The 1099670-nt window shown below is 31.0% G+C and overlaps 17 protein-coding genes and 3 long non-coding RNA genes across 47 annotated transcripts; 10 read left to right on the top strand and 10 right to left on the bottom strand.

Annotated features, from left to right (window-relative positions):
* Positions 1 to 14608: 14608 nt before the first annotated feature.
* On the bottom strand, positions 14609 to 15221 carry LOC129952335 (uncharacterized). The gene is made up of 2 exons (XR_008782296.1): positions 15125 to 15221; positions 14609 to 14998 (listed from the first exon to the last, which is right to left on the bottom strand). It is a non-coding gene; the product is annotated as an uncharacterized LOC129952335 (long non-coding RNA).
* Positions 15222 to 17314: 2093 nt separating this feature from the next.
* LOC129952700 (uncharacterized) lies at positions 17315 to 70101 on the bottom strand. Of its 9 annotated transcripts, XM_056065467.1 has the most exons (28): positions 69385 to 70080; positions 57147 to 57303; positions 56870 to 57036; positions 56234 to 56269; positions 45875 to 46057; positions 45671 to 45814; positions 45471 to 45604; positions 45219 to 45399; positions 44805 to 45119; positions 43834 to 44148; positions 43130 to 43774; positions 42492 to 42674; positions 42284 to 42421; positions 42036 to 42218; positions 31032 to 31163; positions 30662 to 30823; positions 30329 to 30490; positions 30054 to 30242; positions 29841 to 29978; positions 29344 to 29508; positions 28765 to 28947; positions 21810 to 21941; positions 20756 to 20912; positions 20182 to 20348; positions 19940 to 20096; positions 18304 to 18470; positions 18041 to 18223; positions 17315 to 17971 (listed from the first exon to the last, which is right to left on the bottom strand). In XM_056065467.1, the coding sequence occupies exons 1-28, from the start codon at positions 69611 to 69613 to the stop codon at positions 17784 to 17786; spliced, it is 5292 nt and encodes a 1763-aa protein (XP_055921442.1). In that variant the 5' UTR covers positions 69614 to 70080; the 3' UTR covers positions 17315 to 17783. The 9 variants fall into 9 exon arrangements, with proteins under 9 accessions (XP_055921442.1, XP_055921443.1, XP_055921444.1 ...); XM_056065468.1 differs by lacking the exon at positions 56234 to 56269 and having other exon boundaries at positions 69385 to 70081; XM_056065469.1 differs by lacking the exon at positions 29344 to 29508.
* Positions 70102 to 78035: 7934 nt separating this feature from the next.
* Positions 78036 to 86303, top strand: LOC129952325 (kynurenine 3-monooxygenase). The gene is made up of 9 exons (XM_056064860.1): positions 78036 to 78372; positions 83020 to 83089; positions 83150 to 83340; positions 83397 to 83533; positions 84947 to 85118; positions 85189 to 85440; positions 85505 to 85732; positions 85804 to 85965; positions 86125 to 86303. The coding sequence occupies exons 1-9, from the start codon at positions 78253 to 78255 to the stop codon at positions 86239 to 86241; spliced, it is 1449 nt and encodes a 482-aa protein (XP_055920835.1). The 5' UTR covers positions 78036 to 78252; the 3' UTR covers positions 86242 to 86303.
* Positions 86304 to 96753: 10450 nt separating this feature from the next.
* Positions 96754 to 229282, top strand: LOC129952662 (terminal nucleotidyltransferase 5C). 3 transcript variants are annotated; one of them, XM_056065410.1, is made up of 3 exons: positions 165694 to 167538; positions 167617 to 167954; positions 226966 to 229282. In XM_056065410.1, the coding sequence occupies exons 2-3, from the start codon at positions 167916 to 167918 to the stop codon at positions 228583 to 228585; spliced, it is 1659 nt and encodes a 552-aa protein (XP_055921385.1). In that variant the 5' UTR covers positions 165694 to 167538; positions 167617 to 167915; the 3' UTR covers positions 228586 to 229282. The 3 variants fall into 3 exon arrangements, with proteins under 3 accessions (XP_055921384.1, XP_055921385.1, XP_055921386.1); XM_056065409.1 differs by lacking the exons at positions 165694 to 167538; positions 167617 to 167954 and adding an exon at positions 96754 to 99179; XM_056065411.1 differs by lacking the exons at positions 165694 to 167538; positions 167617 to 167954 and adding an exon at positions 224644 to 224750.
* On the bottom strand, positions 124205 to 126175 carry LOC129952664 (KRAB-A domain-containing protein 2-like). Of its 2 annotated transcripts, XM_056065413.1 has the most exons (4): positions 125567 to 126175; positions 125291 to 125497; positions 124517 to 124997; positions 124205 to 124451 (listed from the first exon to the last, which is right to left on the bottom strand). In XM_056065413.1, coding segments are annotated over exons 1-4 (1200 nt in total). In that variant the 5' UTR covers positions 126077 to 126175; the 3' UTR covers positions 124205 to 124449. The 2 variants fall into 2 exon arrangements, with proteins under 2 accessions (XP_055921388.1, XP_055921387.1); XM_056065412.1 differs by having other exon boundaries at positions 124205 to 124997.
* Positions 153127 to 153462, top strand: LOC129952665 (uncharacterized). Its single transcript, XR_008782356.1, has 2 exons — positions 153127 to 153186; positions 153277 to 153462. It is a non-coding gene; the product is annotated as an uncharacterized LOC129952665 (long non-coding RNA).
* Positions 229283 to 264082: 34800 nt separating the features above from the next.
* Positions 264083 to 366225, top strand: LOC129949832 (protein GDAP2 homolog). Of its 3 annotated transcripts, XM_056061494.1 has the most exons (14): positions 264083 to 264728; positions 306447 to 306507; positions 306579 to 306730; positions 306821 to 306963; positions 307068 to 307200; positions 311870 to 311979; positions 312050 to 312292; positions 319393 to 319529; positions 321397 to 321500; positions 358707 to 358860; positions 358929 to 359068; positions 359127 to 359181; positions 363300 to 363443; positions 363510 to 366225. In XM_056061494.1, the coding sequence occupies exons 2-14, from the start codon at positions 306451 to 306453 to the stop codon at positions 363552 to 363554; spliced, it is 1617 nt and encodes a 538-aa protein (XP_055917469.1). In that variant the 5' UTR covers positions 264083 to 264728; positions 306447 to 306450; the 3' UTR covers positions 363555 to 366225. The 3 variants fall into 3 exon arrangements, with proteins under 3 accessions (XP_055917469.1, XP_055917472.1, XP_055917471.1); XM_056061497.1 differs by lacking the exons at positions 264083 to 264728; positions 306447 to 306507; positions 306579 to 306730; ... (2 more) ...; positions 311870 to 311979; positions 312050 to 312292 and adding an exon at positions 312466 to 312598; XM_056061496.1 differs by lacking the exons at positions 264083 to 264728; positions 306447 to 306507; positions 306579 to 306730; ... (2 more) ...; positions 311870 to 311979; positions 312050 to 312292 and adding an exon at positions 319256 to 319298.
* An 886-nt stretch (positions 366226 to 367111) lies between these two features.
* LOC129949835 (diacylglycerol O-acyltransferase 2-like) lies at positions 367112 to 373128 on the top strand. 3 transcript variants are annotated; one of them, XM_056061505.1, is made up of 7 exons: positions 367112 to 367223; positions 367281 to 367430; positions 371842 to 371939; positions 372009 to 372140; positions 372203 to 372544; positions 372603 to 372802; positions 372866 to 373128. In XM_056061505.1, the coding sequence occupies exons 2-7, from the start codon at positions 367299 to 367301 to the stop codon at positions 373021 to 373023; spliced, it is 1062 nt and encodes a 353-aa protein (XP_055917480.1). In that variant the 5' UTR covers positions 367112 to 367223; positions 367281 to 367298; the 3' UTR covers positions 373024 to 373128. The 3 variants fall into 3 exon arrangements, with proteins under 3 accessions (XP_055917480.1, XP_055917479.1, XP_055917478.1); XM_056061504.1 differs by having other exon boundaries at positions 367152 to 367430; XM_056061503.1 differs by lacking the exons at positions 367112 to 367223; positions 367281 to 367430 and adding an exon at positions 367437 to 367743.
* Positions 373129 to 375369: 2241 nt separating this feature from the next.
* Positions 375370 to 376126, bottom strand: LOC129949838 (uncharacterized). The gene is made up of 3 exons (XR_008782061.1): positions 375888 to 376126; positions 375652 to 375789; positions 375370 to 375578 (listed from the first exon to the last, which is right to left on the bottom strand). It is a non-coding gene; the product is annotated as an uncharacterized LOC129949838 (long non-coding RNA).
* Positions 376127 to 376308: 182 nt separating this feature from the next.
* Positions 376309 to 385120, top strand: LOC129949837 (2-acylglycerol O-acyltransferase 2). Of its 3 annotated transcripts, none has more exons than XM_056061506.1 (6): positions 376309 to 376910; positions 383816 to 383913; positions 383977 to 384108; positions 384161 to 384505; positions 384575 to 384774; positions 384857 to 385120. In XM_056061506.1, exons 1-6 carry the CDS (start codon positions 376776 to 376778, stop codon positions 385012 to 385014), a joined length of 1068 nt encoding a protein of 355 aa, XP_055917481.1. In that variant the 5' UTR covers positions 376309 to 376775; the 3' UTR covers positions 385015 to 385120. The 3 variants fall into 3 exon arrangements, with proteins under 3 accessions (XP_055917481.1, XP_055917483.1, XP_055917482.1); XM_056061508.1 differs by lacking the exon at positions 376309 to 376910 and adding an exon at positions 379153 to 379260; XM_056061507.1 differs by lacking the exon at positions 376309 to 376910 and adding an exon at positions 381914 to 382189.
* Positions 385121 to 386745: 1625 nt separating this feature from the next.
* LOC129949834 (2-acylglycerol O-acyltransferase 2-A-like) lies at positions 386746 to 400339 on the top strand. Of its 4 annotated transcripts, none has more exons than XM_056061502.1 (6): positions 386746 to 386975; positions 398824 to 398921; positions 398983 to 399114; positions 399172 to 399516; positions 399581 to 399780; positions 400105 to 400339. In XM_056061502.1, exons 1-6 carry the CDS (start codon positions 386847 to 386849, stop codon positions 400260 to 400262), a joined length of 1062 nt encoding a protein of 353 aa, XP_055917477.1. In that variant the 5' UTR covers positions 386746 to 386846; the 3' UTR covers positions 400263 to 400339. The 4 variants fall into 4 exon arrangements, with proteins under 4 accessions (XP_055917477.1, XP_055917474.1, XP_055917475.1 ...); XM_056061499.1 differs by lacking the exon at positions 386746 to 386975 and adding an exon at positions 387814 to 388176; XM_056061500.1 differs by lacking the exon at positions 386746 to 386975 and adding an exon at positions 387816 to 388138.
* Positions 400340 to 400753: 414 nt separating this feature from the next.
* On the bottom strand, positions 400754 to 408740 carry LOC129949833 (cyclic GMP-AMP synthase-like receptor). Its single transcript, XM_056061498.1, has 5 exons — positions 408602 to 408740; positions 404190 to 404346; positions 401441 to 402153; positions 401107 to 401299; positions 400754 to 401031 (listed from the first exon to the last, which is right to left on the bottom strand). Exons 2-5 carry the CDS (start codon positions 404344 to 404346, stop codon positions 400856 to 400858), a joined length of 1239 nt encoding a protein of 412 aa, XP_055917473.1. The 5' UTR covers positions 408602 to 408740; the 3' UTR covers positions 400754 to 400855.
* A 2981-nt stretch (positions 408741 to 411721) lies between these two features.
* Positions 411722 to 414377, top strand: LOC129951514 (uncharacterized). Of its 2 annotated transcripts, XR_008782192.1 has the most exons (3): positions 411722 to 412002; positions 412064 to 412215; positions 414242 to 414377. XR_008782192.1 is itself a non-coding variant. In XM_056063709.1 (2 exons), exons 1-2 carry the CDS (start codon positions 411969 to 411971, stop codon positions 412561 to 412563), a joined length of 534 nt encoding a protein of 177 aa, XP_055919684.1. In that variant the 5' UTR covers positions 411722 to 411968; the 3' UTR covers positions 412564 to 412631. The 2 variants fall into 2 exon arrangements, 1 of the variants encoding a protein (XP_055919684.1); XM_056063709.1 differs by lacking the exon at positions 414242 to 414377 and having other exon boundaries at positions 412064 to 412631.
* Positions 412765 to 414247, bottom strand: LOC129951513 (putative nuclease HARBI1). Its single transcript, XM_056063708.1, has 4 exons — positions 413829 to 414247; positions 413606 to 413775; positions 413323 to 413538; positions 412765 to 413256 (listed from the first exon to the last, which is right to left on the bottom strand). Exons 1-4 carry the CDS (start codon positions 414143 to 414145, stop codon positions 412850 to 412852), a joined length of 1110 nt encoding a protein of 369 aa, XP_055919683.1. The 5' UTR covers positions 414146 to 414247; the 3' UTR covers positions 412765 to 412849.
* Positions 414378 to 426993: 12616 nt separating the features above from the next.
* LOC129952439 (uncharacterized) lies at positions 426994 to 796091 on the top strand. Its single transcript, XM_056065014.1, is given in 20 exon segments — positions 426994 to 427995; positions 474159 to 475072; positions 499438 to 500823; positions 504061 to 504252; positions 540561 to 540669; positions 541381 to 541486; positions 553891 to 554007; positions 554273 to 554518; positions 563809 to 563991; positions 564125 to 564250; positions 564404 to 564550; positions 716221 to 716369; positions 733681 to 733808; positions 737406 to 737561; positions 749722 to 750042; positions 773717 to 773911; positions 775069 to 775199; positions 779725 to 779820; positions 784564 to 784758; positions 784817 to 796091. Coding segments are annotated over 18 exon segments (5592 nt in total). The 5' UTR covers positions 426994 to 427995; positions 474159 to 475072; positions 499438 to 499907; the 3' UTR covers positions 786896 to 796091.
* A 6625-nt stretch (positions 796092 to 802716) lies between these two features.
* Positions 802717 to 840732, bottom strand: LOC129951412 (uncharacterized). 2 transcript variants are annotated; one of them, XM_056063540.1, is made up of 5 exons: positions 840119 to 840732; positions 813355 to 813638; positions 805420 to 805640; positions 803937 to 804364; positions 802717 to 803812 (listed from the first exon to the last, which is right to left on the bottom strand). In XM_056063540.1, exons 1-5 carry the CDS (start codon positions 840210 to 840212, stop codon positions 803436 to 803438), a joined length of 1404 nt encoding a protein of 467 aa, XP_055919515.1. In that variant the 5' UTR covers positions 840213 to 840732; the 3' UTR covers positions 802717 to 803435. The 2 variants fall into 2 exon arrangements, with proteins under 2 accessions (XP_055919515.1, XP_055919516.1); XM_056063541.1 differs by having other exon boundaries at positions 802717 to 803773; positions 840119 to 840726.
* Positions 840733 to 847097: 6365 nt separating this feature from the next.
* Positions 847098 to 854837, bottom strand: LOC129951794 (putative gustatory receptor 28b). Its single transcript, XM_056064113.1, has 5 exons — positions 854511 to 854837; positions 853593 to 854440; positions 847792 to 847860; positions 847426 to 847515; positions 847098 to 847355 (listed from the first exon to the last, which is right to left on the bottom strand). The coding sequence occupies exons 1-5, from the start codon at positions 854818 to 854820 to the stop codon at positions 847257 to 847259; spliced, it is 1416 nt and encodes a 471-aa protein (XP_055920088.1). The 5' UTR covers positions 854821 to 854837; the 3' UTR covers positions 847098 to 847256.
* Positions 854838 to 857986: 3149 nt separating this feature from the next.
* Positions 857987 to 883000, bottom strand: LOC129951793 (transcription factor mef2A). The gene is made up of 4 exons (XM_056064112.1): positions 882478 to 883000; positions 862404 to 862719; positions 859360 to 862345; positions 857987 to 858669 (listed from the first exon to the last, which is right to left on the bottom strand). The coding sequence occupies exons 1-4, from the start codon at positions 882496 to 882498 to the stop codon at positions 858474 to 858476; spliced, it is 3519 nt and encodes a 1172-aa protein (XP_055920087.1). The 5' UTR covers positions 882499 to 883000; the 3' UTR covers positions 857987 to 858473.
* Positions 883001 to 915617: 32617 nt separating this feature from the next.
* On the top strand, positions 915618 to 928334 carry LOC129949163 (transitional endoplasmic reticulum ATPase TER94). Of its 4 annotated transcripts, none has more exons than XM_056060443.1 (7): positions 915618 to 915796; positions 916530 to 916632; positions 925388 to 925641; positions 925701 to 925893; positions 925957 to 927546; positions 927611 to 927765; positions 927819 to 928334. In XM_056060443.1, exons 1-7 carry the CDS (start codon positions 915780 to 915782, stop codon positions 927913 to 927915), a joined length of 2409 nt encoding a protein of 802 aa, XP_055916418.1. In that variant the 5' UTR covers positions 915618 to 915779; the 3' UTR covers positions 927916 to 928334. The 4 variants fall into 4 exon arrangements, with proteins under 4 accessions (XP_055916418.1, XP_055916416.1, XP_055916415.1 ...); XM_056060441.1 differs by having other exon boundaries at positions 927608 to 927765; XM_056060440.1 differs by lacking the exon at positions 915618 to 915796 and adding an exon at positions 916274 to 916429.
* Positions 928335 to 937053: 8719 nt separating this feature from the next.
* On the bottom strand, positions 937054 to 1098288 carry LOC129952899 (cAMP-dependent protein kinase type II regulatory subunit). 3 transcript variants are annotated; one of them, XM_056065840.1, is made up of 9 exons: positions 1097153 to 1098285; positions 1005243 to 1005478; positions 966083 to 966267; positions 960004 to 960104; positions 955386 to 955481; positions 949511 to 949658; positions 949199 to 949274; positions 947175 to 947357; positions 937054 to 942259 (listed from the first exon to the last, which is right to left on the bottom strand). In XM_056065840.1, exons 2-9 carry the CDS (start codon positions 1005463 to 1005465, stop codon positions 942129 to 942131), a joined length of 1143 nt encoding a protein of 380 aa, XP_055921815.1. In that variant the 5' UTR covers positions 1005466 to 1005478; positions 1097153 to 1098285; the 3' UTR covers positions 937054 to 942128. The 3 variants fall into 3 exon arrangements, with proteins under 3 accessions (XP_055921815.1, XP_055921817.1, XP_055921816.1); XM_056065842.1 differs by lacking the exon at positions 937054 to 942259 and adding an exon at positions 944396 to 944529 and having other exon boundaries at positions 1097153 to 1098288; XM_056065841.1 differs by lacking the exon at positions 937054 to 942259 and adding an exon at positions 946473 to 946739 and having other exon boundaries at positions 1097153 to 1098288.
* Between the last annotated feature and the right edge of the window lie 1382 nt (positions 1098289 to 1099670).

Raw genomic sequence — 1099670 nt, 5'->3', positions numbered from 1 at the left:
TATCGAAGTGAGGTACATTGTGTACCGGATTTATTGGTGGTATAAAGATTAAGCTTGCAGAGGCACCAGTCTTAGACCATGAATCATATTTCTCCCATTAAAGTCCAAGCAGTTCGTAACTACATGCTGAGACTTTGTGACGGAAGAAGGAAGCCCTGACATTTGCCATGATTTTAAAATCCTTATACATTTTTTAATTTTCAAAGAAAAAGAGAAGTACAAATATTTCTCCCAAGAATGTATGTATTGCTGGAGATTCTGCATATCTTCTTAATGACTTTCTCATCACACGATTCAGAATTAGGTAATTAGCAACAACTGGATAGCACAAAATAGGACAACATTTATTGACGCCATGCCATAGCAAGTAAAGAATTGAGTGTTTTTTTTCGGTCTTTTTAAATAAAAAAATTGGTAGCTTTACCCCCCTCAACATCACATCAAAAATCAGTACAATCGTGTGATGAGGTCTATTTCTATCCCAGAATTATTATATATTATTCAGTTTTAATTTTTCTAACTTATTTATAAAAAAAATTTCAAACATTTATCAGAAAAGTAAAGATAAAGTTTCAATAGAAAATTATTCTTTCAGGTATTTCAACCACCTTGGAATCGACACCTTCTTCACACCCCTAGAATTGGCCTTGACGTTGCTCGATACAAAATTGCACCGTCTTGGGAAAATTTCTCTAAAACAAAAGATACATGCCAAAAACTTCTGTAGTAAAGGAATTTCTTGATGATAGGAAACAGTATCGGCCAGTCCACTCATCTATCTTTTGATTTTCTAAAAGAATGGCGTTGCCGACTTATGTTCAAAAACCAAACAAACAAGTTGTTTTGCTATCGACGACGCAACATCAATGTTAGAAAACCTCTTCGGTACTAAAAATAAGCCCCTGATGACACTGGACTAAAACAATTTCGATCATTAGGTTTTTATTTATTTCTGCACACGTCAAACGCACCGCTGCTTGTATTTTATAAATTACTAGACGTGTCAGCAGAAGCGACTTTCATAATTTTTCGAAATTTTAACTTAAGAAAGGAAAAACCAAAATGTATTTAGAAACGATAAGCGTATCGTATATGGCGGAGGAGTTGATTGAGTGGGAAATTAATGACCGTTCACAGCCTTCAACGCAAAACAAAATAGGGAAAACTACTTTCGATGCCCTTTGCCATATGGGGAGAGGTCTTGCGAACAGTCCCGAAAACAATGGAATTTTCCAATCAGGCCTCTAAGCACTTTGAATAATGGCAAAGGTGCCTGGTTTCTCACAAAACTACTATACATATACCAAGATTTCAAAGTCAAAGTAGTTGTAAGACTTTGTCCTGATAACTGTATGAGCGATATGAGATTAAAGTTAATCAACTTTAAACGCTAAAAAAAGAGGGTGTGTTGCGACCCACACTGATAACTTCCCATCCCGTCTGTCGATTTGTCTTGCTTAAAAGTTTGTGTATATACTCGTATCAATTTTTACCAAATTTGCGTACTATTTTTTGTAGATTTTATTTTGTATGAAAAAACGGACTGTTGGATTTTTATATAAAAATTACTGAATATCGAAAACAATATTTTCTGTGAAATGAAATAAGTTTGAAGCCAATATTTTTAATTTTCGAAAAGCTTTTTGAGTCGAAAGTAAATTTTTACCAAGATTTAGTATCGTTTTTTTTTGAGTTTTATTTTTTGTAAAAAAAAACTTTCAATTCGATTTTTTTCAAAATTTTATGGAATATTGCAAACAATATTTCTTATAAGATAAAATTAGTTTAAAGCAAATAGCTAAAATTTTTGAAAAGATATTTGAGTCGAAAATCAATTTTTACCAACTTTTATACATTTTTTTTTAGGCTTTTATTTTTTGGAAGAAACCTGTCAAGTCTATTTTTCGCAAACTTTGTCCTAATGTTGAAAACAATATTCTTCGTTGCACAAAATTGTTTTGGAGATGAAATCATATTTTAGTCATAAAATTTTGAAGGTGACAGATTTTTTTCCAGTGTTTTTGATTTATAAAAAAAACGTTAAATGGAATTTTTCCAAAAAATATACTTATTTGGTATCATATTACAGTTTATTATATACAATTTAATTCAAGTCTCTAGCGTTTTTGGTTCGTAAGATATTTAGGGTCAACCAAAATGTTCATCTTTTTTTCAAACTGCTATGGTAAAAGAACCACCCACTCAATTGTCTTGAGAGCCCTTTCTGCATTTTTCTGCCTTATTATCTGTATAACAAAATTTATTTGAAGTCGATATCTCTTCTGGTTCTTGAGCTATGGAAGACGAAAAAACGTCGCGAAAGTACGGACGTACGAACGTACGTACACACGCACGCACAGACATCTTTCTAAAAATCTTTTATTTCGACTCTAGGGACCTTGAAACGTCGAGAAATGTCAAAATTTTCAATTTGACAAATCGGACCCATTACAATAACTTCCTATGGGAAGTTAAAAATAGTCATGGAAAAACAGGACCACAAAAACCATGAGTCACAAAGCAAAACAGTATTTTGAAAATGTTATGCAAGCCTAGAAAAGAAGTGGATAAGCTGGTTTATGCTGCTCAAATGAGTCTACGAGCTATTGAAAAAAAAGCTGACATAGTAAAAGCTCCGGAATTCCTGAATATCAGACGAGTTGTGATTGTAAAATTGGATTTCCCTACTAAATGCCTATCCAATGATTTTAAAACATCAATTTACTGTAGGGTGTGTAAAAAATGTAATTTCTTTTTATAAGGAAATTCAAAAAGATTAGATCTGCTTTTTCGCACAACTGGCAAACATTTTGAATGATGTGCTGGAACAACACTGACTTGAGTATAGTATACAAATGTGGTTTCGATGGCAGCTCTGGGCATAGACAGTACCGCCAACAATTTTTGGAGAGAAAAGATGCTAGTGTAGTACCCGAAGAGTGATGGTTACTGCATAGGACTGTCTTGCTAGATATCTTGGGTTCAATCCCTGCAATTTATTTAATTGTTGTTATGAAAAGAAAACTAATACTCGCACTAAGCTCCCAAACATTCACAGTATCCTCTTATCTAATTTAGAAAACGCTAATATGTAGATTTAGTTATTGTCCTTTTTTATGTGACACAAATAAACAGGTACTTTTTATGACCTTCTGCGGAAAAACCGCCATAAAACTTGCATGTACCAATTTAACCCAAACATTTTCTTGCAATACAAACTTAACACATACCTCATTCATTCCACATTTGTTTTTTTTTTTTCCAAAAAAACAATGGGTTTGAAAAATAAAGTCAAATAAAAAGCGAAAAAAGCTTGTCCCCGTCCATGTGACACGAAGTGTATTTGAGCCGAGACACAGTTTTGGCAATTTTAAGTTTTGTTGTGTTACACTTTGATCTATGTAATTCTTTTTTATTTTTAAATTTTAATATTGTTAAAAATTGTATTTTTTGTAGCATTTATCTTGTTTGATTCTGAAAATATTGAAGAAATAAGACAACAGTTTTTGCAGTTTCTTCTATTAAGAGAGGTAGAAGTCAAGGGTGTTTCAATAGGGCGGGTAGATGTTGAAATGGAATAAAACAAGATGTGTGTGGGGTATTATCAAAATTATTTTTTACTTGAAAGACGCATGAATGCCATTAGGTGTGGAATATGATATCATTCAAATACCCGCCTAGGCTTTTTGCGGTGTCACGGATCCGAGTTGTCCAATTTTCAATGACTCTTCCGCGTAGATCCGGCTGAATTTGAGCGATAGCCTGTGTACTGTTCACCTTTAGGGCATCGATTGATTGTGATTTATTTCGCATAACCTTGGTTGCCAATTCACATCACAACTGCGAGAAATAACCTTACCGTTAAATAGTTAATACAAAATGTCAATCATGGTATTTGCTGTGTTGCACGTAGCACCGACGTCTTGCTAGAACCACATGTCGTCTAGGTCCATATGGTTCAATTTTTGCCATAAGAAATTAGTTATCATCGTTATGTAGTGCTCGCTGTCGTAGTTTTCAAAAAAGTAAGGACCAATTACGCCACCGGCCCAAACGGTAACTTTTTGAGGGTGCATTATTATCTGGTGAATCTGGCGTAGGTTGGTGTCGTCCAATATACAGCAATTTTGCTTATTAACACAACCTTTCATCCAAAAATGCGCCTCATCACTAAAGCTGATTTTCAGCCAAAATTGGGGTCCTCTTCCAAACGATTCGAAGCCCAGTCAGCGAACAACATGCGTTGTCTATGGTCATGAACTTTGAGCTCCTGGATCAGTTGGATCTTGTACGGGTATAGGCCCAAGTCCCGGCGCAAAATTCGTCAAGTCTGTAAAGGGCTAAGTTCTTGTGCACGGCGGCGATGCTCTCGGCCGATCTTGCGTTCGCTACTTACGGGTATAAGCTGCACCGGTCGTCTCAAATTTGGCCACTAAACGTTGAAGAGTCGACTGTGAAGGGCCTTTTATCATTTGAGCGTGCTGTTCAATCGTGTAACTTGACATGATGATTTGAAATAAATAACTGAATAATAAACATAAGATTTGACAGATGCAACCAAAACAAAAGGGCCGCCACGGGCCGCCAAAATCTACGCGCGGCAGTTGATAAACCCTCCATAAGACGTCATATTTATTTATATTAACGAAAGATGATTGCACATAAGTATACATTTTTGTTTGTTGAACGATCTTCAATGGTCTCAAACATGATGTCCTTTGAGCCAAAATGTCTGGTTGATGCTCTTTCGTAGTTATTTGGCTGGATACTATACATCCTGTGTCTGCTTATGGACATGAAATATGTACTTATGTCACACAATAATTACGTAGTACATAAATATCTGTACGCATTGTTGTGGCCACCGATAGGCCAAAGTTGTCCTAGGTTAGTCATTATTCCTGCAAGAAAAATAAAAAAATATTAGGAAAAATAATAAAGAATACCTACAATGCTGACCAGGGACATAGACTGGGTAAGACCCAGATCGATAGTTCTGGTCAGAATAGGCAGGAGGAATTACTTACCTAGTGACTCTGGTTTGCATCAATTCCAATTAGTTATTTTATTTCTTTTGTTTTTCCTAGGACTTGTTTTTTTTTATGTTTATTTATTTACCGGCGCGGTGGTTGGCGTAGGAGTGAGCGACGGTCCTAGAGAAAGAAAATTTCATTCCCAAGGTGATGTGGAGGTTGTGCTGAACATAAGATTGATCCGTCGATAGACCCGGATCACCAAGTAACTTTACTAGCCGAAACCAATCTCACCCCTATATTTATATAAGTGTTAACTACATATACATATACATATATATCTCTTTGTGCGTTCTCGTTACCCTTTACGCCAATCCGGCGGGATAGGAAAAAAGGATTCGGTTCCTGGCGAATCGACTCTAGGATTTGCTTATATATATATAGATATATACGTATACCTAGCTGTCCAACAAATAACAAAGGAAAAATTAGTAACGTGACATTGAAACAACAAATATTCAAATTTATAACGACTTTATTTTGTAACTCCTTGTATCGGTATATGTGTCTAGAGTGCGTCGTTATTTTTTGTTAGTGTCGAGTAAGCATTACGGGTAAAGTTCGTCGGGGCGGCGTAGGTTCCCCATACCCCTCCCTGTCAAAGTAGAGGCAACATTTTGCATCCCTTTAGCTACCTATAGAGAGCTCTTGGTAGGTAGGATAAAAGAGGAATTTATACAGCCGCTTCATAAAAGGAAGACGGCGTAGATTTCCGGGGAGAACAAGGGAACTTAAGTCTCCTCCATACGGAGAAAGTCCCTGTTTTTTTTTTGTTTGTTTTTGGATTAGGTACACTAGGTACATATATACTTCTGAGGAGAAATTTTGTATTTTCCTTTGATTTTTTTTATATTTAAGTTATTTCAAATTTTCAATTTTTTTTTAAATTTACCAATTTTCTAATTTTCAAATTTCGAAATTATTCTTTATATTTTTTTTTATATTCCATTTATGTTAGTTACGAGTCTATTTAAATAAAATGTAAGTCACGTTACAGTGTAGTCGATTTGTTGTGTTTTTTTTTTTGATTTTATCAACTTTTGGTGTTCAGAACTTAAATATTATGGAGTGCTGATTACAATTTTCAGAGGAGGTGTGGTAGGGCTGGATAATGCTCTTCAGTGAACCGGGTTCTACAACGTAAACTTCAGCTTCAAAGACCAGTAAGGGGAGTTCGAAAGTAAAGGCCAGTCGAACTCCAGGTGGGGTGGGTACGGCCATGCTGCAACAACAGCCGCAGCGTTCCCGAGGTGTGTCAGGTCCGGCGTGAATGTCGTGTTATCCGGTGATAGTGTGTCAGGTCGAGCGTGAACGTAGTGCTGTTTGGTGATGGTGTGTCTGGTGATGGTGTGTCTGGTGTTGGTGTGTCTGGTGATGGTGTGTCGGTCGTAGTGTGTCGATAGTTCTGTGTCTGGTGGCGGTGTGTAGGTTGTCTTGTGTTTGGTGTTCTTTACTTGTAGTGCTAGCTTGGAAGTCGTGTTTTGGTTGTAGTGTGTAAGTCGGTATATGTTTTTGTTTTTTTAGAGTTATGTGTTAATGTTATGTTTTTGGGATCGTTTAAGTTTTTGTGTAATGGCATGAAATTTTAGTTTTGGAAAGAGGTGAGGTCCATCTACGAAGGTAAGATCCCCCCCTCATCCGGCGAGCTAAGCCGAGCATCGCGAGCATGCCATCGCCTTCGTAGTGGACATTCTATCCCAACTCCCGTACCCCTACCCTTATAGGCTGGTCATTGAATCCTCCGCACTCCTATCCTATCCTAAATCCCTTCCCTTATTAATCTACCTATTGCCTCTCATTTCAAATGGCGCCCAACGTATTTGCAACGTTTGTAACGTGTTTCCAACGTATTTGCAACGTGTTTGCAACCAAAGTGGTTTTGTGTATGAATGTGATAGTATGTTTTTTTTTAATCTTTTCAGTGGTTTGGGGCCCAGATCTTGGTCGGAGCATAAGACATAAACGAGATAGCTCGTAAGAAAACTCGGTTATTTGCGACGCAAAGACTAAGAGATGGGAACGGAAACCATAAATAAAGATGATGCAAAATTCTGTGAACCGTATCCGCCTGTTTTCGAAACCGTTTTCAATTGCAGCGTATGTCGTATGCAAGATAGCTTTAAGAATGCTTGCATACTTGCGACGAAGCGTTGAAGATCGGTTCGAGAGGACAGTCGGAACGAGTAAGGAATAAATATTTTTGCTAAACGTTTAAGGGAGTCCAGTATGTCTTCTTTCGGAGGGTTTTTACGTACCGAATGAATCGCGACTGGATTTCCAGAATCAATTTGAAGACGGTGATTTTGGTAAGGTTCTAGTCGAATCGTAAGTCTTGGATGGGATAGCTTTATAGAATGCCCACCCAATTGCGACGAGGAGGTAAGAACCCCAAAAAGCAAAATTAAAAACAGGCTTTTTATAATTAAATAATGTTGTGTGTGTGTTCATGGTAGTGATTGAGCGGTGTGAATGAGTGTAAGTTGTATGTTGGACATATCTCGGGAACATAAAGTGAGATTAGCAAGTGAAGCGAAGTTCGTTAGTGTCCCATGTACGAAGAAAAAGAGAAGTAACTGAAGAATCCGCCTGAAACACCTCCGAAGTGATTTATGAATAATTTTTTTGAAAAATTTTGGTATTATCAATTTGTCGAAGTCTTTAGTTCAGTCTTAATAATGTTCAACGTTCGCGGTGTCAGATAGTGATAAATGTTTTTTTTAGCTTTTCTATTACAAGTGGTTTAAGTATTAAGGTTTTACAAATTTTCCTTCAGTTTAAAATCGATACATACATACATACATATATTATGTTTTTTTTATTTCAATTTTATTTACGTTTAACATTAAGTTATTTTTTCTTTGATCAGTTTAGGTGTATAGTAATAGTAATATAGTAATTACGATAGGTTTAAGTTATTAATGTTTACAAATTTTTCTATCAGTTTAAAATCTGTATCGGCATAAACTTATATATTTTTTGTTTCTTTTCGTTTTTTTATAATTTCAATTTTTAATTCGGTTTTTAGGAATTAAGTTTTTTTTTAATTAATCAGTTTCGTTTTAACTAGAAATTAAGAATTTAAGGTTTAGGTAGAATAGTTAAATACATACAAAAAAAATAAAATACAGTCAAAAAAAAAATATATAAAACAAATTAAAAGAAAAATCCAAAACAAAAAAATACATAGGTATAGTTTTTTTTCTTAGATATAGGTATCGGTAGATTAAAAAGATAAATATAAATAATAGTAAGTTAAGTACCACATTTAGTTTATAGATATTTGTAGTGTTACTTAGATTAGTTAGGCTTAGTGTATTAGAATAGGGTTGTAGATTTTAAAGGATTTACGTAAATAATTTTCTTTACATTTTTTTTGAATAATTTAGCTTAGAATTAGATTTTATAGAATAGTTACATATAGCAAATTCATTTTTTTTGTACACAATTATAGTTTTAGGTTTTATATTTTTTTTTGTTTATAGATTATAGGAATAATTGTATCTTAGGTTAGGGCTTTGTGGTATAGCGTCTAGGGTATAGTTGTATAGTTTTTGTTGTGCGAGACCTATGAAAAGACAAGAGGAAGAAGAATTAGAAAGGAAAATAATCAAAGTACAAAACTTATTGCCAGATCAAAGACTTACCCGCTCCTTACGTGAAAAGATTTTACAAGTTCCGTCCGAGATGTCTCGAGTTCAGCACTCTCCTAAGGACAAGTCTGGTCCAAGGTTGGGAAACTCTCCGAATGAAGAAGTACGTTCAGCTAAACCTAGTGGGGTAGGACCTATTGACAATAGCGCTCGAAATAAAGACCATCATCCCCAGGAAATACAAGGTCGGTCAAAGGGTTTATTACTAACCGAAGGTGCAAACCCAATTGAGGGAGGTTTAGTAGGTTTAAATTCGGGGGATGGGAGAAGTGTGATCGATACATTATCGGCACCTTCGTATAGTAATTTAACTCCACCTGGAGGATTATCACCGGAGCCGTCAAATTGGGTCAACGGTATGGCAAGGTCATCAGATAGCGGGGGTCAATCGAACAATCATGCCGCGGGGGCTCAAGTAGCCATTAACTCTGGAATCACTGAAGAAGTTAGGTCGGCGATTAATCAGGCCGTAGGTGACGCGTGTGCGTCTTACAACAATACGCTTAGTAGGCAACTAACCGAATCGCTAAGAAATGAAATAAGAAAACAGTTTTTAGATCTTTTGAAAGCAACAAACCCAACTCAACCTGGTCCACCAACTGGGGGAGGAAGAGTTCAGAATTTGATAGGGGATTCTGGTGGGCAAACGCATCAGTCGAACGATCAGCTTAATAATTTCAGTGCCGATCAGTATCCGAGGCCGTCGTATACTACAAGGGATCGGAGTGTGAACCAAGGTCCTGTTAGTGCGTCTGAGGCAAACGGCATGTCCCATCCAAACCCATACCAGGAACCAAATGGGTTCACTCCGAGATACCCTCAGCCTCTCTACTTCAACCCACCTCCGGTATATCCACCACCGGTGATGAAAACGCCCATCCGGTTGGACAAGTGGAAGCTACAGTTTGACGGGAAGTCCGCTGACCCTAGAGTAGAAGAGTTTGTATTCAGAGTCGAGATGCTACAAGATAAGTATAGGTGTGCATGGGCTGAGATTCTAAGAGACTTTCATCTATTACTCTCGGGGGCCGCGAGTGAATGGTACTGGTGGTATCTTCGCTCAAATGGACAGCCAGATTGGCCGATGCTACGTGATGCCTTAATACGTCAGTTCGAGAGTTCCAAATCGGATATCGAGATAACTGGTGAAATAAGGGATCGTAAGCAAGGCAACTGGGAGTCAAGCGACGACTATTTTGCGGCGATAACTCGTTTACGGTCTCAATTAAAAGTCCAGATCCCCGAAAATCAGCTGGTAAGAATGATTAAGAGAAACCTGAACGAACGATTGGAGCCGTTAGTGTATCCTCAAACCATTTTCTCAATGGACCAACTGAGGATGGCTTGTAAGGAGGCGGAGTACGCTTTTCCGAAAAAGGACCGAGAAGGTCAAAAACCGAATAGAGCTCCACATCGGTTCGTAGCAAATGAGTTAGATGTTGTTGCGGATCCAGAAGTGGTTTCATCAGTAGGTGAGCACGTAGATGCTTTTCAGCGTTCGGGAGCTCGACCGAAAACTTCAGTAGGCCAAGGTGAAGGCAGGGCCGGAGAGTGTTGGAACTGTCGGATCCAAGGTCACTCTTTCGTGGACTGTCCTTCCAACAAAAGAAAAATATTTTGTTACAGGTGTGGGCTTGATGGTGTTATCACTCCCAAATGTCCTCGGTGTAATCCGGAAAACCGCCATCGGAACGCGACAACTCCGGGGGAGTCGCGTTCGACTCAGACACCCCAGACAAACCTTTAGAGAATGACTATTCAAAATCCAATATTGATGAGACAAGAATTACAATTTTAGGTAGAGAAAAAAAGAAAGATGTTGAATTAGAGAAGAAACCAGGAAACAAAAGAGAAATAAAACCATTACACGTTAGGTTAAAAGAATATTATGAGGCGAGAGATAAAATTTTTCAAGGAAGAGTTAGCGAAATATCCAGCAGAATTAAGAAAGCGAGATCGAGATATGAAATAAAAAAACAAACTCGGCATAAAATCGCGTCGACTGTCATTGATACCCAAACTGACCCTAGGCCTTACGCGAAGGTAAAAATATGTGACCGAGAGATAACCGGACTCTTGGATAGCGGGGCCAGTATAAGTATCTTAGGAAAAAATTGTCTTAAGTTTATAGAAGATTTAAAAATACGACAACAACCGTACAGTTCGGGCGTTAAAACAGCTGACGGTCAAAGTCAGAAAATAATAGGGAAAATAAATGTGTTAATCCAGTATAGGAATGTAGAACATAATGTCACCTTATACCTAGTTCCCAATCTAGACCAAGAATTGTATTTAGGAGTGGACTTTTGGAAGGCGTTCCAGATCGCTCCGAACATTTTAAGTTCTGTTTCGGTTCTAGAACAGGACGCTGATTTGATGAATGCTCATGAACTTTCATTGGAACAGCGATCGGTATTGGAAACGGTAAAGCAAAAATTTTTAGATTACGATCGGCACGGTCTCGGGAAGACGACGCTCATGGAGCACGTTATTGATACCGGGGATGCGGTACCGATTAAGCAGAGGCACTATCCTGTTTCTCCAGTGGTCCAAGCCGTGTTGTACCAGGAGATCGATAGGATGCTTAAGATTGGAGTTATTGAGGAGAGTGAGAGTCCATGGTGTTCACCAGTTGTTCTTATAAAGAAACCAGGTCCAAATGGTACCGTAAAATACCGGTTTTGCCTGGATTCCCGTAAGGTCAACTCGGTGAGCAAAAAGGACGCCAATCCTCTTCCCAGTATCGAAGGTCTGATCAGTCGTCTTCCAGATACTTACTACATCAGTAGTGTAGATCTGAAAGAAGCATTCTGGCAGATACCACTGGAGAAAGATAGCAGAGAGAAAACAGCGTTTGCGGTACCGGGGAGACCCCTGTACCAGTTTACGGTGATGCCTTTCGGGTTGTGTAATGCTGCCCAAAGGTTGTGCAGACTAATGGATAAAGTCATCCCGAGCCGACTTAGAGATCGCGTATTTGTTTACTTAGATGATCTGTTAATTATCGCGCCAGACTTTGAAACACATGTTGCACTGTTAGGAGAAGTAGCCGATTGTCTCAGAAAGGCTAATCTCACTATCAATGTCAAGAAGTCCAAGTTTTGTTTTAAAGAACTGAAGTACTTGGGTTTCATTGTTGGTGGTGGAAAATTAAAAACAGATCCGGCAAAAATAGAGGCTGTAGTTGACTTTCCTATACCGAAAAATGCTAGGCAGGTGAGAAGGTTACTTGGGTTGGCCGGATGGTATAGGCGTTTTATAAGAGACTTTTCAAACTTAACAGCTCCCTTGACGGATACTCTCAAGAAAAAGAACGCGAAGTTTGTCATGACAGATGAAGCTAAAGTCGCGTTCGAAAATTTGAAAAGAGCTCTTACGACAGCTCCGGTGCTGACACACCCAGATTTCTCGAAACGATTTTATGTTCAATGTGATGCTTCCGATTCCGGAATCGGGGCCGTTCTTTTTCAGAAGGGAGAGGCTGATGAAGAAAGTCCTATTTCTTATTTTTCCCAAAAACTTAACTCATGCCAGCGAAACTATAGTGTGACCGAGAAGGAATGTATGGCCGCGGTGATGGCAGTGAAAAAGTTCAGACCTTATGTTGAAGGTATGGATTTCACCATCATAACTGATCACTCTAGCTTAAAATGGTTAATGACCATGAAAGATCTCAGTGGTAGATTGGCTAGATGGTCTCTTGAGTTGCAATCATATACCTTCGACATAGAGCACCGAAAAGGATCGCTGAATGTCGTGCCAGACACTCTTTCTCGAGCACACTTGGATAGCTTGGACATGGGCGAAATAGTTCCCTGGATAGATTTAGAATCCGACGAATTTAAATCAGAGGAGTACAAAAACCTCATAGATACCGTACGAGAGCATGAAAAGGAATTACCCGACGTTAAGATAGTAGATTCATTTGTATACAAACGAACCTTCCCTATTAATAGCGAAAATCTATTAGTAGAGAACTCTTGGCGGTTATGGGTACCGTCAACCTTAACCGAAAATTTGATTGCTAATGCCCATAACCCGAAACCGAAAGCCGCCCATGGTGGAATGGCGAAAACATTGTACCGTGTACGACAGTATTTTTACTGGCCTAACATGACAGTACAAATTCGACAGTTTGTAAGTAATTGTGAAACGTGTAAAAAGTCTAAGTCTTCAAGTCAAGTCCAACGTCCACCTATTGAGAATGGTTATGTCACCGACCGTCCGTTTCAGAAGTTATATGTTGATTTTATTGGTCCATACCCTAGGTCAAAAGCAGGAAATGTGTATATTTTTGTTGTACTAGATCATATGTCTAAATTTGTATTCCTAAAGCCGCTTCGTTCAGCAACGTCAAGTAACATAATAACTTACTTGCGAAACGACATATTTAATGCATATGGCGTTCCACAAATTTTACATTCCGATAATGGAAAACAGTTTGTGTCAAAGGAATTTCAAAGTTTTTTGGAAAAATATGGAATACGTCATTTCAAAACAGCAAACTACTCGCCACAATCTAACGCTTCCGAGAGAGTCAACCGTACGTTATTAGCCGCCATACGTTCCTATCTGAAAGAAGATCAGCGCGATTGGGATAGCCACTTGAGCGACATCGCATGTGCCTTAAGGAGTTCAGTGCATTCAGCCATCGGTGTCTCACCATACTTTGCTCTTTTTGGAACAAATATGATGACACACGCGAGCGGATATGTACTGGCACAAAAGTTAAACGTCCTTGAGGATGGCGAGTTGGCGACCTTACCGCGGCAAGAGCGATTGCACTTAATACGTGCTAAGCTGAAAGAAAATATAACAATAGCTAACGAGAAGGGGAGGAAAACGTACAACACCAGGTCTCGAAATGTCCGATACTTGCCTGGTCAAGAGGTTTACAAACGAAACTTCATACTAAGTGACTCCTCGAAACTTTTATCGTCTAAACTTTGTCCTAAATATGTTAAATGTCGAATTGTCAAACCCGTAGGGAAAAGCATGTACGAGCTGGAGAACCTAGTTGGGAAAAAGATTGGAATCTTTCATGCGAAAGATCTCAAACAATAGATAACTGTTGAGTTTGTTTTTGCAGGACACATAAACATAGAATGTAAGAGGCAAATTGTAGACAATTGAAACGAAACAATCAAATGAGTCTCATGACAAATATTTATAAACCTGTGATATGATAGACAAAACGAACAACTGTGATATAGAGTAGTGGACAAGAAATGACAAACCATCGGTGATCGAAAGTAGGTACAAAGCATGATAACTGAAAAAAAAAGGATTGTATTTAATGCCGTCGTAATTCGTTAAGCTCCTTAACAACCTGGACAAACATCTGTGATATTTTTCATTTCGAGTAAACGAAAACAAAAAAAACATCTCGACTGACTCAACAACTGTGATAACCTAGATATAAGTAATTCCAATCTGTGATATTTTAATTATAGCTTAAGTTAGTACATAAACAATTTAAGCAATAACCAAACTTAGCAATATTAACTTGTACAATCCAGAGATTGACGTAAGTCATTGGAATCTTTATTCTAGAATACGAGTGTTGTTGAATTAGTAGGAAACACAACCAGGACGTCGACAAGAAACAATCGCTTTAATGTGGGGTAAATGACTACCTATAACAACACAGAAACTATATACATACATATGGATATACATTTTTTTTGAAATTGTGCCCAAGTACATCTACTCTTACAATAAAACAACAACTGATTTTATAGATATTTTATAGATTTTATAGATATAGTATGTACATATTATATCTACTACTTCTTTTTAAAGAAATCAAACTTCTCGTATCCGAATACGAATATAAGGTAGGTACCCAAAAAAAAAAAACAAACTAACGAGTAAATTATAAATTCATGCATATACATATCAATAACAAAATGAAGATGGACTTACTCTGTACCAAGAAATTTAATTTATGTTTAAATCTTTTCTGAAATTTAGTTGTAGCCTTGTTTTGCCCGGCTGAATGTTCGAGGGTTCTTCCCCACCTGATACCAGCTTGAAAGAATCATATTTCTTCCGCCCGGCTCAAACAGTGTGGGTTCTTCCCCACTCAAAACCAACAAGGAGGAAATGCATTTGCTCCGCCCGGCTTAAGCAGAGTAGGCACTTCACCACATGCAATGGCACTCGCATTAGATTGGCATAGGTCCTTCACAATTAAATCGATACGACCAGCCGTCGGCCTTCACCGTCATCCTTGTGAAAATATCGGCACTTCTGATGCCGGAGTTTTGTTGTGGCCACCGATAGGCCAAAGTTGTCCTAGGTTAGTCATTATTCCTGCAAGAAAAATAAAAAAATATTAGGAAAAATAATAAAGAATACCTACAATGCTGACCAGGGACATAGACTGGGTAAGACCCAGATCGATAGTTCTGGTCAGAATAGGCAGGAGGAATTACTTACCTAGTGACTCTGGTTTGCATCAATTCCAATTAGTTATTTTATTTCTTTTGTTTTTCCTAGGACTTGTTTTTTTTTATGTTTATTTATTTACCGGCGCGGTGGTTAGCGTAGGAGTGAGCGACGGTCCTAGAGAAAGAAAATTTCATTCCCAAGGTGATGTGGAGGTTGTGCTGAACATAAGATTGATCCGTCGATAGACCCGGATCACCAAGTAACTTTACTAGCCGAAACCAATCTCACCCCTATATTTATATAAGTGTTAACTACATATACATATACATATATATCTCTTTGTGCGTTCTCGTTACCCTTTACGCCAATCCGGCGGGATAGGAAAAAAGGATTCGGTTCCTGGCGAATCGACTCTAGGATTTGCTTATATATATATAGATATATACGTATACCTAGCTGTCCAACAAATAACAAAGGAAAAATTAGTAACGTGACATTGAAACAACAAATATTCAAATTTATAACGACTTTATTTTGTAACTCCTTGTATCGGTATATGTGTCTAGAGTGCGTCGTTATTTTTTGTTAGTGTCGAGTAAGCATTACGGGTAAAGTTCGTCGGGGCGGCGTAGGTTCCCCATACCCCTCCCTGTCAAAGTAGAGGCAACATTTTGCATCCCTTTAGCTACCTATAGAGAGCTCTTGGTAGGTAGGATAAAAGAGGAATTTATACAGCCGCTTCATAAAAGGAAGACGGCGTAGATTTCCGGGGAGAACAAGGGAACTTAAGTCTCCTCCATACGGAGAAAGTCCCTGTTTTTTTTTTGTTTGTTTTTGGATTAGGTACACTAGGTACATATATACTTCTGAGGAGAAATTTTGTATTTTCCTTTGATTTTTTTTATATTTAAGTTATTTCAAATTTTCAATTTTTTTTTAAATTTACCAATTTTCTAATTTTCAAATTTCGAAATTATTCTTTATATTTTTTTTTATATTCCATTTATGTTAGTTACGAGTCTATTTAAATAAAATGTAAGTCACGTTACAGTGTAGTCGATTTGTTGTGTTTTTTTTTTTGATTTTATCAACTTTTGGTGTTCAGAACTTAAATATTATGGAGTGCTGATTACAATTTTCAGAGGAGGTGTGGTAGGGCTGGATAATGCTCTTCAGTGAACCGGGTTCTACAACGTAAACTTCAGCTTCAAAGACCAGTAAGGGGAGTTCGAAAGTAAAGGCCAGTCGAACTCCAGGTGGGGTGGGTACGGCCATGCTGCAACAACAGCCGCAGCGTTCCCGAGGTGTGTCAGGTCCGGCGTGAATGTCGTGTTATCCGGTGATAGTGTGTCAGGTCGAGCGTGAACGTAGTGCTGTTTGGTGATGGTGTGTCTGGTGATGGTGTGTCTGGTGTTGGTGTGTCTGGTGATGGTGTGTCGGTCGTAGTGTGTCGATAGTTCTGTGTCTGGTGGCGGTGTGTAGGTTGTCTTGTGTTTGGTGTTCTTTACTTGTAGTGCTAGCTTGGAAGTCGTGTTTTGGTTGTAGTGTGTAAGTCGGTATATGTTTTTGTTTTTTTAGAGTTATGTGTTAATGTTATGTTTTTGGGATCGTTTAAGTTTTTGTGTAATGGCATGAAATTTTAGTTTTGGAAAGAGGTGAGGTCCATCTACGAAGGTAAGATCCCCCCCTCATCCGGCGAGCTAAGCCGAGCATCGCGAGCATGCCATCGCCTTCGTAGTGGACATTCTATCCCAACTCCCGTACCCCTTATCCCATCCTAGTTCTGGCCTACCCTTATAGGCTGGTCATTGAATCCTCCGCACTCCTATCCTATCCTAAATCCCTTCCCTTATTAATCTACCTATTGCCTCTCATTTCAGCATTAATCTTTAGTCAAAACATAGTACTTACATTATGCGGAAATGTATTACTTTTCCTAAAAAATTGGGTAACAAAATGTTCGTATTTTTTTCTATTAATTGATGACGAAATCCAATTATAAATGTAAAAAATCAATATGCTGTCATTATTAAACTTCAAACTTTGTCATATTTAAAAGATTTTATTTTTTGCAAGTTTACTTCAAATCGATATCTATGATAGATATGGTGGACGAAAGAAGGTATCCGCTAAAATACGAACCTCACTAAACTCACGAAAACCGGAGAGCCACGAGTTAAATATTGAACTGTCCCTTACTTAGAAATTTACTAAAATTAAAGGAACATTCATTGCTGGTACTGTTTTAAATTATTGTTTTTTATTAATTATTAAGTATATATATTTAAGTGTACGTTATAAAACGTACTGAGATTTTATATTACAAAAAGTTGTTTAAAGATTTAAGATTTAATTTCTTAAAATGCATTTGTTCATAGTTTTTTTTTGTTTTATCATTTTGTCAGTTGAAATGGAGAGTATTTATTTTTATTTCATTTCGAAAAAAAACTATTAACAAAATGTTGAAAGTGATTAAAATTAAATATTTAAAACCATTTTCATAATTTTCTTTTTTTGATTTAAGTTTATGATTTTGTTTTCTTTTTAATTTGAGATGTCTAATTTAGACTATAGTTTAGCGTTGGTAATTTTCGATGTTACTGAATTATTATTTATTTAGTTTTTTGTCTGGCTGTTGGCTTTTTTTATTTTAATTGATAGCGTGCATGTTGTTTCATTAAAAATAAATTATAAATAATTAAGTCTATCACGTCTGTTTAGGATGTTGAACGGGCGGAGGAGGTGTTGGTTTAAAACATTGCATAAGGAACGCTGTATACATAACGAAACCAACGCCTAACGCTATCAGGGCATACATGAAAATATTAAGTTCAGGCTGTCGGAAACGATTTTTTCTTAGCCATTCTAAGACTTCATCTTCCGATAGGAGGTCACCTATAGAAGGAAATGGAAAAAGTACAAATTTCAATTATTTTAAATATCATATTGCAAACTATAATATACCTCGGTAAATACTGGGGAATCTTCGTCTGAAATAGACCATAGCTGGAAGTTTTGTTACTCCCCATTTCTTTGCATATCTGGAATCAGCCATTTTGACAAACGTAATGTCAAGATTGTCAGTTTCACTGTCGATGTTTTCTAGTTTTTCCAAGGCTGCTGCACTGTCTTGTTGATTATGTTCGTCTTTATTTATGCATACAAAGAATTTAAACAAATTTAATTGAAAATGAAAAACAAATTAAAAATCTGTGGGCTTATCTTACAGAAAAAGACAGTTATGAATTCATTTTCCTCCAATAGTTTATCCAACATTTTACGATTGACTTCTTCGATTTCATTTTTTATTTCGAAAACATCTTGTGATGTTAGCCAGGTTATAATTTTATCATGTTGATGCAAATCGCCGTCGTACAGAACAGGAACTTGTTTTCTAAATTAAATAATAAAATTCATGAGTACGATAAAAATATTACAATTATTTTAAATTTATCAATTCATTTTATTTTATTTATTGGCATTAAATCAAACTCTATATCCTCCTAAAATACTTTAAACATTTCGATACCGCAAATTAAAATTTTCGGTAGCTGAATTATAAGTCGGGTGAAAATCCAAATTTGCTTAATGACTTCATTTACAAAAAAAAAATTGTTTGATGCCGTTTGCATACAGCACCGTTATAGGGCCGCATTTTGTTCTCGACGATAACGATTGTCACGTAACGAAGCCGATTTCCATTCATAAATGTTTTAATTGTACTTAAAGCCGATAATAAAGCTTTTGAAGTATCTCAAATAGTTTGCGTGTTATTTAAAAAAAAAATGTCAAGTACAAAGCTTCAAACGGACACTTTTCCTTGCAAGTATTTAATATATATTTTTGTTATATAATTTTTAATTTGGCATTATGGCATTCTACATAGTTTTTGATTCTCCATGGGACAATGCTGTCAAGATCAGAATTAAATGAACTTATCATACGCTGCCGTTGAAGTTCCACATCCGAAACGAATATGAAGCTGAGGGTAGTGTCGTTAACAAAACAGTTTAATATATTAGATGTGCAGACGAGAGATCATTTATGAATATAAGGAAGGGAGTCGGAGACAAAATGGAGCCCTGGGGGAAGCCAGCATTTTATGAGTTTCAGACCTGAATCCATCCAATACAACTTGCATTGAACGGTTAGAAAGGTAGTCCAAAGAAGAAACGATTCATCAACACCAAAAGCCCGCATTTTCAATAAGATAGAGTGCCAAATTCTATCAAATGCTTTTGAAATATATTTATAAAATCAAGTTAAATGGAAGGACTGACTGATGAATTTTTTGGTGCACAAATGAACTGAATTTCCTGTTGTTTGAAGACTGTTATCTAGAGAGACTGAAGCATAAGGGGTAATAGATATTTGACCAGATTTTGTTCAATATTACTCATATCCTAATAGATGGAATCACTGACAATTTTGTTTCAGCGTGGAAACTGACATAAAACATCAAAACCATAATATGTAGTAATTAAACGTAACAATTTAGTTTTACAGAAGAAAAAATATAAGTTAATCAATCAATCTCATACAATTGAAAACGGTTGAATAAACAAAATTATTGTGGCGGTGATCTTATGTAAACTAAAAAATTCCAAATGCACATCCTTTAACCTGCTAAATAAAAATTGTTTTAGTAGTATTGAACGACGGGTAAAAGAACTGTTAAGTATTAATCAATTCATTTTGAATCATGGAATACAATCGACGTTTTGACGGATCGAAGTCAACTAATGAAAAAACCCATTGAAGATTAGATCTTTTTGGTTCTTAGTTCTTTGGTACTTAAGCAAATATTTACACCTTTTATTATGTTTTATGTTAATCCGTTTGGGATGTCAATTGATATTTTACCTGAAATAGACTAAAGATGGAATATTAACAATTTCATATTTCTTGGCAGCATCAACGCTGGCGATTTTAACGAAATCAATTCCAAACATATCTGCTTCTCCATCAATTTCTTCCAATTCTTCGAGAATCTCTTCACATTCAGCACAATCTTCATCATCTAAAAATATACAAAATTTTGTTTTTCTTTTAATTGGAGACAAGATTACCAAAGTATACATTTATTTCAATAGAATTATGCTTACAGAAGAATACAACCAAAAGTGTAGATTCAGCCATCAAACGGTCTAGCATTCGTTCATTGACTTCTTCGATTTCATCAGCTAACTCTCGATTATCATCATCGATTAGCCATTCCAAGACAGATTGTTCATTTTGAAGATCACCCTCAAAGAGAAGAGGATTTCCATTCCTAGAAAGATATTGAAAAACTTATCAAATGTTTGCACAAAAATGATTGTTGTCTTTTACTTATTTATCTGAAATACTAAGCTAGCAACTCGTCAAATTTTAGTTCTACAACAACAGTACTCCGAAAAATTGCAATAAGATCGTAAAACTTGTCCACTTTTCATATTTATGTTTTCGAAAAAATATTGTTAATCGTTAAACACGGGTTCCAAAAATTAGAAATAAAATTAACTAGTTATGGTAGGCCTTATTTTGTCATATCTGCATTAAACTTTGTTTTTTAAACTGTTTGTTCATCTATTTTTCGTCAATCTTATTGTCATATCCATATACCAATTAAATGCGTTCTAGCTCAAGAACTTAAATAAATTCAGTAATCTTAAATCACAAAAAGAATCATAAACTTACCTAAAGTAAACAAGAGCTGGGAAAGTTTTTATGGAATAACGTTTAGCCAATTGAGGATCCTGAATTTTTACCATATGTATGCCAAAAACATCACATTCATCATCAATCATCTCCAATCCCTCCAAAATCTGATCACAAATATTACAGTTGATCTTATCTAAAACATGTTTTTAAGATATCAGTAATTTGTTCTTCTAAACTTAAGAAAGAAGGCTCTTTAAAGGCAAACGGAATAGCAAATTGATTTTTAAAAACAATAATTTATTATTTAGGTTAGGAACTTTTGAACAGATTTATGTTAGAAATGCTGTGTGGGTTAAGGAATTTTTAGTATTTGTAAGTTAAGCCGAAGAAGACCGCCCAAACACAGGTATTCTCTTTTTACCCAAACCAATGATCAGCTTCCAAGAACACATCACAGTTCACAGAGTATTATATTATAATATGTTGATGTTTTAATTTTAGATATGTTTCAAAAAGTCTTTATGGAAGACGCAAGTGTGTTTTATGTACAAGTTAGGTACTAAGTGGTTTTAGTAGAGTCTTAAAACTATAGATTTGCATAGAGAGAAAAGAAGATCGCCACGATCCAAAATGATTTTTTTTTTAATTTAAGCGCTCAGTGTAAGGCTTTAATTATTTATTTGGCTTATAGAAGAAGAGTGAAATTACTCAGCAGTCAGTACCATGTAGAATACCTTGTTTACGGACACGGTTTCTTTTTTGCGTGATGTAATTCTGTACAAAGGCTTTTTTAGCGGGATTTGTTGTGGTGATATTGGTCGAATACATAATAGGGGCGCAAAAACTTCGGCAATAAGCAGGTGGCTTTCCATTTCGATCTGAGGGTACTGGTTGTTTAGGATTGGTAATTTTGTTTTGTTTTGTTTAATTGTTTTTTGTTTGTTTGTTTTTTGTTTAAATATCGGGGATATTGTTATTTAATATCAACAAAAAAAACATGAAAAACAAGAAAAAGGACTTATGTGAAAGGAGGAGCCAAGAAATTAAGTATTATTAAAAATGCTTAATAACTTAGGTATGGAATACTTACAGAAATAAACGGCTAGATATTGGGTTTCTTCGACCATAGTTTCTAACATCTGGCGAGTAATAAGTTCTATTCGATCTTCGGTTTTTTGTGTAATCAACCATTGAAGTACTTCTTCCTCCTCATTTAGTTCTCCTTTTATAGTAATAAATAAATAATAATAAATAAAATTAGACAAAGTATTTATAGTGTATGTTAAAATAAAGTTATTTTAATGTATTTTTTTCCGAATTGGTAATTCGATTTGCCTTATCTATCTCTTACTTCAATAGATACAGCTGGCTGTTTTTCTTCGTTGTAAAAGTACAAAAATACAAATTAAAAGAGAATGGATAAGTTCATTAATTAAAAAATGCAGCAGTAATGCAAGATTTGCGTTCATAAGTGTTAATAGACTGCATTACTGCAGTCGCTAATGATTTGTTATTAATAAGTGAAATATAATGTTTATACTACATAGAAATGAATTAATGTATTTTTTCCATTAAAAACATTTAAAATAAGTCCTTTTAAAATATTTTTATTTGACATTTTGAAAAAAATTTGTTAAAACACTACAAAAACCAAAACTAGCGTATCTCAAAGAAATAACTTTATTATTTCTGTCATACTTTATTATTGGCGCCGACTTTAATGACATTTATTAACTGGTTTTTGATATTATATATCTGCATTTCTATTCATAAATACATTGCAGAAATTTTCTGGGCATGACTTGTGCAGCTAGTTGCATTTCTAAATACACGCAATGTCCAACATTTCACTATCTTCAATTTTTGAAATTTTCTTTGTTTTAATAATTGAAAAAAAATTAACAAAACAAATTACGCATAACATTTAAGTTAGTGAGATATTGTATCTTTTTCGTTTAGTTTCGTCAGTTTTACGTGAGTGAGTTAAGCTATAGTTAAGACTCTTGTTTCAGAATGTTATATCGAAAAAAACCGAGCAGAGCTGCTGCCGTGCAACTTAAATAAGCCTTTTGGACAATACTCAAAGTAGAGTATTAAAATTGATTGGTTAATTTACGTCGCTTCAACATCATCTGAAAAATTTTGTATCTCGAACTTAATTACCCTTATTTCAAACCCTTTCTTCCTTTCCAGTGTTCACATTGTGTATCTGCATAATATCTAAGTGTAGTAATGGGCAAGTTCAGACGATAAGGGACTTGAGTAAGGCAAGTTTCTAGAATCTGATAGGACAGCTGCCAAAAAATTACCTTCCAACTAAGGTAAATTTAATGGAAATCTGACTGGAAAGTAAGTCAAGAAAAATCTCCCTAACTATCTAGTCAAGTCTACTTCTGTCAGAACCACAATTGATAATATTTTTAATTGAACTGAAAGCTGAACTTTATTACTCTATGATTTATTTATTTTCTGCACAACTTCATTTGATGCTTTCTGTAAAAGGACTCGTTGTCAATTTGGAAATAAAAACAAGTTATATTTCTTTACAATACATAATACAACTCGTGATGGACTTGAAGCTTGCCTGCAATGGCGGATCCAGGGAGGGGAGGGGGGGTTGGTCATAGGGGTCATGACCCCCCCTGGGAGATAATTTGTTTGCTTTTTCGTAGGAATTCCCTTCAATTCAAAACTAATCGTACTGCGTTAATGGATATGACCCCCATTATATTTTAAATTATTTATTTTTTGTATATGAAAACAAAATTTGCATTTTACTACCTTAAACTTTGTTGCTAAAAGTACTACTTTTGACTGAAGATTGGACCAAAAACAAAATATGAATCGGATATTCAGCCCTATTCCAAAAACTCAGCACAAATTCATCAACTTTTGACCAATGGACGATCCAGGGGGGGGTCATATGAGCCAAAAAGCTTATACAGTTAAGTTGTATACGTAAAGATTTCATTTAAATATTTATTAGTAATTTAAAGACAAGTACCAAAAAGTGGTTTGCTGTCAAAAACAACTCAAATTTTTGCTCAATTAAGACAACCCAAGAAAAAACTTTAGTAATGCTTTAAATTATTTTCATACAAATTATTTCTAAGAAAAAGAGAAAATATTCAGGTTCTTAACAAGAAACTTTGAATAAGAGATCATCAATTTTATATTAAGTTGCCTTTGAATTCCTTAAACTAGACTTCATTTTACTTCATTAATATTACATTTTTTTGACACACATAAATAGTGATTATTGAAGTGATTTTTACTGCGACATATAGGAACTATATAGCAAGTTTTGCATTAGTAAACAATTTCAGCTCTTGTCAATGATCAAAATGATGATAATTTTGTATGATCAAAAATGTATTTTTTTAAATTTTTTAATAAAATACTAATTTTGTTTACAAAACTCGATATCTCAGAAAGGAGACAACATTTTTTGACGAAATTTAAATGTAAAATGTTCATATTTATAAGCTCTTTATTTAGTGCTTGTACGAAAAATATTTTTAAGACAAAATTTAAAATGATTTTCGAAAAAAAAAAATAGGTTAATCTAGATTTGTGACAAATAAAATGGCATTTAAATTTTGGAGAAAAACTTATTTTGCAGGTACATTTTTAAATCTTAAAATATAGGAAACATTTTTAAACGGACTTTTTGGAAGAAATTATCAAGTTCTAGCGACCCAGTTGTGCATTTCATTTCTTTCAAAATTAGTTTTCTGTTGAATACTTTTAAAGTGAATTTGCTTTGGATGCTCTAGAACTGAGATTCAAACACGAATTTCAATAATACGAATGTCCCAAAAAAAAACAAGTTACACTTGTGTTAATAATAAACGTTTCATATCTATTGATATAAAAGCTTTGAAACGTGTAATTTGTGAGAACTACAAAACTTTTCTTACCAACTTATTTGTTTTAATTTATTTTTTTTTAGAGAAATTATGTATTTAATTGCCATTATTTCTTTAAATTCAAGAACCAAACCTTTTTGTCTCTACAATTTTCAAGTTTTGTTGACACCTTTATAAGATCAAAATACGAGTAGGCATATTGATAACGATAGTAATAAGAAACTCCCGGAAATCGAGTTCGAAAAAAATACGTCAAAAAAGCCAGACATTTTTACATGTCAGATCCTCTCTCATTTTGTGGATTTTTTAATTTGTGGAGCGTTCTTCGCATCAATAGAAAAAAAAACAAGAAAAGTGTGTTTTGTTTTTGGAAAAAGCAACGTTTCAAAATAATTTCCTACATTTCTGCGCGAAATGCACCAAAAACCCTCTAAGCTTATATATTAGCTCTTAAATATGGCATATTTAGAAAACTGTTTAAATCTTGGAATGCTTTCATATGAGTCATCCAAATTAAATAGTTAGACCATACCTTGCTGGACAACAGTGTTCTAAATTATTTGATAACTAAAGTTGTCATTTTAGCAATTATTACATTTTGTTAGGATCCTTTACAAAACATTAAAGAACAATTTTAAGCGGTGAGTAAAAACTCAACTTAGTGTGTGACCCCCCCCTGATGAAAAGTCTGGATCCGCCCTTGCTCGCCTGAGGAGTCTTTTGTAGGCAATAATTCTTTCGATAATTTGAGCTGAAAGTATATGTTAGTGACGTAAATTTCCCAATTTGAAATTCATGCACTTAAAAAACTATCTAGTTGACTTGTTCAAAAATTATGTTCAACGAATGCAGTTGCCTGCAGATTAAGTACCTTATGTTGCCTGAACCTGCCCAATATTCAATTCCCATTACATAAAAGTTAAAAGAATGAGGGGCTGTTCACGGACGCCGCCATTCAAACCCTCTCTTCCTAGTGTTCAAATTGTGTCTATGCATAATAAGTGTAGTAATGGGCAGGTTCAGACGACACAAGGGACTTGAAAGTAAGGCAAGTTTCTAGTATCAGATTGGCCAGCTGACAAAAAATTGCTTTCCAATCAAAGGAATTTAATTAGAAATTTAACTGGAAAGTTAAATAAAATAAACTAGGTACTTATAACTCTCAACTCAACTTAACGATTCTTGTGTTCGAGTCATGTCGGGAATAAAGAGTGGACCTACAGTTTAAAGTCGAATCCGAACGGCTAATTTGAGAAAGCACTTTTCATGACAAGAATAAACCTTGAAGAATTTGTAAATTCCTCTTTCACGGCAGTACCATCCGTGAAGAACTTTAAGGTGACATAGTCAGGAATTGAGGACAAGACGTCTGGCATGACAGTCCTACGCACTAACCATCGGTACTACAGGTGAAGAAAAATCTCCTTAACTGTCAAGTCAAATCTACTTATGCCAAAATGACAGTTGACAATTTTGTTCATCCAACTAAAAACCGAACTTTATTAATTTGTTATTCGTTTATTTTCTGCACAATTTCATTTAATGTTTGATGTGAAAGGGTTTCTTGTAAAATTAGAAAAAAACATGTAATCATTTTTTTTTAAATACAAAACATAAATCATGATGTAGGCAATAATCTTTTTATTAGTCTATGAGTCTATTTGACTCATTGACTTTATAAAGTCAAATAAAAATCAATTTTAAATGCAAGTCAATTTTGAAAAAATATTTGAATATAGTCTTTTGACTTAAATCAATTGTTTTTAAGTATGGATTTTGATGTGGGTGAAGATTATATTAATTTGTACATTTTGTAGATAAATTCATTAAAAAGCTTCACCATTTGACATTGGGTAACCTATTTAACATACATACATACAATAGAAAGGGGATTGCTCATTTAATAAGGGACGTCCGGCCCGGAGTGTACACCAATGAATTTGGTATCAAATTAAAGGTTGTTTTAAGCCGGATATATCTGCAAAAATATTTTGTCGATAACTCATGGGAGATCCGAGATATTTGAGATTGAAGTTCGAAATGTCCAACCATTAAAAATCAGCACTTTTTCGACATAAATGCTAATATCTTTGGATACAGAAAAGTTAGAAAAATCAAAAAGGTTTTAAAATAAAGGTGTCAAAAATATCTTTTAAATGAAACTAAAATTACATTTCTATGATTTATATATTTTGAGTTATTTTTAATCAAACCTTTGAATAACAGCATTTTTTAGGCTAACTTTTGTACAATAATATCTTTTAAAATTAAATTATGATTTTAATTTTTTTTGGCATCAATAAGTGGCTTAGTTCAGAACCTTTATTTTCATATATAATTTTTTAGGGTTTCTTCAACAATTTATTCATTTTGACAATAATAATTCAAAAATATGCTCCTAAAATACAAACAAAATCTTATACCTTACACTAAAATAAAAATAATTCTTATAGTAATAGTGGAAAAATTAAAACAAAAAATAAATAATTCTTATCAAAGTGGTGGAAATATTAGAATAAAAAAATAAGTTGTTTTCACAATATCGACAAAACAAAATTAAATTAATTCAAAGAAAAATAATACATAATTATAAACTAAATAATAATTCAAAGAAAAATAAATAAGCAATGGGTTTGGAAAAACATAATTCTAATCTGAATCATAGGTCACTAAAAGGTTGAGAAGGGGGTCTTAAATTACTCTCATATCTTGCCCAACTTAAAAACCATATTATGGTCATAACATGAGCGCAGCATCCAACCGTTCTTCGACCTACTAGGCAATTGCAATAATATTGTAGAATTGACCTTTGGCAATTAACGCATACCTGTCTTCGATTTCCCACACCTGAGCTAGGTTCGTTTCTTTGCACTTGGGAACTATTTACGTTACTTGGATTTTCATTAAAAGTTGAATCGTAATCCATTTTTGTCAAAAAACATAGTTAAAGAAGAAATCACATCAAAAAACCAAATATCAACTGCATCAAACCAAAAAATATAACGGAAAAAAACTTATTGACAGATATTTAATAGCGTGAGTGGTTAACTCTTTCCTGTATGTTAAACTTATACCGCTCACATTCTACTCTTCTAACATTGTAGTGTTAGGTATAAGATTTTTTTCGTATTTTAGGATCATATTTTTGAACTATTATTGTCAAAATGAATAAATTGTTGAAAAAACCATAAAAAAAATATACATATATGAAAATAAAGGTTGTGAACTAAGCCTCTTGTTGATGCCACAAAAAATTTATATCATCATTGAATTTTAAAAGATATTATTGTACAAAAGTTAGCCTAAAAAATGCTGTTATTCAAAGGTTTGATTAAAAATAACTCAAAATATATAAATCATAGAAATGTAATTTTAGTTTCATTTAAAAGATATTTTTGACACCTTTATTTTAAAACCTTTTTGATTTTTCTAACTTTTCTGTATCCAAAGATATTAGCATTTATGTCGAAAAAGTGCTGATTTTTAATGGTTGGACATTTCGAACTTCAATCTCAAATATCTCGGATCTCTCATGAGTTATCGACAAAATATTTTTGCAGATATATCCGGCTTAGAACAACCTTTAATTTGATACCAAATTCATTCGTGTACACTCCGGGCCGAAAATGAGCATACCCCTTTGAAACAAACAATAATCAGCCTCGTTACGAATAGAATCACAATCTGAATCTATTAGCAATTTACTAAGGGACTACAAAGCTTTCTTTTCGTTTAGCTCACTAGTAAATTGCTTATTGCCTTTATTAAAAAACGAGCATCTAAACATGTCTAAAAAGTTACAGTTTATGAAAAATAAACAAACAAACTATTTATTGGAATTCGCAAATGTTGACTGGAAAATTTCATCCACTGCTATTATAAAAATAATTTTAGAGATGTCATATGGATTTAGCCTATTGCTAAAAGTTAAAGTAGCCATTCCGTGATTACTTTACCAATTGTTAAGAGATATTAGAATTAGGTATGTACAATTGTACATCATCTTTTAAGCTTAGTAAATTGCTAAAATTTAAAATTTTCTAAATCGTTTAAAATTTTCCGCCATTGGCTTTCTACTACCTATGTTTGTGATTTCAACCATTGTCGATTCTTTCTTTATTGGTTATGAGTATTTACCTAGAAGAAATTAAAACAAAATCTAATTTTTAAATGTACCTTCAAAAACATTTGGAATTCCGCCTTCAAAGTAGACCAAAGCCGGATAATCATGTACTCCATAGCCATCCGCAACAGAGAAGTCTTTTGTCTTGACAAAAGTTATTCCATGCTTATCGCAGTCATCGTCGATGTTTTCTAATTCCTCCAAAACCTTCGTACACTGTTCACATCCATCGGTATCTGTGTATTTGAAGATTCAATTGAATTTTTAAAGTACTAATTTAAGATTCTTGGATATAACTTTGAGGAAACATGAAGGTAGAAGATATTGTGCAAGAAAAGGTGCAATCATATTTTAAAGCGCACATATTAAATAAAAAAACATGTATTAGCAAGGAATTAAGATTAACTAACTAAAAAAGTCTTAAGCAAAAACCATTATTTCACACATTGCATAAGATTAAACAAAATAAGTAAAACTCTATGATGGTAAAGGGTTTACAACAGGAGGTGTGATTTAACTATATTTATGGGAATTGGTCGCATATCCAGGCGCATATGGGGGGAATAAAGTTGTACACGGCATTTTTTTTTTCATTTTTTTGTTTAAATGTTTTGTTCTACTTTACACAATACCCTCTTCGTGATGTGTTGGCTTTTCAGAAGCTTCCATAGTTTCCTCGCCCCCAAAAGCGGCTGCAACACTAGCGCCACCACCTTCCTGCTGTTGTTCGCGCTCTTTTTTCATGCGCGCCTTTCGCATCGCCTTCGAGCTGCAAATGTCGCATTGCGTTTTGTTCCCTAATTTGCACAGTATTTTCAATAATAGAGAAATGTGTTTTTAAACTTAAAAAATGGTTAGTTTTGATTTTTTTTTTTAGAATCAGTTAAATTGATCTTTTTTTTTTTTAAGATACATATTATACAATGAAAAATAAAGAACGTTAGTCACATTTTTTTCAAAATCTTGTTTGTAGTAAGTGCGGCTATATATGGAGCCAAACTTAACAAACAAAAATGGATGCTTCATCCATTTTGAGTATTATTGACACAGCAGCTGTTGTTGTTGTACATTTATAGTGTTTATGAAGAAGAGTGCCCCACGGCAGACCTTACATTGAGTTTTAACTTACAAAAATACACAGCTATAGAACCGGATTCCTCGATAAGATGAATTAATCGCTCTCCTTCCAGATCTTCAATAACATCGCCGCTTGGATCCTTCTGGGTTAATAGCCAGTTCAGAATTTGTTCCTCCTCATATAGATCGCCTGAGGGAATTACAAAATGTTCAATATAATTTTGAGTTTTCTAAATGAGTCTTATGAAGATTGACAGATATGTACCAGCATAGATAACAGGTTCCTTGGAAGTTGGCTTAAAGAACACAATTGCAGGTAACGCAAATACACCATATTCCTTAGCCATTTGCCTGTCGTCGATTTTAACGAAGTCAATGCCTGCCTTATCGGCTTCATCGTCTATGTGTTCTACTTCGGCCAGAACTCTAGGGCATTGCTTGCATTCATCGCTGTCTAAAAGTACGTGTGGATATATTAGGATAAAATAAAGTATTATTTATATTTGAATTGACTAAATTTTATTTTGTATGAGAACTTACAGAAAATAACAGCTAAATAATCTGAAGCTTTTCGAATTTTCTCAAACATCTTTCGGTTAACCTGCTCGATGTGATCAGTCATTTCCATGTTTGCTGGACTTGTAAGCCAATCAAGAACTTCCTCTTCGTCGTCAATATCACCATCATAATTTATATACTTTCCTAAATTAAAACATAGAACTATATTAGAAAAGATGTCCCAAAAACGATGATGCAAGTTTTGAATTTGCCCCTGATAAAATAAAACTAAAAACAAAATGTTACAGCAAATTCAAAACTTGGGTGAGTTTTGAAACTGTACATATGTTCGTAGGCTGTGCTTCAAATTCAAACCTTTTCTAAAGTATGTTATTCCTGGAGGATTTCTGTATCCATATTTCTTTGCCATCAAACGGTCCTTCATTTTCACAATACTTATTCCATATTCAACGGCTTCGTCATCAATTAATTCAATATGACGTAATATTCTTGGAGTATCTGCGTCTTCTTCTTTATCTAAAAAGACAAAATTAAAGCCCAACATTTTCATTTTCAATATAATATTTGTTTGAACAACAAATTAATAATAAAATAATAACTAAGCAGTTACAGTTTTCGCAAATGCTATCCCTGACCGCTGTTCTTTTTTTAAAGGATTTGTTGTACCTATTGCGATGAAAACATTGGAGTTGATCCTGTTGGGAACGAAATGTTCAATACTTACAAAATACAACGGCTAGAAAATCTTTTGTGGCAATGTATTCAGTGAGAGTATTTCTTTCGATTTCCTCAATTGTTTCGTCGGCTTTTTGTTCAAGAATCCATTTGAATACTTCTTGGTTATCGGAGAGAGTTCCTGTTAAAAATATATCATGTATAAACATTATGTTAGATATTGTTTTGATTAAAATATAAGTCAAAATTAACATAACTTTCATACCTGTGCTTTGCAATAGTTCAGTCAATCAATTCAATTTTTACTAGAAATAATCTTAAAAAGTATTTTCCTGATAGAAGAAAATGTTGCTCTACCGATTTAAAACAATTGTAAAAATTAAATTATTAAAATTTTTACTTTTACAAATTTATTATAATGACCTTTAATTTTTTAAGTTTTCCGAAGTAGACATGAGAGCTCGTGGCACTCTTATAAGTTTATTACAAAATGTGGGTTATAAGCTTCCTGTTTTTTATAAATCAAAAATACGGAACAAAAAAAAAAAACGGTCACCTCGAATATTTACGAACAAAAAATGATTTTGTCTCCAAAATAAGTGTATGCAACGAAGAATGAAGTTCTGGTTGATAGTTTTTTTTTACAAAAAAATAAAAACCTAAAAAAAAAACATTACTAAAACTTGGTAAAAATTGATTTTTAACATAAATATCTTTTCATTCCACTCTTGAGATATTGGCTTTAATCTAAGCCCATCTTATAGAAAATATGGTTTTCGAAAATCTGTAAAATTTTCTTAGGAATACAACAGTCAGTATCATAAAAATTAAAATCTCCAAAAAATAGAACACAAAATAAGTAAAAATTAATATTAAAAAATGCTACTGAAACTGGTAAAAATTGGTTTCATCTTGTGCAAAATATTGTTGGTAATTTTAAGTTAATCTTTTAGAAAAATTAAACTAACAGATTTTTTTTAAACCAAAAATCTACAAAAACAAAAAAACACTGATAAGAAATGATTTTTGACTCAAATATTACAAAGAACAAAGAAAGATATTGACTTTCAATTATATCCCTCACTCAAAATAATGTTATGAATGTTTTGTAAAAGTTTTAAGCAAGAAAAATCGACGGACGGGAAATGTTCAGTGTGGGTCGAATCCCAACTCTTTTTTTGAGAAAATTGGAATTTACGACTAACAAATTTATATGGGGTCTAAAAAAATGGAAAAATCGCTCAATACGAATCTGCTCAAAACCTTAGTTTCCAAGTTTGATGTCAATCGACAAAATGCTTTGGGCTGTACGACCCAGGACAGACAGACGAACGGAATAGGGAGTTCCATATGTTAGGACTTTAGTTTTATACTTCAGGACTTTGATCATTTTACGCTAGAATTTCATACCAAACGACATACATAAGTCACAAACCTTTGCAACTAAGTTCATTGGGATTTAACATCTTTTGACGTTAGTTCGTACTATTGAACAACATTTTTAAAAATAAGTTGCGCAATACATTTCAAGGGTGAAGGGGATCTACAGTTTTTATGCCGAATCCGAACAGTGAATTTGAAAAAGTTATTTTCATGGCAAGAGATACTCTTGGAAGATTTATCAATTCCTGGCTAGAGGCAATACCTGTGAAAAAAAAACTTTAGGTAGAACAAGCAGGGATTGCAAAGAACTGTAACGCCACACACTGGTAATACTTTAGAAACTGTTAAGGATGTATAAATAAAGCTTTTCACAAAAGTTCATCTTGATTGATTTTTTTTTCAAATCGAGGAAAATGTTTGTATACAACTTTTCTGGCTCTTCTCGAAAAAAATATAATTTTTTTGGACTCAAAATAAATTCTCCAATTTTGTATTTTGAAAATTGTACAAATTTTTAAAATAGTATAGTTTAGACAAATATAATTCAGTCTAAAAATATGTTTGTCTTCGTATATGACAGTTGTTGGATGAAATTTTACACTTTAACGCTTTTATATTGTAATAATTGTTAATTGTTTTTTTTTTTCACAATCATTGTGTGTTTGTTTTAACGGCTTCTTGGGCGTTAGGTCTTTTTGCTCGAAACCATATAGCCCAAACTTAAAACGGCATAGCGCCCAAAATAATTTTACTAACATTCTGTCGTTGTACAATTTGGGCAATAGTATAGGAACTTTGGTTGTTTAACATTATTTGGGTCTTATGGAATTCCAAAAAATGTATAAATGGCAATTTTCAAAGTGTAAAATTTCTAAATTTGGGCGTTACAACATTGAAAGCTGGTTTGGGTGATATTGGAGTTTATGACATTTTCTTAGTGATATTTTTTAAGACTTTTTGTGTTTTTAAGCTCTATGTCATTTCATGGAAATTTAAAATAAAAAAATCTTTTAGATAAAATAACAATTACTAATTTGGACGTTTTTTTTATTTAAAATTTATCTGGGTTTTCGGATATTCACTAATTTTTTTTGGCTATTTTTGTTTGTAATTTTAAGGCTTTATGACCAATATTGGGCGTTATGACATTTAAGGATCTGGGCGTTATGGTTTTGGGCGGTAAGACCTTACTCCACCGGCTTCTATGTACTTACAAAAGCAATCTTCAAAATAGATTTAAATAATTAATAATAAACAAAATAATTTATTCAATTTATATAATAAATTGTACTAATTCCTTATTGGATTAAAAGTATAAGATCGTGAAACTCACAAAAATGTATCCTGATATTGAAAGCTAGCATTTTTATTCAGATAGGTCAATAAAAAAAACACACCCTTCGTTGGGTTCAAAAGAGTTTTGAAAATCTTTTTCTCTATCAGATTGTCAATTTCTAATTTTGTGACTTGGCCTAAATAATATAAACTCGGAAAAACCTGCTCCAACTATGGGTGCTTTGTTTTCTAAATGATTGAACAGCTTAATTAAGTAGAGTTTAAAAAAATTATAATGAAACAACCAAATCCATAAAATTGTGATTTCTTTATTAAAAAAAAAAAAAACAGAAGACAAACAATAGAATATTCTGTTCCAAAAAAACATTTGCAATTCCAATATACAAAAATATGTAGGTCTTATAAAAATTCAGCCAAAAGATTCCATATTTCGTTCGTAATTTTTGTTGTTAATCTTTAGAGAAAAAAGTTTGAGTTTTAACAATTTTATTTTATTTTTTTAATAAACTATGTAAACAAAATTTTAATAAACGAAGTTTAAATTCTTACAAGCTTAATATATTTTTAATTTTCTTAATATAGTTTTGGTTTCTGAACACTTCGTTTTTTGTATTTTTGTTTGTTTTAAAATAATTTTATACTTTCTAAATTTGCAAGTCTTCTCGTTATTATATTCTCACTAAACAAATCAAAAATTTTAATAAAGTTGTAAGCTTAAAATTTAATGTTTCTATTAATAAAATAATATAAACATTTTATAACAGTAACAACAATATAAGATAACAGCAGTAAATATTATATAACAAAAAAACAAATAAATTGTATTTCTACTTTAACAAAAAAAATTAAATTATTAATAATTGTGCAAAAAAAATGTTTGTATTTGTATTATTCAGCTTTGGCGAGATTTTTCGAGATTGGAAGTTAGAAAAACAAAATCAACTTGCTTCTTAGTGTTATTGATTTTAAAGCATCAACAAAATGTACAAATTTGTAAACGATAGTATCAAAAGTTATTTTAGTTTTATTTTTTTTTAAGATTTTAATTTAACAATAAAATATACAAAAATATATTTATTTATTTTTTTTTTGAAAAAGCGTGCAGCTTTGTGCAAATAGAATGAAATAAATAATATTCAGCCTTTTCTTGCAGTTTTTGTGTAGTTCGAATCTGATTGAATTTGTTTTCTTGGCTTGTTTTTGACAAACGGATGATAGAGTTTAGCCTAGAATGATTTGGTACACACAGCCAATAAAGAATAATCATGATTTGCTTTTTATTTAGAAAATCCAATCAACCGTTCCCGGAAAAAAATAGTTTTTGAAATTTAATCAAAAGGTTAACACGATTATCATGTGTACCCTACTAATTTATGGTTATGAATAAAAGACTGCACGCTTGTTCTTTACAAAATAGGATCCAGTAAATGACGAAATGCACTTTGTTAACAGAAATGATCAAGTTTTTTGAGATTTGAATTTAAAGGTTTAGAGAGCTTATTTGAAATACATGTTTTTTTTGAGGAGAAACAGTTAGTAAGACAGTTCTGTTAATTGTGATTTTCTGGATTTGTGTTGTAAACCTTTCGGGCGATTTTCATGACTTATGGCAATGTGTTTGTGTGTTTTGGACCATGCATCCAGGATATGACGTGATGACGTTCTTGGATTGTTTTGACAGTTTGAGTTTCGGTGACGTTTACAGTGACAGTGACATTGACAGTTATGGTGATCATTGAGATTTGTGACAGTCTGGTGTTGGGAACGTCACTTATGATGGAGCAATTGTCAAATCGATTCGAACAAGCTCCTGCTGTAAAATTCGTTTCTCTCTTTCTCTCTTGGGGGAGGAAACGTTTTGTGTCCTGTTTTTCAAGGATTTTGCTATTGAATTTTCAAAATTGATTCGGTATCAGGTGGATCAGGTGGCTTAAGGCTTAGATTTTTTTTTATTTTGTTTATTTTTGTGGTTTGTGTGTTTTTTGTGTGTGTATTGAATAGCAATTTATTATTGTTTGGGTTTTTTTTTCATAAACAAAATCAAATTCAATTACTATATTGCTTCTTTATTCCCACAGAGAGTAATCCTGAAACATAAGGTCATATAAATTTTTAATTCGAATTTGCAAATAATTTATTCCTGAAAGACAGAAAGAGAGAAAAGAATGTGAGGAAAACAAAGACGTATACAGTTAATTAATTTCATCGATTTACTGTCTACCAGAAAATGTATTTGCCAATGCCTAACATACCGGATTTGACGTTGATCTTTTCGCCGTCTTTGCCAATTGAATGATGGTCATTGGATAGGGATTTTTTGCCGCTTTTGCCAATTGGTTTCTCATCAGAGGGACTCGTTTTAGTGTTAGATTTTGTGTCTTTTTTCAATGTGGGCAATGGGGTTGGGGTTTTTTTGGATGAAGCACCGGGTTTTGGGGAAGCATACGAGACCTTAACCATTGGTATATCAAAATCAGCTGCGGATGCGGACTTCTTTGTTGATGATGATAGCTTTGGACTGGCTGTTGTCTTCGATGGTGCAGATGTTGGGCTGAATTTGAAGTTTCCACCCTTGTCTAGGGTTTCATGGCCGATACGCTGGGCAGTCATTTGGGGAACTTTGGTTGACTTCTCAAGCTTTGTTGGACAGCACTGGAATGGTTTGTATTCATTGGGAACGTATATATTGCCCTGCCTTGCTGATTGGCCGCCATGACCCAATCCAACATAGAAACATTCGTCATCTGTATGTAACAAACAAAAACATTTTGTCAGATCGGTATTTTTTTTTTGAAAAAATAGTTTTTTTTTTGGTTTTTGTAAAACACAGAGAATAAAAAAAAAACAATTCAATTTTCATCCGTTATTATAATTATTAAATATTTATTTTTTAAGTGGTTGTAAAGAAAACATAGAAATGAAGTCAAATGTATACCACAAATGGTTAGTATAGATTTTTTCTTTATCATTACAACATTAAGAATAAAACTTAAGCGTGCTCTTGTAGTTGCAAATGGTTCTACATTACACAATTAACAAAATATATAAAAATTGATTTTTATTTCTATATAACTGACAAAATGTTTTTGATGCTGATACATTTGCGTATATTATATTATCACATTATAACAAACTCATAATAATGTTAAAAAAAAAGTAAAATATTTTTCTTTGATTTTGACAATTCTTTAATAAAAAGTAAATCTTATTTTTTGGTATAATACTTTGTTTAAAAAAATAAACTAAAACAAAAAACACTTTTTGATAATAATATTTATAATTGTCTTATTTCATAATAATGGAATTGCATTTGTATTTTTTTGGAAAGAATTTTTTCGTCAACTTGAAAAAAATTTTAATTTGAATAAATTAAAACAAAAAAAAATATATATAAAACATTGTGTCAGCTATGATATTTCTGGTTGATTAAACTTTTGGTTAATAGTTGCATCAATTTGATTGAACGAGCAAATTTTGGACGGTTTTTTTTTCAATATGGAATTTTCAAACAAAACACACGTTTTTAGTCGAAAAATAATTTTATATCATGAGGCCGTGTTTGAATTGTTGTGTTGTTGTTTTTTTGTGCGTGAAAGTATGATTTTAAAATTGTTTTATTTTTTTTGTAGGATGGGTGTTGAATTTTGTTTTGGGAAGCGATATATCAATGAATTTTATTTCACTTCAATTAAAAGTTTTTTTTTTTATTTAAAATTATTTTTTTTGCTATATTGATTTCTTAGCATTTTCAAAGACACTCTATTGAACTCGAAAAAGGAAGTTTTGTTCTAAAATGTGTGGGATACAAAATTATAACTTTTTTTACCAACAATTATTGCGACTTGGAATGTTGTTTGTCCTTTACTTATGCTCACGTAATAATGCCTTAAATAAAATACAAAGACAAAGTTTTTTTCGGAAATTCACATTTACAAAAAATTATGTCTTAAATTTCAATAAAATTTTTCAAAAATTGATTTAATTTTCCTAAAATTTACTAAAAAACAAACAAGATTGAATCTATGTATATTAAATATAAAAGAGCTTTAAAAATGTCGGTTAACCTAATGTATTTAAAATTTAATTGTTTTCCTGCTTCAAAATATTAATAAAGTAGAATATAAGGATTTTTTTGTTTTTGAATATATTTTATAAATTATACAAAATTGCTGATTTTTAAATACAATCAAAAGCACATACATTTTACAACTTAAATTGACAGTCAATAAAAGTGTCGTACTTCTACTTTGTTGTTAAATACAATTCTACATGTAACACGGTTGCTAAGGTGTTTTATTGTGAACCTTCTTTAAATCTTACTTCAAGCTTTCTTGTTTATATTTTGATATGCGTTCCACACGAGAAATGAAATGAACGGGAATTCATTTTAGTAAAAGAAAAATAATCAATATACCTTAGAATTACCGACGACCGAACAGTGACGTTTTTTTTATACTTAGTTTTCCCGCGGACATTATAACATTCCAGCAGCTTTAACCTTAAGTATACACGATTGGAAGATCTTTCCATATTGGTAAAATTTCGCATAGCATTTACTGTCACTGCCTTGAAAAATCAACCATGTAAAAATCCAATTTTATCTGTTAAAAGTGACATTTGAAATTAAAATTGGGAGTCCATTTTCTATCAAAAAATCTTAAGTACTGGTCTAAACACAATTTTCCAAAAATTGGACGGTTGTCCACTGTTTGAATAATGGACGATTTTCTTTCCAAACAAGATCATTAAATTTTTAATTGGCAGAAAGTTTTTGAGCAGAAAACAAAAACTACGAAAACCAAAAAAAAAAAATAAAAAGCCACCGTTTGGCGAATTAACAAAAAAGAAGTTATATAAAAAAAAACGATGTTAAAAAGGATTGGAAACTTAAACAAATTTTACATAGCCGTTAAAAAAAATAGCTTAGGTAGTGCAAAAGTTTATATTTTATATTTTTATAAAAATTTTTTTGCACGACTTGTTGTTTTCACGTCTAAAATAAATTTGAATATGAGTCTACCAATTTTATTGTTTTCTTAAGTCTTCTAACTGTCAAAACAGACAATTATTAATTGTAAGACATACATTTTGTAAGAAATTGTCAACCGATTTTCTACTAAAAAATTGTCTAATATTTCGATAAAATCAATCAAATTTATAAACTGACAATTTCCACTTGATAGAAAATTGGAAATTGTCACATAATTGGATGCTATTAAAGAAATTTGTCTCCCTACAATTTTTGAAGATCTTCCAATAGTGTAACTTAGTTCTAGCTTTGTGTTCTCAAAATGAAGTTTGATCTTTTTTAATGGTATAACAGATTTTTTAAATACATAATTTTTTCTTATTTCATTAGAATTAATATATTATACTAGGTTGAAAACCGACCTGAACAAGTCGTTTTGATATTTGTATTGAATTTATATTCAATAAACTTTTAAGGTTAAAACTTACCTGAGATTTTTTAAACGAATACAAAATGTGGAGAAAGTGAATAAAAAAATGTGACTGCTGCTTCTTAAAAAAACTTCTTACGTTTGCAGTCAACTTCATTCTTTGAACGTACATTTTGAACAAGACAACTAGTTAGTTTGTTGAGTGGTGTCATGAATTCCAAATTCAGAACTTTACCTTTCAAATCTTCACTTTGAGTTCATAGTACAAAGACTACCAAAAACATTATTGTCTACAAAACACTCCTCAGACAATCTACAAGTCCATCAGGATTTGTATTTTGTATTATCAGAAATTAATTTTTTTTTCCAAAATGACAACGAGCAGTTTTACAGAAAGCATTAAATGAAGTTGTGCAGAAAATAAATAAATCATAGAGTAATAAAGTACAGCTTCTTTCCAATAAAAAAATATTATCAAATGTGATTTTGACAGAAGTAGACTTGACTTTCCAGTCAACTTTCCATTAAAGTTGCTTTAATTGGTAGGTAGTTTTTTAACAGCTGGCCAATCAGATAATAGAAACTTGAATAATTTTTAAGTCCCTTATGTCGACTGAACCTGCCCAATGCTAAAGTATTATTGAAATCATCTGTTTACACTATGAGAAAACTTTTTGGTTTTATTTTTTCTTCTATACTAAATTTCTTTGGCCAGAATAAATTTGAAATGCATAAATTGTAGTCTATTCAAATGTTTGTTTGAACTTTGAAGTAGCCTATGTACAATACATATTTGTTCAATTGCAGAAAGTACCAAAAATTACTAAATTGTTAAAACTGTTTCTTTAACTCTTTTTGAAAATAAACCTAAGCTTGTTTTGTTATACTGGAATAATGTTCAAAACATTTTTTCGAAAATTTATACTAATTCGAAAAAAAAATAGACATTTATAAAGTTATGGGATCCAAATGAAGTTCTAGTGTTTTGTTAATGAGTTTTGTGTTTGAATAAATTATTAGGGAAAACGTTACGTTAAACAGTCAGTAACATTGAATTATTCTAGAAACTACAAAATCAATTTTTTTAAAACTAAGAGTAAACTCTTTACCTTTCGAGGAAGGCTTAGATTTTGTTTTTTTGGGATCTGTTAAAATAAATAAATGTTTCAATATTTTAATTAAATACTTATTTATTCACTATAATAAGGTTACTAATATAAAACAAATCTGCTTTGGACCATAATGATGTTTATATTTTCTTTTGAATTTATTACATTAAGGAGGAATATCCAATAGTGATGAGTTTTTTTTTTGAATAGGCAATGGAATTTATTATAGGCCAATGGAATAGGCCGCCATAACACACTGAAGTAATTATATCTTTGGATTTCAAAATAAATTCAAAGTTGGTCTTGTCAAAAATTGACTTAGTGTGTGATAGCCAAATATCAAACAAAAACAAAATAGTCATTAAAATAGGAAAACTACAAAGTTTAAATTATAAAGACTTCAAAAATTCAAGTATTAAATTTTCAGAGATAACAATTTATAATTAAATCTGAAATAAGAATGAAGAAATTGAATTGTTCAACGAAAGTATCTGTCTAATACAGAATGAGTTTAAGGCTCGTTCAGCTTGTTTTAAAGATTGTATGGTAGAGTTACATGGAGCGGTAGAGTAGAACTTCAATATGAACTCTGGAACCTCCGTTTTCAATTTAACAAGAAAAGCAATTTATGAATTGTGTTTATTTTACTCTTATCGCCAAATTATGTTATAATTGAGACTAATCTTTTATATGTAATAAATTCTAATCACTTTTAGATTATCAATTTTGTATTTTTATTAACTTAAATACTATGCCATCTATCGGATAATTTTTGTAATATTCAAGTTAATTTTGAACATTTTTAATAAGTGCTTTTATTTAAAACAAGTACAAAGCTCTTGATTGTGTTTTTCCTACTTTACTGAATTAATGTTTAAGAATGATACATATAGCCATTTAAAAGGTACATATAATTTTGATTTGCGATTTGTAAGTATGATAAATTTAACTAACTGCAGTTACGTAGTGGGGGATTTGATGTTATAACTTGGAGTTATAATTTGTTTTAATAAATTGGATAATTCCATTACCTAGAAATTTTTTGAAAAATTTTGGTGCGTTGAAATTATTGGTTCCACTTGGCTTTGTGTTCATAGGTAATTTTTTGACAGTTTTAAGGTGATCATCGTTATCGTCATTGTCATCATCGTCGTCATCGTCGTCATCGTCGTCATCGTCGTCATCGTCGTCATCGTCGTCATCATCGTCATCATCGTCGTCATCGTCTTCGTCATCGTCATCATCGTCATCGTCGTCATCGTCGTCATCGTCGTCATCGTCGTCATCGTCGTCATCGTCGTCATCGTCGTCATCATCGTCATCGTCGTCATCGTCGTCATTGTCGTCATTGTCGTCATTGTCGTCATTGTCGTCATTGTCGTCACTGTCGTCATCGTCATCATCGTCATCATCGTCATCGTCGTTAGCACCATTCCTTTTAATGTGTTCATCATCATCCTCCTGAGATTTGATATATTTCTTTCTGATACCTCCAACTTTTCTTATATTCCCACCATTTCCTATCACATTTAAACAAATTATTTTCAGTTAAAAATAAAACAGAATTGTCTACAAAATTTCTATTAGAAATTCGGAAACAAAAAATCTTCAACCAATTTCTCATTTACTCCTAAATTAGTTCGACTCTAAAATTTAAAAAATTGTTATTCCTAAAAAAGTACAAAGTACTGCGTTGTTAATTAATTAAAAATGTTTAAACTAATAAAAAACGGAATGCTCACTTTTTTGATTGACCAACCACTGCAAAACACGGTTTTCGTTTTTGAGATTACCTAAAATTTGGAATTAAATAGAAAATGTTAAAACAGTTTCTTATATCTTATTGTATAATTTTTGAAAACTTACCATCATACATGATCGGAACTCCAGTTTCATAGTACACTAAAGCTGGGAAAGCAAATATTCCAATCTCATGGGCTAATTTGACATCATTGGATTTGACAAACTGAATACCATGTTTATCTGTATCATCATCAATATTCTCTAGTTCTTCGAGAATTTCAGAACATGTACTACATTTATCGTCATCTTGAAAACAAAATATTTTTTAAATGTTACTTCTTGTAATAGTATGAAGACAATTAGAAACTTACAGAAAAATACTGCTAAATGTTCAACATCATTGATCAAAACTTGAAGGGTTTTGCGATCAACAGATTCAATAACATCAGCATTCGATTCATACAGTTCAATAACCCATTCTAGAATTTCCTCTTCCTTCATCAAGTCACCTTTTGAAAAGTTTTTAAATACAATTTTGTTGATTTAATTTTCTCTAAGATACAAAATTATTTTTCAAACCTTGATAGAATGTCCTAAATTTATTTCTATAGAATGCTAGAGCGGGCAGTGTTTGTACATCATATTCCTTGTCAACACCATCATCAGAAGTTTTGACAAAATCAATATCCTTTTCTTCACATTCATCGTCAATATTTTCAAGTTCATTTAAGATCTTTTGGGCTTTCTTATCACCTTCCCGATCTAAAAAATAATTAATTTAAATTTAAAAATTAATATTTTTTGTATTGTGACGTTCCCAATTTTTTTTGAAAAAACTAACAAACGCTCGTGCAAAAGAATTGCTTCATTTAACTCAAAAAACGAATAAATTCAATCGCAAGCTCTTCAGATTCTCATAAGTATATCATTATCGCACTCTTTGTTTCTTTTTGGAAAAAAATATATAAACTGGGCTTGTTAAATTAACAAGGTGAAGTTTTCAATATTAAGCTACATTGTTAAACCAAATAGCCAGAATTTTGAGAATATCTTGTTTTCAACAAATTAAAGTGTGCAACTAGAAAAATTAGACGTATGTATTTCAAAATAAACCCACTGTTTAATTTAACAACATTTGTTATAAATATTTATGTATGTTTTTTTCACTTTTTCAAATCCGCACAATAAAATATAACATAACATATAATTGTACTTACAGAAAAACACAACAACATGTTCGTTCTCCGACAAAATCTTCTCTAACATTTTCATATTAACTTCTTCGATTTTACCAGGAATTTCCAAAGTTTCTTCATCGGTTACCCAAGACAAAACTTCATCTTCGTCGTCAAGATCTCCAGGGAATACCATTGGATCACGGTTTCTGAAGAACACCAATTGTGGATAGGTCTTGATTCCATATTTCTTAGCCAAAGTTATATCTTCAGTTGTTACGAAAATAATACCAGCCTCATCTAGCTCATCGTCGATACTCTCAAGTGCATTGAGAGTCTTTTCACATTTATCACCAGGCTCACAATTGCCCGTAAAGAATACAACAACATATTCATGATCGTTAATCAAATTGACCAAAATCTCATCGGTGACCTCTTCAATTGTGGCAGTTCTCTTTTGTAAAATAAGCCATTCCAAAACTTCTTCTTCATTCATAAGATCACCTTCATAGAGGGCTGGAATTTTTTCTTCGAAGTAAATCAAAGCTGGCAAATGATCTAAGCCGTATTCCTTAGCTTCGGCAGCGTTATCAATGCGAACAATAACAATGCCTTCCTTTTCTAGTTCATCATCGATATTTTCAAGTTCATTCAATACCCGAATGTCTTGTTTGTCGTCCTTGTCGTCTATAAATGAAGATAAATAAATACAAATCTTTTTAAGATATAATAAATATATTATTTACAAAAAATAACTGCTAAATGCTCGGTGGTTTCAATAAGTTTATCCTTCATTTCGTCAGTAACTTCTGGAATTTCAGAATAACGTTTCTGATGAATCAACCAGCCAAGAAGTTCGTCTTCTTTCATTAAATCGCCTTCATAAATATGGGGAATACCGCGTTCGTAGAAAACAATTGATGGAATTTCATCAATACCCCATTCTTTGGCTTCACTATCGTCGTCGATTTTAACAAAAGCAATGTCATTTTGATCACATTCATCATCGATGTTTTCCAACTCGGCAAGGATCTTTTGTGATTTCTTTTGATCTTTGTCGTCTGAAATAAAATAAAATAAATATTAATAACAATGTTATCCAGAAATTGTAACTCCTTTTAACTAAAATAAGTAAAACCCCCTGGGAATGTTTAGAAACGCTTTTAAACATACAAATATTTTCAAGTCGATTCTACAAGAAATCTAGACATCTTTCAAACAACAATTTTGTTTTTTCGACTTAAAATTAAAATTTGAAAAGGATGCAAATAGGACGGATCTGATAGCTTTTAACACTGTTTTTTGTTTTTTAGAAATGGGTGTAGAGCTTTCTGTTTACTCTAATCACAGTTATAAGAGTCTTAAAAATAAGTGACTAAGATATCGGAAGTGAACTCTAATTGTATTCAACCTGGACACAAAAGTTTTGTAATTAAGGAGTTTTTCTTTTGTGAAATGTTTCAAACAATATTAAATGTGAATCCATACACTATCAACATCGTTTAGGATAAAAAAAACTTCGTGAGAAAATACAGACAAAGAGTTTCTTCACCATCGTTTGGGATCCAAAACTTCGTGTAGAAAAAAAAAGTTTCTTCAAATAATTCAATAAACTAGCTACTATTTCCAACCCATCACATACAATAGATCTAATTAGGTTTTTAACTAACAAAAAGCTTGCAAAGCTCAAACAAATTAACAGATTTTATACACTTACAAAACAACACCGCTACATATGACATTTTTTCCACAATCAAATCTAACATCTCATCGGTAACATCTTCAATTTGATCCGAGCTAGTTTGATCCTCAAGCCATTTGAGTAATTTCTCTTCATCCTCTAAATTGCCTTCATATATGGTCGGAATGCCTTTTTCAAAGTAGATAAGTTTAGGAACTTTATTAATGCCATACTCGAGAGCTTCATCAGGATTGTCGATCTTAACGAAGGTAATACCCAGCGAATCGCATTCATCATCGATATTTTCTAATTCTTCGAGAACTTTTTGTGATTTTTTGTCATTGTTGTCATCTATTTACGTATATGTAAGAAATGTTTTTGAGAATATCAAAAATTGCATGTGTCAAAATTGTGTGTAGACAATTTGTATTTTATTTTAGGTATATTTACAGAATAGAACTGCCATTACTTTGCCCTCCTTGACCAGTTTATCGAGCATTTCGTCAGTAACATCTTCGATTTCGTCACTTTCCAATTGTCCCAGCAACCAGTGTAAGATCTGATCCTCATCCATCAGATCACCATCGTAAACATTTGGAATTTGTTTTTCAAAATACACAATTGCAGGGATCTACAAAAGCAAAAACAACATTCTCTTATGAGTTGACTCCTTTTTTTTAGGTATGCTTCTAAGGCACATACCGAATCAATTCCAAATTCAGCTGCGACCTTAGCGTCATCAATTTTAACAAACTGAATGCCATGTTTGTCACAGTCGTCGTCAATTTTTTCTAGCTCTTCCAATACGGTCATGGAGTCATCGTCGCCGTGATCATCTGCGAAGTGTGAGGTTATATTCAATTCAAAAATATTACTGAAAGAAGGGGTTGGGAAATACGTACAAAATAGTACAACCAAGTTGTCAATGTTGCTAATCAAGGTTCCCAATGTTTTGGCAGTGACATCTTCGATAACATCATCTTCATCACCAGTGGACTTATTCTGAACCAACCATTCGAGAACGTCTTCTTCGCGGGACAATTCACCTGGATTAATGATGAATTGGTAGGATCATCAATTTTTAGGTTTGCTTTGTATTCATTTACCTTCGTAGATAATGGGTGTTTGATGGCGATAATAAACGAGAGCAGGTAGGCCTCCTAGATTATATTCATCGGCAAGTGCTTCGTCATGAATCTTCACAAATCCAATTCCCAATTGATCGGCTTCATCGTCAATGTTCTCCAATTCCTGAAGCGCTTTGGCGCATTTTCGGCAATCCGGCTTATCTAGTTATACAGAGAAGAATTCGTCAGGTTTTTGTTGAATTTTTGATTTTTTGTAAGCTTCTTGGTGAGGTAAAGTTTGAAGGATGTTGGTTGGGTTTTGGCATTCAATATAGTGTTCGTGCGTATTATATCGTTTCGAGGAAAGTGTAAATAGGGGTGTAGGTGTGTTGAGTGTAAATGTCATGCGTTTTTGGGGAATTAGGTTTAGATTGTGGGTAGTGTGGTGCAATTGTTTCACATTATTGGAGGTGCGTATTATTTGGATGCTTTGAAATGTTTATACATTTTATTTATTTTAAATAAACTTACAAAAGAAGATCGGGATTTGAAAGATTATAAAAAAATGGTCCCAAACAAAAATAAATACGTTTTAGCATGCATGTCGCATTCATAATATACAATTTTTTAAATTTTTGAGATTGGATTTTGTTTTTTCAATTTAATATGATTTATTATTAATTTGAAGCCTCCCAATAAGAGATAGACACTTTTAATTTAAAATATTTGAACTACTTATAAGTTTCTTATTAAAATTTTCAACGTTTTAACTTTACTGGGTAATTTTGTATGTGTTTCCTGCTAAATTTAAACCTACTTATTTTCAAATTGACTTTTTACCCACTAATATTGTTTTCATTTTATTAATAAAATAATTAATTTTGTACTTATTAAAATTAAGCAAGAAAATTATCAACAATACATCGATGTTATTGTTTGATGAAAAGAAAACTGCACAGATAAGTAACAAAAAGTGTTTAAGCATATTTCATTTCGAGAAGAGGGATGTTTTCAAAAACGAAGACAATATTGAAAAAAAAAAACTGAAAGTTGTCAGAAATAATATATGTACATATGCAAATGTACAACTTCTATCATTGAATATTACACCGCTAACTGATGAGAGTTTTTATAAAGCTATTAATGAAGATGTACAAAATATAAAAATGTTAAGAGATTTTTGTTTTTATGTATACAATTAAATGAAACAATTTCATCTGTCGAAGAGATTTATGATTTCTTTAATTATTATGCACAGATTCGTATACACAAAAAATTAAGGATCTTGGCTGAGTTCGAAATAGCAGGCTTTGTTGCCGTGCCAGTACACAATTAGAAATGCATTTGCACAGTCATCGTACTTTTTGTGAAATGAGTTACAACATGCGAATGATTTGTAGTACATGGTATCAAGAAAAATGTGGTTATTATTATTGTTCATCTTATTTTTTAACAAAAAAATGTAATTTATTAAAGTTTCCATTCGCTTGCGTAAACGTCTCGTCTGGTAGCTCTACTGACGAACCACATATTTTTTTAAAACGATTATCAAATTTCTTTTGTGACAGCTTTTTAGGTATCATATTGACTATCACCTTACAAAGATCAAATTCGATTATTTTGGCTGTCATTTATCAACAATAACCTTAGGCGATTTCACCCCCGGTATACTACATTTCAAGTAAATCCCCTTGTAGTGATAACTGTTCGCCCGTATTTATAAAGAAAATATACATAACACTCGTTATTTCAGCTCCCGTGTTTAGGAAAACTACAACTACGTTTCCGAATGTTCTTGGATGTGCAGGCAGATCACAAATTTAGATTAAAACCCTTCTTATACCCACAAAGTTTTGGTAGTATTGTTGAAATTTTCTATAGCCATTTCGTCAAAGACTGGGATTTCCAATCTTATAAAACCCGCATAAAAACAGTCACACGTTGTGGGTGAATTTGTTTCTGAACAATTGTTGTTGATTGTATTATTACTCGATGATTTATTAAACCCCTAAAAACTACAATTTTAAAGACTTTCTTAAAAAAATTAGCCTCCACTTAAAAACATCGCTCAACAATATGTATGGATTGTGCTTTTATGTAGTGCTGCATTTTCCTGACTCTTTCAGCTGTCACTTTATTAACTTTTCATGTAACCGGGATACCTGTTTTCGCCGACCCATATCTAAAATACCACTTTAGACTTGAAACAAATGTTGTTTTACAGAAATTGAGTTTTTTTTTTTTTAAATAGCCATTTTTAAAAAAACTAAATTTTGGTTGAAACCAAATATCTCACGAACCAATAGCACTGGTGACTTAATTTAAGTTTTATATTATACATTGTAACGTGATAAAAAATCAAAACTGAACAAAAAATTATGTATGAATCGAAGAATAACGTTTTTGACGTCAAATAATTGTTTTAGAGAAATACAAGCTACAGTTTGTTTACCAAAAACCTTACAAAACTACTAGAAGTTGTTAAAAATTGATTTAAAAAAATTTGGGCAACAATTACAGAAACTTCAAACTTTATTTTATAAAAAAAAAACGTTTTTTTTTAATATCTGGTTAAGTTTTTAAAAAAAATATTCAATTGATTGTGTTTTTAATTACAAAATATATGTAAATCTACGAAAAATACTACACAAAAGTGGTAAAAACTGAAAATCGACTCCAATATCTCGATAAAAATAATAAAGGTGTTGAATTCGATATTATATCATTTTATACCAAATATTGTTGCTAACATAACTTAATTTTCTTAAAAAAATCTAATCGGCGTTATTTAATTGCGTAAGCACTTTCGTCATGGCCGTGTAAATTTCGAACGCTTATAGGAACATGGAAAGCCAACATGACAAATTATGCCGTCAAGATACCTCAAAAATAAAATCTGCTATGAATTTTTTCGGGTCAGCGATGTGAATGATATTGTATTTCGCACTTACAGACAAATTGTGTAATTAAAAAATTTTTATGAATTTAACTTTATTTTTGAAACTGAATAGTAAATAACCCTACTAAATTAGGAAATTTTAGGAGAACCTTAGAAGTTTTTGGTTATCATACGACTTTCACGCATAATTGCATAAAAATTGAGGTTTTCCCTTATAGTGCAGCTGACACAAGTCTGTGAAATCTGAAAATTGAAACTTAGACTATCCTAACTTGCACAACAACAACGTATGTTTACAAAACTTAAACAACCATCACGTTGTTTAATTTTTGAATGTACAGTTTGGGTAAGCTATTCGGCTATTTAAAAAAAATGCACGACTGGGTCGCCCTAACTTGCTTATGTGTCCAAAGAATCTGTTTAAAAACATTTTCTGCATTATAAAATTTAAAAATGTACCTGTAAACAAATTCTTTTTTTATATTTTAGATGCCATTTGATTTCTCAAAAAACAACTTAATTTTTTTGAATTTTGTATTTAAAAATCGTTAGACCTTTTTTTTAATACATCTTTTATATATACAAGTTTTCAATTTTAGTTTAAAAATATTTTTGGTATTTAGTTATTAAGAACTTATTAAAATGCATTTTACATTTCAATTTCTTAAAAACAGAAACAAAAAAGGATGGCCTGTTTTCAAGATACCGAATCAAGTTATTAGTTCTTGAGAAAACTTAAAAACAAAATATCGGTTTTTTGGAAAATACCCTTCTTGAGCAATGCAAAATCAGTTTTTACACCGAAAGAAGCCAAATTAAGAAAGACAATTTTAGAGAAAATTTAAAGAAAATCTTAAGGTTTGTTATTGAGAAAATTGGAATTTTAGACTTTTGGCCAACAGATTTGTATGTTGACTATTGTTATTTTGAGTCTTAAAAAAATGCCTAACGCGAATCGGCTCAAAAGTTAATTTCCAAATTTGAGGTCAATCGACAAAATGCTTTGGTCTGTAGGAGGCAGGACAGACAGACAGACGGACGGAATCGGATTACCGTTTTTTTTTTTACTTTTCTTCCATTGAAATGTCATGTTTGAATAAAATCTCGAGTTTGAAATTGTTTACGAATGCAAAACTTGCTACATATATAGTTCCTATATGTCGTAAGTAAAAATAAAATTCATCGGAGAAAATTTATTTATAGGGAAATTCTTCTATTTTTCGTCAATATTATTATTCTTGATTTATAACTTTTTACTATCTATCTAGAAAATAGCTTTTGGAATGTGTTTTTTTTAGATACAATTTTTGTTTTCCGCTTGGTGGTCTATTAAATACGTATCCACGAAGCGACGTTCATATATTTTAAGAGCTAATCTTACAGTTTTTTTTATTTATTTATTTGGAAAACTTTAATGGGCAGATCAATCAAAAGAAAACAATGACCTTCATACATTATACTTTAGGGTAATTATTTATATCTTCAATATGTATATATATTTAATTAACTTTAAATATTTTATTTTTAAAACACGTGAATGAAAACTAATATTGAGGTCATGGTCAAATAATTTTTTATTTTTTATTTAAAGAATACTTAAAAATGTATTTAGTTTAAATTTTTAGTTTCCATATTCATCTTCAGTTTAGTCAGAATTTTGTATTATTCTCGAGATGATTCCTACCTATTCTATTTTATTTTTTTGTGGAAAGTAAAATTAAAAAAAATTAGTTCTTTCTTATGCCACATGGCGGCTATAATGTGTCAACTTTTGCCAAATACTATTTTGCTTCAATTCAATATTGGAATTGAGCCAATTTGGTTCTTAATTCTTTCGTTCGAACAGACGAGTATCTGTATATTATATTATATGAGTATTTACGTACGTAGTTAAAAATGTAGAGGGCATTGAGTGTTTGTGTATCTATCAAAAAAAAAAAACGGTACCCAACCCATTCGTGTATACATATAGATATGTATACTTAAGAAAATATATATTCTATGTTTGCAAATAAACTTAGAAAATGCAAAATAAAAATGATTTTCAATTGCCTATGTTCAATGCTGCAATTAATTTTTCTGGGTTTATTCACTCTTCCTCGGCGGACATCACATTTAGATGGCGCCCAAAAAAAGACAATTATATTTTTCGGCAGGAATTTTTATTGTTTTTAAACGAAAAAAAAAACTGTTTGGTTTTAAATTTTATATTCTTTTTGTTAAAGAAAATTTAAATTAATTGATGGGATTTTATAAAAACTAATTTAAAGAAAAAGAAAAACTACCTAATATAAAACCTCAACAAAAAAGCAGCAGAGTTGAGGTTTAAGTAAAATTGTAAACAAAATAAAATATAAAATTTTTATTTTTAACAAGTATTTTTGTTGCTTTTGTACACAATAAGTATGCTTTTCTCTTGATTTTTGCTAAAAATGTTTTGTTCAAATTGAAGTGAAATACAACAACAACAACAAAAAAACTTAAAATAAGAAAAATGTTTGAAACACAATATAACATATTTGTCTGTCGGCGCGACTGACAACGACTTGTCTCTAAATATCTATTTTTAAATAGCAATTGTAGGTGGAAGGTTTTTATTTAAATAAAAGCGCATAGAAAAGTATACAACAAAATAGTGCAAATAAAATACATGAAAAGGGAAAGCGGGAATGAAAATTGAAGCTTCACATGGCGACGAGTATATAAAGTATAAAGGATTGTAAGTACCTTCTATACCATATGCACAATATTAAATGGGTAAGTTGAATATCTGGATCTGGGCCCAGACAATTTAGATGTTTATTAATGTATATTGCATGTAAAAATGTGTTCATTTTAATGAAACAAAAATTCTTTTGTTTTAAAAATTGATGTAGAAAATAATTACACGTGTATAATTTTTGAAAAAAAAAACAAAAAATATTTTGCATGTTACTCATCGCAAGTATTTTCATTATTTATTTTCAAACTGAGTATTCATGTAGATAGAAGTTCTTTTCTTATTGGATTTATTTCTTCGTTCCACATAATTTTAATTTATTTCCTGTTCAATATTTTTTCAACAACGTCGATTTATAGATAATAAATCAAACTCCAAGGTGAAGTCGAATGAGGAACGCATTTGGTTGGAATTTATAATATGTTCCATTTTGAAAATACTTTGATCACTCCACTTTTAGACATTAAGTATTTATTAATTGTTTATGGCGTATGGTTCAATATTGATTGGAATAATTTTCTGTTATGTATTTTGTATTATTTAAAGAATTACAAAATTAAAATGTTCATTTGTTGTTGAAGTTATTATTTGGATAGTTTCAAATCGAGAAGATGTACGGTACCTACATAAGCATATTTGTTCACTGGAAAATTTCTCATTTCTATGAAACATCATGACAGGTTCTGTCCCCCAGGAAAAAATAGCCTTATTTATATATCGCATCAGGTTTATAAAATGTGCCCTTTATTTTCTAAGTCTTAAAACAACAAAAAATCCGTTTTTAAGACTAAATTAAAACTCAAAATACATGTTATGTATAACATATTATGTATAACAATAAATTGTATGATGATTTTTCAAAGTACAATTCCTTCTTTCTAGATGCAATTTAAATCAATTTAGTTATGAGTCTTTATGAAGTTTTGAGAAAATCTTAAATTTGGTACTTTCATAGTTTTGAAAAATACTTTTTGTTTTGCACTTAATTTTTAGTTCTGGGTCAGAACCGGCTAAGGTGATAGTTGACTGTCATATTTTTGACTATCGCATAGTTTTCTATCTGTGTAAGATGATTCAAATCAATTCAATTCGATTGAACAATTTCAGATTAGAATTGTCACAATTGCTATGGTGACATTTTAAATTAATTCCCATAAAATATCTAAGCAAAAGTATCAAATTGGCTGTGTTTGAATAACATTCTAAGTTTTCCTCTTTTTTCGAATTTCGTACCTCTAAGCTTTGTCGGTCACAAGAATGTGTAACAAAAAATAAGCTAACTTAGAAAATGTTCCAGTCGTTTGTGTGAGCGTCTGATAGCTCTATTCGGATACATATTTATTTGAAAATGACTATCATATTTTCGTTATGACAGCTTTTTAGGTATCAATTTGACTATCACCTTACGTAGATCAAATTCGATTATTTTGGTTGTCATCTATCAACAATCACCTTAGCCGTTTAACCCCATGTTTAAAAAATATGCCTTTTAAAAATTCTAAAAACAACAATAAAATAATATTTCAACTAAATATTAAAGAAAAAGATTATAGATTTGTAAAACGGATTTCATTGAAAAAATCTACCTTACAAATTTAGATAGATATATATAGATAGGGGGTCTTAATGGTTTCAGTATTTCGTAGGAATTACTTTGAACTCAAAACTTATCGTATTGCGTTAATGGATATGACCCCTCTTACATATCATCTTAAGATTTGTTAGTAATTTAGGGATATTCACCAAAAAGCGATTTGATGGAAAAAACAACTTAAATATTTGCTTTCACATAATTTATAGAATTGGAACAATCTTTAGTAACATTGAGATCCTTGAATCGCCAAAAATGGTCAATTTGATACTAAGTTGCCTTTAAATAACTGAATCTCGTCAATTGCTCCCTATTTTATTTTAACGCACATAAATAGTTTAAGGCTTTCTATAAAATACAAACACTTTTAAGATATTAAAAATATAAGGAAATCTACTTTTTGACGTGAATTTGCTCTCAATGGTCTAGAACTGATATTTTAAACATGAATTTCAACAATATAAATGTCCCAAACTCCACAAAAGTGATACTTTTGTTAAACTAATCGCTAATTGAAAAACAATGAAAGTTTCATATCTATTAATTTAATATAAAAGCTTTAAATCTCTCAAGAACTGAAAAAAAAATTTTGCAACGTGTAGCTTGCGAGTGTCACACTAAAGTTTCTTCCGAACTTATTTGCCTACTTTAATTTGTTTTTATTTAATTTTAAGAAAAATTATGTTATTAAATGCACCTTTTTCCTTAAATTCAAGAAACAAACATGTTTCTCTACAATTTGTAAGTTCTGTTGACTGTTTTAAGATTAGAATATTTTCAAAACTTTCACCCAAAACCTTATTTTTTTGGAATTTGTATTTTAGCATCAGTTCTAATATACGAATAAGCACACTAATAACGATAGTAATAATAGACTTCAGAAAATTGAGCCCTTTATAAAAATGCTGATAATAATAGAATATATTATTTTTGGAAAGAAAGAAACGTTTCAAAAAAATGTCTCACATTTCTGTGCGAAATGCACCAAAAACCCTAACCTAAATTGTACTTTAGCTCTTAAATGTAGGGAGTCGTCCAAACTAAATAGTTACACCATATCTTGCTGGATTTTTTCAGCCTCCTTTAAAATAAATAAATTGGGTGGCGCAACAGTCCATGAAGAACCAGGGCCTAGTGACTTACAACTCTCAACCATTCCTGCGTGTGCGAGTAATGTTGTCAGGAATGGAGGGGACCTACAGTTTACATGCCGATTCCGAACGGCTAATTTGAGAAAGCACTTTTTCATGACAAGAGTTACTCTCGGAGAATTTGTCAATTCCTCGCAAGAGGCAGTACCCGTGAAAAGACTTTTAGATGGCATAGGCAGGGATCGAACCCAAGACCTCTGGTATGACAGTCCAACGCACTAACCATCATGCCACGGTCAGCCTCCTTTAGAGAACATTAAAGAACATTTTTAAGCGGTGCTCAAAAACTCTTCTTTATGTCAAGTGTGTGATTCCCCTCCCCCTGATTGAAAGTCTGGATCTGCCCTTGAAGCTAACGTGATACATTAATTGTTCGCGCCAGCAATTGAAACTTCTGAAAGTCAATTCATTTTTTTCTAAACAAACAAACGAAACGATTCAACATCCTGCCTCAATTTTCACATTGCTCGTCATAGGAATTTTTTACTCAGAAGCTTGAAAGAAGTTTTAACAGTATTATTGTATTTGATTTTTGAATTAGCAATACCGTTTTTAATACAGCCAATTTGACAGTTTTGGGTTGCATCATGAATTAAAGCCCAATGTAGATACTAAAGTACAAAATAATTTTGATTTTTTATTTCACTTTTGAACGTGCAATAAAACCTTTAGACAATAGTATTTTATATTGTAAAAAAAATATATTTTTATTTTATTATACATAAATCGTTTTGGAATTTATTGCAGGGTTCGTAAAATATAGTCACATTTTTCCTATTTTCTCACGATCCGAAAAAAAATTCTAATACCCTTCCTTTCGGACTCTTAAAATATCATTTATCTATCAGAACAAAAACAATTATTTGCTTTATGTTTTTCTTCAATTCGTGAGAGAAAAACCTCCCGAGTTTTGTTCACTAAAAGATCTGAAAAGATTGGAAGCAAATCATGCTTTGGATGCTTTTGTTTCAGTTGTTTACTAAATGAGTCAAAAAAAGTATTCAAATTAAAAAAATAAGTCTTTCAAAAACTAGTTAAAAATACGTCAAGTTGTTGAAGGTGTAAAAAAATATAAAAGGAAAAATGACATTGCATAAAAATGCTTAGTGTAAGTTCTGAAAATAATTTGTATTAGGAATTTTCAGGAAGTAAAAGTGTTACCATTTTTAATTAAACAATTTGAAGGCACATAAAACACTGAATTGTTTCAATAATCACTGGAAAACTTTTAGGAGGAAGGAAGGCCTATTGGAAAACTAGCATCTACAGTTCGTGCGGTTCCATCAGTGGAACGGGCTTTAAGTTTTCTTGCAGTCATTATTATTAAAAATAGGAGCAAAAGAAACAAAACATAATGTGTTGCTTGTTAGTCTGAACATTGATTTAATTTTGATTAAGAATCACTACAAAAACTGAAATATATTATTTCTTTTTATTAACGATCGGTTCTGAATGAATCTTCTGCGATTAATTCGTGAACGAATTATATTCTTCAGTTCCCAAAAAATTGTTTGTATTTATTTTTAAAAGAATTATTAATATTTTTCCAATTTTTTTTTTTCATTCTCTTTAACTCACTATTATAATACAAATTCACTTATTTATTAGCATTTTATTATCTGCTAAGCTATGACCATAAATAGAATAAATGCATTTGGAGCAATCGTTTTATTATTTAGTTTGAAAAATATTCCTTGTACGAGTATGAAATAATTTAATTGGAATAGATGCTATGATAAATAAATCTTATAATTCGTTATTAAATTGAGAGTTATTTTTGGAATGGGGAAATTAAACAGTGGAGGTTGCCTAAAGGGATTTTGTTTTGTCAAGATCACGGTTAATTTTTATTTGATTAAATTAAAGTTAGAATTAAAGGAAACAAAACAACAGAAATATTAGACAAATACACAAAAATAGATGTAGAAAAATTCAAATCAAATTAAAAAAAAAAAACACATGGAGTGGAGGAAGATTGGGTCCTTCAAACATTTTTAGTGTTTAAGGGTATTTTAAACATTTAAAAGCCAAGACTTACCCATTACCCTTGGAGGACATGTCGCATGATCAGGACCTGCAGTCAATTTAACAAATTAAAATAATGTAGAAGCCTCCTTTTTAAGACATATTTTGCGTTTTCCTCCACAATGATGTTAGTCACAAATCTAGTTTTATTTTTGTTTTTAATTTGTTATCTACTGAACTAAAATTGAAAAAGAGCTTTCAGCCTGCTCATTTTTTGACTGCTCGAAGAAAACCGAGTATCCAGTCTAAGCAGCGTAGATATTTGTACGTTTTTCTTGTTGATTGTTTAATTTTTTCTTTTTTGCAATTATTAAAAATTTCAAAGAACAAAATAAAATAACTAAATCTACTTTTATTAGTTTACCTTGGATTACCTACAACACTTCAAGAAACAAATTAAAACTAACTTCACATAAATAATTATATTAATATGTTACTAACAATGAGTTTTTGGCTAAATGTGAAAATTTAGTTCTATTTATATGAATAATCCGAAATGGAGTTTAGTTGTCGAATTACTATTATTCTACAACTGCAACTGCATTAATTATTATTTATCTTTTATTTGTATTTACAAATATTTTGAAAAATAAAACAAAAACAAAAAATAATCCCTTAGCAACACACAGAAAGCAACGTTTAAACTTACAGAAAAGTACGGCTACGAAATCAGTATCCTCGATGATTTTAAGCAAAATCTTTGCGTTAACTTCTTCAATGCGATCGGGCAGGTCCATGGCTTCGAGTGATGTAAGGAAATCGAGGACGCCTTCTTCGTCCATAAGATCACCATCGTAGATAATTGGTTCCTTTTCACTGGCGGTGATTAACGTTTTGTTAATTTTAAGTTTTCATCATATTATTGTTTAATTAATTTGGCAATTATGCAGTGCGGTGTATATTGGATTTTGGATAGTGAAACTTACCGGAAGTACGTGAGCGCTGGGAAGGTTTTAATTCCATATTGTTTTGCTAGTCGTTTATCGTTAATTTTTACAAAGTCCACACCAAACGAATCAGTGTCATCGTCAATTTTTTCGAGTTCAGACAATACTTTATCACAGGTTACACAACTTCTGGCATCTAAATAAAATGATAAAAGATTTTTTTTTTAATTTTTTACTTTTTCAAATTAAAATTGTAGTTAAATCGAATAAATGGACGTTCTTGATATCCAAAATAATTGAATATTACATTCTCTTTAGGATACAATATAGAATCATTTACGTTTGTAAATTTGGGATTTTTTTTTCTTTAACGAGAGACAGTTTAACAGTTTTGATACTTTGTATGTTTTTATATTTAAAAAGTTTATTAAATCTTTAATTAGCGTTTGAAAGGATTAAAATTAAGTATTTAGCGTTATATGAATTAAGGTGTTTTTTTGAGACTACTGTAACTACGTAAATTTCGCTCATTTCTTGTTCACGTTTATACTTCAGCGGCCTTTAGCAGTGCAGGGTCCTTCTCAAAATTTAATACTCTGCAATTGACACTTGCTATTTATCCCTTACTCTTACCAACGAGGTAGTACGGTTCCTTACCTTAATTTTTCCAAAAAAATATAATTTTTCTGCTAACACCTATATTGTAATATATGGATAAGTAGTGATGGGATCAATAAGAAGTATAGAGTGGGGCTAGTATGACTTCTATAAATAATTTCAAGCTTAATGGAAAACATATCAAGGCCAGAAATTTAATATATTAGATTAGCAGGAAATTCCTTCAAAACCAAGTTTGTTGCAAGATATTTTTAAGACAATTCTAAGTTAGAAGTTTTTCGAAAATTTGATGATGACGCCAATTGAACCCCCTTATGCTGTTTTTGTGGAAGAACTATTTTTGAAGAATTTCAATGAATAATAAATAACGACAAACTTCCACGACTACTGACGAAGACTTACAAACATCCGTGCTTGAATAAAGAAAAGAATTTAAAACATATGCGAAAAAAACACAACACGAATAAAAACGGAGAATATAGGACGCAGATTTAATATAAAAAGAGAAGTTAGACAAGGAGATCTGCTTTCATTAATTTATCTAGTTCAGTCCTGAAAGAAATGTTCGAGAAAACTAACTATGAAATAAGGATATGAGGAAAGGTTTTTAACAATTTAAGATTTGCAGACGATATAGTTTTTATTTCTAGAAAAGCTACACACATTCAAGATATATTGACGGAACTTACTTAATGAATTAAATCAGTACGTAGAAGATTACATATATTTGGAAGAGCTTAAATCATTTAAGGACCAAGAAAATTAAGAAATTAACAGACGCATCACCAATAGCTGTGAACGATTCTGTAGTCTTAAGCATATTTTACAATTCTATCAGACATAATGAAATTTATATTCGACTCTGCGATTCTACTGTTTCTTACTTACCGACTTTAAACAATGAGCTTGACTGCAAAAACACTTGACCAGCTATTCTTGGCTGTCATGCTCAAAATAGAAAGAAAAACTCTGAACATACGACCAAGTCAAAAGGTGCGAAATATATTTGCAATTGAACCTTAGTTATTTACATCAAAAATAAACAAAGAAGTATAAAATGAAGTTGGGTAAGTCATGTCACTAGACTTCAAGACCAAATATGGACAAAAATGGTGACCAGAGAACAAAAGACCAGCAGAATGACATAATAAAAGATAGTGTGACTATCTATCATACATAAGCAAAAATTGGTACAACGAAGCCAAACATAGAGACACATGGACAGCCTTAATAGAGAGTTATGCCAATAATGATAAAGTTGTATTCAACTTTTACCAATCTTTAAAGTGTTGATATAGGCTGGGGACTTGTCTTGTGGTATAACAAATACAAGAAATATTTTCATTTAAAAAAGGCATAAACATACATACATATAAAGCCAGTCTCACAAATAAGGTCCTCTTCCTATTTAAACTTCAAAGAGAATTTTATAATCATATTTTAAAGTATTTGTTAATGATATGTTGAAAAAAAAAATTTTTGAAAATATGTTCAGTTTACTCAAATCCAAAAAAATAAATTTTTTTTATTTAAAAGAAATTTCAAATCAATTAATTAACAAATAGAATGTAAAATATAGATCTAAGAATATGTAAACTGAAAGTGGAGTACATCATGACAAACCAAGAATATTGGAAAATAAAATTGTAAGAGAAAATGAATTCAAAATTATATCTAAGGAGAATGCGTGTTCATCTTTCTTTCTGATTCTTTGTTAAACGCGTACAATTTTTTACTTTTTCTTCTTGAAATTGTTAATGCTGTAATTTTGTAATGCTGACACAGAATTGGTTTAATGTATATATATTTTATATTATTATATTGCAAACATAGTGAGTAACTTTACAATTAAAAAATGTTAGCGTTATATTCAAAAATTGTTTTCAAAAAGAGTGCTGTTGAGCTAAAATACATCAATACCTGCTTTACATAAGTTTGCACAAAAAAATCGTTAGAGTGGCCCAAAATTTCACACACTTGCTTAAAGAGATTTGTATCTAAAGATCTTAGATTATTCGGTTACACGTTCGAATTGACTTAACGTTTTATATCTCTGGCTGATTCATAAACCCTTTTGATATTTTTTTGTGGGGTATTGTTAAGGTCTGATATTATATTAACAATCTGGAATGAAGTACTTAAGGATAGTGTCACGCAAGCAATCCGTAAGCTAATCTCAATGACTTGATAAATGAGATACACTCGTATAAACGGTAGATGTGAGGAATTTTTTAAATATATATATTTTTTAAAAACCACTTAATTATTTAATAGGAAATATCGTAAATCTTTGTACATGTACATATTTTTAAAATAGAAAGAATAGATCTGTATTTATAATTAAATTATGTGGGTACATTTAAGTATCATAACAATAAATCTTTGTAGTACCCTTGGAGTGTTGGCTAGTTTTTAAGACCTTTTGTTAGATGCATTGGGTTTAATCCCTATTTTACACGGGTTTTGTCTCTGGCGATAACCCGTGTCGTGATGGTTAGTGAGTTGGACTGTCATGCAAGGGGTCTTGGGTTCAATCTCTGCCTATGCCAGCTAATTTTTTTCACGGGTACGGCCTCTTGCGAGGAATTAACAAGTCCTCCAAGAGTAATTCTTGTCATTAAAAGTGCTTCCTCAAATTAGCCCTTCGGATTCGGCATATAAACTGTAGATCCCTTCCTTCTCTGAAAACATTACTCGATCACAGGAATAGTTCAGAGTTGTAAGTCACTAGGCCCTGGTTCTCTAAGGATTGTCCAAAAGAAAGTCTTCAGTCAACGGAACTTAAGCTTATTGAGCATTTGTGTGAAGAAAATATATCAAGTGATAGCTAGAGAACTGCAACCCAAGCAACAAAAACCAATTACCCAATTAATATTGAATACATACATTCTTTCACAAAAAAACCTTGTCGCATCGATGCCGCAGCTACTAACGGCTGTGATAACGATTAAAAGTGGCCGTATAAATTAATAATTTATAATTTTACCATAAAATACAAATTCTTCTGGCTTTCATATCCAAGTGTACGCTTAATTTTGTGCCAGGTATTCCAAGAATTTTACAGTTTCGTAAATGTTATTCTGATTTGTTAATTGTTTTAAAAATTGTTTCTCGCGTTTATGCCAATATTTAATATTTTATAAAAGAAAATTAAATACAAAATAATACTAGAAATATAGAATTTTAAACATTAAAAACAGCAAAACAGTTTGTTCTTATTATTGTTGTACGTCTTAAAGTATTGACAATAAATATGTTTTTAAATAATGTTTGTTTATTTTGGAAGTTTTTGCTTGCAACATTAAAACAATTTATAAATATTTTATAATACAATACAAAGTTCAAATTTTAAGCTACCTGAATATATACTAATAAACATATCAAAAATTATCAAAGGAAAGGAAGCATTAAAACCAATAAAATTTGTTCGCACATTTTAAACAAATTTTGTATTGATTTTGTACCTAAATAAATTTAAAGAAGTTCTTTTTTTTATAGACAAATGATATCTTCTTTTTGTTTTGTTTTCAATAATTAAATACACAACGAACGAGTATCCGCATCGGGTGATGGCTTATACGTAATATTTGTTTGAATTTTCAACATTTAAACTTTCTTAAAACATATAATTCGCAACATCGATAAAATCTTTAAATATTGGATTGTGTTCTTTGAAGTATAATTTTAGTTTATGGATCTGCAAATTGGAAATGTGTTTTTAAAAGGTTTCTAAGTAAAGTTTATGAAGTTCTTGAGACATTTGTTAAAATTAAACCCCATTTTTACATGAGTTGATTTAATGATCAAATCAAATGGTGTTTATTAAGAAAATTGATATAGTATATGATATTAGTGAAATAATATTTGCATGACGTTATTATGCATTCACTCACATTTTTAAGTAGTAAACAGGCGCATTATTCAAAACTTAAGGGACCTTCGAGGAAATAGCTATAATAGTTGGAATTTACAGATTTGAAAATCTGTTCACTGAAAAACTGTACTTCAATGTTTTCTTCCAGACAATAAAATTGTACTTTTCAAATGGATTTTGAGGGGCTTATTTCAAAACCTATAACAAAATTAATGTATTACTACAGTTTTTGGAGATATATATTACTTTTAAAAATTCGAAAAACACGTACTTATAAGTCTTTGTATATAAATACACATAGTCCAAAAAGTTTTCGTACAGCAGCTTTTTTTTTTGTTGATTCGAGATAAAATATTTACTGTAACAATACATTAAAAACAGGTTTTTAAAAATCACAATCCCATTTTTTGTAATTTGGTTAAGGTGAAAACTTTCATTTTTTTAATGTTCCCACTTTCGTTCTTACATTTATACCTAGTATTTTTTCAAAAAATTACTAAATTTAGGCTGCTGTACAGCACCTTTTTGGACTAAGTATATATATATCTCAATTTATGAAATAGCATTTTTTTTAAATCGTAATGGTTTTCCAAATCTATAATCCTCTTCTTTAATACTCATTTGAAACTTTTTATTATTTCATAAAATATTCCTGTCTTAAAAAAAAATATGAAAAATACGCTGAATCATTGTGCGAAAACAGTTTCAACACAAAAAGGTTACACGGTTTAAAAATATTTGTTTTTGTAACGAATCCGCTTCCCAAACAATAAATAATGTTGAAAACGTGTACTTTTAAAACGCCAGTAATTAGTTAGAGTTAAAATCAGTAATAAAAATTAAGTTGAAAACGTATTTTTCAAAGCTATAAAAGTATTAAATTCAAGGTTTTCTTAAAACTTCATGCAGAGTCAAATAGAGACTCACAACTAATGAGAATTAGCAAAAACTAATTTATATTCTAAAATTATTTGCACTGTATCTAGAATAGAACGATTTGTAGTTTTCAAAATCATCATGCAATTTTTTGTTAAGAGAAATGCATGAGTTCTTTTTAGTATTTTTAAAGGGTCATAGTTTTAAAAATCTGAATTAATAGACAAATTTAAAGGCGGTATTCAAATTAAGGACATCTCACTAATTGAAGAAAGTATTGTTTAGTTTGTGGGACCAAAAGAAACCAGTGTTGCTGGTGTACTGTTTAATTCTTAATACACTTTAAATTTTCCACATAACAAAACCTTCTTTACAGTTTGCTATGGAGTATTGACATTTGTTGTTTTCGTTTGAAACCTTTAGGTTTTTGAACTACCTGAAAGTCTATTATAGGAACAGAAAACCGTTGAACCTATAAGATCCAAATAAATTAACGCCAACATTAAGCTACTTGCTAAAAACTTTCTCAGACAATTAATTAAGTATAAATGATTTATAATATCAACTGTATTAAAGAACTGATATTCCATCCCCCAGACCAGAAAGCGTGTCACCAGAGCGTAGAGTATTATAAAATAAATTATGATTTTGTGGTGGTCATCGTTGTCGCCATCGGCCAAGTTCAACAACGGCCAGTCCTCCCAAAGAAATTAAAAAGCCAAGTAAACTAGCAAAGCAAAATAAAAAAAAAATTAAATAAGACTTATTAATAATGCTGCAGTTTTGGCTCATTGAAAAACAAAAAAAAACTGCATTTTACGGGTGCACCAATTTAGAATTTGAACTTCCCACAACATCCTGCTGTCAGCGATCAGAACTGATAGAACATGGCGAGCAGGTAGAAATAGCAAATTTATCAGCGTTTAGCCTCAAGACGAAAAAATAAATAAATCGAAAGGAAGATTCGAAGAAGATGCAAAAGAATCTACTGAAAACGCTGTACTGTCTATAGTGTACAGTGTATCATACACGTTACACGTAGCAAGTGTTACAGCTGTTTTTCTGTTCTTAGCGTTTTTTCGGTTGATTAGGTTTTCGAGTGTTGTACGAAAATATTTGTTTGCTTTTTAGTAGACAAACTATTTTGTGTCACAGTTTGCCAAGAGTTATGTTATGTAGGTATAGTTTTTCTTTTTAGTTGTGACAAAAATAGAATTTTTGTTTTTTTTTGTTTTAAAGTTTAGTTCAATTGCGGACATTCAAATTAAATACAAAGTATTAATTTATGGCAACAAACAGACAGTTCTCTTTAAGTGCAAAACAACATTGTGTGTAATAAACCATACATCAAAATATAATTGTTCTATAGGGACAAATATAATTTGATAGTTCGTCAAACTGCATCTTGAACACAATTTATGTGTTTCACAATTTATGCAGCTATGATAAAGAAATCAATCTAAGCAATTGGACTATTTTTAAAACAACATATTGTCAGAAACCTCAGCTTCGATAGAATGACCTATAATGCAATTTGCTTCGGAAGACATCGAGAGTTGAGCAAAAACTGTTTTTAATTGTTTTAAAGTTTATGAATTTATCATGATTAGTATCATAGCAACATTTTCAATGTTCAAATGAAACCGTTTTCTTTACAAATTTTATTTAAACGGTGATTTTTTAAGAGCTTGAGAATTTAAAAAAAAAAAAAAAACGCATAAAATTTGCAAAATCTCATCGATTCTTTATTTGAAACGTTAGATTGGTCCATGACATTTACTTTTTGAAGATAATTTCATTTAAATGTTGACCGCGGCTGCGTCTTAGGTGGTCCATTCGGAAAGTCCAATTTTGGGTAACTTTTTCGAGCATTTCGGCCGGAATAGCCCGAATTTCTTCGGAAATGTTGTCTTCCAAAGCTGGATTAGTTGCTGGCTTATTTGGGTAGACGTGAAACACATTTCGAACCGAATACTGATTTTGGTAATAAAATTCAATGATTTGCAAGCGTTGCTCGTTAGTAAGTCTATTCATGATAAAATGTCAAAGCATACTGAGCATCTTTCTCTTTGACACCATGTCTGAAATCCCGCGTGATCTGTCAAATACTAATGCATGAAAATCCTAACCTCAAAAAAATCACCCTTTAACTTGATTTTTGGTAAAAGTATTTAAAAATGTTTATTATGCATGCTGTCATGCCAGGTGCCTTCTATTCAATCTCTACCTTGACACCTTAAGTTTTTTTTTCATGCGTACTGACTCTTGCAAGGAATCGACAAACCTTCCATAAGTAATTCTTATCATAAAAAGTGCTTTTTCAAACTAGCTGTTCGAATTCGGAAGCATCTATACCCGACATTGCTCTCACACAGGAGCGGAATAGAGATGTAAGTTGGTCCTGGTTCAATACGGGCTTAATTTACTTATTATTTTTATATTAAATTGCAATTGCGCGCATAAATCCACAGCAGATTTGGAATGTTGATAAGCCTCACACATCTGGGTCAAATAAATTATTAAAACTACTAGATACTTTATAAATACAATTGTGTGTTTTAAATATTGCATTTTTAAATAACTATAAAACCTATTTCCAGGTATAATACTTAACCCTTTAAATAATCTTTTATTATGAAGTAGAATATTGTACCACAGAGACCAAAAGACAGATTTAGAAAAAAATTGCTCAATAGTGATTAATAAAAACGCTATTAGTTATTTTTATTGAGCTTTTTTATGACATACAATTTTAAGCAAACCAAACAATGTTTTATCTTAAGGTTTAATTGTATACTCAATTCGAATCTTGCCGTAAGATTTTTCTATTACGTAATTTTTTGTTTTTAAAGACAATCAAAAATGGAGTTTTTAAGTCACATGTTAAAGGCACATTTTGTAGCTTAAGAATTAATGGTATGATGATTTAGCAAAGTACTATGCTTTGTCTTCTAGGTACAGTTTAAATCATTTTGGCATCTAACTTGGATTTAGAAAATTTTCATAAGTTTTGAGCCTTTATTTGACTCTATATGATGTTTTCAGCAAACCTTGAATCATTGGTTTATAAAATACATTTAGGAGTGTTGATTGAAAATCAGAACTTCGATTTTAACTTTCTGCTTTGCTTTCAAATTTGTATATATTTTTAAATACCGACGGATTCGTTACAAGAACAACGGTTGCTTTTAAACCGTGTTAACTTTCAACGTTTCTTTTAATAAATAATAAAGATTTTTCGAAAATTGTAAGTAATACTATAAGTTATGTCGAAGATATTGTCCTTATTCAGACGAGGAGCTCGAAATTAATAAAAACAAAGTTTTATTGTAATAAGAATAAATTGACGGAGAAAACAGAAAATAAAAACTAAAATGGCAACATTTCTAATGTAAAGAGTGCAAACTGTGGTATCAAAAACGAGACTGCTATGTATATTGCTGCATTTTTTAATGAAGTAAGTTCTGTTTGTGTTTATCGATGAAGTTAAGATCTGTTTCGTTTTGAACTTCAGGGCGTTCTTCCACAGATATTATAGATTACACATAATAGATTTGGAAAACCATTACGAAATAATTTTTTAGTTGAAATTGAATAAAGGCCACCAAAACCAATTGGAAAAGTACAATATTGTTAACCAGTGTTAAATATCGTTTTTTTTACTACTATAGAAATAAATGTAAAAACCAAATCATTAACATTGAAAAAAAGTTAGTTTCCCCCTTCACCTTTTTACCAAATTAAAAAAAAATGTGGTTGTATTTTTCAAAAACCCGTTTTTAATATATTGTTATAGTAAATATTTTATCTTGAATCAATAAAAAGAAAGCTGCTGTACTTTGTCTGCGTAATGTTACTTTTTTTAAGTTCCCATTGCAGAAAATTGTAACTGTTGCAATTGGTTGAACTGAATATTGAGAAGTTTATTGACGTTACAAGGTCTCTAGAAATCTAAATCCTTTATTTTAAGTGAAGTGAGATGTCTGTATAAGCGTGTGTATGAACTCTTAATACACTTTTTTCTTTGATCATATCTCAAAAACCAGACAAAAATATCAACCTACAGAAACTTTCAAGAATAGTTTTTTGATTCAAAAATCTTTAAGAAAAAACAATAAAAGTAATTTTTAAACAATCAATACATAATACTGGTGGTAGATGTTTTGACCCTTCTTCGAAAATATATAGCTGTATATGTATATAGTTTAGTACACTATATACCTTTATATACCCTTCACGTTTGGAAGGGATCCTATATGGTGCCGGAATCGCGGACTGTAAGTATTCAAAATGTGCTCAATTTTTAAAAATATCTGTCCCTCAAAAATTAAACTTATTTTCCTCAAAAATTTTGTCTGCATAGATTATTCAACCGAATCACTTGAAAATTGGATATTTTTTTCACAACTTTTAAAGCTAGAATCATAATCCGATTTGAATTATTTCTCTTACAATAAAAAAAAAAAAACTAATAAAAAAAGACCCGATCTTACAAACTTCCTTTTCAAAATACGCCATTTTGTCAATTTGTATGTTTTTTTAACCACAGCTGGACTCTTTTTGATTGAGAATCTTTTTAAATGTTGTGTTTCAGATGAGTAGAAGCCTTGAAATCATCTACGACGAGCCATAACCTGGGTCATCTTCAGCAGAATTTGTATAATAATAAATATTGTTTTTAAAATGAAAAAGAAAAATATTGTATGCTCAATAAACGTAGCAATAAGCCCCTAAACAGTTGAAACATCCTTCTTTTAATTTTTAATGGAAAAAATAGGTGACATTTTTGTACTTTAGACGACCTGGTCCCCTTATTGGTAAATCTTTTCATCAGTATGTACTAATTCAAGTTTATGCTCTAGGAATCTTCAAATCTTATTTATATTAAAATTTCCATAAAGTAAAGAAATGATAGAACACACATAAATTAAAAAATCTATAAACTCCAAAAACAACTGACATGAATGCTAAAAGCTGTAAGAATTAGTGAATTTTGAAAACCCGATTCTGGTCACAAGTAGATTTATGCATCCACATTTTCAATTAACATTTTTAGTCTCCTAGGCTTGAAAATTATTTCAAAACAAGAGGGCTGACAAATAAGTCAAAAGTAACCTTGTTGTAAATGTGGCTGGCTGAAAAATCCAACACACTTAGACCAGAATCTGGTGCGTTGTGATACCTCAAGTCAAGAGTAAATTTAAAAGTAGGTGCCTATAAAATATATTTTCAAGTTCAAATTCAAACAAATGTATGTATAACGTACGTCATGTGTCTTAAATTCACCTGATGATTCTAATTTTAACAAAATCTGACATTTTCAACACTGAAAACTGCTTGATATAAAAATGCATATTTATTCTTGTGCGATGTTTTAGAGAGACTTGGAGAAAACCAAGAATCATATTGTGTATAAAATTTTTGACGTTTGTTTACCTACAATAATTCAGTTTTCGAATTTAAAAAATAGAATTAACACAATGATAAACAACAAGAAAAAAAAACACGTAAAATAAAATCATTAGCGGGATTTAATTTCTTTGTCTTTTCTTTTATAATTTTTAAATTGTATTCACCTTCCAAAAATAATTTTTATATTTCTTATTTTTCTTCTGTCACCATTGAAATTTATTTTTGGAAAATTTTCTTGCGTGAATAGGTATATTTTTGTTGTAATCGCAAACGTAGAAAAGTATCTAATATCGAACAGCATTTGTATTTTTTTGATTTTATTATTATTATTGAAGTCATGGAAAAACATAAAGACAAATTATGTATATGTACGAGTATATACATATGTACATACATACATATATACATCACATGAGTTGAGTATAATAAATAGACGAACAAAATTATTTAAAATTCTTGTCAAGAATATTTTCTACATTAAATATTTTGAAAATATTCTGAAAGCGGAATGATGGTTTTGATAGTTTTTAAAATATTCTCAACAGCAGCATTGGTGAAAAGTAAGTTAGAGCGCACTGAAATCAACATTATTCTGTTTTCTACCGCTGCTGTCTCGACAGCTTCTTCTGGCTAGAGAGCAAGGAAAATCTATTTCTAGAATAGAGTTTTTTCGTTTTTACATTGAAATTGTATAAAATGCAGAGCTCTTGAGACTTCTGAGAGAAAAAGAGATTAAAAATGAGGGAGCAATCTCAAGAATGGCGGGCGTTGCGTTGAATTGAGAGGAAAAAGTGAAAAAAGTAAGATATTTTCTACCATAAGCCATCACGTAAAACCAGAAAAAAGTAATAAAATTGTCAGAAAAATGTCGAATCAGGTCGGACGGTATGTAGGTAGGTAGGTATGTATCAACTCTGATGCCTGATGTCTGATGATTTTCCCAGAGTATGTATATTTTTTCAAAAATGAAAAAGTGGGGAAAATTATATTTGCCAAAAATTGACAGCACCACCGAAAGATTTAACGTTATATAATCCGACGAAAGGAAATGGATTACGTCGATTAGCAGCAGCAGCAGCCATATTGGTGTATAGCGGAAATGCAAATGTATATTAATAATATTTGCATATCAGTCCATTGTAAATAAAGATTGTTGAACACAAGTGGTGTTTTCTTAAAAGTCCTGGGTCACTCTCAATCTGAATCGCGACGGATGACGGGCGTGGGCCGTTAATTAAATTCCGAGTGCACCATGACTAAAAATCTCATAAAAGCGTAGGCAAAACACAAGAATAACCCCACAGATACAAAAGAATTTTCACGCTATTTTATTTTTAAGCCCACCGACATACACACTCACACATTTTTTTTTCAGATAAAAAAATACACTCTCACTTTTCGCTTGGTAAAATATTATTCATATTCATTTTTATTTATTTCACTTTCATTCGAATCCTTTTTTTCGCTCTCGAGTCTGGCGGAATATTAAAAACTTACACCAGAATACGGCCACGTAATCCTTTTCGGCTAGGAGCTTATCCAATTGCTTCGCATTGACCTCCTCGATTACGGCTTCTGGTTCTAGAGGAAGTGCTGGTGGTGGTGGTGGGGCAGAGCCACCACCCTGTGATCCTTTTTTGTTTGCACAGTTTACATATCCGGGAAAACTAAGTGCCAAAAATGAGCACACTAATATAGTTATCACTTTTATTCGCGAAAATGTCATATCGTTTTGATGAAAAATTTGTATTTAACTTTAAGTTTAAACAAAATAAATTAAATAAAAAAAGAAATATTTTCTAACTTAACTTTATATAGAAAGGCGTATCAACTGAGCGAACGTGAAAAACGATCAAAAAGAAAACTAATTTTTGTATATATGTGTGTATATTTTCTTTTTACAGAGAACACAATTAAAACAAAATTAAATAAAAAAGCTAAACTTAAATTTAAGTTAAAAAAAAGTCAAAAAATGAACGTCTTTCGCGGACTATGGTTGGCAAAAGTTCCGCTAATTTCAGAGGTCCGCTCGCAACTGACCGTTTTCTAATTTTTCTTGGGGAACGGAATTTTTTTTTATTTAAGTGTTTTTGTTTTAAGTTTTAAAATAAACTCTGTTCCTTTCGACTTTCGTGGATGTCTAAACAGCGGCGAAAAAGTTTATGCTTTGCTTGTTTTTCATTCTCGATGAGCTACTCGTATATGCCTGAGATTGAAGCGAAGGAAAATCATCATTTGGTCGGTCGCGGTCGGTCGTCTGCTCGTCATTATCGGTCTGTTGAGTTTGAGCATATCGTTGAGTTTTTCCTCGAAATGAAAATTCTTTCACTATGGCCATCTTGTTCTAACTTACAATAAAGGAGGTACAATTGTGGTTTTGAAGGAAATGAAGCTACAGGAGGCATACGAGTATAAGCAACACCAACTTGTTGATGCTACATTTCATACATACGTTAGGTTAATTCTTTTTTGTTTTTTAATTGTTGTAAACATTTAAAAATAGATCAAACGTAGATTTTGCCACCTATGTACATAACCTATGCAAGTAATTTAGCTAGAGAAACACACAGCTATCATATTAATGGGTCTTTTTGTTTAATGTTTATTGTTTTAAGTCTTTTTTGGCATTTGTTTTTATTGGAATTTGGAATGATATGAGTTTTGTGTGGATGTTAAACAATCCACAGTCACTCAAAAATGTTTATATTATTAACTTCCCATAGGAAGTTATTGTAATGGGTCCGATTTGTCAAATTGAAAATTTTGACATTTCTCGACGTTTCAAGGTCCCTAGAGTCGAAATAAAAGATTTTTAGAAAGATGTCTGTGCGTGCGTGTGTACGTACGTTCGTACGTCCGTACGTCTGTACGTCCGTACGTCCGTACGTTCGCGAAGTTTTTTTCGTCGTCCATAGCTCAAGAACCAGAAGAGATATCGACTTCAAATAAATGTTGTTATACAGATAATAAGGCAGAAAGATGCAGAAAGGGCTCTCAAGAAAATTGCGTGGGTGGTTTTTTTACCATAGCAGTTTAAAAAAAAGGTGAAAATTTTGGTTAACCCTAAATATCTATCGAACCAAAAACGTTAGAGACTTGAATTAAATTTTATATAATAAACTGTAACGTGATCTCAAAGAAGTATATTTTTTGAAAAAAATCTATCTAACGGTTTTTTTCTAAATCAAAAAAAAACTGAAAAAAAAAATTTGTCACCTCCTAAATTTAACGACTAACATATGATTTCATCTCCAAAACAATTTTGAGCAACGGAGAATAATGTTTTTGAAATCTGATAAACTTTTGAGAAAAATCGAATTGACAGTTTTTTTTATAAAAAATAAAAATCTAAAAAAAACATTACTCAAAGTTCGTAAAAATTAAATATCGATTCAAATATCTTTTCAAAAACTTAAAATTTAGGCTTCAAGCTTATTTTATCTTATAAGAAATATTGTTTTCAACATTCAGTAAAATTTTGAGGAAAATCGAATTGACAGTTTTTTTTACAAAAAATAAAAACCTAAACAAAAAATGAATAAAAGTTGGTAAAAATTGATTGTCGACCCAAATATCTTTTGAAAACTTTGAGATATTGGCTTTAATTTACTTTTATCTGTTAAAAAATATTGTTGTCAACGTCCAGTAAAATTTTGAACAAAATCGAATTGACAGTTTTTCTTATAAAAAATTAAAAACCGAACAAAAATTAACAAAAGTTGGTAAAAATTAAATATGGATTCAAATATCTTTTCAAAAACTTGAAAGTTAGACTTCATACTTATTTTATCTTATAAGAAATATGGTTTTAAGCATTCTGAAAGATGTTTAGAAAAATCGAATTGACAGTTTTTTTACAAAAAATAAAAACCTTAAAAAAAAATTTATAAAAGTTGGTAAAAATTGATTTTCGACTCAAATATCTTTTAAAAAGTTGTAGATATTGGCTTTCAACTACTTTTATCTTTCAAAAAATATTGTTGTTAACATTTAGTAAAATTTTGAAAAAAATCGAATTAATAGTTTTTGTACAAAAAATTAAATACTTAAAAAAAAATTTAACAAAAGTTGGTAAAAATTGATTTTCGACTCAAATATCTTTTCAAAACTATAAAATATTGGCTTCAAACTAATTTTATCTTATAGAAAATATTGTTTTCAACATTCGATAGAATTTTGAAGAAAATCGAATTGACGGTTTTTTTTACAAAAAATAAAACTCTAAAAAAAACAATACTAAAACTTGGTAAAAATTTACTTTCGACTCAAATAGCTTTTCAAAAATTAAAAATATTGGCTTCAAACTTATTTTATTTTACAGAAAATATTGTTTTCGATATTCAGTGATTTTTATATAAAAATCCAACAGTCCGTTTTTCATAAAAAATAAAATCTATAAAAAATAGTACGCAAATTTGGTAAAATTGACACTAGTACATATAGACAAACTTTTAAGCAAGACAAATCGACAGACGGGATGGGAAGTTATCAGTGTGGGTCGCATCCCAGCCTCTTTTTTGATTTCATATTGGAAGCGTTGATGGCTTCTGCAATTTACTGGGAAAAAGATTGCTTCTGAATCTGAACAACTGTATGTTAAACTATTGTTCCTTTAGGCTAAGAAGCCGGTTCCGGTTTGATTTATGTCATTATTTGATATTTGAACAACATTTTTAAAAAATTGAGGATATGTTCTTAACCTAAAATGTGTTTGACAGCAATGAATCAAAAGAATGTATAGAGTCAACTTTTTGGTGATTTGAACTCCGTAGTGCAGTAACTTGACACCTGTCAAATTCAGTAAATTATAGCCTTAGTCTAATCAAGAAAACTTAAGTAACTATAGTTGTTTTAGAATTCTTCGGGAGCAGTTTTTCGTATTGTAACGATTTAAATTAACAATCGAGGGTGCATTTAAAGTATACATTTTTTCTTGATTTGGGGTTTTGTAGGTTAGCTATGGTTCTTATAGATTTTTGTAAACATATCGAAAATTTGGGTTCTTAAGATTTTCAATGGATCAATTGGGTTTTTGGTTACAAGGTTTTCAAAGTTGTGAATGTGTTGGTTTTTCAATTTTTTTTTTTAGATTTTGAACTTTATGAATTTGTGTTTTCTTGATTTTGAACTCCATTCAAAGAGGAAACCGTGTTGATTAGAAACACGAAATTTAAATCAAAGATTGATATATTTGTTCCACTTTTTATGAAAACATGTAAGAAGTTATCAATTATAAGTTTAAATTTTATCGTTACCCTATTTTTTTTTAATAATTCTGAAGATAAAGTGGTTTAGGTCTCTAATTTTTAACTTCAAACAGGAAGTTATTATAATCGGTCTAATTTGTCAAATTGAAAATTTTCTAGACGTTCCAAGGTCCCTAGAGTCTAAATAAAGACTTTTGGAAAGGTGTCTGTGTGTTGGTGTGTACGCAGGTTTGAGAAGCTTTTTTCACCGTTCCTATCTTAAGAACCAGTAGAGATATCGATTTCAAATATATGTTGTTAAAAAGATAATAATAAGGAGAAATACACAAAGGTTTTTTAAGAATTGCGTGGGTGGTGTCTTTACTATAACCATTTAAAAAATGAGGGAACATTTTGTTTGACCCATAATAACGCACGAACCAATAACGCTAGCGACTTAAATTAAATTTTATATTATGAAATGTGACAGGTACAAAATTTGTATAATTCTGACAAAAAAAAATTTAATTAATTTTTTTTTTATAAATCAAAAAACTAAAAAAAAATGATTTTATCTCCAAAATAATTGTATGCAACGAAGAATAACGTTTTTGAGAAAAATTGAATGGGCAGTTTGTTTTTACTAAAAATTGAAACAAAAATACATTACTACAACTTTATAAAAACTGATTTTCGATTCAAATATCTTTAATATCTTTTTAAAAATTTAGAATATTCGCTTCAAACTAATTTCATCTTATAAAAAATATTATTTTTAACATTAAGTAAAATTTAGAGAAAAATCGAATTGACAGTATTTTACAAAAACTAAAGTATTTTAAAAAATAAAAAATATATTGACTTTAAACTAATTTATTGTTTTAGAATATATAGTTTTCGACATTTAGTAATATTTTGATAAAAATGCAACAGTTGGTTTTGTTCATTAAAATTAAAACCTACAAAAAATAGTACGCAAAATTAATATTCGATTTTTGATATCTTGTGACGTATTGTATTAAAAAGGATTTCATCCTGATAAGATATTTTTCTTAGAAAAAAAATGCCTTTTATAAAAAATTAGAACTTTCAAGAAATCCAACTAAGATTGTTAAAATTGGTTTTCGACTTAAAATGTCGTTAGCAAAAATAAATTATGAAATCAAACTATTCCATCATATGAAAATAATTGCTGGTGATTTTTAATCTTTAAGACCAATTCTACTGACAACTTTCTTAACAAAAACACGTAAACCTACAAAAATAGCAAAAAACTCCGACAAACGGGATGGGAAGTTATCAGTGTGGGTCGCGTCCCAGCTTCTTTTTATTTAGCTTTACTTTGAAAACTAAAAAGATGAATGATTTGTTTTAATTATAATTTAGTCATAGTGCTCTGTAAGATTCTTATTTAAGTGTAGAAGAAGAAAATCATGACCTGTGTCTAATTCGAAAAACTTACCAAACTTAAACTTGTGTCCACAGCAAAGAAATATTTCATGAAACATTGTTTAAAAACATTTCCGTTCAAACAGAAATGTTTCTAATTCGTTTTTTTTTTTTAATTTTGGTTTGGACGCTTAGAGAATCATTTTTCAAAATGTCCTTTGTTTCTATTTATCTATCTAATAGAAATGAAAATGGATTGTAATTGTCAAACTTTACGGAATATTACATATGTAGTTTCTACCTGTGTTGATATTTGGGAAACAAATTAATTTTCCGTTTGAAATTGGAAACGGAAAACATTTCAGAAATGTTCTTCAGATTATGAATTTTTTTTGTTTTCGAAATTGTGAGTGATGAGAAATTTACATGTTTGTTAGGTTATGATTTTGTGTTATCTGGATTTTGAACTTTGAAAACTAATTTGAAGACCCTTGGCGTAGAAACGCTAAGTCTAAATCAAATAAGGGGTTATTTTTTCACTTTTATGTAAGAAGTAAGGAATTATGAGTTTAAATAGTACGTTTTACTCTTTTGTTGCAAATAATTCTGTTAATAAAGTGGTTTACGTCGCTAATTTTTGTTTTCAATTTATTATATTGAAATAGTGATGTACTTCGGAAAACAGTCTTCAACTAAAACCCTTACAACCACTGCAGCACTGCCGAAGTAGCACCGTCGTCGTCGGTGCTCTAGGAAAACGCAATGTAAAAAATAGTTTTCAAAAACATCAATATTCATAATCATGCTTTAATTTTACCACATACTAGTGCATCAGCTCAAAGAGTTTTTTCGCGTTTAAATGACATAAAATCGACTATCTTTTAGAGTAATAAGATGGATTCTGTCGTTAACTGAACTAATAAAGGATGAAACTTTCCATCACTGCATAAGTGCATACCATCATCTAATAACTTGAATTCTTGATGTTTTATTTATTTATTTGTAATGTCTTGTTTAATAAAATTCTTTTACTTAATTTATTTATTTTATGTTTATTTGTTCCTATTTTTTCTTAAGTTTTGATGATACACATAAAATTAAAAATTACGTATGTAATCTTCGGTTTTTTACCTTTTTAGAATTGCGGAAACACTGTACAAAAGTCTTACACTTAGATAATTATTTATAATTTATTTATTAATGTTCAATCCCCACCTTCTTTTCTAATATCTAACTTAATTAATAAAAGCAAACTTTCGTTTAAACCTGAACAATAAAAATTGTTCATTTAAGTAAGCTCTAAATATTTCTTACTATTACTTATTATATTAAGAGTGTTAGTTATTATTTTAAGAACTGATGATACGATTTTGTCATTTCTTTATCTTGTAAAGCTTCAAGAAATTAAAACTTTCTTAGAAATACGATTTTCCATAAATTCTGATAGAAAATGTCTTAAGCTTAACATTCACTAAGTCAGACAAGTATTAAAATAGGGAATACTTAAGTTTGAAATACCAAACCCCACCAACATTGCTATGGTTCGATTTCGAATAATTTGTTCATTGTTTAAATACGAACACAATATAAAATTCAAATTATCTCACAAAAGCATCATGGTATTGATATTGGATGGTACCAACTGATTCTCGAGAGAGTCGAGTACCTAGAAAGAGATATTCTGTATTAGAAATTGAGCCTATTCATTCTATTTTCCGAACGCTAAATCGAAACAAGCATATGTACGAGTATTTGCACGGGCTTAGCCATTTCATATTTTATTTAAATACTTAAGCACATTTTTTTCAATTGCAGAAAATTGTGAAATTTAGAGAAATAGTGAGCTTATTTGAAATACTTTCTGTTATTAAATGTTTTATGAAACATTTAATTTTTCATTCAACTTGAATTTGTAAAATAAACTGTGGGTTGAACTTATTTGTGTATGTAAGGAAATATTGAAGTTATTAAATACTTATAAAATTCTTATTCACTATTTACTATTCGAATACATTTGTTAAGTAAAGTATGTTAAGTTACATTTTATTTTTATTTTATTTCATATATTAACTTTTAGTCAAAGTTTTCAACATTTTTTTTCAGTACTTTTTTTGTAAATGTTGATCCTTTTTTTTTGTAGAATTCATTTAAAACAATCCATTCGATTGAATAATCTTATCATAATACATAAATACAAGATCAAGTTGAATACTATTTCCAAGGTTTGTTGCAGAGATCAAAGATAATTCTTATCAAGTTTTACACACTTTGATTATTTTACATATATGATTTTATAATCTTACAATTTCGAGGCATACATATGTATGACATCATAAATGTACAATGAACATACTTACATTTATTCAAATATTAAATATTAGAATTTTTGTTTTGTTAAATTAACAACCCTTTCCCTTAAAGGTCTTAAGCCTTTGTGGGTTTCTGTAAATTCCATATAATTTGAAACATACACTTATTTCAGTTTTCACAAAATTGCCATCTTAATCTTTGCGAACTAAGATTACAGTTGAAGCTCTCTACTTCGAATTTAAATAATGTGTAATATATGGCGAAAGGAATAAACATTACAGGCACAGCCTTCACTAACTTCGTTTTTAGTGGAAAACTAATTATGTTCTGGTGAAGTTGTTCTCATATTTAAGGTCGGAAATAATTTGATCGTATTACGATATGTACGTAGTTAATTTATAAAGATATTTTTTTTAAGAAGAGATGTTTATGGCCGAATTTAATGATCTTGATTATTTCCTTGGCTTTTCTTTGTTCGGTTTTATGAGCTATGCTGGATGTGATACATTTTTAAAACGACAAAAAAAGAGATGGGATCGGGACTTAAATTTAAGCAGAGACGCAATGGATTATTTTTATTTGTTCTTAATAATAAAACAATAAAAAACATGATTCAAAACAGTTTTGTTTTTTAAACACCGCAAATGAAACCGGCAACGTGGTGACATTAGATTTGCTGAGAAATTTTATAGAGCCAAAACTAGGAAAGCATTATTTCTCGCCTTTATCCATTTATTTCTTATTTTACTTTAATTTCCAATTATTAAAACAAAATGACTGACAATGAACTGCCAAATGCTCGACCTGGCGTAAGTCTGACGTTTACGATATACATATATAACATTTAAGATTGCCTCATAAGTGTCCATTGTTTTCATTCGAAATGTCAAAGCCCGACAGAGCAACTTGACCAGAACAGAAAAAAGTTAAGTTATTTCTTACTTAAAGATGAAGTTATTTTCCATGTGAAGTTAGTGCCTCACTATTGCTATTCAAAATATTTTAAATAACTCTAAAAGCTTAAGTGTTTTAAGCAATGACAGTAAATAATTAATATAATTAATAAATAATTAATATAATTAATAAATAATTAATATAATTAATAAATAATTAATATAATTAATAAATAATTAATCTTAAGTTTAAGTTCGATTTAAAGAGATCTCACTGTGTTTAATGTTCTCATTACTTTGTAAGCCGTTATCTTTGAATTATTTTTTTGTTCTTGTCATGAAAAATGAAAAACGAAATCATTCACAGTCTAGCACTTCGTTTCGTTGGTTATAGTATCATTTTCTTTTCTTGCGGTTTGAAGTGATGACAGTTTGTTTTAGGGCTTCTTTAGTTCAGTTTTCTGTTTTCACTTGATTTTCAACTGTTAGTTAGTGAAGTTGTAATTTATTGTTTTGTGTTTTTAATGAAACTTCTTTAAATCCTTATACAATACAAATTCAGTTAATTAAATTATAAAAAGAGTGTAATGAGTGAAATTGTTAATAGTTCATTTCAAACACCACAAGAAATGGAGAAAATTAAACAAATTAATTTAAATGGAAGTAATGTTCAGCCCATGAAGGTTGCAGTAATAGGAGCTGGATTGGTAAGTTTAAATAAGTAATACATTTAGTTTTTTTTTTCAATTCTATTGTAAGTCATGATTTGGATATTTACATATGTATCATTATATATTTAAAAACTCATTAAGCACAAATAATATGCATGATTAGTTTAAAAGCATTAAAGTAACTTGAACTTCTAATGGAAAGCAACAAAAGTGAAAAAGAAAAAATCTATTCGTTTTGAAATGGGCCCAATAGTTCAATAAATTGTTGTTAATTTTTTTTAGAATTGTGGTAGTTTTTGTCAGTAAGAAGCATATTCATCCACAGATAAGATTTTAATAGAGACTGGATTGTAAATTGAATGTAAAATTTAAGATTTTTTGGGCAGATAAAGTATTTTCTGTATTCGATTTTTACTGATTAAATAACGCCTATTTAATGAATTTTTAAAGCAATATAAACATTTTGTTTGTATATCTTAGAAATTATGATAAAATGTATAAATATATTTTTATCACGAATATATTTCCCTCCGAATTAAGTAAATTAGCTCGAAAAATAAACAATACAGCAGCTTTTTTGCCCTTGTATGCCTAATAAACTATAAATTGATATTTAAGGCAATTTCGTTTTTTTATAAAAACATAATACAAACTTAACATTTTTCGCATATTGTCCCATCTGAAAGGGAAGGTATTGCTGTGATCTCTGAACAAGTTGCCAAAATCTAAGTTTATTGCTGAAAACCAGCTTAGAAGGTTTTTTTTTTGTAACTCCATTCTATTCCTTTATTTGATGGTGATTATGTCTTCTCTCTTATGGTATTTTTATTTTGGAACATACAACAAATTTTACTAAATTCGATCTGGTGTAAGGGGTTTAAGGTTTTTGTTATTATTAAAATTCACATTTGTATAACAAGAAATCTATACAATATCATGATTTTGTTAACTTGATACCGTCCAACAAGTTTTGCCCAAAATACATGCCTAAGTTCTTTAACGATATCTTAGTACAAGACATGAAACTTACCATTACAATAAATTTTTCAATTTTATTTCTTAAAATTGTTTTAAAAAAGTTGTTAGTAAGATCATTTTCCGCGTAACTAATGTAACTTATGTATAGTTACATTAGTAACAAATGTGTCTGAATAAAGTAAACAATAACATTTATAAGTAAACACTAATTGTTATTTCATAAAAACAACAAATAACAAAAGAATGATTATAAAAAAATTCTGAGAAGTTGAGCGAAGAGATTAAGTGCAAACTAAAATTTTTTTTGGATGCTTGATTGTCTGCTGATGCGGCGGCTTAGTACGAAATGGCTTCAGCTGGAAGAACATATAAATTTTACACTTTAGGTTTCTCAAAAGTTTATGGATACCTGAAGAATGTCATGTTTATACTTAATGATTTATCTACGGTATTTCAAATACATTTATTGTTATAAATCATTGCGCTTGGAATTCACTAGAGGCATCTTAAATGTATTCCTGAAGATCAATAGATAAATTAGTGAAACAATTAATTAAAAACAATTTTTTTAATAATTAGTTTTATAATAAATTTAATAATATATAATAATAATAAGAGCTGTGTTATGCGATTGCTTATTTATTAAATTGTACACAAAATCACTAATCTTGAGGTTTAACATCATCTATGTATTTTTGTATGAATCCGAGGTCCTCATACGAATTGGTTACACGCCTTCCAGATTGAGGCATTTTTTTATTGGGAAATTTTACCTTTTTAACTTCCCATAGGAAGTTATTGTAATGTTTTCGATTTGTCGAATTGAAAATGTTGACATTTCTCGACGTTTCAAGGTCCATAGAGTCGAAATAAATGATTTTTAGAAAGATGTATGTGTGTTCGTGTGTACGTACGTTTGTACTTCCGTTAGTCCGTACGCCCGTACGTTCGCAACGTTTTTTCGTTGTAGCTCAAGAACCAGAAGTGATATCGACTTCAAATGAATTTCGTTATACAGATAATAGTGCAGAAAGATGCAGAAAGGGCTCTCAAGAAAATTGCATGGGTGGTTTTCTTTACCATCTCACGTACCAATAACGCTAGAGACTTGAATTAAAAGTTTTATTATATATTGTAACGTGATACCAAACCAGTATATTTTTGGGAAAAAAAATCCAAGTAACTGTTTTTTTTTATAAATAAAAAATAAAACGAAAACAACCTCGAAAATTTTACGAATAAACAATAATTTTATTTATCCCCAAAACAATTTTGTGCAACGAAGAATAATATTTTTAACATCTAGTAAATTTTTGAGAAAAATCGGATTGACAGTTTTTTTTTATTAAAAATAAAAACCTAAAAAAACATTACTCAAAGTTGGTTAAACGTGAATTTCGACTCAAATATCTTTTCAAAAATTTGAGATATAGGCTTCCAACTAATTCAGTAATTTTTTATACAAATCTAACTCATATAAAATTTAAATCTGCAAAAAATAGTGAGCAAAATGGGTTAATTTTTTATTTTTAATTGTATATGTTTATTCAAGAAATAACTTTTTTTTAGAAATGCTACTAAAATTGGTAAAAATTGCTCAACAACTAAAAATCTCGTTAACAAAAGCAGATTTTGAAATCAAACTTTTCCATCATGTGTAAAATGTTGGTTATTTCAGTTTTTTTTAGAATAGTTTAACTGATAACTTTTTTAACAAAACACGGAAACCTACAAACCTTTGCAGCAAGATAAGTAGATGGGATGTGTGGGTCGCATCCCAGAATCTTTTTTCTCTTGAGATGATTGTTGACTGTTATTTTATTAATTTTTTATTGTTTCAGAACATCTTTTTTGTATGAATCCGAGATCCTCATACGGATTAGTAACAGGCCTTCTGGATTGAACCTTTTTTTTAACTTTTAAATCTGAACATTTTTAACTTTCAATCATAACTTATAAAACTTTTTACTTCATTGTGAAGATTTTTGGAGAGAAATATCAAGATAATATATTAGTTACGTAACTAAATCAATTATTTACATAAGAAATGCATAACTAATTAAATTCGTTTAAAACTAGCGTAACAATGTCTAGTAGAATTTTAACCCAAATATGGCAATTTAAACAAGCCGTCAAAAAACATGTTAAATAAAATGCATCCTTCATTACGTATATCATGTTCTATAAATATAATTATATGTAAAAATAATGTATTTATTCATATCAGTTCCGTTAATTAGCTGTGAAAGTATCGATTATCTAGTGCAATATTTTCTACTAATTTTTTTTTGGTGCTTTGTCAAATTGAAATGTCAAATTTTGAATATGATGATTTGGCAAGTAACTAAATATTTGGGTCACATAACTCCGAGAACTGCGTAGTTAAAGAATTTCTAGGTAATAAGGTTAAATTTAGGCTTTGAAGGAATGAGTCGTTTTTAATATTTTTCTTCGTTTTTTATCAGAAATAATTATTATTTATTTAGTTAAAAATACTTAACTAAGTCTAAAAATTCCTTAAATATATTTGTTAGTTTTTGTATTCACTTGCTCACTTTTTGATAAGACGCAAACAAATCCTAAGGCTCCGACCAGACGCCCGCCACTAAAAGTCAATTGTTAGTTTTGTAAATATGCACATGCTTATGTACACTCCGGTGCAACTGATAATTGATAATTTTACTATTTTAATTATACACCTCACTTCAATTGAATAACTGACAAACATTTTTGAAAATACTTGTACTATTTTTTTTCTAAATATTTTAGTGTTTTCAGTGATATTCAATTTCTGATCTAAAATTTTAAGACCAATAGGTAAATCTACATGCATTAGCAGTTTTTTAAAGTAAACAATTGTAAAAACAGCAGCTTGAAGACGAGCAATTTAAAGGTGTACAGCAGATTCTTCTAGTTCTGGGCAAAAATAAAAAAAAAAAAATGAAACGCAAGTCACTCAGAAGTTTAAAAGTTATTAAAATTTAAGCCATCTTGAAACAAATCAAACTTACAAAACCGCTACTTGAAGAACAACAGAAAGCTATGCTAGTAGAGTTTTTCAAAACTTAAACTTACCTAAAGTAAGAATAATAGCACCTTGACATAATGGCCTTGAATTATCAATTTAATATTTTCACGATTTGAGAATATAAGAAGGATGTGTTGTGCTATGAAGAAGTTATTACGAAACCAGAGTTATTGAGCGTGGTCGTCAGTTTGAAAACAAAGGCCCCTTAATTTTTACAAATTGGGTTGAAGTAGAGCGAAATTTCGTGAAAATATACCGACAAACTGTTGGATTCAAATCAGTATGAATTAACAAAATAATCAAAAGTAAAAGTTGGAAGTACCGACTACCAAACTTAGCAAAAATAATTTTTTGAATGGGCGAAAGAAAAACTGGTGGTTGTTTTTGAATAATCATTAAGGAAGTAGTTACCACCCACAGATGGTACAAAAACCCGCAAATATTTGGAAAATATATACAATTAAAATTTTGTGTGCGTATTCAATTGAAGTGGGGTGTACTCGTATATATTAAAATAGTTAAATTATCAAAAGATCATGAAAACATTCCTGGTACAAATAAGTGAGGCGTGCGTGTGGAATTGTTGTCAAATTTATTTGATCCCCATTAAATTTAAAACTATAATTTATAAATAATATATACATGTATATTAACACTAATTTTGATTTAAATTTTAGGTTGGCTCTCTTGCGGCGTTAAATTTGGCAAAAAAGGGACATGAAGTTCATCTATACGAATACCGAGAAGGTATAAGTATATACTTTTTCTTTAATTAATAATCAACTAAAATTATATTCATAAATTTAGATATGCGAGGATCAGATATTCCACAAGGACGAAGTATTAACCTCGCACTATCTCAGCGAGGTCGAAAGGCATTAGCTGCTGTTGGTTTGGAAGATGAGGTTCTTAAAACTGCCATTCCAATGAAAGGACGTATGTTGCACGATATGAAAGGAAAAACTACAGTTGTTATTTATGATTCATGTAATCATCAGGTATGTATTTTAAATTCATAATTAATCAAATACATAACATTAAAATTCTTTTTAAGTGCCTCTACTCCGTCGGAAGAAAATATTTGAATGAAATACTTTTGAACGAAGGACAAAAATATGAAAATATTCATTTGCATTTTCAACATAAACTGCTTGCAGCTAATTTATCGGAAGGCACAATGCAGTTCAAGAGGTATGTTTTAAAATTTTCTATTTGTGACATTATTTAGCTACTAACGGATTATAAGGAATTAGTTCCATGAACTTATTTTTGTTATTTTAATAAAATGCAAGCGTTATCCTCGCAGTCACATATATTTTTCGTAATCGCTTTTTCAAAATTTCCTGTTTAAGCCAAAGATGTACCAATACAATGAAATACACATGTACCTACTTTAGAATTAAGTTAACAAAAGCTAAAGGGTATACCATATTGATTATGAATTTAATATTTTGGATATAGTACTAAAATAGAAAAAAAGATCACTCGACGACGATGGAAATGTTTTCTCAAATTTTTAGGCTTCAATTCGAAAAATATTAATCAGGATAACGTGTGAGTATTTAATGTATCCGTATGTTTACAATTTCTGCTTACTGCGAGATTATAAAGCTTAACGTTTTCTGTTTTAAATGATTTATATTGCCTTATTATATAGAAAACAAATTGAAGCATGCTTCACACATTATCAAAATGCATGAATAGCTTAAGTTATATTCCACATTTAGGGATAGTCATATAGAAAACAAAAACTTATTTGTCAGATAATTTTTTCAATCCTTAGTGTTTTGTGTTTGTTTGAAATATTTTATTTCAAGTTAGCCGCGAAAGAATTTGACACCTGTCAAACTCAAACGTCACTTGAAGTGTCATAATATTACAGGAATCGCTAAAATGTTAATCCCAATTTAGTAATTTATCTCCTTTTTGACTGAAAATTGAAGATCATGTGAGGAGTTTCCTGACAGCCAAATTTCACTTTTTGGATACTACAATTGTCAACATGCGACTTAAAACCGTTATATTATTTCTTGTTCTTACGCAATAGACTTTATGTATACGAAAAAAACCGAAACTCTAGACGCAATTAAAATCAACATTAGTGGCATGCTGCCTCAGGCTTGAATGATACTGCTTCCAAAGTTTATTACTCTTGTGCCTTTTCTTGTTTTTGTTGCTTAACTTCCGAAATGAAGTTATTGAGTTTGGAAAATCGCCTAAGTGTTTGTTTGTTTAAAATGTTGGTACTGTTTATTTTTTTGGTCTACTTTTCAAAAATCGATTTAAAATAAATTTTTTTCAGAAAATTTAAAGAAAACAATTATTTTGTTTTTGGTTTAAACGTCGTATAAAGATGGCATAGTGGCCATACCATTGCATGACTAAAGGGCTTATTATTTGGTCTGTATCATTGATTATTTTCCTTCAGAGAAAGCGCAATAAATGATGGGAATGGGTATCGGTTATTGTAATTTTATGTCTATAAAGCTTTTATTTATAACATTTTCCTTAAAAATCAATAAATTAATTGGGAAGCATATTTGTAACATAATATTACGTTTTGATTTTGTAAGATTGCTCTTAATTTACTCTCTTCTTCCACAGAAGCCAAACACCTACCGAAATCGTAAATACCGAAGCTGATCTGATAATCGGGTGTGATGGGGCCTTTAGCGCTGTTCGAAACCAAATGATCAAAGTTCCTGGCTTCAACTATACCCAGGAGTATATTGAACATGGCTACTTAGAGCTCTGTATCCCAGCTAAGGATGGAGAAGTAAGATTAGTTTTGAATTTTCAAAGTTTTTATAACAGTACTGTTAAGTAAATAATTTCATGTATATTAGTTTCAAATGCCCGAGAATTATTTGCACATCTGGCCAAGGGGTTCTTACATGATGATTGCACTTCCAAATCAGGACAAATCTTTCACAGTGACACTGTCCATGCCATTTACGGTTTTCAACACAATTACGGACGCAGATTCCTTAATTGATTTCTTTGAAACAAACTACTGCGATGCTCTTCCGTTGATTGGAAAAGAAAGGCTAATCAAAGATTTCTTCAAGTCTAAACCCCAACATTTAGTATCGATAAAGGTTTTTATTTATTATTATGTTTTTGTTTTCACGGTCTTAAAAAATAATTTTTAAATATATTTAGTGCTATCCATATCATAATTCTAAATCACTACTGATTGGAGATGCTGCTCATGCAATGGTACCCTACTATGGACAGGGAATGAATGCTGGATTTGAAGATTGTAGTGTGCTATTTTCAATTCTTGAACAATCTAATATTACTGTTGAAGAAGCCTTGAAACAATTCACCGAAACAAGATGGCGAGATGCTCATGCAATTTGTGATTTAGCAATGTATAATTATGTAGTTGTAAGTTGTTAAGAAACAAAGAGTGCTTAACAAAAAAAGGAATTGTCATTTTAAAATTGATTTTTTTTCAGATGCGAGATTTGACAAAAAGATTCTCTTTCCGTTGTCGTAAGGTATTCGATGACCTGCTCTATACCCTCTTTCCCAGCTTTTGGGTGCCGCTTTATAATAGTGTCTCCTTTACTAATATGCCTTATAGCAAGTGCATCGAAAATAGAAAGTGGCAAGACAAGGTAAATAATTATAGGTTCAACAATAATAAGAAAAAAGTTGATTATTATTAAAGATCAAGAAATTGCAATTGCTAAACTTGATAAATTTATCAGACCCTTACAAATTTTATATATAATTATCATAATCTTCATTTTATTTTATTTTATTTTATTTTTCAGGCTCTGTACAAGACATTTGTTACTGCAGGAAGTATAACTGCACTTATTGGGTTATCCTATGCAGCAGTAGTTTTTGTTCCAACTTTAGTTTCTAAGGGTACAATACGATTTTCTTAATTTTTTTGTACAAATATATCGTTTCTATGTTTTTAATAAAATTGAATGTTTTAGTTTAAAAATTTAGTTTAATTTATTAACATATGTCTTTCTATTTAAAAGTTGTATCTGACTATTCAACAGTTTTTGGTATCAATTCAACATTTTAAACTACATATATTTTAAGAAGAAAAACCAAGAAGTGTGGAAGATAAATAATAACAGTGTAGTAAAACTTGTTTTTTGAAATTTTTTTAACGAGAAAAAAATACCTTTAAAACGCAATTATTATTTGTATTGGTATCTAAGCTGATAACTTTCCAACCGTGCTCTTCGGTACATTTTTCTAAAACTTTAACGAAATATTTATGATAATATTTTATCATGTGAGATAAGACATTTGAAGTCAATATCTTTCTTTGTTTTCATAATACTTGAACCCAAAACCATTTCTATCGGTTTTGATTATTTCAATATCAATAAATTTATCAATTCCAAATTTGTTTCTTGAATTTTAGTCAACATTTTTTGAAATACCCTTTTATTTTTCTAAGAACATTACCCTTGCTAACAACAAAATTTTTCATAGAATGAAAACATTTTGATATAAATACCTTCTCGAATCGGTTTACAAATTGTGCGTTGTTATTTTTGTAGATTTTTATTTTTTATAAAATTTGATTGTTGTTTAAAAATTTAAACAAATGATGAGATCAATAATCCTCATAATATAAAATTAGTTTGAAGGTAATATCATTAATTTTTGAAAAGATATTCTACAATCAGTGGTTTTTTTTAGGTTTGTATATATTGTTACTTTTTATATATACTTTTTCTTAGCTAAATATTCCAGGTGACAAATACATATAAGTTTTCAGTTTTTTTTTTTAGTTATAAGAAAAACTGTTAATTGAATTTTATAAAATAAAGTTTAATTAAAGTCGCTACTGGTTCGTGAGATATTTGTAGCCAACTAAATTCTTTATTTTAATTGCGGCACCCCTGTCAAACTTATCCGTTTGTGCAGAATGACGATGGAGAATGCACCCTCCTCTATCAAGGTCGGAAAAGAACTCACCAATGCATTCGATGTCAAAAAAGGTTTTAGACAAGACGATGCACTGTCATTCGACTTTTCCAACATTGTTCTGGAAAGAATTGTGCAAAAATGAACCGTCAACACCAGAGTTACATAATTCCAAACGTCCATCCAATTACTCGGATACGCCGATGATATTAACAAAATTGGAAGATCAAAGCGTGACAACAACAACAGCACTGAAGTCAAACGAAAAAAATAACTCTTGCAAATCACTGCTTCTTGTGACTTGGAAGGCAATTGGGTAGTAAAGTCCCCTCTCGAGCATCTAAATTCACAATCTATAAGACACTCATCATCCCAGTTCTCATTTATAGCGCTGAAGCCTGGACCCTGTCAAAGAAACATGGGAACATCTTAGGATGATTCGAGAAAAAAAATTCTTGTGGTGATTTTTGGTACCGTCTGAATAGGTGGAGAGTGGAGGAAAAGAAACAAATATGAACTGACCTGATAAAAAGAATAACAGTCCAACGACTTAGATGGCTAGGTCATGTAGAGCGAAGGACATAAACGCTCCAGCCCGGAATGTTTTCGAATCCAAATCCAATCCGAACGGACGTGCGCACACACAGACAACGTCAAAAAGTGTAAAAATTTTCAATTTGACACAAATCCGATTACAATAAATTCCCATGAGAAATTAACAAAGATCTGTTTACATCGAGCCAAACCCTGTTCATCTTTGTATTTGGAAATACTTCCTTTTTTAGCCAAATGTCTGTTTTTCTTACTTGCGGAAATTTTACCATTGAAATAGATATTGGTAGTATTAGTATAAATAACATTTTATTCAAAAAAGTATAATTCTGTTTCTTTCATTTAGCTTTACTTTTGAAACTGAAAATTGAATAATTCTGTATAATAAAGGTTGTTTGTTTTCAAGAAGAAATAAAACGCATGAACATAAATTACACCATAAATAAATTCTAAGAACTATATAAATTTTGAAAGTAATGTAAAATTGCTTAGTTTGCATGTTTTTGTATTTCGAAAACAAATTTTAATTCAAGCGACTTCATCTAAAATGAGCAACTGATTTGTGAATTGTATGCTTTCAAAACTGAACACAACAGTTAGGTACATTAGTTTTCTTATTATTTATGTAATTATAAAATTATGTTTACTATTGAATAAATAAAACTTGTAAAATAGCTATGAGAATTGTTAAGAACATTTTAACGCTTATAAAATATTGCATGAAAGCTATAAAACCGTCCCTTATTTCTATGAGATACTGCTTTCTGAGTCTTAATCAATTTATTTTCAACTTGAGTGAATTATAATGATTTTTTTTACATATTTTAATAATGATTAACGACAATATTATGCATGCAGTCATATTTGCATCGTTGAGCTTTGATGTAGATATGAAAAAATAGTACAACGAACTTTGGTTTTTAACCTTTTCATTTTAAAACAACATGTTTACGTTCATAGCATAAATATAGTATATGTATTCGTAAAACTGCATTGATACTATAATTTTAAATGGGAAACGCCGATTTGTATCTCTTACTTTACCCCCAGAAAGCAAGTGGGTAATTATTTAATTTATTTATTTGCATTATTTTACAATTTTGTGTCTCGAAAATAAAATTTAAATTTGGTTCCTTCCCAAAAAAAAGAAGAAACAAGTCTGACGATTTGCCTCGCTTCTATTTATAAATGACGATGTCTGTCGCTCATCTGTGATTTAAATGTCATTTTCAGTGAATACACTACTTTTTTTCATTGAAAATATGTATGTACATACATACATGTATATATGTTATGTTTAAAGTAGCTAAATATATAATGTAAGGAAAACATTATGTTCAATGAAAACTAATTTTCTACAGCTTTTCACTATATTACCACCTCCATCGTCGTCGTCGTTGTCGTTGTCGTTGCCGACCTCAACATTTGTAGACTGAAGACAACGCATATAAAGCGATCTAGTAAGAATACTAGAAATGTTTGGCTTTATAAACAAAATAAATATTTAAATGCTTATCAAAAATAAACAAAAATAAATAAATACCAATAAATAATATTTAAATCTCTTTTAACAAGGTGAAATTGTACGCAAATTTTAAGAACAATGCACAATGATCAAAATTATTTGCTTTGACGATACAAAAGAGGTCAAGGTTATTATCCATGATTAAACAACCAACAAAAAAAAATAATGTTTAAATTAAAAAAATTATTTTTAATTATAAAAATACATTCATACATTAAAAAATGTTGGAAATAAACGTCCTCCTAAGCAATATGTAATTATTCCGGCCACACAAAATCAAAAATTCACCATAAAAGCTGTACCCAGTCTTGTTTTGGGATGCAATCACCCAAGATTGACAAACCTAGGTTTTCGTCAACACGTCGAAAGCAGCAGTAAGAATTATTCTCAGCTGTTCTGGAACAACGAATATACGGTCACGCACTAACATATACGAAGACGAGTTTTTACTTGCCGTTTCAAAATGTTCTTTAAAGAAGGCTAACAACATTTAAATAACATAATGTGCATATTTACCTTAAAGGTACACAAAGTGACAACTTTAGTTATTAAATTATTTTAGAACGCTTATGTCTAGCAAGGTTTAGTCTAACTATTTAATTAAGTAGACTTTCTTCATATGAAAGAATTTCAAGATTCTAACAGTTTTCTAAGTATGATATATTTAAAAGCAAAACACAATAGTTTAGAGGGTTTTTATTGCTTTCATGGAGAGATGTACGAAATTGTTTTGAAACTTTGCTTTGTTCGAAAAACAAAGAATCTGACATCAAGAATTTTCTGTTTTTTTTTTTTGACATAGTTTTTTCGGGCTCAATTTTCGGGAGTCTATTATTACTATCGCTACCAGTCTGCGTACTCGTAGATTGGAGCTGATGCTTCATCTTAAAAGAATCAATAAAACTTTAAAATTGTAGAGAGAAAAATTTATAGTTCTTGAATTTTAAACAATAAGTGCATTTAAGAACATAATTTCTCTGAATTTAAAATAAAAACAAACTAAGGTAAACAAATAAGCTGGAAAGACACTTTTGTGTGGCAGTCACCAATTACACGTTTCAGAATCTCTTTTCACTTCAGTTCTCAAGAGATTCAAAGCTTTTATATTAATAGATATGAAACGTGCATTGTGTTTTTCAATTAGCCATTAGTCTAAAAGTGTCACTTATGCTGTTTTTAGGACATTTATATTCTTGAAATTCGTGTTTAAACCTCAGTTCTAGAATATCTAAAGCAAATTCCTTTCAAAATGTAGATTTCTTTAATCTGTTACGACCTGTTTTTTTCCAAACGGAAAATCAATTTTGAAATAAATAAATTGCCCGGCTGCAATACCTGCAAAAAAAATGTTCTCAAAAATTTAAATACCATTAAAAACAAAATGATGCCATTTTCGATCATCAAAAATCATCATCAGTTTGAAAATTTGACCATCGACAAGAGCTTGCATTGAAAGACAAGACAATTTAAAGCATTACTCAAGTTACAAAAATTTTAAATGTTTTTGACAACAACTTTTTGGTGAATGCCGTTAAATTAAGGCTCATATGACCCCCCCCGCCCTCGCTGGATCGTCCATTGGTCAAAATTTGATGTATTTTTGCTAAGTTTTTGGGATAGCGCTGTCAGTTAAAATTGGTACTTTTGCAACAAAGCTTAGAAAGTAAACAATAAATGATGCTTATATAAATAAATAATTCTAAATATAATAGGCGTCATATCCATTGACTCAATACAATTAGTTTTCAATTGAAAGGAAGTCCTATAAAAATACAAACAAATTATCGCCCAAGGGGGGTCCTGACCCCCTCTTTGGATCCGCCATTGATTGGAAAACCCTTTGTTTTAAATAATTTTTGTTTGTATTAAAGAATTCGAGAATCGGAGGCCACAAAAAACACTTTATTTTTTCCTGAAGCCTAAATTGGACCTTTTCTTCAGGACATATAACAAGAATGTTTGTTTTGAAACTTTGTAGGGTTATCCAGTCCATTTAAAGGTACAAAGAACATTGAGTGGGTGTTTTATTTTAACTACAGCAATTTAAGAAAAGTGAACATTTTAGTTGGCCCCAAAAATATTTGCCACCACAATTATTTTGCAAACAAAAAATTATGTTGTAACTAAAATAATTGTTTGCATTAAAAAATAATGTTTTTGACTTATTTTAACATTTTTAGAAATGAATTGACAATTTTTCACAATAAAATAAAACCAAAAAAAATATAACTGAAAATTGGTAAAAATTGATTTTGGAATCAAATATCTTGAAAACAATGAAATATATTGTGAACATATTCATCGTCATTTATTAAACCCGAGTTTATTTGAACTGGAGCCTAAATTAAACATCCAGGTTAAACACAGCTTTTAATCATAAAGAATTTGAAACCTCTGTTTAGTTAGAAACAGGTTTAAGGTTTATTGTACTAAAATCTAGTACAATTTCACTTAAACCTATACAAAATGGCTTGTAGAGGAGAACAATATAAAAAAAATGAGTTAGATAGAGATCCAAAATCTTTGAAATCCTTTAAATGATTCTGTTTACTGTTAGTTAAGAAATTTTGTGTAAGTCGCGCTAGTGCTGCTGCTCGAAGCACTCGGATATTGGCAAACTTTCATTGAATTTCGATCTTCAATATTTAGAATGTCAATCATAAACTTGACAGTTTTATTTTTCGAATCGATACCTTTCATATACAAATCGTCGTCATCTATTTCAAATGGGTAGAATCGCGTTAAGTAGAGCCTTTGTTTGGTAACATTCCAACATCCAGCAACATATTAAAATATTGATATATGCTTAAATCTTTTGACATTTTAATTTTTTTTGGACATTAAAACTATAAAATATAATGCCTCGCAACGTAATTTGTTCAACCAGTTTAACGTTAACGTTTTATAGATTCAAAAACAGCTAAAACATTGGTTCCGTCGTGTTTATTTTTAGACTCCAGACTATCGTTTAAAAATGGGTTTAAATTGTCTATGAATATCATTAACTAAAGTTTAGTTTAGCAAAGACAATATCAAAACTTATCAAAGAACTATGAACATGGCCCATTGCCTTCAAACAAATTAAATCTTATATTAAATATTGTTTTTAATATTAAGTCAAATTTTAAGAAAAATCTAATTGTCAGTTTTATTATTATAAAAATAACAATCTAAAAAAAAAAAACACTTCACAAAATTGTTCAAAACTAATATTGAATTCGAAAAGCTCGAGATTTGAAAATTTATTCTTTTAATGCAAAATATTGTTGCTAACATAAAATAATTTTCTTAGAAAAATACTATTCGTATTTTGTTCTGAAAAATTAAAATTCTACTAAAATTTTTAAGAAACGGATTTCGACTAAAAATCTCGGAACTCATTTATCATATGGACAATATTGACGTGAATACTTACTTATACAATTTACTTACACTCGAAATGAAATTGAAATCAATATAAAATAAAAACTGGAGTTCTTTAACACTATCAGTGATACTGATTCCATTTTTTTTCGAACTTAAAACGGAGTTATTTACAAGTGATTTGATTTCGACCATATGCGTGTGATTTGAGTTTGACATAACAAATTTTTTTAACTAATAGTAGATTCACTTAAAGTAAATAAACCTTAACTTCTTGGTTGATTCTTCTCGTCTTCTCAATTATACCACTTCAAATAAAACAAAGTTATAAAAAATCTTTCAAGACACATTCACTAGAATCTACATAGACTTCGACCAGAGTCTTTCCCAAACGATATTTAAAAATTGCTTATTACAAGGAACAAAAATCTGCGGCTAGTTCCCACGTGCACCAACAAAATGAACGTAAAAACACTAATATGTTATATGAATGTACGAACATATGTATGTATAGAGCATAAATATGTAGATACATATGTATGTACAAAAGAATAATGTTTAAGGACTTAAAGATTTATGAAAGAACAAATGATAGCAATCATTATTGATTAACCTTGACAAAAACTAACTCTAACTTGAAATTCTCAAAATTAGTGAAGAAGAATTTTACCGGAATTTCTTTCTGTTCGTGAGCAATTCCAGTTTTTGATTCAATAAAAATACAATACAATTTTGAATTTTTTTTAAAAAACAGTCAAATTTTGCGCCACTGAGTTTTTGAAGTGTAATTAAGTTAAATCGGAGATTCTGAGAAAAATGAAAATCTGATAAAACTGTTTTTATTGATTTTAAGCAATCATCAAGAAGAGGAAGTAAAAAGATCGAGAAGAGAAATAATAGACAAACAAAACAATCTTTTGGTTTGGGGATTCCCAAATAAGAAAGGCTCAAATTTGATTATTGCTTACAAGTCATATAAGAAACATTTTTGTTATCATTATAAATTCTCACTTTTCTCTGATAGTATTTTGTTTACTAAATATGATCACACTCTCCCTCACACTGCTGATCAATAAAAGCTTTGTTATTTCGTGAAAATAAAAGCTTACATACACGACAACAATTTATGAAGAAAATAAAATTAAAAATAAAAAAAACTGAAAACTGAAAACAAAAATGAAAACGAAAATTGGAAGCCAACAAACAATAAGCTTTTATCAGAAAAAGCTTATTATATTTTTCTTCATTTACGTGCGTTCGTTCACTGAGCCAAATGTCGTGTTTTTTGTTTTTGTCAATATTATTTTCAATGAGGGTTATGAAGGGGATTCATGAAATTTAAAATCACTTAAACGATTTGGCCTAAAATCATCTTTTACAAAAAGAGTTTATATTACACTTAGCTTGTTCCAGTTATTTTCTTTAGCGATATTAAGATCCCGAACAACAAGTTATCAAATTTTCTACTTCGTGAAAGTTGATTTTCAATTTGAATCCATCATCGGAACATTACGAATTCTAGTTAAACTTATAGTAAAAAAACGAATTAGTTTAACTTTTGGCGTTGTTTTGACGCACATATTTAGGTGAGTGATCTATGCATTGCCATTGGTATTCATAATTGCCTTTCAAATAAAATAATAATTGAACTATACCTATATTACACTGATCGACGAAATAACGTTTTTTTTTGTTGTCACACCAACAAAACAATATACTTTTTTATATGATTAAGATTTCCTTAATTCCAACCTTGCCTTTCAATCTAGTCAGTCTATCAGGTCAGGTTTTAAAATAAACCCCTTTACAAATGCTAAAAACAACCAAAAACAGGGTTTTTAAGGCTAACTTAAAATGATCTCCTAGATCATTTTTGTATGTTACGTAATTTCTTCACATTCTCATTAATTATGAGTGTTTATTTGACTCGACATGAAGTTTTGAAAAAACCTTGGATTTCATTCTTTCATAATTTTGAAAAATGGCCTTAATTTTAAGTGTTGATTCCGAATCCAAACTTTAATTTTAACTCTTTGCTCAAGTTTTAAAAATACATGTTTTCAACATTATTTTTATATTTTGTAATGTATTTCAAAAACTTTAAATAACATAATTATTTAGAAGACGGATTCATTACAAGAACAAAATTTACTTTCAAATCGGTTTACCCATTTTGTGTTGAAACAAGTTTTAGCACAAAAAGTTAAGCCTTTCTTTTAGATTTTTGTAAGAAAGGTCAAATCTAACAAATTATGAAGATTTTCGAATATTATATCAAATAGTATAAATATTTCAACTGAATATAAAAGAAAGGATTATAGATTTAAAAAACTTTCACGGACTATACTGGAAAAACTATAGAATTTAAAAAAAAATATCTTAAATACCTCACGTGATTAATTAATTTTTAAGTCGGATTTAAATTAAGGCGTTTTGGAAAAGTGCAATTTTATTGGTAGAAAGAAAACCCTGCCGACCAGTGTTATAGCTCACTGAAGTACCTGTTGGTGCATTCCATATAGACCCTTTAAGCTTTAACTTCTTGCCACTTTTTTATCAACAAAACCGAGAGAAACCGATCCTTTTTTCATATCAGAATACAGTTTATATAATAGACAAAAACATTTAATGAACAAATCTTTTCTTTTATTTTTTAAACAACTTTTCTAGTCCTTTCTTTTTGTTCACCTAGAAGACTCACAGTGTTCCCCTCTCTATTGGAATATAATGATCCCTGATAAGTAATTTGATCGTGGATGCAGATCACGCTGCAAAAAAGAATCTGGGTATATTGTAAAAATATTGCCTCAACAATTTAAACAACCTATTGTTAAGAATTTTACAATTTACTAGTTAAAATTTCCTTACGTAGTCCATAGTCTTAGGCCTTTGCTAGCTAGTAAATTGCTAATTGACTTTTTTTTTAAAACGAGCTTCCAAAACTCTCTAAAAAGTGTCAGTTCGTGAAAATAAACAAAGCAACTACGCTTAAACGAACCTATTGATTGAACTTCCCAACTGTTGACCAGACCATTCCATCCACTGCTATTATGAGAATAATTTTACAGATTTCATATGGATTCAGCAATTTGCTTAAAGTTAAAGTAGCGATTCCGTTATTTTAGCTTTAACAAATTGATTATTTATTAAAGAGATAGTAAAATGTTAAAATTAGCTTAATCAACATAGTAAATTGCTAAAAATCGATTAAAGAATTTAGTAAATCATTTAAAGTTTTGCTCCAATATATTTTAAAGTTTTAAAAAAATGATGTTAGATGATTATAATTTTATAACTTATTTACAATTGGAATAAAAAAATCGTAAAGATCTTAATTTCTTTTGTGCTAATAATTAATTTTGAGAAAGCGCTTTTCATGACAAGAATTACTCTTGAACAGTTCGTCAATTAATGGCAAGAGGCAGTATCCGTAAAAGAAAACTTTAACAGGAAGCGATTAAACTTAAGATTTCTCGCATGACACTTGTATGCACTAACCATCACGCCACGAGTTATTGTTTCTTACTAATTTTGTTAACAATTTTAAAGCACTTTTTTTTTTTAATTGTTGCCAACTTCAATATTTGGTAAAAAATTATTGTTTTTTGAAACCAATAGGATTTATTGCACTCATGCCATTTGTCTATAGGGTTAATTTGAGTTTTAACAAACAATCTGAAGCGACCTCCCAGATTCCTTATTTGTATGCTTTAAATTTATTAAATTATATTATTTTCGTCTGACTACTGTTTAATTGATTTCATTTTGTTGTTGTTGTTGCTAGTTTCTACAAATATATACATTTATATACATATTCTTTTCCAATCGCCACCGCAATCCCACGTTGCTTTTTAGCTTTCATAAGCTCTTGTTCTTCAAATTCTCTAAAGGTATTAACTTTTGTGAGTTTATTTTTATTCTGTTATTCTTCAAACAGCTCAACAAAATAATAAAAGAAAAAAACAACCAAAAAGCAAAACAACAAAAGAAACGCAAGCAAAAGAAAAAGTAACAAATTTAAATGAAAAAAAAAAAAACAAACACTTCTCTATAAGCTTTTCAAAGACGTCGTCAGTTGGTCATCACATGCTCGGCTATTTAGACACACAATACGTTTAAATAATTTTTATTGCGAAAAGATATAAGAAAATTATTATTAATCCGATACAATTTTTTTCGAAATCGATAACCCACCTATTGCTTTTACAGAAATATCTATAACGGATCAAAAAGCGCATATATATGCACCATACAATAGCATAAAGTCTTTACCCGGTTTACGAAAATATAAAGGCTTTTCGAGGTGTCTTTAATATCGCTTTATTAAAATCTCTCCCGGTACTTTTTTCCCTTAACCAAAACGAACAGCGGTACCGTGTGACCGTCAGTTATAGCTGTGAAGAGTTGTGTGAGTGTTTCGTTTTTGTGTGGCTTGAATTTCCACAAAACGGTTCTCAATTTAACTTAACTTAACTAAGAACGAAATAGAAGTATAAATTCCCTACGAACTATACACTCTCCTCTCAAATTTCTCGTCACCTCTGGCTTTTATCGTAATTGCAAGAGCATAACCAAAACCAACCACCGCGCTACCACCACTGCCAACACCACCATCCGCGTCCCCTAAGCGACAACAATATTGGCATATTTCCTTTTCCGCTATAATAACGTTAGTTTTGTGCTGTTTAAAAGCCTTTTCCGCGTGATTATAAGCAGTCCCGAATTAGGTCTTGTCGTCGTTGTCTCTCAAAGTGCTCCGGTAGTTCTTTTCTTCTGCGTGTGTTTTTTCTGTGAGTTTTATTTTCTCTTTCAAAAGTGTGTAAGGTTCGTTCAAAAACTCTTTCCTGTTTTCGACTTGGTTATTGTTTTTCAATTTATTTTACAATACCCTTATAAAATTGTAAGCAGAAAATAAATTTTCGATTGTTAAGTTAATCGCGCACATGGCATAAAATCTCTGCAAAAATAAAAATAAATAAAATCCCCAACCTTACTTAACTCACCTTGACTGCCTTGAACACAGTTTGTGCATTTAGGAAGATTCTAAATAAAATAATTTTAACAAATAATACAAAAACAAAAAACTTAATTACACTACACTTTTACCTATTTTTGTCGCGTGGTTGTTTTTCGTTTTGTCGCCCTGTAAAGCTGTCGTCTTCGTAGTCGTTGTCTTCGTTTACCCAGCAGCGCCACCCTATACCCCAATCTCACAACATCGCCATCGCAATCGCATACCCGGCAAAGTGGCCACAACATCAGTCTTTATTTCTGCGTAAATTGATATAAACAATTGGACTCTATCTATAATTATCTTAAAAGGTGGAAAAGTTAAATTTAAATAAACTCAATAAATAAAAATTGTTGTTGGTTGAAGACGGAAAACAACAAAACCAAAAACAACAACAAAACTATACAGAAAATAAATTTGAATACCCCTTAAATATTACATCATTATCGCAGACTATAAAATTCTCACTCTGCAAAACAATTAGCAAAGTGCTTCTATTTTACTGATTGAGTGAGAAAAATAGAAAAAAGCAATACAATTTTATAAAAGCTTTCTGGCTACGATCACACTAAAATAATTGTTGTTTATACGCAAACATGATGAATAACAAACCAAAAGGAAAGCAACTGCAACAGCAACCACAACAGGAGACTCAGTCGAAACCACAAACCAAAAAGGCTTCCAAAACTCAAAGGACACAACCACCAGCCCAACCTTCGGCATCGGATTCCCCCGACATCAAAAAGTCTACATCTTCCATCCCGTACAATAATAACAACAAACCCAAGAACACTGTTACCGTCCCAGAGGCAAATCGAAACACTTCCGGTCAAAAAAATGACAACAGTGTTTCTAATCTTAGCGCTTCTTTAAAACGTCTCAACTACAACAATAAAAAAGCTTCCAAAGCTTCCGGATCACACCAGAATTCCTCAAACAAGCGAAATCATCATCCTTCCTCGGGAACATCTCGCATGAAGTCTCGTGACGAAGATCATAAGAACGACCCGATGGGCCATAAGAAAAATCAGTTCGGAAAAATGAGACTTACTGAGTTTCTAAATATTGATCAGGGCAATACAACGAAAAGTGGAACTTCTAAGAAAACATCAACAACAACTTCGAGTTCTTCCTCCCCATCATCATCATCAGCATCATCGTCCTCGAGCTCCCTTTGTGCAAAATGTTCAACTCCAGCGGGTTATACAAATTACAGTTTGATCGATCCTATGATCTTTACAGGAAAACAATTCCAGAAAAAGAATTCAAGATATGGTAAGGGATCCTCCAGCAACAACAACAACAATAATCAACGCAACGAACCCCGAAACGTGATGATGAATAGTACCTTTGTTCCAATTGCACAACCAAAGGTACCTATTTTGTCTTCGTCCAATATTGCAGCCGTGATTGCAGATACGGATCGGTTTACTATTTTTGAGAAAACTGGCAAATTAAGGACTTCGTATCCCATAATGCAGGTGAGTTTGACATTTAATTCGTACAATGCTGTGCGAAAAAAAGTTAATTTGTTTTAAGTATTATTTTTGCATAAGTAAGTAAGCCAACGCTCAAAATGTTTTGAAACCAAGCCTTTCAAAGTCTTAGATGTTTTATTTATTAAAAATGGATTAAGTTAGAAAAAGAAAATCGATACAAACATTTTATTCTCAGAGTTTTGACAGCTAAAGCGATAAATTTGTGTGAGATTTTTTAAAAAGATTTCATAACCTCTGTAATTGTAGAAACATAAACTGATTTTTTTAAGAAATCAATGGAAGTTACTATGATGTTAAGAGCACTTTTTCATTAAAAACGAAGGTGTTTTTTAAATGAGATAGGTTATTCTTACAAAACAGAAGTTGTTTCTCTGCCTTATTGGGAAAACCTGCACTGACGCACTTGGTTATTTCAATCAAATCAAAATGGTGCACTGCTTTACTAATTAAAGACTTATAAAACTTTTAACTTCAATTTCTATCAAATCTCAAAAATATAGATATACAGAGAAGTACTCGTATACAAACCAAACCACTAATAGTAATGCAAGTCCAAATTATAATCTTCTTAAACGAACCTTATCAATGTTTTTTTTCTTTGATTTGTTGGTATCTATAAATTTATACCAAAAAGTTGATAAGGTTTTCAAAAAAAAAGCTTAACTATTCACTTATTTTTTATAACTTATTAATAAGAGAGTGGATTTAAAATCTATGAAGATTTTAAGAAATCACAGAACCTTATAAATGTCTTGGTTAATTTCAGAGTAAAAGTTCAAAGAGGCGGGTATGAGGCAACTAATTGACGGCTTATAACACGATTCAGGAATTTGATGCGTAAACAATATATTGTGGCATATCCTGAATGAACCAGACGTCATCCAAATTCATGTCATTTTAAATTTTGCCGTTAACCGAAACGTTATTTATTAGCAACAATGGTCACAATTGCCACTTTGGCGAGGTTACATCAATTTTTAAAGTTAGTGTAGCCTTACTTACTTTAAGTAATAACCTACAGAAAGTAATAACTTTCACCAGCTTATACTCGATTTCTAGCTTTCCAAATACCAAGTGGACGTGCGTCGGCCTCAACTTAATCACTTCACCGGAGATGTGGCCTGTCTCTGCTGCTTTTTCCTTCAGGCTTGGCGTTGAATACCTTACGGGCTCAAGCTTCGATGTTCATTCGCTCGACATGCCCTAGCCATCTTAAGGGTTGAACACGCAGATTTTTGACCAGTGGCAAGTCGCTGTACAGCTCGTATAACTCATGATTATCTTATATATATCTTATATTATATCTTCTCCGCCAGATGTTACTTTGCCTGTCGACACAAACCGGACCATAGATCGTACTCAGAACCTTCCTCTCGAAGATACCAAGAGATCCTTCATCTAGAAGAGGGTCTATGCTACTGTACCATACAGCAAGACTGGGATGATTAAGTTTTTTTTACAGTGTGTCTTTGGTACTTCGAGATAGGGCCTTATATTTCTCAACTGCTTGTTTAGGCCAAAGATACAGCGGTTAGCAAGGGTAATTCTAAGTTTAATCTCCGCGCTTATGTCGTTTGCAGAATTAATGGCAGTGCCCAGATAAACAAATTCGTTTACCACCTCGAAATTGTACCTGTCAATTGTCACATTTTTACCAAGTCTACGGTGTGAATGGACTCTATTTGACGGCAGTAAATACTTCGTTTTGTCCTCGTTAATGTCAAGACCTCTTTCATCATCGCCTCAGACTCGATATTAGAGAAGGTACATGTCACTGCTCGTTTGGTTCTTCCCATAATGTCGATGTCATCTGCATATCTAAGATATTGTGTGGATTTTTGAAAAATTATGCCACTTGTATTGGCGTTGGTGATGCGCACCTTTCTATCAAGAACAATATTGAAGCAGCTACATTACAGCTCATCGCGTTGTCGAAGTCCTCTAGTTGTTTCGAAGATTTCGGTCGAGTCTCTTCCAATTTTGATGCAGCAACGAGCATTTTCAATACTCGCATTTCCAGAAACTCAATTTTGGACGTATTGTCAAGTAGCCAACTCTGTTTTTCCCACCCATTTTGATATTCAAAACTTTAAGACCAATGTGCACCTATATCTCCTCCTAAATCCTTTCTTATTTTCCTAAAGCTCACACTGTGTTTAAATAAATAAATATAAGGTAAATTTCAAAAATTCAAGCTGTTCTAAGTGTTGAAGCTTGATCTTTGAGTAGAATTCTTCTCAAGTGCTTAGCTGCTAAGATTGATGGAGAGTTGATATCCGTGAAATGAGTCTCACGAGATACATCAGGGACACTTTCAAGATTATAATTGCCATTACTTTCACGGCATGGTGGTTGATGCTTTATTTTGGCCAAACTTCCTAAGAACACGTACAGTATTTCTATGGAAAGATTTAAAAATCCCAAATTTTGTTCCACAGCAGTGTGAAAAACGACTTGAACATTTTTGTTTAAAAAATGTATTTGTAGGAAATGTTAATATTTAGATTTTGTTTCAATAAACTAGCAAGTCATGACGGGTGTATTGAATTGTGACACTCGAAAAGGAAAGGGGAGGGTAACTAACGAACTAGTCACAAATAGCGTATCGCTTTAATTAATAACAAGTTTAATTTTAATAATACTGTTTTTGATTTTTGTTTTTTAGTTGTTTTTTCTAAAGTTCACGGCTAAGTAAATAACATTGAAAGTTTGAAGACTTAAATAAAGCTTTTTTTTTTAATACCTACAAGTCTAATCAGTTTTTGTATAGTTTTCGGGGTTTGATAATTTAAAGGGTAGGTACATACATACATATATCGAATAAATGTGGATACTTTTTGTTGAGTTGACAACAAACAAAAATTTCTTCTTTTAATATTGTAAACAATTCAATGAGATATGAGAAATTGTGTAAATATTGATTTACTTTTATTTTAAGGCTAATTAAAGCTTTTACATTGTAATAAAATAAAATTTGTATGTTAAAAAATTTTGTTTCAACAGGCTTCAGAGACTTAATAATGAATGATATTTATTGTTTTTTGAAAGAGCAAAAACAAGTAGTAGAACAAATATTACTTTGCAATTATCAACAACCTTTTCTGTTTGTTATTTGTAATTGCAACAATTATTTGCAATTATTGTTGACATAATACAACGCACAACTACACAGTATAAGGCTTTTTGTATGACAACATTTTTGGGGTATAAGTTGAAAGAGTCTAGTCAATAAATATTAGGAATTTGCTAATTGTGATAAGAATGAGGTGTGAACAACATTTAACAAGAATTTAAAAATGTCTAACTACTTTTACCTTTTTGGGTATACTCGTATACTTAATTTTTGAAATTCAAAATGTTAACTAGAATACAGAGTTGAACTTAAAAACTTAATGTTAAGGTAAACACATTTAATATAGTATAACTGCATTATGTAAGATTTATCTGGGAAATAACGTTTATAATGAGCGGATATAAATTATACAAATTGTTTGGTCGCAAAAATGATTGCACATTTTATTAAACGCAAAAGTGAATGATAATGGTGATATAAACGTCATGATAGTTGCGATAGGTCTTTATAGCGATATCGCATGATTCGTTCCATTTTTGATTGTTAATTATAACAAGTTAACGTGGATGAATTTACCTTAAGTAAATTCATAGAACTATATTTTGTCACATCTGGTTTTACAATATTTTACTTATTTGGAACAATCTTCTTATAAAAAATAATATATGATAAAACATGAAACACTTGTTACACCAGAAAGTTGACGTGCGTAGTTAATGAAATTAAAAAATTACGTGGCGCAACAGTGCGTTGAGAATTAGGACTTACAACTCTCAACCATTGTTATTGAAAATTGGTAAGAACTGTTTTCCACATTAAATTTCGGGAACAAAAACAGACATTGAAATCACAGTCTTTTTCATTACATTCAAACTATTGTTGTAAACTATTATTACATTTTATCAGAAAATATCAATAGACAGCTTTTCTTACAAAAAATGTAAACCAACAAAAAATAACAAAACACTGATAAGTAATAGTTTTTGACTCAGAAAGATATTGACTTCAAACTTGTTTTATCTTTCACAAAATGTTGTTATTATTATTTTTTTAAACTTTTGGAAATATCGACAAACGGGCTTTGTTACAATTTTAATGTTGGAAAAAAGACTACATATGGAATGAAATATCTTTTTTTGTTGTCAAGATTTTCGAGTTGTAAATTAATTTTTGCTAATTTTTAGCAGTATATTTTTTAAACTATTCTTAAAATTGCAATATTATTCTTGAGGTTTTGAGAATGAAATAAACGCAAAGTATGGTAAAGTAAGTACGTCACACCTATACTTGATTTAATGGGCCTTGAAATGTGGAGAAATGTCAACATTTCTATTTCCATAAATCGATAGCAATAATATCCAATGGAAAGTCAAAACAAAGTAAATATATTTTATATATTTTGTTTTGTTAAGCAATATTAATACGTCTTTACTTGTTTATTTATTTTGTCTGCTGTTATAATAACATTATATGACTTCAAAATCCAGGCTGTTTTATTAATAAGAATTTTTAATGAATTTATAAAAAAGTATTATATTAATCTAGAAGCAAATATATTTCATCAAATTTTTAAAACAACACCAAAATTTTGAGTCCTTTAAATAAAATGTTGTTCATTATACATTTGAACATGAAAAACCATTACAAGCTCTTGCGACAAGTCTTAAGTTTATATAGAAAACTATTATTATTAAGGTAAAAAAAAACGACTTCAAAGCTAAGCCTAAGACTATATAAATCTCAAAACATTATCAAATGGTTTCCGGGGCTATTGCTCGTTCATAAACACTTTATACAAAAAACATGTTAGGTGTAGTTTATGTACCTACCCACACACGTGTTTTTCTTCTTCAAAGAACTCACAAAACATCATTATGATCTTTTTAGTACCTCGCATAATTTTGTCTGTTTTCTCACATTTAAAGTTAATTTGTCAACCAGATAATATTAATTTTATGTTAAAATTCAAAAACGAAGACTCAATTTAAATAAAACACAATATTATCACCTATAACAAGTTCTAGTAACAGTATAGTTATAATATCCTAAAAGTGAAACCAGTCCATTAATGTGTTTGAAATTGAATCTTATTTGTTTTATTGCGAAATATTTATAGGAACAGACATAAACAGAATTGGAATTCCATTAAAATTGGATGAGTATAATGCAAAATAATACAGCACATTGTTGCAAAACTCATATGACAGGAATAACAAGAAATATTAATTTAGAAACCCGTTGGATGATTTTTCAAACAATGTTCCTGAAAAACAATACGACAAATTTTGCAAACTTTATACAAATATGTATATGGCTTAAAGCCCATTGACTATTATTGAAGTACATATATTTAAATAAACGTGAAATACAAAATACTTTGATCAATAGCTTTGAAATTTATAATTTTTATAGAACAAATGTTTTAATTCAGAATCAAGTTTTTTTTATTTTTTGAAACCCGTACAATTCTTTGCATGTGACGATCGTTAGATTGTTAGAAAATAACAAAATGTTTTATCCCTGTTTAATACTTGTTAAATAGCTTGATGCTTTGAGACAAATTAATGAACCGTATTGAGAAATTACAGCGAGTCCCTTAACTATGATATCTGTATGCCCAATTTTGAATTTATCTTATTTTGTTTAAAAAAATTAAAGAAGTTTATAAGTGAAAGTAAATATGTCTAACCTGACTAAGGAACTAAAAACGACCCCACTTTAGAAGTTTATGTGACAAAAATGTTCTTCAACAAGTTTTTCTATTCTCATTGTTATTATTGGTGACCACTTCTGGCTATTTCCTTAGAGCATAAACCGTTAAAATAACGGTTAGATAAGAAACATTTCGACGATCTAAATGCTCTACGTTCAATGCTGTCCAGGAGGCTTAAGTAAGATGCAGGAGCACCAACCCAGATATGGGAGTTATACTCAAGCTTTGGACGTACATATAAAAGTCTTGTAGATAACAGCCAGATCAGAGGGGAGAAACACTTCTTGCATTGCCTTAGAAAACTTTGCAAAAATGTTGGCAACATCGCTCATGTGAACGTTCCATAAAAGGTGGTTGGTGATACACATACCGAGAATATCGAGATGTTCAGTCTCCTCGGTGCAAGTGCCATAAATGGATAATGGGAAAGGGTGTATATCTAACTTTAACTATACAAGACAGCATTGGGTTTGCGAAGCATTAAATTCCAAGCGGTTTTTTAATCCCCATTGTACAATGCTGTTTTGGTCGGCATTTAATGAGCTTATCATAAAGTGTAGTTGCAGTTCCACATCCGAAGAAGAGGGATGTGTATCTGGAAACGAAAATAAAAAGCTTAGAGTACTTTCGTCACCGAAACAATGTATTGGACTAGAAGTTGCAGACAGGAGATCATTAATACAAATGAGAAAGAGTATTGAAGATAGAAAGAGCCCTGGGGCACACCAGCATTTTGTGGTTTTCAGACTTGAATCCATCCAATACAACTTTTATTGAAAAATTCGAAAGGTAATTACTAATCCAATGAAGGAGGGATTCATGAAAACCAAAAGCACGTGATTTTGATAAGAGAGCCTGATGCCAAACCCCATCAAATTCTTTTTAAATATCAAGTGCAATAATCTTATTTTCTTCAAAGCGATGTAAAAATGTGCTCCACTGTTCGGTGAGATGAACCCCGAGATCACAAGTAGACCTATTGCTACGAAAGTTGTATTGCTTTTGATCTTCGAGATATTTCTTGAGCTGATAATTAATCTGCGTTTCTATTAACAAATTAAAGTTAACAAGTGTTTATAGACGGTCCTTCTTGACCGTCGAAAAAATGTCTTCAATTTGAGTAAAATAAAGTCTGTTAACATATCTTGTAACACCCACTGTTGACCGATACGTTGCTGTTCTCAGCCTTTTTTACGAAACTGTAACTCTCAATGATTGCGTTGGCTCTTTGACAACAACGTGAGAATTTGATAAACTGAAGATGCGAACATTTTGTTTGTTACTGTAGCTGCAAATACGCTTTGTCAGAAGAAATAATTTTTATAGCATACAATCCTTCACCAATTAAAGCTATCTAAGGTGCAAACTACGAAGCAATAACAAAGACGTGGGTTCTATTTAACTCTGCTAGACTATGTTGTGTAGGGTTGTGTGAAGTCAATTGTCTACAAGGATAAGCCCGAGACAATTGACGCCTTGCTAAAGAATATTCTGCTCCAAATGCTAACATACGGAACTAATTGATGAAAAAAGGTGTACAAAATTTGGCCACTCAGCTGAAATCTATTCGCACCAGCCGGGGCGCAATTGTTGTATGGAGAAGTGGAAGACTTAAATCATCCAATCGGTTTAAATGAAATTTTCAGGTAATATAAGGGAGAATCCTTTTCCTTTTCTTCTGTTACTAAATGAGCTCCTAAATTTTTCAATATCTCCAAATATTGTCTTTTTTTAGAGTTTTGCCTTAAGGAACTTAAGAAGGGATAATTTTATTATTTTTAGTAAACCGAGAACATTATCTTGATTGACTAAATCGGTAACCACGATAATCCTTGTTACGATCTGGGGCCAGAAGAACCATCCAATCCATATTTGGGGCTATTTCAAGCTGTTTTACTGTTTCACAGTTTTTAAAGAAAATTGAAAAATGCTTTTTTATGATGACGTCGATTTCGTTTAAATGTTTCCGATTGCTCACTGTCCGAGTTGATGGTATACCACATCAGGTTTTTAAATAAACCTCTTTAAAAATGCTTATAAGAACCAAAAACCGTGTTTTAAGCCTAAGTTAAAACAACAAATTGTATGATGATTACAAAAAGTACAAGTCTTTCTCTTTTAGGTACAATTTTAAACATTTTATTATCTTACTTAATTTCTGGAAATTCTCATTAGTTATGAGTTTTTTTTTGAATTTGAATCTATATGAAGTTTCGATTAAAACTTGAATCTGATACTTTAACTTGCTGCTTTCGAATCTAAACTCCTATTTTAACTATTTGTTCAAGTTTTAAAAATACCCGTTTTTAACTTTATTTTTATATTCCTTAATATATTTCAAAAACAATAGACTAGTTACAAGAACAAATTTTACTTTGAAAACATTTTTGATTTCTATTGAAAACCATTTAGCTATATTTTTGTAAGATATGTACAATTTACCAACTTTTAAAGTTTCTTCAAATGTTATATGGAATAATCTAAATACTCCTATTTCAACTGAATTTTTAAGAAAAAAATTATTGATTAAAAAAACAATTACGGATTTTATTGAAAAAAAAACTATTTCATAAAATATAACCATATATTCGTGTTTTTCGAATTTTAAAAAGAAAACCTTGTTAACTAGTGTTTTATGTGTTTTTTGTTTTTGAAAATCAAACGTCTAAAAAACAATATTTAGAATCTTTGAAAACCATTTCCCTTTTCTCATATTCCGGTGTCAATATTTTCATTAGAAAATAAAAATAATGTCTGCTTAAGTAACCATATTGTTAATTGTTGATACATTGACGTAATATGATTGACGATCTTGTAGGCATAATTAGATACAGAATCAAAGGCTAAATGCATAGTATGTATTAAAAATCAAATGCGAATCATGTATGCAAGCAGTCTGTTTAAAAATATTCTGCAAAAAAGGTTTGTTCTCAAAAATTTAAGTGCCATCGAAAATCTTTAAGTTTTTTTTGAATATTTAAAATATTAGATTTAAGATTTATATTAATTGTATAATACAGTTATTTAGAGCTTATTAATAATCAATTTCGTAAAAAAAACCTATTTTCAAAATATTGAATTTCGAAAAAAAAAATTAATAAAAAAAAACAATGACATTTCCGATCATCAAATATAATCGAGAGAGTATTGAAAAATCAAGAAAACTTTACAACAAAATAACGGTTCCATGGGGGGTACCCCGCTGCAACACATTTTTTTTCATAGAAAGAAGTCAAATTAACAAAATAAATGTAAGAGAAAGTTTAAAAAAATCTATTAATTTGTTTTTAAGTAAATATGAATTTTAGATCTTTTGCCAAAAAATTTGTATGTGGATTACTGTTATTTTTAGTCTTAAAAAAAGGCTTATGCGAATCGGCTCAAAACCTTAATTTCCAAGATTCAACTCAATTGGGCGAGACAGACGGACCGAATCGGGGACCCATTTTTTTACTTTTCTTTTATTGTAATGTCATATTTGATTAAAATCTTGAGTTCGAATTTGTTTACAAGAAAAAATAAAAACATACAAATTTAAAAAAAAACAGTCTCTCTTATCTTCATATCAAATTTTAAAAATGTGACAAGATACTGTATCTACATAAGTTATGATATAACTATTTAATAAAACGTGTAACATTATGTTTACATTTAACTTAGTACGTGATCATTATGATTACGTTCATATATATACATCATGTTTAGAGAACCAGCTGTTTATTAACAACAACAACACCTCCCAACCAAAACCAAACTGAGTGAGCCAAAACTTTATATCTTCCAATGTCAATACACCTAAATGTAGATGTGGCAAAAATTGACCTCTAAAGCTAAAACTATTTTAACAATAACACGACATTATGTAGATATTCTTTTTCTGTCGATATAAATAATTTAGCGGCATAAAAACTTATCGTGTTTTATTTTTGTTTGATTTTATTTCATTGTGATATTCGCTAAATAAAAGCTTTTTCCTCCTAACAACAACAAACTAAGTACATATTCAAAACCATTTGCGATTCACATATGAGTTGAGTTGGCGAGATCTCGTGTTGAAAATATTGAATTAACAAATAAAAAAAACTCACCCACTGGAAATGAAAACGGAAAGAGAAGAGGCGTAGTAAATTTCGAGAATTCATGAATCAGTCAAGCGAAAAGCTTTTTTGTTTTCGAACGAACTCGAACTTTAATGTTAATAAAACAAATTTGTGTAATTGTTAAATTGCTTTCGTTTCATTCGACATCGACACTCGACACTTTGAATGAAAGTAAGAGCAAGAGCAAGAGGAAACTTTGCCATGTTTGGTTTCGTTTTCAATTGGGCGATTTGTTGTTGTTGTTGCTGCTGTTTAATTTATGTGCGTTACTCATCAAAACGAATATCAGTAGCATGTCCAAAACTGTAATAATTTGTTTTATTATGATTAGTTGCACGAAACAATTTTAGATTTTTTTTAATTATATTTACAATTGCGCTTTAATTTCTGTTTAATTCTATTCGTTTTGTTTAACTTTGGTTCGGATATGATCATTCCAACTTACAGATCTAAATATTTTTTTTATTTTTTGTTCTGGGTACTTCACTTTTCTTAAACTTATTATTCTATATTACCCGTGTTTTTTGGCATTCTATAAATAGTATAGTAGATAATTCCCAAGGAAACGCATCGCCAGTAGCCAGATTTTTGCATTTGAAAATTGGTACAACTGAAAGAACACCTATCAGAATAATAATTAAAAAAAAAAAAACACAAATAGAAGAAAGTTTTATTAAAATCAAAAGTTATAACTAACTTCAGCAAAAAAACTAACTAAAACTAATAAAATGCACAATTTTGAAGAAGAAATTGTAAGAAAACATCTGGAAATTTAGATTCTATAAGAAAAAGTTCATTTAACAATTGCAGCTTTGACATAAAATAAAAACTTCAAGAAGGGTGTTTGTTCGTAGACACGTACATTAACACGTGGTTTTGAAGCGAGCTCGAAGCTTGCCTTAATTGTTTATATACCTCATTTCGAGTTGAAATGAGTATGATTCGACTTGATTCCGGTCAGGGATCGGAGGATTAATGGTATAAATGCAATATCAATTGTTCGTGTAAAATCCTACTATACTATTGATAGATTTTCCAACAAAACACGGGTATTGTGTCAAAAAGTGTACCTGTAAGTAATTTAGAAGTTAGCACTTTCCGTATCACCTTTCTTTTTAAACACATCCAAGCAAATAAATAAACTTAGTAATCTTTTATTGTTAGAGATGCAAATCAAATTCAATGCGAAGAGGAAGTGTACAGCCCTAAATACTGTTCAAAGTGGCATATAAATTAAAACACTAACTTTGACAAAGAGGCTTAACCGTATTTTGCATAGAATTTTTTATGAAAAACTATGAGCTATCGAAAAACAGAAACATTTTTGTTTCATTGTCGATCGAAGAGATACAAAAAGTTAGCTAGATATTTAGTTCAAAACCTACGATTTTTCAATTTAAGTTTTGTTAAGGTTTTTTGTAATGTAAAACATTGAGAAACATATCAAGGCTTGTACAATGATTGTATGTTGATGCAATTAAACATTTGTCAGAATAATTTACACTAAAATTGTTAGAAATTCAGAGCAGAACTAATTTCAACTTAATAAAATGGTATTTTTTTAAGGTTATGTTAAGAAAATATTAATAATAATGTATAGTTCATTTTTTTTCTTCATATTTTCGATATTGTAAATTGAAATTGGAGGAAATTAGAACTTAAGGAAGGGGATTCGTTTGGAGATTATGGTCCAACCCTGTGTTTGTAGATCTTTACGTGCAACAGATGGAACGCTATATTTGTAGTAGGACATTATAGTAGAATAAATTATAAATGATATAGCGAAACATTTTAGAAAAATAAAATAATGTATTCAGTAGGTTGTCCAATAAATGGAACCAAATGCTTTGAAATATATATTATATACCATATAATACATAATTAATAACATAATTTTCAAAATTTTATAAATTCATGAAAAGAATTTTCTAAGTTAAATACTTAATTAAAAGATCCTGATTTATTTGTAAGAATCCCAATAAAGAAACATCATCTGGGGCCTGACATGATCTATTGGCAGTAAGAACATTGCCTGCTGGCTTTAAGGTCCTTGTATTTTTGGCCTAAGAACAATCCTACTTGGGCAGGTAAAATTTCCTTTCGCAGTGATTTAAAGGTAAAAGGCAAATGCAATTTTTCTTTTTTCTTTTTTATTCAATCCATTAATAAATATATTGGTTCTTTCCAAGCATGATGAAAGCAAGTGCAAGTGTTGTACACGGTAATCATCAGCTCATACTCAAGTCAGGTTGTTATAAAAAGATTACAATATGCTTATCTGCTTAAAACGGAATTATGATGTAAGATTTTTATTTTTTTTTGAAGATTTGCAAAATACTTTATGGGTTTTATTTTGAAAGGTAGTCATACTACAGTTGATATGGAGTCGCCACAAAATCAAAAACAAACACAATTTTTAAAATTATACTTTTCAAAAGTATTCGTGGAGCTCGTAGAAATGAAAAATTGTTCCAAAAATTCACAAAATCTTCTCTCCTGAGAAAATTGCAAATATTCACATACGCTTTCGCGTCACTAGGGCGACTAGGTATTGGTTTAGAAATTAACACTTTTTTTTTATTCTCAGATGATTTATTACTTCAAGGTTAGCCAGAATAGGTTCGTAACAAAAACATTCTTAGTTCTAATTTATTGAGGGAAGATAACATTATTTATTTTGTAATAAAATTATATTTTAATTTTATTTTCATCCAAGCCCAAAATTGATAACAATGGTAAATAAAATGTTGTTAAGTAAAAGCAAATGGATGAAACTTAGCAATTAAAATTTTTATAAAATTCTTGATTATTATGAAAACTCATTGTATTAAAATGTTTATAAAAATCTCCGGTTTCATAACTTTTTTATATTTCAATTTTTGTACATAGTTATTCAACAAGTAGAAATATTTGTTATTTTTTTTAAGTGCTCTTCAAAGGGTTTGCTTGTTGCCATTTTTATGGTAAAGAGAGGGTTAGAAACTAGGTGCAGCGGTTCGGTGTAATAGGGCTAAATATCGACTCGAGGAGAGAACTAAGTAAAGCAAGTAAGTGAAGAAGTCCAAAAGAGTGGAATAAGACAAAAAACAGTTCAATTGGTCAACTTTTCTAAGTAATAAACTTAAATTCACATTTATTAGGATAACGATCTCAAAATAATTAAATTTGTGGGACAACCGTCCGTGAAGAACTAGAGACTAGTGACTTACAACTCTCAACCATTCCTGTGTGCGAGTAATATTGTCAGTGATGAAGGGGACCTATAGTTTAAAGTCAAATTCGAACGGCTAATTTAAAAAGGAACTTTTTAGTACAAGAATTTCTTTTGGAGGACTTTTCAATTAATCACAAAAAGCAATAACCTTAAAAAAAGACTTTTGTACAAGCAGAGATTGAACCCAAGACCTCTTTCATAAAAGTCCAATGCACATAACGCCACGCGTACTAAAGGGTGATTTTTGAGCTATTATCTTTTTGGCAAGACTGGTTTAAACAGCTGACAAACGTTTCATGTTTTGTTTCACTGTCAAGCATCTTCAGTTTGGTTCATAATTTAACCATGAATCGTTTTACAAACGAACAACGCTTGCAAATTATTGTTTGTTAAGAAAGTTCATTTTGCGCTTCTTCCATTTTACGGTCAGTTTAATCGACCCACTAAATCGGCTATTCGTTCAATTGTGACTAAATTTCACACCAAATTTACATTGTTGGACATTGGACCACCAACACGCTTACGTAGAGTGCGAACTGAAGACTGCGCATCTGTATCGGCTAGTGTTAATGATGACCATCAATTATCGATTTGCGCGTTCGTAGCAATTGTGCCTCTGTTACTCAACAACGTGGAAAATGTTGGTGCAAGAATTAAAGCAAAACGATCTACTGCAACGTAAATGGGCTCCTGGAAAGTTGGCCGAAGATCCACTTGTTTAACGAAAAATAGTGTTTAGCGACGAAGCTCAATTTTGTCGCAATGGGTACGTAAAAAAGCAAAATAGTTGATTTTGGAGTGAATATCAGCCATAAGTATTGCAAGAGCTACCAAGAAAAAGTCACAGTTTAGTGCGGTTTATGGGCTGGTGGCACCATTGGACCGAGCTTCTTCAAGGATGATGCGAATCGTAAAGTAACTCTGAATGGTGACCGCTACCGTGGGATGATATCCAACTCTTTTTGCCCAAAATGCAAGAGCTTGGCTTGCATGACATGCGGTTTCAATAAAATGGTGCCACATGCCTACATGCCACACAGCACAGACGAGTTCGCTGAACATTAATATTTATTTATTATTTCACGTTCGGGAGGGGTCAATTGGCCGCTTACATCATGCGACTTAACGCATTAAGACTATTGTTGGGGCTATGTTAAAGATTGATTATGTCTATACAAACAAGCCCGCTTCAATTAATGCATTGGAAGACAACATTGAAGCATTTATTCGTGAGATACCGGCTAAAATGTTGGAAAGAGTATGCCAAAATTGGACTAAGCGGATGGATCATTTGAGGTGCAGTCAAGGTCAACATTTGCATAAAATAATCTTCAAACATTAAATTATTTGAATTTCATGTGTTTTTTTTTTGAAAAACTTTCTTGCAGCTATTAAAAAATCATATACATATATTTTAGCATTCCAAAATTCTTTGAATAAAAAAAAGAATGGAAAGCATTTTCTTTTAACTGCGTAGAAATGTACAGTTTCTTCTAATAGATTCTCCAACTCGGAATCTTGCATTAAGGCGGAAAATCTGCCGGAATTATAAAACTTTGGTTGATAAACTCAGTGAAAAACGATTTATAAAATAATTACTAACCAAACAAAAAAAAACTTATACTTAAAACACATTTTGGCTGCCATTCTTATCTTTAAAACAAATTTTAACCTAAGTGTTTACGTGTTTATAGATACTTTTTTATCCGTCACATGAATCAAGATCTGTTTTTTGCGTTGTTAGGTTTTGTTTTTTTATTTTTTGTGTTTGTTTCTTTTAATTTGGCAATTTGCCACTTAGCACACATGTGCGTCTTCGTTAAGATTTCATAACTTAAATGTGGTATTATACTAAACAAAAACAAAGCTAACCAAAATTGCCATCCCATCAGTAAGAATTAAAAAATAAAAACAAAAATAAAACTCAAACATTTTTATCGACATTCAACTGTTAGTCTATTGGTAAGTATATCAAATCGGCGATAGTGAAGACAAAAGAAAATGTTATTGATTAGATTTTGTGTCTTTTAACGGGAAGCACCTTCATAATAAGTATATCAATTCTTGAAGCAACAAAATGCAATTCAAAGAAAAAGATAAACAATCATTTTAAAATAACTTCAACTCAGACGGATATAATTATCTTTGATTGTGAATTAAAAATTTCCATTTTGTATCTTAAAGTTTCAAGGACACTTGAAAACTTATATTTTGATTAATTTTGCTGAATTAACCAGGTACGAGTATTAATATTTTCGTCAGAAATTGTCGCTTCAATATCAACTTCATTTATTTTATTTATATTATGTTCAATATCTTAACTACCAATTTTGTTTAAATTTGTTTGAGTATTTGAATTTAATTTATTTTAATTTGGTAAAATAAGTATTTTTCGGAACATTTTCAAAATTTGATACAAAATATTGCTTACCTATACTTTTGATAGTCATTTTTATTTATTAATACGGAAGCATATTAATTATTAAAATATAAAATATTATGTGGTTTTAACATTTCTTCACGTATTTGCTTGCATATTTTTGTATATAAGTAAAAACCAAAAAACAGTGTCTCGTATTATTGAATTTGAAAATTCCTCCTTATTTTTGGGTAATAAAAACATATTTTTTTAAAATAATAAAAACAAGTTTAAACAACCAAATTGTGTACTTTAATTATAATCTGCAAAAAAAGGAAATTGATACTTAGTTTCAATCGACATTTTTGCTGCACTTAAAATAGTTTTTAGATAAAAACTTTAAGTGCATATAATTAATTTTATATTAAAAACATTTTTTAATTGACACTAGAAAGTACCTACAAATGTGTACCTACATATGACTTACTTGGAAAGCTTTGATACAATTTTTTATAACAATGAAGCGTAAGACATTTGATAAACTATTACATTGTAAAAAGTTAATAATTTTTGATTTGATTTAATTGATTGAATTAGATTTTTAGATTTTTATCGAAAGCAAACTAAGAAAAGTAAGAATGAATTCTTAAAATTTTTTAGTTGACATACAATTTTGGAAACAAAATCAATTGTCTTTCTTAGGGCTTACATTTTAAGTATCGAATGTAAAGGATGTTTTTTTTAATAATAATTTAAATAATTTAGCTTTATTATAAAGATAAGGGTTTGCATTATAATTTAAAATTCCTTTCTGGTAAGTAGCTGTCACGGCTAATGGCTATACTAAACTCCAGCCGCAGAGCCTTATTCGATCCCTGTCAGCAATAACTGGACGAATATTTTCTAGTAGGCTAACCATTTCACTTAACCTAACAAAAAATAGTCCTAACTGTATTAAATGGCACGATATTGAAGGCCACGCCACAGTAGTGAGATAATGCGCTCACCAAAAGCTTCCTTCAATAAATTGACAGTTTAGCTGAGCCACACAAAACGAACCATTATTTTGATATAAAATTTGTACGCTTTACACAAATTTTTCAAGAGTTAATCTATTCATTGTGAAATGGCAAATAAAACTGCCCACTTTCAAAATTGAATATCACACTTCTAAAAAACTGCCCGTTTTGATGGAGGCATGACTTAAATAGAGGATGCAAGAATCGTGCAAAATTTAGAAATTAAAACAAAAATTAGTATCAATATTTCATTTAATTTTTCAGCTCTAATTTGATGATGTTAATTCTTGCCCCTGATTTAAGATTTGATCAGAAAGTTGTGTTTTGAAGTTTTGTAATAATTTTGTTTAATTGTGTTGATTTATTGAATTTGTTTACAGGAGTAATTCTTGTCATTAAATTCTCTGATTAGCAGCTCGGTTCCGGCATAAGAATTCTAGGTCCCTGACTCGGTCAGAGGTTGAGAGTTGTAACTCACTAGGCAATAGTATTGCATTTTAAAATAATATACAATATTATTTTACAGTTAGAAATATTAAAATAGAACATTTTATTTTTAATTTAATAAAATAATATTTATTGAAAAATAAATTATGATCAGAAACTCCATACACCCGATAAAATAAATGAACACTTGAATTTTCTTGCAAACGATCAAAAATTGGTTTCAAAAATTGTATAACTATTACTTCTTGAACCAAAATCTCTTTATCATTGAAATACACAAAAATACCAAAATCTAAATGATTTACTTTAATTCATCAATAATTCCAACTCAGCACATTATATTTTTAAAAATAAACTCATAAGCTTAAAGATAAAAAGACGTTCAAACATTTAAGACAATTTTGTGTTTAATTCCTAAAAGTATGCAACTAGTAAATACAAAATAATACAAAAGCTTTTTTGTTTTTCAGATAAATTTACACAAAGTTATCTCATGCGATTTAGCAAGCTGGCATTAAATTAACGAAAGTTTTCTAACAACTAATTATTTTGTTTATCTACGCAAATACATACATACATATGTTTTTATTTTAGTCTTTCGGAAGTTTATTGTTGTTTTTAAATAGCGAAGGAAAGTAACTTTTTTAACGTGATGTTAGCAATCAAATGAATGAAATCTTAGCTTAGCTTTAATTTAACAGAATAAACAATTACAAATCAATGGAATTCTTCAAACATTTTGAGAAAATGGAACCAATATGCGTGAAAGAGTTAAAATTTGACAATAATATTTTGTTTTTAAATTTCCAAAAGTACATACTTTCAATAATAATATTATGTATATAACGATTATTTGTTCACTCTAGCTTTTGCTAATAGTTTTCGCTCATTTGCGGGGTTGAATTCGCAAAGTTTTGTTAATGAATTCGATTAATAAGATGGGTTCCATGGCCTAGAAAGAATTAACATTTCAATCAATAGGAAGCCCTAAACTGTTTTTCAGTTCCTAGTGATATTGCGCAATTATTAATTTTACATAGGAAGTTATTGCAAAAATTTTGAAATTTCTCGTCATTTCGAGGTTTTCAGAACCTAAATAAAATGTTTTTTGAGATATTTCTGGTCTGTGTTTACACAAATTCAAATCATTATTTTTATTTTGCAAATAACAATTAGAGGTATGTATTTTAAAAAAAAGTGAAAAATCTAGTTGATCGCAAATATCTTTCAGACCAATAACGCCAATGACTCCAATTGAAATTTATATTATACATCGTAACATGATTAAAAATTGCTAAAATCTAGAAAAACTTAACTAACGTTGTCTTAACAAATTTAAAAAAATTAACAAGTATATTTTTCACCTTAAATATTTTTTGAACATAAAATTAATATTAAATGCAAACTAATGTGCCTCAAATAATAACTTTTTTGAATGTTGGTAAGTATTTAAGAATCATCGAAGTAACAGTTTTTCTTTTGACAAAAAATGAAAAATCTAACAAAGTAATTACTATTTCGACTAGAATATCTTGCCAACAATTTGCCAACATTTAGTACAATTTTTACAAAAATCGAACTGGCAGTTTTTTTTATACTGTTGGCCCAATCGGATTCCTCGAGATTAATTAAAGGGATTGACATACAATTTTTTTTAATTTTCTGCAAAATATTTATGTTAACATAAGATAATTTTTGTTTTAAAAATTGGTTTTCGAATAAAAGTTTTAGGATCAAAAACAGACATTTGAATCAAAATAATTTTGTATATGTAAGATATTTTTGTTAACAATTTCTTATTAAAAAAAATACATTTTATAAAACACAAAAACTAACAAAACCAACAAAAAACTGTTGAGAAATGGTTTCCGACTCAAGTATTATGAGAACAAAGAAAGATATTGACTTAAAATTTTGTATTTTACACAAGATGTTGTTATAAATACTTTTTAAACTTAAAAAAAAATTCGAAAGACAGATGAAAAGTTATCGGTGTGGGTCAGATCCTAGCCTCCCTTTTTTTTCTAATTAATAGCAAAAACGTTTCTGTTTGTATACACATTGTACATTACAAACATTTTTTGAAATGTACTTAACTGTAGGACTGTAGGATGTAAAACGAATAATATCCTTATTTTTATAAGGAACTGTGAGTTTAGTAAACCTCGTTTTTAAAGTTATAACATTTTTTATCTATCCTGTTAAAGTCAATTTTCTAAGTTTCATAATAGATCCAAGGTCTATAAGATGGAATTCGTGAAAACATTGAGGACATACAGCCTCAAATCAAATAAATATCACATAAAAATTGATTAATCTAATTTAGCTGGCATTATTTAAAAAAACTATAATTTTAAATAAGTTTTTAAAAATCTTAAAAATTCTATCAAACAAATTTCAACATTTTGGATTTTCTAGGTACTGTAAAAGCAGAAAAATAAACACATACAAATAATTCATGAACAAAATCCACAAACAAATCGATTAAATAATTACATATTTTAAATTCAAAAGAATTATTTTTTTTAAATTATTCATCATTATAACTTATGGACGTTGCGTTTTTTCCACTTTAGCCGGAAATTGCTTAATAGCCTAAAAATTGGAAAAATAGCAACATTTAAATCACTATTGTTGTCTTGAACTATGAAAATCTACCCTTCACTTTTGTTTTGCTATACAAAATTTAAATAGTTTATATTCCAACTTAAATTAAAACCATTGTTTCTAGCTTAAGCTATGTAAAGTATACTCCTTAATGTTACCTTATTCTACATCTAAATCAATTTTAATTTTGAAAATTCGTATGCATATTGGTTTATTTTGAAAGATTTATTTTATATTATAGGTAAACCTGTTACTTTACCATCGTCCACAGTCAATTAACGCATTAAAGACAAAATACAAAAATAAAAACTTAAATATTTATCAACATAATTTTTAAATGACCTTGGTTTAGTTAATAGATATACCTACGTTTTCTAGAATACCATGCAATAGGCCTTTCTCTTTTAGGCCAACAACGTCGGGTTCGGATGTAGTTATATTTACAAGAACACACTTACTTACAGAATACTATTCTACATACCCGCTTAATTGCTCCCCTTGCAAACGATACAAATATACATATGTAGATATGTTTATGTATATGTTAGATACATTTTAATACAAACTCTTGGTTATGACTTTCAGCAAACGGCATCAAGGTTTCGATATCATTTGATATTGTCTAGAATGGTGCAAAGTTACAGTACTGAAATTAGGTGATGAAGCGCCTTTTGTTGTTAACGGTGAAGAAAATCGGTTTAAAAGTTCTGGTTCTGATATATTTCTTCACATTTGAACTTTGAAGAACAAATTACTGTATTAAGGATGGAAAGATGAAGACCTTCATTGCTGCTGACTCCAAACAATTTTAATGAGCCCTGTCCTTTTTCGCCTTGTTCAGGTTTTGAAGCTCATAAACAAATTTAGCTTTCCTATACAGGTGGTTAAAGTACATACATTTTGAAAACGCTTCCGACTGTAAGTCCTGCATAACCCCACGAATTCCATTTATAAGGTCTTTAATTGATTGTTTAGCCATAACGTAAAATTAATCTTTCACATGGCTAAAAGCAAAAAGTCCGAAGGAGATTATTTACTAGATTTCAGTTGCCAATCGTAATGATTGATGTCTTATAGATATAACACGGCCATAAAACTTTTCTTTTAAATTTGCAATTGTTTGTTTGGGTGGCCCGAAACGGAATTTTTAGCAACACCGTGCTACCTTATGATTTTGGAAACTATAAAATTGACATGGCTTTAGTATAAAAAGCGAAAAATCAAGAAAGGTGAAACATTTTTATGCAGTTATTGGTATTCATTGACATTTATCCCCTAAGATATGGTTTATTTCCAAGGAGCCCCAATATTATGATAGTGGCCTAAATGCACTTATTCCGTCCTCTTAGGTGTCCAAGCAGCACCAGCGACCAACTGCCGTGGAATGACTATGTGACTGCTTTACTTTGCCAACGACCTTCAAACGCCCATTATTACAAGTTTTTTTTTTTAAGTCATTCTTGAAGACTTGAATGAAAATTGTTACGACACGGTATTCAAAAAAAATCATAGAACAAGAAACTGTAAACAAAACTTATAGTTTTTTCTGAATATGCAATATGTAAAGTTTGTTAGTAATTTACTTAATCTGTTTCTTATGCAGTTTTAAATTGTTAAGATAAATATTGTAATTATTGTTTACTAATAGCTTATAATTTTATTGATACCTACATATATGCTACACACCACCATATGAAGAAAATTTAACTTAAAAAGTATCAATATCGTAGTGAAATAAGATTGTAGTAATTATTGATATTTTTAATATATTTAAATAAATAAATTTTATATAAGAAATTTGGTACACAGTCAGTGTACACAGCTGCTGTTGCTGTTGGCTTTTATTATTCTACTTCTTAACTTATTGTTTTTGAAAGAACTTGTTTTGAATGACTTTGTCAAGATTAAATGGAACGATAATAATGCACCTTGTTTTTGTTGAAGTTATTTTCTGAATCAATGTAGCTAACTAAAAGAACTTTTGTGATAAGATTAATTATCAGTTTTTTGTTTCTTATTTTATAATATTAAGGCTCTTATTTATTTCCATTTCTATAAATATTACAAGGTCAAATAAAATCAAGGTGATATGCATGGTTGCCACAAATGTTTTGATTAAATTAGTGAACAGAGCTTTAAATTACCGAATTAAATATTAGTATAACTTATAAAGGGTGATTTTTTTGAGGTTAGGATTTTCATGCATTAGTATTTGACAGATTACGCGGGATTTCAGACATGGTGTCAAAGAGAAAGATGCTCAGTTTGCTTTGACATTTCATCATGAATAGGCTTACTAACGAGCAACGCTTGCAAATCATTGAATTTTATTACCAAAATCAGTGTTCGGTTCGAAATGTGTTTCGCGCTTTACGTCCGATTTATGGTCTACATAATCGACCAAGTGAGCAAACAATTAATGCGATTGTGACCAAGTTTCGCACTCAGTTTACTTTATTGGACATTAAACCAACCACACGAATGCGTACAGTGCGTACAGAAGAGAATATTGCGTCTGTTTCTCAGAGTGTTGCTGAAGACCGTGAAATGTCGATTCGTCGCCCATCGCAGCAATTGGGTTTGTGTTATTCGACCAAATGGAAGATTTTACGCAAAGATCTTGGTGTTAAACCGTATAAAATACAGCTCGTGCAAGAACTGAAGCCGAACGATCAGCCACAACGTCGAATTTTCAGTGAATGGGCCCTAGAAAAGTTGGCAGAAAATCCGCTTTTTTATCGACAAATTTTGTTCAGTGATGAGGCTCATTTCTGGTTGAATGGCTACGTAAATAAGCAAAATTGCCGCATTTGGAGTGAAGAGCAACCAGAAGCCGTTCAAGAACTGCCCATGCATCCCGAAAAATGCACTGTTTGGTGTGGTTTGTACGCTGGTGGAATCATTGGACCGTATTTTTTCAAAGATGCTGTTGGACGCAACGTTACGGTGAATGGCGATCGCTATCGTTCAATGCTAACAAACTTTTTGTTGCCAAAAATGGAAGAACTGAACTTGGTTGACATGTGGTTTCAACAAGATGGCGCTACATGCCACACAGCTCGCGATTCTATGGCCATTTTGAGGGAAAACTTCGGATAACAATTCATCTCAAGGAATGGACCGGTAAGTTGGCCACCAAGATCATGCGATTTGACGCATTTAGACTGTTTTTTGTGGGGCTACGTCAAGTCTAAAGTCTACACAAAGAAGCCAGCAACTATTCCAGCTTTGGAAGACAACATTTTCGAAGAAATTCGGGCTATTCCGGCCGAAATGCTCGAAAAAGTTACCCAAAATTGGACTTTCCGAATGGACCACCTAAGACGCAGCCGCGGTCAACATTTAAATGAAATTATCTTCAAAAAGTAAATGTCATGGACCAATCTAACGTTTCAAATAAAGAATCGATGAAATTTTGCAAATTTTATGCGTTTTTTTTTTTAAAGTTCTCAAGCTCTTAAAAAATCACCGTTTAAAAATGCGCAGGACTTAAGTAGACAAATAAAAACAAGTACAAGCAATCATTTTCAGTATTGTCACTACAAAATATTGATATTGAAGCTCAGTTTAAACGAAGTCGAAACCGAGGCTGATATTACAGTGTTACAAATGAAAAGATAGTAGAAAGATAGATAGAATCAAATTTAATGCAGATGGATAATATTCATATTTTCTACTTTGATTATCTTTCTTTTTAAATGATTACCTAAAATAGCTTAGGAAAGGAGTTTTCAATAAAAACTTTCATTTTGATTTAAAAAATACGTATTTCTTAGAAAAATCAATGAGTGTTTATTCATCATATCCTTTCCATTTTCATCATCAAATTGTATATTTCCTTGAATACTATTTTTAAGGCCTGACTTTTGAAAATTGTCAAAACCCTTACCTCTCAAGAAAGAACACGTTAAACAATTTCAATTCTCTGCTTTCTTTTAATTCCGGCTATTAATATACTTAATCGCAGCAATAAATTTGTTTTTAAATAAGTAAGGTTATAGCAGTTCGAGTTTCCGAGTTCCAAATGCAGTTTTCTAAGGTAAAAATGGATTTAAATACTGAAGATCTGGATAATAATGATTTTAATTACTTAGCTGAACTTTAATATCATTATAACAAACGCCTTTATGCAAAATACGGTATTCCTAATGTTTTTCGTCATCCACTTGCACAAATTCGTCTAACCGTTTTATTATTGCCAAATAGAATGTGCCTTACGAGGACGCAAATCGCTTAAGTCTTTCGAAATGTAAATCTAAACAATTTCAGTGCGTGTTCCCTTGCATTTTTTTTTATCTTTGGCGTAAGGTAAAGGTCTTAAGTCGAAGAATTGCAATTTAGGTTTTTGATTTAGTGTAATACTCTTTTTGTGTCTCTTTCGTTAAATACTAACAAGTTTAGAACAATTGTTTAATATCGCATACAGTCAATAAACAATAAGACAGAAAACACTTTATATTTGTGGTGATAATAATTTTTTAACTTCGTTGAGCCTGTGTGACCTCCTTTTTTTAGCTTAGGTGAATTTTAACTCTTAAAATTTTGTATATCATTTGCCAAGATTACGTTTTAGCTAAAGCAATTTTCACTGATAGTTTAAATAATATCGACTTGAAATTGCCTTTTTCTTCCTAAAACTAAAAATCTTATTTATGTCAGAGCTTTTTACAACTTAAAGTTTCCAAAATCCCATAAACCCAGAGGAGTACTGTTTTATAAATACAGAAAACACATCGTTAGCGCCTGACGGTATTGCCTCAAAAATTATGAGCTCAAGTTGGTTTTCATTCTATGTCGATGTTATATTGAGAAAGTGACAAAATAAAAGCCGTCCCAAATAATTTACCACAAACTTTCTTCCTACTAACTTTTCGATGGGTGATTATATTATTTTTCTCTTGGATAGAATACAATAAAATGTTTTAAAAATGACAGTCGATAGAACTATAATCGAACCATTTACATTGCTAGAACACCGCCGCAATGTTTCATGCCTTTCGTTGTTTTATCGATATTTTTACAAAACAATGTGTTATCGAATTAGCCCGTTGCATTCCACTCTTTAAACGATTCAGCCGTAATACTTGAACTTCCAGGAATGCTCATCAGTTTACCCTTGAGTTCAATTCCGGGCGTACTGTCATGTATAGAGAATCTTTCTTAAATCGGACATCGAGAATGTGGAATGCTTTGCCAACTCTGTTTTTCCCTAACATTTTGATGTTCAGAACTTTAAGACCAATGTGCACCGGTATCTCCTCTTAAATCTTTCCCTATTTTCCTAATGCTCGCACTGTGTTTAAATATAAAAATACATATAAAGGGTACTTATTACCCCTTAAGTGCCTATAAATTATAAAAAAAGATGAATAAAAACCTTTTAAACATTTTTCTCTTATAATAATCTCCAAAAAAAATTTAAAAGAAAATTTGAAGTCGAGACAAAATAAAAACCATATCATTTTTTTTTTTAAATTAGAAGTTTGTGAATTTATAGTTTTCAAAATTTGTTTCTTTGCTAAGCAAAAAGTCCGATCTTTTTATACAATAAGTATTTTCTAAATTTACTTTTAAATTGCTACTGTGAATACGTTAATCTTATTTAATTTAAAGGTACTTTTATTTGTTCAGAATAAAATGTTTCATTTACTCCAATAATATCATTCACCTTTCGTTTATGGCCTCTTCTCAGAACATGTACAGCAGTCTTGTTCGCACAATCCTGGCAAAAAGAATTTTCTGAATTATCATTTGTCAAAGCACAATTAAAATGTAATGGTCCGTTACATTTCCAACAAACCACTTCCGATGTCAAATGTTTATCACAATTAAGACACTTAATAGATTCTTTAATTTTATCACAGTTTTTCTGATAATTCATCATCATCATGGCATCATTATGGCTCTTGCTTATTTCCTTTCGAATTTCACTAACTTCGTTTAGTTTTTGTTTGAATTCTTCTATTTTTAGCCTTAGTTCGCCTTCGGTTTGTAATTGAAAATTATTAACGTGATTATTCAATAGGGAACTCGATTGCCGATTTCCAAAAAGAGCTTCAAACGGTGTACGTTTTATTGATGGATTAAAACAGCGATTTTTTAAGCTTTGAATGATTCCCAAACAGGAAGTCCAGTTGTTTGAGTCATTATGTGATATCCAGCTGACAATGGTGTGAAAAATATCTTCAGAAATTCGTTGAATAGGTTCTTGTTTGAATTCACCTCTGATAAGTTTAACCATCCAGTTTTCTGAGAGCTTTTTGAGAATCTAAAGTAAAATTTAAACGAAGTGTTTTTTTTCTTCAAAAGGTATCATTGTAAAAGTATTGTTAAAATGTGTTATGGGCCAACAAAAATTACCACAAAATTTTACTCTCCGAAATAAAGCCAGAAAATCTCTTCTGGAAAAATTACTTTTTTCAAGATTTTGTAATAAATACTTTATGTTTTGCTAAGCAACTTTCTATAAGTCGTTTAATGAAACTCCACGCTATTTTCAAAAACTATATAATTAGTTTTCATTTTAAGATACTTCTATTGTTCATGTTAAACTTAACTTACCATCTCACAAAATCCGTCCTCATTTGAACACATAAACACATTTGGAACTCCTATCAAGCAGAAAATATCGAACAAAACTTCAGCAACTTCCTCTGAACCATTCGATTTTAACGGTCTCAGTATCAGAAATTTTGTCAAATGGTCTTGATAGTTTAATACAAATCTAAATCCCTGATGTGTTTCCACCTCCATGTCAATTATACCAATCTACAAGTTTTTTTTATTTTTATACTTTAGGAAAGCCTATTTTCGGCAAAAAATAATTTTCGAACCAACCTGGCAACGTGAGTTCAAGTCCTCAGGCAGAGCATCGACCTTAGTACTCGATGTTGTTTCCTTATATTTCTTTTTCAAAGCACAAGTTTGACACAGCTTCAAATAGATGGCTATTACCTCGCGTGTGATATTGCAATACATCTTCTTCAACTCCAATTCCATTCCTTTCTCTTTTTTATGACCAATTTTTAAATGAGCACTATGAATAGCCTCAAACATATCACTTGCCTTACAATAGTGTATAGCTCTTGTGATTTCTTGTCCATTTTCATTTCGCTGGATCAACTTATCACAACTATCAATTGTGATTATGTCAAATCTTTTCAATCGACGATAGTGCAGCCCTGACAATTCTAAGCCATAACGTCTGCGTTCAATGGCTTCTCTGGTCTCTAGTACTAATTCATTGTAACGGTCATCTGTCATCAACAAAGTTCGTTCCTTCTTAACTGCTAACAGCTGATTTAATTGGTTCTCGAATTCAGCCTTGATAGTTAGATAAGCGCACATTTTGTGTTTTTGGTTTTGCTTAGCTTTCTTCGACTTGACTTTACTTTTTACTAGATACTTGTTGCTCGCAAAGCTGAAGATTTACGACTGCGAAATTAATTTTCTACCCGCTAGGCGGTGAGTGCTAAATGTTATTTGTTTGGTGTTAAATTGTATGGAGTCAGTGAGCAGTAGATATTTAAGATTGAGATTCACGTGCAATAGCGGATTATTCTAATTGTGACAGAAAGAATCTTCTAAGGGCGGAAATTTGAAGAGGGCTACAAAGTTTCCATTGTGAATTTGTTTTGGATTACGAAGTATCTGCTAAACTTCTCGGATTTCGAAATTGGATTTTTTTGGTGTATGCAATTAAAGGACTTTGAACTTAAAAGATAATTAAAACGTATTCCTCCTGGTAAAAAATTTGATACCTTATTAATACTCGTTTTAATTTACTTAATATTTATGCAAGCAAATGCATTTTTCAAACTTCATAATTTAAAAAAGGGAATAAGACAAAATCAGCTTTAAAAATCCTAAAACGTGAAACCCCATGGTTTTGAAAAAGGTTGACAGCAAATAATTCTTCTGATGTATTCTACGCATTAACTAATCCAACCCTGGGTTTACTTGGCATAATAAATAAATTTGTTTCAATCTCAAAATGTTTAATTCGATTATATTGTTAATTTATGAGCAGACAGTGTTGGTATATGTCTACATATGTTAACATAGATTTCCCAGTTGTGGCGAGACGTAGTCGGTGACGACAACAACAAAACAAAAAAAATTAAACTTGACATGTATTTATTTTCTCCCTGAGAGGGTATCACGTGATGGGTAGTGTTTATCAGCTGTTTTACCCAGTACCTACATAAAAGGGAATTTAATATAAATGTAGGTACCTTATACATATTATTATGATAAGAATTATTATTTACGGTGACCAACCGTATTGTGTTGAAATTCTGCAAAGGTTTTAGACATTTTAATTTTATATTTTTTTACACTTTTGAATCTAGTTGGGCAATTTTTTAAACATTTAAAGCTACTTTAAATTATTTAAAAATGGAAGCCGATTCTTAAAATGAGTTTTACAATATAGGTTGACTCTTTGATAATTTTAAACGATGTAAAGTATACTTTAAAGCCTTTTTACAGAAGTATACTGTGATTTTGTAAAATAGGTTCATTAGTTTCAAACATTTTCAAACATAGAACTCCTTTAACTAGAGTCGGCTTTATTGCTTAAAAAAAGACTGTTTAAAATTTTGCGCTATTATTTTTAAATAATAAAATTATTTAAATATTAAAACTCAGGTTTTTCAAAATTTTGATATGGAGTTAATACTGAAAACAAAAGAGTGGATCAAATACAAGGAGTTCATAATTAATTATGTTTGTATTATGGTTCAAACGTTCCTACTTCAAAAGGCAACAAATTAATATTGCAAAAACGAATAATAACTTGAGATGGGAGTTGTTGACGTAAAATCCAAGAAGAAAATATGGCTCCTCGAAAACAAAATTGATGATTTCTGCCTAAAATCGGTGTCCGATTCGGCCAGAGTCCAGATAAATTATACCTTGTAAGCCATAAGTTTAAAAGATCATTGTGTAGAATTCTACTCAGGATAGTTCGTGAAATGTTAAGCTTTGAGACCGTTGTTGAATTGATATTCGTGAGTTAAATGTCATACTTACGTTGACAGCAGTCATATTCTATAAAGTAAATTAAATTGGGTGGCGCAACAGTCAGTTGAGAACTAGGGCCAAGTGACTTAAAATTCTCAACCATTCCTGTGTGCGAGTAATGTTGTCAGGAATGGAGGGGACTACAGTTTATATGCCGAATCCGAACGGCTAATTTGGGAAAGCACTTTTTCATGACAAAAGTTACTCTTGGAGAATCTGTCAATTCCTCGCAAGAGGCGGTACCCGTGAAAAGACTTTAGATGGCATAGGCAGGGATCAAACCCAAGACCTATGGCCAAGACCAAGACAGTCCAACGCACTAACCATCATGTCACGGGTACTACACAGTGAAGTAACTCATATCTTTAAACAGACGTATATGATATTGAAATAAACCCATGTGTCAAAAATAAACCTCTACAACCTGTGTGAAGCATGCTAAAAACTGAAACCTTTGCTTATGGTTATGGGTTAGTATCATCAGAATATTAAAAATTCCAAACACATTTAAAGAAACGTGTCTTGGCATTTTTTCAAACCGAATTTTAGTTAATAAACTTACTTAGTTTACGACATCTTTCGCTATAACATCCAGTGTTATAATAAAAACAAATATTTTAAAAATAAAAAGCTACTTTTGCGTCACAAAAACATCTGAGGTGCAGATTTCTATAGAAAATTCCTGCCGTCATGTAAATTAATGTAATGACTAAAATAATAAAGTCAATTAATCCCAAATTCTTGTCTAAAAAGAAAAAGTTAAAGAATAAATTTAATATTATTTCTATGATTGGAAATAAAGATGCATGAGAGAATCTGCCTTTTTCAGTTAAGGTAAGAAATTACGAGTACAAATGTTTGTTCCTTAATTGAGGGTTTTGGTTGTTCAAATAAATTAAATGCAAAAAATAATGATTAAAATCCATTAAAGAGTTACTGTTTTCAACTAAATGACAGACAAATATTTAAGAACAGTTGTGCCTTTTTTAAAGGCTATAGAAAAATATATTGAATTTTTGAAATTATTAATCGCTTTTAAAGATGACAGAAGGATAAATTAAATTTATCAATAAGAATTTTAAAACAAAAACAAATTCTAATCATAGATATATTTGGAATTTTTATTAACATTGCATCTAGTGTAACTGTTATTGAAAATATTAAAAAGATATCTTTTTCGTTGGCTGATTTAAAGATGAAAACTACTTCAAAACTTAACGAATCTTTGTCAGTTTTCGTCCTTTATATTTTTTAAGCAAAAAGTTTGAAAGAAAAATATAGAGAGAAAAATGTATTAAAAAGGAATATATCAATGTCCTCTTTAAAAAAGGACTTACAAGATAACAGATGGTCAACTTACTTATTTGTGAAAAAGAGTTAAAGGAACAAAACAATTATGGCATTTTTTGTATTATGAACCCATTAAGTACCTTTTATAATATACGCGGCCACAAGGAAAAACAATATAAGTAACTTTTTGTAGACTTTCAAGAGGGTAGCTTGAACTTTTATGTAGTTTTTTCCTTATTAAGCGATCTCGCAAGGAAAGAATGAGAAAAACCTACACCAATCAAGTTATTTTCGGATAGCACAGAGCTTTTTGATTTAAAAAACGACACAAGTCGACTTATATATCTTTTCAAAAGAAATATCTTTGTTTGATTTTTCTATTCTCCAAATTATATTCTTTTTTTAAATATTTAGTTTTCATATAACTTTAATATTTTTAAGTTTTTAAAGTTTTTATTTGAAATTAAAAAATATATCTCTTCTTACACATTCGTGGTATCAAAAGAAAAGTCTAATTTTTTTAAAATTAATAAAATGACCATAAAAGTTAACATTTTAAAATGCTTTGAAGCTTCAATAACAAATAGTTTAGACTCTTGTATATGATATTTTTTAATTAATTTTCACATCGATAAGCTGAGGTCAAACATCGATCCTTGCCCCTATACCTTCAGTAAAATAGAATTATTTTGCTTAGATTAACTGATTTAAATTTTGTGTAGCTGTCAAACTGACTATTGCTGTATTTGCATTTAACCACCGTCAGTTGCAGTTGTCAATCAAAAGTAAAGTAATTTTATTACTGAATAATTTAAATGTGGTTTAATTTATTTTTTAAATTTAATTCTTTTTACGTAGATAGCAGAATGCTCGTGCATTTCATAATTTAAGTGAATAAAATCGGAACAAAATACACGATATTGCAAATCGTGCTTTATTTAAAATACTTAGAAAAATATTTTTTTTTGTAATCGTCTTCTCTACTTGAGGGGTTAATGAACGATAAGCTTGGCGTCACCATCACCACCGGTTGCAAGCTTATAAGTATTTCTACTTATGTTCATGTAATTAATATATATATGTAAGAAAAACATTATATTGATAGTAAAACAACATTTGCATTGAAATATATAATGAGATGTTGATTTAGGTATGTAGTTCTTAAACTCAAAAAGTCATGTGAATACTCGTAAAAACAGAGGTATTGAGCTTTTATGTATGCATGAGTGAAAAAGTTTGATAAGCCACTAACATGGTTTTCGAAAAAAGACAAATACAATTTTAATTTTAAAGCAGTATGGTATTAGTTTGAGTACAATATATTTTAGCAAAAGTAACTCAATCTTTTTTAAATAATCAACAACATGCAAAACACACTGTTTTATAAAGATGACTTCAGTAATGTCTGTAGTAATTTTCCATCGAAGATTTAAGAATGTAATTTAACAAACTTTTTTTGTCACAAGTCATTTTTCCCGCCTTACAACTTTAAATACTTACTATTTAAAGAGGCAGAAGGAAAGAGCGTAATGTCAAAATGAGTTTGCTCAAGAAATAAAGAGGAGCAAGTTAATTGCGAAATATTTAAAAAGTATCATTTCTGATATTAAGGAATGCCATTTAATACTTATTTTGGCAACTTCAATTTTACAGTTTCGACTTTACTTTAATTGTTGTACAAGATCATAAAACTTAACTTCTTCTGAGTCTTGAGCAAAGTTAATGAAAATAATCACACTGGAAGGTACTTACAGTATAATTTTAATGGTCGTGACCAGTTCTCTTCTCTAAAAATAACCACACTTTTGAATGTGTATTGGAAACAAAATCCTTACGACAAACTTCTTCACAGAGTCCTAACGGTAGGAACAGTATTAGTTCTAGAATTACTACTCAAATCGGTATCAACTCATTTTGTCACAGAAGTACTAGGACTTAGTCATATCAATTTAGAACCGACTATTTGTTATGACACGTTTTTAACCAACACGCTGGGACAAAATCGATAGAATAGGGTTTTAATACTTGAAACAAAGCAATAGAGTTCATTCGATTTGGCAATTTTTCGACTGGTTTTATTTAGAAATAAGTAATTTTATTACATTGTTGTGTATGATTTATTTTTAGTTCTTGTGTCTCTAGGTATTTTCTGCTGTCCATTTATGTTTCAAATAGTAGAGAGTAAAATTCAGCACGAAAAAGACAATAATCATATCTCTTCAGCGTTCCCCATTAACTGTAATATTATTGCCGGTTTCAAGTAAGAACAAATGATTTAATCTGACAATAGAGCACACCAAACATTGACTTTTTGAAATTAACAATTCGTAAGGGATTATGTGCCCGCCTGTGCTTCCTAAAGTTTTTTTTTCACGGATACTGCTTCTTGCGAGAAATTGACAGATTCTCCAAGAGTGATTCTTGACGTTTGAATTCGGCATATAAACTGTAGGTCCCCTCCATCTTTTATTGATTACGATCATTACAAATACGACAATTTTGCTTATTAACGTATCTATACAACCAAAACCGACCTTCATCACTAAACGAAATTTTCATGTGAAAATATGGATCAGTGGGCATCTCGTTATGGGCACATTCACCGGCCATGGCATTCGTTCGTTGTTCGAATTACTGACTCTACTGAGCCATTATGACTAAGGAATAAAAAAAACACGTTATTTAATGTATGATAGAAAATGTGTGTTTCAAAAAGTCCCACACAAAAGCCTGAGACAGCATGTATCAATCTTTTTAGTGTATGCCATTATTTCTAACTATCTGATTCCCGCGATTTCATCCTTGAAGAATTAGTATTTCAAGTACCTTATATTACGATTTAGATAAAAGGATTCAATTTGAGATGCCCCTGTTCTATGTTAATTCTGTAACTAGAACTACTATTTCTGTACAGACGAAATCGCGGTTAATAGCTTAAAAATGTTTAAATTTGAAAATAAATTTAAAACAAGGCTTTATTTCTTTAAAGTTTAAAAATATGCCATATATCTTGATCGAATCTACCATTTTTTTAATATCCAATACGCTTACTTAAACAAGTACTAAAAATATAAAAACAAATACTGTCGGCTTTTAAAATTTGAAAGAAAAATTTGTTTTGGTTAAGGCTCAAAAGTCAGAACTCAGTAATTAAATAGTAATTTCAAATTTGATAGAAATATCAAGTTTGATTTTTTTTTCTCAACACAACTCATAACTTGCAATAGAAATCTGAACATATTTGCCGATAAAAATCTATACATATATTTTAAAGATGTGATATTTGTGTTCTCATCAAATTCTTTATCTTGTATCTTCATCGTAACATTCATATCTTCATTGATGCAATAATTCCTTTCACGATGTTCACTTAAAGATCAATACTGCATCGAATCCAATATCAAAAGAACAATTTTTGCAAAATTCAAGTGAGGTATGACGGTGGTGACGGGCGGTAAGCAGTGCAAGGCACTTTACATTTTTTTTTCTTTTTCAAAGAACAAGATATTGGTCTTCAAACTATTTTATTTTGCCTCACCTCGAAAAGCACAGAACTGACATAGACAGAGCACACCTATAGACTTCGACTTTGATAAATCAAAAACCATAAAAATGCAAAAAGTATTCGATTTTTATAAAATAAATTAAAAATACAGAAATAAGAGTCTCACCTTTTAATAAATTATTTTTTATTCATAAAGTTTATTAAAGGTATATTATAATTTTTGTTTTTTTACCATGAAAAATAAAATGATTGAATGCAATAAGCTTTTCATTGTGAGGGAGGTGGTAAATGTGTGATTGGAAGGCAGGTAGGTACACAATAAGAAAAGAGAAGGGAAAACCAGAAAATTCGATGGTTGATGGTGAAGTGATGAAGACGCGAGACGCGAGCTAAAACGGCAACGCCAAACCGCGCTCGCCCGCCGTCGAAGGCTCTTGAAGTGAAAATGAAACAAGTCAAAATGGATGCAAAATGATTGCGAGCATCTTTTGATGAATTTGATTTGTAAAGTGGTTAAGATTGTGCACATACTCGTACTCGTATAGTTGATTTGTTTGTTGTTGACCTATAGAAAATTCCGTTACAAAAATTTCAGGTTATACCAAGATATGTAGGTTTAATCTTATGATTTATGCTTAACAAGCTGGTAAGTACATGCAAATACCTTTGTTGATTTTAATTACCAACATCGCTTGAAGATGTTTACATTTGAATGTATCGCAAACTGAAAAACCGGTGCAAGGATTTGAGCAACATTTGGAAACATCTTACAAAAATTGAAATATTATTTTTAAAAATAATAATTTTGCCCTATATCTACCTATTTAAATACAATATCAGTTGTATTAACCTAACCCTTATCCCCTTTTTCCAATCAAAATTTAAAAACTCATTATCAAGACTTCTTTCTTAATGACCAACCAGATTTTCAACCTCCTCTTCATTTTATTATTGACTAAATTGTATCAACTTTCAAATTTATAAATTTTTATTCACTTAGTAACATTTTGCAGCGGAAATAAAAATTCATTGATCTCAAACCATCTTATTATTATATTCAGATGAGATGATTAAAAAAACATTTTTCAGATTGAGGAAAAAAAATAAATCTAAAGTCACGAGCATCTAACGATAAGAAAGACCAATGTACTCTTACGTATCTGTATAAATTTACATGTACCTACATTTTATTTAAAACTGTTTTAGGACAATATAATCCAGATAATTTCAATAAACTACATTACATTTAATATTTCAAGTTTGTTCATCAACTTTATTATAATTGCATATAACATTATGCATTGCTTACCAAATTCAAAACAAGTAACAAAATAAACAAGTTTCTGTCAAATCAAACATCAGTAAATTCTACATTTTAATAATCTTATATTTTGTTTTCATATTTAAACTTATAATGCAGGTACAGGTATATTTACTACCTGTGCACTTTGCTTAAATGTAATGTAGTACAATGTTTTGAAAAATTTAAGAGGCGGTTTAAGATTGTGCATTGTTCTTAATTTTAAATGATTAACAAATTACTCTAGATTCTTATTATGCAGGAGCTTATTTAGTGGTCAAATTTTGATAAATATATTTAAAATACTTTCCTCAGATAAATTTCAGGCCTTATTTACTCCAAGAATTTAAATGTTGGAAAACAAGTGTGTATACAAACTTGGCTTTCATAGGTTTGGCTACACAAAATTGGTGTAAGGTAAACCAAAAGGCTAAAGCTCTTAGGTTGGGAAATGGAAATGAAATCAAATATTAAAACTAAAGTTGAAAGCTAAAAAGTCATGCTTTAACATTTTGAAAAGCAAGAAACTGGCTGGGATGTGATTCACACTGATAACTTCCCAGTCATATACGGTTTTCGGAATGTATGAAAGCTTAACAAAACGTGTGTATGATAAAAAAAAAACTTAGAAGTCAAAATCTTTCTTGAGACGAAAACATTTTCCTAAAGGTTTTCGTTTTTTTCTAGGTTTTCGTGTTTTGTATAAAAAAAACTTTCAAAACATTAACTAAACGTTTATAACATTATTTTATATGATAAAATAAGTTTGATTTCAATGTCTGTTTTTGTTCAAGAGGTTTTAGTCAAAAACCAATTGTAGTCACAATAAAGTTTGTATTTCTTCTAAAAAAAAGAAAAGCAAATTATCTTATTTACATGAATTAGTTTTGAAGTCAATACTTTAATTTATACTTAAAATATTCGAATTAAATATTAGTTTTTAATAATTGTATGTAATATTTTGTATAGATTTGAATTTTTTTTTAAAACTGACCTTTGCATTTTTATAAATAATGTATTTACTGTTAAAAACAACAATTTTATCAAAAAAGATAAAAATGGTATTCGAGTTGAAAATTAATTGTTACTAAATTTTAGTAGTACTACCCGTGGTGAGATATTATGTGCGTAGGACTGTCATGACAGAAGTTTTGGGTTCAATCCAGGTACCATCTTACGTAGATTCGTACGTCCGTTCATCCGTACGTTCGGTAAGCTTTTTTCATAGTCCCCACCTCAAGACCGGTAGAGATATCGAATTTAAATACATTTTGTTATACAGAAAATAACACCGAGAATTGCAGAAAGGACTCTTTTAAACAAATTTAAAGGCTGGTGTTTTACCATAGCTATGGGATATTTGAGATATTTTGCTTAAAATATCTAACGAACCAATAATTTTAATTAAATTTTATATTGTGTAATATATCGAAATAACTGGAAGAAATAATTGTCAACACCAATATTTTACAAACTTCAAAATAATCGTATGCAACGAAGTACATATATTATTTTTGACATCTGGTACTATTTTGAAAAAAAAAAACGAATTGACAGACATTTTTTTTTTGAAAAAAAAAAAAATGAATTGACAGATAGTTTTTTTTGCAAAAAAAAAACCTAAAATAAAATTAAAAATAAGCTGTGATTCGACCCACACTAATAACTTCCCATCCCGTCTGTCGATTTATATTGCTTAAAAGTTTGTAGGTTTCCGTGTTGGGTTAAAAAAGATGTCAGTTAAATTATTCTTAAAAATTTTAAAATTACCAACAATATTTTTCATATAAAGAAATAGAATAGTTTGAAAATCTAGTTTTGTTGAATAGATTTTAAGTCGAAAAAAATGTTTACCAATTTTAGTAGCATTTCTTAAATATTTACAAATTGTTGATTTGTTTTTTCTTCTATGAAAAAACGGACTGTTGGATTTTTATAAAAAAAAAAACTACTGAATATCGAAAACAATATTTTCTGTGAAATAAAAAAGTTTGAAAAAAATATTTTTCATTTTTGAAAAGATATTTGAGTCGAAAGTAAAGTAAAGTAAGAAGACTGTCAACTAGATTTTTCTCAAAATATATTTTTTATAAGTTAAAATTAGTTGAAAGCCATAATCTCAAGTTTTTGAAAAGATATTAGAGTTGAAATTCAATTTTTACCAACTTTGAGTAATTTATTTGTTATGAATTGATTTTCGACTCCAAAATAATTTCATCTTATAAAAACTCACTTTTTTTTGACAGAAAATAAAAACATTACTAAGTCTATTTAAAAATTGATTTTCGACTCCAAAATCTTTTTAAAACTTTAAAATAATGGCATAGTCATCTAATAAAAATTATTATTTTCAACATTCAAAAATGTTGGGAAAGATAGATTTGACATTTTTTATTATAAAACAAATTTGCTAAAACTTGATAAAAACTCATTTTTCACTTAAATATTTTGTTTAAAGTTTTACAATATTGTCTTCAAATTAATTTCATCGAATAGAAAATATTGTCTTCGAAATTTAGTATTTTTGTTTGTTAAAAAATCAACAGTCAGTTAAAAAACAAAATTTTCAAAATTGGTGTTCAATTCGCGATTCCCCTTAAAATATTTTAATAATTTGATACATTTTTGATAAAATGCTACTAAAATTGGTAAAAATTAGTTTTCGATTAAAAATCTTATGAACAAAAATATATTTTAAAATTAAACTATTTCATAACATCCAAAAATTGTTGGTAATTTTTCTTGTTAATTCTATAGAAAAATTCAACTCACAACTTTTTTAACAAAACCAAAAACCTACAAGAACAACTGAAAACTGATAGGATAGTTTTTGACGCAAGTATTAGGAGAACAACGAAAGATTTACGCTTCAAATTATTAATCTTACACTGAATATTGTTATGAATATTGTGTTAAAATCTTAGACAAAATAAATTTATAGACGGGGTGGGAAATTATAAGTGTGGGTTGTATCCAAGCCTCTTTTTTATTTTTATTATTATTTTTTGGTCACAGTTTTTTTGATTTGTAAAAAACTCGTTCCTTTATTATTTTTTTTCAAATTAATTCCAACTTTGCATCACGTCACAATATAACAAAATTTAATTGAAACTACCTACGTTATTGATTGGAGAGATGTTTGGGGTGACACAAATTTTGCCCGAGCGCTCATTTGGACATAATTATTTAAGTACTTAAAAATGGAATTCGTGATATGGAAAGTTTCACAAAGAGAATATGGTGATATGTTTGTCCATTTTTAATATTATCAGCAAACCCTCATTGGTAAACCCAGTGTTTTTCAAATTAACTGATTGACGTTCTTCAGGCAAAGGTAAAATGTTCTATTTTTACCAATAAAAATTGGTACAAAGCCTTTTTGTAGATACAATAGATATCTATTAGTTAATGTGAAAATAGATTGTACATTAACAAAAAGTACTTTTATGGTTTTATTTCTCTATGCACTGTTATAAAATTGAGGTTAAATAGAAATATCATAGAACTAAGCAAACGAACATAAAGTTTGTTATTTCCAAAATGTCGTTTATAATTATAATTGTATGCATTTATGTTAAATATTAATTTAATATAACATTCTATTGTACCTGAAACAAACATTAATGTCAGTAAGTTAAGAAAAGTAAATCAAACTCGAAAAACTTGCTTTTATTAATTTAAAATACCTGAATTTTATTGCTATTTGCTTTTTGAAAGACATAAAACTAAATTTACATGCTGGAATGTTCTTTGGACAAAAAAATGCAATTTAAAAAACAATAAACTTATGTCTTTTAGCATCATGTTAACAGCAAAAATAAAACACACACGAACTGGTCGTATTAACTTGCTTTAAATTAAAACAAATCACGTTCGAGTATTGAACGAAAACTAGTAAAACTCAATTTCGTTTTATCTCCATGAAAAAGTTTAAATTTCAATACATATGTACGTTCTTCTTTGAGTGGGTTCATATCATTGTTTTTTTTTAACAATCGATCAGGGTCACTCGGGTGGATACGTACTATTTTCTTAGGTTAGAGAAAACAAGTACTATGATCCAACTTTAACATCCATCTATTCTTTAATTTTTCTGTATTAATTTTAAATATTACTGTAAAGTAAGTTTGTTAATTTTAAAAACATAAATTACGTTTCAATTCTTAAATCCTTACATTTCAAAAGAAATAATAAGGTAGACTTATTTGCGGATTATATTTACCAATGTTTTTTTATGAAACCAATATAATACCATGTGGACCAAGTTTAAGCCCATATCTGGCCTTGACCTTTTTAAATGGTTTGAGTGCAACAAACAAACACAACCACCACCGCCACAGCCGACTGACTGGTTTGCGAAAAATATTTAAGTTAAAAGATATTTTTTTTATTACTGCCCATGTTCTGTCCATTGATCCTGTATTCTGGATCTTAACTTCTTAAGTAATTAAGTTAGCCCTCATAGGGTGCGCGGAATTATATTGGACATATAATAAAAATGTGTGTTAACATCGTGGGGGTGTAACAGCACTTTTGGCGTAGTAACACCGCGCAAAATTACATTTATGTGCTTAAACACATTCTTGTTTTATTTTTCTTAATGACTTTGCTTAAAGTAACTTGGCTTTAAGAATAAAATGTTAATAAAAATCACAACTCTGGAACTGTGAGCTGACTTTAATTTATAACCAACGAACGTTATAAAAATATTACTTTGCGTGCAGATGCAGATACATATGTATGTAAACTGTACAGTACATAGCTTTGGCTTGTTATGGCATGACAAGACCATTTTATATAGATTGTTTCTTATCAGAAGGCGTTCCAGATTGGATGCTGATTTTGATGCAGCTGGGAGCAAAAGAAATATACATGACTTAAATTGGTTTCGCTAACTATCTATATGAAAAGCGCGTGCAGCATGACTATGGTAAAAATATACAAAATATTATTTTGGCCTTGGCATTATTTTTTGCATTCTCTAAGGTGCGAAAAATATATAATTTTCTTTCCAGTCCTTGATCATTGTCTTGAAAGGCCTTCAGTTAAACAAAACTGAAGAATTGACAAAGAAAAAAATATAGAATGTCCAGTTTTGATATATTCGAATGTACTCTTATATAAAATATATATTTCAACACGCTTCGGCTTGAATCTTATTGAAACAAAATGATATTGATTTTAAAATATGTAATTATTTTTCTGTTGTTTTAGCGAAATTTGTTTTTCTTCTTATTATCAAGGCAATGCAAATTGGTTTTAAATCTGTAATTCAATGTTAATAATAGGTTAAAGGCCTGAGGAAAATTATAGGTTATGATGATGGTACATAAAATTATAAATAAACATTTTGATAAGCAAACATTTTTTTAAGTGAGAAAAATAATTTATATTTCGATATTTGAATGCATGCTTTGTCATCATAACTAATTTAACATATTGTAAAACTTTTTACCCTGTAGTTTAAAATGTTTGGATTTGAGGTAAAGGTTTTGGGGTGTGTCAATCTAAATTTTGAATTGAATGATGAAAAATGATTGAAAAATGGTTTTCTTGGTCATAAATAAATGTTTAAAGATGTGGAAACAAATTTTAGCTGAGCACTTTTTAAATTTTAAACTAAAATTCATAGAAAGATTATTTTCTAGTACCAAATAGTTTTGTATGTTTTTGAATTGCTTTTTTTCTGTTTAATAATACAATACAAAATTTCAAAATTTCAATACAAAATTTCAATTGAAAGCGATTCGATATTTGTTTGTTCTTTAGAAGAACCTCACATCTATGGTGTTGAAAAACTAAGTTTAAATGTGTAACCATCTCTTGCTGTCTTTTTTCATGAATTGTGCTAAGCCGCAGAACTATACTGATTCTGTTTGCCACAAAAACTAATTAACCCATGTTTACTCTTCCCCAATAATAATATTATTTCCGACTTCAGTATATCTAGAAAACAAGTCTTTAAGCAGACCCAAGCAAGGTATAAACAGAATTCTTTACAATACCAACTGCCGTAATTGTGGGAACAACAGTAAAACAGTCTTGTCATAAATATACTTATCAATCAAAAAATTGGTATTGTATGTGACTCCAACACGGGTTTTGGAAGGCCGGATCGACTGTCTCAAATTTGATTGAATATTTGAACTTCTGTATAAACTCTTTAAAAGATAATAAACAAATCAATAAAGTATACACTGATTTTACAAAGGCTTTTAGTAAGGTCAACTTAAAAATCTTTAGAAAGCAATGGAATTAGTGGGCCATTATTGAAGTGAGTTGGTTCATATTTATTTGGTCGTAACCAATTTGGAATTGTTGATGAAATTCATTTCAAAAGTATCCAAGTTAACTCTGTGGTTCCTGAAGGAAGCCATCTGGATCCTACTATCTTTCTTATTCATATAAATTATGAGTCTAAAATTCTGGAAATGTCCCTTATTAGCAGATTATATCAAGTTTTTTGTTGTTATTTCAAACGTCAATGGTTGCCCGCTCTTCAAAAATTACCTAGATGAATTGATTTCTTTTTTTAACGATCCTAATGCTCTTAAATCCCTCTATTGTTGTATTACTAGGCCTTTATTGGAATATTCTTGTGTAGTATTAAACGTAACAACTCAATGTAAACAGGATTGATAGTGATCAAAGGAATTTTTTTGCACTTTGCTTTAAGAAAATTCTTCGATTGTGTTAACACTATGTTGAATGTTAATCATTCGTATCAGTCAAAATGATTGTTACTAGGGATGCAAACTCTGAATTTGCACAGAGAAATGTATAGTGTAATGTTTTTTCGCTATATTCTTCGTAGTTTTGTAGAGTGCAGGAAATAACTTGCTCTTATTCCTTTTAAATACACCTTCAAGACCATTTCTATTTAAGGTTGCAAGAACGGCTTAGTGATTACGGGAGCCTTTAATTCGTTATTGAAATTTTTTTAACCTTATTATAACCTAAATACAAGTTTAAATAGAAAAATAGAACCAGTTTTAAGATATTATTGTAAGCTTATTTAACCCACAAACTTATTTTTTATACTAATGTTAAATTTCTTTTTTTTTATTTTCAGGTATGTTTCAATAACAATTAGTGCTCTATTGAATACTTGAGATATTTCATTCAGGAGACGTGGTATTCATTCATTCAGTTTTCTTATAAATATTATAATTTATATGAGAAATGTCTTCTTGTTTCAAGAGAATGCAATTTGATAGATCAGAAGAATACATATATAAGGTAACATTATTATTCAAAGAGTAGATGTAATAACCCACTTACTCCCTCAGAATTGGTATTTATCAGTGATTATTAATAATAAAAATGAGAAATAGTGTCAGAGACAGAAAAGAGCCCTGGGATACACCAGCATTTATTTTGTAATTTTCAGACTTGACCATATCCTATACAACTTCTATATTGCACGATCCTAGAGGTGATTTAAAAAAGAGATTCATCAAACCATTTCCATAAAAGAGCCTTATGTCAAACTTTATTATTAGCTTTAATTTAAAAACAGAAATATTTGACTAAAATCTACTATACAGCGAAAAGTATTAATGATAAAAAAGGTTTTTTCCAAAAACAAAAAACTGTTCAAAAAAGAAAACCTTGGTCACCAAATTTATTCATTACGAAATTCTCATATCAAACTTTTTACCACAAGAATATGTGTGTACATGTGTACTTAAACCTTTCGGTATAGTGATTGATTTGGCAAGGTAACATTGCTGTCCATACATTTTAAGCTTGGATTTTAAATGCCTATTACTGCTTTTAGCCCAACAACAAGCTATAAGAGCTACTACAAAATCACACAGGTTCTTAATGGCAAGCTAGGTGTAATGAAACAAGTGTGCTTGTGCTTACCGTCACATATTCGCATTGACTTGTTCTACTATATACTCTACTCATATATTCATATGTATGAATGTGCCCGCATATCGCTGTTCTATTAAATGGGGCTTAAAGACTGCCTTCGGCAAGGCCGTCCGACCCGTACAACACTTTCAATAATTTTCAAATTCAACATCCCTTTCAGCAAAATGCAGCTGCTGTTGCTGTACTGCTGCTGCTAACGCTTGTTCTTGATGGTCAGTTCCATATCTCCCGCCACGCCATAGGTGAGTCTTTCATACAAGGCGTGGTAATCGTGTGTACTGTACACAGTTCACTCTAAGCACGTACCCTGTAATCGTATTACGAATATATATAAATAAAACCTTACATTGAGAGTATCGAGATGTTATAGTATGGACTTAAACCTAAAACAGAAATAAAACAACATTTTCGCGCGCCGCGCGTGGTCTCAGTCACTAAGTCCGCGGTATGCGGTGGTGTGTTGTTGCTACTGCTGCTGCTGCACTGTTGCTATATTGCTGTTATATTGAAGTGAGTGTTGCGGATGTGGACGGACGCGTGCAGCACTTACTTGCCTAGTAACCCAGAGGCGGTTATTGTATTAATTACCTTGTTAAGAAATTACTAAGCGATCAGTTTACGCTGTACTCCGACTCACGGAATCTATTGCGCATGCGCATTGTTTCGTGCACTTTCGACACCGATGAACAACTTAAACTACAACTACTACAACGACGATGAAACAATTTAATTTAGTTTTAATTCAAAACCTCTTAAAGCCAAATTGACACTAGTTTTAAAACTTATCTGAAAATTTGAAGCCATTAGGATAGATTTGTTTAAGAATTAGCAAATTTATTGAAATGTGCAGTAGCCATTAGGGTATTAAATTTATTTTACATTTTAAGTGATTTTTTTTATTTCATTGAGTCTGGTTTTGTTTATGATCAGGGCGTTGTCAATTTATTTCTCTATATATTTATGTTTATACCATAGATAAATGTATTTTTAAAATATTCGATCTTTAAATGATCTAAAAGTTGTTCTCCACATAAAAAGTCCTAAACTTTATGGTGCGTGGTAGGTACCGATACCAATTCTGATTGCAAGAAAAAGACCAAGAAAATGAAGTCAAATTAAGCTAAAAGAACGGACAGAATATATGAGAGGCACTTTGGGTGCGGCACTGCAACAGCTAACAGCAACAAGACATTGAGCGCATATTTTTTTTTTTGAAAGCAGACCAATAGCCACTTGCCATGGCTTAATGGTTAGAATTGAATTTAATCGGATTAACTTATATGGACTATTGCCTTTCAAGACCGGCTTTCTGTCTACTATTCCATTCGATATTATTAGCAAAGCAACCTTTCATTTATCATGCCTGTTGCAAGAAGTACTTAAGTTAGGTCTTTTTTCAAACGTCAGCAAAGTATATTTATTTGCAATTTTTATATATTAATATTATAATATTTTTAAACCTTTAATACTTTTAGATGTCTTATTTAATTTAGATACTGAAAAAATTCGTTTATAGTTGAGTATGTTTATGAAAAAAGGGTCGGTATCTATTTTGACGAACGTAATATAAGAACTCTCATAGATTTTCGTATTTGAATGAGTAAGTTGCAAACATATGCATGTTTTAAGGATACTTCTTATCTTTAAATTGTTTTATAAACAAAATTGTATCTTATCTTAAAAGTGACGGAAGCCGAACATTGATTATCCAATTCTTCATATAAAATTTAAAAAATCAACTAATGTTCGAATAAGATTGTATTAAATTTCAAAAACAATTTGAGATTCAACTGTCAACCATGGAAGGTTTGTTGCTTATTGATGTTGCTTATTTATCATATCCATTATGAGTTATCTTTAATGAGTCCTTAAATTCGTTAACCTGTGTGCAATAAAAGGTCCTAAAAATAAAGTAATCAACTACAGACCTATAGCTTAATTATCTGTAATACGAAAACTCTTCGCGTCCATTGTATGTAATGTGCTTTTATTGTACTTTGATTATATGTGATAATCATCATGGTTTCCTGAAAAATAGATCTACACGCACTTCACGTCCTTTTGTTTAGATGTTTTTGGAGAACGTGGACAAGTCGATTGTGTATTTAATGATTTTAGCTTCTACAAGTTGTGGAACAATACATTTATTTTAAAACTAAATAATCAAGGTTTAAAACTTTTTACAGTGGATCTAATCGTATTTAAAAAATAGAATTTTTAGTAATGTATTTCTTAATTATTATTCGGATCAATTTGTTGTGAATTCTGGCGTCCCTCAAGGAAGCCATTTAGGTCCAATTTTATTTATAAATGACTTGTTTTCGTTCATACAAATTAATCCATCTTTATTTATGCCGATGGCATTAAGCTTTTCAAAAGTATAAAATCAAACTAATTTCTTTTTAAGGTGTTATTCTTAATCCCGAGTTAAATTTTAATGAACATTTAAACAATAAAGTTAGGAAAGCAAATAGGATTCTAGGATTCATAAAGAGAATCGGTCATGATTTCCGTGACCCTTAAATTCTTAAGCTTATCTTTGTTTCATTTGTAAGACCTTTACTTAAATATACATAGTTGTGTAGTGTGGTCACTTTCTCTCAGAGGCTCCCTTAAATAAACGTTTTAAAACTTATCAGTCATATAAAGTATTTGCAATCTTGTTTTTTACAGTTGGCATTATTAATTAATCATCTCCATCAGTTTTAAGTCAGTTAAATTTTAGTTTTATTCGTACAAGTATAAGACTACATCAACAATTGCCATATGTTTAGTAGATAAAACAATGGTGTAAACCAGTTGATTTCAAAATATAATGCATTTTACTTTTGTGTAAAGTCTACAAATGATAATATCTAAAATGCATCAAATTTAAAACTACACATGTCCCCTCGATTTTTCTGTAAATTTAACCAAATAGTACTTACAATATTAGAGTCAATATCTTTCATTTGTTTTACAAAATATACTTGAGATGAAAAATATTTCTTATTTCTTATTTTTAAATGTTCATGTTTTGTTTTTGTTGTTGTTTTTTGTCTAAAATAATAACAAAAAATAAGCAACAATATTTCGAATTTGATAAAATAAGTTTAGTTTCAATGTCTATTTTTGTTCCCGAGATTTGCATTCTTAAACCAATGCCTTCCAATTTGAGTATAAAGTTTTTATTTTCTATGAAAAAATACCGATTTGAATTTTTTAATATCATCAATAATTTTGCATGTAGTGACATAATTTTTAAGTCAACATTCACATTTAATCTTGAGATATTCGAATCGAATGCAACGTTTTCTTTTTTCGCCAAAATATCTGAGTCTAAAATCAAACTTTACCAACTTTTACTAGTATTTTTTAGGGTTTGTATAAAATCTCCCTATTCGGGTCTTTTTTTAAATTTTAATCGATGTCAACAACGTTTTTCTTTGGTGAAAGATGTTAAAAACATTATTCTCTAGAGGTAATATCGTATTTTTTTCGCTAAATATTCGATGTGGCAAATTTATGTGTCCAGTTTATTTTGATTCATAACAAAACCGTTAATTGATTTTTTTAACTTTGGTATCATGTCAAAATATTCAATATAACAGTTAATTAAAGATGTCTTCATTCTTTTTAGCACATACAAAGGTATTCTTGAAGAAATAGAATTTAAAAACTACAGAAATAGATTTTAAATAATTCATTCCTTGAATGCAAATAATTTTGTTTTTAATATAACAATGAGAATTAATGTTTAAAAGTAGAACTTTAATTATTATGTTGTTTTATACTGAACAAATAATAAAAATAATGTGAAACAGTACTCTTCTTGTAGCGAGAAAGTTTCTTAACACTGAAAGTATTTTAAATTTTTAAGTAGCACCTCATTTTTGGTAACTGCTTCCAATATTCGTTCCATCGAATTCACCAATATGGCACTCACATGTGTCCACGGTTATGAATTTTTCACCACAACTCTTTCTTTATTTTTGGCTTTGATATTTTCGATCCTTCGTTTTAGGATACCCCAAAAGTGCTTTATTGGGTTAAGGTCGGTGGGTTTTGATAGCCATTCGATAACATTGAATTTTGTTTTGTTGGAACTATTTTTTAGGCAATTTGGAGGTGTGCTTCGGGTCATTGTCCTGTATGAACTCCCATTTAATTGGGAAATCTTCTTCAGTAAATGGAAGCATGAGTGAATATAAGATGTGGACATAATTCATAGCGCACATTTTATCTGTCATCCAAAATATTGGACGAACGCCAAAGGCTGAAAAGCATCCCCAAATCATTATATTCCCATTACCGGGTTTCGCTGTCGTCTTTGTAATTTTTAGTTGAATTATTTGTTCTTTAGCCTTCTTACATACATTTTTCCATCGAAAGCAAGTGAATTGTTCTTCGTTTCATCCGACTACAAAACGTTATTCGAATAAGAACGATGATATTATTCTAGTCGGTTTCTTATTATTCTAGATGTCACTGGTCGATTAAATTTATTTTTAAGTTCTCTTGAAGAAACGAGTGGTTACTTGTTGTATATTTTTACCAATAGTATATCAAAACGCTTGAATGTAGAGCTGTAAATACATTTTTCCTTACAAAGTTTATCTATTTTGCAATTCCATCAATCGTTTATCCAGCTTGTCTTAGTTTTTTCATCATTTTTTTAAAGACAACTTTTGAAAATTTTGGTAAGTATTCAAAATAAAATATCTGAAAAGCTAATAAAGAAAATCAAAAAGCCTATTTGCGAAAATTAAAAACTGTTCCTTAGGTTAGAATAACAATTAAAGTTGCTTTGTTTCTATTATTTTCCCCGGTTAAATCATCACTGAACTCTTATTTTATCGTTAAGTGAAAATAAAAAGTTACTTTCGCACAATAATTTTTCCATTTAAGTGCATTATTAGATACCGTTAAAATATAGAAAGTATAACAACAAAAGACTTAATTGGCAAACAAATATTGAGTATTGAAAATTATGATGACACTTGTTTCTATTATTTTTTCAAACGCTGTATTTGTTGTGAACCATATCTTCACTTTTTTTTAAGTTGCTGTAGTTAAAAAACCACCCACTAAATTTTTTTTGAGAAATGGCCGACCAAATAAGGTTCCCAAACAAACGTAAACATATGCGTACAAGAATATCTGCGTTTAGGGACCTTGGAACGTTGAGAAATGTCAATATTTTCAATTTGACCAATCGGACCGATTAAAATAACTTCTTATGGTTAAAAAAATTAATATCATAATCTTAGCAATCCTCATTTTCGAATTAGTTATTATAAATCAACCGCCATCACAAGGCCAAAAACAGCATCAAGAAGTGGCACGTTAAGAATAAAGAGTTTTTTCAAATAGTCACTTTTGGATTTTTCAAGCTTCAAATGCAATAATTCTACAAATTAAAGAAGCATTTGAGTTGGAAGTGAGATTCATCACTGAAAATCAATTTCAAGAACTGAATAAGCGAAGATATTACGTTTGTTTTCAGGTTTGTGTTCAATAAACTTATAAATAGCCTTAAAATATAAGTCCTTATGCAAAAAATGTTATCAAGTCATTTGAAATGCCCAATTCTAAAGATTAACAAATGTACGCTACAGCATAAATATTCTCAGTTATTTTTAAGCAGTGCAAACGGTTCCTAACATCCCAGCACATATTTTTCCACTAGTTTTGTTATTGTAGGCTTAGAAGATTATTCTTGGATTCCAGATCGTTTCTGTTTTAATATTGGCGTATTTTTAACATGAAGAAAGACGGCGGCTTTATAAGTGACAACTTCTCAAATATTGAATTGTTCAAAGTAAAACCTCTTATATTCGTTGCTAAAATGTCATTTTAAACTTAAAAGTAGACATAACTCACTTTTTACAAATTGGGATTTTTAGAAAGAAAAATCTTTCAACCTTTTTTGTACTCCAACAAAACACAAGGAAGTTGCAGTCAACAAATAATTTTGAAACAGGTGTTTTTTATTTTAGTTTTATGTTAGAAGTCATTGACATACGTTTTTTTCCAACATATTATTTCTTTTATAGTTAGCCTCATAACCATAATTATTAAAACTGAAGGACCACAACTTTGTTCTGTTTTCAAATAAATTTTAATTAAAATTCATTTAGTTAAACTTAATAACATTTTATTTTAATTTTAAGTGTAATCAAAAAAATAAAAGTGGATGATTTGTTAATTTTATACGAAGACAACCAAAATCCGGTTCTTAGATCTAACAACCTCTTGAAACTACATTGTATGAAAAGACATTCCCGTTTACTTACCTCAAATACAAATAATTTACTCTATGCATTATAAATAATATTATAAGACGACGATGATCATGGTGGAATTTAAAAAGTATTTTTTTCTTTTTTTTAAATTCAAGTGACTTTATCCACCTATCTAATCGCGTCTCCCCGCTTCGGTCGTCGAGTCCATCCATCCGTTCAATTAAACTTAAGAAATAAAACAACTTCAATACCATTACAGTCTTGGTGACAAGTTTTAACGAATATTTAATCATATTCATATACCGTTATAAAGTTACTCAATCTTAAACTGCATCAGAAAAGTATCATTTTTCTATAATTGCCTAATTTACATTTAGATAAAACCTTTTTTAGTGTCTTGTTTTCTTTGTTGATATTAACTTTAAGCGACTGCTGAAGGTAAATGTTGAAATTCATTGTAGAACTAACAAACTTAACTTGTGCTGTTGCAAAAATATGAACACTGAACGCATGGCATTAACCAACCTGCGAGCATAAAAGCTGCGACAGCGAGCGTGGTAGTGATACCAAGATCAGGTTGCAGGTTTCAAAATTCTTGTACTTTACGCAAATGTAAGAGGTGTAACGCATTCAAGATTTTACAGATCAACGCTTATTGAAATATCTTAGAGTTACCACCGCAAAGCAACGCGAGGGTTGTGCACCACCATCACCATCACCTCACATCATCACCATCGTTATGTTTATTACATCTGTGGTCAGTTTTGTCGCTGCGACAGACGACGACGACGATTGAGCATGAGCGCCACTCTACCACCCCATCAGAATTTGAAGGTGCGCTCAGCGATCAGCGTTCGTCAGTCGTCAAATTAAATCTAAAAGTCCGACTTGTCATGTGACCTGTAGCTGTCATACTGAGGCGTCGACGTTGTCGGTTATAAACAAATGACAATCAAGTCAAGAAACGATGTTGTTACTGGCTTTGGCTTTAGTTTCTTTTCGGATCTCGGATCTTGGGTCTTGGATCTCGGCTTGGATCGCATGCAGACCGATTAAAGCAGGTTGACTATCACTCTTGTCTTATTGCTGCTGCTGCTGCAATCCCAAACACAAATAAAAATAAATAAAAAAGCAACAAAATCGAACTCGAATTCGTGTTGCTGGCCTCAGTGGTATGCCATTGGTATGGTTCTGGTGCAGTGGGAGCTGCTGGGCTGCAACTCTAGCAACTTTAGCTTCAGTTTCGGATTCTATGGCAATCGCGCATTAAATTTTGAAAGCACGGCATCGGCATGCCTCTCTATGTCTCTATATGCATGCGCCTAACTGGTAAGATTGGTTTTTTGTTTCAAGGACTTTCGGTGGACATTCACTTTTTGGTCTGCTATTAAAAATATAACCTGAGCTATGAAATCAAAAACAAACAAACAAAAATTGCAACAAAATGAAAAGAGAGAATAAAAAGCAGAATAGATTGCATAAAGTTGCTTTAAAACTATCGCTTTGCTTTTGTGCATCAGAAGCACCACCAGCTTCAGCTTCATATAGCTGCACCAGCATCATTTTATAACGAGCGATTGTAGTTTTCAAACACAGCTGATTCTTTGGATGAAGCCTTTTGGATTAAAAACCTATACCTACCATAAATACTTCGATGCACTTTTGTATTGAAATGTTTGCATTTGAAGCTCTGATGGTGTCTCCGTTGTTGTCATCTGGAGTGAATGTATCTTGAAGATATATCTGCCTATGTGCATGGAGCTTGGTGCACCACTTGTTACAAGACAGTTTTATATTTTTTTAGTAGCTAGCTACGTAACGTAAAACCTTTGAGAAGAATCAGAGTGGTTTGTTATCACTTAAATGGGTGGGGTGGTTGTTTTCTACAAGGCTCTTCTTTGTCAGTATCAAACTTGTCTTTTATAATAACACACAAATAGCTTTTTTTTAAACAGATTGTTTATTACCATTATGGTAGCATGAATTGCTGTTAATTGATCAAATGAAATAATTTGATCGCTGTTGGCCTTAAGGCTTTGGTTTGAACGGGATTGACATGCCAATTCAAATTATTGTGATATAGAAGGTATAATTAATCGGTTTAGTGGATTGGAAATTTACAATTTTTGTAAAATTGTTTGTATAATGCATTTTAATTATATTCATTATTTGAATTTCAAAAATGATACATGCAGTCAAAAGTGACTGGTAATAATGTTTCCAAAGGAAATATCGTTCTTTGCAAACTAATCCTGCAGGCCTGTTAAATACCGAATGTCACTTTTAATAAGTAAACGTAAAGGTTTAAATTGAAATGAAAAAAATAGAACAAAAATTAATACTGATGCTGCTTTATCATATCCGATCAAAAGATTATTATTATTTCATTAATTTTATGTGTATGCAATGTTTTTAATTTATGTTAAAATCATATCGCGTTCGACTTTAAAAAAATTAACTTCACTCAGCTTTTAAATTTATTACTCGAAATCAACTAGAAAACATAATTTACAAATTTGTGTTTAGAAGAAATGATGTTACGTTTTAATAAAATCTTGGTTTGATTGTTTCTTAGACACTATCCCATTTTAAAAATAAAGAAATAAGGCCTTGTTAAAGTTCAAATTATCGAAGAGTGATGAGACACTTAGAGTTTACCAAGAACTGCATTATGACTTTATGACTTATTTAAACTTTTTGTACTCTCAATTCATTGGTAATACTAAGTGTGATCTAAAAATTAACCTCCGTATGTTTAAGAGAAACGTAACAGTTAACTTAAATTTGACGGATACTCAGCTAGTACGATCTTTCAAAATTCTTTAAGTCATCTTCCAAAGTCAATTTCGAAATTTTTTGCAGATTAATTTAAGACTGCCTCTGAAGGTTTTTCTTCTAAAAGCACCTCTTCTATTATTTATCCTAACACACAAGAATATAGTCATAGTATACCACTATAACATCATTTATGCTGAAGAAATATATGTCTTATATTTCCCGTCTATTGTTTATTTCTTTTACACGAGTCTCTGAAGTATTGTAAGTTCCCTCAATGTCAATTTGAATTCAATTCCAATGTACACCTCAAGGGAGTCATCTTTGTCCATTGCTGTTTATTTTATTTGCTTATGTTTTACCTTATGTTAAATAATTTTATATGCAAATGATGTTAAAAATTTTTTTCGAAAACTCCATCAAGGATTCTAGAGGAGATCTAAATCAATCCGGGAAATATTGCAAATACAAATAGTTTGATTTTAAATATTGACAAATGTAAGACAATGGGTTTAACACGCACACGTAATAAAATTAATATTGACTGTGTGTTGACTTCGTCTTGTAGGAATAGGGAATCTACTTTTTCTGATATCGGTGTTAAACCAGACTCAAAATTAATGTCTACTGATCACTACAATTATATTATAATACAATCTAACAAAACTCTTGGTTTTGTCAAAACGTTTTTCCGTGATCAAGATTTAATTACAATTCTGTATGTGTCTTTTGTCAGCTCAATTTATCAATACCCCTGTGCTGTATGGGAATACTATGTCCTATCATATTGATGGAATAAAAACTATTTAACGTAGATTTTTAAGATTTTGTCTTCCCCTAGCCTGTTAGATTTTTATTACCTCCATAATCTCGAAGCCTTCCCTTGATAAATCTCAAATCTCCTTCCGGTCACAGTATTTGCAATTCCGTATTGAATAAATTGATGTCCATCTATTCTTGTCCGTTGTATTTTAATCTGAGTCAGGCTAGCGTAAGGAGCAATTTACCCCTTAGAACTACTTTTAGAAGACCGAGTTATAATGCTAACAGTCTTCTTAATCTTTTAATTAGTAAATCTAACAAATTCTCTATACTCATATTGACGACACTACAAGCGAAAATTTCAAATCATGCAAGCTTTGAATTTGTTTGCTATAAGAAGTTGAAATATAATATAAAATTATAATATCAATTCGTGTTTTTAAAAAAAGTTTCTTGACAATGTCATTCCTGGAGTAGGTGACCTCTGTTAACTATTGGGATTTTGTGATTTAACACCTTTTTATATGACCCCGTGAAATACTTTGCAATCAATTAAAAGAACTTAAAGCTTCGAATTCGTATGAAATAGTTGAGTACACACAACCGCAAATGCTCGAATTGGTTAGGAAAAATGTCAGGCAAACGCTGTGGCGCTGCAACGGAAACTGTGAAAAGTAATTAAGAACAATTTTTTAAATACTGTAATCTTGTTCTATTTATATTTAGTTAAATAGCATTTAATATTCAGACAAATATCCAATTGGATGTGGTTTTCACTTGGCGCTTCATGAAACCTTATTGTTAGAAATACCGATTCCGTAAATGGTTTCAGACACTGGTATAGGGCTATTATAATCGAGCTTTTGCAACAGAACTGAAAAGCATTGCTTTATCAGGATTAAATTTTCCACTGATATAATATCAGCTAATCAATTTGGATATAAGCTCGAAGCCAATATTGAAAAAATTATAATGCAGAATATTGTTAATTTAAAATTTATTTAGAAAACCAAATGGCACGATAGGTCCCCTTCATGACTGATGTAATCCAAATCAATTGGATTGCAAACAATTCGAAAATCAAAATACTAACAAATAGCTCTCCAAAATCAAATCAGAAATGTTCAGTGGCTGGCTTAAGATTTTTATTAGCTACCTATTTGCGAACTTATTAGAAAACATGAGTTAATAAATTCGTTTCAGTTACTTCAGAGTTCTTGAGTTCAAAGCTCAGAATTTGTCCTTCTTTTATATTGTTGTATTTAATCAAAACTCAAATGCTCCATTCACAATAACAAAAAACTTCTCCTTTTAATTGAACGGGTCTGACGTAGACATCAAAACAAGCAGTGGTGAAACCTTTAATATATTAAGTTAATACATAATTAAGTTGATGCGGATCGCAATCAAGCGTTCATTTAGTCAAAAAATGGCTTCATTGTCATTTCTTGCAAAGCAAATATACCCACAATCCACACCCTAAAATACTTTTAAGCACATGATGCATATTTTGAGTAAATTTCATTCAAAGTACTAAAACTAAAATTTTGCCAAACTGGAAATAAAATGCTACCATATGGCACCTTTCTAGCCTTATTGTTTTTCTTTTAAAAAGTTGATTTGCTTTTCTATCAAATGCTGATAAATTACTGTCGCTGTCAAAAAAACAAATAAACGAAAAGCCTTAAAGCCAGAAGTAAGTATAACCAAATACCTACGCAATTTTGGCTTTGGCTAAAAAAGGAACACACCTCATATTTTCGTTAATGATATTTTTTTGCCACAGGAATAAAACGTGGGCGACAAATAAAGAATTTGTGGGCGATATAGAACATCATAAGGACTACCCCAATGGCTCTGATGAAAAGTCAAATATCAAACAAAATCACAGCTTCAACAAAGATAAAAATGGAGCGGGAGCCGGTAGGTACGAGTATTATATTGATTCCATCTGGCGCCATCAAATCATTCTTGAAAGCAAAAAATCCGTTGCTGACAGAAACCTACATGCATCCCTTAAGTCCTAAAAGTGTAATTACTGAATAATAATTATAATCAAAATTCATGATGTGAGCATTGGAAGGATATTGAAAAAGCAACGAAAAGATAGAATTACACTAAGCTAAAGCAAATTTTCACTCAAATTTTACCTTTCTCACTCATACACATACATTGAAAATTTAGTAGGGTTTATTGTAGTATTTGTAAGGATGAATACTTTTGCATAGTCTCCAAGAAGTCCACCACCTCTGCTGCCATGTGACTTGTCCTACGAAGGTTCTTTAATCATAGTTACCATATGGAAGCTCGTATTTATTGTTTCAATAAGATTTCCTAGCTAAAATTAGTTCTCCGTCCTCCAAAATCCTGAGTTTATGAACAAGCATTCAAAAAATATTCATTTCGATGAAATACTAGTACCAGTTGATGCGAAAAGCTTCGTTTTTCGAAAGAAATCCAAATGTTCTAGAACATTTTAGCTTCCCTGTGGTTTGCTGCGTTCAACCCCTCCAACAACTACCAAGGTTAACGAAAATCGGTTGGGGAAATGCCAAAGAGTATTCAGCTTCTTCCTTAATCAACGAGTAAACTACGCAATAAAATGTGAGTGGGTGTAGGCATTATTTGACTGTGTTAGTGTTCCTATACATATCTCATCATTTCTTCCTTAAAATACATGAATGAATGAAAACCCTTTTTAATGAATGAATGACGTAGGACAACTTGTTCACTGGATTTGATTTTCATGATTCTGACGTCAATGGGAGGATTCAGAGAGCTTTTGTCTGCCAGTGGCAATGCAAATAACAGTTTTCAACCAATATGTTGGTATAACGGTAAGGAAGAACGTCACAGTTACAGTGCGCAGAAATAAAATATTGTAATGATTGATAAATATAACAGTAGTCGATGCGTAGGTGTTATGAATATACATAAGTATGTGAAAGTTTTTATAGTGAAGGAATGTTTTCCATTTTCGGATAAGCCCATTTGGCCACTTGATTTAAATGCGTGTTACATATGTATTGTATATCTAAGGACAGCAGAGCGTCAGCTTTGGAGCGATTTTGTTTTATTTTTATGAGATGGGAAATAAAAGATAAAGGTAAGCGGCTATAATTTTTGTATCATGGTGAAATCGAAATGACGAATTTGTATTTGTCGTATATTTTTGAAACAAGTGCTTTGGAGCAATAAACAAAATATGTCCCAGGGTTGTCATTATTCTTCAATGTAATGGTGACTTGTTGCGCATATTATAAATAATGCAGTAGCTATAGGACAAAAAATGTGTTTCCGAGAATTCCCTTAAACCTACCCCAAAACCACTTGCCTTTCATGTAAGTTTTAAAGTTACTAAAATGGGATACAAGTAAAACGTGTACAGTTAATTCATGGGAATTGACATTAAGATATTGATGGAATGAAATAGTTTTAACGTTGAAAATGTGGAAGAATCCATTTACTTTCGAAAAATTCTTAAAAAGACAAAAATATGCATGGGAGATTGAAATTTGTATGCGGATTAAACAATAATCAAAGGTTTATATTTTAAAAATTGATAGGGTAAGTACGGGAAGAGTGGAGTTCCCTTAATATTTTTTTTAAATGTAATCACACATCATTAATATATTGTTTCTTTATAAAGGATAATTTATTTTGAAGTGTCATAATTTTAGTTAAATGTTTGTCATTTGCAATAATGGAATTACTACAAAAGTTTTGACTCGAACGTAACCATTTCTTGCGCAATTATCCATCATTACGGTTGTTATAATCTACGCAAGCAATTACTGAAATTGTGAAGAAATTTGAAAAGAATTAAAGCATTACTGCTGTCAAGAGGCCGGTGATGTGCATCGTCAAAAATGTTTCTGCTGCAAGAGCAAGTGTTTCGGTGAATTTTCCTAGTCTTAAACCAAACTGATAGTGACCTATCAGGTTATTGACGATGGGATTTATACGTTTACATTTTACGGCATAGATGAATTTGTGAGCGATATTGAGTAGACCGATACCTCTATGATTGGTGCAGTTTAAACAAAACTAAATTAAATTAGGTGGATCAACTGTCCTTTAAGAAATAGGGCCTAGTGACTTACAACTTTTGACAATTCCTGTGTGCTATTAATGTTGTCAGAGATGGAGAGGACCTATGGTCTTAAGGGAAATAAGAATGGTGCAGTTTAGAGGATCTCCTTTTTTAACTAATGCTGAGGTTCCATTCATCGGGCATGCTTTCTTCCTACCATATCATGGTGCATGCTCCTAACCAAATTATCTCCAGCTGCTTTGAACAGGTCGGCATTTTAGCAGTCTGCTCCGGCGGCTTTATTAGACTTCAGCTTAGATATGGCAATCTTTAGACGTGTTGGCTTTAGTCAATCTTCCTGCCTGACGGTGGAATTCGGATTGTCGTCGTCCATTTCCTCAGCATTGACTTTGGTTCCACTATAATGTTCCACTTTCGTATTTGCAGCTTTCAGTTAGATTTATGTACTTGTCTATTTCATTTCACCTGCTCATAACACTTTTGAACTTCTTTTCTGCTTTTGAACCTCTCAACATCCTCGACTGCACGCTTCTTATGCTTTCTCTTTTTCCTTCTGAAAAATCGGTATTCCTCTCTCCTGTCCTGCTCATAGAGCTCGTGAGCAGCTCTCGCCTTTCTTTGCAGTGCTGATTTGCGTGCCTGTTGTTTGGCTGTATTTGCTTGCCGACATTCCTTATCAAGAATTTCTTGACAATGACTCCTCTGACTGTATCTTGGCAATGTTGGCACTGTTTCTCGATATATTGTGTTTCTGGCAGAGACCTTTAAAAGAGGTTACTTGTAACTCGGTCGGAGAAGGATTTGCGATTATAGCCGTTCAACGTTGTATCTTCTCCCAGCATCTCCCTGTTTCGCCTTGGGTCTGGTAACCCGAAGTTCTAACTTGGCTACAACCAGGTAGTGGTCCGAGTGGGTGTTAACTCCGCGGAAAGTTCGGACATCTATGATGTGTGTATTGTCAAAGGCAACATTATCAATCAGGTTGCGGTTAGATTGATCTGGAGAACTCCAAGTTCCCTTTGGAAGTTGATTTGTGGAAAACGCATACTGGCTACCATAACGATTTACCCCGCAGCGAAATCGATGAAATTAAATCCGTTATTGAGAGTGTTGTGGTGCAGGATGTTTTCCCTGATTATTCCACTAAATTTGTCTTCTCTTCCAAGCTTAGCATTAATATCGACCGGGACAATTTTTATATAATAGCTAGGACACTACTCAAATGTTTTGTCCAAGAGCTCGAAGAACATATCCTTAGCCATTCTCTAAATCGGCCTCCACTAATTCAACTCTCACTTTCTTGAAATCAAAGACCCTGTGTGTCGATTCACTATTAATTCGGAATTTGTTTTCTAATTTTTTGGAAAATAGGTACGTTTGTCCTTTAAAAAGATTTAATATCTGGGCTTAATCGATGTTGACCACAGTCATGTGGTAAGTCAATTGTATATATTATGTTGGAGATTTTTTAATAATAATGTAATGACCAAGAAAATGTAAGGGTCATTGCTTTTGAATTCCTGAATATTTCAATAACAGGTTAAACAGGAATTTGTAGCATTGTTGGAGTTGCATTATGCTTGAATTGGGAATTGAATTTTTTTGAATAATGATTTAAGTAAAAATCGATAAATATTTCTGAAATAATCTTATTTTTAGGTTGAAACGTCTTTACATACTTAGTAACTGGCTATTTTAAATGTAAGTGTATTATAGAGAGGACACAGTTTAGTACTAGACAAAATAATTCAGTTTTTTTATTGAACTAAAATTGTATGAATCTTTCTGTTGTTAAGAACCTCTTTAAGAGATATTTTTTTAAGTAAGGGTAAATGTTCTTCGCATAGATTCAAACCACTATTTTAACTGCTTAAGTCTCTTAGATCTAACATTCATTCTGTATTAAAATTATGGTAATTAAATATGTCATCCTACGTCTACAATTATCATAAAACCACATCCTCACTGAAAATTATTATCCTTGATGAGATTCCGGCTCATTAAAAGTCCATATATAAAATGTAAAAACATGGAATACAGAATCTAGTCCTTCACGTATTTTCGTCCCTTTGGATTTATTATACTCATATAGCACACTATACACCCAGAAGTCTGAACTTCTAGTATAAATTGTACAATATTCTAATGAGGAATCAAAACCCCTTATGTTTTACTTTTTTTTTTCTTTGAAGAATATTGTAGTTGGTTATACATTCCCATGGGATGAATAATTTATGTTTCGCCTACCTTGCCTGAGAGAAAATAATAAGTCTTTCTTGAAAATAAGGAATTATTCAGATTTTTATTTCTATCTCCATATGATTGTGGAGCTTCGAACTTTCTTTAGTTAATAATTTCATGTGTTTATATTTTCCTTAAACTGTCTTTTACTCAATTTAAAAAATCACCTTGAAGTGATGGAAATTGAAATATTATTGCCATATATAATAAATGTATATATTATTTAGGGTAACTCTATTTTTATCTTGTATGAAACAATTTCTCAATGATGTTTCGAAGTGCCTATCAATCGTATTTATGTATTTATTGTATTATAACTAAAGTTCACTTAAGACTCGGCGAACATTTCCTTGCACTAAGCTCGATCAAAGCGGGTCATTGCCTTACAGTGCGGATCATCTGAATAACACCTAGAATTGACTATAGACATTGCACCAAAATTACTGTTTATATGTTGGGCGTATCTAAAATTTGTGGGTCCATACATAAAGTTTGTATCTTATTTCAAATAAGGTCTTATTTCGTAACAATATTTTTAGATGATGATGAGATGTTATTACCATTATTATTCAGAAACACGTTGTGAGCATTAGCAAAGAGAAAGATTTCTTGAAAGGAGGTGTCAGTTTTGGTTTTAAATTCCCGAATCTTTCAATGAATGGGAAAGACAAAATGTGGTTAGGGATTAAACATTCGCGTAGTACGGCTAAATAATTAATCTATGTACTTGATAGTATGATGCTAGTATTACAGTTGAACTTTTTAAAGGGAGGAATGCAGCTGGTTATTTCTCTAGAGCTTACGACGACGTTAATAAACCATTGATGATGTTATCAAGCATCAATTCAAATTTTTAATTCTGTCAAAGAGGCATAAGAAATATGAAGGAGAACCAGCTCTGAGATAGGAGTAATATTTAAGTCATGGATATAAAAGAAAGATCAGAGGGAGTGAACAACTTTTTTCCATAGCCATCTTATTACAAAAGTACGTATTTGGAATTTGATAACATGTTCTTCTTTCTGATGAAAAAGTGTGATGGAACTGTTTTAAAAGGAATCTGCTCGTATGTATGGTATTTCCATCTCACTCGAGAATTAATTTTACTTCTTTTTTCAAAATGTTAACTCACTTATGTAAGTTTTTTGTTCATTAAAGTTCAATAATTTTGAAACCTAATAACTCCCTCTCCGACATTTTTGTGAACAAAAACCATCAATTAATATTCTGTCAATTACATGTCACAGAGATTAAGCAGCACAGTTTAGAAAATTATTGTTAAGTCAAGTGAAATATGCCGGATTCCTCACCATCTTCTTCAAAACTCCATGTTTCGAAATTGTTTCTTTCTACAGAATTCACAAACAAGGACTTTTACTAATACAAATAAAGACAAAACAAAAAATACAACATTTGATTAATACATGTGTACATGTTCGAGTACACTAAAGTATAAGCTTTAAGCTTAAAAAATACTCGTGTCTACAATACTCAGCGGGAGTAACCTTCGGTTGGAAAAAAGATGTCCTAACCAAGCAGAAGTAGCACCACCCACCCTAACCATCACCATCGCCATCGCAATTGATGCAGATACTTTTCCATGATTATTATTATTTTCACAGCATCACTACACTACGCTATATACATTATACAGCTTGACGTCTGAAAGCATGATTTTGGTGGGCGGATGTTGGCTATTTTTAGATCTGCGCTTCTATGATTATTCCTTGTTTGCGTGCTTGTTTTAGAACGCCGCTTCGTAGATGACGAAAGACATAGTTTGGGAGTCTGAGGTATTGAGGCGTCTTCCATGTTTACTGTTCACTGTTCAGTGTTCGGTTCAGCCACAAAACAAGTGGGTGGAATGTTTGAGGTGTCGAAAAAGGTACTACACTGTACACACGTTTGCTTCGCTATAGTTGCCGGAACCCCTAAGATTATACTTCGATGATGATGGTGCCGAGTGAGAGGCGAGACCTCAACCATAGGGAAATAAATGAAACTTTGTACGAGTACTATAAAGAAGACGATCCGCCGGATTCGTTTGTTCATCGATTTCGATTTCCTCGCATTGAATTGTTGGTAGATTGCGAATTGTGTGTCTACTGGTATATAACGATAGACTCACAAGTCGTAAGTCGCAAGTCTCGAAGCTACGATACAAGTGCCTAATTATTTGTATTTGCAGCAGTCAGAGAAGAAGTTGCATGTGGCATGGATAGGATAGGATAGGATAGGATAGAATATACTGTATATAGATGTTGGAGGGTAAGTGGGCATGGGCATGTGCCCGACTGTGTAATGATGTCGTGCAGTGAAGTTGGCGTCGATGGGTTTCATGTGCAAAATGTCGAAAGATTAGAAGTGAGTGTTCGATGGATATTAAAGAGCCATTTAAACTTTGAAAGTTCATCCAACCTTATAGATGGATTATATTTTTAAATCTCCATGGGTATCTGGATTATACATGGAATATGTTTCATGTTTTCTACTGGATGTAAAGTTGGTTCAAATATAAAATAATGGCGTTGCTGGTGAAAATTGCGAGGAAGCATAAGGAAATGCAAATGCATACAAAATGGAAAACTGTTTTGTGCATAACCACTTGTAAGCTTTGGACATTAATATGAATAATAATAGGATACTTTTTAATAATATACACATAATTTCTTCCGTTAATGTTAATTTTAATGTATGTTTTTATAATTAGTTATAAATCCTATTAACATGAAATATTTCTTGTATTGGGCTTTGATGAACACTTAAATTTTATATGCACAAGAACTTTTTTGTATGTGTGTTAATTTGACCGAATATTAAGATATTTCCAACCATATGGAGAAATAGCAGTAAGAATTCTTATGAGTTCTTAAAGAAGATTAATGATCTAACTTTTTATAGAAGCTCATTTGTTAAATAAACATAAAACATCAAAATCATTTATTTTAATCAAAGTGAATAAATGAAATCTATGACTGTTTATGTAATTATGTTTGCTAAGTCCGATGTGTATTTAAATTCATGACTTTTTCAAAACAAATTAAAGGAATGAGTTTCAAACAATTTTATTTTTATTACTCGAACTACATTTTTAATCACTCTTTTAGGGTTGTTCAATACTCTAAGGTATCACAATGGATGAAAGCAGCCCATTTACCATTTACCATAATAAAAATAGAATAAATTACTGGACTGCGTATAGGATTGATTCGCTTTTAGGGCTATTTAAAAAAAAGGGGGATAACTCATAACTGATATTATATCCCGACTGTTGATTTTCTTGTTTAAAAGGATTGTTGGTTTATGTGTTATGTTAAAAAAGAATTGATTAATTTTAAATTACCATAAATATTTTGCATTTGATGAAATAGTTTGATTTAAAAATCTATTTTAACTAACAAGATTTTAAGTCGAAAACCAATTTTTAGCAATTTAAGTAGCATTTCTTAAAAGTTTTTATTTCTTATATTAAAAAATACAAATTGGATAAATTAAATTAATTTGAAATCAATGTATTCTTTTATTCAAGAGATATTGAGATCTGAAAATCAATTTTAACAAAATTTGCGTACTATTTTTTGTAGATTTTAATTTTGTATTAAATGAAATGACTGTTGGATTTTTATAAAAAAAATACTGAATGTCAAAAACAATATTATCCGTGAGATAAAAATAATTTCAAGCCAATATTTCAAATTTTTGAAAAGATGTTTGAGCCGAAAATCAATTTTTACCAACTTGTATTATTTTTTTTAGGTTTTTATTTTTTGTAAAAAAAAATGTCGATTCGTTTTTTCTCAAAACTTAACTAAATAAAAACAACAAGTTTTAAGCCATAATCTTAAAATACTGACAAAGATATTTGAGTCGAAAATCAATTTTTACTAACTTTGAGTACTTTGAGTTTTTATTAGGTTTTTATTTTTTATAAAAGAGCTTTCTAATTTTTTTTTTCTCAAATTTTATCAGATGTTAAGAACGTTTTTTTTTTTATTGCCCAAAATTATTTTGGAGGTGAAATATTTGTTTCTTCGCAAAATATTCAAAATGACAAATTTATTTTTTTCAGAGTTTTAGATTTTTAAAAAACAGTTAATTGGTATTTTTTGAAAAAAATGTTTTTGTTCAGTTTCTCGTTACAATATACATATAATGTAAAATTTAATTAAAGTCACTAGCTTCATTGGTTCATGAGATATATAGGGTTAGCTAAAAGTTTCACCTTTTTTAACTTCCCCTATGAATTTATTGTAATTTGTCAGATCTGTTGAATTGAAAACTTTGACATTTGTCATTTTTTGAGAGTGCTTTCTGCATCTTTCTGCATTATAATCTGTATAGCAAAATGTATTTGAAGTTGATATTTCTACTGATTCCTGCGCTACGGACTACGAAAGAAACGTCGCTAGCGTACGGACGTACGAAAGTACGTACACACACACGCAAATACATCTATCTGAAAATCATTTATTTCCACTCTAGGGACCCTGAAACGTCGAGAAATGTCAAAATGTTTAATTCAACAAATCGGACCGATTCCAATAACTTCCTATATATGCAGTTTAAAACCTATTCTTTCATTAGTTTTCTTATCAATGGATATTGTTTTTAAAGAACAAGTTATTCCACATATGCCGCAGTGAATTGTCACAGTAAGTTTATTAACAATAACATTTAAAAAATTAACGGGTGTGTTAAGACTTATCAAAAATTATATTTTCATTATATCATAATGCAAATATTTAATAATAATAACTGTATACAAATTAGGGTTCTTCGGAAGATTTGAAAACCAATCAAGATCTAGCTTAGTACCATTCAGAACTCTTCAAATATATAATTTAAATTAATGAATTATGCTCTTTTTGAACTTATTGGCTATTACTCTTCTTTGATGGAAGATAAGCGTTATACTGTATGAAACTTGATAATAACTGCGAATTGTTCCTGGATCCAAAAGTAAGCTCCGTATGTAAACTTATATATATACATACATACACATTTGATAAACTTACAAAAAAACACTCTACTTTAAATAACCATGTACAATATGTTTTTAAAATGTTGTCAAACAAAAAAAAAAAACATAAAAATCAAGTTTCAAATGAACACACATTTAGTGAAAAAGAAATTAATAAATCCATTTTTTATTTTTGTAAGAAAAATTCGAAATAATAAATCAAATGAAAAAATATCATTAAAAAGAGCAGCTGATATTTGGCGTCGATTACCACCCAAAGATAAACTTGTATATCGTTTATGGGCTCATAAACACAAGCAACAGCTTGCTGAACGCATTCAAATAAAACGAAAACCAATGAAAAAATACAGAATTAGTTATGTTAAATAGCAACAACAAAAAAAGCACTAATAAAATAAAATTCTCAAATAAATAAGGTAAGTACTTTTAACTTAACACAAAATAAGACCAAAACAATTCGTTGTTGAGACAATTATAGTATTACCCCAGAATACCTTATAATCTAACTTTCCAAATTTTACTGTCAAATTGTGACGAAAATATTTCAAAATAGCTGAATTTTCTTTAACTTGACAACAGAATCTTCTGCCAAAACTAAAGCTTTTTTTAACCTGACAGATTATTTAATTATTATAAATTTGCTGTCTGGCCTGGAAGACATATTCCTTGCTTGTTATGTTCGTATAGTGTAATATTCGTATGTAGTCGAACTTTACCTTCACAAACAAAATTAGAAGAACATTTGTGTTAAAAAGACAAATAAAATAAAAAAAGAACGCAAACGCCTCAGTGGCCGTTTGTTAATTTTCGTTCAACCCCAGACTTAATTTGAAATAGCGAACAAAATTCAATAAATAGTGAATTTAAGAACTAAAACTAAATACTTAAATTATTTTGTATAGTTTTATGTTGCAAAAAACGGTGCATTTAATAAGTAACCCATAATAACTGAGATTAACGAGACCTCCCCAAAAACTCATTTATTTACTATTCTCCATTTGTGTCAAAGCATTCCAATTTCTCATAGTTTGACTAAGGAACAAATATCTATACTCGACGGTATGACCAAATTTGGCATCAAGCTGATACTATTAAGCATTCTAAGATTAAAAAAAAATAATTCGAAAAACTAGTTCAAATGTGGCCGTTTTTATTTCAGAAAACCGTGTTATCAATTTTCATATTTTCATATATAGTATTACATCTTATGAACCAAAATCAATCAGTAACTTATTTTCAAAAAAAACTGCTTTTAGTTTTTACCAGGAATGTATACAAATAATGTTAAATTATATAAGGAACTATCTTATATAAACTTTTATAGGAAAAAATAATAAATCCAATTGGCTCATCGAGATGAACACACATTTTAAAAGAGTATATTCTTGAAAAATGTTATTGGATTGGCATTGAAACCATCTTGCTTTGATGAAATGTTATCTACAGTCTTATTGTCAGACTAAAAGGAATAAGATTAAGTAAAGAAATAAAACTTATTTTACGAGTACTCCAAAAGCTTAGAAAACGTAAAAAAGCATAAGGAACTAAGTAGTTGCAAAGATAGCAGTGATTTTTTATATTAGTTTGGACTAACGAAAGACAAACGAATTCTTTAAGACTGACTTTTTGAAACAAAGAAGACAAGAGTTTGAACTTGTTACCAATGGCCATATGTGTTAAATTAGCCATGTATGTACTTCAACAATTTAGCAAACAAAACTTAAAGTTTATACTAACTTCTTTTTAACTTTACAATTTAGAGAGTCCTATCAATCTTATCTTATAAGTACGTTACACCTGATGAAACATTATTGTTTATAATTATAAAATTTGAAGACGTTTTTTTTATTTAAATTTTTCCAAGCAATTTCAATGAAAAATATTTATTTTGAATCAAAAAAAAAAACAAATCAAAATAATTATCAAAAGAAAAAAAAAACATTAATTCTTAAGCAAATATAGTTTAACCAGCTCAATTGTTTGAAAGTAAAACTCAATGAACCAAACAACTTTGCCATTCTCTCCTTATGCCTATGCCATAATACCTATAACCAGGTCGAACCATACCACTTTAGGTGACCGGGTGTGTGTGTCTGCAGTAACACAAAAATAAAACAAAATATATATGTACATACTACCAACTAAATACCATTCAAAGCTTCTGTTTCTGCTACTCAAAATATATGGCTAGATACTCATTATACTCGATATGTACTTACTCAGGTATTTGCACGAAGTACTCAATTCAAAACAAAAAAGTTTCTCTAAAAGCTGCACGACTTCTATAACCTAACAGTGGGACGAAATCGACAACAACAACGGCAACGACGCATACAAGAATCTTCTTAGTACCATAAAAATACTTAGAGCTTTTGAAAGTTGAACTAGCAGTATCTACACTGTACCCATATAGCCTGGGGTAAGATACTCTGACGTAATAGATTAAGCTCTCATCATGCAACGGAGTGAAGGGAACATAATGTTCCCTTTGCATGTGCACCGTCTCTCCAACAGAACCTTTCGAAGTTATTATTTAACCAAAATCACGACATCCACCAAAAGAATTGCATTTGTTTCTCAAGTATTCTACAGTGACACTTAAGGCACCCCACCAAAACCAACAACAACAAAAAGTAAAATAAAAACCGCTCTAATAAACACCGAGAGAGAGTGTTTCCACTGTTGAGAAGAGTATGGGGAGAAGGTGGGGGTAGTAGTCAAATTGATGGTGGCATTCTACCAAGCATGCAGGTTTTCCCCTTCAAGCTGCTTCGACTTGAAAATCAAAGAAGAAAAGCTCTTATCTCTGCGACTTTTATAGCATTGTATTGTAGTGGTCACTAAATGCCAACGCCACTGTCGTCGTCGTTGTCGTCAAACCCAATAGAACAGAAGTCGTTCAGTAGACCAAAGTTGGGGAAATATATCCACTAGTAGCGCGTCAACCTACAACAAGATACTTTTGTATCTTTTAGTATCAAAAACGTCGGTCGTCGCTTTACGGCCGGTTCGACCCGGTGCGGTGCCACCACCAACCATCATCACATCACCTCCCCCTTTGTGAGTAACCGTAACAAGTTTCTTACACGTCTATTTATTCTATCAATGTGTGAGTGCGCAATATAGCCAAAGCCGTAGCCGAAGCCGATAGTCGTGATAGCAGCCAGCCCCCCCTCCCTAAAGCTGAACCTGAAGCTGATCCAAAAAAGTTGTATATACATCAGAGAAACATTGGGGAACACAAAATATTCGTTTTCACTCTTCACTCAATTAGTGGAATAAGAATAATGAAACTGGCAAGCAACCAGTCGTTCAGTGAGTGTGACCGCGTACGAAAGTGAAGTTGATGAGAAGCAATCTGCAGATAATAAAACTCACAAGTTGATCGTTCGTGTTATACTTAAAAAATATTATTCCTTTTTTTGAATCCATAAAATTGTGAAAATAGGAAAACACTTGATTTGATATAAATTTTGTTTTTTGAATTTTCTGTTCAAGTATTTCACTTATTTGGGGACATTCGAAAAGAGTTTTTAATTGCTGTAAGAAAATTTCACACAATTTTATTTGTTTGAACCAAATTTCAAAGAAAAACCAAGGCGTCGTATACTTAGAATAGACTTTTCTCGAAACATTTTTATTGTGTGTGCTCACTCAAAAACCAATTGTAGAGTGAAATTGGCTTAACCATTCAGCACTATACTCTTCGTTTGTTTTTCTCTGTTTTAATTTGTATCTCAAGTGACGTGACACGGGGTCAAACTTGAAGCTATTTTTACAAAAAAAAAATAAAGAAAAGAAATTCAGTTGAACACTATATACACGTTTTTGTTGTTTTCTTCTCTTCGTCAACATTTTTATCTCTCGATCTTGCACCATACCTGTCTTTTACAACTACCTACGTATATACTTTGTGTTGAGATATTTTAAGAAAGCCGACTAAAGTGAAAATCATTTTGACTATTTTCTATCGCATAATTACGTTATACTCGTACACTATATACGACTGCTATACTTACCTATGACAAATGTGCGCACCATTACCTGACAGCTGGCTGTAATTAGAAAATTGAAATTGTATGTGGTGTTTTTGAACTGAGAAACTTATAGAAGAAGAAAAAATATCTGCACTGCACCTATCCCTCATCAGCGACCACCCTTAAAGACATACAAAACAAAAACAACAAATCTAAGGGAACTCATACAAGTGACACTATAAGCAAAATCAATTCTTGTCCAATTCTAGTGCCAAGCTCTTTGAAGAAAACCCAGAACAGAAGGAAGGACATTTTTAGCAAGTACATTCATAAGCTACGTATAAATGCGCATCTGTGAAGAAAAATAAAATACCTATCTACCTATAACTAATTTAATGCGTGACTTCGACATCGACTTCGCGTAAAACGAAACATATTGTGATTAAAATACAAAAAAAAAATATTAAGTGCATTTTTAAAAATTAGAAAAATAGAAGAAAAATAAGAATTCCACTGATGTATAACAAAAATCGAAGTGTATCAAATCAACGACTTGAAGTGTAATTTGCCCACTTGACTAGGTATATTTTTCAATTAATTATATATTGTGTGTTGAAACGAAACGCATCGTATTATTGGTCATCAGAAGAAGAAAAAAAAAACAACGTTAGCAACGATTTGAAAAACCCTCAATAGAAAAACGCTATATCTAATAAAAGGGTAATAATTATAAAATATACATCAAACAAACAAATCATCATCCAGCGCAATACCTGATGTACTAAGTTCATCTTCGTGAGTTTGTGTTTTGTTTTTTTTTTTTGATTTTATATCTACTAAAAAACACACAGTTTTTGTTTTTTTTTTTTAAAGATACATCATAATTGAGAGAGATTCAATTATTGTTGTTATTGTTGGACACATCATCATCACGACAAGGCGCAGTAAATAATTTTTTTTTATTTAAACAAAAACAGAATAAAAAAGAAGAAAATAATTCACAACGAGAAAAATAATAGCAACAACAACAAAAACAAAAAAGAAAGATTAAAATTGAAAGCAACAATCAAAGAAGAAAACAATTTTTGTTGCTTTTTTTTAAGTTTTCGTCGTACTACTTTTGTACGTTTTGTCTCCCATTTGTGAAACGTGATAAATAAAACAGCGTTCTTATGAAATCGGAAAATTGGATCACATCCTACAATGAAAAGGTAAGTCAAATATTTTTAATATAAATGCATACATATATACCTATGCAAACATATGTATGTGTATTGTTATTGTTGGTTAAAAATTTAAATATATTACTTTTGGCAATTTGGAATAATTTTTGAAAAGAAAATGAGTGAATAAATTATGACAAATTTGTTATACGGGGTGTGTTCGTCTGGGAGATGAAGGCTGGTATGCTTTTTTGTGAAACATATGGTTCGAATGAAATTTTTTTTTTGGAATTAATTTCCTTGTGAAATTCATAATGATTAGGTTAAAGTTTTTAGTTTTAAATTAAACTATTGAATTTTGTTTGTATTTTTAATTGGGCTTCTATACATTTTGAAACAGGCATTTTGTTTTAGCAATTGAGTTGAACATAACGTAGATACATACATACATTACATCTTTATGTATGTACCTATCTACTTGTTGAACTAGCTTAGAATAAAAGCAAACTTAGTTTAAGTATAGATACCTATTGATATAAAAAAATGTATCTACTCAATATGTACATTACATACGTATGTATATAGGTTAATATCAGAATTTCGTTGTGATTAAAATTGTGTAGTTTGGTTTTTCATGAGAAAGCAACAGTAGTTAGACACAATTGAATTTTTTTTAATAAAGTTAAGATGTGAATTCAGTAAAAATGTATACATTTTTAAGACAATATATACAATTTTTATATTTTTGAAGACTAATAGAACAAATAAAGTATTTAACTCACACTAGCTTTCATTTTGCTTTAAATTTGTCAACATTTTGTGTGTACAAAATTTTTTAAAAATTAAGAAATTCTGAAACATAGAAACATATTTGAAGTAATTTCTGATAATCAGTGAATATTGAGAAAAAAAAGTAAAATAAAATCAAAAAATCATGTTAGGCTTTCAAAACCTTGTTAAATTAATAAACAAAAAGTTGTGACAATTTGTCCGTCTAAAGATATTTCTTTTCAACTCATAAATATTAAGATATACACATGCGTTTCAAAAACTTATTATGAAATGTGGTGTGCAGTTACAAAAAATATTGTTAACTTTGTTACTTTCTCTTTGAAAATAAATTAAAATATATATCCATCTATCTATCTAAAAGTTTAAAAAAAACATTTACAATAACATTTTGCGTATGATAAAAAAAAGTTTTGAAGTCAATATCTTGTTTTGTTCTTAGTCGAAAACCATTTTTTATCAGTTTATTTTTGAAGGTTTTCGTATTTTGTAAGAAAAATTGTGCATTATATTTTTCTAAATAAAAATGAACTAAACTAAAAACATTTTCTACCAATTATACTAGTTTTTATTTCTCAAAAACATTTTCTTATGTTAAATAACAAACATTTTGCATAGAATTCACTTATTTTAAAGTCAAAACCTTCATCTATTCTTGAAATATTCGAATCTTACATCCATAAGCTCTTACGAATTGTTCGGAGTATTTTTTGTAGATTCTTATTTTTACTTAAAAAAAGCTGATTGTTGGATTTTTTTTTTAAATTTAAATAAAAATATTCAGAACAATAAAATTAGTTACCAACTATAAGTAGTATTTTTAAAGGTTTTTTTTACCAAAGACGAAACTGTTCCTTCGATTTTTTTCAAAAACAAATTAACCAGGTGTTAAAAACATTATTATTTTATATATACAATTACTTTAGGTGCAATATCATTTTCTATTTGTGATGTGCCTTTTCCGAATTTTTCCTTAAAATGTTTTAAATTTTTTTAATTAATTATTTGTTCATTAATACAAACGATACCCGTCTCATTTTCGAGAACGTAACCTTAATACATGAAGTTTTTTTTTTGAATTATAGTTTCTTTCTTTTATTTATAACTGAATTTGTGTGATTCATTGAAAAATCGCAGAAGGCTAAACCATAAACCCCATAAACCATAAAACCCTTGTTTATGACAACTTAAATTCATAAATTCTAAATATTTTGTTAAAAAATAAAGTTCGATTTTAAGTTACTATTATAGAACTTAAATACATAGATTATATTTTTCAACATCTGTTATCAATCAGGTAGGAAAAACAACCATATTGTATTTTTTAATTTTGTTATTAAAAATTTATTCATGATTTATATTTATTTTTTAAATGTTAAAAAAATATAATTTACTTTAATTTACTTATAATCATTATTATATTTTATGTTAAGAATTTCCAAATAATTCAGCGAAAAGATTTTAATAATTGAATTTTTGAAATCTAAATATTTTATGTTATTTATAAATTTGAATTCAAATTAAAAAAAATAAACATTCAGGACTTTCGGAAATTCACATTTCACGTCAAAAAATATGATGAAGTACTTTATAAAAATCAGTTTATAATACATTTAAACGTAGACAAAAATTGATTTATTCTTCTTTTTCTGTCTAAAAACACGTTCGAACACGGATTACTTTAATTTTTGTATGCAATTGCATAAAAATAAATCAGTAGTTTATGTTTTAAGTTATAGTTTAATATACTTACATAAACTTACTTACCCCGATTCTATACTCGCTCGTTCAGATATTGTTGATATTCCAGAAAATGCAGAAAAATCGACAATGTACTTAAATTACACCCACTACTCCTGCAACGACCCTTACAATTCGAATTACATGCATAAGAAAACTACAAAAGTGTAAATATGCAAGTATGTATATAAAAATAAGCTCCTGTAAGGATGCCATTAACCTGGGTCATTATTTTTGTTAGTTGAATCGATTTGTGATATAATTTGTGTTATTATTTAAAAACAAAAACTAAAATAAAGTTAAATAAGCACATGTTCAAGGACTATTTCTTTAAACATCAAGTACCTGTAAAACTAGTCGCATTCTACCTCTCCAACAATTTTGCAGAGTAATCTTGAGTTTAATTTCAGACTAAAGTTCAATTTCAGATATTCCTTTATCAGCCACACATCAAGAATGTGTTAAGCTCTTTTTTCCCTCTAATTTTGATATTCAAAACTTTGAGACCAATTTTAACTGTTATATCCTCTTAAATTCATCCATACTTTAATTGGTTTCAATGAAATAAACTAAACTTGTTCTATTAACAATATTTTTGTCTTATTCTTAAAAAAATAATCCAAAACAAAACTTGTTGTCAATTGTTATACTTCAGCATGCAGTTTATTCTAATGCTATACACTAAACCTGTAGTACCCGCGGTGGTTAGTGCGTTGGACTGTCATACAAGGGGTCTTGGGTTTAATCCCTGCCTGTGCCACCTTAATTTAAAAAAAAAATAATTTTCGCGGGTACTCTCTTTTGAGAGGAATTGACAAATAATTCAAAAGTAATTCTTGTCATGAAAAAATGCTTTCTCAAATTATCCGTTCGGATTCTTCCTAAAAATGTAAGTCCCTTCCATTCCTGACAACAGTACTCGCACACAGGAATGGTTGAGAGTTGTAAGTCACCTGGTTCCTGGTTCAATTTATTTATTTTTTTATATACCAAACCAAAACTTGATCATATAAGTGTCACATACTAAACAGAAACACACTAAGAGAACGGTTATGATGAGTATGAGAAATAAAAAGCCATCAATTAAATGAGATTTTAATTACATATTCCTATTTCCCACTTCTAACTACGTATACTCTTTATTCTCATACAAAATTTTCCAACACAGACTCTTATAGCAATTGAGAACAATATGCGGTTGCTGCTCCTATATAAAGTAGAACCAGGGACTATATTTTACTACTTTGTGAATAGATTAGTTCACTCTTGAGCCCAACTTTGGTTGCACTATGAAGTACAGAGATTCTTTCTTTAGCCGTACTGCTTGAATGTAAAGTTCTTTACAAAACCCTGTTTCTAACTATCTTGCTTTGATCAAGAATATAGACAACTCATTTTGAAATTCGCTTCTTTATCAAAGGTACATAACAATACTTTTAATATTTTGAGAATAATCCTTCATGTCCGTAAATTATGCTATAAAGTAAATTTACATATATTGTGGAATAAAAGTAAGAATAATTATAATTTATTATTTGAAATTTACCTAATATGCATATGTAGATTTTTGAAACAAATCTTTCGAAAAACATGTGCTTAAAAAACGACTGGTTTCCAGCGTTAAATTATTTTTGTCAAATAATTCGTCATAGAATATCATTTGTTTGTTCTTGCTATGAATACCTAATAAAACAAAAATAGAAATAACACGTGTCATCATTACGACATTAGTGACATAACAAAAGAAAAGAATACATTCGAAATAAACAAATAACATTGCCAAAAACCATAATCGTCGAAAAAAGATTAAAATTGTATTCGTGTGACTCATATTCAATATTCAAATCTACATAAAATATTTTTTGTTTGTACTTTCCGGGATACATGAAATAAAATAGCAAACTATTGTATAATCGGAATAGTATTCCATATAAAGAAAAATTGTACTATATGCTTAAATATTCAAAAAAACATCATTGTTTAAACATAAGCTATAATTACTTTCACAATAATATTATTTATGTACACACGACTATATGACAAATTAACGTCGAAACAATCAAATTAAGTTGGAACTTTTTATTTATCGAAAAATCACCATCACGAACTATCTTCTATATATACATATGTATATTTTTAGTGAATTTTTATATAAAATGGAATAAATCTTATATTTTATATTGCACTTCAGTGAGTTTGATTGAATGCAATAATTTGTTCACTAATATTATAGCTGTCATTTTTTGAAAACAGTTTTTGTTTTAAAAAGAGAGTTTTTAAGTTTGCGTGTTTGCTTGATTTCGAAATGAATTGAATGGAAGTTATTTTTACACTAATTTTGATTGAACATTCAATAAATTAAAAAAAAATATAAACACGCAATTTACTACAATTGAAACGTGTGTAGACATTAGTGGATTTTTATTTAAAAGTAATTTATATTATTTTTAAACAAACAATCATATATCTTACTTCAATTTATATACTTAGCTTCAACTTCTATTAATAAATCAAAGTTTATTCAATGTTTCTCAATTAATTTTAGTTTAGGATTTCAAAATCTGTATTTTTAATCAATCAACTCTGCTCAGAAAAAATCCTAAGTGCGAGAAAGTTGTGGTGTAGTTTTGATTTCTTCAATGTTGTGTAAGTTTTGTTTAGGCGTTCTCAAATCGAAATATAAGTTTTCCACTGATAAAAATAATTGTTAATATAATATTCAATAAAAACACAATTCGCATAGTCTGCAGAATATTTTATTTATTTTGACATCTTATTTGTCAAAATTGGTTCAGCATGGCATTTGGAAAAGGTAGGTTACTAACGAAATAATATACACTCCAAAACGCTAGGATGAGGCTACATATTTTATATTATGTTATGTAATGTATACATTGTTACATTTCTTAAGAGTTAAATTTTTAATACAATTTAGTATGTTCATGCAACTGTAGTATTTTTTTTTAAATCTGCATTTTTATGTCGCTGATTGCTGAATTTGTATATATTCGGTTTTTGCTTTTGGTTGATTTTTGTTGCAATTTGTTCAATACCTACGTTTATTTCAGTAATTATTTTTGAGATTTTGATAATAAGAGTCAAGGTCTTGTATGGCCAATTTTAACTCTTTTTTTTCTTTCAAAAATCTAACCATTGCTAACCTATAACATTTGGTAACGATTTTTAAATGTTTCCTCGTGTGATTTGCAAAAACCAAACATTGTAAACCTGGCAAATCCTTTCCTTATTAATAATGTTGTTCTGCAACACAAATCAAACATTCCTTTGCTAAAGGTTTGAGAAAAAAATAGGTGGCCCGTTGGGAACTAGAGCCTATAAAGACTTAATACTCTCAACCATTTCTCTGTGCGAGTTATGTTGTCAGGGATCGAGGGGACCTACAGTTTTAAGCCGAATCCGAACGACTGTTTTGAGAAAGCACTTCTCATGACAATAATTACTCTTGGAGAATCTGTCAATTCCTAGCAAGTGGCCCAGCTAAGCATTAAGTAAGGATACGCACTTTCCACCGCGTCCTATACGCACTAGCCAACACCATTTAGAGTTAAACTATTTGCTCCAAATTAAAATAAACACCCGTTTTCAATAATATTTTCAAATTTTAAAAATAAAAAAAACATTAATGCTTTAATGTTTTCTTAAGACTAGTTGATAATTGGCAGCAAAAGATTGAAAACTTTTAACCATTTTTTGAGGATTTTATGATATACTAAAAATATTTTGACTGAGTACTGAAGATAGGCAATCTGAAAATTCCGAATTTTATTGAAACAAAAAGTGGTATCACAAAACCACGACGTGATTTTTATGTAAGATTCTTAATAAAGCCATCAAAAACCTTAAGAAAAGTTGCTATTATCAGCCAATTATATATCAACAGGAAGATTTAAATTTTTTGAGTTGATTTTTTTAAGAATCCTTTACTTACCTTAAAATTCCAGTGTGTTTTGCAAAATAAATATTAAATATAATTGCAGTTACTGCGTCACAGCACAAAATAATGAATATTAAAACATTTGTATTTGAAAAGATGTAAAAATATATATACAAACTTTAGGCACACCTGAATTCATTGTTAATTATTTATTATGTAAGATTTTACATCTGTTCTATATTTAATGTGGTTGTACTTTTATAAAAATACAATAAACTTAACGTACCATATGGAATTTCATGGTCAGTCTTCTTGATTCCATATTTGCTTTTTTATAAAATATTTACCTATGTACATAAATTAGTCGCTTTCCCAATGCTTTTTTTCTTTTGCAATTAATTAATATGGATTAGTATCGTTCACAAGTTGAACTAATTGAATTTGATATTGAAAAGTTCAGTGTTACATCAAGAAGCGTAGAGAGCAAATATTTCAAACTTTTTGACATTCTAAGTTCTGAACAAACAAGTGAATACAAGAAGTGTATAATAAGGTCAGGCCCGAACCTCCCTGTTTTAAAACTATCTTCAAAAATCAAAATGCATTTTTTGTATATTATAATGGGTGGTATTCTGAAGCATGCATAACATTGTTAATAATGTGTTTAAGAACCTATTAGCCTTGTTAACAGCACTGAAAGCACAAACTCATCGTCATCGTGATAAAACCAAAATCAATATATTGATTTTGTTTTTAGTATCGTTCAACTTTTATAAGTACCTATCTGCTTTACCTATACTTATGTATATACTAGTAGGAACAACCTACAAGTACAAGGCATATACTGTATCCATTGCAATATGTTAAGACATAGAAGTGTTTCCGTAACCTCTATTGGCGTAAAGTTTGTAATTGAAAAGTGTTTTCTGTTTTCCCTGAAAAAATAATGGTCGATATTTTATTTTTAAATGTTTGTATAATAAGATGGATTGTTTAGTTGTTGCTTTTACAACCTTAGACATTTTGATCCTTTTCATGTAAACATAGGTATACCAATCTTCTGCGTGATAAAGAAAATCATGAAAACAAGTTAAAACAGAATAAATGACTGACGTGTCAGGCCTTAAGTTACACTCTACCCAATGAGGGTTTATTTTGTTTGTTTCGGTAAAGTAATCAGGAGATTTGATATGACCGAGTCATCTTCTTTTTGAATGCCAAAAAAAAAAAAAAAAAACAACACCACTGATGATCAAGACAACCTTTAACCTTACACTGTACCAATTCAATTTGAAATAAAATAATATGTTCAAATATCAAAGAGCTCTCTGGTAGATAAACATAATCCTCAGTGTGTTTTTTTTTGAAATGAGAATCCAAATTGAATTGGTATGTTAACTGCGTCGTCGTCGAGTCGTAGTCGGTCGTTTGTCATGATGTAGGTTTCGATTGAGTTATCATCCTGAAATTTTATTCCAATTTGATGTATTGCCTATGCCGAAATCCTTTGGACTTAAAAGAATTTTTCCTCTTGATTGATAGAAATTGAGTAGGTATATATTTGAGTAAATTCTTTATAAATAAATATATACTATACATACATATGTATATATGTGTTTATAAGGGAGATTGACATATTATTTCTTTGGTTAAACAATTTTTTTTGTTGTATTTACATTTAATTCAAAATTAAATTGAAAACGACCCTCTATATTTTGAAAAAGAACCTACAAATTTCCAAGAGTTAACCCGAAAAGCAATCACACAATAATCAAAAAGGGAATAGTGTTCCCAGTAACCATATCTACTAAATACATACATACGAATACACAAGTTGTTATATGCTTACATATACATATATGAACATGGGAATTTTCCTGAGAAGAAAAAAGCTATAGGAAAGTTTTTTTCAAAAAAAAAACACATACAATTTAGAAAAATGCTTGACTTGACTGCGCCTCAAATGGTCCATCCGCTTAGTCCAATTTTGGCATACTATTTAAAATACTTCGGCCGGTATCTCACGAATGAATGCTTCAATGCTGCGTCCAATTGAATAGGGCTTGCCTGTATAGACATGAGCTTTAACATAGCCCCACAAAAACTAGTCTTAAGGCGTTAATTCGCATGATCTAGGCGGCCAATTAACCGGTCCCCAACGTGAAATAAAATGTTCACCGAACTCGCCTCTTAATACGTGCATTTTTGCGCATGCTGTGTGGCATTTGGCACTGTCTTGTTAAAACCACATATCATGCAAGTCAAGCTCTTACATTTCGGGCAAAAAAAAAGTTGGAGCGCTCACCATTTATATACACAGTTAAGTTACGATTCACATCATCTTTGAAGATGTACGGTCCAATGATGCCACCAGCCCATAAACCGTACCAAACTGTGACATTTCTGGATGCATTGATAGCTCTTGCAATGCTTCTGACTGATATTCACCCCATTGTTTATCTAAGTCTAAAAAAAACGGTGTTTTTTTAGACTTAGATAAACAAAAGTTCTTAACAATAAATTGAGAGAATATTTGAAAAACTTCAAATCATTCTCTATTAGATGCTATTTAAGTGTCTCGAACTAAATTAACGTAAGCTCCCACTAGTTATAAGATGACTTTTAGGTCTTTTTTGACTATGAAGTTTAAGTCTTATGTTTGGCAAATCTGTTCAAGCTTGAGTGCCAAGAACCCCTATTTAAAATTAAATCATTTGCTCCAAATTAAAAAAACACCCGTTTTCAAAACCATTTTTATGCGCATAAATGTACCTACTCAAGGTCTTGAGAACCCGGCTAAAGAGTTAGAAAAAATTAAACTTTGCTTATAGACTACTTAGGGAAAAGGAAATTTCCTCCTATCGAAGGAAGATTTGCGAGAAATTTTAAACTTATCGCATTTCATGCCACTATTGATGTCAAAAAAAATTTAAGAATATGTTTTCGAATATCCTAGAAGATTAATTGTTTATCAGAATTATATAGCTTTACTTGTCTGATAAATGTTTAAAAACTATTCATAAATAAGTGAAAACGATTAAAACTGACTGAAATAACGCAAAGATATCGAAAACATTCTAAGGTAGAAATTTTGATCTTAGCTGAAATCAATGTGTACAATTATTTCTCGGTTTTAATTAGACCAATTTGTTAAGCTAATTTTTTTCTGAAACCATTTATGGTTTGAAATAAAAAAAATAAACACAACACTAATGTTTTATTATTTGTGATCCATACAATATATGGTAATTTTTTCCAAGTTTAAAATTCACTCTTAATTTGATTATTGGTAGGGCTTTTAGTTTACATACAAATTTTAATAAAATATATTTGTCTTGAATAAAATTCCAAAATTTGTTCACTTGTATTCTTTTTCAATATAAAACATATAACCTTAAAGAAATAAAGTGCACCAAGATTTTATTTTAGAAATGTTATTTTATATCTTAGAAAAACTGAAAAATACTTCTAACACAAATCTGCTTAAATTAATAACTTTTAACTCAATGGACCCAATGGCTTAAGTTCTTAAGACCGACAGACGGATACCCGCTTTGTTTTGACTAAGTAGCTTTTTTGCAAATTATTTTAATTGGGTTTTTGTAAACAATGTTTTATATAAATTGGAATTAGTCTAATGATAATTTCCTTCTTTGCTGACAATGTTCATACCAATGCGTAGTAGTACTTTTTAAGGCTGTTATCTTTTTTTTAGTTCTTTTATTTTTTTTTTTAAACAACTGTTATTATTTCAAGGCTAATTACGGGTTGGTTAACAAAATAATTAATTCACAAATTGGCAACTACACTTTATTTTTTTGTCATTTTCTCTAAAAATTTGAATGAATATTTTCAATGACGATTTTTTTATTTTTTTTAAGGAGTTTTCAATAAAAAAATAATAAAAATTGCAATGTCACCTAATTTATCATTTTCTCATCACAAAGCTTTATTGACCGTGTGCAAAAATAAATTATTCTCTTTTTTTTATGGAAATTTATCTTTCAAAAAATAAAAATAAAAATAAAGAATTTATTTAAAAAATCATTGTCACTGCACAATATTTATTTCTGTTATTGTTCACGCATTGTGTTCAATGAAAGTATCATTATATTTATAACCAAATTAAACTGCTTAAATCCAAACACATACAAATGTTTGCATTTCTTTTCATTTGTAAAAAGCTAACAAAATACATGTGTTATACATTGTAGAAAGATAAATATATTATTATTAATGTGATCTCCATAATTTTTGAAGTTTTTTTTTTTTAATTTGTTTACTCGGCCAAGAACACTCATTATAAAAACTCGTATCTCTCATCACTACCTCATTCTATTAAAAAATGAAAAAATATAATATAAAAATGTAAATATTTGACTTTATGCATTTGTGAGAGATCACGATGATCCACTCTGAGTTTGACCATATTTTGTGATAAATGAGTGACACACAAGACGACTGAGGTCAGTGGGCTATCTATTTATTCAAACTGAACAATAGAAATGCCACTTCTATTGTTATTGTTCTCTCTTGTTATTCAGACAACAACAAAATTAAATATACTACAGACAGTATGATCATTAAAAGAAGAAAAATAGAAACAACAACAACAACAAGAAAATTAATATGACGGGTAGTTTTATTCCATAATAATCAACTTAGATACATCAAGCATCCCCCCTCTGCGATGCGATGCATTTAAATGAATCTTTACTAATCTTAAGCGCATAAATACTTTGACATAGATATATACTGCTTAGTATATGGCTATTTCGTAGATACTGCGCCATTTGAAAGAAGATAGGATAAACGAAGGCTTTTATAAGTGAACGCAAACATATGATTCACAACGATTTTACTCTTGATTCTTCAAACTGCAACAGGTTGTTGAAGAAGAAGATGAAAAAAAGTATAATATATTCATTTGTCATATCTATTCAATAGGTATGAGAGTAAATTATTAAGTTAAGGCCCGTTGACTCATACCCTCATATAAGTCATCACAAATAAATCTATGTCAATCATTTGGAATACAAGCTGTTCGTCTATTTAAATTTGGGTTAAAATTCTTATTGTGATAAAAAATAAGGACCCAATGCTGTGGAGTTGGACACAGGTAGAAGAAACACATTTATTGTTAATACTTATGATATATTTTTGCACAATCATTGAAAATATATCCAATCTTTTACTTTAAATAATATCTTGAATCAACGATGCGTGCATCCAATCCAAATCTAAATAGAATAAATAGTACTATATACCTAAAGCTGGCAGCAAATTTTGGAAGTGAAGTGATAACCAAAATTCTTTTTTGAGAATGTGTAAATATACGCACGATTATATCAAATTCAACCATCTGGCAGCCTTTATTTTCAGTCTTAGTCGGGGGTAAGCGTTCAAAAATGGGCATTTTTCCGATTTTGAGTGATGCATCAAACCCCCTGATTACAAATGTGCGTGTCTAAGACGCTTAACTTTCAGCCTTTTGTTTGCCAAACGCATTTTCGGCTTTTTCAAATGAATTTTTTAACTTATACCTTCTTTCCCATAAGGTATAACCCAAGAATGATAAAACAAATTATCAGAAAATTTCCCCTGATTACAAAAATATGTATATGTCGAAGATGTTTTGTATGCAGCCTTCTGCTTGTTATGTGGACTTTAATGATTATTCAAATGCATTAGTTTAATTTAAAACCCTCATTATTCTCATTTGGTTATTATTCAACTCGCAAAAATTTGCTGCCGGCTCCTAGACTACTAGCAAATAATTAAATAAATTAGGTGGCGCAACTGTCCCTTGAGAAATAAGGCCTAGTGACTTACAACTCTCAACCATTCCTGTGTGCGAGTACTCTTATTAGGAATGGAGGGACTTACAGTGTTAAGCCAAAACCGAACGGCTAATTTGAGAAAGCACCCTTCATGACAGGAATTACATTTGGAGGATTTGTCAATTCCTCGCAAGAGGCAGTACCCGTGAAGAATTTTTAGATGACACAGGCAGGGATTGAACCTAGGACCTCTTGCATGACAGTCCAACACACTAATCACCATGCCACGGGTACCGGTCTAGACTTCTAATATCTACTTATAAAAAAGTGTCGGTATTTTTTAAAGTAATTTGCCGCCAAAATCAAGATACCAGTTAACTTGAAAAGTTTTTAAGAGGTGAAATACTTAGTACTGGGTTGAATACTGTGTTTAAAATTCTGTGTGTCAAAATTGTACATTACAAAATTCTGTATGTTAAAAATTCTAGTTGGCCAAAACTCTTCATTTGAAAATGTGGTAATTAGTCTTTTTACAAAATGATTTTTATTTTTAGCCCATTTTAAAGTACAGAATATTTAAACAAACTATTTTTAGGATTGAGGTATCATTACAATTTTCAGTAAGGCTGTTTTTCAAAAACTTTTACCACAATAACACGTTTTCATTTTCAACATTTTTCGTGAATATATCAACCCTTTGACTTTTTACTTTTTTAAATAATGTTTATTATCAAACAGAACTATCAAAAACACGTTTTGTGTTATAAAATATTTTGTGATAAGAAATGTCTAATACTGTATATTTGGCATATTTGTATACATCGTTCTAAGTTTACAGTGTTTCGAAATACAAAATTTAGTACATACACAATTTTGACCATACAGAATCATGCAGAATTTTGATAATAGAGAGTTCTCAAGAATAGTATTTTGACCCGCTTCCCTTTATATTAACACATATTTATGTTCTTAGAAATTATCAATCAAAAGATTTACATTGATGATCTTTTGTTAATGGTAAGAAGCAGTATGCCATCAATAATTAATAATTATTAAATTTCATATTCAAGGTTTTGAATGAATTGTTAGGCATTGGCATTGACCTAACGTTTCCCGTACTCTTTAAGAAAAAGATCTTAAAATGTAAGACCGGTGATGAATTGAAATAACTTCTAAGAAAAATTAAAAAATATTCGATGTGAATGTTAATAATTTCAATGCGTTGTTGTAGAGCATGTGGTTCATTATTTAGTAGTAGCGTGTAGTTTTTACTTCTCAAACTATGATAGCTTCAAAAGTAACAGCTGCCTTAAACCTATTATTAGAAAACCCATTGAAAAAAGAGCTGTTTTTGGATGTTTTATTTTTATATTTCGATCAAAAATTCCTTATTACAGCTTATTGCTTTTCATATATACGGCAATAGTGCATAACAATTGAAACACAAAAGAAATCAAAATATCAAAACGAAAAATTTACTTCCTTCCTCAAAATATTTACCTACCGCAAAAATGTATTATGTTTTATATTTCATAATCCATTAAAATTAATAAATTTTATCAGACTTAATTTTGACAACAGTATAATGAGAGTCAATCACGCAAGTATTTTATTATTTAAACAAAAAAAATAAAAACTTTAAAGAATTTCAACTCTGTACAACACAATATCTGGTTTCTGGTATCTGTATCTGTATATCTATCCGTTATTAGTATTGACATTGAAAACACTTTCATTGAAAATATTTTTTTTTTAATTTAAGTATAACTTTTCTGATAGATAAAATAAAGCTTATTGTCTTCATAAGAAGTACGGTCAAGGTCTGTATAAGATAAAAATGACTTTAGCTTCGGGGTTCAGGTCATGATGACTAACGCGTATTATAAACTAAAACAAAACATGATGAACTACATATATATGCTATAACGATGATATTAATCAATTCTTGATTCAAATATACATATTATTGTTTTATAAAACAAGGTTACGTAGTGGAAGTAACTTTTATTAGGTAGCCAAATTTTGAATTAGGTATTTACCGTACCGTAACAGAAAGTCTTTATTAAATATAAATCTATTCAGCAATACTTTATTTTACTTAAAATTAAGACATATTTTACTCAATTAGTAAGCAAAATTAAGCAAGTACATATATAACATACTTTTCCTTGCGTTATTTTTAAGCTTATTTTTAGAAATGAAAATTACTGATTCTTTTTGTCTTTAGGAACATTAAAAGTTTTGATAAAAATCGGTAGAGTACAAAATTATATCCATACATATTTATTTCTTTAGTTTGATTTAATTTGAATAATTTAATTATTTTAGTTTCATTGAAACTGATTGAAACATTTGAAATGTATAATTTACATAAATAGAATAATTAATGATGTGTTTTTTTATTCAAAAGGATTTTATTCCTTATTCCTTAAAAATCAAAATGAACAAATGAAGATGTGTAGTTGCAACGTTTAAATAGCAGAATAATTATAGAATATTGAAAATGTAAACGAAATACAATTGCCTGGAGAGAAAATAATTGTTTAGTAAATTTCGCAATTGAATTAATTGCAACGCTGGGCGTATACGTACTTTATCTTTTCTTTAATTGACGTTACATAACATGTTAGTATATTTTCACATATTTTGTGAATATTTCGTTATAATACTATCACCTTGTTGATCCGGAGGGTAAGCTACTTGAAAATATAGTAAAAGTGAAACGTAATACCTTATTTAATTAAAAGTATTCAGTAAAAAAAGTTGTATTAAATAATAACAATTTTAATAGTTTGCAATAAATGCTGATTGAATATATTATTAAAGGACATTAATATGGTTATAATTTTTAAAGTGTTGTACAAAAATAAACTCCTTCATGCTTATTGCATCGATTTTCTAGTGAACAGAAAATATCCAAAAATACAATACGTATTAAATGCAACTTTTCGAACTCCATTTTCGATTGATATTTGGCTTGGAAGATGATTGTGTGCATAAAGTCCCAGCTCTTCCATAAATTACAAATTTATAGATGTAATTTCGTTCTTTTAATTCACAAAAATATATATTTTATTTGCAGGGATTGTGATCAAAATTCTAAGAAAATACAAAATTTTGGGATTTTAAAAGACATTTAAACGAATTCAAAAAATTCCGTTGGAAAGATCATATAAAATTCGTTTTTAATAATAAATGAAAAATATTTGTGTATTTATTAAACTTTTTTTAATATACTGATGTTGGTTATCCTTTGAAAGAATTTGAAAAAATGTATCTTTAACCCGTGAAAACGTTTAGTTTACTTAAAAAAGGCAATATATAGATTCTTCATTTTTAAATCTATTCATGTTACTAATATATGTTGTGAAGCTGTTTTTAAAAAAGAAAGAAAATATTGCAAAAGTTAATAGAAGAATAATTAAAAAAGAAATAGAAAATATTGCAAATGTTAATAGAAGAATAATTAAAAAGAAATTCTTGATTCACTTTAACTCATTCTGTAGATAAAACTATGGCAAAAATAATTTGTATTTCAAAAAAAAAATATTATTATTTTTGTCTTTTCAAAAATAAGTCCTGGCCTCAAAAACTCTATATATAATTATTTACATAATATGTACATCAAGCCTGTTCTATGTATGGTTAGTTTCTTGAAATTTGCAAACGATGTTCGCTGAGAATCTTTTAACGATGTGAAGAATATTGTAATATCATACTCATAAACCTCTTTTGATGTTCTCTTCTCAAGCCAACGTTAACAATCTGATTAGTTTTAGTTCAAAAGGCAAAGACCACACAAGAAAATTTCAACACTCTAGACTTGAAAAATATTATGTTGACGCTGATCTATGCGCTGCGGTGGTGGTGACAGCACTTTGCAAGAAATCAAAATTAACATCAATAATAAAGAGCAAATCAGCCCTGCACATTGCACACATAGAGGAGAGTCACTTGTATTGCACTTAGAAAGATTAATCCCCTCGATTTGTTTGCTTTTAACTAGGTCGGCCTTATACTATCTATTATACTCTGCAGCTCAGGTGCTTTAGATACCGATGCCAAATAGTGCCATTATAAAGAGCATCGAGTATATGAATTTCATCGAAGAACAATTTATTTATATTTCCATATGAAAATGTATCCACCTTTTTGTGCTTTGTGGCAAAGGTGTCTGTTACCACCCCAAAGATTACGCCAGTATAAATCAAATTTCAAAATAAATATTCTGTTTTGCCATCCATATTATGGGTACGTAGAGATTTAGACGCTTGGTCGTTGTTTATGGATACTCGAACTCGTTAAACAATTCATTGCATCCGCAAGCAATTTTGTGGTTTTATAGAAGAAAAACCGACCGATGACAACGGGGCGATGCAACTATTATGAAGCCGTTCTGCACCTCGCCGCGTTCGGGACATTGTGACGGACGACTAGACAACTCGAAAACTCGACGACACGACGACGGTAAGGGGTAAGATTTTCATCGTTAATTTGCTGTTCGTGCTCTGTTTTAGCGCGAATCGATGCATAACAGGTAGATGAACGTTGCAAATGCAATAAAAAGCTAAATCATATACTTCAAATGAAAACTCCGTCCAACAGCAAACAAAAATAAAAACAATAACTACATCAACAAAAATATAGGGAAAGAAATATAACTTTTCCGAAAGGTTAATAACTTTGTAACCAAGTGAAACAGAGTCTAAGTAGGTAAATAAATTGTTTTTATTTATACATATATATAAATATGTAGTTTGCATTGTACAATGTATGTACATGCCCGCAGGTAAAAATAAAATTATTTTCTGAGATATTTATCATTTTGCAATTTTTATTTCTCTTCTATAGTTTTCATTTTCCTTTGGTTTTGTTTTATTCAACTAGGTTAAGCGGGCTGGCTCAAGACAAAAGGTTGATGACTTATACAAACCTAAGTAATTTAAAAAATTGTGCATAGATGCAATTTATAAATTGTTATACTTTTTATTAGGTTTATTATTGTTTTTATTTTATTTTTAAATTTGTATGAATAGTTTTATGTGCATTGTTCACGCAATTATGGCATACATTTTAATCGATAAAAGTGTGCTTCGGTATTTATAGCAATTGTTGCATGAACATTGAGTTTGCAAAATGAGTTTGATAAATAAATAGGTTATTGTATCATTAATGCTAGTGGTACAAAGCAAATGTATTGCGATTTTTTGTTTTAATGTTTTTTTGTTTTCTTTGATAATTTCTATCACTTGGGATACAATTTAACTTAAAGCCATTTTTTAGTTTTGTATAAAAACTAAGACTATCTAGAAAGTACTGTGAATTCGGAACACAAATATTATTACTTGTTTATAAAGATAAAGATTTTAACTAGTAAGTGAAACGTCTCTAAAGAATACCAATTTCAGCTTTAACTTGTAAATTGGGGCAGATGATCCATGTGAATTTTGTATTCGATTTGTTTTACATTATTTCACAAAAAGCATTTAATAATAAAAGAAAGATACGATTGGTTTGTATTTTTAATATTATAGTATAGGAAATATTTTTGTAGAAATTCATTCCTTACTAGAATTTTAAGAAATATTTGGAAAGCTTACGAATCTGCCTTACTTAAAAACAAAATACAATAGCGTTGCTTTCTTGCAAGTAAAAACATCGCAATAATTAAGACGGACAACATCAACAACTAATAAATGAACAAAAAGATAGAGTTTCGGATTGTGAAATGTAGGAGGCGATTTGGTGGTGCCAAAAGAAATTAATGCTAGTAGTGTGTTTGTTGATAATAATTCTGCTTTGTTCTTCGTCTGCAATAAACTCAATATATGATATTTGGATATTAATTTATAACAAGTCAAAACAAATGTAGACCAAAGTTTCACTATCAGTTTTTTAAACAGAATTTTACGTTTTAATTCAAAAGACCAAGAGCTTCAAAAGAAAAACCCAACTTCAATTTGTTCATCTTTCTAAAGTCCTTATACTGTTAATAGGCTTGCATCAAATTTCAAAATAGATTAGAAAAGGATTTAAATTGTTAGTTTTTAGTAAATAAACTCTGAATAATGTTGAAAATGTCATACAATATGATCTTTACAAACACGTGTATAGAATTGAACTAATGTTCGAAAACGAGAAAAAGCGCTTCACCATTCGACCTGGGTTTGTATGAATATTTAAATTCCATATTAAAACGAAACTTCCCAAGATAACTCTGAAAATAAATTCAAGAATTGACATTTGACGTACAACATAATAGTTGGGTTAGGTTAGGTTAAAGGGGCTATACGTATTGGAATAATATAAACTTAGGTCAATTTAATGTACCATTGTGATACCACATGAATTTTGATTCTTTCTTCTAAGTTACGAAACGTGAAAGATTGATTATGTTAATATGATTGAGATCGTTTACGTTTTTGAGCTAGAGCAAAGCATGTACAGAGGTTGAGAAAACATATTTTCTACTCTTCTTCATTCATAGATCTTTTTATTTGAGAACACTCCTAGCCGCGTTCCATCCTTACCTATTATCGAGCTAATATGCGATCTGCTTAGAGATTGCAAGCACCTTAAATTCTTTAAATCTTGGTGATGCTATTACAACTGATGTTTGAATAGCAGCATTAGCCAAGTGTGCTGGATTGTACTGTACAATTTCTTACGAGCTCATCTGCCTTACAATTTCCTGTAACGTCGCTATGGCCCGGCCCCCAGCAAAGGTGAATATTAAATTGTTGTGCCATTTCCATTACAGATGATTGACAGTTATGAACTTTAAAGTATAGCAAGTGCTTTCTTGACAATGCCAATGATACTAAATTCAAAAATTCAACTACAAGTGAGTTATTTTTAAAAACATAGCGGTCTTTTGGTACTTGTATTACTGAACTAACTACATTATGTACATACATTATACCAAAACAACTCGGCTTATGATTTATGGGCGCATTCTAAAAGCTAAGTAGTCCTGAACACTGGAGCTAAAATAACCGTGCTTTGCTAACAAATGCATTGTGCTACCAGTGAAATCCAATTAAAGAGTTTACTTTTACTTTGTAATCATTTCGCCATAACCTCGACAATATTCTTCCGCAACCACTGTATTTGCCTAAATTGGTTTTTTGATTTATAGCTTTTCGCTAATATTAAGGAAGTTTTGAAGGGAACCGCAAGAAGTAATTTATAGCTACTAAGAAAAAAATTAAAAAATATCGCTGAAACAACTGTTTTCTATCCAAAGCGAACTACTTTGAGGGAATTGAAGTGAATTTTGAAGAATTAATATTCACTGTATTTTTTATCAATTTAACCACAAAATAAAAAAACTTGCTCCGTTAAAAACATACAAAAAAATCAACTTAATTATTTCTTATAACATAATTCTGGGACAAATGGCATCCATCCTTACAACACAACAAAAAAATACTTTTTCGCAGTTTTTCAATAATAATTGCTACACAATTTATTCAAACACGTGCACGTTGAACATACCAATATACACGTACAAATATCTGTATGAATGTATATAAAATAAATGACAAATTCTATAAAAATGACAAAACAAAATGTCAAACAATCCAACTTACATTTGTGCACTGTACACCTTCCGACAAATAAATCCATTTTACACCTCCAAAGTTTATGCAAATATAAAAAAAAATAAAACACACACCTTCTATTTTAATAGCCTATGACTGTTGAAATGATTCAAAATTGATAAATATAGAACTTTTACAAGAAACGTTTGTGAACACAGCACACCCACTTTTCTGCATATATTTTATTCACATTTCCCTATTCTAATTTTTGTTTTTAAACTTTTAACATCAAAAAGTATTTTCCGAACAAAATTCTCCTGTCATGAAAACAAGGTGTGAGAAGAAAATTCTTATTAAAAGAAGAAATTAACAAATTGTGTATAGGATTAAATTAGAAGGAAACCAATCAAATAAACAAAGCAAATAAAACACAACTTTTATCCAAAGCATTTAAATGAAATTTTATATATATTTTATTTCACTTCATTTTTCCATAATTAACTTAAAGCCGAGTGGGAGCAGTGTACCAGTGTCTCTTGGAGACCTAGAGACCTACCAACAAATAAATATTAAAATCTCACCAATGCTCCAGAAAATTGTGTGGTATACTTTTTAATTAACCGAGAGTTAAGTTGGGTCTATGTTGTGCTTCCCGCGAGAGAAACAAAAATAATAATAATTATTATTATTATTTATAACTTTTTCTTTATATGTACATTATTATATAGAAATGTATGTACATTCTTCATACATTTCTTTCATTTTCTTTTAATCTTTTTCTTTATTTATTATATTTTTCTTGAAAGAAGACCTTTAAGGAAGCAACACATGACGATACCACCATCAAGCTCCCATTAAATTCTTTTCAAACGAGTTCCTCAAGTTTTGTTTGGGTATAAAAATACACGAACTCGAAGTATGTTTCTATGAAGAAAGTTTAAACTTTTAAATAGAATCGCAAAAAGCGAATTAATTTTGCAATACAAAAATAAAACCATGCAATTTGCACATGTTGTTTTATTTTGTCTGCCATTTAAGAATAATGAGAAATTATTTTGTGCTATTGTTTTCTTCTTTTGTCTTTTTCTCATTTTTACTTTTTGTAAACATTTAGATCTTGTGTAGTTTTTTTTAATGAAATAAAAATAATATTTATTTTTCTTTTTTATTTTCAGGTAAGAGCCAGAACTTTGAACTAATTTTTAACAACATAAGTAAGTCATAAGATTTATATTTCAAAACTTGAATGCTTAAAAAAGCACAAAATAAATTAATACAACAATTGTATTTTTAAGCTCACTTTTTCTTTTAAAAAAAAAAGGATCAAGAAATCGTTTCAATAAATGTTTTGAGTTGTTACATTAAATTTCAATCAAAGGATGAATTAATTGTTTTAACCTACCTGTTGCGAGGAATTGACAAATCCAACGTCTGAAAATTGTCGGTCCCCTCCATTCGTGACAAACATTACTCGCACCCAGGAATTTTTGAGAGGTGTTATGGTTGCCGCGGTTTCGTTGGGAGGTGTACATTCGAAGGGTTCAGTTTTCCATGACTTTGTAGCATAAATCAGGCTTAATTTGCCCCTCAATTAAAGGTCTAAAGGGTTCACATCACATAATCTTGCTGGCCAATTCACGGTGCCTCGGGGTGAGATACCCAAACCATGCCATGAAACCGCTAGCGCAGAATATCGATTCTGTTTTGAGCTGTGTGGCGCGTAGTGCCATACTGTGGAAACTGTATGTCTTCCGTGTCCATATCATACAATTTAGTCCACAATTATTTGGTGATCATTATTTTGGAAGAAGTACCGTCCAATGACACGTCCAGCTCAAAACCCACACCAAAGATTAAATTTATTTAGTTTAGCACCTCGTGAATCTCGAATGGATTGGTGTCGTCTCAAATCCGGCAATTTTGCCTAATTACGTAACGTACCCATTCATCCAAAAGTGGGCCTCATCGCAAAATATTATTTTTCGACCAAAATTACGATCAGCTTCCAACTGCTCGAAAATCTCATTATCGAACAAGAGAAGCTGCATATGGTCGTTTTGTTTTAAGGTCTTCACCATGTTGTGGCATACTGTAGGCCAACTTCTTGTGAGCTTCCTCGTCGCCTCGGATTCTCCGAACTTACACAAAAGTGGCCATATTTTCGGCAAAACCTTGTCCAAAGTGTTATTATTTATTAATAATTCGAATGAAAATAAACTTACGGGTATTATTTTTTGACGTGTGGTTTTCAATCTGGCAATACTTTTTTCGGAGTTGGTTTTTTTGACAGCTTGTTGTGTCACTTGTCACTTGATTAATGATTTCATACAAAATTGACCTAATTCTGAGCAAATTTTTGCAAATTGTGCAAATTTACTATCAAAATAATAATTATTTTCCATAGAATTAACGAAACAATTAATTGATTGAAGATCTCACATTCTTAAGCCTTTGGCGTGAACTATTTTTCGTGAAATTGTTTGAACTCACTTTTCTATGCAGATTTACCCAAGAAGATTAACGCTTTGAAAGAAAAAATTTGACACTCTATTGGTGAAATTAGTCCCCTTGACTGAAATTTATTTGCCCAAAATCGTTTTTAAAACTTAAAGGCAAACCCTAATCCTTATAAGAGAACTAAACTTGTCAAAAACAATAAATTATATCAGTTTTATTTTTTCTTAAAAACACACTCACAAGAAAAACGTTTTCTTTTAGGTTTTAAATTTTTTTTTAAAAAGCGACAAACTAATAAAACTTTAAAGTTTTAAGAAAACTAACAATATTACTTTTTTGCTATTTCACAGTTTTACAATACAAATTCATTAGTTTTTATAAAAAAGATCTGTATTTTCCATTTCATTTTTGATTTGATCAAAAATCAAAAAAAAAAAACACACTGCATTCAATAATCCACTAACCCAATGACCTTAAATACATGCTCTGTTCGTTTTGTATCAAAACCTACATGCATTTATAGATTTCCAAACTTGGCGTTTGTTTTTCTAATTCCAGCAAAGAAGAAGTATATAATCACATTCCAACTACATACAACCAGCAGCTTTATACTGCAGGCATTAGAAATTAATGAGAAAACCATAACCTATTCCATAAAAATGTATACACTACAGTGTGTTCATTCTCCGTACCGGCAACGTGACGGTGAGGACGGGTGCAGTGGCGGGCGGTCGGTAATGGGGGCGGGTGGCAGTGCATTTAGCATTACATTCACAAATACCTGCCCACATTTTTAAAATGTTAGATAATATCATAGTATTTATGAATGTAATCTCGTATACAGTTGCAGTCAAAAAAAAAAAATTAGGTCCGCAGAATATTATTAACTTTATAAAGTGCAAGCATTCATTTGATTTGTTGAATACAGTTGACTCCTGCTAGATTTATTAGTTTTGTAGCCTTTAAATAATTGTAGTTAAATCAATTTCTTAAGATATTTTAAGGCTTTCTCAAAATTAATTGAGTCAAACAAAACAGAATTTGTGGCTCAAATATATATTTGGTTTTAAGTCATTTATCTTTTTTAAGAAATGTACAGTGTTCTTGCATAGAGTTAACAACCCGTTGATATTTAACAACGGGAATCGGTTTAAACTAGCTCTTAACAAAAAACCAGTTCCATATTGTAACTTGGCTTGCACCGAGACACTTTCGTGTTTGCGTCAGCCTAAAAATTTTTAATTTGGTTTAAGTTAGCCAACTGTGCCGACCATTCAATATCTATCTTCAACTTTCCAGAAACAGTTTTATACTGCAATAGGTCATTATGATTTTCGAATTTGAAGCCCGTCTGCCGTTTTCCCACGAAACACTTCACAAAACTTTTATCCCATAAACACTTTAATCGTTCAAAATATTTCAAGTTACAATTGAGTGCAATTTTTTGACGACAACTGTACAGTATGTATAAATATCTATACTTACTCCTATCATCATACAACTGATTGTAATGATATTTGTTATAGTGAATAGTGGCTTATTGTTGTTAGAAAAAAAGTAAAAGTCGTTCAGGTTTGATTGAGTTTACATATTTTTTGTTCCATTGCAGGTCTCCATAGAGTTATTGAGTTGGTTTTTGTTTTTGTATTTTGTTTTTTGTTCTTATTCTCTTTTGATTTGAGTTGAAAATGAGCATTGTGACTTTGAAATATTTTTGTTTGGCTTATGAAAGAATTTAGTCATGGAAATTATATAATATTATTTATAAATAACGAAAACAGTCTTACAATTAATAACGTCGATTAAAAAGATAAAAGTTAAGACGGAATTAATAAGTGCATTTTTTTAAATTATGAAAATATATTTTATCTAGCTAAATTACATAACTTTAGATTTAATTGACCTTCTATATATTGAAGGATGGGGTTTTCAAATAAAAGGATCAATTTTGAATAAACTGCTCTTTGGGTAGCTTCCACTTTGGCACTTGTCAAATATCTTTTTTGACATTTGACAAGTAAAAACTTCAACTTGACAAAATTTCAAAAATTGAAATTATTCCAATTTCTACACAACCAACGAAACAATCGCAATTTAATAAGGAAAGTTTTCTGACCGTGTTATTTCGTGAAGAGGTGATCATAATTTGCCGCTGTGATCTTTCTAGCTCCTTCAAAATGTGTTCCTTTGATCGACTTGAAAGCTAATAGTTTAATTACAATCACTTCGCTCGTGCTGACTTTGACATGTTACCTCAAGTATTGTGCTCATTTTAGATCGTAAATATCCTAAGCTAGTGCCGGAGTAGATCTATTTTCTATTTTGTCGCGCTTTGGCATCTGACAACTTCATTGCAGTGAAGTTACAGTGTCTTCTTTTCTGTTGTTAAACTTTTTAAAAATGATTAAATAAATGAATATATAAATTAATAAAGCATAAGTAAACTTAAGTAAACTATCTTCTTAATGCCCGAAGTTTGAAGCTACATTACGTTTTTAAAATTATTAGGTCACGCTTTACAAAAATATTGTAAAGTCGGTAAAAATTCTGTCAAAAGTTCGATCAGCCTAGCCAGATTGCTTTTCAATTGATTCATGACACTAAAAATGGAATTCTTGAAGCTATTGAAGTCATAAAGTTTAAATTAGTTTTGAAAAAATATATAAAAAAGGATAATGACATTGCAATTCTAGCCGTTCTGCTCAACTGCTTAATGTTTTTTTTTTCTATTGGTAATGGCATACATTCATTTTTGCAATTTAATAAACATCATTTAATTTCTTTTTTTAGATCTATGTTTTTTTTTAATATTAAAATATATTATTCTCTTAAGGAAAAATCTGTTACACCGAAAACTAGCTCATTCAGTTGAAAATATTTTGAGAAAATGTTTATAAAGAAAATAAATAAGTAAAGTTATTTAAGAAAGAATATGGCTTCATTATATTTTTAATTTTTTAAGAGCGAATAAAATTTGTTTAAAAAAAAAAAATATTTCCAAGTTAAAATTGCAAAGTTAAAAGTAATTAAATATTCCAGGGAGATAACTTTATCCTCCTCCAGGCAACTATGACATATTACTTATCTAACCTACATACCAATATTATACAGGGATATTAAATTACCATAACCCATTAAATTAGCACCTGACTTTATAAAATACAGGTAAACTCTCTAAAAAGTTTTATATGCATATCCTAGATTTTAGTTCATAGACCTCTTCGTAGTGTGTAGTTTTTATTTTAAAGGATTTTATTTATATGACCTACATAAAAGCTGGCTAGACTCCAAGGAAACAACATCGTGTTTTTGAAAATCAATACATTTTATAGTGAAAGTTTTTGTCCGTATACTTCATATTTTATTTATATGAATATGTACTCGTACATAGACACATACTCAAATATGTAATTCGAAACGAAACTTTCAAATAGGAAAATATTCTAACTTGAATTATTTTCGATAAGGATAACATTTGTGTATCATTTTTTATTTTACAAAACGTACAATATTAAATTTAATGTATGACATTTATAGAGTTAATGTCGTCGTACCGTAAAAGAATAATAAATAAAATAAACATTTTTATTATCTTTGTTATTTTAACATAAAATATTTACTATTAATTTCAGCTTGACAAATTTGTAGGAATGTTTTGTGGATGAATCATTCATATTATTGTAATAAACTAGAAGCTAATTGAGGTCTTTTGATGGAACCATACTGGTTTTAGAGATTTTGAAAATTATTTCCTCTTACACCAGAGGTATTGGGTTTGATGCCTGCCTGTGCCACATAAATAAAAAACAAACAAATGCAGCGTATCACCTCTTACGAATAGTTGAAAAATCTTCCAAGAGTAATTCCTGTCATGAAAAGTGCTATTTCAAATTAGCCGTTCGGATTGGGCTTAAAACTGTAGGTCACCTCCATCTCTGACAAAATTGAATCGTTGTGAGTTGTAAGTAACTAGGCCCTAGTTACTAATTTATTTATCTTATTGAATACCAAAAATTTAACCTCTCTCGAATTTTACAGATTGTATATCATCTATGTCTTAAATTTATAAAACTTAAAATTTTATTTTAAGGCAAGTTTTACTTGCAAAATATCCAAAACTCTACATCCTACAATCCTACAAAAATGAATTTCTTCAATTGTCATCATCGGATTATCAATAAAATTGGCTTCGTTAGAGCTAAAACCAAAACTCATATTTAATAAAACATTTATTTGAATATTGTAATAATGTAACATTGAAAAGCCTTCTTAGCTTTGGTTTTCTTTGTATGCGACTATCTTAAGACAAGACCTTGCCACAACGAGTTTATAGTGTATGCATATCTATGTTTTGAATCTTCCGAACTTGCACATAATGTGCCTTTCCTTTAATTCTCTTCTCTTCACATCACTTCACTTTATCTTATGTATATATTTTAATTGAGATATTGGCATTATGTATTTAAATTTCAAATTGTTGGTTTGGTATCGTTTAAACGTCGTCGTTGATTTGTTTGCAATTTTCTATGTAAAATACTCTGTGCGAACAAAAATAATAAGTTTTGTTAACAAAAAAAATAAAAACAAAAACATATTCAAAGATGGGTTTCCATTTTCAGACAAAATGTAATTGTAAGTTTGTACATCATAGTTAAATAAACAAAAGAAAAAACAAAAATCCGTCTTTCACTTTTTGTGAGTTTTCTCAAGATTTGCAATTCACGTCGGTCGTTGTCGTCTCCGTAGTCAATGTTGTCGTCGTTACTGCATCTTCATCTCTACGAATCGTATCCGCAATAGACTCGCAAAAGACTTTTAGAGGCTGACTCTGCTTCATTATTTGTGCATAAGTGCACGTACTACTCCAGTACTGGTTTAGTGGCTGTTGAAGAAAATATACACCGAAATTAAACCCGTTGTTAACTTGCAAAATTTTAGCATACCCAAAAAATAATTAACTTTCAACTATACATAATTAATTAGGAAATCAAAGTGTTTAAAACATATTTTAGAGATGATTTAAAAATTAAAAAAAAAAAACATCATTATTCCCCATTGCTCCTTAATTAAGAAGCTTTTTCTTGCAATTCATGTAAATGCATAAGTTGGCTACAAACTTAATTTATTAATATTCTAATATTATTATAAATAGTTCTTTATTTTTAGTATTGTCTGAATAGATATTTAAGTACAATGTATTTGATAGTTTTGGAACAGGCTTGATATCGTTTATATCCCTTTAAGTTTTGAACATGCATGAAGAAACAAAGTTCTATTTTTTTTAATATTTTCAGATGCAAACACATTTTGGCAAATAAAATGAGGAGAAAATTCACAAATTTGCCAATTTATTATGTTGATGGATTTTATTCTTTTTTAATTAAAATATTGGACAAAATTAAAATACATGCTATTTTGTTTTATAAACAAAATATAACAATTAATAAATTAATAGTTTAATTAAAACATGCACATTTAAATATGTTCCACAACAAAAAGAATTTTATATAATTACTATGAGCAAAATCAATAACATTACAGAACGATAAATACACTTTTGCGTACAAATGTACCTAAATATGCACATATTTACAAAGTCACATTCATGCCACCCCCTAAATATTTATAATGTGGGATAGATTACATTTGTTTTTCTATTTTTTTCCTTCTTTTAGCTTTAGCACCTACACCTTCGTTATGTGTTAAATAAACAAATAGCATAACCTTGAGAATAATTAGTAGGTAATCGAAACTAATGGAATTTAAAAATAAATCAATAAAATAATGTTAGTATTTTATAAAAAAAAAACTTAAAAGAAAGACAAGAAAATAATTGTAGTAGTATAGTAGTACTACAAATAAAAAAATACACATTGAATTAAAAACTTTTCAACCACCCACTTCGATTCTTATTATAATTTGTATTGTCATGTAAATGACTAAGTTTTTATTTCCCAAACTTCATTGCGAAAGAAAAACTTAATAATCATAAATTGAATTTCCGAATATGATTTTAAAATTTTATTTAGATCTATGAATAATCTCACAAGCCAAGAGAATATTAAATTATTCGATCATCACTTTAATTTAAGTATAAAATTAATTTAGGAACATTTTTGTTTCGCTTTTACTTATTTTGTAAGTATGTTTTTTTAGAAATTCAGTGCAGTTACAATTCTTTCAATATTTATTTAAATAATAACTATTTTCAACAAAAAAACGAATATTCTTAAAGTAATTTTATAATTGTTTTATTATTTTCGCGTTCAAAAAGAAAAATAGAACAAATAAAATCTATTATAAATAAAAACAAGTATACGCCTAAGTGCACCATTAAAGTATTGATTTTTATAAAATTTGCTGGAGTGATTCCAGTTAATGTTGTGAATTTAAGGCAATTTTCTTATTAAATATTTAATTTTTATAGAAAACTTAAAGTTCAAATTAAATTTATGTACATATGTATGTATTTATGTAAATATAGAAAGTATTCTTAAAAATTGCGTACCATTTATTCGAAAGAATAGCGAACATTATTTTTTGTTGTTGAATGAATTTAAAAAACTAATTCAATAATAAGTTGTTTCAGTATTTCATTTATATTAAAATTAAAAAAGACTCATCCATTTCTAATTTTTTCACGTTCTGGAATTATATATCTATTTTACTTTTTTCCAGCACAAATAAGTTCTGTAATATTTAAATAAATAAAGTCCAAAAAGAAACACGAATTAAATCCCGCCAGTGAAACTTTTAGTTCTGTATACTAACAATACGCCATAGTATTACTAAGGATATTCTTTGCACTTTGCAAATATGAATTACTGTGCATAAACAGTGAGCTATATCTGTAACCCACCGTTTTAGACACAGTATAGGATTTGAGGTATGTGCGAGATTTCAAAATTAGTTTTCAAAGTTGAAAAATTAAATTCAAAAGAAACTTTTGCCTAGGTTCAACATTTCCCTACTCCCAATCCTATATTATGTAGTTTGTCCAACAAAGGTGGTTACAGGAGGCAGAAAGTATAAATAAATATGCCGGTGTAACGAATAATTTTTAATTATCTTTTACCCAGAGATTTGGATATTGGACCAAAAAATGTCTTATTTTTACCAAACACTTTTTATATAGCAGTTTTGCAAGAAATTGATATCCCTTAAAGTAAAAGTGCATAGTTTTTCATAATTTTTCGGACATTGTTTAAAAAGTGAAAAGTTAAAGTATTTCACCAATTTAGAATACAACTATGAATAATTTCGTTTTTTTAAGAGATGTAAAGTGAATTTTCGATTGTGTTTATTAAAATCGAATATGCATGGAAAACAAACAAATATTGACAGTTTTATGAATCCAATTTACTTCAATTTGTTACACAAAAGCTGAAACAAAGGATTTAAACCCATATTCCTATATCTATTAATTTGTAGTTTATTTCCAATTTTAAACTTTACAAATTCGATGGTACTTTTTGTTACTTGAAAACTCTTTTTTTTTTTGTCGAAAAATGGTTTCTGATATCGAATTTTATTCTTATTTTCAATACTCTTTGGTCTTTTCATTTATTTTGCAAAGAGGAAAACGTTTTACCTGAATAGTTTCGTCTTTGCGAAATTGCGTTTGGTAAAATGTAATTTGCAAATATTCTAAATTTGTTTTGCAAAGTTTATTTTTTGATGAAATAATAAGAATAAATAATTTGCAAAAACTAAAAAATACTTTTCACTTTTCAGAATATGATTTGCACTTTGAAATTTAAGATTTGGTGAAACGTAATTTGCAAAGTGATAAACTTTTCAATTCAATAATTTTTTTTCAAAGTTGCAATGTGAAAAGTATTTGGTGCCATAGGTCTCTATTTTACTTTCTTTTCATTTCTGTCTATTGAATTTTGAATCATTTCTACCTATTTTAAATAACAAAATTGTTACTATTTTTCAATAGTTATTTACATCTATTAATGTTAACATAATACTCAAATAAACTATTGATTACCATAAGATTTATTTAAAATAAAATGTAACACACAAGTTATGAACATTTAAAAAGAATAAACGGAGCATATATTTGAATTCATTTCTATTGATATGAAAATTGAAGTCAATATACTTTTATAAGTTATTTTATTAATTTTTCTAATATTTCGTTAAAGTTCGTGGGAAGCATATTTCACTCTATGAGCGTTTTCGCGAAACAAGAAACGATTCCTGAAATCACGTAAAGAAGCGTATAGATCTATGAGAGTTAATAAAAAAGGATAGTCAATTGGGTTCCTTTGGTTCTCCAGTAACTGAATACCAATAAGTTGACATCTTAAAATATAAGAGGGCATTGCAGTGTTACACCTTTTTTTAACCACATATCGTGTGAATCCTTTTTTGAATTGCTTCTATTCTACGGTTATAGATGTTATAAAAAGGGATCTAAATGATGCAACAGTATTCTAAAACTGACCTTAAATAACTATAAAAATAAAACTCTTCAACGTATGCGAATCTTGTTAGTCAACAGACTTTTGATAAATAAAACCAAGTATGGAATACGCTTTGTTAACTAAAAAATGCGATGTTTTTGTAAAAGTTAAACTTATGGTCAAAAATAACTCCAAGAAATTTTTGTATGCAGAAACCTTTTTAAGTGCATAATTTTTAATGTAAAAGAAAATAATTGACATTTAGGAACGTTCAGATTTAATTTATTCATCTTAAACCAGTTAGAAACTCTGTTAATTTCATTTTGCAAAAGATCATAATGACTTGTACTTTGTAGGCGTTTCAAAAATTTCACATCATTTGCGAATAGGAAAGACATTGAGTTTTGAAGTACATTATGTGAGTCGTTATTGAAAACGATTAATAAAAACGGACCTAAATCGCTTCCCTGGGGAACTCCTAAAGAAACAATTGTAGAGTTTGATAGATTTGAATTAAAATGTACATTCTGACAAAATGTACAGATTTTTAAGCATATTCGAATGAAACCCGATTTTTAAAGTTTTGTATTTGAATTTGAACTAGAAAATAAAATGTTTTATACAAATTCTGGCGAAATTTCTCGAAGCCTGGAATACAATGACAATAAACAATTTCTTGTAGTTGAGTTTAAGTTTTAGTGGAGAAATTTTATTGTTAATCTAGCAAAATTTTAAAAGGAAGTGTTTCGAAAAAAAATTAGATAAGACCACACAAAATATAATGATAGATTTTCAGTGATGTGATTCAAGAAAATGATTTTTGTATTCAGGTTTATTTGTCTTACCATTTTGCCCACCGATGGCTTATTTGAAAAAAAAATTGTATTTAAGCGTCCGAATTAAACAAATAACTAAAAAATAAATACAACGAAGGTACAAATTAAAGATAATTTTCAGCCTTGTAAGAAATGCAAAACAAAAATTTTAAATTATGAGAAAAAAATTACATGTGCGCCTATTTAAAGAAAAGTGAGTAGTATAGGTACAATCATATTACATAGCCTTACTCTTTAAAACTACACATCATGTTTGATTACAACACCAATTATAAATTTTTGCATTCATAAGCTGTTAGTACTCCATACTCTCCTGATGTTATGTCTAATATTTAATTTCCCTTAACCCCAACAGCAACAACTTTTTTCCTATTTTTGATATATCCAACTATCTTATGCATAACCAATTCTCCTGATCACGATAGTAATCAAATTGCTTCACAAAATGTTTAAAAAAAAAAAATACCGCAGACTGCCCACCAGACAATCGCATTAATATCCAAATGTATACAAAAAGCTTAAAATAAAATTATTATAACAACACAGTAATAACAACAACAACAACAAGAAACGATAATATACTATAAAAACCTTAATTTATTCTTTGTTGTTGGCCGTTGATATGTGGTGAGAAAGACTAGACTTAACGGCCACATAGACGTGATGAACAATCAAGTTGTTAGCGAGATCTCTGATCGTACAAAAGTGAAAGTTAAAAAACATAAAAAAACACCTCACGGCACTGTATAGTATTTTACTATGATTTTAAAATATAAACTACTTCCAATTGCTTTTGTGCTATGACAAGTACAACAGTTACATTGCTAACGGTACATCTCCAAAATCGTACAGACGGACGGACCGACCGACGACGTACAAGTAATACGATGGTGCTGATAATTTAGATGCGACCCGGGCCTTCATTCAATTATTTCCGATTTCCCTCTTGAAATGCGAGTAGTCCGCATGTCGTCAGATTAGGAAAACGGCCTTAAATCGCTATTCCAGGCTATCGAAGCGTTAACGTTGCGTTGTCATGTTAACACTTAAGAGGCTACATCCATGACAGTTGTTTGACCGGCAAAATTATGCCAGACACTCAGACAGTGTCTGTTCTCTAAAACAAAAAAAATGCAAATCAAATGCGGCGCATTACATTACATCGTCATCGAAGTCGATGTCATTGCGCCTCGCGTTCGTCTTCGCGTCGGTATATTTGAAACGCCACCAGGTGCTGCCAAACATGGTAGAAATAGATATACAATTCGGCAGTGCGGTAATGTTTTTCAGTCTTTTTGTTTTTTTTTTGGCAATTTCCCTTTCGGACTTTCGGTAAGTTAAGGTTAGCTGTTATATTACAGATGGGCCAGGCCAACACCGATGATGGCTACTTAGTATTACATTTGAATACCTTAGGTACCTATAGCATGCGGTTATTTGAGTGTTGAGTTGAGAGTTTTTCAATATTAAGTACACGGATGCGGACGCAATTTTAACCTCCTCCACATGGCGCTGCACTACGCTGGCGATGGCCATGTTGGTGGTTGGGTTAATTATGGCGGAATGCTATTTCTGGCGTTTGGCGGGTGACATCCGGTTGGAAATAGTTTTGTATCCGCCACGCGCGTATATAAATTGATTTGAATAAATTTCTCTTTTTTTTGTTTAATTTTCTTAAACTGATATTGGTTACTGTTATATAGTCAATTCACAAATTGCTAGTTTTAATATACATCCATATATATATGTATATTTTATATTAATTCCTAGAATCTTAATTTTAAAGAAACAGGATCTTTCAGAAGTATATCTTTATATTATATCGAGTTTGCTATTAATTTTTGTGGCTTTGCTGCAAGTACACTCGATTGTACAAACATATCTACGTTGAACCTGTTTTTTTTGTATGCGATCCGTGTACAGTACAAGAAGAATATAATTTATTTAATTTAAAAGAGATTTCAATCGTCGTGTCTTATATATGTACATACATCTACAAATATACCACACCTCCATGTCTTGAGAAAGGAAAGAACTGGTTCTTGTATCCGGCAACATTATTATCCGTACAGGGTGGAGTTTTAATTTTATATTTTTCCATGTTTTTCTTATTACACAAAAAGCAACAACTGTAAGACAATTAATTAGAAAAATAAGAAGTAACTTATTATAAATACAAGTCGGGTATTATAACTAAAGAAAATAATTTCAATTGAAGGATATATTAAACTTTTGATGTACGTTACGCGAATACGTAGAGTAAGTGTTTACTCACTTGCGACTTATTTTATATACTCGCATGCATGTATGTTCAAACGGAATTGAATGTGATTTATGTTTATGTTTATGAATTGTATAAAGTTAAGTTTCATATTTCAATTGAAATTAATCTAATGACAGAGTCATATTCATATAGCAATTGAATTAATTAAGAAAGAATGTAAAGAGGCTTCGAAGAGAACTGCCTTGCCTTACTAAGCACGTATATAGAGAAGAGTAGGAAATTCCGATTTATTTGATATGAAGAAGTATTCATAACTACTCGTAAGACATGAAATCAAGATGAAGTTCATAAAGGAAAGTTTATAGCTAAATTTTGTTCCTCTTAAAGAAGTCGTCGACCTTGTTTTTTTGTTAACGTAGGATTATGTTCTAAGACCAAATCCAAACTGTATGTTGCTTATAAGAAATCAAAACTTTTAAAAGTGCTGCTAAAATTGATAAACATTTTGGTTTTCCACTCAAAACTTTGTTCCTCTTGAAGAAGTGGTCGAATTCGATTCAAAATATAAGTTGGAGTTCTGAAATTCACTTTTATCGATATCGATTTAATGTTTTTCAAACTCAAAACGAAGTAAATTTCCGTGTTCTGCATTGCGGTATTTGTGATTTTCAAGTGATTTGAATTCAACAAGAGAAAATTGTTTAAAAACATTAGTATTTTAAATCAAATGAAATAAACCTTTACTCTTTCGTTTCTGAGAAGTTGCAGCTTCAACCTTGTAGTTGTGAGATCGGGCAAAGCATTTAAAATGATTTTCTAGAAAGCCAAATGTCAATACCATTTCGGGAAAAACAATGTTCCTTAACTGACGCATTCAAAAACCAAGTTTCGACATCAGAGTTTTTCCCAAGCTTTATTATTGGAAACTTCTTATCGCAAGGAACTGCAATCCTATAGCTAGCTGGTCTGTGCATCAAGACAATACCATCAATATTTTATATTTACTTTATTAAAAAGCACAGAATAAATAAAAACATAAGAATTACAAATTATGACAATCAAATGAATTATTTATTGACTGATAATATATATGTATGTATATTCCAGCTGTTTTAATTTTTTTGAAATGATTTAAAAGTTATGAAGTCGATCGAATGGTAGAACAATGAAATATCACTCGATTTTTAGTTTAAATGTCGATTTCACTTCACTAGATTTTGGGAAACTAACTGTATATTATAAAATATTTTAATTTCTTATTATTAAATAATTTTATTTAAAAGTAATAATTTTCTTACGGTCCTTAGAAACGATAATGAAAAGTTGAAAATATTTACGATAATTTTAACCCAATTCACCATATTAGCAAAATATCTAAGAGAAGTGTTCGGTAAAAAAATCAATACAAATAAATCAATTTTATTGTTTTTCATCAAAGCTAAGTTAAATATATAAAAAAGTACTTAAAAAGTGTTATCGTTGGAGTTTTATGATTACAAGCATACACCTTTTTTAAATACAACTTGCAGAAAGTAAGCAAGTCCTGAATGTTCTTGCAATTAGCATCAATCTTCTGTTATTTGATGTCTACATATATGTAATCAATTGCAATGCGTTGTCGCAAATGGTGGTGCCATGAAGCAAAGCCAAGTGAAAATAAGGCAAAATTTCCAGAATTAACCTTATTTCACTTTTGTTATGTGTAATAAAGCCAATTTTTAACAGTGCGTTAAAATTTAGTGAAATAAAGCAAAATTGGTTTGTTTTACTTTCAACGTTGTAGTTTATCATTGAGACAAAATAAAGCTTTGCATATACTCAACCTCGCACCTGCCCCAAATCATATAGTGTGCCCAAACAGGGGCGATACATTTCTCACTGTAAAAGTAAGTTGGTCTTATTTCTCAAAAAAGTTTCTCTTTATTTGTTTGTCAGAGTGCAATATGACCAACTTTTGAAAATTGGCGTCATTTGACTTTTGTAAAGTGTAATAAGGTTATGTTTTGAACGTTGGTTTTATTTTAATTGGCCTTATTTCACGGCAACGCAAATGGCAAACATTCAACTATGACAGATGTGAAATTGAAAACTATCAAAGTCAATGACCCCTTAAAACGGAATCTTTTTAACTAAAAATACTTAAACCATTTTGACTAAGTTCGTATATTTATAAAAAATTAACAAACTTTTTTTTAAATCAACAAAAATTTACAAAAATATTTCCAATAGTCAAATATTTTACGATTCAAAAATGATGTTGCCTATGAAATAATCTTATACGACAAAGAATTAAGTTTTTGACATCTGGAAGCGGTTTTTTACACAAATTAAAAACGTAAAAAAACTACTATTTTTGTAAAAATTGAAACTAATTTTAACTTAAAGAAAGTATTATTTTAAAATTAATTAAAATTAAAAAGAAAAGCAATGGTCAGTTTTTTTTATTAAAGATCTTCAATTAAAGAAAAAAAACTACGAAAAGTTGTTAAAAACTGATGTTCCGATTCGAATATTCCGAGAATTGATGAAGGAATTGACTTCAAAATTTTGTTATTCTATGGAAATTTTTTTTGTTAACATAGGATTATGTTATGTGAACAAATCCCTACTTTCAAAAATGCTGCTAAAATTGAAAAACATTTTGATTTTCGACTCAAAATGTCGGGAACAAAAACAGATATTGAAATTGAACTTATTCGCCCATGTTCCGAATTTCAATCGAAAGTGAATTGAAATAACTTTTCAATTCCACGTGAAATGAAATAGCATGTTCTTCAATTCGTTCGATTTCGAAAACTTCGAAATTGCCTCGAGCTGTCAGAACTGAAGAATCATCCATTTTATTTTGTTTCTGAAGTAAAATTTTTGCTGTTTTGAAGATGGATGCTATAGTAGAATTCAAGATAAAAAATAAGAACACAAATTTTGCGAGACGAAACAAATATATTGGATTTACCTGACACAATGTAAGTGTGTGAAAATTATGTAGAATTGTTCTGATTTTAGATAAAGCAAAGACACTCTTTTATATGTTAAATTCCTAGCAGAAAGAAGCTATCAAACATCAATTCACAGAAATAAAACACATGATTTGAATGCGTTAAAAAATGGAGCAAACCGAAATACAGAACATCTATTTGCATGTTTGAAAATCCAACTCACAATAACGAATTGTGGAACTCCCAAATTTACTTTCCAAAGTATATTCACAATAAGTGGAATGCAGAACATGGGCAATTATATCATATGTACATATATTAGTATATTATTGTTGCCAACTTTAAGTTAATGTCTTAGTAAAATTCAATTGCTACCTTTTTTTACATAACATAAAACTCTATACAAGAAGAACAGAAAAACTGATAAGAAATGATTCTCGACTTAAGAATTATGAGAACAAAGAAAGATTTGTTATCTTACACAAATTATTTTTATTAATATTTTGTTAAAGCTTTAAATAATCGACAGACGAAGTTATTAGTGTCGCATCCCAGCCTCATTTCATTTGTTTGATTTAAGTCAAAAGTAAAAATCAATATTCATTCATGAAACAACCTTATAATAAAATCAAAATAATATATAATAAATGCAATACATTCCTGATTGCTGTCTCCTTAAATTTATTAAGTAATAAAATAAAACTTTGCCATTATTTTGGTGAGCGTTGTAAAAACTTTCACACCGCCAAAAGAAACTAAATATTTTATAACCAATAAAAAATACCTATATACCAATAAATACATTTTCTCGCTTGACCAATAACCATCATTACCACCAGTAACTAAAATAATACTTACAAAAATTAATAGGTAAATAAACAGATTAAAATTATCTTAAAATAAAATTTATTTTATTTTACTTTTAAATATTTTACTCTTTTGTTGTTTGCTTCTGTGTCACTTGACAGATAATAAAAGTGAATTTTATTTTTCTTAAAATGAATTAAATTCAAATCTGTAAATAAAGTATAAAAAAGCACCTCTAACACTACTCTGATAATCCCTTAGCTACAGAACGACACACATAAATCTATCTTGTCTTAAATAAATAAAAAACAATAATAAATACTTACCAATAAAACAAAAAAGAAAAGCAATAAAGTTCAAAAAACAAATAATCCATTTTTTATCGCGCATGATTGAATTTAAAAATATCCATCGTTTCAAGGTGCAAAATAAATTTTAATTCCGAGATAAACTGATGTTGATAAATTCTTTTAAGTCTGCACAAACTGTACATAAAAACAAACACTTTGTTTATTTACATATGTATATTTTTGCTGCAACGATCGTCATTATTTGTTTCCTAAAGTTGTTAATACTTAAGGGTAGAGGGGATGTCTGGCATAATATTGGCGAAATGAAAGATTTATTTAAACCCAAAAAGTACTTTGTTCTAAATTTGGCAAAATTATAATTGTTTCACATCTTTTTTTTTTAAATGTCCTCTTCACCCCCTCACCATCTTCATTTAAAAGAAACAAGAGTGGTCTAATTGTTGCTATATTGTTTTCCTCAAAATGTTAATGTTGATATTATAAATTTAGCTGAAACATACCAATGACCTCAAATGCCATAAATAAAGCTCTTCAATATCAATATTTCGAAATACCATTTTCAATGCAATTGTCATAAAGCAAATTTTTAATATAAATTTATATACAAAACATATACGTATATTTATATACTAATATTTCGATTAAAGAATATTCAAGTAATCCAAGCTATTTTATGTTTCCTTCGTTTTGTTTTTGGTTGATTGTCATCATCAAGGCATGCGCAATGGTTGATGTCTTGGCTTTGGTACAGTAAACACGGCCAATATAATATCTCGTGTTACTATGTGCATAAATAAAATTGCAAAATATAAATACGTTGGTTCAGTTCATAGCTGCGCGAAGCGAATGATTCGAGTCTACAAGAACAACGCGCCGCGCACCGCCAAAAGTAGAACGTAACCTCAAATCGATTTTATTTTGAAAATTTTAATTTCAGTCTACATCTATGCGAGTACATCACTGAATATATGTATATGTAACATAGTGATGGCGATAATAAATTTAAAAAAAAATAAAAAATTTAAACAAGTTCCAATGAAAAGCGAATAAATAAATAATAAACACATGCGATACATTTTTAATTAAAAATTAATTTTACACATTTCACACCTGCAGCCTGATTGTGTGCCTCCGATATTTTCTGCCTCTGTGTACTGTGTGCAGTGATTTTGATTTTGACTTATGTTGAAAGTCGTATTTTAAAACGTATGTTGATTGTTTTGGATTTTCCCAAAGAATTTGTGATTTTCTTCTTTTTATTTGAATTTTGCCCAGCTACATACATTATGTATATACTTGACTCGTTTATATGATATTGGAATTAAAAGCAACTTGATAAACCCATAAATAATGTCTTGATATGCTTTTGAGAACGTTGTGATAAAACAAAATTACAATTCTTTGCATGCATGGTAAAATTAAATTAAAGCTTGTGACTTGCAAAATAGTGTCATGAAGATTAAAAGAACTGTATTTGTTGGATTTGAATTAATTGTTTGATTAGACACTTACAAAATGTTTACCAAAAGTAGGACTTATAAACTGTTACGATATTGAATAATACAAAATAAAAGTAGCAGAATTAAACAAACATTTCGTACATAAAAGAGAAATTGTTTTATGCCAATATTTTAAATGCAATGTTTTGCCTTCGTCTAGATGTTTGTTTGTATCTTAACACATACAATAGGATTCCCATTTCTCTCAAAAATAACGGTACTTTTTACAAAACAATTGTTCAAAAATTGAACTGTCTGAAGAAGGTCTGTTATTTTTAATAAAACAATTTTAAACTCTAACGACGTAATCGATTTCGATACAAGTTCATTACAAAAAGTCTTTTTTTAATCGTTGTTCGTCAAACACGGGACCTTCAATAATCTCTAGAACTTTGTAATTTTAACCGGTGCGATTTTTAAATTTTTCGACATTTTTCGATGTTTCAATGTCCCGAAAATCTAAATGAAAGATTTTTAGAGAGATGCCTGTGTGTACGTTCGTACGCCTTAACGTTCGGAATACCATTTTGCATCGTTCATATCTCAAGAACTATTAGCGATATCGACTTCAAAAAAATTTTGTTTTACTTATTATAAAGCAGAAACTGCAGAGAGGATTTTAAACAAAATTAAATAGTAGTGATTTAAAAAAAAAAACGTACATTTTGGTTGACCCCAAATATATAATAAAACCAATACTTCTAGCGATTTCAATTAAATTTAATATTATTTAATGCTATGAGATCCAAATAAGTATAGTTTTGAAAAAAAAATCAATCATCGGTTTTCCTATAAATGACTGAACAAAATATCAGTCACCTCGAATTTTTTACGAAGAACAAAGTATATCACCTCTAAAATGATTGAATGCAACGTTTTTGACATGTGGTAAATTTTTGAGAATAGTTGTAATAACGGTTTTTTTTAAACTTAAAAAAAAAGGTCTGGGATGCGACCCACACTGATAACTTCCCATCCCGTCTAAGAAGTTATTGACTTCAAAATTATTTCATTCTATTTAAAATGTTGTTATTGACGTAAGATAATCTCCTTATACAAAAATCTTGTCTGTACATTTTTTTAACAAATACAATTTGTCAAAAAATGTTGCTAAAATGGGTTTTCAGTAAAAATGTCCTGAACAAAAAGAAATATTGAAATAAAGCCTATTTTATTCTATGCAAAATATTGCTGTTTGAAATATTCAATTGACAATTTTTTTTTACAACAATCTAAAAAACAATCAAGAAAGTGATAAGTTTTAGACTTAAGTAATATGAAAACAAAGAAAGAGGCTTGGAAGTTATCAGTTTGGGTCGCACCCAGACTCTTTTTGTTTTTTCTGTTTTCAAATAAAACACTTTTAAGATCTATTGATTTCAAATTTGCTCTGTACAAATAATTTTGGTTCAATACTTCTTCGAAGATTATCTTAAACCTCACCAAAACAATTTTCAAAGGAGAAAAGTAATTTTATGTTAAAACAAAAATAGAAGCCCTTAAAATGTCTGTTAAAACAAATAGCTCGCAGTAAAACCATAATTTATGTTGACTGCTGAAAATAACCCTTTACAATCCACAGGTGGATCTTGAATATTGTGTATACAAAACCAAAATAAAGAAAAATAAATATTATTCCAGAGAATAATGTGCCTTATACTATCTAAAATATATGGTGAACTTTTACAAAATTTCATGTATTGTTGTAAGGTCTATAATTTATTAATTTTTTGTGTGTAATTTCGTGGTAAATTATTATTTCTAGAGATATCAATAAATCAATTTTACGAACCATCAAACCGTCAATATAGTGATGTGACGTCAAATGGAGATACTCCTACACATTACCAAGAATCTTATATGTTACCTTTAACAAAAACAGTTGCATTACATTTTGGACATTAAATATTTTTGTGTTTTCAACATCATCACACTCTTTTACCTCCCGTTATTTCGACACAAGTTTTATGATGCATAAAAGAAAAGATTATCATAAAAAGTTTACAAAAATATCAGCATTTCTAAGCACATTTCAAGTACCTATAATATATTGTATTTCTTTTTTTGTTCAATTTTTAATATGAATAGTGTGGAGTTTAATATGAATAAAAATTATTTACAATTTCAGCAATCCATTAAGCACGTCATTTATTCATCTAATTTTTTGATGATAAAACATTCTTATCTTAGATTTATTCTAATACAAATTAAATGGAATAAACAAATCGATTTGTTGGTTATGAGTTTTGCTTAATTATATATCTAAGGATTTTTACCGAAATTCAAATTTCTGTAGTTTTAGGTGAATTTCAATATAAACAGATATTTAACTTTTATCTTAGCTATAAGGGCGAGAAGCTTTTAAGTATTGGACTGTATGTTTATTGTTTAGATTAATAAATATTAATAATAATAACATAAACAATTCTTTGGTATAAAACCTAAAGTTAAATGTAACTCATTGAATTGAAACTTCTCTCTGCTATTTGGTTAGTTTTTAGAGTAGTCATTTGATATAAAATATGGAGATAATTCAGAATTACAAATATATTTGCTTATTGGCCAAATAAGCACACATTTATAGAAACGTAAAGTGAAACATGTCTAGTCTGTTTCTCGAGAGTAATATTTAGATGAATTCTCCATAAGTAATTTTTGTCATGAAAAGGACATTCTGAATATTTATTGGAATATAATGAAGCATCCCAAATTCCAAAACTGTACCTCTCAGACTAAGCGTGATGAATAATGATGAATCATTTATATCACATGTTTAAATTTGTGTCTGTAGTTTTTTCGTGAATACAAAAATAAAACACACGTGCTATAAAACCAATTGATTTAAATTTAATTTATGTCACATTCCCTCAAAACATTATGAGCACAGAAAATCTTTTTTTATGTGGTTTTAATGATTTTTTAAAATTTTGTTTTTTAATATTTAATAGTATTATAATAGTCTCAATATTTGCATACTCTTTTTGTTATTGTGGTCTTGGAATGTGGTATATTTTTATTTTTAGCCAATCAACAGATAGAAATATTTATACACATTTAGTGTTTTGACCAACGATAGCCTTGTGAGGTGCAATACTTTAATTGCTGTTTTTTTTTTTAATTTCGATTCAGCACGTTTTAAGTTGATTGCTTGATTTTAATAATAAAGTGCGAGTATTGAAAAATGTTTGGGATATTATGTATGTATATCATTCTTTAAGATTCAAGATCATTAAGAATTCAGTTATTCTACCATAACTTCCAGTCTAAAGTTTAAATACAGTGCAAGCGTTAAGAACTCTTTTTAAAAACGCTGAACCTAAAATTATTTAATTGATTCTTTGCTTCCTTTAAACCTTAATCAAATAATAAATGTTGTAAATTCTATAAATAGATCATTGTATTAAGTTTTCGTTTCAGAAGATTTTTGAGTCACTTCGAATTTTCTTTTCTTTCATATATAATTATGATAAGTATTGTAAATTCAAGAACTCGAAATCTGTATTTCATAAATTCAACGGAAATAACTTAGATTTATTGAAGTTGTATACAATAGTTTTCTCAATCTAAAAACAATGAGCTAGATGGAAATTTTTGTAAATTGAAAAGATTTGCAAATCCAGCCGTAAATAGTTTTGTTCCTAATGTTAAAAAAGTCGTCTTCTAGCACAAGGTGTTACAACCACCGCCTAAAACAAATTTTTAAACTTTCCATGATTCCAATTAGATTGTCTTGGCAAAAATATATTTATCAAGCACAAATTTGGTTGAATTTTGGAACTTCCGTATAAACGTCTAAAAAGATAATAAACAAATTCATACACTAATTTAAAAGTCTTTTTGTAAAGTCAACTTAAAAAATCTTCGAAAGAAAACTTGAGTCCTATGGAATTAGTGGGCCATTATTGAAGTGGTTTGGTTCATATTTTTATTTTGTCGTATCTTATTAATTTGTAATTGTTGATGACATTTGTTCTAAAAATATCCAAGTTACTTCTGGTGTTCCTGAAGGAAGCCAACTGGGTCCTCTTATCTTTCTTATTTATATAAATGATGTGTCTTAAGTTTTGAAATTCTTCAAATGTCTCTAATTCGCCGATGGCATAAAGTTTTTCGTTGTTATTTCTTGTGTCAGTGATTGCCTGCACTTCCAAACTAGCCTAGAAAATTTTTGTAGGTGGTGTAATCTAAAAGATCTTAAATAGAGATAAATGTGTGTCAATGTCCTTTAATAGATCTTTATATCATATAGTTCCATTGTATTCTTTGGAAAAAGTTGAACTTAGAAACTGACATTTAAATTACATATTAATTCTGTTATTTCCAAGACTAATTTAATGTTGGGTTTTATAAAAAAAATCCGTATTATAAAGATCCTTAAACTCTTAAATCCCTTTAATGTAGTATTTTTAGGCCTTTGTTGGAATATGCTTGTGTTGTATGGACTTCTACACCTCAAAGTTATATAAACAGTATTAAAAGTATTCAAAAGAACTTTTTGCTCTTTGGTTTAAGAAAACTCTTCGGTAGTTATCAGTCAACAATAATATCAGTCTAAATGCAAACTCCGAATTTGCTCAGAGAAATGTATACTATAATGTTAATTTGTTACATTCTTTGTAGTTTTGTAGACTACAGAAACTTTCTTGCTCTCATTCCTTTATATGCACCTTCAAGAGCTTAAAGACCAAGGTCATTAATATTTAATTCAAATAGAACGTCTTATGGATTACGAGGGCTTTTTAATATTTGTTGTAGATTTTTGAATGAGGCTTATTATAACCTAGATATAAGTTTAAATAGAATCATTTTTGAGAAATTTTCTCGGCTTATTTAACCCACAAAGAACTTAGAATGTACATTTTCGTATCTTTTCATTATATATTATAGAATAAATGAAGAAAATGGAAAATTAAAAAAAAAAGTTTTGGGAGGAAATACAGGAATAGGTAAAATATTTTACATTCTTGATGTGCTGCTTAAAAAAGAGAACGTATACTTAACAGTCCGAAATTGTTGTATATAGAAAACAAATACAGAGGATTAGGATACGCTTACAATCCCAAAATACATGAAAAAATGTGTTTTGGAATGGTATGTACATTTCCATTAACTTGATTTGCTTAAAAATAAATACAATTGTAGAAAAAAATAATAAAGGAACTTCTTCTAAAACAACAAACCGCTTTCAGCACAATATTGACGTTTTGAGTATCTGCTTAGAAGTAGTCTAGTAAGATTAAATATCATTAACAAATTTTTCATTTTCGTACACTGGATAAGTTTACCATTTAGAGAAGCTGAATATGTCGCTGTGGATAAATCTTAATTTTGTTTGTTTTTATTTTCATTAATAATGTTTTAAAATTAAAAGTAAAAATCTGTTTTCAAATTTAACTGTATGAACTTACTTAAACGTCAATGACCAAGATTAAAATTTGTTCAGAAAAACGTTTAGATTGTATGATCCCATAGTAAAAATCAATCAATTACATCCACAAAAACACGTGGCTCAATTAGCATTAAAAACAAGAAAATATTTAAGACTATTAGTTAGCATATGTGTAGAATTTACAAACATAATACATCATCTTCAGTCACGCACCCCAGACAATGGTTAGTCGAATAAGTTATGGTCATGGCATGGAAACACTTCTATGGCTTCATAGTTCTTTTTAGAAAATAAAAACAAAAGAAACATTAGTATTTTTATTTTATGTTCGTTAAAATTCTACAAATTAAATTATATCGTTTTCAATAATTAACTACTTAGGCCATCATACATTGGAACATTTAATTTCTGTCACTTTAACAGACACCACTTCGCCGCACACCCGCTCACCGACTGCTCCGTAATACCAAAAAGTCACATGTGACATCAAAATGTCATAAATGCTCTACTCGTACGTCAGATCCATCAATTGCATCATGTTTCATGTGAATGTCCATTGCAAAAATTAAAAAAGGTCACCAATATACTTTCTTATCACATCAAATTTCGTAATTAGATGAAACTTTCCGTTAGCAACGGAAGTAGAAAGAACACAACTAAAAAACAAAACAGCATATTGCAGAAACCCCCATTTTATTCTGATATCGTTGATATCTATTTTATATATATTTAATAATTTTGTTTGCAATATTTGTGTGTCAACCTCAACGTGTTGGCGGTTTATTTATTTAGTTTTGGTTTTTGTTTCTGATTTCTTTTGTTTGTTCCTAATTATTGCGGTTGTTTGTTCGGTTTGATTTGTGTGCATTAAATAAGGAGAAGACAATAATAACAATTATTATTTGAGAACTTACGAGAGATAATAAATGTAGGTATTCATTTCTGTGAAGAAGACAACAGGAAGTAGTTCACCGGAAACAGATGTGTACTTAGTTGTTAATGACTCTGAATATTTGATTAGATATCTGCATTGTTTTTTTTTTTAAAGAAGACATCAAATGAAGTGCAATTTAAGTAAAAGTGAAGGAATCGCTTAATTAAACTAACCAATCAGTCAATATGGATATCTATATTAACCATTACGTCATGATGTGAATCATGCTTGGACCAAAGCCACATATCGAAATTCTTATTATTTTTTCCATGATTTTTCATCAATTCTTCATGAAAGGAAACTGCTCTAAGAAAATAAAGGTTGTTTTAACTGTTAAGACGAGTATCGTTTCATTTTTAAGAATTTGATTTCCTGCAAGGTAACAAATAAACCGTTTTATTGGAAAACGTTTTAAACCCTTACAACTTTCATTAACAGAAATATTTTGTTCACACTGTTTGTTAATTTATTTAATATGCCTAATGTTCATTTTATCATATTATTTTTTAAACAAATTACTATACTTAACATTTTATATTATCAATATAATAAAATATATTTATTTAATATTTTTCTTTCAGGTATGTTCCAAAAATCAAACCAAATTGTTTTGTAAGTTATTTTAACAAATAGCATAACAAAATTAAATAAAAAAAGTAAACAGACTTTGTATGTATACATATTATCAATACATATTTTAAATATTTAATACATTTGTGTTTGTGTATTTGATTTATAATTTTAGCTTAGTATATAATTCAACATCTCGCTTTAGATATTTTGTTAAAATATTTTTTAAAACTTGTTCGTCAGAATTAAATATTTATTATACTAATATTTTTTTTTTTTTTTTTGAGTTTTTATTCAAGTTTAAAATTAAACCAGATTTGGATGAAAAATGTATTCCTTTCAGGGCAAGTTCTTAACTCCAGTACTTTTAAGGTGATACATTAACAAGATCAAAAATAAACTTCACACAAATTTAAATGAAATTTAGGAATATGCATGTAATTTTTTTTAGTAATTGGTCTTAAAGCCAAGTAGTTACAAGTTAAAAAAGTGATCAAAATTTTGTATTTTTTTGTTGCTTGTTGATGTTATGTAGGACATTCTAAACAAACATTCAACTTACTAGAATTTTTCACCTACGCAAGCTTCAGTTTTCTTTTAAATACAAACTAAAATTTTAATTAGACTAAATACAACGACCCATTATGAAGAAAGCGATTCCGGACCCGCAATTTTGTCGGTGCAGGGAAATACATAGTCGATCTTTACTTAATTTACTGAGGAACTTAATTCCCACTTAGTGGAATCTAAAGTCTATTTAATAAAGTGCCTTTAGTTTCTGTGCTAGGTAGGAACGAACTCTAGTTTCCTATTTGTACTATCACTCTCAAAACAATCTGAAGAACGAATTGATTTCTAACAACATTAAAACGAGCTTCAATCTAGAGTTAGTTATCAGTGTTGTGATATTTGTTCTATGTTGTTGAGCGCGGTCGAAGCGTCATTTAATTCAATTTATTCAATAAAAGAATCGTGAGGTTTTATTTTGATTATTTTCGGAATCTTGAAATGTCTTTCTCATAATTATTTTTCATAATGGCTCCCGAAAATTGTGCCAGAATTTCTTTAGGATAAAAAGCCAGTAAGTTCTTCATGCAAAAAACTTCGAACTAAGAACCTCGGTGGACTTATTTCCGTTGAATTATTTCCCTGCACTAATTATTTGCTTATTTCTAAGTATTTGTAATTTGTACTAAGGACGAAATGATTATTTTTCCAAACGTTAGGCTCAAAGTTCTGTATTGATTATCATTAAAGGAACCCATTTTAATACTTCAGAAGCTACGTTAGTAACTTTTTATAAGTTAGAACATTTACATTTAAAAGGAAAGTTGTTGATGTTCTTTTATTTTGTGTTTATTAACTTAATTTGTATGGTTATTAATAAATTTTGTTATACAAATAATAAGGCAGAAAGATGCAGAAAGGACTCTCAAGAAAATTTATTTATATTATATATTGTAACGTGATACCAAAAAAATATATTTTTTGAAAAAAATCCAATTAACGGTTTTTTGTATACATCAAAGAAACTGAAACAAAAATTTGTCACCTCGAAAATTTTACGAATACAAAATGATTTTATCTGCAAAATAATTTTGTGCAACGAAAAATAACTTTTTTTAAATCAGGTAAGATTTTGAGAAAAATCAAATTGACAGTTTTTATAAGAAATAAAAACCTATAAAAACATTACACAAAGTTGGTAAAAATTGATTTCGACTCAAATATTTTTTCAAAAATTTGAGATTATTGCTTCCAACTAATTTTAACTTATAAGAAATATTGTTTTCAACGTTCTAAAAAATTTTGAGAAAAATCAAATTGACAGTTTTCTTACACAAAATAAAAACCTAAACATGAAAATTAATAAAAGTTGGTGTTAATTGATTTTCGACTCAAATATCTTTTCAAAACTTTGAGATATTGCCTTTAAACTACTTTTATCTTTTAACAAATATTGTTGTCAACAAAAACCGAATTGACAGATCTTTTACAAAAAATAAAAACCTAACAAAAAACAATGCTAAAACTTGGTAAAAATTTACTTACGACTCAAATAGCTTTTCAAAAATTAAAAATATTGTCTTCAAACTTTTTATTTCACAAGATTATAATTGTTTTCGATATTCAGTATTTTTTTTATAAAAATCCAAAAGTCCATTTTTCCATAAAAAAATAAATTCTACAAGAAATAGTACGTAAATTTGGTAAAAATTGATATTCGATTCTTGATATCTCTCAAATTAATTTCATTCATCCAATTTGTAAAAATTTAAGAAATGCTACCAAAATTGGTAAAAATTTGTTTTCGACTAAAAATCTATTTAACAAAACTAAATTAATTCCTTATGTGAAAAATATTGTTGGTAATTTTAAAATTTTTAAAAATAATTCAACTAACAACTTTCTTAACCCAACCCTACGAACTTTTAAAGCAAGGCAAATCGTCAGACAGGATGGGAAGTTTTCGGTGTGGGTCACATTCCAGCCTCTTTTTACATTTAGTTTCGTGTTCATGAAACCTGCGCCTGTCTAAATTCAACCGGAATTAAAAATTCAAGCTGCACATCGAGTATTTATTATAATGATGTGCTTCTTTTAAAGAAAAAGAAAAATCATGTTTCAAGTGTAATGAACTCCTTAAAACATGTTAATAAAAATGCAAAAATACTGCTGTGATTTAGTGTTCAATAAAGGTCAAGACATTTTAATCATTTAACAATTTAAATTGGGTTTTATGACCATTTGAGGTGCTAACAATTACAATTGACTGCCATATAAAGTTTTATAAATATCATCACTCTCCTTTTCAATCGTTGTTGTATTTGTTGTTTTTGTTTCTGTTTCGTTTCTAGACGCAGGTGATTCATATTTTTGTTTTTATTCTTGTTCTTGTTTTTTTTTTTTGAATATTTCCATTTTCATTTTTCTTGTGTGTCCTTCAGACAAATGAACCCAATTTTATTATTTGATTCGTGTTTTGAATACTGAAATAAGGGTTGAAAATTTATCATTTTTTGTTGTCAAATATAATTGCGTCAATGAGTGTGATGGGCAGAGGACAACAGACGCCATATGACATAGTAAATTGAGTTCTTGATTAGATTGTTCAAGAATTATTTTCGGTTTAGTCGTGTTTTGAATATGAATTCTAATACTGCTTGTATTTATTTCATATGTGATAGACATCTTAGAACATAATTAAGTATTTTGAATAGGATCGTTTCGAATGAATGTCCTTTTTATAAAAAGCGTAAATTGGGTTTCTAAGTGTCCGAATTCAACTGATTTATCCCTAATTTACTGTTGTCTGATAGAAAGGAGACAAACTTGATAAAAATTAATACAAGCTTCTGATAATAACAATATATAACAATATAAAGTGTGTACCTTAAGCAAACAAATCAATGTTGTGGACATATTGATCTAGTGATTTTCATTTCTCTCAACAAAAATCCTCTTCTAATTGATTTGTCAAATTTATGTTTTGATACAAAAACAACTTATAAAATCATATTTTCATTCATAAATATTGAAGGTCAAAAACCTTGTTTAATATCTTTATTTATTTTTTATTTTTTTTTATACATTAGTATATTATTTAACTTTAGCAATTCAAATAACACACAATGCAAATGAATCAGTATTATGAATGTTAAGTATATCTACATAATTCTATTTTGCATTTTTAACATTTGTTTGTTGTTTATAATAAATCAATGTTGTTGACATATTAAACACAATTTTTATGGAATTAGTTTAGAGTATTTTTTGCCTTATGCTAAATAAAACAAACAAATACCCGTATAATGTTTTTATACTCATTAAAAAAAATGGTTAAGGTTTGTTTTGTTTTTAACTTTTGAAAATCATGCATGCATTTAAAGTTTATACTGGAATTCTTCTTCTTTTTTTAAAGTTTTTATGTCATTGTTCAAACTGGCCAGTGGTAGGAATGTCATCACTGTTGCTAAAAATACATTTAACATTCTTTTATGTGACCTCCTCCTTTGTATAAGTCCCATCACGAGGTTTGATACTTCTTTATCAAAATAGTTTTGAGGAAAGTTAAAAGTCTTCTGAATAAGTTTATTGTTAGGCAACGGCAGCGCGGGCGTAGTCACTGATAAAGCTTCGGTTCCCTGACGAAACGGCTGTTTTTTAGCAGTCGGCTTGACCCCAGAGTGAAGGTAATTTGCTACATGGCCCTCATACGGCCAATGATCGTTTATGGTTGTCCTGTGTGGTTCAACGTTGCCCCTTCCCAGATGGAGAAGTTTCGGATGTTCGAGCGGCAGTGTTTACGACGCTGTATCGGCTTATATCGAACAGCCGAATCTTCGTATGTGCATTACTATTCAGACGAGGTCCTATACAACGGGGCTCGAATCAACAGAATTGACAATTTCGTGATAAAACTCGTTCGAGGTCACATTGCAAGAGCTATGTCTTCGACCAACAATTTAATTTTCGGGGCGTTCTATCCGAACGACGAGTATTTTGAGAGTGCACGCTTGAGCGGCTTCATTCACCCAGAAGCATTCCTCTTTTTAGATAGATGCGGTCTGATACAGGATAGATTGGCTTTTCCGTTAATCTACCACGTCAGACGACGAACCGTGGATAGGCGACTCCTGTACAATCAAGACGTTATGGCACAAGGCGGAGCAGAGCTCCTTCGGTTCAGTAGGGCTGTGTCCGAACGGGACCGAACTGATAGGGTGAAGCAGGAGAACCAGTTTTGGTGGCTTCAATGGGCACTTGATAGTGGGTAGTCGGGATGGGGTTTTAAGCCTTGGCCGGCTTACATACTTGTTTAATAGTATTAGGGTTAGTTTTAAGTAGAATAGGCATGGTGGCACGAAAAAAAATACAAAAAAAAATAAAAAAAAAACATTAAAAAAACATTAAAAAAAATAAAAAATAAAAAAAAGACAACAAAATTTGAAAAACAAAAATGTTAGATAGTTAGATTTGCTGCTGTGGTTGTTCTAGTTTTAAGTAGTTTATAGGTAGAATAGGTAGTTTAAGTTAGTTTTAAGTTTTATTTTAAGTAGTTTGTAAGTAAAAATAAAAAAGGATATTGATATTAGTTTTTTTTTCAAATTTTCTAATAATAACAAAAATAAATAAAATTTAAATGAAGTAAAATAGATCTTAGGGCCGAAAGGCATTAGTTTTAAGTGTTATAGTTTAACTAAGATTGTCCGTATGGGACCATTAAGTTAGGTGTAAGTTATGGATAATTAGGCTAGTTTCATGAATTTTTGTCTAGCTTTAAGATAGGTTTAAGAAAGAATTAATAAAAATGAATTTAAAAAAAAAGCTTCGGTTCCTATCGGTCACCGAAATCAAGCATCAGTGAGCGTGGTTTGTAAACAGATGGGGGACCGTCTCAAAACCTACCGCGTGCTGTTGTCATGTGTTCTTTCTCTGTATTCTTCTTTTTCTTCTGTCCTTCTGTCTTGTATTAATGTCTTGTGTTGTTATCACCTTACAAAGTCTTGTCGCTCAAGGTGCCGTGTTATCTACCCTGTACATTTATGTGCTGAGTAGTGTGTAATGTAATGTAAGTTTATTGTTTTTCTAAAAAATTGGTATGTAATAAAAATTGCGGTTCTTACTAAAGTTTCAATTACATCTATAGACAGATCGGTTATAGTGGTTAAGGAAATTTACTGCCTTTCAACAGAAAATTTTCTGATTGAAATCCGTCCTTAATTTTTTTCTGACACAAATTAGTACCATAATGAAATTAGTCATAGGATAGGAATGCTCATCAATATACCCTCGAGCCCAACTTCGGTCGTACTGTCAAGTACAAAGATTCGTTCTTTAGCCGTACTACGCGAATGTGGAATGCCTTGCCACACTCTGTCTTTCCAAGCCATTGCAATATTCAGGAATTCAAAACCAATGTTCACCGTAATCTCCTTTCAACTCCTGTCTCCCTTTCCTAGTACTCAAACTGTGTCTACATAATATGGTTAGTATTATCCCCTTGAGTGTGCGCTTATTATAAAAAAAAAAAATCAGAACACAGTTTTCATTTTTTATCAAAAGAAAATACTGAATCATGTTTGTTAAAATCAATACATAGTTATTAAAAGAAGCTGTGATGCTACCCACTCGGTGATTTTAACACCTCTTTTTGTTCCCAAAATTTTCAGCCGAATACTGATGAACAAATTCTGTAATTAATTACAGAATGTTAAAAAAAACTTAATAATTTACTGAAGGCAACGGCGCAAAATTTTAAGAAAAATATTCTAAATATTTATTAATTTTTCTAACTAGTAAACTTCTAATCCTTTTTTTTTTTTTTTTTGAAAAATTGACATCCGAGCATGAATAAGTAGTGACGGTTCTTGAAAAAAAACATGAAAACAAGCTTAAACTGATCTGTTAATATTCCCAATTGTAGACTATGCATTACTATTTGTATAAGAATTAATATTGACCTTTCAAATTGTGGAAAATTTAAAGCACCCATTCCGTGATTTAAATTTTTGAAAGTTTATTAAGAGATATTTGAACGATAAAATATTCTAAGATCAAGTAAGTCAGCTTTAAAAATTTCTAAATTTGCTAAAAATAGCTTTAAAATTGTAACATAATCCTTAACAAGATATTCAAGTTTGATTTTTAATAACTTATAGTAGTATTTTTTTAGGATTTTATTTTTAGTAAAAACAAAGCTGTCACTTTGATGGTTCTAAGAATGTTACCAAACATCAAACACGTTATTTTTTTGTTGCACACAATTATTTTGGAGGTAGTATCAATTTGTGTTCGCAAAATATTCGAGATGACAAATATTTTGTTTAGTTTATTTCGTATCTATAAAAAAGTCTGCACTTGATTTTATTTGGAATTCGTACCAATTAGGTATCCCATCACAATGTTTCAAAGCAAATTTAATTAAAGTCGCTCTCGTTTTTGGTTCGAGCGTCAAACAAATGTTTGCCTTTTCTATTTGCTATAGAAAAATAACACACCCTCTCAATTGTTGCTGAAAGTCTTTTCTGTACATTTTGATGTTATGATCTGTAAGACAAAACAAAAGTATCAAATCTTAAACTTTTTTTTAAAAACTGACATTTATTCTTTACATTTTTATGGATTATTTTGGCCTTAAACCAAACATTTGCAAGTTTTAAGAAAATTGATCCAACAGCTTATAGGCTGAAGGGCGAAATAAAGGTAGAACGAATCTGAAGTTCAATATTTTATAAAGCTTAGTAGAACATGATTCCATAAAAGGGACAAAGCAGTAGACATACACAAAACGGGGATCTACTGACATTTATTCTATTTTTACCTTGATGGATCTACGACATCTCTTTTAATAAGTACTATGCATTTTTATTCTTTGTAAATCATGTATTCATAGACAACTAAAATTCTTATGCTAATCAAAGCAAGAGAATCTCCTTCGTCAATCTTATGATATGTATGACCTTTTGAAAAATAAAAAAAAATAATTTAATAATTGTATCTCAATACCTTTGAAGTGTCTTAACAATAATCCGCACTAAGGTCACTTCTTATGCATCAAATCAATTATCCCGATCGCACATCATCACTCAATTTTATATCGTATATCTTATGCCATCTTAACACTTCTCTTCTGGCTGGATAAATAACTTTTCTTTAATTTAAAAATACTGTATGTATAGTTTAATAGTACATAACCTATAAACCCTAAACAAAAGCTTCAGTTGATGCTCTCGGAACATTTCTTTATCTCAGTTTTTCTTGTTTTGTATCTTATGAATGGAATTATTTGCTCTCCATGGGTGCATTCAATTGAAGGCAATTATTGGGTCAAGGCCGTTAAAGTCGTAAAGTCGTAGTCGTGGCCGTATAGTTGTATAGTTGATGTTGTCGTAAACTATCTATACTAACATCTCACTCAGTCATTCACCAGGGATAAGAATATTTTATTGTAGTTGTTTTTTTTCTAGTATTTCATGTCACATATTGTTTCCATTGTTACCACAAAAGTGGTTGTAATTTTATACCGTACTAGATAGGTACGCGCCGCACCGCTCCACCGATATCGCCCCCGACCGTCCATATACATGAGTATCTCAGAGACTCAGAGATGCATGTTAAAGGTATACATTTTGTTAGGGTAGGGAGTAGGTACCTAGGATAAAGGCATCGGAGTGGGTTGGAAATACAATAAACACCAAAGGTTGCTCCTCTAAAGTATAAGTTAGATGCACCTTATAGGTGAATAGTAGGTATTTCACTTTCGTTAGAATATTATGTTACAACAACGACAAGACGCCAAGACGACAACAGCAAATAGAATATTTTTATAGTAAAACAAACAATAATATTCTGTCGTACATAGTTCATGTTGTGGATGCTATTTTTATTATGCATTTCTTGTTGAATAGTCTTGGCGTATTTGTATCTAAAAACAAAACTGCAAACGCAAAAAATAGATACAATCATTTCAATTTTTTTGTATAAATTAAAACTAGTTTTCGAGGTATTTTGAGAACAAGAGAAATACATGATTCTATCCATGAATCGTTCCATGGTATCGTTTTGCTACGCTCAACTCGTACATACATATATATGCAGAGCACTTGTTGTGGTAGCTTTTAAAGTTGATGCCTTCAGGTCCGCACTAAGTTATAATGTGTTTTTACCAAAGGACAAATGTCCAGAATTAAAATTCGAATGACAAAATTTTGATTATTTACTTAAATATGCATTGTTTTTCTTTTTCTTCGTTTTCGGCTACTAGTAGAAGCACTTTAACTCCTCCTGTAGCATAAGGCGTCAAAAATAATATACATAACTTCCAAAACCCCATCTTTCAAAGTTTATCATTTAAAGAAAAGTGTGATCATCTTTATCAAAATTCGTATTTGGAGTTAAAAAAATCCTAGAATGATTCTTGAATCAAATAATTATAAAGCTGGAAAAGTTTGATCATTTTTATCAAAATCCAAGAATAATTCTTGAAAACTTCTCCATACTGGGCGTGTGACAATTTGAAGAAGGGCTTTTTTTGATTTGATTGTAATTAATGATTTGTATGGCTGAAATGTGATGTTGAGAACGCTATGTTTGGTTAAAAAAAAACAGTGGTGCCACGTGCCACGTCACCAAGAAAACGGTTGCAATATCAACAAGATATTTTCCTGACAGTTTTATTTCTCGAAGAAGTCATTGTAATTGATTTTGATGAATTTTTTCGTTTGGGCAACATGAGAGGAAGTTTTCTTTAAAAATAAATAATATCAGAACGAAAAGGGCATTCAGGACAACCCTGAATTTAAGTTTCTTATGTTTCGATATTTATTATATACTTCTCATAGGGAGTTATTGTAATTGGTCCGATTTGTCGAATTGAGAATTTTGACAATTCTCGTCCCTAGAATCAATATGAAAGATTTTTTTAGATGTCTATTTTCTTAGGTTCGTACGTTCGTACGTTCTTTCGTAAAAATTAGTAAAAATAACTATTTTCGACTCGAATATCCCGAGAACAAATGAGAGTATTAACTTTAAAATTATTTGATTCTGCACAAAATATTGTTGTTTATTTTTAATTCATAAGAAAAAATTTGACCAGCAAAAACATCCCAGAACTAGTAAAAATTGATTTTCAATTTAAGTATCTTGATAACTAAAATAATTATTGATTTCAATTTTTCTTCATTTTATAAAAATTCGTATTACTTAAATTTTTTTAAATCTATTACCAAATAAGTGAAACATACAAATCTGAAACAAAAACACATTAAAAAGTACTTAACAAAAATGTTGAGTTAAGCATATCTTTAGAATAAAAGAAGATACTGATCCCCAAAATGTTGGTAATGTTTTGTAATATTTAAAGATAGTGTTTTCCAATAAAAAGGTACTGATTTAACTCCTTGACAATATAGCTTAAACTTAAGTTTTTGGATTTCGTATCTGCTATTTCTTGTTACAAGAAATACAATTTGAACATTTTTAACGGCCTTTAATGGAAAGTTATCAGTGTGGGTCGCATCCAGCCTCTTTTTTTTAATCTCTCAGAACGTTATTTTAATTTATACTCATTCTTATATTTTTAGGTACTAAAATTAGATTTAGTCTTATAATTTAGTTTTTAAAGTAATCAAGAAAAAAAAAAAAACGATTGAAAAAAAGTCAAATTTTTAAAAATTTATGAAAATTTTCTATCGAAAATCTTTATTTAAAAAAAAAAACAGAAAAAAAAACGAAAATCCAACCCTGTTGAACAGAGCTCAAACGCCTTTCAGACTTGTTAAAGGCAGGTGATCTTAAAGAAATGTTTATAGAGTGTAGTATCATTCTGATATACACAAATATGTATAGATACAAAGAGAAGAGTTCGGAGTGTGTACAAACATTATAGCTTATATTAGTTAATGCTATATAGTATATAGCAGTTGATCCACTATATACATATGTATATAGTTAGCGGTTGAACTATCGTAGTTATGGCCGACAATTTAAAAAGGGAAAGGCAGCTCCAGCAAGTCCAATCCAACAGAAACAGCCAACTTCAAACTCAAGGTTTTTAATTGTGTTACTATAATATTATTGCACATTCCTCCATGAATGTGGCAGCTAGTTGGTTTATTTTATTTTTAATTTTTGTTCATTTTAGTTGGTTTTTGTGGTGAATTGTGTGTATGTGATTTTTATTTTTTTTTTAATTTAGTATATTTGTTGGCGGTAAGTGGGACTGACTTGTTAGACTTTCGATTAAAAGTTCTTCTCTCGCGGTATCGGTTTAATTTTTGTTTTTCTGCATATTTTGGTGTACTTTTTTTTTGTATGTGCAGTACACATAAAATATTTTTTATGTATTCACATTATTCTTATGGAAACTCGTTATTAATTGCGTAATAAAAACAGAAAGTAGATTTTAGATTTGATTAAAACGTGTATGTATCTAGTTAAAAAAAAAAACTTTAAAAAGAAACAAAAATAAACCAAATATTTAACGCATTTTTTTTTTTTGAAAATGAAAAATAAAAATTAAAGTAATTAAAACTTGCGATTAAAATTTATAGTTTGGTTGTTTGTTGTTCAAAACTTAATTACCTGGTTTTATTTTACTATATACTGTTATATGATAAAATTGAATATAGTGTGAACAAATTTTTAAGCACGTTCGATTGTGGTTTAATGTAAGTTATAAAGTTGATAAACAAATCTTAGGAAATAAATTCGACGCAATAATAAGACTGTTTAAAAAAATATTTGTTTGCTATTTTCGATCTCGATTTTGTTTCGCTCAATATACAATTTAATTTTAAAACATTTCTCAAAAGCGACTCTAACAGGTTTGATTAAATTAACTTTTGTTGTTCAAAATGTTTGCCATCTCAAATTCTTTGCCGAAAAATATGAAAAGCATTCAAATACCTTGTCATATACATGTATCGTATATTGACTTAATGCATTGATATTCTAAAAATTGGAAACACTAATTTTTAACTTTCCATGTGAAGTAATTGTAAACGGTTTGGTTTATCGATGTTGACGTTTTAAGGTTCCTAGAATCTAAGATATTTTGTACAAACCAAAAAAACAGAAAAAAAAACAAATTTTTCAACTCAAATATTTTTCAAATATATAAGGATAGTTAGCTCCAGAATAATTTTCTGAAACGAACGACTTAATTTTTGACAACTGGTAAAAGCTTTAAAAAACTCAAAATAACAATTTCGACTTAAAAAGTTGATTGATATTGAATTCAAACAAATTGTTTTGATAAAAATATATTGTTTTTAACAATTGTAAAGATTTTAAGACAAATTCAATAGTCAGTTAAATAAAATAAAAACATAAACTTTAAAACTTTCAATATTTTAATTTCATAATTTTAGTTAACAATTTACGATTAAAACGTAGCCATACTTTTGTGTATCACAATTGTGCGATTTAACACAGCTAGATTTTTTTCTGCTTGGCCAGGCCCACTACCGTGCTTTTGTGAAAAATTTCAAAATTTTAGATCACTAAAAACCAATTTTGTACCAAAAATACCAAAAAAATGAATGCCGCTAATTTTCTCGAATTTTATAATGAAGTAAAGCTTCTTATAAAGGATTTTTGATGATGGTATGAAATTCTGGATACTATATTATGGCCTCATTTTATTTTCACTAAATATGTCTTGGCGAGAAGTACAAAATCAGGAGTATAGTTTTTTGGATTCCCTAATAAAAGTTAATGTCTTTTTATCTTACCGAATGGCAAAAACCACTTTTCCACTGATACTAACCCACATAATTTATTTTATCTATGCAATTATTTCGATAACCTTTTTTTATTGTATATTGTGCCTTAGTCTCTCAAATTTCCTCATATCTTTATACGTTTACAGTCATAGTGTTATCAATATAATCGATTTCTAATATTAGTCTTTCTTCATATCAGTTCGAATTTTGTACTTGTGAAAAAAACGGAATTGAGTTTCCCCAACACACAAAAATTTGTACTTTTTTTTGTTCCTTCTTCTTGAGAACTTGAAAAACATCTTTGATGTAAGGCGAAAACAATTATTGTTAGCTTAGGTACCTATTACTTACTATTTGTATTTGCTTATGTTCTCGTCAGGTAGAGTGTTGAGAAGCTTTGCAAATTGCTTTAGCAATTAAACGAAAACTCGATAATATTCAATCTATTTTTCTCTGAATATAATTGTTGTTCGCCCGACTAATTAAAACAGAAAATAACCCTCTTATCTGAAACATTTGTTTGTATGAGAAAGACTTATGCCGACAGCAATAATGTTCGCTTTATTAGGAATCAGTCTAGAAGGATTTTAAGTGAAAACATCTACTTATCAGTTTAGGTATTTAAGGTTTAATGCTAAATACACATTCCATCTTTTTTGGCGAAACAATATTTTAATATTTGATTTTCTTTTCTTTTACAGTGCGGGACATTAGGAGCACCCGATTCGTATCACCACCAGAGATCAACCAGAATGGACGCTTTCCAAATTGATGATGGTTTCCATTCAGATGGTGGAACAGAAACACCACCACCAAGTCCCAGTTCGGGAAGCTCAATTGCATCGACATCAGATCATGGTTCACTTGAGAGTGTCGATACTGGAGGAGCTCAACGTTTGGCTGTATTGTCATTTGAACAAGTTCGCAAACTACATGACGTCATGGACGAAACAGTTGCCATACACGGCCGTGGAAATTTTCCCACACTTGAGGTTAAACTAAAAGACTTAGTCAACTCCGTACGCCGGAAGCTCGAAACAGATGTAGCAGCTGGTGGAGCCGGAGTCATAGTCAAGGACATACGCTTGAATGGTGGAGCAGCTAGTCATGTCTTAGCATCCGAAGATCAGCCATACAACGATTTGGATCTTATTTATGCCATTGAATTCAGTTCAAACCGTCATTTTGATCGAGTAAAGACAGCAGTTCTCAACACACTGCTTGATCTCTTGCCAGAAGGTGTGTCCAAACGTCGCATCATGCCATGCGCCTTGAAGGAGGCTTATGTTGGTAAAATGGTCAAAGTTAATAATAATAACGATGGTGATCGATGGAGTTTGATCTCCTTGGGCAATTCCCCTGGACATAAAAATGTCGAACTCAAATTTGTCGACACAATGCGCCGTCAATTTGAATTCAGTGTTGATTCCTTCCAAATTGTTTTGGACTCGCTTCTATTATTCTATGACTGTGCTGCTTTGCCAATATCCGAGAACTTCTATCCGACGGTTGTTGGAGAGTCGGTATACGGTGACTTCCAAGAGGCTTTGTATCACTTGCAAAAGAAACTGATCTCAACACGACAGCCTGAGGAAATCCGCGGTGGCGGACTCCTTAAGTACTGCAACTTGTTGGTCCGAAATTATAAACCGGTCGATGCACAACGAATCAAGACACTCGAGCGATATATGTGTTCGAGATTTTTCATTGATTTCCCCGATATAGGCACACAGACCGTTAAATTAGAGGCATATCTGAGAAATCATTTCTGGGGCATCGTCGAAGAGCCCCTACAATATCAGTACCTGATGCATTTACGTGAAGTAGTTGAGACATCAACCGTGTGCCTAATGGGCCACGAGAGACGGCAGACTTTACTGCTAATACAGTCGTTAGCAATGCAAGTGCTCTGCCGGGAATCACAAAAACATCATAATGCACAAGTATATGAGCAATACCAGCAACACCACCATCAACAACAACAAGCGCAACACCAGCAGCATCAGCAGCAACAACAATTAACACAGGCAATTGTTGTTGACTTACAAGCCCAACAAAATGCATCAACAAGCCAACACGTCTTGGTCCAACAGTCTCCACAGTCAAATCAAGCATCCACTTCTTGCTGTATTAGCCAGACCCAAGACGGTCAACAGCAACAGGTGCTGACCGTTACACAACAACAGACTTCAGCGACTATACCTCAGACGATACAAATCCAAGCCGGTCCACCTGGCCTCATCTACGCCAATGGAGTTTACTACGCACCTGTGATCCCAGCAACAATCTGCACATGCAACTCAACCTGGTTAAGCACGTGATTATCACTGCTTCCATCAGCTGCATCATCATTACAGTCATCAACGTCATCATCAATATCAACTTCATCAACAACGCCATCTACATCATCCGCATCATCTACATTAGCACCATCAACAGCGCCATCTTCATTAATTTCATGTCAATCATCTTTTCCGTCAATTTCAGAAAATATTTCAGCGAAAGCTTGCTCTTACGCAACACTTCCCTGTCTGAGCTGTGACTGCAACTGCAACGAGGAGTTACTTCTTCCTTACTACATTTGGCCAAATACAACCACAATACCGATCGACATCCCTGCAGACTACCAACATAAAGGTACTACTTATTACTCCTCTTCATCTCCTACAACGACGACAGTAGTTCAAAGCCTCTGTGCAACTTCTGAGACTCAATCTTCTACCCAAGCTTCATGTAGGTGATCATCGACACCTATACCTACACCTACTCCTACGCCACCCACAAAAATAGCGGAATAAACAAAAATATGCACCCTCATATTATATATATATAAATATTTAACGCATCAATCATGATGTTTATCAAACAAACAACAAAACAAACAAAACAAAAAAACATAAAAACTTTAAAACCTAAAAAAAAAACTATTTTATTGTGAGATCCTATTAAATTTATACATAAATATAAAAAGATAAGTCTTTAACTAACTGAAAAATAAAACAACAACAAAAATAAAAATATTTTTAAAATTAAATGTATTAAATTACTCACATAAAAATGTATGTATTTCAATAATAATAAAATAAAATAATTGGATATTAAATTGAAGTTTAACAGAGATAAATGAAAAACAAAAATCTTCCTATTTGTATTTAAACAAAATTTAAACAAAATATATATTTAAAATTATTATCTTATACAGACTGTCATTTGTCTTGCGATTCTTTTAATTATTTTCTTAAATTTAATCTCTATGCAGATTTTAATGTAATAAACTTAGTTAAATCTTAAGGTGAATGACTTAATCAAACTAAAAAACATAAAAAAAAAGATTTAAAAAAACCACATTGTTTGTTCTGCTTTTTTCGATCTTTTCTCATATTTTTTTTATTAATATATATAAGTTCAAAGATAATCACAGAATTCCTGAATAAATGATAAATATTAAAACAGGAATTACTTTAAATTTAATTAATTAAAAATAAATTTCTTAAGTTCTTAAAAACAAAACATAAAATTATTATTGTGGTGATAAATTAAATACTATATATTCATGAATATCATAAAAATTCATTTTGTAATACCAACTTATTAATACGAATTAATAATGACTTGATACAATATTTTTTGTTATAAGTTTTTTTTTATTAATAATAAAATGAAGATGGAGGAAATAAATAAATAATTTTTAAGTATTCTGCAAAAGTAAAAAGGTGAAATACAATGTTTTCAGTTCCGAATTCAAGTATCATTTTTGATTTCAATGAAAAATAAATACATATATATTTTTTTAAATGTTTCTATTATTAAAGATATCTCTTAACAGTTTACTGTATTTTTAGTTTTATAAAATTATAAAAATAAACATGTACTTTTTTTCTCTTTTTTTATGGTTTAAAAATAAAGAATATGGATTAAGAATATAATATTAATCCGTAAATGCAGAAAGAACGTTTATATTCTATTTTAGAAAATGTTTATCGTCTTTAGTTGATTTTTTCTTTTTTTAATTTACTATAAACCTTTCTTATTTGTTTCTTAGTTTTTTGTTATTATTCAATGTTAAGGATAATAATTCAAAAACAATTCTAAAATAAAGCATACATATAAAGCTTATACAGATATGTATATTCCTATAACGGAAATACAACAACAAAAATATTATGTGTATGTGTAAATAATAAAATATATAAACTCATAATTTCTTGTATTCTTCTTCTTATTTTTTTTTGATATTGTTATATATAAATAGTTAATTAATTAATTAAAAAACTAGTTATTATTATTATAATTTAAACTTATAAATAAACACAAAAAAAAACATTTCTTGAGAATTATAATAAATTATAATTTTTTGTGAATTGAAGTCATACCACAAAAAAAAATAAAAAAAATTAAATCGTGTTTTACTAAAATAATGAATATAAATTACATTTTACAGGAAGGTAAGATCATAATATGCAGACTACTAAGTCAGGTTATGTTAAGGTGGGTGCTGATAAAAAATCGAACGCACTCAGGCCAATAGTTGGTCCATTCTGATATGACAATATAGTCGAAATATCTTAGATCAATAGTACCTCCTTCGTACAATATAAGGTAAAACACTGTCTCTTCTTCTCCTTCATAAATGCAACTTCTGGAAAAATTGTTTTCTTCTCCATCTAGCTCGATCCCAAGCTAAATGTCTCCAGTTTTGAGCTTCAAGTTGGGCGAGGTCACTTTACAAGTGCACGCGCCACCTGATTCGCAGTCTTCTTCTACTGCGCTGTCCAGTGGGTGTGGATTCGAAGACTTTCCGGGCTGGACTATTGGTTTCCATTCTGGCTAAGTCTACGTCACTGTTCAGCTCGTCGTCCCATGTTCTCCTCCACTCCCCTTCGATGCATATGGGACCGTAGATCACACGAAACATTTTTCTCTCGAAACGACCCAAGGTGCTTTCATCCTCTTTTGTGATAGTCCATGCTTCTGCATAGTATAGCATGACGACGGGGATGATAAGGGACACTTTGGTCCTTCGAGAGAGGACTTTTCCATTCAATTGCCTTCTTAGCCTAAAGAACAGCGGTTAGCAAGACTTATTCTGCGTTTGATCTCAGCGCTGGTGCTGTTTTCTGCGTTTACAGCGGAGCCTAGGTAGACGAAGCCCTTGACTTGACCTCAAAGTTATGTCTGTATATGGTGACGTTTTGACCGAGACGTCGGTGTTGTAGGTCCTTTGTTGACGACAGCATGTGCTTTGTTTTGCCCTCGTCAACCGTTAAACACAATTTTGCCACCTCTGCCTAAATACTCACAAAAGCCCCATTGACATCACGATGAGTTTTTCCGATTATATCAATGTCATCGGCATATGCTAGTAATTGGACAGACTTTTGGAAGATAGTGCCTCTAGTGTTGACGTGTGAGCTCTGCACTATTCTTTCAAGTACGATGTTAAAAAAATCACATGACAGCGCATCACCTTGTCTAAAACCATTTTTGACATCGAAAGGTTCTGTGAAGTTGTTTGCAACCTTTATGGAGCAGCGTGAATTCTCCATGGTCATCCTGCATAAACGGATGAGTTTGGCAGGGATGCCATAACAAGCCATGGCTCTATACGGCCTTGAAATCGATTAAAAGATGGTGGGTGTCGATTTGGTGTTCTTGGGTTTTTTTCCAGGATCTGCCGTAAAGTGAATATTTGATCGACTGTGGACTTCCCTGGTCTAAAACCACACTGATAAGGACCTATCAGGTTGTTGACGATGGGCTTTAGACTTTCAGATATTACGGCAGGGAAGATTTTATAGGCGATGTTAAATAGACTGATTCCTCTATAGTTGGTGCAGTTTAGAGGGTCTCCTTTTTTCAGGATCGGGCAAACAATACTGAGGTTATATTCATCGAGCATGCTTTCTTCCATCCAAATCTTACGGATAAGTTGGTTCATGCTCCAAACCAACTTATCTCCAGCTGCTTTAAAGAGTTCGGCATTCAAGCTATCCGCTCCGGCGGCTTTATTAGACTTCAGCTGAGATATGGCAATCTTTACTTCGTCGGACGGGATTGTTGGCTTTCGTCGACGATATTGAATGGATCATCCTGCCTAACAGCGGAATTCGGTTCGTCGTCCTTCCATATCTTCAGCGTTGACTGCGCTTCCACTTCCTTGCAGTTCTAGGTTTATGTCCTTGTGAATTTCGTTTAACCTGTTCATAAAACTTTCGAACTTAATTTCTGCTTTTAAACCTTTTAACATCTTCGATCGCACGCTTCACATGCTCTCTCTTTTTCCTTCTGAGAAGTTGGTGTCCTTTTATGCAGCGCCGCTTTGCGTGTTTGTTGTTTGGTTGCATTTGCCTGCCGACATTCCTCATCAAACCAGGGGTTCCTTGTTGGTGGTTGCTTGAAACCCAGCACGTTAAAGGAGGCTTCTCTGATTGCATGTTGGCAATGTTGTTTATATTTTGTGTGTTTGTATGTATCTTCAGGAATTTTTAATCCTAAGCCCTAAGAGAATGAGATGAATACCCTAAAAAAGAAAATAAACTACCTATGGGTTGCTTTGTAGCACGTTATCGGATAAAAAAGCATGGAAGTCTTTCGATCAAAAATCGAAGAATTTTTTAAGTTCTTTTTGATAGCTTATGGCTGCACATTTAAAAGTAATGGAGACTTCAATTCGTCCTTCTTCTGCAAATATCAGCTCACTAGAGAAAACAAATGTATCCACACTTTTTAAATATTTTTGGGTTTTATTAATTATTTTAAATAATTTATATCCCTGGAAAACTAGACAAAGGGAAAGTATTTTTTGTAAGTAAGTGTTTGGACACAAAAATAGTGTATCAAACTAAATAAAAATATATGCAAAAATATTTTGCAAACAAAAACATAAATAATCGCCTATCGAATTTCGATCACTTTTCAATTTCACGTGAAATGGAATTGCATGATCATCAATTCGATCGATTTCGAAAATTTCGAAATTGCTTCAAACTGTGAGAACTAAAGGGATGATCCTTTATTTATTTTATTTTGTTTCTGAAGTAAAATTTTTGATATTTTGAAGATGGATGGCAATTTCAAGTGAAAAAAGGGAGAAACATTCAAGAGAAAAAAATAAGAAGACGAATTTTGCGGGACAGATCAAATAAATTCCATTTACCTGACACAATGTAAGTGTGTGAAAATTATGTAGAAATGTTCTGATAAATAAAGTAATTTTAGATTAAGCAAAGACGCTTTTTTATATGATCTATCGATTCCTTCAATTCAAAAACTTGCTACAACCCTCCGATTCCTAGCAGAAGGAAGTCAACAAAGATCAATTCAAAGAAATAAAAAATGTGATTTGAATGCGTTAAAAAAAATGGAACAAACCGAAATAAAGAACATCCATTAGTATGTTCGAAAATCCAATTCACGATAACGAATAATGGAACACCCAAATTCATTTCGAAAAGTGTATTCACAATAATTGAAATGCATAACATGGGCAAATGTTCCTATTTCTATAAAAAAAAAAGTAGCTCCAATAATGCCAAATACCCCGCAATGACCTTAGATGCAAAGCTTAAATGGAAAGAAAAGAAGAGAGCTCAATTTGAAGTTTGAACACAGGAGAATGGAGTACTGGTTAATAGGAAAGAGCTCTGGTCAATTTATCCAGGCCATATACTAATGATATATGGTGTCTTTCAATAAGGGCGGGTAGATGTGGTGTGTACATGTCGTAGCGTTTCCTGTGTGGCACGTAACGGCGCCATATGGTTCAATTTCGGTCATAAGATATTAGTTATCATCATTATGTAGCGCTCGCTGTTGACGGTGACCACCTCACTAACGTCGCTTCAAAAAAAGTACGGACCAATTACATCGCGCGCCGCCAGCCCAAAATCCACACCAAACGTTAACTTTTTGAGGATGCATTATCACCTGGTGAACCTTCCGTGGGTTTGTGTCGTCCCATATACGGCAATTTTGCTTGTGAACACAACCATTCATTCAGTCACTAAAGATGATTTTTCGAAACGATTCGAAGTCCAGTTAGCGAACAAACGGCGTTGTCTATGGTCATGGGTTAATTGGATCTTGTACGAGTGAAGGCTCTATAGTGTCGACGAAAAATTCGACAAGTTGAAGTCTGCGAAAGACCGAGTTCTTGTACACGGCGATGAATTGACTTCCTCGGGTTCCGCTGTACACGTTCACAGACCGCGGCGATGTTCTCTGCCGATCTTGCGTTCCTTGAACGTACGGGTGTTGGTTAATTGTTTACTGAACCGATTGTCTCAAATTTGGCCACCAAAAGTTGAAGAGTCGACTGTAAAGGGGCACCACGTCTACCGTAAAATGGGCGCAATTCGCGCACCGTTTGCGTTATCAAACACTCATTTTTATAATAAAGTTTTATATTTGACCGTTCTGTTCAATCGTCCAGCTTCCATTATGATTTGGCATAAACAACTGAATAATAACAATAGATTTATTGTTTCGACCGAAAAAGTAACCCTTTGAAGCTTATATTAAATTTTAATATTAATTTAGTTATAATATAATATACTATACGATTTGAAGTTCGCAATTTTAACTCTGATTGGATAGACATTTTGATAAAATTTATAGTTATTAAAGTTATGAAAAAGATGACGGGATTTTGACATTTATTAACATAAAACTATAAACAACAAATTACAACATACAAGTAGCTTGGGACTCATCTTTTCCAAAAATAAAAAATTTCAAAATTTCGTGTGATTTTTGAGAAATTAAATTCGTGGCATCATCACCAGAGGATTTAATTATCAAGAGGAGCTAAACCTACTGCAATCATCAAAAATTAAAGTTAAATTCTGGGAATGGCAGGAACAAAATTAATTATTTATTTGCTTAACATGCCTAGGCCTTTTTTTACAAGATGAGGTGAAAAGATAATTACTAACTGGGTATATATCTATTTACACGTTCATCTATAATATGTATCTAAGGTTGACCGATACGCAATGTCCACAAATATGATTTAAATTGTTTTTTTTTTTATATAAAATTTAGTATGATAAAACAATATCCTTAATTTAATTTACATGTACACATAATATTTGCAGAAGCTAACATTGACTAACTTAAAACGACTTCACTGTTTTTACCTGCAATAGCTTATGCAACCAGCAATTTAATATCATACCAGAGGGTGATCATCATTCAAAATGTTATTACTTTGCTTGTTTTTGTAATTATTTTTATATTGAAATCAGCTAAAACTTATGCGGTATAGCGAGTGTATAGCGAGCCTTTCCTTATTTTAAAGTGCACTATAGGCAGGTTTAATAGGTCTATATATCTACTCTGAAGCTGAACTCACTATTTATCTAATTGTAATTGTGTTCTTTTATGTCATCATTATAAACTGCACCCATGTAATTGTTTTGATTATTCAGTAATGATACGGTTTCCACGGAACAGCACGACATCGACATCGCCACAAAGAAGAATTCCCTTCCTTCTTATTGTGTGAAATTGTTTAGTATCAGAGATAGAGTGCCACCGAAGTCTAAGTCTTTCACTTTTCTTAGCATATAGAAATTGATTACGGATATACTGATTCGTCTTTAGCTTTAGCTTTTTCGCTTGCAGACACCAACAGCAGCAGGTTACCAAATGTCCAATCATTGGTCTATCGTCTATGGGTCTCTGATGCGGTCCCTGGGTCTATGTGATGTGGATTTCTGTGGTGGTCCGTATGGACAATCAAGAGAGTTTATTTTTTTCATCGCGATCTTGGTAGCTTCCCCCTTTCGAATAGTAGGTTTGCAAGTGAATTGAGCAGCCGTTATGACACAATCATCTGCCTGGTTTATAAGTTTATGTTTATACTGTTGTTGTATACTAAGCCTGGCTGATGGCTGATGATGATATTCGATTGCTTGGTCTTCGCTGGAGGATGATTATTGCCCTCTACCGATTAGTTTGAACACACCAAACAAATCAACCTCAGCAGCGAGTAAATTGGATGTTTGCAATGGGATGACGATGGCTATGGTTTCTCTAACTGGTTCTGCTAGAAGCTTATGATGGTCTATCCAAAAGATGATGATGATGGTCAGTGGGATGCACGTTCATCAAATTACTGGATATGAATGCTGCGCTCACCATCAGGACCAACAGGTGCAGTGCTGTGTTAAAGCTTTTTTTAGAAGTCGGGTTTTCCTTCCTGAAGCTATAACTCCAGAACGGTTTTGCATTCGTTGGAAATCCCCGGGCTTCGTGAGATTTATAGCAGACAAAATGCAGAAAAAAATTGAACAGAAAAGCGGTGAACTCCGTTTCGCTTCCCAAGAAAGCTTTTGTAAAAGTTCTGATTTGTGGAATTAAATTTGTTTTTAATTTTTTGAGGTTTGAAGGGCCCTATTCTAAACCAAAGCTTACTTACTTGGTTGTACATTTCACTGAGGCTAATGCTGCACAACAAGCTGAGAGACCCCCATCGACAACATTGACTAGCTTCTTTGCAATGTGTGCAGCTGATCCAATCGCAGCGACACTGATGTACGTTGAATTGTCCAAGTATTAACTTGGAATCAATCAACAAAGAATAATTCCAACGTCGCAAACAAGGAACCACAGTTCCATATTCTGCACAGGTGTTTTGCACTGATATGCTAGGTCGCATGTACACTGTTCATCCTAGAAATGATAAATTTTTTTATTTGCGACTGCTGTAGGCATATGTACTAGTATAAAAATCATTTGCGCATTTAAAATATGTGAATGGCCACCGATGCCAAACATATCGAAAAGCAAGTCAAGCACTTAACTTCGTATTGAAGCATCTTCGACGAAATAACAATATCTTTGGCGGCTTGATAATATTGTTGGCAGGCGATTTCAGGCAGACGTTGAATACTTGCCTGAAGGCATCACTTATGTGGAATAACGTACAAACGTTCAAAATGAATAAAGTGCTGCACAATTTTCCAAATAATTTTTAGCTGTAGGATATGGAAAAGTGCCAGTTGATGCGACAACTCGACTGATTTGGTGATTCCATAACAAATACCGATGATGTAGTTAATTATCCAACGGAGTTTTTGAACTCTCTGGAGTTACCAGGATTTCCACTAAATAACTTGAAACTCAAAGTTGGTTCAGTTATTATGATATTGTGTAAATTGAATCCAACGCGACGGTACTCGACTTGCGGTGAAAAGACTTATGCCGAATTTGATTGAGGCAACCATTATTAACGGAAAGTACGCAGATGAAAATGTACATATGTATTTCTTGAATACCAATGATTCCGACTGATGTTCCGTTTGACATCAAAAGATTTCAATTTCCGGTCCGTCTAGCGTTCGCAATGACAATTAACAAGAGTCGCAAGGCCAATCGCTTAGTGTTTGCGGGATAAATTTAAAAAGTCATTGTTTTCCACATGGGCAGCTATACGTTGCGTGTTAACGAGTTGGAGAATCATCCGCTTTGTTTGTGTTAACGTCAGACCAAAAAACAAAAAATGTGGTTTACCCAAAGAGCACTTCAATGAAATGAATCACTTCAAATATAACGCTTAGATTCAGTATTTATTTTAGATTCACTTTAATTTTTATTTAGAGAAGTTTAACTAAATTACACTTCTTTTTGTAATCGAAATGAATTCATTACTGATGTGAAATAAAATAAAATGTTATCTTTTCCAAAACAAAAAAAAAATGTTTGTCTTTATCTTTTAATCGCCAAACGAAATGTTACAAAAAACGAAACTATCTAGTGGCGAAAAGGAGTTCTTCGGGTTTGCTAGTATTTTATAAACATACAAGCTATTAGAAATAAAATAAAATTTTAGAGTTTTAAATATGTTAAAATTTATTTTTTAAACATTATTTTCTATGTCTCCTTCGACCTCAATTGGGATCTAAAGGATAAATTGCATATGCCATATAAAAAAAAACTGTTGACAACATTTCTGCACAATACTGTACACTTTTCTACATCCAAGGCATGGGGAATCATTGCGATGATGTATAAAAGTATAAACATTTAACTTTTAGTCGATGTTACTGGTAGATTAAAAGTGATAAAAATATTTTGTTTCCCTTTTTCATTTTATTGAAATATGAATTTATTTGGCAAGCCTCTTTATTTGATAACATTTCTTGTAGATTGTTTTTTCTTTATAACATTGTATCTTTAACTTTATTGAATTCATATATAAATTAATATATGGTTGTATTAGATTTTATTAAAAGAATCTTCACTTGATTTGATGTAACATCTTTTTTAATTCAGCCAGGTAGATTTTGGCGACCAGTGGCAGCTGTTTTTCCTTTGAAATTTTTTATCAAAAATTAAGTAAATAATGTCATCTCATAATGCGAAATTACATATCAAATGTTCAAACAGCAAGTGGAAAAGATAAAACAATATAATTAAAGTGTCGGCCGAATGTTGGCCAAATTTTTGGACAAATGACTGTTTGGAAATAACATTGACATACACATCACGACACCAACATATGTACACAACATGTTACAGGTTACGTCACGATGAACGGAAGGCAGATGTAAATTGGACTGTTTTTAAGTAGTTTCCATTATACGACAGTTTTCTGGTTTCAATCCATTAATACGATTATATACACCTCAATGTTCTTCTCCACGGATTTGACATATTATTCAAGAGTCATCCTTGGTATAAAAAAATACTTCTCAAGAAAGACGTTTGGATTCGACATACAAATTGTAGGTCCCTCTATTCCTAAGAATACTCCAGCCCAGGAATGGTTGAGGGATGTAGTGTAAGCCATTAGTCAATGATTTACTACAAGCTATAAAACGGCAATAGTTTTATATATTTTTAGACCTTATCTTGTCTGGTATATCATGAAATCTCAAGACAATATAAAGAAATCATAATCGATCGATGGTCTGAAGCTCTACATAATGCATGCCATCGATTAAACTCAACAATTGTATTTAATTCGATGTTGTATTACAAAATTACTTCAGTATAAGTTGTTTTCCAATAAGAAGTTTTATATTGATAATTGAAAAACGGGTGTTTTTTAATAGAAATAAATATTGATTTCATTGGGATAAGCGCACACTTAAGAGGATATTATTACCCTTTTTATGCAGACACAGTGTGAGCACTAGGAGAGAAAGATGTCAGCCAATGGCCACCAAGTCTACAATTACATGAAATTTTCCATACCTAGTTTTGGCTGTATGTCATCGATATTTTCTTGCAAATAGACTCAAAGAAAAAATTCTAAAGGTGTTGAATTACAAGACCTAGGTGGTTTATTTTGATTACCTCTATACGCAAATAACAAGGACAGGAAACTATTCCTGCGAAATAAAAAAATTATAAATCATAGCTTGGTAGCTCAATTACTCTATAGTTGTTGTACGTGCTCCATTTTAGAATAAGTAAGTTCCTATTACACTGCCATAGCCTGATCAAAAACTCCACCAAAGAGAGACACGTTGTCACTGATGAAATACAACAATTCTTTTTATTAATGTAATATCGAAGGTGAAAATATTTCTAATCATTGAAGATGATTTTTAGATGACAATCTTATGGCGGAATCACAAACACACTTTGGCTTAGGCTTCACCTGACGTTTACGAGTTCAGTCATAGGAATTCAATGCATGCTATCACAATGGAGCTGTGACCTCACGTTTCGTTTCATAATCGTTAGAAAAAGAACGTATTGTAAAGTAACGAAACTCCAAACAGAAGCTCTGGTTCAATTATCTGAACATTTGCTTTGTCTGACAACTCAACAGCTGTAAAAAAATGTCAACAAACAAAATATTTGCTCTTTGGAGGGATGAAATAATAGAAACGCACCGAAGCTAAAGCGTGTTTGTGATTCAGCCATTTAATGTTTTTAAGAGACACATCCAATTTCGAGTCTTTAAATTACTAACTGTTTAAAATAGTTTGATTTTATCCAGCACTTCACGACGACCTTCATATGAAGATCTTTAACTGTCTCCTATGCTTCCTGGATAGTGACATTGACTCCATTTTAGATATGATTAGAAGTTCGATTTTTTTTTAAATGAGAACTTCCATACCAAATAGAGTTGAAAACATTAGTTTTGTTAGGAGATTATTACAGTCAAAAAGGTAAGTTTTCTAACTGAGGAATCTTAGAAAAAGTTTAAGCCAGCTAGGAAGATCTGCAACGCCCATATTCGATGGACTAAATTTATGAATGACGAAACAATTAATTAGGCAACAAAAAACTAAAATCATTGCCCAAAGGCAGTGAACATGTTTGGTCATTTGTAAAAAACATGAGGAATTCTTCAACTTCCTTGGTTTCGCCGCTCGTTGACAATGGCACTCTTTTTGTTAGCTCTGTCGTAGGCAGTTCTCCACCAATTCAACCCTGCCAGGGATGGTTATGACTTCGCCTGTACTTGAGAGAGTATATTATTTTATAACACTAATCTTCTTTCACACACTTACAACAGCCACAGCCCTAAAAGATCTAAAGAGGTGTTCTTTTACACCATCTACGAGTAAATGGAAAGGGATATTTTTGCCATTCGATGCCCAAAAAAACATTCAACTTTCGAATTATCAACCAACAGTACTTATACGTTCTTTCTTTCCATGTTTATGGAAACGCTGATTAAGTATCAGCTCAAAAGATATCTCGAAGATGGAAGGAGAAAGTAAGATTATTGCGTTGATATTTCAAAAGCATTTAATAGAGTTCGGCATCAGGCTTTCTTATCGAAAATGAGTACATTTAAATTTGTACGAATCCCTCCTTCGTTTAACTAGAAATTCCTTTTCGAGCATTTCAGTACAAATATTGTATTGGATGGTATCAAGTCCGAGAAACACAAAATAAAAATAAAAAAAACTCGAAATGTATACCCAATTACATCATTGAGAAGGATCACATACGCGATGTTGCCAAAAATGTAAACCAGATGTTTGAGTTTTCTTAGACGAAACAAGAAGTATTTCTCCCCCCTATGGCTGTTATATTAAAGATTAATATTCGCCCAAAGCTTAAGTTTAACTGCCATCTCTGAGCTGGTACTCCTACAACTTACTTAAGCCTTTTGGACAATATTTTAAATAGAACATTTCAATTTATGGCTTATATGATACTATTGTTAAATTATTAAAGTCGCTTGAGCAACATCGTTTAGTTTCTTATATCAGTTTGTCTTACCGTTATTTAAACGGATTATGCTCTAGAGAAATAGCCAGTTGCATTCCTCGCCTCAAGCTATAACATCGAATCTAACTTCTTTAGTACTGTCAAGTAAAAATATTTGTTCTTTAACCGTACTACGCGAATGTTGAATGCTTTACCACACTCTGTCTCTCCGAGTTATAACAATATTCAGAATTTCAAAACCAATGCAGTGACAGCTCCTTTAAAACTCTCTCTCCCTTTCTTAATACTCACACTGTGTCCTGGCATATTTAGAGCAAAACAAAAACCCTTGATTCTTGGCATAATAAGGGTAACTTAAATACCCTCGAGTGAGTGCTTATTATAAAATCTTAAAAACTGAAAGAAGGGCTTTTAAATAACTATTGCCCAGTTAAAAAAGTTTAAGGAAAGAAGTATTATTTAGGTAAGACACGAAATTAATCAGATACTACACCATATGAGATACCTAGTGACGATTTTTATTCAATTAAGAATGCAGTTTTACATCACAAAGACTTTATATGGCCAAATAGTTAGAAAGTTGTTAGGATCATTAAAGTTGAAAAATAACTAGGTATACCAGTGTTATGTGTATATGTACGCTTATCTTAATTTAATCTTTCTATACGCGAGGAGTTAAATACAGCAATTATATTCTTTTGCTTTTTGCCATAGCATTTGTCATATAACCATCAGGCAACCGGCATAGTGTCCCAACTCAGCGCAGTTTAAAAACAAGAAAATCTTTAATCTTTTAGCAGTCACATACGTAATTGTGTTTCCTCTCAAAAATTTGTACCGGATTTTTTTTTTCAAAAATTCGAAACGAAAATTATTTGACAAATGTTGTTACATCATTTTACAATAAGGCTTCTGCCAAATTATCTACCGTTAAACAACCATTTGTAAAAGTTAAAACCCACCACAACTATTCAATGCTTGGACCGGACGAAGATGCACTTGGACAGCACAATGCTGCTTCAAAGCACTGAGACTAAATGTGAATAGGTTTACCTTACCTATGTAGGTACATACTTTAAGCAAAATCATAGACATACATAAACAACAAGGACGTCTTTCGCGTGCTGTTTGGATTATAAAGAAAAAGAAACCCATCTTAAAGACACCAAAACTCAACATCATAATTAACTCATCACTTTCGTTTAATTTAATAGAGGAACCCTTGTGCTTGTATTCCACAGAGGATAGCAATAGTAATGACATGGACAACCGTTTAGCGTTACAGTCATTGGAATTAGATAGCCATATTACCTATCAGGCGGTTTATCTCTGTTTACGAGCAATGCAAGTTCGCCGGCCATAAATTAGGCATTTCTGCGAACTGCGAATATAATCGAAGCTCAGGCTTTGACTCGCGCATCAGGGTAATGTAATACAGGTTATTTATTGTTGTAAGTTTGTAATCATACAAAATTGGGAAAGGTGTTTTCCTCGGGACATTCGAGGTATTGCGATTGCGACATCAGTATGGAATGGCGTTTTCGATTGTCGATGAGTCGTATCTGCTCTCATCTTCGCCGTCGTGGTCGCGTTGCATTGCCATTCCTACTTTATTATTTATATAAAGAGGTGCGGAAATGAAAACAATGTTGTCGTTTAAAAGACTCTCTTTACCTACCTGCTATCCGATAACTCGTCCAAATTTGAATACAAAAAAAGCTACCTGTGGCTGGAATCTCAGTAAGCCAGGTCAGCATTGGTGTCCTGACATATGTTTGCAAAGAAGTAGTTTTCTTCATGCAGGCGCAAGGTATACAAGAACTTGTAACATTTTGATTTATTGTTAAATGTTTTTATCGAATAAATACTTCGTGTCGTTAATACTTTCCAAGTCAGGCCAAAGTATGCAAGTGGAAGCCACTTGTATGTCTGCATACCTGTTTAAATGTCTTATCTTAGATAATATCGTCTAAGGACTTTATACAAAGTATAGCTTGAACTTTTCAATTTTCCACAGAAAAAGGTGCAAACTGTAGTTTTAAACTAAATACATACAATGTATATAAAATGTCTTTGGGTTAAAACTTTTCCACATATTTTGAAGCCGGAAAAAAGCTTAAGCTTACCACATAACTTAACAATCCGACAAAATAAATTATCGCAGCGTTAAAAAAAAAGAAGATGGAAATCAGTGAAAAAAAAATCAAGATTATCATTTTTGACGCTTGTTGGTTGAGACCCAGGTCCGCCACGGACTCTAGCGCCACCTTAAGTAAGTACATAGTATCATTTTTAACTCTCGAACTAAAATGTTAAAGATGTTACACGAAATACAACTTTCATTAATCGATGACAACATAGAGTATGTTTTTGAAATTCATTACATGATTTATAATGTTTTGTCAAACTTTGTTTATCAACCATTTCCGTTCGGATTGGAAGTTAAATATCGTTGGATGTATCCACTTTGGAACCATAAAACGAAGTGCACATAACTGACAAAAATGTCGAAGTAAAAGTCTTTATAAGGTTTAAGAGTTCATTAATTCGTAAAAATTCAAACAACCGATTTTGTTGAGCCTCTGTTGTTGTTTTTGTGTTTAATAAAGGTGATTTTTTAGACGTATGGTTTTCAAGAAGGAATAAAACAATTACAGTCAAATGTTATGAACTAGAATATAAAGTTGCCACCGTGGCTTCTTCGAACAAACCTCAACCTAGATGCCAAATTTTCGACTACTTTTTGCAGCAATTAAAGTTGTAAGTCAGCAATATTGCGTTGGATACTCTCGTATTCTAGTCCAAACCGTCATCGTTACAGGTTTATCTGCGAAGGCAAGAAACTTAACATAAAAAAGTCCATTGGCTCACGAGTTTCCTTCGATATTTTGAATATTTTGTTGGATGTTTGGTAATAAATTTGCACGATTTGCAAACGTTGTTAGGGATGAAGTCTATATGAAACTAAATTAAGCATAAATCAAGTGGCATCTGTCAACAAGACCAATTCCAAAAACAGTATTTCCAGATTAAAACCTCACTTCTTAAAAAAACAATTTCTATATTGTGTAGATACAATTATATCGGGCTAACGATGAAAAAATATATCTGCATATTTAAATATTTTAAAATGGAGTTGAAGATCGTTTGTGCATTTTGTTCTTCAAAAATTGCAGACCTCGAAAGCAATGATATTTTAAACAGCAAAATGTTCAGCAAACGCTTTTCCTCGGAGGATGTCCGTTCCTTTTTTGATCAGCTCTAATTACTACATTAGAGCTTAACAGCGCAGGCCCGCCCGTTAAATATGAATGCGAGTATAAAAAAGTAAGTTTGTTTTGTAGTTTTAATTCATTTTTTGTTTAAAATTATGTTTTGAAAACAGGTTTGGATTGACCAAAAAAAGCAGCAACTAATAAAATCCGCCAAAGAGGAAAAGGAGGTGGACCAAATAAAACTCAAAAATGTTCACCCTCGGAAGAGACTATATTCCAACTGGTTGGGATGAGTGAAGCAGTGGAAGAAGTCCCCAAATCACGCTTATTTGGGTTGCCTGCATCTGAAGAAATGGTTTTGAATAAAGAATATTGTCCAACTGCGGCTAGTTCATCTTCAGATCCATTCAATTATGACCTTGAAGTCACTCCTCAAAACGAAAATGACCAACCAACTCATCCGACTCCTCAAATGAGTAAAAAAATGAAAGGCTGTCCAAATGAGCACGAGCGAACTAAAAACTGAACCGAAAAAGGAAAGTCTTAAAGAAAAAAAGCGTCACAATTTGGAGCTGTGAACATTAGTTTTAAAAACCTGAGCATTTTTCTTTATTTTTATTTTCTTTTTCAACATGAGGTGTATTTTTAATTTTTTTTACTTTAATTTATGTATTTAAGGTTTTATTTATTTTTGTTTTCTTAGTTATCAAATGAAGTGAATTTTTGATTTTAACCTATTTCTAATTAAAAAAAATTTTGTCTGTTTTTATTTGATGAACAATTATTGCAAAACTAAAGACTACTGGTTATACTAGTTCGAATGCGCTGTCCTGCAGTTAGATAAGTAGAACCTACTTCGGTACTTTTGTGTATTTTATTGATTCTGTAGTATTGCTGAAATCCGAAAAATTTGTTTTAATAAACAAAAATGTAGATAAGAATTTTATGCTTACAAGGAATCGCGCAACTCCAAGGGATTGGAATGATCCCTTAAAGATCTTCGAACAACTCGTTCTTCGCGTTTTCCTTCTTCATCCAATAAAATTTGAATTGCAATGCTAAACATAATTATTTTACTTTCTTTTTTATCAAAATACAACTTAAATTTATTTTGTTTCGCACTTGTCTTCAAAAAAAAAATGAATATGCAATAAGATCTGTTCATTTTAAAAATATCAGACCACATACATATGTTTAAAAACGGAGAGGCAAATTTTGTATACGTGGTCGTTAAGTTACTTTTTGTTTGCATATAAGTCGATGAGAATTGAATTTAAAGAGTGTTTTTGCACTCAGTGGGCACAGTTTTAGAAAGTAATTGGAGCGCCATATTAATTTCTTGATTTTTTTTCATTAATAAGAAGAAATGATATAGATTTCAGTCCCTGCTTCCATCATAGAGAAGGAAAATCTATTTAGGCCTCAGTTTTTTGAACATGTCTATTTTTCGAACAGTCATTTCCGATTCGATGTGAAACTTTATTCGAGTGAAACTCGCAATAGCTTTTGAAAGTCCGTGAGAACAAAAATTTTCACTGTGAATAGTTTTCCGTGTGAAACTCACAATAAGGCTGATTATGTTATTTTATATTTTTTCTTAATTAAATTTTATAAAATAAAGATATGAAATATATTTTAAGGTTTGTTTTTTTTTGTATTGTTAAACATTATGCTTTAAGTTAAAAACCCGACATATAGTGTGAAATTTATAACATTTAATAATGGAGCATTCGTTTGTTTTTCTCAAACAGTAAAGCCAATGATTCAATTTTATATAAAAGATTAAAAAATCTTGAATACCAATCAGTTAAACGCTAAAACAACTAAACAAGATGTTTTTTCGGTGCATAGCACTCAAACGAAATGAAATTAGGAAAATGCAATAATATTGAAAATACTATTTTTATTTTGTACAAACCAATTTGAACAAGTGTAGAGGCACCTCAAATAAGCAGTTTAGAAAACTGTCCTAGAAAATATAAACTGTTATTTTTCGTGGTGAATTATGAAACGTGAATTATTTTAATGAATTTTGAATTCAATTCTAATACGAATTTTTGATTTTTTATAAAAGCTATTAAAATTGTTTTTTTTTTTAATTTAAATAATATTGCTAAGTGCTCACATATTAAATTGACGTATCGTAGCTTATTCGATTTATATGGAAGATATGGACAAATTACGAAGGGAGCCCGTATGCATCCTTGGTTGTACAGTTTTCAATCATATTTTCTGTGCTCCTGATGGTAACAGGCAAATTAAATTAAATAATTATTATGTTTATTTAATTTAATTAAATCAAAACACTATGCTGATATGGTTAAAATAATTAAAAATATCGATTGAATCTTTGTTCCAAATGAACGACACGAAAATTAACCTTGTTTTTGGATCTACTTATCCCACCTACACAGTCCTGCCGTTCCGAAATTTATTAATCCTTTCAGATAATTCCAATAGTTGTAAGTCATAATTACCTTCCTCTAAGTGTTTCTAACAACCACTTTCGATTTAAATTCTTTTTTTTTCAAGAAAAATTCTTGCATTTGAAATGCATGAAATCCCACTTAAAAAGCATTTTATTGGCTTAGCATTTATTCAACTGGTTCGCTATAATCGTTCTGATTTTTTTTAAACATTGGTGTTCCTTTGATATGTTACATAGTTGTTTTGATAGCAAATACATGTATGCATCCATCAATCAAGAATGTTATGCATGGGTAAGGTATTTTTCGCTTATAACTCTTTTTTTTTTTAATTTAATATTTATTAACCAGATTGTAAAAAATGTGCGGAAGAATGAGGAAACTTCTATAAAAGAAATGCTGGAACTCATCCTGAAAAGGATTGACCAACAAGATTTAAACATAAAACAGCTAAGCGAAGAAGTCGCTCTTAAAAAACAATGATGGACAGAACACTCAAAATCGCAACATGGAATGCAAACGGTCTCTTACAGCATGTATCAGAACTAAACATCTTTTTAGACATAGAGCATATAGACATTTGTTTGGTGTCCGAAACCCACCTCGCTATTGAACAAAATCTTGATAATAAATTACCAAACTATACATGTTATCACGCTCCGCACCCAGCTGACAAAACTAGGGGAGGATCAGCAATACTTATAAAAAAGTGCTTAACACACTTTGAAGAACCAAAGTTTACTAAAGAAAACATGCAAGTAACAACAATTAGTATTGGTATAAAAAAGAAAGAATTCAAAATAGCAGCTATATACTGCCCTCCGAGGCGCTCTCCAACTGAAGAAGACTATGCAGAACTCCTACATTTGTTAGGACATAACTTCCTTGTTGGTGGCGACTTCAATGCTAAACACACCCAATGGGGATCTAGGCTCATAACAACAAAAGGTAAACGGCTATACCAAGCAGGCCGAAAATACAACTGCGAATTTTATTCTTCTGGTTCGCCAACATATTGGCCATCTGATACTAACAAAATACCAGACCTTATAGACTTTTTCGTAGTTAAAGGTATTAAACGAAATCATATAAGTGTCGAAGGTAATTATGATTTATCATCAGATCATACTCCAGTAATTTTATCACTGAGCGAAACAGAAATAATAGAAAAAAGTAATCCCAAGCTCGTGAATAACAGAACAAACTGGAACGAATTCAGAGACAAACTTGAAAATTTTATAAACCTAAGATCCCCTATGCAAACAATTGATCAAATTGATCATGAAGTAGAACAATTTATTGCTGATGTGCAGCAGGCTGCAGAAGAAAGTACTCAAACTATTTCGAATGCGAGAGAAAAAGAAATAAAATATCCTATCGAAATAAAGGAGTTGATATTGGAAAAAAGAAGAGCTAGAAGAAAATGGCAATCCACGAGATTCCCAGATGATAAGGTAGTTTTTAACCGTCTTAACAACGAATTAAAAAAAAGAATCTATGAGTTTAAAAATGATTCACTAAGTAGATTCCTGAAAAGTCTGACGACGGATGCTTCTACAGAATACTCCTTATGGAAAGCAACTAAGCGCCTAAAAAGACCTCAGACACAAAACCCGCCGATAAAATCTCAAGATGGTAAATGGATCGGAAACCCGAAACAAAAGGCTGATCTCTTTGCTGAACATCTCGCGAATTGTTTTCAAGCCATTCCCAGCAAGCACAGCTACAGATCCCTTACAGTTTGTTGACAGAAACGACGAATGTGAAATACCTTTTGTCACGCTCAAAGAAGTAAGAAGCATGTGTCAACATAAGCTGTCAAACAAAAAATCACCAGGGTACGATCTTATAACTGCTCAGGTTCTGAAAGAAATGCCTCTTATAGCCTTCAAGAAACTCCAATTTATAATAAACGCATGCCTTAAACTAAGATATGTGCCACATCATTGGAAAATTGCGGAAGTCATTGTTATACCTAAACAAGGTAAGCCACCAACAGAAGTTACATCTTACAGACCAATATCGCTTATACCAATCATGGCAAAAGTTTTTGAAAAACTGCTACTTAAAAGGCTTAACAAAATAATTGAAGAAAGAAGACTAATTCCGAGCCATCAGTTTGGATTTAGAAATAAACATTCCACGATAGACCAAGTGCATCGAATTACGGATGTTGTGGAAAAGGCACTTGAAGAAAAACAAGTATGCTCGTCTGTATTCTTAGATGTTGCTCAAGTTTTTGACAAGGTTTGGCACTTGGGACTTGAGTACAAACTGCATAGGGACTTCCCCAGGCAGTACTACGAAATACTGAAATCCTACATTACGAACCGACTCTTTAGAGTACGGTACGACCAAAATTACTCGGAACTTAAGAAAATTGAAGCCGGTGTACCACAAGGAAGTGTCCTAGGACCAACCCTGTATCTGTTATATACAAGGGATATTCCAGTGGACATCAACGCTATCATGGCCACCTTTGCTGATGATACTGCAATATTGGTGCCAGATAAATCCGTTACGAAGGCTACACAAAAATTGCAAAATGCAGTCGATAAAGTTAGTGATTGGACGCACAAATGGCGTATCAAATTAAACGAAACAAAATCGACGCATATAAACTTTACAAACAAAAACATAAACAATGTTCCAATTTTTATAAACAGTACACAAGTACCTTACTCCAATACCGCCAAATACCTTGGAATGAATTTGGATGCAAAGCTTAAATGGAAAGAACACATCAAAAAGAAAAGAGAAGAACTAAACTTGAAGTACAGAAAAATGTACTGGTTAATAGGAAAGAACTCTGACCTATCTATCCAGAACAAACTAATGTTATATAAGCAAGTATTGAAACCCGTTTGGACATATGGCATCCAACTATGGGGCTGTACAAAGAAAACAAATGCTGAACCCATCCAAAAATTCCAAAGCAAGGTCCTTCGTGGAATAATAAATGCCCCTTGGTATATAAGAAATAGCGATCTACATCGTGACCTTCAAATTGAAATGGTTACAGAAGTGGTTAAGAAATACGCTGTATCACACAATAAGCGGCTGCAAAGTCATACTAACTCTGAAATGGAGACCGTATTAAATGTACGAGACAATGTTCGGAGATTAAGAAGAACCAAGCCTCATGAGCTGATGGGCTAAAAGCTACGGGAAAGTGTTATAACCTTAAACTTCCCCCAATGCGATTTTAAAAATTAAGAAATAAAAATCATTTGTCGATCTTTCATAGATTGGTCCTGATTCACCGGTGGTTTTAGTGCGGTAAGAGTCCCACACTACTCGGTACCGATTCTTACCGAGTGTCTTTTGAAGATTTCCATCGGATATAAAAAAAAAAAAAAAAAAAAAAAAATATTTATTAATCAAAATGAAATTAAAAAATAGTTGCAAGCATAAATTATGAAGAAAAAAACTATTTATACAATATACAGATATATTGTATTGCAAAAAACATATTTGGGCTGCTCATTAACAAAAATTTAGTAGAATTCAATAAATTGCGCTCGCACCCTTAACTTGATGATTCTTTGAACGCAACTTTGGTACAATAATCCGGGGTGAATCCTGAAATTTTAAGAAGGTAAATAGATTATTTTGTATGGCAATCTTCAAACTAATCACACAATCAGAAGAAGAACCAAGCCTCATGAGCTGATGGTCTTAAAACTATGGAAAATTATTATAACTATAAACTTCTCTATTATTTGTCAATCTTTCATGTATTGGTTTCTGATTTTCCGGTGGTTTTAGTGCAGTTAGAGTCCCACACAACTATGTAGTCTAAGTCCTTTGAAGATTTTGACATGGAGAATAAGTTAGAAGAACTATGTATTTGTTTATACTTAGAACAATAATCTATATGAACATCTAGCAGGAATAATTGGTACAGAACTGTTTTTCACTAAAGTCAAAATTAGTAATTTTAATATACATAGATCTTTTCCATTGGTAAAACGTGCGTGTATGTTTGTTTTTAGCCAGTTCCAAATTTAATTTAATTTACATACATATGTAGATTTTTCCACGATTAAATATTAATTGATTATAAAAAATACAAAACCCCCAAAATAAAAGTTCTGAGAAGTTGTTCAAAGTTGCGCAGTGCTTGCTACGACTAAGGACTAGATAGATAGATAGATAGATAGATAGATAGATACGTTCTTTATTTTTTCAATTTTTTTATAAGTACAATATTTCATGATAAAAGATATACAAAGCATGGCTATATAAGCCGTCTGCCGGGAAAAAAAAACTAATTAAATAAACAACCAAAAAAAAAGTACAATTTGAGTAAAAAGAGAGAATATTTCACAAAATAAGTTTCATAGTTAAAAAAAAGAAAATGTAAATATAAATATAAATATTAAAGAAAACAATTTTTTTTTTAAATTATTATTTTTATAATGTGACTTTTAGTTTAGTCAAAACAAAGAAAAAAAGAAAACATTGAACCATATGGAATAATGTTCACCATTAAAGTATATTTTGATATATATATATTGCAAGCAATAACAGGTATTTATAAGTTTAATAAAAAATGTGACTTTTAGTTTAGTCAAAACAAAAAAATTAAGGAAAAAAGAAAAATATTGGTAATGGGCTTTTAGTTTAGCTAAAACAGATAATGGTTTGTAAGTGAGAAAAAAAGCAAAAAGACTAAGGACTAGTTTAGAGTAGGTTTTAAGTTCTTAACCAAACTTTTAGAAATTCATTTACCCTGATCAAGTGAAATCGACTGATTTAGTTTTATCATGATTAATGCGGTTCAACGTATGGATCTAATTATGTAAAATAGTTTATTTTTTAAGCGCATTGGAGGACATAGGAGCGGGAATAATCATTAATTAAAGACGACCCAAAATACACCTTACTTATGAACTATAAAAGTCTTAAATAATCCAGTCTTCCAGCACTTATGTGTGGAAACATTAACCTTAACGAAACAAGTTATAGAATTAAACAAATTAAATTGTAAATAAACTTACTCTTTCAATGATAGGTAGTTAATTGTTTAACTAATTTTTGCTAAAGAATTACCTGTATATATTATGTGTACTGTTATAATTTGTATATATGTACGTAATATGAAAGGTATTAACTGAAGTAAAGTCTTTCGAACTAGATAAAGAAAAAAAAACTTAATTCCGACCTAGCCACGCCATAAAGACCATTCTCTTTGCTGACTTTATGTGGCTTGAATCTGGTTGGAAGAAATATGACTAAACAGAAAAGGTTTAGCAAAAATTGATTTGATATACAAAAATGCACTAAAAATATCAGTATGTAGATATTAACCCATATACCTGCCTGCTCTTGTCAATATAGCTAGTTGATCTCCTTAAGCTGTTTTGGTTTTAAGAATACTTAAAAACAAAAATATATCAAAGGTAATTGCATTAAAATATAAGCGTTATAAATGAAAATTTCAGTTAAACAAATTAGCTATAGAGACTGAATGAAAGCCTTAATCAAAGTAATGTGATCGCTTAGGTTGGTCGTCGCGTTCGCGTCATAGACAACGCAACGCTCAGTTTGGTCTTTGATGCGATGCGGTGGTTTAGCTTGGTGAAGGAAACTAGTTACCTTGTCAAGGTGTTCAGCATTCGAAAATATGTATAGCAAAAAGAACCAGTTGCCATTGCCATACATTTTTTGGTTAAAAAGTATTATTGAGACTAACGGAAGCCTACAAATAATGTTTACCATGTCAAACGGAGGGTATTATATACATTGTTCCAAACAAATATAATTTTTAAGTATACGTTGGAATAGCTATTTTACTATCAAGGTAATTTGTTTAATAACAGCTTTATTATAATCTAAAAGCAGAAAGAACGTTTGAATATTTTCAAGTGCATTTTATTAGCTCTGGGTTGTGTAAGCATTTAAAAAAGGTATTTCAATGTTTTAATTAATTATACATCTGCATACATAATTTCACAGATTTTGCTTACTCTCAACTGGAATAACTTAAGATAAATTATTCTACCGTTTTCTCATACATATCCATACCATGCTGAAATGGAATATTATAACTTTTTTGTATTTGATATCGATTTAAAAAAAAGGTGAGATTCCCTTATGTTCAATTCATTCCGTTTTTTCTTATAAAGGATCAAGGTTTAAAGTTCTCTCTCTAAATATTAATAGAATCATTTTTTTCAACATTGTTCTTAAAAAAGGCGAAAAATGTGTATGAAATAAAGAACGGTGCCAGCTTGTTTATTAAATTATTGTCAAAATATTTAAAGAATTGTTAAAAAATGTAAGTGATAAAAAGTTGGAAGATCAAATAGAAACAATTTCCAACTATTGAATGGTAGAAATGATGTGAAAGCTGAAAGGTTATATGGTTTTAAAAGTTGAAAGATTGAATGAATAATTAAATGTTAAGCAATAAGCAAAAATTTAGGATCCTGTCTAAGTGGGCTGCGGACAACAAAATAATTCCGGATAAACAGTTCGGGTTCAAGGCGGGTCATGACACAATTCATGTATCGTCTAAACTCATTTCTGATATCCAAAGGAATAAATAAAAACAACAATGCGCAGGTGCTGTTCTGGATACAAAAATAAATTTAATTGAAGTAAAATAGATCTTAGGGCCAAAAGGCATTAAAATTAAGTATTATTGTTTAACTTAGAGTGTCCGTATGGGATCAGGAAATTAGTTGTAAGTTGTGGTTAATTAGGCTAGTTTTATGAATTTTTGTCTAGCTTTTAGATAGGTTTAAGATTGAATTAATAAAAATGAATTTAAAAACAAAAGTGCGTTGGATTCCCATGCAAGGGGTCTTGGGTTCAATCCCTGCCTATGCCACCTACTGCCTCTTGCGAGGAATTGACAAATCCTCCAAGAGAAATTCTTGTCATGAAAAAGTGCTTTCTCAAATTAGCCGTTCGAGTTCGGCATATAAACAGTAGGTCTCCTCCATCCCAGACAACAGTACTCGCACACAGGAATGGATGAGAGTTGTAAGTCACTAGGCCCTAGTTCTTCATAGACTGTTGCGCCACCAAATTTATTTATTTTCGTTGGTAAGTAGATTTTTTGTTGCTGCTGACACTTTTGTCATTATCATTTTTAAAATACTGTTCTTTATATGTATTGTAAAAAAAAACAACAATAAAATATCCAAAACAATTTATATCAGTAATTTGGGCTATGGGCAAAATACGGTATGGGTTATAATATTGCATAGTAGAGTTCTGAATTAAAAGATTTTGTATAAGAAATGTATGTTATTATTTCAAAATTCAGCGTTCGTCGAAATCCGAATTCACTCGGAAATTCTGTAAGAAAGTTCTCACATTTTTTTCTTTTTTTAGCCAATTTACAACATTTTGAAGAACAGAATCTTAAATAGATTGTTTTCAGATAAAAAGGTATCATAACCTTTGTTTATAAATTTTCAAATTTAAAGTGACTGTTTTTCATGAACATACATATCTATATTCTGACTGTGTTTCCTTTAGAAAGTATTTTCGTAAATTTGTATGAAATTATATATGTACATGCATTGCATGTTTTGTAGTATTTAGCATCTTCTATACGTATTTCTATTTGCTCTATTTTTCAAAAAAAAAAAAATACATTAAATCACGATCTCTACAGATGTTTAAAAAAAAAACCATAAGCAAAATAAACCCCTTTAAGTAATGAGAGTTTGGAAATACAGTGTTATGAAAGTACATGTAGAATTTTAATATACAATATTCTAAGCTTAAAATACTTTGAAGAAAATAATGTAAGACAAACAGCATTATGACCGAACATTATCATACGAGTAGAAAACCATAGTGAAATTTTATCATACAGAATTCTGAAAAACAGTATTTCAACTCACTACTCAATTGACAAAGTAAATCAATTTAATAGAAATCAATAATTAAGAGCGAAATTCAATTTAACGGAGTTCAGTAATTACCATTTATAGTCTTTTCTTTCTTATATGATGTAATTTTTTTTCCAAAAAGAATATTTACCTAACACAGCTTGCAAAACTAAAACACTTTTGAGTCATCGTGAAGCACTTTCTTGGCCCACAAAATTAAAACTTGTGAGCAAATTTGATCTATTGGGACACGTTAGTGATGTGAAGATTTGAAGCCGTGTACGCAGCTCAAGAACGAACTCAGCTGTAGCCGGATTGTTGATGAAAATCCAAATTTGTTGATTTTTCGAAGATCTCTTAAAAAGCATTACTGCTTTTCTTTAAGAATCACCTTTTAAATTAGCACAAGAACACAAGACGAGCCATCGTCATATCGTCGCTGATTAAGTCCTTAAAATGCAAATGATACGGATTTTCATCGGAAAATGATCAACATTGGTGACACCTATTTTCACTTCAAAGTCTACTTAAATATGTTAGCATAAACATAAAAACCTGCCATTCGAAAATTTAAAATAGGTAATGTAAGTTCATAAACCTTTTCAAAATTCACAAAAAAATGTTTTTGAACTTTTTTCAGAGGTTTAAGTTTTAAGTTTTTAAGTTTTTCTTGATTCTTGCCAAAATACATAAATCAGTCGCTTAATTAAAATGTTTATAATCAAAATAATATTGCTAAATATTGCACTCATTGTTCTAGATTTTCATATTAAAAAAAAGGCTCAATTAGAAATAGAAGGTTAATCAAATAATTTTCAAACTTGTTTTTATGTAAATTAGAAATTTTGTGTGATGGTAAATAAATATATTTACAAAATGGAGGTACATATATAATCAGATTCATCATTAAATGTCCTCTTAAATTATTCTAATATCGATAAGTAAACTTTGATTTTAAATAATGAGATGCAAATCATAAGATTGTTTTTAAAATTATTTTTAATTTTGAGCCTAAATAGTCGTGATTATAAAAAACAAAGATGAGTCATCCAATAAATACACAAACATAAAGCTATCACTTACCTACATTAAGACTGATCAAAATCATTCAGATTTTTTTTTATTTTTATTTAATTATTATTCAACGAATAATTAAAAAAAAAAGTTTATGGCCGATTATTTAATAGAACAAAGGAAAATAATGCATCTTATTAAAATTAAAGTTTGTTTTCGATTTCTTGTCAACAGGTTTTTGATCTTTTGGTTCGTATTAATATTTAATCACAAATTAATTTTAATTCAAACGAGACCAGCTTAGCTTTAAGAAACTTATAATGGGCCTGGCATAAGTAGGTATATTATGGAGTTATCAGAGAAGTAGGAACAAGAAAAGATAATATTTGTGGGATTATAAAGACTAGGCGCCTGTCAAGGCAGCTGAATAGAATAAATAGTTACATTTCGATACCTCCTTTTTTATTTAAATTTCTTAAAAAAGGTACAGCTGTCGAATTTCAATTAATTGTATTCGTTTCCATTCCGTTCACAAGTTGTAATTTTTTGTATTCAATATTTCATAGCTCAACTCAAGCCTCAATAATAATATTTGTTTGTAGGTTAATGTTTACAATTACATTCAAGTCTCTACGAATTATTTGAATTGATAAAAACAAAAATTGAAGATCAAACCTAACGCGGTCCAGTGGAATGGTCAAAATGAGCAGCTACCCTCCGCTTTCTGATATTATAAACTTTATTATATTTTAAACAGCAAAAGTTAGAAATGTTTGTGAATTTTTTTTTAATATTTAAAAACCAAAAAAGAATAACAGCGATTTGACCGTCACGTACCAATTTTAACCAGTGGCGTTGTTTGAACAACAAAACACAACGTATAATTCTATAGAAGACAGAGAACGCACGATCAAAATTGTTTCCCGGACCTCGTTCTCTTGGACCAGGTCTTAAGTGCTCCCCGACTTAAAACTTACATTCCCATTCATACAAAAAGAGGATGGAATTCGACTTACACTGATAACTTACCATCCGAGCCCGTCTGTCGATTTGTCTAAAAGTTCATCAAAATATTAATATCAACATTTTGTGTTGGATGAAAAAATTAAAGTCATTATCTTTTTTTTTTGTTTTCATAAAACCATTTATTATCAGTTTTTTGTTGTTTTGTAAAACAAGTTTGATTTCAATACATGTTTTTGTTAACGAGATTTTTGATCGAATACCAATTTTAACGAATTTTAGAAGCACTTTTTGAAAGTTAATTTCTTAGTATTATTTCTTAAATAAAAAAAAACATTGAATTGTTTTAAGATCATTAAGAACAGAATGAAATCATTTTGAAGTCAATTCCTTTATTTATTCACAAAATATCGAAAATCCCAAACCAATGTTAACCTGTTTTAGGTAGGATTTTTTTTAGATTTGAATTTTTATGAAATAAAATTTAATTTAAATTTTAATAAATGTTAAAAAACAATATTTTTAATTTTTGCTAAGATATTCTTGTCGAAAAACCATTTTTAAATTAGAAGAAGGTTAGAATTAGATGACAAAAACTGTATTCTTCGTTTATAAAATGGTCGATATGGCGAATATTTTTGTCAGTTATTTTGTCTGAATCTTTATAAATATAATAACATTTATTTGAAATTGATATCTCTACTGGCTCTTGAGATAAAGACCACGCACGGACGTACATAGACGACTCTCTTAAAGTCTTTGATTTATGGGGTTTCCAATGGGACATTCAAAATTAATGCAAGTATTGATTTTCTTGTGGTGCATGGAACACGATTTGAACTGGTTTTTTTGTTGACATTGTATTAGCGTAACTTCGTGTACTTGTTAACGAGTGCAATAAAACTATCCAGACTCCCAGCTAAACATTTTTTAAAAATTGTATTAGTATTGGTGCAAAGAGGGGTAAATTTGACGAAAAATCCAGACTTGCATATTTGATCCTAAAACAAAAATAAATCAATTTATTTTATTATATGGAATGCATAAAAAGGGAAAATGTATGTTTTGACAGAACTTAATCAAAAATAAATTGATGTATTTAACCCATGGAAAACCCGATTAGTTTATTGGTACCTCGAACCGTCGAAAAATGTCAACAATCTCAAATCGACATATCAGACCGATCACAATAGCTTACTATGGGGTGTTAAAAAACATTATTACAATGATTTACTAAACTACGAAATCAAAATTACGTCATCAATTTAAATGTTGAAAAATATATTCAACTCAATATTTTATTTTTCTAGAAAAAAAAAATATTTGAATTTTTCTTATTCCATCAATTTTCTGTTTAAATTAAAAACTATGTATGTTCAAAAATTAAAAAAAAAATCTGATAATTTGTGAACACATCCTATTCGAAACAATTTTAAAAGCTTCAAAAGCTTTTTATATTACAATTAAAAAAACACCAAAGACTATCATTCACCAACGGTTCTGCTGTCAACCAAAAACACTCTATATAGAGTGCTTTTGCTGTCAACGATGGAAGTTCGACTTCTACGGTAGTTGGAACTGGAAGAGGATGTTGAAGCAGATTTAAATCCCGGAACTGGATGTCTACACTTTGAGAGGGATTTGATTTTTAATCCCTGAAAACGATATAGAAAACAGTAATTTTTCTCACTCATGAAGCATTGCTTGTATTATCCCAAACTAACAAACCTTACGTATATGTCTTCTAAATGAAAAGGTAACTAAATTTTCAGTTGGTTTGGCGGAAAATATAAAATTTGTACGGCTAATAGCATTTTCTATTGTTTGACAGGTATTCATAAATGGCCGACATAGCAACTAATTTCGTTTGACTTACGGTGAGATTTTTAGTTTTTGTCTAAGATCAGCAATTTTAGTAAATGTGTATTAATATAGGATGTATCTTCTAGTTGATCTAATAAAATAAATGAATAAAACAAAATACAAAAAACTCAGGAATAAAAGTTGGATTTTCGATCTATGTATTTATTTGATGGCTCTTAGGTCAAAAATGCCAACTATCATCTAGAAGCTATTACTATGGAGCAGACGTATGCCAAATATCATAAGAATAAGTTAAGAATTCCTTGAGTTATCAGTCATGCCAATTTAAAAGATTAGTTTTGAGAAAATCACGTCTAAAATTATAAAAGTTATAATTTATATTGAGTAGCTATACAGTTAAGGCAGAGTTTTAATTGATTGATAATTCGAATTCTATTTTAAATATTTTTGAAATGTACTAGTAAAAAAAAAGAAAATCAATTTAGTTTTACATGTTTTGCCCCATCCCCCTTTATCGTTGCGTTTAAAACTTTTATAAAAAGTTTTTCATCTGACACCAAGGCATAGTACTAATAATGAATCGGTGGATTTCCATTCCATTGAATAGAACCCTAATAACCACTAATCTATTGCCTAACTATTAACCCGTTGAGGGTTGTTTAGGGAATTCTGGGGGTTTCCAATGGTAAATTCTGATTTGCGTACAAAATTGATTTTATCATATCGCATGGAACACCTGTTCTTCCACCAAATCGATTTTTTCTTTGAAATGTACACGTTTATTAATTTGTTCCCAGTTTCTCTAAAGTCTGCATTTTTCTTTGAAATAATAAAAAATAATTTATTTTACGAAATTAATTATTCTAAAGGCGGGTTTATTGTTAATCACTTATCTCAACCTATGGATATTGGAAAAATCTTTTACACAGTCTGGAACCTAATTTTTGTTTCCCTTGTGAAATAGAATTCTTATCAAATTGAATAAAATCTTCACCACTTTATATGATTTCAGAAGAAGAAATTGATAAATCAACCTATTCGTATGAAATTGCTTCTATAAACTGACCGAAATAAATTACAAATAAAAAGAACAACTTGTATCTTTTCAGCTGGCAACTGAAAATTGTATTAGTATAAGTGCTAATCCATATCTGCAGATTTGATCTTAGGGGGTAAGAAAACCCTAGCTAGAGTTTTAAAAAAATTGATTTTTTTAAATTGATCAATAGAACCTTAAAAATATTGTGCCAAGGGACTATGACCGGCAAAAAGCTTTTAGTTTTATATACATCAAAACCCTATTTAAAAACAAAATATTTAGAATTATTAGGCAAGTTGGTAATAGCTTTAATTGAAAATTCTGTCATTGAACACGAATTTGGTGATTGTAATCAAACATTTATGGGCCAGTTATAGCTAGTATTAAAACCGTGGCAGACAAATTGTTGAATCGACATTTGACAGTGTTTACCTTTCCTTAGAAATAAAATTATATATTTATCGATCTGTAATCACACAAAGAATTTTTTGAGAAAAAAAGTGTAATTACGCATTTAAATTTCTCTAAAAACGTATTTCTCTATTTTTCGGACGAAAATTAATTTTCCTGAACAGCTGATACTTTTATATTGAAAAGTTAAATGAATCATTCCAATGATTTGTGTTCCAATTTCATACATCTCCAATAACAGATTTCTGTCAGTAAAAATTTGTCGATGGATTTCAATCAGGAATTTTTGTTCAATGAAAAGGATCCCAAAACTAGACATTGCTCTGTAGAGCTCTACCCTATAGATGCTGTCATATGTGGTTTAAAATCGATAAAAACTAGAGGGTGATGTTCAAATGGTAGACATGTGCATTCAAGAGGACACAAGCGTCCACAGGTTTTTCTCAAAACCCATCTCTGTCTATCAACTCCTACTCTCACCTCCCGGCGGTGAACATCGGGTGCCTAGTACCTCAACTGGAGATTGGGTTCCAACCCCAGTGGAAAGTTGTTGGGGGCAGCAAACGAGAGAGGGGGGAGAATTGTTTAAACTAAGGCACCTCTCTTTATTCAGGCAGCAGCGGACGAATTCTCGAGATGGAATCAACGGTGGCGTCTACAGTTCCAGTAAGGTTGAACTACTTAGTGAACACCTTATAGGGCTTCTTCGACATATTCGGATCCCAGGCCTGTAAGGAGCGGTTTATCCGGCTCCCCTTCCTTGGAGTTGTACTAATGATCTGGCCTTCCAGGTTGGGGGTTGTGCCGTCGGGGTGACTTCCTGGCCACGTAAAAAATACCTTTAGTTTCGAAGCACCAACAAGCCTCGGATACGGACGGATTCACTGTTGACAACCCACGCAAGCGAAATAAGGACAACGAACTTCGGATATGTACGTGGAATGTTAGGTCCCTTAGCAGACCACGTGCAGCCGAACAATTAGCGGAAGCACTAAACTGCTGCGAGGCAGATATTACAGCCATTCAAGAAGTGCGATGGGATGGACCGGGCAGACGCAAACCAAAAGACTGCGATATCTACTACGGCGACTGCTACCGAGAATAAAGACAGCGTCTATTTGAGTGTGGATTTGTTGTTGGAACTAGGCTCAGGCAAAAAGTCTTGAGTTTCAATAGTGTGAGCGAGCGCATCACGACAATCCGCATCAAGGCTAAATTCATAAAAAAAAACAGAGGAGAAAGATGAAGACACCAAAGACATATTCTTCGAGCTCTTGGACAAGACATATAAGCAGTGCCCTGGCTATGACATTAAAATTGTATTAGGAGATTTTAATGCCAAGCTAGGAAGAGAAGACATCTTTGGTGGCACAATCGGGGGATACAGCCTGCACGGCACCACATACGACAGCGGATTCAGGCTGATCAATTTCGCTGCGGGTTGAGACGTTCTGGTAGCTAGTACGCAATTCACTTATCTCAAATCTCCTGATCAATCAACCATATTGACCACATTTGCGATCGAAGCACGACACTTCTCCAGTATCCAGGATATCCGAACATTCCGAGAGGCCAACATTGACTCGGACCACTACCTCGTTGTAGCTAAGGTATGGCTACCGGTATCCCGATCCAAGCTAAAACAAGGAAGTGCTGTGAGAAGATTCGACGTTAGACGGCTACAATCGCAAGAGACTGCCATGTCCTTCCGATCGAGTCTCTAATAACCTCTTAAGGAGTCCTATGCTGCCTGCATTAAGCATTGAAAACCAGTGGCAACATTGCCTTGCAGCCATCAGAGATGCCGCCTCTGAAGTGCTAAGTTTCACACGGCCACCACAGCGAAACCCCTGGTTTGACGACGAATGCCAGCAAGCGCACGCAGCGAAACAAGAGGCATACAAAACGGCGCTGCACAAAAGGACTAGAGCTGCTCGCGAGCTCTACGAGCAGAAGAGGAGAGAGGAACAATATGAGAAGCACGCGATCGAGGAGATAGAGGGATGTCACAACAGGAATGAGGTTCGTAAATTTTACCAAAAGGTAAAAAAAACCTCCCAAGGTTACCAACCACGAACCGGAGCCTGTAAAGACGATCAGGGGAACATCGTAGAAGAACCGCAGTCGATGCTGAGAATATGGAAAGATCACTTCTCCAAATTATATAACGGCGATGACTAACCGAATTCCGCTGTAAGGGAGATAGAGATTCGTTTGTGCAGAATGACGATGGAGAATGCGCGCTGCTCTATCAAGGTCGGAAAAGATCTTACCGATGCATTTGATGTCAAAAAAGGTTTTAGACAAGGGGATGCACTGTCATGCGACTTCTTCAACATCGTTCTGGAAAGAATTGTGCAAAACTCAACCGTCAACACTAGAGGCATAATCTTCCAAAGGTCCATCCAATTACTCGGATACTGACATAATTGGAAGATCAAAGCGTGATGTCAGTGGAGCGTTTCTGAGCATTGCGACGGAACCGAAGAAGATGGGTTTAGTGGTCAATAAGGGCAAGACCAAGTATATGCTGTCATCAAAAAAGGACACTGAACGACGACGTCTTGCACAAAACCTCACCATGGACAGCTATAACTTTGAGGTAGTTAAGGACTTTGTCTACCTAGGCACCGCTATTAATACAGACAATGACACCAGAGCTGAAATCAAACGAAGAATAACTCTTGCAAATCGCTGCTTCTTTGGACTTAGAAGGCAATTGAGAAGTAAAGTCCTCTCTTGAGCACGTAAAATCACCATCTATAAGACACTCATCATCCTGGTTCTCATTTATGGCGCTGAGGCCTGGACCCTGTCAAAGAAAGAAGATAGCGTCTTAGGATGCTTCGAGAGAAAAATTTTTCGGGTGATTTTTGGTCCCGTACGCATAGATGGAGGATGGAGGAGAAGATATAACGACGAACTGTACAACGACACTGACCTAGTTAGCAGAATTAAAGTCCAACGGCTTAGATGGCTAGGTCATGTAGAACGGATGGAGATCAACGCTCCAGCCCGGAAGGTCTTCGAATCCAACCACCAAGTAAGTAAAGACTAGTGGGTATCGATTTAAAGTTTCTAGGTTTTTTCCAAGATCTGCCATAAGGTGCTGCTGTCATATGAGGCCTTAAAATCGACGAAGAGATGGTGGGTGTCGAGTTGATGTTCTTTGAACTAATTTAACTTTCTTATATGAACTCATTATAATTTAAAAATTACGTGAACGGAACTACGAAAAAAAATTATTCCATGCAGTCCATGATATTAATAATGAAACCCTATTTTTGTATTCCCAAAACCATATTTAGGCCTCTAGTTCATTTTTTTACATACAAAACGCCATGCTATCAATTCAAAAAAAAATATTTTAGGCTCAAAAATTAAATACTAAAAAAGTAGGGCTATGTCCGAAAAGGAAAGTATTGTTTTATGACTTAAAGGTGTTTCCTCGTTTTAATATTTAAAACATGTTCTATTCAGACCCCTGCCTAACTGTAAAAAAATATCATAAAGAAATTCGTGCTGCGGTAATGGAAAGTCAGCCCCTTAAAAAAAATCATTTTATTTTGCCCTATAAATCCAAAAACAAGAAAAATTTATGTTTTGACGGATCCTGGATCAAAAATAAATTCATTTTTACCCATGGAAAATCAAATAAGAAATTCCGTTGTGATATCACATACAGCAGCAACTTTAAGTTTGAAAAGAACTTTAAAGTTTAACATCAGCCTAACATCCACTTCCAAAGCTTTTATCCGAAAGCACTTCCAACACCACCTGAAAGCTGCCGTATCCCAATCTTTAAGCCGCTAGCCAACAGATACATTTCCATTCTCAGTTTGTGTTTTGTTCGGATTCACCACAAAACGAAAAAAAAAGAATTAAAAAAGTCAGATGTCCACAAAGCAAAAGCAACCACCAAGGTAGGAAAAAAGAAAAAGTTTTTCTCAAACTCTGTTCGTTTCGTTGCTCAGTCCACAGTGACAGTGTTTGGTTTACTATTCGTGTATATGATTAATTATTGTTGTTAATTTCCTTATCTTTTCTCTTTAAATCATCAAAAAATAAAATAAACTAACCACAAAATACTGCGGCTTTTCAATCTACGAGTACCATAATTCGCATTTTCCAATAAGAAAGTTGAAAGTTTTTTGTCGGGTCTTCGAACGGGATTTTATCAAAAGAAGAAAAATTCGGGGTGCTACGCGCGGTTCTTCATCCTAATATCGCACAAATATCAAAACCAATATTAAATCAATCTTCTTCAGATTCCACAATTCCACCAGTTCAATGCAATTTATACAAACAAAAATCTATGTTCAAGAAAATAAATCTTATTCGAGTTCTGTGATTTAGAAGATTTTCCTGCAATTGGAAATTATCGTATTTTTCAATTACTTTCCTCATCAAATTCACTTGTTTCTTTTTTTTTGTTTTGTTGTTTCTGTGTCGTGTGAAACTCAAGACACAAGAAAAGAAAGAACATCTCTTCACAAATTGATAAAATTTGCTGCTCAATCCAGGTCCCAGGTCCAAAAAACACTTTGCGGAAACATCAAATTTTCCTTCTATAATGTGAGTATTTTTTTTTTTTTTATTTTTCACCTTTGCTTGTATCGATGGAACTGGCCAAGAGTGGTTTGGGGAATCCCAGTTGCCAGTTCAGAATATTGCCAACTGGTTGGAGCTTGGTGGTTACTTGGTTTGTTGGAGTGCAAGGCATGAGTACCTATGAGAATCGTTAAATGGATTCGGTTCTAGGTCGGTATCAGGCAATTTTCAGTGTCATCGTGTGCCTGTAGGTATAGCACAATGTCTCCAACTCCGATTCCCAGTTCCGACTCTGACTACAATAATTACCTATTTTTTTCGACTTGAAATAAAATAAATAAACGTCACGACATCAGTCAAAGTCTCTAAAAACAAATTCGTTGTTCAAGGTAAGCCAAGCACAGCACAGTACATAGCACCGAAAAGCACTTCGCCTGTTCGCCACCCGCATTTACCTCTCCGTCCCCCCGAACAACAACAAATTCGTCTTTAGTTCACAATAACGATGTGTGGTTCAGTTTGGTTCTGTTCGCTGTCACAGGTGGTGGAATTAGAGATGGAGATGGAGAGAGAGATAGCAAAGCAAAGCGAAGCAAAGATCGTCATAGTAGTTACCATAAATATGATACCTACCTATCTACCTGAACCTGGTACAACTGGTGCTGGTACCTGACTTACCTGCTTGCTATGTATACTACACATATTTTGAAATCAACTTGAAACTAAAACTCAAAGAATCACTGTTAATTGTATTATGTTCTTCTGTCAGGTGCTCTCTATCTCTTATGTTTGTAGGTACGTAGTAAGCTTTTGAAGGGATGGAGAATCGGAATAGTATACTAGTTGAAGTACTTACCTAACTACCAACATTATGACCTTAATCTGAGGCTTATAACGTAGGTTATTAGAATAAAAAGGTCACAGCCATAGATTGTTAGGTAGAGGTACCTATTTTACATTTGCAGTCTTGAGATTGCATAAATCAGGCATGGAGATGCAATTTGAAGCCCTTATTTGCCATTGAAGTGGGTATACGCTTCTTAAAGGGTATGAGTATACCTACATAAATACATATATTATTCTTTGATTTTCTGATGCTGAAATTTGTACGTACCTTCCCTTGAAAATAAACAGGCATGTTCTATGATAATTTTGTTAAGCTTCCAAATCTCATGTATTCTGTTGTATCAGACTTGCGATTTCATTTTTTGTTTTGTATTTTCGGTTAGTTGTTTCCAGCTTGAGGTGTAAAGAAATGCCGGTTCTTGTTTTCTTTTTTTGACCGGTTTTTATATTTGTGTAGCGTGACTAAATGTTGTTTTGGAACCCGTTACTTTGTTCTCAAGAAGTTAACTAAGTGAAATGAATTGTATTTTTTTTTTATTTTTGAATTTGCATTGAATTGTGTTGTGTTTTATTCAAAAACATTCCTATATGGGTTTATTTTTGTAATAGGTAATCAGTGATCAATGAACTTTAAGGCTTTTGTCATACCTGTTCACACCTAATAAAACAAGAAATGTTGGTATGTTTTCGTCACATTGTTGTCTTTTCAATTTACTTATCAATTATATTTAAAACAATAAATGGAGAATACAATTTTCTATTAGTAAAATTGTGCCCTTTAATTAGGGCCTTACAATAATAACACACTAATATTTCATTTTAAACTAAACATATTATCTATCAATACATTTTTAAAATTGGCTTCCAACAATTTTGAAATTCCTGGCAATATTACTTCTTGAATATTATTTTATCTTCTTTTGATACTAATTTTAGTGTTTGAGAATAAAAAAAAAGTGCTTTCTAAAAATAGCCGTTTTGATTCGGCTTAAAAATGTTGGTCCCCTTCACCCCTGACACCATTACTCGTAAACAGAAATGGCTTAGAGTTGTAAGTCACTAGGCCCTAGTTCTCAACGGACAGTTGCTCCATCCAATTTATTTATTTATTTTCAGATGTCAAATCAAGGCTTATCACTAGTCTTCAAAATAAAGAATGATTTGACTTCTGTTATTGTTTGTGCTGCCTGAGAAGTATTTTTTAGCCTTGTTACATTGGTTTTTCATTTCAAAATATTAGGAATGATGATACAACGTTTTGAATTTGCGTAGTACAGTATGACCGAAGCTGAGATTTATGTTACATGATGAAGAAGTCCAACGACTAAGATGGCTGGCCATGGCCACTTAGAGCGCATGGATTCCAATGCTCCGGCCCGGAAAGTTTTCGAAACCACACCCACAGGACAGCGCAGTAAAGAAAGTCCGCGGATCAGGTGGCGCGCACAAGTGGAAAGTGACCTCACCCAACTTGGAGCCCGAAACTGGAGACATCTAGCTAGGGACCGAGCTAGATGGTGAAGTTTGTTGGATGAGGACCTAGTTCACACAGAACTGTTGCGACACCTTATTAAGTAACTGCAACACTCTCCAAGAGACTTAAGTAAGTTGCACTAGCACCGAGGCAGTTCCCCACTTAACAATTATGCTTAGGCTTAAGGTTTAATAAAAAAAGGATGTTCCGTATTGTATGTCAAAACTTATCCTAATCTTAAGTTAAGATTTTCACAAAAAAAAATATTTATAAGTTCTCTTTCCCTTTCTCATCTTGATCTTTAATTTGCTTGAAGACGAACGGTCCCTCCAAATATAATTATTAAGTTGTGCAAAATTATCTCAATATGTAAATTCAACATTCCCCTACTATTTCAGCTTAATTAACTTTAATATGCAGCCTTTTTTATTTTTGAAATAAACTGCAGATATTTGAAAGCTTTATGGTGTCCTTCAAAGATTGTTGGATATCCGAAAAGTGATGTTGTGAAAAATGAAGTCTTTAGGGAACACCGATACGAGACAGAAATTTAGTGCGTGATGGTTAGTACATAGGTCTGTCACGCTAGAGGTTTTGGGTGAAATCCTTGCATGTGTCAATTTGAGATTTTTCAGGGGTACTGTTATGAAAAGTGCTTTCCCAAATCAGCCGTTTGGATTCGGCTTGAAACTCCACTCAATGTCCGACAACATTACTCGCACACAGGAAAGGATGAGACTGTTGAAAGTCGCTAGGCGCTAGTTCACAACGCACTGTTGCGCCACCTATTATTTTTATTTTTTATGATAATAAAAAAGAACAATAAAGATTTTCTGAAAACAATTTCTTTCAACTGACTGTGAAAGAGAAAATTAAATGTTTTTGCTTTTAATTTTGCTGATATAGCAAATACAATGGAATAAGTACTTGTAGTTGGTTCTTAAAACAAAAAAGTTTCGCTTCCTACTCGGATATCGATAATTTCTTTCATTGAAGTTCTTCACTGATGAGGCGGTGGCGGCGGAGTCTCAAAAAGCTTAATTCTCAACATGTGAGTTTGTGACATACAAACTTCTCAAACAACCAAATCTGAAAACTTTAGATTCTTTCAAATACTTGCGGCTTTTTCATAAAAATAAGTTTTCTACTTCGAATTCAATGGCCTTTTGTATTGAAAGTTACTTACATATTTTTAATGACCTTAATACAGGATGTTTACAATACAATATATACGAGTAGATTAAAAAGGTCAGAATCAAACTTTACTTGTTAGATCTCATGTTTTGCAGTTTCCGCGTAATACTTAACTTCAAGAACATGATAGAGAAGCAATAAGAAACTCTATATTTGAAAATGTCAAAAATTAATTTGGAAAGTTTAATGAAGGTTCTACATGAATATATGAGTCAGTTGCATTTATGTACTTTCTCCAATTTTTGTTTTTAACAAACTTCGATGAACATTTCTATGTAAGGGGATTTTGTTTCAGTTGTTTAATTTATGTTGTTATGAACCGACCACCTCATAAATTTTAGTTTTTTTGTAAACAAAAATCTTTAAATGAGTGGTTGATTGTAATTTCTAAACATACTAAAAAAAATGAAGACTTACGGTGCCAAATTGACTCGTTTTTTTGGTCTACTATATTTAATTGAATTGAATTTCATAATGTGTTATGATTAAATTCTCGCATTTGTTTTTTATGATAAGGCCTATTCTTCAATACTGTAAAAAGACCACTTTTCTGAGCAATTAACAAAGAAAGTGAGATCTTTTTCTTTTGATTTCATGATATAGAAGCTTTGTGAATAAGTTTAAATTATCTGAACGTGTTTTGGAATTTAAGATCTTCCCAGAAGAAGCTTGCACAATTAATTTCAGAATTCAAATCACTTATATTTGTGTTTCTTTTACAAAAGTGAAAAAATAACAATTAGGTATCTAGAAAAGATCAATTTGAATGATCCAAACATTTTAGATTTTATTTTGTTTTGCATGGTTTTTGAAATTCGGGATTCGTAAAACCCTAATTCAATTATTGATTGACCCTATGTATATACTGAGAACGAGTAAAACAGCCATCGTAAATATATTTTTTCTAGATGCATAATTAAGGGCATTTTGTTTTGTCGAATTTGTGCCATTGTTTCTTGGCCGTGACATAGGTTTCTGTACTTATATCGTTCCCTAATATACTTCTGTAGAATCGGTGCGTGTCCGATATGGCTGGTTTTCCATTAACTGGACTAGCTCGCCCACTGCTAGCAGTAGTTTCCTGTACATTTGTATATGTACATAGGTCCATAGGTAAAATATTGAGCTTTGCTTCAGTTTTTCGACCAGGTGCACATCCTAGATAAGGCTTGGTTTAATTGTTTGCTAATTTTGTGTTGCTAATAAAGCTACATAATCTTCGTTAGCTAACTCCCTATACTTTATTCAAGTTTTTAAGAATTTCATTCATTACCAGGATCCAGAGGAGTGCTGAAATTACACCTTCTTTAGGCGTTCCTCTGGATGATGATATTTTAATCTCCTTAGCACCTAAAATGGTCCATTTTATAATGGACCGTTCTATTTCGAAACATGTGTTTTTTGACTGCACTGTTTTTTGTACGTTATATACAGCCCTATAGTGTCTAAGAACGTCCATATCATTAAGTGTTTTTTCTGTTGTTCTCACCACTAAGGTCGTTTTTACACTTTTGGCTTTTTAGTAGGAATGTTGAGGTCTTTCAGTATAAATGATGTGAGACTTATGGAAGTGTAGTGTATAGCAGCATTGATGAGGCTGGGCTTACTAGCTTTAGATATAGAAACTACTCTGAAGTCGCTCCACAAGCACCATAGGGAAGATGCCGTCAGTGCCTGGCGGTTTGAAGGGAGAAATGGTACCTTATTGTACTTTCAAGGGTGATATATAAGTCCAAAATCGTTTTGATTTTTATTTGAAGAGTTTATTGGCATTAGGGTTTCATTAACAAAGAAGTTCGATTAGGATGGATCGAAACGCGGTACTGCGAAGAGCCTCAAAACCAGAAGAATTCTTCAGATCCTAATCAAAGATAATGTTTGGAGTCAATAATGCTTATTATGTTCATATTGAAGTTATCTTTTTTTTGGAATACCAAACAAAAATGCCTTAATGGGCATACTTATATAATAGCATCTACTAAGCAAACAAATATCGACTCTTTTCTTATAGAATTGTGTAAACAAACATAAAATATTTGTTAAAGATTTTGTTCACATACAAACGATTATTAGCTCATTCTTGTGTCAATTTCGATTCAAAGAGGCAAATATTTTGTTGGAAAAAAGACTTTGACATCTCTCTTTGCACTTAATAGTGTTCATATTAGCTCATGGACATTAATACAAATATATTTGGGGGTATATAAATACATGTATATTTAAATATCTATAACTAATATCAAAATACAGTAAAAGCTCTTGTGGGTTGTATTTAAATTTAAAATATTAATTTAGAATAAAATTAGTTAAAGTAAAACAATGGCAATAAAATATAAACATTTTTATCGATACTCTATTGAATTGTTTGTGCTTCTATTTTGTTTTATAAAACATGACACACAATAACGACTTAATTGTACGTTGTGATTTATGACTTAAGTAAAAGATGCATCGTTGTCTGAAAGATTAAACTTTTGAGATTTATATTTTTTTCTTGACATAAAACTCTTCTTAGGTATGGCAATGTGTTCAAATTTAAAATTTATTATTAAGAACTTTAAAGTACGAAAGAAAATTAAAAACAAAATAGGATTTAGTCTTTGGAATAAATATAAGTGACTGTTAAACACCCTGTCTATACCTAAGCCAAAAACAACTTGTCTAACCTTCAAAAACCATGAATATTCGTTTATGAGAGCACCAACTGTCTCACCACGAAATCCAATAACTACTATAAGTCTTCTGTTTATGACGTCAACGTTCGCCACCATATCGCCGCGGTCTCGCTGCCGCCATCGAATGTTAAAATGACACAACCGGCTTTGAAAAAAAAGTCAGGTTACTCGCAATGGGCGTTAATTTAAGCTGAGTTCTCTTTGTTTCGTTGCTTATATTTATTTTTTATTGTTTATTCAACATAACACAATAAACAAAAACAAAAAAAAAACAATATTTTACTAACCGCTTAGCAATGTAGGAAGTAAAAAGATATACTTTCTATATATAGGTAGTGAATCAGCTTTGAGGTTTCTCAATTTATTTAAAAATTGAATGCAAAACAAAGTTGGTAAGATTATAAAAACAACACAAATAAAAAAACACAAAAACTTATATTGTTGTTAATTATAGGGTATTTTTGTATTCAATAGTAGTTCAGTTGTTTTAAAGAACAGCTAAAATAATAGTTTGATACATTATTTGATGAAGGAAAATAAGTTTATTTATGTACATATAGGTACTGGTATGTTTTCATTTTATGGCTCTTCTTGCAGTATAAGAGGGAATAAAAATGTAGTGGAATCAAAAGCATGTTTCAATATTTTTATTACTACCGCAATTATTGTTGTTATCGTATGGCCTGGTTTTATAGTGAACCATCTACAGGTGTCTAACTTAATTTTAAGTCCTTACTGATCTATAGTAGTGTAGGTTATGTTATGGCACAAAACCAATAATAAATGATTTAAATTTAAACACCAATAAATATGAAACTTTCGATATTGATGAGATGACCTAATTAGCGTGTGTGGTATCCATTCTTATTTTATTTTGCTTCAGACGAATATTCCTCTGGTTACACACATCGAAAATGTTTTCGTAACTGGCAATCAAATTATACTTTGATGGCTTAAGATCGAATCTGTATTTGAAATCATCGAGTCAGTTTTTGTGATATCATAAAAAAATAATGGCCTAAATAAAAATTTCTTTCGTAGAATGCAATAACATGAATACAATTGTTCAAGTGGATTGCTTGGCTGACTTCTAGTTTGAAAGGTTAAGTTAGGAAAATGGGCTGTCGATTGATTTAGTTCACACTAAGATCAATGTAGATAGTGAGTGTATAACCAATGGTTCTAGCTGTTTTCTTTTTCAGTCACTTAATGGCTTTGATAAATTCTACGAGACTGTTTCCTGCAAAGTCTTTGAGTTTTTTAAGACTCGACGAAGTATTTTTCTAAGCATTTCTATCTTTTGTGGCACATTGCAGGGCAGTGACATTAAAAGTGAGTAGTGTCCTCGTGTTCTTCCTTATTGTTGAACACTTTGTACATATATGTTGTCGGTTGTGGCCGGTAATCATGCTCGCAAACAATCGTAGAGATTTTTGTTTCGAGGTGCATAATCGAACGGAATATTATTTTGTCAATTTGTTGCCTTAATTTCTTTACTGTGGCGCAGGTTTTAAGGATATTTTATCGTTCAATGGTTTTCTAGAGTATTTTGATACTAATGACCTGTTCTTATACATATGATGGGGTGTTAATGGAAAAGTTAATATTGTATTTGTCCCTTTCCTCGCAAGTTTATTAGCTCTCTCATTCTTAGGCACATCACTGTGGCCTGGTACCCAGCAGAGTCTAATATTATGCTGCTAGCCAAAACCCGCTACTTCTTCGCATATGTAATTTGCATGCTTCGATTTAATTATTGTACCAGATTTTTTTGGATTTTATTGCTGCTTGTGGTGGTGTTATATCCTCTCTCCTTTGGAACCTAGTGTCACCACAATCCTAACTGATCTGGATGCGGAGGGTTTCAGAATGATTGCCTATTCTGATGACGTTACTATAGCGGTTTCAGGAAAGCATCTTAAAATCTTAAAAGGACTTACAAAATGCCTTAGACAGACTAATACTTTGGGCTGATCGGTGTGTACTGGGTATTAGCTCACACAAAACCGAATTGGTCCTGCTTTCGAAGAAATACAAAATTTCATTTGTTAACCCTTCCTTTACTAAATTGGAGACGCAATGTAGAGGAAAGAGTTAAAAAGCTACTGTAGCTGTCTTTTCTTACAAAAAAGCTATTAGTAATAAATGGGTCTTACAACTCCGAATTACGCAATGGTGAGCTGTGGGGCAGTATGCTAAATTGCTTTAAAAAAAGCTGAAAACTGCGACAAAATAAATAAAGTCCAACGTTCAGCTTGCCTATGTATAAGCGAATCCGCACGACCCCGCATCGGCGGCACTAGGTAACCTAACCTGCCTAACACCTCTTTCTATACTTAGCAAACAAAAAGCTGCAAGCTCTGCTATTCGCCTCAATGCTTTATCGCAGTGGGTTGACAATATTGTCCACTCCGTAATTCTTAATTATTTAAAATCAATACCGACAACTGCATTTCGACAGAAACTTCCAGATTTCTATACCTTCCATCTGGGAGGATAGGGCATTTCTGGCAGACTAGTCAGTTTACTTTTACACAGATGGATCAAAAACAAATGAAGAGGTTGGTGCTACTCTGAACCACTGAAATTAAATCTCTCATTCAACCTTCCCCATCATTGTAGCGTGTGCCAGGCAGAACATTTGGCGACAAAAAAGTCTTGTCCTGGCTTAAAGAAAACGTAATATAAACATCTGATATTCTTATTTTCTCAGATGGTCAAAACGCAATTAAATCTCTTGACTCTGTCTCTTCAAACTCTATAACAGTCCATAACTATCGATCATCTCTTTTGGAAATGGCACAACAGATTAATATTCACCTTTTCTGGGTACCGAGCCCTAAAGTCATTCCAGGAAATTGAACTTGCCAGGAATGGTACAGAACAATGCACTCTACCACGTTTGGCTTATGGTGACATACCGATCGTTAAATGTAAACTATTGCTAATGCAAGACGCTAGGAAGAAGTCAAACAAAAGGTGGAATTACATCACCACTTGTCAGGTCACAAAAAACATCTGGTAAATGGTATCATAACCGAGCACTGTCTAATAGAACAGCATGATAAGAGCCTAGGCGTATTCTCAAATGAGTTGTAAAAGATCAATACAATACGACGAAGAGGAGGAAACAGTTCTTCACATCCTCTGCACATGCCCTGCTCTAGCTCAAAACGGCGAGGATTACATAGGAGAATTCTTCTATAACGATCTAAACGATCTCAATCATATTAAAATAATCAGTCTTTCACGCTTCGTAAAGGACTCAAAGTGGTTTCTTTGAACTTGGAAGAAAGGATCAAGATTCATGTGGTATCACAATTGGCCATTAAACTGGCCTAAGTGTGTCCTACTTAATCACGGACAGCCACTTGAACCTAACCCAAGCTAACTTATTGCCGCATGGCTATCAATGAAAATGGTGAAATCAGCCCGATATAGAGTTATCAAACCTGTTTTGCAGCGTTTGTTTCTGCCAATACCTCGGCTTGGTAGACACTTTTTTGATCGAGAAGTCTGAAGAAGTTGCCGAGATCAATAGTTTCCGAAAAGAAACTCAACACTGCCCCTGGACTCATTGAAGTTTGAAACATATAGTGTCAAGTAATCTGTCATCACATTGTTCCCTACGTATTCCTGTTAAATCCGTGCGCGTTCTATTTGTTTTTTTTTTTTTCCAGCACCTGGTTTGGCTGAGCTGTAGGGCGCTTTTTGAAGTAGTTTCTTGCACATATACAATGAGTATTCTAGCAGTTGGGATGGTCTGTTTACACGGTTAACCAAAAAGTTGTTCCCAACATAGGCTAGGTAAGATGATAGTGGCTGTCTAAGATGAAAACGGACACACTTTGGCCAGTTTAATGGCACATTGTAATACCACACGAATCTTGAGGCTACCTCCTAAGCTCAATGGAACTATGTTGTTCCCAACATAGTTTTCAAAGAAAAAAAGATTTAAAAATTACGCTGAACAATGCCCAGTAAATTTTCACTTTTTACGAATTTTATTTCTCGATCCCGCATGCGTACAATTTGTTTATTATAAGAAGAAATGCGCCTTTTCAAAAAAGATTATTTTTCGTCCAAAAATCTTATCTAATGCGGGCAGTTGTATGGCTTAAACTGAGAAGCCTTAAGAGCGGTAAAATGTTGAGATCGATGGAATTGAGCCTTGCACTTTTGGCTACGGTCGCGTTCTCGTCTTTCTCTAGATCGTGACTATTAGCAGTTACTTTATCGTGTGATGAGAAAGCCATTAAGAAGATATGCAGAATCTCCAGCTTAAGAAGCATTCAATTAAGACGAGAAAATATAGAATTGCTTTTCTTCGAAACATGTCTCGAACACCATGTTATCTAATGATGCTTAATTATTTTGTAGTCCAATCCTTTTTTGACAAATTATTAAAATAAAAATCTTAAAAAATGTAAAAGGAAAGGTATCTAACTTAGATAACAAAAAATACAAAAATTTTCGCGTATTAATTAATAACAAGTATTTTTACGAATTGTTTTTTTTTCTTCAATTAAGAATGGAGTCAGACTTTTCTATGAAAAGCTTTTGAAAAAGAAGGCTTGTAAATTAAAATGACACGTTTTTGTAGTTTAAGCTATCGTACCAACTTATTGTTGCCAAATTCAGTTCTTATCAGAATTATTTCCTTCACTTTTATTTTGTTAATTTTCCGGGATTTTGTTTTAAACCAAAAACATTAACAGGAAAAAAATAAATTGTTACATAACTTACTTCTATTTCATTATAAATGCTATTATAGTAATTAAATGAAATGATTTATAATACATTTTTTTTTATAAATACTCTCTATAATTATTAAAAATAATTAAGTTTAATACTTATGAAACTATGAATAGATCAACTTAATATATATAAAATGCACCTACATTTCAACCTTTATGAAACCGGTATTTGTTGGCGAACATGTAAAATTTCTCAATTTCTACAACAAAATGAACTCTGTAAACCTACTACGTACATTTTCCTATAGCTCTTAAGTAAGATAGATATGTATGTATATAGTTGTTGTTTTATAAAATATTCAATGTGTGTATCTAATGTATCTTTTTGTTGCAAGTAATTGATGTCGCTGGCACTCTAAATTCTAGAAACTTTCCAACTTTGTATGCCTTTGAATTCATTTATGATGCTTTGCTTATAGTTTCCAGTTAAAATATGTACTAGTTACATATACTATGTAGGTAGTTGATGATGAATACTTTGCCTTGCCTATATGGTTTTGCATAGCAAATTGAACAAAAAGAACAGTGTAGTACTCGTAGTTACACTCTTAGACTATACACCATCATCACATCACTCTTTGGAACAGGTGCGAATCAAAGTTAAGGTTTTGGGGTAGGTTACATTTTTTTCATGATTTGAAGACAAGTCAGCTTTTAACTCGATTATAACCAGACTATGATACTAGAACGTCAGTATTCACACTTTTATATACTTCACGTAAGCTGATAATCGTTATTATACGTTAATATCAAAACGAAAGAATTATAATTATCCTATCTATGTCGTTAAAGTAATACTTCAATTATAATTTAAAAATTTTCAAAATACGTCACACGACCTTAAATTGCATTTGCAAATTAAGCGCCAAGATCAATTCAATCAAAATTGAATAACGTGAATCACATTTATTATATATCATATTTTTGTTTTCAATTTTCATTTTATGGAATGACTCATTGGTATTTAATATTAAGCCTGGAATATTGAGGTTAACACCTAGTAAAATTTTGAGAAAAATCGAATTGACAGTTTTTTGTATTAAAAATAAAAACCTTAAAAAAACATTACTCAAAGTTGATAAAAATTGAATTTGATTTTCGACTTAAATAACTTTTCCAAATTTATAGACATTGGCTTTGAACTAATTTTATTTTTAAACAAATATTGTTGTCAAAATTGTGTACAATTTTGGGAAAAATTTAATTGACAGTTTTTTACAAAAATCAAAAACATACAAAATAACTAACAAAAGTAAGTAAAAATTGATCTTTGACTTAACTATTTTTTAAAAACTTAGTGATTTTGGCTTGAATCTAATTTTATCTTATGAGAAACATTGTGTTGAACATTTGTCAAAATTTTTTATGAAATGACTCATTTTTAATGAACAGCTGATTGTTTATTTCAAATTTAAGAACTTTCTTTCTCACCTGTCAGTTTCTTTTCAATGATCAACTTTAAGCTCAAATGCCTGATTACAATCAGGAAATGCTTGATTCCAATACTTATTCAATGACAGACGTTTTCAATGGAAGCTATAACCAACCTATCAAACAAATTTCCAATGATTGGTTTCAATAATGAAAACCAATGAAAGCCATGACTGGTCCCTAAGTCATTATTTGTGCTAGCACTATTGGTTTGGTTGAATTATTTAAATTCCAACTTTTAGGCTAGCTATAAACAGTCTGTTTTCAACTAAGTGTCGTTTTGATTCTAATTTCAGTTTTATATTAACCTGTGTTAAGTTTATAAATGAACGTTTTATATTCTGATTATTTTAAAAACGGAAGTTTTTTTAGACGTTTTGTTTGTAATCTGGCAGTACTTTTTTTTCAGTTTGGTTTGCCATTTTATTATTAAATGCAAATTTATTACCAAAATAATGGTTTGGTTTGCTCAATTCAAAGAATCAATCAAATCATTACAGCAAAGTTTTGGTGAGGGAATTTTCTCGTTAATGTGCGGGGAAGCTATTGCTGACATATGGCCCCAATTACTTCAAACAGTAGTTGAAGATTGGGCCCCTCTGCTGGAATTTACTAGATCCATCCGAATTGAATGCCTCAATGGCAAGAAAGAACATAGTTTACAATACAAAATACACCCAAATACTTAACGTAACAAACGAGCTAGACGTTTTGACTACATTGGTCGTTCGTTTTTCCGAACAGCAATTACGACGACTTTATTGACTTGCTTCGAAACCAATCTTACAGCGAGTCTGGTTTTTAAGGAGTTTAAGGTTTCAAGTAGTTTAAGAGCTTGATTAACAATAAGATGTCAACAAAGCCATTGTTATTCCAACTTACTTGAATTTGATTAAAATCTGTAAATAATTTTTTTTTAAAACTTAAAACTCTATATTGTTTTAAAGTAGTTATTTTTGTATTTAAATTTTCATTGAATTTTTCTTACTTTCAACAATAATTTAATGAAATCTTTTAATGTCCTTTTCTGTTGCCAATAAGTTTTCAAGGTTTCACTAAAATTAAAAAAAAAACTCAAAATAAAGTTTAGGATCATTGAATTTCGATTTTAAAATTAAAATAAGAAAACACTCCAGAAAACATTTTGTATGAAAATTTTACTTTATTATAAAGTTTTTGAAAATAAGCTTGAAAAACAATAAAAACAATGGCCGAATTTCGGCAAAACATAGGTAATGTTTAAAGTACTTTAGAAAGTGGCAAATGAACAAATAATTGAAAAGAATAAATTACTAAAGATCATTTTTTAAACGGAGAAGCATATGTACAAGTCCCATTACTGGAACTTAAAACATTGAAATACCAAGGAATTGTACTGGTACTTTTACTTTTACCATTAAGTTTTAATATTTGTTTACAAAAATATTTTTTTTACTTGGAATAATCAACTATTAATGTTTAACTACTGTGAACAAAATATTAATTCCCGGGTGATTAAGAGTGAATACTTTTTCAAATACATAGTCTAGAACAATTTTCCCAATTCAATAATGTATATTCCCAAGATGTGTATTTTTGAATTTATTGTATTGATATATTTTTAACTTCACATAGAAAGTTATTGTAATCGGTCGAATTGAAAATGTTAACATTTCTCGACGTTTTTAAGGTCCTTACTCTATTTTAATTAAGACAGATGTCTGTGTTTTCGTGTGTATGTACGTTCTTTCGGGATAATGTTTTTGCCGGCCATATTTTAGGAACCAAAAGAAATATTTTATTCATATAAATTTTATCCAGGTTTTTGACACCTGGTTAATTTATTTAGAATAATCAAACCTAAAATTGTTCTATTTTCTAAAAGCCTTAACAAGATACTTCAAAAAATTGATTTTCGAGTCGAATATCAACAGTTAAAGACATTAGTTTCATCTTAATCTTATTTTATAAAAGATTTGAGCGTACAAATTTAAACAACATATTGTTAGGCTTAAGGGCTTAACATTTTACGAAGTAGCAATTTTCTAAATTTTTGTTAAGCGACTCCGAAGTTGTAAACTTTTCCTTTCGTTTTGGTAATAAGTGTATTGCTAATTGCTCCTTATTAAAAAACAGTCATCCGAACATTTCTAAACAGGGACACAAACTTAGACGGACCTATAAGGTGGAATTCCCAAAATGGATTAAGCGAATCGCTAAAAGTTTAAGCGATTTAAATTGTTAAAAGATAATAGGATGTTTAAATTGTTTAAAAATAAATAAATCATTTTTTAATTAATCAATCATATTTGTTTTTTAAGTAATACGAACTGAAAAAAAAATCTACAAAACAATTGAAAAATAGGTTTCACTTAAAATATCTCAGAAACATAAACAGTTGCTAAATCAAACTAATTTTATCACTTGTTAAATATTTTTGTTAGCTTTTTTTTAAATTCCATTTCGAACTTGTTTTTTTACAAAAACAACTATAAATATTTAAAAATTGCTTTTCCACTTAAGTATTTTGGGAACCAAGAAAAAGATATTAACTTTAAACTTTAACTTAGCTTTAACAAAATCTTGTTATTAATATTTTGTAAAGTTTTCAGATATATTGACAGACGGGTAAAAATGTGAAGTTATCAGTCATGGTTTGCAATCCAGCCTATTTCTCTTTTTAATATGAACTCGCCCTTAAGAATTTTACTCCTTGCCTTATTTCTGCAGCCGCTCCTGCAACTTAATATTTGTGTACCAAACACGCGTATACCTACGTAGTCGTGACTCGTGATTATCCTTTACATACGTAGCTAAGCTAGTATAGTCATAGTTCAACGAATTCATTTATTTTTTCCCATATGGAACCTTTAAGGTTTATGATGTTTTGAACATTATTTATTTCCCCCCTCGAATTAAATAATTTGTATCCACATAAAATACATATGTATAGTAACGTATATATGCCTACAAAACATTGTGAATGATTCGCAACTAATTTCTGATCAATAAACAATTTGTTTTCTTCATTATTCTTCCCATTTACTTTATTCTATAAGCTCTATATAAATAAATGTGTGTGAGTGTGTATTTTTGTTTATATGTATGTATATAGATAAGGTTAAGTTAGTCTCGATAAATTAATTATTCATAGGCCGGCCGGTAGGAGGTATAGAAGCAATATATTGCGTATAAAGGTGCATTGTCAAACTTTTAATTACAATCGATTACCTAAGCCATCGTACTGTGGAGTTCATTATTATATGAATGTCTTTTTTGTTTTCTTCTTTTATTTTTACTAACGAGAAAATGGAAATTTCTATTGGGCGGATGCGTCCGGTTTTTTTTTATTTCAACTATTTATTCAACTATTATTGTTGATGCACTGATGGCGTGTTAGTGTGTGTAACATGAAGTCAATGATTGCCTCATAGATTTTGTTATTTTTATTTTTTATTTTTTTTTGACAACAATTAAGTACAAAAAGCGTTGGTTTCTATTTTTAGAAAACGATGAGACATAACTATTCTGCTATTCGATTCAATTGAATTTTTCAATGCATGAAAGGTTTCGTAAAATTTGAATGAGATAGTTCTTTTCAATTTTCTAAATAAAATATTTTTCTTAATATTCAATTCATAATTTTAAAAATACTATAAATTTAGAAAAATAATTTTAAAGAAAAACGGTACATTCTAAGCCATTTCATCGATTTCGTGTATTTCGAAAAAAATTCAACATTGCTAAGTTTCAATTCGCTGTTTATTAAAGTGCTGTGGGATACACAATATTTCTTGTTTTTCCATCTGGTGCGTAAACGAATAAATCAGAATGCTTTCCTACACTTGAGGAAGCCACATACAGCTGTCTGTGTAAGAAGCATGGATTCTCCAAATTTAATGCACAGCCTTGTAACGATTGTCACTGTGCTTTGTTAATAGTCTTTGCGAAAGCAAGTCGGGAACTGTAACCGTTTTAAATCGAATGGTATATCTGTCGGGATTATTGAGATACTTTTGAATTTTCCAGTCAAAATTGTTGCCTCGATAAGTCGTGGTTGATTTATGTTTCGAAAAAGAATGATGGGTTTGTCAATTTTCATTGTAATAACGTGCGGTGGCCAGTGCAATATTATTTTGTGGTCATATGGTTTCCAAAATTGGTAAAAGAAGAAAGGTCTTGCCTTGACCAATGGGGACATCTACATACGAAAAATAGTCAACCATTTTGTTTAAAGTTTGTTTGCAGGTCGGTTTAAAGCAGCCATTCCCAAATACATAAATGCCTTGTTAGCGATTGTCAAAGGCATGTCTTCAATCAAAATCAATGCCTCATTAACACAAATATTATTCATCTTACAATTTTGCTTAAAAAAAAAAAAAAAACAATTTTACGGCCCTGTTTTTCAAAAGGCATCACATCAGGTTTTTACAATATGCCCCTAATGCTGAAAAACAATAAAATGGAGTTTTTAAAGCTTAACTTAAAAAAACAACATATCCTTTTACAATAAATTGTAGGTATCATGATTTTGAAAAGTTGTAGATACAGTTTAAATCATTTTAGTATTGATTTTCTTTATATATTGGAATTATTTGTTTTAGAGTTAATTTATAGTGCTGATTCCAAATCCAAACTTCCATCATATGTGTACCTAGTGCTCAAACTCAGAAATACCCGTTACTACCATTCTTTTTACATTTTTTTTAAACATATTCCGAAAACTTAATGTTATAATTTTAATACTTAGAATTCGTAATAAGAACTGGGATTGCTTTTAAACTGGCTTGCGTTACCCTGATAAGTACCGTTTAAGCATACCTTCTCAAATTGTATATAAAAGAACTAATTCATGAAACGGGACGTGATAAATCGATTTTTTAGTCGAATTGGAACTAAAGCCTTTAAAAATCTTGAATTTGATTATTACCTTGTTGGCCAGCGTTTTTACCCCAAGAAATACTTTGAAGACTAGGAGTGAGACTTTCGAAGTAACAGGTCCAATGATGATCTTAAGGTGCGTGTCCATTTGACAGTACTTCTGCTAGTTAACTCTCGAGAGCAACTCTCGGGAGACTGTCCATTTAAGAGCCAACTTTAAGAAATTTTGCTATCACGAGCTATTCGCTAAAATTTTGAGAATTTCTTTGCAAAGGGTACTCTCATAATCGCGTCCACTTGATAGATTTCTTCTGCTAGCGTATTATCACTTGGCAATGTATTCTTACAATTAAAAAAATGTTAGGTCAAACCGTGGGTACAAAGTCGTAACCAATTCGGTAAGGGGTATGCTCTTTTAAGACTTTTAAGAGAGCTTCAAATTGAAGGTCCTCAACAGTTTTGAATTTTTGCCGTTAGTTAGTGAAATTAGAATTTTGATACAAAACGTTGGCCAATAATTTTTAAAAAAGATACCCAATTAAGGGAAACCCTACCATTACGCGAGCGTATACTGGTATCACTTAGATTTTTAACATCCGGTAAGCATATATCGCAAATCATTTTCGAAGGAAAACTAAAAGTTATTTGTATGATCTGTACCGGTGATTCATACGGCAGCCTTCAGTAACTTTTTCGGATTCCAGTATCTACAATTTCTCCACAATAATTAAACTGATTCATATTTTTCAATAAGTTGATTGGTTTCCTCCAATGTCACTGCGTAAAATACGAACTGTGTTGGTATTCCGCGAGCTTATCTCGGATAGTTGTAAACACATGTGTCCACTTGCGAGTGACTTTCAAAAAGATCGAATGTCGAGAGTAATTAGTCAACTCTTCGCGAGCTACTCTCCAGACTATGTCCATGTCCACTTGCGAGATCGCAGCACGTTAACTCTCAAATGGACACCAACCTTTAGACCTCTTTTTAACGAGATGGTTTCGTCCGTACGGTTTAAATCTGTACGATTTTTTTCAGTACGGACTTTGTTTTCATACATAACGTATTTTTCCCGTGAATAGTCTACGTTTAATTATATTTTAGATATTTGGTACAAGTGACCACAAAAACTGACGGCGCACGAATAAAAATCATCTTTTGTGAATACATTCGCGTAGTCACGTGCGCCACTGATAAGACGGCGACGGCACGGTCGCCGTATATGTCAGTCGTTGAGACGACTGTTTTAAGTCGTCCGTACGGAAAAAACCCGTCTCCGTCCAGTGTGAAAGCTTTAGTCAATTTTACTGTATATTAGTTAACTATTAATGGCTCACGGATAAAAACCGTGCGGATTTTAACCGTACGGACGAAACCGTCTCGTTTGAAAGAGGCCATATAGTTTATCGCTATGAAAAGAGGCAAAAATCTTTGTTGAGATGCTTTCAATACTAGAACCCACCGTAATCAACTTCTAAGAAGTGGGTTGTGGATTTAAAATGGGTCCTGTGACCACCTCTGACAAGCTACACTCAGGACAACCCGTTAAGATCACAACTCCAGAATGAGTTGGAAGACCGCAGGTTGAAAGTGCATGAAAAAGCTGAGACCTGTAAAAAGTCACTTGAACGTATGCGAAATATTTTACAGAACCACTTAGGCATTGAGAAGCTTTGTGCAAGATGGGTGGTTTGTTGTGTTTGCTATAATAGTCGACCAAATAAAATTGTCATGAATAAAATCAGCGAAATGAAGTTCGAATTGATTCCGCAGTCTTCCTATTATCAAGAAAAAGTGATCGAATCACTAAGTTTTTTTTATTTTGATAAGCTTGACGAATCTACTTTTTTCAGGCTGGAAACTTTCTACACAACCCTCGCATTGTGTTTGATATTTAAAAAAATGATAGTGTTTACAACAGACATATATGACTTCGGTTCAGATACAAGTAGTATTGGATAGGTTTAAGTCTGAAAATCAAAAAATAAATGTTCTCCATTGAACACACTTACCTATATCATATATATATTAGCATGTCCTTCGGAAGTGGAACTGCAACTTTAAAATACGATAAGCATATTCAAAATTCCGACCCTAAAAGATTTACACAATGGAGAATAGGAAACCGAGTGGAATTTAATGCTTCGAAAGCCCAATGTTGTTTTGTATCGTTAAAATAAAATATACCGGTTTTGACACGATTTAAAAGTTATACTCGCAACATTCTCCGTATGTGTATCAACACCTCTTGTTCAACCATCATATACGCGATTTCTCAAGATTTGCTGGTTTGCTTAGACGATACAAGGCTTGACTTTAAGATACAGAGGTTCGTTTTTTAGTCGTACTGCGCAAATGTTTAATATTGTACCACTCTTTGTCTTTCTCTTTCATTGCAATATTAAGGAACCTAGACCAATATACACAGAGGCCTCTTTGTAAACCCTGTCTTATTTCCTTATGGTCGCAATATGTGTCTGGCGTAATAAGATCACTAAAAACTTCTTGGGTGCAACATAATTTTTCTATTATTTGAATTATTCTGTGCAACATATTTTCGATAAAATATTAAAAATACTTCACACAAACTTTGTTTGTTATGATTACTAAAACTAGCTAAAGGTAAACTATTGCCTCAATTTTATTTAAGCAGATTTATGTATTTATTTACTTATCTTGTTTTATATGCTACAATTTGATTTTGATTTTCTTTTTATTATCAATACCTACATATATTATAATGACTTTAATGCGCACCCTGATGTCCCAAGTCGCAGGCAAAGCAATCAATTAAATTTCAATGACCGTCCTTGAGTGAGTATAAGTCTATTATGCAAGTAGTCAGTCAAATTAGGGTAATGATGTTATTGATTAAATAAAAAGCACAACATCAATTGATATTATCAGATTATGAGTAGAATTTATATACACATATTACAGTAGAGCTTCTCTATTTAGAAAAACCTGTATAGTTCTGTATTTTCCGATATAATTTGTATATAATATCTGAAATTTATAAAGTTAAAACACAAAATAGACAAAAAAAAATCTATTTTTGCAAATATGTATGTGTTTAGATTTACTGTCCCAAAAAATTGTGAAGAAATCACAAAACCGTTCTCAAACTTCGAAAACGTTGATACTGTTTACCTGTTAATTTTATCCTAGAATTTTGCCTATTAAAAAGAAAAACTTACCCATTCCAAACATCAATAAATTCTATAGCTTACTTTCGATATAATATCCATTTTCCCAATTTTCGAAGGTGGGTAAAATTTTATTCACGATTTCCTCAAATTTTCTCAAACTTTACGTTAGTATGCACACACACAGCTACTTAAATTACCTAAAGTATCCTATCAGATAACTGTCCGTAAAAGCGAGTATGTACTGTTTTTTTTCTTTATACAATTTACAACTTATTTATAATTACCCTACTTTCGAAGTCAATGCAGGCGTCGCGTATAGGGCCATTGCACTAAGAGTGATTTAGTTGAGCATTAGAAGGATTTTTCTTTGTTCATTTGTTCAAAACTCACAAGTCACAAGTAAGTGCACATACATAATAGTGACTAAGTACTTCTGTACAAAAGAGTAGTGTTTACACTTTTAACTATACTTCAGCTGCTCTTAATAGGCGCCACTAAAAGAAAATTACGCTGCTGCAACATTTTCCCAACCTTACCCAGTTCGGGTGTAGGAGGGAAAGTGCATGTATTATATATGAAATGTATGTTTATATGTAAATTTTATTTGTTGAACATTTAAATTCATGTGAGAAATAAATAACTGAATAACTTTAAGTATTATAGTGATTTGGTTGATAGTTTTATTGATGTTTGTTTTTTGTTTGTGTTCATTCCTAAAAAATATTCAATAACTATATTAATTATATTTTAATAGATATCAATTGTAAGTTGACTAATTCACATAAACTTATTAAGTGAAAATATTTAGATGTTAATCATACGTATCAATTAGTTTTATTTTGTACGCTTAATGTAAAGGGTGGCCCAAATATAAGTTTCTTTTTAATAATTCAATAAAATTAAAAAAAAATACGCTTTTTAGTACAAGAGCAACCATTTCCAACTAGTTTCTTATTCTGCTGCTTAAATTTTCCAAGACCTTCTTAATGGTGTCAGGTTGAAGCTCACGTCTTGCTTAGATGATATTCGCTTTAAATTTAAATACTTAAATAGTTGTCTTTATAATAAGAATATACTCAAAGGGTTTTAAATTTTGAATATTGCAATGACAGGAAAAAATACAGCATGGCAAGGCATTCCACATTCGCGTAGTACAGCTAGGAAACAAAACTCTGCACTTCACAGAACGGCCTATGTTGAGCCCAGTTATAAGAGGAAGGTGTAAGATATTGGTTTTTTGGCAAGCCATTCCACATTCGCGTAGTGCGGCTAGAAAACAAAATTCTGCACTTACAGCACGGCTGACGTTTAGCTCAGGTATATAAACTAAAGAGCAATAAAGCGGGTATATTGTAGTTGTACTGTTTAAGGGGAGGAATGCAACTAGATATTTTATCAAAGCATAGTCCTTTAAATTAATGGTAAAAAAAGGGCAGGAGAAGAAACTTTACGACGATGCTTTGAGTGAAGTAATTGAGTAAATGATGCTATTGTCACCAATCATTTTAAAAGCTCTTCGTTGAATGCTCACCAAAGGGCTTAAATAAATTTCTGAAACATCAGCCCAGAGACGGAAGTTAGACTCAAGTTTTGGACGCATACAGGATCTGTAAATCATCAAAAATAGAGACAAATTTATTGCATCTTCTCAGAAAACCTGAAAATCTTGCGAAACTTTTGGCGACGTATTTGATCGTTCCGCAATTAGTGATGCACATTCCGAAAATATCGAAATGTTTAGTTACATTGTGCCACCCAAGAATCTATTTCGCTTTAACGACATCATTGAAAATCAACATGGTTTCGTCCAGAATAAATCAACAATTACAAACCTACTTCACTTCACTTCTTTCTGCCTTGACTCTTTCGAAGATCGTAAACAAGTAGATTGCGTATTCACAGATTTCAGCAAAGCCTTTGACAAATTGTGTCACAAGACTTTAGTCCATAAACTTAAGGCCTTAGGGTTTAACGACAAATTCTTGACGTGGATCGCGTCTTATCTCAAGAACAGAAGTTATAGCGTTATATTCAGAAATGAATTCTTCGACAAATTTTACGTCAACTCTGGTGTTCCACAGGGTAGCCATTTAGGTCCTTTATTATTTATCTTATATATAAATGACATAACATCCGTTATAAAAAACTCCTCCGTTTTAATATACGCTGATGACATTAAAATTTTAAAATCTATTAGTTCAATTAATGACTGCTCACAGCTTCAAGAAGATCTTCATAGTTTTAGGGAATGGTGCAATACAAACCGACTTTTATTGAATATTGACAAATGTAAAACTATGTGTTTTACACGCAAAAAAACAATTATAGATTATAACTATTTATTAGATTCTTCCTCCCTTTGTAAGCTTTCCGTTTTCTCTGATTTAGGTGTTATTCTTGACAGTAAATTAACGTTCTGTGACCATTATAACTTTATAGTTAAAAAAGCTAACAAAATTCTAGGTTTTATTAAACGTTTTTCTCGTGACTTTCGTGACCCATACGTCTTAAAACTTCTTTATGTATCATTTGTAAGGCCAATACTTGAATACGGCTGTGTTATATGGGCACCATACTATTCAGTCCATATTGACAGACTTGAAAGTATCCAAAAAAGATTTATGCGTTTTTGTCTTCGTTTTCTTCCGTTTTCCCAAATATTTACACCACCTCCTTATTCTCAGAGACTTTTGCTAATAAAGCTCCCTACACTTTCACAACATAGACAATATCTCCAATTTTGTTTTATTTTAAAATTAATTAATGGTTCTATTATATCCGCAACAGCTCTGAATCGTCTAAATTTTAGCTATAGCCCAACTAGCATAAGAAGACAGATACCTTTATGTCCGATCTTTAGCAGAACTAACTATGGTATGAATAGCCCTTTAAATCAATTGATTTCAGTCTTCAATAAATTTTATAATTTAATTTCATCTGTTAATGACAATGTTAAAAGTAAACAATTTAAAGAAAGATTTTTTAATTTGATATAGTATTTATTTATTTCTATATTGATTAAAATTTTAAATTAAAAATTATGTAAATAGCTATAAGTTTATATTAACGTTAGATAATTAACGGATTAAATAAATAAAATAAAAATCATTGGGTTTTCGAAATATTAAATTCCACTCGGTTTCTTAGTGCACAATGGAACGATGTTGTGTAGGTAAACTTTTATTGGATGTAAGTCTGAAAATGGACTTCGAAAGCTACGAGGAAAAGAATAAATTGATCAGTAATAAAAATAAGAAAGAAGATCAGAGAAAAAACAGAGTCCTGAGGCACATCAGCATCTATTTTAAATTTGAACCTATACAGTACGACTTGTATTGTTAAGCAGAACATCGAACCTTCACATTTCCCACAAAAAAAGTAAAAAAAGATTCAAATCGCAACTCAGAAGCTGGCAAATGACATCGCCAACACTGCTAATAACACGATTTGTAAATTTGGTGTGCTAAAGATTGATTGTTTCTTGGCGCGTCATCTGTCATGAATCAGAGTCATATTAAACCATTTCTTTAATTTAAGTTTAAAAAGAAGGTTGTAGCAGCTCTCTGATGCCTACCGTTTAACAAAACGGTTTTTCTGAAACTCGAAGAAAAATGGTTAAACGATGTCACAACTCCACCATCCGTAATAAACTGTCACTCTGTTGATGCTTTGTCTTTTCGACAATAACGTGCTGGTTTTTCGAGCCTCCATGTGCCGACATTTTATTTTTTAAGAAACAGCCAGCCGCGTTAAAAATCATCCACGTCAAAAAAGATATTTGATTTTTTTCGAAAATCAGTGTAAAATTCAACTTGTTCTAAGGCTCATAGCCTTTGCTTTGTGACTTAAAGCGCCGTTTTGATACCATTAGCGCAATAGGCCTGCGTATTTAGAAAATATATTTTATAACGGATCTATACAATGACTTTCAGCGATGTAGAGCCATTGCGTCGCGTTCAGCTGAAAGGAAATTAAGACTTAAATTTTCATTTCGAAAAGTTCATGGAGATCGTTTAAGAATGTCCTTCGGAAGGTTGACATTTTAGAATTGGTCAATGGTCAATACTGGACATTTAGACACAGAGAAATCGAATCACAGTTTCAATTTCATGTTGGTCTCCGCAACTACAGCAATGAGTTTTGTGGGGGACGCCCAATTTTGCATGCATACTATTCCTGAACTTAGACTACCTACTACCCTATTTTGATAGAGCTCAAGACAGCTTGTTAATCATAACCACCTGGCACCCACAAGGAAGGTTTAATAAGAGTATTGTTGCCAACTAAAGCGCATACTGCGTGCTCTAAGGCGCAAAGTCATGTGCCTTCAATTACTTAAACTTGACCCATGTGAGCGAATAACCCGAGATCTTTGTGCAGAATTTTTTTTTCAGATTTCTGATAAAATGTTAAGCTACTTAGATCGATGGCGAGTTAGGAGCCCTGAGTATTGTCCACTAGAGCACCAGTCTCACGAAGTTTTTTCACATACTGTTTGGGTTACGCAATAATCACATTTTGATATAAGTTTTCAATGTTTTCAAGGTTGTTCAAGTGCAAAGCAAATAATTTCGTTGGTCGTTGGTAAATTTTGGATTTCGAGATGGCAAAACAACCAATTAATTAAAACTAAACCACCCTGTTTAAATATGTTTATTAAAAATGTTATGGGGTTAACATGTCAAGCAAAACAATTACGGGAAAGATTTTCTCCATGGTGTTTTCGAATATTTGTGAATTTTCTCATACATTTTTCTAAACAAAAATCAAATATGTAATAATAAGAAATGTCACACGTTAAATGATTTATTTGCCGAACAAAAAATAAACTTACGAGTGTGATGACAAAATTTATTCTTTCGATTTTGCCTCCTGTCACCGACCGTCTCATTCTGTGAAATCACTTTTCAGAAACAATATCAATTTTCGAACTTCCGAAAACTGTGAAAGTTACGTTACTATTTATGTCATCCAGGAGTTGATTTATTAGTAATTTATTTAAGTAGTGTAAATTAAGTTCATTTTAAGGACAAGGTTACATAATATTCACAAAAAAGAAAAATAAAAAAAGAGCTCATGGACTTGAATTCATTTATGTTATAGCTTTGCATTTCCATATTTTCAAGGTTTAATGATGTCTATTCATTCACCGAAAGATTTTCCTTACAATCTGTTTTCTATTTTTTTTTTCAACCCACAAAATATAAAATAAGGCTTTTCTCTAGAAATTGCCATGAAAGGAAATGCGGCTTCGTTTGATACACACAAAAACTTTTTTTTACTCTTTTTTTGTTTGTACAGAACCTTTGGTATAGTGAATAGTCGACATTTCATAGCATACAATAGTATTTGCTGCATTTTTTAAGCAATTACTTCGGGTAAAAGAAATAGTACGGCAGGTTACCTCAGGAAATGTGTTGCTACTCGTATATATAAAAGTTCTCGTTAAATGTTTCGGTAAGTTAATAAATACTTCCGAAATGCAAAAACATTTTTGTTAACAATGTAGAGTTTTCGTGCTTGAAATAATTATTTGGGTAGGTACTAAGTAAACGTGATCAAACTAAAAACAGAAAAGTAATGACTTCTTGTATTTGTTTTTATATAATTTTGTTTTTAATATTATTTTGGATGGACGGACAATATGCGTCAACAGGTTGTCTCCATCACGGGAGTTGAACATTAAAAGCACAAATTTTGCTTTGCTAATTTGAATAAACAAATACAATTATTTAAGCAAGAATAATCTGGCAGATTTTTAGCACTATGTGAACAGTTTAAAGCAAAAGGATACGTCAAATTTTTAATACACTTTTTGCTCTTTTGGAATTAAGATCCGAAATAAGTTTGTTTATTTTTTGATTCTATGAAGGTTAACATTACTATAAAGTTTTTCACATAGTGGATATTGTACTGTTAAACCTTTTTTATTATGACCTACAGGGTTCTCTAATAAAAGGTTTCATTTTAATTAGTAATTCAATGGATATATATTTCATAATGTAAACAGTATCGGCCGATGTCTGACTCAGCAAGAATTGTAGTTTTATGAATTGTGGAACATTGGCATGAACCTTATTTTACGTGACGTTTAAGGAGATGTCTAAAGGTGTTAAATCAGAAGATCTCGGTTATTAATTGTGTCTCACTTCTGCGACAGTGAACAATGTCAGCAAATGTTTTTTGCAAAGTTGCGACTCTTTCTTTGCTTTTATAGCAACGTCTTGATAAAAATAAACGTCGTCCAATGTCCAATACAATAAATCCACATTCATGCAGATTTTTGGTAGTCCTTACTTGTCGAATGTCGAAACATGACAGCTACTAAAGTGACATTTGCCCAAATAACGCCAATAAGAAAAACAAATATACACATACATACAATAATTACAAAATTTAAAAATAAAAAATAAATTGATTTTTATTTCCTCTTCCTAGAATTTAGTATTATTCAAAATCTATTCTTTACTCTCTCAATGTTCCTACCAATCTAATTAGAAATAAGTTATTATTTATTTCTATATTTAATCCAAACGCATTTAAAAAAAAACCTATGGTATTTATTGTCTATACAAAATAAAAGTCACGGTTTAAGCATACATAAATAGAGCTTCAGCTTAAAACAAAATGAAGAAAAACTTTATTGATTTTAATCGGCTTTATATGCAGCTTCTTCTTTTGTTTTAATTTTAAATATACATAAAATAAATCTTTTTTACAGTCACCTCTTTTACTTAATCTATTATAAAGCATAGGAATGTTGCATAGAATTTTTCTTTTATTATTATTTTAATCACGTAATCAAACATATCAGGTGGTAATAGGCAAAACGTGCGTAACCAATTGTTTGTCTATTTATACATTTTTGTATCATTATTATTTTCATTCCAAACTTTATTTTTATTCGAATGTGAATTTAACTAACACACAGAAAAAAGTATTGTTTATTTTAGAATAGTTAGTAGCACAACTGATATTGTATAATGTTTAAAAATAAAAACATTTCAAACCCTGAAGAGAAATACTTACATTCAACATTATTTCACAGTCTTTTATACTGCAAATGTTTTTTTAAAATTCATTTTCTACATTGGATTGGTTTAAGAAAAATTCCTATCGCTTTCAGTCAAACTTGGTATGATACATACAAATGTTTTTATTTGAAATTTAAGTTTTTATTTACTAGCTGAACAGTACTTACGTTGCTTCTCAATATATAATTTTCATGTTGACCAATAATTCGAAAAGAACAAAGATGTAAATGAGAGTTTTGGGATTTGAATTAAACTTAATCTTGACCTTTGGACCTTCAGAACCATAAGGGTAATATAGTTTCTATTTCTGTTGGAATTCCCAAAGAAAGTTGGCAAAAAAAACAATTTTCAAAAGCTAAAAACAATGTAAATTTATAGTTTTAATAATTTGGTACTTAATTATTCAATTCTTTAAACATATTTTATAATACCCCTGAAGATGGAAAAGAATCATTTACTCAAAAAACCGCTAACACATTTTATAATGCAGGATAAATATACCTTACAAGTTTTAAAATCTAAGTTTAATAACAAAAATTCTTAAAGAAATCGAGATGCAGACAGAATGGACGCGACAAATGGGTAAAATAAAGAAAAATCTTGGATGGAAAAAAATGTATCAGTCCCTTTTTTGCTTAATCTTAAAAAAATCTGAAAAAAAACTATTTGCAAACATTGCTGTTTAAATACACTTCGCTTCAACTGAATACGCACAAACATTTTTGAAAATACTTTTTACATTTTTTCCAAATGTTGAGGGTTTTCGCGGAATCGTTTGGTGTTAATTACTCTTTTAAGATGTTAAGAAAAGATTTTCCAAAGGAATATCTAAAAACAATCAGCAGTTTTTCTTTGGCCGATTTGGAAAGCTTTCTACTAAAAAAAACTAAATATGTTATTTGAGTCCACTGAATAGGTACACATACTAAAATTGTTCTTGGATTGGATTAAAACAAGTTTCTGTTAAGTTTGGTACCATGACTTTTTATCTTATCGTAAATTGGTTGGGGCTTTTTTTTACCATAGCAATTTAAAAAAAAGGTGAAAATGGTGGTTAACCCTAAATAACTCACAAACCAACATTGTTAGAGACTTGAATTACATTTTGTATTATATATTGTACCGTGTATATTTTTGTTCAAAAATCGAATCAACGGTAATTTTTATAAATTAAAAAAAAAACTAAAAAAAAAAAATATTTGTCACCTCGAAGTTTATACGAACAAAAATTTAAATTTAAAGTTTTAAGGTCCCGGTTCAAAATCGGATAGTAAACATTTAAACAAATTAAATTTCTTTAGAAGTTCTATATCGTATTACACACGACCGCTCATAATTATACTGCTAACCTATAAACTAGTTGAAGATAATACAAAAAAGGCCGAACTTTCAGAGATTCGTTTTTTAGCCGTACATCGTGAATGTGATGTGCTTTAAACCACAATGTCTTTCCTTGTCAAAACTGTTCAAGTAGCCAGTTTCGCTTAAACCCCTAGATTATGCATTTTCTTTGTGAATGCTAAATTAAGTTCTATCTAAATAAAATATGTTATAGAAACTGACCACACTGGTATATCATTTATGTTCGTTATTGTTGCCATTTTTTACATACTGTATTTTGAAAGTATGCCAAGAGACTTTCATGACAGTTTTTAGCTACAGTTATTTTTTATTTTTTTATGAACTATCGACATCGGCATGGGAAAAGGGTTGCACCAATCAATATCACCTGAATGTGTGATGAATTGATATGAAGGTTTCGTCACTTACCCCACTAAACATAGCTATTCCATTCCATGCCATTTAAACCCCCGTCCCATCATAATATCCAGTCAGGCGACGACGAATGGTGGTAAATTTGATTAAGCACCCTTTGTTGGGTCTGATGCTTCCAGGTTGGTTGGATATAATATGGGGTTGGGGTATATGTACTATATACTGTACTGTAGAGTATAAGTTGGTTTTAATTGTTATAGCTTGTTTGCAGATATGTTGCTTCATCAGGTGCGGTGTTGGCCCGATAACTGAAGTCTTGCATAATTGAAAAAGAGGCTTTTATTGTTGCGGTTAGTGAGATTTTAATAAACATTAAAAGGTCTTCCCACTATATAACATTTAACCAACTAGAGATGTGTTTTTTTCTTTATTTTTTATTTGTATCTCCATTTCATACTTATGTATATACAGGCCCTAGGGAGAAGGGGTTGGTGATGTGATGTTGATGTTGATGAAAAAGATCTGAGTGGTTCTTCGAGTGTAATATTTAAATGGATTCTTTGAAATTGTGTATTGGGATTTTCTGAACTTTATACAATAATAAATCACTTTTATTCACATCGGTAGTTATAAATATAGCAATAGGGAAGTTCAACACTGACTCACTGACTGACAGGGGATAGGTGTCTGCATTTTGCAATTACTTTATACATATATAAGTACATATTGTGGAAGAGGAAATGTTCAACATGATGCTGTTGGTGGTATCGGTGTGGGAATACAATGTTTAACACCTTTTTCAGTTTGCGTTTCCAGATTTAAAACACTTTAGGCAAAAGTTGAAATAGAAAGTTTTTGTAAGGTCCTTGAAATACAAGGTTATCCATTTTGCGGTTTCAAAAGTAAACGTAAATAAAACACATAGACAATATTTCTGTTATGATATTTCTTTTTCATTATAAAGTTTGAACGTTGACATTATGTGTGAAACATTACATCATTTAATGACCACCATGTGAATTGTTGCAAGCATCGATTTTTTAAGGTTTTTTCGACCACTTTTTGGCACATATTGGGAGGTAGCTTGGCGAATGTCGGGTTTTAATTGCCCAAGAGTTATAGGCAAAAATACAATCTTTCGCATAGCCCCACAAAAAAAAAAGTCCAGCGGTGTCAAATCGCATGATCTTGGTTGATATCGCCACGACGAGAAATTACGTGGCCAGAAAATGTCTCTTGTAATAAAGAAATATTCGCTCGAATTGTGTGGCATATGACACCGTCTTGATTTTCTAAAAATCGCCGTCCACCGAAAAGTTGGTCAAGAACCCATCAAACGTATCTACGACGTTGTGAAAGGTTAGCTGGTTTCAGTTGTTGTGTGAGCTGGTATTAATATAGATGTAAGGTGTCGATTTAAATCAAAATACGCATAATGTGCCCTTAGACAGACTTAATTTCTGAGAACGACGAGGAATCGACACATTCAGGTCTTCAGTAATACGTCCACTTACAGCAGCGATATTTTTAGTGTTATGATATCTGTAACCAATCCATTCTTTTCAAATTTCTTCACAATTGCTTGCGTAGTTGGACGATTATGTAAACCAAAATCTCCTATTAAAGAAGCTGTGACAGAATCACCATTTTTGTAATAGGTTTTAACAATTTCTATGCGTTGTTCGATAGCTAAGCGATCCATTTTCGTAAATGTCAACTGGAAGAAAAATTGGTTTAACAAATTCCAGAACTATACTTTTTAAACCGCAAAATGGATAACCCGTAAAATTGTGGAAGTAAGGAATTTTTGAGTAAGCATATTCAACCTCTTCATTCAAGACTTAAACGTTCAAGTAGTAAGTCTCATAACACCAACGGAGATTTGTCTTGTACTTGTTAAAATTAAATTCCAAACATGTCAATTTACGGAGTAATCATTAAATAATAAGTTTATTTTTACCCATATAAGCAAATTTTAACTTACCTAATTTGAAAGTTAACAACTTTACTCTTGTTCAAACTTAAAGTTTTTAAGTATACAAAAATGTATATCTACATATGTACGTATAAAAATACAATGCTTTCTGACATCATCAAAAGGTATTTAATCGTTAATCTAAACTAAAAACAAAGTAGGTATGTGTCTAATGGTGCGTCATTTTGTTGCTGCTATATTGAAAAAAATAAAATAAAATGAAATAAAAAGCAAATATTTGGCTTTCTTCCCATATTAAATGCGATACCGATACGTAGATAGATATTTGCAAATACCTAAATTACGTAACTTTTGTATTTTATCTAAGTTTTTGTTGTAAATAAATCTACGAGTAATGTTTATAGTAAATGCGTCATTAATCTCGTAAAGAAAAATGCTGCCGGAAGGAACATAAACTTAGCTTAACTATTATTCGCATAGTTATGTATGTACATATATCTAGCTGTAAAAATACACATGTATACCTACCCTACATAAAAATAACCAATAATTATACCTCTATGAATTTTGAAAATGATACTTTCGACAGGCCGCTACTCTTAAGTAGTAAATAGAGAAAATCTGAATCACTGCGAAATGTCGAACGACATAAACGAAGTTCATAACAAAAATTCAATTTAAATGTCATCAGATAAATACATATTTTGAAAGCCTATATAAAACACACACAAAAAAGTTTGTTTTGGAAACAATAAATCTTATTACTGGGTTAAGTGCTACGTCATTTTTGTCTTGTATATTTTGTGGAATTCTAGAAGGTTTTAACGAAATTTGACAAGATTAATTGACTTAATACAATATTTTAACAGAATATAACATAGTATTTAAAATTAGCTTTAGTTATGAAAGTAAAAATGCATAGCTAAAGTTATCGATTATGAAAAATCGATAGCAAAGGCTCTTCTAATAAGGAAATGCAGGTGTTAAATTTTAAACATTTTTTAGAGACACTGTTCAAAAGCAAAGCTTGTTGTTATACAGTCTGTACGACTAAGCAACTTGCTTACAACTATAGGGTTTTCCAATAGGGACTTGAATTTAACTTTGAATTCAGTTTTCGAACACACCTTTTCGCTAATCATCGAACTTTTAATGTAAATTTATGCAGTAAATTCAACATTTTCATCATGGTAAAGTTCACGAATGAGGAACGTCTGTCAATTTTTAAAAAAACGTCTGCCTTAATTCGGAGTTGATGACCGCAACTTGTAAGAACGTTAACTCCAATTTTCGGTCGTAGTTCTGGCCTTATATATGTAGTAGACTGGTAATAACAAGTTAATTTCAAAATCTGAGTCTGCATCGCTCATACCACTTTATTCATCTTAGTTTCCAGCTACAGACGATTTATTGAAGAATCAGTTTGATGAGCGCGTTATCTCAAGAAATGGGCCAATCTATTGGCCGTCTCGTTCATGCGATTTAACGCCTCTAGACTTTTCTTTGGGGCTGCCTTTATTTATTGGCTTTGGCCTAGGAACTAGGACCTCACCCAACAAACTTCTCTAAATTGCTCGGTCCCTAGCTAGATGCATTTGTTTTCATGCGATCTACATGACCCAGCCGTCTTATTCATTGGACTTTTACCCTTCTGGCTAAGTCTACGTTGTTATACAGCTCGTATATCTCGTTGTTCCATATTCTCCTCAACTCACATTCTATGCATACGTGACCGTTGATCACTTGAAGAATTTTTCTGCATATTTCTGCAAATTATAGCAGAACGGGGATGGTAAGGGGCTTATACACTGTCACTTTGGTCGTTCGCGAGAGGGTTTTTGCTATTCAATTGCTTTCTAGCCTGCATAGGAGCTCTAGTTCTCCTATGCAGCGCCGGCCGACTTGCGTGCCTGTTGTTTGGCTATATTTGCCTGCCGACACTCCCCAAAAAACCAGGGGTTTCTTGTTTGTGGCTGCTTGAGATGTAGCGTGTCGGAGGCGGCTTCTCTGATTGCATCTTGGCAATGTTGCTACTAGTTTTTTTTACATTATACTTGTGGCTCGGTCGGAGAAGGATTTGGCGATCTCTTGCGATTAGAGCCGTTCGACGTTGTATCATTTCCAGCATCTCTCTGTTTTGTATTGGGTCACAAAACCCGAAGTGCTACCTTGGCAACAACTAGGTAGTTGTTCGAGTCGCATACTAGCTACCATGACGTTTCGCCCGCAACTTAGTCGATAAGCCTGAAATTGGAAGTGTTGTCGTGCTGGCTGTTTTTCCCGATTATTCCACCAAAAATGTCTTCTCTTCCAAGCTTGGCATTCAAATCGCCAACATCTGATTTTTCCAAGAGCTCGAAAAACATATTCTTGGTGTTGTCATCCTTCTCTTATGTGAGGATGTGGGGCATGTGCGCGTATTATGCAACTATAGCTCTAAACTTGTTGCCTATGTCTGGCTCTAATGACAGAGCCGCATCCAAATAAGCGTTGTTGGTTTTCTACGTAGCAATGAGCATAGTAAATATAGCAGTTTTTCATCCTCTTTTTGCCCGGCGCATCCTATCGTATTTCTTGGATGGCGGTAATATCTGCTTAGTAGCAGTCAAGGCCTCCGCTAATTCTTCGGCTACAATATTTGTGTATAATTTATTTTTCTAAAAAAAACTCATTCCTTATGAGTCTTCACTTTCCATAAATAAACCCTTAAAGAATGCTGAAGTGTTAATGCTAAAACGGTTCTTAACAGAAAAAGAATTTCTAGTCTAAAAAATATAAAAATAATGTCAAAAACGGATATTTCTGAGTTTAAGCGCACAATTAAAATAGGAGTGTGAATTCGGAATCAGCACTAAAACTTAACTCTAAATCGAATTATTCAAAAACTTGTTTCCAGTCTTTTGAAAACATCGGAGAGTTAAATGAAGCACAATTAGTCATATCATAATTAATGAAAAATAACGAAAACTAAGGCCCTATTTTTCAGTGCAAGATCATCCTAGTTTTAGAGTTACACTCGAGGTTACTCCTGAAACATGAGTTTCAGTCTATTATAATCTCGTGCAGTTAACTCTGAGTGAACCCTTCAAATTTGGTGAGTTAACTCAGGTTTAAATAAAAATGTTTTTGACAGATACTGAAATTGTAATTGAAAAGTTTTTTTTTATTTATTTGTGCTGAACAATGAATATTTTTTTGTTATATTTAGACTCTGTACTGAATGATTGAGTTTAACTCTTTTGAGACGAAAAAGACCTACCAGAACGTTTTAATTTATTTGGAGAATCCTTAATTTATTTTGAATAATAAAAAAAAATGAGATTAAAAACAACGGTTGTCAACAAAAATATAAAAATCTATTGATTTCGATAGTTTTTTGACAACTGAATTGATAACTTTTGAGTGATAACAAACTATAATATCACTCATAAAGTTAACAATAAACCCCCGTAAGTTAACTCTATATCAGGATTAACTAGCACTTGGTTTTACAAGGTGCTAAATCAGCATTGAAAAACTAAGTCTAAGTAAGATCCTAAACTCATTTAAACTGTATCTAGAAGACAATGATTTGAACCTTGCAAAACCAACATAGAATTTATTGGAAAAGGATGTGTTATGTTTTAACTTAAACCTATGTAATTTGAAAGATGAATTTAAAAGCTAATACTCTAAAAAAAAGTATGCTTTTGTTTGTAAAACAGACAAACAAAAGTTTTTTGTATTATTAAAATATTGTTTCCGTTTTTTTTTGTTTGTGGAATTTTGCCTCTTGTTTAACATAACAATAATGTTAACTCCTTTTTTTGGTAAAAGAATAGAATTAAAATATATCTTTTACAGCATATATACATACGTTATATGTGCATAAATGTAGTTGCCTATGTATATGATAAGGCATTAAAAACTGCAAAATTAAATCACAAAATACGTTCTATCTTAAAAGCATATAATTTTCATGTGAAAATTATAGTTCCCTAGTGAATTTTTCGTTTTAAAGCTAACTTAATTAATCAATTTCTTTATACTCAATTATTAGTTTGTCATTTGAATTGGTAGTTTGAGTGCATTATAACTACACCCATGAATGAACTATATACCTTTTAATTTATTTTACATGCAATTTTTATATTAATACAAAAAAAATGGAACTAAAGATTTTAATCAAAATGAACATGAAAATGGGAAAACTTTACTCATAGCTTCTCGTATTTGTAATGCATGTTGATACTTTCACTTTTTCGAACGTCTCGTCTCGTCATCATTAAATCCGATTAAAAATTTAATTTTAATATTCTAAAATCGTGGGTGTTCACGTTGACTCTTATGATATTTTCAATAATAATTATACTCATGTAAGCTAATTCGTTTGTCAATTTCACGCACGGGAAATTTTCATTTCCCAGGAAAGTAGAAAAGCATGACATTTTTTGGCTTACTAGGAAAATTTTGCTAGTGATTAGTACTATAAACATATTGTTTTGGAATGTGAAAAAAATATCAGAAAATTTTCTTAACAAAATATGGCACATTAAAAGCTTGCGTTCAGTGCATGACATTGCTTGCTGTGAAAGTGAACAAGAATTCAAAAACAAAGTCTATGTTTTTTTTGGACGTGCGATTTTCAATTCTACAATATTTTTATCGGAGTTGGACTTTTTAAAAACTGTCACATGATTTATACTCAGATTGGTCTTCCAATTCATAATAATTAGACTTACTCTTGAATAACGTTTTCCAAATATTGTAAATTTATTACCAAAAAAGGCACTACCTGTGATTCAGACAACTGAACAATAATTTTTTGAAAGAATATTTTAATGAGTGTATTACCTCGCGTGTCTTGAGCTTGTGGCGTGGCCTCCAAGATCGTTCGATTTAACACCCCTGAATTTCTTTTTCGTGGAGGTATGTGAAGTCACTTGCTTCGCTGATAAGCTCAAGAAGAACATTCGGTGTATTATTTCTGATATTTGGTCCCAATTTTCGAATTCGATGAACGAAAGATAGATTGTAGCATAGCGCACCATTCTAGACCATCCAGAACTTGTACATATCCATATCTTCAAACCACTACACAATGCACACGAAACTGTTAAATTTTGGGAATGCATTTAATTATTGACAGTGTCGATATTGGCGTACGGTAGATGCGGCAATTTTGTTTCTTAAAGTCTTCACTGAGTTATAAATGTTTCTCTTAAGAAAAGATGATTTTTAACCAAAAATCGTTGTACAAGGTCCGTAGGTCAAAACTTCGAAGCAATAGCCAGGCGCATGGTCCCATGCTTTCAATTGATGAGTCAAATGGACCTTGTAAATAAAAAATCCTAGATCTTAGTGCAGAATTGTCATCAGTGGCGGGTTCATGTTTTTCGTTACGGTGTTCAAACATCAACATGATACAAAGATTTTGATTGGAAAATAGCTGTCAGTTTAAAAAAAACACTAGATGGCGCATCTTTTATTTTTGTCCTAAGTACAAATACCAATTTTAACATTTACCTTCATAAGCTAATTGATAACCCGAAAATGCATCAAAAATGCATCGATTGGAAGACATTAAGATCCATTGATTGGAAGACATTAAGATCTCTAACAAGGAAACATTTTCAGCATTTTAAGCGAATCAATCCCCATAAAGGTTCTACCCCATAATTAATCTATTTTTGGTATCACACTTGATGATCTGTTTAAAAAGAAAACGTTGACCTTACTCCACAACGTCATCCAAACGCGCCTACCAAGAGGTACCTATATAACAGGATCTGTTTCTCCCAATCAATGAGAACTCTTGATCTCATACCAATATGACATAGTTGTTTGATTTCTGAACGATTTTTGATTGTAACACATTCACTTAAATATTATAAATAGAATTATCAATGAAGCTTGCACTATCAGATGAGATATTGTATCTTACTGTGTAAGTTATGAAGAAATTGATTTGAAACCCACTTTTCAATTTTCGATTGAAAGAATTAATCTGTCATTGAATCTTCATTAACTTATTTTTTGTTTCATTTACCTACATTATGATGTTCATTTTTTTCTGAGGAGAAAAAATGGAATTTAGATAGCTCTGATGGACTTACGAAAGGAACTGCAGTATTTACATAGGCGAAATTTTTGTGGCTGTTCGGTGATGATGTGAGGCGCTTGATCTTCAAAGGAGTGCCACAAAATGCAATTCACTTGATCGAATATTCTAGTTCTACTACCCTGAGCAAATTTTGATTTTTCAGCAGGACAATGCTAGAATCCATACCAGTAGACAAAAAAGTATTGGTTAGAAATAAATTCTATTAATTTAATGAATTGGCCAGCATGCTGTCCCGATGTTAACCCTATTAATAAATTCGGGGAGTCCTTGTTAGGAGAATATAGTATGCAGAAGGAAAAACATATGAGACGATATCAGAGCTCAAACAGGCTCTCCATTAGGAACGGCATTGAGCCAGAACTGTTGGCTTACTTTGTAAAATCTATTCTTGCCAAAGGTTTCCAAATCAGTTATTAATTTCGTTTTTAATTTATTTTCATTGCCGCTTTAATACGTGGTTTATACTTTTGAAACACTTTGTTATTTTTGTATTATTAAGAAATTAACACTTGATATGTTTTTGAAATTAATTTGTTGTTGCAATAAGTTGCTATGACCATTACTATTTTTTCCTTTTTTTTTTTTTTAATTGTGTGTAAACAACATCAAAATTTAAGATTTTTGAACTGCGATATAAATATGAAACGTACTGTAGTTTGATTCGTAAGAAGTTCACAAAGAAATGGTTATTTCTAAATCCAAACGGAAGCTCGAAGTACGAGTACCTTCAATAATGGTTACATTTTTAATTTGCTGTTTACTATTATTGTATGTAACAACTTCTGCATGAAACAAATTATCATGTCAAAGCAATAATTTTAACTTGAACTTGAATTAAAACCAAATGCCACGTGAACTTTACCCATATAAATGATTGATACTTTTTTCAACTTAAAAAAACAAGAAAAAAAGCAAATGCAAATATAAATGATTGATACAAAATGCAAGAACTTCTTTTTATTATTATTTCATAAAGTACAAACAAAAATGTTTCACTAGGTATCTACCTCCACCAGTTTTGCCATATCAACGCCCCCTTTTCACAATAGGAACCTGCCAGGGATTATAAGAACTAAAAAAAAAACTGCTGCATTTTCTATGAACCTAGATATACCTAAATAAGACTACACAAAAGACCTCTATAGGTATATATGATACATGCAGAGGCAGTTCAATTAAAGCCAAGCGCAACTCTTTGAATATGCATGAGGTTTATAGACAAAACCAAGAATTTTCATGTGAAACTCTAAGAAGGTCAAACTATGTGTTATGTCTTATGTACGTGTTTAGTAGGAGCTGTCAAGGACATCTCACTTAAAAATCAATATACAATACACAATGCAGTCGAACCATCACTACACCTTCTTTCCAGTTCCTTAAAAAAGGGTTACTTATAAGCATTCTGTCTCCAATTCTTAATTTATCTTTATAGACAAGTCTGGTAGTTGTCGATTTGTAACTATTTACCTTCAATCCTGATGTGTACAATATACTTTTTACTGTACATGTACATTATACAGTACATGTGCAATTGGGCTCGATAGAGCACGTACACAAAATTTGTCCATCGAATCGTTCTTTTTTACAGGAGGCTGAGGTTTCAATTAGGCCGCAATATTACATAAAATTGCACCATCATCAGAGTTATATCAAGTGAGTGAGTGGGAGAGAGGCTCAGGAGGATAGATGTTTTATGAGAAAATTTCCAATTTGGTGAGATGGGTTATTCTGGATATAAATGTACATAATATAGATATATGTAGGTACATAAACGGATTGGACATTGGCCAACTTAAGATTGTCGTAGATATATTATTGCCTTGGCATTTACCTATAAACCTAAAATTTACCAAAGTTTTGAAAAAAAAAACAATATTTTATAAATACCTACATATGGTGACCTACAGCTGCGGTCAAAGAAATAACCTCGTAGAACATCATCAACTTTATATAGTGAGAGAATTGATTTGACACTTCGAATACAGTTGGCTCCTGTTAAATCAATTTCAAGCCTTTTAAACATTTCAAGTTCAATCCTTCAAATTTCCAGGGTATTTTTCAAATCTTGCCATTCAAATTAATGTTAGTCTCTTTGATTTTCCATAACAGCTGTTTCAACCTTTACATAGAGCTTACAAGCCTTTGAAAATAAGGAACAACGATTTCCAGAAGTTCTAAACGATATACCGGAACTTTTTTTCTTAATTTAGTTCGCACTGACACAAGTCCAAGATTTTTAATCGACGGCTGTGCAAGCTGTTCAATAATATAACCTTTGTTACCCTGAAAAATGTCTTGGTCAGTTTTATGTTAGAAGACCTACTTCAACGACATCTTCTTAAGAAACATCTCATCCTCCAGTATCCTAACATAAAGATGTTATTCAATGTTTTCTAAGAAACTGCCCATGTATAATCGTTTTGTATGTTATTTTTGCTGTTGAGTTCGCTATCTGGCGGTCTTCTAACGTTTGGAAAACTCTTACACACAATAAAGCTTTGCTTTCAAATGTTCAATAAAACATCTGTCCCACAAACTTTTGAATCGTTAAAAATATTACGAGTTTTACTTGTGAGCTATTTTTTTGACGCCAACTGTACATGTATCCATTATATACTCTTCATGAAAATACAAAATTATGAAAAATATTTCGATTTAGTACATTGCATTTCACACAGGACACGTGTGGTTTAATAATAAAGAAAGTATCAGCAAATAGCCATTTTGTATCGAAACCAGTAATGAGGTCAGGTAAAATTTTATGACCACCGTTATGAAGATATTTAAATAGCTGGATTACACGTAAGTGTATATTGGTTTGATAAGCCTCATATGAAATATAACTTTATTAAAAAGGATAGATTAAATATTTTCAGTATCTTATTTCAAAAAGTTCTTCATAGTTGTAAGCCTTTACCCGGAAAACATATGTAAACCTTTCAAAGAAAAGTGAGCATTTATGCTAAAGTGGTTCTTGACAGAAAAACGGAAAACAGTATAAAAGCAATGTTTGTACTTATTACCAATTCGTAGTCTTAAGGACATCAAGATTTTGAAGGACATCCAAAAATAATGTTAAAAACGGGTATTTCTGAGTTTTTGTGTATACAACTAAAATTGGTATACGGAATTTGTACTAAAATTTCACTCTTAAAGGAAATGTTCAAAAAAGAAAGGAATTACTTTCAAGGTTTTTCCAAATTTTAGAAAGAGCCAAAAGAAGAAAAAAAAAGTCATCTTATAACTAATTAGAAATTATACAAACTTGGTCAGAGACTACAATGATTCAACAAAGGATTGTATGTTTCATAATCATGATGAATTTTGTTGCCTTAAAAAACGATTTTTGGTTGTTTTTAGCGATATTCGAAACCATGGAATTTGGATCCTTTAAAAAAGTACTGGTTTTTTTTTCTGCGGCATTAATTTTGTCTAATTTTCAGATTCAATTAAAACTTAGATACAAGTTAGTGTTGTCAGTCAGAACTCGTAGTATACAACATTTTGCGTTTATTTTTGTTCTTCTCAAAAACTTAAAAATAATTTCATATAAATAACTGATAAATATCACATTTCTTGCTCATGTTATAAATCACCTCAAATCAAACTTTCACTTTATTTTGTGTGGAATTGATGAAATTTGCAATCTTATAGTTCTATTCATAAAAAGTGGTCTTAAAAATCATAAATCATCCTTTCGATTATCAAACAGAAAATGTGTGCTCTTTGTTATTTCTGCCAACTTACAACACGCACACATTAATGACTGAACAATTTATTTATGTTTTATGTTATAATATTGCTATTAAATATTTATCTTTATTTTCAAAACAACAATAATAAAAAAATAAACTTCCAACAACTAATTTTCTATTCAAAAAGAAAGTGTTAGTGTTAATTGGTTCCCTTATATCACGCATATGTCATAGTTAATAACTCGCTTTGACTCTATACGACAATAAATCAATTAGAACCACATCACGGAATAGATTAAATTGATTCTGTCATTATAAACTTTTATATCATTAATAAATTATTCCTATTCAAGAATTATAATTATAGATATTTGTCACAGACAATGTAGTCTATTGGGTGGATTTTGTATGTCAAGGTAAAAAGCGGAGGTAGACTGTAATTCAAAAACAAGGTAAATGGGCTTAAAATGTAAAAATATGTATATATTTTTCTCACTTTAAGGAAATTGATTATTAAAGGAAAATTGAGTCAAGAAAAAAAAACTATTTAGTTGGGAGCAATTTTATACCCAATTAAATTGAAATGTTAAAACTTTAAAGTATTTCATGTTTGCAAAAACTTCCAAACAAATGCGGGAAACATTTATCTTATTTATTTACACAATCTGTAAAGTTGTTATAATTTATAGGTTCCGAAACATGATTATTTCATATTCCAAAACTATACCAAGAAAATAGGCCATATCCAATGATACCCAAAAAAAATCGATTACGTATTGTTTACAAATTCAATGTTTTCTTATTTTTTTAAATTATTAAACTGTTCTAAGATTTTTTATTTGATTTTTATTGTTTTTTTCTTTTATTTCAGAGAGATGCGACTTGATTCTAACTCAAATGAAGATTTCAAATCCCTAGGTGCTAAAATTAACGTAAATATGTGTGAATATGTATCTTATATAACCAATTTTAACAATTTGTTTTCTTACTTTTTTTTCTCTAGAAAATAAAAATAGAAACTTTATCAAAGTGGGGCGGATTGGAAAAGAATCTTACAACACTGCCCGCAACCAATTACTCAAGTGTTGTTCTCCCACGTCATAGCACTAGTCCTTTTCCTGTATCCGACAATATTAATAGTCGTTTAATAATTTGGTACAACCTCATCACTTATGAAATATATTCATTTCTTTTCATCTCGTCTCTTCTCGTATTAAAACTTTTTCCTCAATTTACTTATTTTAGGGATGGTGATATAACACTTCTAGAAGTCGATGCTATCACAAATACTACAGATGAAACTCTGACCGAAAGCAATATCATATCAGATAGAGTACTAGCTGCGGCAGGCAACCAGCTCAAGGACGAACTCCAAAATCATATTAAAGGTTTTTTGTTTAGTTTAATTTTGAAATTGAAATACCATAATGGCTAGACAATCACTTATAAGGCTAAATTAAATTTATTTTGCGCTTTCATGCTTGTTTCACAGAGTGCCGCACTGGGGAAGTTCAGGTAACAAAGGGTTACAACTTGCCAGCGCTTTATATCATTCATACTGTTGGGCCCATTTATAAAAACAAATTTAAAACTGCTGCAGAAAACACATTGCATTATTGTTATAGGTGAGATTTGAACTTTTTATAAGTTAAAAAAGAGTATTGTGTGTTTCTAACTATAGAGAAAAACAACTAAAAACCAATTTTGTTAACTTTTTGTTTTTTGTTGTTCGTTTAAAAAACTTAATTTATTTTAAATTAAAAGATTCAAATTATTTCCCTGTTAAAAAATAAAACTTTTCATCAATTTGAAGTGCATTTTTTTAACTACAGGTAGCTACTCTATAGTTTATAACTAACTATTCATAAGAGTCAGCCTCGGAAAATCCATTTGGCTTGGTCTAAATATGTTTTTTTATTCTTGTGTATTTCATGACTTTGAATGTCGGTCTATTAAGCTGAAGCGGTGGCGTCCTATTTGCTCTAGATTTTTGTTTTGTTTTTATTTCAGTACATGACATTTATATCAATAGGGCGTAAATGTTAGAAGTATAGAAGAGATTTCTTTTGTTAGATGCCCTCGTTGAAAAGCCCGCAAATGTGTTCATCACAAACTCATGAACTTTGATGCACAATGAAAATGTTACGGTCGAGTTGAAATGATGTTCGTATGCCCGCAGCAATTACCACCTCTTTTATTTTTTTGTTTTGTATAAATCCTGTTTTACAAGTATGGGCTTTAGGCACATTCTTTTCAGGGCATATTTTTTTGTCAACCGATGCATAGCTTTGACATGACATTCAAAATATTAGAATTTTCATTTCGGAAATAAGAAATTGTTGATGAATTTTTTTATTGTGATTTGTGTCAATTCATCAATTTGTGCTCTGAAATTGCTTTAAAAAATATTCAATGTTTCATAGTTTATTTTTGTATTCAATTTTTGATTAAATTCTTGAAAACAGATTTAAAAATACCATTCTTCAAGTTTCCTTAATATATTATGATAAAAAATGTTTTTAAAAAATGCGTCAATCTTAATTAATTTTAAATTTGTGATTTTTTAATGACATGTGTTAAACAAAAATATATAAACAAAACTTTTAAAGTATTTCTCAATTAAGGAGTCTTGGCCATTTTCTCAAATATTTTTTCAACGTTCTGAAGGTGTACTTTTACCTCCTTATATATATACTTTCTCATAGAAAACCAAATTGAATCTTTTGATTTTAATTATTTTTAATCCGTTATAGTTAAATGTGCTGAGTTAATTTACAAAATGTTTGCCTACTTAAGCTGAAAAAACCTTTCGACATTTTATCATAAGGATTCGTGAGACCCTCCTATATGCAAACTTTTCTTGCTATAATCTAACTGCTTCTGAAAATTCTGAAGTATAAACGAAAAGACTTAAAGTTAATGCACTGTGTAACTTCTAGAGTTAGCTAACTCAGGTCTAAGTGTGTATTGTATTGTGGTCTTTTTTTTAGTAATATTGTTTTATTTTCTCTAGGTCTAATCCTTTGTTCTAATATTTTACAATGGCGGGTTCCTTCAAATTCAACCATTTCTAAAATCAGTGCTCTATCAGATACCCACATAAACCTGATATTTTTAACTTTCCATAGGAAGTTATTGTAATGGGTCCGATTTGTCAAATCGAAAATTTTGATATTTCTCGAAATTTCAAGGTCCCTAAAGTCGAAATAAAAGATTTTTAGAAAGATGTATGAGCGTGCGTGTGTAACGTTCGTACGTCCGTACGTTCGCGACGTTTTTTTCGTTGTACATAGCTCAAGAACCAGAAGAGATAGAATAAGGCAGAAAGATGCGTGGGTGGTTTTTTTTACCATAGCAGTTTGAAAAAAGGTGAACATTTTGGTTAACCCTATATATCTTACGAACCAAAAACGATAGAGACTTGAATTAAATTGTATATAATATATTGTAACGTAATATCAAAGAAAAATATCCATTTAACGTTTTTTTTATAAATAAAAAAAACTGAAGAAAAAAAAATTGCCACTTCCAAAATTTTACGACCAAAATATGATTTGATCTCCAAAACAATTTTGTGCAACGAAGAATAATGTTTTTGACATCTAATAAAATTTTGAGAAAAATCGAATTGACACTTTTTTTTCATAAAAAATAAAAATCTAAAAAAACATTATTCAAAGTTTTTAAAAATTGAATATCGATTCAAATACCTTTTCATAAACTTGAAAAACTTTCTTATAAGAAATATTGTATTCAACATTCTGAAAAATGTTGAGAAAAATCAAATTGACAGTTTTTTTAAAAAAAATAATAAAATTTGGTAAAAATTGAATTTCGAACCAAATATCTTTTCAAAACTTTGATATATTGGCTTTAAACAACTTTTATCTTTTAAAAAATATTGTTGTCGACATTCAGTACAAAAAAATAAAAACCGACAAAAAATTAACAAAAGTTGGTAAAAAATGATTTTCGACTCAAATATATTTTCAAAAATTTGAGATAAAAGCTTTTAACTTATTTTTACTTATAAGAAATATTTTTTTAACATTAGGACAAATTTTGAGAAAAATCGAATTGACAGTTTTTTTATAAAAAATAAAAACCTAAAAAAAATGTATACAAGTTGGTAAAAATTCATTTTCGACTCAAATATCTTTTCAAAAATTTTAAATATTGGCTTCAAACTAATTTTATTTCACAGAAAATATTGTTTTCGATATTCAGTAATTTTTATATAAAAATCCAACAGTCCGTTTTTTCATAAAAAATAAAATCTACGCAAATTTGGTAAAAATTGATACGAGTACATATAGACAAACTTTTAAGCAAGACAAATCGACAGACGGGATGAGAAGTTATCAGTGTGGGTTGCATCCCAGCCTCTTTTAGATTTCTTTTTGAAAGCCCAGTTCTAACAGAATCGTATCCGGACATCCTATCTACCTGAGATTAAACGCAACCAATATCAGATATTGCTATATACATGTATATTTTACTGTTAGCTTTTTTTAATTTGTATATTATTCTTTTTTCAAATGTAAGCCTTTGAAATGATATTTAAGATTATTAGAATTCTGAATGTTCAGAATTTGTATATCTGTAAAAGAATTGAAAATCTGCTTTACTTTACTTTCAATGCTTTCAATAAGTTAGTCAAGTGACCTGACGCAGTTATGTAAACATTATTTTGGCCACTGTTGAAAAGTGTTTCGTATCGCGAAAAATCCCATATTTTAGTTGTTTCTGTGTTTTCCAAGATATCGTCATTCAATGTGCTTTCTTGATCTTGCCCTAATTCTCCGATTCCATCGCCATTCTCAGAAACGCGCTACTAGCATCACGATTTGATCTCAATACAATCGTCGTATGTGAGTAATTGACGATTGAGTTTTGCACAATTCTATTCAAAAAGATGTTTAAGAAGTAGGATGACATTTTTGACAATCAAAAACATCAATGACATCTTTTAAGACTTTTATATAGCACCCTATATTCGTTCTGCACAAACGGACAAGTTTGACAGGGATGCCAAAACTAGAAATGGCTCTGTAGAGTGCATCTCTATAGATACTGGCATACTGTTATCGATTGATGGTGGACTTTCCTGGGGGGTCATTCCGTAAAACGATTATCATTAAACGATAGCGTTTTGACGATAATATTAAACATAAATAACTTAGATGTTGAAATTATCGTCAGCGTCAAAAAATAGTCGGTAAGTTTGGTAAAAAGCAATTTGTTGCAAATTTTCACAACTTCCCATAGACAAAAACCAAGTTTAATAACATATTCAAGTTATTGAACAATCCTTATCTTTCGTTGAGTTCATTTTTACTTTTCAGTTATCTCACATTGAAAACGATAGACGAGTCGATAGTGAAAAAGTTACGTGAAGCAAATTATTGACGATATCATTAATGATAATCGTTTTGAATATTAGGACATGACTTTAGCTTCAGAAACTTTATTGGACTTCACATGATATATTGCTATCTTCAATTATTCTTCGAGATAGGGTTAGAGAATTTTTGTTCTGCATCGGTTAAGTTGAATGGTGTTATCTCTCTTGCAAGGGAATTCGGTTCGTCATTTTTCGTGATTTGTCTGTCCCTAATGGTTCCCAGCTGGTACCTACTAATTGTAGCTTATAAATATATTTTTAAACCTGTGATTCACCCTTTAACAAAAAAAGTTATAATCTAATGAAAACTTTCAACAAATAAAATATATACCAGACCTAGAGAGTTGACAAAAAAGCTTTGCTTCAGTACAAATCCAACAAATAGATGTTCAAAAATGTTTCCTTTTCATAAATATTTGGCATATTTTTTGTATTTAAATTTTTATTCTTGAACTGACTATAGAAACACATTCTGAGCTAAATTCTAAAATTCTGATATTTTTAATTTTTGACAATATTGTTGAGCTTTTTTCTGAACCAAAGTAGATAACCATTAGGTACTAAAAGTTAATGTGTCTAGAATTAAAGCAAAACATTTCCAATTTGACTTCCGTTTTTGAATTAAATATTTACTGCTGTAGTTTTTATTGTTCGAATCGCTTTTATGATCATAATTATAGTTTGCTTTTAATAACGATCGGCCATTTAAATGAACCATTTTAATACATTGGTTAGATATATATCCCTTAACTGTTGCTCGACATAAATATAAAAATAAAAGGCAACAAAAGTTGTCATAATATAATCCTAGAATTTAAAATATAAATCAATTTACATATTTGTAAGCTATTTGTTTCAAATTTTTAATCTAATTTATTTTTGTATTTCAGAAACGTTCTATACAAAGCAAAAGAACTGAATCTTAAAACAATCGCTTTATGTAATATAAGTACAATTCAAAGGAACTTTCCAGCGGATTTAGAAGCTCACATAGCATTACGTTAGTAGTATTTTCCTGAATAATTTCAAAACATGTTTAAAACATTAATTAAAAATATTTTCTATTTCAGGTACTATTCGTAGATTTTTAGAAAGATTTCAATCGGAAATTGTGATATTGTGTGTTGATGCACACGAACGTGGTATCTATGAAGTATTAGCTCCATTATACTTTCCAAGGGATCAACTAGAAGAAAGCACAGCACTTTGGCAATTACCCAAAGATATTGGTGGTGAATTTGGTGAACCTCATCATCCAGATCGGCAAATTCGTATTATTCGTAATCCACAACATACTGTTAAAATGAGACATAGTAAGTTTTTGTTTTTTTTATTTTTAAGCAGGTACATTTTTTTTGTACTGTCCCGCTTTTGGCTTATCAGAATTTATTTCGATAAGATAAGATAAATTGACGTTTTACGATTGGTATTATGGTGAAGGAATACAAAAAATTGATTCAGACGCTATCGTTCTATCTACATGAAAGCTAAGTTTTATTTAAAATAAACAATTAAGATTGTTGTCGTGTTTCTGTGAAAAAATATCTTTCTTGAATCTTTAAACAAAAAGAAGTTTGTTAAAATAGTGACAATTTGCAGTACTAATTTAAAACATACAAGTAAGCAAAATGTTCTGACTGTATTTTCTACCCAAATTCAAATGATCTCATACTAAAAATTACTAGTTCTTTGCGTTTTGTTATCTCTCAACAAGAAAATAATGTTAATTTTTATAGTGAAACCGTAGTAAATCTATTTTTAAGGAAATATCCGGTCAGTCGAGTGTTTGAAAATGTAACTAGAACCTGAAATAATATTAATAATTTTTCAAATAACTTAAAAGCTTTTTTTTTAATTTTAAGCAGGTTCTGAAATAAGATAATTGTATTATCTTATTTTTTTCTGTAAAACCTTCAAAAAATATAATGTTCTTAATATATTGCCCTAATTTGCACTTTAAATTTTAAACTTGCTTAAACATATTTATCCTATATTTGTATGTGACATACCTTAATGACTGTGGTTCAAGGTTCAATCCCCGCCTATGCTTGCACGGGTACTGCCTCTTGCAAAAAATTGACAAATCTTCCAAGATTAACTCTAGTCATGATGCTTCTCAAATTTGCTTTAGCCCTCCTCCATCACTAACATTACTCGCACATAGCTATAGTTGGGAGTTATAAGTCACAAGGTCCTGGTTCTCTACGAACTGTTGCGCCATTTAATTCATTGTTTACCTACATAACAGTGTTAAGTGCAAAAAGTAAAAGCCTTTAAGAATAACAGAAACAAACAACATCGCAATAAATATTCCAACGTTTCTTTGAAAGTGGTTCAGAAAGATAATATAATTTTGCATTGATAATAAGCAATTCAAACAAAAAAAATTTTTAAATGATGTGCTATCTTTATAATCTTAACCGGCACGCCTCTTTTCAATTGTATATACTAAAGCCCTAAGCTTTCTACGAAGCATCTGATGACCAGTTTGCCGAATGGCAGGGCTCACAAATGCATTTTTATGCTTTTAGTAGACTAAGCACAGGGTTTTAAGAGCAGCAAATTAGGTTTTAGACCACCCTTACTAGCATAGAAACATTCAAAGTGCCGAACTATTTGTTTGAAAGATTTGACCAAGATAATGGGCAAGTTCAGGCAACGTACATTTTGACCAAGGCAACTAGTTAGTTTTTCAAGTGTCATGAATTTCAAATTCAGAACTTTACTTTACAGACCTCTAGTTTTAGTTCTTAGTACAAAAACTACCAAAATCATTATTGTCTACAAAACACTCCTCAGACAAGCTACAAGTCGTAATTTGGCTATAGTAGACAGACAATAACAAGTTTAGTGCGAACATTTGAGACATATCAAATAATCCAAATCAGTCAATTCCACGGAGGCCGTTTTCAAAAATTAGACATAGCTCAGACCATTTTATGGTGTATTTGACATAAGGAGCTTGGTTAACACCCATACAAGATCAAGAAGACTGAACAATTGAAGCCGTTTGCAGTGACACGTTCTGTGAGTTGTCAAGTCCGTATGGGAAAACCCTTTATCCGTTTTAGGTTCTAGGCTTTATTTTCTTCAGTTCAATACAAAATTATAACGAATTCCAATAAAAGTTTTGTATCTACTTAGTTACAAGCAATATTCAGTTCAAATGGAGAATCATTGTTACATTTTTTACATAAAAATTATAAATGTTATACTTTACGAAAATCCGTCACTTTTGTTTTTATAGACAAAAACTTTTTACTGTTATTTTTAACTAAAAATATATTTATTACTACTTCTTTTCAAGTGATCCATAACTTAGAGATAATGTCAGACAATTATACTTCCATGTGAAGTTAATATATCACAAATTGTTTTGTGGAATCAAAACGCAACTCTTTTTCACTGCCTATTATAATTATTTAATTTAAATTTTCATAAATAGATCTATATTTTTAGCCTGGGTAAAGGCAATTAATTAAATGAAGGAAGGTGAACAATTTTGCTCTTGAGGATTTAGTGTTATAACTCCTAAATAATTTTAATGTTATATTTGTGTCATAGAAGATATCGACAAACAACATTAAAAAGTTCCCAATTCTTGTATGATTTTCTGAAAATTCTAATTCGCACAAGGTAAAATCACAAATCGGCACAGGAAAACATACTGAAGATAAGATGAGATAAAATAAGATAAGATAAGATAAGATAAGATAAGATAAGATAAGATAAGATAAGATAAGATAAGATAAGATAAGATAAGATAAGATAAGATAAGATAAGATAAGATAAGATAAGATAAGATAAGATAAGATAAGATAAGATAAGATAAGATAAGATAAGATAAGATAAGATAAGATAAGATAAGATAAGATAAGATAAGATAAGATAAGATAAGATAAGATAAGATAAGATAAGATAAGATAAGATAAGATAAGATAAGATAAGATAAGATAAGATAAGATAAGATAAGATAAGATAAGATAAGATAAGATAAGATAAGATAAGATAAGATAAGATAAGATAAGATAAGATAAGATAAGATAAGATAAGGCTCAAAAAAGGACATAAATCAAACGCATTTTCTAGTATTAGCGAAGCAGTTTCAAATTTGAATAAAATCCTTAATAATTGTTTGGTAAAAAATCTATATTTAAAGTAATCAAGAAATAAAAACTAAAGCCACCCTTTACTGCATGAAGTATATTTCCGTAATTTACACTCCCTTCTGCAAACTTCATTTGAACTCAAATCTCTTGGTTTTCCATCTTTTTTCTTAGCTTCGATCCAATCTTACCTCGAAAATAGATCCTACCAAGAAAAAATTAAAAATTGTTTTTCAGAACTTTTGTTGCTCAATCTGAAGCCATGATGATCATTTCTCTTCTTCCTTGTTATAAACGACGCACGTATTGTCTTGTTTATGAAATTCTCATTTTTTGAAGATTTTCAAAATAATAAAGATCGTATAGTTTTACTGCATGATATTGTTAGTTTTACCCTTCAAAATGCGAGACGATAACTCTCGCTTAAAAATTAAATTCAATTTCAATTTCAAATTTCTTTATTCTTATTAACAAAAAAACTACATGGTAATCCTTAATAGCTTATATATAAATAAGAACAGTTAGTGCCATAATTTATTTAAGAAAAAAATAGTGTAAATGGCACATCTAATTAATACATTGTTTGTGTGGGGTGTACAATTAAAGGTTATTACAATTAAACAATATTATTAAACATTATTATTCATCAACAGAATTCAATACAAAAATAAACAGAATTAAAGAAACAATTCAGAGACAAGGTTAGTTAAATTGCAAATTGAATTAGCATTTCGATAGCATGATGATCCAAATCAAGAAGCCATATTTTTATTTTTTTCAAAAAGACGTTCATATTTCTTATATTGCGAATGTTAACCGTTAGTGTATTAAACAGTTTACATGAAATAATTGGGTAAGAGTTTCTGTAACTAGTGGTGCGAAAAAAGGGAATATTGACCAAGTAAGCAGAGTTGCTGCGAAGATTTCTAAGGTCCGAAATCGGACTTTGCAGATAACCTGACCTTTTAAAAAACACTTTGAGGACTTTAAAATAAAATAAATGACGAACAGGTAGGACTTGCTGGTATCTAAATAAATGCATTGAGTTAGCTAGTCGATGCGTTTTGCAAACATTTCGAATCGCAGATTTCTGTAAGACAGTTAGCTGATTAAGATGATTCACATATGCTCCACCCCAGCAACAAATGCCATATTATAATTTTGAATGGAAAATTCCATAGTAGACCATCTTCAACATTTCCAAGGAGCAGTGTTTCCTCAAATGATAAAAATTCCGATTAGCTGAAAACAGATAGTTCTTTAAAAGCGATATGTGTTTGGTCCAATTTAAATTTTGGTCAAAAGTAATACCTAGGTATTTGAAGTCTTCTACAATTTCAATTGTAAAACAGTTTTTATTGCAAAGTTGATAATTAGTACATTCATGTGAATGAAAAACTATAGGAATATCAGGCGATATTTTACGAGTAAGACTAAAATACATAAGTTTAGTTTTATTGCTGACTATAAGCTCATGTTTCGCAAACCAGCATCTAAGCAGATGAATATCATGATTTATTACACATATTTGATTAATTTGATGAACAGTAAGCAATTCCTACGTCATCTGCAAAGGCTTTGATTCTACCAATTATTGGAAGCGAAAAAAGAGAATTTATGTATATTAGAAATAAAACTGGACCGAGTACTGAACCTTGAGGGACTCCTAAGTGACTAGTTTTAGGGTCACTGAAGCAGTTTTGAATTTTCACTAACTGCATTCTATTTTTAAGATAGGACTCAAACCATTTTAAGGTAAACCCACGAAAGCCAGCCATATCAAGCTTGTCTAGCAAGATTTTATGGTTAACCATATCAAATGCCTTAGTTATGTCCACGAAAAGTACAGTACAGTGATATTTACGATCTAAACCACTTTGCAGAATACAAAAAAAATCTAGAAGAGCATCTTCCGTAGATCGTCCAGTTCTAAAACCGAATTGCATCGGACTAAAAAAATTGATTCTATTAAGATAAGCGAATCCTAATTGTCTTTACTTTTAAAGATTTCTGTTTCAACGTAGAATTTACACATCACATTAATTTTATTGCCAATAAAGCAAGTTCTTTGGTTCAGCAAAAGAATTTAATGATCCTTATGTCACTCTTCGTATGGAGTTGGACTCCCTTTTACGAAATTCACACAAATCGTATTGAATCTATTCAACATAATTTTATTGGTTTTGTCTTTGAAGTTATACTTTGAGAGGATCTTCATGAACATCGTTATTAGCTTCTTCCAATGCGATCTTTATTAATTTTAATTTTTTGTCTGAATTAGTTTATGTTTCACATTAGTTTCACATACTTCCTAAAGTGTTATAAGGCTATATGAGTTTTGAATTATATTTTGGATTATTTTCCAAAATTAAATTTTTTTATTTTAAATCATTTCAAACTTCTGTGGGTTAGATATTTGTCTGTGAATGGATTTGTTTGACGTGAAAAAGACACTTCAACTAAATATGTCATATTGTGAAATTCCTCTTAAGCCTCATGACTCAAGACTACATTCTTTTGATGGTGACTGTATTATCAATTTTCGAATACTACAACCTGTCTTCACTTAAAATTAATCAATTGAATGTATTTAATTGTTTTTTTTTATTTTTTAATGATAATCAAGTTCAATACCTGAAATTAATTATTCTCTTCCGATATATAGTAATAAAATGTTTGTTTTTCGATTGAAATAAGATTTCTTGACAATGAACTCATGATACAAATTAAAAAAACAAAATGATTATATTTGATTATGAATAAATAATTATATCACAATGAAGACTTATAACAATAGTTCCAAAAAAAAGCATTTTAATAAAATTTACCAGGTGTTCAGGATGCCATGCACTAACTCATTAATTTATGCACATTTTGAACAACAAATGTATTTTTGTTAATGAAAGCTTAAATCTGATTTATTTTGTTATAAAGTTTATACATAACATGAAGAGATTGACACATTAATGTCTAAAACAGTCCTGTTTTTCTTCATAAATTTAAATTTATTTTTAACGAATTCTTTTGCATAATTATATTATTATTTTGGATGACGTTTTAAAAGTTTATAAATAAATCATGTGTCAAGTATTGGTTCAAAATTATTTTAATATTGTTTATAAAATTTTTCAATACTGCAACAAATCTGAATTTCTCACTTTTGTTGAAAAGAAAATAATGACACCAGGACCCTAATTCAATTTGTTTCGGGAAAGTGACGCAACCATATGTACATATGTACATATATGTTTACTTATACAAACTTTAAAGCCTTGAAGGGCTCACAAAATTATTTGTTCCTTTTTAACAAGATTCAAATAAAGAATCAACAAACAAGTAAAAAAATAAACAATCACAAAAAGCTGTTTGTCATACATTACTTTTCCAATGCCTAGATAACTTCTTATCTGGTGCTTTGCGCCACTCACCAACCTTAAAGATGAAACAAAATCCAGATTTAAATTTCATCTCGTAAGTATTTATATCATGGCAATTTCAATGGTCTCAGTAAACTGACACCAATGAACACATTGAAATAATGCATCACAAAAGTTGGGAAAATATGTTTAAAATTAAAGTGGTTTTGCGAATTTATTTTTAAAATAAAGTAGTTTACTATTTAACACAAACAGGCACAAATCCGAACTCGCTCTTGTATTAAAAAAGAAATACATTTGAGAGCGATCATTAAAAGTTTTGTTTTCCTCATGGGATTTAAAAATTTTTTTTTTTTCAATTTTAAGATCATGTTCTCCCAATGTGCTTATAGTAGCCCATCAGTGTTGTATTGTTAGTTGAATAATGAATAAGATAAAATTCTAATTATGTAGTTGTACGTACGTACGAGATTTTAACTGGCAAAAGTCTTACACGCGTAATAATTATACTTTCTCACTTTTGTGTTCTGGTGCTCTGATTCTGGTTTTTTCAAAAGAGTGCATTACTGCAGCCATCAGGGACATCTCAGACTTACTACACTTCTTGATCATCTGCTGGTGTTGAGAGTTTTTGTGTTTTACTGCGTTTGGGGTTGTTGTGAATTTTCCCAGATTTAATTTCGTAAAAAAAAGTTGTGCAAATTTAAACTCCACTGACAGCTGACGTGACAGGGTATCAAGTTCTTCTTGATAACCTTCTTGGATGATTGCCGAAGCGTCAACGAAAAAAAAAAAACAGCACACAACAATGATTAACGATTCATTTGAGTTTTCTTGTAATTATCATAAAATATTGATTGCACTTTGTTTGATTGTTTTTACTTTTTTTAATTTGATTTTGGCATTCAAATTTTTGTTTTTGTATTCTAGCTGACGACGAATCTGATTCGAATCCACACGAAATGGACGGAAATAATTCAGATGTAGAATGCGGACTATCTGACTTGAATGGAATGAGTTTGAACTCATATCATAGCAATGGACCAAATACATTTGCTCAGTTACAGGTAAGACATTTTTATCTTTTCAAAACAAATTTTTAAATACGAGTATGTATTTGATTGTGTATTATGAATCTACCTACCGTTAAGTATTTGATTGTTCTCACTCTCTTTGATTCATACAAACGATATAATGTACGCCTTTGATATGATAAATTATGTAAATATTGTTTTAATTTTTTTACTAATACAAATGCGACGAATATTTTTTAGTAAGAGTGCTTACAAAAACAATAACTAGGAATTATTTGTTGTTATTAAATAAAGGGTCCTTCCCTTTATATATATTTGTATATTTGTTAAATAATTAAAGTTCTTGTCAATTATTGATAAAACACCAAAAATCCAAATCTACAAATATATTTTAGTTTTTGAGGAAATTGGAAACAATTACATCTACTTAATATTTTTACCCCAATTAGTCTTTTCGTAAATTCGGTAGATCCAATTTTTCGTCTAGGTGTTAAACCGCAAAAAAAAGTTAATTTTTCTGAGGTATTTTAACCCTGATTTCAAGCTGATTAATTTTTAACTTCCCACAGGAAGTTATTGTAACCGGTCTAATTTGTTGAATTGAAAATTTCGACATTTCTCGACTTTTGAAGGTCCCTAGAGTCTAAATAAAAGATTTTTAGAGAGATGTCTGTGCGTGCATGTGTACGTACGTTTTGTTATAGAGATAATAATAATAATACAGAAAGATGCAGAAAGGACTCTTAAAAAAATTGCGTGAGTGGTTTTTTTACCATAGCAATTTAAAAAAATGGTGAACATTTTGTTTTACGCTTAACATCTGACGAACAAACATCGCTAGAGACATAATATAAATTTTATATTATATATTGTATCGTAAAACCAAACAAATATGTTTTTGGAAAAAAATCAAATTAACGGTTTTTTATAAATCAAAAAAACTGGAACAAACATCTGTCACCTCGACAATTTTACGAACAAAAACTGATTTTATCACCAAATAATTTTGTGCAACTAAAAATAACTACTCAAATACCTTTTTTTTGAATGTATGGTATTCATGTCTTCAAACTTATTTCATCTTATTGAAAATATTGTTTTCGACCTTCAGTAAAATTATTATAAAAATGCGACAGTCAGTGTTTTTCATAAAAATTTAAATCTACAAAATTCAACTGACAACTTTTTTTAACAAAACACAGAACATTTTAAGCAGGACAAATTGACAGAAGGGATGGAAAGTTATCAGTGTGGGTTGAATCCCAGCCTCTTTTTTGAATTCAAGCTAAATCCCGTTAATTAATTATGTCATCATCATAAGCAAGTTGCAACAAAATCAGACCTTTTGAATGTTAAAAACTATTTAAATTTAACTGCAAAAATGTTTCAAGCGAAGTGTTTTATACAGAAATATTTTTAAAAAAAATCGCTGAGGAAAAAAAGGTTTTCAATAATTACATAATTCATATTATAAGGAGGTTAATATAAAAACTATTGTACTTATTTGTTCATACGATGTCCTCTATTAAACTGATTGATAATGTATTCACAATTCTACACTATTATATAAACATTTTTATGATTTTTTTTATTTTTAAAAAATTTTCCACCTGACCACTGTCGAGCTCTGCATGCTACTCAGCCAACTCGTCTACATTTCCTGTTCGGTTGTAGACCTTACCTTCCTTTAAAGACAATTCTATGTTTTTTTTGTTTAATTAGGATAGATTTACTTGTAGGCCTAATCAAGTTCTTTAATTATGCTTTATTTATCAAAATCCAAATCGAAAGTTGTTTATCCACAACTTAGTTTTTTTTATGGATTAAGGAAGCTTTTATTAACTGTCTTATTTATGTGATCAAATTTATACAATTATTTATTTTATATATTTTCTTTCAGCAAGGTGATTTAGATCGGCAACGTCTGCTTGGGGACCGACAGAGAAATGGTGTTTATGAAAGTGTAATAGAAGACGGACTTGAAGGTCTAGAACATCAAGAAAGGTAAGTTAAATTTTATATTCAAAATTAGCCAAGAGTGACCATATAGAAAAAAATTGTAATGTAATACACAAATAAAATGCAATCTTTGTTACCTAACTATACTATATACAAAATTATATATCTTTGCTCGAAGTAATTCTGAACTTATTTTGAAGTAAGAAAATGCAATAACCAAAAGAATACGTTTCAATTATAAACTAATATTTGCTTTTACATAATAGTTTACCTTATTTGGTTTTTAACAGAACTTGAGTAATAATGGTCAAAAATAGAATTCAATAATGATTGTATACAAAACGAAATTAAATTACTTCAAATCAATAAGTACAGTGGCTCGCACTGCTAATTGGACACATAAAATATTATTTTTCGCAATGCAATTTTTCCAAGAAAATGTATGGAGAGTACAAAACTTTATAACCATTTTATACTTAATTTAAACACGTTTTTAATTTAAATTAGCCAAAATTACAATTTAAGCTAATTAATATTAGAAAAAAAAACAACTTTATAATTTAAGACACATAATTGAACACCTAATGCATATTTAGTACTAAGTTCTATATCATTTCGATTAAATGCCTTCCTTAAGTCGTCGAGAAATTGAAGAGGCAAGTTTTAGCATACTTCAAGACTTATTTTTTGCCATACTTCTTGGAATCCTTTAAAGCCCTCATAATGTTCCTGAAGTTCTTTCGAGGAACTCGCCGTCCCAGATAATCTCATATATATACGCGATTGCATTTAGGTCAGTTTACTTTTTGTATGTTTTAAGAACCTTAGGGCAGCTATACAATATCCACGACACTGTTGTACGAGCTATGTGCCTTGGGTAGTTGTCCTGATAGAAGATGAAATTGTCTGGTATTCCGATCTCACTCACACTGGACCCGAAATGTTGTTTCAAAATATTGATGTTAGCCATTTAATACATTTTATTTTCCATAAAATATTAGTTCCAAACAACGGAACTTGCTTTTTGTCATATATACATTCTTGGATCCAGACCTTTTAGCTTAAATTTCCTACCTTCTGTAAACAAAGCCTAATTTATAATATTGTTATGTATCTTGTGGTCAACTAACAATGCAAAAATATGTTGTTGCACCTTATCCCAAGAGGACGTATCCAATGTTAAAGTTCACTAGAAAACTTAAGTCTTTCATTTCTATTTTGCACAGTTGTATAGCTTTTTATGGACGGCGGCGGAACGACCATTTCGGTCATTACTTCGATGGTAATGATTCTTTCGTTGCTGTCTTCCTTACTCGTTGTGTCAAAATCTTTAGAGGTTCCGAAGATAAGAAGGAATTTTAGTTGATTAGCCGAAAAAGTAGCTCTACATCGTAATGCAAGGTTAAAAAAAAAATCGTTAATCCACGGCAAAAAATAAAAATTATTCAATTTAAACAATTTCTTAAACGTCCATAGTTCTTGTAGCTACTGTATGGGTTCCTCTCTGTTTGTGTACTAGTTTCGTCAATTCTAACTTTTTGTCATGGGACCTGGTTTGAATACAAATTATTTTAATATTATAGTTATCACTTTTTAATATCGTCACAAACTAAAAGCAAATTATTGCAAAACCCGCGTATTTAAAAAAGTTTCACATTATTTATAATAAAATTTTGACAATATACACCATATATTTTTTTCTTTGCACAACTAATTTTGAATTTTTAATCAATTGTCTGGACTCAACTTTTTCAAGTAAGCACTTACAATCCTGCATCTGACAATTTGTGTTACAAACCAAACAAATATGCAAGCCTGACAGTAAACTGTGTATGAATATAATTGCAAAATAACTTACAATTAAAATCTAACTCTGTTGAGAGCCTAAGAGACGTGCTCAAGCCCTGCTCAGAGTTAGAAAAAAAAAACGCCATTTATTATCTGATGGGAAAATTTGAAGGGCCTTTAATTATACAAACTTTTTCCGTAAAACATCTCTTAACGTTCGCTTACATTCCTTCATTCATTTAATTCTTAACTGGTTTGAAATTGGCTTCAGAATCGAAATTTTAAAGGAAACTTAACTTTAAACATTAAATTTTTCCAAAAACCAGTAAAGCTATACACAATATTTGTTAATATAGAGGGACCTATAAGACTTGCCGTTATTAGTAGTTCTTCGTACGTTAATAATATATGCATTTAAGCTTGTACATTTTTATTTGTTTGAAGTTACTTGTCACTTTTGTAACCAGGAATTGGAAATGAGAACTTTAACAAATAAACTTAATATATTGTTTGTCAACATTATACTAAATAATATTAAGTGACATTCGTTTATGCGCTGCAGTGTATTTATTTTATTTATTATATTTCTTCACACAAATGTCAACGGTCTTATCATTATTTAATTATATTTATTATTTGAGCAATAAATTAATTTTAAGCTGCAAACCATACTAGTTTGCCGTTGCCTATTTTTCTTTTCTAAATGCTAATATACAAAACAATTCATAAATATTTCGTAAAACGTGTCACTGATACAAATTGCGACAAATTCATGACGTTTGCCGTAAGTCATAAATAATAAATGTACTATACATAGATTAATTATGAATTTAAATTATAACGTCATCGCTGTTGCCGTGTTTCCTCTTGTTTTCATCAAGCAAGCATGACGTTTTTGTGCTTATCACAGTGGCGTATACCTACACTTATTGACACACTTAGTGAGGAGTTTGTATTTTGATCTCAATAACAGAAAGCTACTTTAAAATAGACATGTGTATGAGAAACATTCATTGGTACTTATGGCTTACAATCCCTATTGTACTTTAATATCTTAAAATTTCGTATGTACTTGAATTATTTCCCAATTACTTTTTTACTTGAAACAAATTACAGGAGTTGGAAGTTCTTGATGCATTCAAATGGATGCTGTTCCAATTAATGACACTAATTTTTCAAAAAAAAAGAAAAGGATTTGATATACCATAGAAAAAGTCCAAGGCTTCGAATTCTCATTTTGACAACAAATTTAACTTTGGAACCAATAAAACTCCAACACGAATTTAAAAACAGACCTTTAAATGTTTTGTAGGTACATAATGGTACCGTCTTGTGTCTATCAGTTGTTTTGGTTTATTGTGTAAAGCAGTTCAAAAACTTTAATGCCTGGTTAAATTGCATTTCATGAGCTGTGTGGCTTGTGGGACCATCAGTTTAAAACCACATGTCGTCCAAGTGTATATCTTCCAATTCGGACATTAAATAATCGGTAATTATATCGCCATAATACTGGTCATTCACAGTACCGCGCCAATCTTTATCCTCTACAAAAATTTAGGCCAAATAACATGCACAAAAAGTATATTTTCACCCGACCAATATCACATATTCTGCTTATTGAACAAACTTAATGATCTTTGTCATTAAAAATGATTATGCGATGAAATTCATCCTAGCGCATATTCTCCATAGTCCATCGTCTTTAATTTGAGTTTGTTTGAGTTCAAACCAAAATCTTAACACAAAATACACAATGTGGTCTAAACGATTCACAATTATTGAGAACGCCGCCGTGGAATTAACTAATTGGATCATTTGTTACGGACGCCTGAACAGCTTGTGATATTTTCGACACTTTGACCAACCCGAATATGTAGACTCAAATTTGTGCACAAAACTTTTTATTGTCGGTCTACTAGGGCGAAAATGACCACCGAAAATTGAAGATAAAGCTCTTGAAATTATGTTCATCGACTTCGAGTTTCGGTAGGAATTGTTTATAATTTGCAGCGGTTGCTCGTTTGTGTTCTTTACCACGATGAAAATGTTGACTTATTGGTTAAAGGCTGCGTTAACAAATTATATTTAAAATTGTCAAGCACCTACTAGAAAACCTGATAAAAAGATATTGAAGAAAAAAATTTAATCATCAAACAAATACTCGAACTAGGTACAACTTAATATTTTGTTTGCAACTCCGAACTTAAACCGAAGATAGGAACTTTACACAAGAGAGTTTTTGCAATACTATTTTCAATGAAAATAGATGGTTTTTAAAAATTGACGCATAGAAAATATAATACAAACCTAACAGTACAACAAAAAAGTCACTATACTCTTTCTTATCGTTTAGGGGTAATGAACCCCCTACCTTCATATAAAACTAAGGGCATTTACATGAAAGAAATCGCAAAGCAGTCATTACACCTGTATGACCGTTTTTATTTATTAAACCCGTTATCTATAAAAGCTTAGGATTCCTTCAACGATTTCTCAGATAAATGAGGCAACATTCATTCACCCGAATTTGCAGAATGTCTTCTTTAAATTCTTCTCTTCTATTTTTAAATGCTCGCACTGTAAGTACGTTTAAACACAATAATTTATTCATAAAATAAATTACTTAATTCTATACAACATTTAAATAATCAGGTTATTTTGCTTACCTCGAGTACCGACCCAGTATTTTACCTTTAAATACATCACCTTAAAATATATGCAGTACATCGCATCGTACAATATCTAAGATCGTTGAACTTTGAAGAAAGAAAACAAATTCGCGCAAGGTAATAGGCTTAAATAATTTAGTTTGCATTGTTTTGGGCCCAAATTTACCACATACTCATATAATAAATTCTTGTTTTCTATTAAAAGCACGTTTTTCAGCTCACCAATTGTCATCGTCAGTTGATTGAGCAATAATTATAATAATTTATTGAAGCGTGTTTTGTTTGGCATTGAGAAGTAGAAGGTATGTTTTGTACGTTTCGCGTCACTTGATCGTGCTAGAGATTAAATTGTAGGCTATGGGATATAGATCACAAGTGATATAATTTGGAACATTTTTTGAAAGTTTCGTATATACATTTTTGAACAACATTTAATTTTGTCCATATGTTGTGATTGGAAACAATGGCCGTCCCCGTAGTGTTGCTGGAAACCGCTGTCAGTGCAAATAGTTGTTTTAAAAAAGAAACCACTATATGCTACCCCCATACTTATAAATCCCTTAAATCAAAGAAAGAACAGTTTAAAACAATCCATTTTACATATAAGAAAGAACAGTTTAAAACAATCCATTTTACATATGTATATAAGAACATACTAAACTCACGTAAAAAAACACACACACTTTTTTAGTGGCTAATTTATTTTGACACCGGGCCTAAAGAACGGAGTTGCAAACAAGACTCACGTATTTGTTATTATTGCTAAAAAAAATAATAACACTATTTTGTGTAAGATACAAAAAGTTTAAAATCAATAGCTCTCCTTGTGTTGACTTGAGTCGAAATGTTATTTAGTTTTAGTTTTTTTTTGTAGAGTTTCGTTTTAGTACAAAAAAAGTTGTCAATTGAATTTTTAATTTTTCTAAAATAAAACAACTTAAAGCTACAAACAATAAAAAATACTTAATGTTTGATTTCAATACCTGGTTTCGTTCAATTTGTCCAATTGAAAATTTTGACATTTCTCGACGTTTTAAAGTCCATAGAATCTAAATAAATATCCGTGTTTTTTTTGGCATTCTATAAATAGTATAGTAGAAAACTCTCAAGAAAACCATCGGTAGTTGCTAGATTTTTTTATATAAAAATTGGTATAACTGAAAGAAGACTTGTCAAAATTATAATAATAAAAAAACACAAATAGAAAATAAAATAAAATGCACGACTGGGTCGCACGAACTTGCTCCTTTATGCAAAGAGTCTGTTTAAAAAAGTACTTATATAAGATTTAAAAATATACCTGTAAAATAAGTTTGTCTTCAAAGATATAAATGCCATTTAATCAAAAAAAACCGCACGATCTTTGTATATGAAAACCATAGTACTCTCATGAGCAGAAACTTTTAGGGCGACCAGTACCAGATTCCGAGTCGTTGGCGTGGCGTTAGTATCGAAAGTGGAGAAAGCGGGAGCAATGGAAAAATATTATTTCCATTCCCATAAGCAGCCAGCAGAATAAGGGAGATAATTAATTTTAGACCCAAAAAGTCTACACAATTTCCTTCATTCTATTTGAATCTATCCTTGCATATGCTTTCACATAAAGAGCTTCCATATTAAGGTTGATGAGTTTGTTTTTGTTTTTTTTTATATCAATGCACTTTATATAAAAAACGGAAAAGTAAAACAAAATGGCTTAATATTGTATCTAATAAGGGTACGAAAGACACTTTTGCATGTTTACTTCAGCTGTTTAGGATCTTTTACCAATATTTGTTTTTATTTAATTTTAATTCATGTCTGCTTTTACTTGGGTACGATCTTTGTATCTGAAAAATGGTTTCTATTATGTATAAAGCTACGATTCAACTTGTTCCCTAAAAGCTTTTTTCCTTTAGATAGCTTTATTGTAATTTCATATTAGAAGAACCAGGATGGAAAATAATAAGATAAGAAAGAGGCATGACCATGAATGTTTAAATTGTAAAGCGATCGTCTATTGGTTGTGTAGTTAGGTAGCAGGTAGATGTCTAATACGAATTAGGAATAGTTCATTGGCGAGCTTAGCTTTAGGCAGATAGATAGATAAGGACATGTTTATGATGATAATGAAGGAATGTTATTGGTAGCTAAAAGGTACATACATTCCTTCTTTACTATAAGTTTTCAGCGCTAACATAAAGTTTTTACGTTCAGTTTATTTATTTTGTTAAAGTTTAAAAAAATAACAAGCATACGAACAGGTACAAGAAATTGCTATTGATATTTTGTTTACAGTCAGGCTTTTGCGCGTTTGTTTTGTCGTTTTAGTTATGAAGTGACACGTAAGCAGTAGTTGTAGAAGTCGTGCGTAATACCTTTAAAAATAGGTATAATGTGTATACGTTGAAAAAGTGATTCTAATAGTAAATGCATATACTCTTTCTGGCCCGTTTCTTTAACTTGTACTAAGTTTATATAGGCGAAGGAAAGTAAATCATGTGTGAAACAACCTTATTCGTAAAGAATAATATTTTAAAATCACATATACAAAGTTTCCAAGATATTTCTTCTTGATAGACACTTTAAAATAAATTGTTGATTAAGTAAACGGTGATTTTTTAAGAGCTTGAGAACTTTAAAAAAAAAACGCATAAAATTTGCAAAATCTCATCGATTCTTTATTTGAAACGTTAGATTGGTCCATGACATTTACTTTTTGAAGATAATTTCATTTAAATGTTGACCGCGGCTGCGTCTTAGGTGGTCCATTCGGAAAGTCCAATTTTGGGTAACTTTTTTGAGCATTTCGGCCGGAATAGCCCGAATTTCTTCTTCTTGGTGGCCAACTTACATGTCCATTCCTTGAGATGAATTGTTCTCCGAAGTTTTCCCTCAAAATGGCCATAGAATCGCGAGCTGTGTGGCATGTAGCGCCATCTTGTTGAAACCACATGTCAACCAAGTTCAGTTCTTCCATTTTTGGCAACAAAAAGTTTGTTAGTATTGAACGATAGCGATCGCCATTCACCGTAACGTTGCGTCCAACAGCATCTTTGAAAAAATACGGTCCAATGATTCCACCAGCGTACAAACCAAACCAAACAGTGCATTTTTCGGGATGCATGGGCAGTTCTTGAACGGCTTCTGGTTGCTCTTCACTCCAAATGCGGCAATTTTGCTTATTTACGTAGCCATTCAACCAGAAATGAGCCTCATCGCTGAACAAATTTTGTCGATAAAAAAGCGGATTTTCTACCAACTTTTCTAGGGCCCATTCACTGAAAATTCGACGTTGTGGCAGATCGTTCGGCTTCAGTTCTTGCACGAGCTGTATTTTATACGGTTTTACACCAAGGTCTTTGCGTAAAATCTTCCATGTGGTCGAATAACACAAACCCAATTGCTGCGAACGGCGACGAATCGACATTTCACGGTCTTCAGCAACACTCTCAGAAACAGACGCAATATTCTCTTCTGTACGCACTGTACGCATTCGTGTGGTTGGTTTAATGTCCAATAAAGTAAACTGAGTGCGAAACTTGGTCACAATCGCATTAATTGTTTGCTCACTTGGTCGATTATGTAGACCATAAAACGGACGTAAAGCGCGAAACACATTTCGAACCGAACACTGATTTTGGTAATAAAATTCAATGATTTGCAAGCGTTGCTCGTTAGTAAGTCTATTCATGATGAAATGTCAAAGCATACTGAGCATCTTTCTCTTTGACACCATGTCTGAAATCCCGCGTGATCTGTCAAATACTAATGCAAGAAAATCCTAACCTCAAAAAAATCACCCTTTATATCATATCCGATACAGTTGCGCTATACATGGGCGGCCATATCGTTGGTATTTATTATAATTTTAGTTATAAAAATACATAAATATGTACCAAATGCACTAATTTAGATAAAAGCTAGGAATGTAATTACAATTTTATAAAAATAATGCGCTCTTTCGGGCTCATGCACATTTAAAATATTAAAAAAAAAACTGTTTTAAGATTCAAAATTTCGGCCGAAAAAAAAGTTTGTCTTCAAAAATTTAAATGCCATTTTATAAATAAAAAAACATTTGATTTTTCAAATTTATTTTTTGAAAATCGTTAGAGCGGTTTTTTTTTAAATTAATTTTGTATGTATAAAATTTTTCAATTTTTTTCTAAAAATATTTTTGGTATGCAGTTATTTAGATATTAAAAATATACGCTACACATTTGAATTTCGTTAAAAAATGTTGACCCGTTTTTGAGATATCGAATTTTGAAAAAATAAAATTCAATATTTTTTTAAAAATCCAAACAATAAGAAATTGCACTTTTGAAAATCAAATATTGTTAAAGCTATATAGGAGCTTATTCAGAAAAAAAATTATTGAAATCGGTTTATAAGTTGCTGAGAAAATTAAAAAACAAAATAACGGTTCTATGAGCGGTACCTTTCCTGAGCAATACAAAAATTTGTTTTTCTTATTGAAAGAAGCCAAGTTAAAAAATAAAATTTAAGAGAAAATTTAAAGAAAATCTATCGGTTTGTTTTTGAGAAATTTCGAATTTTCGTTTTTTGACCAAAAAAATTGTATGGTGGCCACTGTTAGTTTTGATCTTAAAAAAAAAATGAAAAAAACGCCTAACGCGAATCTGCTCAAAACCTTAACTTCCAAGTTTGAACTCAATCGACCCAATGGTTTAGGCTGTAGGAGCGTGGACAGACAGACAAAATCGACCGGACGGAATCGCGGGACCCACTTTTTTCGACTTCTCTACCATCGTAATATCATGTTTGATTAAAATCTCGAGTTCGAAATTTTGCACGAATGCAAAACTTGCCATATACATAGTTCCTATATGTCGCAAGTAAAAATAACTTAAACTAATAAAATAGACAATTTTCAAAAAGAAAAGAAAAAAATTAACAATTTCAGCTTTGACGTAAAATTAAAACTTCAAGAAGGGGTTTTTTTCGTAGACTACTACGTTAACATGTGGTGTTGAATCGAGCTTGAAGCTCGCTTTAATTCCATATATACCTTAAGTTAAAATGGGCTTGATTCGACTCGATTCCGGTCGGGCATTGAAGTCTAGTCAAAATTTGTGAAGGAAAACCTGTGTGGAGAAGTTGCTTTTACAGATAATGCATTATGGTCTGTTTATTTGCATGTTTGTGTACAAAAATATAGTTTTGTTTTAAATAAATTTAAAAATAACCTATTCTTAAATATATGGTGCTGAACTATTCATTGTTGACACGAATCAAACTATCTCACTTGCACTTCATAACAAACATCGAAACACCATTTGCATTTAAGAAAGTCCGTTCAAACCTTATCATTTTTAAATCTTCTTGTGCGGTGAAAACACCAAAAAGATTTATTCAATTTAAGCTGAGATAAACCTTTGGTGGAAGCATAGCAAATCTTAATTATCTTTTCTATTGTTTTTTCCTTCATAATTGTCATTAACAAAACTAAATAATATCAACAGTAACAGATTGAGTTTTTTCCCCAATGGAAATCACATGATTCTAAATGCACAACTACTCAACGAACACAGCCATTGAGATACAAATGCAATATCAATCGTAACAACATTTGAGAACGAAATCACGTAAGACCTATTCGAGACTCGTATAAATGGCAAAAACCCATCTGTAGTAGGATTCTACTTTAACTTTTATCGGTAGTATTCTTACTGCGGATATTGTTTTTGTTATTCGTTTAAAATCCTACTATACTATTGATAGATTTTCCAAAAAATAACACGGGTAATGATTTTTAGAGAGATGTCCTTGCATGCGTGTGTACGTAAGTTCGGTAAGGTTTTTTCGTCGTCCATAGCTCAAGAGCAATTAGCTTTAGATGTCGACGTCGAACAAAATTGTTATACAGATAATAATGTAGAAAGATGCAGAAAAGACTCTCAAACAAATTGAGTGGGTGTTTTTTTTACCAAAGCAATTTAAAAAAAGTGAAAATTTCGGTTAACTCAAAATATCTTTTAAACCAATAATGCTAGCAACTTCAAATAAATTGTTCATTGTATATTGTGACGTGATACCAATCTAGTATATTTTTGAAAAACATTTATTTAACGATTTATGAACAATAAACTGATTTTATCTTCAACAAAGAATAACGTTTGATATCTGGTAAATTAAAAAAAAAATCTAATTGACAGTTTTTTCTCCAAAAAAAAAACTCAAAGTTGTTAAAATTATTTGTCAACTTAACCATCTTTTCAAAAATTTAAAATATTGTTTTCGGATTTTTCATTAAAAAAATCTACAAAAAAAATACACAAAATTGGTAAAAAATGGTGTACGATTCTTGATATATCAGGAATAAATGAAGATATTGATTTCAAAATGATTCATTCTGTGCTAAATTTTGTTGTTAATGTAAGGTATTGGTCTTAGAAAAATCCAATCCTTATTTGTTATATGCAAAATAAAAGCTTTCAAAAACTGCTACTAAATACAATCCGTTGAGAACTAAAGCCTAGTGACTTACAACTCTCAACCATTCCTGCGTGCGAGTAATGTTGTCAGGAATGGAGATGACCTACAGTTTTAAGCCGAATCCAAACGACTAATTTAAGAGAGCACATTTCATGATTTGTCAACTCATCGCACAGGTGAAAAAAAAAACTTTAGATAGCATGGGTAGGGATCGAACCCAAGACCTCTGACATGACAGTTCTACTCACTATCACGCCACGGGTACTACTGCTACTAAAATTGGTAAAAATTGATTTTGAATAAAGATCTCGTCAACAAAAACAGATTTTGAAATCAAACTTTCTTATCATATGCAAAATATTATTGGTAGTTTTAAGCTTATTTTGAAAAAAAAATTAACTTACAACTTTTTTTTACAAAACACGAAAACCTACAAAATCAACAAACAATTGAAGAGAAATGTTTTGCAACTCAAATATAAGAACAACAAAGATATTGACTTTAATTTCTTACCCAAACACAAAATATTGTTATGAACATTGAAGTTAAAGTTTTAAACAAGATAAATCGACAGACGGGACGGGAAGTAATTACTGTGGGCCGCATTCCATCCTCTTTATAAAAAAAATGTATAGAAGGAAATAATTTAAGTCAATGACTTTATTCATTCTCGAGATATTCGGGTCGAAAATCAGTTTTACCAATTTTGTGTCGTGTTTTTGTAGATTGTTATTTTTTATTAAAAAATCTATAAATTTGATTTTTGTAAATGATAAAAATAGTATTTTGTACAAAAAAAAATAATTTTAAGGGAATATCTTTAATTTTTGAAAATATTTTAGAGTCCAGAATCAAGTTTAGTTTTTTTTTTTTAGTTTTTGTAAAAAACTGTTACTTCGATTTTTCCCAAAACGTTTTTCTTCGTCGCATAAAATTATTCTGGACGTAATATAACTTTTTGTCTTAAAATATTCAAGGTAAATATATGTTTGTGTTATAAAAAAAAGTTTACCTACTTATTTTTTTTAAAATGTATCACGTTACAACGTAAAATATAAAATTTAATTGAAGTAGCTAGCGTTATTGGTTACTTTAATGCGTAATGTATAAACAATTCAAAATAGTTAAATGCACAATTTGATCGTCTATTTGTTGTATTTTCTATTTTTAAAATATGAAGCATTTCAAGTAACATTCTTTTGTTGTAATATGCCTCTGTATGTAAAATTTTATTTATAAACAGAATTTATTACCAAATAAACCAGTCATCCTTATGTCCTGGCAATATAGGATGTACTAAAATATTTGACTCTCCGTAAAAAAGAAAATTAATAGAAATTGTGCGTGTAATAGTATTTTAGAAACAAAAAACTGTTTCAAAATGAAAAAAAGTAAATCCTTGAAATGCTTTTTAATTTATTTCAATATTACCAATTTTGACTATTGTAAAAATATGCTCCTTCATTTTGTTGGCTAATTTATAATAATAATGATTTGAAAATGAATTTTTAACACTGCTGTATCCATATTTCAACCTCATTCAATTCAATGTCAATGCCATAAAAGTAAATTTTCAATGGCGCTCTGTTAGATATGTACACTATACATATATGTATGTAGGTACTTCAGTTTAATGGCGCCAATTAAATCAATTTCTTTTATTTGCCTGATGTGTGCCTTGATGTATCTTTTCAATCCACTGCCTCTTAAATCGAAGCAAAAACATTTGGTATTAAAATTTTCCTTGAAATTAAATTAAATGGAAAAAACAAGATTTTTAAAATATTATTCTTGGATTAATCGTATTTCTTTACATCATGAAGGCAACGGCAATGATGCGCGTTCGCGTTGGATAAATCTTCACGCTGGTATGAGGTATCTCATAAATAGTGTTCGGATGTCTTTATTTCAACGTTCCAGCTATATACTGGATGTGTTCTTAACATATTATTTATTAAAAACAACGCAACAAAAAAAACTAGACTTTCGAATAAATATTTTGCTGTTTTTCACCTAAAGCAGCATTTTACCTTGTATGTATTTGCGGAGGATAAACACCAGAAGTGTGAAATGAATGAATTATAACCCATTTTCAAGTTTAATTGGAATGAAAAAATTATAATGTAGATAAAGGCTGTCCTCGTCACCTGCTTAATTTGTGTTGACACTCCTTGATAATGTTTACATGAAATACAGGAACATTTTACAAAATATAAATAATATTTTTTTCTAGGCTTAATATTTTGAATTGTTCTTTACTAGCAACCATAAGTATTGGGGCTTCAAATTTAAAAAAAATGTTCATTATATTCATCGGGTTTTCCAATAGTGACTTGACTTGAAATAAGCCAGTCGATTGGCCGCCCTGTTCGTGCCATTTAATGCCTCTAAACTACTTTCTCCAAGGCTACGTTAAATTGTAAGAGTCAATATTGAACGCGAAATAGTGACCTTTTCGGTCGAAATGAGTGAACAATTGTAAAAGTTTCGCCGGCCGGTGGAAAACGGCCATATGAACGAAGTCGAGTTGCATTCATAAATGTTCTGATTGAACTTCAAGCCGATAATAAATACGAAATGAAATATAGCAAATGGTTTGTGTTTAATAATTAAAAATGTTGCCATGTTCTCATTTGACAACCTTTTAGATTAGTAATAAGCTTTCTTACGCAAAGATTGGATAGTGTACAAAATTAAAATACGTATATTAAATATCGCTCTATTAATCTTCACATAATGCGTGTTTGTGTTCATATGTATTCCTTTAACATTATTTTAAACAAATAATTTTTTTTTTAAATTACGTTTTACACAAACACCACAAAATATTTTTTTAGAGTTAAAATAATTCGAATTTCACCTATAAATTTTTTTATCACATCAGGCTTTTAAAATTTGCTCTTTTAAAAATGCTAAAGGCAACTAAATACAGTTTTTAAGGCTAAAGGAAAACTCAACATATCAATAAACAATAAATTAGATACATTTTAAATAGCTTTAGTATCTTCTGGAAATTCTCAGTTGTTATTAGCCTTCATTCGAATCTTTATGAAGGTTTGAGAAATTTAAGCTATCTTGTTTTTGAAAAATGCGTTTATGAGTAAATTTGTATTAAGGTCACCAAAAACCATAAGAAGGGTGCAATTAAATTGCCATGAATAAAAACCTTGTCGACCAGTTTAAGGAACAATATTTTGAGATACATTGTTATGTGAACCACTCATTTTTCATACAACATTCTGATACACAATATTTTGAAAAACTGAATATAAGACAATCAGAGCTTAGACAAGACAATTCTGAAGTACAATTTTTCGCTCAACTATCATATTTATTTCATATTGCTTAATTGTTTTCTTATGAACAATTGAGTTCTTGTGAATAATGTAATGCTTTCTGGACTCTGTGTCAAGCCATTTATTACAAAACTATAAAAACGCAACACTTTTCGGTAAAAAGCAATAAATGGTCTACCATGCTTCCGGTTTCTTTTGTTGGCACCGTTACCAAAAAAGAAAATAAGCTTTTATGCATACTTAAAAATGTGTATAAATTATGTACGGATACTGATTAGATTTAAGATAGGTATACGATAAATCGCAGTTTTTCTGTAAGAAAATTGTATAGTAAGTTAGATATAATAGTTTTGTATACTCGTACCTTACCCAAACTTTAACACTCAATTACTGACCAATACTTTATTTCCAATTTGAGTGACATTTTAATAAGATGATTAAATATTTATGTTGAATGTACATTATGTATGTACGTATGTTGTTGTGAAGGGTGCGCTGCTTGGTTAGCTTTTAATCGATTTGTTTTGAGGAGGACAAGGTATACATTACATAGTCCAATAAATGACGTTAAATTTATTTTGTATATGTCCTTGAAACTATCCATTGGCTTTGACATTTCATATAATTACAATAATTATGTATAGTATGAATGAGAAAGGAATATCAAAGGAGTTGAATATTTAAGTCATGTAATAAAAAATCGGTTCCATTCTAATGGAAATACAAAATTGCAGAAGCCGATAAGAAACAAAAATTAAACACGTCTTTAATTAACGTTGCCCTTTGTATTTTTCTTTTGTGAAAAAAATCAAACTCCTGGATAATCACTTGATTAATGTTTGATGTGTTTATACATATGCCTTTTCAAGAATCTATGTTTTAAAGTTATCTATTCGTCGTACTTTCCTAAATTTATTTCGAATAAATTCAAATCCTTACATTAAACCAAAAAAGAGCATACGTATTAATTCCATAATATATAAGAGGCCGAAACATCGTCATTTTTACAGGGCCAAATCACATTCTTATACAACAACAACGAGTGTGTTTTAAGTCAAATTAATGAATGTTTATTTCAGTGTTAAAAGAAAAGTATGCAATCAGCAATAGAAAACGACATCAGCCAAATGCAATGGCAGAACTTTATCCTTTATTTTATGAAGCATATTTGTGAAGCATTTTAATGGTCCAATCAGCAAAGAAAAGGTGTTTTCATAAACCTCGACAATTATTAATGAACACAACGATTCTGCTGAACATGTGCAGGCCTGCAGCTTAAGTACAATTTCAAATGATTACAGAATGTTCAAAAACATCAGAAAAAAAGTAGAAATAACCGGCGATAGATTTTTTTGATAACCAAAACATCAACAAAAAAAAATATCAACTTTCTTGATTTTAAAGAACACCGTCCTCGATAAAGAATTTTGTCCATACCTTAAATATGGATTTGCAATCTGCAGGACTCTGATGTCATTTATGACGTTTGTGAACATATCCTCTGCAACTTATCTGCGTTTGTTCGATCGCAAATCTGACTTTATAAACATATCTAAATCAGGTCTAAGTTAGGCAGACATTTATGAAAACACCCATAAAATGTTGCTGATATGAACAAGCTTAAGTTCTTCTGTTAACTGATCTACTGATCTGTATATGCAAAAAAATTGTGCTGTCTTTAAAAAATTGTGCTGTCTATAATTCCAATGATCAACGAGGAATCGACTAACCTGAGTTTTTATCAACACTACGGTCTAAAGCAGCAATGTTCGGAGTTATTCTTAAGAGAACCACACGGATTCCATTTTTGACATCCTTTTCCATGTTCTGCAGCATTTTCACTATTGCCAACCGAGAATTTGCTTCACAAACAATCCAAAAGTGCTTTTGTTTTTCGAGGTGTGGTTAAATCGTTTTTGAAACCATTTATCATATCACAATGAAAACCCTTATTGCAAAGCCCTTTGGTTTATGAATTATGAAGAAGTCTATAAACGTATTAATACGACCATTGAAAATTGAGTTTTTTTAAATTTTTTATTGCAAATTTTCCTTTTTTTTTTGTCCTCAACAATTCCTTGCAGTTTCATAAAATAAATTTACAAATTCGCATATTGGTTTTTTGTAGAAAATGAAATGAAGCCTGGATTAACTCACCTCCTTCAATTAATTTTTAAACTCTGTTGTTCCTTGATAGAATTTCACATTTTTCCATATTTACTCGTGAATGAAATAGTTACACATGAAAACGGTTTTGAACTTTCAGGAAAACTAACAAAGTTTAAACTAAGTTTTAACAATTTATCATGCTTTATTTCCAATAGGTAAGTTTATCACGTTTTGTTCATTGTAAAATATACCTAACTTCTTTTCCATATAACAAAAGTTCAGTTGCACTCAAGATTAAAAAAATGGCAGCTAGCCATGTTATTCATTTAAAATTTAAGACACACATTCTATTTCCGATTTATTGATGGCATTTTTGTTGTTTCACTTCCTATCAACGTAAAAAGAATTTTTGAATGATGTATGAAATATTAAACTCAAATTTATTTGTGTTCCTGTTTTACGACAAATCAATTTAAAAATATAACTTAAATATTTGTTTTGATCAATAAGTAAGTATAAAAAAAGGATTGAAATCATTCTTATGAGTAAGTATGTTGGCGAAATTTCTTTAAAAAGAACTTAATCATATGAAATGTTTCCATTAAGGGCTTTAAATAAACGCCAATATTTCAAAAACTTCATTATCCGCTTGAAGTGCAATCAAAATGTTTGTGAATGGAACTGGACTTCGTTCATATGGCCACTCCAAGTTCTTTTGCAAAGTTTAATTCTTTAAATCTAATTTTCAATGACTCTCACTAATTTCTCTGCTATCTCGCTTCGATATTGGTTATGAACTTCAACAATATTCGACGGCTTATTGGCCTAAGCAAATGACTTACCTTAGTCCTAAAGAAAATAGTCTAGAGGCGTTAAATCAAACCAGGCAATCGAGAGGTCCGTTTTGTGAGATATCACGCCGCTTGTCAAATTTTGTCTTTAATAAATCGTTTGTAAGTTGTTCTGTGTAGCTTGTGACACTAACCTGTTAAAACCACATGTCCAAGACCATTTCATTCAATTCGAAAAAAAGTCAGTAATAATGACGGCTGTAAATTCACAATAACGTGACGATCGTTATCGTCGACTAAAAAGTGTGCAATCCACACTAAACAGTTATTTTTTGAGAATGAATTGAAACCGCACCAATAACGCATTTTTTGCTTACTAGCCAAGAATTAGCTTCGACACTTAAAACGCTCTTATAGTTGCGTTCACAAATTACATTGAAAATTGTCAAGTATCCATTAGAAAACTTGATTTTTAAAATTTCAACATCTATGTATGTATATATTTTATTTGTTCAGGAAGATTGTGTTTATTTGAAAAATGTATTCTAGAAATAAAGTGAAAATTACCTTTTATGATCTATGTAACTTCTTGTTCTGGTATTACCCATTTACCACTGTGAGATAATTTTTTTTTAAATCTGACTGTAACAGTAAAACACTGTTTTAATGTTTTTGTTTTTTTTATTTCATTTCAGGTGAGATCCAAATAAAGCCTTTTATTTTATTAAAAAAGTAATTATGTAAGTTTTATCTTAAAATAATAATAAAATTGCATACCATTAGATTTAAATACAAAGTACTATAATATTGAGATCATCTAAAACTAGTTATTCAAAAAGGATTTTATGGGGGATATAATAAAGGCATTTGTTCTAACAATAAGAATGGGTTTTATGATCTTTCTTAGTATTGATCATTTAAAATTAATTTTCCTAAACGCGAATGAATATGAATACATACCTGGTGTAAAAATCCTTCGCACTAACTATGATTCCACAGATAACTTTTCTCAGAAAATGAACTAAAGAAACACTTATTACATAAAGCCGTATCCACCTGTTTCAAATTAATTGTATTTTAATCGACATTTATATCTTTATAAATAAAATAGTTATTGTTTAATTTTACTTATTTTGTAATGTGTCGCATATTTTACTACCCAGCTACTCCAAGATAGACTATAGCAAAAATCTGAAATTCGTAATGTTTTTTTTTTAGAAATTTGCTCAGCCGTACATTTTATTACAAAAAGGATTAAGACCATTTTAGGGTGTGCTTAACTTTGTTTTTATTTGTATTCCTTCCCATTTAAAAAATAAAAACTAGCCTTCTATCACCAGAGTCCTTATTCATCTTATACAGAATTATTCCCTAAAAGGAATGAATCATCTGAAATTTGCAAGCTTTATGAGATCATATATTGACATCAGATTGCTGATGTAATCGCATACAAAATAAAAGGAGAGTCAAGTATCTTGAAAGATGATGACGCATCATAATATCTATCTACCTATTTGTGAAATATTATTATTGTTATGATTATTTGACAATTTGGAATAGACTATTCCGTGAAAAATAAAAAATTGTATAATTACAAAAAAACACACATCTCAAAAATACATTCGTTCAATAAACAATTATATCTTGGGTGTTAAATCAATAAAATCGAATGTACTGAAATTCATTATATTTAAAGTCACGTACCCTTACTCAAAGAAATAAATTCTTTATCCCCTACAATGTTCCAATTACTTATTTAAATTTATGTAATGAGGTGAAACCCCTTTCATCAGCAGTTTTTTTTTCATTTTCTGCTGCAATTAGAATCCTTTTAAAAACATTCCATTTAAGGATTAACAACTGTCACAATTTTTCCTGTAAAAAGTTTAGGCAGTACCTGTTGTTAATTAATTGAGGCTCTTATTATAGAAAACCAGACACACGAATTGAAACTTTATTTTTTTGTTTCTGTTTGTTCCAATTATACTAACAGAAACGGTTTTGTTTCTGGCAATCAAATTGCATCTGTCCGAAAGGTTTTGAAGCAGATCCGACTTTAATTTTTTCAGGTTTTTAAGATATTACTTTTTAAAAATCGAATTATAACACATTATTATAAAGATTTTAGAAGCTATCTAAATTCATAGAGTAGCTTCTTTCAACAAAATCCATGACGGCTTTCCAAATCTATAATTTTTTTTTCTTCAATATTCCAGTTGAAATATTTATTGTGCTTCATAAATTTTCGAAAAATCTCCATGAGATATTAGATTTCAGCTGTCTTTAATCTGAAAGAAACGCTAAACGCGTATTCAACAGAAAAAGTCAAAATGTTTTGTCAGCAAGTATTGTTCTTGAAACAAATCAGTTGTCTTATTCAATTATTTCAAATTTTTGAATATATTAAAAAAAAAAAACTATACAAATAATGCTGAAAAGGAGTATTTTTGAATTTAGAAGAGATATTTTAACTATAAAAGCATTCAATTCAAGGTTTTCTCAAAATTAGAAACAAATTAATGAAAATTTTCAGAAACTAGAAGACAAAGATTTGGGCTTTGCAGAATCAAACAAATATTTCTTTTATTGCTAAGAAATATTTGGTGCTTAAACTTAGCATTACAAACCCGTTTTTGGATGTCTTCAACAAATTTAATGTCATATATTTTAAAAACCAATTCAAAGGTGAGATTCAAATGCATGACATCTTAATTCTTTAAAAAAGTGTTGTTGCTGCAACGAAAAAATAACGTAATTTTGCCGAATAGTTTAATTAACCATCAAACACATAATATTTTCAATATTGCAAAAATCTGAAAAATTGTATAATTCACTGGAATAAAAAAAATTGCTTTTAGACCGATTGCAAAATAGATAATACGGCTTGAGTTTAGTAATTAGAGATTTTGCTTTATATTTCTAGTTTTCAACAATTTAAGGAAGTTTTAGTTCATATTTTACAGACTAGAAAGTCAAAATGCTATTTTATTTTGATTATTACCATCAAAATATAGGTAAATGTCAATACTGATACAAATACAAAATATACAAAAATACAAACGTACTTGCTTGACTATAAATTTGAATAATAGTACTTCTATTCTTTTCTTAATCATGTCAACTCGATTGAACACACACATCACAACACAACCGACTAATATTAATGATGTCTTGCAACAATTGCATAATATGATTGAAGATGAACATTCTATTTTATGTTCATTGAAAATTATTTACCTTTTACGTTCAAGACTACGTCGAAAGTAATTTGAAGCTTCGATATGTAAAAAAAAACTTACCCTATCATCGACACATGCTGTCAAACCAAGCATAAAAAGATAAAAAGGAACACTTTTATGTCTCTTATAACCCTTAACTTTGACGTCAAATAAAACTACGTAAAAGCTCTACATATTAATTAGGTATATGTAACGTAACAGGGTGTTCCTAATTTTATTTATTCAATCATCAGCAGTAGTTCGTTTAATACCTATATACCATTTGAAAGTTGAAAGCGTTGAACTTTCGTCCCAAAAATGTAAGACAGAATTGTTAAAAATTAAGCGAATTTCAGACCAGAACAAATTTCACCTTAAAAAATGAACAGTTTTAAAGAGGATATGTTAAGAAAATACAAGAATATGTATTTTATTTGCATGTTTTCCATTTTGTAAATTGTCTCATGAGTTCATGGTTTTTGTACTCTACGAACACATTCATTCAGCCTTAACACGAGTTATCAAACGATACTGCCGTCTAAAAATGAAAAACAGGTAAAATGATTTTGATACACGAATACAAAAACTCTATCTACACAGCAGTATTTAACATTGCCTTTATTCTGCAGTGATTCTACTGCCAAAGCCGATTAGTTAATTAAAAAAACTCCTGCAGAGAATCTTGTAATTTGACTGTTTTAAATTATTTGTGCATAAAAGTCTTGCACTAAAAGTATTTAGAGAATTTATTTACTAATAATATGTTGTACTGATATTTCAATTCCAAAAATTGAGTTTTTGCAACTTCAACAATCTTCAACAGCCATATACAAACTAATACGCATACCTATCCTTAATTGTTGTTCGTACTTTTTTTTATAATGATACCATTCTTTACAATGTTCACAGTTTATGTTTTTCAATAATTAGCTAACCCTAGGTCAATATAGAGAGGTTCAACTAATTATCAAAACTTTCCATGGTTAAAATTGTGTATACTAGGTGATTGTTGACATTGCGAGGGTAATTCTTTTCCAATTTTACATCAAATTTTTAAAAATGTGGCTCGCACTGCCAATAATCACCCAATACATAACCGAAGTCAATGGAAAATTTGGATTACTGAGCAGAATATATATGAATGCTTATTACGAACAAGTTTCAAAAAACCCGTCGAGTTTGTAATTCGACTCTAACATGGTTTGGTTTCTAGGTTTGATCGTGCAATCTTCCTTGTAACTGATTTTGGTTGAATTGTTACTGTTCGAAACATAACATTCCCTCTTGCATTGCAAAGCTTTTATAAGAGAACATATCGGTAAAGTTTAATTGTAACTCTTTAGACATTTTTTGGTGATATTGGTTATAAATGAGTGAGAAAAAAGTTATTCGAAACCATTTTTGACTTGGAAGATTTCGAAGTTTCCGAGGTTTTTTTTTTAAAGAGTAGGTATGGTCTTTATCTATTGGAGATAGCGTTTATTAAAAGAAAGAAAAAAAGAAGTGGTGGGAGAATAAGCCGAGGTAATAAGTAAAATTTGGATATTACCAAACTTTCTGTTTGCCTCATTTTATTTAACTCAAGAATTGAAGCTAAAAAGTATCAAAATGTGATAATATTTTTGCTTTTGTTACAAGAATATTTGTTGAAAGAAAAAAAAATAACTTTTTTATTATTTGACTATAGTTTTCATAGTATTTAAAGCATGTACCTACTTGCTTTTTCAAAGTTCAAATTAAATGAATTTAAAATGGGTAAAAATATTCTTTAGCTCTTGATAAAGTATTTTGATAATCCTCGTGCCAGGCTAATTTCATTCCAAATTCGTATAATTTAGAATAAAAAGGCACTTTATTTTAGTGCTAATTTTAAATATTGCAATTTGTTTAATTGTAGTTTTTTTTTTTTAAACTTATAAAATATTAGACTAATAATTGCTTTTGATATATTTCAATATATTGATAATATTCATAGTGGAAGTTAAAATGCACGTCTTTTGTTGCCAAGAGCAATACTGAAGAAATGTTTAATGTTTTTTGCTTGTTCTTTGTATTCGTTAAAAATATAAGTTTACACATAAATGCAAAAAGTAAATTAGCTGGCTAAATTGTATTTTCTGCGTTAACTATAATGGCATGTTATGCTAGAATCTATTTAACTTATAATTTTACCTGTGAACTATTTTAAATATATTTAATATATGGAGAAAATATGCGTTCATCAATTAAGTTGGTATCAAAACAAAACTGTTTGTTTTTTAATTTATAGTAAGGTTTTTAAAATATCGAGGCAACTCTAAATTTTGTGTTACACAATATTATATTATTATTTTGATAATTTATGGGTTTAGTTTTTAATTACTTTTAAACTTTAAGAAATCATAAAGTGTCATTTCGGAGATAACCCAATTAATTTGAAGTAGGGGAATATTATTATTAATTTTAGTTTTATTAAATATTGCTCTGCTTAGAAAAAAGTATAATAATGTTCATAAGCTTGGCATAAGAAGTCTTTTTAAATCTCAAAATATTTCACTTGGCTTTCTTACATTTTTGTTTGCAAGTTGTTATTTCCACGCCATCTGAATAAAAAGTGTTGATAAATGCTTCCCCCTTAGCACCTATTTTAGGATCAGAAGTAAATCTACCGCTTTGCCGAATTTTATCATTAAATATACAACAATTAGAAGAACTTATTTTCAACAAGAGCTTGTAAAAAGTTTTATTCCTCCATTGATTTTTTGTCATTTGTAGTTTTCATTAATATAAATAACTGTGGGTGCTTAAAGTAACACTGATCTTGTAAATAATCGGAGCAAGGACAACGAGTCCCGCAATAAACGAAATTAAGTATTAAACATTACTTCTTTGAAATGTAACTTTTTGCGAATGCAATCTTTTATGGGTTGAATACATTCATTCATTCATAAATTCATTGAATTAACTTAAAGATTGAAACTTCAAATCTAGCTTCCTAACCTGGCTAAAAAGATTGCAATAATTATTTCGAACAATCATGTGACTGTATTAATTGGAATTATTTAAGACCATTCACTCATTTGCATTCACTTGCAGTCTTTGCATTCATTTGAAATCTTTCATTCTCTTGCACACTTCGCACTGTTCAAAATTGAAAGTCCCAATCGCTAGGTAATCAATGAATGCAGTCTTTAAGTTGGATTTGATAAATAATTAACATAATGATTGCATTCATAAAAGAATGCATTCTTTTACAAGCATGGCAGAAAAATTGAGGACCATTTAAAATTGTTTGTTCTTTCATCACTGTTAATGTTCATTTGTGTTGGATTAATGGTAATATCTTCCCGAAATCCATGACAAATGACAAATACTTTTTTGGCGTTGGATGAATAATATTGCTTGAAATGAACACAAGTAGTTTAAAAAAATACAAATGTTCCCATAATCCAAGAAAGAAAACCTATTTAAAAATACATTTACAATACAATACAATTTACTAAGGGACACCAAACTTTTCTTCTGGTATTGCTTACTAGTATAATTATTCTAATTGCCTTTTATTAAAAACCAAGCATTCAAACAAGTCTAAAAAGTGACAGATTTTGAAAATAAACAAAACAAATACGCTTAATTTTTGTAACACTTCAGAATTTTCAAAAAGTAGTAAGATTATAGCAAGCGCCAAACTACGATCATAGGCTCATTAAACGGACCTATTTATTTTAATTCCCAAGTGGCACATTTCATCCACTGCTCTTATAAGAATAATTGGAGAGATGTCATATGGATTTAGTAAATTGCTAAAAGTAAAAATTAACCATTCCGTGATTTTAACTTTAGCAAAATGTTAAGAGATAGTACAAAATGTTAAAAACGTTTTAAATAAGGTAAATCATCTTTTAAGCTGAGTAAATTGCTAACTATCTCTTAAACAATTAGTCTCACACGATTTAGTGTTCGTCAAGTTGTCTTAGATTACTTTTCAATTTTATTTGTACTTTAAAAGATATTTCTAAAATACCAATATTTTCTTCATTTATACTTGAATAACTCATAAATCCCACACGATCTGTAAATAGATTTTGGATTTAGCATTCATTTTGTCAAAATAAATTAATTGTTTTTAAGAAGCTTGATTTATTCCAGCAACTTGGCGTTTTCATTGAAGTTTTTATCTGTTTTATTTAAATTTTATTATAGTTTACGAAAATACAGGTAAATTTTTAAAAGTTTGATAAATATTTAAAACTAGTTTATGAAACCGAACATTTCTGAACCCAAAAAGGGTTCTATTTTTTAAGCAAAGAGATTTTCTCACAATTTGGCAACACTGACATCAAATCCAAAGCATCATCGTATGTTCATTTTTCGAGCTTGCGTACACAAACTTTTGCCTCTCTTCGACTATAGTTACTTTGATTCTTATGTTGGTGATGATGAAAGAGAAAGTGAAAATAATTTAAAAATGCGTATTTCAATTTATTAATTTAATACTATTAAAAATATATAAAATTCCTTAACCTCAAAATAATTACTCAATAAACAAACAAAATGGTAATTGTTTATTTATAAAAATGTAATAATAAACAATCCCCTTCGCAGTTGCTCGATAACGCGCACTTCCCTTTAAAAACATTTAACTGATGCCTTGCCTGTCCCCGTCAAGACCACAAGAAATAAGAACAAAAAAGAGAAGAAGCTTCATCGCATGCCTCTGCTTCTGCTAATTAAACAAAAATAAGAAAAAAATATGGGTGCTACCACAGCCAGACGGCAATTCGATTTAGTTTAAATGTTCACTTCAACGCGACGACGACGTGTGTTCCAAGAAAAACTTGTATTTATATGAACCCGAAAGTTAAGAGCGGTCTATAGTAAAGGAAAAGTTTTGGCAACAATAAAAATAAATATTATAAAAATATAAACTTTAGTTTCCTCTTCGCAGTATTCGAATATAATTTAAAATTAGAATCAAATATCCGACGAAAACGAAGACATACAAATTTGAAACAAAAAAAAAGTATTAAAAAATTGAAAAGTTGAATATTCGAAAATATTTTCGTATTCGAAAATCATCCCTTGATATACGTAAATAGTGTTTGAAAAAAAAGTTTGCCATATTACAACGAATAACCGTGTCACGTTCATAGTTACAATCTCGTAATCGATTAACGAAAATAAAAAATAATTTTATGAAATCCTTTTTTGGGTTGAATTTTATTTTTTGAAAATTAAAAGAAATTTCTCTCGATTGGCGCTCGGAAAAGTAGCAAGTTCATAGTTCACACGGTAGATTAAAAAATATAAAAAAAAACACACACACACACACACAACGAGGATGGCCATGGTGGAAGGGATGACGTCTATCGATTTAGGGCCTATCCCACCGACAACACCAGAAACCTCCAGTGTCAGCAGCACGGAGGCTGGTCTACAGGAAGAGCACATTGAAACACCTGAGGAGAGGTTTGTTTTCATTGCTTTTGTTTTTTGAACATAATATTATCTGTAATTGTCATAAAAATACACTTATTTGTATTTGTTATGCATTGTGTTATTGATGTAAGGACACCAGCGAAGTTGGGTCGAGTCCTTTAGGGGGTGAAAAAGCTAAAAAAGTTAACAATGACGTTTTATGAGCTTGCACATACTCGAACTCTCATCGATTAATTTTTGATACAATTGAAGGTACCTACTACTCTCAATTTTATATATGAAATGAACATGTGAATTGTTTTTGTTGTCGCTGAATGTCCTGAATGACAATGACAACTTGTACTATAAAAAGAAAAGTAGAATTGGGGAGAAAAATAAAAAGAAAAATGTGTGCTCAAGAATGCGTCATGCTATTGTGTGGAGTTTTATCAATTTAAGGATACGCCGCCGCCGTCTTACCGTTGTGTATCCTTGTTTGTCAGTGTCAAAACGGGTGTGTAGCTCGATAGTGATGTCATATATTAAGTTGAAAGGACATTTTAGTTGGGAGAGTACGATGAAATTAGCTCGGTGTGTGTCATCGTTTTTTTTATATAATTTTTATTTTTAATCAATTCGCATTTTATTTACAATACAAATGTTTAATGTGAATTTCTTTTGAATGCATCCTTAACACGATAAGATTGTTGATGTTTTTTTATTTGACTTCAAAGAGTTGTAGAAAACTTCTACATAACTTTGCTTAACGTCTGCAGCTCCATCGACTTTGTGGGAGAGAAACGAAAATTAGCTTTTAAATTAAATCATTCATTGAAAATATGTTTGATGAATACTAAATTCATCTCACAAATTAAAACATTTCTTATTTCATTCATTCATTGTTCATATTAAATTGTACGCATTTATTTACATATATTCATTAATGCAATGTGAACATTTGTTTATCTCTCATTATTGTAGTTTTCGTGATAAATTTTTACATTTTGCGATATTGTGTTGTTGGCTTCTGTCAGGGAATTGAAGTTTTGATGAACTTATTTTAAAAATAATCTTTAAATTACATTGTTTCCTTACATTCAAAATGAATATTTTTTGATTATCTACGTAATGCATACTGTGACCTGTTTTCGTAAAATCTATTGTGAGTCATCATCATCTCAAATATAGGACCAGAATAATCAGAAGCTGTCAAAGTGAATTTATGTCAAAGGAAATCTCGTTTTGTTATCATTTTTCTCAAAGACAATCTTCTATTGATTCATTTCAATTTTTTTTTTATCAAGTGAAATTATTGTTTTGGTGAAATACTTGCGTTTGGGTAATTTTTGTGATAAAAATTCAATGGACAGTTTTTTTTAAAGTTTATCCAACTTTTATTGATTAATTATTTTAAGTAAAAACACTTGTGTGATATTGTTGCTATTTTCAAAAGAATTGAAAATAGAACACCTACAAAAGTAAAATAAACCTCTACACTTATTTTTGAATCTAATTAAGGACAAATATTTAAGAAATAAGAATAATTTGGTGTCAATTTTGTTTCATATTTCATTAAAAATGAAAAGTTAATTTGAACTGTTTCCATTTTTTGGCATAGAATATTTTTTTTAAAGCAGGAACAAATATTTTATTTGGACTCTCGTGGAGGTACATCAGTTTAATGTTGTGAAAAACAAATTAAGGTCACTCTGTAAGTTTTTGAGACTGTGTTTCTATTTGTATCGATATAAATAGAAAGGCAACCTTAAGAATAAAACATAATTTAAGAGAATTTGTATGCTAAACTGACGTGACTTAATTTATTGTGAAGATTAAATTTATTTTTAAAACAGTTTTAATTGTTTCGATAAAAATAACAATCATTATTACACTAGTCAGCAAGTTAATGTAGGTAGCATTCAAATTATACTTCAAAATCAATCTTTCACGTCAGGTTTTTGAGATAATATAAGCTCTTATAATTAGAAAAAACAAACGCATATTAGGCTTTTTGAAGCTACATATTTAAATTCATAGAGTAGTTATTTTTCAATTAAACACGTAATGATTTTCCAAATCAAAAATCCCTTATATCGATATTCCGTTTAAAATTTGTCAGTGTCTTACACATTTTGCAAAAAATTCTCCTTTGTTGTAAATTATCACCTGCTAAACTTAAAATTTACTTAAAAGATTGCTGAAGCATTTATGCTAAAACGGTTCTCAACAGAAAAACGTAAAACAGTATAAAAGTAATTTTTGTTCTTGTTACGAATTCATAGTCTTTTAGTTATAATATCAAGTTTTTGATATACATATAAAAATATTGTTAAAACGAGTATTTCTAAATTTGAGGACATATAGCTCCAATTGGAATTCGGAATCAGTACATTTAACTCTAAAACGAATTATTCAAAAACATAAACGAATGGCATTCAAGTTTTTTCAAAACTTTAGATAGAGCCAAATGAAGATCCATAAGTCAACGAATAACAAATAAGAAATTATAAAAACTAAGGGAGGTTTTTAAATGATTTAAACTGTATCTACAAAAAATAAATAAATTGGGTGTCGCAACAGTCCCTTGAGAACTAGGGCACAGGTCTTACAACTCTCAACCATTCCTGTGTGCGAGTAATGTTGTCAGGAATGGAGGGGACCTACAGTTTATATGCCGAATCCGAACGGCTAATTTAAGAAAGCACTTTTTTATGACAAGAGTCACTCATGGAGAATTTTTCAATTTCTCGCAGAGGCAGTACTTTAGATGGCATAAGCAGGGATCGAACCCAAGACCTCTGGCATGACAGTCCAACGCACTTTTTTTCTTTTTTTTTTTAATTTATTCTTAAACCTATCTTAAAGCTAGACAAAAATTCATAAAACTTGCTAATTATCCATAACTTACAACTATCTTAATGGTCCCATACGGACACTCTAAGTTAAAATATAACACTTAAAACTAATGCCTTTCGGCCATAAGATCGTCCAACGCACTAACCTTCATGCCACGGGTATTTCTGTATCTACAACATAAATATATTTTGCATAATCATCATAAAATTTATTGGTAAAGGGATATGGTGTGTTTTAACTTAGCCTTGCCTAAAAAAACCGTTCTAAGTTGTCTTTATTATTTTCAGTATGGCATATTTTAAAAACCTGATTTTGTAGAAAAATTTCATAGCTCGATTTGAATTGAGGACATCTAAATCCTTTAATAAAGTATTTTTTTATCTTGTGCACCAATTTAAATTTCGTAAAGTTTTTCATGATATTGCTTAGTCAAAACTTTTCCTAAAATTACCAAAGCTTTTCTATCATAACTTTGCTGTCGATCGTCTCACGCAACTGGCCGGTTTATATATATAAATATCTCAATGACATAAACCAAGTTTCTTGTTTTTAATGTAAAATGCTGAGAATATAATTTTGTATGATTTGAATCGATTTCTCAATTGTTTTCTATGGCACAATTCAAATAAGAACATTTCTAGGTGCATTTTATTGTTTTCCATAATACATTCTCCAATTCCACCAAAATATTTGATGTGTTTTCATCAATTTTAAAACATTTTTTAACAAAAAATATGATTTCAGATTCCTTTGGCGGAGAGAATTGTTTTCCACTAAATATTTTTCTGGTGTTTGGGAAAAAGAAACAAATTTTAGGTTTCATATCTTTGTTTATAGTGTATGACCCATCAATTCATTTTTGAGTCTTCCAAAATTCAATTTGTTTTCATGGTGAAAAATGATTCGACGTGGTTTACTGCGTTTCCGCATTAGAGCAATATTTTTGTACGTGTAGCATTCCAATTAGGCCATTCTACTTTAATCAAGTCCTACGGTGTCTGCATTTCTGAACATGGTGAAGAAAAAAGACAAAAATGTATTTTGAAGTTTACTGTTTCGATTTAGGTGTATAGCAATATTTTCAATATAAATCACCTATAACGTTTTTTAAGGCACCTCCATTGATTTTCTTGAGCATTTCAATACACCGGTCGACACTTAAGTCCTTTTTTACGAGTGTTTAAAATATGTGGATTTCAATCTAAACATACTACTAATGTTTAAAGTATAGCTTCAATATTCCGGTATGTATCATAACAACCTTCCATTGCATCAATTATTGCTTCTGGCTAAACTATTTTGGACGATCCTCACCCTACAAAGTAGTAATTTTCAAAAATAACCAACTTTTTAGCGTTAAGGTAAAAAAATCCCTCATTTTACAAAACGTTTATTTCATCGTATTTTCTACTTTTGAACAATTTTAATCAACTTTTATTTTTGTTATCAGTTTTTGGAGTAACAGTCGCTGAAGTTCTGTATTCTGTATAATTTTCTAAAATAATTCAAAACTCACGTTTCTCAACAAAATTAAAAAATATCAGCAATCAGTCTCTTTTCGGTAACAAATGTTTTATAACGAAATTTCGTTTTTGAAGAAAACATATTCATTTTGTTTTATTGTTTATAGTTATACAAATGTTTGCTTCAGTTTAGTATATATTTTTGTTTATTAAACTTCTACGACCAAATGCAAATTTTAAGAAATAATTAATTTTTTGAATGAATTTAACTAATATAACAATTTTTAGGACAGCAAACTAATGGCAAAATTGTGTTTTAATTACCCAAAAACATGTGATTTGCAATATAATTATGCTATGATACAATGTGCTTATGTTAAATTGGTGTGAAAAGAATGCTTTAATTGAAAATAATCTTAAACTCAAATCTTGACTTATTTTCTTTACTCTCGACGCTAAGAATTCGAAGTAATTTAATTAATTTTTGAAAGTTGTTAAACTTAGCGAAATCGATTTGATTTATGGGTTAAAAAAATTGTTGTTTTTTTTTGTATAGTATTTATTATTATTATTATTAAACTGAGAATATTTTATTATTATTAACATGACTGTTCTAATTATCGAGAACCTGTTAATGGTTTGTAAGCTGTTTTTTTTATTGTGATTTGTGGTCGCGCGCCATTGACTTTTGCCAAGTAATAGACTGATGGTAAGATCATTTTTGTGTCTAGAATCATGCGAACTTATAATCGCAGCAATATAATGTTTTCTCCTCCAAATTAGGCACAAATAATATTGAATTGAGTACAAACACTCCATGTCACTAGATTATGGTCAACATTTTTTTTTTTTACAAAAATTCAAAAAAAAAATATTTTATTTACAATATAAATTTCGGCTAGGAACCAAAACTGGGATATTAGACTCCTCTTTTAAAATATACTTCAAGATTTAAGACTACGTTAATTTCGGTCCCATTTTATTATAACATTATTGTCAATAGAAAATTGCTCTTAGGTAAAAATCACAATTTCATCATCAGTGATGACGCTTAATTATTTTTTCCCTACACATTTATTTCCTCATCTCCATTTGCAAAAGTAAGTATATTGCTGTGGCTGTCATATCAAGATCATCAGAGATTAATTTAAATATTCAACAATAATATAAAACGTCACGTGCTAAAAATATGATATGTATGGTGGTTAATCATTTTTCTGACAGTTACTCCAAAAAAGATTACCATTTTTTGTTTTGCTTCGTGTTCATAGACTTATTTAGGGCTAAGCACATTCCTGACGTAAAAGATAAAAAAAGTGTTGCAATATATTTACGATCTGTATACACATAATATTGTACCATATTTATTTTATTTTGTTTTAAAGAAGCAACTTAACTTACTGGTTGACTAATCTTATAAATCATTCGAAGGCACTTGAGCTGTTTGTAAACATTTTTAAGGCATATTTGTTTACACTTTAATGATTTTTCATTGTTCCTCATATAATTTTGAATATATTTAAATTTTTTTTTTTAAACTAGGTTTTCAGACACATGAAGGTTTCTACTTTGATTTTGATGAAAATAAAAATGCGTTGCGTATTTCTTTCTATAATATTTTAATATAGAATTCGATTGTCAGATAGTAATGAGTCAGAACAGAATGGATTCAAACAAATTAAGTCTGAATAAAATAAAGAATGAAATGATGAAATGTATGACACATGTATGACACATGTATTAACTTTATGCATAGTTTAGTTTGTTCTTCAATTAAAGCAATAATTAAAATAAATTTTACTGAGCTTATTTTTATAATTCGTGAATTGAATTTAATCAAGTTAACTCAAAATGGTCTTAAATGGGTCGAATACAAGTTTCTTTTTAAAATGCAATAATATTAACAGAATTTAATTTTTCTATCAATAAATCCCTTCCCAATACAAAATTAAATATGAAATTTTCAACTACGTTTGTACCAGTTGAAAAGTTTCTGACGACAGTGATCTGTTGTTGCACACTTTTTTGAAGACTTAAATGCCCTGCATTTGAAATTAATTTGAATGATCATTACGTATCCAAACTCTGATTTCAGCTATTCTGCGGTCAAATTCAAAAATACCCGTTTTCAACATTACTTTTGTATTTTTTACAATTCATTCTAAAAACTTGGTAATAAGATCAAAAATCGTTTTTATACATTTCGTTTTTTCTGTAAAGAACTGTTTTAGCGTAAATGCTTCAGCGTTCTTCTAAGGTTTATGTACATATATCAGGTGAAGCCTTAAAACTAATGAGGATGTTTTAAAAAAGAAGTAAGGCCATAAACATTTTTAAACGGAATATTGCAGATTTCAAAAATCATAAAAGTTTGTTTGTTCTCAGAAAACTGACTTGATAGATTGATTTTGAAGTCGGATTCGAGCTAAAGCCATCAAAAACCTTACAGTAAAAAGTATAATTTGACATGTGCTACAATAAAATTCCTAATAAGGTTTTTTCCATGTGAGGTGTTGGTGCATTCACATTACCCGTGTTTTGTTGGAAAATCTATCCATAGTATAGTAGCATTTTACACAAATAACAAAAACAATATCCGTAGTATGAATAACACCGATAAAAGTTTGTGTAGAATCTTACTAAGGTTTTCGACATTTATACGAGTCTCGAATGGATCTTATGTGGTTTCGTTCTTAAATGTTAGTACGATTGATATTGCATCTGTATCTCGATGGCTATGTGGAAAAATCAATCGATTGTTAGTGGAAATGGACTAACTGGGCTTATTTAGCAAGAGAAATCAATAGAAACATATTTATGTTTTGATATGTTTCCACCAAAGATTTATCTCAGTTTAGATTAAATAATTTTTGTTGGTGTTTCCACCGCACAAGAAGATTTAAAAACGTTTAAGTTTGACAGCACTTTTTAATTTGCAAATAGTATTTCGATATTTCTTATAAAGTGCAAGTGAGACAGTTTAATTCGTGTTAAACAATGAAGAACTGAATTGTTCAGCACCATGTAAGAATATACATACCACCTAATCCATGTGCAGTTTGTTTCAATTGGATTAAAACAAAACTATATTTTTTGTACACAAACTTGCAAATAAACAGACCATAATGCACTATCTCTAAAACCAACTCCTCTATACAGGTTTTTCTTCACAAATTTTGACTTGACTGCGATCCTCGAAGGGATTCGAGTCGAATCAAGCTCATTTCAACTCGATTCAGATATATAAAGAATTGAGGCGAGCTTCAAGCTCGCTTTTGATTTTCACAAAACTTTCTTCTGTTTGGGTTTTTTTTTTTATTATTATTTTGACAGATCTTCTTTAAGTTGTGCCAATTTAAATACAAAAATCTGGCTACTGCGGATCGTTTTGTTGGCAATTTCTCACTGTACTATATATCGTCGTCGTTCTATGAAAACTCCCTAAGTCCATTTTCCGCAAAAATGAAATAAATACGCTAAGTTCATGCAAATGGCAAAATTTATATTTTTTCTAAACTCCCTAAGCTGCACCTTTTTTAAATTATAAAGAATTAAAACTCCCAAAATCTATTAATTTGCATGTTGATTTCAAACTTTTAATGCAAATATCTCATAACAAAAACAAATGGACTTAAGGAATTTAATAATAGAACGACGACGATATGGAATTCCAAAAAAACGTACTTAATAATTACGAAGAAAAGTGAAATTCAATTGGCAGTCTCGGCTGCCATTCCAATTTTCCAAAACCTTGGTCTATAGCTTATGGATCTATAGGAGACCAATATAGGTTATATTGGTCTCCAGTGCTTGAATCATGCTCAAAGACCTTTATAAACCAGATTTAGTCCACATCCATGTATTCAATTTTTGTTTGCAATTACTTTCTAATTTTTGACCGAAACCTCATTTTCGAAGAATAACGGTCCAATAAAAATAATTGGCCAGTTAATATTTCTTTGATCTCTGAGATTTCTGTATTCGCAGAAATATGAACAAGATTTCTCATCAAATTTTTTCACGTCTGATATCAGAAATCCAAGAACAAAATTTGTATGATTCGATTTCTTGAATATTCTCAAAAAAAGGAAGAAAAGAAATGCAAAGCTAATTTAATGGCTTGTTTAGAATTAACAGTGAATTGTGTTTATATTTCATTCTCTCATCCTGTCAATGTAATCGAGAAAATTCCCAGAAATCTTACAAATATAAACTGCCCAAATGAAACCACCCCGCACTTTTCAACATCATCAAACTGTCACTCCACTGTGGATACTTTTTTACTAGAAATAAGTTTTCAATATTTTCTATCATTGTTCAAGCTTAAAAGGACTTATTTCGTTCCAAGTAGTTATGGCACTGACTTGCTGTCAAGTTTTCGATTTAAAAATAAACTAAGAGATGGTCTACCCTGAAGAAAATTGTATTAATCTATTAAAATATTTCTTGAATTTAGTTTTAAAAACCCCACAAATAAAACATAAACTATTTAAAAATGCTTTTCTTTCAACAGCATGAATAGAAAGTGAAATGTACTTTATACATATATACATATGTGTATTATTACTTGATTTATCAGTCAGCTTTAGTTTTCGCAACAATTTGAAAATGATCAATACCTTTAAAGAACAACAGTTGGCTGGCGGATTAAAATGTATTCCAAGAGTTGCTTACTAAACATAATTTGTAAACTGAAAACAGCTCCCCATTCTTCCTATTCCAAACGCGCCATCATCACCATCAACCCCCTCAACTAATCAACGAGGCCACGTATTTAAGTAAATAGATTGGACTTACACGATTGTCACTGTTGGCCCTGAAGAGTACAAAAGAGTAGCTTTTTTTTGTTGTGGCATGCAAAGTTAATCTTCTTTCATGTGGTCGATGAGTGCATCAGGGGTATTTTGTATTCTGTTGTCGAAAGTAGAATATACCCTGCAAGTTGAATATTTTTGTTTTGTTTTTCTATAAATCTTTTATCATCAATGTTATTTTTAAAAATGTTTACGAGCACTTCGCATAAACATTTCGAAAACAAAATGCGTAGAAGGTTGCTGCTGGTACAAAATGTTCCTGATTTAATTTGATTTTAAATTTTATGAATTTTCATTAAGTAAATATTTATATATTTTTTAAATTCCGTAGCAACGATTTTCAAGATGTTTTAAACAAATATTATTTGTTGTTAGCAATTAAAAATATCAAGAAATATAAACGACCAATCATAAAAACATTTCAACCACCCACAATTCCAGAGTTTTGGAATGGTTTTCGTAAATAATTTGCTTGGTTAACATTTCCTGTATAGAAACTTAGCCTTGATTTATTTAATTATTTCGCTTTAAGCTTAAACTATGTTCCCACTAACTTGAGGGTTGACTTATTATAAAGTGTTGTAACTTATGAAAAAATAAAACTGACTCCTGAAGCTATTGAAAATTTTATACTGGAGTAGCAATTTTTTAATTTATTTCGAAAAAGTAATAGTAATGCCATTAATGCAAAGGAAAACGGTATCAGCCAAATGACATATGACCAATTCGTACATTCACGGTTGTAATTGATAACTACACGAATTCCATCATTTATTATTGATACTTAACGTCGTCCACTCTCTAAAACAGTGACACGCTCTAAAACAATGGCACGGTAGAAATGGAAAGGCTTCTCAACAAACATTTTTGGATTTGAGGATTTTAATTAAAAAATTTACAATTCGCCATATTAACATAGCCTCCGGGGATCATTTTGACGAATTTTAAGGAGATGTGGTTGCTGGTGATCTATCGGCTTGAGTTCTTGGATTGACTAACATTTATAAACTCGTAAGATTATGTTTTTATACAACATACAGCGTAAACTTTTCGTCATCACATCGGACTACAGAAGCAATGTTCTCAATTGTTCTTGAGTGACGCACATGGTTTCCATTCTTAACATTAATAACTTGTCCGAACAACATAAGTTGTCTATTAGTTTCATTTTTGCCAGGCACCCCGACGACCTAAAAGTTATTTAGTTTTGGGAACAACTACAGCAAAATGTTCACAGCTTTTTGTTTTGAATTTTTACATTTTCAGTGCGTTGTTGGAGAGAGTTTCGTGCGGTTTTTAGTAATGGAGTGTTTTTAAACGTCAAATGTCAAAAGATGACAGCTGTCCAAATAGTGATCTATTCAAAATGAAACCTCTTATTGGAAACCACTTTATGCAATTTCTTCATTCATTTGGATTTTGAAAAACTTGGACATTTTTCGAACAATAAAAAAGGCACTAATAGTTATAATTATACGTGTGCCTTCAAATATTTCTTATTAATCATGAAATAGCTACAAATCTCGGAATATCTGAAGACTTCACTTTTAATTAAAAAACAAATAATCTTTTATCCTTTAATCCATCATTGATCTGCAAAATATGTATATGTATGTAAAATGTTAATATTGCTTAAGATATTTTTTTTGTTGTTATATATTTATATTTTCGAACTTCTTAAAAGTAGGACACCAGCAACTTATAAAAAGACCTTCCGACTAGAAAGAGTCCTTCAGATGCCTTTCGTACGTGACATAAGCATTATTTAAGTTTAAATTAAGAAACACGCATACCTTTAGCACAAAAACACCACAAATCGCACGAATCTATGACAACAAAACAATACAAAAAAGATATCTTTTATAAATAGAAGAGCACTTTTAGCCCTAGATGTAAAATGTAATTATTTATTAGTTATTAATAAGTCTACTATACGAAATCGTTGTTGTTTTTTTTTTTGTAATGGGTTTATAATAATTTATTAAATTTGTATTACTATTTTCGGTCGATACTGAGGTCGTTGGTAAATATTAAGTTCCATAAAAAGCTCAAACAATAATTTTGATATGAATTGTTCATTCGTTAATTTATTATCAACTTGATAAATAATATTGCTTAAATTTAGAAGCTAAAATGGCTTAAAATTTTGTTCGAATGTATTCACTTTGGGTCCTTTACTTTATGAAAGTAAACAAAATAACTGAAATTATTTTTTAAAGGAAACTTCGAAGTTCTAAATGTAATTTTATTAAATAAGCATAAACTTGGGTCCTACATTAATACTTTTTCCATTACTATCAGCTGAAGGTCAAAACATTGGAAAAAACTGAACTAGAATGCATTTAATTACTTTCTTATATAAAAACTTTTTTACTAGTTTTAAAATTAATTTTTTTCATGCATTCACAGATACGAAAGATTGCTCCGTCGTGCGCAAGTAGAAGACTTAAATGAAGTTTCTGGAATTGGATGCCTTTACCAAAGTGGTGTGGATCGTCTGGGCCGGCCTGTGATTGTTTTTTGCGGGAAATGGTTCCCTGCTCAAGATATTGACTTAGAAAAGGTTAGTTATGCAAAATATTAAAAAAGCTTTCTTTTGTTCAATAATATATTTTTAATTTAACTTTCTAGGCACTCTTGTACCTGATAAAACTACTGGATCCAATTGTTAAAAGCGATTATGTAATAGCGTACTTCCACACACTAACTTCAACAAACAATTATCCCTCATTGCATTGGCTACGTGAGGTTTACAGTGTACTGCCATACAAGTAAGATGATTTTGTTTTTTTTTTTACAATTTAATATTTATTACGTTTTTATTTTTAGATACAAGAAAAATTTGAAAGCATTCTATATTGTTCATCCCACTTTTTGGACTAAGGTTAGTTAAACATTTATTTGAGTTATAGATCTTTTTTTTTGTTGCATTAAATTAAAAAAATGTTTATTAATTTCTTTAGTTTAGGTTTCATGAAAGTAAATAAGTCCATATTAACTTGAAACGTTATAAGAATTTCCATAATATGTATGAAGAGAAAATTAATTCTTATGTTTTTAAGAGGTAGATATGAATTTACTTTTATAAAATCTTCAAAGATTTTGTCAATACACAGGATTATGTTCGCATTTGAAAATTTGGGAAACTATCATACATTTTGAAATACATATTTACCTTTTTAATTTTTATTACTTTGCTTCTGAGGGCACGAAACATATTTACTTATTTTCCTAAAAGCCCGAAATATAAATTAATTAAATGCCCATCAATGTGTTTTTCATTTTTGCAGTCTTTGCAAAAGTTGTTCAAAACATATTGCTCCTAGTCTGAGTATCATCGGAGATGTTTCCTGGTCTTATTATTAATGTTTTTTAAAAATGTAATTCACATTTAAAAAGAGTAAAGATTTTGAAGTAATTTCAAGCGAACCTTGTAGCTTGTTAATGATTTATAAATTCATACGAAATTAGAAATTAAGAGAAAGAAATTTATAAGCATTTTAGTTACGAACATCGGTATAAATTAAGTAATTTATTTTTTGACGAAACCTTCATCAAGTTGGCATTATTGTATGCTCAAAAATCTTCAGCAAGTTGGCAATTTTGAAATTATATTGTCACAATATTTAATGTATAATTGTAGAAATAAGGTAGTTATAAATGTTCGAACATTTTGAACTTCCGATAGTATTGTAATCTGTCCGATTTGTCCATACGCAGCTTTTTTTCTCGACTATATCTCAAGAACCAGTAAAGATATCGACTTTTAAATAAATGTTTGTAAGGAGGTAATAACACAGAAAGATACGGAAAGAACCCCTAAAACATTGAGCAGGTGGTTTTATGTTGGTTAACCCTAAATATCTGAAGAACCAATAACGTTAGCGACTTGACTTAAATTTTATATTATATGATTTAAAAATGTTAAGTATTGACTTCAAATCTAATTTCATCTTATAGAAAATATAAGATGCAACAGTCTGGTTTTTTGTACAACTTAAAATCTACAAAAAAAGTACGCAAAATATGTATTGTAAAAATTGATTTTTGATTTTCAATTCCTCCTAAATATATGAAGGTATTGACTTCAAAATGATTTTATGTTGTGCTAAATTAAAAAAAAAAAAAATCTAATCTATATTTCTTTATATCAGAAATAAAACTTTTAAGACTAAAAATCTCATTAAAAAATAGATTTTGAAATCAAACCATTTCATCATATTTGCAATATATTTCAATTCAACTGACAACTTTTTTAAACAACCAAAAATTGATAAGAAATGGTTTCCGACTTAAGTATTAGGAAAACAAGTAAAGATACGTATTAACTTCAAAATACTTATCTCACACAAAATATTGTTATGAATATTTTGTTAAAGTAAAACCAAGACAAATCAACAATCGGCATCTTCTCTAAGCGTTGTTGCCAGCGTTGTTCAAAGAAAGAATAAAACTAATAATCTGTCAAATCAGACATGAGCTAAGTTTTACCATTCAGAAAATAAGCAGTTAAAAAAAAACTAAAAAAAACTAAAAAGACCATTCAGGAAATAAGCAGTTAAAAAAAAATCTAAAAAAAATCCTATATATAAAATTACTACATTTAAATTTTTTGTTATAAATTCCGTCATTAATATTCTTAATTTATCGCAGCCTCAATTTTATGCACGTAGTAAAGTTCTTCCAGTTTCCAACATATAAAACCATTTCAATATGATGTAAGCTACTTTTATTAAAACCAAATTGTGTAGAACACTTAATTCACTCTTATATAAAACAATACACAAATATGGAAAAACTCTGGGAAAGAATTTAATGGAATAAACTAAAATCTTGTATCTATAATGCAATATATGTATTTATATTTCCTCTGTTCAGTTTACAAATTAAAATAGTTCAAATGCATTAGGTTGGTATTGAGTTTGGCCTACATGAAAGGTTGCACAGATGAACTGGCTTTTTCTAACAATCGCGTATGTTCTCATGTCAACTTCCTGTATAATCTTGTATAAATTGGACTTCACAGTATCGATTTTATCATAGGTATATCTATTTGGTTTATGATAAATTAATAGATCTAAATATAGATTGGTGACCCTTTAAGTAAACTGATGTTGATTGTTTCCTCTAATTTATTGATATGTATTTACAAAAAAAAACACAAGTCTTATGTTAAGAAATTTGACGTAAGCATTAACAGTAAACACTTTCCCCATTTACGTCATTTCTTAGTAATATGTTTTTCCATTTAAGGACTCATTCATAAAAAAAGAGAAAATAGTCTTTAAGTTGAATGAATTATTATGAATCTATTTGTTCTATTTATAACTGTTTCTGTTTTATCTAAAAATAGAATTAAATTAAAATTTCCAAACAAGCCAATGACGCTCCGGTCCTAATAAAATCATTCAAATAAGAAATTAAGATTGTAAATACAAATTTAAATGTAGGTATGTGCACAGGTTTGCAAGTATTTGAAAAGTAAATGCGTCAAATTGTCTATTTTTCTGTTGAATATTAGAATATGCAAAAAAGTAGAAAATTATTCCTTGTTATTCATTTTGGGGCACTAGGGTGTTAAAATGTTCTCATAAATTAAATAGTTTATTGCGAAGTACGTAGAAATCTATTGAATGATTTTGTTTACAAATTTTGTCTGTCAACATCCGTTTTGAATAATCATATCATCACCATAATTAAACCTTAGGATATACGAGACAAACAAATACAAATACTTCGTTTTCTGAATGGATTACTATCTTTTGTATAAGAAAAACTTTTCCAATGGCTTTTGATGGCCTTAATTTAAATCTTACTATTAATGTTCCACGTCTGATTTTTGAGATGTTATTTTTTAAAATTCGAAAAATACTTATGTAAGACTTCAAATTTTTGAAGTAGTTTTTTTCAATATTAAGTTTAAATATTTATATTATTCAAAAAATCTTTATAAATTGATAGATTTGAACTATAATAAAAAAAAGAGTCTGGGATGCGACCCACATTGATAATTTCCCATCCCGTCTGTCGATTTGTCTTGCTTAAAAAATTGTCTATATGTACTCGTATCAATTTTTACCAAATTTGCGTACTTTTTATATAAAAATTACTTAATATCGAAAACAATATTTTCTGTGAAATAAAATAAGTTTGAAGCCAATGTTTTGAAAAGATATTTGAGTCGAAAATCAATTTTTACCAACTTATTAATTTTTTTTAGGTTTTTATTTAAAAAGAAAAAACTGTCAATTCGATTTTCTCAACATTTTTCAGAATGTTGAAAACAATATTTCTTATAAGATAAAATAAGATTGAAGACCAAATTTTAAGTTTTTGAAAAGATATTTGAATCGATATTCACTTTTTACCAATTTTGAGTAATGTTTTGTTTTGGATTTTTATTTTTTATAAAAAAAACTGTCAATTCAATTTTTCTCAAAATTTTACAAGATGTCAAAAACATTATTTTTCGTTGCACAAAATTGTTTTGGAGATGAAATCATATTTTAGTCTTAACATTTTGGAGGTGACAAATTTTTTTTCAGTTTTTATGATTTATAAAATAAACCGTTAAATGGAATTTTTCCAAAAAATATATTTGTTTGGTATCACGTTACAGTTATTATATAAAAGAAAATTCAAAGCCAAGATTGGAATTTAAGACAAAAAAGTTTTTGTTTGCGCTGCCAAAAGGAAACGTTATTTTGCCGACCAGTGTTATCTGAGCCGTTTCGTTTTTAAAAAAGAACTTCAAATAGGACGGTGCTATGTTAACAAATATACCTCCAACATTGTTTGGCTAAGTAAAAAAAAAAAAAGATTAGGAGTGTTAGCTAAGTTTATAAGCAGAAAAATGTTTGGTCTAAAATAAGCTCATATGCGGAACAGTTTCCCGCTTAAGTTCACAATTTTAACTTGTGTTGAAAATAAATTTGTAATGTCTTGTTATCGGTGCTTATTTAACATTCCCGTAATTAAAAAAAATATTATTCTTTATTTCAGATGATGACGTGGTGGTTCACAACATTTATGGCTCCTGCAATCAAAGCTAAGGTTCACTCTTTACCTGGTGTTGAGCACTTGTACTCTGCTATCTCCAAGGATCAATTAGAAATTCCCGCATATATTACTGAATATGATATGGCTGTAAGTTAATACTAAAATCATGTATCACTATTTATTTATCAAAAATTTGTTTTCTTCCTTATCTAGACAAATGGGCTTCACTACTTTACCCCTGTTCAAACGCCCACATAGGCCAGACTACTTGCTTGAAACGATCAAAATATGAAAGTTATTATTTAAATTTTAAGTCAATAATATATTTCGTACTTATTATTATGTATTATGTTTCAATATATGTATGTTTTATTTTCTTTGTAACTTTAACTTTAGTTTATTCATTATAGCTTAACAGACAAACAAAACAAAAATACCTAATCTACTAATTTGGATATAAAAATAAATTAATTTAAAACTTAAAAAGATTTTTAAAAAATATGCTTCTAGGAACAGTGAATACCAATAGATTATGTAGGTGATAAATCATTCTTATGATGGTAGAGAGTACATACTAATTTAAACACAAAAAAAAAAACAAAAATGAAATCGTTATATAAAAAAATTATTAAAATAATGAAAAAAAAAATTGTTATTGCTAAATACGGATCCATACAATCGAATTGAGATTAAAATAAAAACACGTTATATCGTATTAAAAATAGTTAACAAAAACCAAAAGAAAATAATCAATGGCAACATTGTTCGATATTATAAAAGTCCCCACTAGAAAAACACACTGCTCATCATCTATTCGGAACGAGAACTTTGGCTCTTCCTTTCAATTGCTTACATGTAAATATATAACAAACAAAATGTCATTGCAATCACAACAATCTCTGAATGATCAATTACCGCAGTAACACTCAGGGCGATTGGTTTTTAATGGTAATGAATAAAAATGCTAAACAAAAATTGAATACAATACAAAAATATGTTGACCTATATTTACAAGCGACGTATATTAATAAAATAAATTTAACAAAAACAAAAATAAATGTAATGCAATTGAAAACAAAAATATAAATAAATTAACTGAAAATAGAACATAAAATAAATATAAAATTATATTTTATACAAAACCTTGCTACGGTAGAACATAGACAAAAAATATCCTAAACATTTATTCACACATATCGTCAGCTTATTCGCTCAAGTTGTTACAACATTTTTGTTATAAATAAAACTGCAAAAACTCCCCCTCCATTTAAGAACAACTACTTAGATCTATAGTGTCAAAAAAAAAAGAAACAAAACATTTGTATTCATTTAAATGTTTCGTTCAGTCCAATTGCTCAACTGAAATGGCTATTGGAAAGTATTAGCCAAAACTAGAAAAACTTTATTGAAAGCCGTACTTAATTTGGTGTGAATATCCGCTTTTTTAACAAATGCTCAGCTAATCCTTACACTTGAAATCATATTGAGACGCTTTTGAGCAGCCTGACACCAAAAAAAAGTGAATTCCTTTTGTGAGGGAGGCAATTCTTCTTGAATGGCGTTAAGAACTAGAGGAGTAAACAAATCTTCCAAATTTGTGTAATTCTAAATAAATTGAAAGTTCACACCAAAGTACAGTATTCTCCCTAAAAAAATATAAATATACATTCTATTCTAGCCCAAATTTTTCGAGCAAATTATTTTTGTAAGGAACTTTCCAATTTGATTTTTAAACCGATAATTTTAGCACGTATGTAAAATTTCAAAAAATCTTGTTATTACTCAAAACCAAGTAAAACTAATTTAGCGTGCCAAGTCAATAACATACAAATTATAAAAATAAAATGAAATTTATTTCAAATTTCTTTTAAATTCCTAAATATTTCTATAGAATTTTGGTTAAACATTAAAATTTAGAGAAGAAAAGAAACTTTTTGAACTTAGCATTCGATTTAGCCAATGTATCTATTAAAACAACAAAACAAAAACAAAAAAAACAATGCAAATAAACAAATATGATTATTACGAAATTGGCCTTAAATAGAAATATTATGAAAGCATGAAATAAAAAAATAAATACAAAAATCCCAACGTTAATAGACAAAAATAAAATAAAAATAATAGTAAAACGCAAAAATAAACATAGAATAACCTTAATTTATCGATAATGAATTTATTGTTGCATACTATTTAATGGTAGTAATGAATCGTTCCACCAAGTATTAAATAAAAACAATAAAAATAAAAAAAAAAACGTGAATAAAAAATAAAGTTACTATATTTGCATTGAACATAAAAAATTGTACTATTATAGTTCTCTCATTCAAAAAACAAAAAAACTTATATTGTATAATATTTTCTCTCATTTAATAAAAAATAAACAACAAAGAAAAACATTTATAAATGGAAACTTTTTAATCGTCTTTTAACAAAAAAAAAATAAAAAGTAGGTGTTGATAATGTTTTTGTTATATTTACATACTTAAGTTTTGTTATTTCATAAAAGGTAAAAACTAATACCTTAAAAGATTTCTTTTGTTAAAGAACTAAAGTTTCGTAAGTAAGAAATATATTTTAAATTTTATTTTCTCTAGAAAACTTTTAGCAGTGTTTTTTAATTAAATTATTCCATTTCGCACATTTTCATTCTTATTATTCGTACCTAGATAAAATGTGTTTTAACAAAATTAATTAAAAGTAAATTAAACAAAAATTGAAAAAAAAAGAAACGAAAATTATTATGATGATAAAATGCTGAAAGAACTAGCAAAAGTCTATAAGAAATTGTTATGTTTTTCTCCTTTTACTCTAGCGTAGGTTGTCGATATTATATTAATAATAATGAAATATAAAAGAAAAATCATTGTTTTTGTATATATATACAATTTAATAATAAAATAAACAATTTATAATTCGGTTGCGGAAGTTATTCATTTTGTTTTCATTCTTTATTTTTAAAGTTGTTAGTTTTAGTTAAGCGGTTATCTCTAGAAAAAGTTTATAAATTCGACGACGCACTATATCGCAGCACCTCTCTCACCTTTCAACTTAATCTTAAAATTTTGATTTGATTATAATGCAGACAAATAATGTCTTTTCAACATATCATCGTTTCGGATTGTCCAAAAACTATTAATTTGCAAATTAGAACATTAATCACTGTCAAACATAATGTTATCAACTATTTGGCCTTTATATACGCGACTTAATTCAAAACGATCTAAATAAAATGTTGTGAAATGTCTAACATGAACATTATTTTTGAAATCTTATTGCTTTTTAGTAGGGTAAAGTCAGTTTGTTTAAAAAAACATTAATGCAAAAAATGGGAGCTTTTAAACGAGCATATAAAACACCTCTAGGGCTCTAGGTATAGGAAATTTGTATTTTAGAGTCCTTGCTGATGTTAAATTTCAGTGTGGCAGGTTCAGCTTCGGACTTAGTATCGATGATGCCACAATTTTGAAAAAGCATCAATAATTTGTTCATGTAAATTTGTGTGACATCAGTTAAAACTTAAACGAAATCAAAACATCACAGTGTTCATTATTAATTTAATAGTCTTTAATAAGACTTTGATATTACTGATCTTATAAAAGTATTCTAACAAAAAATGATGTACATATAAATGTTTTTCCAATCCAACATTAATGAGCTCTGAACAGATACTTACAAATGTTGTATGTTTTTTTTTCTTAATCGAAAATGTCTGTTCTTGTTGCCGTATCATTATTGATAGCGATACGAAGCAAAGGGTCAAAAAAGCCAAACCACTTCAAATATCTGTAGATGTTGCTGAAAGAATAAAAAAATGTTACACAGTTCTGATCAATAATTTTAAAATAATATTCCATCGCTGCGCTAGCTGTCGGACGTACATAATACAAGTGTTCGTTATTTTAAATAACATTGGAAATAAAATCGAACGTAATAAAATCTAGTTAATCAAGAATATCCAATTAAGTTGCAATTAATATTTTATAGCAAATAATTACCAAAGACATGTTTAAAATTCAATGGGCTCCACTTAACACACCACTAAGAAGACGAATGCAAACATTAGTTGTTGGAATCTACATGTTAAGTTTGTTTATTTTTGGATTGTACTCGTACCTGATTTGTGGACTCGTAATTGTGAGTTTAAATAATTTTCAAAAGTTTAACAATTAATTTTCAAAATTGTGTACTGTAAAAAAACAGAAGAAACGAAGCATTACGAATTCAAAATCGTCAGTTATTTGTCTTAAACTAGTGGATTTTCTTTTAAATTATTTGGAAGTTAATAAAATCGTAATATTTGATGTTTACCAACAACATGTTTAAAATTCAATGGGCTCCAATTAATATACCACCAAGAAGACGACTGCAAACATTTTTTATCGGAATTTACGTGTTAAGTTTGTTTATGTTCGGATTATATTCGTACCTGATTTGTGGACTCGTAATTGTGAGTTTAATTAAGTTTCGAGAGTTTTACAATTATTTTCGAAAATTGTGTACCGTTAAAAAATAAATTAATAGAAACTCAAACATTAGGAATTCATTTCAAATAATTTTTAAACTATCAAACTATCTGGTAACAATTTATTAAGTGATGAATTCTAAATAGTAATGTTTTAAATTATCAGACAACAAAATTGAAACTTTGTGCTAGGTGTAAGACCATCTTTAATTGAAAACCAATTGTAATTGAAAATAGTCATGTCTCTTTTTGACTTATGGCTTGTAATCCCAATGAATGGGAACCAACCTTGACATTCAATGTTGACCAAGAGAGTTGGTGCCTCTTTTTGGAGCAGACAATTGTTCTCAACGCATACTTTGTCGGAAGTTCATGTTGCATCCGAGGTATTTGTTTTGGTGTTGAACTAACTAAAAAAAAATACAAATTTCACAAAAAGGAGGTGCTTTCTCAGCTAATCGGGATAACACCTGTAAGCAAAAATCTTCAGAATTGTATAAAATCGTAGAATGTTCCGCTTTGTACAGATTCTAAAGATTGTAACAGCAAGAGCTATCCGTTGATGAAGATAAAAATCCATAGTTATTGCCAAAAAGTACTTACAGATTGACACTTTATATTGAAATTTGATCTTTTTTTGGTAACTTCGGAATCAATTTCTTAATGATTATGAAAGTTTTAACTAGAAACGGTTATTAGTCTTAAGTGTTTGAAATACATCAACTTAAAATTTGTCTGAGTAAACAAATTGATTATTTTTAAAGATCTAAATAAAAAAAAAAAAACATTTTTCAATTTTTTTAAACCCAGAAAATTACTTTCATTTTGTTAGAAAGCTTATTTCGTTTAAACTATTTAATACATTTCTAGTTAAGAAAAGAACACATAATAGTAAAGCAAAAAATCGAAAATGACATTATGACAAAGTCAATTCCCTCAAAAAAGACTTTAATCTTTTAGATTTTTTTGAAGGTTTGAATTTATTGGCACAAAATTTCTAAGCATTTCAGGGTTTAACAACTTACTAGTTAGCAATTTACTAAGGGTGTCCAAAATTTTAAACATTTCTTTTCGTTTGCCTAACTAGTAAGTTGCTAATGGTCGTATTCACAAAGCTAGTGGCTACATAGTCAAGGGATTCTGATTGGCTAAATGTAACTACAAACGTAGTTGAAATTTCCCCTTGGACGTAGTGTACAAATTTCGGCTATAAAGTTAGTGCGCACTGGTTTTGACGTTTCACAATCAGCTGCTCGGTAACACCTCAAGAATTCAATATGAAATAAATCTTTCGGAATTTTAATACAAATATAAATCAATCATTTTATATATTCTATTTGGTTTTATTGAATTTAAAAAAAAAAAAACTATTTAAGTTCTGAAAACACAAATGTTTCTTATTTTATATATTTGTATTTGTCATTAATATGACAGTTCCACATTGACTAGCTTTTTGAATGCGCCCAATGAGCTCTTATTACAAAGCTAACAACTAAACAATAAACATATCTAAAAATTGACAGTTCATAAAAATATACAATGCAAATACGCTTAAACGGACTGATTAATTGAAATGCCCAACTGTTAACTAGGCCATCCATTCACTGTCCTTATAAGAATAATTATCATGGATTTAGCAAACTGCTAAAAGTTAAAGCAGCCATTTTGTGATTTGAACTTAAGTAAATCGTTAAGAGAAAGTAAAAAGCTAAAATTAAACTAGGTAAATCATCTTTTAAGCTTAATAAATTGCTAAAAATGGCTTTAACATTTTACTAAATCGTTTTAAAATGTGCGCCATTAATTTGTAATTCAATTCTTTCACAATATACTAAATTATAATAATACAATGTACTAAAACTAAACAAACAAATTTAATAAAATTATAAGTACACTCTAGCACTTAAAAAATGAAAGTAATATGCGAAAGTAAATATATGTATATAATGGAATGATGAAAATAATTGCTAAAATAACAATCTTTCGTATATTAAACATTTTTTTCAATTAATAATGATTTCAAATATAAAATGGCTTGCGTTTTAAGTGAATATTTTTTTGAAAATTGTTAGTAAATATTTTTTTTTTATTTTCATCGATAATTTTTCAATATACATACATTCCGCTTCAACTGAATAAGCACAAACATTTTCAAAAATAGTTTTTATATTTTTTCTAAATATCTATCGATGCTAACAACTCCCGGTGTTAAGAAAAAAAAATATCCAAATAAAACTACGAGTCTTGTTTTAGCCCACATTTTAAGTCACCTGAATAGGTACGACAACTTAATCGTTGTTTATAAGCGTTTTTAAGTACTGGATAATTTAAATCAACAATTGTATTGTTTTGAGTGAAATGAAATTTATTATCTAAAATTGTAAGACCAATCGGTAGATCTCTATGCCTTAGCAGGGTTTCAAAAGCTAACATCGTTTAATTAGACACCAAGACTTCGACGGACGGACGTGCAACAGCTGATAAAATTGGCCGGAGTCCTAATGGCTTTTTTTCTTACTTAAAGAATAAAGATTAGCACAAATTAAACATTAAGGAAGCTAAAAAGAACTGCAAAAACGAGCAATTAAAGGTGTGCATGTGAGTCTTGTGATTCTCGGGCAAAATTGCGGCAAACCCAAGTCTCTCAACTGTTCTAAGAGTTATTAAAATTCGAGCCATGTTAAGCTAATTAAGCTTAGAGTTTTTCGAGACTCAAGTAAACTTAGAAAATAATGGTATCACGTGGATTTTCAAACGACAAAACTATTTAATTTCGGTTTCCCTGATGGGTCAATCATTTTCACGATTTAAGGATATAAAAAAGGTGTTAAAAGCTTCATCACAACTTTGAAAGAGGTGTTGTTATATTGAAAGCTGTAAGTTATTATGGAACAATTAAGTTTAAGGTGTTTACATCAAAAATTACTGCAACTGGGTGTAAGGGAATTCTGGAAAGACATTTTCTAAATAATTTAATAATTTTTTGACCCATAAACTTGACCTACCAACATGATAAGGTTTCTTTTTACTCGGTGCGCATAACTTAGACAGAAGAGCAAATATTAGCTCTTCCTTCAATAACTGCCGTACTCATCTGATCTTAACATTATGAAATAAACTTTGGAAGGTGTACAAACAATTGATGGGGGTGGTCGTCAGTTTAAATACAAAAAATCTTTAATTTCTGCAATTTAGCTAGCGAAACATCGTTGAACAATATCAAAAGGCTGAATCTTGAAAAGAAAACTGATTGATCTATCAAGATTAAAGCTGCGATCCTACAGATTGACTGAAAAACATGCATAATTATGACAAATTGGTAAAACAATTCGATTTTTCTTACGAAAACCCATGAAGGAATATGTTTTTGATTTTAATATGAAATGGAATTTACAAATTGATTTTATTTTTGTCATTGTGCTCTTTTTTAATTTGCATAATTATTTTGTTTGTGAATTATTAGCAAATGAAAAAAAATTATTTTTATTTTATTAAATAGTTAAGCCAAGGAAAAAAAACATAACTTAGACATTGGATAGGTTCAGCCGATTAAAGGGACTTAAAAGATTCGCCAGCTGCCAAAAAATAGCCTTCCAATTAAGTCAAATTTATTGGAAAGTAAACTGCAAAGTTAGTTAAGAGGATTCTCCCTAACTATCAATTTAACTCTGCTTATGTTAAAATGACAGTTCATCATAATTTTTATTCAACTGAACGCTAAACTTTATTACTCTGTGATTTATTTATTTGCTACACAATTCTTTTTGATGTTTTAAACACAAATTACAGGTCTAAATAGAATTGTAGCTTGCCTGATGAGTGTTTTGTAGACAGTTGTGTTTTTGGTAGTTTTTGTACGATCAACTGAATGTAGAAATTATTGAAGTAAAGTTCCGACTTTTAAGTTTATGACATTAGTCAAAATGTTCAAAGAACGCAGGTGATGCTATAAAGTCTTATTTTGTCTGAACCTGCTTATTTTTCATTAATTTTAAATTTAAATAATTCAATAATTATAAAAAAAAAACAAAAACAATATGGTTAATAATAAGACTCTTTTTTAATTATCATCTTTCTTTTCAGTATTTTGGAAACATTTATTTGAAAGCGTTGTTTATAACATATGTCTTTTGGATTTTGTATGATAAAAATCGGATCCATAACTGTAATCGAGGTCCGGGGTAAGTAATCCGTACTATATACATACATAGAAAAACTATATTTACAATCCTGTTTTTAATATTGGGTAGTGTAAGATGGATGAGAGACAGTTTCTTTGGGAGGCAAATTCGAGAATATTTTCCAGTTGAATTGGTGAAAACGGCTGAGCTACATCCAAATAAGAATTATCTTTTGGCATGCTTTCCACATGGAGTTATAAGGTATGTTCTATTATAAATTTGAAGCAACCACTTCACCAATATGAACTTAAATTTTTTTTTAGTTTTGGCTTCTTTACAAACATGTGTTCCGATATAACTAAATGGAATGCATTATTTCCAAAAGTTCGAGTTCATCTGGCAACACTTGGAATGCATTTTAATTCACCATTTTGGCGCGAAGTTATACGATCATGGGGAATGATTTCTGTCGGTAGAGATTCTCTTTTAAGACATCTCAAAATTTCAAACGATCCGGATGCGCCTGTAAACAGCGATGGTTATTGTGCTAGTGCTGTCGCTGTTATAGTTGGTGGCTCTGAAGAAGCTTTGGATGCAAGACCTGGCAATTATGTTTTAACACTCAAGAACCGAAAGGGATTCATTAAGGTTGCAATGCAGTCAGGGTAAGCCTGTAGAACATTTAAATTAATTCTTAAAATATTTTTTATTTTTTAACAATAGTGCTGCTATTGTCCCAGTGTTTTCATTTGGTGAAAATGACTTATTCGATCAAATCAAAAACCCTCCACAATCGAAAGTAAGAAAAATACAAAATTTCATAAAAGAAAAAACAGGCATACCACCTTTAATGGTTCTAGGCAGGGGATTTTTCCAGTATAGTTTTGGTCTCATCCCACAACGTAAACGCATTGTTCAAGTTGGTAAGTTATAAATTGGGAGAAATGTATTTTTAAAGTTCGGGAAATAAACACATTTATTTTTAGTTGGTTCCCCAATTGATGTACCCCAATGCAGTGATCCGGAACAAGAAGTTGTTGAGAAATATCACAGAATATTCATGGAAAGTTTGAATAGTCTTTTCGAGACACACAAAAGAAAGTACATAGAAAATGCAGATGAAATCAAATTAAGTTTTAAATGAGGTTTTGGAGTTAAAGATAACGCAGTATTGATGTTGTAATAGTCTCAGTTGTAAAAAGTATAATCACATATATTTTCATTAAAATCGAGATTTTTAAAAAAGTGAGCATTTGTTTCTAATAAAAAAAATTTCGCTTTCGCAAGGCTATCCGTTCTTTCAACACGTTCTACGTTGGGTCCTTCACAGCAATTCCTGCACTAAGTAACTATTTAACAGTTTTTCCTTCATCCTATCCTTTTTCGTCAAAAGCATGAAAAATCATACGTCAAGCAATCTGTTTTTAATTCTACCACTTGACCGTTATTTTACTTCTATTTTTTAACTCAACGTTCGCCATCTTCGAAGCACGAAGCATATAAATATTGTATAGTATTTCTAATTTATTTGAATGCTAGTTTATATTTAGTTTGGCCCGTAGTTTGTGCACTCACTACATCTTGTTGGGCCCATTAATTGGAAGCTGTTACGTTATTGACGTCTGGAATTATCACCCGATAACATTTTTAAAAAGTCTAAAGGCATGAAATTACAAGACCTCGCTTCGCTGGCCAATAGTAATAAGCTATATTATAAATAACACGTGAACATTTTTTTTTTATTAACGTCTTTGTCGTTTTGTTAAAAATATACATCGTCCACATAAATATTTACCAATTCCAGCGCTACAAAATTTGTAATAATAGTTCGTTATATCAATCCATTCACGGTAATTGAAAGTTGAAAATGTTTTTTTGATGAAAATCCGGATTATTTCGATGCATTCCAAAGATCCCAATACCGAAGAAACGAATATAACATTGATGGTGATCTACTGGCCTTAGTGTAAATTGAACTTTGGAATTCTAAAGCTTTATGCAAAATTCGTTTTACTGTCGTGTGTGGAATTCCTACGTTTTCGTCAACACTAAACATTAACTTAACAATATGTATAATGATTTTGCCAAGTACAATTCTTTGTCTTCTAGTTACAATTTTTTTATAACTTACTTAGTTTCGGGAAACTCTCATAAGCTATTTATTAGCCTTCATTTGCATCTATATATATGAAATTTTGAACATACTTTGAATTTATTGCATTCACATTTTTGAAAAATAAATTTTAGTTAATTTTTATTTGATTGCAAAATCCGAACTTCGGTTTCAACTACCTGCTTAAATGTTGATGCTTGATATGATAGAACTGTTTAGACGACTGATTCATTACAAGAACAAAAAGAGCTTCCAATCCGTTTTGCCCTTTTCTGTTGAATATATATATACTTCTGCGTTTTTTAAAATATTTATTTGAACACGTAAAATATAATAACTCATGAAGAATTTTATTAAATATTATAAATATTTCAAGTGAATATTGAAGAAAGGGATTATAGAAGAAAAGCTACGTCACGAATTTAGACATCAATAAATAGCCCTATATATATATGTATGTACATACGTGTTTTTATCGAATTTAAAAAAATAATATCTCACAAAACTCACGAGTCAGAGTAATTTTGGAGCGAAGGCCCTTAAAAACCATTGGAAAAATACAATTTAGATGACAGGGACAAATTCTTGTCGCCCAGTGTAATTGGTAATTCTTGCACGATCAACTGGCGGTAGAGGTTAATGAAGTAATGTTAAAAGATTGAAGTTATTGACATCTCTGTATAATATAGTATTGTCTTATCAAACTGTTTTGTTTTTACCTTCGCCGTAACCTCAAATTAGCGTTGGAAGTTCTATGTAAAGAGTTAAGAATAAAAATAATTGCAATACCTATTGTCACCGCAGCCACTAGGGTTTTATGTACAAAGTTGACATTGGAAAAAAATAAAGTCCAAATAAAGTCCTAATTTGCCTGAAAATGCCCTATGACTACTGAGTTAGTCAACGTATCAACGTTAATCAAAACGGCTCGTATTTCAAAAAAGGAATCCAAAGTATCCAAGAGTTTCTGGTATATGGTAGTATATAACAGAACAGCTTATTCAAAAATTGTTGAATTTGAAGGAACTTGAAAATCTATTTAAAATTTGTATGTTTCTTTGGTAAAAATGTGGTGAATTATTAAAATTATCCATTAAAATTTTTATTTTATACCTGGAAATCTAAATGTTTGTCTGCTCTTTGTGAATAGCTGCTATTTCTTTTTTAAATTTTTTGCGAGCTATCTTAATTTAGGTATTTAACTCGTTCATTGAGGTATCTACAAATTCACATATCCATAGCCTATCCAACTCGGGATTGAACGCTGTAGTGAAGAGAATGGCTGCGTTCAATAGGGTATCTTGAATAGGTGGATTTGTAGATACCTTGTTGAACGAGTTGGATAGCTTAATTGAGATAGCTGTCAAAAACCAAAAATAACTTTCACCTGTTCACCAAAAGCAGAGAAACATTTAATCTTATTTATATTTTTTTATTTTATTTCTTATTCATTTTTTCTTTAAGAATTGTTCTTCGCCGGGTTTTTTGGTCTCGGAGCTGGATCATAATTACCTTCTAAAATTCGGAGGGAAATAGCTTCTTCATCGTCTGTTATGTACAGAACATTTCCCGACAGATACATAAGGCTGGAATCAATTTTTAAGTTTCTTGAAATTCAACCATATGTTTAATCAGCTGTTCTTTCAAATACCTACATACCCCAGAAATTCTTGGATGCCTTTGGATTCCTTTTTTGACATCTAACAAAAAGGTATCCGGAAACCATATCTGTCTGAGATTGAACACATCCAATGTTTTAGTAACGGTATATTATTGGTAAATTATGAAAGATGAAACCTTTATTTAAACAAATCAAAACCTGGTTAACACATTACCAACGATTCTTAAGGTTGTTGTAAAAAAGCATAATTTTATTTGTTCATTTCTCTATTTACCTTGAAAATGCCAGTAAGTTCTATACAGACGTGTCAAGTTAAATAAACCATAATCTATTCTTCAGAATTCTGATTAAATCGTCTAGTCTGGTTTCTAGTGTAATAAGATAAATCGGTTATTACCCATTCTCATTGTTTCTTTTGTACACTCAGAATTTTTAAGATCGTATCGAGTTCATGAAATGATAACGCTTTACATATCTATTTTTGTATCGCTATAAAAATAATAATACACTGTGCGCTGCAATTGTACAATTTATTTTCTAGGTAATATCATGCGATTTACTTTAAATAGCTTTAAGTTCACATGATTCATTCTACATGCAAGTAAATTTATTCGTCACATTGATGATGCCATTCGACCCCAGTTCTTCTTAAAAATACAACAATATTCCAGTAGTTGGGTGAACGTAAAACGTAATAGTTTTATTTACAATAACCTCGAATATACACAATTTCATCTACAGCTGAGCACAATAATCATCGCAATCGTCAGGAAATTATGAACTTTAATCAAATTCAAGTCGTCACACTGTGTTTGAATTTTCGATTCTATTAAGTAAAAGTACAAGTACTAGTAAACAAGTAAACTTCAGACCTCATACACTGGTTAAATCAAATGGACTTTTCACTGCCAACAACAATTATTAAACTTGACACAGATTCTACTGTTAATTGAAGATTTTCAAGTCCCGGAAATTCTCGTAAGGGTTGTGGTGCAGACGCACGTTGACAAAAAAATTTGTTTGTCTTAGAAATGCCTATGAGATGTCTTGAGATAACAAAACAAAGCTCTGCTAAGCTAATTATATAATTCATAATAAAGTGAATGTGCATTTATTAAAAATTAATAATAATTACTAACATTTAAAAAATAAACAAACAAAAATGGTTTATATTAAACCGGCTACAGAGACTACTTATCGACCTAAGAGAAAAATTCAAACGATTATCGTTGGAATTTACATTTATGGCGGACCGATAATTGGAATATTGCTATCGCTGCTGTGCACTAGAATTTTGGTGAGTTTTGTTGTTTTATTTTTTGTATTTATTTTGTTGAAAGCTCAATTTTTGTGATGTACACAAGTAGTTTGTAGTTGTAATGATATCAAAAAGAAATGTGTGCAGTTAAGTAGTTAGTAATAGTTTTAATGAAAAGATAATAGTGAGGCTAAATTTAATGATCGGTTAGCAATTTAAATGTAGGTGCCCATTGTATTAATACTTCTTGGTTGTAAATATATAAATATTATAAATTAAATTGGGTGGCGCAACAGCCCGTTGAGAACTAGAGCCTAGTGACTTACAACCCTCAACCATTCCTGTGTGCGAGTACTGTTGTCAGGGATTGAGGGGACCTACAGTTTTAAGCCGAATCCGAACGGCTAATTTGAGAAAGCACTTTTTCATGACAAGAATGGTACACTTCGAGAATCTGTCAATTCCTCGTAAGAAGCAGTAGCCGTGAAAAAAAAAACTTTATATAGCATAGGCAGGGATGAAACCCAAGACCTCTGACATGACAGCCCAACGCACTAACCATCATGCCACGAGTACTAAAGTGCATACAAATGGATACAATGTATGAATCTGGTAAAGTTTAAGTAGTAACTGTTAGGTTCTGTCAAACAATAACTTAAAATTGTCAATAATATTTTTGGCAGTTCTACTTTATTTTTTTTTTGTAATATCTCCTAAAAAATCATGTTGTTAATTATGTTTTTGGATCAGAATTCTAAAAGTTAAATAATCATTGAATTAGATAAGGTTGAACTGTAAAAGTCTGATTTTTGATTAGCTTCGAGATGTTTATAGCGTACACTTGGTTTAAATTAAAAAAGAAAAAGACAAAATTGCTTAGGTTTTATTGTAAGCAATTAGAAAAGAAGAGGAATGAAAATTATTCCCATCAGTAGCGTAGCAAAGGAGGGGAAGGAGTTGTAGGTATCGGGTGGCACTTTGGAGCGGCTGAAAAGAGCCGCCTACAGTGTGTCGGACTAATTTTGCTACAATAAGAAATTCAAATAACTTTTTTTTTTAAATCAGTGTATTTTATTTTTTGTATTTAATATATTAATTATTTTAAAAATTATAGTCGGCAAATTACCTCCAGATATCAGATGATTTTAAAGGCAACTTGAAAATAATTTAAATTAATCATAAAGTTTTTTATCAAACACAAATTTTTTTAATATGAATTTTGTAACAATGGAAAAACATAGAACTTCTCTTCTTTCCCTCCTTTGTACAATTTTTCGGTACACCTACTGCACTGTTTTTTGAAACTCCACATGATAGGTATAATGAAATGAATATATAGACTGCTCTGTACTGTATTATACAAATTCTGTTAAAAGCTGATCTTGAGGGTCAATGTCATTCATATTTTTATCAGTTTGATGATGCGAACAAGGAACAATTACTGATAAACAAATGGTGGTTAAATGAAAAAAAAACTGAAAATTCAACACAATTTTAATTTTGTAATTACTGATTATTGTCATAACGAAGCTTTAATTAACTGCACGAGATGACAACAATTTACTAATAAGAAAAGTCAAGTACAGGTAAGCTCTCAAATTGTGATTATTTTTCAATCGCACAAATGTGGAGCTTTTTGCTCAAGTTTGCTGTATGCGAGCTGCTTATAATATTCAAATTAATGAAAAGTTGATATTGAAAGTTAACTTTGATGACATTATGATTGGAACTTATTTATTCAATAAAATATTCCAAGTTTTATTAAGTCTCTAAACCAAATAAGGATTTGTCGGAGCTTTTAGAAAACAGGTGAAGTCCTTTAATGGCTTTTTTGATGTTAGTTATTGGATCACAACTGTCAAATTTTCTTTGAACTAATACAATTTTTTTACTCATAGAAGTTCCGCTTAGGAAACACAGAACAAAAACGAATAGAGAGATTTAAATAGTAGGCACAACCAATATGTGTACATAGATTCAAAATCCTTTCTTACTTACAGGATCGCAGATTAGCTCTTTTATTTTGTATTCATACATAAATGAGCTTTATTTTATTGCAGTTGTGAGAGATTTAATTTGTCTAACAGAAAATTAAAGCTTTTTAAACACTTTGATCAGATAAGTACAAATGTGATCCGATTCTTATTACAGCTCAGGAAGTTGAGTTTAAGCTTTGTATATGAAAACTTCATATACAAAGATAAGAGTACTATAGTTTTCATATACAAAGATTTTAGGGATTGTATTTCCAGTGTTACTAAGAAGTGTTAGCAGCGCCTCAGTTGAAAGTCGAATGATGTTTGACTTTGGTGTTATTTCTCACGATTTATTGCAATATCTAAAAGATTATTCTGTGTCGCCATTATTTGAGCATTGGTCTTTTCACCAAGTTGTATTGAGGAAAATTCAATATAATCGAATTCATATTTAAATTGACTAATATACATTTATTCCATAATAAATAAATAAATAAAATAAAAATATAGGAAGTTATTATAATCGGTGACATTTTTCGAAGTTTCAAGGTGTGCGTTCGTTTGGGATACCATTTTGTATCATCCATATGGCAAGAATTAGTAGAGATATGGAATTCAAATTAATATTGTCATGCAGATAATAATAGAGAAAAAAGTAGAAATTACTTTTAAAACAAATTGAGTGGGTGATTTATTTACTAAAAAGTGAAAACTTTGGTTGATTACAAATGTCTACCCAACATTGTTGGAGCTCTTCCATAACTGGGTTGGAAATAGTTGCTCCATCTTGCTGTAACGAAATAATGTTCGATGGGATACATCATCGACACAGTTCTGGGTTAAAAACTCATTAAACATCTTTAAATAACGGTTCCCATTGATAGTAACTGTTACACCGTTGTCTTCAAAGAATTATGGCCCGAAAATACACTTTGATGAAACTGCTCATCACACAGTTACTCGTTCTTTGAGCAGTTCCGTCTCATGGAGCATTTCTGGATTTTTTTTAAACACGACAACCTACAAAAACAACAAAAAACTGATAAGAAATTGTTTTCGACCCAAGTATTTTATAAACAAAGAAAGGTATTGACTTAAAATTGTGTACCTTACACAAAATATTGTTATGAATAAAAATCGGAAGACGGGCACGAATAGAAAGTCAACAGTATGGGTTACTTCCTAGCCTCTTTTTAATATTGCTGCCTAGTTCATTATTTTTACAATTCCTGAATAACTTACACTATCTTCTATCAAGTCTCAAAAGCGCATCAGAATAAAATTTTGTCTTACAGTAATGGTTTTCAATTATTATCTAGTTAATCTAAGAATAAGAATTAGAAAATTTTGTTTTTACTAAAGAAAGAATAGTGGACTGCATCATTTCTTTGTTATTTAACGATGTCAGTGGTTCAAAGTTAAAATAGTCCTGATGAAAATAATTATATTTTTGATTTTCGAGATTCAAATAGGTACTCGGCGACTAGAAAATTACCATTCTTTTAATTAAAACACAGATAATATAAGGCTTGCTTTATTAAAAAACGCACTTAGTTTCATTTAATCTACCATCGTCCACTTAGGAATTGTAAATTGAATTCTAAAAATTATTTTAATAATTTATCATCTTTATAAAGCTTCCATTAAAAGGTAGTTACAATTTTCTTAATGCCCATTCAGCAGTAAACATTAAACATAGTGACAACACATTTTCTAAACACTTCACAAAAGGAGTGGGAATCAAGTCCTTGTTCAGTGAACAATTACTGTACAACTTGAGTTGAAATTTTTTTTGTAATATGAATAGAAAATCCATGCTCGTGCTCAAATTGTACGAAATTTTCTTCAAAAAGGATTGAAGGTAGTTTTTTGTTTTTGTAACGAGCTTACAGTTTAAAAAAAATCTATCATATCAAGTTCTTGAATAATATTCAAAAAATAGTAATTATTTTGATAACGGGTATTTTCTTAGTCTTGAGTAAATAGATAAAATCAAAGTTCAAAATCAGAACCATAAATTAACTCCAAAACTTTTTTTTTCAAAACTATTAAATTACTGAATTCAAAGTTAATCTAAAACTTCATACAGAGTCAAATAAAGACGCATCACTCATAAAAAGACATACATTTGTAATTTTCAAATCATCATATAATTTATTTAAATGTTTAAAAACCTGTTGTGATGGAAATATTTAAAGGAGTTCCGAATTCAGAACATCTTAATCCATTAATTTCATTCTTTTGTTTGTCCTACAGAAAAAAAAAAAATAATTTCGTCAAACAATATAAACGCTTCTATCGGATCTCCTCATCCCTGTCTTATGTACGATAATCATTATGTCTTTCTATTTTGGCTTTAAGTTTTAACTTAGGTTTGAATAAGCTTACTTCTGCAAATTAATAATAATAGACTTATAGTTCTCTTTTATCGGAAAGTTAGATCTGATTAAAGTTTCAAGTTCATTTTTATTTTGTTATACCCTAAGAGAAGATAGTTCACATTTTCTCAAGAAATATGACTTTGCAGATACATTGCCCGTTGGACCTTTGAATAGTATTGATATAGTACCATTAAGTGGTTAAGTACGGAGGTTGGCAATAGGTTGTTTTCTCCATAATATGTAGGTATAGAATTATGTTATCATAACCTCGCAAAGAAGAATTTACCATAAAACCCAAAAATTGTATATTTATTTGCTTTAAATTTTATTATATCTTTTGTTTGAATAACTTTTATCAATGGTAAATATACTGAATTCAATGCAGATAATAAAAACAAATTGTTATCAATTTCTCATGTATTGATAAATATTTAATTTTAAATTATTATATTAAAATGCTCAAAGTCATTGAGCTTTACATACTTGCTTTGTATATAGGGCAAACAATTTCGACATGCATTTCTTGTGATTTGTGTCGGTATCATTTTTAGGGAATTTATTATTTGTGTTAATTTTATGATTGATATGAGAACTTTCTTATCAGTTCATACTAAATCAGTTTCATAAAAAAATATGTTTATCAAAATACCCAAATTCGCGATAGCAGAATAGTCTTTTGGGTCTTATGAAATTTTAAAGAAATAAACGACAACTTAATCGGAAATAGTTCGTCGTGTATATCGAACAGAATTATAATACAAATCATAAATTGTTGTAAATCTATATTTGTTTAAATTTTAATTAATTTTCGAAAAGAAACCAGAACACGATGGTTAAGATTGATTGGGCACCGGTCAAGATTCCAGCTCAAAGGCGGATTCAAACATTTACTGTCGGTGTTTATTTATTCCTGATGTTTGGTTTGGGAATGTTTTCAAACCTTGTTTGTGCTTTGCTATTTGTGAGTTAACAGCTGTTTTTAAACAACATAAAATAAAACTTTCTATACATTTCTGTTGACCTTGTAGAAAAAGAATATGTAAGAACGAGTTAATTTGAATACGAATGGAACTAATTTTGGCAAACAATTATTTTTGTTTTTAATTTTAAATGTCTCTTGAAATTTGATAAGGAAACTGTTTCTCGTGTTTCTCTTTTCGATTTTTATTTACACTATTAAGAAATAATATGTAATCATATTATTGTAGTATTTTTTATATAGAAGCTTATTTCCACCACCGACAAAATTGAAAATATAATACTAATCATTCAAATTTATATTCAACCACCATATCTGAAATGATCATGGAAAGTGGCTTATAGTATCTATATCCTATCCTTATCCTTCACTAACAATAAAGCATTATCTTTTATCACGCTTTAGATTATAAAGAACTTAACATTTAATGAATCGTTGATAATGTTTTTAAACATTATTTAGCTAAATATATGACTGTTTATGAAACTGATAAAATTTAATCTACAACAATTTTCAAAATAGACCAGTTTTAGAAAAACTTATCAGACTTTTTTCACTAAAAGACTCTTTTTGTTAGATCTACTGAGAAATCTTACGTATTTGTAAAACCACAATATAAATGCTGGTATGCTTCAGGATTCCATTATGTTTCCGATCCTCTTTCTTTTATGAATGATCACCTGTTAGCAACTTTTACTTAAATTAATTGTTTCGCTGATGATGATAGCAACTTTAGCTTTTTATATACGTTTTCTGACACACGTCTTTTTAAATGTGGAACTCCATCGATGAAAGGTGATATTCTCGTTTAGTTCTGAAGAATGTTGACGAAAGGAGATTGTGCAAAATCAAAGAAAGGCGACTGTTCATAAAAGTTTTAGGAAATCCGTTCCGTATGAACCATAATAATTTTGGTAGGAAATAAATGATGAAAAACTCATCTGTCAGATTTTACTAATTAAATTGTTATACCTTTAGTATTTTTCAAGATTTATGATTCCAAACTTCTTAGTTAATAATAACATATATTTTTGTTGTAAGAAATGCGAAGATATTCGTCTTACTGGCTCAGGATTTTCAACTTTCACGGACAGCGTTGATATTCTAGGCCTATCTGAAATGGTAGCCACATTTCTTATAGGTGACATTGAAGGACCAAAGAATTTGTCTTAAAATGGATCCATTACAAATTATATTTAAATAAATTGGGTGGCGCAACAGTCCGTTGTGAACCAGGGCCTAGTGACTTACAACTCTCAACCATTCCTGTGTGCGAGTACTGTTGTCAGGAATGGAAGGGACCTACAATTTTAGGCCGAATCGGAACGGCTAATTTGAGAAAACACTTTTTTATGACAAGAATTACTCTTGAAGGATTTGTCAATTCCTCGCAAGAGGCAGTACCCGCGAAAATTATTTTTTTTAAAATTAAGGTGGCACAGGCAGGGATTAAACCCAAGACACCTTGCATGACAATCTAACGCACTAACCATCATGCCACGGGTACTGGCCACAAATTATATTTACTCACCTAAATATCCATCTAAATTCTGCAATACTTTTCTTATTTATTTAAATACGGAATTCAAAATGTGTCCACCTTTTTAGCTTTTTGGAAATATTTATTTAAAAGCCCTTGTACTCGCTTATGGAATTTGGATATATCATGATCGTCACAGAGCACAGGAAGCAGTAAGGGGTGCTGGGTAAGAACGATTAATTGAATATCGTTTCACACATACAAAATGTTTATATTTATTTTTTAACAGAATAAAATGCATGAGAGAGAATTTCTTTTGGAAGCACTTTCGAAACTATTTTCCTATAGAATTAGTCAAAACAGCAGAACTACCACCAAACAGAAATTATCTTTTAGCATGCTATCCACACGGTGCATTGGGGTAAATGTGTTCCCGATTTTGGAAAATCATATCAAATCCCTTTTTTTATTAGAATTGGAGTTTTTACAAATATGGGAGTTGATATTTCTAAATGGAAGGAATTGTTTCCGAAAGTTCGTCCAAATGTAGGAACTCTTGCGTTGCACTTTAACACTCCATTTTTCCGCCATCTCGTTGAATCATGGGGTCTAGTCTCAGTGACGAGAACTTCACTTCTCAACAATCTTACAACCTCGCACGATCCAAAGGATCCTCTTAACATGGCCGATGATTGTACTGCAACAGCTGTGGCTGTAGTTGTTGGTGGCGCTCGTGAAGCACTGGATTCGAAGCCTGGAAAATATATTTTGACCATCAAAAGCCGGAAGGGATTCATTAAATTAGCCATGAAATCTGGGTAAGATAACTTACACATACGAGTAGTTTTTAAGAATTTAATTTTATTGACTTTTTTTTAAATTGTTAGTGCTGCTATTGTCCCAGTATTTTCATTTGGTGAAGTTGATGTATTCGATCAAGTAGATAATCCACCGAATTCTTTCATAAGAAAAACACAAGATTTTATCAAGAAAATCACAGGCATTGCTCCGTTATTGATTTTAGGAAGAGGATTCTTTCAATATAATGTGGGAATGTTGCCACAACGAAAGCGTATTGTTCAAGTCGGTAAGTTAATATCGTATAATTAAATTAGAAGGAATCGTATTGCTTTTGTTTTCTTACGATTATATATTTTTTTCTTCTAAAGTTGGTGCCCCCATTGACGTTCCTAAATGTGACGAACCAAATGAAGAAGAAGTGGATAGGTTGCATCAACAGTTTATGGACGATTTGAAAAATATTTTCGATACCTACAAGACTAAATATATTGAAAATCCCGAAGAAGCTATTTTGATTATGAACTAGTTAAGAAGACTTTACAAATTTTCGATGAATCATCGATAGTTTTTAAACAGACAAGCTATGCAATGTAAATTAATTTTTTTTCCTAAAATAGATTTTAAAAAACGAGCTTAAGTTGTTTTCTTATCGTCCTTATAGCTTTTTTATAGCTATTAAAAAAAATCATGTAATTAATACTCTGTATTATCTATTAATTAGACAAATAATTGGTAATATGGCTTTCAGTTCATAATTTCCCCGAATTTTTTTCTGAAAGACAATTTAATAATTTCTAATTGTTGTTGATGATAAAATCAAACGTGGTGAGTAATAGCCTTCTAGTTTCGAATGTTTGTCGTAGTTGAAAAGAGGCCAAGCCCTTCTGTTTTAACTTTTGCTTAGATACATAGTTTAACGTTATTTCATGCTATAAGCTTTATTTTTTATTTTTTATGAAAATTTAGATTTTTATCAAAACGGGTATTTAAAATATGTATCAATATGAATAAAAAAACGACAAAGTTCAATTTACCGACCCAATGCCAAAGATTTCACCGGGAATTTTGGGCACTAAATGTCAATTAATTTTCTGGCACAGAAAAATGTTGATTTCATAAAACTGAAAATTCAGTTGTTTTCTGTCAAAATATTTGATATTTTAAATCAATTCAGATTTATTTTTGACATCACCGTTTTGTTAAAAAAATGTTACCGAATATTAAAGAAATTTTGTAATATTATAATATTTCTCTTTGTTCCTAAGACATTTGATTCGAAAATCGAGTTTAATGTATTTAATTGAAGGTTTTCATTTTCTATAAGAAAATTAGCAGTTGTGATTTTTATAGCATATCTACAATTTCTTGATTTTAAATAAATTATGTGCTAAATAAAATTAAATTTAAGTCAAAAGCATTATTGGTTTGTCTTCCAAATTGTTCACTTTTTATAAACTAGTGTACATACATATATCACTGCCCATTCATGAAAGAACATCTAATACAGATTCTAGGGACCTTGAAATTTACTTGATAACAATTTCAACTCGACTAATCTGATCGATTACAATAACTTTCAATGAGAAGCTTACACGTATTTGTCAAAAAAGAGTTTTCAAAAAAAATCCAACCGTTTGTTAAGTTTTTATTACTGCGACTAAACGTTTCGGTCTCGTGTAACTAAGCTGCGTCTCAGACTTTTTTTTCTTCTCACAGTTTCAATTTACAAAATTCTTGGACTTAACAAGTTTTTCAAAGTACAAAACTTTAAGAATTCTGGGCAGTTGAATTCTTACAATTCGCGCAAAGTTAAAGGTAAATTAGTCTAAATGAAACGGTTAGAATATGATTCAAGGCATATAACACATACGAGGCTCTATTATTTTCTCTTTAACTGTCGTTTTCTAAAAAGATCTAAAATTCATTTTTGTATTTATGAACTTTTTATTAAGCTCCTGTTATCACGAGTAAAATAATTATTCTAAAAAAACGAAGCAGAGCATTATTGTTATCAGTGCATATACAGCACGTACGCCATTTATAACTGCTAATTTATTGAGGGCCAATGAGTTCAGAGAAATTAAAAAAAAATGTATGTATATCAAAATTTTCAGTTTACGGTTAGCCCCGTTTAACTACATACATAAATCTGATAGATTTTAAATTTTTATCAGCAAAGATATGAAAGTTTTCGGAGTATTTGCGATATAAGCTAGTTTTTGTTTGTTGAAGATTATTACCGGTGTTAGTATTATTTACGATTTCATCAAGTAATAAGTCAACCTATTTGTATTTTAAGATATTTCGATTTTTTTTTAAATTCATTTATTGACAAAAAAAGACTTTTTTGAAAGAATAATGAAAATCGAATGGGCACCAACTAATATTCCACCTAAAAGGAGATTTCAAACATTTACGGCAGGATTTTTTATATTCTCAATTTTTGGCGTTATACTGTCCTGTCATTTATACTTTATTCTTTTATTGGTAAGAGTTTAGTGCTAAGAGCAATTTAATAACGAGAACTACAAACATACATCTACATATAGACATTTGAGAAATAAATTTAATTTTCTAAAAATATTGAATAAATATACATATGTAAGTTCCAATGGCGCCGTGTCTTTTTGGTTAAATGTTTTGTTTAAAGTGGATCCTGTATTTGAATTTGATCAATTCCTTGCTAAGAGTTAAAATTTGAAATTCTTTTCCAAATTAAGCCATATATTACATACATATGCATATAATATAAAAAATTCCTTTGAAGAAGAGTGTCTATTTTTTTTAGAATGTCATGTTATTTGGTTTTTGTTTTGAAACACTTAAAATGAACAGCATGTTTTTATCTATTGCGAAGTGGTCAAATTTTTTCCAAGACTAAATGGGAAAATAGATTCCCTCCCACACACTTTTTTCACGTTCATATCTGTCTGTCTAGTCAACTCACAGTAGGAACATCAACAAATTTAATGTGCGAATATAATCAAATCAAAATATTAAATTAAAAACCTTATCAAAATAACACCAATTTTTTAAAAAATTGAGTGATGTAAAGTTCGCAGACGACCAACGATGGAAAAAAATGCTCAGACTGAAACTGATAAAGTCAAGTCCAGACGCTACGCAATCCATGCCGGCCGGTCGGAAAGCATTTTCCTGATGCGTGAATTTTTTGTAATCACTCTGGCTGATTATTCCAATGTACAAAACAACTTATTTATTTTTATATTTATCAGTAGTTGCTGTATTGTAATTGCTAAGAGTTGTCTCACATTTTGTATTAAAAAAAAAACAACAAATGAAACCAATATTAAATAATCGAATGGAATGTTTTGTCTGTTGGTATTTAACATTCGTATTGTGAGGAAGTTCAGAAAAGTCGCGGTGCGTCGCCGTTTGCCGTCGTTCGCCTTCGTTTATATTTTAATCTTTAATATTCTCATATTTATTTAGTTTAAAATATTTCAGTAAATTATTATCGTTCATACTTCTATTTCTAAAAAAAATATATTATAATTATGGTGAAAATCGAATGGGCGCCAATCAACATACCCTTTCGAAGGCGCATGCAGACTTTTACGGCCGGCTTTTATTCTTTTCTCGCGTTTGGTGTTGCCTTGTCTTCGCACATTTACTACATTTTATTGCTGGTGAGAGAACTACTATTCTCTTTTCTACCTATACGCAGGTGATTTCAAATTATCAAATCGGTCCTAAAGCATTCTCTATAAATAAATTGTTCGTATAAACGCTTCTTGTTCCGATTCGAAAAATGTTTACACTTTTAATTCAATTGAACATTTTGAACCTAATTTAGTATATGCTTCTGATTTGCAAAACATATAAAATAAAACTCTGTGGTCGAAATTCGAACATCAAAAATACTACCAGCCATAATTATTGTAGAGTATTTTAAATTCTATTTCGGTTTTAATAAAAATATGAAATATTAACGCATTTTAGGAAAAGTTTTTAAATACCTACGCATATTTGTGGAACAAGAAATATGAATCATTGTTTTGTAAGTAGCGTTATTAACTCGTGAGATACTATAAAATTGTTTTTTAACTTCCCATAGGAAGTTATTGTAATGGGTCCGATTTGTCAAATTGAAAATTTTGACATTTCTCGACGTTTCAAGGTCCCTATAGTCGAAATAAAAGATTTTTAGAAAGATGTCTGTGCGTGCGTGTGTACGTACGTTCGTACGTTCGCGACGTTTTTTTCGTCCTCCATAGCTCAAGAACCAGAAGAAATATTGATTTCAAATAAATTTTTTATACAGATAATAAGGCAGAAAGGGCTCTGAAGAAAATTGCGTGGGTGGTTATTTTACCATAGCAGTTTGAAAAAAGGTGAAAATTTTGGTTAACCCTAAATATCTTACGAACCAAAAACGCTAGAGACTTGAATTAAATTTTATATAATATATGTAATGTGATTCCAAACAGGTATATTTTTTGAAAAAAATCAATATAACTTTTTTTTTATAAATCAATAAAACTGAAAAAAAAAATTGTCACCTTCAAAATTTTACGAATGAAATATGATTTCATCCCGAAAAATAATGTTTTTGATATCTGATAAAATTTTGAGGAAAATCGAATTGACAGTTTTATTACAAAAAATAAAAACCTAAAAAAATATTAATAAAAGTTGGTAAAAATTGATTTTCGACTCAAATATCTTTTCAAAACTTTGAGATATTGGCTTTAATTTACTTTTATCTTTCAAAAAATCTTGTTGTCAACATTCAGTTAAAGTTTGAAAAAAATCGAATTGACAGTTTTTTTTACAAAAAATTAAAAACCGAAAAAAAAATTAACAAAAGTTGGTAAAAAATGAATTTCGACTAAAATATCTTTTAAAAACTTTGAGATAATAGCTTCTTACTAATTTTTTCTTATAAAAAATATTGCTTTCAACATTAGAACAAATCGCATTGACAGTTTTTTTACAATAAATAAAAACCTAAAAAAAATGTATAAAAGTTGGTAAAAATTGATTTTCGACTCAAATATCTCTTCAAAAATTTTAAATATTAGCTTCAAGCTAATTTTATCATATAAAAAATATTGTTTTCAACATTTGGTAAAATTTTAAAAAAAAATCGAATTGACGGTTTTTTTACAAAAAATAAAACTCTAAAAAAAAAACAATACTAAAACTTAGTAAAAATTTACTTTCGCCTCAAATAGCTTTTCAAAAATTAAAAATATTCGCTTCAAATTTATTTTATTTCACAAAAAATATTGTTTTCAACATTCAGTAATTTTTATATAAAAATCCAACAGTCCGTTTTTTCATAAGAAATAAAATCTACAAAAAATAGTTTGCAAATTTGGTAAAATTGATACGAGTACATATAGACAATTTTTTAAGCAAGACAAATCGACAGACGGGATGGGAAGTCATCAGTGTGGGTCGCATTCCATCCTCTTTTTTTTTATATACAAAAAAAACTATATCCAGTCAATTTTTATGAAAGTCCTTTCTGCATCTTTCGATGTTTTTATCTCTAAAACAGAATTTATTTAAAGGTGAAATCTTTACTGGTTCATGAGATATGGTCGCGAAACAAAGTATCCCGAACGTATGTACGTACAGGCGGACACACCGGCATCTCTCTCTTAAAATCTTTGATTTATATTACACTTAATCTCGTACCATCCCAAATCCTATAAACAGAGGGGTTGCAAGGTGGTTAGCATGTCAGCATGTCCCACTTACATACCTCACTCTTTATTCAATTTTTAAAAGTTGGCCTTATTAACCGACATAGGAAGTAATTGTGTAATATGTTAAATTTGTGGAATTGAAAATGTTGGTATTTCTTGATGTTTCAAGGTTCCTAGAATCTAAATAAATGATTTTAAGAGAAATGTCTGTGTGTGCGTGTGTACGTTTGGGAAGTTGTTTTCGTAGACCATATATCAAGAACCAGTAGACATATCGACTCCAAATAAATTTTTCTATACAGATAATAATGCAGAAAGTTGCATTTTAAAAAATTGAGTGATTGATTTTTTGCATAGCATTTAAAATATCTCACGAACCAATAACGCTACAGACTTGAATTAAATTTTAAATATTGTTACGGGAAAACAAACAAATATATTTTTGGAAAAAATTCCAATAAATTGTATTTATTAAATAATTTTGGGCAATGAAGAATAATGTTCTTAACATCTGGTAAAGTTTTGAGAAAAATCGAATCTACAGTTTTTTTAATAAAAAAATAAAAACCTAAAAAAAAAACATTACTATAAGTTGGTAAACATTGATTTTCGACTCAAATATCTTTTCAAAAATTTAAAATATCAGCTTTAAAGTAATTCTATCTCATATTATATATTGTTTTTAACATTCAGTAAAATTTTGAGAAAAATCAAATTGACATTTACTTTAGACTCAAATATCTTTTAAAAAATTAAAAATACCGGCTTCAAACTTATTTCATATCACAGAAAATATTGTTTTCGTCATTCAGTACATTTTTATAAAAATCCAAAAAAGACAAATCTACAGTCGTGATGGGAAGTTATCAGTGTGGGTCGCCTCCCAGTATCTTTTACGTTATTTTTCTTATATTGCTTTTGTAAACTGCAACAAGGCTCCTTCAAAGGATTAAAATAATGTTCAGAATATTACAAACAGAAACAAGTCCAATAGAAAAGAACACGACCTACGAAATTATGACAATTTAATCCAAAAATGCCTTAATAACATAACTCTTATATGTAAATATTTTTGTTGTTCTTGCAATCATTTTAGGTATGCGTTATTCTATCACAGAGTGTAAATGCTTATATGACCTAAAACAAACACTTTTTTAAAGATAAATTGGCTTTATATGCTAATTTTAAATATTTACTAAGAAAGATCCTAACTCTAAACATTAAACAATTTCATTAACTTTTACAAGTCATCAAGATGAAGATACATAATTATTATTTTAAACATTTTTTTTTGATAAATAAAAAATACATGATCTTGAAACGGCCTCCTATATTTCTCTTTACTTTAATCGATAAGTCTTAAAACTAGATCGTTTTTCATGCAGGTACATGTTCAAATTTTGTGACTTAAGAAGACTTTTAAAACATTATCTAGGTAGTTGTAGGGACAGAGATAAAGTCCAAGTAGGTACATGATGATTATCAATTTCTAGCAAAAGCAAAAAACCCTTGGACATTGGCCGGCGCGATAGTCGATTACGTTGTAATAATTGGCAGCTAAGATTTAATTCAACCTTAAAAGCGTTTATTTGTTAATTTCTATTAGCTATCATGCTTCAAGTAAGACAGCAATTTATTTTATCAATTATTCTACTTTTAACTACAATGATTGAATGTACATAATTATATTGAGATATGCTATCATAAATAATTCAAAATTATGGTTTTAAATCGTGGAAAACCAGGTTGAAAAGAATTGCCTTTGATTATTCCTAATTTCAAGGTAACGAATAACAAAATTCACTTTTCGTTTGCAAATTCATTAATTTTTCGTTTATTTAAAAAATATAAACAAATAGATATTGTTAAAAAAAATGTATTAATTGTAACTTGAATAAACTTTTTAGTATTACGGTAAAGAACATACAAAAAGAGAAACACTAGCTCTTTGATTTGATGTGTTGTCTAATTTACAACCCCAATATCGTAAATTTAAAAATTCGAAACTGCATTTTCAACAAAAATTATATTTACCATTGTGCATTCATTTTTTCATAATTTGAACCACACAACAGTTTTTTTATATATAAAGGTGTTTTTTAGACGAGTATCTGATCTGGCAATACTTTTTTGGAGTTGGTCTTTTTGACAGCTCTCACTTGATTTAATCTCAGTTTCGTTTTCAATTGCTGAACGTCCGCAAATTGTTTGAGTTTATTAACAACACAAAGGTTCGGTTAGCGCAACGCACCGAAAAGATCAATATATTGAAGGAAATTTTTGGTGAGCGTATGTGGGCTTGTGCGGTGCCCTCCAAGATCCTCTGAACCATATTTCGTGGGGTTATTAAACTCGCTTGTCTACGAAATTAGGTCCAAACGATTGACACCTTGGATGAGAATGTTTGGAGCGTTATTGCTCACATAGGGGAATGTTATAGCTATTATTGAAATCAATCGGGAATTTTTTTTAAAGGATATTTGACAGTGTTTTCTTTTGATAAAAAAATCCAAGGAATGGTTTCATTGATGAAAACCAATGATAGCTACAATTGGTCCCATACGCGGTGGACTCTTTTCCGATTTCCTTGACCATAATACTAATATAATTACCCTTCATATAAATGTATCTAATCACTTAGCGATTGCTTGCTTAAAAGTTGTTCTTGTTTAAAATATAATATTATAAATTTATCGATAGAAACATATTTTTAGATTTTTATTGAATCCATAACATGCCCCTAATTGACTTTTATCTCAAACATTATAAAAAAAATCAATTCCTTACTTTTTTCAGTAAATTGTTAATAACTGATAATATACCAGTATTGTTTTGAAAGTGAAAGAGTTTAAAGCATTTGCAAATTTTAAACTGAAATACAATCTAAGTAGTTAAAAATGGTTAAAATCGAATGGGCCCCAGTGCATATTCCACCTGAAAGACGTATACAAACTTTTGCAGTTGGCTTTTATATATTTCTTATGTTAAGTATTGGACTATGTGCACAATTGGCATATGTTCTTTTACTGGTAAGCACAAATTTAGCTTGTTACTGTTTAAAGCTACAGATTCTGAAAAAATTTATGTAGATAATAATGAATGGAAGTGCTGTGTAATTTAATGCTGCATTTTCCAGCAGTTATCAGTTTTAGATAACAACCATACAAAAATATTGCTTTAGATTAAAACGATCATATTTAAACTCAATGAAAAGATGTACATAATATTTTCAAAAAAACACGTGTATGTACAATACATACATGTGGAATTGACCAGGGGTGGAATTGGCTAGGTTGATAAGTGTTTCTCATCATTTTGATAGTCTGATTGGCTATCAGTTAGTGCAAGATGATTCACCTCAGTTCAATGGCTGCGATCAATCAAGTTGGAAAGGCTACCTTGAGTATGTGGATTTTGAGTCACCTTTATGAAAATGTTGGATATTTAAATCACAAAAAATAAAAACAACTTTAAGCTGTTAACAATAAGCAAACAAACATTTTGAGGTTGAAAATTCATCAGATTTAAAAAAAAAACCTACAAATTTAAAATAGATTCTCCTTTAAAGAATACGCTGTTCTATTGGATACCAACATATACCACATATTTTTGGATACCTTTGGATCCTCATTTGACATCTCAATTGTTTTGGAGCAGCTGTACCTTTAAACGTCAAAACACTAACAAATAGATATTCGGATACGTTATAAGTCTTAGATTTTATGCAGCTTATATATACGAGTAGATTGGTTACATTCAATCACAGACAGATAGGGTATCCGGATACCTTTTTAGCAGTGTTTTACGTGTAAGACAATAGCTGATCAAAAACAGCTGAGATGTCAAAAAAGGAATCCAAAGGTATCTAAGAAATTCTGGGGTATGTAGGTATCTGACAGAACAGCTGATTCAACACATGGTTGAATTTCAAGAAACTTGAAAATTGATTTTAGCTTTTTGTATTTGTTGGTAAACAAAAAGATACAAAATGTTAGTTGAAGTTGTATTTGAAGACATTCTGTCCATAATAGACGATCAAAAAGCTATTTGCCTCCGAATTTTAGAAGGCAATTATGAACTATTTTTTTTTTTAAACTACAAAATTTACTTATTTTGTTCTCGTTTTGTAGATGACTAATCCGACAAATCAGTTGAATTATCCATTAAATGTTTTATCTTACAACAATTTTGACTTCGAAGTTTCTTTGCTTTTTTTCAAGACATCTATCTAACTCGTTCAACAAGGTATCTAAAAATCCACATATCCAAGATACCCTATCCAACACGAGATTGACAGCCATTACGACGACTATAATCCTCGCGAAATGTGAAGTAAGTTACTGCATTTAAATCAACACCTTGCCCTTGGTAGTAAATTAGATGGGGATTTCCAGGATTGAATTCAGATTTCCTTAAAAAATTGATTTTTTTTTGTGGCGTATGGAACACGATTGTAATTTTTGTTTGTCATTGTATTAGTGTAACTTTGTGTATATGTTAATAGAGCTACCAAATTTACAGCTAAACATTTTGATCTCAAATAAAAAATTAATTTAATCTACTTTTTACAAAGGAACGCAAAAACAGGCAAAACTTGTGATACATTTTTTAGATCAGATAGATTGCTTTATTAAATTTTAAAGTAGTAATAATTACAAAGTTTACAATATTGCTCAACTTAAAGTTTTTAAGGCATGGCTTAGGTCGTCACCTTATATGAAAATTTATTAATAATTTTAATTTAACTAATATACAAATATAATTATCAAAATAGTAATGATGGTAGTAATAATAAAGATCATATGCTAGGTTTAATGTAAAAAAAAACAATAGAAACTATAATTCATCACCTGTTATTTTGGTTCTAGCTAGCGGCATTCTCGCAAAAGTGGTCAGAATCTTTCATCTATCCTTTCCGTTTAAACATGCATTACAATAATTTTTGTTAATCGTAGTGAAGCTTCAAAGAAATAAATACGTAGTGGAGACATTCCCGTCTCCAATAAAACATATCATTTGGGGAACTAAATGAAAGTTTAAATACTCGTTTCAGAAAAATCTAGGTTGTTTTTCAACTTCTTCATTTTGCTACTAACCCCAAATTTGAACGGAAAAAAACAAAACTGATTTAGAAGTTGCATCAAACAGTTTATACTTCGCATTAAAACTGAGTTCATTTGTATTTAAACAGGTCTTCCGTGTGCTATTTAGTGCCGTTTTTGCTAATTGAAGCTTGTTGGAAAGATGGCTATTCACATTTAAGTTTAAGGTGATTTTCATTCCTAGATAATCATACTCCTTAACGATTTCAATATATTTTCCTCCGAATTTTCACTTTTCTGGCATAATTACATCAGTCTTTCAGCATATCATTATTTCAGACTTATCAAATTCATTGTGAGATTCCAAATCTCACAATATTTTTCAAGGTCCAAAATCATGCAACTTAGTCCTTGGAGGCTGTCCGATAACATGACTATATTATCAGCATACATGTGTACTTTAATCCTCCTTTCGGCCCATAAAGTTCCACCACAAAGCACTTCATATATTATGTAGATCATCAAGAAACATAATGAACAAGAGAGTACTAAGCAACAACCCCTGTTTTACTCCAATTGTTGTTTTAAATAATTCTGACAGATGCTTGCCATTTCATGCCGTTGAGATTTGTGTCCAAGTATAAGTATAAGAGCTTTAGAACGTTAAGCATTTTCGTTGAAATTCCCATCAATGATAGTGTGTTGAATAGTGACCTTCTATCGATAGAATCAAAATCAGCTTTGTAGTACACATAAAAAGTAGGTATATAGTTTCCTATGTTTATCCTGAAACGACTGAGCAATATATGTACATAAGGGTAAAAATTTGGTCAATTATTGAATAATTTTGTCTAAAACCAGCCTGAAAATCACTTAGAAGGTTCTCATTACCGACCAATGCTGTGAGTTTTGCTTAATAAATAAAATGCACGAATGCATTCATCCCAAGACACAGCTCAACCTAGGACAACTCATCCCGGAAATGAAAAGTACTTGTAAGCATTTTTAACGAAATCAATTGTCCTTTGGATAGCTTTATTTTAATTTCATAGTAGAAGAACCAGGATGGAAAATAAATTATCTGAAGATGAGAAAGAGGCAGAACATATATGTTTAAATTTTAAAGCGATCTCCTGTTGGTTGTGTAGTTAGGTAGGTGTCTAAAACGTATAGAGAATAGTTCATTGGCGTGGTCAGCTTTATGAAGATAGAAAGATAAAGACATGTTTATGATGGTAATGAAGGAATATTATTGGTAGTTAGAAGGTACTTACTACAATCCAATCACATTCCCTCTTTTCTACAAGTTTTCAGCGCAAACATGGAGTTATTGCGTTCAGTTTAATTTTGTTAAAGTACAAGAAATTGCTATTCATGTGTTGTTTATAGCCAGGTTCTTGTGCGTTTTGGATTTTAGTTATGAAGTGACACGTAAGCAGTAGTTGTACAGGTTGTACGTTTCTTTAACTAGTACTAAGTATTTATTCTTTTATATTTAAAATCGTATTTACAAAAGTACCAAGATATTAATTCTTGATAGACACTTTAAAATAGATTGTTGATTAAACATATAATATTCGTTAATCCGATGCAGTGGCGCTACACGGCCATAGTTGATATTTACAATAGTTATAGTTATAAAAATACATAAATATGTATCAAATGTATTTATTTGAATAAAAGATAGGAATGTAATGAAAATTTAGTCAAAATAATTTATTTTAAATATGTTTAAATAATTTAAAAAAAATATTTTAAGATTCAAAATTTTTCCTGAAAAATAACTTTGACTTGAAAAATTTAAATGCCATTTTATCAAACATTTTTTTTAAATTATTTTTGTACATATATATAAAATTTTTCAATTTTGTTCTAAAAATATTTTTGGTATGCTGTTGTTTAGAAATTGTAAATATACGCTTGACATTTGAATTTCGTAAAAAATGTTGACCCGTTTTTGAGATATAGAATTTAAAAAAAATAAAATTCAATATTTTTTTAAAAATCCAAACAATACAAAATTGCATTTTTGATAATCAAACATTGTTAAGGCAATATAAAAGCTTATTCAGAACAAAATTTTTGAAATCAGTTCATAAGTTGTTGAGAAAATTAAAAAACTAAATAACGGTTCTATGAGCGGTACCATTCCTGAGCAATACAAAAATTTATTTTTCTTATTAAAAGAAGCCAAGTTAAAAAATAAAATTTTAAAGAACATTTTAAAAAAATCTATCGGTTTGTTTTTGAGAAAATTCTAAATATCGTTTTTATACGAAAAAAATGTATGGGGCCACTGTTAGTTTTGATCTTAAAAAAAATGAAAAAAAAACGCCTAATGCGAAGCTGCTCAAAACCTTAACTTCCAAGTTTAAACTCAATCGACCCAATGGTTAAGGCTGTAGGAGCGTGGACAGACAGACAAAACCGACCGGACGGAATCGCGGGACCCACTTTTTTGGACTTCTCTACCATCGTAATATCATGTTTGATTAAAATCTCGAGTTCGAAATTTTGCACGAATTCAAAACTTGCCATATAGTTCCTATATGTCGCAAGTAAAAATTTAGGAAGGAAATAACTCTATAATTCTTGTGCTTCGACAGATCTGGATTAGGAAACAATTGATTTATTTTATTCATAAAAAACCACATAAGTTTTAATAATGAAAACAGGTTGTTCGATTGCAACGTGATCCTTATAATCTCAAGCAATAAATACATTTTATAACAATCCAAATGATAGCTGAGTTTTACAGTATTACAGGTGTCAAACAATCGCTTCCAATTTGAAGCAGCTTCAAAAAACGAGTTTCAAGTAATCCCCGCAAATTATTTTGAAGGCAATTCTATAAAGTATAATATATTATGTATATTTTATTTTTAGGTTATTTATTGTTGCAATTAAAAAACTGATTTTGAACTATTGAAAATATTTCTCTATGAAAATGTTCCAAATTTAAAGAGAAACAAATTAGAAACACTGTTAAAGTATTTGCTTGAGAATTTGCTAAAAGATATACAATATAAAAAAATGTCTAGATGATTGTGAAAGCTCTAAAATTCTTGAGCGTATGAAAAAATGTTGTGGGCATAAATTGTCGTAAAATTTAGGCCTTCCAATGTTTGACAATAAACTGTTTTCGCGACCTTTGATCTTCCTTAATTTACAAAGATCTTATGAGACTTGGTACAATGTTTAAACCACCAAAGCGAAGGTACAAACAAAGTGAAGCTTCACTGAACTAATACACATTAATTTGAAATATGAAACACAATTTTTTAATTGAGAATAGAATATTACATCAATATTTTGATTTCTGTAATTTTCTACTTATTCATAAAGTTTCTTTTGCTACTCAAGAACTAATATTGTCGGTATCTCTTCAAGTTTGCGTAAAAAGGTATTTATTACAAAATACAAAATTTTTGTAGTTAATTTCCAAATATTGTGGTCTAGTTTTAGAGACTTTCAGTGGATTACTCCTATTTTAGTTGTCATTCCCATTTAAATAGAAAACACAAACAATAATTTGTGTCAACTTTGTATTGACTAAATAACATTTTATGTGTTTTAAGAACTTTAATGTTTTTTTTTTGTTATATTTGATTCTAGATATTTGGCAATTATTACCTGAAAGCATTTTTGATTGCATATGGAATCTGGATATATTTAGACAAGGAAAAGTCTGAGAATGAAGTCAGAGGCTCGGGGTACGTATCATCTTTTAAATACTACTACTAAACACACATCAATCAATCATAATTTCTCTAGAATAAGGTGGATGCGAGACAATTTCTTTTGGAAACACTTCCGGGATTATTTCCCAGTAGAACTGGTTAAAACGGAAGAACTACCACCAAACAAAAATTACTTATTAGCATGCTATCCACATGGAGTAGCAGGGTAAACAATTTATTTCATTCATAAGAATAATTTTATTAAATTCATATTTCCATATAGAATTGGTGTCTTTACAAACCTGGGTGTAGATATATCAAGATGGAATGAACTGTTTCCGAAAATTCGCCCCAAACCAGCAACTTTGGCATTTCAATTTAGCACACCCTTTTGGCGTCATATCGTCAAGTCATGGGGTCTTATATCGGTAACAAGGAAATCTCTCTACAACAATCTCACCACCTCACATGATCCAAAAGATCCCATAAATGCCGCAGATGGATATACTTCATCAGCTGTTGCAGTTGTTGTCGGCGGTGCTAAAGAAGCCCTCGATTCAAAGCCCGGAAAGTACATTTTAACGATTAAAGATCGCAAGGGCTTTATAAAATTAGCCATGAGATCTGGGTAAGTTGAGAAAAGTTTCGTATTTTTATGCGAATAAACTAATTTATTGCAATTTTTCCATCAGAGCTGCCATTGTACCAGTGTTTTCATTTGGTGAAGTTGATGTCTTCGATCAACTTGACAATCCACCAAATTCATTTGTGAGAAAAATGCAATTGTTAGTGAAAAAAATCACCGGTATTTCACCGTTGATTATTTTGGGAAGGGGATTTTTCCAGTACAATATTGGTATGCTTCCTCAGCGCAGGCGAATAGTACAAGTTGGTTAGTATTTTTGCTCATAATTGTCTTGTGTGTTTGAGTTTAAGTCCATAGTACGCAGATCGGGCCAAATTATTCTTTGACCAGTATCCAATAACAGAGTGTGCGCATTTTACGTGCAGAATTGTGTTTTTTGATTTCAAAATATTTGTGTTTTTGGAAAACATTTTGACGGGTTGCACAGCTTACACAAAATAACAGTTAGTTGCGAAGTTTTGTGATTTTTCTCTGCGGATTTCGGAAATTTTTAAGATTATACTGTAGCGATAAATTAAATAAAATGAGGCATTTGGAATTAAAACACTAACTGTATGTTTTTTTTTTAAGTTGGCGCTCCAATTGATGTTCCAAAATCTGATGATCCCAGTGAAGAAGTTGTTGATAAATTTCATCAGAAATTCATGGACGATTTGAATGCACTGTTCGAAACCCACAAATCCAAATACATTGCAGATCCAGAAAAAGCTGTTTTAGTGATGAAGTAGTCGAATGTTTTTATAAATCGCACCAATTTTTGTAAATAAAGATATTTAAAACTTTAATATTAAAAATATAATATTAATATTTTTAGTTCTCATTTAAACATACATAAATACGAACATACACATATTAAAAAAAAAATTATATTCAGAAAGCAAAAAAACAATTAAAAATAATTGTTTTTCATTTTTTTTAGGTAAAAATGTTTTTTAATACAAATGTTTAATAAGGCTGGTACAGAAAAACAAACAATGGTATTAATTGTGTACATACTTCGAAATACAGTCATTACAGACATAAAATATGTTTAAAAAAGACATGATAAGGTATGGGGTTTATCATTAGGAGTTTTCAATTATATATTAAATAAAAAGTCAATGAAAAACGATATCAACCAAATGGCCGCCACAATTACGGTTGGTATCTCGAAATCGAGAAGTAAAGGTCATTAAACTGTTAATGTTCATCATTTTGAAGTGAATTTTAACAACTTGAGTGAGATGTTGTACCGTTTATCAATTTATTTCAAGTTCTCAAAAGTTACAAAACTCTTATTGAAGAACCCTTCACATGCGTATAAACAGGCATGTCCTTATCATCAGTTGTTCTGCCTATTTAAAAACGAACTTAAAATAAATGCTCCAGCGGCAATACCAAGACACCATGGAAGATAAGAGTCTACGGCTTGGGCTGCTTCTGTTGCAACATCCCAAAAACTTCTTTGAATTTCTACTTCAAGCTTTCGTGATATTTGTTCTTGCTCTTTCCGGGTTACTGCAAAATTAAAAATAAAATATACATACATGTATTTTATTGGAAATATACAAATTCGAGTATATGGGAACTTACAGAAAAGATTTTTAATATTTTGCAAATCTTCTGGAGACGAACGTTTGGACATAATTTTCCTCGCATTTCTGACATGATGGTACATACAATTGATTTGATGATGAGACGCTTTAAGTTCTAAGAGGTTTACATTCTCGTCCCAAAAAAATGGTATCTTTCGATTTTCTAATGCTCTTTCAAGAACTTCAAACATCTGTTTTGAAAAAAAGATTTTTATTTATAAACTTAGTTTAAGATCTTTGCCAAAAGAAGCAAATATTAAGAACTCGACTTATTTTATTTAGTATCATTAAAAACATATATCTAGATAAATGTACGCGTTGAATGTACATACCTCTTCCATGATTGAGTGATTAGAATTATTCCAGTATGTTTGTTCAACTGTGTTGTTATGCCACAGAAACAAAGTTTTAATGAAATAACTTTTAAGGTTAACCAAAGCCGGATTCATGTCTCGAAATTTCTTCATCATACGCAGCGCATTCTTAAACTGATTTCTCCCAATTAAAAGTCGCCTTTCAGATTGTGTATATGAACATCGGAATGATGGATTGCAAGGTCCTCCAATAGGCTTCGGAATAGCTTCCCATTTATCATCATAATCAATAAGATAACTTCTTGGAGATATTGATTGGAGTTTATCAAACCTAAATCCAGGAACAAAATCAATGGATATTTCACATTTGCTGCTGTAAACTTTAATAGTGTGTGCTGGTCCTTGTTTATTGTAAACCAACTTAATTTGCTTCATTTCATGAATCATTTTATATTTAATTTTATTCAAGTATTTCGTTAAAATTCCCTCAAACCAACTCTGGAATTTATCTTGTAATAAATAACCATTGCAGTTCGTAATTAATTTTAAGAATTTTAACATTGTGCTTCCTTTTTCAACTAGATCAATTACATTTGTCAAGTCTATATAAACATTCCCTAGCTGTACAGTATCTTCAATTAGATCAATAGATTCGTGAAATGGAAAACGGAGCCTCACTACGAGATCAAACTCATCTGGTTGAGTGATTTTCAAGTTATCTGCATAACTTCCTGTAAAAAAAAAGCAAAAACAAAAATAAAAGCTGTTTCAGTAGACTTTTTAAAGATTAATAAACATTAAGATAATAATAATAGTGTTTGTTGTAATTTACTGATTTTTTACTTCATATGAGGTAGAGCAGGAAGATGCATAGTACAAAAATTTGTAATAATTTGTTTATTTCTGGTTGAAACGAAATTAATGTCTAGGCAGTTTTCTCATAACTTTTATTTATCAATTAAACAGTAATTTTATTATTCTGTAAATCAGAATCGATATCGATGTCATTTTGTTCTCAGAATATGAAAAACCAAAACAAAAAATCAGTTTACAAAATCTTAGATTTAAAACAAAGCTGCTTAAATCAATTGAAAACAAGGAGAGTTTCAAAATGTCAGGTTTTAAGAATTGTAATGGTATAACTTAAACCAATAATACCTGTTTCGCATAAATTGTTTTTTTTTTTTTTTTTTTTTTTTTAATAAAATTATAGATAGATATTTAAGATATAAAATTACATTTTCGATAAGCAGTCATTGCACAGTGTACATATATGAAAATTTGAATTTATTTTTTACTAAAACATACAATTTTGAATTTAACTGATATTTTTGGTCGAAAAATAGACCTCAAGGAAAAGAATGGAGAAAAAACCTTCACATGTAGAGTAAGTTAATATATATGCATGTTTGTTTAAATCAATAATAAAATAAATAAGAATAAACAAACATATACAAAAAATAAAATATTTTGTTTATTTTAATGATTAAATGTGATGAAGTAATTAATTAAATAAATAGATACATTAATTAATAAATACGAAATAGTTGGAAAGCATCAACAACAATTAGCGGAAGATTTAAACTGATGCGAGGTAAATATTAAGACGCGTTGCGTCGACCAAGTTGAAATAATATGAATTAAATTAAAATTTTGGAAAAACTCGAAAGTTCAAAGTCGAACCCTCTTTAAGACCTGTTTTGCATTATAACTAGTTTTAAAGAAAGTCGCTTTGTTGAAAGAATTACCGGCTGCCATTATTGTTCATTAATCGGTTGTAATTTTCATTGGAAATGTATGTCATCAACAAACTTTCCTGATTGCAATTATTCATTAACAGCCGAATTAATAAAAAACGGTTTCCTAGTCCACCTTTATTAAATGAGTTTCTAAACGAATAAAACCAAAATATTCGTAGAATAGTAAAGTGACGTTAAACAGAAGTCCCTTAACAAAATCTTCTATAATAAATAAGATTCCCGTTTGGTAACTTGAAATTTCGACCAAGTTCCGCAGACTTGGTTTTTTTGTATGGGTTTGGACAGAAAATTGTATTGATGTAAACACATTTAGGAATTTAATAAAGCAGTCAATTGGGCCAATGAAGCTAGGAAAAACACGTACATTTTTTCAAATTGTTGGATGGTTGATAACTGTTCCGAAATTGATTGGAGCATATTTTTAAACTGCCTTGCTTTGGATACACAAGCAGAAATTATACTTAATGCAGACTGACTAAAGCCGTGCATATCATCTTAATCGTATTGAACTTTTTTTATTTTATTAATTTCAGATTATGATAATACAAAGTCGTTAAATCGTAACCCATTACGACCCCAGTATCTGATCGAAGCCATAACTTGCAAACTGACAAAAATATGTCCAACTTTTTTGTCCCCATTTAGGTAATCTTCAACAACAAACTTAAAAATGTATTTTATGAAAAGTTTTGGGTTGAAATCGGCTAAGGTGATTGCAGATGATCGAATTTGATCCACGTAAGGTGATGTCAAATTGATACCTAAAAAGCTATCACAAAAATATTTTTATTCCGAAACCCAGACGCTTACACAAACCCTGATTATATTTTTTAGTAAAACAAATACAACTTCTTTAATTTATTTTGGCACAAAAAATATTTTCCTCATTGCTTTTAAAGCTTTTTGTTTTTTTTTTCTTTAAATTTTGTTTTCATTTTTGTATTCGAAAAATGTTTAACTTACTTTTTATGTGAGCGAGAATGATGTATTTTTAAACTTACACTTACCGCATAAACTTAAATCTGCAAAAATTAATTTGAAAATTTCGTTCTCTTTAAGACCTTTTATTATATTGATTCTGACGAAATCATATATTCTAGTGTAATCTTCTCTGTTTTTGTCAATATTGATGGCCTTACTTATTGAATGGTAAAACTCGTCCATCTGCAATAAAATCATGAATATAAGGTAAAATTTGTTTAGGTTATTTATAGAAACTAAAAATATATAAATATGCAAAAACAATGAAACTATTATAATTGTTATTATGTTTCAATTTACTTCGAAATATATATTATGAACACAGTTATTTTGAAATTAGCTAAAAAAGATTTGTATGAATATACACTTCGTGTCACATGGATAGGGATAAGCTTTATTCGTTTTTTATTTGCCAATAAGGGTCTTACCAAGGAGGAATTAGGCCAAATTCGAGCTAACCGGACCTCGTCAGACCATCCGTTTTATAGCCAGCAAAATTAGAAGAAGTTCAAATGTTGTATACAACTACCTTAAAGACCCAAAAAGAAATGGAAAAAACTACAAATGAAGAGTCATCATTTCAGGAAAGGCAGACGATAGTGACAGCTGCTTCAAGGCTTTTTATTAGTGAAATCAAGGCAGAAGCAGGAATAAATGCTAGTCTATCGACTGTTGCTTGGAGGCAGACCATATTCGACACCAACAAATGAAGAAGAAACCTACCGTCGTCTTTTCCAATGATAAACAAAATATTTGGACGGACCTGATGGGTATAGCTGCTATTTTCATGATTTAAGAAAGAAAGAAATCTATCTTGAAAAACGGCACAGTAAATGAGGCGTTATAACGGTATGGGGAATAATTACCTATTACAGGACAGTGGAGTTGGATTTTCGAAGCTTCAAAATGGTGGCAATCATTTAAAAATCGATTCTGAAACGAGTATTTCCGCAATTTTCTGAATTATTTGGTGGACAACGATGGACTTTACAGGAAGATAATGCACCAATTCATACCGCACGGACAATAAAAACGTGGATTCAGGGGCAAAATGTGCACCTATTACCATGGCCACCATATTCTTATGACCTGAACATCATGGTAAACTTGTGAGGATGGCTTTCAAGAAAAGTCTACAAAGAAAGACGGCAATACCAAAAAACCGAAGAGATTATTGAAGCCATAAAACGGCTCTGGGCCCAAATTTTGCTCAAATATCTGACAGCACGCTATGAATCCGTACACCACATGTTACTTGAAGTAATTCAGAAATCAGAAGGTACCAGCCATTGCTTAAAAAAAATGTACATAATTCATTCAATGAAACCAGTATTTATCTAAAAAATAAATTTTGTTGTTACTTTCTTTACTTTAAAGGGTCCTTCATGTAAATTAGATTTTGTCCCTATTCATGTGACACAAAAAAACAGGTACTTTTTATGACCTTCTTTTGAAAAACCGTCATAAAACTTGTATTTATCAACTTAATCTAAAAATGTCTGCTACATAGTTCATTCTACATATGGTTTTTAAGACATAGTTGTGACACGATTACACGAAGTGTATGTGGCTTATTTTTGTTTTTGATGAAAAATTGTAACAAATAACTATTTAGTATTGAAATATAATTTTTTGCTATTGAAAATCTCAAGTGCTTAATACATAATTTGCTATTTAAATGACAGCCCTGCTCTGATGCAAGAGAGTAATAATATGAAACCAGGTCTTGCTCTCTTAAAACTGTCAACTGTCATAATAAAGTACTAGTACCAGTGATGTTAAAATATGTATTTTTATGTGTTGATTGAATACTGAAAACTGCAAAATGTGTACCGACTTTTTTATAGTAAGAATTAAAAAGAATTGCCATTACATTAGATACATGAGCCATGATGCATATAAGTAATATCACATTATCATTTACAGGGATATATTAGGCGCTTGCCCTATTCTTAGCATGCTATTAGTTATATGAAAGTGGATTTACTTGTATTTGCATTTGCATAAATCATAATTCAGAAAACAAAAGGGAGATAGATACTTTTTCACAGTATAATGTTGCCGCTATGAATAATATAAAAATAATAAAAAAATACAAAAAAACCTAAGCAAACATTTATAATATCGTCAGAAAATATTTTGAGGACAGCAAAAATTATTGTCTTAAAGGAAAAAAGTGGCCATTTATTTGGTACACAGTATTTTCCATTAACTTAAAACAATAGATAGAAGGTACTTATAGATTTATAAAATAAAAACCGATTTAAAATCGGGGAACTAGGTATATCACAGATGTAAGAAAATTTTACGATTGGTTGCATGATTCTCACAAGCAAATTTAAGTTAAATTCTTAGAAAAAAATGTAACAAAACGTACAAAATGTAACATAACAATAAAGAAGATATGTAAAGCTTTTGTTACACTCGTTATACTATGGCAATACTGATGCAGACGAAGATACTATAATAAAGATGAGCATGTTAGTTTTTACTATCAAAAACATAGCTATAAATTCAAAACCTATGTGTGTGCATTATAATACCGATGAAGATATGAATTTAAATTCAAATTTTTGCAATCCAAGATGGTTACCAATGATTTATATTCTCATATAAAGTGTTTAATATAATCTTGACTATAATCTGGTCCAAATAAATTATCTTGGGATCGATATGACGAAAATAACAATCCAAATTTTAAATTTTGATGAAAGTTGTTGTTTTTAATTCTATAAAATTTAATTTAATAAAATTATAAGTAATTATATAAAAAAACTGAACACTGAAAGCGTATAAATTTTAATGGAATACTGGTACCGGCCGGTTGTAGGATTACCTTTTCTTTTGTCAAACTAATTCATATCGGATTAGGGATAAAAACAGCACTTCACTTCTCTGCCTATGCCACCTACAGTTTTTATTCACGGGTACTGCCTCTTGCGAGGAATTGACAAATTCTCCAAGAGTAATTCTTGTCAAAGTGCTTCCTCAATCTAGCCGGTCGGATTCAGCTAAAAACTGTAGGTGTCCTCTATCCCTGACAACAGTATTCGCCCACAGGAATGGTTGAGAGTAGTAAGTCACTAGGCCCTGGTTCTAATTTAATTATTTAACAAAATCTATTTATTTAACACAAATCAATATTTTTTTATTAAAGATTTAGATTTCTTACATTGAAATTTCAGCTTACAACTTGTAATACATGTGGTTTTTAAAATATGTCCCTTTAACCTTTAAACTCAAAATATCTCTTAATTATAGATTAACTATGATTTTGCAAAGTAATTATAATTTTATTAAATTTAAATCTTACTTGGTTTCGGGAAATTCTCATTAGTTATGAGTATTTTTTGACTTTACATGAAGTTTTGAGCAAATTTAATATTTTCATAGTTTTGAAAAATGCATTTTTGGGTTAATTTTTAGAGCTTGTTTAGTTGCTCTAGTTTTAAAAATACCCGGCTTACTGGTTTACATTTGTTACAAGAAAAAAACTTACTTTAAACCTGTTTTGCCTTTTTCTGTTGAAAGCAGTTTTAGTAGAAATTAAGCGTTTTTTTCAGATTTGTGTAAGAGCTTAAATTTTAAAACTTAAGAAGATTTTCTAAATATTATATAAAACGAAAGAAAATTTTCAAATTAATACTTACAAGGGAAATGGATTTGAAAAACTAGCAAATTTAGGTGGACTCATAGTTTTTTTCGAATTTTAAAAAGTAATACCACAAAATCCGGGATTTCAATTAAGGCCATAGGAAAACTTGAATTTTATGCCAATTCAAAACATCAATCATGCCATGTAATAATATTTTTGTCGTACAAACTAAAAAGTGAAATAAATAAATAAAAAGGCGATTTAGATGACTTACTTAGTTATGCTAACGATTTTAAGCTATTGACAACACATATGCTAGATCTCTTAAACAATTTCAATTCTTTCAAAAATCATTAAACGTTAATATAAAATCGTTCATAAACATGTTTATAAATATCATAACTTCTAATACGAATTACGTCTTTAATACCTGCTATTTATATAATAACGAAAATAATACTAATTTACATCACTGATCATTAGTACTTTATATTGTTTTCAGTTTTAAGAGAATTCTCTTAAATTCAGCTTTCGTTCATTTGTTTGACGTTTATTCTGACAAGCGAAAGCGACTTCAAAAGAATTTATTATTTTCTAAATTATTTTAGACAAACATTCACAAGCAACAAATGATTTTTAGACAATTGTAATTCAAACCTTTGATGATAAATACAAGTATAGAAGGTATTAGACAAACTTGAATATTAACTAAACAAATAAGTTTCTCTTTGAACTCAAAGTAGCAATGTTTCAAAGGGAACTCGATGCCAGCAAATACAAAATGAAAACGAATTACGCAGAGTAGGTTAAAATTATTATTCATTTTTAACTTATTATTCATACCTTTCATGAATGATTAAAGGCTACTCCACTGATAAAAATAAATAATTTGTAAAATAAATTGTATGAATCCAAAATTAGTTCGAAATTATTAAGTAAACTACATGCACTAATGCCTGTAACCCCTCCTGTTTGAATGTTTAAAGTCAACTAAACAAAAATAGGTACATACAAAAGTAATTATAAAAATTTATTTTATACAGTGAAATGTGAACCAGGGATGAAAAAAAAATGTTTTTGAGCATTGTATCGACATCAAAAAGAAAACTATGTATATCAAAATGTACTTTTCGATTTTTTGGGGTTAACTAAGAAACTAAATTTTTGAAATAAAATAAAATAAAAATAACATTTGTAGAAAAGTTTTTAGATAAATACACAGTGGCTTAACTTTCCATTACTGCAGTACAAATTTCGACACGCGGTTTTTTTGTATTTGATAGATATTCGCAAATAAATAATAATTATAGCAATTTTATAGCGAGAAAAAAATTATATCTATTTTAAAATAATTTTTAAAGTTTAATTTCTCATATAAAAAACACGCAAAAATGGTTAATGTTGAAATTTATTTCCGATGTTTTGTTCAGTGTTGCCATACTTGATTTGTGCTTTGCATATACCGAAATTCGGATCCATCAACAATCCTATACTGAGCCAATTAGGGGTTGCAAGAGGCACCATGACCCCTTATATACCACAATGATAGTACGTCGCCGCGCGCCGCCGCCGCGCCACCGCGCCGCCACGGCCGCGGCCGTACTATCAATTCAAAAAAACTTGTTTTAAGCTCCAAAAACAATATACAAAAAAGTAGGGTAAAGTCCGAAAAAGAAAATATTTGTTTGTATGGCCTCACGGACCACGGTGTTTCCTTGCTTTAATATTTAAAACATGTTCTATTGAGATAAGACCCACCTAACTTTAAAAAAAAAAGAAAACAGAAGTTAATTCTGGCTGCGGTAATGGAAAGTCGTCCCAAAAATAATATTATAAAGTAATAATACAAAAATAAATCTGTAAATTACAGGTGTTTATAAAAAAAAGTGATGAAATACATACTTATTACTTATACGCTTATTTTGAGATTCGTTTTCAATCGATAGTTGGTCAAATTCGAGAAGATCCTATTTTAAGATTCAAAAGTTTGCCGTAATCAATAAATTCATTTAATTTTGAGAACTAAGTAGATTTTCACTTTTGAATGATACGAGTTAATTGTTATTGTTGTGTCTTAAGCCTAGTACATACTTCCTCGTGAAGTGAACGTTCGCCAGTGGAGAAAGTGAACTTTTGACATTGCTCACTGGTACAGACTTGTGAGTACACGTTGTCAAAGCTTCACCAACAGTTCACGTACATTTTGCACGTGAATTGCCCGTGAACGAAAACTCTCCACTTTGTTCTCCACTCAGCTTCACGAGCAAGTTCACGGGTGAACTAAAAACTGAAATTTGTATGGGTTCACGAGATGGTTCACAAGTATGTACTAGGCTTTATACATATTTCCTGGTGCATAGCTTAAGAAACATACAAGTTTTAAAAATGTGTGTAGGATAATTAAACAAAAAAAAGTTATATTGTCGATTTATTTTTTAATTTTATAAAATGCACAAACACATTCCAAATGCCCAAATGGAGAATAGGAAGTTGTTGGAGGATAATCTGGAATTTGCTGAAGGTTTTACTGCAAACCGAATACATGCTGATCGGTTTTGGATATCAATAGCTATAGGCCTCCATCTAAAGACGGTAGTACATGGAAAAAGGCTTGTAAATAAAATAAGTGAATTTAAAGATAAGAAATGTGTGTGTTGTTCAAGGTCTGGTCTGGATTCAAAAACAAAACAAAAAAGAAGTTGGAAGAAAATGATACAAAAAGGAAGCAGTCTGTGTTTAATAATAACAATTTGATAGAACTCACAGAATTAATATGGACAAAGTTCCCCCCTGTATCTTGGTGAAATGTTTATCTATTTAAATGCCCGTTTGTTAAGGTGAAAGCTTCTTAAAAGTCTACAAAATAAAATCAATTTGTGTATTTACAATAGAAATTTTATTTTACATTAATATTATACATACTTACTCTAAATCGTCAAACTATAACGGATATGATTCATCCATTATCCTCCTCCTATAGACTCATTCTTCGCCATGTACATTGTACATACAAATGTATATGTAATGTTAAAAATTATTTAGTATTTCCAAAATATTCAAAATTGCACAGATTTAAAATTTAGAACCATTGTTGTTATTTTAAATTCAATGTCTTGAATTGATCACTTTTTTAACGTCACTTTATTTTTTTAATTAAGAAACTGTAAATGTTTGAAAAACTTTGACTTGAGAAAGAGATTCTTCAAAAAAACAGTACGTGGTTACCTACATATAAAAATGTCAAATCATTTCAAACAGCTGATCTCCAAAATAAGGTCAATTTTTTTTCATTTCCTGCAATGAATTTCATTCATTCAAATTTCAACATAAATTCATAAAATCTAAAACCACCATCTATAAGACACTCATCATCCCGGTTCTCATTTATGGCGCTGAGGCCTGGACCCTGTCAAAGAAAGATGAGAGCGTCTTAGGATGCTTCGAGAGAAAAATTCTTCGGATGATTTTTGGTCCCGTACGCATAGATGGAGAATGGAGGAGAAGATATAACGACAAACTGTACGGGCTGCACGACACTGACCTAGTTAGCAGAATTAAAGTTCAACGGCTTAGATGGCTAGGTCAAGTAGAGCAGATGGACATCAACGCTCCAGCCCGGAAGGTCTTCGAATCTAATCCCGAGGGACGGCGCAGTAGAGGAAGACCGCGACTCAGGTGGCGCACCCAGGTGGGAGAGGACCTCAAACAACTTGGCGTGCGAAACTGGAGCCAGCTAGCTAGGGCCCGAGCTGGCTGGAGACGCATGTTGGTTGAGGCCCTGGTCCGCCCCGGACTGTAGCGCCACCTTAAGTAAGTAAGTAAGTCTGAACCTACAAATGTTAGATCATATATTATAGTCTTTGTTGTACATCTGTAATTACGAGTTAAAAAAAAAAACATTAAAAAAATGTTACAATAGAACCATATGAATAATCCTTAATTTCGATTGGCTATCCGATAGGCTAGGGGCGTTTTTCTTTTTTAGTTCAGAGCAGAGCTCGAACTGTCAAAAAAATAATTGTGTTTCTTTTTGAGCTCTGAGCGTTCAGAGCTTCAAATGCGTGTTTCTTTTTTAGTTCTGAACATGTTCAGAGCGCGCTCTGTGAGCTCAGAATAAAATAACAGAGTAAACGGAGTAAAATGCTGAGCACAAACAATTTGACATCTGAAAGCCGGGAAATAAAAAAAAATCATCATCAAAACAATAAAAATGGCGGAAGAGGCTGGTTGCTCTGGTGTAGAAGGTAAGATAATTTTGGAAAAACTAATTGCAAATAGCATTTTTATGAATCAAATTTATTTCAGGCGTCAAATGGACCAACGATATGACAGTTTTTCTGATTAATTTGATTAAGGAGAATTTTGAACGCCTTCAAACTAACATAAAAAAAACTGTATACCAAAAAATTGCCGAACGAATTAAGGAAGAATTCAATATAAAAATAACATTTGAGCAGGTCGACTCCAAATGGAAAGGCCTAAAGCGGCAGTATAAAAAAATAAAAGAAGAAAACGACACAACAGGAAACATGAGGAAGTATTGGGTGCATTTTGATTTAATGCACGACATACTTTTTCGAGTACCCGAAATCCATCCGCCGGCTGTAATTTGTTCGGAAGATTCTGACGTTCAAGTGGCAGAACACTTTGTAATAGAAGACCCAGAAACTTCCAGGACTAATTATAGCAACAGGAAGAGGAAGAATAATAAAGTCGAGGATATGATAGAAAAACGGCATCGAGAGAGGATGGAAGTCTCGAATAGGTTTTTAGACTTATTTGAAAAAATGATTGATAAAATGTAGCAGTTGTCCTTTTCTTATCCTTTTCTTAACATGTCATGAAGTATTTTATTTATTTTTTAATTTTTTTTAATGTAGCAGTTCCTTTTTCGTTATTTATGAAGTGTTTTTTTTTTCTTTTTCTAATGAAGCTCCAATGTGATAAACTTTTTAAATGAAGTTTACTTAAGTACAAAAATAAATAAAGTGATATTTTTCTTTGTATACAAATATAATTCTTGTTTTATTTTATCATATTATATAGATATCATATATTATGAAAAAAATACTTTTTTGTTATCATATAGCTTTAAAATAATGTATTCATCAAACTTTCTCTTTTTGTTTGAGCTGTTTGCATGTCGATAGAGTCCGCTTCACGGTCATTGTCAATATTTTCGTCGTCTTCAAGAATGATGAAGTTTTCTGCCGTATCGTTGTATGCTATACATATATTATGTAAAATACATGAGGCCATAATATATTTCACAATTGATATAGGCTTCAGTGAATTTATACTGAACAGTCTCCTCCACCTGCCTTTCAGCAATCCGAATGCGCGTTCAATTGAAACACGACATTTGGAATGAACCCTATTAAATATTTTGTGTTCATCCCTCAAACGCCCATTATCCTTGTATGGAGTTACCAGCCACTGCTTCAGAGGATACGCTGAATCTCCCAATAGATGCTGCTCTTCATGTATGTAGAATTGACCTTCAATAAATTTCATTTAATTAACTTAATATGTTGAAATAAATAAACTTAATTTAGTAAGACAACCTGAGTTGATTTTATCTATTATTTTTGATCTCCTCAATAAGAGCGCGTCATGAATTGAACCTGCTTCGCCAGTATAGCAGTACGTAAACTCCAGTCTGTGGTTGCAAACTCCTTGCAGTAGAACCGAATGGAATCCTTTCCGATTTATATAGGAGTTGGGGGATATAGTCGGTGCTCTAATTGCTATATGGCAACCATCTATGGATCCAATTACTCCTGGAAATATTTAATTTCAAAAATAAATAATTATATTAAATAATATTAAACAAATTGTGATTCTTACCTGGTAAACGGGTTTTCCGCAAATAATGCGCAGACGTTCTGGCAGCCTCATCTGAATTAGGCCATTTTATAAACCTCTTCGTCCTATTTAATTGAATGAGATTATCACAAATGCTGGTGATAATTCGGAATACGTTTGCAATGCAAACGCCGAATCTATCTGCAATCGATCTATAATCATACCTTTAGTTAAAAGTATATTGTAATAATACATTAATACAAACCTCATGCATTCGGGATTGCCTAAGTACCATAAAGTTATCATAATTTTTTTTTCAATATCGGTAGATTCCCTACCAGGTCCATAATTATGTTGTTCCATAGCAAGAAGTTCTTGGCACAACATATCAAATACATTCGGATTCACTCGAAAATGTTGTTTGAAAGTCTTGTCAGAGAATCTCGGCACCACTTCTTCGGCATACTTCTCATTTTTTATAATTCGCCTTGAATTAATTTCCACAGTATTGTATTCATCTTCTTCATCTTCATCATCAAAAAACAAACTAAATGCTTCCCTTAAAATAATAGCTTTATCCATTTTTGTTGAACAATAAACGAGTTTTATTTTTCTGGATTAACAAATATTTACGTTTGATAGTCTGACATTGACATTTGACATTTCAAATCATGACAGTTTAGTGCTCAAGTTGTTTCATAATTAAATCAGAGAGCTCTGAACATACTCTGCTCAGAACTCTACTCTACTCTACTCTGTTCGCTCAGAGTATGCTCAGAGCTCAGCTCTGAACTAAAAAAGAAAAACGCCCCTAGGCTTAGATACTTTAGTATCTGCTGTGGATAGGTAACATTGCACATTTGTCAACACATAGGTGAAAAAACCGGACAGAATAAAAAGATCGAAAACAAAACATTCAACTAAATGTCGCAACATTTAAACCAACCCAGTATGGTAAGGGTTTAACAATTTTCTAGTCATGTATTTAGAAATTTACTAAGAGACACCAAAATGTTAAACCTTTCTTTTTGTTTTGCTTACTAGTAAATATCTAATTAACTTTAATTAAAAAACAGCATCCAAACATATCTAAAAAGTGACAGTTCGTAACAATTAACAAAGCAACTACTATTAAATAGTATAAGAATAATTTTACAGATGTCATACGAATTAAGCAAATTGCTAAAAGTTAAAGTAGCCTATTGTGACTTTTTTATTTAGCAAATTGTAAAGAGATAGTGAGATGTTGAAATCGTTTAAGACTAAGTAAATTATCTTTCAGCTTAAATTGGTTTTTACATTTTACTGAATTTGAAAATTTAAATTTTGCGCCATTGTTGTTTTCATAAGTTTAATTGTCCCAATTTAGTGATGCGAAAACAAAAGTCGAATAATTAAAGAATTTTGTTTTTTATATCAATCCACTTTAATGTGAAAAACGGAAAATTAAGTAATGGGTATTGTGTCTAATAAAAGAATAAAAGAAGTGTTAAGGATCTTCTATTGACTTTTGTTTTTATTTAAAATAGTTTTTATACACAGAGGTATCGAATTATCAGATTCGTAAGTTTCCAGGCTGAACATAAATGTCTCCACTAGACGTTCCAGAAATAATATGTAGATGTCACCCTGTTGGAATTCCACCGAGAGAGTACTATCTTTGTATATGAAAACTATAGTACTTGTGGCGACCATTGACGACCTTTTGCAAATTTCCAGTGTTTGACAGATGGCGCAGCGATCGTAGAAAAGAAAGAACCGAAGTAACGTTCTAGAAGCAGCTGCACCTTGAGATACTTTTTTACTCTTGTTTCTGATCTCGTCTAGACTGCCTCGTGCAACGCTGTTTTAACCAAAACTAATTTCATTGTATTAGAATTTTAAGAGAAATGAATTATAAGTTTTAAAGTAAACCTTGTGTCTGGAATTTATTTAGCACACACGCTAAATACTTTCATGAGCAACATATTTTAGGGCGACCGGATGCCGACGCCGAGTCGCTGGCGGTAGTATCTATAGTGGAGACATTTTGGGGGAGCGAGAGAAAAATATTGTTTCCATTTCCATAATCAGCCAGCAGAATAAGGGAGATAATTAACTTTCCACCCAAAATGTCTACACAATTTCCTTCATTCTAAAGCCTAGTACATACTTTCTCGTGAAGTGAACGTTCGCCAGTGGAGAAAGTGAACTTTTGACACTGCTCACTGGTACACACTTGTGAGTTCACGTTGTGAACATTTGACTTCAGCTTCACCAACAGTTCCCGTACATTTTGCACGTGAATTGCCCGTGAACGAAAACTCTCCACTTTGTTCTCCACTCAGCTTCACGACAAGTTCACGGGTGAACCAAAAACTGAAATTTGTATGGGTTCACGAGATGGTTCACAAGTATGTACTAGGCTTAATTGAGTCTTTCGTTTTATATGTTTTCATATACCAAGTTTCCATATGAAGGAAGAGGAATTTGTTTTTGTTTTTTCTTTAACGGCAAAGTAAACAAAAATGTCTCAATATTGTATCCAATAAGGGGATGAATGAAATTTTTGTATGCTTACATCAGTTGTTAGGATCTTTAACTGATTTTTATTTTTATTTACATTCATAAGGCTGCTTCTCGTTGTGCACGATCGTTATACATATATAAATATGCACAAAGGTTTGCATTATGTATCCAAAGCTACGATGCGATTTTTGGCTTGCAGATCTTTGTAAAGAAGAATATGAGGGTAGTTATACGTTTGGATATAGTTATGTATATTTGGGCTGGTAGGTATTTTGCTTTTATTTGGCGTTAAGTTTTTCAACATTATTTGAAGAATAGATTTAGTTGACCTTAAAAGTTTTTTTTGTAGATAAATATCAATTGGTAGGTGATTTTTTTCAGGATGTGGGTTTGATCTAAAATTCAAATTTAAGATACCTATAAAGGGTATTGGTAGGTAAGAAGGTATTTCGTAAAATTTCAAAGGGAATTCCTGCTAGTATCCGGACAGTGATAATATCCGTACACTTGGCAATTTGTTTGAGATTAGTAGAAAGGTATGCACAGTTTTTATAAATACCTTATGTAGTTTAAAATAAAAACAAAAATTAGTTCTTTATGTTCTCATCAATGGTAAAATTGGGAAAACAATCGATTCGACAGTTTTGTTTATACAAAATTAAAACCTATACAAAAACATTATTAAAAGTTGGTAAGAATTGAATTTCGACTCAAATATGTACATACATATTATGGTTTAAACTAATTGCATCTTATAAAAAATATTGTTTTCGATATTCAGTTAATTTTTCACAAGAAACCAACAGTCCGTTTTTTCATAAAAAAATAAAATCTACAAAAAATAGTACACACATTTGGTAAAAATTGATGTTTGGTTTTCGATATATCGTGAACAATAGAAGATATTGAATTCAAATTAATTTCATTCATCCAATTTGTATTGGTTTATATAAGAAATAAAAACTTTTAAGAAATGCTAATAAAATTGGTAACAATTCTTGTTAATATATATTTTGAAATTAAACTATTTCATCATATGCAAAATGTGGTTTGTAATTTTAAAATTTTTATGAATAGTTCAACTAATAACTTTTTTAACAAAGCACGAAAACCTACAAACCTTTTTATGAGAACATTTTTGAAAACAAATTTTTCAACAGCTATATTATTCAGTCCTAAAATATAGTAAATATTTTTAAATAGACTAGGTATATGATTTTTTTCAATTTGCATCATTGCTTCTAAAATTGGCTCTACCTACTACACGCAGAGAAATAAAACCCTGTTTCTCCCATTCTGTTTACAACCTTTGACACTTAAAGCTTAAAACTGCCTTTTCAACATAACTTATCTCGGGTTATCTATAGCAACATTAAATGTTTGTTTTTTTTCGTAAATTTCTCTTGGAGTTTAATTTTATTATTAGTACCTATATTTTAAAACAGTAGTAATTCTTTATGCTTATTTCAAATTTATAGAAAAATTACCCAAATTTAAAAAATTTGCTCTGACAGAAAAAAATTGCATTTGCTTAAATTAGGATATCTTTAACATTAAGACAAAGTTATCAAATAGGTAAGTACAATTACAAAGTCTAATATTTCTCTAAACAAAGGTTATGTAAATTTGAAAATGGGCCACGGTAGGTTAAATAAAATACAAGAAAGCATTTCCTTACATCCTTGATAACTTACTATTGTAGATAGATTATAATAAATACCTACATACAGCATAATATTATAAGAACTTAAGTAAAACTGTCTTCAAATTTGTTCTTGCATTACTTTTTTGACCGGAAGTTGTAACTATCTTTAGGTACTTTATAAACTCAATTATTTTTATTAATTTTTAAAAGTTTCATATCCCATTTAAGAAATTCACTACCATTAAAAAACGTCCAAGCTAAAATTTGCTTAAATTATGCGATAATTACTATCTTTATATGTCTACAAAAATTGAACATGCATCAAAATATTTTATTTCAGTACCTATAAGTTGTGAATAATTGTGTAACCAGCTTTTCAATTGCGTTTCAACAAATGTATTTATTAAAAAAAAACATCGTTCTAAGACTTTGAAGATTTAAACTTTTTTATGCGCGATTTGAAAACAAACTGTAAGAAAGGTTTATGCGATCAAATTAAAAAAAAAAGATTTATTGTCTTTTATTTCAAAACAATACTTACAATACCTACATATTTACTTGCCTATAATAGTTAAAGTTATAATTCCCTTATACAAACCTCAAATAATCAAAAATATAAAATCTCAACCAAGAATATAAAATTCCTTTAATACACGAAATCGCAATTCACCTGCTTTTGTCTTATCATCTTTGTATAGAAAGTCTACCTTTTGCGCATGTAAAAATACAACCAAACCAAAATACAAACACAAAGAAACAAATGTGTATTCCCCTCGCACTCAGACTTTTGTTAATGCACTATAGTCTTTCTCTATTGCAAATTATAACATTTATTAGTCTCCCGACTGCAATCGATTTCTCCATTAATGTCTTCGCTAGACGTTCCATAAAAAATATGTAGATGCCGCCCTATTCGACTTGCACCATGAGAGTACTATGGTTTTCATATACAAAGACAAAGCTTCGGATTGATCAGCGAACACGGCCAATGTGTGTGTTGAATTAGAAATGGGAGTAATAAAACACAACAGATGGCGTTGTAATTTTAAACATGTGGCGACACTCTAACGACAGTTACGCTCCTGTTGGCGAAATCCAACTTTCAACATTCCATCTTAAAAGTGTACCAAAAACTAAAGTAGAAAATTCCAGAATAAAACAAATCTTTAACTCAAAGTGTACGAAAAACCAAACGGCCAAATTGGGCATATACAAACTGAAGTTTGAATTTCTCTAACCACTCGTACTTTTATTCTCGTTGAATTCGGTCTGCTTTTCTATCACAAAGTCTCTTATTTCAATTAATATTCATTTAACTTTATGTACTTGTTAATTTATTACTGCTATCATTATTATTAAAATTGTTAAAACTAATCTCAGTGTTTCTTTTCTTTGGTTCATTTGTTTCTGTGGTGAATTTGGCACTCGTTTAGTTGGTGTCAATAAAAGACACCACAAACAGTGAATTTAAATATCAGTGTTTCAATAAATAGTTTTTCGCATCGAAGTAAAATTGTGATTTTAAGTTTGTTTAACGAAAAACTTACTTACTTACTTAAGGTGGCGCTACAGTCCCGTGTGAACTAGGGCCTCACCCAACAAACTTCTCCATCTAGCTCGGTTCTTAGCTGTATGTCTCCAGTTTTGCGATCCAAGTTGGGTGACGTCACTTTCCACTTGTTCGCGCCACCTGATCCGCGGTCTTCCTCTGCGCTGTCCTGTGGATATGGATTCGAAGACTTTCCGGGCCAGACCATTGGTTTCCATGGGCTCTACGTGACCCAGCCATTTTAGTCGTTGGACTTTTACCCATCTTGCTAAGTCTACGTCGCTGTACATCCCGTACAGCTCGTTGTTCCATCTTCTCCTTCACTCCCCTTCGATGCATACGGGACCGTAGATGACACGAAGAACTTTTCTCTCGAACCGACCCAAGGTGCTTTCATCCGCTTTAGGTATAGTCCATACATCTGCAACGTATAGCAGGACGGGGATGATAAGGGTCATATATAGCGACACTTTTGTCCCTTGATAGAGGACTTTACCACTCCATTGCTTTCTTAGCCCAAAGAAACAGCGGTTAGCAAGAGTTATTCTGAGTTTGATCTCAGCGCTGGTGTTGTTTTCTGCGTTTACAGCGGAGCCTAGGTAGACGAAGTCCTTGATTACTTCATAGTTACGTCTGTCGATGGTGACGTTATGACCAAGACGTCGGTGTTGTATGTCCTTTCTTGCCGACAGCGTTTACTTTGTTTTGCCCTCATTAACCGTTCAACCCATTATTGCCGCTTCTGCCTCAATAGGTATACTCACAAAAAAAGGAAAAAAAATAATTAAAAATCTTAAGAAAATAAAAATAACAAATTAATTATGTGGCGCAACAGTTCATAAAATACTCGGGCCAAGTGACTTACAACTCTCAACCACTACTGTGTGCGAGTAATTGCAGGAATATAGGGGACTCACAGTTTATATATGCCCAATCCGAACGGCTAGATTGTGAAAGCACTTTTTATGACAAGAATTATTCTTGGAGAATTTGTCAATTCCTCGCAAGAGTCAGTACCCGTTAAAAAAATTGTAGGTGGCATGGGCAGGAATCGAACCCAAGCCCTTTGGCATGACAGTCCAACGCACTAACCATCATTTGTTTTTTTTTTTTTTAAATTCATTTTTATTAATTCATTCTTAAACCTATCTTAAAGCTAGACAAAAATTCATAAAACTAGCCTAATTATCCATAACTTACAACTAACTTAATGGTCCCATACGGACACTCTAAGTTAAACTATAACACTTAAAACTAATGCCTTTCGGCCCTAAGATCTATTTTACTTCATTTTAATTTTATTTATTTTGTATTTATTAGAAAATTATGAGAAAAAACTAATATCAAGGTCCTTTTTTATTTTTACTTAAAAAACTACTTAAAATTAGGTCCTTAAATAAAACTTAAAGCTAACTTAAACTACCTATTCTACCTATAAACTACTTAAAACTAGAACAACCACAGCAGCAAATCTAACGTGTTTTGTTTTTATATTTTACTGTCTTTTTTGTATGTTTTTTTTTCTTTGATTTTTTTTCCGTTGATTTTTTTTGTTTTTAATTTTTTTTTTTTTGTTTTTTTTTTCTTTTTATTTTTTAATTTTAAAAAATTTTTTTTTTTTATGCCACCATGCCTATTCTACTTAAAACTAAACCCTAAACTATAAAACAAGTATGTAAGCCGGCCAAGGCTTAAACCCCATCCCGACCTACCCATTATCAAGTGCCGATTGAAGCCACCAAAACTGGTTCTCCTGCTTCACCCTATCAGTTCGGTCCCGTTCGGACACAGCCCTACTGAACCGAAGGAGCTCCGCTCCGCCTTGTGCCATGACGTCCCGACTGTACGGGAGTCGCCTATCCACGGTTCTTCGTCTGACGTGGTAGATTAACGGAACTGCCAGTCTATCCTGTATCAGACCGCATTTGTCTAAAAAGAGGAATGCCTCTGGTGGAATGAAGCCGCTCAAGCGTGCACTCTCAAAATACTCGTCGTTCGGATAAAACGCCCCGAACATTAAATTGTTGGTCGAACACATAGCTCTTGCAATGTGACCTCGAACGAGTTTTTTCACGAAATTGTCAATTCTGTTGATTCGAGCCCCGTTGTATAGGACCTCGTTGGAATAGTAATGCACATAAGAAGATTCGGCTGTTCGATATAAGCCGGTACAGCGTCGTAAACACTGCCGCTCGAACACCCGGAACTTCTCCATCTGGGAAGGGGCAACGTTGAACCACACAGGACAACCATAAACGATCATTGGCCGTATGAGGGCCATGTAGCAAATTACCTTCACTCTGGGGTCAAGCCGACTGCTAAAAAACAGCCGTTTCGTCAGAGCGAAGGCTCCTCTGGCCCTGGTGAGAGCAGCATTTATATGTCTGTCGAAATATAAATACTGATCTAACCAGATACCGAGGTACTTCACTACACTTTTTCTCGCTAATGGCTGCCCATGAAGATCAACGATGACCATCTTGCGCCAATTCTTACACGTATCCCTCGTGGCCCCAGCCAACGGAGTCCGGAACAGAATTGTCTCTGACTTCTGGACATTTATTTTCAGTTTCCAGTCGTCGCAATATCGCTGAATCTTGTCGAAATCACGCTGCAAGAGAAGTCTAATAACCTCAACCTTTCGGGCCGTTCTGTACGCAATTAGATCGTCGGCGTACGCAATTGCCTTTGTAAGACTACCTATCAGATCGCTGGTGTAAATGCTGAAGAGAATCGGCGAATTCACCGCTCCCTGTTGAAGACCATTTTTAATTGAGAATGTTGTGGTAGAAGTTACATTGCCACTTTTGACAACAAACTTTCTACCGTTAAGCATATCATAAAGTATGTACAACAATGGCTTGCTTATGCCAAGCCTGCTCAGTTTTAGGTAAAGACCCTCTAACCATACGGTGTCAAAGGCCTTTTCCAAATCAACCAGAACAGCACCTGTGCATTGTTGTTTTGATTTATTCCATTGGATATCAGAAACGAGTTTAGACGCAGCATGAATTGTGTCATGACCCGCCTTGAACCCGAACTGTTTATCCGGAATTATTTTGTTGTCCGCAGCCCACTTAGTCAGAGCCCTATTAATGATCTTTTCGAAAACTTTGCTGATACTCGGAAGAAGACTTATCGACCGAAGATTTGACGGGTTGGAGTTGTCCTTTCCCTTTTTCGGGAGAGGATGAACCACAGCAGTCTTCCAATGCATTGGATAATATGCATTATTCAGTGCATTGTTGAAGAGTGTGGTGTAAATGTCAATTGCTTCCATCGGTAAATGTCTTAGTACAACGTTGGATATACCATCGACACCTGCTGACTTTTTGTTTTTTATTGAATTAAGGATGAGCTGAAGCTCAACCTTCGTCACTAACAAGGGACTTGGTCACGTTTGACACTAACCATCATGCCACAGGTACCAAGGAAATACAAATATATGGTAGAACATTCACAGGTCAAAAATAAGACGTCGAGTAAGCCTAGTTGTGAATTAGTTGCAGCAAATGTGAAAAAATTATTTCAAAACTTTTTTCGCCAGGAATATTTGATGTCTTAAAAGTTATTTTTGAAAAAATTTACTAATATAAGATACCCGACCCAAAGTGTACTGAAACTGGTATGCATCGAATTACAACTATACTTAAAATAATTAAATTATTTTTTTTTTTAAACTTGTACACATTCAATTCTATAAAAACCTTATACACGTTTACTTTACTTTAGGTTTCCTAAAGCATTTTTAAATTTTATAGTTTCTTAAGTAGTTAATTTAAATTTATTTTCACATATAGCGATATCCATAATTTGGATGTTTTTTGTTAAAATGAAAATAGTCATGCGTCAACGAAGGGTAGATTGTTTCATATTCCTTATATTGAAACTCCAACTTAAAGGTAAACCAAACTAATTGATTTAAAGGTTTTTTTAGTGTTGTAAGGCCTCTTTAGTCTTACGTTTAAGTAATTTATGCTTCCAAAAGTTCACTGAAGACATTTGAAATTCAAAAAATTTGAATATATTATAGAAACATAATGCCAACAGTAAAATATCTCATTCAGTAGATATTATTAACTTTGAATACATTTTATGCAGTTCACTTTATTATGTCTATATTTTTGCACTTTTCAATAAAAGTGGATGCTAAACTTAAGGTTTGAATAAGTTAAGGAGAACACATAAATATGTAATTTTTCTTGTTTATTATTTAATTAACAATTTTTTGTCTTTTTTGATGTTTCAATTATTTAATTTAATTAACTGTTGGTTTTTTTTTTAATCAAAACTTGATAGGAAGCTTATGAATACGTACAGTACCTAAATGTATTAGATAAACTTTTTTTTGAATATACCTGCCATGTCTGCATAAACATCAGGTGGATGAACTTATCTCTTTACGTCTGATGGTCTGAAAAGTTTCCTAGTTATTGAGTTTTTGAAATAAGTTTTTAAGGTAAGCCGGAACCTTTTGTGTGTACATAATTTTCTGTTTGTCTCCTATAAAATATCGATGCTTACCAAAATAAGGACAAACTTTTGATTGTAAAATTTCGGTTTAATGGGACAAGTTGATGTCTGTATGTAATATAATATACCATTTATGTCGGTCATATCAAATGGCATCATTCTTAACCTTAGATGGGAGAAGTTTTTCATTTTTATGTTTTAAGAAAAAATTCCCATACGTCAAAGTCAAGGCAAATACTTATCGTAATTGCTTATTATAAGTTTTTCTGATGAATATTTTTTGTATAACAAAACAGTTATAATGAAAGTAGATTTTAATATAATATTAAATGTACCTACATATGTATGTAAATATTTAGAAAAGTATAATTTTATTTATTAACTTCCAATAGGAAGTTGTTGTAAGGGTCCAATTTGTCCAATTAAACATTTTGACATTTTTCGACGTTTCAAGCTCCCTAGAGTCGAAAAAAAAAAGATTTTTAGAAACTTGTCTGTGCGTGCGTGCACTGTACATACGTTTGCACGTACGTACGTTCGCGACGTTTTTTTTTCGTCGTCCATGGCTCAAGAACCAGAAGAGATATCGGCTTCAAATAAATTTTGTTATACAGATTATAAGGCAGAAAGATGCAGAAAGGGCTCTCAAGAAAATTGCGTTTTTGTTTTTTTTTACCATAGCAGTTTAAAAAAAAATGTGAACGTTTTGGTTTACCCTAAATATCTTAGGAAATTTTACATAATATATTGTAACGTGATACCAAACAAATATATTTTTTTCGAAAAAAATCCATTTAACGGTTTCTTTTATAAATCAATACAACTGAAAACAAATTTTTCACCTCGAAAATTTTACGAATATAAATTATTTCATTTCCAAATTAATTTTGAGCTACGAACAATAAAGTTTTTCATATCTGGTAAAATTTTGAGCAAAATCGAATTGACATTTTTTTTACAAAAAATAAAAACATAAACAAAAAAAATAATAAAAATTGGTCAACATTAATTTTCGACTGAAATATCTTTTCAAACCTTTGAGACATTGGATTTAAACTACTTTTAACTTTTAAAAATATATAGTTGTCAACATTCAGTAAAATTTTGAGTTCTTTTTACAAAAAATAAAAACCTTACAAAAAACCACACTAAAACTTAGTAAAATTTTAATTTCGACGCAAATAGCTTTTCAAAAATTATAAATATTGTCTTCAATTTTTTTATTTAACAGAAGATATTGTTTTCGATATTCAGTAGTTTTTTTTATAAAAATCCATAAGTTCGTTTTTTCAAAAAAAAAAAAAAAATCTACGAAAAATAGTACGCAAATTAATCTAATTCATCCTATTTATGAAATTTGAAGATACGGTACTAAAATTTTTAAAAATTTGTTTTTAATTTGTAAGAATAATTCAATTTACAACTTTTTTAACCCAACACGAAAACCTACAAACTTTTAAGCAATAGAAATCGACAGATGGTATTAGAAGTTATCTTAAACTTATGAAGATCTGTTGTTGACAAGCAAACAATTCGATATTATTTTACCGATTCATGTACAGAATTCTTCAGACATAACATTTCTATGTCTCAATACTTTTCAAAGAGTCATATTTGATGGTTTTGGTAACATTTATGTTCGCGATTTTAATCACAGTTGATATTTCGAAGGTAGAGAAGTTGTGAAAATTGGGTAGTCTGATTTCGTCCGTTTGTCTGTCTCGTTTTGTATTTAAGTTTTCTCAAGAATTTATCAACTGATTTCAATAATTGTTTTTCTGCACAAGCTCATATACTGTCTTAATAATATTTGATGATCATAAATGTCAAATTTTACTTTTTCGATTTTGAAAAATATATTAAACATATTTTTTTTCGAAATGCGATATCTTAAGAAAGGTTCGTTATTTGTTTTCAAAATTTATAGATGTATATTAATAAGCTTTACATAACTGCATACTACAAATATTTCTAAGCAGAAAAATTGTAGATATACTATATACGAAATTAATTAAAAAAATAACGCTATAAAAATAAAAAAATTAAAAAATTAAGGTTTATTTTTTGAGAAATAAAATGGTATTTAAATTGTTGAAAACAAACACAAGTACATTTTTAAACCTTAAGATATAGGATATTTTTTTAAAAAGACTGTTTGAACACATGAGCAAGTTCGTTCGATCCATTCGTTTTTTTAATGCCACTTAAAATTCAATTCGAGAGTACCCAACAATTGAAATGCAAACTTTTATATGAAATTTCCATGGACAATTCGCACAATTGCAGCTGAATGTCCTTAATATTTTCACCAAAAGCTCTCTTTCACGTGGTGATAAATCTCAAAATCTTGTTGGCAAAATGTAATCGACTGTTCGTTAAATAGCTCGCAATGAAATTTTTTCTTGAAAAATTGAGATTGTTCCGTTGCTTGTGTAGCACGTAGTACTCCGTCTTTTTTAAAATATGAGTATATTTTAATGATCAATGATTTGTTCCAGTTCTGACTATTGAAATCATTAATCATAGCTCAAAAATCAACGAGAAATCGACAAAGCTGATTTTTCATAAAGCCCTACTGCATCATCAGTTGTTCTTGAGCGAAGTACACGGTTTCTTTTCTTTATACCAATAACTCGTTTCAACAACTCAAATTTGTCCACCACTTAAATTATTTTGCGAACTGTAAAGTTTTTACCATTCTTTTAGTAATATTAAAGAATTTCAATGCCTCAATATTCATACCATAGCATTTTAACAAAATAAAAATGATGATGATGATTATGATAATAAATTTGAAAAAAAACATTATTTAACCTTCAAATGAGCTTTTGTTTACGATGGCAACCCTGTCTTTTTCTCAGCTGACGGACTCTTCTTCTCAAAAGCTCATACCAGGGCCTGCGTACTTCCATGTAAACAATTCCCAAAATCATAAACAAATGTGGTAAATAAGATAAAATTCAACAAAGAATTTTCATTTTTCATATCTCCATCATCAATAAATCCATGCAAGGCTATGCTTACATAGGTGAGTTTTCGAGAGGAAACGTTCGCTTGTACTTGTTCGCCAAGTTTCTCACCTCGTCTACCGGAAGGTTGTGTTGTGGTTGATATGTTCATTTTCAAAGCATCTATGAATGTACAATATTATATTAGTGTTGTGAAGCTGATTTTAAAGCTCTCATCCAGCCAGTTTCTCAATGTCGAATCCGAATGTCGAATGTCCCTGCCTCACTCAGTCTGTTTGGCTCTGGCGCCGGGACAAGTTGTTTTTCGTTCTCCTGCGGAACAATCATTTCGTTCAGTTCTTCTTGTTTTGTTGTGAGTTATTTTCACGAAAACGGTCACGGAAACGGATCTTCCATTCATCCGAGTCTCAATAGCATATATGAACGTGATAGTTGTCTTGTCATTGTCAATTCAACTCAATGCTCAGAAAGAGTGTGACACTTTGTCGAAACCAATTCAATTGTCCTCCTTTGCCTTAGTTGTTTTTTCGAATACTCGTGTATGGAGGTTTTCCGAATTGATTGTGCGATTGAAATGATAATATTATAGAATCCTCTGTTTCTGTCACCTGAAGTGAACCTGAAGTGAGTGCCTCTTGGTAATTGTTTTGTCCAAATCAATGTCAAAAACGGTTTCCGTCTCAGACCCAGTTAAATCGCTAGACTGATAACAGCCAATTCAGAAAATATATATATAATTGAGAGAAATACAAAATTCAAAAAATAAAAGAGCTAAAAGCTATTTTGAAAATACCTAATAAATAATTCCGATTTTTTATTCGATAGTGCTTGATGGGAAAAAGAATGAGTGTGATGTTCATGTTGAAAACGGTCTCTCGTTATTATTGAGATATTCTCGGAAAGCGTCTCATGATTGTGGTGTCTGAAGAAAAATTAAAGCAAATTTATAAAATTTTAATGTGATTTTTGAAAAGTTGAAAAAAGAAAAAGAAAATTAAATAAAAATATAATATAAAATATACTTAAATATATGTGTGAGCATATTCAAATTTGAATGTAGGAAGTGTGTGTGGTGGGGGAAATTTATAATTTATGTGTCAAGCGAAGATTTTGAATCTTGTTCAAGGCATAAAAATAGAAATCTGAGGCTGGGAAAGAACAAAATACAAACAAAAAATATATTGTCACCGCACCGCTCCGTGTCGAAACTTATAGCACCAATCAACTCTTCCCGTTTCCAAGGATTATTTCAGCTGCTGGTGGAGAGACGCGGTAATTTCGTGCAACGGTATGTGGACTTTAAATTTTGGATTTGGATTGTTCTATTGAATTGGGTTGGGATCAATCAACCTGTTGACATTGTTTGGGTGCATGGTGGAAATTATGGCTCTCAACAGCTCAAAAGATTGGAATTGTATTTTGTTCGTCTTGAGATCATAATTATGAATGATTTAATAGTTTTATTTATCTTGGTGTTTTTTTTTTATAAAAAAAAACATATTTCAATGAGGTCTTTAAGAAAACGGGGGAAGATTTTAAATATTTTTTTAAAATTCATAATTATTTAATTCTGTGTCTGCGAATTTACAAATGGAAACTTATGGAAAATGGATTTTTAGTGTTAATTGATTTATTTGGACAGAAACTCATCACACTCTTTGAAAATCTTTTAAGCAATTTAAGGTTGAATGCTTTAAGAAGATTGATAAAATTGTTTTCGCATAAATATTGTACCTGATAATTTTGTATTTAATTTTTTGTGATGGTTTCTTTGAAGATTTTTATTAAGTAATAAATCTTATTATTTTTTATTTTTAAAGAATTCGATGTGAATATAGGTTAAGCTCTTTTAATGAGATGCACGTTGTACTTAAGAATATTTTAACAATTAGTCCTTCTTAAATAATTATATTTCTTTTAAATATATTTTAATGAGGAAGTAAACTAATCTCACCATTAACATTTTTTTAAGAAATAAAATAAAAAGTTTTGTGATTTATGAGTTTGCAGATGATTTATTATTATAAGAATAAGTCCCCTGTCAGTCGGGTTTCCTATGGCCATTTCTTATTGTTGGCAGCAGCTTTTCTTACTTCTAGCTTATTGTTAAGCAGTTGGTTGTGGTTCAATGAATTTTGGAAAAGAATTCATACCATAGACATACATATTTAATCGTTGTTATTCTTGAACAACAATTTTCTATTTTTTATTTAATATGTATAAGAAATAAGTAGTACCCGTGGCATGATGGTTAGTGCGTTAGGCTGTCATGCTATAGAGATCTTGGGATCGCTCCCTGCATTCCTAACAACAGTATACTCGCACACAGGAATGGTTGAGAGTTGTCTTAGTTCTAAACGGACTGTTGCGCCACCCAATTTATTTTTTTAGGAACTTCTGGTTCCTTTAAAGACTGCAAGTGCAAGAATTCTACCTTCGGATGCTCTAGCACTTCCTTCGATAACGCGATACATTCGTGTCTTTATATAACGGCTAACAAATATCATATCATATTTAACTAATATCTGTTTGAAACTTCGTGGACAAAAATACTTACAATAAATTCTAAATAACAGAATTGCAATATTACTAAACTCGAGATGTTCCAATTTTTCCAAAGAATTTCTTTAATTTTTTGTAGTCGCTTACATTTTCCCCGTGGCATGATGGTTAGTTCGTTGGAATGTTAAGCTAGAGGTATTGCCATCTTAAGTTTTTATGGGTACTGCATCTTGCGAGGAATTGACAAATCCTCCAAGAATAATTCTTGTCAATAAAAGTACTTTCTCAAAATAAGCCGTTCGGATTTGGCTTAACACTGTAGGTCCCCTCCAACAATGGCAACATTATTCGCACAGGAGTGGTTGAGAGTTGTAAGTCATTAATTTACTTTATTTATAATTATATGTATTAGAGCGAATGTATTTCAAAGTCAAGGTCTATTTTGCTCAAAAATTAATTGTACTGCTCCTTGATTGTGTTTAACGCTAACAACGATATAATTTTCGAGAATAATTAAATAAATATTAAATAATGTTCGCAACTTTAATATTGCTTATAAAAAGCGGCCGTAGAATCCTTTAACATTAACTATGTTTTGAAGGAAATTGGTATGAACGGGGTTTTTGTAAACATTTTCGTCAGCTTTTTTGGTCATTTGTCATTTTGGATAATTTCTAACACTTCTGTTGAAATAAAATATATGCGCTTTGAAAATGTTGTGGTAGATAAATACAATTTCGTAATTAATCAAGTATCGTAGAAGATTATAGAATCACTGTGAGTTATAAAAACCTTTATCTAATTATGTCTAGTGCATTTGTGGGTACTTTAACCTCCAAATTCAATTGTTGGAATAATATTGTAATTATTTCATTTACTGATGCAATACGATGGACATGCATGAATAGAAACGGCTTTGTATCTATCTACTTAACCAGAGATAATCACCTATTTCGAAAACAAACTTCTATTATACATATTAAGTAGTAAACACGTATTTGTCTGGCCAAATCGAGCAACAATTCCTCCAGAATCCTCTGGTGTATTGAATAGTTTAATGAAGTTCCATACTATAAATATAGGTATAATGCTATGCAGCTTGCATATCGTGTTCATATTTTATGCACTGCACTGCACAGTGTGTAGTGTATTACGTGCTTTCCAGATAAAAGTTTTAAAATATAAACCTACGTTGGTATATCAGATATACCTATATTTCTACCAGGACTGACGATATTGATGGTGGTGTTTCCATAGTGATATTATATAGGTATACAAAGAACGCATTCACCTTTGCCCTTTTGAATATTGCGGAACATGCACTTTTGACCTAATTTCATTTGTAATACAACACTCCAGGCGAAGAGCTGATTGCTGAACTGAATCAACTTTGATTGCTTCATATATGTACAGATGGATGTATGAAGGCAAATTGAAATCCCTCAAGCTCGAGTAGATCCTACGAGTAAAGTAAAGAAAAGAATTCTATGCCTATGTTTAACCTACCTACAAATTTGACTTCAAACTTGAACAAGCAAATCAGCCCAAAATCTTTTCTTCCTTCAATTGGTGGTGGATTTATAATAACTTCATTTCAAAACTTACATTTGTATGAACTTCAGTAGTTTTTTTTAGTACGCTTGGTTAACAGAACATTGATATGATAAAATTTTATAACATTCCTTAACAAAATATTTTAAAATTATGCAAGTGTAAAATCATAAGATAAGATTATGAAGGAATTCGTAGCTCTTAGCAGCCTTCATTTTCATTTTCATAACAGAAACAGATGTACTTTTTCTCACATCATCATGAAAAATTCTTAAAATTGTTCATGTGTGACAAAATTTAAATATGGGACATATTATAACAAATAAGTGTCTTAACCCTACTTATAAATACTTTACAAACAGTAAGTGGTTTAGGGATAATAGAATAATAAAAAACATCCTCAAGATAATGTTTTCCAAATGAGGTATTTTTTTGGTAACTTGAGGGGACGAAATATCCCTATTCTTTTGCCGTCTTGAATTTTACGTAATTGGTTAAATGATGCAAACAAAAATATTAAATTTGATCTAGAGCTATAAGGAAAATGTAATGAAAATTTACTGGTAGAAAAAAGGACACAATTGATTTTAGTTTGAATAATTTTCCGTAAGACAATAAAACTGTTTCTGTAGTTCAACTTTTTGAGCTTAAAACAAAGTTTAATTTCAGAGAAGAGCTTAAAAGCTTAGCTAAATCTCAATTTTAAAGTAAAGGCTTTTCACAATAAACAGAAAACCCGGTTTAAGCGAAATCTTCGGTTTTTAGCCGAAAACCTACATCAAAAACTCCACTACGTTATTCGTAAGCTACAAGTGTTCATAAACAGTTTTATATAAAACAAGCCGGAAACTAGTAGCAATTCAAAGATGAACTAAACAAACAAACCTTTCGAAACATTCAGCCCCAATTTAAATGTAAACCAAATATAGCAGTTTGGCTGCTGTCAATACAAAACAAAGTTTTTCGGTTTAAAGAATTTGTAGAAGACACAAAAGTGTGTTATGTTTGTTAAGTGTTTTTTTGTTTACCTTCATAATGTGTTTTTAATATTAAAATCAATTTCAATTGATCAGATAATATTTGAGGGGTTACATTTGTACTTACAAATTGATGACAGTCGATGTTGAAATTTCCAAACAAGGGATTTATACTAAAAAAAAAGCTTAAGTTCTATTAAATGTTATTTGAATTGGTTGTTCTGCAAAGTATAGAGGAAGAAATTTATTCCGAACCCGCAAACGTATAATATTAACAGGCATCTCAACTTCTGGTATTGTGGCAACATTTCAAGCAGTTTTTTCTTTCAAAACGAACTAATAATGGTACAACTCAAAAATCCAAACTGAAACCAAAACACTCTAATAATAATATAAGTCCTCGGTAGCTATCTTGTTTTGCTTACTAAAGCTTAGCTAAAGCGAACAGCTGCTTCAAAAAGTCATTCGAGTATGCGAGACATTTCCCTTCAAAATTACGACATTTCCTCTAAGCAATTATTTAGAACCACTTTTCCATACAAAATTTGAATAAAAATGGTTCCACTTCAAATTAGCGCCCTTCCAGGCGCCGCCGCGCAGTGGCAAAAAAAGTTATAAAATATTTAACGACATCTGTTTGTATTTAGTTGAAATAAGATTTTCCTGACATAGAAAGTATTGATATCTAGTATTTTGTTGAAGACAAACGATGCCATGTTTTTTTTGTATGTTATTGAAAAATTTTGACAGTTCTTGCAGAATAAAACAGAAGCAGGCTGAGCGCTGAGAGCAGTGCTGTCGTTTTAAAAATTTCAAGAGTAGTATTTTTCTATCATTTTGGGGAGTATTTTCTTAAATTGAGGAGCAAAACAAAAAAACAACAAACATATGCTTGGCATAACGTCCAAATTCGAAGTTAATTGGCCTACTGCGAAGGTTAATGTTCCGAAAACAGACAAATAGAAGGATGTAATGTCGGCCAACATTTTAAAACAATATAGTTAAAATAAATAATAATAAATAAGAAATTGACAATTAAAATTGAAATACATCAACATACAGTTATTGATGAATAAATTAAATTGATAATTCTAAATTCGATGTTTCATATTTTCAGTTACAAACATTAAGGGGCCAATATTTGATGGTATTTTCCTTTGATTGGAAATGAAAATTATATACTCATCCATCGGAAATCACACAAAGAATTTTTTTTTTGAGAAGAACGACAGCAGTCTCTGAGAGTATTAAATGTAACTGTTACACAATTTTTCCGCAAAGCACTCTTTGCGCTAGTGTTTTGTCCGTTAAAAGTGGAACCATCGTGAAGTTGGCTACTAGCAGTCCATGTATAGTATGTGGATCTGACAAAACGAGAATCGAATCGAAAATTGCTTTGTAAACGTGGATCAAGTTATTGGTGTGTGAGGTTTTGATTGAGAACATGCGTTATGTTTTTTCTTTTACTACGCGATTTGTTATTTTGTATCTATGACGATAGAAGTTACTCACAACCAAGTACGCTCATAATTAAAACCCAAGTGTCCTTTCGATTCCGTTTCAATTCGATTCCTCGATCCACTCACGACGTATACCTGGATCAATTCAATTTCGATTCAATTCCTCAATCTTCTCCTCTTGTATCCAGGTTATAATGTATCAATACTTTCACTACTCCCATCATCAATGTTCATAAAAAAGTGCGTGCAGAACAATTCTGAAATCCCCCAAAGAAGTTTTACTGGTTGAACACAATTTTAAAGTTGAAAAGTACGAAAACAACACACAGTTCAACAATGCAAGTTGAAACCGAAGATGAAGCGTAAGTTGGTTGAACTTTTGAGAGATCAAGTTGAACACTATTGACTTGATGTGGTGCGAATTTTTGACATTTTAATTAGTTCAATCAACACAATCATCTTCATTTAAGTTTTGAGTTAAGTTAAGTTGTTTTTCTGGTTTTTGGTAAATATAATCGTCTTATGATTACTGCCTAAAAAGTTGATTATTTGGAATAACCTCGAATATTAATTTTCTTACATTTCTTCAACAACAGACAAACTTTTCTACTTGTCATTTTATTTCTTTTCATTTCTTACTGTTCCATTTTGAAGCCTTACTATCCCCTTTTGGTTCCACCAAAAACACTGAATTTTTAAATCATGGATTAAAATTCAAAGCACATTAAAAATTCAAACATTTAAATACAATTCCAAAAAAGAAGCCTGATTAACATTGGCCTTAAAAGTGGAAAAATATGTGCAAAAGTGAACAATTTCACATATCGAATTTTCTTGTGATGGTTCTCCAGAATGAAATAGGTTTTTGTTTTTGAACAAAAATTGTATACTCTCTTTCCAACCAATTGAACTTTGCGAGAAACAAAAATAAGAGCCTTACAAAAAACTCCAAACCGGAACGTCAACGTTCAGGTGTGAAACTACGCCGGATAGGCTAAAGTTAACATCAAAGGATTCTTAAACTCAAAATGTTTGATAAACAGCTGCTTAATTATATGTACAGTGCTGCCAAAAATCTGGTCAAATTTCAAATGTCACTCCCTATAGATATGCAAAAAAAGAAATACACCAAAAATTTTATAGAATTAACACTCGGAAAAGTTTCGGATTTAAGTGCATGTTAGGAAATACATTTTGAATCCGCCTAATCTGCCTGTCATCTTACCTTTCATGCATTTGCAAAGTATTTACGTAAAAGATTTATAGTGCTCATGCAATTTTTACGTTAACTTACCATTTTAAACAATTGAATAATTTACAATTCTACATGAATAACCTGATAATAACTCATAGCATTCATACACAACTATTTAAAATTTAGTTTCTATCATGAACATCTGCTCCCTTCCCTCCTCATCCCTCTTGCTAAAAATCTCACTAGTGAGCCGAATGAAAAATCATCATTTAGCCATACACTATAGCAAAGATTTACTAAAATCCTAATGTGTTGTCAGACGTATTACGAAATGGCCCAAAAAAAACGAAAGTATAATCAAGCCCCTTAACTTACACAGGTGTACCAACACAGAAAAATAAAACATTCAAACAACCGTTATTCCTTTTCTTCAAAAACGTCGACGTTATTGAAAGTGGGAGTGAGTCGGTAAAAATTAAATTGAGTCTATTGTTTAGTGTTTGAAACTTTTAAGTGTTTTTGGTTTCAGTAATTAATAATTGTGTGCAATTGTAAAATTATGTTTTAATAATAATTAAATTATTATCATCTGCTTTTAAGGTAATTGCTTTATCAATAAAATTGTATATATAAACCATACAAACAAAAAATGCAAATAGGTAATATGTTGATTTCTGGGAAGGAAACCCTACTTTTTCATTATTTCCACATAACATGGAGATTCCCAACCTAGCATAGGTGGATTATTTTCGGTATATTTTACTTTTGGGTTTGTGTGTGTGGTTGACCAGATAAGATATAAGATAAGTATTAAGATTATCAATTGTCCCTTCTCGTTGTAAAAGACTTTTTTTCGGTTAATGATTTATAAAAACAGAAACACATATTATTTAAGAATTTTCAACGTTTTAATATCTATATGTGCTTGTAAACCTATGTACGTTCGAGATACCTTTTTTAATCAGCTATACACATATGTACATATGTATATTGAACCATCTGAGATATCGACTTGAAATAAATTTTGTTTTACGGATTGTGAATAATTTAAAAAAAAAATCAATTTTTGTTGACCTCAAATATTAAATGTTTCCGCTCAACTTTCCATTACCACAGCACGAGTTTCGACTAGCGATTATTTTTATTTGAAAGATATGTGAAAATAAATAATAACTATAGCAATTTTAGTGCGAGGAAACTTTTATTTCTGTTTTAAATTAATTTTTAAAGTTCACTTTTTTAAATACAAAACACACAAAATTGACATTTCTTCCATGTTTTTTGTTCAGTTTTGAAATACTTGCTTTTTTTTGTTGCGGATTTCTTTGATTTTAGAGCTCAAATGCAAAAAGGTCTTTGCATATACATATGTACCCACCCCAAAACCTATAGTGATCCCAAGAAGAGGCGTTGCAGGCATTTACAGGGGGGCAGCATCCCGCTCCTTACATGCCTACCTGTTATCACGCCGTGTTATCAATTCAAAAAAACGTGTTTTAGGCTTAAAAAATGAATAAAAAAAAGGAGAATTGAGTTCGAAAAAAAAATATTTTTTTCTATGACTTAAAGGTGCTTCCTCGCCTTAATATATAAAACATGTCCTATTGAGACCCCTACCTATCTTTACTAAAAAAATCAGAAGGAAATTCGTGCTGTTGTAATAGAATGTCACTCCAACATACATACATATATGTAGCTTCTCAAAAAACATAACAAACACATTTTTTTTTGTATGGTAAATAACAAAATTTGTAGTACCCGTAGCGTGATGGTTACTGCGTTGAACTGTCATGCAAAGGTCTTGGGTTTAAACCCTGCCAGTGCCACCTAACTTTTTTCACGGGTACTGCCTCTTGTGAGAAATTGACAAATCCTCCAAGAGTAATTCTTGCCGTTCGGATGCGGCATATAAACTGTAATTCCCTTTCCATCTCTGACAACATTACTCGCACACAGGAATGGTTTAGAGTTGTGAGTCACTAGGCCCTGGTTCTTCATGAAATGTTTCGCCACCTAAAAAAAAAAAAAAAATTTACAATTATTTAAAAAAAAAAAATAAGATAAAATGTATGTTTTTAATAAGTTATGGCATATCCTTTGCTCCTTATGACTTCATTAAGCTTTTTTGGCATTGATGCAACCTAATTCGGTCGCATGCCATTCAGATGGATTAGTTTTTATTAGAGCTCTCTTTTGCCAGTAATTTGTAATTTTCTTATTCTTTTGTCCAAGTGATCGCACAGATTCATTTATGTCTGGTGATTGTGGTGGTGTTTGCAATACTGTTGGGCAGTTGTATAAACACCAGAAACCCTCTTTCAAGGCATTGTGTTTCATTTTCTTAATAAAATAAAAAGTTGTTTTCTACACCCAGTGGAATGGCCCTTTCCTCAAGATTTTTTTTCAGGATATCTATGTATGTAGACATCCTGATCCATTATAGCTGCCGAAAAACACGGAACCTCCACCGTGTTTCACTGTTCGTACCAAATTCTTTGGATCAAGCTCTGGATTTAGTTTTCTCCAAACTCTCTGATGGCCATTCGATCCAAACAAGTTCAATTTACTTTCAACCGTAAAAGTTGTCTGTTTCCAAAACGGTTTCGCTTTTATACTTTTTCGTAAAATGGCTTTTTCCTAGAAACCCTTCCATTTTTATTATTACTCTGCGAACGATTTCAGGAATCACTTGCTTGTTGTTTTTGAGGTCACAATTAACAACCAACTTTGGTGCACTTAACTTAGAATCATTCTTTATTTCGCGGATTATATATTTTTCATCAGCATTGCTTAAAATTTTTCGATTCTGTTTCCTGGGCCTGCTTTTCTTCTTTATATCGTTTTATTATGTACTGAATAGTTGAACGAAGTTATTAACGATTGCACCTATTTCCGCGTATGATGTTTTTTTTTTATGGTGGTATATTATCAAATTCCGTAGCTCAACACTTGTTACTTTAGATATTTTTTCACTTTTTTCAAAATTTATAAACAGAACCGTGGACATAACTCACTAAACGTACAACAATTCAAGTGTTATATACAATAATTAAATGTAACTTAGTAAAACTTGTTATAAGGGCAACAATAAAAACCTGAAAATGTATCCTCAGAGGGTGTGGTATACGCCCACTCCTTTTTTCACATATTTGTTATAATTTAATGTAAAAATGATAAGGAAAACCTAAAAAGTGGGCAGATAAATAGCCCCAAAGAGGGTATGATCTTAGATTTTAATTTAAGACTTGGTATATCTTAGATCTTATTTCATTCTTTTTATCCACGTTTTGTGCATAAACAATTTGGTTATTTTTGTTTGTTCTATAAAATACTAAAGGGTGATTTTTTTGAGGTTAGGATTTTCATGCATTAGTATTTGACAGATCACGCGGGATTTCAGACATGGTGTCAAAGAGAAAGATGCTCAGTATGCTTTGACAATTTGACATTTCATTATGAATAGACTTACTAACGAGCAACGCTTGCAAATCATTGAATTTTATTACCAAAATCAGTGTTCGGTTCGAAATGTGTTTCGCGCTTTACTTCCGACTTATGGTCTACATAATCGACCAAGTGAGCAAACAATTAATGCGATTGTGACCAAGTTTCCCACTCAGTTTACTTTATTGGACATTAAACCAACCACACGAATGCGTACAGTGCGTACAGAAGAGAATATTGCGTCTGTTTCTGAGAGTGTTGCTGAAGACCGTGAAATGTCGATTCGTCGCCGTTCGCAGCAATTGGGTTTGTGTTATTCGACCACATGGAAGATTTTACGCAAAGATCTTGGTGTAAAACCGTATAAAATACAGCTCGTGCAAGAACTGAAGCCGAACGATCTGCCACAACGTCGAATTTTCAGTGAATGGGCCCTTGAAAAGTTGGTAGAAAAAACGCTTTTTTATCGACAAATTTTGTTCAGCGATGAGGCTCATTTCTGGTTGAATGGCTACGTAAATAAGCAAAATTGCCGCATTTGGAGTGAAGAGCAACCAGAAGCCGTTTAAGAACTGCCCATGCATCCCGAAAAATGCACTATTTGGTGTGGTTTGTACGCTGGTGGAATCATTGGACCGTATTTTTTCAAAGATGCTGTTGGACGCAACGTTACGGTGAATGGCGATCGCTATCGTTCAATGCTAACAAACTTTTTGTTGCCAAAAATGGAAGAACTGAACTTGGTTGACATGTGGTTTCAACAAGATGGCGCTACATGCCACACAGCTCGCTATTCTATGGCCATTTTGAGGGAAAACTTCGGAGAACAATTCATCTCAAGGAATGGACCGGTAAGTTGGCCACCAAGATCATGCGATTTGACGCCTTTAGACTATTTTTTGTGGGGCTACGTCAAGTCTAAAGTCTACACAAATAAGCCAGCAACTATTCCAGCTTTGGAAGACAACATTTCCGAAGAAATTCGGGCTATTCCGGCCGAAATGCTCGAAAAAGTTTCCCAAAATTGGACTTTCCGAATGGACCACCTAAGATGCAGCCGCGGTCAACATTTAAATGAAATTATCTTCAAAAAGTAAATGTCATGGACCAATCTAACGTTTCAAATAAAGAATCGATGAGATTTTGCAAATTTTATGCGTTTTTTTTTTTTCTAAAGTTCTCAAGCTCTTAAAAAATCACCGTTTATTAAAAATACTACCGATGATACACCCTTACATCATAGCTTTCATCATCCCATAGTAATGTCGCACTACGTTCACACGATAAAATAGCTATTTCGTATGCAATGTTTGAGTCAATTATTGGTACCAACGTCATTTACGACAAAAACAACTTATTTGTTAATGTAACAATATATTACAATCCTGTAGATCCAACATAACTGATGATATCCTATAAAATACCAAACATAAACAAACATCAGTAACAGTTATTATTGTGAGCAATAAGGGAATTCTTTACATTACACACCTTTATGGTTTACAAACGATATGTTTGATGTGATTATACCTACCCTAGGATTATCGTATATCATAATGCTACTAAGTATAGTAATAGCATTAGATTTTATGTGCGAAAAGGTTTTTTCTTTGGAATCGAACGGGCTCAACCATAATGTTTCATTTATAATAAAAAGAAAAGTCTTAGTGAACCTGAAGTCAGGTGTATAAAATAATATCAAGAACTATCTCTACAAAAGCCATTAAAGGTTCAAGATAATAGGAAGAAAACCCTAAATGTCAATTATATTAATAGCTCCTCTAGTTATTTATAATGTAGTATCTCAGTACCTATAATATTATTTACATGAATTTATGGAGAATATTGTGTGTGGTTATTTGAGCAATATAACTTGTTGATAAGTAAAATAAACGCATAAACATTTTCCTAATCACCAATTACAAAAACTGGTTGCGCACATCGCTATGACAAAAGAAATCCGACTACTTTCAATCCAAAACAATACGTCTTGTATCTACCCACAACTTGTAATACTATTCCAGCTTCTTCTTCATTTAATTAAGATAATATAATTAAAAGTATGAGGAGTATATGAGTCTTAAATGTCAGAGTTTTTGTTAAGTTTTAGCATTCCGCAAGGAAAATTAATGGCGCAAATGTAAATGTTAAATATGTGGTAAGGGTTGGAAATCAAGGAGAACATTTTCTGAAATGTTCTATGGTATAAAATAATATAGCATTGCCGGATACGATTTTTGAAATGTAATTTGAAGATTTTCTTTGTTTGGAACGAACAAACGAACAACTATTACTATTTGGAAAAAATCAATCCTAATCCTATTTGCTGTAGTTTTTATATAAATGTATGTACAGCTACGGTTTCAACTCTGGGAATTTGTAAATTTCGAGAGTGTAATTTTGGCTAACATTAAAGTCGAATCGAAGCAAATTTGACTCAGAATCCCAACAATAAAGGAAATTAGCAAAATCTTTCAGTGATAATTAAGCGATTCAGGAATTATTAGTTGTGGCCAATCGAAATAAGGAGGCAAAGCTAATTTATGTCACCATGTGAGAAAACATACAGTAAACCTTTAGAACCGTCTTTGGACAACTTCAAGTGTATGAATACAATAAAAGTGTTAAGGGCCTAAGTTAAACAACAACAATAAAGTCCTGATCTGCCAAAAATGATCTGTTTACAAAATCTAGAGTTCAATAAGCTGTCTTTTTTAGTGAGTAATTTGAATGGTTGGTAAAAGTTAATTAAGGTTCCTAAACGACCTAGGTCTGAGAAGTTATAAAGTTTTTACAAGTTCATGGAGTTTAAGATCATATTCATAGTCAAGTATGTACATTATGTCTGTATGTAGAGCTCATTTTAAGTTGAAAATCAATTTTCATCAATTTTAGTAGCATTTTTGAAATTTTTTATTTCTTACATAATAAAATACAGAATTGATTTTTCTAAGATCATCAATATCATAAGTTAACAACACTTAGCACACAATTATATCAATAAGTCAATAACTTTATTTATCTACGAGATATCGAAATTCGAATATAAATGTTTCCCAATTTTGTGTAGTATGTTTTGTTTGTAGATTTTAATTTTAGTTTTATACAAAACTGATTTTGGATTTTTATAAAACTTGCAATTTGTATAGGATGAAATGAGTTTTAAGCAAAAATGTTCAGTATTTGCCAAGATATTCAAGTCGAAATTAAATTCGTAATAATTTTTAGTATTGTAAATTAACTTTAATTTATTGATTCCATAATTTTCGACGATCCTTAAATGAAAGTTTAAATTATTAAAAAAATCTTTATTTGAAAATTTCTAAGGACTCGATTGCGTCGCATGCCATCCTCTTTTTATTCTCTTCATACCTATGTATGCCTACATAACATACAATCGATTAAAAATTAATAAACAAATGAGTTTATAATAATTAAACAAAAAAATGCTTTTAATTAAATTTTTCCATTTTCGTAACCATTTATGTTTTTTAATAATTGTAATTGAAATGTCAACGAAAATAAACCCAAATAAAGAGAATGAAAATTATACATATAAACTTTTATGACTTGAATGTTAAACATTTTCCAAATTGAAATTAATACGACTCCATGTTAATTTGTACCTTATTAAATTTTTATATTATCGTTTATTTGTAACAAAATAAAAACAACAAATATGCAGCCATATTTGGGTATGTAAGTAATGTCTTTTTATTTAAAGAGCAACATAAAATTTAATTTCTTACAGCTTCTGAGAATTATTTTTTGAATGCAAAATTCATTTGAGTTTAATTTGAATTAATTGTTACAATTTTATTTGTATTAGTTACTCGCAGCCTAATGAAGCTACAAATAATTAAATTAAAACGAAAACATTTTTCATGTGATATATATTAATGTTTTAAATTATATATATTTTGTTCGAACTGCAAATAATATCTTAATAACGGCACAGAAACATAATTTTGAATCGGGTACGTACATTATATATTATTAATTAGGTGACATTATATTAAAAAGAGTTTTAAGTGGAAATAGAAAACAGTTTTAAAAGGATTTTTTGTAACTTTGTTATAAATTATTATCAATTTTAATCTTTATTACAAACAATTTTAAAAATATTTTTATAATTGCTTAAAACAGCCAATCCGCCATTAGTAAAATTATAATTCAATCGTGTTATTTTTTTATGCTAATAATATTACTAAGGGGCTTCATTTAGTACAATTTCCATTTCTCCGAAAATTAAAAATAATCAAAATACACATACAAAGAAAAACAAGGGTTTGAATTTGAACTTGAGTTTCCTTACGTTTATTGTCAATTTACTTTTGTTTGTATAAATAGATTCTTAAATTTTCGTTAGGGATTTTTTATCCTCATTAAAACGAATAAGCAGAAAACTTTTTTATAATGAATAAAGTTCAGAGTTGAAATGACGTGACCTATAAATGTTTATTATACATATTTTTATTCTGTGTTAAACAATTAACCGTTGCCGGTTTATTGTGGAGAAAAAAAAACGAATTGATTTTATCATCAAAATATATACATACATACATACGAGTATATACATATTTTAAACGGTTTAATTGTTTTCCACGCTTAATTATTTAAAGTAATTTGTAAATATGTCGTATGAGAACATCTTCAAGGATTTTATTTAAACCCTTTTCTTTTTGAACATATTCTTATTGATGAAAAATATTATTAACATTAAACAGTGGTTTTTTTCCATAGCATAGCAGTTTAAAAAACTATGTGAAAATGTTGGTTAACTATAAATATCTCATGAACCAATGACGCTAGAGACTTGAATTAAATTTATATAATATATTGTAACGCGATACCAAACAAGTATATTTTTGGAAAAAAAATCCAATTAACGGTTTTTTTGTATAAATCCAAAAAAACTGAACAAAAAAATGTGTCTTCTTGAAAATTTTACGAACAATAATTATTTCATCATCAAAAAAATTTTGCGCAACGAAAATAACGTTTTTAACATCTGGTAAAAGTTTAAGAAAAATCGAATTAATAGTTTTTTTTATAAAAAATAAAAAGCTAAAAAAAATATTATTATTAAAAAATGATTTTCGACTCAAATATCTTTCCAAAATTTTGAGATGTTAGATTTAATTACTTTTATCTTTTAAAACTATTGTTTTCAACATTCTGTAAAATTTTGAGAAAAATCAAATTGAAATCAAATACAAAAAAAAATATTGGTAAACATTGACTCAAGTCAAGTCGACTCAAGTCAAGTATCTTTTTAAAAATTAAAAATAGTGACTTCAAATAAATTTAGTCTCACAGAAAATATTGTTTGTAATTTTCTTCATCCAATTTGCATTTGTTTACAATAGAAATAAAAACTTTTAAGAAATGTTACTAAAATTGGTAAAAACAAAAAATATCCTTAACTAAAATAGATTTCGAAATAAACTATTTCATTATATGCAAAATATTGTTGGTAATTTTTAAGTATAATTCAAATGACACGAAAACCTACAAACTTTTAAAAAAGCCAAATCGACAGACGGGATGGGAAGTTATAAGTGTGGGTCGCATCAAAGCCTCTTTTTATTTAAGATATTGGCAACTATAAAAACAAGGATATGATCAAAGGGCAAGGTATCGTCAAGTGTTAGCACTGTAAACAAATAGGTACGGAAACAATCCCTTCTGATTTTTGACCCGCCTTAAATATAGAACCAAATAAACACGGAACTTAAAATTTGTAACTCTTAACTAAGCATAGTGATTGCAAATTCAGTAGAGCGAAGGGTATGCATAGGAAAACACAAACAAAAAAGAAAAACAAACAAGTCACACTAAATATGCACAATATAGAGGGCTTGGTATTCACCCACTTTCTTAAGCGCGGTATAAGTTAAAATTATAACTTCTAAGTGATATAGGATAAGGGAGTTGAGCAGAGCTTACTTTTCTTGTTTCGGGAATCCTTTATATGAAATACTTCTGATCCTTGGAGAATGATGCAGTTTAAAAGAATTGACGTGATTGAAAGGCAAAAAAACAGATATTGGGCTGTGACCCACACTGATAACTTCCCATTGCGTCTATCGATTGGTCTTCCTTAAAAATGTTGTAGGTTTTTGCGTTTTGTTAAAAAAAAGTTGTCACTTGAATTATTCAAACAAGTTTAAAAATTACCAACATTATCTTTCATATATATGATAAAATAGTATGATTTCAAAATCTATTTTTTTTAATGAGATTTTTAGTCGAAAACCAATTTTATTAGCATTTCTTTAAGGTTTGAAAATTGTTTGAAGTCAAAATCTTCTATTATTTACGAGATATAGAGATCTTAATTTATTATATTAGTTTAAAGCCAATATTTTTAATGATTGAAATGATAATTATTGATAATGTTTACCAACTATGAGAATTTTTTTTGGTTATATTTTTTGTAAAAAAATGGCTATTCAATTTTTATCAATTTTTTTTTTAATTTTTCGTACACACGTACGGACGTACGAACGTACGTACACACTCACCCACAGACTACTCTCTGAAAATCTTTTATTTTGACTCTAGGAACCTTGTAACGTCAAGAAATGTCAACATTTTCAATTCGACAAATCGGACCGATTACAATTACTTCCTATGGGAAGTTAATAAAAAATGAGATTATACTCTCTGGAGGCGTGGTATCCACCCATTATTCAAGTATTTGTCACCATTTACATGGAATACTTCAGATGCTTATAGGATAGAGAAGAAAGGAAAGGCTGTGTATTAAAAGACAAAACTGTTAAATTGGAGGTTATACTTTTATAGAGCGCAGACTTTTATTACAGAACGGACAGAATGATGAAATTCGGTATAGCGGTTTAAGTTTTCATTAAATGAGGAAACACTTTAGTTAACGATAGAAAACATAATGGATATGTAGGTGTAGGTATTTTTGATAGTAATAAAATAAGGTGAAGTAAACGCATCGAATTTAAGCCAGCAATAATTCAAATGCAATTATCTGTCATTATTTAAAAATTGGTATATAACCTTACGAAATGTATATCTGCCCAAAACTTTAAATAGTTAACGTTAAAACAATTAAGCTCACTCTGGTTAAATAGTTGTTTATTTAAATAATCTTGTTTAATGTTTTTAAAACAAGAAAAAAACTTTTGTGAAACAAGCATTCATTTTGAAAAATTAAAAAAAACTTACTTAGTTTGCCCATTTTTGTAAGCGTTCGAATTTTTCAAACTAGAGGGATTTCTTCATTATATTTACGTTTTCTTTCATTTTAAATTTATCAACATTTCTTTGATTACATACATATGTGTTTATATGTGTTTTATTCAAGTTGGACTGTTTGTTAAAAAATGATGAGGACAGCAATAGTATGTGAAGAGGCTCGAGGTTTAAACACTTGGCTTTCTAAATAGGTCAAATCCTCGAAAATATCAAAATCTTGATCTTCAGAAACTACTTTGCCTTAATTAGGTTTTATAAAATGACAAACGTCAAATGAATAAAGTATACTTTAAAAACGATAAAGAAGAATTTTTCTGCTTTTAAAGTTTGACGAATGAGAAGTACACTCTACATTGTTTAATATTATCAAAGAGTCAACCAATATTCTAAAACTTATATTTAAAGTCGACTTCGAGCTTAGAAATTTGCACCATTGCATTGATAATAAAAGTATTTTCTCAGTATTCAGTATTCTTCGCTTCAGGCTTTGTAAATTCAGGCGAAATATGTGTATTCGAACGTTAAATTTCACAAATAATAATGAATGTAATTTCTTGTTAATAATAGTCATACTTATATTTGAGGTAGCCCTCTCTCCCGGTGCATCACATACCACGGTCTTATATTATCGATTTTAGTAGCGATTTATTCTGATAGAACAATTAATCAATTAGCAATCTTCTCGCACTGTTTTCTTTTCTATGAAAACAAAATTTTCAACATACTGTAAGAAAAATAAATTATTATTCTCAAAAATAACGAACTTTTTAGTGGGTAATACTTACTGACCTTACACGTTTTAAATTAACAAACGCAGTTAAGTTTCGACCACTGATTATTTATGAATATACGAACACAGGTGTACTACACCTCACCAAATATCCATATGATATTACATGTGGTTCTTGAGATACAAAATTCCAAAGATCTCAAACTTATTCGAGTAGAATACTAAAATCTTTCTTGTTAACAAAACCACTCATTAGAAAAGTTATACAAAATTTAAATTCTCACCTCATCGTTATTCATATTTTCTTTCCTGTTCATAAAGGCGAATTGCAAACTGCTGATTCTTAAATATGCTTTATAAAAAATACCACTCAAAATACAAAAACAATCATTCTTTATATCACACAAAACCTACTTAAAAAGCGGTGCTAAGTTATATCATAATAGCACATAGGTTAGAAAAACAGACACTCACCGACGCGGTTTGTTCGTTAAAAAACAAATATTTATTATTAGATCTATTTAATAATTTATGGATGAGTTCTGGATGTTGAGGTTTAATTTAATTGAAAGCAGAAATAAAAAAAAGTAATATTGCTGCTATTAACTGATTGGATGGACTATTTCGCATCAGAAAGGCAATTAAGAAATTTTAATTATTTAGGTAAATAATTTAAATCTGGAGATGTTTTTATATGCATTATATTGTAAACATAAGGAGAGAAATGTTTAAAAAATAAGAAAATAAATATCCTTAACACAAATGTGAGTTCCTCTTAAATTATGTAATTATGTCGATTTATCGTTTAAATATTTTTGACTGTTGATACAAACTGTGTTTATATATATATATATACAGTACATATTTAGTATTTACGTTATTTGACACGTTATAATTTTATATTTTTTTGTTTCAAAATTTTCTTTGGTTGATATTAATTTGTCCACTTGTTAGTGTCAATTCACAGTTCTTTAATATGTAATCAGGTGTGTCCAAATAATCGCAACGAAACAAAAAACTGGAATTTCTCGTTCTGCACCAATATAACACGGAAATTATAAAATTTGATAGCAATTGTTATTAAGAAATCTATGGTTTGCTTTGATTTTTTAAATTTAAAAATCACCAATAATTGGTAAAAGCAATACAATTTCTAGGCTCTTATGATTTCCGCTATTTTGTGTTTGGCACTCGAGGTAGGAAACTTAAGATATTAATAACGCTAGAATCATTAAAAACTACCGTATTCTACCCTTTCATTCCATTCTTGCTACAATTAATTAAAATCTAAAAATAGAAGCTGGAATGCGACCCACACTGATAACTTCTCGTCCCGTCTGTCGAATTGTCTTGCTCAAAAGCTTGTAAGTTTTCGTGTTGGGTTAAAAAAGTTGTATATTGAATTATTCTTAAAAATTTTAAAATTACCAATAATTTTATTCATATAATTTCATTCGAAAATGTTTGTGTTGATTCAATTTAAATTGAATTTTATAACGATCGTCAAATTACACACAAAAGAAAATCTAAGGAAAATTATTACTGATTTCGAAAAAAGTGAAAAAATAACCATCAGAGAAAAGATAATATATGCACAATATTCTTTCCTGGCAGAATTCCGCTGGATTTGTAATTTTTGATCTTTTTGAACCTTAACCTATGACATATACCTATACATATTTGAAAACTTAAAGTTTGATAGTTATTTTCTTTTGTTTGGGTATCGAATGTTGCAAAATGAACAGAGAAACACCAAACAACCAACAAATAAATGGAGACTTAAAGGATTAAAGAATAATAATTCTAGGTAAGTATACATACTTAAATTCATCAATATCCATCCCTTAATTCTTCGATTCGTGTGTTGATTGAGCAATATCTGGGAAAATATTATTAACCCAGCTAAAAACATACATAAGTAAGAAAACAAGAAAAGTTTCTCTTCGTTTTAACCATTGTACATTTTATTTGCACTTTCAAGAAGAAGTTTTTAACTTTAAAATCGGTTCAAAACAAATTCACTCGGTTATCACCTTCGGTTTCAATTTTATTCCACTCGGTTTAGGATAGCTTGAAGTTTTGAAGTCAACATTCGAGCAAATGTGAAATGCTTTCCTGCGAAATTTCAATAGTATAATTTAGTATGAAAATATTCGCATTGTATCCCAGAGATAATTTTGAATAACTTTTCACTAAAACTCCCCTACTTTTTTTTGAAAACTTTGTATATTTATAAGCAAATAAGGAAGCTTGTTGCTTGTTGTAGTCCTAGAGCCGACAGCAAATTTTGGCAATGGAGTGATACTTAAAATTCCGTTATGTGCACGTGTATTTATACGCACTATTATATTAAATTCAACCGTCTGGTAGATTTGTTTTTTATTCGTGGTGGGGGGTAAGCTTTTGAAAATGGTAATTTTTTCGATTTTGAGTTCGAAAAGACAACCACATGAATGATATATTAAAAAATCAAAAAAATCCCTGGTTACAAAAATGGGTGTCCAAGACATTTTACTTTCAGCCTTCTGCTTGCCGCATTTTAACCTTTTTCAAATGCGTTTTTCAACTTGAAATCCCAATTATTTTTTTGCTATAAGGTATAACCAAAAGATTCATATACCAACATATCAGAAAACTTCCCCTGATTGCAAAAATGTGATTTTTTGGTTGTAGGCTAGATGCATTTTAAAATGTTTTCAAATGAATTTCTTCACTCAAAACTGTAATAATTATATGCCTATATCAGAATACTTCTACTGATTAAAATATGCATCTTAGACGATCTTCAGGAATGTATTTTTAATTTTAACGAAAGAAATAAATACAAGAATTTTCAAATATTTTATTTAAAAATTTATTTTATAATAAAAATCGTGTCATGCCTTCACATTAAGTGTTTTCATTTTTGTTTACACAGAAATTTTGAATGGTTTCTGCGGCTGTAAAACCATTTTAGTTTTTTACAATGTTACTATCTAAATGTCCAAAATATTGGGGAAGGAGAGGTAATATATATTTACAAATTTCTTTCATATCAATTTTGGATTCCTATCAAATTCCTTACTGTTTTTATTTCTTGAATTTTTCCGCATGCAACTATCTTTGTGACTATACCTTCTGAACCAGATTTTTGTTTTCAAATTCCTAGGGATTGACTTTAGACTCAATTAAAAATGTGTCAGGGGTTTTTTCTCTCCCAACATCTTCAAATTGAGCAAAAACTTTTGAGTGGGCTGGGAGGCACATTAACAGTGCAGATGTTAAATAGTCTATCACTTTGTTGACGAGTTGTAAAAAAAAAAGGTATTCCTGGCTTTTTTTTCTGTAGCTTATATCTTTAAGTCCTACGAAATGTGTGTTTATTCTTTCCACTTTTAGATTTTGCGGCAACCAGAACCGAGATTTTTTTCTGATTTTTAATGTATGTAATTATCGTTATTTTGGTTACATATCATAGGAAAAAGTTAAAGGGGTTTTTAATTAAAAAAATGCATTTGAAAAATGATTAAAATGTGTCTGGCAAGCAGAAGGCTGCAACCAAAACGTCTAACGCACACTTTTTTGTAATCAGGTGATTTTCTTATTATCAAGGAATTTTGGTTATCACTCCACTATTAATAAAAACTCTAGATTTTGCATATTTACTTTCGATCTGTAAGTTTTTTTTTCTTAAAGTTCGGACGTAGTAATGTTGCAATCATTTAGACGCATTAAGTTAAAAAAAATGATTAAAAACTCTTCCTTTCACTTTAAGTGTTTTCGATCTTTATTTTTTTTTGAAAAAAGCCAGTTTTGTTGTCGATTCGAAGTAGATAACATAGTAAGAGTTTCAGAATTATACTCTTTTTTTTATTGTGATCATTCTTACTTCTTCCTATTTTTAATTGGACGCTTTATTATCGTTTTTTTTTTTCTAAAAGTTAATTTACAAGCAAATGTAAACTGATTTTTTTTCATAAAATTCGTAAAGAGTATGATTTTTTGAATAAATATCTGGAAGGTCAACTGCTACTAATCTAATGCTATATTCTTAATTTACTACCGATGCCTCTGAGTCAAAATTCCAAGTTTACACAATAGTTATGTATTTTACCAAAGCTTTCGATTGCATTTGTCACCAAATTTAAATAAATAAACTTAAATCTATTAGAATTCATGGTATGCTCCTTAAATGGTTGTGTTGCTATCTACCAGATACGACACAATTCACACAATGCGTTAAGCTAGGAAGCAATGTTCAAGGAATATAAGATTTTTTTCTGATGTGCCACAAGGAAGTCATGTTGGACCACTTTTGTTTAATATGTGTATTAATGAAATTTCTTTTCTGTTAAAAAATGCGATTTGTCTAATTTATGCTGACAATATGCAATGGTTCATGAGAATAAAAAGTTCATCTGATTGTTACAATCTTTAAAATAATTTAAATGTTGTAGCAAACTTATGTCAAACTAATTAACTTCCACTGAATGCAAAAAATGAAAGCAAACTCTATGCTTGGTTTTTCTTAAAAAAAAAAAACTGCAATGAATTTACAAATCCTAATGCTGTGAAATCTGTTTATATGTTCTTAGTCCGTCCTTTTCTAAAGTACTGTTCAATTGTTTGGAGTACATCTAGTTCCGTTGGTATTAGTCAAATTAAAAGAGTTCAGAAGGCTTTCACCAGGTTCGTTGTAAGACAATTACGATTATAATGATACTCTATCGTATTATTCAAGATGCATATTAATCGCTCTTGATTTCTTACAAAAAAGGCGATCTGTTTAGTGTTTTCTTTTCTTTCAGATTCAAAAGCCCTGTAATATTCTATATATTTTAAATACATGTTACAGAAAAAAGAATGCGCCAGCTTTCCAAGATATAGGTCTAATAATAATAAGTGTAAATATTCATTTAATATTTATTCGAATAAAAATGATTTATCAATTAATAGAATGGCTTACAAATCTTAAATCCTTTATTTGTTAAGTTTAGTGTTAAGTGCTAATAAATTAATTTTGTAAATATTGTTAGTAGTCTGTAAAACTTAATAGTCTGTAGACGAATAAATAAATAAATAAAAATGTCTACTCGTTAAATTGACATGGTAGTTTCTTACTTACGAACACAGATTTATTTTATAAATTATGAGTATATTATATTTACAAAAATCAAAGTTTTAAAAGTATCTCCGACGTTTAGCTACAATTAAAAATGGAAAAGAAAAAACTATAGTTCTATAGATAACTTTAAACAAACATTCAAAATTGATTTCAAAGGAAGCCCAAACAAAAAATCATTCGTAAACTTTTGTTAAAGAAGTTATTTCTATTCGCTGATTTAATTTTGATTGAAATAACATTTTTTTAAGAGCTCGAAAATTACCTTCTGGTGCAAGAAAGAATTATAGAGAATTAGCTTTTGATATTCTATTCCTTTATACAAAAAAAAAACAAAACTTAAATCATCTATCAAACTCTATTAGGTTGATTAATAGTTGGTGTCTTTTATTCACATGAAAGAAGTCAAAATCATCACCACATTATGAAGATTAAGTCCAACATAATCTAGAAAAAAAACAAACGTTTGAAATTCTCTTACACGCTTCAAAAAATCGTCAGTTTCGTTTTTATTTTTAACCTTTAATTTTGTCCACTCTGAGTGAGTGGTTCGTTCCCTTGGTGTAAATATAACTTAATGTCAAGTCCGCGAAGAATAAATAATAAAAATAACCTAAAGATAAAATTATTGTGCTTTCTTTTTTGTTTTACATTTGTTCATGTTAATAGATTTAAAATATTATTTTGATTGAACTGATGGACTTTTTAATGTTTTATGTTGATGGCGATCTAAAAGTTCTTTTTTCTTTAATTTATGTCTATTAAAAAAAATATATTGGTTGTCTTGGTTAGACAAAATGTTTTCAACAAATCGTGGGATTATTAATGCCACATTTATATATTGTTCTTGTTGATTTTTCTTAGCTGTTTTTTGTTATTTGAATATCTAATAATTATTTATAATGAAAACTAAAAGCAGATAATTGACGTCATAGTTTAAATGAGAATGTTATTGATAGTAGTGTATTATTTAGAATTTAATTTTTCTTAAAAAAAATTCATAACAAATTGATTAACCACATTTACCTAATGTTTTGAGGAAAAAAGACTCTTTAAAGTATTTTATTGTATAAACCCAAAATCTTAATGATTGATTTTACCGGGAAATAATTTTTACGATTTTTTCAAGTAAGTTTTTTTTTGTATTTGTGAGAAATTTTTTGATCACGGTCATTAAAATGTGATTTATAATTTATGTAGTTCTTTTGGAAAATTTCGATTAAAAAAGTTCTTACGACTTTTTCCATTTCTTATTTATTTAATTTCATCTACAAGCATTTTTACAGCTCACAAATATGTGGCACTCCAATCAAAAGTTAAAATTTTAATAAATATAATATTTATGATTTGAGCTTTCTGCGAGTAAGACAAACAAAATCATACTTAAGGACATTTCATTGAAAAAAAACAATAGTCCTGGATAAACGCTCATTACAGCCATATCTAGTTTTATGTGCTATTTGAAATATAAAAAATCTAACTGGAACATAAATAGGTACTAGTAGAAGAAGTGATGGACACTTTATGTTATAACAGAGTAAATCACAAATTAGCATTACACTATGAACTTATTTATCAGGTAATAAACTGTCCTCCGGGCGCAGCGATATTTAGCAGAATTTTTTGCTGCCGAAACACTAGATCAGAACTCAGAAACCAAAGCAGCGCGCTTTTCTGTTGAAATAACTAATTGCACCGTTTACCTTTGATTAGTCAAGTAAAAAAAACTACCGTTAGACAGTCTAAGCAGTTCATTGCACTTGTGCAAATAATTTTGCCAGTTTAATATAAATGTGCAAGTAATTTTGCCACTTTGGTTTTTATGTTTTTAAAATGAACCGTTAGAACTTCAGTTTTGTTGTTTTGTGTACCGTTGTGAGAATATGTATTCATTATTAATAAAAATAAATATTGACAATATCTTTATTAACTTTAAATTAATAAAGCTTCCATGAAGAGATGCTGTGTAAACTTTACGCTGTGCAAATAATTTTGCCAACGACTGTATTTAGTGTACCTGAACTTTTTCAAGCCGGTCAGCGGGGTTCCAAATAACATCTGCGTTTTTAAGAACCGATCTAACAAAAGATGTAAATAATGATAAAAGAACGTATGGATCTCTAAAATCTTATCATTTCGCTTATAAAAACCTATCAACAATTTAGCTTTAGGGATAAAGTGAACGAAATGGAATTTAAAAGAAAGGGCAGAGTCAAATATTACACGTTAGTCCTTGAGACTCGATTAATAGGTTAAGATTTAATTTTATAGTCAAATAATATAATATTGATCTTTCTGATAATGTTCTAAACTTTTTACTTTAAAAACAGTTTGAAATCATCTGCATACATCAGGCAATGTCAGTAATTAATCACTAAAAGAATCATCAATAAAAATAATGAAAATGAGTGGGCCAAGATGGTTTCCTTGGGGAACACCTGACGTGCATAATATGTCGTTAGAGCATACGTTATTTATCCGAACTTGGTGAGTTCTAATAGTAAGATATAAAAATAACTTAGGAAGCATTTCTGAATGAAATCCAAATATTTCAAGCTTTTTTAGTAGGTTCACTGAATCATATGCCTTACTGAAAATCGTAAAAACGTGATACAAGATGTAAAATAAGTTACTTTTTTCACCCTACCCCTATCAGAAATAATGCCTTGGAGACAAATACCCACACTTAAGAAAATCTAGTTACTTCTTCAGCTTGACTTGGGAATTGCAGAGAGTTTACAAAAACCTCTATAAATTTTAATATTAATTTTATCACCTGACTTATGAATGGGAACAAGGTACGAAGTTTTGCACTCATATAGAAAGTGATCTTCTAAAAGAGATTTATTGAAGAAAGTGAGTAATAGAATTTGAGGTTCCAACAGACTTGCTTTTTAAGTTAATAAACGACTAAAATGATTTGCAAATGGGTTTGATATTACTTAACGATATTTAAAATGTAAGTTCTGTATAGAAATTTACTGAGATTAACAAAATTCTTACGAAGTTTACTAAAATTTAAGTACTCAGCTTTATTTTCGTATTTCTTGTATTTATTATAAATATAGCGGTTTAAATTTTTTTAGATTACGTTGCTGTCTATTACTTCACGGAGTTTCAAACCACTTTTTTCTATGCATAATTGGAACAACCTTATCAAAACCTATTGATAAAATTTCAATGAACCGATTACACATATTTTGAAAATCTAAAAACATTAATTCATTACACGACTTAATATTAGACAGGAAATTATTTAGTTCTTCAAAATTCGTTGTGCCCGGAGGACAGTTTATTACAACGATGATCGTCAAATAGTCAAAGAAAATTTAAACATATATAAGTAAGTATTACGTAATATGTTTTTCCATTGTCACGGTACATTTTCAAATTTAAAAAACCACTACTTTTTTTAGTTTCCAAGTTATTGTAATCGGTCCGATTAGTCGAATTGAAAATGTTGGCATTCGTACGTCGTCGTTGGTTAATCCCAAATACTTCACTCGCCATTTTTGACGTTTTTCACCTCTGGACAAAATTTAAATACAACCAAGATTGTAGTTTTTTTTTTACGAAAAAAAAAACTACTAAAAGTTCGTTAAATTTGATTTTTGACTTGAAAATCGTATCAAAAATTAATGATATTTCCTTTAAACTAATTTTATCTTGTTTTACCTTGCTAAAATTGATAAAAATTGGGTTTTGACTCAAAATATCGGAAAAAAAACAGATGCTAAATTTTAGTTAAAGTTTTAGAAAAGTAGTATTTACAACTTTTCTTACCAAACACAAAAACCTACAAAAACAACAAAAAACTGATATCATTTTTCATTAATTTTGTATTGTTTTTGTTTTCGATTAAAATATGAGATCAAAGAGATAATTTATTTCTAATTTTTGTATCCGACCCAAAATATTGTTATAAATATTTTATTAAGTTTAAAGAAAAATCGATAGAAGGATTGAAAGTTTTCAGTGTCGGGCGCCACCCAGCCCGTTTTTGTGTTCAGTACAATCAATTGATAACAGTACTTCTGAGGTTTTCAATAACTATCTTCTTACAGTTGACTATGTTAAGACTTTTTAGAAAGATGTCTGTGCTTGCGTGTGTACGTACGTTTGTACGTTTGTACGTCCGTACGTCCGTACGTTCGCGACGTTTTTTTCGTCGTCCATAGCTCAAGAACCAGAAGAGATATCGACTTCAAATAAATTTTTTTATACAGATAATAAGAAAGAAAGATGCAGAAAGGGCTCTCAAGAAATTTGCGTGGGTGGTTTTTTTACCATAGCAGTTTGAAAAAAAGATGAAAATTTTGGTTAACCTTAAATATCTTACGAACCAAAAATGCTAGAGACTTGAATTAAATTTTATATAATATATTGTAACATGATACCAAACAGGTATATTTTTTGAAAAAAATCAATATAACGGTTTTTTTTTTAAATCAATAAAACTGAAAAAAAAAAAATGTGTCACCTCCAAAATTTTACGACTGAAATATGATTTCATCTCTAAAACAATTTTGTGCAACGAAGAATAATGTTTTTGACATCTGATAAAATTTTGAGAAAAATCGAATTGACAGTTTTTTTTACAAAAAATAAAAACCTAAAAAAAATTTATAAAAGTTGGTAAAAATTGATTTTCGACTCAAATATCTTTTAAAAATTTTTAAATATTGGCTTCAAAGTAATTTTATCTCATAAGAAATATTGTTTTCAACATTTGGTAAAATTTTTAAAAAAATCGAATTGACAGTTTTTTTACAAAAAATAAAACTCTAAAAAAAACAATACTAAAACTTGGTAAAAATTTACTTTCGACTCAAATAGCTTTTCAAAACTTAAAAATATTGGCTTGAAACTTATTTTATATATGTACATATAGACAAACTTTTAAGCAAGACAAATCGACAGACGGGATGGGAAGTTATCAGTGTGGGTCGCATCCCAGCCTCTTTTTTATTATATATTTTGAATTTTTGGAATGGTAATTATCAAACTTACGTTTATTTTTGAGCCATTTTTTAACTGTGAAATGATTTAGTTGTATCTTTCTTTTTTGTTAGTTGTCTGCTTTCTTGCAAACAAAGATCATACATTAGTTCTGCTTTCTTGCAAACAAAGATCATACATTAGTTTTGGGACACCCTTTATTTGTCATCTTTGTTTATATTCATTTCTCTCATTACGCATTCCGTTTTAAAACAAAACATAATCACGTTATGAAGGCATAACTGCTTTGGCATATTAACCATGCCTTTATTCGATTTATTTCCCAAACGAAAACAAAAAAACCTCTTCGAACGAAATACCTTCCTATGTAATCAAGTTTCGGTATATAAATTGAACCTCAAGGTAGATAATTTAAAATATTTAAATTCTTATTTCACTTTATTTGTGTTACACAAAAGCCGCCGGCCTCTGGCGCCGGTGTTGTGCGAAGTTATTTAGATTTACCGCATGGAATATACATAAGACAGGGAGAGTCTTCTTCAAAAAAACGGATTTCTATCCCTTTAAATAAGAAAATGCTTCTTCCTTCCAGGTAAATTGAAGGAAAACTGGAAAGGTTATTGTTTTAAATTCCCTGTTGAAAAGGGATTGAAAAGGTTGGTAGGTATGTAGGTACTTTACCTGCTACATTCACATTGCAATACCTTTTTGGTTTATATTTCCAATAAACGAAAACTATCCCAAGTCAAGGCCTATAAAATAAAGAAGATCTATTTCAATTGCCTCTGCACTTTTTTTTAGAAATTTTCTTCTTTTTCATAAAAAAGCACTTTAATAATTGAAATTTCCATTCAACCCTTTTATCAAAAAAAAAAACGTTTAAAAGTGTTTCTACTTCACCCCTCTCTGAGACCCCCCTCCGACCGGCTACGTAGCTTTTATTACGACCCTTGGAAAAGTATATTCGTGTAAAATGTTAAAGAAGTTACACTTCATTTTACCCAGGAGGTTATTATTTTTTTCTTTTTAATTTCGTTCCTCTCTTTTCAATGTGCGCTGATGAGCTGTCGGTGGTGTGTGCTGTAAGTTAAAGTTCTCGTCCTTATAAATTTAAAAGACAAAAAGTTGCTCTTGGAAGGAAGGGAATCGAATATAATGGAAACAATGCTTTACGAGTTTGAACCCTTTATCGTGGGTAAACACATAAATTGGATTATTGTTGACATCGGAAATTCAAATTTTATAATGACATAGAACGCAGGAACGAGAGCAAAAACAACATTTACACTCTTCCAACTAAGCAACTATTACAGGGCACTGTGGAACTTTGAAGCTCTTCATTTTGAAAATTAGTTATGATTTATGTATCTGATGGTACTGTAGGTCAATATACAAAATTTTGTTATTCATGATGGGTACTCTCTTTTATGCAGTGTTAGTAATGTTTATTTATATTCAAATTTAAAATAGAATTAAGGAAATTTCTTCTTTTCCTTTTGGTCAAAGTTTTTGGTCATTGGGGTCGTGAAATATATTCTAATCCCAGTTGTTGTAAAGAGATGCACTTTATAAGCGTAAAATGCATAACAACTCGAAAGAAATAAAGTTTTATAGAGCTACTCAATGTAAATTAAATATGGGTTTTACATAAATATAGAATCAGAAGTTTCAAAATTGGAATACGTTCGAGAAATTCTAAGGTTTTTTAGAGGATAATGCTTGATTTTTATCTAAGGAAACATAATTTGTATGAACTAATAATATTAATTAAAACAAAGTAATTTTTTTAAATTAAACATTTTGAATATTTCAATTTTTTAATTTATTATTTTGCGCCTTTATTTTATATAATTATAATATCTTCACATTTAAAATAATAAGCATTGCTTCAATCATGTCAATTAAACTCCGACCGAGTTCTCTTCTACGAGTGGCCACGCCTCCATGATCATATATTTTATGCGATATTGTTTAAACAATAAAATAAAGTTTTACTTTTGTTTTAAATGATGGATTCTATCATTGAGGTCATGGTTGTCGCAAACTGGCGTAGAAAAGAAGAAAATAATATAATTCGAATCGTAAATCCATCCCAATTTTAATCGCTCTGCACAAATTCATCAGATTTTGACCAATGGAAGATCCAGGAGGGGGTCATATAAGCCAGAAAGCTTAGACAGCTAATTAAAAAAAATAGGGTGGGATGCGACCCAAACTGATAACTTCCCATCCCGTCTGTCGATTTTCTTGCTTGAAAGTTTGTAGGTTTTCGTGTTGGGTTAAAAAAGTTGTCAGTTGAATTATTTTTAAAAATTTCAAAATTACCAACAATATTTTTCATATAACGAAATAATTTAGTTTCAAAATCTAGTTTTTGTTAAATAGATATTTAATAGAAAACAAATGTTCACAAATTTTAGTAGTGTTTCTTAAACCTTTTATATCTTATATAAACAAATACAAATTGGATGGATGAAATTAATTTGAGCGATATCGAGAACCGAACATCAATTTTTACCAAATTTGCGTACTATTTTTTTTATGAAACTGTTGGATTTTTATAAAAAAAATACTGAATATCGAAAACAATATTTTGTGTGAAATAAAAAATTTTGAAGACAATATTTTTTGTTTTTGAAAAGCTATTTGAATCGAAAGTAAATTTTTACCAAGTTTTAGTTTTTCTGTTAGATTTGTATTTTTTGTAAAAAAAACTATGAATTCGATTTTTCTCAATATTTTTTAAAAGATAAAAGTAGTTTAAATCCAATACCTCAATATCTCAAAGTTTTGAAAAGATATTTGATTCGAAAATCAATTATTACCAACTTTTGTTAAATTTTTATTTTTTGTAAAAAAACCGCCAATAAGATTTTTCTCAAAATTTTAATGAATGTTGATAATAATATTTTTTAAAAGAAAAAAGTAGTTTAAAGCCAATATCTCAAACTTTTGAAACGATATTTGCGTCGAAATTAAATTTTTACCAACTTTGAGTAATGTTTTTTTTAGGTTTTTATTTTTTATAAAAAAAAACTGATGTTAAAAACGTTATTAGTCGTTGCACAAAATTATTTTGGAGTTAAAATCATTTTATTCGTAAAATTATGGACGTGAAATTTTTTTTTAATTTATAAAAAAAAACAGTTTATTGCATTTTTTTCAAAAAATATACTTGTTACAATATATTATATAAAATTTAATTCTATAAAGTCTCTAGCGTTTTTCGTTCGTAAGATATTTAGGTTTAACCAAAATGTTCAACTTTTTTTTTTTTAAAGTGTTATGGTAAAAAAGACACACACGCAATTTTCTTGAGAACCCTTTCTGCATCTTTCTACCTCATTATCTGTATAACAAAATTTATTTAAAGTCGATATCTTTTCTGGTTCTTGAGCTATGAACGAATAAAAGAACGTCGCAAACGTACGTACACACTCACGCACAGCATCTTTCTAAAAATGTTTTGTCTCGGCTCTAGGAACCTTGAAACGTCGAGAAATGTCAAAATTTTCAATTTGACAAATCGGACGCATTACAATAACTTCCTATGTTAAGTTTATATGTAACGATTTCATATATAATTGTCAATGTCAATAATTTAACGATATCCACCAAAAAGCGATTTTCTGTCCAAAACAACTTAAATCTTTGTTTTGATGCAACTTAGAATTTGAAAAAACTTTAGTAATGCTTTGAATTATTTTCACAAAAATCTTTTCTGAGGGAAAGAGCAAATATTCAGATTCTAGAGAAGAACCTTGAATACGGGATCGCAATTTTGATATTAAGTTGTCTTAAAATTCCTGAAACTTGTCTTCAATTCCATCTTATTTTGTTGACGCACATAAATAGTGTATGTACGGTTTTCTTAAAGTATCTACTTTTTTAAGTGAATTTGCTCTGTGGATTTTCTAGAATTGAGATTTAAACACGTTTTTCAAGAATATAAATGTCCCAAAAATAAGAGAAATTATGTACTTAAATGCATCTTTTTCCTAAAATTCCAGAACCAAACATTTTTCACTCTTAAACTTTTAAGTTTTGTTGACTCCTTAAAGAGTTCACGCAAAAGAGCAGTTTTTTAGAATATGTCTTCTAGCATCAGTTTCAATCTACGAGTAAGCAGACTGATAACGATAGTAACATTAGACTCCCAAAAATTGAGTCCGAAAAATATACGTCTAAAACAAGCCAGAAGACTGTTCATATCAGAATCTTTTTTATTTTTCTACAAACAAAAATATATCAGAATCTTTTTTATTTTCCTAAGAACAAAAAAATCATATTTTCCTGAAAACAGTTTGTCATTTCTCGAATATATTAAAATTCTAACAAGAACAGAATATTTATATTTTTAGGAAAAAAGCTACGTTTCATTACGATTTCTAACATTTCTTCCTGAAATGCACCAAAAACCCTCAAATCCATTTTATTGAAATATTGCATAGTTAGAAAAATTTTGAAATCTTGGAATGCTTTCCTATGTAGGGAGTAGTTTAAATGGAGGATTAAGACCATATCTTGTTGGACACCAGTGATTAAAAAAATCTAATAACTAAACTTGTCACGTTAGTCCTTACATGTGTACAATACACAAAAATATAAAATACACATTATGTTATTTAACGTAGTCGGGATGAGAGTTTAAGCCTTTGCCAGGCTAACATACCTGTTTTTATAGACTTTAAGTAAATTAGGCATGATGGCATAAAAATACGAATATTCAAAAACAATTATTCAAAACCAAATATTCAAATACGAAACCTCTTACATGAAAACCTTACCAAACTAACTAAAACGTCGGTAACGTAAACGGAAAGTTGAATAATTACATTCCTGACAAAATAAATATAAATAATTTAACAGTCAAATTGTTTCAAAATTACTTACCATGTGCGAATATACAAATTAACAACTCTGTCATAAAGTATATCCTTCAATTATGAGATTCTGAATATAATTGTAATTAATTAACAACTCAGAACTACTTTATACCACATATACATATAGTCGCACCTTAAAGCATAATATATACCCAAATGCAACCCCCATTATTATATGCTAACTGTTTAGCTCGCTTTTAAAACCTATTAGATTTGTTTCGATGCGCACTAATCTAAAGCTAATTTACGAGTATAAAACATATAGAAGTAGGTATCAAAGTATCATGTAAGTAGCTATAAAACAGCATATGGCCCTAATCACATTCTTATCTATTCTTGCAACAAAGTTATAAAGGAACAAAAAAAAAGTAATCAATAGCAATATAGCTTTGTAATGACAAAACAGAGGGAAGTTCTCAGTTAATGGTAGGTTTAGGTGCATAGATAAATATATCAATCGATTCCATATTATCCTACACAAAAAAGATAAACGAAACTAATTACAGATTACAAAGTGGTGGTATGGTATGGCATCAAGGGGGAAACCGATAAAAAAGTACATGTTGGATACAAATTTGATTATAAATGAAAAATGATGTTTCTCAAAGTAGAGTCATCAAAAATTACTTTTTCGCTTAAAAAAATAAAATTCTTTGAGGGGGTGATTGAACTAAACACGCAGCTTGATGGATAAAGTGTTGTTGGCAATTATCAAATTCTTCACAAGTGACAGGTCCATGTAATATGACCTATTAACGATTCAATCTATGTACAATCTGTTTGTTCATGTCTTAAGATCTTCGACTTCAACATTTCAGATTCAGATAGAATTGATAAGGCTCCCTCAGCCCTCAGATGAGGATGGATGAAATCATTAGTCCATCTGTTTAAAGGAAAAGCATTGTACGCTCGAAACTTTTGACAAGACAATACAGCTTCCTTCTTTTATGTTACTCAGTTATTTCGCCAAAAATTAGATTCATAATTCCCCCCTTTAAAACTCACCACTTAATTTTTAATATAAAAAAGTCCTTCCATGGTGCTATTACTCTGAATTATTACTAAATAAACATCTTAAACTTGGAGATACAAATAATTTTGGTTTGAACTTCAAAATACGGTCCCTAGCTAGCTGTCTCGAGTTTCGCATACCAAGTTGGTTGAAATCTTCACCCATCTGCGTGCTCCACCTGAGTAGCGGTCTTCCCCTACTGCGCCGTCCCTAGGGATTGCATTCGAAAACCTTTCGGGTGGGGCTTTGATGTCAGTTCGCTCTACATGACCTAGCCATCTAAGCCGTTGGACTTTAATTCTGTTAACTAGGTCAGTGTCGTTGTACAGCCCGTATAGAGTTGGTCGTTATATCTTCTCCTCCATTCTCCATTTATGGATACCGAACCAAAAATCACCCTAAGAATTTTTCTCTCGGAGCATCCTTAGACGCTCTCATCTTTCTTTGGCAGGTTCCAGGCCTCAGTGCCATAAATGAGAACCGGTATGATGAGTGTCTTATAGATGGTGATTTTAGATGATCGAGAGAGGACTTTACTTCTCAATTGCCTTCTAAGCAAAGAAGCAGCGATTTGAAAGAGTTATCCTATGTTTGATTTCAGCGCTGGTAGACAAAGTCCTTAACTACCTTGAAATTAAAGCTGTCCATGGTGACGTTTTGTCCAAGATGTCGTTGTTCGATGTCCTTTTTTGATGACAGCATATACTTGGTCTTGTTCTCATTGACCACTAAACCCATCTTTTTCGCTTCCGTCGCAATGCTCAAAAACTCTGCACTGACATCACGCTTTGATCTTCCAATTATGTCAATATCATCTACGTATCCGAGTAAATGGATGGACCTTTGGAAGATTGTGCCTCTAGTGTTGACGGTTGAGTTTTGCACAATTCTTTCCAGAATGATATTGAAGGAGTCGTATGACAGTGCATCGCCTTGTCTAAAACCTTTTTTGACATCAGATGCATCGGTGTGATCTTTTCTGAACTTGATAAAGCAGCGTGCATTAGAAATCGCCATTCTGCATAAACGGATAAGCTCTGTAGAGCTCTTTTTTATGGATGCGGTCATACGCGGCTTTAAAATCGATAAAGAGATGGTTGGTATCGATTTGAAGTTCCTGGGGTTTTTCCAATATCTGACGTAGTGTGAATATTTGATCGATAGTGGACTTTCCTGGTCTGAAGCCGCAATGATAAGGAACTATTAGGTTGTTGACGAACGGTAGGTGAAATTGTTGATGTGCGTCGCCTAGGTAGAGTGGTTCTGTCTCTCTTAATTCTGTCAGAAAGTTGAGAAAATTGTACCCTTCATAGTTCCAAGAGTAATTTTTTCCGCAAGTGAGCTATGAAGTGCCGATTCTTGCGGGGCCAACTCATCTGCCCTTTAATTTCCATTAATGGCAGTATGATCTGAAACCAAAATAAGAGTGTCACGGAGGTTGATTTTAAGGCTAGATAGTTCATCCCGACATTGTTGGACCAGTATAGATAATGTTGTGGGCGAATTGATAGCCATAATAGCCGCCTGGCTGTCAGTGTAGATAGCTGTGATTCTATTTTGGTTTAAGTTTGATTTGAGTATTCTGCATGCTTCTCTGATTGCTAGTTATTCCACTTGAATTACACCGTCACCATCAGGTAGCCGAAAGGACTTAAAGACATTTAAAGACCCACAGAAGATTATCGACCAAACTTCTCAAACCATCTTTGGTCCGTCAGTAAAGATAGTGGTATCAAAGTCTTTCGTAACCATTCCATCCTCCCAATCCATTCTGGCAGGAAACACACATGGCTTAAAAATCCATTGAAGTTCAAGACAGGGGTTCAAAAGTCTATATCCGTCGCAAAAATATCCTCTGAATTCAGTTCGTTAGTATTGCCATCCTATAGGGTCTGGAAAACAAACAGTTTGATTTGTTAAGCCTTAGCGCGCTTAATTATACTTAAATTTTTGTATGTATGTCTGCTGGTAAAAGGCGCAGAATAGCCTTGTGTGTCGACACTAGCTATACCTTGTAACTTTCATAGTTTATCGATATCTATATCCTTCAATGAAATTTGAAAATTTCTAACTTCCCCTGTGGACAACAAACCAAGTTTTGACATTTATAAAGTTTTCCACTCTTAAGCCTTCCCAGAACAAAAAGATAAAACTAAAAATCTTGAATGGCTATAGTCTTTCGGAAAATTTCGTATACTATGAGGTTAATATCTCGCTTCTAAAGAACGAGACAAGACCGAGACTTTTCCAACAACTTGTGTCCAGCTTTAAATATACATCGTACAAAGTATTTATTGAGAAAATATTTTTTTTTTCGAAGCAATTTTGTTTCAAAATGTCTTATTTATGCTAATCTTTGGAAACATTTTGCTTTCTTATTAAGCAATTAGGCTCAATTAAAAAAGGACACCATCCTTATTATCACAGCCACAAATCTCTTAATGTGCCTTGAAAAATATTGTTTTTTCTTTCCCTTCGACACTTTGATGTTGGTTGTGGTTATGGGCAGCCTTAAATTTGGGTGTTCTTTTCTTTTTATTGAATACGAAGGAGGCGGAGGCATCTTTCTATGTTTTTAGATAAAAATACATTTTATTAAATTACACTCAGAATTAGTTTGGTATTGCTTTGACGATAAATTTAGAATAAGGAAAGTTAGGAAGTGAAAATAAAGTGGCTAATAGAGTTTCTTAAATTAGATTTAGATGCGGAGGAGGTTGGTCGAAAACTGTTTGTGGTATGAAATGTCAAAAACAAGATTTTTCGTTGCGTAGTTATCATCAAATAAATTGATTTTGAAAATATTGTGGTTAGATGTCAATTTAACAGAGCATTTGTAGTGGATATAAATGTACGTTATGGTTAAACCGAAGAGTTAATAACAAGTTTGACTTCGATTGGATTGTGGTTTCTGCGGTTCAGCAATAGGAGATTTGATTTAAATATATTATGTATGTATGTACCAATGTACATAGATGCTATAAGGTACGTACAAATAAATGCTGTAATCTAACTTCCTTAAGTATTCTTCTTGGGATTTGAAGAAGAAAAAATGTAGCATATAGAATTTTCCAATTTTCAAATTTATAATTTAGAAATAATGACATTTTTTACTAAGAATAGAAACAAAAACACACCATGAACATATAATTTTAATAAGAAACGATTTTGTACCTTGTAAGAAACTTAAATATATTTACCAAAACGAGGATTGATATTATTGCGTTGCAGAAAACATATTTTTATTTTCATAGAAGTAATCGGTCTGATTAGTCGAATTAAAAATGTTGACATTTCTCGATGTTTCAAGATTCCTAGAATCTGAATAAAATATTTTTAGAGGGGTGTCTATGTGTGCGTAAGTTTTGGAAGCTATTTTCGCTGTCCATATCCCAAGAACCAGTAAAGATATCGACTTCATATAAGTTTTATTATACGGATAATAACACAGAATGAACTATTCGAAAAATTGAGTGAATGGTACCTTAGCAATGTAAAAAAAGTAAGCATTTTGATTAAACTAAAAAATCTCGTGAATCAATAACCCTAGTGACTTCAATTGAATTTTATATTATATATTGTGACGTGATAGCACTAAAATTAAATGTTGAATGTACGTAATTTATCAAAAAAACTGAAAAAATTTCTAACTTAGAATATTTTACGAAAAAGTTGATTTTATCTCCAAAATAAAACTTTGAAGTAGTCGAATTGAATGTTTTTTACAAAAAATAAAAACATAAAAAAAACATTACTAAAAGTACCTCCAGTCTTATTTTATTTAAAAAAAAATATTGTTTTCGACTTTTGGTAAATTTTTTATAAAAATCCAACAGCCAGTTTTTTCATAAAAATAAAATCTACGAAAATTAGTACTTAAAATTAGTAAAAATTGATGTTCGATTGTCTATATCTCGTGAATAAATACCCGTGTTTTGTTGGCATTCTTTAATAGTATAGTAACAAATTCCCAAGAAAACGCATCGGCATTAGCCAGAGTTTTGTATTTAAAAATTGGTACAACTTAAAGAACCCTGTCAGAATAATAATAAAAAAACACACAAAGAGAATAAATTTTTGTGAAAATCAAAATTTAAAATTAACTTCAGCAAAAAAAGTGATAAAATGGAGAATTTTCAAGAAGAAATGGTAAGAAAACATCTGGAAATTGAGATTCTATAAAAAAAGTTCATTTAACAATTGCAGCTTTGACATAAAATAAAAACTTCAAGAAGAGGGTATGTTCGTAGATTACTACATTATGATGTGGTATTGAAGCTCGTCTCAATTCTATATATAGCTGAATCGAGATAAAATGAGCTTGATTTGACTCGAATCCGGCCGGGGATCGGATTCGATTCAAAATTTGTGAAGAAAAAAACTGTGTGGAGGAATTGGTTTTAGAGCTAATTCATTATTGTCTATTTATTTGCAAAATATAGTTTTGTTTTAATAAAATAAAAAAAATTGCACATGGACTGCATAGCGTATTTGTATAAGTTGCTGAACTATTCAGTTCTTCATTGTTTAACACAATTCAAACTATCTCACTTGCACTTCATAAGAAACGTCGAAACAATATTTGCATTTTACAAAGTGCTGTCAAACTTAATCATTTTTAAATCTTCTTGTGCGGTGGAAACACCAAAAAGATTAATTTAATCTAAACTGATATAAACCTTAGATGGAAACATAGCAAAATCTTTTCTATTCTTGCGAAATAAGCCCAGTTAGTCCATTTTCATTAACACAACTTAATAATATCAACAGTAACAGATTGATTTTTTTCGCCAATGATTCCAAATGCAGAACTAATCAACGAACACTGCCGTCGAGATACGAATGTAATATCAATCGTACCAACATTTGAGAACGAAATCACATAAGATCCATTCGAGACTCGTATAAATGTCAAAAACCCATCAGTAGTAGGATTCTGCTTTAATTTTTATCGGTAGTATTCATACTGCATATATTGTTTTTGTTATTCGTGTAAAATCCTACTATACTATTGATAGGTTTTCCAACAAAACACGGGTAATGAAGGTATTTTTCTTTCAAATCTGGGGCCCTACTATGTAATTCGATTTTACAATGAAATTGTTCGAATTCAAAAAATTGGCATTATGTCTCTATTTGACTACTTTCCAATAAACCAGGAACTACGTAACTCGAAAGTAGAATTCAAAAACACCCAATTGTAAATTCGTGATTTTTGACAAAAATAGCTTTTGGACTTTCATTTCCCTTCCTTCCATTCATTTCAAAATGCGGCATCAGCGGGCACATGACTCTTTCGATTGAAGTCAAAACTTCGGCAAGTATTTTTGATATGGTTTGCTGTGCAAGTCCAGCATTCTTATCATCACCGATTTATTCACTTCCTATTGCCAAAAACTTCAATGCTGCTGATAACTGAATGATAAATCGGAACAGCATTTTGTCTTCTGCGAGTAGTCATGTCGGATGATATGGTGTTAAGTAAGAACATAAATCCGTCTTTAGAAAGAAGATAGTTCTTAACAAAACTGAAACAAAAGAATTTATCTTTTATTAAGAATGTGTTCAAATATCTACTGTATATTTCTGTATAAACTTTTTCTCCCTCGGCTCAATTATGTTGGAATCTCTCTTATTCTTCTACGTTCAATTTGCTCGTACCGTTCTGCATTTCCTTGCAAATTAAACCAAATTCCAACGGCGGCGTCTGTTTTTGTAATAATTATTCGTTTCCAAAACATGGATATTTTTTTTTGTTTTTAAAACTGTCAAACAACGCGATACTTGTTCGAAAGTATAACATTTTTAAAAAAAAAAGATGGTATAACCGGCATCCGATTCTTCTTTCATACGTAGTACGATTTGAAATTAGAATCGGAAATGAGTTTTGAATAGAATCAAAAGTAGAATCATATTATATTGTAGGGCCCCTGTATTTTTTTACACAAGAAATAAAAAAATTCAAGAAATGTTACTAAAATTGGTAAACAAATTTTTCGACTAAAATCTTGTTAACGAAAATAGATTTTCAAATCAAACTATTTCATCATATCCAAAATATTGTTGATAATTTTTAGTTAATTTTTTTTTTAATTCAGCTGAAAACTTTTTGAACAAAATACAAAACCTACAAAAATAACAAATACCAAGAACCAAAAACCAAAAAGCTCAAACAAAAAGTTTTAAGCAAGACAAATCGTCAGACGGGACGGGATTTTAGTTCAAAATGTTTCGTTGTTCTCATAAAACTTGAGTCGAAAACCAAGAGTAAGAAACAAATTTTTGATGAAGATTTTTTCTAAAACGTTAACTAAAATTGAACAGCAATATAATGTATAGATGACAAAACAGATTTCATTTCAATATCTGTTTTGATTATTGACATTTTTTCTCGAAAACCATTTTTTTATCAATTTCAGCAGTTTTTTTTGAAAGTTTTTATTCATTTTTTTTACAAAAAATACAAATTGGATTTTGTTAAAACAGGAGGATGTTTAAAAAAAAACAAGCAACATAAAACTTTAACTTTTAATAACATTTTTAAAATAAAAGTATAGACAAAGTTACAAAAACTTTATTTTTGGTTTTAAAAAACGTCAAAAATATGCTAACTATCTTATTTACGAACAACAGATATTTAAACGTTTTTCAAAAGTCTACGCATATGGGAGCAGGAGCAGTATGATTTGGGTAACTTTAATTAAAAATAATAATGTTGGTGTATATGTATATTAATTAAATTAAAAAGGTTGCATGTCATCGCTACGTATAAACAAAATACATTTCTTGAATAAGAACTATTAAAATCTATACGATTTAAAGTTTAAGTAAATAAATGTTAAATGTACATCAAATAACGAACTAAAACAACACTTCCTTTCAAACATCTTTTCTGCGATCTACAATACTCTTTTCCGTGACCGTCTATAAGGTTGCACTTGTGCACTTTAACACATGCCACGTCTCCTTATGCTCTTCGGAACTTATACGACCATGACGAGACATGAAGTACACAAGCTCGATTGAAATTGCTTAAGAAAATCAAGTGTAAGATAATGCTTCTTGAAAGGTGGCTTACAGTCTGTATAGTTGCTTACATTTATTAAACTTCGTAAGTACTAAGTGCAAGGTTGGAGGAAACGTTAAATGACTGTAGCATACGTACATAGATGGAATGCGATAGTGGTACTCCCTCCAAGATATTAATCAAAAAGGCTATAAGCATGTCAGGATGGATTTCAAAGGTGTTTAATGTTGCGTGTTTTTTTTTCTCTTTTAATTTCAAGCTGACAGTGTTAACTGTTGGATATTTCCTGGAAAATGGAGGAAGTAAAAAAACTTAAGACACTGTTAAAACTTGTTGATGTTGAAATGGATAACTATATGTTTTGACAGAAGTGATGTGCCTTAAGTTTAGGTTAAGTAAAATTTCTAAGAAACATAGACGTAGAAAATCTATTCATGTCACAATCAGAAGTAGGTATATCCCATAGAAATACAAAAGATGTTAAAAGTTTTATTCTGGGAAAAGTTTTCATAAGTTTGGCATTGGATGTTTTGCTGTTTTCTTCTCATAATTTTCAACTGTTTATGGCATGTTTATAAAATTTGTGTTGCATATTTGTACGTTTTCTTTTTTTAATAAAAATAACTCAAACTCGTTCAAAATGGATAATGTTATTTAAAATAGCAAAAGAATGTTCCAAGTCATGTTTATATAGACATGCACATTTAAAATAAATTCTATAAAAATTCTATACCTTAAATATAAAACTGAAATGTTAACATTAGCCCAAATTTATCCCCTCGTTCCCTTTTATAAAACATTGACTGACAAATAGAAGCTTTTGTGATGATTACTTATTTATGCATTGAAACTGTACTAATGGAAATATGTACTCGTACGTGCACTGCACTGCACACATTATCACATCACATCACATCAGGATCCCAATAAAGTATACCCAGTGTTTTCGTGACTCATAAATTATTAAATGAACATTCATATGTCTGATCCCAAGGGAGCTTATACCGCACCATAAACTATAATCCCTGAGATATCTATCAGACGTAAGAGAAAGGGAGTTATGGTTCGTGACCTGGAAAAGCCCATATACTTATACATATATAACTTGTGCTATAGTCACGCAATAAAATAAAGGTATTTAAATTTTAAAACTATTTATTTAGAAGTTGGTCTCTAGTCTATAACATGCTATTTTTCCTCTGCTCTTCTCAAAAGTGAGCGTTGCAGTTACTGTCTCTACGTCACTTTACGACAATATTAGATCCCTACTGCTCTTATATAGGACCTCATACCTATATGTAGCTTTCAATATTGTTTGTATCATTCTTTGTGATAAAGGAAATGTGCTTCAAGCCTCAGATGATGGTTATTCTTTTCCGACACCCATAACAGCCAACATATAGTATAACCTTTTTATTTAAAACTTTGTGCTGTGCTTTTATCTTTAACGATTCAGGATTCAGGAATGATACCCGGCATTTGAAAAAGAGGACTTCTAGACAAAATTCAATAGCTATGGAATCTTCTTATACTAATATCTAGATACGTACATATTAATATATATTAAATAGAATGTTCGAATGACTTTAATGTGTATATAAGTATATGGGAATGGGTTGAAATTAACAATGAAAGAAATTTTTATCGCTGGTGTAATGGGATCTTAAAGCTTGAAGATTGTTCGTTTTCGATTGTTTTATTGAATTCATTTAACGTGCTTTAATATTATTATTCGCCTTCAAGTTAGAGACATATATTCAAGTAATAGAGACAGTTGAAAGCTTTAACGTCGAGTCTATTTGGATGGAGGAATAATGAAGATAACTTTCTTAAGTCTGAGTACAAAACATACGATAAAATCAAAGACAATTCCATGATTAACAACATTAAATCCAATGCTATTAAAACTCTGAGAACTGAAATAGATTTTCCTTAAGTTAAAATAAAATGTTATTGTCTTAGTTTGAAATGTAGGTCAGGAATAATAAGGAGTATTTTATGTATGTGTGCTGCGTGTATATATAATATTGGTTTGTTTCTATATGCTTATCGGGGGGTGAGATTTTGAACGTACGTGTTTAAATAAGAAAAATTTCAATCAGTTAAGCACACTTCAAAAGTTCAAATTCATCGCATTAAAGATATATAACTGTCAAAAATTATAAACAGATGGATTGTTACCGTCAACAAATGTTTCAAAAGCTCTTCTTTGAATGCTCTCGTTGAGGTTAAAGTAACTTACTAGAGCATCGAGCCAGAGATGGGAGGTATTGCTCAAGCTTTGGACGTACATATTATAAAGAAGAAGAGACAAAATGCGTAAAATCTTAGAAAAACTAAATATTTTTCACTAATATTTGTGGCAATAGGCGTGTTTTTTTGGCATCGCTATCTGCAGTCAAATTCGATTTCCCAAAAAAAAAGCTTAGAAGTTCAGCAAGGCCCTCGTCTCCTACTTTGTCCAGGTTTTTTGTTGATGCTACATATTTTAAGAAAGAATTTTATTATATAGGTACCTGGTTTATAATTTTAAATAAAGGCTAATTAACCTTTTTTCTTAGTTTTCTATGTGTACATCCATCTTAGATTTGGTCAGTCGTCGTTCATGAAATTGAAGTTCTTATAGGTGGCCCATTTATATACAAGGTCGAACGATCGAAACTGAAATTCGTATGTGAAAAGTGGAAAACTTTTGGAAGTTTAATTTTGACAACTGCCAAATTTGTATAAATCACCTTTACTTGGCTACTTTTGGCAAAAAGTAGTAAATTTACAAAATTATAAAAAATGTGTTCTTTCTAACGAAATTTGTTTTTAGAAAAAACTACAAAAATTGTCTTTTTAAAAAAATTGCAGTTGCAGAAAGGCATCATTGTTTTTAATTTTGTGGTCAGAAAAACTTAAAAAATATTTAACTTATGTCGTTTTTTAATTGCTTTTGAAATGTTTGTGTAAAAATCTCAGATTTTTCCTGGCAAAAAGTAGATGAAATCTAGTTTTGTAATTGTTTACGATATTTATTCATATAAACTTAACTTTTTTTTAAATAAAACAAAAACAAATGTTCAGACAAATGTCAAACAGAGAATTGTGTTTGAAAGTTCGTGTGCTTGTACCTATGTATGTGTGAATTTTGATAAAAATAGAGATTTACATTTTTGAATCTTAAGTCTCAAATAGATCATGAAATCTGAGATTTTTCTCGCTTTTCCTGACTTCACCACCTCTTTTAGCGTCAGATTCAAAAATTTGACTCAACTCTCAAAATATGACTACAACGAGCACTTTTTGCAAAATGTAAAAAAGTGTAAGTTTTTCCACCCCAAAATTAAAAGTTAAGATGAAGAAAGCAATTTTATAATAATTCAAATGGCACTTCAAATAAAAAAGTTACTTTTGTAAATTTCCCACTTTTTAAAAAAAGTGGCCATTGTACTTATACCTTAAATCGAAAAACGACGTTACAGAAGAAAAATATTAAACACCATAGAGTAACTATGAGTGACTCGTTCCTTGATTTGTGAGTTCCAATGTTAACTATAAATAAACTTAAATTAAAGAATGCACTTAAAGTGCGTTGCACTCTGCGAACACACCCTTCGAGACTCTTTAAGTTATCCAATTATCCGCAGCTGCGTGTTGTATTTGTAATGCATGGAAGCTCCCACTGCTAATACGGATAGCTGTTTCAAAAAAACACGCTTAATTTGTTGATAGTTCAACAAAAGGATACTTCCTAAGCTGATAGTTATTAAGTATTAAGCATAAAAAAGTAAAAAAAAAGAAAAGCTTACGCAGGGGTTTTGCTGGCGTTGAAAAACACTTCTTTATTATGTGCCTTTGAATGATACTGTGTAATTACTTAAAAAAAAATGAGGCAGTGATGCGACCCACACTGATAACTTCCCCTCTCGTCTATCAATTTGTCTTGCTTTCGTGTTTTGTTAAAAAAGTTGTCAATTAAATTATTCGTAAAAATTTTCAAATTACCATCAATATTTTTCATATAATGAAATAGTTTAGTTTCAAAATCCAGTTTTGTTAAATAGAATTTTAGCGGAACACAAATTTTTACCAATTTTAGAAGCATTTCTTAAAATTTTGTATTTCTTATAATTATAAACAAATACAAATTGGATGAATGAAATTAATTTGAGAAACATCGAGAATCGGAAATCAATTTTTACTAAAATTTGCGTACTTTTTTTGTAGATTATATTTTTTTTATGGAAAAACGGGCTGTTGAATTTGTATAAAAGAAAAACTACTGAGTATCGAAAACAATATTTTCTGTGAAATAAAATAAGCTTTATCCAATATTTTAAATTTTTGTCGATATTTTTACTGGTTCTTGACCTATGGACGACGAAAAAACCTTCGCGAACGTATGTACACACGCACGCACACACATCTCTCTTAAAATCTTATTTTTCGGCTCTAGGGACCTTGAAACTTCGAGAAATGTCAACATTTTTAATTCGACAAATCGGAACGGTTAAAATAAGTTCCTATGGGAAATTAAAGATTAATAGTGAAATTTACTTCATAAGCTTAAACAAAATCTTTATTTAAATTTTAAACTATAACATACCTATCGAGTTAAATTTCGTTTGAAGCAACATGAAATAATATACCATTTAATTTTACAGCAGTTTAAAAAAAAAACATTAATTTCACTTGAGCACGTCTAACTATTTTAATGTTTTACTTATTGCCCCCATTCAATTCTATAAACCGTATAAGTAATTTTTGAGAATGAGAAAAGGACAAGGTGTTCTTTTTAATACATGTTAAATTAGCCATTTAAAAAATAAGCACTGTTTATTGAACCCCTTTTATGGCGTCATAAGATATGTTAAACATAATTTTATCCTTAGGGAATAAAGCGGTTATTACCTCATAAAACTCACAAAACACCACCAGTTGAATTAATGGTCATAAAGAAAAATATTGATGTTCCATTTAGTTATGGGTTATTTTATGGTTTTTTCAAGTTTATTGGTTACTACTGGGAAAAACCTTGTCATGTTAAACCCTTATCCACTTATGAATGTATCTACTTCCCCTGACAACATATTAAAAAAAAATGTATATCAAGAAATGAACTTCTACCTATAGGGACTTTGTGCAGACAAATTAATGTAATTTTGCATCATAAAAAATCAACCTTGTCTATTTCGCTTATTGCCAATTTGATATATATTCCTTTCAAAATTGAAAAAAATTCTATCAATAATATTTAACCATAAAGAATTAAGTTATAACAGAATTATATTAAAAGGGAAAAAATGTTTGTAGTCCAATTTATTTTCGTTAGCATAAGAACATTTATGAAATAAGTTTTCACTTGACGAATGTTTTCGTCTTCTTGCAGGTTGCTTCATCATCGGATGCCCGAAAGACACTTTGATGAATTCACATAGCATACATCAGCACGAATCGAAGAACAAGACGACGAAGACGACAGACATAATAGCATGGTCAACATTCGTGGTGGTGTTTGCCTTTTACACAAAAGTTCCACCCCGTCAACATAATAGATAGATAGAAGCTTTAATTACGTATACGCCCGAGTGTTTTTTTGGGCCCCCTGACAAAACAAAATAAACGAAACAACATGCTCAGCTATGCAGCTTGCATACAGTTTGCAGCTTGAATTCAAAGAACGGACGACGGTCAGCCGGATGACACTTTCTATACTGGTCGGTCGCAAGTGATTCGAATTGAATTTGAATTTGAATTTGTTGACGCAAAGTGTAGTTATTTTTTACCGTCATTCTTTTGTGTTGATCTGAAATTAAAAAAAAAATAGTGAGAAAATAATTAATCATATTTGTAAATTAATGTCACCGTAAATAACCAATAACAACAAAAAATCTATAAAAAGTGTGAAACTTCGGGCTGAAAATAAAAAAGTTCATTATTAAAAACGATAATAATTCTAAATCAAAGTGCCACCGATAGTTCTTTTTTTTCTAAACCCTCCCAAAAAAAATCCGACCAAACTTAGTGAAATAAGTTTTTTTGCAACCCCCAAAAAATTTTATAAATAAACCCTCATTTTTAAAAAGTGCAAACAAAAAACCATTTCAAGCGGATACATCCAACATTGGAAGGACTATAAAGTATTTTTCTCCTGGACTACTGCAGCTCGCTCCTATTTGTTATTTAAAAGGTCACAAAACACTCAACGCTCAGTGTGGCTTGCTTTTGGGATGATTTCAATTTTAGCATTTGCATAAATCATATTATAAATACCTTCATACGTATCTATGCGTTCTGAACAAAGTGAGTAAAATATTAAAATATCCCATAAGCTTTAACTTCTATGTACGAGTATCAAGCTAAAGTCAAGCCCCTTGCATTTATGGAAAAAAGATACATTTTCATATCAAATCAAATTTGAAAAGTTATTTAGTTTTACTTCTAGTTCTGCATCTGCTTTTATGATGTGTGTGCCTTGAAAATCAAAATTGGTTATAAATTTATATGCGGTTTTTGTGTCATATGTCTTTAGAGAGTTAAAAAACTTCAAAGCTTAATTTGAGTGCCTTTTCTGTTTTTCTGAAGGGAAATCAAAAATATAAATTGTGAATTTTTCTCTTGTAGTTCTTTTACTTAAAAAGCCTTCCGGTATGTCGGAAGAAGCATGCAAGCAAAGCAAAGCAACAAACTATATTTGCACAAGCTTGAAGGTTGTTTCTTCTAGTCTGAGGATGTATGTAGGTACATATATACATTTATATATGGGTGTATATATGTGGTTGTGAACGTTTCTAAAGAAAAGTGTTGTGTAGGAAAAGCACTTGAGTAGCATTGAAAATAAACATAACACAAATAATTCAATTTGCCTCAACTCGACTTGACTTATTTTTTTTGTTGCACTGTTTATTTTCTTGCAACAACAAAAACTCTTCTATTGGGCTTGATTGCAATTTAAGAAAAATATTGGCATTTAAATCTTATGTGATTTCTCATGACATTTCTTTCCTTTTTATATTAAAACCAAACAGGGTTTAAGCGTGTAAGAAAAGTGAATTAGGTTTATGGATGTAGCTTTTTTCAAAGTAGAAAAATGTTAAGGTTTTAAATTTATAGCAAATTCTAGTAACCTGGTCGTAAAGGGTCTTTAAAATTTTGTTATTGAAAAACATTTCAAAACATGTGGAAAGTTTACGAACGTATTAAAACGTTCAAAAATAAGTGTTGAGTTTTTGATTTTTTCAAACTGCATTTTTTTATATAATAATCGGTCCGATTTGTCGAATTAAACGTATTTTACATATTTCGTCATTTCAAGGTCTCTAAAAAATTAACTGAAGATTTTTATGGAGATATCTATGTTTGCGTGTGTATTTATGTTTGAAAATTAGTACGTCTGAACGGATAAGGATTTTTTATAGTTCATATCTCGAGAACCAGTAGAAACTTTAAATAAATATATATTATATATATTAACATCAAGAGGTGAGAGAATAAAGCAGGTTGAACCCAACTATTTCACGAGCTTATAACGCTAGCGACTGCAGTTTTATTTAATTGTATTCTAGCGACCGATCCGGCATCGCACGGGTAGACATAAATAGGTACAGATATTTAACTTATAAGCATGCTAATTTAAACTACCATGAATCACTAAATTAGAAAAAAAAGTATATGCTTATCTTAAAGCCTCCCTATACACTACGTTGGTTGTGGTATTCGTAGGTGGCAACAAAACGTATTGATTTTCAGGAGACCCTTCTAGAGAAAGTGCCACATACAATTGCCCGTGGGAAAAGCACTATTTTCCTTAAGTCGATACCAACTATTTAAAAAGTTTGTCCCTGATATTTATTTATTGTTGGAGCAAAGGATATTTTTAAAGGGAACCTTTTAAAAGATGTCGGCAAAGCAGTTGGTATCATCGGGATCCAGGGAACATGTGCGAGCTGACCGGCGGCGGGACCCATAATGATAATGGGAGACATATGGTCTCGCGAAGTTTTTTGTAGATATTGTTATATTCTATAATATTTTCGAACATTTTTTTGTCCTATCATTAATACTCTTCGCAGCGTATGCGATGAAAGACATTTAATGGCTAATTTTTGTACACCTTCGGTTGGTTTCTTAAGATTTCTATAGTAATCTAGTACTAAATATAGCCTATGTTACTCAGTGATAATGTAGCTTTCTAATGGAAAAAGAATTAATAAAATCGGTCCAGTAATTTTTGAGTACTTTTTGAGTTCGTTATTCGTTACATACGAAAATACAAATGTTTCCCCTCTATAGTATTAGCGTAGATAATTTGAGGCGATACCAAACTAGAAAATATTTGTCACCTCGAATATTTTACGAACAACAAATCATTTCACCTCCAAAATTATTGTATGCAACGAAGAAAAACGTTTTCGACATCTAGTAAGCAATTGAGAAAGTTGGAAGTAATTTTTTTCTTAGAAAAAATAAAAATCCAAACAAATATGGTTCGAATATACACAGTTCCATAAAATAAAGAAATTAAAAACTAACAAAATATTGCCAAAAAGAGTTGGTACAACGCTGTCAAAACCACTCATCAGAGTGAAAAACTGCGTTTGTCCAGCCCATCCCCTTAAAAGGCAAATCTTCCCCCTGCTCTTATTACCGATTGATTGCTCTCACGTCCAATTTTTCTAAATTCAAAAACGCTGATTAATTACCATCTTAAGAAATATATCGAAGATCGTAAGCTTGTTATTGACTGACAGTAAGGCTTTCTCAGTAATAGATCCACTGGTGATATCATGATTCATCTCACCGAATAGTAGAGCTAATCTTTACATCGTTTAGTAAGTAAGTAAGTAAGATTATTGTACCTGATATTCTAAAAACATTTGATAGGGTTAAACATCAGGCTCTTTTATCAAAAATGTATGCTTTCGTTTTTCAGAAACCCTCCTTCATTGGATTCGTAATTACCTTTCGGATCGTTAAATACAAGTAGTATGTTGCCTGTCTGCAACCTCTAATCCAATACATTGTTTAGCTTTTCAATTTCGTTTTCAGACTTACACCTCTTTTCTTCAAATGTGGAACTGCAACAAAAAAATTTAAATACCCATTAAATTTCGCCCTAAACAGCATTGTACAATGGGGAATGAAAAACCGCGTGGAATTTAATACTTCGGAGTACTTGCATCGCATACGCGATGTCGCCAAACATGCCGCAAGATGTTTGGGTTTTCTAAGGCGATGCAAAAAGTCTTTTTCCCCCTCTGATCTGGCTGTTATCTACATGAATTATATACGTCAAAAAATAGAGTAAAACTCCCATATCTGGGCTGCAATTTACTTATGCCGCTTGGATAGTATTGGGGGTAGAGCATTTAAAGTAATGACTGGTAATCTCAGTATTTGTTCATTTACTTTGCTTGGACATCATCGTAGGGTTTCTTGCTTTTTTACAGTTCAACCGTGTTACTCGCATATGCTCATCAGCAAACCGTCGAACCCTACTTTGGTCGTACTGTCAAATTCAGAGATTCGCTCTTTAGCACTCTGTCTTTACTAGTCATTAGAATATTTAATAACCCAAAACCAATGTGCATCGATATCTTGTGTTCCTCAAACAAAAATCTTTAAAAAGGACATTTTTCGCCCATGTTCAGAATTTCGATCGAAAGTGATTTGAAATCAAATTAACGTTAAAATGTTCTTCAATTCGATCGATTTCGAAAACTTCGAAATTTCTTCGAACTGTCAGAACTAAAGGATCATCCATTTTTATTTCGTTTCTGAAGTATAATTGTTGCTGTTTTGAAGATGTATGCGCAATTTTAAGTGAAAAATAAAGCAGAATTCAAGAGAAAAAATAAGAAGATGAATTTTGCGAGACAAATCAAATACATATATTGGATTACCTGGTACAATGTAAGTGAGTGAAAATTATGTAGAATTGTTGTGATAAATAAAGTTAATTCTTGATTTCCTCTTTTAAGCTTTCATTGTAATTTTTGATTAAGCAAAGAACTTTTTTATATATGTACATATATCTAAGGGAAATAGAACCTTTTATAACCTTCATCGATTCCTTCAATTCGAAAACTTGCTGATACCCTGCGATTCCTAGCAGAAGGAAGCTGTCAAAGATCAATTCACAGAAATAATAAATGTGATTTAAATGCGTTCAAAATATGGAACAAACCGAAATACAGAACATGTTGAAAGTTCGAAAATCGAATTAACGATAACAAATTGTGGAACACTCAAATTCCGTTTACGCAAAGTGTATTCACAATAAGTGAAATGTAGAACATGGGCAACAGTACGGCTTACTTGAATAGCGTTAAATAGTTTTTGTTAACTTTATTGGAGCTACTGTAAAAAACGTGATTTTATTGAGGTTAACTTGAATAGCACTTGAGTTTTCGTGTCGATTACAAGCCAGGTAGTTATCAAAAAACATTTTCGCTCCATTCTAACACAATTCAATCAGGTCGTGGTAAATCTTTGACAGAGAACGCGATCTAAAATTAAAGCTCACTGCGAGTGTGGCCTGTCTATTCACCAAATAGCTAAATAAACGCAAAGAAGTCGCAAAGTTATAGCCTCATTTTTACGGAAAGAGTCCAACTATGGTAAAAATATGAAAGGTCGAACGGGTAGTGTTGTTAGAATTGCTAACAAAAGATCAATCTTCCGACTCGCGTCAAATTCGCATAATTCTGCCTCCAAAATGAAAGAAAATAGGGGTGTCAAAGCAAGTGTATCTTCAATAAAGCAGGTTATTTCTAATGCTACACACTTGAAATGATTAAAGCTTAAGAAAAAACGGACGCCTAATCTGTCCCGTAAAGAGTAACACCTCTAAAGAATGATACCGTGTTGGTTTCTCTGACGAAAAAAATGTAATATAGAGGAGCTTGATGGATTTAACTATTAATTTCATGTCGCTTTAAAATGTATACAAAAATAACCACTGTAAATATACATTCCACTCTTTCTCTTTTGTTTACAGAATTCAATAAAATTAAGAAGAAAAAAGAGTACCTACATTTTAAAAATATTAAACTTTAAGCTCGAATTAAAGCCGGGTGCTATTTAAGTGAGCGGCACTGTATGTTACATAGATGTGAAAAGTTGTTGGTACTTATAAAAATATTTTATTTGTATCAATTGGAGTTGTTATTGATAATTAAGTACAGCCTTGTGCACATTTCATAGAACCAAAAAAACTAATTCTTTAAACTTAAAAGCAAAAACTAAATTCATTTGAAGTGCATTTATGAACATACATAGTTGCAACAGTGACTGAGTGTATGTTTATATAAATTTTCAATACTATATGTGTACACAAAACCTATCACATTACACCCTCTCTGAAGTTTATAAATTGATCATGATAAATTTTGACCAGATATTCAATGGCTCACAATTTAAATTCGACGTATTCTTCTGCATTTGTTATGACAATCAATACTGACCAATAAATATGCTATATTCATGTACAAGTTATACTAACTTAAGATGGCGCTACAGTTCTGATGTGTGACCTAGGGCTTCACCCAAGAAACTTCTCCATCTATCCCTTTCCCTACAAGTGATATCTTTATTTAAATGTATTTCAATTCATCTATACCCACAGTATGATGCAGACTTTTCTTTATGATATTATCGCTTCATTCAATTTCATAACCCATTTTCAAGATACTTTGTATTGTTGCCAAGAAATGACACTGCAATTGCCATATTCAACTAAAAATATTATCAACACAAAAATTTACAATCAATTCCAAGAATATTACCACACAAAAGGATATTCTATAAAATCCTATATTCTCTTATATTGTAATGTTGCCATTATTACCTCTTTTTTGAATATAATACAATTGATAGATTCTATAAAGTATATAAACCATTATGCGAGTCTCTAGGAAATAGATTCCTTTTTTTGAAATAAAAATGCTGATCATAAATTTGCGATAGCAACAATATTATAATACCTACAATTTATTCAAATATAAAAACTGTGACAAATTTATCTTTTCACAATGCCACGATATTTTATAGGAAGGTCGTGTTCAATAATTTTGCGTCATCAGTTTCTTTTTATAAAATTTACGTTATTTGTCCCCGAAAGAGAGTTGGACAAGAGGAATATTATTTATAGCTTTTAAAAATTTGTATTTGACATATTTACAGTGAGTGCGCAAAGTATGTGTACACTTTTATATATAAACAAAATAATAGAATGTTGTTCGAAGATTTATAATGTACAATTTTAAGTAGTTTTGAATTTATGAGTACAGTATAGTTGAGGAGCCAATTTTAACCACTTGCTGTTTGTTTTTTGTTTCTACATGAAAAAGTTTGATATCGTTAATAACTACTTAAGGTGTCGCTACAGTCCTCTGTAAACTGGGACCTCCCAAAGCAAAATTCTTCATTAGTCTTGGTCCCTAGCTATAGGGATTTCACCAATTGTGAATTTAAAGTTGGTTGAAGTCACTCAAACTTGTGTCGGTTTTGAAGGCTTTCCGGGTTGAAGCGTTCTGGTTTCCATCTTTGTGTTACAGGCTTATTATGCATTTTTTAACGTTTATTCTTTCAATTAGATTCGAAAATTTTACAAGTTTGGTATTAACCTGTAGAGAACAGAATAAATAAAAAATAGTGATCATTCTTTAACTTAAATTCAGCGTTGAATGATACATAATGTACATACATAAATATTACAATAAATAACTTTATATACAAAAGATTTAAAATTTGTAGTTGATCAGGTTGCCAGATTTTTTAAACGTTATTAATGTAGTTTTTTCACTTATAATCAATTTATGAATAAAATACCAAGTCCTCAATAACTCAAGATAATTTTCAATTCTCGTGATCAGTCAAGTTGTGATTTAGATTGATAGGTAAAGGAGACATCATCTGCAAAAGCTGTTGAAAGACAAATCACAGGAGTGTAAAGAGTGAGTTTATATACTTACTTACTTACTTCAGGTGGCTCTACAGTACGATGTGGACCTGGGCCTCAACCAACATTCGTCTCCTGTTGTTGCGCATACCAAGTTGGTTGAGATCTTCATCCACATGCGTGCCTCACCTGTGTCGCTGTCTTCTTCTACTGCGCCGTCTCTAGGGATTGGATTCGAAAACCTTTCGGGCTGGAGCGTTAAAGTCCATTCGCTCTACATGACATGTCATCTAAGCCGTTGGACTTAAATTCTGTTAACTAGGTCATTGTCGCTGTACAGCCCGTAGAGTTCGTCGTTATATCTTCTCCTCTATTCTCCATCTATGCATACAGGACCAAAAGTCACCCGAAGAATTTTTCTCTCGAAGCATCCTAAGGCGCTCTCATTTTTCTTTGACAGGGTCCAGGCCTCAGCGCCATAAATGAGAACCGGGATGATGAGTGTTTATAAGTAATGATGGTGATTTTAGATGCTCAAGAGAAACGCAATTGTCTTCTTAGTCGAAAGAAGCAGCGATTTAAAAGAGTTATTCTTCATTTGATTTCAGCGCTAATGTCGTGGTCTGTGTTTAAAGCGGTGCCTAGGTAGACAAAGTCCTTAACTACTTCAAAGGTATAGCTGTCCATGGTGATGTTTTGTCAAATCCGTCGTTGTTCAATGTCCTTTTTTGATGACAGGATTTACTTGGTCTTGCCCTCATTGACCACTTAACACTTCTTCTTCGCTTCCGTTGCAATGCTTAACAACGCTCCACTGACATCACGATTTGATCTTCCAATTATGTCAATATCATCTACGTATCCGAGTAAATGGATGGAAGATTGTGCCTCTAGTGTTGACGGTTGAGTTTTGCACAATTCTTTCCAGAATGATATTGAAGGAGTCGCATGACAGTGCATCGCCTTGTCTAAAACCTTTTTTGACATCAGATGCATCGGTGAGATCTTTTCTGACCTTGATAGAGCAGCGTGCATTCCAAATCGCTATTCTGCAGAAACGGATAAGACATTGCTCTGTAGAGCTCTTCCCTATGGATGCTGTCATACGCGGCTTTAAAATCGATAAAGAGGTGGTTGGTATCGATTTGAAGTTTCTGGGGTTTTTGTGAATATTGTGAGGGATACCCAGATTTACTGCATGCTCTCCTAATAGACCTATGTCATGCCTGGAACCGTTTTTGTTATATATAGAATATATCTTCCTGGATATGGTAGCAGTCTCCTAGACTGTTCCAACTGAGGTTGCATTCTATCAGAAAAGTTGAGAAAATTGTACCCTTCATAGCTCCAAGAGGAATTTGTTCTTTTTCCGCAAGTGAGCTATGAAGGGCCGATTCTTGCTGGGCCAACTCATCTTCCCTTTAATTTCCATTAATGGCAGTATGATCTGAAACCCAAATAAGAGTGTCACGGAGGTTGATTTTGAGGCTAGATAGTTCATCCCGACATTGTTGGACCATATAGATAATGTTGTAACCGAGTTGATAGCCATAAAGCCGCCTGGCTGTCAGTGTAGATAGCTGTGATTCTATTTTGGTTTAAGTTTGATTTGAGTATTTTGCATGCTTCTCTGATTGCTAGTAATTCCACTTGAAATACACCGTCACCATCAGGTAGCCGAAAGGACTTAAAGAAATTTAAAGACCCACAGAAGATTATCGACCCAACTTCTTAAACCATCTTTGGTCCGTCAGTAAATATAGTGGTATCGAAGTCTTTCGTAACCAATCCATCCTCCCAATCCATTCTGGCAGGAAACACATATGGCTTAAAAATCCATTGAAGTTCAAGACAGGGGTTCAAAAGTCTATGTCCGTCGCAAAAATATCCTCTGAATTCAGTCTGTTAGTATTGCCATCCTATAGGGTCTGGAAAACAAACAGTTTGATTTGTTAAGCCTTAGCGCGCTTAATTATACTTAAATTTTTGTATGTATGTCTGCTGGTAAGAGGCGCAGAATAGCCTTGTGTGTCGACACTAGCTATACCTTGTAACTTGCATAGTTTATCGATATCTATATCCTTCAATGAAATTTGAAAATTTCTAACTTCCCATGTGGACAACAAACCAAGTTTTGACATTTATAAAGTATTCCACTCTTAAGCCTTCCCAGAACAAAAAGATAAATTTTGTCAATACCATCTGCGTATCCGAGCAATTGGATGGACCTTTGGAAGATTGTGTCTCTAGTGTTGACAGATGAGTTTTGCACAATTCTTTCCAGAACGATGTTGAAGAAGTCAGATGACAGTGCATCGCCTTGTCTAAAATTTTTTTTTGACATCAAATGCATCGGTGAGATCTTTTCCGACCTTGATAGAGCAGCGTTCATTCTCCATCGCCATTCTGCACAAACAGATAAGTTTGACAAGGATGCCAAAACTAGAAATTGCTGTAGAGCTCTTCCCTATGGATTCTGTCATACGCAGTTTTAAAATCGATAAAGAGATGGTGGATATCGATTTGAACTTCCTACGTTTTTTCCAAGATCTGCCGTAGTGTCAATAGGGGAATTTTCTGGTCTAAAGCCACAATGATAAGGACATATCAGTTTGTTGACGAACGGCTTCAGACGTTCACATAATACGGCAGAGATCTTATATGCAATGTAAGGAGACTGATGCCTCTGTAGTTGGCGCAATTTAGAGAGTCTCCATACAATTGACTTAAAATTAAATTGAACATGTGAAATGCCTTTGTCATATTCGAAAGTACTACTACCGTTTGCAGTTCATTAATATTTACCAGCCTCGGAAATGGTCTTTATTTAAATGCCATCATATCGGTTTTTCAAATTGATACAAAGGTTCTTACATATATATTTTTCTTGAATGGATACTACAATGGTGTTTAATTTTTAATAAAAAACGTTCTTCATTTCTCGTTTAAAAAGATACATCGATTAAAATTTATATTGAATTGAATTTGAAACTTATTTATCCTAATTATTATCTTATACATTATTATTTATTTAGCCTTTTTGCATCTATAAGTTTGTATAATCCAATTTACTTTAATTATAATAATTTTATTTCTAATAACAGTTTTTAATTAAATCTATAGTAAAAGTTTATTATGATAAATTTTGCCTGTAAACTTTAATTAAAAACTTAAATTTCGTTCGTCCACTTTTACTTTTTTCATACACTTCAAAAATAATCCAACTTTCTTGAATAGAAGTATAAATTTACTTCAAGTGGTTACCTAAATAATCAAAACCCTATTCAAACAACCGCAAGTTTAATCGAATCTGTCCACAGTTGGATGTCATTCAAAACTTTTGTCACATTGTAATGTTACATGCGTTTCATACTTGAGTAACCAAGGCCACTCAGTTGTTAAATGAGAAAAGGGTGTTACACACTTTTTAAATTATATAAAAATATATAACAATTGGGTTTAAGCCACAAATTTAAAAAGAAACTAAAAAAAAATTCTCACATGCTTTCTAAAAGAATTTTGTTCAATTTGTTTCTGGAAATCATTCTAAATTTCCATGGAATTTATTGCAATTTGGTTTATTGAATTGAAAATTTTCATTTAATACCTAAAGTTCTTAAAGAGACATTTTTAAATACATTTAGATTGGTTTGTATGTTTTTTTTCCCAAAAACTTATTTTCACTGGTTTTGAAAAAGAAACAAATTTGTTCTGATCTTAAATATATCACCCAAACAAAGAATGATACCGTCTTCAATGAAAATGTGTAATACACAAAAAGGCTTCATAAACAATTCGTATATCTTACGAACAAATTAATAATATATATTATTTATGGTTCGAATATCTTAAGCCCAAAAATGACATTAGTTCAGAATCATTTCATGTTTAAAAAATGACAAGAAAAAATCACTAAGGTTTTAAAAAATAAATTTAATTGGATGTCTTCTATAAACAGAATTAAAAGATATATAAGCATTATTTGAAAACTGATACCTGTTTCCTGTTCGGAATCTCAGCACAAAAAATCAGTATTATACCGCTGCCAAAGAAATGAGTCTCTACGCTTCAAAAACTCAATGATGCATCCTTTCGTAAAGCGTTACCCACATCCGATGTCATTATCCATGAGTTGCACTTACATCCAGGAAACTAATCAACTTTCAGTACTCGGTATGTGTATCACATATCACCTCTTATAGAATGATCACATAATCGATATTGCCAACAATGCTTAGTTGCTTAGGATTTAATTCGTCCAAAACTTGAATATAACTGGTGTATCTAGGCAGGTACCCTTAAAACAAGTTTAAGTCTTCTACATAGGATCCAAAAAAGAGCTTTTATTAACAGTTAAAAGAAATGAACCAATTACATCACTTGAAAACCGCTGCAATCATTACTTTTGTTGTTCTACTGTTATTTTTACAAACTGTTCTGTCGAATTATCCAGTTGCATTCACCCCCTCAAACGATTCAGCTGTAATACTCGCACTTCCAGGAATATTTAACAATTTAATCTTGAGCTAAATTTCGAATGTACTGTCAAGTGTGGAGATTCTTTTTTTTAACCGCACATCGAGAATGTGGAATACTTTACCAATATCTGTTTTCCCTATGATTTGATATTCAAAACTTTTAGATTAATGTGCACCGGTATTTCCTTAATGTTGCCTTAAAAGAATTTTGTCGGGGACAGATGTTATGCTTAAGCCGATCCAAGTAGTTGAAGTCAATATAATCCAATGAAATCCTACTCAATTTAACACTAAAATTGATTTAATTTTTTCTTATCATGATATCTTTTCAAAAAGATATCAACTCTATTAACAAACGGTTTATAGCTTTATTAAATACCAAAAAATCAATGAACGTATTTCTAATTATTGACAAATGTCTATAGAAAACTGTTTTACCGACTAACATAACTACATTTGGTTTGGGTTAAAACTCTCAATTTCATAAAAAAAATTCTATTCCAAATTCACGTGCTTTGAAGTGTATTATTGTTCTTATGATCTTAAGAGAATCTCAATAAAACAAGAATTAAAAAAAGAGGCTGGGATGCGACCCACACTGATAACTTCCCATCCCGTCTGTCGATTTGTCTTGCTTCTAAGTTTGTCTATATGTACTCGTACCAATTTTTACCAAATTTGTGTACTATTTTTTGTTGATTTTTTTTAATGAAAAAACGGACTGTTGGATTTTTATATACAAATTACTGAATATCGAAAACAATATTTTCTGTGAAATAAAATAAGTTTGAAGTCAATATTTTTAATTTTTGAAAAGCTATTTAAATTGAAAGTAAATTTTTACCAAGTATTAGAATTGTTTTTTTTAGAGTTTTATTTTTTGTAAAAAAAACTGTCCATTCGATTTTTTTCAAAATTTTATCGAATATTGAAAACAATATTTCTTATAATATAAAATTAGTTTGAAGAAAATATTTCAAGTTTTTGAAAAGATATTTGAGTCAAAAATCAATTTTCACCAACTTTTGGTAAATTTTTATTAGGTTTTTATTTTTTTGCACAAAAACTGTCAATTCGATTTTTTTCAAAATTTTATTGAATGTTGACAACAATATTTGTTAAAAGATAAAAGTTTGATTTTTCTCAAAATTTTTCAAAATGTTGAAAACAATATTCCTCATAAGATAAAATAAGTTTGAATCCTAAATTTTAAGTTTTTGAAAAGATATTTGAATCGATATTCAATTTTTACCAACTTTGAGTAATGTTTTTTTTAGATTTTTATTTTTTGTAAAAAATCTGTCAATTAGATTTTTCTCAAAATTTTATCAGATATCAAAAACATTATTATTAGTTGCACAAAATTGTTTTGGAGATGAAATCATATTTCAGTCGTAAAATTTTGGAGGTGACAAATTTATTTTTTCAGTTTTATTGATTAAAAAAAAACCGATATATTAATTTTTTTTCAAAAAATAAACTTGTTTGGTATCACGTTACAATATATTATATAAAATTTAATTCAATTCTCTAGCGTTTTTGGTTCGTAAGATATTTAGGGTTAACCAAAATTTTCACCTTTTTTTCAAACAGCTATGGTCAAAAAAACCACCCACGCAATTTTCTTGAGAGCCCTTTCTGCATCTTTCTGCCTTACTATCTGTATAACAAAATTTATTTGAAGTCGATATCTCTTCTGGTTCTTGAGCTATGGACGACGAAAAAAACGTCGCGAACGTACGGACGTACGGACGTACGAACGTACGTACACACGCACGCACAGACATCTTTCTAAAAATCTTTTATTTCGACTCTAGGGACCTTGAAACGTCGAGAAATGTCAAAATTTTCAATTTGACAAATCGGACCCATTACAATAACTTCCTATGGGAAGATAATAAAGTTACATTTATTTATATGTATTTTGGGAAAGCAAAAAGTCGCATACAAAAATTAGAAGAAAGAGTCAAAAAAGCTTAAGCACAATATCAAATAAAATTTAATTAAAGAAGCATTTCAATGATATCAAAAAATTCACTTTCAAAGCTCACTGTAAATGTGTATGGATTGGTGTACATATTTAATAAAAATATCAAACACTTAATTAAATATACCCCCCGGATTTGTAATGCCATCAATAGGTGTTTGTCATTGAATGAAAATATCACTTTTGCAAACACAAAATTGGCGGAAAAAGTGAAGAAAGTCAGCTTAGTCGGTTGCCATTTTCATTGCGTTTACCCGCTGCCGCTTGTTCTTAATAAAACTGTGCCACATTATTTGTTTTTGAATCAATATTTAAATTAAATTAATTGCTATGATAAAAGCTAAAAGTCTGAAGGGTAAGGCCGTGTTGATGACTCGACTGATACTTGAATCATTTCTTACTCGTGCATATCTACACATTTATATAGCCTACCTTTTTCTACTTGTTTTTGTTCTACATACTCACATAAGCTAAAACAACCTAAGGATGATGCTTTCAATTCTGAAGAGCATTGTCAAGGTATCTTCTATAAGAATGACACAGAAATAAAATTTAATTCTATCTAAAAATAAACAAAAACAGAAAAAGAAAGTATCGCATCGTTGAATTTGAATTCTAAATTTTGTGTTGCTGTTTTTTTGAGTCTGCTACTGCCCATGCATATGCATTTATGTGAAAATATAGCAAGTGAAATTAATTCTTCCTCGTTTGTAAACTGTGACTTTAGTTGCCAAATAAATTTAGGATTTTCAATGATTTAAGAGAAAAAAAAACAAACAAAATATAATGACCAATGACCTTAAAAATGCTTTTGTTTTCAACATAATTTGAATAAATATGCATGAATGTCTAATTTTTAATAATTAAAACGCAATAATTTCCTTGATAGGACAGCTTTTTTGTCAATTTGTTAAAAATTTTGAGGAAAATCATTCTTTTTGGCATTGAAAGTTATGTTTTAATAAACTGAATATAAGAATAGTAATAAAAAATAAATATTTTTCAAGGGCCAAAATACAATTTAGACTTATTAATTTGATAGGTAATTTTATTTCCTTAAAGAGGGTTGTTTTTTTCTAATGTTTTAAGTTTAAAATTAAATTAAAATGTAGAGCATTCTAACATCGTAAGATATATGACGTGATACCAATTTTGAAAAAAATCAATTAATGGTTTTTTTTTTAAATGAAAAAAGCTGAACAAAAACCTTAAATATATAACGAACCAAAAATTGTATTACGTTCTGAATGCAACGAAAAACTAATGTTTTTGACTTCTGGTACAATTTTAAGAGAAATCAAAGTGACAGTGTTTTTATAAAAAGTTAAATTCTGCAAAAAATAGACTACTAAAATTTTGAAAAATTAATTTGACCAAAACAAATATTATTTAAAAAATGTATTAACTTTTTTTATAAAAATCCAATTGTCAGTTAAAAAAAATAGGAATCTACAAAAATTACTACGAAAAATTGGTAAGAACTGATGTTTCAAACAATATTAACTTTTTCATTCTACACAAAGTTTTTTAGTTAACAGAAGATAGTGTTCTTAAAAAAACCCAATCGGTATTTTTTTAAAGAAATAAAAACTTATAAATAGCTGCTAAAATAGATAAAAATTGGTTTTCAACCCAAATTGACGAAAACAAAAACATTTATTGAAATCAAACTTATTTTATCATGTTTGTAGTATTATTGCTAATATTAAGTTTATTTTTTCTTTCGAAAAATTGAATTGATAACTTTTCTTTACAAAACATAAAAACCTTCAAGAACAACGAAAAACTGACAAGAAACTGTTTTTGACAGAAGTATTATAAGAATAAAGAAAGTATTGATTTCTAATAATGGGATTTTCAACAAGAGCGCTACAAAAGTTTTTTTTTAAATAAAAAAAAAACGGTTTTTAATATCAATGAAATTCTACGTACCATATTCTTTATGGAACTCGATTTTTTTTTAATAATTTCCACTCGTTGGCTCGTGCGTCTTTCGAAAAAAAGAGCGGCAAGAAATTTGCGTCGTTTGCTGTCCCTGTCGCTGTCCCTGTTCAAAAACACTGTATTTGTATCTCATACAAAATATTGTTATTAATATTTTGTTGAACTTTAAAAAAAATCGACAAAAGGGCACGAATGAGTAGTTATCAGTGTGGGTAGCTTGATTTTGTATATATTAATTTTGCATTTAACAAGTTCTTTGGTTTTCAAGGCGTCATTTTATACTTTTATACCAACAATGAGTAAAGCAATTAATAATCTCAAATTAAAATGCATTCAAATTTGTATAAATTAGAAAAGTACCCAGTGTATCACAAAAACAAGAAACCGGGTTAACAGCAAAAAAATTGTTTGCCTTAAATTTCTTCTAATACTTACCTACTTACTTAAGGTGGTGCTAAAATCTTGTGTGAACTAGGACCTCAACAATAGAAAAAGCACTAAAAAAACAATGCACTCAAAAAAGCCTCCATTATAAAAAAAGACCATGTGTATAATCACAGACAGATAAACAGCGAATTTGGTGCTATAGAGAATAAAGTATCAACATATAGAGGAACGCCTGAAGAAGGTGTAATTTCACCACTTCTCTTAATCCTGGTCATAAATGAAATTCTTACCAAACTTAAATAAAGTGAAGGGAGTGAAAGTTGGAGCTTACGGCGATGATATTGCTCTATTAGCGACACAAAATTGGCAAACAATTTAACTAATCCTTATCTACGATGTGCATCTATAGCCAAAAACCGGCGTCTTAACTATTAAACCCTAAAAACAGACCTAGTTCTCTTTACATATAAAAGAAGCATCGACGATTATCTAATCTCTAGTATTAAGGGGATCTCACTGAATTGAAAAGATCAAGTTAAATGCGTAGAAGTAATCCCAATTAAAAAGCTGAACTGGGAACACTAGAAATATCCAAAAAGATCAGATAGCATTCAAATGTTAGAGATTCGGTGTGACGGTATTTAAAGGGGTAAGAAAGAGGTATTTTAGAGAAAAAGTTTACATGTTTAGATTGTTTTTATTAACTTCCCATAGGAAGTTATTGTAATGGGTCCGATTTGTCAAATTGAAAATTTTGAAATTTCTCGACGTTTCAAGGTCCCTAGAGTCGAAATAAAAGATTTTTAGAAAGATGTCTGTGCGTGCGTGTGTACGTACGTTTGTACGTCCGTATGTCCGTACGTCCGTACGTCCGTACGTCCGTACGTTCGCGACGTTTTTTTCGTCGTCCATAGCTCAAGAACCAGAAAAGATATCGACTTCAAATAAATTTTGTTATACAGATAATAAGGCAGAAAGATGCAGAAAGGGCTCTCAAGAAAATTGTGTATGTGGTTTTTTCACTATAGCAGGTTGAAAAAAAGGTGAAAATTTTAATTAACCCTAAATATCTTACGAACCAAAAACGCTAGAGGCTTGAATTAAATTTTATAAAATATACTGTAACGTGATACCAAACAGATGTATTTTTTGAAAAAAATCAATATAACGGTTTTTTTTATAAATCAATAAAACTGAAAAAAAAAAATTTGTCACCTCCAAAATTTTACGACTGAAATATGATTTCATCTCTAAAACAATTTTGTGCAACGAAGAATAATGTTTTTGACATCTGATAAAATTTTGACAAAAATTGAATTGACAGTTTTTATTACAAAAAATAAAAACCTAAAAAAAAATGTATAAAAGTTGGTAAAAATTGATTTTCGACTCAAATATCTTTTCAAAACTTTGAGATAATAGATTCTTACTAATTTTTTCTTATAAGAAATATTGTTTTCAACATTAGGACAAATTTTGAGAAAAATCGAATTGACAGTTTTTTTACAAAAAATAAAAACCTGGAAAAAATGTATGAAAGTTGGTAAACATTGATTTTCGACTCAAATATCTCTTCAAAAATTTTAAATATTGGCTTAAAACTAATTTTATCTTATAAGAAATATTGTTTTTAACATTTGGTAAAATTTTTAAAAAATTCGAATTGACAGTTTTTTTTACAAAAAATAAAATTTAAAAAAAAACAATACCTACTAAAACTTGGTAAAAATTTACTTTCGGCTCAAATAGCTTTTCAAAAATTAAATATATTTGCATCAAACTTATCTTATTTCACAGAAAATAATGTTTTCAATATTCAGTAATTTTTATATAAAAATCCAAGAGTCCGTTTTTTTCATAAAAAATAAAATCTACAAAAAATAGAGCGCAAATGTGGTAAAAATACATATAGACAAACTTTTAAGCAAGACAAATCGACAGACAGGATGGGAAGTTATCAGTGTGGGTCGCATCCCAGCCTCTTTTTAGCTTTAGTTTAGGGTTTAGTTTTCTTTATTTTTTTTACTTAAGCCTATTCCAGTACTCCAAAGCATTCCCCAGTGAAGACCTGGAGACCTCAAATCATATTGTAGTCTGCAATCATCAAAAAAGTGCTTACTTATGCACTTATGGTATATTAGAATGCGTTAGAGGAAGCTAGAATCCCACTCCTTCTGCAGAAATGGAAGCAAAGAAGGATAATAAAATAATGCCCACTTCTTATGCCACCTGCGATTTGTTTAAAAAGGTGGCGCTACAGCATGTGTGAACTAGGGCCTCAATTAACAAACTTTTCCATTTAGCTCGGTCCCTAGCTAGATGTCTCCAGTTGCGAACTCCAAGTTGTTGAAACCTGTGGGGGATTTGAGGACTCTACGTGACCCCAGTCATCTCAGTAGTTGGACTTTTATCCTTCTGGCTAAGTCTATACGTCGCTGTACAGGTCGTAGAGCTCGTCGTTCCATCTTCTCCTTCACTCACGCGATCAGGCGAAGAACTTTTCTTTCGAAACAACTCAAGGTGCTTTCAACTGCTTTTGTCATGTTCCATGTTTCTGCACCGTATAGCAGGACGGGGATAATGAGGGTCTAATGTAACGACACTTTGGTCGCTCGAGATAGGGCTTTGCTACTTAATTGCTTTCTTATCCCAAGGAAACAGTGGTTAGCAATAGTAACTATTCGTTTGATCTTAGCGCTGGTATTGTTTTCTGTGTAGACAAAGTCCTTAACTCAAAGTTACGTCTGTCGATGGTGACATTTTGACCAGAACGTCAGTGTTGTAGGTCCTTTTTTTTTGATGACAGCATGTAGGTACTTTGTTTTGTCTTCATTGTGTTGGCAGCAGAGAACATCAAAAGTGGTTACTTGTGACTTGATCGGAGAAGTATTTGGTGATCTCTTGCAATTGTAGCCGTTTTCTTTATTGTATCTTCTCCCAGTATCTCCCCGTTTTGCCTTGGTCTGGAAACCTGAAACGTTACCTTGGCTTTGACGAGGTAGTGGTCTGAGTCGATTTTAGCTCCTCCGAAGGTTCGGACATCCATGATGCTGGAAGCGTGTCTAGCGTTGATATATGGTCAATCTTGCTGACGGTAGATATATCTGGAAAGTTCCTTTGTAGTTATAGACGTAAGGAAAACGCGTACTAGCTACCATGACGTCTAATAACTTTTTGATTTTAAGTGTTTCACTATAATTCAGATAATTATGAAACCATACGGTCAACAGAAATAAACTTAAATTTAATAGGTATTTGAAAGTTTAAAGATATAAGCAGATGGATTTGTTTAAAAAGACACCTTTATTTGTTATTATTTATTCATACCAATGGCAATCATTGGTATAAAATCTTGGTACCAGAGACTCATCTATGTATGTACCCTCATTTTTATTTGTATTAGGTTTGTAGTCAAATGCAATTTTATACCAATACTAAATTTATCTTCAAATCCAATGAAAAAATATTGTCCACATTAAATATGAGTTGCACCAAAAATGTTGAAATATAGTTAAGCTCAAAAGTAGTAACCATAGCTCAACATTTGCAAACATTCCTATTTCTAATGACGCGTTACAGACAGGTATCTAAGTCAAGTTATAGATAGGTATCGTCGTCTTTCTGTTTAAAGGTCATCTAAGCCATTGCAGTTTATTTTGCTTATCTTTAATGTTTCAACAATGTTATGAATTTTACATAAATTTTGTGCAAATGCAAAACGTGTCACATACATTCTTTTTTTATTATTAAAAATAAAACTAAATTAGCATGAACTACCTTTCAACAAAGTTTTTATTTTAATGAAAAGGTAGCATTGCAGTATTTTTTTTAATAAACAACTTTCCATAACATTGTTGAGGCTCAACGCTCCTATGACCCGTTAGATATGTGGGTTTGTAAGTTAATTTTTTTTAACCCCTCTAGGGAAATTAAAGTAAGAAAACAACACCAACAAGTTGGTATAATTGTAAAACTTTCAAAAGCTGCTACATATTTACATATGTTTTGTTTGTCACACGAGAAGTCATGGAAACGTTATACAAAGAAGGCAATGAATACCTAACGCAATACAATGTAAAACTATTTTATTTTGTTTAATCCTTTATGACAGGATGGCTGAATAGATTTTTTAACCATCGACAAACAAAAACCCAGAGAACGAATTCGTTTTCAACTCAAAACACAAGTGAAACAACTTGTGTACTAAGTTTTGAATACAATTTTTTCTAACACCTACCCCAAGTAAAGGACAAAACACTCATGAATACAGCAGCGAGAACCGCTTTGAAACATGAATAGGTGTGTAGGGTTCAACGTCAGGTACCTTTCTGGTTTTTGTGAGTAATGAATACATGATTTTTTATTTGAATTTTTCTTTTTGAATAAAAAGTTGAGGTTAATTAGCTGCTGGTTTGGAAACAAAAGATTGGCAGTAAATAGTTATCATTTAGAACAAGTTTTTGTTTATTCTGCTAACATAAACATTACGGTTTTAAATTATATATTATTGTTATACTATAGGTGGGTCCTTATTATGAATTTATAGTAAAATTCGAACAAAAATTACTTGAATTTCAATGATATTTTGGTTATGATGATGAAACTTTGAGCTCATGTTTTTTTAGCACTCAATAGATAACAATATTAAGTTTTTATTCAAATATTATATTCCGTCAAAATTATAAGCAAATAGAAAAATGCTGTGTGTTTGAGTTTATTTCACGATATTATTTAAAATAAAATATTAAATATTTTGAGTTTATGGATATAGCGACAGCAATTATCTTAGAAACGTTTTATTGACTCCATTAGTTTATGGTAGAAATGAGGAAAACATTAAGTAATTAGTTTCCTGTAAAGTAAATTAAAACAAAATAAATATTTAATTATCAATAAGTGAATGTCTTTATGACATAATTTTGAAATATATTTGAAATATATCACTTATTTATATTTATATTTGAAATATATTAATTATTTATATTAAAATTATGTCTAAAAGTACATACATGCAAACATGTGCATATATACTTTCATGCCGCTTTCAACAACATAAGAGTTCATGATTTAATATGGTATGGTGTTCCATACTGTGACAAGATGGAGGTAACGACCGTCCTTTAATTTTTTTTTTATTTCTAACTTCTTTTTTATACTCTTTTAAATAAAATTAATTAATAGCACACTTTTCTTAATTTAATCAAAAAATAGGTTGCACTAGTCATTTTCTCCGATGAAAGTTGTAAAAATGTTTGTTATATGTGACCGGCCTATGATAGGGTAGCTCATCAGCTATGTTCCCAAAATCGAGTAAAATGAAATTGAAATCTAATTTGAAAAACGAGTGAAATAATTTTTAGGGTTCTATTATTCGATCAATTTCATAACTTCAAATACTTTTCGAAATCTGTTCAATTAAAAATAAAACAGCTGACATATAATATTACATCAGTACAAAAATAATTGTTCACAACTCCTGTTTGGTTTTTATTTGCATTGTATTGATGCAGATTTGCGGTTCTTAACGATAAGAAGTTTTCAAATATCGGTTGTGAAAGACTCTGTATTTGCTTTACTTCCGAAAGCGATTAACTCATTTATTCTTCGTAAAATCAAAGTTATAAAGAAAAACCTATACTAAACCTAATTGGAACATACAATTTCGAATCTCTGAAACTTCAGTAAAATTTGATTATGACAAAAATAACGTTTAAAACTTTTTTGCTTGACTTATTGTTTTTCATTTTTATCGGCATTTGTTTTTCTTTTTTTAATACTCAACACGCTAAAGTTGTCTTAATTTATTTTTAATGGCGACACTTTAGTGTCATAATCTTCTTAAAAGCTGATGTAGATGTGTTTGGCATAATATAAAATAATTACTCAATGCAACATAATCTCTTTTGTCATTTATAAGTGACATGGATTGGTGTGATTCGATGTGCCGTGCGGGGCAAAGCACAACACGATAATTAACTTACATTCTAAAGGAGAAATATACATAAATATCGTCATGGCATGTTGGGTATGGGCTACATATAGGTACAAGCAGTGGTGGATTATTAATTATTGAAATAAATATCTCAATTCAATGTATCAAAAGTTTTCTTTTGTTGATTGAATAAACGTTGTGTATGTTGAGATCAATTTTGAATTCAGTCTTCGATATTGGACTACTGTGAATTCTTAAAACGTTAATAAAGTGCATTAGTACACTAGCACTCACTAGTGTTGCTAAGTTGACAGTAATTTGAAAAGTCTCATCTTTTAAAACAAAACTTCTATGCCATCCATTTCAATTATGAAGTGAAGTAAGAAATTAATGGAAACAAATATATATAATACATCAGTCACATGCATGGCGCCCTTATTTCACCGTGACACATCACCACACATGATAGATTCACTCTTTTTCTGTCAATCCATCACTGTCTAAAAAGAGAGCCATTTAGCTTTTATTAGTCAAACACCAACATGTCTTCAATACATATATCACAGGTGCTGTCATAAAATTCTTTTTAATGCTCATAGCGGTAATTATTTTGTAAAATGATTGTTCACTGTACTTTGACGATAAAAAAAGGGCTTAAGTGCATTTCGATGTTCGATATCATGACATTGGTTTTTATTTATTTTTTAGAATATTATTTTAAGGATATGTACGTGTATATATTTTCCAGATGATTTGTTTTCCAGGAAAATATAATAAAAAGTTTGCTTCTTAGGAAAACAAAAGTTAAAGCTTTCGAAGATAAATACATAAATCCATTTGATCTGAAATCTTTTGTATAACTTAATTTGAAATTTCATAACCCTTGTTAAAAAAAAGTTCTGGGTACATTTTGTGAAAGTCACATTGAACCTGTGACCCGTGTCATTGCCATTTACTCTAAAAATGTGTAAACCATAAGCACCAGCAAAATATACTATATGTACCACGTGTCCAAAATGTTCATGTTTGTTTATCCTTAGTTAATTGAGTTGAAAATATGTATAAAATGTACCTTTTTTTCCTTGGAATTTTTGTTTGTGCTAACCCAAACAAAAAAAGAAACATCTGTTGAAAATTTGTTTAGACACATTTTGAAGCTGGTTTAACAAAGTGATTATGCGATGTTGTTGTTAACTGTACAGTAATTTTAAACTCCATGGCCAACTAAAGTATGCAAATATAATGTCAAAACAAAACAGTGGAAAAACATTTAAATAGAAAAATATATTGGCTAATTGTTGAGCGAAATGTTCTATGTCCATAAGAAAAACAAAATATATAACGGTTATTTCACTAATAATTATCATATTAATAGCAATGAAGGATTATTTTGTCACTTTACAAAAGAAGGTATGCCATTACCATAACTGGGTATAATATCCAGGCTTAAACTTTCAAAAAAAAATGTTATCAATAATTCCAATAAACTGTATATTTAATTTCCCAAGGAAGTTTTTGTAATGGGTTCAATATGTTTCAAGCTTCAAGCTAGAATTTAAATCAAAGATTTATAGAGAGTTGTGTGCAAGTATTGGAAGGTCCTTACGCTCGGGAAGCTTTCTTCGTCGTCCATATATTAAGCATCAGTACACATATGGGCTACCAATTAATTTAGTTTTACAGATAATAGCACAGAAAGATGTAGAAAGGGCTTCAAAAAATGAGTTTGTGGTTTTATTTAGTAATTTAAGAAAAAAAGGAAAATGTTAGTTGACCCAAAATATCTCTTGAATCAATGACGCTAGAGACATGAATTCAATTTTATATTTTAACGTGATAAAAACAAATACATTTTTGGAAACAAATCCTATTAACGTTTTTTTTATAAATCTGAAAAAAGAATTTGTCACCTCGAAAATTTTACGAATAAAATATGATTTCATCTCCAAACCTATACTTTATGCAACGAAGAATGATGTTTTTATCATGTGATAAAATTTTGAGAAAAATCGAACTGACAGTTTTTCTTACAAAAAAATAAAATAAAAAAAAAAAAAATTAATAAAAGTCGGTAAAAATTGACTTTCGACACAAATATCTTTTTAAAACTGTGAGATATTGGCTTTAAACTACTTTTATCTTAAAAAATAGTGTTGTCAACATTCAGTAAAATTTTGAACAAAACCCAATTGACACAAAAAATTGAAAATTAAAAAAAAAAAGCAAAAATTGCTAAAAGTTGTTTTTTGACGTGAATATCCTTTCACAAATTTGAGATTATTAATTCAAACTAATTTTAACTTATTTGTTTTCAACATTAAGTGACAGTTTTTTTTTTACAAAAAATAAAATTTTAAAAAGAAATGTATGAAAGTTGGTAACAATTGAATTTCGATTTAAATACCTTTTCAAAACTTTGGCCTTAAACTACTTTAATCTTTCAAAACATATTGTTTTCAACATTCAATTAAATTGTGAAAAAAATAGAATTGATAGTTTTTTTTTACAAAAAAAATAAAAACCTAAAAAAAAACAATACGAAAATTTGGTAAAAAATTACTTTCGACTTAAATAGCTTTTGAAAAATTAAAAATATTGGCTTCAAACTTATTTTATTGCACAGAAAATATATTTTTCGATATTCTGTAAAATAAATTCTACAAAAAATAGTACGCAAATTTAAATATTGAACATTTTATGAAATACAGTATAATTTCGCAAAGCGTTTTGATTCTTCCCAGCACTTCCTTTTTCAAAAATAACTTTTTTTTCTACCAGTTTCATATAACTACCAGAAAGTGATTCACGACGGCCACCCAAAAGTGATTTCGTTTTGCAAACTGTGACCGTTAAATATTCACCATCGTTTAGAGAATTTTAACATTCGTTAAGATATTGTAGTGCAAAATATAGCTCTTCCTTTTAAGAGTTAATTTTACAATACTTCAATTTATTTGAACAGTCCTTTAATTGCAATAGATTTTTTAAAGTGAACTTCGTACGTAAATAATAATAAATAATTTTATTGTTTTTTTTCAGATTTCAACATGATGTCAGTATATTTCTGACCCTCAGAACACAAACGGAGATCTATCAAGATTGTGATATTTTACAATAAAGTACGTGTAAGAACTCATAAAAAAAGACAAAATATTAAGTTAAATTAATTTAATTTAAATTATTTACAAACGTTTATTTTAATCAACAAACAAAACAAAAAACGCTCTTACATAAAAATAAGTTTTATTTAAATTTTACGTTTAATTTATTTACGTTTCTAGTAAATTAATTCAAACTTAGTTCATGTAAGCGCAAAAACAAACAAAAAACAAAAAGACATTTTGAATATATGAATGTTGTTGTTTTTAAGCTACGATCTACAAACTCCATATACGTACTACATATTTAATTAAATATAATATTAAAAACTGAAATTGACATAAGTACTCTTTCAATAAGAACAAAACAAGGCTGCAGTCAAAAGTCGCCATGTCACATGGAGGCCAGGAATGTATGTAATATTTCCAGCTGATGAACTTATTTTAATGACATACGGTCCAGCATTGCCAAGAATTAAACCGCGACCAACCTTGGACTGCCTCCACGATCCTCTTGTATTAAACTACGGCAGAACCTTGTCCCCCAACGATATTCCCCCACAACAACAAAAACAGCAGCAGACGTTATCTTCTTCGAAGCAAGCGAATTCTGTGCCGCTGCACAAACCCCCACCGTCGCCGCGAAGCACGAAACAGCAGCCACTCATGCACACCTCTGCACACGATGAGTCATCGCGAACCCGTCCCTCATCCAGTCGATACCAACCAAATGACTCCAGCTCAGCCGTTGAACCATATGGCCTAAGCGATCCCCCCGAAACCCCCGTCGATGAACCATACCTTGATGACTATGGAATTTCCCGCGAACGCAGCCCCAGTATTTATTTGGAGCCCCCCAGTCCTGATTTGTCGGCCAGTCGTCCGACAACACCGTCTTCAAAGCCTAAGTCCTCACAGACAAAAAGCAAACTCCGTCCGAAACTCAACATTTCCCTGGGTCGTTTAGGTCGACAGCAGCGTGAAATAAACGAGTCGGCGAGATTGCGTGAAGATCTCCATTTACACGTCGAAAATCCCACTTTCACCCGCGAAAACCTTAGCCAGAGAAACTTCGATGCTTTCTTTGAGTCCGGTGAACCAGTTTATAAGCTGCACCCTAAACCGGCATCATCTACCAATCTTACGGTTGATTCCCTTTCCCCTTCGGCGAGCTTTGAAGGAGCTAGTGGTGGATTTGATTCAATGGGATCGCCAAAGGCTGGTGGTTCTTCGGGTGGTTTTGGACGTTCCAAAGAGCCCCTGAGTTCACGGTCTAAAAGCGCCGACTATGATAGTGAGAAAAAGACGACTGGTGTGCCCCAGAAAGGTGACAGGTGCCCCCAAAAGATTACTTTACAAAACTTAGTTTGGAATTTTTTTTTCAGCTTTTTCATAAAAAAAAAATATGAGCTTGGTTATCAACTTAACAAAAACATTTAAAACAAAAAAAAAAAATTTATATAATTAACTGAAAGCGGAGTAAAATTGTAATATTTTTTTAAAAATTGTTACAACTTATTTCGCGTGGAATATATAGTTTTTCCTTAACAACAATATAAGCAAGCAGTTTTTGGTTTGGTTTGAATGGTTTGTGCGGCTTGAAGTGCATTTAAAGTGTTTTTTAAATCAATTCAAAACATGCGAATGGTATTTTTGCATTTTTCTGATAAGAGTATTTGTGTTATATTTTTTTCTTTTGTTTCAGAAAACATTATTCGTTTGGTTGAAATAAACTCATTTAATTTCATCATTTTAGGTCCTTAAATAAGTTCATATACAAAAAGATTATAGATAAAAGACGAATACATAGTTTCAGGGCACCCACAAAAAGGAAATAGTATTCTTTTCAAATTACGTAAAACAAAGATCCGCTTAACTAAATCACTTTTTCCCATCCTCGTTGATTGGTTACATTTAAAATTTTGCGTTTTAGCAAAACTCGCTTAGGTATCAAACCCTGATACCTGAAGCATATTTTCAGTTAAATATTATAAAGGGTGTTATGTCCAAGAATTAAGGTATAATATAAAGATAAATGTTTGCCGTTTTCGTTTAAAAATTATTTCGGAGAAGTTGCCGATGTAGCTGGCTCAGATAAATTCTAGTGGAGTCCAAATTTTTTACCACTTTTTGCATCAATTTGTTTATTATAAAAATGACATTCGATTTTGTCTGCATTCATAGAAGTTTCATCTACGATTTATTTATTTATGTATGACTTTTGAAGAAATACTTAATATCTGTGAAACACTTGGGTCAACAATAAGGGAATAAGTTCTTTCAAACTTTCCCCTCAAGACGATAGATGAATATGTTGTTCAAAAAATAAAGAATACGGAAGAAATACAAATCAGAATATTATGTATCTATCACTCGCAGGCTTCTGATGACAAATTCTACTACTTGGAAGTACATACATTTACAAATCTTTCTTTTATTCTCCAAAAGCTTTTAAATTTCCAGCCTATTTTCTATCATAAAATTGTCTTGTATTTGGATAAAATCAACAAATTAGAAAATCTTCGAAAGTTTTGTATTTATTAAAATGCTTACATATTTGTTAGGACTGGAGAGAGTTTTAGAAAAATTAAGTGTTGGAAAACGTAAGAACTTGGTAATAACGATATTTAAAGATAATGGAAGAAAAATACTTTCCTTTCAGGGTAAGAAAACTACAAGAACTAACGGATTAAAATTTTTATTTGGCAACTCCAAAAACAGTACGGTGAATCAATACGATATTCAATCGATATTTAAACACATCCAACGGAAGTTTCCGAACCAATTGATCATATAACATAACACTGTGAATATTTAATTATTACAAATAAAATTCTTGTTTTTTAATTTTGTTTTTAAAATACCAGGAAATAATATTGATAAGTCATTTATCAACGCAGGTTATTTTTTTCGTCAAGTTGTTCACTTTTATATCTTATATCTTATATGGTTTCCCTTTCTTAAATTTTAAAAACCGTGCAGCCTTAAATCCATGTAAAACTGTTTAAAATTAAGCATTTTCCTTTTCCAAAGTACTTAGTTGGCCTGAATGTGAATTTAGCTTTATAATTCCTCAAGTTGTTTAGATTTATTTTAAATATAATATATATTCACAAATGCAAAAGTAAAAATTGTAATATAGTTCAACAAGTTTTATGATGATTTAGCAAAGCACAAATCTTTGACTTCCAAATTCAACGTCTAACTTAGCTTTTTGAAATTGTAACTAAATTACACGAGCGTTTCTTGAAACGTCACTTAGAAAACTAACAACAAATGATGTCCAAATTGTACACTGTTATATCTCAAAAACTTGACTTGTCTGATTGAGTTTTAAGTCAGATTCGAGCTAAGGATATCAAAAACCTTCACGAAACTTAAAAAAATTATATTCATAAATGGCTTGGCCTCGAAAAAATTCCCACAAAGTTGAGCTTTGGCTTAACGTAACGTATTTATACGTTGACATTTCCATTAGAAAATACTTTCTACCGAAGAACCAAATCTCAGACACCAAAATGTTCTACAAAAAACTTATTATTAAGTGTTAGGAACTAACTCATATAAAGGCAGCTTTAAGCTTAAATTGTATGCTTTAGATAAAACTATCCTTAAGTCTGCATGAATTCAAGTTCAGTTCTGAAATATGATTATTTTAGTTGAATATCTCACTTTAAAATATCCTGAAATTCACTTGATAAATTTATTAGAACTCATTCGTTTGAAATGTTTTTCAAATAAATATCTTTGAATAACAACTGGCTAGAAAAATGGTTCAGAATTGAATGGCTTAAAGAATTCATCTAAATGCCTACATAATTATGATTTCCCACTACCGTAAGAAACCTTAACTAAGTGTCTATGAAGTAAAACATTTTCATACTTAAGTTATTTGTTTTTAAATACTGAGAAAAGAGTTGTATAAGAATGAGTAAGGACAAAACCAATTATTTTAGCTGGAAAAAAAACAAAAGCAGAGAAAACCTTATTGTGCTGAAAGTGTAAATATTTATTTGGAAAAATATTTTGTTTTCATTTTTGTGTTGAAATCCCTTTTTCTTTTATTTCAAATAATATTTTACTCTTTGTTTGAATTTCAAAAGCAAAGGTTCTATTATACCCTGGGCACAATTGCTTGCAAGTAATGGTATGTTATTGTTATTGCCAACACAATAATCCTTGATAATAATTGTTCAGTCCAATTTGAAAATTTCACCCAATCGTAGCAACAAAATGTGTGTTTTTTTCTTTCAGTTCTCATAACTAATATGAAAAATGAAAAACAAGCACATAAAAAGAACTTAATCCTACAAAATACAAATTAAATATCACAATTTTAAAAATATTTTTTTTTCCAATTATTGCAAACAATTTTTTTATTTTTTATTTTTGTTTTATTTTTTTTTTTTGGTTTGATTTATTTATATTTTTTTTTTCAAGTTTGGTTTTAAGAGTTTGATTTTGATTGATATAATTTTAATCATTGAATAATATTGATGTATTTTTTTCTTGTTTTCTTTTCTTCGATTCGACCAACAATGAACGCACAAAATATGTTCAATAGGTTTCTTGGGAAAATCTTCAGGTGGGCAAAAAGGACGTAGCTTCTTTGGGTGGAGGGGACCACGTGGTGGTTCCCTTAGCCCCCAGGCCAGTATGGCTTCCTATAATGGGGTGCTAAAGGATTACGGACATCCTAATATGACTGAGGCTTTTAAATCCCAAAATAATGTTACCTTTAAATTGATAAAAACAGGTGAGTTATTATAAATGTTTTCTTATTTTTTTTTAATTTCCAATATCATTTGTTTTTGTATACTATGTGTTTATTTCACATACAAATGTTTCACATAAGTAAATCATTGTTATACAAATATATTTTATCATTTTGTACATAAAATCAATTTTAAGGATATGAAAATTGATAGTTAAAATAATTAATAATTCATTTAAATGCATGCATATTGAAAAAAATAGAAATAAAATATGTTGACGTAAAGAACTTTATATAGACATTCCATAATTATGTTGTACTTTTGTATCCTCATATACAAGACCAAGTTCTCAGGCAGAAAAACTCTTCTTACCTCTTTTAACTTCAGAATCAATAATAGACATAGAGCAGGCAAACAAATTTCAGGAGTAGAGTGATAACCAAAATTCCTGTATATTAAATTCCACCGTCTGGAAGGGTTTCTGGAGCGTTTTTTGAGCGTTCGAAAATTGCCATTTGTCCATTTTTTTTGGTCGTACTGATAATGAAAAATTCAAAGTAATAATATTATTTCATTATTTATTTATTAATCAATCACAATCTCTTTTAGACTAATAGATACAAATATCTCAGTATAACTGTAATAATATATGTATATAAAAATAAAAACATATATAAATATATGCAAACGTCAAGTAGTTCTAAGTACATTTAAAACACATATTTTAAATGTATCTCTAGAGCAAATTCTAAAAAAGTCCAAACTAGTACAAACTGAGTTTGCTTCTCTGATGCCACGAGAAATCGGTTCATTACGATCATAGTTAGATCTATGAAATTGCTCGTAAAAAAAAAATATTATCTCTGGAATTAAAACTAAGAACATGAATAGATATAAGTGCAAGAAGTTGAGCATATTAAATATGATTTGCCGATTTGCCAAACTCTGCATACCAAATAAGAGAAATCTAGTTTCATACGATCGATGGAATGACAATTATTCCCAATGAAGTTTATAATACATTAACCTGAAATATTTGTCTTGATTTTCACGATTCTTACAATTGATGTATTGTAGTAAGGGTTCCAAACTGTGTTTCAAGCAAAGATCGAACCAGAAAAATATAAAGAATCTTTATGGTATATGGATCTGTAAATTCCTTACTATTTCTTTTGATGAATTATCAAGGATAACACCTAAATCTTTCTTTTGTGTCACATGATCCAAAGTAGAACTATCAGTTTGATACTCGTAAAAGATTGGAAAAATCTTACGAAAGCAAGACATAACTTGGCATTTTGAAATATTGATATATAAGGAGTTTAAATTACATCAATTATTTACGTCATCATTTAATAAAACACAATTATCACAACATTTAGTACAACGATATAGTTTAATGTCGTCTGCAAAAAGAAGATACTGTGAATTGAAGAATTTTGGTAGTATCATTTACAAAATGCAGGAACATAAAAGGGCCTAAGTGGCTTCCCTGAGGGACACCAGATGGAACCAATATTTGATTAGAGTGATATTCGTCAATATTAACGACTTGAACTCTCGATGTTAAATAAGGTTTCAACTAATCCAGAAACTTAGAATGAAATCCCAGTTCCAAAAGTTTGTGTAAAAGAATATTATGATTAACGCGGTCAAACGCTTTAGCAAAATCAGTCAAAATTATATAAGTTTGACGATAAGATTCAAAATTATTTACGATATAGCTAGTCATTAATGAAAGATTAGTGGTTGTAGATCTTCCAGATGCGTTGAAAATCGGATACAAATTTTTTTAATTGAAAATTCACAGACTAATTTCTAAAATAACTTAGGACCAGCAGATAATTTGCTGATTGGTCTAAAATTTGTAATTTCTTGTTTAGATCCAGATTAAAAAAAAAAAACTTTTGAGAACGATATGTTGAAAATGGCTGTCAATGGAATAGCTAAAGATGAGGAATATTTAAGCAATAAAATGAGTGGGATCCGATCAGGGCCTGCATTTGTGTTGATATCTAAACCTAATAAGCACGATTCTACTTCAGAAACCGTCAGAACTATAGACCCTATGTTAACGATAGAATAAATTCTTAGTATACAAACATTCGTTGGAGTGTTTGTGAAGTAAACAGACTGAAAATAAACAGCAATTAAGATACACATTTTTTTTAACATCACTTGATTTATTCAGCTTAGATACCCATTGATTTGCGCTTAGCATTATTGAACTTTCGAAAATGTTCACTTTTATATTTAATAATTGACTCAATAGAGAACAAATTAGCCCGTTATAAAAATTTATTAAACGTATCTAATTCTTTTTGAATAGACAAATGCTTAGACCTCAAATTTGGATAATGGCGATTATTTTAAATAACTTAAAAGATTTATTTTGTATCTTTTTAAGATTTATAAGTCTCTTGTTAAACCATGCAGGATTACTTCTAGATTTGTATTTTTTATTTGGAACAAATCTAAGTACAGATTCATTGACAATAGATTCTAAGTATCACTAGTTATTTAATTCAGTTTTAGATAAAAGCGATTCCCAAGGATTAGACAAAAAATACTCATTCATTGCATCAAAGTTAGCCTTATTTTAATTAAGTATAAAAGTATTATTATTCAAAACTTTTTTCATAAAAGTATACAAATTTAAGTTTCTTTCAAGTGCAATTTGATGGTCAGAGTTTTTCACAATTGGAGTATCTTATTTTTCAACATAAATATTAAATTCTTTATCTACAAAAATAAGGTCAAGTATGCCACATACGCTATTAGAAATATGATTTATTTGTATCAAGTCAAACTGACTAAAAAAGTCTATTAAAATAATGTCTTCATTTTTATTTTAGTTTACAAAGAAATTTAAAATGTATCTGGGGCAGCAATGTTTTCCTCCATTGTCCTGCCGCAGTGAAATGAAGAAAGCTTAATGTCTGTATTTATTGCCGCATTTTTCCCAATTTGGCATGTGCAACGATTTATTTATTATTTATACATCTAAACCTTCATAGAAAGGAACGACTATAAATTACTTACTTACTTAAGGTGGAGCTACAGTCCTGTGTGAACTAGGGCCTAACCCAACAAACTTCTCCATCTAGCTCGGTCCGTAGCTAGATGTCTCCAGTTTCGCGCTCCAAGTTGGGTGAGGTCACCTTCCACTTGTGCGCGCCTTCCCGTGGTCTTCCTCTACTGCGCTGTTCTGTGGGTGTGGATTCGAAGACTTTCCGGGCCAGAGCCCGCATGGTTTCCATGCGCTCGTAGATCACACGAAGAAACTTTTCTGTCGAAGTGACTCAAGGTGCTTTCATCCCCTTTTGTCATAGTCCATGCTTCTGCACCGTATAGCAGGACGGGGATGATAAGGGTCTTATAAAGCAACACTTTGGTCCCTCGAGAGAGGACTTTACCACTCAATTGCTTTTTCTTAGTCCAAAGAAACAGCCGTTAGCAAGAGTTATTCTGCGTTTGATCTTAGCGCTGGTGTTGTTTTCTGCCTTTACAGCTGAGCCTGGGTAGACGAAGTCCTTGACTACCTTAAAGTTACGTCTGTCGATGGTGACGTTTTGACCAAGACGTCGGTGTTGAATGTCCTTTCTTGACGACAGCATGTACTTTGTTTTGCCTTCATTAACCGTTAAATCCATTTTTGGCGCCTCTGCCTCAATACTCACAAAAGCCCCATTGACATCACGCTGAGTTCTTCCGATTATGTCAATGTCATCAGCATATGCTAGTAATTGGGCAGAGTTTTGAAAGATAGTGCCTCTAATGTTGACGTGTGAGTTCTGCACTATTCTTTCAAGCACGATGTAAAAAAAATCACATGACCGCGCATCACCTTGTCTTAAACCTTTTTTGACATCGAAATTTTCTGTTAAGTTGTTTGCAACCTTTATGGAGCAGCGTGAATTCTCCATGATCATCCTGCACAAACGAAAGAGCTTGGCAGGGATGCCAAAACTAGACATGGCTCTATACAGCTCGTCCATGTAGATGCTTTCATATGCAGCCTTGAAATCGATGAAAAGATGGTGGGTGTCGATTTGGTGTTCTTGATTTTTTCCAGGATCTGCAGTAATGAGAATATTTGATCAACTGTGGACTTTCCTGGTCTAAAACCACACTGATAAGGACCTATCAGGTTGTTGACGATGGGCTTTAGATGTTCACATATTACGGCAGAGAAGATTTCATAGGCGAAGTTAAGTAGACTGATTCCTCTTTAGTTGGTGCAGTTTAGAGGGTCTCCTTTTTTCAGGATCGGGCAAACAATACTGAGGTTCCATTCATCGAACATGCTTTCTTCCGACCATATCTTACAGATAAGTTGGTGCATGCTCCTAACCAACTTATCTCCAGCTGCTTTAGAGAGCTCGGCATTCAAGCCATCCGCTCCAGAGGCTTTATTAGACTTCAGTTTAGACTTTACTTCGTCTAAGTCGGGTGGAGGAGATTGTTGGCTTTCGTCGTCTATGTTGAATGGATCATCCTGCCTGACAGCGGAATTCAGTTCGTCGTCGCCATTATACAGTCTGCAAAAGTGGTCCATCCATAACTACTATAAACAGAAATTTTAAGTTTCGAAATATTTATTGTACTAAATCTGATTACAAACCAAAGCTTAACTTTGTACACAGCGGAGGTACAGCGTTTTGAAAATAAAAAAAGGAATAAGTAATAAAAGGTCTTGAAAAGGTCCACCAAAATGTAAATTAATCACAATTTTTGAATTGTTTTTCATATTCCTGGAAGCCAGAAAATTCACCAAAAAATTCCAGTTACAAAATAGAAATTCAAAAGGCGCATACACTGATGCCCTTGTATTCTTTGGATTTTTTTGATGCTTCTTACCTGGTTTAGAAATATCATAATGGTCAGGAAGCTTTTCTTCTTAAATGCTAGATTTTTTGTTAATTGTTCATACGTGCGTCCACTTAAAAATAAACATCAATACCTTTCAATTCCCGTCATAAAAATTGCACTAGCCTCATTTTCGAATTTGTATTTTTCATAGTTTGCGCAACAGTGACACGTTAAGGAGGAAAAGACTTTTTAAAAATAATTTTTGGATTGAACTGGCTTCAGTTCTTGGATTAACTGTACAATAAAACCCTATAATGTCTATATAAAATGTTTAATGATCAAAGAAGAGTCGACAAACCTGAGTGTTTGTCAAAACATCGTCGTCCTTGAGATACGCTCACTGTGTCGATTCATCAAATTTTCAAATGTTTTCATCAGTTTCACTTATGTTGACCAAAACCCTACCGACAACCCGAAAGTTCTATAGTATATTAAACATATGTAAAAAAAGCCAGCCATTTCAGAATGTTAACACAATTATCTTGTAAAAACGATTTAACTAACTGAGAAGTTTGCATTGGATCGTTATCTTTCATAGAAAGAGATTACACGGAGTAATTGCCATAATACTTTGGTTGGTCGATTCTTGAGTTTACTCCAATAATTTGTCCAACTCACCGTGCCAAGAGAAAACTTCTCATACCATAACACTTTTTCGGTATTTTAAGTTCTATTTTGAGAGACGTGTTTTTTTCAAACACAAACAAATACCGACTTCATATCTGATTTTATTTGGTTTGAACAAAGAAATGAGCTTAGTCGGCAGTCTTTTAATTAAATGATCTCTAATTTTTTGTTTTTGTGCGTCGAGCTCTTAGAACATTTTTTGGTTGTTCCCAATGTCTTACGTTGCTGGATTGTGTTAAACACAAGTTTTCTCCAACAATACCTCTAGGATTTCTGAAACTTTTTTCAATAATTTTTCAGCTCAATTGTTAAAGCTTTTTTACTAGATGTCTAAAATTTTGTTTCTATTTAATTTGTTTTACACAAGCGGTATGTAACTGCAAAATATTAACTATTTTTGTATAGAATTTAAAAAAACTGTGTATCGATTTATTTTTAATATTGTCGTAGTATTTACTTGTCAAAAGATCACGGCTTCAAAATTGGCTGACGTCTAAATAGCAAACTTCTCCAAATGAAATCTCTTATTGAAAAACCCTTGATCCTTTTAAAACAGAATGCTTTGGTTAATAGAGTGCTTACGAAGTAGTTTCAAACAAAACATGAACATCAAAAGATGTTTTAAAAAATCAACCTTAGTATCAATGCACACATTAAATAACGTATATTGTTTTTATTTATGTATATTTAACTGAAATTTATCCTCACATCATATATTCTCACTTTATAGATTTATTTATTATTCAAGTATTTGTTTAAAACAAATAGATATATATTATTGATTTATTAAATTAGAATATTCTGTGAATATTTTATAAAATCACTCTTGTCTCACTCTGATGGTAACAATGAAACACCCAAGGGCCTTACTTATCTATTTGAATACAAATTGATGAAAAAAGGACTGCATACATAATTTTCAAATAAAATTCTACATATTCTGCTACCTTCTAAGGGAAACTTTGAAGTGCCAACAACATGGATGTACATGGGTTAGTATTTTACCTATCGCGACTTGTTTTCAAATGAAACCATTTTCAAGCCTTATAAAATAGAAGAAGTAACAATACAACATTTCACGCTAGTAGACAAGGCCTATACCTAGGGTTATGGAAATAGGAAACTAGGTAAGTATACCACTATTCCACATGCAAGCTTGTTCCATACAAAAGCCCTGGTTAATTATACAAAAATAGAACCCCTTTACAGTCTACTGTTACAAGTGCTAGCTTTGACTCGAGTGCCAATCAAGCAAACGACCGACCGACCGACCCACGCACCATATTTTCAAAACAATAAAAAAAGAAGTTTTCGCTGCTACTTCAAACACTATTACTCCCACACTCAACCGCATTATAGAGTACATATGACCATAATAATAATTTACAATTGTTATCGTTGCACAGAACTGTTTCACTTTCAGCAGCTAATTTGGCCACCATAAAGCTATACATGCCTCCATACACAACACAGGGTGGGTCAAAACTTTTGTATTTAAAGTGATAATAAATTTCATATACATTAAGACATCTGCGACATTAAAGCCTGTGGATAGTTCCTTAAGGTACACTGTTACTTCAAAGACTTTAATTAATTAATTAAGTTTTTAATTTTTAGACTTAAAAAAATTATATGTCGTCAAATTTTTGATGAGCCGTTGTGCCATCTTTCATATATTGGATGGAACGTACTACGTTCGGCAAGTTTTTCAGCTATGTTATCTGAGGATACATCAATATGGCGGTGAAAAGATCAATCGACAAGGCCAACTCTAATTTGGGAAAGTTTTATACTGTCTTCTCTGCTAAGAGAAAGATTGTATGGATTCTTAAAAATGTTTTAGAGTTTTGCCAACTTTCGATAAGCTCTTTTTTATAGTCCTGACTCTACAATGTGTGAGAAGTTGTTAGCCGTTCTTGCGGCAAGATCTGCAGCCTCATTTCTTTTGATACCGGAATGACCCGGAATCAATGAAAGCATAATATTGTTATTAGAGTATAAACAATGTATGAGAATTTGGTTGCAACTGAATGACTTCATATGAACGCCAATGTTCTTCTTTGTGTGAACCGTCTATGTAAAGGATTCTGCCGACATTAGAGGCAGAGATCATTTCTTCGTGTAGCATACTAAATATTTCAGCAGTAGTATATTCCTTTTTAAATTTGGCAAGGTTAGTGTTTATGGAACGTACATTTCTTGTCTTCTATTTTCTGCGTGTTATTGGATAACAAAATGCTTGGATTTGGAACTATCATTTTTATAAGCGCTGACATACAATTTTTCATATTTATTTGTGCGGTGTTAGTGGCTTCTTTAGAAGCTTTGAAGAGGGATGGTCTGGATCTGTAAGAGTTTTGTTGATAAGGTTAATTGCATTTTTTTCCCAAAGCTTTCAAAGAATTCTTAGCCTCCTTCTAACATTAGAGCTTCTATTTTGGTGGATCTCAAGGCTTCTGAGGCTGTTTGAAAGCAATCGGTAATGGCTGAGTTAATGTTGCTTACGTTTTCTATTGGAGTTCACATAAAAAAGTTAAATCGTGTTGGATGGTACCGGCGACTAAAGTTTTCGCAATTTGAAGTGCAGTTTAAAGATGTAGAATTTTCCGCTTTGAGCAAATAATTTGTAAAGCATTGTTCCGGCGTTTTAGCTGGTTAACAAGGTTCTTTGTATGTGTTTCCCATTAGGGATTGTGTTTACTCAGATCAAATATGTAATGATAAAAATTGTTGAAACATGGTATCGTCAACATATCCAGCTAAATAAGGAAATTCTCATTGAAAAGCCGAAGCCTTCCTTAAATATTCGTGATCAGCACATAGTGTTAGAGATAAATTCATAAATAATAATATTTGACACTCGGTGAACTACTCTGCTGACGGTTGCTTTGCTTATCCGTGCATAGATGCAACACCTTGATATTGGGCTTTATTCTCAGCCCAATGTAATGTACACAAAAGTTGTTGGATGAGATTTAAACACATACTTCTTTAGCTATTGAATTGTAGTTTAATTGTTATTTAACGCAAAAAATTGTATGGTACTTTTCGTCAGTCGAAAACTCTCTTTAGTTGCAAAAATCAATTCTGTTATCGAAATTTATTGTTAATTTTACTATGTACTCTTTGGTCACTACTTTTAACTTTTTAGTTTTATTTACAAAAGGTTCCATAAGCTTTTCAATATTCTCTGGCCTATCCAATTTTTAAAAAAGGCGATGTTAACCTAGCAAATAATTATAGAGGGATATCGTTCATGAATTCTATAGCAAAGATATTGCATCCGTACTCCTTAGTCGCATCAACATTTGGATAGCAAGTAATGAAGTTGATAAATGTTGATAACATATTTTCACGTCAAACTCAATTTCACAGTATTTCCTTCGGCAAGCATGAAGCGTGTACATATTTTTAGTTGACTTTCAAGCTGCTTTCGATTCGATAGATCGACAAACATTGTTTTACAAACAGTAACAAAAGGAACTGTCGACAAAACTTCTTTTGGCCCTGAAAAATATGTGCAAAAACACTCGATCAGCGGTTTGGGATGGGATAGATATGTCTGAATGGTTTAAGACTTAATCTGGCGTCAAACAAGGTTGTCTTTTAAGTGCAGATCTCTTTGCTATATTCATTGATAATATATCAATGAATCTACCCGATGGAATAAGTTTTGCAGGTCTAAACGTTAAGGTACTTATGTACGCAGATGACTTGATGCTTTTAGCAGAATCACCCCTAAGTTTAAAACGTATGATAAATAAGCTAGTTGATTTTTGTAGAGTCTGGAAACTAACGGAAATTAATTGAAGAAAAATCTAAAGTAATGATAGTAAGAAATACACAATAAAAACTTAAATGAAAAGTGGTTCTTTAATGGTGAGGCCATTGAAATTGTGACAGGATACAAATACCTTGGAATACTCCTAAAATCTAATATAATGTTAACCTCACATCTCAAAAAAAAACTGATACCCTTAAAAAGTATGATTAACGCCTCATGGAAACTTGTTATGAACATCCAAACTATGTAAATGTAACCGAAACTATAGTATTTAACAATTGTAAGTAATAAAAATAAATCTATCTATCTATCTATCTGTATTGACGGTGTCGTCTTCAAAGATTGCTCAATATTATTTCCGGAAGTTAAACCAAACCACACAATTTTAAGTTAGTTCATTTTCAGTAATTTCGTTTATTGATGAATATGAGCTGAATATGAATAAAATCACTTCACTGTTTTGTCATTTCTTGCAAACCAAAAGCGTAGACAACACTTTTGTTATGATCTCCTAATTCTTACCCGAATTAAGTTTTTTTGTAAAAAAAGCTGCGATTCGGTTCCAAGAATTTTTCCCAATAAACTGCAGTTCCCCTACTATGTATCTCGATTCTACAAATAAATATACCAAATTCGCAAAATCGTTACTCCTTAATTCAAAATAAATTAGGTGTGTTAATTGTCTGAAACGTAGCGAACCAGTGCTTAGTGACTTACAACTCTCTTACACTCCTGTGACGAGTCATATCATGGATGTTGGGAACCTACAATTTATATGCTTAATCCACAGGCAGGAATTGAACCCAAAACTTCCTAGGCACTTACCATCACGCTACACCTATAACATACATAATCCTTTCAGCAACTATTAAAAACGAAAGAAGAAAAGATTTTAAACATTTGGTACTGTCTAACGCAAAAGTCTCTTAAATCTCTCGCGTCTGTCTCCACAAACTCTCGAACAGTCCACGATTGTCAATCATCTCTGAAGGAGATGACGGAACAGTTTAACATTCACCTCATTTGGGTGCCGGGCCACAGAGACATTCCGGGAAATTGCAAAGCCGATGAGCTCGCCAAAAACGGAACACTTCTGCCTTATGTTAGACAAAAACATAACATAGGAACACCACTTGCTACATGCAAATATCTTCTCAAGCAATATGCTTTAAAAACAACAAATACTAGATGGTCACAAAGTACCACCTGCCTGGCAACCAAGCAAATATGGCCAAGTATTGAATTAAAACTGTCAAAAGGCTTGATATCACTAAGCAGACAAAGTATAAGCTCTACAATTGGAGTAATAACGGGACACTGCCTCATAGGTAGACATGCTCTGAGGCTAGGGGTCTACACAAATGACTTCTGTAGAAGCTGCATGGACGAGGAGGAAGAGGAAACAGTCCAACACCTTCTATGTACATGTCCAGCACTCTCCATTAGAAGGAATTACTTTCTCGGTAATCCCTTCTTCGATAATACCAGTGAACTGGCAAATATTGACACAAAACGTCTCTCTAACTTTATTAAAAGCACAAAATGGTTTGTTTAAATTCATTACTCTCCCATGAGTAACCTCATTAGTGGTATCACAATGGACCCTTGAGGTCTACGTGTGTCAATGATATCTAGACAGCCACTCTAACCTAACCTAACCTAACGCAAAAGTCATCGTCAAATTCTTGCGATTTCGGAAAAAATCTTCTAAAGTGTAAATGATAATTCGGATTTAAATAAGACAATAATGCAGACATTTAGTGACCAATTTGTTAACAGAAACTCAAATTTATACTTTTTTCTGAATTAAAATGTCTTAAAAACAGTTGATCAAGAGGTATACTTTTTCCTGTTACTAATTATCCTTCGTTGTACATTTGTCATCATATCAAGCCAATACGCAACATACTCGTTTGAAAATTGGAAGTTATCTAACTAGGCTCAGTTGAAAGTAGAACCATACAAATTTTTGAATACAATCAAAAGTAGGATCAAGATATATAGCAGTGCCGCAGGACACAACGAGTTGACCAGATCGTCTTTGTTTTGCTGTTTCTGGACTATTTCTAATATTTGCAAAAATTGCTTTCAGTTCAAGCAGTGCGAGGTCTTTCACTTCCAGAAAGATCGCAGTGCTTGGAGTTCGCACATTAAAATTACACCATTAATCCTTAGGTTAAAATAATCTAGTGATAATTTTACTAAGTCTCCCAAGTTTGTTTTATAAGTATACTTTAAAAAAGAAAAGAATAAACAGTAGCGTTCACACACTTTTGATCCACCCTTTACTTTAAAATAGGGAATAGGCATGCAATTACTGTTACAATTTCGAGGACTGCTGCAGTCATAGTGGAGTCATAATCATAAGGAAAGCCCTCTTTTGTGTATTGTTAGCACTGATATTATATTGTTTTTGTTTTTTAGTATCGTGTGTTTTTTATTAATAAACATAAAAATACCACTCGTGACTTCGTGAGTGAATGTGGACAAATTTTATTTCTCCTTTTTTTTATTTTGTTTCCTTTATATGCCATATAAAAGGTTGGCATATTCATTAGACTTCCGGTATGCCTTTCACCGTTCTCTTTCTGGGTCAAGTGTATTTGTATTTATATGCTTTTGCTTGTTATCCATGCATAATTTAGCTCTAGGATATATGTCGGTACTATAAAATGCTCCTTTGCCTGCAGTTATGGTAAAAGATCGCATTGATGGCGATGGTAATGGCGATGGCGAGAGGTTGAACGTCTTGTGCACCGTTTTATCATAATACATATGACAAAAACTTAGATTCTCTCCTTCTTTGTAGTTTGGCTTTTTCATGTTGAATATTATAGATACTTCGAAGCTTTTAAGCGACAATAAATTCTTGTGGAAAACGTAGATATCTTAGCTAGGTACGTACTACGTACATACATAGATATCATGTTAAATGGGTACGTAATTGAATCGATAATAAAAGGTAGACAGTGTACCTACCTACCTTGAAACGTACATATATTTTGATAGTGCTTGGAACTTGGAATAGATATTCCAAGAAAAAAAAACCTAAAGGGGGTCGTTTGGGCTTAGTAGCGATGTGCATGTTTTCATCTGCTTTTGACATGCTCTCTTTTATATCAAAACTCATAAAAAAACTCTTGTCGTGAACCTAGCTAGAGGCAATCTTTTCTATAAAAATGGTTGTTTTCAATTGTATATTTTGTTTTTCTTTGATCAAAATCATTATTTTTACTTGCCTTCAGGAAGTTTTAACTGAGTACTTATAAAAAAATATAAAAATGTAAGTAAGCGAGTTGGTTTGGTTGTACAAATAAAAATGAACAGCATGGTAAATGTAAACGTATAGGTAGCTAACCTGACTACCTAACAATGTACTTACCGTTCAACGAAGACCTTGCGAAGTTTGAAATTATTGTACCTTAAATATTTCAGATACGAAAAGTTATTTAATATAAAATGAGTTTTCAATAGGGTGCGAAAACCAACAAATAATTTTGTTGATGTAAACAAAATTGTATGATTAAATGATGAGAATCTGAATTTGAGGGTTATATCCCCTGTGAATTCTTTTTAAAATCACAGGTTGTATGATTTTTAGCATGAAACCTTCCAATAAAAGAAAGCCTAAAGAAATTGAATAGGGGAGTTGTTGATTTAAGATATGTATGTATTAAAAGGTGTCCAAAGAGCCGAAGTATGGTACAATTGTTATTTATTAATTCAAAATAAAAAATAACCATATAGATGCTATTTTCATATCCTTACATTTAAAAGGAAATCTCAGTTAAATATCAACTAAATTTATTTTTTGATCCACCTGTTCATACAAATTTGTCCTTAATTGCAGGACATTTTCAACATGACATTATGATGGGAGAGAAGCCGAAAGAAGTGGGTCACCAGATTCCATCCGTCTGTCTGTCCGTCCTAGCGTCTATAGCCTTTATTAATAAGTCGATTGAGTTCCAACTTGGAATTTAAAGTTTTAAGCCGATTGGTGTTGGCCGTTTTTTCAATTTTTATGATAGTAATCCCATACAATTTTCTTAGCTAAAAAGCAAAAATTTGGGTTCTTTCTAAAAAAAAACTTTTTTGTATTGCTCGAGAAGGCTACCCGTTTTAGAATCGTTATACTGTATTAAGTTTTATCAAGAACTGGTGAACCGATTTTAATACATTTTATCTGCAAAAGTTCTTATATTGTCTTAAAAATATTTGATTTGATTTTTTTTTTCAAAATTCGCTATCTCAGAAAGGAATTAACATTTTTTTTTTTAATTCATGTAAGCAATGAATAATTTTTTTTAAGACTATATTTAAAAATTAATATTGCATTAGATTTTTTCCAAAAATATATTAGTTTGGTATCACGTTACAATACATAATATACAATTAAATTTAAGTCCTAGCATCATTGGTTCTTGAGATATTTAGGGTTCACCAAAATGTTCACCTTTTTTTTAAACTGATATGGTAAAAACCATCCACGCAATTTTCTTGACAGCCCTTTCTGCATCTATCTGCATTATTATCTGTATAACAACATTTATTTGAAGTCGATATCTCTTCTGGTTTTTGAGCTATGGACGAAGAACAAAACGTCACGAACGTACTGACGTACACGCAAGCTCAGACTTCTTTTTAAAAATCTTTCATTTCAACTCTACTCGACGGACGTCGAGAAATGTCAAAATTTTCAATTCGACAAATCGGACCCATTACGATAATTTCCTATGGGAAGTTAATAAAATACAGGAAACGTTTTTAAATATACTTAGCTTCAAAACATCATCAATTCCCACACACTTAGAACATCGTGAAGCAGTTTCTCGACCGACAATAGTAAAACTTATGTGAAAGTATATTAAAGAGTAAAATAAAAACGTATTTGTCACTAAATAAAGAACCACTGATAATATTGCTGCTATCAGTATTTTAAAGATCAGTTACACAAGAACTCAAGTAGACGATCGTCACAAGCAACAACTTACCTTTACCGATTGCGAGTCCTAAAAATGCATGAAAATGGTCAAGATTTTCAACGAAAAGTCATCTTCAGTTAAGTTCAGGATCATTCTTATATTTGAGGCTTGGAAATAAGAATGATTGTTGAAAAGTCTTAGAAAAAGAATTTGTGTTTGAAATAAAACGGAAACCATTTAAAATATTTCAAAAACTTTACAATCGGCTTGAAGTACAATGAAAAATTGTATGAATGTTACTCGACTTTGTTTATACGACCACCGGGGATAAGTTTGCAGCGGTCGATTCTTTGGACCCCCTTTGTTAGTATAGTGACAAGCGGCCTATAGACCCGTTTCTTGAGCTAACACTCTCGTCGATAAATCAATTAACGTGTGCTGTGTGGTTTGTGTGCTGTGTGGTTTGTGGCACCATCCTGTTGGTTTCAACAGGTCCACATTTTTTTAATTCAGGCCAAACGTAATAGCTAACCATGGCAAGGTAACGCTGGCCATTGACAGTTGTTAGATAATATTTTTACAATAAAAAGTATGGCCCAATAACACCGCCGGCAAGTAAACCACTCCAAATAAATATTTTTATTGAAGGAAGTGGTGATTAATGAAGCAAATTGACCAATAACGCAAATTTAGCTAAATGACGAACCCATTGAGCCAAAAATAAGGTTTATCTTCTACAGAGCCCAAATCGTACAATAGGCAATAATAGATTGTGAGAAATGCTTAATCGATTAATTTGGATCGATTGTTATGGACGCCTGAATTGCAGCTTGGACACTTTGACGAATCCGTAGTAAAAAGTTGTTATGATATCTTATTCTAAAAAAATTGTATCATACAAATTCTGTTACTTAAAAATACTGATAAATGGACTAAAAAAGAAAACATTTTCAAAATGATATTTTTAGCCTGCTTTCAGAATGCTTTCTCTAGGGCTTTTTTAGATTAGATTAAAAGTTTTATCATGGCATTTCCAGTTATTTGTTTAATAATTTAATTTTTTAGTTTAATAGCTGAGGCATTGACTAAACTAAAGATTCAGTTCTCAATTGGTCATTTTTTTTCTTTTATCTTAAGCTATTAAACCCGGTTTAAAAAATCACCATTTTCTATTATTCTGCTAATATACCTTAGCGCAATTTTTTAGAATTCATAACACATTGAATCATTCATTTCATTTAAGAAGAATTTTAAAATACTATCTAAATAAATACTACTATTTGCAATAAAGGCTGCAATAGAAGAAGCTTTGCATTATGTTCATAAGGATTAAGGTCATACCATGGTAGCCCTATTGGCGAAACGAATGAAGTTGTGTTGAATAGGTTCTATGGATACGTACTGAAGATGAGGCGGACCGAAGTACTATAGAGCAAGAGTAACATAAGGACCCACTAATTCTGTAGACCAAGTTTAACTACACCTACCGCAATAATGGCTTTACTAACTATTAGATTATTATGCTCCGTAAAATCGAGATAAGAATTGAACATACTCAAAAATTCTTACAATTATGAACGCAATGTATAGCACTGCTATTTCACAATCAATCTAACTATTAGTGCGTTTTTAGGGAAAGTCTTTGCCTGACATTTAATTGGGTTAAGACTTAGCCCATTAACCGAGTTTGGATAGTTGTAACCGATCGTTGAGATAGTTTTATGCTTTTAAAGTTTTTCATATTATCGGCATAGATTACTGTATCATAAACGAAGGGCAGGCACATCATTGATAGCTAAGACAAAAAGTAGAGGTTCTAAAAGACTACCTTGAGGATAATTATCAAACGTTTCCATTTAAAACCACGTTGTTGACTACATATAATATTCTTGCTGCTTAAATTTAAACTAATAAAACCTATATATTAAGAGACACAGGTATTGAAGCTCGTTGACCGAATTTAAATTTCCTTTACCAGTATGAAAAATAATCATATGATTCTATTTTGAGAACTATCCTCCCACTCAAAGATATTTTTTTCATTGAAAAATCCTTTTACCATTATTATCATTGAAGCTGTTTGAAATCAATCGAACCAGATTGTCTATTTCCGCATAAAAAAAGATAAGAGGTTTTTCAGTTCTGTACATTTTATCCAGACCATTCAAGCCGAAAATGAACTTCAAGTGCATCCCTATATATTTTCCCCCGAACTAATATACGTGCATCATGTCACTATAAATTTTAAACGAATTCGTTAATTTGTGTAGGCTTAGATATTTTTTTAAAACCAATTTAAACTTCGCTGCTTCAAAAAGCTTGAATTAAAAATAGTTTAAAAAGCTATCAACACGGTACGTTATTACCTTCACTTGCACCCTTCTACACAAAACAGGTATACCCTCAATAATAAGCACTTCAATTTATCCAAATCATTACACAATAGACCTTTTTTACCGCCTTTAAACGACATCCAAACAAAGTAGCCCAAGCCCTAGCCATTGCAGTCTATATATGTCATGTCAGTCTTAAATCACAACACCATTATCGTGAATAATTGATTCAGTGGGTTTTCCTGAACGGAAGTGTGCTTCCGACTGTCAGTTATTGTTAGATGGCATACTAACGTGTGTGTACTAATTTTAGACATTTGACGGTAATGGTACTTGGCCGTCAATTACATTATTTGAGCTTCCAGATACTATAGGAGTATACAGCCCAGACCATTAATAAATCTGTACTGTACTGTAGGTATTGTGATGTGTACTTTTATTACATTATACAATGAAGAATATCCTATGAACTGTTATTGATTGAGCGTTGAAATTTTTTATTCATTTTTTGTTTGTATTCCATATCGATGAGGGTGGCTATAGAAAAGAGGAAAGGATTCAGCAGCAGCAGCAGCAGGAGAAAGAAAAGCGATTTGTCTGTCGAACAATATGTTGGAATTGTCTGCATCTTTGAACAGCAACTCGAATGAAAATTTAATAAGGAATTTTATTAATTGAGGAGCGAGTATAGTAGGTACCTCACTGTGTGTACTGTTTTACTGCTTTATGAATATTAATCGCAATGAGCCAATCATTTTATGATGGAGATGGCAGATGGAAATTGTTAAGGAAGAATGAGAGTGGGTGATTAATTATGAAGAGTATTTCAAGCGATTTAAACTGTCATTTTAATTACTTTTTAAGTATATACAATATAAGAACATTTTAATTCAAGAACTCTGTCATTTTGGGTCTTAGAAAAATTATTTTTAACAGTTGAATTCTTATGCAATATAGAAATGTTTGGAGGTATGGGAAGGGCATCGATTTTCTCGATTTTATATCACAGCCAATACATAGCCTGGATACAGTTTTAACGCCTGTATCAACACCTTGAACTTTGTTGATACTGTATTAAATTGTCGAAATTGAGACAAAATTGCAATCTAAGGGAACTTCTATTGTGTCAGTAAACCTCTTGCTTCAATTTTTATTAAAGTTTTTAAGTAGGTAGTCATCATTTTTAAAAAATATTGGGCAGACGCCCGACTAACTAGTCACTGAGAAATTTTTGAGTGTGAAATTTTCGGAACCATTAACAAAAAAGAGGCTGGGATTCTGTAAAAAAAGTTATCATTAAATTATTCAAAAAAATTTAAAAATAACCAACAAAGTTTTGCATATGATAAAATAGTTTGATTTCAAAATCTATTTTGTCTTTAACCAATTTGCGTACGATTTTTGTAAATTTAAATTTTGTATGATAAACCGACTGTTGGATTTTTATGAGAAATTTACTGAGTGTCGAAAACAATATTTTCTGTGAGATAAGTTTTAAGCCAATATTTTTAATTTTTAAAATGAGTCGAAAATCAAAGTTTACCAATATTTAGTAATACTTTTTTTAGGTTTTTTATTTTTTGTAAGAAAACTGTGTATTCGATTTCTCTCAAAATTTGTTTGAATGTTGAAAACAATATTTCTTGAAAGATACAATTAATGGGAAGACATAATCTCAAATTTTTGAAAATATATTTGAGTCCAAAAAAATGTTAATTGGAAATTTTCAAAAAACTTTATTTGTTTGGTATCGCGTTACAATGAATAAAATTTAGTTTAATCCACTAGCAATATTGGTCCGTACGAAATTTAGGGTTAACCAAAACTTTCAACTGTTTTTTTAATTGCTATGGTAAAAAACCACCCACTTCATTTTTTTAGAGTCTTTTCTACAAAAATGTATTTGAAATCGATATCTCTACTTGTTCTTGAGCTATAGACGATGAAAAAAAATTCGAGAACGTACGGACGTACAGACACCTCCCTAAAAATCTTTTATTTCCTCTATAGGAATCTTGAAACGTCGAGAAATGTCAAAATTTTCAATTCCACCAATAAGACCGATTACTGACGAAAGTTTTTAAAACCAAACGAACTTAATTTAATTCAGTGATCACTTAGTAGTTAGTAGAATTTGGCGCATTAAAAACATTTCTCGAAGTTTTAAGGTCCCTACAATTGAAAATTTAAACTATGCGAGGCATGTGTTTCTCAATCTTGAGTTTCATTTGAAGACTTGAAATCTATTCCTTGTGACCATATTCTCTTTATTTAGTTGTTCCAAACATTTCATGTTTAAATGACTATAACCTCGGTGTATTCTTAATCCAGCAGAACCTAATCTTAACTAAACACCATTCATTACGTTGGAGTATCTTATTTTCTGTACAGAAAATTCGGAACGAATGGGACTGACTGTTCTTTGAATGTTGATAATATGATGCATAATGAGCTCTCTTGCAGCATTTAAACCATTTTTATTGGTCCTTGTCTGCTCTTCGTTGTTCCTGGTCTTAGAATTGATGTTCTAAGGATAAACGGTCTTGTGATGAGATCTGGTCGAGAAGATTTGTTGATTTCCTACGCTAGAAGTTTGGTTCTTGTCTACTCTTCGTTCCTTCTCCTTCAAGAGGTTAACTTTGAGATTTTCAATCGAAGGTAATGTGTACCTACTCTGAATACCAATAATAAAATTTTCGTCACAATCTGAAGGAAGAGTGCATAACAATATAATAGTCAGGCAACGGCCTTGCCACTAATAAAGCTTCGGTTCTCATCTATCACCGAAATCAAGCATCAGTGAGCGTGGTTAGTAGACAGATGAAACCTACCGTGTGCTGTTGTCATGTGCTCTTTCTGTCTGTTCTTTCTCTTCTGTCTTGTATTAATGTCTTGTTTTGTTATCACCTTACAAAGTCTAGTCGCTCAAGGTGCTGTGTTCTCTACTCTGTACATTTATGTGCTGAGTAGTGTGTTATGTAATTTAAGATGATAGTCAAACATTAATTGTTTACTGTGCGATCGATTTCGTTCAACTTCTCTGCTATACTGGTGAGCTCGGGTAAACTAGTTGACATGAGATGCAATGGACCGACTATCTTGCATTTTTGTCTGTAACAGTATCTTAAAAAGACTTACCGTACTTGCAGGTCTTTTTGGTTGATGGATTTCAGCAGTTTCTTCCAAGCACCTTTTCATGTTGGAAAATTTTTACATGCAAAAGCTCTGTTTGCTTGATACTCAGCAAAATTATAGCAAGGGCCTTCCCGTCAGCTGTTTTACAAGCTGATTTGACTTTTTGAGTTTGCTAAATAAGTTGAATGTACTAATTGACTTTTCATTTGTATCATCCATGAGCTGTTATTTAGCCCATCCTATTTTTTATTTGCTACAGCGAACCCATCTTAAAATAATTCGGCTAACGACAAATGCAATTTATGAATGTTTCGCAACTTTTTTTTCGTTTTATAGTCTGAGCGCATAACCTGTAGTAAATGATGAGTTTAACATTTTGAAGCAGACTACTTTACTTCTGAAAAAAATTATATTGAAATATTCATATAAAAACTAATTATTTATCAACAAAGTAATTTTTAGGTGTCAGTTATAGCTATCATTGGTTCTCATCATTAAAAACAAACATTGGAATTTTTTTGACAGGTGGTTTATAGCTATCATTAAAAATGTCTGTCATTGAAAAAAAATTCTTGATTAAAATGCGCCGACAAATGTTTATTGACACAAATCTGTCATTGGAATTGTGTAAAATTGGAACACAAATCAGAGGTGCGATTCGTTTCACTTTTGAACATAAAAATATCAGCTGTTCAGGAAAATGAATTTCCGGCCGGGAAATTGAAAAATACATTTTTAGAGAAAAATAAATGTGCAATTACATTTTCTTTCTCAAAAAAAATCTTTGTGTGATTTCCAATCGATCAGTATATAATTTTCACTTCTATAATCAAAGATTTCAATGATAGCTTTAACTGGCGCCTAAAGTCAAGTAATCATTACGTTAAGGAATACGATATTATGATAACAAGAGGATTTAAACATACAAACAAAATTCTACTTTAAGTTAGTAAAAATGGAGTTTTTTGGTGGGTATGTGAGAAATGTGCTTCCTTGCTGAAAAAAATTTTGTTCGATTTGTCCTAATTTCTGATAACGACAAGGAATAGACACATTCGAGTCTTCGACAACACTTTCACTTACAGCAACGATATTTTCAGTGGTACGAGCGAAACGATGATGCACAGGCCTTACAATATGTGTACCAATCCAGTCTTTTCAAATGTCTTCACAATTTTGCTTGCATAATTGGACAATTATGTAAACCATAATCTCCTCTTAAAACACAATATGTGGCTGGGGCAGAATCACCATTTTTGTTGTAGGTTTTCACAATTTGTATGCGTTGTGCGATGGTTAATCAATCCATTTCCGTAAATATCAGACTTCTAACATAAACAAAATGGTTTAAGAACATCGTTTAACAAATGTCGAGTTCCAGTCCTATACTTTTGAAACCTCAAAATGGATAGCCCGTTCCAAAAATTATTTTTGTGAGTGTTTGTTAAAATATTTAGACAAATTGGATTGTCACTTCTTCTTGGCCAAGATTGATTATTGACTATTATTCCATTTTTTTATAACACATTTTTTGATGTTTCTTATCCAAATAATATCATTTACAAATTGATAACTGAAATGATTACTTATTTTCAGTTTGGGTACTGAAATGTACTGAAATTCTTTAACACATTAATGTAATGTATTAAAATCACAAATTTCCGTCTAGATAACCCTTTGTCATTTGAATAGTCATCTAACTTCATCAGTCTATTGTTCAGAAATTGAAAATGATCATGGATAAGATATTTTTCAAATATTTTTCGTAGCGTACCTATACAAATTTGCAAAGCTATGTACGTTTTATATAAATTTATATTTATGACATCGTTAAATTTAAACTGCCGATTTTCTCATCTAAGCAATGCCATAAAGAAAGTCTATCAAGATCCAAATCTTTTAAAAACATTTTTATAGCCAAAATATTATGTGTAATTAAATTCCTCACAAATAAAAATTCACTCACTCACAAAACTTAACTTTTTAATGAATCATTTCAAAATAATTTTGTGGTTTATCACTCTATTATACCAAAGCGTAATTTTCTTTGAAATTCCAATTGAAAATCATCGATCATGGGGCTTTGTGCAAACAAACAAAAAAGTAAGACCCCTCGCACCAAATAAACAGCCACGAGATCGAGTATATTGGTACATACCCCTTTCAATATTTCAAATAAGAATATTTTGTTTATTATCCCGAAGGAAATTCATATAGTTTGGAATATCATAAATCCTCAAACACCACATCAAAAAACCGAACGAACATTTTTGTAGTAAGACATCCCGCATGTGGTACACTATCCAGTATTGGTATAATAATGATGTGTTATTTTTGGCTTGATTCCAATTATTTTTACAATCGACTCGTTAAACGCATTCGATTGTATAAATATTTTGTTCGATAATCTTTATATGATAGGTAAGTCATTTTGATATTGCCGAAGAAAACAACAAGCCCGACTCGTCCGTCTCAGCTTCCGTCGAGGGGTACGGTGGCATGGCGCGGCGTGAGTGAATAATTCTTTGTATACACTCGCGTGGTCCGTGAAATTTTGATGCTGCTTCAGTAGTCCTCATTTTGTTTACGGAATGCATGTAGATATACCGTAAACATTGGTTTAGACGTTTGTGCATTTGTACATAGTTCACGGTATGTAAAAAGTACGAGTATCTCAAAAATAAATTAAAAACATTGCACATATTTTAAATTTATACACCACAAACAATTTCCGTTTGTAGTTTATGTTTTGCATCAACATCGGCAAAAACACATTAAACTAATAAACGCATTAAATTTTAGATTGTTATTTCGATCGCAGTTGTTATAAGGCATTTAATTAAATGTAACATTGCATGCAAGAAAGCTCCTCTTATTGTATCTCGGATTCACATAAACAATAGTAAAAATATGGAAATAATATTATTAAAATAATTGCTAATTGGGTTGTAAGCACTTTAAATACTAATGGAATTTTTTTAAACTTTTTTCAACTCCTAGAATCAGACCTGAGTATGAAATGGAAACCGTCGATACACGCAAGTGACTAATTCGACAGAATATTATTTTTAAAAATATTTGTAAAACAACAAAAAGCATGAAACATTGCGGCAAATGATGTAAATGTTTCGGTTATGCCTCGATCGCCTATCGTTTTCAAAACTCGTTTTGGGGCTTTCTAAAGACTGGAACTTGTTTTATTCATGTTTTAGACGAATAAAGGCTTTGTACATTATAGCCAGATAAGAAGGGGTGACAAATTTCTTGCACCGTCATCGAAGAAATCCAAAGCACCTTGTAACGTTTTTGGCGATATCGAATATTAGATCATTCCATAAGAGGTAATCTGTGATACACATACCAAATACTGAAAGTTAGTTAGTTTCCTGGATAGCGACATCGGGGGTGGGTTACACTTTAACCACATGAGACAGTATTGAGTTTTAGAAGTATTAAATTCTACACAATTCTACACGGATCTTAATTCCCCAATGTACAATGCTGTCGAGATCAGAATTTAATGAGCTTATCATACGCTGCCGTTGAAGTTCCACATCGAAAGGACAAGGATGTGAATATAGAAACGAATATGAAAAGTTTAGGGTGCTGTCGTCAGCGAAACAGTTTAATGGATTAGAAGTGACAGACAAGAGAATATGAATATAAGGAAGAGGGTCGGAGACAAAGCGGAGCACTTGGGGGTACCAGCATTTATTTTATAAGTTTCAGATTTGAAACCATCTATGGTTAAAATCACAAAATGGCTACATTTACTTTAGATATGCTTGCATTAAAAAATTAAAAACTCTTATTTACCCACAACAATCTCAGTTCAAAAAACTCAAGTGCGTTTGGGTAGTCGTGACGCATGTTCTCGTTCTCGACGGGCAATTGTGATACAATTTGAGCATTTGGGCTATTAAGTGAGAATAGGAAAAGGAATTCCAAAACGACATTACGCTGTAGTTGATCACTAAAACCTGTCGATCACCATCAACGTCCTATCTTCTTTAATTACCTCTTTTAAATGCGTCAAATCGATCCCTATTTTAATCAAAAAATCATCTTCAATGATGAGTGCAATGTTTTGCTTAGAGGCCAAGTTTACAAGCAGAATTGTCATCATTGTTGTTGGGCTCAAAATATATAGGGAACAAAGGTGAAAAACCTCTCCACCCTGGACAGATCCCTGTTAGCTCCGGTTATTGGGTCGGCAGCAACCTATTATTACTGATTTTGTATAGTCGCAATTCTAAGATATGTATTGCTGTGAAAAACGTTTAAATTTAACAAGATTGTAATGCCTGGTGGCACAAGCGACGAAACAATCGCAACCTTCCATTTGTTTGAGCGTCCAACTTTTCTTAAGGATTTGGTCACAAGATCTTGTAATTTAGCACCTTCAGACATTTGAGGTCACGTGAAAAATAATATCTATTGCAATGCAAGGCCATACAAATATAGTTTGGTTATCGAAGACTTGCAGCCCAAAATGTTCGAATTATTCTTGGAAAGTTTTTACAGCTGTAAAATGTCTCATTCCAATCTTTTTCGAGCTTAGCTGCCGCTGATTTATAAGATATTCGATTTAAAAACTGCTTTTAGACCTATCATCGTTGACTTTCAAATGGCGAAACATTATCTGTGCTAATAGAAAAGGGAGAAAATGGAATTATCCTTGAATCATAGTGATTCCTACAAATTTACCATTTCCAATCAAAAGGCTTCAATTCACCGCTAAAGTTAGATTTGTTATGACAATAAATGTAAGACACCATAGAAAACACCAAGTGCTTCACTACTTTAATAATAGACGGCATCATTTTTGTTTATTTTGATTGTGGAAAGCTTATCAACTAACTCATGTATAGTTTTCAATGGAATGTCTTTTTAAGGTATTTTAATTTTCTTTTACCGCACAGGCAAATATGTAACAATAATTCAAAGGCAAATTTATGCTGTATATCGAGAACACCATAATTTTGAAAAAAAAAATTCATGCATGTGTACCCCACCCATACATATATAGAAATATGCAGGACCAAACTTAACATTTAAATTTAAATTGAAACATATAAAATTTTAAAACAATCTAAAATAAAAAATGGTTAATAACGATAAACGCGCAGTAATTTTAAATTACCATTGAACGAACAAAATTTTATCCACATCAGCTAATTAAATTGATTTAACGGTATATGTTTTATAACTATATTACCCATAAAATTAATATTATAGCAAAAGTATGTACATAAGTCCAATATTATCTTCCTGCTCTATGTTGCGGTTAAAAAATATGCAACCTTAATGTCATTAAATATTTCTCCCACAAAAACCCATTTCAAAATGACAAAATTCCGAGTTATTTAAATAAATCAATTGATTATAATACGCCATAGGTTATATCGTCGGTCGGTCGTATATAATGTATAACCTCCTCAATCAATGCGGTTAACCAATAAAATTACCAACCACAATTCTGTTTGGATTGAATTCGACTTAACAAGTTGGTAGATATACATCGTAGGGTATATACATAAATACATACATGTATCTAATTTATTGGTTGTTAAACATATTTCGAATTTCTGATAAGGACTGAATAAAATAGGAAAAGTGGTATGGATATAATCAAACCAATACCCAATTAATATTATTATAGATGAATTTAATATATGTATGTACATCATAGAATTCAATTTTTTTTTTATTTTGTACAAGTACTTGCGATATAATTTGCAAATAGGAAGATTTGAATATTGAACAAATATACTTTTACTTGTAAACTGAAGGGAGAATGTCCCTTTTGTTGAATCAATTTCAATTTACCAAATGCACGTTGTCTGGGTTGGAAAGTATTTAATAGAGTAATTTGAATTTGAATTATTTTTCTAAGAATTTTATAACTAAATAAAAATTAAATGGAATTGAAAACATCAAATTTAATTCCTTTGGATTTAATTTGATTTGATTCTTTAAAAATTAATTTAGATCTATTTTGTTGAAATTAAAACTGCAAATCAAATAAAAATTTCGAGTGGAATTTTTTTGATTTTAAAAGACACCATAAACCATAAATAATTATTCTTTATTAAGATAAATATGAATCGAAAACAGGTACAATAAAATAATATAAAAGTTTTAATTGGAAGTTTTCAAGGCTTGTTTCAAAGATAACATAAATACATTTATTCAAAAAATATGAATGTGAATGAATGTTTTTTGAACGAATTTTAAGTGTGTCATAAGTTTGTAATAAAATTTAAATTGGCAACACATACTTTAGAAAAAAGCGATATTACGAAAAATTGAACTTACGAAAACCAAATATTTCAGAACCATATATACGAGGCCCAAATTTACGAAAAAAAAGGGGGTTATACTTTGACGCTATCGTAAAATACAAAATATATGAAGATAATATTTTGATTGGTGTGATCTTCAATTTTTATTGAATAAAATTAGCAAAATCAATTTGACTTCAATTTGTCAAGACCTTGTTGATTCTTTCGGGCTTTGACGAAATGCTTGCATGATAATTGCTTAAGTGCTAAATATGTTAGCAGATTATTGGCATAACATCAATCCTTCAGTTCCTTCAGTGATCAAACTACTTCCTAGTTATCCCATTCACAACACCAAGACAGCTGAAACCGCGATACGAAGATTTGGTGCGTAGAACGCCAATTTCAATTGTGAAACAGAGCGGCACGGTGAGTTTCAGAGGTTGACCAAATGAATGTCTTCTGTACCGTTGAACAGTTGCTTTCAGTCAAACTTTCATATGTTTCAATTGTGTTTGTGAACCAAGTAAGTTTGTGCTTCTTCAGAAAAGCTGTTCTCCGCTTCAATTGCTAAGTCAATTGAACTTTATAAGCAAAAAATGTAGGGTCTTTTTCTAGAGTTCTCCTTAGAATAGTGCGTGAAAGCTTGATAAAGACCAGAGGCGTATTTAAAGATTTGGTTCCCCGGGCTGATAAATTTTGCAAACAAAACAAAGATAACATTTTTTTCTTATGTGTGTTCATTAAAAATAGATTCAGTATTCATATTGTTTGCAAGTTCGTATTCTATATTGAAAAACTAACTCATCGCTAACGCGAGATCATAAATAGGTTCTTATTCGTTCCAATACGATTAACGATCTTTCTGCACTTCTAGTCAACCTTAACTTATGAAAAATCTTTTTTTCTTGCGGCATTGATCCCAAGTTTTTAACTTCCTATAATTAACTTCAAATTGAAAATGTTGACATTACTCGACGTTTCAAGATCTCTAGAGGAGAAATAAAAGATTTTTAGAAAGATTTCTGTGCGGGCGTGTGTATGTATGTACGTTCGCGACGTTTTTTCCGCCGTCCATAGCTCAAGAACCAGTAGAGATATCGACTTCAAATAAAATTGGTTATTCAGATAATAATGCAGAAAGAAATCTTAAAAAATTGAGTGGGTTGTTTTTTACCATAGCAATTCAAAAAGAAGTTAAACATTTTGGTTAGTCCTAAATATCTCACGAACCAATAACGCTAAAGAAAAAAATTTTGAGAAAAATCGAATTGCCAGTTTTTTTTTTACATATAATAAAAACCTACAATTAAATTAATAAAAGTTTGTTAAAAATTGATTTTCCTCTCAAATAACTTATCAAAAGTTTGAGACATTGGCTTTAAACTACTTGTAATTATATTTTATGATGATGAAAGTTTTTGAAAAATTGAATTGAAAGTTTTTTAACAAAAAATAAAAACCCAAAAATAGTAATTCTAAAAGTTCGTAAAAATTGATTTTCGACTCAAATGTCTTTTCAAAAATTAAAAATATTGGTTTTATACTTATTCTGTCTCACATAGAATATTGTTTTCGACATTTATTGAGCTTTTAATAAAAATCCAACAGTTAGTTTTTTTTTCATAAAAAATAAAATCTACAAAAAACAGTACGAACATTTGGTTCTCGATATCACGTGGACAATAGAAGGTTTTGACTTCAAATTAATTTCATTCATCCAATTTGTATTTGTTTATATAAGAAATAAAAACTTTTAAGAAATGCTATTAAAATTGTTAAAAATGGGTTAGCGACTAAAAAATCTCGGTCACAAAATTATATTTTGAAATCAAACTATGTCATCCTATGCAAAATATTGTTATTAATTTTTAAATTTTTTAGAATAATTCTATTGACAACTTTTTAAAAAAAACACGTAAACCTACAAACCTTTTAAGCAACACAAATCGACAGACAGGATGGGAAATTATCAGTGCGGGTCGGTCGCATCCCAGCCTCTTTAGTTTTATTTTAGTCCAGAAAATGTTTAAATAAGACACGCTCTTCTTAAAAATTTTGTTCTTGGCGAGTACTTGTATTTTTTCGAATTTCTTCTTCAAGCTTAGTAGATTCAGGGTTATGTACAAAAAATAAGACCAATTGTTATTGCTTTATAGGAGAAATTTCTATTTCACAATAACTAATCACAAATCACTCATGACACTCATTACCTCAATTTGAAGTAATTTTAAGAGTTTTTGCTTTTTAGCAACATCTTGAATTTTTGTTCGACACAATTTTTAATTGCTTAAATATGTATATCCTCCCAAAATTGGGTAAATATTGTTGTTTCAAGGTACTTTAATTGGGTTAATAAACGTTAAGCTTCGCAGTTTTCACCAAGTCTTTCTGGTGGGCTTTATTTGTATCAATTTATTATTTGGTCCCAGTTTCACATGTAAAGTGAAAAATTTTGTTTGATGTAACAGTTCCTTAACCATTAAATAATCGTTAAAAAAAATTTAATATACGTAAAAAACTTGCAGCTTTTGGACAAGAATGAAAAAAATGCTGATCGATCGATTTAGAATTTAGAAAATATGCAGCGAACTAAAATTAGTCTTTAATTTTTTACTTTCCATAGGAAGTTATTGTTGACTGTTGACATTTCTCAAAGTCCCTAGAATCTTAAAAAAATATTTTCAGAGAGAGGCTTGATTTTATCTTTAAAATAATTTAATGCAACCAAGAATAACGTTTTGGACTTTTGATAATTAATTGAGATAAATCAAATTGACAATTTTTTTTATTAAAAAAAATAAAAACCTACTAAAATTTGGTAAACGTTCATCTTTTCAAAAAGTTAAAATATTGTCTTGAAACCAATTTCACCTCATTTAAAATATTGTTTTTGATATTCAGTAACATTTTTATAAAAATCCAACAGTCTGTTTTTTCAGAAAAAAAATTAAATCAACAAAAAATAGAACGCAAAATTGATAAAAATGTATGTATGTTCAAACCTCGGTTATATCTCACGAAGAAAGTAGTGACTTCAAAATGATTTTTAATTCTGTATCCAATCGGTATTTGTTTATATAAGAAATAAAATCGGTTTCCGACCAACAATCTTGTTAGCAGGAAAAGATTTTGAGATTAAACTAATTCATCATATTGTTGGTAATTTCTAAATATTTTAGAATAATTTAACTGACAAATTTTTTTTTCAAAACACGAAAACCTACAAAAACAGCAATGGTTTTCGACTCAAGTATTTGGAGAACAAAGAAAGATATTGACTTCAAATTACTGAGTATCTCACTCAAAATAATGTTATGACTATTTGTGCCTACTTTAACTTTTAGCAATGTTCTAAATCCATATGACACCTCTACACTTAAGCAGTGGGTGAAACGGTCCACCCTACACATGAGAATTCCCGTTAATATTTAGGTCCGTTTAAGCTTGTTTGCTATTTAGTTTATTTGTATAAACTGTCAAGTTCGGATGCCAGTTTTGTAAATGAAAGAAGAAACGTTTTAAAATGTGGAGTATAAATAGCTAAACAATTAAAAAGTTACTATCTAGTAAAATATTCAGCCTTTTATAAAACATTAAAACCTACAAAACCAATAAAAACCTGATTGCAAATGGTTTTCGACTCAAGTACTATGAGTACGAAGAATGCGATATTTATTTTAAACTTTTTCCATCTTACAAAAACTTGTTTTACTTATAATTTTGTTAAACTTTGAGAAAAATCAACACACGGGTACTAATGGGAAGTTATCAGCCTCTTTTTTCATTTATAAAATTAAAGTTTGCAATTTTCTATGTCAATATTTGATGACTTAAAAGTATCAATAACTGTCTTCTGCTCTTTATCCTGTAATTGGTGGAAAGCTGGAGAAAATAGTTCAACAATTTTTATTTCTTGAACATACATTCAAATTCATGATGAAGACTTGTGCCACTCCTTACAGACTTACTACCTGGGGATGTTACCCTAGATTAAATACGTCCTTGACGAAGACAATGAGTGCTCTTTAGAAGCATACCAAATTAACAGACTATTTGCACAAACTTGCTGCTTAATTCCCGTCAAAACTTCTTTTCCGAAAACGAGCGGTTGAGGCTAAAAAAGCCCTGAGCTTCAATTACATTAGACTATATTATTACTTGTATACTTTTTTTTAAAGCATTTTTATTTATTAATTCTATTGAGTTATTCAAATTAATTCTTTGAACTCAGTTCATACTTAAATTCCATTATAATTTATCAAAAATAAAATCAATAGAGAAAAATATGTCCTGCCATTAGTAAATTTATTATTAAAACACTGTATTAAGATACGAGCACGAAAATCATGTTTGCTCAAGAATAACATGCCATTTTATAAGTTAACCCCTTTTAAAATAATTTACAAGCCCTTTTGGGGTTCATTAATTATGTTTGTATCTTCTTGAGCAATTAATTTAAGTAACACGATTAGCATAGAAGTTCAAGTTTACTTAATTCGATAAAATTTGTCGTTTTGCGTTGCTTTTCTTATTAAGGTTATGGAGGAAGTCAATCAACAAGGAGTAGAATTTTAGCTCGTATACAAATACATGTATTCTATATGATATAATCAAATGTGCTTTAAATGGAAAATTAAATTTTACGCAAAAGTTCCAGGAAATAATATGTCTGTTTTTTTTTTTTAACTGAAATAGAGCCAGCTTAAGAGATCTAAAAAGTATTATAACAATTTTTAGTGATGTTAAATTTTATTTTTAAACACTATTAATTTACAATTTTATTTGTATTATTGGAAGTTTAATTTAAATCAATTAAATTCATTAAAGCTAAAAGCGTTGTTTAGAATCATCGCTACAAAATGCAAATACATAGTACTAAATGACAGGGGAAGGATCTTTTGACAATAGAAGTATTGTTAAGCAGTCTGATGTCTTTCAATCTTTTGCCTGAATGAATTATTTCACTTATAGCTCTATTTTCTCCTATGAAATTCTATCAGGCACAAGTAAATATACTCATCTTTCCAATCACCTTTTGGCTATCGCATCAATGGTTCCTCTTGATAAAATAATTTATTTACACTTAATCAAAAAGTTCGTTCTCCGAATTGAATATACGAGTATTTTTACTAAAAGAAAAATATTTAACCTGTACAACGAGGGGTGTTGCTAGGTTATTTTGTGAGAAAGAAAATCACTTTTCTTGGACTTCTTCACGTATATTTAAGTTCTTCATCACAGTTTCCATCTTCATGTGTCATTTGATAATATCATCGGAGAAGTGAAAAATTGGAAATAATGTGTGAGTATCGTTTTTCGTCGTTGTCTTTAATGCGTCAAAGCATGTCGTCGCGTCGTCGTTCGTCGGTTGTTTGGACCACTTATAACTTCATTTATGTTACCGACAAATATTTCCGTACTACGTTTCACTTGCCAGGCAGAAAAAGTCCTTAAAGAGAAAACTTTTAATGTTGGTTTTGTTCCTAAAAAAACTTATACGCACACAAAAATCCCTTGATATCTTCACTTCACTTTTACTCTTGTTTATCTTTTTGGAATGGTTATTTGAAAAGCTCATTTTGTTCGTATGAAATCAAATTATGACCATGTGGCCATTTCTGTCTTGGTTTTGGATTATTATGCCTTTAGGAATTCATTTGAGGCAAAAAGGAAATTAGGTTTATAAAACATTTATTTGATTCGTTTTGTCTTCAGTCTTGTCTTGACAATTGGAAGCGAGGTTCAAAAGAACGAGGGTTATACTTATTTCAAATGTATTATTAAGAATAGGGATTTATATAAAATTGATCCAGATCAAGAGTATGTAGAAAATTTAAGGGGATTTCACGTAGAATACATAAGTAGTAGAGTAAAAGCTTCAGTTTATATGTTCAGTGGAATATTATAAACGAATAACATAAGAACGACATCAGAAAAGTGGGATCATTGCCAATTAAAGGTTAAGTCAACTGTTAAATTTCTACGCATTTCAAGGATTTTCTTTAAGATGTTGCTTTCAGGAAAAAAATTCTCAAAGATCTTTTTTTGAATTTAATTTTGATAAGTATGTGATGTTCTTCTGGTAACTTTTTATCCTCACAAAAACAGAAGGTTGAGAGAATTCCAACCGAGTGTAAAATTCTTTATAAATGAATATGTTTGTACAAGCTTAATTTATTTTAAAACAAATCTTCTGCTTATCAATTTTGTATAAAATAAAATTTGAAGTTCCTAATTCTATAATCAAATGCACATACATAATGCATGATTTAGGTTAAATAAATAAGAAATAACATATATCAAAAACTCAATCAAAAATTAAAGTATGTTGTAGCATATTGAGTGCCTTCTTTTACTTTATTTATTCGGAATACTTATACGTACATACATAACATAGGTATATTTATTGTATGATGCTATGTTTAATTTGTATGCATATTTGTATAAAAGAATAAAATATTCTTACATAACTTTATATAAGTCATAAAGTATGTTGTGCGCGCACCGAAATTTGATTAAGGTAAAGAGCAATGTGTGTACTGGTATATTTAGAAAAGTTTGTAGTCACAATGTTGGATGAGCAATGTGGGAAAATTAAATGCAGTAAGCCCACCGATTTTAAGTCAAAAGATCTTAAAATGTAACTTCAATAATAAGCATTTGCTCATGCTTGTTTTGTTTTTACAAGTAAAAATATTCTGTAAATGTATTTTTTGAACACAAATATCTTAATGAGTTAATCATTTTTGTTGAACTTGTTACAGTACTTACATTTTTTCTCTACAGAAATAAAAAACAAATAATAATTATAAACTACTGTCGAAAAATATCATTCTCCAAATGGTGTTGTTTTTTAAAGTCTTTATTTAAAATAGTTTAATGCAAAAACGGTTTAGTATTATCCTATATACAATATTAAAACCAAAAAACAATAAGGACTTGGCACCTTGATTTTACACGATGCACAGTGTCTGTTAGTTATAAAATAGTTTTGAAATTCGAGGACGGTGATCGTCACTTTATGAGCATTAACCCAAATTTTTGTCGTAATTTTCGGCCTAGTAGACAGGCAATTACGAGTTTCAAGGACATTTGACAAATCTTGCTGTCTTATCGAAAATGCGTACTTTCGGTATCGACGAATCTCTTCTTCGTTGGATTAAAAATGTTTTTTTGAACTGTTCAATACAAGTTGTTTTGGACGGATTCATATCTGTTTTGTCTCCGACTCTTTTTCTCATTTTTATAATTGATGTCCTATCTGCTTATTTTACTCCAATATATTGTTTCGCTGATGATAGTATTCTTAGCTTTTCCAGACTCACAACCTTCCTTTTCGGATGTTGAACTGCAACGGCAAAATATGATTAGACAATTAAATTCCTACCTACAAAACCGTGTGGAATTTAATGCTTCGAAAACCCAATGCTGCTTTGTATCGTTCAAGCGAGATAAACCCTATTTGCCACTATCTACTTGCACTTGCATCAACGAAACGGATCACATACGCGATGTCCTCAAAAATGCCACAAGATGTCTAGGTTTTTTGAGACGTTGCAAAAAATTATAAAATGATGGGTGACATTAACATCATCAACTCGAACATCGACAAAAAATTTCTTGTCTCGCCGTTTTTTACCGTTATTTTAACGGACTATGCTCTAGTGAAATAGCCAGTGCATTCCTCCCTCAAACAATTTAACCGTAATACCCGCGGTTCTAAGAATACTTATCAGTTTACCCTTGAGCCCAACTTCGGCCGTACTGTGCAGTACAGAGACTCATTTTTTAGCTGTACTACGCAAATGTGGAAAGCCTTGCCACGTCCTATCTTTCCTTATCATTGCAATGTTTAGGAATTCAAAATCAATGTACAGCGACACCTGCTATCCATCCCTTCTCTCTTCTCCTAATGCTCACACTGTATCTTAAGCATATTAATGGTATATAAAAACCTTTAGTGTTCGCTAATTATAAAAAAAAAGTTTGAGTCCATATATTCGTTGTGTGGTCATTGTCGTTCAGACGTCCGTAGAAAACGATGCAAATAAGTCAGTTCCACTACGGCATTCTTCAGAATTGGGTATCGTTCACACTACCTTATGGCGTACTTTGCATAAGATTCTTTGTTTACATTCATACAAGATCAAGCTTTAAGTGAGCAAAACGCTCTATTGGTTGTGTGAAAATGCAAATTTGTTTCATGAATCACTACTTCATTTACAATAAATAAGTGTCTTGTGAGGTTTGTGTTTCGGTGGCGGTTTTGAGTAATATTATTTGTCGTCACCTTACTATAAATAGCACCCGTTGTTCCGTCCTGACTGCAGTTTTTTCCTGGCCCAAATTGGAAGATATAGACTTAGAGGACAAAACGTTTAGATCGCACCTTTACAATGAATTAATTAAAGCGTAAGTTCGATAAGCGTGTTATCTCAAGAAATAAAGCAGTTGATAGGCAGCCTCATGTGCGTAATGTAACGCCCATAGATTTCCTTGCTGCTCCGTTAAGTCATTGGCTTATGCCAACGAACCAACAACGCGTTTTTTTTCGAGTCATCAAAGATCCTTTTCAATGAATCCACCGTAGAAATTGTGTCCATAGTGGTCTTATGTTGTATTGAGAAAAAGTTGTCAACTCTTTATTGGAAAACCCGATGCCTTAATAATGGAACTATACGTTCTTCAATTCGAATTAAAATTGTATTAAAATTCATTACAAAAATATTGAATACTTAAACGGATAAGAAAATTTGTGTAACTTTGTTATTTCTCGAAAAGGTCATAACAATTGGCAGCCAAGAGCTTGGAACTTAACAAAATTTGTACTTTATTTATGCAGGTATTCTGTAAAACTTCTTGCAAGGGATGTAGTGCTGCAATCGTAGCCCTGAAAGACCAACAAATTCTTTTCTGGGCATGCCAAAACCTGAGATTTTCATTATATACCCTCAAAAATGCACCTATGAAAGCTTCTTGTATTTCAGTTCTTGTTGTTTTTAATATTTTGATTCCAATTTTCCTTTTTGTCTGAAAAAATATGTAGACTAAAATAAGCCTAAGGTCATTTTGTCAAGTTTAATAATTGTGTTATAAAAGGACGCGAAATCTACGGAATTTCTTACATTGCAATTTAAAATAATGGTTTTTTAAGGTTTAACATTAATAAACACCAACAATAAGAAGAAAAATTACTTCACAAGCTCTAATATAATTTTTGTCATTTTCTGTACAAATGATTTTGATTATTTAGATTTTTAAATTACTGACGATGAAATATCATATAAACATATATTTAAATGATTTTATTTTAATTTTATTTCGCATTTTGTTATATTATTGAAGCGAATTCCGTTCGTTTCCTTTTCTAAGTGTTCTTACAAATTTTTATTTGTTTGACCTTCATCTAAAATTTGAAAAATTTAGTCTAGTCACTCATAAGCAATTTTTTACAAAATTATTGAAGTGATTTCCGAGGATTTCTCAACTCGTCAAAATAATTGTTTATTAAATAATGTACTTCAATAATATTACACAACAAAAATCATAAGTGTTAGCTCAAACACATTCATATATCAAAAGTTATTAAGTAAGCCTTTGTTTATAGAGGAATTAAAACAATAATTTTCAACGTTTTCCGAGAAGAGAGCTTGAGAATAGAGTATTTCGTGTGATTTCCTCATGTTGCTTCTATTAAAATTTAAATTTCAAACAAACCTTTTAAATATATTCAAGAGTTCTAGAATATTTCATTCAAATAATCCTGTGCTTAAAAAAAATCCTTTCATAGATATTTTATGTACATATTTATTTTGGAAAAGCTTTTAAAAAAGTCAAAATTTCTTCCAGTAGACTAAAATAATTATTTGTTATTTGTTTTCCTTTGGTCAACGGATTATTTTTGAATTTATTTCAATCTTTTTGTTGTCAATAATACCCAATTCTCCACAGAAGCATTTAACAAAGGAAAAGTCGTTGTTGTCTGATATTATGATCCCAATCATATAGGTATTTGAATAAAAATCTATATACATATTGTACAGAAGGAAAGAGAAATCCTTTCAAACATGATTTCCATAAGACCCAAGAATTTATTAATTCAGTCGCAAAAAATATTCCACGTTCCGTAAATATTGATTCTAGAATTTCAATCAAACTCTACTTTATTTTTTTGTTTCAGTATTTTTTGTTCTCAGTTTTATGAAAGTGTTCTTTCCAATTAAATTGAATAAAACATCTAACAAAGGTAAATTCTGTTTGAATATGTACAAGACTCAGTACATAGGTACATTCATATACATATCGTTGATTATATTAACATTATGACGTATACAAAAGAAATAAAAGAAACTCAAATAAAACAAAAATATCCTTTTATCTTTTCAGTATCTGATTTCAACGAAACCCTTTCCCATTTATATGAAGAGCATGCAACCGCACTTCAAACGTTGGTTACCAACTACAGAAAGAAAAATGGAGAGCTAAGAAAAGAAAGGTACGAAATTTTATAATAAAAGTGTGTTACATTATTGTGAATGTCTTCCCAACGTTTACCCAGACCTAAAGATATTGAAAAACAAATAAAGGAAAATCATTACACCTTCAAAAGAGAAAAATATTTGCCTTTGATTTTCCTTTCAAAGTCTTTGCTATCTCCATCACAAACGATTCCATAAAATCTGTGTGTTATTTGGTTGAGCTTGCATTATTTTATTCTCCAAAATAAAATTGAAAAAATACAAACAAAATGTAAAATAAAACGCAAATAACCATGACCTTTCAAACGTTTTCTCAGAAAAGTTGTTTTTTGTGCTTCTGTGATTGTAAGATTGATTTACTTCAGACGAACATTATTTGGCACTTAACTAACATGCACTTTTAGTGATAGGATTGGTAAGGAATGTACTCGTTTGTGAATTAAATGTTTAATGATTTCAATTTCAATTGAAAGATTTCGTTCATTGACTTACGTAACTTCTGCACTCACAGTTCATTCGTGCAATGAAATCACGCAATCTACAGAATTTATCTGTAAATTTAAAAATGTTCGTTCATTCCTAATAACTTGTCTCAAAACATACATACATAAATAACATTCTAGCTGAAACAAATGACGCTGGTACCAATCATATACTTACATACATATACACAAAACATTCGATGTACAAATAATTTTCTTAAGTGTAACTTTTCCCATCCTCCATAGACCTGCGTGCCATTCGAGCATATTCCAAGCATGGGAACAATTCCTTCAAGAAGTTGAAAGCGATGTACAAGCATCAAATGATGTGGCCAGTGTGCTCTCCAGACAGGTAAGTCAACTAACCATACTAACTTAAATATTAAAATATTTAAAAGTTAACTCATAAAACACATTACATTGTTTCTTGACACCTCTGCTAGTAGCATGACTTTCAAATGAGCTGTTATTATTATCCCTTAAATAAATTTCCCATGCAATCAAATCCCATCTGCATTACCACCGTAAATTTCTTTCTATTTTTATTTTTGTTGGGATGCAAAGTTTTTAGGATGCTAAGTGCTTGTTAACGTTTTCCATTTTTGTCCTTTTTCCGTTTTGGGGAGAATTTTAATGTAATTTGTCAAAAAATGTGAAAATGTTAAGGGAGCAATCAGGGTAGGATTTAAATATAAAAGTATTTTTTCAGGCGACTTCGGAATACACGAATTACGAATAACCACTGGCCAACAAAGTTCAATATTTAAATAGATACTATCTATCAAATACGTTACGAAAGGACTAGTTTATAAAAGAGCAATAAAGATGCATATATTTCCCTTTTGCTGCAATATCAGAATAACTCAAAATGTGTCGCTTATGAACAAAGTCTACAATTAGGAGTCCCATAACTTTCTGAGAGGATAGAGAATTTCTAGAAGATGAGTTAATCCACTTTTACATAGGACCAAAAACAAATGAAGAAGTTGGTGGAGGTGTGTACTCTGAACGACTGAAATTAAATCTCTCATTCAACTCAATGTTCAAGAATTCAAAATCAATGTCCACCGACGCCTCCTATCCAACCCTTCCCTCTTTTTCTAATGCTCACACTTTTTTGAATGCAGCATAAAATTAGGAGTGACATCGTACTCAGACGAAGCGAAATACCTGGGTCGTATTTTAGGCAAAAAAGTAAATTGGAAAGGCAATATACAAGAAATAGTCAAAAAAGTACCGTAACTATCTTTTCTTACAAAAAAAGCTTTTGATAAAAATAAGGCTTACAACGCCTACTCATGCATTGGTTTTACACATCCGTAATCAGACCGATTTTAATGTAATGTGTGGAAGTGAAGTGGATTGCTTTAGAAAAACTAAATAAAGTGTGAAGTTCAGCTTGCTTATGTAAAATGGATCGCTTCGCACTATCCCATCTGCGGCACTGGATACCCTAGATACTCTACCTACAACCTCTTGATATACTAAGCAAACAAATGGCTGCAAGCTCTGCTATTCTCCTCAAAGCTTTATATGACAGTGTTTTAACAACAACATTTGTCACTCCGTAACTCTAAAGTATTTCGAACTGATTCCATGTCCCCCCACTGCAATTCGACAAAAACTTCCAGATTTGTATACCTTTTAGATCTGTCTGGGAGGATAGAGCATTCCTAGAAGATGAGTTAATCCACTTTTACACAGATGGATCAAAAACAATTGCAGAAATTTGGGGAGGTGTGTACTTAAATTAAATCTCTCATTCAACATTCCCAATTATTTTAGCGTTTTCCAGGCTTAACTTTTCGCGACAAAAAATCTTGTCCTACCGTAATGAAAATGTGGTATTAACATCTGATATCCGTATTTTCTCAGATAGGCAGGCATAAAATCTCTGGACTCTACAAACTCTATAACAGTTCATAACTTTTGATCATATCAGTTTAATATTCACCTTTTCTGAGTGCCAGGCCATGAAACCATTCCAGGAAATTGTAAGGCAAATCAACTCGCCAGGAATGGTACAGTGCAATCCGTTCTAACACGTTTATCTAATGCTGGCATAACAATAGCTACATGTAAACTATTGCAAATGCAAGACCCTTTGAAGAAGGCAAACATTAAGTTCAATGATATCAACACAACACGTGTCAGGTCACACCAGAATCCAGCTACACTAGATTTAAAGCGGTCAAGGTGCTTGCTATCTTTTAGCAGATCGCATATAGGTAAGCTAGATAATTGACGTTATAACCCGGAACTATCTAATAGGACACCAAAAACTAGGAAACAGTTCCTTAAATCTTCTGTGCATGCCCTGCTTTAGCTCAAAAACGCAAGAATCGCGATCTTCAATAACAATCTAACCTAATCGGTCTTTCGCGTTTCGTAAGGGACTCAAACTGGTTTTATTCACAATGAACTATTAAACTGGGCTAAACTGCTCTAAAGGACAGATAATTTTACTAACATCGGAGCGACATTTTTTAGATTAATTTTTATTAGAAATTTGCATCGCGAGATGACTTTTGTCGTTTTTTAATATGTTTTTGGAATTGAATTTAAAATAATAAAAACGAAGCTTGAACTCCCGCAACCAAATTTTAAAGATAAAAATTAATGATAATGTCAAAACTTTTCTGTAGTTAGTTTCAGATTTTCAATGTCATTTGTATTTTTGGCCAAATACAAATGAATTTTAAGTATGCTCACACTTGCCATTTTTTCCATTTTAAGGCTGTGAAAAAAATTGCCACTCTGGTGATTTTCCCACAAATCAGTTTTTCCAACCTGAAATTAACAGTGCCTACATACCTAACATATTTCACCTTTCTCGAAATTGTCCTGAATCGTTAAATTGGGTTAATGCTTACTTGATCTTTGAGCATATTTTTTGTTTTAACCATAAACTTTATTTTAACAATAGGTATGCATTGACGAAACAGTTAAAGTTAATTTGAAGTAACCCCAAACACAAACCGAAATATGAAATAAATAAGCTATTAATCTTTGAATACCAGTGTTACATTATTCTTGGGATGAAATTTTATTTACGGTATGAGGTGGACCTAATTTCACGACGTCCACAAACAAAATTGAGCACGGTTGATCCCCTTCCTAAGATTATCCTAAGATCGCTCATAACAAAAGAAAGAACTCATCCCAAAAGATATGAAATACCGGGAAACTACCTAATTTTAAAAAGTGGTTTGTGCATTCGATTAGTTAAGTAAAGTTTTTCACCAAAATGTAGACGCATTATTCAATGTCGCGTAGCATACACCTTTCTTTCTTTTAACACCTTATTGATTTATCGAGTTGGAGAGCCTGAAAAAGGGAGACTTACTAACAAAGTAATATATATTATGTTTTCTGTACCACATTGTTCTAGTGATTGCCTCCGCAGCAGGCTTAACAGTAGTTTTTTTTTTGTAATTTAAGACCTTGAGCTGTATCTCAAATATTAGTTTTAAGTTCTTCAATTGTTTCGTATTATTGTCATAATATCGGTCATTCACTGTTCCCAACAAAACAAATGGTCCAAAAAGGGCAGTCAGGTAAAACGATGTTGGTAATTTGGTGCGCCTAACACCGATTGGGGCATGAAAGGCCACAGTCGTACGGGTTTACAAATACATACAATACGTACAAATTTAGCAGGTTATTACAATCAGATTTCTTCTTTTCTACAGTTAAAAGTTTTACTTAGTTTATTAAAATAAGCAATTTGTGTTTGTAGTTTGTTTTAACCATTTGAAAGTACTATACAAAATTAGCTCTAACATCTTTTCAAAGATGTCTACTAAATCCATCTTCTTGTTTAAGAGAACGGTCGATACTTTACAGGCACACATGTCAAATCCATTTTCAGCTGGACTTGCCATCAAAGTAGTCATACCCTTAGCATGCAACATGAACAATACAACTAGAATTGTTCCACTGCATAGTACCTTAAAACTTTCGTTAGCCTCGTTCCTGGGCACTAGGTAGACCAAGTATATATGTATGTACTTATTTTTGATTATTCTTCTTTATGATAGAATAAAACCTTTTCTTATAATGTGCCCCTTTGACAGTGAGTTGATTTAGGCCATTTTGTGGGTTTCTTCTTAGAAAATCCACCCTTGAACCCTAACTAATGGAAGTGAAAAGTGTAACACAACGCTTCAAAATGGGACTATAGAGGTGTGTATTGTAAAGGTACATTCGTACATAATATCATATCATATGTGTTCCATAATCATCATTACTGACAGCATGCTAATACGTATGACGACGACAACGAGAAGCTGGGGAGAAATTTAATATGCCTACTTGCATGGTTCTCCATTAGCAAGATATTTAAAAAAAGAAAAGAGGCTTTAGATGAGTGGTAAATTGTGTTTTTTATTCTTTTAAAAAAAAAAAGAAAATTATGAATATGATTTAACAGAATTTTTCTTTCCAATTCATTGTGAAAGTAAACGACTTGACACCGGAAATTGTTTTTATATGAAAATTCTTTTGGCATTCCGTAGACATTGCTAAGAGGGCTTGAAATTGAACAAAAAAAAAAAGAAACGAAAAAGAAAAAGAAAGGATAGGATTTATTGTGGATGTGAAAAATTTTAAATAAGAAAAAAATTCATATTCAATTAGCTTTTGAATTTTAAAATTGAATTTATTATTATATTTTTTTTAGACCTGCTCTGTACATGCATACATATATACTTCTATAGAGTCAATTGAATACTTAGTTAGGTAAAGGTCATGGAAAGTTATGAATAAACGAGATGGTTCTGCTCCAGGTTGATTAAAATGCGAACCTAACTTAGGGGAGTTTAACAACTGATCCATAAACATTTTTTTACGGTGATGTAAGGATGAAAGATTAAAGGCCATCGGCAATGAAATTTCCCTCGAAATTTTCCCACTTATGAAATTTGAATACCTATTCCATTTTCTTGAAGGTTTTCTAGAAACTTAATTTCTGATATGAATAAGTTCCAATGGATACTTTCGAAATTATTAACGTTGAGAAATGTTCGTTAATGGGAAAATTCTGTGGGAAATATTTTGAATTCACTGGAAACCTTGTTGAATTCTCATAAAAAGTTTTTGTAATCGGTTTTTAAAATTGAAAGGTTCGTCTTTACCCGACGTTCCAAGGTCAATTGTTCAAACACAGATGTCTTTCGAATCGTAAACGGTATATATTTCAAGAAAAAACAAAAAGAAAGTTGTTCTTGTACTTCTTTTGAAAAATTGAATATCTGATAGTCATAGAAAACAATTTTCGATTTAAATTTTGGAAAGTCAATATGGCAACAGATGTAACCAATAGAACAATATGACAATTTGGTTGTCATATTGAGTACCAAAATTGACTTACAAAATTTGTTTTATTGACTATCCGGTAGTAAAATTATTTAAATGGGCTGAGAATCAATGTTCATTTTAGATATTGCATCCTTAAGCATCATCTCAGGAAAACTAATATATAATAGGACATCAACTGCATAGATATGAAACTAACAGTAAGATAAAACACAGGGCAGATCATCAACTAACAATGAAAACAGTAAAGGTCCACGGTTTGATCCTTGAGGAACACCATTATTAACAGGGAGCAACGAGGACAATCTACAGGACACGGTTTGCATACGATTAATCAAATATGAGTAGTTAAGTTTTTAGTTGTGTCAGAGAAGTTAAATAGGGTCGTCAGTTTATCACAGATAAGATTATGGTTAACAGTCAAATGCCTCTGAAAAGTCAAGTAAGTTTATCACAGCCATCAGATACGTTGAATAAAGCTGAAACACTATATCCAGACCGAATTCCGAATTGCAAAGGATTCAATATAATATTATATCTGGTTACTTATTAGACTTTCAAAAACTTTTGATGAGAAAGATAGGATAGTTATCGGTCTATATAAGTTTTTCTTTCCTTGTTTTAGGATGTGGATTATTTTCGATGTCTTCCATAGGATTAAATATGTAGATGTCATTATAATAGTTTTGAATTTGTGAGTTATGTGGGGAATTAGTTAGGGTGGGAGGATTTTAATGAAGGTAAGATGAATATTGTCAAGTCCGGTTCATTTAGATTTTATGGAGAAAATTGCTTTGCCTACCTGATAATCATCTACGGCACTTACCGAAAAGGCGTTAGAAGTAGCAAATCTAGAAAACATTTCACAGAATTGGGTTTGTAAAGCAGAGAATTTATCATTCAAATCTTCCAAATCAATTTTATAATCACAAGGTTGAACTTTTTTTCACAAACCAATATTTTTAACTTCCTTCCAAAAAAACTTTTACGACCGATCTGAGTTAAACTTAATATGATAAAATTTGTATATCGCATTTTTTATCAAATTCGTTACAGAATTACCTAAACGTTTAAAGTCGACTAGCATTTCTGGACGAAAAGAAACGTCTTCAACGTTAAATTTGTTAAAAAGATATCTAATCACTAATGCAAAGTATTTAATTTGATAGTTTACGTTAGATGTGGTGTAAATTGAATGGAAATCCGTCGACCATACTTTCGTTTAATAAGAGAGAGACCTCTTAAAATGATGAGGGTTGACAGATGTCTAACTGAATCTTTTGAACATGTTGAGCACCGTCGTAAGGTTTCATGTCTGTCATTATTTTATCGCTATTTTTCATAAACAAGGCTCTAGTCTAGTGAAATAGCAATTTTTCAGACGAACTGTTAAGTATAGGGATTCTTTCTTTAGCTGCACTTCACGAATGCTTTACCTGGCTCAATACTTTCCATTTATTACAATGCGCATATATTCGAAACCAATGTATATCGGTATCTCCTTCCTTATCCTATCCTTCGTTCCTAATTGCTCGCACTGTGTTTAATCATAAGGTTACTCATAACCCCTTGAGTAGCCGAACGCTACGAATTTTATCGAAAAAAATAACTTCTAAAAATTCCTACTTTTATAAACTTACAAGTTTAACAAAATTTACATAATTCCTCTTTTTAATTTGAAAGTTTTCGTTTTTGATATTTTGACAAAATGTACAATACTTTTTGAAATGTTGAACATTTTTTATAACAAAATTCTACAATATTACTGACTGCTGGAAAAATTGGTGAAGCCATACATACGAAAATTCTTTATACATGTGTAACTTTATGCGAAAACCGTTTTTGTACACATTTAATTTAAATTTTTCTAATCATAAATGTAAACACTTTCGTATCAGATGTGGCTTTCTGAACAAGAGACAAATCCGAAAAACTTAGAAGGATTAAGTTTAGTCAAGTTTAATTTTTTTAATTCATGAAACAAGTTACAATAGGTTCTTTAGTGATTACTTGGTAGTACAATATATACAATTTTAAATTGTAAACTTTACCACCAGTTATGTATTTAAAATTAACAATAAATTTGATTTAAATAAATATCTACTAACATTGAAATCAATCATGTCGTAAACAGTATTATTGTTTTTCTTAAACACCTATGATGTGGAACATTAAAAAATTATTATTTTCCAAGCAATCTCGCAGGAAAATTAATTCAAATCATATCAAAAATTTGTTAACAATCAATATGGCCTGCTAATATATCACGAATGAACACAATCTCTGTGAGCTTTCCACCAATGTAAAACGTTTTTGGACCTTTTTTATTCTAAACGAATGAAGAAAATAATATGAAAGATTCCAAATTACACTGCAGTATTCAAAGTTAGACCTTACAAACGCTAAATATAAACACTAAGGTGTGTGGATCGTTTTTAAACCACAATAAAAGAAGAGGACTTCCTTGCGAATATACGAATGTACAGAATACGATCCCTTAAGTATGAATTTAGCCATTTAAACATTTTGAGTGAAACCCTACTTTATTTATCTTCATTAGTAAATCATCATAATTAACTCTGTCGAATGCTTTAGAAAAGTCAGTATAAACATCATCATACTGATAACCTTTCTCAAGTGTAATCAAGACTACACTAAAATAAAAAAATAGCTTCAAAATTGTTTATTCCCTAAGTAAGAATATTGCATAAAATTTGGTATGCAAAGATTTTCTTCCTGTCTTTTTAAAAATATTATTTTTCAATAGGTGGTTTCATGTATGTATAGAGTGATTGCGAAAAGGTGCACCAAATGGGAGTAGTTTGGGTTAAGATAAGAAACAAATCCTATTAATCGGTCGTTGAAATATGTATTCAGGCAATTTCTCACAATTAGGCTAAAGACTGCTGGAGATATTCGTAGCATCTTGTTGGTACATTCAATTGTGTATTATAGCCTAAGGGACATTTTCTAATAAAACAAAAGAGTTCTAAGGGATTGCAAATACTTACGTTCTCCATTTAAAACCTTATTCAAACCAACAATGCCAGGTTTATATGTTTTTTATAATTTCCCTTAAACCATATGGTATATATCCAAAGAGTCTATTACACAATATTTCCTGCATTTTAAGATTTAAAAATGTGCCTACAAGACAAATTTGTTTTCAAAAATATAAATGCTATTTGATTTCTCCAAATCATCGTCATTTTTCAAGAAAAAAATATTTCAAAATTGTATCAGCGGCTTTTTTTTATAAATAATTTTGTATAAATCCGATTTCTCAATTTTTATTTTTATTAATATCAAAAATAAATAGAATTACAATTTTAAAATCAAATATTTTTGCAAAAGTAATTATAAGAGATTTTGCAGAGATAAAATTATTGAAATTATATGGCAAAACTTGATATATTATGTAGTTCCTATATGTCGAAAGTAAAAAGGGATAATTTGCTAGTAAACGATTTCATACGCATTTTTTCTTTTCATAACCCAATCTACTTGCTTTTGTCCCTTTGTGCATCTTATCCAAATCAGTCAGTTCGAGTATGAGCAAACTATAAATTTGTTCATTAACTATAAAAACTGTTGATCAAGTATTTTAGTATTATAGCATATGATGACCACCATCATCATCATAATATTATATTTACTAAATGCGTTCATATAAAACCCTGCAATGTGATATCATTAAATATTTTAATAAAGCAGTGACAAATAAATCAAACAACACAGTTAATGAAATTTATTTACTCATGTTCTGGTTGGGTTTCCGCCCAGATAATTACAAAACATTTCACCTCAACGAGACGTTATTCGCACGACTGAATATTTTCGGATGAGTGGAATCGAAATTAAGTAGTAGATAGAGATATCTCTGTATAAGTTTAAATCAAAAATTTATATTTTATTTGTAATTCCAGCAGAAAGTTTTTTTAAAAAGTATTTTAATCATGATTTGTCACCGCACCTTTTCTCCTTTTTGTTTTAAGTGACTTATAGATTATAATATTCCTCCTACAAGAAACGTTGAACTTTTTCATTTAAAATAAAATAGAAACCCTTTAAAGGATTTCGGTCTAAGTGAGAGGTCGGGTGTAATAAAAAGAAGTGTTAAAAAATTAAACCAAAGTTTATAAGACCACTTAATTTGCTAGGATTAGGTAAATTTATGAATTCGTTATTAACTGCGTTGATTCAATTAAAATCAATAAACAATTACCAGCTTTATTGTAACACAATTTAAATGAAATAGTATAAACAATTAGAACGTTTTGGATATACTGGCTCAAAATTTAATTCATTTCAAAAATAAACTACACCGAAATCAGGCTTAAAAAGTCTTTTTATTCAATCAGAAATGTCCAAACTCTATACTTTTTCTATCTCTAGTGGTATTAAGTATGAACATAACATCCATAGAGTTCGGAGATACTATTCAATTTTAGCTGGAGAGAAACATTCTTTAGGTAGTTTTCGGTACATGAACTACGAGGGAGCAGATTCTAACAAACAAACTCCTTGGGTTATATCCGCAGTGACAACCCATTCAACTGCTTAACAAATTGTAAATCATACTAGCCGGAAATTCTGCGGCTGAAGAACTTGAAGCGTATCGATACCAATGCATCAATATCCCGATATATGTATATTCAAATTTTTGGTTTAAATGAACGACGACGCATGAAAACAAGTGGAGAGTAAATATCATACTCGAATTAGAGGCAACTTGTTATGGATCAGAAGGCTAAAGGAGTTTTGTTGTCATTGTTGTCCTGGTATACCGCATGTTGCATAGAGTGTGTAAATAGATACCATCGTGGTTTGTCATTCATTGTTCACAGGAAGATGGACATTTGGAATTGCGTTATCAGAGTCATGACATTTGTGGTTTCGAAATTCTTCTTGTACGTGGTACAGTCTATTAGCAATGAGTATTCGAGTTAAAATAAATCTGTTTTAATTAAAGTTTTCCAAAAATTCCAATAAAACCAATAAAATCATTATCATGAACCGATATACATTTAAAGAACTTCGAAATGGATCTCGAAGTTAAAATCACTCGTTTTTGCTTTCTGTCTGTTTTTTTATTTGCTTTAGTAAAAAAAATACTCAATTTATTTTCTTTGAAAGTCTTTTCAACACAACTAAAAATTGGTATATGTAATACAAAATGTATTTGAAGTGTTCTATAATCATTCCCATTGTGAGGTTAAGTTCAAGTGGCTTTCCATGATGGAGTAGGACACACTTACGCCAGTTTAATGGTCCATTGTGATACCACATTTCGTTAAAGAAGAATTCTCCGAGGTAATTCTTGCGTTTTCGAACCAGAGCAGTGCATGTCCTACTCTTCCTCGTCCATATAGCTTCTGTAAAAGTTGAATTGCAGTTGGGGGTATTGATTCTAAATACTTAAGTATAACAGAGTGGCCAATGTTGTTCTTAACCCAATGCGATGAAGCTTTGAGGCGAGATGCAGAGCTATTTCTTTGCTAAGTATATCAAGAGGTGTTAGGTAGAATAGGTCATCCAGTGCCGCCAATAGGGTTGTGCGAAGCGATCCGCTTATACATAGTAAAGCTGAAAGTTGAACTTTATTAAGCTAAAATAAGACCCAGATACTTAGAGTGGTCAGAGAACTTTTATTGGCTTCCTTTAATATAGTAAGGTTTAATATATGAAATTTTGTTTTTCCTCGAGATTAGGACTAAATCGGTTTTGCGTAGGTTGAAACTCAGTCCACACCGATGAGCCCAAATTATAGTTTGTCTAAAGCATTTTGTCAGAGTTCTTTAAGGGTTTTAAGGTGATTTTTTTGAGGCCGCTATACTAACGTTATCCACAAAGGCAATTACTCTAAAACACTCTGAATCCAGAACAGTTACAATTTGATTTACCAACAGGTTCCAGAGCAGGGGGGATATAACACCTCCTTGCGGTGTCCCTCTGCTAACGAATCTTCTAGCAAAAGAGTTGCCCAGTTTTGAGTACATGATTCTGTTAGTCAGCATTAAATTAATTAACCTAACGAACCAACCCTCTACGTTCGGAGATGTTAGTGCAGATGTAGCCACTTTTTTAAAAGCACCTTCTTTGTTAAGGAAAGCAACCATGTGTACTTATGTGTGTAATGCCATTTAAAACGATTTTTCTTTAAAATAGGCATGTTGAGACGCAAGATGTATTCTTGTATGAATACTTGTTTTTATATAAATATTAATCAATCTTTCTGAGGTCTTAAGAGGGAATGAATATATTTGGCTGATCTTTAGGGTTTAATTGCGAGTATTTTCCTGCTTTGGGTATACAAACAACTTTCACTTCTCTCATACCGAAGGAATGTGTACCAGGTATAGACAACTTTTAAAAACTGTCTCGAAGATTGGTGCAGTTATATCTGAGACTTTTTTATATTTCGGCTGGTATTATGCCATCTGGTCCTGCAGGTTTTAATGGTTCAAAGCTGTTGAGACTCGATTCTGGCCCTTGTGATCATCCATATCTAGAGAAGTAATTGATAGTTGATAAATATAACAAAGTTTAACATATATTAAATAATGGAATAATAGTTCAATATGAGCTCCCATAGTGGTCAAAAATTGTTATAAGTGTTAACGATATCTCCAACTTTGTTTTTGGGAAAGAATTTTTGTGTAAACAACTTTAATATTTTGGATGGTAATACTCGTATGAAGTGTATGTCTTTTTGACAAAAAAACGAAAAAAGTTAAAAAAAATTATAAACAATCAAAATATAACCTCAAACTTTATATGACTGAACACTACTGAATTGTTTCATGTTCAAACTTCTAGAAATAGCCATCAGTTCATTTTACCACTTACCTCAATTTCAAACGTAGTGACAAATTCAGCGATTCATGTTTCAGCTACACATCAAGAATCTGAAATGATTTACCAACACTGTTGTTCCCTACCATTTTGATAATCTAATTTTAAGATCAATGTGCATCGGCATCTCCTCTTAAATCTTTCCCCTTTTTTCTGACGCTCTAAATATGTTCGAATATGAAAAGGGATGTAATAACTCCTGAATATCAAATAAATACGTTACATCACCCATATGTACATGCATGTATCTACATATTTATTGGTTTGCTTTCCTTTAGATCCATTTAGATCAAAACATGACCTTATTCATTCAATGCACATTTATACATCCATTTGGATTTGTGTTCATCCCTAATGGACATTTAATTGACGCTTAATTTATTTCATCTTACAATAATTACTACACTCTGTATAAGGTAGTTCCTTTTATACAATTAAATGTTTAGTTTATCCTTATAACACAATGTAAGATTATACTAACCATTACATGACTTGATATATTTACATATACGGACTAAGAGAGTTATATTTAAACATGCATACATATAATAAAATTAAATTGTATTCCTTTTAACGTCATTTCAGGTGTCAAGGCCAATGCTCGATAAATCCTTTCATCGTAAAGTTCAAAGTAGGAAAATATTCACCCACAGGGAGTCTTTTGAAACCATTATTGCAAAGACTGAAGAGAAGTTATCAAAGGTAAGTCGTTTCTTGAAATCCTTCCACTCCCTTGCCCCCTGCCACAAAAAAGGAAATGGAGAAACGTAAACGTCAATGCCAGTTGCTAGTACTCGTTTGTACATAAATATATTTAATGTACAACTTGTATAGTTGCAAATTTGTGGTTGATGTTTTATTTGTGTGCTCAGTTGATAAAACGGTCTAATTGTATACATACAGACACACAAATAATTGTATAACATTCATACATTTTTTCATGTATCTTTTCCCTTTACAATTGCAGTGTCGCCAGGATTACAAGCAATGCTATGTGGCGCATCGACAAAGTCCAACTCAGTTGTCCTTAACTGAATACATCGATGCTCACAATGCATACGTTCAACAACTGCATGCTACAAATGCCATGCTCGAGACGTATCATTGCGAGACTGTTCCACAATTGATGCAGGAGTTGGAGGAGATACACAATGACCTTAGCAGTATTATTGCCGAGTCCATTCTGCAGGGTGCAGATGTAATTGCAAACAAGGTAAGTTGGTTTTGGCTTCATAGATACTGAACATAAAAGAAGCAGACAACAAAACGAAACTCCTATAAGAGTCCTGTGGTATATGAATGCAAGTTGATCATTTTTACACAACAATGAAGTTGAAAGAACTTTTATATGCCTATACAACAGTTCAAAACTACCGCACAACCTCACACCACCACCACAACACCATCACCACATACCTTAAAGCTTTTATTATGCAAAATAAGGTTTCAACAGAAAGGATGCAGTTGGAAAAAATCCTTTTTATCTTTTTTTTTTAAATTTATTGTTGCATTTCTCGTCTTATGCTCAAAGACTTTTTCTTTAGAATTCAAATTCATTCTGGGTAAAATCGGTCTTTTGACACTGACACGTATCATGTTTTTGTTTGAGCTTCAAGAATTTCAAAGCACCTGTGCATTCATGGTGTTGAAATTGTACGGAATAATAGAGTGTTAAAGGCAAAGGTGAAAGACATTTGATTGTTTTCGATAGCAATTAATTCGAGGCTCTTGAACCAGAATTTTGTTAGGTTAAGTTGTGTGTAAAGGAAGGTATTTTGTTTTTGAACATTTTTGTCAATGACAGGGCACCAGTTAATATTATGTTTAGCAAATGATGCAAACCTTTAGAATGTCAATCAGGTTATGATCATGGGGCAGTAACGCAATTTAGTGCTTTATAATGTTGCCTGATATATTACAGAATAATCGACAGAACGAAAGGCGTAAGTCAAATCATTTTCTGAAGGTGAGAAAAGTTAGATATTCAGCTACTTCCTCAAACTTTATAAGGAGGATGGGACAGATATAATTTTCTTTCTAAAATGTTATAAAATTATCAAAATTATATTTGAACTTAAGACCACGGTTATTTTCGCAGAAGCGTATTATGTTACTCAAGAACCTTGTTTAGAGTTGTATTTGAAGCATAGGTTCGATGATATTACTAATCTCTATATACTTGAAACGCTTGCAGATTGCTGGAATAAAAATGTTCGTCCTCGGTTCCACATTAAAAAAAAACAAACAAATTTCCTGTGGTATTATTCGCAGCTGCAAGGCTCTCTATTGACTTCGTTAAGACATTCGTTAACACGATTCAGGAATTCTCAGTTAAAGACCAATTGTGGCAGTTGCTGTGTAGTATGAATAAAATATCGACCAAATAAATTTTTGTATGGAGTTCTGTAACGCTGATCGTTGACCGAAATGTGTTCCCAACCTCATTTTCAAAGAATTTTGGTCTAGTGATGTAACCACTCAACTATTCACACCAAACTATCACTCTCCGCCAATTCATTGGCTTTTCAAAACTAGTAGGTTTGCCGATTTAGAGCCGATTTTGTTAACGTAGCGGCTAAGATGAAAATCTAACTTTTCAGAAAAAAAATATAATTCTATGTCAAATTCAAGTTTATCTACGACTGTAATTTCATACTAGTTTAAAACATACATAACCGTTTAGTAAGTGTATAAAAGTGATCCATTTCGTTGTGCGAAGTTATGATATTGATATTTTGAAAAGATTTGGGATAGGTTAAAATTAATCAATTCTTTGATTAATTCTCAATTTGGAATATCCAACGAGCTAGAGATTGGAAATTCACTATATATTAATTATATAAAATTATTTAACCTCATTTCTCATTTGAAAATGACCAATATTTTATTAAGAGATGCAAAGAATTTTCTCCACTTAATTAAATCTTAAAATCTCAAATTAAAGCAAGCTTAGGTTGACAACTTTTACCTAGGCAACCTATTACCTTTCACTTGACACCGAAATCTAATAAATAAAAGAGGCTGGGATGCAACATGCAACCCACATAACTTCCCATCCCGTCTATCGATTTGTCTTGCCTAAAAGTTTGTAGGTCGTGTTGTGTTAAATTGTTGTCAGTTGAATTATTCTTAAAAATTTAATAACTACCAACAATATTTTGCATATTATGAAATAGTTTTATTTCAAAATCGAAAACCAAATTTTTCCAATTTTAGTAGCATTTCTTAAAAGTTTTTATTTCTTATGTAAACAAATACAAATTGGATGAATAAATTAATTTGAAGTAAATATCTCCCATTGTTCACTAGATATTGAGAACAGAAGATCAATTTGTACCTAATTTGGGTACTATTTTTGTAGATTTAATTTTTTATGATAAAACGGACTCTTGCATCCTTATGAAATAAGTACTGAATGTCAAAAAAAAATATTTTCTGTGAGAGAAAATAAGTTTGAAGCCAATATATTTAATTTTTGATAAGATATTTGTGTCGAAAGTACATTTTTTTGTTGTAATAAAAACTGTCAATTCGATTTTTCCCAAAATTTTATCGAATGCTGAAAATAATATTTTTTATAAGATAAAATTAATTTGAATACAATATTTTTGATTTTTGAAAAGCGTCGAAAATCAATTTTTACTAACTTCTATTAATTTTTTTTTTAATTTTTATTTTTTTTAGAAAAAAAAATGTCAATTCGATTTTTTTCAAAATGTTTCTGAATGTTGATAACAATAGTTTTTAAAAGAGGAAATTAGTTTAAAGCCAATATGTCAAAGCTTTGAAAAGATATTTGAGTCGAAAAGATATTTGAGTCACAAAGCTTGATAAATTTAACATGGAAAAATATTATCTTCTCTAACAAACAAATTAATTTATCTACAAAATACAAAATATTTAATTCAGAAGTGAAATCTACGCTCTTGTATGCTGTTCAGGTTTCGGGGTCAGAAAAATATGAAGAAATCGAAAAATTGTATATTGTATTTCACCCTACCTCTGTATACGCCTAGTGCTGCCATATATTTAGAAACAGGACTTCCAAAACTTCTATAAGAATAAAGCTGACTACATCATCAAAGTCTGCAGCAACTATTAAACCACAAGACTTTCGAAAAAACTTCTGTCATATGAGCTGAAAAACAAGGACTGGTGGCAATCTGTTGGCAATGAGTGTGGAGTGAGATTGCATGATGATTTTGGCAATATAAACCATGTGAAAGAACATAATATGTACAGCATCATAGAGAAAAATGAAGACATAATGAGGCATTCACTGATAGAAGAAGCCCAAGACTCATTCAGTAGAATAATCTACAGTCAGCTCATCTATAATCTTGGTGCCAGAAATTATTTCAAGGATTCACTGAGTTATGAAGAGATATCCCTCATCTTTTAAGCAAGATGTGAAGTTCTCAACTTAAATGGAAGTCCTTATAATGGTAGTTTCAACCAATTCTGTATGCTGTGCAACTTAAAATCAAAAGAAGGTTGTCTAAATTTCATTGTTATCTGTCTAATATTTAAAACTCAAAGACACTAATTTTTCGGGAAAGATATTTACAAATTTAGATTATTATTAATAAAAGAATTCTATTAAATTCCAAACATACACAAATTTAAATATTCTTAATTTTTTTGTCAATCTGGCTGACGGTATAGCCATAGCATCTAAATTCAAAAATTGTATAAAATTTTGTAAATAAATGAATTACTTACATATTACTTTTTTTTTTATTTTTAGTTAAAAAAAACTGTCAATTTGATTTTTGTCAAAATTTTTGGTGAAAACAATTTTTCTTATAAGATAAATCATAATCTCAATTTTTTGATGAGATATTTGACTCGAAAATTAATTCTTACCAACTTTGGGTAATGTTTTTTTTTATGGTTTCATTTTTTATAAAAAAAAATAGTCAATTCGATTTGTCTCAAAATTTTACCAGATTTCGAGGTGCAAAATATTTCTTTACATTTTTGTTTTATTTATAAAAAAAACGTTGATTGGATTTTTTCTAAAAATTTGGTATCACGTTTCAATATATAATATAAAATTTAATTCATATCTATTGCGTTATTGGTTCGTGAGATATTTAGGTTTTACCAAAATGTTCATCATTTTTTTAAATTACTAGCCCTTTTTGAATCTTTCTGCATTATTATCTGTATGGCAAAATTTATTTGAAGTCGATATCTCTACTGGTTCTTGAGCTATGGACGACGAAAAAAAACGTCGCGAACGTAAGGATGTAGGAACGTACGAACTTACGCACGCACAGACATGTCTCTAAAAATCTTTTATTTCGACTCTAGGGACCTTGAAACGTCGACAAATGGCAAAATTCTCAATTCGGCACATATTACCAATTACAATAACTTCCTATGGGAAGTTAAAAATATGAGGATATATTTACTCTGCAGGCCCACCTCTTTAAGCCGTAGTCAACCTTCCAATAGGTCCAGGATTTAAGTAGGCGTACCTGGTTTTTTTTTATCCTTATGAGATGGTCTTCATTCAAAAGATCACGGTAATAGAACTAAGAAGTTCACTTTTATTTTGAAATCTTAAGCGGCTTGGCCCTAAGCCCAAATTTGTATTCGAATTGATATTTTTGATAAAATATTGATCATTATCAAATAACAGATGAAATTAGATATTCCTTCTAGGTAAATGAAATAATTCCATACTTCTATACGTAATTCTATGAATTTTAAATTTCGTATTTTCTTTGTCTTAACACATAATCGGAAAACATGTAGGCCTTATATGTTTCATGAATTACTTTTTTTAACTAGAAATTTTTGATTTGAGAATTCTCAAAAAGAAAAACATTGAACTCAAAACATACAACCTTGTTTAAGCTTTTCCAATTAACTTTCCTTAAAACCATACCATGTAACAAAAATATGCATAATAAATTGCTACATTTTTACCTTTATCATATTTTGATGGAAATTGCATTATGTATAAGTGTATGAAGTTCTATGTCGTATAACTTTTACGCACAAAATTTTTCACTTAATTTAACCCCTATCTACCCCACATCCGCATAACACGAAAAAGCTATTCAATATGTTTTATCAAAAGAAGTAAGCTATACTCGTATCATATCCACTTGTATACAGAATGAAAATGACATCAGACACATGTCCTTTTGAAACTATATTCCTACGTACATACATAAAGAATACTGGTAAGAAACCTTGTTTATGATAATATAAACCCAGACACAGACACCCTAAGCCCATAAATCTTATCTCAATCACACTTCTGACCTACGACCTCACATACTAGAAAGTATTGGAGTTTTTTTTTTCTTTTTTGTGGCAAGGTATGCAAGCAAGTATGTGAGTTGAGTTGAGACCCCATTTTGTCAAGGATTCTTTTGCATATCCACGAAACAACGAGGACATTTGGTAGATAATCCAATCCATTTCAAAGGACTTAAATAAATCTACATCTTCTTATCCTGCATCATCTCACCGACTATACAGAAGCTTAATGGATAAAAAACAAAATTATATCACACAAAAATATCACTTCGCAGCACCAGTAAAAGGAGGGGGCGATTTGATGTAAGGGTAGGATATTTCAGTTCCAATTTGTCTGTAACCGTTCCATCAGCATTAACATTTTTATACGCATTTTCTTTCAAAAGGTGTACCGTTAAATTAAGGAATTTGCATACTCTACTAAGTTTCTGCATCACGATGATGGGTGGGAGATATGGCGCGTCAAAGTTTTTCCTTTGTCATAAATCAACGCATCACAACTGTCTTACCGCTGTTGTGCACCATAATTTCCCATCGTTTTACTTTTTTTTTTAATTAAGGTAAACTTATGATGCTATCAATTTTAGTTAAATAAAACGCTGCTTTATGAAGTTATGAAAAATGTGTGTACCTAAATGTTGGAATTTCGTCTGAATGTAATAAGAAAAAAATCAAAAACAACTTTTTTAAAAAATCAATATCACAATTTGACAGAAAGAGTGTCTGATAACGATGACGGAACATGGGTACGAGTACCTCCGGCACAGCACATTAAAGGGTCAGGGGAGTGATATACTGAACAAAGATTAAGTTACAGAAAAATCCTGTTTCTGATATTTTAAAAAGAATTTCATCATCAGATGAAAATATGCATTGATATTATTTTTAAAATGAACAAAAGTAGATTAAAGTCGAAGGACATTTTGCTTTAATCCCCGATCGAACAGAAATTAAAGAGAATGTTTTCATCATTACACAAACAACCAACGACCATTCACATCAGACACTTTCCGTTCTCTCGTATCCGTACTCGTACATGGATGAGAGATGGTGATACAGTTTCAATATTCATCCAAATTAATAACGAAGGAGATACATGCCGTGTTAGTGGTAGGGTTGTAAGTGGACACTGCCAAATAAGCTTTCAAAAGGATGTAGCTTTCAGTTGTGGCATGCATCTAGGACCTAGGTACCTATATGTATTATGTGCAACGGTCTAGTACCGGAGTCCGGTTGCCGGTAGATTTTTAATTTTAGTTGTACGCGAAATGAGGAGAGAAAAGTACGGTACGAGTACATTCACGTTGATGAAGTTAACAAATTGGAAGGTCCGATTTTCTCAATTGGTGGTGTTAGAGTATATCAATGCAAACTTGATATTTATTTACATATACGAGACCTTTAAAGAACAGTGGTCCATTTGTCAAAACAAATTTGATCTTGATCATCAAATGAAAAGGATAATGCTAAACACCATATTCTCTCCCTGATTGCAATTATGATGTTTAAAACGTAGTTCATCTATCATCTTTCCTATGATGTTCAGATCTCGTCATACCGGACTTAAGCAACCTTTTTGTAAAAACCGTCAAATGAGGATATGTTTAAAAGTTGTGGGCTGATGCTGATGAGTTTTTATTCGAGAAACTGGTTAACCTAGCCACACTAATGCTGAGGACTTTGGATAACTCTCACATTGTTTATTCTTCAAACCCTAGTAAAACTTTTAGACATTAAAATCTGAAGCAATCTCAGGGCTGAAGCCTTTTCTCCTACACAGCATTGCATACTTGAAAGGTAAAAGTATGCAAACCACCTTACACATTGTGTAGTGAAAACAATACAAGAAACATTTCATGATAAGGAGTATACACTAGCCGTGTTTCCAGACATTGAAGTGGCCTTGAAAGTAGGTGCAAAATAGTGCAGTCAAAAATGCTCTCCAGTCTATCATAAACTGTATCATGTCTATGCTAAATTGTAGAGAGATCAACAGTGAAGCAGACGGTACGAAGATAAAAGTAACATCTTTCAATGAAACGCCTCAAGAAGGGGTATACTGTCACCACCTCTCTGGATTCTCGTCATGAATTAAGTCTTAACCAATTTTGAATTTGGTGCCATTTAAATTGTTGCCTTCGCCGATATCGTAGCTCTACTGGCAACAGGGAAATTCCAAATTACTATACAAACGAATAACTGACCCAAGCCTTAATTAGGTTATTGAAGATTAACTCTCTTAGAAAAAAGTTAGTAGATTTTACAAATAGGAGGAAAATCAAAGACTATGAAATCAATAGAGACCCCCCAATAAATCAGATCAAGCAAAATATTTAAGAGTATTCTTGGATACAAGGCTTAGCTTTGGCTCAATTACAGTAGAGAGATCCAAAAAAGGTCAAATTGAGTAAAATTGGATACTAAATCCTTAAATCTTATTGCGGACGTTGATAATCTTCAAACTTTCCCAAAGGCACAAAGATTGGCATTCTTAGGTACAAGTGGTGGATGAGGACCACTTCAACTTGGGAAACGGAAGCAATACTCAATCTTTCCATTATCCCTAGACCTTTATATACAGTAAACGGCTGCAATCAGACAAACCAGTTTCTGGGAAACTAGCCAAATGGGACATGCTCGGATAAGTCGATGATATTTTTACATATTGACGATTCCAAACTAGATGCTGGGGTAGGTGCAGTTGTATTTTCGGAAACAATTGAAGCTTATAGACATAGCTTGATATAGACATGACCTTCAACATAGCCCTACAAAAAATAGTCTAAAGGCCTTAAATCGCACGATCTAGGCGGCCAATTGACTGGTCCGAACGTGAAATAAATGGTTCATCGAACTCGACTCGCGCGTGCAGTGTGGCATGTGGCACCAAGCTCTTTCATTTACGTTACGATTCGCATCATCCTTGAAGAAATACGGTCCAATGATGCCACCACCCCATAAACCGTACGAAACTGTGACTTTTTCTGTACACATTGGTAGCTCCTGCAGTGCTTCTGACTGATATTTTTTCCAAAATCGACAATTTCTATTATTTACGTACCCATTGAGCCAAAAATGACCTTCGTCGCTGAACACAATTTTTCGGTAAAAAAGTGGATCTTCGGCCAACTTTTCAAGAGCCCATTCACCAACAATGTTACGTTGCAGTGGGTCGTTCAGCTTCAATTCTTGCACCAGCTGTATTTTGAAAGACATCACACCTAAATCCTTCCGAAAATGTTCCACGTTATTGAGTAACAGAGCCCCAATTGCTGCGAACGGCGACGAATCAATAATTGATAGTCATCATTTATATTTTCTTCATTTCGCACTCTACATAAGCGTGTTACTGGTTTAATGTCCAACAACGTAAATTTGGTGCTAAATTTAATCACAATAGCTAAATAGCCGCTTCAGTGGGTCGATTAAACCATAAAATGGAAAGAGGAAACTGATAATAAAATTCAATAATTTGCAAGCGTTGTTTATTTGTGAGACGATTGATGGTTAAAATATAGACCAAGCTGAAGATATTTGACAGTGAAACAAAACATGAAACGTGTTTCAGCTGTTTAAACCGTTGCCAACAAGATAATAGATACAAAATCTCCCTTTAAGTCTTTAAGGGTATCACAATTGATACATAAAGTACATCAATCGCAAGCCCATTTATACCTTAATCTATATACACGTTTTACTTAGTGAAGCAAATAAAAATTTGGTGACAATTAAGTGGTTAAGATATCTTAATTAATTACTTCTTCAAGCGAGGTTTTACAATTTGGTCTAAAAATTTGCTGATGAAAACAAACTTTTGTCAAATTAAGGATTGAAGTTTTGTGCCAAGACCCACAAGTTAATTTAAGAAATGAAACCAAATACAACAATTATTAATTAAAATGTTTAAAGGAACATCCAATCTTTAAGTTTATTTAAGAATGTTAAAAGTCTAAACAGACGGCTTATTGCATATGTTCTCGGGTAATCATTTGACTTACAATTAAATAAACAGATAAAAGGTAGTTACAATAAGCCAAGTTTTGTTAAAATTTTTGAAAATTGGACCCTTTACAATCTATAAATTCAAAAAACTCGGTAATTGAAACTATGAAATTCACAAGAGTTTTGTTTCTTTCCAAAAGAACTTGTTTACATTTTTATCTTTATGCAAAATTTTCCTTTTGATCAATTAACATAACTTTTTATTATAAAATGTTCATCTTTCAGGCATCAGAGCAATCAAAACGTTACTCAAGCCTAACACAACAATGCAATGTTGTTGCACCACAACAGGACCTTGCAAACTTTGTTCGTATACTACCGTCACCAGCGAATGCACAAAAAGTTCCTAAACGACCATTCGCTCCACCTCAACCTCCAGGCGAGGTAGAAGACGTTAACGAGTATAATGTAAGTCGCCCATAGAATAAAATGAAAAGATTTTTTATTTATTCCTATTGTAATGTATAATCCTTTGTTGACAAGCTAAATAAAAATAACAAAAGAAAATGACAATAAATAAATATTTCCTTACCACCACCAGGACATAACACCAGTACTAAGAAATGAACTTGTTTTCGAGCGTTACTCTTCCCTGCAATTGCGTCCAGCTTTGGATTCGCTTAAACGAGAAGCCACCGACTTAGAAATGCAAATAAGGCAGCTACAGGTTTGTTAAATATTTTTTTTTAAAACATACAGAATGCTAAAAAAAGAAAATCTTTATAAAACTAGGGGTTTTCTTTTACTATATGCACATAAAGACAGGAAAATCTATGATATTTGGTTATCTTATTTTAATTTTTTCTTCTATCTTGAAAAGGATTCTGTTGACTCACTGAGTCGCACTCAGTTGAGAGGTATTGAAGGCCAACTTTATAATAAAGTTAATGAACTGCAGGAAGACCTTTCGATGAAAAAGTTCGATTTGAGAGCAAAACAAATTCACTTTGCGGCTGTAAGAGCACAGGTAAGTACCTGCTTTTCAATTTGTTGTATGAAAATGCGGACAGAGCTGATATAAACGAGGGGTATTTTACCTTCGTACTTGTAAAATTATGTTTAAATCAGAATTTTATTTGTGTGTTTCCTTCCATGTTGACTTTAGGTTTATACACTGATACAGAAATGCATTCGAAAGTGGAAAAATAGAGAAAAGTGGTGCCATAACTGTTTTGAAAATTTTGTAATTTTAGTCCTCATTTTAACATCAAAATGAAACCAACGGAACTTCTTTTGAAAGTTTACCATTTAACTTTCAAAAATAGTTCCGATTTTTGTAAAAGTTTTAGCGTGATGTTAATATTTTTATATTATTACTGTCTAGTCTGAAATACGTTATTCGGCTCTTTTTCTAAATTGGGTTACGACTATTTAAATTACGAAATGTCCAAGAAACTAGTTTGAGAAAAATTTATAATGTATTACTATTAAAAATGAAGTATTGAAAGTGCATTTATGTCCATACGATTGTTTTCATGACACTCGAACAGAAAATTAAGTCACATAATTATTTTCATTGGCATACATTTTAATCACATACTAAATAGTTTTTAAAAGCTGATTTCTGAACACTCGATTAAAATAAACAAATGTGAAATAAATCAGCAATTTTTTTTTTCAAAAACCAACAAACAACATAAAATGAAGACAATTAAACTTTGGCACATCTTGACCATATATTTATGTAGGTATGTATGTATATTGACAGGGATCAGTAACACTGGAATGTTCCGAGAGTTGCTCATAGTTTCCGTGTTGGCTGTCAATTTTGTGGTACGGATGACTGATTGACCGAATGATTTAAAATTATTGGGACCGATCGGTTGACAGTTGTTGTCATTTATTTTCTAAACAAATTTTTCGTTCACATTTTTATTCACGTATTTCCTAAATATTTCAATATTATTGTGGATTTAAATATGCTGACGTTGAGTGTCTATTTTATAATGTGTATGTTATTTAAAGTGGACGTATATTATACCTTATTAATAATAATAAGCTACATATAAACGTGCGTGACGTATGCTGTCACATGCGGAAGATGGCTAAGTTCCAAATCTAATTTATTTAAAATTTAATTTACTATTCAAATCTTTGTCCGTTCATTTTTTGTTTTGTTTTTTGAGTGGAGACGAATGTAATAGAAAGAATATGATTAAAATCGATAAATTTGTTTTTGAGTTATAAAAGGTATAACTGGAATATGTGTTGCTGTTGTATATATATTTCAAAACTGATACCTCCGAAACCGCTCCGACTGAGTTAGCACAAAACTTTTTTAAAATACTGTTTACGTGTTTTCCCAAATATTCAGATGTTTTGTACTATCAGTTGGTGCTTACTACTCCTTAAGGTATTAAGAAAAGATTTTGAAAAGAATTATTCAAAAACAATCACTAGTTTTTTTTCGCCCTCTTGAAAAGCTATATATTAGGAAAAATTGAATTATTTTTTGAGTTAATTGAATATATGTAAAAAATTAAAATTGTTATTGGATGAAACTTAAATTAGTTTAACTTAATTTTGATAGTGGATACTTTCACCTTTAAAAATAAACAGTCCATGAAGAACTAGGACCTTGTGACTCTCTCAACCATTCCTGTGTGCGAGTAATGTTGTCAGAGATTCACCTTTACTTTAAATAATTTCCTAAATAAGTCTCGCTTTCTACATCTTACAGCTTTCTGATACAGTTAAAAGATATTTCGCTAAACGTTAACTTAATACTAGAAATTAAGGATTCTTTGTTTTTAAACTGTTCATTAAATGTGAATACTTATCATATCTAACTTTATTTAGTAATGTTTATACCAGATGAAAACGATTGTCATGAAAAGGAGTACAAATTTTGCTCCCCTGTCCAATCTTCTAAAGGGTGATTTTTATTCATTATCTTTTTGGCAACACTGGTTTAAACAGCTGATGTTTGTTTTACTGTCAAACATCTTCAGTTTGGTCTATAATTTAATTCGTCTTACAAACGAACAACGCTTGCAAATAATTGAATTTTATTATCAAAGTGGCGTGCTCAGTTAAGAAAGTTGACCACTCGCTTCTTCCATGTTATGGTCAGTTTAAGGGCTATTGTAACTTAATTTCGCACCAAATTACATGTTTGGTCATTAAATCACCAACAAGTTTACGAAGAGTGCGAACTGAAGAACATATTACAGCTGTATCGGCCAGTGTTAATGATGACCATCAATAGTCGATTCGTCGCTGTTCTTAGCAATTGGGCCTCTGTTACTCAACAACGTTGAAAATTTCGGGAAAGGTTTTAGGTGTGATGGCTTTCAAAATAAAAATGGTGCAAGAATTAAAGCTGAATGACCAACTGCAACGCAACATTTTTGGGTATTGGGCTCTTGGAAGGTTGGCGGAGGATATCCTTTTTTACCAAAAAATTGTGTTTAGCGACGAAGCCCATTTTGGTCTCAATGGGTACGTTATACGCAGAAATGTCGATTCTGAAGTGAATATCAGCTAGAAGCAATGCATCCAGAAAAAGTCACGGTTTGGTGCGGTTGGCTGGTGACATCATTGGACCGTACTTCTTCAAAGATGATGCGAATCTTAACGAAACTGTGATTGGTGAGCGCTATCGGGAAATGATATCCAACTTTTGTTTGCCCAAAGTGCAAGGGCTTCACTTGCATGACATGTGGTTTCAACAAGAAGGTGCACAACTTAAGTAACTTTACTTCTAGCTGCTGTTTTTTTACTTATCTTATATTTTTTTGTACGAATCTTTCTTTCTTAGCTGCTAAACATTCAGTTAGGTCTTGTTGTCTGAGCAATGCAATTTAAGCTTTTCAAACACTGGTAAGGCATGTAGATCTATCTATTGGTCTTAAAATTTTAGATCAGATTTTGAATCTCACTGAAAAAAAATTGATTTTATTTATTAATTACTTGAAAACGCTCAAACTGTCGTTGTACCTCATAAAGTTGACTCAAAAAAACTTCTACTTTATGTTCGAAATACTTAACAAAAGTTTATTTGGATAATTTGTTTGATATTTCTTTTTCGTCACATCTTTAGATAGTAGTAAGCATCAACGGATGGCACAAAAACCGGTATTATTTGTAAAAACTTTACAAAAGATTTTTAAATGTTTTTGTACGTATTAAATATATCTTGTAAATTTGAAATTATGTGTTTGAGGCTCGAACCTTAAATAAAATTTACAAACTTACAAATAATTCTGATGATGGAAGAAATTTATTTAAATGTTTTTGTATTTTTTGCTGTGTTTGGAACTAACTAGTTAAAAGAATCCAAAAAATAGAAATAAGTCCTTTGCAGTTTTTATAGTTCCATATTCTTATTTTATAATAATTCCTTTAAAGCAAGATTTTCTACTTAAAGATTTTTAAGTGTATTCTGCATATTGTAGTGTATTTCATATATTCATCAAAAGCTTAATGTTATGGCTATTATATTTCCAAGTCTAAAAAGCATTTCATTTCCTGATTTCTCTCTGAAAATATGTACATATATGATCGAATGGTCATGCTAGTTATGTATCTAATTATAGGGTAATAAAATAGCATTTAAGGTAATTAAGTTTGTTAAGATTATTGAACACACTATAGTATCAAAGAAACGAACATTTTCTAGAAAAATTTATAATATGATATTATACGTTTATTTTATATATTTACGTTTATTTTTTCGTTGATTCTGGATGGAAAAGAAAAGTGTATACATTGTTATTACATAAAAAAAAGCAATAAAAATACCTTATTATAGTTTGTACACTATTTACACAAAAAATTATTTTTAAAATCACCCTGTCATCATAAATAGAAACTATGTGTTCTATTATTTCAAATCTGTCTTCTAAATTATTACTCTCAAACGCACCGTATTTTTTATTCTTAAAATACTCAACAATTGAAAATGTTTTGTTATTAAGTATTCTGTAAGTAAAGCAGTATATGAATATACAACAAGTTAAATAAACACTAAAAATAACGTCTTGGATAAATAACGCGACAAGTAGTGAACTGAGTTCATACCAGCTTCAAAGAAAATAATAAAACATGGTATATAATTTAAATATAAATTAAAGGTGGTCCTTAACGCATAGTTTTGGTAGTTGAAAAGTAATGTATGTTTTTGATTTTTATTTTAAATTTTATATGACTCCTATTTCACCTCTATCTACCGCTATCTATTCATTCAATTATATTGAATTGGGTGTTTTTAAGTAATTAAAAAGTATATCACAAATAATGTATTGTATTTAATTATAAAAGATGTTTCAACAATAGATTAGATTAATTAAAATTATTCTATGGTTGTAATTTTCTATTGACAAGAAAATGTAAGTGTATACGGGTACATTAGAAAATTAATTTTTGACTTTTCAGTTTTCGTTTTTAAAAATAGTAGTATCTTAATTAAATTCAGAATGTTTTTCTGTTTTCAAATCATACAAAAGTTAATATAGAAGAACATTTGTTTCATTTATCAAATTTCAAGAGAACCTTTTTTAGTGAGCTACTGTCTTTAAAGCTTCTAAGACAATTCACATAATTTTGCCAAGTGTCTCATCAAGCTTTTACTGTCATTAACTCAGCTGCAAAATATGATGGTTGGTTTTATAGAAGGCTTGCTACTACCTCTATTGTTTCTTATGTTTCTATTTAAAATGTTTATATTGGATTTAGAACCATATTACGAATATCGAAAAAAGGTTCAAGTGTGTAAATGCCACATCTTTTTTTTTACAGTCCAACTACAACCTTGCGCTTGGTCTCTCGGGCTTTCAAATTTTGAATAAAATCAATAAACTCTTATGAGACAATTGAAATGTTACCTAAAACGTTTCGACCACTTCATATAGTAAACGTCAGACCAACGCCAGGCGAAAGCAAAAGTAGATCTAATTTTTCTATTTGGGTAGTCATTTGAAACTAAATTTTTAATCATTTTGTTTAATAGTAGGAAGTTAAAGTATAAAATAAGAAATAAGTACTTAAAATTATTTGTTGTTATAAATAAATAAGGATTCATATTTCCTATTCCCTTATATTTTTGGTAAAAAAAAGTCAAGTCATCAAGATTATCCAAATCCTCCACATCTATCACTTCTTTAAAAAAAAGAGCTACGCTAAATACCCAAAATTTAAAATACGCAATAATATTTATCTAGTAAATAAAAAATGCTTCGATGTTTGAAGCAAAATGTATTCTTGCAAATACAAGAGTCCCGCTTTTTGGCACATAATATCGTAAACACGATCAAACGTTCTCGAACGCAGAACCGACCAAACATTAGGTTGTGATTTGGCCATCATAATTAAACTATAGTATTTCCAATATTTTTGGTATACACATTTTTTTTAAAGACTGTTAAAAGCAGTACAAAAGAGGTCATGAGCTTTATCCAAAAAATAAAGGTTTTTAAGATTTCTTGACGAAAGCGTATACTTCAGATGCAATAATCTAAGAACTAATTGATGAACACTACATACGTCATTAATACATGGTTTATAGAAAGTTGTATAGTCTGCGGAGTGTTCTCAGAACAGTAAGTGATGAAATAACATTCTTGGAAGTAATAAAACAAAATGCAAAAAACTATATTTTTCAAAATGGCAGTGGTTGCTGGTAATACCACTCTGAAATTTAATTTTGTATTACAAAATATTTTTTCCAAAAACTGTATTGGAACACAAACAAAAATACCACCCAAAAATATGGATTTATAACTACATTTTAATGTTCTCGACAGTTTTTCCCAAATATATTAAATGTTCGAACTAAAATATTTTAATTCATTTTTATATTCGGATCCTACACTCGACAATAACACTCCATTTGTGAGCTCCTTAGAGAAAGTGAATCTCTTTGCTAGGCAGTTCGCCGCCAATTCAACGCTGCCAGTGCGTATTATGATTCCGACTGTCATAGAACGCGTTAGTGATTCTATGGGTCCAATCTTTTTTCGCACCTGTACTGGTGGCGAGAGTCCTAAAAGATCTTAACATATGTACATAAATCCGCTAGTCCGGATGATATCTCCGCTATTGTTCTAAAGAAATGTTCTTCAACGCTTTAAAAATCACTGCGATTGCACTTACGCCCCTTCTTTTCAAGGTCATGGAAACGCTGATTAATTATCAGTTGAAAAAACATCTCGAAGCTCGAAAGCTTCTTAATGACCGAAAATACCGCTTCCGTAGCAATAGGTCCACTGCTGATCTTAACATCGTTTTGGAGAACATAAGATTATTGGACTTGATATTTCAATATCATTTGATAGTACTTGGCTTCATGTTCTCTTATCAAAAATGCGTGCTTTCGGTTTTCGTGAATCATTCCTTCATTGGATTAGTAACTAACTTTCGAATCGTTCAATACGAGTTATATTGAATGGATTCAAGTCTGAAAACCATAAAATAAATGCTGGTGTGCCCCAAGGCTCTGTTCTATCTCCAACACTCTTCCTCATTTTTCCTAGTGATCTCTTGTCTGCAACTTCTAATACAATACATTGTTTCGCTGCATTAGTACTCTTAGGTTTTCATATTCGATTTCAGACTCATATCGCTCTTCTTCGGATGTGGAACTGCAACAACAAAATAAGATAAACTCATTAAATTCCGACCTAAACATCATTGTTCAATTGGGATTAAAAAACCGCGTGGAATTTAAAGCTTCGAAAACGCAATGCTGTCTTCTATCGTTATAGCGAGATATACCCCCCTTGCCATTATCCATGGATGGTACTTGCATCGAGGAGACTGAAGATCTCGATATTCTCGGTACGTGTATCACCAATTACCTCTTGTGGAACAATCACATATGCAATGTCGCAAAAATGCCGCAAGATATTTGGGTTTTCTAAGGCGTTGCAAGAAGTTTTTCTCCCTCGCTGATCTGGCTGTTATCTACAAGACTTATATGCGTCCAAAGCTTAAGTATAGCACCCATATCTGGACTGGTACTCCTGCAACTTACTTAAGCCTCTTGGACATTATTGAACGTAGATCATTTAGATTGATTGTCGATATTACATCATAAGATCATTAACGTCGCTTTTACTGTTATTTTAAAGGTTTATGCTTTAGAGAAATAGCCAGTTGCGTTCTTGCTCTTAAACAGCCCAACTTCGGTCGTACTGCGAAGGACAGAGGTTCGTTTCTTAGCCGTGTTACGCGAATGAGGAATGCCATGTCATAATTAATGAATTAATATTCATTAATTCAAAATCAATGTGCACCGACACCTCCTTTCATTCCCTCTCTCCTTTTCCTAGACTTCACACTGTGTCTACATAATAAGGGTAGTATTATCCCCTTGAGTGTGCGCTTATTATAAAAAATGTATTGTAAAATATGTACTTGGCTCCACCCCCCCCCCCTCTGATCAAAAACGGGTGAACTTTTTAAGGGAGTATAAATGATGCTCAACGTCAAAATTGAAGTCGTTTTTGTATCTTATTTTATTGGATTGAATGATTTAGGTTTTATATTTTGTTCAATAAACCACCCTGAAAATGTTTAATACTTAAATGTCCAAATTTCTGCAAGTAGAGATTTTATCAATTTTTTTTTTAAATCTAAACAAATCTTAAATTTCGTTTTTTTTACCTTACCTCTTTCAATATGAAATATTGCTTGGAATTTGACATTTAGTATTCCTTTTAATTGGGTTTCAACACATAGTTATTCTCTTCTTCCCTATCACGTAAGTTATGTAAATTGTTATCACGTTTTAAAAATAATATATTTCATTAAAAATAAAAACAAAACAAAGTATAAAATCTATTAATAATATTTTTGTGAAGTTTTTCAAACTTCCATTGGGATTAAAACACCCTTTTACAATTTTACTGCACGAAAGAAAGAAAGTGAAGGGTTATACTTCTAATGAGAAACATTTTCATAATGTGTCTAAAAGTTTTCTAGAAACTACGTGCAAAAGTTCTTAATTACAAAATGTTTGTTTTTTCCTTTTTTTCTAACTTTCCTCATACGAATGAAGGAGCTACATAGAGTTTATTCCTTCATTATCGAAATTGATTTGATGAAATCGAAGTTTCGTTAAGATAACAACAGGTTAATTAGTGAACAAAAAAGAAGAAAAATATGTATAGGCTTGACATAGGGAATACCTTCAGCCTGTACTCATTTATAATATTCTTTTGTTTTTCTAAATTGTATACCTAGATACAAATTACAAAATTTAATTGTGTCTGGATAATAGGTAAACAAATATTCTATGCGAAACAAAATTTATTAAGTTCATTATAGAGAGACTATTTTCGAGCCTTTCGAGTGAAACAATTAATAAAGTTTTTGTTTTGTTGTACAATAATAATGAGTTTGAAAGTACTTGAGGGATTTCCGGTATTGTTTAGCTAAAAGCATAAGTTTCAAAATTATATTTTGGTTTTGATGGTGTCTAGGCAAAACCGCAGCACGGTTTTCCCTTGTCTAATTATTTTTGCTATTGTCAAGGCATGTTATTTAGTGTTGTGCGTCATTATTGTAGGTTGACGTTGGCGGTTTGGTGACGACACTTGGTGGGATTTAATTAATGAATAATATCAAATTTCTTTAGAGGTTTTAAAGGATTAAAATCAAACTGTGTAGTGCTGATTCATATAGAAATATTGGTGGCAGAGATTGAAAGCAATTACTTAAAAAGAACAAATTGAAAGAAGCCATAATATTTCGATGCACTTTACGAATGAACAACATATTGGTTTAAATTTATTCAGAAAACTTAGGGAACAGTTTACAACTAACGTCTTTTTCCTAGAAAATAGAACTTCAATGGGGTCTAATAGCTTCTTTTTCCTATAAAGTATAGGAAACTGACTTTTCAAAACAGAAAATATATAAATTCATAAATCTACGATTGAGGACTCTTTGAAAACTGTATTTAACTTGAGTTGTATAGTAAAACGATAAGTGATTGGACTAATCAAGTCTTTTTTATTTTGGTTGGTGGTGGAAGTATTAATTATTGATTTTTTTTGTAACAACGAAATTGATAGACGATGTTACCTATTAATGTTTCTAAAAATCAGAGGAAAAAATAAAAAAATAATCCACCCAAGTCCAAAATTTGGAAAAAGATAAAGGATTTTGAAACATAATACTCAATGTAGCAAAAATTAATAATTAGAAACAAGTTGTTTGCAAGCTGGCGAATAAGATAATAATTTGCTGAAGGATATTGATTTTAAATTGAATTAACCCTTGATTTTTGTATGTTTGTACTTCATGTTCTATGAAATTAGATTTCTATTTAACTTTTCTCACCCAAAAATGTCTTTTAAATAAAAATTGAAATTCTTTTGTCATATATAATCTTACATATCTCCTTTTTATTGCATTTAAAAAGGTTCCTTCAAGTTAATTTTTAGCTTCTATAGTTTGAATGTACGAGTGACATTTTTGCGTAGCTCGAATTAATTTTAAACTTATTCCCAATCTTTTCCGAAAAAAGTCACCATGCAAAAAAAAAAAACATTTTGCCTTCATTCAATGATGATAAAAAAAAATGTTCAAATTCTCAATTGTTATTCTTAATTCACTTGTAACTTTCTTGGCTGCCTGAGAAATGTGAAATCCAAAAAAAATAATAATACCTTTTAGGGAGAGATCAATTTTATGCAAACAAATATGTATATAACAAAGGCAGCCGAATTCTTTGTAAACGCAAACATGTCCTTAAGAGTAATTTTATGCAGGCTGATGTTTACACCACAAGAGGCACGTATTTACAATCTTTTATTCTTTCAAACAGCCACAAGACACAATACAATTTTCTACAAACTGAGACATAAATTTTGTATAGATGTTTTGCACCATATAAAAGACCCACAACAGACTTCTGTGGCCTTACTCTTATAGAAAGTCAAACAAAATCAAGGATTCCTTATCCCTATCCCTGTCTTAACAATAAATACAATACAATTATATATGTATGAGGAGTTGAGGATGAATGTACGAAAGTATGGCTTGACTCGACTAAAATCATTTCTACATGCCATACTAACTTTTTACCCTTATATATACTTTATTTTTGGTGTTGTCATTTGCATTTACCCAATAACAAATCATAACAGCTTTAGTGGCATAAATATGTAAGATTATATGAAAATAACTCCAAAGTATGGTGTAGAATGAGCTTGAAAATTGTTCAGAAGAAAATATGAACACATGTGCAAGTATGTTGTATCCTTTTTAAGCAGCTGTGCCAGATCTTAATATGATATTTTTTGGCACAAAGTTTCACATGAATGTAATAACTAAATGGTGTGCTGTACATATTTGTCGCATGTGTTAATGTGGAAACAGATAGTGAATTGATTTTCCTGAAAAAAAATTTGACTAAACTTTATTTTTTCAATTTGAAATCATAAATTGGTTCATTGGATTCACGCACCAGATCATTTCATGCGTATCAAACCAAAGTACCTTCGATGAATAAAAAATCAAGCAATAAGGATTTGGATGTTGTAATACCCAATTGCTTTCAGGTTCATGTATTTTGTAAACGCTGGCGTGGTAAAGTTATTTGGAACTTTAGTTACATATTTAGTTGAGTTTTGTGACACCATGGTAATGTTGTTGTTTTATTCAATTTGAAATAATTTTTTTTTAGAGAGAAGTCTGTGTGGGAGTGTGTACGTACGTTCGCGATACCATTTTTCGTCGTTCGCATCTCAAGAACCAGTAGAGATATCGACTTTAAAAAGTTTTCTTATAAAGAGATAATAACACGGAATGATACAGAAAGGATTTAAACAAAATTGAGGCTAGGATGCGACCCACACTAATAATTTCCCATCCAGCGATTTGTGTTGCTTAAAACTTTAACAAAATATTCATAACAATATTTTGTGTGAGATAAATAATTTGGAGTCGATATCTTCCTTTGTGCTCCTAGTGCTTGAGTCGAAAACCATTTTTTATATCTTTTTTGTTGTTTTTGAAGGTTTTTGTGTATTTTTTAAACAAGTTGTCTGTTGAATATTTCTACAAAAATTACCAACAATATTTTGCATACTATAAAATCCATTGTTTGATTACGAAGTCAATTTTTTATCAAAGAGATCTTTAGTTGATTTTTCACAATTTTAGTAGCAATTCTTGAAAATTGATACATATGTCTTGTGTAAACACATACTGACTTAATTTGTCTTAGAACAATATCTTCCGTTAACAACACAATTTAGCAGAAAATGAAATAATGTTGAAGTCAATACCACGAGATATCGAATATTAGTTTTACCAATTTTGGGTACTATTTTTTTGTAGATTTTAATTTGTATCAAAAAAACTGCCTGTTGGTTTTAAAAAAATATCTTTAATTTTTAAAAAGAAACTCAGGTCGAAAGTCAATTTTTACCAACTTTTAGTAAGTTTTTTTAGTTTTTGTAACGAAACTGTCAAATCGATTTTCCTCAAAATTTGACCAGGTGTCAAAAATGTTATTCTTCGTTGCACACAATTATTTTGGAGATAAAATCATTTTTGTTCGTAAAATATTCGTTCTTTGATTTTTTTTTTGATTTGATTTTTGATATAAGTTTTCTATCACATCACAAAATAATAATATGCAATTTAGTTGAAGTCGCTAACGTAGTTGGCTCGTGAGATATTTTGGGTGTTCTTTCTGCATCATTATTTCGGTAACGACATTTTTTGAAAGTCGATATCTCTGCTGCTTCTTTAGATATGGAAGGCACAGACGTCTCTCTACAAATCTTTTCTTTAGATTCAAGGGACCACTCGAATAAAAAATTAAAGATATTGGCTAAATAATATTGTTTTTGACATACAGTACATAATTTTAAAAATCCAACAGTCAGATTTTTCATAAAAATTATATTCAATACAAAAAATGTCGATACCTCTTGAATAAAAGAAAATGATTTAATTCGTTAAATAAATAAATTGTGAGGCGCATCACCCCGTTTGAGAACTAGGGCCTAGTGACTGACAACCCAATCCGAATGACAAATTTGAGAAAGCATTTTTCATGACAAGAAATTGTCAATTCCTAGCAAGAGGCAGTACCCGTGAAAAAACTTTAGGTGACATAGGCAGGGTTCGAACCCAATACCAATAAGAAAAATGATGTTGCTAACTTTAAGTTAATTCTTTAGAAAAAATTATAGATAATGTTTTGTAAAAAACACGAAAAACAAATTTGGAAGGTTTCAGTGTAGGCCTCTTTTATATGCTCTGATATCGAAGAGCTTTTTATTGCGATGTATTTTAATCGGCTTAATATTTTATTGTAAAATTTGTTAAAGAAACCAACTATTAAAATCGCGTCTGTCAAGATAATGATACCTATCTGTCATGTACATATTTATATATATATATATAAGCAGGTAAACTTGTACTTTTGATGTACTTTTTCTCGGAAACGCCTTCTACTAAGGACCTTCCACTTTAATATCAATTAGTCTTATTTTTAGAAATCAATGCTTCTATTGCATGCAACAAGACAAGCGGTCTGGTCGCTTTAAGCCTTAACATAGATTTACAAAAACTAGCCTAGATGCGTTTGCTAAAAATGTTCTATTATCATAGCAAGATAAATCTATACATTCACAGCAACGGTGCAATTCACATCATCTTTCAAGAAATACTGCCCAATGGTTGCATTTCAGTCTAAGAGAGGATATGTGGAAACCTTAGGGTAAATTAATAGCTGATCTAAAAAAGCTGAGCTATCAAAAAAGCAATCCAAAAGTATCCACTAATTTCGGGTATGTTTGGGTATCTCACAAAGAACCCGAAAATTTATTTCAAAATTGTATGTTGTTGGTAAAAATCCTGTGAATTATTAACGTTATCCATTGAACATTTTAAATTACAATAATGTTGGACCTCAAAATCGAAAATGTTTGATTAGTTTTTGTGAACAGCTGAAAGCATTATTTTTCCACCACCTTTCTCAACTAAGTTATCAAAGTATTTCAATAAGCTATATATCCAACTAAACAGGATAGTCTATCCAACAAGAAATTCAACGAAACCAATGATTCCTTACCTCACTGTGACTTTTTCTCGGTGTATTGACAGCTCAAGCTCTGCTTCTGTCTGCTCTTTACTCCAAATAAAGCAGGCCAACTTTTCAAGAGCCAATGTATGAAAAATTTAGATTCGTGATTCCGCTTTCAATTACGCATCAGATTACACAGTGTGAATTTTAAGCTAAATTTACTTTCGATAGCCGCCTCTGTAGCCAATATTAAACTGACTATAAAATGGAAGAAGCGCCCGTTGAAATTTCTTAGCTGTTGCTTAACACAAATTCAATAATTTACAAGAGTTACTCATTCGTAAGACGATTCATGGTCAAATTATTGAAAAAAACTTAAAAATTTTGGCACTTTTGATTTTTTTTCTTTTTGGAATTAAAATTGAACTTTCCAATGGGTTTCATTTAAAGTTTTTGAGAATCTCTTTTAAAAAAAAAAAAAACACGCTTATAAGGCTTTTTAAGGATTTCAGAATTTATGGCTTTTTCCAATAAAATCCGCGATAATTTTATGAAACTATAATCCTTTTCTGCAATTTTAAATATTTATATTATTTCATACAATATTCGAAAAAACTTCAAAAGTTGTAAGATTTCACCTGTAAAACACAAATCTTAAAGAAACGTTAATACACAAAACTGTTTGAAAGTAGGTTTGGTTGTTGCTTAACAATTCTAATATATCAAGTTTTTGAAATATATTAAAATATATGAAAATATTATTGAAAACAATAAGAGTTTAAATTCCAATTTTACGCTAAAAATTAAGTTGAGAACTTAAAAACCCGATTTGGTTGTTTTCAGCATTTTTAATATTAATATAATATTTTAAAAGCCTAATGTGATAAAAACATTAAAAAAAAGAGATTTGAATGCAGGGCATCTTAATCCTTTAAAAAGGTTTTCTTTTATTTGTGCAACAGAAAAAAAAAACGATATTTTGTCCACCAGTTAATTTGTCTTTCTAATTCAAAAACCCAAGTCTTAAAAAACACTTAAACTTTTTGAGAACATTTGAAACAAGGAGATCACTTAGGTTTTTTTTTATTGTCGTATTATTTTCAGGCTGCTCTTATATGAAATACTACTTTTAATTTTTTATTATTTAAGGCTCCTAACAAAACTATTTCACCGAAAACCATTTGCCGAAGTTTAAAGTACTTTTTAAGTAAAGGCAACCTGGAAATATAATTTGTATTAATGCACTTTGAAGACAAACTAACAAAATATTTTCAGAATCAGAGCCAGCCTTGAAATCTCATGAAGTAATATTTAAACAAGTGTTTAAATACATTTTTCTGCATCACTATAATGTACTTCTTTTGAACAATATTTTATTGCAAACCGCTAGTTATTTCTCTTTCGAAAACACTTCACTTTGAAATTCAATGAATTACTTATGTTAAAACTTTACAGCTGAAGTAATATGAATGAAAGAAACACTTTTATGTAAGTGCATGCACTGTCTGTTTTTCTATTTTGCGAGTTTCCAATTTGAATGTGATTTCTTTTATGAATCCAGTCAGCAGTTGAATAAACCACGTTGTTTTTATGAAATTAATGTTTATTTTTTGTTGATGCTTAAGTTAAAGAGGATTAAACATTAAAGGAATGTTGGTTCCACAAAAATGTTCAATATTTAACTTTTAAAAAGATTTTTGTAGAACACTTCCATTTATTTATCACGTAGAGTAACAAATAATATTTTATTCAAATAATGTATTCTACATTTCTTTTGTTTTTCTAAAACCCCAAAACGAAATTTTACATCCATAAATCCATTGAAAAATTGATAAAAATCACTTTTTTGTTGAATATTTATGCACATTTGTTTATATGGTTTTTGAAGGATGTGTGGTAAATGAATATACAAACGAATCTTGCATATGAACTCCTTTTCATGCCTTCAAATTCAAACAACCGAAATAAAATAATACTAAACAAAAACACAAAACCACAAAGAAACTTTGAATATTCTCATATATTGTTTTTTCAAGCTTTCGCATTTACAATCTTTTATACATACGACGACGCGACGTACATATACAATATATATATATTTTCATAGATTGTACACATATAAAAATAATATTGCATTCTAAAAGTTCAGAAAACCTTTTTTTCTTCTCATGTTTTATTTACCTTAATATTTAATTTATAACTGAATAAATCCTAGCCAGGTAGGTTTTTGGTACACATTCACATGGGCATGTATAAAACCGACTTAACAGCAGCTACATACATACATATCTACGAGTTTTTACCTCGCTGCCATATATAGCCTTATAGCCCAAGAAGTCAGTGACGGAGTGGCTCTACATCACATCAGCATCATCGTCGGAAAGGTCTGTTCCAGAAAATGTGGTATTCTACTCGAGTATGAGTATATGTCTGGTGGTGCCATTGGTTGCGGTGGTGATGTGGTCGCAAAAACAATATCAAAACATCACACAAAAGGACAGCCGGAAGGACACTGCTGCCATATAGCGAGATTAAATCAAGGTTATCTCCTTTCACATCACATACAAATGCTTCTCACATATATACATAAATTTATGTCCATTTTCATAAAAAAAAACATCTGAAAGAAAGACATCACATAGAAGTATAAAGGGCAGATTTACGTTCTTTAAATTGGGTTTATTAATGGATTCAGTTCGTCTAATAGCATTGAATTATGAATGATTCAATAATGTGTATTCTTTAGCTAAATAAAGTCAATGGTTTTACTCTTATCACGTACATAAGACAACATACATATATGGGTATCCTTTAAGATATGGATTTATTAATGTATTCAGAATCGAAGAGAATTTGATAGTTAAAGTGTGAGTTAAAAAATTCTAGAATAATTAATTTGAGTCTAAAACAAGTCAACAGGGAAGAATATTCTATTTCTGTTTTTCCTTGCAACAAAAGAACCTATTATGCGAAGTTACTACGAGTACATATGTTCCTGGTGGGAGAAAGAAAATTTATTATGATAGGACTAAAAACAAGCTATAGCTTTTTGTATGGTACATGAACATTGAACATTCTATTCCTACAACATCATTGTGCTGTATCTTAACATTGGTTTATTGAATTTTGCCTGCCAGAGATAAATGAAGGAGTTATATTGACTTGTTTTATATACCTACGATCAGATCGTTTTGCCATTCAATTTATTACCAATGTTATGTACGAGTATGTGTTATAGAAGAACTAAGTATATATTGGATAAGAATTACATTATATTGGAACATGAGAGTATTAGAGTAATTTTACATCCTATTGGATATTAAGTAGAATTGAATACGGAAGGATTTCATTATTCACCGGTAATTGTTTAGCTTAGGGAATTTATGCTGGCAATAAAGCTATGTGTTGTAGAGTAAAATAATATTAATTATGTCGAATAAAGAAATGAAAGTGTATGCTTATCAATTTGATAAATATATGTTATGTATTCATACGTATTCCTTCTTACGTTACGTTTTAAATTATGTACACTGTATTTTAAATCACTAAAATGTATACATGTTTGATTTGAGAACAATTAAGTGGTGATTCTCAATCTCATGTCTATGTATAGACATATCACATAGACACATATCCGCCGTTTACTGTTCCTTAGTTTCAGACAAAAACAATTCAACAGTTTACATTTAACAGTGACAAGTCTTCAAAGTCGGAAGCGCTTTAAATTTTAATTGTTTTAATTGTTTAAATTATTTTTTGTTTTAATGTTTTTGTAATATTTAAATCAATGTAAGTCATACTTGAAAGCTTTACATAATATTCGTATGTATTTAATAAACACTCTTATCATTTATGTGAATAAAGACATCCCCTGAAGAAGACGGCAATCACCGTCGAAACGTTGGGAAAAATCAGATGAAAATTGTTTTCATTTAATCATCAAAAAGATCAACAAAGCCGATGAGAATCACCACTTAATTGTTCTCAAATCAAACATAAACATCAACTTGGTCAAAATTATAAATCATTGTAAAATGTATACATACAGCAACACATAAAAAAACAAGCATTCGCCACAGTATACCATATGTTGCTGCATCTAACATTTGGTTAGAGTATCTATTAAGAAAATTACATTTGTTGATTATTCATTTCAATCGATATGAACAGAACGTTAAGGTAGTGAGATATACAAGCAATTGGCGAAATCTATACACATCCTTATACTATACATAGACATGGAAAACGAATGGGTATATCAATCCTTTTTATGGAATAGAAAGAAAACATAGTTATGGAGAAATTTACTAAAAATTAACATGACTGAAACGACTTGCGAATGAATATGAAGTTAAAAAAGAGAGTACTTTAACACATATGTAAAAATTAATATACTGTTGATAGAAGATATTTAAATAAATAAATTAGGTGGCGCAACAGTCTTTTGGGAACAAGCGACTTACGACTCTCATTCATTCCTGTGTAAGAGTAATGTTTTCAGTAAGGGGGGGCTACAGTTTTAAGCCGAATCAGAACGGCTAAAATGCGAAAGCACTCTTCATGACAAGAACTACTCTTGGAGGATATGTCAATTTCTCGCAAGAGTCAATATGAGGCTGGGATACGACCCATGCCGTCTGTCAATTTGTCTTGCTTAAATTTTTTTTAGATTTTCGTGTTGGGTTAAAAAAGTTGTCATTTGAATAATTTCTAAAAATTTTAAAATTACCAGCTTATTTTTCATATAAAGAAATATTTTATTTTGAAAATCTCTTTTTATAAATTAGATGAATAAAATTAATTTGAGAGATTCAAGACCCATCATCAATTTTTTTCCAAATTTGCGTATTTTTTTGTAGAAACGGTCTGTTGGAATTTTATAAAAAAAACTACTGAAATAAGTTTGATGACAATATTTTTATTTTTTGAAAAAATATTTGAGTCGAAAATAAATGTTTAAAAACTTTTGTTAAATTTTTTATTTTTTGTAAAATAAACTGTCAAAAAACGTTATTTTTCGTTGTCAAAAATAGTTTTGGAGACGAAAACATTTTTAATCGTAATATTTTCGAGATGCCACATTTTTTATTTTTTTTTATTTATAATAAAACAGTTAATTGGATTTTTTTTTCCAAAAATATACTTGTTTTGTATCACGTTACAGTATATTATATAAAATTTAATTCAAGTCTGTAGTGTTTTTGGTTCGTTTTTTTTTTTTTAATTCATTTTTAATAATTCATTTTTAAACCTATCTTAAAGCTAGACAAAAATTCATAAAACTAGCCAAATTATCCATAACTTAAAACTAACGTAAAGGTCCCATACGGACACTCTGAGTTAAACTATAACACTAACTACTAATGACTTTCGGCCCTAATATCTATTTTACAATTAAAATTTTATTTATTTTGTATTTATTAAAAAATTTTGAAAAAAAAAAATAATATCAAGATCTTTTTTTTCTATTTTTACTTAAAGCTAACTTAAACTACCTATTCTACCTATAAACTACTTAAAACTAGAACAACCACCGCAGCAAATCTAACTATCTAACATTTTTTTTTTTCATATTTTGTTGTCTTTTTTTTTTTAATTTTTTTTTTGTTTTTATTCCATGTTTTTTTCTTTTGTATTTTTTTATATTTCTTTTGTGCCACCATGTTTTTGGTTCGTAAGATACCAATTTCAATTTCAATTTCAATTTGACAAATCGGACCCATTATAATAACTTCGTATGGGAAGTTAATAAATTAGGTGGGCAAAAGTCTTTTAAGAACCAGTGACTTACGACTCCCAACCATTCCTGGGAGCGAGTAATGTTCTCAGTGATAGGTGGGGGGGAATCTACAGTTTTGAGCCGAATCCGAACTGAACCCAAAACCTCTGGCATAACAGTCCAACTCACTTTTTTTTGTGTTAAAATTCATTTTTATTAATTCAATCTTAAACCTATTTTAATTCAAGAACGCCCTTAAATGAAATTGCTTTTCGGAGACATAGCTCTTGCAACCTTGACCTCGAACGAGTTTTATCATGAAACTATCAATTCTGTTAATTTGAGCCCCATTGTATTGGACCTCATTGGAATAGTAATGAACAAAAGTAAAGATCAACGATGACCATCTTGCGACAATTCTTGCACGTATCCCTTGTGGCCCCAGCCAACAGAGTCCGGAACAGAATTGTCTCCGATTTGTGGACATTTGTTTTCAGTTTCCAGTCGTTGCAATTTCGCTGAATGTTGTCGAAATCACGCTGCAAGAGAATTCTAATAAACTCAACCTTTCGGGCCGTTCTGTACGCAATTTGATCTGATTTTTTTTGAAATGCTGAAGAGAATCGGCGAATTCACCGCTCCCTGTTAAAGACCATTTTTAATTAAGAATGTTGTGGTAGATGTAACATTGCCACTTTTGACAACAAACTTTCTACCGTTAAGCATATCATAAAGTATACACAACAATGGCTTGCTTATGCCAAGGCTGCTCAGTTTTAGGTTAAGATCCTCTTACCATACGGTGTCAAAGGCCTTTTCCAACTCTATGAGATCAGCACCAACACTATGAGATCAGCACCTGTGTTGTTGTATCGATTTTTTTCATTATTTTGTTGCCCGCAGCCCCCTTAGTCAGATCCCTATTTATGATGAATTTTTGTTTCGAGATAGGATGAACCAAGCGGTCTTCCAATGCATTATTCAGTGCATTATTGAAGAGTGTGGTATAAATGTCAATTGCCTCCATCGGTAAATGGCTTGGATATACCATCAACACTTGCTGACTTAGTACCCGTGGCATGATGGTTAGTGCGATGGACTGTTATGCGAGAGGTTTTGGGTTCGATCCCTGCCTATGCCACCTAAAGTTCTTTTCACGGGTACTGCCTTTTGTGAGGAATTGACAAATTCTTAAAGAGCAATTCTTGTCATGAAAAGTGCTTTCTCAAATTTGCCGTTCGGATTCGGCTTAAAACTGTAGGTCCCTTCCATCACTGACAACAGTACTCACACACAGGAATGGTTGAGGGTTGTCAGTCACTAGGCCCTAGTTCTCAAACGGACTGTTGCGCCACCCAATTTATTTATTTTATTTACTTGCTGACTTTTTGTTTCTTGCTGAGTTGAAAATGAGCTGAAGCTCGATCTTCGTCACTAACATAAGAGACTTACATTTCAAAGCACTTAACATCATTTCACTGGACGATATATAAATTAAAAAAAAGTATTTATTACAAACAACTTATGAAAAAACTCGTATCTTTCTATTTATTTGAAATATGTATTAGTTTAAATGTGTAAGAAGGGTAGTTTTCAAATTATTAGAAATAAAAATGAATAGTTTTTATTTATAAAAATCGAATGGCCCATTGACAAATTGGAAGGCTTTAAAACTCGAGTAATTGAAAAAATTAGAAGTGGATCGAGTTCTAACCTATTTCTTCATCAAATTGTCATTTATTTTCTTAGACCTTAATATTTGATTAGACCACTACTTGATTTTTAGATGAGATGAAGTTCAAGAATTAATTTAAGATCGCTTGAATTTTTAATGTGCAATTATTAAATATTTTAGGACTAACTTTTTGGAAGATTTGTACATATATTGGTACTCTAGTCCGATAGGAACATCCATTAATTAAAAAAACATGTAAAACATTCAAAACGGAACAATATAGTGCTTAATTGTTTTTCCGATTATTTTTTTTGAATTTCTGAATTTCATCAAGTAATCAAAATTTAAAACAAAATTTTTAGATAAACACAAATTATGTTTGTTAGAATTACCACAGATTGTTCAACATTTGTTTGGCGGGCACATAAACTGTTGTTTTAACTTGGAATTTCAAAAACAAAGCTTACGTTTTCAGACATTCAAATTCAATTTCGTTAAAGAACCATTTGCCATTTGGAAGCAGTCCATTTTGGAAGTAGTAAATTTCAGTAAAAGGAAGAATTAGAAAGTGTAAAATATTTTGATTTTTGGGACTTTTTCACTTTCGGAACGAAAACCGGACTAGGGTTACCATTGGGGTTACGTCTAGGAACCTCGGTGGCGACGAAATGTCGCTTTCCGAAGAAAATCCATCGAATCTTTGTTGTTTAATTCGAAGGTTTTTAGGATCCCCGTTTCGGTAATTTTGATTATTAACGAGCCTGTTTAAATGTAACTAAGCCACGTGGCTAAAAAAAATGAGATTAACAGTACGAAAACACTCCAACATTGTCTTACAAAAATGTTTGCGTGAAACAAAATGCCTTTCTCTAAGTTCTTGAACGATTTGAATTCTTTGATGGGTATATTCTTCTTCTTCTTCAATGGAAGTAGTGAACGGTCATGGCACATCCATTGTTGGATTTTTTAGTTAAACCTTTTCATATGAAATGAATTTATAAAAACAAATTATTCCTTAAGGAGGCATTCTCTTATAACTATTTTTCTTTTCAAAAAAATTAGTTTAAAGCATTGTTTAATATTTTAAAATAAATTTGTAACAGTTTTTGAACTTGAGTATTCATCCCAAAATATGAAATAACGTAATAGCACAGATAATAAATATAAAAAAATATAAGATTCAAGTTTATCATTTACATGAACCAATCAAGTACTCCGAAAAAAGTTTTGAAATATAATTTAACAAAACTTACAAAAGTTTGGGAGGATTAAAAATCAATCGAGCTTTTTCAAGTTGTCATTTAATGAGCTTTTATTTGTTTACAAAAAATGCTTAAATCACCACCATAAAATAAGCTCCTAAGTTTCAAAAACTGTGCCAATATTCGACCAGAAGCACACACAACTTAAATGCAACAAGTGGTTTTAAAGTTTTTAAGTATTAAATCTAAAAAAAACAATATCCTTCCAGATCCTAATAAACCTATTTTCTGAATTTTAACAATATTTTATGTTTGTGCTTCATTGTCTTTAAATATCTTTAAAGCTACATTGAAAAAAGCTCCTTAGCAAAATTGTACTCAAAATAAAATTCATCCAAGTTTTTATTAAAAGCACAATGGAACGAAAATAGAAATCACGTACAAATACATACATATACGCAAATGGCTTAAAGTTCCAACTATTATTATCATCCCTCACACTCTCACATTCACCCAAGTCTATGCAAAAACTGTTTGTTTTCCTTTTCTTTCAAGCGCTTGTTATCAAATTATTCCACTGACCCATTTAGCAAACGGCTCGCCGTGATTCACTTTCACCCCCACGCAACAAAAATACTGGAAATACCCTTTCATAAGGACATTACTGTCAATGTAGGTCTTCGAGTACAGCTGAACTTTGACTGGAAAGTCCTGACCTAGTGCGCATGTGAGAAAAATCCTTTGCAAAAACATATTCGTCTCTGTTAGACATTGACAAAACGAGTTGAGGCTCCGGGAGTTGAACGTGAAAAAAAACACAAAGCAGTGCAGCGCCTATGCCAACAAATTATTTCTTCGCATTCAGCAAAGGAATTCCAACTCTCGGATCTGTCAGTTTGTCTAGCGGGCTCAGCAAAGCGATAACTTATTCCTAGAAATACCAGCTGTATTCGGGTAGTTTTGACATAGTTAAAAATACATCCTTAATTACCATCAGTTTAATCATCACCGATTCCTAGTGATCCTTCTTGTTCCTTAAATGTGAATTTTCGCGAAAGTGTCGAGAGTGAGAGCCGCGTTGCAAAACAATCCTCAGCCGAAAAACTGAGTTTAATTCCCAAATTGTCGAGCAAAATTGTTTTCGCATTTGTTTTCTTAGAGAGGAAAATAATCCCTCGTTAAAATGTTTTATAGCAATTAGCAATTATTTTGGAGGTGTCTTTTGTGAAAGAAATCAAAGCAGACACTACTTCTGAATTTTCATATCGTCCTTTGGTTTTTTGGTTTGGTTTTTACCCAATTAGCCATACAATTTTCCGAACGACGAGCGACGACTACGACGACGTTTAAAAAACGCACACAAGAAAACCTCCTGTCATTTTATGAAAGAGCGAGAGAGCCAAATTCATCGAAAAGCTGCCACATGAACCCACCCTAAAACGTGTCACAGGAGTCACGTGCCAATGCCCACTTCGTAGATGGCTTAAAATTTGTTTACATCCTTCAAAAGGATAAATACGCTCCTCTGCATTCATTTCTTAAATAATATAAAATAAACTTTACCAAACAAAAACTTAAATAAAATCATCATAATTTTAAAATATTGTGATACTGATAATATTATACCAGAAGACAACACGTACGCACAAAAACAATAAATCTTTTTTTATTGTTCTCATCATTTGTGATTGTTAACCGAAATAGTTATAAGAGTGTAAATTAAATATTTAAATTTAAAACTAAAAAAAGAAAAAAAAATATACAGTAGAATTAATATTCATCAACTTTGTCGCTTATAACATTTTTGTTCAAAGTAGCCTAGGAAAATTGTTTTAATATTGTCAACTTGATATTAGAAAATAAAGTAATATTTAAATAATAGCTTGTAGTTAGATTGTCAAACTTCGCTGTTTTAGTCACTAAAAATAATTTGAATTAAAGTTAATACATAAGAGCGTGGGTATTCAAAAAATAGAAGTTGGCAGATTAATTGTTTAAATCATTTTCGAAGAAAAAAGTGAGTCTTTGGATGTGGAGCAACTGTTCAAGTTAGTGAAATTGATGACACACATTTTTGAGAACTGCAATATTTAACTGGTGAGCAGCTAACGATTATTTTTTTATTAACTTATTATTCTTCTATGTATGTAAATTTTATAACTACATTTAAGCTTTCTTGGTTCTATAATGTTTCTTAAAAATTTGCATTTTAAATAAATTCAAGTTAATACTACCGAAAACCATACTTATTCAATTCGCCTAAAATAACCTTTAAGTAAATGTAATTTGTTTAAACGAAATAATAATGGAATAACTTGGACTCTCATAATTTCCCAAGAAGGAAGCTTCTTCTGAAGTAGCACTTCAGTTTAAGGTTTAGTTTTGTAGGAATTATTTTTAAAGTGAATTCCTTAAACCAAAAACCTTAAATAACTGAAGTTTTGTTTTTGTATATACACAAATTCCATACTAAAAGTTAAAAATTCCGTAGAACAGAAACAGATGATTTAGAATTTCATTTCGAGTTTTGATTTCAAAAACGTTTTTTTTTTTTTTTTTTTGGCAATTTCACAAGTGTAACAATTGTTTAGTGTGCATTGTTACAGAATTCTCACATTTGCTATCTTTCATTAAAAAAATAGATTCTTTCATGAATTCTGGGAATTTTTGTATGTTAGATACCTAACTGGGAATCTCCATAATTTTACACCACACACAATTGCTGACCTATAAATATTAAAAAAAAGTAGGTTATAACTTTTTCATAACCAAACCCCACAAAATATTTTTCTTATTACAAGAACAAAGCAAACATATGTATTCACATTATGTGGATATATTATGCAAACTACAAAATTTTAAAGAATTAAAGTAAATGAACGATAATTTATTGTATGGAATTTGATTAAATAATCAGTCTTTAAACTTATTTAAACGTTACTGTGACTTATAAAATTAAGAAAGTTCATTGGTATTACAGTTTTACGGTACCTCGGATAATAAACCTACAATTAAACACAATGAAAGGTTCAAGACAATGAAAGAAAACATTTGTTTCTTTCATTGTTATATGAACAAAATAAAAGGTCGGTTTTCAAAGAAAATCGGCTTGAACTTCATATTAATTTTTCAATTTAAAAAACATACTTATAAAATTTAAAAAATCGAAGCTGTCAAATAAATGAAAATTTTTAACGGAAACAAAAACAAAATAAGAATTTTAACAAAATGTAATTTCAAATACATAACATTTATCAAATTGTATTGAAACAATAATAAAAAAAACGGACTGTTGGATTTTTATAAAAAAAAAACTACTGAATATCGAAAATAATATTTTCTGTGAAATTGAAGACAATATTTTTAATTTTTTAAAAGCTATTTCTTACTAGGTTTTATTATTGGTTTTTAGGTTTCTATTTTTTAACTGACAACCATATTTTATAACAGATACAAGTAGTTTAAAGTCAATATCTTAATGTTTTAAAAAGATATTTGAGTCGAAAATCAATTTTTACCAACTATTAATTTTTCTTTTAGTTTTTATTTTTTGTAAAAAAACTGTCAATTCGATTTTTCTAAAACATTTTCCAAATGTTGAAAACAATTTTTCTTATAAGTTTGAATTAGTTGGAAGCCATAATCTCAATATTCTGAAAAGATATATGTGTCGAAAATCAATTTTTACCAACTTTTGTTAAATTTTTTTAAGGTTTTTATTTTTTGTAAAAAAACTGTCGATTCGTTTTTTCTCAAAATTTTTGCAAATGTTGAAAACAATATTTCTTATAAGAAAAAATAACTTTGAAGCCATAACCTCAAATTTTTGAAAAGATATATGAGTTGAAAATCAATTTAATGAACTTTGAACAATGATTTTTTAGGTTTTTATTTTTTATAAAAAAACTGTCAATTCGATTTTACTCAAAACTTTACAAGATGTTAAAAACGTTATTTTCGTTGCACAGAGGTGTTTTGGAGATGAAATCATATTTCGGTCGTGCAATTTTCGAGGTGACAATATTTTGTTTGTCATCTTTTTTGATTTATAAAAAACCATTAATTAGATTTTTGTACAAAAATATGCTTGTTTGGTATAACGTTACAATATAAAAAAGAGGCTGGGATGCGACCCACACTGATAACTTCCCATCCCGTCTGTCGATTTGTCTTGCTTAAAAGTTTGTCTATATGTACTCGTATCAATTTTTACCAAATTTGCATACTATTTTTTGTAGATTTTATTTTTTATGAAAAATTGGACTTTTGGATTTTTATATAAAAATTACTGAATATCGAAAACAATATTTTCTGTGAAATAAAATAAGTTTGAAGCCAATATTTTTAAGTTTTGAAAAGCTATTTGAGTCGAAAGTAAATTTTTACCAACTTTTATACATTTTTTTTTTAGGTTTTTATTTTTTGTAAAAAAACAGTCAATTCGATTTTTTCAAACTTTAAGTGAATGTTGACAACAAGATTTTTTGAAAGATAAAAGTAAATTAAAGCCAATATCTCAAAGTTTTGAAAAGATATTTGAGTCGAAAATCAATTTTTACCAACTTTTATAAATTTTTTTTTAGTTTTTTATTTTTTGTAAAAAAACTGTCAATTCTATTTTTTTCAAACTTTAACTGAATGTTGACAACAAAATTTTTTGAAAGATAAAAGTAAATTAAAGCCAATATCTCAAAGTTTTGAAAAGATATTTGAGTCGAAAATCAATTTTTACCAACTTTTATAAATTTTTTTTTAAGTTTTTATTTTTTGTAAAAAAACTGTCAATTCGATTTTTCTCAACATTTTTCAAAATGTTGAAAACAATATTTCTTATAAGATAAAATAAGCTTGATGCCTAAATTTCAAGTTTTTGAAAAATTATTTGAATCGATATTCTATTTTTACGAAATTTGAGTCATGTTATTTTTTAGATTTTTATTTTTTATAAAAAAACTGTCAATTCGATTTTTCTCAAAATTTTATCAGATGCCAAAAACATTATTCTTCGTTGCACAAAATTGTTTTAGAGATGAAATCATATTTCAGTCGTAAAATTTTGGAGGTGACAAATTTTTTTTTTCAGTTTTATTGATTTTAAAAAAAAAACCGTTATATTGATTTTTTTCAAAAAATATACCTGTTTGGTATCACGTTACAGTCTATTATATAAAATTTAATTCAAGTCTCTAGCGTTTTTGGTTCGTAAGATATTAAGGGTTAACCAAAATTTTCACCTTTTTTTCAAACTGCTATGGTAAAAAAACCACCCACGCAATTTTATTGACAGCCCTTTCTGCATCTTTCTGCCTTATTATCTGTATAACAAAATTTATTTGAAGTCGATATCTCATCTGGTTCTTGAGCTATGGACGACGAAAAAAACGTCGCGAACGTACGGACGTACGGACGTACAGACGTACGAACGTACGTACACACGCACGCACAGACATCTTTCTAAAAATCTTTTATTTCGACTCTAGGGACCTTGAAACGTCGAGAAATGTCAAAATTTTCAATTTGACAAATCAGACACATTACAATAACTTCCTATGGAAAGTTAATAAATACATAAATTGGGTGGCGCAACAGTCCGTTTGAGAACTAGAGCCTAGTGACTGACAACTCTCAATTATTCCTGTGTGCGAGTACTGTTTTCAAGGATGGAAGGGACCTACAGTTTTAAGTTGAATCCGAACGGCAAATTTGAGAAAGCACTTTTCATGACAAGAAATACTCTTGGATAATTTGTCAATTCTTCGCAAGAGGCAGTACCCGTGTAAAAGACTTTAGGTGGCATAGGCAGGGATCGAACCCAAGACCTCTCGCATGACAGACCATCTCACTAACCATCATGACACGGGTACTACCACGTTACAATATATGAACTTAAAAATCTAAAAAAAACAATTACGAGTAAAAAGAATATTCTACAAACAAAAGATGGTGTTACCCCCACATTTTTTGTCTGGAATATCTTGATAAAAGTTAAATTTATTTCACGCATGCAAAACATTGGCGCACAATTTTAAACGGTTTAATAAATTGTAAAGTCCTTTTTCAAAAATTTACGAAATTTAATTTTAATAATTTTAAACACTTTTTGAAAACTTACAATCTCTTAACAATTTGCTAAAGTTCAAATCCCGGAAGGGCTACTTTAACTTTTAGCAATTTGCTAAATCCCTGTGACATCTGGTCATTTATAGCTTATTAAGCGTAACTGCTCTGTTTATTTCCACGAACCGTCTTTTTTATAATAAAAATCAATTTGCAATTTACAGTTAGCAGAAAAAACAGACTTTAAATCTTAGACTCTCTTATCAAATTGCAAACTTGTAAACTGGTAAAATTGTGCGCCATTGTTAATTTGTTATTCATATTCAGTAAAATATCAAAAGACAATATTGACGAGAAAAATATGCCACACAAAATTTAATTGGCTTAACGCCTGGAATATCGGAACATAAAAAACAGTTTAAATTTCAATAATTGATTTCATACTATTCGATTTTTTTATTGACATTGCAATAAGCCGAAAAAATACAAATTAATTAAAATGGCACAAATGGGGAATTATAATTGTGAGTATGCGAATAGCCCTTTTTTGATAGAAATTATTCGTTCAGATTTTCCAATACGTACTCTTTGAACCAACAACGCATTCAAACTTACATTACATGTGTTTTGTTGGGAAATATATCCATAGTAAAGTAGGATTTTACACGAATAACAAAAACAATATCCATAGTGAGAATAACACCGATAAAAGTTAGAGTAGAATCTGACTATGGATGGGTTTTTGACATTTATACCATCCTCGAATGGATCTTATGTGATTTCGTTCTCAATATTGCATTTGTATCTCGATGGCTGTGTTCATTGAGTAGTTCTGCATTTGGAATCTGGTGTGTTTCCCATTGCGGAAAAAAGGAATCTATTACTGTTGATATTATTTAGTTTTTTTAGTGAAAATGGACTAACTGGGCTTATTTTGCAAGAAAAAAACAATAAAAAAGAGTTTTATGTTTTGCTATGTTTCCAAAAAAGGTTTATCTCAGTTTAGAATAGATAAATCTCAACTCGATTCAGGTATATAAAGAATTGAGGCGAGCTTCAAGCTCGCTTCAACACCACATGTTAATGTAGTAGTCTACGAACAAACCCCCTTATTGAAGTTTTTTATTATTATTTTGACAGGTCTTCTTTCAGTTGTACCAATTTTTAAATACAAAAATCTGGCCACTGCCGATCGTTTTGTTGGGAATTTCTCACTTTACTATATATGAAATGCGAACAAAACGCACGTATTGCTTTTAATGTATGTTCTACATAGCCAATATTGTTAATGCAAACAAGATTTATTTTTAATACAAAGTACTTCCATTAATTTCTTTTCAAATTGAGATCCTTTAAAAAAAGAATCATTTATTTTTTATAATTTATTTTTAATGTACTACATTTTAACTTTGCATTAACATTTTTCACTGCAGAAAACATTTATCATTTTAACCATAATACATACATATGATAGTAGCTACATCTATATATACATATATTAAACTCTGAACTTTTTTTCATGTAAAAATGTTAACTAATTTTAGTTTTCCAGGGAATTCTTTCCTGTCATTTAATAATTGATAAATATTAACATTTAATATTTGACAAGCTAATTGATAAAAGTTTTAGTAATTGAAAAACTTTCGGACTATTGAGAAGAACTATCAATTTACAGTTGATACTTGCAATAATAATATAGGTTATTTTTTTTTAACTTCTAATAATAATAATAAAAGCTTATCAGTTATAGTTAAAGTTCATTTTTAAACAAAAAAAAACTTCATTTGGAAATTAGTGGTGATTTTTTTTTTAATTTCGAACATTTTAGATTTAACTTGACAGTCGTAATATTTTTATTTAAAGAACAGCAAAAAGTGTCGAAATATTCCAGACCATTAAACAATTAAAAAAATGTACTTACATACATACATACGATCGGATTTTTTTTAAATTTCACCAAATTTTGAAAATAATATTTTGTATAAGATGAACAAAGTTTGCAGTGAATATTTTTCCTTGTTGGCAATATGTTCGATTCGAAACTCTAGTTTTACCAACTTAAAGTATTTCTTTGCTCAGGTTCTTGTTATTTGTAGAATAGGTGCCAGTTGGATTTTCTAAAAATGTTACCAACATGTGCCGTAAAATGTGTTTGAAATTAATATGTTTATTGGTACGTGTGATAATTTTCTGTTATAGGTATCTCAGTTGGCAAAGTTTTTGATAGCTCTGTACATTTTGATCTTTAAAAAAAAAACATTTGAAGCCAATATCTCTGCTGGTTGAGATATGGAGGACGAAAAAAAAATCGCGAAAAACAATGACTCTACACCTCCGCATTCCTTATAGCAAAAAGTTTTTCAGAGAAGATTGCATTACCATATTTCGGAAAAGGGTTGGAAAAACACTTTTCTCCAGTCATCACTATTTCTCAAACGACCCACCTGATGAATGTAAAAATTGTTGGGAGCCTCTCTCTATTTGGCACCTTTTTGCCAAACTCCCGACTCATTACCAACACCGACTCTATCCAAGATATCCAGAGCTGAAGAACTTGAACCATCTGATGTCCTATCTTTCCAGCGCACCAAAGAAGTCACACTACAACACAATAAATTCAAAGAAATATTAATTTGTTCTACTATATCAAATTGTTCTTTTCTCGTCTTCCAAATTCAATTTTACTTTTTCGATATACACTTAGTCAAAGCAGCCTAATTTTAGTGTTTAAAAAAAGTACTAGGAATAAATGTAAGACCCGAAGTGGTAACATTGTTATAGTAAATATTTTATCTGCTGCACTGAGACTATGTGTAAATATGTACATACAAATAATTCAACATACACAATTGTACTCCAAAAAATAATTTATAAATTTACTTTATATGTTATTTTCTTTAAATAAATAAATTAGTTTATATGCTAGGGAGATTGAAAAATAAAAAAAAATCATTTTCAACTCGAAAAATGTGACCCATTACATTTAACTTTTAATGAGAAGTTTAAAGGATATTGTCTTGTATCTCTACAAAACACCATAAATACAATCACTTATTTCAGTTTCTTATCACAATAATATTTTAAACTAAAAATGAGATATCAGATTTACATAAGCTTTTATTATGTTCAATGTTCGACGATAATCAGAGATAATGAAGAAAATGGACTAACCTAAGCAATTTTTATTCGACACGCGTATATAATTAAAAACATAACTACACCAAAATAATCCAACTAGGCAAACGAAAAATTTAAAAATTATGTTATAATTTTTAACGAACCTCGAAATAAAAACAAATTAGAAAAAAAAAACGGAGCTCCTAACACGTCGTCCACCAGCCTTTTTTCCCACCCCACGCAGGCCGCACCAACCAAAAATGTTGCCTTTTCAAATAACCCAAAACATAAAAATGCCAAGTTTAATTAATTTTCTTCCCTCATGATGCTGATGTTGATGCTGTTTTATGTTAGTTTTGGCTCGGAACATTTTTGATCCTATACATATTTCCACCAAATAAACCAAAAAGTCATAATGGCCATAATTAAAAATTTCTAAGCAATATGAGAAAATTTATATTATTTTGTTTTGCCATGCGAAAAGCATGATAAAATTTAATTTTAATTGTTCCCTAGAACAAAAGAGTCAACATAGAATAAGAAACACAACAATATCCTATACCTACGACCATCTAACTGCTAACACAATGGAGTCACTCTAAAACGATGTTCATCTTTTTATTCCATCATCCGCAAAAATGAAACAATATTTTGTGCCTATAACAATAAATAAAAAGGAAAAAAAAAATGGAAAGACTTACAAGTTGTTATCATCTGCAGATAGTTCTGAATTCTGATTGAGTTTGAAGCAAAAGATTAGAAATACGTAAAGTTTGTATTTTTTGGCAAAGATAAAAAAGAAACTTGCCATTCGCTCCGGATTCTGGATTTGGAAAATTTGAGTTTTAATTAAATTTTCAGAAATCCTGTTTTTTATTTTCTTAAATTTCAATTTTGCTCTTCGTCCTGGTCCTATTTCTTATAATGAAGTACCTAGATTGTTGTCAGTGGGCGGAGCGGAAGGGGAAATGTGTACAGCCTTTGCAATGCATCTTCTCGTCTTTTTAGCAACTTGGTGGCACAAAGAAGACTCAAATTGTGAGAGAAAACAGTGCCTCAATGTAGCAGCAGCTAGTACACTATTGCAGCGCAGCACAGCGCAACACAAACACTAATATACAAAATATGCAGAGACGAATTTTTGGTATCTTAACGCCCTCTTTGCACACAGTTGTACATCTTGCCTTAGATAAAATTAAATCCAGTAATTAATTGTGTACGAAAAGCGGAAATCTCAAATTAATTCTCTCCTTCCTTTCGTAACTGGATTATATAAAACAACCGTGTCGGGCAGACGCGTTTTGATTAAAAGCTTTAATTTACCCAATTTGCATTTTTATTTATCTCCAAAACCGTTATTATCAAATATTTTTTTGTTTTAGAAATTTGTTTAAATGTACTGATTTTGCTCCAATTTATTAAAGTTATTTATCACACAAAAAATGTGCTGTTCGAACAACGAACGCATCAATTTAAAAAAGGTACCTTCCAATTTTTGGTGAATTATGAATTGAATCAGAATTGCAAATCATGTGTCCTGATGGTAAGGACAGCAGGCCGACCACCCACAGTCTTAAAATTTAAGAGACAATATTTTAAGTAGCTTCCAAAGTTTATTCTGATTAAATGTTATGCTTTGCACAAAAGTTAAAAAGTTATGTTACGAGTATGAACAGAGTTGCCAAAAATGTTGTTTTTGAATGGACTACTTTTTATGTAATATTCGTTTCTTTTTTAGAATTACTTTCAGTAAGTTTATAATCTTTATAAATTTTAGACAAAGTTCTTAATGGATTAAAAAAAAAGAGGAATTTGGTTTGAAAAATCAAAATGTCTAGGTAATAAGTTGTTTTGTTTATTTATATATTCAATCTATCGTAATGAAAGACATTCTACAAATATGTGATGAATTGATAAAATTTTCTAATAAGCTTCCCACAATTATAAAAGTTCATTATTGTAAAAATGGTTGGTTGTAAACATTGTTTTTCAAATCTGAAACGGAGTATTATTATACAATTTTCTCTTATGCCTATTGTAAGGAATACCACACTTTCATACTTAGGTCCTCAGACCTGTAAAGTCCGTCAGGAAACCCTTAAGGGGCATAAAGCCTCTACTGCGCCAACGCGCCATCGTGTGCGGTTTCCAGAGATATGTTTCAGCTCCCTCCAACTCTTGCCTAGTGATGCTGATTCTTCCTCGACTGTCCTGCACCGTGTGCTTCTCGGTCGTCCAACTATTCTTTCTTCTTGTATGCGAGCGGATTCCACTGCATTGCTTAGCCCGCAATGCAGTCGTAACCTTTTCGAAGCGTATGTCCAATCCCTTGCCATTAACGCCTCCTTACAATAGAGTGTATAGGTTCCTGATCTGTCTTTCCATAAAGGACCTCATTGGATATTCGGTTTGGCCAGAAAATCCTTAGGATGTTGCGAAGACATCGAAGGTTTGCAGCAGAAGTATTCTTCCAGGTTCTGCGACCATAAAAACATATGTAAAATTGACATTTTTGCGAAACCGTCATAGCTGTTCCAGCCAGATGTTCATAAGCTGATAGAATTATTTCGATGGGGCTGATAACTTCGTGTTCGGTTCGGCCTTCGATGAATACTTTACTTTCAAGGTATTGAGAGCTCTCCATTTTTTCCAACGGTTCCGATTAAATATTTATCCATGATCCTATGAGAGAGTAAGCAAACATCTTTATCGTAATCCAAGTGCTTTAAATAGGATGTCAAAGTCCATTGGATCCTTCTGCTACCTGACAAAACTGCGCGCGGTATCACCAACAAAAACATTATTGGCCCTGTCTGTATCCGTTGCGGTCTTTTAAATCCTCCGACAACCTACCATCGTGCATAACGTGACACTTGGATCCATCATATGTTGCTTCGTAATAGCAATTAGATTGACTCTCCTCCACAAAGTTAACCAGATATTACTCCTCTTGACGCTATCGAAAGCCTTCTCGAAATCGATGAACAGCAGGTGTTGTGGCGTTTGATATTAAACGCACTGCTCAATAATGATCCGCAGAGTAATAATATGATAAATACAGGGAATACGATGGTGATGAAGATTATATGTACGAAGAAAAGCATTGCAGCTATTCCAATTAATCACAAGCTCCATCTTAAGTTTCCTCAAAACAAATTTGGTGAGTCAATTCCTGGAATTTTGCGAATCAATAATGAGTGGACATTTAACCCTCATCATTGCCTTTGATTCCAGAGTACCCTAGTACCCATGCTAATATGATATTTTCTGTCATTGTGAACCTTAATGGTTCCAGAGTAGGGCATCGGTTTGTCTCAATTGTTAAACCTTTTCATATCCCCAGGTTATTTGTTAAGATTATACTCCGTCCAAAATAAGATTTTGCAACTAATACAGCTTTTTAAATTGCGAGTAATTCAGCAGTCCTTGCCAGACCGAAGAAGTTTGAAAATGTTGTTCTCGCTTGACCACAGCATAACAAGAGTTAAATATCATAAAGTTTTTTTTTTTTTTGCATAGGTGCAATATATCACCTGCTGAGGGTAGAAATATGGCAATTCTTTCTTTGGACCATGTGTGAATAGTCCTATTTGCATTTTATAAAATAGGTTTCACCTGCAGCGGGTCGTAAGATGCTACTACCTACAGTTCATCACCATAAACCCAAATAAAGTCAATTTGAAACTCAATCTGAGTGAATTTCACAATAACCTAATCAACATATTGTCTCTCCTCTCCAAGAGGAGATACCTAAGAAGTTCCATTTTAACGTCTAAAGAGTATGGATTTATAACCATCAATAACTCGAAAGATTCTTGAAGTCATGAAGGATGCAACAATTTGAATTACCCAAAATGGGGCTTCCCACTGTGACATCTGTTAAAGGACACGAATCATAGTGACGCGATCAAAATCTTTTTGTAGATCCGATAAAATTTCTAGACCATGTTTGGTTTTGAAAGATTTTCTGTGAGTTTGTGCTCGAGCAAATGAACAAGTGTAAATGTACTCCTCTGTTCTTTCCGAAAGTGTGTTGTCCTGAATGTGCCTTTTTTTCTGCAAGCCAACGTCTCGCGATATTTTTGTTTTAAACTATTTTTAGAGAATGGGAGGCATTGAGATAGGCCGGTACTTTTTGAAGCTGTTACAATTTTGGTGGATTTGAGGAGTTGCTTTAAACTGAGCCCTTGTCCAGTCGTGTGGAAAACCATCACCCATTTACATTTTGTTGAATTTGGAACAGAGCCTGTCGATTAGGTTATCGGAGCATTTATCAACCATTTTATAAGGAGTTTTGCCTTCGTCTGGAGTTGTGCCTTTTCCAACTCTTAGAGCCATATTAAGTTCTAGCCGTGAAATCTGTTCATAAAGAATTTCACTTTGATTTTTGTTTGTTTGAAGCTCGTTCAGATTTATATAGCTGCTGGAGCAAAAATAATTTTATTTCTATTTTACAAAGCATAACTTTTATGTACCTTGTATTTCAAGACACTTTTCAAATTTTTGATAAAAGCAGAATAATATTTCTCGAGGAAATCGAAAAATTGCTTACATTGTATCTTTATTTTTTAATAAAATCAGCTAGAAAAATTTGTAATCATGACTTTTAATTTCTTCCGTATCAGGTTCAAAATCCAATTCTTTTTGTTTCAATTTTTTTTTGTTTCTTAGCTAAATAAAAAGAGAGGTTTACTGGGGAAGATATAGATTTTAGAACCTATTGATTTTTAACCAATTTTCCTTATTTTTGCTAGGTATACATTATTCATCAAAGTACCAACAACAAAAAGTCAACATTTATAAAGTAAGTAAGTTATAAGGTTAATTTTGTGAATTTAAATTTTATTTAAACGTCTTATAATCTGTTTTCATTTCACAAAAATAAAGCAAAGCAAAATAATTCTGTTGTGCTGGCGAAAACCCAGTTTTATCGACAAAAAAACTCAACTCAGTCAATCACCAGCAAAGTCGTTCTTTGGCTGATTAGGCCACCGTTTAAAGTGATTTTTTTTAAGTGACAGTTAAAATAAACGAATTTGATCTATGTAAGATGATAGTCAAGTTGTGGTTAAAAGGCTATCATAACAAAAATCTTATAGCCATTTTCCAACAAATTTGCTGTATACTAATAGAGCTACCAGACGCTTACAGAAAAGACTTTCATATTTTCTAAGTTTTTTGTCAAAAAAAAAAACATTCTTGTGATCGAAAAAGCTAAACGACATTCAATTTAATTAGCAAAAATGTGATAGTCACTTATTCAGATTGTTGTAAGGCACCTCTATCATAAAAGTAGCACTGTCTGCGAACAGGTGAAAGGTAAAATGCCAATGCTCCATTTATTCCATTCGAAAGCTGGAAGATATATTTCTTCAGGTCGTCGAGATTAAAGTTCATAAATCATAAATAAATTCCTTACAACGGTAACCCTCCCAGATTGTAATTTTTATACTTAAGTATACTTGGTCACATAAAAATTATATTTATATTTTCTTATGTGTATAAACAAAGCGTAAACTTTATATCTAGTCAAAGTTGCTGATGCTAGCTTTTCAAACGTGAGCCACACTTTATATTAATTTTTGTTGAACTAAAAGTCTAATGAGTTTAAAGTAATCTTTTTGGCGTTACAAGTTTCTTTTCCACAATTCCACCTTGTACACTCATATACATACCCAATAACACAAATATAAACAAAATCCTGAAAAGTTTTCTTAGGTTGAAGCCCAACACGAAAACGATACCGAAGGCGAAGGCGACGTGCGTCGCTCGGTGAAGACGAAGGTGAAAAGTGCCAACAAAATCCAATTTTGAAAATTGCCATCCTTCCGTCTTCCGTGTCCTTCTGCAAAGGTGTGTTAAATTATTTTACACCAATAAAATATTTATACGATTTTATTAATGAGATCCGAATTTAAAAGCAACTCTGCGTGTAATTTCTAACCGCGCCATATCGCCGCTGACTGCACCAACAACAACGCCTACACCAACAACAACGCCAACTCAAAACAACACCACCTTCATCCTATGTCCTTTGAACTTATATAAAGCATGTAAAATGTATTAGAATAACGTTTGTGACAGCTTATCTCTCGATTTTGTCGGTCGTCCTGTCCTGTCCTTAAGAAACAGATTTGTACGTAGCTAGTTCATTTTTGTTTTTATTTCTTTTCTTGTTTTTAAAGACCTACTTCATAATCTGATAAATGTATCTATACTATGCTCAGCTCATGCTTATTGCCCGATGGTATTTGAATTGAAGTAGTTTTTTCTGTCCTTCCATAAAGCATGCGAGATTGCTTTATATCTTTTAAGCAGATTAGATAAATGCCGAGGAAAATATGATCCTTGTGTGATGCAATAGAGAAAGAAAAAGAATCATCCAACATCCATTCTTGTTAAAAGCGTTCAAATATGGACATGTGAATGGCAATGCCAAATGCACGAGATCTCCACTTTTCATTTGATATAAATTATACATTTTCTTTGGAAATATGGAAAGATTCTAGGATGCTGATGATGATGATGGTGTGGATGTGGATGCGGAGGCTATGCGGGGGTTTTGTGTTTTATGTTTGGATTATTCCGCTATTCAAGCTTGAACGTTCTTTGGTTTTCGTTTTTTCTATTTTATTTTCTTAGACGAATTTATGAAAATATACATTCGGAACGGAAAGTTTGTGTTTCAGGCATCACAAGAAGGAGAAAAAAAAAGCTAAGGATTCTGGAAGAAATGCTGAAACTGAAGGTGACATCATGCGGAGAAAAGGGTTGGAGTTGGAGCTTGGAGGATTTAAACTTCTTTCTGAGAGAAGCTGCCTATGAAAGCCTTTTCTTTCTTTATAGTTTATTTTTTTTGTTCGTCTTGCCGAAAAAGATTAATGGCAAGAGTTTTAAGTTCGATTTTTATTTTGGATGAAAAATATGCTAGTTATAGGTAGATGTATGCTTGCAGTTAGGTTTTAGGTAGATAAAAGGCGCAAAATTCTTTCGTTTCATAAAAATATATTTGCTGTGAAATTTAGATAGGTTATCGTTATTAATGGGGAATTTGAACACAAAGAAAAAATAAATAAATTATGACTAAGTTTAGTGTACCATAGCTCAGCCTCTGCAAAAGACAAGAAGTTATTGAAGAATTTCGATCGTTCAACAAGAAGGTTGTCGTTCACACACTTAACATAAAAATGAGTATCTCAGCACCTCTTAAAAACGCTGACAAAATTACAATAACATGATGTTTATACATCTTAACTTTATATTTAGTGTTTAAAGGCTTAAGTCAAAACTTTAATTATTAGATTTATTGATAAGATGGTACTTACTAATTTGGACGACTCCCTACAAAGCATTCTAATAAATTATAAATGTGTCTAATATAATAGTCTATGGTGTTTTGGTTGGATTTCATAGAGGAATGTTAGAAATTAAGTTGAAATGTAGCTTTTTTCAAAAATAATTATTCTGTTCTAGTTGGCATTTCTATAGAAGCAAAGAACGATAGATGCAGAAACCCAGAAAATGAGAATGCCAGAAAAATTTGATCTTTTTTCGTAGGAATAAAAAAACACCATCTTTGTATGAAGAATTTTCTGGCTTTCCTGTATTATATAATTTAAACGGCATATGATTTCTGAAAAGAACTTTAATTTTTAAAACATTTTATTTTTAATTCGTTAGGACGTTCTTTTCTCCAAATGAAGATTTTGGGAAGGCACGTAATATAAGAGATAATAAAGACATTGCCCAAAGCTGTAAAATTGGTTCTAAAGTCATCCGCCATTTCAAGTTACAAATTAATTCATGTCAGTAGCGAGTGGCAGTGCTTATTCTCTAGGCATGCAGGCAATAAGCACTCTCTTTGTATTTTACGAACTGCTCTAGCGAAAGCTTTTCCTTGTAGCATCTTTTCAACAGAAACCGAGACGTATATAGTACTCATTAATTCATGCTTCCCTTAAATGCCGAAAGAGTTAGTTTACAAAATAAAACAAGTACATACAAACTAATACCATATTTCTTTAGGAAATTTAATAAGCTTTTATTTTGAACAACTTTTGATACGACAAATAGTTTTCGAGTTAAACGTGAAAAACTGAAACCAACTGTTTCTCTTAACTGACGCTCGAGCTCACCTCGTTTTCTTATGGACTTTTTTTTGTCATCACCAGACATCCCTCAGTAAGTATAACAAGTTTCAAAATTGTTGGATTTTTTTTGAGATGAAAACCTTTATTAACTGGACTATTAGGAATAATAAGAGCTTGTGCAGAAAAAATATTGAAATCGGTCAACTCTTGAGAAACCTTAAGAACAAGAAAATGGTTCTGTAGAAAACCCTTTAGATATTTTTTTATATTGATGGAAGCCAAATTAAAAAAATCTATCAGTTAGCTTCTAAACAAATTCGAACTTTCGATTTTCTAATAACAAATTTGTATTTGTATTCATACACAAAAATGAAAAAAAAACAACCCGAATCGGCTACAAACAATAGCCGACTTTTCTATCATCTAGTTCAATTTTTTTTTACAAATTCAATACAATTCAAGAGGAGTTTAAGGAATTCAAAGGCTTAATATATAATTGGATATCTCTTATTAAAGGTTTTTTCTTAAGAACCAGAGTATTTGCTCTTTCTGTCAGAAAAGATCTTACGAACATAATTTTTCATCAGCATCACTAAAGTTTTTGCAAGTCTTTAAAAAAGCAGCAAAACCGCTTTTTGGTTAATATCATTAAAAAACTAACAAATTCTTAGATCAAGCCTTATGTCTCATATGATCCTCTATTGGTCAAAAGTTGATGAATTTGTACTGCGAGTTTGGAATAGGGTTGGACTTATGGTTCATATTATGCTATTGTTCCAGCTGAGCCCTGAGAAAAAAGTAGTATTTTTAGCCACAAAGCTGAAAGCAGTAAAATAAAATTTAAAAAAAAATTATTAAAAATATAAGGGTGCTCATATCCATTAACGTAATAAGAACAATTTTTATTTTAATGGAAATCTTACGAAAATGAAAGAAATAATCTCCCAGGGTGGGAGATTATTTCTTTCATTTATTGTTCGCAAAAAATATATATTTAATTGTGTAATTTTGGACTCGAAACTATTACGAAGTACATAGTCATGAATGGATTTCAGTTTTTGAGTCAATCGAACCTTTTAAGTAAATAATCCGACTTGATGTGCAAAATTCTTCTGGAGTTAAAGCGTAAAATGTTCAGCTTTCAAGATCGATAACAAGTCTCATTTACTTTATACACACGTTATATTCGGTTTTCAATATTTTGCAATGTTGTTTAAGTGTAAAGGTGTGTCGACACCAAATAAACATTTCAGAAATCTTTGTTTCGAAAACATTTCTTAAATGTTTTTCATTTGATTACAAAAAATGTAAGAAATATCGCAGAAAAATGTCAGAACTTTTTTTTGTTTTTTGGTGTAGATATATTTTTTTAAATTTTTTAAATGTTTCTGAAATGCTTCAAAAATGTTTCTTTGGTATAGACACCCCATAAGGTTACTCATTGTGGTCTGCTAAGGCATAATACTGATTTTTAGCGGTAAGTAACTTTGAGTGTTAAAATAGCTTTTTTTTTTTAAATATCCGGTAAATGCTATATGAACGTAAACAAGTGCTTATCAGAAGCTTTTTATCTAGAATTTTACTACTTAAATTTTACAAATGAAGGCTTTAAATTAATTTTCATTCCAAGTTCTTATAGACTTATGTTACTCTCATAAGTAGCTGTGTCTTAGAAAAGAAATATGATTTTTGTCCTATTAGATTATTTTATTGAATTAATATTTATTCTTCTATATAATGGATTTATTCTTCAGCAAGAAAATTGATATTAATTTGAGTTCAATGAAATGATAAACTGAACTTTGATACGGGCCCATCTGTTCCTCTGCACAAACTGTATCTGACAAACATAACAGAGGCTACAGTCCCAAACTTAAATGAAACAAAGCTGTAATAAATCTAAATTCTCATGTTCAAAGTATCTTAGAAACAAAAATTCAATAATTTCACTGTATCTGTCCTTGAATCATCAAGGAACACTTCATGCGTGACAAATAATTCCAAGTCATGGCTGCGAAAAAAAAAAATAAATACCTATCAAGCTCATATATTTCACCACCGAATGTTGTATTTTTGTAGCTTTTTTTTTAGAATAATTAATGATTGCTATAAGAAACCGTTTCACTAGGCAATTACGCTTTCATGCGTGTACTTCCATCGATAAAGTGATATAGGTACCATTTCTAACCATTATTTCTACTTGAATAAGGAATTAACTTTTTTTTCTTTTCTTGATGCGATGAAAAAACACATCGTATACTTGTTCCTAACCTTAGTTACAGTGAATAAATAGGAAAGGTATTGTGTAACGTAACGTTAAAAAGCTCGTTACATTTAATGAGAATTTTTTGTTTGAAATATTATGTGTTGGTAGGAATGTGTTGCCGTACATCTTCAACGGAAAATAAAAGGTGCGGGTAAGGAAAGGTGAGTACCTTTATATACGTTTTGATCCGTGTCCTTCAAAGGTGTAAATTGTTTGTGATTCTGATTTATTGCGACGACGACGCTGTCTGAAGGATTAAAAACAGTTTTCTAATCGCTTTGAATTCATTCGTCTTTGCGTGATTCAAAAGAAGGATTTTTGGATCGATTTTTTATTTTGTGTCTATATAATATCTAAGGTGACCAACATAAATTTTGTAATCTTAAGTTGGAACTTTCTTCAATTCACTAAGAATTTTGAGTTTTTAAGTATGTATTTGAATTTGCCTAAAGGAAAAATGGATTCAAAAACTAATAACCAGTGCTGTCCTCCAAAATTAAACTTTACAAATCTTATTAAAGAAAGAGTAAGATGGCTATTTCTCTAGATATATTAAAATCACATCTAGAAGAACAAGACATATTTAAAAATATAATTTTCGCTTCAGAAAAAGTAATTCAAAATATTGACGAAAAAGTAGATATTCTCTCTAACAAGATTGCACAGTAAGAAGCTTTCTGTGCCAAACCCGAAAGACAAGTCACACAACTGAAATTGACAACAAGACAAAAAAAGCCTTTATTTTTAAAATAGATGAAAAAGAACGGACTACATAAGAGCTATTGCTAATGATTATCGACATGATTAACAGTTCTAACAAACAGTTAAGAGAATGATATAGAAAATTGTTTCCGTCTAGGCAAGAAAATAGTTGGAAAAATTAGACCTACCTTCAAAAGCTATGACAAAAAAAACAAAATATTTCACTTGGGAAAAAATCGGGTGCAACATTCGCCATCGCCAAAGACTTACCAAAATCCGTTGTTGAAGTAAGAACACCTCTTATCCCTAAACTACTTGAGTTCAAAAAAGAAGGAAAAAAAGCGTACTTTAAATTAGATGAACTCGGGGTTTGGAAAGAAAACTCAAGTAAGAGATCCCGTTCTAACGAAAATTCACTATTAAGACAGTCTAAAAAAATATAGAAGTATTAACAAGCAAGGCGAAAACTACTATAAAAAGTCTAAAAAAATATAGAAATATTTACAAGCAAGGCTAAAACTACTATAGTCTAAAAAAAATATAGAAATATTTACAAGCAAGGCGAAAACTACTATAGTCTAAAAAAATATAGAAATATTTACAAGCAAGGCGAAAACTACTATAGTATAGACTGATTAATATTAACCCCAGAAGACAACCCATGAACCCGACCATGAAATTCATGGAATGGAGGACTAGTTAGACCAAAAGAGTTACTGAAAAACCCCTAAATAATTTTTACGAAAACATGATCTACAAGTTGAGTTTTAACCTAGACTAGAGCCTAATGACTTAAAACTCTCAACCATTCCTGTGTGCGAGTAATGTTTTGAAGAATTTGTCGAAAGAATTTTAAGAAAGCTTCATATGTATCCAGGGATTGAACCCTAGACTGGCATGACAATCCTACGCACTAACCATCATACCACGGGTTAAGTTGGATTGCTTTGATTTTCTTGTGAGTAAAAATGACAAATGCGATTTAAAAAAAATAGTAACCTTGGTTGAAAATTATGCTAACGGAAATATGTGTTCTCTTAAATTAACGTTTTGGTGATGACATTTTATGTGATTCGTTTATCCAACTCAATGGTTTTTAATTCATATACATATTTATGTTTAAGATCCTCGATATTTTCTATTTGTTCTTTCGTTCCGAGTAGATGGAAAACGGCGTTTGTCGAGCCGATTGCCAAAAACGGCGAATCCTCCTTCCCCAATAATTATTGATTATCAGCACAGGAAATATCCTGAAGACCAAAGTTTTTAATGGGCTACCACATGGCTTTCGACGCATAGTGGAGAGAATATTTACATCGTTTTGGAAAAAGCCGTTCGATAGAGTTTTTGATACACCATATACCCAGATAAACTTGTGTCTCGCTGTCTATTGCAGAGATTCGCTCTTTAGCCGTACTATACGAATGTGGAATGCATTACCATGCATTACTGTGTCTTGGCATAGTAAGGATAACATAAATCCCATAACATAAAGTGTGTGGTTTTTACAAAAAAGTGAACAATTTTATAGTTTATAAGGATAGATGGCCTTTAAAATCAAAACCAAGGTAGTTGTAACCACCTGGTCATCTTTCTTTCACCTAAGACAACGAAAAAAGGATAACAAAAAAAATCGAATCCAAATGCAATAAACACGTGGGTTTCCTCATTAATCAATTGTAATTTTTTTTAAATTCAATTCGAATTTTTATCATCGCTAAGATTAGGTTCATGTGGAATACAGCACAACAGCACCTATCCAAAGGATTACGAAAAAAGCATCACTATCAATAAAAACTAAAATTAAAAAGAAAAAAAAAAAAACAGTTTTCCATTGGGATTTAAGGATACAGAAAAGTATAATTGTTTGGTGTTGGGAAATTGTCATGCAACCAGAGGCGTCAAATTATCTCCAATTTAATATTTTCTACATCAAGCGAGAGGGTTGTGTGTCTATTTTTCCTTCTTTTTGGTTTTTCCTTTTTTTATACAGAAGAATCCTAGAAAACATACAATAGATTGCTTATGTGAGTTCATCCCCAATATACATGGTTGTTGTGTTACCGGATGTGGGATGTAAGGATGTGAGGATGTGGGGCTGTGATGTGCATTGCCATACCTGTCTCCATCTATAAACATCTATTATGTATACCGTAGATGGCACTGAAGATGCAGTCGGGTTTTATTTTCTTTTTGCTATTTTCTCTGCGCAAAAAAAGAATATTGTGTTTGTTGGTAGTGATGGGAATAAAATACTCAAAAGCCAGTGGGTAATAGTTTTCTTTTTTTTCTTCAAATCCAACGGTATTGTGGGAAAACCTTACGGCTAGCAATAATCCACACGTATGTATAGTCGTGTAAACACATATGTATATGAAGAGAACACATATTTATATAGAGAATCCTTATACGAATCTGACGACACGAAGGATATAATGGATAATATTAGTGCTGTTTCTCGGTTGTGGATGACTGATGCTTGATGTTCACTGTTGACACAATGTTCTGGAAACAAGCTTCTGCTCTTGTACATATAGGAAAATAGTGCATTCGGATTCGATTGTGGAAGCAAAAATTGTTACGGGATAGCAATCAGTGTTGACAGTGAGAGAACGTTGCAAATCACTCAATATATACGAGTGTATAGTCTTATAGAATATTGTATTTTATACAAGCCTTCATTGCCGTTAGGGATTTTCTAGCCAATTTGTTGGATACTATTATTGTTTTTTAAAAACATAAAAAAAACATCATGAAATTCGTAGTCAATTCTTCCCTACATCTGTTGCAATCTCGATATCTCGGAAATTTACATGAATTATTGGTGAAAAAAAAACATTTAAAAAAGTTCGTTCATTATAATGACGCTTACTGGATTCCTATTCCATAGCTGTAAGTTTCAAGTGGAGTGATTAAACTAACCTAGAAAAGAGTATGTTCGGGGCGGAACATATTAGCTTATTGATCCTTAAGCAAGTGGACTAGGAGTTCTTTTTCTGAATATTTCTGGATAACGTTCCAAAGGATGCTATTGGATTTCATTTTTTGTCTGTAAAGTAGAAAATACTTTGGAACAAAAAAAAAAACTGGTAGTTATAACAAGTGTATAAACTTAAAACAATTATGAAGAAAATATGAATGTTATTTTTTAATTTCTGAAGATATCCACCCTAATTGATAGCTAAGTTAAGCATTTACCCAATTCACTTGATAAGAATATTGATGATTAAGAATGATTTGACTGTTCTGAAAATCAACATGATGTTTGAAGTTTTCTAAAACAAAAGATGATATTAACTCCAGAATGATTGTATGCAATGAAGAATAATAGATAATAAATAGGAAAATCGAAGTAAAAGTTGGTAATAATTTATTTTCGACACGAATATCTTATAGCAGCAATTAAAGATATTGCATCCTATTAAATTATTCCTATCGAAAATATTGAAGGTATTGATGTATAAATTTTTTCATTGTATGCAAAATTTTGTTGTTAGCGTAAGATAATGTTCTTAGAAAAATCCAATCGTTATTACTTTCAAAATATTCTAACATACATAATTGATAAAAATTGGTTTTTGATTGAAAATGTCATGAACAGGAATAGATATTTCAATGAATCTTTTTTTATCATACGCAAAATCAATTGTTATTCTATTTAGTTTTAAAATTTAATTAACAACTTATTTTTTTATAAAACATGGAAACATTCAAAAACCTGGTAAGAAATATTTTTCGACTCAAGTATTATGAAAACAAAGACAAATATTGACTTCAATTTTCGTATCACCTACAAAATGCTATTTTTATTAATATTATGTTATAGGCTTTTAAAAAAATCGACAGACGGAAACGGATAGAAAGTTAATAATTTTAAACCTTTTTTAGAACTATACAGAAAAAATTGACCGTTTTTTTATAGAGAAAATATCAGAGTTTTTAACATGCATTCACTCTGCTTCAACTAAATACGCACAAACATATTTGAAGGTACTTTTTACGTTTTTACTTGGTAGTACCCGTAGTGATGGTAAGTGAGCTGGACTGTAATGCAAGAGGTCTTGGGTTCAATCCCTGCCTGTGCCAAGTAACTTTTTTCACGGGTACTGCCTCTTGCGAGGAGTTGACAAATCCTCCAAGAGTAAGACTTGTCATAAAAAGTGCTTTCTCAAACTAGCCGTTCGGATTCGGCATATAAACTGTAGGTTGAGAATTGTAAGTCACCTAATTTATTTATTTTATTTTTATTTCAAAAAGATGTTAAAGATTTTCAAAAGAATTTTCTAAAAACAACCACCAGTTTTTCTTTTGCTCATTTGTAAAGCATTCTATTAGTAATAATTGGATTTTTTTTTGAGTCTACTCAATAGCTACAAAAATTAAATGATTGAATTAGGACCTTTACTTTTAGTCATTTCGTAAATAAGTTACAGTATGAATCCTACAGAGTTTTGATATTGTTTAACGCTAATACTTCTATGTCTTAATACTGACCACTTTTATAAACTTTGGCGATAAAACTTCCCCAAGGATATAAGATGAGTACGACTGTCATTGAATTAATTGGAAATTTTGCTACTCTGTTCAAGCTTTAAATGCACCGAGTGAATGAATATAGGCGTAATATCATTTTAGTAGGTCAAGTTTTTAAGTCAAAAAATCTCTTTTAACTTTCATTATTAAAATTTACTGCCAAGATCTCCTTAAACCCATCTGCGGAAATTTTGTAATATATCGACATCAATGTTAACTGTTCCATAATAACTGACAGCTCTTTATATCAGAACACATCCTTCACGGCCATTTTTTTTTTTTCAAATCGTGAAAATAAAAGGTTGGTCGATCAGGGCCATCAAAATTTTGAAGTTATTTGGAAGTTCTTTAAACATTTTTAAACCTTTATGAAATATCATATTTTGTGTTCTGGAGTCTCTATATATTTTGAATTTAAAATTATAATAATTTCTCGAAGAATTAGGCTGGGTATCTTGCAAATAGTGCAATTTAGATGTAAGGTACTTTGGTATTATAATATTATATTTCATGTTGAAAATAAACATCAAAACATTCAGACTAATGCACTGCTTCAAAGACAGCCATTTTAGACAGGACAGCATGCAGACTGTAGGTGTTCGATAACGTCTTCTTGTAATAGTTCTCCTCGCTTTATTTTGCAGAATCTGAAAAGTTTGATTTCTTCATTGATTACTAGTAAATGAAGTTAACTATCGTATCAAAAAAATTGGCAGCACATATTTTCCCTAATTCTTTTTAGAAAATCAAATTCTTTATATTTCACATATCTTGTATTGAATATGACTTTTAAAGTTTAATTTATTGTCCAATTTAATACTCAAGTATTTTATTGCATCAACTTGTACAAGTTCTGAGTTATCAAATATTTCAAAGTTAATTCGATAATCACTGTTAATGATCATACACTTAGCTTTGGTCACATTAGTCTTTAACTTGTTAACACTTAACTATTCACTTATATTAGCCAAATCAGTCTTTTATCATTTCTTAGTTTAAATCAATATACTTACCACTCAGATTCATTAGGGCGTCAACAGCAAAAAGTTAAATATTACAATAATTTAACGAATTGGGGATATCATGTATATAAATATGAAATTAATAAAGGACCCAAAATTGTTCCTTTTGGTACACCAAGGTTTGATAATTTTGCACTGAATAGTTTACCATTAATACAAGTTTTCTGGGATCCATTTGTTAAATATGTTTTGAAGCACTCAAGTTCAATAATATCGTTCTGTCGATGGTTTCGAACGCTCTTTGAAAATCTAAAAATAACGCAACTATGTTACCTCCATCCTCAAAAAGCTGTTTAAAAATCAGAATCAGCCAATTTAATGATGCTTTACATAAATGTTTACTTTAAGCATGAAACACTTTACAAGAGGGGGAAAACAAAACTCGCAGTTTTAATTGTTTTTTTTTTTTTTGGAAAATAGTATTTAAAGAAATTACAAAGTTAAAGCGGAGAGTATTTTTCTATCTTTTTGTTTGTTAGAAAATGGATATTTTTCTTTTGTTTCGTTATAATTTATTATTAAAATGAAAATCACTTAAACTGTCCAGCGCAGACTAAAATTCTTTCCAAAAGTTGTAGATATTTTTTCATAGATTTAGGCTTTACAATAAAAAAAGACGCATCCTGCTCAGAGATTTGATATTTTATTTATATCTTACAACTAAACAATTTTATTATAATTAATTTGGAAGTATTTAATTTGGATATAAATGTATTTAGTAAAAATAAAAAAACGAACGACAAGATTAAAACATAAAAAAAAACTAGGAAATTATTAGATTGGTAAACAATTATTTGTATATATAAATATTCAAATGTAAATAATAGTTGCATACAATTCAAGAAAATAAATAAGAAGTTTATAAATTAACATATAAATAAATCCACAAATTAATAAATCATTAAATAAATAAGCAAGTAAATTAATGAACACATTCGTTAATAAATAAATAAATAAATAAATAAAAGGTTAATAAATAAATAAACAAACATACCACAGAATAAATTAATGAACATGTAAATAATTAAATATAATACAATATAAATAATTATGTAATACAATTTGAAGTTATTATTGTTTATTGACTTTTTAAAATTTTAATCAATACATTTTTTCAGTCACTACATCTTATATAAAATCTTTCTTGGTTTCTTGATGTTAATTCCTACACATGGGAGGGTATAACATTTTATTAGCAATGTATATTTTGTTGAGGGTGTTTCTGATATGGTGACAGAAGGTCAATGTCCTTTCTAAATATACACCTAGATATTTGATAAAATCAGCCCACGGAACTCACAGTTATTTATTTTTAGCTGACCAAGTAGCAAAGCACAGGGTTCCCTTTTCTGGTAAAAAAGATGGCTCTGGTTTTTTCAGCATTATGTTAACCTTTTCTGCAATGAAAGGATCGTAAATTTTATTTATAGTACATATGTTGTAAATCCATCTCTATTTTATGACCAAAATTATTTGAACTATAAATAGCATTGTCATCCGCAAATACCACCATATGATAGTTTCATATTTCGGTGATTTAGGAACGCATGTTATATACAGAAACGGACCCAACACCGAACCTTATGGTACCCCGAGGTTATATTTTTTAAGGGTGTTATTTAAATTAACTTCAAACTGTCTTATTTTGAGAAAACTTTGTGTAACTTTTATAAAATAAAAAAGACTGCAAAAGACCTTGAGTTTATATGGCAAAACTATCAAAAGCCTTTTCAACATACAAAAAGACAGGACAAATAAATTGAATTTAGTAGCAAGATCGTTAATAAATAGAATATGTAATTTATAAGAATATAGGCTCAAACAACAAAATTCTAGCTATTTTAGCCGAGAATGAACGTTGATTAAAAAAACATTTGAAATTGCTCGCAAAATGTTAAATTAGAAATCAAGAGAAAATAAGGAGTTGAGTAAAATATTTTCGATCAACATTGCCTATCATAAAATAATGAAATTAATTGTTAAGCTTTAAACTACAGCTTGTATTTTTCTGTATTTGTAGGAGATTAAATATTTTGTTTAGATTTATAAAAAGATTGTAGGTGTGTCGAGTTGTATTCGAAAGGTACTTGAAAACGCACACTCAGTAAATTAGGTTTTGAGTTCATAGACGAACTTACTACACAACAAATTTGTGTTAAAAACTCAAACTTAACTTAAAATGTATTATAACATTCACTTTTTCGTTTTAACACTTGTAACAAACATAAGATTTATATGCAATGGTATATATTCGGGATTTTCGGTATATACTGTTCTTCTAAAAAATACTTACTTTTCCCCCATCACATAAAACAAAATCGCCTATACTATAATTCAATCTCGATATTAGATATCAGCTGTATCTTTTTGATTACCTGATTATTCTGTAGATTTAGCTTCAAATAAAATTCCAAATAAAAATGGTTTAGCTAAACAAAAAACAAATCGCACATAAAGAAAACAGAAAATTCCCTGGCGTTATCCTTTCAAACAATCAAAAGTAGGTTTTTCTCGAGCAAAAACAAAAAAGAAGTCCCATCCGATATTACTTCTTTTCGAGTAGTTTCTTGATTTCATGCGATGCTCTGCGACGTATATGTAAGTTCATATACTTTATTTGCGAATTCGTTTGCCGTATATGTAAGTACGGTATGTAGGGATAGCTCCTCGTAGTAGAGCTGTAAATATCAACAATCGTTATCATCCGGAATAAAAATAAAATTACCAAGTCAAGCCAGCATCCTTATACAATACACGATACATCTCTTTCAACATTCATCTCTGACTGGGGCTCTTTATGTCGAGGATACATGATGCTAGGGCAAATAAACTTTTTTTTTCTGTTTTGTTGTTCGTTGTTTTTGTTGTTGTTGTTGCTTAAAGGCTGCTCTTTCGCTCCGCATACAAATTAGTCCCTCAGGCTTCAGCACTTTTTACATTGGGTTATTTGCCCTACTTGCATGCATCGGAACGTAAATGTATCTATGGTATAAAGGAGTCGGAAAAAAGATTGTTGTCTCGGATAAAGTCGGAAAATAAAGCAAGTCAATGAGTTAAATGTATTTGTACACATTGATCCGAATCTGAATCAAAGTAGAGAGTAATACTCTAGTGACTTATTGTTAACCAAAAATATACATAAAAATATGTACCAGTATAATAAACGAGCTAACGAATATGGATACACGTATTTGCTTATAATACCCGATAGTCTATTATATTCTTCTACTGATGGCTTAACCCTATCGCAATATCTATCTACCTACGATACCATTACCAAGCTCAACCAAGCCAAACCATCTATTCCGAGAATGACATTGCAATTGCAGGTATTATTTTTGCTTCAATGCGGTTGAAAATAAACGATGGCAATTAGCCAAGTTTGGAAATGTTTCGAAAATTGGTACAAATTGAATTTTGAATTTTTATTGATGTGTACTGGGGCACGTTACAAAAAATTTGTCGTGTTAACGGAAATAATACGCGAAATATGGATTTCTGTATCATCGATAAAATAATAATTTAAAATTCGTCAAATGCTTTTACTATAAATTGAAAGATGATAGATATAGATTCTAACATTTAAGCATCAATCAATGAATAAGGATAGTTTTAATAATTTTGAGTGCTCTAGATTATTGCAAACAACAGGAAAATTTATGATAATTACTATTTTTAAAAGTTAAATTAACTTCGTAATGAATGAACTTTTAAAAGGTTGAATTTCAATATTTATCGAATATCAATTGTTTCGACAAACCTACTATGAATTCAAATTTTCACTTTTTAGACTTATGAGGCGTGCAGCTTTATTTAACAATGTTTTTGATTATGCTGAATACAACACGAATTAAAGAATGATGGAAAAAGCCTTATTATTCATTTGAAATAGGCTGAGTTAGTAACTAGATTCACAATGTTGCAAAAATTGCATTTTTAATTACAGCAAAAAGCACTTGTGTTCAAATAAAAGTAAAACGTCAGTCAATTTGAACCCAAGTTTGCATTTGTTTTTATTATGTTGCTAAATTACCTCAAAAATAGCAGAGGAGAGTATGTTGGAATTTTGATCAGAATTTTGGTCCCGTCTACAAATCCAAGGCCATTCGGAATTGAATTAGTTCTTAAACAAGCAAAACTAACCATTACATTTAGGTTTTCATTTGTGGAATCTGACCATTTAAAATACTTTTTTTTTTCCTTAAAAAACGATCCTGTTGTTTGAATAAAGCATTTGAAAGTTCAGCATTTACTAATATTGAATAAACAGCTTATTACAATATTTGCAATCTTAATGAGATAGACTGCTAGGCTAATCTATATTTTCGGCCTTCCGGAAATTTAATTTTTTTTTGTAAAAGGTTTAAGTTTGTTCAAAACAACTAGATGAAATTTCAGTGTAATTTCTGTAAGAAACAGTTTAAAAAAATGTCATCCGAAACTTTTTTGATGGTTTTATGACATTTTTAACTTAAGTTATTGTAATCGGTCCGAATTTTCGAATTGAAAATTTTGATATTTCTCGACGTTTCAAGATCCTTAGAGTCGAAATAAAAGATTTTTTAGAGAGATGTGTGTGCGTGCGACGTTAGCGACGTTTTTTCGTCGCCAATAGCTCAAAAACCAGTAGAGATATTGACTTAAAATAAATGTTGTTATGCGCATAATAATGCAGAAAGGACTTTCAAAAACTTGCGTGTGTGGTTTTTTACCATATCAATTTAAAAAAGGTTAACATTTTGGCTAACCATAAATGAATCACAAACTAATATAGCTAGAGACTTGAAAAACATTTTTATATTATATATTGTAACGTGATACCAACCAAATATATTTTTGGAAAAAATCCAACTAACGTTATTTTTTTATAAATTTATAAAAAAAACTGAAAAAACATTTGTCACCTCGAAAATTTTATGATTAATACATTTTGTGCAACAAAGAAGAACGTTTTTAACAACTGGTAAAATTCATAAAAAAAACATTACTCGAAATTGGTAAAAATTTATTTTCGACTCAAATATCTTTTCAGAAATTTGAGATTATGGCTTCCAACTTATTTTATCTTATAAGAAATATTGTTTTCAACATTCGCAATAAATTTGAGAAAAATCGATATGGAAAAATTTGAATTTCGACTTAAATATCTTTTTTAAAACTTTAAAATATTGTCTTTCAACAATTGTATCTTTAAAAAAATACTGTTCTCGACATTCAGTCAAATTTTAACAAAAATCGATTTAATAGTTGTTTTTACAAAAAAATAATAATCTAAAAGAAAATTAACAAAAGATTGTAAAAATTGATGGTCGACTTAAATATCTTTTCGAAACTTTAAAATATTGGTTTCAAACTAATTTCATCTTTAAAAATATTTTCAACATTCAGTAAAATTTTGAGAAAATCGTATTGGAGATTTTCTTACAGTAAAATAAAAACCGTAAAAAACAATTGTAAAAATATTAGCCTCAAACTTATTTTGTCTCACAGAAAATATTGTTTTCGACATTCAGTAAATTTTTCTTATTAACAAAAATACGAGTATATTTTGAAATCAAGCTTTTACATTATATGCAAAATATTGTTGGTAATTTTTAATGTTTTTTTTTTTTTAATGTTTTATGGATAATTCAACTATAGTACCCGTGGCATGATGGTTAGTGCGTTGGACTTTTACATAATTGAAGATCCGAAGGAAAAAGTGGAGGCGGTGGGAGCTGCCTTCAAGCAAGTGTACAAGGTGAATGTTAGCATTCGCCCCAACCACGAACTGGAAAACAGAGCCCTACTTAATCACTTTTACCTTCGAAATGATATGACACAATGGCGATCTGAGAACCGCGGTTTCATGCGGTTCAATGACGATTCCTTGGCAAATGCCATAATCGCCGAGCAAACGGGACCAAGTCCCTTGTTAGTGACAAAGGTTGAGCTTCAGCTCATCTTCAATTCAATAAAAAATAAAAAGTCAGCAGGTGTCGATGGTATATCCAACGTTGTACTAAGACATTTACCGATGGAAGCAATTGACATTTACACCACGCTCTTCAATAATGCACTGAATAATGCATATTATCCAGTGCATTGGAAGACTGCTGTGGTTCATTCTCTCCCGAAAAAGGGAAAGGACAACTCCAACCCGTCAAATCTTCGGTCGATAAGTCTTCTTCCGAGCATCAGCAAAGTTTTCGAAAAATCATTAATAGGGCTCTGACTAAGTGGGCTGCGGACAACAAAATAATTCCGGATAAACAGTTCGGGTTCAAGGCGGGTCATGACACAATTCATGCTGCGTCTAAACTCGTTTCTGATATCCAATGGAATATATCAAAACAACAATGCACAGGTGCTGTTCTGGTTGATTTGGAAAAGGCCTTTGACAACGTATGGTTAGAGGGTCTTTACCTAAAACTGAGCAGGCTTGGCATAAGCAAGCCATTGTTGTATATACTTTATTATATGCTTAACGGTAGAAAGTTTGTTGTCAAAAGTGGCAATGTAACTTCTACCACAACATTCTCAATTAAAAAAGGTCTTCAACAGGGAGCGGTGAATTCGCCGATTCTCTTCAGCATTTACAACAGCGATCTGATAGGTAGTCTTACAAAGGCAATTGCGTACGCCGACGATCTAATTGCGTACAGAACGGCCCTAAAGGTTGAGGTTATTAGAATTCTCTTGCAGCGTGATTTCGACAAGATTCAGCGATATTGCGACGACTGGAAACTGAAAATAAATGTCCAGAAGTCAGAGACAATTCTGTTCCGGGCTCCGTTGGCTAGGGCCACGAGGGATACGTGCAAGAATTGGCGCAAGATGGTCATCGTCGATCTTCACGGTCAGCCATTAACGAGCAAAAGTGTAGTGAAGTACCTCGGTATCTGGTTAGATCAGTATTTATATTTCGACAGACATATAAATGCTGCTCTGACCAGGGCCAGAGGAGCCTTCGCTCTGACGAAACGGCTGTTTTTTAGCAGTCGGCTTGACCCCAGAGTGAAGGTAATTTGCTACATGGCCCTCATACGGCCAATGATCGTGTATGGTTGTCCTGTGTGGTTCAACGTTGCCCCTTCCCAGATGGAGAAGTTTCGGGTGTTCGAGCGGCAGTGTTTACGACGCTGAACCGGCTTATATCGAACAGCCGAATCTTCTTATGTACATTACTATTCCAACGAGGTCCTATACAACGGGGCTCGAATCAACAGAATTGACAATTTCGTGATAAAACTCGTTCGAGGTCACATTGCAAGAGCTATGTCTTCGACCAACAATTTAATTTTCGGAGCGTTCTATCCGAACGACGAGTATTTTGAAAGTGCACGCTTGAGCGGGTTCATTCCACCAGAGGTATTCCTCTTTTTAGATAGATGCGGTCTGATACAGGATAGATTGGCAGTCCCGTTAATCTACCACGTCAGACGAATAACCGTGGATAGGCGACTCCCATACAATCGGGACGTCATGGCACAAGGTGGAGCGGAGCTCCTTCGGTTCAGTAGGGCTGTGTCCGAACGGGACCGAACTGATAGGGTGAAGCAGGAGAACCAGTTTTGGTGGCTTCAATCGGCACTTAATAGTGGGTAGTCGGGATGGGGTTTAAGCCTTGGCCGGCTTACATACTTGTTTTATAGTTTTAGGGTTTAGTTTTAAGTAGAATAGGCATGATGGCACAAAAAAAATACAAAAAAAAAATAAAAAAACAAAAACAAATTAAAAAAAAAAAATTAAAAAAAAACATGGAATTTAAAAAACAAACAAAATTTAAAAAAAAAAGACAGTAAAATATAAAAACAAAAAAAGTTAGATTTGCTGCTGTGGTTGTTCTAGTTTTAAGTAGTTTATAGGTAGAATAGGTTGTTTAAGTTAGTTTCAAGTTATATTAGGAACCTTATTTAAGTAGTTTTTAAGCAAAAATACAAAGGATATTGATATTAGTTTTTTTTAAATTTTCTAATTAATACAAAAATAAATAAAATTGAATTGAAGTTAAAATAGATCTTAGGGCCGAAAGGCATTAGTAGTAAGTATTATAGTTTAACTTAGAGTGTCCGTATGGGACCATTAAGTTAGTTGTAAGTTTTGGATAATTAGGCTAGTTTTATGAATTTTTGTCTAGCTTTAAGATAGGTTTAAGAATGAATTAATAAAAATGAATTTAAAAAAAAAAAATTAAAAAAAAAAGTGCGTTGGACTGATATGCAAGGGGTCTTGGGTTCAATCCCTGCCTGTGCCACCTTAATTTAAAAAAAAAAAGTTTTCGCTGGTACTGCCTCTTGCGAGGAATTGACAAATCCTTCAAGAGTAATTCTTGTCATGAAAAAGTGCTTTCTCAAACTAGCCGTTCGGATTCGGCCTAAAATTGTAGGTCCCTTCCATGCCTGACAACAGTACTCGCACACAGGAATGGTTGAGAGTTGTAAGTCACTAGGCCCTGGTTCACAACGGACTGTTGCGCCACCTCATTTGATTTTTTTTTTGGATGATTCAACTGACAGCTTTTTTAACAAAACGAGAAAACCTATTAACTTTTAAGCAAAACAATTCGAGAAACAGGATGTTATCAGTGTGAGTCGCATACCAGCCTCTTTTTATTTTTTGAAATTTGCCTTATTAATTCCCTCGAAAAATGTTCATATTCAAAAACATATTCTAATTCTTGGGTTTTTATTTTCTTGTTTTTACCAATGTGTGTCTCATGTCTTTCGAAAAACGGTTTCTTCCATAAAGATTAAAACAATAAATCTTAAATCTAGTATACATATTTATGTGCCCTTTTTTAAATGCGTGAAACACAAGATTATTCTTTTATATATACTACTTTTTGTCAACTTTTGTTATTATGAACTTATTTTAAACAAAGTATAATGGCTTCAAAGATGCAGTTGTAAATGTGTCTTTGATCATATTTATATTTGCCTTTATCTCACGGAAAAATATTGCTTTCCGCATTTTCAATGGTATATGTGTTTATATAAATATTTTCTTATATTATTTTTAAAATATTAGTAAAATACATTTTTTAACATTTTTGTTTTTTTTTTTCTTTTCCAGGTATGTACGTTTTTGAATATAACAACATTTGAAATAAAAGTGAGTATATCCTGTACACGTATTGCTTATGTACCTACACATAGGTTTGTAAAAGATTTTGTAATTTTGTTCTTAAAAATATCTTGCCAACTTTCAATTAATCAAGTGTGGCTGTACTATTAGGCGTTATTCTACCATCTCACGGGAGCTGACGTAATAGTTTTTTTTTGTATCATGTTTAAGCTGGTCTTACTTAACAACTGCGTTTATTAGACGAAGAATTATTATGTATCATTTGACTGGTTTATTAACTACCACTAAGAAGTTATTTGTCGATTTGTCGAATTGAAATTTTTTGAAATTTCTCGACTTTTCAAGTAATTCCTAGAATCTAAATTAAAGGTTTTAGACAGATGTCTGTCCGTGCGTGTGTACGCATGTATGTACGATCGTTCATTCGGGAAGCTGTTTTCATCGTCCATGTCCCAGGAACCATAAAGGTTATGGACTTCAAATAAATTTTGTAAATCAGATAATGATGCAGAAACGACTCTCAAACAAATTGAGTGGTTGGTTTTCTTATAACAGTAGTTTAAAATAGTGAAAATTTTGGTTAACCAAAATATCTAACGGACCAATAACGCTAAAGACTTGAATTAAATTAATTTACTGATAAATTATGAATAAATCTATAAAACTAAGACAAATTAATTGTCACCTAGAATATTTTACAAACAATAAATGATTTATACTCAAAAACAAAATAACGTTTTTAACATCTGGTAAAATTATAATAAAAATTAAATTGACAGTTTTTTTTAAACATAAAACATAAATATTTCTTAAACTTTATAATCATTGATTTTTGACAAAAGTATCTTTTCGAAAATTAAATCTTTTTGGTTTTAAACTAATTTCATTTTATATTTTACATATACTTTTTGACATTCAGTAAAATTTGTATGATAAATTGTCATTTTTTTATACAATTTTTAATATTCAAAAAATAGTACGCAAAATTGGTAAAAATCGTTATTCAATTCTCGATATCTCAGAAAGTCATGAATATATGAACGTATTGACGTCAAAATAATTTCAGTCTGTGCTTAATTTTGTTCTAAACTAAGATATTGTTTGTAGACAAATATTTTCTGTATTTGTTTATATAATAACAAAAAACGTTCAAAAAATATTTCTTTAATTAGTAAAAATTGGTTTTTGACTAAAAATTTTGTTACCTAATAAAAATAGATTTTGAAATCAAAATATTTTATCATATGTAAATATTGTTGCAAAAAAAGAAAAAAAGAACAACGAACATTTGATAAGAAAATGTTTTTGACTCAAGTTTTAGGAGATAAAAGGGATATGTTGACTTCAAATTATTTATCCCACAAAAAATATTGTTATAAATATTATGTTAAGGTCTTAATCAAGACAAATCGACAGACGGGATGGGAAATTATCAGTGTGAGTCGCCTCTTTTAAAAACCCTTATGGAAAGTATTAGATTAAAGCAAACATTATAGAACTTATACGTCACGGAATATTATATTTAAAATAAGGCATTCGTTCAAAGTTAAAATTATAAGAAATGATAAGGGTAACAAAAGATGAAATCTTAACAATTTTTATCTTGAGTTCTAGGTGATTTATTTATTTTGTTTAATTCAAAAAACTACATAAAAAGTAAAAGCTTTTATGTATAATAGCTTTTTTAGAAAAGAAAAAACATTTGTATATAATTAAACAAAATGTGGTTCAAGTGGCTGCCTCGGCGGGCTTTAAAGTATTGCATTCTGGGACCTTATTGTTGACAGCTTGAGGTTGTATTGCATGATAGTTTTTCACGGCGCGCGGTTCCCCACAAAAACAGACCAAAAGGGTAGTAGTAGCTTCCAGGTGGCCAATTAACAAGACGGGGATGCGATAACAGAGAGGTTGATTTTGCGCCTTTAATTATTGAGTCAATCGAACCCTGTAACTTTCGGCTACAGCTGCTACGTACGCATATGTTTTCGACTAATCTCATACAATTTTTAAACAAACTTATTTTAAAAAACTAACGTCAATTTTCCGACTAGATTTCAATCGCTAAACTGCTATTGGGCATCAAATTAACCTATCATTGAAAAAAGCTTTGGATAGGATATGTATAAGGAAGATTTAAAAATATTCGTATTATAATATTTTCTTGTATTGATTTTTCTAAAAAAGACATTTAAAATTAGTGTTTTAAATTCAGTTTGAGAAAAACTTGGGAAATGAGATAAAATTCTAGATTTTTGACTTTTTTTACAATGAGCAAAGTTTAACAATACACAATTTATTTTCAAGCTACGTTTTGTAAGATCACATAAGTCTTCCCAATTTCATTTATGAAATTCAAAAAGTAAATCTGTTAGTATCTTATGACGGAATTGTATTTCGTTTTTTTTATAAAACAAATTTTGTAAAAACATTTTTAAAAAAATGTATAACATTTGCTTAAATAAAATCGTTTAGTGCTGTTATGTTCAAAACCGATATCTTTTTTTTTATATCTTCATAAATTTCAATTAATCAACGTTCACTTTTTTACCAAGCCCTTAATTTTTTGTCGAATCTATACATAAAACTTTATGTGTTGATATTATTCGTATTTGTCACCTTCATTAATTCACCTACTGTGCACTTCCTGTAGCATTTCGTTGAAAAGACGATAACTATCTTTTGGCGTTGAAATTAAATAAAAATATAAATATTATTGTTAATTTTCACTCTTTAACGACTATGCCTATGTAAATTTGTGTATGTATATTGTATATAGGTATAAAATAAATGCCCTTAAATTTAACCATTGAATAAATTAATTGAAAGGTAAATAATTAAAATCGATGCAGTTATAAATCTCTGTGAATTTATTTGTCCTATAAACTTATAAAATATGAGATTTTAAAGTACCAAACTACCCCTACACGTATAGCACCTACGTAGTACATAGTACTAAAAGGATACAGTCAATATTCTGCACACATTTAAATTTCCCTTTTACATCATGACCATCAATTTGTATTTATTTATCTACAGGTTAAAGTTCAAGCACGTGAAGCATATACTATTACATACATATGTATTTGTACTGAATGTTAAGTACGTGTGCATTATAGGAACCTACATATTTATGCATAAGTATGTGTGCACACTTCGTTGTATGTAGGTGGGAATTGGTTATATTTGGGGCACTACCTTGCTTTTACCCTAGAAAATAAACTTTTAACGTAAAGCAGAAGAATAATTCTCCCATATCCAGGAAGTAACAACTATTACCTATACTACACACATTTATATAGTTATTCAGAAGAAGAAGATATAAACCTTTTAAGGGAAAAATCCGGTTTGGAAAGTGTGAAGATATAGGACAGCAAAGTTCTAGATATTTCTGGCTATAAGGAGAGTATTCCAAGTGCATATTTTAAGCCACGATGTCAATTTTAGGCTCGTATATCTGTGGTCATATCTAGAATGTTTGTAATCCGATAATAGAGTGAATGAAGCAGAAAAAGGATGTTACCATTACCATACACTCTTACAAATAGAGTTAAGAAGGATATCGTTTTTTTTTGTGTGTTAGCACATATAATTGAACTGCCTAAACACCCACTCGATGGCTCTTCGCAATCGAGATGAAGAGTTCAATTAAAATAAAGTGCCTTCTCATGTTTCTGAATTTATTTTATTTTTTTTTAGGTACTTGTAGTGTTTATTTCGGTTTGGCACACACATACATAGCTACAGTGTGATAGAGGGAGGGTTTTCAATTTTATATGTTCATAGATCGAATAGCCACCATTGCACACACTGATATTTCTACAGCTGGGGTCAAAAAAATAGAATCATGGAATATCATCATAAAATGCGAAAGCATTGGTTTGGTTCTATACAAATACATTTGCCTTCTGTGAAACCAAAATAGATCTTAAGCCTTTAAATAATTATCTCAATCCATTTTATATCATATTTCATATTTTTTCAAAAAATACAGTCTGTTGAAAACTAGGGCCTTGTGACTTAAAACTCTTAACCATTTCTGAGTGCAAATCATTTCAGGGATGGAGGGACTGGACTTACACTGTTATGCCCAATCCGAACGGCTAATTTGAAAAAGCACTTTCATGACAAACACTTTTGGAGGATCTGCCAATTTCTTGAAAGAGACAGTAACCGTGAAAAATAACTTTAGGTACAACATGCATCGAACAAATTTCGAAGACATTTTCAAAATTACAAGGCACACGAAATGAAAATTATTTTTTTTTAATTAATCTTTTGTTAAATTTGTGGTTCTTCTCTTATTTCTAAAACTGCTGTAGATAAAGCTTCTTTTTAAGAATCGGTGCCCAACAGCTCTTCACGATAGGCCAGAGTTCTTTATCTATACTTGGCTTGCACGAAGACTCATCTCTCATTATACCTCAGCACAAAGATTTTCAATTAGATTAAGGTCGGACAAATGGTGCAGGACATTCTATAACATAACTTCAAGTGTTTCCAGAAACATTTCTAGAGTTTCTTTCAAATTTCAGGTCGATTTCCTGTTATTCAGACGCTAAGGGAACATCTAATACCTTAACCTTACCTTAACATATTAAGATGTCCTATACCATAATATGGAAAACTGCATGTTTGTTTAATAATTTTCTATAGGTATTTTTATTTATTTCACGGAATTTTATTGTCTTCTTAAGTCTTTTATAATTCAAAATACTGTTACACATATATTGTAATTCTTCAAAATATGTCGAGTCACATTTGAGTGCATTTTTTTTTACCGCAACTGTATATTGAATTTGAAAATGGAGTACTCTTTTTGTTAATGCCTTTTTTGATAACTTGTGGGCTATGAGGATTTACCTCTTTTATTTAAATACAATGCCAAACATGAATAACTACAATTTCATTGGAAATTTGAAAGCAAATACCAAGAACAAAATTCTCCTGAATTCAATTCAATAAAATTGAATTACAAAAAATGAGAACATTTATAGATAAAAATTGAATACGTGGAAAAGAGAATAATAATATAAATACCCAATAAATAAATGCTTACATATTTTATGAATTTCCCTCCAGTTTTTTTTGCGAACTTATACAAATTAGTATTACAAATAATATTAAGCGTATCAAGCCAATTTTCGGAACTAGATCTTTGGCTTATTGGGTAAATCTTGTAAATGGTCTTCTAGTAGATCCCTTACAACGGATAAGAGTTACTTTAAAATAGGACCAAACAAACCAAATGACCAGACCAACTGCCAGTCTTCATGAAGCTCAAAAAATTGTTTGGCATTTACGTTAATAGAATAACAACAATAAAAAATCGTCTAAATTATTAAAATTCACTATAAACGTTTAATGACTCAAATCCTTGAATTCTCAGCGTTTGCAAAAAATGTATCCTTATAAAGTTCAAAGCATCCAAAGATTGAAACCTGCTAACCATATTCACAAACTCGCACTCGTATATGCGGATCGCTTCGAGCGACCCCATCTGCGGCACGGGATTCCCTACTCTACCTAAAATCTCTTGATATACTTGTTAGTGGGTTAACAACACAATTTGCCTCTCCGTAATTCTTACGTTTTTACAATTAATTCCAATTCACAAAAACTACACCATCCCCCTCCAACTGCAATTCGACAGATACTTAAAGTTTCCTAAACCTTCCTTATTCCGGAAAGACGAGTCATTCCACTCTTACACAGATGGATCAGAAAAAAATGAAGGAGTTGGTGGAGGTGTATTCTCTAAACGATTGAAATAAAGATTCATGTTTTATCACAAGGGGCTATTAAACTGGCCTAAGTGTGTCCTACTTCATCACGGACAATCACTAAAACCTAACCTTACCTTCGTTTTCCTTCGAAGATGGTTTCTATCAATTCGGAACGACTAATATTATTATTCAAAATGTATGCTTTTGACCAGCGGTTGAAGATCAGAACTTGGACAATGTGGTTCGAACAAAACGAGGTAACAAATTAAACAAAACGAGTGTTTTTCTTAATAGCGTAATTTGACGGTTTGGCCTCTTTCATTGGTTACGCAAAATACCATTTTTAATCAAATAATCCACAAACGCAAACTACATCAAAGGAATCGGATGAATGAAAATTATTTTTACACTTAATGGAGAAGCCCAAACCATATAATGAAATAAAATGCTCATCAAAAGTTTAACTTTCTAACCTCAAAAATATCGAACCCTATTTATGAAGGGAGTGGCTTCTTAATTCGGGTTGATAGCGGTGTCCTAATCGTGATATTGAAAAAAAGGCAAAAGTAGTATGGACTGCCAATTTAAAAAAAAAAACACCATTCCTTAATAAGTATAGGCTTGTAAGTACGTACAAGTTTTGAAATTATCAATTCTTTCATTAAATACAAACAAATCGATTCATCGATCCTTATTTCAATAGTTTTTGTTAAAAAACACACATATAAAAACAATCATTTCTTTTTGAAGAACTTTTGTGTTATAACGTGTGTTCTTACATAAGGCATATTATATAGAAGTTTTCGAACTTTTGTCAGAATTTCCTTTAAGTTTGTTACCTCGACTAGTTCAAGGCAAAGTTTTAGAATCAAAATATGTACTACGTACCTATTAGGTAGTGTACCTTCTTACATGCACATGTACAATACCTACAAAGCTACATATATCTACTTAGAGGAGTAATAACAGTTTTCAATAAATTTGTCCGCTTGTTTTTACCACACGTTAAGTAGAAACAGCTGATGTTGTGTCATGCAAACAAAATTACTGTAGTGTACATACCTAATAAAGAACTAACTTTTGTTTCATCAAATTAAAGAAAGAAACTGTACCTGTACTACCAAACCAAGCCAGGGTCTTCGTTCGACATGTTTATAGTTATGTAGATATCAACTTCCTCGTTTTCAAACTATAGGTACCAAGGCAAAAGTACATAAATATCAAAAATACGGCTCTAACGCTACAAAAGTACCTCGCATCTTAATTATTCATCGATATATGTACCTACATGGATTCACTGAATAAATGAGGGGATGCTGTCCTGCCTTGAGAACCAACATAAAAATGAAATAGGTCGATTTTATCTGTATAATTGTGACTCGAGAAAAAGAATTATGTAGAAATAGGGGGAAAGAAAAAAGCAAAGAGAGACACACTATACATTTTTAATTTAAATTTATCGAATGCAATTTAGTGAACCGTTTGTAAATGTTGCATAATTGCATTAACTTTATATGCAGGTATACAAATATATGTATAGATATGCATAGCTAAGTATCTTTTTATATATTTTAAAACATTTTCCAATTGACCTACACTATATCTACTTTATCTATGATGTGATGTCTAAAAGGTTTTTTTTAAGAATTTATAAGGGCTTATGTAGATTAAATTCTATAGAAGATATGCAATTCAATTATGTAAACAAGGTGAGCATTCCACTTATAACTGACAACATTTTAAATGTCAAGCATTAATCCAAAGTCACCACTTAACATATTAAAATCCCCCATTAAGTGTCAGCTCTTGGCTTTTATAGATGCTACTCTTTGCCCTTCCTTCTAATTAACTTTTTCCTCATCATCAACACGGCCATATATACATGTACATAACTTAATATGCATATGTAGTATGTTTGTATATATGTATGTACATAGCTAGGAACGTTGAGGATACAAACTGATTATTCTCAAGTGTTATTCAAAAAATGCATCTATGTAACTAAAATATAGGTACATATGAGTACATACATACATAATATATACTACTAACTATCTTATACGTGAGTGGCTTTCAAGTTTATACCCCATGGTCACCCGTCCCCATAAAACACCTCAAATCCACTTGCATCCGTTATAGCCTCGGTTATGCGTTAGTACACTTTGTCAAACTATGTGTAAAAACGAAATGGTCGAATTCGAAAAAGGAAGAAATTAAGGGGGCGACAAAACAGTTAGTTCAAAACTATCATAAGAAACTTTTATTTCATGCCTTTCAGCTTTTGGTTACCAAATTTAGAAAAAATAAAATCTGTTTTTCTAAAGTTTTCCATATCGTATATAAGTTATTAGATTTGCACGTCAGGTTCACATTTCGTTTCTGACTCCGCGTTGGAAAACTTTAATTTGTTCAAAATTTCTTCGAAGAATTACGAATCCGTAATCCTTTTTCCTAGATTAATATAATGTCCAATGGGAAATCAAAAACCGTGTAGAATTTAATGCTTCAAAAACTGAATGCTATCTACTGTCACAAAAGTCACACCCCCAATGTACCTTCCATGAGTGGTACTTGCATCCAGGAGACTGACCAACTATCAGTCCTAAGTATATGCATTACAAATTACAAACCACTTGTTGTGGAGTGATCATATATTTTACATTGCCAAAAATGCTGCTAAGTGTTTAGTTTTTTTCCAACTATAAGAGAAGTTATTTACCCCTTCTTATCTGGCTATAATTTACAAAGCTTTTATTCGTCAAAAGATCGAGTATAATTCTCACATATGGGCTAGTGGCCCACTAACGTACTTGGGTCTTCTGGATAGAAGAAGAATAGGAAAAGAGCTCTAAAAATGAAAGGAGATCGTTCTCATTTGCTTCTCTTGAACACCGCCGCCAGACCTATCATTGTTTGATCGATATTTGTATGAACAATGCTCTAGTGAAATATCCAGTTGCATTCCTCCCCTTAAACAATTTAACCATAATACCCGTTCTGCTAATTATGCCCATCAGTTTACCTTTGAGCCCTATTTCGGACGTACTGTTAAGTACGGAGATTCTTTCTTTAGGTTTAGCAGACATTCAAAACCAATGTGCATCGGTTTCTCTGATTCTATCCTCCTTTCCTAACTGCTCGCACTGTGGGGTATTCATAACCCCTTAAATGCCGCTACAATATAAAAAAAATCCAAGTTTCCGACTTCAATCACAAAATGTAGCATAGTCAAGAACAAGTCGAATCAAATAATGTTATAAAGCTTGGTTCCTAAATTAAAAAGAAATAAAATCCAATTTGAAAGTCAATTAAATAACTTCGAATACATTTCGAAATCAAATTTGGGCAAATAAAGTTAATAATAATTTAAAATGTGTTTTTGGTGGTTGTTGTGCATACTTTGACACTTGAAAATGTTAAATTGTTTTGACGTGTCTATTTAATGAATCATTCAAAACCAGCACAAAATATCCAAGTTGTAAAAATTGACTTTAAAAAAATAAATCATAATAATTGTTTTCCAAATAATTGTGTTCAGTAATTTGTGGTTAATTGGCTTCGTCAATAAACATTACAATTGCATATACATTAAAACTAACCGACATCATTAAGTCCTGCTTTTTCAAGGTGCAGAACTTCCGTTAAAGTGAATAGCGAGTGCTTTAGAACCAAGACTTCAACTTGTTTTTAAAAATTAATCAGATAAACATTGGAATTTCATTAATTTCAACAAAATGTTTGTTTTTGTAACGAGCGGTTAAATCATAAGGGCCGATGTTGAATGGAAGCCACACCTTAACGTCAAGTTTTTTTTCAATGAAAATACCAGTGCAGGCTGACAAGCCGTCCACCTCAACTCGTCGTCGTTGTACTCTACAATTGCACCTCTCAAGCTCGTCGACTTGCATGTATAAGCTAACAAACTGCAATTGACTCAAGAACTAAAGCCTTTTGGCCATTTTAAGCGTGCGTCGTCAATTGGCAGAATGGTGGAAACAAATGACAACAGTAGATGATCAATTTTTGAAGACAATCATCTTTAATGATGAGACACATTTTCAACTCAGTAGATTTGTCAATAAACAGAATTGTCGAAAATCCAATGCACCCATAAAGAGTGACTGTTTGTTGCGGTTTATAATCTGGCGGCATCATCGGGCCGTATTTTCAACTCTGATTTATCGAATTGAAAATTTTGACATTTCTCGACGTTTCAAGGTCCCAAGAGAAATAAGAAAATAAAATATAAGAAATAAGAGATTTTTGGAAAGATGTCTGTGCGTGTGTGTATAAGTACGTGCGTTCGTACGTCCATTCGTTAGCGACGTTTTTTTTTGTCGTCCATAGCTCAAGAACTAGAAGAGATAAATAGTTCACCTTAAAAATTTTACGAATAAAAATAGTTTTATTTCCAAAGCAATTTTGTGGAACGTAAATTAATTTTTTTGATATCAGGCTAAACTATGAGGAAAATCGAATTGACAGCTTTATTTTATGAAAAAAAAAAAAACAAAAAACATAACTAGAAATTGGTAAAAATTGATTCTCGACTACAATATATCTTGAGATATTGGGTTCAAATTATTTTTTTACAAAATTAAAAACTTAAGCTAAAAATTACTAAAAGTTGGTAAAAATGGATTTTCGACTCAAATATCTTTTAAAAATTTAAGATATTAACTTCAAATTAATGAGTTTTCGACTAAAAATCTCGTTAACTAAAATAGATTTTGAAATCAAACTATTTCATCATATGCAAAAAATTGTTGGTAATTTTTTTTTTTATTTTTTTTTTTTATAATAATCACACACTCAAGGGGATATTATTACCCTTATTATGCAGAGGCACAGTGTGAGCACTAGGAAGAGGAAAGATGGTTTAAAAGGAGATGTCGGTGCACATTGGTTTTGAATTCCTGAATATTGCAATAGATGGGAAAGACAGAGTGTGGCAAGGCATTCCACATTCGCATAGTACGGCTAAAGAACGAACGAAAATAAATACGACGATGTTCAAGCAAAGTAAATGAACTTATGATGATATTATCATCTATCAATTTAAATTCTCTACGTTCAATACTATCCAAGAGGCTTAAGTAAGTTGCAGGAGCACCAGCCCAGAGATGGGAGTTATACTCAAGCTTTGGACGTACAGCTGTGTTCAAAATAATAGGAGTGCTTTTACAAAATTTGCTCAAGTGTTTTTTTACCATGTGTATACTGGTAATCAGCCCATTTCTCTACCGGTAAGTATAACGGGACATTAAAGATGATAAAACAATGAACTGGTTTGCAATTCATAACCGTTTACATTTGTAACCAGAGATCAAATGATCTTTACTCTCAATCAGGCTATTCAAAATAATAGGAGTGTGAGTTATATTGTACGCAAAAAGAAACTAAATTAAAATAGGAATATTAAATAAACGGAATATCGAATATCTAAACAAGTTTAGTTATTTAGTGGGCCGAGGAAAGCACTGCACCGACGAAAAACGGGAAATCATAAAAAAGTTGCGAAATGAAGGAAAAACTTATAAGGATATAAAGCTGATGTTGGGGTGCTCTGACCAAATGATCGCCAATGCTGTAAAATATGGAAATCCGGGGACGGAAACGAGAAACGAGTGAAAATGACGATCGACGTATTGTTCGCTACAGCCGAAAGGATCCTTTTGCGTCCTCTAAGATGATCCAGGAAGATCTACGACTGGCGTAAGTAGCGTAAAACTAAGAAGGCGATTGTTGGAACACAATCTTTTAGCTCGCAGTGCACGAAAAGTGCCGATGCTTACAAAAAAACATGTAGCCGCTCGTTTGAAATTTGCAAGAAGCCATGCTAATTGGCCTGCAGAGAAATGGCGAAACAATTTGTGGACTGTCGAGACCAAAATTGTTTTATTCGGTGGAGCTGGTTCTAGGCAATACGTTCGACGTCCATTAAATTGCGAGTTTTAGCCTCGGTACACCATTAAAACGGTAAAGCTTGGGGCAGTTTCTCATATGCTGGTGTTGGCCCCATACATCAAACCATTGGCACGATGCTGCCTTATGCGAGTTGGAATATGCCGGTTAAATGGGTATTTTAACAAGACAATGACCCGAAACACACAAGTAAGTCTACCAAAGAATGGTTTCGGGTCAATGGGGTTGAGGTCATGGACTGGCCAACTCAGTCGCCTGACCTCAATCCCATAGAAAATTTATGGGCAGATGTGAAAAAGGGTGTTTCTCTGAATTCGAGGCAGTTGTGGGACGTAGTCGAGGAAACATGGAACCAAATTCCAGTTGAGCGTTGTCAGGCCCTTGTGAACTCTGTGCCACGCAGATGTGCAGCAATTATAAAAAACAAAGGACTTTCTACAAAATACTGACAAGAAAATCTTAACATTGATTATTTTTTTTTAGTTTGTATACTTTATTTTGTTTACTCCTATTATTTTGAACAATTCGTTTTGGCTTTATTTTGATAAAATTCATGTTTTTACTACCTTATTTGTTTTAAACAAAGTAGTCTTTAAGCATATAATAAAAGACTGGATTACCTATTTTGTACAAAAGAAAAAATAAATTTAAAAAAAATTATACAACTTTTGAGTCATAATTTAATCTAAAAAGAACAGGCACTCCTATTTTTTTGAACACAACTGTATGTAAGTCTTGTAGATAACAGCCAGATCAGAAGGGGTGAAATATTTCTTGCATCGCCTAAGGAAACCCAAACACCTTGGGGCATTTTTGGCGACATCGCGTACGTGATCATTCCACAAGAGGTGGTTGGTCACAAGCATACCGAGAATATCGAGGTGTTCAGTCTCATTGATGTAAGTGCCATCCATGGATAATTGCAATGGGGGTATATCTCGATTTAACGATACAAGACAGCTTTGGGTTTTCGAAGCATTAAATTCCACGCGATTTCTTAATCCCTATTGAACAAAACTGTTTAGATCGGAATTTAATGAGCTTATCATATTTTGTCGTTGCAGTTCCACGTCCGAAGAAGAGGGATGTGAGTCTGAAAACGAATATGAAAAGCTAAGAGTACTATCGTCAGCGAAGCAATGTATTGGATTAGATGTTGCAGACAGACGATCATTAATAAAAATGAGAAAGAGTGTTGGAGATAAAACAGAGCCCTGTGGCACACCAGCATTTATTTTATGGTTTTCAGACTTGAATCCATCCAATACTACTTGTATTGAACGATCCGAAAGGTAATTACTAATCCAATGAAGCAGGGATTCATGAAAACCGAAAGCACACATTTTCGATAAGAGAGCCTGATGCCAAACCCTATCAAATGCTTTTGAAATATCAAGTGCAATAATCTTACTTTCTCCAAAACGATGTAAAGATTTGCTCTACTGTTCGATGAGATGAACCATGAGATCATCAGTGGACCTTTTGCTACGAAAGCCGTATTGCCGGTCATTAAGAAGCTTTCGATCTTCAAGATATTTCTTGAGCTGATAATTAATCAGCGTTTCCATGACCTTGGAAAGAAGGGATTTGAAGTGCAATCGGTCGGTAGTTAGAGGGTGTGGAAGATTCGCCTTTTTTGGGAATAGGCTGGATAAATGCCGTTTTCCATCCGCTCGGAACGAGACCTGAGGAGTAGGACAGATGAAAAAGCTTACGCAGTGGTTTTGCGAGCGTTGAAGAACACCTCTTCAGAACAATAGCGGGGATACCATCCGGACCAGCGGATTTATGTGTGTTTAGATCTCTTAGGACTCTTGCCACAGTACGAGTGCGAAAAAAGATTGGTCCCATAGAATCACTAACTCGCTCAAGTACAGGCGGAGTCATAACACTGGCAGCGTAGAATTGGCGGTGAACTGCCTAGCAAAGAGATTAGCTTTCTCTAAAGAGCTAACAAAGGGAGTGTCATTGACAACGAGCGTAGGAACCGAAGAAGAGGAAGAATTCCTCATGTTTTTTACAAATGACCAACAATTTGTACTGCCTTTGGGACATTGCAGTATTTTTTGCCGTAAATTTTGGTCATGTAAAAATTTGGTCTGTCGAATATGGGCGTTGCAGGCCTTCCTGGCTTGTTTGAACTTTTTCCGGCTTTCCTCAGTACGGTTGGCTTAATAGCAACGGAAACTAACCCCTTTGGCCCTAATAACCTCTTTACAGCTCGCATCAAACCAACCGTTTTCCTTGGGTCTGATACTTTTAACCCTGTTTGGTATAAAAGTTTTCATTCCCAGGAGAATTTAACTTGTAATCATATCAGCGCTGGCGTCAACGTCACTATCGAGGAAGCATAGTTACCAGTTAAATGTCCTGAAGTAATTATTATAATTAATTAATTATTCAACTGACACCTTTTTTAATAAAGTTAACGGATGAGATAATTTGGCACATTAAAGGCAAAGATCCAAAATTATGCCTCACCGTCATCAAAAGTATAGATTATCAGATGGATTATAAATTATGTAATAATAAATAATATTAAAATAATAAAAAGAAGTGACAATCATTTCCTAAATAATTTGTGTTTTATACAAAATAAACATCTGGAAATAAAATGTCATTCCCCTTTGTTATTATTTACAATTCTGAAGCCGTTAATGAAGTTTCTCCTAAAAATAATCCAATTTTTCGAACGCAATATGCCAAAAATCGAAAATTTGTGAGATGTTCTGTTTTTTAACAAACGTGGCTTTCTTGGCCACAGCTTAATGTTAACAATTCAAGTTTAAAGTGTGCAAGGTCAGTCTTTAGTTTCGCGTGTATAATCGGTAAATTATATTGAAGAAAATTCTAATTCTTAAGGTCCCATAATTTAAAAAAGTGTTTTGTTTTGAATTTTTATAGACACAATTACAAATATACACTACATCAACAACACTGTACTAAAAAATATTTCAAAAAAATCATTTTTTCAAGTTGTTCTCAAAAATCACTTTTGTCTGATTTGTGATTTTTCAACTAAACTATTCTAGATTTTCTTATAGTAATAAAAATAGGATGTTTGGAAAAAAAAAATAACTATTTGGAAACAACCTTCAAGCGAATACTGTTGTTGAGGTAAGACTTTCTGCATTAATAGAAATGCTTTGCTTGTACTCCTAAATTGTCTAGGTCATTTTTTATGTAAGATTAAAAAAGATAAATAATACATTGTTTGCACCAAAAATTAGCATTTATGTAAATGTTTATCACGAAACAAGAGTAGCATACTTTATTTTTGCTCTAAGCTTATGGAAATCATTGCAAATCCATCCCTGGGCGATAGTTTGTCCCTTCATAGGTTAGCGCAGTGTAAATGAGGATATGTGTGTTTGTTTGAAACTAAGATAAGATGCACTGCACACGGCAGACCACCACTGCGCTAGGATGTCAGTTCAGTGCTCAGTCGCGCGTAGGTTAGAGGATGGGTAAGGAATGCCATGTCAAAAGGACATCCTGTGAGTATACAGCACAATTTGTGAGCTATGGCGGGCATAAGAAACGGGTAACATGTTTCCTCCATAGAACCGTTTTGTATTTGAGATTAATTATTCAAGATACGTTGGTGTAGGGATATAGTAAGTATCTCTCTATATAGTCAGGAGGGATTGTTTGTTGGTCTAATCCCAAATTAAGTTCTTAGGAACGGTTGAGGCCTTCAAGGAAATACCAACAACAACTATACAATGTATTAACATACGTACATATGGTATGTATCTCTGGTCTCGGCTCCACGAGATAATACCCGTTTTCTTTAAGTGGTGTGTTATATGCGGTGAAGGCAATGTCAACTTTATGTACCAAAAGACTAGATACTGGATACTATGGCAAGGGAGAAGTGACGTATAATTCTAGACACTATATGAACTTTAAATGGAAGTGAATGGTGTTATTGCGCAGAGTTATGGTAATTTACATAAATGCCAAGAAAAACACAAATGTCTTAAGACTCTATGAAAATGATATTCTTTCCCGTTTTCAACCCTCCTATACTATATAGCTTAATATGTCTCCGTCTGCAGCACAAGAGAAAGTTTTTTAAGTGTTTCAGTTTTTCTTCTCTTTTTTGTTTATTTTTATTTTTATCTTAAAGATTGTCGAGAAAGAGTACGAACATATTTTGAATATTGTTTCAAAGAGAGAATGGTGGAAGGATTTATAATGATTTCAATTGAATTGTAAATTTTCCTCTGATGATGGGAAAGAAACTGAATAAAACAAGGGTTTGATAATAATAACAAGAATATTTAATATGATGGTATTATTTTTGTCGAGGGATTACCTAAAGTAGTTGTTATAAATGTTGGAACATATTTTTTGTCTACATATACGAGTAGATGTTTAATTTGGTTTCTTTATGTTGATAGAAGTGATAATAGTTACACAAGATTCTTTTTTTTAAATGCAATTTAGTGAACAATATTAAATTGTAGCTATGGATTCGTTATGATAAGAATTAATATTCCCCAAGAACTCTGAAACACAACGTCGTCGATCAAGGGGCTGCCTGGGATTGGCTTCACAGTAACACAATTCATAACTAAAAATTTTCAAGACATTATTCATGTGGAGTTTTTGATAGCTGATCGTTTTAATGTTATTAAACTTAAATAGCATGTGACTTGTTTCATAGTACGCGGTCCTCCATTAACTAAAGGTTGTCTAAATCGGTACGTGTCCTCAATTTCAGCAAACAAATAAAATGAGTAACATGGCTCTCCTAGCTCAAAGTTAACCGACACGTTGTTCCCAGCCTTATTTATTGACTTATTACCACTCCCTCAATCTGAAACCAACTGCCAGGCTCTGTGGACGCAATAATGGTTTCCCAATAATATTGTACGGGGCTTAAGTTACGGATGTGGTAGATTTACGTGTTAACGTATCCGCCGAGATAAAAATGAGCTTTGTCAGAAAACATTATTTATACCTCAAAATAGGTATCCGATTGAATCTGCTCTAAGGCCAAAACTGATGTTCGTGCGTATCTTCTATATAGCTAAGGCAATTGCATCTTGTAAGCGAATAAACAAATTTCTTTTTAGAAAATTCTTTTCAGGCTAGTGCGTGAAAAATACAAATGTTAAGGTTGATAACGAGTTGATATTCGGTAATTGAGTAGTACACTATCGACTACAGCAGGAACATACCCGTCGGACAGAAGGTCGACGGAGATCATGACTGTTGTCCACTAGCATAAACAGTCTAATTGCCAAAACTACTTTTTTTAAGTCGAAATATTTGGAATACACCACATAATCACTTTGGAAATAAGTATTCAATATTAGGGTTAGTGGAAAAATGATACTTTGTTGAAATAGTAAAATGTTTCAGTCGTTTGTGTAAGCGTCTGGTAGCTCTATTCGGAATAAACATATTTGTTTGAAAACGACTATAACATTTTTGTTGTGACAGCTTTTTAGGTATAAATTTGACTATCACAAAGATCAATTTCGTTCATTTTGATTGTCAATTATCAATAATTACCTTGGCCCATTCCACCCTGAATCAAGAAATGATACTGTCAAAATATTATTATAATTAAAAAAGAATTCACTAGATAACAAACCCTGTATATTATGAGGAGTATATTTTCATTTCTTATTGGTTTCTTTCTTACATTATATTTTAGAAAACAAGAAAAGAGGAAAATGGGAAACCACGATGATGGGCCTCAGAACTAGACTCGCTCAGAAGAGAATGTAGAAAACTTTAACCGAGCCAAAGCCACAAGACTAGATTTTCACTGGGATTCTTATAAGAAATCCCTAAAAAGTTATAAAAAGGCACTAAGAATACCTTCCTGGCGGTCCTTCTGTACCACGATAGAACAATTATATCAATTAATCTAGCGATGCTAAGCTGTCTGAAAAATGCAGATGGCTCCTGGAAAATTTCTTATTACAGTATACTCTCTTTCCTGTTAGCTCTCTAACCGCAACTTGTAACAATCAAATTCGATCAATGTAACATATCCACAAGGTCTGATCACAAGTGACAAGATATAGGCAGCAAATTTTGGGAGTGGAGTGATAACCAAAATATCCTTATGTGAATGTTTTTTTTTTAGCTTTCTGCTTTCCAGATGGATGCATTCCAAGCTTTTTCAAATGGTTGATAAGTTTTTTTCTATTATATATAAGCATAAGAATGGTACCTATACCAAAATATCACAAAACTTCTCTGATTACAAAAATGTACACTTAAGGACCTCTCTATCCCTGACAACACTACTCGCACACAGGAATGGTTGAGTTACTAAGCCGTAGTTCTCAACGAACTGTTGCGTAGCCTAATTTATGTTTTGTATGTCCAAGACGTTTTGGTTGCAGGCTTTCGGATACCAGATGAATCCTAATAATTATTGAAATGGATTTTTCCAATTAAGACCCTCATAACTTTTTTCCTATGATCAATAGAATGATAATCAAAAAATATGAAAAAAAAATTCCCCGATTAAGAAAAAGTGTTTCCAAGACCTCTTACTTTCAGCCTTCTGCTCAAAAATCGGTCTCTTAATCGGGCAGTGTGTATAGGAAAGCATGTCAAGCGGCTAGCCGTATTCTCTCACATGTCCTATGAATGTGCCCTGCTCTAGCTCAAAAATACAAAAATTATCTAAGAGGATTTTTCTATAACGATCTCAAACATATTAAAATAATCAGTCTTTTACGTTTCGTAAGGGACTCAAGCTGGGTTCATTAAGCTTAAAAGAAATCCTCTAGATTCAGGTGTTATCATAATTAGACAATCAACTGGCCTAAGAGTGTCCTACTTCATCATGGACAGCCACTTTAACCTAATCTATCCCAACCACATAGAAAAGAGGATTGACAAGGTATTCAGAGTTTGGAAACGGTCTTCTTAAATTTATTTAAATTCAATGTTAACTTATAGCGGTTAGGTTCTCTTGTGACAAAACTTATAGACATACACAAATAACACTAAATCGAATTAAAATTTTGTATTCGAGGTGAAAAAATTCGAAAGACATTGTATGATGCCGAAAAACAACGGCAAAAGCTTTCAAAATAATACAATATTAAAATTTATACCATAATATCTGCACAATTCACTTCTCAAGTCGCTTTGCGTTAATTAATAAGTTTTATATTTTGCCAATGATATTGAATTATTTTTGTTTCGAAAGAAGTTTCTATTCTTATCTTAACCTTCAACATTTATAGCAATTTTTCCCAAAGAAATTTCATAAAGGTAAGTTAATAACTCATAAAAATCAGTTCTTATTTAAATAATATATTTAACTCAATCAAACGGCAAAGTTATAATGTTCAAACTGTCTATATAAACGTTTATTCAACCAAAACTTGATTCAAATAGCAAAGTTCAATTCCGAACTCAAACACAAAAATAAAAAAAAAAAACAAAATTGAATTAAACATCAACACAAAGTAGATAGAGATATACTTATACATTATAGATACCCTTCGATTTAAAATAAAATTTAATTTAATTTTCACCTCTATTGCACATGGTCAATAAAACCTAACAAAAAGTTATCCATTTTACTTTAGTATTAACCCTAATTCAATCAAAAAGTTCCTCCGTACATATGTATATATGAGTTAATATCTATAGATAAGTTTATAGACAATGCAAGTTGAATATAAACAAAAGCCAATATCCCAGAAAATGAAAATTGGAAAACTTTTCAAAAACTGCATCCAAGTGTACCTATACAAAATATTCCAGTATCGAGAAAAGTTCAATATACTCGTACTCGTATATGTATATGTTTTTTCGGTCCAATGTATTCCAACATCCGTAAATCTAGCAATTTGAAAATTTTTAAAAGAACTGACTTAGGCTACATAAATAACCTTTTGCTTTTATTCGTTCTCTTTAATTTGAATTTAAAAAATAAATTTACCAACAAAACAAAAATCGACTATTAGCATCAAGGGGTCTCGCAATGATTTCCCAGTACATCCGGTTCGAAAATGGAAATGCGTTGCATTAAAATAAATTCAGATCCGCCAATCGGTTCGTTTAGAAATTTGAATATTAATGGATTGACCAGACCATTGGACAGGTACATTCTCCTATAGCTATGGTATGTTTTTTGATCGCCTTCACCTCGTATAAGCCGAAAATGAGGAGGCTGCAATGAAGCTGTGGGCGTGAAGCATGCCGCCGTCCGGTCCATCGCACCGTGTCGCTCGTCGTCGTTGTCACTGTGGAGTGGAGTGTTACAAAAACAAAACTCTGAAGGAAAATGTAATCAAAACAAGTGAGGGACAAAAGTCATGATGTGTGTTTTCTGTCGTGCCATTAGTGCAGATACGTATTTTGCTCTCAGGGGGATTTCGACATTTATACAGAACGAGTGTCGTCTTCTGGAATCACACCCACACCAACGCCTGCCCATGATAACTGTAGAAAGCACTTGGTATACTCTTTGCCACTGCTTGAGCTAAATGTGGTCATGCGGTGCTTGAGAGCTCAAAAGGACGTAGGATGTAGGTGTACCAAACTGGGATGCTATATGGAACATTGAACAGGGTGTACACTGGACAGATGGCTGATGATGCTCCAAAGCATGGAAGAGTATATTGTTTGGCAAAGTTCCCGACCTTAATTGGTTGGCAAATTAAACCCAGTATTGTCTGCACATTTCTTATTTTTGTTTTAACTTTGTACACAAGGTGCATTTTTGAGCTCGAAAAAGCAACTTGGAAATTCATTCAATCTTGATTGATGTAGATGTACATATTTCTAGGTATAGTTATTGTATATCTACATACGATGTATATGCACTATTAAAAACAATAGACTTTAAGAATTGTATTTTTAATTGGAATGTTCATTCATAATTTGGCAAATAAACTGTAGGCTTTTAACAAAACTAATGTCCATGTTCCGGTAAGCTTACATGTACTCTCTGTACAGTATAAAAGAATTAATTGTTCGGAATATTTTTTCTTACTACAAATTGACCTTATTGACTGATGTTTTAAATAGAGTATAATAGTAAAAATAGAAATTGTGTTTGCTTTGCTAATTAGGGACCTGAGAAACAAAGGGTGACAATTTCATTTATGTTTTGAATATTTTTCGTAACCATGAATTCTATCGATTGCCAAGAAGATTAAGTTCAACAAAATAAAAAGAACAAACAAATTAATTTTGAATATTCCATCTCAAAAAGGCTTTCAGGGACAAAAGGTGACTTTTTCTATGTACTATATATTTTGTATCATTTTTACACTTCAGAATTTTCAAAAAGGAGGGTCATAATAAGTGCATGTGTTAGTTGTTAGTAAGTAAATAATACAATTATGGCCTAACATAAGCACAAAAATACAAAAAATAATTAACATTTAATATGAACTATTACAGAACAAAAAATAAAAAAGAGGCTGGCATGCGACCACACTGATAATCCCGTCTGTCGATTTGTCTTGCTTAAAAGTTTGTAGGTTTTCGTGTTGGGTCAAAGTTGTCTGTTGAATTATTCTTAAACATTTTAAAATTATTAACAATATTTTTCATATAAAGAAATAGTTTAGTTTAAAAACCTAGTTTTGTTAAATAGGTTTTTGTTGAAAACAAATTTTTACCAACTTAATCGCTACTTGTAAACTGCTACTAATGCAAGACGCTGCGAGGAGGGCAGGTGGACCAACCTCACCACGTGTCAAGCCACAAAAAACATCTGGCCAACACTGGATTTAAAACGTTTAAGGTGCTTGCTCTCTCTAAGCAGAGCGCATATAGCTCGATAATAGGTGTCATAACCGGACACTGTCTAATAGGAAAGCACGCCACGAGACTAGGCGTATTCTCAAATGACTTTTGACGAGGAAGAGGAAGAAACGGTTCTTCATCTTCTCTGCACATGCCCTGCTCTAGCTCGAAAACGCAAGAATTACCTAGGAGAATTCTTCTTTAACGATCTAAACGATCTAAATCATATCAGTATAATCAGCCTCTCACGTTTCGTAAGGGACTCTAACTGGTTCCGTTGAGCTTAGGAGGAAGCCTCAAGATTCATGTGGTATCACAATGGGCCATTAAACTGGCCCTGTAAAATAAGTTTGTCTTCAAAGATATAAATGCCATTTGATTAGTAAAAAAACCAGCAATTCATCCACACAACTCATCCTAGGACATTTCATCCCGCAAATGAAATATACTTGTAACCGTACTTAACGAAAACAATTGTCTATATATTCAACTATTTCGTTCAATTGGATAGCCTTATTTTAATTTCATGTTAAGAGAACCAGGATGGAAAGTAAATTATCTGAAGATAAGAAAGAGGAAGAATATGTATGTTTAAATTGTAAAGCGATCACCTATTGATTGTGTAGTTAGGTAGGTGTCTAAAACGAACATAGAATAGTTCACTTCGCGTGCTGAGCTTTATGCAGATAGATAGATAAAGACATGTTTATGATGATAGTGAAAGAATGTCATTGGTAGGTAAGGTATCCTTCTTTCCTAAAAGTTTTCAGCGCAAACATGGAGTTATTCCGTTCAGTTTATTTTTTTTCGTTAAAGTTCAAGAAATTGCTATTCATGTGTTGGTTACAGTCAGGCTCTTGTGCGTTTTGGATTTTAGCTATGAAGTGACACGTAAGCAGTAGTTGTAAAGGTTGTACGTTTCTTTAACTAGTACTAAGTATTTATTTTTTTATATAATCGAAAGCAAGTAAAATATGTGTTAAACAACCTTATTCTTAAAGAACTATATTTTAAAATCTAATATACAAAAGTACCAAGATAATACTTCTTGATAGACACTTTAAAATAGATTGTTGATTTAACATATCAATCGTTTCACTGCCATAGTTCGTATTTACAATAGTTATAGTTATAAAAATACATAAATTGTACCAAATGCATTAATTTAGATAAAAGATAGGATTGTAATTAAAATTTTGTCAAAATAATTTACTAAAAATATAAATAATTAAATTAAAATAATTAAAAAAAATATTTTAAGATTCAAAATTTTACCTGAAAAATAAGTTTGTCTTCAAAAATTTAAATGCCATTTTATAAATCAAAAAACTGTTGATTTTTAAATTTTTTTTTTGAATATCGTTAGAGCGATTTTTTTTTAAATTAATTTTTTATATATAAAATTTTACCATTTTCTTCTAAAAATATTTTTGGTATGCAGTTGCATAGACATTAAAAATATACGCTATGCATTCGAATTTTGTAAAAAAAATGTTTACCCGTTTTTGAGATATCGAATTTTGAAAAAAAAAATTCAATATTTTTTTAAAAATACAAACAATCAAAAAATGCACTTTTGATAATAAAATATTGTTAAAGCAATATAAGAGCTTATTCAGAAAAAAAATTATTGAAATCGGTTGATAAGTTGCTGAGATAATTAAAAAACAAAATAACGGTTCTATGGGCGGTACCATTCCTGAGCAATACAAAAATATGTTTTTCTTATTAAAAGAAGCAGAGTTAAAAAATAAAATTTTAGAGAAAATTAAAAAAAAATCTATCGGTTTGTTTTTGAGAAAATTTAAATTTTCGTTTTTTGACCAAAAAAATTGTATGGGAGCCACTGTTAGTTTTGATCTTAAAAAAACGCCTAACGCGAATCTGCTCAAAACTCTAACTTCCAAGTTTGACCTCAATCGGCCCAATAGTTTAGGCTGATTTAAGAAAAAACAGTTAATCGAATTTCTTTCCAAAAATATATTTGCTGGTTCGTGAGATATTTGGTTACTACAATGTTCACCTTTTTTTAAAAATGCTATGGTAAAAAAAACATCCACGCCCTTTCTGAATCTTTCTGCATTATTACGATTATACTTACGATCAATAATTTGATCAACTTGGCCCGATAACGATCGCCATTAACTGTAACAGCCATTCCATGCTCATTTTCGAAGGAACATGGCCCAATTAGGCCTGTGGAAGGAAATCCGCCTCAAGCAGTTACTTCTTTTAGGTGCATCGGCTTTTCAATGTATGCGTGCGAGTCTTCTGTGCCCCAATTGCAATAATTTTAGCTTGTTTACATACACGCAACCCTCCAAAATCAAAATGAGCTTCATCTGAAAAGATGATTTTTTTGGGAAAAATCGAAATCATCTTTAAGCGTTGTTCCCACCGTTGTTTAAGATTATTCACAACCATATTCGTTAAGCGGAAGGATAATAATAATTATCTGTCAAATAAGAGTGTTTCCATACATGAAAGCACTAGTTGACAAAAAAAATGTTAGATGGCGGACTGTATATTTTATAGGGTTAAGGGCAAAGCTATTTGTTCACACAATATGTGAAAATGAAACGGCTTGTATAGTATAAGAAAACGATCACGTGTGGACTTTATTATTTTAAAAACATTCAAATCATTTGCAAAAATGACAACTAATAGAAAGGATGAATAGAAAAGGGCCAAAATATCTTATCTTATCCAAGCTAAGGAAATGTTGTTAAAATAGTTGTTAAATTGATGAAAAAAAAAACAATTTTTTGTAATGTAAAAAATCCTGGTGCTGGCCTCCTTTCACATTCAATTTGGTTGACTGCGGCTAATCGAGTAGGTACTCCGACTTTATGTAAGCATAGAAATACCCTACAAAGAGGTTAAGCAGTTAATACATTTTATTTTAAAATGCTATATGACTCTGTGGTTCAAAATTAAAAACAGCAAAAATTTTACAGATGGTCCGAAAATTGTTTTTGAAACGATCATAACATCATGGTATCTATCTAAAAACTTGTTGCAAGTCATTGATCCTGTGATTGAGCGGAACTCATTTTTGGCTTATCCCGAAAATTTTCTTTTTGCAATGATAGTTAATAAAAGTAGATACACTAGAGAACTAGCACGATCGCTAATGAAGGGAAGGCCAATTCGAAATTTCAACAATCCGAGGATACATTTCGTTGCTACAGACTACACCGACATGATTTGTTGGTACACATGTAAACGTTCTCCTCCTGCCCTTTTAAAGAGGATCACGGATGAAGAAATTAAACAACTGATGCACTCTGGCACCTGATTTTGATGATTTTCCCTGGCAAACACAAGCAGCAAAAAAAGTGTGTGGAGTAGACGCAAGAGATGGCTTTATAAGAACCACCCTCCTGTCACGGTCCATTATGCCTGAATTTTTTTACGTCCGTACATCCGTACGTCCGTATGTCCGTACGTCCGTACGTTCGCGACGTTTTTTTCGTCGTCCATAGCTCAAGAACCAGAAGAGATATCGACTTCAAATAAATTTTGTTATACAGATAATAAGGCAGAAAGATGCAGAAAGGGCTCTCAAGAAAATTGCGTGGGTGGTTTTTTTACCATAGCAGTTTTAAAAAAAGGTGAAAATTTTGGTTAACCTTAAATATCTTACGAACCAAAAACGCTAGAGACTTGAATTAAATTTTATATAATATATTGTAACGTGGTACCAAACAGGTATATTTTTTGAAAAAAAATCAATATAACGGTTTTTTTATAAATCAATAAAACTGAAAAAAAAAATTTGTCACCTCCAAAATTTTACGACTGAAACATGATTTCATCTCTAAAACAATTTCGTGCAACGAAGAATAATGTTTTTGACATCTGATAAAATTTTGAGAAAAATCGAATTGACAGTTTTTTTTATAAAAAATAAAAATCTAAAAAAAACATTACTCAAAGTTAGTAAAAATTCAATATCGACTCAAATATCTTTTCAAAAACTTAAAATTTATTCTTCAAACTTATTTTAACTTATAACGAATATTGTTTTCAACATTTTGAAAAATCTTGAGAAAAATCGAATTGACAGTTTTTTTTACAAAAAATAAAAACCAAAAAACAAATGAATAAAAGTTGGTAAAAATTGATTTTCGGCTCAAATATCTTTTTAACACTTTGAGATATTGACTCAAATTTACTTTTATCTTTCAAAAAATATTGTTGTCAACATTCAGTAACATTTTTAAAAAAATCGAATTGATAGTTTTTTTTTACAAAAAATTGAAAACCGAACAAAAATTAACAAAAGTTTTTCAAAAATGATTTCGACTAAAATATCTTTCCAAAAATTTTATATAATAGCTTCTGACCAATTTTGGCTTATAGGAAATATTGTTTTTAACATTAGAACAAATTTTGAGAAAAATTGAATTGACAGTTTTCTTACAAAAAATAAAAACCTAAAAAAAATGTATAAAAGTTGGTAAAATTTGATTTTCGACTCAAATATCTTTTCAAAACTTTGAGATATTGGCTTTAATTTACTTTAATCTTTCAAAAAATCTTGTTTTCAACATTCAGTTAAAGTTTGAAAAAAATCGAATTGACAGTTTCTTACAAAAAATTAAAAACCGAAAAAAAATTAACAAAAGTTGGTAAAAATTTAATATCGATTCAACAAGTTGAAATTTAGGCTTCAAACTTATTTTACCTTTTAAGAAATATTGTTTTCAACATTGTGAAATATGTTGAGAAAAATCAAATTGGCTCAAATATCTTTTCAAAACTTTAAAATAATAGCTTCAAACTAATTTTATCTTATAAGAAATATTGTTTTCAACATTTGGTAAAATTTTTAAAAAATTCAAATTGAAAGTTTATTTACAAAAAATAAAACTCTAAAACAAAGCAATACTAAAACTTGGTAAAAATTTACTTTCGGCCCAAATAGCTTTTCAAAAATTAAAAATATTGGCTTCAAACTTATTTTATTTCACAGAAAATATTGTTTCCAATATCAAGTAATTTTTATATAAAAATCTAACAAAAAATAGTACGAAAATTTGGTAAAAATTGATGCGAGCACATATAGACAAACTTTTAAGCAAGACAAATCGACAGACGGGATGGGAAGTTATCAGTGTGGGTCGCATCCCACCTTCTTTTTTATTCTTATTATAGTAAATGTAATGTAAAAAAATGGAAAATTAGTAATTTTTGTGAAAAATTGTTATATTTAACTGCATTGCGCGAACGAAATAATTCGTTGATTTTTTGTTTTCCTCATGCCTTAAACTCATTATTAGGACCTATTGCGTTTTCATAATAGAACATTTTGTATAATTTTTTAAATTAAAGAAAACAGAAAATTTGCACAACTTTTTAAAAATTTGAATGCAATGCGAGAACGGAAAACATTATTTTATTTGGATTTTTTTTTTTTTTGGAGTTTTACTCTGACAGGTAATTAGAACTTTTTTGAGATATTGCGAATAAAAAATAATAAAAAGTGTTTTTTCAGCCCACCCTAATGCCTATACCAGTAACATAGTTAAGATATACGAAATTAGAAGGCTTAAATTCATTAAAGAGTTCAACATAAATAGAGAATACAGAGTTTTGAGATATGTTTTCCATGACTTGTTTCTTTTGTTACGCAGTAAACGCACTTTAGAATACCAAGGGTGGCTTAAGTTTGTATTTCTTGATTTCTTTTATGGTAGATTTTTTTCTAAACAATTATTAAGGATCTTATAAAAATTTTAAACTGCTTCGTCAATATTAGAAAATGCTAAGGTATCAGCAATTCCAGAAATGGTTAAATCTTCAGATAACAACTGGAAATAAGCTCTTCTGAAGTCAAAATTAAATAAGCAATCAAAGGAATTATAGTGTTCAGTAAGCTGATTACTTAAGTCAAGAAAAATGTTCAAGGGTGGGTGATTATCAATATTAGTAATTCCTGATCTAGATTCTAGAACAAAAGTTTCGATTTTTTGAGTTTTTAATACAGCTTGTTTGCTGTAAGTCAGTAAGAAGGATTTTATCGAGAAAAGATAGTTCCAATTGTGAAGAAGATAGAGAGACTTCAAGGCAAAATTCGTCTTCCGTCTCACCTAGAAGTAAAATATAGGTTTTAGAGCAGGACAAACTGATAAGAAAGTCTAATCCCAAGGAGACTTTGCTATAAACAGACTCTAAACTTTTTTGAGGAATAAAAACGTTTTAATATGAAAATAGTCTTAGTCTGTACCATTAACTTTTTACAGACCAGTTCAATTCAAAGTTCAAACGGAAAAGATACAGAAGAAGAGAAATGTGTATTTTTTACCGCTATGAGAACACGTCTCCCTAAATCCTTTGCATTATCAACATTTCTGTAAAATTCGAACTCTTGCCTCAAAAGTTCTGTGTCGGAAAAGCTTGAATCAAGGCAAGTTTCTGTCAAAACGAATATGTGGTGTGGGAATGATTGGGAGTAATGAAAAATGTCAGCAGTCTTACTACGAAGTACTTTTACGTTTTGGTAAAAGAGGGAAAGCCGGTTAAGTTTTTGGACTTGGTTTTCAAAGAAAAACCTCGTTTTTGACTTTGTGTAATTTCTTTGACTAAAGTCTCTGCGGGCCATATAATTGTATTGCAAATGGAATCGAGGAATCGTTATTAATTTAAAAGAGGAAACAAAGGTATTTGGTTTGCTGACCTTATGCTCTTGGTAGCTACTAAGTGAGAAATTATATCTTCTGGCGTTGTTTCTCGGTCCAGACGAGATATAAAAAGTATTTTGGTTTCAAGACAGCTTTGATTGGGATTGAATTGTTTATTACTGTAACGGCGTCGCACCTGAAAGTTGAATTTGAGTCAAAATTTTAGGTACATATATGGGGACTTTCGGTATGATCTGTAAGTATTGGGATGATATTAACATTAGTTCGTTTTGTTAAACAATATTTTGTTATAGGTAGTACAATTTTGGAAGTAAAAAAATATATTTGTTTTTGGTCACCAACATAATTATGTACCTATGTATATTGATTAAAAGTCCAAAACCTTATTTAAAAAAAATGTATTAAATTTGTAGCTATATGTTTAAAGAATATTCAACGTAGTTCCTATACAGAGGTATATTATATAAGGTATAAGCCTTATCTTGACTGATTTAAATCAATTTATCAATCACTTTTTATAGTCAGTTAGATAATATTTTAAAACTATTCTACCCACATTTATAAGACTATTCATTCTTTCAGAGAACCCTATTGCACGTCAAGTCTTAATTTTCAACTTGAATACCAAAAGATCAGACAACTCCATTCCATTAACGTTGAAAATTTTCAAAATTGTTTATTATTATTAGTATAATGCGTTCCTGATGAGCAGTCTAACGCTCTTAAAGATTATAGCATAATATTGAAAAGCATTTCACTCATCGTATAACATGAATCAACCACAAGAAGTATAAAAGCAAAATATCTTCCGGAGGAACTAAATATCTAAAACTTTTATTTACTTTTAGTAAAGTTATCCTGCAAAAACAAAAATAAATACAAAAATAAAAAACCATTTTGTTCTCGAACTTGAGGATGAAGGTTCTACACTTGAACGCGTTTTCACATAATCTTATCGTTCAAAAAGCGAACTTTTTGTTTGTGTTGTTTTTTAGTTTTTAGAAACATCAATCCATAGTGCTGGAGTAAAGATTATATTCAGCGAGAGCCTTTTTGCAATTCGCGCCGTTGGCCAAATGCATTTTATAATTCAATCACTTAAGTTCGTTGGTCTGAATCGAAGAAAAAAAAGATTGTTAGAGTGAAACGGAGTTCCTTTTTTTTCAGTTGGCTCCGAGCAAAATGAAACGCAACGGAACTATAGCGGTAACATTTTCTGTCTGCATTGCTTCTAGTGGTGCAGTGATATTTCTCTTTCAAAACAAAATGCCTCCACAACGCCAACGCCAAAGCCAATGTGTTTGGTGTGCACTCAATCGAAACACCCTGTATATTGCTTTCGCAACTCTTGCTACTTTAATACCAGCAGCACGAAATGAATCATCCTCAAAACGCCCGCTAAAGTCGTGTGATCCCTCCTCCCTTATCATTCCCTGCACTGATTTCTTGGAGCAATAGCAATTTAAAAGTCAAATTTCAACACGAAAATGCGCTCATGCATAGCAAATAAGCTAAAAAACTTTTCAGATTTCTGTCCCAGTCCTAGATCCTAGTTTATCAGACGAAAAGTTTCTAGCAGCAGTTGACTGTGGTGTGCGAGGATCCGCGGCGGCGGGCGAACGGTGCAAACGTCTATTCCTCTCGGTGAACAATTTTAGTTATATGTACGTGTGAGGGATATCCTGGACCGATTTGAATGAGTGTGACAATATCTCACTTGCTCTGGGTGCAGCATTAATTTTAACGGTTGTTCAAAATGCTTTTGCTTTTTATGCTCCTGAATCCTATATACTGGATGCTGATTGTTTTGCTGAAGAGGGTGTGCCACTGTGTTTACATTTATCCTGAGTTGTTTGTTGCAGCTTCCAAACATACGACTTTATTCTAAACAGAAAATGAGTGTGGTTGGGATTTCACAATGACATCGAAATGTAGGAAGTTCAACATTATTTCAAAAGTCAAGACCTTACAAAAAATAGCGCGGTTCATTGGATTAACTCGATTTATGGTTAATTTTTCAATAATATTGTTTCATATTCCAAAATTGAATGGAAGTTCAATCTCCCACTGACTTTGAGTATAGAAATGGACAAAAATATGAACGAAAAAGTATTGGACCGTGAAAGCTGCTAAGCAGTTGACAAAAGTTTTGAGCGTTCAAACATAAAATAAGTGGACGGGAAAACTGCTTGTATCATCTTTTCGGTTAGCTGCTTTTAGAAACTATATTTTTTTTCAAAAATACAGGGTAGGTCATTTTAAACTCCTTATATCAAATGCTAGAAATATGAATAAAAAGAAAATGAAGAAAGATGAAGTTACCAAATCGACATACTTAAATTTGAAATGTGTTGCAAACGCACGACGAACTTATCGCTTCCACAACAAGTGTGCAATATTTCCTAATTCATTTTGCAAAAAAAGCAGTGTCTGGAGAATCAACCCGCAGTGTTAACATTTTTGCAACGCTTATGATATTCTTTAGATTAATATGCCCCACCCTGTATGCTTCAAATAATAATTTCAAATAAGTGCTTTGCTAAAAGACTCTTGCTGCGCTATCTTCAACCCTGCACATCGTTATTTTACTTAAAATTGACAACAACACACCCTCTATCAAATGACTTGGTGCTAATTAGGCATTGGTTGTAATGGGTAAAGTTTGTATTAAAAAAAAAAAACAACTCCCAACTCTGCTTAACTTTTAATTAACACTCTATGCATAGTTGGACACAACAAACGATATAGTCATCAAGCTTTAGTATATTAAGTTGTCTTTAGTTTTCGAGTACGCAAACTTAGTCCAAATAGTTGAATCACTCTATTCAAATATTTTAACAGCAAATATCTATTTACATGAATGTAAAAGGATACACAAAACCTAACTGTTTTGAATTTGTAATATTCGTATAAACAAAATGAAAGGGCCATTGCGTATTAAAGTTATAAAGTTCATATAGCTGCTATACGTAAACAAGGCTAAAAGATCTTAAAAAAAACATCAGTACCAGAATTCTGATTCCATTTTTGTCGTTTTATTTTAGAGTGTTGAGTACTCTGAATTAATTTCGCAAATGTATAACATTATTTTAAACTATCTTATCTTCTTTTCTAGAGAAATTATATATAGTTGAAGGAGTTCTTCCGAATAATAATAATAATAAAAGCCCGGGCTCATGATATTATATTCCAAGGCATACAAAAAAGCTTTGCGGGGCTATAAGGAAAATTTCAAATTAACTTAATTACTCAAAGGTTTTTGGGGAATTTATTTATTCCAGAATACTATTTTGTATTTTTTGTTTACGTAAATCAAGAATAATGTTCTTGGATGTTCCTATGACAAGTCAGTTTTAATTAAAGTATTTTTTAAGGACTTCAAAAGCAATTGAAATAATTGTATTGAAATACACTGGGTTTGATATTATTAAATGTATTGTAAAGAATACGTACTCTCGATTTAAAAAGAAATACATTAAAAATAGAAGCTGGTTCGAGAATAAAAGGATTTAACCTATTTCTGCTTTACATTGCGAAAAAAGATGCGTTGATAAATGTTCGAAGAGGGGAAAGATGAACTTTATACCAGATAAAGAAAAAAAAAAATGGGGAAATGTGAATATCATTGGCCTCTTAATTTTACTGATAAATAAAAATTAATCTATGGCATGTCTTTAAAAATGTTTCAAGTAAATATTTTAAGTGTTTTTAATTGAATACTTTCTCTTTTTGATTTTTAATGAGTAAGGAGGAAAGGACTTCTAAAAAGAGTGAAAAACAGTATTTGGTTGTAAAAAAGACATCCCACTTTGATGTTATCTTTAAAGAAAACGCCTGGTATTCCTGTGACTAACTCCGGGAGCATACTAATATAAATTACCAATTTTTAACAATTTCTCTCCCTACCAAGACAACGTCTACTCCAAATTATAATGGGGTTTTTGGCCATAAGGGTTCGAGTTGCTGCACGGGTTGTGATATCACAAGAATCCTGAGGCATTCTTCCGAGCTCAATGAAAGTGTCTGGTTATGATAACACTAAACGAGCTTATATGCAATTGCTTAAAGATATCAAGAACCTTGAGGACTATATTAAACTCTGGACCACTTCAAGAAGCCATTTGTGTGTGTTTTTTTTTTTTTTTTTTTCAATTTAATAACTTCCCATAGGAAGTTATTGTAATGGGTCAAATTGAAAATGTTGACAATTCTCGACGTTTCAAGGTCCCTAGAGTCGAAATAAAAGATTTTAAGAGAGATGCCTGTGCGTGCGTTCGTTGTCCATAGCTCAAGAACCAAAAGATATCGATTTCAAATAAATTTTATAATACAGATAATAATGCAGAAAGATGCAGAAAATTGCGTGGGTACATTTTTGTACCATAGCAGTTTATAAAAAAGGTAAACATTTTGGTTAACCCTAAATATCTCACGAACCAAAAACGCTAGAAAGTTGAATTAAATTTAATAGTATATGTTGTGACGTGATACCAAACAAGTATATTTGTTGAAAAAAACATAAAATAAACCGTTTTTTTATAAATAAAAAAACTGAAAAAAATGTTCACCTCGAAAATTTTACCAATAAAAAACGACTTTATTTCCAAAACAATTTTTTTTGACATTTTTAACATTAAGTAACAGTTTTTTTTTTATAAAAAGTATAAACCTAAAAAAAAAACAATACTCAAAGTTGGTAAAAATTAAATTTTGACTCCAATATCTTTCCAAAAACTTGAGATTATGGCTTCAAACTTATTTTATCTTATAAGAAATATTGTTTATAACATTCTGAAAAATTTTGAGAAAAATAGAATTGACATTTTTTTTTTTACAAACAATAAAAACCTAAAACGAATTTTACAAAAGTTGGTACAATTCGATTTTCGACACAAATTTCTTTTTAAAATTTGAGATTATGGCTTCTAACTAATTTTCACTTCTAAAAAATATTGTTCTCCAACATTCTGAAAAATTGTGAGAAAAATCGAATTGACAGTTTTTTTACCAGAAATGAAAACCTCAGAGAAAATTTTAAAAAAGCTGGAAAAATTTATTTTCGACGCAAATTTCTTTTCAAAAATTGAAATATTGTTTTTTTTTCACAAAAAATTAAAATCTACATAAAAAAGTACGCAAATTTTTTAAAAATTGAAGTTCGGTTCTTGATATCTCTCAAATAAATTTCGTTAATACAATTTGTAAAAATTTAGGAAATGCTAATAAAATTGGTGACATTGATTTCCAAACTAAACGTTTTGTTTTATTGAAAAAAATATTGATAGTAATTTAATTTTTTTTAAGAATAATACAACTGACAACTTTGTTACAAGAAACAAACAAACTTTTAAGCAAGACATATGGGATAAGAAGGTATTAGTGTGGGTCGCATCCCAGCCTCTTTTTATTGATGGAAATTGAAAAGTTTCAGCTACAGTTTTTATTTCTTTACAAAAATACCGATTTGGTTCATGTAAAAAAAAAAATTTATAAAAGAATAAAATAATTAAAATTTTTTTTTACACATTTGGTGTTGTATTTTTGTAAATTCTAATTTATTATTAAACAAATTGACAACTCGATTCTTGTAAGGACTTTACTAAACGTTTTATGAAATATGATTATAATTTGAAGGCAATACTGTTTGTTGATATTTGAGTCGAAAATCATTTGTTATTATCTTTTAATAGTATTTTAAAAGTTTTTGTAAGAAAAGTGGCACTTAAATTTTTCTGTTGAAAGTTTTTTTTTTGTAAGTTCCTATTTGCACCACACACATGCTTCCTCTTTTATCCGTCTCAAAGAGTTTTACTTAGGTTCTAAGAAACTTGAAATGTAGAAATATGTCAAAATTTACAATTCGAAAAATCGTACTAAGTGCAATAACTTCCCATTTGTAGTTAATTTTATTATAGGGCATCAATTTGAAGTTATAATAATTGTAGATCGTATCACATCATTAACAAGTGACTGTTTTTTTTCTTGAATGAGACCGTAAATATAGCATTCTTCCGAAATTAAATAACTATAGTCACCAAAATGCAATGAATCTAGAAAGGTATAGTATATTTTGCCTTAATTCACATTTCAAATATTAAAGGAAAATCTGTTTGATTATTTAGTTCAAAACTTAAGGAAGCACACAAAATTAAACAAATTTGTTTGTGTATAGATTTACCCTTGAACAACCATACCAAGAACATAATTAATCCTCCTACCTTGTTATAAGTTATAATGAACACAATTCAAAGGTGTCCGTCACTCATGATGAAAGCCATATATGCATAAATATGTAAAGATACAACTTCTCTATACCTTTCTCATGAGTGCCTAACCTACCTTAAACATCATGATTTAAATTTTAAACCTAGGTCCATCACAAAAGGATATCGGTCATACTGGTACATTTACCTTCAGTCTGCAGTCGTATATGTGTATTGGTACTATGTATATTGTATCTCAAAACTTTTTGAAAGCAAAAAAGTTTGTCTTTATTTAAAATACCTACTTATGAAATGAAATTCAATGGGCTATTGAACTCAACTTTGTTAATCAATTTTCAAAGGATAGAGTTTGCACAGACTATATGTATGTATATATACGTACCTCCCTTTATTTTTGTCTAGAAAGAGGGACTTTCTCCTTGATGCATACTCGTATATGTTCAAAAGAAAACACAGATACGAAAATCGATATATAATTATCATAAGCTCACTGCTGACTGCTCAATAGATAGTAAATCGTCTTTTGTTTACAGATTTCCAAAAATTGTAACCATACTATAGTTTCAACTTTTTACCAATACTATAAACAAAGTACCTACAAGTAAAATGATTTAAATACTTTAGCGCACCAAAACCAGATAAAGCCAAACACCGACCGTCAGGTAACTCACTCTCCAGTCTCCACTTTTTCTACTCTCGATGTTGGTCTTTACAACAACAGCCACCTGAGATATAATTTGTTGAAGCCATATTGCTTTGCATAAAGGTAGGTAAGGTAAGGTACCTATGTGAACAAATTAAGTCCTCAATCTGGTCTACATGAATACGAAACTGGTGGATTCAACTTCATGTATATACATAGGTGTGAGTAGCGGTAGGCATAGCTTTATGGGTAGGTGTGGTGTGTTAAACCTTATTTTGCCAACCATACTGCCCGTCACCCTCAAAAGGACCACAAGCCACTCAGCCACTCATGTGAATGCCATCACGATAAGCAGACCCCTTTTGCATTTAACAAACATGCCCTTATATTATGAGGAGCAATGTGGATCTGGAGCCTCAACCTCGGTCACTGCCTTGCCTTGCTTTGCTTGCGCCTTGCCTAGCCTAGGCTGATGCTACAATTTGAAAGGATTGTCGCAAAATCCACACAACCCTGGCAACCGAGAACAGGGAATTTTAATCACGCCTCACCAAACAAAGAAATTTACTAATAGACGATCCATTCGGTCTTCGGTTCGGAATTCGGTTCGTAGTTCATTTTGGGTAGTGGGTTGGTTGGGTGTTTATCCCTGGCTCTCTGGAGGTCGGCTTGTGTATAGAATCTACTGGCAATGTCCTGCGGCGTTTTTGCTTCGGCACAATAAAAGTAATGGTCGATTCTCGGACCTGATGGCCTCCGCATCATGTGCGAGAAGAGTGGGTAGGTTAGTATGTAGTTATCGTTTTTTCCTTTGTCTTTTAATTTTTCTTTTATTTTCAATTTAAAAAAATATCTCAAAAAAAGCAATGTGAAGCTCTTGGAACGCTTCTCATGCTCGAAATCCATTTCGCTGATTGTGTGAGCCCGAGCAAGGACCGAATTGCTATTGCTATAAAACAGAAAACTGAAGTAGGCGTATATACTCGACCAAGTCGTACTCCTCTACGCTCTGACTGTGACTGTGATGTGTACCTAAATGTAGGTGGGCCTTCCGAAGTGCTACAAAGATAACTTTTTTGCATTATCGCCACCCGTTCGCCGTTCGTATACGGATGGACTTCAATTTTGTTTTTAGATGTTTAATTGTCCCACAGCGTTATCCTGTGAGCTTCTTTGTTTTTATGTACGTTTTTGTTTGTATTTTGAAATTTGTTTTTTTTTTTTTTTGTTGTCCTGCAGGATCTAATCTGGGAAAAGATTAAACCACAATTTAGTTAAAAGCCTGATGACAATTTTATTCTTGTTCTAGTTTTTCTAAATCCTCCCTTTTCGTTTCGCTGAGGGGATTCTTGTTTTTCTAAAATGCAACTGAGCATAGATATTTGTCCTCCTTCGAATGTTTTGATACTCGAGTGTGAAGTTATCCTAAGAAGGAGTAGCATTCACCAATGTTCTATCTGAGGATGATGCGAAGTAGGTATATGTCTCTTAGGTGTACTGATGTTGAGGGAGCTTCTTGAAATATCAAAAGCAATTCTTATGATGAGATGAGAAATTTTTCGTACAAGTGTGCTTATAATATTAGGATAGCATAAACACGGGTACTTGCATGTTTGTGTGCTAAAGCTGAGCTGAAAATGTGTATAATGTCTCCTCTATTTTTTTTGTTTAAAAAAATACGGACCTGGAGTGTTTCTGACGTTATGGTTTAGTTATATTGAAAATAACTGATGCATGAAGGAGTAAAATTAAAGTCATATTTCTTTGTAAAAAATAAAGAAATTTGGAACATAGCCATTCAAGGGAAAATAATTGTTGTCAAAATTGTTTTTGGATTAAATCTATTTATTCTTTAGGTATCTAAATAATATATAGTTCTTCTATATAAATCGTTTAATTCTCAAGAACCTGCAGAGATATTTATATTTTGAACCTGGTTAGAATAAGATTTAAATAACTACTATCATTTGGTCATTAAAAATCTGATCTTTTGCGGGCTTCTGCATAACATTGACCGGTATTCCTAGAAGAAAGTCTGTAACTGCGAAGATCGAGAAGCACACTCCAAATCATCATTTTTTGAGACTCTGCAGGAACTTGTTTTGTGAAAATATAAGTTTTTCGGACATAAAGTTCTGAATTTGTGGAGAGATAAAGTGCACCAAAAGTATCCTTTGTCGTAGATACTTACTAACAGCTTCGCTACAGTACTGTATTAACTAGAGCCTCACCTAAAAAACTTCTCAATCCAGCTCGGTCGTTAGCCCAAAGATCTTAGCACTGGTATTATTTTCTGCGTTCATAGCGAAATCTAGGTAGGTAAAGTCCTTTACTACCTCAAAGTTACGTCTGTAGGATGTCGTTTTGAGTGAGACATCCATATTCAACCTGCATAAACGGATGAGTTTGGCAAGGATGCCAGGACTAGACTTGGCTCTATACAGATCGTCTCTGTAGGCCATCATATGCGGCCTTGAAATCAATGAAAAGATGGTGAGTGTCGATTTGATGTTGTTGGGTTTACATGATCTGCCGTAATGTGAATATTCCTGGTTTAAAACCACACTGATAAGGACCTATCAGGTTGTTGACGATAAGCTTAAGACGTTCACATATAACGGCAGAGAAGATTTTGTAAGTGATGTTAATATCTCTGTAGTTGGTGCAGTTTAAAGAGTCGAGTGTATGAGTGAAATTATCTCCGGCTGATTTGAATAGCTCTGCATTCAAGCCATCTGCTCCAGCGGCTTTGTTGGACTTCAGCTTAGATATGGAAATCTTTATTTCGTCTAAGTCGGGAAGACGAGATTGTTGGCTGTCTATGTTGAATGGATCATCTTGCCTGACTGCGGTTCTACTATAATGTTTTTACTTTAGTCTTTGCAGCCTTCGGTTTGAGGTGTATGTTCTTGTGAATTTCGTTTCACCTGGTCATAAAACTTTCGAACTTCATTCCTGCTTTTGAAGCTCTCAACATTTTCGACCGCACGCGTCCTATTTTTCCTTCAAAAAATTCGGCGTTCCTCTCTACTCTTCCGCTCATAGAGCTCGTGAGCAGCTCTTGTCATTTTATATGCTGTCTTCTATGTGTCACAGATGGTCTTTTAAATTTGTTATTATATCCTCGTATTCTTTTCATGTATAATATTTGTAATTTCGTATATTTTGGTATTTGTTTTTAAATTGTGTTAAATAAAATGTATTTCTTTTAAAAATTAAATCTCTTCATTTATCACTTCAATAAATATTTCTTTTTTATTTTCAGGTGAGCAATTTTAGTCTTCTTTGTAAAGCTTGGTGGTAAGTTTGAGAATCGCAAAGTAGTAGCCTTCAAAAAACCACAATATTCTTTCAAAACTGTAAACTGCCAATATTTCATAATCAAACAAGCTTCTAATGAATTAATTCGTATTATAAATTAATGTTTTCCCCTTTGTTATACTTTTGAATGAACTTTTTTAACAATATTCTTGCAATAATTGATACAAAGTTTCCAATTCGAAGATACTTCAAAAACTCAACAAATAGATTTTTGAAAAAATGCTTTTTGAAGCTTTCAGTTTCATTAAGATTTTTTAAAAATTTCTCCCAGAACGGTATTAAACATTTTTTATAAAAAGATTTTGATTATAGCAAATCAATATATGATGTGAAAATCTTGCAGATATTTGCAGTTTCATCATTTCAATTCTTTTTTTTATTATTTCCACACATCAAAGTCATCAAGTTGAATCGTTTAACCCTTGCAAACGCCCCCTCAACATACTATGCAAAATTTTTGCTGCATAGCCACTGGAATTTCACATTAAAATTGAATACCCCTTGGCATCCCAAACTTTAACCTGAACATCAACCTAACCCTACTAGTACAACGCTCACAAAATTATAACCTTTCCATATTGCTATATGCATTTTTGTATATGTAGGATAGGTGTGTGTGTGCTGTGTGCATACACATACTCGTACATACACATATAATAAAAATAAAGCTTACATTATTCACGATTGGATGCTTTTATCTTGTTACCCGCAACTGACAAGATGAGGAAGGTATACCCTATATTTCCATCCAAATGGGAATTATGTTCTGTGCATTCCCAAGCTGTTCCAATGCGAACCAACATCATGGCTCCTTTCCTTTCCGTCAAGTGAAAGAAGACTTTCTCTATACTTTTCTGTACCGCAAAAAAAAAAAACAAGAGAAAAAGAAATATCTACGAAAAAAATAAAAATGTCAAAGTGTTCGGGCAACAGAGAGGGCTGGATAATAATATCTAACACTTTGCATCGCCACACCTTTGAGGACTTTTCGTCATAGCATACACTTTGAGTCAGTTGATTGAGGTTAAAGCAAATCGTCAAAAGGCTTTGAAAAAGTGTTGACAAAATTGCAACCAGACGAAGATTAAGTGAAGAAGTAATTAAGTAACTGAAGAAGTTTAACTATATAAAGACTGTAAGGATAGCTTAAGCATGACAAATGACATAATCTTAAAGTTCTGATAACCTTCAAGTTGCTTTGGTTCTAGATGTAGGGCGTCTCTCAGCTTGTAAGAGTATTTTATGATGGTTCTGACTGCAAAAGATTTATTGCCGTTTAACCAACAACAAACACTCCCTAGCACTCGATTGAACAATAAGCATATCGAAAGTTGGGAAAGTTCAATATTTTCAAGGGCTATCGAACTTAAATTCATAAGATATGATAAAATACTTAAAAACCATTTACCAAATATGGCCATCGAAATTAATGTCAAAAGAGACACAAGAAGATAAGCTGGCGTTGACAAATTTACCTAACTCCAAGTTACGAGTTAGGACTTCTTGAGATTTAAAAAAATGAAGCTTCAAATATCAGAATTTCTGAGGAGTATTCAATCTGACAATGCTTACTTCAAAGTTGTTTTTTTTTTGTGATAAATAGAAACAGTTTGTTTGGTTATGTAAACTCACTTTTTTTCTACACAGATAAGTTTGATACGAAAACCACACGTCACACCCTTTATATGTAAAAGGGGAAACATTTTGACCAGACAACAATTTTCCTCCACTGATAAGGTCAAAAATCAGACAGCTTGAAGAAAGATGCCCGAATCACGAGAAGCGAATGTTTTTGGAATCTTCAAAAGCCAATATTTTTGGAAAAAGAGGTGTTCACTCATTTAAACGTCAAAATTTACCCATATTTATTTTGCCCTACAGTATCGCGTTCATAATATCTATGTTTAAAATTTTTATCAAATCAAAAACTTGTTAATGATGTACAGATTTCTCGAGGTCTAAATAGGAGAATTGTGTTTTTTAAAGTCATCTCTTTGGAGAAAATGGACCTCGTTAGTAAAGATGATTGTTTGAAGCGGATCGTCAAAAGTGTTTCCAAAGAACTAAAATCAATACAAACAAATTAAATAAACAATCTGTTGAGGGCTACGCTCGTAGTAACTTACAACTATGTTCTTAGGGATGGAGAAAACTGCGACTGCAAAATGTGCAATATTTTTTAATTTTAGCATTTCAACGCGTTGTTGAGGAGTGTATCGATCCAATTGAAAGAATGATCTATTGTTTAGATATAAAATGGAAAAAGGTAACATCTTAAAAAGTTACAACTACCAAAAGCCCTTCAAAAATAATCCAAGGCCTGAATCTCAAAAAGTTTATCAATTTTGTTTAAACAGTGTTGACACAACAATTCTTAATAATTACCCATATTTGACATTAAATGATTTGGTATAAAATCTTTTAAAGTCAATATGCCATCAATATCGTGACTTTTTGACATATTTTTGCCTTAAGAGTTTTTGCCATACGTATCATAATTTTAAAAAGGCACAACCGATTAAAGCTTGTAAAATCGTCATTATCTGAAACCTTTTGCTAAATGAGGTGAAATATAAAAAAAGGTAATTAGATTTCATCGATAGCGTTAATCAATTTTGAATACTGACAAACATTTTATATTCGACAACTTTTACTCAACAGTTTTTTTTTATTTAGAATTCAGTAAAATTGATACACTTTCGATCATTATTTCTTTACTTCATAAGCTTATAATTTATTTTTGTGGCTTTAGTAAGTTAAGAGTTTCAAGAATAATTCACAGGCATAGAGTTTCTCTTGGTCTTTCATGATAGCTCTTTATTAAGAATGTAATCTTGTCGTGGAGAAATTTGTTCAGTGCACCTGTTATAGTTTTAACTAGCTTTATTTCCTTCATATTCGATGTTACATTACTTTTGTGAACTCAGTTGTTATCTGAACATGGACTTATAGCTTACTTTTTACAATGTTTTTGGTAATTTTTAAAACAATTCTATGACGTTAGGCAAAAAGGATTTATGTCAGAAATTGGTCTCACAAACTGACTGGCTGATTTTAAGACGTTAATATCAAAACAGATATGCATTTTCCTGCCTTATTGCCTAATACTACATAAGTATAATATTTAGCCGTTGTTCAAGACTCAAGTGCGTGGGGCTGTTATGCCATAAGTCTTGGGTCAATCCCTGCCTGTGCCACCTTTATGTTTTTTTACCGGGTTTTTTCTTGCGAGGAATTGTCAAATCTTCCAAAAAGAATTTTTAAAAATGTTTTTTTTAATTAGCCGTTCGAATTCGGCATCAAAATTGAAGGTCCCCTCCATTTCTGATATGGCTTGCACACATGAATAGTTGAGAGTTGTAACTCACTTGGCTTAGTGTGCTGCGCCAAATAGTGTACTTTTTTCGTACTCAAGTTGTTAGTACTTAACGAAAGAAACAAAAAACCGCGTTACACCAAATCAAAAACCTTAAATACAATTTTATTGACTTAATAGCTTTTTACCTAACGCCAAAGAATTTAAACCCATACGAAATCTGCCATAAAAACAGTGGTCATATTTAAAATATGTTGTCAAACATCCTTTTTTTAGCACATCTGAATGTCAAGTCGCAGGACTAAAAGGTTAGGTTTTTTTGTTTTCCAATTTAAAAAGAATTTAATAAAATTGAAATTTGATTTTCAAAAGAAAAAAGTAAGAAGTTTGAACCTCAATCTATTGACTCTTGGTGTACGAGTAGGTTCCTAGTCGTCCTACACGTTGTGGTGTAGGTATACTGGAAAATGTTAGAATTTTTTCTTTTCGAGGTTTTCTTTTTTGTTGCCATGTATATAAACCGTGTGTCTGTCCGCAAATGCAATAAAACAACCCAGGCATGAAGTTAGTGGTGAATTTTCCAATTGAAATGGAAAATATGTTCCTAACAATTGCCACATTTTTTATTCGGATGTGGTTAACATGGTTGGGGCGCGTGTATTGGAATTTGAATATACCATATGTATTTTTGTTTCTTTTTGTTGTTTTGCTTCTCAATATTTCATTAGGTAGGTATTTCAAATTGATATCCGAAAATTCAGGACAGAATTTTATGTTTATTCAAATCGAATTTGTCAGTATAAAAAAGTATGTAGATTGAGGGCAATTTGTGTATTTAATACGTGAATGTTATACATAGGACACCTTTAAACATGAATTATTAAGATCAGGAATCCATACGTATAATAGACACTGTGGTCAATATGTCTAATGGATACAACAGACAAAATAACTGAACCCTATACGCTTCTTTCCGGAAGATGATTTGGTTTTTTGTAGCAGGTTGTGGTTTTAAATATTATACTCATGAAGTTATGTCATCTGTCAAATGTAACCAGATCCTTAATGCAACAATCAATTGATCCAAAATTTTAATTTGAAGTTGATTTCTTCTACCACGATAATCGATACGGTATCTTCTCTAGACGGGCGTTTATTTGCGATATTTTAAAGAATGTGAACTTTAAGTATTGCGAGAAACTTAAAGCAATTTGAACAGAAAGAAATGACGACGAAGTTTAAAAAGATGTTATAGCGTGGGATCGACGACGAAGTTTAAAAAGATGTTATAGCGTGGGATCTTTTGAAGTTAATATATTCAATCCCTCGTTAAATCTTAATGTTCCCAAACCGCTATCAATTTTAAATTGTGATATAATAATATTATGGTAGCTATAAACTATTTGCTTAAATTGTATCCAAATTTAACAACTGCTTAAAAAATTCTCTTAGCGTTTCTTGTAAGTGTTGCTTGCATTTGATTTGAATTTAACTCTAACATTTAATTTCCAAGACTTGGGTCTCTTGAACAGAGTGTTTTTCATTTGTAAACGACACCATCGTTGAATTGAAGAGTTCTTCCTGTTAACAATTCAATATCGTTCACCATGTTTGAGTAACATTGTCAAAACATGAATTTGATGCTTCCTAGATTAAGGAGTGGGTCTTAGTGAATAGTCTTTATACCCTAGAAAGCAAGTAATGAATTTTCATAACAATGGATCTCGATAACGTTTGTTTTCATTCGAAAAGACAGGAGCAATCGCCCAAAGATTAAGAGTTATTATAGACTTTTTGGCTTTGTGTTTTTTTTTTGGGGCTCAATACACAAGTGTTAATCAAAACTATTTCCTCTCTGATTTAGATGTAATTAACAAAATCGTCATCCTTTCAAAGCATGAATATAATTTGAATATCTGACAGATGCTACTAAAACAAGTTTAAATCTCTTAAGACAGAATGCGAAAAAGGGATCCTTAAACGATTTGGCCGTAACACTCGCACTTTCAGGAATGCCCTTCAATTTTCCCTTGAGCTCAATTTCAGGCGTATTTCAAGTATAGAAATTTCCCTCCGACTTTGATGTTCAGAACTTTAAGACCGATGCCTGTGCACATCGTCTCCTATTTAATCCTTTCTTATTTTCCTAATCCTCTCACTGTGTTTAAATCTAAATAAATATAAAGGGTACTAATAACACCTTGAGAGCCTGTAAATAATAAAAACGCCCTTACTTGATGAAGAACTTTGCGAAACGCTCAGTACGAGTGGAAGTACTAAAAACCAGGTCCATAATACTGGAAAAACAATAGTCAAAATTCTAATAAAGTGGGAATTAAGAGCTCTTTGTGTCCAAATTCAGTATTTTTATTTTATTCCGCCTTAGCATAAGATTCCTTTCTTGTCAAACTTGTTGTGTTCCCAGTTTGACCGTTAAGGTAGAAACGCCCCAATTTGAGGTTCAAAATTCAAAAAAAAACTAATAATATTTGTGATGCATTCAGTAAACAGAATTTATAACTTATTGAAATTTGACATTAAAAAATTATGTAGAAAAAAATCAAAAATTTAGAAAATTTTTAAAATCAACAACATTTTCGTAGCTTCATATCAATTTATACAGGACTTAACCACAAAATATTGAGTACTTCACTTTAAGCTAAGAACAACACAACTTCGATGAGGAAGATGAGAATTTTGTGCTAAGGGAGATTGGGACACAAAATTAGATAAGAAAGATTTAATGTTTTAATTGGTTTATCCGGATTTTGGACGTGCAAAAATCTCCAGTTTTGTTAATTTGACCTTCTTTTTCTTTAAGAAAAACTTGAAATAATGTAGGAATGCTTAAAAAAGAATTTTAAATAGATATTTAAAGTCTGGGGTCACTATTTTGCGAATAAATTGTTTAAAACTTTAAATTATAAAAATGCGCCTGATCACTCTATGACATTTCCGGCGTGCGCTCAAAATTTATATTAGTATAAATTGTCTTCTTGTAAAGTTGAAGAGGTCTAAATATTGATCACATTGCAATACGAACTGTGGTATATTTAAATATCAAAACGATAAATCAACTCCAGGAAAAGTTATAATCTGTTTCACGTGTAAAACTGGTAAAATACCAAATAAATCCAATTAAAAATATAAATTTTAAATTAATGTTTAATTTTTTGTATAAAATAAGAACCAAAAGAATTAATAATTACATTTCAGGTAAAACGCTGTTTAAAATAAAAGTATAATCATGTTTTTTAAAGTTTAATAGAAATCAAATTTTCAGTATAATTTTTTGGTATGTGAAGTTTTCTGTTAAATTGAAAAATTAAAATTTATTTTTTCTCAGGAAATATTTTTCAATAATTTAAGTATGAAAAGTTATGTTTTAAAGAATTTAACAACAGAATTCTGGGAATAGATTCAAATCTTCCTACACCTACATACGTCATGTGCTTGTACCAACATAGTGGGTAAGGTACCTAACTAATCAAGTTAATGAAGCTTAAGTATTTAAACCAAAATTAAAACAACAAATTTTCTACATTCCACCTTTCTTTTTTAAATTATCCACAAATATTTCTTGCCAACAATGTGATCCCCATTCATTTTTTTAATATTTTTGTTAGCCTCAAAAACAAGCTTATTTATAGGTATGTAGATTGTAGGTACGTCTTTATGTAGATATATTTGAAAAAAGGCCTGTCTTAGCCTCGTTTAATTTGTCTTTAAATCCCTTTCAATATTCTGAGAAATTTATCATCGTATTATCTTGTGATTCACTTTATTTTTCTCCAAGCTCAAACACAAAATACAAAAGTCAGTCATTTCCTTTTGGGCACATTTTTATACGCATAAAAATGCCAAAAGCTCCCCCCGACGACGAAGATAAATCGTGGCATTAAGGCTTTTACTTTCAAAGGCATTCAACGGAGACCTCTTCGGAGATTAATCAATCATATTGGCCTTAGATCGGAGTTTCGGTTTGGGTTTGTTTTCGGGTCCTGGATCCTGGGTTTGGGTCTATATATACATCTATATAACCCACACAAGCTGGTATGAATTTGTAGTAGATTTAAGTGTAGGACGTTAGGTTTTGCCTTTCCAAACCACACGGCTATACAAGAGGAGGTATGTAGGAGTAATTGCCGAACGGATGAGAATTCGTGACGCGAACCTTTTTGACCATGATGTTTATATTTAGATGGTTTTACTTTTTTTTTGAGTTTTCCTACCAACCACCCATGGCCTCAAAAACAACTGGTGATTTATCTTAAGACTTGCTACCTACTAGTGGTTGAATTTCCACACACTGAATATACATTTTTACATTAACGAAAAGCTTCATTCTTTAACGAACGAATCACAGAGAAATTTGTTGCAGACAATAACAAAAACAAATACATAAAATTGACATTGATCATCTCAATCAATTAAGTGCTGTCAATTGAATTGTGGAAAAAGAAAAATTCGATTTGACTTTTGTCCAAGGATTATATGCTTAAGCTTAGGAATATAAGATTGATTTTTCACATTGTCATTCCATCAAAGAAATGTAAGGAGCGAGAAATGGATATATGTCCACTTAGGATTGACTTTTATATCCTTTAAGATAATGTTTCACATGAATGATGAGTATTCTATTTCATTTATATATCTGCGTAAATTAAAGTTTTTTTTTTATGGAGGAAGAATAATAAATTTTTCTTTTTTCAAATTGACGTCACGGAAATAAAATATGTATATTTTCTCATATCTGACCAGACAGGATATTCATTACCTTGTATAGGTTTAGGTACTTATTACATTATTTTTTTTTTTTAACAATGGGTTATTATTTCAAATTCTTTTGAACGCCGCAACACAAAGTTCTTTTAAAATAACTTAAGTTGGTTGGGTTTTATTCTCATTTTCTAAGTTAAATTAAAAGTTAATTGGTTTGACTTTATCAATATGTTAAAAATGATGATAAAACAAACTTTTCTGGCGTACCGCAAGACAGCCACCTAGGACCCCTGTTTTTAATTCTTTTTATTGATGAGTCAAATAATATCTTATCGATAAAGATTTGTTTTTCTTTTTTCTTTAATTTTATTTTATATCATTTTTTTATTTTCAATTGTTACCTATCTAAAGTTAAGTCATTAAGCTTTCACAAATTTATAAGATATCTGTTATCTTACTGTGGAAGCCCTATAAATAAATAAACTGAAACTGAAACTGAATTGCCAAACAATTTTAAAGTGTCTTTTATAAGTCGGTGATCTCAAGATTTGCAGCTGTTGAAGATCTTAATTAGATGCCAGTAAAATTCTTATTGATATTGACTACATTTTTAACTTGTGTACTACAAAATGATAATTTATGTGAATATGAAAAATACATAATGGTAACATTTTTTGAGGTACTACATTCAATTGTTTACGTGAACAGAATTCAAAATCGATCATTAGAAAGATTAACGAGTCACAAATATCTTGAAGTTATTTTTGACTTTATAAAACTGTTTTTTTTTTTGCTTCAAATTGACCATAAAACTTCTAGAGATAAAAAAGAGACTAAGATGCGACTTCCACTGATAACTTCAAATTACGTAAATCTTGCTTAAAAGGTTTGCTTAATGATTTACAGGTTTTGTTAAAAAAATTTTTTTTTTACAATTCAGAATTTCAGAAAGTAGTAAGCTTATAGCAAGCGTCAAACTACGATCAGAGGCTCATCATAAGTGCATGTGTTAGTTGTTAGTAAAAAATGATACAAATATAGCCTAACACACGCACAAACTACAAAACAAAATTAGCATTTAACTATTACAAAGCAAAAAATAAAATGAGAACGTTTACGATAGTGGAGCACTGGTTCTAAACAATGATTTTAATCCCACCTTATTTAAATTTAAATCTATCGATGAACAGTTTAAGTTATATAAAATGCTCATTCGACTTAAAGCTTCATTCTTGCCATAGTTAGTTCTATGGAAGTCAATATGTATAAAATCAAATGTGCGCAGGTGATGAGTTCCGCCCCGGTAATTCAAATGTACACAAGATAGCAAATAAGGTGCATCAATTTCACCATTAATGAGTTGATGAAAAAATACTAAGTCATTATTAACACCCTTTTGATGGAGAGAATACGATGTTCATTGGGAGGCAGATCATAGGGATCTTCCCAAGGAAGACCTTTTAGGGCAAAACGAATGAAATTATGTTGAATTGATTCAATACGTTTTCTATGAATTTCGTAATAGAGAGTCCATACTTGCGAAGCATATTTAAGATGAGGACGAACATGGCAATTATACATAGAAAGGGTAACATAGGGATCATTGAACTCCTTTGCCCAGCGTTTTATAAAACCAAGCATAGAACTTGCCTTGCCTTGTTGCAACAGAAATGTACACCTAAATCTTTAAATGTGGAGACACGACAGAGTTTATGCTGTGATATACAGTAGTCAAATACGTTACTGATTAGTTTTTTAGTGAAAGTTATAGTCTGGCATTTTAAACTGTTGAGTAAAAGGCTATTTTTCCCACACCAAAATGTGAAACTATCAATGTCGGCTTGTAAAAGAATACGATCATGGTTGGACTTTATTATTTTGAAAATCTTCACATCGTCAGCAAAAATGAGAAGTTCACTTGAGCGTAGACATGACGATACATCGTTAATAGACAGGATGAACAAAAAGGGCCAAGATGGCTTCCCTGGGGAACACCAGATTGAGCAACAAAAGGTTCAGAATGACAATTTCTAAATTTTACTGTTTTCAAGGTATGACTTAATCGAAGCTTAGAAAAATGGTGGAAAACCAAGAGCCTTAAGTTTAAATAAAATAATTCCGTGGCTTAGTTGGTCAAAAGCTTTAGAAAAGTCAGTGTATACACAGTCAACTTCATAACCTTGTTCTAAGCGTTTGAACATATGTTTGAGAATGTGAGGAGATTAGTAACGGTTGATCATTTTTTCACAAAACCATGTTGCTGTTCGCAAATGATATTTTTACTAAAATATGCTACGCTTTCACAAACAACTTGTTCAAATTCTTTAGGAATTCAAGAAAGTTTTGCAATGGGCCTGTAGTTGCTTATATCCGACTTATTACCTCTCTTGAAAATTGGTGTTAGAAATGACTTCTTCCATATACTCGGAAATTTGCCTGTTTTTAGAGAAAGTTTGAATAAAAACGTAAGGGGTTCAACTAAAGCATTACTAAACTTTTTTAGTACTATCGGGGGAATACCATCAGGACCGGCTGAGCAGTCATCATTCAACGCAGATAAAAGATCAAGGACCGTACTCTGTAGCACAGGTATGTGCTCAGTTATCAGTTGAATTTAGCTTAAAAAAATTAACTAAAAATTACCAACAATGTTAAATAGATTGATTTTAAAATCCATTTTCGTTAACGAGATTTTTATTCGAAACACATTTTTTACCAAGTTTTAGTAGCTGTTTATGAAATTTTGTATTTCTTATGTTAACTAATAAATATTGTTTTTTTCTAAAAAAAAATATCACAGAATGAAAGTCAATACCTTCAATTTTTCACGAGATATCGAGAATCGGTCATCAATTCTGAGTACTATTTTCTTTATAGATTTTCATTTTTAGGAAAAAACTGACTGTTTTTAGGCCAACTACATGCTAACGTTGGATTTTTATAATCAGAATACTAAATGTCAAAAACAATGTTTCTATCAGATGAAATGAGCTTGAAGCCAATATTATTTTAATTTTTGAAAAGATATTTGAGTCGAAAATCAATTTTTGCCGACTTTGTTTTTTTGTAGGTTTTTATTGTTTGCAAAAAAACTGTCAATTCAATTTTTCTCAAAATTTAACCATATGTCAAAAACATCATTCTTCGTTGCATAAAATTAGAGATGAACTATTTTGGGTTATCTAAATTTTCATTTGTTTTCAAAATTGCTTTCTTAATTTTTTTGAGAGTCCTTTCTGCATTGTTATTCGTATAACAAAATTCAATTGAAATAGATATCTCTACTGGTTCTTGAGATATGAACGACGATAAATGCTTCCCGGAAGTACGGACAAGCGAACTCAAGTGTACACATGCACGCCTAGGCATTTCTTTAAAAATCTCTTATTTCGATTCTAGAGACCGTGAAACGTCGAGAAATGTTAAAATGTACACTTCGACAAACCAGACCGATTACAATAACTTCATAAAAAAGCCATTTCCTCTTTGCTTAGCGCTTTTTTCGAGGCTTGTACAGCTCTTACGTTAAATGGATTGCGTTACCGAGCAGTTTAACACCTTAAAACTATTTTCTAATATTCTACAATCCATCAGTCACAAATATTTGAATTTATCATTGGTAAATTCATAAAAAGTACATGGTACTGTTACCGTAGGCATGGCGGCTATTTGACAGATAATCATTTTCCATTGTTAATGACAACCTTTTATTGGCAAACCATGTATAAAAAAAGGAAGTTTACTTCAAGTTATAGATTACAAAATGTATAATACTATCGTAATGATTTTTGCCAATATATATTTACATACAGTAAAATAAAAGAGTTTAATTGAACTTCCAACAACTATATTCCTTGGTTTATATTATCAAAACACTCAAAACTTAATTTTTCTTATACACAATTGATTTAATTGTATTAAAAGCAAATGCTTTTGTTCGAATAAAGCCCGCCAAATGTCAAAAAGTTCTCTATCTTTTATCAAAGGATTAACTTTAAGGACACCAAGTTCTTTTTGTTTAATCTGTTTAAATGAGTTGTGAAAATAATACACTTTTGATGTCGAAAGCAGCATTTTCAACTTATAAATAGAAATAAAACATATCTGCATCATCTTTTTGTTTGTCATGTAGAAAAGATTATAAATTGAGTTTATTACAATTTCGTTTAAGACCTACAGTAAAAAGTATTTAAGAAACTTTTGTTGAGTGGGCAAATCATAAACTTTGAAGCATTCATTCAGTTGATATACATACATATATCTCCTCATGATGAACGATTTCGAATAAAAAGACCTATGTACCAACCTAGCTACAGATCCAGTTGAATCTGGTTGAACCAGTTAAATTATTTAACCAGTTCATCTACATGCTTCAGGAAAGAAAACTTTCATTTTATATAGGTACCAGGATGTCATCCTTTTTTATGTGTACAACAGAAAAAAAAATGATAAAATACAACGAATAATGAGGTGAATATAAACTCATTAAGACATCCTCTTATAAGTCAAGAAGAGGAAACGAAGGCATAATTTTCATTCAGCTGTCAAGTCGTCGTCCTATACGTGTTCTCCCATCCCCCTGTCATAAACATGTATCGCAACGATTACGAAAACGAATGCCACCGCGACAGTGGTGCAAAGGATAAAACGTGTCACCATCAACAATATTCTTATTAAAAAAAATAAACCGTCTATGTCCTTAAAGATGTTTAAAAACAAAAATAAAAAAGCTAACATCCCGTTGAATTAAAAAACAAAAAAAAAAAACTAAATGAAGATACGACAACACAGCCTCAAGCTTTAGAAGGTATTAATCCAAGACAACAAGACTGACATGCAGCAAAAGCAAACAACATGAATCTCCTGCGGATTTTATATCCGCAGAAGTTTATTGGATGATGACATTTATTATTCACCATAAAGCGATAAAATCCTAGTTTTTGTATTAGTCTAGAATAATAGACAAAAATGGGTCAAAAACAAAGCGCGCACACCCCAAGACCAAGACGAACAAAGTATTCTTCGAGGACAATAATTGAAGAAAATGCTAAAACTAAATACAAACAAAAAAAAACAACAACAGACTAACAATAGAACAGCAGCTTCATACGGGACGGGCTAGAAGATACAAAAAAAAAATGTCACCCCAGGTTAACTCGACATAGGATATAAATTTGCAAAAATATCTATCCACATTGTGCATCCAAAGCAGGATCATAGGGAAAGAAAATTCTCTTCATCTGTGTGCAGAAATTCCAAAGAAAATATCCGCGTGACGTTCGCATTTAAGATGTCCTCGAGGCAAGTTTCCTTTTTCTAACGGTTAAGTGGAATTTATCTAAGAAGAAAAGCTAGCCATCAGCCAAAATGTTTCTCCTATACATGTACTATACTACATATTTTAAGCACATGATACCAGCCATTGCTTGGTAGTATTATAGATACATATGGAAGTTCTTTTGAAATTCTGACCTCAATAGGAAATAGCATTAAAAACCATTGACGGTTGTTGGCCGTTGGGGGCCTGGGTGACAATTTAAGCAATATTATTAATTAATTCTGATTAGTACAAATTGTAGTTAAATGGTTGAATGTTAAAATCTTTCATATACAAACCAGCAGACTTCGGTTACTTCGTCATGCTCCAATTTAACGCCATCACTTGAACTCCAGAGTGATAAATAAGTAATAAAATATAAAAAGTCAACATTACGCTCACCGTGCAAAGAACAGACTAAATTGAGACTAATCACACGAGCTTTTATTGAGTGCCTGCCACTTTCCCTAAACAAAATTCATTTTTGACAAGTCAACAGAACAATAAAAAAGAAGCTGTTAACTTTCCATCTCGCGTGTCGATATTGTAAATTACAATATTTTTTTGACACTAACAAATTTAAGTTAATATCTTTCTCCGTTCTCAAAATGCTTGAGTTGAAAACTATTTCTTATTAATTGTTTGTTGTTTTTGTAGTTTTTCATGTTTTGTAAAAAAAGTTATTTTGTATATAATAAAATAAGTTTGGATTCAATAAATATCTTCATTCCCGAAATGTTTAGTCGAAAAAGCTGTTTTTAGAATGTTTTGAAAGTTTTAATTACTTTTTAAAAAAAATATAGATTGGATTTAGACCATTATCTTTCGATAGCAACAAAATTTAGCCTTTATTCATTCACGAGAATCCAACATCTTAGATATTTATAAAATAATGAAAACAATATTATTTTATAGTATTAAATAAGTTTAAGTTAAATGTTAAAAATTCTGTTGAAACGTAACTGTTTTTTTTCTTCAAAATAATATATTCTGTTCTTGTTGCCGTTTCTATAAATTCAAAGAACGCTACCAGAGTAGACAAAGTCCTTAACTACCTCAAAGTTATAGCTGTCCATGGTAAAGTTTTGTCCAACACGTCGTTGTTCATTGTCCTATTTTGATGGCAGCGAATACTTGGTCTTGTCCTCATTGACCACTAAACCCATCTTCTCCGCTTCCGTCGTAATGCTCCATTCACACCACGTTTTGATCTTCCAATTATGTCAATAGCATCTGCGTATAAGATTAATTGGATGGACCTTTGGAAGATTGTGCCTCTAGTGTTGACGGTTGAGTTTTGCACAATTCTTTACAGAACGATGTTGAAGAAGTCGCATGATAGTGCATCGCCTTGTCTAAATCCTTTCTGACATCAAATGCATCGGTAAGATCTTCTCCATCGTCGCACAAACAGATAAGTTTGATATGGATGCCAAAACTAGATATTGCTATGTAGAGCTCTTCCCTATGGATGCTGTCATACGCAGCTTTAAAATCGATAAAGAGAAGGTGGGTATCGATTTGAAGCTCCTGGGTTTTTTCCAAGATCTGCCGTAGTGTGAATATTTGGTCGATAGTGGACTTTCCTGGTCTGAAGCCACACTGATAAGGACCAATCAGGTTGTTGACGATTGGCTTCAGACGTTCACATAATACGGCAGAGAGGATCTTATACGCAATGTTAAGGAGACTGATGCCTCTGTAGTTGGCGCAGTTTAGAGGGTCTCCTTTCTCCTGTATCGGGTACACTATGCTAAGATTCCACTCATCGGGCATGCTTTCTTCCGACCTTATTTTGTAGATGAGTTGATGCCTGCTCCGTACCAAGTCATCGCCTGCTGCTTTGAATAGTTCGGCAGTGATGCCGTCAGCTCCAGCAGCTTTGTTTGACTTAAGTTTAGATATAGCTATCTTCACTTCGTCAAGGTCGGGTAGGGGAAATTGTTGATCTGTGTCGCCGAGGTTAAGTGGTTCTATCTCCCTTACAGCGAAATTTGGCTCGTCATCGGCGTTATATTTTTGGAGAAGTAGTCTTTCCATTTTCTCAACATCGACTGCGGTTCTACTACGATGTTCTCCTGATCGTCTTTACAGGCTTCGGTTCGTGGCTGGTACCCTTAGGAGTTTTTTTTGTACCTTTTTGGTAAAATTTACGAACCTCATTCCTATTGTGACATCCCTCGATCTCCTCGATCGCGCACTTTTCATGCTTTCTTTTTTTCCATCTAAGAAGCCGGTGTTCCTCTCTCCTCTTCTGCTCATAGAGCTCGCGAGCAGCTCTGATCCTTTTGGGCAGTGCAGTTTTATATGCCTGCTGTTTAGCTGCGTGAGCTCGCCAGCATTCGTCGTCAAACCAGGGGTTTCGCTGTGGTGGCCGTGTGAAACCTAGCACATCAGAGGCAGCATCTCTGATGGCTGCAAGACAATGTTGCAACTGGTTTTCAATGCTTAATGCAGCCAGCATAGGACTCCTTAAGAGGTTATTAGATACTCGATCAGAAAAGGACATGGCAGTCTCTTGCGATTGTAGCCGTACAACGTCGAATCTTCTCACAGTACTTCCTTGTTTTTGCTTGTATCGGGATATCCGTAACCGTACCTTGGCTACAACAAGGTAGTGGTCCAAATCAATGTTGGCCCTCGGAATGTTCGGATATCCTGTATAATGGAGAAGTTTCGTGCGTCGATCGCAATGTGGTCAATCTGGTTGACGGTTCCATGATCATTAGACTTATATGTCCCCTTGTGGATATTGAGACGCGTGAACTGCGTACTAGCTACAAGAACGTCTCGCCCCGCAGCGAAATCGACCAGCCTGAATCCGTTGTCGGAGGTAGTGTCGTGCAGGCTGTATCTCCCGATTATGCCACCATAGATGTCTTCTCTTCCTAGCTTGGCATTAAAATCTCCTAAGAAAATTTGAATGTCATAGCCAGGGCACTGCTCATATGTCTTGTCCACGAGCTCGAAGAATATGTCTTTGGTGTCTTCATCTTTCTCCTCTGTTGGGTCATGCACGCATATTAGGCTTATATTGACAAATTAAGCCTTGATGCGGATTGTCGTGATGCACTCGCTCACACTGTTAAAACGCAATACATTTTGCCCGAGTCTAGTTCAAACAACAAGTCCACACCCAAAAAGACTCTGTCTTTGTTCTCGGTAGCAGTCGCCGTAGAACACATCGCAGTCTGTTAAGGGACCTAACATTCCACGCACATATCCGAAGTTCGTTGTCCTTATTTCGTTTGCGTGGGTTGTCAACGTGGCCAGGAAGAAGGTTTAAAAGGAGATGTCGGTGCACATTGGTTTTGAATTCCTGAATATTGCAATTACTAGGAAAGACGGACTGTGGTAAGGCATTCCACATTCGCGTAGTACGGCTAAGGAACGAATCTCTGTATTTGACTGTACGGCCAAAATTTGGCTAGAGGGTATACTGATGAGAATTCCTAGAAGAGCGAGTATTACGGTTGAACTTTTTAAGGGGAGGAATGAAACTGGCTAATTATCATCCAGTTTGTAAAAATTTAAGAAATGCTAATTAAATTAGTAAACATTTGTTTTCGGCTAAAAATCTATTTAACAAATCTAGATTTTCAAACTGAACTTTTTCTTTATATTAAAAATATTATTAATAATTTAAAAAAATTTAAGAATTATTCAACTAACACCCTTTTTAACCCAACACGAAAACCTACAAACTTTTAAGTAAGAAAAATAGACAGACGGGATGGGAAGTTATAAGTTTTGGTCGCATACCAGCATTTTTTTGGCAAATGAATGGTAGCAGCTATATCAATTAAAATTAATTCTATAATTTTAAGGCTAATTAATTAAGGCATCAAGCTCAGAAGAAGAAGTATCTACCTTTAGATTGATCGATCTTTTTGCTCCTTAAATTAAACCTGCAAACTACACTGCAAAATAAAGTTTCAGATTTCTCTCGAAACTAGTCGATATGGAAACACATGGAAACATTTTCGATGTATTTGAATAAAAGAATAGATATGAATCAAAATTTCTTCGAGGAGGCCTCTACAATGCAGTATTCTTATATGCTTTTCACAGGATTGTTTTATTTTTTAATTTAAGTTATTTTAAGAAGTTGCAACCTTTGCAATATTGGTTTATTTGCTCAGTCGGTAAACGGTACAGTTTTTTTGTCAAAAAGTCAATTATCAATCAATGTATGAAACACATTGAATATGGCTTCATTTTTAAAACTACACTTAAAAGGGAATATTTTACAACGAAAGTTCTTGAAAATAGGGAGATTTCGTCGTTATGTTATTTTGGTTTTCAGAAAAAGTGTAACAAATATAAATATTAAAAGATTATAAATGGCCTTTAAAGGAAAAGGGTTTAGTGGAATGATGCATTGCTTAACATAAATTAACTTTCAACAAAATTACTACTTTTTTTTATTTTGTATTAATCCCGAATAACTCGAAACTCTGAACAAGTTTATTATATGTCCCAGACTATAGCAGGATTCTTAACGAAGGCTTTTTGTTATTTTTAACCGAGCTTATATATTCCTTCTTAAAAACTGTTATCTTAGTGGCTGGCTCGTATAAATTATATGATCTTATCAATAGAAAATTCTTAACGAATTTTTGTTCCCCTTTCATCGAAAATCTGAACGAGTATATATATTGTGTAATGAATTTCTCAAGAATCCTTAACGAACTCTTTTAATTTGTCAACGAGCTTATTTTTCTTTTTAACGGTTATCCTTGCCTTGATCATGCGAACATCTTATCATTGAAAGCAGATTTAGAGTAGTTAACTAAGTTGAAAGCCAAGTTATGCATTTACAATTTATCATTCAATGTTTTACAATTAGTTAGTTTTGTCTGTAATAATTTTATCAAAAAAGAGGAAAGAACCTCATGAGAAATTGCAAGACAAGTACTTGAAAAAGTGCCTTTTATATAAAAATTGATAAAATTTGTACGAAAAGAGACAGCTTTGAATTTAGGGAACATTGGGATCAAAGGCGCTGAGCACAGGGAGTGTAGGATGCTTCGTAAGAAGGATGCAGGGACTATGAGCACAGTAGGCGATTGTCCAGCAATGATTTAAATTCAGGGAACTTTAAAAAATGTGGCCTTATTATCAATAGGATATGTGATTTGATTTATAAAATCAGTAGATGTTATTGAAAAAAGTCTTTTTTCTGTATATGTACTCAAAAGTCAGTAGTTCGTACCCGTCAATAATTTTTTTTTTTTCAAATTAATGCAACAACTACATCAATTAAAATAAATTTCTGCTTAAGGCGAATTAATTAGGGAAACAACTACAAGGAACAGAACAGGAGGTATCTACCTTTGAATTAATCGATATTTTTGGTCCTTAAATTAAACCTGCAAACTACACTACAAAATAAAGTTACAGATTTATCTCCAAACTAATCGATATAGAAACAGGTGGAAACATTTTTGATGTATTAAATCAATTTTCTTCGAGGGAGCCTCTATAATGCATAAAAGTTGCAACCTTTGCAATATTGGTTTGTTTGTTTACTCAGTAAACGGTACAGTTTTTTGTCAAAAAGTCAGTTATCAATCAATGTATGAAATAAATTGAATATGCCTTCATTTTTAAAACTACACTTAATAGAGAATATTATACAAAAACAGTTCTTGAAAATAGGGAGATTTTGTGGTTATTTTATTTTGGTTTTCAGAAAAAGTGTAACAAATATAAATATTAAAAGAATATAAATGGCCTTTAAAGGAAACGGGTTTATTGGAATGATGCATTGCTTAACATAAATTAACTTTCAATAAATTACTACGCATACCTTGTTTTTATTTTGTATTAATCCCGAACAACTCGAAACTCTGAACGAGTTTATTATATGTCACAGACTACATCAGGATCCTTAACGAATCTTTTTGTTTTTTTTTTTTAAACCAAACTTATATTTTGCTTCTTAAAAACTGTCATCTTCGTGGCAGGCTCGTATACATATTATGATCTTATCGCCTTTCATTGAAAATCTGAACGAATTTATATATTGTGTAACGAATTTCTCAAGAACCCTTAACGAATTCTTTTAATTTGTCAACGAGCTTATTTTCCTTTTAAACGGTTATCCTTTGCCTTGATCATGCGAACATCTTATCATTGAAAGCAGATTTAGAGTAGTTAACTAAGTTGAAAGCCAAGTTATGCATTTACAATTTATCATTCAATGTTTTACAATTAGTTAGTTTTGTCTGTAATAATTTTATCAAAAAAGAGGAAAGAACCTCATGAGAAATTTCAAGGCAAATACTTGGAAAAGTGCCTTTTATATAAAAATTGATAAAATTTGTACGAAAAGAGACAGCTTTGAATTTAGGGAACATTGGGATCAAAGGCGCCGAGCACAGGGAGTGTAGGATGCTTCGTAAGAAGGATGCAGGGACTATGAGCACAGTAGGCGATTGTCCAGCAATGATTTAAATTCAGGGAACTTTAAAAAATTTGGCCTTATTATCATTTGAATAAGTGATTTGAGTTATAAAATTATGATAATGTACTTATTAATTAATGTAGTCAGTCCTCGTCAGTGTCTTTTTTAATCAATAAATAATTCGTTCATTTAATGTAAAGGCATATTTATAGGAGGGAAATAATTTAATCCAGATCGATCGATTGATAAAAAATCATGCAAACTACTACTAAATCAATAAGTCCCATATTCTTCTCAAAATTCATCGATTAAATCAAAAAACCTTCCTTCTCTGATACGATACTTCAAATACTAAATTTGTAATATAGATAAACTGAGAGCAAAAACTGTAAGCTTGAGATCGTCATTTAAATCAAGGAGGGACATAAAATACATTTTTAAGTTTCCATACTTACACCCGAAGAGAAAAATTATGTTTTAGAGCAATTGTCGAAAAAGAAGATTAAATTGGCGTATTCTGACGAAAACTACGAACACAAAAGGCGTATGAATGAAATTAGAACTGAACATTTAAAATTATTATTAACTTCCCATAGGAAGTTATTGTAATGGGTCCGATTTGTCAAATTGAAAATTTTGACATTTCTCGACGTTTCGTCGCGTGGGTGGTTTTTTTTTGGTTTGAAAAAAAGGTAAACATTTTGGTTAACTCTAAATATCTTATGAACCTAAAACGCTAGAGACTTGAATTAAATTTTATATAATGTATTGTATCGTGATATCAAAGAAGTATATTTTTAAAAAAAAAATCCATTTGACGGTTTTTTTATATAAATCAAAAAAAAAATAAAAAAAAATTTGTCACCTCCAAAATTTTACGACTAAAATATGATGATCTCAAAAACAATTTTGTGCAACGAAGAATAATGTTTTTGACACCTGATAAAATTTTGAGATGGATCGAATTAACAGTTTTTTTTATAAAAAATAAAAATCTAAAAAAAACATTACTCAAAGTTGGTAAAAATTGTATATCGATTCAAATATGTTTTCAAAAACTTGAAATTTAGGCTCCAAACTTATTTTATCTTATAGAAAATATTGTGAAAAATGCTGAGAATAATCGAATTGACAGTTTTCTTTCAAACTATAAAAACCTAAAAAAAAAACATTCATAAAAGTTGGTAAAAATTGATTTTCGACTGAAATATCTTTTCTAAACTAGTAGATATTGGCTTTAAACTACTTTTATATTTTAAAACATATTGTTTTGAACATTCAGTAAAATTTTGAAAAAAATCGAATTGACAGTTTTTTTTTACAAAAAAATTAAAAAATGAAAAAAATTAACAAAAGTTGGTAAAAAATGATTCTCGACTCAAATGTCTTTTCAAAAATTTGAGGTAATAGCTTCTAACTAATTTTAGCTTGTAAGAAATATTGTTTTCAACATCAGGACAAATTTTGAGAAAAATCGAATTGATAGTTTTTTTTACAAAAAAATAAAATCCTAAACAAAAATTTATAAAAATTGGTAAAAATTGATTTTCGACTCAAATATCTTTTAAAAATTGTAGATATTGGCTTTAAACTACTTTTATTTTTCAAAAAATATTGTTGTTAACATTCAGTAAAATTTTGAAAAAAATTGAATTGACAGTTTTTGTACAAAAAATTAAAAACCTAAAATAAATTTAACAAAAGTTGGTAAAAATTGATTTTCGACTCAAATATCTTTCCAAAAATTTGATATATTGGCTTCAAACTTATTTTAATTCACAGAAAATATTGTTTTCGATATTCAGTAATTTTCATATAAAAATATAACAGTCCGTTTTTTCATAAAAAAAAATAAACTCTACAAAAAAAAGTACGCAAATTTGGTAAAAATTGATACGAGTACATATAGACAAACTTTTAAGCAAGAAAAATTGACAGACGGGATGGGAAGTTATCAGTGTTGGTCGCATATCAGCCTCTTTTTTAATTCTATTATTTTACAGAAGAAAAAAAAACAGACAACGTCTTCAGCCCTCTATCCTAGCTTAATCTTTAGCTAGGTATATGTTGTATAAAATTTAGCTTAAGCCGCCTAATAAAAAACGTCGATTAACAACAAAAATGTGGTGCAAGATTTTATGGCACATACCATTAATAGTTTTAATTATAATACCACAACTTTACAAAAATTATTAACTGCATTTAAAATCCAAATCTCAAACAAAAATTATATAATTCGTGTGGAAAAGTTATCACTCAAGTTACCTAGAACTAAACTTTAAATATATTTCACTGAACATTTATTTTTCTTTACTACTTAAACAATAGTTAAAAACCAAATTCAGAAATTTTAACTGAATTTTTTTTTAATCGAAATACTTAAATTAATTTTCGAAATTCCCCCCAAAAAAGTTAAAATATGTACATACCTTTGTGCCATATGGTTCGTGCTCTCGATAAGCAGTATTTCGTTTGATCATTCCAAAGATCCTTATTCATCAAATTGAATTATAAAATATGCTCAGTGATTTTAAAACTGAAATGAAAAATAATTATAATTTACGTTTTAATTTCGAATGCACAAATTAATTGATAATATAGTAACTAACTAACTACCCTCTCAAAAATAACTGTTTAAATCTTACCGCCAAAAAGTATGCTGATAATTTCTTTAGATTTTGTTCCCACTATAATGGCGACACTAAGATGACCAGCGATGCTCTAAGAATTAAAATATTAGAATTTCTCTCAAGAAAAACAATAAATACACATTAAATCGAATAGTTTAAGAGAAAAATATTAATTTGTACACTATATGATTTTTTTTTAAATTATTTATTTAATTTTGTCCGAATTATTTAAAATTAATACTAAAAAAATGTGTCTAAGAACCATCCGATCGCGATACAAACTAACGAGAGACTGAATACTGATATTGAACTTGTTTAATCTTGTTAAAACAAATCAACCTGTTTCGATCACTCCAATTGTTAAGCTGCTGATAGCTTAAAGCTAATCCTCTTGTTTCGCTCTCTCTCTTTCTCTGTTGAGAATTTCTTACAGGTAAGAGCTGAGAGTGAGAGATAAGAAATCGTTTCTCCGATTGAGTGTGATGTGCGATTTCTTTCTTTTTTTTAGATGGGAGAAATGATGAGAAATGAGGGGATCGATATATATACTTATACACATCGAGTGGAGCTCGTTAAACTTTATCCAACGACTGCTACTCTAAGGACTTGTTCACATGGCAACATGCATGTATTTGTTTTAAAACAAAAATCATGTGTTCACGCGATTGATTTACGGTCAATAAATCTCCATGCATTATTAACTTCCCATAGGAAGTTATTGTAAATTTTCCGATTTTTCAAATTGAAAATATTTCTTGACGTTTCAAGGTCCCTAGAGACAAAATAAAAGATTTTTAGAAAGATATCTGTACGTGCGTGTGTACGTACGCTCGCGACGTTTTTTCGTCGTCCATAGCTCAAGAACCAGAAGAGATATCGACTTCAAACAAGTCTTGTTACACAGCTACTAATGCAGAAAATGCTCTCAGGAAAATTGCATGGGTGGTTTTTAATTTACCATTACTTACTTACTTACTTACTTAAGGTGACGCTACAGTCCGGGCGGACCTGGGCCTCAACCAACAAGCGTCTCCAGCCAGCTCGGTCCCTAGCTAGCTGTCTCCAGTTTCGCACGCCAAGTTGGTTGAGGTCCTCTCCCACCTGGTTGCGCCACCTGAGTCGCGGTCTTCCTCTACTGCGCCGTCCCTCGGGATTGGATTCGAAGACCTTCCGGGCTGGAGCGTTGATGTCCATCCGCTCTACATGACCTAGCCATCTAAGCCGTTGGACTTTGATTCTGCTAACTAGGTCAGTGTCGCTGTACAGCAAGTACAGCTCGTCGTTATATCTTCTCCTCCATTCTCCATCTATGCGTACGGGACCAAAAATCGCCCGAAGAATTTTTCTCTCGAAGCATCCTAAGACGCTCTCATCTTTCTTTGACAGGGTCCAGGCCTCAGCGCCATAAATGAGAACCGTTATGATGAGTGTCTTATAGATGGTGATTTTACATGCTCGAGAGAGGACTTTACTTCTCAATTGCCTTCTAAGTCCAAAGAAGCAGCGATTTGCAAGAGTTATTCTTCGTTTGATTTCAGCGCTGGTGTTGTTGTCTGCATTAATAGCTGTGCCTAGGTAGACAAAGTCCTTAACTACCTCAAAGTTATTGCTGTCCATGGTGACGTTTTGTCCAATACGTCGTCGTTCAGTGTCCTTTTTTGATGACAGCATATACTTGGTCTTGCCCTCATTGACCACTAAACCCATCTTCTTCGCTTCCGTCGCAGTGCTCAAAAACGCTCCACTGACATCACGCTTTGATCTTCCAATTATGTCAATATCATCTGCGTATCAGAGTAATTGGATGGATCTTTGGAAGATTGTGCCTCTAGTGTTGACGGTTGAGTTTTGCACAATTCTTTCCAGAACGATGTTGAAGAAGTCGCATGACAGTGCATCGCCTTGTCTAAAATTTTTTTTTTGACATCAAATGCATCGGTAAGATCTTTTCCGACCTTGATAGAGCATCGTGCATTCTCCATCGTCATTCTGCACAAACGGATAAGTTTGACAGGGATGCCAAAACTAGACATTGCTCGGTAGAGCTCTTCCCTATAGATGCTGTCATACGCGGCTTTGAAATCGATAAAGAGATGGTGCGTATCGATTTGAAGCTCCTGGGTTTTTTCCAAGATCTGCCGTAGTGTGAATATTTGGTCGATAGTGGACTTTCCTGGTCTGAAGCCACACTGATAAGGACCAATCAGGTTGGTGACGATTGGCTTCAGACGTTCACATAATACGGCAGAGAGGATCTTATACGCAATGTTAAGGAGACTGATGCCTCTGTAGTTGGCGCAGTTTAGAGGGTCTCCTTTCTTATGTATCGGGCACACTATGCTGAGATTCCACTCATCGGGCATGCTTTCTTCCGACCAAATTTTGCAGATGAGTTGGTGCATGCTCCCTACCAAGTCATCGCCTGCTGCTTTGAATAGTTCGGCGGTGATGCCGTCAGCTCCAGCAGCTTTGTTTGACTTAAGTTTAGACAGCTTCACTTCGTCAAGGTCGGGTGGGCGGAATTGTTGATCTGCGTCGCCGAGGTTGAGTGGTTCTATCTCCCTTAAAGCGGAATTCGGTTCGTCATCGCCGTTATATAATTTGGAGAAGTGATCTTTCCATATTCTCCGCATCGACTGTGGTTCTACTACGATGTTCCCTTGATCGTCTTTACAGGCTTCGGTTCGTGGCTGGTACCCTTGGGAGTTTTTTTTTACCTTTTGGTAAAATTTACGAACCTCATTTACCATTACAGTTTAAAAAAAGGTGAAACATTTAGTTAACTCTAAATATCTCAGGAACCAATAACGCCAGAGACTTGAATTAAATTTTTTTTTATGTATTGTAACGTGATACCAAACAAGTATATTTTTGGAAAAAAATGCAATTAACGGTTTTTTTTTAACTAAATAAAAATTAAAATAATATTTGTCACCTCGAAAATTTTACGAGTAAAAAATGTTTTTATCTCCACAACAACTTTGTGCAACGAAGAAAAACGTTTTTTACATTTGATAACATTTTGAGAATAATCGGATTAACAGTTTTCTTACAAAAAATAGAAACATAAAAAAAAAAAATGAATAAAAGTTGGTAAAAATTGAATTTCGAATCAAATACCTTTTCAAAAATTTAAGATTTTGTCTTCCAACTAATTTTTTCTTAAAAAAAAAATTTGTTTCCAATATTCGGTAAAATGTAAAGAAAAATCGAATTTACAGTTTTTTTTACAAATAATATAAACATAAAAAAATCAATAAAAGTTGGTAAAAATTTACTTTGGACTCAAATATCTTTTCAAAAACAAAAATATTGGCTTCAAACTAATTAAATCTCACAGAAAACCTACAAACTTTTAAGCAAGACAAATCGACAGACGGGATTGGAAGTTAACAGTTTAGGTCGCATTCCAGGCTCCTTTTTTATAATTTTGTTTTATCATTATTTTAAACCGAATGGTTCTGAAAATAAAACAACAACAAAGAAATTTAATACACAGAGCAACCTTCGACTGGCTTGAGTGCTTTGACTTAATTTAAGAAAAAAAGCAATTTAGATTATAAGTCTTCCAAGTTGGTACCTATGAAAGTATTAAACTTAGTGTAGTGTCAATAATTCTTATTAATTGCTTCGGATAGATTTTCCTTGAACACACTGCAATTTCTTTTTCTATTTACTCATGTACTAGACGTGTTTTGAGCGTTAAATGTTTGGGGAATATTGTTGGTCATATGTATTCATAAATCATGACATAAAGTAGCACAGCAGAAAAATGGTGTTTTTATTTTTAAGTGCCACTTCATCACCAACGATAGCTACTTTTTTGAAGAAACTCGCGAAGTGTTTTCTAAGAAGACGTGTAATAATATTTTCAGTGCTCAATAAAAAAAACATGGATGTTAAGGTAGAGGAAGGAACTGAAGGCTTTGGGTATAGTGTTGTGTGTTTCTGCAAGAAGGTAGGTACAGTCGATTATCTATAAGTCGATAACCCAAAGAAGTTCGAGTTGAATTGGGTTCTGTATTAATATACAAATTATATTAAACACCCAGCTTAGTTTAAGAACACATCTCAGTACCTAAACACCCAGCTTCGTTTAAGAACACATCTCATTTTTACCTTAGGTACCTAAATTACAAATCAATACAAAATTATAGGACGTAAGTTTTTGGCATTTATTTCTTTTCAACCTTGTTGGAAATATTGCAAGGCAAGGACTTCCAAGGGTTTCTTATACAAATGTGATACAAATAACAAAAATGGAAATTTTACCTATAGGGATTGTACTGTTGTTGACGTTTGAATAGATAAGAATGAAATAAATTTAAAAAGAGGACAAAAACTTAAGTGCATCCCTGCATTCGATTTATTTTTAAATGGAGAAGTTAAACTTTTGCTTATGTTCTTTTTTTTGTATTTTTATTTTTGTTGCCAAGCATTAAACTTAGAATAAAATTAATTTAATATTAACGTTGATGTGCGCTGCTCTGCACTTTGCTGAGCTCTACATAGTGCACTATCCCTAAGTAATGTTTTAACTTTCTTTTAAAAAAAATAAACATAGTATAAGGACATAATGTCAGCAAAATAGTTTGCTTTTTGTTTTTATTTAAAAAACAGGAAAACTGTTTTAATTTTAAAAATTAATTGATATTGGATATCGGAAAAGAAAATGCTTCGAGTGAAAGGTGGATGTAATAGCTTTCTAGGATGTTTCCGTTTTTGTCTTTGTTTTTTTTTTTTTGCAATAAACTTTGACTAAAAATCAGTGACAAGGATAAGTGATGGGTTCAGTTGATGCTTTCAATACATTTAACAAAATTTAATTTTAAAGTAGTTGTCTTATTTTGATGTCAAACTTTTGACGTTTCTGCATGCATGTATAAAAGGTGAGATGATTTGAGTAAAGTAAGCTTTATATTAAACATTTTTTGTTGGTAACCAATTTGAATTAAAAATCGAAGTATGAGTGAACCTAGATTCAAAATAAAATAAATACTATTTTATATTGAAAAAAATATTTTTTGTCTTCAATTATTATTTTAGAATGTTTCCTCGATAGTAAAGTTGACGCCAGCGTTGATATGATCACAATTTTGATTCTTCTAGGAATGCAGCTTATATCCCGAACAGGGTTAAAAGCATTAGTATTAAGGAAAACACAGGCTTCGATGTGAGATGTGAAGAGTTTATTAGATCCAAGGAAATAAGTTTCCATTGCTTTAAAGCCAACCCCACTGAGGTAAGACGGAAAAAGTTGAAACAAGCCAGGAAGGCCCTATAGGTGGCGGAACAGTCCATAAAGAACCAGGACCTAGTGACTTGCAACTTCCAACCTTTTCTTCGTGTGAGTAATGTTGTCAGGGAAGAAAGGGACCTACAGTTTGCAGCCATTACTCTTGGAGGATTTGTCAATTCCTAGCAAGAGGCAATTTTAAAGGCAAAGCAAAAATATTTGGTCATTCCTAAAAAAGTATCGTGAATTCTTCCTTTTTGTCGGTTCCTACGCTCATTGTAAATGACACTCCATTTGTTGGTTCTTTAGAGAAAGTTTATCTCTTTGCTAGGCAGTTAGCCACCAATTTAACGCTAATGACTCCTCCTGTACTTAAACACGTTAGTGATTCTATGGGACCAAATTTTTTTTCGTCTGTGGCAAAAGTCTTTACAAAGCTCTTATAACACATAAGTCCATTAGTACGGATGGTATCCCAGCTATTGTTCTGACGTCTTGTTCCGAGTGGATGGAAATCAGCATTTTTTAGCCCATCCCCCAAAAATGCTAATCTTTCTTACCCTCTAATTACCGATCGTCAATTAAGCATTCGCATGCTTAATCTCACCATAAAGTGGAGCTTATCTCTATATCGTTTTGGAGAAAGTAAGATTATTTCATTAGATTTTGACATCAGGCTATCTTATCGAAAATGCGTTCTTTGGGTTTTCATGAATCCCATCATCATTGGATTAGTAATTTTATTACCTTTTGGATCGTTCAATACAAGTACTATTGGATACGTTCAAGCTTGAAACCCGTAGCATACATTCAGGTATACCTCAGGGCTGTGTTCTATCTCCAACACTCTTTCCCATTTTTATTAATGGTCTCCTGTCTGCAACTTCTAATCCAATACATTGTTTCGCTGAAGATCCCTCTTCTTCCGGTGTGAAACTGCAACATAGGTTCTTTAATTTCCTACATAAACAGCATTGTACAATGGGAAATATTCTCGGTATATGTGTCTTTAACCAACTCTTGTGGAACATACGCGGCACGTTGCCAAAAATTTCGTACGATTATTTCGATTTCCTAAGACGATGCAAGGACTTGTTCTCTTCTTCTGTTAAAAGATTTAAATATACGTCCAAAGCTTGAGTATAACTCCCATCTCTGGACTGGTGCTCCTGCAACTTACTGAAACCTCTTGGACAGTACTGAACGTAGAGCATTTAAATTGGTTTTTGATAATATCATCATAAGTTCATTTACTTCACTTGAGGTTTCACGTAGGGTTTCTTGCCTAACCCATTTCTTACCGTTATTTTAACGGATTATTCTCAAGAGAAAAAGCCAGCGCATAAAAGCCCATTGGTCCTTCACAGTCCCCTTCTAAGATTTACAAGCAGATTGCAGATACGATGCAGCCAATTGACACTGCCAAGACGAATGATAATACGGTTTGGAATTTGGAGTACGAAAGATTCAATGTGGCATGGGTCACCATTCTGCATTAATTAAAGGCCATTCAAATCCACGCCTAAACTTTTAGTTTTAAAAAAGGTGAGTTTACATAGTTTGAAACTGCTACTGTTGTCGTATCTTCATTTCCGATGAAAAATATAGTCAAATGAAGCCATCACTTGCCACTACACAGAACGATAACAGTCATCCTATTGACTATTTTGGTAGTCAATATGACTTTTGGTAGTCAATTTTCAGCCGATAACCGCGATAGTCAATAGAACAATTTTCGGTTGTCAATTTTGGAATCCGAAATTTTTTGCAATTCAATATGACAACTGCGGTAGTCAATACGACAACTGAGGTAGTCAATATGAAAACTACGGTAGTCAATATAACAACTGCAGTAGTCAATATTACAACTTTGGTTGAAAGAAATTGAAACTACGGTTGTCGTATTGACTATTGTGGTATTCAATACGACAACTGCGGTTGTCAATATGACAATTATGGATAGTCAACTTTGGTAGTCAATATGACAACTGCGGTAGTCAATAGGACAACTGCGGTAGTCAATATGACGACTGCGGTAGTCAATAGGACAACTGCGGTAGTCAATATTACAATCGTCGATTATCAATTTTGGGTAGTCAATATGACAACCAAAATGTCATATTGACTACCGAAGTTGTTCTATTGACTACTCTTGTTGTCATATTGATTACCCAAAATTGACGATTGAAAATTGTTCTATTGACTATCCAGTAGTCAATTTTTAAAAAAATGGTTGTCATATTGACTATTTTGGTAGTCAATGCGACAATTTGGCGAAATTTCAGGTTGACTATCGACGATTGTTAATATGACAACTTTTTTTTTCTGTGTATCTGATGAGGAAGCAATGTTTTCTTGATAGTTACTTTCGAGATTTTCCATTTACAAATATGGAAAGTTCATATGTTAACGAAGCCGCCGAGATCAAAATTCGGAAATATATTATTTTTCGACCAAAATCATGTTGTCTTATTAAAACCGCTTAAAGAACAAAACTGTGAAACTATAACGAAAATCATAGTGGTGTGCCTTTAATTTCCAAGTCAATTTATTAAGAATTTGAAATTAAATTTTAATCAAATTTAATACCAAAATTAGCTTTGAAGTTGCAACATCGTCCTCATTCATCTTCATTTGTCATCAGCACAAAATAACCATTTATTGTAATTGTCTTATTATTATGCCATTGCGCATTTGAATTAAAGCACCTATGAAATGCGAACATATAGCACATTGATACCTACTTCACCTTTCGTGAGTTAAATCGTCCTCGTCTTTCGCACAATATAATATTAGCATTTTTCCAAACACTCATTCAGACGAGCGACGAGTAAGAGTAGCATGCGTTCTAAGACGCAAAACGACAAATCATTCCAGTCAATTTCATCTTAAGTCCTTCGAAGCACATATTAGACTATAAGAGAGTATAAACTAGATACTTGTACCTATTCAACAAGAAAACAACAAAAACTTCTAATATCTCTGATGCTCTCATAATATCAGAGGTGATGGTGTAGAATAAAATTATCTAGGCAATTACATCAATTTCTTCAAAGTCGACCTCCATAAAGTGACGAGGAGGAGAAGAATGCTGAAGTTGATGATGATGATGATGATGATGGTTTTGTACTGATGGGGTGGTACACCGCCTTTCATGTACTTCAACGTTCCTCTACATATGATGAAAAAGCAAAGGTATCTTTATATAAAAAGGTGAAGGTACGTCTTCAAACACTCCTCTCGAATATGTAGAAATAATCCATCAGCACTTAACGATAGCTTCGCGCGACGACCTTCTTCCTGGGGAAGCATTCGTATTCATGAACATGATTCCCAAGGAAGACTTATAACCTGAATTCCGTATATATGTATATTTCTACATAAGTTTAAGAGTGATACATATGTATGAGAGATCTCTATTTATATGTATGATGTATCTATAAACTCCTATTCTATATAGATAAACTACCTAAAGCTTACATTACAAAAGATCAAGGATTCCTCTTTTCGCTCCAAAAAATTCATTAATCACTGTCAAGTGATATTTACAGATACCATCTGCCCTGCCCTGCCCTGTTCTGCACTGGCTTCTCTGTTGCTTTTGCTTTAGTCATACATATGTACGAGTTCGAGCATACTTTGCAAGGAGCAGAGCATGATGAATTCCAAGGAACACAAGGACAAGGAGTAGTATATTTTTGCTAGGATACTCGCTTACTCAATACTCATAAGACCGTAATGGAGTTTGCATAATTTCAAAGCGATTTTTTTCTACTTTTAATAGTCATGTACGCTTACGTACGCAATTATGTCGGGACGTGGAAAAATCCCTTTCATAATTTTTTTTATTTTCTAAAACGATGAAATAAAATATTTGGTTTGAAAGGATTCCATATGCATACATATATGAGAATGAAGGAGTTATGGTGTAACTGTATAGGTATGCATGTGGTGCAAATTAAATTATTAACACAAAAAACAAATGTGTGGGAGAAAAAAACTTCCCTCAAGTATTTAAATGTATATAAACCTACTCGTATATATGAACATATATGTATTATAATTAATAGGGAAAAAAGTACCCCATATAAAGGACCCAATTAGCTAACATGAATTCATTGCTTTTCCTGAGCCACTGCGATGTAGTGTTGCATATATTTTTATTAAAATAAAAAATTAAAAAGTTCAAGCCATAACAGATACATAAGGCTCTAAGGATACATTTGTGACGGAACAAGAACTTTTTTCATAAAAATATAAAAAAGGAAAAATATCTATGCTCTGCTCATAGTGAAATGAAATGCTATTTGAATTTCATCCAGCTGTTGCTCTGTCCCTCGTTATATGGTGAGTGGCCTGTTTTCTACGTTGCGTTGATTTTTATTAACATCATACTCAGTACACTTCTATAAATACCCGCTGTCGGCACATGGCCATTATTGCAACCTTTTTGATGTATTTTAACGATGGCTTTTGATTCATCAAATTTATATCTTTTATCATGATTGTTGTTGGTAGAAAAAGTTTTTTGTTCTTATTTTATTTTAAGCATTTAAATACCTCTTAGTTAACAGTAATATAAACAAAATGGTTGAATAGTGATAGCTGTCATTAACAACATAATGTAGAATACCTATATACATACTTTACCGCAAGGGCTTATGAATGCTGCTGTTTTGCAGGAAATTACAAATACAATAGGTCTATGTAGAAAGATACTTTAAACGTTGTAGCTCATCATTCCAACCGAGTTGTCATTTTTGACAGACTACAGATTCATATTAAAATAGCTGACGTGTCAAAGCAATTAATCAAGATATTTTAATGTAAACTCATGATAAATGGAACGAAATATGTTCTTATTTTTTGACAAACTCTGTTTTGAACTCGGAAGGTTAAAGTTTACTCGCAATATTAATTTGAAAAAGAAGCATATATTTGTGGTGAATAAGAAGAACTTAAAATTGTCTAAGAGAATGAAGACACAAATCTTTTCGTTGGTTATTTAATATGAATTCAAGAAATTGAGATAAATTCCTTGAAGTCAACAAATTTAAGGTTAAGAAATAGTTCACAAATTTGTTGAAAGGGTTGAAACATGTGTATACAAAAAAGATCAAATTTCGGTATAACGTTGTCTTTATATGTTTTTTTTTATAATCTTAGATAGAATTTTTATTAAAGTGTTTCATATCTCTGAATGTATTTTTTCAATTTTTAAAAAATGTTTCAAAAGCCCTCTTATGGTACAGAATTTAATTTCTCTTTATTTTGGTCTATATCTGCTCTTTTTTTCGGAGTGGTTTCGAGATTTCACTTTTTTTAAAACAAAATGGTTACTCAAAATCATTTTTACTGAACTTTTGGACATTCCATCAAGTAAAGTCTCGTTTTTCAATCATGGCTTTCATCATAATAAATGAAAGGTTTGGTGAAGGTGTGTAGACTGAACAACTGAAATTAAGTGTCTTATTCCGCTTTCCCAATAATAGTAACGTGTTCCAGGCGAAAGTCTTGTCCTGGAAAAAAAAACTTAATATCAACATCTTATATTCTATTTTCTCAGATAGTCAAGTCGCTATCAAATTCGTAGACTCTGTCTCTATAAATTCTATAACAATTCATAACTGCCGATCATCTCTTATGGAGATAGCACAACAGTTTAATATTCACCTGTGCTGGGTGCCGGTTGTTAGAGACATTCCAGAAAATTGTAAGACAGATAAATTAGCCCGAAATGGTACCGTATAGAATAGTCGACGGTACATGTAGACTAAAGCTAATTCAAGACTATGAAGAAAGCACACATCAGGTGGAATAACATCACCACGTAACAGGTCACAAAAAACATCTGGCCACCACTAGACTTAAAGCGATAAAGGTGCTTACTATCTCTAAGCAGATCGCATATAAGTTCGATATTAAGTGTCATAACCAGGCACTGTCTAATAGGAGAGCACGGCTAGTCGTATTTTCAAATGACGTTTGCATAAGCTGTACGAATGAGGAAAAGGAGGAAACAGTTCTTCACCTCCTCTGTACATACCCTCCCTGCTCTAGCTGAAAAAAGCAAGAATTACATGGAATAGTTCTTGTATAAAGATATAAAAGATCTCAATCATATTAACAAAACTGGCCTTAGTGTGCCCTACTCCATCACGCACAGCCACTTTGACCTGACCTAAGTAAGGTCTCAGATTTTTAATTGTGGATTTTGGAGCACCGATTATTCGACTTTTTGACGTGTGTATTGTGTAGCTAAACGTATGATGTTGACAATCGCCCAGACCAGCCTTTCCTACCTTCAACGCTTTCCTGATCTTGTTTGAACAATTTATACCGGTCACTCACTACTATTTATTATAGAGCTGACTCACTGAAGGCCTCCTACAACATTTTTAACGTCTGGGCTATAGAAATTTTTTCGACACACAACATAGTGTAAGTCATTTAAAAAAATTAAAATGACGTGTAATTTTGCAGGTGGATGTGAGTGACAAAAGAGCTGCAAAGATGTTATTAGGATTAAGCAGGTATATAAGTTTCCCTTGTCAGGGAGGTCTGCAACACTCAAATTCGACGGTAAAAATTTATTAAATGACCAAAAATTAAGGCAACAAACTCTGCGTGTGTACTTGAGGTCGTAAATGATTTTATGGGACAATTTACAAAACCTGTATAAGTCCGAAACTTGAGTATTACTTCCACATCTATTCTGGTACTCCAGAAATTTGCTTAATACACTCAGACAGTATTCAACGAAAACATTTTAAAATGATTGGCGACAATATAATCATTAACAAAGTTTATTGTCTCTTTAATCATTATTTTAACGGCTGATGCTCTAACCGTACCGTAATGCTAGCTCTTCTAGCAATGGCCCCAGTTAAGCCTCAAGCTCGATTTCGGCCGTATTCTTAAAAGTACAGAAATTAATTTCATAACCGTACTACGCGAATGTGTATTCCATGCTCAATCTTCCTGTCACTTCAATTATTAAAAATTTAAAAACAGTGCACAATGACAGCACCTTTGCAACGTCTCCCACTTTTCCCGCTGGGTCTTTGGCATTTTAAAAATGTCGCTATTCCTATTAATTTGCATGCTGCCAAAAGTCCGTTCATTAGTTTGCAAATACAAAAAAACAACTTGATCTAATAATTGTAAGATATTCATTGACAAAAATGAATACGCCAGCGATTGAATAAGGATCAAATACGCAATGCTATGCGCTCATCAATTATCCCAGCAATTTTCCCGTAAAAGAAGCTTGTTATGGAATTCTGGAAATCTGGAATACAAACATACTTTTGTGGTCAAATACGATTCATAGTAACTAGGCAAAGTCAAATATGGAGTAGATATAAATTTCCTGAGAAACAGATTATTATTACTTAAATTTTCACTGAATTTCTAATTGATTTATCTTCAATTAAATATTTTCTAACGAAAAAAGGTATGCAATACAAACTTCTTTGCTATTATCTGATGGCATACCTTCCTTCAATTAAATAAAAAGCTTTTTTCGTGTAGAAACAAAAATAAAAGAAAAACAGTTATGAATGCAAATAAAATTTTCAATTTCTTTTAATCAATTTCAGTTGAATACGATTAAAACTTAATTCAAAAATTCAAACCAATATTCCTCAAAAATCAACCAAGTTCACAAAACTCAATATATTTTTAACAAACATAAATCCATAATTCAACCGAACTTCTAACTGCAAACAAAGCTTCTGCACATTTGTGAATATATATACTGCAACTCCATGCATCACTTTTTCCTGTCAAATGCAAACCGTTCATCAGATAGATTTATAATTTCCCTTCGTTTTGATATATTCAACCACATTGTGATGGAAATAATAACAATCGACGTCCAAATTAACACGTACCACTTTTCCCATAAATACCACATCCCGCATTCCGGCTGGCAACTGGATGCGCAGGGATATAGGGATGTAGGGATGTACCATCCATCGTGTTTCCGATATCCTTATTCACTATCGCTATTCAATCAAACAAAACGTTAAACCAACAACCCCTGCCCAGTGCCTAACTGACCAGAGATAAGGCTATAACAAGTAATAATTGTATAAAATAGCAAAATGCTTGAAATGCAAAGCGTTTCGGTTAATATCCTGAAATGGGGTGTATGCTATAGTTGGATGGTTGGGCTGGATCGGAATGGTCTCTGATGGGCCATAGGTCGAACGTCGGGCGGCTTTGGTCGGAGTCTTTAGTAAGTGTTATCCGGGAAAAATTATGGCATGGCAAGTCGGGTCGGTCGGGCGTTCTGTCAGATGTTAATTGAAGTAACAGGCGATAAGTTAAGAGAAAGAGCGCGCTCATATTTTGCATTATGAATTGGCCATTATAAGATCGGGCGCTGTGGTTTTTTTTGTGTTCCTTTATGGAATTATTATTGCCAGTGAAATAAAATCTATACATAAACGCACTGTGGTGGTTTTGCGACAGCAGTGTTGTGCCATTTCTAATTATTTATTTAAATTCCATCTGCGCCTACTACTGACTCAATGATCCGAAACAAAAGTTCCAGAAACCACCTCGTTAACATTAGTTTATGAATACCATTAATATGTATATGTATTGTATATATGTATGTACATATGACCAACACGAGAGTGTGATGCGTGGTAGTGGTTTTGACCATAAATGCAATGTAATAACGTAGAATATCCTCAAATTAATTGAACCGAGCAATCAGCGTCAAGTGTCAATGGAGAGACTGTATGTTTTGAAATATATTGCTCACAAGGGAAATATAGAAGTGAAGGCTTTATGCAAATAAATAAAACCAAATGAATGTTGCCAGACGGGTTTAATTAAATGAATGTCATTTCTTTAATTTTGGTGTTTTTTTTGGCATCGCTATCTGCAGCCAAATTCGATTTCCCAAAAAAACGTATCCACAGCTGTTTCATTTTATTTTTAAGTTGGTAGACTTGTCTAGCTGTCTTAGATAATAAAACATATTTTAAGAAAGAATTTTATAATGTAACAAATTTATTATTTTAAATAAATGCTAATTTACCTTTTTTCCTGATTTTCTATTTGTAAATCCATCTGTTTTTGTTCAAAGTTAGATTTGGTGATTTTGGTTCTGATTTCCGATAAGTATCAATTTTTAAAAAATTTGAGTACTATTTCTTGTAGATTTAATTTTTTATGAAAAAACAGACTGTTGGATTTTTATATAAAAATTACTGAATAAGTTTGAAGCCAATATTTTTAATTTGTGAAAAGCTATTTGAGTCGAAAGTAATTTTTTACCAACTTTTGTTAAATTTTTTTTTAAGGTTTTCAATTTTTTGTACAAGAACTGTCAATTCGATTTTTTTAAAAATTTTACCGAATGTTAACAACAATATTTTTTGAAAGATAAAAGTAGTTTAAAGCCAATAAATACAATTTTTGAAAAGATATTTGAGTCGAAAATCAATGTTTACCAACTTTTATACATTTTTTGTTTAGGTTTTTATTTTTTGTAAAAAAACTGTCACTTAGATTTTTTTCAAAATTTGTCCTAATGTTGAAAATAATATTTCTTATAAGTAAAAATTAGTAAAAAGCTATTATCTGAAATTCTTGAAAAGATATTTGAGTCGAAAATCATTTTTTACCAACTTTTGTTAATTTTTTTTTCGGTTTTTAATTTTTTGTAAAAAAACTATCAATTCGATTTTTTTCAAAATTTTGCTGAATATTGACAACAATATTTTTCGAAAGATAAAAGTAAATTAAAGCCAACATTTCAAATTTTTAAAAAAATATTTGAGTTGAAAACCAATTCTACCAACTTTTATTAATTTTTGTTTAGGTTTATATTTTTTGTAAAAAAAACTGCCCATTCCATTTTTCTCAATATTTTTCAGAATGTTAAAAACATTATTCTTCGTTGCACAAAATTGTTTTGGAGATGAAACCATATTTAAGTCATAAAATTTTGGAGGTAACAAATTTTTTTTTTCAGTTTTTTTTTTTATTTATAAAAATACCGTTAGATGGATTTTTTTAAAAAAATATACTTCTTTGATATCACGTTACAATATATTATATACAATTTAATTCAAGTCTCTAGCGTTTTTGGTTCGTAAGATATTTAGGGTTAACCAAAATTTTGACCTTTTTCCAAACTGCTATAGTAAAAAAAGCACCCACGCAATTTTCTTAAAAGCCCTTTCTGCATCTTTCTGCGTTACTATCTGTATAACAAAATTTATTTAAAATCGATATCTTTTCTGGTTCTTGAGCTATCGACAACGAAAAAAAACGTCGCAAACGTACGGACGTACGAACGTACGTACACACGCACGCACAGACATCTTTCTAAAAATCTTTTATTTTCAATTTGAAAAATCGGACCCATTACAATAACTTCCTATGGGAAGTAAATATAATGATGCTGAAAGCTTATTGTTTGATGTCAAAAAATGTGTGTAGTTTTATTTTTCAAATTCAAATGGCGCTAAAATTAAAAAAAAAAAATTTGTAAATTTTCCACTTTGTGCAAAAAGTGGCCGTTGTAGTTATATTCTAAATCTCTTAAATAGAAAACGACATTACAGAAGAAAAATATTTTACACCATAGAGGAACTATGTGTGACTAATGCTTAGTTAAGAGTTAAAAAAATCTCTTAACAATAAATTGCATGATGATAGTACAAAGTACAACAGTCAAAATCTTTTCTAGATACAATTTAAGTGGTCTTTACTTTATTTTATGGGTCTTTATTTGACTCTATATGAAGTGTCTTGGACTTATTTTTTAGTGCTAGTTTCGAATAAAACCTTTACTTTTAACTATTGGCTCAAGTTTCGAAAGTACCCGCTTCCAACATTATTTTTATATTTTTCTTTAAATGTAGGCAACAGATTCGTTACAAAAACAAAACTTACTTTCAAACCATGTGTGCATGTTTCTGTTGAAAATCGTTAAAGCTTAAATGGTTTAGTGTTTCTTTCATATTCTTGTAAGACAGTTAGTTGAATTCTTACAACTTGTGACCATTTTTTGAATATCATATGAAATAATATAAATATTTCAACTAAATATTTAGGAAAGATATTATAGATTTGGAAAACCATCACAAATTATTGCATTCCATATTTATTAAATTAAGATACCCTCAAAAGGCCTTAAATACGATTTTTTTTTAAATAATGTCTCACAATCCTTACGTTACCTATACATTAATTTTGAAGTGAGATTTGGATTTATTGAAAAACAAACACTCCTCACCTTTCATTATCTGTATGAATTCTTGTGGTTCTTGGTTATGTAATGGGTATACCAATTATCATAAACAAATTATGTTTGGAAATAGGTTTCTTGTTAACAGCTTTCCTATATATATTTTAATTTTTAGAATTTTTCTACTGTTTTGATTTTTATATTATTCAACGTACAATGTCGGAGGAGTTTGGACACGTTACTTAATATTAAACAACGAGTATATTCCAATTTTATACATCCATTCATGCATCCATATTTAGCTATCCTCGACCCTTTCATTTTGCGGCTTATTTCGTTTCGATAACTCAAAATAGTAACTAAAAATTACTAATTTTCTGTATTGTCCATCCCCAGTTGGTTTTGAGTTATAACGTAGCAAAGCGAACATAACTTAATTAAGTTTTAATAATATCTGTGGTTAATATAATTTCTGTTAATAAATAATTATCTTCAGAAAATCAGAATAAATATTGTTGGTAATACTTTCTAGCACACGGTGCCGAACCAATACCACATTTAATTTATTTCAAAGTTACAATCCTAATGGTTGTGGTTTGTTTGCCTTCGCCACCTCCAACACCCATCAAAAGGAAGAAATTAAATGAATTCTTGCCTTTTCTAGAATCAACTTCAATTATATTCTCATTATGTAAATTCATTAAATTCATAAAATTCTCGCTCAAGAAAATAAAACAAGTTGTTATTCATTAAATTTTAATCCCTGTCAAATCGTAGATGGTAAAAATCCCTTTTTGGCGCAGCCTTTTTCAAGAAAACGATTAAATCTGGGCTTAGCTCATTATGTCATCATCAATGTCATCGTTTTCTTTTTGTAAACTTTTAGTGATTTTAACAGGAAAAATAATCCTTTATCAATATATATGCAAAATACAACAAGTATATACTTAGTACATCACATGCCAGAAGCATCAGAAGGAATCTATAAAGCTCTCTTCCTTTCAATTAGGAAATGAAATTACGTTCTCCGTTGAAAATCTTCTTACAGATTTAGTTAAATCATCTTTATTCAATTAAACTAAATGCCATCAACAAAGCTCTAACGTGATTGTCAGTATTTTAATGCACAAAAATGTAAAACAGCTTCAATCTCTTCTTGAAAGAACATGGAGCAACAGGAAGAAAGGAACTGTGCACTCTGATTTAAATCAATCCAAAGGATAATAATCGTTTTCCATTCTATCTATGTATATAGTATGAGTATTTCTCTATCTTTACCCTTAGCTTGATGGTCTTCGTGGAAGCAGCATTATTTGGCTTGGGTATTGTGTTGTGTGTTATTCGAAATTGCAAACTTATATCTACATATTTATGGAAGGTAAACTACTGCAGGATAACTTAACTATTATACACCTGATGATGTCTGAATCCGAATATTCTGTGTGGAAAGTACATATAGTTGATACGATACCACACTGTCAGACCGTCAGAATATAGGTGTTCTAAAAACACTTCTAGATTGTATATAAAGCTTACACTTGGACCTCGACGTGTATATTTAGTTTTAAGAGTCTTCAAAGTTGCATATTGTATAGCATACACCATAACTTTGGTAAAACATCAGCATACCTCCATCAACCTTAAGGTTTAATTAGTAAGTTGGCATGGTACCACTTCTTGCCATGAATATTTTGGAATATTTTCTGAGAGTTTTGATATAAGCTGATTTTCAAATATTTGATATTTGAATCATAGGTTAGAGTAAGATTTACCCCTGTTCAAATAAATGTAGTACATGAAATGTAAATATTTGAATTTATAAATATGTATGTTAAATTGTTAACATGATGGATTTTTTATGAGAAATTTGATGCTGATATCGCATTTCGAGATAAATACTGAAAACTGGAGTATTTAAGTCGTAAGATTTAATTTCCTTGGCAATTTTCTGCCATTTCAACTGCTGACACCTTCGCAATTAATAATATTCCTTATCAGTTGTAAAACTTATATGTTAAGGTATTATATATTTATTTATTGAAGTAAACCTAGGGATACGAATGCAAAGATAAGTGCATAATACTCCAACAATGACATTTATTCCTTCATGTAAAATTAAAATTTAAATGTAATAACAAAGATAAAAACGAACCACTTTTTGGAAACTGCACAATGAATGTGGTAGATGGTATTAGTCATGAAATGTATTTGTTTATGATAACATCGATTTCAATGCACATTATTTAGAGCTGCAATAAAATAACATACATATATGTATCTATATAGATTACCAAGGACAATTCTAAACATGGCTTGTAGCTTACTATTGTCTTAGAGTCAGAATCTGCATCCAATGTATACAAAATTCATTGCGAAAAAAAAATGATAAAGTGTACACTTAAGAATTGTGGATTTGATTTTTTTGACAGCTGTCACTTTATCAAGTTTTTTCTTAAACTTCAGCCAGTAGTTAGGAATTAAGTTTGAATGAAAAAGCAGCACTAAAAATTCAGTCTAAAACTTATTCATCAAAACTATAAAAGCATCAAATCCAAGGTTTTCTCAAAACTTCATTTAGAAACAAATAAACACTCATAACTAAAGAGAATTTTCAGAAAATAATTAAGATACTAACTAATTTAGATAAATGATTTGTATCTAAAAGGGAAAGATTAGTTCCCTTATTTATTTTATTTTTACGTAATATTTTGAGTTTAAACTTAGCCTGAAAAACGCCCACTAGCATTTTTATAGGGACCTATTTTAAAAAATTTGATTTGTTAGACAAATTTAAAGGCGAGTTTCGAATTTATGACACATTAATCCTGTAAAAAACTATCCTTTTGTTTGTGGGAAAGAATAAAAATAAACTTAATTTTGTAGACTATAGTGTTGAAAATAAATTCACCTTCCTCCGAAAGAACGATAGCTTTTCGGCTTTATATTGATTCCATTTAATCAAGTTCTTTGGAAATGGTGGTCATCGATTCACGATTATTACCTGTTCAAAAACCCACCAACTGAACTAATAAATTTATACTTGCGACATACCGGAACTTATATGGCAAGTTTTGCATTCGTACAAAATTTTGAACTCGAGATTTTAATCAAACATGATATTACAATGGCAGAGAAGTCGCAAAAAGTGAGTCCCGCGATTCCGTCCGGTCTGTACTGTCTGTCTATCCACGCTCCTACATCCTAAACCATTGGGTCGATTGAGTTCAAACTTGAAAGTTAAGGTTTGAGCAGATTCGCGTTTTTTAATTTTTTATTTAAGATCAAATCCAACAGTGGCCCCCATACAATTTTTTTTACGAACATTCGAATTTTCTCAAAAACAAAACGATAGATTTTTTAAATTTTCTTTAAAATTTAATTTTTTAGCTTGGCTTCTTTTAGTAAGAAAATCAAATTTTTGTATTGCTCCGGAAATGTACCACTTATAGAAACGTTTTTTTTTTGTTTTTAAATTTTCTCAGCAACTTAATAACCGATTTGAATCATTTTTTTTTGAACGACCTCTTATATTGCCTTAAAAATATTTGATTATCAAAAGTGCAAGTTTTATTTGTTTGCTGCATACCAAATATATTTTTAAAACAAAATTGAAAAACTGTATATATAAAAAATTAATTTAAAAAAAAAAACCACTGCAACGATTTTCAAAAAAAAAAAAACATTTGAAAAATCAAGGCTTTTTTATTTATAAAATGGCATTTATGTTTTTGAAGAGACAAACTTATATTTCAGATAAAATTTTGAATCTTAAATTTTTTTTTTCAATTATTTTACTTTCCTTAACCTACATAAAAGAATAAATACTTAGTACAAGTTAAATAAACGGGCCAGAAAGAGTATATGCATTTTCTATTAGAATCACATGTTCAATGTATACACAATACACATTATACCTATATAATTATTACGTACAACCTCTACAACTACTGCTTACGTGTCAATTCATAAATAAAATCCAAAACGCACAAGAGCCTTACTGTAAACAACTCATGAATATTTGTTTATTGTACCTGTTCGTATGATTATTTTTGTTAAACTTTAAAGAAAAAAAAAAACTGAGCGTAAAAGCTCCGTGTTTTCGCTGAAAAATTGTAGGAAAAAAGGAATCTGATTGGATTGTAGTAAGTATCTTCTACCTACCAATAACATTCCTTAATCATCATCATAAACATGACTTTATGTATCTATCTGCATAAAGCTGAGCACGCCAATGAACTATTCTTTATTCGTTTTAGACACCTACCGAACTACACAACCAATAGGCTATCGCTTTTCCATTTAAACATTCATGTTCTGCCTCTTTCCTATCTTCAGATAATTTATTTTCCATCCTTGTTCTTCTAATATAAAATTAAAATAACGAACTAGTTGAATGCACAAACAATTGTTTTCTTTAAGTACCTATGCTTGCAATTATTTTTCATTTTCGGGATGAGTTGTGTCTTGGGATGAAACTTACTTACCGACAAAAAATTTTGTTTATTCGATAAGTTCATTCATTTTTCCTTGTAGTGTTTTCCCTTAAATAAATTTATTTATCATTTTTTCTTATCTTAAAATCTTGTTATAAATTTGTTATTTATGTTAAAGTTGTAAAGAAATTTTGTTTTTCTAAATCTCTTAAATTGTTTGTTAAATTTAAAATAATGTAAAAATTGTGCTACAAAATAAAACGAAACGAAACCATTTCCCTTAGCATAATATTTTCCAAGTAATTCATATTTTTATTATAATAAAAAGTTAAGTTTTTCAACAAATTATAAATTAATATTTAATAAGATACAATTCGCATAGTCTACGGAAAATTCTCTTTGTTTTGACAACTTATTTTTTAAAATTAGATCCGTATGAGCGTCGAAAAGGGAGACATTTTAACGAAATAATATATATGTATGATGATGGTTCGTGCAGACTGAATTTCTGCTCAGTCACTAAACAACTGCATAAGAAAAATATTTTTAAGAAAAAATGGAAAATTTGTGTGCATACAAAAATTTAATTTAAATAAAACCGGTCTAATGATTTTCAAACAAAAAATTTGAAAACAGGAATATTTTTAAAATCTTATATAGGTGCTATTTTAAACACGACTCTTTGTATAAAGGAGCAAGTTCATGCGATCCACTTGTGCAATTTTAAAAGTCAATTAATTTAAAAGTAAGGTTTATTAGAAATATTGTTTAGAGATGAACTTAGCTTTTAATAAACTATACCTTAATAGAAAATTTTCTGCTATCAATAACAAAAAGTATGACAGTTTACATTTTTAAACTGGCAACACTGTTTATGATGAGACAACACGAAGGAGGTATTTAGTTGTTCATGCAGAAAACTTCAAGTAATATATTTAAATGTTTTTGTTTATACCAACAACAAACACATTTAAACTGGATTGACCCTCAAAAAGTGCTCTAAATTTACAACCTTTCTTCAATAATATTTTGCAAAAAAATGATATTTCTGGATAATCCCCTATTATCCTACCATGAAAATGACACAGTTTGACTGTTGAAACATGAAGGAGCTTATAAATGTTTAACAATGATTGGAGTTGTAGAATACTTTAATCTTTACTCCCTCAGATGATGACACACAGACCATAGCACAAAGTCAGAGCCAAGCCATGGCATCTCTACAAATTCTGACAACATTTAAGTATGATAATGAACATAACTTACTAAACGGAGGATATATTTATAACTTAGAATGATGGATAATCTTTAAAACTTATGAGAGCAAGTTGTTTTGTAATATTTAGAATTTTATAGAGCTCTGCATTCTATATGCATGTAAATATATTCTTTCACGTTTACTAAATTAAAATAAATTGCTGTTGCATGCTTTTTATTTGAACGTTTGAATATTGATTAACGCACCATACCAAGATAAGTATTTATAATTAATTCCATATTTTGTAACTTTTTGAATTAATTTTATAATTGGACCACTGTAACTTGTTTTAAAGGTTATTTGTGTCCGTGCTCTACATATTTTTGTATCATAAATTAATTAAATAAACTGCATAAAAATGTCATGCACACATTATTTCAAAGATTGGCCCTGGTACAATGCACGCCATGTTCATTAATTAATCAATTTAAAATTAAAATAAATTAAAAAAAGGTTTAAGCATGTTAAAGTCCTAGCCTTCGAAAATGTTTGACCTATCACGAAGTTGCAAAAACAAATTTTTTTTTTTGTAGAGTTTTACCTGACGACTTGAAAGATGGCTCAAGGGTTAGGATATTGTAGCGTGCCATCGACTTACGTCATTCGAAAGATATAGATCTAATGTAAGGTGACAAAAATGTTATGGTTTATTTCCAACAAAGGCGACGTTTTTTAACATTATGCATAATTACCAGAATGAATCTCTTCTTTGTTGGGTTAGAAATTTCCTTTCGCACCATTCAATTTCAGTAGTATTCGACGGGTTTAAATCTGATATTAACAAAATAAACGCTGGTGTGCTCCAGAGCTCTGTTTTATCTCCGACGCTCTTCCTTATTATTATAAAAATTATCTTTTGTCTGAAACTTATAACCCACTAAATTGTTTCGCTCATGACCGTACCCTCAACTTTTCATACTCGTTTTTAGATTTTCATTCTTGTTCTTCGGATGTGGACTACCAACGGCAGCGTATGATAAGTTCATTAAATTCTTGACAGCATAGTTCAATGGGAATTAAAAAACCGTGTAGAATTCAATGCTCCGAAAACTCAATGCTGTCTACTGTTACAAAAGAGTAGCCCTCCCCCAATGCCACTATCCATGGGTGGTACTTGCATCGAAGAGACTGTACAACTATCAGTCCTAAGCATAATGCTGCTAAGTGTTTAGGTTTTCTCCGACTATGCAGTCATTTTTACCACTTCTGATCTGGCTATAATTTACAAAGCTTTTATTCGTCAAAAGCTGGAGTACAATTTCCATATCTGGGCTGGTGTTCCTATTACATACTTGAGTCTCTTGGACAGAATTTAAAATAGAGTCCTCAAACTGTTACTTGACCGTTGCCTTACTGAAACTTCTGTAGATATCTGTCGAGCACCGTCGCAAGGTTTCATGACTTTCATTATGTTATCGCTGCTTTCGTAAACAATGCTCTAATGAAATTACCAGATACATTCATCCCCTTAAAAAATTCAACCGTAATACCCGCACCGTCAGAAATTCTTTCTTTAGCCACACTACGTGGAAGTGGAATGCTTTACCTGACTCAATATTTCCCACTTATTACAATGTTTAGATAGTTCATTGTTTTAAAGATAATAGACCGCGTATGACCTTCTCGCTCACCCACACATATGCCGCACCTGATCGAAAAATTGTTATTAACCTCATAAAAGAAAGTCTGCAGTCAGATCAGGTATCCTTTGGTCCTAGCGAAAGTGGAGTTCCTGGAAATACTTTTGTTTCGGAATTTTCATTGGAGTTCCGCAATAACTGCTCTGGCTATATGTGAGAATGTTCCATCTTGCTGGAAGCAAATGCTGTTTAATGGGTTACGTCTTCGAGGCAGTTCTGGGTAAACAAACTTATTCGACTTATTTAAACAACGGTTCAAATTGACAGTTACTGTTAGGCCGTTTTCTTGAAAGAAGTATTGCCCGACAATACACCTTGATGAAACTACTCACCACAAGGTTACTCGTTCTGGTGCAGTTCCGTCTCATGGAGTATTTCTGGATTTGATTCACTCCAAATGCGACAATTTTGCGTGTTTACATTGCCGTTTAGGTCAAAATAGGCTTCATCAGACAGGAAAATCCTGAGGTTTTAATTTACATGTAATTTGGAATTTGTACCAAAATACAAGTTTAAATCATCTTGAAGTATCCGCTGTAATGATCGTCTGCTAACTTTAATTTGCCCCAACAAAACTGTATCCATCCGCTTTATAGAAGATTTTTGGAAAGGGCCTTAGTTTAGAGCCTTACGAAATCCATCAAGAACGTAACACGTTTAGTCGAGATGACCACCAATTCCGATTTTTACAAGAAAATTTTGTTCAGCTATGAATCTCATTTTACGTTCATTTTTCGTATATGGAGTGATCATAATCCATTAGCCATTGATGAGACGCCGCCGACGCCGTTAGATCCTTACAAAGTCAATGTATGGTGTGCTCTGTGGACAAAGGAATTATTGGTCTATATTTCTTCAAAAATGAAGACGGGCATAATGTGACAGAAACGCAATAGAGCCATGATAACAGACTTTTTCATGCCTGAATTGGAGAATGTTGATGTGGACGAACTTTGGTTCCAAAACAAACGACGGCACTATAATATTCAATTAAATGTGTTTTTTTTTCTTCTTTCAAAATGCTTTGAAAGTAGTCAACTTTGGAACAGGTTAATCTTTAAATCACAATTTATTAAGTTAAAAGCTTTTATCAAACTTTTCAATAACAGAACAAGCATTTGTTTTCCACTCTTACCTTATTGTTTCATTAGAAGTAATTGGTCATATACAAGAAGTTAGAAAAGTCTCCTTATATTCCATCCAATAATGTTAAAATATGCACTTTTAATAAAGAACACAAAAGACATTCAGCTACCAACAAACAAAAGAAAAGAAAACACAATTGTTAGAAAGGTATACCTACATTAGGAAGAGGATGTATATTACATACCTTCCACAACCAGAATCAAGAATCAACATCTAACGCAATCATTTTCCAGAACATTGCTCCAGGACAAACAAGACCAAAAATAATGCCTCCTCCTCATTACCTATCCTTTTCTCCGGCACATTCATTCAATGATTAATTAAAACGCTTAATGTTGTGAATAATGATTGAAAAATTGAGGTTGGATTCGATTTCATATTATTGATTTTGTGTTGGGTTTGGTTAACATTGGCCATTGTGAGTTAAGTCAACTATGAAATGAAAACTCCTTGCTCTAGAACTGCATTTGATGAAAAATTCTAATTAAAGCAAAGAAAAAAAAGAAAGAAAACGTAAAAACTGCACTAGATTTTATGTATATAAATATAAAGTTGCTAAGGACAAAAGATTGCACATAAAACCACACATTTTTCAATTTTATATATGAACTTTAGTTCTGAACTTAAAATCACACACAACGAACACAAAAAAGCTAAGATTTAATATTGAAATTAAGAAAACTTAGAGATAAAGTTCACATGAATTTATTCTTAGATTTTATTATAGAAAAATGGAAAACTTCTTCCACTCCTGAAAATGCTTCTGTTTTGACCTTTGGTCTTTTCTTTTTTCCTTACTTTATGCCATGCCCTAAGGGTAGACAAGTTGGTGTGAAGTTTTCTTTTATATATTTCTAAGAATTTTCGTCTATTTTTATCTTCTATATGTACTTACTTAGACAGAGAGACAGTACGGCAAGCAATCGTACTGAAAATAATGATAGTAGCTGACGAAGCAAAATCCTATAATTTGCTCCTGAGCATCACATACCTAGTACCTATACCTACCTACATACATATCGACCAAACCGTGTGTATATGGTGGTATATTTGGACGAATGCAAGGACACTGATATGACTAGTGGTTGTCATTAAATTTAATTTAATTGGCTGAGTAGACACAAAGTTCCAGTTGTAATTTGTTAGACTTAATAGGTGTGGCGAAAGCTGGAAGCAAATTCTAAAAATAAATACAATCACAATGACTTTCCATAATACCCACTTCTTTATATACTAAATTAAGTCTGAACTGGTTCATGAAGTGTTCTTTGAATTAAATGGGGACCTGTTGGTATTATAAAGTACGTACATATAATTGAGCTTCTATTGCTATAAAAGAATTAAGCAATAGCACAAAGCTTACACTTACACAGGAAATGATTTCAAATTAAAATTATTTTATCAAAATGCTTTCATGACAATTTTTTTTTTTTTTTTATTTATTCGACTTTTCATTTCATCGTTCATTCGGGAAGAGTGGTGACATCTTATGAAAGGTATTAACGCTAAAGCTTTTAACAATGTCAAAATACAAAAAACTACCATATAAATAAAGACACTGACTGAAGCACCATGTTGCTAGTTCCTGCAAACATTTTGTTTGCACTTTTGCAAAGTTTGTTTATTTGTTTTTTTGTGGGATGGACAAAAAAAAGACTAATGCGGTCTTCAAAACGACTGATTTATTAAATAAAAACTTCAAACGTAAAGCTTGAAGCACTGTCAATGTCAATGCATTTAAAACTTTGACACGAATGACACTTTTTAGTCATTCCATTGACGCGTTGGTGAGTCGCGTGAAGTGACGCATTTACAATCAAAACATTGACGATCACACAATTTGACAAAATAGTATTTACATATATGTAAGGCAAAGTTATATTTGTCTTTTAGTTAAGGCTGAGTAAAAATATTTACGTTGGTACAATATAAGTATATTTTTGTTAAGTTTTTAATGTTAAGTTTTACGTTTTAAAAAAAAACTCTAAAAAAAATGTTTACCTCAGTTTTCTGTTGGACTAATAATGTTTGTTTTAGAAGTTTCTGGGCAAACATGGCCTTAATCTTTGCACTGATCATACTTGGATTACTCCTTGCTCGTTACGTTGATCGTTAAATAGTAGTTTAATCGAAAATTTTGAACTATTATACAAAAATTAAGTTAACAAAATATTCCATTCGTTTGTTTTTTAGGTAAAACATATGTAGCCTATACATACAAACAAATTTTTAATACAAGAAAGGGTAATTTAGAAAGTTAGGTTCATATGAGCTTTATAGAAAATTAATATTTGTTTAATTGCTAGCAACTCGGGATTTTAATCAAATATGATACTGCTATGACAGATAAGTCGAAAAAGGTGGGTACCCCGATTCTGTTCGTCTGTCTATTTTATTTTATACGAAACCACTGTGTCGATTAACTTCAAATTTGGAAAATGAGGTTTTGAGCCGATTCTTGTTAGGAGTTTTTTTTCTTCTTCATTTTTTAAGACTATACAATTTGTTGTTCAAAAATCGAAAAACAAACCAATAGACTTTTTTTACATTTTCGATAAAATTGTATTGAATATAAACAAAATATTTTTTTATTATTCTAGAAGGGTACTGCCCATAAAACTATTATTTTATTTTTAAGTTTTCTTAAGAACTCATCAACCGATTTCGATAATTTTTCTTCTTTACAAGTTCTTATGCTTTGTTAATAGTATTTAATTATCATTGTTTTTATTAACTTCCCATAGGAAGTTATTGTAATGGGTCCGATTTGTCAAATTGAAAATTTTGACATTTTTCGACGTTTCAAGGTGCCTAGAGTCGAAATAACAGATTTTTAGAAAGATGTCTGTGCGTGCGTGTGTACGTACGTTTGTACGTCCGTACGTTCGCGACGTTTTTTTCATCGTCCATAGCTCAAGAACCAGAAGAGATATCGAATTCAAATAAATTTTGTTATACAGATAATAAGGCAGAAAGATGCAGAAAGGGCTTTCAAGAAAATTGCGTGGGTGGTTTTTTTACCATAGCAGTTTGAAAAAAAGGTGAAAATTTTGGTTAACCTTAAATATCTTACGAACCAAAAATGCTAGGGACTTGAATTAAATTTTATATAGTATATTGTAACGTGATACCAAACAGGTATATTTTTGAAAAAAATCAATATAACGGTTTTTTAATAAATCAATAAAACTGAAAAAAAAAAATTTGTCACCTCCAAATTTTTACGACTGAAATATAATTTCATCTCTAAAACAATTTTGTGCAACGAAAAATAATGTTTTTGACAATTTGGAGAAAAATCTAATTGACAGTTTTTTTTACAAAAAAAAAACCTAAAAAAAAAATGTAAAAAAGTTGGTAAAAATTGATTTTCGACTCAAATATGTTTTCAAAACTTTGAGATATTGGGTTTAATTTACTTTTATCTTTCAAAACATCTTGTTGTCAACATTCAGTGTAAGTTTTAAAAAAATGGAATTGACAGTTTTTGTACAAAACATTAAAAACCGAAAAAAAAAATTAACAAAAGTTCGTAAAAAATGATTTTCGACTCAAATATCTTTTAAAAACTTCGAGATAATAGGTTCTAACTAATTTTTTTTAACAGAAATATTGTTTTCAACATTAGTACAAATTTTGAGAAAAATCGAATTGACAGTTTTTTTGCAAAAAATAAAAATCTGAAAAAAATGTATAAAAGTTGGTAAAAATTGATGTTCGACTCAAATATCTCTTCAAAAATTTTAAATATTGGGTTCAAACTAATTTTATCTTATAAGAAATATTGTTTTCAACATTTGGAAAATTTTTAAAAAATTCGAATTGATAGTTATTTTACAAAAAAAAAAAAACTCTGAAAAAACAATACCTACTAAAACTTGGTAAAAATTTACTTTCGGCTCAAATAGCTTTTCAAAAATGAAAAATATTGGCTTCAAACTTATTTTATTTCAGAGAAAATATTGTTTTCAATGTTCAGTAATTTTTATATAAAAATCCAACAGTCCGTTTTTTTCATAAAAAATAAAATCTACAAAAAATAGTGCGCAAATTTAGTAAAAATACATATAGACAAACTTTTAAGCAAGACAAATCGACAGACGGGATGGGAAGTTATCAGTGTGGGTCGCATCCCAGCCTCTATTTTACTTAATTTTTTTTCGAAATTTGATATCTTGAAATGAGGTATCACTTTTTTACGAATTTGAAATATAAAATGAATATAAATAAGTTCTAATAAACTGCTTATAACAAATATTTTTCAATTTAATTTGAAGCTGTTCGTTACCTGCAATAATTGGATCATTTATATTCTTTAAACCAAGTCGTTTTACTGTTATTTTTTCTGCAAAAAAAAATAAAAAAGCGTGAATTATTTAACCAAAGCACTTAATACTAAAAATCAAAATATCTATTCTTTTTAAGGTTAAACCTAAACAGGCAGACAGAAAAACGAGCAACGCAGAACATCATCACATTCATTAAACATCTCCTGTCACCTTAACCAAAAAAGAACACACTACGAACAAAGATTAATTATGTATTTCGTTAACTTGAATCCTTTCTAACTGCGCAATAACTCTTTGGTCCATTCATTTCGTTTGTACAACATGACAATTAAAACAAACCTGTTGTTGTATTATGGTTTATAGGTTTGTCCTCCCTCAAGCTATAGTACATCCATAGCCAAGTTGAAAAGTCGAAAGAAAATCGCTTGATGGTTTTAATGCAACTCTGACCTTTTTTGTTGCACTTTATACCCTCCCTAAGAAGAAAAACTTAAAAGGAAACCCCATTGGAATGAGGTCATTCTTGTTGCTGGCAATTCATGAAATCCCATTTTATACTATACATACCTTCAAACCAGCCGACTTTCCCTCTGCGCGCCTCCATTTCCATATCCTTAGTAATAATGTGAAATAATGGCGGTTATCATGTACGTCCAAATATACATATATATATGTATATACGAAGAACGATAGAGGGAGGTATTATGTATGTACGGTACGGTACATGTACTGTACGGGTATCTGGGAGTATAGAACACAAAATTCATCTTCACTTTTGGTATTGAGTGCTTAACCCATTTTGTTCATAAATTACTAGAAAAAAAAGATACTTTTTGCCCACTTACATGCGAAGCTTGCAGTCCGGAATATTGTATTAGTGAATCCATCACCAGGCTTTGCAAAGCAGGACCTAGACATAGTAGGTATGTCCCTATATCTAGACTAAAGAGAAGTTGTATATGGCTTTGGCTTTTATAACTATACCCCAGTGCAACAGTATACAACACCATAAAACGCATAAGAACCCTCTTAGTGCTTAATGTACTATGTGGGTTGATATTGTTTCTTTAAAGGACAAAACATAAAAAGTGATTTTAATGGCAATGGAAACGTCGAGCTACGCTCTGCTTTACTCTGCTCTGCTGTAGCTGTACGATACCGTGCACAGATGGTTAAGTACATATCCACTAAAGGACTTCTTTTGCTTTTAGTTTTTTTGTATATGTATGTAGGTAAATCATATCTTGAGAATTATATAGTGTGTTAATGAATCCTGACACTGAGACACAATTTCTTGATAAATTTATTATTAAAGCAACAACAACAAATATGCTATTGTTTTTGTCTATAAGGTATACTTTATAGCTCATTGTCTTACTGTTCTTTTGAGGGTTGAACAATGAACATTTCGTTGTTAACGGGGTATGCACTAACTGCAAGAGTTCATGATACATAATTGAAGTATTTTAAGAGATCCTTTTTCATCCTTTTTTAAAGTGCGAGGTTCGTTCGCAGTTAACTTGGCATAATAAAGGGTCTTTAGTTATATTTTGTAAAGATAAAAAAATAAGAATATTGGCAAACGCTTTAGGAAGCTTTTAACTACATCATGGAAGAATAATTTCGATTCAACTTAAGGATTTATGTGATAGTTAAAGTGCTATACTTATAGGATGTTGTGATTTTTAAGAGGCAAATCAAAATTACTTCAGACTTAACAGGTTAACCTTTTGTTTTCTTACCCAGTTCCTCATGGCGACGAACGTGCTAAGATCCTGTTCAAGAAGTTTTATTTTTCTTAAAGTCAAGGAAAATTTGATTTTTAATTCAAGCTTGGGTTTCGATAGAAACAATTTAACAAATCTATCTACAAGTTGTAAATAAAACGTGTTCCCATAATTTTTGTGTAGAATTACAACCACAAAAAAAATATAAAAATTAGTTCTGCGTTGCAAGTTGATAATTTGTGATTGAAAAACCTATCAGTAGTTCAGTAAAAATTTATATGAATAACAAATACAACATCCGCAATCACTGCAAATAATAGGTCAAGTGAAATCCTGCTGCGGTTCGAGATTTGATTTTATTTTATTTCATTTCAAAGCTGAAGATTACTTCCCATATATTTCGATAGTTTCTTTTAAATACTTCTTTATTTTTCCCATGAGCTAACGACTCAACTTTTAATTTATCTTTGTTTGTTTTCAATTTTAAATAGTCCTAGAAACTTTTGTGTTGAATCCGTTTCAAATGTAGTTTGACTATATACTTGCCAAGTCTTCAAAAAAAGTTAAGTTCACAAAATGGAAAATCCTACTTCTCATTCAGGTTTTCAACGTTGCTTAGCATGAAATCGATTTTGAGTTCTCTGTGCGTGCGTCGTTGTACTCTTTACTATACATTATTGTTAAATTAAATAAAATGCAGTTTTGTTTTTTCAAGCTGACCAGACTTATTTGTTTAATTAAACTGAAATAGATATAAGCAGTGACCTCCTTAAAATTGTCCAATTTTATTAAGTTTTAATTAGTTTAAGTCTGAATTTCTCAAATTTTGTTTACAATTTTTACAAAACATGGCGTGTCTAAATGTATGACTGCTACCTTTAAGGTTTGAGCCTTCAATTTTTTGACAGCACTGATCAACAAAATTTCTTCTTTTTTTCTGTTTCACGAACAAAAGCATTATTTTTTAAGGGACTAAGTTGTCCTTAAATTGAATCTCACCTTTAAATTTTTCTATCACATCACATTTTTAAAACATGCCCTTTCTGATAAATATAACAATTAAAATCAAATAAAAGAACCAAAAACGTGTTGTTAATGCCTAAGTTAAGTTCAAAATATCTCTTAACAATAAATTGTGTGATGATGTTGAAAAGTAAAAATCTTTCTCGTTTAGATACAATTTGAAGGATATTAGTATCTTACTCTGGAAATTCTTATTAGTTATGAGTCTTTCTTTAAAGCTACCTGCAATTTCGAGAAAAACTTAGATTTGATATTTTTATTGTTTTGAAATATATGGTTGGGCCTTGTGTAAATGTTTGGCATTTTTAAGAGTGATTTGAAGTCAGATTTGAACTAAGGCCACCAAAACCCATTAAAAAGTGCAATTTGAATGCCAGTAAGTATACCTTGTCGACAATTGTAGTCATTAAAAATGCAACTTCCAGTAGGAACTGTAGGCATTCAAAAGAAGACGGTGATTTCTAAGACGTGTGTTGTTCAAGAAGAAAACAACTCATAAATGTTATGACTTTAGACCAAGAGTTCAACTCCTTTTATAAGGATTACCCATTTAGCGTTTGTTTAGATTTAGACCACTTTGTCAACAATAACGCATGGAATATTCTCTTCAAAGGAGTGGAAAAACAATTTCACTAAAGTTCAGGTTTGTTGGAATTTTTCGATGCAAGGTCATTTAAGGAAAGGCATTTTTTAGATTTAAGTTTTTATTCCGGAGAAGGATAGCATTTGTAAAGAAATAATACATTGATGTGTGTCTAGTTTATTGTTTATCTATAAATTCATAAGTCAATCTACCAAAACCTCTGAAAATTCAGTTGTTAGAAAAGCAATGTCCGAACGACACTGATATTTAACAATCATATTAAATTGTTCACGAAAAAATCACAGGAATAAAATAAAAATCGGCACGATATTGACTTTGGTCAAATCGTCTATTGGCAGATCGTGTTATTTCAAATAGAAAAAGTCTGACATCGCTGCTTCTAATATATTCTTAAGACTTTAGTTGAAACTTATGAAATTTAAATTTATCTCTTTACACAATGAATTTTTAAAACTTTATACTATCAAAAGGAAGACCCGTTCATCTGTCAGTTTTAATTGAAAAGCATTATATTACAACCATTATTATAAATGAAAATAAAGTCCTTATCAACCCTAGTTTAACAAATCTAATGAAAAACATATGAAATATATGAAATTATAAAAAAATTTAAATTTAAAATTTACCAAAACAACTAATTTACATTTACTAACAAGTTTCCTTAAATGTTCTTACTCGTAGGTCGGTTAAACCGTTGTCTTGTTTTTTATTCGTATTCTTTTTTGGTATTTATTTAATACGGTAAAACATCTTGAGTAAATATAAGAAATATAAATACAAGAAAAATTGTATGGTAAAATGTCTTAAGTTAAGTGATTTTACTATTTTTTTGAATCGTATCAAACAAAAATCAACGTAAGATGATTGATTTATTTGTTTTAGTTTTTAAAAAATTTTGAGAATTAAACTTAAACTATTTTACAAAAGGTCATAATTTTCTTGTTTTAAAAGATTTATCAACGAAGTTAAAAAAGAAAAATAGTTTGTAGATAGAATACATAAAAAGGTATAAAAGTCAGCTTTTTTGAAAACAGCAATAAAATTGTATTGAAAAACACTTAGTATGCAGCCAAATGTACTCTTAAAAACAACGTAAAAATTATAATTTCTTTGATTTTTGTGTTGTTACAATATTTCACCTTGTTCATCATCTTATTCGCCAAGTTTAAAAAAAAAGTTAAAGTAATGCTTTTTGAATCTCATCTCACAATCAAGATTTCTCAGACATGAAAGCATTATCCTCCATTATGTCCTGATAGTGGATATTATGCTTGATTTTAAAACTTATGTAAATTTACTAAGTCATATAAAATCTTATAAATTTGTTTTGCGAAGTATAACACATTGATTGATATATTAAAAAGTATATGTTTTTATCAATATCCGTCTCTATAACCAATATCAGTGTCAAATTTAAAGCTAAAAATCGATTAAAAAAATATTCAATGCAATCAATCTAAGTTCAATTGAAACACATATCTAATCTAGAAAGCTACCAAGAGAAAAACACACATAGTTCGAATTAAAAATTCGATTTATATCGAAAGAATTAATTTTACAAAAAGTCAGTCAAAAGCAAAAACCTCTTCGAGGACAAATTAAATATCCTTGGAAACCAATAAAACTGTCATCCAACCCACAAAAACCACCATTTAAACATGATGTACAACTTACCAACTTGCCCCACTTCGTTCTCCCTCTTCCGTCACTCGTTCCATTTTTAATACCAATATACCATTAGCACTACCAATTGACTTGAAACTTAATCCTTAAGGATCCACAAGAACTTTTACTCAAAATGTCAATGGTTGAACACAATTTTCGATGTTGAAAAGTTTTCCAGGCGTTAATCGTTTTCTATAATTAGTCCTACCTACATACACATGAAATGTATACACACATGTATATCAAATACTGTCTGTGCATAAGCATACCTACATACAAATACATTTAATCGTCAGGATGTGCATACATATAAGTAAAATTGTTTTTCTTTTATTTTACAGAAAGATTTATTCCTGAGCAAACTAGATCCGGGGTCACCACGAGGGGAGCGTAAACTTTCTGCTGCAAGTGCGTCTTCGATGAAAACAAAGTGGCTGAAAGCATTTAGAAGCCTAAAGCCGGCTTCTGGTTCCGCAGCACAGCCAGATAGGTAAGCGCAATAATTGAAGTTTATTTCATATATTATTATCTATATAGTTTTATCGGCCATATTATGCAAAGTTTTATATACCTACCAACTTGTTATGTATAATGTAGGACTATATACCTATTATACCTATTTTCGAGTATATAATATATTTTTAATATTTTTTTGTCTTTCCCCATGGTTTATCGATTTTATCGTTTTCAATTTTATTTCACTGTAATTTTTTTTTCAATCGACTTAAAAGTGTACATAGAGAGTGCACTTGTCATCTTTTCACTTAAGGTATAAATATATAAAGTCTATCTATGTATATTTTATATAAGTACATAAGGAAATATATATGTACCTATGTATGTGAAAAGTTTTAGCGAACTCACTTAAATCTATCAAATTGGATTAAATATTAAGATACGTTTAATGGCGGAGTCCTACATAGAAAAAGAATGATAATCAAGGATATAGGAAAATAGGAAACAGTAAAAATAAAGGGAACGAATGAATTGTATCGATTCCTTTTATTTATAGCTTTTTGTGCATTTATTTCAGATATGGAGATGAAGATACAGGTATAGGTTATTTAACCGTATATAAGTAGTTTTTTTCATCCATAGGATATAAGGATGAGAAAATTCACTATATGTTATAGGATATCGTGTAAATAAGTACTTTGAGAATATCAATATCACAGTTTCATCAATTTGACACAATCGTTTATTTGATAATCATTATAACCTTTACACACACACATATTAACATTTAGGGCCTTTGTATAAGCCTCTATTAAAATAATGTGGAAGTTATATTTTCATTCAATTCTTTTTATAAGAAAAATAAAGAGTATGTGTGAATATATGTACATATACCATTTACAACTTTTCATATACTTTGAGTGAGAATACCGCATATTTCTTTTGTTCCCTTTTAACTGTTTACCGTCACAAGTAGATCGCGCTAAAAAACGATGGTTATTGATTGTAAAAAAAAATAAAGCCCACATGAGAATGCCTTTGATAACGTAAATTCATAGTCGTATTTATTCTGCTGGCGGTAAACAAATCATTACAGCTAAACTGCAAGTTGAGTTTATAGAAGCGTGTGAAACGTAGATCTAAGCTTAGATAATTGTATCCAGCTTATTTATATTGACAATGCATTGTTTATTTAAGAATTTGAAAAAGGGATTAGAACAAAAAGAAATGTGAATTAAAAAATAAAGAAAAACAAAGGAAAAGAAACAACACCTTACTAATTGTTTTAAAGAATTATAGGGTTATCCATTTTGAGGTTTCAAAAGTAAACTTAAATAAAACACGTATAACTTTTGTTTCTTTTTGAGGTGCGTAACGCTACATCATTTAAATGACCACCACACGAAGTTTTGCAAGTATCGATTCTTTTCGACCATTTTTTGACACATATTGGGTGGTATCTCAGCCATAACTTGACGAATTTTGGTTTTGAGGTGCTCAAGAGTCAAAGGTTTATACAAAAAAAATTCCAGCGGTATCAATCGCATGATCTTGGTAGCCAGTTAATATTACCCCGAAAAGTTTCGCGGCCAGGAAATGTTTCTTACAATAAAGCCATATTTGCTCGAGATATGTGGCATATGTCACCGTCTTTTTGAAGATTCTCAGAACCTCAAATGCGACAAAATTATTTTTACAGCATCAATATTTTCAGCGGTACGAGCGAAACGATGATGCACTTTTCGGCCTACTTATATTATTTTGAATATTCTTGTTAATACTTCAAGTGTGCATTTTTAACTTCATTTGTACTGAAGATACTAGTAAAAATGGCGTTCAAAATGCACAAATACGAATTATGAATATTTTACAAATAAAGTAAAAAATCAGCAAAAAAAAAAAATTATTTAGTATACAGAAGTTTGAAATAAGAACATTTTACATTTATACAGTTGTAATTGTCCTATCGAATTTTATACTTACATAAATGTCACCAAACAGTATCGAATTGAATTTTAAAATACGGTCTTTAAACCCGCTTCCTTTTTTTCGGAAAATATTTCAATGAAAAACTATAAGAAAATCTGAAATTTTGATATGCTAAGTTTCATGGAAAAAAGCTATATAAGCAATATGAATAATTTTCGAAATTAAAAAAAAAGATCTGAATATATTTGAAGGAGCCGCAATTTAATTTTTAAATTTCTAAATAATAAAAACAAAATATTATCTTAAGCCTCCTTTACGTCATGGGGTCCAAAAGTACGCCAATACATGTTTGAACACTTTTAAGTTTTTATTATATTTTGTAGGTATACGTAGGTATAGTTCTCGTTGACATTTGACATATATATGTTATTTGGCAACAATATCTTCCAGTCTCAGACGGATCTTTTTTAAGTATCTTTTGCTTTTAATTAAAGGTGAAACCTAAACTTTTTGCGAGCAAGTCTCTCGGGGACTGTTAGCAAGACCTCTTCACATGTCCAAGTGCATCCAAAGTAGTATTTCCTCATTTATTTATCATTTATTTCCCACTCCATCAGCTTCTCCGCTAGTTCAATAAGCGTATCGTTTCTGAATGAATGTTTATTGTTCTTAGGTGGGATGAAATGTCGACAACTTATGACAGTAGCTGCTAAGTTAGTTTTAAAATACAACCATCGGTGAGCGTTTTGTTCGACATGTGCTGGAATAATTAAAACCCAAATGATCGAAAACATCGACTCCACCTTTGGTTTGTTGTAGTCCAGTATCTCACAGGCTTATTTTGACAACCTAAAATGGCTTCGTCATGTTGCGTGAATAACAAAACATCATGTTTGTTTGATTTTGACTTTGGAACATAAGTTACTAGCAGCGCCATTCTTTCAGAAAATCCAAAGACAGGTGAGTGGACTGGCCGCTATAGTTTCTTGTTATTGAATATCATCGGATCGTTCTAGTCATCAAGAAACTATTTTACTACAAAATATTTCAACACGTAGTTATTGATTGTGAGGTTGTGCCAGGTGTTGAAATATGATGGCATCAACGAAATCAACATATTTAATCCACAACCAACTCCAGTTTTTTTGATCAGAGCCTTACTATTAATTTCTACCAAATATAAAAATGTTTTACCAATATAGGAAAGTTTTTCAAAAAAAAACACATATAATTCAGAAAAATGCAAGAAATCTTATTTAAATTGATAATACGGTCCATATAATTTAGTGTTTGAAAATTTGAAAATTATAACATGCGAATGTTGATCTTGACTGCGCCTCAAATGGTTCATCCGCTTAGTCCAATTTTGGTATACTCTTTCCCACATTTCGGTCCGTATCTCACAAATAAATGCTTAAATCCTGTCTTTCAATGCTTCAATTGAAGCGGGATTGTCTATATAGACATGAGCTTTAACGTACCCCACAAAAATAGCAACGTGAAATAAAATGTTCACCAAACTCACCTCTCAATAAGTCCATTGTTGCGAGTGATGTGTGGCATGTGGCACCGTCTTGTTGAAACCACATATCATGAAAACCAAGATGTTGTATTTTGGACCACCAGCCTATACACCGCACCCAACTGTGACTTTTTCTGGATCCATTGGTATCTTTTGCAATGCTTCTGACTGATATTCACTCCAAAGTCAACAATGCTGGTTATTTACGTACCCATTAAGACAAAAATGAGCTTCGACGCCGAACACAATTTTTCCGTAAGAATGTGGATTTTCGGCCAACTTTCCAAGAGCCCATTCAAAAATTCTTGCACCAGCTGTATTTTGAAAGGCATCACACATAAATCCATCCGAAAATTCTCCACGTTGTTGAGTAACGGAAGCCCAATTGCTTCGAACGACGCGACGACGAATCGATAATTGTTGATCATCATTAACACCGATACAGCTGCGAAATTTTCTTCAGTTCGAACTCTACGTAAGCGTGTTGGTGTTTTAATGTCCAAAGGTAGGCCTACTAGAAATTTCAAAATTATGTCATTTTATGCCAGTTTTAAAGTGAAACAAATTTAAAAATATATTTTCGAATGACCTTAATGATTATTTGTCTATAAAAATTTTAAAATTAGATGCAACCTTCCTTAGAGAGCCATTGCCTAGTGACTTACAACTCTTAACCATTTCTTTGTGCGAGTAATAGCAGGGATGGAAGAGCCCTTCAGTTTATATGCCGAATCCAAACGGTTAATTTGAGAAAGCACTTTTCATGACATGAGTTACTCTTGGAGAATTTGTCGGATCGAACCCAAGACCTCTTGCATGACAGTCCAACTTACTAACCATCATGCCACGGTTACCACATTTAACTTTACTTATCTAATAAATATATCGAAAACAGGATATTTTACAAATGGATCCGATTGTACCACATTTTTGCAGTGATGTAAAGAACGGTTTCATGTTCATCAAAGAAAATTACGTATACGCCACAGTGAACAAATTAAATTGGATTTTTGTTTGTAAATAATGTTGCAAATGGTTTTAACATTCTAGTAAAGTGTGTATCTTCTATTTTCTTCAAGCCAAATATCAAATGATAATATATTTATTTAAAGTTAATTTTTCATGGTTTTGTGCCAAAAGGATTGTCTTTGGTAAATCCGGTACTGTGGTTTGTTGGGTTGTCATGCCAAATACTTATTGTTTATAACTTTAACAAAACTCTTTAGAGCCAAATGCTCACATCTAGATACGGTGGTAGTTTTGTATAATCTAACAACGTTTGTTTGGTCTTCGAAGAATTAATATTTTTTTATAATGTTCAAGATATGTTATTAAAAAACTCAGTAATTTAAACAATAATCAATTCTCAATGAATATGTCTTTTCAAGTTCTTTTAACGTACAATAGACATTTGTATGATGTTAAATTAATTTTCATTAAAAGTTAATAGGCACTTGCTAGACCAAAAACAGGGGAACAAAATGTTGTAATCAAACATCATTTTTTTTAATTTTTTCCCAAAAACATTAAGTTTGTTTCTCAAGTTCTGACCTATTTTTTTATTAAAATCATGTAACATGAAATAATATTGTATTCAGTTGAAAATGAAATAAAACCACTAAACCAAAACCATCATCTTTCAGTTTTGTATTTTTGTTTTTGTTTTTTTTTCGCGGTAAATGTAATTTATTTAAGAGCTTTTACTGTCAGGTCAGAACCCTATATGAATTTTATATCACATAATGATGCTGAATGCTGATGATGATGATGTTGATGATGATGCTTTGGCCTTCTTCTTTTGCGGTTAAAACTATTTCTGTGTCAAAACAGGATTTTATATTGCAAAAATATCTTATACAATCTTCATGATAATTACATAAAATTATTTCAATGGCAAAATTTGTTTCACTTTTTTTTTCATTATTGAAAAAAAAAAAGAGTTTCATGAAAAATTCTGTATGCTTTCGTAAACAGATATTCTGAGAACTTATAATCTGAGCCACAAAAACACTTTTCCATCTATTATGTTAGATTAAAAGTTGAATACTTTATAAATTTTATATGATTTTTTCGAAGTATTAAGCAACAACTAAATTAAGTAATTTTTAACTATATACAAAAACATAGATTAGACTATAAACTTACAGCAGAAATCGGAGATTAATTTTAAATTTTGTTGAGTATTTTTTTTCCAAGAAAATTTTAAAGACAATGAAAAGCACTTAACTTAATAACTTCTTCTTGGATTATAATAATAAAAGGTAACATGAGACGTTAATCATGCTAATGTAGTATTTTCTTTCTTCGGACTATACCCTTTTCTATTCGTCTCCATCTACTTTTAAACCTTTTTCGGCTGAGTTGTTTTTTTTTATTAAAACGTTGTTTTGAAATGCAAGTTTTATTTCTTGGAAATAAATGGTAGACTGTTTAAATACTTGAAATGGGATTAAATCAAAAACTGATTGAATTACATGTAACTAGACAGTTTAAGTTTTAATACTTTAGCATGCTATAAAAGCACTTTCTTAAGTTCATGTTGAATACTTTTCGATTGCAATCTGAGACTTGTAATGTGGACAGAGTTTATAAATTTTTTTTAAATAGCTTAAAACATGAAATTTACTCCAAAATGTGTATATTTTGAAAGTTGTTAAAGGTATTTGGAAAGATTTCTTTAAAAAATATCGATAATTTAATTAATGATCAATATTTTTAATATTATTTTATTAAATTCAAAAAAAAAACATGAGGCGCATTGTTTTAAAAACTTCACGCCTTCCATTAATAGATCTTAAAACGATTGTTGAGCATTGATTTAGACAGAATTTTTGATAAGGTCCCAAAGAAAACGGTCTTAAAGTGTTAAATCACAACATTTACCATTCCATAGTCAATTTCGATCACTTTTTTCAAAAATAACTGTTCGGACATTTGGTTGGCAGAATTTCGTAGGTATTGTTGCTTTTGTGGAACGTAGCGCCTTTTTGTTGAAAATAAACATCATTCGCATAAATACTAAAAGCTAAACCTGTAGTCGGTATAGAAAAACCTATTTTCGAGGAAGTAATAATCACTCCGGAAACTCAAATTACTTTCTTAAAAATCACGCGTTCAGGATGAAGAGGCTTTTCAACGATAATAATTTTTGGATTTTCCAATTCTCAAGTGCCATAATTCCGATTTCTAACGTAGCCTCCGTGATGAAAACGGACAAAGCGAGTTTTTACATACATTATTTTATTTTCGAAAGAATTACATCGATAAATTTAAAATTTCTTTGGACAAAGTCGATTTAAATTTTTAAAATGTCTTTCCTTAAAAAACAAAGGTGCTGATGTCAGCAATAATCTGTTTAACAAGGGCGTGTTTGTTGACGTCCTTGATATTTTTGTTGATGTTTTTTGAATTAAGAAACTTCACATCTTTGTTTTTGGCTTCAGCTGCCTCCTCCGTAAATTGGCCTACATACATATGGAATGTTTGAAACTTACCAAGGATACTCTGCAACGATTTATCGGGCTGTTTCTTAAGTGTATTCCTGAAAAATATCAGCATTTATTACAAAGCAAGTTGACAATTTTTTTAAAATGACAGCACATTTTTCGATAACCGATAATTGTACATCAGTTATTTGTAAAGATACAGATTGGTTTGCCAAAAATCTGCGGGGAGTATTTCCATGGTTTGAATTGCCCCACCTTACTTCAGCTTGTCGACTATCAACCCGATTTTCCTAAATGGATACGTTTTTTCTGCCATTTACAAAATGAGATAAAGAGTTGCATATCTTACTGTTAACCATTGTTAGTTTTAGTTTATACTTTAAGCTGATAAAACGGTCCTATATCTTAATAATTGCCTCATTCAGTTCATTTAATTGGCTCTGTATATATACTTTTGCTAATATCAGCTGAAGTCTGCCGTTTCTTTTTTCAATTGAAACCGTATGGGTCGGAAGTATCGAATTGATCGACTAGCCCTTGAAGCGAAACTTCAGCTAATGAATTCCATATTTGTATTGATTGACGTTCTGAGTAACGTTCTTGTTTGGCTTTTAGAACTTTTTTTTTAGATTGGAAAACATCGACTTTAGTTTTGACAATTTTTCCTCAACCAAAAGCTTCAAAGCATCATTCGTATCAAGTTGTTTAACATATTTTCTTTGGACTAACTTTTTTTAAGCGAAATCTTCATCGACGACGTCAACGATCTCTGCTCTTTGTTTTAGACTACCTTTCCTTTTTGGTCTGCCTTGAGATTCTCGCGAGATATTTTCATCTGATTGGTCTTGTACAGAACTAAAATCTTCCTCCAAATCAAGCCAAGCACTATTTTTGGACAAAATTAGGTTTTTTTCTTTGAACAGGCTTCACCTTCTTTGGAAGCATTTACAAAGATTAATTATCTTCGTTTTTACTTCCAAATCTTCAATTTTATAAAATTGTTTTAAAATTGTCCAAGTTTTGTTGTCTCTTGAAGCACTACCAACTTTTTTAGCCGAAAAACCAAATAATAAAAAAAAGTGAAAAGCAGTGTTTGTTGCGGGTCAAAATGTTGTACTTTTGCTCTCAAAAAGTCATGTATGTATATTCTCAAAGTAGAAAAAAAGCACTAAATTCTGATGTATAAGTTATATTTTTGAAGAATGTTATATTTCATTATTGGTAAATTCAGTTTTTTACTTGCCAAATGCCAAAAAATAAATAGCTGAATTTTCGTTTAGTTTTGGGTAAAGGTTATTTAAATAATATTCCTACTACACCTAAACGCTTAATAAAAGATATCCTTAAAAGCTGCAAAAACAATTCATCCAAACTTTCATAAAAAAGTATTTAAATATAAAATTTTTTAAACTGATGTTTTCATTGATAATTCCAAAGGATTCTTTCATTCCTTGATTTTTGTTTTCCTTTTTCAATCCAAAATTTTAACACATATTCCCACACTTCATTATTTTTAACAAGATTGCTTTAAAAGGCATTCATCTCCTTTGACACGTAATCACATACAAACAAAATTCTACCATCATCGTATGGATGTTTAATGTTTATGTAGAGGTGTGCTCAAAGTGCACCCCTTAATTAATATGGAAAGTGAAAAACTCTTCTCGCAAAGACATTAAGGATGCCCAACAGGCAATATAAGCCCTTTTGTAAGCATTCAAAGTGCAAAAAAAAAGTTAACAAAATGGGATAGAAAATTTACCAAAAAGAATACTTAAGTTACGTATATGCTATGTTAATATGAACGCATAGGTACCTAATTATAATTGTTATTAATACAAAAAATAGGTTTTAGAGATTATAAAGAGTATGAGGAAAAAACTGATGTCTCAAAAATAAATCACTATATTTTATTAAAAATAATTGCAACAGATGCGTTTTGTCCTTAAAGAATGGAGAAACAATTATAAACTAAAAAAGGTATCGATTTCTTTTAATTAAAACTAAATTAATTATCAGAAAACTATTTTAAGTTTCAATAATTAACATTTTCCCATGATTTTCATTAAGCATTTTCTGTTACATTTTAATTAAAGCTACAAATAAAGACATGGTTCAATTCACTAAATACTCGGTCCACTACTTCTCTAAAGGCACTAATATATTCATGTGACTAATTAAAGCTGAAATAATGTAAACGTAAATTATAATATATGCTCGAGGTTATCAATTAACTAAATCAGTTCTATTGCTCGCATACATTAAAAGGTTTTTCTTTTTCGCCTGATCAATCTAAAAGAGTAACTTTGTAATTTGAATAGAAATAAACCTTGCGTTAAATTTCTTATTTCTATGTCAGTTTTTTTTAGGTTTTGTCTATTTTGTCCCTGATGGGCTAATTTCAAATGATTTTTTTTATTTTGAGACCAGTTCCTTCTCTGTGTACCAAAAACTTTTCAAAATATTTATAAGTGTTAAAAAGTTCTCCTTTATAAATTTGTAGTTAATATAATGGTCTTAAAATTGTAGAACATACATTTATTAAGAAAAATTTTCCTTCAGGGTAAAAATACCAATAATAATTTTTCGATTTTTAACTAGGCCAACATCAGGAAATTCTGTAAAAATTGGAAATCATTTCAGTTTGAATTTAGAGTTTTTAAAATGAAATTTCCATATTTGAGTAAATGCACAAAATATATAAAAATAAAGTTGTTTTGTTTATCTAGATAAATTATATCTATTTTTCCTTCCAAATAAATTAATATTTGTAGATATTACTGTACAGGAGATAGTTTTATAACCACCCAATACAAAAAATCAAAGATTCGTTTAAATTTATCAAAAAAAAAATAAGAAAATGTATAAATAAAATTACTATTTTTAGAGAGATGTATGTATATCAAACCCTTTAAACGTTAACAACGAAACCCCCAACTTCCTCAATTTTATTGCACTGATAGATACAAATAAATTGATTGAGCTTTTAGATACATTTATAAAACAAAAAAAAAAAATATATATAAATATGAGACTTTATTTATTATTTATATTATTTATACATATTCCCTTACGCTTTAATAATTAAATTTAAGTCACTCAATATTCGAAAATATATATAAAATATTTGCAAATATTTAAATTAAATTAATTTTATTCAATCTCATCCCACATCATTTTGCCACAAAATCAAAATCAAATCAAATTCGTTACCAAATATATCAAAACTATAAAAAAATATATCTAAAGTCATCCCCGATCAAACCAAATGTATCACGCCGTTTCAACCGTTTTAACCCTAAGGTAACAATCGAATTAATTTCTCTTCTTTTCATATTAAAATTAAAAAAAAAAAATTAAAATTATTCAAAAAACAAACATATTTTTATATGTATTGATACAAATTGATATTTTTTTCATTCATAATATTGCTCTATATTATATTTGTTCATTGCATTTGTTTTGTAATTTTTATAAATATAAAAACGAAAAGATAACATTAAACAAGTTGTTTGATTATATTTAAAAAAAAAAGAACATCTATATATTATAAATAAAATAAAACACAGCTACAAGAATAATATTATTAAAGCTATATTAATTTGCATAGTGATTTTATCATAAACGCTTTCCCACATACCAAGTAGTTGCATTTTATAATATTATTTTCATACCTATAGATTCATACGCAATATAAAATTATGCAGCTAAAGCTTTAGCTATAGATATATATTATTTGCGCCTTGTGTTTTATTAAAATTCAGTTCAATTCGATTGAGTTCAGTGCAATGTTCTGTAGAAACGTTCATTTAATTTGCCTCATTCCCAGTAGAATTGTCACTTTTGAATCCGACAAGCCACACGTGTGTGTTAAATATTTTACTGCATTTCATAAATTTTAAATAAGATAACCCAAAATTGAATATATAGAGTTGTGAATTGTGAGTTGTGTGTGTGGACGGAATTTTTGTTGATATGATACCAATTTGTAAATAATGCTTATAACCATAATCATGATAGCGTGTCTCATGTGTATGTGCATGCAAATAAAAAAAAAAAAAGAACACATTTCCATCCCAAATCCCTAAGCAATTGGCAAATTTAAATTTGGAAGTAACTCTTTCAAAATTATACATATACGAAGCATACCTGCTTCCTGTACCTTTAAATTAAGCATAAATAAGTATTGTATAAGTTAAATATTCGGCAGGAAAAAATTGAAGCAGGGTTTTTTATATTTTTGAGATTCGAAACATTACAAAAAGAGATACAAATCAATTCAAAAAAGAAGTTTTTAACTAGTTGATTTCAGAAATAGAATGCATATAATAAAACTTGAACCACGATTTGACCGAAAACTTTACACATCGAATTTCGGTGATAACAAATCACACCAACATGTTCACCGTGTATGCCTAGCTTGAGTTAAGATTCTTGAACTACGGGCTAAGAAGTATTAACTTATTATTTCAGAACGCGCATAGACTGTTTTCTTTTACCAAACCAACAAGAATAAAATTTTATTTTACTTAGAGAATCAAAATCTGTTTTAAAACTCCGATTACCTAGAGCAATAAAATATTGGAACTGACATTTTGTTGGTGTGAAAAATTCCAAATATCAACAATAAGGAATATTGGATCATCGTGAAGCAACTTTTCGACAACCTCTTGGATAATTTGGAGCTGTTGTGACAAGTAAGTGCTGTATGCTTCGCTCAAGAAGAACTGAGAATGTTACTGCAGCGCATAGTAATGACAAAAACCCAGGTTTGCTGCATCTTCGTCGATCTTTGAAATAAGGCATTCCTCAAACAACATAACCTACACCGAATTTCAAAATTCAGTCAACACAATAACTTAATGCGGTTCATCATCAGTAACGTCGTTAATTGTATCTTCGTAGTCTTAGTCCCTAAATTTTATGAGAATTATCACAATTTTCGAAAAATCGTCTGCAATGATGAGATCCACTTTCAGCTAGAAAACTACGCTGAACATTATTGAATCGAAAAATGCACATATTATTTTTAAAAAATCATTAACCAATAACGATTTTAGTGCAACTATAATGGTGAATTGGATTGCCTGACGAGCTATAAATAATTATCTTTAATGACCTGGATTGGGAAATATTGATGTCTGATTTGAAATATGAGGAAGTGTTATTTCTTGAAGAATTAATAGCGATCACACTTGGCCACAGGAATGTTGTAACTTATCACGTTTTTTGAGGCTTCGTAAAAGAAGAAGTCCATAACAATTCTTAAAAAAATATATTCAGGAACTTATGGATGGAATGTATGGACATATCAACTAAATACAGCAGCAACTGTGTGACTTAGTCATTAAAAGGATATATGTTGCCGTAATGGGAATAATGGCAGCCAATTGTAATACAATTAAATTAACATCCATTCGTTTCTACGAACAAATAATCCTTTTTATTAAATATCAAAATGAAACCTCTTATTGGGAAATACTATATTTTCCACATTAAAGACTTAAAACTGTTTACATATAATAACTTCTAGATTAATGAGGTGGTATGCCTTATTCCTAGAATTCACTATTTTTAAGCCAAATATGGTTTACCTAATGAATAATCAACAATGTGACTTATAAGAAATTCAAATTTTGTAAAAAGATTTATCGACATTTTAAATCAATTATTTCAATTGTTTAACAATAGGCAATATTTGAGGCACGAAATTATAAGCTACATTTGGTAAGGCCTTAAATACCCCGTACTTACATTAAAACCCAAGTTTTCAAATCTTGGTGAGAATTTTAAAAGTGTAACCAATAAAAGGATGTTTTATTTCTGTTTATGAGAAATTCGTGGCTTAGCTCTGAACTTTAAAATATAGTGTACATTTTTCTTAAAATCGCTGTTTACTCTCACTTTTTACTTAAAAAAACATTAAAATAAAATTGCGTTCTTCCAACTCTTTCCTGGGAAAATTTCTTATATTAATTTATTATTTTTTCAATCTTGTTAGATTCACTTTACTCGAGCTAAGAATATAATATGTAAGACTCTAGACATGAAAGTAATAAATTAGGATAATCCTCATCATGGCTATTTAGCTTATAAATACAAAAGACTAAAGCAAACAACATACTTATACCATACTTAAATAAGAGTACATTTATGTAAGATATATGCACATTTACAAAAATGTAACAACAAAAAGTATATGTTTAAAATTTTAAAACTGAAATGAGACAGTTTTTAATCAAAATTTAATCCACTTTTTCCTTCTGTTATATTATATATATATAATTCTAAACAATCATCAGCACTCATATGTACATTTATATATATATATAAGTCCTCGTTTATAGATACATATATGTCAATCCTCCCCCATAAGCTCAACTGATATAATTAAAAGATTAAAGTTTATGTATGTTATTAGACAAAACCATTAGCTTACTCATTATACTTTATGTGTAGAATTTATTAAATAAGTGTTATGACCTACATTAATTTTAATTTATTAAGTCCTTGTAGTACCTACAACAACAATAACACTTTAAAATAAAAATTAAAACTCCCTTAACTCTCCATATTAGAACAGTGTTAACATTGAGTTTAAATAAAATGGTTTTCTTTTTTTAATTTGTGTAGTTTGTTCTCATTTAGCATTAGCATTCATTAATTATCCTTGTTTTTTGTTATATTAGCAGGTTATTTCCGGTGTAAATTTCTTTTTGTATGTCGCCCTAGTTAAGCGAGTAATTATTGTTAAAAACATTAAACATTAAACACAATAAGTGTTTGTAATTTTATTTTCTTAATACATACTATGTACAATTTAAAAAATAAGCCTGTGTGATGTCTTTTAACATATCTAAAACAAAAAATAAATGTCCTTTGAAACAATTAAGACAACACACAAAAAAAATATATATAAATTACAATAAAACAGCACAACACAACATCACTTTACATTAACCCAACCAAACTTGAAGTATGCAACACTTTATTAGACACCTGCCACCGTTAACTCGAAAGAAACCATTGGTTTTTGTTTTTAGTTTTTCCGTTTCCTTCCTTTCTTTTGTTTTGTGTTTTTGTATGTTCTTGTTCAGAGTCCTGAGTTGTGAGTCCTGAATCCTGAATCCTGTCCTGTATGTTGTTTTATTCCTGTTCCGAATGCCTGGCGAAGCGATGGCGATGGATAAGGAGGCGAAAAGCGGCGGCGGCCCGCGTTTGTGTGACTCTCTTACTGTAGGAGCGAAACTATAGCGACTGTGACTGGTACTTGGTGGTGGCTTTAAAGAGGGTGCGACTCATTATTTGCGTGTGCGAAATTATACACAAAATGAAAGAACACTTCTTCCGGTGGTTGTGTTGAGTGAGTGATTTCGCTCCAAGGATTTCATCCGCGTTAAGTGTTAATTTTTTTTGAACGTTTTGTAGCTTAAAGCACGACTACAATGACGTGTTGTGTGACTGTTGTTAACTTGCTTTTTTAATTTGTTCTTCCATATGCCATGACAATTCTGAAGTGGTGTAACTTTTAACAGGAATATGTTTGTATACATCTAGACACCCACCTCTCCGCAGTTTAAGGATAGAAATAGGAATGTACGAGTATACCTGGATGATGATAAAATATAGAGCACTGCTTGATTATTATGAAACCAGTTTATAGGAGTTTTACAGTGCAGTTCAGTCCAAGGAGTTAGTTATAACTCTATATAAAATGAATAATTCAGTAAAAACTGAAATAATGCATTAAACATGAATGAAAAAGCAAAGAAAGGATTTGTTACAAAATTGGAACATCAAGAAAGTCCTTAATGCTATTCAAAGAAAAAAAATAACAAGGAATTGAAGTGGAACTTTGTTTTTTTCGGATTCCTTTTTGGTTCTAAGTATTTTTGTAATTTATCTTAGTTTCTACAAACAAGAAAAATACAAGACTTTCATTTGCAAAAAAAAAATCAAGAAAAAAAGGAATATAAATAGACAAACATTAATTTCAAAGAAAAAATAAAATAAATTTAAACGGCTTTAAATTCCTTCATAATGCCTATGAAAAGATAAAACATTAAAAAGGATTCGTTTCTTATACATTCAAAAAAAGTGAACAATTCATTCATTTTTTTTTCTTGTCCAAACATTTGAGTGACTACAAGAGTTTAAGCTAAAATAACACAAATCCAAATAAGCTGGACAGGTCTGTTTTGCCTTTTTTTCGTCTGGGATGTTTGGTTTTGTATTTTATTCGGATTAAGAAGACACTTTAGAAATTTTCTTTCCTTCTAACCTTTCCAAAATATTGACGCAGTTCTTTAAATTGAAAGAAATTTTTAGAAGCAATCGATTTGTAAAACTTATCCATTTTAACCTCTGCTTAAAATTTCCAAGTTGTTTTTTACAAAATCGGAAAACAAAGCCCTAGATTTTTAAAATATAAAAAAAAAACCTATTCAAACATTTTTTTTATTAAAAATTGATATTTAGTTTGTCATTTATAAAAGCAATCTGAAATTTCTTTTAAGTAAGGAAAATTTGTACTGATCATCATACTTCTATAATTTTTAAAAATCTTTTTGCTCAATAATAAAAAAACGTGTGCCTAGATGCAGTGAAATCCTCCAATTTTTTTAACTCCAAACTATTGGCAACTATGCGAGAGTTATAAATGCATTCAAAAACAGTTGAATTGTAAAAAAAAATGTAATTACTTCTTTTCACTTATTATGACTATAAATACGGTGGCGATATTGAATTTATTTTTGTATAGTCGAATCAAAAAAGTGTATTACATTCGACCATTTCATATATGCGCAAATTCTTTATTTTAAGATCGTTTAAGGTCGATTTAAATCATCTCTGAGAAAAAATACAGCCTTGAAACTTATCGTACAATATTTTGACTTTATTGTTGCTTGTGTGGCACGTTGTACGATCTTGCTGCAAATTAAAAGCGTTTAACTTTTGTTTTGTTTGCAAACTATGGTGTTTTGTCCATTTTGAAATGCCTAATTTCAATGATCGACTAGAAATCGACAAATCCAGGTTTGCGACGATACTACGAACTATAGCATTAATATTTCCAGTTGTGCTTAAGTAACACACATGGTACCGATGCTTCACATCACTTGCTTGTCGCAATAGCTCTAATATGTCCACCAATTTAATTTTTTCTTATTTGCTCTTTCATTCTAAAACTTTTAAAAAAAATCTTCAACTATACCACTACACTAGACTTAGCATATAACTAAAAATTTTGCTAAACCAGACAAACATAAAATTTCCCTTAGAACACATACATATATAAATGACAAACAACAAGTCACTGTAAATGAATGTCAAATTCTACTCTCAAAGTGACAGTTTAAGTAACATATGTCACCCACTAAGAGGCCACTCAATGACATGACACAAATCAAACCACATGACATCCCCAGATGTGAATACCAAAACTAAGGTCCCCTACGGAGATATTCCATTTGTCGTCCATTTGTCCATCAGTTGTAGAATATATATACTATACAGATGTATGTGGAAATGAATCTATAGACGACATGTCCTTTGTCCAGCACAAATCCTCTTTGATACGACAGTACGATTGGCATATATAAATACATACATACAAACCTTCATTGTAAATATAGGTAAAATCGGAAATTTCCAATACGAAAATAGACCCAACTCTGAAAGAATTTTTTGGAATAAGGAGGGAAAAAGCAGCGATAGGTACCTACCTAATTTAATCCTTTCAGCAGACGAACTATTTGTTAATATTCTCACATCTTTGTGAGCACATTTATGTACATTAATAACTATATATGGAAATACATAGGTACTCACAGTAAACAATATAAAACCATCCTCCCACGCTGTGCTCTGCTTTGTGCCAAAGACTGCAACAGAAAACGACGATGCACGTCATCATGAATCTCCTTTGGGGATCGATTTTTGTTTTGCTCTTTTTTTTTAAGCTCCATCGAATCCAATTAAAACAGCTAAAGCACTTTCCTTTGCCTTTTCCACGCAAGCTTATTATTAAAGACCAAACACAAAAAGCACCACTTTACAGCCAACGCGCGCCAACCAAACCAACGCTAACCAACATCCAAAGGAACAATAATTAAATGTCTGACATTCCTTGCTCTCCTCCTTTTTCCCGTTCTCACCTTCTCCCGTAACTATTCGTTCCTTTAACCATCAATCCATTCCACACCTCTGTCCTCTGTGTATCTACCATCTACATTGTACACCCGTATACAATTCATACAACTTTTAGATAAATTTACACCTTCTCAACTTTTCTATACAAGAGATATAAATCTATCTTTATTTCATCTTGTATACCTATACCCGTATGTGCTATGTTAAAATTGAGCTCTTTCTTTTGCAAAGTGATTCGACAACTATGTTCAGCTAATATTGACGAAATTTACTGTATTTTATTATTTGGTGTCTAGGCGAAATGGTGCCACAGGAAGTGCACCCTCTCAACCACTACGACCCAACGAAGACGGAAGCCATCACCTGCAAGAGTATACGTACAAGAAAATCACCGCATGCGACGTCTGTTCACAGATACTTCGAGGTAATTACATAATACGAGTTGAGTAAATTAAAAAAAAAAAAAACAGAATAAAGTGATGTGTGCTGCTGCAATTCATGGTAATAAAATTGGTATTCGAATAAAGTTGGATGGTAGCGGGTGAAAAGTTTTATTACAATAGAACAATCTCAACTTCTTGAAAATACTTTGCTTGAGAATGCGCACTTAAAAGAAACTCAGAAAATTTAAAACAGAGATTCAAAAAATTAAAACATTTAGAAGAAAATGATAAAATGTATTTGAAAATTAAATCAAGAGAATTTGTTTGTTTCTTAAATCAGAAAAACCAAAAAAATGCTTGACTATATATCATTTAGTTGATATATAATGAAAGATGCTTAATGATATTGAAATAAGACTAACCAATGTAAACCAATATCAAAAAAATGCACATCACAAAACAAAATAATGTTAAGTATTCATTATATCCTTTATGTATGCTGTAACGTTTCTGATAAGCTAGATTTTCGAAGTAAAAGCAGAGCTTACAGTGCAGAATTTAAAACAAACACAATTATTGAATCAGTTTTCTGAAGTAAGAAACGAAAAGTAGTTCCGTAACCAAATTTGCCTCAAGAATGATTAGTTTTATAATCAAATGCTTAAAAACTTTTTTGTTAAAATCATAAAATAGCTATTTAAATTTTTCGTAATATGCCAAATCCATTTAGACAAATTAAACTGTTAAATCTATTCGACAGATTTGGGTACATTTTACTTGATGTTTTTTTTACATTGGCAATTTTAAGACGTGATACACCTTTTTAATGAATGTCCTTATTATTTTAAATTACACGGACAACTTTGACATTATGTGTGAAAAAGTACATCATTTAAATGGCCACCACGCGAATTATTGCAAGCATCAATTTTTTTGAGGTTATTTTCGACCACTTATTATTGAAACAGATATTTTGTTTAGTAACATTCCAAACGAGTGAGAAATGTGCTTCGTCGATGCAAAGAATTTTGTTCGAACAATCGCCGCGCCACCGTCCTCCGACTGTTGTTCAAGCACTCATTCCACGTATCTACGGCGGCGTTGTGAAAGGTCAGCTGGCTTCATTTATTGTGTGAGTTGAATCCAATTGCAAAATATGCCATAATATACCTTAAGGCAGTCCTAAGTCCTGAGAACGACGAGAAATCGAAACATTCGGGTCTTCGCCAACACTTTCACTTACAGCAGTGATATTTTTAGTAGTACGAGCGAAACAATTATTCATATTCCTTACAATATCTTTAACCAATCTAGTTTCATCAAATTTCTTCACAATTTTACCAATTGCTTGCGTAGTTGGGCGACTGTAAACCATAATCTCATCTTAAAGAACGACATGTGGTTGTGGCAGAATCATGATTCTTTAGTGGGTTGGTTTTAACAATTTGTATGCGTAGTGCAATAGTGAAGCGATCCATTTTCGTAAATTTCATACTTTTAACTGGAAAAACAAAATTTGGCTGATCAACTTAGTTTGACAGATGTCGAATTCCAATCCTGTGCTTTTGAAACTTTTGAGCAATTTGAAAAATGGCAATAAAGGCGATACCGAATATCGATGCACATTGGTTGTAGGTTTTAAATGTTTGTACGTCCGAGTAAAACATTCCCTATTCGTATAGTACGGCTAAAAATAATTAAATTAATGAGCATTCCAAGATTAACGGGTATTGCGGTTGAATTGTTTGAACAGAGGAATTCAAGTTGTAATTTCACTACAGCATTGCTTATAAAAACTGAGACAAAATAATAGGAAAGTTAGACAACAATCGCCTTTATTTTTCGCCTTTTGTCTAATAGACTCAAGTTGGTTATTAAAGAACCTATACAGAGGGGAAGGTTGTATTCGAATTTAAGACAAACAATAGATAAAAGATCAGAAGAAGTAGAAAACTTCTTGCGTGGTCGAAGAAAACCTAAACACTTTGCCAATGTCAAATTTGTATGATCAATCCACTTAAAATTGTAAGTGCTAAGCAACTTATTCCTAGAGTTTAAAGATTGTAAAGGATTAAGTGTCCAAAAATATATTAATCTGTAAAGAGTTTATTTTTGATCCAACGAAGAAGAGATAATCTATATGAAATGGACGCATTATTGCCAACTCTATCAAATGTCTTGAAAACATCGAGTGCAATAATCTTACTATTTGAAGATTTATTCTCTACACGCTTTCGTTTCATAAAATTTTTCCTGAGTTGAAAACCAATAATTAGAGTATTCATGTTTTTTTTAAAACCCTATCTGCACAATTTATTTTTTCTATTAAAGCGCACCTATTCAGTAAAATAGGATGGATGAAAGAAGTTTCTTTCTATGAAATCTTGTACACTCTAGTACCGAAGAAACCATATCAATCTCGGCTATCGGCCTTTATCGTCGAAATCGGCATGGGTTCAAAAAAATGTTTTTCATAATGCTGTATGATCAAAATTCAGTATTATATTTTTCGTTACAAAAGTTTTGTGTCTTAAATTCTCTATTTTAAAATAATGTAAACTTATAAAACTGTTTACTAAAATGCTGTGCAAACAAAATACTGTATTTCAGTGCGCATTACAATCTACTAATTTTTAGAACACAATACAGTGTTTTTTAAGCTCGTGTTGTCGATAGTTCTGTATTTAAATCATCTTATTCTTTTCAAATTTACAAAAACACTATCTAAAACACAAACAAAAAATCAAAATATTGAAATGCAATGTTTATTCAGAATTCTTACATACAGCATTTTAATAACCGCATTATAACTATTACAGTATTTCGACATCAACCCCCCGAATTAAGCTCAAAGTGTTCAAAATTCATCGAAATCGGTTCCATCATTTTTTAAAAAAATGATACACACAAATGTTAATAAGTTTTCTTACATAAATATATGGTAACAAATGCAAAGCAACACAATTTTTAAAAATCAGAAACTCCACCTTTATGCGAAAATATATTTTTTTGTATTAAAAAAAAATACAAACCCCTTAAAGATTTTTCTAACAAATTAAATTTAAATCCCCACCATCATGACGTTCTTAAAATAATAGATCATCCAACTTTATTCCGGTATCAAAAGAAAAATGAACATATACACTTACAACCATCATCGTCTAAATTTCACGCTGCCTGCAATTATAAATTAAAAAATGCATCAACCAAAGCCAAATGAAATGCTAATAGTCTACGCCACTTACAGTTATATAGCATGAACTGAACATGAACGTGAACGCCTTCTCCATTTGTTTCGTCATTATGGCCAGATTTATGGTTCGGTCTAAGCTCAAGGCTCATCGCATCATGCCATGCATAAAGTCCTGTTAAAAGCGATGGAAAATCAGAAATAAAAATAAAAAAAAAACTTTGAAAATTTATTCTCGTATTATTGCATTTTTTAACCATTTTCCATTGCCATCGTCCTGGTCCTTGCTTTCGCTTTCTACAACAGTACTTTTTTTTTCATCTTTTATTTCAACTGACTGCAAACTCCTTCTAAATAATGATAAAATGTTTTATTCTTTCTTTCTACAATTTTCTTATATCTATATATGTACGTGTTTGGGGGTGTATATTGTATCTTATTGCAATAGGACATACAAGACAGGGCTTGCGGTGCAGGATATGCAAGTTGAACACACATGGAGATTGTGCACCTCAATTACCACGATGCCAAGCTAAGCAGAAACTCCTAAGACGCCAGAAGAGCACTTCAGAGCTGGAGAATCGTGTTGATGTCGAGGAAGAAAGTAAGTTGAATTCCGTTTTGTTTATTTCAAAAAGTGTACAAATTCAAAATCTTGAGAGATTTATGTTTTTTGCGTTTGTGTGTGTGTGAATATGTGAGTTTAGATATATTCTGAAGTATGTGCATATATGCATACAGGGTGAGGGGTGTGACTTTGACCAGTATAAGAACTAAATTCAAGGTAAACCTTAATTTATTTTTATATTATATGAATTAATTATTACTATTGTAGGAGAATATGAAATCCTGTTCATTGAAACAAATTCATTCTTGGATTTTAAATGTTAAACATCTTAAAGTTTGCACAATAATTAAAGATTCAAATAGACAATGTGTAATGGATTAGTTTAATAATTCAGAGAATATAAAGGGTGTACAATTACTTTGTTTTGTTAATTAAGTAATTCTATAATTAAATAAAAAACTGAAAAATATTGAAACTAATCGGAAATGGCTTAATTTTTTTTTAATATAGACAAGTTTTAATGGGAAGTTTTAAAAGAATGAAGTCGAACATTTTATTTTTCCCTTTAAAACCTGAATTGCATTTATTTAAAAGTAAAATGTATCATTACATGCTATAAAAAAATAGTTCTAAGAGCAGCAGCTTAACAAATTGAAGGGTCGAGTATTTGAAACATTTTGCTCTTAAATTCAGGTACGACTTAAAGATTAAACCTTTTGTATAATATATATAAACTCATAAAAGTCTTTACCAATAATTTAAAAAAAATAGCACATTTATAAAAAATAAAATATATAAAATTGTGGCGTAAGCGTTAGTCAAAACTGTCATGTCGATGCCAGCATTCTTGAGTTCAGTCCCTGTCTGAAATCTTCCAAAAAAAAGAGGCTGGGATGCTACCCACACTAATAACTTCCCATCCCGTCTGTCGATTTGTCTTACTTAAAAGTTTATCTATATGTACTAGTATGAATTTTTACCAAACTTGCGTCCTATTTTTTGTAGATTTAATTTTTTATGAAAAACCGGACTGTTGGATTTTTATATAAAAATTACTGAATGTTGAAAACAATATTTTTTGTGAAATAAAATAAGTTTGAAGCCAATATTTTTAATTTTTGAAAAGCTATTTGAGCCGAAAGTTTTAGTATTGTGTTTTTTAGAATTTTATTTTTTGTTAAAAAACTGTCAATTCGATTTTTTTCAAAATTTAATCGAATGTTAAAAGCAATATTTCTTATAAGATAAAATTAGTTTGAAGCCAATATTTAAAATTTTTGAAAAGATATTTGAGTCGAAAATCAATTTTTACCAACTTTTATACATTTTCTTTTAGGTTTTTTATTTTTTTGTAAAAAAACTGTCAATTCGATTTTTCTCAAAATTTGTCCTAATGTTGAAAACAATATTTCTTATAAGATAAAATTAGTTTGAAACCAATACCTACAACTTTTGAAAAGATACTTGAATCGATATTCTATTTTTACCAATTTTGAGTAATGTTTTTTTTAGATTTTTATTTTTTATAAAAAAAAAAACTGTCTATTAGATTTTTCTCAAAATTTTATCAGATGTCAAAAACATTATTCTTCATTGTACAAAATTGTTTTAGAGATGATATCATATTTCAGTCATAACATTTTGGAGGTGACCACCCAAGCAATTTTCTTGAGAGCCCTTTCTGCATCTTTCTGCCTTACTATCTGTATAACAAAATTTATTTGAATTTGATATCTCTTCTGGTTCTTGAGCTATGGAGGACGAAAAAATCGTCGCGAACGTACGGACATACGGACATACGGACGAACGGACGTACACACGCACGCACAGACATCTTTCTAAAAATCGTTTATTTCGACTTGAAATACCTTGAAACGTCGAGAAATGTCAAAATTTTCAATTTGACAAATCGGACCCATTACAATAACTTCCTATGGGAAGTTAATAATTCTTGTCCTGCGAAGTGCTACGTTTTTGATTCCGAATAAAAACTGTTGGTTCATTCTTGAAATGACTCGCACACAGGAATGGATGAGAGTTGTAAGTCACTAAGCTTAGGTTATATACGAGCTGTTTCGCGACCAAACTTTATTTGCGACAAATGGGAGCTTTATGCCAAGTTTCGAATTCATATAATATTTTGAACTAGAGATTTTAATCAAACATGACAAAAAAACGTATTAGAGAAGTGGAAAAAAGTTGGTCCATCTGTAGAAAATTCAAATTTTCTCAAAAACAAACCGATACATTTTTCTTAAACTTTCTTTAAAAATGTTTTCTTAACTTTGCTTCTTTCAATGAAAACAAATATTTTTGTTTTGCTCCAGAAGGAACTAATCCACCGATTTCAATAAATGTTTGGCATCAGAAGCTTTTATACCATTTCAATCATATTTAAAGATCAAAAATTTCAAGGTTTTTATTTTTCATTAAAAAAAAATCTTAAATTTTTTTTATTTTTATAACTCGTTATCTCAAAAACGGGTTATTATTTCATACGAAATTGGAAACTTATATTAATAAGATCTAAATAATTTCACACCAAAAATATTTTTAAACTTAAACTGAAAAATTTTATATGCATATTTATTATTAACTTAATTTAAAAAAAAAACGGCTCTAGCTATTTTCAAATGAAAAATTTGAATAATTAAGGTTTTTTAATTTTCTGAAAACAAACTTTTTTTGCAGACAAATTTTTAAATCTTAAAATATGGACAACGTTTTCAAACATACCCTTTGCATACATGATCAAGTTTGTACGACGAAGTGGAGCATTTTATTAACTTTCCATAGGAGGTTATTGTAATGGGTCCGGTTTGTCAAATTGAAAATTTTGACACTTCTCGACGTTTCAAGGTCTCTAGAGTCGAAAAAAAAGATTTTTAGAAAGATGTATGTGCGTGCGTATTTACGTATGTTTGTATGTTTGTACGTACGTACGTTTGCCACATTTTTTTCGTCGTCCATAGCTCAGATAAGAGATATCGACTTCAAATAAATGTTTTTATACAAATAATAAGGCCGAAAGGGGTCTCAAGAAAATTGCGTGGGTGGCTTTTTTACCATAGCAGTTTAAAAAAGGTGACAAATTTGGTTAACCCTAAATATCTTACGAAACAATAACGCTAGAGACTGTTAAATTTTATATTTTAAACTATAACGTGATACTAAACAAGTAAATTTGTGGAATATTTCCAATTAAGGCTTTTTTTATTAATCAAACAAAATTTTTAAAAAATTGTCAACTCGAAAATTGTACGAACAAAAAATGGTTTTATCTCCAAAACAATTGTGTGCCACGAAAAATAACGTTTTCAACAAAAGGTACAATTTTGAGAAAAAGCGAACTGACATTTTTTTTTATAAAGAATAAAAACCTAAAAAAACATTACCTACTTGAGTTTGGTAAAAATTGAATTTCGACATAAATATCTTTTAAAAAATTTGAGATTATGGCTTCAAAATTATTTTATCTTATGAGAAATAATGTTTTCAACTTGCGTTAAAATTTTAAGAAAAGGCGGGCGAATTGACAGTTTTTTTACAAAAAAAAAAAACATTAAAAAATAAATTAGTAAAACTTGATTTTCGACTCAAATGTCTTTTCAAAACAACGAGACATTGGATTTAAACTAGTGTTATTTTTTTTTAAATCATTGTTGTCAACATTCAGTACAATTTTGAGAAAATCTAATTGAAAGTTTTTGTACGAAACCTAAAAAAGAAAGAATAATACTAAAACTTGGTAAAAATTTACTTTCGACTCAAATAGCTTTTCAAAAATTGAAAATGTTGTCTTCAAACTTTTTTTATTTCACAGAAAATATTTTTTTTGATATTAAGTATTTTTTTTATAAAAATCAAACAGTCCGTTTTTCCATAAAAAAAATAAAACCTACAAGAAATAGTACGCAATTTTGGTAAACATTGATGTTCGGTTCTTGATATCTCTCAAATTAACTTTATTCATCCAATTTGTAAAAATTTAAGAAATGCTACTAAGATTAGTAAAAATTTGTTTTCGACTAAAAATCTATTTAATAAAACTAGATTTTCAAACTAAACTTTTTCTTTATATGAAAAATTTTGAAGAATAATTCAACTACCAACTTTTTAATCCTATACGAAAACCTACAAACTTTTAAGCGAGACAAATCGAAAGACAAAATTGGAAGTTATCAGTGTGGGTCGCATCCCAGCCTCTTTTCTTAAATAAATTTGCCCTTAACGCGTCGTTGAATGCACTGAAGGCCGGTGCCGCGAAGTTGAACGGCTTGTACGATATCTCTGCTTCAGAACTTTGAACTGACAAAAAAAATGTTTTAACTTAATTTTTAGAACGTTGATTAGGTCTAGACACAAACACAAGTTTTTTTTGATAATTAAAAATTTCACAATCTAAAGAAAACTGTTTTTCAATCTATAAAAGACTTGAAAAAAGCTCGTGTCTACCCCTAGCGAGTTGCTTTGTAAATAAGTAACGCTTAACAGATTAAAGATATCTTCTATAGTTTCGTCAAAATCGTGCCAATTGTTTTGAAATCGTTTCGAAAACCATTACTTTTGGGAAAAAGGCTTTAAAGATTAATGTTATAATGTAAATAGTCATTGGCGGGTCCATGTTTTAGGCTCGATATCTCATAAACCAGAATGATGCTTTCGATCAAATCATTCACAGAAGCCCCCTTAAGTGATTTCAAAATAATACAAAGTTTTAAAATTGATCGAAAGATAAAACCCTAAAAACAATTTAACTTGATTTTCAATGCAGATATCGATTTCGGAAACCTAGCTGATATCCAGAACTGGCTCCTTAGCCTTCCACAGTAGGCAACTGAATGTTTGTTTGTACAGCTTAGCCTTCGACAGTTTGGTTTTCAAACATTTAAAAATGTGTCTTAATAGATTCAATAGTTTTTGAGCATTTTGGCCAATAAAATAAAATAAAATCATTCTTTTGCATTTTTATTTTAAGTCTTGTTGTAGTTTGAAGGATTTTCAAAAAAGAACAGTCAAGTACAATCTCACCCTGTGTTGCTTAATATGTATGAATATATGTATGAAAGTGTGTGTATGTGAGAGTATTATGGGAAATATTGGGAAATAAAACTTTTCTGCTACAAAGAAAACTACCTATGTATTTATTTATATTTTCTATAAGCTCTTTAAGATTTCTTTCTGTTTTTTTTTATTATTAGTTTGATTTTTATGTTAGTTATGTATTTTTGCTTTTTTTGTTTTAGATACTTTTTTGTCTTTGGCTTATTTACCAAACTAAAAAAAGTCAAAATTGCATATGGCTTACTATAAGGGTATTAAGTTTTTGGCCCCTCCAATGAACCGGATGCAGAAGATTTCCCTTATTTTTCTTTTGTTTTATTATTTTTGTTTTCAAATTTATTTCCTTGTCTTTTTCCGTTAAGAGTCCTTGTGCAGAACTGAAAAGAAATCAGATTGTCAAATTGTTTGTTTGGTTTTTGTTTTGTTTTGTTTTGTTTTACTATTATTTTGTTTTATTCTTCTGTCGAACAAAATATATATTATGTACCTTCATTTTTATCTAAAAGTCTATGGCTTTGATTCAATAAAACCAAAGAGAAAAACAAAAACAAATACGAGGTAATTGAAAAACTTTTTGAGATTGTTGTACGGGGGTATAATGTTGTGTATGTTGGGTTGAAATGTATTTTCGTTGTAAATCGGATTTCTCATTTAACGAGAGTATTCTTAAAATAAAAATAGAATAAGATGTATTATAAGGTATGTAGGTTTATATAGCCAATACCTATTCGAATTTTGTATTATATTCTGAAAATTGATATGTCATCAGTTGAAGCGAAACGAAAAACGAAATACAAAATTATTGGTTTCCATTGGGATAGGATATATATTTATGTGTATGTTTATTGATGGGTATGAATTTTTCCAAAGATACACTCGATGAAACTGTTGTCTGGGGATCAATTGATAATCATTGTGACATTGTTAGAGGATTCTTTTTTCGACTATAGATACAATATAATAAAAGTAACTCCTAATAGAAGCTTTGTCGTGGATTTCAGCTTTTTTGTTGCGTTTTTTTCCTGTATAAAGAAAAAAGACCATGTATTTCTTAGCTGATTTATAGCTTTTCCGCCAATTGGTAATTTTTTGATCATTATTTTTTTTTCTACTTAGTTTTCCACTTTTACCTATGCTTGAAGTTCTACAAATCGGTTACGTATGTTCTTATTATAAGGACCATTATAAGCGCAAACACAATGAAATTATCAAACGTTGTTATTAAGATTAAAAATGCTAAGTAATACCAAATTTAATCTAACAACCAAGGGAGTTTTGTTTTGAGATGTTCTATGGAAAGTGAATCAAAATAAAATTGGTCCATGTCAAGCATTGCTTTTAAATGTTTTTTATTTATTTTGGAACAAGAATACGAAAATAATATTTCTAAAGAAATACTTTTTGATTTATGTTTATATTTTTCGTAAAACAAAATGCAAAAAATATTTATGACCTTAAATTAATAAAATTGTTTGATTTTTATTTCCTTAAATTGAGTAATTTTACTATCTTTCCATAAGAAGTTATTGTAATCGGTCCGATTTATCGAATTGAAAAATTTGAAGTTTCTCAACGTTTCTAGGTCCCTAGAGTCTGAAAAAAAGATTTTTGAGAGATGTTTTAGAGTGCATACGTTCGTACACCCTTACGTTCGAGAAGCTTTCGTCCATGTCTCAAGAACCAGTGGAGATATGGACTGTAAATAAATTTTGTAATATAGATAATAATCCAGAAAGAAGCTGGAAATATCTCACTAATCAATAACGCTAGCGACTTGAATTTAATTTTTGTTATAAATAAAAAAAGTGAAAAAACATTATTGTCACCTCTAATATCTTACGAACAATTAATGATTTTATCTCCAACATAATTGTATGTAACTAAAAATACCGTTTTTGTCATTTTGTCAAACTAAAAAAAAAAAACGAATTGACAGTTTTTTTCCAAAAAATAAAAACCTACAAAATAGAGCTTAAACTTAGTAAACATTGATTTTACATGTGTTTATATTTTTAAAGTAAAAATATATTCTTCAGATTTATGTCCTCTTATAGAAAATATTGTCTTATTTCATTTTAAATGAAAACCTTACATTTAAGAGATAAATATTATACGTAAGATTAATTCAAAACCCTCACAATTCTCCAAATTTTCAAACTGCGGCCGAGAAATCAGTATGTTGTTTGTATTGTTCAACAATTAAAGCGCTATATCTGGTTTACTTTATGTTCCACTTTTAATAACCCTTACAAAGAAATTTTTTCTAGTTGAAAGAATTTTTAAGACTTAACTATATTCGTACATAAGTGGAAGCATTTTATAATAACTAATTATAAAAAGTTTGGGAATTTAATCATTTATACTGTCAGTATAAACACTTATATTTAATTTGATAAAAACAATTTTTGAATCTAATTTCTTCGTTGTTGCACTTCAGAAGCACTATTAAGTTGGCAACCATGACATTACTTTGAATAATAGGGTTCTAAAACAAGCGAGAGTAACGTTTTCGAATAAATACTTTCGTATGTAAAAAAAACACAAAGAATTGCGTATACGCCCAAGTGACCCAATGTAGTACAATCGTTTTCTTTTGCATTTTTACGACAACATTTTAGTATGAACTTATTATAACTTTATATTCTTTAATTTTGTGGTACATCTTTTCATTTTTTTTCTGTATAAGTATTCAAAGTCATAGAAATAAAAATAAGCTTAAATCCCTTAAGGCTATTTTTATGTAGAATTCTGTCTTATTACTGAACCCAACACCTCTCAATTTTATGTCACCTGTCGTGATTTGTGAAATCCTTGATAAATTCAAGGAATCCCATTACAACAAGTCCATTTAAATAATTTTACGTTGTATAGTACATTCATAAATATTGCATAGCATATAGCACCCCTACTATGTCCTGTGCTTCTCAACACATACAATATCCTACATTCATAGAATGTATCAACATCTATGTATGTACATACTATGCATATGTATATATTAATGCACGTAAAGCTTCAGCAGCAACGGACTTTCTGGGTTCAATTTAATCTTCGTAACGTGAAATAAATTTGAAAGGTCAAATTTAAATGCTTTTGTAAGCGAAATAGAAAAACAATTTTTTTTTCTGAATGATATCTGCGAGTATGTTGAAATATTTGTTTCAAATTATTTTTTTTTTGTATTATTATTCAATTATTTAAAATTGAGGTGATGCCTTTAAGCATTAAAAACTATGTTGTATATATAGTTATAGGGTGGATGCATGAATGTATTCTTTTATTTTATTTATACCATATAGAAATAGGCAGGTGTACCAGTTGAATTGAAAAGTTTTGTTTTTGGGAATACATTTTTCTCTATTTTGTTCTTAGATAGTTTTAGGTTTGCATATTATATGGCACACAAAAAATGGTTTCAATTAAATATTTTACACATGATAGAAGTACAACTCTGAATAGTTTATTATATCATGTAAAAAAAAAAAACTTTTCAATTAATGGGTAATCTAATTTTCTGCAAAAAAGTCTCTTTGGTTAAATTTTCAAACTCGCCTTACCTTAGAAGTAGTACCAAAATACAAAATTTATCAGTTTTACCATTCTTTACGGAGGGTTCGAAAACAGGTAAATCGGTAGGGTCATGTCATGTAATCCTCACCTAGAAAGATCAATAAAACTTCCAAATTACTGCAGTGCTTTACAAACAGAAGTACTGGTGGTTCCTAAAACCGCTAAGGATCTTTCTTCCGACAATTTGAAAGACAAAGATAAACCATATTTTTAACGACATTCAGGTATCAATCAAGGCCATATCTGCCACTGTCATAAAGTCAAGACTGGTACAGCAATGCAGTTGGAAGCTTCGTTACCCTCTGTTGGGTCCCAGGCACTGAGACTTTGAGGGTGAAGAAAAAACAGACAAATTGGCCAAAACCGATGAATGCTCAGTCCAAGCCATAAAGTATTATAATGATATACAAACCGATAGAGCAGGTTTGTGAACAAATCCACCACATTTTTATTGAAAACGCAAAACATCAGGTGAGCATTCCTTGAAAATTACAGAGTTTCTAGGATCTATGAAAGATTTCCAAAGGTAAAAGAAAATTCGTTTTGAAACTAGTTAGGCCTCAGATTTTGTAACCCCATGAATAGAATAGGTATCGGTTCACCTGATGTAGGTATGTTGAGAATGTGAGGACAAGAAGACGAAGGAAGATACCCTTCACTTTCTATGAGAAGGCCCAAGCTAAGTCAAAAAAAGAATGACAATATTAGGAATTACTTTTTCAACGACTTGTACGAAGTCTCGTCCTCTTAACTTCATTTATAAAAGGCACCTAACATGGTTTTGCACATAACTTCTGAACGAAATAATTTTCCTTCTCTCATTTTCAAAGACACTTTCAAAACCTCCTCTAAATTTTAAATCATTTGTGGATGCATTTGCATCCATAATCTCGTAAGGGCTTTTGAACATCATCGGATGCGTATATTATTTCATTAAAGTTGCTTTTAAAATGTTCAAAAAAATAGTTGTTCAATTCCAACATTTCTTAGGGCAACAGGGCAAAACCTTAGCAAACAGGTTTTCATGCGTCTTCAATTGTATGAATTTATTTTGAGGTCCTTGAGGTCTTCTCCAAAGGCCTGAAATGTTGAACTTTTAAGATAGATGGAGAGGCAATGTTCATGGATTATGCTCGTCTTTGCCTGCCTTGCGACGTGACATCAGGGGCTTTTGCAAAAATTCTTTTTAAAAAACGCGCTATTTGGGCTACACAACTCACTTTATAACTAAGATTTCAATACTACCCAACGTTATTCATGCGTTAAGCGACTTATATTTTATTTCCGGTGGATTGATATTGACTTAATAACTTTCGACCTATGACTTGCAAAATTCAAATCATAATATATTCGAAAATTTAATATTGTATGCTGTCATATACCCTCCTACTCTACCAAGCCTGACATATGTATTTGTTTCAACATGCCTATCTTGGATCTTGCATCCTTCAAATAAATTTTCACATTTCAAACAGATTTTTTGAACATTATCTTTGAGGACATTATTACAAGAACTTAAGTGTCGGTACTTATGCATTTGGATATCTTTATGTAAGAAATTGGCTTCATTTTTTCAAGCATCTTTCAGAATAAACGTTTGTTTAAAAGTACCCTCAAGGAAATTATTACTAGTTTCCTCACTTCTAAATTACGAATAAGTCTACTTGTGTATGTATTGTACGTAATGTTAATCAATATTTATGATAATGAATTATTTTTCCATCTGAAACCAATGACAACACCCAACTACCGTTGCATACAAATCAAAGGATATTTAGCCACAAATATTTATCCAACGATAAGTTTCTACAGTATACGACAGATATGTATGTTTGTATGTATATGTAGATCAGAAAAGAAAACATTTAATTCTAATCGAAAATGAACCCCACTTGTTTATAAAATAGAAAACACATTATTTATTCAGAACATTTCCTTTTTGTTTTCAATCGGCAAATACAAAACCAAAAGATATTGCAATAAGTTTACCTACCTACAAACTTTACTTATACACTTGTATCTTCTTAAAGAAAAAAGATAAAAATCGATAAACCAAAGATTAGTTAATGTAAAAAATAAATAATAAGTTATTTCAAATGATAAATTTGTATAAGGAAAACGAACAATCTTTGCTTCCTCAAAGACGAAACGTGCTCAAATAAAACTTTAATCAAAACTTTGATATTTGTGTCATTTTTGTTTTTATTAAAACCACAATATTGTTCGTTTCGTGACAAAAAAGAGAACTCAAAAAGCTTTGAGACATAAATTAATTTGAGAAAGTATTTGTCAGTAACAGGTGCTACGATTATGTTATACGACAACAAGGCCCTTCTATGAGGGTCAAAGTCTTTTAGGATGCTGTCGTGATGATTCTTGAAGCATCAAAACTTTAATAATCACAGTTTACCAAACACGTGTTAGTTTCGTTTTATGACTATTTAAGATTAAACCTAAGAAGGACACAATAATAAAAGTGCAGAATGTTCCTTGAAGTCATCATAAATTTACCTACACATTTTATGTTAATGTCTATTAAGCAAAAACTCAAAAGAGTTTTGTTACCCTTAATATGCCAAAGACACAATTCAAGCATTAGGATTAAAGTCAAATAATTGGGGGAAAATAGTTGTAATTTGTGAAAGAAAAAAATTACACTTATAGGTGTTTGCTAAATCTGACATATTAAGTTGAAATGTAACTCTACTTAAAAATCGTTCCCCAGACTTACAATACCATAAATAAATATATTTAAACTTTTTTAAAAACAACCACGAAATACTTTTTAAATCCCAATATCTTATAGCCAACCTACGCCCAACAACAATCTCATAAATCAATACTTCTAAAGCTACAAATTAATCTATTAGTATTTTCCCATTAAAAATAATTTGATACAATTTGGACAATATTTTTGACTTCTATTTTATAGTTTTTAGATTACAAAAAAAAAGTTTAAAAACAAAATTTATCTAAAGCTATACCCTCAACGTTATAGGAGATGAGGCCAGTCCAATGAATGTTTCGATTCGTCAGAACCTCCCTCGAGTGGAGCGATTAGAACAATTAGGTACACACAAAATTTATATTATTGGAGATCTTGATTAAAAGAAAAATTAATTACAATCACATCCAAAATTAATATTGCATCTTACATCAGAGCTTACATTACATAAATGTATTTAAAAAAAACAAATACAAAATTTTTAAAATTGTAACATACATTTCAAAGCCTGTCTCTTAGTGCATGTGCATTTTAGACAGGCTTTTCGTTTTCATCTTAGGACACACTTCATACTTACAAAATCATACACATTTCGTAGAGATAAACACAAGAGTTTTGTTTAAAGATGTTCAAGTCCATAAATAGATGATTAATAAAAATTATATTATTATATAGACAAATGGTTTTAGCACGATTTGATTTATAGTTTATTGATTTTTTTTACCCAGGGAAAATAATAATGTACATAATTGTACGCATACTTAATAAAAAAAATATTAATAAATAAAAACCTAATTACTACTTGAAAATATTATGTGTTGTGTGTGCGCGATTTAGAAATCACGGACATCGATCAAATCTATCGAGTCCTTAAGCAAGCCGGGGATGCTGGTAAATCCAATGCAGAAAAATCATCCGTCCAGCTTAAGCCCATTGGGGCATTGGATCCAAGTATAGCCCAGCAGCTTCAATCCCAACATGAGATACCAATTGTCAATGTTCCCGAATGTCCCGAGAGGTCGACACTGCCTGTACCATCATTATCTGGGAGTCGCCGAGGAGGCACCTCGCAGCATCGGCAATCGGCAACGGCACCGAGTGCTCCTTGCGGATCGAGGGGTCTCGCGGCTCCAACACAAGATATCTCTAGTTCTTCAGGTCCGACATCAAAAATCGCTTTCTTATTTAAAAAAATCAAAAAAAATACAAAAACAACAACAAAAATAGTACTTTAATTTTCAAAAGTCTAAATTTCTTCTTCCCTGTTTCTTTTTTCGTAGATGTTTTGTTATGTTCGGAACACAAGTATCACTTTTAATTTTGTTTGTATATTAAATAGAAACTTATACTATAACACGCAATACCAAACAATGCAACCATCACAGAGTTAACTTGAGTTTTTTAAAGTCTATATTTGATTCTCAGTTAGATATATTAGTCAGAAAAGATTGTGATAATTTGTTGCAAACTTGTATATCTTCTGATGTTTTGTAACTCTTTTTTATGTACCTTCAGCTTCTAACTTCTTTTATAAAATTTGTTTAACGCATGCAGTTTTCTTTTATTTGTTCATAAGCTTTTGTTTTACAATCAAAAAAAAAGTATGATTACTTGAATTTTTATCTGCAAATGCAGCGATTCTTCTACCCAGTCGTTTTCTATCTAAGTGACTACCCCAAAAATGCTACATTTTTAGAGAGAAAGCATTCAATGTTAGTGGTATTCTCGAGTATACATTTTACCTTCTTATTTTAGAGCCAAATTTCAGTACGGTTTAATAAAAGCCTGATAATGAACATTTCATTTTTGTTTTAAAACATTGCAACTTTATCACTTAACATGGATCTATTTCAACAACTTCTTCTTCTCTTTATATTTATATTTGTCATCTTTAAAAAAATTCAACTAAAACTGGAATAAGTGTTTTAAAATGTTTCTGATATTTGACGATTAAACTCATATTCACTACAACCAGCATTATAGTTTTGTATTTTGAAAAGAAATGAAGAGAACTAAATATAATTAAATCAAAAACTAGTATTGGCAGCAATTTTTATTTTATTACATAAAATAATATTACAATTAGTGTTAATTTAAGTTTAGTTTTAGGCCGTCTACCAGATTGACATTTCTTTTCTTTTTGAACTTAATACTTAAAACTTTATATTTTATTCTCGTTTGTCTTTAAAAGTCGACTTTAATTATTCGTGTTCTATATCTTAGCAACGTCATTAAGAACGCAAAAGACTTTGTTTATATCCGTAGATGCATTGCTAAAGTATCTTACTTATTATCCCTCTCAGAATGGAACTTTTTGCAATGGGATGGTAGGCACACTCTCTCTCCTTAATATTGGTTATATAGGTTACACAAAATTGTCAATTCAGGCCGATGTGGATTGTAATTGAGTTAAATTATGACTTCTCTAAGTTTTGATACTTAAGTTATCATGTTAATAGGAAACCGGCTTAGGAAGTACGTATATTCATGAAGATTTAATTTTAACTGACTGTAAATCATCCTGTTTGCGAAGATTGTCCTTCCAATAAACAACTATGTATTATACATAGAGCGATTGATTCTTCTAATACGTTCTGAAAACAGATCCTCAAGTAGCCCGGGCAAATATATATGTACATAAATGTGCACATTTTCCCCAAAATCAGCTGGCAGTTTTTCCCAATTTCTGATAAGATTGCCTCTTGATAAAATTATGCAGGATCAGCTTGGGTAGTCTTTTGTCTTGCATCTCCAAGATTTTCAATACATAATGAAAATTCAATTTAAGAACGGTGGAACTGTTGTTTCCAAATATAGCATGCAAAATATTCGAGGGCAATCGATAAATCCTTAAAAGAAAGTATTTTATGCACATTTCTATATCATCGAAATTGGTTGGAATACGAGTATCCCCAGATTTGGCCCGTACATCAAGATATACATTGCAATTGTTCGAAACAGTTTTGTGTTTGAACTATGGTCAACTTTGTATATATTATTATACAACTGAACGATTCCAAACATCGCAAAAGCCTTTAAGACGGGTAAGCATATTCTGGATTCCATCGACTGACTCCGGTAGAAAAACTGTGCCTACTGCAAATATTAGACAGTACACCTGTATTCTTTATACATCATTTATAAATAAATTTAAAAGTATGGTTCTCAAAACGCAGCTTTCTTTAACACCTATTTCCGTTACAAACTTATCTTAAATGAATTCACCATCCCAAACATACGAGACGTTACTTTCATTTATCGCTTTCATTACGTTCACAATTTTACATTAGATTCCCATTTTTTCCATCAAGGGTGGGTTAATTTTAAGATTGGAATAATTCTTTATTTAAAAGCCAAAGAAATTATGTGTGAAATACGAGTAAAACATAGTTAAAATGGCCGGCGCCGCTTTACTGGGCTATAAAGAAGACTGAATTTGACCGATTGCATCGATTATATTATCCTTAAGGGCCGCGGCTTGCGTCTTATTCTCATAGACCTGGGTTTTAGGAAAGCCCCACATTAATAAGTCTAAAGAGGTCGAATTACAGGATCCTGGAAGCCAATTTACGTCGCCTCAGTTCGAAATAACCATGAAAGGATAACAAATTGCCATGTTGTGGTCTGCGACAGTCCAATTTTGTGTGGGAAACGCGGAATTGGCTGTACTGGTCTCTACGGCAGACTTTCAAGAAGAACAAAACTTCCAATAGTGGACTTTGAAGAACGATCATGTACCTATAAAATGGGTACAATAAGCCAATCGTTGCTACCACTTGCCATGATAATTTGTGGCCGCCACGAGTTGTCCAAATCAACCCGTCCCATATTGGAAAACCTTTTACAAAATCTACAAAGAAATCGTCTAACTTCTTGTTCCTTTTTCTGTTTAAAACCAACATAAAACTCGTTTTTGCCAACCAAACCCTGTCAACCAGGACACCTGAATAATTCAACGGAGGTGTTCAACCGAAACGATTTTGGAGTAATAACAACGACGTTATCTTTCAAGCTGTCCACATCTTGGTGTCCAATTCTAAACGCCTCTTGGTTGTTTGTAATGTAATTATATTTTATTTCAAGTAATAAACCAACCTGTGTTAACTTCAACACTGCAGAATGCAGTCGTCGGTTTCGATTTTCAATTACTTACTGTCCAAACAGCTCAAATTTTCTTCCAATTTTACTTCTGCCAACAAAGTTTTCCATAAACCAAGAAAAAGTAAAAGTGATTACCATTATTTTAGCGAAGCTTAAGCTTATATCATTCTATTTTCATTAATGACGTAGTTGAATTTGATATAGCAAAATGGAACTCAAAAACATTGTTCATTTTAACAACATTCAAAACTCCCCTAAAAATGATTGAATAGGTAAATTTAGTACAAACATGTTTTGTAAATATTAGTCCATTAACTCAATTATTGTCCCTTATTAAAAAGTAAGGAAATAAAACTAATAATTGAGTTATTCAGGAAAATAATTAATTAATAATTGAAATATATTGTTCCCTCAAAACTATTTGCATTATATATTTAACATTTGTCAATAAAAATAAAAAAATTTAACTTCAAAACACCAAAACAAAAATGAACAATACTTAAATCTCATTAAAGACCAACAAAACCCAAATTTTCACAATTAATTTAAAATGTTATATAAGCATATTAATTAATATATTATAATGGGTTCAGATTTTAATATCCTTTCACCTATAATACCTGGTTCACTTTAATGTTTGCTTAAATAAATCGCTTGTGTGCACTATACTATACTCTTCACATCCCTTTATAACATTTACCAAATTAAACTTACTCATGGTGCTGAAGTATAGGATTTATACATACATATACTCGTATGTGTACATTGTATTCCATCCTTTTGTTTACTGAAAACAAAATTGAAATTCCAAACAAACTTATGCATATAAATATATATGAATTTATAATAAAATATTTACCTTCATTATTGTTATAAACATATCTACAAACATAATATATAATGCGTATATAGTGTGGGGTAAATTGTAATTGGGTTAATATGATTATATTGTTATAATGTGGATTATTTAAGCGCGTTATTTATTTTTAGCTACTTGTACCATTATTTATTAAATATCCTGGTTAAGTTTAAAATTGTGTTAATATCCAGATGAACGGGTTTATTCGAAATTCAATGAACTTATTTATTTCTTTACGAGTTACTCGTACCTTTTGAAATTATTTGTAGGGATAAATAATTGATAAGTTTAACTGCATTTTGTTGAGTTTTTAAGAATATTTTAATATGGTGGTAAAAAATAGAATAATTGTCTATAACAAGGTTTTGAATTTTGTTAAAAGAATAAATCTTCTTTCCTTGATTAATGCAACATAATTACTTAGAAGCAGTACCCGTGGCATGATGGTTAGTGTGTTGGACTGTCATGCAAGGGGTCTTGGGTTCAATCCCTGCCTGTGCCACCTTAAAATAATTTGCGCGGGTACTGCCTCTTGCAGGAATTGACAAAACCTTCAAGAGTAAATCTTGTCATGAAAAAGTGCTTTCTCAAATAAGCCGTTCGGATTCGGCCTAAAATTGTAGGTCCCTTCCATTCCTGACAGCAGTACTCGCACACAGGAATGATTGAGAGTTGTAAGTCACTAGGCCCTGGTTCACAACGGACTGTTTCGCCACCCCATTTGAATAACTTAGAAGATAATTTACTGAAGAAGAAGTTTAAAATTTCACATAGTTATGCAATTATTTTTAGTTTCTCCAAAAATAAATTATAAATTAAGTTAAAGATAATCTGAGTTGGTATCGACTATTGAGCAATTTATTGCACAAAAGATCTATTGTGGCAAGGTGAAAGCGCTGCCTGAGATATATGTAGATCGTCTAAATCTATGTCTTTAATTTCATTTAAAAGACAAAAACTGGCTTCTGTAATGAACACCTTTGACCAAAACGTAAAATTCTAGCCTTATTTTCCACGAAAAAAGTGGTTAGTTGATCCCGGTACTCCTCAACCTGCATACCATCATAGCTGTCCCAGATATGACAATTTTGTTTGTTTTCGCAACTGGAGAGATGAAAATTGTTACTTCTAACTTCTTATTTATGGTGGCGCTACAGTTCATGACGGCCTGACAACATGCGTCTACAACCCAGCTCGGGGTCGCTAGCTAGGTATCTCCACTTTCGCACTAAAAGTTGTTTGAGTTCCTCTCCTTGCCTTCTCTCCTCCTTGCCTGTGCCTTTTAAAGTCGAGGTCTTTTTCTACTCTGTCGTGCTTCGGTATTGGATTCCTAGGCTTTTCAGACTTTAGAGATGATGTCCATTTTCTCTACATGAAGTCGTTGGACTTTTAATTTGCTTGATCAGTGATCAGAGTAGCTTCACAACCTAAGCCTTTTAAAGTCGAGGTCTTTCTCTGTCGTGCTTCGGTATTGGATTCCTAGGCTTTTCAGACTTTAGAGCTGATGTCCATTTTCTCTACATGAAGTCGTTGGACTTTTATTTTGCTTGATCAGTGATCAGTGTAGCTTCACAACCTTTACAGTTCAACAATCTATTTTGTTCTTCGCTCTCCATCTATGCAAATGAGGGGTATCCCATCTTTACATGACAAAATATAAGCCACAGCGCCATAAATAAGAATCGGGATAATGTTTGTCTTATATAGGGTTACTTTATTTTCTCGAGGAAGGATTTTACTACTCAATTGATTTGGCAGAATTATTTCCATTTAATTTTGAGCGCTGGTATCGTTGTCTAAATTTATAGCGGTGCCGAGGTAGACAAAATCCCTAATTACCTCAAAGTTATGACTGTTCAAGACGTCATCGTTCAATGTCCTTTTTTGATGACAGCAAAAGCTTGGTCTTGCCCGGAATCACCACTTAAACCATATTCTCCACTTTGATCGCAATGTTCAATAATACGCCACAGACATCAACCTTCAATCTTCCAATTACGTCAATGTCATTAGAGTATTCGAGTTATTGGATGGAATTTTTAAAGATTGTACTTCTATTGTTGACGATTGAGTTTTGCATATTTTTTTTCTGAAACGATGTTAAAGAAGTTGCATGACCATCGGGAGACAATGACTCTGTAGTTTGCGCATTTTAGAAGTTCTCCTTTGTTAAGTATTGGGCAAACTATGCCCATTATCCACTCATCAGGAATGCTTTTTTCCGACTAATTTTTGAAGATGTGTTGTGCATGCTCCTTACCAAACCCAGTGATAGCCGTCATAGCAGCTTTGTTGAACTACAGATTTAATATGGCTTTTTTCACTTCGAGGCTTGGTAGTAGAAGTTATTGTTCTGCGTTACCTAGGTTGAATGGTGCCATCTACCTTACAGCGGAATTCGATTCTTCATCACCGTTATAGGTAATAGTACTTGAAATATTGATATGGTGAGATTGACGACGAGTTAATTTTTGAAAATTATGTTTAAAAAAGCAATATTTATATTATTTGTGCTCTATTAGTTTGAATATCTTTTAAACTTGTATTGATATACATTTCACTACCTTTGTATTTTAAGCATAATTTCATTCAGGTACGAGTAAAATTCCTTGATATGCTTATTTTTTTAAATAGAATTCTTTAAAATTTCTTCTCGAGGACTGAACTTGTTCTTGTTTTTTTTATTTCATTGAAGTATTTATTTTAATAACCTAAGAGTTTAATAAATTGATTATTAAATAAAAAGAGAACGTTATCAGACTTTGTTTGCTTTTATGAAATGAAATGAAGAAATATTCAAACACATTACCAATTTTGAACTTAATTCTTGTAATTAAATATACAAGTGAGTAAAAGCAATTATAATTTTAAATATTCAAGCACGAGTATATCAACAAATTATATTTGTATTTGAAAATTTTAAGTACCAAACTAAAACTACTTGAGAATAAGAATATCTTTACATTAGACATGAACAACAGACATAAATAATAGTTTATTTAAAATCTTATATTCTTACAAAAATATGAAAATATCACTAAAAACTCTTGAAGTTTTAAATTAAAGTATACCATAAAATATCTATACAATTTTGAATCTAATGTTTAGGAGTATTTATAATGTAAATTTCGATATAAAAAATATGAAATATTAAGTATATTTTGCCAAATCATGAAACCATCATCATTATTCATTGCATTTTACTCTGTGTATAATACTTACTTTAAGATTGCCGCATCCCATCAACGGCGGGTGTTGCAACAACAGTCTTATCATCCAACCAATCTGTGCCATATCCAAATGATTCTGGACTAAGGCGTCGTTTATTTGCTGGATTTAGACCACTGTCTGGCCTTGGACGCCTGCGCAGCCGATCATCTCAACATCGATCAATATCATTGCCAGAAAGTAATTACGTGTCCACTGACGATAATTGTAATAATGCAATCAATAACTTTCTATCTCTCTCTCTCTATATTTTAATATATAAAATAAAATATCTCCTTGTCGTCAGTTGTTTGCCATAATTTTGATGCAGCTCTATATGAATATTGTACTTTAATATGAAATATTTACTAAATTCTATTTAATTAATTTTTTTAAAAGTACTTACATACATATTTAAATTTTTTTCTAATATCATTTAAATTATAAATGTGTCTTTTTTTAAAAATCTTAAACTGTGAATCTTGCATCAAAATGGTAAAAAACCTTTTTGTGTGATAATAATTTTTTAATTAAAAACACTACACAAAAATCAACACCAATCCCATCGAAACAGACGAGCAGGTGTCATGTAAAAATCACTTTCGATGTTTATTGAATTTATTTTTATTTTTGTGTGTTTACAATTATTTGATTTCTTTTTTAAAATCATAATTTTCAACTTAAGTAAATTTTATAAAAATAAATACAATCAAAAACTTAGCTCGTTTCGAATTATAATTTTATAAAGTTTTCATTTGTGCGCATAAACTATAGTGAAAGAAGGCAACCATAGAAAAATGTATTCACTATTCAGTATCTGCAGTTATATCCGTCTGCAGTGTCATTATCCTGGATTTATGTTCACTTGTTATATATTTTCTTTTTGTTCTTTTTTTTTTAATTTTTCCGGCCATGATTATTATTTTTTCTTTTAGTAATTTAAAAGCTCATTTACACTTTCCGGATTGTGCAACAAAAATGTCCTCTTTATCCTTTGTGATGCAGGACTCTGATTGTTGGTTTATTTTTGTCCGCTCACTGTAAATACATAAAATATACACGGTGACCTTCTGGAAGTGAAATTTGAAGTGTCTAAAAGAGCTTTGAGTGGGCAGATGGCATGGCGGGCGTTTGTTTGAAAGTTAAAATGAGTATAATATTTTTATATTTTTGTTTTGTTTTTCAAATTGTATTTTTTATACTCGTAACTCTTACCTGCGGAGAACGAATGTTGGTGTGATAAGTGTTTTATTCTTCTTTATTTTTGTATCTGATTGTTTTTGTAATTAATTGCATTGGAACTTATTTGTTTTTGTTTTTGGTGTACGAATAAATATTTTTTTTATCAAATATGAAAACACACACAAAATTCTTTGTTTTTTTATATATTTAATATAGATTATAATTAATTGAGGTAAATTAATTAAATTGTTATAAGTATGTATGTAGTATGAATAAATGTATTGATTGCATATTCAGTTTTAAATTTTTTTTAAACTATTTTTCATTTTTCTAACTGTTTAAAGGAAAACAACCTTTTTTGGCGAATAATTTAATTCTCAGTTATACTTCTGACGCAGTTAGACTAGTTTATGATAATTTTAATGTTAGGTAGACTTGATAACTTCGCATTTTCTCGGACAGACATGCAGCTCTAATTCTGACAAAATGTATTTTATAAACTTTTTTCAACGCCATTCCACCATTCCACTCGATTAATTTGACAACAGTCAAAAACATAGCCTTTACACTAATTTGTTTCATAAAAAATATTGCGTTAAACAACTTTTAATTTTGTAATTTGATAAATATTTAAAAATCTAATGGGCTCTAAAATTGTATACTTTTCCTATGCGTTTTGCTTACTAGTAAATTGCTTATTGTCTTTTATTAAAAAACGAGCATCCAAACATGTCTAAAAAGTGGCAGTTTGTGAAAATAAGCAAAGCATAAATAAGCACAGCAAAGCATACATACGCTTAAACGGACCTATTAATTGGAATCCCAAACGGCTGACTATAAAATTTCATCCACTGTTCTTGAGGAATCCATTCTGTGATTTTAACTTTATAAAATTGTTTAGAGATTGTTATATCAAAGTTGTTTAAAATCGGTACATCATCTTTTGACCTTAGTAAATTGTTAAAAATAGCTCTAATTTTTAATTTAATCATTTAAAATTGTACGCCATTGTTTTTAAATCTTAGTGAAAGTTTTTTTTTTGTAAAAATTAAAAATCCACACTTCAAAATTATGTCCTTGTAAAGAAAGTATTTCTGTAAACATAAGGATATTTTCGTAGAAATATTTCATTTCGATTAATTATAGAAAATACACAGTTTTAAGACTTAAACTTCTAGGGAACATGAAAAATATTATGAAATCAAGCTTATTTTCGAAACCCTAGAAAAACTTTTAGAAAAAATGTTTTTCGACACAAGTATCTTAAGAAAAAAAATATCGACCTAAGACTTATTTATCTTATTACACACGATGTTTGTTTTGTAAGGTTTGTAAAAATTTCGAAAGACGAGCAAGAATGAGATGTTAAAGTTGTTAATTATATCGCATCCTCTTTTTAACATTGCATAGGAAGTTATTGTAATCGGACTGATTTGTGGAACTGAAAATTTTGACATTTGACGTTTCAAGGTCTCTATCAATTTGACTTTAAAAAAATACGTGGGTGGTGCAATTTAACAAAATAGTGAAAATGATGGTTAATTCAATATATCTTACGAACAAATAAAGCTAGGGTCTTAAATTTAATTTAACATTATGACGTGATTGAAAAAAAAATCAACCAAAGTTTTTTTTTATAAATCAAAGAAACTGAACAAAAATAATTATCACCTCGAGTATTTTACAAACAAAAAATGATTTTACCTTCAAAATGATTTTATGCAACGAAAAATGACGTTTTTGACATCTAGTTAAATTTTGAGTAAAATCGAATTGACAGTTTTTTTACAAAAAATAAAATCCTAAAAACAAACAAAACATGCTACTAAAATGTGTAAAAATTGGGTTTCGACTAAAAATCTCTTTAATAAAAGTAGATTTACCAAAAAAACTGATAAGAAATGGTTTTGGACTCGAGTGTTAGGAGATCAAAGAAAGATATTGACTTCAAATTATTTATCTTAGACTAAATATTGTTGTGAATATTTTGTTGAAGTTTTAAGCAAGACAAATCGACAGGCAGCATGGGAAGTTATCGGTGTGGGTCAAATTTTCTTGAATAATAGTATATAATATTGAATTACTGATCGCAAGTTTCATTTCATTTGTGTCTCTGTTCTAAAGTGTGTCAGCAAAAGTACACAATTCTTAAAACGTCACAAATCAGAAAAAAACCGTCGAAATTTTAAGAAAAGAATTTCTTTCGTAAACATAAACATTATCAACGGAAATTGATGATCAATTTCGAACGTATCTCTCTGCCAATTTCGCTTATTAAAATTCTTCCTACAATATTTGGATGTTTTGCGGAATGTTTACATATCTCCATAAAAAAATCACAAGAGATGAGGTCATAATGAAAACATATTGGAAGTGAGCTTATCCTGCTGGCAAAGTCTGCAGATCTTTTGTCATGATCTGTTGGATTTAATTTTGTCGACTGAATCTTATAAGTATGCAGACGAAGATTGTTGTTTTTCAAAATGCGATTGTTTCTGTTGCCTTTAATTTTTCTAACAAACGAGAATGGGAAATGATTCGTCTGGAGCTTTCCCAACTTTTCAGCGACACACTCTTCTCACTTGTAGTGAGTTTTTGCTAATACTATACGCTTTTTTCAAGGCCATCTAAACATTAAAGGCAATAGAAATAAGAAATGTGTTTTAGAGCCTAAAACGGTATGAATGGATTGTTAAGAGTCTTTTTAATAATCATTCTTAGTCCAAATTTGTCAAGACTTTAAGATACCACCCTAGGTAAAAATAGGCCACATCATTGAAGATTAGTTTTCGATCATAATCCTTAGAATGATGATGCATTTAAAATACATTATTTCGAAGGGTTCTTTCAAGGCTCCTTATGAACAAATCACAAGGGGTGATATCACATGACCTCATAGCTTCATCCTGTTAGCAAAGTCTGCGTCGGGTTAGTTAAAAATTAATTCTGAAAATAATTTGCTTTTGCCATTATCTATTAGAATTGTGTGTCAACTGAATCCTCTAAGGATGCAAATGAAGGTCGTGCGGAAGATCGAATGTTCCTCCAATGGATAACTTTCATGTCCACAATTGACACAGTTTCCTTGATTTTTTCTAAAAAACTAGAATCAGTCCTCGACAAGGGCTCTAATCCATCTGAAGCTTTCGCAACTTTTCAGCGACACACTCTTCTCACGTGCAATGGATGTTCAATCTTTTTAAAAAAGGACATCTTAACATAAAAGTCAATTGAAATAAGACATGTATTTTTGAGTCATGCCAGTCTAAAACGCACTAAGCAGTGAGAGTATTTCTTACAATCATTCTTAGCCCAAAATTGTTAAGTCTTGAACATACCTTCAGAGATGAAAATGGGTCATTTCACTGAAGATTATTTTTTCGTGAAAGTCTGGATAATGTTGATGCATTTAAAATAAATTATTTCGAAGACGCTTTTAAGTGTAATCTAATGACACAAGAATCTGAAAAAGAGTGTTTTTTTCTGCTTTTACATAACGTGCTTACCTCTGTCAATCTTTATTTGATACCATTGTTCCATCTTCTTTTCTTATTTTTACTTCAGTCTAGGTCGTTCTTTAGAACTACCCATCTGGTGCTTACTATGCATTCTGAATTTGTGTTTGTGCAAAAATAAGTCAATTTAATTTTAAAACACATTTAGTTTTCTTAGGAACAATTATTGAAAGGCATGTTTGGGACAATCGACTCCCATCAACTTTTAATAGCTATGTACATATTTCAAGACAAAACCAAAAAAAAAAAACGAAGAAATAAAATAAATAATTCCGGAAACCTGAAGGTATACTTAATTTGTTTGGTCCTCGAGTTTCTATTATATATAAGTATATATTTATACATCAGGCATTCCTGTTAGTCTGGTTTACATTTTCCGCCCCAAAAAACATGTCTACCAACGGTCTTTATAACATATAATTACGGCAACTATACTCGTATACCAACTCATAAAAAATAATAAATTGTTTCGGTCGTGACAACGACCGACATGGTCGCCATAACAGTCTAGTACGACAAAGCTATAGCCCGCCCCCATTTCATTGGCATCATGAGAATCATAAAACAGCCAGATGTTGGTTTCCTTTCTGATACCTTGTCTATGGAATACAACCCTATATAGGCATTTCCACAGAATCTTTCATTTTCAACAGTAAAATTTTTTTTTTTTTTATTTTGAGGCACATCTATAAACAAACATTTTCTTGATTGTTTATCATCTAAATAACAAGAAAATACTTGCGTGATTCATTTTGAAACATCGTTAATAAATATCTTCTGTTCTGTGCAGTGCAGTGGGTATGTGTGCATTCAATGAAAAACCGTCATTTCAAACAAAAATTTGATTTTGTACTGTCGTATAAACTTTGAAATTTAAAAATTTCGATCAACGGCTTTTTTTTACTATTGATTATTCGTAAAATTATCATTCACAATCATTTATTTTTCTGTAAGATCTTATCGATAGGTGTGCCGCTAAAAAAATCACATATTCTATACCAATCACGTTTTCAATTTTAAACTTTAAAATGACATTATTTATTTTTAAATAGAGGCACATGATCCAATTAAATTATAATTGATTTATTGATTGATAGAGACAAATTAAAGCCTATAAAATACTACCAGAATCGATCGTTGAGAAAGTTATATAGAGAAAAAGATCAGATTTTAATATTTGTAAAAACGGAGGTACTCTAATTTAATTGCTTTGTACTATTTTTTAAATGGTAGCACACCTTTCTTTCGAGGTTTTTCTATCAGTGTATATTATATATAATTATAAATTAATGATGTTAAGTTGTTTCAAAGGTCGTTGAAATGTTTTTTCTTTATAAAACTTAATAAATTTGTATCTGGTACGCTTGAAATTTGCCATATTTTAGCCTATTTTTTATTAATTTGAATTAAAAAATTTAATCCAATCAAGTCAAAAGCAGGTTATATAATTGAAATAAGTCATTATACGAAAATTTATTCACTTAGAAAGTGCCAATTTCATTTCTAAGGCTCAATATACTGTGGTAACATGAAAGTTAAAAATACTGTGGAAATGCCCATATATCAAAAAATGCAATGATGATAACAATTTAATTATTTTATACAAACAAAAATAAAAACAACTAATTCAATTCCGGATGTCTTTGTTTTTAACTTTTTATCATTAATTTCACTTTTTATTTCCATACATCCCTTTTGTTTCCCATAATCCTGCCAAGGACGTTTTCATGTAGGAACAGAAAAATATTTCGGTTCAGTTTTCAAGAACTTCAATTGTTTAGCTTGACCAGAAAAGAATGTGTATTTCAAATCCACCCTCGCCTTTCCAGTCCCCTCTCTGCTAACTGCAAAAATACAAAGCCTAAAAATGTAGTGTAAAAATACCAAGCTGTTACATGTTCTATATACTCAAACATACACACAACCAAATCAAGGCAATTGTCTTTTTTACTTGCGACATATAGGAACTATATGGCAAGTTTTGCATTCGTACAAAATTTCGAACTCGAAATTTTAATCAAACTTGATATTACGATGGTAGAGAAGTCGAAAAAAGTGGGTCCCGCGATTCCGTCCGGTCGGTTTTGTCTGTCTGTCCACGCTCCTACAGCCTAAACCATTGGGTCGATTGAGTTCAAACTTGGAAGTTAAGATTTTGAGCAGATTCGCGTTAGGCGTTTTTTTCATTTTTTTTTTAAGATCAAAACTAACAGTGGCCCCCATACAATTTTTTTGGTCAAAAAACGAAAATTCGAATTTTCTCAAAAACAAACCGATAGATTTTCTTTAAATTTTCTCTAAAATTTTATTTTTTAACTTGGCTTCTTTTAATAAGAAAAACAGATTTTTGTATTGCTCAGGAAAGGTACCGCTCATAGAACCGTTATTTTGTTTTTTAATTTTCTCAGCAATTTATAAACCGATTTCAATAATTTTTTTTCTGAATAAGCTCTTATATTGCTTTAACAATATTTTATTATCAAAAGTGCAATTTTTTATTTTTTGGATTTTTAAAAAAATATTGAATTTTATTTTTTCAAAATTCGGTATCTCAAAAACGGGTCAAAATTTTTTTACGAAATTCAAACGCATAGCGTATATTAACAATTTCTAAACATTTGCGTACCAAAAATATTTTTAGAACAAAATTGAAAAATTTTATATATAAAAAATTAATTTAAAAAAAAACCGCTCTAACGATTTTCAAAAAAATAATTTGAAAAATCAACGGTTTTTTTATTTATAAAATGGCATTTAAATTTTTGAAGACAAACTTATTTTTCGGTCGAAATTTTGAATCTTAAAATAGTTTTTTTTTTTAATTTTAACTGTGTATGAGCCCGAAAGAGCGCATTACTTTAACAAAATTGTAATTACATTCCTAGCTTTTATCTAAATTAGTGCATTTGGTACATATTTATGTATTTTTATAACTAAAATTATTGTAAACACCAACGATATGGCCGCCCATGTAGCTCAACTCTATCGGATATGATATATTTAATCAACAATCTATTTTAAAGTATCTATCAAGAAGTATTATCTTGGTACCTTTGTACATGTGATTTTAAAATATTATTCTTTACGAATAAGGTTGTTTCACACATGATTTACTTGCCTTCGCCTTATAAAAGAATAAATACTTAGTACAAGTTAAAGAAACGGGCCAGAAAGAGTATATGTAATTTCTATTAGAATCACTTTTTCAACGTATATATATTATACCTACTTATAAAGGTATTACGTACAACTTCTACAACTACTGCTTACGTGTCACTTCATAACTAAAATCCAAAGCGCACAAAAGCCTGACTGTAAACAAAACATAAATAGTAATTTCTTGTACCTGTTCGTATGCTTGTTATTTTTTTTTAAAGTTTAACAAAATAAATAAACTGAACGTAAAAACTCCATGTTTGCGCTGAAAACTTGTAGTAAAGAAGGAATGTAGTATGTACCCTTAAGCTACCAATAACATTCCTTCATTATCACCATAAACATGTCCTTATCTATCTATCTGCATAAAGCTATAAGCACACCAATAAACTATTCTTTATTCGCTTTAGACATCTACCTGCTACCTAACTAATCAACTAATAGGCGATCGCTTTACAATTTAAACATTCATGGTCTGCCTCTTTTTTATCTTATTTATTTTCCATCCTGGTTCTTCTAATATGAAGTTACAATAAAGCTCTATCTAAAGGAAAAAAGCTTTGAAGGAACGAGTTGAATCGCATCGTAGCTTTATACATATTAGACACCTTTTTTCATATACAAAGATCGTACCCAAATAAAAGCAGACTTATGAATGTAAATAAAAACAAATATCGGTAAAAGATCCTAAACAGCTGACGTAAGCATCTTTCATCCCCTTATTAGATACAATATTAAGCCATTTTGTTTTACTTGTTTTCCAGAAACAAAAACAAATTTCATCAACTTTCATATGGAAGCTCTTTATGTGAAAACATATGTAATTATAGAGGGTGGCGTACGAATGGTCGACAAAAAAAATGTCGACTGGCCAACTGAAAACTTTACAGACTCTTAAAATGTCGACTGAAGTTTGATCGACAAAAAAAAAAGTTGCCCATTTAAATGTCGACTATAAAAAATGTCGACTGAAAAGTTGTCGGTTAAAAAGTCGACTGTTGTAAAGAAAAAAACAAGAAACTCTCTCTTTAATGTGGAAACTCAATTTTATTTTTAATTCAATGATATACTATACACATCGGTTCATAAATAAATACAAATTAATAATTTCTTTAAACAAAACATGCATGCGGCGAATGTAAACATTAACAGTTAACCGAGAGTGACTTGTTGATCGACAGTGACAAAGTGAATGATGTTCACATGCATGCGGCGCCGCATGCATCATTCACTTTGTCACTGTCGTCCTTTTACTAGTCGATATTTTCAAAATCGACATTATAAGAGTCGGCATTTTGTTCGGTCGGTATTTTTATCAATCGACTTTTCGACAATCGACATTATAATGGTCGACTTTTTTAAATCGACATTTTAAAAATCGGAAAATCGTACCCAACCCAATTATAGACTCAAATAGAATGAAGGAAATTGTGTAGACTTTTAGGTCGAAAATTAACTATCTCCCTTATTCTGCTGGCTGCTTAAGGGAATGGAAATAATATTTTTCTCTCGCTTCCGCTGAATTTTTCCACTTTCGATACTAACGCCACACCAACGACTCGGCATCTGGTCGCCCTAAAAGGTTCTGCTCATGAGAGTACTATGGTTTTCATATACAAAGATCGTGCGGTTTATTTTGACAAATCCAATGGCATTTATATCTTTGAAGACAAACTTATTTTACACGTATATTTTTAAATCTTATATAAGTACTTTTTTAAACAGACTCTTAGCATACAGGAGCAAGTTCGTGCGACCCAGTCGTGCATTTTATTTCTTCTTGCTGTGATGTCGAGTCCAGATGAACAATAAGAAAATAAAATAACTACAAAAACAACAAAAGCGACAGAAAACAACAACAAAAAATAAAAGAAAATACAGAAAGTTGCAAGTTGCCTTGTTGTGTACATAGTTATGTTATGGGTTCCATCAAAAGAATGGGTCAATTTATAACAAAAGGGCTAGTAGGACCAAAGGAATAGAATGTAGTCGTAAAGTTAGTTGGGTTGGTGTTTGAGCAGAAATGTAGTATTATTAAGATTAAATTTTAAGATTTTGTTGAGTCATCTCAAAAAATAGCAGGAAGGTATTTTTGTGATGGAAATTTAACCTTAGTTATATTTTCTTACCTTTGATTCTACAGTAGTATTTCGTTGGTAATAAGATTACAGGTATGTTTGTGACTTTGTGGTCCTTTTCATGCATTTAAATTTTGTGTGTTTATATATTTTATTTAAGGGGGTTTTTCATTCAAGTAAATTTTATTAAGTTTGTTGGTGATTTTTGGAGTGAAATGGAATGTGGAAAGGATGTTGTGCTAAAGGATTTCTTCTTTTTTTTGTATACCTGAATCGGTCTAAGAACAAGCTTGTTTTGGTTTTTGGCATTAATATTTGAAGTGCAAACCCAGAGCTAATTAGAATTTAAGATGAAATTTTTTGAACTGCAATTCTTTGTACAAAAAGATTGCGATTTTTTTTATTTTTACAAAATAAAATGCAATGAAGTTGGTGAGTTGGTTTGGCATGGTATATTTATTTTGTATCTTGCATAATTATCAAGCAAGAACACGAAAAACAGAAAGAAACCAATTAAAAATAAATGCTTATATACATAATTAATAAGAAAACTAACCAAAAAAAAAACCAATGAAAATGAAAATAACGATGAAATCTATTTATTATTTATGTGGCAGTAAATTTTAAATGAATTATATTCATAGTTTCAGAAGATGACACAAAACGAAGTAGACCATTCGGTCAGCCACTTTTCCTGCTACCATCAGAAACTAATTACGAAGAGGATAGTAAATCAACGCCAACATCCACCAACAAGGGAGCACGTAAAAAGAAACCAAAATAAATAGAAAATTCTTTAAACATTATCCAACCATAAATTTTAATTAAAATCGACTCTATAAAAGAACTATACCTACCTAAGATGGTGTACCTAAAGCAAACCTAATTACTATACCCTTTCTTTCTTTAAACAAAAAATAAAATAACTGCCAAAGCGAAAAATTGATACATTAAAAATTGTTATATAAACTTTAATTAGAAAACGTGTAAAAAAGAAAAGCGAATTTTAAACATTTTTCATCACTAAAATTTTGTCCTAATCAAAACAAAATTTTAAAAATTAAAAAAAGTATAATTAAATTTAGCTTTAACTTAATTTTCCCATACTATAATGTATTAAACTAAAAGCCAAGTCAGTGAACAACAAAAATGTTCTATATTTATTGCTACTTAATATTATTATGTTTGCTTTTTTATATTTTTGTTTGCGAAAAGTTTTTTATTACGCTTTAAAAATATAATTTAAAAATACCTACTCTTGTAATACATAAAAGTTAGTTGTATAATTTCAAAGTTTTATTGTATTATTAATTTGAATTTAAAAAAAATAAACATTCTTTAATTATTATTATTACACTCATTTTTGTTTATTTATTGTTTATATAAAGATTTTTATTTTTACTTTAAAATAAAATCAAATAGGTAAAAATCAAAAAAGAGTTTGAAACTTAATGGAGTAAACCATAATTTATTGAGTAAAAAAAGTAAAATTTTTACTTTTGAAGTATGCATTTTCAAGTTCGTCAATCAAAAGACTTTATTTGGCACTGGTGTATGATTTCATCTAGTTTTTTAAAAGTTCAACTGTTTGTAATGGATAAACAAAACCATTTATATTTAGTTTTTTCTAACATACATATTTGTTGGAAATATAACTTTTTTAGGTACAAGAAAATTAACAATATCTATGTGTGTATATACAAACAATCCTAACTCGTAGGTACTGAAAACGGAAACGATTGTGAATTGTAAAGTTTTTTAAGACATTTTTATAGGTAACTCCCAAATGAGATTATCTGCAAATTTCCTCAGATGCGGAAACAATTGCTTTTATTTTCTACACTTGTTTCTTAAAATATACAAATATACACCAATTTAAACATTTACTAATCTCTTCACATTTTGTTTTCATACGACAATCCAAAATATTTTCTTTAACATAATTTAATATTTAAAATAAAAGCATTTTAAAATACTACATCTCTTCAGAAAATTATGAAACTAGATGAAATCTTTTTACTAGTGCGTAATCAGTCCACTTGGAAGAAAAAGGTCATAAAACAGATCTAGAATATAAGTATTATTACTTCTTTTTATATAGAAAAATTAGTATTTCTTACAGTGAGTCGTGTAATAAATAGAGTCTTAATTAAAAACGAAAAACATTTACTAGAAGAGTAATTCTGAAAATTCATCAATAAATCATTGCTTTTGAAAAATACCAAGCAAAATGTTATCCTAACTTAATTTTTTTGAAGAAAGAATCGCTTTGATTTGATTTATGGTGTTATTCAATATTAAGTATTAAAAAATAGTTTAGTCCTAAGCTATGCCATGAGTCAGGGTCGTACCAAAGTAATTAAATTCTAGTTGATAAGCCCTTGACCCTTCAACAAAAACAGGGACCTGATTATAAAGTTCGCGGCTAATCGATTTGCTAGCGAGTTTCCAATTTTTCAATTATTGCTTTCGCTTTCGCCTTCTTCGTTTTGAATTCGACCAATTAACGAATCCGAAGTCGAATTGGAAATGTCATAATGTTTGGTGGCGAGTTGAAATCCGACACCTTTTTTTTTTGGCTGATTCACAGGCGAAAAAGTGTTTACAAATAATCACTGTTGCATTTCGTAGATTCTTTCTTGATTGTATTTATATAAAAATTTGAGTTAGCTTTATTTAAATTTTCTTATAATTTATATACTATCCACATTAAATTATGAAATTTTAAAATTCATTTAAGGAACGATAAAAACAATCAAAAAAATTGACATCCATTTTTGGCTCTCGTCGAGTTTATGAAGAAAAATAAGGGCATTGCAACAAATTCTTCCGTTTCATAATAATATACCCATAATTGATTCCTTTTTATAAATTTTAAATTGTATATTGAACAAATCACCGCAAATTTCACAAATTCAATCAAAACAAAATAAAATTTGGGGAAAGCTGTCAAACCAAAAGTGTCAAATCACTGGAATATAGGAAGAACTATTTTTGCTTCGACGCGAATTTGTTAATAAGGAAATACGACGAGAGTCGCATTTGAAAGGTCGAATTGAAAACGATCCGCCACGGACCTCATAATCAGGCCCCAGTATCTTTTAAGTACTAGTAATATTTCTTATCTTTTGATCCTTCATTTTTATGATACCTGAGTAAATTTTTTGTTTTTCATATGCAGACGTTTTTACATTTGATATGTCCTTGAGGCCCAATGGATTTGTTTGTAGAGTAGTGTCCAACATATAAAAACCCTGACGTAATTTTAAAACTCAAGATAATCTCTACAGAATTTCTTTTATTTCAACTAATCATTGATAATTTAATTACTCGTGTGTTTTTCTAATAAGCTGAGGACTCAACTTTTGTTTAATATTTGTTTGTAAATGTTTGTTCTCAATTTTCTTATTGCCGTAAACAAATTGTAGGCGACTATGTATCAATTGTAGTACAACTACCTTTCTGAATAGTTCCTAGTTCCGACCAATTAATTTTGGTCTTTAATTATAAAAAAAAAAACATAAGCTGTAATTTTGTTAGTGTCAACAAATATAGCGCCATGAGTTTCACGTGAAGATCTGAAAATTATAAGATCATAATCTAACAACGATCCCCTTTTTGTCAGTACTTAATTCATTCATCAAACAATTGAATAACAGGTCCCTTTTAAAGTTGTCCAATTTATCAAGTAAAAATTTGTTCCAATTTTATTTGAGTTTATTAACTTCCCATAGGTAGTTATTGTAATAATTCCGATTTGTCGAATTGAAAATTTTGACATTTCTCGACGTTTCAAAATCCCTAAAGTCGAAATAAAAGATTTTTAGAAAGATGTCTTTGCGTGCTTCTGTACGTAGAGGTTCGAACGTGGAGGTAAGATACCGACTTCAAATAAATATTGTAAGCAGATATTAATGCAGAAAGGGCTCTCCAGAAAATTGCGTGAGTCGTTTGCAGTTTAAAAAAAAGTTGAACATTTTGGTTTACAATAAATATCTCACAAACCAATGACGATAGAGATTTGATAAAATTCTATACTATAAATTGTAAGGTGATACCAAACAAATACATTTAAAAAAAATCCCATTTACGTTTTTTTTATTAATCAAAAAAACTGAAAAAAAAATGTTGTCACTTCGAAAATTTAACGAATAAAAAACGATTTCATCTCCAAAACAATTTTATGCAACGAAAAATAACGTTTTTAACATGGTCAAATTTTGAGAAAAATGAAATTGACAGTTTTTTTTTATAAAAAAATAAAAACCTAAAGAAAGCATCACTCAAAGTTGGTAAAAATTGAATTTCGCTTCAAATATCTTTTCAAAAATTTGAGATTATGGCTTCCAACTTGTTTTCAACTTGTTTCAGACAATTTTTGAGAAAAATCGAAAAATTATTAAAAGTTGGTAAAAATTGATTTTTGACTCAAAAATCTTTTCAAAACTTTGAGATATTGGCTTTAAACTACTTTTATCTTTTAAAAAATATTGTTTTTAACATTCAGTAAATTTTTTAGAAAAATCTAATCGACAGTTTTTTTACAAAAAATAAAAACCTAACAAATAAACAATACTTAAACTTGGTAAAAATTTACTTTCGACTCAAACAGCTTTTCAAAAATTAAAAATATTGTCTTCAACCTATTTTTATTTGACAGAAAATATTGTTTTCGATATTTGATAGTTTTTTTTTTGTAAAAATAAAACAGTCCGTTTTTGCAAATAAAAATAAAATCTACATATAATAGTACGCAAATATGGTAAAAATTGATGTTCTGTTCTCGATATCTCTCAAATTAATTTTAATTATCTAATTTTTATAAATTTAAGAAATGCCCCTAAAATTGGTAAAAATTTTTTTTCGTCTAAAAAAATAACTTAACTACAAAATATTGTTGGTAATTTTAATTTTTTTAAAAATAATCCAACTGGCAACTTTTCTAACCCAACAAACACGAAAACCAACAAACATTTTTAAGCAAGACAAATCGAAAGACTGCATCGGAAGTTATCAGTGTGGGTCGCATCTCAGCCTCTTTTTTTCTACAAATTTGTTTTAAATTTATTGAGTAATGTTTAACTGTATCGGATTTCAAATGCAAAAACTGTATTATTTTTACTGAAACAATTTTTTCATATGATTTTATTTAACAATTTAAAGATAAATTAAAGATAAAGAGGCTCTCTTTATAAATTTTGTATTATCAAACTAGGTAAAATCACTTAAATATTTTTAAACCATTATTTATCAAATTCAAAGTTGGTATACCTTAACTTCTATTTAAATTGCATGGTATTCTGAAGTCTCACATATATAGAAGTTATAATTTGGAAGAGGTATCAATACTTCAGAAAAATCGTAAATGCATCATCTTCATTTTGTTACAAGAAATTGGAGCGACCTTATAAAAATAGTGTTTTTATTGCAATTGATAAACAAAAATAAAAGTTAAAAGATTCTTTGTATCGTCTTTTATGGGTATTTTCAGATGGCAGAAAAACTACCGATTTTTGTAATGTTGTGCACAAAATTTGTCATGATTCTAAACTTTTGTTTTTACTCTATGACAACTTAGAGCGAAAATATGATGTTACGTTTCAGACATTATTTTAAGATTTCAATGCTTTAAGCAAGCTGAAAACAGAAAAAAATTAATGGAAAAGGTGAAAACTCACCTGCTAACATCCCTTCAGTTCGAACAAGGTTTTATAATCTTAGGGCTATGTATGTAACACTTAAGCTATTGCCACCATTCGAATAGAATAATTCTTATTAAAAATAAACTCTTACCCTTCCAAAGTTAAACTATAAACGTAGTTTCAACATTGAATCTAGGATGTTACCGATCCTTCCACCCACTGTGGTTTTTTTTCAGGTGTAGAAGACTTAGTGAAAGTAAGTAAAAGTTAAAAATGTGTCCATATATTGACACATTTTGAATGAAGCGTTAAATAAGTAATCTTAAATTATTCGAAAGACTTTTAGCAGCTAATACTAACTTTAACTTGAATCAATGCATTAACAAAATCCAAAATTATCTTGATTCGCTATTTTAAACTTAAGGTTAAAATTATTTGTCTCTAACACCTTCGTCACTATTTACTAATTTTGTTAAGTGTGTTCAAAAATGTTGTCTCCCAAATAAGTGAGGAAATCCCTTCATACATAATCTAAAACCAATTCGAAAAACATTGAAAAATTAAATGTAAATACGAATTCTAATTCTTTTTGTTTATTGTTTGAATTTTTTTTAAATTCTCTTTTAACATTTATGTATGTCTACTGATGATGATACTGAGCACATATATTGAATGTTTTATCCACAAAAAAGCTTATTTGTCTTGAATACGTACATTTTGTAAATATATTAAGAATGCATGCCTTACAAACAATTATTTTATCTATCTACACTTGGCCTGTTTCATGTTATCTTTTAATGTGACCAATTTATTTTCAATATCAATTAAAACCTTATTTTCAAACACTTGCACAAAATCAATACCAACTCTACAAAATATCTAAACATTTCTTTCTCACCAAACTAAAAATATAACCCAAACACTAAACAAAAGTAATTTTTAAATAAATCTTTAATTAAACATACTCGTTAACACAAACAACCTTAACAAATTTGTTTCTGTGTCTAAAAATCACACAAAAAAAAATATTTAAAAAAGAAAATCCTTTAAAAAAACATCCAATAACATTGCAACTTCATAAATAAAATCTAGCTCCCCATTCACCACGACGCCAAAAACTTAATCTTCGCATGAAATCACTAAGCTTGGACTCACCCGAGTCCTCAGAGTTGCATGGCCAGATGCGTCGCAGGCAACCAGTAGCAGGAGCATCATCGTACTACCATGGCGGATCCGGAGGTCAATTGGAACACAGTACACCGCCATCAAACAACAGTCGATTGCATTGTAAGTACATCCTAACAAGGAATACATTTGTTTTGTTGTGTATGTTTTATTTTTTATTCCTCTCTCTGTGTCCTCTTGTGTCCTGTAAATCCTTCAAGTAACGAGAGCAGAGATATAAAAATAAATAAAACTAAAAAATAAATTAACACAGAAAAACTTTTGAGCTCAAAGGTGGATGATGCTTCAAGCTTGAAATATCAGATGTCTTGGTGCTTGGTGGTCAACCGCACTAGCTGTTTCCATTTCCACCGTAAACTTGAAAAACCAAAACAAAAAATAAACTTAAAAAAAATGTAAAAATAAAAACTTTAAGCACCATAATTTACATTTTTTTTTCGCTCGCTACGAGAACCTTTAAGATTTGTTTGAATTGTATGACGGAAGCGGAACTACATGTTGTATACTTTATGTATTTTGAGTATACATGCATAGTACATAAATAGGAACATAAAAGGACCACCAAATGAATTTTTTCCCGAGCGAAACATCAACTCCAACAAACGCAGTTTCAACAACAACAAAAACATGAAAAAACTTAACATTTATTCACCAAAACCCGCTTCAAAAACCTCTTAAAAAACTACTCTCACAGGCTGACCCCTCAAACCAACCAACAACCCATCCACCCACCCATTCTGCCACTACCACTCCACTACCACCCCTCACAACTATCATAGACGAATAAATTTAGGACAGTACTACCTACAATATCCAAACAAGTATTGTTTTATTTTATTCATAAAGTACACTGTGTTTACTTGTAGAATTTTGTGTTTGTTTTGTAAATAAATGAGACTCGACAACTTTAATGAATTCATCCTTTAAGCAGAACACAACAATTTATACAAAAAAGTTAAAAATAAAGTAGTCTTATTTTTCAAGTTTAAATAAAATAAACATTTTTTATCAATTGAAAATGCGTAACAGTAGAAAATATATGAAAAAGAAAGCAGACTTTATTTTTGCACGACTCGCCAATTAGCTTAATTTTATTATTCTTAGAATAACATAGATTCTTTTTCCTACCCTAGACTGTAGTTGGTATAATTGGATTTATTTCCTTGATTTGTGTTTTTAATTTTTTAATTTTTGGTTTTTTTGTGTTTAAGATTGATTAATTCAGAATTTCTTATTTAAATTTTAATATTTTCTTGCAGCGCCATCTAGTCCTTCGCATCAGCGAAAGCTTTTGTATGCAAATCGGGGGATGAGAACTGGGTCTGTGGATCTGCCAGATGACATGGAGAAGTCATTGTCTTCAGCTAGCACTTCACCGTGTCCATCACCCGTAAGACAAGTACAGGTAGCTTAGTGGCTTTTTGCGCATAACACATAGTTTTTATTTTATTTTTAAAAAAACTTGTCTAATTTGTTGTGTATGTATTAAAACTTATATTTTTTAGCGTTTTCTTGAGAAATGTTTCATCGGAAATTTCATAGTGATTAATGATTTGGAGACGAAATAATACAAAACCGTGTATTACGTTAATAAACAAAGTGAAAAAATGAGCCTATGTATCATACTAACGTACCCGTGCGGGAATTCTCGCAACCAAACTTTATTTGCGCGTATCCCAACATTTTAATCTAGGATGTCTTACACTGAACATATAGCCGAGTTCTTGGACTCCGCTTAAAAAAGTTCTTTAATGTTCTGTAAATGACGTTGACAACAATTTAATAACATAATGTGTATCTTAACCTTACATTTGCATATTTCAAGTGACAATTTTAGTTATTAGATTTTTGTAATACGCTATTGTTCAGCAAGATAATGGTCTAACTATTTAATTTTTATGAAAGTATTCCAAATACCAGAAATTGTATAGAAACGTAACTTTTTACCAAAAGTTTTGATCGTTTTTCCTAGGAAAATAAAACAGAATTTAATATGAAGAATTGTATTTTTTTCCGACGCAATTTCCGTCTACTTACTTGTAGATTGGGCCTGGCGCTAGAACATAAATTCTAAAAAAATAATGTTTTGCGTGAACCTCAAAAAATTAATTTGTTCCCCTGAATTCGCCATTGATGGCACAATTTGTTTGTAGTTATACTTTGTTTTACTTGCCTTTGATAAAATTAGCAGAACTGTTTGGTCAATAAATAATCTATAATACTTGCCATATTTAGGCCATAAAACTTTCCACTCTAGTGGATTTCCCACAATTAAATTTGTAAAACCTGAACTAAAGAGTGCAAACATATCTACCACATTTTATCTTCATAAAATATCTTCTTTTATTTTTAGTAAAAAGTTACCTTTTTAAAAAAATTACAAATTTAAATTTAAAAAAACTACAAACATAATTTGTGAAAATTGGTTCGGTGTGAGAGACGAACAGGGAGACTTGATAACGAAATAGTATGTGTGTTGAGGATGATGATGATTCTTGATCACTTTTATTGCTCCTTCCAACTACTTGTTCCTATTCAAAACATGTATTTCCTCAAGAAAATGATTAAATTCAAAAATAAATCAAATTAAAACATGATCAATGTTGACCGTAGACCTGGCCACTAGATGAGATGGTAGTTGCCACTGAATTACTTTTGTAAGTGGTCATGTGACATATTTCAACTTGAAATATGAGAAACAGGCCATACTTTGAGGGTCCTATGAATGTTTTTTTTTGAATATTGTCATTTAGAAGTTATAAGGCTAAGAATAGCGTCTGTTTATGGAGATTGAATTTAACAACTATTAATCAAGCTTATCAAGACTAAAGTTGAAGTTGAAAGTTCTATGCACAAACCTCTCAATAAAATATGTCAATGCAAATAATAACTCAAAATTAAATTTAAAAGTAATATTAAACTCGTCAAAGCTTTTTGTTTCAAATATGTAGCTAATAGAAAGTGGAGAAATGTTAATTTAGCGCTTAATATCTTAGATTTTCCGAACCAATGAAAAAGTGGCACAGAGTAGGGATTGATCTAAAATGAAAAATTAAAAGAACAAAACTGAAAATAAAATAGAAATAACATTCGCTGGTAGTGACCCCAACGATCTTCATCATTTCAGCGCTTTCAACTAAGCCATTTCCACAAAAACAGGATCATTAATTCTTCCTTTTTTTAAGCAGTTGAACTTATAGTCTTTTATTAATTTTCTTTAAAAAAATGTATTTAAAATAATATTCAATTTATTTAAGCAGATATTTCGTACAGTATTCTTTTTAAACTATTTTAAAAAATCGGAAGTTCAGTCCGTAACATTAGAACAGCCTCACACATGTACACTTTATCTTAAAACTTAATTTTGTTGACCTTTTATAAAAATAAGTATTCAGTTGTAATCTTGATCTCAATTTTTGAGACTATGAAAATTTACAACTTAGTTATAGCTAGCGGAATTTTGTAAGCTAATTTTGTATATAAAATCACTTAAATTTGAAATTGTATTTGTAATATTAGAATAGCCTTAGGTTAGGTTATAGTGGCTGTCCAAGATGGAAACGGACACACTTAGGCCAGTTTAATGGATGGCCCATTGTGATACCACATGAATCTTGAGGCTTCCTCCTAAGCTCAATGGAATCAGCTTGAGTCCCTTACGAAACGTGAGAGGCTGATTATACCGATATGATTTAGATCGCATAGATCGTTAAAGAAGAATTCTCCTAGGTAATTCTTATCCATACAGCTTCTGCAAAAGTCATTTGACAATACGCCTAGTCTCGTGATGTGCTTTCCTATTAGACAGTGTCCGGTTTTGACCCCTATTTTCGAGCTTATATGCGATCTGCTTAGAGAGAGCAAGCACCTTGAACGTTTTAAATCCAGTGTTGGCCAGATGTTTTTTGTGACTTGACACGTGGTGATGTTGTTCCACCTGGTGCCTGCCCTCCTCACTGCGTCTTGCATTAGCAGCAGTTTACAGGCGATTGGTATGCCAGTACTTGCCAAACGTGGTAGCATGGGCTGTACTGTACCGTTCCTGGCGAGTTCATCTGCCTTACAGTTACCTGTTACCAGTTAGAATAGCCTTACATTAGATAGCTAGATAGATAGCCTCATAGTATTTAATAGAGTAAAAATAAAAACACAGTTATTTAATTAAATTATTTTTTAATTTTATATTTATTTTCTGGACTTTATTACCTCAAAAATGCGATGATTTAGAGAACAAAAATAGTAGCCCAGGCCAATTATATACCTTTATTAAGCTCCTCTTTACTTCTGCACTGCTTTCCACTTTTATAAACTGTGCGTGTCATCCAACTCCTTACATTTTCGAACATATTGAAAGCGGGAGAGTATGCGGTGGCCATGGCCACTTTAACTGCTGTATATTTTGGCTTTGCAGCTACGTTGTAACGTTTTTAACCAGCTGTATGAATCGGTGCATTGTAAAGCTGAAAAATAATCGACAGTGGTCCAAAAATATCCTGCAACTGATGTAAAGCAGTTTCCAAAATGGTTTTATAGTAGGCTGCTGTCATTTTACAATTTACAAACACTGAATCAATTGAGCCTTAAAACGATATAGCACCCTATACCATATAACTCATCCCTCCCGGCTATGATTTAAATTTTAGAACAACTTTTCTTGAATCATGGAAGTTATAATTATATCCGCTTTGTCCATCCAGCTTAAACTTCTTTTAACCTGAAAATATCACATTTCTCCAATTGTTCGATGTGATGTTACCATCAATACTCCCTGCCATGTGGTACATTTCAAAATTGAGCCGTTGTTGCTCTTGTTCATTGCTTAGTTAGGATTTTTCTTGCAGCTTTAGGTGACATTTGGCATCTTTGATGAATCGACTAATGGAGTCATTTTTTTGTGAATAAGAACGAAATTGGCTTAACAAAGTCAGTTTAATTTAAAAATTCTTAAAAGTTATCTCTTGTCTTTAAAAATATATAGATATTTCCTTATGTACATATCAAAGAACTATCAAAAATAGTTAAATGTGAGATAGTTTAATTGTGAATCTACACAAACGTTACTGACTGTAGCACTTTCCTATCCCAATGTATTTCAAAATTGTTCTTTCTTCACGTGTGCTGCTTGCTTGCATCACTGAAATCTTATAATTTTTTAAATAAGATTGAAAATAAATTTCATCAATTTTTCCAGGAATCCTTCCGATTTGATTTCTTTTAAATTACTCATCGCATTGCTATATAGAGAGTGCGCTTGATTTCTTTGTACAGATTTAATTAAAAATTAGAAATTTTATTTTAAAGCGAGGTTTAATATTTTGATAATGTTAAAACAATAGTTTGTTAAACGTGAATCGAAAAGGTGAAGGCAACTTTAAACTTTTATTGTTTTTCACTTTAAATCAACTGATTTATGTTATTGTATTCATTTTTTACACCCGGACTTTTTAGAAATATTTTTATAATAGCTTGGCTTGGCCTAACTTAGCTTGATTGTCTGCAATTTAGCTTAATTGAATATTAATAAATAAACTGTGTCTGGTATAGAAAAAATTGTTCACTTTCCAAACTTTTTTATTTAAATTTCTTCACAATACAAAATTTTGTAATTAATAAAGCTTGTGCTATTTTCAATAATATCCCCATAAGCTTTTCCTGTTTTTTTTTTCTATTTTCATCGAAACAAATTTTCAAATCTCGCACAAAAACAACCTTATTTATTTTTTAAATTAATAAATTGAAAGTTTAGAAAAAAAAACAATCCCATTTCAAAAATTTAAAATATGTGTAAGAGTCCAAAGTTTGTTCAACTATTTTAATTCATTGCAATTATTGCTTAAAATTTGCTAGCATCAACACAAAAAATCATTTAATATTTTTTGAATACTGAACACATTTCAAAATTATACCTTTTTCAGAAGTCTCACCGATTGTTGCCAACAAACCTGTACGTAATTCTTTACAATTTTAAAGCAAGACACGCGGACGAACTGGACTTAAAAGCAGGATATAAGGTAATACGATTATTTCAATAGTGTGTAAGTTTAAATAATATAAATATTATAATCATTTAAAAAGAAAGGGAGGAGATCTACAGTTTTAAAAAATAAAAACCTCACAATTCTTCTGATAGCTTATATTTATAAAACATAAATCAAGAGGCTGAGATGGCACCTACACTGTTAGTGTAAATATTTGAAAAAGTTTAACAAAATATTAATAACAAATTACTTGCAAAATAAAAAGAGTTTTCAGTCAGCATCTCTTCATATAATAATACTGGAAAACTATTTCCTAGCAGTTTTTGTAGGTTATCCAGTTTTGAAAAAAAAAGTTGTCAAAAGGATATTTTCTAAAAAATAACTAAAAGTCAACAAAAATACGACAAAAAGAGATATGCTTACACAAACACATGAACATATCACTCTTAGTACCTTCAATTTATTTTCTAGGGACCTCGAAATGCCGAGAAATTTTAAAACTTACAATTCCAACCCGACCAATTAGAATATATTTCTGCATAAAGTTAAACACAGGAATTTCCAAAATCATTCAGCAATTATTATCAGTCCTCTCTGCTTGCAGGGCTTAGCGGTTTTGAAATGTCCAGAAAACAAATGAAGTGTTGATTTTCTTTACATTTTCAATTCATCATTCAAAGAAAATGGCTCAAGAGACCAAGAACCTTTGAATATGTTGCAGGATGATGCTTACTTTATCTTAACTTTCAAATCCTCTATCCGTATTTTAGCTCGTATCAACGACTTCTTCATTCTCTTAACATGTTCAAAATATAAAAATATTGGCACTCTTCAGTTTCAGCGCTTGATATAAATTTTCAAAACGTCATTTCTACATAATAGGAAAATCTACCCCATTCAACTAAAGTGGAGCTTCTATAACAGAACAATTTTTATATCCACAATTTGTCTACGTTATACATTTTATCTTAAAAAAGTTCCTTAGATAACAAAAATACAATACGATGATTAATGGCACTAGTGCACATTTTTCACTTTTGCATCCGGAACAGGATCACACAATTGAAGTAGTTGCATATTCCATTTATGAGTGTCCTGTGTCCTGCCAAACGAAAAAAATGAAAAACAAAAAACATAAAAGTTCTTTTGAAACTACACACATTTTTACTATAAATCACTTTGACAGACATTATGACGGTACAAACTTTTCTCAAAATCATATTTTTAATGTCTAAATTGCACTCTAGCATAATAATAGAAATACAAACGCATTTATAAAATATAATAACAAATGCATTCTAGCATAATGAGAACAAAAGTAAAAAGTTCTCTTGATCCACACACATTCCATACACAAAAACACAACACAACAAAACACTCCCATTTTTTCCTAGAGTCTTATTCAAGGCATATCATAAAGGTTGATTTCTTCGCATCGAATAAAAAAAGTCTCAGAAAGTTTTTTCTGTTGTTGTTTCTTTCAAAAATTCTATGGTCTTTATAAAATCAAGAGTTGGGTTATGGAGGTGAACATTTGGCTTTGTCGTAAAACGTTTTTGCTGTTAAGTCTTTGTGCGATAAAATAATAAAAACATATACTCGTATATATATAAATACATACAACTCTGTCGCACGTATATGCTCCAGTGGGTGCTAACCTACTTTTAAATGGAATGATGGCAATAACAATAATTCTATATAAAACGTGTTGTTCAAATGTTGGCGATAAGATGTTTTCAATAAATTTAAGAATATTTTCTATACAACTTTTTTGCTTCGTACGAATCAATTACTGCGAAAATAATATTAGAAAATAAATGGGGATACCGATTTTCGGAAGGCTTTATGAGTTACGAACAAATGTTTTACATGGGTACTGTAGAGTGTCGAGCTTCCCTTAATGAGGCATTAATTGTGGAAGTTTTAAAGCTGTTTTCCAATATTTTGAATAGGTTTTTCAGCTTTTTTGTTTGTATGATACCAAATTAAATAAATCAAGCTGTTTTTTACATCATGTCTTTTTTTCATGTAAAAAACTCAAATAACGTATTGAAAGCTGGGGATGTCAAAAAAAGTGATAAACGAAAAAATCATAGGTATTTTCTTGTTTTTAAAACAGTTTATTTTAAAGATAATTTAAATGAGCCGGTTTTTGTAAATTATTTTCAGTAAACATATTCTTAAATAAATATATTTGACAAACGCGGTTCGACGGAAACGAATTTGAAAAAGTCAACGGATTGCCATCATGTTAGATGCAAACCAAAATATTTTAATATTTTGCTGATTTGGAAAGTTTATTAGAGAATGAGAGCGTTTACTTGTCAGTTCTAAAACAAATTTGATTAGGTTGGGTTAAAGTGGCTGTCAGTGATAGAGTAGGACACACTTAGGCCAGTGAATTGGCTTTCTTTTAAGCTCAATAAAACCAGTCTTAGTCCCTCACTCAACGTGAAAGACTGATTATGTTAATAAATTATGATTATGTTAAATGATTGAGATCGTTAAGATCATCATAGCGTTTTTGAGCTAAAGAAGAGCATGTGAAGAACTGTTTTTTCCTCTTTGCAGCTTTTGCAAAAGTCATTTAAGAATACGCCAGCACGCATCCTGAGCACTTCAAATCTTGTGTAAGACTGATGTTTTTCGTGACCTGACATGTTGATGTTATTTCACCTGATGTTTGCCTTTTAAATCGCTTTAGCTTACATGTAGCTAATATTAAGCCAGAATTAGGTAAACGTGGTAGATATTTGATAGCGACCTGATTTTCTGAAAAAATACGGATATCAGATGTTGATATAACATTTTTTTAAGCCAGTGCAAGATTTCTTTTAACAGCTCCGCCCGGAACACCGTACAATGATTTGTGAGGCGGAATGAGAGACTTAATTTCAGTCTTTCAATGTACCCGTTTCCACCAAAGCTTTTCATTTGTTTTTGATTTGGAACATTAGTCAATCCAATTTTACACAGATCTGGAAGGTATAGAAATCTGGAAATTTCTGTCGAATTGTAGTTGGGGGATGATGTAGTCTGTGTACTTTGGAATTGATTCTAAATACTTAACAATTACGGAGTGGTCAATGTTACTGTTAACGATGAAGCTTTGATGCGAATAGCGACAAAGTACGTTCGTATCGGTCAAAATTCAAATGACAAACGATTTTTGCCATTGTGTTTGATGCATCACAAATTTTCAAAGACTAAATTTCTTTTAGTATTACGCAAAATAATTAAATGCGGCTTAATCATGAAATATAAGGCATTTTATAAGAGAACTCAAGCTCCTTTAGTACAAAAAAATGTTTATTTCAAAAGGTTTGTGAAGTTTTAATTTTTGGTTTTGTTTCATTTTTTTTTTTTTTCAAATTTCCGTAATTTTTTTTCCTTAAACTCTTTTACAACCCAAGCTTGGTGTTTGAAATTATGACTTTGATTATGCCCGTGTTTTGTTGGAAAATCTAGTAGGATTTTACACGAATAACAAAAACAACATCCGCAGAATAAATGCTACTTATAAAAGTTAAAGTAGAATCATACTACGGACGGGTTTTTGACATTTATACGAGTCTCGAATGGATCTTATCTGATTGCAAATGTTGGAACGATTGATATTGCGTTCGGACTCTACTGAGGAAATCTAAAATGTTGCCTCAGGCTTTGCCGCGGCTTTAGGTTTTTGATATCGTAAGCCCAACTGCAACGCCAGCATAGATCTATTTTATATTAAGTTGACGCTTTGACAGCTGTCAACTGTATTTTTATTGCAATTTGTTTTGTTAAATTTATAAAAAAAAGTAAGTAAATTTAAGTAAACTTTCTTCTAAACGCTTGTGGTTTGAAGCAACATTGCATGCTTAGCAAATTCTAAGGTCGAGCACATCATATCGTAAAATATCGTAGAGTCGGTAAAGAGTCTTTCTCGATGTACCTAACACGAAATGGGAGCTTGGTGTTGCATGGACTGCGTGAGGTCGCACAAATTGTTAACAAAAATCTATGTCTTCAATGTCAGTTTTTCAAAAATGTCATTTAACATATGGCTTCACCATGCCGTTGTTCCCATGGTACGTTAACGTAACAGCTTCGTCAAAAAATAATATCACCCTAAATGAAATTCCAATTGAAGCTGTGGATGCTTCATTTCGTTTAGTTAACGTTTATTTTGTTTAGTCAAGATTATGTTAAAAAATGAATAAATATTAAAAATTATAACATTGTGTGTAGGGTTAAAGTGCCACATAGACCATACTTTGTTTAACGATTCAATAACTTGCCTTTAGCGAGCACAAGAGTCTACCTTTATTACAAATGTAAAGGGTTTTATATTGAATTTTTTTCTTGGTTTTCTGTAAATCGATGAAGGCACTTTGAATCTCGAATGCAAAAGAAAAGAAGAACATTTTATCGAATCGGATCACTTGGCGAAGTGGTACATTGTACTTTTTTGTGTTTGAATATTTTCAGTTAACCTTTACACCTAAGCCTTCTGCCCTCTGTTTGCAAATAAAAAAGAATTTAGGTTAAAAGTTTAAAAGAGCTATAACGAGCATAGGTAAAGGGGTTGAACATTTATCCTTTGTGATTTTGTTGTTGTTGTTATTGTTAATACAGCTGCATTAAAAGCCAAATGAACAGCAAGACAATAGAATAGAGTTCACTTTGATACAAATTGGCAGGGACGGGTGCGGTGTTCAAAAACATTCGTATACCTTTTAAAATGTTCTAAACATTTTTCTTAAAAAATATAATTTGTTGTTTTCATTTTTCAAGGTAACCGTTATCGAGACCTCTGACCCTGATTGGTGGAAAGGGAAGCTGCTAGGACGTGTGGGATTTTTCCCCTCGAAGTATTGCGCCCGCTTAAATGCTGGCGAAAAGCCTCTGCAGGTCACACACAACCTGCAAGTGTCAGATGGGGAACGTGGTGAAAATATGACTTTACTAAGGGATCAAATTGTAATTCAGGTAAAATAATCCGATTTTCAAAACTTCTAAAATTCTTATTCGAGTTTTTTCTTTGCAGACTGGTGATGAAGTCAATGGCATGGTTATGGTCCGTTCCGCTGACAATCGCCAAGGCTACTGTCCAATAAAATACTTACAGGAGGTGTGACAGCCAGAAGAGCCGCCAGCGGTTTACGATCGTGATCGTGATAAACCGAAATCATCTCTATCATCGAAATTGCTCGATAAGACCAAACGTAGGATAAGAATAGTTGTCACCGATAGCGGTGGCAGTACCACTAGCTATAATCATACCAATACCAATGGTAAAACTAATAATAATAATATTAACAATAGTAGTAGTAGCCGTAATAACTTTAGTCAAGAGTATAGTTTAAATAACAGTAGTCTAAGTAATAGCAATAAGTGCAAAAATGATAAGAACTGGGAAAACTGGGAACGAATTAGGGAACAAAAGCTAGAACGAATGAAAAGTATTTGTTTCGAAAGTTATCGCCAATCGAAGAAAGAAAAGCTACTCAATGCTAAGCCCAAGCCGAAGTCACTTGATCCGTCCTGGTATACCGATAACATTTATTCGAACAGATCAGAGGATCTGGATGATGACTATGTTCCGGATTGTCTGAAGTACGGAATGTATCGAAAGCTGAGAAATATTCGCGAGCTAGATGAGTCATATGATAGTCAAGATGGTGGAGCTGGCCATAGTCTGCAGCGATCTTCTAGTTGCAAGGAATTTAAGTACCCAAAGTCGAAGAGTTGCTGTTTTGGAGGCTATGACCAGTCGACTGTTACAGCTCCAGCGGTTCCGAAATCATTTTCTTTCAGTGCAGGAACTTCGAAGACTATGCCTTTTGATGTGATTGACTACGAGCCGCCTCCGCCAACGCGGAAGGACAAGAAAGCTATGCGCAAATCTATGGACTACCATTGTGCCGATTCCCACACTCGCTGCTGCGCCAGGGATAGGTGCACGAGTTCTAAGTGCCTGTTGGAAGAAATCTACAACTACAATCGCCGGACTGTTCGGGATCGTCGTAATATCGATCGAGGGCCGAGCACCAGCAGGCGCAACTTGATCGCGGAATGGGAAGAACGGAATCGTAGACCTTCAATCCGTTACCCAACTTGCGATGAATTTTGTCATCACCATCAACAAGCACGGCATAGACCCTGTTATGGTTCGGCTCCAGGATATGCTGAGCATTTTGAAGATCACTACCATTGCAGGGCAGATCCCTATGACACTGACTTAGATCACTTTATCCGTGATGAACGGGAGCGCTTGATGTGTCAAGATAAGTTCCTCGACGAAGATGAGCACTTTCTGTCGCACGACTACCGACCCATACGAAACAAGTCAATGCTTGAAGTGAAGCCTCCCAGCCGCTATGATGATGACACTTGTTCAGACTCCACCGAAATGGACCTGGAAGACTTCAACATTGACCTAGAAAAGTACTGGGAAGAGCTTGAAAAGCCCCCAAGTCCCATCGACCTTGATATGCAACAACGCAACATGAATAGCAATTTGAAAGTGAAGAACGTCAATGTTGGTTGCTACAATAATGGTGCTCCCATAGATTCTCATGATCGTGAACAAGAACGTATGATGATCAAAAAGAACCTTCTAGATGGAATGCCTTCTCCACCGCAACAAAACAATAGTGAGTTTCATTTTTTTGAACATGCTGGCTCGCCCCTTCATCGTTTTTCCCAAAAAATCTATCCCGAATCTATCCCAACTTATAAGTACAACAACTTCTATCCAGAACACAGTTCCGGTGGCCATCACCATGCCAATGGCGGCCATAGTGCACTGAGCCTTATCAACAATATCTTCTCGATATATAAACCAAACAAGTATTCACCACTTAACTGCCAACTTAATGAGACCAAGCCCGAGCCTTGCAAAAAAATGAATGTCCCCAGTACTAGACGCCCATTGGGTGCTCCGCATAGTGAATATATGCATTCCATGAAACGCCCATTAATTGTTAGCACCGAACAACCGCATTTTAAAATCATACCGGAAAAAACCGGCCTCAAGATATCGCCTCTATATCGCTTTGATTTTGGCGACAAACGAAAACACAAGTTAACCAGTACGGCTAGACCACTGATGTTTCCGCACTGATGGTGCTGGACCTTTCCTTGGTAGGGTATGCTTCTGTGGGGCTGCTTTTACTGGGGGGAGAATGCACGGAAGGTTGGAATTTTATTGTTACGATTTATGCGGAACAAAAGCTTCATCGAAAGATGAACTTGTTGAGAACTTTTACATTCTTCTGATTTAGTGGTGATTGTAACAAAGAAAAGTTGAATGCTGCGCCGAATTGGTGAGAAGTATTAAGAGAAACATATACGAGTATATATAAATATATTGATCATTGCCAACAAAAGACGATAAAGATATCGCTCTTGTTTCGTCTTCATTTCGGTATGACTTTCTTTTTCACAGATCGCTTTTCATTAATGAACATATGTGTTTTAAAAGTTCTCGAATTTGTATTGTCATTTACGTTTCTACTAAATGTAATACTTTTTAGTATATACGATATTCCAAAGGTCTTTTAAGCTGTAGATGCAAAAGCTTTTGGCACGACATTACGAACAATTATGATTTAATGCATTTTGCAACACACTTATCAATAATATTGTTAGATATCAGTTCAAATACAATTTTAAAGGCTTATTTTAAATGTTATCGTTTATTTCAAAACTTTTTTAAAATTCATAAATTTAACCGAAATTAGGGAAGTAATGTGTTTGGTATTGGGACGGGGCTTGACCAGTTTCCCTGTGATTTCCAAACAAAAATAATGTGTGGTGTGTTCATATTATCAGATTTTTAATTGCAGGTCTGTCAAGCCAGATGCCTTGGGTTCAATCCCTGCCTGTGCCATCTAGAGTTTTTTTTCTCACGGGTACTGCCTCTTACGAGGAATTGACAAATTTTCCAAGAGTAATTCTTGTCATTAAAATTGCTTTCTCAAATTACCCGTTCGGAAATAGTAGGTTCCCTCTATTCCTGACAACTTTACTCGCACAAAGAAACAGTTGGGGGTTGTAAGGCACTAGGTCCTACTTCTAATAATAATACTGCAGATAATTGTGTACAAAAGTTGACTGACAAACATAAGTCAAAGAATAAATTACTACTAATTCGTACGAATAGTTCCAAGGTTGGAGCCCTAAATCAAATCCTTAATTATTTTTCGCTGGTTAAAGTCAAATTTTAAATTCTGACAATTTCATATAATAGAGACTAAGCTTAACGCTCTTGGGGTAGAAGAAATTCTTAATATCAAATTGCGATTTTCCACTAGCTTGGGCCCAGATAGTTTAAGTGTTTGCTAACTGTCGTAGCGAAACTAACTTTAAAGGGGAATTGAAGTAAGAATTATTTAGGTCCGAAGAATAATTACTGATCACTATTTCCAACACCATCGAACGACATATAAACTTTGCATAAATATTTCATGCACGCCTAACTTGAATTGCAGCTTATGTGGGAATATAGGACAGCTCAAGTAAGTTAACACAATCTTGAGGGTACGAAGTGCTCTGTTCTGAATCCATTATAGTGTCTATTGACAAATACTCCTTCAAATCTGCTGCTACTTCCTGCAATATGTATGCATATACAGATATGGACATTTAAATGAATACACTTAACGAAGTGTTTAGTCAGTAGTTAATATAAAAATGGGAACATAAAAATTGAAACAATAGTTCCAAAAATCTGAATTATGTGTTTGACAATTCTGCATTTAAAAAATAGTTTAATGTTTCGTTGCTCCACCTCTGCCTTAAATAAGAACTTGACATCTGTTGGGCATTGAGACAACTAATCGGCGACATTTGTCTAGAGAAATATGAGTTGAATTATCCTCCACAATTCGGCTTTGTTTTTGGTGTAATGTTTCCCAACCACCCTCTTTAAAACACCCTACAAACGCTCTATTGGATTTAAATCAGGTGATTAGGATGGCCACTCAATAACATTGGTGTTTCATCCTTGAAGTAGTTTTTCACATGTGTGGATAAATGCTTGGGATCATTATCCTGCTGAAGAACACATATGAGAGGCATATTCTCTTTAGCATAAGGCAGCATCGTGTTCTTCATGATGTTTACTTACATAATCTGATCCATTTTACCTTCTATTAGATGAATTGAGCCTACGCCCGCCATACTATGAAACACAACCTCAAAGTAGTATACTACCACCTCCACATGCTTTACCGTCTTCTGGATGTATTGTGGATTGAGTTCTTTCAAAGGTGGCCTTCTCACGGTTTGTTTATCATTTCCGTAGAAGTTGATCTTTGTTTCGTCAGTCCACAAAGCATTTCTCCACTTTTTGAATCTTTCTTGGCCAGTCCAATCAATATGGTCGTAAGCGAATTTTAAGTTAGTTGCAATGTTTTCCTTCCTTAGAAAAGGGAATCTTCTTGCGATCCTTCCATGCAAATTACCTTCGACAAGTCTTCTGTGAATTGTTCTATCTAAGATATTAAGCTGTAAGCTGTAGTTCAGCTCTGATATCTTTGGAAGATTTGATTGGATCATTTTTTGAAGCGCAGATGATTTTGCGATCTCCTCTTGTGGTTGTTTTTCTTCGTTGGCCAAGCTGTTTTTGTTTACTCTTGCTGGCTCAATTGGGTTTACAATCAACTTGAGAGACCTATTTGCGCTTGCAGTGATTTCTCTCCTAGGGCAAAGCCAAAACGGCAGAGTTCTCTTCGGGGTTGTAATGCTTTCCACGGCCATCATATTAACTTTAATTTAATATATTCAAGTAAAAAAATGTTCTTAGACACACTTACTGTCCAATAAATAGAACTGTTGATGTTTTTAACATCAACAAGAATAAACACGCCTTCGAGCCAAACTGTTTCTATTTTAATGACCACAAAAAAACTCATTTTATGGAAGAAACAAGTAATGAATAACTAAAGGCCTTGTTATTTTTCTTAAGAGAGTCCAGCCATGTTATTGACAGCAGGTAAAAATTGTTCTCATTCATGCTGTTGTTTTTATTTTAATTTACTTTAAGAAAATTCAACTGTGTCTATTTTAATGTCCATATCTGTATTTTCAAAACAGCAAAGTTTCTTGGATCGTAATGTGTGTACATGTTTTTCTCGGCATATCTCTTCCTATGAGCTGTGGAGAGATATTTTACCGCGGTAAAAAGTAGCTTAAAACATTTTCCAGCCTCGTAACTACGTCTTCACAAAAAATGATGGCTCCGTTTCAACGTTAAGGATGCCAAATAAACTAACTGACTTTCCCATTAAAAAAATATAAGTACAGATAAAACATTAATCTATTTATACTGATTTCCAATCCGACGACAAGCATTCAACCGAAGTAATTTCCATTCGTTATAGCAGCCATTGTTATATTTTTCTTCGAGAAATAAGATTGGCGTAAAGAAACATAAGATATGTTGGTTTGCTTAAATAAATTCTATCAATAGGTAATAAAAGGCTAAATTTTAGTATAAAACAAAACCAAAAAGAATATCATCAAGCACTTTCACTTAAGTCATATATTATGTAATACACTATTTATTATAAATCATTATTTTTTATTTATTTTTTAAATCTTTTATCATTTATAAAAAAAAATTTACTTAAACTTAAATATCAAAAGTGTTTTTTCTATTAATTCGTATAAAAAAAAAAAACAAAAACAAAATGAAATATTTATAAAATATAACATAAAGATCTTTCGTAATTTTTTATCAAAACCCCTTTTCTATTTTTTATACCAAATAAATGATACAAAAAGAATTAAATACATCGTATGAAATATAATGCAAAAGTATATATTATATATAATTAAATTTTATAAAATTAAAATTTTGTAAGAAATTTTATATTTAAAATTAAAAATAAAAACTGTTAAAGCATTTCAACTTATTACTACTGCATACCTACCTATATAAAAACTTATTTCAAAATGTAAAATGTTTCCCGTTCATTAAAAAATATATACACATAGTTCACATACTATTTTAATCCGCTGAAAAAAAGTTAAAATTTATAATGAAAACAAAAAAATGTAAAGAAAAAACAAAACTGTACAACATCACAAAGGGTGATAAAATTCAAGTACTGCTTTCATAACATATATAGTATATCCACGGGCCTTATTTTATTTTTAACTAAAAAAAAATCTAAGAATTTATTTACTTAGCAAAGGAAGAACAAAATGAAGAAAAACAAACATTTTAATAGATGAATAAAATATCTGAGAAATAAAATATAGATAAATAAAAATAAAAATATAAATAAAATACATACGAGTATAATATAAAATGATTGAAAATAAAATTTTATGAACTTATACATTTTAGTAAAACCAAATGATGAAGAAGAAGCCTTTGAATAACTATTTAACACTAAACGACGATATGTATAGATATACATGAGAATATTTATTTTGAAACAAAAACAAAAATGAAAGAATTATATAGAAAAATTGATATTGAAATGCAAGAGACCACTTTATTCAAAATACATATTTTGATTTTAGATAATTTACATACAACGCGAAATATTTGAAATAAAAATGATAAGATTTTGAAGAATATTAAAACTAAAAATATTTAAGTAGAATGGCTGAATGGGAGAGAGAGGTTCAGTATAGTAATATAAAAGAACTGTTTGAAATATCAGTGATTTGCGTTATTTTAATTTTTGAGCAATACTTCAGTACATTGAATTAGTCATTTAAATAAAAGAATATGATCTTAATCCTACAGTTCAGATTTTCAAATGATTTGCTTACGATATTGGCCTAGTTAATAACCCTAATTTGAAACTCCGAGCACCACGCAACATTGCCAAAAGTCAGAGACATATGTAAATTTTTCCAAAAAAAATTATATTTCTTAACACAGGGTGAAGTAGAAATAAGCTACGTATTATTTAACAATAAAAACAATATTTACTATTCCGATAACAGTAAGTTTTATAAATCTCAAACAGATGGCGACTTCAATCAGTTTTTATACAAACAAATATAGAACGTAACCTCGCTGCTTCCGTTTAATTTTTGATTTTGTTTTGAATGTTGATGCTTAATTTGACTTTTAAAACCTGCATAAAACATTCAACTCCAGCAACGCATGGCTGGTCCACTAGTTTAAAATAAAAAAATTTTAAAACAACTACTACATCTACATTATTCTTATACAATGTTTTCTAAGGCTTTTGCTACGGCAAATTTCTTGACTAAGCTTTGGAATAAAATAAAAACTCGATTTAGTATTTCTCGGTTTATCTAAAGTTTGAAACTCCTTACATCTAATAATATCGGTAAAACTCGGTTACAATTTTTTTTTTAGTTCGACTTACACGCAAGCATTTTCGAGAAGTTAAATCGATATTTTACTCGTACAGCATGGATTAGAAAAAAAACAAATATTGTAAATGAGAGACTATTTTGTCAACAATAAAATATAACAATTGGGTAAAAGGGAGATTCAACTTACGGAACTTTCATGACAAATTTGTTAATTGAGTGAAGAATATGCGAAAAAATCGGGTCATTAGATTTCGATCACACCAAAGAAATGAAAATAAATTTGCAAGTATTTATATTGTTATGTTTTTTAGCTTTCATTAAGTTTTTAATAATGTTTGCTAGCACCAGCCTATCAAAATAATTTCAAAAATTCTATCTTTCAAGGACTTATAAAGAGATTTCAAGTTGTTACCACAAATAAGCGCTTTCTTGTCATCGTATTGCTTCCCTCTCTCATGTACCTTACGTGAAAGCTAGAACCACACATTTTTAAGTATGTTAAGGTGCGTGGAATATGGTGGCCAAGGTAGCAAGTGTACGATTGGGTGCACAACAAGGGATATTACCTCTCGGGCTGTGTGTATGGCAGCGTTTTCCTGCTGAAAAATACATGGAATTGGTCCAAAAAGCTTGCTTATACTGTGGAATTTGGTTCCTGCGGGGGTTTGTATGTTTTCCTAGTCATTTGGTATCTTGAACTACCAAGTCTATAGCGCCATACAGTAAAATTAAACCCCAGACGCCTCCTTTTTTCCATGGTGACGGTTTAAAATCAGTACTCTTTCTTCAGGTCATGAAAATAATAATTATAACCATCTGGCCCATCTAGTAGGTTAAATTTATTGTCGGGAAAAAATAACTTTCCGGAAATCATTTGCGTTGCTTCTTCCCTGCGTCATTAAGTGGTGTTTTTTTTCTAAAGCTTCAGGTGCCTTAACTGTTTAGCATGGTGAATCGTGCATTTAACAGTGGATAAGCTGGCCATAACATTAGCTTTCTCCCTAGTTTTAGCTGCCGAAAAAACTGAATTTGTCTCTATTGTAAGGATACTTTGCATTTCGCGAAGTCTTAACGCTATTCTAAGGATACTTTGCATTTCGCGAAGTCTTAAAGAAGAGGAAGTTTTTTTTTTATAATTTTTCGAGTGTGACGATGGTTTTTTAAATAATTCCTGACACAATGATCACTTTGATTTTTTTCGGGCTATAGAAAAGCCTTAAATATCTATCCCAAAGAAATATCCCAATTTTCCCTAGAGCGGATATTTATTTTAATATTTGGTATGGATATACCCACTTTTTTTCAAAATAAAAATTGAGTTTTTGTGGGTTTTGGGATATCTTCTAAGATTGGTGTTTTTTTAAACATACTATCTTTTGTGAATTCTAATTTTTCATTTCACTGTATCAAAGTGAATAGTTTTTAAATGCACTCCGCTTTTGAAAATACTTTTTCATTTTTTCCAAATATCGATGAGTATTGTGTTGCAAACTACTCTCCTAACATATTAAGAAAAGAATTTGAACAGCATTATTTAAAATCAACCAATAGCTTTTCTTTCGTCCACTTGCAAAGCTTTCTATAAGGAAAGATTGAATATTTTTTTGAGTCGACTGAATAGGTACAAAAATTTAAATTGTTATTGGATGACAAAAAATAACACGTTTATGTTGAGTTTGCTTCTGTGTACTTCCACCTTTATTCTTGGTCATTTAGTAAATTAGTCCCGATGTGAATCCTAGAGCCTCATGATATAGTTACACGATATTTCGCTCAACGCTAACATAATTCCAAAAATTAAGGACAAAGTCCTTAAACTGATGACCGTCATAATAATATGTGGATACTAACTATTCCAAGTATATTTAATAATGTTAAGATCAGATGAGTACGGTAGTTGTTGAAGGAAGTCCAAAATTTGTTCTTTCTTAGATTCCCCTGTATCAATCTGCAGTAATTTTTAATGCAATGACTTAACTTAATTACTTAACTACTGACAGCTTTCAATAAAACAACACCTTCTTCACAGTTGTTTTGACAAAAAATTTTAAAACGTTTTTATTTTCTTCTTCAAAACCGCCAATATTTCGAAAAACACAATAATTGCTGCAACTGAAAGTTAAATTAAGTTAAGTGGTGGACGCACTGCACTTCAATGAGCATTCCCGTTGTGATCTCAAGGACTTTTCGTTAAGAAAGAAACAAGTCTAATGCAATAAGTTTGGAGTAATAGATTTGATGAAAAGGAAGTTTAACAAGCTTCCTTCCATTCTTGCAGTTGAAGGCCCTATATTTTTATCCTTTTATAAGGTTTACCCCATATTCGTATCCTTTTATAAGGTTTTCAAAACCATACATTTTTTAGCATTTTTTGATTTAATTAATTTTAATTTTTTTCATTCTTAAGTATTAGTGTAAGCTCAACTCATTTTGGTTTTTAAGGCTATATAATAATTTTAACAAACAGTGATTTTTTCAGATTTGTATTTATTTAAAATAAATTTACGCGAAATTAAGAAAAGCTTTCAGTAGCCTTCATCATCAAGCTAACCACTCTTTGTTTTTCTTACAAAATTTTTAATAGCAATTATTTTAAATGAGTTTCTCTAAGTAATGAAGCAAATATTCATATTTCAAACAGGGCTTTAAACAAAAAAATAAGGTTATGATTCCAAAATCTAAACTGATAACGTAATATAGCTAAACAAATGCAAATTCTATAGATTTATTGTTCTTACTAGGTAAAATTGAAAAGAGAAAAAAGTGTGTCTTTATAAGCTTAGGAATAGAATGCATATCTATAATTAAAAAAAAATATAAAAACAAAAAAACTTATTTTGAATTCCATACAAAAACAAAAAAATAACTAAGAATATAATAAATTGTTAAAAATAGGTAAATTTAAAAATTAATGAATTATGTTCAAAAACATAAACATAACATGCCCAAATCTTATGAAACAAAAATTAACAGATTTTAACAAAATTGCTGCAAAGTATATTTGTAAAGAAATGAATTAGTGTTAATTACCTATCTATATAAGATAAGAAAATTAATTAGAACACCAAACAATAAAACAAAAACCACTAAATTGTTACCACAATCATTCACGCATTTCAAAAATAGAAAAAGAAAATTATTTCTATTAAAAAAGATAAACAAAATTTAAATTGCAACAAATACCTGTTCACCATAATTATAGCTACCTACTCTTTTGGAATGACTGTTAAACATTTTTTGTAAAATGAATATCGATTTGCTGAAATCATTTATTGTTTAAGGATTGAAGGCTGGTCAACAGCAGCAGTTAGTACGACCCTAAAATAGAAAATTAATTTTATTCATAGTATATTTAATAAACGTACAAAAACACAAGAAAACTGAAAAAAAAAAAGAAAACTGTGACTTATTAACAAATGTTTTAAACATTTTTCATGCACAGCACGCAAAACAATTATTAATGAGTTTAATTGTTTGCTTTTTTTCAAACATACACTTTATTTATAGAATTGATAAATTTTGCTTTGTGTTTTATAAATTTAAATGTTATCTATTGACTTGTTAAGTTTTCTCTTTGTTAAAAAAAATATATATAAAAACCATAACTATACGAACGATTATGTAAACAAAATAACGAAAATACATCTATAAGAAATCGTGTATATAGCATTTATTTAAAAAAGTTTTGTATGTGTTTGTGTATAATTATTAACAAATATAAAAACTATGCATCTTATTATTATTAAGTTAAAACATTTTAGTCTCTTGAAAAAGTTCATAAATGCTTATTCCTATTGATCTTTTACTTTGTGAAAAAAGAAAGACTCATACGATTTCAACTCACATATGAAACACAACACGCAAAACATTAAAACAAAAGCAACAAAATTAATAGTAAATAATATGTCAGAATATAAGAATCTAATAACAATAATTCAAAACAAAATCATTATTTGTTTAAGTGCTAAATAAATGTAATAAATGGAATGAAAGAAAAATTATCAAAAATACGTTATAGAGTTTTCATTTTAATACAAGAAAAAACGATGTTTTTTTTAAGAAAAATCATATTTCCAAAAAATTAGAATCATCAAAGAAAAAAATCCCAACATCTAAAAATCTTCGATTTTTTGGTACGATTTTGGTGACGTGGAAATCAAATTAAACGTTTCAAAAAAGTTTATAAACGGCCTAAGGTTTAAATCCGACTCATAATCTCTTTATCTCTATTTAGTACAATCACATGATGGTAAGTAGATAGGACTGCCATTCCAAAATGTCTTGGGTTCAATCCCTCCCTGTCATCAGGTTGGTCCAAGCGAAAAAAATGAAAGCTCATTGCTTTTCTTGTGTCAAGTTGATGATAGACATTTTGTGGGTAAGACATTTTTTTGTATACTAACAAATAAAAAAATAAAAAATCGTGTAAGAAATAGCCTTTAAAACGATTTTTTTGTGTTCCTTAACTTTGGGAAGGGTTTTATAATTGTATCCTCATGTATCCTTCGAGATATTGTGTTTAAAACAGTCCGTTGGTATATATTTTGTGTTATCGGCAATATTTGATATATGGAGAGTCTCTACAAAAGTGGATCGCAATCAAAAAATTTGTGTATGCAATAGAGACACAACTCACCATCATCTCTATCTGTATTGGTTTTAGACATTTTTTTATTTGCAATGACAATTCAGAGTAAATTATTGTAATATTTGTGGCTTAGGACAACATTTTTTATGGCATACCGCATACTGTTTCATACAAGCCAGCTGTTTTGGCACTAAATGAAACCCAAGTAGGAGAGGCATCCGATTCCTGCTGAATTTTGTATTAATGGGGTCCAACTGGTATCCCCACTATTGTTGTGAAGAAGTGTTCTTCATCGCTGGCAAAACCACTGCGTAAGCTTTTTCATCTATCCTACTCCTCAGGTCTCGTTCCGAGCGGATGGAAAACTCCATTTGTCCAGCGTATTCCCAAAAAAAGGCGAATCTTCCTCACCCTTTAATTACCGACCGATGGCACTTACGTCCCTTCTTTCCAAGGGCATGGAAACACTGTTTAATTATCAGCTCAAGAAATATCTCGAAGATCGAAAGCTTCATAATGACCGGCAATACGGCTTTCGTAGCAATAGGTCCACTGGTGATCTGATGGTTCATCTCACCGAGCAGTGGAACAAATCTTTACATGGTTTTGGAGAAAGTAAGATTATTGCACTTGATATTTCAAAAGCATTAGATAGGGTTTTGCATCAGGCTCTCTTATCGAAAATGCATGCTTTTGGTTTTCATGAATCCCTGCTTCATTGGATTAGTAATTACCTTTCGGAACGTTCAAAACAAGTAGTATTGGATGAATTCAAGTCTGAAAGCCATAAAATAAATGCTGGTGTGCCCCAGGGCTCTGTTTTATCTCCAACGTTCTTTCTCATTTTTATTAATGATCTCCTGTCTGCAACATCTAATCCAATACATTGTTTCGCTGACGATAGTACTCTTAGCTTTTCATATTCGTTGTCAGACTCACATGTCACATCCCTCTTCTTCGGATGCGGAACTGCAACGAAAAAATATGATAAACTCATTAAATTCCGACGAAAATAGCATTGTTCAATGGGGACAAAAAAACCACGTGGAATTTAATGCTTCGAAAACCCAATGCTGTCTTGTATCGTTAAAGCGAGATATACCACCATTGCGATTATCCATGGATGGCACTTGCATCAATGAGACTGAACACCTCGATATTCTCGGTATGTGTGTCACCAACCACCTCTTGTGGATGTCGCTAAAAATGCCGCAAGGTGCTTGGGTTTCCTTAGGCGATGCAAGAAATATTTCATCCCTTCTGATCGGGCTGTTATCTACAAGACTTACATACGTCCAAAGCTTGAGTATAACTCCCATCTCTGGGCTGCTGCTCCTGCTACTTACTTAAACCTCTTGGATAGTATTGAACGTGAACATTTAAATTGATAGATAATAATATCATCATAAGTTCATTTAATTCGCTTGAACATCGTCGTAAGGTCTCTTGTCTGACCCTTTTTTACGGGTATTTTAACGGCTTATGCTCTAGTGAAATAGAGAGGTGCATTCCTCCCTTAAACAGTTTAACTGTAATGCTTGCGCTTATATGAATGCTCAGCAGTATACCCTCGAGCCCAACTTCGGCCGTACTGTCAAATACAGATAATCGTTCTTTAGCCGTAATACGCGAATGTGGAATGCCTTACCACACTCTGTCTTTCCTAGTCATTACAATATTTAGGAATTCAAAAGCAATGTGCATCGACATCTCCTTTTAAACCCTCTCTCCTCTTCCTAGTACTCACACTGTGCCTCTCCATAATAAGGGTAGTAAAATCTCCTTAAGTGTGTGCTTATTATTAAAAAAATCAGGCTTAGGAGTGTCTTTTGCATTATATGTTATAAGTTAGAAATAAGAAAGTAACTTGCAAGCACATAAATGGAAAAACAATCGGTGGCAACAAGGAAAAAAGTCCTACAAACCCCACTTCGGGAACGAAGGGGGCTTTTAATTGATATGCCAAAGCAAATTGCTGGAAACACCAATAATGACAACACTGCCAAAACATTTTTTTTAATCCTGAACTTACAGCAGAAATACCAGGTCTGAATCTTGATTTAATCAATCACTTCCGTGTTTTGCTTGAAGTGATATCGTGCGAATGTGAAATTGATGCCGAAATGTTTGGATTATACGCTAACAAAACAAAGGATATCTATCAATTCCTGGTATTACATGCCACCTTCTATACATAAAATCCGTATGCACTCGAGGGATATTATTAAGACTTAAATTTTACCTCTTGGGCAATTGTCTAAAGAAGCCCAAGAAGCAAGTAATAAAGAATATAGGCGTTTTCGAAACCATTTTAGCCGAAAATCTTCACTGCAAAACTCAAATCGAGTTATAATAAACAAATTTATAATTATCATTTTTTTTGTTGTTTCTTAAGACTAAAATTAACATTGTTATTATTACTGGATGAATCGTAATGACGTAGTTTGTATTTCTTGTAGAATGGCAAAAAGATAACAGCTGCCCAACAATGGGCTCTTAATAAAAGCCCTTTATATCTTTTGAAACAAATCGAATCAACTTCCCTGAATTAAAATTAAAATTTAATGAGTAAAAGTATGCAACAAAACATTAGCTGTGTCTTTATCCCAATGAAATATGCAATAAATTTTGAAAGTTGCGTCAAGTCGCGAGATACATAATTGAAAAACATTATCAAAATTATAATACACTTTTGGAATATTATTAACTTCCCATAGGAAGTTATTGTAATGGGTCCGATTTGTCAAATTGCAAATTTTGACATTTCTCGATGTTTCAAGGTCCCTAGAGTCGAAATAAAAGATTTTTAGAAATATGTCTGTGCGTGCGTGTGTACGACTGTACGTACGTTCGCGACGTTTATTTCGTCGTCCATAGCTGAAACACCAGAAGACATATCAACTTCAAGATGCAGAAAGGGCTCTCAAGAAAATTGCGTGGGTGGTTTTTTTTACCATAGCAGTTTAAAAAAGTTGAACATTTTGGTTAATCCTAAATATCATACGAACTAAAAACGGTAGAGACTTGAATTAAATTGTATATAATATTTTGTAACGTGAACCAAACGTATGTATTTTTTGAAAACAATCCAATTAACGGTTTTTTTATAAATCAAAAAAAAAACTGAAAACAAATTTTTAACCTCGAAAACTTTACTAATACAAAATGATTTTAACCCCAAAACAATTTTGGATTCGATATTTTGACCGATAGTGCATCATTTTTCGTCTGGGCTACTGTTGAATAATTTATTGCTAGTATATAGTCATTTTTGTGTTTTACAATTTAATAATGAAACTGAAAACCGAGTACGATGTAGGGTTGAGTACGGTGTACGGTTAAATTACCGTACTGTCTGAACACTCCAACCGAAAGACACCGAATCGAGAAAATGTCCGATACAGTGAAAATATCGAATCGTGTGAACGGGCTCTTAGTTCGGTCAGTTAGTATGTAATATACGATTTTATTAATTCAATATTGGTATTGGTTTGTGAACAGTCTTATAAGAGAATGCAATATTTTGAATTAAACTTAAAGTTTGCATTCGTTTGACATACAATTTTTCAATCACCAAGTGACCTTAAAAATAACTGCAATCATTTTTTCTCCAATCACTTGACTGCATTTAATTTATTGTAATCATTTGGGAACTCATGTATTTTTTGCATCCACTTGAAGTCTTTGCATTCTAAAGTAAAATTTTGATACACGAAATATTACCAACAATATTTTTCACATGATGAAATCAGTTTAATTTCAATATTCCAATTTCCAACAAATTACCGATTGCAGAAACAAATCTTATTTAATATGAAACACGTTTGAAGCCAATATCTTAATTTTCTGAACAGATATTTGAGTCAAAAATGAATTTAGAAAGTTTTAGTAATGATTTGTATGTATTTATACATAATATTACCAGATACCAAAATTGTTATTTTTTCGTTTTTTTTTAAGTTATTTCTTGTTCGCAAAATAATCGAAGTGCCTTTAGTTTTTTGAATTTAAAACTTTTGAAATTATATTAGTTCGGTATAAGAAAAATGTTCACTTTTTTAAATTAAAATAGGAAGTTATTGTAATCGGTTCGATTTGTAGATTTGAAAAATTTGACATTTCTCGACGTGTCAAGGTCCCTAAAGTCTGAATACAAGATTTTAAGAGAGATTTCCATTCGTGCGTTTGTACGTTCGTACGTCGTTAGAGATATCGACTTCAAATAAATTTTGTTATTTAGATAATAATGCAGAAAGGACTCCAAAAAAAATAAGTGGGTGGTTTTTACCATAACAATTTAAAAGAAGGTGGACATTTTGCTAAGCCCAAAATATCTCACGAAACAATAACGCTAGAGGCTTGAATATTATATATTGTAACGCAATACTGATTAAATATATTTTAGGGAAAAAATCCAAATACGATTTTTTTATAAATCGAAAAAACTGAACAAAATTTTTGTCACCTCGAATATTTTACAAACAAAATATTATTTTATCTCCAAAATAATTTTTGGCAACGAATAATAACAATTTTCATATCTGGTTAAATTTTGAGATTTTTAAGATTGACAGTTTTTTTTTAGAAAAATAAAAACCTAAAAACACATTTCTAAAAGTATGTAAAAATTGATTTTCGACTGAAATATCTTTTAAAAAAATTAAGATTATGGCTTCAAACTAATTTTGTCTTATAACACATATTGTTTTCAACATTCAAAAAATCTTGAGAAAAATCGAATTGACAGTTTTTTAACAAACAATACAAATCTCAAAAAAAAATCTAGAAGTTACTAAAATGAATTTTTGACTCAAATATCTTTTAAAAAATTTAAGATATTGGCTTCAAATACATTTTTTCTTATAACAAATATTGTTTTCAACATTCGGAAAATTTTGAGAAAAATCGAATTGACCTAAGAAAATGTTTGTATAAAAAAAAAACAAAATCTACAAAAAATAGTACTCAAATTTGGTACAAAATTATGCCCGGTTCTCGATATCTCGTAAATAATAGAAGGTATTGACTTTAAATTAATTTTGTTTATCCAATTTGTATTTGTTTATACAAGAAATACAAATTTGTAATAAATGCTTGTTTAATTGGTAAAAATTAGTTTTAGCCTAAAATATATTTAGTTCCTAATTTTTAATTTTTCAAGATCAATTCTACTAGCAATTTTTTGAAACAAACAACAAAAAAAAATGATTTTCTTATACAATTTTACGTGGTGTTTTTTTTATATTATTAAAAAGAAATTGTAGCTTCTCATTTATTCATTTGTTTAATAAATAAATATTACCTAAGTCCATGTTACAGTTCTCAAAGGTAAATGCTCTTAAGTCGACTTAATTGGTTTAAGCTATTTATCTTTTTTTGTACATTCTGTCCACGAACAATTTTTGCTTTTTAAACCTCGATGATGATAAGATATTTGACCACAAACTTTTTCTACATTTAAATTCCATACATTGACTCAAGATGTTTTCCATATTTGGTTGATAAAAAAAGTTAATAAAGAAAAACAGAAACACAATAGCGGGAAAACCGACCTAAAAAGATGTTAGGATTATTAGAACTGTTAAAGATGTTTTGGTAAAAGCAGTTAAGTTAAAAAAAAACATTAATTAATGCAAGAAATACTCCACTCATCAATACTTAATTTAACTATATAAATAATTGTATTAAAAAATGCCAAAATTACTGTAAACTGTATCTTCATATCTTGCTTATTTTTTAAACAAAGATTACAAGTTCGCTTTCTAAGAACCTATAAAAGGAGACTAAAGCGCTTTTATCTTTTTAACACATAGTCTGTGGCCGATTTTCTAAATGACAAAATTTGTGTTTTGTTTTAATGATATCAATTTTTTATTTAGAATCCTGAAGTTAAAATTAATTTTAACACTTAAATGTAATACCGTTTTTTAAATATAAAAAAAAAAGTTTTCTAAAAAGAGGCAATTTTTGCAGATTTGTATTTTTTTTTAAACTTTTTAGTTAAAGTTGTAATAAAAAACCTGAAAAAAGTAATAATAAAAACAAAATTAATTTCTTACATACATTTATTTTTACATAAATAAGTTCATTTAATACTCTAAGTTTTTACAATTTGTTTTCTATATTTGCGTTTTTGATTTCGAAGTCATTTCAATCGACATTAATGTTAAGAGTTAAGAATAAATTCATTTGTGTAAAATTAATATTTAAAAGACCGACTTAAAAATGCAGGTCACTTCAAAACTTCGAAAAAAGTAACTAATATCTAGAGAACACAATATTTTATGTATTTTTCTTCCTTTTTTAAACAAAATCAAGATGTGTATTTTTATATTCCCAGACACTTTAGTCATATCACATACAAATTGTTTTTGTTAATTTTTTGTTTACAAAAACAAAATACTTTTACAAAACATAAAAAAAAGAAAATTTTGAAAAGTATCTGAGAAGACACAATTTTCGATATTGTTGTAATTTAAAATCTTAACGCATTCACTCGCATATTCACAAAATAAAAAATATAGACAACATCCATACATTCCACTCGCAGCACAGCTACAATCTACAGACCTTACCTACGCATAAATTTTACATAATTATTATAGTGTATTAAAAATAAATTTTCTTTTTTTACAAAAAATTACTTAATAAACTTTAATTAAATAGCTGATGAGCATAATAAGCATAAACAGTCAGTCATATATAAAATCATTAATTACAATTTTTAAAAATTTGTTTTTAATAAACTAATTATATAGGCAGTAGGCTAGGAAGTGACTGAAATCTCGGTGGTTATTGACGTTGTCGTTGTGGATGGCGTTGGCGTTGTCGTTGGTGTGGTTACCGCTGTGGGTGTTGGCGTGGATGTAGGCGTGGAGCTTGTGTTTGGCTCGGTGCTTGTACTTGTTTGCATTACAGATGCTGAAGTGACTGCGGTGGCATCCGCCTCAGGAGTTACAGCTTTTTGGTTGGGAAATAGGACGGAGTAGGGCGGTGGTGGATCGAGCTCCTCGTAGTTTGGAGGCGTCGACTGATGCTCGATTGTGATGTTACCCTGCTGCATGGAGGCATCAGAGTCACTGTGGGCTGATTGCGATGCAGAAGCTGTAATTGTGTGATCGGTTTTGTTAAGGAAACAGCATTCTATGTAAATGTTGTCCAACAAATATATATAAAATAGATACAAAATAATAGCACCCTTAGCCAAAGAATTCACCGAAAGCATTTGAAAAGTAAAACAAAAAAATAATTTTCATTCATATCTTACCCCAAAGTCCACAAATAAGAAGTGCCCCTCCGCAAAGAAGCATGCCCAGCATCAAATAACCCCATGGTCCGTATTTCGAAAGGTCACTATTTAGACCTAGGCGAGTTGTATTGCGTCTGGTATACCCACTTCCACTGGCCATATTTTCACCTACGACATGTGATTTATTTTTCGCACCATCGTTGACGGTTTTCTCCGTTATTGGATTTTTGGTTGTGTTTGCTTCTGCATTTGGGGGTGGAGCGTCGAAGGCGAAGAGATTTCTAAACATTTCTATCACCCAGTGTTCGAGGATCACACCGTCGTCAATTTTCTTACGATTCCAGCACATGTCATTGTCTTCGTCACTATCGTAGTCAATGCTGTATGGACAATGCCGTATGCCATCACATACTAGGGCCTTTGAAATACAAAGCAATGGTTCCAGGCTGAAAAAAATTAAAAATTTCAATTGAAAAAATGTTGAAAAACGTAACAAAAATAAAGCAATTGGCAGATTAAGATTTGGATTTTCAAATAAAAGCCGAAACCAAGTTTTTTGGTTTGGAGCTTTACTTAAAATTTCCACATACATATGTTTTCTAAGGATTAGAAGTGATTTCTTCTAAAATTCAAAAAAATTGCATAACAAAACCTTACAACAGTATTGCTTTGAAAACAGCACCTCCAAATCTAAAATTTACTGTTGGCTCTTACTCTGCTTTTCTTCGTTTAATTTTTTAACTTTGCCTGTTTTGAATTTATTTTTAAAAAATGTAGCGTTATTCTCAGCACAACAAATCAAGAACTATTATCAGTTTCTAATCCAATTAACTATTTCATGAATTCAGTCTTGATGGTAAAAAGTTTTAGACAAATAACGCAGTAAAATAATTGTGGAGTACTTGGTCAATAAAGTATTTAAGCAGTATTTCAAGCCTTTTTTCATAACTTCAAGACTTAAGTGGTGTTTTAAATACTTTGGAAATTACTTCAGGTACCCGAGCAGTATTTTGAACTTAAGGTACTTGAGTATTACATCTATTGCACAAATATTTAAGAACTCAGTTGTACTCGAGTTGAAGATAATTCTAACATCACTTCTATTACCACATTTGAGCGATTTCCAGTAATTGGGTAATGTTTTCTTCGATATATCAACGTCTACTTGGAAAGGATCTATTTCAGAGAAAAAGTTTGGATCAAAGACTATAATGCTTTTCAAGTACTTTGAAGTACTGCTCAAGACATACATTATTAAAAGATCGAAAATGTTTGCTTTTTATAGTAAGAGAGTCATTGAAAAAGTTTTCCACCTGAATTTTGAAAGTATTAACTATTCGACAATGTACAAATAAGGCTACAAAACTTATTTTCATTTATTTACATTTATTTATTTCGTTCATATGCAGTTTTCAAGCAATTTAAAAAATTTGAATCCAATGGAATCGCAAATTATTCTATACGAACTATTTAAATAGCCCTTTAAGTAACTTAAACTTACCCAATTTTTAAACATGGATGTTTGTTTTCTTCCTGGCAGGCATCACCTTTCCCCAAGACTGTTATCATTAATTTCGATGACAATTCATGTCCACCATGTTCCCATACCACACGAAGTCGTCCTTGAAACAATTTCACTGGATCTTCCATATCTGCAGTTGCGTCTTCCAATTGGCAAGGATCAACCTGCCATGATAGTAGCTGTGGTTCCAGTGAACTAAACTGAAATCAAACATTAAAAATTAAAAAATAAGATGATAAAAATATTTGCATTAAAAACAAAACAATTCAAATTTAGATCATAAAAATTGTTGTTGGCTTACAAAGTGTTTTATAGGTACGCAAAATAAAATTAAAAACATATATGTATGTATATTTTATTTACATTCAGATCACGTATGCACCTATACATATATTTATGCAGATGTGATGGCGAATAAAATTAAAAAATAATTTCAACAAAATTGTTGTTGAATACAAATCAAAGCGTATTTATCTAACTTCATTCCCTTACCTACATGCAAATATGGGTATTTGTGTTATGTTGTATTTTTAAGCCACAAAATATTTTATATAAATTAAGTATATTTTTTATTTACGTTTCGTTCTGTATTTTTATGTTTTTCTTTTTGTATTTATTCGCGGCTTCAGAGATGAGTTGAGATGGAAATATTAATAAAACGAGAGTGGATTTTAAACGGCTTGATTGGAAAATTTTAACAGATTTTCATATTCATCACATGTGATAATTTTTTGTATATACAATTTGCTTTCCATAATTTGATAAAAAGTAAAAACATTCATTATGTAGTGGTCCTAGAGTAAGCTTTTCTTCAAAAATCATTTCGCAATTAATAACATTTTAAGGAACAGAAAGTTTGGTGGAGAACTGATGTTGGAAAGGTTTAAATACTTTTTTGACTAGTAAAACCCCTATGATTAGGACAACACTTTTTGAAAAATATAGCCATTTCTTAAAACCAACTAAATAAGTAACAAAAAAGGAATTTGTACCTCTCCTCTACTAAATTACAAGAAATAAAAGTTTTACCAATTTCCCTTACAACTTTATTTGACATTTCTCGATCTTTTAGGATACAACAATCTAAAATAAAGGTTTTTAGATATTTTGTGTTTGCGTGTGTACGATATTCGTACGTCGAAACGTTCAGGATATTATTTTTCATAGTCCATATCTCAAGCGCCAGTAGTGATATCGACTTAAAAGGATTTTTATTTTACATCTAAGAACATCTGAAGTTTTCAGACATGACTTTTAAAAATTAAGTGGGAGCTCTATTTGCTTTAGCAATTCAAACAAAACATTAAAATGCTGGCTTACCCCACAAATTTCACAAAGTTTATAACAATTAGTTATTATATTATGTAATGTAACGTAGTATCAAAATTTGTGTCAATAAAAAAAATCTGTAAACGGTTTTTTTTTATAATTCAAATAAACTATGAAAAAAAAATTGTCACCTCGAATATTTTACGAAAACAAAAGAATCTTACTTCCAAAATAAATGTATGCAACGAAGAATAACGTTTTTGACATGTAGTAAAATTTTTTGAAAAACCGAAGTAACGGATTTCTTACAATAATTAAAAACCTTAAAAAAACCATTACTAAAAGTAAGTAAAAATTAATTTGCGACTCAAATATCTTAGCAAAAATTAAATTTATTGCATTCGAATTCATTTCATCTTACAAAAAATTTTCAATATTTAGTAAAATTTGTATAAAATCCAACAATCAGTTCTTCAGTACATAAACTAAGTAAAATAGTACGCATAATTGGTAAAAATGAATATTTGATTCTCGATATCTCGTGAATAAATAAAAATATTGACTTTAAAAAGATTTTATTCTTTCAACAAATGGCATGTTTTGCACTTGTAAAAAATTCCAACATGAGATTCTAATCAAGAGTGACGATGGTAGCGTAGTCGAATAAAGTGCGTCGCCCGATTCCGTCTGTCTGTCTGTCCTGACCCCTACAGCCCAAAACATTGATTCAATTGACTTAAAATTTGCAAATTAAGGTTTAAAACCGATTCGCATTAGGAGTTCTTTCTTTTTTATGACTAAAAATAACAGTAGTCCCCATACTAATTTTTTTGTCAAAAATCCGAATTTTCTCAAAAACAAAACGATAGTTTTTTTTTAATTTTCGTAAAACATTTTTTTTCTTAATTTCGATTCTTTGAATATAAAATTTATTTATTTATATTGCTTTAGAAGGATGCCATCATATTTTGTTTTTAAGTTTTCTCAAGAACTCATCAATCGATTTCAATAACATTACAATAGCTCTTATACTGCCTCAATAATATTTGATGTTCAAAAATGTAATTGTTTTTTATTTTGATTTTTAAACATTTAATAATTTATAATTTAATTATAATACATTTTTTTTCAAAATTCCATATCTTGGAAACCGGTCATATATATATTTACAAAATTGAAATTTAAAGCGTATATTAATAAGTTGTAAATAACTGCATAACAAAAATTTTCTTAACCAAATTGAAAAAATGTATACATACAAAATTAATTGAAAAAGAACTGCTCTAACGATTTTCAAATAGAAATTTTGAAATATTAAGTTATCTTTGTGAAATTAAAAGGCGTGTCACTTTAAAAAAAAAAAACTTTTTAGTAGGTACATTTTTGTAACTTAAAATACAGCAAATAGTTTTAAACACACTTTTGGATACATAAGCAGGTTTGTTTATGACCCAGTCGTGCATTTTATTTATATAAAAAATAAAAACTAAAAAAAAAATTTTACCTACATTGTTAAAAAACGTTTTTTGTCTAAAAATCTCGTTTAAAAAAACAGATTTTTAAATCAAACATTGATTGATTTTAACTGTTAGTTAATTGTTTAAAAAAATTCAATTGACAACATTTTTACACATACAAAACCAAAACCAACAAAAACATTATGAAATTTATAACAAATGGTATTCGACTCAAGTATTTTTAAAACAAAGAATTTTAACTTCCCATAGGAAGTTATTGTAATGGGTCCGATTTGTCAAATCGAAAATTTTGACATTTCTCGACGTTTCAAGATCCCTAGAGTCGAAATAAAAGATTTTTAGAAAGATGTCTGTGCGTGCGTGTGTACGTACGTTTGTACGTCCATACGTCCGTACGTCCGTACGTCCGTACGTTCGCGACGTTTTTTTCGTCGTCCATAGCTCAAGAACCAGAAGAGATATCGACTTCAAATAAATTTTGTTATACAGATAATAAGGCAGAAAGATGCAGAAAGGGCTCTCAAGAAAATTGCGTGGTTGGTTTTTTTACCATAGCAGTTTAAAAAAAAGGTGAAAATTTTGGTTAACCCTTAATATCTGACGAACCAAAAACGCTAGAGACTTGAATTTTATATAATAGAATGTAACGTGATCTCAAAGAAGTATATTTTTTGAAAAAAATCTATCTAACGGTTTTTTTTTCTAAATCAAAAAAACTGAAAAAAAAATGTGTCACCTCCTAAATTTAACGACTAACATATGATTTCATCTCCAAAACAATTTTGAGCAACGGAGAATAATGTTTTAAAAATCTGATAAAATTTTGAGAAGAATCGAATTGACAATTTTTTTTATAAAAAATAAAAATCTAAAAAAACATTACTCAAAGTTCGTAAAAATTAAATATCGATTCAAATATCTTTTCAAAAACTTGAAATTTGGGCTTTAAGCTTATTTAATTTTATAAGAAATATTGTTTTCAACATTCAATAAAATTTTGAGAAAAATTAAATTGACAGTTTTTTTACAAAAAATAAAAACCTAAAAAAAAAATTAATAAAAGTTGGTAAAAATTGATTTTCGACTCAAATATCTTTTCAAAACTTTGAGATATTGGCTTTAATTTACTTTTATCTGTAAAAAAATATTGTTGTCAACATTCAGTAAAATTTTGAACAAAATCGAATTGCAAGTTTTTTTTATAAAAAATTAAAAACCGAACAAAAATTAACAAAAGTTGGTAAAAATTGAATATGGATTCAAATATCTTTTCAAAAACTTGAAAGTTAGACTTCAAACTTATTTTATCTTATAGAAATATTGTTTTAAGCATTCTGAAAGATGTTGAGAAAAATCGAATTGACAGTTTTTTTTACAAAAAATAAAAACCTTAAAAAAAATGTATAAAAATTGGTAAAAATTGATTTTCGACTCAAATATCTTTTCAAAAATAGTAGATATTGGCTTTTTACTACTTTTATCTTTCAAAAAATATTGTTGTTAACATTTAGTAAAATTTTGAAAAAAATCGAATTGATAGTTTTTGTACAAACAATTAAATACCTAAAAAAAATTTAACAAAAGTTGGTAAAAATTGATTTTCGACTCAAATATCTTTTCAAATCCATAAAATATTGGCTTCATACTAATTTTATCTTATAGAAAATATTGTTTTCAACATTCGATAGAATTTTGAAGAAAATCGAATTGACGGTTTTTTTTACAAAAAATAAAACTATAAAAAAAAACAATACTAAAACTTGGTTAACATTTACTTTCGACTCAAATAGCTTCTCAAAAATATTGGCTTCAAACTTATTTTATTTTACAGAAAATATTGTTTTCAATATTCAGTGATTTTTATATAATAATCAAACAGTCCGTTTTTTTATAAAATCTATAAAAAATAGTACGCAAATTTGGGAAAATCGATACTAGTACATATAGACGAACTTTTAAGCAAGACAAATCGACAGACGGGATGGGAAGTTATCAGTGTGGGTCGCATCCCAGCCTCTTTTTTTGACTTCAAATTGTTCATTGTTATAAATATTTTGTTCAAATTTAAGAAAAATAGACATACGGGCACGAATGGTAAATTGTCAGCGTGGGTCGCATATGAACCTTTTTTAATCGTTGAGCAACATTTTTCTATAAACAAATAATATACAACAAAAAAGCAAAAATTAACGGCATATATAGTTTCTTTTGATTTCTAAAAGTATAATGCTGACTTGAAAATCGTAGATTTATTCAAGTTCAAATACTCTCAATCTGAATAAAATTTGTGTTTAAAACAGATGGGATCTATTTTTAGATTTCTCTGGCTATACAAACACCCTAACCTTTACTCTACTGGATGAATCGGGCTGCAATCGGGTTATCTTTATTTCATTAAATATTAAGACTAACCATTTAAGGGGTTGTTTGAAATTTAATTATCTTTCAGTTTCAACGTTTTAAAAAATAAGAGTTTTTTCTTCATTCACTTTTCATTTGTCTCCAATTCCGCAGCTGTCCAACTCTAGAGTTTATATCAAACAAGGAGTTGAAAATCAAGTCGAGGATTGTTTTTATTATTTGCAGGGAAGAAAAAGCTAAAGTGCATCTGCTTAGATTTTAAATATTTTTTCTTGACAAATTTGAGTAATTTTTGTATAGTATTAAGCTACATTTTGTGTAATTGAACTTTATAACTCGTACAAGTCCATCATTTTTGAATGGGTTAAAAAGTTTCTTGTGTCCAACTCACATTGAGTAGAATTCTTTAATTAATTTATAATTAATGGACCACTATTCATACCTAAAATATGGAGGTTTACTTGATTCTAATAAGGCTCCGGTGAAGATAAAAACAAGCCAAAAAATAATGGTGTTCTAAATTATTAAGTGATTATATACAAAATTGTATGTTTTATCCCAAAAGCTTATAGGTATTCAGAAAAGTACTCCTTATTATGAATTTAATGTGATTTGAATTTGAATTATTCGTGCCGGAAATCTTAATCAGATATGTACCTATGCCTACTTACACTGTTAACTAACTATGTTACCAATTCTTTAAACGTATTCAATTTATTTTTTTGTTTTAATATCTAAAATTAAAATAAAACAAAATTATTTTAAAAGCGATATTAATAGGGAATAAGTTAAGCGCCATAAAAATGTTTAAATTTACTAATGACGTCTGTTGTTGCGATTTCACCTTGCGCCAGAAAACGTGTTTACTTTTGCAGCACCACAAGCTTGTGGTGATGGCATGTTGTAGGTATTTCTAGTATGGTGGGAAGAAGCCGTAGCCACCGCGCCACGCTCGCTGCGGCACCGGCTGCCACTATGAACAAATCAATACGTCAAATCGTTGCGAATTTTTGTATTTCCTGGAACCTCGTTGTGAATATTAATATCAAAACTTTTCTTAAGGAAGCTTTTTTTATTTTATTAAATGTATCGCTAATTAATAAATTTGTCAAGAGCGAAATATTCTCTAGATAAGTATTACTCGAAGCACATCACACTTAATTCAATCAATTTGTATGGGCTTAGTAAATACACTGCAATGAAGAAAATCAAAACATAATACAAGTAATTTCTTCGTATTTTCCCTTAATTATTTCAAAAAATAAAAATTTCCTCAACTTAAAAATTAAAATGTAGTTTTTGGTTGAAAAGAAGGTAAAAATCTTAAGAAAATTGTTAACAAAACTTTTCGGTAAAATATTTATTACAACAACGTTTTAAAACTTGCAATATTCAAAACTAAAAATTTGATATTTCAAAAATAAAATTTGTTTTCGTTCTTATGAAAAGGTGATCAAAGTTATTTCAAATATGTTGTCCGGACTGTTTAAAAATAACTTCAGCCACGATCTTTTACTCGAAGTAGTGAAAATGGGTCTTTGATTATTGTTTGAATTTAAAAACAAATTATGTTCTTCTTTTCCAACAATTACTATAAAAATGTAGCTTTAAATATTTAAAATAACATTCAATAAAATGTTTCTGATATTGTATAAATAAATAACTAATGTCGTGCAGCAGCACATTGAGAACTAGGGCCTAGTAACTAACAACTTCCAACCTTTCCTGTGTGCGAGTAATGTTGCCAGGAATGGAAGGGGCCTACAATTTTCAGCCGAATCCGATCGGCTAATTTGAGAAAGCACTTTCCATGACAAGAATTACTCTTGGATGATTTTTCAATTCCTTTTTAAAGAATGTAACAGCTTCTAAATTTTGACGAAAATAAAAATAACTAGGAATTTCAAAAATTTGGCAAGACAAAAAATTCTTTTACCAAAAATAAAATATTTCAATGTCTTTTTCTTAATGAATAAATTGCGGTTTTTGATTTATTTGAATCAGTCTTTCAAATTTATAATTAAATGTCTTAATTATAGAAAAGTAAGACCAACAGAAATCAGAAATTATTTCCACTCATTAAACGCCGAATTTGCTCACCGCTCATGAACATTTTTTAACTTTTCTATGGAATCTCGTACACATAGTTGGGAATGATAAATCTTCGCTAAGTCAATAACCCCTTTTAAGCCAAATAATTGAAAGAAGTTATTGGCACTTGGCACAAGTAATTATAAATTTTTAACCTTGCTTTAAAAAAAACCCTCTGTGAACAAAATTCAAGATACAACATTTCAAAAGAACCATGAACTCATGGGAATAGACTATTTCACCAGACCATATGAATCATATGTCATTTACCTGCTGAACAATAATAATTTGTTTCTTTTCTTTTACCCGAGTATAAGGCTATAAGTACTTTTATATGATCATATTGCGGTCATAGTCAAGCTCAAGGTCAACATTTCAAAATTATAGTTTAACAACGTCTCTTTGCAGTTACATTTTATAGTATGTAGTTTTTTATACCATAAGGTATTTAAAAGCGCAGGTATCCACCCGGAAACGTTATGAGGCGTCAAGTCTAGCCAGACAGAAAATATAAAATAGTAATTAAAATTCAAAAAGCAGAACAACAAAGAGAAATTATTTTTTGTTTAGGTATTGTGTTGGCAAATACCTATCCTACATTAATTTTATTTCTCGACTAAGTAACTGATTATATCATTTTGAGCTAATTACGTGGGCCATTTCGTTTTTTTAGGTTATGGTGGCTTAGCAATATAAACAAGCTTCAGATACTTACAATTTTTAGAGGACAAGTTCGATTTCTTTGAACTCTGTCAACATCCATTAGAGGTGGACCAGCATGGGCATTGTGATGTTTTTTCTTGAGTTTTGGTATAATTAATCTTACTATAAAACCATGGGCAGCTGGGGCACTGAGAATACGCAAACATGACTCTTTCTTCGTTTCAGGATTAAATTCTAATATCAGACTAGATTCTTTGCCATCACTCTCAATAAAACGTTCTTGTTGGCTTGAGCACATTGGCTCGAAATTTGGCTGAGACATCAGTAAGTTTACATCTGAAAAAAATAAAAAAATCAATAATAGAAATATTTGTAATTTTATTTAATTTTGTTGTTATAAAAAGTTAAGTACCTATACCCCCTAAAAATGCGTACGTTTCTTAAATTAACTAATCATGAGCTTCGGAAAAGTTGTTAGTTACTTTTAGTCATACATTTTTAGATATAATATAACCCCATTTTAGTTTATAATTATCTAAAATATTTGAACAAACAATTATTTTCAAATTCCATCATTCACACCAAAAACTAATTTTATAATTTTTATTAAATTTTATTGTATCAGCTTTTTCACTTGACAATTTTTAATTTAGTTTCAGAACGCACCCTTTCACTATTTATTGAACTGTCATTTTCAATTTATTCAGCAAAGTCAAAACATTTTTATCATGGTAAAATATACGTACGACCAAAGTCTACAAATTATAAAATTATTCATTCGGAGTTGCTGACCGATACTTTAGGAAAGTCAACTCCAATTCCCGACCGAAATTCCCGTCCTAGTAGATAGACAATAAGAAGTTTAGTGCAAACATTTGCACCTTCTTATTCATTGTGTAATGTTGCCGTGTCAGTGAGACAACGGGTTGGTCGAAGTGTCGAAAATATTACTGCCGCTCAGGCGACCATAGCAAACGATCTAAATCAGAATTGGACATCCCTCACACCAAATAATGGCTTAAAGATCTTTGAAATATGAAATATGGACTTCGACGAAATGCCTTAGGTTAAGTTGAGTTAAAGTGGCTGTTCGTGATGGAGTAGGACGCTATTGGTTCAAGTTTAATGGCCTATTGTGATACCACATGAATCTTGAGGGTTTCTTCTAAGACCAATAAAGTGATTTTGAGTCCCTTCCTTAACGCGAGAGTCTGATTGTGTTACTATGATTGAAATCGTTTAAATCGTTATAGAAGAATTCGTCTAGGTAAGTCTTGCGTTTTTGAGGTAGAGCAGGCCATATACAGAGAAGGTAAATAACTGTTTTCTCCTTTTCCTCCTTAATAAAGCCTCTGGAAAAGTCATTTTCTCGCTTTCCTTTTAGACAGTGCCCGGTTACGACATCGATCTTCCTCGTTCATAAAGCTACTGGAAAAGTCATTTCCTCACTTTGCTTTGAGACAGTGCCCGGTTACGACATCGATTATCTAGCTTATAGTATGTAATCTGCTTAGAAATAGCAAGCAGCTTGATCACTTTAAACCTAGCATAGGCCCGAATGTTTGTGTGACCTTGCCCGTGGTGATGTTATTACACCTACTGTTGCCTTGTTCATAGTGTCTTGCATTAGCAATAGTTTACATATAGCGATCTGTATGCCAGCATTAGCTAAGCGTGGTAGATTGTGTTGTACTGTACTATTTCTGGCGAGTTCATCTGCTTTACAATTACCTTTGGCCCGGCTACCAGCAAATGTGAATACTAAACTGTTGTGCCATCTACATTAGAAATGATCGACAGTTATGGAATTTATAGAGTTTGTAGAGACAAAATTCAGAGATTTGATAGCGGCCTGACTTACTAAGAAAATACAGATATCAGATGTCGATTTCACGTTTTCTTTAAGTCACGACAAGACATCTTTTATTGTCAATATTTCCGCCTAAGGCGGAATGAGAGACTTAAATTCCGTCATTCAGAGTACACACCTCCTCCAACCCCTTGCCGTGGACGACATTTGGTTTAAGAAAGATGATGACAAAAGAAACACAGCGCACCTTGTATAGGGTCCGCAGAATAATTATTTTTTTTGAAAATGCTATAAAAGCATCGAGTAGTAGCTTCGGCTGTTTGGCACGTAGCACCGCGCGCCATCCTGTAGACACCAAATGTTGCCAATATCCTCCTCTTCAATTGTTGTGAACAAAAATTCGAATTCGTTCAACAAGCTCAATAACGATCGCCATTGACTTTAACGGCCATTTCTTGCTCATTTTCCAAAAAAAATGGCCCAATTATGCCTCTGGACCAAAATCCTCACTAAATAGTGACTCGTTTAGGGTATATCGACAATTTTGCTTGTTTACATACCCGCCAAGATCAAAATAAGCTTCATTTGAAAAGATGATTTTTTTGCGCTAAGTGTTACTATTTACGAAATAAGCACTACTTGATAAAAAAAAAAAAAAACCTTTGATGGCCGACCCTATACGAGTACAATCGATTTCTGATCTGATTAAACGCCTCTAATATATTTTCTTTGAGACTACAAAAAAAATTGTCTGTTTCTTATTGGAAAAACATTTATTAACTTTATATTCCCCTTACATTTAAATTAAAGAAAAAATACACTATTTAATAAAGAATTTGAAGTTTTTAAAATCGAAACTAATTGAAATAACTAATATAAAGACTTTGGTCAGATCATATTTAATGGTTACCCTAAGATATTCCAGGATTTAGTTTTTGTCTCTAAATTTGGATCTGTGGGGAAGTAATAATCATAACCGACTGTAAATAAATTGAATAATTTTTGTTTTAATTTTGTTGAGAATATTGTTAGTAGATGAAAATTACATAGTTAAAACGTCACAAAATTTATAGAGCTTATAAGTAGGTTAATTTTCAGCTATAATGCACTTAATGGTTCACTGGAGTAACTTCAGTTAAATTTAAGGTAAATGTTACTTTTTCGTCTCAAACATTTTTAATCAAAATTATATTTCTAAAATGAAAATGTGAAATGTAGATTTACAAAAACAATATTAACCTGCAACAACCTTAACAAATAAAGGTGCATAGCAAACCCTCAACAAAAACGACAACAAAATATTTAACTGTAATGACATTGAGCAAAATTCAGTAGAAAGCAATATAATCAATTAATAAAATGTAATTATCATTTTACAACTTTCATCACTAGTCCCAGTGTGCAAATATGTACATTTATATTAATTTCTATTAATATTCTCTAAACGATGACTTCCTCTATTTCAATATAATTAATTTTCAAATTCATATATTCATTGCAAAAATAAAAAAAAACATTGATATTAACAATAGCCTCAAAATAACTTTGATCTTCGCATTAAATTCCTTTACTCATAGAATTTGGAATTAAATTTCACCTGCAATTAACCTTTAAACATTAAATTTCATTTTTTTCATGAAGCCGTGTGTTTCTATTCAACATATTAGCACCAAGGAGACTCTATTGGCTATGTAGGTACCTGTACTTATAGCCACAAATCCAATAGCAGATTGTACATAATTTACTCAATAAATCTAACCACTTCCTAATTGAAAGCCACACGTTCATTATTTTACCACACGACTATCCGCACAGTTCCGTGGTTGTTGGTTATGAAGATAGATATTGGAGTACTTGGATAGACCTTACGTACTTCATAGATGCACTGCACACAAGCTATACTCATAACTTATAGCTTCTTATATGTATGCATGTATGTTTTGCAAAAGAGTGTACAATTTAGTTGTGCCTGAACGGTCAAATGCAATAACTCCAATTGATCTTTTAATTGAATCTGTCTAGCTGCACTCACGTAATTGGGTCAACATTAAAACAATTGTGTCACGCGTTTAAATTGCCATCCGCATCGGGCTTCGACGACGACACACGCGTCAACCGATGTGGTAGCTGCTGAAAGTAAATTCAGGTAAATTTAATTGCAATAAAAACTCAACTACGTAGAAAACTCAAGGAAATGAAAATCAAGGCCCTATTATTTTTTCACCTCTCAATATCCCCAGTCCCAAGGCACAAGCAGTATGTTGTGTTAAAGGTTCTTTGAATATTCCTATAATTTGTGATGCGATGCCCTATCGCTATCATTCATTTTAATGTGCGTTCGTAATGACTGTAGCAACAATTTGTTATGAATAAGTCCTCAATCACTGCATGCGTATCGTTCGTCCCCATCTCCATTTTCACATCGTCGTCGTCGTCTATTTGTTGTTTACACTGTACAAAATTCTTGGGATTAGTTTTTTTAACTGCATATAGGAAATTATTGTAATCAGGTCTATTTGTCGAATTGAAAATGTTGACATTTCTAGACGTTTCAAGGTCGTTCCAGTCTAAACAAGTGAATTTTTAAAAAGCGCGTATGTACGTACTTTTGTATGTTCGGAAAGCTTTTTTCGTCGCACATATCTCAAGAACCAGTAAAGATATCGACTTTAAATAAATATTATTATAAATTTAATAACACAGAAAGATGCAGAAAGGACTCTCAAAAAGTTGAGAGGGTGTTTCTTACCACAGCAATTTAAAAAATTGTTTGGTTAACCCAAAATATCTCACGAAACAATAAAGTTAGCGACTTGAATACAATCTTATAAAAAATCATTTAACGGTTTTTAAAATAGTGTCTCTCCAAAATAATCGTATTCAACGAAGAATAACTTTTTTGACAGCTGGTAAAATTTTGAGAAAAATCAAATTGATAGTTTTTTTTACAAAAAATAAAAACCTTTTAAAAAAAAGCACTTCTGGATTTAGTAAAAATTGGTTCCAAAATAATCTTTTACAACGAAAAATAACCTTTTTGACAGCTGGTAAAATTTTGAGAAAAATCAAATTGATAGTTTCTTTACGAAAAATAAAAAATTAAAAAAACAACTCTAAAACTTAGTAAAAATCCTTAAACAGCTTTTCAAAAATAAAAATATTTTCTTCAAACTAATTTCACAGAAAATATTTTCTTCGAAATTCAGTAAAATTTCAGTCAGCTTTTTGCATAAAAACGAATATTTACAATAAATAGTTGGCAAAATTAATAAACATTTGATATTCGATTCTCGATATCTCGTATTGAATTCAAAATGATTTCATTACGTGATGTAAGAAATTGTTCTTAGAAATATCCAATCAGTATTTGTTTATATAAGAAATAAACATTTTCAAAATTTGTAAAAAAAATTGGTTTTCGACTAAAGATCTTCTTAAGAAAAACCGATTTTGAAATCAAACTGTTGCATCATATGCAAGATATTATTGGTAATTTTTAGTTAATTTTTTGGAAAAATTCTACTGACAATTTAAAAAATAAAACACGAAAATCTTCAAGCTGATAAGAAACGGTTTTCGATAATAGTATAAGAAGAACAAAGAAAGATTTTGACTTCAAATTATTTATTTCACACAATAGATTTTAAAATATTTCTATTAAGTTTTAAGCAAGACAAATCGACAGACGGGATATGAAGTTATCAGTGTGGGTAGAGAAGTCGAAAAAAGTTGGTCCCCGCTTCCGTTTGTCTGTTTGTCGGTTTTGGCCCTATAGCCCATAGTATTTAGTCTATTGAAATTAAGGTTTTGAGACGATTTTTTTTAAGACTAAAAATAAAATAGTCCTTGTACAAATTTGTTGGTCAAGCTGTTATACAGTCTCAAAAATATTTGACAATAAAAAATGTCATTGAAAATGGGTCATCATTTTTCAAACATGAAAGTTATATTAATGACCTCTAAGTAACTACATGCCAAAAGTATTCTTAAACTAAAATTACAAAAATTGATATATATGTATATACAAATTAATTGAAAAAAAACAGCATTAACGATTATAAAATACAAATTTTGAAAAATTCAGGTTTTTTGAGAAGTCAAAAGGCATTTAATTTTGAAAACAAATTTTGTTTGTAGCTAGCGCTATGGGCTCGTAATTAAAAGTCAAGCAAAATGCTTTTACATGTCTATAGTCAATAAGGCACCCACTCAATTTTTTTAAAAGTAAATTTAGCATCTTTTGATGTTAGTAGGTGTAAAACAAAACTCATTTGAAGTCGGTATTTTTACTGGTTCTTGAGATATGGTCGACGAAAAAGGGTATCCTGAACTTTCGAAAGCACGTACAGATGCACAGACCTCTTAAGATCATAGACTTAGATTTTATGGACCTTGAAACGTGGAGAAATGTCAAAATGTTAAGTTCCACAAATAAGACCGTTCCTAGTTCCCTCCAATAAAAAAACGACTAAATTTTCAAATATTTCAATTATAAAATATTTTATGAGTCAAGAAATAAGATAAATATTGTTTTTGTTTGGTGGGATAGTATGTCCAAACACCTTTACAGGGTTAGCCATCATGGCAAGTTACACGATTGAACAGCACGTTTAAATGATAAAACTTTATCATCAAAATGAGTGTTCGTTAACGCACAAGATCCAACTGACCTCTGAGTTCAAGTCTGGAACGATTTTAGTAGTACAACTTTCGTTCCACAGCATGTAATTAGGTTAAGGGTTGAAGATAGGAGTAGTAGACTGGGCTTCGATAATACATCCTCGTTAGTGAGGCGGTCACCGCCAACAGTGAGCGCTAAATAACGATGATAACTAATTTCTTATGGACCAAAATTGGTCAATATGAACTTAGAGGACATGTGTTACCAGCAGGACAGGTGTTACGTGCCCCACAGCAAAAGCCACGATTGACATTTTTACATGAACGATTTGAGGGTATGGTTATCTCTCGCAGGGGTGCTGTGAATTGGAAACCAAATCCATGCGACTTGATACCGCTAGACTAATAACCGTCACAGGTCTATGCGAATACACCACAAGCGACTGATGCCGTAAAGGTGAACATTACACAGGCCATTACTCAAATTCAGCTGGAACTATGCGGAAAGTAATTGAAAATTGGACCACTCGGATCCGTTACATCGTAAGAAGCCGATACGTACATTTGAATGATGTCTTATTCCACATTTAATAGCATACATTTCAACATCTTCCCGTCCTCATTGAAAAAGCCTTTACAAGGAATTCGTAGAACAAAAATTACTGACAAATTGTGTATAAACACATCTTTCAAGAACTAGGAAGAACTTTCACCCAATTCAGAAGGTAGCGTTTTTTCATGCCTTAGTATTATTAAAACACTAGTGGGACAAATATGAATGTAACCGAACCATGTTCAAAAGGGTTAAATATTTTTTTAATTGTTCATGAATTTTGTTCAGTGTACTATTAAACTCTATCCAAGTACATTACTATGATTTGTTAATTTGTGTAGTCGAACTGATTCGTTACTCCTCTGTAGATACTCGCAGGCCAAATAATGTTGCGCCTGACCAATTTATTGTCGATGGTGAACATCAACATCGAACTAACTGAATTACATTGTCCCATGATATTATCGAATCTACTTCTGCCAGCCTGCCTAGGGTCATTGGCAGCCGACCTCACAAACCAACCAAGTCACTATCTGCATAAATTTAATTACCGCGACGAACGTTTTGAGTAATAAATGGAGCATTTCTGTATATGTACAGATACCTATTATTATAATGGATGGCAAAAAGAAAAGATATACTCTAAACGAGGCACACGCAGTAGTTGAGGCGCGCTTCGTATCTTTATAGTTACATATATACTTACATATATATAGTTTAATATAAAAAATTGGAAATTTAATATTATTATAAGTAGAAATTCATTTTAAGAGCTATAAATGTCCGTATCTATTTTCGACTTGGTATGATTCTTCAGCGTGGGTGTAACTCGATTTATGAACACTCTGGATGATTAGGTTTTTGTATATCAACTAAGTATCATGAGACCATATCTATCCATGTCTTACCATACATCTATATTTTATATAGATATAGGCGAAGATTTAATTGACGTCCAGGGTTAAGGTTAAATAATGTTTGATGAAAACTCTGGGTGATGAGCATTAATAAATGGTACATAGTGTGAGTTAATTAGTATTGGAACGAGATAAATTAACAACAGCGCGGCGGCTGCGGCCGAGGCAGTGGCTTGTATGGCCAGCAATATTTTTTTGTTAATTAACACATTGTCAATAAATTATTTAGAAAAAAAGTTTTTTTGTGTATGAGCAATTTTATGTAGAATACTAATTGTATGGGTATATATTATATACAGTTATCAACTCTACCGATGACTTTATAGGTACGAATTAAAGTGGCCTAGTTTGAAATTTTGTATTTGCAATTACAATTCTGGATCAATGGAAAAAGATACTTAGAAAGGTGCACTTAAAGTTATCTAGATCAAAGAACAGACTAAGTATAGCCCTTCGTTTCAATTCAACGGTGATAGAGAAAGCAAGCAACTGGTGCATCTGTTTATGATGAACACCCAACCCATAATGCTATTCATTATATTACTGCCTTTTATTTATGAGCACGTTATTAGAACTTTTTGTTTGACAGTGACGAACCGAAACAAATTTGTATAAAAATTTCCAACATTTTCCAATAACTATTCATTCAGCATTCAGCTACGAACTAATTTCGAAACGAAACAAATAACCTTAATGATTAAAGCCCTGCCAGAACCAGACACTATCTCTGCTAAGAGGAAGAGTTACTAATAACAATTGCACCCGGTTTTAAGTAAAGAGGTCTACCCACATAATGACGATAATGAGGCAATGGTAATCTATTTATCTTACTTAACATTTTGAGGTTTCCATTTTTTGTTGACCACCTTTCACTGAAAATTGAAAAGTTTAAAAACTTTGTCTAATGAGCAATTAGCGATATGGAAGAAACAAAATATTGTTTATAATTTTGAGAGGACCAAGAAAAGTTAAGCTTCTTAAAGTTTTTTTTTGTGGAAATATTAAAAGTGTATCGAACTTTATGTATTTTAACTTTTTTTCCTCCCACGTCAACGTTATGAGAAACCAAATTATAAAAAAAATTATGCTTCCCTTTTTTAACACCTTATTTTCTTTGAACTTTAAATTAATTAAATTTTGTCGCATTCTATGAGATAAGTTAACCCCGTAGAAAGGCTACGTGTCTGTAATTTGGTGTATGTACTTTGAGTGTGATATAAGAGTCAATATATCATAACATATGTAAAATAAGACAAAATTGAAGTACATTTTTTTTCAACCTTGATTAAAAAAGTGAGTATACGTTTTTTTTAGACAGTATGTAAAAGAAGAGGTTTAATCCTAAAATGTATTCTTTATAAATCATCCTTTTCTTTTCAACATAAAAAACTGACAATTCGTCTGTTACTTCAGTCAATTATCTAAATAGTTATTTCGAAAAAAATACATTTCAACCTTCTAAATACGTGTGTTGACGAAAAATTAACATCTTTAGCTATCCCTTTCAATTCAACAACATTTCTAACCTTATCGAAGTTTAATGAAATAAAATAATAATATCTGTTTATAAGTTAGAGAAACCATTAAACATTGGCCATGAGTTGGGAACAATCATTTGAAAAAGTTCGCTAAAAATAGCTCCACCTTAATGACTTTAGCCTTAATTTTATATTTTATTGCATCTATATTTTTAAGATTCTCCAGACCTGTGACATGTTGACAAATTTTAAGTTATTATTTTATAATATCACTTGTCTTGCTATCAATATAAAGTTGCAATTTTAATTTTTTAATATGAGCTCAAACATGCACTCAATGACCCAATTCCAATGATGTTAATTATACTGTTATCTATTCAATTCAAGTAAAACGATAAGTCAATTAGACAATGAATGACTATAGATTATTCTCCCACAAGTTGTTTAAATGACATTGAATAAGACTATAAACCCCCACATGTACTGAAACCTCTAATTTTAACAAAACAACACTTCTAACTCTGGATAATGAATGAAGCGCCTCATATAGTCTGAGATATAATGTTAGGAAAAAGTAAATTATTAATGATGTTATTTGCATTATAAGCTTATACATATTTACATATATGTACAGACGGTTGAAGTCTTGAAGTGTTTCGATTATAGACGTAAACTATAGAAAGTGGGAGTTTTATCACAACAAAAACTAAACATAGCTTGACACTAATTTTAATAGGAAATTAGAACACAGATGTATTTAAAACAAATATAAAATAATTGGGGACATGAATGTATGTGTCTTTAGTTTCATATTTAGAAAACATGATATGCATAAACCAAAAACTCATAAATTCTATCAGCGCTTTTATAGTTTTATTACAAATTTGTTATGGCTTTACCTACAAAATAAATTTGCCGGCTTTTACTTGAATACACTATGTGCTATTGACAATATAAGGCCATAAAATAATTGTGTTATTCAAAATACTTGTAATTTCAAGACATAATTCTAATTTTAGAATGCAATTAAAACAAAAGTTGGTTACTGCAGCTTAAGCTTACAATGAGATTAGATCTAGAGACACAGAAGTTTGATTAAATATAATCGCTTAATAGAAAACAATGATAATATTTTTCCTTAACATATGTGTGTAAAAACTATCCAAATGTACGAGTTTGAAGGTAGAAAAGGGCTTGGCGAACTTTAAACAAAAAACGCAATTTATGGACGCCGTTCACACTTTGGTAAATGTCGATTAGTTCAATGTTGGCTCTGAGCTCTTTTAAAGTTGTCGGTTTATTGGTATAAAACAATGAATTGACGTAGTCCCAAAAAAGTCTAGAAGCAAGTAACGAAGTGGCCAATTAACTTGTTTATTTCTTTAAACAAATTGCTCATCAAACTTACTTTTCAATAAACTAATTATAAGGTGTCTTGTGTTGGCTTATGACACCATCCTTGTGAAACCACATGTAGTCTAAGACCATATCTTCCGATATGGGCCAAAAATAATCGTTGATAAATCTGGCCATTAGCAGTAACGAACGTTATCGTCAAAAAAAAATATGGGCTAGTAACACGTCAGACATGCAAATCGCAACAAATGTAGATTTTCAATATACCCAACATAACGCATATTTTGTTTGTTAACGAAGCCATTGAGGCCAATCCAGGTACGAACGTAGCTTCAAATGAACTATTTTTTTTAATGTATTGGTTTTAACGAACTGTCTTATAAGCAAAACAAACCAAAGTATTGTCTGAGCGATACCCAAAAGCTACGGAAACGCCTGAATGTCAGCGATGTTTTTGAAACTTTGATTAACTTTTTGTCTCATTTTTAACATTTGTGCACTTAAAGTTGCTGTCACTGACTCCGAATTTCGGTAGAATATTACCAGTTGAAAAATTTTAATTTTACTGAATGAATTGACAATGACAATTTGATAAGCAGTGAAAGGGTGCGTTCACAATTTTAATTTCAAAATTGTCAAGTTTCTATTGGAAACCCTTTAATAATTAAATAAGCGAGATAATAATAGACAATTATTAAAAGCGACATTTTTAGGTTACACAACTTCTCTTAAACGAATACAAGAAGCTTTAAATGAACTCCAAACAAAACTTTGGATTTACGGTGAGATGTTGACAGCAGCGATCTATTTGACGAGTGTTATACAGTGGCTCAAAGTAATAATGGGACACATGCAAATTTGAAAAACAAAAGCCCTTCTCTGGAAACCTATACATGCAATATAACAAATAGATATTAAATTAAATTGTTTATATTATTAGTTTATTGAATAACAAAAATTGCATAGATTCATAAATTATAAGTTTGATAAAAAAAATATTACGTTAAACAACTCAGATATTTCACCTCAAAGTAATAATGGGACAAACATGTAAATATGAAAATAAAATGTATTACAAGCTTTATCTTAATAATTTAATATTTGGTGGGAAGGCCCTTCTGGCTTATTACTGCTTTCAAGTGGTTAGGCATGGATTTGACTAGTTTTTGACAGTAATCTGGCGAAATTTTGTCCCACTCGTTTTTCAAGCTGGCAATTAAGTCGTTTTTGTTTCTGATGTCCTGAATTCTCAATTTTTCTTCTAAATAGCTCCACAGATGTTCTATAGGGTTAAGGTCAGGAGATTGCGGGGGCGTTTCCAGCACGTGAGGACAGTTGTACAGCAACCAACTTCGAACATTATACGCCTTATGCTTAGGATCATTATCTTGGTAAAAATAATAATCCTCCGAAAGTCCCAGTTTATCAGCAGTTTCCGCCAGATTTGATCTTAAAATATTGAGATAATATTTGTGGTCCATTATGCCTTCAATTACGTGAAGTTTTCCGGGTCCTGCTGCTGACATTGAACCCCATACCATTACTGATCCTGAACCGTGCTTTACTGTTGGTCTCAAATTTCTTTCCCGAAGCTCTTCATTGGGTTTTCTCCAAACATATGAACGCCCATCGGAACGAAAAACATTGAATTTGCTTTCGTCCGTAAAAATTACTTTACTCCAGAAAGCAAAATCTTCGTTCTTATATGTATTGGCGAACATAACGCGTTTTTTCTTGTTAATTTTACTCACGAAAGGTTTCTTCCGCGCAACTCGACCGTTGAAGTTATGTTTTCTTAAGACATTTCTCACTGTTTCTGGGTCTGATTTTTTCCCAAGGCACTTTTCTGCTTCTGCAGCAAGTTTTGGGGCACTAAGGTGCGGCTGCTTCTTAACTTGTCTTAAAAGCTTTCGAATATTACGATATACTAAGTCGTACATGCTTTATAAAGGTCACTTCTTCTAATGTATGAATTTTCAAAAGAATTTACCATCCTAAAAAAAATTAAAACAAAATCTTGAAATTAATAACAAAAAAGCAAAAGAAGTTGCGTCTGGTAACTATATTTTAAATCATACAAAAATACGTCAACTTCATGCAAAATTGGCCATTTCATTTTTCTTATTCCAGGTATTATTTATCACAATTATGACTGTCACCTTACATCAACCGAATATTTTACTTTTGATTTCGACTAATAATTTTGTATTTTACTGATCAAAAGAGTAAACTGTACAAGCAGAAAATTCATACATACATACCAAGAGTATAGGTAGGTTATAAGATTCCCATAGGAAGTTACTGTAATCTGTCTGAATTGCTAAATTGATAATTTTTAAAAAAGACTCGAAGTTTCAAGGTCATTATAAATTAGATAAAAGGTTTTAAGAGGGATAGCAAGTGGAGTGTAAGTTTCAAGAGCTGACCACCTAAAAGATGATACCGAAATGATAAAATAAACGGTTGTTTGAAAAATCAAAAAAAAATAAAATTTGTTATCTCGAATGTTATGCAAACAAAAAATGATATTTCCTCAAAAATGACGTCATGCTAAATATTGTTGTTTACACAATGTATTTTTCTTACAAAAATACAATCGGTATTTCTCGTTTTAGAAATAAAAACTTAAAAAAAAAATGTGTAATGGAATTTGTAAAAATTGATTTCTGACTAAAAATTTCTACAAAAAAAAATGTTTAATCAAATATATTTTATGATATGCAATATATTGTTGTTAACTTAAAGTTAATTTCACAGAAAAATCCACTTTAGAACTTTTTTGCCAAACCTTCAAAAACAACAACAAAAACTAGTAAGAAATGGTTTTCGACTCAAGTATTATGAGAACAAAGAAATGTTTTGACTTTTTTAAAATTAAGGTAATCTCGACAGACGTATACAAATGGAAAGTTAACATTTTAATTTTTAAGTTAAAATGAGCAACCATCTCAACATCTCCAAATATCTAAGAACCCGTTACTTTTTGCGTTGTTAATACTTACAATAACTGTTGATCTGAGTTATGTACAGGATTTTTCAACAGGGATGCTACAAAAGTAGAGCGACAGGGACAGTAAACGACGCCATATTTCTTGCCGCTTTTTTTATATTTCTTTTCACTTAATTTTGAAATGTCATAATGGAAAGATATACGAGCCAACAAAGAGTTGAAAATATTAAAATTTACTACCGAAATTCGGAGTCAGTGGCCTCAACGTTAAGAGCGCATCTAGTGGACAAATTTGAATCCACTGGAATTGGGCTGAGAAACAACTTGAAAATGATTTTTAGACCCAATTGGATGAAATTTGAATTGGAATGAGGAATTTCATTGATATCCAAAACCGTTTTTGTTTTATGAAAAAAAAAAATTGTAGCACTATAATTGAAAAACTTTATTATTTTTTAGTTACTATTTTTAAAAAGTTTATTTTGACATACATATTTATATATATTAATTTTCAATTCTCTTCTAAACATGATACGCAGAGTAAAAACTAACTACTAAATTATTGAATGTTTTAATGATTTGGAATATGAACGTTTTATGTTCAACGATGCAAATATACTTAAATAGAAGTTGTATTGTAAGTTATAGCGTGAAATGTAAAGACATTTGTTAATGTTGTTGTTATTGTTGGCCTATTGACTCTTCATTGCCAATAAATAGCAAACAAAAGTCAAGAATTGTTTTTTTTTCTTGATATTATTTGCAATAATAATTAATGGTTGTCAATATAAGAAATACTGTTTATACAAACATAATACGTAAAGACTCGTACGTAGCTAATAATAAGCTTACTTGACTTTGAAAATTAATGAATGTGTTATGATGGATCATTATATTCAATATTTGGAACAGGGTCTGACCGAAAAACAAAAGGGGTCATTCATAAATATATCGAATTATGAACAAACGAGTATTTATTTATGTACGTAAGTGATTTCATGCATCTCGTTCTTTATCTCGACATATTTTCTCAAATGCATATAAATAACAATTTAACAAATACAATCAACAGAAACTGTAACACAATTAAAATTTTGTAAAGATAGAACATTGATGAGTCTCTTTTTTTTTAAATTGGATAATAACACATTGTTTTTTATAGCTCACCAAATTTTAAACAAAATCTAATTTATTTGAACAACAAAACCAATTAGGAATTGGTGACACAATTTGTTTTTGTTTTTGTTTAAACAAATCCCGTTTTATCTATATTTTCAAGTTTATTATTGTCATAAGAAAATTGTGTCAAATTTCTTTGAAAAAAGTAAAATAATGGTAAACAAGGAAATCACATTTAATTATAATTAGTCTAAAAATAGGACTTTGTTTTTTATTTATCTTTTTAGAACAAAATTTATTGGTTAAATATTGTACCTTTGTTCAGAATTTCAAATACAAGGGTCCGATCGATTGTAGATTGGTATACGATGAGATTTAATCACCAAACCAAATGTAAACAAAATTTATTAACAAAGGTTATCTTTCTTAAAGAACAAAAAAAAACTATAACAGCATCATTATGTTTATTAAAAGCTTGACATGATTTTTAAATTTTTCAATGATTAAAATTGTGTGAAATACCATAAGTTGTTGTCTTGGAGTTTTAATTAATTTATGGGATTGTTAAAAAAATCTATTGTTCAAGAAAAAAGTATTTCCGGTCATAATGGCTTTAAAAGAATTACCTAAGCATCGTTTTATTGAGGAAAAATCAATATAATAAAATGAGTCAATTTTATCATTTGTTTGAATTGTCAAAACTTTTGAAAAAGCAGAATTTACATATATGTATGTAAAATACAGTTTATAGCAATACATTTTGGTCAACGCGGGTGATGCGAAGCACGACTTATTGATAGCTTTAATAATATCCTAGTGATTCAATTTTAAAATTCTTTGATTCAATGTAGTTTCGCTTTTACGAATATTTTGTTTAGCAAGTCAAATAAAATTTGAATCTTCATTTTGATTACCAAGCGTACTAATCTATATAATTATAGTAATGTTGGGTAATTTAAATAACAATAGACATAGTACTGGCCATAGAGATTTTTTTTTTCAAATCAATTTGTAGGATGAAAAAAGAAACCCTTTAAAACATTTATATAGATTCAACTGGGTATTATAAGTACAAGCATTAGAGCTCAGTAACGTAACAGGAATTTGAGTAAATTTCAATGAGTAATAAGGAAAACAATGGCTTAATATTTTGTGCTAAGGACAGTTATGGTAAAGGACTTGGGTTCAATCCCTTTCTATGCCACCTAAATGTTTGTTCACGGGTACTGCTTCTTATGTGACAAATCCTCCAAGATTTGATCTTGTCCGTTTGGATTCGGAATAAAAACTTAAGGTCCCCTCCATTCCTAAAATGACTTGTACACAGCAATGGTTGAGAGTTGTTAATCACAATAGAAACTAGTTCTCTACAGTTTGTATTTAATTTGTATCATTTCTCTAGGTTACCATCGATAAAAAAAAGTATCAACCAACTTCCATAAACATACTATTAATTTGATGGATTTTTTGATAGAAGTTCAACAAGTTACAACAAAAAACTCCCTGTCACTTATTTCAAAAAAAACTCATCTAACACATATTCAAAGTTTCGTTTACTTAACATTTTAATGTTTTTCGACAGGAATTTTAGGAACTTTTAAAACACTACCGACCGACTGTTAATCGCTGGTCTCATCGTAAAATGTATAATAGGGAACAAGCTATTTTTAACTTTACATAGGAAGTCATTGTAATTTGTCACATTGAACATTTTGACATTTCTCGACGTTTTAATAAACATTTTTTAATAGAGATGTCTGTGCGTGCATGTGTAAGTTAGTTCGTACGTTCAGGAAACTATTTTCATCGTCCATATCTTAAGAAATGTCGGTTTCAAATGAATTTTGTTATACAGACATGCAGAAGGACTCCCGAAAAATATCTCACAAACTAATAACGCTACCAACTTCAATTAAATTTTGAATTACCATAAGAATTACCGTCATAATAACTGATGTACTTTTTTAAAAAATCAATTAACGTTTTTTTCTAAACCCAAAAAACAAAAAAAAATAATTTTCACCTCAAACATTTTACGAACAAAAAATTCCCAAAACGAAGACCAACTTTTTTGACATTTCGAGAAAAATCGAATTGACGGTTTTTCAAAAACCAAAACCATTAACAAAACTTGGTAAAGATTGATTTAAGGCTCAAATATCTTTTCAAAAATTAAGAACAATATTGACTTGAAACTAATTTTAACTTTTAATAAAATATTGATAAAAAATATTAAAGTCAGTTTTTTTCACAAGAAATGCTACAAAATTGGTGGGCGACTAAAAATATCTTGAACAATAATAGATTTTGAGATTAAACTGTTTCATCATATGCAAAATATTGTTGATAATTTTTAGTTATTTTTTTAGAAACATTCAACTGACAAAACAATAAAACCTGCAAAAACAACAAAAACTGGTTTCCTACTCAAGTATTAAGAGAACAAAGAAAGATATTGACTTCAAATTATTTATCTCACACAAAATATTGTTATGAATATCATTGGCAAACGGTATGGGAAGTTATGAGTGTGGGTCGCATCCACATCATTTTTAATTTTTTTTTTTCAAGAAACGCATTTATAACATATACAAACATTCATTAACTTAACATTATAAATGCTTATAGGTTTTTTGGTAGCATTTTATTTGTGGTATTCTAGCACCTACTTTAAAAAAAGGGAACTTTGAAAACAGTAACGCTGCGTTGGCCATGAAATTTCAAAAATTAATTATTTGAATTCTATCTTTTCAAAAAAATAATTTTTATTTCAGCGGTTAGCCAATAAATAAATCAATTCTTTTTTATAATTTGAATGCCAAATAGATTTAAAATATTTCCCTAATAATATTTCAGCGGCAAGCCTATTTCACAAATTTACTACTGGTATCCTGAATAAGGTTAGCCAATAAATAAATCAATTCTTTTTTATAATTTCAATGCCAAATAGATTTAAAATATTTCCCTAATAATAATAGTTTTAAACTAGAAAAGTTCAAAATCTCTCTGATGAATAATACAGTTTATCCTGGTATATTTTTTATTGTGCAAGTGACACCTTCTACTCTCTAAAACAGGTTAAAGTGTATTCCTGTTTCTAGCCAAAAGACCTTTTTTGATTTTATCACATCTAGAAACTTGTATAATACGTACATATATGCATTTAGTTACTGACACTATTCGAAAAGTTTTTAAATTGATTATTTTTTTTTTGAAAGGTGAAATGACTAATCTTTTTAAAATTGATTTTTGAATAAACATACTCTTACATATGTATGTACTATACAAATACGTAACGAAATTCTTTATGAATGGATTTGAAGGTGTTATGTGATTATACCTACGTTACTTCATAATCGGTAGAAAGAAGCACGCAATCTTATACTCAGCTTGGTAAAAGATGATGATGCATTGATGAGGAATACAAGAGTCTAAGCTAATGTGATTCATCGGATGAGTAGCTTTTATGTTATTTCGTGGATTTTTGAAATATTATTTTGTTCTGATGATACGTTGTGTAATCATTGTGATTATTAAGTACAACACACAGAATTTGATTTTTCAATTATCAGATACGATTCGACGGTTTAGGTCACATCGGAAAAAACTTTCACTTTTGATGAATTAGTAGCAACCAAAAATAAATACGGTCTGAATTTAATGATCTACACGTTAAACTTAATTTTTCATTAATTATGTTATCGCATAAAATTAAACAATTGAGTTTCTTTTAATCTAGTTCTAAGATGATTTATAGTCTTAAGTTTTTAATAAATTTGTCAATAAAATCTCTTCAAGGATGAAAAGCAATAAAAGCTATAACCTGCCTTTTTATGAATACAAATCTTAAGTACATCGTATATTTTTATTTTTAGTTTTTACTTGATCTTTAAAGATTTATATAAAACGAAAATTGGTCTACCAGATACTTTTTCGTTTTGAAACTTTTGTGTTTCATTCGAGCGTCTGAAATTGTTAACAGATCTTTATCATACAAATAGAATTTTACTCCGATTTTAATTCTACATTTAACCCTATAAAATGCATATTTAAACAAATGATCTCTTTAGGATAGTTCATATAAAATAATATCAAGTTTAAGGCTCCCAACTCAGTAAGTTGAATAGTTATATGAAATATTATTAAAAAACCGAAAATCAAGACTTCATGTAAACAAATTGAAATATAAACGACCATTTCAATAAAAACATTTTATTGATCCAATGAATTTATACATATACATACGTACTTGAGTAAGTTTATACGAATATATGTGTTAATATGGAAGTACTAGTATATAATACCGAGTAAATTAACTTGATATATAAAACCAGCCTAATGAACACAAAAATATAAATATTAAGCTCAAACGTGATTTTAATTTTGATTTTTATTTTTTTATTAAAAGTCTTTAGAAATAATAATATTCCTGCAAATGAAAACGTGTATTGACACAGGTGAAAACTTGTATAAATGTCTTCAATTTATAAAACCGGAATCACGACAGCAGAGGTGATTTGTGGTCAAAAGCTTAAAAGAGTAAATACAAATTAATACAAAATTAATATCAAGGTAATTGTACTAGAATAATTTGTTGATATGTATATTTTTCTCGTCTTATGCCAACGAATAAAAAAAATTGTACAAATGTTAATTTATGTATACATTTGATGTATCTTCTTGGCTCTTTATGACCTACTTTATGACTATCAGAATCCAGTTAGAATTACACTAACTCTAACTGCATTTTGAATTGAGGTAACGTGCAGTGCATGTCTTCTGACCCACAAAGGAATGCGACCCACACTGGTTTCTTAGCATCCGTGACTCAAAAAATAAAGATTCACCTACTTAATAATGATATTATGACATCTTCTCTCCGGCGAAGTGTGTCTTTGTGCCTCGCCAGTACCGAAAAACATTATCGGTTTAATTACTCTGATGCTGGTATAAGATTTTGTAAAGATGTATGGTTACACTTTGTTGTTGTGATCATCTGGAGACTGCAAGATAACCATTGTTTTTTATTTGGCCTCAAGTGCCTCAGAGTTTAAGCATCATGAACGAGATCTTCTGGCCTGTGAGTCTAGTTGAAGTGGTCTAATTATAGTCTTGTATGTTGCTAAGACCAAACAAACATTTTTTGTTTGATGGTTCTATTTGCAATTTGTTGACATTTTTATTGCAATTACAGTAAAAATGATTACAGTAAGCAATCATGAAAGGTTTATTTTTTATTGATTCATTCTATTGGGGTTGCCAATGATTAAAGGTCACTTGAAATGAAGCAACCCTCTATATTTGTTTTGAATAGAGATTATTTTTAACTTCCCATAGGAAGTTATTGTAATGGGTCCGATTTGTCGAATTGAAAATTTTGACATTTCTCGACGTTTCAAGGTCCCTAGAGTCGAAATAAAAGATGTATGTGTGTGCGTGTGTACGTACGTTCGTACGTCCGTACGTTTGCGACGTTTCTTTTGTCGTCTATAGCTCAAGAACAGATATCGACTTCAAATAAATTTTGTTATTCAGATAATATTGCCAAAAGATGCAGTAAGGGCTCTCAAGAAAATTGGATGGGTGTTTTTTTAACCATAGCACTTTAAAAAATATGTGAACATTTTGGTTAACAATAAATATCTCACGAACCAAAAACGCTAGAGACTTGAATTAAATTTTATATTATAAATTGTAACGTGATACCAAACCAGTTTATTTTTCGAAAAAATCCAATAAACAGTTTATAAATAAAAAAAAACTGCAAAATATGTTCACTTCGAAAGTTTTGCGATTAATAAATGATTTCATCTCCAAGACAATTTTGTGCAACGAAAAATAACGTTTTTAATATCTGATCTTATTTTGATAAAAATCGAATTGACAGTTTTTTTACAAATAATAAAAACCTAAAAAAAAATCATAAAAGTTGGTAAAAATTGATTTTCGACTCAAATATCCATCCAAAACTTTGAGATATTGTCTTTAAACTACTTTATCATTTGAAAAATATTGTTGTCAACACTAAGTAAAGTTTCGAGAAAAATATAATTAACAGTACGCAAATTAATTTCATTAATCCAATTTGTAAAACATCTACTTAACAAAACTAGATTTTCAAACTAAACTATTTCTTTATATGAAAAATATTTTTTTTTAATTTTAAAATTCTTAAGAATAATTCAACTGACAACTTTTTTAACCCAACACGAAAACCTACAAACTTTGAAGCAAGACATATCGACAGACGGGATGGGAAGTTATCAGTGTGGGTCGAATCCCAGCCTCTTTTTAAATTTGGAATCAATTTCACCAACGAGTTAAGTATTTTGGTACAAAGATAATAAATTGGTCAAATTAAAACACTGATACCTTCAAATTCCTTTCCGTCTGTCGTTTTTTCTAGAATTTTAACAAAATATTTTTAATAATATTTTGGGTAAGATTCATTTTTCTCATATTAATAGATGTGAAAAGCATTTCTTTTCAGTTTTGTTAAAAAAGTTATCAATTTAATTTTAAGAAAAGTTGGAAATTTGAATTCAAAATCTGTTTCTGTTACCGAGATTTGTTGAAAGTTTTTATTTCTAGTATAATAATATGTATTGATTTTTTCTAAGGCTACATTAACAACAAAATTTAGTACCAAATAAATTCAACTTATCGTTGCAGTCAACTGACATCGCGACGAAAACGAGTAATTCTGCACCTAATTATGTTTTACATATGTTTGAACCAAATATTTACATCTAATTTCAGTAAATAAGCATTAATAGTGTATACAAACACAACTGCGGTTTTAAAGTGAAAATTTAGATACTACAACAATAGGAGATCATTAATTTAAAACACTCAAGTGTCAAATAAATTTGAACGTGCCTTGAAAGACACATATGTTTTTTTAAATAATAAATAATGTGTAAAATTAATACAACCACATTTAATATATCACGATCTTTTTAATGTTGATACATGTTTTTATATCCAGGACAGATAAAATGAATTTGATATAGTCCATGATTGAAGTCTGTGCAAATGATAAAATAAATCTTACAAAAGAATATCGCTAAAAAAGAATAATTGAAAGTGTCATTCTCTCTAAAGAAAAAAATCATTATAAAAAAAAATACAAATCCCCAATGTCCCAGGTACGTCAACTAACAGTATTTCTCTTATCTTTTTTCAGTATGATATTACAAAAAGCTCAATAAGGTTTGTTACAAGTAATCAAATTATATTTTCCGAAGGTATATGTTTTTCCGAAAGAGGTTTCATTTTAATATCAAAAAGAAGTATGTTTTAATGTAACGAAAATGAAAACAGCTAAATAGCACATTCGCAGCTGTTTGTCCTCGACAACGTCACGAATTTCATATTTAAGGTGTTGAATTGATTGTGGAGCATAAGACTTGATAATTCTTAAGGTATCAAATCAAAATATCTCGGTGGGAATTATAATCAATAGTTCAAGAAATGAAAAAGTCATTAAACTCTTTGTAGTAATGCGTTTGTAAAGCGTGTATTATTGCTTTTTTAATAAAAACATTTTAATAGTTTTATATATAAAAGGATGACAGCTCTAAAGTTGACAACTACCCAAATAGCTGAAATCAGTTGTTGGAAAATAGTACATAAAGGTTTTTTCAACAGTGACACTACAAAAGTATAGAAACAGGGACTGCATTTCTTGCCGTTCTTTTGACATTCCTCTTCCTTCAGTAAGATTTTCCATTTCATATGATATACGAGCCAACAACGAGTTGAAATGATTAAAATTTACTACCGAAATTGGGAATCAGTGGGCTCAACGTTAAGAGCGCTACGTCCAGTCATCATAATCGTCCTAGCAGATCAACAACTGAGATAAAGAAGTGCCCGTAATGTCGAGAATATTGCTGCCGATGAGGCTTCAGTTACTGAAAGCCCAAATGTGTCTCTCACACGTCGTTTTCAAACGTGACGCCGTTGTGGCGAATTTTGCGAAAAGATATTGGCCTACATCCTCACAAGGTTGAATTGACGGAAGAACCGAAGCCGCTTGACCACGAGAAGCGTCGTGTGTTCGTGAAGCGTCGTGTGTTCTGAGCAACAACTTGAAAATGATTCGGATTTTCATCGAAAAATTATCTTCAGCGATGAGGCTCATTTATGGCTGAATGACCACGTCAATAAATGTGGGCAGGCAGCAATTCACACGTACTCCATGAGCCATTATTGCATCCGGCCGGCGCAGCGGCGTCATTGGGCCGTACTTCTTCCGTGTTGATCAAGACCCAATTAGATGATAATGGACTTGGATGACATGTGCTTCTAACAGGACGACTCCACACAGCAAATGTCACAATCAATTTATTAGAAACCAAGTTTGGAGAACATATTATTTCACTAAATGGTCCAGTCGCTTGGCCACCTCGGTCGAGCGATTTAACGCCGTTAGACTATTTCATGTGGGATTACGTCAAGTTTATGGTCTATGCCAACAAGCTAGCGACGATTGATGAACTTTGAACTAGTATCGAACATGAAATTGCAGCAGTATCGACCAATTTATGCTTGAACACCGAAGAAAATTGGGTTCAGCGCAGGTGGCCATGCAAAAGAAATAGAATTCCATACATAATGGCATCGAACGTACTTCTACAGGAATACATAATTTCATTGATGTTCAAACCCGTTTTTGTTTTATTAAAAAAAAAAACTTTTGTAGTGCTCTAAATGAAAAACCCTATATTAATGCCATTAGTTGGAATCCTGCTTCACAACATATTTTTGAGATATCGGCTGAGTTCGGCATGGCCAACTAAGTATGCAATTATATAAACTCAGTCAACACCTTTTCAAATTATATATAGAACATTAACAGCCAATTCTTTGAAAATGTTCTAAAATCAATAACTCGATTTTGTAGCTCTCGGTTTATCTCGAAAATGTAGTTTCAAAGATATTTAGAACTTGTGAACATTTACTGTTGGGTTTTAACGACTAAGGCTTAGATCTGGGTTTAATAAAACAAAGTTTTAATTAATAATAAACTACTTTCTAGCACCCGGTAGAATTTGTTGACAGAGTAAGTGGTTTGCTTTTAATATGTTTACTTATTTGATTCCAATAAATTTTACTGTGCCTCGACATAATATGGCATTGTTGATTTACATAATATCTCCGGTTAGAATGTTCATGGACCTTAAGTTCAAAGAAATTCAAACACTTGGCGCCTTTTGCCTCCCCTGGAACGTTTATATGGATATAATACACGTTTTAAATTTGATGTAATTTCTTGACAAATTCTTCATGGTGTTTATGTTCTTTTATGAAGTCTTATAGTTCAGAAACTTACACATTTAAACCATATTAAGTTTATTTTTTATTCTGAAAGTTGTTGTAAGCTGGACTTGTCCACGTTGATTACTGTATTTTCTAACAATATATTATTATCACACATTAAAAAAAAATCGTCACTTTAAATTTAATACAACAATATTACTAGTCATTAAATCGATCAAAGAATTAAAAACATTGCTAAACCGAGTTCTAATATCCTGGACCCTCAGTTGTGAGGATCTAATAAATCGAAGTTTTATCTCGAAGAAATGAGTTAGAACTCAATTGAGTTCCGATGTTTTAATTCACCGATTGGAGATAACGGTATTGAGATTTTAAATTGGAAGATTTTAGCTTTAGGAATATTTTTTGTGGAAAAGTTTACCCCCCAACTCCATTTTTTATAATACGTTTGTTTTATTGTTAACTAATAAGAGCACTTGTACTTAAAGGTCTGATGAAAATTTCAAATTTTCAAACAAATTTCTACTATGAAAGTTTCAAATTGAATTCTCATATTTTTTCGCATTTTTAAAATTTAAATTGAAAGTTGATAAAAAATTTGGTTACACAGAAGCAATGTGTTGTCTTACGTTTGTTTTTATTCAACATATGAACATAACTCATCATTTATTTGTTCGATATTTTGACATTTTTCTAAATTTTATAAATATATAGGAATTCATGGAGTTTTTGGCCAAAAATAAATAAAAATGGTACATAAGCCTTTGGAGCTATGACGAAAGCTTATTTTGATTTTTCTTTTTTTTTTATTATGTAATTGGAAAGCCAATATTAGCCACTTTTTATTATCACCATGATGTGATCCGGATCAGATCATGATAATAAAACAGCATTGGATCATCATATTTTTTATTATGTAAAGTTTGGTAGCAGTAACAAATTCGTTCTTTCAAAAGTGACATTTCAAAACAAAGCAAAAAAAGCAATCAAAACTCATAAATTTGGTTTTGGATTAATGTATTTTTGTCCTCAAACTGATTTTTTCCCTAAAAATAAATTAAATTAGAGAACATGACCAAAAAAACCAAGTAATTATTCTCTAGGCTAAATTAATTTTAAATTAAAGTTTGCAGTACGAACTTCTCAAGATTTCTTTCAAAAATAAATGATGGCCATGAAAAGAATAACCGCAACACAATTTAACCCTATATACAAACGAATTTTTAATTTAATAAAAATCACTCATTAAATTGAGTCACCGCGCGTTTATAAACAAAAACACAACTAACTCAACCGTTAACTTCTTTTTCGTGGACTTAACCTCGAAATTTAAACATAGGTCAGCATAGCAGCTGTAGTATATGTATAGGGTCAGTTTTATATAGTTTAAAGTTAATCGGTTTAATGTGCGATTTAATTTTCAATTAAAAAGATTTCAACCATTATGTTTATTGTTTCTTGATTCACGCGTTTTGCCATAAAATAAACCACTTAAGAGCAGCTTATAAAAAATGCTTAAACAAACAGTCTATAACAATATGTGATTAACAGCTATTCAATAAAATAAAATTCAACTCGTGGAAGGAAATCATTGTTTATAACTTAATTATAACTCATTGTTCTATTTTTGTATAAAGACTTAAACCCTCTTGTTCAAATAGCACACACAATCTAGATGGGTTGATAGATAAAATGATATAGGTATTACTCCCATCCCATTTAATGTCTCATAAATATTTTATGTTCGTCTACCTATAAAAGATATTATGTATATCTTCCGCAAACGGTATTCGTAATTTATTCACTGGTACAATAAAACCTTACCGTTGAAACGGCGAAAAAAGCAAAGAAATAATAATACAAAAATCTTATATCTGTAACAATTCCCATCAATCTATCTTTAGCTTTTCATCATCATAATCATTTTTCTACCGGCACATTCACTAGAGTCTTATATTAATATCACGGTACATTCACATCCGTCCCGAACTCCCGATCGTTATAATATCTCTTCATGGAAGGTACATATATGGATATGGAACCTCTACTATTTTCTCAAACTATAAATGAGGTATTGTTTAGCTTTTTTTTTATTTTTCTATGCGGACATGTGGAGTTATTCACTGTTACCATGCGATGATCGCAGAAGACTACAATTAATGTGCAGTTAGGTTATTTTTCGCATCAGCCATTATTGTTTTGGCCAATTTTATGAAACCAACTATCAAACAGCTCAAACTTAGATGAAGCAGTGGCTATGGGTGGTAGGTAAGGTACCTAACCTGCGTAAAAATAGAAAACCTCTCTAAGTCCGGAATTGGTTGCATTTATCGTATAGGTATTTGTTTTTATTGATTTTTTTTAACTTTATGTCCCCGTTTCCGTTATGCCATATAGTGATGTGTTCCCAGTTTTGTTTTCTTTCTCTCTTTATGCGCTTTAAAGTGGTCGTGCTAAACCAGTTTAGCTGCATAAATTTACTACTTACTCTGTCAACGACAACTGTGCAATAACATTTGGCCAAAATGCAAACAACAATCTTTATAAACCAGCTGGCCAAAGAGAAGACTTAAATTTGACACGCCGCCGCGCCGCGCCGCAGCTGCTGCCACCCGAGGCAGGAGAGAGAAAGAAAGAAGATATTTGTCTCCGGTTTTCTATCATTAACAGTTGATGTTATATTTATACAACAACAACATCGACAAAAAAAATAAACGGTACTACTTACTTGGATAAACCGGGCTACAATGTACTGCAACACAAACGCATAAGGTCAATAGAGACCAACAAGCGATCATTAACCTAACTAGATGGATATCCATAATGTGAGGTTTGTTGTATAATTTCCGCGGAGATTTTCTAGCAATTTGTTAATAACTCCTCGGAATTATTGTTGTCAAAAAAGGGTATTAACTTTTTATAATTTTTTTTTAAATATTATCACGAAATATGCCGCCTTTTTCCGGAAGGGCTTATAGTTATCACTTCACTTTTGGAATCAGGGTATGGTGCTGTTAGTGGGCGAAACTACAAATCGATAGCTCGTCGATCTGGCTTGAGCTAGATTTATCATTCTGATGGCACCCAACGTGATGAATTCACTTCTTATTTTAATTTTTCTCTTCTACTGAGACGAAAACTGAGGGAATTCGATTTAACACCTTTAATTTTTCAAAAGCTCAGGGACAGATTTTTTTTTAAAGCCACTTTGAGCAAATAAAACTCTAGACAACAGGTTGTGTGTGTTTTATGTTAAAACTTATTGATTATGTCAAATTAGAAAAATATATCAACAAAAATTAATGATCTGTCACTCCCGAAGAAGCGTGTGTCGTCTAACTTCTCACTTGCGTGCGATTCGAATTTGAACTGATCTCCATTGGTATAAGTTGGGAGTGATCATGGTATCTGATGAGCCCCACCGTCTTGCCTTACGTTGTCGGTTGTATTCAGTGATGGATTAACTTGTTTTGAAAACTAAGTACAAGATATCGTATGTGTTGTGGCAATATTTTTGAGCAAATATATGAAGCCCAGATTGATTAAGAGTTTGGCTTCTTCTGTTTTAAGAAACGTTTTGTTATGCATACATACATACATATGTAAGTATGTACATACATACATTGTTTTCGATTAAGAGCTCGCTTTTTTAACAGATGTCTTGAAGTTGCTATATATCTTGATATTTGGCAGGTGAAAACTACCCCATAACTTTAAATGAAACGGTACAGCCTTTTATAAAGCATTTATATTAGATTTTGTTTTTATAGTTTGCTTTCTATCAAAGATTTAAGATTTAATAAACAATTTTTACCATAAGGTCGTGTTAATAGTATTTTTTTAATTAAATATTTAAAGATTTAAAAAAGTACATTTTTTACCATTTTATCCATTGAAAAAAAGACAGTGATTTTAAATCGTATTTCATTATAAGAGTAAAAAAAAGTCGTGCAAGGTTTTCATCTCATTATTGGAAAACGAAAATTAAGCGCGTTCAAAAAAAAACGAAGAATTTAATTTGATGCAATTCATATATGTAAACTTCAAACAAATTATAGCCTTTATTCAAGTTTTTACTACAGGCCCAAATGCAGCTAACTCCGGCTTTGCATTTAACACGCGCTCCATTCAGAGTTGGATAAATAGCTTTGGTGTTGTTTAAGAGGGGATTGGAATGATGTTTGAAGTTCCATGCTATAAGCTTCTCTTAATATCAAAGGGAAAGTTTTTTGTAAGATTTATTCTCTTATTCTTATGGAGAGATCAACAATTTTTATCTAAAACTAGTTAAGATCTGAGTCATACCTATCGATTGAGATTTGAGAGAATTCTTCATGTTATATTATATTCTTATTGATAAACTAATTAAATAATAAAGCCCTGAGAATTTTCATAATATTGTTTTCATTATTTCTTTTCTTTTGGTATTATTATTCGAACAAAACAAAAATATTATTTTCGCAGCACGTGTGTGTACGTACACAATACATAGATGTTTGTATGTTTGTATATAGAAAAAGTTTACCGATGATAACAATAACAATCATTAATATTGTAATTTGAAGAATCATTGTCAATTTTTGTATGGGTTGCTCTAAAGGTAAGATCTCCCTTTTAAAAGAAGAAATTACAGTTCAAACCATATTGGATGTGGAAATGATAATTTTAAGTCAATTTTCTGCAATTAACAGAAATTTAAAAGATTTTTAAAATAACTTAGTAGACACACCAGAAACTGGTAATAATTGAATAAGTTTTTAGTTCCCTTTTTGATCTTACCTGGATTGTGAATTCTGAGAATTACAATGGCAGAAAAAAAAAGAATCTTGTGTTATACATTCGGGTAGTATGGCATAAAAATAAATATCTGTGGTCTGTTTCACCAACTTACAAATTATAACTTACAAGTGCTTTTTTAACAAATTTGTAGAAAAAGTGTTTTTTTCTGTTTCACGAGATAATTGTTTTACAAAATTGTAGTTGTACAAATTTCATTATTTGTGTTTCACTAAAACGTTTTTTTGTTTGTAGTTTACAAATAAAAATTTGTAAAATACATTTTTTTTGTAAGTTTAAGTTCTCCACTGAATCAAATATATTTACAATTTTTTCAGTTTATGAAAATTTCTTACAATAGGAAAATTATGTGTAGATTTCATTACAATTTGTTATTTGCAATAAGAATATTGTCTCCAGTTTAAGAATGTCGTTACGTTTTTTTTTGTAGTTGGAAATTACAATTTCCCCTACTTTGTGTCTCTTTTCTTAAAAATTTGTTGGATTGGATTTTGTGAAACAGAAAATCAGTTTGCAAATTTGTAATTGTAGTTAACAATTACAAATTTGTGATTGTAATTTGGTGAAATAGACTACGGTACTTAAAAGAAGCATGCATTTAGGCTCTAGGTTAGAGTTGATATATGTGAAGAATGTAACTTTCTATTTCACTAAAGCATAATTCGGTTAAATTATAGTTAGAAAAATTTGATACAAGAAACATTAAGAAGCAAAATTATTACGTCTACTCCGAAAATTATTAAAGTACCAGCCCCCAGAGATGGGACAAGAACAAGAAGAGGTTCGTTATAGATTTTCGTGTTTTGTAAAAAAAAAGTTGTTATTTAAATTTTTCTAAAACAATAACTAAAGAATTTCAGCAAAATTTATACGATAAAATAAGTTTAATTTAAATATTAAAAGTTCTTATTTCCGATTTCCAAATGTTAGTTTTAATAAGAATCTACAAAAAATATTACACAAAATTGGTAAAAACTGGTGTTCGATGCGAGTATTTCGAGAATAGAAGAAGGTAATGACTTAAAAATAATTTCATTTTATGCAAAATGTTGTTGATAACGTTATATACTGTTTTTTTTTTTTATCTTAAAACGTTACCAAAAAAATTTTGCATAGAACGAAATAATTGCTAAGTCGATATCTTACTTTATTGTATAACACGCCTTTATATAACAAAGTCTATAGGTTCCTCGCCTGTCCTTCTATGAAGGACTTCATTTGATATACGGTTTGACCAGAAAATCCTTATGATGTTACGAAGACATCCGTTCCCGAAGGTTTGCAGCTTTCTTGTAATAGCTGAAGTAACCTTCAAGTGCTGCATTCATAAAGAAGCATAGATTCGACATTTTTGCGAAATAGTAGTAGTTTTCTCCTTAAGGTGATAGAGTTATTTCTCCAAATTTTCGACAACATAGCGAACCCCATCGCTTTTGCTTTACCGATGCGGCAGATGACGTCCTTTTCAGTTCCGCCTTCGATGGAGACGATACTTCCAAGATATTGAAAGCTCTCCACATTTTCTATTTTTTCATTTTTTGGTCAGGTTTGGAGACTGATCATTTTTTTTCAGCCCCACAACTTCTGCTTCTCTCTCCACCTCCACACTTGTTGTCATTTGATGGAGATCCATGATCCTATGAGAGAGTAAAATAGGATGTAAGTCCGTTGTATCCCTAAGCTACCTGACAAAGCGGAGCGCAGTGCATCGCTTATCACCAACAAAAACAATATTGGTGAAAGAATACAGCCCTGTCTGACTTTGCTACGGATTTATAATAAATTTAAATGTTCTTATATCTGCTATAAAGATTAATTCCAAGGCGCATAAAAAGTTATAACGAGCGAAATTTTTAAAGCTAAATGAAATAATCATAATCCACACCAAACAGTAAATTTTTCTGGATGTACTGGTAGCTTTTATGATTAAATCTTTTTAACCTTTGTGAACAGAATGTTTCGCTAAAAACGTCTATATTCCGCCATTTTTTGAAGAATCCATACTTCCAAAAATTCTTCATTGTGGTAGTTCATTCGGCTTCAACTCATGCACCATCTTAATTTTTAAAGGCTTCACACCTAAGTTCTTCTGTCAAATTCTACACACAGTGCGAAGTGGAGTAACAGATGCCCAATTTCTGCGGAAGATATAGGAATCTACGGTCATCATTACCAATTTCATCACTACCAATGGCCTCATTTCACGCTTTAAGTTGGTAGTTTAATGCACAGCAATGCATGAATCAAATTTCTGGATAAAACTGCCTAACTGGAAAAATAGTACGCATTTTGTTGATCCAATTCAATAAATTGAAAGCATTGTTAGTTTGTAGGACATTTCGTGGTTAATTTATAGACTAACCTGAAGATATTTGAAAGTGACTAAAAACACGAAATGTAGGTAGGGTGTCAAAACCAAATACCAACAAATATATGGATAATTTGAAGAACAAATACTTGAGAGACCATCTATAAGTATTCGTTAAAATGATCTTGAATCAGTTCAAAGAAAGTTACCAAATTTAGAGAAGGCCGGCTCTGGTCTTTTATCATTTTCAATTTCAACCGATTATTTTCTATTAAACTGAAATAGAAACAATTTTTAAATGTAGAATATCACTATTTTAAATATAATTTTTTAAAGTAAAAACATTGACACTAAATTAAAAAAAAAAAACCTATTGTTAAGGATTCAACAATTTACTAATTAGCAATTTTCTTACTATTTAGCAATTTTTCTAATTTCCTTTTATTAAAAAATGAACATCCAAACATGTCTTAAAAGTGACAGTTTTTGAAGTAAACAAAGCAAATACACTTAAACGGACCTATTAACAGGAACTCCCATCTGTTGACTGGAAGATTCCATCCTCTACTCTTATGTTAATAATGTTACAGATGTCATATAGATTTAGCATATTGTTAAATTTAAAGTAGCGATTCCTTAATTTTAATTTAAGCAAATTGCTAAATTAAATATCGTTCAAAATTTGCTAAATCAACTTTTTAACCTAGTAAATTGCTAACTTGGATTTAGCAATTTAATAAATCGTATAGAATTTTCCGACATTTATCTTATATTTAGTTGTTAGAAATTAATTTGTAGGTGAATTTAAAAGAAAACTGTGTATTTTCTGTGAAATGTTTTATTTTGGTTATTATTAAAAGTATGAGTATTTGTATTACTATATTTCTTTTATAATCTAAGCACTTCTAGCCCTCCTTTCTTCTACCTACATTAAGCTAATTTATAAACTTGAACTATGTTCAATTAGTTTATTGATCGATCAAGTCAATGTCATTTTAGTCATACTTTTGAATTAATTGATATAGCCATTGAAAATGAAAGGGAAACAGCTGTAACCGAATTGAAAACAAATATAATACGATTATACCGACGATAATAATAATGTTCATATTTATAACTTTAATTCTGCACAAGCTTCGTTTTTTAGCATTCCATTATCGTTTAAACATTTATTGGATTTTATTTCTGTATTATTGTTAATTTAATTTATTTTAATTTGCACCAAAGAGATAATTGTGACGACATGTTCAGAAATAATCTGCCAATATGCTGCTCAAAAAATATATACAGAAATTATTAAATTTTAGATATAAAATAAGTGAAAAAAGTTGATAATATATATAAAAATAGTTTTGATATTTTAAACCTATTTGTGTTATTTATACACATTACTTTATAAGCTGCTATTTTAAGAGGTATATTTAGTCTCAATCATTTTACGCACGCATCAACACCCAAAGACTAAAGACTGAAAACCGAACTGACTGAGGCTTATTTGGAGTTCAAAACATTGTGCAGTTTATATTAAGCCGTTCAGCCGGTTTACCCGATCGATGGGGTCTATAAATAGAGAGGCAGACAAGACAACTGCCACGATTTTGATGTTGCGAAAGATTATCTCTATGAACAGTTGAAGGTGGGCTCTGTGGGTTTGCCTCGGTTGTTTACTTAGGTGGAAAGTTGTTTTGTTACGACTTACGAGGCTTAATGCAATATACCCAAACAAAGAGATATCGTATAGTAAATCTGAATTTTAAGAGACACATTTCTCTTAAACGATGATGGTTAAATGTTTCAGTTTAAAGTTGAAGAAGTGATGTTAACATGACCGCGATCACGTTCGACTGCATTATTTTTATTTCCAATAAAATGAGATCAACATTGGGTAGTGATAAGACAAGACCTTTTAAGGGCGACAGCTTCATGCCCATGGCTATGCGAGATACACAAGTTTATATTAAAATTAGATGATTATAATTATAACTCAATTTTAAGATTTAATAAAATAAAAAAACACATTAATTGTTAATTGTGAAACTTCTTCGTGACCGATAAATCGAATAAAGTTAAACACTTTTGTTTACCATATTTAATAATGTTTGAATGTAAAAACGCATCTCCAGCTCTTTTATTTTTTCAATGAAAACTTAAATTGATAATATATGGAATGACTTTGAAATTCAACTATTGAAATTAAATTTTGTCAATGAATTTAAATTTGAAAAAGCAATTTTTTCTTAAATTTGTGTCTTGTTATACTGGCACAAGAAATCAATAAGATAAAAAAGATGCGTATCTAGGTGGACAATTAGGTGTTATGTCATTTTATGACTTTTGATGTATTGTGTTGGTTTCTTTTTTCAAAAGGGTCTAATATCGTTAACTTAACTAATTTGTCAACAGTGACAGCTGCTGACGTTATGAGCTATTTAAAATTAAACCCTTCATTGGAATTCTTTAAATTAATCCGTGTACATTTTTCTATAACCAATAAATAAGCAAATTTTGTGCATTGATTTACTTTTTCAGCATTAGAGCGAATTTCTACATATGGTGTAAAAAGTTTTATATTCTTCTGTAGCTCACATACAAAATACAAGTGAAAATAAATAATTTTATTAATATGTATAATTGCACACAATTTCATGATAAATTGAACGTCTTCATTATAAAAACCTTTAAAAGCTCTCTTACTTAAAATATTGATATTTTCATGGACACAAACCAAAATACGAACTTTTATTTCAAATTTTGTATCAGCTTAAAGATTTTCTTGGCTTTTATTAGATGAATTCATTTCCAAATTTGCCAAATGGAACTGAATGATTATAATGAGATATGTTGTTACTGCTGCTACTATCTACAAACAAAATAAATATTTGGTTAATAAAATTAAAACTTTCAATATTATATTGAAATTTAATACTAACAGATGTAAATAATTTGAAATTCATTTCGAAGAAACCAGCAGCTGTAAAAGGTTTTTTCCTATGCATGACTTCCATTGAAAATACTTGCACCTAGAAATATACTTTTATTTATGATCTTTGTTTTTAAGTGAATTAAGTCTTGAGTTTATTAGGAGTCAGTTCAAATAACGTCATTTTATCACTAGTTCTTTTATGTTTATCTTTTCATAATTCAAAATCGCTCACAGTTCAACTGTCATTTTATTAGAATTTTGAAAATAGACAAATGCTTTAAAACATCTTAAGAGCTATTTTAAAAGAATCTTGAAGATTTTTCTGAAACTTTACGTTCACAATCAATTATATTATCAATATAATGTGCATTACCATTTGGAGGAACAATCCATAGTCATCTCGTGGCTTTAGTTTGTGTAAAAATATACCCGTATCTGCCATCTGCAAAGTAAGTAGTTAATTGCATATTAAAATATTAACGTTAGACAAACAAAGTTCAGATTGTAGCTATTTTATAAATTTTGTATGCATTCCATTAAATTGTGATTAATGTTAAAGTTCTCAGAACTCTATGAACTAATAGAGTGATCTCAATACTTTAATAATCTTTGATGATTACAAATTTAAATTCAAAAAAAGGCCGTATTTGTATTTTTTTCAAAAATTCAATATCTCAAAAACGGGTCAATATTTAAAAACAAAAATTAAATTTTAAAGCTTAAAATTCAATAAATCAAAGTTCTATTAAATAATTAAATGACATTTAAATTTTTGAAGGCAAGCTTATTTTGTTATTAAATTATTATTTTTTTACATTTTTAAATATAAAATATATTTGTTAACAGAGTCTTTGAATACAGGAACAAGTTCGTGCAATCCAGTTGTGCACATTATTTTAAATGCAATAAATTGTTTATTTTTTTAGAAATTACACTGTTCGACAAAATTACGCTTTTTACTGCTCGACAAACAAATAATACTTGTTCAATAATTAAGATGTCCTCTCGAATTTTGGCTTTACATTTTTCTATCACATTAGATTTTCAAAACGGGGTTTTTAAGGTTTAACTAAAACTCACAATACCTCTTAACAATAAATTGTATGATGATTCTGCAAAAAACTAATCATTCTCTTCTAGATACAATTTAAATCATTTTAGTATCTCAATTAGTTTTTCGAAATTCTCATTAGTTATGACTTCATAACTCCTTATTTGACTATATGATGTTTTGAAAAAATATTGCATTTGATACTTTCATAGTTTAAAAAAATTCGCTTTGGAAATAATTACTAGTGCTGATTTAGCCATTTGCTCAATTTTTTAAAATACCCGTTTTAATAAACCTATGTAAGCATATTAAAAATTTAATGTGTAGACAAAACTTTCTTTCAAACAGTTTTGATTTTTTTTCTTGAAAACCGTTTTAGCATAAATTGTTCAGCGTTTTTTATAAAGTTTTGTAAGTCGAGTGAAATTTAACAAATTTTGGAGATTTTTCGAATAACGGTTATCATATGAAAAATTATAAATATTTTAACTGAATAATGACGAAAGGAATTAAAGATTTGAAAAACCATCACGAATTTTATTGTCAAAAAAATTACTTCATAAATGTTCTCAAAAAAACTTATATAAGTTTTTTTTTCCAATTAAGTAATATATCAAAAACCTGAGGTGATGCATTAATTTTTAGGTCAGATTTGAATGAAGACCATCAAAAAACATTATAAGAGCCTTGTCGACCAGTGTTAAGAAACACTGAAACGTTGTCCCCAGTCTCAATTACTCTGCTCTGACTTCTCCAAGTACCATATGCGGCAACTCCTTACAAAAGGAAAATTTTGAACGAACGACAATTGTTATTAGCATTGTATCAAGAATAAATAATTTGATTTAAAGGAAAGATCTATTATCTAAAATACCTGTTTTATTAGTTTTTTTTATTTTATTGTTGATTGGGGAAAAATAAATTTATCTTCGATATCAAATACTAATACTATCAATCTAAGAGGCAATTAAGTAATCTATTTTGTTTAATTTGGAGGTTATTTTCATACACTTTTTATTAGATTATTCGGTAGTTTATGTATGGAATAAACTTCTGTTTATTAGTAAAACTAGAATTAACGTGTTTTTGGCTTATCTTGCATCACATATCACACAAAACTTAAGGAACCAATAGATTTTTCCAAAAACAAAAATTGTAGCAACTCCATTGCTCCCTGTTCGTGAATTTAATTAAAACACTTAATATTAATTGACGGTATAAATATAATGAACTCGGATAGGCCACATAATTTTCCAAGGGTACAAAGTTCAATTAAGGTTTATGGCAGTTAGATATTCAATTTTTATTTGGAATTTTTTGGAAATATAATAATCTCTTCCACCAGATTGTAATAGAATTATAGTTCTGTGAATTATATGTACATATGGATCCCAGACCTTGGTGCTTATTGATAGATACTCGGACCTCTAGGATGCGTTCAAGATAAAAGTCTGACGGATAATTCTTGGCCCCTTACATGAGAAAAGCCGATTCTGAAGACACTACAACTACGTATTATATCGTTACAAAAATTATGCTCGGTAGATTTCGGTGGGTTGGATTTATTTGTATTATCGTAGAAATTTACTTCAATTTAAAAATAATCGTATTGTGTTGTTGAATATGGACCCCTTTATATATTGAATTATTTATTGTTTTTATTAACTTCCCATAGGAAGTTATTGTAATGGGTCCGATTTGTCAAATTGAAAATTTTGACATTTCTCGACGTTTCAAGGTCCCTAGAGTCGAAATAAAAGATTTTTAGAAAGATGTCTGTGCGTGCGTGTGTACGTACGTTCGTACGTCCGTACGTCCGTACGTCCGTACGTTCGCGACGTTTTTTTCGTCGTCCATAGCTCAAGAACCAGAAGAGATATCGACTTCAAATAAATTTTGTTATACAGATAATAAGGCAGAAAGATGCAGAAAGGGCTCTCAAGAAAATTGCGTGGGTGGTTTTTTTACCATAGCAGTTTGAAAAAAAGAAGAAAATTTTGGTTAACCCTAAATATCTTAAGAACCAAAAACGCTAGAGACTTGAATTAAATTTTATATAATATATTGTAACGTGATACCAAACAAATATATTTTTTGAAAAAAATTAATATAACGGTTTTTTTTATAAATCAATAAAACTGAAAAAAAAAAATTGTCACCTCCAAAATTTTACGACTGAAATATGCTTTCATCTCCAAAACAATTTTGTGCAACGAATAATAATGTTTTTGATATCTGATAAAATTTTGAGAAAAATCGAATTGACAGTTTTTTTACAAAAAATAAAAACCTAAAAAAAAATTTATAAAAGTTGATAAAAATTGATTTTCGACTCGAATATCTTTTCAAAACTTTGAGATATTGGCTTTAATTTACTTTTATCTTTCAAAAAATCTTGTTGTCAATATACAATTAAAGTTTGAAAAAATCGAATTGACAGTTTTTTTACAAAAAATAAAAACTTAAAAAAAAATTTATAAAAGTTGGTAAAAATTGATTTTCGACTCAAATATCTTTTCAAAACTTTGAGAAATTGGCTTTAATTTAATTTTATCTTTCAAAAAATCTTGTTTTCAACATTCAGTTAAAGTTTGAAAAAAATCGAATTGACAATTTTTTTACAAAAAATAAAAAAATAAAAAAAAATTTATAAAAGTTGGTAAAAATTGATTTTCGACTCAAATATCTTTTCAAAACTTTGAGATATTGGCTTTAATTTACTTTTATCTTTCAAAAAATCTTGTTGTCAACATTCAGTTAAAGTTTGAAAAAAATCGAATTGACAGTTTTTTTACAAAAAATAAAAAATTTTAAAAAAAATGTATAAAAGTTGGTAAAAATTGATTTTCGACTCAAATATCTCTTTAAAAATTTTAAATATTGGCTTCAAAGTAATTTTAGCTCATAAGAAATATTGTTTTCAACATTTGGTAAAATTTTTGAAAAATCGAATTGACAGTTTTTTTACAAAAAATAAAACTCTAAAAAAAAACAATACTAAAACTTCGTAAAAATTTACTTTCGACTCAAATAGCTTTTCAAAACTTAAAAATATTGGCTTGAAACTTATTTTATTTCACAGAAAATATTGTTTTCGATATTCAGTAATTTTTATATAAAAATCCAACAGTCCGTTTTTTCATAAAAAATAAAATCTACAAAAAATAGTACGCAAATTTGGTAAAATTTGATACGAGTACATACAGACAAACTTTTAAGCAAGACAAATCGTCAGACGGGATGGGAAGTTATCAGTGTGGGTCGCATCCCAGCCTCTTTTTTGAAAATAAAATGTTTAATTTCCCTAAACTTTGTTGCTAAAGTTTACTTTTAACTGAGGACTGGAAAAAGAACATAATATGAATAGGAAATCAAGCCCTATTCCAAAAACGTAGCAAAAATTCATCAACTTTTAACCAATGGACGATCCAGAAGGAAGCCATTTGTCAATTCCTCACAAGAGGCAGTACCCGCGAAAATTATTTTTTTTTTAAATTAAGGTGGCACAGGCAGGGATTGAACCCAAGACCCCTTGCATGACAGTCCAACGCACTAACCGTCATTCCACGGGTACTACCAAAATGAACCGATAGTTGTTCTTAAAACTTTCTCTTAATGTGTTGTTCTTAATTTGTCTTCTTTATAAAAGGAAAACGTATTTTGATATTGCTCTAGAAGGGTGCTCCTTATCCTTATTAAATCGTTATTTTGTTTTTAAGTTTTCTCTACAACTAATAAACCGATTTCAATAATCTTCTCTGCAAGCTCTTGCCGATGATCAAATTGATCAAACAAATTAAGTTGATCTATGTTTTTTGAGAAATAAAATAGGATTTTAATTTTTGAGAAAAACTTATTTTGCAGGTACATTTTCAAATCTTAAAATGTATTTATTATTTTGAAATAGATTTTTGGAAGAAATAAGCAAGTTCTACGGACCCAGTCGTGCATTTATTTATTTCAAAATTGATTTTCTGTTGAATACAAAAACTTTTAAAATCTTAAAGAAGTCTAATTTTGCTTTGAATGCCCTAGAACTGAGATTTAAACACGAATTTTAATAATATAAATGTACCAGCAAAGTTAAACTAATGGCTAATTGAAAAAATGAAATTGTATAGATAAATGCACCTATTTCTTTATATTCAAGAACTAAACATTTTTCGCTCTACATTTTTTAAGTATTTTTTAGCTTCAGCGTCAATCTACGATTAATCAGACTGATAACGATAGTAATAATAGACTCCCAAAAATTGAGTTCGAAAAAATTACGTTTAAAATAGCCATCAAATTCATAATATCGGATTTTTTCTCATTTTTGAATGTTTGTACCGTTTTCGCATTAAAAGGAATGTGTGAAAGCAACAAAACCTCTAAGCCATTGTGTTTTAGCTCTAAAACATGGCGTATTTAGAAAACTGTTGAAATCTTGGAATGCTTTCATATGTAGTGAATCGTCTAAACTAAATTTGTAGTGAATCGTCCAAACTAAATAGTAAAACTATATCTTGCTGTAAAACAGTGTTCTTAAGTAATTTAATAACTAAATTTGTCACTTTAGCCCCTCAAATGTGCAAATTTTAGGTTAAGATACACATTATGTTATTTAAATTTTGTTAGCCTCCTTTACAGAACATTAAATAACATTTTTTAATGGTGGCTAGAAACTCGTCTAGAAAGATTCGTCTTCCGATGGAATCCAGTCAATGTGTGGTAAACTAAAATCACCTAGAAGTAAAATATTGGTGTCAGCGCAGGACCAACTGATAACAAAGTCTCTAAACTTTTTGCAGTCTTAGTCTGTAGCAATATCTTTAAACATACCAGTTCAATTGATAATTCAAATGGAAAAGATACAGAAGAAGAGAAATATGTATTTTTACCGCTTCGAGAACACATCCACCTAAAACATCATAGTAGGCGGAAGAGTAATTTGAAAGTTAAGGAACATCCTTCCATTTCCTCGTGTGTAAACACCTTACAACGCAAATGGTGAGAATTGGAATCGTTGTTTACATTCTGGAATACCATTTCTATGTTTACAATCAGTTAATGAACTTGACTGTACCTGACTTATACACGTTATGTATTTTCAATAAATTCTCATCCCTAGAAAAACTCACCGCAGTCGATGTCTGTGTACAAGCGATTACATTCACCCCAATCACCATTATCTGGACCACAATCCATGCCATGGTAAAACAAATCTCATGCAATTGCATCGCCAGCGAGTGCATGATCAAGGCGAAGAGGTTATAACTCTGGATGGTAATGACGGCAAAGGATATGCATGTTGTCATAAGAAGGTGGTAAGCAAATATCTCCAAAACCTCGTCAACACAATCAGCGACGTCAGAATAAATTTCCGCTAGAAAACGCATTTGTTCCACTAATTGAGCGTCAGTTTGTCCCAACAACTCCTTCTCATCCGAGCACTTTGTCATTATGTTTGCATTGATTGTCATAGTCAACGTTTCGTTCTGCATAATTTTCCGCTGACATAGCTTCTCAATTTGCTTATTAATTTTTGCAAACTTTCCCTTTAGCAAGAACATAATATTGTAAAATTGAAGCTCCTTTAAAGTCAACAGGAGCATGGGTGTGAAGCAGATGAACCAATAGCAGGGTGAAGTTATTCGAAACGTGGTGTTAATCATTATACAATTGACCATCGATAGACATGTTGGTATTAAAAAGGACACTCCTGTTTGTATAAACAGCCTTCGTCTCATCGCACGGTAGGATATTTCGACACCAGTCATTTCCAGTGCGAAGTCAATTTGTCGAATTTTCATAAAGAAATTCCTTAGTTTTTCCAAATTGGTCCACGATGTCACTAGCGACACACATGCTAGGAAGAAGAGTGAAAAGACTTGAGCCCAATTTGTGATGTACGAGATAATTGTATTGGCATCGTGCAGCCCAAGACTATCAAGGTGACTTAAGACGTGAACTCCACGGCAAAAGCCAGCTGCAATTCGAATTTTTTAAACAAACATCAAATATTCCTCACATTTACACTTCACTATCTCAAAACTCACCGGTAAATCCAATAAAACACAGGCCTGTTAGGACCACAAATAATCGATCCCATTGGAAACTGACATCAGGATAGCTGTCTGTGGACACTCGCACCGGACAGAAGCCGGTATATTTGAATATTTTAAAAAACGGATGAACAACAAACCAAATATTGTTGTCCGAAAACCGACCGAGGATACTTTCCAATGGAAACTTGAACTGTGTGAATAATTCAAAGGACATTTTTGCACTGTACGTGAAAACTATGTTATATTTGGTGTATGCTCTTGCTATGTTATAGTGAACAACGACACATGCGTTCTGGAACATAATCAATCCTCTTTTAATTCAGCACGATGATAATAGCAACGATATCGAATAACAGGTGGTAGCAATAAGCTGAATTTCACTAATAAAGTAAGTTGATAAAGCTTACATATCTATAGATTGTAGATGGTTAATCTAATGATGCAAATCAGTGGATATAACTTTACAGATTTAGATTGGAAGAGCTTCAATATAGAACCGTAGATTCAATATAGAAAGGTACAAAACATGCATATGATTTTGAAACTAAAAAAAAATGTTTCTTATCATTTTCAGTGATAAAAGAAGTTTTTCCTTGATGAGCCAAATAGATAAACAGTACAATAGACACCAAGATGTTTCACACAATTTGGTTTCTCAGCTTTTATTCTGCATACAAATTCCACAATTTAGTTTAGTTGTCACAGTTCAGAGTGGTTGTAATCATGTCATGTCAGAGGCCTTGAGATCAATCGCTGAAGGTCACTGACATGAATAGCACATAGAAAAAGTTGAGAGTTATAAGTCACTAGGCCCTAGTTCTCTACAGACTTTTGCACCTCATTTATTTAATTCAATTTTAAATAAACAATTTTTAAGTACTGCTGAACTTCATGTTGCATGTATGGAACTCATAGACGATTTTATATTGAAAAATCTTGTATGCATGTCAAAAACAGTTTCTATTTTCATTTCTCACCGTTGTAATTCAAAACAAAAATATTAAAAAGTAATTTTCAGTGACTGAAGGTACTGGCAATTTAAAATTTTGTTTTCGGAAAAAACAAATATTATAAAATATAGGGTTAGAAAATATTTTGAAAAGTAATACGTTGGTGTAATTCAACCTTTTTATTTCCATACAACCAAACAATATTTACAATTAAATCTAATTGATAATTTATCATTATCGTACGAAACAAAATAGTTTGCTTGAGTTTGGGATCGTTGTTTTTGTTTATAAATAAAATTTATTAAAATGATAAACGTTCAAAATATTTAATATAATTAATAATAATCCATTTATGTTTCGAAGTACTCGTACTTATACCATCATACATACGTGAGTGTTTTTAATTTGATTTTCAGTGTGATGTGTGAATAAAATAAAAATACATCTTTTTTAGATATATGTATGTAGATATGGACATACTATGTATAAGTATTTAATATAAATGCGTAGTCTGTTAATTAAAATACAAAAATACAATAGCATTTTAATGAGTGTCATTAATTTGAATTTTGAAATATGAATTAATTTTATGAAAACGCATTCTTATTTTTTTGAGATTTTCAGTTTCACTTTTGAAGATTTTTGAAAAAGTCAATGGCTAAGATAGATAGTCCATTTGTGTGGTGCCTGTCACAGTGATCTTTTCAATGATGAGATGTATAAAATTAAATAAGAGTTAATCTTATCGATTTGGAAAACAATTTTTAACTGTTTTTATCATTATTTTTTAAGGCTGTTTTTTGTATTTGTAAAAAAACCTCAATCAATTTATCAATGGTGGATCAAGAAGGCGTAGAGTTGTAGTGTTTCACCAAACTCAAATTTGCAAAATTTGTTACTGAATTTAACTGTTTCACCATACGTTTCAACAATTTCAAATTTGCAAAGTTCGAAGACTTTTCAGAAAAGTGAAATATTTTGTTATTTTGCAAAGTATTTGTTCTTTTTATTTTACCAAACAATACACTTTAAAAATTATATTTAGAATTTTAAAAAGCTTTTCAATAAGAGAAATTTTTGTTTGCAATTAAGAGTTTGTTTTGAAATGTTTTCGAAAACTATGTACTTTGAAAACGGTTTGATTTATCTCAATTTTAAAAGTGTCTGATTTTGGTAGACATCAACATTGTAGCCATCCTTAATGTAATTTGATGTAAAAGAAAAAAAAACGAGTTGAAATATATTTTATAAAAAATGAATCCTTTTGGAGAATATTTTGAAAACGAAGAAATGAATAATAGTGAATAGTAATCGATTGTGTTGTCTGAAACTGCAAGTAAACTACAATTTAGTAGACAAAAGAATATGTCTTTTAGCCCCTTACAACAACTTTTGTTTACACTACATTGGGCTGGGAATGTAGCCAAATAACCCGGAATAAGCAAAGCAGCCTTCTTGTCTGTAAAGTTGTTCATCGAGAGTCATATGTTACCATTGATGAATTTTCTGTAACACCATATGCTGGCCACAAAATTATTCAGACATTAGTTCTAACAACCTCTGAGCCAGCTATTTGTTTTATTATTTTTATCTGATCGATTCATTTTGCATTACAATCACCATTATCTAAATTTTACTTTGCAATTTTTCAAAATACTAATTAATTGCAAAGTTAAATTTTAAATTGGTGAAAAACTTTTACTTAAATTAAAATAAATTGGCACGGTATTATTTGTTTGCAAAGTAAAAAGTGTTTGGTAAAATAGGACGCAGGTTTTTTTTAATCGCGCAGTATAAATTCATCAGGACCACAAAGCTCATAGCTGTAAAAGCAAAAATTCACAAAAAAAAAATTAAAATGTATAAAAAACTTAACTATTTTGACAAAACTTTAGTTATTTTAATAAAATATTTTCTGAGAGAAGGAGCAAATATTTAGATTCTTTAGAAAAAACCTTTATTAATATATATTTTTATATTATTTATATTTGAAAATATGTTCTTTAAAAATAGTATTTTTTATTTTTTCAACATAATCTAAAGTTGCTTTTAAATTTCTGAAACTCTTTTTCAATTCCTTCTTATTTAAAAGCTTAAGTGTTTTTTGTTTGTCAAAATTGATAACCTGTTAACTACAGAAACTTAAAAGTTAAATATAGTTAGACCATTTTCCGCTGCAAAGGAGTGATTTAAAAATCTGATAACTAAAATTGTCACTTTAGCCCTTGAAACATGTTTAAGCAATGCCCGAAAAACTTGTCTTTATGTTAAGTTTGTGACAAATCAACACCCTTATATATTAATTAATATTTATTGTGTTAAATAATTTGTAATAAATACAAAATAAATACAAAAACGTGAAGTAAGTAAACAAAAAGACACTTAACGAAAAAATGCACTTATTTTGGATTTCCCTTTAAAGGATTCCGTTTTATTTCCGCTTTCCGAGTTGTCATAATGTGGGCTGTAAGAATTATCCTTTCGGTATAAGAACAACAAAAAAAGAATTGTGTGTATTTTTTTGTCTGTTATTTTATTTAATATACAATTATTAATTATAATTAAGCATATTTAGCTAAATTTTCGTTATGTACAAAAATATTTATTTTTTTATTTTAAGTAAATTTTACTTAATTTTCTTAAATTTACCTACAAAGGTTTTACATTATAAAGTTTCAACTAAAACATGACATTTCAAGGAAATCGCGTTCCCTTAATTTTATTCATTATAGTAAAGATAGTTAACAATTTTGTTTACATTCTTGTTTTCACTCAATTGTAATTAATTTTCTCGACACATTTCCATTCTTATTCGTACTTATTCAAAAATTTAAATTAAAATAATAAAAAAAAAACTAAAATGTTTTATTTAGCTAGCTGAAGGTTTATGGTACATAAAATGGCGAATGTTTTGATTTGTTTTATTTTAAATGAGCAGTAGTATGTCTTTTGTCAGCGTAAAATGTTCCTTTCGAATCTTTAATTAGGAATTTATTCAGTTCAGTCACACTTTTTTCATTTTTTCCATCATATTCTCAAGAATACTTGGATCTAATGTCGAGGCATGATCTAGGTTTTCCGCACTTGCATTTTCTTCAGCAACATTGACAAACGCACTGGATAGTTCTCCGTTGAGTTTGTTAACTGCACCGGTTGTAATATCGTACATAAAGATTTCTTGATCATCAGCTGCTGAAGACCTGCGGATAGACAAAATCATTATATGTTTAGGATTGATTCAATCAAAATATGAAATTATAAAAAGATGTATTATCCCCGAACGTAACCCTTTGATGAAATTTTTTTTGAAAAGGACCAAATGTGAAAATGTTGAGGCTAAGATGAATAGATGGATGGATAGATATTGTTGGATTTTGGTAAGTTTTTGTTTATGTCCTAATGAAGGATTTTACTTCAATAAAGTTCCAATTAACTTGTAGTTCAAACAAAAAAGTTACTACAAGAGACCTAAGAGGCTTTCTTGAGGTACTCCGAATTTTTATTAAAAGATTAAACTTTCTAAATTGAAATGTTTAAAAAGGAATATTTATATAAAGTTCATTGCAATTTCATCTATGTAATTTTTTTCATATTGGAGGTGAAAAATATTTCAGTAATTTTAGCGGTTCACAAAGTTAAACTTTGAATCAAATTTGGGGAAATGTACTGTAAATTTATTAACAGCATTTGTTTAAGCTGAGTCTAATTCTATTTGAAGCGCATCTGAGTGAGTAAAGATATCATCTTTCTGAAGATTGAAAAGGTTTACCATGGATAAAATAATGTCCGAGGACAATTATTGAGCTTAGAACACTGCATAGAGAACAAAAATTTTAAGAAGAATGCCAGTTAGCTTCAACCTAACATTTTCTCAAACTAAATCAACTTACTTTGCTACCAAAAGTACCACAGATTGGCTCTCCACATCGGTTCGCGATTCCTTTTCTAGCCATTTCTTGAAGTTCTCCTTCGTAGGTTTTTTTATCAGCTGTTTGATAATGTCACCAGATAAAAACTTTACTTCTTTTGAATCCGTCGTATCTCGCTCAATTCGCTCATCGTCGGCTCGTTCATTCTCAAGAGCTTGCAAATTATCAACTGGAGCCAGCACCACAACACTTGCAATCTTTTTTCCCTGCAGTTCTTCAACATCGGGAATTGGGAATTGAGCACCATTTATTTTCAGCGGTAAATATCTGTTGTACTGTTTATCGGCCAAGTCGATAGGTGGAACAACAACTGATGATGAGTCAGTATTTATGTGCTTATCGGTGACATTCTTCTCATTGTTGGCATTGAAATGGACCACTTTTAGATCGACATTTTGTTTCCGTGGTAAACTGTGCGTTTCTTTAACTCGGTTAATGTTTTTCTGGGAAAAGTCAACACTGTCACCATTCGGCTTGACAACTGTCAGAACCTTATTTGACTCGGATATTTGGGCACCACCACCGGCGCCATAGAAGTGTTGCAAGTGTTCAGCCGGGAGATTCTCCAGAGCTACATCGCCTACCTTGTCGTAGTCAAGAACACTGATGTCAGCATTATCCAATATTCCGGAACTGAGCAATTGTTGTCTGAGATCGTCGGGCACCTCGTCAGGAAGTTGCAAGGAATTCTTGGCGGCATTCTTACTCGTCGTTGATGGTGCGGCTGTAGTTGAGGTTGCAGTGGTAGGCTTACGTTCTGGTTCGCTAGCAAAGTTCTTGAAGCTATGCTTGGCTTGAATGTTTACGTTCTCTTTGCCAAGAGTATTTTTTCGGTGCTCGAGCTCCTTAAAGACATCCGAATGCAAAGTTGACACACTAAATTGTGAAGATTCCGATTGGCGAGGATGCTGATTGTTGTAGAAAGCCTGTTGCTTGGGTTGTGAGTTGGGAATTATTTGGGGTTGTTGTCCAGATCCCGATGATATAAACTGTGACTGAACTTGTCCTTGATGATTGTAGAAACTAGTCGAAGGCATCGGAGTGACTATCTGAATCTGTTGGCCATCTTCAGATTTAACATACTGTGGAGCTTGAGTGGAAGGCTGATATTGAATAGGGTTTGGTGATGTAACGAAATTACTGAACTGTTGCTGTTGCCCATTTGAACCAACATTGTAGTGGCCTGAACTTGGGGAATGTCCTGAACTTGGGGTTGTTGGACCGAGATTTGGAGCTGGTATATCATGGATGACTTGATTAGCTCCGGAATATGTCTGGTAGTTATTGTACCGGTTGCCATTCACAGTCTCTGTGATATGCTGCTCAAATTTGGGAATAGCCTTCAGTAGCTCAGTTTCCTTCGAAGGTCTAACGTCAAAGAGACTATGCAGTTGGCCTAGACTTGATGATTGGGCTTGACCGAAGGAATTGCTCTGAGATTGGTGTTGCTTCTGATTGAATCCAAACTGTTGTTGATGGTTATAGCTCTGTTCAGGTCTATGACTCGGACTCTTTTGATTCTGCTGTTTTTGATACCGATTAGAGGTCTCATATTGGGAACCTTGAGACTGTTGCTGTGTTGAGTAAGTAGGCTGCTGGGCATACGATGGGGGTCGGTTGTATTGTTGAACTTGGGCTACTGGTGGTCGATTTGGACCTTCTAGCTTTTGAACGCTGGGAACTGGAGTAGGACGAAACTTAACAGGCTGGTAAGATGTCGAACTGGGCCGTGCAGGAAGGTCCTGAGACTTAGGTGGTGGAGTTGGGAAAAAGACATTTTGCTTTTGAGCGGGAGCTGTGGGTCTTTGTTGATATTGCTGTTGCTGTTGTTGCTGGTGATGATATTGTTGAGGGTGAGCTGAAGGAACTGGATGCTGTTTTGGTTGCTGGTTGAACTGGTAGTATTGCTGCTGTTGCAGTTGTTGTTGTTTTTGCTGTTGCTGGAAGGAGTTATGTTGTTGATAGTTTTGGTATTGTGGTGGAGGAGGAGGGGGAGAGGGAGGACTCGTAGCTGGTTGACGCTGATATTGCGGCTTCGGATGGCTCAGAGGATTGGCAGGCGCTTGATTGTAGAATGGCCGCTGTTGCTGATGTTGTTGTTGCTGTTGCGGTAGCGGTTGCTGTTGATGCTGATGTTCGTAGTGCTGTTGTTGGGGTTTTTGTTGAAAGTTTTGGAAATTCTGTTGAATCTGTGGCAGTTGTTGTTGTTGTTGCTGTTGGTTTTGGTGTTGTGGTTGGGTTTGATGTTGTAGTGGCAGTTGAGGACGGAAAGATGTTAACGGTTGTGCTTCCGGTAGTTGTTGTTGTTGGATTGCTGGCTTATATTCCCTTTGATTATTTTGATTCTGATTCTGATAGAATGATGTTGGAAATTGTTGATAATTATCGATTCCCGTGCCTCGTGGACTGCTGAAATCAGCTCGGACATTGGCAGTTGGACCAGGGCCTGAATTAACTGGTAACGCTACTACAGATCTCTGAATACTTTCTGCATTATGTTCCTGCAGCTCATGACCAGACTGGGATTTGTCTTCTGATCCAAAGGTCACATGAATTCCACTGTTACTATGGAACTTTTCAGAATCTGGATGAATAACTGTTCGCAGGGTGGTTGTTTTCAATGGTGGTATCGGGGTGACAATACTCGGATAGTGAACAATTTCTTCGCTCTCATCGGTAGAAGCTTCGTTTTCGCTCAACGAAGCAATTGGTTCATCGAGGTGAAGCTTATTGTTTTCGTCCTTCTTGTATTTGACATAGTAAACATGAACCTTTTCCTTTTTCTTCTTCTGCACAATAGGTTGAGGTGGTTGTGTTGGAATTGTTTCATTGCTGTCCTTGATGATGATTTCTATTATTGGTTCAGGAGCTTCAAAATATTGTGGGTATTGGGGAAATTGATTGTAATCTGGCAGATGGTTTGAAGTGTCAGGTAGAGAGTATTGACCTATAAAGAAAATGATGTATATTGTATACAGTATCACTAGAATATAAAATAAACTTACCAATAGCACTTTGACCATTGTATATTCCATCTGGCGAATAGAAAGCTCTGGCATCTGAATAACCTTGTCTTCGATTACCGAAATCAAGGCTGTATGAATAACCAGGGTATCCTAAATTGGTTAAGGTTCGTTTGCCCCTATTTTCACTTAGACTCTTAGCCGCTCTTGATGTTTTATTTGTAGATGATGTTTTTACCACAGGGCTGCTTTTCACCACAGGACTGCTTTTCACCACGGGACTGCTTTTTGGCACAGGAGTGCTCTTATTAGTGGAATCCTTTTTGGCAGTTGCAATTGGTATGGAAATCACAAGAACCTGGAAAAAATGATTTATTATGAGTGTACTTTTGTCAAAACCGAATACAAAATTAATCTAATCGAATCCTAATTCTTAGCTTAATCTTTTTGATATTTCAGGTTATTGAAACTTCGCAAATTTAATAAAAATGTAAAAATAACAAAGGAAACTACGACCGAATAAAGAAAGAAAAGTTTGGAGGGTACAAATATCCAATTTGATGTTCAAAAAATAAGTGATTTACACTTATTGGACATTGTGTAAATATTTTTCTATATTTTGAGAAAACTTTCTAAATATAAATTTGAAAAAATATGAAATATATAATAAATACATATGAAAATTCCAACTCCTGCTTTCTTTTTATGAATATTTAAGCAATTGAAATAATTGCCTACTGGTTATGGCAAACAAAATTGAAAACAATTTCAATTTTGATTTGTGTACATAATGTATGTCATTGCTTTGTGTATTGATATGTTTGACACGTTTTAAGCTTTGTTTCTTCTTTAAACAAGAATCGAACACTGCACCTTTACTTTCATTGTTAAGTTAAACTTTCTTTAAACGTGACTTGGTAAAAGGCTTTTACGTGCTTTGTTCAACAATTGCTAAAGATACTTTTGGTAGGCATTTAGTTGTACTTTTGTATTTCTATACAATCCATTTTAATATGAACATTCTTTTTGCCATTTATATTTTAATAGAAACCTAACGTCAATTTCATTACAAAATTATTGTCTTGGAAATATGATTGAAAGCTAAAGTGTATGCTTGCACATTTTTATCTATTAACAAGAATAAATTACACTTTGTCATAAAATGAAGTTGCTCGTTGTCTTGATATTTATAGCTATAAATTGTTTGACTGTAATGTCTCAGGTGTCATAATTAATCGTTAATCAAATTTATCCTAACCTTTTTCTTACACACAAAAAATAATATTCAATGTTGTGTAACAATTATTGAAAAGCATATGAAGCTGCATATATAATTATACGTTTTCAAAGACAAATATGAAATATGAATTTTTCAAACTTCTTCAAAGTGAAATCGGACAGAAAATAATTAAAAATTAATATGGTGTTATGTATTTAACATATCAAATTAATAAGAGATCTTCATTAGTACATAGCTAATTTTATATTCAAAATCATAACAATACAAACAAAAAAAAAAAACAATAAATTATTATTTTGTTGTCGAAAATATTTTTTGTAAAAAAAGACTTTGAATATTAAGTCAAAGTCAATGCTTTGATTCTGTCATATTTTATATATTTGATAATAAGCTTTTACCGTCTTGTGTGGTATAAGCTCTTTAACATTCTTAAAGTGTAAAGGCTTACAAACAAATAATTTAATGAAATGAAAAATGTTTGATTAAAAAACAGTTGGATTAAATTTTGAGGTTTCCATTTTCATCATTCCATAGGTATTAAATGTTAAACTCTGATTTAAATTCATCATAAAATCAATCAAAAAAGAGAAACAAAATTAAATAATTTGAAAGTCAATACCTTCATTTATTCACGTGGTAATGTTCTCGATACAACAACATCAATTTTTACCATTGTTCGGAACAATGTTTTTTATAAGATGAAATTGGTTTTTTAGCCAACTTTTAGAATTTTTTTTAACGTTTTTATTTTCCAAAAAAAAATGTTAATTTTCTCGAAACTATACTAGATGTACAAAAGGAATGAAGAATAGTTCCAGTTAAAATAATTGTTTGTTTGTAAAATATTAGAGCTGACAAATATTTGTTTCCAGTTTTTTTTTTGATTTATAAAAAATGTACTTATTTAGTATCACGTCACATTTTTTAATATACAACTTAATTGAAGTCACGTTATTGATTTGTGAGATATTTTGGGTTAACCAAAATTTTCACTTTTTTTAATTTTCTATACTAAAAAAACACATACTCATTTTGCATCATTATCTGTGTAACAAAGGTTATTTGAAGTCGATATCACTACTGGTAGAAACGTACACCCACGCAGACATCTTTCTAAAAAATTTGATTTAGATTCTAGGGACATTAAAACGTCGCGATATGTGAAAAGTTCCAATTCGACAAATCGGACCGATTACAATAACTTTCTATTGGAAGTTAATGACACAATATTTAAAAAAATATTTAACATCCAGAGAAATTTGTTTTAAATTTGCAAAATGTTTTCTTGTACAAATGTATGTGTGAGTTTTGATGCAATTTTGTTTCCCGTCCCAAATACCCTTTTGCTTAAAAATTAACAGAGAATTCTGATATTCCCTCACTAAAGAGTGGTTAGTTTGTTGTTGTTTTATATTCGATGATCAATTGTAATACTATTTGCACTTTCGATTTTACACTAACCCAATATTTAATATTATATTTTTTTTTAATTATTAAAAATAGGTTGACATGGCTTTGCAAGGCCCACCGTTAACCGAAACATTGTTTCTAGTGCCACGCTACCAACAAAAAAACGGGACAATGATGCCACAACACATAAAAATGTTCTATACCAGAAAACTTGATTTTTATCTCGCAATTGTTATCCAAATGAAGCTGCTCTAAGGCCAAAACTGTGAAGCGATAACGAAGCAAATAGAACTTTGTATAATAATACGCCTTTTTTGTAAAGAATTCTTACAAAATGTTGGGATGTTTTTCAAAATGGATGTCGAATTGATGTTCATGAATTAAGTCAAAAACTTGCGGTTACAACAGCCACATTCTCGTCTGCGTGTATTGGACGACGATGGATAGTCATAGTATTGTCCATTATCATACTTTAAAAGAGAATCCTAAACAAATTTGAAACTTCGCATTTGTAATTGAAGTTAACTGAATAAAACTGTTGGTACACTTTCGCAACCAATTTCCTTGAGTCATTTGCTAAAAGCTTTGAAATAGTTTTCATAGTCATATCTCTGTGCTACAGACTACGATTCTTGACTACCTGTCCGTGCAGATGGTCCAGATGGTAAACAAATGCTTTGGTTGAACCACTTAAGTTCATATTGAAACTTTCCCTAAAAACATTAACTTTTAACACCTTAGGTCACCTTAGATCAAATCTTGCCTTAGATCTTATTAGGTAAAAATTTTATTTCATAATATTTTGTTGCTAACTCTAGTGTTCCGCAGGGAAGCCATCTTGGTCCCTTTCTGTCTATCCTATCATCAGTCATATCAACGCTCAAGTTAAGTCATTTTTGCTGATGACATGAATATTTTTTAAATAATTAAGTCCACCCATGATTGTATTTTTCTACAAGCCGACCCTTTAAATAACACACCATAACTTTTACTAAGAAACAAATCGGAAATTAATTCGATACTTGTATTTCTCAGAAAAAAATGTTCATATCGTTTCAAATTTAAAATTTATACATCACCTTAATTTTAGTGTCAAGCAAATTCTATGCTTGATTTTATAAAACACTGCGCAAGGGACCTTAATGATCCCAATGTTACTTTTTCTTTATTCAATTGTCAAGTTTGTCTTTATCTTAAATATGCTTCACAAGTATGGACTCACTTTTACGAAATTCATAGAAAACGTATTAAATCAATTCAAATTAATTTTTTTTAACCTTCTTTCTTTTTTTTGAGATGATCTTATTTCTTCATAAACTTATTAATCGTGAAATTGGTGCACCTTATTTATTGTCGTATATAAATTTGAATTGACGAGGAGTAGCTCATCACCCGCGTACATTTTTTTTTGCATATTTATTTCCATTTTGAAAATTGAAATTCGAAGTTAAATAAGCATTCTATATAATCTCACTGTTCAGCGATCTATCTTAATCTAAATAAAGTAAGAATACAATCATTGTTTAGAACCAGTGCGCCTCTATTGTAAAAGTCTTTATTTTATTTTTTGTTCTTTAATAGTTTATGTTAAATGTAAATTATGTTTTCTATTTTTGTGAGGGTTTTAGACTTTAATTGTATCATTTTGCTTACCAATTACTAACACATACACTTATGATGGGCATCTGTTCGTAACTAATTTCTAAAAAAAAAAAACTCTTGGTGGCTCAAGAAGTGCACCAAAAACAAGTAATTTCCCCGGAATTCTACAATCAATCCACCTCCTCCAATCTCACGAGCTAAGTGATTCTACGGTGTCGTGTCGGCTTTTTAAAAATTGTTCCTGTTTTGATGCATTGTAAGGCTTAACAAAAATTTTCAACTTTGAAATGCTCAAAATGGAACAGGAAAAAAATGTCTAGAATTTAATTGTGTTCGGTATATTGTAAAATATACCAATCATAAAATTAATTTATGTTAAAGAAAATGAATGTTCACGTATGTGAATGCTTAAATGTAAAGAAAGATAATGATACTTGTAAGCTACTACCTGACTATTAAAATATTTACAACATAATTTGCAACCAACGAACGGACCACGCAATATTTAAAAAATAATTACAAGACCGGGAAACACAAAGTTTTCATAAAGTTTTAAAACTACATACATATGTACAATGTACATATACCTTGGTTCATTTCCCATAAACACTGTTAAACAAGTTGCAGAAAAAAAAGAAAAAACAAACTTCACAATGTAACACCCTAGAGGCACACTTATGACAATCGACAAGTGACTACACCTTACTGCTCTGACGCAACTATATATACGTCTATAGGTACATCAGTGCTCAAACAATCTCTCACCTCAGCATCACGGCACACTTCCTGTTCAAAAAACCGACCACCTTATTCTATTGCATAAGGTGGTGCTAATAAATATCGCCAAGCAAATAAATAAGTACTGTAAAAAAGGATTTAAAACCATAGAGTGCTACTACCTTACAGTGTACAATACATATTGCAGAACGACTCTTCGGCGGCGCGGCAGTGGTAAGGGCGATTAACCTGTTAAACCACTATGCGCACCCCGTAAAGTGCTCATCTCTATGCTGTGCAACAACATCAGCTGCTGCATCAACAGGTTGCATCTTCCAGAAGAAAAGTGAAAACCAGTCACTTTTCCTTCTGTTTCATTGGCTCGGGTTACATACAATCGCAAAGCGTACAACTCGGTTCATTAGCATGCATTTGACTCTTCGCCGCCCTCGGGTTACATAAGGCTCAAGACCCGATAATACAAAGAAAAATAAAATCGAAATTAACCGTCTATTTGGCCTGCAGTGCAGAAGCAGACATCTCTTGCAACCTTTACAATGCGGCATACGACAAGATGTCGTCGTTGTACTTAGTCGGACCTCAAGCCTGCAACGCGTTCCTATATAAAGGTACACACCAGGTGCGGTACGCTGTTCGCTGTAACTGCTAGTCTATTATTGTTGACAATTGGTACTGGTTGATGGAAAATGAAGCATGATGGTGAAATGGATACATTTAAACCACACACACATCTATAGATATAGGGTACTTGCTGCTCCTTTAAGGGGGCAGCTATGATCCCCACGCAAACTTAATTGGATCACGAATGGTGGTTATTAACTGAAATCGTTGGTTAACTAAAAAAAGAAACAACAAAGATGTAATGATACCCATATCTACATTATGCATTTTTACAACAATGGGTAGGTAACTTGAAACTGAAGCCTGCCCTGAAGTATGTTCGCTTGAATCCGCACTTCATGAAATTGGATATGGGTAAATAGTGTTAATTGAGATACAGTTTGAGTCTATTAATATTATTAACATCAACATCATCTTAAGATATCATTTGTTCAGTCGTTCCTTTGAAAAGAAATATTTGTTGTGGAAATTGTAAATTTGCAATAATTTAAACATTTTTTAGCAGATTAAAAAAGAACAGGAAGTTTTTTGTAAGGTATGCAAAATAGTATGATCGAAGAAATGTACTTGCACAATATGACATCTAAAAAAAACCTATTTTTTACTTGCACTACATGACATCTAAAAATAGCCTATTTTTTACTACCATAAACGAACTTGTATTTATGATATTTAAAGGTTATTTTCTACTTAAAAAGACAAAAACAGATGCACCACAAGAGGGTGGCTTTGGACTGTTTTGCTTTTCTAATACGTTGGAAAATTCTAGTGGAATCTTGACAGAATTCTTCAATTCCGTCCACCTTTGCTGATTGTCTAATCATACCCCTATAATCATCTTAATGACTTTTAAATAATAGAATATTAATAAGTTCCAACAGTCTGACAGTAGATGTTTTAAAGCCATTCATTATTGAAATAGCTAGTTTCATATCTCCCTATGAGTAGACTGTAAAACTCTTGTATCGAGGAATGCTAATTTTATAGGTACACCCCCGAGTACAACTCGGTCATAGTCACAAGTAAAGAGATTCATTCTTCAGCTGTACTACGCGGTTTTGGAATTCTTTACCTTACCCGGTTTTTCATTCATTATTACAATACTCAGGAATTGTAAACCAATGTTTACCCTGGCTCATCCTTTTAGACTCCTCTTAAGCCCCCGCCGCTGGAAGCCATAAGGTTTACTGAGCTTAACCTCCTATCTAGGAAATAATAAAATTCGACGATAAGCTCAAATTTTACAACACTTATGGGAAGGTAAACATAACAAAGCATTTCTAATCTTCGGTTAGGAATCAAACTTGGTTCGTACCGAAGAGGAATCAGGTCCTAGTGACTTACAACAACTACACTTACTACTATTTCTTAGTGAGAGACACGATAGGTATGCAAAATTCAGACGGCTAATTTGAGCAAGCATTTTTCATGACAAAAATTACTCTTGTAGTACCCGTAGCGTAATGGTTAGTGCGTTGGACTGTCATGCAAGAGGTCTTGGATTCAATCCCTGCCTGTAACACTTAATTAATAAAAAAAAAGTTTTCGCGGGTACTGCCTCTTGCGAGGAAATGACAAATCCTTCAAGAGTAATTCTTGTCATTGTGCATTCCCAAATTCGCCGTTAGGATTCGGCGTATAAACTGTATGTCCCTTCCATCTCTGACAACATTTCTCGCACACGGGAATGGTTGAGAGTTGTAAGTCACTAGGCCCTGGTTCTTCATGGATTGTTGCGCCACTCAATTTATTTAATTTAATTATTCTTGGAGGATTTCTTAATGCAAGAAGCAGTAATCGTGACACAACTTTTAGGTAGCATAAGCAAGGATTGAACCCAATTCCTCTGGCATGACAGTAACAGTCCTACACGCTACCTATTACGCTACGGGTATACTACTACTTAGAGTTTACGAACAAATAGGTAAACCTTTCTGTTGTCTAAAGTTTGAGTGTTATTTTAACCTTGAATCTTTTAAGCTACGGTCGAATAATTGGACTAGGAATGACAAGTTCTAGACTCCAAGCGACTTAAAATTTTAAGTCCACTCAGTTAAAATCTCTATCTATTTAAGTTGAGCGTTTTTATAATCGAAAAGTTTAAACATAAAGATCTTTTTATACAACAAAGCAATCCAACCACAAGCACACCTGTGCAAATTAAAATTATTCGATCTAAATAATCGAAAGTATTATGCAACATCTTTCCACTAAAGAAATTATGTAGGAGTACAAAAACAAAACTCATCTTAAAGAATTCAATATTAGTCACCGCAAAATAAAATATTTATGCACACAAAAATTCATTATGTAAATTATCGTTTTGCAGTTTTACTTTCTTTCATCAGCCTTGAAGTTGGTTTTGAAGGTATCTTTGTAACTTTCCATTTTATACCTCAGCTGATCGTAGCACATCCGCGTGAGACCCACTTTTTTTTTGTTTTTGATAACCAAAAAATGTTAAAAACCCATCTGGATTGTACCTTTTTATACATATAGTCTTAGAGATATAGTAAATACATAGGTATTTTACGTGAAGATGAAGAAGTAAAGGTAGGCAATAAGTGAAGATTGCCTGAAGACGAACTTTTACTTTCATTTAAATGGATTTGGTTTTGTTTCCCCAATCTATAAAACAACGAGCGTCATGGATTGCGGTTGGACCTTTGAGGCCATGTGGGCAGCCAAAACACGACAGACCTGCATTAAAAGAATTATTTATATTTATTTATAACAAAAATAATTATCGTGGCTTGTTAAACAAATAGCCAACAATAACTTAACAATAGGCTTTTGTAATCTTTGCTCTTTGGGAATTATAAGTGTGCGCTTTTGATTTTCGTATGAATTTGACTTGTCAATTAGTCTCTTGCATTATGTAGAGTCTAGAAATTTGACTTTGATAGATTCGGTTTTAATTACAATTTATTAAACTTATTAAGTTTATTGCGAAAACCTATAATAATGACGTAAATCTAAAATGTTTAACCAATTTGTTGAATATTATTGGAAAAAGAATCCATTCACTTTGTGGAAGCAAGTGGTCAGAAAAAAAATCTTCTAGTTTTCCCCAGGCAAAGCAGTGTCATCTAATGCATCGTTCAGCATCGAACGACTTTTTTGTGTTTGATCAAATTTATAGATTTGTTTTATCTTGGTAAATATATTGCTGAGATATTTCGCCGAAAATAGAAATTCGGTGATCTACATAGTTAAAAATATAAATATTGAGTAGTTGGAGCATACTTGTCGTCAAAAAAGCAACATATTCATTAAGGGGCCAATATCGAAACAATGCCTCAGAATGCTGCTGAAAGAACGTCAAGTTTTAATTATTTTGGGAGTGTTGTTAACATTAAACGCTCAATAAAAAGAACACAAGTTGTAAGGTAAGTAAAGTATTGCGAAATTTTATGATTAGGAATTAAGGAATTTAGGAAAAGCTAGTAACTGGCCGAAGAAGTGACAGTTTCACAAAAACGAATAAAAACTAAAGCGGATTTAAAATCTGCCTTAAACTCCATCCCTGACAACAATACTCGCACACGGGAATGGTTGGAGTTGCAAGGCACTAGGCCCCAGTTCTTAGCGCACTTTTGTGTGACGGAATATATTTGTTTTAAATTGTTTTTTTTTTTTTTTTTAAGTTAGAAACATATTTATATTATTAAAGAATTAACTGAAAATACCCGTAATCAGAAAATCAAATGTTATTTCCGTGATATAAATCTGGTGAAGTTGAAAAAGAAGAGGAAATTAAAATTTTTCCCGACCAATTATTTCTGAGAAGAGTTTTTCACTTCAGCTGAGTGTTTTAAGGGCAATAAGTCGACATATAGTCTGAGATGTAAAAACTATTTTTACTTGCGACTTATAGGAACTATGTACTTATATGCGAAGTATTGGGTTAGTAAGAAATTTCGAACTCGAGATTTTAATCAAACATGATATTTCGATTATAGAGAAGTCGAAAAAAGAGAATTAAAAAAAATATTTTTGAATCGCTCCAGAAGGGTAACCCATAGAAGCGTTTTTTTGGTTTTAAGTTTTCTCACGATCTAATCAACCGATTTAAATCCATTTTTTGTCTTGTTAAAAGTTTGTAGGTTTTCGTGTTGGATTAAAAAAGTTATCAGTTGAACTATTCTTAAAAAAATTTAAACTATCAACAATATTTTTCATATCAAGAATTACTAAAGTTTGAAAATCTAGTTTTGTTAAGTAGATTTTTAGTCAAAAAGAATTTTTTACCAATTTAAGTAGCATTTCTAAATTAAAATTAAAATTTATTTGAGAGATATCAAGAACCGAACATAACTTTTTAACAAATTTTCGTCCTTTTTTTGTAGATTTTATTTTGTATGAAAAAAAAACGGACTTGTGGATTGTTATAAAAAAAAAACTAATGAATATCGAAAACAATATCTTCTGTGAAATAAAAAAGTTTAAAGGCAATATTTTTAATTTTTGAAAAGCTATTGCAGTCGAAAAAGTTTTTACCAAGTTTTGTTAATTTTTTTTAAGGTTTTTAATTTTTTGTAAAAAAAACTGTCAATTCAATTTTTCTCAAAATCTTACCAGATCTTGAAAACGTTATTCTTTACTGCACAAAATTATTTTGAAGATAAAATCATTTTTTTGTTCGTAAAATTTTCGAAGTGACACATATTTTTTTTGATTTATAAAAAAACCGTTAAATGGATTTTTTTCCAAAAATATATTGGTTTGGTATCATATTATAATATATAATATGAAAGAGATATTTAGGGTTGACCAAAATGTTCACCTTTTTTTAAAATTGATATGGTAAAAAAACCACAAACTAAATTTTCTTGAGAGCCCTTTCTGCATAATTCTCTATTATTATCTGTAAAACTAAATTTATTTGAAGTCGATATCTATATTGGTTCTTGAGCTGTGCACGACGAAAAAATGTCTCGAACGTACAGACGAACGTCTCCAAAAATCTTTTATATCGACTTTAAGGATCTTGAAACATCGAGAAATGTAAAAATGTTCAATCTGACAAATCGGACCGATTACAATAACTTCCTATTTGAAGTTAATAATACTTTTTTTTTAATTTGATATCTTGAGTCATCAATTATTTACTAATTAAAAACTTAGATGCATATTTAAACTCTAAATAACTGAGTCCTAAAAATATTTTTCAACGCTTTTTTGCAGGTACATTTTTGAATCTTAAAATGCAGGAAGTATTTTTAGCAGGACAAGTTCGTGTGACCAAGTCGTGGATATTTTTCTCTTTAGCTTCACGTTCCTCTTATATATCTAGCAATCGACTACTGGATCCACCACGTTTTGAATTTGTAAAGTTCGCAAATCTTTATTTAAATCGAAAAGCCAGTGATACCAAATATTTAGGACTCTTTGTTGATTATTATTAGTTTGCTGTTGTGAACTTATTCTGTAGCCACAGGATTGAGTACCAACTTTTTCTAGTTGCTAACTGTACAAACTTTAAGTATAGAGCTAAATTTACAACTAGTAAGTAGCTCAATTAGTAAGTTAAATCATCTTTTTTAGCTCTGACCAAAGCCTTGGCAATCAGCTTCTGCAGGCATCAATTTTTACTACATTTGCTCTTCTGGAGCTCATGCAAATCATTTACAATTTTGTTATATTCCTTTATTTGCTGTCACTGAGGAAAACAATTTGGATTTACTTACTCTCAACCATATCATGAAAATTATAAAGCTTGTCAGTTGTCACTTTACTATGATGACTTAACTTAGGCCTATTTGTAATTTTAGGTACTTTGTAATAAAAAAAAATATGAAAATTCTAATTTTCATTAATTCAAAAATAACTGAACCAGCAATATTATGAGTAATGTACTTATTAATTTGTATCTTAAGTCCATTATTTTCCAGTAATTCATTAAGTCTTAGCTTAGTATAAGTCAAGCATTTTTTTCTCGACAAATTTTGCTGTTATCAGTCTCATTTACCTCTTGTCATTTCCTTATTACTTGAGTCCAGAACATTCTGAATTCATGATGGATACATAAGAAGCTGAAATAGCTAAATTTCGTTTATAAATACGATATACAAAAATTAAAAATTGACGAATGGTAAAAGTTGGTCAGTGTGTTTAGACACCATTTAAACATGCTATTTAAAAAGGAAACTTGGACGTAATTTGTTCTTATTTGTTGGAATCAATTTCTAAATAAAATAATTTATTTGATACGAAGAGAATATCAATAGCATTTGGTCTAAAAATTTAAAGATTTTAAATATCATTTACATGTTCATATGTATACACAATATCTTAGGAAAACTTCAATGAAAGAACTTCCACAATATGTTTAATTTGCTTGGAATATTTTTTACCCGCTAAGATAATTACTACAGTTTAGTCCCAAATCCAAAATTCAAAAATTCAAACGTGTAAGAATGCTATTGTAGAAAGAGCTTTCATAGAATCGAACGGTTTTTTTAATTTCTCTTCACCATCAAATAACTTTCTTTTAATTCTGTTGTTTTTTTCAATTTTTTCTTTGACAAACAAGCCCATAAAGTGACAGCATTAAACTTTTCGTTTTCATTCGATTGGGTGTTACTTTGATTAACAAAAGAAATAATGTTCGATTTGTTTAAATACAATACATTAAATTCCTCGCATGCAGCTATCTATATACATACCTACTTAATAGATATGTACCTACTTAATTCATGAGTAGGTACGTTTATTTGTTTATAAACATTAAACGACCATGGCGGTGACGGCGAAGCAGCGCGGCGGCGAACGTCATTATGTCACGCCGCCGCCAATGAATATTTTAATCCGTCCGTCGTAAGTCATTGTCCGTAGAACAACATACATGAGCTGAACTCAGATACGAGCAATACACTTTGTACAGGAAATACCATACTGTTGGCAACTTTCTCCCAACGAGAGGGATCGTACAAACCAGTCCTGAGGGACAAGTAAGCCACAAGTATGTACCTCCCCCCGTACACCCGCGCTAAAAGCAAAAGTTATAAACTTCGATACCGGCTTAATCTGACAAATCAAGCAATTTTAAATTCAAAGAATTGTGCATTGTCTGCAAAGTTTCGAAGAATTATTGCTTAATCAATTTAGTTTCGATTAATAGCTGACTCTTGCCAATTAAGCCACTTTTAAACAAAAAAACTTGTAGCTTTATAACAACTCAAACATCATGAATGAAACGTTGAAAGTCGCCAACGACACCACCATCGCTCCACACCAGAAACAACTCACTTCGAAAGACCATCCAAATTTAAAGAGCATGGCTCATCTTCTTCGATGCAAACACCACGATACCACGATTAACAGATGTCCAAAAAAAAGTGAAAGGTATCTTCCAACGAAGCATCCATCGGCGGCGGCATGGCAGCGGTGGAGGCTGCCGTATATACATGAGGTTAGTGCGATGTTGCCGAAGACGATGGATGATGATGGTAAAAATTGTGAAGATATTTTGTTGTTTACTCGTTAAAATGTGGCTCGTGAGAAAGAAGATTCCACTTTGACTTTTAAACATTATCGGCATTTAACGATACAGAGCCATAGACGAAAATCATACATCATGCAGCTGTTTAAAATGTTGGTATATGTAATACTCATACCCTATGGAGTTAAGTAATATGTGCTATTGTGGGATTAGCTGACTAGAGGTCATTAAAGATATTTATGTATGTAGTTTTGTTTAGTTATTTAAGAAAAATCATTCATTTAAGGAATGCAATGCAAACTAACTACCTTAACAAATATGCAGACAAAAATGAGCAACACTCCTCATTTCATTTATTTATTTCATCAATTGATACAAATCTGCTGATTACAAAATTACTACAAATAATAAAGCTAATAAGATATATATTTACAAGGAATTTTATTTTAAATTTACTTAAATAATTAATTAATTACATATTTCAAGATTTTTTCTTTAAACAATCTCTATTCATACAAAGGTCAATTTTATTATAAACCATATTAAATAGATACAGAGGACGTGTTATTGGTTAATTTAGAACATAATTAGTTCTATCAACAGGAGGAAAAATAATATATGTGTGTTGCGAAAAACTCGTGATGGAACAGGGAATGGTATTAATAAAAGCAAATCGAAAGAAGCTATTCTGTTATCAAAAATATCTTTAATGAACAAAATACTTTGGACTTGTCTCCTACATTTAAGCGTTTTAAGGCAATAAGAGCGCACCTTGATTTATAATCTGGTAAATACCCAGCCCAGTTTAACTTTCGAGTGCATAAAGAATGAATCTTTTCTGAACTCTGTCGATTCTCAAAATATTATTTTCATAAAAAAAGACCAGACGATACAACAATATTCTAAAACAGTTAGAACTATAGACATAAATAATGTCTTCAAAGCACAGGCATCCTTTAAATCTTTGGAGTTCCACTTCAAGAAACCTAAAAGTGAATTACCTCTAGATACAATGTAATCAACATGAGATCTAAAGTCAATTTTTAAATCAAAAATCACGCCAAGATCATTTACTTCAATTACCCTCAGAAGACTAACATCATAGAATTTTTATTCAATAAGGGATAAAGATTTAGATACACTAAAAATTTTACACTTCGAGTAATTCAACTGCATTAATAAGCAATCTTAAAGTGAAAATATGGCTGTGAATAATATCACATTATCGACGTAAATCAAGCAGCTACAAAATTTTCAAAACAGACGGTAAATCATTTACAAAGATTATAAAATTATTTTATTATTATTAGGATTATTATACCTAAATGAATGCCTTGAGGAAGACCCGACACTACGTCTATAAGATTTGAAACACAATCGTCTATTCTAACAGATTGTTTTATATTAGAAAAGTATGAATCTAATCTCTGTAAAAATGAAGCATTCAATCCTTATATCTTAAGCTTTTGTAGGAGAAGACCATGATGCCCGCGCTCAAAGGCTTTAACAAATCAGTATACAGAACATCAACTTGTCTACCCTTTTTAACATGATTATAACACTAATTTGCAAAAAGACCCTTTAGATAACCATTTTGTTTTTGAGACAAGAAATTCTTGACAGCAAAATAAAGTCTTTGGGAGACCATTTTTTCAAAAAGTTTGGGAATAACTGAAAGTTTTGATATTGGTATATAGTTCTTCACTAAGTGCTTAAGACCACTCTTATAAATGGGATCTATATAAGATTTTTTCCATTGATTAAAAAAACACTATAAAGTGAATACGAACAATTTGACAAAAGAATAGGATAAATCATATCAAAGCCAGGTTTTTTTGACACAACAATTTCCTTTAAACTATCCAAAACATCCTGTTCTGAATAACTCTGTAGTTTAAAATCAATCAAAGGAGTTATATCGGGATACAAGCTGGTGATATTTGTTAAAATAGCACAATTATAAGAATCTTGTAAAAATCTAGCAAAAAGGTCACATAAGGACTGAATATCATTGGATATAAGTTAGTCGTATTCCATACATTGAGGAAAAGATGAACAATTGCTTATGGAATTCAAAAATATCCAAAAAGATTTCGAATTATGTTTTATATTTGATAATATATTGCCTATATAAAAACATATTGAGAAAATCAAATTCTTTTCTTAACTGAAAAAATACTGCACGATCTTCCAAACAATTTGTTATTTTATAACACTTAAATGCCTAATTTTTAGCATTCTATAAATTTTGTATTCTTTTGTTAAGTCATGAAAACTTAAACGACATTTTCTTATTTAAGGTAGGAACGAATCGGTCAATGTGTTCATTAACAATACTTTTTAAACTTATAAACATATCATCTAGAGACTTGCCTTCCAATAAATCCTTCCAGTTAGCAGTATTATAAATATTATTTAATGATGTGAAATCTACCTTAGTAAAATTAAATAGTTTCGTAGTAATTTAATTGCAGAAATGTTGAATTATTTCCATACAAAAAGTAGTACAGGAAATTGTTTAAAATCAGTTAGGGGATCAAACTTACTCCAAAAAGCGAATCCAATATGATCACTGTCATTGAAAAGAATGAACTATCAGAACTATGAAATGAACATTGCTCAATATGATAGTTCGTATTCTGTGTAATCTTGTCATTATGTGTGATGTTTTTTTCAAATTCAATTACTTATTAAAACTGAAACGTTTAAAAGCTTAACATGATGCAAATTAGATGAATACCAAACAAAAGAAACATTCCCTACTCCCTTATGTCTACCTGTCCTATCTTTGAGCTTCTTTAAATTTTTTTTTTGTATATTATTTAATGTTTTGTTTGTTTTGTGACATCTTTTTTTGCTCAAGCAATTGTTGTTCGCTAATGGCCTTGATTCAAAAACAAAATCTGATGCAGGTAATTTAAAAAAGATTAAGTGGACCTGGACATTTAATCATAAGGTCGATTTGTCTAAGTTTATCTACATCTACATACATTAATAATATACCTAATGAATTTTATCGAGCAAAATCAAAGTAGCCTTGATGATAAGCTTGTCCAAGAACAGACTATACTTTGAATTTTTATTTGTCAATATCTAGGTTAAGCCTACCTATTATAGTTTATTACTATGTTTAAGTTTTGACAAAAAAGAAATAAAATATTTAAATATTTTTGTTTGAAGAAGATGACCGCAAATTTTTTTTTTTTTGTATTTACGTTATGTTTTAAATTATTATAATGAGTTAAATAAGAAATTATTTTTGGGTAGTTAGACTTGTACAATTTTATGTAATTTATTTTGATTGGATAATAGCGATTTAAAAGGAATTAAGTATTAAATGACAATTTGTTTTGTATTTTTGTATTAAAAACACTAAAACAATGATTAGGGAAGAATATTACAGGTGTAATATGTTGAGGAACGCCTACAAAATTTAAAATGATATAATTGTAAACTTTAAATAAACGTTTAAGGACAACAATATCATCGAGCGTTTTCGGTTCAAAGCATTTATAGATTGAATGAAATTGAAAAATTCGGGTTCTAATTAAAACTTTAAAGTCGCATTTTGGCTTTCAATATTTGTGTAAATATCTTTTTAAGCTACATTTCAATTAAAACACCCTTTTTTTGTGATGAATGGCATTATTGACTTTCATCGAAGTGCATTACGAATATTTATTCCTATAGACCGTAATATCCGTAGCATGGTGTTTAGTGCGTAAGACAATCTTGTTAGAGGTGTTGCGTGCAATCCCTACCTGTGCCACCTAAAATTGTTTTTACGGATCCTACCTCTTGCTATAGGAATCGCCAAATCCTCCAAGGGTAATCATGGTCATGAAAAGTGCTTTTCAAATTCGCCTTTCGGTTTTGGCATATAAACTGTATATCCCCTTCATCCCTGAAATTACTCGCACACAACAGAAATTGTTGTGTTGTAAGGAGGATTTTATTATGAATTTGGGTAGATGTGACATTGAAAGGTGAAGACTACCTTTCTATAAAAAAAAGAACGATATATGCTCTTAAACGTACATATTGTTAAACTTCATTGAAAAAAAAATGAGGAGAGTGTTGCAACCACAGTTTGCACTTTAACATAACAAAAAAAGTTTCGTGTTATTTCTCAATGATCACAACAAATCGCCGTGATCTTTTTCTTTTTTCTTGAGACACGAAATGTAAAGCACATGCTCATGCTAAACAATCGATTCACGGCCTTAAGGCTGAAATTCGTGAAGTTATCGAAGGACTTTGAGCCACAAATGGATACGGTACCATAATAGTTGCCATTTGGCAGATATAGCTTTCTATTGTCAATGGCATTCTTTCCACTTTGCAATGAAACAAGTATTCATTGATCTCTCTCAAAAAATTCGATTTTACTCTTATTTTTCGAATCACTGCTCTTTATCCATTGTTTTCAAAATTTAAAAAAATTCCGACATAAAATAATCTGTTTTTCATCATTAAATTAAGAGTAAAGACCGAATGTATACAAAAAGAAAGTACTTATTAAACTGGAAAATTTTAAATATATTCTTTTCAATTTAAAATTATCTCAAAAGTCAAAAGTTCATTTGTACTATTTTAAAACAGCTATTTAAACAGTAAGTATTGTAAGTATTAGTACAGTCGATTATTTACACATTTCTTTTTTAAATTTTGTTAATTGTACATGAAGTAAGCTTTATTCTATCTTTTCTTGAGAAATTTATAAATTCCTAACTAAACCAAAATTAATAAAACCTTATTGTTAAAGTCTACACCATTAAATATTTTATAACTTAAAAGACTTTCTATAATTTTTCCCATGGTTTATATTTAAAAGTAAACAAAAGAAAACGTTAAAGCATTTTTATTATAGTCAAACAAGTTTAAATACTTGATTTATTGTCATAATCAACTTATTGTTCCAAATAAAATAAATGTTTTCCTCTTCTTGACTCTTAAGTTTTAGTATAAAAAGACTAAAACTTCAGAGTCAAGAAGAGACTTTTAAATTGAGTCCAGAAAAGAAGCTGATTTTACTAATAACCATTTTAATAAGCAAATTGTATTTACTTCACATAGGAAGTTATTCTATTTGTCAAATTGAAAATGTTGACATTTCTCGACGTTTTAGATTACAAAAAAACATCTGGCCAACACCAGATTTAAAGCGATGAAGGTGCTTGCTATCTCTAAGCAGATCGCATATAAGCTTGATAATAGGTGTCGTAGCCGGACACTGTTAAATAGGAACGCACGCCATGCGGCTAGGCGTATTCTCAAATGACTTTTGCAGAAGCTGTGTAGATGAGGATACAGTTCTTCACCTTCTCTGTACATTCCCTGCTTTTGCTCAAAAACGGAAGAATTATCTAGGAGAACTCTTAAATAAATCATATAAGCATATTCAGCCTCTCACGTTTCGTAAGGGACTCAAACTGGTTTCGTTGAGCTTAGAATGAAGCCTCAAGATTCATGTGTTATCACAATGGGCCATTAAACTCCTAAGTGTGTTCTATTCCATCACAGACAGCCAATTTAACCTATTCTAACCTAAAGTCCCTAGAACGCTCGTAGATATATCGACTTCAAATAAATTTTGTTATACAGATAATAACGCAGATAATTGTACAAAGGACTTTCAAAAAAATGAAGAATGAAAAATATCTTTTCAAAATTTAAAGATATTGTCTTCAAACTAATTTTATCTTATAGAAAATAATATTTTCGACATTCAATTTTTGTAAAAAACCAACTGTCAGTATTTTCATAAAAATTAAAATCTACAAAAAATAGTACGAACAATTTGTAAACATTGATGTTCAATTCTTAATATTGTTTTCGAATCAAGTATTAGGAAAACAAAGAAAGATATTGATGGGATGGGAAATTGTCATTATGGGTCGTATCTCAGCCCCTTTTATTTATTATTTGTAATTACAGTGAGAATTAAGGAAAAGTAATCTTTTAATTTTTTTTTTTAAGAAATACATATGTTTAGGTTTTCACATGCATTAATTAATCCAAGCAAAAGCGGAATGAATGTTAAGACCTCAAAATTAAAAATAAATGTCTTATCATTACGTTTTATTTCATTTAAAATATGTTTTTTTTTATTTTAAGATACAAAGGTTTTTATTGTGGTATATTTTTTAATATTATTATTATTTTATGTGACAAAAAAAAATTAAGCAAAAAATGTGTATTAAAATTGTTTTACATCTAAAAAATTATTAGAATTATATTGTAAAAATGTTTTCAATAAAGTTCGTTGCGTATATCCGTTCCTCTCTTCCTGAAAATCAGCAAAGATATCGACTTCAAATAAATTATGTATAGTAGATAATAACATAAGTACGTATGTATATGCAATTTGTATCAAAATATCTTATTTAAAACAAAAACCAATCGACTTGATATACACAGTATTCTATTAATTATATTGTTACATTGAATTGAAATACAATTTTTAAAATTAACTAGCAGTACCTTTTAAATAAATCAATAAACCATTAACAACTAAATTTCAGCTCAAATTTAAAAAATAAAAACAAAAAATAACATTACATTCACAATAATATTGAAAAAATACTAGTTTTACAAAATTTCCAAAAATAATACGATATTGATAGCTCTTTCACAAAAAATATAAAACTAAAAATGCAGCTTTTCAAAAATACAAAAAAAAGTTTGTTTTTCGACTCAAATATCTTCGAAGCAAATTTTTTTTTTAAATGTTTTTATTTGCATAATATTTCCTTTAACAAAAGTAAAATTGAATTCTTTTTAACTAGAATTGAAAAACTTAAAAAATTATTTGACTGATTTTAAGTACAAAATATGCTTACAGAAAACATATAGAATATTAATTATTAATTTAAACTTTTTTGAATTTTCTAAATCGTCAATTCGGCTTATATGTAGATATTACAATTAAATATCTGTTAAAAGTTTTAATGGGCACCAATTTGAGCATTATCCTTGTTTTTTTTTTTTTATTTATTGGTTCAAGTTTGAAAACTATCACACTTTAATCTCATTTTTCAAATTCATAGGTACAAACTTACCAATAGGAAGTAAATCCTCATTTTGATGGTTATCCAAAATAATCCTTTTGAGTTAAATTAGGTATAGGTGTTCTTTTTAAATACAAATCAAGTAGATATATTGTGTTTTTCTTCTTTTTAAACAAAAATCACAGCTTAAAACGAAAAACTATCTTTAATAATTATCTATGCAAAAATACTTTCTTTATCCATTTGTTAGAAATTCAGCGAATGATTTTTTTTTCTTATTTTATTGTGTGTTGTTACACTTTATTCAAACACCCGCGTTAAGTATGTAAATAGGTATAATAATGCCTTCACATATTCTTCACACCCACTGCGTTTGAAAATTAAAAATAAAAAAATTATCAAATAATTTTACATCCACTAAACTACCAAATTCCGACCGCTCGACGGTATAGCTAGTGGTATACTAAATTTAATGTTTCAATCGAAATAAGTTTCCAACACTTTAAATTGACAAAACAACAAACGAAATAAAATATTAAAATATGCAACAAGACAAGCGAAGCGACCAACCTTCCTAGCCAACAGTCCGACGAAGAAGATCCAATCCGAAAGAGTTACCTTACCATATTTCCAGCTCCAGCTGAAACCGCAGCGCATAAACTCCTATACCTATACAAAAATAATAGCAAGTGAAAAGTTGTTGGGCATAGTGACAGCAAAATAAGCTTGATGGCTTGGCTTTTGGCTATGGCTGTGAAGAAATGAAGAAGAAGAATAAGCAGAGCTCGCAATTCCAATCCCAATCCCAACGGAAGCTTTGCGCCAGTTGCCCATATCAGCCAAGCCGACGTGCATTACATTACCTTGTCCGTTGTTGCCGTCGCCTCACTCGTTGGTGTCGTTATCGTCGTCGTGCCTCTCCATTTGCCAGTCGCACTGATTTTACTTTCTTTCCACGAAACACAAGCGCTTAGCATTCCATGATTGTCTTATGGGGGCCGTACAATGAGACATATCCGACTTGGAAGGGTCCTACTCCTAAAGCAGAAGCAGAAGCAGACACACAATATAAGTAAACAAAACAAAAAGAAACGTACCAAAGTATTGCGCGCTGCGCACTTACCCCTCGTCGAGACTTACATTGCCTCTAGTTCCAACGTTCGACGCATCGTCGTCTAAGTCGTTCGTCATCGCGTCGTCGGAGAAAGGTAAGAAAACGAACGCGAAAACCCAACGCGCCCAAGTTAGCTATAGTATGTAATGTATGAGACTTATCTGTATCTTTCAGTGGCATTAACAGTGACTTACAAAAAGTATCTTGGAGTTGGAGCTTGGATTCTGTAGGTGAGCAAGTATATTTTTTTTTTGGAAAACCCGTTTCTCGCCCTTAAATGAGGCTAGAAATGTGTCATGATCGCGCATTCATTACAATCCGTACGAGATACAAATTTGAAAAAGCAATATATTTTGTGTATATTCCTATCTGTACCCAGGACAAACAATGGCTTTCTCGCTTATGAGTCTGACTATAGAAATAGTTAGGTATAGGCATGATTGACCTCAGCAATCTTGAAACCATACATTATATGGAAAAAAGCGCGATAAAAGCGAGTTCATTTTTCATTCCTTGCTTTACATTTAAATTCAAATATTGTCGTTAAAAAACTTGGAACTTGATGCATTTGCGAAGTAGTCGGCAGAGGGGGGTGTCTGTAAAATAAAGGTACTGCACTTCGTGCAACAACTTTCGCTGGTATTACATAGCGATCCAGTTTAAGATTTGTTGGTTTTAATTTATTTTCTACACCATATTCGGAAGTACAAAATTCCGATGCACAATGACAATACCCGCTATAGCTTGTGGCAATGGCAGTGCCATAAAGAAGCAATATTGGTGGTCAAAAGTATTAAGTCAATCAGTACCTTACAAACACTATCGGAATTGGAATCGGTGACAGATCAGATGGAAAGTGGGATGGTTATTGGCTTTAATTGGCGAGAGAAAATCATGAGCGTGTCAAAAATATAATATAAAATGTGTGGCATCGCAGCATAAAATGTGTGATGCAGCATGGAATATGTATTTGTGGGAAAATTTAATTTATTTTTCCTATCCGTAAATGGTAATGCTGACGGAAATGCTCTTATTTGTAGTTAGTACACGAAGATTTTCTAGAAAGTTAAATTTAAGTTAAGTTTATGGATGGAAGAAGGTTTAAGAAATTTTAATTTATATGCTTTGATACCATATAAAATGTATGATTAAAGACCAGGATCCTGATAAATAAAATGTATGCCTTAGCTTTCTATAATTTAAAAATTATGTTACCTAAATGGACGTAAGACACGAGAGTCATAAAGCCAATGTGACCCGTTTTTATTACTCACAGTGTCTAAGTCAATAAGCTCACATATTTTTTCATAATCGTCATATTTTTCAACTTCTACTACTTGACCTATGCAAACAGTGCCTTGGGGCTCAAGTAGGCCGGTTTAAACAGACTATATGATCTATACTTTATTAAAGCTTTAAATATTACCTTACCTGATAGGAAGGAATGATTGGTCAATGTTCCACAGTTTTGTGAGTCGATAATATAAAATTATATATTTCCTGCTCGGTTTCTTCTCTGAAACACTCAATCTTGCCAAATTCTTCGAACTCTTCGATGAAAGTAGCGTCTTTCAAACCGAGGTATCGTAAGTGAAATGCGCTGCAAAATAGGTCTTAAACATGGCGATATCATGAGTACTCAAGCAGCATTAAAATCGATTTCTGACACAGTTATAAAATCGAAGCTTTCAAATTATTTTAAATTCAGATTTTCATCGAAAAATAATCTCCAATAATGAGGCCCATTTTTACATTGGAGGCTACCTTAACAAGCTGATTTGTCCCACATGGGGATCGGAAAGTCCAAAAATGATTGTTGGAAATGGTCATTGTTTGGTTTAATTTTTGTGTTGGAAATATTGGTATGATTTTATATTCCTTTTTCTAAACTGAATGAATTGCACTACCGAGCTAGAGAAATAGGAAGATATTGAAATGGACAGGATTTGTTTTTAAGCAAACGGTGCTAGGTGCCTGAACACGAGCATATTTGTTTTTTATTTTTTTGCTAAAAACGTATGCTTTTTAATATTTTTATCAGTTTTTTGTTGTTTTTGTAAGTTTTCGTTTTTTTTTTTAAGTCGTCACTTGAATTTTTTTAATACAAATTACCAACAATATTTTGCATTTGATTAAATTGTTTTATTTCAAAATCTCTTTTTGTTAATGAGATTTTGAGTCCAAAACCAATTTTTCCAATTTTAATAGCATTTCCTGAAAAATTGTGTTTTTTGTATAAACAAATACAGATTAAATTTTTCTATGAACATAGCATCTTACGTTAACAACAAAATTTAGCACGATTTATTTATTCACGAGATATCGAGAATCTTATCAATTTTTAAGACATTTTAAGTACTTTTCTTTATAGATTTTAGTTTTTAATTAAAAAAAAAAACTGACTGTTGGAATTTTATAAAAATATATGATGATTATATGATGAAATAAGTTTGAAGCCAATATCTTAAATTTTTCAAAAGATATGTAATGTGAAAATCAGTTTTTTTGCAGCTTTTAATATTTGTTTTAGGTTTTTCTAAAAATACTGTCAATTTAATTTTTCTTAAAATTTTACCAGATGTCATAAAGTGATGATTTAACCTCCAAAACAAAAAAGAATAACGTTTTTGAAATCATGTAAAATTTTGGGAAAATCAGAGTAAATGATTTTACTACAAAAATTCAAAACCAAAAATTACTGAAAAGTGACAAAAAAAATGTTACTCGAATATTTTGGCAAAAATTAAAGATATTGTCTTCAAACTAATTTCATCTCATATAAAAAATATTGTTTTCAACATTCATTTAAATTTGTATAAAAGACCAACAGAAGGTTTTTTTCATAAAAACTAAAATCTACAAAAATACTACAGTAAATTGAAAGAACTGATTTTCGATTCTCGACATCTCGAGATTTAATGAAGGTGTTGACTTCAAAATCATTTAATTCTGTGGTAATTTTTTTTACATAAACTGATTTAGAAATCAAAATATTGTTGCCAACTTTAAGTTATTTTTTTAGAAAGAACCAATTAACAACTTTTTTTTTTACAAAATACTAAAACCTACAAAAATAAAATGCTCGGGTCTGTTTAAAAAAAGGAAAAAAGAGTTATTTAAAATTTAAGAACCTAGCTCTTCAAAAATGTAAATGGAATTTTTCAATTTGTAGCTAAAACTATTTTTGATATTTATTTATTTAAAATATAAATTAAAATTTTCGTAAAAAAAACTCCTGACTCGTTTTTGATAAATATAATTTTTAAAAAACAAGATCAAATATTTTTTTTAATCAAAAGCAAAATTGTTGACATTTTTGATCATCAAATATTGCTAAGATTATATGAGAGCTTGTGCATGAAAAAAAAAATATTGAAATCGGCTCATAAGTTCCTGAGAAAATTTAAAAACAAAATAACGGGTCTATTGGGTACCCTTCTCGAGCAATACAAAAATACATTTTGTTTATTGTAGTTCATATTCCTATGTGTCACAAGTTACAACAAAAAACTGATAAGAAGTGGTTTTTGACTTTAGTATTATGAAAACCTAAAAAGATATTGACTTAATTTTTTCAACTCACACAAAATGCTGTTATTATTATTTTGTTAAACTTTTAGACAAATCGACAGATAAAAAGTTATCATTGTGGGTCGCATCCCAGCTTTTTTATTTCTTAGTTTAAAGTTTACAAATAAAGTATTCAGAAACTATTAATTCAAACAATTTTATTTGAAAATAGAATAGAATGAGTTTTTGGCTTCTCATGCTATAACAAAGAATAATTCTGTAGGGGCTCAAGTATTCTTTACTACTTATTTGTCTGTTATAAGTATTTTATACCTGGATATAACGAATATAAAAAATAAATTACTGAATTTAGTACAGCAGTTCAGAAACAAGTTTATGTCAAAATCGTTGGAGTAATTTTTATTAATATTTTTTATAAGCTCTCTGGGACCACCTCGAAAAGTGAAAAAAAGACATGTGGAATTACTGAATCCAATTTTCATTAACATTTCCTATTTCCCGGAAAAAAATATCGATTTAATAATATTGTACATATTATTACTTATTTCCTTATCTTGATGGCTTATCAGATTTCCATCTACGAACAAAAACTCATATCAAACATCATTTAAAGAATTAAATTACGATAAATGCTTTACCCATTATTAAATAAAAAACTGTCGATTTCTAATACTTTATTTTATTATTATTATTGTTCATTGTGTATAGGAACTTTTTTGTGTTTGTGCTACCAGGTAACAGTAACAGGTATAACATAAACATTACGCTACACTTGTTTTTCACCATCTTCATGCTTCCTTCCGCAAATTACATTGTTTCGCTCGTGCAACTCTTCGTCATTAGATATGCTGTCACGCATTTTATCCCAAAACTGAATATCAAATGGTTTACCTACTCGCATCATTTGACTCATATTTTTTAAGTTATATGACGAAAGTTACATTTTTATGAATATGAACGATGTATCCACCTTCAGCATACAACATTTTTAAAGACTTCCATTAATCATTCTTAACTTTGAAGACTTTAATAAATATTTTGTACACAAAGTTGTTTTTGAAAATGAGCATAATCAACAAACTCAAAAGAAAGGTGAAATATTTTGTTGTTTTTTTTTGTCATTTTATACCGCAACATAAATGAATCCTCATTTTGAACATCATTAGGCAAGGTATGGGTAAAGCTAAAGGTATAAAAACACCAAGTTATATGAGCTTTGGTGTTATATTTTCGTGTCTGCTTAATTAACATTATCTGGCAAAAGAAGGAAAGAAAACATTTATTTACATTTTTGAAAGTGTGTTGTATACATTTGTATAATATGTTTACATTCATGATGAAGATGGTATTTGAATTACTCGTAGTCTTAGGAAGTGATGGTAGGATGTCAGTAGTGTGCTATGACTTAAACACGGAATTAATAAAGATGGATTAAACTTGTAAGTGTTTAGATAGCTTGCTTGCATTGAACCAATTCTAAAATCAAATTTAAAATGTGTTTTTGAACTATAACACATTTTTTTTTGATTGTATAATTCATTAAAATATAATAAAATTAGCCCAGAACAGTGACGAAAGGTTAAGCTTTGGAAAGGGCTTTAGGTTCATTGACATGGAATCGTTTGAAATCTAAAGCTGCCATTCTCAGGAGTTTTTCAGATGAAAAACTTAAGTATCATTTGGAAATATTTCAACACGAACTACTACTGAATTGATGTTTATTTTTTAATAAGATAATAGGGAATTTTAGAAAAATATAGCTCAATTTAAGTTTGATAGCCCCATATTGCCGAATATTGTATTCCAAGGCTTCAATCGTCTAGGGCTTATCTGCGTAGACAAGCCCACTGCATGAAGCGTCACGAGCCGCCGGCCGCCCCCGTGTTGTTGTAACTAAAGGTCGTCCATATTCAATTCAGCCATGAAAAATGTATTAATAATGGGTCTTTAGTGTTCCTCATTCAATGTTATTATGACAGGCTTCATTTTAAAGAAATATGGACCAATGATTCCCTCTGCCTGTAGAGAATACCAAGATTACTCCAAATACTACAATTTTGTTTATCAACGTACCCATTTAACCAGAAATGAGATTCATCGCTGAACGAAATTTTCGTGTGGAAATCGGAATAGGTGGCCATCTCGTTTTGAGCCCATTCACCGAACATTGCTGGTCGTTCGGCTTCAATTCTTGCACGAGCTGTATTTTGTAAAGCCGCAAACAATGATCCTTCCCCATGATTCTTCGCTGCTCCCATTGTTGCGGGCGATGGCGGGTAGAATCATTCGGGTCTTCCTTGATACTCTACTCCACAGCAGCAATAGCAACTTCTGTGGTGTGTACACTGTGTGTAGCCTTAAGAATGCGCATTATCCCCTGTAATCAAAAACTATTGTTAACTTCCCATGGGAAGTTCTTGTAATCGTTCCGATTTTTGAAATGTCTTTGAAATGAAATGTATGTATTTTTGATTAATTGATTGCAAACAAAAATCACGTCGAATATTTACTGAACTAAAAATAATCTTATCCCAAAAATAATTTTACAAAACGAAGAATAACGTGACATCTGGTAAAATATTGAAAAAGTAGAATCGACAGCTTTTTTACATAAAATAAAAACCTAAAAACATTACAAAACTTGGTAAAAATTGATTTTTGACTCAAATATGTTTTAAAAAATTAAAAATATTGGCTTCAAAATTATTTCATCTTATAGAAAATATAGTTGTCGACATCCAATAAAATTTTTATAAAAATTCAAAATTCAGTTTTTTCATGAAATATAAAATCTAAATAATTGGTAAAAAATGATGTTCGATTCTCGATATTTCGTGAACAAATTAGGGCATTGAATTAAAAATTATGCTTAATTGTGTTGTAAACGTAAGATATTGTTTCTAAAAAAATCCAATCGGTATATGTTTATGAAAATGTTAATGAAAATGTTTATTTCATAAATACAAGTTTTTAAGAAATGCTATTAAAATTGGTACAAATTATTTTTCGACTAAAAATGTCGTTAACAAAAATAGATTTTGAAATCAAACTTATTTTATAATGTGCAAAATTATTGTAGGTTAATAATAATTAGTTAATTTCTTAAAATATTTAACCAACCACTTTTTCTTATAAAACTCGGAAACCTCCAAAAATTGATAAGAAATGTTTTTCCACTTATCAAGTTTTATTAGAACAAAGAAACGTATTGACTTAAAATTTTTTATATCAAACAAAAATATTGTTATTAATATTTTGTTAAAGTCTTAGGCAAATCTACTGACGGGTCCGTAATGGCAAATCAAATTTACTTTAGATCAATTAGTAACTTTAAATAACCGTTACAATGAACAATAAAAGATCTGAAATATTACAGAAGAGTTTAAACGTTTTTAAAGGTTATTTAAATACATTATCCAAAAGTGAATAATTTATAAGGATTACAGCCATATAAGAGGGAGAAGACTTTGAGAAGGTAACATGTGTTTGATATTTGATATTTTTTGATTAAAAAAACAGCTGTACATCAAGATTGACTTATAAATAGTACAGGATATAATACAATATTTATTAAGGATAATGCAAGTAAACAAACACTATGTTTAAAACAATTGTAGCAAACTATTAATGATTTATTCAATAACTTACAATAATAATATTCAATAAATTACAATAATTACAAAAAAGTTACCTTATTACAAAAAAGTTAACTCAGTTCAAATTTAAGAAATATTCAAAAAAAAAGTTGATGAAACCTTCTATGTTCGATTCCAGACCTCATGTGACTGGGAAGATTATTCCACAGTCTGACAGCATAAACGAAAAATTGCCTCCGTGATGTCAAACCTGTAAACCTGGTGGAGCGCAACAAGGTAAAACGTTTTGAAGATCAAAAATCAAGCTTATTAAACAAATAATTTGGAGTCTTGTTAAGAATTAAAAAAAGCTTCCAAGTTGCAATTTGAAAGTTGACGAGCCTGAGACAAATCGTGATCGTATCTTCGGATGTTGAAAACAAACGGACCAATGGCATTGAATGCTACCTGCTACCTTTAGCTTACGAAGCGAGTTGGTGTCAGGATCTGCAAATATCTCACAACCACACGTTACTATTGGTATGATAAGTGATTTAACCAGCTTTTATTTAACTTGAGGAGGCAGAATTGATCTAGTAACAGATAGTCCTCGGAGCGAAGCATACATTTTAGAGATAACAGTATCGATATGGGTGTCCTACGTTAGCCTACTGTTGAAAGTTATACCTAGGTTTTTTGCATTTGTGACATATTCGATTTGGCAGGGTCAATTTGTACATATTGGAATAGCTTTTGTTTTTTCTGGATTAAGTACAAGTTTATTGCGAGTTGACCAATCGAATATTGAGCATAAATCAATGTTCTTTTTTTCTATCGCATTTTCAATCATACCGATAGGAAAGCTTAAACTGACAGTAAGATAAAACAGATGGCAAATCATTAATAAACATAGAGAACAGTAAAGGACCTAGGATAGATCCTTGAGGAACACCTATATTGACAAGAAGAAACGAAGACATTTTACCTTTACACGATACAGCTTGCATGCGATTAGTCAAGTACGAATAAATAAGATTTTTGGTTGTGTCAGAAAAATTGAAATAAGTATTCAGTTTATCACAGAGAAGGCTAGAGTTAACGCAATCGAATGCTTTGGAAAAGTCAAGTAGGGTTGTCACAGTTGTATAATTAGATTCTAAATCTTGTCTTATTTCTTCAGAAGCTTTTAAAACGGTGGAGATGTAGCTGTATCCAAATCTAAATCCCGACTGGAGAGGGTTAAGAAGACGTGAATCTTCAATATAATGTTTGATCTGGTTACTTAAGATAGTTTCAAAAGCCTTAGATAAAAAAGGAAGGATAGCTATTGGTCTGTATTCCATTTCCTCGTTTAGGGATGTGTATAACTTTAGATTTTTTCCAGGAGGTGGGATAGATGGAGGTCATTATGAAGTTGAAAATGTGGGTTATGCGAGGAAGTATGAAAGGAAGAAGGATTTTTAAAAAGTCTGGGTGTATGTTGTCAAGTCCAGTCGATTTGGATTTAATAGAAAATATTGCTTAACCTACTTGATATTCATCTACTGATCAAACAGAAAAACCATCGACTCTATCGTTTTCCGAAACACTAGACTACCCAATTGTAGTATAAGATACAACTAAAAGCAGTACTTTTTGTAAGAAATAGGTTATAAGGTAATGAAGTTCAACTTTCGTATATTTTGAAACATGTAGATTTGACTTGATATTAAGGCAGATATGTCTCGCCTTAATTAAGGGAAAAGCAATGAGATTCAAAAAACTGGCAGTACCATCACATTCCAATATCATAAACTGTTTAAAATGAATGTAGGAGTGCTTTTGAATACAATAGTCATAGGTTGGTTCAAATTGTTTTTTAGTTTATTTCGTAAAGTAGGACAAAAACGTAAATCTTTACACTTAGAGATTCTGTACACAGGTTTAGCATATTTTTCTTTTTGGTAGTTACTTTTTTATTGGACGGGAGAAAATAAAACGTTTAATTTCCTAGTCATGAAATTAAATTACCGTCTGTCAGTAAAACATTAAAAGTATTGTTAAGCTTTATACTTTTTGATTCTAAATTGAATTTTTACCATCCAATTACTCCATCAACGGAAAAAAAAAATTACTCCATAAGAAGAAACTTAAAAATAAACAACACTTAAATTAACTAATTTTGTTTAAAATACGTATGTGTGTACATAAAAACTATTAATGAAGTAATTTTATAATATTGCTATTTGCTACACAGAAACATAACATCACCATTTAAGAGTTATGATGTGTAAAAATCATTAACATGTCCCACCGAATCCTAAAATAGTAACGCACATTAATGTGTGATTTCACATTGCCATCAAAACGAGCAGATATGACATCGATGTCAATTAAAACGACCTTAACATGATGTGTCATTCAAATATCACAAATCTTTGTTAACCGTTACCTTTCCCGGTTATCGATATCGCAGTGTTTTTTTGTAATATAGTGTAGCCCATTTTGTATTCATATCAAGATATCACGCATTCATATTTTTTTGTGGCATGCATCATCACATCAATCATATTCAACTCCTCTTCGAAGTTACGTGAGTGTAAAAAATAATAACCACTTTGTCTCTAGCTGGGTTTTGACCTGAATTGTTGTTAATGTGCAAAAGGTAAGACCCTCTCTGCCTTCTTCTCCTGAATTTTTAGCACTGCACATCCATTAAAAATTATTCTTCAATTGGCAAATAACCAAAATTTTTCAGCGTATACTCGAACGACACTCGTACCTATACGAATTTTGCGGTTTTTAATATTGTTTTTTTTTTTTTTTGTTGGTAAGGCAATATCCAGACCCTAAAGATTTCAAGTCGATTAAGTTGTATAGCAGCTAACAACATTCACAGAGCTTTAATTAAGTAGAGGGATTTTGTAAATATTGAACATTGGATTTAAAAAAAAAATTCGAAAGTTGCGTATTGCGTGATTCGTGTCGAATAGAACCAAATTAACTGTGATTGTAATCCCACTAGTTGGGGGTTATTACCCTGTTATTTAAAGGTGATTCTTTATTGGATTTAATGATAGTGGTATAGTGTTACGTAACAACTGGTGGTAAATAGCTTATATTTTTGGAACGGATCTGAATTGCAGTCGGATGGCAATATAAATCTGCGTCCATGGGCAAATGACGTTATACGTTTTACGCAATTTTTGCATTCAACGGATGACTTTTAGTGAGCCATTTACAATTACCATCACAGAGGTTAACCGACGATGTTGCGACGCCATTGGTACACAGTGGGGTGGAATTTTTTTTTTGTTGGCATAAGTATGTATAAGAAATAGAATAACCGTTTAACTGTAGTTTATAGGTCAAATAAGGGATTTTGCTATAAGTAAATAATTTCATTTAAGTGCTCTTAAAACACCTAAGAACTTTAATTTTGTTTGTTGTTGAAAAAGTTTTTTTCTAAATTTAAAAAAAATATAACGTTTTAAAAAACTTTACGATCTAAGCCTTTCCATGAGTTTTGACCAGCCATAGAAGGTACTTGTATTTGGTCTGATTGGTCGAATTGAAAATTGTGACTTTTCTCGACCATTCAAGGTCCCTAAAATCAAAGATTTTTAGAAAGATGGTTTTGTGCCCCTATGTACGCACCACGTACGTTCGGGATACCATTTTTTGTCATCCATACCTCAAGAACCGGTAAAGATATCGATTTCAAATACTTTGTTTTAGATAATAATACAGAAACATGCTGAATGGATTTTCAAAAACAATTAATTGCGTGGTTTTTTACTATAGCAATTAAAAAAAAAGAAAAAAAATGATTAAACCAAAATATCTCACAAACCAATAAGGCTATTGACTTCAATCAAATTTTATTATATATAATTTGATATGATACCAAATTTATATAAATAATTTAAAAAAAGTTAAATGAACGGATTTTGTTTATAAATTAAAAAAACTAAAAAAATGTTTGTCATCTCGCATACGAACAAAAAATGATTTTACCTTTTACCTTAAAACTTACTTCATGCAACGAAAAATAAAGTTTTCGGCATCTGGTAGTTTTGAAGTAATCTCATATTACAAATAATATGCACGACTGGGTCACACTAGCTCATGTATACAAAGAGTCTGTTTTAAAAAATATTTCCTGCACTTTAAAATTTAAAAAATGTACCTGAAAAAAAGTTCGTTTTTAAGATATTAATTATTTATTATTATTTTTGAAAACATTAATTTTTGAAAACTTAAAAATCCTTAGAGCGGTGTTTTTATTAGTTATTTTTGTATGTATACAATTTTTCAGTTTTAGTTTAAAAATGTTTTTATAAGCAATTATTTAAAGCGTATTAATATTTGTTTTACATTTCAATTTTTTTTAATAATCATCTAATATCGATATGAGATATCGAATTAAAAAATAAAAGTTTGATATTTGTTTGAAAATCATTAATAACTCAAAGACATTATCAAATATTATAAAGACAGTAGCTTGTTAAAAACAAAGAATTTAAATTAAAAAAAAAATATTAAAATAATTTGATTAGTTCTTGAGATACCTAACCTTGAAAAAAATAATGGTTCTATGGGGGAACCCTTCTGTAGCAATGCAAAAATATTTTTTATTGAGTGAAGCTAGTTTCGTTAATTTTTGAAAAAAATCGAATTTTTGATCTTTATAAAAAAATATGTTTTAAAAAACGTTTAAATTAAAGGCATCGACCAAATAATGACTTTGGCTGTAGGACAGACAGACGGACGGAATCAGAGCACGCACTTTTTTCGTCTTCTTTACCATCGTAATGTAATGTTTGATTGAGTTCGAATTTTTTTAAGAATGCAACTTGCCATGCAGTTCCTCTATGTCGCAATAAAAAATTATTGTTTTCAACAGTCAGTCAAATTTTAAATAGATCATTCAGTTTTTTTCATAAAAAAAAACTCCAAAAAATACTACACAAAATTGATAAAAATTGATGTGAACTAAAAATCTCGGGGACCCAAACTTATTTTATCATATGCAAAATATTGTTTTCGATTTTTTTAACAAAAAAAGAAAACTCACAAGGAACTGATAAAAGATAGTTTTTGACAAAAAAAAATTTTATCTAAAACAAAATATTATTATTGATATTTTGTTAAAGTTTTAGACAAATCGACAGACGGTATGGAAAGTAATCAGTGCTGGTCGCATCCCAGCTTGTAATTTTTTTAATTCGACTAAATATTGGTAGCAGCTATCTTTCTCATTACAAAAATATTCTTCCATTTGTGTATCTGCAAATGAATTGTGTTTTTGGACTTTTCCAAAACTATTCTTTTTTCAAGCTTTTACTCTGAACTGTAGCATCGGTCCCACTATGACAGCAAACGCAGTCACCATTTGAATCTTCTTCTTCTATACCATCAGTTGTTGTAGTGTATGTATAGTGATGAGATGATGCTTAAGGCCTTTCGAATTTCAAAGCAGTCCCCAGAATTGCACTGACTCTTCCGAAATAGTATTTGTATCTCCAGCAGGTAATTGTAAATTTGTTATTGTGGACTACAACCTTGTAGGTAGCTTTTTTTTAAGTGCAACTTTAGAGACAATCTCCATCTTCACGAATCGATAAGAGTGCATCATCGTTTGGAGTAAAAAAGAAAAAAACTACAATGTATAAAGGCAGATAGTAGTTTCATCTTTATTACGAATCAAGCCATTGCAAAATCGATTCCATTTCCAGTTTCAATTTTGTATTTGAATTAATTGAAGATGAAAGTGACGAAGATCAGAGTTGAATTGAAGACCAAGATAATTACATACATACTTGATTTCGTAGCCAATCATCATAATTTATATCACAAATTCAAGTGCTGTGCTGTTTACGTATAGCATACGAGATTAGTATCATTTGGACTTATCTGTAGTTGAATTCGCGAGCTTTTAAAAAAAGTAGTTTAAGGTCATCTCATCTCATAATGAATTGATGAAAAAGGTTTTTGGAAATAAGGTCGAAGTAAATAAGACGCCGGAAATGGATTTTTTTTTTTTAATTTCGATGATTCAAGTAAATCAAACAAAAAATAAAAGCAATGATATTATCACCTTACAAACTGCTTAAAAAATTTGAGTGAACATTTTGAAAGTATATGAAATACTTTTGCAGCAGATTGCTAAATTAACAATTATTCATCGCTCCAGTTAATATTCTTGGTTGGTCCAATGAAATGCAAATACAAATTAAAAAGTTAAGAAACGCAAAATACCAAAATGTTTTACAACAATTTTAAAGGAGGAACAGAGCTCATTGTAAACTATTGACAAAACCACAAAGTGTGAAGAAGTTGAAAGCTAAGTGCATCACCATTTTCATTGAAAATGCGAAGTAAATACTTGATATGTGAATAAAGTGTTTAAAACTTTCAAGTAATAATCATTAGCCTTTTTCATTCTATTTTAGTTCAGTGTATCAAAAAAAGAGAATACTTAATTTTATTATAAACAGGAAGGTATGCAATTTTCATGACCAATTCTCGCATTTGGAAATGTATGTATGTCGAAATTTCACAAGTTCCAATATTGGAACGCACCAGAGAACACCTTGAGGTAACGCTCGATGCCGAACAAGAAGGACTCCGCGCTGGATCCTCCGGTATTGATCATATCAACATCCTGCGGATTATTATTGAACAGTGCGTTGAAAATCCATCACTACACTTGCTGTTCATCGACTTCGATATGGTATTTGATAGCGTTAGCAGGGAACAAGGCATCCCAGAAAAACTAATTGCTATTAAAGCAACACATGATGATTCCAAGTGTCACATTCTGCACGATGATAGGTTGTCAGATGATTTTAAAATCCGTAGAGGAGTCAGAAAGGGCTGTATTTTGTCGCCAATATCATTTTTGTTTGTGATAAGTGATATACTGCGTGCAGCTTTGTCAGGTAGCGGAGGGATCCAATGGACTTTGACATCCTATTTAAAGCACTTGGATTACGCGGAAAATGTTTGCTTACTCTCTGATAGAATCATGTATCTCCATTAAATGACAACAAATGCGGAGAGAGAAGCAGACGTTGTGGGGCTGACCATTAATTCCAGCAAAACAAAAATGATCAGCCTCGGAACCCGACCATCCTCTCAAATAAATATTTCCTCGCAATCGGTGGAAAAAGTGGAAAGCTCTCAGTACCTTGGAAGTATCGTCTTCATCGAAGGCGGAACTGAACAAGACGTTATCTGTCACATCGGCAAAGCTAAATTGGCATTCGGTATGTTGTCGAAACTTTGGAGGAATAACTTTATCAGCTTAAGAAGAAAACTACGACTGTTTCGCACAAATTTCGAATCTGTGCTTCTTTATGGGTGCTGCACTTGAAAGGTTACTTCAGCCATTTTGGTGAATAGATGTCTTCGTAACATTATAAGGATTTTCTAGCCAAACCGTATATAAAATGAGGTCCTTCATGGAAGGACAGGCCAGGAACCTATAGACCCAAGAATACGAATCGAAGTGTCAATGGATTGGACATACGCTTCGAAAAGTTAACGAATGCATTGCAGTGAAATCTGCTCACTTAAGAAGGAAGACGAGCTGGACGACCGAGAAGCATGTGGCGCAAGACAGTCGTATAGTAGAGGCCCTATGCCCCAGCCCCTTAAGGGGTTCCAACGGACTTAACAGGTTTAACAAGTTTAGACGTATTAACACATCGGTTGACAATGGTGACCACCTGTTCAACAAAGAACACGACCAGGAAACTTTTCTTGCTTAATTGCGATTGTTTTCGTCAAAAATCATTAACCTTTGCTGAGACTCAGAGTTGATTTCAAGGCATTTCAAGGGCCCGATCAGCGAAGATACGACTGTCGTTGTGGTAATTGACCGGCTAGAGTTCTTATATCAACTGAACTTTAAGCGCTTAATACTCAAGTCTGCATGCATTATACGGTGAGATAAAGTTTTTGGGATACCGTAATCCGAAGATCGACAAAGAATCGTCAAAATTGGATTTTCGTCAACACTACGGGCTACAGCAGTACTATTCTCAATATTGTTCTTCAGCAACGCAAACGGTTTCATTTTTTCTCATCACAAACTTGCCCCAACAGCTCAAATTTGTCAACCAATTTTAGCTATTTCCGGCCGAAAAGGTGCTTTATGAAAGCTCAGAAAAAAGCTCAAATTTTAGGAATTGTGACCGCAAAGTTTTCACCACTTTTATATAAATCTTAACAATTTGTCAAAATGACAGCTTCAAAACTGAGAGGTTTCCAAAATAGCAGGCTTTTTGTAATAGGCAGGTTCAGGAGAAGAGATTTGAAGGTAAGGCAAGTTCCTAGTATCTGATAGACCAGCTGACAAAGGAAACGTTATTGTAAAGTTGAAGAGAAAGTTAGTCACGAAAAATCTTTTTAACTATCAAGTTATCAAAATGTTCGCTGATCAGTTTTAACATTCAACTAAAAAGTAGAACTCATAACTCCGTGAATTATTAAATAGCTGCACAATTAAGCATTAAGGATTCCTTGTGATATTAGGATTATGCATTTTTTCGTTACAGTATACAAAACACAACTTTTTATGGACTTGTTACTTGTGTAACGTGGAAGGACTTTTTTTTGGTTGATCATAATGTTTTTGATGCTTTCTGCAAGATCAACAGATAAAAGATAGTGACATCAGCGTCCAAGTTAGAAATATATGATATCTGAAAAATTAACTAGCTTCCTGGTTCTAGTTTCACCTTCAAAAGATGTAGTCGACCGCAAACGAAGTCTCCTATATTGTCTTCTTATTGGAAAGCACCTAACTTTTCCAACCACTTAAAGTACAACTAATACGATACAAAATCTGTGGAAAAGCCCTTCTTTCCTCACGGAAACAAACTGTTGAAGCATTGAAGTACTCGCAGGACTATACTTTTCGTATTAAAAAAAAGGCAAGGACTCAGATATAAACGCATTTATATAATTTAATGCGAATGAAAATAAACTTATTCCCATTAAGTGTAACGTATTTTATACACAAAAGCACTTATCTTCTCTTATTAATTTATTTAAAACTTTAAAAAAGTGAATGGCGTTCAACCTAAGATTTATGGAAGCTGTAACCGCTAAGCATACCAAATTTACCTGTTGAACACCTAACCATCACTAAAAATGAATTCGAGCATCTACATATAATATTTTTATATTATAAACAAAATGTTTTGCTTTAACTTTTTTTAAATTTAAATTTGAGGTTGGTATATCTGTGACAAAATGGTGATGATTTTGACACACAACTATTTTCAAGTATACTCTAAGTATATCTACATACATAATGATGGTGATGATGCTTGAGATGCTTAGCATTTGCCCTAGATAAACTTAGCTTTATATTTAATCTTGCATTTGAAATTTAAATCATGCACAAGCACATCTAACGTTTATAAGAGGCTTTTTTATAATAGATACCTACTTAATTTCCGTCTTATACTTGAATCAATTAATTGGTGACTAAATTATAATTGTGAAATATAAATTGACCACCAGATAGCAAATGTTTTAAATAAAAACAAACATATTTCAATGCCAAACTGAGTTTTTAGAAAGTATTTTTTATTGATTGAAAATATCTGATGCTTTGTTTTAATCTTCGGTATTTATTTCTTAGCTTTTGTAAATTTAGCCAGTACAAGAGTAAGAGTGTAAGTTATGCATTCGTAAAATAAACTTCAATTAAGATTATCAAGCAGGTCTTAATATAGTTCGTCCTCATGTCTGTTTTTCTTCAGCTGAGATATTGATAAATAAAATTTAATTTTTTTACTCCATTTCATTAACAGTAGACTTAAAAAGACAAGGCTTTATTTATAATTATAATACACAATTGTTTTAACCTTCGGGACTAAAAGTGTTTTTATTTTTATTAATTGAGTTATGTATTCTGCAGTTTTTTCATAAACAAGCTTGCTTAAAACTTAGTAAACAGAAAATTGGTTTGTTTTCTTAGGAAACAAAAAAAGAAGAACATATATGAGAGTTCTAATATTTTTGGAATACAGGTCGAATACACTGTTCGACAAGGTTTTCTTGTTTTTCACTCGCAATAAAATTTTACTTTTCCACTGAGGTTTGGTGGCTTTAATTATTGTATCACGTCAGGTTTTTTGAGGTACTATTTTTTGTATTCAGAGCAAGTTCATTCAATTCTGTCGTTGCCTTTAAACTTTATAATATCTGATGTATTCTCAAAGGTAGATATAGTGAAAATAATCATATATGTTTTTATGAAACTTCTATGAGATAAAGAAAACTAATTACCTTATTTTATGATCAGATTACACCAGAATTAGCCATGAGATCTCCGGAAAACCTTTAAATCAACTTTTATCCTCAATTTCGAAAACCAACATCAATCTAGTTCACAAAATCCTAGTCAAACTTAAACTTGAACATGCAATCTGATCTACACCATTTTATTTTAAATAGCCAAAAGCCCTAGTAGCTAGCGCTATATGTATTAAATTATTGTTAGTATAATTTATCTTATATTTTCAATAAAATTATAATAATAATAATAATAATACTTTTAATAAAATATCAAAGTAATTATCATATTAGGTACCCTTTTGGAATTTTATATTGAACTTTAATTTCGGTTGTTTTGAAACCATCATTTTCATCATCAATTTCGCAAAAAAACAAAAGAAAGAGAATACTATTTTTTGGCCATCAATTCAAGTTCATATTATCCATCAAGTCGATCATGTTTAAATGGCATAAAATGATTTTAACTAAAAAATATAATTAATTTGTGTTGATGGTCAAATCAATAATTTGTTCAGATCTGAAAACTATGTATATTTTTCCGATCATTCTCGATCATGTTTACTACACAACCTACATCACCCCCACATTGATCCACATTTGTTAATCTTTACTCAGTGGAAGGCCCTCTCAAATCCAATTGTCTACTTGTGATTAGAAAAGTATTAAAAATGTTGGAACTGATTTAATGATTTTATGAGGCCAAAACTATATATCTGATATTTTCTGTTTAATTTTTGTATGAAACGCAGGAAAGCCATCTAGGACCTTTACTTTTCGTTTTTGTTTAATTGTCTGTTAGTAAATAACGACACTTAATGACAGGTACGAATAGAGGTAAGTTTTTAAACATACTTAGTAGTTCCCGAGATATACTTACTTAGTTATCCGACTCCCTATCCATTGAGGGTCTAAGCCTAAGATATTGCGTTCTTCCGTTCGGTCGTTTGCGGTCCTTCGCCAGCTCCCTCCAGTCTTTATATCGGTGGTTCGGTCTTCCTTGTGGTCTTGAGCCTGGGGGCTAGGGTTCCAACATTTTCTTTGCTGGAGTGTAGAAATACCCGTGGCGTGATGGTTAGTGCATTGGATTGTCATTCCAGAGGTATTGGCTTTAATCCCTTATTGTGCCATCTTAAGTTTTTTCTCACAGGTGTTGCCTCTTGCGATAAATTGACAAATTCTCCAAGAGTAATTCTTGACATAAAAAGTGGTTTCTCAAAGTAGCCTTTCGGAATCGGTTTAAAACTGGGGTCCTCTGGCTGAGAGTTGTAAGTCTCTAGACCCTAGTACCCAACGGATTGTTGGGCCACCTAATTTATTTATTTTAATTGTTTGTCATTTCCTCGATGTGGCCGAGATAGTGTAGTTGGCGTGTTTTGGCTCTTTCGAATGCACCCACTCTTGATACAGCTCGTACAGTTCACGATTGAATCTTCTCCTCCATCCGTCAATTCGCATATAGGACCAAATATCCGCCAAAAGGATTTTCCTTTCGAAAGTACCCAGTATTAATTCCCCACTTTTACCTATCGTCTAGCACTCGGCACCTGCAATTGAGTAGAACTGGTAGAATTAGAGTTTGGTAAATAATGTACACTTTGTCTTTCGAGAAAGGGAGTTTTGAACCCACTTGTTTGTTCAAACCGAAGTGGTAGCGGTTCGATAGGGTAATTCTTTCTTCATCGGCTTTCCACTGATGTGCCGTTCTTCTTCCTAGGCGGTGGACAGTTGAGGCTTTATTTGTTGATAGTATATACTTTGCCTTTCGCCTATGTATCTAAAGCATTTAAATGTTTCTAGAATGGACTGTTTTGAAAAAATCGAATTTCGTTGAGAATCCTGGACATGTGTGGAACAGTTAATAATTCATTAGGAGTTCCTGAGATATATCACTTTAAATATTCAAAAAAGAGTAACTGACCGATCATCAATATTGTGAAACGCTTGGTTCAATCAACCTTTTGGTACCTTAGTAGGTAGGACACAGTTCAGCATTGAGAGGATGTGTCGGTGCTTTTGAATATATGAATATTGCAATGCTTTGTTTCACTTTCAAACATCTTCAGTTTGGTCTATAAACTTAACAAAATTAAACGAACAACGCTTACAACGCCCGCTTCTTCCATTTTATATTCTGTTTAATCGACCTACTGAAGGGGCTATTTGGGCTATTGTGACTAAATTTCTCACCAAATTTACATTGTTGGACATTAAACCACCACGTAGAGTGCAAACTGAAGAAAATATCGCAACTGTATCGGCAGGTATTACTGATGACCATTAATTATCGATTCGTCGCCGTTCGTATCAATTGTTACTCAACAACGTGGAAAATTTTGCGCTATGAATTAGGTGTAATGCCTTTCAAAATATGGAAAAATGGAAAGTTGGCCGAATATTTTTTTAAAACTTTTCTATAGCTTTTAAAAAATCATCCTTTCTTAATACTGTCGAAGAAACTAGAGGAATTTGCTAAAGCTCTAGTCCAGAGATAAAAGTTTATTCAGGCTTTTAACGTATTATTACTGTAATAGGTTATAACCAATTCAAGGGAGGAAAAAACTCTTTGTGTCGCCTCGAGAAACACAAAAATCTTTCGTAATTTTGGGCGACATCGGTTAAGTGATCATTCCACAAAAGTTCGTCGGTGATACACACCAGGAAATTAACAAGATGTTCAATTCCCCTGTTGCATTTAAACATTAAAAGAGGTGGTAAATTGCGTTCAAACTACAACTGGAAATATTGAGTTTTGAACGCATTAAATTGAATAAGATTTTTTACTACCCTAATTCACAATGTTGCCAAGGTCAGAATTTATTTAGGTAATCACTTAATTCTAGACGTGAAGAGCAGGGTTGTGAATCTTAAAACGAATGTCAGGGTTGCATATTATGTATGTACACATTTGTTATCATTTACATATATAGAAAACTTCGGATTTTTTTAAAATTATACAGCATTTCTTAACACTTATATTGTTGATTTTAAATTCACAGAAAACCTAATTTTTAAACAGACCTGTCAGATAATCAACTATACTTTTTGGAATTTTTAAGCCTTTCTCTTTAGTTCAAGGAAACACATTACTTCGTTTTTAAAAATCTCTGACACAAGTTTATTAAATGTTTTTCTGCCTTGTGAACAATTTGATTGCTCTCTGGAGAAAAAAAACTCAATAGCCATAATAAATCATATGTATGCAATTTAATTATAAAACGTGTGAATATATCTAGACCATTTTTTCAGACCACTTTTACAATCACTTTCCATTTAATAATATAGGAAACATGATATTAAATCTTTTATAACCTACGACGACTATAAGCACTTTTTTGTCTTTCCATCAATCGGCCAGACTAATAATTTCCAACATTTTCTTTCCAACTGCCAATTAACTGCGATCACCATCACTATACTGGATGCTGACCGATCAAAATAAGACCGAAATAATTAAATCAAAATTGTCTACCTACTTCTACGAGTATAATGTAGTACCGTGAGTACGAGTGTTATGAATCTAAAATATTAAACCACGCCAGGCCAGACCCGAAGCAACTTTGTTTTATATTTGTATGTAACAAAAACACACATTAAAATTATCTTATTATTTAACGATCTATTGCATGCGATTGAAAAGAAAAGGACTACTTATTTATTTTTATGCTCAAAGTTCCAGGTTTACGTAAAATGAAAAGTCAAATTATATACTAACCTAGTTAACGAAGTGTGTTATTGAAACCTAATCTAATGTTAAGTCATCGCAGTCTTGAGTTTACTTTAAAAAAAAATGTTAAGCGTAACATAGCATCATCCTTAAGACATCAATTTACTCACATTATTACGCTTTTTTGGTTCGTGTCAAAGTCATTAGCGAAAAAAAAGGTTAATTTTGTAATAATTTTTTCCCAAAATAAATAGATGCGAATTTTGGACGCTTTTTTATTCCTCCCCTTTTGAGCTAAGTACACTTCATTAAAGACTTTTTTTTCTATTTTCTTTATGAAATTACTATGTCAAATCAAAAGGGAGCTTGTACTGCCAGAGGTGGCAAAATGAAGAAGCATTAACACTTTTTTTTTGGCAGGCGCAAAGGTATCTGATGTCAGCGTCAGGTAACGGCTACAAGGCATCAGACTTAGATAAAATGTGGGTCGTCTTTGGTCGCCAGTCGTCTATATCATCTTAGACAATCGAAATGAATGGGTTATATAACACATGATGGTTTGGTCATGGGAAAGATTCACACTCTTAACAGATATTTTTATAATAAAATTAATGGCAAATTGTTTTGTTGAATGTTTATGAGTAGGTAATTAAATGGCTTTTACCACCAGCAAGGAAATCTTTGACTTTTTGACTGGCAGTTGGTTTAAGATTTTGATGTTATGTTAATTTGATTTAATATTAAGATTTAAATTTCCATCATATAGTTGTTTGTTTTTGTTTTTTCCTTCTTTGTTCGACAATATTTGATTGATTGATCTCACACTAAAGTCGTTTTATAAGATTTTCGAAAATGTATTGATGATTATAAAGTGTTACATCCGACTTTGCTAATTTACACATAAATTGACTATGACTGATTTTAATGTTTTTTTTTTTTGCTGAACATATGTTTAAAGATTTCATAATAACTAATTATAAACAATTATGAAACATTTTTGTGTGGCTTTTAATCGATGGCAAAGATAATAATGTATTGAAATTGAAAATGAGTGTGAGTTAAGGATATTTGAATGTCGTTAACAGCATTAATATAATCATATAAATAGCTTCTTGCCAAATATGGTATGATTAATTGCAATACATAAACTATACATTTGATGAGAAGTAAGTGTGGGCTTATTTTGCAAGACATTTGGAAAACGTATGTTTAATATATGTATATATTTACGGGCTATTTGCATTGATCCTTTCATTATATTCTTATAAAAGAATGTTTGAATTATCAAAGCCCAGCTCCTTTTTATTAACTATATATAAACTTATATATGGCCCTTATTTCATTAACTTACAAAATGTAATTTATAAAACATTCTGCACATAGCTAGTAAGACAATCGATGCATTATTTTATTTATCATATTAATTTATTCAGACTTGTTATGGAAAAAAATTAATCGTGGACAAGTTTTTAGTATTTTTCAACAACCAGTGGTGAAATTAAAAAAAAAACTGAAAAAAAAATTTGTCTACTCGAATATTTTACTTTAAAAAAATTACTTTATTCCAAAATAATTGTATGCATAGAAATATAATGTTTTTGAAATATGGTCAAATTTTGAGAAAAATCGAATTGACAGTTATTTTACAAAAAAAAAACCTGGAAAAACATTACCTAAACTTATCTTATCAAAAATTTAAGATATTGGCTTCAAACTAATTCAACCTTATAGAAAATATTGTTTTTGACATTCAGTTAAATTTATATAAAAACATATCAGTCAGTTTTTTCATGCAAATTAAAATCGCAAAATTGGTGAAAATTGATTTTCGACTAAGAATCTCGTTGACAAAACAAGTTTTAAAAATCAAACTATTTCATCATATGTAAAATGTTGTTAGTAACTTTTAGTTAATTTCTTAGAAAAATTAAATTGACAACTTTTTTAAAAAAATAATTGGTTTTCGACTCAAGTATTAGGAGAATAAAAAACGTTATTGACTTTAAATTATTTATCGCTCACAAAATATTATTATGAATATTTTGTTAAAGTTTTAAGCAGATAAATTAACAGACCGGATGGGAAATTAATAGGGTGGACTGCATCCCAGCGTCTATTTTTAAAATTCATAAATCACAAACTAGTTTATGAATTTTAATTCTCGAGTCATTTACAGGGATATGAGTTAATAGTTTCTTAATTCAAAAATCCACAACCCTGGTGCTACTAGATACTTTCAAAACATAGGCTAAGAACATCATCTCAAAACCAAGCTAAAAACATTAGATTATATGAAGACGCGGATTCAGTTGCTGCATACAAATTGTTTAAACTGCAGAAAAAATGGATATGCAGTGGATAGCTCCACATGGACTGCCCCAAAATAAAATCATCCGACATAAAATAATGTAAATTATTTTGATTTCTGAATATAGTAATAACTGGGGAAGACAAATTTTGTCAGGCAACGGCCTAGTCGGGCATCGGTTCCCATCGATCACCAAAATGAAGCATCAGTGAGAGTGGTTAGTAGACAGATGAGGGACCATTTCGTAACCTACCGTGCTGTTGTCATGTGTTCTTTCTGTCTGTTGTTCTTTCTCCTCTCTCCCTCTGTCTTGTATTAAAGTCTTGTGTTGTTATCACCTTATAATAGTCTAGTTGTTCAAGCTGCTGTGTCTCTACTACTCGTATGTAATGTAAAGTTTACCACATTCACTTAGTATGGCTAAAGAACGAATCTATGTTGGATTTTGTGTTACTCGGAAGTGGAAATACTTTTTAATTACTATCAGAGATCAGTTCGCAGAACTCCAACAATGTTCGTATTTTCCGAGTTGCTGTCAGAGAGTCAACATGACAAAACAGTGGACAGAAGGGTCCAACAAAAAAAGTATACAAAGATATGGAAAAGCACAGACAAATTGTTTCGTGACAGATATAAAAAATGAAACACAAGCAAATCTTGCAGTGCAGTTTTGCAAAAAATTTAATTTTGTCAAACGCATCGATCCCTTTCTTCACTAATAACTTTTTTCAGCAAACGAAAAACAAATCTTGTTCATTTATTTGTAAAGGTATTTTAACTATTCGAAACAGTTACGAAATTTTTAGAACAAAATGTTGTTTTATCGAAAAAGCTCAAATATAAATAAGTTTTTTTGTATAATAAAAAATATTTAACATATCGTTTGGAATATAGTGTATATATAGAGTTTATTAATTATCATAAAAATATTAACAAATGTAAGAAGCATTTAAAAAAAATGAAATAAAGCCGGAATTGATGAAATATATAATTTTAAATGGCCACATTTTCGGTGTTTGCAGTTTTTGGCGTCTTCTTCAACTAACACGCTCATGTACTGACATGGCTTCTCTTAATTTTGTGTCAGTTTTTAAAATTGTTGGCCCAACGTTTTGTATAACATATTCTATTTCACTGGATGTTAAACAGAAAAAAATCTCTAATTTGTTGAGCATCTTTAATTTGAAGCTTTATTGTAAGCAATCCATTGCTTAACCCAACATTTTTTTAAAATTATTTTTCCTTTCCCAAAGATTTAAGTCGCTGCAACTTTAAGGTTTTAAAAATACAAGTTATTTTAACAACTTTCAGCTTCCAACTAGCAGGAGAAATATATCAAGCAAGTGGACACGGTTATAGTAGCGCTCGCAGAAAATCATTCTCACAAATTCACTAGTCAACTCTCGAGATTAAAATCTTAAAAATTAACTTTTAAATTGACCGGCTCCCGATAGTTACTCTTGAGTGTTAACTTGCTGGAGAACGTTCAAATGGACACGCACCCTTACGACGGTTTTGAAGCGCGTTAACGATTCAAGGATAGTATTAAGACCAATTAACGTGAATGCTCTACGTTCAAGTTCAATACTGTCTAACAGAATTAAGTCGCATTAGCACCAGCCTAGTAATAGGAATTTTACTCAAACTTTGAACGAATATAACCGCTCAATACAATGGTTGAAGCTTAAAAAAACGCTTGAAGCAGAAGCTTTCATTAAAATTTGACAGAAAACGAAACCCAAGAATTGAATCTGCACAGCGTCAAGACGAAAGTTTTCAACTTGATCCCTCAAATATCCATACAAACCATACTAATGTCAAAAATCTGCGCAGCGTGAAGTCAAAAGAAAACCCAACTTAGAACGCTTCAGCTTTGACTTTATCTTCGCATTGTATAGCGCTGTGTGTTTTTTGTGTACTTTTTGACTTCGACAGTATCACAAGCTTTAACTTCAGCTTGACCATTGTGTTCAGCCAGTAAGTTTTAAAGATAATATTTTGAATTTGTTGAGATGTTCAGTCTTCCACTCATGGATGGTGGAAAATGTGGAAAATTATGTTTAAACATCAAATTCTACTCGATTTTTGATACCCCATTTAACAATTCTGTCTAGGTCAGAATTTAATAAACTTATCATTAAATTGCCTTTGAAGATCTACAAGTTAAGTTCGAGATCATTAATACAAATGAGAAAGAGTATCGGAGACAGAACACAACGCTGGAGTACAACAGTATTTATTTTTTGTTTCTCAGACATGAATCAATTCAATACTATTTGTATTAAACCTTACACGGTCAAAAAGGTAATGTCTAATGCAACGATGATGTTATTCGTTAAAACTGAAAACATTTTCTATAGAAGAGCCTCATGCCAAACTCTGTCAAATGCTCTTGAAATATCAAGAAAAATAAACGTACCTTCTCTGAAACGATGTAAAGATTTGTTGCACTGATCGAAAAGGTAAACCATCACATCTACATTTGACCTATTGCTACAACAGGCGTACTGCCGGTTGTTAAGTAGCTTTTGTTCTTTGAGATAGTTCTTGAGGTGATAGTTAATCAGCGTTTCCATGACCTTGAAAAAATGGGATGTACGTGCGATCGGTCGATAATTCGAGGGGGAGGAGTTTTTTCGTGTATAGGCTAGATAAATTACATTTTCCTTCCTTCCTCGGAAAATAGAAAAAGCTTACGCAGTCGTTTTGCCAGCGTTGAATACGAAAGCCGATAAATTTAAAATCTCTTTTATTCGATTTTTTTCTCTTTTTTGTTTAAATATTCATGTTGACTTTTAAATTATCTTATTTAGAAGCAAAGAAAATCAAACCCCTCTCATTTTAACTATTCAAAAAATACATGCGATGAATGGCATTCCATTCCAATAATTAAGATTATTTTTATATAGTGATTTAACCTTGTTTATCTTGTTCTTTTGCCTTATGCCTCACTCAGCAAATTTGATTATCTTCGTTAATATCTACTAATGTTTCCACTTTCTTCAAACTCTACGCATTACATGACATAATATTACATAACTTGACGTATGACCCATGGTTTAAAATTCAACCCAATTAATGGCAAAGGCAAATATCCAAGAGATGAGCTTCATTTTATAAAATAAAACCGCGTATGAATATTTAAGTTTTGATTTAAGTATATGTTAATTGGTACCCCTATTAACTAACGTTTTCGAATATATATGTATGTAAATGACACAACGCGGTACAAATTTGTAATGTTTATATTTTGATATTTAATTTTTTTATTCAACTCTTCTTTACTTTCTTTTTCGTTTGATCGTTGACTTAAAGTGATTCTGAATGATGTTTTCGAAAATTTTTTAAAATAAAAACGCTTTATGAACTTGATTTTAATTTTTATAATGAAGTTTTTTAATTACTTTTTATTTCATTAGGTGTGTAAAGATACTTGGGGAATTTGGTTTACCAAAAAGACTTGACTTAATGTGTGACTTTTCATATCTGAAGACAATCACCGGAATACCTCATAAAATGAAAAAAACACATACTCTTAACACCAAAAGATGAAAGCCCTTCTAGTTAATAAGTAGTTGCTTTTAATTTCATCTGTCCGGTTTATGATACATATATCTGCATATTAAGAGCCCTCTTACGGTGGTTTCAAGTTTTAATTAGATCTGGAGCAGCGGCGACGGCGTTTGCAACTATAACTCATTTAATTCTCTTAATTATCAAATGATTAATTTATGATTTCGTTCTTTTGTTTAAGTGTTGCGCGAAAGGGGAGATAAAAGAAAGTTAACAATTTCGTAGTTATTGCCTTGTTTATTTTTAATGAAATTCAGTCGGAAACAGAAGAAGTGATGGTAAAGGTTTTTGCGTCATTTATTATTACAACAACATATTTTGGATTCTAATTTTAAAATTGTGTATGGTAAGAGCTCTTCTCTTTGGGCCTAAGAATACCTTAATACCTTTTGATGCTTCCATATGAAAGTTTGTGAGGAAGCAACATTTAATTGGATCTATTTTCTTTCGCCTTTTCTCGATTCCTTCCAGAGGGAAAACAATTACTTTTCAAAACTGACATTTTAATACACTCTTGACATTGTTTACTAATTTACGTCAAAATAGTTCAACCAAAAAAGATTTATTTGAACACTGTAGTAATTTTTACTTCTCTGATTTGTAAAGTGTTGATTTTAAAGAGGCTCTCGAATGTTCAGCTTTCCTATGTATAAGCAGATCGCTTCGCATGGCCCCGTCTGCGGCACTGGATATCCTACTCTAATATGCTCTTGATATGCTTGTAGATTAAGTACAACATTGGCCACTCCGTAATTCTAAAGTATTTAGAATCAACTCCAAAGTACACAGACTACACCATCTTCCAACTGCAATTCTGCATAAACTTCCAGATTTCTACACCTTTCACATCTCTCTAGTGTGACGAGTCAGTCCACTTTTACACAGATGGATCAAAAATAAATGAAGGAGTTGCTGGAGGTGTGTAAGCTAAACGACTGAAATTAAGTCTTTCATTCTGCCTTTTCAAACATTGTAACGTGTTCAAGAGAGAACTTTTGGCGATAAAAGAAGTCTAATCCTGGCTTAAAGAAAACGTGATATCAACATCTGATACCCGTAATTTCTCAGACAGTCAGACTGCTACCAAATTTTTGGACTTTGTTTCCAAAAACTCTATAACTCTCCAAAGCTGTCGATTATTTTTAATGACACTACAGGTTAATATTCACATTTGCTCGGTGCCGGGCCACAGAGGCATTCCAGGAAATTGAACTTGGCTAATGCTACCTATCGCTAAAAGAAGAAGACAAACAGGTGGAGTTACATCACCACGTTTCAGGTGACGAAAAAACATCTGGCCTGCACTAGATTTAAAGTGCTCAAGGTGCTTGCTATCTCTACGCAAATCGCATAAAATCTCGATAATCAGTGTCATAACCGTGTACGGGTAGGCATATTCTCAAATGACACTTGTTAAAGCTGGAACTTTTTAGAAATGTTTGGATACTTCTTTTTTAATAAAAGGCAATTTACAATTTACTAGTTAACAAACGTCCAAAATTTTGGAGTCCCTTTGTAAATTTCGAAATATTTAGCAAATTGCTAACTAGAATTGTTAAACCTTTAACAATAGGTTCTCTTAAGTGTTGGTCCTATGTCCTATCAACCAACCAATTTACTTTAACCGCCTCAATTTTAGTAAAATATTTCTAAAATTAATCTGTTTCCTGTCCAAATATTCGAGACTTTAATCTTATTTTGCCCAGTAAAAGTTGAAGTAAATGTAACTAGCTTATTACCCTTCCATACAACCGGTGAAACATCGATTCCGTCGATGTAAGCTACGTATTGCTCTGAGTATCCCCGGCCTTTTTCCATAGTTACTATTTCATCTGACAATTTGCAATCAGAAGTTGTATTCCTTCTTAGTACCAGAATACCAATATTACAAAAGATGCAAAAAAGTGAAGTAGATCTTGTAATTTTGTTGTCGAGGAGTTATGCGTGATAAACTTACTACGAAATTGGAAGATTCTTCCAAATCTGGCTCTTCAGCTCTCACAATGTTTTCCTTTCCAGTTTCAACCTCTGTGTTATTACCGAAATCTGAAACGTCAATCAAAACTTACAATTCGTAGATCCATTTAGGAGGTTTATTTTGGTTATACCTTTTTAGAATATTTCTTTTTTTGTAGAGCACATTTGTTCATCCACACAAAGCCTTGGTTCTAGCGAAACTTTTGTACATGCTCCATTTAAAGCCTTAACCACTGGACGATTTTTTAAAATTCTACCGCATTACTCCTGTTAAGAAATTTAGTTTTTTCGTTAAAATGGAGATGCTGTCTAATCTTTTCGAATTTATTTGATGGCATTGTTTGTTGGACAGGAGGTCAGGACGGAATTCAAATGGTTTGTTACTCTAGGCAACTGAATCAGTGACTTTATATAAAACTGAGTAATAAATTGCCGATCTTTCTATACCAGATAGAGGTTTGTTTCTTCGGAAATTTTCTTTATAAGTTCCTTGGGAAATAAGTACAGAAAGAACTTTATAGGAGTATCAAGATTCGATATATCAGAACCCAACGATTCTTTGTAAAGCCAGCTTGTCCGTATTTTGCTCTAGATTCTTTGTTTTTCAGAGCAATGTAAGTTTTTAAGGCTTTCTTCGTTTTGAGGGAGGTCCTGATGGAACTTGAATGCCTGAACTCAATGGGGTTGGTTATTCCTCCGGTTTCATATTACGGATGACTTTATCCAAGTTGTCAATTAATTCTCAATATCAAACTTGTCGTCAAAAGACTCCTCAAGAAAGTCTCTAAAATCTGGCTCCAAATCAGGATCCGCTAAACTATCTTCGTCAAAGTCGAGACCATCTTCACTTATCGGAATCTTATCTTAATATCCCCAAACATCAACATATCCACAAAATGTCCAGATTAGAAAAGCAAAAGAGTTAAACCTTCTGCTAGTTAAGCGTTAATTTGTTAGGAAAAACATTTTTAAATTAATGTACATTACAATACTCGTAAGTTGTCAGCAAAAACCATTTCAAAAAACATCAAGATCACCCGTAAATTAAATTGGACAATAGTGATAAGAGTTTTCCACCACTTCAACTTTTGCTATTTTTTTTTAATTGTATTGGAGTTAATATCTTTCTGTTAACATATAACAGGAGTAGTTTCCCTCGCATTACGAAAAATTAAACTGAAAAAATTCGCGACGTATAATTATACTCTGGTTTTGAAGAGCTTTCGATTACGATATATTTCATTGGGCTACGTCTGTTATCCAAAGATTTGCTTGAATAACACGGGATTTTAATCGATTGTCTGCAAAATGCGGCTACTTACACGTCTCTGTCATTTGCATATTCGAGCTCAGGAAGTCAAGGTCTTTCCAATGCGACCAATCTCAAGTGGTTTCCCAAAAGTCCAAAAACGCAAAAAATAAACGAATTTTCGTCGGCCGGCAGTGTCTGACGGGGAAATTCGGCCAAGTAGACGTCTGTCATGTACACAACCGCAATCAGAGAGTCGAGGGCATCCGGATGAGATCAAGGGCTTTAGCTAAAGTCTAAAAACACATTTCGGCGACCTCTGCAGGACAAATGCAGCCACCTACACGTCTGTCGAAACCACATTTCAAATCAACGAGTTGTAGGCGTCAAGATGCAATGCATTTAAAGTGGTTTTATTGAAATTAATGTGAACGCGCCTTTATAAAGATTTAGTTAATGTTTCAAAATCACGATGCAGCTCGTGTTTATCCTTTGAATTCAAATTAACGACTTTTTCTAGATTTTTCTTATTCCTTTATTATTCTCTTTATATTTTGTCTTTTAATAACAACAGGTCTCCCTCCCTATTTCAATATTCGGAAAAGTTGTACATTTGATTCACTTTTTCTGAAAAATGCGATCACTACGTGCCAGCAGACTAATGTTTCCCATTTCCTGGTTTCCTTTCACACCAAGAAGGTCTGATATATTATAGTAACAAAATTAATATATAATTATAAAATGGAAATCATTTGTTATTCTTGTAATATTGAAGCAACACTGATGCAGAAGAAGTTTCTATAATAATAGTGGAATTGCATGTATTTGCATTTCAAAGTCTGCAGACAAAGAGGATGAAGAATAATGAAACCACACTGGTTGAATAGAGAGAGAAGATCTAAACTACAGATGTCTTCTTATATGGATATTAAAGAAACTTGGATGAAAATCATAGTGAAGACTTTGTTATAGCAACTTCGTCTTCATCAGTGTTTGCACAATGTTTTTCAATGTTCGTACAGTTTTTTTTAAATGTATTTTTTACACTTTCATGAAGTTTTGCGTCAACACTATTTTGTCAAACCGTTGTAGTTTTTATAGTATAAAAAAAAAGTTACCACTAGTGATGTTACTTCGTATTTCGACATACATATATCAATCTTTTTTTTTGCATCATGCAGATAGATGTAAATCCACTTAAAGACTAACTTTCCTATAATCTTTACATCTGCATTTCTCGAATTCTCAAATCAAAACTCATTTTCTGTTAGTCTTCATTCGGGGCCAGTTATAACTATCATTTAAATCAATCCGGGAAAATTTTTGAAACGATATTTGAATTTGGTATAAATAAAAATTATATACTTATTGATCAGAAATCACACAAAGAATTGTTTTGAGGAAAAAAGTTTAGTTTCACATTTATTTTTCTATTTTCCGGACAGAAATTCATTTTCCTGAACAGCTGATACTTTTATGTTCAAAAGTGAAACGAATCGTTCCACTTATTTGTGTTCCAATTTAACACAATTTCTGTCGGTAAACATTTTTCGGTGGATTTCAATCCAGAAAATCTTTCAATGACAGATATTTTTCAATGATAATGATAGCTGTAAACGACCTGTCAAAAAAAAATACCAATGATGAAAAGTAATGATAGCTATAACTGGCGCTATAGAAAAAAAAAATGTCTACAGTGAGTGTGAATTATTGCAAAAACAGTAAATTCACGACCTTTGCGGTATGTCAAGTTTTCACCACATTTAGTAAGTGTACTAAACTGACCAAATGATGGCAACGCCCTTTTACTTCAATTCACCTAACTCAGGCGCACCAACTTTCACAATACAGCAATTTCGAATTTGCCGACGAAACGACACCGCATCAACGTCGCTGTTGGTACCACTGTTCAGACTTCGATTGACTCAGCGCGGTGGACGGACGACGGCAAAGAAAGAAAAAAAGTTCAGCAACCCAGAAGTTCTGTGCATAACGTTTATACTTACAAAAGAGTAATTTTTAAGTGATAAATCACCTGAAATTCTTATAGAAATTAACAACCAATTATGGCTGATTCGAAAAAGTAAGTAAAATCGGAAAAATATACTCGATTGCAGTCTAAAATCAAACAAAACCCAACTCGGCCACAAAGCCGACACAACCAACCGTGTAGAGCCAAAGAACCACCTTCAATTTTGCTTGTCATCTTCGTGCAATTCGGTATTCAGCAACCAGCCAGCCAGCTCTGCACAAAGAATATTTAAATCCAATGGAATGGAAAAACGCTCTGCTCCAATCGGAAATTCTTCAAACCAAATTCGATGAAGTTTTTAATTTAATTTATTGCTAAACGAATTTCATCATGAGTTTTTTCTTTTAATCTATGTGATGTGGAGTAACAGTGCCAATAAACTAGAAGCTTCGCTGGCCTTTGTTTCGTTTTTGATTTTGACTTCGATGACGACCAATTTATTGGGTATAAAATTGAAAACCTCCTTTGCACTGTGCGGCTTCATTCTACAAACAAAGTGATCCTTGAAAATCAAATCGTTTTCAGGAAATTCTCAAAATAATTTTCTTTTATCACTTTGCCGTTGGTGCTGTTTGCTCGTTTATTGTATTTTGTCTTTCTTTTGCTTATACCTTCTTGTCTCTTGGTGGTGTAAATTAAAATGGCGTTCAGAGAAAAAGAAATGAATCGAGCAAATAGATGGTCGTATGTTTTTCGTAGAATTTTGAATTTTTTCCACATTAATTTGTCTTAAGCTTGTTAATAAATGAGATCTAATTTAGTTTTATTTTTAATTAAATTCTAGTGATGATCTAGCTACCGCAATTTTGAAGAGGAAGGATCGCCCAAACCGTTTGATTGTCGAAGAGGCCATCAACGATGATAATTCTGTTGTTTCATTGTCCCAGGTAATTTACATTGTTCAGTCAATACTCTTGTTCCTTTATGTTTATTTTGTTTTTCTTTTATTGGAAAAATATATTCAGTCAAATTATTTATAGAGAGTTATATTTAAGTATTCTTTACAACATGATTGCGTGTTAAATGAATCTGGAAATTAGGTCATGATCCCTTGGGTAGGTTCTTTCAACTCCTCTGACATCTCACTTATTCTTATAACTTACAATTTATTTAATTTAAAACTAACTTTTAACTATTTATATTTTAGTGTATAGGGTCAATAATGTTTTTTGTTACGAAAGTCAAGGTAATTAAAATAGGGATACATTTTTGATGAGCATTTTTGTAAAAGTTTGGACTTTGTCATTGAGTGCAAATAAACAAATTGAGCAGTTCAGAAAGATTATCGAAAGATACGAGCCTTTTTTGTAGTTTTTAACCACTTTTGTTCACATTTCGGCCATAACTCGAGTTTGGTTTTTATGCTTCTAGACAGTTTAGAAATTATTAGAGTCGTCTTGGGTGGAAAAATGTGTTGGATCCATAGCTCGTTATCAAAGTCATGGTATTCAATCCATGACCAAGAACTAGGTGTACGACGTATTCCAATTACTTAAAATGACGGGAAATCGATACATTTGGTGTATGAGCAACACTTGCACTTGCAGCAGAAATGTTTTCGATTGAGCTTGCATTACGATGATGCACATGCCTTAACATAAATAATGCTTCGTCTCGATTATGACGACCATAGTCAGGTGTAGTACCCGACGTCTTAATCATCACGATTGTAGACATTTTAACCCATTTTTCGATTGTTAAGCGATCCATTATCGTGAATGTCAAACATTCAACCAATATTATGACATCTGAGCTTACGAGATGTCAAATAACAGCGCTACCAACTTGGAACGCCGAAATAAATTACCCTATATTTACTTGACCAATTTCAGAGATTTGCGTATTCTTGGAAATATAAACAAAATTTGTCAGAAATCTGAGACCAGAATTTTTAAGATTCGATTTTAAAGGATTATTTGTAGTCAAAAAGGGATGGAAAGCTTATTTTATAGCTGGGTGAAAATAAATTGTGCTTATATTTCATTCTCCAATCTGTCAATCCACCTGAGGCAATTCCCAGAAATCCTAAGTTGCATCGATATCTAAGAAATTTCTTGAATTAAAGGTAGGAGTAAATTTCCAAATAAATGTTCGCATTATTTATCTAAGAGTGGAAGTTTAATTTAAGAATGGCGAAGTTATGTTTCAAAAGTTTAAATTTAAAAACCTTGGAAGATGTTTTCTTTTTTTAATTAATTCCCTATCATTTCAAGTGCGAATTTAAATTGCAAAAAATACGTTACCTAAATACTAGAATACTGACTTTAATACAGATTCAATTCGAATGAATAGCAAAATACTTAACCCAACTAATAAGTGAACATTCTAGAAAAATTCTCTGCGATGAATAGCAGAATAAAGATCTTTTACTAATCCTTTTGGTATTAGAATCTTTGTGTCAAGTCTAAAGAGACCTGAATTCCCTCATTTGTACTTCAAATCTCTTATTGTAATACAACGAGCTTTAAAAAACTACAGGGTATCAATTTCATATTCGTATTCCTTCTATTAAAACTTTGCATGTTCTACTGATCCTAAATGGCTTGATATAGGACATTAATACTACATGCATATTTTATCAAGTTTTCTTAGTAAATGTAAAGTAAATGCTAAAATGATAAAAACTATTGTAAAACTAGATCAATTTCGTGTTCGTACGCTTAGTTCTAAGTTTCCAAGCAGCTTTAATTTCCCTTGCATTTTCAAGCAAATGTGATTTGTCAATTCATGTGCCATTATTTAAATTATTCTCAAGTTATTTAGAATTTTTAAAGCGTTTTAGACATTTTGTCTCAGAATTTAACAACAAGAAAAGCAAATGAAACCTCTAAAGAACTTCGAGAACTCATCGTAAAATACCACCAAGAAGGTATAACAGAAAGTTATAAACAGATTTCATGTTGAATAAATCGAGCTAGATCAGCGGTTTAATCTATTGCTAACCGGTTCGTCAAAAAAAAAAGGGTTGAAACTTGCCTCGCAAAACGACAAGAAGTATTTTCAACACGCAGGAGTGCACCAAAATTAACACAGAATCTTCGCTAATCCCTGGAAAATCAACTTTTCACTGAAACGTTGCTGAATTGTTTACGGAAACATGGTTTTAACGAAAGAGTATCGCGTAAAAACCATTCATTAGTCATGTCAAAAGCCTTAAACGGCATGTATTCGCTAATGAATACCAAAAAAAAGACTTTGACTTCTGGGAAACGGTTATTTTCACAGATGAATCAAAGTTAAATATTCATGACTCGGATGGCAAACAAATGGTTTACCGTAAGCCGAATACTGAATACCTTCCACAAAACACTCGAGGAACCGTTAAACATGGTGTTGGGTAAGGAACTTGCACACCATGAAGGAATTATGGACCACAAGATCTACATCGTTATCCTGAATATGAATTTTAAAGATAGTACTGCACAAATGGGTCTAGAAAACAACTTTACTTTTTATCAGGATAACTACCCAAAGTATAAGTATATATATATGTAAGAAACCCCAACAATCACCAGACATTAATCCGATAGAGAATTTATGGGACGAACTGAACCACAGAATCCGCAAATGCACCATTAAGAACAAAAACGACCTTAAGGAGAAAATTCTCTATGAATGGACACAAATAACCTCGGAAACAACTGAAAAATTGGTAAGGTCAATGCCAATTAAAAGCTGTTATTTCTTCCAAAGGATATTCAAATATTCAAGCCAAATTTGTTTAATAATTGAAAAAAGAGGGTATGAATACGAAATTGACCAAGTATTACTGTAGTTTTATCTTTTCTTTAAATTTTTCAAGAAAAATGAATTGTTCAAACTAAAAACTTAAAAAGTTATGTAATGTTATGTTTTTTTTTGTGTCCGTTTCCATCTTGGACAGCCACTATAACCTAAACTATTTTCTGAAGCACAAAAAATCAATACTTTTTTAAATTCGAATCTCATTACATGTTTGATTTAAGAACAATTAAAGTGGCGATTCTCATCGGCTTTGTTGATCTTTTTCATGATTAAATGAAAACAGTTTTCATCTGATTTTTCCCAACGTTTCGAAAGTGATTGCCGTCTTCTTCAGGGGATGTCTTTATTCACAAAATGTTTCGATGGTGTGGCATGCTAGTGCTGTCTTTTCCGGGTTTTATGGTTAGCCATTCTTTGTCGGAGGAGTTGTTTAGTTGTGCCAATGTAACAGAGATTGCATGGTTCGTCCGGTTTTCGTTTGCAGTTTATTTTGTAAACTACGTCTGAGCGGCGGTCCTTGTCCGTTTTCGTCTGGTTTGACTTATATGCTAAGTTCAAGTCAGAATTGTTTTTGGCGACAACTTCTTTGAAATTTTCCGAGAGTTTCGGAACATACACAACACTTTTATAAACACCTTTCTTCCCTTCTAATTTATTTCCGGAAGAAACTTGATGTGTTTGACCAAGTATCAAGTTTCTTATGACTTTTATTGGAAAGCTATTGTCAATAAGTATTTGTGTGACTTTTTTCTCATTGGCGGAGTGGTATTTTGGGTCAATCAACGCAAAGACTTTTTCTTTTTTTCTTTCTATTACATCATGGCCCTACTTGGTATTTCGTTTCGAAAATCGAAATTTTCGAAAATGATTATTTTCTATTCTCTATTTCAAAAGCGGAATAAAATTTACTACTTTCGTAATGAGGATTCCGAAAGCGGAATTTTCGTCAAATGCCTTTTAAAATGGAAAATTTGTTTTTTACATCTAATGTGATAACAACATTGAATGCATCTACAAATGTAAGTTAAATAACATTTAAAGCAAATAAATTAAATTAAACTGCAAATAAGCACACAAAACAAAAGCAATTCGAAATTTTGGTCTACTGTATGTTTTTGGCCAATGGTCGTTTAAAATCCCCTGACTTGGAAAAGAAATATTGATTTGCTTTTCTCCTTTTTATTTTCTATTCTTTCTTTAATAATTAAAATTTTCTCTTCACTGCAGTTTATTTTGTTATGATTTTTTAATTTGACAGATCTTATAACAAATAACTTCAAACTTGAAAATTTCACTCCGAAAAAGGGAAAAGGTTAAATTACTATTTTGTTTCGTGTCAAATATCTTACAGAGTAGAAAATCACTTTCGAATAGAATTGATTTTCGAAACGAAATACTTGTTTTAATATGCCCTATTAAAAATGCTGAAGACATCCTAGAACGGTGTTTTTAAGGCTAATTCAAAACTCAACATATCCCTTACCAATAAATTATACGATGATTATACAGAGTAAACATCTTTGTCCTTTAGATACTGTTTAAATCATTATAATATCTTACTTAGTTTCTGGAAATTCTCATTAGTTATGATTCTTTACTTGACTACATGAAGTTTTAAGCAAACCTTGACTTTTTTTGACATATATTTTTTAGTATATTTCAAAAACTTTATAACATTTAGACGACTGGTTCCTTATAAATACAAGTGTTACTTCGAATTAGTTTTCCGTTGAACCCCATTTTAACACAAAAAATTCGCGTTTCTTGAATAATTTAAGACTCGTGGAGTTTAAGAACGTATAAAGCTTTCTCGAATATTTTATGAAATACTATTTAAATATATTTCAACGGAATATTGATGAAAGGTATTAAAGATAGCGCCATAGCGTCAAAAATCCTTGTAGCCTTTTCAATTTAAAAAAAAACCTAACTTAGTATTATTTTGATTCGGATTCAAAATATGGCTTTCAAAACCGATTGAGAAAAAAAAATTGAACAAAATCTTGTCGACCAGTATTATTTTGGATCCTGCAGCTATGGAACCAGAAAGATTTTAGAACTTTATTCATAAACTTTTTTTTAATAAGTGCTTAATGCAATGCTTCGCTTCTTTATAATGTCCCTGAATAAAAAAACACAAAATATTTTAAGCCTCGCCTTTAATTATTTTGAATTTTATAATGCCATGAATTAAAACAAAGATAATTATTAAGTTATAAAGAAAAAACATATAACAATTCATAAAAAATTAGATATTAAGAAAGAAGTTGTTGCTAAAAATCGTTAAAAAACAATAGGACAGTTTAAATCATCCGTATTTTTATAGTGCTGTTAAGAGGCATTGCTTACCACAGTAATAATGACACTTCGTATGTAAGCTCGATTGATAAAGCCAATTTGCATGCAGAACAGCAAACTGTGTAAATTGTTTGTAAATGAGTGACATGACTCCGCCTGTACTTAAAAGCGTAAACGATTCTATGGGATTCTATTCACAAATCCGCTGGCCCGGATAATATCCCTGCAATTGTTCTGAAGAGGTGTTCTTAAACGCTGGTAAAAAGGCTAATCCTCCTCATCATCTAATCATCGTCAAATTGCACTTACGTCCCTTCTTTCGAAGGTCATGGAAACGCTGATCAATTTTCAGTATAAGAAATATCTTTAAGAAAGGAAGCTTCTTAATGACCGATAGTATGGCTTTCGTTGCAATATCTATCTGGTGATATTATGGGTGGTCATTCCGTAAAACGATAATCGTTAGACGATAGTCTCACTTCAAGTAAGACGATAATCTTCAAAACGATAGCTAAGTAGGTATCGTCTGCTATTAATTTCCATTGATAATTAAGCAAATTAAAGTAAAGAAGTTTCGGTGTAGCTTAGTTTTATTAAAAAATGAAAATAAAACCTCAAAAAAATACAATGAATTCAGTTACTAAGAAAATTAAGAGATAAATGGGACCTTCTATCTATTCTAACCCAGGTTAGGTTAGGTTATAGTGGCTGTCCAAGATGGAAACCCATATGTAAGCATTTTTTTTCAATACAAAACATTAGTAATCTCTCTTAATTGTTGTTATTAAACAATTGTAGTTTTGGAATTGCAAAAGAAGACTTATTGATGTTCTAAACAATAAATTTTCCAGGCGGTTGTCGTTCTACATACATAATGTACATATATATGTAACTTCAATATTAAAGTTTGCTGTAACTATTGTGACTATCGCCCTTGCACAAAACACTAATCCAAAGTAGTTTTGGAAACAAAATATATTTTTGAAGCCAAGTTATTTTCCCTGTGGATAAAATGGAGTCTTCACTTCCTTCCCTTGGATAAAATTGGGTTTATTACTGCAGCTGATTTACAAAAATATCAGACATTAACAAACATTTTGATGTTATAGTTTTTTCTTCGGCGGCAACAAATGAAGACACAAAAAGTGATGTTCACAAAATAGTTGGCATGTTGGCATATTAACAATACTTTTTTTGCAAATTTTCAAAATTTCCCATAGAGAAAAACCAAGTTTAATAACATTTTCTAGTTATTGAACAAGCATTATCTTTCGTTGAGTTCATTTTGACATTTCAGTCATAGAGTATAAGAGTATTTGGAATACACTCAACGAACTTATATACTTATACTGAAAACGATTGAAATAGACAATAGTGATAAAGTTACGTGAAGCAAATTATTGACGATTATCGTTTCGGAAATTACGCAATGACTCCCCAGAGTAAGACCACAGGTTTCAAAAATGCTAAAGACAACTCAAAACGGTATTTTTTAGGCTAATTCAAAACACAACATATCCCTTAACAATAAATTTTAAAATGGTTATACAGAGTCAAAATCTTTGTCTCATTAGTTATGATTCTTTATGATGTGTCAAAAACTTTGTCATTTAGACGATTGGTTCCTTATAAGAACAAATGTTACTTTCAAAAATAGTTCGCGTTTTGTTAAAAACTTTAGACACGTAAAGTCCAACAACTTATAAAGATTGTTCGAATATTTTATAAAATATGTTTTGAAATAAATATTTCAACGGAATGTTGAAGAAAGGGATTAAAGATTTGTCATTTGAAAAAATGTACTTCATGAATTTAAATAGCGTCAAAAAGTCTGGTAGCCTTATCAATTTAAAAAAAAAACTAACGTGGAGTAATTTTGGTTCGGATTCAAAATAAAGCTTTCAAAACCCATTGAAAAAGAAAAATTTGAACCATGCAGACCAGACCAGTATTATTTTGGATCCTGCTAGAAACTAGAAAATTTTACAACTTTATTTATAAACATTTGTTTAAATAAGTGCTTAATGCAATGGTACGCTTCTTTATGATGTCCCTGAATAAAAAAAACTCAAATATTTTAAGCCTCGCCTCTAATTAATTTGAATTTTATAATACCATGAACTTAAACAAAGATAATTATTAAGTTATGAAGAAAAAACATATAACAATTCATAAAAAATAAGATATTAAGAAATAAGTTGTTGCTAAAAATCGTAAAAAAAAAACAATAGGACATTTTAAATCATCCGTAGTCTTATAGTGCTGTTAAGAGGCATTGATTATCACAGCAATAATGACACTCCATATGTAAGTTCGATTGATAAAGCCAATTTGCGTGCAGCACAGCAAACTGTGTAAATGAGTGACATGACTCCGCCTGTACTTTCAAGCGTAAACGATTCTATTCATTCACAATTTCGCTGGCCTGGATGGTTCACCGCTATTGTTCTGAAGAGGTGTTCTTAAACGCTGGCAAAAAGGCGAATCCTCCTTACCATCTAGTCATCGTCCAATTGCACTTACGTCCTTGCTTTCCAAAGTCATGGAAACGCTGATCAATTTTAGGCTTAACAAATATCTTGAAGAATGGAAACTTACTAACTTCTTAATGCAAGGCAGTATGGCATTCGTTGCAATAGGTCCACTGATGATCTCATGGTTTGTCTCACCGAACAGTGGAACAAATCTTTACATCGTTTTGGAGAAAGTAAGATTATTGCACTTGATATTTGAAAGGCATTCAATAGAGTTTAGCATCAAGCTCGCTTATCGAAAATGCGTGCTTTTAGTATCGGCGAATGTCTTCTTTGTTTTGTTAAAAATTACCTTTCGCACCGTTCAATTCCAGTAGTATTGGACGGGTGCAAATCTGATATTCACAAAACAGACGCTGGTGTGTCCCAGGGCTCCGTTTTGTCCCCGACGCTTTTCCTTATTTTTATAAATGATCTTTTGCCTGAAACTTCTAACCAACAAAATTGTTTGCTGATGACAGTACCCTCAGCTTTTCATATTCGTTTTTAGATTCGCATCCTTGTTCTTCGGATGTGGACTACCAATGGCAGCGTATAATAAGCTCATTAAATTCTGAACTTGACAACATTGTCCAATGGGGAATCAAAAACCCGTACCGAAAACTCAATCCTATCTACTGTCGGAAAAGCTTAACCTTCCCCCAACGCCACTTTCCATGAGTGGTACTTGCATCGATGAGACTGAACAACTTGGAGCGATCACATATTTGATATCGCCAAAAATGCTGCTAAGTGTTTATGTTTTCTCCGACGATGGAAGAAGTTTTGTTCCGCTTCTGATTTGGCTATAATTTACAAAGCTTTTATTCGTCCAAAACTCGAGTATAACTCTCATATTTGATCTGATGCTCCAATAACGTAATTGAGTCTTCTAGATAGAAATGATAAAATAGCTCTAAAAATAATTGAAGATCGTTCTCTTACCGAGACATTTGCTTCTCTTGAACACCGATACAAGGTCACATGCCTGTCATTGTTTTATCATTATTTATATAAACAATGCTTACTTTTAATGAATTTCAAGTGGACTTTAACTTTGAATGTTATTTGTTGAATATATTTCTAGACTAAGATGGATGAGTTGCAACTGTTCCGTGGTGACACCGTTCTCTTAAAAGGAAAACGTCGCAAGGAAACTGTTTGCATCGTCCTATCCGACGATAGCTGTCCCAATGAGAAGATCCGCATGAATCGTGTTGTCCGAAACAATCTGTGTGTTCATCTTTCTGATGTTGTGTCTATTCAATCATGCCCCGACGTTAAGTATGGCAAGCGTGTGCGAATCTTGCCTTTTGATGATACTACCGAGGGTGTTACTGGGTAAGTATTGAAAAAAAGGAACCTAATCTCATTAAACTGAAACACATTCGATTTTTTAGAAACTTGTTCGAAGTATACTTGAAACCGTATTTCCTTGAAGCCTATCGCCCAATCCACATGGGTGACAACTTCATTGTTCGCACTGCTATGCGTCCAATTGAATTCAAAGTGGTCTTGACTGATCCCGAGCCATATTGTATTGTCGCACCGGAGACTGTTATTTTCTCAGACGGAGATCCAATCAAACGTGAAGTAAGTATAGGACAGACACATCTCAGACTGACCAAGAAACTAAATTATCACATAATATCTTAGGAAGAAGAGGAGTCCCTAAACGCTGTCGGTTATGATGATATCGGAGGTTGCCGCAAGCAACTGGCTCAAATCAAGGAAATGGTTGAGCTGCCACTTCGTCATCCGTCGCTCTTCAAGGCGATCGGTGTCAAGCCACCTCGTGGTATTCTCATGTACGGTCCACCCGGTACTGGTAAGACTTTGATTGCTCGCGCCGTCGCTAACGAAACTGGGGCTTTCTTCTTCCTCATCAACGGGCCTGAGATTATGTCCAAATTGGCTGGTGAGTCTGAATCCAATTTGCGTAAGGCTTTCGAGGAGGCCGAGAAGAACTCGCCTGCAATTATCTTCATCGATGAAATTGACGCTATTGCACCCAAGCGTGACAAGACTCACGGTGAAGTTGAGCGTCGTATCGTGTCGCAACTGTTGACTTTGATGGACGGTATGAAGAAGAGTTCACATTTGATTGTCATGGCCGCCACTAACAGGCCCAACTCTATTGACCCTGCCCTTCGTCGTTTCGGACGTTTTGATCGTGAAATTGATATTGGCATTCCCGATGCCACTGGACGTCTTGAAGTACTGAGAATTCACACCAAAAACATGCGTCTGGCCGATGATGTTGATTTGGAGCAGATTGCCGCCGAGACACACGGTCACGTTGGAGCTGATTTGGCCTCGTTGTGCTCGGAAGCTGCTTTGCAACAGATCCGTGAGAAGATGGATCTCATCGATCTGGAAGATGACAAGATCGACGCTGAAGTGCTGGCTTCTTTGGCCGTCACCATGGATAACTTCCGTTATGCTATGACAAAATCAAGCCCATCGGCACTCAGGGAAACGGTTGTCGAGGTTCCAAACACAACCTGGACCGATATTGGTGGTCTGGAAAATGTCAAGAAGGAACTGCAAGAACTTGTGCAATACCCAGTCGAGCATCCAGACAAGTTCTTGAAATTCGGCATGCAGCCAAGTCGTGGTGTGTTGTTCTATGGCCCACCTGGTTGTGGTAAGACTTTGCTGGCCAAGGCCATTGCCAACGAATGCCAGGCCAATTTCATTTCCGTCAAGGGTCCAGAACTTCTGACAATGTGGTTTGGTGAGTCCGAGGCAAACGTACGCGACATCTTCGACAAAGCACGTTCGGCTGCACCATGTGTCCTCTTCTTTGATGAATTGGACTCAATCGCAAAGGCTCGTGGAGGCAATGTAGGCGATGCTGGCGGTGCTGCTGATCGTGTTATCAACCAGATCCTAACTGAAATGGACGGCATGGGAGCCAAGAAGAACGTGTTTATTATCGGTGCAACCAACAGGCCCGATATCATTGATCCAGCAATCTTACGTCCAGGACGTTTGGATCAACTCATTTATATTCCACTTCCGGATGATAAGTCTCGTGAAGCTATCCTCAAGGCAAACCTGAGGAAGTCTCCTCTGGCGAAGGAGGTCGATCTCAACTACATCGCTAAGGTTACACAAGGATTCTCTGGCGCTGATTTGACTGAGATTTGCCAACGTGCTTGCAAGCTAGCTATCCGTCAAGCGATCGAAGCCGAGATCCGTCGGGAAAAGGACAGAGCTGAGAACCAAAGCTCAGCCATGGATGTAAGTTCTCAGATTTGGCAGGACCAATGTATTTAATTTTAATTAATTTTTGAACGTTAAGCAGATGGACGAAGACGATCCAGTTCCAGAAATCACTCGCGCCCACTTCGAGGAGGCAATGAAATTCGCCCGCAGGTCGGTATCCGACAACGACATCAGGAAGTATGAAATGTTTGCACAGACACTTCAACAATCTCGTGGTTTTGGATCAAACTTTAGGTAAGAAGTTTCTTTTAGAATAAAAGTTCATGTTTAATGTTCGTTCCGCACAGATTCCCATCGAGCTCGGGACCATCGTCTCAAGGAGCTGGTCCAAACGCTCCCGTGAATCCGCCAGGCGACAATGGTGACGATGACCTCTACAGTTAGATTTTCTTCTTAGTTTATAATTTTTTAATAAAACACAAGTAAAAGTAATCCCAATTGAATACAAGAATAAAACGAAAACAATATTTAATAATTTGTATGTGGTAAGGCGGCGGTCATTAAGGAACAATATTTGTTATAAAAATAAGTATCGGAACAAAATACATTCTACAAAACACCATAGTTAGAAAACAACAAACAAAAATATAATATTAAATATTTCTACTAAGCATACATTCTTCATTCAAGCGCTGAAACCCAACAACGTTCAATTGTCCTTCTCCCATTTGGTATGCAAATGGAAATTATTAATTATTTAATTTAAAAACAAACAAATTACATGTATAATTATTATAAAGCAAGAAAAAAACACTTTTTGGTAAAATAAATTATTTAATTTGAGAAGAGAAAAAAAAAAACAATTACTGGTGTCTTGATGAGATGGTGTTGTTGTTCTTCCCTTTTCTGGGTAGTTATTTGTACAAGGACCCGCCCTGTTTTGTTTTAAAATTAGTATTTTAATTTTAATATTATTTGAAAATAAATTGAAAATGGCGTCTGGTGTGTGAGCGACGTCATGAAGAAAAAAAAGCTGTTTCAATGTTCACTAATCCTTATTCTGCCAATCTGTGTATGTCGGTAACGGCGGTAATACTGCGCTGTATTCTTCTATGGTGAAAGGTGAAAGCATTCATTCTATACAATTCAGATCTGCATATAAAGATTTTTCATTTGATGTCTGGTTTGTTAATTTTTGTAAGTGAAAACTAATTTATTTTCAAATTTAGAATATTTGTTTTATAAATAAAAGAATATTAACATTTTTAGGGGAAGGAATACACTTTTTAACATTTCTCGGAAGCAATTAGAATAAAAAGTCAAATACTGCCAATTTCCAAAAATTACACAAATTATTCTGTTCAGGTGGATTGATTAAACTTAATTTTTTTATGAATCAAAACAATTTATTCAACATTCCCAAGATTTTTACATGAACAGTTGTTTATTTGAATGTGAAATTGGTTTGGGATAATGTAGTTCACCCGATGGATAGCAGAATGCAAAGGCAGTGTGAAAGGGAATTGAATATAGGATCCACGTGAATTGCAGAATAGGACTGTTAGAAAATTATTGCATTACTAGCCAGAGGCAGTGCCCGTGAGAAAAAACTAGGTTGCACAAGCTGGGATTGAACCCAAGACATTTAGCATGACAGTCATAAAACTAGCCTAATTAACCATAACTTACTGGACCCTAAGTTATTGTCCTACGCAATATGATATGATTTTTTTTAATCACGCCATGGATACTACTAATTTAAATTCCCTAAAGTTCTCCTTTTGTTAGTTTGTCGAAATTTTATTGGCTTTAAAAAGACGACGAATGATGGATTGGGTACTACTTTTTTTCTAATTAAACTAGAAAAAATCGCACTATATGATTTTTCAGTTGATCTTCAGGTCATTGCATCCAAAATTACTGCAGCTTGCTATTAAGGAAATTTTGCGAGGAAATCTTCCCAAATTTTCTAACTTTTTTCCACGCATAAACTTGGCCAACCAACATAATAAAGCGACTTTTCAAACGGCGCGGTGTACATATTAAAAACTTTGAAAAAAAAAACAAAGTGCAGTTCCATCAATGACTGCCATACTCACCTGGGCGCCTTCTTTGGGGCTTCGTCCGTATGTAATTCGATTTTATACGTTTTTTGGCGCCAGGCCCCCTTGTTTTTGCCAAATCATCATGGCAAGTACGTTCAAATGATAAAACTTTATTATCAAAATGAGTGTTCGTTGACGCAAGGGGACGTAGATGTAGACGAAGTGGCTCTTCACAGTCGACTTTTCAACGTTTAGTTGCTAAATTAGAGACTACCGGTTCAGTAAACAATCAGCCAACACCCGTACGTTCAAGGAACGCAGGATCGGGCGAAAACGTCGCGGTCCGAGAAAGTGTACAGCAGAACCCGAGGCAGTCTATTCTTTGCCGTGCACAAGAACTCGGCCTTTCGCAGACTTCAACTTGGCGAATTTTGCGTCGCGACACTTAGATGAGTTTTTACTCTCCGCTTAAAAATGTTCTTTAATGTTTTGTAAAAGAGGGTAACAAAATTTAAATAACATAATATGTACGAGTACGAGTACATTAACCTAACCTTTACACATTTCAATTCCTAAAATGATAACTTTAGTTATCAAATTATTTTAGAACACTGTTGTCTAGCAAAGTATGGTCTAACTATTTAATGTGTATGACTCCCTACATTTGAAAGCATTCCCAGATTATAAAAATGTTCTAAATATGCCATATTTAAGAGATAAAACCCAATAAACTAGGGTTTTTGCTGCATTGCACAGAAAAGTAAGAAATTGTTTTGAAACGTTGCTTTTTTTCCAAAAATACATATCTTGTATCCATTTCTATTTATGCTAAGAACGCTTTCAAAAATCCAGAAAGTGAGAGAGGATCTGATCTAAAGAAATGCCGGGCTTTGTCAACAAAGTTTTTCGAACTCTATTTTCGGGAGTCTATTATTACTATCGCTATCAGTCTGCTTACTCGTATTTTGATCTTAAAGGAGTCAACAAAACTCAAACATTTTAGAGAGAAAAATGTTTGGTTATTGAATTTAAGCAAATAGGTGCTTTCGAGTACCTACGTAATATTTCTCTAAAAAATTAAATTAAAACAAATTAAGGTGAACAAATAAGTTGGGAAGAAACGTTTGTGTAGCACTCACAAATAACACGTTTCAGACTCTCTTTTCACTTCAAATCTCAAGAGATTCAAATCTTGTATATCAAAGGATATGACCCGTTTATTATGTTTTTCAATTAGCCATTAGTTTAACAAAAGTGTCATTTTTGCATTTTTTGGGACTAATATTAAATATATTAGTTCTAGAGCATCCAAAGAAAATTCACTTCAAAAGTAAATTTATTTATTTTTTTTAAATCTTTTGTATTCAACAGAAAACCAATTTTGAAATAAATAAAATGCACGACAAGGTCGCTATAACTTGCTGATTTCTTGCTGTATGTTTAAAAATATTTCCTATATTTTAAGATTTGAAAATGTACCTGCAAAATAAGTTTTTCTCAAAAATTTAAATGCCATTTTTTCGAAAATCAATTTAAATTTCAAATTTTGTCTTAAAAATAGTTTTTCAAGGACTAAATAAAGAGCTTATAAATACATGTACATTTTACAATTTAATTTCGTCAAACAAAATAATATTTTTTTTAAATAAAAAAAAAATACATTTTTCATCATAAAAAATCATCATCAATTTAATTATTTGATCATCAAAAAGAGCTTGCACAGAAAGTGAAGATTATTGAAATTGAAAAATCATATGTTTTAACCAAACATTTTTGTGGGACTGCTGTTATTTAAATAAAAAATCGCCTTACGCTAATCGGCTGGAAACCTTAATTTCAATCAACATAATTGTTTGGACTATAGGAGCCAGGAAAGACAGTCAAACATACGGAATCGTGGTACCCACTTTTTTCGACTTCTCTACTGTCGTAATGTCATATTTGATTAAAAGCTCTAGCTCGAAATTGTTTACTGATGCAAAACATACCTACCATATAGTGTGTGTGTGTCAAAAAAATTTAAATAATAAAATTGATGGCTAGTTTAAGGAATTTATAGGCAACTTAATATAAAATTGATGATCTCTTATTTAAGGTTTCTTCTTAAGAACCTGAATATTTGCTGTTTTTCTTATAAATTTTCATGAAAATAATTTAAAGCATTACTAAAGTTTTTTTTTCAAATTTTAGTTGTTTTTGACAGCAAACCATTTTTGGCTAATGTCGTTAAATTACTAATAAATCTATAGATATAATCTTTACTTATACAACTTAACTGTATAAGCTTTATAGCTCATATGACCCGCCCCCCTGGATCGTCAGTTGGTCAAAAGTTGATGAATTTGTGCTGCGTTTTTGGAAAAGGCTGAATTTCCGATTCATATTATGTTCTTGGTCCAGTCCTCAGTTAAAAGTAGTACTTTTAGCAACAAAGTTTAAGGAAGTATTGTATTTTACTTGTTTTGATACACAATAAATAAATAATTTATAATACCTATAATGGGGGTCATATCCATTAACGCAATACGATTATTTTTGAATTGAAGGAAATTCCTACGAAAAAGCAAACAAATTATCTCCCAGGGGGGTCATGAGGGCCATGCAGCAAATTACCTTCACTCTGGGGTCAAGCCGACTGCTAAAAAACAGTCGTTTCGTCAGAGCGAAGGCTCCTCTGGCCCTGGTCAGAGCAGCATTTATATGTCTGTCGAAATATAAATACTGATCTAACCAGATACCGAGGTACTTCACTACACTTTTGCTCGCTAATGGCTGCCCGTGAAGATCAACGATGACCATCTTGCGCCAATTCTTATACGAATCCCTCGTGGTCCCAGCCAACGGAGTCCGGAACAGAATTGTCTCTGACTTCTGGACATTTATTTTCAGTGAATCTTGTCGAAATCACGCTGCAAGAGAATTCTAATAACCTCAACCTTTCGGGCCGTTCTGTACGCAATTAGATCGTCGGTGTACGCAATTGCCTTTGTAAGACTACTTATCAGATCGCTGGTGTAAATGCTGAAGAGAATCGGCGAATTCACCGCTCCCTGTTGAAGACCATTTTAAATTGAGAATGTTCTCCACTTTTGACAACAAACTTTCTACCGTTAAGTATATCATAAAGTATATACAACAATGGCTTGCTTATGCCAAGCCTGCTCAGTTTTAGGTAAAGACCCTCTAACCATACGGTGTCAAAGGCCTTTTCCAAATCAACCAGAACAGCACCTGTGCATTGTTGTTTTGATTTATTTTGATTGGATATCAGAAACGAGTTTAGACGCAGCATGAATTGTGTCATGACCCGCCTTTAACCCGAACTGTTTATCCGGAATTATTTTGTTGTCCGCAGCCCACTTAGTCAGAGCCCTATTAATGATCTTTTCGAAAACTTTGCTGATGGTCGGAAGAAGACTTATCGACCGAAGATTTGACGGGTTGGAGTTGTCGTTTCCCTTTTTCGGGAGAGGATGAACCACAGCGGTCTTCCAATGCACTGGATAATATGCATTATTCAGTGTATTGTTGAAGAGTGTGGTGTAAATGTCAATTGCTTCCGTCGGTAAATGTCTTAGCACAACGTTGGATATACCATCGACACCTGCCGACTTTTTATTTTTTATTGACTCGAAGATGAGTTGAAGCTCAACCTTCGTCACTAACAAGGGACTTGGTCCCGTTTGCTCGGCGATTATGGCATTTGCCAAGGAATCGTCATTGAACCGCATGAAACCGCGGTTCTCAGATCGCAAATGTGTGATATCATTACGGAGGTAAAAGTGATTAAGTAGGGCTCTGTTTTCCAGGTCGTGGTTGGGGCGAATGCTAACATTCACCTTGTACACTTGCTGGAAAGCAGATCCCACCGCCTCCACTTTTTCCTTCGGATCTTCAATTATGTAAAAGTCTATTAAATTAAATTATGATCTATTTGCGCTGCCCTGAGTACATCTCTGTTCTCTTCAGTTCTTTGGAGTTTATTGACGACTTCAGTGTCCTAACCTCCAAGTCATGTGGGTCTGTAAGTCGTCTGTACAAGTTTTTGAGTCTTGTCAGTAAGCCACTCTTGTGCCTTCGCAGTGCGTCAATTGCCGCGTTTCTGTAAGCGTCCATTTGGTCCCGTTCTCTGTACTTTGGAATTGTCCGTTCCATAGTTCGTTTTATTGTTTCGTCCATCTGTTGTAAATGTTGGTCAATTTCTGTATTTGTTAGGTTTCAGTTGTTTGGTGGGGCTATGTCACTCGAACGAAGTTCTCTCGCTAAGGCGTTGGTGAAACGAGGCCAACGCATCTTACTGTAATTGTAAGAGTGCGTTGCAACGTATTCCTCCAACTCCACGCGTTCGTTCGGAATCTGCATTACAGCAGCCAGTCCGCAGTGATCACTGTCGTACTCGACTGTCTGTAAGCAGTTTCGCGGGTGATTACCCACTTTGTCTGTAACTGTCAGTCTGGTGTCGTACAGCAAAAGGTCTAGAAAGGAGCCGCTTCTTGGATACGATGGCCTTTCAGTAGCCAGCAGGTCGACGCCATACTCAACGCTGTAAAGATTCATCAAATTAAAAAGATGATTACCTCTGGGATTACTATGTTGATTTCCCCAATCTTCATGTTTTGCGTTCAAATCACCGGCCAAGATGAAATAGTTTTCTTCCAAGCTCAGTTTAAGTTCCCACAGTTCAACGCACTAACCATCATGCCACGGGTACTACTGATATTATTTAATTTTGTTAATAAAAATGGACTAACAGGGCTTATATTGAAAGAGAGAACAATAGAAAAGATAATTAAGGTTTGCAATGTTTCCACCAAAGGTTTATCTCAGTTTAGATTAAATACATTTTTTTCGTTCCACCGCACAAGAAGATTTAAAAATGATTAAGTTTGACAGCACTTTCTAAAATGCAAATGGTATTTCGATGTGCAGTTTTTTTTAATTTGGTTAAAACAAAACTGTATTTTTTGTACACAAACATGCAAATAAACAGACCATAATGCATTATCTGTAAACCCAACTCCTCCACACAAGTTTTTCTTCACAAATTTTGAATTGATGCCGATCCCCGACCGGAATTGAGTCAAATTAAGCTCATTTCAACTCGATTAAGTAAAGGAATTGAAACGAGCTTCAAGCTCGTAGTTAATGTAGTAGTCTTCGAACAAACGCCTTTCTTGAAGTTTTTATTTTATGTCAAAGCTGCAATTGTTAAATGAACTATTTTTATAGATTCTCTATTTCCGATGTTTCCTAACCATTTCTTCTTGAAAATTGTCCATTTTATTAGTTTTATTAAGTTTTTTTTGTTGCTAAATTAATTTTAACATTTGATTTTCACAATTCACATAACTTTCTTCCATTTGTGTTTTTTTTTTAAATTATTGTTTTGACAGATCTTCTTTAAGTTGTACCAATTTTTAAATACAAAAAAACGCAGCTATTGTAAGTGTTACCGTTCTTATTTAATATTTTTTGTTTTCCAAAACTGCCCCCACCTCCTTAACGGTGAAGATAGAACCCTCTCCCATAGTAAAAAGTGCTTGTTTTTAATCCCTTTACAAAACGCCGTTATCATTTTTCGACGCCCAAGTTAAATTATTTTTCCTGCTCCTCTGTACAAGCTTTTATTATGCGCATCAAGTGAATAGGCGCGCGTTATCATTTTGGTGGGCCAAGCCTATGGGTCAAAGAAATGTTAGAATATTTAGAAAAATTTGTAGTCCAGGATTACCTTATAAACAGCTGCAGTCATTTTTGATGTAAGGACCTTAAGCTCAGCTACTCCAAAACAATTGACAGCTCTACATATCACAACATCTCCTTCACGGATGATGAAGCTTTAAATAACCTTTTTAGTTTTTCCAATCGTGAAAATAAAAGTTAAACTTTTTTTTAAATGTTCATGACAAGAAAATTTTAGATTTTATCACAATCTACCAAAGCCTGACATCTCATGCAGTTTTTAACTTTAACCCAAAGCTAGTTATTGATGGTGGGTTTTGAAACTACAATTTTTTTTTAGCATTTGCCCAAAGGTTTTCTATTGAGATGACATTAGGTGATTGGGAACGTGAGTTTAAACAAAAATGTTATTGACCCGAAACTAATCTGATTCCCATTTCCTTCTCTGCGTAAGCCAGTATAATTCCCTGAAGAATGTCAAGATAAACGTGCTGATCCATTACATCATTTATTCGGTATATGGAATCTATACTATGGTATGGGAAGAAGCCCCATACCATAAAACTAGAGCCACCATGTTGTATAGAAGTTGGGGAATGATTTTGCACTGTTTATTACGGCCTATACTGAAAGTTTAGATATGTAAATACTATGAGGACTCGCAGGCTTACCTTTTAAGTAAATGAAGAAAAAATGGTATGGGATGGGGGTCTATTAGGCGGGAGGGGGCAATTTTTCAGAATAGTAACCGCAACATCTTCATTTTATGATATAACTTTTTTTAAACCAGAAATCTATTTTTGTGGTACCTTTTTGAAAAAGATTGCTTCTGTCATAGTATCAGAAAAAAATACAAACAGCGCATTTTTTTAAAATTATTTTCAGTACCAGTTGATTTCAAAATATAGTTTGAAAAAGATCATCATGCTACGAAAAAAAACTATGCTAAAGTTAGTATACCGCTGCTGTATTCAAGGCTCTGAAAATTCTGAATATTGCAATTGGTGCTTGAAGATTCTGAAAACAATAAAAAAAATCCCATCATTTTCCACAATAAATGATGACTTATACCAAATATTAACAATGATAACAACGTCTAATTGTGTATATGTGTCATATTATGCCCTTATTTTAGAACAATTTTTCACGGATTTTCAAAAGTGTTTTTTTAAATTATTAAGTTATTTCGTTTTTTAGTGTTGTTTCTTTTTCATTTTTTCATGGTTTAGTTTATTGACTTGAATTCTAAATATTTTTTGTTTTTTTAAATTTTTGATTTTTGTTGTGTTATATAAATAATGTACCTTTAGTTCAGAATTTAAACTTAGGGACTTAGTTCCCTGCACCGCGGAGTATATGTCCATAGAACTTCCTAAAAGAGTGATTTTAATTTGTAGTTTATTAAAACAAATTAAATTCGTACACTTCGTGATTTATTTTGTTTGCCACACTTTAGTACTTTCCTACACATTAGTCAGACTTTCACCTCAGATTATTCGGAAATAGCAGAATTTGGCACCTTTAGGTATATGAGAATGTAGGAGTGATTTTCTATATTCGTTTGGTATTTCTTCATAAAGATTATTAATAAGAACCCTAATTGTTCCCACTGCCTCATGCACAGAATTTCCAACTATACTGACTACCCACACTTCCCGGACTTACAAACCTCTCCAGCAAGATCGGTACCAAAATATGTTCTGTTAAGCAAGTTATGTGGGTTAAGGTCGTTCTTAACTTGTGAGGTACGGTCTACTTAAAACAAATTTATCGAATTAATAAAACGAAACCATCAGGTGTAGTTGCAGTGATAAGCGAACAACACCAACATACTTTTGAGTAAAAGCCAAAAATCCACATTTCATTTAAATAATATTTTATTGCGATTGGAAAATAGGTCATTAAGTGTCGAAGTTGAAAGTGCATTGATTTTGCTGGTTGGCAGTAAGGTTATATAATATATATTTTCTATGTATGTTTTTGTTTGTCATATTATAATTCTGCACCTCATGTAGTTTTGTTTATTTTGTTTTTGTTAAAATGTATTTCATACTTCATTACACTAATAGTAAACAATTGATATTTTTTTTGTTTTATTTATTTTTTATTTAATTCATAAAAATGAATTTTGTTTTGTTTTTTTATTTTTTTTTAATATTAATTCTAAATGGCAAGATGGACATGATCATCATAATACATCTAAAAACATATTAAATACCATGTTCATTTTAATGAAAGGTATATTAACAAAATCTTTGATGAATGATGGGGTATGAAAAACGCATTATTGTAATAATTATTACATAATACTAGTTTACTGATTTTTTTGTTGTGTATGTAATGATTTTTGTTTTAAGAAACATTTAATATTTGTGTTTTATTTGTTTTTTGTTTAGCTTCTACAATTTTGCTGATTTTTGTTTTTTTTTTTTTTCTTCTGTTTGTGATTAAATTTACTTATTGTTTAACACAACACAACAATACAGTTTATTTTTTTTGTTAATTCTTACAAAATAAAATATAATCATACCGACATAATAATTTTAACATAATTTTTTCTCAAATTTTATGTTGTAATTTTAATTACATGTTTGTTTTTTTTTTTAATTTTTGTTTAGTGAATTTTGGAGAAAATGTCCAGCACTTTCTATAATTCTTAAGTTGGTATGTTGTGATTTTTCTTTTCTTTTTGTTTTTCATTTTAATTTAAAGTCCCACACAAAGACTAGACACCAAAGAATAGTATGTATTTAATTTTTTAGTTCTTAATTGTTGTTTTAATGTAAATATTTTCTTTTATGTATAATACATCATTATTCAACATATTATTTTTTTTAAATAACACTTGCACCGATAAGTATTTTATTTTATTTTTATATTTATATTTAAGAAGATTTACTTATTTTGTTTTTCATTGATGGTTAAGCTCTTTTTTAAGGGTGGAGAAGTTTACATACATACATATTTCTATTCCTTAAACTATACACATACCGTAAGGCTAGAAAAAAATGTGTCTTATATTAATTTTTTTCTCTTTTGCTTGCCTTTTTTAATAATTTTATTTTTTAATTTGATTGCTAAGAAATGTACAGGAATCATCAGTACATGCAAGGTTAATAGTAAATAATAAGTAATTCACTAGGGAATATAATATGATAATAAAAATTTCATGTTGTAAACAACTTATTATGAATATTGCTTTAATTTACTGCAATTATTATTTTATTTTCTTTTTAATTACTTTTTTTTTATTAGAATTTGTTTTTTTTTTGTATACAAAATAAATAATGTAAGGAACAAAGGTTATAGATTCCACCCTTTATTTTAAATAATAATAAACAGCAACAACAAGAAAACAGAATATAAAATAATATGGAGGTTAAAATAAGTTAACAATATTAAGACGGGGTGTTTTGTAATATTTATGGTTTTCTTTTTTTTTAATTTTTCTATACTTAACAAAATAAATAATAAACAATACGAAAATACACACATTTATTTATATTTTTTTTCTATGGCAACTCTATATCTATACTACAAAAAATTGGTACAGCAAAATTTTGAGCCATGATTGTTTTCGTTTCAAGTTATCTGTTGTTTTTTTTTTAGTTAGATTTTTATATTTTTGAATTAGGAAAATTTTGCAAAGTATTAAATTGAAACAAATATATAATATATATCAAGAAAGAGATATCAAAAACCGAAGCGTAGATAATTCTGAACACATTGGTCTTTAAATTAAAAAATTAGATTTATATTTAACTGTTTTTTTTATGAAACTTATTTAAAAATATTTTGGGAAATGACTTACTAACATTAAACGATTTTTAAAACACTCATCGGTCTAACCAAAATGTTGGAATCCGATTATCAACGAGGTTCTGTGATCCGATGAAATAAGAAACTTGAAAGATTTGGAGAAGTGTCTAATGTGTTAAACTAAGGCCAAGTTTGTTTTCAGTGGGTCATCTCTAATCCATGATTATCCCAGTTCAGGTATCCTTAAATGCTCTTAAGCCAACGCATGTACTTATGATGGAGTCGAGACGCTTTTAGACGTTGATCGTGGATTTCGATTGGTTGGCACCATTGAAGCCGAATCTTACTACCAATGAAAAAAATCAAGTTTTACAGAGCCGTTTTCACTCAATTTTTAAGAATAAGCTGTTCTGACTTTCTGACTTTTGAATTTTACAACGAAACAGGTCGAAAGAGAGCCAGGACTAGTATAGGTAAATGCGTTCTATGACAGGAGTTTAAGGGACTTAAATTCAATTGAATTATTTAAGACAGACCTTGCGAGTATTTTTTTTGTTGGCGAGGTTTATGTTAACGATGTAAAGTCTTAGTTTTTAAACTAAAATTTATAGTCATACTCAAATTCAGAGTCGTTAAAATGAGATACCGAATCCTGAAATACTTTTTAAGATCACGTTTTGTCTTTGCAAATTATCATTGCATTACTCAACAACAATGGTAACAGTTGTTGAAAAACTTGAATTTATCTAAACTAGAATACTTATAAAGCTGTGTCTTAGATGCAATACCAAAAACCCAGAACCCGACTTTTATGATATCTTATTCGTTGAATTTTCTCGGCCCTGAATAACTTTCTTTCATCTTTCTCATCTGTCCTTATGTCTTGTTTTGATGTACTGTACTGTGTATTAAATTTCAAGCCAATTAATTGGTTGACCTATGTAAGCTTTACCACAAATTACAGCACTCAGGCGTATACTTACTAATTTGTGAGTGCGACCCTACGCTTAAAATGAAGAAGAACGTCCACAGGAGCAGTTCAAATAAATAAATTAGGTGGCACAACAGTCCGTTAAGAACTGGGGCTTAGTAACTTACGGGTCTTAACCATTCCTGTGTGCGAGGACTGGTGTCATGGATTGAGGGGATCTAAAGTTCTAAGCCGAATCTGAATGGCGAATTTGAGAACTTTTCCTGGCAAGAATTACTCTTGGAGAATTTGTCAATTCCTCGCAAGAGGCAGTACCCGCGAAAAAAAAACTTTAGACAGCACAGGCAGGGATTGAACCAAAGATCTCTGGCATGACAGTTCAACTCACTTACAATCATGCCAAGGGTACTACCGACATGATCAGCTGGTTGTAGTAAAAAAAAGAAATACACAAGAATATGGCATGTAAGCCAAGGAACCAAAATATTTGTTTTGATCTTAAAGTTCTTTGTTCCTAGCTAGGAAGAAAAATGTCTTATCTTTAGTGTTTTTGAAACGAATCCCTCGGATCATTAAAATATTACATTCATTTTCTCTCAAGTTAAGTATAGGACCAACATAATAAATTTAACATATATTTTTGCTAACTCTTTCTTGTTTTTTTTTTTTTTAAATTTGAAATTGCGTTTTTCTTCTTAAATGTTTTATATGTAGAACGCTTAGAATATAAAAATTGAATGGACAACAAAACTTAACATAAATTCAAATAATTTTGTGTTCTTTTTTTTTGTTTGTTATTTTTGTTTTTACTTTGCATTGCTTTTGTAATAGTTACAAGAACAGAAATTATTATTATTTTTTACATATACAAATATGTTTTGAATTTTATTTTAGTTAAATAACAGTTAGACATTTATAACAATATAGGACTACTATCTTCTGCAGTTAGATTTAAATTTTATTTTTATTTTTAATAATAAACAAAAAACATTTATTATTATTTTCATAGCTATATAATTGTATGCAAAATTAAAAATTAAAATAAAAAATCAAAATCTTTCATAAATATTTTATTATATTCAGGTAAAATGAATGCTAAAACTAGTTTACTTTTTAATTATTTTTTTTTTATAAAAAAATGTTGTTTTATTTTATTTATATCTATATTTTTATATATATAATTTAGTTAATGTTTTTCTTCTGTTTTTGTTTTAGTTTTTAGTTAATATGTATATTCACTTATTGTTTACTCTACTTGAAATTCACATTTATTTAATAAATTAGTCAATATGTTTGTATTTTTTTTTGCAATTTTCTTATTTTTGTTTTTTAATATCAGAAAAAATGTTCAACATTATTTTTTATTTAATTTTATTTATCTATTATTTGTTCTACAATATAATAAACAAATATCATTCTATATAATATAGATATCTTTTTGCATTGTGTGAATAAATATTTTGTATTAGTTGTGTTTTATTTTACATTCACATGATTTAGATTTTAGTTAATTCAAAAAAAAAAAAAAACAAAAATTCACGATATATGTAAGTAACCATTTTTGTTTTGTTTTTGTTTCTTGCTACATTCAATCCCATTTTTTAACGATATAATAAGTTGTTCCCATGTCTAAGCATTTATATTTTTAATTGGAACAATTTCACTTGTTTTTTTATTTTAGCATTTTTAAATGTGTTTATTTTTAATATTTCCAATAAATTTAAAAAAGTGATTTAATGGTAATTGAATTTAAACCCTTTTACATAATGGAAATTTATAACTAAAAGCGTTGTAAATTTTCTTCTTTTATGTTTTTACTTTTTTGTTTATCTAAAAATTTATTGAATGATGATGTTTTGTTTTTCCTTTTTTTGATCCTCTTGTTTTTGTGTGTGTCCATATTTTGTTTGTTTGTTTGTTTCTATTTTATGCGTGAATAAGTTATTTATTTTATTTTTCCTAAGACTTCGGAACGGTTCCTAATTGTTGTTTTTTTTGTTTTTATTTGCGCGATATTACAATAAATACTTTTTTTTAACTTACGCTAAATAAAAATATACATTATAGATGTGAATTGTTGTTTGTTTTTGTTGTTTAATTTTTGTTTTGTTTTAAGAATCATACTGTTTTGTTTTATAGGTGTGTTGTTTTTTGTGTGTTTTTGTTTTGTTTATTTTTATCTATTTTTTTTTTCTTCAGACTTATCATCGAAATATGATTTTTTCTTTTTATTAAGATATTTATCGTGTGTCAGTGATATTATTTTTACTGCCGAATATTTTAATCAGCTGTGTTTCATAGTCATCAATGCTACGTTTCATGATCTCCATGCATGGTCCTAATAGACGCTCAAATGCATCCACATCCAAGACTGAAATAATTTATAAATGTTTATTTGATTTATTTTTTCGTTTAAAATATTTATTTAAGTTAAAAGTATTTTTTAATGACATTTAATTATTGACAGATAGGTAAGAATAAGGGTTGTTTAAAGCAGATAAAACATCAATATTGGTATACATGCTTCTTGTTTTTTTTTTAGTTGAAAACACTTAACTTTCACTTCAGTAAAGTAAAGTTAAGTAGCTAAGTTAATTAAACAATAATTAATCCTAAAAAAAGAACAGAAATAAAAAGAATCGTTATTTTTATTTTAAAGCTCGGCCTTTTTGCGAGAAAGTTTGATCTCTAGCGTGTGAGATTGCTAAGATGCGCAGGGCCTATAAGATAGTCATAGATTGACTACGATTTTTGGAAATTAGTGCTACAATCGAATTTTGTAATTAATGACTCTATTTCGAATGTATGAACAGATTTTGGATATCATTCCATTTTGGAAAAAAAGTTCGTTTTCGGAAAATTGTATTTCGTGATGAAATAGCCAAACTACGAAACTCTCAGAAGATAAGTCAATATAAAACTGAATTAAAATTTAAAGAAAAGTTGGTAGATTATTAAAGGAGGAGAAGAGCTCCCAAGTGACTTAAAAGATCACAAACAATCAGAAGACGGAAAATAACCTTGTTGCGAATGTTTTTAAGCCATTTTCAGAAAAAACAACAACAGACCAGGGAACAATTGTGAAATCTTACCAAATAGCTCTTGTAAACGCTAAACAGTAAATATAAAACAAAGATCGTCAGATTGTAATAGGAAAAAGGCTTTCACAAATAGAATAACACCAATTAATATGTTTGGTTCTGGTCTCTGGTTTTTCTTAAAGAATAACATTTAATACTTGAGTACAAATATTAAAGGGATCACTCACGGCCATGGTAAAATTAAGTATTTTACGTTATTTTGGATATTGCCGTTGAAAAGTACGTAGTTTTTGAGAATAAATAGCTTTGTGGCTTAGAAAACATCATGACTTTCATACATAAAGCTATTATAACATTTTGTATTTTATGACTCGCTGAAAGAAAAGACTAGCGTAGTCTTCTGTAATGGTATGCTTAATAATGGCAATTGTTTCTTGAATGAACATTTGCTCAACGTAACATAAATTCAAAAACGTTGAACGTTCAGTTTTAAACATTAACAAGACATAGGTTTGCCCAAATTGTCTGGTTAAATGTGAAAAACAAATAACAGACGTAAAATCATGAAAGGATGAAAGGAATTGTTGATTTTATGTCTAGCGTTAAAATTTCAAAGTGAATTTTGCTTTTAAAACTTTAAATGAATTCAATGAATGAATTTTTGGGATAACAAAAGATTGTGATTGCACAGCTTAAAAAGAAGTGCAGATACATTTAATTTTATACATCTTACTGCTTCAATATGCACCTTGTGTGCTTTAAATTTTAATATTTAGCAATATAAATTTATTTCAACATTTACAATTTTATAAACACGTGCTGATAGGATATATATTTTAAAGTTTTAAGTAAAGAAATATTAAAAATAACTAATGGGAACATGCATAAAGAAACAAAAATATTAGTTCTATATAAAAGTGCATAAATTAAGTTTTGTTTGTGCTGTTAGTGATATATTTGTTAGTATTTAATTTGTGTAATGATTTATATAAAAAATTAGTTTAATGACAAACAAAAAACATTTTTTTATAATATGTACATGTATAGAATAATTCTAATCCCGATGTTATTAAAGATATAAATTAATATTTTAAGCCCTTTTAATCAATTTTAAATTATTTACTTTGTAAAAATATTAACTATATTTTTTTCAAGACTTTAAAACCCGACTTTTATGACATGCGTAGGCATGCTAAATATTTTCATTTTTAAAAAAGGAAATATCTCAAATCTTACCAATACAATTTTGAAATTTAACTTCATTATGGCCAAATTAAAATCAGTTGCGATATACATAACTTTTAAAAGATTATTTTAAAATTTGATATCCTCTTTTTGTTCTTTTTTTCGAATTTGGAAACTCAAATTTAAATCAAGTTATTCTTTTTTTTGTTGAATTGAAAAAATAAAAACGTATTTATTGTAATGATACTAAGAATGGAATTTTATTAGTTCAAAAATCATAAAATGAAAATTTAATATTAACAGCAAGTATTACTCATCATTAGATTTTCTAATGTTTCTTCGTAAACGTCAATATTTCTTTTCATTACATCCACAAGGAATCCAAGCAAACGATTAAAGGAATGTTTATCTAAAACTAAACTAGAGTTAATTTTTGTTTTCAATAAGAGAGTAACATTTAAATAACTTATTTTATTGCAAATAAGTTAAATTTACATAACAAACATAATTATTAATGTATTTAATTTATGTATGTAATTTTGAGTGCAATTACGTGCTTTTTCAAATTTTTTTAGAAATGTTTACTAATTTCTGTTCATATGCTTGGGGTTTTATAATAGGGACTTGACAACTTTGAATTTAATTTGCTACGTCGATCTTTCACTAATCATCGAACTGTCATTGTCAATTTATTCAGTAAACTCAACATTTTTTGCTGACATTCATAGTCAGAGACTGCAACTTTAATAGTGCTTACTCTAATTTTCGTTCGTAATTCTCGCACTAGTAGACAAACAATAACGACTTTATTGCCGTGTATCAATGAGACAACCCGTTGATCGAAGTGTAGAAAATATATCTGCCATTCAGGAGTCCGTAGAAAACCATTCAAATCAGTCAATTTCATCTGTGAGGATCTTGATCATTTGAAGCGAAACGTACGTTCTCTGATTAGGCTCTGGAGAAGATGCGCCAAGGTGATGAATTTTTTGAAGCTGATTTTTGGCTAAATGTGCATTATTAGTCGGTGGAAACTTCAAATTTACTTCATGAATCACCACTTCATATTTAAAAATAACAGTTTGGTGCGGATTGCATGACGGCGGAGGCGATACTGGGCCATATTTATTCGTCGATGATAATGATCGTCACGTTAACTAGTCTACACTATTTTCTTTAAGGCTACGTTAAGCCATAGGTTATGCCTATTAGCCGCCAACATTTTACGCGAAATAGCCAAGTCATCGCAAATTGGGTACATCTAATGAAAAATAATTTGCGTTTTAGTTAAAAAAAAGTTGTCAAGTCCTTATTGGTAAAAAATTAATGTTTAGATTGTTAAAAGTTTATAAGAATATAAATGAGATGCGCAACAATCCGTAGAGAACTAGAGTCTAGCGACTTACAATTTTCAACCATTCCTGTGTGCGATTATGAACGGCTAATTTAAGAAGGCATTGTTCATGACAAGAATTACTCTTGGAAGATTTGCCAATTTCTCGCAAGAGGCAGTACCTATGAAAATAACATTAGGTATTGGTTGAAGCAAATACCTCTTACATGACAGTCCTTTGCACTAACCATCACGCCACGGTATTACGTTTAAATTAAGTATTATTAAAGTTAAGTTAAACTCGGATTAAGGAAGCTCTTCTCAAACTAACTTTTTTAATTTTTTAAAGTATCCCATTTTTGAAAGAAAAAATACGGCTTTTATTTTTAGTTTTCAAGTTCATATCGACCTCGCTTGAACATACTTTTTAATTAATGTCTATGACCAAAATTGTATCATAAAAAAGGTTGTCATACCAAATTTTAACGTTAAGATAAAAATATAAAGCGGTACTATTAGTAAATTTTGTCAATTTTGTATGTTGTTGATTTCATTTAAGGAATTTAAAGCATTTAACTACTTTTCAAGCATACCAACGAAAATGAAGTTATTATAATTGTAGACTAAATTAAGAGTAATTTAAATGTTAATTTAATTATATATTTTTTTTTTTCATGCAAGAGGTCTTGGGTTCAATCCCTGCCTGTGCCACCATAATTTAAAAAAATAATTTTCGCGGGTACTGCCTCTTGCGAGGAATTGACAAATCCTTCAAGAGTAATTCTTGTCATGAAAAAGTGCTTTCTCAAACTAGCCGTTCGGATTCGGCCTTAAATTGTAGGTCCCTTCCATTCCTGACAACAGTACTCGCACACAGGAAGTAAGTCACTAGGCCCTGGTTCACAACGGACTGTTGCGCCACCCCATTTGATTTTGATTTTGAATTATATATTTATAAATTAAACAACTAAAAATTTCCTAAAAAATCTTGCATTCCTTGAGGTGTAATCTTAAGTTAGCTATCATTTTTCGGTTTAAATTTTCGCGGTCATAATTGATTGATAACAAAAAATAATAATAAATTAAATTACTACAAAAAAACCAAGCAGTGTCAATTATTATACTGTTAAAACTTAATTATTATTATATATGACTGTCTTGTTTGTCTTATATTCTATTATTTGCAATATCCAAGCGTAATTCATCGTCAATATAAGGATAATCGCGAATACCACGCTTAATTAAGTTAATACATTTGCCCAATAGTCGCTCAAAGCATCCAGTTTCTAAAACTACAGGGAGGGTATGAATTAAGAAAACAAAAAAAAAAAAACAATATTTAATTGAAAATTAAAAGCAAAATTGGAGGGAAAAAATTAATAATAAAAAAATATGTATATGAATAAGAATTGCTTATTAAATAAGGCAAAATAAATTAAAAAATAAAATTACTCAAGCGGCAGTAATAAGCTCTTTGAATATGATGTAATTGCTGGATGATATTTTTAATTAAATTAAAGTATGTCCTGTATGTATGTGTAAAAATGTGCTAAGGATATGTGAAATTACAATTAAACACTCTAGACAAAAAAAAAAAAAAAATTGCTAATTCTTTGAGGAAAAAGTAAAAACATTACATTCAAATAATTATACAACTTCAAAGCTTCTACAATCACATAATTTTTCAAAGCATTTAAATTTAATTTTAATTGTTAGGCTATACTTACATGCAACTTTGATGTCATCGATAGCATAAACAGATGCTGCCCTGGGTCGATGTGTTACCAAAGCCAATTCACCAAAGTATTGACCTTTGCTTAGTTGTGATACTTCAACTTCACCGCCATCTTGTTCTATTCGAACAGAAACTTTGCCCAATTCGATGAAGTACATGCCATCAGCAACATCACCTAATACAAACCAAAACAAAAATAATTACTTTTTTCTTTCTAAACAACTAATTAAAAATTAAATCTTTTTAATTGTATATACAAATAATAGAACGCAATAAATTGTTTGAGAGTAACTCCCACCCTTAAGAGGAGGCGGTGCTTTGATTGATATTTACATTTGACATTTAAAGTATTCTTTGACAATTGTGCTTCGATTGACAGATGCACAGAACAACAAAATTTAACAACTGATGAATGTTTCATGGCAGCAAATTCAACAATTATAAATGTTCGCTTGCAGTAAAGAACTTTTGTATGCCTACAATAAGGAGCTTTTTCTTCTTCACTTATTCTGGTGAAACTTAAAAAATCTATGATTCCAACATTGCTTTGTATAAAATATATTCCTTTTATTTATCTGAAACTTTAAATAAATTTCTAGTTTTCTTTATAAGCTGATCCAACTTCCGGTTGCTATTTCCTATCTGGGCTGTAGCCCATCTCTCTTAGAAACCTTTCTCTTAAATTACCTACTTTGTAACAGGTATCGTGTTGCAATATTCTTTTGACATATTATCAGGTATTTAAGTTAAGGATTATGGCCATAGTTTTATTATAAGGGGGTGTTCCAATAAGAAGTTTCATCTTAAATAGTCCCATATTTTGACAGCTGTCACTATTTGATACTTGACAAGTTTGTCGATTTCTTGTATATCTTTGAAACTAGAATATCCAAAAACGATCAAACAATCATACCATACTTTGCATATATACTTAGGTCAAAAGATTTTTAAATTTTGCTTAACACATGAATTCAAGAGGGCTAGTAACCAGCAACGTCGTGTTAAGTGAGGGTTGTAGCTATCAGTAAAAATAAAAATCAAAGCATCTAAAACGTGTAAAGCATTCAGTTAACTTAAGCCTTTAAATTAGAGGTTTGTATTAAATAACCAGAAGCTTCGGTGTGCAGCCCGGTACGTTAATAAAGGGTTTACCCGGCGTCTTTTTACGACACACATTGGGTAGGCCCTTCGGGAGTATTGTGGTGGTTGGGTTATCTGGTAATATAGACAAAAAACCTTCGTCAAGGGGGTCGATGCATGGCCGACGAAGTTGGTAGCGAAATGGAAGTATATCACAACTGTATTTATTAAAAAAAAGAACCGGCTCTTTCCTATCATTTTGAATGTAGTGGTAAAATACGGAAACCTTGGGAACAAGGTCGTTCCGCCGCTGTTAAGACCTCCTTGAACTAAATACTTGCCATTAGAACTCATCTGATTGTATTAATTTTTTTGCTGAATATAACGCTCTTATATAGTCAAATATGTAAATACAAATTTTACTGATGAATTTTATTGGTATCGGTACTGGTAAGTAGATTGCGCTACCGAGTTAGGCTTAAACTTTTTTGAATGGAAAAAATTGGAAGATGTGCATTTTCAAAACGATGGCACTACGTGCCACAAAAGAAATTTTACAGAAAAGTTTCCGTGCCTTTTTATTTCTCGAAAAGGAGATCAAAATATTGGCTACCTAGATCTTGTTAAAAAAATTTTAACTACTTTAATAATGTTTACATAATATTCATCCATATCAAATCAATCATGTCCCAATAAAATCTTACGATACAAATAATCAACATAAACAACATCTCAATTTCTTTTGACCACTTAAGTAAAAACAAACCCTCGACAAAATCAAAACTAGCCCCCAGGATATCCGCAGACGATATAAATGAATTCACATAGTTTAACAACGCCCACCTGTCTTCATATATATTTTCCTAATAGTCTCCATTTATCTGTAACATTTGTTCTTTCCACAACAATAAGCACCAACAATAACAACAAACTTACCCTGCTTAATAACTCTTTCGTCCTTTTTGTAATGCTTTGTGATAAGAGCGTCAGCTAAGTTCATTCGTTCGTAACTCTAGAAACGACAAATAGAATAGATTTAGATTTTCAGCTTGTGTGTATATATTTTTAATAAAAGTATAAAGGTGTATTCGTTTAAAGTTTGTGTATGTATTTGTATAGTAAATCCATTGTGCAGATTCATATAAAACCTAAAGGATAAAGCTATTTATATACGCGATCGAAATGCACATATAACCAACCATCCTATTGTTAAATACATAATGTATATGTAGAGAAGTATATATTTACCTGTAGTGCCTTTAACATAGGAACACTGTCCAGCAGTGTTTCATACATTTTTCGCTTTTTAAATGCGGATTTCAGCAGGATACGACGGAACGTTTGACGGTCCATTGCCCATAGTCTTCCTTCTGTTTCTGCTTGTATGGAAGCAGCTCTATTTTAAGCAATACGTACGATACAGAAAAAATAAAAGAAAGTTATTGAGAGCTATGAACACGGCTTTATGTAGATAGCAAAATAACCATGCATACATACTTTAAAGGCTTTATGGAAAATTCAAACGTGTTAAAAGAGGAAGAAAGGCAATACAAGGCATAACTGATAGTATTGTGTATCGAAAACTTGACCAATATTTCAGGTTGTAGCTATTGTGAGACCTATGGTAAAACAGAGAATAGTTCCCCGTTGCACTGATACAATGTCGCATTTAAAAACTAAAAAAGGGTGAACCGAAACTTAGTCTTCCCGACTCGAATATGACGCAATTTGTGTTTAAATAAGTGTTGGCAGCCCTAAAAAAATATAATTTTGATAGAAATGCACAAATATTTCAATTTTAAAATATTGTTCAAAAATTAAAAGAAATAGTTTTTTTCCCAAAAAACATTTCACTTTTGATAACTTTTGTTCTTAATCGAAAGAATTATCCTTATGGCAGAGCTTTTTCAAAATTATAAGTGTGTTAAATATCACATTTGCACTGTTCTGAATTAAAAAAGAAACAATTGAGCAACATTTTAAACGGTTTAGTAAAATGTTGAAGCTTTCTTTTAAACGATTTTGTGTTTTTAATATCTTCAATTCTAACAATTTGCTAAATCCAAAAAACATACATGCTCGTATGTACATATGTATAATTAATATTAGAGGAACAGTGGATAGAATGGTCCAGTCTATAGTTGGGAGTCCCAATAACTAGGTCCGTTTAAGCTTGTTTGCTTTGTTTAATTTTACAAACTGTGACTATTTACATATGTTTGGATGCCAACTTTTTAATAAAAGGGAATTGTCAATTCACTGAATCAACCGAAAGGTTTAAAATTTTGGAGTAGCTTAGTAAATTGCTAACTATTTAGAAAATAGCTATACTTAGTAAAATTTTAAGTCTTTAACAAAAGGTTCTTTAAAATATTGCGCTAATGTCTTTTTGGACGTGTTTGTTGTACTTATATGTCGTTCTATTTAAAGCCTCAAATGAGACATTTTTTTTTAGTTTCAGTCAAGAAACTTGTAGATTTTAGAGCTCTTAAGAAAGTTCGTATTTTTTTAACGAAAATTATCTCACCATCGATATCAGTAGCTCAACAATTCTGCACAATTAGCTAGAATTATTTGCTCCGAATACTGATTTTGTAATTGAAGGTATACGACCAACAAACGACTATCCCCTTTTTATTGCTTTAAAGTTTGGGGTGTAAAGCAGCTTGAATATGACAAGGGGTGAAAAACTACTTTTTCTAATTTTTACAGAAATGCATCCACAAAGAGGGACAGTTTGGTGCAGTTTGCAGTTAAAGGTGAGCGTAACAGAGTAATGGAGTCAGAAGAACTCTGGTTCATCTAGATTGGTGTACGTTATTATACAACCCATGCCACAATGGATCTTTTGCGCACCAGATTCCAAATCGTGTCATAATGACGATGTCGGCCTCTGAACTGCTATTTTTAATTTTCTTGCGATTAACCGTGAAGGATTGATGTTTTACTAACAATCTGGAAACGATTTAAAAACTTTCGGCCAATATCATCCAACCAAAAAGTCAGTTAGATCCCGAAATAAGTTGGGTACGTTGGAACGCATTTTGAAATATCGAAATAATATCAAAATCTCGCATAACCATGGCCAGCATCATTCAAATATCGAGATTATAGATCAATCTTATATTGCTTATGCCAAGAGATTTTAGTTTGAGGTCAATCGTACGGCTCCCCCGAAATATGGGTCTGGAGCGATGCAAGCTAAGGCAGTTCCTTGAACGATGTTGTGCTCCATAATTAATAGGAACGGTTGCTTCTACTTATAAAGTCGCACGGAGAAAAAAGACTTGCTAAAAACAATTGGAATCTGAATTAAATCAAGTGGATTTCTGCATGGTTTTTTGCCAAGCGGACTTTCGGCTTAAAGTAATTGGACAAATCACCTTGATTTCGGTAAAGTTATATTTAAGGTGAATCCGTTTAGTTTTATAAGAAAATCATTCTCTTTTGAGTATTTTATCAAGTCGAAAACATCTTATTTTGAAATGCATTTGCATACAAATAATGTATCTTCCACGTTAATACAAGCCGTTTTCCGATTGATTTTATTCTAATCACATTTTTTTAAGACTTTGAAAGTTGATATTAAGTGAAGCATATCTTAATTTTAAGTGCGTTCAATTTAAACTAAAATTTTTCGCACTTTGGTATCACACGTTTACGAATATATTTTACAAGAAAATCTGTTTCTTTTTAGACTTCTCACAGGTAAGAATTAAATGAAGTTTTTTTTTCTTAATTTCAAGTTCATTCTTTTTAAAGTAAGATGTTCACCACTTAAAAATCATAAGTTTACCAGTAGATTTTACAAAAATTATCTTTTTTTTTTAATTTTAAAAAAGATTATTTAATTTTGCATTACCATAAAATAATATATACGGAACTGATCTTTGTGTGCCGAATATCTTATTTATATGGGCATGAAATTTCGTTTCAGTTTCCTCTTCAACAAAAATTGAACAAGTCTTACCTTTTTAACCATTTAAAGCTTGGAGTTTAAATTAAAAGATCACAGCAGCAAATCTTCTAAGAAAATTAAGCTTTTGTGAATTTAGTACTCTTAAAATACAAACAAGTCATTTGTAAATATATTGTTCATAAGCTGCAAAATTTCCAAAAAATAAAAAATAATTTTATAGTTTAAATAGTGTTTATTTACAGTGTTTATTTCTACAGAATATTTTACATTTTCTTAAAAATAAAGCTTAGGGCGAACAACTTTGAGCCCGTTATTTAAAGCTGTTTGCTGTGTTTGTCATTAAGTTCCAAAGCGTATAACTTTTCAATTTTTTCAACAAAAATGTGATATTGTGATAACAAACAATTTGACTTGTTGGGATATATTTGGTCAAAATCTATATCAATCTGTAAGAACGTGAAACAAAACTTGGAATTTAGCTAGGTTCAATGTGGATATACATATATATATGAACAAATATTAATTGTACACATTATTGTTAATGAAAATTAATGAAAAAAAAAACTTTTAAATATATTTTTTTTTAAATTGTATAAGTCCTAATTTATTCAGTCTTCATTAAATTTAAATTGGAAATTATTCAAATCTGTATGAACATTTCAAAAAATTCTCTTTTTTTTAATGATGAGTTTAAATTTTTAATGGAGATTGAATAAATAATGCATAGGACAGAAATGTTAGAACAAGAAATGTTGGATTAGAAAATCAGTACTTATAAATCATTGTTATTGTGCACTAGTACACATAAGAAAAAAACAGAATACAACATACCAACGAATATCCTAATTCATCGTTGTAACGCGGCCAATCCTTAAGCAATTCGCCTAATGATTTGTCATTATTCTTCAGAGATTTAATGCGAAGGTTCCTTGTCTTCTTCCAGTTGTCAAGGACAGTTTCCCATGGAGCAACATGATTCGCTAACCAGACAATACATTGGTCTAACTCATCTATAAATAAATATGAAATTAAATAAATATATAGTTGGAACACTTATATATAATAATTTAAAAAAAAATACCGTCTTCATCACGATTGTCTTTATCAGAGTCGGAAGTATTGCCTTCTTTGTGGGATGTGGACGCAGTACTGCTGGGCTTAGTTCTCTTCACAAACTTAATGCGAATTTTACTATTCGCCCACTTGCAATGAAGTTTTCCAGTTGGATTTTTTGAGCCTTGCTTCCTTGGCATATAATATGTCTCCTAACAATTGTTTGTTAAAATGTCAATATGATTTTTTAAGATATTTAAAAAAAAAGAGCCATGACTGGATCGCTTTTTTACGAATCCAAAACTTGCCCCCTAAAGTACGTTGTTTATCGCAAGTAAAAAATTATACATACCTTTTTCTCCGTTGGAAAAAGTCTAACAATACTTTCTGAAATTTGTTGCATTAATTTGTAATTTAAGACAACTCTCTTGTTTAGGCACTCGTCTACTATGCATTGGACCAAGTCCTTTTGACATTTATTATCCAAGATGTTATTTTTCTTGTAAAACTCAATTATGATCTGCCCCTTTATCGTTTTTTGTAACACACTTTCGATATTCAGTACATCTATGAGATTCAGTGTTTCAGAAGAAGAAGTTAAGGGTGATGAAGACTGGTTTAAATTATCCAGCCAACTTGTAACAGATTTGGACATTGAGAGTGTGTCTCGATCAACTAAACTTGGTCCTGACAACGGTTTGCCCTTAAAACCAGATAAAAACAAAAATATTGTCAAAAATGAATAAAACCTTTCGAATAAAAAAATAATATTTTTGTTAGATCGCACCACCACACCCCTCAGAAAGTAAATCTATTTTCATAAAAAAAAAGTATTGATAAAATGGAAACTTTTAATACTTACATGTGAAATGCGCCAATTTAACAATCCGTCTTTAAACAAAATATTTTCCCGAAAATCTAAATTAACCTTTGAAAAAAGTACTTCATGATGCTCCATTTTGCAGAGTATATTTTGATCGACTCCTTGCGCATAAAGCAGTGCAATCGAATTTTCACATAGACCCCATTCAGAAAGAAGGCCTTCGATTGCACTATCGCCAGTTGTATAAACAAATTGATATATCATATTTTCCTCATTGTTTTCCGACATTTTTAGTCACTTAAGTTATTTAATAAAACTTCAACACTTCACTGGAAAAAGAATAAAAACACAATGCGTCTACTGAACGAGTATAAGATGCAACAAAACTAACAAAAACAATGAAATTGTCTTATAAAAAAAGGAGTCACAACTTAAATTAATGTGGACATCTGCTTAAAATAGAGAGTCACCACTTCATTTAATGAAAAATCCGTTAGTTTGTCTACCGTACCTACATACACATGAACATGCACACTGTTGCAAAGACAAAACCAAAAGTAACCAAAAATTCTGTTTTAAGATGTTCCCCTTAGTTTAAAATGATTCTCTTCTTAAATTCATAGGTAGATGGGTTGATTGGAACTGTTTTTTTTTTTTGTTGTTGCAAAGATCCTCTTGCACGGTAGCATGGAACGTTTTTATCACTGCATGTATGTATAAGTGGCGACTTTTGTTTAAGGAGATGTTCAATTTAATTTAAAATGATGCACCTTTTCAAGAAAATTTTATTGAATCAATAAGTTAACACATAGAATTATTGAGAAGTCAGTTAATTTTAAGCGGAAAAAGTATGGTTTGTTTTAGCAGAAAATTCTCTTGAGAATGAAATGATGAACTTAATTGAATCTAAGAGCGTTTAAACGGAATTTATTTATTTCGATATGAAGTCCAGTTGTGTTAAGTAGATTGGTATTAAGATTACCATCACCTTATTTTAAAGTGGCTGATTTTTCTCCGTGCGTATAACATGGAACAAATTTAATTTTGTTAATTTTATTACTTTTTTAAAATGGAACTTGTATTTGGTGCACCCTTTTTTCTTCTACATTATTGGTTTACAAAAACAAAAAGTGTAAATGGTAACACTGTTGCCGTTTTCCAGTATGTAAATAAACCTGCCATTATGAATACGCTAAGGATTAAAAAATTATGTATGTAGAACATTCCACGTGAATTCATCCATAGCGAAAAAATGCCTTTAGCCTCTTCCTCTTTTACACTTGTTTTTTGCATCTTTCGCTTGTTCTTATTTTTGTATATTCTCTTACCTGGGCATATTGTACAAGAGCGCCAATTCACCAAAGCTTCCATTGCCATTATAGCTATGGATTAATTTATCGTTGACGAAAACATTATAGACTCCACTGTAATTATAAACAAAAAAACATTGATTATTTATTGATTTTAATTATAATACGAGTACATAAATATCTGCCTTATTTTACAGCCTATAAACAAAACTCTTTGATAAGGAATTTAATAGCTTTGTGATATATATATAAATATATGTACATACACCGTAATGGGAGTATTTCAAGAAATAGGAAACATATAGAAAGATAGAAAATAGAAAACATGTAACTAGGATTTGTACAGAGGGTTGATGATGCTTAAAAGGATAGAAAATGATAGTCAATTTATTTGGTTTTATCAGCTTCATCTACCGCAATTGGGGTTATAAGTTACCTTGCTTTTTAATTAGAACGATTTATTGAGAACTTAAAGAGATATGTAGTGGATATAAAAAGTACCAAAATTCATGACCTAATTTGTTTATTGGTTAGGTCAAAACAAGGATCAATTCGTTAATAAAAAAGGGAACGGAGATTATCTTAACATAACCGCAAGATACATTTAATGAAAATGTTGCCTTCGTGAAATATTAGATCAAGACGTTGAAAATATGGGATTTTTTTTATGATTATTCGCACTTTAATATGGAATTAACTTAGAAATAATTTTGTTGAAAATACAAAAAAAAAATACCAAAAATGTTTCATAAAAATTATTATTATTGATAAGTTAAGCTTGATTTTTTTTGTAAAAAGGTTTTTGGTTGTTTGGAAATTATGATGTCATCAATAATACCAAACTTATAGGAACTTCTCCTTTGATTTGATTAAAAATGCTAAACGGATAAAGTAGCATCAAAACTTTTCAATACATGTCTACATTTTGAAAATTTTGTCGCGACGGAAACATATACAAAAAGCTGCTTAAATTAATAAATTACTTGGCTCAACACTTGGTAGGAAACTCAGGCTTACAATTCTCAACCAATAAGTTCAAGTCATGTCAGGGATGAAGGAGGGTTACAGTTGTTTTGCCAAATCCAAACGGATAATTTGAGACAGCACTTTAAATTGCAAGACTTACTTTTGGAGAGTTTGCAAGAGGCAGTACCCGTAAAAAGAGAGACAGGGATTGAAACCAAATGATATTAGGCAAGTGATTCTTGTGCGAGATAGAGCAATAGCTGCTCAAATTACCGTCTCTGCTGAGCGATTATGTCGACCGAATATTCAATCAAACCATTATGTCGGTAATAAATTTGCATACGTTTAATTTGAAATGAGAAGTATAACTTTGGATCAACTATGTAAGATGAAGTAATGTTTTTATATTCTAACATTGAACATTAACAAAATGTATTTTTTTAAATCCACGTGGAATTTCTTAATTAGTCTTAGATGTACAAAATAATGTATTTTGATGAAACATTAATATGATTGATTTAGGGTTGTCTTGTCGAATATCTTATTGATGGTACGAAAGGTGCACTGTGTTGGAAATTTATTTTTCAATTACAGTCAACTAGAATGATGAATCAATTAGGATCATTTACAAATGTACAGATCAATGAACTTGAAAATTATATTAGAAAGAAAAAACATAATTTGTTGTAAAATTTTCACAGTTCTTTGGAGTATTAAGTTTATTTCGAGAATCGAAACTTGATCTCCCCTTGACGACCATCTTAAGTTCACATTTAGCTTAATGTAAAATCCTTTTAACAAAATCTAATATCCTTATCAAAATGCCCTTCGAATTATTATTAAAACATATTTAATGTCCAACACTTTAAATGCTTTTATATTCTATTAGGACCTAATCAACCTATTCTTGATTATAAATGTTCTTTCCAAATTCGAATGTTTTTGTTTTTGTTTTGTATTTTAAATGTTCATTTATTTTCTTTATTATTAAATCCACTTTAATCCTGACCAATGAAGTATGTATTGTACATTTCTAAGACTTATTTTACTTTGATGATGGCAAAGAAAAGACGACCAGGTGATGGTGTTATAATATATAAATGTAATATAATATAAATAAATCGGGTGTAGATTTTGTGAAACGTGACTAACTGATTTTCGCAAATAAAATGAACAGAATCCCAGAATGTTTACAACTCAAGGAGTAAATGTATGTTAAATGTGTACGTGAGAGTCCTTATTAAGATTGAGTCACATCACGCAAAAGGATCATACAAACATATCATACATAAAGTGAACTTTATGGAATAAATATATAGGAATATTGACGCCTGTTTTCTGTTTTATATATAAATATATATGTATGTACATATTTATGTTTAGGTAATAGAGTTTAACCAGAGTTTTAACGACCCTAATATTATACAGAATCAGTGAATAAAGGATGTTATATTTATGACATCAGAGTATAAAGCACTTGAGTAGATTATAGTGTTAATCGAATTGGAATAACCTTTTCTTTGGTATATAGGTACATAACAGAACATACATAGTAAATATATATTTACAGTTATTGGACGACTAAAACAGAAAAAAGGCGTTAAGCAAAATACGTTTGTACCAATGAAATAAAATTTGGACAAGGATTGAATTAGAATACTAAAATGATTTCTTTATCAACAAGTAGTATATGAGAATCGTGTGCGCTCTCAAGGAATATCCATTCAGTAGAGGTTTGCTATAAATTTGATTCAGAAAACGTCCGTCGATAGTGATTTAAATTGACCGAAACAAAGTTGTTATAGATTAGCCTAAATGGTGTTATAGGGCATTAAGTCCCTGAAGCGAGGTAAGGAAAGGATTACAAAAAAAAAGACACTATCAAGAGTATTGATGGGAATGTTAACATTGTCAGGTACATTTCTTGATATAGCACGTTTATCGGATTGAGTTTCTTATAAGTAAAACCTTGTAGTAGCGTCTTTTTTATTTAATAAGGCATATTTTCTTTGCTGACGAAGTTTTTAATCAAAAAATGTAAAAAATTGATGACAAGATAAATAGACAAGCTCTGATGTACATGCTCTCAACGCTAGGAATCTTCCGATAATTCTTGTTGAACTATTTTAACTATCTTGTTCCATCGAGTTCATCAGTATGGAATGAAACGATTTTAATAATGGGTTGAAACATCGACAAGTGTTAGCTAAGGCTGCATTTCAAGTTCATTACTTTTTGCTTTATTTTATGATGAAAGTTATGATGGACTTCTAGAAGGAAGGAATACATTTTGTCGAGAAACAAGTCAGAGTTCTACTTTACGCCTTTACATTGGATTTTACAAATAAAGAGGCTTAATAACTTAGGCGACAAATGGGGGTTAGTCATTAATACAAGCAAGACTAAGATGGATCTAAGCTGTCCAAGAACTTAAGCACCTTAGTGTTTTAATTAGACAGAACCTTAATACTTCAAAGCACACTAAACAAAAAATCTGTTAGGCCAAACTGGCTTTCAGCATAATGCAGCCTAAGTTCTTTGCTAACCAGGATATCGAACTCGCGTCAAAATAGCATGTTTTCAATGCAACCGTCAATATACATGTACATATGTGGTATGGTACCCAGGATTTTGGTTATGATGAAAAGAAGTGGAATAAGGGTTCACAAGAGAATCATGGTGAGACTTTTGCAAACAAACGGCTCTCCATTAAAGGAATCGAATGATAAGCCCATTTCCACAAAATACATATATCACTCAAACTTTGAGTAGTAGGACATGTTTGCATTTTTGCAACGAATACCTTGTCGAAGGTTTTAGCTTAATTTAAGAGCACGTTTTGAATTTTGTACTCAAACTTTATGCCTATTCGACCTGATTTACCACAAATGTATAATCTTTGCAACAAATGGGAAAATAAAGACGTAAGCCTTTTTATTGCCAATTGTCATATATTGCAAGAAATCCAACGGTTTCAGTTGTCAATAGAATTATTCTTTAAAATTTCAAAATTACCAACAATATTTTTCATATATAAAGAAATAATTTTGTTTGAAAATCTAGTTTTGTTAAATAGATTTTTAGTCGATTAATTTCCTATTAGAAGTTAAAAAGAGCAACATTTTGAAATACTTGTTTCAACAGAGTATGTCTTTCGAAACAAAAACTTCATCACCCGTTCACTGCCTTTAATGACTTCAGTGTGCAATTATTCTTGACCATGTACATCTGAAAAGTGTTCAAATGAAAAGTTTTGGTTCCTTTCTGATCTGGATAAAATTAAATAAATTTGATACTCCCGAGGTTTCTGAAGAACCTGGCCTTAGTGACATACAACCCAATTCCCGTGTGCGAGTAATGTTTTCAGGGATGAAGGAACCTGCTGTTTTTATACTGAATTCGAATGGCTAATACTGCCAATATCACGCAGCATCCAATAAAAAAAAAACTTTGAGAGGACACGAGTAACGCACTTAAGTCTGTTGGACAGTTTTACAAAAAAAACATGTATTAAACGATCTGCCGTACTACGTGAATGTGTAATATTTCTATTTCTTAGAGCTCAAAAATAACAAAACACAAAAAGGCAAATATTTACATATAAATACAAAAATAACAAAACACAAAAAGGCAAATATTTACATATAAATACAAAATTAAAAGTACTTACGATTCAATAACATAAAAGTTATCGCCATCATTTCCTTGTCGAATAATGTATTCTTCAGGTTGAACTCTCTTCTCAAACATTGCGTCCAGCACTTGGTTCATCTAAAAAAATTAAAACAATAATATTAAAAAAAAATCAATACACCAAAAGATCTCTTAAGAAACTATATAAACTGCTTAATACATTAAGTATAGAAATTACCATCAAATGTTTGAACATTGTAATTTATTTAATCTTTTAGTAGATATTTTTGCTGTTTCTGTTTGTATACTTTTGTAAATTCTATTATTTTTTTTAATGTTACTCGAAAACTCTTCAGTCGTAAACGTTGTGAGCAAAGTTTTATCCATTAAAATCCCATTTTTAACACTATATCTGCTTTTGAATAAAAAGAAAACAAAATGGGAAAACGGAGGAAAAAAAAAGTTTCTAATTGGGAATTAAGAGTAAAAACATTTTTATTTAAGTTTTGTGGAAGGCAAACCTACAACAACAAAAAAAGACCAAAAAATTATAACTTTTCTACTTAATGAAGGAAGAGCTGGTTTTCTTCATCCCTTCCATAGATTAGGTTTATATATTTTTTTTTTCTTCAGTTTTATTTTTTCCTTTTAATCTTTATTTCTTTTTTGCTACAGGTTGTTTTCTCTAAGGAATTCTATAGGTTAAAAAGATGAAACATAAAGTTCTGTAATTTTGACTTAAAAAAAAATTTCAGAATTGAAAACAAAAAAAAAATACTTGAAACAAATATCAATTAGAAATTTATTGAGGAAGTATGTTGCTTATAGCCTAGATGAGAAGGAAGAATGAACCACAAATTTTATGGCGGACTTTAAAAGAGATTGATTTTTTTCTTAACTTAGACACATTCAAGAGTCGGGAGCTTGGATATGCAAAATAAATGGTTAAAAAACATCACCAGAGTGCAAGGTGCGCCAGAGAATGACAAATTATTTTAAAAAATCATAGCGCCATCTCTATAAGAGTTAGGGAAACGAGCCGTTTGTTCATTTTTACTTGTGAGATTTTAATCAATAATAACATTACAATGGCAGAGAAGTCAATAAAAGTAGATCTCTTTTTTTTTTCTTCCTGAAAAATTAAGTTTTTTTCTGAGAAATCAAAAAGCATTTAGATTTTTGAAGACATTTTATTTTTTGTGCGAAAAGCATTGAAATTAAAAAAAAAACAATCTATCTACATTTGTCATAACGCGTACTGACTTCAAGGAAGGGTGGAAACCTTCATGGTGGTTCGTAGGGTTACACGTTTAAATTTCACTATACGAGATTATGATTGTATATAACGCTCATTCTTACCTAAACTGCGTCGTAAATAAACAAAATCTTCGTTACTGGTCTAAGTAGAACCCCTGTGTGATTCAAAAGAAGCCCCTTCATTCCGTTTAGCAGCAGCGGTGTGGAGCTTCATCGGCCTTCATTTTTTTCGATGAGCTGTTAAACTAGCCGAAATTGGGTCGAAGGAGGAAACTACGTTGTATCCGGTTCCAGAAAGACGGTGAAATTTTTCATACCGACGTCAAAATCATGATTTTTTTCAAAATTTTTGACAAGCAATTCATTTCGCGTAGCGCAGAAATCGTATGGCAGTGGTGCTCGTCTGATTTATCCATGTGCGACCTTTTTTGGGGATTATTTGAAGCATAAAGTGTATGAAACTTTTAAGCCACTGGACTTCCCAAAGCTGAAATCTTCTATTCGACAATATTTTGTCAACATTTCAGAAAAGAATCAGTCTGAAAGACTTTATTTTTAAAACACACACGTTTTCAATGATGTTAATAATTTTTAAAAAACCTTTTTCATTTCTTTGAAAAACCATGTACGATCATAGTTGTTATGTTTCCCAGCATTAGAAGTCAGTGCTCAAATGAAAGTGTTTGAACTTCTTGCACAAAATTAATAAATTGAGTGTTGCTTGCGGATAAATTGAGTTTATTATAAAAGGAAAATACTTTCGAAATATCAAAATTATTTAAGAGTGGGTGACAGAAAAAACTAATTAGAAATAATTTTTAATTTTAGCATTTTTTTTTTGTTTAATCCAAAAACATTTCATCAGTAGATCACATTATTCTTCTTAGAACATTTGTTTTTCATAAGGGTTTTGCGGTGCATTGTTTTGTTTTGAATATCCTATTTTTGGGCAGCTGTTATTTTAAAAGTTATCATTTTTTGGCATTTGACAAGCAAGTGCTGAGATTTGTTTACAAAAATTGTGAATATTTTGCAATCATTGTTTACAGTTTTGCAAGAAAAGTTTCTTGACATTCTTAACACATTTTTCTAAGAGGGGATTATTATTTTAAACGAAGGCTTTTAGTGCTAAGTTATATTAACCAACTGTTTCTTATGCTATTAAATTACGGCTTAACAAATAAAAGGCAAAAACAAAACTCAACTTAGAACTTAATTTCGAAATACATTTCCGCTTATCAACTAGACCAAATTATGAAAAGAGAATTTATTTGTTATACTAAGGTTATTTTGGCTTTGAACCACAAAAGAAAAATTCCCATCGAGTTTTTTCTGCACCAAAAAAATGTTATTATGTTTCGAAACTGTTATTCTTTGAAATGAGACTACCTGAATTAATAGATTCGCAAAGGTGCATTTATATTGAGGTTCACCGCCATTCAACCTATTTCTGAAAATTAATATCTAGCTATGCCGAATATGGATTTTCGGATGCTAATGGCTATTAGCCATTACGCGTACACTGCACTTACACTCTTTTCTGTGCAACTCCACCTCAAGCGCATTCTAAGCCGATTAGGTCGATGAAAATAAGGGCATTTTACCGTTTCTCTATCATCACAATGTAAGCATCATCGTTGCTTTATGATTATGTAGCTATATTTACGAAGGTATAATATATATGTTTATTAAAGTTTTGAAAAGTCAATTAAGACAGACGTGCGTAGTGTACCTTTCCTTCAAAACAGAACAGAGCAGAGCAGAATAGATACAGAACATCCCTTTTGAACCAAGTTAAATGTAATGATGTTTACAATTAAAACATCCAACATGGGAGCAAAAATGAATCTGGATGAAGATTGAGGAAATTAAATTAATTAAGAGAGCAAAACTCTGAGCTTGTATACGAAGAAGCTATATTTATATATACACAACTCGGATATATAAATAAATGAATCTAGAACCTGATGGTTAAAACAATTTTCAATATTTTCTCTGAGGGACAAATGACGTCAGAAAAACACAGCGGGTATTAATACGATTTCTGCATACAAAAATGTATTATTGTTCCACTCGAGTACACGAACTAGTTTTGCGTATTGAAATTAAAATAAGTGGAGATAGTTGTTTGCAGTAAAAACTAAACAGCAACACAAAACAAAAATTGCAATATGAACTGAACACATTGCCTTATTGACGGTCATTTGATTAAATTAGTAGTTTTATTATAGGTACCTATAAAAAGAGAAAGACAGACAGAGAGAGAGAACGAAAGAGAGTGCATTGTAATGACAAAATTACGAATATCTCCAATATACTCGTACATACAGTTGACTTAAATATATAATTAAAGAGGTACCTACCCCTACTATTTACTCATTAATGTTTGTATTTTGCCAGCAAACGTTTTCAATATAAATGAACATAGGTACAACGTGCACATAACTGAACTGACCTTAGGTCAATAAATAAATGAAGCTTTGTGGTTGTGGTTTGTCTAATTGAGGAGCGGAATGAAAATATTTAGCTTTTCGCATCATCAACTATGTCATTACCTTGGTTTAGAGACTTACGAGTACATTTTGATTTATAAGCGAGAGTTTATGCATAAACTTGTGTCTAGACACTTTTATTTTGAGAATCTAAAGAAATTTGGATTGTATATACTGACACTTCATTAATAGTCTAGTAAAATAAGGGCTTCACCTCGAAATGAGAGTAATATAGTAAGATGGTATTCAAAAAAAAAATATACATATTCATATACCTTTACCAAAATTACACTGGTCGACCATATTACGTTTATTTTTCCGGTGCACAAACAAAACAAGGCAACTCGGAACAACAATTGCGCCTACACGACCTCGACGAGCTATATCGAAACTGAAGTCTAACAAAGCTTCTGGAGCTGACGGCATCGGTTCCGAATTATTCAAAGCAGCAGGTGATGACTCGGTACCTATAATAGGTCCTCATCAGTTTGAGTATACACCAGCAAAGTTGACCAAAGATTCGCATTACGGCAGATCTTAGGAAAACCCACGAACTTCAAATCGGTACCCACCATCTCTTTATTAATTTGAAGTCGCGTATGACAGCATATATAGGTAAGAGCTTTACAGAGCAATGTCTAGATTTGGTATCGCTGTCAAACTTGTCGATTTGTGCAGAACGCCGGTGGAGAGTGAACGCTGCTCTATCAAGGTCGGAAAAGACCTCACCGATGCATTTGATCTCAAAAAAGTTTTTAGACAAGGCGATCCACTGTCATGCGACTTCTTCAACATCGTTCTTGAAAAGGATTGAGCAAAACTCAACCGACAACACTAGAGGCACAATCTTCCAAAGGTCCATGCAAATACAAATCTTGAAAAGGATTGAGCAAAACCTAACCGACAACACTAGAGGCACAATCTTCCAAATGTCCATGCAAGAACTCCGATACGCCAATTAAGTATGTTAGTAAGTAACAAACAAAAAAAATATTTTTTTAAAGGATTATATGTCCCGAATTGACTCTGTCTGACTTATTGGTCTTCATTTGACTCTATTAGAATTTTTAAAAACCTTGAATGCAATTCATTTATGTTTTTGACTAATTCGTTTAAGAGTGCTGATACCGAGTCCAAACTCAGATTTTAGCTATAAGTGCTCAAACTCAGAAAAACCTTTTTTCAACACTATTTTTATATTTTCAATTTATTTCCAGAACTTGATGTTATAACCTGAAGACTACGAATTCGTTACATGACCAAAATTTGATTTGATAAGTTGAGTTTTATTGTATTATGGAGGTGAAGACTTACAACTTCTGAGGATTTTAATAATAAAATAATAATATTTAGATAATTTATTTTGGATTTCGAAAATCTTATTGAAAAAAAGAACAGTTTTATTTATAATTTCATTTTTTTTAAGTATAAAATGTATCTCAAAAACCTGACATGATAGTTTGATGTTAAAGTCTTGTTAATATTTTGTTAGAACAACAAAATAAAAAAAATACTTCTCTGGAATTTCTCACTTACAAAGCCTAAGTACATTTTACTTTATACTTGTCGTTTGATACAAACGTTTGGAGTATACATACGCAAACAAAATTTGTACATATGTATATGGCGCTCTGAATATAGGAAAAACTGCACGTTGTTGTGGAGAAGCATAATTGGACCATTTTCCCCTGAAAGCTCCAAACAACTTTCCAGGCTACGATAAGCGTTACAGTTTCGAGTTATTCGACTTTTGTTTACTGAATTTCGGACGATTTTTGGTTCCTTCAGGATGGCACATATACCACACATCTCATACTGAAGTCGAGATCAGTCCCATAAATCGTAATCTCAACTCCCTTGGCAATAACAATTGACCGCAACGGAGCTGAGACTGGATCATTTTGGGGAACTGAGAAGGTTAAATAAATAGATTAAAAACAATATAAATTAGGTGGCAAAATAGTCCGTTGAAAACTAGGGCCTAATGACTTTTAACTCTTAACCATTTCTTTGTGCGAGTAATGTTGTCAGGGATGGAGGGGACCTACAGTTTTAAGCCGAATTCGAACGGCTTATTTAAGAAAGCACTCTTCATGACAAGAAATACTTTTGGAGGATTTGCCAATTCCTCGTAAGATACATTACCCGTGAAAAAACTTTAAATGCCACAAGCAGGGTTTGAGCCCAAGACCTCTGGCATAACAATCCTACGCACTACGTACTACAAAATTAAATTTTGTCTTAATTTATGACTCTAAATTCTAGATAGACTCGAATTTATGAACCAAATTCTAAGAAAAATTCTATACATTTTTGAAAGATTTGTCTCACTAAATATGATTTTTTGTATGATATATTTGAACTTACTTGTTCCTTATCTAACGAACGGAATAATAGAATATTTTTAACGGCATCGATCAATCGTGATCGCTGTTCATCTGTTTTTGGGAAAATAGCGGTGGCACCTTCATCTTCATCTGCATCATTTTCAGGATCATACGCTTCGGCGAATACAGATTTACGTCTTCCAGAAAATCTTTGTACAACGGGTTCTGAAAAGATAACAAGAAATAGAATAAAATTATTGTAAATGTATTACACATAAGATTGTCTTATTAAATAAATGTTATTATAATTAAAATTGTCAATAAATTTAAACAAATGTAATAATAGATTCAATTCAATAAAATGTTGCTAAATCTAAAAAATCTAATCTTGTATTCTAAATTGAATTGAGTTCCGAAAAGCTTAAATCACAAGGCGTTTTCACTGTGAACAATATGAAACGCACAAGGATGGTGATTAAGTACAAAATTTCAACCAAAGAAGATACGAACTCTCCGAATTAGAGTCTCAACAGGATTTAGAGCTTACGACAGTTTTACGGTTTCAAAATAAAACTATCAATAATAATTAAGGTTTCAATGGCTTCCGACTGTTCTACGGCTTAGAAACAAAAGTATCTATAATGCCTGAGATTAAGAAATATAAAAAGAAGCAAACTGAATCTCTTATAAGCTAGAATATCCTAATATTATGAAATACCAGAATGAAATATATAAATTGAATAAATTTAATTATAAACGCTTTAAAACTCAAGTTTGTTTCCATCAAATTTCATTCAAAAAACAACCAAAACTAAAAGATATTTTCAAAAAACATGTAATTTTTGTTTGCTCTACAGAAATAAAATATAAGTTTCAGCATTTTTGTTGAAATTTATTATTTTATCGATGCATATTCGAGTACTTTTTCATTTTGAAACTACAAATAATTTCAATTTCTTTACTTTATACCAAAAAATATTTTGCTGGCATTATAAACTCAAACGCATTCATATTTAAATTGTAATACATCGCGAGTGACGTAATTTGTGAAGGCCAAAGTCAAGGCACACAATTATTATTATTTGTATGTACATCAGCATCAAAAAGGCATGTACCATACCGTGTAGTATATAAAGTGTACATACCTACACCCGGAGAAAAAACTAATTCTGCACTTGAGCAAGGATGAATACAATAAAATAATCTCGTTCAAAATACATTATCTAATGGATTAATTTAAGCGTTACTTATATCTGTACATAATAATGAATTTTATAGAGAAAAAAAAACAATTGAACTGTAACTAAATTGAAGGGGAAGGGAGTTGTATCGTTTTCATTACACTTCAGAAACTGGTGAAGATAGATTCAATTTAATTTTGTGTTATTTGGGTCCACCATAATCGGATTGATGATGATTGAATGCTGAAATTGAAATAATACATAACAAGGCAATTTTGGGGGGATATGGAAAAAAGCCTTCTCGAGCTTTAGAAAAACAATTTGACTAAAGAATATTGAACTCGAACATAGTTTGTGGATTGATGTTGTATTTAAAAATTATTTGATATAACTACTACGAATCAAAAGTGGAGAAAGGATATAATTCCATTTGGATCATTCTTCATTTTGGGATTTTGAAATCTGTGTTACAATTTGTCCGAAATTTCTAAAAACTAAATAATTTTTCGAATGACGATAAATGACATAAGGCTCACTAAAATTATTGAAATTTTGTTAAAGCGTAAAATAGAATCAATTTATTTTTTAGGCATGAAGATTAAAATTTTTGAACTTAAATATATATTAACGTTCCTCTGAAACATAGTCAGAAAATGGAAACTATGTATGTTTGAAATTACATTAATTGCACACATTAAGAGAGCCTTTATTAAAGGTTTTAAATAAGGAATCCCTGGAGCCAATATTAAGCTTTTCTAAGACCTACAATGTTAACTCTAAGACCCTTTTTTGCTGCCTTGGCTTTGTTTGTCTCGCCAATATCCTGTAGACGAATTCATCTATCTTCATTGAAAAGGGTTTTTGTTAACCCTTTCTTTACCAAACCCTCTTCCACTTTTTAAAATTGGTTTCAGTGGTTTTCGTTAAGCATACAAATGTGGGAAAGCACGAAAGACTACTTTTTGGGATCTGATTTTTCTTTAAGACAAACTGACGGAGAATCCGATTCCCGAAAATTATTATTTCCAGTAGTTATTAAAACAAGAAAATTGCAACAGAACTCAATTCTTTAAAATGTGATGCAATTATTGCAACAGGAGCTGAAACTAAATTGATATTCATTTTAAATTGTTTATTATTGGTTACTAATGTAGAATTATATATAAATAAGATAACCACTTAATATGAAACAGATACTTTAAGCAACATGGTTTAGATGTTCTGTAATAGAATTTATGCATTGCTTGGATGATATTGGTCTTAAGTTCAATAATAATTTCCAGAATGAATGTGGCATAATATCAGCCACAAAAACAAACGTTTAAAGGAATCAAATGAAAGCTCCGAAGTGGTCAATTGACATCGCCAAAACGGCTGATAGCACGATTTGGGAAATTGGTAAGCAGAAGTTAATTTGTGGTATGGGATGTTTAGCATGGGTTGTGTGGCATGACGCGCTATTCTGCATGAACCACAAATCGTCTAAATTGGTGCCTTCAAGTTTAGTAATACAAATCGGTCAACAATCAACAAGGCTCTGAAGCGTACAACGTTGAGTTTTTCCCATATCTCATTGCCGAAATAAATTGGTACAATGATACGACCAATTAAAAATCCACAACAAAATAAAACGCTCTATGCATGCATTAAGTTCTCGAAAAAAACGTGCGGGTTTTCTGAGTCCTAATTTCGGCAATATTGTTTGTAACCGTAGCTGCCGAGACAAATACTCCATTCGTCAGAAAAGATGAATATTCCCCCAAAATCTTTGTCCAATTTAATCGTCTCTCAGTCTCAACTGCAAAGCGCTTCTTCAATGACTGAGTGAATAGGACTTGTGAACGAATAATCTGAGATCAGTTACTTTCCAATAAGTTTTCAATATTTCTCAATCTTGTTTATGTTAGGAGCCAATCATTTCGTATTGACATTTTATCCATATAATCTTAAAACGAAATGATGTTGGACATTTTTAACAAAAACACACAATGTTTCGAATAATTTAAAAGGGCTCAAAAAACTTTTGGATATACCAAAAAGATTTCAAAAACAGCATGTCCTGATTTTAAGTAAAATTAATTGTCAAATTAATTTAGGAAACATGTAATTAGGCATTTTTATTTCAAATAATTGGTAATTAAAAATGCTTTTAAAACCTTTTCTGTTTTTATATAATACGTGTTCGTAAATACATATGTCACAAAAATTAAACTTATTGAGCTGTAAAATTGTAATATACAATTTTAGATGAGCACACATTTCATGTACATAAAATTTTAAAATTAATTTAGTTTAACATTATTTATCTATACGCTTCAACATCCCCCTGCTTATACATTATCCAAGAGCACTTCAATTGTTTTTTAATTTGACCAACTTGAATATACTATCCTCCCTCATAAGGCACAACATTTTACCTTCCGGTCTATTGATTTAGTTTTGCGAATTTTTGGGCGTCGAAAACAGCCAACATCAAATATTTTGAAATAACTCAAATAGCCTCCAGTAAAATGCTGTCAGTCGATATGTGGAATTGATCAGCCGAACATACTTCATTTCCATTGATATGTATATATATTTGTGCGCAATTCATTGAACATTATGTCGTCATTAAAAAAATACACACAAACAAACAAAAATAGGTACATGTGGGATATGGCTTTATTTTGAGAGCACCATCAGATCCGCTCAAATATTTTTAAAACTTGTTAAAATTTATATAAAACTACTGTATTCTATATGGAACGTACGTCAATGCCATTGAGGCCGGGCCTCGTTCCTCAGAAGTTGCAAAAAAAAAATATTTGTTTATTTATTTTGAGGACATATTATAGGATATCATCACATCAGATACAAAACAAAATTCGAGGTCGTCGTCGTCGCTCGACGGGAACGAGGACGAGGCAGGAAAGTGAAGAAGGGGTACGACGATGCTTGAAAAAGATTCAAACGCCTCCGGAGCAGTTCTGATATGTAATTCGATTTTCAGTTCTTCCTTCCATTTTCAGCCATGTTGTTTTTGTTGCTTTTCTTTTTCCTTTTTATTTTTTTTATGTTGGTGTTGCCACGGAAATGGGTCAGTTACCTGAATATGGTTACAGGTTGATATCGGGTATGTGCTGGATACAGCTAGGCTATACCATATGGATTGTATGTTGGAGAATCTCTGATAATTAAATAACCATGGCTACTGGAGTATAAATTACTGAGACTGGGACTTAACAAAAAAAACGGAAATTTTCACATCCTCAAGAGAGGTCATGGTTGTTAAAGTTATTGATATTGGTCGGAAACTGCTTAAATTTTAATTCTGAAACTGTGCAGCCTTCATTTGAGATTAAGGAGAATATTTTTATTTTTGGTTTCAGATTTTTTAAAAATATACAAATATTAATAATTTTGCGAAAGAAATGTTGGTGAGGATTTTTTGAGTTAAAGGATTTTCATATACTAATTTGATGAGTGATGGTTAATGTGTTTAAAAATACGAAGTTTGTATTGTTATAATGGATAAAGCCAAATCCAATTTTAATTTTACTAAGCGATGTCTTTTCTTTGATTATACGGAAAACAAAAAAATAAGATGGGGTGAAGGAAAAATTAAGAAAGGAGCTACTATTGAAAGTGTTGGGCTTTAAGGAGAAAGAGGTCAACATTTGTTGATTTTGACTTTTTTCTTTAAATTTTTGAATTTGTGATTTTTGTTACCTAAGGTGGACTTCAAAAGGTGTTGCTTTTTAGTGTTTGATTTGATAAGGTAGCGAAATTGTGAAAATCGTTATATTTCCCAGGGAACAGCTAAAAACGAACCGAAAGGTGGCACTTTAAGAATCAAAAAGAATTTCAACAATTATCAGATGCTGAAGATGATTATTTGATGAACATATGACCATTTTACTTTCGTCATAAATTAACTTTATGGCAACTACTGCATTCGTAAAAGTTCCGAAGTCGATATTTAAATCATTACGATGGGAGAAAAGCTGAAAAAATGGGTCCCCGATTCCGTCCGTCTGTCTGTCCTCGCCTCTCAACCATTCCTGTATGGGAGTACTGTTTTCAGGGATGAAGGGGACCTACAGTTTTGAGCCGAATCTAAACGGCTAATTTAAGAATGCACACTTTATAGCAAGAAATAATTTTGGAGGATTAGTCAATTCCTCGTAAGAGGCAGAACCCTTGAAAAAATTTTAGATGGCACAGGCAGGGATTGAAGCCATGATCTCTGGCATGACAGTTCAACACACTAAGCGTCACGCGACAGGCTGTACTCTTTTGGAGCAAAACGAAATATTTTATATTAAAAGTGTGACATTGCAGCTTCTTCAGATAAATAAACTTAAATAATATTGCGATTCGTAGGTTTTAAAAATCAACATTTCTAAATCTAAAATTATGATTTTTAAACCTCAAAACCGTTCAGATAATAATGTACGAAATTGGACATTAGATGGTAACACAATTGAAGTTGCCAGCGAGTATAAATATCTTGGTTTTACTATCACTCATAATCTGAACATCAAAAATCATATCAAAGAGAAACTGATACTAGCCATATCGGCTTTTAACTTGATGAGGTTACATTTTTTTTTGTCAAGAAGCTACGTGGACTTTGCATCGAAATTTAAGGTTTTTGAGGCTACCGTGCAGTTGATTTTGTTATGTAAATCAAGTGTATGGATACCAATTTCTAGAGGATATGGAAGTTATTTAAAGATACGTTTTCAAAATAATCTTCTGGCTGCCGCAGCAGCCTTATTACCCCATATGTGTTGAGTTCGGGCTTTCGCAAATATACAGGGTATCCCGTAAGTAATGAATAACCCTAAAATGCCGCATAGTAGACTTTATGACCGTCCGGAACACTGATAAAAAAAAGTTGTATCCCAACCACAAGAAAAGTTATATGCATTTTTTTGTTCGGTGCATTATTTTTTTTCTTACTTTACATTTTTGAATACCACTAATAAAAGTGAATGAGTTCCATCATTTTTGTTTGCAGAAATATTTTACATTACTTGTACCAAAAGATAAGTAGAAGAAAATTATTATAAATGTTGGACTTCTTAGAGAAAAAAATTATTTAACATTGAATTTCAATGCAAAAGGTGAAAACAAATAATTTTTGAAAAAGTTAAATCATATCTGGTATAAAAAAATGCGTGAATACCTGAGTGGCCAACTATTTTAAAAATATGCGCGTTAAATGCAGATTTCAAAATGGTATTACTTATTAGTATATCTAGAGTCAATAGCAGGTTATTGGTAATCTGCAATACTAGAGAAAATTTTGCAAAAACAAAAGTTTTCAAAATTAGCACAGTAAATGTGAAAATAATACCAAGCGTTGAACATAGCAGATTTTAAAGTTTTGTTTGTTTCTACGATGTTGTCCTAATGATAAATCCAAGGGCCGAATGCATTATTGATAAAATGTAAAAAAAAGCAAAAAACGAATTTTACGTGTTTTATTGGGCTTTTAACAAACCCATCAAATATTTTGTTGGTTGCTATTACTTTATTTGTTATTTTATCCTTCTTTTATTTGATATTCCAAAATTGTATACTCTTTTTTCTCAATTTGACATCTTTCAATATAAAACAAATTTTTTTGTGTTGCTATAGAAGGGTACCCCCCATAAAACCGTTATTCTTTTTAAAGTTTTCTCAATAACTAATCAACCGATTTAAAAAAAATTTGCAAAAGCTCTCTGGCGTTTAAATTTGTAACAACAAACTATTTTTACAGGTAAATATCTAAATCTTAAAATACAGGAAATATTTTTAAACATAATCTTTAGATACATGAGTAAGTTTGAACGACCCAGTTGTGCATTAAATGTATATTTAAAGAGAGTTGTTTTATAATTTTTGAATCTTTTTCAGAAAAAATAAAATAAAAAGCGAGCAACCAAGCCGTGCATAATCGTAATATATCGTTAATGTATCAAAAACACATTCTATTGGAAATTAATTTTACTAATTTATTGATAACACTTTTTCTTTTTATAAAGGGTGATTTTTTTGAGGTTAGGATTTTCATGCATTAGTATTTGACAGATCACGCGGAATTTCAGACATGGTGTCAAAGAGAAAGATGCTCAGTATGCTTTGACATTTCATCATGAATAGACTTTCTAACGAGCAACGCTTGCAAATCATTGAATTTTATTACCAAAATCAGTGTTCGGTTCGAAATGTGTTTCGCGCTTTACGTCCGATTTATGGTCTACATAATCGACCAAGTGAGCAAACAATTAATGCGATTGTGACCAAGTTTCGCACTCAGTTTACTTTATTGGACATTAAACCAACCACACGAATGCGTACAGTGCGTACAGAAGAGAATATTGCGTCTGTTTCTGAGAGTGTTGCTGAAGACCGTGAAATGTCGATTCGTCGCCGTTCGCAGCAATTGGGTTTGTGTTATTCGACCACATGGAAGATTTTAAGCAAAGATCTTGGTGTAAAACCGTATAAAATACAGCTCGTGCAAGAACTGAAGCCGAACGATCTGCCACAACGTCGAATTTTCAGTGAATGGGCCCTAGAAAAGTTGGCAGAAAATCCGCTTTTTTATCGACAAATTTTGTTCAGCGATGAGGCTCATTTCTGGTTGAATGGCTACGTAAATAAGCAAAATTGCCGCATTTGGAGTGAAGAGCAACCAGAAGCCGTTCAAGAACTGCCCATGCATCCCGAAAAATGCATTGTTTGGTGTGGTTTGTACGCTGGTGGAATCATTGGACCGTATTTTTTCAAAGATGCTGTTGGACGCAACGTTACGGTGAATGGCTATCGCTATCGTTCAATGCTAACAAACTTTTTGTTGCCAAAAATGGAAGAACTGAACTTGGTTGACATGTGGTTTCAACAAGATGGCGCTACATGCCACACAGCTCGCGATTCTATGGCCATTTTGAGGGAAAACTTCGGAGAACAATTCATCTCAAGGAATGGACCGGTAAGTTGGCCACCAAGATCATGCGATTTGACGCCTTTAGACTATTTTTTGTGGGGCTACGTCAAGTCTAAAGTCTACACAAATAAGCCAGCAACTATTCCAGCTTTGGAAGACAACATTTCCGAAGAAATTCAAGCTATTCCGGCCGAAATGCTCGAAAAAGTTACCCAAAATTGGACTTTCCGAATGGACCACCTAAGACGCAGCCGCGGTCAACATTTAAATGAAATTATCTTCAAAAAGTAAATGTCATGGACCAATCTAACGTTTCGAATAAAGAATCGATGAGATTTTGCAAATTTTATGCTTTTTTTTTTAAAAAAGTTCTCAAGCTCTTAAAAAATCACCGTTTACTAAAGTACAAAAATAACAAGTTTATTATCGTATCAACATCATCAACGTGTGTGGCAAATAAATAAATGTATTTTTTTTTTGAACAAATAAAAAAGCCAATAACTTACCAATCAATAGGGCAATCGAAGGTTGTAAAGTCATCGTATCCAATTAAATTATATTACTTATGATGTTAATTTATTAACAATTCTTCGCACGTTCTATTGACACTCTATTTTATCAATTATTATTATATTGAATTATTTGTTTTTATTTTCTATATTTGATTTCATGAGTTTAAATAAAAAAAAAAAGAAAACATAAAACTAAAAATTTCGAATAATCCTTAAAAATGGTAGTGGCATCTTTTGAAATGCGTAAAAAAGGCTACTTCTTAATTGCAATGTAGTTAATATGTAAGTAGGTACTTAAAAAATAAAAAAAAAACAAGTCAACAATAAAAGCTACTAAAAGAGCATAAATGTATACTACCCTACTTCTTGCCTTATCCTATAACAACAAACAATGCATTTTAAGCAGCCAACCCTTTAGAGACTAAGTTGCACACCCACGCAATGACGCTTGACTTTGCGAATAGCAAAACGAAAACATATATTATATATTTATAAATATGTTTGTTGAATTTAAAACCGAGTTTTATAGCTCATTTACATGACAAGCAAATGCTTAATTAAAATTAGATTATATTAACAAAAGGATAAAATTAAAAAAGAAAATATGTTCCATGTACATAAATAGTACATATGAATGTGTATTGTAGATTACAAACACATATGGTACATGTTCTGTTCATGTATTGTGTTTATTGTGTGTGTTTATTTTTTTTTTAATGTTTAAAATTAATTTCAACAAAACGATATATACACACTGAGTCTCTGAGTCTAACGATATAATACGAGAGTTGGAGTAAGGATGTTGGGATTATATCCTTTTTTGTAGGAAAATGTCATATACACTCAAGAAAAAACAAACAATAGAAAATATTTGACACAGGAGGTAACTTGAAAAAAAAATTAAGTTGAACATTCAATTAGTTAATAAATGTTTCTAATTTTTTTTTTGGTTTAAGTCATAATTAAAAACTTTCCATAACAAAATTACGAAAAAAGAAAATTTTGGTGCAACTCCCTTGTGGATGTTTTAAAAGTGAGATTTGAAAATGTTCATTTTTTGAAATGCAGGAATCTTTTGAACAATAGACCCGAGAAAGAAAAGGGTGATTCGAACCAATTTTCATTTAAACTTTGAAATTGAAGCGCAAATAAACCACTGCTTTCATAATGCAAGCTTGAATAACTAGAAACGTGTAGTACCCTTGGCATGATGTCTTGAGTTCAATCCAACTGTGTCACCTAAAGTTTTTTTAATAAGCGAAGATTTGAAAAATCGTCCAAGAGTAAGTGTTGTCATGAGAAGCGCTTTCTCAAATTAACCGTTCGGAATCAGCATTTAAATTGTAGGTGCCCCCTACCTGACGTTACTCGCACTCATATGAATGGTTGACAGTTATAAGTCACTAGTCTCTGGTTCTGTACGAAGTATTGCGCCTTTACATTCACCCCTTAAAAAATTCAGCCGTGATACTCGCACTTTCATGAATGCTTTTATCATTGAACTCAATTTCCGACGTACACAGTTGCACATCTAGAATGTGCAATGCTTTGGCCAAATCTGTTTTTCACTCCCATTTTGATATTCAGAACTTTAAGCCCAATGTGCACCGGCATCTCCTCTTCCCTTCCCTATTATCCTAACGTTCGCACTGTGTTTAAATATAATAATATAAGGGTATTAATACCCCTTTTGTGCCAATAAATTATACAAAAAAAGCTAATTTATTTTATAAATAAAAACGGGCATATTATTTGGTTTCTATTGGCTTTTAATTCTTCAACACTACAATGACAAGAAAGCTAAGATCTTGATAAGGAATTACATATTCGCGTTGTACGGCTTAAGAACGAATATTTATGCTTCACAATGAGACCGAAATTGAGCTCAAGGGTAAACTTACGGACATTGTAACAAGTTAAGTTAGTTTGCTTGAGCAACAGCCTATAGAGATGGGAGTTGTACTCAAGCTTTGGATGAATATAACGTTTTATCCATTCTGTGCTTTCAAAAGTATAGGTCTGGAATTCGAAATCTGTCAAACTAAATAAATAAACCAATTTTTTTTAGTTTAAAGTCTTACATTTACGAAAATGCAAGAGGCAGTACCCGTGAAAAAAAAACTTTAGATGGCACAACGCACTAACAATCACGCTACGGGTACTACGACCTACAGCCATATAATGTCCAGCTCACACAACAACTGAACCCAGCTTACCATACACAACTTGGTAGATACGTCAAATGGGATCTTGAGAAACAGGCGGTGGACGGCGAATTTTCGATCAAAATTTTCTTCAGCAACAAAGCTCATTTTTTACTTGGTGTGTATGCTAATAAACAAAATTGTCGTATTTGGTCCTTTGAGAAACCTCAAGTAATTGAAGAGGCCATTACATCCACAAAATGTTACTGTTCTGTGCGTGCTTTGGTCCGGATGTGTTATATTGACTTTGCTTCTTCGAAAACGACGATGAAACAAATGTCACCTTCAATTCGGACCGACTTTTTTTGACTGGTTTTGAAGTATACGACTTGGAGAATAAGTAGTTTCAACAAGACGGTGCCACATACCACACAACTCGAGCAAATATGGCCTCATTGCAAGAGGCATTTACGGTCCACGTTATTGCTTTCCGTGGCGATTTTAACTGGCTACCAAGATCATGCGATTTGATACCGCTGGACTTTTTTTGTGGGGCTACGCAAAAGACCATGCAGTTTATGCAGATAAAACATTAACTCTTGGGCACTTAAAAACCAACATTCTTGAAGTTATGGCTGAGATATGTGTGAAAAAGTGGTTCAAAATTACCTCCAAAGAATATTTATATATGTGTTTTATGTAAGTTTACTCTTAAAACCGCAATATGTATAACTTGTTTAGCAAAATCGAGTATATGTTAGTTTTAAACAGAATATAGGGATATTCTGTCCCATTGATGCGAGGGTCACTTTTAGATAGTATGGAAAGTTGGGTAATATCTCGATTTAAGGATACAAAAAACAAGACAACATTGGGTTTTGAAGCATGAAATTCCATTAGATTTCTTATTCTCCATTACACAAATATTGTTCAAGCAGGAATTTAATGAAGAGAAATGTATTTTCTTTCAGTGTAGCAATTTTGATGAACTATATACAGTAATGAAAATATAGCAACTTTTTCTTTTTATTCAATTTAAAGCACGTATATGAATGTATACATAAGTAAAGTACCTTTATATATATCTGAATATTATTCATTTCCTTTATATTGCGTGGGATCTGCAAATGCGGATTTCAAAAGTTAAAAATATATACGACGTAACTTAACATATTTGAACTCATTTTTATCTATTTAATTTAAATGGGAGAATACTTTTTTTTGGATAGAAAACATTGAATTTATTAATTTTTTCCCTTCGTACGATGAAATAAAAGTTATGAACAAACCAAGTGGGGCTTTTTGAAAATAAACTTCATTTTGTCAATAGTTCAGCAACGGAAAAAAAGAATATTTCTGTATTTTTGTTTGCAACTTAAAAACGATGATGATGGCAATAAATTTAAAAAAATATGTTCGTATTTATGTGTATAAACGTTTAATACATTTTATGTTTATAAATGTTATCCTTTATTGATTTTTAATATAATCAACTATGAATTTTTAATTCATTTTTTTTAATAATTTAATAATAAACTCAACTAAGCTTTATGACAAAAAAAAACTGTTTACTTAATAAAATTATAAGAGATAGATTTAAATTATTGTTTTTTTTTTTAATATTCATATATTTTTTAGATGATAAAAAATATTTTGAGACTTTTTTTGTTTAATCTTATTTTTTAATGCTTCAAGATTAAGCATTTTGATGGACAAAATCTATTCATCAGCAACAAAAATGTATTGTTATGAATATTTAAAATTATATAATTATGAATGAAACATAAGACACTATCTCAAATTAAGATTCAATATTCTATAAACCAGTTGTGCAATCTGGTGATTAGAAGTGTTACGTCACAAATCAATCGTGGTTAGATTTTTAAGTTTTTTTTTGAAAGCTTGTTACAAGCTTAAATGACTATTATGTAAATTCTGTAATTCGCCGAATTTTATTGATTGAAATGAAGCTCGTATCAAATATTGAACCACCTTTAATTCAACTGGTTCTTAATTAACTAAGCTTTAATCCTGTTTCCAAATTTTAGAAATAAATTACCAAAAAATACTTAAAAGAAAAAAAATTTAACTAGTAACTGATAAATAAATTAGAAATCTGTGTTAAAAACAGTTCTCTTAGTTCAAGATATAATAAGCTGCTACGCACTTTTGTTAAGTAAGGAGAAGTATATATTCAATTACAAAATGTTGCTTAGCTGAATGAACTTTAACTTTTTTTAAGGTTTTGTACCGACATTTGTCGTATGTAAACTGATAGGTTGCACATGCATACTGTGTCACAAATTCAACTTCGTTACAAAAGTAACTCAAACATTTTTTAAATGATTACTCCTCCAAAAAATACCAATTGCAGAAAAAAAATAAGTGTACTCCAGGTCGTTTGTGGAATAAACTTCAATATTTGGATAAAAAGGAAAAAGTAAACGGATTGTTACCGATGCCCTAGATGTTAGCCATCGAAACACATATTTGTCTTATATACACGAACAGGTGGAAATGGCAAGTGTGAATCGGAAGGACACCACCGTAGGACTTTACAGTCCAATTCATTTAAGACATTTTTTATTTGGTTTAGGGCGGCATTGTTTATTGTTCCATTAACGAGCCTTGAAAGATGTATTGATCGATACACAATAGGTAGGTTCATAACATTTCTACACTGACATATCTATCTTGTTGTATCTTGATACCTTTAAGGGACGAGGAAACAATAAATTCAAAACATTAACACTTTTTTAGATAAAGAATGTGAATAGATTTCTAATTGTCTGAGTTATTTGCTTTTACATGCCGCCGCATCTTTTGATAGTTTTCATTGTTATTAAAAAAATAAATAACTTAAAATTGAGAAAATAATGTTGTTTTGTTTTTGTATAACCCAATTCACTTTTTTTGAATAACCCAATTGACTTGTTTTAATAAAAAAATATTAAAATATTATTTGTCGAAAACACCATCGCTCACATCCTAACTTTCAACACAACTCAAACAATACTAATTGTTGATATAAAATTTACTCTACCAGGAAACTAACGCATTATCTAATTGCTAAAAATTTGAACTTGTCGCATGTGTGTGCTTCAAGTCAATTAAACCATGAGAGCGAAAAACAAGGAAAACATTCAGTATAAATATGAATGTATTCTACGTACATAATTAGGCGCAACCTTTATAAAAATAAAAAATTGCCACCCAACTAACTATTATTTACATACAAATTACACCACCCTTTATAATACTTACCGTAGAAGGAGTTTCTCTTGGAATAATATTAAATTTCTTAACTTTAAATGTAAGATTAATTATTATTATTATTATTATCGCGATAAGCGATAGGAAATAAAGTTAGTGTGTGGTCCGATATATTTTTAACACCCCCACTGCGTGCGAATATACCGTCTGCGACATTTGATTTAGTTCAGGTTTATTTTAGCAAAACCTTCCTAATTTTTTAGAAAACAAGTTAGCATAAGTTTGATAAAAACTACTACTATATACTACTACTACTACTACTTATAGTTACTAATTTTTGAACCTTACAAGCCAGCTTCGGAATCAATTCCTTTATTTGCCAGATTGGGCTGGTAAGCATGTATTATTTAATATTTTCATTTCATGAAGATATAAATATTATAGCTGATAATTACAACTCTTCGAAAAAACTACGTTTCGTTTTTCTGTCACACACAGAAAACAATATATTTTAAAGGATTAAGAGGTCCTGAATTCGAATCTTGATTTAACATCAGCTTTTTAGAACACCAAACTTCAAAAATGCTAACGACAATCAAAAACAGTTTATAACATTATAGTATCTTATTTAGTTTCTAATAATAATCATTAATTAGGAGTCTTTCTTTGCCTCTATGTGAAGTTTTAAGCAAACATTAATTTTAACGCTTTAATAGTTTTGAAAAATACGTTTTCTTGTTATTTCTAGCGAACCTAAACTACGATATGAACTACCTCATGAAGTTTTAAAAATACCCGTCTTCAAAATTATTTCTATATTTTTTAATATTTTTAAAAACGTATAATTGTTAAGACTACGCGACGGATGCGTTAAAAGAACAAAAATTACTTTCAAACCGTTTCGTATGTTTAAGTACAAATGGTTTAGTGTTACTTTCAGATTTTTGTAAGATTATAATTTTATGAACGATAAATATTTCAACTGAATATTAAGGAATGAGATTGTAGATTTGGAAAAAAACTATCTCAAATTTTATTGAAGAAAAACTACTTGTTGATTTAGGATAACTTAAAAAATCTTTATAGATAGTTTATTTCGAATTTTCAAAAGCAATATCTCAAAACCATTACGTAATAGAGTTATTTTAAAGTCGGATTTTGAATAAAGATCATCAAAAACAATTGATATTTGATTGGCAGAAACGAAACCTTGTCGGCGGGATATTCAGACCCTGTTTATTAAGCACTAGGCTAAAAGCTTCGCTCAAAATCGAAGGCTTTTAGTTATAAATAAAGGATTCTCCAATGACAGGTTCATTTTGAATAGCCCAGCTGTTACATCTAAAGCTGTCATCTTTTGAAAAAAAAAAACAATCACGCCATTAATAAAAATGAACGAATACAGTTTCAACCGAAAAAATTGTTGCACAAGACACAAAAAGATCATACATTTGTAAGAAAAGTGCGTCCTTTCTCGATAAGGTGATAACAATTGACAACCGATATCTAGTGATTTAAGACTTTTAAATAAAATAAATAAATTAGGTGGCGCAACAGACCGTAGAGAACCTGGGTCTAGTGACTTACAACTCTCAACCATTCCTGTGTACGAGTAATTGCAGGTATGGGGGGACCTGCAGTTTATATGCCGAATAAAAATAAAAGAATAAGGTACTACAGGCGTAACTGTGGCAAGTATTTGGCTAATATCCTTTGCCATTGTCCATTCTACCATAAAATAAACATTTGTTAATTTCTCTACGCTTAAAAAATACTCGTTTGTTTAACCTCAAAATTTAATCTCTTATTGAAAAACCCTGTTTTGTATATAAGAACAGTTTTTAGGATTCACTAACAGCACATTTGAATACAATTAAAAAATAAAAAAGATGTAAGAACGAACAAAATGTAAGTGAAGTATGTAAATCAAATCAGTTTTCATTTTAATGTTCCTTTAGCCCATAGCCCGTTGAGTGATGACTATTCGTAGAACAATGGCATATCTGGATTTGATAAAGTTAACAGTTTAATCACAATTAAAAGATTAAGCTTGATGTACAATTGTACACCTGGACATTCAAACACAGAAAGTGTTCAAACAAGTAGACTTGTTTTATATAAACTAAGGAAAAAAACCAACCGTGTGTAAAAGTCGTGATTATTTTGTGAACCCCCACAAGGACAATCTATATGTTTATGCCTCTTTGAAGTCAGAAGCAACTTATTTGTGTCATTATTAGATTGCTGTTATCACTATTATCATCCATTCACATTCAATGGATTAAATGGAAAAGTGTGAAAAGATCTTAAAGTTTAATAAAAGTAACCATTAGTGTAAATTAATTGATTTTTTGATTTTAAAGATTAATAAATCTGAACAGGTTTTGCTTAGTGCTTTTATTATGATAACACTTTCCTAGTTTATGTTTTTTTCCTTACAACAAACCTATACAAGTTTTGTAATTAATAGGCCACAAAAGAAATAAAATAAAATTAAATATTAAAAAAACAGAATGAAGTAACTATGGCACTATGATCTATCAACATTAACACTTCACATTACAACGACTTTAAAAAACCTATTTACATTACAATTGATTTCATTTTTATTTTATTTTTGTTCCACTAGTTTCTACAAAACTAAACAAAATAAAAATTGTATAATGGAGTATCGCGATTAAAAACAAATCAATTAACTTTAGACATCAATTTAGCGACACCGGGTGTGTGTACAGTTAAACGAAAAGAAAAAAACAAATATTTCAATTCACAAATTAATTATGCACACGAATTCTCAAAAATAAAAATAAACAGTAGCTATAAACACGTCCAAAACCTGGTGAAAGATGTATGCTGTCAAATTTTAATTGTTGACATAACTTCGCTAAGTAAAAATATTAAACAAAAGTACCGGGCGAAGACGACGACGCGAGCGCCACACGAAGTCAAATCTATTCGAGAGAGAAGATCTTGACTGACTGACACACCTTGTTAGTATGGCGTTGTTTTTTTTTTTTAATTACAAACAAATTCACTAATACTATACCTGGCTTGGAATGCCATAGCCACAGGAGCCAGCCGCCACTTGATGGTAGTAGATTTAGGTATATAGGTCTATATATGCATACCTATTCGTCCTCTTTCTCTCGTGGCTAAAGCTATTATCATCAGAAATATCTAGCATCCACTTTCCACTTATATCTATCATCCTCACTACACTACACATCCCCAAAGGGTCGACGAGGATGACAACGACGACGACGACAAAATTGACAACGACAACACTGACAAAGATCTCTAGTTCCAGGTTATAGCTATATCTGTGCCTACCTATGCACACAAAGTATATTGCTGGACCACTTTCTTTCTCTCATCGCTGAACATCAAGGAGGTTATAAAGGCATACATTCAGGGCTGGACTTGACAATGATTCTTGGCGCCCTGTTTTTATGAAAAACTTTAAAATAATTTTGGTCTATTGCAATGTTCAAATTATTGAAAAATCTGACGTTTTTAACCAGAAAACCAAACACGGAGATCAAATTAAAATAACAAAAATAGTTTATAATCAAACTTGGTGTAAAACATAGCTCAGAGTTCTTTTTGGTAAGAATGAAAGTTTTTTGAAAAATTTGTTTTAGTGCCCCACTTTAATTGCCCTTCGCAGCGATATGAAAATAATGGACAAAATTACCTGATAACTAGAAAAAAAGATGATGTATTCAGTAGTTTTTGTCACATATCTGCAACAATATGGAAATAGATGTCAAACTGATCAATTTTGATTGTCCAATATTAGAAACTAAAATTGTTACATGAAAGCTAATATAATAAATAAGGGATATCATTTAATAATAAGTTTGCAATTCTGCTAATCCATTGCGAGTATCAACATATCAATTGACAGTTTAACATTTATCTGGACATTTGACATGTTTCAAAGCAGCAGATTGTTGTGAAAAACCAAAAAAAAAACTAAAGTTTTCAATAAAAAGTTGGTAAATTTCTTAATAAATTAAATTTTCAAAACATGAATTTCAATATTTATCAACTATCAATTGATAAAATAAATGTAACAATAAAATTTTCTATTTTTTGAGCATATTCAGTTTTTGTAAAATGATCTCCAATGAATATGACAAAAAAGATTTTAATGAGTGTATAATAAAAATTATTCGAAAATGTTATCAAACATTGTTCAATGGCTTTAGGACTCACTTCCTGAAAACTTCCTACATCTAACTAATTTGTTGCATCCGAACCTGTTTTCACTTTGCCAACACACATCACTTCGACTGACTTGATTATTGAACCTTTATAATCCAATATAAAGAATGCTTTTGCTTTTGCCAACGAATATATTAAAACACTCAACTAGCACAAGGAAGCTTGCAAAGTTGAGGGACCTAACGGAGATGTATACAGAGTTTTATACGATAATATTGGAACAAAAGCCAATATATACTTCAAACACATATACGAAACATACTGACGGCATATTCTTGATGGATTCAAAGGTTTTTTTTTAATGCTCTATATTCCATATCACGGGGACTCAGGCAGGCAGGACACGTGTGTGGGCTGCGGAGATGAACTGCAGAGTAAAGTCCGTTTTAGACAGAAAAATAAAGAAGGACATAAAAGCTCTTGCCTCGAATTTAAAAACATGACAGAGGGTACCACCTTTTTTTCAATTTTGGTAGGAAGTTGGCAAAAAATCAAAACCCCGGTTCGGTTCGATGGGTTGGTCGTGTTGAGTGTTAAGTATCTATAGCAGATACGGTAGCATTGCGATGACGAAGGGTGACGCGACGATGACGACACAAGGACTAGCTGACTGACTTGTTTCAATAGGTAGATAAATCCTTTATTTATTGAAAATAGAATTTTGGTGAATAGCTTTAATGCAGTTTACAGGATATCTGGGTTTTGGATCAAAATTCCGGATAGAACCTTTTGTCTTATTAGCTCTTTAGCATGTTAACCCCAAGAGTACCTATATACTATATGTAAACTTGGTATATAGAGAGCGAGAATATATGATAGATGTGAATAGAATAGAAAACGATAATTGAACGAAGTGAGGGAAACGATTTAACTTCGAATACGGATTATATCCTGTTACAAATGTAGGTACTTGCAGGACAAACTTTATCCTGACACATCATCTTCTTGTGTTTGCTTGGGTTATTCTTTTGTTCTTCAGTTTGTCAATTTTGGATATGATTTTTGATATTGTTAGCGTTTAATATGCAAATTAAGTTCACTCGAGTATGTACGATTTTTCTTGGCAGGTCGGGGCTTGAAAGATTTTAGAGAAATATTGGTAATGAAAACAATAACCAGTAATAATAAATAAAACCCTTCCAATGACATGCAATGACAGCTTATTTGATTGTAATTCATCAGGATTTGTAAATTTTGTTGGTTTATTTTAAAACATGTACACAAAATTATTTGAAAGGGCTTAATAATGGACCTTTAAGAAGGAGAAATAAGGTATCAAGCCAAAATGGACAAGTTATCTGCATCTTCATTTTTATACTAAAACAAAAAAAAATGTTGTAAGCTCACACCAAAGAATTTTTAAAAATTAAGAACTCTGTAAGTTGTTTCTATTATTAAAAATCATAAAATCGCCAGCCGAAGAAGCGCAAAAAAAAACAGAAACACTCTGAAGATGGATTTTCAAAGCCTTAAAACGTGACAATTTTTTTTATTAACATACAATTTCAGGTGAAAATGTAGCCCCAGAGCAAAAATAATTCTTCTATGAAAACCTGTAATATTTCAAAGACCCGATTAGAGAAGATGCGATGGGAAGTTGCAGGTGATCGATCGGCTTGAGTTTTTCCTAGGAATCGACAAACCTGGCAGCGATATTCTCAGTTGTTTTTGAGCGAGAAGCACTCGGTTTCAATTGTTTACATCACTAAATTGTCCTAGCAGTTAAAATCTTTGAAACTAGCTGCTAAAAAGCTTCAAACGAGACCCCAAATTACTTAAGTTTTGCAAACTTTTGCTGCAAAATTGTCGGCATGTCTGGAGCGTTTTTCATTTTACTCTAAGTAATGGCATAGTTGACGTAGATGACTTAGATGAATAATAGCTGACCAAATTTCCGCCTGGGAATCTATTTACAATTTGATTTTTTTAAATAAGATAAAATACAAAAATATTCTCAGATTTTTAAAGGGATTTTAAAGTTACGGAACATATTATTTCCTTATATAAAACCACAGTTATAAGCCTTTGCTCACCAATACTGTAAAAAGCCTCAAAAATTGAGTCCGTTTCATAATTTGACTAATCTTGATTTAAATTAAAAAAAAAAAACATGTGTGGAATTCATATCTCCTCTTTTACTTTCCAAATGTGCGCTTTCGCTTTTCAAAATTTTGAAAATAATTTTAAATAAATCACTTCATACTATTGTTTTGTTTTCAAGAATTTAAACTGTCTATATGTATGTTCTATCTTCAAAAGTGGCCTTAACTTTATTAGGAATTATAGACGAGTATCTTGCTTTTAGTCTAGGGGAATTATACCAACAAGACAGAATGGTTCTTGCAGTGGTCGGTCCAATACTACGAATGTATGTCTTTTTACAAAATATTGCTACAACTCCTTGGGGCGTAAAACACAGGTAGATGTTTTAATACAGATTGTGTAAAAGCATCCGTTAGAGTGCCCGTGGCGTTATGGTTAGTCCGTTGGACTGTCATGCCAGAGGTCTTGGGTTTGATCCCTGCTTATGCCATCTAAAGTTTTAAACAAATAGACAAATTCTCCAATCCAATAATCCTTGTCATGAAATTAAATTTGCCGTTCGGATTCGGCTTAAAGCTGTAGGTACCCTGCATCCCTGACAACAGCACAAAGCAATAGTTGAGAGTTGTAAGATACTAGGCCCTAGTTCGCAAGTGTGAAATTTTTAGAGCTTTTCGTTTAACTCCGAAAGTGATTAATAACTATAGACTTGGTAATGAAATTTTATCTACTCTTAGTGAAATTAAAAAACCTTGTCGTCATTTTTGATGCCAAATTATCATTTGTATCATTTATAAATTTAATCGTATCCAAGGCAAATTCACTTCATGGTTTTTTTTTAAAAGAAACAGTCTAGTTTTTAAGGAAAGTTGTGTTGTATGGTTTTATCTTTCATTAAAATTCTCCTGATAGGATTAAAAACGTACAAAAGAGATTTATAAGATTTGCATTGAGAAACTTAAGTTGGCCAAAGGTTCACCTTCTTATGAATCAAAGTGCGCATTAATCTCAAATCTTTGGAGGGCAGTAGAACAATTCTATGTACACTTTTTGTAAAAAATACTTCTATTGAATAATAATAAGTGAATAAATTCACTTGAGATGTTGAATCAGTTAACTTCTTATGTTTCATAGAGAAATCTTACAAACAAAGATTTTGTATTTCTTATACCTAGTCACAGGACTAACTATGGACTAAATGAACCATTACTTACCGTTATTTAACTTTAATAATGTCAAGTCGACTTTCAAGTGAAAAGAAATTAATTAAAACGAAATGTTTTGAGAATTTTTAATTTTAAATAATATGTAATTGTAAATATATAAACTATGTTAAAAGTAATCATAAAATAAATATGATGAAATAAATACATTTAAATTTGAATTGTTTGTACAAAATAAAATATCTTTTGATACAAATTTGTCTTAGATATGGCCCTAAACTAAAGCCCTTTTGCAACGATTTTTATATATTTTTTCACTTAATGCAAATCGTTTTTTAATAAAGTTAAATCTAATTTGAATATAAAGTTGACTCCTTGCATAGACACTGTCATGGCTATTACATAATGGTTTGAAGGATACCAATGAATTTCTGATGATATTTTGTTAAAACTTTATAAACTATGGTATACAGACGCATTGAAATTTAAAACTCACTTGCAGGATTATTCAATTTGAAAAAAAATACAACTAACTATGTACGTTTAATAATTTCATTGAAGTTATATAATGTTAGTTTTAAAGTTTCTTTTAACAGATTTGGATTAAAATCATGCAACTCATGCAAATCGGATTTTGCAGTTTTTGTTGATTTAAGCTTATATAGTTTTTCTATCTCAATGTTTGAGTTTCATTTGAAAATGGCAAAGGTAGTTAGATACTTTTGAAAAGATTTATTTTTTATGATGGACAAATGTTGATGATGCAGGGGTATCCCAAACAACAAGATACAATTTTCAAGGTTTAGTGCTCGAGAAATCTGTTAAGTACACAATAAACAATAAATAAAATTTCCAAGAAAACTTATCTAAAGCTATAAACACAAAGTGTAAAGTAAAATTCTTTGGTTTGAATGGGATCTTCAGTCCATCAGGAATCTGCAGGAGGAGTATGAAGGTACCTTTTTGAGTAGAGAAGAATTTGACTTGAAGTTTATTAAACAAACATGTGAAATGGAGAGAATGTCCTTGTTTAGTGTTTGTTTTGGTTCAACTACACAATCAAAGGGTGAGTAGTTTAAGAAATTGAAGATAAACTGATTTTGGTTTTTGTGGTTCAATGACAAGTTTTTGAATTTTTCTTAAAACAAATCTGGAGAATTCTTAAATAAACAATAAAAGACATACAGTGCTTGGATTAAGTATGACCGCATTTGTTATTGAATGGCTACACTATTTAATTAAATTGTTTATTTCCTCTTCTGGTGTTAAAACATTAAAAACAGATTATTAGGCATTGAAAAGTATAACCGCACAATGCAAACTTTTCCGAAACTTCATTCAGTTATGTGTTTTAAAATGACAAAGAACAATGGCGCGTGGTTCACATTTGTGTGATACAGGAGAAAGCAAAATTCAAGCTTTTGGGTCAAGTACTAGACAAATTTGAAGATCAGAACGTGTCATCCCTAATTTCTTGCAAGACCTAGAATCTTATGGGACAAAAAAGAAGATCCGGGCGTCCGTAGAAGCTGACACGTGCATCGCAATTAGAGCCGTATAATCAGTGCTGCATCCGATTCGGTCCATTCTTCGGTTTCAACGATTATTCGTTCCTTAAAAAGCACTGGAGTGATTGCTCGAGACGAAATGGTGCCAGTTTTAAATCTGAGCAAAGCAAACAAAAAAGGTAAGAATTTGCTCGTCAAAACATGGAGCGGAATTGGAATACTGTAAGTGACATTCCATTAATTTACACTTACGAGTAGTTATTGAAATTTTAAATGGCATTATCTAATTTTGGTTTAGATTATTTTTAGTGACGAGAAGAAGTTTAAGCTTAATGGGTCAGGTGGTTACAACAGATATTAGACGATCTGAGAAAGGAAACAAAGTTTTTCACATAGATAAACCTCGGCCGTGGCAGTTTTATTGTTTGGGTTCCTTCTGTGAGCGTAGTAAGTTACCTTCACCTCTACAAGGATGAGCAGTCCAGCTTACATTGAGGTGCTTCAGGATAATTTAGTTCCCCCTTAAAGACGGTTTCTTCGATTTTCGCATGGCTTCCAGCAAGATAATATCCCAATTCACATTGGTCGTCAAAGTTTGGAGTGGTTCCCGCTCAATAACATAAATTTGAAAGGAGCGGTTAAACTTATGCAAAGCAATGTTTTATTTAAATATAGAGCATATTCAAAGCTAGAATTTTGAATAATTAACATGAAAATCCAAAAAAATTCCTTTTAAATTTCTAATACTTGAATTTAAACTAAAACATAATTTTCAGAATTATGGATTTTCTGAAGTGAGCTGCAGCAGGATTTTCTAAGAACTTTAATTCTTAAGGAAAATAATGATTATTATATCATACCAAAACCAATTTTATTTCAAGGAAATTGAAGTTCAAGTAATTTTAAAATTTTAAGTCTCGTTCTTTCTTTGGATTGTCAAAAACATTATATCGAAAAATATTTCCTTAAAGAAAAAGCTTATCAAAGGAATAATTCTATTTCTGAAATATAAAAAAGATATTCCAGTTTATTTGGTTTATGTAATAATTTTTGAAATATTTGTATAAAAATGATATAAAAATAAAGAAAGAATAAGCAAAATATAAAGAAGAAACCTCCATTTAAAATTTTGTTTTTAAAATTTTGCAGTAATGTGTTCATATTTGTTTTTTTATTAAAAAGAATAAAATACTGGACTACACGTACCAAACTTGCTCTAAAGCAGAAGAAGCTTGAAGTTGTATGCCCTTATTCTGAACAGTGAATCGAACATTTGATTCATAGCTGAGGCTTGGAAAATAAAAGACGTCGTTATATTAAAAAAATATACATTATTTTTACTTTTTTAAATAAATATGAAATGAGTGACTTTTTCACCATAATTTAATTAAGAAAATGCAAACATAAAATTTGCATCCCTATTTCAAAGGTCAACTAACAATTGATAAGTATTAAAATTAGCCCTTCAAAACTTTGTGCATTATGGAATAAAGAACATTTTAATTAAATATTTTTCTAGTAATTGTATCAATAGGCTGGGTAAATTTACCAACAATCAATCTGATGGATATTATTTCCATTTTTATCATCAGGGTACACTTTCAATCTCCGCAATTGACCATTAGATTGTTGGATTTGAGAATAAAGCGCAAGGATTTTAATAAAATTGAGTATATTTTAAAAAACTGTTTGGAAAAGCAACTCAAATAGGTCTTCGAGAGGTAATGGAAAGTTGTATGATGGAATGTCCACATTTGACGTTATGACGGGCGGTCATAAACTGCATGATTGTGTGACGAATGAGTAACGAGGACTAACTTTTTGACTGTGCGACAAATGACCCACACAAGCAGAAAAACATGAAGAAGTAACCCATGTTCAACGAATAGTGTGACCCTTGCAAAAGACCCTAATATTAGTAGAATTTTCACGTTGCCATGTGTTTTCCCTTCCACTAAATCCTGTCTCACAATTTTAGACGAGAAATCACAAGGTTCTTATTTACAAGAAAGCTTTCCACAAGTTATTTAACAGGGCCGGTTTGGACTATGGACACATTAGATCAATTAGATTCGACGGACAAGAGCTGAACTCGTCTATTAAGCCAAGGTTGGTGTTCAAATCACTAAGGTAAAAGAGACGATAAATGTTTGGTTCGTTTAAAAAGCGGAAATAGCCGGGTGTAGCAGTTAGACCAAAATAGAATATCAGCTTATAGCAAAAGGCCAGAGTCGAATGGCATATTTGTCGTGATATCTTGGGTGAGGGCTGCTCGCCATGATGATACCACTTTTTTAAAAGGCAAATAAAAGAAGGTCGATAAAAGAAAAGTTTTTCTCGAGAAATTATTGATTGGGTTAAAACAAAGAGTTTTGAAAAAGAGTTGTTTTTGGTTTACAGAAAGTGTATTTTTAATTCCTAAAAAATCCCAGTTGGGAAAAATCCATTATCTCAAAATATAATCAGAGGTGAATGGAGGGGATAAGGAAGAGACAGGATCCGTTGTAAAAAAAAAAAAAACTAAGTCAACTTTTTTCTAAAGTGAGCGTTTTGTGGCGTTTCGTTTGGAGTTGGATGTAAAGAATCAAACAAAATTAACCCGTTTAGGCTTTCGTGCGTCTTATTTTGCTCCGGAGATCGCAGGAATCGCGATTGTATTAAGTTCTTTTGTTGTTCGGCAACTTTACCAAGGCGATCTCTCATTTTTCATACTTTGAATATTAAGCCCAAACAGTTCTGAGTTTTCTAACAATAGTTATAAGGCTTTCCCAGATCCTAGTTTCAATATAATACTTTTACTTATTCATATAAATTTAATTATTTTATTTTATTTGGAAATAAAAGACGGTAAACTGATGATAATCTTACGGTATGATTGATTAAGTAGAGGTATTTCCCTAGTTCTTAGGGCATACACATAATATACGCAATCATTTTAAATGTCCTTCTTTGAGTAATGAGATTTAAATAAAATACTGGAGCATCAACCAATAGCTTTGGACATATAAGTTCTATAAATAATAGACATGTGATATTGCCTTCCTCGTAGTAGAATTAAAAGATGAAAATAGAATAACTATTCAATTTTAAACTTTTATTTAAAATTGGAGTAAAAATCTGACAATAAGCACTTTTAAAAAAAAAAGTTTTTTTTACTGGCTATGAATGAAAAATCACATGTTCAGACAGTTACATACATAAATCAATTATTTTTATGAAAAGCAAATACCACCTTCTTAAGTATAATAACAACTTATTGTTGACACAATTGAAAAACTTAATTGTATGTTTATGTAGCATCAGCATCACTTTAATTGTTAACCCAAAGGATGGTATAAGATTTGTGTAATTAAAGTATCTATTACAAATTGTTTGTCCTATCCTAGCCTTTGCAATTAATACCAGTTGGTAAAGCATTTTGAGTTTCTTTGAATTTTATGTGAATTTTTTATAAAGGTTTTAATTACATTTTCTTTTTGAATTTTTTAGATTTAAAATTTAAACTACAGGAAAAAACGACCTGTCACAGTTTCTTTTTTGTTTCATTTTATTTTTAAACGAAAGAAAACCATTGCGTTTTTATTCCTTTATATTACAAAACCATCTGACACACGCCCGAGATAGTATCTTCTTATTATTATTCAACCCACTCTAAATAATGTCATTAAAATGATTATTTTTAAAGCTAAGGAGAGCAAGTGTGCCTGTCTTTTATATGAATGTATATAGATAGATACATGGAAGCTATGCTGATGTGCTGTTCTGTTTTGTGCATGCACTTTGTCCAGCCAAAGGTCATAATCAACTATAAAGTCTAATTAACTGAGGCACCAGCATCATCGCAAAACAACAAACAACCTTAGTTAGACGTAAAAAAAGAAGGTTGATAAGATATACAGATACACTCAGTTTGTTATTTATATCTCTACACTGGAATACCTTATACTACTTTCTAATTCTTTGGTGCTTTTATTTTCTGAAGCACAAATTCAATTTTAAATTAAGTACTATGGCTTGGTCGAATGAACTTGCTCTAAGAACTTTTATAGGGACAATCTCTCCAAACACTAAATCGAAAAACATGAAATTCATCTAGAATTAAAAAGAATTAATTTTTAGTGTAAAGTAAAAATACTCGAAAGGAAATTATTAAACAATCAAAAATGTTTGTTTTGAATACAAAATAAATAAATAAACTGGAAAGTTCAGATCTAATGGATGGATGAGAATATTTATTCTATAGTTCCTTCAGTAAGATGTTTTTAATTTGAAGGCGTAGTTAACTACTCACCAACTTTTTTTGTGAACTTCTTGCGAAGCTACATCTAAGAAAATTTTTTAAGGGATTATTTATGTGAACTTGGGAATCAAAGCTTGTCCCAGTTCTCGACTTAGGAAACCTGAAAGTGACTTTCGCTGAGTTTTCTACTTCCACTTACAATGGGGTTAAGTTTGTAATGGATAACTGTTTTTACCTGAGCAGAAAGAAGTTCTCTTGTCGAATTAGGTACACAAAAGTTCCAGCTCGCATTTACAAAAAAAACTTTCTTCCACAACTTTACAATGAAAACTTTTCAAAATTTCGAAAGTTGAAAATTTTAACAACATCGTTCAACTTTTTTGATTTGCTCTTATTTCATTAGGTTTTACCAGAAACTCTGGAAAGGTTTTTGCAATTTTTAAAGATGACAAAAATAACGATTTCAAATTGACCAAAAACAGAATTTTTAGCTTAATTTTGATCACAGGATATTGAGATTGAGAGTTTAATTGAAATTTCAAGTTCACGTTTTTATAATAGCTCAATAACTAACCTTTATGTTAGTATCTTATATCCATGTAGCAATAAAAAATGTAGCATATTTCAAAAAAGAGCTGAATCTCCTGAATAAAAAAAGAAAAATACCTATTTGACGATGCACAGGGCGACTTGATTAAAAAAAATAAAAGAGAAAGAAGAAGCTTTTTACACCGGTTGGTTTGGTGTTTTCTTTGTATAACTTTACGTATATGGCTTGAGAAGAAAGCAAAAAATGTCATCATCTATAATATTCTATATTGTACCTATAGACTATACACACATTGCAAAAAGATAGGTATCTTCCTATTTTCAAAACAAAGAACGTCAGAAATAAAAATGTTTTAATGAAACAAAATGCAATTTGCAATGACATCGTTTAGAAGATATTTTAAGTACTTTTTATAATGGAACATTCGTTATATTTAATAATTTTACTCAAAGCAAAAATAGAAAAAGTTGTTATTGTTGCTTTTTATAATATTCGACAATATTGGAAAAGTTCAAACATCGATGGGTTATGTTTTATGCCGCTTTGAAATAATTTATTGTCTTTATATTGTTTCTTTTAAAATCACAGGTTTTTTCGACATTCACGGCTGCTTAACGCTCGGAATCTTTACAGAAAGTCAGTATCATTACTCCACAGAACGGAATTAGCTTATTTGCACTCTTTAAATGATGACAAATATTTTTCGAATATGCAAACACGAAGACAAGTGTTTGGATACCCTCTAGCTCATGAGGATGGCGCACCATGCACCACTAGAAAAGGTTTACCGAATCCAAAAAAGTGTGACAGATGTATCCGAAGACAACCAAACTAAGTTGGTCTGCGGCAAAAACGTCTGTGAAAACAAACATAACAGTAATGTAAAGGGTGCCCCAAAATTAACGCAAGACTTGAATTAAATAGAAAACGCCGTTTTTAGTCTTTTGATAGTTATATTTTTATTGACTCGTAAAGTACATAGGATAGGGTTATGTATGGAATAACACATCGGACAAATGGCATGCACATGCGCACTCTTTTGTTGAAATTTTCCTTGACCATTCTGCATAAATGTGGCTGAATTTCGTTGATGCAGCGTTGAATCTCCTCCTTTAATGCACGGGTGGTTGTGGGCTTGTTGACATAGGCTTGTGATTTAAAATAACCCCATAAAAAGAAGTCTAATAGGGTTAAATCACACGATCTAGGAGGCCAATTTTGATCACCGAAACGAGAGAGTACACGACCTGGAAATGTCTCATGCATGTAATTGAATTGTTTCAAGGGCTGTATGACATGTGGCACCGTCTTGTTGAAACCACATATTGGACACATCAATATCATCCAATTTTGGCAGAAAGAACTGTGCAATCATGTCCCGATATCGAGCACCAGTAACAGTCACTGCTTGACCAGCATCATTTTCAAAAAAATATGGCCTAATTATGCCTCCAGCCCAAAATCCACACCATACAGTCACGCGTTGTGGATGCATTTGTTTTTCGACAATCACATGTGGGTTCTCCGAACCCCAAATGCGGCAATTTTGGCGATTGACAAAGCCATCAAGATGAAAATGTGCTTCATCGCTTAGGATGATTTTGCTCGAAAAATCAGGGTCCATTTGTTGATGTTCAATAATCCATTCAACGAACTCTCTTCTCTGTCCATGGTCATTAGGCTTCAATTGTTGTGTTAATTGAATTTTGTAAGCATGAAGACACAGATCTTTGGTGAGTATACGCTGTAGAGAGGTTCTTGAAATTTGCAATTCTTGTCCACGACGTCGAATTGAGGTTCCTGGATTGTCAGCAACACTCTCAAGCACTGCTTCGACATTCACATTTGAACGGCTTGTTTTTGGACGACCAGTGTGTTTGGCGTCTCCAACGGATCCAGTCTCTATGAATTTTTCAATTAATCTCTTCACAGTTGACGAAGTTAAAACACTATTCCGAACATATTTTGTATGAAATTTTCGAACTGCAGCCGCCAAGCTTTCACTATTTTTGAAATATTCTTTAATAATGAAGACACGTTGTTCTATCGTGTAACGCTCCATTTTTAATAACCCTATACTGTTAGCTGTCAAATTGCTTTTTTCAGGGTTGCCAACACTTCACTGCACAAATGGCGGCAAATTCAAATCTTGCGTTAATTTTGGGACACCCTTTATGTGCAAAATGTATTAAAAACTTTTAGATGTACATACATATTCAATTTTGATATTATTTATAATTTTGAATAAAAAGAAAAAGTTTGAATTATTTTTTGTATTCTCTTAACAAATATGGGGGTCGAAAACGATCCGTTAAAGTATGATTTTTTCTTAAAGTAGGTCTACGGTTAATTGGCCACCTCTTTAAGGTTTTTTTTTTTTTGAAAAACCGCGAAAGACCGATGGTATGAAAAACAAACTGGAAACATAATGCAATAAATCCATGAATTCCAACCTGAAGCCATCAACAAGATTTTTTTTAAATTGGGGAATGCGCTATTGTGTCGAAAAGTGTTTAAGAGAAAAGTTACATACATTTAAAATAGAAAATACAGGAAGAAAATGTCCTTCAATAAATCAATATCTAAATCTTAAAACAAAAGGAAAAGCCATTTAATAATTGAGTGTATTTGATTTTGAAAGACATCACTTTTCCAAATTATGGGGTATATATTGTTAAAAAAAAGGAAAACAAGAAATACTAAACAAATAATATTTAAACAAAAATAAATAAAGCTCAACTTTTGACCTACATACATTATGTACATCTGAATAAACTCTCATATACTCTTAATGAATAAAGTCATGAAAATACAATCACACAAGATATAAGTATGTTTTTATATCAACCCACAGTTTCATTAATAGAATTATAGACAACAACATGATATTGCTGTGCAAATTCCAAAGTTAAATAGAAAAAAAAAAAACACCTCTTCAAATATACGTTCTTATAAATTCCAACTTAAATTTGTGAGATTAAACTCAATGCTGTTTACCCAAATATTCACAATAATAAATTACTTGACCAAAACCTGAGAGTCGTACTTCATAATATAGGTAATGCCTACGTTAGTTAGAGATACGGAGATATACATGGCATGTCTTTAGATTGATGATAGTTGGAAAAGAGCAAACTAACACATTAACAATATCGTCTTCGGGTCAAACTTAATAACTGCTTATTAGAAAATACTTTACCATGAATAGAAAGTTTAAAACTTTATTTTCAAGTATTTTCGAAAACTTAGCACATACATCGGTAACTTATCGTAAGGTTTGGGTTTAAATAGGTCTTTTTGATATATTACGTGTGATTCCTATCAAAATGCTATGTAAATTTGTTCAGAATCGTTTGGCAATTCTTCATGGAAAAAAATCATCCAGAACAGAACAAAAATTAGCGTTCTGTGAGAAATGCTTTTAGTGTTGTTCGGTGAATTACCGCATGATCGACCTTTAGCAGGTTTTTAAAAGAATGCAATGTTAAGGGAATGCAATCTGATCTAAGATCAGGACTTCAAATTTTGCAATCACCAATCTTTCTTCAATTATTTGATTTCAGTCAATTAACATTGATTGCAATTATTTATGATTTTATCCATTCTTTTAAACTCTTTGTATTCTTTTAAAGCCTTTGCATTCACTTGAAGTATTCGCATTTTTAAGAGAAATTTCATTAAACAAATTATTGCAGTCCTTTTAAGATCATTTGATTGATGATAGTAAAATTTGAAAACTAAATCAATTAATGCAATCTTTAAGATGAACTCAAAAAATGATTTATAATAATTGCATTCCCAAAAGATTGCATTCTTTTACAAGTCTACCTTTTGACTATTTTCTCTGAAGATATGAAAAGTTTCAAGTTCGTAGGAATAAGCCGGCTACGGTTAACGTCTTAGAAGCCAACATTACTCGTGCTATTATCGCGATATGTACCAGTCGCTATGCTCGAACCTGCCAAATGGACCAATTCAGACTTATTCGTAATCGCATGATATCATTTAAAAAAGTAAATACCACGAACTTTTCTTTCACAATGAATAATTACTGCAAATAATATAAACTATATGTACATATATTATTTAATTTATTGAAAGATATTTAAGCAAAAATATACGACCTTATGTTGTTTTATGTACTTTTAATACAATTTTAAAATATTTCCAAGCAAAATAAATTTTAAATAGCATAGTTCAAGTAAGGCGGAGTGTTTGAAGTGTATATTTTATGATCGATATTTAATCGATTTGTTCTTGTCCTAAATGTCTGAAATTCTTTGCAATAGGAATTTCTTTGGAATACTAGAAATATATTATACCCTTGTGGTAGGTTCATCTATATATGGACGTCCGACCAAAGCACGACCAACGATGACAAAGTTGATAATACACCAAGAGAAACAGATAAACATTCAGAGTTGTTTATCTGTAGGAGATAAACTTCGTATGTAGCTGCATTTATATAAAATTATATCGAAATTGTTATTATAGGTATTGAAAACGTACACGAGCAATAGTTTTCATCCACAAGTAAGTTGGTATAAATTAAAATATAAATTAAAGTATAAATGTACAAAATTTCAAAAAAATCGATGTTATTTGTTTGCAGTTTTTTAAAGATGACAAATCCTTGAACATCAAGTTTTTTCAATTACTTTTTTTGTTTTTATATTGAAAAGGAAATTCAGAAAAAATTAGGCTCATTTTTGGTTGCTTGATGGACATAAAGAACGTAATATAGTAAGATCGCAAAGAGCTTAGTTTATGATTGGACAATTTTACAAAAATAAATGTAATACTTAACTATGTTAACGTTTATACGAAGTTTATTTTGTTTAATATTTCTTTATATTTTTAATCTGATGAAAATAACACAGTTCGAAGAGTAGATATCGGAAGGGAAACACAGAGTTGGATAAAGAATATACATTCTTAATGTGCAGCTGAAAAATAAGTATCAATGCTAACTCACGTCCAGCAAATCTGGAGAAAAAAAGAATCTACAATTAGGAACTTTCACTCGATACCCATCATCTCTTTATGGATTTCATGGCTCAGTATGACATCATCTATAGGGAAAAGCTTTACAGAGCAATGTCAAGTTTTGGCATCCCTGTCAAACTTAACGTTTGTGCAGAATGCACGCTGCTATCAAGGAAAAGATCTCACTCCATGCTTTTGGCGCTGAGATTTTAAGCAATGCGATGCACTATCATGCGACTCTTCCGATATATAAAGAACTGTGCAAAACTTAATCGTCAAGACCCGAGGTACAATCTTCCAAAGGTCCGTCCAATAACTCAACAACGCCGATGATATTGATATACATAAATCTAAGATCAAAGCGTGATTTCAGTGGTGGTGATTTTTTGAGCATGGCGACGGAAGCAATGAAGATAGGTTTAGTGGTCAATGAGGGCAAGACCAAGTATATGTCATCAAAAAGGGCACTGAACGATTAATCAAAGAATTTGCCCACCAAGGCACCGCTATAAACTCAGACAGCAAACCCAGTACTAAAATTAAACAGAGAATAACTCTTGCAAATCGCTGCTTCTTTGGTCTTAGAAGGCAATTCGGTAAAAGTCTCCTCTTGGCCATTCTAAAGTCACCATTTATAGGACATTCATCCTCTTGGTTCTTATTTATGGCACTAAGGCTTGAACCATGTTATATTAAAGAAAGATGAGAGCGTCTTAGGATGCTTCGTGAGAAAAACTCTTCGAGTGATTTGTTGGTCCCATGTCTATAGATGGGTAGTACCCGTGGCATGATAGTTAGTGCGTTGGATTGTCATGCCAGAGGTCTTGGGTTCGATCCCTGCCTATGCCATCTACAATTTTTGTTCAGGGGTACTGCCTCTTGCGTACCCCTGGGTACGAGGAATTGACAAATTCTCCAAGAGTATTTTTTGCCATGCAAAAATGCTTTCTCAAATGAGCCGTTCGGATTCGCCTAAAACTGTAGGTCCCCTCCATCAATGACAACAGTTAACAAATTCTTGATGTGCAGCTGAAAAATAGAAAATTCTTGACAGAACGTCCAAACCTGAGCTAAAGGCTAACCTGATTGGCATTCCTAGAAATTTGAGTATTAAGGCAGAATTGTTTGAGAGGCGGAATGTAACTTGAAATACATAAAGCGTTGAACTTCTATAAACCAGATATATGTATAGCTATCACCTTTCATTTTAAAAAACTCTTTTTTGACTTAACATTGCTATTGGAGTTCCTGCCCACCGAGATGTTATGTTGTACTCAAGTTTTGGACGAACAAAGCCTTTGTTAACAGACTCAAAATAAAAGCGGAAGGAGATAGTATTGAGTTTAAGATTACTTTGTCATAGTTCAAAATGCGGCCCAAAAAGTAATACAAATTTGCTTTCTTTACAGAGCTATTCAGTAACTACACCATTTTATTTTAAGGCTTAGTTTATCAAGTTATAAAATTTAGAAATTCAAGTTAACACAAAATTAAAGCTTAAGAATTTTGGCAAGGGGTTGGTGTACGTGTGTACTCTGAGCTTAAATCTCACATACTGCCTGCCCAGTCATTGTAGAGTGTTCCAGGTGGAACTGTTGGCAATAAAAGAAGACTTGTCCTGGCTTAAAGAAACCTTGATATCAACATCTGATATCCGTATTTTCTCAGATAGTCAGGCCGCTATCAAATCTCTTAACTCCGTCATTTACTGCCGATCATCTCTTATGGAGATGACACAACATTCAAGTCAATTGGGAGGCAGATGAACTCGCCAGAAATGGTGCAGTACAACCCATTCTACCACGTTTCGTTAATACAAGACGCTATGAAGAAGGCAAGCATGAGATGGAATATCATCACCGCGTGTCAGTTCACAAAAAACATCTGTCCTACACTAGATTTAATGCGATCAAGGTGTCTAAGCAGATAATCTGTGTATTAACCCCACACTGTCTTATAGGAACGCACGCCACCCGGCTAGGCGTATTCTCAAATGACTCTTGCAGAAGTTGTATGGATGAAAAATAGGAGGAAACTGTTCTTTACCTCCTCTGTACATGCCCTGCTCTAGCCCAAAAACGCAGGAATTACCTAGAAGAATTCTTCTATCACGATCTCAATCACATTAATATAGGCAATCCTTTACGTTTTGTAAGGGACTCCAACTGGTTTAATTGAGGTTAGAAGAAAGCTCCAAGATTCACGTGGTATCACAATGGGCCATTAAACTGGGCTAATTGTGCCCTACTCCATAAATTCATAATAAGCTTACATTGTGAGCATGTTTACATGACCAAATTCAAGCTTTATTTATATGACAATTAATCGCATAGAATCTCCATTTTCAATCAAAGTTTTATAGTTTATTTTATTTTCGCTTGGTCACACTTTATAGGTGTTTGTTGAATACAAATTGATAATAAAGAGCGCTTCTGTGCATCCGTAACACAATTAAAAATAAAAAAGAAAATAACGAAAACAATAAAAAACACCTCGAAACAAAATAAAATCAATTGTGTGATAGATAGTGTTTAGATGATTGGGAGACAACGAGTTAGACGGGGGGTTGTCAGATTGTAAGAGGGAGGACTGTAACAATTAACATTGTCTCGATTATCCAATGCTCAATGTTGCACACGTTTCGGTTCGGAAATCAAGCTCTCTAGATAGAACGGAGACAGAGAGTGTGAGTTTTAGCTTGAAGGAGACCGAGACCGAAGCCAAGACCGAAACGGATGGCGAGAGTAAGAGGCACGGAACGGAATTTTATAGCCGTAGTGTCCTTAACCCGTTTTTCTTGCATTCTATATACTAAAACTGAAGCTTGTTATTTGTATGATTGTTAGTCGAGTATGATTTTATTGAGTGCTTAAAATAGATTACGGTATGTGCGGTATAGTGGCGCTCGCTTCTATAATTCCCCAGTGCTTTTACCAGCTCATTCATATACATACATACTTGCTCGTACATATATGTGTACGTAAATGTTGAGGCGTAATTTATGCAAACAACTTGCATTGTCACGAGACAATAACCACATAATGTACTTTATATTCAACAGGAATTCTAATAAGTTTATTACTTGGCTCTGGGAATTACAATCTTATGAAGGAAAGGGCGTGGGCGTCTGTGATGCGTATATATGTATATTTACTATAAATACGAATATCAACCTACATTAAAAGTGCGAACGTGCAGAAGGGTGACCACCAACAAATTGATATGTATCTTGAGAACTTGCGAGATAATAGCTTTTTTTACCATTCCATTTGCATGCTATGATTATGAATTTGTATTTGGTTTTCGTTTTCGTTTGTTGTTCGGCGGCGCGGCGGCATTTGGAGCTTGTCACTTGGCGTTTTGGAGACTTGATTCTACACAAAAAGTGTTTATTTATCGGCCTACTTATGTACATTATTTTGTATATAACAAAGGTCTTAGAATAATTTTTGGTACGAGGACAAATCGTATTTACATAAAATGGAATTACAAACAATAAAAACAAAAATGAACGTATTGCCGCGCAATACTAACCTTGACATTTTAGGAGCTTTAAAGTTTGACTTACTTACATATTTTTTTTAAGAGCGTAAAGGATTTGTACATTGTAAGAACAATTTGAGATTGTTTTGTCGACAACAACGTTAATATCAAATATAGTAGTTTTTCCTTGGTGTTTGTTTTCTAGTATTTTTTGATACCTAACCCACCATCGAGACTCTTGACCAGGTTTTAATGTGAAGAGAAGGAAGTATACAGTGCACGAAAAAAGGTTAGAACCACATATATTTTTAAATTATATCAATAACATACGTGGAGAATTGGTGCACATTAATACCGTCGATAAAATTAATTGTCAATTTTTGTTTTAATTTGGCACGCTATAAGTGTGAAATCAGATTAGAACCAATTGACGTTTTGAATAACATAATAATAATAAAGGATGCTTAATAGAGCTAATTAACAGAACAAATAATTTTGCTGTTATTTACCGTCAAAAAACTTGTTTGTGCAGTTTTGCCATAGCTATCGCACAGTTATTCTCTTAAGTTCAATCAATTAAGTATAGGGGTAGGTAAACCATCAACTGGAGTGGAAAAGGCCAAAATGTCTTAAAGATCACACATCGTTGTCAATTCGTCAAATTGCAAGCGAAATAATAACAAAAAAAAGAGGCGATCCACACTGATAACCTCCCATCACGTCTGTCGATTTGCTCAAAAGTTTGTAGGTTTTCGTGTTGGGTTAAAAAAGTTGACAGTTGAATTATTCTTAAAAAATTTAAAATTACCAACAATATTTTTTATATCAAGAAATAGTTTAGTTTGAAAATCTAGTTTTGTCAAATAGATTTTTAGTCGAAAAATTTGTTTACCAATTCTAGTAGCATTTTTTATATTTTTACAAATTGGATAAATGAAATTAATTTGAGAGATATCAAGAACCGAACATCAAATTTTAAAAAATTTGCGTACTATTTTTTGTACATTTTATTTTTTTTTATGAAAAAAGGACTGTTGTATTTTTATAAAAAAAAACTATTGCACAATTTTTCTGTGAAATAAATTAAGTTTAAAGACAATATTTTGAATTTTAAAAAGCTATTTGAGTCGAAAGTAAATTTTTACCAAGTTTTAGTTTTGTTCTTTTGTTATGTTCTTATTTTTTTTCTCAAAAATTTAACTTAATGTTGACAACAATATTTTCTTAAAGATAAAGTAGTTAAAATCCAATATCTCAAAGTTTTGAAAAGATATTTGAGCCAAAAATCAATTTTTACCAACTTTTATTAATTTTTTTGTTTAGATTTTTACTTTTTGTAAAAAAGACTGTCAATTTGACTTTTCTGAAAATTGTTCAGAATATTGAAAACAGTATTTTTTATAAGAAAAAATAGCTGGAAGCCATAATCTCAATTTTTTGAAAATATATTTGAGTCGAAAATCATTATTTATTAACTTTTGTTAAGTTTTTATTTTTTGTTAAAAAAAACTTTCAATTCGATTTTTCTCAAAATTTAAATAAATATTGACAACTATATTTTTTAAAAGATAAAAGAAGTTTAAAGCCAATATCTCAAAGTTTTGAAAAGATATTTGAGTCAAAAATCAATTTTTACCAACTTTTATTATTTTTTTTTAGGTTTTTATTTTTTGTAAAAAAAACTGTCAATTCGATTTTTCTCGAAATTTTACCAGATGTTAAAAACTATAATTTTCGTTGCACAAAATTGTTTTAGAGATAAAATCTTTTTGTATTGTAAAATTTTCATGGTAACAATTTTTTTTTTCAATTTTTTGAATTTATAAAAAATCGTTAATTGGATTTATTCAAAAAATATAGTTGTTTGGTTTCACGTTACAATATAATATATAAAATTTAATTCAAGTCTGTAGCGTTTTTGGTTCGTAAGATATTTAGGGTTAATCAAAATGTTCACATTTTTTTAAACTGCTATGGTAAAAAAAACAGACAAGCAATTTTCTTGACAACCCTTTCTGCATCTTTCTGCCTTATTATCTGTATAACAACATTTATTTGAAATCGATATATCTTCTGGTTCTTGAACTTGAGCTATGGACGACGAAAAAAAAACGTCGCGAACGTACGGACGTGTTGACAGGGTTGCGTAAAGTCACTTGCCTACGTAGATAAATCCGTGATGATTGACGCCTTCGAAGAGAATATCTGGCGCATTATTGCTGACATATGGCCACCATAGCTGAAAAAAGTGATCGAAAATTGAACATCTCGCCTGAAATTTAATCAAGCCTGTCACGTGGCTTGCTTAAGTTTTTGTGTCAGATAGTTATTCGCAGGCTTCTAATATTCCTGTCCTTATTAAAATTAAGTTAAAGGTTTGTCCTATAGCACTCTTAATACCTGGAAATGCTTAAGAAATTACATTGTGGGTCAAAAGCCAATGTCAGTATAGGACGTGTTGAATCAAGGATCTATGCAAATGAGCTTAAAAGTAGTCAAATATATGTATATGTGTCAAGGAGAACCAAATTCAAAACAAAAGTTGTTCGTGCTCGAAGCTCTTCCAAAGAACCAACAAAAATGTGTTTATTTTTTATTTTCTTCGGCTAAAACCAGACATGCCAACACAATAACAGTCAAGGTATATAGAATGGTCAATTCAAAATTTTATACGAAAGTTCAATACAAAATTTTGAAACATTCTTTATCATGAAACTGCGAACCTGTTAAGAAAAAAACAAAATTTTCGAAGAATTAAAAGTTCAAATTGATGGGACAACCACTGACAACGCTCATTTGATGACAACTTTTGATTGTTCCCAACGTCAAAAATACATTTCATGAACAACAATCTTCCAAGTCAAATGGAATTATTATTATGTTTTAGAGGTCTTTTAAAATTATAAGGTAATTTTAGTGAAAAAATGGCGGGAACGCATGTGAAAATATACTCATTGTCTTTGAGGATATGTTAAAAAACAATAAATCCATTGCTAATTTCTATTTCGTATTAATTAATTGTTTGACTTACCTTCATCTTGGGACATAACACTTTCATCGGGTGATGGAAGATCAGATTGTTTTAATAATAAAGCTGCTCCCGAATTTCGGCTTTCTTGTAATTTAGTAAAATACTCAACAGCATAGTTGACAACATCACCTGGCTGTTCAATAAGATATGCTATAGAGAATTCCAAAAGGACTTCTCTCAATGCATCTGGAACTTGAATTCTTTGCTTTTGTGTCACAGACATTTTGTAAACAATTCTGAAATAAATTTAAAAAAAAAATATTAAATTTTGAGTGAAATTCAAAAGAAAACATTTTATTTTTCATTATTAAAGTAAATATGTAATATGTTAAATAATAAAATTCAGACGGCGCGCGTGCCATTTTCATTCGTCTAGCCTACATAATGAGAACAAAAGCAGATTTTATTTTAAATTTGCAAATGCGTATCATATTCAATCATCACAATAATAATATAATGGATAACCTTTACCTTGATTTGCAGCAAAAATAAAGCTAGCTAAGGTTTCATTGATTAATCCTTGATTTTAAATATAAGTGGATGGGTTTTATGGAAATTTCATGCAAATTCCCAATAGCAAACTCATTTCAAACTAATAAATTCCATCCTATTCACAAAAGCGCTAGATTTCTATATGCATATATCTATTCGTCCTTTATTCTTCGACCAATGTTCTGTTTTGCCCAAAGGCTTCTTTTATTTAAAATCTTTTTTTTCAACAGAATATAAAATTATCAGAACCAGAAGCCCGTATATTCAAGTACACATGAACATTTTTTCTATTGTTCAATTTTTATGGAAATTGGAAGTTTTTTTTTTGTTTTGTTTTGTTCGAATTATTAATGAAGCTCTTAGATGTAAACGTTAATTAAAAAATAGTCCTTCATAAAGTGAGCATGGAAAATATATGAGGCCAGACACGTTTTTTCTTTATAAACAAATGATCATTTTACATATAATGCACACATTTATATGTATGTATGTAATTTCTCCTACACACAAAAAGTGTGCATGACCAGGTATTAACACAAGTGGAATTTCACAAGAAAATACTATTTATGGTATGTTCCGAACTCTATTGGTTAAAAATAAAACATTTTTAAAATTTAATTTAAAGTAAAGTAATCCCCAGACAGGAAAAATCGAGTACAACTCCCAGAAAGATTCAAGAACCACTTAAAAGCTAGATGGTTTTGCTTATCCGACGTTAAACCTTGAGTTAAATGCTTTATCATTAGCCTTTTAATTTAGGGTAGGAAAAGTTAAGACAAATCTAAATGAGTTATTCGCAAAATTGTTTTTTGTAAAGGATTTTCTTATAAGAGGTTTCATTTCGAATAGCCTTTCAGATTTAGTTTTTTAAGCTGTAATTTTTTGACATTTGACAAGAAAATAATACGCCCTTGCATGAAAATGGAACGATGCGCAGGACATTATATATATTTGATGGAATTCACTAGAAATATTTGTACAAATTTTGAGGTCAAAATTCGCAAACTAAAAATGGTGAAATTATGTTGAAAAAATGCTGATGACGTTTTTTTACATTTGGGACTGGGAAAATCCCAGAAGGCAATGTAATTGGCCCTACTTATTCTGAAATTAGGCAAATATTATGGTGAATGGATTGATAAATTGAAGTTTGCCATTTTAAAGCTGAAGTTTGAATTCCGAATTCTCAAAGCAGCTGGAGATTTGGTAAGGAGTATGTATCAACTCATATCTAAGATATGGTCGGAAGAAAGCATGTCCCACGAATGGCACGTCAGTATTGTTTGACCGATACTGAAAAAAGGAGAACCCTCTAAAATGCACCAACTAATCGTTTGTTTGTGCAGTTTGAACATTGCGAATTCGCACTGCTTTAAAAAAGGTTAACTTAACAGGACCTTTTGATGTGAAAAAAGGCTTTAGACAAGGTGATTCGCTGTCATTTGATTTTATTCGTCACCATCCGCAGACCTTACTTTGAGGTAGGAAAGGACTATGTCTACCTAAGCTTTACTCTTAAGGTTAAGAAAGAAATTAAGTAGTGAATCCGTCTATCGAGTGATCAAAGTGTCGCTATATAAGACCCTTATTATTCTCTTCCTTCTATAAGGTGGTGAAGCACGGACTATGAAAAATCGGATGAAAGCACCTTAATTTGTTTTGAGAGAAAAAAGTTCTTCGGTGAGTGGTGGAGAATGTAGAACGACGATCTGTACGGGCTTTAAGTGACTGGGACTCAGGCAGAAGGATAACAGTCCAACGACTGAGGTGGATGGGTCAAGTAGTGCGCAGTGAAAAAAAGCTTGCGACCTAACTATAGATGGAGAAGTTTTTTTGGGTGAGGCCCTACTTTTTACACAGGACTGCAGCACCACCTTAAGAAAGTAAGTAAGTTATTGGTCAAAGAGGTAAAAAACAAAAAACTATTGTGATCTTTTGATTTAACAACTTTATGCTCTTTTGTTTTGGTGGAGTTAAATAGAAGATATGGTCCATGCCACGAGGACGTGCTTTCTTAAACGTTAGGGAATGGTTAGGGAAAATGTATTGATAAAGATATTGTGTTGCAGAAGTGTTTTTCTTTAATGTTAACAACGTGGCATACCTTCCTTAATACAATGAAATAAACATCAATCGAATAAAGGTAAAAATAATTACATACACATACAATATGAATTTGTTCAAACATTTGTACATAATTTTTAAAAATTGAATTTACTAATTGTCAAGAGCCATTGTTTTCTTTTTCACTTACAATAGTTTGGTTTTTTAATTATTTATTTGTTTATAGTCTGAGATTTATAAACTGTGAATTTAATATAGTGAAATGTATGTAAAAATCATATTTAATGTTGAATACAACAAGAAAAATGCACATACGCCGCAGTGAACCTAATAGATTTCTATATGTACGTAAGTCACTCGCATCGGGCCATTGTAGTGGAAGGCCATGCTCAAAATTTGAACTTCAAAATAAACAAATAAATTATAAAAAAAAATTATATATGCTAGATTTCAATTTAAACTGATTTCTTAATTAAAAAGAGCACAAAGAAAAGCTAGAATAAAATTTTACTTCAAAAAGTCAAAAGCAACAAAATTGTTTCATTTACTGATCATCTTTGACATAAAATACACAATCTATATATTTTACCGAACACATATGTATGTACATATTTCAGAGGTCGTTGAATAGGTATCAATAACTGAAGATTGATGGTAATGTCGAACTGCAAAAGCAAAACCTTCATCGTTCCAAAAATGAAAACAGAAGATAACACCTTTGAGTATGTAAAACAAATCAAAGCGACTCCATCGCTGATTGACATCGATTCATTGGTTTCGACAAAGAGGAAATTGTCATTCCATGTCAGATGTCACTTTTGGAAATCCTACACAAATTTAAATACAAGAAGATGTCTTTCGAAACATTTTAACAAAAAAAATACAAAAAAGATTTACCATTACGTGTTACTGATTCCAATTTCGGTAGTAAAGATTTAGTACGATTTTTGTATGTAGGTTAAAAAACATTTACAAACATTTATCTATTTATATCTGTTGATTGTGTCAAAGTGATTGTTGGTTGTTTCATTCAGTAGCATACAATATGATATGTGATTTGAATTATGTAGTTACTTAATGGGTTTTTGTTACAACAAAGTGTAATTCAGTTAAAACATTTTGGAGACACAAAACATGTGTTAAGTTTTACCGACAATTTGTGTGGTTGATCCTGTTTTTATTTTTATCCTTAAATACATTTGTGTATATACATGTTTAGGTGAACGTATATATAAAAGAGTAAGTTAGATATGTATATATATATTTAAGTAAGTGTTTTTATTACATTGAGTTAGCTTTATGTTGCAAGGAGTTTTATAATTTAGTTTTATTGATGTTAAAGGCGGAGTCATAAAACTCAATCACCAGTGAGCTAATAAATTATGTGTTCAAATTTAAAAGGATTTATGTGTTCGAATTTGAGTTACTTTGCTTATTACATTTGCTTCGAAAAAAAAGCATTTCGGAGACAATTTTACCGAAATACATGCATAATTCGAAGTTTAAATTAAAACATCAATGGTTTAAATTGTTTTAAATTCACCTGATCTTCAAAAGTAACAGCTGTCCAAATAGCGGCGCTATTCAAGATGAAACCTCCTGCTGGAAAACCTTATTGAAGAATTTTATTTCTACTTTAGAGGCCTATTTTAAACATTTTGTCTCATTTTAGGTCTTTTCTAAGCACAATCAATCATTTTTTGAAAACTTTTGGTAATAGAGCGGAAACTAAGTCAAGAAACAACATTACATTATATATCAATAAAAAGGTAATGAATTAAGCGTCGAAAGTAATGAACTTTTGTTTTGACATAAAGCGATTTCTCTAACTTGTGATTTTTGTAAGACTTTAAGTAAGGTTCGGTTTTAAGGAGTGCTGTGTGGCTTGTTGTCCTCCTGTAATTCGTGACTATCGTCATCTTCGATATAAAAAAAAATGTACCCTAATAATGCCGCCGCTGGCGTGGAAGCTGCAATAAACAGGTATTTTTGTGGCAGTGATGCATACAGAAAGTGTGCATTTTCAACACAACATTTAGGAATATTTGGACGTAACCATTGAGCCAGAAATGAGTTTGGTCACTTAAACAAAACGCTCTTAAAGTTGCAGTCACTCACTAAGAATATCAGTAGAAAACTGTTATAATTTGAAGACGTTTCTCGTTCTTCCACTTGAACCATTTTAAAAAACCCAACTATTTTTACTTTATAATTTCTGAAACAACTTTTAAAACAATTTGTTTCAAGAAATTAACCAGATCATAATTCAATTCGAAGAAAAGCTTCTCGTACCTACATATAAGCTTTCTTTAAATATCAAATTTCAAATACAATCTAATAATTCCATAAAACTTTACTCCACACCCATTCCAGTTGATTTTTTGTAAGTCTGCCTTCAAAATGAAGACATTACACAGCTATGCATAAATAATAATCTTTTGATTCAAGTAGGAGCAAAAAAAGAAATATGCTTCCACTCTGCAAGAACACACTTTACATTATATACGACAAGTAATATACCTACTCTCTTATTTCCTCCTTTTATACAAAGTGTAACTCAAAGACTAATGATGAGGACACAACCAAAGGCGTTTATTAAGCCATTCTGCGCTGTTTTGATCCGGCAACAGCAAGGACATAAGAAAACGATGGCGAATTTTCTACGAAACCCTTAAGGAGTAGTTTTATACCCATAAAAGGGAAATGAGCAGCAAATGAAAATATAATAAATTATGTCACACATCCTTTGCTCTTAAAAAGCAGCAAAAGCAAGTCTGCGAATGGAGTTGTATTCTGATGGCCTGATGATGGTGTAAGGCGAGTATAAAGGTTATGTGGGTACATCTGGTAAGGAAAAGTTTTTAAGTTCTTTTTTTTTGTTTTACTTGTTGGACGACCGAAGACGACGACACTTTACCATTAAGTCACGAGAGAGATCTAGGATAACGACTTGATTGATATTCATGGATAGAAAACAGAAGAAAACAAAAATTGTAAGAAAACTTTGAGTCAGTTGAGTGATTTTATTTCCAGACAGGAAAGCATTTTATGTGTTTAAAGTTATCCTTTACAGTTTCGTAAACAATGACACTTCAATTTTGATTTTATTTTTATTTCATTTTGTTTTTTTGTAGTCCATTAAGTCAAGTCATGTGGCCAATGATTGAATTAAACTTTGAATTCACTTTTGGCGGTGAAAAGTTACAAAATTATGCATTGACTTTCTTGTCGTAAAACAAGAAAATTCAACTTAGATTGATCGAGCACTTAGGATTAGGACAAGTTGAGATTACCTTACATGGAACAGAAAAATATATATAAAGTTCAGTAACTAAACTTTTCCTTAAAATGCATTTAGTAATATTTCAATTTATGTGTCAAATCATGAATGACATCTACCATTACCGAGTACCGATTTAGTCAAAGTTTATGTGGATTTAATATATAATGTTATTTACCTTGAAAACGGTCTTTAGGTTTGCAGAATGTTTTAAAATTGTTCAACAATTTATTATGTAATCCAAAATTGATACTTTTACATTTATATAAGATATTTGTAAGTAGTTTTCCAATAAGAGGTTTAATATTTAATAGCACGCTTTATTGGCAACTGTTACTTTGGAAGTTGAAAGCTTTTGACAATTAGCAAACTAAACCTTTAATATGGCAAATTATTAAACGTTTCAACAACGCATTTTCACTTCAAAATATAGACAAATTCGCAGGTTCAAGTTTGTCTTTCAGCTAGAATTGGTGAAACAAAATGAGCTGCATAATTTTTAATAAAAAAGTAATGTAAGCATCAAATGATTACAATACTAATCTTATAAATTGGTAATTAAATAGAAAACATGGCAACAATTAAAATCCTAAAACCGTGAAAATTGGATTCAGTTATTTTATCGATGCAAATTCTTTTCTGACTTTTGAGAAAACAAGTCCAAAAAAGGATGGTGTATCACTTTCAATTAAATAAAGCATTCCTCGAGCATTATGAGATAAGGATTTGTGGAACATTATCACGAATACTTGAAGTCTATCAAATGAAAGATTAATTGTTTCAATTAGACTTTTTTTTAAGTCTCGAGCTTCTTTATTGACCTGATTGAAAAAAGACGTGCCAATAATGGAGTGTGTCTTACCTAAACAGTCTTCAGTTCAATTTCCTACATACTCTACTTGCATTTTTAATGAGTCCATGTAAAGTAATTTCAAAATAGCTATATTAGAATTATTGAAAACTTCTGAACTGTCTTCTACCATTTCACATTTCAATAATTTTAGAATTCTATTATTTACATATTAACTTGGTGTGCTGAATTTGAAAAGTTTTGCCTTTCAATTTTGGATGTTAGTTTGAGTATAAAACAAATACAAAATATACTTGTTTGAAAATGTTACTTGTTGCTCGTAGCATATTTCTTTCATCGCACAAATAGCAAGAATTTGAATATATCTATGTTATATAAATAAATAAAGATTGAACATCTCTAAAAAAAAAGTTTGTGATGGCTTGTTAGTGGTTAACAATAGGAGTATACTTACATATGTACATACATGTAGTTTTTCTCTCTGAATACTCAAATATATGTAGATTATAATATATTCAACCTTTTTTAGTTGAATATAGTACTTGTGGGTGAAAGTATTTTAAGGACCTTTTCAAAACACACGTATCATATGGTATACTCTTATGTTTCCGTAGATACAAATGGAATAATAGAACTCAATTAGACTTTGAGGTTTTAGTTCGTAAACTGGAAAGAAGCCATTAAAATGGTCTCGGTTGTGTTCTATTTAGTTTTTGCTTCAGGTAAAAAGGATTCAATTTTGAGTCCTCAATAATATAACGAAGATAACTATTTTTTAAATACATTTTATTCACAGAGATTTGCATAAGCAGAAGGATTATTAGAGAATACATATCTTAAATTATTTAGATTATATTGGAGTGGAAAATAGGATAATAGGTATTGTTTAATTTTTGTATTTTTATGCCTTGTGCGTTTTGGTCGATGTGGCAATAGAGAGCTGATCAGGCTTGATTTTATATAGCTTTAGATTTTGTTAGATTTTTCTCGCATCTTAACAAGGTAAGCCACCAACCAAAGTAGGATCTTACAAACCAATATTCTTTTATCAATAAAGCATAACATTTTTTTTTGAAAACGCTACTTTAAAGGTTCAGCAAAATCATAGAAAAAATAAGACTAAACCAAGCACATCGAATTTCGGATTTTGTGGAAAAGGCACTTGATGGCTCGGCTATTTCTTTAAACGTTGGTTCAGCCATTGATAAGGTTTCGCACTTTATTACAAACAACATAAGTAAGGACCTTCACAGGCAGTATTACGAAATACTGAAGTATAATGTTCAGTACCGACTTATTGAAGTAAAGGGTTTTTCAATTTGCGCGGGTAGATTTTGCACACCCCCCTGGTGACCATTTTGTTTTGGTGACATCTATCAAATCATTTGTTTATTTTTTAGTTGCTTATGCCAAATCAGCATGGCAATTTACACGATTGAACAGCACGTTCAAATGATAAAACTTTATTATCAAAATGATTGTTCTTTAATACAAACGTTGAGCGCAATTCGTATATTTTACGGTAGACGTGGTGGCCCTTCATAGTCTACTCCTCAACGTTTAGTGGCCAAATTTGAAACGAGCGGATCAGTAAATAATCAGCCAACACCCGTACACAAGATCAGCCGAGAACATCGCCACGTCAGTGTACAGCAGAACTCGAGTCAGTCTATGCCTCACCGTACACAAGAACTCGCCCTAACGCAGACTTCAACTTGGTGAATTTTACGTCGGAACTTGGGAACACCCGTATAAGATCTAACTGACCCAGGACCTCAAAGTTTGGAATCGCTTGGAAAAGGACCCTAATTTTGGCCGAAAAAATCATCTTTAGCGACGAGGCACATTTTAGAATGAATAGCTGTGCTGACAAGCAAATTTGCCGTGTATGGGACGACACCAACCCACGCGAGGTTCACCATGTAATAATGCATCTTCAAAAAGTTACCGTTTGGTATCGATTTTGGGCGGGCGGCGTTATACAACAGCGAGCGCTACATAACGATAATAACTAATTTCTTATGGCCCAAATTGAACCATATGGACCTAGACAACATGTGGTTCTAGCAGAATGGCGCTAAGTGCAACATAGCAAACGCCACTATTGATGTTTTGAATGAACGATTTGAGTAGGGTTTTTCCCCGCAGGGGTGCTGTGAATTGGGAACCAAGGTCATGCGATTTGACCTCACCAGACTTTTTCCTGTGGGGTTTCTTGAAGTCAAGGTCAGCCGGATCTATGCGGATATTGAAAATTAAACTTCTCGGATACGTGGCCTATATACGCCTTTAAATAAAAATAAATACATTTCTTTATACCTCACGTAGTACCCGTAGCGTGATGGTTAGTGCGTTGGACTGTCATGCTAGGGGTCTTGAGTTTAATCCCTGCCTGTGCCACCTAACTTTTTTCACGGGTACTGCCTTTTGCGAGAAATTGAGAAATTCTCCAAGAGTAATTCTTGTCATGAAAAGTGCTTTCTCAAATTAACCGTTCGAATTCGGCATCCGGTATTTTCATCACCAATAATGTGATCCTAAAAAAAACTTGTCTAGGTCATTATTTAATTTGTTTGATGAATACAATTGATAATGATTACATTCACAAAAGAATGCATGATGACAAATCAAAGTTAAAGTAGTTGAAATAAATCATGTGTTAAAGTACTGTCAATGCTTGAATCCAGCCATTCTAAGTAAATATAATCTGAAAATGTATTTAATATTTAACATGATCTATTTAATTTAAGCTGATTTCCTCCGTTTTTCAAAATTGGCTATATTAAAGTTTGTAGACTCTAACTACCGGCAAAAACAGTTTTTTGTTCTTAGATGTTTCCATAAAAATGAGGTCTAAGCCAAGTTTACTTATTTCAAACAAAAAAAAAAAAAAAACAATTTTTCTATTTCTTTTACTTAATTTTGTGGTGAATAAAACACCATAGCAAAAGCTGATCAATTTATTTAATGTTTGGTTTGCAATGGTGCTGATTTCTTGCCACAATTTAATAATCATCTATAAAAGTATACATTTCAATTAGTAGTATAGTTTGGTATCACCTTATAAAGTTGATAATGTGCTATAAATGTCGAACTTAATGAAAAGAGCTGTAAAAATAAAAATCAAAGCAATTCACATTAGTGTTCCATTGGTTTGCTTGGCAGTTTTATTTATATTTTTATTTCTGTTAACCTTTAGTGCAGGTAAATAATTTGTTTGGCTTTTCAAGCTACGGAGACGACGACAACGTTCGTCTCTTATATTTTCTTATTAAGCAGCATTTTTTTTTCTAAATAAGGCTTGAAAAGACTAGGGGCTGTTAATTAGCTTCTGTTAGTAAGTTTTTCTGTTCAGTCTCTCCTCTCGGTAAAGTCGACTTTTTTGTAATGCAATAGCAAAATACGTTTTATGGTTTTGTGTGTCGGGTGCAATTTGTATCGCCCCTGGGCATTGCTATGCTATATAGTACCATAGTTGTTGCAAAGTCCAACGTTGTTGCAGCAGAAAACTATACTATGGTACAGCATAGGGCACTATGAATAGGAATGAAACAAATCGTTGTTACAAACGCTTTTGGCGAATAGGTTAATGATTTTTGGCGGAGCAAAGCGCAATTGAAATTGTGCCTGGGGATGTTGATGCGTTCAGCTGAGGTTTAGATTTATGGCATCAACATAAATTAGATTCTCAACAAGCGAGCGCAATGAAAACAGATTTTAGACAAAGAATTAATCAAAGTTGTCATATTGTGGAGTTGATAATACAGAAATAAAGCTCTAGGGACGGCAAAGGGAATGTATGATTTTTAATGCGGCAAAGGTTATGCATAATTTTTCATATCATTTTGGAACATACAGTTAGCTTAAAAAAAAAAAACACCACACACACAAAGTAAAGTCAGGGTATAAAACAGTACTGACGAACTCTGAATTCTGCAATTTTTTACTTCAAACTCTGATAAATCTCTACGTTGAAACATTAAGGATTTCCCAATAAGAGGTTTAAATTTGAATAAGTCGCAATTACTTTGTAAGCTTTAATCCATTTTTTGACAATTGAAGTTAAAAACTTTGAGCGATTTTTTTTTACTGCTGGTTGTAGAATTTTAATTATCAAACTCCATATTCTGACAAATCTCTACGTCGAAACATTGAGAATTTTCCAAAAAGAGGTTTAAATTCTAATACGTCGCTATTACTTTACTTTAATCCAATTTTTGACAGTTGCAAGTAAATACTTTGAGCGACGCATGGACTACCACTTCTTGGTCCAACTTCTATTTCCGAAAGTTCATCAAAACGTTTTATAGAACGACAAACAAACAGTTTTTATTAACCGAGTGGTCTCAGAAGCTCACAAATTTGGTTTGAATCTTGCGCACTTATGTAAAGCGATTACCGCAACACGATTTTCTTTGGCGCCCCACACCATGTTAACCGATCGAAAGTTTAAACCAAACTAGAATCTTTTGATAGTTTATAAGTACTTTTGTTAGGAAAAAATGTTTGACGGGACTATTCCTACTGAAAGAAATGTGCACCTTAAAAGTTTGTAACAGAACTTATGGCTAAACTAGGTATATGCAAAAAACCAGCTTTCTTGAAAAATTTGATCTTTTTTCCTGGGAAAATGCAACAGAATTTAATATGAAGAACTGTCTGGCTTTTTTGTGTATTTGTTTCTGACGTAATTTCAGGGAGTTTATTGTTACTATCAATTTCAGTAAACAAGTTGTATTTATTAAATAAAAAGATGCTAGAATGCGACCCACATTTAACTTCTAATCAGTATGTCGAGTTTTCTTGCTTAAAACTTGAAAAAATTATTCATAAAAATATTTTGTGAGAGATAAATAACTTTCAGTCATTATATTTCTATGTACTTGAGTCGAAAAACAGATTTTGATATGTTTTGGTATTTAAAAAAAAAAATATGAAACGTGTGTAAATTTTGCCGTTTTTGTGAACGTTTATGTTTAAATCTCAATTCTAAAAATCTTAAAATCTTCAAAGTTTTTGTATTTAATAGATGGTCAATTTTGTAAGAAAAAACTATAACTTTCTCGAAAACGATGTAAAGACTTGTTCAGTGATATATAGAATGAGATCACCACAGCAGGATTCATGTAACTCATTGGCAGCATCGAAATACCAGCAAACCACAAAAAAATGTAAAGGCGTTAAATCGCACGATATAGACGGCCAATTGACCGGTCCGGAACGTGAAATAAAAAGTTCACCGATATCGCCTCTCAATAAGTCTATGGCACCGTCTTTTTAACACCACAAGTCAAGCTCTTGCATTGTGGGCAAAAAAAAGTTGGATATGCTCTCACGGTAGCGCTCACCATTCACAGTTAAAATACGATTCGCATCATCTTTGAAGAAGTACGGTCGAACGGTCCATAAACCGCACCAAACTGTCCTTTTTCTGGATGCATTGATAGCTCTTGCAATGCTTCTAGCTTTGCGTACTAATTGAGCTTCGTCGATCGCCGGAAGAACCTCGCGATGAACTTTTTTAACAGACCACACATTTTGATAAAAAAACTCAATAATTTGCAAGTTCGTTTGTTAGGGCGATTCATGGTTAAATTATAGACTAATATGAAGATGTTTGACAGCGAAACAACACACGAAGCTGTTTAAACCAGTGTTGCCAAAAAGATAATAGCTAAAAAATCACCCTTCACAACTTAACAGAATGAGCTTTGTGTCTCATTTGACCCCCTCACTGTAACTTCCATTGGTTAAAAGATGACGAATTTGGGCGGCGCGATTGTAAAAAGCCTTCATTTTCAATGCATATTTTATGCACTTAAATATCAACATAATTTTTATACATTATACAAAATTATTTAAAACATAAGAGGGCCTAATAATACTCGTATATACAATAATATAATAAGATTTGCATTCAAGGGTATTCTTACGAAAATTAAAAAATTGTATTCCGAGAAAGTTATGATCCCTACGACACCCCGCTCTTTTTAAGGCACCTTCTCAGCCAGAAATTGCGCAGACATTTATTATTTGTCTTTAAAAGTACTTACGAAACAAAAAATTCATATGAAAACAAAAGGTTAGTTTTTTTCTGAAAACTTTAACGCCAAAAATATAAAAATAAAATATATCTTTCCCTTGGTTTTTATTTCATTTATTTTTCTTGGAACCAAAAACAATTGAAAAAAGTGCTAAACAAATAAAAAAAACCTTAACACCTACGCTGAAAATATATCCCAAATTACATACGTATAGCTAGTCGCAAATTCTTCCTTGTTTTAACATTTTTCATGACCTAAAAAATAAACGAGAAATAACTATGAAATTCAATATTTCCTGTAAATTTCGTTTGTATTTTTTTTTTTAATCAACGAATTTTTATAGATATCTAAATACCTAATACCTACAAGGGAACCCTATATTTTTGCTACTTAATACATTTTTCGCTTCTGTCTGCACATACCAAAAGTGAAATAGAAAATAAAAAGAATAAGAAACAAATTATCTATAAAATATTTATTATGATACCTAATACTCATTGTACGATGCGAGAGTATCTTATGGTGCGCAATTTTTTGGTTTCGTCATGTTCTCGACCTAGTTTTTTTTTTGTATTCCTTCAGTATCTATTGAATCGTCCAGGTGCGGATATAATATGAATAGGTTCTTGGGTTTTTTTTTGGGTTATACTATTTGTAAAAATTATGAATATCCTTTATGTGCAAGGACAATAGTATTTTTGATTCAACTAGGAAAGGTTAATTTGCGGTAGTCTGAAACTGGAGAACAGAAAAGAATTTACAAGAAATGTTATAAATGGTGTTTTTTTTTTAGACATTTCGTATTATTGCAAACATGTTTGCAAGCTATTTTAAAGAAGCTTTTGATAAAACTAACCCAGTTAAAAAAAAATTATTTTGAAATAAGTGAAAATACTGTTGCACATCATATTAAAATTAGTTGAGTGTCCTGATGCTGTGCCATCCTCTATTTTGGAAAAATGCGTTTCTTATTGGTCGAATCCTTTAGGACGTCTTTTAAAATCCAATTATCTGGAAAACCTCATTTAAATCTTTAGCTCACAAGAAAGGTCTTAAAAATTAAATTATAAACTTCCAAAAGCAATCTATGATAAAAAAAAAATAATTTGATTCAATTGTATGTAAAGTTTCATTTTTTAAAAGCTATGGTTTAAAAAAAAAAACACACACACAGTCTAAGGGTGTTAAATCGCACGATTTAGGTGGCTAATTAACTGATCCCGAACGTTAAATAAAATGTTTACCGAGCTCGCCTCTCAATAAGTCAATGGCATCTGGCACCGTCTTGTTGAAACCACAAGTCATGCAAGTCAAGCTCTTGCATTTTGGGCAAAAAAATGTTGGATTTCGTTTAACAACAGCGATCACCATTCACAGTTATGTTACCATTCGCATCATCTTTGAAGAAGTACGGTCGAACGGTCCATAAAAAAAAAAAGATATGAAACGTGTGTAAATTTTGCCGTTTTTGTGAACGTTTATGTTTAAATCTCAATTCTAAAAATCTTAAAATCTTCAAAGTTTTTGTAGTTAATAGATGGTCAATATTGTAAGAAAAAACATTTTAGAAGACCCTAACACTCTTTGTGTCGAATGCCTTTGAAATATCAAGTGCAACAATATAACTTTCTCGAAAACGATGTAAAGACTTGTTCTGTGATATATAGAATGAGATCACCACAGCAGGATTCATGTAACTCATTGGCAGCATCGAATTACCAGCAAACCACAAAAAAATGTAAAGGCGTTAAATCGCACGATATAGACGGCCAATTGACCGGTCCGGAACGTGAAATAAAAAGTTCACCGATATCGCCTCTCAATAAGTCCATGGCACCGTCTTTTTAACACCACAAGTCAAGCTCTTGCATTGTGGGCAAACAAAAGTTGGATATGCTCTCACGGTAGCGCTCACCATTCACAGTTAAAATACGATTCGCATCATCTTTGAAGAAGTACGGTCGAACGGTCCATAAACCGCACCAAACTGTCCTTTTTCTGAATGCATTGATAGCTCTTGCAATGCTTCTAGCTTTGCGTACTAATTGAGCTTCGTCGATCGCCGGAAGAACCTCGCGATGAACTTTTTTAACAGACCACACATTTTGATAAAAAAAACTCAATAATTTGCAAGTTCGTTTGTTAGGACGATTCATGGTTAAATTATAGACCAATCTGAAGATGTTTGACAGTGAAACAAAACACGAAGCTGTTTAAACCAGTGTTTGCCAAAAAGATAATAGCTAAAAAATCACCCTTCACAACTTAACAGAATGAGCTTTGTGTCTCATTTGACCCCCTCACTGTAACTTCCATTGGTTAAAAGATGACGAATTTGGGCGGCGCGATTGTAAAAGGCCTTCATTTCCAATGCATATTTTATGCACTTAAATATCAACATAATTTTTATACATAATACAAAATTATTTAAAACATAAGAGGGCCTAATAATATATACAATAATAGAATAAGATTTGCATTCAAGAGTATTCTTACGAAAATTAAAAAATTGTATTCCGAGAAAATTATGATCCCTACGACACCCCGCTCCCTTTAAGGCACGTTCACAGCCAGAAATAGCGAAGACATTTATTATTTGCCTTTAAAAGTACTTACGAAACAAAAAATTCATATGAAAACAAAAGGTTAGTTTTTTTCTGAAAACTTTAACGCCAAAAATATAAAAATAAAATATATCTTTCCCTTGGTTTTTATTTCATTTATTTTTCTTGGAACCAAAAACAATTGAAAAAAGTGCTAAACAAATAAAAAAAAAACCTTAACACCTACGCTGAAAATATATCCCAAATTACATACGTATAGCTAGTCGCAAATTCTTCCTTGTTTTAACATTTTTCATGACCTAAAAAATAAACGAGAAATAACTATGAAATTCAATATTTCCTGTAAATTTCGTTTGTATTTTTTTTTTTAATCAACGAATTTTTATAGATATCTAAATACCTAATACCTACAAGGGAACCCTATATTTTTGCTACTTAATACATTTTTCGCTTCTGTCTGCACATACCAAAAGTGAAATAGAAAATAAAAAGAATAAGAAACAAATTATCTATAAAATATTTATTATGATACCTAATACTCATTGTACGATGCGAGAGTATCTTATGGTGCGCAATTTTTTGGTTTCGTCATGTTCTCGACCTAGTTTTTTTTTTGTATTCCTTCAGTATCTATTGAATCGTCCAGGTGCGGATATAATATGAATAGGTTCTTGGGTTTTTTTTTTTGAGTTATACTATTTGTAAAAATTATGAATATCCTTTATGTGCAAGGACAATAGTATTTTTGATTCAACTAGGAAAGGTTAATTTGCGGTAGTATGAAAGAGTTTACAAGAAATGTTATAAATGGTATTTTTTTTAGACATGTCGTTTTATTGCAAACATGTTTGCAAGCTATTTTAAAGAAGCTCTTGATAAAACTAACCCAGTTAAAAAAATTTATTTTGAAATAAGTGAAAATACTGTTGCACATCATATTAAAATTAGTTGAGTGTCCTGATGCTGTGCCATCCTCTATTTTGGAAAAATGCGTTTCTTATTGGCCGAATCCTTTAGGACGTCTTTAAAAATTCAATTATCTGGAAAAACTCATTTATATCTCCAGCTCACAAGAAAGGTCCTAAAAATTAAATTATAAACTTCCAAAAGCTATCTATGATAAAAAAAAAAACAATTTGATTCAATTGTATGTAAAGTTTCATTTTTAAAAGGCTATAGTTTTTCAAAAAAAAAAAAAAACACACACACACAGTCTAAGGGCGTTAAATCGCACGATTTAAATGGCTAATTGACTGATCCCGAACGTTAAATAAAATGTTTACCGAACTCGCCTCTCAATAAGTCCATTGTTGCGCGTTCTGTGTGGCATCTGGCACCGTCTTGTTGAAACCACAAGTCATGCAAGTCAAGCTCTTGCCTTTTGGGCAAAAAAAATGTTGGATTTCGTTTAACAATAGCGATCACCATTCACAGTTATGTTACCATTCTCATCATCTTTGAAGAAGTACGGTCCAATGATGCCTGGATGAATTGGTAGCTTTTGCAATGCTTTTAGCTGAGTCCAAAATGAGCTTCGTCGTTGAACACAATTAAAGGAAGAAGCGCACAATAAACTTTCTTAACAGAGCACGCATTTTGATAATAAAATTCAATAATTTGTAAGTGTATCCCAGGGGAGCCATCTTGGTCCAATCTTATTTATTTTATTTATAAATGACTTGGTTTCGATCATAAAAAATTAGTCCGTTCTTATTTATTCTGATGAAACTTTTCAAAAGAATGAAAAATTCATCTGGTTGCCTACTTTTATAAGAAGACTTAATATTATTTAGGGTATGAAGCTATAACAATCGTCTCGTTTTAAATGTTGTCAAATGTAAGACCATGAGTTTTACACTCAAGAAAGTTTCAATTGTTTTTGATTACATGTTTGATTTTTGTTTCTCAAGTAGAGTATCTCATTTTACTGACTTGCGTGTAGTTTTAGACTGGAAACTTACATTTACTGAGCATATTAGCTTTGTTGCTAAAAAACAAATAGAGTCATTGGCTTCATTAAGAGATTCGGTCCTTATGTTCTCAAGGTACTTTTAGTTTCATTTGTGAGGCCAATTCTAAAATATGCCTGTTTAGTGTGGGCACCTTATTATAGTATGCAGGAAATGAAAATTGAAGCGAGATTTTGTTTAGGGGATAGTCGATCGAGCACACGAATGCAAAGACCATTAAATACATTTTTTAGCTGATTGAATCCTTAATCAATTAACTGAAACATTCAACAGTTAATGCAGACAGCGTGCGTCGCGTGAAACGAAATATTATTTTGGCACGATTTGCAAACGTTGTTCAGGAATAAGTATATTCATTATGAAAGCCAACCAAACTTTGCAGGAATCAAATCACAGCTGTTAAGAAAACCAAATCCGACTGAAAATCACACGTCTAAAAGAATCACTAATTACCTTAATTTGTAAGCTTTGTTCCTACGCAAATTGGAATTCTTATTATTATCTTGTAAACATTACAGCTAGAGTTTATTCTTCAAATCTTGAAAAAGTAGAATTTGATGATAACTTTTAAACAGTCAATTTTGGATTTTTCAAAGTCCGGGCCTGAGTGTTAAACATTGCGTACTCATACAAAATTCAGTCTTTTTTTGGTACATGCATTCTGACAACAGGTGGTCTAAAAGAAGGTAGGTTATGGAGATGTTATGTACTGTACGTAGATACCCCTTATAGCTTATTATTTTTCAATGAAGTGTTATATTATATAACATTTATATCTCCTCGAATGGATAACGGTTCTTTCTACAAACTAAACTTTACCAGCGCATAAAAAAAAGGACAGACAAAAAATTGAACTTCTAAGAATAGATGATATGTAGCATGTTTTTGGGCTACCAAGAACAGACGCTCAGAACATTCGAGATTCTTTATTTCAAAACTGACATCAAACTGGGGTAGCGAGCGATAGATAGACGATGGGGTATTAAACGGAAGAGATTGCTTTATGTCACACAAACTTCAAACTCACATACGTTTGTGTAGTCCTATAAAACATCACGTACGCACGCACCGTGTTATGTTATGAAGTCATTATAATGCCGAGAGGGAAAAAATGATCAAAAAGGATGAATTAAATTTGCATTTTTAGGTACAACCACCGACCACCCGTCTATTCACCCGCCCGCTCTCGTACCATCTACCATCCATCCAAAATGAAAGGCTGTATAGAAAATAATATCTGTGAAACTTGCCATACGCTATGGAAATGACGTAAATCTTCTTTTTATGGGAGTGTTTTATATTATATATGGAACACATCGCTCACCAACATACCTACTATATAAAAAATTCACTTTGGGAACTTTTATTTACAGTTATAGTTTTTTGTTTTTGGTTTTGTACGAGGATGAGTATATTGGTATCTATAAAAGGATAAAGAATATAAGCTTATGACAAATGATGACTTTTTTTGATATCGAGTATGAGAGTTGGAAGAGGTGGTCTTCTGCTTTCCTTAATTTTGGAGAATATGGTTTATTTTTATGTACTAGTCGTGCAGGGAGTAAATTTCACGAATCAGTGAGTAGAAACTACGGTACTGAATAATTACATGATTTTAGTATTTTCTTAGGCTTTTATTAAAATTCGACAGATACTTTAAAATACAAAAAAAAACGCAATGTAATTTTTGAAAGTCTTGAAAAAATTCAAAACATTTTCCTATGCAAGCATTCTCATTAATAAATAAGGGCCACAATTGATTATGTTTGAGCTAGCTTAGAAGTACCGCATCCTGTAACCTTGTCGGTGAGTTAAATGTTGATACCAACCCATAATCCGCAACCAATTGCCACTCTCTGTGAATGCATTAGCCCGATTTATTATTGCATTAGTCCAAAATGAGTCAATTTTGTTTGTAGCGGATGTAATGCAACAAATCAAATCCTTCACATTTCAAAGATATATTTAAACGCTTTACAACATTATTTCTTTTAACTAAAAGCTCTTGGTTTTCTATCAATTTCTTTAGCTTGGATTAAATTTTACCTTGAAAATAGATGTTTAAGAAACAATTTAGAAATTGTCATTCAGCACTAGTAGCAAAAGTTTACATGTAGCGATTAGTATGCCATTATTTACCACACGTAGAATGGGTTCTACTGTACCATTCCGGGTCAGTTCATCTGCCTTACATTTTCTGAAATGTCTCTATGACCTGGCCCCCAGCAAACGTGAATAGATAGAATAGATAGAGATGATTGACAGTTATGGACTTTTATAGAGTTTGTATAGACAAAGTCCAGACATTTGATAGCGACCTGACTATCTGAGAAAATACGGATATCAGATGTAGATATTACGTTTTCTTTCAGCCAGGAAAAGACTTCTTTCATCGCCAAAAGTTCCATATGGAACACGCTACAAAGATTGGGAAGGCGGAATGAGATACTTAATTTCAGTCTTCCAGAGTACACACCTTAATTTGTGTTTTATCCATATGTGTAAAAGTGGACGGATCCTCTCAGAGAGGTCTTTAAGGTATAGAACTCTGATAGTTTTTGTCGAATTGCTTTGGAATTGATTCTTAATACCTAAGAATTACGGAATGTTCAATTTTGTTGTTAACCCACTGCGATGAAGCTTTGGGTCGAATTATGAAATGTTTGGTAGAATAGGGTATCCCGTGCTGCGATCTGCTTTAACAAAGGCAAGCTGAATGTTCGACTTTATTTAGTCTTTCGCGGTTTATAGCTTTTTCTAAAGCAATCTACTACACTGCCACACCGTACATTAAAATTGCTCTGATTACCGGTGTGTATAAACTATGCGTAATTCAGGGATTTGAGTTTATTTTTATTTACTAGCTTTTTTTTACTCTTTTTAACTCTGAAATAAGACCCAGATACTTAGCCTCGTCTGAAAACTTTAATTAGATTCCTTTAATATTGAAGGGTTCATATATGGAATTTTTTATTTCCTACAAAAAAAAAAACTAATTCGATTCTGTGTGGGTTGGCACCTAGTCAATCCGCATCCAAACCTGCTTGGATTTCATTTATCACCAAATTCCAAGCGAACACTATACGTTCTGAGATGTTATGGCAGATGTGTCCAAGTTGTTAAAAGCTCTTCCGATGTCAAGGAAAGCGACCATAGTGAACTCCCTTTGATTCGATGGTGTGTGCTAAAGTGTTTAACGCCGATTTGCCAATACATTAGTTTGAGAACTTGTATAAATACTTGCCCTTGAAAAAAAAACTATACTTTTAAACCGAGTAATCCCCGATTTTTTGTACAGAATTCGGTTTCACCATATGACGGTAAAGAAATATGAACTTCCATAAAAAAGGAAATATGAACTTCTTGGCAGCAATTAGTTCATCTAAAAAAAAAAGAACAATTGTAAGGAAAGCAAGACTTTAAAACAACATTACAGCCAGAACAAATACTACCTGACAGTTATTAACGGAAAAGCCTTAAATTACTAAAAATTATTTTAGTAAGTTTTATTTTTCAATCTTGATTTTCGAAAATTTATTAATATTTGTCTGCGTTTCTTTATCTGAAATTATATTTAAATTACTAAAAATTATTTTAGTAAGTTTTATTTTTCAATCTTGACTGTCGAAAATTTATTATTGTCTGCGTTTCTTTATCTGAAATTATATTTTCGCCTAAAGCATAATCATAATCATTATTCTGCAAACAGGATGAAAAAAAAAATAAATAAATTGAAGTTGGGTTGAGTTGACACTGTTAAGATAATATTTTTTCTTTATAAAACCTATGGCCTATCTCAACCTATCTTATCTATAGATAAAAACTTTGTTGATATTTATTTTGTTTCTGTTTTTTTGCTATCAAGGTATGATTTTAACGTTTGATAAGAAATCGTTTAACATATGCCAGTGGCATAGGGAAAAAAAGCTAATAGTAGATTGTGTCGCCATTAAATTATTAATTAACTCTTATCAAATTATTTTTTTTTTAATGACAAAAATTGACCTAATTTAGGAGAATTATATGAATAAACTCGACGATGATGGTTAGAATTCACATTCACTTTTTATACAAATGTTATTATTGTTTAATAAACAATAATAAGGATTGAAATTGAAAATTCAGTAAAGTTGGAATTGTTATTTTTTTGCTATTTTTCAGTTTCAGAATTTTCCTGAAAATAGCCTTTTTTTACGACACTGATCTACAAATTTACGTTTTTCCTGCTGCACAAACAAAGCAAAACTTTTTAAGGATTAAGATGTCCTAAATTTTAAAAATATGCTTTTTTTTAAAAAATGATAAAGACAACCAAGTTTGAAGTTTTGAAAGCCCTTAAAAGTTATTCCTTTATATTTTTGATTAAATAATTTAATCCAAATTCCTATATTAAGGTTTGTTAAATTTTAAAGGCATAAAGGCACATAAACGTTAAATTTTGTCTGCATATCATTTGACATTTCTCATTTTCACACTAACTCATTTTGAACCATGGAAAGATACACAATCGAGCAAATCGTTATAGTTATTCACACTTATTATTTAAGCGTCTCGTCAATAATCAGGATGGTGGGAAAAAATTGCTTGAGCAGTGTATGATCAATTTTTGAAGAAAGTACCCACAAATAGTTAATGTTGTGGTTTATGGGCTAGGGGCATCATTGAGCCGTTTTTTTTTCCAAAATGAGGCCGGTCAGGCAGTTACTGTGAATTATATCGCTATCGTAAGTTAATAACGTACCTTTTAGGGTTCGTGTCAATTTGTTATTACTTCTGCTAATTAAATCTCGAGAGTAATTATATGGAGGCTGTCAATTTGAGATCCAAATTTTAGAAGTTTTGCTATCGCGAGCTCTCTGCTAGAATATGGATAGTTTTCTTGCTGAGGGTACTCTCATAATCGTTGCCACTTGATAGATTTCTTCTGCTAGCATATTATCAGTTGGTCACGTATTCTTACAAGCGAAGGGTTGCAGTTGCTTTAATTATCGGAACTGTTCTTAAAAACGAATTAAAAATTAGTAGATCGTCGTAACCAATTCGGTGCGGGGTCTGCTCTTTAAAGATAGCTTCAAATTGAAGATCAACAGTTTCGAAATTTTTTCCGTTTGTCAGTTAGTGAAATTGAATTTTTGATACAAACAAATAATTTTTTAAAAAAAAGATACCCAATTAAGGAAAGCCATACCAGTACGCGAGCGTACACTGCTAATACTTAGATTCTTAGCATCCGGTATGCGATTCGCAAATCATTTTCGAAGGAAAAACTAAAAGTTTATTGTATGATATGTGCAGGTGATTCATACGGCAGCCTTGGCCTTCAGTACCATTATAAGGAAAAATTGTGATAGACGTCTGTCCAGCAATTGTCAACAGTTTAAAAGACAAGTTTTTGAACGTAAAAACAAAAAAAATGTTTTTTTAAATCAAATTTATGCATATGACCAAAAAAATAGTTTCAACTGCTTCGCCATGTTTACTCTCGACAACTACCCACCTTTATGGTCAGAATTGTAAGAAATGGATATGGACGAAAATGTGTGGAGGGTTCCAATTCATAAGTTAAAAAAATTGATGGCTACAAGGTGAAGATATGTTCAAATTTAATTTAAATGTGAAAAACTGATTTCTTTCTTCTGTAACTATATTGGTGACAACAATCCATTTTTAAACATCCATTTTCATTTTGACCTGTCCTTAATTCTAGTTGGCTGAAGCGATATTAGCTCTAGAACCCACTATCTGAAAAACGTCACTTCAATCAAAGAAATAGTGTCGCCATCTAGTGAAGATACAGTTTGTTGATACTTCAATCACATAATAAGTGAAACTTAGTTGACTAGAACCAAAAGTAGGTACTTGGCGTTACAAATTGTGGAGCCTCAAAAAACAGACGTTTTAATGATAAAATCAACTCTCTCATCTACATGAACCATTAAAAGATTCAAGACGAAACATTTCTTCTAGTCCCACTTAGGGCATTAATAAACCTATCATCATTGCTTGCATTTGGGTACAAAAAAAGTTTTAACTTCTTTTTATTTGAATGTGTGTTTACTTTAATTTATTCTAAGCTTGTAAGCATTCTTTGGGAAAACCTCCATAGAAAATACATTATTCAAACAACACGAAAAAAGGTAAAAATTGTGACATACAACTTATATTGACGCAATGGCATTCATCACAATAAATTTATCTTTAAAAAAAAAAAAACATTGCGGTATGTTTAACTCATTTCTGTTGTTTTTTGTATTTACAAACAAAACAATAGCACTGTCAATTGGATAACTTTTGAATAATAGTGTACATACATAAGAATATGGTTTATTATATGTACAGACACACACACACAACATATAGAATATCTCATTGATATGAGTTTAATTAAATATTTAATCAAGTGTACCTATAGAATCAGATGTCATTGGAATAATGAATGATAACAAACAAAAAATAAACAATATGTTTCAGTAAAATAAAAGTATGGAAATTTAAGGTCTATTCAAAATTATTACACATTTTCTACTTAACAATGATTTATTAAGAATTTTTAAAAACGTTCAATTAAAAAACAAAAACTTTAAATAAGTAAAACTTCTAAGAACTAGAAACAAAAATTAGATTTTAGATGTTAAATTTAAATTTTTTAATGAAACATGATTGTTATCTTTATAAAATTGTTTGCTTTTGCAACATCGTTTGATGTTCGATCAAAGAAAACGAATACCAAAAAGAATTGCTTAAACGGATTCATTAAGGACACAACAATATTTGATATACACAATTAAGAAATTTTGATCAAGAGTCATGAAATTGACATCTTTTAAAAACGTATTACTTTAAATATAGCTTTAATTAGGTGGCTCAACAGTCCGTTGAGAACTAAGGCCTAGGATTTACAACTCTCAACCATTCCTGTGTGGGAGTATTGTTGTTAGGGATGGAGGGGATCTACAGTTTAAAGCCGAATCCGAACTGATAATTTGAGAACGCACTTTTCATGATAAGATTTACTCTTGGAGGATTTGTTAATTTCTCGCAAAAGGTAGTACCCGTGAAAAAACAAAAAAAAACTTTAAATACCACAGGCAGGGATTGGACTTTGACATTTGAAAAGACAATATTTTAAATCTATAGTTCGCAAAACTAAAGCGTTTTCAAATCGTCGTGTTCTTTCTTGACCTTCAAAAACATTGCTCGACAAATTTACGTTTTATTTCTGATGTAAAAAACAAAACAATAACATTTTTAAAGGATTAAGATGTTCTGAATTCGAATTTAGCGTTAAAATATTTTTAAAGTATGCCTCTTTAAATATTCTAAAGTCAACCGAAAATGGGGTTTCTTAGGCTTAGTTGAAGCTCAGCGTATTCCTTAGCAATAAAGTATATGATGATTTTGCAAAGTGAAAATCTTTATGTTCTAGATACAGTATATTTTAGTATATTGTTTAGCTACAAAGCTGCTGGAGCTGACGGCATCGTTGCCGAATTATTCAAAGCAGCAGGCGATGACTTGTGACTAGGAGGAACTATGCACCAACTCAACTGCAAATTGTGGTCAGGAGAAACCTGAACATCACATATAAGATAGTTTCTGCCGTATTATGTAAACTTCTGAAGACGTTGTTCGTCAAAAACTTGATAAGTCGTTATCAGTGTGGTTTGGACAAGGAAAGTCTACCATTGATCAAATCCATATCCACTATCTCTTTATCTATTTTAAACCCGCGAATGACAGAATATATAAGAAAGACCTTTACAGAGCAATGTCTAAGTTTGGCATTAAACTTTTGAGATCCAACTTTTAGCATTAACATATGCTTTGTGCGGAATGAAGATGGAGAATGCACGCTGCCGTATTATAGATCTGAACAAATTTCAAAGATGCATTTCATGTCAAAAAATGTTTTCGACTATGCGATGCACTGTCATGTGACTTCTTCAACATCGTTCTGAAATGAATTGTGGAAAACTCAACTGCCAACACTAGAGTCACAATCTTCCAAAAGTTGATTTCACTTCTCAGACATGCCGATGATATTGTCATAATTGGAAGATCAAAGCGTTTTGTCAGTGGAGAGTTTTTGAGCATCCACACCGGTAGGAGAGTACCTTAACCAACTTGATGTGTGTAACTGGAGACATCTAGCTAGGGACCAAGCTGGCAGGAGACGAGAGTTGGTTGAGGCCCAGGTTCACCCGGTTTGTAGAGCCACCTGAAGTAAGTAAATATCTTTCTTTCAATTCTCATTAGCTGTGGGTCTTTATTTCATTCTATATAAAGCTTTGATCAAATCTTGAATTTAATACTATCATAGTTTTGATGCATACGTTTTGAAATTAATGTTTGTGCTTATGACTATTTCGAACTTCGATTTTCGCTTTACATTATTTTTATATTTTATGTATTTCAAAACTTCATAAAATTTAAACGAAGGATTCGTTAGAAGAATGTTTTTTGCACAATTTCTTAAAGATTGATTGGAGGCACGTGAAATATAACAACTTAAGAACATTCTTCAAAACTTTTCTTAAATACTAAAAATATTAAGAAAGGAGTATAGATTTGGAAAAAAGTTAGGAATTTTTTCGCAAAAAAGGTACTTCATGAATTTTAAAAGCTAATATCTAAATAAGACTATCAAAAAGTGCAAATTGACAGTCAGGAACAAAACCATGTCAGCCATGAAACGTTTTGAGCTGTTGTGACAAGTAAGAGATGTGAAAAATCAATTTTAGACTTTTTCGTCTGGGGATAAGGTCTATTTCAGAACCTCTTTTCGATTTAAGACCTCACAGATGAAGGTACCGAGGATATGCATTCTCAAATGTGCGATTTGGTGGAAAAACAAAAAGTTTTAGAGGTATTTTGGCTGATAACGTTCTCCGTTCTTAATGAAATACCTTCCAGTTTATAATTAAGACAAAAATTCATTGATTTCCCTTTAAAAAGAAACGTCGAAATTAAATTTCTTCTAGGAAAACCCCATATTTCATTTAATGAAAATATGTTGACCTGGTTTAAAATTGCAAAATTCTTAATGAAAACAAAATTACTTTAAAATTAAACTCAAATCTTTACTAAACAAATCCCACATTTACTCATTAGATATGCACAGTACATAAACATATGTCCATTTGTACATATGTATCTTACATCATTTAAACTTAATTATGTACAAATATATAAGAATCATTTTTCCTTCTATTGATTTTTCGTAAAATATACAAAAGAAAGAAAAACTGTCGCGTCTGCAATGCCCCATTTCCCAAGAATAATACTCGAAAAATACTGCATTCTGCTGCTTTTTGATTCGACCGATGTTGTTTTAGTAGACAAGTTTCTGAGAAGTTTTCTTTATTTTGGATCAAATCCAAAAGTTTCTATTGCAACGAGTTCTGGGCACCTTCTGATGTTTGTCATTATTACATAAATTGATATTATTTCTTAACGAACGCTCTTTCTAAAATGTGTTTATTGTGTGCATTTTGATTAAATTGACTCTTGTTTTTTTTTTTTGAATGTTTTGAATGAACATAGAAACCAGATGGCAATGGCGATCGAGAATAAAATATTTTAATGAACATTTTCAGTCGCAAAATATACATTGTTATGTGGGTTTATGATATGTGACAAAATGTTAAAATTGTAGTGGATTTTTTGTATGGAATTGAAAATCGAATGTTTTTTATTTTTTGAGCGTTTTTGGTTAAAAAAAATATGTTGAAAATAATACATTTTATGGAAGTGATATCTGTTCTTTATACTACATTTATAAGGTTGCTGTTTGAAGACTAAAACAAAACTCAAAAAGAGGCTGGGATGCTGTGTTTCTAAAAGTTTAACAAATATACTTAAAGTTTAACAAAATACAAAAAACAAAATTTTGAGTAAGATATAAAAGTTTAAAGTCAATACACGGAAACGTAACTTTTAAATATAATTTTAGAGACATTGGTGTTGTACTTGACTCAAAATTAATGTTTGCTGATCACTATGATTACATATATTTAAAAAAAAAGTGAACGAAACACTTGGTTTCGTCAATAAACTTTCCCGAGTGTTCCATGTCTCATATGTTATTATCTTTTTTTTTTTTTGGAAAAATCTTGAATTCGTTAAAGATTTTGTCTTCGTTTTTTCTCTGGCTTGACAGTCTTTTATTACCTCGATCACTCAAAGGCTTTCTTTGATTGATCGCCCATCTCTTGATGGTCACAGACAGTATTTTTAGTTCTACTTTAAAGCTCGCGCATTGAATGAAACAATTTCATGTCTATCTATTCTGCGTTAGTTGGAATTCAATCTGACCCAGGCGAGCTTAAGCAAAACTTACCTCTTAGAATTTTTTTGTTGGCACATCAAACTATGGCGCTTAGAGTCCTCTAAATCAATTTATCAGTAAATTTATTCTCTTTACTTATGGATTCTACAAATGACAACCTCAAATCTACAAGCTTCAAATTTAATTTTATTTAGCTATTATTAGGTAGTTGAAATGATGTAAGTTTTTAAGTTTAGATTTTAGTATATTTTTTAACCTTAACGTTAAGTATTTAACATATTAATAAATAAATGAAAATGTTTAGAAAGCTGTTTGCTTATTGTATGTTTTTCATTTACAAGAAATATACCTACTCATGCAGTCTTTAAAGAAAACTTGTTTTTTTATTTTCGATCTTTTGCCCTTTGCAATGAAAAATATCGATATTCATCAATCACTTTTATTTTTAAATTCATTTGTTAAGAAATGTTAGTACAATTGCATTTACAATCTTTAAGTTTTTTTTATTGTCGACGATATGCCTTGTTTAATAGATATACAATTTACAACTTTTATAGAGATGTATCTAATCATTATTAATTATTTTTGGTCACGTTCTCAGGACGAACTAATTTGCATTGTAATTGTATTGTATATATAAATAAATAGAATAGTCTATGTTGGCAATATTATCCTCTATAATAAAAAGGTTAAACTCTTTCGTAAAACGAAACTTTAAAGCGTGTAATATAAATGAATTGGGTGGCGCAACAGTCTGTTGCGAACTAGGGCCTAGTGACTTACATTCCTGTGTGCAAGTATTGTTGTCAGGGATGGATGGGACCTACAGTTTTAAGCCGAATCAAAACGCATAATTTGAGAAAGCACTTTTCATGGCAAGAATTACTCTTGAAAAATTTGTCAATTCCTCGCAAGAGGTAGTACCCGTGAAAAAACCCAAGACCTCTGGCATGGCAGTCCAACGCACTAACCATCATACCACCGGTATGACTTTAAAGCGTTTATCCAGTCTTAATAGACCAAATGACCCGACATTAAAAATATTGAATGGTTATAAGCAATAATTAATAACTAGACTGTAATTGGTATTTAAGTCCATTAAGGATCTTACTAGTGGATCTATATTTTTAGAAAGCATATCTATTTGGTACTTTGTTAATAGTGCAACCTGGGTTGATTCATATATTGTTTTGTTTAAAAACCACTTCTTACTTGGCTTTCTAAGCATTCTACAGCAAAAGCTTAATTTTTTTTAAATCTTTGAGACTTTTATCCTAGATACCTTTTTTGCAATCGTAATGAAATCTCGACGTTATTTAATTTTCGGCTTAATGATTTGCTCTCTTTCACGAACATTTCTAAAACAAGTCAATTTGCTTTTTGTTTATTTGTCTCAATAAAGTTAACTTGAGCTTAACAAAAATAGTTTTAGTTTAGCCCTAATTGGAACCTTGCCTTATTTACTAGTTACAAATAGTCGGCCATAGAAACTTTGAAGTTTTTATTTTTTCTTTTATAACAAAGATCACCAAATCTTTGTAAGAGATTAAATAGATGCAGTTTTTATTTTATTTTAATTTAACTTTAAATCCCTAGAACAGAAAAATTTATAAATGTAGAAGTCCACAGTTTTTGACCAACTTATAAAATTATTTTGGAAATATTGTACTATTAGGTTATCGCTTCATTTTGCAAGGAAAAAACATATAAGCTTACACATTTTTGAAATCATTAAATATTTATTTTGACTTACCTGAAAAGAAAGAAAAAAAATATTGTTACTGATTGTATGAGAATTATTTGTTATAAGTAAAATAATATAAGAAGAAACTTTATAAATTTTGATTATACATTTTTTTTTACGTATAGGTACCAATCATACTTGCATACCACAGCCCAAAAATCTTAAATTTTCTAGAAAAATATTCCCTAGGAAAACAAACGAAATGAAAAATTATTAAAGACATAAATCCGGAACCAATTTCTATAAATCATATATATTTAAATCCATCTCAATATCAATTTTTATACAAAAAAGATCTCAAAAAAAGAACTATTCATACATACAACATACAAGATATATCAAGAATCCTTTTTCTTCCCAGCAGTGTGTTAACACTGAATGGAGAAATTCTTTTTAATAGACAGCTTTTCCAATAACCCATTTATTTTCTTTATTGGCTGACATTTCAAGGTTGATTATTTTTTTTCAGAGTTTGACCTTTTGAACAAAAAATTAATTTCCATATTTCTATGTTGTCAATATAAAAGGGTGTTCCTTCAGAAGTGTGATTTTATGTGTGTTACGAAAAAGAATATAGCTTTATTTTAAAGGTTAGGTTTTTCTATTATGTTCTAAGAAATATTTCGAGCAAAAAGCTTTCGGGGCTTTCTTAAAAAATATATTGCAGCAGAGATGCCTAATTTTCGAATACATTTTGCAGCAATTTGGGCCGAATGTCAGAAAATAAGCATCAAGATGTCAATCTCGGGCTTATCTGCGTAGACAAGCGAAATAATCGCACGGTCTTGGGGCCACCAAAAGTTTCCTTCAATAAGTTGATTATTATGATGCGACGTCAGACAAAATTAACCATTAATTTGGTTTAATCATTATGATATGGTAAACCAAATTGAGCATACATCAAGTGACAGCTGTCAAAAATACCAACTCCGAAAAAAGTATTGCCAAATTGAAAACCAAACGTTTAAATAAAACATCCGCTATAATACTCGTATGTAGGTACTTTTGCCTTTTGATCCCTAAAAAATATCCTCGTAAACGAAAATCTGTCAAATACCTTACATGATTTCTCACTTAAAAAAAAAAAAATACAAAAATACAAAAATAAAAGCAACCAACATGAATTTATAAAACTGATTTTTTTTTAAACCAGCTTCATTTATATCATACGAGTATGTGCATAAACCTATAGGTTTCGCGCCTATCTATAAAAAAAATAAAGCCAACAAATTGAAAGAATTATAGATTATCGGAATTGAACTTTTTGTGGAAAGTAATTTATTACACCCAACAACTTCTTTTATTTTTTTTTCAACGCCAACAAAAGGTATTTATAGAAATTTTAAGGGCAGAGTATGTTATAAAGATTTTATACTGCGATTGTGTATAAAGAACACGGAAGGGTAGTTCTGCTGTTTCATTGATGTAACTTAGTCTTTTGACCTTAAGAGATTTATAGATTTTATTGGATTGCGAGGTTTTTAGGGTGATTTTTTTCCATTGTTTCGCGTAGAAAGTTGTGAATAAATGACTTCTTAAGATTTTTATTCCAGCATTATTTTAGGGTATTTAGGGCAATGAAATTATAGTTTACAATCGACACATAAAAAGTATCCTTTATGTCTTAAAATTATTATTTATTATTATAAGCTTTTATTGACTCAGTTTAATGATTAAAATTATTTATTTACAATATTATTAACAAAATGTTTCAAAGCGTTAAAAGAAAAAGTATTGTTTGTTAAAATTTAAAAAAAACTTCCAAAATTAAAACTATGTACATTTTAAGTTCATTGTTTGTAGTCCGTATAAGTAAGGATCGGTAAAATAGCAGAATTGAAGATATATTTCATTGTGCCTTTACTTAGGTCAAATTGTGACATAAGTTTAAGGCTCCAGAATTGTTTTCATCTATTGGTGATGCGTCTGTTAATTTTTTTATTTTTTTGATCCTTAAAATTATTTTAGCTGTCTTATATATACAATCTTCTACGTACTCAATTTTTTCTTCGCCTAGCATTGATCTTCTTTTGTGTGATTTGTCATGGCTTTGGTTTATTTGAAGTCCATAATTTTTACACTTTAGTAGAAATAAGAACTATATCGTGTGTAAATTGTTTAGAACTTGTCGACATATCCTTATTCTATATTTTATCTTCTTGTTATCTTTTTTGAAAAATGTGTGTATAAAGTTGTTGAGAATCCTTCTCTAAATCCAGCTTGTTCTCTTGGTTGATTGTTATTAAAGTCTTCTTTGATGGTCCTGAAAAGCGTTTTGGAGAGAACCTTGTAAATTGTCGAAAAGTCAAGAGTTGTTAATAGAGTCCTTCTTTCCTTTTTTATGTATAAATGTTATCGTTAATTCTTTACATTGTTCAGGAATTTGTTTTGTTTTTACTATATCGTTAAATTTGTTTGTTAAAATGTTGAAAAGGTAGTTTTTCAAATAAGTTAACATTTTCGGTGATATTCCGTCATTTCCGGTGCATTAGTCTGTCTTCAGTTCGTCTATAGTTTTTTCGATAATTTCTTTGCTGAATAAAAGGTTGTGTGTTGATAATTTTTGGTTAAAGTGAACAGTTTTTCAAAAAAATTAGTTGCGTTTTTATTGATGTCTTTTCGGTTTTTAATAACGGCTGTGTTTAAGTCCTTCATACTTGTAATCCATTCTTGTTTATTTTTCAAACATTTTGTTCGCTTTTTTAATTGATTTTGTATCTTTTAAAAAAATTTATTATTTTGTCTGAGTTCACTTAGCTTTTGTTTCGTCTGATAATTTTTCTTTAGAAGTCTTTGTGTTTATTATTGAAATTTTTATACTGTAGTCTTCATCATATTTTCTAGATTGTAATATTTATTTTGAACGTCATTTTTCGTGTTTGGCTCATTTAAAAGCTAATTGATCTTTGTCTTTATATTTTCGTTATAGGTTATTATTTTTTGGTCCGGAATTACAGGGTTATCCATTTTGCGGTTTCAAATGTAAACGCAAATAAAACACATATAAAATATTTTTATCATGATATTTCTTTTTTGTTATTAAGCTTAAACGTTGACATTATGTTTAAAACACTACATCATTTAAATGACCACCACGCGAATTATTGCAAGCATTGAGTCTTTTAAGGTGATTTTTGATCACTTTTTGACTTGGCGGTATCTCATATGACGATATTTTCAGTGGAACGAGCGAAACGATGATAAACAGGCCTTACAAAGCTGTAACTAATCAAGTCTTTATAAATTTCTTCCCAATTTTGCCAATTGCTTGCGTAGTTGGACGATTATATAAACCATAATTCTCTCTTAAAGCAGGATATGTGGCTGTGGCAGTAGTAGGTTTTTACAATTTTTATTCATCCAATTTCATAAATGTCAAACCTTTGAATGACAAAAAAAAACGTTCAACAACTTATTTCGACAGATGTCGTATTTCAGCCCTTGAAACCGAAAAAAGGCTAACCAGTTGTATTAGGGATAACGTTGATTTTTCTTAATGTTTTATAGTCAACTTTTATGTTTATTTCGACTAGTCCGTGATTAATATCAAGATAAGTTCTATTTCGTTTTTAATCTCTCCGTTCGGTGAGATACAAGTCAATTTATTTTCAAATTCATTTCTTTCAGCCACTTGATAAGTACCTCCCTTCTTTCATTTCTTGAATATATCCATTAGGTCCTTTAGCTGAGTTTTCTTCTTTAGTCAAATCCTAAAATATTTAATTCAATTGCTGAGCCAATTGTAAAATTTTGGATTTTATTTACATATTTTTTCACGTCACCGCTAGAAACATTATACTCGTGTTTAAGTTTTCGTTAGTGACTGCTCTCCTTAACACAATATAAGCTTTTATAGGGCTCTTTAAACTCAGTTGCATACATTTCCTTCCCCTAAGTAATTTGTGGTGCTTTCAACAGGTCAGGTTTTTGAGATATTATTATTTTTAATACTCAAAATTTTTGTCAAACAATATTTAAATAAAAACTATTGATTTTTGTTTGTTTGTTTAAAACTTACCACACATTCATGTTAGCGTTTAATAATTTCATATGACATCACTGTTTAAATCACTATAACGTTCTTTTTGGCAGGAACTAGATACCTTCTTTTTTGCCATAATGAACATTTACAAAAAACAACAACAAACCTACAACAACCTACGTGCTTTGCATGTAAGCCATGGCTGTTTCCGAAACATCAAACGAAAAAATAATTATAAACAAAAATTAAAAAAGAAAAAAAAGAACAGAAAAGTTATTAGTATTACCCGACTAAGTGACGCATTTTGAAAGATAAAAATTTGCATAATGTTTTTTATAATACAACCAACCAACTTATTGTATAGTACGGCTCGTATAATAATGCTTTTAAAGCAGGCAAGCACGTAGAATAGGTCAATGTTTTTCACCTCACCTCAAACTATGTGTTTTTTTGGCCCCGTCTATTGTTGGTCGGTCCGTTCGTCGTCATTGGTCTGCATGTTCGTCCATTTGTAACAATAGCTTAGTTATCGTAGTCAAAAAATAACCATAGATACGCGATACGAATTGAAAAACGTTTCATACATTTACAAATTAAGTGCCGTAATTTATGCTATATCTATATAGATTCAAAAAAATATCAGACCAGTTTGATTTAAAGTAGGTTACACCACCATTGCCGCCGGATACGCCAAGCCAGCCGCCATGGTTGTTGCTATTAATATCTTTCTCCTCTTTTAGCTCAGACAATGTATACATTGTCATTCATTAGAAATGCAATTATATGTAACCAGGTTCTGGAGATTGAGGCACCTAACCTATAGATAGAAGTACACACAAAAAGCATCTATCTATAGTTCAGATATGTTTTTGCTAAAAAGGAACTAACTTTGTCGTCCGCTAGAGTCGAAACCTCGTAGATACAAATATTTGGAATGGTTTTCAAGTCTTCTCAGAAATCACATTAAATGGTAAAGTTCTAATAAGATATCTGATACAGACATCTTTAACTACATTCAAAGGTCTACAAGGAGTCTTCTGACTGTATGGTGTACGTGTTTGATAACTAGAAGTATGTTTTTAAACTTTAAAATGTGTTTGTATTTTATTACAAACTGTTTTTCTCTCCAAATGGCAAAACTCAAATACTAGACTTTGACTGTTTTGACGAAGACGACGAAAACGATGGCGACGGACGCTAAATTCTACATCAAGCGTGCCACCAATGTTGGTTAAAAGTTTTAGCAAATATATGTACATATAATGGTTTTGTATATGCAATGCATGTAGGTACCGTAAGGCACCACTTAAGAAATACTTTGTTAGACGTTATTCTACTTCCCTGGCTTGGTTTGGTTTGGCTACACGGTACATATACTATACCTAAGACTTCGTCCTTTTGTGTGCACTTTATAAAAGGTATATAGGTACGTTATTGCTTTATACACCACACGTCCTCGATCTCATGGACGAAAAAATTAAAAGGCAAAATGGTGTTTCCTCAACTTTTCGTTTATGTTTTTATACATAAATAAATTTAAAAGGATGTGTGTGTATAACATATACATACATATTTTTTACAAGGACGATATTTGATATATATATTAATAAAAAGAAAAAAACATATACAAATATGGAATGTAGCGTCTCACAGGTTTCCAGAAAAAAAGTATAACTTAAGACTAAAACCCTTTGGTAAACAGTGGGGATTAATTACTCCAAAAAGATTTAAAATTTATTCAAAAAATTTAACACAAAGTGAGGATGTAATCAATCTTAAGACTTATTTATTGGTCCGAAATTTCAAGTTTCAATAAGCACTTTGTGACACATATGGATAGGTTACATAATAAATAAATTGGGTGACGCAACAGTCCGTTTGAGAAATAGGGCCTAGTGACTTACAACTCTCAACCATTCCTTTGTGCGTGTAATGTTGTCAGGAATGAAGGGGACCTACAGTTTATATGCCGAATCCGAACGGCTAATTTGAGAAAACACTTTTTCATGACAAGAGTTACTCTTGGGGAATTTGTCAATTCCTAGCAAGAGGCAGTACCCGTGAAAAGACTTTAGATGGCATAAGCAGGGATCGAACCCAAGCCTTCTGGCATGACAGTTCAACGCGCTAACCATCATGTCACGGGTACTGTTACAGTATCCACACTTATGTTCTCAAGACGTGGTGGTGTACAACAAATTCGTTCTCAAATTTATTTAACATTATTAAGTAAGTGTAAGGTCACCAATAGCATCTGTGGCGTGATGTTTATTTCATAGCATTTTCATGCCAGAGGTCTTAGTTCAATTCCTACCTGTTATATAGTAAAGATTTTTCACAACTTTACCTTGACAAATCGTGCTTCTAAAATTAGACATTTGGATTCAGCATAAAATTGTAGGTCCAATCTATTCCTGGCATGACTCGTACACATAAATGGTTCAGAGTTGTAATTCAACAAGCACCAGTTTCCTGCAAGTTGTATCTTTTAAAAAAACTATTTGTTTTTTGCGGGTATGTAGGGCGTATACGCATTTTTTATAGACAAAGTTTATGTTAAGATTTAATATGTGTTTTATTATCACCATTTCCTTACTTTTCAAACACATTCTGATTCTTTTCTTAAAACACCATTGCACTCTTCCTCATCATTTATAACACGGAATAATCATGCAACCCTTATAATGAAAACTTATTTTCAAGGCTCTCAAATTTAGACAGATCCAAAATCCCAAAATATTGGACTTTATTCTTTTTTTTTTTTTAATTTACGGGCAATTAAGGGGTTGACAATGGAGTTAATAATAAAAAAGAACTAAAGAGTAAATACCGGTGCACATTGGTCCTAAAGTTTTGAGTATAAAAACTGGGTTGAGTAAAGCATTCGACATTCTCGATGTGCGATTAAAAAAAATGTCTATTATACTGGTTTGGGTTTGATATCCCGGTTTTTATATTCCAGTTTCTTAAAATCCAGTTTTGTATAATCCCGATTTTTTATAATCCCGCATTTTGCTATCCAATTTTTTTATAATCGCGCTTTTTGTAATCCCGTTTCTTATAATCCCGATTTTGCAATCAAAACTAGCTGTTTAAATATTTTTGTACTGATTAATATTACAACAACATAAACTCAAGCCAATTAACAAAGTGCACAGTTTTTAAGAATACTTTTTTATAATTATTTTAGTTGAAGTGTATACTGTACTATACGACGCAAAATACCCAATTTTACTAGGATTTTAAAAAGGCGAATTCCGATACGCTTCTTAATTATCATTAAAACCTTTGACTCCTACTGTTATTTAGTTTAATGCACCTTTTTTGTAAAAAAAAAATGGGATGTCGGGATCGATCGGGATTTAAAACTTTTTCTTCGGGATTTTTTTTTTAAACGGTCCGATACGCTCCTGTCTATACTTAACAGTAAGTCCAAAATTGACCTCAATCTGAAAAAACATATACAAATATGGAATGTAGCGTCTCACAGGTTTCCAGAAAAAATGTATAACTTAAGACTAAAACCCTTTGGTAAACAGTGGGGATTAATTACTCCAAAGAGATTTAAAATTTATTCCAAAACTTTAACACAAAGTGAGGATGTAATCAATCTTAAGACTTATTTATTGGTCCGAAATTTTAAGTTTCAATAAGCACTTTGTGACACATATGGATAGGTAACATAATAAATAATTTGGGTGGCGCAACAGTCCGTTTGAGAACTAGGGCCTAGTGACTTACAACACTCAACCATTAAATCCGATCGGGATTTAAAACTTTTTCTTCGGGATTTTTTTTTTTTTAACGGTCCGATACGCTCCCGTCTATACTTAACAGTAAGTCCAAAATTGACCTCAATCTGATGAGCAATCCTGGAAGTGCAAGTATTACGGCTGAATTGTTTGAGGGGGAGGGGAATGGAACTGGGTAATTTGACAGAACAATGTCTTTAAAAATATCCGTAAAACAACGAAAGGCATAAAATATTGTTTCGGTGTTCGAGTGATATAAATGCTTCAGTCATAGTTCTATCGCCTTTAATTTTCAAAACACTTTTTTGGATCCTATCTAAAAGATTTGAACTTGTTTTAGGGCACCTGACCAAATATGCGAGTTATATTCAAGTTTTGGACGAATGAAGGCTTTGTAAATTACAACAAGATCAGAAGGGGTCAAAAATATCTTTCACCGTCGGAGAAATCCTAAGAACCAGCAACAATTTTGGCAATATCGAATATGTTATCATCATTCCAAAAGAGTTGAACTGTGATACACATATCGAGTACTAAAAGTTGATTAGTTTCCTGGACGCAAATGTCACTCATGGTAGGTAACACTTTAACAACAGGAGACAGCATTAAGTTTTTACGACATTAAAATCTAAACGGTTCTTAATTTCCCATTGGACAATGCTGTCGAGATTTGATTTTAATGAGTTTAAGTTTCACATCCAAAAGACTAGGGTGTGAATCTATAAACGAATATGAAAAGCTGAGAATATTGTCGTCAGTAAAACAGTTTAATGGATTACAATTAGAAGTCAAGAGCTCGTTTATAAATATAATGAAGAGCATCAGACACAAAACGGAGCCCTGGGGAACACCAGAATTTATTTTATGAATTTTTGACTTGAAACAATCCAATAAAACTTATATTCAAATGTTAGAAAGGTAATTTCTAATCCAACAGAGAAAAGATTCATCTATATCAAAAGCAAGCATTTTCTATAAGAGAGCTTGGTGCCAAACTCTATCAAATGTTTTTGAAATATCAAGTGCAATAATCTTACTTTCTCCAAAACTATGTAAAGTTTTGTTACATTGTTTTATTTTTAATAATAAAACTCACTTTTCAAAAAAAAATTCTCATTCAATTTTAATTTAAGATAGTATGTTTATTTTTTCACCTTTAAGTTCTAATGAATTGAAATCAAATATTATGTGGTAAATTTCACTTGAATTTCAAATAAAACAAATTCTTTTTAATGCCCGAGTCAACTTGAGCTTCATTTTTTTTATATTTTTTATGCTTCGACTATTGCGCAGTAACTTTAATTAACTAAAAATTCCTGCATTTGAATGAGTTCCTTTTATTATAGAAAAAGTTTAAACTAAACCGTACTCAGCATTCTTAGAACCACATAAGTTCAATTCTAGAAAAATGTATGGTATATTTAAGTTGAGGGTTTTCTTAGTAAAGCTTCAATTCGAATAAAACTAAAATAATGTTCGATAAGAAATCGAGATAGTAAACAATTCTAAAGAAAACACATTTCGAAGTGACATTTTAGTAACTTAAGGATATATTTTTAAGTTCATACAATATAGCATTCTTCCAGTAAGTTTAAACGAAATAAGTTGTGTATCTTCGTTGTTGGTAAAATTACAAGCATTAAACTTTGTCTTACAGCAAATTTAACTCAAAAATGAAATACAAATAATGAACTACCTACCTACTCAAAGTTCAACACTTGATGCAGCAAACAAACTTTTATCATTTACTTTATAGTAAAATGACACACTTACCTTTTTTTCTTAAGCATGAAACGATTAACCTCAATTAAGATTCAAGATATTTTTCAAACAAAAAAAAAACTGAGGGACTTGGTTATATTCTTATTTAACTTTGATGATGCTTAAATTAACCTCCGACTTAATTCTTGTCAAGTTAAATAACTGTCCAAACTGACCAAAAGTGTTAGGTACTTGTGAAGAAAAAGTAGGGATACATAAGTATGCATCAAAAACTTTCAAAGATGGGGAGGAATTTCCATGTCAAATCTACAACTCAGCTTTATATTGTCAAGTGTCAACTTTATAGACATTATATCCTACTGTTTTTATACCATTCTATTTTCACATCAAGCGGCAACTGTACGTCACGATACGTAAAATTTATGAGACTGCGACGACGTCAGTTTATATTTGTATTTTTTCCTTTTTTTACGCTGGCATTTGCATGCAGCAGCAGCAGCAGAAGGAACAGAAAAACATACTTTGGGCCATAAGAGTGGGTGATACTATATGACTATGACACGACGATGAAGCCGGATCCCCCCAATATAATATAGGTTAAAAAACCCAAGTAGGCAGGGAAGTGTATTATATGAACAACCATGAGAAAAACTGAGCACCCACAGTGTGTCGGTTAAATGTTTGAACGCGCGTACATATACAAATACATATACACATATGTATGTATATACTGAACGTAGCGTGTCATTTTGAGTAGAACTTCTGAATCACCGAACATATCTTTATACGCCCCCAGCTCACTCCCACCCACCCATCTTTCTGCAGTGCCGTAATGAATACCATACCAGCCGTTATCCTTTTGAATTGGGCTTCATTTTGTACTTTTTTTGCTTTGTTTTTTTTTTTTTTTTTTTTTTTTTTGTTTAAGCCTTGCAATGCTGTTCATTCAAAGCCGGCTTAAATAATAAAAATAAAATAAAAAGTAATAAAGTCGTTGACGTTGGTGGCCGTGGTCACCCTCGCTAGCCGGGGTGTATATGGTTTATCTCGGTGTCCATTTGACACATCGCGCGCAGTGTTGGTTGTTCTGGGTATTTGAACCGTGTGCATAATAAGTGGGAAAACCCATTCAACTGTGTGATGTATTCAGCAAGCTGCTACTGCTGCTCAAAAGCACAGGAGATGTTAGTCGGGCCTCCTGCCTTACTTCAGCCTGCAGAGCATAGGGTATATACAAAAGTTTTCTATACCTCATATGCGGGGGTGTGATAATTTAAGCGAATGCAATTTGGACGTTAAAGTCGTTTGTATAATGAAATGAATAATCACTATCACAATGTACCAGGAAGATTTGATAGCGTGCAAAGGAGTTATAAATATTTGGCTAAATAAAAATAAATTTTTACCTTTGTTTGTTGTTTTCAAATTGAAATAAAGTCATTTTTCTAATGTGATTCTGACGGGGGCAATGATAAAAAGCTTTTCGTTTCCAAAAAAAAGTCTGAGGCTAAAAGGTCAATGTGTAGGAACTATTTCCTAAATCTTATTGGAATCTAAAAATAATAGTAAAGGTGAAATTTTCTAAACATTGAGAGATGTCTTGAATAGCAAAGTAAATGTGGTTTAATTCATCGATAAGCTTTACTTTATTTATATACATAGTGACTTTATATACAAAATAATACGAAAGTACTATTATACTGTGACCCGGTCAAAGTGGTTTGCATGTTTAATATTTATTTTATAGTAATTACATACGAATTTATTAATTTTAAGACTAAGACAAACTCTATATACACATAGTCCAAAAAGTCTCTGTACAGCAGCTTGTTTTTGTTGATTCTAATTTATTATTGATTTAATAATAATTATTATTAAACAAGTATTTTGAAAATCACAATTACAATTTTTTTTAATTAGGTAAAAAGATAAAGGTGGAAACTAAGTTTTTTTTATGTACTGCGAGCTTAAACAATTTTAAGAAGATTTGGTATATCTTGAAAAACCCATACAATCGACTACTGTCAATGATTGGCATTAATTCATGATAAATTCATATAATCTTTGACGATATTGCACACGGCTTTAGAGAATTTTCTTTTAAAAACTGAATTTGAAGGACCTTCTTTGTCTCTTCGTCACTGATCAAAAAAGAATTAATCACTTCACGAAAATAAATTCTGTTTAGGTCTTGCTTTTAAATCAAAACTTTACCAAAATACTTTTCGAAAATGGCAAGTTTTTCGATGTGGCGCTACAACGCATACATTTTGAATGGCTGATCTGAAAAGGACTTTTCATGACGAGAATTCTTCTTTGGAGACTTGTCAATTCCTCACAAGAGGCAGTGACCAACAAACTAAATGTAGGTTGCACAGACAGGCACTTAATTCAGACAAATTCTGAGTACTAACCATCACTGAAACTACGAAAAAAAAAACTTTAAAGGCTTTATTTTATTTTCAAATATGAAAGATTGTCAAAAGTTATATCTCTGTATGCTCTTCAAAAGAAAAGGAGTATTCGAGTTCGAGAAATTGAAGGAACAGACTTAATATTGCTATATGTATTTTAACGCAACGTGCAGTCATACAATTGAAGAAATATCAAAAATGCACTCCACGATAAGGAGAAAAATATAGGCTGGAACGTGTTCGCCAGGTAACTTTATACCTATAAGAGCTACATACAGCGTTCTTCAGTACAATCTTGTGAAAGAAATTATTTTAGGATCGACTCTTAATTAAAAATTTATATCGGATATTTTAAAATAAGAAGAGAGTTAGTAAGATTAAACTTCACACAACACCGAGACGATCTTCCAATAATTTGCACGCTTTGCAACATGTCGGTGAGAGAATGAAAACATTATGCATTTCATCGAAAAGTTTAAATCCTGAAAAAAGTGAAAATAACCTTCCTTGGCAGCATTATTTTATTAAGCGATGCAGAGGTAACAGCTCTTCTCAACTGAGATGTCGATGCAGTCCAGCTGTACTTCTACCATCAAAAAGCATCCTGTAGAATTCAAATCATTAATGAAGCCTTTTAAATACCAGCCTATAATAAGTGTTAACCAGAGATTTACATTTTCTATTTTATATTTCTCTTTTTTTTTAATTTTAGAAATTGTTTCTACATATTTTTAATTTTAAAATACCAATACCAGCATTATTACTGCACTTTTTTAGTCGTAAATGTCTCTGAAAAAGAAAACAAATATTCCCTCTTTTTTAAAAACTTTCGGTAATGCTACTGGTCGACTGGTTTTTGAGATTAGTTTACTTTTTGAAATAGCTTTTTTTCGATCAAATTCGTAATTGTTTTCGAAGTCTTTACTCTCTTCCTTTGAATAATAAGATGTTCGACGTTCATAACATATTACGTGTCTCAAATTAAATAAATCATTGTTTTACTTTTTGAAGTAGCTTTTTTTTGATCGAATTCGCAATTGTTTTTTAAACCTTTACTCTCTTTCATCATATGTTCGAAACTCATAAGATGTAACGTGTCTCAAATCAAAGAAATCTTAAAAAAGCTGAACCATATTTTCTAAAGCGGGTTTCAACTGAAGAAATCAAAACGGATTAAAATATTTGTTTTTTTTTTAAGAAATACATCGTCTAAACAACTCTATCACATCAAGTTTTTGAAATAAACGAGCATTATAAAATATAAAAATTATGTTGAAAACAGGTATTTTTAAAACTTAAGCAGTTAGTTAATAAAAATAATAAAATCAAAGTTCTGATTTGAAATCAGGGCTTAAATTTATCTTAAAAACGTATTTTTCAAAATAATAAATTCAAGGTTTGGTCAAAATTACATTCAAATAAAGAATCATTACGATTGCGAATTTTTAGAAAATAAGTAAGATACTACAATATAATTTAAAATGTATCTAGAAGGCAAAGATTTTTACTTTGCAATATCAATTTACAGGTTATTGCTAAAAGATATGTCGTGTATTAACATAGTCTTAAAAAACGAGTTCTTGGTTGTATTTAGCATTTTAAAGGGGCATTAATTTGATTTCAAAGCGATATTCAAATTCAGGATATCTTGGCCCTTAAAAAATTATTTTTTTGTTTGAGCAACAAAAAAAAATACTAATTTTGTCGACCAGTGTTATTAGTCAAGTAACTTAAGTTGTCATAAATTTGTAATGAAAAGAAAATATTTGTCCGTGTTAATTCTAACTTGATAATCAAGAATATTCAAATAACAGTCGGTTATTTGAAGTTAAATGATAGTAAACAAAAAAATTAATGTTACAAACCTATTTGTAAACATCAAGCAACACTTGTTTCAATAGAAAATCCCAGTAGAAAACATATTTATATGTAATTAAATTTATAAATTAGTTCGTCATTAGAATACATACACTCCGCTTCAACTGAATACGCAAAAAACATTTTTGAAAATGTAATTTAACTTTTTTTCCAAATATTGAGAATTTTCTTCATATCTGCCTATGGTAACTACTCCCTTAAGATGTTAAGACTCTACGAGTCTTGTTTTCGCCCACTTGTAAAGTGTTTCATATGTAAGGAAGCTTTTCTTTTTTTGAGTCAACTGTTGTATAAGGGTGTTTTTAAGCACTGGTTAGTATTTTAAGTTAATTATTAATTGTTTTAATTAATTCAATTTCTTATTAGACACAAAGACCAAACCTGACGTATAGCCGCTGATAAAATTCGTTAGTCTTAATTGCTTTATACCAGAAGTAATTTTCGAAATGAGTAAAAGTAATGGTCGAAGACCAACTACTACAAACTCAATGGAAATTTGTTTTATTCCAATCTAAAAACAAAATTAAATTGTGTACCTATTCAGCTGATTCAAACAAATATTCAAAGTTTCCTAGAAGAAAGCTTTACATGTGGGCAAAAGAAAAACTAATGATTTTAATTTTGGATATCTTTTTCAAATTATTTTGCTAACACCTTAAGGGAGTAGTTATAGTACCAACATAACCCATCAATATAAAACAAAATGGATAAATACAAAATGTAAAAAGTATTGCAAAAAAAAATGTAACTGAAGCAGAGTGTATATATAGGTTATTTTTCGTTACGTAACTTATTCTGATACAGTATCATGGGGGTAAATTTTTTAAAATGTGTAGAGAAGCCATAGTATCTTATATCTAACACATTTAAATGTAAAATCTCTGCAATCTCAAACTTACATCCAATTTGTATAGTAATACAAAAATATAACTTTCTTCCTTTCTCTATTTTATTTTTGTTTATTTCAAGGACCTTCAATACTTGTTTATTAAGTCAACCAGAAATGTATACATCATATTCCTAGTCTTGTATCTATCCCCGTTTATATAAAATGTACATATATTGTAATATAAGACCTATTATTATTACCTAACTAATCTGCGGCAAGAAGATAATCAAGCTATAATAAATCAAGATACAATTCGCTGCCAGCAATTTAATTTCGTTTGGATATTTATTGTTATTTTTTTTTGTTGCTCTTGTTCTCACATCTTTATATGTAGCTTGGCTGTGCACAAGAAAAAAGTCTTGAATTTAATACAAAAGCAATGCCGGTCAATGTTGGTGATGTGTTTTGTTTGTATCTTATATAGAGTCTTGTCGTCGGCATGTCTATCTAACTAAATAAACTCAATTCGATGCAATAAATTAAGAGACAACATCGTTGGTCGGTGGTCTACAACGACAAATAGAAAACTTGGCGCAAATATTGTAGTTTTCACTTTCTGGGAGGTAAAGCAAGCATATATGAGAGGTCTATAAAACTGCTAAGTAGTTTTGCTTGCATATAGTCAAAGAGCCTGAGTTACAAATTTAAATAATATCATCCTAAACACAAACCTTTTCTTCAATTGATATGATTCTACATAAGCTTCAAAAAGGTACACTTTCCTTCTTTTAAAATTATAACACAATACAATTAATTTCCAAATTTATACGACACAGCTTCAATTTAGTTTGAGTTCATATACAAATTATTCCCACTGAAAGTACCTAAGGTCAATCAAAATTATCGATCTTCTTGACATTCAGGTGTTGGAAAAAAATGCAAAATGTAACTCGTACCACTTTTTTTTTAAATATATTTTTAAGCTAGAATTTAAAAAAAAAAATGCAACTATTTTTCACAAACTATAATTAATGGTTGTGGCAATTGGGAGGAGGCTTTATTAGATTCTATAAAAGCTAATGCCAAGCACGAATAACATGCCTAAATTTGTGCAGTTGCGGTGATGCTCTTTGATGCAGTTGACCGAGTTTCTGATTGTCAGCCTGACTGGCGCTATGATAATAGCATAATTAAGCTTTTTTTGCCATAGAAGTACATGTAATGTGAATCACCTTAGCATTCCACCTCCCCCCTTTTGATGAAGTACGATAAATGAATATCTACAAATATAAATTAAATGGCAAATCAAGTCCCAAGTGTAATCGAATTGCATGACAAAATTAAAATACTTGCACCATATTTGATGTATTTGCAAGGTTCATTTTTGCATTTGTTGAGAATAATTCAATCACACTTTTGAAAAAAAGACATTAATCAAAGTAAAGCAATTCAATGAATAAGAGGAAAATGATTTATAAATTAATAAATTTCCAAAAGTAATGATTAAGAAATAATAACGGGTTATCCATTTCGCGGTTTCAAAAGTATAGGGCTGGAATTCGGCATCTGTCAAACTAAGTTGTTAAACAAGTTTTTTTTTTTTCAGTTGAAAGTCTGACATTTGCGAAAACGCAACGCTTTACTATCGCACAACACACACAAATTGTCAAAACCTACTACAAGATGTTGATTCTGCCACAGCTACAACCACATATCGTGCTTTAGGAGGAGATTATATACTTCTCATAATCGTCCAACTACACAAGAAATTGGCAAAATTTTGAAGAAATTTGAAGAGACTGGATTGGTTACAAAGTGAAAGTGTTTTGCCTAAGACCCGAATGTGTCGATTCTTCTTCGTTTTCAGGAGAAAGGACTGTTTTACGGCACGTTTTGGCGTATTTTGCATTTGGATCTACACCTACATCCATAAAAAGTCCAGCTCACATAACAACTGAAGCCGTCTGACCATTCACAACATCGCGACGTATAGATTCGTCGAATGTGTGCTTGAACAACAGGCGGGTCGACAGCGATTTTACGATCAAAATTTTCTCCAGCGACTTAGCACATTACTCACTCGGTGGATATGTTAATAAACAAAATTGTCGTATTTGGGGTTCTGAGAATCCTTAAGTAATTGAAGAGAGTCCATTAAATCCACAAAAAGTCACTGTTTGGTACGCTCTTAGCTTCGGTCCGAAGGTGTGAGGTATGATTGGACCTTACGTCTTCGAAAACAATAATGGAACGACTGTCCCCGTCAATTCTGTGCGTTACGATCATATGATAACCTATATTTTTTGCCTGCTATTGAAGAATGTGACTTGGAGAATATGTGGTTTCAACAAGATGGTGCCACATGCTAAACAACTCGATCGAATATGGATGATTTATTGCAAGAGACATTTCCTATCCGCGTAATTTATCTTTGTAGCTATTTCAACTGGCCACTAAGATCATGCGATTTGACACCACTGGAAACTTTTTTGTGGGGCAACGCGAAAGACCGTTTTTATGCAGATAAAACTTTAACTCTTAAAATAAAATAAGTTAGGTGGCGCAACAGTCCGTAGAGAACCAGGGCCTAGTGACTTACAACTCTCAAACATTCCTGTGTGCGAGTTGTTTCAGGAATGGATAGGACCTACAGTTTATATGCCGAATTCGAACGGCTAATTTGAGAAACCACTTTTCATGACCAGAAATACTCTTGGAGAATTTGTCAATTCCTCGCAATAGGCAGTACCCTTGAAAAAACTGTAGGTGGCACAGGCAGGGATCGAACCCAAGACCACTCGCATTACAGTCTAAAGCACTAACCATCATGACACGGGTACTACTACTTTTAACTCTTGGGCACTCAAAAACCAACATCCATCAAGTTATGGCTGAGATACTGCCTAATATGTGTCAAAAAGTAGTCGAAAATTACCTCAATAGAATAGATGGTTGCAACAATTCGCGTGGTGGTTATTTAAATCATGTATATAATCACACATAATGTCAACTTTTTTCATATTTCATATTTTTTAATTCATATTTCACATTAAAATTACAATCTTATTATTTGTGAAGGCTTTATAAAATATATTAGAACATTCGAGAATTTCAAATTTTGTAGGGACAAACAATACAATTTTAAATTTATAGTTTACAATATTTTTTTTTTAAATTATGCTTTTGCGTTAATTATTCTTATAATTGTAATAGGTAGCGAGTTCCATAATTGAGTGGCATGGACAAAAAATGAACGTTCAGATTGCAGGCAGGCAAATCTTAGTTGGATCAGTACAACAGTTCTTAGCTAATTTAAAAAAATTAATTCGTTGTGCAAATAATCAGGTTGACGAGACTGTATAATAATGTGCAGCTGAATTAGAGTTAACAATTGTATAAGGTTATCAAAAGTCAGACCCATTATTTGTTTAGAATAATATGAAATATTATATTGAAAATGTATCTGGCGAAATTGTTGTATATAACATTAAGTTTTCGCCTCGTATTTAAGTCACTTCACATCCATACAGCAGAATAGGTAAAAGAAGCGATCTTACAACCAACATCTTACTACTGACAGAAAGAAACCTTTAGGATGTCCACAGTAGACGCAAAGCAATATATAGCTTGCCTATTGTAGTAGCTGCATGGTGATTAAAGTCTAGTTAAAAATAATACCTAGATTCCTAGCAGACGTTACAAATGCAATAACTGAGCCACCCAGCAGAATCGGTGGAAAACTTTACTTATCAATGGCGCGTTTGTAAATACACAAAGTTTTAGATTTTATTTATATAAACTTTTGACACTTGTGGAAATTCCAAAAGCTTCTTACAGACAATTTTTAGATATCAGAATATTTTCATGTCTGTTAGTAGAAAAAGTATTCCAAATACAATTGATGATACTTTCAAACGACGCGACGCACGACGACGTTTGAAATTCTCGGATGTCGTCAAAACATCTTTTTCCACTGTCCATGGATATATCGGTTGTTTTCTGAAAAATTTAAGAACTTTAAATGACAATGCAAGACAGAAAGATTGTTGTTTGAATGGATGGTTTATGATTTTATGGTTGTTGTCAAAGCATAAAGCAGCTTAAAATACAACCTATTAAATATGACGTTACATTTTAAAAATCAAAAGAAGAGTATTTTTAAGAGAAGACAAGACATTTTTTTTGTCATTGTTTAGGGAAGGCAATTATTGCACCCAAATTATCACCACGGCTATTGCTGCAGTACCGTATCCTTTATATGAAATTTTCCAAAGCCAATTTTTCAATATAACTTCACGAATTTCATCTTTAAGGTCTTCAATCGATTGAAAGAAGAATATCAATAAGTGTTAAATCACAAGATATCAGTGGCTCATGGTGATCAGGAAACTCTTCTTGCATGCTGGAAGCTCAGACTACAAAATGTTCACCGTTTTAACAATTTCCAATAAGTTTTGTATGTGTATTCGTATTATTTTTAAGTATTGGAGTAGTTTTTACTTGCAAAATGTCAAAAAAGATAGCTTTAAAGGTACAGCTGTTACCTAAATGTAGGTTAACCAAAAAGAAATCTCTTAATGGAAAAGCTTTAAGTAGTATCTGTATTTGCAACTTTTATATTTGAAAGAACTGTAAGCCAACATTTAAACTTCTGTTTTCGGAATATAGCTGTACTCATTAGCATTTGTTCATATAAATTGCAAATTTAGACTGGTGGTCATAATATATTAGATATTCCTTATTAAATAGCTTGATGTCGTTTTAAAATGAAGTCAACATTTCATATCTTTTCTTATCGTTCTTACATGGTGGTGGCTTCCTATTAAGTCCATTGTGCAAAACCCAAGATTTCAAATTTACACCTCTGCTTTTTACCAGTATGTCCCAGATAAACATCACCAAAAAAAAAACTCCAATAAGGAACCTCGAATGGCAATGGCAATGACGTCCACGACGAGGCACGACGACAATGGGGACATCGATGACGATGAAGCCCAACAACCAACGACGCACGACGAAGGCAATGTGTTGACAATGGGTATATTGTCCTTGCTTGACAAATTTGCTGTCGGTTTTCTGTCACGCACCAAAGGACTTTTCATTTGCACAAGGTCGAGTAAGTGTGAAGTGTAAAAGCACTGCGAGAAAATGATGTGTGTATAAGGAATGTGTTATGTGTGTGTACATACTCGTAGTAGTTTGGACATTCTTGATGTAGGTTATATTCGACAATGATGATTGGAGTTTTCAATGCTAAATGGACTTACGTGACCTTTACGCAACTGGATGAATGCAGAACGACATGAATCTTGATTAATTACTTATACTGGAAATCTTCGTGTAATTACGCCTCGTATATAATGCCATACAAAACAAGCTTGGAGAACTTAACAGAACATAATTTTCTCCATGTTTGGAACAATTATGATAAAATTTTGTTTATGGCTCTTGAATTGCCCATTTTCAACAATTATTATAGGTTAATTTGTTCAAAAACATGTTGATGATATTTTGTTACCATTTGTTATAATGAATTTTAATTGCTTTAATAAGAACTTATTTACCAATTTATTAATTTGCTTTTTAATTTCCTACGAACTTCACTCTTTCAAGCGACTTACCTGTAAGAAAAAGAAAAACAAAACTTTTATTAAAGGTTATCATTATTCATTAATGTATTTAATTAGAAAATTAATGTTTTTATTTTTTTGAATTTATTGTGTTTATTGGTAGCTTCTAGATATTCAGACTTTTTGTAAATAACATCAAAGAAATATCAAGCTTTGAAACCTTAATTTGAGCAGATTTAAATGAGGACTTTAACACCTGTCACCTATGCTACCTCTTCCAGTATCGCCAATGAAATGTAAGGGTGCAAGATCAAATGTTTCTTTTAAGGACTTCAAGAGTGAAAGGAAGTCAAAAATCTAATGCACAAAGAATCCATGCAAACTGTTGAAACTAGAAGACACAAACTCTGAATCATGGACAGGTACCGCAAAACAATATCAGTAATTTTTAGAATTTGCCTGATTTCGACACTGTTTTTTCGGGGCTCATTTATAAATGTCAACACATTTTTGGTACCCCAAAAAGGGTATAACCCTAAGCATAATTCTTTAATTCTGCAGTAGAAGACACGGCGGCGGCGTCATATATGTATGTCTATGTGCTTTCACAAAAAACACGCTCTTGAATAACACACTCTATTTTGAAGAAAAAACTAAACCTTCGAAGTATACCCTTCCTCCAATTAGAGATGAAGTTACAAATGGTTGTAAGCCTAGCATATTTTTAAAAAAGAAACGTTTATATTTTGAAAGTCATTAAATTTCTTACATGGCACATATTTTGAAAGATACCCTAAATTTCAATGCTAAACATAATTTGGAAGAAGCAATACGACTTGATACAAAATGAGCTTTTGGAATATTTTAAATCACTGTATCTAATGTTTATGATAATTTGGACCACATGTTCATAAGAAAACATATTTGTTTTTAACCTATTTTTTGATAAAAAAAATACAAAACAAAACTCAAGACGGTTGGAGTTTGTTGAGTAAAGCTTTGGTAAATATAAACAGAAAAAAACAACCCGTGTGGGGGTGGTTTGAAAAAGTTCAAGTGTAAACAATCATTTTTTTCCATTTAAATGTAAAATTAAATCTGCTGCTGAATATATTTGGCCTTTAAACAAAACAAATATTTCAGTGAAGACATTTATTTTTTTTGATACATGATACATATTGTTGAACTGAAGGCAAATTTTACAATCATACATAAATACGTTACATAAAGGGTGATTTTTTAGCTATTATCTTTTTGGCAACATTGGTTTAAACCGCTGATGCACTTTTCGTGTTTTGTTTCACTGTCAAACATCTTCATCGTCCTACAAACGAACAAGACTTACAAATTATTGAATTTTATTATCAAATTGCGTGCTCTGTTAAGAAAGTTAATCGCGCGCTTTTTCCATTTAATTGTATTCATCGACGAAGCTCATTTTTGGCTCAATGGGTACGTAAATAAGCAGAATTGCCGATTCTGGAGTAAATATCAGCCAGAAGCATTGCAAGAGCTACCAATGCATCCAGAAAAAGTCAGTTTGGTGCGGTTTATGGGCTGGTGGCATTATTGGACCGTACTTCTTCAAAGATGATGCGAATAGTAACGTAACTGTGAATGGTGAGCGCTACAATTAAAATGATATCCAACTTTTTGCCTGCCCAAAATTCAAGAACTTCACTTGCATGACATGTGGTTTCAACAAAATAGTGCTAGATGCCACACAGCACACGCAACAATGGACTTGTTGAGAGGCGAGTTCGGTGAACATTTTATTTCACATTCGGTACCGGTCAATAGGCCGCCTAGATCGTGCAGTTTAACGCTTTTAGACTATTTTTGTGGGGCTATGTTAAATATCACGTCTTTACAGACAAGCCCGCTTCAATTTACTCATTGAAGACAACATTGCAGCATTTATTCGTGAGATACCGGCCGAAATATTGGAAAGAGTATGTCAAAATTGGACTAAGCGGATGGACCATTTGAAGCGCAGTCATAAAATAAAACAGTCTTCAAACATTAAATTATATGGACCGTACTTTGTTTTAAATAAAGACTTCATGCATTTTTCTGAATTTGTTTTTTTGAAAAATTTTCCTATAGCTTTTAAAAAATCACCCTTTAGTATCTATTGTTTAACTTTTGATCAGTCTCGAACATCATGTGGCAGAATTTGAAAAAAATGTAAATGCTGTTTTTAGCTGCAATTTTCATTTTGATAATTATTGTGTATTATATGCATACATCTTGAAAAGCTACTTCAAGTTTTGAAAGTTGTTCTACAGAACTTTTTTGAACAACAACACACTTTAAACCAGGAAACTTATAACCTGGTTGTTTCAAGTTCTAAGTAATGAGGCAGAGGCGGACAAAATTTTGGGTTTACTGAGGGCAAAACAAGGCACATGCTGTCATCAAAAAAGTACCTACATAACCGACATCGCAGTCAAAACGACACCATCGACAGACCAAACTTTAATGTAGCTAAAGACTTTGTCTACCTAGGCTCCGGTATGGCTGCAAAAAAAATACTAGCACTCAGATAAAACGAAGAATCAATTTTTCTAAGCGCTTTTTCTTTAGGCTAAGAAAGCAATTAAGTATAGTAAAAACTTAATTCTCAAGGAACGAAAGTGTCACTATCTAAAACCTTTATCATCCTCGTCAGGAGCATTGACTTTGGCAAAAGCGGATGAAAGCACCTTGAGTCGTTTCGAGAGAACAGTTCTTCGCGTGATCTACCGTCCCGTATAAGTGAGCGGAGGGGAAATTGAAATAACAAGCTGTACAGCGTAATAGACTTAGTTAGAAAAATAAAAGTCCAACCAGACCAGATGGCGCGCACAATGTAGCAAGTGACCTCACTCAACTTAAAGTGCGTACCTTGAGACATTTAGCTAGGGACTGAGCTAGATTGTGAAGTTTGTTGGTTGAGACCCTAGTTCACGCAGGGCCTCAAGCAAGTAAGTAAGTAGGGAATTCAAAAGTGTCTTAGAAAATCATATAAAAACCCAGTGCAGACGAAAAATTTCGATTATAGAGGACATTAATGCATGATGATAATCCTAAACACAATTCCTGGCTGTCGAAATAATCCATTAGTCATCACCAAATCAATATCTTGATTAAAGAACCACTTATACAGAATTTTATAACAGCTCTACCATTATCAAAGACAACATCTAGCGAAAATCTTAGATAGAAGTTGTTAAAAGGCAGAAGGGCTAATTTACTTTATTTGTCACCTCGTAACATTTTATTAATTTTGTTGTTGAAATCGATTTTTCAATACAATATGTTTGATATTTTTAATACACATATTCGGAATAATAGTATAAGTTGTTTATTTCCAAACACAAATAGTTAAAGATCTATTTTGTATTAAAAAAAAATCGTAGATTTCTAAGCTCTGATCTACTAACGACATGCACTCCGAAATCGCTAAGAATTTTAGTATCTATTTTGGTTGTCCAAAAAACGTCGAATTATTCTTCGATTTATTTTAAAAATCGTCAATGTCATTTAAATCTTCCATTTTTGTATAGATTAAATATCCCTCAATGTTAAAGATAACATTTGAAATGCATTTAAAGTTAAAGTTTTCTGTATACCGTCGGTACGTATACCTTACCTATATCTTTATCGGTACTTCTACCTAACCTATACGTTAAATGCCCTAGAGGTATTACGCAAAAGTAAACTAAAAGAACAATTCTCATGTTATTCTCAAAAGAGACTTCAAATCCTTATCTTTTCTTTTTTTTTTCTTTTTTAACAGAAGGATGTCTTTATCCGCAAAGCATTGTATAAAGGTGGCGGTGTATGTATTTTATATGCATATATGTATATGTATATTTATGTGTATAGGTAGAAATAAAAATTTAAATAAATATTTCAAAGATAAATCTGGTTATATATTTCTTCTATGGCATGCAATGGACCATGAAGATTTCCTCACCTCGAGCATAGGTAGAACATAAATGAAATTTTTCTCTTGTACTTGTATTTTTTTTTTCTTAAAGAATTGCATCCTTAAATCCTTCTTTAAGTTGAAGATTTTTCTTAAGATGATATTAAAAAAAAGTCTAACAAACGAAATATATACATATGTATACACAGTAGGGTGTTTTTTTTTTTGATTTTTTGTTTGTATTTATGTAGACTCAGTTTATAAAATCTTGTTTATATCCTATAAGGGACAAACCTACGCCCTACTTTATATATTTCTTTAAATATTTTTGCATTTTATGATTTCTTTTTAAAAATTATGACCTGCAGACGAAATGTATGGCTTGGAAAGTTTTTGGTAGATTCAAATTTGTATCCAAAAAAAAATAGTAAAATATGCTTTGAAAATAAAGACACTCTAATGTATGGACATATTATACAAAGTAATATTTTTCAATGAAAATCAGGGTACCTATCGATACAAAAAAAAATTACTGAATCTATAGCTCCGAGACATAAGAAGTTTTCTATAGCACATATTACATGTGCTTTCTGAAATATAAGAAGTAATGCGATGATGCTCTATATCTTTGATTTCCTTGAGGCTTATATACATTTGTATATATTTTACCTATTTACATACAATGTGTTTCTCTGGAAATAAAAATGTCTCAATATCCCAAAAATTATTTTACTATGTATATTTATTATGCTAATATACTCGCTAATTTTACATTGTGCCACGACACGAAATGGTAACAATTTTAAATGTTAGTATAGAAGCTAAGAACTTCGGTTGTGGGACATTCCAAAAATGTATACCGTCTAAAATTTAGATTCTAAATAATTGTAAAAAGATCAAGTTTAAGACTGAGTACAAAATGTTGATTTCTTTTTAAACCATCATAGGTTTTTTGACACTGACAGCTATTTCCCGCTCGAAATCTTGACGAAAAGCCAATAGGACGAAATGAGTCGCTTACGCTTGAACAGCTAAGAAATATTGAAACTTATTTCCAAAGTGAGTGGTAGGTAGCCCAAACTGTGTGATTTTGAAAAGAAGGTTTTATCGAAATAAAACACCCATCGTATCTGTCCAAAAGTTGAGTGTTGTATCTTAGTTACTACCGTCGTCGTAGGGTACACGCCGCTATCACTTTACATTATGGGCCTCATATCAGTTGAAATTGGTCGGTATCAGGTGAAAAAAGTTTTTTCTGAAGAGCCGCATTTTCATCCCGATGTCTATATTACCAACGAAATTGCTAGAAGGTTATTACAGAAAAGACAATGCTCTACAGAGTAATAAGTCAGTGCGGATTGTAAAGTTGTGGCATCATTGAACCATTTTTCTTCGAAAAATAAGGCTGCAAACAATATTTTCGACTTTATCTTGTTCACCAATCTCATAGTGGTTGCAATCAAAATAGTGTTAGCATCCATCTTGGCGATATCATATTTGAGACGTACTGTCTTAATAATACTTTGATCATCAATAATATATATGTCAAATATTTATATATTTTTTTAAATTCGGTATGTCGAAAATAGTATACCTAATATGACTTGTTCCACGTATTGTTTTCTTAAGGCTTTATCCAAACGAGCTATTAGGCATTATAAAGTTGTTATCCATGAGGCAAGCTTACAGGTCAATATCCACCTGCTCGACTATAAATAAATAAATTGGGTGGCGCAACAGTCCGTTGTGAACCAGGGCCTAGTGACTTACAACTCGCAACCATTCCTGTGTGCGAGTACTGTTGTCAGGAATGGAAGGGACCTACAATTTAAGGCCGAATCCGAACGGCTAGTTTGAGAAAGCACTTTTTCATGACAAGAATTACTCTTGAAGGAATTGTCAATTCCTCGCAAGACCCCTTGCATGACAGTCCAACGCACTAATCATCATGCCACGGCTACTACTGCTCGACTAGTTCTATAAACTATTACTAATCTGCATAGCTTTCAACTTCAGCTTGAATTACATCTATATCAGCTCCCGTAAGCATGTCTTTCAATTTGTCATCAAGTAGCATATGGACGACATCATGCATCATATGCCTCAAGGCTGTATCCTCCTGTGCTGTACTTAACGTTTCTTGAGTCAACGACGCACGCTGGAACAAACCTCTTTATGCGGTCTTTTAGGTGGTGGATTATGCCCACCTGAAGAAACTGAGTTGGGTGGTGTTTGTTGCATATCGTTTACTTTTCAAATTTGGTTAACGGTGCACTGATAATGACTAAATTTTCCGGAATGCAAAATAGTATCAAGGAAACTAATGAACTCACCAATTGCAAATGCCTTTACCAAAGTAATTGATTAAACAAATTCTAGCTTAAATATACTGCAAAAAAAGAAAAATTAATAAGATCCATCGCTTAAACTGAACTTTACACTGATGCAAACCCAAATTGATTCCGAATATAAACTCCAGTTTTAGCTAAGTTTAGACACCTTTTTATTCAACATTATTTTTTTATTCTTGTTCAATACATTCCGAAAACTTTATGTTATATCTTTAAGGCTATGAATTTGTCACAATATCAAGAATTGCTTTAACATCGTGTTTTTCTGTTAAGAACCGTCCTAGTTCTCAATGGACTGTTGCGCTACCCAATTTATTTATAAGTTAAATACGGAACGTTATAAACGGAACATTGATGTTATGGTTTATCTACTTAGAAAATCATTAGGTATGTCATTTAAAAAAAAAGTTACTCCATGAAATTACATAGCCTGAAAAAGAAAAATATATGATTTTTTCGAATTATAAAAGATTGTGTCGCAAAAAGCGGAGCATAGTGGCCCGTTTTGACTTTTTTTGGTTGAAAGAAATTTCCAAGGCTATAAAAATTGTGACTTTAAAAAAAAAAGTTGTTTCAGAAATTTGTGTTAAAATAAGAAGTTTTAACAAAGGTGTTAAAGGTAGCGGTATTTTGATATGCAATCGTCGGACTAATTCAAATGCAAATTTATGGAAAACTATTATCTAAGCCGGGGAAATGTGTAAAAAAACCATCATTTCCTGAATGTATCGTTCTTTCAGATCTTTTTGGCTTCTCACATGCCTTAAGGAAGAAATAAGTGGATCCGAAGAGGTTGCGTGCATGTTAAATAAGTCCTCATTCTGCTGAATCCTTGAAACTTTATACATATGTATTCTCATATAGATATTTCTTGTAGTTTTTTTTTTTTGTTGCATTCCTGAGCTTCTTCTGACAGTGCTCTTAGTGGTAGTGATTGATATTCATAATATTTTGACTATCAACCTATATTTTGTGTCCTTCTGCATATCGGACTGCGTAGACTTTGTTTCCATTAATTCTAGGAGCGATAAGATTGAATTTGATGTAGAATTCGAACTAAAGCAATTATTATTTGATTGCCGCCCACATAACCTTGTTCACTCACCAATGTTATTAATAAGAACTTTTCTTTGTATTAATAAAGTCGTGATACGAGAAAAGCAAATTTAATTTTTAATTTAATTTTATTGCAGAGGAAACTTGTATTTGACCAGACCTTTTACAAGCCATAGTAGACATTCAATTTTCCTTTGAAATTCAATGAAGTCTTTAATCTTGTTGCTTTCTTTTTTGATGATTAGGACGTCTACAATGAGATATATAAGGATTTAATAATTCAGTTTCAAAGAAATTATTTTTTTATTCTTTCTAAATGTTCATCATCAAGCTCAAATTATCGTTAAATAGTATGATAAATACAATTTCAAACCTATACACTATACGTATGTATTTTTTCATGATTATTTTTCTTATACCTCAAAGATGGAACTCACATTTTATAAACAAATACTCTGTCCAATTTAAAACTGAATTTTCATTTGCATATAGTATCTACTTGTAAAAAAAATATAACAAGTAGAAATTTTATTCAAGACACATCAGATACAATATTTATGAAACTCGTCTATTTTCAAATGCAGCAAAAGAAGAATAATCAACTGAAGAACTTTCAAGTGAATGTGTACAGAGGAGAGTAAATTACGTAAGGAAAATTCTTTTTAATTTTATTTCCACTTGAAACACAAATGGAATACACTTTTATAAATGCACGTATGTATATCTCGTTGAGTATAATAATAATAATAATTAATTAAAGTAGAAATGAGAAACAAAAACTTATTTACTTTTCCAACAGCATACACTTTTTTTGTTTATATTCATTAGAAGATCTATTTATAAAAGCTATATAGATATTTTCAATTGGAAACCCGATTGTATTCTTTTATCTGAATCAAAAATAGTTATAGCCTTTCGACGATAACTGACTGATAATAAATTATTAAAACAAAATAGAAATAAGTGTGAGGTATGAACATGCTGAGGCAATTGGATAAGAAGTTTTAAATAATTTGTTTTGCAAAATTAACGAATTTTTCAAGGCGACACACATGATTTTCGAATCTGTTAACATTTATGTACCTCGCCATATTGGATATACACATGAGGGTATCTATGAAATGGCGTATGGCGTATGTGGAACATTTTTTTTTTTCGTATTTCGTTTTGATACACACATCATGTGGGTTTTTTCACACACTCTATATACGTATATAAACTCTAATTGAGTTTTGGAAATGTTGCTGCTTTCCAAGGTAAAAGTATCTGTTAATTTTATTTTTCAGTTTTCATTAGCATTTTTGGGGGGTTTTAATTTTATCGATTGATTGATGGCAGCCTTATTTTCTTATAAAGATATATACATGCACAGCATTGATTATGTAGATTATTTTCTTAAGTTTTTTTTATTAGAAATTTTAATTAGACTCATTGATTTTTGTTTTTTGTTAGCGAAAAAGTGAAAAATAAAAAAGAATTTAAATTAGAGCACTCGGTGTTATTAAACAAACAAATTAAGTTTCAGTTTTAATGTTTGTGTTATGTAATTCAATTTGTTTTTTTTTAACCATCCAGGACGTCCAAACTCTTCACCAAGAGAGATGATCGAAAATGTCAACCCTGATCACATCTTTTATAGAGATGGTTCACACAAAGATGATAACTCATCTTTTGCCGTAGTCAAGTGGGAACAGTATTCTCAAACCTCTTCGGTCTAGCATGGGTACCAGGTTTCAGGTTTCAAAGGCAGTGAAATGGCGGATGATGCAGCCAGAAATGCTACCAAACTTCCACTTGTTATTGATTCGTCAAATTTCTATCAATTGACTCGCCAAATCTGTTTCCAGGAGCTTAAAATGGAACTTGAAGTTAATTGGAAAAATTGCTTTAGATATTCACAATAAATTACAATAAATTTAATGAAATCTAATGTAAATATTTCTGCTTTTAACTACAAATGTTGACTTTAAAGTCATTACTTTTAACAATCACTGAGCTAAAGTTTCCCCGAAATTAAATTTAAGTGTTTACTTATCTTGTCTTGTTGCCCTGATGCCTTATTAAAAAATAATTTGTAAATTTATTTATAAATTATTTGATTAAATAAATAAATAAATAAACTTTTTAATGCCATTATTGGCTTCTTTAACCTAATCAACAAAGTTGCACTTATTCTAAGAAATAACGCGCGATAACTCTATCTCCCTTTAAAAACATAGTTTCTTTTAGTTTTTAGAAATTATGAATAAAATTTAAACATTGAAACCAACTTTAAAAGAGTACCTATACCATTTTGAGACGTGGACTTCTAAAAGAAGTTAAACAAATTTGTATTTGTAGGTACTTGGCTAAAGTTGAAGCAAATATGTACCCATGATGCCGCCAGCCTCAAATCTCAATTGAAAAACCATTTGTTTCGGTAAAAAATATCGATTTCTGAAACACATTTAAAAAATTAATTTCAAAACATTGGTCAGAGATTTAAAATTATCCTAAATATTTAATCGAGTTAATGAATCAGCTTTGTATAACTAATCCCATTTTGTTTTAATTCCTTTGTATAAAAACTTGAATACAAAAACAAAAATCCAAATAATAATAACTTCCGGACGTTATAATTTATGCATACTGCACTCATAAAAATTAAGGGCTTAAAAAAGAATTATTTATTCTTAGTGTTATAACCCCAAAAAGTTGCTCTAAAAATAAAAAACATGCGAAAAAGGAATAAGGTTACACTTAAATCTTTAGCTTAACAATTCCAACAGCATAAACAATGTAATAGTTATTTCCAACTGTGGAATTACGTCCGTAAAAAACAGAATAGTCAAGACTAACACGAGTACATGAATTTTTATTTTCCTTTCGAAAACAATATATAAGCTGGAAAGTGAAGTTTTTTATATATACATATGTACATATCGGATATGGCAACTTTATTTATTCAATAAAATCTAAGGACTATAAATCTTGGGTATTGGCATACAAACCTACACTACATATAAATGTACATGGTATAAATCCTGCTTCGAATCACAATTGAAAGGATTCTCCATCATGACATGTTTTTTGATGTTGTTGTTGTTGTTTTTTATTCATTCAATCATTGAATGCTAAAAAAATTGGCTTTATCTGATGGATGACGAAAGGCAAAGCTTAATTAAATTGTGTACAGCTTTGATGTAAAAAAAAAAAAAAAACAGAGAAAACAACACAGTTTCTTCTGACATTTGGGTTGGATGTGGGTATAAAGAATAATGTTTGCTTTGGTAATGGTTGAATGGCTAAAACATAATACGCATAAAAATAAAATGCTATTAAAAAAATATTATCAACCGTAATTAAAAACCTATCGCGCAGTAAATCATTAAGGTAATTTCAAAGGATGGCTTGAACACCTACTATAAGCTCTTATTTTAGCTTTTTCGACCATCCTTTATTTTATTTTATGTAGCAAATCATAAATTTTTTTCCAAAACATGGTATAATTATGTACAAAAATAAATACAACGGCTTGGAAGAAGTGGGAACATATTGCTATACAAATTTTCCCCCAGCAAAAGTTTCAAAATTAAAGGCTTGATGATTATTACAAAACAACTTAGTTTAAGGAATTTCCCTTAAAAAACGATTCTTCCTTAAAGAGAGAACTCAACCAGTTAGTTTAATTTTGTTTGTATTCATACGTTCGTACTTTTGTTAAAAGAAAACTCATGGGAAATAACTTCACAGAAAGGTTCCAAGAAATGATTTCAAATGGGAAACATAAACTTTAAATGGAAAATAACTTCACATCTCTTGAGAAATACATAACATGCTATCTTTTTATTTCGTTTAATATTATAATTTGTTATCGACACTACCTAAGAATTAATTGTGTTTAAAAAAAGGGAATGCAATTTTTAACTATGTATTGAAAATTAATAAATTTTGAATGTGAAATTATTTCATGTTTTGAGTGAAATTAGAAAAAAAAAATGTTAGGATATTTTGAAACTGAAACATTTTTCTAGCTTTTTATACGAAGTCATTGAAGCCTGTCTAATTCGTCAAATTAATAATGTTTACGTTTCTCAAGGTTTTAAGGTCTCAAGGTGCGTTAGTTTTGTGCGTTTTGGATACCTTTTTTGGTCGTCGGCCATATTTAAAGAACCAATTGAGATATCGACTTCTAATACTTTTTTAACAGATAATAACATTAAAAGAAACTGAAAGCATTTTTTTGTTTTTTTTTTGCTATTGTAATTTAAAACAAAGTGAAAATGTCGGTTCACCCAAATATTTCTGGAAGCAATTATGCTATTGACTTATAGAAATATTGATAAATCCCTTCTTCGTTGGGTTAGAATTACATTTCGCACCGTTCAATTCAAGTAGTATTGGACGGGTTCAAATCTGATATCCACAATATAAATGCTGGTGTTCCCCAGGGCTCCGTTTTGTCTCCGACGCTCTGCCAAATTTGTATAAATGATCTTTTGTCTGAAACTTCTAACCCACTAAATTGTTTCACTAATGACAGTACCCTCAGCTTTTCATATTTGTTTTAAGATTCTCATCCTTGTTGTTCGGATGTAGACTACCAACGGCAGCCTATGAAAAGCAATGCCACTATCCATAAGTGGTACTGGTCAGGAGACTGAACAGCTTTCAGTCCTAGGTATGTGCATTACAAACACTTGTTGTTGCTGAGTGTTTAGGTTTTTTCCGACGATGCAAGAAGGATTTTATCCATTATGATCCGGCTATAATTTATAAACCTATATTCGTCCAAAACTTGAGTACAATTTCCATATGTTGGCAGATGCTCCTATAACCCATTTGAGTCTCTTGGACAGAGAGAGAGGTCAAGAGAGGTCTAAAAATGATAGGTGACCGTTGTCTAACTGAAACTTTTACATCTCTCGAGCACCGTCGGTTTCATGTCTCAAATTTTTTTATCGCTACTTCCATAAGGAATGCTCTAATGAAATAGCTCGTTGCATTCGTCCTCTCAAACCATTCAACCGTTCTTTTAGGAATGCCCATCAGTTTACCCTTGAGCTCAATTTCGGTCGTACTTTAAAGTACAGAGATTCTTTTTTTAGTCGCACTACACGACTGTGGAATGCTTTACCATACTCAATGTTTCCACTCATTACAATGTGCAGGCATTCAAAACCAATGTGTATCGGTATCTCCTTTCAAATCCTATCCTCCCTTCCTTATTACCCGCACTGTGTATAATCATTATAAGGATATTCATATCCCCTTGATAAAAAAAAAACATATGTTGATATCAAAATAATATGAATTCGACAAAAATTCAACTAACGAGCTTTTTCTATGAATGAACCGAAAAATCAAAAATAAAAAATCAAATCTGAAAAAAAATGTGCATTAAAAAATAGTTTTTTCGACATCTGGTCAAATTTTGAGAAAATCGTTTTTTAAAATAACAATCGAAAACTAAAACTATTATACTGTAAAGAATATTTTGTTTAAGTTTTAAACAAGTCAAATGGATGGCCGAGATGAGACGTTATCAGTGTGGGTCGCATCCCAGCCTCTTTTTCTTTTTGACATTTAGCAAGACCAAATTATCAGTTTTTATTTGCGACATGTATTTAGGAACTATCTACATATATGGCAAGTTTTGCATTCGTACAAAATTTACAACTCGTTAGGTATTTTAATCAAACATGGCTTAAGATGGTGAGAAGTAAAAAAAAGTGGGTCCCCCGATTTTGTCCTCCTGTTTATCTGTCTATCTACTGCAGCCCAAAACATTGGGTCGATTGAACGATAAGAACTAAACAGCCGATTTCAATATTTTTAGTCTGCACAAGCTCTTATACTTCCTCATTAATATTTGATGATCAAAAATGTCATTGTTTTTATTTTTGATTGGAATTGGGTCATTCGTTTACGAAATTGAAATATAATATAAAATTAATAAGCTCTGAATTATTACACACGAAAAATATTTTTAAACTAATTAAATTGAAATATTGTGTACATACAAATTAATTTAAAAAAAAGCTTGAACGATCTTCAAATACAATTTTTTGAGAAATCAAATTGAGTTTAAATTTTTGAAAACAACCTTTTCTGCAGCTACATTTTCAAATCTTAAAATACAGGAAATGTTTTTTATCAGACTCTTTCGATAGTGCTTAAGTATCGTGCATTTTAATTTTAAAATAAATATACGCTAAAAAAATGCTACTAAAATGGGGGTTTTCGACTACAAATCTCGAAACAATAAAAAGATTTAAAATCTAGCTTATTTTATTATATGCAAAATATAGTTTTTAACTTTTAGTTAATTTTTTAGTAAAATTAAATTGATAACTCTTTTCTACAAAAAAAAACAAAGAAAAACTGATAACAAATGTTTTTCGAATTAAGTATTATTGACTTCAAATATTTTTGTATCTTACACAAAATGTTGACATTAATATTTTGTATCTATTTTAGAGATATCGACAGATTAGGAAGTTATCATAGTTGGTCGCATCCCAGCATCATTTTTTTGTTCAATATTTTATACCAAATTTAAGATATTTCTCCATATAACGTTTTTTAACGGCATATAAATTAAAAACAAAAATACAATCAATTCAATTGAAAAACCTAAGATTTGCCTTTTTAAACTTAAACATTCCATTACTTTGAGTGTTTAAAATAATACTCGGTGTTATTTCGATAACAGTGTCGAATTTTGTCTTCTTAATAGTAAAGCTGGTTTGCTAGTTTATTATCAAAGAACAGAGATATGATGTACGTCTTCAAAAAGATGTCACACTAACGAGGTTGAAACTTACAAGTCCAATACTTGTTATTATTCGGTCACCAAAAATGTAGCGCAATATAGTGATAGTTGCATGTACTGTTTAGAACACTACCGTGTTATTTTTTTAATCGGAAAAATTTTCAAAATCACTAATTGTTTACCTGTAACGTTTACACCAGTTTCCTATTAAAGAAAAATGGACCGATGATGCCTTTGTCATGTAAACTACAACGAACTGTTATTTTTAAGGATTATATGCACTTCAGAAACTGTTATTATTTTAACTTATTGTTTACTGTTTGGTTCACAATATTTAACCGTTGTATATAAAAAGTATAAAAACACCTGATAGAAATTACAGGATTAAATTAATTTTAACTGATTTGAAGTGAAGTGCTAGATTGACTGTTACCTTAGCAAAAACAAGAATTTGTATTTTAGAATAACAATACTCTATATGAAGTTTTTATCAAACCTTGAATTAAATATTTGTATAGTTTTGATAAATAAGTTTTGCAGTTAATTTTAGTACCCGTGGCAAGATGCGGTCTGATACAGGATAGATTTGTATTTATTTGAATATATCCCAAAAACTTGATAAAAAAGAATTTTTTGGACAACGGATTCGTTACAGAGCAAAACTCACATTGAAACCGTGTGCCTTTTTCTGTTGAAAACCGTTTTAGCATAAATTGTTTAGCGTTTTTTTTTAGATTTTTGTAAGGCAGGTTAAATCTAACAACTTCTGAAGATTTGTTGAACATTTGAAAATGAAATAAAAAGATTTTAGATTTTGAAAACCAACACGGATTTTATTTTTCAACAAAATCCACTTTATAAATTTTGATAGCCTCAAAAAGTTTTTTTTTTTTTAATTTAAAAAGTAATTTCTCAAAAGCCTGACGTGATATATACATTTTGAAGTCGGATTTGAATTAAGGCCACCAAAGCCCTTTGGAAAAGTGCAATTTTATTGCCAGTTGCGAAAGAAAACCTTGGGGACCAGTTTTATTGGTGCTTAATTTAAACTTAATTAACTTATATTTTGTTTAACCTGCGGAGAATTTTTTGTTATAAAATATATCTCCTTTTTTTATTTAATAGTAATATTTCACGATTTCAGAAACTTTCGAAAATTGTATTAAAAGTAGTCTGAAATGCAATGAGTGCAAACAATAAAGCAAAAGATATTTGAACACCTGTACTTTATCGATGTCCTCTTTTAAAAAAAGAATTATTGCGTGATGTGGCATAAGATATGTTTTTCGTTTTTCTTTTCTGGAAGTGTAAATCCTTAAAGGGAAAAATATGCAAGTTAACATATTTTATTTAGTGTATATGTTAATTTAAGGTACCATTCAAATTGACTTTGGTTATATATGTAGGCCAAGACAGCACTTTTGATGGGTACCTAAATATCTACGAATAAAAAGGTAAATACTCAAATTATGCAATTCATTATTATTTACCCTTTATGTTTTATAGAACAGTTTGTTATAGGGTCTAATGGAAGCAGTATAATATCAATTTAAAAATCCATATACTTATACTATGGAGGTTGGCTTTAGGTGACTTTTTTGATATTGATGTCACACTATACCCAGGTACATTTATTCATAATACATTTTTAAAATGTAGGTATATCTCTGTCAAAATGACATAGGTTCGTATCTGTATCTATACACACATCTACTCGTATGTTATTCTAGGTCACACATGTTCCAAAAGATAAGAAATATACTATGTAGATAAAAGTATAATTTCCCTGTTATTTGATATTCATGACGCATGTTACTGCTGGCTAAAAGTAGATTATTATAACCTATAAAATTATCAGGTTTGAATCCTTTCCTCTGATTATTTATATTTTAGCAATCGTTTGAGCACCTATTATACTCATTTTTCGATGCGGTGTTATAACAAAACAAATGTATGTACTTTAAAAAATAAATGACAACAATAGTTGTTATTATTATATGTAAAAGGTAACAGTTATGAAAGCATAAATATTCAAATGAATCCACCTGTACATACAGCTTTTTATGGAACAAAGATTAATTTTTGATAAATTAGTCTATAAACTTGTAGAAATTAAAACCATTTAATTTAAATGTAAATCATTTTGATAGTGTTCTAATTTTTGATTATGTTGTTCATTTGCTTTAAGCTTAATACAAATTTGGCCAAGAAAATAGAAACACTTGTCAATGTCAATTAATTTTATTTGTGCTTATAACTGTGTGGAAGAAGTCTAGCACAGCACCACAAAAATTTAACCTGGCCGCTACAGTTTAGCACGGTTTCAGAGAAGTTATGGCATGGGGCTACTTGATTGCCGCAGATGTGGGTGAGTTGGTTTTTACCGACGAAACTATGAAGAGACAAACTTATATGAACCTTTTTTTTAAAGAAAACACCAACAATACCAAAAAATACGGTTTACAATATATGTATGTGTTAAGCATAACATTTTACATAGGCTTCTACACCTATCAAGATCTCTGGACCTAAGTAAAATGCAACATTTTTGGGAAGAATTGGAAAAACTCCTGAAATAGCGAGTAAATGTGTGTTCAAAAGTAAAAGCTCTTAAGTCTTTTAGATTCAAACTTGAAAACTTTGTTTGAAGGAGGATATGAAGATATGGCTTTCAGTAATTTAGGCTTAATATATACAATAATACAAAAAGTAAAATTAATAAATGTATTCATGTTTTGTTGACTTAAGTGATTTTACCAAAACAACTGATATAATTTACCAAGTATCTTAAGGTTAGTAGCTTTGGTAGGTTAAATCATTATTGTGTTTTTATTTCTATTCTTTTTTTTCTTTATTTAATATTGTAAAACATCTCAAGTCAATTTTGTAAGTGTCCAATTATGCACGTTAAAGTTTCAAGAGATTCATTGAGTCTCTACTTTCTACTATTATTCCACAAGTAACAGTTAAGATAATTATAATTTTTGTTAGTTTCTTGTAAATAAAAGTTATTTTAAAACTTTTATTGTGGACCGCCCTATTTTTTACTAAAAAGTGGTGAATAATTGCGTGAAATATCAAAACTATTAAAAATTTCGAAAACTAAAATGTGCTTAACATCAAAAAAGGCAAAAATATCGATTTCCCATCAATAAAAAAGGACGGAAACGATTACTTACTGTCTGAAGTTGTGTATCCAAAACGCCTGAGCAGGTAAAATATAGAAAAGTCAGATAGTTAATGGACTGCACGCGCGCCGGGCACTCAATAAGCTACTAAAGAGAAACCAAGAAAATCTCTGCTCACAGCGAAAATTATTAAGACCATGTTAGCTTTTGCTAAAAACACAGACAATGAACCATAGACCAATGGAAAAAAGTCATTTGGTCTGACAAGACGAACGTCAATAGAATAGGAACGGATGGTAGAGCTTTTAATTGTTCAAGTCTCCTCGAGAGGGACTTCAACAACATCGAGTTTAGAAGTTAGTGGAACATGGAGGAGGTTCGGTGATGGCTTGGGGCTGTTTCTCGTGGAACTCTATCGGGTATTTAGTAAAAATCGATGGCATCATAAACAAAGAACATTATTTGGATATTTTGAAGATAGATTTGCAACAATTTACTGCATCAATGGGCTATTTGGTTATTTGTGTAAAATCTTACTATGCTATATTTTCCAACAAAACACAGGTATTGAGAACTTTTCGCTACTTTCAAAACCTCATCTATGGATATTTCCCTATAATGCAGTATGAACTAAAATGATTTCAAGATGTTATTGTAAGTAGTTTTTACGTGCTAGCTTTATTCGAGTACGAAAAAAATTAAGAAATGTTTCCATTGTTTTAGCCAAAGCTTCCTTCAATAAACGTTTATCAACTGTACTAATAAATCAAAAATGCATGTCATTCTATCATAACTATAATTTTATTAGCTTGAACGTAACCAATTTCAATCACGAAATTGATTGATTTTCTTAAACTGATCAATGTTTGTGGCTGCACGATGCTTCTTCGATTGCTACGAACATTTTCTAACACAACTAAAATTACTTACATATGCGTACATAGATATAGCTTTATACACTTCAATTCTTGCTGACCGCAATCAAATTATCGAATTGGAAAATTAAGCTCTTCTATACAGAAAATTATAATATTCATTTGCATGTTTTCTGTTCTTCTTCTGTTCTGTTCTGTTCGGTTCTATTCTATATCGTTCGTATCGTAAGGAACGAGAGAAACAAAAGAAATGTGAGACGTCAATCAACGCAACGGTTTTCAAATTCCTCACCCGCCCGCGCCTTTAGGTATCTAGTTAGGTATGTCATTTCGTCTTTTTATTGTTGTGAATATTCCTTGAAGCGTAAGCCTAGGTGGTATTCAAGTAATATTACAAAACAAAAAAGTAAGAGACGTAGGTACGGTACATATCTGCAATCTCAAGTCTTCAATTTACCGTCGAACATCCGCTCTCATCCTATTGAGTGTTCAGCAAACCGAACTTGATGTTATGCAAGGGTGGGAGTGGGAGCGTTGGGGTTGTTTTGTTTTGTCAAACAGGGCTGGAATAAGTTCTAAACATTGGCGCAAAATGTTGAACAACTTTTTGTTAAGGGATTAACATTTAAATTTACCAACGGTTCGAAATTTTCGAATATTAGAATACTTTTCGTTTTGCTAACTAGAAAATCGCGTAGTGCCTTACGGGTGTCCGAACATTTCTAAACAGTTACAGTTCGTGAAAATAAAAGAAACGAACAAACTTAAAAGGACCTATTATTGGAATTCCCAACTCTAGACTGGACTATTTTTTCCACTGCTCTTATAAGATTAACTAAAATATATCTCTTTACAAAGTACATGCAATTCTGTTGAAAACTAAGCCTACGATTTGTAATTCGGTCTTATGCAGTTGTTCAGCTTTTCAACCAAGAAGCGAATTGTTTCCTAGAGTAATATTCTCCGCCATTCAGCTCTTCGAAGAGTTTTACTCGGGACTGAAAACATCGCACTGTTCTGCACAAAGCTGAGTCTTAAAAATGTTTCGAAATCTCCGTCTTCCGAGAACATTTTTTTAATTTAAAAGAAAACAATTGTAGAACAAGAATTAAATATAACATACAAAAATATATTAGATATAAAGATGTTAAAGTCGTTTAAAATTATCTAAATAATTACTTAAATCTTTTAAAAGCCACTTAATTTTTTAACACTACCCCCAAGAGTTAAAAAACGGCGCCGAAAAAGGAATGATCACCGCAGAAATAACTTGACAAAAGTTTCATTGACGTGAGTGAAAATTTTATATAACTTTGTTATAGTATGGGGGGTTTAAAAGGAGTGTATTTGTTTGATTACTTTCCGAAAATTTGGGGGTATCTCTGCTGGGAAACAAATAAGACTCACTCAGGCCGATTGTGATACTACATTAATCTTAAAACTTTCTTCCAAGCTTAATGAAACCAATTTGAGTTCCTTATACGAATAGTAAAATTAATAGTAATGGTTGTGTGTCTCAGATCATTGGGATCAGAGAAAGGGAAGAACTGTTAAACCTCCTCCTCGTCGTCCATAAAACTTCAATACAAATTATTTCAAAATACCAAAAACCCCGTCGCTCTTGACATACGGTAAAGAAATAGGGTCCGAAGATGTCGTCACGTCAAGAACCGCACCAAACAGCGAATTTTTGTAAGTAAGTATATGTTTCTTTCAACATTTGCATCTCGTTTATGTTTTATTCTGCTGATCCAAAACTGTGGATCGTTATAAAACAAGATTTTCAATTCTTAATCTAAAATGAATCTTTGTTTACTCAAATCCAAACGCAGGACTAGAAGACGACAGTAATTCAGTTTGTAAAAACCAAATTTCTTAACTTTTTTCGATATTGGCTTCTCGAATAACTGACTGGCTTCAATGTTTTCTTCATTTCGCACCAATTACTATTTCGTAAGTGGCTTATGTTCCGAATATTCGAAAACTTCTTATTGAGAAAACTGTTGGTCCATTTTGAACTTGCAGAGCCCCCCTTAGGATATACAAGCTCGTAGATAGGTTTTTCTTGGATAATCCGACACTGATATTGGGTGTTTGGGTAGAGGATCACCATTTCTATAGTCCTTGTTTAGATGTACAAACTCATAAAGGTACCCTTGATGATTATCATCGCAGGAAAAGAGAGGAAATAATTCCAAAGTGCGTAAAGGATGGATGAAAATAAAGGCTAAGAAGATTGAAGGACGAACAAGAGCGTAGAGAAAATAATAATACCTGCCTAAAAAAAAAAGGAAATAAAAAATGACGTTCGTAAATCTCCAAATCCCAATCTAAGTATGGAACGATTGGCATGATTGGATTAGTAGTATAGTGAGTGACACACCAGGAATGGGTGCTGGGTGGCAGTGGCACCGTCAACGACGAGGAACAATATAAGAGGAGGGGGGCACGGTGCGTGTCAAAATCAATACACAAACAACAGTATTCCTGTGAGAGGATGGTGTATCTACTATACATCTTCATACATATCTATATTCATATATGCTTTATGTGATTGTGGGGCTAGCTATTTCAAGCCAAAATGAAAAGAAAGAAAAAAATCGTGTAATACGGTAGGAAAACATCCCCAAGCATAAGCCCGAGTTTTTGATTCATTTGATGGAAAAGTGATTACCAGACAACTACGACGACACAGAACAACGTCAAGTGTACACTATGACTCTATACCTACTACCAATGTACTGTACATCGATATCCATTGCCAGTCTTCATCATTTTTCACTTAGGTTTTACGTCTGAGCTACTCGAATCCCATCATCATCATCCCCATCATCGTCATCGTCATCAAGAGAGAGAGTGAAGCAGTGAGAAAGAAGTGGTATGTTTTTTTTTGCAAAAGAAGGGGATGACAAATCCTGTTGAATTTATTTCAGGGACACTAAAAAGATTATAAAAAAGGAGAAACAAATATGGTCGAAGAGTAAGAGAGAAAAACCCAAGGAAAAAGGAAATAATAGTTGTTTGTATACCTTACCTACATCATGGGACAAAATAGAGAAGAAAATGGACTTGGAGTCGATGCCATTTGAAATGGGAGTTGGTTATTCCTAAATTGATACTTGATGGCATTGAGAAAAGAAATACAAAAATTGATAGAAGTTAAGTAAAGCAAAGCAGTTGCGTACGAAATAAGTTTGAAATGCCACATTTCAGACTTTGAATAACTTTGAATTAAAAAAAATAGTTTTATCTTCTGGCCAGGATCCTACAAACCATACGCATATTTAAAGAAGGGAAAGAAAAGAAACCATAGCAATCTAAAATCTTGAGATCTTTTTTTAGAAAAGCTGCCGACCATTTAAACATCAATCTTTTTAAAATAAACAGATATCAAATTGAAACAAAATGATTCCATTAAATTTGCTTGTCGTGGCGGTCGTTTGGTCCACTTCCTTTTCTATTGTTAATGAAATACTTTCTTCATTAAAATGAAGTTAATTCATTGATTTCTCTTAAAAAAAAACTCATGGAGAAACATCCTATTATTGAAAACCCTATACAAATGGGAAAATCTACACAAACCAGAAGATATTCGTCTAAAATGACTTTAAGACACAGAGCAACTTAATTAAGTAGCAAAACTATAAAGTTAAGCTTTTGGCGTTACCAAGCATATGCAGCTAGATTTTAACACAGCCCGCTTTAGAAGAGTTCTTCGTGTCCTGTTGAAAGGAAAATGCATTTCCGATAAAAATAAACACATCCTTAAGCGGAAACAGATCACTTTTAGGCGTAATGGAGAAGTGTTGTGCACTTTAAAGTGATGAAACAATCATTATCTTCCTGGGAATTGATTTAAAAAGTTTTTTCTTTCGCAGCTTGGGTTTTCTTGGATGGTCGTGTGTCCAATTTTTTGTTATAGATGGAAAAATTGTAAATGGTTCCCATAAAAATATACAAACCCAAGCAAATTAACGTAACTTAGGTTTTAGTTGAACAAAATTGATTGATTGGGAGCAATATTCTCAAAAACTTGGGAGGTCTTAAACTATAGTGGGAGCAAGTAGACTTGACGATTCAATTAAAGCAAATTTTGCGAGAAATTTCGCAGAAATGGTACTCAAATCAAGCAGTTCAATTTTCGGTCAGGATAAATTTGAAGTCCGCAACAAACGGGTTCCAAAATCTTAATGCGTAATGTTATTTAAAAATAAAAAAAAAAAAAACATAATTAAAATACTTAGAAATAGTATTAAATGTCATTGTAAATTTATTAAGTAAATTCAACATTTTCATCATGGTCAAGAACGAACAATGTCCGATAGTAATAGAAAGCTTCTAACGTAATTCGGAGTCGGTGCCCGCAACTTTAAGAGCGTTAATTCCCATTTTCGGTTGTAACTATCGCCCTAGTAATCAGACAATTACAACTTTAATGCAAAAGTTTGAGTCTACATAATCGTTATGGAATTTTACGAAGTAACAGTGAGATAAAGGGTTGGTCGAAATGTCTTAAATATCGCTGCCGTTCAGGCGTTCGTACAAAACGTCAATTTCAAAGCATTATCGAGAATTGGGTATGGCTCAGTCCTTATTGCGGCGTATTTTTGTAAGAACTAGGTTTAAGCTCATTTAAGAATTGAAGGCGATTGACCTTTTGAAGCGACGATGTCTTAAGGCTTAATTTTGGCTAAATAGATTCTTCAATAAGAAAAATATAATCCAAATTAGCTTTATGAATCAGCACTTTATCCACAAAAATGTTTGGTGCGGTTTGCATAACGGCTCGAGTGGCGTTATTTGGCCACATTTTTTCATCGATGATAACCATTGTCACTTAACTGTAAAGGGCCAGCTTTACCGCGTCATGATTATCGATTAATTTTGATTCGTATTCTTAGATATGGACTTGGGCGACACGTGGTTTAAGTAGGAAGATACCACTACGAACAGCACATCTTAAAATCGGTGTATTAAAGAGTAGGTTTGATGAGCGTGTTAGCTTAAGAAATAAACAAGTCGATTTTCCGCCTCTTTCATGCGATTTAACGCCTTTATACGCTATGTCATTGATTTATGCCATGTCGTGAAATAAAGCATAATTGACCTTACAGCAGTTGGTAATATTACATATTTACAAAGTGAAATAAGGCCAATTCTTCAAAGTTGTTTATTATACTTGACTTTATTTCACGTCACCGGTTTATGTCAACAAGCCGACGAGACGTTTAATATCTCGGAACCAACATTGAACCAAGTATTTGAAATATATCAAATGGTAAAGACATAAAGTACTAAAAACCTTTTTATTATTTTTAAGAATAAAAATGTTAATTTAATAAAATCAAATTGATTTTCTCAATTATACTAAATATTACATCAAAATTATTAACAAAATTAGTTAATACAAGTTACACATTCGTAATTTTAATGTGTTGTCCCAACACACAAACTCATACTCTGCATTTTTGTGAACATTCCTCGTAACCCTTTCATTTGACAAGTCTTGATATTATCAATTATATTCCCTGTCCGATTTTAAAAACGTTTATACATGTCACTTTTAACGCCTTTTCATTCTTACACTTTCAAAAAATTCTGCTAGGTAATAGTTTTTTCTTGTCATTCTAACAGTCAGACAAAAATATGAAACTAAATACAGCCTCGTATAACAAAATTGAAAATTGGGTCAAAATTTTTAGAGTAATCGGAGAATAACTTTCAAAGATACGAGTATAAACTTATGATTTCAAGAAACAACAAACAAACTATATCACGTATATTTATGTTTTTAGTGCAACAAACATCTCTGACGCACTTTTTAATACAGAAAATAGGTATATTACCTTCCTACCTAACTTAGACTTTGTCAATACTCCTACTAACTACGTTTGAAACTTTGTATTTATTACGTTGCGGTGTCGGTCGTAGGCATTATTATTGCCTATTTTATTGTAGTAAAAGTTTCCGAGAAAAGAAAAATATGTAAAGCAAAAGTTGTATACATAATTTGTTACAGCGGAAGCTCAGGATGTTACATAAGTGTATGATTATGTTCGTTTTGCAAAAAAAAAAAGAAACAGATCCTAAAACAAACTATCAACCTAGTACCTATTCATTTCCCTATAAATTGAACAAGTTTTTCATTGATTTTTCCATCTATTGGCTTTAAAGAAAAATCATCCACACACCAGCAGCTAACATAAAACTTTCATTTTTTCTCGAAACTATATCCTCCTAAAGGTAGGAACTATCAACTATCCATGCGAGCAAACCCACAAAAAGTTTGTGATGGTTTTATTTTTGTTGCAAACTTTTTCATCTTCACCAATTCTCATTAATAACTTTATTTCTCTATACCTATATATTATCTATGTATACCTTACGTACCTGTAGGTACACATAATGCAAATGTACATATACCTGTAATATTCATAGATACTTTTTTCTTTATTTCAATTATACAGTGTTCCACAAAAGTCATGGTAAAGTATAAATTAAATAATTAGTCATAATGCATCAAATATTTCACAACTAAGTAAAATTTCAAAATTTGTTATTTTATAACAACTCATTTTTAAACGCATGTTCGCAACAACAAGAAAATGAACCATGATTGAAACAAACAATTTAAAAAATTAGGGTAAGAACATACATTTTCTTCCACATTGAACATTGTTTTTGTGATTAAAAGTTAGCTTTTAGTTGGATAGCCTTTCAGTGTGGGCTCTGTTTGGGTCATAATCTTGTTGAAAGTAGTAATTATTTAGGAGACGCAGTTTTCTCGCACTTTTCTTTAAATTCTCTTTGAGAATATTAAGGTATGATTTAAGTGTCTTAATCGTATTTTTGAGATTTAAGGCTTCCCCTCGATTTCGCTATACTCCAACTCGATCATCCGAGCCAAATACTTAGATTCGTCTAAAATAAAATGCACGACTGGGTCGCACGAACTTGCTCCTGTATGCAAAGAGTCTGTTTAAAAAAGTACTTATATAAGATTTAAAAATATACCTGTAAAATAAGTTTGTCTTCAAAGATATAAATGCCATTTAATTTGTCAAAAAAAAAACCGCACGATCGTTGTATATGAAAACCATAGTACTCTCATGAGCAGAAACTTTTAGGGCGACCAGTACCAGATGCCGAGTCGTTGGCGTGGCGTTAGTATCGAAAGTGGAGAAAGCGGGAGCGATGGAAAAATATTATTTCCATTCCCATAAGCAGCCAGCAGAATAAGGGAGATAATTAATTTTAGACCCAAAAAGTCAACACAATTTCATTCATTCTAAATATTTGAATCTATCCTTGCATATGCTTTCACATAAAGAGCTTCCATATGAAGGTTGATGAATTTGTTTTTGTTTTTTTTTATATCAATGCACTTTATATAAAAACCGGAAAAGTAAAAGAAAATGGCTTAATATTGTATCTAATAAGGGTATGAAAGACACTTTTGCATGTTTACTTCAGCTGTTTAGGATCTTTTACCAATATTTGTTTTTATTTAATTTTAATTCATAAGTCTGCTTTTACTTGGGTACGATCTTTGTATCTGAAAAATGGTTTCTAGTATGTATAAAGCGACGATGCGTTCCATATAGATTCAACTTGTTCCTTAAAAGCTTTTTTCCTTTGGATAGCTTTATTGTAATTTCATATTAGAAGAACCAGGATGGAAAATAATAAGATAAGAAAGAGGCATGACCATGAATGTTTAAATTGTAAAGCGATCGCCTATTGGTTGTGTAGTTAGGTAGCAGGTAGATGTCTAATACGAATTAGGAATAGTTCATTGGCGAGCTTAGCTTTAGGCAGATAGATAGATAAGGACATGTTTATGATGATAATGAAGGAATGTTATTGGTAGCTAAAAGGTACATACATTCCTTCTTTACTATAAGTTTTCAGCGCTAACATAAAGTTTTTACGTTCAGTTTATTTATTTTGTTAAAGTTTAAAAAAATAACAAGCATACGAACAGGTACAAGAAATTGCTATTGATGTTTTGTTTACAGTCAGGCTTTTGTGCGTTTGGGATTTTAGTTATGAAGTGACACATAAGCAGTAGTTGTAGAAGTCGTGCGTAATACCTTTATAAATAGGTATAATGTGTATACGTTGAAAAAGTGATTCTAATAGTAAATACATATACTCTTTCTGGCCCCCGTTTCTTTAACTTGTACTAAGTTTATATAGGCGAAGGAAAGTAAATCATGTGTGAAACAACCTTATTCGTAAAGAATAATATTTTAAAATCACATATACAAAGTTTCCAAGATATTTCTTCTTGATAGACACTTTAAAATAGATTGTTAATTAAGTATATCATATCCGATACAGTTGCGCTATACATGGGCGGCCATATCGTTGGTATTTATTATAATTTTAGTTATAAAAATACATAAATATGTACCAAATGCACTAACTTAGATAAAAGCTAGGAATGTAATTACAATTTTGTCAAAATAATGCGCTCTTTCGGGCTCATGCACAGTTAAAATATTTAAAAAAAACTGTTTCAAGACTCAAAATTTCGGCCGAAAAAAAAGTTTGTCTTCAAAAATTTAAATGCCATTTTATAAATAAAAAAACATTTGTTTTTTTAAATTTATTTTTTGAAAATCGTTAGAGCGGTTTTTTTTTAAATTAATTTTTTATATATAAAATTTTTCAATTTTGTTCTAAAAATATTTTCGGTATGCAGTTATTTAGATATTAAAAATATATGCTACACATTTGAATTTCGTAAAAAATGTTGACCCGTTTTTGAGATATCGAATTTTGAAAAAATAAAATTCAATATTTTTTTAAAAATCTAAACAATAAGAAATTGCACTTTTGAAAATCAAATATTGTTAAAGCTATATAGGAGCTTATTCAGAAAAAAAATTATTGAAATCGGTTTATAAGTTGCTGAGAAAATTAAAAAAACAAAATAACGGTTCTATGAGCGGTACCTTTCCTGAGCAATACAAAAATTTGTTTTTCTTATTGAAAGAAGCCAAGTTAAAAAATAAAATTTTAGAGAAAATTTAAAGAAAATCTATCGGTTTGTTTTTGAGAAAATTCGAATTTTCGTTTTTTGACCAAAAAATTGTATGGTGGCCACTGTTAGTTTTGATCTTAAAAAAAAAATGAAAAAAACGCCTAACGCGAATCTGCTCAAAACCTTAACTTCCAAGTTTGAACTCAATCGACCCAATGGTTTAGGCTGTAGGAGCGTGGACAGACAGACAAAACCGACCGGACGGAATCGCGGGACCCACTTTTTTCGACTTCTCTACCATCGTAATATCATGTTTGATTAAAATCTCGAGTTCGAAATTTTGCACGAATGCAAAACTTGCCATATATGTAGTTCCTATATGTCGCAAGTAAAAATTACCTTTGCGCCAAAATTATTTTGCTCGCACTTATAAATGGATCTTGGACTACCAAGTGCTTGATTTTTTTCTTATCCCGGGAAGTGAGTTTTGATGGACGTCCGTCCACTACGCGGCTTGTTTTCCACGCGGTGTTCGTTTTTAAAGCGCTTAATAACGTTTTGAATGGTGGAAGGGCTTCTAGAAATAATTTTTGATATTTCGGAGTACGTTTTGTTTTATTTTAATAAAGATCAATAACCAAGCGCCTTTCTTCTAGTTTAAGCTCCTTTCCTCCCATTTCCTTGCTCAAACAATTGCTTCGCGTAAACTGCATGGCTAACTGTCATACAAAAATTTTACCGATGCACGGTTGCTTCAAAAAATAAAAGAGTTGCCAAGTGTATCATGACTTTTGTGAAAGGGAATTCAAGAGATTAACGTAATTATTTTTTGTTTAGTTTTACATATTTATGGCAAAATGTTTACTCTCTTGTTATTGAAATTAGGAACAAATGTTAATTTGCTAAATTAAGTTGAAAATTTATTATTTAATTTTATACCTGAAAATGTTTAATGTACCATGACTTTTGTGGAACACTGTATGTATCTATCTAATATTAACTACTTTCAATCGAATCAATTTTGCATGTGTGCACATTTTAACGAACTCGCATCTTTTCTACATTGAAATTGTGGTTTATAAAAGTTGTATATTTTTTGTTGTTGTATGGTCGTCAAACAATAACTTGTCGGTCAATTAAATCGAAGACCTTTTGTGTCAGACCTATGCCCCAAATGATCGTTATATTGCCGGCCGTAATAATAATAATAATATACTTGTTTAAACTTTTGAACGGCGGCCGGCGGCCCTGCCGGCTGACAACGCCAACGCCAACGACAACGATGGACGGCCAACAGCTTCGTGTGGGTACATCTAAATTAGTTTTTTTTTTTTCATTATGATTTCTTTTGAATAATTTGTCACGTTTTTTAAATATTTTCATTCATTTAATTTTTGTGAAAATAATTTTATCTCTTTTTTATTTTAATAACCAGCCAACCAGTTAGTTGGATTATAAATAATATTAATTTATTAAAGGGAAGTAAATGTCATATTGTTGTGATGTGGTAGGGAGATAAGGTTAATGACAGATTAGTGAAGGGTCTTGTTTACTTAGAATAAAATTATCGTCCAACAGAAGATGAACGATGAAAACATAACACTTTGTTAATAATTTTATGAACAACATGTTAATACACCTATATTTACAGATAAATTATCAAGATACTGATACATTAAGGTTTGTGGCGTTTCGTTACCTACCTATAAACGACGAAACGTAAAATTTGACAAGTTAGGATTATGACAAATTTATGGTAACAACTAAACCCGCAGGTTTTTGCATCAGTAGCCTTTTAAAGAAACACTAATGTGGCCCACTAATTATTATGTTTTTGATTCTACTCCTAGAAGGTGCGATATTCTGATTTAATTTATCATGTCTCATGTCAATACCTGAACTTCTTTTTAGTTAAAGCTTTATAATGATAACAAATATGTATGAATTCGAGATTTTAAATATCTTGATATCGGTTATGTAATCCATAAAAAAACTAAACTAAAATTATTCACTCCAAGTTTTATCGTAAAGAAAAGAGAAAGCTACATATAGTGATTCACTGCGGATTTGAGTATATTTTATTATCTAATTTGATAAATATTTAGTAAGTTGATTAAAACAATCTATGAAATACCATATTAAACCCAAAAGTGTTCTGACTTATTAAGATCAATTTCAAAGGTTAAATTAAAGTTACAAAAGAGTTCCATATATTTAAAAACCGATAATATTAGATATGTTTTTGATAAGCGCCCACTACTTTGCACCTACCTTAAGCTTCAGTTAGCATTTAAAAGCCATCTTTTCTACCAAAAACAATTAATAGAATGGCATATATACGGGTCAAACAGAGAAACACAGTAGGAAAGGGAGAGACGGTTTGAAAGGAGGTGTCGGTGCACATTGGTTTTGAATTCCTAAATATTGCAATGGCTCTGAAAAACAGTGTCTGGTAAGGCATTCCACATTCGAGAAGTACGGCTAAAGAACGAATCTCTCTACTTAAAAGTACTACCGAAGTTGGGCTCGAGAGTATACTCATGAGCATTCCTAAAAGTACGAGTATTACGGTAGAACTGTTCAAGGGGAGGAAAAGAACTGATTATTTCTCTAGAGCATAGATCATTAAAATAACTGTAAGAGAGGGTGAGACAAGAAACTTTACGACGATTTTTTAGAGCGACGTAAATTAACGAAAGATAATATTATTACTTATTTATTATTATTAGTACCCGTGGCGTGAAGGTTAGTAGGTTGAACTGTCATGGCAAACATCTTGGGTTTAAACTAGGTCATTTTTCAAGGGTACTGTCTCGTGCGAGCGATTGACAAATCCTCTAAGAGTTAGTCCTCTCATGAAAAGCGCTTTCTCAAATTAGCAACGCCTTAGGAAATCCAAACACCTTAAAGCATGTTTTGCGATATCTCGTTCCACATGAGATAGTTGGTTATATACAGTACGAGAGCATCGTGATGTTGAGCCTAATTGATGCAAGTGCCATCCATGATGCAAAATGGCAAGGCGAGTATATCTTGCTTTAACGATAAAAGACAGCAATGGGGTGTCAAAGCAAAAACTTCCACACGGTTTTTTATTCTTCATTGTTCAATGCTGCTTACGACGGAATTTACTAATTTACTCATACTTTGTCGTTGTAGTTCCACATCCGAAGAAGAGGGATGTGAGTTTGAAAACGAATATGAAAAGCTTAGGGAAGCTATGTATTAGATAAGAGGATGCAAACAGGAGATCATTTATACAAATTAGAAATAGTGTTTGAGGAAGGACAGAGCCCTGAAGCACATCATAATTTATTATGTGGTTTTCATGCTTCAACCCATCCAATACTACTTGTATTGAACGATCCGAAAAGTGTTTTACTAATTTAATGAATGGGGTATTCATGAAGCAAGCACTTTGATTTTGAGCCCGATGATAAACCTTATTAAATGATTTTGAATATATTCCGATTCTTAGTCTTTTTCAGTGTTTTTTTCCATTTTAACTACTAAGACAGCCAAAAAACCTGATAATGGCATTTAGAACCATAATGGGCTATGGAATTAGCTCGAAAAGAGTCGGCTCCTCATAGTTGAATTTATTGCTGAAAGGGATAATACAATCTTCTCTCGATATTTTGTACATAATCTAACCTCAAGTGGAGTAGTCTAACCGATTGTTTTTCACTGCAATATGTATTAAGCGACAATGCAGCGAAATTACTCATTTCCGTAGTTTTGCTTACCATCAACAGAAAAACAATTGACGTTACATATTTAATTTCTTCTACAAATATCCTGCTGGTTATATCCTTGATATCTTTTCTGTACGTGACAAAATTGCTTTAACGATAACCTTGTTAGAAGACTTTGTATAAATCTGTAATTTTGTATATTCTTATCTAAAGTTCAAATAAGTTTATGGTCCCAAAAAGACGCATTCCAATGCAAATCTTATCTGTTGACTGCTATCTTTACGTATTTTCAACACCGTTTTTTAATTTAATTCGTTGATACTTAATTTTGTATTTATGTATATGACCTTAAATATTTTAATTTTAAAGTATTTGATTCTAAAATGTTTTAAGGTTCTGTTTTTCAAAATTAAAGAGCACTTCATCAAGTGAGCAAGGAGTCTCATTTCTGGGCATTTAAACAAGCTGAATTATTGTTTTCTCATTTGCCAGAATACTCATAAGATACTTTAGACTCCTTTACAACCATAAATAATCACTATTTGGTGCAGTTTACATACCGAAGGCTAAAGGTAAATAATTCTTGATATTTTTACGCCCCATATTATTTTGAAAAGAAAAGATTGCAACAAGAAGAAGATTTGCAAACAAATATTTTTTGAGCAAAACATTTGGTGATCGAATCATCGCAAGAAATAAACCTGTTAATTGACACCTTTGGACTACTTTTTTCAGGGACCTAAAACTCTGATCTATATTTAAAAACCAGAAGAAAATGAAGCGAGAATTCCACACACGATTACAAAATGAGACAGTTAATTGTCTCGAAAAGCTGGTGCACAATTGACAACACCGACAGAATGCCTTCAATCAACGAAGTCTTCGAGAAAACGTGCAACAAATCACTTTAAAAAATTAATTGCCATTAAATTAGTGAGATTAAAAAAGCAGAATTTATGGTAATTCCATTCAATACATAGCGTTTCATTTAAACAATTTTTTTTGCCTCAAGATTTGTATTTGCTTTTAAAAAGCATTTCTTCTTCTTTGAAAAATCGAAAATTTTAAGTTTTGTTTGAGTTCCGCATCGAACGCGAAATTCTTTACAGATAATTTTGTTTTATAACGTATTATATATAATATAATAAATTGCTGATCCATGTCATCATAATTATTTTAATATACCCAAAGACTATTTAAAATTAATTTTATATTTAAAAAAAGAAAACATATGTTGTCATATATACATACATACATATATAAACTTATCATTTTATTTTACAGGCACTTACTTTCATGCCTCTTATCACTTACTTATTTTTAATGATGCTGATAATATTGTATATACCTTCATACATGTCTACATATTCAATTAACAAGCCAAGGGTGATGCAGTATAATGTTTGGGATTAATTGCTACCGATTAACCTGCATTCATAATTAATTAGCTTGCCTTTTAAATTAATTTCTTATCTTTCAGCACCGTTAATGTTTCTACCTACACCGAGGTGTGTTTTAAATTATATGTGTAAATTCTGATTCTTATTAAAAAATTTATATACACAATATATGTAACATATGTAAAAAGAATTGAATTAAATTAAAAGCAAGTGCAAGGAATGATAATTATGGTTTTAAATTGAAAAAAAGGGTTACATTTTATAATTTTACAAAATAAAACATTAAAGTTATTCAGAACTTATACAATTTACAATCAAAATGAAATTAAGGGCAATACAATTAATTAACAACCTTTAATAAAGCTTTTTAACGTTTTCTTTAGTAGCCCAAGCAAAACCATACTTTTTAAAAGGATTAAGATGTCACCTTTAAATTTTTCTATCACAGGTTTTTGTAATTTGCCAATTTGAAAATGCTAAAGACAACCAAAAACGCGGTTTTAAAGGTTAACTTATGTAACTCAACATATCCAACAATACATTTTATGATGATACCTTTGCAAGGCACAAATCTTTGTCTTCTAGATACATTACAAATCTTTTTAGTATTTTACTTGGTTTCGGAAAATACGTTTTGGTGCCGATTTCGAACTTTGATTTCAACAATCTGCTTAAATTAAAAAAATGCTCGTTGTCAACATTATTTTTTTAATATATTTCAACAACTTCAAGTGATAAAATTATTTAGACGACAAATTTGTTACCAGAACAAAAATTACTTTTAGTTCATGTTGCATTTTGTCTGGTGAAAACTGGAGGCACATAAAATCTAACAACTTATGATAACTTATATAGTTTTTAAAAAAATTTATGAAATACTTCAAATATTTCAACTAAATATCGAGGATTGGAATACCACCACGAACGAATTCAATCAAAATAAAGCAACTTCATGAATTTATATTGCCTCAAAATGCCTTTTTTTAATTTAAAAACTTTACGTGGTAGAGTAACTTTGAAGACGAATTTGGATTCAGGCTTTGATTGCCACGAACGAAACCTTTTCGACAAGTGTTATACATTGCCAATCATAAAATACAACACAAGACTTATATCGTCCAAAGCTCTCCATTTGTGGGCTGGTGCTCCTGCAGCTTAAACCCGGTAGACAGTATTGAACGTAGAGCTTTAAAATTGATTGGCGATAATATCAACATTGGTTCCTTTATGTAGTGTTTAGTGTTTTTCTCCCTCTCTTATCTGACTGTTATCTATTAGACTCACAGTTTTTTAATCAGAATCCGAATGGCTAATTTGAGAAAGCGCTTTTCATGACAAGACTAACCCTTATGGGATTTCTCAATTGTTCGCACGAGACAGTACCCGTGAAAAATGACAGGGTTTAAACCCAAGATCTCTGGCATGACAGTTCAACCTACTAACCATCGCTCGGAAATCGCCGTAAAGTTTCTTGCTCACCTATTTTACCTTGATTTTAACAGTTTATGCTCTAGAGAAATAGCCAGTTGCATTCCTCTCCTAAAACTGTTCAACCGTAATACTAGTACTTCTAGGAATGCTCATCAGTATATATTCGATCCCAACTGGGCCGTTCTCTTAAGTTCAGAGATTCGTTTTTAGCTGTTTTTCAGGAATACAAAATGAAATTCCGACAACTCCTTCTAAACGCTCTTTTTGTCCAAACAGGACAACGCCCCCATAGCACATCCATTCAGAACAAGTGGAACTTCTGGCGACTTACTTACCGGACTTAATGTAATAGAAAACATTTGATAATGGTCATCTCGTAAACTTGATCAAGGATGCAGACAATTTGAAGACAAAGACATCTTGATTGAAAGTATTTGTGATGCCTGGTACTGAATTTAATGACTAATTTAAAAAAATTATACAATTCTATTCTAAACAGTCTTAAGGATCATATTCAAAAACGGATATAAATAATGTTATAAATAATTATCTTAAAACTATGAAATGTAAATATTTAATTAAATTTGTTGCCTTTTTTTCTAAAGTTATGCAAGTTTCAAAATTATGCAACCCAGTAAAGTACTTTTGTATACCAATGTTAAGGGTTTTTCTTGTTATTGGACTTGTGCAATCAGAAAATGTTTTCATTGAAAATATCTGTCATTGGACACACATTTCGGTTTTCAGTGGAATTATTTTTTGTTCTGAAATCTCGAAACAAAATGTTAAATAACAAAAACCAATGATAGCTATAATTTGCACCTTAAGGATGCAGTCACCGAACTCGTGAATTTTAGTTTTCAAAACTTTTCTTTGAAAGTCTAAAGGTCGTATCTTGAATAGAAGTGTTTTAAAAATCGCTCCACCTACCTATAAACGGAGTTACAGATGTTACGGAAGCTTTGAAACCAAATTATAATGATTTGAATCAAGGGAATTTCTTAAACGTTTTTAATGATATAATGAAGAAATACACAAGACAACAACGACAGTTAGGTTGCTATGGGATTTTGCTCCAAAGCACCTACACAGCAGCGGAACGATTGGTTGAAAATTTTTAATTTGGCATTAAAAAACCACAATTTCTAACCCAAAAAGCTGTACTTTTTTTAGCACTAAACCATTTTATCAATGTTTGGTATTTTTCAAAAATCGTGGTTCATTGTATAAATGTCTGCAACTTTAATAACCTTTTGAAGTTCGTGTTTCAGCTACTCATTCTGCTGGAATCATGTCAGCAGTTGGGGATCTTTTTTTCTGCAAAAATATTGAAAAAACCGACGACAGCATTTAACTCCGTTATTGTTCAATAAAACAATATAATAAATATAAAACAAAATATCTTAAATATAACTGAAAAATTTGTTTAAAAAAAAAAAAACTTCAAAACAATCAAGTACTTTCTTTTTAAAAAAATCAGTGAAAGAAAACCACGGATGACAAAAATTATTTTTTCTTTAGTCTTGATAAAAAACTACGAACCTTGAACATAGAATATTATAAAAAAATCTATAAAATTTAATAATAATAATATTTCATTTTAAACAGCAATTATTATACATTTTCCGTGACTAAGTGCTAATTTATATTAATCACGAGATTCAAGTCAAAAACTGAACATTGAACCCCCTCAATCTTGGAAGATTAGGTCTATTTCCATATTCCACTTCCACCCACAACAATATTTTAAGTTAGCTGTTAGCCTATGTTTCTATGTATTTTTGTTTCTTTTGTGCCAACAACTCACGTGCCAACTGTCTCTTAAATAAATTTTAAAATAAAAATATTAAAAAATTAAGTCATAGATAATAACGATGGAGCAGGTGATTAATTTATATTTTGTTTATATTTTACCGACGCGACGACGACCGAGTCGCGTAGTCGTCGTCTCGCGTGGTCTGTAGATGATGATGATAATAAAGTATAGTATAGGTATACAGTAAAATTTTCATCACTGAAAACATAATTTTGAGCTAATTTGATTCTTTTATTGAGGAAGAATATTTGGAATAGGTACACCTACTTTGTTTGTGCCGTGTTAGTTTTCGAAGAGGTGATTACAATTTGTATAACGGCGAAGATGAACCCAATATAGATGATGAAAGCCAACAATCCTTTCTTTCTGACTTGGACGAAGTAACGATTGACATATCTAAGCTGAAGAATACCGTGCTCTTCAAAGCAGCTGAAGATAATTGTATCTGTAAAATAATTCAGTATTGTTTATCGGAGACCCTCTAAACTACACCAACCATATAGATGAATCCATCTCCTTAATATCAATTACAAAGTCTATTCCGCAGTAATATGGGAGCGTCTAAGGCCCATCCTGGACCTTATCAGTGTGGCTTTAGACCGAAAGTCCTCAGTCTAACATTTTTTCATCGTTTTCTAGGTCAAATATGACAGACTCTACAGAGATGAACAGTATAGAGACAAAGTCTGTTGAATTACTGACATATGCTGATGACATAATCGGAAGAACTTAACGTGTTGTCAATGGGGCTTTTGTGAGAATTGAGACTGGGTCGGCAATAAGGGCAAAACGAAGTACATGCTGCCGTCAAGAAAAGACTTAAAAACCCGGCGTCTCGGTCTAAACCTTACCATCGACAGCCGTACCTTTGAGATAGTTAGGGACTTTGTCTACCTAAGCTCTTCTATGAATGCACAAAATAACACTAGCTCTTAGATCAAACGAAGAATTGCTCTTCCCAACCGCTGTTTCTTTGGGCTAAGAAAGCAATTGAGTCATAAAGCCCTTTCTGGAGGCATTGCTATATGAGACCCTCATCAACTCCGTCCTGCTATACGGTGCAGAAACATGGACTATGACAAAAGCGTATGAAAACAACCTGAGTTGTTTCGAGAGAAAAGTACTTCGTGGGATCTAGTCCCGTATGCATAAAAGGTGAGTGGAGGAGAAGATGAAACGGCGATAAACCAACGCTCCGATCCGGAAAGTCTTCGAATCCACGCCCACAGAACACCGCAGTAGGGGAAGGCCTCGAATCAAGTGGTCCCTATGAGGTAGGAATAAGTTAAGAGAAATCAACATACAATTTAAAAAAAAATGAATTTTCCCACCGTTTCAAGTCAAGAGTTTTTTTGTTAGATATAGTTAAAATAAAAAACAATGGCAACTCTATATATTTAAAATGACATATTGTAGCTTCGTTTTAATCCAAAAATCTTTTTTTTTTTTAATTTTAATATTAAAATAAGTTATAGTTGTGATGGTCGGAACTGGTTGTCTATGAAACGGCTATAAAATCAAAATTGGTGGCATGTAGGTAGGTAGCGCACTCAAAATTGTTGATGATTCAATAAAATTCTTTAATTTATTTTAATTAGATTATAAATTAAATCAAAATTAAAATAAAATTGTTGCAAAATTAAGTAGGTAGATGGGTTTTACTTGTTTGACTTTTGTTTTTTTGTGGTTTAATACATTTTTGGTAGAATATCTTTTCGTTTTTGAGAAAACGTACAAAAAATTATAAACGTGGAATTATATATTTATTTTTAAAATTTCTTTTTTAGCTAGATTCATATTTAACAATGACTGCTATATTTTTGAGAAAAGTATTTGTGTTTGACTACAACCACCTGTAAGAATCATTAACTTAAATCTTTTGGAATTTATTTCTGATAATTTAAGGTGCAAATATTTTTTGAAATTGTAGTGGCTTTTCTGGAACTGGGACGACTTTTTAGGAAAAGTTAATGATTTTCTCCATCAAGCCGAATAATATTCCATATGTACAAAAATAGCAGGGGAATTTGGTCTACTTTGGAATCTCCCTGCAAGTAAATTCCCCTCGAACTTAAATTCAATAAGCTAATTTCACCTATTTTTGAGGTGCCTATAATTAGTTACAATGTAAACATTAGTCTTTTGTGGAAAATTGAAATAGAAACAAAAACACAAACACAAACAGTACAAACACTTTTTTTTTAAAACAAACGTCTGGTGGGGTTTTCGTTCCATATCTTTAATTGAGCACAATATTTAATAATTGTATTATTTTTTTTATTTAAGATGAAATTTTTCAATTTGACTGATGCTGTTTTTTTGCTTGTTGAAAATTGAATTGTTAATATTAAGACTTTTCATTTTAGTAACAATACAATGACTTGAAGGTCACCTGAGATGGATTACGTGAATTTATCGACGACAGCCAATTATTTGGCTAATACTGTTTTCCATTTATATAATAAGTTACTTTTCTCTTTATAATGACAAAAACGTTAAACGTGTTTTGTTGGAATCATGATTCTAAGTTTCTTATGTTCGTTAAGTTTGCATTACAAATTAGGTGTCGCAACAATCCATAGAAAACCAGGGCGTAGTGACTTACAACTCTCAAGCATTCCTGTTTCTGAGTCATTTCAGAAATTAAGGGACCTACATTTTTTTCTATTTTGAAAAAGCAATTTTAATGACAAGAATTACTGGTGGCACAGGCAGGGATCGAACCCAAGATCTCTGGCCTGACAGTCTAACGAACGGGTACTACGGATCAAGTTAGAATTACCACTTTAAAATTTTAAGACACTAATAATTGGATTATTGTCATGATTTTGTCCTAAATTTGTCGTGAAAACAAAATTAGTCACTCTTGTTTTTGTTTTTTAAATTAACCCTTCGTAATGCTAGGATGACAATCATTTTAGCAGTACCGCCCATCAAAAACGAATTAAAGGACTGAGTAAGAAATTAACTGTATTGAATTTATCCCAGATAGATGGAAGACAATTTTTTTGTCGTGCACATATTTCCCAAAAAATGTCCCCTTCAAATGAAACAGTACCAAAAACGTACTATTTTTAATCAAATCTACGATCGTACGTACCTTTTTTTTTAAGCAAATACACACTTTAAAAAATATTACCAAAAACAAGCATTTTTCATTAAAGTGTAAACATTTAGTAAGTTGAGTCTTCATCTCATTTGGAAAAACACACAAGTAAATAAGTTTAACAAATTTTACTTGAAACAAATTGAAAAGAAATTGTGTCATAGTATCAGAGTGCTCTACAAACACATCAACTGAATCTCAAGGGGTTATCAAACGTACCAATGTCAAAAATAAAATAATTAGAAAGTTATTTTCAATACTCGAATAATAGTCAAATTCCCATCTGCAGCAGGATTTCACTTAACCTTATATGTGAAGTGATTCTATTGCTAAATTTGAATTTGTTATTGATAAAGGAACAATCCCTTTTATTTCTCTAAAAAAAATACTCGATTTTTCAAGTATTTGGGACCTCTTTTTGAAAGGGATCCATACATCAGCTATGCTCTGTTATTTTTCTAAATAGATTATTCACAAAGATAATGACTTATTCAGAGCAGTGAAATTTCTGACTATGGATAACTATAGTTGCTATATCAGGAAATTCTTCATATAGTATGTTTAAAACTTTAAACCGCAAAATGAATGACGAAAGAAAAGATGCCACTGCTTTAAGCTTGCGGCGATATCCATTTTTCAAAGCAAGAAACAAATTGACATAGCAACTTCAACAGCAACTTTGACAACTACTTTACCCTTTTTAGACACACTGCGAACCTTAGATTCAAATTTTTCAACACTCAAATTAAAATGTAACAAGCATCACATTTTAAAAGTGTATGACATCTTAAAAAACTGCAAGAGAATTCCTTTTCGAAGCAATTGGAAATTCTTGTTGAAATCCAAGATGTTATTCGACAGCTTACAAAGATTCAAGACATAGAATGTGAGTTGTCAATGTCTGTAAAGAAAGATGAAATTTGATGATAACAGAAAGATGGAGTTGGAGAAAGTTTAATCGCTGAAATTTATTGGAATTCAACGGCAGGAAGTTATATTTATTAATAAGGGGTTTTGATTTGTATCTTGTTTAAAGATTCTGAGGGCCTTAGAACACATGTGTATATTTTGTGTTAAATTACCCGTGTTTTTTTGGAAAATCTATCAATAGTATAGTAGGATTTTACACAATTTGATTAAAATAAAACTATATTTTTTGTACACAAACATGCAAATAAACAGACCATAATGCTTTATCTGTAAAACCAACTCCTCCACACAGGTTTTTCTTTACAAATTTTGACTCGACTCCGATCCCCGACCGGAATCGAGTGGAATCAAGCTCATTTCAACTCGATTCATATATATAAAGAATTGAGGCGAGCTTCAAGTTATTGTTATAGTCTACGAACAAAGCCTTCTTGAAGTTTTTATTTTATATCAAATTGTTTGTTTTTATAGAATCTCAATATCCAGATGTTTTCTTACCATTTTTTCTTGAAAATTGTCCATTTTATTAGTTTTGGTTAGTTTTTTTGCTGAAGTTAATTTTCACAAAACTTTCTTCTATTTGTGTTTTTTTTTTATTATTCTGACAGGTCTTCTTTCAGTTGTACCAACTTTCAACTACTACCTATTTATAGAATGTCAAAAAACATGGGTATTGATATATTCAACACAACTTAGACGAATTGAATCTATTCAATTATTCGCATGTAAAACATCTCTTATACCGTCACGAATTCTTTTTAGTTTCACTTTTTTTTAAACAAAACTTCCGACTTACTGTAGAAAAGAATTTGACACATCCAAACTTTTTAATAAAATTAAACAAAATGTATAAAGCGACAACTTAAAAGCTGTCACCCATAAACCATAACAAAAAAGTGATAGTCAATTTGATAATCACCTTACACGGAAGAAAAACATTTATTTTGATGATCAACAATCAACTATCTCCTTACGAGATTCCACCCCTGAAATTTTATTACCTACAAACACAACTAAGTGTTTTGATGTGTTTGAGCTTGAATATGAAACAAATAACGTATTTTTGAATAGATCAAAATTTGTATCATTTTTCAAACTTGGCATTTTAAATCTATTTTTGGGCAGTTCATATTTCTAAGATTTATGAGAATTTTCTAAATCCGATTGACAGAGAAAGAGAATGAAATATAAACACAATTCATTATTCAGTAGAAAATTCTTGAAAAACCGAATCATAAGAATCAATTTCTGAGAGCATAAGCTAGAAATTTGTATGAGAAATTATTTGTTTATGTTTCTGAAACTATAGAAATCCCTAAGATCTTAAAAAAAAAGCCAATTGTAGGTACTAATTCTTTTGCCCAATTCCGTTTTTAAATTTTACATATTTGTGTCTCTTAGCATGAAGAGAAACCGCAAATTCGTTGGGTTCAGAATACTTGTGGACGAACAATAATAATTTTTTTGTTAACGTTTCTCATGAAACTGTTTACACTAAACAACTAAAACATGAACTTTTCTTATCTAATCTGGTAAAGCTTTGTTGAAGGTTGAACAGAGCTTTTTTTCATATGTCAACTGGACGTTTGAAATTGAAAAAGTCGGTCATAACCATTCGATCCATTTGATTCGGACCCACTTCACAACATATTAAGTTCAGGTCGTCCATATTCGTTCAATTATACAAATTTGGAACTCGTAAATGTCCCAAGATCACTCCACAAAGTTTAATCACACACCTGTCAAATTTTTTGCAATCGTTTATGGTTTAATATTTATCCTTTTAAACTTAATCTAAATAAAAACAAATTCACGTTCATCTCAAGTTTTATTCAACTGATTTACTGAATTACGTATATGCATTACAATTACCCTAACCGTTTATAAATCAACGCAATAAACAATTTAAATTATTATTTAAAAGAAATAAAACAAAATCACAACGGATGCTGATGGTAAACATATTTCAAGAGTAATAATAGAATACCAGGGTTAATTTGAAATAACATCCAATTTGCAATTTGCGCGCGCAAATCCAATTTGAAACTTAATTTAAATAAATTTCGCCATCACCTTCACCACCACCTCCATCTTCTTGAAGCGAACCAATAATGTGTCAGAGTTGTGAAATTTTTAATTGACAAGTTTCATTCAACTAAAAATAATTCCTGGAAAACTGTATCAAAGAAAATAAAACTAACATACGCCAATTTTCTTGTTGGGAAAGCGGTTGGTTTTTTTTTAACACGAGTCAACTTTTCAATTTTTAGATTTTCATCCTGAAAAGTCAAATTGAATAAAAAAAACGACGTCAAATTGACCTATAAAACAAAATCACAACATAGGTATATTTAATAACTCTAACAAACAACAAGAATATACTCAGAATGCACGTAGATAGGTAGGTACATGGCCCACATATCCATCTATAATATTTATCTATCAAGAGCAAACTATAAAAGTCAACTCTGGTGATGAATTTATAAACCAAACTCAAACAACTCAAACAAGCTCCCCGTCATCATCGTCATGTGCAAATCTACTTAAAAACACAGTCTTCGCTTCGATCTGTCCTTCCACTTCCATTCCCCTTGCTGCTCAGACGCACAAAACTAACTCAAACTCCTTATGTTATATTGGTTTGGTATGGTACATTTAGGCTGTGAGAAGAGAATGGAGAACTTAGAAACAGGAGAACAGAGGTGAGAAGAGAGGAGGAGGCAAAGATGGTAGAAGGCTGGAAATCAGGCCTTTCCTGGCCTGGCAGGCAGTCAGGTGAAGTGAATACGAACAAGTGAGCTACGAAGGAACGTTACACATCAAACAGATACAAATCGGGCAGCAGCGTCAACATCAGCAGCAAGCCGTCCGGGGGTGGTAGAGAAGAGAAACTGTGTGTGTATATACATATGTATTTGATACAGTGCCATACCTACCCTACACAACCCACATTCAACAATTCACCAAAAATGCGTGAAACCCGGAGTACAAATACAAATATTTTGGGGTATGGAAAAGAATCATTCGGCTGTGCAAAATGAGAAATAATTTGGATAACTTACGTTTCTGTGTTCCTTTCTCAAAGATTTTCTCGGGTCTGAGTTTCTTCTAATCAATCAACACCACCAGCAGCAGTCACCACTCACCAAATACAAAAAAAGAGAACGGAATGCGGAGTGTACCTTTCAATCAAAAATAAAAACCCGAACCGAAACCGATTCGCACAACCAAACTGGGAAACTTGCTCCCAGCCGCCAGTTGTTGTAGCACGGAGCTCGAAACTAGCTCGAAAGATGCAATTTATTTTGTGTGCCACTTAGGATGCACAATGTTCACGCACTGGGACACCTTTTAGGCGACAGCGGGAGTCTGTCCGTCCGTCCGTCTCGTTACGTTCAACTCTACCAAAACGGAAAATATCAAAAATGGAAAATTCACGTAAAAGGCGCAAGGAAACGGCCACACAGCAGGCACTGGCACAACGATTTCGTTTCGATTTCGACAGCCAAGAGCCAACAGCCAACAGCTAAATCCAACACACACTTTTCACTTCTTTTTGCTTATTTAATTCCAAACCTCGTCGAAGTCGTTGTCGTTCGTCGAGGTAGTCGGTTTGTCGTCGGCGATGATGATGATAACTGGAAAATTCATGTATCGATTAAGCAAGGAGAAGCAAAAGAAGAGGAATACCTATTTTGAAAAACCTCGATCCGGGGGAGTTAGAGCAGAGTCACGCGGCGACGAGGGTGATAGTTGGTTTCTTTTTTAAGGGGGGTTGGGCGAATTCAATTTCTATTTTCTTTTTTTTTTTTATTTTTTTGGATTTTTCGTTTTGTATTTTTTTCACTTTATGGAGAGATTGAGCTGAGCTGAGACTGCAGTAGGCAGGAGCAGGAGCAGGAGTAGCAGTAGAAAAATGATATAACTTTTTATCGATTCACAGGAAACGACGATCTGTCGGATTGGTTTTTTATTTTTATTTTTTTTTTGTTTTGCTTGAATTTGGTTTGATTTGACACAAATCAGTGGATTAGAGAATTTTCGAACCAAGAGTTTGACTTTAATTTGATTGATCGAGTGATTTATGATTTTTCTTTGAGAAATTTAATGAATTTTTTCACTTTCACAAAATAACGAACAGACGTGAAGTACAAATGCGGCCGCTCTCTCGCTCGGTATCTCTACAATAAAACAACATGGCGCCCCAGATGATAATTTTCCCATCATATGTGTGGAAAAAAGGGGGATGTCAAAAAATCTTATTGGAAATGGGATTTTATTTGTGTGTTTTTGTTGGAATCCCATTGGGATCAATGAAGTTGACAGCTAATTGCGGTTTGAAGGGCACTGGTATAATGGTTGGTGTATTGAATAGATAAGGTTATAGTTAAACTAAGTAAAATATAGATAACAAGGTAGATATGGACTGCTAGTAATCAACTTCGCGTTGATGTCACCTATGTATTTTTCCAGTGGTAAACTGGCAGAGGTAAACCGGCGGTGATAAACTGGCAGAGGTAAACCGGCGGAGGTAAACTGGCGGAGGTAAACCGGTGGAGGTGAACTGTCCTGCTTCGCAATTTTAAAGAGTGTACATTTTAGGAAAGAAATGAATGTGGTTATTTTGATGGAGAGAGATATATTTCACTTTTAAGATTTTGTTAAAAATGTCATTGATATCAAGAGTAGAGCCATGTCGGTCAAATTGAAATGGGAAGCTAGGATTGATGAACTTGAACGCGAATTGTTTTCATCTATCATATAGGTACTCATTAATTCATATTTTTTTGAATTTGAATCATTTAGGAACAACTATTGTCAAAAATACTCGATTTTTCATACTTTTGATATTAAAAAAAAGAACCTGTTTTAAAATATTAAACTACAAAAAGAATAACGAAAGAAAAATTGAAGCAGCATTCAACTTGCTTGAGATATTTAATAAATAAATAGATAAAATAAATAATGTATGTTTTGAAATGCATATCGTGCTTAACTTACCTATACCCGCGTCAAAAAAAAAAACATATACCCGCGCACAGTCTTTGGGGCCGAAACTCAAGAGCCTGTAGTTTCCTTTCTAATTCGATATAAAGTATACAAAAACCTTAAAACAAAATAAAAACTAATATTAATGCTAATGCTAAAATGTTTGCAAAAATCTAATTTGACGGCCTCATAGTCACACGCCAATGCAATTTGAGGAGTAATTTCTTGAAGAAAGCCTTTTTTCGGAGCCAGGAAAAAATAAATTGTGAAGTAAAAAAAATCAAGTTTTGACGAGAAAAATTATTTTGCGACACTTGTGACGCAACATCTTTCAATTTAGAACTTGAAGGACAGTTTATAATCACGTTCTACACAACGTTCTTCTGTCAAAATTTAGCTTAGGTTTTAGACGAAGTCTTTAAGCTCAAAGTAGAGAACTGATCTGTCAAACAAGATCTGTGCTTCTTTTTGACATCAGAGCACCCAAAAAGTATTGATTTTTATCAGTCTAGCTCCTTAGATTTTACTTTTCATGTAAAATAAAAAGAGTAGATATCAATAACGGTTGTTCTTCGCCTACAGATAGTACAT

This window comes from Eupeodes corollae, chromosome 3 (assembly GCF_945859685.1).
Source record: "Eupeodes corollae chromosome 3, idEupCoro1.1, whole genome shotgun sequence".
In the NCBI taxonomy this organism is placed as follows: Eukaryota; Metazoa; Arthropoda; class Insecta; order Diptera; family Syrphidae; genus Eupeodes; species Eupeodes corollae.
This window is presented reverse-complemented; position numbering and strand designations above follow the sequence as displayed.

Excerpts from the sequence above, each read along its gene's own strand:
- LOC129952700 (XM_056065467.1), bottom strand. The coding sequence starts at position 69,613 with ATGACATTTTCGCGAATAAAAGTGATAACTATATTAGTGTGCTCATTT. Across the intron at positions 57,037-57,146 it reads CCAGCGCTCACGTACTTCCG|TGAAAAGGAACCAATTATCT; the intron begins GTAAGTTTCACT and ends AATCACCGCCAG. Across the intron at positions 21,942-28,764 it reads AATTCCAAATGTTTTTGAAG|GAGAACTAAATGAGGAGGAA; the intron begins GTACATTTAAAA and ends TTACTATAAAAG.
- LOC129952325 (XM_056064860.1), top strand. The coding sequence starts at position 78,253 with ATGAGTGAAATTGTTAATAGTTCATTTCAAACACCACAAGAAATGGAG. Across the intron at positions 78,373-83,019 it reads CAGTAATAGGAGCTGGATTG|GTTGGCTCTCTTGCGGCGTT; the intron begins GTAAGTTTAAAT and ends TTTAAATTTTAG. Across the intron at positions 85,733-85,803 it reads CAATGTATAATTATGTAGTT|ATGCGAGATTTGACAAAAAG; the intron begins GTAAGTTGTTAA and ends ATTTTTTTTCAG.
- LOC129952662 (XM_056065409.1), top strand. The coding sequence starts at position 98,295 with ATGATGAATAACAAACCAAAAGGAAAGCAACTGCAACAGCAACCACAA. Across the intron at positions 99,180-226,965 it reads CTTCGTATCCCATAATGCAG|TGCGGGACATTAGGAGCACC; the intron begins GTGAGTTTGACA and ends TTTCTTTTACAG.
- LOC129952664 (XM_056065412.1), bottom strand. The coding sequence starts at position 126,076 with ATGTGCGCTTATCTAACTATCAAGGCTGAATTCGAGAACCAATTAAAT. Across the intron at positions 125,498-125,566 it reads ACTTGAACTCACGTTGCCAG|ATTGGTATAATTGACATGGA; the intron begins GTTGGTTCGAAA and ends AAAAACTTGTAG. Across the intron at positions 124,998-125,290 it reads AGGACGGATTTTGTGAGATG|ATTCTCAAAAAGCTCTCAGA; the intron begins GTAAGTTAAGTT and ends ATTTTACTTTAG.
- LOC129949832 (XM_056061494.1), top strand. The coding sequence starts at position 306,451 with ATGCGACTTGATTCTAACTCAAATGAAGATTTCAAATCCCTAGGTGCT. Across the intron at positions 306,508-306,578 it reads CCCTAGGTGCTAAAATTAAC|AAAATAAAAATAGAAACTTT; the intron begins GTAAATATGTGT and ends TTTTTTCTCTAG. Across the intron at positions 306,964-307,067 it reads ACTCCAAAATCATATTAAAG|AGTGCCGCACTGGGGAAGTT; the intron begins GTTTTTTGTTTA and ends CTTGTTTCACAG.
- LOC129949835 (XM_056061503.1), top strand. The coding sequence starts at position 367,597 with ATGTTTACCAACAACATGTTTAAAATTCAATGGGCTCCAATTAATATA. Across the intron at positions 372,141-372,202 it reads TTTCCACATGGAGTTATAAG|TTTTGGCTTCTTTACAAACA; the intron begins GTATGTTCTATT and ends ATTTTTTTTTAG. Across the intron at positions 372,803-372,865 it reads TAAACGCATTGTTCAAGTTG|TTGGTTCCCCAATTGATGTA; the intron begins GTAAGTTATAAA and ends ATTTATTTTTAG.
- LOC129949837 (XM_056061506.1), top strand. The coding sequence starts at position 376,776 with ATGGTTTATATTAAACCGGCTACAGAGACTACTTATCGACCTAAGAGA. Across the intron at positions 376,911-383,815 it reads TGCTGTGCACTAGAATTTTG|CTTTTTGGAAATATTTATTT; the intron begins GTGAGTTTTGTT and ends CCACCTTTTTAG. Across the intron at positions 384,506-384,574 it reads AAATTAGCCATGAAATCTGG|TGCTGCTATTGTCCCAGTAT; the intron begins GTAAGATAACTT and ends TTAAATTGTTAG.
- LOC129949834 (XM_056061499.1), top strand. The coding sequence starts at position 388,021 with ATGGGCGCCAATCAACATACCCTTTCGAAGGCGCATGCAGACTTTTAC. Across the intron at positions 388,177-398,823 it reads TCTTTTCTACCTATACGCAG|ATATTTGGCAATTATTACCT; the intron begins GTGATTTCAAAT and ends ATTTGATTCTAG. Across the intron at positions 398,922-398,982 it reads AATGAAGTCAGAGGCTCGGG|AATAAGGTGGATGCGAGACA; the intron begins GTACGTATCATC and ends TAATTTCTCTAG.
- LOC129949833 (XM_056061498.1), bottom strand. The coding sequence starts at position 404,346 with ATGGACGAGTTTTACCATTCAATAAGTAAGGCCATCAATATTGACAAA. Across the intron at positions 402,154-404,189 it reads TGCAGATTTAAGTTTATGCG|GAAGTTATGCAGATAACTTG; the intron begins GTAAGTGTAAGT and ends TTTTTTTTACAG. Across the intron at positions 401,300-401,440 it reads ATCACTCAATCATGGAAGAG|ATGTTTGAAGTTCTTGAAAG; the intron begins GTATGTACATTC and ends TTTTCAAAACAG.
- LOC129951514 (XM_056063709.1), top strand. The coding sequence starts at position 411,969 with ATGGCGGAAGAGGCTGGTTGCTCTGGTGTAGAAG. Across the intron at positions 412,003-412,063 it reads TGGTTGCTCTGGTGTAGAAG|GCGTCAAATGGACCAACGAT; the intron begins GTAAGATAATTT and ends AATTTATTTCAG.
- LOC129951513 (XM_056063708.1), bottom strand. The coding sequence starts at position 414,145 with ATGGATAAAGCTATTATTTTAAGGGAAGCATTTAGTTTGTTTTTTGAT. Across the intron at positions 413,776-413,828 it reads GGCAATCCCGAATGCATGAG|ATCGATTGCAGATAGATTCG; the intron begins GTTTGTATTAAT and ends GTATGATTATAG. Across the intron at positions 413,257-413,322 it reads AATAGATAAAATCAACTCAG|GTCAATTCTACATACATGAA; the intron begins GTTGTCTTACTA and ends AATTTATTGAAG.
- LOC129951412 (XM_056063540.1), bottom strand. The coding sequence starts at position 840,212 with ATGGATATCCATCTAGTTAGGTTAATGATCGCTTGTTGGTCTCTATTG. Across the intron at positions 813,639-840,118 it reads TTGTAGCCCGGTTTATCCAA|ATGTAAACTTACTGATGTCT; the intron begins GTAAGTAGTACC and ends TATTTTTTTCAG. Across the intron at positions 805,641-813,354 it reads GAACTTGTCCTCTAAAAATT|TTTAGTTCACTGGAACCACA; the intron begins GTAAGTATCTGA and ends GTTTGATTTCAG.
- LOC129951794 (XM_056064113.1), bottom strand. The coding sequence starts at position 854,820 with ATGTTCCAGAACGCATGTGTCGTTGTTCACTATAACATAGCAAGAGCA. Across the intron at positions 854,441-854,510 it reads GTGTTTTATTGGATTTACCG|CTGGCTTTTGCCGTGGAGTT; the intron begins GTGAGTTTTGAG and ends TTCGAATTGCAG. Across the intron at positions 847,356-847,425 it reads ATTTCAAATTATTTACATCT|ATAGTAGCAGCAGTAACAAC; the intron begins GTTAGTATTAAA and ends TTTTGTTTGTAG.
- LOC129951793 (XM_056064112.1), bottom strand. The coding sequence starts at position 882,498 with ATGAGGATTTACTTCCTATTG. Across the intron at positions 862,720-882,477 it reads TGAGGATTTACTTCCTATTG|GTTCTTGTGATTTCCATACC; the intron begins GTAAGTTTGTAC and ends CATTTTTTCCAG. Across the intron at positions 858,670-859,359 it reads GTGGTACTTTTGGTAGCAAA|GTCTTCAGCAGCTGATGATC; the intron begins GTAAGTTGATTT and ends GTCTATCCGCAG.
- LOC129949163 (XM_056060439.1), top strand. The coding sequence starts at position 916,386 with ATGGCGTTCAGAGAAAAAGAAATGAATCGAGCAAATAGATGGTC. Across the intron at positions 925,642-925,700 it reads ACTACCGAGGGTGTTACTGG|AAACTTGTTCGAAGTATACT; the intron begins GTAAGTATTGAA and ends TCGATTTTTTAG. Across the intron at positions 925,894-925,956 it reads GAGATCCAATCAAACGTGAA|GAAGAAGAGGAGTCCCTAAA; the intron begins GTAAGTATAGGA and ends ATAATATCTTAG.
- LOC129952899 (XM_056065840.1), bottom strand. The coding sequence starts at position 1,005,465 with ATGTCTGTGACACAAAAGCAAAGAATTCAAGTTCCAGATGCATTGAGA. Across the intron at positions 960,105-966,082 it reads GTTCGTTAGATAAGGAACAA|ATGAACCAAGTGCTGGACGC; the intron begins GTAAGTTCAAAT and ends TAATTTTTTTAG. Across the intron at positions 955,482-960,003 it reads AACTTTTATGTTATTGAATC|TGGAGTCTATAATGTTTTCG; the intron begins GTAAGTACTTTT and ends TTATAATTACAG.